The sequence below is a fragment of the Ambystoma mexicanum genome, chromosome 6q (genome assembly GCF_040938575.1).
Source record: "Ambystoma mexicanum isolate Mex_15411 chromosome 6q, UKY_AmexF1_1, whole genome shotgun sequence".
Taxonomy (NCBI): domain Eukaryota; kingdom Metazoa; phylum Chordata; class Amphibia; order Caudata; family Ambystomatidae; genus Ambystoma; species Ambystoma mexicanum.
Genome location: NC_090937.1, coordinates 1,427,435,875 through 1,428,589,307, shown reverse-complemented (window position 1 = coordinate 1,428,589,307; position 1,153,433 = coordinate 1,427,435,875). Strand labels below are relative to the sequence as shown.

The 1,153,433-nt window shown below is 47.5% G+C and overlaps 1 protein-coding gene across 1 annotated transcript; it reads right to left on the bottom strand.

Annotated features, from left to right (window-relative positions):
* Positions 1–204,147: 204,147 nt before the first annotated feature.
* On the bottom strand, positions 204,148–1,124,122 carry LETM1 (leucine zipper and EF-hand containing transmembrane protein 1). Its single transcript, XM_069632136.1, has 14 exons — positions 1,123,821–1,124,122; positions 1,082,778–1,082,835; positions 1,053,020–1,053,482; positions 920,406–920,549; positions 843,129–843,266; positions 769,426–769,629; positions 638,571–638,690; positions 581,943–582,074; positions 522,250–522,417; positions 461,902–462,051; positions 327,272–327,406; positions 325,513–325,706; positions 280,115–280,253; positions 204,148–206,494 (listed from the first exon to the last, which is right to left on the bottom strand). The coding sequence occupies exons 1-14, from the start codon at positions 1,123,900–1,123,902 to the stop codon at positions 206,345–206,347; spliced, it is 2,277 nt and encodes a 758-aa protein (XP_069488237.1). The 5' UTR covers positions 1,123,903–1,124,122; the 3' UTR covers positions 204,148–206,344.
* Positions 1,124,123–1,153,433: the final 29,311 nt, after the last annotated feature.

The following is a 1,153,433-nucleotide window of genomic DNA, read 5'->3' as shown; positions in this document are numbered from 1 at the left end:
GTCATGAGCCTTAAGAACCTTTAACCTGAGATTATTGACCCTGAACTAGCAGGTTTTGTTAAAGGTAGACATGCATCGGAGAACATGTGCAGATTGATCCTGACCCTATATGAAAGCAGGAAATTACAAACAGAGGTGGCAATATTGTCATTGGATGCGGAGAAGGCATTTGATTGCACAGAGTGGGAGTACCTTATGGCCGCATTGGAAGGTTTTGGTCTGGGAGAAAACATAATTCAGTGGGTACAGCTGTTTACTCAAAACCTACATCAAGTGTGAATACAAATGGGCTGTCTTCAGAAGGATTTGAACTAGAAAGAGGAACGAGACAAGGTTGTCCTCGCTCCCCCTGCTATTTGTCCTTGCAATGGAGCCATTAGCCGCAAAGATTAGAGGGGATCCCTTGATTCAGGGGGTTCAATTTGGAGAAGCCTCTCAAAAGCCATGGCTTTCTGTGGATGACATGCTAATGGTGGTACAAGGTGTGGTCACATCCGTGCCGGCGGCAATTAGTCAAATTGATACCTTCCACGATCACTCATGTTACAAGATAAACTGGTCAAAATTGGAAGGTTTGCCAGCTTCAGAAGCATGTTCTAGTCAATGGCTAAGTAATTATGGCTTCAGTTGGTGTCCGGAGAGAATGCGATATTTGGGCATATGGCTCTCAAAGGACATGGACCGCTTGATGTTGATGGAAGTTAATTTGCAGTGTTTAACTGAGAACCTGAAGGATGACTTACGGAGATGGAACAAACTGCGGCTGAGCCTGTGGGGGAGAGTGAACGCAATCAAGATGACTTCTGCTCCACATATAAATTACACCCTGAGCATGGTTCCTATGATGGCGAATGAAAAAGGCAATGAAGAGGATAGAGTTTGATACAATCTTTTTTGTGGGATGGTAAACCGCACCTGAAGTTGTGGAACCTACAAATGACTAATGAGAAAGGTGGTTTAGGAGTACCAGATTTTGTAAACTACCACCTGGCATTAGGAGCAAGACATTTACTCCCATTTATTGAGAATTTGCCGATGTTTGGACACAGGCAGAAACAAGCATATGTACTCAGTTGTCATCCAGGGTGCTGATATCATCGGAGAATGCAATTGGATGCAAATCGTACGCACAGACAAAATTCTAGAGAGAATTCTGGTGAAGCCTCATGAAGCCGACTAAAGAAGATGGCTCCTGCTCAAATAATTCATTGCTGTGGCTAAACCCTGAGATTAAGTTGGAAGGGAAAACACTGTTCTGGCCAAATTGTTTTCTGAGGGGTTTCCAATGGCTGGACAATCTTTTTGAAGATAAACAATGTATCACTTTTGACAGAGTAACTACTGAAAGAGGTCTAGAAGATTGTACATTTGGGGAATATCGAAGACTAAAGAGGGCTGTTGGTGAGAGAATCCCTGAAGAGCAGAAAGACTGGGCTGAGTTGCTGCAAGAATTCAAGTTGGAAGGGCACTTTGCTCCAAAAGGCTATAAACATCTGTCAAAATACAAAGACACTAATGGGAAGCTACTCGATAAATGGTCATAGGTATTAGACTCAGAAATGAGTGTGGGCAGGTGGAATAACGTATGCAAGAATGTGGCCTTGACATCATTAAACTTGGGAGACAAGGTGAGAACGATCAAAATTCTGAACAGAGTTTACTGGACACCACGGAAACTCTATGAAAGAAGTTTGCTAGAGTCAGAGGCATGTTGGAGATGCAAACAAAGAGTGGGATCATTTATGATGTGGGAGTGTAGCAGTTTAAGGGATTTCTGGAAAGAAGTCATAATGACTATGAACAGAGTACTGATGCTTGCTGTGGGTTATGATTTCGCAAGCATTGTCTTGGGGAGGAGGATTTGAGAGCGGAGCTGTCATTCACGCAGTGGTGTTGGTTCTTCAGGGCATTGTTATCTGCACAAAAAATTATACTGCAGGTTTGGAAGAGTGAGCAGGTGTCTTCGGCCTATACTTGGGTGAAAGATTTGCAACAAATGTCTTCATTGTAGAGGGTGATCATGTATAGGAATAAGACATTTAACCTTTATGAACAAATCTGGGAAAGGTTCTTGGCGCTGTAATCTTGCTTCCATTGTACCTTTATATTCAAGATTCAAAATACAATGAAATGGCTTAAGTGATGTTATTGTTGTTTGTTGACCATTAATGTGAGGGGGGTCACTGTCTATGTTTTTTAGTAAAAAGTGCCCAATCTTTGATTGTATTGTTAATATGCTTAATAAATATGTAAATACAAAAAAGATTTCCTAATAATATAAAATAACTATTATCATTTAGTCATTTTTCTCAACAACCATAAGTCGTACTGCCTTCCGTGCTGTGTCATTTTTTAGATAATTTCCAGGCAATTGTGTTGAAATATAATTCCTCCACCTGTGACTTAGGGAATAGTAATGGCCAGCTAAAAGGTGTTCCTGGCTGTGCTGAACATGTCCGAATTTGAGAATTGGCATGCTTCTGGAGGGTAACATTTGAATGTGGGAAGTAAATTACATGTTCCTAACTATTATGCTTTTTGTAAAAATCGTGAAAAATTACCAAACGTCCATGCGACATGATGCGGGCCCGGCTGTTGTTTTATTAAATTCCCCATGATTTGCTGAATTGGAAAATGTATACATTATGGCAGTTACTAGTAAATCACAATGTTTTTGACACATAACTAGGTTTTTGCCAAAAGTTGACATGAAAACAAAAGGGGATTTCAAATTGGAATTGCCATATGTCTGCTCCAACTCCTAAACCAATCCTCAGAGAGAGGCTGGGTTTGAGAGGAGAGATAAGGGTGACTGTCCAATCCTGGATTTGGGAATTCTTGCAGGGCACTGCCCAAAATTGAAAGCTTGATGGTGTCATCACTGGTATATAAAGTGCACGCACTATGAGACAAGGGAAACACCAAAGGAGATTGCTAAGATTGCCTCCGGGTGGAGGTGTCTATTGCCAGGGAAAGCCTAAAAAGCTGAATATGCTCTATGGTGAAGATCTGGTGAAAACTGGCTTTCATGAACTTTAAACAGAGGTTTTCAATGTAAGTAGAATTGAACCCTTTGAAACCAAAATGTGGGGGGTCTGCTTGCCTTATATCTTTTCTCTTCATACTGGGCTTGGGGTATGGTACAACTGTGTAGATCCTTAGCCTATTTAACTAAAGATATCAATTTAATTAATTCTCGTTGGCAGAACACCACAGGGTGATTTTTGTTAAAATTCAAAATTAACAAAGCTCATTCCCAGTGTGTACTGAAAACTATAGACTGTAATTTAATTGGGTAATCCTATTGGTCCAGCTTCCCCAACACAGGCCTTTAAGTGGAGGGTGGGGGGCTGGAGGGGGCTGAAATCCAAAATTCTCAAATCATCCCAATTTGTTTCTGTCCAGCTTCCCCAACACAGGCCTTAAGTGGAGGGGTGTCTGAAATCCAAAATTCCACAATCATCCCAATTTGTTCTGTCCAGCTTCCCCAACACAGGCCTTTGAACGGAGGAGAGGGTGTGAAATCCAAAATTCCACAATCATTCCAAATCACCCTAGGTTTATTTAAAAGAAAAATGTTGTGTGAAATGATAATTGCCATATGCATTTGTACAAATCTGTAAACCCAACTGCTAGCCTTTTAAGCGCACAGGAAAATGGAAATTGCATAGCACTGCAGGTGTAAATTGATTTTGTTCATTGACTAGTTTTCATTATTTCTAGAATTGAAATCGGGATAAAGTAAAGTACTGTGATTTGTGTTTTTCCCAATTGACTTGTGTGATTTATTTATGTAAAAAGAAGTTTAATTGTGAGCCACAAAGAAGGTGGTGTGTGTAGTTTTGGTGTGATTGCCATTATTTATCATTCAAATAGATACAAATATATTTCCTGTACACCGGACTAGTTCTTGGCTCATTGGTAGCTCAGGGACAGAGACCCAAGGGGTATTAGATGAATCAGAAATGGGGCTCTACAAAGAAATGACATTAAACCGTTTATTGTGTGACACCTTGATTGGGGAGGGAAGTAACTCCCTGTGATGAGGGTGGCTTCTCAATAAAGCGTTACAAGACTTAGCTACATCATACAAATAGCAGGCATTATGAAAAACATCTGGAGACACAGCAGTCACAGTAATATACAACTATTGTGACTATTAAAATTACATAATATAGTGCTGGTTACTAACTTGCCACGCTCTTTTTTTTATTTGGGAACACAGTCTAGCTTGTTGGGGACATCTCAGAACAGCACCGCCCCTCTCCAATATTATTGACTAAGCTACTCCCCTGACAGACATTAATTAGAGCTATCAGATACTAATTGCACAGTGAATGAAACTGCAAAATTATTTATCATACTAATTATTTTGTAACTCTGAGGGAATTTTCATAAACCAAAACATGTGCAGCATGTTGCTCTCAAACTGTGAAGGTAAAATAGACATGTCTCAAATACTGGAAGCCCTAATTGAAGCACCTAAGTATACATGAATAAAGAAATGTTTGAACAAATAAGTTTAATACAATCTTCCCACCTTACTATTCAGAACATTTTTCCAACCTAACATTGCTCACACATAGGACCAGATTTCCAAATATTTGCATCTCAGACTTGCACCTGCTACCTTACACCTCATCAGGGCTCAGGTCAAGGGTATATGCATGTGTGTGGTCTTCCCACTTTTTTCACAGGGTATCTGTTAAGGATTTCAAGCAGGCGACACACACCTTGGTCTCAGCCTAGTATGTAGCGCACAACTGAGATTCTTTTCTCTTTATTTTATGCAAATTCAATTTGAGATGGTAGACAACTCGTATCACACACCCTTTTTCAAATACCCCGGGTCACAATGGACCATGAACCATGCTGGTTGGTGAAAATACAATATTTATTTATTTTTCAAATCAAATGAAATAATACAATTTTCAATGTGGGGCAGCAATCACCAATGCGATGATAATTACAATGAAAATGGAAGCAATGCACTTGGTTAACCTTTTAGTAGAACATATACAAAGCACAAGTGAATAGGAGCACTTTTTGAATTAGGAAAGATAGCGCCCAAGGTAAAGTTTCAAATTCTGAGTGGATAGAAAGAAGCAGCAGGTAATCAGGAATAAGGGGCAGAAAACAGATTTTAGACCTTTTGCAATGGCATGAAATGACACTCGGAAATGGACAAATAAATAATTAATGTGCGGTTAAATGTGTGAGGCAAATATGATTTCTCACAATGGAAGGAATGCATAAACACTAGCAATCACAAGGCAATGGATCAACAAGAAGTATACGGTTCGAAAATGAGTGGAAAGTTAAAACATGCTACAGCCAAGTGACATGTTGGAAAACTTGCAATTTTCTCAATTCCCGCTTTAAATTACCCAAACGGTTTTTAATAAAAACGGGTGAAATACTCTGATTTAGAGTGTGGTTTTCAGGCTGGGGGCTATATCACAGGGACAATATAGAGGTGAAAATAGGTCTCTAGCTGGTGAATTGAGAGAGATTTGGAAGGTAGAGTGAGGTTTGTTTTCAGGAAAATAGAGCAGTTAAAAGTGAGAAAATCGGTTTTGAAAGAAAGGCAAAGGTTACTTAAAACAAAATTATCTAGGCTATATTGTTAAAGAGGAACACACTAAGCTCCAAGGTTGATTCGCGAGGTCAACCTTGTCACCCCAGTGCTCAACCAGTGCTCAACCCCAACAATAAAATATATGGAAATTAGTTTGATTACTCCAAATATAACTAAGTGGTTATCATTTACACCAGACAAAATTGAAAAGAGATGGCGCTAGCACTTAAACATTAAGGACAGGATACAAGGATAATTCTAACAGTTTCAACAAGTTACCAGGGTGTAAATATGACTACTTAGAGAGTGGGATAAGGACAAAGGCAATACAAGATGGTCTATGTGTTTCTATGGGGTGGGGATTATACTAACAGTGCACTTTTTGGTTTTGGGATTTTTGCACAGTCAACAGGGTCTGGTCACCACATGGTGGCACGCCTGGCAAAAGTCAGCTGGGCAAGGTCTGGTCACTGGGTAGCGAACAGCTGGTCAATTCAGGTCACTGGATGGCACAGGTACCGCTGGATGCAGTTAGTGGGCAAGCAGTTAGTGGGCAGCAAGCCAGTCTGATTTCAGGATGCAAAAGGTACCACAGCTTTCCCCTTTTCAATGGGAGATTAGTGGGTTGATTCTGGATCTGGCCTTGCAGTGGGGTCTGGAATCTGGCAGGATGAATACAGAAGATCAGGAACGCAGGAGCAGGAAATTCAGGAACAGTGTGTGTCTAGAGTCCTGTCATGGACTCTTATTTATAATGCATGGTGACATCATAGAAGTATATGGCTGGGCAGGCTTAGCTAAACGCACCTCCAAACCACTGGATTGGTCCCTGCCTTGCTCTCAGCTGGTTGGATTTCAAGGGCAGGATGTCAGATTTATGATGTGAGTTTTACAATGTTCAAAAACCTCCCACAGTTACTTTAGCTAAAATCCGATTTTGCCACAAATGGTACATTTATACAGTTGAAGTCTCTTAGCAAATTACATAAACAGGTTACATATTTTATGCAGACCATTGCAGTCCAACTCTGCAATCTGTGAGACATTGTTTTGTACTTTTAATAATCTTTGGTCATTTTCAGTGTGAAATGTTCAGCCTAAAATTCTGTGACTTTACAAGTGCGTACATACTATCATGGGGCCTATTTCTGTTAATTTTTAACATTCCATCATGTGTCCTTTCCCCATGATTCACATTCTTCTGGCGTTTGTATCCCATACATGCTATTAACAGCCAAGACCTCTTTTTTGAAAGCCACAAAAATCATATTTAAACTACAAAATGTTCACATTTTTGCAAAGTCCTGTTGTAAAGATAACTGTCTTCAAAGTTTCTTAATAAAATAGTCTTTTGAAATCAATGGGCATCCTTTGTCCTACACTGGCCCATTTATTTTATTTTCAGCTACCACCAAATGTCACTTCCCCCAGAGGGAGGATGGGGTTTTCCATCTTGATTAAAGGTGTATTGCCCCTTCTCCACTTCGCACATCTGTGTCCTGGAAATTCCATTGTAGAGGGCTCAGCCCAGACCAGATTCTGTCCAACCAAGTAATTATCTCCAGGGTGTTGGTATCTACTGAGATGGCCCCTTTTGTTTCTGTCATCCTCTCAGCAGAAACCTGTCTTGAGCTAATTCCTCCCCCATGCAGCCACTGAAGTTTGATTTAATTATATTTATTTTTGCTCTGAATTGGAAGAAAACCTGCTGATAGAACTATTTCATACAATGTATTTTCACAGCACAATCCCCTTTCACATTGCTAGGCAAGAAGAAGTTTTTGTTCAACATAGTACTCTCAAACAAGCATTTTTCTTCTTTAGTTTGCAAAGCCCATTTCTACACATGTGGTGCAAGTTGCTAGCACTTTGCTTTCAAATTCGGTTTTTGACTTTCCATCTCGATTCCCACACTGTTTTACAGCCATAGTTATTTTCTTGTGGGCAGTAGTTTATTTGAACCACTTATGCACTGAAATTGACATAGCCCAGAGCTGGGGTTTCTTTGAATTACTGATCATTGACACTTTGTAACTTAAAAGTGAAGCGTTTTCCTGTGCAGCAGAAAATGAAGTTTCTTTGTTGATTTTTCTCAGATTTGGTTTGGCAGAGCCTGTCATTCAAGGGTCATGCTTGGTTTTGCTGAAGCACAATGGCGATATGAATGGGCATGGCAGGACCTTATTACTAACAGTAGTTTGAGGAAGAACAGATAACAATAGCATCAGAGCAGCATCATTTTAAGGTAAAATATCCCCTTTTCAATGGGGACTTTGGGCTGGCAGCAAAGCAGCGCTGCTTTTTCACTCTATTTCTTTTGTATATGGAAGAACACACTGGCAGGCTTCCTCAGTGTACCCCCTTGTTAAATCCTGCCCAATATGTGCTTGGCAAGATGGTGCAGCCATCTTTTTGTCGCTGCAAAACGCAGTTTTGAGGCCATGGTGCTCACAGGAACCAGCACAGCCATTTTGCTGGTGACTGCAGATGCGCAGCTGGGTGATGTGGGAAAGTACTGCTGAGTGGGTAAATATATCCCACATATCAGATCCAGAAGACTCTTCCCTCCCTTCCTCCTCAACTTGATCTTCTGTAGAACTGTCTTGTGGGTCTGTCTTCTTTCTTCTTCTGCTCTTCTTCTTTTCTTCTCCTTTCCGGTCCTTTTTCTTTTCGTGCAAATAAGGGCGAGCTCCTGTGGAGGCCACGTTGTAGGGTTATAGCCCACCTAACAACGAGGATATCCCTGGAGCAAGCCCCAAACAGGGAAAATGCCTCTTGGCAGAAAAAACTCTGTGTGAGTCCAGTTGCCGGAAGGGTAGCTATGCCTGGATCGTATAGGGTGAAGCTTTCTTCGGTATGTTGAGTTGAGAGAACCAAATGAGTTGGTCCTCTGATGCAGTTAATCCTTACAAGGTTTGTAACAGATCCGGAATCACAACGAAGTAAGGCACTGCCGTACCGGGGTGTCTCAGAAAAGAAGCGAGACGTAACAATCCCCTGGTAACCAGTTTCTGCAGATAGAGAGTGCGACTTCAAAAGCACAGGTCAGAGGAATACCGCACTCAAATGGAATATGAAAGAAACAGGAAGAAGAGACCGGAGATACAAGGGGAGAGCCAAGGGAGCCGGGGCGAGACCCGGTGCTGGAAACAACAGATGAGGAAGAAGGACAGCACCCGTAAGAACAGGAAGACAATGGTATCCCAGCAAGGTGGGAAATAGCGAGAAACGGTGGGTGAGGGGAACGATGTGAGAAACAAACAGCAACAAAGTGGAAAAGAGAACGGAGCATTGGCTCCAAAAGTAGAAACATACTAGGGCCTTACCAAACTTGAAAACAAAGGTTGCAACGCACTGGGCAGTCTTCCGAAGGCAGTAAATACTTGCGGTGGCCATCTTGGAATAAACACTGGACCGTTCAACCATGAACTGCAATACACGTAATGGGCAATTCAATGGAGTATCCAGCGGTTCCATAACTTCCACGGGTGAAGCGTGACAGAGGGTCGACCCTGGGTGTTTTTGAGACCGTATTAAAAACAAGTTAGTTTGTGCCATTTAATTGAATTAAATAAAAAAGTGATGAAGCTGGGACTCGAACACGGTCACCAGCGTGACAGGACAAACACTTTCCCACAAAAAAACACATTAAAGAATGAACACAGGGTAGATTAAATGTATTATATTGAGACTTTGCTCTGCAGGGAATATTTTGGTACCAACCCTTGGGCTTAGAAGGTGCCCACTTTTTATACTTGGGCAGCAATGCTATAAGGAAATAGCTAGTCTGGGCTATTTTGTCTGTGTTGATGATTTTCACATTCTTCCTTTAGGCAAGGGCAATTGAATAACATTTGCATATTGCACTTTATGATGTGCTCATTTCGAGTGAAATCACTACCCGTTGCATATTTTAATAAGTCGCCCACTTTTTAGAACTCCCGCCCTAAACCAGATGCACGGAACCTAAAACTAAATACGATCTGCTGCTGATTGACAAAGGTAATGCGTTGAACGGCAACTCAGAGGTTCCTCAGGGAGCGCGCCACAGTGCTCCATTTATAGGATTTGTCAATAAGGTATAGGTTAGCACGTGCATCTCCTGCTATGTTCCTGTGCAAATCTTTATGAATGAGGCCCAGACTAATGCATTTCTAAGTTTTAGTTTGGATTGAAAGAGGAAGGGAGGAATTGGCGGTGCACCGCATTTCGGCATGCGCCATTTTGCTGCACCTATGTGGGCTCAGGGCCCCTTTCAGAGTGGTGGTGCGACAGCCAACTCGGCGCCGGTCATTTGGCACGAGGGTCCTTTAGAAGCGGCTGACATTGCAGCCTATGTGTAAACGGCCCTGGCGCCACATTAGCCGGATACACAAGTATAAAAACCAAATGAGCTTCATGAATGTGTTTCAAGCGCTGAATAGCTCACGCCCAAGTGTCCTGCTCTGGCCTCAGCGTGAACCTTTAAGGAGCTGAAAGGATCTTGCAATATTCTCATCGGAAAGGGGGTCCTGCTTTAGTGGGGAAGAACATTGGCAGGTTGATTTGATATATCTGCACCCACATGGCAGCTGGACCCGAGAACTGCGCAGATCAGCTCACGGGCATAGCCCAGCACATTACATTATGCACTGTATGTATTTTTTGGCTTTTTTCCTGATGGGCTGCTCATTCTGGCTGATCTCTTTGTCAGTGGTCGAAGTGGGTGAGAACGGCTGGTAGCGGACCTCCGCTACTTTTTTTAAAAACGTTTTACCGTTCCTATACTTCAATTATAAAAATAAACCATTCCGGAATGGTTTTGTTTTAAAATAAAAGTGTAGGAAGACGTTGACTCGTGACTGTGCAGAACATTCCCTTAAACAGCAGGTGTGTTTTTGTGGGGTTTGAGTTGCGTGTGGCCATAGGATTTGGGGAGGGGGGATAAGGCCAGCAGGGTACATAGTTCCACTACTTCTACTTGTACACTTCCTCCACTGCTTTATGCAAAGCGTTGTAGTCTGTGATAAGAAGTTGGAGAACTGTGGCTTGACAGGGCGGGGCTCTGGCGCTCTTCTGTGTCACGCTGCAGTCAAATTAGCAGAAGTATTGGCGTGTGGCGCCGTGCAACCAAGCTAATGCAAAACTCGCCTTCTGGAAAGCACTCTGAGCTCTAGAATAAGAGCTCTCATTGAGGCAAAGTGAGAGCAAACTAATCACCCCTGTTCAAAATAAACAGCTGGGCCCGTCTCCCAACCAACAGGAGTGTGAGATTAGTAAAGGCACAGTAGACTTCACTCAAAATGTATCTTTTTCCAATTATTTATCGTGGAGTTTTTACCATAGTACACTTTTTGCTTACACAGTATTTTTGTATTTAAAAGGACCACTATTAAAATAATTGTACACATCTCTCGTAACATTTTTTCAGACGTAGGAACGCTGTCCAGTGTAGTCCGCATCAGATTAAGGGACAATGGAGATGGGGTTTCCAGAAAACACAGTCTGAAAAAGAGGGGATACACGTCATTGGCCGCTCTCATTCACATCACAAGCATCCCTTTTCCAAACTCGAAAAGGGAGAACCCTTCAGACAACATGTTGCGTGTGGGTGAAATCGATACAACCACACCCAACTCTGGGGATTGACGTTGACTGAGTGGGCACATGCCTTCTCCCCAATAAAACAAGACCCGAGAATAGACCCAGTGCTTAATTTGTGGGAGTGTTTGCCAGGGCTCAGCCCCAGCACTTATTGGTGACCTCTGCCACTTATTGTCTTTGTTTATGATGTGGTGTTTTGGCAACTTTATTGTTTCAACTGTCAGTCGTCAGAGTTAAACATCAAGCAACTACAGTGAGCAGTGGCCAGGGTCGCTGCATCCTGGACCAGCTGATTGTAATTCAGGCACCTGATTATTCAGGTGGGCAGGGCAATGCTAGTTAGGCGTTTCAGGGAGAGCAATGAGTTGGAAGGTGGCAGTCAATCCTCTGTGCTTGTGGACAGGACAGTGACCATGCCAGCAGCACCAACACAGGGTGAAGGACAGGGAACAAGTCAATGCCCAGGAGCAGTGCCTGTCAAGGGTGCCAACCTACACAGAGGGATCTAGCTGCAGGGAAGTTCATTAGTTCAGTTGTGATTTTTCTGAATCTGCTCATCAATTTTCTATAGGAGGGAAGCACATTTTCTCTTTTTCTCTGGACAGATGTCAATCTGTTCCACTTGTCACTTATAGAATTACAGCAACATGTTAACAGTTTTAAAAAGCGCTTATATATTTCCCTTCAAGACAGCATGTTGAGTTATTTTGTGTTAGGTTGATTGATATCTGTAAAACGCATATATGCCTTGGGTACAGTATCCATCCACCCTGCTGAGCCTGCTAAAGTCAAGCTTTAACCCCAAATATCCTGACATTGTGGGGGACAGCCTATCTGGCACTTATTTTTTTTGGAAGTTATGCCCAGATCCCCATGACCAACTCTGGGACACCCGCACATCACCCCGTGAGGTACTTGGTTCTATGACCTTGATTTCCATGACCAAAAAGGTGACACTGTGACACCTACAACCTTGGCAAAGAACTAAGGACATTAAACTCATTTGCTTCTCTGTAGCACATACAATCTTTAAGGGATACCACTTAATCTTCCACCATGCTGGTACGACCTATACACCCACATTCCTGTATTAAAGAAATTAGAAATATTCAGCTCTGTAAACCCAGTCTGTGCTTCTCTCTTCTTTCTCTGGAGGTAAATTTCCACTAGATGGCAATGTTGGGGCATTTTAGGTGCGCCGAAACGCGCTGGCGCCTAAAGGTCCCTGCGCCTAGCTTTCCGCGGCTAACATGGCCGCCGACACGGAACCCGCGGCAAAACAGGCGCGCCAAAACATCACGCGCCCAATAGCTCGCGCCAAAATGTTCTGCTCCGAAGAAACGGTCTTGGGGCGCCATCTGCTGGATATTTACATTTTTATTTCAATTTATCTTCACAAAGTGTACACACTGGTGAGGGGTTTCCAAAAAATACACGCGCAAAGCTCGAGTATTTTTTTAATGCGAAATTCACCGGAGAGGTCGGCTTGTAAAATAGTGCCGTACCATGCAGGCCTGAACTGGGGGGGAAATAATCCCTGTAAATGACATTTCACAGACGGCGCAATCCAGGCCAATAATGAAAATAAAGATAGGGGAGGTGATTTCTCCAGGCACATTTTTCGTATTTTCAATGGGACCAAATAGTACATTCTTCGATATGCAATATACTGATAACTAAGGGCTAAAATGAGAGACCGGAGAGCCCTGAGGCAGCCTGCATCATTATGCAGTTCGTTTTGTTTCTGTCCTGGTGCAGACTAATAGAAAGCAAGCTAAACTATCAACCACTGCAGCCCCACTGCAGAAACACGTGTCCACCCAGTCCTGGCTGCTCCTTTCTAAACCACATGACATTGTGAATCTGCAAACCCAGCCTCCAGCCCAATCAGCCTACTGGGTCCTCAGTTCTAGTGATATGGCCTTAGTTCCATATAACACAGAGCGGTGGAACAGAAATGGATCATGGCACGTCGATATGGATATGGACGGCGTTGGGGCCTGTTAACTTTTTCAGTTGAAGATGACCAAAGCCTCAGGGGGGCCCTGAGCTGCTGGCACTACGTTGGCAGTTGGCAGTCTTATGATATGGCAACACACGCCTTTCAATCATGATATTAAAGGCGCAGTCTTGAGCACGCACGTTATGGGCTGCCTTTGTTGGCACTCTCAGGCTGCCACCTCCCTCAGACCACTGAACACAGAAGTATCCAGCACAACTCTTATCACCTCGTTGCCCTTTCACTCTAGTTTCAACCCTTGCTTACAAAGGTTAATAGCTTATCAGTGTAGTATTTCAGTGCCCGCTGCCTGCTTGTACAGTGATAATCTGTGACTGCAGAGCGTGTGGGATGGAGTGGAGAGTGGTCTTTCGTGGTGGTTACTTTGATGCAGTAACTCTTCTGCCTTGAGTGTTGGAGGCAGAGTTATCTTGCTGGGCACTGCTGCTAACCCTTATCAGCCTTCACACACCGCGTAGCAGAGTGGGGTCGAGTGGAGCGTGGTCTGCCGTGGTCCGCTGCGGTCTCAAAGTACTTTGTATGAACTGGTAATAAGGTTTGTTGAAAGACCGCTGCCTATTGTTACTTTACGGCTTGAGGAGGTTTGCCGTGTATTCTTTGCAGTGTCTTCGAGGGCCAACTTTACCTGCTCTCATTGGGCAGGCACGAGTGTGGAGGTGTCGACGGCATAGCTCTCAACCATTTATGTCGGAAAGGCGGGTGAAAACACCCGATTTTATTTTTGGCAGGTGAGAGGCCCATTGAAACGAATGGGCGTGCATGAGGCTTGGCGGGTGAGTCAGCTGTTTACAAGGCGGGTGACACCCGCCAAAAGCGTGTGAGTTGAGAGCTATGGTCGACGGGGTGGAAGCTTGATGAGGCGCCCAGATAACAGGGCAGCGTCCTCCTTCCTCCCCCCTGCGTAAGGACGAGGAGTTTGGGGCAAAAGCTCGGGAATCAGGAAGGGGAGCCCGGGAAAGGACAGGAGGGGCGGGAAGCCCGCCAAACAGGCTGGAAATCCTGCAAAAGAAAACTAACAAAAGGAGGTGGGCGTGTCTGGGAGCATATATACAGCATCTGGACTGGCAGCATTATCGTTGCAGCCAGAGGACGCCGGACGAGAGGAAGTAGCAAGCAGTTCTGGCGACAGGGAACGCTTTAGTGGGGCATATTCCTATTGCATAAAAGGAGAGGATTTGGCAGAAGGAGTACATTGACATTTTTAGCTTGCTCGATAAAGAACCAGTGGGGTATTGGGGTATGACCTGCTACAGATCTCAGAGAAAGAAAGGGAGAAGAAGGATAGAGCAAGAGGAAAACATTCACAATTAGCCAGCGGCTTTCAGAATGTTGACATCCATTATGATAGAGAAGTTTCCACAGGATGATGGGGCGTTATTCGCATATGAGCAATACATCCATACTGCTTATCTGACCTATGGCAGCGAAGCATGGTTGAAATATGACAGGGGCTTTAGGTTAAAGATGCAGATTTGGCCGGCAATGTCATGGGATGAGACAGATGTGACAGGGTACATTGAGAAAATGGTGCCAGCAAGGGAAAGCGGGGAAAAGGCTCAGGCCGAGAAACCTTATTATAAGAAAGAGAGATGGTCTTATGGGGACAGGAGGAGGGTATCCTTTCGCAGGCGCTCCTCCTGGAATAGTAGACCCAGTTACCAACAGGGGGAACAAGCAACATGCTGGAGGTTTGAGCAAGGCTATTGCCCCTTTGACAAGATCTGAAAATTCAAGCAGGCATGTGGCAAATGTGCAGGGAACCACAGAACGGCTTCTTGCGATGGGGGAAAGAAGAGCAGTAGCGCAAAACCAAAAGAGAAGGCTAAGCGTAATTGACATCCCCCTACCCACGCCCCTACTCCTTGCCAAAATGATCCCATTCTTGAATATGTGCCACAATATCGCAGATGCAAAGCTGCTTTGGGAAGGTTTCAGGTGGGGGTTCGTAATCCCTTACAACGGTGCGATGGGGAGCAGGCCATCTAAAGTCAGCATTAAAAATTCCAGAGGTAGAGAAACAAGAAATTGCTAAAGAGAGTAGGCTGGGTAGGGTGGCTAGTCCATTCACTACCTGCCCCCCGCTTTGAAGAACTTTTTTGGATCTCCCTTGGGCTTGGTTCCCAAGAAAGAAGAAGGGCAGTTTTGCCGCATCAAACACCTATCCTTCCCCAAAGGCTCATCGGTAAACGATGGCATAGCAGAGGAGAGCTGTAGGGTCATGCTTCCTTTGATGATGCGGTGGAGCTTGTAAGGTTCACAGGGAGAGGCGCACTGATGGGGAAGGCGGAAATTGAGTCAGCCTTCAGGCTACTGCCAATTAACAAGGAAAGCTACCATTTGCTGGGTTTCAAGGTCAAGGGCTTGTACTATTATGACAGATGCTTGCCGATGGGTTGTGCAATTTCGTGCGCTTATTTCCAAAGATTTAGCACTTTTCTGGAGTATGCACTTAAGCAGATGGCCAGGGGCGGAGTAGTATGGCACTACCTCGACGACTTCTTGGTCATTGGGAAGGAAGGTACAGATGAATGTGGTGCTCTAATGGCCAGGTAACAGTCATTGATGCAGGAAATGGGGGTCCCCTTGGCTAAGGGTAAGACAGTGGGTCCACTCACAAGGCTGACATTCCTTGGAATAGAGATAGACTCAGTGGAGGGGAAGTCAAGACTGCCGAGGGACAAAGTGGAGAAACTTAAAGAAACTATCAAGGAATTGAGGGGCAGGAGTATGGCCACTTTGAGGGAGCTGCAGTCATTGGCGGGAAATGTAAATTTCGCTGGTAAGGTGATTCCAGCAGGAAAGGTGTTCGCCAGGAGCATTGAACTAAAGACTAGGGCTGCAACATGCTTCCTAGCATGTGCGGCTGGGGGCGGAAGTAAAAGAGGACCTCAAGATGTGGGATGGCTTCCTTGATGATTTCAATAGGGTACTACTGGTGGGAGCAGTGGACAAGTAGCGAGAAACAGAGACTTTTTACTGATGGTTCAGGCTCTCATGGATTCGGGGCAATTCTATGGAACGAGTGGTGCGGGCAGGCGTGGCCGGCGGCATGGCATCAGGAGGGCATTACCGGAGACATCACTTTGCTGGAACTTTTCCCTGTTGTAGTGGCTTTCAGTCTATGGGAGGAGTCATTGGCAAATAGAAGGGGGATTCTCTGGTCAGACGAGCTGGCAGTAGTGCAAATCATAAATCAGGGGGCGTCCAGCAATTTGAGGGTACTAAGGTTGCTGAAGGAGCTGACAACAAGCCTGCTCAAGTTAAACTCCGAAGTTCGAGCACAACACATTCCAGGGGTGAAGAACGTGGCAGCTGACTCTCTCTCTCGTTTGCAGGGGGAAAGGTTTCGGGAGAGCAGACTAGAAGCAAACAAGAGGATGACCCGATTCAAAGGCCAGTGGTGGGGCATGATTGTGAAAATCTGAGCTCACTGATCGACATAGCATTGGCACCAGCGCCAAAAGAGATCGCCAGTACGTGCCTTTATTGGATGGGGATGGCGGTCCGGGAAAACCAGATACTGGATATCTTATCATTTGGCAGCTATAGCACACTACCACAAACTGGGGGGCATGCCCAACCCCACTAAGGAGCATTACGTTGTAATGGCGATGAAAGGTTGGGCGAAGCGTGCAGAGAGGAAGCCCGACGCTAGGCGTCCAATAGATATTGTTAAACTACACAGTTTAATAGGAACCCTGCCTAAAACTTGCCGGAACGATGGAGAGAGGGTTCTGTTCATGTCAGCGTTCACCTTGGCCTTCTTTGGAGCTTTCAGAGTGAGGCAGCTGGTCCCCGAGAATAGGGAGGGCCGGGGCTCGGGGTTTTTAAGGCTGGAACACTTGGCGTTGACAGGGGAGCGAGTGCGCATTTACCTAAGGAGGTCTAAGACAGATCAAAAGGTAAAAGGGAGAGCGATCACTCTCTATAGCATCCAAGGGAGCACAGTGTACAGGAGGGCGGAGCGACCTCTGATGGGCCCATGGATTAGAGCTCACCCTCGAGTGCTTTTAAGATGAGATAGCTGCACCTTGAGGAGGATGGGATGCAGGATTCTCTTACTCCAACACAAATCAATAAGGACAAGTCAATGGTTTGGCAAAGGGAAGTCTGTTTAATGACAAGTACAAAAAACGGGGAAACAAATGGAAATCAGCAGTGTTGCGATCGCCTGTCTCGCTTCAACTCCTCGAACTTCATACAAACAGTAACATTTATACCAAAAACTCGTCATCATTGACATGTAACACTCAAAGTTTGTCATGCACTTCTATTTGTCAGGAAAGGTAACTTAAGTAGGTGATATATATGTATATGGTAACAGAGCGTGAGGATTGGATAACTCTTATCGGGTGGGCGTCTACGCCCATCCCTCTACATAACTCGTGAAAGACGTCACTACAAGTACGACGTCTAATTGGTTCTACACGCTATAGGACCCTAGATTATTTGGTCCATTGTGATTGGGTAGGTTACACCCCTAGGCATAAATCTCCACTTTAATTAGCAGCATGCAGAATGGACACCCAGATGCGGAGTGCCCCAAGATTCACCCTGCCTCCCTTCCATCAATCAGTACTTTTAGGGCTATGTGTCAATTAGTTGGCTGAGGATGGCCTCGAAACTGTAGCTTCTTATCAGGAAAAGTTATGGCATCCTCGGGTTCTGGGTGACATCAGACGTTGGTACCTCTTTGCCCTTGGCAGGTCACGTGTCTGTTCACTGTGAATCTGCTTCATTTTCCTTGCATTCGTGTATTTGATTCTTCCGTAGCCTCGCCACCGTCCTGGGGCCTCTTTATCTCGATCTTTACTGGCTGGATGGTATGCTCTGAAGTTTCGATTCTTCAAGGTTGCCGCTCTCCTCCCTTCCTTAGGTTGACCTCAAATTCCCAGGCATGTGCTGCTTCTTACTGAGTTTCGATTCCGCTCTTTCCTTTGACTTTGGCTGTAATATGAATCTTGGCCTTGTTAGCCCCTTGCTGCCTGGGCTTAATTCTGCTTTTACAAAATGGAGTCACACTTGAATAGTGTGCTTTATTGAGGTAGATATATACTTGGCGCTTGCTGCTCTATTCTTCTACTAAGCGTTGCAAGCAGTACCGTTTCCTTGGCTTCTTGCGTTCCAAGCCTATTTACAGGCGTTTGTTAGTTGCATGTTTTCATCTCACTTCATGGTTACGTTCCTTGTGCTGCAATGTTGTTTCTTCCTTTAAGTCTGTTGCACCATTATTCATAACTTTTCGTCTTGTGTGTCATCCCTTTTGCTTGTCATTTATGTTCATCTGTACAACTGTCCGGACTCTTATGTCGTCACCATTTGCCTTCCATTAAGGCTCTTTGGGTCTCTTCGGGGACAGTCTGTAAGTAGTCTTAATTTCGTGTCATCTGCTGGTACGGTTGCCTCAGCAGGTACCGAGCTGCCCATGGTTGTCTGGTCATAGGCACTTCAACATGTATTGCTCTTCTGATGGGTGCTTGGCATAGGCCCAGTGCAGCTCTCTGTTGGTTCAATTGCTCCTCATACATCACGTACCTTGGCGAGTATGTTCCTGGTACCTCAAACTGTGGGGCTGCGGTGCAGGCCATGTCTGGGACCTCCTCTACACTCCCCCCTCTGGTCGGTTCATCGACCACTTCTGCTTTCTCCTTCAAATTCTTGTTACCTTGTTCTTCTGTATCTTGTTCATCATCTTCTGGGTTTGTACATGATGGTGCGAATGTCGGTGTCTTGGGAGTCCATATTTTTATTACTCCTTTCAATCTTCCTGCTGTTTTTACACGTTCGTCTTTGTTCCAGGTCATGAGCTGACATTGTCCATTTGGGCTGCAATAGATCCACTTTCCTTCATACTTTCTTCGTTTTCTGGGATACACAAACTTTGTTCCTTCTGGCGCAAATTTGCTGGCCTTCACAAAGTCTCTTATTTCTTCATCAGTCAGGTCTTTGGGTTTCCAATCTGGTTCGACATCGACCATGATTTTCATCCCAATGGCTTTCTTCACAGTTTTCTGGCACTGTGTGATGATTATCTTGATAACACAGAATCCTAGCAGTATCATTACTAGTAAGGCTCCCAGAAACTTGAATATATCCGCCATCCATTGTGGGACCCATGAGAATAGTGTTCCAAACCAGCTGTCATCATCCACTTCGCCGACTACTTTGATCATCTGGTTCTTTAGGTTTGTCAGCATACTTATGGCTTCTGTTAAGGTTCCATTTTCTTCGTCATGTGAAGGTATAAACGTGCAACATGATTCTCCAATTTTTGCGCAAACACCTCCATCCATCGCTGTGATCATGTCAAGTACATATCTGATCTGGAGGGTCATCAATTGGATTGCTCTTAGTTCTTCTTTGATCGTGTTGAATCCTTTTATGGTGGTGTTGATGGTCTGGAATAACTCCCATCTGGTTATCTGCAGCCATTTAGTATTTTCTCCAACTTGGATGTGTGGCAAGAGTATTGTTGTGAATACTGATGAGGTGAGGCTAAACAGCCTGTGTTCATATGGGATTGCATAAAATGCTTCTTCTGATTTGGCAGAGAAGTAATTCTCTCTCTTCATTCGGGATACCAGCTCCGCAGATCTCCTTTTCATCATGTGAGCATTTGCCTTTGGGAAACTGTCAATACTCAGGTCACTTTTTGGGATCACTAGTGCAGGGACGTGGACATTCACTATTGTGCATATGCCTCCCCAGTTTTTCGTTAGTCTTATATATGCTTTGGATCCACATGCCCTGTAATGGTCCATAATTACTGCGGTTCCATGAGTTATTCTGGGAGCCTCAAAGATTTCTCCCATTTTCTTCGTGCCATTGCTCCTGAAGCACAATTTTGGGTTTTCCAGTGGTACTATCTGCAAGGGTTCTCCTCTGTCTTCGACCCATGTCAGCAACTTTAGCAACTTAGGCCATAGAGGTTTGCATAATCTCTGTGAGTTCTCTATTGCTTCTTGGCAGGCTCCAAGGACCATCCAAGCTCAACAGATTACTACTCCTTCTTCCCATCCATTTGGGGAAACTACTGTCCCCCAGATCTGCATTTGGCCTCTTCTGGAGTCTTTCGTTGGACTTTCAGCCTCAGGTTTATCTCCCATCTTGTTCCCGTTCCTTTAACTTCAGGCTTCTCATACCTGATCACGTGATTTCTAGTATGAGCTCTATTTCTTGTCTTGATGTCCTGAACGTAGCCGTCTTCATCTGAGTAGTTCATTTCAGTTGCCCATATTAAGGAGGCATCTCTCCCCATAAACTGCCCTCTGGTGTTGCACATTGCTACGTGAGACATACAGTGTGCTGCAGGGACGTCTATTTCGACTGCTACGAAGATCTTGGATTTTCCCATGCTGTACGGTAGAAGTGCACAGACAAAGCATTCTCCTTCTGATTTTTCTTCTTCCGACCTCCTTCATGTGTTGGTACCAAATGTTGTTTCCTAGATGTGTTGTGCTGTCCAGGTAATCGTTTAGTTAATTGCTATCTTCGTGTGAGCTTCTCTTGATTCTTAGTGTCTTTTTGTAGTTAGCTATGACTAATCTTTAAACGCGTCGGTGTGACTTTTCCTTGCTGGGGGTCTCTCAGGGATGCTTGTCGGTGGAGCAGGCTTCATTATCTGCAACGCTGTGGTAGGAGAAGGTTTGGTGGTTCCTTTCCTCTCTTCTTGTATTCTCTCGTAGAGCTCCTTCAACCACCCTCTGTGTGCCATCTGCCCCACATATGGCTTTGCTTTGGGCCTGGTGCTTGTTTCTTGTGTTGGAACTGGTGTGCTTATCACTGCAGTCTCTGTGGTTCTGTTTTCCAATTCCTCATGTAGTCTCCTTGCTCTGGTTATAAATGGGAATAAATGATCTATCAGCATTTGTGTCTTTGCAGTGAATTCTCTCATAGCTGTTTCTTTCTTCTTGAGGGCTTTTGCTATATCTTCTTTAGTTGGTCTTTCGCTTGCTTCTTTACAGTCACCTTTATTATTTTCAGGGACTGGTTGTTCGGTGGGCAGTCTCGTATTTTCTGTTGTCTTTGTTCGAGGTTTGGTAGCCATTGACACTTGCCCTTGTTCGTGTGCATTCAGTGTGTGGGTGCGTGTATTAGTCAGTGCTACGTTTTCATTTATTCCGTGCTGACCCTGTCTCGAGCTTTTCTCTTCATTTGTTACCTCAAGTGTGTATGGATCACTACTAATTACATTCAATTTTAGTTTGTTCACTTTACCATCAGGGTTTATTGAAACCAGAATCACTATATAGGGTCTAGGTGCTTTCGTGGGACCCATGCGTACATTGTCTGGTGGGTGCACTGAAATTGGGACGCTTCGTGCACCAATAAAGAATGCAGTTCTGATTGTTAAACACAGAAAAACAATGATAATCACAATGCATGCATATACACATAATCGAGCGGTATGAAAGTTGGCAGCATTTCCTTCCAGGGAAGTGGGGGCGCCCCTCTGTTTGCAGGAGGACCAGGTTACTGTTCTGGGCCCACATCTCAATCATGTCAATGTCAGTGTTTAATTCTGTTCACTTACTCCGTTATTGTTTCTAAAAAGTTTTTACCATAAAATGTCTTGTACTTCGTAAGTGTCCCCCCTCTTGCGGGTGACAGTTGTCTCTGCTTACGGGATGCAGTTCCCTTGCTAGACTATGGAAAAAGATTAGATTATCCCCTTTGGTGAGTCACATTTATTGAGCATATTCAAAATAGGTCAATTCCCAGTCCACCCCCCAAATTTGCTTCAGCCCTGAAGACATGCTGGATCCTGTTCAATGTAAAAAATGGAAAAATAGCAATCAATTCAAATCAAAGTCAGAAAAATAAAAAATAAAAATAAGAAAAATAAGACAGTGAAGTTCTCGTCTTAGCTCTCTTGATCTGTCCCTCGGCAGAAAGATGAAGAACTGTGTCTCTGTATCAGCATCTCCTGCTGTGTTTTGTGCTGTGCTGCACCCTTTTCGTCGTCGCTGTAGTTGGTCTGAAATGATATGAAGGCTTGATGTCATGCAGTTCAGGTATTCCTGCAGCTCGGTTCCCAAGACCTCTCTGGTTGCCTGGGCATCACATCTAGCTCTATCTCGTGGGGTAACGGGGGTGTTCATTCTCCTTCCCGTAACTATCTTGTGCGCCTTAAGATGATGGTCGGAGCCTGGTTGATTCCAAAGAGCATACAATGCCAGTGGCAGACAGTGCAGCCATCCCCTCTTTAGAGTAAGCTTCAACTTGGCTATCCTTTCCTTTAACAAGCCGTTGAGCCTCTCACAAATACCGTTACCTTCAGGATGATACGCGGACGAGAACTTGTGCTTTATACCAAGCAGCAAGCTAATCTGCTCAAAGACTGAGTTTACAAAATGAGCCCCATTGTCTGACCTCATCACCTCACACACCCCCATCTAGGGAATACTTCCCTCACCAGGAACATGGCAGCACAGGTTGAGTCTGAGTGTGTACAGGGACCTGCTTCTATCCATCTAGAGAATGGACACACCACTACAATTAAGTACCTGTACCCGTTACACACTTGAATCATGTCGACATAATCGATATGTAAGTGCTGAAAAGTCCCATTTGGCCGGGGGATGACTCCTCTCACTACTTTTAATGTGTGCCCATCGGTGAATTGCTGGCAAATTACGCAGTTCACCATAAAGAATGCAACATGCTCTGCTAAATTCGGTATAAACCAGTCTTCTGCAAGCATTGTAGCTAGCTTTTCTTTTGTCATATGAAATGGGTAATGTAACTGTTCCAATGCTATTTTTAGTAGGGATACAGGCATTACTGGTTTACCAGTGCTGTTTTGCTGCCACAATCCGTCAGGTTCTTCTCGTCCTGCGGTGCCTCCCCTTGAAGCTCCATCAGTTGAGTCTGCCCCATATTGCTATAGGCCTCTGGTATGGTTCGAGCTACCATCTTTCGTTCATGGGTACGTGCCACATCTACTTCCATGATTGTTTCATTTTTAGACGCCATACGCTTGGCCTCCATGTCTGCTGTATGGTTTCCGAGTGACATGAAATCTGTCCCCTTGGTGTGGGTGGCGCATTTCACGACTGCTATACCCACTGGGAGCTGTAGTGCCTTTATCAGCCTGTCCAATAAGGCTGCATGTTGCACTGGCGTGCAGTCCGCTTAGAGATAGCCCCTTCTTTTCCAGTGTGCTAGTCCTGCGTGCACTGTGGACGTCACATAGGCGGAGTCACTGTACACTGTTACTTCCTGGTCTACATGATTCTCAATGGCGAGTATCAACGCCAATAGCTCTGCAGCCTGTGCCGAATAATGAGATGGTATTCGTGCACTGACGAGTACTTGAAATTCTATGTTTGCTATATGTTTTATTACGCCCACGGCTGTATATCTTTGTCCGTCTTCTTGGTCGATTCTCGAAGACCCGTCAATAAAGACGATTTCCCCTCCGCCAGGGCATTTTCTTTCACCCTGGGGATTTCATCATAGAATTCTTCGTAGTTCGTACAGTCATGTATCGGCTTTCTTTCCGTGACAGGCTCAGCTATGAACGTAGCTGGGTCTACTGTTTTAAATCAAACTATTTTGATCGATGGATTAGATATGATCACTTTATATGCAGAAGCTCTCTGTGATGTCAATGTACCTTTTGGTTTTTCTAAGATGGCAAATACTGAGTGCTTGACGTATAATGGTTGTCACCTTCTCTATGGTGAACGCTGCGGCAGCTAAGATTTGTTTGCATGGGAACTGGCCTTTCATTACTGGGTCCAGATTCCCACTGTAGTACGCCAGGGGCTTGTACCCCAACGAGGTTCTTTGGGTTAGCACTGCTGTCATAACGCTGCCATTCGTGTGCGAGAACAGGTAGTATTCCTCTGCATAATTAGGAATCCAGAGAACTGGACCCGCGCAAATTGCTCTCTTGAGTTCTGCGAACCCTTTTTCCATTGCCGCAGTACATTCAATTATTTCCTTTGTCTCCTGGGCCTTCTTTAGGGCCTGGAGCAAAGGCTTGGTATACGTGCTGTAATCGAAGACTCATGCCCTAACATAATTGCACAAGCCTAGGAAGCTCTGCATTTGCTTTATCGTGAGCGGCTTAGCCATGTTCATGATAGCTTCAGCCCTTTCTGGGGTGACCTTTTCCCCCTCATGTGAGATTAACTGGCATATGTACAGCACCATAGAGGAGGAAGTCCGAGAGTTTTAGCCACAAAAGGGTAGTTGCACATACCGTCTAATTAATAGTGTGGTTAGGGTTGGTATTGTTCAGAGGGTTTGCTGCAGTAATGGGGCATGGAAGGGGAATTCCTCTGTACCCTTTCCAGATAAACTATAGTAGAAAAGGTGGGGTGCCCCACTATCTGCGCTTCCAAAACAGTCTTAGTACTTCAACGTTAAGGGTCAGATAATGCAACCACAAGCATCCATTTAAAAGTAAAGGTAGCTGACAACAGTAATGTACTGAAAGTTACATCATTTTTAATCAAAATCAAAAGAAACGCCACGCCTTACTGATAGTTACATAATTTTTAATCAAAATCAAAAGAAACGCCACGCCAACACGTGTTTCAGCCCTCTCTGGGCCGTCCTCAGGGCGTAGAAATATGTTACTATAATCAAGAGTCAGAGTATACATAATACATTTAACCCAAACATTAGAGATGATTGTCAACCGTTTGGAAAACATAAGAATATCAGTCATAAATGTAAATGCACCAAAAGACAGCAAAGAAAAGATGAGAAAAGAAACAGGGGTAGGGGAAGAGGAGGGTACAAAAAGGGAGGAGAAACCATTAGTTTGAGCAAGCATATTCTCATTCAAAAGGCATTTTCAAATGTAGTCCATTGTGTCATCACAAAACATTACAAAAACTGCTACATTGTCAAAAGACCACATCACAGAGCGAGAAGGCAGTACATGAGAGAGGTACCTGGTAAATGCTACATGTGATAGTATGTCGTATATAAAGCGTTAGCTGAAAGTTTACTTGAAGTGTTCCAATCATACGTGTAAATCTGTGAAAGTAAACAATGACTATTATTAGCCCCAAAGAAAGTGATACATGAAGATAAATAGCTCCTAATTAGCCAAAAAGTCGTATCATTAAAAATAAGTTAGTACTATTGCGTGGTCAAGGTAAAGATACTTCGTTAATAAGCGCTTACCCTCCAGTCATGAGTGTTTTCTTGAGTGTGCGAAGAAATGTGTTTTGTCAAGGCATCTCGTGCGTTGTATTAAAAAAAGGTTGTGATCTATTCATAGCAAAGAGAAAAAAGGGGGAAAAAGCGGGACAAGATCGTCATGTCTCTGTAAGAATGTATCTAGATCAATCTGCGATGTGAAAGTTTCTCCGTGTAGGAGAGGTTCGTCAGCTTACCAATTAACCGCTTGAATGCGTATGTGTCTGAGCCACTTCTGGCTCGCCAGTCACGGCTGAGCAGGAATGTGGGTGTTGTTACTGCTAACCAATGGCGGTTCAGCACAGAAATTAAAAAGCTTTGGTCATGTGACCAGTTAGGCTGGTTGCCTAGTAACCCTAGTCGAGGGTTCTTTTAATTAAGCCGTGCCTCTCGAGGCATATTTGTGTGTTGAATCGCAAAAGGTAATGAAGTGAGAGACGTCGAAATATCCCATAATTAAGCAAGGTGCGCAGCAGCGGTATACCATAACTGGAGTTAGTGTGTGAAAATATTTTAGCATAAAATCTATGGTTTTGAAGGTTAAGCAGAAAACGAGCTGCCCCATTTAAGGAGCTCTTGTTACCGGGTAACCTGTAAGCTGGGTAAAACATTACCGTCCTTAGGGGAAAGTCTTCCAGTGATATGACAGAACAGTTATTAAGAGATATGAGTTCTCTGACTCATATGAGCAAATATCAGAAAAAGAAGGCTAAAAAGTCCCAAATTAAATGCGAACGAGCAGACGAACGTCTCCAATGTAGAATGGTAGGAGACTACCAAGATGACATTAAAATGAGAAAATGTAGGAAGTTCTATCGTGATGAAAGAGACTACATTAATGACAGAGTCTACACCTTTCAGGCTAGGTTTGATGGGGATCAAACACATATTAAAACCCCAAATATCTCACCAGTCACATCGGACATTGACTCTGAATCAGAACATGTTACCACCAATACAGATGGAACAGAGGATACAGACCAAGCGCAAAGTATTGAAGAAAAGCATCACACGAGAAGAGGCCTTTTGGCGGAAATTAAAAGATATAAAAAGGGCAACATCTTAGACCTCAATTCTAATTACAAGCAAGTACGATTTCAGAAAGCACTCCCTTAAGGCCCAAGTATTCCAACAACCCCAACAACCTCAGAGGAGGAAGAGGAGCTAAGAGGAGAGGGAACCGGAGATACAAGGAAAAGATTCACCAGATCCAGTCTCAAGCCTTCGAAACCAAAGCCAATTCTCAAAACCTAGTGATTAACCTTTCGGATAAACAACTATCATTACAGCAAATTACTGTGCTTAATTATGGCCTACCCTTTGCACCCAGCACTCCATCTGATATGACTGAAGTACAAATAGACCTGTATAAATTTACAAGAAAATTGAAATTGAAAAAACATTTCCACAACAAATCAGCATTCTTCCAGCAACAGCCAATATTGCCCCCTATTAGCAGTAGGAGCATACAGGAAATTGAGAATATGCATCTTCTTGCTAATCTTGGGGGGGAAAATGAACAATCAATAAGGGAGATTCAAAGAGATTTAGGTGTACATCAGCATAATATGGACATCATGGAACACAAGAACAGATCCAAATTCACGCTGCCTAATATCGGAGACAATGCAATTGAGAACTTTTATAGAGCAATTACCAAAGAAATACACCAATAGATTGATGGACAACGCAGGGGTTACATCAGTAAAAATTCTAACCTGTCTAAAAATGAACAACTGGCACTCTGAGAACTGGCGGCAGATAAAACGCTTGTGATTAAAGAGGCTGATAAAGGAGGCTACATTGTTGTCCTCAACAAATCTGACTATATCAAAATGGCTCAAGACCATCTAGTAACTGCAGGATGTTACCTTAAACTTACCAAGAATCCAACGACTCAAACTGTACAAGATCTTCAGATATTGATTCAAGAATGGTATCAACGACGAATGTTGACGGATGAAGAAAAACATTTTCTGATTAACGCCAATCCACTTATGCCTACTTTGTATCTACTACCCAAAATACACAAACCCTTCTCTAACCTACCATCTGTGAGACCTATTATGAGTGGCCAAGGAGGGGCCACTGAGAATCTAGCTACTTATATTGACTCCTGTATCAAGGACTTAGTACCAAAAATCCCAGCCTTTTTGAAAGATACCCGGCACATTTTACAAATTCTTAACAATATAACTTGGAAATCAGATTACTTTCTGGTTACCTTAGATGTGACTGCTTTGTATACATCTATAGAGCATACACTAGCATTACAAACAATAGAACATTCATTTAGATCACATTCGGCCTCACATGCCTCTCATGTTCAGATGCTCAAGAGCTTTGTTGAGTTTACCGTTAACCATAACCAGTTCATTTTTGATGATGAATGCTATACCCAAACAAAGGGGATTGCCATGGGTGCCAAATATGCCCCCGCTTTGGCTAACCTATTTATGGCGTACTTTGAGTACCTGTACATTTTTCACAACAATCCATACATTGAGTACATCCCTGTATGGAGGAGATATATTGACGATGTGTTCGCAATATGGGCAGGGACACAAATTCAATTTGATGATTTCATGAAATACCTGAATGAGAATAATTTGGGGATTCAATTCACTGGACAAATGGATGCTACAGAGATTATGTTCTTGGATCTCAAAATCTATGTGACCAATGAAACTTTACAGACCTGTACATTTCGAAAAGAAACTGCAGTAAACTCCATTTTACATGCCAGTAGTAGTCATAAAAGAAATGTTATTAATAATATACCGCGGGTAAGTTCCTTAGAGCTAGGAGGAACTGTAGTGAAGATGCACTATTTATGGCAGAATGTAAGTCTATAGGAACCAGATTTCGAGAGAGAGGATATGCCACTTCCACTATCCATAATGCATTTAGGAATGCCAAAACAATAACACGTTCTTCACTCCTTGCACAAACCACGGGAGAACAACCAAAAAGCATGACTGGATTCCCACAATATGTGAATTGTATCACTAAATTTTCAAGTGATTCCAAATGTATCTATCACATCCTGAACAAGCATTGGAACCTCTTACATTTTGATCCAGATCTGGTGACTTATATCACAGAGAAACCAAGTATAATCTTTTCAAGAGCACCGACTCTTAGAAACTTACTTTGTCCATCCTTTCTGAAATCTGGCTCCAACAGACAGGATAACTGGCTCACTCAAAATATTAGACCTAGTGGTTTCCACAAATGTGGGACCTGTAACTTTTGCCAGTTTGCATTGTCTCCAACTAAAGTTTTTTCTTGTCATGGGAATTTGAGAGTCAACATCATGGATTTCATTAATTGCTGCTCTAAATATATAATATATGGAATAATATGTGTATGCAAAAAAGTGTATATCGGCAGCACTATCATGGAGCTACGAATGAGGATCAGAGAACATCTGTCCAACTTGAACAGTCAAGACATTAAACTACCATTTGTAATGCATTGGCAAAAAGAACACCAAACGGCACATAGAAGTGACATTAGATTTGTGGGCCTGCAGCATATCAAGGCACATGCAAGAGGTGGAGACAGACAATTGAGGCTCAGACAAGCAGAAGCACGTATGATCTGCAGGTTGAGATGTGTCCAACTCGGTCTCAACCAGGAACAATAATTAAATGTCTTTTTATAACCTAAAAAAGCGAAAATGTAAAATAAATAACTGTACGTTAAGATTACGTGACCACATCGCAATAGACGAGACAGTACAATCAGGGGCTATCTAGGCTCATACCAATTTATTAATATTACAATTTTATTTATGTGGCTGCTTACAACAAATAATAACTTCTTTGTCGAAGCTACCTGTCAAGTTCACATTAGTTAGAATCCCTATGCTGTATATATATTAGTGGCTAAGCATTGGTATGAATGTTTTCAACCTATACCACAACAGCGCCCCCTTTTCAGACTCATATTCCTTCTATTCTATTATCACTATGTATTCATTTTACAATATGCAAATTATTACTTTAGCACCATACATATGATGGTTACATGTGCACTTAATACCATACATAGGTTAATATGCACTTATTGCATCATCGTTCACACGAGGTAAAGAGCGCTTAGTGCGATCTTAGTTACGTGGATAGACAACTTAATACGTTGTATCCAATAGGAATCCCGTTTACATTGGAGACGTTCGTCCGCTCGTTCGAATTGAATTTGGGACTTTTTAGCCTTCTTTTTCTGATATTTACTCATATGAGTGAGAGAACTCATATCTCTTAATAACTGTTCTGTCATATCACTGGAAGACTTTCCCCTAAGGACGCTAATGTTTTACCCAGCTTACAGGTTACCCGGCAACAAGAGCTCCTTAAATGGGGCAAGCTCGTTTTCTGCTTAACCTTCAAACCATCGATTTTATGCTAAAATGTTTTCACACACTAACTCCAGATATAGGATACCGCTGCTGCGCACCTTGCTTAATTATGGGATATTTCGACGTCTCTTCCTTCATTACCTTTTGCGATTCAACACACAAATATGCCTCGAGAGGCACGGCTTAATTAAAAGAACCCTCGACTAGGGTTACTAGGCAACCAGCCTAACTGGTCACATGACCACAGCTTTTTAATTTCTTTGCTGAACCGCCATTGGTTAGCAGTAACAACACCCACATTCCTGCTCAGCCGTGACCGGCGAGCCAGAAGTGGCTCAGACACATACGCATTCAAGCGGTAAATTGGTAAGCTGACGAACCTCTCCTACACGGGGATACTTTCACATCGCAGATTGATCTAGATACGTTCTTACGGAGACATGACGATCTTGTCCCGCTTTTTCCCCCTTTTTTCTCTTTGCTATGAATAGATCACAACATTTTTTAATACAAACGCACGAGATGCCTTGACAAAACACATTTCTTCGCACACTCAAGAAAACACTCATGACTGGAGGGTAAGCGCTTATTAACGAAGTATCTTTACCTTGACCACGCAATAGTACTAACTTATTTTTAATGATACGACTTTTTGGCTAATTAGGAGCTATTTATCTTCATGTATCACTTTCTTTGGGGCTAAAAATAGTCATTGTTTACTTTCACAGATTTACACGTATGATTGGAACACTTCAAGCAAACGTTCAGCTAACGCTTTATATACGACATACTATCAAATGTAGCATTTACCATGTACCTCTCTCATGAACTGCCTTCTCGCTCTGTGATGTGGTCTTTTGACAATGTAGCAGTTTTTGTAATGTTTTGTTATGACCCAATGGACTACATTTGAAAATGCCTTTTGAATGAGAATATGCTTGCTCAAGCTAATTGTTTCTCCTCCTTTTGTGTTCCCTCCTCTTCCTCTACCCCTGTTTCTTTTCTCATCGTTTCTTTGCTGTCTTTTGGTGCATTTACATTTATGACTGATATTCTTATGTTGTCCAAACTGTTGACAATCATCTCTAATGTTTGGGTTAAATGTATTATATATTCTCTCTGACTCTTGATTATAGTAAAATATTTCTACGCCCTGAGGACGGCCTAGAGAGGGCTGAAACACGTGTTGGCGTGGCGTTTCTTTTGATTTTGATTAAAAATGATGTAACTATCAGTAAGACGTGGCGTTTCTTTTGATTTTGATCAAAAAAGATTTAACTATCAGTACATTACTGTTGTCAGCTACCTTTACTCTTAAAGGGAACCTTGTGGTTGCATTATTTGACCCTTAACATTGAAGTACTAAGACTGTTTTGGAAGCACAGATAGTGGGGCACCCCACCTTTCACCTTTTCTACTATGTACATCACCTCTTGTTGACAGTATTGTAACTTTTCTTTGTCAACCTTATGTCCTTTCTCAGCCAGTATAGTCAGTAGCTGGATAGAATCTCGCCTGTATTGCTCTTCAGTGGTGCTGCAGATCAGAATGTCATCCACATACTGCAAAACAACACTGTCTACTGCAATATTGCTTAGGTCCATTTGTAAGACTCTGTTGAAAATGGACGGTGACTCACAATACCCCTGTGGCAACCTCGTGCTTTTCATGCGCATTTGTCTGAACGTGAATGATGTTAGATCTTGTGAGTCACGGTGCAGGGGGATTGAGAAAAAAGCATTTTTTAAGCCAATCACTGTGAAGTATTTCGCCTCGATCGGTATGTTACACAGAATCGTAGATGGATTAGGGACTAGAGGGAACTTGGCTTAGACAATATCGTTTAATGCTCTTAAATCTTGGATTAAACGCCAAGACCCTCCCTTTGATTTCTTGACATGGTAAATCACTGTGTTACAAGGTGATTCTGATGTCACTAGGATGCCCTGATCCATCATGGCGGAAATTGTCTTTGCAATCCCTTCATCTGTAAAAGCAAATGGAAATATCGAGGCTGAGTACCCCAAAAGGAAATACACCAAACACGGGCTTATAAAGATTCACAGAAATTTATTCTAAAACTGTACAGTTTACAAAGAAACAAAGTATCAGATAACTATCTGGCCCTCAGTACATCACAGCAAATACCAGCCCTTTCGGTGTGAGAAGTGAGAGGTACTGGACGTCTAAACAGTTGCACATGTTATACATTTCCAATTACAATGTCCAGCCCCTCTACAGGTTAATAATACATGGTCTAGAGTTTGTGCCGAGTTCACTTCTGGCTTGACCAACTATATGCATATGGATCATCCTCAATTTGCATATAAACGAGTTACAATGGCAACAGTGTATTCTCGGATTTAACAATAAGAATTAACACATGTCCAATACAATGCAGTTCAGCTAGTGTCCACGTTCAGTATTTATATAACATTGTAGTCGATGTATGTCCGCAGATCGGACCTATTGGCGCAGACAATCCTCTGTCTACAAGTCAGACATGGGACAAGGTCTCTTTACTCAACCTAAACATTCGGCCAACGGACAGTTAGAACTTTAACTTTCGTACAAGGTTCAGGACGGCTCAGTTACAAGCGGGAAACACTGTCCACCATTTTCGAACACAGGATCACTTTAGAATAGAAATCAAAATGGCGGATGGACCTAAAATGGTGGCAAAGTGGATCTAGAATCGGAACTTTGCAACGCGGTTTTCTTCGCAGAGCGACTGGGCTTAGGCCAATATATACAATAAAGGAGGCACGATATGATATCCCGTTTAACACATCCGCTTCTCTGGACGTGGGATATTGTTGCGCTCTTTGTAAAATTGTTCCTGGTTTCAGTTTGATTTTCACTTCTTCCACCCCCTTTAGGAGGCCTACGTCGTAGGGTCCTGTGGTCCATACTGAGAGAGGCACCTGGGCCATGTCGTCATCAAAGTATGCGGGACGGATCAGCGCCAACATCATTCTCTGTGGCACTTCTCGTTTGATCATTTTGACCCAGAATATGAGACTTACTTCCACCCTCATCTCTTCTAAGTCAGGGTGTTCTTCAAACAGATCGTCATCGGTGACGTCAGTCACTTGATACCCTTCTTCAATGGCGATAATCGCACACCATTGCCTGCCTTCATCATCGTACCCTTCGACCCATGCTACTTTTCCTCGTACTGCTGCCATATGTATCGTCAAGGGAAAAACCTGTCCCCCTTCTTCATGCATAGGTATTCTTGGTCTGAATAGAAACTTGTCAGGGGTTCTCATGGCCCTACCCGCAAGGCCTGGCAATCCCGCCATAAGCACAAGCATGCCATATGCGAAAACCTCTGGTTCTAATGGTATAGCTCTCATGGCTATGCGTCCAGAGTATGCTCTGATCATTTCACACACGTTTGAATAATGCATTCCTGGAGTGGAGCATACTATGCCCTCCTCTGTGAACGAGATTGTCATATTCAACTTTGTCATTAAGTCTTGACCCAAAATGTTTACTGTGGTCTGGCGAGAATATCATAAGGGTACATTCATCTCACATTCTCCTACAGAGACTGGGAGATTGTCCATAAAGGGAACTCTGCTGTGAGCTCCTGTACAACTCTGAGTATCTATGGCCTGGCCGGACAAGGAAAACTTGCCTTCTCGTATGCACGAGCGAGTTGCACCCGTGTCAACTAAGAAGAAATATTCTTCCCCTCCTCTGATGACATTCACCCTTGGTTCCCCGTTAGGGTCTGGCGTCACTGATAGGATAGAGCACATCAGAGTTCCCAGTGAGCTGTCCTAGTTCATATATAAGTTCGGTCCACTGTATGCTTGTGGATTTTCTCCATTCCCCGGGTTACCTCCCCTGCTGGAGTTTGTGCCCTGAGACATTTGCGGTGGTGGCTGTTGGGATTGCCCTTGTGGCAGGTTCCCCATGTTCGAAGGTTAAATCCCTTGCTGTGCACCTTGCTGCAAGCCTGGTGCTTGCTGCTTCACAGTGTGATTCTGTGCACCGCCCTGTTGTGGGATAGCAGGCGGAGTCACCGTGCCTGCTCCCATTCCTTGACCATTTTGCCACGTGCCTTGGCTTCTGCACGACGGCGCCACGTGCCCTGTCATACCACACTGGCGGTGGTCGGACTATGTGTCCATTAGACATATCTGGATTGCCCATCTGTACATTTTGGCAGCCTCCTTGGTTACTCTGGAAACCTCCCGGACTACATTGCCATCCTCTTCCTCTAAATCCCCTACCCCTCGGGTAGAATCCCGTGTTACCCTGGTTTTGTTGCGGGTTAGCAACCTGTTGTATATTTGATTCAGCTGGACTTGTCAGCATGGTTGCTTCAAGTGCATACTTTGAGAGTTTCTTTTGCACCAGCTTTGCTTCCTCACCCTTACGAGTTGCTTCCGTTGTCCGATTCTTTTCTTGCAACAATCTACAATAATGTGCAATAGTCAACTGTATTTCAGCCCAAGGTTTAGCCTTTACTCCTACCAATTTATTGAGCTGTTTCTGCACTGGTTCTGGCAGCCCTTGGCACAATATGTGGTAGAATACAAGTATAGATTTCGTCCAAGATTCATGCGTTTCGAGCACCCACGCGTCTTGGAAATTCTGGATATAAATCAACGGATCTTCTGACTCCTTCATTTTTCAAGTCATTATAGCTCCCATATCGGAAGTGTCTGGATACAGCACTCGTAGCGCTTTTCACACTGCGGCTCTACAGTTATTAAAGGGCGTTCCGTCATGGGTAGTGTTAATTATGGTTACACCAGGGTACCCTGCTCGGTTCCACACATCGTCTGCTCTCTCGCCAAGTATGGCGATTAGGAGGCCCTTAATGTCCCCTATAGCTAACGTGACACCCACTGTCATTTTTTCTAACTCGTGTATCCCCTTCCCGGCTCCCGATGTCAGCATTGGAAGCTTGTTTTTCAGGTTTTCTCGATCCATGTGTGGCCATGGAATACATTGTGGTCTTACTCCTCCTTTTTCTAGCAGCGGAAATCGGAATGCGCAGTCTTCCTTCTCTTTCCCCATGGCTTCCCTGTCTATCGTCAGGGTAACATTCCCGCATCACCTGGCAATGTCCTCAGTCTTTCTGTATAGGTGGGTGCTGACACTCCCCTCTGACCGCGGGGTGTTCCTTCATGCCGGCCAGGCTGCGCGGCAGACTCTGATGCCGTATGTGCGGACTCACTAGCGTCTGACCATCGTACCCCTTTGTCCCTTGGGAGACGCTTTTCGCGCCGTCTCCCTTCTTCATTTGTCTCGTCCTCCTCCCCGTAGTCGAACACTGATTGTTCTTCGTCATTCTTACTAATTTCTAGCCTGTCCAGAGATAGTCCCCTGCTTCCACTACTTCAGGTGACATCCTCTGTATCATACAGCTGAGTGCTTTCCAAACGCTCATTTTCTCTTCCCTCATGGGATGTCGGCTCCAACCCAATTTCATCATATATTTTATCAATCGTTTCCCCGATGCTTCTGGTGTCAAAGTCATCTTCGATATTCATCCCACTCGTGCCTGGTACTGAGTCGTACGCAGGAAAGAATTCTTCAATATCTTCCCATTCTACAACAGGATTGGGTTTCTTAACTTCCCGCTCCAAATATTCGAGATCGCGTGCCCTCTGTCTACGCTTATGTTCTATATCCTCATCAACTTCCTTGCGCTTTCTCGCTTCTTCTCTAGTCTCATCTTCTTCCCTTCTCCTTTCATTTCTATGTTCATTTGCTCTTCTATCTTCCTCATCCTTTTGCCTCTTTATCCTTTTTTCACGTACTCTTTGCTCTTCTTCTAACCTTTTCTGATTCTGTCTGTACTGGTCATAGGCTGCCTTCTGTTTGCAAACGTGCTGCTTTTCTTGCTCTTCGCAATACAGCTTTTCTCTCCTCAGCCTATCTTTCCTTTTTATCCTTTCGTCCCTTATTTCCTTATCCTTTTCTTTCTCCCTTCTTTTTGTCTCATCAGACTTCTCTCTTGGTCTCACATCATCACCTCCCTTTCCATTGAGTTTCAACAATATCTGTCCTCCCATCCATTCGTCTTTTGCGAATGCTATCTCATCAGCTCTATCTTCACTTCCTTTCCACTTCTTTCCCTCTCTCTCCTTATCGAGAGGTGCACTAATCTGGGCCTGGTCCTTCCTTTCATCATCGCGTCTCTCCTTGTCCCTCGGGACTGCGGAGGTAATCTTAATTTCCTGCTCCTTCCCCTTGATTTCGTCACTACTGTACGTAGGTGACTCATACGCGGGGTTGTTATATCCCGTGGCTGCCTTGAGCTCTCTTAGCGGGTAAAGTCCCTCTGATTTACTTCCCTCGATTTCTGGCTCAGGCGGGGCTGGTTGCGGGGTAGGCGTCTCACCCCCCTCCGTGCATACATTTAATATCCAGTCTGCAGGTGGCTCCTCCTCCTTCAGCTGTTCGAACATTTTCCAAAGTTCTAGAACAGCAAGGCGTTTCTCTAGTTTTTTACCTGTATAGGTGGCATGTAGATAAGTCGTCATATGCTGTAAAACGGCTTTAGATAAGGACCCGTTCTGTGGCCATGGCATAAACATCTTGTGGGCGGTACCCTTATCCCACTCGGTGCTGTATTTCTTAAGCTTGGGTGCATGTTTAGGTAGTTGCTTACATAAGTGGGCGTGTGGTGTAATGTCCTCCATGCTTGGGTTCCATTTCCAGCAATAATTTCATGCAATTTCAATACTCCTAACAATATGAGCGAGCACCAAATACCGCAAGCTCAATCCAATCTTTTCCCGCCAAAATCTTATAGCATCAATTTACTCTAGCACATCAATCCATGTGCGATTCCCTCTCAGTTACAGAATCGCGTAAAACCCAAAACTTCGTTTCAAACAATCATTCATACACAATTCTTTACATGTGACATACAACCGAACACATACAATAGACACTTGACAGACTAGACAGACACCAGCTGGACACATATATCTCTGCCTTCTAATCAATACGCTGACATGGGGTGTAAACGAACCCCATCAACCAAGTCTTTAAACGTGGTCGTATCCTAATTGTCCCCTATTCAGTGGGCTCTGAGTTCACGTTTCTTCTGACCACTATATTAAAGCGCAAGAACAAGGCGAATCCTCTCACTTTTATCTCAGGCGTCCTCCCTGGTATCCTCTGTTTTTCTCTCAGGTGACTATACCGGTGCCCCTCTGTTTTCTCTTGGGTGCCTATCCCGGTAACCTCTGTTTTCCCTCGGGTGTCTACCCCGGTAACCTCTGTTTTCTCTCGGGTGTCTACCCCGGTAACCTCTGTTTTCCCAATTATACTCGAGTTATTATTCCCTTATATAAATACAGTATTCTCTACTTCTAACTATTTTGTTTTCTCCGCCACCCTCCGTTACCTTTCCCTTACTTGTTCTAATGCCTATAAAACGTTTGCCAAAGTGTTGAATTTTTTGGTTCAGTCACCGCTCGCATGGTTCCTCTGTCGATCTTCGGGATCACCGCCCCTCCTTTACCGCCTCTTTCGGTCTTTTCGTCCGATCGGTTGCCGGTAGGAATGAGAAGGGTTATGCTCTGTAAGGCAGGTTCCTTCAGACCCACTGCAGGTTTTATGCACTTACACTATCATTGTCCACGGGAAGCTTCTCAGTCTACTCAGCCGAATGGCGAAGGACTCGTGATATTGCCGAAGACCTAGAGTTACTTCATGTCGACGGTCAATAGGTGTCTTATCAATAATTAATCAATAATCGATGGTCTAAACCAGGGGTGCACAACTGATTTTGACAGAGGGCCGAAAGTACCTTACATGAGAGCTATAGTGGGCCGAAAAGTAAAGGTGGGCGGGGCAGTAGGCGGGACATGTCAGGAGGCTTTTTCAACCCCCAATTTGTATTAAACACATGGAAAAAGAATATGTTTTTGAGGGGTAACGATTTTTATTGCATTTCAAACTTACATTTTGTACTACACATTTTCCATTGTTATCATTTATTTCGATTTAGTTATTGTATATCGTCTGTTTAATTAATTATTATTAATTAATTATATATATTTTATTGACCCTTGATTAGACATTCCGTTATTTTGGACTGCTATAGTTTGCTGTTTGGGTTGCCCAAGAGGAGTATGGCCTTCGTTGAGTCAGGTTTCCTCAAAAAAGCAAAGGATGTACATCTCCCAACTGGGCCTGTTTTAGCTTTATTATTGAGTTCACTCTTGGAGTGCAACACTATGCCCCATGGCTCCCACCCCCAACCAAACACTATGCCCCATGGCCCCCTCACCCCCAACCAAACACTATGCCCCATGGCCCCCTCACCCCCAACCAAACACTATGCCCCATGGCTCCCGCCCCTAACCAAACACTATGCCCCCTGTCCCTCACCCCCCAAGCAAACACTATGCCCCCTGTCCCTCACCCCCAACCAAACACTATGCCCCATGGCCCCCTCACCCCCAACCAAACACTATGCCCCATGGCTCCCACCCCAAACCAAACTCTATGCCCCATGGCCCCCACACCTCAAGCAAACACTATGCCCCCTATCCCTCACCCCCAACCAAACACTATGCCCCATGGCTCCCACCCCCAACCAAACACTATGCCCCATGGCCCCTTCACCCCCAACCAAACACTATGCCCCATGGCTCGCACCCCCAACCAAACACTATGCCCCCTGTCCCTCACCCCCCAAGCAAACACTATGCCCCCTGTCCCTCATCCCCAACCAAACACGATGCCCCATGGCCCCCTCACCCCCAACCAAACACTATGCCCCATGGCCCCCTCACCCCCAACCAAACACTATGCCCCATGGCTCCCACCCCCAACCAAACACTATGCCCCCTGTCCCTCACCCCCCAAGCAAACACTATGCCCCCTGTCCCTCACCCCCAACCAAACACTATGCCCCATGGCACCCTCACCCCCAACCAAAACCCCCAACCAAACACTATGCCCCATGACTCCCACCCCCAACCAAACACTATGCCCCATGGCCCACACGCCTCAAGCAAACACTATGCCCCCTGTCCCTCACCCCCAACCAAACACTATGCCCCATGGCTCCCACCCCAACCAAACACTATGCCCCCTGTCCCTCACCCCCCAAGCAAACACTATGGCCCCTGTCCCTCACCCCCAACCAAACACTATGCCCCATGGCCCCCTCACCCCCAACCAAACACTATGCCCCTTGGCTCCCACCCCCAACCAAACACTATGCCCCATGGCCCTACGCCTCAAGCACACATTATGCACCCTGTCCCTCACCCCCAACCAAACATTATGCCCCATGGCCCCCTCACCCCCAACCAAACACTATGCCCCATGGCCCCCTCACCCCCAACCAAACACTATGCCTCATGGCTCCCACCCCCAACCAAACACTATGCCCCCTATCCTCACCTCCAACCAAACACTATGCCCCGTGGCCCCCTCACCCCCAAACAAACACTATGCCCCAAAAACACTCAAGCATGCACCCATACAGACCCGAACCCCCCACCCCCAACTCAGCACACACACTCTCAAACATGCACCCATACAAACACAAACCCCCAACTCAGCACACAAACTCTGAAGCATGCACCCATACATGCATCTCAACATACACAACACAAACATACAAAAACAAACATTCATGCACACCCGAACCCCCCACCCCCCAACTCAGCACACACACTCTCAAGCATACACCATGCACACATGCAGACCCGAACCCCCCACCCTCCAACTCAGCACACACACTCTCAAACATGCACCCATACAGACCCAAACCCCCCACCCCCCAAATCAGCACACTCTCAAACATGCACCCATACAGACCCGAACCCCCCAACTCAGCACACACACTCTCAAACATGCACCCATACATACCCGAACCTCCCACCCCCAACTCAGCACACACTCTCAAACATGCACCCATACAGACCCGAACCCCCCACCCCCCAACACAGCACACACACTCTCAAACATGCACCCATACAGACCCGAACCCTCTACCCCCCCAACTCAGCACACTCTCTCAAGCATAAACCATGAACCCATACAGACCCGAACCCCCCAACTCAGCACACACACTCTCAAGCATGCCCCCATACAGACCCAAACGCCCCAACTCAGCACACAAACTCTGAAGCATCTACCCATACAGGCATCTCAACATACACAACACGAACATTCAAAAACAAACACTCATGCACATCCGACACCCACCCACCCCCCATCTCAACATACACAACACAAACACTCAAAAACAAACATTCATACACATCCAACACATCCCCCACCCCCATCTCAACAAACACAACACAAACACTCAAAAACAAACATTCATACACATCCGACACGCCCCCCCACCCCCATCTCAACATACACAACACAAACACTCAAAAACAAACATTCATACACATCCGACACGCCCCCTGTCATGATGCCTACCCCCGGAGCACCAGGCCAGGCCCAGCACCCCCGGGGGCATGATGGCCCCTTATAGGGGCTCTTTGGACTCTGTCCTGGCGCCATAGGCGCCAAGCTCATAAAGAAAGGTGTTTTGTGCACTTACCTGATGCAGACCATGCTGCAAGATCCAGGCCTCCCTGAGACCTGAAAGGGACTATTTTTTTCATGGGACTATTTTTTACTCGGGCGGGGCCAGGGAAGGATACTTACCAGGAACTACTTTGGGGGCTATATAAGCCACACCCAAACAGTAGCTCACGCTTCGCGTTGTTCTGCATGCCAGCAGCTGAATGCTCACCGAGTCTTCTCCTGCACCTGGACTCCAGCCACGCCCGCCTTGAACCTGGAACACCTGTTAGGAAAGAAGAGAAGAGAAAGGTGAAAGCCACAAACTTATTCAAACTTCTTACCTGCATCCGGAACCTTCACTCCAGCATTCCTGAAGAAGGTCTTCCATTTAAAAGCATTGCGTTGCTCGCTGCAGCGCCGCTCTTCACTCACCTGTCCTCGAGACATCTCCCGGCTCCATCGCGGCTGTCAGCACAGGTCGCCACATCTCTGCGCCTAGGGGAGAGAAGAAGAGACACAAGGTGAGCAGAAGGAACACGGAGGAAAGCCTAATTTACTGCCATAATACTTACCGGCTTTTCTTGGTGAACCATTCCACATTTCGGGTCGGCGCCGCTCAGTTGGCAGGTACCGCACCCCGGCCCCTATGGGGAAAGGACAAAAGACATTACTGGGGAATGATAAAGACATCTAGAGGGATCGCCTTCATTACTAACTCACCTGAGTTTACCATCGGCAATTTAACCCCTCAATTCATCGCCTTCATTCTGCACCTGAAATAAAGGACAGATCACAGTTTAGGAAGACAACATAAAAGGGGGCTCACACTTGAACCTTTGAATCTTCATACTTACGGCGTATCGCTCAGAAAAGTCAAGTGGATCTTGCCAGCGCCATTCTGAAAACCAGTGAAGTAACTGGACTAACGCGCGCCACTGCACCAGAAGCAGGATGGAGAGTTCATCCTTCCAAACCTTAAGGTGAGCTTAAACCGAGGGGAGGAAGTTAGAGAAGAACAAAGAGGGTAAGGGGGGAGCAAGCACACTATTCTGCAGACTGTCAATCCCCTTTCTCATCTGCAGAAGGATATTCCTGCGGGCCAGGCAAGCAAGATTTGGGGGACCTGTTCAATCGGTGTTCTGGGTTCTGCGCATCACGCTTGAAGAGGCCACAGCAATCCAGACTAGACCAGCGCCTCCGTGGGAACCAGGTGAGCGTTACACCCCCCCACCCCTCCATCTCAACATACACAACACAAACACTCAAATACAAACATTCATACACATCCGACATGGCCCCTCACCCCCCATCTCAACATACACAACACAAACACTCAAAAACAAACATTCATACACATCCGACACACCCCCCACTCCCCCATCTCAACATACACAACACAAACACTCAAAAACAAACATTCATACACATCCGACACGCCCCTCCCCCATCTCAACATACACAACACAAACATACAGCAGAACAGACCCGACACACAAACACAAACACACAGACCACTTACCGGACGTGCTGGAAGGCAGGTAAGCTGGAACGCTGGCGAGGTGAGTGGTAATACGGCTGGCGTGGCCAGCAAGGCTGAAATGCCTTCCGGCATCAAGCCTTACTGGCCACGCCAGCCGTAGTGCTGGCACTCCATTGGTGCAGCACACACGCACTACATGGCTCGTAAGAGCGACGTGGTGCGTGTGTGCTGAGCCAATGAGGGCCAGTGTTTTGTCCGGCCCGGAAGACAACAAAGACTTTCCTAATGGAGGGCGGCCGATGCTGCTTGCGGGCCGCCCTCCATTAGGAAAGTCTATGTGCCTCGCGGGCTTGAAAAAACAGCATGGCAGGCCGCAACTGGCCCACGGGCCGTATGTTGTGCACCCATGGTCTAAACCATCCTCACTGCTACCAAGTGTACAGGAGGGTGGAGCGACCTCTGATGGGCCCATGGATCAGAGCTCACCCTCGAGTACTTTTAAGACGAGATAGCTGCACATTGAGGAGGATGGGGTGCAGGATTCTCTTACTCCAACAGAAATCAATAAGGACAAGTCAATGGTTTGGCAAAGGGAAGTCCATTTAATGACAAGTACAAAAAATGGGGAAACAAATGGAAATCAGCAGTGTTGCGATCGCCTGTCTCGCTTCAACTCCTCGAACTTCATACAATCAGTAACATTTATACCAAAAACTCGTCATCATTGACGTGTAACACTCAAAGTTTGTCATGCACTTCTATTAGTCAGGAAAGGTAACTTAAGTATAGGTGCTATATCTGTATATGGTAACACATTGTGAGGATTGGATAACTCTTATCGGGTGGGCGTCTACGCCCATCCCTCTACATCACTCGTGAAAGACGTCACTACAAGTACGACGTCTAATTGGTTCTACAAGCTATAGGACCCTAGATTATTTGGTCCATTGTGATTGAGTAGATTACACCCCTAGGCATAAATCTCCACTTTAATTAGCAGCATGCAGAATGGACACCCAGATGCGGAGTGCCCCAAGATTCACCCGGCCTCCCTTCCTTCAATCAGTACTTTTAGGGCTATGTGTCAATTAGTTGGCTGAGGATGGCCTCGAAACTGTAGCTTCTTATTAGGAAAAGTTATGGCATCCTCGGGTTCTGGGTGACATCAGACATTGGTACATCTTTGCCCTTGGCTGGCCACGTATCTGTTCACCGTGAATCTACTTCATATTCCTTGCATTCGTGTATTTGATTCTTCGGTAGCCTCTCCACCTGCCTGGGGCCTCTTTATCTCGACTTTAACTGGCTGGCTGGTATGCTCTGAAGTTTCGATTCTTCGAGGTTGCCGCTCTCCTCCCTTCCTTAGATTGACCTCGATTTCCCAGGCATGTGCTGCTTCTTACTGAGTTTCGATTCCGCTCTTTCCTTTGGCTTTGGCTGGAATATGAATCTTGGCCTTGTTAGCCCCTTGCTGCCTGGGCTTAATTCTGCTTTTACAAAATGGAGTCGCACTTGTATAGTGTGCTTTATTGAGGTAGATATATACTTGGCGGTTGCCGCTCTATTCTTCTACTAAGCGTTGCAAGCAGTACCGTTTCCTTGGCTTCTTGCGTTCCAAGCCTATTTACAGGCATTTGTTAGTTGCATATTTTCATCTCACTTCATGGTTACGTTCCTCGTGCTGCAACGTTGTTCCTTCCTTTAAGTCTGTCGCACCATTATTCATAACCTTTCGTCTTGTGTGTAATCCCATTCGCTTGTCATTTATGTTCATCTGTACAACTGTCCGGACTCTTATGTCGTCACCATTTGCCTTCCATTAAGGCTCTTTGGGTCTCTTCGGGGACAGTCTGTAAGTAGTCTTCATTTGGTGTCATCTGCTGGTACGGTTGCCTCAGCAGGTACCGAGCTGCCCATGGTTGTCTGATTATAGGCACTTCAACAGGTATTGCTCTTCTGATGGGTGCTGGGCATAGGCCCAGTGCAGCTCTCTGTTGGTTCAATTACTCCTCATACGTCACATACCTTGGCGAGTATGTTCCTGGTACCTCAAACTGTGGGGCTGGGCTGCAGGCCATGTCTGGGACCTCCTCTACAACTGTTTGTCCAGTGGCAGGACTGACAGCTTACCTTTGAGAGAGGAAGTCGGCGGGAGCTGGGTCACCTTTATTTTTGCACAGCGATGGGTCGGCTCTGAGCAGGTTCCAATTCCAGAGCATGATGGCCATGGCCTTGAAAGACATGGGAGTGACAGGAGGGGTGTTCGGGACCAACTCATTTAGAATCAGGGTGGCTACATCAGTGGCTGATCTGGGCATGGGGCCTGAGGTAATTATGCGAATCGGGGGTTGGAAGTCTGGCTGTTTTAGGAGGTATATAAGGCTGGATAAAATGTAATATTAATGTACCATGTTCTCATCTCCCTCCAAATAACAGCAGCTCAAAGGAGGAGAAAGTCCGTTTGGGTGGTGGGTCATTCTTTTGTGACAAGGGCCAGGCCTAACTGGACAACTGAAAGAGAGAGGATGACCGCTGGCGATTATCGTATCTGGTGGCACGGGGTGCCCGGGATGAGATGGGCTCAGTTACAAGGGCACATTGATAAATTGTTGGGCAGGCATTACAGGCCCGAAGTATTGATCATCCATCTACGCGGCAATGACCTAACAAGTTTGGGCAGAGGGTCGTTAATGAGGAAATAATGTGCACATTGCAGGAATTGGCCTCTCGGTTGGGTGACACCGAGATCATCTGTTCCGAGCTCATCCCAGGACTAGAATGGAGGGGAGCAGAAAGTCATTCGGCGGTGGAGAAATCAAGGAGGAAGTTAAATTGGGCAATGGCCAAGTTCTGCAGGGCCAGAGGTTTCATGCAGGTCAGGCATGGTCTGATCAGCTTAAAGTCACCCGAGACTACGAGAGGGACGGCGTGCATTTGTCAACACCACACATGGATCTGTTCTTTTGGTACTTGTGCACAAAGCTTCTGCAGTTGTAAGCTAGGACAGGGGGAGCCACAGTGGGCATGGACCCTCCTGTGCGTGGCAGTGTTTTTTGTGACCAGTGGCACTGTAGAGACTACTAACAAGCTGTGGGAAAGCGAGGAGGGTTTTCGCTCTTCTCGCGTTCAGCGGCCCTTTGTGGCCTAAGCGGCAAGGGCGCTAGAGGTATCGATGAGGGCTTAGCTTCCCCCGGCAAAACGGCACTCCTCCAGCCCAGGAACACCTGCAGGGGCAGGTGGGGCTCAGACAAGAATGGTTGGGGGAGCTTTGGCCTAGAGTGCACTTGGTTGGGAAAGGAGGAAGCAAGGTTTGGACACCTTGAGAACTATTTTCACAAAGTTTAGTTTGCAGTGATTTGAAGCATGTAGTTATTAGCAAGGTAGTGAAAATAAATCTGCTGCCTTTTATGCAAAGAAAAATGTCTCATTCTGCACCTTTTTTCCAAAAGAGGGTGGCAAGGGTAGCGAATGGAATGAGCAATTATGTTGGTATAAGTATGGACAAATGCCAAGTTTATTAGGTCGTGCCAGCAATTTGCGCAAATATCCACAGGGTTCCCGCAACGTGAAAAAAAGGGTGTTAAGAAAGTTCCTCACGCTATGCAGGTCATGGTGACTGAAATCAAGACCAGGAGTGGTGATCTGAATAAACCAGAAAACTCAGTGAGAGGCAAAAGTACAGCTTTCTTAAAATCTAGTACAAAGGGTGCTTACAGAGATATAAGTGACGCTGTGCCTTCCTCATCCTATGTTGCGCCTGGGGTGTTTAACCCCACAGACCTAGAGTGAGATTCAGCAGATGAAAATCCTATTGACAAAAATTTGCACTTGAAGTTAGTTTTAAGCTTGCAGAAGGAGGCTACTATTGGGAATACTCAGAACACAGCCCTAGATAGTGCAATATTAAAAACTGATGTCATCACTATCCTGTGCACTAATTTATCTGAAATGCCCAACCTCACGCAGATTGTGGAGAACGCCTACACATCGTCTCCTAGATGTAACTCCACTTCGTCTAACTCTCAGATTTTCTATGTGGATCATTGTATTGATTTGGAAAGTCTGACCATACTCAAGGCTTTATTTTCACTTTGTAATATGCTGTATCGAGACCAACAAGTCTCGATACAGCATATTACAGCCAAGGCCTGGCTAAACTGATTGATGTTGTTCTATCTCCCCCCCCTTTATGGTGGATGGTGAAAATAGGGATCGACAGCCTGAGGTGACTCTCGCTACTACTTCTATCATGTCGACGGACCTCTCGACTCAAAGTGGGAAGTTAGTTACAACCACTAAATCCATGCAGTGTGGGGAAAAAACAGAAAGTTTGGTGCTCTACCATCAAGCAAAGTGAAGGCAAGCGCTGCAAGGATGTGATTATTTCTGTGGCCTCTCAGGCGCTGGGTTCTTCTTTCCCAAAAAACATGTCTTGTCAGGAAACTACCAAAGGCTTCAAAATAGTACCAACTGCTAATAATATTACAAAATATAAGAAAAAGCAACAGACCTGTAGCATTGAAAGGTTAAATGCCAAACAAAACAGCATTATGGATATGCATGGAGATATTAACCGCAACATAAATAATAGTAGTGCTTGCTCACAAAATATAATGAAAAATTCAGAAAACCATGACATGAAACTAAAGGAACAGGTCTTTGTTGAAGTCCCTGTCAGTAGGGCTACAGATAGTACAGACTACAATCAAGTGGCTCCTCTGCATGACTTACCCCTAGCAACTGCTCCATTTGAGATAGAGAACAAGATGTTGTTTGATCTAGTTTCGTTAAAATCGTCAAACGGAGCCTACAAAAGTATAAAGATACTGGACCTTTATGCTATCATGGCTAGTCCTTACTTGAATCGTAGTAATGTATTGGAATTGTTACATCAAGTTCTGTGTTTAGAAATAATCAGCTATCAGGACTTAGCCTTGGTTGAACTGCCGCGTGACTTGTGTGGGTCAAATTGGGCTGTGATACATTTTGTCTCACCGATACGTAAAGAAGTCATCATGTCCCAATCCATTAAATTCCTGAATATGGGTTATCAATGTATCAAATCTTTAGGCCCAACCAGCAATAGCACACAACTTGGTTATTCTAAACCTAAGCCAAAGTGGCTCCTATGATGGGTGAATTGTGTTAATTTTAAAGAGAACCTTTTTTGCATAAAAGGATTCACCCACTTGTCTCTACACATGAGAGGGTAAAGTTACCATCACTAATAGTGGTTCTTTACCCGCTAACCAACGTTATTTGCAAGTTTTGCCCTTTAGTGCTTGTGAACAGCCATTAGGCAGTTGACTTGTTTGCACAAGTGTTTTTTACTGTTGTCTTTTTGATATATTGTATGGTACGTTTCTACTCTTAATGGATTTTTGATATATGTGATGACATTTTATGTGTTTTTATCTTATTGTGTCAACAATTTATTTGAATAAAATGTAATGTATTACATTTAAGATATGGTATGGTTTGCTCAGTTCTTTATTTGTTATATGAACTGAGTAAGTTGTGTCCAGGTTAGGAGGAATAAACACAGTGACATAGGGGTTCTATAGTCTTTGAGTGTCCTTTGCCTTGTTCGGGGTTGAACCCATATGTCATATAATTGCCCCACGTCTCCCTTTTGGTCGGTTATTCTAGCGCGGGCTGTTCCCGTGAGATATTTGTTGATGTGAGTAGATCTGGTGGAAATACTAAGACAGTGTGAGAGTTGTGAACCCCATATAGACAGGTAATGAGATCCATTTTTTGTACGATTGGTGTAGGTAACCTGAATAACAACTTTATTTAGCCTTGTGCACCAAGATGGCAGCTGAAAGGACAAAAGGTTATGATGAGAAATACGTAGCTGAATTACTGACTAGAGCCTCACTCTTTTCGGACGAGGGAGATGGCTTTCTAGTGACCAACCTAAGTAATTGGGGCGAATTGCTCCAGTTAAAAAAAGGCTAATTCGGACCCAATTACACAGATCTTTAAAGATCGAATATCTACGTTCGTGTACCCTGTCACAAGGCCTTGTGGTGCACAATGAACTGCGTTTGTTTTAAGACAACAAGGAATTTGTAATTCAATGGAGTTACATTGCAAATAAATGCGGAAGAGATTGGATTATCCTTATTATAGATACTGCACGGGACATGACCATTAAAATTACAGGAGACTTAGATAAGATGAAAGAGGATATTAAAAATCTTGTACCTCTGATACTTATAAAAAAAGATTAGAGGAGATAACTAAAGAGATAACAGATTTCAAAGAAAGTTGTACTAAAGATCGAATCGCTAGAATGAAGAAAGACCTGTTACCGTTTTCTCATGAAAAGGCATTTCGTTATACAAGGGAGCAGTGATAAGTCTATCTAACAACAAAGAAGTGGTCATAAATGAGGCCGATAAGGGTGGAGCAGTGGTCATGCTGTATCGGCTTGCGTATATCGCAGAATGTGACTGGCAGTTAGATGATATCTCTTTTTAACAACTAATCTCTGAAGACCCGACCAAAAAACTATTTTCTTTGATCAAAGATAAATTGGACAAGGCATTGGCTAGAGAGTGGATTTGCAAACAAGAGTATGAGTACTTGCTAGTCCAAAAACCCACTGTGCCGAAATGTTTGCATCCTTCCAAAGATTCACAGGTTTTTGTTGAACCCTCGGGCCGCCAATCGTGTCTGGCACTGGATCATTGCTAGAGCCACTTTCTAAATTTGCTGATTGATATCTTAAACCATTTGTCACAACTATGTTTTCTTATATACAGGATACAACCGAAATAATCAACATGGTCGAAGCTATGCAATTTAATCATACTAGACAATTGTTGATTAGCTAACATATTATATCGTTATATACGTGTAAACCACAAGGAGACAATTTAAGTGTATTGGAAGAAGTGTTACTTTCTAAAAGAGTAACTGGTATTACTCCTAACAGTTTTATACTATGGTGTGAAGAACTAGCGCTTACAGAAAACTATTTTAGTTTTAATGGAAAACTATACCAACAGATTCATGGAACGGCAATGAGGTCACCTGTAGCACCTACAGCGCCAATCTGTATGTTGAATCATTTGAAATACAAACAATATATAATACCATGATTCCGTTTTTCCAACAAATAGCATTATGGAGACATTTTATTGATGACATTTTGGTTGTGTGTGATGGCTCCGAGTCGTCTTTTCAAGATTTTATGGAATGGATCAAGCAGCAGAACCGGTACCTGAACTTTATCTCTATTCAGAGTAACAGTGAGGTGAATTTCTTAGACATTACGATTTGGGCAAATAAACCCAACAACATCCCGAAGGTGAGACATTTTCATAAACCGACAGATCGGAACTCGATTCTCTCGTTTGACAGTTGCCACCCTTGGCATACCAGAGAAAACCTGCCCTTTAATAGCAGTGCATGAAACAATTTGGGCTATTATTATCTTGACTATTAGGTTACTATTGATTTTTTGGAATGTATTGTTGGTTGTATGATGTTCACAGGGTTTCTTCCACACTCCCATTGTCGTTTGTGTTACCCCCCATATCTTGGTCTACTAAAAAGGCACTCACTTCTGGCTGTATAAAGAATATAATGTTTAATCAATATGGTAAGCCAACCATGGGTCAATTCATGTGCCCTTTGTGTTAGGTTGTATAAATCTAGCAGTATTAATGACAGCTCTATATCTGTCTTTTCTCCTCTAGAATTTGGACGCTAAATACCTTAATATAGGTTTCAACTCCGGACCCCACAAGAAAATGTGCATTGAAATTTGTATTCGTTGGTCCCCTGAAGAAGTTCTTGGTGATTTTGTGTAATTTAATGAAGAATGAAACATGTTGGGTTTATAATAACACTGTATTAGTTAACAGTGTTTTCATTAATGTATTAAGCTTAAAGAGAACCTTTTTTACGTGAAAGGATTCACCCACTTGTCTCTACACATGAGAGGGTAAAGTTACCATCGCTAATAGTGGTTCTTTACCCGCTAACCAATGTTATTTGCGAGTTTTGCACTTCAGTGTTTGTGAACAGCCATTAGGCAGTCGACTTGTTTGCACAAGTGTTTTTTTACTGTTGTCTTTTTGATATATTGTATGGTACATTTTTACTCTTAATGTATTTTTGATATATGTGATGACATTATGTGTTTTTATCTTATTGTGTCAACAATTTATTTGAATAAAATGTAATGTATTTCATTTAAGATATGGTATGGTTTGCTCAGTTCTTTATTTGTTATATGAACTGAGTAAGTAGTGTCCAGGTTAGGAGGAATAAACACAGTGTCATAGGGGTTCTATAGTCTTTGACTGTCCTTTGCCTTGTTCAGGGTTGAACCCATATGCCATAATATTGCCCGACGTCTCCCTTTTGGTCGGGTCAATTGGTTAACAATATTGTTGCAAATGTTTGTGCATCTTTGCGTTCAGGTCTTGATTCAGTGTATAACAGCAACATTCACAATATGCCCTACTTGGATATTGAGGAGATTGAGTGACTGAACAAGGAAAATACCTGCCTAATCATTGGATCCTGGAATACAAGGGGCTTCCAGTGTTTTATTGATAATCTTGAGGGCATAAACCACTGGTATTGGCATATATATTCCTTCTTCAGGAAACATGGTTGATGAATGATTTTCATGTGGATGGTTGCAAAATATATCAGAACTGTGCTCAAAGAAATCTTACTGACCGGCTTTATGGAGGCCTAATTATGAGAATTGCCTCACATTTAAAATCTATGAAATGTATGAGTCACCTGCAATGCCAGTTTGTCCAGGCAATCTGTGTACAGTGGAGCACAGCGGAAACCGATTGCATGTCACTCTTTGTAAATGTTTATAACTCTCCTGGTGACATTAAAACAGAGGCTATTATTAACCATCTAGAACTACTGTTAGAAGCTTGGATTTCTGTGCATGATAGCGATCAATTCTTTGTTATTAGTGACTTCAATTTCCATAGATTTACTAGTGTTGGAAATAAGATGGATATCATTAAAGAATCGTGTATTGAAAAAAATGAATTTGATTCACGGCCCACATCTTGTGAAGAATCTGAACTAATGACAAATACGTGACTGGTTGAGATTCGTCCACTCCTATAAATTGTCTCAGTTGATTGAAGCAAACAATGACAGTATTTGTTATACTTGGTCTAATGGCATAAACTATTCATGGATTGACTTTGTATTTACCAACTCTGCAGGTTTTGCATGCTGTAAAAAAGTTAAGACTGCTCCCAAATGATTTAAGTCATCATGTAGTGTCAGAATTCCACTTAGTGAATGTTATTCCGGATGCAAAGGAACTTCCTGTTGGTGGCCTTTGTGTTAATAATGCGGTAAATCATTTGAGGTGGTCAGAAAATAGTTCACAGAAATTTAGGGAAAGTATTTTGATGTCATTAATTAATAATGAATCTCCAAATGTTTCTGATCTACAGCAGTATAATGAAATAGTGACCTTGCATTATGACCAATTTGTTGAGACTATTGAATAGAATGGTGATAAAAGGTTGCAAGCAGGCTGAAATGTATGATCCGGCTGTGGTGCATATGAGGAAGGAATTAAAAGAAAATATAAGCTGGACAAAGAAAGGCCACAGTGACATATTGAAGCAGAAAAATAACATTAAGAAATTAAAATCAAAATTTAAAAATTGGTATAGATTGCATCGGGGATCTTGAGCTTCCATTCAGTGGAAACCATATATGGAGCTCTTAAGGAAAGCGATTCCTGTACATTTTGGCACACATTAAAAAAATATAATACCTCAAGGCTGGCTAAGCTAGAAATTAAACCTATTCAAAATGACAAAAGGGAGAACATATTTTGAAATTGTTAAATTGGACTATTGGACAATTAAAGATAAATCCTTTTTTGTAATTATAGAGTATGAGATCAAGAAGATCATCATACGACTAAAACCATCTAGAGCCCCGGTCCTAGACAGGCTACCAAATGCCTTATTTAAGAAAGATCAGAAAAAAATGGGCCTGTGTATTAATGGTGATCCATTCTGCAATTATCAGAACAGGTTTAATACCCAAGAGCTGGAATAGCTCGATATAGATTCCGATCTACAAAAAAGGGTCTTGTAACTGCCCATATAACTTTCATTTGCTAGCCATGCTAGATGCAAGTGCTAAGATTTTTTCACAGCTGTTATTATATTACATCAATGGGTGGCTGAACGAGAACAGCATATTAAGAAATCAACAGGTAGGTTTTAGAAAAAGATTTGGAATGGTCACAAGTCTTTGAACACTGATGTATTTAATCAGGATGATCCTCAGCAATAAGAACAAATGCCAATATATTGGTTTTATTGACTATACAAAAGTGTTCAATACGGTAAACCACCTCAGTTTATGGGCCCAAATGGAAAGATGGGGGTTGCACACGCAGATTCTTTCCTTTTTGAAAGGTCTATATACCAACACTCAGATACAGATACAAACTAATCAGGAAGGTACACTGAGTGAACATATCTTGCTTAATCATGGGTTAAAACTAGGGTGCACGTTAGCTCCAGTTTTATTTAACATATGTATGGCGGATTTGGGCTACAATTTGGAGGAATGTAAAAGTAATCCACCTCGGATTGACCAGCGAACAGTATCGTGGCTTGCCTATGCAGACAATGTGGTCATATTGGATCAGACTGTCCTGGACTACAACACAGCCTTGAAGCCTTTAATCAATGTTCCATTATAAATGGATTAGTAATTAACCTTGGTAAAACCAAGGTTATGGCGTTTAAAAGGTACAGAAACAACATTAAGAAGTTTGATCGGAATCTCCAGAATATCCCTATTCAAGAAGATAATAGTTATATATACTTGGGATTACTGATTCAAAATAAGATGAACAAGGCATCATTTGCGGAGTCCTTAATAAACAAGACTGTTGTGAAGTTCCAGGCTATTTGTTCCTTTATTCATAAAAGTGGTGGTCAGTCCACTGAAGGTCTTCTGCAGTTGTACAAGGCATGTTTTGTTCCAGACATTTTATATGGCCTGGACACTTTTATAGCTGGTGAAGTAAATTGGTTGAAAAAACCTAAAGTGAAACTTTGGAGGAAGGCCTTGGGTCTCCCTAATTATGTGCCTGCTGAAGCAATGTGTCTAGAGCTGGGGCTTGTGTCTCTACAGACACAGAAAATTATATCCAATTTTTTACTGTATTTAAAGATTTTCAATGAACGTGATAACTGTGACTCTATTCTTATTTCTAAAAACAAATAGACGTTTTAAACCCTCACCCAACATTAAAAACCTGTATTGAGGACATCTCTGTATTTTTAAATGAGATTGGTTGTGCAATTACAGATTTGGATAATATCACACTGAAGGAAAGGGAGATTAAGAAAAAGGCAGCGGACTGGGATGGAAGTAGGTGCCAATCCAAATTGAATGGCATGGTTATTTATAAAGAGATTTCTATCACAATCCTTTCTTATAGGGTCGCCTTTCTGCTACATTATAAATGCCCAAGACTTAATAGTTAGGCGATTTATTATCCGCATTAGATTAAATCAACTCTTTACTATGTCAAACCAGGGCGCTTGGCACAACATAGCAGTGGAGGACCATTGATGTAGATTATGTGGCTTATTGGTGGAGACTCCGCAGCATTTGCTGATGAGCTGCAAATCATTAGTGGAGATATATCCAAGTGTGTTTGCTAAACTGACTCATGACTTATGTTTTATACAAACTGATCAGTTCTGGAGCCGAATATTTGAGGGCAATCATCTTGTGATGAATTTTACAATATATTATATGTGGCAAGAAATGTTAAAGACATTATAGTTTCTTCTTATTAACTGATATGGAGTACATGATTGGATACAAATTTTATGTGAAATTGTATTGTGAAGCAGAATATTTTCTTATATTTAAGATTTTAATATATGCATTGCATTGTTTTTAATGAATGTATTGTACTGTTTTATTTTGTTTTAAGTGTTAAAGGTTTATTTAACCAATACAACACACAAAAAAGGTAATCTACGACTATTAAAACCTGGACTGTATTTGTCTTCATTATAATTTATGAACCCAAAGGGGTGCCTCAGACTGTTTATCTCCCCACTCTGGGCAAGGGGGTCCGCAAACATGTTGAATTGGGCCCCCACAAGTCGTGTCACATCATCACCTAGCCCTGGGTATGGACGTCATTTGAGGATCTCCAGGGGTACCAGCTTGTACCTACTACCTCTCCTTTGCTACCCCTAGAGCTGCTCCTGCAGTGTGCATGGGCATACACTGGTCCCAGCTGGGACACAGTCTATATTCACTGAACTAACAACAGGTGTAAAGGGATGGTATGACTCTCCAAAGATTTCTTAAGAGCTACGTGACCATCATTTAAATGGTCCACTGACCATCCCTTATTTTTAGTTATGCAAGATTACTCAAGTAATACCTAGGTGCTATTGATAAAATACGTGTGCAGCGCTCACCAAGTCTGAACTGAACTGCTCCCTGCTGTACAAGACCCACAAAGAGAGAATAATTAAGCAATATGCCTCGAGCGGCGGGGGCATTAGCGACTCAGGTAATGCCCCAGGGCCCATAGTTATAGGCCTGAGCGCCGCAGCGGGACAGAAAAAAAAAGAAACGATCAAGAAAATGGCTGGAAAACGGAGCCCGTTTTCCCTTTCCATGGCAGCCATCGGGAGCGGACGCGCTGGGAACAGAAGTGTTCCCAGCGTGTCCACTCCCGGAAAAAAGAAAGGAGCAGAAGTTAAGTGGAGTTGAAGAAAATGTTTTTAAAAATACGTTCCTGCGTCCCCTGCAGGGGACGATGGAAGCCTCCAGCCGTGTGGAGGCACGGAGCGGGAGTGACCCCGCTCTGAGTCTCCACACAGCTGGAGGCTGCCATCGTCCCCCGCCGGGGACAAAGGAGCAAGAAGGTAAGTGGGGTGGGGAGGGCGGGGAGGAGGGAGGAAAGGGGAATAAAAAAAAAAGCCTTATCTGAGTCCCCAGTGGGGGGCGAAGGCAGCCTCTCAGCCGTGGGGAGGCTCAGCGCGGGGATGGCCCCGCTTCAAGCCTCCTCATTGGCTCAGGGGCTGCCACGGCCCCCCGCCAAGGAAAAGGCGGCTGGAATCCTGGCCGAGAATAGAAGGATTCTCGGCCGGGTAACGGCCCGGCGAGAGCCAATCAGAATACATGTTGCATTCTGCTTGACTCTCGCTGGGTACTAATTAAATATATACATAGTATATACTTGCCGTATTGAATACATCCAGCCCTGTGCGTGGCATTGGATGGACACACCTAAACAGAGGAGACTTGGCCTACCCAGTGATAACCATACCATGCTAAGGAACAAATTACTTACCAGTAACTATTGTTCTTCAGCATGGGTCTGGCATGGATTCACGTGCTTATGAATATTCCTCATCATCAGAATCCCTGCTAGACCCATGCCGCAGAACAATAGTTACTGGTAAGTAACTTGTTCCTTCTCCAGCATGGGGTCTGGCATGAATTCACTTGCTCATGAATAACAAATACATGGCAGTACATTACACAACCACGGGAGGTGGCAAGGCTCAACAGAAGCAATGAACTCTTACCTCACAGACTCACCTCAAGCAAATAGGTTGCGTAGCACTGCTTGGCTGACTCTGGACTCCTCCCTGGAAACCCTATTGACGCAGTAGAATTTCGTGAAGGTGAGCCTAGACCTCCAAGTAGCTGCCCCCATGAGCCTCATCAGCACCACGTTGAGTTCCTACGCCGGGGCAGCAGCCATTACCAATGAGAAAGATCTAAACAGTCCTTTGAGGAAATACTTGACGAGTCAGTGAAACCAAAGTGAAGATCTTCCTGGAGACCTGGTGCAGCGGGAGATAGCCACCAGATCTACTTTGACAGAGGCGTGCGCCAGTCCGGCCATGGCCAAGGAAAGCAAGTATGGAAGAAGCTGCGGGGCCGTGACCCTCAGAGGGGTAATCTTCTTAGACCGGCACCACAGAGCGAAATGCTTCCACTTGTGAGCATAGCACTTCAAAGTCAACGATGCCCTGGCCTTGGCAAGGACCTCCCTATAGTCCACAGGCAACTATTATCCTCCAAACCCTAGGGCTGCAGGAGCCAAGCCCTCAGGTTCAGCGATCCTGGGTTGTGGTGAAGGATTGCGCCTCCTTTTCTGGTGAGAAGATCCAGAACCACTGGCAGCTTGACCGGAGGCAACGCTGACAGCTTGAGAAGGTCCGGCCATTCTCGGGCGATGAGTATCATCCTGCATTGGCTCTGCCTGAGTATGTTGATGACTTGTAGCAGGAGAGGCAACTGGGGAAACAGGTACAGAAACAGGCCTTCCCACGGGAAGGAGAACGTGTCCCCCAGGGTCCTTGATTGTTGGAATCTGCTGTCAAAGTTCTGCCAACTGGAGTGCGCCCCATCACAAACAGATCAATCTGGGGCCTGCCCCACCTGACATTGATGCAGCCCACCTGGTCCTGCCAAAGTTCCCCCTCGTGGCAGGAGCGCAATTCCCTGTTGAGGGAGTCTGCAATGGTGTTCTTGACTCCCGTGATGTGAAGATGAATGAGAAACATCTCTTGTCCGACGGCCCAGCGCCACAAGTCCTGCGCTTCCTTGGAGAGCGCTCAGAATCAAGTGCCCCTCTGCTTCCTGATGTAGAACATTGTGGTGGTGTTGTCTGTGAAGATCCTCACCACCTTGCCCTTCAGACACAAAAGGAAAGACTTGAGGGCCCAGAACACTGCCCGTAGTTTCAGGATGTTGATATGGAGATCTTTCTCCTCCAGCAGCCACAGGCCTCTGGAGTACAGATGCCCTGTGTGGGCTCCCCAGCCTTCCATGCAGGCATCCGTGGTGACCGTCTCTTGATATGGAGGGTTTTAAAAACCTCTGCCCCGGGCGATGTTGGAGCGGACTTCACACCACCTTATCGCTCGACAGAACTCCTTGTGGAATGGGATCTTGTCGCGAAGCTTCCGGATATCTGTATCCAGCGAGCGTCCAAGAAATGCTGAAGAGGTCCCATCTGTAACCTGCAGAGCTGGATAAGGTAGATGCCGGACGACATCATGCTGACCAGAAACTTGATGGTTCACACCGTGGCGGTCTTAATCGCTAACAGCCGCTGCACCTTCCCTTGAATGGCTGCTACCCTCTCCGCCGAGGGCCTCGCTAGGCAAAATATCATATTGATTCTGGCTCCTAGGAACAGCACGCTTTCTGCAATAGTGTCAAGCAGGACTTTGGATAGTGGATGGAGAACCCCAGATCCGTCAGTTACTGAACGGTCGCCTCCCTTTGTCCAATGACCAACTCTCGCGAGCGGGCCCGGATGAGACAGTCGTTGAGATATGGGTATACCTGTATCCCACCGTAGATGCAGATGGGCCGCCACCGGTGCCAGGCACTTCGTGAACACTCTGGGGGCTGACTTCAATCCGAAAGGTAGGGCCTTGAACTGGTAGTGCTGTCCCTGCACTACAAAGCATCGAAACATTCAGTGTTTCCTGTGAATGAGGACGTGGAAGTAGGCATCCTCCGGGTCTCGCGACGTCAAGAACTCTCCTTTTTCCAGCTGACCGATCTCGTGTTGCAGCGTGAACATCCTGAATTTCTGAGACTTGAGGTATTTGGTCAGATGTCGCCGGTCTAGAATGGGCCTCCAATCCCAGTCTTTTCTTCTGACCAAAAAGTATCTGGAGTAGACTCCGGAGCCCCAGAATCACTGGGGAACTAGCTATATTGACCCTTTTTGCTGCATGGCCTGTACCTCCTCCAAGAGCTGAGGGATGTGTTGCTCCTGATGGGCCACTGGAGGGATCTGCGGACACCTGCGCTGAAACTCCAAGGTATGTCCTTCGACAAGAGTGCCAAGCACCCATTTGTCAGTAGTGATCTTTTCTCACTTGCTGATGAACCTCGTCAGCCAGCCTCCCACCGGGGGACACGGGTGGGGCCCGACATCCTGGCCGGTTAAGGCTTGCTTCGGCACTGACTTCCTGCCTTGCATGCGACGGTGATACTGTCCTCCTCCACCATAGGCCTAGGAACATCATTTGTAGGCTTCCTGAGTCACAGATCTGGATGGCTGATGGTACGATGAGGAGACACCATTTGAAGACCTGCTTGACTTTCCTCTGGAGGAGCGAAAAGAAGAGCAGTGCTGCTGGAGGATGTCCAGGGAATGGGCCATCTCCGTATCCACATTGATGGCCTGTAGAGACTTGTTGACGACCTTCCCGAAAAGGTTATCTCTGTCGAAAGGCATGTCCAGTACCTTCACTTGGGCCTCCTGGTGGAAATTCGTGGCCTTCATCTAGCCTTGGCGACGAAGGCAGACACTGTTCCCCATCTGCCAAAACCCTGTGTCTGCAATATCCATCTTGTCGTGGAGGAGGAACTCAAAAATTGGCACCAGCTTGTACCGCAGCTCCCTGTCGTACCTGGCTAGGATCGTCAGTGCCTTGGGTGCCTTATTGGTGGATGCTGCGGTGTAAATCACCTTCCTTCTCATGGCATCCATCTTCTTCCCCTCACTGCCAGGAGGGACTGACGAGGATGAGGACAGGTTAGCCGACCATTTCCTCGCAGCTGCTAAAACCACCGAATCCGGTGATGGTTGATACCTCAGGCACTTGGGTGCAGATTCTGGCACCCAGTACTTCTTCTCCAGCCTATCCAGTTTGACCGGAGCCATGCAAGTGTTCTTCAAGAGCGCCAGGCCTTCCTCCCACACGTCGTCCAGAAGGGCACCTCCAGGATTGTATTCCGCTTGGCCTTGCGCCTCTGGTACAAGAAACACTCTTTCCTGCTTTCTTCGGGCACAAGATGGAATAGCTTGGAGGCTCTGGCATTCATGGAATGGAACGACCCCACCTCATTCAGTGGGCACACGCTAGGCTGCGGCAACCTACTCCCCGCTGCAACAATATCATCGCCATCGTCCATCGTCGTCGTGGCCGTATCCATCCCCGTACATGCGCCTGGGTCTGCTGGGGGAGCGGGATCCCGACGCGAGTGTGGATGCCAAAATGGGGGCATCGGATAATGCTTCCTCTTCTTTGCTGGCAGCTGATCAGGGGCCTGGGGGACCCTTGGAACCGGGCCCTGTGGCATCCTCCTCTGGATCTCCAACACCAGGGTGTGGAGGGTCGACAGGATGTCCAGAGACACATCTCTCGGCTGAGCTGGCGTGATCGGAACACTAGTCCCTACGCCATTGCCACATCATTGTCCTCCTCTTCCACGTCCTTGTGGACCATGTGTAAGGACTCCAGGTCCTTGTCGTCCGTGGACGAAACTTCCATGGTTTGGGCCACGGCCTGGGACTAATCCGGGGCCTCCTTGCCCCTCCCCTTTTTTCCACCATGAGGCACGGAACCGAGTTCTGAGACAGTGACCCCTTCTCCGGTGTGCCAGGTGACTTTGTCAGAGCCACTGTGGCGTTTTTGCTCCTCGGGGGTAGGCAGGGATACCTTCTGTGCTGCGGGGGCTACCTTCACCGGGTCAGCCCCCTTAACCTTCATGAGAGCAGCCGGCACCAATTCTATTGTCGACAAAGTCGTATCCTGTGCCGATGGGGCCTTCTTGGGCAGTTCTAGTTCGGCCGTCTCCTCCGTCTGTGGCTTCTCAGGCTTCTCCAGCAGATTAGCCGAGTTGGACGATTTCCTTTTTCGAAGAGGAGCTCGATTGCCGGCTGGCAATGGAGGCGGAGGGTAATGTCGATCACGCCCTGTCCACCGTGGAACCTGCTTCCACACAACCCTGGTGGACCCAGACATGCGGTTTTTGGCCTTGCCTTGGGCCCAACGGATGAGGCGCCCTCAAAGGACTTAGAAGACAGCTCCTCTGACCGGCCGGTCCTGGGTGAGGGATGACACCGCTCGGAGCACGGGGCAGAGGCCTTGGCATTCAGACATGCCGCCAGTCTACTGTGCCTATACTTCACCGTCTTCTTGGAGAAACCGAGGCATATCTCACATTCTCCGTCCTAGTGGTCTGGATGCAGGCAGTAGAGGCATTGCAAGTGCTTGTCTTCAACAAACACATTCCGTAGGCCGCACTTGGTGCAGGACTTGAAGAGGGATCTTCTTTCCTTCTTCTCCTCTGTCATGGTCAGAGGGCGCAAAGTAGGCCTGATGGCCTTCTGGAAACTTCGCCGATCTTCGCCCTTGAGGGGTGCTGGAAATCCTCTGTTGGCAGATGGAGAAGAGAGCACACAGGCTCTCTCGGAACAAAAATAGAACCTTTTTCCATCGGAAACCCGTGGAAGTAGCTCGCAGAGCAAACTCGATGACTCCCAACACTGAAGCGTGCAGTAAAAATCTGAAGATGGCTGCCAGGAGTGGGGCTAAGGGAGAGGACTGTCATTGGATGGGGGAAGTATGCCCCAGAGGACAGTGATTGGTTTAAATGAGAGGTACAGTTTGTAAGTGAAAGGGAAACTTTTTCTTTTACCGAGGATGCCCGGGGAATATTCATGAGCATGTGAATCCATGCCAGACTCCATGCTGGAGAGTGATGCTTTATCTGCCACGAGGCGGCACATATATGCGCCCTCATATATGTAATGTTACAGGATTGACATTGACTGCACCAGACATGTGTGGAAATACAGGCAAATTGCAACAATAGTGGTAGACGCACAGCGGTGTGATAGAACCACCACCATCGCAATCGGACAAATTGGGAGGCACTGCGGGCAAGCCCAATTCCAGAACGAGCAGGCCGGGTGGAGGTCACCAGTGCAACACTACAGTGGGGCAATCAAGAACCAGCACACCATCGCTCTGGAAAGAATGGGGGGGTGGGCAGGTATTGCGCAAGTCTGAACCATAAGATGGACCCCCCATGGTAAAGGTACCTCCTTAAAATGATCAGTAAGCATTTGATATCTGGGTAGATTCACCACCCTACCTGCCTAGAAGAAACTGGAAGTGCAACTCGTGCTCCTCCAGTGGCAAATAGTTGGAGCATAGACTGTCGCTGTATCACAGTCGCAAGAACCAACAGAAGAAGCCAAGTACCTGAGCGGGCGCCCTAACAACAAAACCCAATCGATGTCGGCAAAGTATGTATAATACACCACTGGCCGCAGGCGTGGATATCCACACACATCAGTCTACACCAGACTACACCTCAACAACTCTGACAGCAGAATGCAGCGCAGACCTATGATAAATTCGGGCATGCGGAACACATAGCGAGTTCCCAGCACTGACGCCACCCGACTCCTGTCAGCACCCATCCACATGCCTGACCGCATGGGTTGCTTCTCTACCGGAGCCTGGCCAGCCCTGCTAAGCCTTTTTTGGCCAAATGCACACACACATCCTAATCATCCTCCATGACCTCCAACACTCCGGACTTCGGTCCTCCGAGGGCATTCCCACTAACAGCACATTGAGACTATAATAATGGTAAAAGACGCTATACAAATGACAAGTACAATACAATAAGAAAAGTACTAAGTAGCGTTTTTTCGTTCTCACAAGATTTGCATATTATTGCAATTTTCTCACTTGTATTTTATCACATGTCGTATTGATTAACAGGCATCGATGGCAACATCGGTCTAAATGACACATTTTTGGTTTAAATCACAGCACTTGAAAAGCGAAGAATGGTCTCACAAAACATTGTACAGGAGTAGTTTTGTGAAAAATTAACAATGAATAAGGATTTCTGAATATCATATGGACAACATTTTCTTATATCAAGAATAAACACAGGTATTTAAATGTTTTATTTATTTTATTGTTCTAAGTGCAGTTCTAGCTCGAGAGCAGCGGAGCGCAGTACAGAGTGTGGGTAGCCATCACTGGGGCTGGCATCTTTTAACAGTATTGCCAGTTGAGGTCTGTCCGTCAGCATGTGTGTCTATTGGTATTAGTCTTTAGTCAGGTGTTATTGAAAGAGCCATGTTTTGAGAGATTAGCAAAACTGGAGAATTGTGGGGGCATTCCAAGCTAACACCGGGATCGAGTTCCACAGGATGGGTGCATAAAAAGAGAAGGATTGTTTGAGAGGCCCATCTTCGAGGACGAGTTGTGATTCAAGCCGGTTTGTTTATTTAATTTTATTTTACAAAGCTTATATAATGCTTTTATCCAAAGTGCTAGACATAATAAAAATAAACGGTATTAAAAATGTGAATTGGGAAAAGGCAAAGACCAGGTAATGGCTCAGCTCACAAGGCAAAATTTAGGTACAGGCAGTGATAAGGATGACACAGACTGAAGCACATGGGATTTGTGTCGTTGCATAAATCAAGAGTGGGACAGGAACGAATATCCAGAGGGAGCTGTTCCAGAGCCAGGGGGCAAGAAGTTGGAAAGAACAGAAATGGGAAGCAGTACAAGGAGGGCGAGGGACAGAGAGAAGAAACTGAGAAGATGATTGACGCTCACTGACAGGGTGTTACAGAGTGACCAAGGAACAAAGATAAGGTGGGGCTAGGGTGTGAATGCTGTTAAAGACGAAACAAACACAATGAAACTCAAACCGAAGGTGAATTGGGGGCCAATGAGGACGGTCAGATGAGGGGAAATTCGAGAAACAAAGGAAGGTTAAACAGAAATCTAACCACCGAGTTAAAGAGCACAGAGGAAGAACAGCAAAGTTAAGGAGACCAATATATGATGAACAATAGTTAAGATGAGAAAGAACGATAGTTTGCAGAAAAAGTTAGGTGGAGGAAACAGCTAGAAGAAGACAAATCTTAATATTGTAGAGGTGAAAGCAACAACATTGGGCAATAGATGTGCTCTTGGGTAAGAGTGAAAAGGAAGACTCAAAAAGAAAACCAAGATTGCATGCTTGAAGACCAATAGGACGCTCAAGAGGGGGAAATGAAATAGCACTCGGAGTAGGGATAGAAGCAGAAGCGGGGAAGAATAGAATTTCAGTTTTTTTAGGGTTAAGGCAATGAAACCGAGAAGCCATCTAGGATTTCACTGAGTTGAGGCAAGAGGAGAGACGCAGATGAATGGAGTCGTCAAATGAAAAACAAGTTTAGATTTGGTTATCAGTGTACAAGTGAAGTTGCAAGCTGAAACTAAGAATAATTGATGCTAAAAGAGCGGTATAGAGTGAGAAAAGAAGAGGACCAAGTACTGAGCCTTGGGGGACACCATAGGAGAGAGAGTGAGACTGGAAAATGAACCCCTTCCAAGTAACTTTAAAAGAACACCCAGCAAGAAAGGAGGAGAACCACTAGAGAGTATTGTCAGAAAACCAAAGCGAAGAGAGTGGAAAGAAGTGTCAGGTGATCCACCGAATCAAAGGCCGCACTGAGGTCAAGTAAAACAGGAAAAGAAGACAATTTATGATGGCAAGTGTGAAGGATAGCATCATAGATGGGCAGCAGGGCAGTCTCAGTTGAAAAACCATGATGAAAGCCTGATCGGTGAGAGGGGAAAAGATTGTAGAGATTAAGGTAAGAGCTTAGTTGAAAGTAGGCAAGATGTTTGAGAAGTTTTGAAAGGTAAGGGAGAAGGAAAATAGGGCAAATATTTGAGGGGTCAACAGAGTCAAAAGAAGGGTTTATAAGAAGGGGGATGAGCGTAGCAGATCTGAAATGTATCCCAAAAAAGAGCAATTGAAAATAAAAGACAGAGTAGAGAAAAAACAGGAAGAATAGGTTTGATGAGAGAAGCAGGTAGAAGGTCAGAATAAGCAGGCGTGGGGCGCGACAGAAAAATTAAGCTGACAACATCAGAATCATTCATCGTTTGGTTGATTTGCTGCACGAGGAGCGTGTGGCCCCTGATATGTGGAGATTAGCTGCTTGGTACGCTGGTGTGCTACTTGTGAATTTGTATATGATACATGCAGTCTTGAACAGTATCCTGGCATGAAGAGGAAGTCAATGTAGTTGTCGGAGGATGGAGGTGATTTGGTCAAATATCTGTGCTTGTAATAATATGTGCTGCAGCGTGGTGGACTGCTTTTAGGGGAGCCAAGTGAGCAATTGGGTGTCCTGTCAGGAGAGCATTTCCCCCATCGATGTGCAAGACCACAAAGGCCTACACCACAGTCTGGAAGTCATGCAGTGGGATAAATGGTTTGATTTTTCAAAGTGTAGAGATTTGGAGCTAGGCTGTTTGGGCATTCTTGGCTATGTGTTTCTGGAAGGACAGGTTGCTGTCAATGGGGAAGCCTAAGGAATTTGCTGAATCAGAGAGTTGTGGATCAAATACTTCTAGGCGCATGTCACTGAGCCATTGATGGACAAGCTGTCTTTTAGCAGGCGGACCAAATTCATTTTTGGATGGGTTTAGTTTGAGGTAGACAGTCGACATCCAGGACTGGATGATGGCTAGGTAATCACAGAGATGAATGACACCCTACTCATTATTTACTCTCATGTACAACAGCCTATCAGCCATGTATCCGTGGATGGCTATATGGGGGATCATCTTTGAGGAGAGTGCCCAGAGGCCCCAGGTAAATGTTCAAAAGGATTGGTGAGAGGATGGATCCTTTGGGGACTCTGCAGAAGATATCAACAAGTACATCTGGGTGGCCTGGAAAAGTAGGAGGTAAAGCAATTCAGGACAGTGGCAGAGAATCCCATCCTGTCAGCAAGGAGGAAGAGAAGGGTGCAGTGGTCAACGGTGTAGAATGCAGCTGAGAGGTCAAAGAGGACAAGGAGGCATGAGTCACCCTTATCCATGATTTGGAGGGCATCATCCACCACGTGGATGGTGGCTGTCTCAATGCTACACTTGAGGTGGAACCCTGACTGATAATCATTTAGGAGGTGTAGTTGTTCGATGCTGGCGATTCTGGCGAGTAGTTGTATAGCAACTACTTTTTCCAATATTTTGCCAAAAACCAGGCGGTTCATAATGGGCCGGTAGTTGACCAGGCCGTCTGGATCTAGGGTTGGCTTTTTAAAAAAAAGCCATATGAGACCAGTCTTGATGGTGTCCGCGAATGACCCCTCTGTGAGGGAGGCATTAATGATGATGATGCTGAGGAGTGCGTTGCGCGCTGGGCTTGCCAATCATTTAATGAGGGAGGCTGAGATTATACTGTCAGGGTAAGAAGTAGGTTTGAAGGAGGCAATCATATTCAGGAGATCCGATAGAGAGGAGAGAATTGAATCCATAGGGGCAGAGTACATGCCGGGATGCTAATGCTTTGAGAGGTTAATTCAATAGTCTCTCGGATTTTGTCTATTTGTTCGAGAACGATTGTTTGGTTCCGTCATATGTTTTCAGAGTTGCTGGTACTTCGGGGTAAGGGTTTGATACAATGGGCCTCATTACAACCCTGACGTTAAGGGGTTAACGGCGCCGTAAAAGGCTGCGGTGCCGTTAAACCCTTAACGCCCGATTCACACTTTAACGCCTGCTTTTTGCAGGACATAGAATCCGGCATGGACCATGGTGCTAATAGCACCATGGTCCAACGCCAGGGTTGTAATGAGGCCCAATGCGTTATTACTTCAGTTGTTGATTTTTAAATATTCACTGCTGTATTCGTGAGATAACAGGATACATTTGACCTTCTAATTGCTACCCCTGATATAATTCACTGTTTTACTCAATGACACAGTTAGGACTTGTTGGTTAGATGTACAATTCACAAATAAAATGACTGAAAAAAAGATTGAGCATGTAAAGGTATAAAAATAAAAATGTAGAAGGGTAAATTTCCAAAAGTGAGTGCCCAAACAAGATTAAAACTATTCCCATCAACTTTGATTGGTCATGGATATGGCATTTGGTTCTCTGATTGGTCTGTGTGTGAAACTGGTCTACAAAAGGCCATTGGTTGGAGTATTACTTTGGACTATAACATTCCTGTACATGTGTTGATGATGAGTTTTCGTTTAATAGGGGGTGTTGCAGAGATGCGCAGCTTAGTTCTCCTTTGAATTGTCACTCATGCGGAGGCAGTGTAGACTAATGGATGGAGACAAACCAGGTCAGTTATTTTTGTGCCACTTCTGATGATAGGTGTTGGCAGGTAAAGACTCTGGGTTGGCTGTGAGCAAAGCCACCATGCGCATTTTATTTCCAAGGTTTATGACCGCACAGCTGCCATTACCTGGATGGGAGAGCGTATAAGTCGTGATAGAGTAGGAGGTGTGGCCCGTGAGGGGACATGCTTCAGGGGAGGGTGACTGGGATGGGTGCCTCAGGGACAGCAGCAGATGATGAGATTCGGCAGATTGGGATTTTCTGTGGGACTCTGCTTTATGAGACCAAATTAAATCCATCTGTAACTGGTTGGTATGAGGTCAAATTTCATACAGTGGCAGGTGTCAAAAGTAAGGGAGCATTATTGCTCGAGCAATTGCACACACTGGAGGAGGCAGTTTAGGGGTTGGGCTGTGATACCTTCTGTAGGCAGGAATTGGACAGCAAAAAGTAGAGGGTAGGTACAGAGCATATAGCAGAAGGAAAGGAGCTAGAGACAGAGAGACCTAGAGAAGACGGCGGTGAGGGGCTGCCCTAATTCGTATTACAAGGGAGCAGGCGTATGAGTGGAGGGAGAAAGAAACTGCCCTGTTATAGAGGGAGGGATATCGTTCATAATTGTTCATATCGTTGAAAGAAGAAAGTGCCTAATAAGACTCAACGTGGCACAAATCAACAAAGGACAGGTGCTGAGGCAAGTCGCTAACCAAAGAGCTCTCCATCTATATGTGTTAGTGGGGGTAGTGATGTGAATGGAAGCCTATATTCACAGGATCATCGGCAGGAAAACCACCCATGTGTCAGAGCTCCCTGTCTGGCTTTGCAGGCAACTGGGAGAGTTACTCGGGGGCCAGGTACTACCCAGAATCAATGGACAATGAGCCAGTTAGGGAAATGTATCATTTTTATGCTTCATCCCCTCTCCCAGTGAGACCCCCAGCACGTTTTGCTGGACCTCTGGACCTTTTTCTTTCTATCCTGAATGAGTGGAGCCTTTTTCCACTCATTCATTCGAATGTGCTCTGTCTTTTGGAACTCTGTTCTCTGTGTTTTACCTTTGCTATGGAGTCTATTTTCCTACATATCTTTTAAGGGATCTGTGTTTTTCTTTTGCAGCGCACAGCTCCATATGGGCAGTGTTGTTGGGTTCTCCTTTGCGATTCTTTCTTTATCCTTGAGTAACTACAGTTCGTAAAGTTTAAGTTCCTAAAACCTTACACTATGAGAGATTGTCACACAGCACCTTATGTACCTAGTACCCCCTTCTCTCTGCTCCTGTGACTTTTTAGTCACATAGACAACCCTCTAGTTATGGCTGGTGGAAGTGGATGTGTTCTACCGACTATGGTGCTCTTTTTTACCGCATGCTGTATTCACAGTCCCGGTTTTACACAAAAGGGTCACCTAAGTACTAACTTGGTGGCTCCCTACTTTTTTGCCATTTCTAGCGTGTTTGTTCTTTGTTATCCCTTCTTCTACCATTCTGGGAGGGGGAGGTATGTGTGTGTGTGTTTTGCCTTTGGCGGGAAACCTTGTGTATCCCCGCCTAGGATCTAGTGTATCTGGGCAGGCAGGAGGTGGGGGAGGAGTTTTTCACTCCCCTGCTCTTTGTCTGCCTAAGTGCCTGAATGGAACTAGCTCCTGCTGGGGGTCTGGCAATCCTGATTGGACAGCCACCCGCCCCTTTCTGTAAACTGCTGATAGAGATTGCAGAGGAGTGTGTGCTGAAACTGAATAAAAGGTGAGGTTCCTGAGTTGAAAGGCAAGTCGACCACTGGAAACTGAAGTAACTGAAGAAGAAGATGACCATAGACACCTGCAGACCCTTTGCAATTCTTAAAGCGGCCACTGCTGTCCTGACCATGTTTACTATGCAACAGAGGAGCTCTGAAGAGGATGACTCCTTCTCTTTGACTGGTGGGACCAACCAGCCCTGAGACGAACTACAATCTGAGCCATCTCCCGAGGTGCTATGCCTTTACATAGCTGCATATCGCGAATACCAGGAGACCTCTGACCCAATCGTAATGCAATGTCTTGCAGAGGACGAATCCATCCAAGTCTTTGCTGAGCTCCAGGTGAACCTCGGGAGATACAATCCGACTCATCCCAGTCCCCTCACAAGAGTGCAGGACTCCAGGAATCAAAAAAGATTGACTGCGCGAATTGTGTCCTTTGTTGCTGCTACAGAAAAGACACCAAAACCGCCAACTGACCAGAGAAGCTGAAGAAATCCATGCCAGAGGTCCTCTCTCTCTCGGGACTGCTGCTAAGGCATCCACTTCATTGTCCTGCCTTTTGTCACCAGACCAAGGAATCTGGAGACTGGGTCTGTCGCTGCTGCACAGAGGAGATCGCAGCCACGAACATTTCTTCTAACCTAAGGAACTGTGGGGTAAAAAGGTTTTGCTCATCTTGATCCGAGAAGTCGCTCCAGAGCATTGGAGTGCACAAAGAGGTGTCCAGGGTGCCGGCTTGTGTTCCTTTTGTGTGTCCTTTAACAGGGTCTCAACCATTGAGTTTATGTCATTAAGTATCCTTTGCTAGAGGCTAGAAGTATCCTAAGGAACATTTGCTGTTTCCCTGCTTCGTAAGACTTTAAGCCATCTCCAAACTGACTGCTTCTGCTAGTTAGGAATTGGACTTTAAAAGCGTCAGTTTGCTCTGAAACCACCTCTGTCACCTTAAGCTCTGCTACTGTTTGACTAACCAACAGTTTTTTTCCCCAAAAGACTTTTGGCCTCATCACGAGTTGGGCTGTAGCCCTTACATGCGGTGGTAACAGTATTAGCTCCATTTAAGGGATGGCCCTATCACGAGTCTGGCCTGATTACCCCCAGCTCAGAGCTAAGAAGTGGCCTTTGAAAAGTATTTACAAGTAATGTTATGTGTGTTGGTTAAGTGATCTGAGTTTTTTTAAACATCCCTTGTGTAAATATAATAAATGTATATTTTATATAAATATATTGGTGTAAGTGTTTCTTTGACCAACTTTCTTTACCAACTGGGTTCAGTGTGCTTACCTACAGCTCACATCTTCCTCTTATGTTACGCCTTACTGTTCTGTCACTCTACCAAGTTTCCATGAGTGGTACAGACTGATACTAAGAGTTAGGGACCTGTATACCATTGGGATAGTTTTAAGAAGTCTTATCTCTAGTGGACTTTAGGAAAACTCCTGGGTCACAACCCTACCGATTAATAGGGGCAAGTCATAGTGCTCGAGCAGAGGGCAGTCCATAAAGCCTGGACCCTCCCCAATACATCAGGCCACTGGAGCAATTTATTCTTGTGGTGTGTTGGTGTGTTACAGAAGAAGGGTGTGTTGTGCATGCACACCAGCACCACTCTTTTTAAGCATCTAGAATGCTGCTTTGCATCTGGCTACGGTCAGTCAGAAAGGGGACGGGACCGTTTGTGGGAATTCGCTGGATATTCACCCACATCAGCAAATTTCACCTTGCTCAAAAAGGCCACTTTCCATGCAACATATTTTCAAATTATTGTGAAATTGAGAATATTTTGTTAGAGAAACACAAATATTTTGGTTTTTGCTCACCAGCGGATTGGCTAGCAGAAGCCCTTTTTATTTGTTAAAAGAATGTTATGATGCAATTTTCCTTAGCCCATGATCATTTCGCCCACTCCTAGTGACGGGATTTGCTTGACAGAGGTTTCCATCAGGAGGTAAGAAGGCTTATTTTATGCCTCTGTTGATTCTGTCTCAGGCCAACCTACTGCCCTTCTTTCTTTTCAAGAGTTTGGTAGCTCATTTGAGATCCTTCTCTTATAGTATTACCTGTTCTGGGTAGTAGCGTATTAACATCCAAGTATGCTTACAGCAACCAATGCAGAAGATCATGAGGTGTTATACTACTAAACAGTGTGGGATTTGACTCTCATGTCCCCCTTAGATGTTCAGACCTCTGCTGAATACATGAAAGTTTTTCCAGTTGTGATCATTGACAAAATAAACACCACTCTGCTATGACTGTCCAGCAGCAAGTCTTTTACAGACCGCTCTACAGAGCACAGCGTCTATTGACCACTGTTTGGGGATCTCACGGAACCCACTGCCTTCACCCCTGAGACAGCTCTTGTGTCAGATTGCAGCCTCACTTGTCACAGTGGGCTTGATGGCGGTGGGCGACACCAACTTCAATATGGCGACCGTGATGTAACACAGTGCCCATCCCAAGATGGCGACCCCGATATGACATGGTGCCCACTCCAGGATGGCCACCACCAGGCACGTCAGCAGTAGCACGACACAGAAGGTCAGAGGCGTTTGCACGACCGGACCAGCACAATAGGAACAATGGCTGAAGTGGGTGGGAGCGGTGGGAGCAGTGCTCCTCTACTTTTTCTGATTAAGTATTACTGTTCCTATACTTTTATTTAAAAAAGAAAACAATCCGGAAAGGTTTCGTTTTAAAATAAAAGTGTGGGAAGAAGTTGAAACTGGCACTTTCAGTGCTTTGCACTGAAGGTTTCCTTTAAAAGCAGGTGCATGTGTTTGGGGGATAGGATTACGCGTGGCAATGGGGTTTGTAGGGCGAGGGGGCAGGCCAGTAAGGAACATAGTTCCACTTCTTCTTTTCGTACACTTCAACCACTGGATAAGAAGCTGCATTTTCAGTAAATCAGTGCTTTGCATCTCATTTTCCCTGTTGCCACAACGCCAGTCTCTACTTGTCCTGTTTCTCTACTTCTCTGTGTTATGTGTTGCGCTTGCTCCTCACTTCCTGCTGCTCTGGAGCTTTACCTCTTTTACAAAGACCTCCTAAAGGCTCGACTTCACCTCCCGCTGTTCCTCCTTCTCTTCTGTCTTCAGGTTTTTTTTCCCCCTTTTGAGGATTTTCCCCCCAAAGACCTGGTTCTGTCCTTAGGAGAAGCCATCCTCTCTCTCTGTTCCATCAGAGATCGAGGTGGCTGCCTGAAAGGACATACCCTTTCTCTTCCCAGAATGGACCCGTAGACTAACACAGGTAAGGTGTGCATCTGAGATCTGGATTAATACAAGGCGATACCTAATGTGGGACCAGAGACGGAAGCCAAGTGAGGCAGTGTTAGGCAAGAGATTCCTGTCTCCATTGATGTCAGATCAATTCTTGCAGCAATGGGAATCAAAGAAATTGGGTACTGAATGTGCTGGCATGAAGTAAACCTGAAGGACCACTCGCAAGACTTGGCAATGCCGAGTGCTTGCGAGACTTAAGGCGCAATGCGCCGAAGCCGCATTCGAGATGGCTCCAGAGCGACGGAGCAGAAGCAGCTGCCGGCACTCCTTCTGCATTTGGTGCTAGAGACTTTCCCAAGCATATAAAGACTTTAAGAAAGCACTAGAAACTTGGACCACTTAAGGCTGTGAAGTAAACAGTGCCTTGTGAATGAATGTACTCATGTTGATATCAGCCTGCACCATAAAAGTCAAGGTTAGAACCCTGTAGAAAGTCTGATCCTTATACAACATAATTGGCAACAAGGAGTGACGGAAACCTCGCGACACACCCTGCAAAGAGCGCGCCGCCCCCGCCCTTCCTGCCAACTTCTGCTAGTCCCACGATTCCTTGGCCTCAATTGGAACCCCTGTTTCCGACATATGTGGATGCGCTGGGAGGTGCAGACTATACCGATGCGAGGCGCAGAACAATGCCCATAAATGCTTTGGCAGTAGAGGGACAAAGAGTGTTTGCCAGTCTTACACCCAAAGTGGTGGTGGCGGGGGAGAATGACAATGGCCCTCATTAGGACCCTGGCGGAGAGGGTTTTACGCCGGCGTAGTGCATGGCGTACCTCTCCGCCAGACTACGAGTTCCCGTAGCGCCATGGATGATTTTTACGCCTGCTTTTTGCAGGCGGAAAAATCCATGGCGCTACGGGACTTGTTGTTAATTACGCCACCGTAATTTACGGTGGCGTAATTAACGCCTTCCCCACTCCCATTATACCCTATGGGGCAAGAATGGGAATGGGGAAGGGTAAAATGGGGATTGGGGACTTACCGCCCCGCCAAGGTCGGCATGGGGCGGTAAGTCCGCCAACCACCTTGGCGGAGTTGGCAGCTTAGCGCCATGGACCATGGTGCAAATTGCACCATGGTCCTCCGCCAGGGTCCTAATGAGGGCCAATGTGTACCAGGAGCCATGAGGAGGATTGTAAGAAGATTGGCCTACAAGGAAAACAGTGTGCTACATAGGATTAGGTTCCACAGTCGCAAACAAGAGCCTTCCGAGCCCGTAGATGACTACATCACAAATCTACGCGAGGTGGCAGCCCTGTGCTACTTTGGGAATAATGCAGAAAGCATGATTTGTGACATGTTAATTGTACACACAAATAGCAGGAAAGTGCAGGACAAGTTCATCATGGAGAAAGAACTTCAGCTGGACAAAGCCATTGAGATTGTGAGACCTGTCGAAGAAATGGCGGGCAGAGGCAAAGAATTTGCTGGTAGCTCGGCCACAGCGGAAGTCCAGCCTGTAACGTTCAGAAGGAGGAAGGAGAAGCAACTAACTGAACCCAGAGAAGGAAGGTGGGGGAGAAAGGAACCCCTCAAATGCCATACATGCATCATCACAAAGCACTTGGCAAATGAAAGGGAATGTCTGGCGAGGGACAAAGAGTGCTCCATCTGCAAGAGGATCATGCACTTAGCAATTGCATGCAGGTGGTGCAACAAAAGAGTGAACACCATACATGTGGAAGAAGGTGAGGAAGGAGACACTTCGTACGAGGAGCAAGGAAGACCCACCGTCATAATGGTCAACAACTCGAGAGCCATGAGGGAAATGTCCCATTGTGGATCGGATGGAAACGAGAGTGATGGCCGATTCAAGCTCCGATCTAACAATACTACCCATCCTTACGTATGAAGAGATGGTGGGAAGCGACAAAGTGGAAGTACTCAGCACCAAACACAAGCCCACTGTATTTGGAGGCACCTCAATACATCTGTTGGGATACATCAACGGGGTCATAGAGTTTAAAGGAAGGGAGACCAGGACCTGAGTGTATTTGGCAAAGGAAGGTCCAGCAGTCCTGGGGTAGGACGATCAAGCCAGACTTAAGATTAAGCTAGATCTCAGCATGGAGGATCAAGTATTAGCAGTTAATGCGGGAGGAGTGCTGGTGTTGAAAGAAGATTTCCCCTAGCTGTTCTCCGAAGGGCCTGGAAGAATCAAGAATTACGTGCACAAGATAATGCTCAAAAGCAATGAAGTCCCTGTAAAGCATAAAGTGCGTCCAGTACCAGCGACCGCTAGAAACATACTGAAGTTGAAACTTGAGAAAATTGTGAAAGAATGCACCATCGAAGAGGTGGAAGCCTCAGAGTGACTAAGTCTGGTGGTGCTAATAAAAAAACAGAACTCAGAGGACTTGAGAGTATGCATGGACCTCTGCAGCCTCCATTTAGAGGTCATTATGGACAGCTATTCCCTCCCAAGCATGAATGAACTGATACTAATGATGAAGGTATTTTCCGAGCTGGACATGAGGGATGCCTATCACCAAATACATTTGCATAAGGAATCTAAGCCCCTGACGGTCCTCATTACCCTGTTTGGCACATATCAGTTCACCAGGATGCTGTTCAGTCTATCATCAGTGGCCTCTGCATTCCAGCGGATGATGGATTTGTAGCTGCAAGACGTGGGAAATGTCTCATGTTTTTTAAAGTCGATATATTAGTTTACGCTGAAGACGAGCATACGCATGACATTATACTAAGAAAAGTCCTCAACAAGTTACAAGATGCAGGGGTGAAGTTGAGGTATGATAAATGTGTGCTGAGGGCCAAGGAGGTGGAATACATAGGATACAAGATATCCTGTCAGGGAATCAGTCCCAAGCAAAACATTGCCCCGGAACATTCCAACAAGGATGAGTTAAGGTCTTTTTGGGTCTTGCAGAATATTACGCAAAGTTTCTCCCCAACTTCTCGGAGGTCATCGCACCATTGAGAGAGCTGCTCAAGAAAGGAGCTGAGTTTACATTGTCCCATTGCGCAGAAGAAAGTGTTCGAAGCCATAAAGGAAAAGATTCTGAAAGCCCTGTGTTTACAGCCATTTAATCCCGAGTGGGAGACGATCATCACCAGCTATGCCAGTGCGTACAGGTTGGGGGTTGTGCTGACCCAGAAGAAGGGCGATACAGAACATGTAGTGGAATTTGCGTCAAAGGCATTGTCCAAAGCTGAAAGGAACTACTCAACAGTGGAAAATGAGATGTTAGACTGTGCATGGGCGGTAGACTACTTCAGAACTTACATCTGGGGCACCAAGTTCAAGTTAGTCACAGATCATAAACCCTTCATCTACATATTAAGCCCTGGAGGAACAAAAACGTCCACACCTCGGCTACCACGCATCGCAGTGTTAAACGGGAAATCATATAGTGCCTCCTTTAGATTTATATTGGCCTAAGCCTAGTCGCTCTATGGGGAAAACTGTGTTGCAAAGTTCCGATTTTGGATCGACTTTGCCGCCATTTTTAGAATCATCCGCCATTTTGATTTCTGTTTGTACATTCTCTGTTCTAAAATGGTGGACTGTGTTTTCAACTTGAAACCAAGCCTCCCGACCTTTGAGTTCTGTTAATGGTTAGACTGTCCAAAGGTTGATTGTTTAGACTAGATAATGAGACCTTGTACTATACTGTTGTCCTAACATTGTCTGCACACATAAGAGTCATCCCTGTGTAAACGTTGGGACAATGCAGAATAAATCTCAAGCGTGGACACAGGCCAAACTACATTGTGAAGGGTTTATAGACTAAGGTTTACTGCGGATCCGAGAATATACATCACCATTGTAACATTGATGGAAATGAAAACTGATGTAATCCTTCTCCATATTATTGTATAAACTGTATGTGAACTAGACACAAACTCTAGACCGCAGATTATTAACATGTAGAGGGGCTGGACAATTTCTGAAAATTTAATAAAAGCACAAATGTTTAAATATCCAGCACTCTATCTCCTCTCTTTGACGGGCTGGTACTCATTGCGGAGTGTGGAGAGCCAGATAGCTATCTGTGTTTCTTTGTAACTGTACAGAATAAAGATCTGTGAATCTTTCTAGCCCGTGATTGGTGTATTTCCTTTTGTGGTACTCAGCCTCGATATTTCCTTGTTTTTACAGCAGCAAAGCTCCAGGAGTATACCTATGACATAGTCAGATAGCAGGGTGGAAGAACGCCCAAGCAGACTGCCTATCCAGGTTACCAGGAAACAGAAAGAAAGCCACAACGTTCTTAAAAGAAGATTGGTCTTTGTACAACGCGCCTCCAGAAGTAACTGGTATGGAGGTTGGCTTTGTGGTTAATTTCTGCAATGTATGAGTGGTGGCCTCACCAAGATAAATGTGTGGTGTGTTTGGAGCACATGAACAGAATGAGTGAAAATTGTTAGAAAATTAAATCAAAAATGTATTATTTGGTAGCTATACGTTTTAAAATGCATTTGTTAAACACGTACTGCAAACAAGGTAGTACACAGAGTAACCAACCATGGACGCACCCAAGACGGCCGCACATGTAACATGTGAAAAATGTTTGTGAGGCATCAGTCAACAGAGGAAGCATGAGAGGAGACACGCATTCGAGAGCACCAAGATCAGGAAGCAGAAAGGAAACCAGAGTCGGAGGCACAGATGGCACCCCTCAGAGAAAGTGAGACCGGGAACGGTGACATTCAAAGCAACCCACAGGCCGGCTGGTGAGTGCAGGTAGGAAGACTGGCCGAGGAGAGAGCGCAGAAGACCGGTGAAGTATAATGACTATGTTATGGAATAAAACCTTTGTTATTGTTATCAAGGGCGGGTATGTAGGACCACTCGCGAGACTTGGCAACACAGAGTTCCCGTGAGACGTAAGGCGCGGAAGCCGCAGGAAGCGGTACCGCATTCGAGAGGGGTCCAGAGCGACAGAGCATAAGCAGCTCCCGGCGCTCCTCCTGCATTTGGAGCCACAGACTTGCCCAAGCTTATAGAGACTTTAAGAAAGCACCAGAGACTTGGACCACTTAAGGCTGTGAAGCAAACAGTGCCTTGTGAATTAATGTATGTATGTTGATATCAGCCTGCACCATTAAAGTCAAGATTACAACCCTGCAGAAAGTCTAATCATTATACAACAAAACCACATGTAAATATTTCAATATGGCATAATGTCTGGTTTCTCCAGAGATGAATATGGCGCCCATGTGGTTCTGTAGCTGCTAGATGTGGTCATGCTATGGAGCCACCAGCACCCAAATGAAGCCACAATCCTGAAGAAGGGGCACTCCAGGCGCAATGCACATGTGAACTGTTTTGCATTTGTTTTATTGAATGTTCTGCTATCCAAAATGCACACAATTGGAATAAAAATATCTCTGTACATAAGTATTTGTCTGCCGGATCATGATTAAAAGGCAATCAATTCCTAGCCAGCTCCACTGGCACAGAACTCTCTTTGCACATGTTGTTTCACCCACATATCTACATATTATTAACCCCTGCAGTGTGGGGGTTGTTCTTTAGAGGGTATGCAGCATGGTTGATCTCCTGGTTAGGGCTGAAAAGTGTGTAAAGAAATGAATGCAGAGGCACCTTTCTCCACAATTATTTATCAGTCACTTTCTCAAAGAGGTTGCAGCAATTTCAGGCACATTCCATGCACAGAACATACTAACACATTTGTGTAATGCAGCTTTCATTTCACCATTTGCATAAGACCTAACCAGAAAATTACATAATTCTCAAGTAGACCTACCAACTCACCATTAGTTTGAGTCCTCCCCTCTTCATCACATCCCTTACTGGTTAAAGACAATCCACCGGCTAGACAGATCCCTTGAATATTCAATATTCTCATACTTTTACCATAGCCCCTTACAGGGTTCATAAGGTCCCGCCCCTTCCTTAACTCTGCCAGCATTTTCTGTTTCATATACAGTGTCCCTTTGGATTGTGCTGGGGCAGGGCGGTTGCCAGAGTCATTTCACTCGTCCAGTAAGTATAGTCCCTGTGCTGGTGCTGTTGGAGACCTTATCCCGCTTGTCTTAGACCTTCCCTGCCATGCACCATCACCGCCATAAACACAAGAAGTTTCAGGTCCCATACAATATGGCTGTGGCAGAGATGGTGCAGCTGGTCAAATCTTTAGTTGCTGAAGCATTGCTGAACATTGAACTGGGCAGCCCATCTGCCGCAAACCTGGGTGCCTCTGCACCTCTCATCAAGGATAACATTATTATGGATGAAGAACCCCCCTGGCAGGATTGTATGGCAGACCCCCTGTTTATGAAGAGGGTTTAATGTTTTTCTTGAGTGGATGTTTAGGATCTCAGAGCTGCTTATCTTAAATGGTTAGTGAATCTGATAGAAGACCGCATGAGCAGGGTATTCCCCATATTGGTGGAATACTGCCTGGACCCTTGGATCTTTCAACTCCAGCTAGATCATTAGGATCTACCTTGGTTGGACCTGTCACCTCTGTGACTAATTCTCTCCTCCGATTGTCTGCAGCTCTTTTGCAGAGTCCATCAGTGTGAATGATCAACGCTCCGTCAGCACACGGACCAGAAGGCCTTCTATGTAAATTTCCCCCCTTTCTTCGGGTGCCCAGAGTCCTTCTGAAGGTAAATTCCAGAGGGTTGCAGCCTGATCCTAGTGGCACCCTACTGCACTGTGATGCCATGGTTCCCATTGCTATGTGGACTACACACACATTCATGAGGCACTAACAGTTGGCCATTGGTGGTGATTGGGCCTCAGACTTTGATTCCAGGATTCTCCAAGTTTCCCCACATTGTTTATTGTCTCCATACTTCTTCTGTCATTGTTTGCCTGCTACTGCTTGGTATGTCTTCAACCAATAAGGTGATGGGGAATGGGGTTGGACGGGGTAATGAGACGCCCCTCCCCCATCAGAGATAACATTTTGGCCCCAAATCGATTTCAAATATGGTACGAAGCATGATTAGAAAGGTCAGGACAGATGTGGGTAGAAGGTGAATTTATATCAATGACCCAGAATTTAGGTACGCTCTTTTTTGTGCCTTCAGCTCAAGGGTGTGTTCACAGATGGAAAATGGGGAGATAAATGACAGAGGGAGCCGACTCCTTTTGAAAATAATCACCTGATGCTGAGAGGGAGGAGGGGGTAGGATATCTAAACTGTACAAGTTGATCCTATGGGTAGAACCCCAAGGCCCGATGATGGCTAATGGATTTGGGTAGACAGGTTGACGATGTACTGTGGAGTCGGTTATGTAGTGGAGTCTGAAGATGCTCAATAGCCTCACAATGCTCCACCACTGGCAGTACCCAATCAAATAGTAGTAAATATTGCATTTACCAATCCGCTGCCATATTCTCTGCTATAATCAGTATATTACATATGTAGTAGTAGTTCAGGGCATGTCCTACAGACAAGGGGCAGCCAATGAGATATTAAACCTTAAGTAATTCTATAAGTAGACATATTCCCCTAATCCAATCTCTCCCGTCGATAGGTTTTATGAAATGCCACGTTGGATGACGTCATAAATGATGTATGTAAAAGTATTTAAACTCTGTACAAACAAGATAAAGTGTGAATACGCATGCATCTATTTTGATAGCTTTTATATCGCCCTGCTTTCTTTCATTGAGATTAAAGCAGTATTTTACCATCTTCCATGGGTCTGTCTGGGAATTGGTCTAAGATATTTGCTGGTAATTCCATCTAGCATATAGAAGACGCTTCAAAGTGCTAGAGCACAAGGCAAACATATTTGATGAGTCCTTAGTAAGAAAACTGATTTTCCTAGCTCCAAGAAAGCCATGATATCAAAGCAAGACAGACACAAGTTCAAGGGTGTTTATTGAACTGTAAAGTGGGTGAGATAAATGCCAAATATAAACCTATATCTAACATGGGAGCAAGCTATGACCCTCAAAGAATAAGAATACAGTCCTAGTGGAGTCTATTCAAATAAAAAAGGGCCTATACCGAGAAACCCTATTACCAATCCTTACCGCTATGTTATAAAATAGTGTGGGATAATGTTCACAAGAAAAGAAAGAAGTGTTCACAAAATGATAAATCAGGATGTTATGGCCAGGGTCTCCTTTCCCCATGTTTTTAGCACGGGACAAGACAGGTCTCTTGATCACGGCACACTCCTGGGCATCTCTGGCACAAGCTCACAGTTTCATTTCTCTATATCAGGGCCTTCTGTACCCAAGTTTCTTCTCATGCAAAGTCTCTTGCTTCAGAGGCGTGATATGTCAAAACAACAAAACAAAAGTTCCTTCTGATAACCTTCACGCTGGGAGATTATGTTCACAATTTCACAAACGTTAAACTCTTTTGCAACGTATCAAGGACTTTCGATTGTACAAGGGGTTCTGCGTGACCCATGCATGACCACCTTGGCACCTCACGTCTGCCTTCCCTGTGGCCTCTAGGTCCTGATATTTTCCTTCACCTTTTGGCTCGATACTGGTGTCTTTGTTCAGGAGAGGGGTACCAGTTAGAGACCTCAGATACGCACCCACGTGGCATTGGACCACTCTATCCCTGCTACCAAGTTCGCACACAAAGGACCTCTGTCTCTTTATCTTAAAGTTGCCACTGCAGTCACTCGCCCTACTCGCAATTGATTTTGAGAAGGCGTTCGATTCAGTGATATGGGAAAGCCTCTGGGCGACAATGAGACGCATGGGCTTCGGAGAAACCTTCCTGAGCTGGGTAAGACTTCTATATGAAGCTCCACACGCTGAGGCTAGGGTGAACGGATGGTCTTCTAAAACCTTTCCACTGGGCAGAGGCACGTGGCAAGGCTGCCCTTTATCGCCACTCCTTTTTGCTTTAGCAATTGAAATGCTGGCCCAGTGTCTCTGGCAGGTTCAGGTTCAAATGACCGGAGGGGAGAGAAGACAAGGTCCCCCTCTATGCGGATGATCTATTAATCTATCTAAGTGACCTGACCTGCACCTGCCTGATAATAACCTAGATGCTGACATCCTTCTGTCAATTTAGTGGACTGAAAGTAAATTGGGGAAAATGTGTTCTTTTCCCAGTAAAGGGCGGGGTCCTGGCAATTCCCAGAGACTGCCCATACCGGGTGGAGCGGGAGAGATTTTGCTATTTGGGAATATGGGTCCCTGGGGACCTTTCAGACTATGTGTTCCTCAATGTGCATCCTCTAATTGATCGCTTCACGGAGGACGTGAGACACTGGATGCTCCTCCCCCTCACGCTTATGGGCAGGGCAGCGCTCTTTAAGATGATGACACTCCCATGCTATGTTTATGTGTTGCAGAATGCCCCACTTAAGATCCCGGACTCTGAGTTTACCTGAGTGGAGGGCCTCCTCAGGAAGCTTATATGGAAAGGTGGGCAACCCCGTATTACATTAGCTACACTGCAAAGATCTGTCTGGGAGGGGGTATAAGGGTCCCTGTTAGGCAGAATCCTGTGCAGTGCCCTTAGGGACCACTACACACGATTAAGACTACAGGTGGCAATACAAGTTTTACCTTTGGTACAAGCCTGTACTACTAAGTCAGAGTGGTAGCAGTGGCGGAGCAGCAAGGCTTATCTCAAGAGTATATGAGCACTAGCAGAGATTACACAAAAGGACCACAATTACTGTGACTCAAGCAAACACTGACTCAAGGTTTCAGCTAGAAAAATATAAGTACATTTATTTTTAAACCATTCGTTATAAACACAACACTTCTATTAAACTCAAATAAAAACTACATGTTAAATGTACTACAACTAACCAATTCACTTTGTACAGTAAGTCTCAAGGTAAGTACTCTGTGTTTGAATGAACCGGTTTTACGAACAAAACACGTTACAGCGAATACGATTGCGATCACTTTTTGACAGTTCGGTCTAATAAACAAACGCGTATCCGTGACATGAAATGCTACCGGGGCAAAACACACTTAGCACCTGAGATACCCAGAGGGAGTTTGAGGCAAAAATCACAGGCAATATTTTGGTTAGGCAGGCAGAATCAAGAAACATTCAGAGACAGGAGTTCAAAAGTCAAAGGGCCCGAGCCAGGGTCGAAAGACATCGGGGCCAGTTGTCGAAGATCACACGGTCAGACAGTTCACGATTCAATGTAGCCAAAAGTACTTCGATATTGTCAATGTTCGGAAGCAAAAGTTATAAGAAGGAGGGAAGACAAGGGCAAGCCTTGGAAATGAAGAAAAAGGGATTCACCCAGTTTCCTCAACAGAACACAGTACCTTGTGCCAATGGTGCAGCTGGTGCCCTGGCAGTTGTTCCTGTTGGTTTCCCGCAGACCCACGATTCCTGGAGCTTCGTCGTGAAGGAGGACGTCTGAAGGGGGTCTGCACCACACAGGGATGAGGCCGTCAGCAGCGACAAGGAATAAAAGGTTCGCTTCTTATAAACAGGAGAGGCTCTTCAGGTGGCTATCCGGACCAGTACAGCAGTGTGCAGCAATTTCGTCCATGGAAGAGGATCCTCTGGCTGTAGATGATGAGCTGGTTATCCCCACCAAGCTCAAGGGAAGAAAACTCCGGACTGGATCTTCTCTGCGTCGTTGAAGGGCAGATAGCTCAGGACTGCAGCAGGGCTTCACTGGGATGGGGTAGTTGCAGCAGCTGTCGTTCTCTCTGCTTCTCTGCGGTTCCTTGTAGTTCCAGTGGCGACCCTCTGACTTCTAGCCTAAGAGACCTGCCTTTTATGCTAAAAACCCCCATTCACGCAGCCTGGCTGTCAATCACCCAGCAGCGGGGTTGTCCAGCCCGGACAACTACCCTGGCCAATCATGACAAAGTGCGACTTGGGTTTCGTAGGATACCCAGTGCAGGGGGTGACTACACCCCACCCTCACATTCAGCCCACCTAGACACCCAGGCGCCTGGTGGAGGGCTTCTGAACAAAAAGCCTGTCAAAAGACAGTGAACAAAGAAGGTGAACCTAGTTTGCCGCGCAAAGTAAAACACAAGAAGGACTTTAACAAAGAGAAATGGTGAATAAACCTAACCAGAGCCAAAAGAAAGACGATTTGGCCAATCGGTTTTATGTTCGATGCTTATATAATAGCCAAGAACAGTACCACGTTTATCTAATATAATCGCGGTAGAAAAGTTAGGGTAGATACCACTGCCACCAGCCAAGTCTAAATGTTAAAAGAGCGAAACAATACTCTAAGAGGTACAGATAAAAAGGGATACGAGTTAACCCTTTCCAGTGCTCCATGGAAGATGGGGTGTACTGGATCTGTGGTAGATTGACTAAGTAAAGTTAATGGTAACTTTACCCTTTTCTGGGGGACAGTAGTCGCCTCAGAAATGGAGTCGAGGGAAGTCTCAAAGACAACCCTGTGCCACGGCACTGAAGGTGCTGTGCGACACACAAAAAGAAGAGGGCTACTGAAGTGGTGTACTTCAGAGTCCACAATCACAAAAATAGGTAGAAACACATAGCAAACCATAGGGAAGAGTGGGGGAAAAGCTGTCACTCTTACCAAGTGGAAAAAAATAAACTCCAGAGATCCAGCAAAGCTGCTGGGGGACTCACTAGGTGAGGGAAATTAGCCATAAATGAGAATTCTCCCTAACAGTCCCGCACCTCCAATCCTATTACTGGACGAGCAAGATGACAGTGGTTAATGTACTACTTCATGGGGACCACGAATCACCACACAATAGGGCTGAAACACCTAATACCCATAATACCTTGCCACTTGATATGTTGTATCAGACTCTCACTAGACCTCCCCCTCAAACGATGGCGGCACATATTGCAGTAAATTGGAGGCAGGCACACTCCTACATTGGCTCGGGGAATAGAATAACTCTGATGCAACCCCTATGGCATAATTATATGCTTACCGAATTATGGAAATTCACGGCATGGCCAAGGTGGGTAGAGGCCGGGATAGCCAAGGTAGATGATGTTCTTGTTGGTTGTGGTATTGCCCCATCTGCTGCAACAGAAATTCGGAATTCCCGCGACTGAACACTATCGCTATACACAAATGACCCATGCCTTGAGGAGGCACCTACTGGCACTCACTGATTCACCAGATTGTACACCTCTGGAGCACAACCTTCTTACAGAACATATCCCCACCAGAGTCACCTCTATACTATATAATGCCATAGCGGCCTTTGCTGCCCCGGATCTGGCTAGCCTCCGGGCCAAATGGGAGAGGGATGTTGGTACTATTCAACGAGAAGACTGGATCAGAGTCTTAATGCACCTGCATGAAATTGCAATAGATTCCAAAATTCGCTTGGTACAGCTCAAGATACGATATCGGGTCTATTACCCTCGAATGGCCCTATTTGGCTGGAAATGTGCTCCTGATGCCAACTGTTTGAGATGCCGAGGGGGGGAAGGCACTTTCATACGCATCCTCTTGGAATGCCCCCAAATTAAAGCCTTCTGGAAACAATGCTGTCGCACATTGACAAGGATCCTGGGTCGCACAGTATCATTAGATCCAGCAATTCTGTTATTGCGGGTTCCAGATGAGAACACTACGAACAAGTGGGAAGGAATGTTCCTATCCACAGAATTGGGATTGATAAAGAGAGATATTGCACAGAAATGGGGGGCACCGGAATGCCCGAGCTTGGCTCAATGGACTGCTGAGATGGACATGTGTGCTGCGAAGGAACGCAGAATATATACAGCACAGGGATGTCCGACAAAAGCCACCAAAATCATGGGGAAATCCGAGGAGGATGTAGACTGAGGACCCTCTAGACATGGTGGGATGAGTGGGCAGGAGTGTAATGGGGAATACAGTAATGCAATGCGGTGCTAAATTGATGCAAGTGATGTGACAAGGCAAGTGAGGCTCAACTGGCCCAGTCAGGATCAGGCTGGGCAGTAGGGAATGTTGTTTGTAAGTTGTATGGTTGTATCAGAAAGCAATAAAATGTTTTATAAAAAAAAAAGGTTTCCACTGCAACCTTGAGTCTAACACAGACCGGCCCACTATCCGGTTCTGCCGACTTACCGGCTGTTTAGAACTCTTTGGCATTTCTTTTGATGCTGGAGTCAAAGACGGTTCCATGATGGCAACTGCGTCTACCCACCCTGGTTAGCAGTGCGGGAAGGTTTTATGTACCACTGACATCCGCCACACCATTCACCAGCTGCGAATCCCGGTCTTATGTTTCTTTTGTCGGAGGGTTTGCAGGTCTGGGTTGAAAAGGGCAAGGGCAGATCCCTCCTTGAGGTCCTTTCAGGTCTCACCGATTTTCTCTTCCGTTTGAACTGCCGTCCTGGAATAGTGTGTGCTCTTGTGTGCCACCTTTTATCCCAGTGAGGAAGGGAAAGGGCAGTCAGGTGTGTGTAGTTGTCGGCAACCACCTGACTCTGCCTAACCCTTGTGTTGGGACATGTCAGGTAAACGGCTCTGATATTAGTCCGTTGTCGCTCGCAGGGTGAGAAAGTGTTTGTGTTCGAAAGGGGATGGGCAGGTAGAGTTTCTAAGTATCCAACAGGACAGGATGGGGAAAAGGTGTCATAAGAAAGGGGATGCCGCGTCTCACCATTCAGTGTCCCACTTTTACTCCCCGAAGACCCCCCCCCATCCAGGTGATCCTCCCGCACTGGTTAAGCGATTCTTTTATGGGTGTTCCTGGCACATTCGCTTTTTTATAGCAAACTACTCCTTTGTCAAATGTGTGTATTGAATTGGAGGTGTGTGTGCCTATAAGCGTTATGAGTTTAGTCAGCAAATCCAGGTAGCTTAGTGAGAGTTTGCTGTTGTTTATTTGGTTAGCTTTACCTGATGAGCTATGTTTTGTGCTGTTTAGGTTGTTTAGTCTGATAGAATCTCTGTGGAACATAGATTTTATTCCACCTTTCTTGTTGCACTGATTTTCGTATTTAATCTTGCATCTCTATCAGGTTCCCAACACTGTCTTCCTGCAGGAGCAGATGCTAAGTCCTCCAGATGTCCCAATCTGGTTTCCTGGGCGGTTTGTTCTTAATACAACTACTGAACTGACCAGGCCGGGAGGAAAGGGGAAGTGGATAAAACAAGAAACGGTCAGGTCTCCTTCAAAAGCCTTCAACTCCTGGTCCTATCCGTCTCTCTTGTTGAATAACCTGAAAATTAAATATCTTGGTTATACATCTTGGTACATCTAACTCATACCTTTAGATAAGTCTCTAAACCCCAACCTTACCTGACTACCTCCGCGCATAGCTAGGAGGCCTTCTTGTATTAGGAATTGACTGCTCTCTTTCTTATGAATTATGAATTGTCAAAGTTCTAGAGTAGCCAAAGTTCTCTTACTACTAACATTTCTCTCTGAGGGCAGGCAGCTCAATTCAAGAGTTCTTAGTTTACTGGAAAAGCAATTCAGAATTTAGAGTCTTTAAAAGCTCTGTTGCTCAAATGCTCCTTTCTTTTCCTTTCTTATCTTTATTATTTAATGTTTTTGCAAAGTCTTTTAAAACTGTTCATATTTACATGGAAGAACTTTCATATTATTAAAATCCCACACCAGTATCGACCAATTGCTTTGCTCAACATAATAGGAAAAATCTTTGCTTTAGTAGCTTTGGAAAACCTACAAGGGTGGATAAATCAGCACTACGGTCAACATCCTGTTACTGAGCGCGTTGAAAGCAAAAGTAAAAGAAGGAAAACCACGACTGTACTTAATATTCATCTACCTGGTCCAAGCCTTTGACCGGATAGACCAGGAAATTCTCTGGGAAAAGCTGGAAGAACGAACATGCCCAAATGCAATCTTAGGACCCATAAAAGCGCTGTACTCCCAAACTTCAATAAGGGGCCCAAACTTCAATAAGGGGCAGACTCAAAAGATCGGGAGACCTATCAAGAAATTCCCACTGCCCGGGGGGTAAAACAGGACTGCCCCCTGGCACCTGTGCTCTATATTCTATATACATCAGATTTCATGGACACCCAGACCTCGATCAGAACCTTTCCTCCCTCGTTAGGAAACGAGAAAATCCAGAGAGTAATCTACGCAGATGACATTATCTTAATAGATCAGAAGCAAGTAGGCCTGCAGAGGCAGTTGGACAACCTACTCACCTATCTCGAAAAGAAAAAATTAGAACTAAATAAATCAAAAACAAAAGTAATGTAATTTGAAAAAGGAGGAAACACCAAAAATAACATCAAGTTAACTGCAGACGGAACACGTCTGGAGAAAGTAACAAACTTTAAATATCTAAGAAGGAACAAGTTACTTACCTGTAACTGTTGTTCTCCAGCATGGGTCTGGCATGGATTCACATGCTCATGAATATTCCCCGTCGTCAGGCCGGGAATCCTCGGTATAGAAAAAAATCAGTATTAGTTTTGTTTCTGATCTGTCTTTCTTAGTAGTAACCAATCACTGGTCTCTGGGTCATACTAACCCCAGCCAATGACTGCTCTCTCCCTAAGCCCCGCCTCTGGCAGCCATCCTCAGATTTGGTAGCACGTAAAGTGGCAGTATGACCAAGTGAAGAGCCGCAGAGGGGTAGGTGGGAGGGTTCGCATGTGAATCCATGCCAGACCCATGCTGGAGAACACCAGTTACAGGTAAGTAACTTGTTCCTTCTCCAGCACGGGGTCTGGCATGGATTCACATGCTCATGAATAAAAGAATACATAGCAGTACACACATGCACAACCACGGGAGGTGTCAAAAGCTCAACATTAAGCATTACATCCAAAACTCAACATTAAGCAATACATACAGGCTCACCTTAGGCGAACAGGTTGCGCAGCACTGCTTGGCCGACCCTGGACTCCTCCCTGGAGTCCCGATCGACGCAGTAGAGTCTCGTGAAGGTGTGTGTCGACCTCCACGTCGCAGCCCTGCATATGTCGAGCAGGGGCACACCAGAAAGGAACGCCGTGGTAGCGGCGATCGCTCTGGTCGAGTGGACTCTCGGACGGCCGGGCAGCGGTCGGTTTGCCAACCGGTGACAGTGCATTGATGCAGCCAGAGAGCCATCTGGAAATGGAAGCCTTCGATAGAGCCTTCCCTTGATTCACAGGTCCAAAGTTTACAAACAGCTGTGATGTCTTCCGAAAACTCTTCGTGCGGCCCACGTAGAACTTCAGCGCTCTAGCTACGTCCAGCGAGTGCAGAGTCCTTTCAGCCGGCGATGAAGGAGACGGGAAGAAAACTGGCAACACCAAGGGTTCGTTGAGGGGGAAGTCTGACGGCACCTTGGGCATGAAGGAGGGCTGCGTCCTTAGCACCACCCTCGTGTCGTGAAACGTCAAGTATGGCGGCTTGCAAGATAGGGCCTGGCTCTCTCCCACTCGTCGTGCGGAGGTGATGGCCACGAGAAACGCTGTTTTCCATGACAGAAACTTCAACGGTGCCGAATGCATAGGCTCAAATGGGGCCCCCATAAGCCTGGTCAGCACCACATTGAGCTCCCATGCCGGGGAAGGGGCCTTCACCGGCGGGAATGATCGGAACAATCCTTTCATAAATTCCTCCACTAGTCGATGAGACCACAAGGACGCCCGTCCCGTAGTTCTGGTGTATCGTGAGATAGCGGCCAGATGTATCTTGATGGAAGCGTGAGCTAGTCCAGCCTTGGCCAATGACAGTAGGTACGCCAATACTTGAGGGGCCGTAATCCGCAGAGGGTTAATCTTCTGTGCACGGCACCAGACAGAGAACCTCTTCCATTTATGTCCGTAGCACTTGAGAGTTGAGGACACCCTGGCCTTTGCAAGAACCTCTCTGCAGTCGGCCGGGATGTCGTACCCTCCAAACTCTAGTGCTGCAGGAGCCAGGCCTGCAAGTTCGGCGACTCTGGGTTGTGGTGAAGAATGGCGCCTCCTTCTCTGGAGAGAAGATCTGCGTCCGTCGGCAGCTTGACTGGTGTGGACGTTGACAAGTCCAGAAGGTCCGGGAACCAGATCTGCCTTGGCCACGCCGGTGCGACGAGGATCATCCTGCACCGGGACCTCTTGAGCTGGTTGATGAGCCGGAGCAGCAACGGTAGCGGAGGGAACGCATAAAGAAATAGGGCGTCCCAGGGGAATGAGAAAGCATTGCCCATGCTCCTCGGCTGGTGGAACCTGCTGGCGAACCTCCGGCACTTGGAGTTCGTCGCCGTCGCAAAGAGATAGATCTGGGATTCACCCCATCGTCAGAAGAGTCAATCCACTTGATCCTGGTGTAGTTCACACTCGTGGCACGAGCGCAGCTCTCTGCTGAGTGAGTCAGCGATGGTGTTTTTTATTCCTGCCAGATGAAAAGGCACCAGAAACATCCCTTGGGCGACGGCCCAATGCCACAGATCCTGGGCTTCCTTTGATAGGGCAGGGGATCTGGTTCCGCCCCGCTTCCGGATGTAGAACATTGTGGTGGTGTTGTCGGTGAAGATCCTCACCACCTTGACCTTGAGGGACGGAAGAAAAGACCTGAGGGCCCAGAACACTGCGCGGAGCTCCAAGATGTTGATGTGGAGTTACTTCTCCTCCGGGAGCCAAAGGCCTCTCGCGTGAAGATCTCCAGAGTGCGCTTCCCAACCTTCCAGGGGGGCATCCGTCATCACCGTCACCTGGTGAGCTGGGGTCTGAAAGTCCGTGCCCGCCGACAGATGAGAGCGGGTACCCCACCACCGGATCGCCTGACGGAAAGTCTTGTTGAGAGGGATCCTGTCCTCGAAGCTGCCCGTCGACTGGACCCAGCGGGCATCGAGGAACTCTTGTGAGGGGCGCATCTGAAGCCTGCAAAGGCGCACCAGATAAATGCAGGAGGACATCATCCCGAGGAGGGACTTGATAGATCTTACCCTGGCCATGTCCGTGGCCAGCAGACGCTGCACCTTGCCCAGAATGGTCCTGGTCCTTTCCTCCAACGGCGAGGCCAGCCGCGCCACTGTGTCGAGTTTGGCTCCCAGAAACAGGGCGACTTGCGACGGAACCAGGTGGGATTTTGGATTTTACGCCAAAAGTGACATTCAGGTTTTAACCATAGATCTAGTGGAAATGCAGGCATTGCTTCTACGCCATAATTTCCTGTCGGGGGGACTTTAGCCTTGTAGAAATTCACAATGGGGAGAGCCAAAAAGCGGCCGAACCTTTGGTTAACTATTTTCGACTGGCTGATCAAGGGTTTGAGTTTATCGTACAGGTGTCCCTGCATCGGAAATTCAACCCTACTATTATTCAGTATAATTCTCCAGCATGGGGTCTGGCATGGATTCACATGCTCATGAATATTCCCCGTCGTCAGACCGGGAATCCTCGGTATAGAAAAAAATCAGTATCAGTTTCGTTTTTGATCTGTCTTTCTTGGTAGTAACCAATCACTGGTCTCTGGGTCATACTGCCCCCAGCCAATGACTGCCCTCTCCCTAAACCCCGCCTCTGGCAGCCATCCTCAGATTTTTACCGCGCTTTCAAGTGTTGGGAGTCCTCGTGCTGTAGCTCTCGAGCTTTTGCTGCGTTTTCACGCTTTTTCAGAAGATTTTTCTCATTTTTCGTTTCTACATCCGATCAACGGGGATCCGTTTCGGAGTTTTCTACGCCCCTCAAGGGTGAAGATTTTGTCGAGTTACCCTTTTGGAGGATTCCAGAAGTTCCGAGGCCTGCCCCGGACATGTCCCAGGAGAAAGGAAGCTCGACGCCCGGGAAGCTGTTCAGGATCTGCCCTGGATGCCAGCTTCAGAATGTTTTCAAGGAGGACGAGCATTCGTTATGCCTCTACTGTCTCCATGAGGACAAGACGCACACGGAGAACAAGTCGGAGCGGACCATGAAGGATCACCACCTCCGTCTCGCCAACTGGCTGGAAGGGAAGAGCCCGTCAGTCGAGAAGAAGAAAAAGAAGTCGGAGCGGTCTTCTAAGTCCTGTGAGGGCGCCTCGGCGACGGGGGCCCAACAAAAGGCCAAGCACCGCAAGTCCGCGGGCACCAGGAGCGCCAAACGGTCGGGCTCCTTGGCTGGCAGGTAGGGCGCATCCTCCCCGGCGCCATCAACCACGAGCCAATGCTCTGGCTCGGGTAAGAGGAAGTCCGAGAACTCGGCGAAGCTTCTGGAGAGGCCCTGGTCGATCTCGAACATTCCGGCAGAGCGGGAGCGAGGCTCAGACCCTCCCCCCAAGGTGAAGGCCTCAGGCGTACAGAAGGTGACGATGGCCTTAATTCACCCTGCTAAGACCTCGATTGAGGATGTCGCAGCGGCCCTGGCTCAGCCTGTGGAGGCTACGCCAGTGGAGGCGACCTCAGGACCCAGAGTCTCCCTGCCACCGCGGAGGGAGTCGTCTTTCAGGCCCATTGAGAAGACCCCCACGAAGTCCTCGTTGGAAAAGGTGGGGGAGGGGCAGGTGGCCATCGTGGATACGGACACGACCTCTGAAGAAGAGCTCATCGAAGTCGTGGAAGAGGCCCAGCCCATTGGGGGGGATCCCAACGAGGGCGACGACGATAGCGACGGTGTCTCCGACGAGGTTCCTCAAGAGCCCTAGCGCCCGTTGCTTCCGGTGCCGCAGGACACTTCGGCAGCCATTTTGTCAGCGATTCAGTCCTTATGCTCGGAGATAAGGACAAGGTTGCCCCTCCCCCCGACGGAGGTACCAGAGCCAGACCCGACGGGGGAACCGGAGCGGGTCCTTCGGAAAGTCCACCGCATAAGAAGAGGAGGACGCATCCTACGCCACCTCTCCCACCTCTGCGGCCTGCTCTGCCTTCCCCCCGGTCTGCTACCCACGGGGATGATACAGGCACGGACACGGCTACGACAGGTACAGATGACGACGGTGGCGACGACGGGACGTGTCCCCCGTCACCCCCTGCTCGGGCGTCCCGCCCGACGAGATTGGATCCTTCCATGCCATGATTTCCAGGGCATCTGAGCTCTTCCAGCTCTGCCCAGAAGAGAAGAAGGAGGGGTTCCTTTACCAACGGCGCAAGGCTAAAAAGAAGATGGTCCTCGCCGTACCACTTCTTGATGACATCTGGGATGAGGGGCTTGCCCTCCTCAAGAACCCTCCCATGGCGCCGGCAAAGAGGGACCGGTACGAGAAGAAGTACCGGGTCCCTGACGTTGCCCCCTTGTGCCTTCGGGCGCAACCTACCCCAGATTCGGTCGTCTCGGCGGCGGCAAAGAAGAAAGCTGGGGGTGCATCGGCCTCGACATCAACTTCCCCGCCGGACGGCGAGGGCAGGAAGCTGGACACAATGGGATAACGGGTCATCTCATCCGCAGCGAAGACTAAGAAGGCGGCCAACGCCCTGGCTATCGTAGCCCGCTACGACAGGGAGTTGTGGTTCAAAATCGCCCCTCTGTTGGACTTCCTTCCGGACGCCAAAAGGGCTGAGGCCCTTGAAATCTTACAGGAAGGTGAGATTGCATCGGACCACGCCATCACGGTGGCAACGGACATCGCCGACACCGGTTTCCGTCAGTTGGGCGACAGCGTTTGCCTGAGACGACGAGGATGGCTCAAGGCGACGGATTTCCACCAGGACGTACAAACCAAGGTTTTGGACATGCCCTTCGACGGGAACAACCTGTTTGGGAAGGCGGTTGATGAGTCCCTTCAGGCCATCAAGACAGACACAGACAGACAGACACAGAGACTGTCCGGGCACTGGGAGTGCTCCAACAACGACGGCCGTCCTTTCGGAGCTCCGGAGGCAGACAAGGTGCCTCCAAGGGATCCGGCAGTGGCTCCTCCCAGTACCGCCAAGCGGCAAGATCTTCATCCCAGGAAGCATACAGGGGACACGGCAAGTCAGGTGGTGCCCGTTGTCGTCGGCAGGGAGGTCAAGGAGACAAGGCAGCCTCCAAACAAGATTCAACCAACCGTGGGTTTGGGCCCCTGCCGAAGCACCCCGGTGGGAGGCCGGCTGGCGAGGTTCGTCAGCGTGTGGGAGTCCATCTCCACCGACCGCTGGGTGCTGGACGCCCTGGCCCAAGGCCACGCCCTCGAGTTCCAGAAGAAGTGCCCTCGCGTTCTTCCCGTGGCCAGGAAGGAAAATCACGTCCCTCAACTACTTTTGGAAGTAAGGGCGATGCTCAAGAAGGGAGCTTGTCCCAAAGAGGCTTCAGGGCTCCGGAGTTTACTCAAGGTACTTCCTTGTAAAAAAGAAGACAGGAGGATGACGCCACATCCTGGACCTGGGACGACTGAACAAGTACATCAAGGCACAGAAGTTCCGAATGGTCACCCTCCAGCACGTACTGGGACAGCTGGAGGAGGGCGATTTCCTGTCGTCGTTGGACTTGGAGGATGCGTACTTCCACATCCCCATTCTAAAAAGACACCGAATGTTCCTCAGGTTCGTGGTCCAATGGCGGCACTACCAGTTCAAGGCCCTATCGTTCGGATTGAAGTCGGCACCCAGGGTGTTCACAAAGTGCCTCGCACCGGTGGCGGCGCGGCTGCGCCTACAGGGGATCCACGTCTACCCCTACCTGGACGACTGGCTCATCCGGGCAAGGACAAGGGAGTTTGCCGTGGAGCACACTGCGAAGACCGTCCAGCTGCTCACGGACCTGGGATTCTCCATCAACTTTGTAATCGATCCATCTGCAAAACCCATCCTGAAAATCATTAAGAAAGAAATGGAGAAAGAACAAAATGGGATGTTACTCACCTGGAGGTCACGAAACTGTCTGCTGCTTGAAAAAATCGGAAGCACGGAAGAGGAACTGATATCCAATCCAACAAAGATAAAAGTCTGCACGCATACGCATTTTCATTGGACAGAAGGCCCCACAAGCGCAAGCGCCCCTGTGACGTGACGCGTACAGACGTGCATGCGCATTTCAGCGCAGGTGAAAAACTGCACGTCCGCGTGTAATACGAGGAAAGGGCCCATGCGCGTATGCACGGCAGCACGCATATGCGATTTCATTGGACCAAAGGCCCTCAGCGCGTGAGCGCGTCTGTGACGTGACGCGTGCAGGTGTTTCCCTCATTGCACGTGACGACAGAACACACGTGGATTTCCACCAATCGCGTGTGAAAGTTCCCGGCACCCCGGAACACACGTACCCAGGCTAATCGCGTGTGGAACTTCCCGTGCACCCTGAAACACACGTACCCAGGCCAGTTGCGTGTACGCTCACTCCCCTCCGATCACACGCGATGACACTCGGACCGTATCCGAATACGGGAAACCTGCGCACAGCAAAAGATGTGCACAGGCGTCAACGCGTCTGCCACACGAAGGCAGGCGGAAGCGTCCCCGCGCACAGCATAAAAGTGCGCGCAAACAACAAACGCGTATATACAGCTACGATGAATGCCCCATTTGTCGCTGCACTGATCGTGGGACACCGCAGGAGGAGGAGAATAGCCAGGGCACGCATTTTCGCACCACGGACAAGCCTTTTTGGGATGCCTGACGACCAGGTCTATGGCAGGTATAGGTTTCCACCCCATATCATCCTAGACCTGGTCAGGGAGTGGGAAGATGACCTCACATCCCCCACCCTTTGCTCCCAAGCATTGAGCCCCTTGGAGAAGCTGCTCAATGTCCTGCATTTTTTGGCCACTGGGTCATTTCAGCGGACTACTGCCATAGTGGGGGGGGTCTCACAGGCCACGCAGTCACGCTGCCTACACCAGGTACTGGCAATCATGACAGCGCGCCCCTCAGTCCGCAGGCACATATACATGCCCAGAACACCCGCAGAAAGGCAGGCCGTTGTCCTGGATTTTTTCAGGGTGGCACACTTCCCCAAAGTGCTCGGTGCCATAGATTGCACCCATGTGGCCCTACGTCCACCTAGGGCCATTGAGCACATCTACCGAAACCGCAAGCACTGGCATTCCATCAATGTACAGGTGGTATGTGATGCAAAGGGAATCATCACTTCTGTCTATGCAAACTACCCTGGCTCCACCCATGACAGTTTCATATACAGAATGTCCGCCCTGAGCCGGGCCCTGGAAGCTGGGCGGCATGGCGACACATGGCTCCTAGGTCAGTACAAATGCCCTTGCACATGCATGCAAGTCACACACAGACAAATATCCAAACCCTAATAATCTCAACTATTATCACCTCCCCAGGGGACAGTGCCTACCCTCTGAGCAACCACATGATGACGCCAATCCGGAACCCCACCACACCACCCCAGGTAAGATACAACGCCGCCCATATTGCAACCAGGGGCATAGTGGAGCGCACATTTGGAGTGCTCAAGTCACGTTTCCGCTCCCTTGACCGCACTGGTGGCCAACTACTCTATGCACCACCAGTAGTGTGCAGGATCATTGTGGCAGCATGTGTCCTGCACAATGTTGCAACACGGCAGGGCGTCGCGGTGGACATGGTGGTGCCCCCACATCCCCAACCACAGGCACAGGCGCTGCCCATGGGAGGGGACAGGGCACGTGGCGAGGAAGCCTGGACCAAGCTTGTGGCCACATTTTTCACCTAAACTCCCACCCCTGCGGAGTGCACACAGGCCTGGCACATACCAGATGACAATCGATGATGACAAAGAGACAGTTAACTGTCACAACCCTACCACCCTGAGAAAGTTGCCACGGAAGTGCCACATCGTCTGCATCCCTAGCTACTTAAACACAAGCTATCCTGTGTGACCAAAAGGCACACATATGACATATGACATGATATGGGGGAACAAGGGAACACAGGGAACGGTACTACTAGGCCAGGTGTCATTGGGATCGTGCAAGTGCAGGGGTAGGGGGAAGGGAAAAGTGCAAGGGGAAGGGTGGGGGGAGTCCAGTACAGGGGAAGTAGCCCAAAAAAATAATACATAGGTCGCCTGGTGGCAACTACAAAGGTAAGTGCAGACAAGTGCTGGGAAGGGAGGTCTGTAGGGATAGAGAGACAGTACTGCAGTGCAGGGGTTGCCAGGGAGGCAGTGCAAGTGGAGAGTGGCTGGGCCAGGGACCGAGGTCGGTGAGAGTGGGCCAGTTGCAGCTCCTGTGCAGTTCCAGTGGAGAATTCTGCAAGGGAGAGGCAGACAGTAAGCAGAAGCAAAGAGGACGGTCTTGAGGTGCTTCCAGAACTGCAGATGATTCCCCTCAAGTTCAAGTCAGGCCGGAAGTCTGTTCCAGGGGGAGGGCCCTGCTGTGGAGAGAAATCTACCCCCAGCTAGTTGCTCTGAGAAGCGGATGACACGGACATGCAAGGTGTGCATCACACACACCTGCAAAACAGGCCATGGCCATCACTGTCATGTCTCTCAAACCCTCCCAAACATCAACATGACATGGCACGCAATACCCATTTACCAACGCAGTAACGATAAGGTACACATTGCCATGTCCTAAATGCACAGTGGCATCATACACTGCTGCCTGACCCGGAATCAGATGAAATGACAGACCAACAACCTCCCACCCAAAATAAGTCATTTCCAAATGCATTACAACAGTCGTAGACGTAACATCACAATGAATGCCTGTCTACATGCACATTATGCATTGCAAAATCAACTCTGCAGCTCATGTGTGCAGTGTCCTACTCCTGCATCACACTGCTCAGCGCACAGCACAGTGAACAGCCATTGGCCCTCATTCTGACCCTGGCGGAATTCGAAAAACGATGGCGGAAATGTAATACCGCCATCGAATACCGCTCGTTGCGATTATGACCCGTCACCGTAAAGTACGATGCCATTAGCGACACCGTAGTGAACGCCAACGCTAACTGCACCAAGTACGCGCACACGCGCCTTGCAAAACCGTAATTTCCGCCATGGCGCAACGGTACGCGAATTCTGACCCTAGCGGACATTTACTTAACGCCATCAAGCATGGCGGAAAGTACCATTCCGCCATGGTGAGAATTACGGCATCGCGAACCAACCGTAAATGGCCCTACTGAGTGCCTGTACTCCACTCCCTGCCCACATTGCACAACTCCTCGTAGGCGCAATGTAGTCACACTATGCAACCAGTGAAATGTACAAGTCACCCATGCATGCCAACGAACAAATGCATGCAGGGGCTCCAAGTGCCTTGTGAGTGGCCATCCATATTTGGCATGTCACCATTGCCGTACTGATGCAGCACAGGCATGTGAAGGTTCAAGTACACCAAAATGAACTGAAATATTCCATGAGACAAAACAACAATAGTCCCCCATCGCTTGCCACCAGTGTAAATCAACATTCAAAGCAGTATCCTGAGGGAGACTGCACCAGCCCTGTACTCTTGCCAGTAGACAAACCAACCATCAGCATAAGCATGTACCACACAAGTTGGCAGAGTGACTGAGCAGCCAGGCTCACCTCAAGAGGGGCCAATGGGAGCTGTAGGGCACAGATGGCACGAATACAGAAGCAATTCCAATGGACCTGACCTCAGTCTCCCTCCAAGAAACGCACGCAAATACAGGCACCTGTGACCAGCCATTTTCTGATAATCCCATCATTCCACCAATCCACCTGGCTGACCGGCATCTGTTGCACAAAAGCTAATCCCCCGCCCCTGAGCATGACATCATAAAAACAGTCATAATGGCAGCCCCTATCCCTGACCTTACTGGGCTTCGTAGGCAAACGCGGCCAGTACAGTACCACACAACTCTACTCAGAAGCCGGAACCCAATGCAGATCAACTCACAATACATCGCGCCACAAATCGGAATATGCTACATCACTAGCAAAGAATAACGCTACACGGTTAATATCGGAATATAAATTTAATGCACATCAAAATCACCAAGCCCATACAGCCATTTGCTCATAAACTCCCAAATAATTTTCATTACTGTGGGCTGCATCCGCAATAAATGACCAGCTTCTTCTTGTGTGACGCCCTGTTCCTTCATGGTACACAGGGGCTACATTTACGTTCAAAAAGGCAACATGGAAGCGCCTAGAACCGCAGGGCCGTCCCATGAAGTAGGCATTAGTCCAGCTGAAAGGTTGATATGTTGCTCCTAGCCACTAGTACTGCGTAAGGGCATGTGGCCCTTTGGTGATCGTCCCATAAGATCGTAATGGTGCTCCACTGATTAACTCGAAGCTGCAGGTGTCGACTGTAAAAGCCATCTGCAGGAGTGGCGTACAGATGGCAGCGGCAAAAGGGGAGGAGATACCTGTCACCCAAATGAAAAAATAAATAATAGTATGGGCATCCGAACTTCATATGTATTACTCACTTCATTCAACACACTAAATCTACAACCATATGCATGCTAGCCCACTCAAAAGGATTAATTTCACCGAAAAATCACTTGCGAATCACAACGATATAAATCGAGGTGAATACACTATTACAAACAAGTGTTTGTGTGCATGCGTCTGTTAAAACAGAATCCATTAGATGGGATTAGTAACGTGCATAGACACAAGTGTTTGAAGGCACGTCGAGACAGGGAGGGTTCAACAAGGGCAGATAGACGATGGTCCCACTATGGCAGCTTTGCATCACATAGCGCAGGGGAAGGGGATAGATTCCAAAAAGCCATGTACATGGCAAACTCTCAATTAAATCATCTGTCCATGCATCCATTCATCATTCCCTCATCCTGGTATAAAAACGCCTGAATATTTACTCACATAATATTTGAAATTTCCATTGAGTCTGTGCGTAATGCAGTCTGCAAAATCCACTGTGCTCCTGCCCGGATTTCTAGTGTAGTGAAGTAACATGTATTTGGGAACGTCCTGCCTTATCGTCCACTACGCTATTGCGCATCCCATTCAATTCATATCAATCATTGCATTCTCGTCATGGGCCCTGTCCCAAGGACATTCAACAATAGAATGTTATATTTCCAGTCAGACCTGTGGGCGTCTCCTCGCCGCTAGTTGAAAACCAAAAGCGCTGTCCTTCGAATTCCTCATTTGCAACATCACGTCGAAAAGGCATCTGTGAACGCTTGAATTCACAAATACATCTATGTAGTGCGGCTGTGTGTGAAAATGGTAACTGGCTTCAATCACTAATGGGACTCCCCGCCCGTCGGTGAACGTCGGTACAGTGCTGCATGAGGGTCCACCGTTGATCGAGTACTACATTCCACTGACCCTTCACAAGTTTGTTCGCGACTGCAAATATACTATGTGAAACAATGGGACCATAGCAGAATTAACATATAAACCAATATTTCACTGCCATCGGGATTAAATACATGATTGTAATTGCAAGATGCCATGCGTCAAATTGCAGCGTTGTGTACGGGACGTGCTCGCCCAAAAGTTATTGCAGCTGGCACAGGTGGAATGAATCACCACAGGTGGAGGCTATACATCCTGAAAACACATAAATTGCACACCCAAACCCCTCCCACTACCACACCCACTCCAAAATGCTACCGACAGGACTAGCGATGTTGGGCCTGGGGGACCTGATAGCACTGCAAGTACTCCAACTTCAAGAAGAAGACGAACAGCAACTACTACAACAACCGGCCGCACAGAGGAGACGCAGGAGGAGGAGGAGGAGGGCAAGGCAGGGGCAGCAAGGCCCACCAGCACAGCCACTACCACCACACAGGCAGCCCGCAATCCCACGCCTCCGAGCTAATCCGTTCAACCTCACTGCTGAGCAGATCCACACCCTCTACCGTTTGGACCGGGACACCATAACCGCCATTGTCAACATGACACAAGCTGACCTTGTCAGCATGATAGATAGCCCAACCGCCATCCCACCCCTACTGAAGGTGGTGTCTGTACTCCACTTCCTGGCCACAGGCACCTACCAGCACACAGTCGGACAGTTGCATGGCATTTCACAGCCACTATTGTCACGGACACTATTCCAAGTGCTCGATGCCCTCCTGAAGCACACAGACGACTACATCTCTTTACCACGCTCGGAGCAGGAGCTTACAAACACAAAAGTGGGATTCCATGCACTTGGCGGCATACCGGGTTGCATTGGTGCCATCGACTGCACCCATGTGGAATTGGTTGTCCCACATGCCATGGAGGTCCAGTACCGCAACCGGAAACAATATCATTCTATCAATGTACAAATGGTGTGTGACTCCAACAGGATCTTTACACATTGTTGTGCCCGATTTCCAGGATCAACCCATGATTCTATGGTCTTGAGGAACTCTACAATACCACGCTACATGGAGCGACGCGCAGGGCAACGATCCTGGCTACTCGGTGAGTCTCATTTAATGCATGAGAATGTGGGGTAGGTGATGCGTCAATGACCTGGCAGGAAGGGGGTGGGGATGCGTACGTACCAATGTCATTCCACAAACATCCTTCATTGTCCACATACAGGTGATGCCGGGTATTCACTGAAGAGATGGCTCCTTACACCAATCCGGAACCCACAGAACCAGCATGAGGAGGACTACAACCATGCCCACTCACGTACCCGTGTAGTCATAGAACAGGCATTCGGCCTACTGAAGGCTCGTTTCCGCTGCCTCAGCAGGTCTGGCGGGGCACTCCTGTACCGCCATGAGAAGGTTGCAAAGATGGTCATGGCATGTGTCATGCTACACAACATGTGCGCACGTAGAAATGTGGCCATGCCCCCTGACGCAGAACTGCAAGCACCTGAAGATGGTCATGATGAGGGTGGGGATGTGGCAGCACCTCAAGGAGTCCGCGAGGCACAGGAGGCCCGTGAAATTCATCAGAATCTCATAGATGCATGCTTCTAGCACTCACGCCTGGTGGCTGTTACATGGACACGGGACTTGTAGCACTGTGTGAGTCTGGAACATGCACAATGTGGACTGTACGCCAAGAAAGGCCTCGTACAGAAAGATCAATGTCCACACATCTCATTGGAAGAATATGAAGATATGTATAGCAAATGTGAAATGATATTACACACCCAATCGACCCGCCACCCAAAAAAGCCCAACACACCCCCTCCACCCTCCTACCTCCCCCCCGAACACCAGTGTCCAAAGTTGCTCATTGTCAGTGGGCAGACGCTATTGCAAGCCCCCTCTCCGGGTATCAGGGGCACCCCTGCCTGTGGAGCGCAGGTTCCTCCCAGATCTACGTTGGGGGCTGCCCTGGACGGAACTTGCAACGGATGATATCTCTGCCTGCTCACGTCCATGCATGTCCCTAAGGGTTTGTGAGAGCTCAGTGAGCACACGGCGCACAGCGGCAAGTTCACCACATACGTCTTTGGACGTCGCATGCAGTTCCCCCCTCAGGCTCTCGGTGCTTCTCTCCATTTGTCCCCTCAGGCTCTCGGTGCTTCTCTCCATTTGTCCCCTCAGGCTCTCGGTGCTTCCCTCCATTTGTGCCCTTAGTGTCTCTGTACTTCGCTCCATTTCTGCCCTAAGTGTCTCAGTAGATGTTTCAATGGCTGCCTTAGAACCCCCACATTCAGCAGCATGCTCCTTGAGGAGCGTGGCCAGTTGCTGCTCTTGCACAATCATCTGCTCGAGGGACTGTTGCCTCTGCTGGGCCATGCCCATTCGCGGTGGTGTCACAGAGGGGCTGATCACCTCATGTTGCCTTGCCACAGGCCTTGTGGGGGTTGGCCAGTCGTCGTCTTGTGGGTGCCCCTGCGTGGTTTCCTCATGGTGTACGGGATGAAACAAACAGGGGGATTGAGACAGGTCATGGATGGGTCCTACATCGACAGCACCGTTTTCTGTGTCGAAGCATGCTGGCATGAAAGCAGTGTCACCTATGGTGCTGCTGCCACCAGAAGCAGTGCCTTCTGTGGCATCCATTGGGGGGACCTGTGGTGCTGCTGTTGTGGACATGCTGGCTGCTGGGGTGCCTGTTGAAGTCCCCTCCAGTGTGCTGCCACTTGATTTGTGCTGCTGCCGTGTCTTGATCCGTGCAGCTGAGGTGGAGGGTCTTTGGCCGTTGGTCTTGGCCCTCTTTGCAGGTGTGCTGGTAGGGGTGTCCTGAAGCTCGTCGTTTGAATCGGACCCTGTGGTGGAGTAAAGGAGGGCGAGCGTTATTTATGGGTCTGTGGAAATTGGAATGGCAATGTATCACATGCATTGGGGTGGTACCTGAGGGTGATTTGGGTCAGGGCCTTGGAGGTGGTCTCATTTTTGTGTGGATTGAGGATGCAGTTATTTTGCAGCCTGCAGTTAGGGTGTGCATGCTGCACATGTAGAGGGTGTTTTTAGGATTTTTACTTATTTATGTATTTAATCTGACTTTTAAAGGGCGCTATCATGGCAATGTATGTGGACGTTCACCTGGACATGTGTTTCTATTGCACTATGGGGACACATGGTACTTCACATGATTGGACATTGTGGATTTAGCATTGTTTTATTTGGGCCACCTACCTGATTCTTCGGATGTCTGCACTCCTTTCTCCATCCCTCCGACTCCCTCTATGCTCTCCATTCGAATGGTGGAGGCACAGATTTCTTCCCAGGGGGTCAACTTGATGGGTGATTCCGATCCTCCCCCGGTAGCTGTGGCAATGTTTCGGTTGGCAGAAAGTATGCTCCGGACGCGTATCCGCAAGTCGTCCCATCGCTTTCTGCATTGCTGTGGGTTGCGGGGTGCGGTCCCCACCGCACTAACCCGCTGTGCCACCAGAGCCCATATGGCCTTCTTGTTCGCAAGTGCCGTCCTGGTCATTTGCGTCGAGAAGACGACGGCAGCATTCTCCTGGAGGGTCTCTGTGAGCACGGTGAGTTCCTCATGGGAGAAGTGGACCTGCCGCTTGCGATCGCACGCTTTTTTAGCAACTTTTCCCATATTTATTTTTTTAACTGGGGTGGCTAACGGGTTGGGATGTGTCTCAGGGTCGGATTTGTAATGGTTGTGTTGGGATTCTGATTTTATAGGTGTACGGCGTGCTGTTTCCCGTTCCGGCCCCATGTTTTTACTTCCGTTTCCGTATATTTACGGTGACCGTAATTTGCGCTGACCGCTCATTACGGTGACCGCTAAGATGGGTGGCGGAATTGCACCTAGGGCGGCGTACGACGGCGGTAAGGGGCGTTTTGGGGTCATTTCCGCCATGGCGGACTTTGCACTTCCGCCATGGCGTGATGCTCGTGCCCGATGGGTCAGAATTAGCCGCACTTTGCTCCATCGTGCAATGGCGGAAACGCTATTTACGCTATGGCGGTCATGTCAGTTACTTTCCGCCAGGGTCGTAATGAGGGCCATTGTGTGTAATGCACACCCTGAGCATCACATCTAAGTGACAGACCACGTCAAACAGCAAATTAAGCATGTACTGGATCCATGATCGGTCACAGAACATGTGCTGCCGGGACACAGTGGGCACCAGAAGGCAAACAGTGTATACGTGGATATGCAAGGGTGGGAGTACATGTAGTGCATCAGAGTGCAAGTGTGTGGTTCTGCAAGGACATGCACTCCACATATGCATGTGCACTAAAGTGACCATCAGTGTTCCCTACACATCACATGTGAACATCCACCATGTGTACACCCCAGCATGTCAAACCACAACTATCCCCTCGCACCTGAAAGGAAAACACAACACATGAACAGGCATTGATCAGCAGAACACAACATGTACATAGGATACCACCATTACTATGTCAGAGTTCCCATCACACTGCAGGGCAAGGCAACTATCATCAACAACCCCCCCCCTCCCTCACAAATGACCATGACCCACTGAACAACTGCACCTGGGTCATGGAGCCACCAAACATCAATTCCACCTGGCCACAGGATCACCTTTACCCTTCGTCACCATCTCCCACCTTGTGTGTAAAAAGATGCCTGAACCCTCAGAATCCACACTCATTTCCAAAATCACAAAATCCAAGGCATAAAAACGAACCCAAACACCCTCCAGTAGATGACTTGACGTAGCAGTACCTCACAAAGGCCAAGTACTACCACAATGATGCAACAACCAAGGTAGCACAGCAAAACAATGTCACGACAGGATGTGAGACATGTGTGGTACATGACATAGGACGATGCACCATGAATGGATGTCTACTGTCACAGGTCCCCTGTACAGGCGCGGGAGTGTCACGAAACAACCACCCCCACCATGTCCCGGGTGCCTGCAAGGTCAGACTCACACAGGCCCCTGAGACCCTGGTGGGGAAGGAGGTTCAGGGATATGCAGTCGGGACAGGTGTTGACACACTGGATGACTGGAATGAGCGGCAGGAGAGGGGAGGAGGAATGACACATGAAACTAGGGAATGCACGAAAATGTACAACCTGCATGAACACATACACAATCCAAACAGACTTGGACATCATTGTCATGGCCTTCTGTAGTCCAGGCTCAGGAGTGGTACGAACCAACCACCCCCTCTAGGGTTTTGGCGCCTGCAAGTTCGGGGCTTACACAGGCATCCGCAACCCCAGTGGGGAAAGAGGGTCAGGGAACGTTGCTTGGATAGGCACGGGAAGCAGGAACACCGGGTAGAGGGTACAGGTTTCAAAATTGCATAGGATCACGGGTAATTAGGGAGAAAAAAACATACCAAATTGAACCACACATACATCCATGCATCAGTACACTCCCCAGCAAGCCTATGCAGAGCAGTTCGTAAGAAAAACAACAAGACACTTAGCTCTGGTTTTGAGTGCTGGCCTCCTGCCTGCGCACTCTCAGGTCCGGTTACAGGAGCACTGCAATGCTGCAAAGAGAGACACAGTCAACAACCTGTACGTGCCAATTGCACAAAAACACAACACCAAACATGCCCCATAGCAACAGACTACTCTACAAACAGACAATCTCTGGTTGATGCTTCGTACCCATATATAACATCACCCCTGTGAGGGGTCATACACAGTCAATGCAGTAAGGCAACCGCTGCTGGGTGCGTGGCAAATGGAACACCAATGTGTCACAATTCACACAACGTGCAATGTTCCCTGGGTAAGCAGACAGACCCATATAGCAAGCCATGACTACAGAGCAAGTTGCATACCACCATGACCGAAACAAAGTTGGCAGTGCATTTATCATGAAGTACGTGGAAAAGACATGCACTGCACCCGAGTATGTCCCTTGCTGTATGTCCCTGTGAGCTGCCCCTTTCCATGTCTCAGAAGGCTACATGGTTGATACAAGTGCCTCAATGGACCTTGGTGTACCGGAGGGTATGTGCCACTGCCCCTGCATGTGTCCCAGACAACCCTACTATCAGCAGCCATCAGTCCACAAACACATCTGAGCTGCATTGTGTGCTTCAACACCAATATTCGTCTAAGCTCACCCTCAATGCTGTGACTAAGCCTGCATGTGCAACTCGCCTGGTGCAAGCTTTGCTGTGTCGTGGCCCCCCTGTGATGCTCACCTTGCCTGGAGTTCCTTGGAACATGTCAGCAGTTCTAGGATGTGGGTCTGCAATCACTGTGCCTCTGCTTCTGCACACATGTGCATGTGGGCACCAACAAACGGGTCCAGAATTCCGTCGTCCAATGGGCCATGTCTGCTGGCAAAGGTGCTCTGGAGGCTCATCCCCCTGCAGAAAGGGCATGAAACACATGATTAATGCTCCAAAGTCATCTGTGTGTGTCTCATCAGGCATCTCATTACTTGACCATGTCAGAGAGTCACATCACAAATCACACCATCAGTCCGTCTTTCACCTCCAAAGTGTGGAACACTATCTACAGCATGAATTGCAACAGGCACATGTACAGGAAAGATATGAAACATACTACACAATGCATAGCAATCAATGTCCACATTAATAATGACATACCCCATCTAGCAAAAGCTGAACAGTGGACAATGACACCTAAATCATCCCCACTAGGGGTGTCAACTCAAATCACACAGCACCAGACATGCCACAGATATGACAGTCCAAGGCCCTTGTATAAAATGCTGTAACACCGAACCATCCTTGCGAGCCCATGGATAAGGGAGGCAGGAGTGGCATATGTGAGTCAAGGAACCCAAGCAGCAAACACATACACAAGACAACCATGAAGGGCCCAGCTGGAACAGACAGTGGATGCCTTCAAAAGCCACAAAGCACCGCACCGTCACATGAAAGCACAATAGACTAGCAATTTTAAACTAAATCAACTATTGACTAATTACACTAACTATGGAAAACCTACATTACCTATTTAAACTAACTATCAAACAGAAACTAAAATAACTAAACTAAAAGAAAAATCAAAAATGGCCACATACGACCCGGGGGGGAGGGGAGGCACCCAGGAGGGGGGAGGTACAGGGTGCTGCTCAACATCCACATGCGATGATGCTGAGCCAAAAAAAAATCCTCCATGGGCTCAACGCCTGCACAGCACGACCTATGTGGGAGATAGATGGTCGTCTGAGTCTGGCTCATCCTGGAAAGGAGGACGTGGCACAGTAGCCTGGCCACGCCTAGCCGCACCTTGCCCCTCGTCGGCAGCAAGTCTGCCGGACGGGTGAGCCTGGTTCTGTGTGGCGATGTGACGTAGGTCTGCATGCAGAACCTCCCGTGATACACGTGCTTCCTCTTGCAAGGTAGCACGTGTAACACGGAGCTCCTCCTGCAAGGCCTGGCTGGACAACCGCTCCACCTCCCGGAAAGCCTGTAGCTCAGCCGAGATGGTACGCTCAAGCTGTGCAAACCTCTCCTCTGCCTGCTGTCTCTGGGACATCATAAGGACACCCAGAGTGGATCTGAGGGAAGCATACTCCTCCCTCAGGGCATCCATGTGCGCCTCTGCATGAGCAGCAATTGCTTGACGCAGAGACGACATTTCAGCCTGGCGTGCCCTGTCTGAGGCCGCCATGCCCAGCCTGAGCGAGCGGGCCGTGGACCGTGCCGCCTGCTGCTGGAGAAGCACCTGCCTAGCAGGGGGGAGCACAGATCGGGCCACACGCTCCATGTTCTCAGCGATGTTCTCCATTGCTGCCCCCTGCCGTTCGGAATTGGCAGTCATGTCTTGCTCCCACTCAATATACAGCGGTTGCGCGCGGCGACCGCGTTGCCGGGCTTGACCGGGGGTCCTCGCTGTGTTGGCACCGCCTGCGGCTGCACGACTACATGCCCCCGTCGACGTGATGTCCCAGGCAAATCAGTGACTGGTGTGGAGGGTGACCCTGCATCCCGATCCACCACGGGCGGAGGAACCAAGACTGTCTGATCCCTCAGTGCAGGTGTCGCAGACAGAGGAGTGTCCACATCAGAATCACTCACCCCTGACACATGGACTTGATGCTCATCCAACTCAACATGGACGTCAGAGTCGTCATCAAGGCTGGACTCATAGGCAGCCAGAGACAAGATGGACTGCAGCACTTGGGGGTTTTCGTGGCCTACCACCCCACGACCGCCACTAGTGCCGGGTTGATGTGGCGTTACCAACCCTGTGTCTGGCATGACAACACCATCCTCTGCCTCCATTGCGTCATCACCTGAAAAATAGAGAGAAAAAGGTCAATACACATGTCAGAAGCACACGACACACACACACACCGACAGCAAAGGCATCCGGCAGACATGTGACACACAACATATGACCTGGCATGCATGCTGGGTCTACTTTGAATAGCTTCTGTGATCAGACCTGTTGAAAGGTGGCAGTTTCCATGGAAGTGGGTCTATGCAGTGCAGAAAATGTGTACGCCACTCACTACCTACATGTACAAGCACTACATGGTGTGTGCCAGGAAATGTGAAGGCAGTGCAATGTCAAATTCAGACATCACGTGCATTGTGCATTCAATGTGTACCATGTCTAGAAGCCAAGCACCCCTCCACCCCAGTACCAAAGCAGGGATGCCTAGCATGGAATCAAAAGGCTGACCATACACCTGTGTATTGACAGGCAGTGTTGACTGGCATCAACAGCTTGATGTGATTCAAATAACAACACTGCAAATGATGCTGGGACAGTGGGCAGGACACATGATGGAAACTCCGGAGGCCGCCCACGTGTGAAGAAGACACAACAAGAGTTGGACAGAGTCATTGGCCATTGAACAGGCTGAGGCCTGTGAGCCACACAGATTGTCAGAGCCTAAACATGTGTGCAACGCAGGACTGAGCCACAGTTGACATGGGAAGGCTGATGAGATGGCAGGCAATGTATGTAACCAAGGACTTATATTACAGTGATCATCCAGTCAAGGACACATAGGGGCATGCGTGCAATGCACATGGAGCATGAATGGGCACTCATGTCCCTGCGGGACATCTGACCCATGCACAGTACAAGTGAGATACCCTGCATCGCATACTAAGGCTGTACCACACGGCATATGTCTGGCAGATTCTACGCTGGAAGTTTGCATCTACACAGGACACATGAACAAGAAAGTACACATTGGCAAGATTGAAGCAGACCAGTGCAAAGGTGGAACTGGGGTGCAGAGTGGCGGAGGAGGGGCAAGGGAGCATGCCTACATGGAGTCCCGCATGCAGGCAGAGGAGACATGCATGACGGTAGCATTGCATTACTTACACATCAGAACCATGTACACGTCACATGTAGCAGCAATCATGCACAACACATCCCACAAGTGAAACACACACGTCCTCAACAAACACGCATCAACACTCACTGGACTGGGCATCAAAGTCCAGCTTCTCTCCCACTCCTTCGACCAATTCTGGTGGTATGAACTCCGCAACGAGAGCCTCATGCGGAGTGAGTTCTTCCTCCTCTGGTGCAGGCCCACCGCCAGTCACCAGAGTCAAGTTGTAATTTGAGGCACGCTTGGCCTTAGTGCTGCGCTTGATGTCATTCCAACGCTTTTTGCACTCCTGCGCCGTGCGCACCTCATGGCCGAATGAACTGACATGTTCCGCAACATGCTTCCAGTGGGTGTCACGTTGGGCAGCCGTGGTCTGACTATTGGCACCCACTAGCATGTCACGGCTGTGGCCCCGCACGTAGTCCACGAGGAAGTCCAGTTCCTGCTTACAGAAAGGCTTCTTCCTCGACGTGCAGGAGGTCGTGGCTGTGTGTGGGGTCCCAGCTTGTGCTGCAGGTGCAACCTTCCTCCTCTTGGACTGTGGCGCAGACCCTGGCTGGCTAATGCCGCCCTGACCAGTATGGCCAGTGGGTTCGGTGGATTGAGCCAAGGGAGTGGCAGGTGGAGGGATGACCAAAGGCCTGACTTGTGTCAGTGGCAGCTGGGTGCCCACTAATGGACCCTGCGCAGCAACATCAGCTGTGGCAGGGTCGTTGGCCGCAACGGTCCTGGTTGGCAGACTTACAACCGGGGTGCTGTTGGGTGCATCTGCCCCTGCACTTGCCAACACCCGGCTGTTCGGGGCATCAGATGACATGACTGCCCCAGGGACACGTGTCTTGGTCTGAGCAGCCCGGCCTGCCCCTATGGTTTCCCCCCTGGCCTGTTGGAGATCTACCAAGGGCTCTTCAAGTGCCAACGCAGCCTGCGCTGGCAGACCCTGAGCCTGGGTGGCGGTGTCCACAGCTGCACCTGCAGCTACCACTACCCTTGGGCCCGTGGCAGTCGATGGAACGGACTGCCGGGTCATATGGGTGCCAGTGCCAGATGCAGGAGCTGCATCCCCCGGAACCACAGGGGGTGGTGGCATGGCTGCACCGACACATGGCACAACATTGTGCTCAAGTGGCGCACCCCTGCCTCTTCCCCCTCTGTGGCTGCCCTGGACACCCTGGAGTCCCCCTACTCCCTGGTCACCACGGCCACGTCCCCGACCACGCCCGCCACGAGGAGTACGCCTAGCTGAGGCGCCCCTCACCTTTGGTGGCCTCCCAACCATGGCACAGATGTAGTAGTGCTGGCACAGATGGAGTGGTGCCAATGGGAGGTGTACACCACAATTGACCTGGGCAATTGGAGTGAAGGGGGTGGGAAGCAAGATGTTAACAGCCCCCCTGCACCTGCAAGGCTGTATGTGACCCCGGTGATGTGGTGACGGGTCACACAACGCTCAGGTACCCCAAAACTGCAGTAATGGATTCAACCTCCCGCAGTACGCGGTGGCACCCAGTAACACGAATAACGCGTACGCGTGGGACACGCAGGCTACTATGACATCGAAAATGGGTGCGATACACAGGGGCACCCGCAGTGGGAAAAAGAGCGTGTGCGACTCTCCGTCTGACTAGCGCGATGCAGAAAAACACACAAAGCCAATACCCCCGCCAAAAGAAGAGATACGTCCTTGATAGCTGTGAAGTTGTGATGGCGCGCGAAACAACAGGAAGCAGCAACACACGTCGGTCTCCACGAAAGGCACGTACAGCGAACTGCTGGGCCCGCTCACCTTTAACCCGTGCTGAGGGAAACGCACACGCGCGTCACGTCACTTACGCCCATGGGCCCTTTCCTCGTATTACACGCGGACGTGCAGTTTCCACGCGCGCTTACGCACATGGCCCTTTCCTCGTATTACACGCGGACGTGCAGTTTCCACGCGCGATTACGCGCATGGGCCCTTTCCTCGTATTACACGCGGACGTGGAGTTTTTCACGCGCGCTGAAATGCGCATGCACGTCTGTACGCATCACGTCACAGGGGCGCTTGCGCTTGTGGGGCCTTCTGTCCAATGAAAATGCGTATGCGTGCAGACGCGCTTACACGCTAAGGGCCTTTCCTCGAATTACACGCTGACGTGCAGATTTCTCACGTGCCAAATCACTCCGTATCAAGCTGGCCACGCGTAAGCACACGGAAGACCATGCTCCTGTCCAGAAGGCCGAACTACTGCCCCCCAGAGCCCCGAGCACGCTCCCACCTGCCATCTGCTGCTGCCTGACTGCCTGCTGCCCACGTGCCCTGCCATTTGCTGCCTGCACATCAGCCAGGGGTGCTGTTGCTGTGACCACCCCTGCTGGAACCGAAGACTCCCGACTGGGATTCCATCGCTCCACAGCCCAGCCCCAGGACCCAGTTGCCCACCCACTCCTGCCTCTGGGGTTGTCATGTCGGGGCAAACACCATCTGTGACCACTGACAACCCCCGGCCAGAGAGGCAGAGGGGCACCAGCTTCAGTGCCACCGAAGTTGGTGTCCTGGTGGAGCAAGTCCTGGGGCAGTATGATGCCCTCTTCAGAAGTTCCCGCGCCGACAAGGAAGGACGGACTCGGATCTGGACTGACATTAATACTGCCATCAACGCGGAGCGGGGTGGCAGTCCGCGACTTACAACATGTCAAGAAGCGCTGGGAGGACTTCAGGTCCAGGACCCTGAACAAGGCCCGGCGCCTCTTGAAGGCAGCGGATGCCAAGGGGCGCCGGGGCCACTTGTCGGAAGAACAGATGAGGGACCTGGAACGCATATCCCCAGCGCTCCACGTCCAGGTCCTTGAGAAGCAGACCCGTCTGGAGTCGAGCGGTGAGTGTACATGCATCCTGATTGTGAGCAGTGCGTGTGGTGATTATTCAGTAGTGTGCAGGTTGCACATCTGTTTGTATGGGGTCGAGTTTGGGTGGGGGTGTACAGGGCCGTGGGGCTGACACATGCGAGGGCTGTAATGTGTGAGACATGGATGGTGCTTGTGTGTGTAGGCTTGCATGCCAAATGCAGTTGTGTGGGCACACATGTTTGGATGAATGTGTATGTAAGTAGACATGTCCGTGATGTCACGCATGTATGTTGTTTTCGGCTGCATGTATCAGCACTGTGTACATGTGCATGTGTGTGTATTTGACAAGGGTGCAACAGTGATGCAACATGGATGCATGTGACAGCGGTATGTGGAAGCCTGATTGGCAGATGTGACATGGATGCCCGTCTGAACAGTGCGACACTTGGCAGAGGTGTACACATGCATGCAAGTGTGGTGGTGTGTGTACATGTGTGGTGCACTTCCTGTGTTGCATGTGATGTCTGGCTCACCTTTGGCTGCTCATGCTGTTGTATGTGTATGGATGGTGGTGGCAGTTGCGATATGGCTGTGGTATGGCTCATGTGTGCGAGTTGTAATGACATGTGTGTTGGGGATTGTGATGAGATGTCTGAGGTTTGCCAATGCCACTCATGTACAACTGTCATGTGTGTATGTGTCCATTGTACAGTGCCCTGATGCCTGTGTTTTGTTTCTCCCTGTCTGCAGCGTCAACTGATGAAGAGGGCGGAGAAGGTGCTGTGGAGCACAGCGGCGGGAATCCGACCGCCAGCCGGAGACGCAAGGCCCGGCTCCCCTCCCAGGTTGTCATCTCGTCGGGGAGTGAGGAGTCCGGTGCCGCGTCCCAGGCCGCAGCTGCCGGGGGGAGGTCCAAGAGGCGGAGGTTGGAGTTGGACTCCTCGGCAGCAGAAGGGGCAGCTGGGACCCCACAGGGCCCAACAGGGGAAGATGGCAACGAGTCATCCAGGTTGGTGGGGGGTTTGGTGGAGGAGGAGGCCGTGCAAGCACCAGAGACGGGGTCTGGAGGTGGGGATCCCACTGGTGCTAGTGGTGCAGTGCAGGACCAGGGACAGGAGGCAGCACAGGCCGCCGCGGAGGTGCCTGTGTGCAATCCTGTCCCCGATCCTGTCCCTGCATCATCTTGCACCAGCAGGGATGCCTACGTCCAGGCCCGTTTTCAGGCAGGGGATGAGCTCACGTCAACTGGCCTTCCTCTGCTTGCGGACGTGGCTATCCAGGTCCGGGTTGAGCCTGTCCTGGCTGGTGTGGCGTTGCGTCAACGGGCCATGCGAGGTGACCTGCAGTCTTGTCATGAAGAGACTGCGAGTCATCTTGAATGGCTCGTTGACCACGTCAGCCTGCTGGGACAGGTCACCCAGGCCGGATTCCTCCGTCTGATGGGGCTTGCTCCGACCCCCTCCTCAACTGGACCCCCTACGCGCCAGTCGTCCTCTGTGCCATCTTCCCACCCATCAGTCACCTGGGTGCCCTGTGGAGCTGCCTCTGACGGTGCGGCCAGGCTGGTGGAGGAGGCATCCCTGCCACAGTCGGGAGTCGGACGTCCAGCAGGGGTGGCCACATCAACAACTGCACCCCAGCCGGCGGAGGATGTGCAGGCAGCAGGAGGCAGTGCACGGGCAGAGGCACAGCAGCAGCAGCAACGTGGTGGGAGCCATGAAGGCTCGGGGCCTTCGACATCGGAGGGGCAGGCATCGGCCGGAGGGCAGGAGGACCCAGGACAGAGAGTGTCTTCCGTGTGGCAGCGGTTGGGCCACGCCATAGATGCGGAGCGGCAGCGGGCGGAAGAGGCACGGCTCACAATGGTCAGGGCGGAGAACTCCATGCGGAGGGCCCTGAGGCGGGCCGAGTGCCTCGAGGCAATCCGCAGGGGTTTGGAGGTGGACACGTCGGCGGCCCTGCGGACCCTCGGGCCATGGAGGAGGACCGCCTCCGGGACATTGAGGAGGAGTTCGATGATGCCCTGGCCCAGAACATCCACAAGTGAGCCGTGAAACTAGCCCGCTGCCCTTGCACATAGTTTCTAAGTAGTGTTAGGTTTCATTTTTTTTTTTTTTATTTGGACCTTTCGGACAATGGCCACATTTTTGTATATGGTTTATTTTATTAGTTAGTGTAGTTAGATAGGTTTCCTTTATTTTGTTGGGATAATGGACCCTGGATTGTTCCCATGTACATAGTTGACAGTTGGATTGTATTTATTTTTCTATTTTTGACCATGGAGCAATGGCTTTCTTTTTTATTTCACATTGGATTTTGTTTTGTGGACATTGACTTTGGACATTACTTTGGTTTTTTATTTTTGGTTTTGCTTTTTTTGACGGACATGCTTCTTTTCTTTTTTGTACATTCACGTTTCTGTTTCTTCATTTTTTATTCTATTGATGTTTCTTTTAATACATATTATTTTTGGTGAACTTCAATGTGTGGTTTCTCATTGGTTTCATGCATTTCATGATATGTGTTTTGAGATTCACTGACACCCATTGGGTTTATGTGAGGGAAATGTGTTTGTTTCGGAACTTGCAATTGGTGTTCTGTGATGTAATTGCAAATTATGAGTGGGTGGATGCAATACTCGGGTGGGTGTTTTGCATTTGGAGGCTGACCATAGGGACCAGGGATCTAGATTGTGATGACATGTTGGCTGGGCAACATGAGTTGCACATGGGTGGGGGCCTGGTGGAGGCTGCCCCTGCACTGCTGGGGGATGGGAGTGGTGGGAGACATGGGTGGGGACCTGGTGGAGGCTGCCCCTGCACTGCTGGGGTGTGGGGGTGGTGGGAGACATGAGTGGGGGCCTGGTGGAGGCTGCCCCTGCACTGCTGGGGGGTGGGGGTGGTGGGAGACATGGGTGGGTCCTGGTGGAGGCTGCCCCTGCACTGCTGGGGTGTGGGGGTGGTGGTAGACATGGGTGGGGGCCTGGTGGAGGCTGCCCCTGCACTGCTGGGGGGGTGGGGGTGATGGGAGACATGAGTGGGGACCTGGTGGAGGCTGCTCCTGGTGACTGGGGGGTGGGGGTGATGGGAGACATGAGTTGGACATGAGTGGGGGCCTGGTGGAGGCTGCCCCTAGTGGCTGGGGGTGGGAGTGATGGGAGACATGTGTTGGACATGAGTGGGGGCCTGGTGGAGGCTGCCCCTGGTGGCTGGGGGGTGGGGGTGGTGGGAGACATGGGTGGGGACCTGGTGGAGGCTGCCCCTGCACTGCTGGGGGTGGGGGTGGTGGTAGACATGGGTGGGGGCCTGGTGGAGGCTGCCCCTGGTGGCTGGGGGGTGGGGGTGGTGGGAGACATGGGTGGGGGCCTGGTGGAGGCTGCCCCTGCACTCCTTGGGGGTGGGGGTGCAGGGAGACATGAGTGGGGGCCTGGTGGAGGCTGCCCCTGGTGGCTGGGGGTGGGGGTGATGGGAGACATGAGTTGGACATGAATGGGGGCCTGGTGGAGGCTGCCCCTGCACTGCTGGGGGGTGGGGGTGCAGGGAGACATGAGTGGGGGCCTGGTGGAGGCTGCCCCTGGTGGCTGGGGGGTGGGGGTGCAGGGAGACATGAGTGGGGGCCTGGTGGAGGCTGGCCCTGGTGGCTGGGGGTGGGGGTGATGGGAGACATGAGTTGGACATGAGTGGGGGCCTGGTGGAGGCTGCCCCTGCACTGCTGGGGGTGGGGGTGGTGGGAGACATGGGTGGGGACCTGGTGGAGGCTGCCCCTGCACTGCTGGGGTGTGGGGGTGGTGGTAGACATGGGTGGGGGCCTGGTGGAGGCTGCCCCTGCACTGCTGGGGGGTGGGGGCGATGGGAGACATGAGTGGGGACCTGGTGGAGGCTGCCCCTGGTGGCTGGGGGGGTGGGGGTGGTGGGAGACATGGGTGGGGGCCTGGTGGAGGCTGCCCCTGCACTGCTGGGGGGTGGGGGTGATGGGAGACATGAGTTGGACATGAGTGGGGGCCTGGTGGAGGCTGCCCCTGCACTCCTCGGGGGTGGGGGTGCAGGGAGACATGAGTGGGGGCCTGGTGGAGGCTGCCCCTGGTGGCTGGGGGTGGGGGTGATGGGAGACATGAGTTGGACATGAGTGGGGGCCTGGTGGAGGCTGCCCCTGCACTGCTGGGGGGTGGGGGTGGTGGGAGACATGGGTGGGGACCTGGTGGAGGCTGCCCCTGCACTGCTGGGGTGTGGGGGTGGTGGTAGACATGGGTGGGGGCCTGGTGGAGGATGCCCCTGCACTGCTGGGGGGTGGGGGTGATGGGAGACATGAGTGGGGACCTGGTGGAGGCTGCCCCTGGTGGCTGGGGGGTGGGGTGCAGGGAGACATGAGTGGGGGCCTGGTGGAGGCTGCCCCTGGTGGCTGGGGGTGGGGGTGATGGGAGACATGAGTTGGGGCCTGGTGGAGGCTGCCCCTGCACTGCTGGGGGGTGGGGGTGGTGGGAGACATGGGTGGGGACCTGGTGGAGGCTGCCCCTGCACTGCTAGGGTGTGGGGGTGGTGGTAGACATGGGTGGGGGCCTGGTGGAGGCTGCCCCTGCACTGCTGGGGGGTGGGGGTGATGGGAGTCATGAGTGGGGACCTGGTGGAGGCTGCCCCTGGTGGCTGGGGGTGGTGGGAGACATGGGTGGGGGCCTGGTGGAGGCTGCCCCTGCACTGCTGGGGGGTGGGGGTGATGGGAGACATGGGTGGGGGCCTGGTGGAGGCTGCCCCTGCACTCCTCGGGGTGGGGGTGCAGGGAGACATGAGTGGGGGCCTGGTGGAGGCTGCCCCTGGTGGCTGGGGGTGGGGGTGATGGGAGACATGAGTTGGACATGAGTGGGGGCCTGGTGGAGGCTGCCCCTGCACTGCTGGGGGGTGGGGGTGGTGGGAGACATGGGTGGGGACCTAGTGGAGGCTGCCCCTGCACTGCTGGGGTGTGGGGGTGGTGGTAGACATGGGTGGGGGCCTGGTGGAGGATGCCCCTGCACTGCTGGGGGGTGGGGGTGATGGGGGACATGAGTGGGGACCTGGTGGAGGCTGCCCCTGGTGGCTGGGGGGTGGGGGTTGTGGGAGACATGGGTGGGGGCCTGGTGGAGGCTGCCCCTGCACTGCTGGGGGTGGGGGTGATGGGAGACATGAGTGGGGGCCTGGTGGAGGCTGCCCCTGGTGGCTGGGGGTGGGGGTGATGGGAGACATGAGTTGGACATGAGTGGGGGCCTGGTGGAGGCTGCCCCTGGTGGCTGGGGGGTGGGGGTGGTGGGAGACATGGGTGGGGACCTGGTGGAGGCTGCCCCTGCACTGCTGGGGGGTGGGGGTGGTGGTAGACATGGGTGGGGGCCTGGTGGAGGCTGCCCCTGGTGGCTGGGGGTTGGGGGTGGTGGGAGACATGGGTGGGGGCCTGGTGGAGGCTGCCCCTGCACTCCTCGGGGGAGGGGGTGCAGGGAGACATGAGTGGGGGCCTGGTGGAGGCTGCCCCTGGTGGCTGGGGGTGGGGGTGATGGGAGACATGAGTTGGACATGAGTGGGGGCCTGGTGGAGGCTGCCCCTGCACTGCTGGGGGGTGGGGTGCAGGGAGACATGAGTGGGGGCCTGGTGGAGGCTGCCCCTGGTGGCTGGGGGTGGGGGTGGTGGGAGACATGGGTGGGGACCTGGTGGAGGCTGCCCCTGCACTGCTGGGTGGTGGGGGTGGTGGGAGACATGGGTGGGGGCCTGGTGGAGCCTGCCCCTGGTGGCTGGGTGGTGGGGGTGGTGGGAGACATGGGTGGGGGCCTGGTGGTGGGTGCCCCTGCACTGCTGGGGGGTGGTGGGAGACATGGGTGGGTGCCTGGTGGAGGGTGCCCCTGCACTGCTGGGGGGTGGTGGGAGACATGGGTGGGGGCCTGTGGAGGGTGCCCCTGGTGGCTGGGGGTGCAGGGGGACATGCGTTGGTGGGCAGTAGTGCAAGTTGACATGTGGGTTGGCTGGGGGGCATGGCCATGGTGGATGGGGTGCCTGCAGGACATGTGCAGGGTAGGCCCCTGTGGTGTGAGCCACCTGCAGGGGCCGTGGAGGGTGTAGAGGGAACACCTGGGAGGGCCCACACGTGCAATTCACGTGTGGTGCTCCCCGCGCACCCCTGAAATACACGTACCCTGCTGGAATTGCGTGTGTAACTTCCCCTGCACCCTGAAATACACGTACCCTGCTGATATCGCGTGTGGAACTTCACGTGCACCCCTGAAATACACGTACCCTGCGGAAATCGCGTGTGTAACTTCCCCTGCACCCTGAAATACACGTACCCTGCTGATATCGCGTGTGGAACTTCACGCGCACCCCGAAATACACGTACCCTGATGGAATCGCGTGTGGAACTTCCCGCGCACCCCTGAGATACGCGTAGCCTGCTCGCACGGGCCCAATCACGTGTGGAAATTCCTGCGCACCCCTGAAATACACGTACCCTGCTGGAATCGCGTGTGTAACTTCCCCTGCACCCTGAAATACACGTACCCTGCTGATATCGCGTGTGGAACTCCACGTGCACCCCTGAAATACACGTACCCTGCGGAAATCGCATGTGTAACTTCCCCTGCACCCTGAAATACACGTACCCTGCTGATATCGCGTGTGGAACTTCACGCGCACCCCCGAAATACATGTACCCCGCTCAATCGCGTGTGTAACTTCCCGCGCACCCCCGAAATACACGTACCCCGCTCAATCGCGTGTGTAACTACCCGCGCACCCCCAATATGCACGTACCCCGCTCGATCGCGTGTGTAACTTCCCGCGCACCCCCGAAATACACGTACCCCGCTCAATCGCGTGTGTCACTTCCCGCGCGCCCCCGAAATACACGTACCCCGCTCGATCGCGTGTGTTGCTTCCCGCGCACCCCCGCAATACACGTGCCCCGCTCGCACAGGCCCAACTGCTGTATGTTGCCACTTTTGTGATGCGCTGGGACTCTACCGCCTGCCTTCGTGTGGCGGACGTGTTTCAGCTTGTGCGTGTCTTTGGCTGTGCGTGGCTTTGCCCTATTCGATTCCATGAATACGTGTGGTTCGAGTGCTTGTGGGCGTTCCGTCTGCTTCCCTGCAGTACATCCCCAGTAACGCCCTTATTTTTGCACGTTGTTCCCCATTCCGCGCGTTACGCCCCGTGTCCCGCCCACTTTCTGGTGTATGTGCCGAGGTTGTGCGCTTTCACTGTGCGCGTCGCGCACGTCTTTCGGGATGTTGCAGTGACTTGTGCGCCATGCACGGGTTTGGCGCACATCCCGAGGTGAACATGCGCAGGGACTTCCATGAATCGCACGCGTGCGCGTGCGCCTGTTTTTTTCCGCTTGCGCCTGCTTGCGCGAAGATTTTCGGCGCACGTTTGTTCCATGAATCGGCCCCTAAATGGTGAGTTTTCTCCAACTCATGCGCTTCACTTACTAAATGTTGAAGCTCTGACGAAGCTCAAAGCAATCAGCTGTGTGTCACAAGTGAGACCGTGGCTCTACACACAGTTGAAATTGACTTCTTGTAGACGCACGAGACGGCATCAGGTACTTTACTGATATGCGAGTGAAGCTAAATTACGTTCGCACGAACGAAAGAAAAGACCCTTTGCTGAATGGTCTTTTGGATGAAAGAAACTCAAATATAAACATATTGTTGCACGCGCGCGAATCCTTATCAGCTGTTCGGTATGCGCGCAAGGCCTCAGACTGCTACTCGATACGCACACAAGGCAAAGAAAAGACCCTTTGCTGAACAGTCTTCTGTCAATGTTAATGTTAAAGGACATTTGTACCGCGCACTATCACCACCGAAGTGGTCCCATGGCGCTCTGGCGCTTCTGAAAAGGGAAGGGAGAGGGGGTTAGTGGAAAGGAGCTGGAAAAGTACAAGAGAGCAGTGATGTGCTGTTGGTGGCCTCAACCAGGTGGGTCCGTTGGCTGGGCCTGGGGTGTTTTGCGGCCGGTAGTCATCGTGTACTGTTGTGCGAGTCTATGTGTGTTTTTTGTTTTGTTGTTGCCATGAAGTGAGGTTTGTGCGGTTTGTTGTGCTGTAGGTTTGTGGTTGTGTTTGGTTTGGAGTTTGAGAGATGTATGCAGAGGGGGAAATTGTTAGTGTAGTTGATTAGTTGGCATCTCTGTCCTGACTTGAGGCAGTGGGTTTCTGTATTCTCCACAGATGGGTAGCACCCCTATGCCTCGGTCACGATCTGGGTCCATCCATCCTTCAAGGTCCCTTTCCCATCTGGCCCCCTCCTCCCCCAGCCTGCCTCACAGCGCTACCTATCTTCCCTTCCCACTCATACAGCCAGTGCACCTGCCTACGTCCACAGCTCAGCTATTGTGGTGATTGCCAGTATACCGAAAATTCCAGACACTGTGGTACCTGGTGGCAACTAAAGGGCGAGTGCGTGTGTTGGGTGGGATTAGGGTAGGGTTGTTGATTCCGTCTCCATGGGTGTCGCCGGTGTTGCACTCTACCCAGTGAGACTCGTCTGGGTGCCGTGGGTTCTGGGAGCTGTCCGTGTCTAGTTTAGTCTAGTCATCCCTTTTCCTTTCTGTTTCCATTTTCAGTTTGAGTCTGTGGTGTTGAATAGCCCGGTTTTTATTAATTTCCTAAATTTTAGGTGATCTTTGGTGTTTTTTATTTCTTTTGGAATGTTGTACCAGGTTTTTGCAGCTAAGTTGTAGAAGGAGGTGCCTCCAAGTTTTTTTCTTGAGGTATGGTTTTGGCTCCAAGCGGATTTCGTTGCATGACCTGAGGAATCTAGTTGGCTTGTAGATTATTTTCTTTTGTAGGAATTCTGCTCCTTGTCCGCTGATTGCCCTGTGCGTTATGCACATTGTTTTGACGGTGATGTAATGTTTTATTGGGAGCCAGTGTAGTGTTTTTAGGGCAGGAGTGATCTGTTCTCTTCTTGATAGTTTGAGGAGTAGTCTTGCAGCTGTATTTTGGATCCTTTGTAGTTTCTTCAGGAGGTATTCTGGTATTCCGAGGTAGAGGCTGTTTGCATAGTCGACTATGAAAACTATGAAAAAACATTTCTTGACAGTTGCATTTATTTGTGGTTCTAAGGTTAGGGAGTTGTCCATCAGGACCCCCAGGTTTTTTACTACCTAAGATGGTGATGGTGCGGTTCCCATTTCAGTTGGCCACGGGACGGCGGTTTCGTTTTCCTGGTCTTTGGATATGATCATGATTTTTATCTTTCCAGGGTTGATTTTCAGGTTGTTGGCAGTCATCCAGTTGAAGACTTCTTTTAGACATTCGATTAGGGTTGCATGATCGGCTTGGGTGTCTTTGATTTTGTAGATGATTTGAGTATCGTCGGCATAGTTGCAGCATGTGATGTTGTATTTTTTGAAGATTTTGATAACCAGTGTCTGGTAGATGTTGAAGTACAGTGGTGATAGTGAGGATCCTTGTGGCACTTCACAGTCAACTCTTGGAGTGGATTTGAAGGATCTGATCCAAACGATTTCTGTTCTTTCTGCTAGGAATGATTTAGTCCAGAGTAGCTGTGTCAGTTATGCCTATGTCTTCTAGTCTTTTGTTTAGGGTGTCATGACTAACTGTGTCGAAGGCTGCGGAGAGGTCGAGTAGGATAAGGGCTGAGGTTATGTTTGAGTCTGCGTTCGTTTTTAGGTCGTCCCAGATGGATAGTAGTGCTGTTTCCGTTCCTTTTGCAGGTCTGAAACCGACTTGAGCTTCGTCTAGCAGGTGGTGTTTTTCTACGTGTTTTTGGGTTAATTTATACACGTAGGTTTCCAGGAGTTTTGCCGGGTAGAGAATGTTGGAGATCGGCCTGTAGTTGGAGAGGTCTTCTACGTCGCAACTTGTATTTTTCAGAAGTGGTTTGATATATGCTGATTTGAACATCCTCAGTACATTTCCTGTTGCTAGTGATTGGTTCAAAAGGTTTCTATAGTATTCTGCTGGCGTTCCTTGAGCGAGGATTGATTTGTAGATGTTCTGGGGACAGGGATCCATGGGTGATCCAGCTTTCCTGCTGTGTTTTACCAGCATTGCGAATGCCTCTGCTGATATTTCAGGAACGTTTTTGAGTTTGTGCTGAGCTTCTGAGATAGGATCGCTCGGTAGTGTGTTGTGGTTGGTTGGTATGTTCTGTATGGTTTGTCGATGTCATTGATTTTTTTCTTGAAGTGGTCTGCCAGGTCGTTGCACAGTTTCTCTGAGGGGGTTGGGGTGTTGTCACAGCCTGGTGGGTTTCTCATCTCTTTGATTATGTTAAACATTTCTTTTTGTGCGTTGGTGGCATTGGTGATTCCGTCATCATAATGCCTTCTCTTTGCCTTCTGAATTTCCTTCTTGTATGCGCGGATTTGTCTCCGGAACATTGTTTTTTTGTCTGGGTTGTATTCTTTCCTCCATTCCAGTCCCATCTTTTTGTTTTTCTTTTTCATGGTGCTTCATAGTGGAGTGAACCATCTTGCCATTACTCTTTTTTTTGAAGGGGTGAATGGTTTTTCTGGGGCGATCTTGTCGATTGTGTCTGCAATCCATTTGTGTAGAAGTTCTGCTTTCTCGTCTAGGTCAGCCAGCTCTAGCTCAGTAGTGAGGGTTTAGTTAACTCCAGTTGTTCGAATAGGTTGCTTTCTTTGATGTGTTTCCAGTTTCTTTTTGTGGTGGTTGTGAGTTTGGGAGGTTGGATGTGGACTTGAGTAGGTAGAGTGATCACAAATGGGATAATGAGATGGTAACTCCACAGTATTTGTATCGGCGGTGCCGTAGTAATGAGTTTTATTTTGGCGAAAATTGCGTCAAGGGTGTGTTCTGCTGAGTGTGTTGCACCTTTGACTAGTTGTCGTAGTTTCAGCTGTGTGTCACAAGCGAGACCGTGGCTCACACACAGTTGAAATTGACTTCTTGTAGACGCACGACACGGCATCAGGTACTTTACTGATATGCGAGTGAAGCTAAATTACGTTCGCGCGAACGAAAGAAAAGACCCTTTGCGGAACGGTCTTTTGGATTAAAGAAACACAACTATAAACATATTGTAGCACGCACATGAAGCCTTATCAGCTGTTCGGTACACGAAAGGCCTCAGACTGCTACTCGATAAGCGCAAGGCCTCAATCAACTGCTCAGGTCACGCGCTCGCGGCTCAGCTGTACAAACAGTTTTCAACTCTAAACCTTTTAGGTGCAATCTATTAAACATTACTTTTCATAAATTTGTTTTGTAATCCTTGCGCTGGACCTCATATATTTACATTTTCTTCAATAATGTTGCAAATATATTTATTTTTAAATATCTTTTTATCCTGGCACTTATCTTTGGTATGACTTCTCCTCTGGCATTCACACTTGAAGCACTGGATGGCTGTAAACTTCTCTAATCTTCAGATTCTTGGGAAATTTCTGTAGTTACGCCCTTTCTGGTCTCTGACTTGAATGAAAGGCAGTTGAGAACCTCTTCCAAGGTTCCAAACTACCTCACAGGACTCCCAGCCAATCACTGCTGTTCCGCTGCCTCACCATCTTGGATAGGGACATAATTAGATGTCTGCGATAATAGTTAAGGTAAAATTCACCTGACAAATCTAAGGCCAAACCAACCTAGAGTCATGACTCCTTTACCCAACTCCTAATTACCTGTAAAATGACACATGTAAGGGAACCTGACAATGTCGCTGGAATGCTTTCAAGGGTTACGGGCAATAGGTCATCAGAGAGCCAGGTTTATGTGACAAAAGTATATTCATTTGGTCTTCCCATAGACTATATTATATGTCACAGGGGTGTTGGCGGTCTATCTTGAGTTGATTGGAAGGCATCTGGAGCCAACTATATTATGAGGTTTCTGGAGGAGAGTCGTTGGTGCAAACGTTGAGGTTTGAAGTTTCTCCCCATGACTCTTGCATGAGGCTTTCTGGTTGAAAAGGATTAGTAAATTCTTTCTGTCATCAGGATTCTTATCCTGCAAGTGGTTGTGCCAGTTTCAGATTATCTTGTGACAAAGTGTGTGCTGAGCTTTGCCTTTTTTCTCTTTTAGTACTTTGTCTGTTCACCAATGGTTTCACCTTAGGCACTATGTTTGAGTGGGTGCTTCTAGAGCTATTTGGATATGAAGGCCAGTTAGGGTCTTCTGAAGTGTGGAATGTGAAGTCTGAAAACATTGCTATAGCAGTTGCTCTGTGTATTTAGCTTTTCAAAAAAGAATTATCACACAGTCTGATAATGGTTTCTTTTGTTTAACCTCTGCTGTGTTTTGTGTCTGTAAAGGTCATTTAGAGGAGCAATATGAATGCATATTTATTTTCCTAGCATACTAGGGTCTTATCAGTAATACAATGAAAAACTTAGTTACCATTGGGAAGTATCCTTTGTGTCAAACAAATTATGCTGGTTTTTAAGTGAATGCATGGTTGCATTGCACAAAAGTGTTTTTCAGAGTTCCTTTGTTGGGTGTATTTATCACAAAGATGTATATGACATTTTGATTTTTTTGTAGTCGCAACGTGCCCACGATAGACTTAACCGTATAGGGACACAGTTGGAATTGTCAATATTGAAGTAAAGGTACAGAAAATCACTCAATAGTTATTTTGTTGCTGTGCCCCTTAGAGTTGTCGAAACCATTAGATGATTACCGAAACAAAAAAGTTTTCAGATCTTTCCTAAACTGAAGAAGTGTCTGTCATTCCCTGATCTTTAGCGGTATAATGTTCCATAATTTAGGTCCAAAGACTGCAAATCTCCTATACCCTCTGGTAACAAATGTTGACTGGGGGTTACTTAGCAGTAGTAGATTGCTTGATCTGAGAGTCCTAATTGGATTATAGGGTAGTATTTTGTTGCTTAGGTACTCCGGGGCCAATCCTTTTAGGCACTTAAAAATCATACAAGCGACCGTAAATTTAATGCGGTCCTCAACCATTAACCAGTGGAGTGACCTCCGTAAGGGGGAGACATGATCTGTTTTCTTCAGACTGACAATCAATCTAACTGCTGCATTTTGGTCCTTCGGGAACCTATGCAGTTGTTTGTCTGAAACACCCATCAAAAGACTATTGCAATAGTCTAGATGGGTATTTGTCATAGCTCCAACCACTACTGCAAGGTCCTCTTTAGGAATGTATGGAATAACTTGCAGTAACATCCGTAACGAGTAATACACGGATTGAAACTTTGCCCCTACCTATGCGTCACTACCCAGATTCACATGCCACATGCATCCTAAATTCTTAATCTTGGTAGAGAATTAGAGTTTCTCCCCAAGGATGCATGGGGCAAAAAACTCTCTTGCAGCTACTACCTGCTTCTCCGATCCAAACAGAATCAACTCTGTTTTTGCAGAATTCAACTGGAGTTGGTTTCTCGCCATCCACCCATTTATATCTTCCAGGCACTGATTTACTTTAACAAAAGCCTCCTCAATATTATCAATCTTAATATATATCCGAGTATCATCAGCATAAGAATGGCAACTTATGCAATGACTTTTCAAGATATTCAGCACAGGCTGCATATATAGATTGAATAACAAAGGGGAAAGTGAAGACCACTGTAGCACTCCACAGTTTGTCGCAACAGGGTCTGACATATAACCCCCAGATTTCACCTGTTGGTATCTGTCATCAAGAAAAGATGCAAACCATTTCAAAGCCTGGTCGGAAACATTCCCAGGCATTGATAGGCGCTCTAGTATAATACTATGCTTTGGACAGATATAACATTACAACCTATCGAAATTCCTGCAATATTGTTGTATCTATCTTCCTGTATATTAATGTAATACATCCGGTCTATTGTAACCATGTACCAAGAAATGTGCCCAGTTACCCTTGGGATTGGCGTGCTATATAAGCAAATAAAACAAACAAACTAACATTACAAAATGAGTAAGTCCACCTCTGTCCTCACCCTCTAATAACTCATCCTACACAGTCAGGAGGGCCGTTTCTGTCCCATGCTTGGACCGAAAACCTGATTGCAACCCATAAAGTAGTGCTTCCTTCTCAACAAGGTGTGTTCATTTATATTAGTGTAGGAGAAGGTTTTCTACAAATGTAACACATTGTTTGAGGCAAGACATCTTTGCTGCTACACACCTCTGTTTTGTTGCTAATGTGATTTATTCATTGTCAAGTTTAGTCGTGTTTTGGTTGCTTGTGCATTAAGTTTTACACTCTTGTGTAGGCAAATAATGTGTACTCTTGCAATTTAACACCCATTATAAAAAGGGTGTAAAATACTACCACCTCAAAACCTTATATGAGGGGCGAATGAGTATGGAATGTCTACTTTAAACATCCACTAACCTTAACTTCAAGCCAATGTGGAACATGGTACTATAATTGGTCAGAGGCAGCAAGGCAATTGCCCAAACTTGAGTGATTGGTGTAATGGCAACCATAGGGGTCATAGCATCTTTCAGATCTTCAAGACTGCAGTTATACCATTCAAACCCTGACAGTCCAGCCAGTGCAAGTGCTGTTATAAAACACAAATATTTAAATGGTTTTGTTTGTAACTGAAATATAAAGTAAGCAATACATGCCCCTGTAGAGGGTAATCCAGATAGGTATGTAACTTTATTTAGTGGTTCATACAGTCTTCCTAAACTTCTAAGCACTGTGATTAATATTGCCTCAGTCGATAATATACTGAATTCTGAAGGATGCAAGTCTAACTGCCCAGCTAACATTTAACCATGAATTTCTTTACAGGCAAGGGAAGCTCAGAGAGTTGGTGCTCATCTGTTCCATTGGCGGGAGAGCGCTGCTGCACTCTGTGTTTTATCTGTTAATTGTAAGAGAAAGCTGCTTTTTTGTCACAATATGGACCGCTGACGTGCAAGAATCATTTTCATACAGTTACACTTTTGACTCTCTTGCAATGGAGGAAACTCATTTTTACTGGCTTGAAATTGCATTTACTCTCAAAGTTTAAAAATGGGGAGTAAAATACTCCCATCTCAAAATATTATCTGGAGCACTGGAAAGAACATTACGAGGTTAAGTAATTTGTTCTTCTAATGGATTGTGTCCTCCCACAGATTCCTCATCTGTCATAGACTGCCATAGCTGTGATGGCGGCAAGAGAGTGAACTAACATCATTTTTACACCCTGATGGTATGTAGGACCGCTCTTCCACGAGTGGTGCAAAGACCAAGTGGCATCTTGACAGATGTCCTGCACTGGAACTCCACTTTTGTTAGGCAGAAGAGGTTGCTATGCTACTCCTCTGGTAGTGTAAGCCCTTAGTTTCTCAGGAGCTTCCTTCTCTGCTATGGAATAGTATTCTGAAATGCAAAGTATGTTCCATCTTGATAAAATGTTCTTGGTCACTGACATTCCCACCTTGTAGCCTGTATAGCCCACGAATAACTGGTCATCCTGTCTAAAAGTGGCTGTTCTTGCAATATGATATGATATGATATGGCATTTCTAACGCGCCTATACACAAGTGTTACAAGGCGTGGAAAAAAAGATCCCTCTTCGCCTGTGTAGTTTCCTCTGAAGGATGAAGTGGAGTATAGAATGCCAGTAAGGACATTTTTGATGACAAGTGAAATTCTGATACAATGTTGGGAAGGAAGGGGGTGTACCATTAGAACTACCTTCTCCTTAGTGAAGATTGTGAATGGGGGCTTGCAAGATGGGGCTTGTAGTTAACTAAACCTTTGTGCAGAGGCGATTGCCATCAGGAAGGTACAAGTTACTTACCTGTAACTTTTGTTCTCTAGCATGCATCTTGCATGGATTCACATGCTCATGAATATTCCCCGTCATCAGGCTGAGAATCCTCGGGTAAGAAAGCTAGCAGTTTATCGTTAAACTAAAACTGATCATCTCCTCTACAGTCTATAAGTGTCCTTTGTGTAATACTGCCCCCAGCCAATGACACTCGTCCTCCAAAGATCCACCCCTGGTGGCCATCTTCAGATTTGGTAGCACACGTAAAGTGGTAGTATGAACCAAGAAGAGCCAGAGAGGGGAAGGAGGGAGGGTTCGTATGTGAATCCATGCAAGACCCATGCTGGAGAAAAAGAGTTACAGGTGAGTAACTTGTACATTCTCCAGCATGGGGTCTTGCATGGATTCACATGCTCATGAATACGATTACATTGTCGCTGATGAGCCCTTCAGGGTAGCAGCCATTGAAGGAAGACTTGACTTTGCAGACTTCCTATGAGTCGTCGAAGAGTTCTATCGACAGGGCGACGGTCTCGATGGATGAAGTGGACGCTGACTAGGGCGTTGACGCTGGTGGAATCGGAGACAGGTCCTTAGATGGCTTGCTTGTCTTCGGCAAAGACCTGTGCTTGAATGGCGAGGCTAGTGATATCCTCGCAGACTGAGGTAATCCACCAGCCGGTAGGCTAACCGTCGACTGAGTCTGCAATGTTGACCGACACTTCTCCGAACTGGATCCCGTAGCCGTAGAACCCGCTGAGGAAGCATGCGATTTTGCTTTCTTTTGGATCTTCACCAGGGAAGCATCCTCAAAGTACGTCAACCTCTTCTTACCAGAGGGATTCCGCTCAGTGGACCTGTCGGCCCTGGAAAAGGCATGACTACACCCAGAGGCCTTACCTTCCTCGATCCAGGTTACCAACCTCTGGTGGCAGTCCTTCAGAGTCTTCACCAAAAAGGATTGACAGATGTAGCATTCATTCCATTCACATCGTGGTCTGGATGAAGACAGCAAATACACTTAAGTTGCTGATCCTCAATGAAGCTATTATTCACTGTGCATCTTTCACAGGACCTGAAGAGCTTTTCTTCATGGCATCTGCCATGGTCAAGAGATCGCGGTGTAGGCCGAAGTATGGGCCTGTGGTGCCACGGTCTGAATATCTTTGCCGACAATGGATCCCTGCTGCTTCTAGTCACTGCGTGATGGTTGACAATGAAAACATTGAGAATTTCTTCCAAAAACAAAAAAAAAAAGAACCATTTTCAAGGAGCAAAGCACAAGGACTCCCAACACTTAAAAGGTGCGGTAAAATCTGAAGATGGCCACGAGGGGTGGAACTTAAGACAAGTGTCATTGGCTGGGGGCAGTATGACCCCCAAAGGACACTGATAGGCTATAGAGAAGACAAGCAGTTTTAGTTTAAAGCTAAACTGCTTTCTTTTTTACTGAGGATTCCCAGCCTGACAACAGGGAATATTCATGAGCATGTGAATCCATGCAAGACCCCATACTGGAGAATGTTATCAAAAGCCTGAGAGGGCAGGAAAGCAGCGGCTCAAAGGGAGCTTCCATGTAAGAACCAGATTTAAATCCCAGGTTGGTACCACAAAGGGGAAAAGTGCTTGTTAACCCTTTCAGAAAATGGATCACAATAGGAATTTTAAAGTAGGACCCTTGATCCGGAGTGCATTTGAAGATAGAAAGTGCAGCCAAGTACCTTTTGATGGTAGTCACCTGCAAGCCATCTGGAGCTATGTGAAGCAAAAAAGAAAGGACCTCAGCCGGGTTACATAAGAAAGGGACCATATCCTTTGCCCTGCACCAGCTACAAAACCTTTTCCTACAGCAGTGGTATTGAACACAATCCTTGTACCCTCAGCCTTTCAGAAACAAAGTGTGACGCTTCAACGTTCCCATCTCTGGATCGAGAAGAAGACCCCCTTCCTGCGAGAATAGGCCCACTCTCGGAAAAAGACTAATTGGAGGGCAGATGGACATGTCCATGTTCTCCTGGCCCAATCCAGAGCCGTTAGGATCATGGTTTTCCCAAACTTCCTCTACCTTCCGAATACCTTTTTAAACACATTTTTTTGAGTTTTTATATAAAGTAAAATAAACCAATAATAGTACAGAGGAAACAACATTACAGATCCATACCCAAGAATCTCTTACCCCCCTTTTCCGATGCACCTTATTATCCCCTGCCTACCTTACTCCATACGCCTGTTCCCTTTATTTCACCCTCTTCCTACTTCCTGAGTACTTGGGGAATGAGAGCGACTGGCAGAAATGCATAGAGGAGTGGCACATTCCAACCCACTATGAACGGTTCCATGTCATTTCATCACCTGCAATTTCATCCCCTGTCATTTTAACGTGTACATTCCAAAGAAAATGCTCATCGTTTTCTTTGTTGGGGGTGGCCCCCGCCTCCCCAAACACCCCTCCGACACTTATTATTGGCTATTGCCTACCCGACCAAACCCATATCTACCCTTTCCCACCCCACCCCTAAAAGATTCGATGAGCATATTCGTTGTAATATGCACATTAAAATGCCAGGGGATGGAAATGCAGGCGATGAAAGGACGTCGTACCCCATGAACTCATCCCCGAGTGTTCTTCTCTGAGGGAATTCCCTGAACCAAAACAGATCACAATTTCTGTAGGAACGGGACATGAATCGATCCACTTGAGGGGTTCTGCAGAGGGGGAATATCTCTAGAAGGTCTTCCGGAGCCAACTCCCACTCGTTGGAGATCGAACCATGCCTGCTCAGAGCATCCACTGTCATATTCTCCTTCCTGGCTAATGAACTGCCGACAAGGAGATCCCGTTTTTCAGAGCCAAAACCAGTGCTGCATTGCCTCCTTGCACAGTGGTAGGAACCCTACAGCTCGCCTTTGTTGAGGTAATACATGGCTACCATGTTGTCCATTATTATAAGGACATTCTTTACATGGATGGAAGGCAGAAGGCCCTCACCACCAGTCTGATCGCCCTCAGCTCTAACAGGTTTCTGTGTAGTCATGTTTTGTTGAGGACCATAATCTGCTGAATGCCAGATTGTTCAGATGTGCGCCCCAGCCCTTGAGGGAGGCGTCCGTGACTACAGTGATCTCCGGCCATGGTTGCAAAAAATCTTCTCCGGCCATGACGTTCTCTCTGCGGGCCCACCGCAGGAGAGCCTGTGCTACCCTGCTCAGGCCTAGAAACAGCTCTGTCATCTCGCCTGAGAACTGTGACCACTGAGAGCCCACTGAAGTGACCCCATTCTTGAACCAGAAATATGCAGGAAGCCGTGAGGCCCAGCAGCCTGTAAAAAAAAATCAAAGACCGGGAGATGTATATTGGGCAGTCTGAAATTTCATGACCATCTGTAGGATATGATGAGCCCTCCCCGAGAGTGAGTTCAAGACCACTCCAATGAATTGTTGCATTTGGAAAAGCGTCACATGAGACTTCTTGAAGTTGAGGGAGAAGCACATTCTGTGATGGAAGTGGCAGGTGCTGTTAAAATGTTCCAGGGTCTGCTCTGGTCAGCGAGCTAAAATCAGTCACTCGTCTAAGTAAGTGAATCCATCTTCTCCTCAGACTTGCTGCCGCTACCAACATCAACTTGGGGAAAGACCCATGGGGCAGAGGTGAGACTGAATGGAAGCACTTGAAACTGATAGTGAGTACTGCCATATATGAAACTCTGGTGCTTTCAGTGCTTTGGTTGAATAGGCACATGAAAGTAAGCATTCTGATGATCGAGTGACACCAACCAGTCCTGGAGCTGAAGTGCTTGTAGGATCTGCGAAAGTGTGACCATCTTGAATTTGTCTTTCCCGAGGAACTTGATCAAGCGCCTCAGGTCCAAGTTGGGTCACAGTCCTCTGTCTTTCTTGGATACTAGGAAGGAAGTAGAATACCAACCCTGGTTCAGGTCTACTGTAGGTACCTTCTCTACAGCACCTTTCTCCATCAAGGAAAACATCTCTTGCTGAAGAAGTGGATTTGGAGTCTACAAAGGACTCAGAGGGCAATCTGGGAACCTCTATAGGAAGGGAAGGCAGTAGCCCTAGGATAGCTTTTGAAGTACCCATGCATCCGAAGTAATGGCGAACCGTTCTTTCAAATGCCAGGAGAACCCTCCTCCCACTGGAGTCTTGTGGGCAAAGCGTATGGAGTGGTTTTGAGGCTGCGGTTGCAGATGAAGGCCAAGAAGAAACAGCAGTTTGGGCGGCATTTATGCCACATCCTCAGGGAGCCTTCCCTTTCCAAACCTGTGAGGGAGTCTGTTGTTGCTGTTGTGTGATCGATGCTCTGAGGCACTTGGCAGTGTCCTTGGAGGCTTGATGTTTTTCCAAGCTGTAATCCGCTTTGGTCCAAACAGATTTGCTCCGTCAAATGGCATATCTAAAAGCCTGGCCTGAACATCAGGGGCAAAACCTGATTTTCTTAGCCATGCAAAGCGCTTAATGACAACACTGTATCCCATGGACCTACCCACGCAGTTGGCTGTGCCCAAACGGACTGAAGGGATTGGCATGAAGCCTCCTTTCTGTCATTAATTAAATTGAAGAAACCTTCCCTTCTTTCACCTTCAAGTATGTTCTCTGCTGCTTTCTCCACAATGTTCCAAAGAGTATAAGAATACCTTTCCAGAGCACAGGAGGCGTTCACTGTTTTTAAGGCCCTACTTCCTTGCTATGGCATAATTTTTTGTCATCCCTATCGACGCTGCGCAGGAAGCTTTTACCAAAGCCTTTTGACTTGGGCGCATGGTTTGGGGACTTATCTGCATCCTTGCCAGTCTAGGAATACGTGGTGTCATCAGATTTCTTTACAACCCGTTTTGTAGGAGCTTCTTTGAAACAAAACTCAATTTTGAGTCAAAAGTCTTCCCACTTTTCCGCAGGTGCAGATTTAGGGGGAAAACATACCTGGTGCCTACCGGTGTGAGGAATTCATTGATGAACAGTAGTGATGTCTATCACTTTTCTTTTTAGATGCAGAGGAATTATACAAGTCACTCCTTGATCCCGATCTTTTAAGAGCGCTTTTTAGACAGCTTTTTTGGGCTTTTTGGGGCTTTCAGGGGAATTTCTGACCACAGAGCTCCTACCTTTAGAGGATTTTCCCTTTGAAGGCATAGTACTCAGAGATTTAGAAGAGTAACATCCTAGGGGGAGTTTTGATCTTCTCTTTCAAGGCCTTTGAAATCATCGACTGGCAAGAGCCACATTCAGTGACATCATGGCCTGTGGCAAGGCAACACAAACGAATCTTGTGAGGATCTGTAATTGACATTATTTGCTAATTACAGTCTTATTGGTTTCGCGGGTAGACATTTTCATTAGAAAAGCCTAAAAGAAAACAATTGACGTGCCTCGAACACATTCTGAGGTGATCGCAAACATTTCCAGAGCATGCCGAGTATACGGAAAAACAGAACTGAAGCAACAGGGTGCGGTGCAAGCTATTTATACTGCCATCAACGTCATGTCCAGACACGAGGATGGAGAGCGTTGAGGGACCTTGATGCCAAAGTAGCACAGCGCCCTCCTGCTATCGAGAATTCCCCTCTGCCCCCCCTAACCCCCCGAGATCTGCAAGGCAAAATCAACATATAAATTATGAGGAATCAGTGGGAGGACACAATCCATTAGAAATGATGTTAGAGGACAGAGAGGGTTTTAAAAGGGATGTGGGAAATTCTCTTGTACCAGTGAGCACTCCATTCTCTCAATAGCGTACTGCAGAGCATGTGAGATTGTCTCAGCCTACAGTGACAATCATTGGATACCTCCTACCAGCCTCCAAGTGGGGACGCATGCACCTGAGAGCCATGTCACAAAGCCAGTTTGCTGATGCAGGGCAATGAAATATTGGTCCAACATACCTTTTTCCTAGAAAGTCAATGAACTCTGTGTACTTGTTCAGCTGGGTAGAAGTAGGATAAGCTGGGCTTTTAATTCTACTTAAAATGGACTGGTGGAACAAGAAGTGACATATATAGATCAGTGGAAGACCTCATCCGTCTTTTAAAGACCACTGACAAAGAGTAAAGCTTTACTCAATTTCAGCAGCCTCCCTAAGCACATCCTCTGAAATTGGCATAGCTGATCTCTAACCGACTGTAACCAGTAGCTTGAAGGCCAGAGAAGGTTCACCTGCTTGAGTTCCATACACATCATAACGTAAACTTAATGTAAACAACTAGAAAATGGAAAACGTGTGCTCGATAGAAAATCTCTCTCATTGTATTGTTCTTCAGACTGAGGCCCCAAAGGATCAGAGGCATAGACCAAGTAGCTGCAAGGGAGAGGGCTCAGGGAAATTGATCATGTGTGCATTAATATATTGGTCATTTATAACAGGCCACACACAATTTCAAACCAAAAGATGAGACTTAGTAGTAGTGTGAAATATGAGAAAGAAAGTAGGGTACATAAAAGTCCATTTAGAACAGTTGTAAGGAATGCACTAATGGGATGAAAGTCCATAGAAACAGGAAGAAAACACAATATTGAAGAATAGAACAAAACCTGAGAACATCAATGCAGCTGATGCAAAGCTAGTTCAGAATGTTGTACAAGAGAAGCAATGGTCTCAGGTGGATGAATGTGAAGTAAGAGGTCAGGTTCTAAGGGGCCTTGGAAATGAAGCTATTATGGGAGTGGGTGGCTAGCTCACCATGGGCAAAGGAAGACCTGACTGAAGATCAAGCATTTTAGTTGCTTTCAGAATTTTCTGAGGATGTTAAACTCTTAATTAATGGGAGAGGCTGTTCCAGAGCTGCATTCATTAGATAACGAGAATCATCTTGAGAGAGCTTGCTTTCTTGGAGGATAAGAGTGGTTGCACGTTGCTCGTTAAAGATCTGTGTGCTATACGGGAATTGTAGTGGATGACAAGTTGTGGTATATACTTTTAGACCCTCTTGATCAGTAAGAAGATGGGATATACACACTTTACAGAATATAATCCAGAGTTCAAAAGGCAACAAAAAAGAGAGGGGAGTGCAGGTGCTAAGTTGTCTCTGATGTTGAGATCCAGGATCATGCAAGTTGCTTTTTTCTCAACTATTTCCAGTTGATGAACAGCGTTCCTGGGGATTAAATATGGCAGCAACCCAGATGTGAAAGGTCCAGAACTACACAAATGTAGGTCTTGTGAAAACAGTACCTGACATTCTCACAGGACAATGGAGATAATAAAAGAGGCAATCGATTCTAGAGGCAAGACGTGTATAGGAGGAGCTTGGGGCTGTATGGACCGGGTTATTATTCTAGAGATAGCACACAGTAAATTATATTCATTTAAAATATTCTGAAAAATAATCCAAAAATTATAGATGCCAGCATTCATAGGTTATAAGCTAAAACCTTTAGCATTAGAGCAATCAATGGTTACACTATAAGTCAGTGTAAGCAATGCCACACTCTTCTTGGGTAAATATCCCTGAAAGATTCACAATATTAATACAACTAATGTATTAAATTGAATTGATTTGTATATTATTTATTTGCTAAACACAAGATTTTTATTTTTGCTCAAATACAACAAACAATACTCCAGATATTCAAGTGGATGTTATAAAAAAAGAATGTGCAAAGAACACATTTTTTACAAAACAATTAAATAGTCCATATTTGGCTCAATTTGACCATATGTCGTCCAAAGTTGTTAGTATTCGTTCAAACATTATTTTTGTTAGATATCCCAACATAAAAGGTGATTATATTTTTCCCAACAGGTTTTAGGTGACTCCACACGATCTAACTTCACAAAATCTTGGATTCCTTCTAGAAACTTGTTCTGAATTAAAAAATTAAATTACACCCTATCAAAAACAAAAAATCCAACCAAAAACATATTTAAGATTTAGAAAGATCTAATGGAGAATCATGAAATTACTATTACATCGGCTAACAAGGGGTGTGCTTTGGTAATTAAGAACATGAACAACGAGAGAATGTCTACCACAATTGAATGATACTACCCATTTACCTTCAGATTGTCATCCTACTGAATCAGTTGAAACCTTGATTATAGAGTGTCTTGGTAATGTTGAAGCTAATGGATGGATCTCAGATCTTACTAAGAAATGTTTGCTGAATTCCTAGCCTATCCTGCCAGTACTTTATACTTTACCCCAAAATTCATAAATCTCTAACTGTCCAGTAAGACCTAGAATAGCAGCATCATACATGGATAAGAGTCTTCAACTTATAATCCAACAAACACATATTTGATATCCATGAGACATTTTCTTTGATGTCTGAAATCACTACAAATTCATTCGATGACTAACTTGCTGGTTACACTAGATGTGACCATGTGACCAACTTTGTACACATCTGTGCCTCATGGAGATGGTTTGGAAGCTCCGGAATGGTTGTTCCTACAATACGAGACGTTAGGAGCATATACAATCTTTTTATTAACCCTTTTGAAGTTAACACTTAAAGTATTTCAGGTTTAATAATCAATACTACCTTCAGATCTCGGTTAAATCTATGGGTGCAGAAATGGCACAGGGTTATGCCAATATTTGTATGCACTGGCTGGAAATAGAATAAGTATTGAATAATCCATTATGGAACCAAAATCCTGAATTATATAAAAGATATATATCTTTTTTATTTCTGAAGGATATGCATTCCCATTGAATACATGTTTTACTTTCTTGAATAATTTATATCCTAGAATTAAATGTACAATTCACTGGAGTCACACGAGCATACATTTTTGGGATATAAATGTGATCATACAGAATGGCAAAGCCAGAGCGTCACTACATGTGAAAGATACAGGCAGAAATAATATAATAATAACGTTTTCATCAAAACACGATTATTCATAGTCTTCTTTTTGTCAATTCAAACATTTCAAACATATTGGGTGTCATTAGGAGTAGGCTGGTCCAGAAATAAGGTGCTGGTAACAACGTCTACTGGCACCTTTTCCAGACTGGCATACTCTGAGTCTGCCGGTAGGGGCAGTGAACTACTGGCAGAACTGGCCTGCTGGTAGTTTAGGCCCCTACCAGCAGATAATTCACTGAAGCACCAGCACCGTTAAAAAATGTGACTAAGGGGCGTGGCCTGGAGTGCCAGCAATGTGGCAGCTCCTCTAACGGCCTCTGCATGGGGTCCGCGGCAATCGCTGAAAACCCCCGGTTCCTAATGTTGCCCAACCTCCTAATGGCTTGATTCGGCTGGCGGAAGGCTGGATGCCTCACTGCAAGTGACTCCAGCTCGAAACGTAAGCGCGAACCTGATAAACGCGGCGAAAATGCCTGCTGGCAGCATCCGCCGAGCAAATCCAAGATGGCGGATGCGCCGCGTTGGCCCTATTTCGGCAGCCACTCACCAGCTCCCGTTGGCCTTAGGACCTCGCCGGGGTGCCTCTGATCCCCAGAATCCTCCTTGGCCCTCCAGCAGAGCCTGACCGCACCGGGCGGAACTGCAGTGCTTGAGCCGCGGATGCGGCATTGATCGAAGCACGGCGGGGAGCCCAGCCTGGACCCGCTCTATGCGGGCTGCACCTTGAAGGCAGCTCTTTCATCCCGGCGTTCCTGGTCCGCTCCTACTCCCCATGGCCTTGCTGCCGGGGTGATTGATCTCTCCCTGGATTCGGAGCGGAGGTGATCGTGCCCACGTGACCGTGCTCCTGAGGGGCACCCTCGACCACCAGCTGCACCTTGGGGGTATAGGGAAGCCTCCATGTACAGCGGCAAGCGGCAGCGCCCCAATCCAGCTTACTCAACCCCCCTGAATGCTTGGGGAACAGCGGGGGCATTCCACAGCCTTTACTATCCTGTTGGGTGCCCAGTGGCATCCGCTCCTGCTCCCCCACCAGCGCTGCAACCCTGGGGCACCATCCATTACCACGGCTCTCATCCCACAACAACCCTTAAGGGTCCTGCCCCCGCACGCCTCTGGGTGGCGGCCTCACCCCAATAGCCAAGGCGTGGGGGGACCACACGGAGCCTGGCATACTCCTGGTGGATCGGCCACCTCCAGCACAGAATCCTCCAGATACAGCCGAGCTCTTCTTGGCCACAGCCCATCTCAGAGGACCCCACCACCGAGCGACGCATTTCTCCTTGGCATCCTGGACTTCCTAAGAACATCCACGGCAGCCCTGGCTGACTGCAACTCCTCGTACAGCTTCCTGGGGCGCCCCGGTCCATCCCCTATACCCACTAAAACGGAGAGGCCTGAGCCCCCCCACTTTCACTTCGAGAGAAAGCAGTGAGTTGGGCCTCAGCCGCCATTAGAGCTTTGGACCCCCTTGAGCCACCCTCCCCAAGCGCTAACCACTACCCCACGGCAGAAAAGGACCCACAATCATCTACTGGACTGGCCAATTCCTGGGGCACCCCTTCCTACTTCACTTCTCTGTTGCCACCAGAGTAGGACAGCTTGATCCCCTGGATGGTATCCTGGGACATTTTACTGGTCTACTAGTGTCGCACCCGCGGCCCAGCAACCGTAACTTGGCGCAATCCCGTGGGGAACTGTCTCCTGCCTTGGAACCATGGCTAAATCCCTGAAACCCCCAAATCCGTAGATATTTACACCAGGCTCATAGCAGCGGAGAAAGGGAAGAAAGTAGAACCTCCAAAACTCACGCCTCAAAAAGCGCCCGATGATAAAGGGACCCCTCGCAACCAAAGAAGACCTCCAAGCTTTCATGTCCAATATCAAAACGGAGTTCGGATCTTGCATGGCGGGATTTACTGCAAAGCTTGAACAAACAGAACAAAGGGTCAGTGGCCTCGAACACAGGAAGGGGGAATCCGAAGACCTAACCCAAGAACACTCCAACTCTCTGGTGGAAGTGGAACGCACAATCCAGACCCTAATGGACAGAACCAAGATCCTAGAATACAAGCAGGAGGATCTGGAAAATCACACCCGCCGCAATAACCTGCGTATTGGAGGTGTTCCCCTCTCGATCTCCGACAGGGTATTATCCGAGTACGTGAGCAACTTCTTCCAATCGATGCTACTGAACTTGGATGAAGCCCAGCTTCTCCTCGATCGCACCCATAGGCGACTCCCGCGTCGAGGAACTGATTCGGAACCCCCCCGGATGTCATCACGGGAGTCAACTTCTACATCACCCAAGAAGCCATCTCGGCAATAAGTCGCTCACGTGATGAATTATCATTCCAGGGCTCCCCACATCAAATTTTTCAGGACCTCTCCCCCCTGACCTTGCACTCTCTTACCCTCTTCCTCCGAGACCAACAGATTCATTACCGGTGGCTTTTTCCAATGGCACTACCATTCCTGCACAATGGCACCTCGCGTACCATCAGCCATCTCAATGATGCAGCATCAATCCTACGCCCTGGCTCCCCGGGGGGCACATAATCCTCCTCCCCTGCCCAGAAGACAACTGAGCCAGGCACAGCTTCCCCCAAAGCACGGCGCGCGCCCTGGACAAAAGTGCAGAGAAGCCGTAAACCCAAAAGATGACCTGCAGAAGGTTCAAAGAATACATTCCATCGGAACCCAGCTTAATCAATCCTGCTGCGGTCCCCATGCGGTCCGTACCCAACTCCAAAGTGTATGTAACCGTTTCACCCTTGGAGTGAAATTCAGCCTTTTTGGCTGCTGATAGTTTGGCTGGCTGGGGGTTGCACCAATAAGTTAAAATCGTTCCCCCAGATCAGGGTTCTGGCCCCTCGTTGTAGGCCATTGTTAGTAGCGACCACGGCTGACCTGAACCTCTCCCAAGTCCCTCCCTCCCCGTGGCAAGGGAGCCCAGGGAGCCAGCCCTCACATCAAAAACAAAAATTCACCACCCTAAATGTCAGGGGCCTAAACTCCCCTTCGAAAAGGAAATCCATTCTACAAAGGCTACAGGACGAGGGAACCTCAGTAGCCTTCCTGCAAGAGATTCACCTGAGGCCGGCAAACCTCTCCTGCCTCCACAGTAGGTTTTTCCCCCTACAACTACTGGCCTCCAATGGCACCAAGAAGGGAGGCACCGCTATCCTCTTTGCAAAAGAACTGAAACCGCAAATCCTAGACACTATGATGCCAGGAAGGCCGCTTCATCGCAATCAAATGCATTATTTTTGACCAACTCTACACCCTTATCTCAGTTTACGCTCCTAATGAGCACCAGGAAAGGTTTTACCAAGACCTAGAGGAGGCCCTCCTCCCATTCACTGAGGGGCAAGTCATCATTGGTGGAGACTTTCATGGAGCCCCGGACTCAAAGACAGATCGCACCCCCCCTCATACAGAGACTTGAAATTGGCAAAAAGCTTGCTTCAGCTCTTACAGACCCTGGATGTCGTTTACACCTGGAGGGTATTATCTCCAGAGGAATAAAATGACATGTTCTTTTCATATGTGCATTGTACCTTCTCTCGAATTGACCTGCTGCTAGCCTTCCCTCAGATCCTGGCCTTCACAGACGATGTCATCATCGGCTCTCGGATCCTCTCCGACCACGCTGCAGTCTCATTGATCCTGCAAGCACGCGACCCGGAACTCCCCCCCCCCTGCCGCCAATGGACCCTATATGACCCCATCTTAAATGATATGGCAGTGAGGGACTCCATAGCCAGGACAATCCTTGTACTCAACCAACGAACATCTACCGCCTGACCCGGTCAATGAGACGAAGAGATAACACTCATCTGGGGATGATGAGGGAGGGATAAAGGAAATGTCAACTTATACGTATCGTGAGGGGCAGTAAGTAAATGTTAATGTATTGTTCTTCTGTGTGCTGATATATAAATAAACAAATGAATAAAAAAAAGACTAAGTCGCATGCAGACACCGTAGATTGGACAACTCCTCATCCTTGAAAAAATAAGGAATAAGGGAATGATCCCTGGTGATTCGTGCAATTGCAATATCATAGTCGGAGGACCTTTATCAGTATATAAGCCCTGTTTTGAAAAAGGCCACAGTAAGTTTGAAACATGTGTCAACATATGGGCATGCATTAATATATGGATATTTATGAAGACTCAATAAATGTATATCCACATCCCAACTTATCTCTTGTTTGACGCATCCATTCATTGCTATCATAACTCTTGAGTGTCCTGGGGATACATCTCATTATTTTACACTTCCTCTTAAGGATTGGAGTGACAGGTAGCCTTATCACCTGGCAGGCAATCACGTTTCTGAGGCGCAGAGTGACTGAACATAACCGTGGATTCTTGCACCTTCTGTTTTGTAGATAGTGTTATTTTTTGTATTTCTACATTTAAACCTGACAATGTATATACGTAATCACAACCTAAGTCTTTAGTGAAATGTTTAATTGAGTCAACTTTGAACATGCATGTAAAAGTCATAGCCATATGCCAGGTTTATCTGGGTCTATGGGCCTCATTACGAGTTTGGAGGCAGCCATGCCCTTAATAAGAGTATGGCTGCCTCCAAACTCGGGTCTGGGTCTGTGGTCCCTGAATGGGGAAATACCGGGCCATTACAACCTTGGAAGACCCGGTATTTTCCCAATCAGGGAACACATCCCCATTCCCATTTGAGCCCCGATAGGGCTCAATGGGAATGGGGAGGGAGCTAACAACGGGCATGTTAATAACAGGCCCGTTGTTAGCTCTCTGGTCCCCTTGCGGGACCCTCAAAGGACATCTGACCAGACGTCCAGAGCGGGTCCCGCAAGGGAACCTCGTAATCGGGCGGAATTGGTTTAACTGCATCGGCATCGTTAAACCCATTCCGCCTGGGTTGTAATGAGGCCCTATGTCTTTTAAACACCTACTATAATGCCAGTCCTAAAAGTAATCATGAAATGATCCCCTACCTAAATCTCAAGCTCCAATATTTACATCTAATTTTACCAAAATCCTGCAATAGTATTTAAACATGAAAAAATGGCTTGGACATGATATAAATGAAAAACTATAAAAAGGGGGGCAAACTCCCCCTTACCCAATTAACACTCGACTCCCACACAGTCTTCAAATAAACTCTTTAATCAACCCTAAAACTCACCACATATTATATTCAAATCGATTACGATTCTCATATTGTTGCTTGTAGATGCCAGTGACACTAGAGGGCACTGAAGCTACACCTCCCTCCCCCCGAGATAAATAAATATATATATATATATATATATATATATATATATATATATATATATATATATATATATATATATTACACAGCCAGGTAGTGGCTGTGTAGTTATGGTTAAGTTGCTGTTTCCATAGGAAGAACACTTTTTGGGTGGTTTATAACTCCGCTCCCCCTGGACGAATCTGCACCAAACTTTGCAAAACAAGTATATGGCCACTCTGAATTTTATTTTGCAAAGTTTGGTGATGTTTGGTCCAGGGGGGGAAAAAGTTATAGGAGGGGTCCTAAAACGTCTTTTTTTCCCCATAGACTGAATGGGGGGAAAAACTTTGCGCACGCCTACAGCACAAACTGATGGATGGATTTTCTCAAATTTGCGGCAGGGGCAGCGGCTTGGTCCTGAAAGCACGCTTTTGTAAATTTGGTGAAAATCCGTCCAGTAGTTTCCTTTAAAATGATCAAAAAGTAGGTCAGAAAAATTTAGTGATATCTATGTCCGCTCCGCGGTCACACTTCCCTGTTCGCTCCGCGGACAAGAAATCGATTGGCTAATCTGTAGTGTCATGTCCGCGGACATGTTGCGTTTTCACTGATTGGCTGTGGAACAGCGTGAAGTGTGTCACATTTCTATGCTGCCCCGCCATCTTACGTTCATGTTTTCATGGACATGGACATCGCCGGTAACACATACAATACAAGACACCTATGGCCTTGTTATACTTATGAATTACTGTTTACAAATGTGAGCTTTAATTAGCTTAGGATGGAAAGTGGCAGTGCAAACTCAAAAAGTGGTGTTTTCTCACTACCAGATTCATACGTTAAAGTGAAAGTTGTTGCTCAATGTACGGTGCCCAGTGCCCGCGTCTGTGTTACAATGTTTTCAGATTAATATTGAAGTCGGACTGGCGTCCTACATTTTGAAGTCTGAGCCCGCCACCTGGAGTGTTTGTTGGAAACAGTGGTTCTGGAGGCGTATGGGAGTAGCGGTTCTCATGATTGGATTGTCATATGTTGTTGCAAAGTGAGATTTTATTTGCCTTCTGAGTGAAGGTCAGTTCATTTGCTTTTTTGGTTGCGAGCTCAGTAGGCGCACGGATCCAAGTCAATCCATAAGGGGCTATTGTTTTTTGACCTTGAGTGAAAGGGAAACTTCAAAAGCTATGCAAGGAATGAGAGCTTGGAAAAACATATCATTTGATAAGGTTATGTTTTAAAAACGTTGGTAAGAAACATGAAATATCAGTTCTCAAAGAGTCTTTGCTGCGAACACATTGCTGTCTGACTTTGCGAAAAGCAATGGAGGCTGTCAAGATCATGTAAGTTTAATTTTGACGACTGTACACCGACCCATGTTTTAATTTTATATTACCCAACACTAATTATGACAATGTGACTGAAGTATTATTTTTTTGCGCAGTTATATTTTTCACTCAATCCCAGAGAGTGCACATTGTTAGCCTTTGAAGGCTATGAGTAGAGTCTCACTTGTTGACCGTTATATCATCTTCTTTCAAATGTTATGCTTGCCCACATAGCTTTGTCTATCAGTTTGCACCTTTTTTTGGTCTTGTGTAACATCAAGACATGTAATTTTTTCTAACTTGCCCATTCATGTTGGCTTCATAACTTAATTTCCCTCTCACTGTGTAGTTGGCATTTTTGTAACCCTTACGCCGACTGCTGTTTCTCGGCCTTTGTAGGCTTGCACTACATGTACCCATGGTCAATGCCAATAATTCCTTAAAATGTCATGTTTGTCCACTTCCATTTGTGTACTACTTTCCCAATGTTTGTGTCTATTTTGAAATGTTTTTCTAAAGGTTGGGTATTGACACAGATTTTCTCTTATGTTTTCCGCCTAGCTACATATTGCCGTACTGTGCGTGCCATGGTTTCCAATTACCAAGTGACGGCTTCTTTCCACGCCAGATGCAACTGCTTGTGACCGGCTGCCTGTCCATAATAATGTTATGGGATGACAGGCCTGGCCCCCTCTGTCCCTACACTGAACTAGCTATTAGGAGTGACGTAACTTCATTTATGATGGTGTAAGGCAACGGTCATGGCACCGTATTGCAAATACCTGTGCAAACAAAGCGGTTGCCTTCACAGAAATGCATACTTTGTGTATGCGAAAAGAACAGCATGTGTCTCACCATAAACATTGTCAATGTTGCCCTTAGACCCATTGTTACAATTTAATTGGAAATGGGATTACTCCGTTGGTCTCTGACAGTTGTTTGTTAAATAAAAATACTTTACAAATTCTTAAATGTTAACATTTTCTTTTAAAATCTCGTTTATTATTTCGATATGTAAGGTACCACATTATACGTCGCTGTATGTTTATTTACAGGTTCAGCCACACGGCACGTACTGTTGCTTTTTGGAGGTTGTCATGGAAAGCGAGAGGGGCAATATATGTAACAAGTGCTTTCCCTTTCTATGGTGGCCATTTTGAGAAAGGATTTTGCTTTGTAATTGCTGTAGTTTATGTACAGGTGCTGCGTCTCGCCACATACTTTTGCTTTTAGCTTGCTGCCATGGAAAATGAAGACGGCCCATGTATGCAACAACCGCCTTTCCTTTCGATGATGGCAATCTTGAAAAAGGATTTTGTTTTGTAATCCGGCCCGCCTCCGGCAAGCCGGATTATAACCAGAAATCCTATTTTTCCGTAGTATACGTTACTTCTTTGCGCATCTATACAATTCCTGATAAATCTTATATCGTCTATATCCTTTGCTGACAAATGTAAAGTATATGGAGTGAATGCAATTTTTTTTTTATACATTTACATTGTGAAAGGTATTTTTTAACGCAACATTTACTTTGCTAACGGATGGGTTTGTTTTTTGGTATGACAGCTAATAAGGCCTTTTGCGAATGGAAATGAGGAAAGACGCATCAAACAGTGATATGGGGGGGTGGGAGGCCGGTGCTAAAATATTGTGCGTTTGTTATTTATTTATTTAAGGTTGGGGCAATGTTTGTCATGCTCCTTCATTACAGTAGTGCTGCTGTTTCTTGAGGAGGAGGGATGGCCTTAGCTGATGTCATTTTCACTTACCTAAAACCTTTGTTAAAAGTATGTAATGTGTACTACATTGCTAATGGCTGACTACCAATACGTGTTGGCGCTGTGCAAGGCAAATGTTGCAGGTGGACGTTCCTACATCAATATAAAATCTGTTTCCACATTGTCCACGAGGCAAACATCTTACTGTTAAGTTTGCGCATTCTGGGACACGTTACCGTGCTGTGCACGAGCATATTGTCAAGTGGTATTCTCTACAAGGTCTTTAAATAAGTCAGAAGATGGTTACGTGGCACTACTATAAACCGATCATCTTTACCAAAAAAACTCAAAAGGGAGGGTATGGTTAAGTTGTTGTACTGAAAACCTGTCCAAATGAGTAAAGAAAACTTTGTGAAAGGGACATTATGGTTAAGTTGCCCTACTAAAAACCCATAAAATTCACACAAAAAAAAAAACTTTGTTAAGGGGACGTTATGGTTAAGTTGTGCTACTAAAACCTGTGAAATTCACTAAATAAACTATAGAAACGTGACATTATTGTTCAAAGTAAAACCGAAAAACCCCTGAAATTCGCCAGTTATGGTAGGCTAAGCCACCATACCTGCCCGCACCACTGTGCACTGCTAACACTAACACCCAGGACATTAAAGATGGCATCACTGATGAAATCACATGTGTAGCCCCTTTGTTTTTGTTCACTGCCATATATATATATATATATATATACAATTCTTTAAAAACATTTGGTAAAGGGACGTTATGATTCAAAGTAAAACCGATAAAACCCTTGACATTCGCTAGTTATGGCAAGCTAAGCTACTATAACTACCACCACCTACATGCACTGCTAAAACTAACACCCAGGACATCAAAGATGACATCACAAATGCCATTGATGACATCACATATCTGGCTCACTCTTTTTTCCTTCACTGATATATGGTAACATGCAGGAACTAAGAAGTCACTATACTATAGTACAAAGTACTATAGGTACTATGTACACAGTACAAGTTACTATGATGGCAGCACAAATGACATTACATGTCTAGCTCCTTCTTTTTTTGTTCACTGACATATGTAAGCCAGGTGGCTTTCTTCACTGTCAGTCAGGATTTTAAGAAGTTAAAAGTGCTATATTTGTAGTCCTTACCCTTCTCATATACTTTGCAAAAAAAGTATATGGCCCACTCTGAATTTTTTTGCAAAGTTTGGTGAGGTTTGGTCCAGGGGGGGCAACGTTATAGGGGGAGTTCCAACATTTCTTTTTTTCCCATAGACATAAATGGGAAAAAAACTTTGCTCATGCCTACTGCCCAAACCGCTGGATGGATTTTCACCAAATTTGCGGCAGGGGCGGCGACTTGGTCCCGAAAGCTTTTGTTAATTTGGTGTAAATCCGTCCAGTAGTTTTTTTTTAAATGACAAAAATTTAAGTCAAACAAATTAGTGATACCTATGTCCGTTCCGCTCATCTTTGATGTCCTGGGTGTTAGTCTTAACAGTGCACGGCGGTAGCGCGGGTTATGGTTGCTTAGCTTACCATAACTGGCGAATTTCAGGGGGTTTTCGATTTTACTTGTAAATATAACGTCCTTTTAACAACATTTTTTTAGGGAATTTCATAGGTTTTAATTAGTGCTTCTTAACCATAACGTCCCTTTAACAAAGTCTTTTCAGTGAATATATATACAGTGGATATTAATGCTTTTTTTTTTAGACTGATCTATGTAGGTCCTCCTTGCAATGCATTTTATAAGGCACTGACACACTTGGACAAGTGAACTAGTTAACAAAAACTGGCACTCCTACTTCAACATACAAAGCTCTCCTGAGCAGTCTAGATGTTGGGCAATTCCAAAAAGCAGGATGTCCACATAAGGAAAACGCCGGCTTTGCCACGGTTTAGTTACAGGTTCTCAGAGATGATCCTTGGGAGGTCTTGAACATAGTGTAGGGTGAGAGCTTTATTAGACTGAAGTAGGAGGGTTATTACCTTTTTGAATACTTGATTGGTACAATGGGGTGTTGATATTTGAAAGAATGTGTGGGCTACAGCAATAAATATTCTCTAGGTTCATGTTAGTTTTTTTAAAAAGGGCTTATCCATTCACATGAACGTTCTGCATATGAATTCTAACAGGGAAGGCATGTCTATATAGTAAATTATAGGTTACTCACCGTAGTGACTAACATACTCCTAGTCCATAGCCCCCTTTCCTCCATACTGTATGGGTGTCCCTCGCTAGAAACGGGAGACAGAAACTTTTTCACCAGAAAAATCATCTTCCCCTTTAAATTTAGACGCGCGTGGAGGCACGGTCCTGGGAGCGTGCGCTCCCCTGACTCCACCCACCAGCACCACTCCTCAGTCCGCTTTAACGCATCAACAATATTAACATTGCCTAATGACACCAGTTCTCTTAGGGTGGAGGAGGGTGGGACGTATGACGGAAAGGGGACTATGGATTAGGAGTATGTTAGTCACTATGGTGAGTAATTTATAATCACTCCTACGTCCCGTCCCCTTTCCTCCATACTATAGGGGCGATTACAACTGAATGTAGCCCAAGGGTGGAGAGTTGCCCCACTTAGGAAAACAAGTTCATTAACACTGCCTGACCAAATGCTGCATCCGACCTGGAGCCGGCATCCAAACAGTAGTGCTTGCAGAAGACCCGAGGGAGTAGACCATGTGGCAGCCTTGCTGATAACCTGCCATGGGACGTGTCTTTGGAAAGCAACCGCCGTGGCTTTAGCTCTGATGGCATGGGCATGCATATTTGCTGGGAGAAGCTTGTGCAGCCCCTCATACGCCTCCTTGATGGTCATAACCATCCACCTTGCTATGGAAGCATTGGAGGCCTGACAGCCACGCTTTGACCCCCCCCAAAGGTGACAAAGAGGCGTCTGACATGTGGAAGCTCTTGGTCTTGTCCAGGTAGTATCTTAGCACACGACTGACATCCAGACAGTGCAATACCCTCTGAGCATCATCCTTAGGGTCAGCAAAGAAAGTTGGTAGCACTATCTCTTAATTTAGGTGAAAAGACAATCTTAGGTAAGAATGCAGGGTGAGTTCTAAGCACCAATATGTAGAGAAACAGAGGGAGGGTGAGGCACGCACTCTAGTTCCCAGTGTTGAATACCTGCTGAATTTCAACTTGCTGTTCTCCTCAAAGTGCTTTCATGTCTCGAACAATCTTCAGGGAGGCTGTCTTTTCAGGTGTTACAGATTGGTCTCAATTGGTCTCATACTGAGGTATCAATGTGAGCCACCACAGACTCCATTATGTCCTGTGCCACTATTTTTGCTTCAGCCAGCCCAGCCCAGCCTTGAAGCGAGCCTGGCTCTGCACAGGGAGTTCATGTAGGAAGGCAGCGATCTCCCGCCAAAGCCTCTGGTTGACCTCCGACAGCATGGCACCCGCAATGGACTGGCGCATATGTAGAGTGGCATTGGAATAGATTTTCTTTCCAAATGCCTCCAGGATCTTCTCCTCCTTACCCAGTGCTGAGGCTGATGTAGCCGAGAACAATTGCCGCTTAGAGTACAGTGATGCTGCCGCCATCACTAAGAAGTGTGGCTGGGGTGCGCCAACAGTAAGTGGGGGTCTCCTTCCGTTTGCCTATCTTCAGGGAGGCTGTCTTTTCAGGTGTTACAGATTAGTCTCAATTGGTCTCTAGGAATTCTGGTAGCTGTAGTATGTTATTGGTAACCAGGAACCAACTCCCCTCCAAAAGCACAATTTGTTCCTGGTGGGAGGAGAGGGGAAAACCAATGATGTGGCTCTCATGGGTAGGGCATGGTGCTGCTGCCTCTAACTGCTGCCTCTAAAGCCCGGGACTTCTGAACCAATATGTAGAGAAACAGAGGGAGGGTGAGGCGCGCACTCTAGTTCCCAGTGTTGAATACCTGCTGCATTTCAGCTGCTGTTCTCCTCAAAGTGCTTTCATGTCTCTAACAAATCTTCAGGGAGGCTGTCTTTTCAGGTGTTACATATTAGTCTCAATTGGTCTCATACTGAGGTATCAATGTGAGCCACCACAGACTCCATTATGTCCTGTGCCACTATTTTTGCTTCAGCCAGCCCAGCCCAGCCTTGAAGCGAGCCTGGCTCTGCACAGGGAGTTCATGTAGGAAGGCAGCGATCTCCCGCCAGAGCCTCTGGTTGACCTCCGCCAGCATGGCATCCGCATTGGACTGGCGCATATGTAGAGTGGCATTGGAATAGATTTTCTTTCCAAACGCCTCCAGGATCTTCTCCTCCTTACCCAGTGCTGAGGCTGATGTAGCCGAGAACAATTGCCGCTTAGAGTACAGTGATGCTGCCGCCATCACCAAGAAGTGTGGCTGGGGTGCGCCAACAGTAAGTGGGGGTCTCCTTCCGTTTGCCTAAACTTACCATTGAGACGCTGATTGGTAGGCTGGGTAGAATGTGGCTTGAGCCATCCTTTTTTGGCAAGCACCACCACGTTCTTCTGCATTGGGATTCCCGTTCTAGCCATGGGGGGTAAAGTGAGAACTTCTGCCAGTACCCACGCCTACGGTTGTTCAACCTGTGGGTGTGGAATCACGAAAATACTCAGCCAGGCCTGCCAGATATTCGTGAAAGGCTTTGGCAGATGGCGTGTCGAGGTCCTCCTCCTCATCCGTGTCCACCATTGTGTCTTGCTGGTTCAGTGCAGTCGGAGGAGTGCTGGGCACAGGGAGCTGTGGCGTACTGATTATCAGTGCTGGAGGCTGCTGCAGCAGTGTAGACGGTTCTGCCGTGACTGGTACAGGCATGGGAGCCGGTGTCAGAGGGACTGGTGTGGGCGCCCCGGGCTGCGCTAGACCCTGAGAAGCTGGACCCAAAGGCAGCGTGGCTGCAGGTGCTAGCGGCTGTACCGAAGGGAGCATGTCCCTGATCACATCCCTAAGGATGGTACCCATCTGAGGGGACCTCATGAGAGTATGGAACTTCTCAAAGAACTTGTCGTCGCAGACCGGAGGAGTGCTTGATGGAATAGGCATAGATGCAGGGGCCTGAGGTAGCCGAGGCCTAGGCTCGCCCTGTCTCGCTGTATGGAGCGAGGTGTATCTGCCCTGCAAAGTCGATGGGTATGCTGTGGGCCAAGTGACATGCGTTGACCAGTCCCACCCTGGAACGCGCTCCCCTACACGGTCCCCAAAGGGAGATGGTGTCGGGTGTCACGCCATTTTGTTTTGCTGCATGCCACTTGCCTGCGTCGTGGTACTTGCTGCGCTGGGCCCGGCTTCCTCCAGTACGCAGGGCGGTGGAGGTTGAGGCCTACCCTGCACCTCAGGTCAGGGCCTGGTAGGCGGAGTGCCCTTGGTTGTGGAGCCAGTAGTGCTGCAAATAGGCACCCCCTCAGACATCAGTCCGGCATTAGGGCATAGCCCCTTGGGTTGAGTCCCAGTAATAGAACCTTGCGGTCCCTCAGCGGAATCACTGGTAGGATCTTGCGACCTCACGGCCTGCTGCCCAGTAGCTGGAGCAGCCTCAGTGCTTGTGCTGGTCGTAGGACCTGTAAGGTCCCTCCTGCTAGTGCGCTTCCTGGGAAAGGAGTCGCCTTTGCGGGGTGCAGAGGAGAACAGTGCACCTACCTTGGGCCTGGTCTTCTGCTTCACAAATGCTTTTAGGTCCTCTGGAGGCGACCTTCCGAAAAGCTCCCTCCACAAGGCTAGTCTGTTCTTGAGGGCGCAGGGTGTCAGAGCGTTGCACGTGGTACAGCCGTCCCAGCCGTGGTCAGGGCCAAAGCAGCAGGGGCAGAGGGTGTGGGGGTTGGACATTGGGAAGGGACCCTCGCAGGCTGGACACCTGCTGAAACTCGCCATCGTCAACATGCACCGGGGAGGAGCATGTGCCAGAGGACAGAGCGGTACCTGACAATTGAAAGAGAAAAAGAAGACAAAAGTACTTTTCTGTGGAAAGGCGCGTGGAATTACTAGGCCAGAGGCCTAAACCAGGAGCGCTGGTGAAAGCGGTCCGTTCTTGTCGAAGCGGAAAAGAGGACGAAGGAGTGATGCCGGTGGGCAGAGTCAGGCGAGCGCATGTTCCCAGGGCCGCACCCCTGCACGCAACTAAATTTAAAGGGGAAGATGATTTTTATGGTGAAAAAGGTTCCATCTCCTGTCCCTAGCGAGGGACGCCCATACAGTATAGAGGAAAGGGGACAGGACGTAGGAGTAAGTGCCGTGATGAATGTCACCCAGTCCTGTTCCGAGACTGTGACCTCATCACATTTGGAGCTTCCATTGGAGGATTGCCTAAGAACGGATCAGAATGTTTTGTTATCATTGGTCATGTCTACAAATATGGGCACCATTCCTTACCCAGGTTTTTAATGCTACGCTAACAGGCCCTTTGCCGCGAGCTGGCAAATGGCCACTATTATCCCTATCCATAAAAAGGGTACCAAATCGCTCTCGAGCTCTTATTAGCCAATCACTGTTCTGGATGGAACCTCAAATTGTTTTTGGGCATCATCATGAGGAGGTTAGAGGAATGGGTTTGCGAAAATGGCATCTTGTCCGATATACCGTTAGCCTTCAGAGAGGGTGTGGAGATGGTCATCCAATATGTACATTCGTATCTGATTTTATCAAAGTATGTTATGATTATGTGGTCCCCTGTCTACGAGGCCTTTAAGGATCCGAGTTCTGCTTTCGAACACATAGGCAGGAGTGTTCTGTGGAGCTCCCTGGATGCCAATCGGGGATCTTCGATCCCTGCTGCGAGTTCTGGAGTAACTTCATGCAGACTCCAGATTTTGTATCTGTTATGGTGTTGGTGTGGTCAGGAAAGGTTCCACTGAGGAACAGGGGTTCGCATTACGTGTGCCATATTTGTGACTGGGGGTGCAGCAAAGTTAGAATGATGTTGCACGTGGTTAATGCGACTGGGAAGCATTACTTTAAGTGTTGTGTTTAAGTTGGTAAATTTTAGATTTGCACACGAACATCAAGATAAATGTCAAAATCGCCACTGGCATATAAACATGATCTAGATATGGTGTGCTACTAGGTGCCTAGATGCTGGGCAACAAGGAGTTTCATAATGCGCATGCAAGGAAGGGAATTTGTCATGAATAACCACGATAGTTCGTAAACATGCATGCACGGATATACACACAGGGAATTTACAAATCTAAACAGGCTGCTCTTGCTTATAAATTGGTTAGACTCTGCAGTCAGGGGTTTGCAAAGTGAATTTTAAGTGACGGGTTTTGCAAGTTTGGAGGCCAAAGGAGGGGTAAAGATTAACAGCAACATTAAGAAGAGGGTCAAACCAACAACCCGGCCCAGGATTTATATGGGATGCCAGTATCGCGGAAGGCAGATGTAATTTTTAAAGTGCATGGGAGTTTGTTATTTATTGTTCAGGGGGATAAAGCTATTTGCTTTGACCAACAATAAACTTACGTTGAAGTGAAGCTCGAGGCCAGAGTGACCGATACTTCGCAGGTAACAATTGTGTTCTCAGGATGTGACCAGAGGCCATGCGTGTTGAAATGGTAATTGTTTCGATTAGAATTTTCCAATGACGCCAACAAGCCATGGTGGGTGAGATTATTATCACCAGTTTAAAAGCGAACCGTTTATTTTCCACCCTCCCCTTTATATTGTTTGAAGTGCTCTTGCAAACCATTGCAATTATGTTTAGGGTTAGGTCGTCTCAGGCCAGCTTGGACTTCTAATGAATTATGTTTTTAAATGAATGTGTAACTATGTGATGATGTCATGGCCTACCATGGACAAATCCTTAAAGAGGGTGTGTTGTGCACATGAGCTGGAGATGGTAGATTATCGTGACCAATGAGAACGGGGATTTGGAGAAAGATTAGATTTCTTTTGTATAGGTCTTGACCAATCACATGTGGGGGATGGATTGTAATTAAATATATAGAGTGTTTTAACTGTTGCAAAAATGTATATAATGTGTCAACGTGTGTGGTTCGGAGAGACTCAGGTTATTTTGACTCTGTAGAATCATCCAGCCCAGGCTTGTCCAACCTTTTTGAATGTGCGGCCAAAGCATTCACTTTTTGTCACCCAGTGGGCTGGTGAGCCACAATTCAACAACCTCACCGAAAGCAGTATCACATTAGAGAGCGATATTGTGTGACCTTTGACAAAACAGCATTGCATGCAGTGGTGTGCCATCCAGTCCCAAAGATGGCTTTTGGTGTCAGGGGCAGTGAGTATCTAAGGGAGGCCCACCATCAGAAATGATTAAAGGTCGGTGGCTTGTGATTACTTTCACTGTGTGTAGGTGATAATATTCTCCTGAAATAGTGGGAGTGACCGAGCATAGCGAGGGTGCTATAAGGATTGAAAAGGTGCATTTTACAGAAGAAAAACACGCACAGCCAGCATGAAAGTCTTTTATACTGGCATATGTTGTGGGCAAATGAATAATGAAAATGCGCTGGAAACTGGTCCTGGTGGTAACTTACATCTATTGGTTTTTTTCATGTGCAACCATACAAAATGGATTGCAAACTCGTGCTGCACATTCCAGGCAACCAGACCACTTGCCTACCTTGTCCTTTTGCTTCCAGCACAACCCTAATCCGGATCTATAGGTGTACCTTACATAGTGGCACGACCCTGCATCGGTTTATCTTCTCCTTTTAGCACACATGTTTCCACACTATCAACGTGTTGGATAGTGTCCTTGCGCCACTCTGTTCATATGACAAGCATACCCAGAGGGCGTTCAATCTACAGCACGTTGTGCCTTACTAATGGTGAAAGGCGCTATACAAGTGGCACACTACTACAACCTATACTCATTAAGGTGCATGCAGTCCAGCTTGGACCATATCACAAAAAACTGATTTTGATGGACCTGGAGGGACGTGTAAGAGTGAAAATACCAAACCACTTTGTACATATTAATATAAAGTACAACTATAAAGTAAGACAGAGCACTAAAAAACCATTTACACAGAATCATGCCTAAAATATGCATACTGATCTGAGAACTGACCCAGAGAACATAATATATAAGCTTAACTTACATGCAGGCAGCACTGCATAGAGTTATAAAAAAAGAGTAACACTATTATTAAAATGTCATGGCAGCCATGATATTTTAATTTTTAAAAAGAACGGCATTGCATTGTAAAGTAAGTGTCTTACATTTCGCCTGCCATGAAAGAATGTGAAGGCAAGTTAGGTGGGAATAAATAATTATTAATGTTTATTTTGAAGGAAAGTTACACATTAACACGGGGCAGGCCGAAGCAGGACACCTGCTAAGGGGCCTTCTGCTGCCAATTACAGCGGGACATAAACAAATGAAAGCAAGACATGGCCATGTCCTGCGAGCGTGACATTGGGCCCTTTGCATTTTTTTATTATGGACAATTACAGTATGCAGAACACGAGAGGCATCTCAAAGCAGGCCCTGGAAGTGTGCCCCTCTGAATGCAGCAACATGTCTGCCACTTCCACATGCACTAGGGAGCAGTAATTAATGTATAGTGAATTACTCTGAATGAAGGATGAGTGGACGCCAGCACATTTTATTTTTAAATAATGCCTTTTTGGAAAAGCAATTGAGCAGGGAGCCACGGGCCACAGAAAACGGCTTGGTGGGCCGCATGTTGGACAAGCCTGATCTAGCCCCTTCCGGCTGTTTATACGATAAACTTGCTTTACGTACAAACGTGTACTCGCTCCTTAAGTGGTGGGCCTGCTTTAGGTTACTGTAATTAGAGGCCCACCCCCACATTTGGCAAGCCAGGTAGGAGCCCAGGCTTTCTGAGACGTTGGTGTCTACCTGTATATGTATATATCCCCCTTCTATTTTGGTGTATTCTTTATGTACATACCCTGCCTAGCGTTATTCGTGTACCATTATGTCTGTAACATGCTTGTTGTGCAAATATTGTGTGCACTGCTCTCTCTGTAACCATGAATATGAATATTCTTGTAGTGCGCCCAGATACCTGCGGGTGAGGCGCGCACTATAAATAATAAACAAACAAACACAGCTGTGGATCCTCACTGCGGGGACCAGTCTTCCGTACACGGTGTAAAAAGATAGGTTTACGGGTGCCATATTGGTTAAAGGCCGGTCTGTTCCCCGGAGGCGTGGTACTGTGGGCATGCTGTGCAGGGCGAATCGAAGGAGTACCACTTTGGAGCGCTTTGGGTGCATGCGAGTGCACATTGGGGGGTAAAGCAAGAAGGGGGGGGTGAAGTGGGTTGTTTCTTTGACTTAAAGGGTTTGGTAAGGGTAGAATCAGAGTGCATGCATAGAGTTAGCTGAGGTTATGGGGACTGAAAGCGTGAAGGCTTTGAAGGAGTGAGTGAACAGTTTTACGTTATTAGTCCTTTGTATATATTTTATCTTGTTTGTTATTTTAGAGGTGTGAGGTGGTAGCCCCACCAGCATGTCCATTGTGAGGTTGTCTTGATAAGCTTCAGTTTTCTTGTCTGGTTGGCTGGAGCCCTCACCTAGGCGTGAGGTAGCATCTTATGTCAAGTCCACCCGTAGATACCTTCCTGAAGCATAATCTTGGCACCCTTCATTTTGTATTGACTGTGCGGATGGAGTCCTCGCCTCACTTTTCATGGTTAGTGGAGGTAGGGAAGGGTATCTTCCTGTAGTAAGGAAAATACAGTGGTGTTGTAGAAAATACCATACTAGTGATGACAAGAGCGAGAAAATTGGTGTTGTTGTGGAAAACATTGCGCTGCTGTTATGCCAGAGTGAAGGAGATATCTTGGAGATATTGTCCGATGTGTGTTTTTTAGATAAAGATTCTGTCTTTTGTGTAAGATTGAGATATTAAAGTTACTCACCGTAGTGACTAGAGTACTCATAGTCCTTAGTCCCCTTTCCGCCATACTTCTGGGCATCTCCCAACATGGGGACAGTACCGGAACCTTTGGCAGCGAAAACAATTGTGCTTCCCCTTTAAATTGAGTTTTAAGTGCGTGGGGGCACATCCTCGGGTGTGGGAACGCCCGGCCGAAGCCACGCCCTGCAGCACCTCAATCCCCTTTGAACACATTGGACGCTTAGATACCTGGCTACACCTGAATATATTAGCCATTGGCATATTAGCGGGGGAAGAAGGTGAGTGGGAAGTATGGAGGAAAGGGGGCTAGGAGTACTCTAGTCACTACTGTGAGTAACTTTAATTACTCATATGTCCCGTCCCCTTTCCTCCATCCTTGTGGGTGATTCCACCGAACAAGAAACATAGGGTGGAGCTGTTATAACCTGCCTCATATCTGGGACGAAGCAAAAAGGTTCCTCATAACCGCCTGACCAAACTCTGCATTGCTCCTGTAACTGGTTTCCAGTGAGTAGTGTTTACAGAAGCTGAAGGAGTGGCTCAAGTAACCGCCTTGCTGATGACATCCCAAGAAGTGTGTCTCTGAAACGCGAAAGCCGTGGCCTTGACTCTGACCGCATGAGCATGAATCCCCTCAGGAACAGGTTTGCCCATGGCCATATACACCTCCGAAATGGCCTGAACCATCCAACAGGCAATGGAAGCCTTAGAAGCCTGAGTCGGGGGGTAGGAGCCCCCAAAAGTCACACAAGGATTTCATACAAGAGATAAAACTTGAGAATCCTCTTGAGGTCCAAGGAATGCTGTGCCCTCTCTGCCTCTGTCTGCGGGTTTGAAATAAACACTGGCAGGCAGATCTCTTGATTCAGATTAAATGGAGCGAACACTTTGGGCAAGAAATGTCGGTGAGTGGATTTCCACAGAAGCCATCGGCTTGAAAGGCATGTATTGCAAAGCCACAAGAACCACATTGAGGTCCCAGACCGGATGAGGTCTATGCACCAGAAGAAAAAGCCTAGATAACTCCTTAAGGTGGGCCTTAACCACCGAGTTGGCTGCCGGAAACACAACCTCAGGGGAATTCTGGCAAGTCCCGATGTTCACCAAATATGTGCAGCAAGTATCCACCTGAACTCCAGAACGAACCAGATGCGCTGAAAAATCCAGTACATCATCCTGAGGACAGGTGACAGGGTCCAGCCCTTTGTCACGAGCCCAATGGCAGAACCTAGTCCATTTGCTCTTATACTGGGACAGAGTCGTGGCCCTCCTGGCCGGCTGAATGATCTCCCAGTTGTCATTTGAAAATTGAGCATGCTGAAGCCTCATCTGATCCGGAACCAGGCTGCCAGGGTCCGGATGTTCCACTGCCCCGCCCTGCTGTGTCAGGAAGCCCCTGCTGGGGATTGGAAGATGGATTGGACCATGGGAGCACAACTGCAGAAGATCTGAAAACCAGGGTTGCGAAAGCCAGTGGAGGGCAACCAGGAGGAGGCTGCGACCCGCGCAGGTCTGGAACTTGCAGAGAATCCATTGGAGCAGAGGGGTGGGCAGGAACGCTGTGCCAACAGATCTGGAAGGTGTCGCCCAGTGACCCCCGACCCTGACCTGCTCATGAAGCAAACCAGGGGCACTTGGCATTCCAGTGGGTTGAGAACAAATCAAGGTCCGCAAACCCCCCCCCCCCAACGCTGGAACCGGGGCAACAAGGAGTCGTCGTGCAACTCCCACTTGGAGGTTTTGAAACCCAAGCAAATTAACTGGTCCATTTCTGCATCGCTGTCCCCAGGGAGGTGTAACCCCGAAATCCGCATCCTCTCATCCAGGGACCATTCCCAGATCGATACCGCCGCCATACAGAGGAGGTGGGAACGGGTGCCACCATGCCTGTTCAGGTAAAACATTGTAGAATTATCCATCCTGACAAGAACAGACCTGTCCCTGATGAGGGGAAAAAATGCCTTGTGGGACAGGCCCACTGCTCTGAGCTTGAGCAGATTGATATTCAGGAATGCTTCTGTCCTGGACCATGCACCATGAATTGTGCAGCCCTCCAATGTAGCCCCCCCAGCCCGAAAGAGAGGAGTCCATCATCAGTACCAGGGTAGGCTCCGGCAGGTGAAGGGGGCTCCCACTGAAACATTGCCATCCATCAGCCAACAGCGGGGATCGGGCAGCAGGAGCAGTGGTATTGGGATCCGGTCCGTCTGAGACCCTGTCTCCATATCCCAATTGGACACCAGGTTGAGCTAGAGGCATATCATCCTGAGGCAAGCATTAATAGTGAGCACATAGGAGGCCATCAGGCCCAGAATATGCTGGAACCACCATGCCAAGGTGGTGGAGTTGGCCAGAAAGGGTCCCACCGCCTTGCCGAGGGACAAAAGCCTATCAGGCATGGGAAACACCCTCTGAATGGTAGTGTTCTATCGCACCCCTAGGAAGACCAGTTCCTTAGATGGGAATAATTGATTTTCTCTCGTTGAGGGAAAACCCCAGCTGATGAAGGATATCCGCCAAACTCTGGCAGGAGTGTACCACCCCTTCGCAAGACCCGCCCTTTGATCACTACTAATCAAAACACAGAGGTGCCTGGTGCGTGTAGCTGTACAGCTGTGCTGGGTAGATATACCCCCTTCAGGGGACCAAAACCCTGCACCATAGGATCCACTGCTGCTTCAAGAGGGAAGGGGGCTGGGTCATCCTGCAAAGCACACTCGACAATGCAAGCACTGGCGGTCCTTGAGCCAGATCCAACATGGCTGCCTATCTGGCAGGCACCGCCACTCCAATCCTTTTGAAGCCTTGCACGATGACCTGGGAGAGAGGGTGCGTAGGCCCTCAGCCAAGTGAGGCAGTTTTTGGGACTCTAACTATTGTAGATCTTGGATATTTGAGCACTCTAGGTATGTGAGGCCTTTACTGCAGGGACTTAAGGAAGTGCAGACGGTGAAGGGTCCGATAGAATGATCTGTAGAAATGGTAACTTGCTTCCGGGAACTCAAGGCTGCGATCAACAATGCTCCGGTCTTGGCGATTCGGAATTACAAAAAAACATTTTATTTTCTCACTCGAACGGGCAGGTGGTGATAGCGGTCCTGGCCCAGCAAACATTGCAAGGTTATTAACTGTTATCAAAACAATAGCGGACTCTTAGAACCAGTGATGCAGGCACAGTTCCCTTGTGAGCAAACTTTAGTGGCAGCGGCTTTTGCAACTCAAAGGTCTTCAACCAATACCATGCGTTGCTCGGTGAAATTGTACATGGATCATGTAGTCTTTGCGATCTTGGAAAATCCAAGTCGACTTTGATGGCCCAGAGAGTGTTGGGTTATTAGGTTATTCTATCAAATGCATCATCTATGCATCCTGTATGGTGTCACCTAGTCAGTCCGGTGACATTTGTAGCTGAGCCAGTGAAACCTGAACTTTTCCACAATTGTGCAACATATGAGGGAGAAGAGAGGACGAGTGTTACGGAGGATGCTTTGGAGTGAGGTGAGGTACTTTCTGTTGATGGGTCCTCATGTAACTAGAGTAGTCAAAGATCCAAGATCTATAATAGTTAGAGTCCCAAAAATTGCTATTTTTGTTTCACCGTGACTGGCTGAGGCATATTTTGCACTGCGGGGGCTCTCTCTGGCATTACCTTCCTGCCTGTGGGAAATATCACTTGCCCCAAATATACTACATCTGTGTGGGGACACTGCAATTTGTCTTTGTCCACTTTGTACCCCTTCTCCGCAAGCAGGGTGAAGAGCATTATTGAATCTCAACACTGCTCTTCTGAAGTGCTACAGACTAGTAAATCGTCCACTCTGAGATTTTCAGTACTCCTGGGGCAACCTAGTGTGCTTTAATCTCCGACCACGATACGTAACCGCTGTGAGGTACGGACAATCAATCAAACACTGGTGAGAGGGAATCGGGGGCAGCTGTTGTGGGTCTTGTGGATGGGGGAATACCAAGTCAGACTGAATAAACGGTTGCCTTGGCATTACTCTGCGTAAGTGGCGGAACTAGTGGCACTTATAGAGGCGCTAGAAATAAGCAAGGGGAAGGCAGCCACTATTTATTCTGACTCTGCGTATGTAACATCCACTGTGCATTCAGGGTTATCAAGGTGTCAGAGAAGAGGGTTTAGGAGATCTGATGAGACCCCTATCCAGCAAGCGGCACTACTATCCAGACTAATCGAAGCGCTAACATTGTCCACAGAGGTAGGAATCGTAAAGTGCGCCACACACACTAATCATACTAACTCAATAGCACTTGGAAATGATGCTGCAGACAGGGCGGTGAAAGAAGCCGCCATTTACAGATTCCCAGAAAATGGAAATCACGTCCCAGCAAATACAGTTGTCAGCTCCATACTCTTCAGTTCCTTTGCTCCTATTCGTAGAACTGCAGGGGAAAACAACTAAAGAAGAACTGGAGCTTTGGGGCAAAGAGGGGATGTGTCCTCTGGCCCATGTGTTTGCTGTGAAGTAATGCCTGTAGAACTGCTTCTTGAGGCTCTAGAGCGACTACATCACCCGTTGCAAATTCTCGGCAACAAATTGCAGCAGAGTTCCTGGTGGAATGGCTCATACCAAACCTCCAGGAACAGGCAAGTAGATGTGTAGGAAACTGCATATATTGCAGGGAATTCCATCCTGAAACACCATGAGGTCAGTATGGGGACTTTTGCCTAGGCCCTCTGGGCCATTTCACAAACTCCATATTAACTTTTTTGAGATGCTTGTGAGATGTAACAATTGTCAGTACCTTATAGTAGTAGTTTGCCCATTCTCTCGGCGGCTTGAGGTTGGTCCCTGCATACGCCCTGATGCAAAGCCTGCAGCAAAAGTTCTGATGAGGGAGATATTTCCACAGTGGGGAATTTGTGAGGTCTTGAAGTCCGAAAATAGGACCCACTTTTTGAATGCCTTGTTCTCAGAAATCACTTGACTCTTGGGAACCAAGCAGAGGTTGTGTTCAGTATACAACCTACAGGCCAACGGAATCGTGGGACGGTTAAATGGGGTTAAGGGCTGAATAGCAAAAATGTGTAGTGACTTAAGCTTTACGTTACTTACCTGTAACTATTGTTCTCCAGCATGGATTCACATGCTCATCAATATTCAGCGTCATCAGGCTGGGAATCCTCTGCAAAAGAAAAAAAAAAAGAGTTTCACTATAAAACTGTATTTCTCCTCTAGGGGTGCTTGCAGCCTTTGCTGTGTCGTGCCTGGGAGGCATGAAACTCTGTGCTGTAGGGACAGCCCTCGCAGAGTCGGTACCACCCGCCATAGCAGTTGCGCCAGAGGATATTGAGCCTGCTTGGGCTGTGCAGCCACCTTCTCTTCCTCCATCCTTGCTTTCTCTGATTTGTCCCATAACTTTGCAGGGGTGGATGACTTCCTCTTTGAAGAGGAGCTTGATGGCAGGCTGCCTACGGAGACGGGCGACACTGGTGATTGTAACCTATCCAACCTGGGACCTGCATCAGCAGCGAACCCCGGTGGAATCGGTCTTGCAGTTCTTTGCCTTACCTTGGACCAACACAGACAAGGCGTCCTCAAAGGACTTTGACCTCCCCCCGGAGGGACACCGCTCTTCGGACCAACCGGTCCTGGGTAAGGCATGACCTTGCTCGGAGCAGCGTTCAGAGGTCTTGCTCGACTTGAGCCATGCTATTTATTTTAAAGTGTTTTTATTGGCTTTTAAGGTTAACATTTACATTTGCCACTCAATTCGTCAACTTTGTCAAGCATGTGTATAATCTACATTTAGCAGCAACAAATAACTTTAAACAAAAACAAACAAACAGTCTTCACCATTATGTCTATTCATAAGGGTACTTGTCTGTTCACTGATGGAGCCCTCCGGTGCAGGGCACTGCTATACCTAATGGAGGCAAAGGGGCGCACCCACAAACGTCCACAGCGGAGGGCCAATTCTGAACAAGTCCCGGGCCTCTGTGTTGTGGCCCCTAATTGCTCACGGGGGTTTATCGTCTGATGGATGGAACATATCTCAGATCTGTGTTTTCCAGGCCTCATTTGCGGGGCTGGGTCGCCTCCTGCCTTAGACAGTCCGTCCCCCCACACCCTAGTTTCTGCCCCAGTCCAGTGTTCCAGCTCACTGTGCCATCTAGCATATTGCGGGCCTCCTGCCATTTTCCAAGCCATTGCAATGGACCTCTTGGCTAGTATACACGCCACGTCCATTAATTTAACCACGTGTCTGAAGTTGCCTATTCTTGGGTAGGCTCTCAGGAGGCATTCTTGCAGTGTCCATTCATACCTTACCACCCCCGCTTTTTTACAAGCCTGTTCTATCTTGGCCCAGAAGCGCTCCATCTTCAGGCACCCCCAGAACATGTGCATCATCCCCGCTCTCTCTGACCCACACCAAGGACATAGTGGGTGTGCATTGTTGCTGAATTTCGCTATTCTGCTTGGTGTCATACAAGTCCTATACAACACATTTAGCTGGATCAACCTAAATCAGGCATTTCTGGACACCTCCCGGGGGTACATTAGGCTCCTCTCCCATTCCTTCTCTGTTATGTTGGTTCCCAGGTCTGTTTCCCACCCTTGTTTTAATTTGTCACTCTTAGGATGGGCCTGTCTGACAACCGGTCATAGATTCTGAACAATGGCTTCCCATCCATCACCCAGGTTGTGGAGGAGAGTTAAGACTGGGCCAGCTTCTGATTCCTCAGGCCATTCTTTCCATCTTTTCCTTGCTACTTTTCTGATCCTTTGGTACCATAGGAACTGGCCATTGGGTAACCCTTCTTTCACAGCCATGGATTGAAACTCCCTGAAAACTCCCTCCTCATACATGTCCCCCTAGGAATATATACCATACCTTTCCCATTGCTTTATAACTGCCAGTTCTGCCCTGACTGTACAAACATCAACTGCAATCGGTGTCTTGGGAGAATAGGGGTGTTCTCGTCCCTCCAGCTTCAGGGCCCTGCTCCACACTCTCCTGCCTAGCTTTACAATCATTGGGACACTCCCCCAGTGGGATCCACAGTATTTCCTTTAGGCGCAAGGGCACCACCAGTTTTATTAGCTTGGTTTCCGCGCTGGCCTCATCTGCAAGCCATTTGGCCACGAAGCTGAGATGCACAGCCAGGTAGTATTCTTCAAAGTTTGGGAGCTGTACCCCACCGGTCTTATATGGCAGAATAAGCGTGGTCAACGACAGTCTGTATCTGGCTAAGGCCCATAGTAGCTCCTTTAGTAGTTTATCCAGTAAGCGAAAGGAGGAGGCTGGGATTTAGTAGTGGACGGTTTATAGTGACTTTTTCGACAGTCACCATTTCGACAAAACAATATGTCGAACCAAACTTGCAGAATTCTTTTTTTTTCAAATGCCTTTTTAATACATTTTTTTTTATTGGGGAGCGTTCCCTCTAACCCCCGTTTTGTTTTTTAAACAATCTTTTTTTTTCTAACTAAACCAAACTAAACCCTATAAAAAAAAATGTGAAAAAGAAATTTCACCAATTTTGATTCGACATATTGGGATGTCGAAAAAAAAAATCCGAAATATTGACTGGATATTGACTGGCTATCGTAGTGGACATTGTGGAAGAAGTATAAAAACCTTGGTAGGATTATCATTTTGGTGATGCCCATCAGCGGCAGTTTAGACCAAAACTTTATAGACTTCCGTAGTCCCAGCACTGCTAACACAGTGTTGCCTGCATGCATTAGTTGAGGAGTGTGCCAGACATTTACCCATAGGTACCTGAATGAGTTCAACTGTCATCGGACCCCAACCTCCGGGAGTTCCCTCTCCTAGTTTCCCCAGCTAAGCCCGCCAGTGGGAATATGCAAGATTTTCCTTTGCTAAAGGAGATCCCCGACACCCGTGCAAAGTTCTCCAGTATGTCTAGAATTACTGGCACATTGAGATGTGGATCCCTCAGCTACAACATTACGTCATCTGTGTATAATGATACGATGTGATATACACCTCCCACTCTGATTCCTGCATCAAAGAATTGCTTCCTGAGGTATATTGCTATTGGTTCTAATCCCAGTACGTAAAGCATTGGCGACAGTGGGCAGTCCTGTCTGGTACCCCTTTGGATGTCCCAGGGTGCTGACAGTTCTTCCCATTTTCACCCTGGCCACCGGTGCCTCGTAGAACAGTTTAATCCAACCAATGAATTGCTCCCCCAACCCGAAAGCCTCCAAGACAGCTATTAACCATTCCCAGTGTTAGGGAGGATTCTCTTTTAAGGCTAATTTCCCAAACCTAGTGAGTCCCCCAGGAGCTTTTCTGGATTTTTGGGGTTTGTTTTTTTCTCCTGCTAATAGTGAGACTCTTTTCCTCCCACTCTTAGGCATGATTTGAGGTATGTCTTTGACTTGATATGTGTTTATGGGCTATGGGGCCTTTTACTCCATAGGGTATAATCTGTTTTTGTATGTGTGTTACAGAGCACCCTCAGTGCAGTAACACAGGGGTGTCATAGTGACCCCCAAACATAGACTCCATACCCTGGGACTGACTACTGTCTCCCAGGGCATGTAAAGTCACCATTGGCTTTATTAGTCTAAATTTGTGAACAGAACCAGTACAAACTATCATATTATGGTAGTACTGGCAGGGGTTAATTAGATTGCCCCAGGGTCTGTTTTTCAAGGGGGCACTGTCCAGTCCCCCCTTGTCGAGTTTCTGGCTGGTGGCAGTGGTTATCACTCGAAATATTCCACCGGAATGCTTCCTATGGGATTTTCCCATTCATTTTAAACGCACCACTTTTTGGTGCAATGTTAAAGATACCGCCGGTTTATTTATTTAATATTAAATCACCGGTTGGATCTTTTCGCCAGAACTCGGTTTTAAAATGGCGTTTGTGTCTGTCTCTGTAACTCTAACCCAGGTCAAGTCCGTTGTTCCACTATTTTGGCGGGCTTCTCCACAGAAGCCCTCCAAATGGTGCCAATCTGTCTGGGGTCCACAGGATGTGTGGGAGGGGGAATAGGCACCCTGGACTGCATTGCCTAGGCAATTCAAGTCGCACTCTATTCTGATTGGCCCAGTGGTGAGCCGCCTGGCTCACCACTTAGCATGTGTGAGTGACAGCTAGGCTGTTGAATGGGGGTTTTTCTGCATAAAAGCAGGGCTTTGGAGACTGGAACTTCAGAAGTCGCCACAGGACCTAAAAATCCAAAGCGGGAAGAAGCTGAGCCATCTGCAACGACGACACCACCGGTGGAGCCCTGCTGCAACAAACTCACCACTTTCCCAACGACAAGAGAAGATCTTCTGCTGGACGAGTCTTCTTCCTTTGAGCTGGTGGGACCAACCAGTTCACCCCTTTCGCCTTCCAAAGACGTCTCTTGGTCGAATCGCCCATGCCAAGCACCCCGGCAGCCGGATAGCCAAGCTTCACCACTTTGACCGCGAATAAAAGGAACACACCTTTTACCGACAAACTCCACGGCTGGTTTCATCCCTGTGCAGTGCATCGACTCCACGTTTCCTCCTCGACGAGATCCTCTCTTCCCCTGGTCGAAACAACAAACTGCAACCACTGCCAGGAACAACTGCCACCGCTGGCGCTTCCTCTCTCTTTAAGGTAATGTGTTCTGCCTGGCCTCCCTTCCAACTGGGTTGGCCCCAGACCTCCTAACATTAACTTCTTGAATCACCCCAACCTCTTTTGAATATTCTGCAAAGACTTTTAGTGCATTTTAAACCGTGTGATCCTGGGCACATTTCGGTTTGCTCCATTTAAAGTGGGCCTGGCCTATGAACTTTGGCTCTACAGTGTATACTGCCTTTATTGCCTTGCTGAGAACTCCTAAAAGTGTTGGCACCTGTTTTATTTATATGCTCTTCCTTTTTCTCTGCCTTTAACTTAACTATTGGAATGCCATTTAGGTTACGCGCTCACATCTGTTTTAACAAATCGTGGTGATTTAACTCTGATTTGTCTAATAGTTATCAAGAGAGGTGTGTACACTTAACCTGACTGTGTTTTAACTTGCTTTTGATTTAGAGTGATAGTGTATTGCCTAAAGTATGTTTTAAATAAATAATTATATACTTTTTATACAAAGCTCTGGTCAGTGTTTGTTTGCTCTACTGTGTTTTTAGCCCTATTGTGTATACTCTATATACTGCCCTACTTATCTTGAGAGAAGTCTGACTGCTCAGCCACAGCTACCAGGTAAATCTGGGTGGTGCGGACCGCTACCAATTGGGTTTACTGATTACTCCTGTAGTCTTAATCTTTTTGCAGTGTTCCCTAAGGGAACTGCACAGGATTTTGCCTAACACCCAGTATATAGAATCAAACGCTTTTATGGCGTCTAGTGATACAATTGCTTATTGCTCCTGCAAACCAGTTGTCTGCGCCATAACGTCTCAGGTTTATAGCCGTGTTTGGGCCTGGTATGAAACCATTTTGGTCTCCGTGTACTATTGTCCCTATGACCTTTGATCAGCGTTTGGCTAGTATGGTAGTCAGTATTTTGACATCGTAGTTCAACATTGCCAACGGTCTATACGAATCATACCCCTCTACGGGTTTGCCAGGTTTAGGTATCGGCATCACTAATGTCCCACTCATGCTCCCCAGTAGGACCTTCTTTCTATATGCTTCTTTAAAGACCTCGTGTAGGACTGATGTTAGTTCCAAGCTATATTTTTTGTAATAACTCCCCAGGGACTTGCTAGTTGATAATGGTGTGATCACCTCTCTTATGTCGTCTGTTGTGTCCCCTTTAAGCATTTCACATTATGCATTATCTAGCATGGGCAGTCCTATTTCCTCTAGCGTGTCCATTATATCACCGAATGGTATTAGTGTGTCGTGACTGTACAGTTGGGTGTAAAATTTCTTAAAGGTATCGTTAATTGACGTTTGCGAAGTATGCACCGCACCTGTCTCGTCTTTAATGTCGGTGATCAGGTGCCTCAGGTTTTCCCTCGTGCACAGCCACGAGAGCAGCCTACTTGGCTTGTCTGCCTCCGAATGCGTTCTAGTAGTTTTTGCAATATAATCGAACTTTGATAGTCTGGCCCAGGCGTTCTGGCAGCTGTCTCTAGCTGCAGATAATTCTAGCTCCACTTCCCTGGTTCTTCGGGCACCAGCCTCAAACTGTCTAATCTTCTCCTCCCCAGCCTCGGTTCTTTTCTCAGTGTCCTTCTGATGCCCCCCGCACTAGCAATAACTTACCCTCTCACCACCACTTTCAGTGCCTCCCAGACTGTGCTCCGGCTCTCTACACTTCCCACATTATGTTTGATGTACTCCACTAGTCTGCCCCGGAGTGCCTCCTTAAAGGCACAGTCCATCAGTGCGTCCGCTGGCATACTCACATCGGTATTGGTGGTCTAGGGCCCCGCTTCTTCCAATCTATAAGTAGTGGTGAGTGGTCGGATATTGTTCTACCTAGGAACTTCGCTGATTCTACTTGGGACAGATGCGTTTTGTCTATCAATAGGTAGTCTATCCTGGTATATAGCCCATGAGGCGACGAGAAGTAGGAGTATTCCCTGCTCACTGGGCGCAGTTCCCTCCACACATCGGCTAGCTCTAGGTGCGCTATTACCCTGTTCAATGTTGACTGGGTCTCCCCCCCCTCCATTTGCAGCCTAGCCCTGTCTAGGATGAGGTCTCGAACTCAATTAATATCCCCCCCCCAGATGAAGAAGCAATCGCAGTAAGGGGCTAATTTCGTGCTCAGCAGGTTTAAGTACTCCTGGGTCCCACAGTTAAGAAGGTAGGAGTTGACTATGCAGACCTCCAGCTGTTCAATACTGCCCCAGTATCCGGTACCTCCCCTCAGCGTCAGCTTCCTTCAACAGAAGGCAGAAAAGCACATTTTCATTGATCCATGTGTACACACCTCACATATATTTAGAGTATGTTACTCTGAAGCCTGGCCTCCCCACACCCCAGTATCCCACTACCTTGTTATTGCTGTCGGCAGTGAGATAGGTCTCCTGCAGTAGTGCAATTGAGACCTTTTTCCTCTTCAGGAAGGATTCAATCCGGTTCCTGTGCATGCAGGTGCCCATTCCTCTAACATTCCATGTCAGTATTCTTATGTCAGCCGCCATTCCTTGTGTGGTGTAACCTCTTTCTGCTCCCCGCCCCTTCTAGTTTCCACCAAGCCCTTTCCCCCGCACCGTTCTCATCTCTGTCTCTCATTGATTCCCAGCCAAGCGCCCTTTTCCCTTTTGTGTCAATTATTGTGAAGACCTTAAAACATTTCAAACAAAAACAAACAAAACTCAACCAACTTGTATGTAACCATTGACTTAGGGTGCGCAATATAAATAAACAAATACAATTACAAAGACACCCAGCAGTTGCACTGCTCTGACAACGCTCAGGTGCCCCCGCTGCTTCCTGGCCCATCCGGGTCTTCGTGTGCGGGTCGTAGGTGGTCAGCAACAAGCCGACTTCAGTCCCTTCGCAGAGTTGCGCCTGTTGGCTCAGGCCAGTTAGCCCAACCGTTTCCCCGTCCTTTCAAAAACTGGCTCTTGGTTGTGGTGAATATGGTTGTCTGATGAGGAGTTCCACGAAGGATAGTTCTTCAAAGTGTAATATTCAACGAGTGCCCCACCCTTACCACAGTAGTACAGCTTACGTCACGGCTTCCTCCCTCTCCGCATTGTTGTTATGCTCCAGCCACATGGTGTCCGCTGCCGGGCCCTCCAGGAAGACGGCACATCCTTTGTATATCACTTTGAGTCGTGACGTATACATCAACATGTATTTAAGATTCAGTTGTCACAGTCTGGTCTTGACCAGAACAAAGGAGTTTCTGGCTCTCTGTACTGCTGGGGTGTAGTCCGGGTAAATTGCAATTTTAGCATCATCTCTTCTTATCTCACCCCCTTCTCGCGAGAAGCGCAATATAATTTCTCTGTCCTGGAAGTTTAGGATCCTTGCTATTATTGGGCGGGGAACCCTAGTAGGCACACATTATTGCGCCTAGCTCGCCCTTCTCTGTCCTCAGCCCTCTCTTCCAAGACTTTATTTCTCCTCTCCAATTGTCAGTATTCTTATGTCAGCCGCCATTCCTTGTGTGGTGTAACCTCTTTCTGCTCCCCGCCCCTTCTAGTTTCCACCAAGCCCTTTCCCCCGCACCGTTCTCATCTCTGTCTCTCATTGATTCCCAGCCAAGCGCCCTTTTCCCTTTTGTGTCAATTATTGTGAAGACCTTAAAACATTTCAAACAAAAACAAACAAAACTCAACCAACTTGTATGTAACCATTGACTTAGGGTGCGCAATATAAATAAACAAATACAATTACAAAGACACCCAGCAGTTGCACTGCTCTGACAACGCTCAGGTGCCCCCGCTGCTTCCTGGCCCATCCGGGTCTTCGTGTGCGGGTCGTAGGTGGTCAGCAACAAGCCGACTTCAGTCCCTTCGCAGAGTTGCGCCTGTTGGCTCAGGCCAGTTAGCCCAACCGTTTCCCCGTCCTTTCAAAAACTGGCTCTTGGTTGTGGTGAATATGGTTGTCTGATGAGGAGTTCCACGAAGGATAGTTCTTCAAAGTGTAATATTCAACGAGTGCCCCACCCTTACCACAGTAGTACAGCTTACGTCACGGCTTCCTCCCCCTCCGCATTGTTGTTATGCTCCAGCCACATGGTGTCCGTCGCCGGGCCCTCCAGGAAGACGGCACATCCTTTGTATATCACTTTGAGTCGTGACGTATACATCAACATGTATTTAAGATTCAGTTGTCACAGTCTGGTCTTGACCAGAACAAAGGAGTTTCTGGCTCTCTGTACTGCTGGGGTGTAGTCCGGGTAAATTGCAATTTTAGCATCATCTCTTCTTATCTCACCCCCTTCTCGCGAGAAGCGCAATATAATTTCTCTGTCCTGGAAGTTTAGGATCCTTGCTATTATTGGGCGGGGAACCCTAGTAGGCACACATTATTGCGCCTAGCTCGCCCTTCTCTGTCCTCAGCCCTCTCTTCCAAGACTTTATTTCTCCTCTCCAATTTGTGCACTCTGGTCTGGATATCTTTTAGCACCTCTACTGTGTCTTGGTGTCCAGCCTCTGTGGCCGTTACACGCTCCGCCAGGTTGCGCATGTCTTGGCGCATCAATTGCATGTCTGTTTTGATCTCCTCTATTTTGGTGTCTATAAAGGAGCGCAGCCGGCAATGGCCTCCAACACCAGCGTGTTCTTGTTGGGTTCTGCTGGGGTCTCTTTTTCGGTGCAGGCCTCATTGGTGTTCTGTCTCTGTTCTTGCGGTTTGGCAGCAGCAAAGGACTCCATAATTGAGGATCTGTTCTTCCTCTTTGGATGGGGACATAGCCACCTGTAAAGTGCCGAGTGGCGATGGCCTACAGGTCAGTGTTATGGCTTATCAGGCACTGCTTTGCTGCGTGGTTTTCTGCCGGACCTGCAGATTATCCCAGGCTTTGTCCCACAACGTCCTTTTACGTGCCAGATTGCGTGTATTTATCTAGCCAGGCAGGTAGTGCCACGACAACAGTGATTGCCCCCCATTTAGGTGTTCCCAGGTCTATAGCGTTCTATTCCGTGTCCCTGTGCAGCTCAATGTTCTCAGCGTCCAGCAAGGTCCCACATTGATATTAGGGTTGTCCAGTTCCAGTGGCACCCTCTGTTGACGTCACACACTTGGGTGGAGCGCTATGCGTGGCGTATCGGGGAACGGCATTCCTTAGTGGGGTGCACAGGTGACTATTTAGGCATACCCTCATGGCCCCCACCCCCATATGTCGCAAGGTTGTTGGGCGACTGCCTGCCCCTGGTCTTCGAGCCTGCTGCCGACTCAGTTAGTGAGCCAGTGCCCACAGATAGGCTGTGTTATGTGTTGGGGGGCAGCACCATTCAATGCAAACTTCTTGCTGGCCAGAGCCCACTAGGGGTGACAGGTTTCTTGTGTCAGGCCCATCCAGTCCTCTGCAGCCGGCCTCAGGCCTCAAACACCATCCGTAGCGGGTTCTTAACTCGCAGCTGCTAGCGCCTGTAATGAGAGGGGTACTCACAGTGCCGCCCTCTCCTTGCCAAGGCCCGTTGTGCACTGTGTCTGGGTGTAGCCAGCATTATCCCAAGTGCCCGTGGGGCCAGAAATATGGTGCCATGTCCACTGTTGCCTCTTGTTCTATGGGGCGTGGTACCTGCCACTCCCCATGACGGCCCTGGGTTGTCTGTGAACCCCCAGTCTCTGCCAGGCCTATGAGGCCTGTGGAATCACTCCATAGGTCAGCAGAGGGGTGTGCTGTCCAGTGCAACGCGCCCCCCAGCACTGCCTCTCACTGCAGCCGTCCCGCTGGTTCTAAAGTGCGCAGATGTCCGACAAACGCCTTGTGTAGCTTCCCAGCTGGTGCCGCTTATTAAGCCACACCGTGTTCAACCCGGAGTCGTCCCAGCACCAGTCTCAGAATGGGGAGGATGCAGCCTCAGTAGCTCACTATTCCCTCTCCTCACCTGCCAGCTCTGAGGCCGCTGCTTGTCGGTCTCCCGGTCTGTTACAGAGCCATCAGCAGGCTGGGCCACTGCATCTTCATATCGCCGCCAGCGCCTCTTCCCCCGCTCTCGCGGAAGGGTGTTCTATAGCTGCTCTTGTGTAGCGTTGGTCTGTTTCCCTCCAAATGCCACTCAAGTTCCTCTGGGTACGGCCATGCCCTCGGGTGGGGGCCGCCTACTTAGAGTGCAGTAGGGAGCCGTCTGGGACTACTGTCCCCAGACGATGCTGCAGTGCCTTGGCCGCCACGCTTACCAGCCTCCACACTGCCGGGCGTTCCCGGGCCCAGCAGTCGTCCGCAGACCGGAAGAGGCGCAATCCCCTCATTGCTCGATGAGTATGTTAAAGCGCAGTGCAAGACGCCGCCCCTCCCCATCTTAACTGCTGGGCCCCGGCTCCGACCGCCATCTTGCCGGACAGGGGGGCGACTGTTCAGAAGCCTCGGTTTGCGACCAGGGAGCTCAGATTTCTTTGTTTTCTTGCGGTTGTTGGCAGGAACGCTTCATCTGCACATAGATGTTAGTACAGCAGTTATTCACCACCGTTGCCTTGAGAATTAAGGATCAAGGCCAGGATCAGGACGGGAGCTCTGTTTAGGCACGTCCTCACTCCATGAACCCCAGGCCATGCCCCCTCCTGAGCCATGCTATAACCTGTCTTTGTCTTCTTTGAGAAGCCCAGGCATATTTCAAACCTATTCTCGTTGTGGTCCAGGTGCAGGCAGTGTAGACATTGTCCTCCACAAAGACGTTCCATAGCCCGCATTTGGTGCAGGCATTGAAGATGGTCCTTACCCCCTTTTTCTCCTCCGCCATGGTCCGAGAGCGCAAAGCATGCCCAAAATGGCCCTTCCAGAAACTTCAATGACTAATCACCCTTGAGGGGCGCGATCAACTTCAACAACCGATTCCCGTTGCTGGCCAATGAAGATAGGAGCACACAGGCTTTGATGGAACAAAAATAGAACCTTTCCATGAAAGAAATTGGAAAAAAGTACAAAATAGCTCGGCAAGCAACTGCTGGAGAAGAACAAGTTACTCTCTTACCTTGTAACGTTCTTTCGATGGGTTGGTCCGACGACGTATTCCATATCTATGACAATCACGACAGCTGTGCTGCTTCGGAAAATCTTTCGGCATTTGCGTCCTGCGCGATGTCGATACGCCGTCCTCGAGGACCTCCTCCGACAGCCGACGTCACCAGATGTTACAAGTAGGACGCACAACGCCCGTAGCCTTAGTTGTAGTTTTTTCCCAGAACGTGTGGCACCAATCATCTGCCAGTATGACCAAAGAAAGCCTTGCGGAAACGTAAGCTGCAATCGCATTAAAAATTCTGTAGCGGGGAAGGCAGGGAGGGAGCGATATGGAATACGTCGTCGGACCATCCCATCGAAACAACGTTACAGGTAAGAGAGTAACTTGTTCTTCGAGGGGATTGGGTCATCCGACGTATTCCATATCTATGACAGACTCCCAAAGCAGTACCAATGTAAGGAGGTGGGAAAACAATTTAGAATATACAAATTTAGAATGCCCAATCAAATAGCAGAATAAAGGACCGCCTTGCCAAATGCCAGATCCTGCCCAAGGATAGAATCGAGGGAGTAGTGACGTACAAAAGTATGGACCGAAGCCCAGGTGGCTGCATCACAGATGTTGCGAATAGGAACACCCCTCTGCAGGGAAGTAGAGGCAGCCATACCCCTGGTAGAATGGGCCTGCAAGCCGACCGGTGGATCCTTACTCGCCAAGCGGTAAAATTCAGAAATTGACAGAATAATCCAGCGAGACAAAGTCTGCTTAGACACAGCTTGTCCCAAACGCTTACCAGCACAACCAATGAAGAGTTGATCGTCCACTCTGACTCGGGACATGCGTGAAATGTAGAAGCTTAAAGCTCTCCTAGGATCCAGCCTATGGAGCCTCTCCTCTTCCTTACCAGGATGCGCGGGAGGATAAAACGCCGGAAGAATAACCTTCTGGCTTAAATGAAATTCCGACACCACCTTCGGAAGAAAGGAAGGACAAACTCTAAGGACAACCCTGTCCTTATGAAACAGTGAAGGGTGGCTTTTCTGAAAGTGCCTGTAACTCACTCACTCTGCGAGCGGAAGTGACCGCAACTAAAAATACAGTTTTAATGGTTAACAGTCTCAAAGGACAAGAATGCAAAGGCTCAAAAGGAGCACCCATTAGAAACCTGAGAACAAGTTTCAGATCCCAACCGTGCACCTGGAAAGGCGATGGAGGGAACACATTAGTGAGCCCTTTCAAAAACGGAGAAATTGAAGGGATTTTAAAATAAGAACACTCCTCAGACGAGCGCTTAAATATAGACAGTGCCGCCAGGTAACCTTTTATGGTACCCACTTGAAGGCCCCTGTGGGCCAAAGAAAGCAAAAAAGACAGAACCATAGGAATGTCACATGAAAAAGGATCCACATTCTGAACCCTGCACCAGTCGCAGAACTTTCTCCATGGCAACGGTACAGGGACTTTGTTGCCGGCCGTGTGGCCGAAAAAAGCAACACCTCCATCATGTCTTCAGGGAGGTCCCAATCCTTATACCTCAACCTTTCAGAAACCAAGCGTGAAGGTTGAGGGACCTGACCTCTGGATGGAGAACATGACCCCCCCCCCCTCCCGTGAGAGCAGATCATCTCGGTAGGGAAGACGACGTGGAGGGCAGATGGACAAGTCGAGAAGGTCCGTGTACCACGTCCTCCGGGCCCATGCTGGAGCAATGAGGATCATCCGGGAACCGAACCTCCGTAATCTCCAAAGCACTTGGGGGATGACGGGGACTGGAGGAAACGCGTACAGCAATGGGAAGGACCACTCTACCACGAACACGTCTCCTAAGGCTCCTCTTAGAGGAAATTCCCACGAGCAAAACATTTCGCACTTCCGGTTGACACTGGAGGAGAAAAGATCCACTTGAGGGGTCCCCCAGAGGGCGAAGATCTCCAGGAGAATCTCCTGAGCCAACTCCCACTCGTGAGAGATCGCACTTTGCCTGCCAGAGCATCCGCCGTCTAGTTTTCGTCTCCGGCCAGATGAACTGCCGAGATCGAAACTTCCTGCTGGATAGCCCAGAACCAGAGCTGCATCACCTCCCTGCACAGAGGAAGTGACCCTGCCCCCCACTTTTTGTTGAGGAAGTGCATAGCCACTGTGTTGTCCGTCAGGCTCAGGACATTCTTTCCTCGCACAGTCGGCAGAAAAGCCTTCAGGGCAAGCCTGACGGCCCTCAGCTCCAACAGGTTGATATGGAGTCTGGACTCCGACAGACACCAACGGCCGCTGACTGTCAACTCGTTGGCATGAGCTCCCCATCCCGTGAGGGATGCGTCCGTCACGATCGTCACCTCCGGCCAGGGTAGCCAAAAAGGAGCACCCTTCATCAGATTGCCTTCAACAGCCAACCACAGAAGGTCCTGGGCGACCGAGGACGGCACCTAAATAGGGTCCGACATCCTGCCGGAGGACTGAGACCACTGCAGCTTGAGTGCCAATTGCAAAGATCTCATCCGCAACCTGGCCTCTGGCACCAGAAAAATGCAGGATGCCATGAGGCCGAGCAATCTCAAGAACTCGAACGCTGGGAGACTCTGGGCAAGCTGAAACTTGTGCACCATCTGCTGAATGTGATGAGCCCTCACCTGGGGAGTAAAACACTGCCCCAGGGACGTGTCGAGCACTGCTCCGATGTACTGGAGCCTCTGAGTTGGTGTCAAATGGGACTTCTTTAAGTTGAGGGAGAAGCCCAGCTTGTGGAGGGAGTGGCAGGTGACTGACAGATGATCCAGGACTTGCTCAGGAGAGCGCGCCCTGATCAACCAATCGTCCAGGTAGGGGTAGACGTGAATCCCCCCCCTTTCCTGAGATGCGCTGCCACCACTACCATGAGCTTGGTGAAGACCCTCGGGCGGAGGTCAATCCGAACAGCAGGACCTGAAACTGAAAGGTTGAGTCGCCAACCGCGAACCTCAGGTACTTCTTGTGCTTTGGATGGATCGGCACATGAAAATAAGTGTCCTTGAGGTCGAGAGACATCAACCAGTCCTGAAGTTGAAGGGCCTGGAGGACTTGAGAGAGAGTAACCATCATGAACTTGTCCTTCCTGAGGAGTTTGTTCAAACCGCGCAAGTCCATGATGGGTCTCAATCCCCCGTCTTTCTTGGAAATCAAAAAATAAGGGGAATACCATCCCTTGTTCTTCTCCGCTACAGGCACCAGTTCTATGGTGCCTTTCTCCAGCAGGGATTGAATTTCCTGCGGAAGGAGCGGATTCGGACTCTTCAAAGAGAGATTCCCCTGTGGATTGTCGTGAGGCCTCTGCCAGAAAGGATGACAGTAGCCGTGGGCTATGATCTCCAGAACCCACACATCTGAAGTAATGGCACGCTACTCTACAAGACGCTGCACCAGCCTTCCCCCAACCGGCGAACCATGGGATATGGCCTCATGACTGAGCTGAAGCGGATGCAGCGTTGCCTGAGGGCAAAGAGGAAACTGCCCGAGCAGCCTTGGCACCTCGAGTACCTTGTTTTCCACCTCTGGCACTCCTACGGTGGCCCCTTTGACTGGCAGCTCCTCTCGCTTTACCAAAGGATGAGTAATAACGAAAGGAACCTCCCCTCCATTGCTGTTTTCTAGGACGAAAAAGGCGGAGGTTGTCGAACTGCAGCACCCAATGACTTTGCTGCAGCTTTTGAGGTCTGCAACCTCTCAAGGCTCTCGTCAGCCTTGCTGCCAAAAAGATGTTCCCCATTAAAGGGCATGTTGAGGAGCCGGGCCTGCACATCAGGAGCAAACCCTGACTTCCGCAACCACGCGAACCTGCGTATTACGGTGCTCGCCGCCATGGACCGGCTGACACAATCTGCCATGTCCAAACCCGACTGAACGGCCTCACACATGGCATCCTTGCCATCCTGGACCATAGCAAGGAAACCATCCAGTTCGTCCCCTTCGGGAATATATTCAGCTGCTGAGGAAACACAGTTCCACAGAGTGTGCGTGAAACGAGGCAAGGCACACACAGAGTTGGCCGCCTGAAGCGCCATACCCCCTGAAGAAAACACTTTCTTCGCCCAACCATCGAAACGCTTGTCGTCCCTATCAGGAGGGATGGTAGGATACGACACCTGCTTTGCTGGGGCTGTAGCCGCCTGCACCACCAAACTCTCCGGAGTGGGGTGCTTGGTCAAGTAGCAGGGGTCGCTACTGGCTGGGCGGTATTTTCGCGGCAAAGACTTGCCCACTGCCGGGAGACTCTCCGGAGCAGTCCAAGCCACCGCTACCCTCCTCTGTAGTGCCATATGGAACGGGAGTACCGGGTCAGTTGGTGGACCATGGTCGAGGATATCCGTAAGGTCATCCTGAAGAAAATCACCTGGGGGGGCAGACCACCCCAAGTACTCGGTGACCCTAGACATAAGGCGCCGGTACGAGGAGTCGGCATGAAATGCACTCAAGATGGCGGTAAAAGGGCACAGAATGGTGAACAAAGCCATGCTTGACCTTGGCCAGAGCCTTTCTAAGGGGTTCCACCGTGTCCTGGGATACCCCCATCGAAACAGCCTCGAAAGGCATCTGGTGAATCGGCGTTGACGCCGACAGCATTGACAGTGTCGACACAGGCCTCGAGGGCGGAGCCCCGAGCGTGTCCCTCGACAGCCTGGGCGCCAATGGCATCAATGACTTCTTCGGAGGCGGAGCCTCGAAAGAGTCCGTCGATGACCTTGGTGCCACAGGTGTCGACGTCTTCCTCGAAGACACCACAGGTGCACACGTCTCGAGCGCGTCGAGGACCGGGACCTGGAACGGGCATGACGAGAACGATTCCCCTTGTCTGAGAGGACCTTTCCCGCGAATCGTGCCAACCACCCGAGCCCGAAGGCGTACGAGCGGTGTCTCTCGACCGATCACAACCGACCCCACTCAGAGGCGCGGACGGACCAGTGCCCTGCAATTCGAGAATCGCTAGCATTTTCTTACCGAAGGAAGCCCATTCCGCCGGCGTCGCATGCTTGGTGGGATAAGCGACCCGCCGACGGGCGGCGTCCTCGGATGAGGACGGGGAAGGCAACCGATGACCGCGCTTCCGGGAGTGCCTCGAAGAGGCAGAGGAGTGGCTGGACCTACTCCAGGACCGAGACCCACTGGACTTCCGACGACGATGCCGAGAGTCGCCCCTCGAATCGTCCGTCGAAAGCCCTGCAGACATCGACTTCCGTGGCTTGGACACCTTACCTACCGACAGTTTCTTCTTGCGCTCCCGCAAGGCTTTGGACGTAAGCGACTGGCAGTCGACACAATCATCCGTGTCATGGGCCTCCCCGAGGCACCAGAGGCAGGCGTTGTGCGAGTCCGTCACTGACATCTTGGACCACAGTCCCTGCACTTCTTAAAGCCCGGACGCGGGGTGGAAGACGAGGTAGACATCACGAAGAAGAACTTCACAAACGAACAGGTTCGAAGAACCGAAAGAACAGAATCTCCAAAGAGTCGAGGCGCGCTGAGATCTCCGAAGCAAACACGTTCGCGGAAAAAACGGAACTGAGGCTACGGGCGTCGTGCGTACTACTTCTAACATCTGGTGACGTCGGCCGTCGGAGGAGGTCCTCGAGGACAGCGTATCGACGTCATCGACGCAGAAAGATTTTCCGAAGCAGCACAGCTGTGGTGATTATTGTCATAGATATGGAATACGTCGGAGGACCCAATCCCCTCGAAGTAAACCGTGCTTACACTGTCTGCCTTTGGTTTTTTTCTATTTCGTGACAGGGCGTAGATTATACACACCTCTCTCACCTGCACGCACAGCATCAGATGCACACAAGTCAGCAGAGGTCCTGGGTGAGGGGTTTATGGAGTGCCTTAGGGCCTTAGCCAATAGTGTCAGTATGAGATCTTCACAGGTTGTGTCTTCTCACCAACAGCCTACAGGAGGAAGTAGTAAAGAATTTGACAATCTGCACAAGCAAATATTGTTCCCCGGGGACTCTATTTTTATCTGTAGCTTTGTGAGATGCTGGAATACCAGGCGTTTCCATGGGCCGCACCGAGTGATTTTCACAACTCCAACTTCTGCAAAGGTGGATGAGAGCTGGGTCTATATCAGCGGCGTACGAAGGGATACCGGTGCTCCACAGGAGCAGAAGCAGGCTTAAAGTTAAGTATCCCCTAAAGTAGACAGTTCATTCCAGTGGAAAAGGTGGGGGGTGCGAATGAAAATCAGGATTTGACATTTTTCAAGAAGAAAACTTTGTATATATAATGCATATTAGAATGATTGTTTATATGTATTTTTTCTTTCTTTTTTCATCATGTACAAATATAGCAAACAGTATGAATGTGAATGGTTTAAATGTATCTAGAATCATGAAATTTGACAACATACTTGAGGTCACAAAGAAATGTTGATGCCGATTTCCTGAACAATGAGGACAATGTTAATTTAGACCCAATAGTAGATGCACATGGTTTTGCAGCAGATAATGTATGGTATAGCCATAGGAGGAGAGTTGGGAGAGAGAGATCCGTAGGATTTTTCTACATTTGCTATCTCATCGCCCATGCTTCCGGTGTCCCTAGAGTGTTTATCCCGGATGAAATAAAGTTAGCAGATGCACTGTGTCTAGTGCACCTAGCTTAGGGCAAGGTCTGAGGGCAGTTCCAAAGGCAATCAGTCACAGCATCTATTTTATCTGTTGATGAAGAATGTTCAGCAACAGATTGTAGTAAAGAGCAGAAGAATGTTCAGTGTACGCAAAGAGTCCAATTGAATTTAAAAGAGACTATTATCATCAATAACCGATGGGAGCAAAGGGTGAAAAGTTGCAGAGCTGGAGGGATGTGGGGGATTCTCAGAAGGGGTGGCACGTGTAAACGAAGAATGTGGAAATGTGTGGCAGAAATATTTAAAACATCTGACATGTCTCAGGGAGCCAGAAAAACCTTTTAAGATATACCTACCCATTTTTCTCTGTTTTGAGGACAATTGCATGGTGCCTGTTGGCACAAATGGGAACTGCAGACGCACGCTTTGCATCACTGACTTGGCTGTAGGTACAGCTGCTCTTCTGGATATTTTTGGGACTTGCGGACCATACACCTACAAGCAGTTACCTCCAGCCTGACGAGGTGTGAGCAGTTTAACCACGTTACATGTGTCTCATTATTCATGAGGAACACTTGATCCTTAACCTGCCAATGCTTAAAGCCACATCCGGGTGCCCTCTTCGTCCCCTCTGCCCCTTGCGTCCCCTGTATTGACACATCAGTGACTCTGTCTGATCATAGAAAGGAGGGACTATTGCGATGGACCAAGCAGTCCAACTATCTTTCGGGGGTTTCTTCAAAAGCTTTGACTGACATCCCAGACCAGTACCGTTGTTTAGTCATACAAATGTTATTTTCCTCCCACCTGGCATCCAAGCTGTTGCAAATGCAAAGGGGCTCCAGGAGACCCGGTACAAACTCCTGCTATTTGTGAATTCCTCTAAGGAACAAGTTACTTACCAGTAACTGTTGTTCTCCAGCATGGGTCTGGCATGGATTCACATGCTCATGAATATTCCCCGTCGTCAGGCTGGGAATCCTCGGTATAGAAAAAATCAGTATCAGTTTCGTTTCTGATCTGTCTTTCTCAGTAGTAACCAATCACTGGTCTCTGGGTCATACTGCCCCCAGCCAATGACTGCCCTCTCCCTAAGCCCCGCCCCTGGCAGCCATCCTCAGATTTGATAGCACGTGAAGTGGCAGCATGACCAAGTGAAGAGCCGCAGAGGGGTAGGCAGGAGGGTTTGCATGTGAATCCATGCCGGACCCATGCTGGAGAACAACAGTTACAAGTAACTTGTTCCTTCTCCAGCATGGGGTCTGGCATGGATTCACATGCTCATGAATATAAGAATACATAGCAGTATACACATGCACAACCACGGGAGGTGGCAAAAGGCTCAATATCAAGCAATACAACAACTCAACATTAATCAACTCTTACCTCCTCACCAGGCTCACCTTAGGCGAACAGGTTGCGCAGCACTGCCTGGCCGACTCTGGATTCCTCCCTGGAATCCCGGTCGACACAGTAGAATCTCGTGAAGGTGTGCGTCGACCTCCACGTAGCAGCCCTGCAGATGTCGAGCAGGGGCACACCAGACGGGAACGCCGTAGTAGCAGCAATCGCTCTGGTCGAATGGGCCCTCGGACGGCCTGGCAATGGTCGGTTTGCCAACCGGTGACAGTGCATGATGCAGCCGGAGAGCCATCTGGAAATGGAAGTCTTCGAGAGAGCCTTCCCTTGATTCACAGGTCCAAAGTTCACAAACAGCTGTGATGTCTTCAGCGCTCTAGTTACATCCAGCGAGTGCAAAGTCCTCTCAGCCGGCGACGAAGGCGACAGGAAGAAAACTGGCAACACCAAGGGCTCGTTGAGGTGGAAGTCCGACAGCACCTTGGGCATGAAGGAAGGGTGCGTCCTCAGCACCACCCTCGTGTCGTGAAAAGTCAAGTATGGAGGCTTGCAAGACAGGGCCTGGACCTCTCCCACTCGTCGTTGTCAAGACTTGATGGTCGTGTAGCCGATGAAACCTCCGTCCCCAAGTACCACTCGAGCAAACAAGAAATTACTGCCCGAGTGGTCCTTAAGGCCACAGGTGGTGATTTTCGTCAACCGCAACCAGGAATGCCGGAAGATGCCGGAACATGCCCCCTATGACCACTGTAAGGCAAACACGAAGTTAGGTCATAAACACAGAACCCCAGACTTGTATATGAATATGTAAGAAGTCTAGAATAGGGCTTACCCTTAGGAGTTGGTCGGGACTTAATAATGGTGTAAAGATGTTTGTCGGAGGCAGCCGGCAAGGGTGACGACCAGATGACAGGTTGGTAAGGCACTTAGTATGAATGAAATCACCACCTTACGTAGAAGCCAGAAAACGTAAGTCAATCAGTTGAAAAGTGCGTAATCCAGGAACATAGTTCATAACAAAAGGGCAATCCAAATAGCAATCCAGGGACGGAAATGTGGTTGAATCCAGTAGAAAATAGTTCCAAACAAAGGTACCATGAAGGAAGAAGCCAAAATCAGAGTCCAAGATCAATCCGAGGTCAGTGGTAGTAATCTGAATCCGTAGTCCGTAATGCGCCCAACAGGATCAGCTGTGAAGCGCTGAAGGGCAGTCAGCGCGTCCCTTTTGAACGCTGACTAATGATCACATGACTCATCATCCGTCACGTGATCGAAGGAGGAGCTCTCAGGTGCCGGCAACGGAGACGTTGTAGAATGCCCGTGGCGCGTCTCCATGGCAACTGCCAACGCCGGAATGGAAACCAACGCTGAGATGGCAAGAACCGGCATCGCTGACCTTGTCCCATTCCTTGCCGGCAGGCCTGCAGGGGAGAGTGTGTCCTGGCATGTATTTTGGTGGAGATAGTGGGAGCTGTATTACGAGATGTGTTCATGGAACGTAGGGGCGTGACAGTCGTGCAGAGGTGATGGCCACGAGGAATGCTGTTTTCCACGACAGAAACTTCAACGGCACTGAATGCATATGCTCAAATGGGGCCCCCATGAGCCTAGTTAGCACCACGTTGAGCTCCCACGCCGGGCAGGGGCCTTCACCGGCGGGAATGATCGGAACAGTCCTTTCATAAATTCCTTCACCAGACGATGAGACCACAAGGACGCCTGTCCTGTAGTTCTGGTGTAACGTGAGACGGCAGCCAGATGTATCTTGATGGAAGCGTGAGATAGGCCAGCCTTGGCCAAAGACAGTAGGTACGGCAATACTTGAGGGGCCATAATCGGCAGAGGGTTAATCTTCTGAGCACGGCACCAGACAGAGAACCTCTTCCATTTATGTCCGTAGCACTTGAGAGTTGAGGATGCCCTGGCCTTTGCAAGAACCTCTCTGCAGTCGGCAGGGATGTCGTATCCTCCAAACACTAGCGCTGCAGGAGCCAGGCCTGCAAGTTCAGCGACTCTGGGTTGTGATGAAGAATGGTGCCTCCTTCTCTGGAGAGAAGATCCGCGTCCGTCGGCAGCTTGACTGGTGTGCACGCTGACAAGTCCAGAAGGTCCGGGAACCAGATCTGCCTCGGCCACGCCGGTGCGACGAGGATCATCCTGCACCGGGACCTCTTGAGCTGGTTGACGAGCCGGAGTAGCAACGGCGGGAATGCATAAAGGAACAGGCCGTCCCAGGGGAATGAGAAAGCATCGCCCATGCTCCTCGGTAGGGGAAACCTGCTGGCGAACCTCCGGCACTTGGAGTTCGCCGCCGTCGCGAAGAGATCGATTTGGGGTTTGCCCCATCGTCGAAAGAGTCGGTCCACTTGATCCTGGCGCAGTTCCCACTCGTGGCACGAGCGCAGCTCTCTGCTGAGTGAGTCGGCGATGGTGTTTTTTATCCCTGCCAGATGAAAGGGTACCAGAAACATCCCTTGGGCGACGGCCCAATGCCACAGATCCTGGGCTTCCTTGGATAGGGCAGGGGATCTGGTTCCGCCCTGCTTCCGAATGTAAAACATCGTGGTGGTGTTGTCGGTGAAGATCCTCACCACCTTGCCCTTGAGGGACGGAAGGAAGGAAGGACCTGAGGGCCCAGAACACTGCGCGGAGCTCCAAGATGTTGATGTGGCGAGTCTTCTCCTCCGGGAGCCAAAGGCCACTCGCGTGGAGACCCCCGGTGTGCGCTCCCCAACCTTCCAGGGAGGCATCCGTCGTCACCGTCACCTGGTGGGCCGGGGCTAGGAAACCTGTTCCCGCTGTCAGATGAGCGCGGACACCCCACCATCGTATCGCCTGACGGAACGCTTCGTCGAGCGGGATCCTGTCCTCGAAGCTGACCGTCATTTGGATCCAGTGGGCGTCGAGGAATTCTTGCAAGGGCCGCATTCGAAGTCTGCAGTGGGGCACCAGATAAATGCAGGAGGACATCATTCCGAGGAGGGACTTGATAGACCTCACTCTGGCCACGTCCGTGGCCAGCAGACGTTGCACCTTTCCTAGGACGGTCCTTATCCTTTCCCGGTGAGGCCCGCCGCGCCACTGTCGAGCTGTGCTCCCAGAAACAGGGCGACTTGCGCCGGGACCAGGTGGGATTTTGGAAAGTTGATGGAGAACCCCAGGTCCGTGAGCAGCTGGACGGTCTTCGCAGTGTGTTCCACGACGAGCTCCCTTGTCCTTGCCCGTATGAGCCAGTCATCCAGGTAGGGGTAGACGTGGATCCCCTGCAGGCGCAGCCGCGCCGCCACCGGTGCTAGTGTCATGATGCCTACTCCCCGAAAGCCAGTTCAGGCCCAGCGTCCCCGAAAGCAGAAATGTCCCCAGGGAGGGACCCAGCACCCTCTTATAGGGGCTCTTTGGACATTGTGCTGGCGCCTTTGGCGCCAGGCTCATAGAAGGCATCGGTCCTGGCACCATAGGCGCCAGGCTCATTATGGGAGTGCCTGGATGGACTTACCTGATGCAGACCATGCTGCCGGATCCAGACCTCCTTGAAGTCTGAAAGGGACTATTTTACCACTCGGGCGTGGCTGAGGAAGGATACTTACCTGGAACTACTTTGGGGGCTATTTAAACCACGCCCAGACAGCAGCTCACGCTTCGCGTTGTTCTGCATCTAGCAGCTAGACGCTCACCGTGTCTGCTCCTGCATCCTGGCTCCAGCCACACCTGCCTGCAACCTGGAACACCTGAAAAGGAAGGAAAGGAGAGAAAGGTGAATAATTGAACTTTACCTACCTCCATCCGGAGTCCGGAACCATCACTTCGACAATCCTGAGAAAAGACATTATTTTTAGAAGCGCATCGCATCGCTCGCTGCAGTGCTGCGTTCCACTCACCTTCACGAGGCGCCCTCAGGCTCTTCAGCGACCATTGGCACCATCCGTCGCCTTTCAGCGCCTAAGGAGAAAAAGAGACAAAACAAAGGTGAGCGAAGGAACAGATTGAGGAAGGCCTGATTCTTCCACCTTAAGACTTACCCGATTATTGTTGGGACAATCTTTCCTCACTTCGGGTCGGTGCTGCTTCTTTGGCACTTCCGTACCCCAGCCCCTAAGGGGAAAAAGACACACGCATTAGTGGGTGAAAGCAAGATCACAAAGGGAACCATCCATCAAAAAGACTCACCAGAGTTTACCTTCGGCGAATCCATTCCTCTACGCGGATTCTTCATCCTGCATCTGAAATAGAGAAAAGGACAACGGACAATTAAGGCTTGAACTTTTGCAACGGAATACTTACGGCCTCATATCGGAAAAGTCAAGCGGAGTTGAATACTCACCAAACCCGAGATCCAGTGAAGTAACTGGAAATCAACGCGCCCCTGCATCGGAAGCAGGATGGAGAGCTCGTCCTTTCAGACTCTAAGGTGAGACTCTACAGGGAATCGCGGAGGGGGTTCGAGGAGTGTGAGAGGGGGAAGGGGTGGAATCCGACACATTATCCAGCAGACAGTTAATCCCCTTTTCCATCTACAGAAGGATTCTTCTACGGGCCAGACAGGCGAGGTTTGGGGGTCCGGTCCAGTCCGTCTTCCGAGTCCTGCGCATCACCTTAAAAGAGGTCATAGCAGTCCAGAACAAGTCGGTGCCTCTGTGGGAATCAGGTGAGCGTTACAGAACGCGAAGCCTACCTACAATTTCCCACCCGGGCGCTATGGAGGCTTCCAAGACAGACCAGCTGGCCCAGCTATTGGGGGAATTACAGGCTGAAGTTCATTCCGCTCGCCAGGAGACAAATGCCCTCAGGTGAGAGTTAATTGTATCTAAAGAACTAACTGATGATCTTGCCAGACAGCTATTACAAGGTCAGGCTGGTCAAACTCCTTTACCAGGTTCTGGGGGTAATTCCGCCCCAGTGGTTTCAAATAACCCCGTGCAAATTAATCTACCTGGAAATATGCCACTGGCCCCACCGGAACGTTTTGCCGGGGACCCCAAAAGGTTCGCCGTATTCATGAATCAATGCCGATTGCACTTCCTCTGCAGACCTGGGGCCTTCCCTAACGACCAAACCAAGGTCGCTTTTGTACTATCATATCTCAGCGGCAGTGCTGCTGATTGGTCAGTTCCACTGGTTACTCCAGATGACCCAATTCTTCAGAACTTTCAAGCCTTCCCGACAAGCATGGAAAGACTTTTTGCGCGGCATTCTTAGGGACAGGCCCTTGACAACGAGCTTCTATCCCTACGACAGGGTAACCTGGACCTCTTAGCCTATATCGCGACCTTCAATAGGTTAATTGTGGAGACTGGATGGCCGGAGGATAAAAGAATCACGTTATTCCATCGAGGTCTACGTGGAGAACTTAAGGATGTCCTGGCCCAGGTCGTAAATCCACCCCAAGACTGCTCTGAATATATAGACTTGGTCGTCCAATTAGATCACAGACTTCAAAACAGAAAGGCAGATCGGTCCAAGTTTGAGACCCGGGTTTTGGTCAAAACCCATGTTAACCCCAAGGGTGCCGATGTTACTGAACCTATGCAAATTGGAGGGGTTAAAGGACCTTTAACTCAAAAATAGCGTGAAAGAAGACGGCAAATGCAATTATGCCTTTATTGTGGGGCTTCTGGACACTTTTTACGAGATTGCCCTATAAAACCGTCTAAGAAGGCGGTAGGAGTCGCTGATAAGAACCTGATGGAATCTGAGTCGGGAAACGACCACGCCCGACAAGCGTAGGGGTCCGCTTGCCGAGCTTAAAAACTAACTCTCTGACCTTGCATTTCATCATGCCAATGGTCCGCGTAAATCCGAAGCAGCCTGGGCGGTTACATGCCATTAAGGCATACATCAATAGTGGGGCTATAGGAAACTATGTGGATCGTGAATTGGCTTCCAGGATCAACTTCCCTCTTTGCCCTAAAACCAGTAAGGATGTCATTACCACAGTGGATGGAACCGAAATCGCCTCTGGGCCGGTAACACACTCCACTACTGAAGTGACATTGTTGGGTCAAGACGGACATCGGGAGGCAATTGTGTTTGATGTAATCAAGGCTCCGCAATTTCAAGTAATTCTAGGAATCCCTTGGTTGGAAACACATAATCCTCGAATTGACTGGCGAGCAAAGAGGATAACCTTTCCAGATTGTGCACAAACCTGTTATGCAAGAAATCCAAATATTGGCCTAGCTACAGTCTTTCGGTGTCTCTTTAGAATAGGGATGTGGAAGTAAGCATCCTCCAAGTCCAACGACGACAGAAAATCACCCTCCTCCAGCTGTCCCAGCACGTGCTGGAGGGTGACCATCCGGAACTTCTGTGCCTTGATGTACTTGTTTAGTCGTCGCAGGTCCAGGATGGGACGCCATCCTCCTGTCTTCTTCTTCACGAGGAAGTATCTTGAGTAAACTCCGGAGCCCCGAAGCCTCTTCGGGACGAGCTCGATGGCACCTTTCCTGAGCATCGCCCTTCCAACAGCAGTTGAGGGACGTGATTTTCCTTCCTGGCCATGGGAGGAATGCGGGGGCACCTCTTCTTGAACTCAAGGGCATGCCCCAGTTGCAGGGCGTCCAGCACCCAACGGTCGGTGGAGATGGACTCCCACACGCCGACAAACTTCGTCAGCCGGCCTCCCACCGGGGTGCTTCAGCGGGGGCCCGACCCGACGGTCGGTTCTATCTTGCTTGGAGGCCGCTTTGCCTCCTTGACCAGCTTGGCGACGACGGCGGGATCCGCCTGACTTGCCGCGTCCCCTGTAGGCCTCCTGCGACGAAGACCTTGCCGCTTGATGGTACGTAGAGGAGCTGCTGCCAGCTCCCTTGGAGGCACCCTGTCTGCCTCCGGAGCTCCGAAAGGACGGCCGTCGCTGTTGGAGCACACCCAGTGCACGGGCCGTCTCCGTGTCCGCCTGAAGGGATTCATAAACCACCTTGCCAAAAAGGTTGTTCCCATCGAAAGGCATGTCCAAAACCTTGGTCTGAACGTCCTGGCGGAAATCCGTTGCCTTGAGCCATCCTCGTCACAGGCAAACACCGTTGCCCAACTGACGGAAACCGGTGTCGGCGATGTCCGTAGCCACCGTAATGGCGTGGTCCGAGGCAATCTCACCTTCCTGCAAGATTTCCAGGGCCTCAGCCCTCTTGGCATCCGGAAGGAAGTCCAACAGAGGGGCGATCTTGAACCACAACTCCCTGTCGTAGCGGGCTACGATGGCCAGGACGTTGGCCGCCTTGATGGTCGTCGCTGCAGATGAGATGACCCGTCGTCCCATCGCATCCAGCTTCCTACCCTCGCCGTCCGGAGGGGAGGTTGAAGTCGAGGCCGATGCCCCCCCCCCGCTTTCTTCTTGGCCACCGCCGAAAACGACCGAGTCCGGGGTAGGTTGCGCCATAAGGCACAAGGGGGCAGCGCCAGGGACCCGGTACTACTTCTTGTACCGGCCCCTCTTCGCAGGAGCCGTGGCAGGGTTCTTGAGGAGGTTGAGCTCCTCATCCCAGATGTCATCAAGAAGCGGTACGTCGAGGACCGTCTTCCTTTTAGCCTCGCGCCGTTGGTAAAGGAACCCCTCCTTCTTCTATTCCTCGGGGCAGAGCTGGAAGAGCTCGGGGGCCCTGGAAATCATTGCATGGAAGGATCCAATCTCGTCGGGCGGGTACGCCCGGGAAGGGGGCGACGGGGGACACGTCCCGGCGTCGCCTCCGTCGTCATTCGTACCCGTCGTAGTCGTGCCCATGCCTGTATCATCCCCGTGGGTAGTGGACCGGGGGCAAGTCAGAGAAGGCCGCAGGGGCGGGAGAGGAGGCCCAGGATGCGTCCTCCTCCTTTTAAGTGGTGGGCTCTCCGAAGGTCCTGCTCCGGTTCCTCCGTCGGGTCTGGCTCAGGCACCTCCGTCGGGGGAAGGGGCAACCTAGTCCTTATCTCCGAGCATAAGGACTGGATGGCTGACAAAATGGCCACCGAGGTGTCCTGCGGCGCCGGAAACGATGGGAGCGAGGGCTCTTGAGGAGCCTCGTCTGCGTCGTCGTCGCCCTCGTCGGGATCCATCCCGATGGGCTGGGCCTCCTCCACGACTTGGATGAGGTCCTCTTCAGAGGTCGTGTCCGTATCCACGACGGCCACCAACCCCTCCCCCACTCTTTCCAACGAGGACTTTGTGGGGGTCTTCTCGATGGGCCTGAAAGACGACTCCCTCCGCGGTGGCAGGGAGACTCTGGTACCTGAGGGCGCCTCCACTGGTGTAGCCTCCACAGGCTGAGCCAGGGCCGCGGCGACATCCTCAATCGAGGTTTTAGCAGGGTGAATTAAGGCCAACGTCACCTTCTGTACGCCTGGGGCCTTCACCTTGGGGGGAGGGTCCGAGCCTCGCTCCCCCTCTGCCGGAATCTTCGAGATCGACCGGGGCCTCTCCAGAAGCTTCGCCGGGTTCTCGGACTTCCTCTTACCCGAGCCAGAGCATTGGCTCGTGGTCGATGGCACCGGGGAGGATGCGCCCTGCCTGGCAGCCAAGGAGCCCGACCGTTCGGTGCACCCGCGGACTCGCAGTGCTTAGCCTTTTGTTGAGCCCTCGTCGCCGGCGCACCCTCACAGGACTTAGAAGACCGCTCGGACTTCTTTTTCTTCTTCTCGCCTAGCGGGCTCTTACCTTCCAGCCAGTTGGCGAGACGGAGGTGACGATCCTTCATGGTTCGCTCCGACATTTCCCACAAAACGCGCAGTTCTTTTCCTTGTGGGTCTTGTCCTCATGGAGACAGTAGAGGCATAACGAATGCTCGTCCTCTGTAACGCTCACCTGACTCCCACGGAGGCGCTGGTCTAGTCTGGGTTGCTGTGGCCTCTTCGAGCGTGATGCGCAGAACTCGGAACACCGACTGAACAGGACCCTCAAATCTGGCTTGTCTGGCCCGTAGGAATATCCTTCTGCAGATGAGAAAGGGGATTAACAGTCTGCAGTATAGTGTGCTTGCTCCCCCCTTCCCCTCTTCGTTCTTCTCTAACTTGCTCCGAAATCCCCGGTTGAAGCTCACCTTATGGTTTGAAAGGATGAACTCTACATCCTGCTTCTGGTGCAGGGGCGCGTGTTTGTCCAGTTACTTCACTGGTTTTCAGAATGGCGCTGGCAAAATCCACTTGACTTTTCCGAGCGGAACGCCGTAAGTATGAAGATTACAAAAGTTCAAGTGTAGAGCCTCCTTTTCTGTTGCCTTCCTAACCTGTGATCTGTCCTTTATTTCAGGTGCAGAATGAAGGCGATGCGTTGAGGGATTGAATTGTCGATGGTAAACTCAGGAGAGTTAGCGATGGGGGCGATCCCTCTTAATGTCTTTATATTCCTCCAGTAATGTCTTTTGTCCTTTCCCCATAGGCGCCGGGGTGCGGTACCTGCCAACGAAGCGGCGCCGACCCGGAATGAGGAATGGTCCACCAACAGAAGACCGGTAAGTGTTATGGCGGAAAATAAGGCTTTCCTCATATGTTCCTTCTGCTCACCTTTTGTCTCTTCTTCTCTCCCCTAGGCGCAGAGATGTGGCGACCGGTGCAGACAGTCGCGGTGGAGCCAGAAGAACTCCCGAGGACAGATGAGTGAAGCACGGCGCTGCAGCGAGCAACGCGGTGCTTTTAAATGAAAGTCTTTTCTCAGGAACACTGGCGTGAAGGCTCCGGATGCAGGTAAGAAGTTTGATAAAATTCTTGGTTTTCACCTTTCTCTTCTCTTCTTTCCTTACAGGTGTTCCAGGATCGAGGCGGGCGTGGCTGGAGACCAGATGCAGGAGCAGACACGGTGAGCGTTCAGCTGCTTGGATGCAGAACAACGCGAAGCGTGAGCTACTGTCTGGGCGTGGCTTAAATAGCCGCCAAAGTAGTTCCAGGTAAGTATCCTTCCCTGGCCACGCCCGAGTGGCAAAATAGTCCCAATGAAAAAATAGGGAGGCCTGAATCTTGCAGCATGGTCTGCATCAGGTAAGTGCACAAAACACCTTCCTTTATGAACCTGGTCCAACATGAGCCTGGCGCCAACGGCGCCAGGACAGAGTCCAAAGAGCCCCTATAAGGGGCCGCTGGGCTTTTACCTGGGGGCATCATGCCTGCTCCCGGGGGTGCTGGGCCTGGCCTGGTGCTCCGGGGGTAGGCATCATGACATCCTCCTTGAAAACGTTCTGAAGCTGGCATCCAGGGCAGGTCCTGAACAGCTTCCTGGGCGTCAAGCTCCCTTTCTCCTGGGCCATGTCCGGGGTAGGCCTCGGAACTTCTGGAATCCTCCAAAAGCGTAACTCGACGAAATCTGCACCCTTGAGGGGCGTAGAAACCCCGAAACGGATCCCCATTGATCGGAAGTAAAAACGGTGGAGCTTGAGGCTCTATTTGACCGAAAAAATTAGAAAATCTCCTGAAAAAAGCACGAAAACGCAGCAAAAGGTCGAGAGCTAAGCACGAGGACTCCCAACACTTGAACGTGCGGTAAAAATCTGAGGATGGCTGCCAGGGGCGGGGCTTAGGGAGAGGGCAGTCATTGGCTGGGGGCAGCATGACCCAGAGACCAGTGATTGGTTACTACTGAGAAAGATCGATCAGAAACGAAACTAATACTGATTTTTTCTATACCGAGGATTCCCGGCCTGACGACAGGAATATTCATGAGCATGTGAATCCATGCCAGACCCCATGCTGGAGAAATGAGCTTTCAGTGCCATCAAGGAAGAACTGTGGGCCCCGAGGCTCAAAGCCTTGCAGAACAGGTATATCCTCGACATCCTAACAGCTATGGAGGGAGGGTCTGTCAGAAGGATGGAAAGTCTGAGAGTCTGCCACAAGGATCCTCACTATCGCCACCGTACTTCAACATCTACGAGACTTCAGTTATCAGAATCTTCAAAAAATACAACATTACATGCTACAACTACGCAGATGATACTCAAATCATCTACAAAATCAAAGATACCCAAACCGATCACTCAACCCTAATCGAGTGTCTAAAAGAAGTCTTCAACTGGATGAATGCCAACAACCTGAAAATCAACCCAGGAAAGACAGAAATCATGATCATATCCAAAGACCAAGAGAACGAAAGCACCATCCCGTGGGTAACGGAAATGGGAACTGCACCATCACCATCTAAGGTAGTAAAAAATCTGGGAGTCCTGATGGACAACACCCTAACCTTAGAACCACAAATAAATGCAACAGTCAAGAAATGCCTTTTCCTCCTCCACACGGCAAGAAGAATCCTACCTTTCCTCTCCTTCACGCACAAAACACTCACTATCGTCGCCCTCACCATGTTATGAATCGACTATGCAAACAGCCTCTACCTCGGAATACTAGAATACCTCCTGAAGAAACTACAATGGATCCAAAATATAGCAGCCAGACTACTCCTCAAACTATCCAGAAGAGACCACATCACTCCTGCCCTAAGAACACTACACTGGCTCCTAGTAAAACATTGCAGCACCTTCAAAACAATGTGCATAACGCACAGGGCAATCAGTGGAGAAGGAACAGAATTCCTACAAAGGAAAATAATCTACAAGCCAACAGACTCCTCAGGTCAAGCAACGAAATCCGCCTGGAACTAAAACCATACCTTAAGAAATAACTGAGAGGTACCTCCTTCTAACACTTAGCCGCAAAAATCTAGACAACATCATAAAAGACATAAGAAACACCAAAGATCACCTAAAATTCATGTAATTACTAAAAACCTGGCTCTTCAACACCAAAGACGCAAACTGAAAACCCGAAACAGAAAGGAAAAATGAGGCCTAAACTTAAGAGGACAATGACAACACCCAGAACCAACTAAGAAACCCCCACACCACACCTAGACAGATGACGTCAAGTCAAATAGAACACAAGCGACACCCATAAAGGCAAAATAAGCAACCCCAACCAACATCCTCACTCGACCCATAGATGCTACCAGGTACCACAATGTTATAGAATTGTCTAAATGTTAGCAATCCCCACACTCAAACTGAGTTGTGGACATTAGCAGGTGCACTAGCCATATGAGTGGGAAAGGAAGACAGGTAAGGTTATGAAGAAAGTTGATGGAAGTGAAGGCCAGATGTGAAAGGGACTGAATACCAGACAAGCCCAGAACAGGACAGATCACACAAACCCAGCGCCTCACTTCAAGACAGAAATGCCAACTAACCAATCCACTAACAATTTCCCCCTCTGCATGCACCTCTCAAACTCCAAACCCAACAACCACAAACCTACAGCACAACAAACCGCACAACCTTCACTACATTGCAACAACAAAACAAAAAACACACAGACTCGCACAACAGTACACGACGACTACCGGCCGCAAACACAGCAGGCCCAGCCAATGGACCCACCGGACTGAGGCCGCCAACAGCACATCACTGCTTTCTTGCACTTTTTCAGCTTCCGCCCACTAACTCACCCTCCCTCCCACTTTCAGAGCCGCCAGGGGACCACTCCGGTGGTGATAGTGTGCGGTACAAATGTCCTTTAACATTAAAATAGGGTGCACTTGCAGCACGTTTGTGCCTCCTAATGATTCGGAGAAAGGGTCCCCGACTCAGACTGTGGCCGCCTTGCACATGCTCAGAGTGATCATGGAGAATGAGGCAGGAATCACAAATGACCCTTGGTTGCACTCTTTTTCTTCATGGGTACGGTCTAGGATGAGCCTATATGTGAAAATTCTAATGGTCATTTTTGTCTTTTTCTTTATTATCTTTTGTTCCCGTCGAATGCTTTTACAATGCTGTCCTGCACAGGTACCGAAAGCAGCTGCCATGACAACTGTGGCCGTGTCCAAAGCTAGAACCACTACCATTTCATATCACATGGGTACTCAGACTGAAGTTGTCTTGTGTCCTCTTGTGATAATTGTGTGCAGCAGCGGGTAGATTGCGGAAATGGTGGGGGGACGAGTTGGGTTTGTCCAGTGGAGGAGTATTCACATATTGGGACCAATATGAGAGATGATTGTAGCCCCCCCCCCCACCCACCCTGAGAAGATGGGTTTAAAGAACAAGAATTTGGTTTATTAAAGTATTAACTAAAGCGGAGAATGTTGGGGTGGTCAGAAAAGGTCCCACTGAGGAATAGGGGTTAACATTGCACATGCCTTATTTGTGACTGGAGGCGCGGTGAAGTCGGCGAGATGTTGCAATTTTATATGTATGCAGCGTAGTTAATGTGAAATCCTTACTCTGTGTTTAAGTTAATACATTTTAGATTTGCACGCGCACAGCATGATAAATGTAAAAAAAAAAAGAAATCACCAATGAAATATAAACACGATCTAGATATGGTGTGCTACGAGTTGCCTAGAAACTGGGCAACGAGGAGTTTTATAATAATGCGCATGCGAGAAAGGGGATTTGTCATGAAAAATCCATTGTGAAGAAGACAATAGTTACTAAACATGCATGCACTGATATACACACATTAGGAGTTTACAAATCTAAAAAGTGTACTCTTTTCATAAAATGATTAGACTGTGCAGTCAGCGATTTTCGAGGGGAATTTCAAGTGACTGGGAAAAACTTGTTTTGCAGGGTTGGAGGCCAAAGGAGCGGTAATGATTAACAGCCGCATTAAGCAGATAGCCAAGTCAACAAGGAACGTACTCCCATACTAAGAGTGGACCAATCCTTCCACAATTTCAGGCACAATAGACTAAACTGGCTTAGAACAAATGACAAGTAAATTCTGTCAGCTCATGTCTGTTCCAGAACATCCTACTGTATTATGTAACATAGCTCTTACTCCTGTTTAACTCTACTATTCTGTCTCATGTATTCACCACTGACCCGTGACACACAGTGTCCTCTGTATTTTTCTTCTATTTGTCCTGATAGTCTGCTAGGCAGAATTATATGCAGTACCCTTTGGGAACACTACACACAATTAAGACTACAAGCGACAGTACAATTTCACCTTTGGTACAAGCCTGTACTACACAGTTATAGTGGTAGCAGTAGCGGAGCAGCCAGACTTCTCAAGAGTAAGTGAGCATTACAAATAGTTACACAAAGGACAGCAATTACTATGATTCAGGCAAACACTGACTCAAGGTTTCTAAGTAAAAGAATATATATTTATTTAATCAACAGTTGTATAACATTTCACTATTCTAAGCAAGTTCAAAATCACAATCATAAATACACCACACCACTTCCCTTAAATTCCAGACAAGTTGAGCTCACAAAATGAAGTGGGAGCAAAATGGCCCTCCAGCAATTAAAAAGGGAAGGAAAGACAAAGTCTTTAGAAATTAGGCAAAACCAACAGGTAAGTACCCAGGGCAATTGAACAAGAGACTACAGTGAGGAGATCAGCTAGAAAAGGCTTAGGGCCAAAGTCAATGGGTCAAAAGTCTTTTGCTCAAGATCACACAGTTCAGGGTAGTTTGCGGTAAAGTTTGTGGCACAGATTCCAGGAGAAGTTGGTTGGTAGAAAAGTTAGTTCAAGGAGAAGAGAAGGACAAGCCCTCGGATTGGAGAAAGATTTCAAATACTTTCACTGCGGCTGAATGAAACGGACAACCGGATTTGCACAGTACCTTAAAACGGAGAGGGAGCTGTAGCTGAGGCAGACGTTCTAGGTGGTTCCTGCATGCTCACGGATCCTGAAGCAACTGTCAGACTGACTCGAAGTAGGAAGACTGGAGGGTCCTGCACCAGCCAGGGAAGAAACCAGCAGCGGAGCAAAACAACAAATAAAAGGTGCGTTCCTTAAAACCCAAGCAGGGTCCGACCTTTCTGGCTATCCGGCCCACACTAGCTCTGTACAGCGAATTCGACCAGAGGAGGGGTCCTGGCTTGTGGTTTGGGCGAACTGGTTGGTCCCACCAGCTCAAGGGAAGAAGTTCCCTGGAGGATCTTCTCGGTCGTCGGATTCTGGCGAGTCGGACCTGCAGTAGGGCTTCACCGGGCAGTTCAGTCGTGGTAGGGGTCCTCTTCTTCCAGGACCTTGTTGGTTCTTTCGTTCCAGTGGCGACTCTGCCTTTCCAGTCCCAGAGACCTGCTTTTTATGCAGTTTTCCCCCATTCATACAGCCTGGCTGTCAATCACACAGCAGGGTGGCTGGTCTGGCAAGGCCAGTCCCCTTAGCCAATCAGACAAGAGTGCGACTTGGGTTACCAAGGGAACCCATGACAGGGGTCCGAAGATCCCTCCCTCACATCCTGCCTACCTAGATTATCAGGTGCCTTAAGGAGGGTTTCTGTGCAGAAGCCGGCGAAAAGACAGAACAAAGGAGTCATCCCCGGTTTGACGCGCAGAGAAAAACACGAGAAAGACTTTAACAAAAAGAAATGTCGAATAAACCCAGCCCGAACCAAAATAAAATGTATTTGGTCAAGCGGGTTTATGTTTGAGGATAATATAATAGCCTAAAACAATACCACGTTTATAGAATATAATCGCGGTAGAAAAGTTACGTTAGATACCACTGCCACCAGCCAAGTCTTAATGTTAAGGGAGCTAAACAAGGCTCCAAGAGGCACAGAGAAAAAAGGGATGAGTTAACCCTTTCCAATACTCCATGTAAGATGGGGTGTACTGGGTCTGTGGTTTAAAGTGACTATATAAAGTTAATGGCAACTTTACCTGTTTCTGGGGGACAGTAGTCCGCCCCAGGAAATGGAGTCAGTGGGAAGTCTCAAGGAAAACCCTGTGTCACTGCACTGAAGGTGCTGTGTAACACATAAAAATTGGTGCTCAGGGAGGTGAGGCTCCAGTGCCTAAGATCACACAAAAAGTGAAAACACACAGCAAAACACATGTAAGAGTGGGAAAAAATGCTCACTCTTACCAGGTGAAAAATATAAATTCTAGAAATCCAGAAAATCCATAAATTTGTCATTTATGAGAATTCTCCCTAACATAGCCTTTACACTTTCCAAACTATATCATGTGTACATCTTATTTTGCAACCTCAAGCTTAAAATAGAACCTTTGCGCCCAGATACCTGTCGGTTTGGTGCGCCATACAATAAAACAAACAAGCCGGCCTGGGGTTTTTATAGACTGGCAGTATCAAGAATGGCAGACATCATCTTGTTTTTTTTTTTCAAATATGTTTTTATTAGCATTTTTAACAAGTTATATGAACACACTACCCCCCCCCTTGTTCCTCAACCAAAGCCCTCCTCCCCCTCAGACCTCTCCCTCCCCTAATCCAAGAGCACCCCTTGCTTATGTCCACAGTTTATAGTCCGGGCACAACTGCTCCCCTGGGCCGGCCGCCCTTTTGGATCCACTGTGCAAGCCCTTCACAAATCAGACTCGTCTTACGGCTGGATTATTCCAAGAAGTTCCATGGCCTTGGGGCACCAGGCCCGGCGAGCACCAGATTTTAGGTAAGACAGTAAGTTAGACGAGCCGGAAATGAACCTCAAGTGAACACATTGGATTGAATAAGTGAGCCAACCATGGCTACTAGTGACCACATTTTGGCTATCCATTCATGTTCGTGTGGAGATTCTATCGATTTCCATTTTCCTGCCAGGACCAGTGCTGCCGACATCATCATCATCATCACATATAGCTTACGGGCTGCTTTAGTTGCGATGCCTTCCAGGACTCCGTTTAGACCCAACAAATCCAGCCCTCTGTTGCTCCCACCCGTGACACCCAGGACCCTGTACTTGTTTCCAGAACTGGTCAATTTTGGGGCATTCCCACCAGATATGAGCCCAGGAGCCCACACCCCCGCACTCCCTCCAGCAAAGCCGCAACTTACTGGGGAATATTTTGTTGAGCCTGATTGGGGTTAGGTGCCACTGGAGCATCAATTTCAGCCAGATCTCTCCAATTTGGATCGATCTAGTTAGTTTGGGGATCTGTACCCACAACTTTTCCCATTCTGGTTCCCCCATCTCCTGCCCCGTATCCTCTTCCCATTTCTTCATACAGTTTCTGCTCGGTAGAGCCTCTCCCTGCTCGATATGTTTATATAGGGACGCTAGAACCCCCGTCACCAGAGTCCTTGTCTAGGTACTTTTCGAAAGGGGTGAGAGGACGGGACCCTGCCTGGTTTACTGAAGGATGAGACAGCCAGTGCCTCAATTGGAAATAGGAAAACCGCTGCTTCTCCCCTATGTCAAAGTCCTTTTTACACTGCCATTTCGCATCTTCAGTCTGGAAAGGCAGCCAGGCCCAATGGGTTTCCGGTCGAGGTCTGGAAGAGACTAGCTGGGACGATGCACAACCTATGCAATCAAAGACTTCTGGCCTGCTTCCCCCATACCTCAGTAGAGCATCCATTGTTGTCCTCCTCAAGGCGGGCAAGCCCCCCCCTCCACTTGCCACGGGTTGAGCACCTAAGCAGAGTGGTTGCATCCCTGGTCCACCCGGACCAGTGTGGATTTATGCCAGACAAGCCCACCTGGATGAATATCCAAAGAATATTCATGGCCATATCTCAGGCACGCGACTGGAGGACCCACTAGCGATTCTCTTGGTGGACTTGGAAAAGGCCTTCGATTCTGTGGAATGGAGGTTCTTTTTGGAGGTAATGTCTTGCATGGGGTTGGGGGACAACTTCCTGGGGTGGGTTCGCCAGCTATAAGCATCGCCAAGTGCAGATTTCTGGGTTAATGGAGTGTCCTCCCGGTCTTTCTCCCTAGAGGTAAGGCTGTCCCCTTCCCCCCTTTAATTTACACTGGCTATTGAACTGTTGGCAATCTTCCTAAGGAAGGACCTGACATGGTCAGGATTCCATCGGCAGCACTGGGGCGAGGACAAGGTCTTGCTGTATGCGGACAACCTCTTGGTGTATTTGAGCAAGCCACAGGTAGCCTGCACCAGGTTCATGCTCATCCTGAAGGCTTTCCAAGAGGTTAGTGGGTTGAGGGTGAATTGGGATAAGTCCATCTTCTTTCCACTTCAGGCAGCCAGTGCTCTCCCACAGAGCTGTCCCTATGGGGTCTCAGTCGAGGGTTTCAAGTATCTGGGGGTATGGGTGGTCCCGAGCTTGCTGATTTTGTGCATGCCAATCTCTATCCAATTACTAATAGGTTCACCTGTGATGTCACCCACTGGGTCCCCCTTTCACTGACACTACTTGGGAAGGCAGCCCTGTTCAAAATTTTAGCCCTACTGAGTAAACTCTAAGTTCTCCAAAATGCCCAATGTAGAATTCGACAAGGTTGATGCCGCTCTTCGGGCCCTCTCTGGGGCAGGGGTCAACCCTGAATCACCCTGGCTACACTGCAGCGGTCGTGTGGGAGGGAGTTATTAGACTCTGTAGGGGAGGCATGCTATCACAAGTATGACACTGACACAATGGATACAATTTGTAAAACTTTTATTAACTTTGTGACATTTGAAAAAACTCCTACATTGCCCTATAAATAGGATGGGAATCATCTCGACCAGAAAATAATAAAGAAGACGACCTTTCGTGTCTGTCAAATCAAAATGGCCTCTGCTAATAAAACCTAATGTCTGCCCTATCTCTTGTACAAATAAGTGTGTAAAGGAGGTATGTATATAAAAGGAAAATCAGTATCCGACCAAGAATAAATGTAGCTGAATCAGCTCTCCTCCCCACGTTTAGACATCACAGAATAAGGCAGTCTCAACAGGAAGGATGACACACTCCGGCTCAAACTTTAGCACTGAAACAATTTGAAATGTGGATTGAGGCCCGCCATGCCTTCCACGTTAAAGGCTCTTGTTCCAGTCTTCCCCAAATAACTAAACAAAAAGTTCACACCAGTCCCCCTCGGTCAGGCTCAGACCTTCTCAAGAAAAACAAAAGTTCAACATTGGTCCCGCTCTGCCAGGCTCAGACCTTGCACAGTTCAACAACACTTGCCGGGACTCTATTACCCAAGCTTTTTACACTTCAGGTCTTCCTCAGTCGGGCACCAACCCCTTTTTGGATGTCAAAGACTTTCAAATGTGCAAGCTTCCTTTACAGACCACCCAGGACCACTTAGACTCAGAAAACAATGTTCAGCTTTTCCTCTCCCCTTGTCTCAGGGTTAACTTCATTCACTTTCGCTTTTACAGTTCACCTTTATCGCTTCAAACGATGTACCTTTCAATGGACCACTCAGTTATTCAGTATCACTGATTCCACAGCTGTCTTTATCAAAGTTCATTCGCAGGTCTGCCTTTCCTTGTGTCTCATCCACACGTGTGCAGCCATCACTTGCGATATATTGTTGCAAACCTCTGGTCTCTCAGGTCGCTTGCCAACTCACCGCTGCAGTTCTCTCTTGCTTTTTCGACTTTGAATTCACGAGTCAAGGTTAGTACCACAGGCTTGGCCTCACCTCCCCAATTCTGCCATTCACCCGGGAGGGTCGCTGGCGTCATTAAAACACAATGCAGTCTTTGATAATGGGATCTGGCCTTCTCCACATGTCCTTTGATGCCTTGTGGAGGCAACAATCTCCTGTAGGGACTCTTGGGGTTTTATACCTGCTGCTCTCGCCCCTTGCTCAGAGTGTGTCTCTAGGTTTTGCCTTTTATCCATGTGAGGGGAGCTAATTGGAATAAGGTGTATGCACTTGAAGTCAAGTGCCTGATATTGCCTCACACGATTATCAGGACATGACCAGTACGAGGTATAAGAGTCAGTCTCCCTCTTCCCCCGGCCTAGTGTTTGTGCCGAAAGGGGATTTGGGGGTCAGGGGGGATTGGCACATAGGATCCTAAAAGATAGGTACAACCCCTATGGGATAACGTCCACATGCCGGAAGTGAACAAGATTGGCAGACCTTTGGTCTAGATGAGGTGTCATGTGTTACGTGTTGCTAGGGAAGGTGTGCTGGTCACATTTACTGAGTTGCGCAACAAGTTTGATCTTCCAGAGACAGAGATGCTACTATTTTGCAATTATCACATGCCCATCGGCTCAGTTTCAGACACTCCAGCAAGTGCTGACCTGCTTGCTGCTGGAGGCAAATCTCCTCCCAGAGCACATAGGCATGAAGGTTATCTCCACCGTACACCAGGTCTTTACCGCCTTTGCCACAAAGGAGCTGGTAAGTCTTAATGCATGGTGGGAAGGATATGTGGGCCCACTGGTACCGGAGGACTGGGTGAAGGCTTTGCTGTCTCCAAATAAAATAGGGATTTCCGCTCAACTACGGTTAATACAACTCAAGGTACTTCACAGGGTTTATTGTTTTTGCACCGCCTTATTTAAATGGGGTCGCACATACCATGCTGAGTGCCTTACATGTGGGGGGGATGGAGGGCATCTTTTTTCATATTCTTTGGGAATGCCTGCATGTTCATTGCTTCTGGCAGATGTGTCTGGATAAGGTCCACTCTGTTTCAAGACTGGCAATACCCAGGGACCCATGGCTACTGCTCCTTGGGGTGTGGGGTGAAACTGCCTTCACTAGGAATGAAAAACGGTATTTACAGCTGCTGGACGGATTAAACAAACCATTGCATAAATGTGGGGGGCAGCGGACCGCCCTCGGTTGTGAAAGTGGGTCTCTGAGATAAACAGTTGTATGGCCCTAGAGAAGAGAGTGTATAATGTGCAGGGTTGCCCGGATTTGTTTTCTCCAAAATAAGGGGGAGGTGGGAGGCAGAGGTTTAGGAAGGGGAGATCAAGGCTTTCACTGGGATTAGCTTTGCTTTGATTTCCTGATGGTAACCCTCCTGGTCTTTTGTTCTTGTATCCCACATTGTCACCCAACCGTGTTATGTTTTTTCTGTGTTTGTTCCTATTTTGTTCCAAATGTAAAACAAAAAAAGGGTTCTAAAAAAAAAAACTTGGGCTGAAGTGACACTCTAAGCCAGAGTAACCAATACTTCACGGGTGCCGACTGTTTTCTAAGGATGTGACCAGATGCCAAGCGTGTTGAATTGGTAATCGTTTTGATTAGAATGTTCCAATAACGCAAGCAAGTCGAGGTAGGTGATGTGGTTATCATCAGTTCAAAGGGAACCCATCTAGTCTTCCGCTCTTCATATTGTTTGAAGTGCTCTTGCACACCATGTGCAATTAAGTTTAGGGTTAGAAGGTCTCAGGCCAGCTTGGACTTGTAATGAATTATGTATGTATGTGAATGTGTAACTATATGATGATGTCACAACTTACCACAGATAAATCCTAAAAGAGGGTGTGTTGTCCACATGAGCTGAAGATGGTAGTTAAGATTATCGTGACCAATGAGAACGGGGGAATTGGAGAAAGATTGGATTTATATTTTATAGGTCTTTACCAATCACATGTGCGCGGTGTATTGTAATAAAATATATGCGAGTGTTTCAACTGTATTTAATGTGTCAACTTGTGTGGTTCGCAGAGGCCTGGGTTAGTTTGACTCTATAGAAACATCTAGCCCCTCCCGGCCGATTGTACAATAAACTTACTTTACGTACAAATATGCACTTGCTTCTTAAGTGGTGGGCCTGCTTTGGGTTAAAGTTATTAGAGGCCCATCCCCACAATGGCAGTGGCGGGGAGTCCAGCGATTGCCTCTGCATAGATAAGGGGTTTCACCAGAGCTCCATGCTGGCCATCATTGCTTTTTAACCTTCACGTTAACCATCTACCTCTTTGTCTCGAGCAATTGGAGGCAGACCTTTCACAATGTTCAATGTCTGAGCTATGCCAACGATGCCGCTCTTCTTGCAATAACTTCCAAGTCTATTCAGACTTTGGGAAACTATGTGAATTTTATGACAAACCTGGGACTCAGGTAGCGGGATCCAAGGGTCATCCTAGGTGACTTCAGTCTTTTTGTAAGCACTTATATTTGGGGGCGACATTCAATAGTTGGTTAAGTTGGAAGAAAAACATGGACGCCAAGAGATCCAGAATAATGCAGACATCAGGTTGTCTTTTCAGACTTGCTAAAAACCTGAATAACTTCTATACCACACATGTTAACAGCTTATAAAGCCAAAGGAGATGGTGTGGGCTCATATGGGAGCCAACTAAGGGTCACAGGTAGGTATGCAAGTATTCAATCAGGAGACAATTTTTTCTCTCTCATCTCCTGAAGGTTCCCACATCGCATTCAGCCTATATTACTCATCTTGAGATGGGCATGGTCTTTATTTCAGACTTCATCCGGCTTGAACCTGTTCTCTTTTGGCGTCTCTTGTGGTGCTCTGAAGTTAACTGTTTAACCAAATTCCCGCTGAAACCCATTTTTTCACTGGGCAATTATCACAGCACAAAGCAACTGGCACACATACAAATGACCATCAGATCTGTGGGTTTGGGTTCTTACTGTGATAAACCCTCTAGTCTTTGTGACATCACAACACAAGCACTAAGACAGTGGGAGGATCCCTGCCTCCAGGGGTACACAGTCCGATTACATTTACCACTCTCTCCACAAGATGGGATTGCCCCCTACCATGACTGTAACCAACCCATACCGCAGATCCCCTACTGCCTAGAGCAAGGTTCAATGCAATCCAGTTTAAAGGTATCACTAGTAGAACGACCAGCAATGACTCTACATGCGTTACCTGCGTTTTCAGCGCTGTTGAGAGCCTTGCTCATATGGTGATGTGTTGCACTATTTACAAGGATCTACAGAGATTTTACTTGCATGAATTATTTATTGAATCTGGTCACAGGCAGTGGCTTCCTGCCTTTTTATCATTACTATCTATCAAAGATTCAACCAGTGCTTTTTAACTGACCTTTTTATTTTTTTACACTCTGCCTGTACTCGAAGAATCAAGCGCTACTGTTTTACTGCATGAATGTTAGTTTTTCTATTTTGACATTTATATATTGCTCTCTGACTGTTTTATTGGAAACTCCAGGTTTGTGTGTTTTATGGATTGCAATATATCAGAAATAAACAATGTATTGATTGAAGCATGTATAGACTCAGTTATACACAGAAAGAGAACAGTGAATCAGCTAATTATTTACCTTTATTTTCTTGACATCAATATATCTTTAAGCAATTTCAAACACAATAAAAGTAAAACGAAGATAATTTAGCTGATATCTTTACATAAATATTATACAATTTATGATGACTTTCAATCTATACATTTCAGTGCAAATTCAAATTTGGTAGATTCAGATGAAACTAAAGATTTAAACGCCAGAGCCAGGCATGATTAATGGAGCACATAATGTACTTTTGAGCTTTAATAAAAAATATACAGATCATGTTAAGTACTAGGAAGTATATGGGGGCCTACACCCAATTACATTTCCATAATACTTTTTACAATGTTGGACCCCCCGTTTGTGGAAACTATGCCAGGCATCATATCATTTCTAAAACAATACAGTGTTTAAAATCATGGGAAACATGGAGGTGCCATGTGGCCTAAAATTAAAAAGCTATACTTTATTCATTATTTCTGGAGAGGTTGGAAATGATGCCAAAATATATTGATGTATATATTTAAAATCTAGTCTGAGGTCTTTCTTACAAGTGTATTGTGAACTTTAATGGCCAGTGCAGGGAAAAGCTAGTAAGTCTAATAAACAGACTGCATTTCAAATATAACATAACTTAAAAGCTACACATTTTCCTGCTCAAAGCGAATCAAATGAATGTTAACATGAATTAGGCCTTATGGCTTATGAATGCCAGTGGGCTACGTTTTAAATGGGAGTGCAAAATAAAAGTGCAATTTGCAAGTCAAGAAACAATGACAATTTAAGAAAAATGACAAAACAAACACTTGCCATTTCTAAAGTAGGTACAAGAGAACACAGTCATACAAATAATGGCAATACATGAGCAGCAAGTAAGATACACAATTTACAAAGCTTTTGCGGGAATTAACCTCGGTATTAGCAACTCTTGAAAAAGGATTAGCCCATTAAATGGATTCAATTAATTCAGTAGGAACATGTCTTTTTTCTCTACATCAGATATTCCATTGGCGCACATAGCACTACCATTGTCTGTATTAAGACAATAAATCAAATAAGCACCAAACTAAATTCTGGAGGTACAGGCTACAAACTATGGTTGAAGTAAACCAAACAAAAAAAAATATTTTAGGATTTAATCAGATAACATAGGTGAAAATACCATAGTAATTTTCAGTACTGTACAGTTCCAAAAAGCCCCACTATAATAAACAATTTAACAAACGTTTTTAACTTGGATAAAAGTAAATGGTGAAATATCAGGACACAGAATGAAGGGTCAAGAATCGCCAGGTACTTCTGCCTGTGTTGATTTGAAGTTGGCCTCTTACAAGCCTACCTACCTGGACGTCACATTAAGGCCATAAAGACCTCTATATCTCTGGCACTTGGGTACCTGAAGCTTTCTTTTGTATTGTATGGGCAACCTAATCATAAACATCTGTTCAAGGCACAGATTCAGTTTTCTGCATCAACGAAACAGTGGTTTCCATTGACCCCAATACGGAAGCAGGGACAGTTGCTCGGTTGGCTAGAAGGTGGCCAAAATGCCCTCTGTTATAGACCAGCAACCATATTCTCAAACACTCGGACTCAGTTTGTGTCACGAGATAGCACATAATTTTCTTTGGGGAGTTATGTTACTACAGTGTAGTAACATTATGTGCCCTGGTGGTGTCATCTTGTACATTTACAGTTCATTATTTTTATACCACAAACGTGGGACTTGCCAAGAGGTTGTGTGAGCAGGGAGGGGCTGCATCCTTATGCACTCGGATACCAACTTCAAAATGTTCCTTCAAATATAAAGAAACTATATTACAATCCAAAAATCTAATTATTTGCTTCAAATCCCTTAACTGCGCATGCCCCACTCATTTAACTGGTGTGGTATCTGTTGAAGATGGCCTATAAGCAAAACACCTTCGATAAACATTTGAGTGCTGATACTGTCATTATGCCATCACCTTAATGTTTCACTTTCCAACCAAATAATATGGTGCAATATCTTTGGGCCAAACTGATCTGAGAAAATAAAGATCGAGACATTGCTAATAATTTGAAACATTGGACAAAACACACCTTGCTTTAATCTGTTGCTTTATTCTGCTTGCAACAGGTTTAATCTAGTGCATTTTTCCTTTCTAAAAATATTTTTCACATTTGGAAACTCATATGGCCCTATCAGAAATTCTGGCAGCGTCCTATGGTTATGGAGTTCATTTGTTGTCGTTCATTAAGAAAGTGTTAATGCATCTTAATCTCATGCACTGAGTGCAATGAGTATAGAAAGCAAATTAACACGGCTGTGCTGTGGAACAGACAGAACAAAGCAGGACAGAGTAATGAGGACCAGGGCAGTTTGAACAGTGATACTGAACATGGCAACATTCAGACAGCTAAAGTGGGACAGATGGGAGGTAGCAGCATTGAGGTTTATTTGGGGCGTGCAGTCTGCCTCACTGGATGAAACCCGTAGTATCTTTGGTCTATGTGTGTGCAGGAGGCAATGTCAATTTCATCTGTATCTGGTGAAGTGCATAAAAAAAGACTATCAAACCTTCAGAGTGCAAACCACTATCTACAACAAAGGATGGAAAGAAACAAGAAAAGACCTTACTTCATCTAATTTAAATCAAACCTCCTTCCTTGAATCTATAGGAAATTAGTAACATTTTCTAGACAGAGAAACACATGGTATCACAAATAGTAGGGATAGGACGAAAACGTCGAATCCCATCACTGCGAACCCGAAAATGTAGGTTTTTTAAAGTCAAATCTTACTACTTTTTTCTCGCAAATGTAGATGGTAACTGGGCTAGGGGTATTAATTAGGCATGGGCGTTGTGGGCGTGGGAAGCTGAGGGGGTCTCCCTCTTCATTCATTTACGAGAAAAAGTGCAAAATGTGAAAAAAACAAATCGACATTTTCGGGATTCACAGTAAAAAATGTGCAGTAAACACAGATCTGAACATTATACGCCCAATGAAGATGACAGCAACAAAGAAGATTGACTAAAGTAATACTCATTTGAACATGAAGCACAGAACAATGAAGGGAAGGTGGCCAAGGGATTTCTGTTGATATTTAATGTGCAAATATCAAGAGACTTCTGGTAATATTTAATGTGCAAATACAAATCTGAATTATTTATGTACCACGAGCCCTACATTTATAGATTTTATAAACAATTAACACATTATATTAACAGAAAGATTTGAAAACTGACTAGCACCCTTCTTAATCTGAACGACAACCAGAATGCCCCTTTTCAAGTTAGATGGGCAATACTAAGATTTAAAGAAAATATCTGATAATGTATGTTAACTCTGTGCCATATGAAAATTACATTTAAACATGCGTATTTAAACTGCAGTGTTATGCTTGCCACTGCAAGTAACAAGTGAGCACCACTACTGTCATGGCTTCATCAATCAAGATACCTGTATAAAAAAAAATGTTATGCTTTCCTAAGGCACCCACAAAATACGTCCTAATATTTTTCATTTCTTCTAACACATTTAACATTTTTATTAACAATAAATCAATGGTATTTACAATAAGCAGCATGCCATGGTATTACATTCTCTGTCAACGGACGGAACATCACTGGAAGAAAGACTCGCCACAAATAAACTAGTTAGGTCTGCTTCCGCCGATTGCAGAGTTCTGAAAGAACAGGCATCAACTTGGCAACTATGATGGTATCTACCAACTTCCACACATCATCAGAATCAAGCCATAAATGACAATGAGCTAGCTCGAGCAAGCACTGAAGGAGATGTGGATTTCTTCAGGGAAAATACTGTATCAGAAATAGGAAGAAAATGTGGTCATCCGGACCATTAAGCATTCAAATGAGGTGGGGCTATTGCAGACGAGTACAGCTACAATCAATGCAGTCGTACTGTGTCAATGTGTGAAGTGTGGCAATGCAGCAAGCAGTGCCACACAGCTCTGAACAAAAAGACCATGAAAAAAAGATAAAACATGTTGATTCTATGGCGGGCTATGTGTAGGAAACGACTAAGCAGAACAGACAACTATTCCAGGACTCAAAAAGATTTGGCAGAGGAATGCCAGTCAACACACCGGTTCTTCAGGACAGGAGTCCTAATGCTGCCATTTTGCCATCACTGATTTGAGCACTCGCTTGTGCTATTGTGCGCCTGACTGCCCCACCTATTGCTTCTGACAATTCTTGGTGTAAACAAAACTGCAGCACCTTGGCAGCTGGCATGGCATTCCATGTGCAACTCTGCTACTGCTAAGTGAGATGGCCAAAGCATACTATTACACATGCTATGGGAAGAGGGGGGAGGAATTCTTAAGCGAAATTTACCTGTAGAGAAACATGCAATGTACCTCAATTTTGCATTGCATTTTGTACCAGCTGAGCTGACACACTCAAGACAATCATTACTTAATCAATATAGATTTTATACACGACTCAAGTTTTTGCAATAATTTCTGACCAGTGAAGTTTTCGCTGAATTCTCAAGAAACAGAACTTCACTTTTTAGACAGGATTATTTTGGTGAATGCCTATGTTGTATTCTGCTTTTCACTGGTGCGGTACATCTAATATTTTATTAGGAGGGTAAGGGGGACTTCTAGAAAGGATAGAACAGTATTTTGGTAAACACCAAGGGCAGAATACCATTTACAGGTCAGGAACCAGATATGGTCTTTAATTTGTGACAGGGGAAATTCTTTATGGAAAAATACATCTTTCTCGATTGTGTAACGAAGAATCAATTCTATTTTAAGAATTAAGGAACACTAAATTCTTTCATTCCTGGGTTATAACCAACCTCCATATCATTTTTTTAATACAATCAATCATATGTAAATTAAGTACATATATAGATAGGAATAATACATTAAAGACCTTCGTGTTTAAACCGATAGTTTATCGATCTCCCTACAGATTTGCTAATAAGAGTATCCAATTACGGTCTGAGATCCACCTCCAATCGAGAAAGTAGATCAGCTGTTAAACTGCCCCCATCAAGCAAACCATCCCCAAATCGAAAGGTTAGAAATATATTGGTTTTTAGCATGTGTATAAACAGACCTTAAGCGATGGGGGTACATTAGGTTAGTTTACATCTCTGTCCTACTCTGACTGCATCTCTCTCACTCACTCACTCACACACACACACACTTAAAATAAGCATTTATTATTAGTTTAAAACGAGCAAATGGCCGACAGGACATTTCTGCATTTTCATTATTTTTCTAAAAAAAACTTTGGCCAACCAATGTTTACACATCATGAACAAAGTATGGATGAAATAACCACTGAAGCAAAGAGGATTTTTAAGCACGATGTAAAACCACTGCTAAGCAGAGATAAATATGGTACATGGGAGTTACATTATAGATACCTATTTACAGGAACTAGCGCCCTATATCACAACACTACAACAAGGACGGCAATTACATAATTCCTCAGAAAAAAAGCCAATTTGACTTTTTTTCTTAAACATTTCAATGATTCATGTTTTTGCATTTTTTAAATACGGAACAATTTTATTTCATTAGATTTCACAAAATATTTATGAAGTCACGTCAAAACAATCCAATGTCTCATAATGGTTACCCTTCCTAAAATGTGTAGATGGGTAGGGTAGGCAAACGGTTCACTGGCTTCTGTTTCATTAGAGCTTTCTGTACAGTACATTTAGAGGCCTAATTTTGGGCTTCTACGGCTTCTTTCTCAGCTTTTTCTTTCGCCTTCACTTTTTCAACTAGTTTCTCTTCCTTTTGTAGAAGTTCGATGATTTCGGCAACCTGACTGGTGGAGATGTCAATATCTTCTTTGTCAATCAGTTCCAACACCTGTAACAAACATTTGGCACAAATGAAATGTGAATTCTCAATGAAGAGAGACATGCTCACTTATCCAGCAAAATAAAATATATTTCCACCGCACACCGAGCGTTTAGCAATAACAATGCATAACCATAAGAACTGAATTCAAGTAGGTGCAACCCATGAGAGGCATTCACAAATGTCCCTAGTGCAATGGGCTCAAAAAAGTAAAGTTAACAAACAAAATCCCAGTAACACTGCGCCAATTGGTGCAAAAGTTAAGTTCCAATTTGGTGTTTATTTGAGGAATGCGACAGCCTCAAAAAAGTAAAGGATTACTCTAGAATGAGATAAAAGAAATACCAGCATGTTACTCACCATAGTGACTACTGTATACTTCTATTAACTGGTCAATTTTCCTCTATAGCTGTCACAAAACTGAGATTTCAGCCCTAAGACTAGGGAACAGGGAAGCATGAGTCCGCATTGGAGGCAGGTGGTGTTACGGAGTGAATTGGTGTACGCATGCGCGGCCCACAACAAGGGCACGCATGCACGTTTGAATAAAGAGAGCCCGTGCTCGGCAGTTGCTGCCGGGACTCCGTAGCAAGCAGACCTGGGTCTGCGAGTTTTTTCGGGTACGTGGGCTGGTGGGTCCGACTACAGATGGTACCTGGGGCACTAATAACTCTTCAACATTGGCGACGAGGACACCGCTGAGTGGGGAGAGAAGCTTGGAATCGAAAGTTCGATTACAAAGCATTATTTTCTCGGCGCCTACTAGATGCGTCACCTGCGCAATGCACGTTTGACCGCCATCTTGTGTACCTGACGGCAGCGGCCCCTCACGGGTTTGGACTCTCCACAGCCATTTGCAAGGAAATTACTGTTGTGTGGAATCTTCAAAATGTATGTACATTTCTCGAATTTGGAGCCTGGACAGGCATTTGGAAGACTGTGGTGCTGGTGCAAAGCCAAGGTATGGGCATTGTTCTCCTTCCTATATCTTAGTGAGTCCCTTGCAGGAGTAGGTCTGCTGATGGAGGAGCACTGGTGCTGTAGGTGCCAACAGGAGATTGAGAGTAACCTGTCTTCCACGTTTGTCCATCATCTGCTGGGGATAGCTGGGCTTGGTAGTGAAGCCTGCAAACTTTCTTTGGCCTGGTATTGGGTAATTTTACTGCACCAACATCCTTACGCATCACGTCAAGGGTGGGCACGCCTCGCACTGGGCCTAGTGAGGACAACTACGCTAGGACTGCTTTCTTCACCTGGACGCCGTTGCAGACTTGCGGCCTCTGAGGACGTGAGAGGTGCCTGTGCAGTCCGCAGCCATGGTTGACAACGCTGATGGTGCGCAAGGGGTTGGGGCCCCAACTCCCCTTGGTGCGCAACCCCCTGTTAGGCCCATTCCCAGACAACAATGCACGCTGGTGCCCATGCCAGAGTTTGACCAGTCCAGCCCTCCCTCGTAACAGGGCCTGAAGTGGCTCCTGTGGGTCAAGAAGCTAGAAATGTACTTCAGGGCCACTGGGGAGACAGAGGACGATGCGAAGGTAGCGACACTGCTTTATGCTGCCGTTCTGAAGTCCATCAGATCTTTGAATCACTGAACGCTCCTGCAGTCACTTACCAGGCCGTGAAAGACGCCCTCAAGGAACATTTCCTGCCCCTGGCCAACCAAGACTTTGATCGATTTGTGTGATGTGCGGCGAGAGGCAGCATGAGTCTCTGGACAATTTCTGTGGGAGACTGCGTCACCTGGCCAGCACGTGCCAGTGGGAGAATGAAGAGGGGATGCTCAGGAACCAACTCATTCAAAGTTGCAGTTCAGGTAAACACCAGTCGTCCAGCTAAGGGTAGACGTGGATCCTCCGCAGTCGCAGATGCGCGGCCACTGGCACCAGGCACTTGGTGAAAACCCTTGGCGCAGACTTCAATCCGAAGGGAAGGGCCTTGAATTTGTAGTGCTTCCCTTGAACCACGAAGCGCAGAAACTTGGGGTACCCCTTGTGAATGGGGATGTGAAAGTCAAGCGATGACAAAGTCTCCCTCTTCTAGCTGTCCGAGCACGTGCTGAAGAGTGACCATCCAGAATTTTTGGCACTTGATGTATTTGTTTAGTCGACGGAAGTCGAGGATGGGCCAGGTTGTCTCTGTGGGCGAGAGCGTCCAGCACCCACCGGTCGGTGAAGATGGTCTTCCACCCGCTGACAAAGTTCGACAGCCGGCCTCCCACCAGGGTACACAGGTGGGAGCCCGACGCCATGGCCGATTCAATCCTGCTTGGCCGTCGCAGAGGCGCCTTGGGGACCCTGGCGACGAAGACGTCCTCCTCAAGACTTGGCACGCCCCCTGTTGGTTTCCTGGGCCAAGAGCGGGAGGGTTGACGGTAGGAAGATGAGCCCCCGCCAAACCTTTGGAGGATCCTTGGGACTTGTTGCCCGAGGTCTGAAAGGATGGCCGTCGCTGTTGAAGCGCTTCCAAGGCACGCGCCATCTCCGTCTCCGTGTTAATGGCTTGAAGAAACTCATCTACAGCCTTTCCGAACAAATTGTCCCCCTCGAATGGCATGTCCAACACCCTCGACTGAATGTCTTGACGAAAATTGGTGGCCCTAAGCCAGTCCCTACGATGAAGGCAAGCGCTGTTGCCCATTTGGTGGTCGCCCGTGTTGGCGATCTCCGTGGCCACCGTGATGGCGTGGTCCAACGCCACCTCACCTTCCTGTAGAATCTCCAAAGCTTCCGACCTCTTGCCATCGAGAAGGAAGTCCAGAATGGGAGAGATCTTGAACCACAGCTCCCGGTCGTAGCGTGCCACAATGGCAAGAACATTGGCGGCCTTGATGGTAGTTGCCGGTGAGGAGATAACCAGTCGTCCCAGGGCATCTAACTTCTTCCCCTCCCTGTACGGAGGGGTGGAGGCCGCCAAAGAGGAGGAGCCCAAAGACTTTTTCTCGGCTGCTGTTGACACCACAGAGTCAGGCAACTCTTGAGTCAAGGGTGCAGAGTCCAGCACCTTGTACTTCTTCTCATAGCGGTCCCTCTTTGCCGGGGCCGTGGAGGGGTTCTTCATGAGCGACAGTCCCTTGTCCCAAATGTCATCCAGGAGTGGAATTGAAAGGACGGTCTTCGTCTTTGCATCGCTGTGCTGATACGGGAAACCCTCTTTCATCTTCTCCTCAGGAACGAGCTGGAAGAGCTCCGAAGACCTGGAGATCAACGCGTGAAACAAGCCTATCTCGTCAGGCGGGGAAGATCTGGGAGGTGGAGACGGGAGGTCCCCCCAAACCGCCGTCGTCGTCTGTGCCAGAACCCGTTGTTGCCGTGTCAGGATGCGTCTCATCCTTCGGGGGGTGAGGGGGAGGGAGGCAAAGAGTGGCAAGGAGGTGGAGGGTGAACCTTCCTCTTGGCCGATGGTTCCCCTGTCTTTACCGGTGCCGGCATAACAGGCATCCTCGTCCAGATCTCTGAGACCAGAGTATGCAAAGCAGGAGTATGTCCACAGAGAAGTCTCCAGGTGGCAGCTGTGGCAACGGAGGAGGTAAAACCTGGGTCTGAGGCTTAGGCTGGCCGCCCAGGCCCTCAACGCCCTGCTGCTCCTCGACGGTCTCCTCGTCATCGTCGTCTTCATCGTCGCCCTCGTCAGAACCCTCGCCGTAGGGCCTGCTCCCGACGTCCATCCCTTCCTGGATGGTCTGGATGTAGGTAAGCTCCTCCTCTGAGGAGATATCTGTGCCCTGGAGGACCACCACCCCTCCCTTCTCTGCAACCGGAGGTGATGGTTTTGGGGAAATGACTGGCATCTTCTCCAGTGTCTTCTTTATGGGCTGAAAAGAGAAGTCCCGTCTGGGCGCTGGGGGCACTTTCACCTTCAGGGTTGCATCCTGCGGATCCACCACGGCGGTCTTCGCGAGGGACTCCACCACCCCTTCGATGGAAGGCTGGGCCTTCGTCAGATGTACCTGGGTCTTCACAGACTGGACAGAACCCTGGTCCTACTTGGCCTTTGCAGTCTTTTCCTTAGGGGGAGGGTCAGCGCCACAATCCCCCTTGGGCTTCTCCGACAGGTCGGACTTGGGCTTCTCCTGGAGTTTGCCCGGATGGTCTGAATTCCTCTTGGATGAAGATCACGAGCGCTGGCTGGTGACTGAAGCCGCTGGAGACACCGTACTCGCCCTGGCCGCTGAGGATCCTGTTTCAACGGCGCTCCCGGAGACAGTGGACTCGCCGAGCTTAGCCTTTTGTTGGACCCCCGCAGGTGGGGCGCCCTAAAAGGTCTTAGAAGACCACTCAGCTTTCTTGGAAGCAGGGGAGGCATGCTGCTGGGACCCTTCCAGAACAGGGGCCTTGGCCTGCAGCCAATCCTTGAGCCGTCTATGCCGATCCTTCAGCGTGCATGGACAATCTCCAGACAAAACGCACACTCTTTCTCCACGTGCGTTGGGTCTGAGTACAGGCAGTAGAGGCACTGGGAACGCCTGTCGTTCAAAAAAAGAAATTCCGCAAGCTGCAGCCGGAACAAATCTTGAAAAGGGGGGGTTGAGTCTTCCTTTTCCTCCGATATGGCCAAGCGGCGCAGGCCTTGAAGAATCTTCTGGAACCTCCAGAAAGAAATTCAACGGAATTCGCCCTTGAGGGGCACTGAAGAATCCAAAAAAGGGTCCCCGTTAATCGGAATTTAGATCGATGGAGCGCAAGGCTCGATTGACCGAACAAATATAGAGTAAAACTCTTCCAAAAAGCGCAAAACGCAGTAAAAGCTCGAGAGCTAAGCACAAGGACTCCCATCACTTGAACGTGCGATAAAAATCGGAAGATGCCTGCCAGAAGAGGGGTTTAGGTAGGGGGCAGTATGACCCAGAGCTCAGTGATTGGTAGTTAGGAGAAAGACAGTTCGGAAATGAAAAAAACTGATTTTTTCTTTACCGAGGATTCCCAGCCTGGCGACGGGGAATATTCATGAGCATGTGAATCCATGCCAGACCCCATGCTGGAGAAGAGATAAACTGTAACGGGCACGGTGCCAGCTACTGCATAGGAGGATCAGACCTCACCTGAAACTTGAGCGGGCCTAAGAACCCAGGCCCAAGTGTTTGAAAAAAATTGGCAATATTGGATCGCATTATGCGACATCCGGTGAGCAAAGGCGATGACTGGTTGTTTCTCCGTACCGTAATGTTTGTCTTCTGGTTTCAGAAGGAGGACCTGTGAAAGAATCTGATACCAACACCATGAAGAAGCCATCCGATCACAGACTGAATAACTGCATACTAAATAAATTACCACTGTAGCCATCCCCTTCCCTGCAATAATTACTTTTTTATCCCCTTGTTTTTACTATACAGTATTTTCCATGGGATATTTTGACATGGAACCTTTACTGCAGACTACATATCATACCTGGTCTGCCATCTCATTTTCATTTCTTTAATAATTTTCTTCTCTTTAGCGATCCTGGGCTTTTTAGATGAAGCATTGTTTTGCCTCCACCTCTGTGGACTCACATCTATTTACCCTTATTGGGTCCTCAAAAACTGAAGCTAATACCACAGTCGGGACCTCACTAATGTCTTCAAGGGCTACAATGGTAACATAACCTCCTTTAACCTACTGGTATTAACTGCCAACATGAATCTTGCCCTCCCCCAACAGCCTTTCCATATTATCTAAATACGAAAAGCTTTATGAAATAATCCGATACTACTCCGTTGTCTGGAGTGCTTAAGAGTATCTCCTATGCTCCTCCCAGATTTCTGTAGCCTAAATGCAATATTCTACCAATAACTGCATTGATTTCATGTAAAGACCCTCCAGAACCTGCTAACAGTTCTTCTTCATTTGCTTTATTTAATATGAAAATTGGTATGCCTTGCAGCTCTTATTTTTTATTTAATTGTTTAAAGAATGGACCTAGCTCGAAAGCAGCAGAGCGCTGTACAGAGTGTGGAGCCAGCGTATGGGCTGACATCTTTTAATAGTAGCACAGTACTGTGATGAGTTATGGGCTGTGCATTAGACTGTGTGACCACAGGGATTCGAGGTCCTTGGTCAGGTGTTGTTGAAAGTTATGTAAAAATCCACTAAATAACAGTCGCCCAATCACTTCTAGCCAAGTGAGCCACATTGAGCCATAAGCCAGAAAAGTCAGGGATTAGATTCACCATCTACTTTAACATCCCATGTCACGTTCTAAAACCTTGCAATAACCGTCACATATCGAGGACAGCAGTTGAGTAGAAATCAGTGGGCACTTTCAACACTGAACAATAGCCTTAGACTGAAGATGAATTGGACAGAACCTGATCTGCCTTGAGAAGGAAGGGACTGGCTTGTCTGTCATCTCACCTGGTGTTGGTGGTATAGTTACCCAAAAAGTCATCAATATTCTGTGCAAATTCTTAATAGACATGTGAAATGATGTATTATCAACTCCCTGAGGCCTATTATTGAAGTTATTAATTCTCACGCAGCTTGGAACATTCAAAGAGTTTGATTGCAAAGCACCGATTGGACTCAGAGGGGAACATCAACTGGGAAGCAGTCAGGCCCCATAGGTATGACACAATCTAGGGTGGGCCAGACATTTGTGGTCATGCATAATATAATGCCCCTCGGCTGCCTGCAGATTCCTTTGAAAGCCTTTGGAGGCCAAGCATCTTGGACAAACAAATGTATCCAATGTATTAGGAGTGTGAAAAGGTGTGCTTCCATAATTCATGAAGACAGTGTGTTCGAAGGAGAGGCTTTAATGGCTTGGCCAACTGTATTCAAATATTTGTATTTAATCGTCATTTGACAGAAGGACTGCTGTCCATCGATAATAGAACTTATGTGGTAACTGCAATATGCTTGAGGGCATACCTATCAGGCTACGATCAGGAATGGGATACCACAGGCAACCATGGGGGAGCAGAAGGGACCCCTGGAGGGATTCCTGCAAAATAACTGAAACATGTAAGTGCTGCAACAAGTAAACCCAGTTGGCCACAGGTGGTGAAGGACTTGAAGGTGTAGATTAACATTCATCTGGTAGCGCAAGTGATGTGATCCGCACTCCACCTACCCTTAAACATGCTCTTGTGGAAGAGAGCAGGTCTCTTAAAACACATGTCCACGTCTAGCTGGAACAGCCTTATTAGGCAGTATCAGCTTGCATTTCTACAAGGTACCTGAGCAACGATATAGTGCAATTGCAGGACTGTTAGACATTTCAAATTCCTGCCCAAAAAGGCCTTAGAGGCCGCCAAAGAGGCTGGTTACTTATCTGGATTGACCTAGCTTTGAATTGGAGGGTGGAATCTCGTTTGACAAACACATAAAACTTGCAACACGATACAACTATAGCGCTAGATAGACAATGCATTTTTTTGTTCAACGTATATAAGAGGCCGAACTCTGTTTCGGTCATCAGGGAAATCTATGAATTGGCTCTCGCATTGGAAAGGCTCCAACTTGAAAAATACAGTCATAGTTGTTTCAGGGAGTTTAATATTCAACTGGAACTATTGTCAGACCTCAAGGGGATCTGGGAAGATCAAGATGAGTTTGGGAAATCCCGCCCCTAATAGCCTCTCGCCCCAAGAAAGCTCACAAACTATCAATTGATACAATTCGGAATCAATATGAGCTGGAGCCAAGAGCCTGCAATGGGTGCTGCCATAGATCATCAAGCTGGTAACACAAATATGGGGGACCTAGCAACTCAACATTGATCGATGACATCTTTATATCAGCTGGGGCCTGAAGAAATTTGCAAACTTTGAGTGTGACCACAGGCCTCTAATGGTTGTTCTTATGCTAGCAGCCTTACTTACGTTGACTCAGGTTTGCAATGTTCCAAATCAGGCTGTAACCACATCTGACCATGCCCGTAGGGGCATCAGATTGCCAAAAATGGAGTCGAGTGACTTCAGACCCCATCTCTACGAGGAAATGCTTCCCCACATATCTTCTCTAAGGGAGCACATGACAAGGAGATTATCCAAATATTTCATAAAATAACTAAAGATATCTTCCCTCTAGTAACCTCTTTTGCACCTGGAAGGCGTAGTCAGGGAATATTGATATCTTTGCTGAGGTTCTTTGTATGGTCCCTCCAGTTCTGGAAAAGGCGAGGATCTTTTCCCTGTCCCTGTAATTTAAAACTCTGGCTATGATCGGCCTGGGCCTGGGCAGAACACCTGGTGGTGGTCTCTTGGTCAGGGAACAGTGCACTCTCTCAATCGTGAAACCCTGTGTTAGGTCACCAGCGCCCATTTCCTGCAATTGCACACTTTCAATGAAGATGGTGGGGTCTAACCCCTCTATTCCTTTAGGCAGGCCACTATCCCGATGTAGTTCCGACGCGCTCGTCCCTCTGCATCTTCTGCTCTGTCCTCTAGCAATTTCACTTGCTGCAGCAGGATATCCACATCTTTGGACGTTTGCACCCTTGCAGTAGTATTTTCTTGAACCTGTTCTTCTAATTTGCTTGCGCGTTCCGGCAAGGCTCTAACATCTTGTCGCAAGAGTCCTACAACAATTCCTATCTTATATTCCAGGGTTGCCTATAGTGCTGCAATTGCATTTAGTATCTGCTGATTCGCTGGGTCCGTTGATTCTCTAGGGTGTGAGGTGGATTCCCCCTCATTGTCGTCACTACCAGGGCCTGCTTGTCCTTTCACAAATTATTCCATCATGGTCTGCTTATTCTTTGCTTTGTTGCCTTTTGTCACCATCTTCTGAACACCCTTCCTAGCATGCACAGTTTTTCCACTGAATTCTTTTTTAGTAGTTGTGTATATCCCCTCACAAGGGCCTCTGTTTACCAAACGGACTCTAAGCCGCTTGTTTGCCCTGTTTGAATGTGCAGTGATGACTCAGGACACTTTGGTTCCAATACTGCGTGTGATACAGATCTGGCCTCTCGTCTTAATTCTTGTCCCTCACTCATAGGGAGGGTACTTGGTTGGGAGCGCCTGCACCTTCCTCCACAAGGCTCCCGCAGGTTGTGCTAATAAATCCCACAGCTCCTTACAATGGCTTGCGCCCATCCCTGGGCAGGTTGGAGGGGGCAGCCCAGGGTTGTGCTGGTATGGGTTGTGCAGGAGTATGGGCCCAGCCAGGTTGTGCTCATGAGCCTCACAGCTCGTTCCACTGGCTGCACCCTCCCCTCGGGCTCGTTGGAGTTGGGGACGTCTTCTCATAAGATAGTGCTCAGGCAGATTTATCGCAACACCAGCACTTCCTTCCTTGGCAAAAGTACGGGCCCAGGGAGCTGCGCATAGCGGGCAGCCTTGTCCCCTTGTGAAGTGCGCAAGTGTTCTCGCTGCCTCCCCGCTCCTTATCGCTCTGCCGGGGACTCTGCGCTTCGTCTTCAGCCATATGCTTGGAGTAGTGTAGTTAGTCTTCAGTTTCGCTACTAGTGCCGGCAGCCAGCGAAATGCGTTGCTGTCTTCCTCAATCTAGTCTGCTACATACTGCAATATGTTAGCCGGCGGCCTCGGTTGTCCGGTCCGGGTAGGCTGACTCACTCCGCAGGTCTCCCGCCTCTGCATGCTACTGTTCCAAAGTGATTACTCCCAACTCAGCGCCCGGCGGTCTGCAATTTCTCTTTGCCGCCCCAGCTCCTCTGGCGCTTATCATCTACGTGACGGCAGAGAGTCCGGGACTCCCGATCTAAAGCTTTCTTTTGCTGCAGTGCGTTAGTTGCTGTGAGGGATATGCAGGGTACACTTACACTCCTGAAAGTCCCCAGTTACTTTCCCAGGTCTTTCTTGAATGCGTCTCAGCTTCAGCTAGTTAACGCGTTGCCCGCCACCATTTTCTGGCCGGGCTCTCCAATTCATACACTGACCTCGCAGACTTTCTTCTTGATGGCAATATTATATTTTCAATTCAAACTTTGCTGTTTAAAGGTTTATCTCTTAAGAGATCTGCAGAAGCTCAGAGTATACACGTCTGCTTCACATGGCTCTTAGCCACGCCACGCCACGCCCTTCCCTTTAATAACCTATCCAAGCTATCAAGTTAAACAGAAGGCACTGTCCAAGGTCGAGTGGTACGACTGGGAATGCACTGTAACAAAACAGGTCCTGGTGGCCACTTTGGCACAGGGACCCCCAGTTGATAGAGATTTACTATGCACAAAGCGGTCTCAGTATAAGAAAATCAATCAAAAAATCTAAAAAAGATAGTTATCTTAAGCTTAAATGGAACCCGCCTTGCAGCTGCCCTGGATAGTGGGGATAGCGTAGCCTTTTAGAAGTTGGTATCAGGCACAGAGGTTAAAGGGCATATCAACATGCAGAGTATAACTGTTGAGGCCTGGTCGAATCATTTCTCTGCCCTATATGGAGGGGGACAGGATCCTGAAGCCGTGGGCGAGGTACACTCACCACTTCTGGTCACAGAGAGAGGGCCATTGTTTAGTTTTGCAGATGTGGAAACCACTATTAAATCATAGAAGTTAGGTAAGGCGGTAGGACCTGATAAGGTCCCGATAGACATCTACAGAGATGAAACATCTGTCTGGGCCCCTGTCCTTTGGAAACTTTCTAAAGCATGTGTCAACACGAACTCTGTACCTGATTCGTGGCGACTAGCGGAAATAGTGCCCATTTACAAAAAGGGGGGGAAAGGAGCACGCGGAAAACTATCGCCCTACAACCCTGCTGGACAGCTCAGATAAAGTTTTTGCGAAAGTGGTTTTGAAGCACATGCAGTCTTGGGTCACAGAAAATTTGATAATTAGCACCTTGCAGGCGGGTTTTCAGTGTGGCAAAGGCACATAGACTAGAGCCTCTGTACGGTGAAAATCAGAAATACGATTACGGTGAGTAATGTATCCCTTCTGAGGCTTGTGGATCTGCTAGAATCACATGCTTTGCATAGATTATCAAGCAGTACTAGTAGAAGGAGGTGGGTTGTTAGAATGTAGCGCTGCAAAGTGATGTTTCAGCACTGCTTGTCCCAACAGTGTATCACCCCTAGAATGTGTGTCCAGAAAGTAATGTTGGGTGTAGGTGTGTACTGAACTCGAAGTGGCAGCCTTGCAAATGGCATCTAGAGGCACGCTTGCTATGAAGGCTCAAGTTGCCCCAGTGCTTCGAGTTGAGTGTGCTCTGGGCTTAAAGGGTAACGTTCTCTTGGCAAGAGAGTAACAGAGTTGGATGCAGTGGACTATCCATTTAGAAATCGCTGCTTTAGAGATCAGGTCCCCTTCTCTTACCTGTGGCTATAGATACAAAGAAAATATCTGTTTTTCTGATCGGCTTTGTCTTTTGAAGGTAGAACATGACAGCTTTCCATTCATCCAGTGTAAGTAGACTTCTCTCTGCTCTGTTTGTTGGGTTTTGGAAAAACGCAGGAAGTTCTATACTTTGACATGGAATTTTGATTTGAATTTGGGTGAGAAGCGAGGATGTGTGCGTAACACCACCTTGTCCTTGTGTAAAGCTACAAAGTGGTCTTGTACAGATGGAGCTTGTAGCTTGCTAAACCTTCTGATTTAAGTAACAGCTATTGGGAAGGCTGTTTTGTATGTAAGGTGTTTAAGGCTGGCTTTGTGCATAGGCTCGTAGGGGTCACCCATGAGCCTTGCGAGTACGAATTTGAGGTCCCATCCGGGAGCAGGATTAGTGATGGGAGGATGCAATTTCTTGATGCCCTTCACGAAAGCCTTAACTATGGGCACCTTCCACCATGAAGACAAGGTGTAAGTGGCGAGAACCGCTAGGCGTACTTTGATTGAAAGACTAATCCTGAGTCGAGCAGGTAGTTGACGGTTAGTGGGTGAACTGTCGGTTGGATTGAGAGACCATGCCCTACACCATAACACAAAGCGTTTCCATTTGTTACAATAGCAATGCCTTGACTTCTGGTTGAGTGGCGAATGGATGAAGACGTGAGCTTCCTCTGCTCTGCCGGGCCACTGACATCCTGAATAATCATCCTGGTTCCCGGGGGAATAACCGTGCAATTTTCCACGACTGGGTGATTACGGAACCCACAGACCTCACTTTACCTGGGTTTGCAGGGAGAATTATACCTCTGCAACCCTGCTGCGCAACATTGAAGGCAGTGGACTCTGGCTGGTGCCAATTTGGGATGCAGAGTTGGGGGTCCCCAACGGCCACAGGATAGAACCAGATGAAGGAAGGAGGCCTGGAGTTGGAGGGGCATTGCCGCATTCATAAAACCGACAAGGTGTGGGAAGCGTCTAGAGAAGCACACAACAGAGGGCTCCCAGTGGCTGGAAAACCACAATACTCGGGAAGGCCAGTCTCACCCTCGGGCGGAGGCATACAGGAGTGAGTTGCCAGGCCTAAAAGAAGGCGCACTGCTCTTCTAACAACAGACAGGCGGGCTGAGTAGTAACGGACCTAAGCTAGCCCCGAGATCGTTATGAAAGCAGCAACAGGTTTGGCTGTGGATATCGGGCTGGGGCCCACCAGGAGAATGGAAGATGGGCCAGGTGGCCAGGTGAGAAGTGCGGTGGGGAGTCTATCCAAGTGAAAAGAGTGCACCAGATGAACTGGTGAGGAAGACGCCTGAACCAACAGTAGACCGAGACAGGTGTTGAGACCAAGGTGGTGGATGGTATGCTTTCAGTTAGCTATATTGGGCCTCGGTAGCCAGCACAAAAACCTGACCCTCCATCACACTGAGCCCTGGAGACGACCGGCTGGGCCCCTCCCGATAAGCGAGTGGCCATGGACAAGGATACATTCAAAAAGACCTCTACTCAGAGCATGACGCACCAGTATGCAACCAGCAATGCCACCAACGCCAGTACACAGAGCGCACAAGAGGAAAACACACTGGGGAATGGAAATGTCTCCCTGCAGTACGTGATGGCCACCATCGCAGGCTCCCGTTCCTCGATTGAAGGGAAAATCGATGGTCTCAGCTCAAAGGTGTCTCTACTACGGCATGACCTGCATAAACTATCCTTTCGCATGGGGGAAGCTGAGAAGCGCATTTCAGACGGGAAGGGATGTTCTGAACAAAATCACATCTGTATCCTAGGGCTCCCCAAAAAATCAGAGGGACCTAGTATGGAGCTCTTTCTTGAACAATGGCTGAGGGAGCTCATCAAATGCTCATCGAAACAACTCATCGAAACAACGGGAGAGCTCATCGAATGCCCACCGGAAAGCCCACCACAGGGGCGACCCCACACACAATGATTGCAAGGTTGCTCAACTACAGGGCCTGCGCCATGGGGCCCCTCACCTATAGCGGATGCAGAATCGCAGGAGGTGCATTTGACCCACTCAAGAAACGGCTGCAAATTTTCAGGGCTAAATATGGACTACTATTCCCAGGCCAACTAAAGAAAATATATCACAATGCGGTCGCCCTCCACTTCACAGCTCTCTGTGAGGCCTGAACAACACCTAGATGGTGGACGAGGCCCTACGGAACAAGGGTCCAGCAACACCGCGCGGATAAGACCCCACAGTCATTCCCCTCTCGACCAGCAGACGACCGAGGCGCATATCCAGTTGAAGCAGGGGGAGACACCCAACCTTCTCCAGAAAAGGGATGAGAACACTGGAACCATTATGCAACTGATTCTGTATCACGCCTGTTGGGTATAGTTGTCCCCCGGATTCATCCTCTCATTACCACGGTGGCAAAAAGCGGCTCCGACAATGGAGGGGGCAACCCCGCCCCCCCCCCTCATCTTTGTGTTCTTTACTTTTTCTCCTCATTTCCTTTATAAGTCCCAAGGTTGGTACTGGAAATGTTTGGGTGACAGGTACTTCAGGTTGGGGTGGGGTTGCAGGGAGTTACAGGATTATTTTTGTCATGTAGAATTGGGTCACCAGGTTTACACCCCCCTACAATAGGGCACACACTCCTACATACTTAGGCAGCAGGATGTCTACACACACCGCTAGCTACACATCCATGCTCATATGGTTACGACAGGAGTGAGATCTCTTAAGCTACTTACATCGAATGTAAACAGTCTCGGCTCTAGCATAAAGAGGACACTAGTTTTACTATTCCTCAGTAGATATTCTCCTGACATTGCTCTCCTCATTGAAACACACATGCCCGGGTCTAGCTGCACACTCTTTTGCAGATCAAGCTACAAAATCTTGCTACATTCTGGCTTCTCCAAGGGGGCCCAGTAGCGCATTAGTCCTGGTCCATAGGCACCTTCCTTCTGAATGTTGGTAGTGCAGCAAGACCCTCTAGGGAGATTTGTCCTGTTAACTGCAAAGTGTGGGGGAAGACTCTAGGCATCCTGGCGGTTTATGCCCCTCCACCACTCTCTGCTGACCTACTCGTTGACATTCAAGCCGGACCTATGGATTCTGGGAGGCAACTTAAATGACGTTATGGATGTAACGATCGATCGCACATACCTACGGGGCAGGAACCCAGACGTACCCACGAAATTGGCTGCCTTCTCTTCGGCATTGGGCTTCTGTGATGTCTGGAGGCACTTATAACCTCATGAACGTGGGTACTCATTTCACTCATGGGTCTATGCCTCCCTCTCCCGGTTGGACTATTTCTCCTGTGTCAAGACGCACACAGAGTAAGGGCTGCATCCTATCTAGCCCGTGGGCCCTCGAACCATTCGCCGCTGGTGTTAGAGGTCCAAAGCAATGCGATAAAGCCTTCCCCGAACTGGCGTCTGAATGGCTACTACCTAGGGTTTCCAGACTCTGCGGAGCATATTCAGTCAAAGGCAACAGAGTACTGAAATAAACGGTGACTCGGTGGATAGCCCAGTGACCTTGTGGGAGAGATACAAACCTGTCCTCCGGGGAGAAATTATTTCATGGGTCACGGCTTACAGAAAGGCCCAGCTCAGACGGGTGCAGGAGGCAGAAAGCGAGGCGACAAGGCAAGAGACATAGAGCCCAATTCATAGAATGGGTGCATAAAAGGCGCAAAGGCCGCGTGCCGAGAAGGAGCATGTGCCAGCCTTGGCGCAGATAAATCTTTGCACGGCACACGTATTCATGGATTCCCAGTAGCCGTGGCGCAAGTAACAGTAAGCTGTGCAAGTAACTCCCCCAACACGCCGCCACGCACAATGAAAAGCAAGTGAAATACCTAACAAGGCGCAAGCCTCTGCGCCATCACTGCACCAGCATACAGCCCCCTAGTGAAATCACGCGAACACCCCCCCCCTGCAATCCCTGGCCGCACCCCAGCCAAATCACGCAAAAACACCTCACAATCCACAGCCGCACCCCACCGTAATTGCGCAAAAACACCTCGCAATTCCCGGCCGCACCCCAGCGTAATCGCGTGAAAACACCCTGCAATCCCTGACCGCACCCCAGCCAAATTCTGCGAAAGCACCTCGCAATCCCCAGCCACACCCCAGCATAATCACGAGAAAACACCCTGCGATCCCCGGCTGCACCCCAGCGTAATCGCACAAAAACACATCGCAATTCCCGGTCGCACCCCAGCGTAATCGCGCGAAAACACCTTGCGATCCCCAGGCGCACCCAAGCGTAATCGGGTAAAAACACATCGCACTTCCCAGCCGCACCCCAGCGTAATCATGCAAAAACACATTGCAATTACCGGTCGCACCCCAGCGTAATCGTGTGGAAACACCCCACGATCCCCCGCCGCACCCCAGCCAAATTGCACGAAAACACCTGGCAAACCGCGGCCGCACCCCAGCGTAATCGCGTGATAAGTTACTCACCGTAGTGACTCTTAGTCCTTAGTCCCCTTTCCTCCAAACTGCATGGGCATCCCTTCCAAGGGACGGGAGACAGAACCTTTTTCACCAGAAATAACCTTCTTCCCCTTTAAATTTAGAGGCGAACGGGGGTGTGGCCTTGGGAGCATGCACTGCCCTTACTCCGCCCTCTGGCACCACACCTCAGTCCCCATAGACACGTCGACAATAGATTAATATTGCCTAATGACACTAGTTTTTTTTTAGGGGGGGGATGGTGGGACGTATGGAGGAAAGGAGACTAAGGACTAAGAGTAAGTTAGTTACTACGGTGAGTAACTTAGAATTACTCTTACGTTCTGTCCCCTTTCCTCCAAACTGCATGGGCGATTACAACTGAATGTAGCCCCAGGGTGGAGAGGAGACCCTCCTTAAGTAAACAGGTTTCTAAGAACTGCCTGTCCGAAAGCCGCGTCTGATCTAGAGCCGGCATCCAAACAGTAATGCTTGCAGAAAGCCGAAGGGGTGGCCCAGGTGGCCGCCCTGCTTATGACCTGCCAGGGGACATGCCACTGGAAGGCGATGGCAGTTGGCTCTGACCGCGTGGGCATGCATGTTGGCCGGCAGTGGCTTATGCTGCCCTAGAAAGCTTCTTTGATGGCCGAGACCATCCACCGGGCTATGGGAGCCTTGGATGCCCGATACCCAGGTCTTGAACCCCCGAAGGTGACAAATAGAGCGTCCAACTTGCAGAAGCCCTTAGGCCTGTCCAAGTAGAATTTCAGTGCACGCCTGACATCGAGGCAGTGCATAACTCTCTGTGCCTCATCCTTAGGATCAGCAAAAAACGTAGTCAGCACCATTTCCTTGTTTAGATGGAAAGCAGATGGCACCTTAGGCAGGAATGCTGGGTGTGTCCGCAGGACTACTTTAACCTTGTGAAACGTAGTGTATGGCTCCAAGGCAACCAGCGCCTGGATTTCGCAGACTTTGCGAGCCAAGGTGAGGCCGACTAATAAGGCCGTCTTAATGGTGACCAGCCCGATGTCCGCGGACGGCATTGGCTCGAATGGTTTGTGCGCTTGGGCACTCAATACTATGTTGAGGTCCCATACTGGGTGTGGCCTCTTGATGGGTGGGTATAGTCTGTCGAGTCCCGTCAAATGCTTCTTGACAATCGGATTGGAAGAGGAGAAGATCTCTTCCTCAGAGTTCCTGTAGGCCCCAATGGCTACTAGGTAAGTGCTGCAAGTGTCTACCTGCACACCTGAGTGGGCGAAGTGCACGAGAAGGAAAGAACGTCGTCCAAGGTACATGCCAGAGGGTCGATATTCTTTGAGTTTGCCCAGTGGCAGAACCTGGTCCACTTACTCTTATACTGGGCCATGGTAGTCTTGCGCCTTGCGCCCTGTATGACCTCTAGATTAGCCTGGGTAAGGCTGACGTGCCGTAGCGTGACCTGCTCAGGAACCCCGCTGTGAGGGCTAGTTTCTATGGTGCGGGGTGGATGACCCTGCCTCCCTGCTGTGCCAGCAGATGTGCTGGTCCTGTCGGAGGGTAAATCAGAGACCTCTCTGCGAGACTGAGCAGCTCCGAAAACCATGGCCTGGCCGGCCACCATGGAGCTATTAGAATGACACTGAGCTGGCGAGACTCCTCGATCTTGCCTATCACTCTGTGTATCAGCGGTGTGGGCGGGAAGGAGTATGCTGTCCTGCTGTTCCACTGAATCTGAAATGCGCCGCCCAGGAAGCTGGGGCCCTGTCCCTGCCAGGAGGCGAACTGTTGGCAGTTCTTGTTGTCCCAGGTGGCAAAGAGGTGCACCTGGGGGTATCCCCATCTCCTAAAGATCTCCTGCAACATGAGGTTGTTTAATTGCCACTCGTAATTGTTCGCTCCCAACCTGCTGAGCCTGTCCGCTTCCAGGTTGGAGTCCCCCGGCAGGTGGACTGCCCTGAGGTAGATGTTTTCCAGGGCCCATTCCCACATGCTGACTGCCAGTCTGCGCAGTGGAGGGTATCTGATACCTCCTTGCTTGTTTACATAGTACATGCTGGTCGAGTTGTCTGTATGTATGAGGACAACCCTTCCCTCAATCAGCAGAAGGAAGGCTCTGAGAGCTAGCCAGATGGCTTTCAATCCCAGCCAACTGATGTGGTACTCCTGCTCCTGCTGGGTCCAGGTGCCATGGCTGCAGTGGTTGTCTAGGGTGCTACCCATCCCTCGAGAGAGGAGTCCGTAGTGATGGTTATCTGCAGGGGAGGGAGCCGGGAAGGTTTGCCCGTCCGCAGGTTGCAGTCCCTGGACCACCATGTGAGGAACAGGGTGAGGAGATGGAGGAAAGTTGATCATCTCTGCCTGAGAGCCCCGTTCCTGGTTCCATGAGGCTGCGAAGTGCAGCTGTATCCTCCTCATCTTGAGTCTCACGTGGCTGACGGCTAGTACGACCGCTGTCATGAGGCCCACTAGGTGTTGGTACCACCAGGCCTAGGTCACTTCTCTGCTGAGGAAGTGAGTAGTGGCTCTCCTGATGGCTGTGCTCTTGTCTTCCGAAGGAAAAACTCTCTCGGAGCAAGTGTCCCAGAAGAGCCCCAAGAAGGTCAGTCTCTGCGTAGGCTGCAGCTGCGACTTCTTGAGATTGAGTGAAAAGCCCAGATCGTGCAGTGGGTTCATAAGAGCCTTGGAAGTAAGGTACACCGCTTCTGGAGATGTCACCCTGACGAGCGAGTCGTTGAGGTACGGGTAGATGTGGTGGCCTTGCGACCTGAGGAGGGCCGCCACTGTATTCATCAGCCTGGAAAACAGCCTTGGGGCCGAGTTGAGGCCGAAAGGAGGCACCTTGTACTAAAATGGTAGCCCATGATCCTGAAATGAACAATGAGGTTGCCAGATCAGGATGGGTAAGTACACGTTCTTCATATCCAGGGAGCACATCCAGTCTCCCTTGCACAATTTCTCTGCTATTAAAGCTGGCGTAACCATCTTGAATTTTTGAAGAGGTAGGCAGAGGTTGAGGGTGGAAAGGTCCAGCACAACTCTCAGGCCCATCCTGGTTCTTTTTCTGAATGGCGAAAATCCTGGAATAAAAGCCCAAGCCTTACTGGGAGGCTGGGACTTCCTCCACAGCCTGGCTCTCGATGAGTGACCGGGTCTCCGCCAAAAGAGTTGCTGTCCCAACCTGTGGGAGTCGAGGGGAAGAGGGAGGAAGGGCTGGTATAGGTAAGCGGTACCCTGTGGATACTACAGAAAGGATCCAGGGGTCCGTGAAATTCTGGCGCCAGAAATGTGCATGGAGAGCAAGCCTGCCCCCCACTTGAGACACATGGACCCGGAGGGGCGTGCCATGCCGTCTTTCCCTCTCCTCTGGGGCTGTTGCGGAGGAGGGGGACTGGAAAAACCCATATCCCCCCCTTTTTGTTGTTTGCACCAATGTTGGGACGGCGAGCGGTCAAGCTGCCTGGACCTCTTCTCATGGAAGCCGCGGAACCCTCCGGTCCGTACACCCCTTCTCAGAGCGCTGCTGTGACTGGGTGAATGGGTTGGGCATTGTCTTTGTAAGGATGGATAAAGACTTGGCCGTTTGAGTGCTGTTTCTTGTTATCCAGCTCCTCATCCGTTGTGGAGTGGAAGAGGTCACCCCTTTTGAACAGAAGATCTAATATGTGTTATTGGACATCTGGGTTGATTTTCGTAGCACGGAGCCAGGCCGTTCTTCTCATGTCCGTGGCAATGCAGATGGCCCGGCCAGAGGTGTCAATGTGGGCCACGGAGGTCTCTGACGTCCTGCGCCACAATCTTGGCCTCTGCCAATCCTGCTGTGAACCGCGATTGCCTCTGCGCCGGAAGCTCTGGGAGGAAATCCGCAATTTCCCGCCAGAGCCTCTGGTGAATGGCTGGCAGCATGGCAACTGCGTTGGCTTGACAAAGGTGCAAAGACGCGTTGGAATACAGCTTCATCCCGTACGCCTCCAAATCTTCTCCTCCTTGCCTAGCAGCACCAGAGAGGAGGAGGCTGAGGACGACAGAGGCTTGGAGTACAGTGATACCGCATCGATCACTGAGGAGTGTGGCTGAGGATGGGCCGATAGCAAAAGTGTATCCCCCTCCATCTGCCTGTACTTGGCATCCAGGCGTTTATTTACCGGCTGGGCTGAGTGAGGCTTGAGCCAACCCTTCTTGGCCAAGGCAGCTACGTCCTTCTGCATCGGGATCCCTGTTCTGGCAACAGGACTTAGCGTGAGGACTTCTGCAAGGAGCCCCTCTGCTGGTTGCTCGACCTCGGGTTGAGGAAGGCCAAAGTACTCTTTCATGGAAGGCTTTGGCTGAAGACGGCGTGTCGGGGTCCTCCTCCTCATCTGTGTCCACCTGAGGGTCCAGTTCCAGAGGGGGGGGGGTGCTAGGAGCCAAGGGCTGAGGTGCGGAGACCGGAGTCGGAGGCTGCAGCGGAGGCTGGTACGGAACCACCTGCACAATCAGTTGGGGGGCGCAGCGGGTTGCTGAGGCTGAACAGGGACCGGAGGTGCCTGTACTGGGGCCTGCAGCGCCGGGGCCATTGGAGGGAGCAAGTCCCTGATGGCGTCCCTGAGGATGACCCCCATCTGAGGAGATTTCATGAGCACGAGGAACCTTTCAAAGACCCTTTCCTCGATGGCTGGATTGGTTGTAGGCGATATTGACGGGCTATCGGGCAGCTGCTGGAGCCTTTGCGTGCCCTATCCATACGGACGCAGCGGGAACCTGCCTTACGCGAAGGAAGGGTAAGCTGTAGGGCACATACCTGGTTGACACCAGTCCCACCTTGACTCACGTTCCTCCGCCTGCTGTCTTCCTTGAGGCGGCGTCAGCCGGATGTCTGGCACGACGGCCATCTCGTCGATCTGCCCTCCACGTGCCTGCATCGTGTTCCTCGGCTCACTGGGCCCCGCCCCGTCCAGGACTCTTGAGTGTGGATCATGGGGCCTACCCTGTTCCTTAGGCCGAGACCTAGTAGGTGTTTCGCTCTCGGCGGATAGGTCAGAACTGCATATAGGCGCACCCTCAGACATATTGCCAGTACTAGGGTGTAGCCCCTCGGGTGAAGACCCGGTAAAAGAAGCTTCCGGTCCCTCAGCACTGTCCCCGGGAGGATCCACTGACCCCTCGGCCTGCTGGCCGGTAGCTGATGTAGCCTCGATACTCGTGCTGGTACGAGGACCCGAGCGGTCCCTCCCGCCCGGGCGAGTCCCCGGGAAGTAGTCTCCCTCGCGGGGTGCACTGGAAAAGAGCAGGGGAAAACACCCGCAATCCCTGGCCACAGCCCAGCGCAGTCGCGCAAAAATACCTTGCAATCCCTGGCCGCAACCCAGCCAAATTGTGTCTGCACGTCGCAATCCGCGGCATGCAGCCCCCTCCAGACAGGACACCCACACCCCAGCCCCCATCACCCGTGCCCCACCCTGCAGGCAGCCCCCTCCACGTGGGATACCCAAGCCTCCTTCACCCGTTCCTCCACCCAGCAGGCAGCCCCTTCCACAAGGGATACCCCAGCCCGCTTCACCTGTGACCCCAACCTGCAGGCAGCCCCCTCCACATGGGATACCCCAGCCCCCTTCACCCGTGCCCCCACGTTGCATGAAGCCCCCTCCAGACAGGACATCACCTGCATGCTGTACCCTGACATGATTAGTCAATCCATTGTGCGTCGTGCACCTGGACTGCCGTGTTGTGACACCACCCAGAATATCCACCAGAACATGTATCCTGCAAACCAAAATAAATGCATACACCTGGGCGACATCCATGAGTGTGGCAGCTGCTCAAACCCAATTGCTGTCCGCAACCATCTCCCAACATACACACGTAACAAGTTAATGTTAAAATGAGGCCCTGCTGGCCATGTGACAATGTCATGTCACAAATCCCCAGGGAAAAATAGTCCTACAATGACAGAATTAAAACCACCCTCAATGTGTGCCACACGAACTAACACTGTCCAGGTGTCTCATAGCCTGAGCCTCATTGATGACCCTCATTGAGCTGCTATTTCTATGAGAGATTTCCTAATAAATACATCACCAGTTGGGCCATGTATGAAGGACAGTGCACCACGCACAGAGACCGCTGCATTGGGCAGCCAATGTGTAAATACAAAGAAATGCCAATATTGTATCCCAGTGCAAGAGTTTGACCAACACCAAAGATAATGATAAGTGAACAAACACATGCTGGTGAAGGGGAAAGCACTACATGTGTGTTACACAGCATCACACAAATCATGTGCCAATATCCTGAACATGTAACACTCCCACAGTCCCCCCACCCACCTCCCTCCCTCACAAACACAGTGAGGGCTAATACACAGTGATGCTGCACATGTGAAAGGAAATGCCATTTGACAGTGCACACCCAAAACTCCCACTTCACACACCACCACCTGTCAGCCACATGTGTATACTCACCCCGCAACTAAACATCAAACATTACACATGCATGTAAGAAACCACACACATGACTAACAATGGTCAGAATCAGGGCTACTAAATGGACTACCAAACCGGCACACTGTCAAAAAAACTGTGACAAACAATGACTGAGAGAAAAAAATATATATATTCAACAGTTGTATTAATGGCATACAGACAGGAAATGAAATGTACAAACTTGTATAAATAAATATTTACAATAAAATAAATTCAAAAATAACAATTACGGATGGAGATCGGGATACCTAAAACACACCAAAAAACTATGTACAAAACAAAAATGGAGGATAGTCCAGAGTGCACTCCAAAAAAATAAATAAAAGTAAACCTACACATAAATAACTATATACAGAAATGTCCAAAATCCAAGCTCCAAATTATAAATACAATCAACGGAAACGTATATCTAAATAGCTATGTACAAAGGCAGCGGGCTAGTCCTCCTCCTCACCAATTGCATTCAATGTCTGGGTCAGGGCATCATCGAGCACTGCGTCCACTTCCCCAATGCGTGCCTCGGTTGTCTCCTCGAGGGGTTGCAGGTGTGCTAACATGGCCCTCTCACTCGCCTCTCACTCCCTGTAAGTATCCTCGAAGATAAGAGGCTGCTGCCTTGCCCGACGCAGTGCAATCTCCGCCCTGGCCATGGTGAGTCTCACCTCCAGAGCCCGCTGCCTCTCGGCCCCGATTCGCTGCCCGTATCGCACCGGCACAGAAGACATCTGATGCTGCATACCTGCCTCCTTTGGATGGTATGCCGGGGATAGCTTTATTGCTTGGGTCAGTCTCCTGTATGAGTCGCCGACAGAGGTTAGGGTGAATGGTAGGATCTCCAGGACCTTTCTGCTGGAGCGGGGTACATGCCAGGGGTGGCCACTGTCCCCCTTACTATTCACCTCCGCCATTGGCCCTCTGGATGTTTGGCTCAGGATGCTTTGTGGGCAGGTTTCCGTGGGCCGCAAGGGTGGGAAGACAGTCTCATTAAATGCAGATGACCTATTGATATACTTATGAAATCCCAGCCCACTCATGTCCCATCGTGACAACGGCTGAGTGATTACGAAATATTTAGCGGCCTGCGGGTGGACTGGGGTAAGTCTGTTCTCTTCCCAGTTCAGGGTGCAGACCAGGCAGACCCCCAGAATTGCCCATAAGGATGGAAAGAAACAACTTTCGGTAGCTTGGGGGTTCAAATCCGTGTTGATCACAAGTTCTACCTCACAGATAATCTACACCACTATCACCAACTGATTTCTCAGGCACATCCAACACTGGAAGAGCCTTCCGTTGAACTTGTTGGGGAGGGCTGCCCTGTTCAAAAAGTAGGCACTGCCACGCTTCTTATACATTATGCCCCTTTGCAGATCCCGACCTAGAATTCAAGAGGATATATTCTGCCCTACAGGAATTACTGTGGGGTGGTAAGCAGCCACGGATAGCCCTGACCACACTGCAGCGATCCGTTTTGGAGGGGAGGGATCGAGCTTCCAAATGTCTGATGCTATTATTGGGCAAGCCAAATCGCAGTTATCAATGCCATACTAAATGGGGGACCAAACATGCCACACATCCGAGCAGAGGGGATGGGGGTGGAAGGTACGACTCCACTTTGATGCCTGTACCAGAGCGGAACAAACCTCTTCCTCAACTATGACACAACACATAGTCCAGGTGTGGAGAGCAACCCACAGACACATTGGAAGGGGAAATAAATTAACTTTGGCTCAACCCGTCCGGGGGAACTACTTATTGCCTAAACTGGGTAAACTACCAGTACTGTTGGGGTGGTGACCAAAGGGATTAAAACCATTGGCGACATTATGAAGGGAGGTACCACTTCCTCCTTTGCCAATTTATAGCTGGGGTTCGGCCAGCCGGATAGGGAGCAATACCACTACTTACAAATATTGCATGCACTGCGCACACAGCTTGCAAACCAGCCTGATATACCGCAAAGCTCCCCCTTGAGAGGAATATAGTGTTGGAACGCATTACCACTAAGGTTACCTCCACCATGTATCAAGTCATAACTGCTTTTGCGAACCCAGAGCTTTCCAAACTTAAGGTGAGATAGAAGCAGAGATGGGAACCATTGAACCAGGAGACTGGGTGGAGGCCCTGATGTTCCCCAACAAAGTGGCAATATTGTCCAGGCTTCACTTGGTGCAACTGAAAATCCTGCAAAGGGTATACTATCCAAGAGTCTTGGTGTTCCGAAGGGGTCATGTTGACAGGCCACAATGTTTAAGATATGGGGAGGTGGAAAGCTTTCATACACATCCTTTTGGGGTTGCCCGCGGATCTGTCACTTTTGGTAAACTACTGCCGTTAGCTGTCCAGGACACTGGGCAGGGACATATCACTGGATCCCAAGTTGTTAGGAAAACTCAATCAATATGAAGAAAAGAAAATGTTGTCTACGGAGATAGGGGTGATAAAAAGGAACATTGCAAAGAAATGGAGAGCCCCGTAATGCCGCTCAGTTGGCAAATGGGTGGCAGATGTTAACATTTGTGTGTCTATGGAGTGGCGCATATATGCTCCAAGAGGGTGCCCTGAGAAGGCAGACACAATTTGGGGATGGTGGGGCGAGGGTGTCTGAACATTCCATGAGGAACAGGAATGGGAACCGGGAATTGCTACCAATAGTGGACAACGGGAGTGCAAGCGTTGGGCTGTGTAATGTCTTGTGTATTCCGATTCGGATTGTGACCCATCCTTCGTTTATTGTTATATTATAAAACAAATAAAATGGCTTGTGAAAAAAAAATTGTATTGCCTTGTGTTAGCTTGCGTGCCTCCTTAAGTAATTCCATGCCCCTTTGGTCTAGGTTAAGGTGATCACAATCTATGTACCTCAGGAGCCAAGCTGCTAAGTTTAGCTTCTGAGGGCATGGGGTGCAGCGTTGTTGCCGGATTCTGGGTCAACAGGTTTTCCATGCAGGGTAGTTTCATGGGAGGACACTGGGTCATCATTTGTAGGTGTGATAACCAGGTCTGGCGGGCCCCAATTGAAGCTATTAGGACCAGTGTTACTTGTTCCCGGTATAGTTTGTGGGCAATTTCGTTGTCAGGGAGAAAAGTGTATGCAAATTTCCCTGACCAGTTCATCAGAAGTGCGTTTCCCTTTGATCCTTTCTGGGGAAACCTGAATGCGTAATCTTGGTATTGCACGTTCTCCAGGGTTGCGAAAAGGTCTATATCTGGGAACCCCCAGTTTGAGAAGAGGTTGTTAAGCATGTCTGTGTTAAGCTGCCATTCGTGCTCTGAGGGTAGCACTGCACTCCTGTTTAGTACGCCTGCCAGAGAATTGAGTTCCCCTGGAACATGTTGTGCCACCGGGAATGTGTAGTGATGTAGTGCCCATCGGCAGATGTTCTGGGCTAGTTTGGACAGCCCTGGAGAATGTGTACCCAAACTTTTTGTTTAAATAAAACATGGTTGTGGTACTGTCCGTGAGGACTAGGACTGTTTTGTCTTGAAGGCTTGCAGTGCTTGGAGGATCCCTAGTACTTGAAGGTTGATATGCATCCTGGTCGGCGCCAGGGTCCACAAGCCGTGAGCAGTGTGATGCAGGAAGTGAGCACCCCACCCAGTCATCAATGTGTCTGTTGATATAGTGGCCTTGATCGCTGTTGTGTGGAAAGGCTGTCCCCTTAGCAGATTGTTTCTGTCCCACCACAGTAGCGCTTGAACCAGAGGTTGCAAAACCACCACTACATTGTCCCACAACCCGCTTGCTTGCGACCATTGTTTCGCTAGAGACTCTTGGATGCATGCGCAGCCTGGCATGAGGCACTAGGTAGATGCAGGAACCCATCATTCCCAGCAGGCGCATTGCCTTATGTACCATCACCTGACGACCGGCTACATACTGAGGTGTTTGAAACAGCATGTTTTGAACCCTCTTTCCAGAGGGGTAGACTAGTTTGACGTCTGTTTTGATTAGTGGCCCCAAAAATTGCTTTACTTGGCTGGGCACTAGACGTGACTTCTTTTCGTTCATGGCGAAGCCGAATTGGAACAGCAGATAGATAGTTTGCTAAGTGTTTTGAAAGGCACCTCTGGGGAGTGTCCCCCAGTAATTAACCAGTCGTCTATGTAAGTGTACACTGGAATGGACTGCCTGCGCAAGTGGGTGGCCACCACTGCTAGGACCTTTGTGAATACCCTGGAGGTTGACGCAATGCTGAATGGTAGAAACTTGAATTGGTAGTGCTTGTTTCCCAATTTGAATCAGAGGTATTTTTTGTGCGCTGGCAACATCGAAATATGAAAGTATGCATCTTGTCCAATGCTGCCATGTGATCCCCTTTTTTCAATAATGGTATGACCTCCTGCCGCGTTGTCCTGAATCTGAGGCTTGACATACATGTTTGCAGGGGGCAGGTCCAGCACTGGGTGCATTGATAGATCTTTCTTTGGAAGAAGGAAGTACATTGAATAAATACCTTGGTTTTGATACATGAAGGGCACCAGCTCGATGGCTCCTTTCTGTAATAGGATTTGGATTACCTCCTGGTGGATGTGGAGGTGTTCGGAGGACATTAGTCCTACATGCAGTGAATGGTAGAAAGGTGCTGTGAGGAACTCCACCAAGTATGCTTTGGCCACAGTATCGAGAACACATCTGTCTGACATTATTCCCTCCCGCTGCTGGGGGAAGAGTGTTATGCGGCCCCCGACTGGGGACGCATGGGAGGGAACGTGGAACGGCATGTCATTTGGAGTCTGGGGCTGCTGCGCCCCTAGAGGCTGCAAAACCCACGCTGCTGGTACTTGTAAGATGACTGACCATGTGGACTGTAAAAGGAAGCACCATACGTGTTGGCTTCGGCTTGGCCCTGCTTTCCCGAGCCTTGTGTCCGAATGTTATGGCGTGTGTTAAACGCTCCTCTAGGAACAAAGGGCTTGTTGGAGATCTGACGACGGGTCTTGATTGTCTCATGCTCCTTTTTAGCTGTCTGCAGCTGGTAGTCGACAACTTTGCCAATGTGGAGACCCTCTCCGATAGGCATGTTAATTAAGGCGGCTTGTGTTTCTGAACCAGAGTCTCTGAACCAGGAGTGTCTTTTGAAGTACCCTCTGCAATGACCTTTCCGGATGTATCTGCGGAATCCAAGACATTTTCTAGGATGTTCTGGGAAACCGGTTTGCCTTCAGAGTTGATCTTGAGAAGGTGGGTGCGAGCTGGCTCTGGTACGGAATCTAGAAGCCGCTAGATCTCATCCCATTGGGTGCTGCTATAGCTGGCAAGCTGGGTGGTGTTGTTTGCTATTCTGATGAGGTACGCAGCTGAGGTTGTAATATGCTTTCCCAGCATATAGGGTCTTTTGCACTTCTTTTTGGGGGGTTCCTCAGAGGTTGAGAGTGGAACACCAGCTCTCTTTCTGGTAGTGGTCATCACCAGAGAATCAGGCTTGACGTGACCCTTAATATAAATGGGATCCAAAGGGTTTAAAAGATTTCTCCACCCATGGGTAAATCACCCTGGTAAGAGAGGGAGTAGACAGGGATGCAGCGACCATCTTTTTGATGGACTCTACGAGAGGAATAGCCTTGCTAAAAGTCTTTTTCTCGTTGAGAACGCTTTTAACAAATTCGGTCCAGGCAGGGCTGTATTCTTTAGTTTCAATGCCAACTTTTTGAGCAGATCATTGTAAAGAGGTTGGTCTGCAATAGGGGACGAGTGACCGCCCTCAACTATGGCGGGGTCGACAAAGATGATATCTGGGTCGTCCTGGTCTTGAAAGTAGCCGTCCCCATCCGCCGGGGTCATTGTGAGCATCTACCCACATATCCTGGTCAGCTTGTGTGGACTGCTGGGCGGCAGGGCTGGGGCCGTGCGAGAAGATGTTGTTGACACTGAGGGAGGTAAAGAAGGCTGCTGAGCTGGCTTTGAGTGAGTGAGCAGCTTACACATGAGGTCCACAAAGAATGACATTTTGCCCATACTGTCCTCAAACTGTGATTGAGTCCAGGAGGCAGAAGACAAGGTAGATCTTGGTGGCTCTGGAGTGACCTTAGGGTCCACAGGAGACGCTTACACCGGACAATCCACTCCAGGGGTGTCCTCAGGTTCCCGAGGATGCTTATTGTGGAAGGTGGAAGACAAAGATGAGGATTCCTTCTCAAAACGTTCAGAGGGCTGAGAGGTCTGTGTGTCCTGATTAGAGTGCTCTTCTCAAAAATTATATTCATGCTTTGTCGGCGTGTCCGCCTCAGCCTTCAAGTAGTGTTTGTGTACGCCCTTCACCAGAGTGTCTGTGTGATCACCTTGTGGTAGGCACGTAGGCGGTACCACAGCGGGTGCGGTTTGCATTAAGTCGGTATGCCAGGAGACGTCAACCGACGGCATGCGACATAGAAAAATAGATCCTTGTGGTGTATATTCTGATATTGTACGAATACAAATACATTGGACTAAAGGTAAACATGTGCCCATTGAATTTGACGGCGTGAATAAACTCCCAGCGAATGAAGTTAATGCCCAAGTGCTCAGCCGGGTTGCTATTTAATCCTTTGTAGCAAGGGTGCCTCTGCAAACATGGTTGACAAATGCTGAAAAATATATTTTGATATATATAAAAAACACCAGAACATAATCCTTCAGCACGAACACCAGGCTGGAATTCCATGGACATTACTATTAGAATAAAGTAATAGTTCTGACCCACTCATATCAGTTTAAGATAGAAATGCCAACTAATCAATTCCACTAACAATTTCCACCTCTGACTACACCTCTCAAACTACAAACCAAACACAACCACAAACCTACAGCACAACAAACCGCACAAACTTCACTACATTGCAATAACAAAACAAAAAACACACATAGACCAGCACAATAGTATACGACGACTACCGGCCGCTAACACCTCAGGCCCAGCCAACGGACAACCGGGCTGAGGCCGCCAACAGCACATCACTGCTTTCTTGCACTGTTCCAGCTTCCCCTCACTAACTCACCCTCCCTTCCTCTTTCAGAGCTGCCAGAGCACCAGGGGACCACTCCAGTGGTGATAGTGCGCGGTACAAATGTCCTTTAACATTAACATAACAAACAATACTGTATAAACATATGGGTCATACGATGTGTTCAACCAAATAAATTATAACGAAGTGAAACGCAAGCAAATTGAACATGGTGCTGTGAAGGTTGCTCATTAGATAAGGAAATTAATACTCTAGTGTAGAAACTTAGCTGGTTGATTTAAATTCCCATAAGCATAGAAAGAAAGCTTTTACACGAGAGAGAGGTCTGCTGCTGGATGTAGCAATATTGCAGAAACCCAGATAGTATGAATATTTGAGTAAATGCTAGTATGGTAGTTTAGGTCCAGCACCGCTTATTTTTATTCTGTAACATTAAACAAAGACTTTGCATTGTGACAGAGCTTCGATTATATGACGCCGCTGGGGATAACAAGCATTTGCTTAAGGAAATGAAGGCTTCGGGCTGTAGCTTTTGGATAATCTGAGTAAGGAACAGACACATGTCATTGACCCTATACCTAATGACAGAAGGCAAAGTTATTTAATGACTACAGTGGTTATTTCTGTGGTACCTATACAGAAAAGGCACCATGTAGGTAATATGACCGTGTGACACATGTGTTGTGTTGATTTTGGGTCAAATCACATTGTCTCTTGGAAGAAAAGTTGTTCAGCTCCAATGAAGTCACTTTGAAATGAGAGGTACGTGCTTTATCACTGCCTGTTCTGGTGTTGGCAGTGATGATATCCCGTCTGTATTTTTCCCAAAAAGAATGTTGTGATTTTAGAGATGTGTGGGTGTATCTCACAGTAGTTACATGAGGCAAATGACCTTCGTTTTTAGTGGTGATGGAATAACACGTTTGGGTGTTTGTGTAGTAGTACTCCTGATGAAGGTTCAGTAATATCAACCGAAAGAAACTGAAACATGTTGAGGATATTAAGCAACTTATTGTTGATGATGCAATTGATTTGTACATAGAGTAGGATAAGTAAAGTAATGTCAAATGTATGGAGACCTCCTATCAAAACCTAGTATCTGAGGAGCCCCTGAAGTTTGACATTAGATACGAACCATCCAGGTTTGAGGTGTTTCTCATGGTAACTGTCTAACAGATACAGTTTTTAACTGATTCAATGTAAATTATGAATAATAAAAAATGTGTTAATATTTTAAATATTTTCTGTCTGGTATTTGGATGACCCCAGTATATAAAAGAATGATGGCAAACAGTGGGTGTAGAGGTGCACTCCCTGTGTATTAGGTTTATAACGTCACGTATGTTTTTTTTCTGATTTCCTCGTGCATTTAGGTGCTCCTGTGTAAGTCTTGGCTACAAGACTTGTGTAAATTGCAGAACAGGGGAAAGGTCCACCAGAACCTGGGGGACAATCACAGGGCACACTTATGGCTGACCAGAGTTAGTAGGTATATTCTTATTCTGATTAGTGCAAATTTCTTCCACCACAGATTTACATAAACACTTTTACCAGTTTATGTTATAATGCGTATAAACAATATTTTCAGTTTTTATTCAAACACAAAATAAAAAGCTGTGTTCATTCCTTTGATATTGAATCATCACATGCAATATATTTCACTTTTTAACACTTTTTCAAAACATAAGTAGTGTCCAAGGCTCAGTTCATTTTTCCATGGTGACTGTAAACATTGTCTCATGTTGATTTAACATAATCATAATAGTGTTGTCTGACGCATTTTGAGCACAGCCCTTCATCAGATACAATATTCAATTAGGATCCCTAAAAATAAACAAAATAAGTGGTGTTTTAATAACTGGGTGCATATTCAAAGTTTCTGTGAAAAAATTATTTTTCTTTTTTACGATTTGAGAATAGACTGACCTGTGTCCCTTCAGTGTCAACCAATTAATGAAGCAGATTCAATTCAGTGTGATCCACTGTAGTAGTCCAAAGAGGTGTTGGACTATATTCTAGTAGAGAGATAACATTATAAGAAACTTTACATGACAGAATTTTACATAAACCGTGTGTGGGATACAGTTGCTAAGATAAGCGCTGGGTCCCACTACATGGTTATGTGATCTGCAATTTCGTTGTTGAAAATGAATGGTACTCACCGTCTTAGCATTGCTATTTAATGTCCAGGTGGTGTTATTGCAGCGTCTACCTATATTAAGAAGGACAGTATTGTATGTGTCTGTATCGATATTGCAGAGCATCTTTTCACAGTCCCTATTTCATCTCACATTCAATGGAGCTTACCACTTTATCTACGTGCGGTCAGGAAGTGCATTTTCTTAATCTCGCAGTCCGTTACCCTGCTGAACTGTCACTGTGTCTTCGGATTGTGTAGAACCTATGGATTAGAGTATGTGAGTGACTCATTTGAGGCGCCGCGTCTTCACTTCGTGATCGTTATTCAGAGCAAGAGTGAATCGAGCACTTACTTCTGTATGGTACGTGTGTAGAGAGGCAGCGATTCTGCAAGTGTTCCTCGTGCGTGTAAAACAGCAATACTGCAAGAGTTCCCCTTTCGTAATCCAGTTGTCCAGGCAACCGAAGGGTTGTTTGGCGGTTGTGTATATGTTTGCTTCCTGTATGTTCGGGGCGCCATCTTGGAATGGTCTAGATTTGTTCGTTATATATCAAAAAATTATTCATTTAGTGCTATATACTGCGTAATCGTGAAGTCGATTTTGTTTTTATTCCACATAAGCTGACTTCCTTATTACTTTGTTATTGGGATAATATCCATATCTCAGTTTCAATAAATCGTTTCTATTTTTCATTCTAAACCTATACCATGATAGTCTTTTGTTGGTCCTTATTTGTGAAGGAGGTGAAGTCTGGAATCTATAATGTTCTATTTGTCTATTGACAAAAATGTATTCATCATGATCCGCTACGCAGATAGCCATTTTTAGCCCTGACTCTGTTGCTATTGGTCAATAATTGGCTATATTTAAGCTCGCAACATTCTGTGAAGATCTTATTCCATTATAGATGACAGCTCATGTCCCAATCCACATTCATTCCGTTCAGGAACATCGAATTTAATCGATCAATCCAAAATAATTTGCGTTGTAGGAGTAATATCGCCATGTTTCCTCCTTTTCTTGACAGGGTTACGTGTTCTAGGATGATGAATTTTATTTGTGCAATTGAGTGAGATTCTCTCAGGAAATGTTGTGCCACTGGTGATCGGTCATTCCTTAGTCTGATGTTCGACTTATGTTCTGATCAGCGGGTCTTTGCTTTTCTCATGGTCATCCCCACATAAAAGATTCCACACGGGCATTTAATCCCATAAATAATGTTTTTGGTGTTGCACGTAGAGGTATGTCATAATTTCAGCTTATAGCCCATGTGTGGATGGGTGATGTATTCTCCTTTTATAAAATTATTACAGTTATTGCAGTTGTTGCATTGAAGGGTCCCCTTATATTTCTGATTTGTTGTTCTTTTGGCTGAAAAATCAGCCATAATCAGATTGTCTCGTATTGATCTACTCTTGCTGTATGCAAAGAGAGGAGGAGTTGGAAAAAGATCTGCCAGAGTTGGATCCAATGAGAGAATATTCCAATGTTTTTTCACGATCCTTTTTATTTTCTTACTTTGATTGGAATAGGTTGTCACATATACAAGGTTTTCCGCTTTTTTCTTTTCTTTTGGACCCAAGGCTTCTTGTCATAAAAGACCTACAGGTATACCTGTGGAGAAAATTCCTTTGGTGATCTATTAGTCCTGAGTCACTGAACCACTGGTAATAAAGCTTGGGTTCCACCATTTGTGTAACTAGTTTGTATAAATGTATACATATTTCTTCACTAAATTACCTTTTTAAAATTTGTATGAATAAATGTGAAGAAAATTCATATAGATTTCTGCATTTCTTGGTCAAACCCTTTGTACAGAATACTGCTTTTGAAATAAAACAAATGTTTGTATTTTATTTTTAAATTTGAATTATTTTTCATTATTCAAAAAACAGAAAAGGCACATAACTGCTGAGTACAGCAACAACGGATTCCAAGCATTAGACTCAAACGAGTGACATTTCATAATGCATGTTAAAATAACAGAAGCAACGCATTTCGCTCCTCACATTATATACATAAATCTGTTCATCTTAAACCATATACCCTTTGCTCAAATACAATCTCAAAGTTTAATTTATGTTGTGTGAATGTATCGCTCTTTCATTCTGGTTATTGTAATGGTATCAGATAATAAAACTGCGGCAAAAATGTCGCCAGTAATAAAAATTGCGGAAAAAATGATGTGGTTTGACCTGGTAAAGGTGTACCCCATTATACTATTTAAGGGGAGCAGGGGTTGCGGGGGTGTCCCCCGCTCACCTTAAATGGTTTAATGGGTCTGGGGGTGTCCCCTGCATCCTTTACATGATTGTGGCGGCAAAACCACAGCATTTTTGCCACAATGTTTTGTATTCACAGCCATTTTTGCTGCGATTTTAAGACATGGAACCATTGTAATTTGCTTCATGCTATCGTTTCAAATAACCAAAAAAATAGATTTTCATTGATCTTTCCTTGTTTTTGTATATTATGTTTCATTATGTCTTCTCTTCTCTGTTACCTTGTCTGAATATACATGGACCAACTAACATTTTAGCAGTTTTGTATTTATTCTTCTTTATTTTTACTCTTTTTTGGATGGATTTTTCTAGAACTGTTTGTAAAAAAAATGTATTTATATCAACCTTTGCCCATGTTTCCATACTTTACCACATATATTCTTATTGAATATACGATACCCACATCGCTATTCATGGTTATTACTGGCTTGATTTTTTATCTCTATATTCATTAGTATTTAAATTTGTATTTTGTGTGCACCCAATTTTACAGCCACATGTCATCTGACAAAGGTGCATGTACGACTACTGTTTTGGGTATGTATAGCTCTGGCCCTGCCAATGCGCACCTCACTCATTCACACTCAAAACCACTTCATCTCACTATGACTCCTTACATAAACTTCACCATCATTCTCTCCCTCATCTTCTTCACTCCATCTATGACACCCACCTCAATCTGTCTCTCGCTATCCATGTCTCTCTGCATCTATTCCTCGCTTTATCCAGCTCTCTCCAAACATCTCTATGCCAGTCCACCTCTCTCTACATCTATCTCTACATCTCTAAATATCTATCACTCTCCATTCCCCTCTTTCCATCTCTCTTTCTGTGTCTCTACCCATCTTCCCATCACTCTATGCCTCTCTCCTCCACCTATATCCTTCTTCCTCCATCTCTAGCCATCTTGCTCTATAAATCTCTCCATCTACCTTTATCCAATCCATCTCAGTATATCTATATACATCTGTCCACACATCTTTCTCTCCATTCCTCTCCCTTTATGCCTCCCTCTTTATCCATCTCCCGGTGTGCATCTATCCATCTCCATGCCTCCCTCTTTATCCATCTCCCGCTGTGCATCTATCCATCTCCATGCCTCCCTCTTTATTCATCTCCCTTGTGCATCTGTCCATCTCAATGCCCCCCCTCTTTATCCATCTCCCTCTGTGCGTCTTATCCAGCTCTATGCCTCCCCGACAGTTGTACAGCTACACTTCACAGCCCAAAGTTGCATCTCAGACTCTACACTTTGTGCTCTGTATCACCCAGGTCCTGCTTATGCACATATTGTTGATCCAGAGAAACTTTCCATTCATTCCCCACTACCCCTCCCCCAAGTCAACTCCACCGCCCCCTGCATCTCACTCCACTCCATCCCTCCCTTGTCCCGGTCACAATGGATTAGAATCTTTCTTTTTTGTAATGATAAACCTCGATATTATGGTACCTTACTATTTTATTCAAATCTTTACCAGTAACAACCATGCTTTACTTTATATTTGTAATACGCACCTGGGTACCCAGAGGCTTAAGGGTGCAACATGCAAATAGAGACAAAGAACAGGTAAGAGTACAGCAGTGAACAGAGAACATCAGGCCAATCATCTGAACAGCAGTCTCTTCAACCTTTTCCTAAAAAGGGCTGTAAAACTCCATCCTCTACGATCAGGTGGAATTGCATTCCAGGCCTTGGGTGCTGCCACAAAGAACGCACATTTAATGGCCTGAGTAAGATAGCAAATGGGGATCTTGAGTTGATTGGTGTTGTTAGATCTAAGGTTCCTCATACTAGATTTGTTGACCAAAGCATCCTTCAAATAAAGCGGTGTTGAGCCCACCATACATTTATGAGTCATCAGCAAGAGACAGAATTCAATCCTTGCCTCGATATGTTGCGTCTAGCATCCAAAACATGGTCTCTCCTACCGAGACCCTAATTGCGCTATTCTGTATGATTTGCAGTACGCACATTCTGATTTATTGAACCCTACAATAGTCAATTTTAGAACATATAATTGCTCTGGCCACAGTCTTGCAATTAGCTCGGGAAATATAAGGGCGCAGTTGAGCTAGCAACTTAATGTAGTAAACTGTGGAAGAAACCAGGCTGCTCACTTGGGCATGCATATTCAGATTTAGGTCTAAAAATATCCCAAGTGTTTTAACTTGCTTCTTTGTTTCAATTTCACAGCCTGCCAACCAAAAGAGCCTATAATCTGGTCCCAATTTTAACGCTCTCTTTTCCTTACCTACCATCAATTTAGTTTTTTCCTTATTAAGCGCTAGATCATTTTCAACCATCCACACTGGAATCAAATCATATATTTTGTTTTTAACATCTGCCTCATAATGTCCAGAAAGTGGGATAATACACTGGGTATCATCCTCAAAATTGGTAAATCCAAATACCTTGCCCCTCTAACATATCAAAGAGAGAAACCGAAAATATATAGAGGGCAGGCAACAGGCATCCCATCCCCCCTGAGGTACCCCAATATACAGTGATGCTGGAATAGTCTTGATTTCAAGTCAAGTAACGCGGTTTCCATGCTGTGTCCTTGCCTGAAGCCCGACTGCCATTTATTTAAAATCGTATTATTATTCAGATATTCTGATATCTGTAAGTATGCAACACAGTCTAAAATCTTTAAAAGAAAAGGAGTATTAGTAATAGGCTGATAGTTGTCTAGTGTTATAGGACATAGATCTGGATTAAAAAAAAAGTTCTTGGGATTTATTTTGAGCTTTAGCAATTTTAGTATCAAACATAGTTTTTTTGCTGCAAAAACACTTCTTTATACTCCTTTGAGGATGCATTATAGGCATCCCTGTCACAGATATCCTTAGAGGTTTTCCAAGCATAAAAACACTTGTTATTTTGCTTTTCAACTTTTGTAAATTAAAGGAGAACCAAGTAGTACCCTTTCAGATTGGTACACATCTAGTTCTCTGCGGGTATAAGGTATTTACAGCCTCCTGCACAGTAAGTTGAATAGCACTAACAATGTCATTGACTAATTCATTGACCACCGACACCATGGTAATGTCCATGTTTCCATAGCTGTTTTTTAAAATTCCTAGAGGTGATCATAGTTCTATTGTTTATTTGAACCAGTACATTTCTTTCACAGACCATTGTAAAATGGATGAAAGAATGATCCGACCAAGGACATGGAGATAAAGTCACATCCGAGGTCTTCCTATTATGTGTCGCCACCCAATGTAAGGTATTCCCTTTTATATGGGTCGGGATCTTAAACAGTTGGCAGAAGCCTAAATTCCCAAGGGATGCTTCAATTAGCTTGAGGATCATTCCCATTGCCCAACCAAAGTTTAAAATACCCCAGGGCCACAACCTCATTGTGGGGTTTAAGATTAGGGAATAGGAAATTACGAAGACGCAAGGGAAAGTCTAGCATGTAAGCAGGCGGTCTATATAACAAGATCACATTCACTGTGGTTTCAGCATCATTCCTAATTTTCAATTGGAGTGGTTCGCATCCCTCAATGTCTGGTGCATCTACCTCCCTGACATCCAACTTGGATTTATAAATACAAGCGATATCCCCCACAACTCTCCCTTCTCGTCTATCTTGGCGTATCATATTGTATCCAGGAGAAATGGCCAGGGAAATAGTAGGACCCGCAGCCATGTTTCAGTTAGTGCGCAAAAAATCCACATCATAGTTCACAAAATATGAAGCTACATCAGTTGTATGCTTCATCAACGATCTAGTGTTCAAAAGGATGATTTTTCATTGTTCGTAAACCAACATGTTTTCTTGAGGTTACAAACTTGTTACTTGTGATTGATTCAATTTAAAACAAAATGTTGACTAGGAAAAGTGGTGATAATCTCTTTGCTATGTTACAGTGGAAGACCCTAAATAAAAACACCAGAGACTGTCCCCAGTGTGCATTTAGCCTTGTAAATATTTGTATTTCGAAATCAATGATATTATGGTCATACGAAGATCAGTTGTCTTACTATTTTCCTTGCCGTCTGGGACACGGAACTGAAACTGCCTTTGTTTTCGGAATGGGATGACCTATTAAATTTGTATCCGGACCGTCTGTCCCTGTTGATGATGCTTGACCTATCGACTGCCTTCAATGCAGTGGATCATCAAATCCTCCTATACCGACTATCTTTGCACCAAAAGGTGGGTTACAAAGTTTTGTCTACAACAGATACAAAGCTGTCAAGATGGGCCTATTTATACCTGCTTCTTCTCTGGTCACATGGGGTCCCAAAGGAGTCCAAGTATTCCCCTCTTCAGTTTAACATCTACATTTTCCCTTCTGTTGACAATCATTTGCTAATTCGACATTCTTTTTCCACTTACATGCAAATGATCTGCAACTGTTCCTTAAGGTATCCGGCACCCTGGAAAAATTTTCTCCCCTCCAGTCGTGTCTCCCCAAGATCAAATTTGGTTGGATAATAACAAACTCTACTCAATCCAGCTAAGACAAAGACTATGTTGTTGGATCCTCTACACCGCCTAAAGGACCCTCTGAGATTTATTTATTGTGCATTTGTTAGGTGTTTATACAAGTAAATTGTGCTTCAAAGCACCCACAAGGCAGCAGGGGGGGAACCTAGGATTGAAACAATGAATACACTGGAGGATAATGACGGACCTATTAGGCCTTGTGAGCATTCAGAGCGTGCAAGTGCAGAGAAAGGAGATGGGGAGAGGGAGTAGGGGTGTAAGTGCTGGAGTGTTCGTGAGTGAGCAGCAGATGTAAATGCTCAATGAAGGAAGTGCTAGGGAGCGTTTAGCAGCAATAAATAGATAAGTTCAGACCTACAGGGGCGTAGGCCAATGGTTGCGAAGGCAGGTGCCGTAGGCGATTAGGTATGGGTGGTGCAAGAAACCTGAGGGTATTCTTCCAGGTAGACCGCAAGAATCCCTTAGTCAGGTGGCCAGGGAAGGGATGTTGCTCTCAGATCCCAACCCTGGGGGCGGAGGACCGAGGGAGGGAGGATCACCTGGATAGGGAAGCCCAGGGTTATGCTTGAAGGAATACCCCAGGAGAGATACTGTATTCTACCAGGGACAAAGTGCCTGAGCATTTTTTTGGGTTATTCTGCATCCACCTCCCTTCCAACCAAAGAAGCTCCCTTATTAGAATCCTGCCACCCTGACAACTCTGGTAGACCAACCAGGAACCCTATTACCCTAAAAAAACCACAACTCCCAGAATCAATGTTTTCCTGTTTTATGCCTAAATACGCCCAGTTATTCTCTTTCCCATCCCTCTGATTATCATTTTCTGCATTCCGAACCTGCTCAGATAAAACACTATCGTTCTCACAAACCCCCTGGTTTATTTCATGATAATAATCCCGATCATTTCCATTTTCTTCACAAATCCTATCAATCTCACCCTTCTGAATTCACCAACCTCCCTAGGAGGAAGACTATAATTTCCCATGACAAACCCCCCACTTTTGACACAAACCTTTTTTACCCCGTGGAAGATGGCAGACTAACCCTAGATCTGTTTTCCTGACATGTCCCAACACAAGGGTCAGGCATATTCCGGCAACTAACCAGAATTACACACACCTGACGGCCCTTTCCTTTCCCAGCAAGGATAAAAGGTGGAGCACAAGAGCAAAAGAAGAGCAAGGCAGACTGCAAAACGTGAGAGCTAACTCAGCACAGGAGTTCAAAAGGAGGCGAAAGATGGCACACACGGAGGGGGTGATAAGGAGAGAAGCAACCTTGCCCTTTCTGACCAAGGCCCCGCAGATGAACACCTAAGACTGAGAACAATAGCCAGCGTGTATTGCAACAGATGTCTACGGTACACAAGTTCTGTGCTGATAAACAAGCTGGGGAGAGACGCTGGTCTCCGTGGTACCAACCTTGACCCGAAGTAGAAGAAAGCCAAGCGGTTCATCACAGCCAGTGAGTTGAGGGGAGAGTCGATAAGAAACCAAAAAGTGTGTTGAACGAAAAGTAGCAAAGGGCTAATTTGAACTTTTTGAAAGATAGAAAGGAACTATTGAGGAAGAAGGGGGAAAACTGCAACAGAGGCGTCGGGCATCACATGGGTGCTCACGTAGGAAACTCTGGGCGATTACCTGAAGGTAGAGACTACCGTGACCAGAAGGCCTTTGGAAGAGGCGAAGAGAGGTCAAAGTGGACATACAGGAGTCTCGTAAAATCCTCTGTATCGTTGAGTCTTTGACCGACAGATGATTGCGAAAGAAAGGGAAATTAATCCCGCTTGGTGAATTGAGCACTTGAATAGAGTGTGATAAAAGTTGGCAAAAGTGAACCTGGGAGAGGTAAGCTGACAATCGGGGACAAAGCCTGAAGACCTGTTTAAAAAGACATCAAGACTTGTGAAGGTAAGAAGCATTGGATGACCAGGGGAAGTGAATGGTCTGGGCCCGGTCGAGGGAGATCCAGGGGTGAAAAGTCCTAATCTAAAGTCCACTAAGAAAGGAACTTTTTGTTTGTGGTTGAATACATCAGGCCCTTCCTTGCCTCGTCGCGCCTTGAAACACTTGTGTATAGGCATGTTATAATTGCCATATCATATCATAAGAGACTTTTTATGGAAAAGAGACTTAACCATCGAAGAACGTGATAAATGGGACGGAAATGCCAGCTCGTGCTGAGAAAGTTCAAACGTGTGCTGTGCTCCAAGGTTCCACCTTGTGCCGTGCAGAAAACGTGCAGAAGGGAGACCCCTGGCAATCACATCCCAATTTATCATTTGTGAACCCTTATTTCTTTATTGAACCCTTATCCCACACTCTTTTTGTAATTAGTTGTAAGGAACTGGCAATAGGTTTTTCTAAGTATAGGCCCTTTAATTTTGACAACGCCACAAGAACTTCCTTATTTTTCATTTGAAGGTCGAAGTTTGCTCCCATTTTAGATTTAGGTCAGGTGTTTTTCCACCCTGCGTTTACAGTTTAATAAACACCCTTGAACCACCAGGAGTTCCTTACAGAGGCCAGTGCCCCTGAGAACACATAAGGGCCATGGTAACCAATCTCAGCAACTGTAGAATTAGCAGAGGAGGGAAGTAGAGAAGGCAGAGGTAAAATGGAAAGTCTTGAGGAGTTTCTGGAATTTGAGGAGATCCGGCTCAAGACGAAGGGAAGAGGGAGGCTGTTCCATATGAGGGAGCCAGCGGAGGAAAGAGATCGGCTGCCAGCCATCTGTTTAGCTAAACGCTTAACACAAAGAGTTGGTACCAGAGGAGCGCAGAGGTTTACAGGGAGAGTATTTAGTAAGAGCAAGTTGCAGATAGCATGGTCCCCGGACAGCCTTATGGATGGTGCAGAGGGATTTGAATGTGATCCTTGCAGCAACATGGAGCCAGTGAAGAGTTTTTAGGGCTGGAGAGATGTGGTCCCTGGGCTTGAGGCCAAGGATAAATTGGGTTGCACCATTCTGGATTAGCTGGAGGGGTTGTAGGCAGGAAGAGGGTAGATTCAAGAGAAGGCTATTGCAGTAGTCAAGCCTAGAGAGAACCAGGGCTCTGGTGACATTGAGCTTCTGGGGGAAAGTGAGAAAAGGCGGCATTCCATTGAGAAGTAAGAGTTGAAAGTGGGACTTCTTGGCAATGTCCTGAATGTGACGAAAAGAGAGGAGCCGAAGAGGACTCCAAGGTTTCTGGCTTCAGATGAAGGAGATGGGAGAGCACATGAGGGAAGACTGTTTCTCGTGAATGGGGACATGGAAGTAGGCGTCCTCCAGGTCCAACAAGGTCAAGAAGTCTCGTTTTTCCAACTAGCTGAGCACGTGCTGCAGCGTGACCATCCTGAACTTTTGGAACTTTAGGTATTTGTTCTGACGTCGCAGGTCTAGGATGGGCCTGCAGCCCCCCAGTCTTCTTTCTGACCAGAAAGTATCTGGAATAGACTCCGGAGCTCTGGAGTCGCTTGGGAACAAGCTCTATTGCCCCTTTTCACAGCATGGCCCGTACCTCTTCCAGGAGCTGAGGGATGTGCTGCTCCTGACGGGCAATCGCAGGGATCCGCAAACACCTGCTTTGAAACTCCAGGGTGTGTCCTTGTGCAAGAGCGTCCAGCACCCATCTGTCGGTGGTAATCTTTCTCCACTAGTTGGCGAACCTTGTCAGCGGGCCGCCACCGGGCTGCACGAGTGGGGGCCCGACGTCCTGGTTGGTTCAAGGATGCTTCGGCTCCGTCATCCTGCCCTGCGGGTGACGGCGACGCTGTCCTCCGCTACCATAGGCCTGGGAATGGACTCTGTAGGCTTCCTGAGTTGTGGATCTGGAAGGCTGATGGTACGATGTGGAAAAGCCTTTTGAATACCTGCTCAACTTTCCCCTGGGGGAGCGAAAAGAAGAGCAGTGCTGCTGGAGGTTGCCCAGGGAACGGGCCGTCTCTGTATCTACTTTGATGGTCTGGAGCGACTCATCAACAACTTTCTCAAATAGGTTCTCTCTGTTGAAGGGCATGTCCAGCACCTTCGCTTGGACCTCCTGGTGGAAATTCGTGGCCTTCAGTCGGCCTTGGTGACGAAGGCCGACACTGTTCCCATTTGCCGGAAACCCTGTATCGGCGGCGACGTCCAATGCCACTGTGATGGCGTGATCAGACTCTAACTCCCCTTCCTGAAAGAGAGTGATTGCCTCCATCTTCTTATCGTTGGGGAGGAACTCCAGAACAGTGCCCAGCTTGTACCACAACTCCCTGTTGTACCTGGCTAGGAACGTTAGTGCTTTGGCCGCCTTGATAGCGGACGCCTCAGTGTAAATCAGCTTTTTTCCCATGGTGTCCATTCTCTTCCCCTCGCTATCTGGAGGGACCGAAGACGACAAGGACGGGTTGGCTGACCGTTTCCTCCCCGCCGCCGATACCACCGAATCCGGCAATGGCAGCAACCTCAGGCATTTGGGTGCGTAGTCCGGTACCCAATATTTCTTCTCCAGCCTAATCTGTTTGGCTGGACCCGTGCAAGGGTTCTTGTGAAGGGTTTTGACCCATGTTGAATCAATAGACTGGGTAGATGTGGGGATGAGCTGTCGCCGCCCATTATTCTATCCCAGAACAAATGAAATCAATAGACTGGGTGGATGTGGGGATGAGCTATCGCCGCCCACATTCACGCCAGAATAGGAGAACTGCGCAGTTGGCACAAGACCACTCCAAAGATACAACCTTCTTGTGGGGGGGTTCCACATCACCACTCTACTGTAAGGATGCCATCAAAACAATGTTAAGCAAGGGTCCTATACTATCAAGCAAAAGACCCCTCTATTGAAATGCAGTAATTCAAGACAACTCAAAAATAGATGCAGTACCGACAAATTCCCCAAGGTGGCGCTAGCGGTCTAAACTCTGACAGGGAAACTGTATTTAGGAGTTGCAAGAGGGGCAGGGACTTCGGAAATCTTAGCCACCTGCTGTTCCCAGAGGCCAAGAGGCTGGGAAACTTTAACACCTCAGAGATTCCACACCAGGAGGCAGGATATCACATGACCCAGTTGATTGATTGAGGAGAGACTTCCAGGCAGCCTGCTGGAGCCCACACAAAAGGCTCTTTCTGTTGAATGGGGTATGTTAATTTTGAGTGTTTCCTGTCAACAGCCCTCTGCCAGCAAGGAGAGACATGTGATCACTGACCCACCCAGACTCCTGGAGGCGGACCCAAACACTTTGGGGAGTTGAATTTCAACAAATATATATTTTATAGAAACAGTGATAATTTATTGTAACCAAATGACAGGAATGTACAACTTTGAGAGTCTTAGTTTGAAAAATGCCCTCACGATTTGAGTCCAAACTCCAATTTGTACCATGTTCTGGGGCAAAACCCCGCTAATTATGATTATTGTAGACAATGTGTTTAAGCTAGAGACATGGAAAGTTACTGGGATATATGTGGAAGGGAAATGTACCTTTGTATAATTTTTGATGAAAAACCAATGTTGCAAAACCCACTAAAATCGAAAATAAGTTGCCATTTTTGAATGCAAGCTCCTAGAAACGCCAGAGTCGGGACAGGGACTATCTTTAGTAATATATGATGTGTGTATGTGATGTCAAACAACGGTGTACCTGGGAAATATGTATTTGGATCAGGAATAGGTTTGTGTGCACATTGACCAGGGGAGTGTCATTTCGGCAGGTCATAAAAATGACATCACACTGACACACTATCCCTTCCCAAATCAGGGACCAAAGAATCTATTGACCTATCAAATCAAGAGAGGGACAGGCTTAGGGATGCTAGCCTCTCCACCCACTTTTTAAAACACATAAAAAGAGAATGCTGGGACAGGTAGAACATTCAATTCCATTTTCTGCGGGACGCTCTGCCGGGAGACTCCAGACTTCACATCCATCAATCTGCAAATACCAGAAATTTACTTCAGAACTTAAAGCAAGGGCCTAAACCCACACACTGAGAACTCTTCTCAGCAGGCCTCAGCATCCTTAGAATCATTTGCAAACTATTCCACAGCCGGGCGAGCTGTTTGAATTCTTTGCCAAGAAAAATTGCCAGAGACCAGACCAGAGATCCAGAGAACCACAGGCCGCTGTATCCAGAGAGCTGACCCAGACCACTGTGAGCAGAACCAGAGATCCTGATAGCTGTGAGCAGAACCAGTGCCTGATTGACCCGCCAGAACTGTGCAGAACCCAATCTTAGTTAAAATAATCTAATTCAAGCTATTTTAACCTAATTAGAACAGCCTCCTAGAAATCGTGTCATCTGTCAATTCTGCAGCTGCAAGCTGTCACCTGTCATTTTGAGTTTTACTTTAAATCTGAAAATCTACCTTTATTAAATCATCCGTGTCTCCGGAACTGTTTGTGCTAGGAACGAGATTTAACTTTCATCTGAAAGCTTAGAATCTAGGCTTTCCAGCGAACTGACTTCCTACTCCCTATACTTTTTCCGTAATCACGAGACACGCACTCGCGAAATTTACTGCGATTTTGCGATTTGGGCCGACTTCTTCATCTGTAGAAATCAGCAGCTTTTTGCTTCTCTTTGCTAAAATTCGTTTGCAATCTGCTAATCATTCATAGAGTATTGTTAAAGTGAGCCTGAACTAATATAAAGTAGCCATCACCTACCCTGAACCTCTAGAGGGAATTAAAAGCAATTTTAGCACCTTTTCACTTCCTTGCAAACCACATTAAAGTAATTTGCCTGTGTTTAAAACTCATCCCTGTTTTCTCTAAGCTTGCTGGGGGAACTGGAACTGTGTATTGCATTATAAAGTGTGATTTGTTGGGATTCTTGAAGACTGTGTGCTCTCCTTCCATTTCTTGTATTGCATAGGGGGGAGTGAATTGTCAACAGAAAAAGTGATCATATTACCTTTTGCTAAAATCATAACAAGTTATTTCTGTACTGCATTTTATTCCACCTTGCGTTTCCTTGAACCATATAAAGCATTGTTTCCCACCTTATTCTTCTGTTCCTAGTCATAAGTTACCTCTTGCTGACTACTGCTCATATTCACAAGTGTAATATCAGTTATCAATTTATTTATAAAGTGATAGATATATATTGTTGAATTGCCCAAATAAACCTTTTAAATTTGCAAAACAAACCTACTTCTTGGCTCAGTGGGGTCAGGGGGATTCTAAGAGGGGGGTGTTATACAAGGGTTGTCATCCAGAGTACTGAACTGGATATAAAAATACATCAATAAGGGTTTTCCCTAGCATCCTAGACTAGGCATTGACTTAGCTGTAGTGTTGATTGAATATCGCTTACATTCTTTGAGGGCCAGGCCCTATTCCCAAACATCGTCCAGAAGGGGCACCGACATGACCATCTTCCTCTTGGCCTCGCACCTCTGGTACAAGAAGCACTCCTTCTTGGTTTCCTCGGGCACTAGCTGGAATAGCTTGGACGCTCTGGAGATCATGGAGTGAAATGATCCCACCTCATCGATGGAGACACCCTATGTGGAGCATCCAAATGTTGCGATTCACCGTCCGTTGCAACGATATCCTCATCGTCGTCTGTCGTCATGGCTGTATCCATCCCCGTGTCTGGGTCTGTTGGGGGAGAAGGGACCCGACGTGGTGGCAGAGGTTGAAACGGGGAAGTCAGACGACTCTTCCTCTTCTTTGCTAGACGCTGATTGGGGACATGGGGCACCCCAGGTGCTGGAGGCATCCTCATCTGAATCTCCGACACCAAGGTATGCAGGGTCGACAGAATATCCAAGGAAATGTCCCTCAGCCGAGAAGGCGGAATAGGAAAACCTGCGCCGTCATCGCCGTCATCCTCCTCTTCAACATCCTCATGGACCGTGTGCAAGGACTCCTGGTCTTCGGCCTCCGTGGACGAGACCTCCATGGCTTGGGCTACGACCTGAGTCGGGTTTCCCTCCTTTTGGTGTGACAGCAGACTTTGCCAAAGTCACAGTGGCAGTGTCGCACCTTGGGGGTAGGGACATTTGAGCTACAGGGGCTACCTTTGCAGGGGCAGCATCCTTAGCTGTTGTGGCAGTAGCAGTCACCAACTCATCGCCAACCAAGTCTTAGCCTGTGCGGATTGGGCGTGCTTGGGCTGTCTGGCCTTCGCCTCTGTCTGCAGCTTCTCAGATTTCTCAAAATTTTAGCCGGGGTAGATGACTTCCTTTTCAAGGAGGAGCTTGATTGACGGCTGGCAATGGAGGCGGACGGTGATGTTGATCGCAACCCATCCACCTTTGGACCCGCTTCCGTGGCAAACCCGGTGGACTTGGACCGCTCCTCGGACCAGTCGGTCCTGGGTGAGGCATGACCCTGCTTGGAGCACGGTGCAGAGCCCTTGGCGTTGAGCCACACTGCCAGTGTACTGCGTCTGTCCCTCATCGTCGTCTTGGAGAATCTGAGGCAAATATTGCACTCCACCTCCTTGTGGTCCGGGTGCAGGAAGTAGAGGCATTGCAGGTGCTTGTCCTCCACAAACCTGTTCCATTTTTCTTTTCTGTCAAAACGCTTTGCAAATTTATTCTATGTTTTAAATTCGCACACCGTGCAAGGCCACGGCTTGAACGCTGAAATACTAACACAGACAGGAAAGTTAAACTGTGCAGAAATACATTGTTTTTCTCTCTCACCAAGTCCTTGAAGTCGAGCAGAAGCCGCATCTAATCAGTAGTCCAGGTGCCGGTTTGTCTTGCAAGCGCTGTTGTAAACAGCAGTTAAACATGAATTATATTCTCCTAACGGTGCTCCTTCGTGGAGAGTGGTATTTTCTGCTTCAGAACCATCTGACCCTTGGCTCATGAGCCAAAACACACAGATAACGTAGTTAGGAATGTCTCCCTGATAAGAACACGATATACTTGCCGAGTCAGAGCTCCATGTTCCTCATAACAGAAAGCGGACTCTGCTGCCTAAAATAACTGTTTAGGCTGAATGAAGACTTGTCATAACGTGTCATAATTGTCAAGCACTGAACCCTAGCCTGTATGACATGTATTAGGGCGAGTCAAATTGCCTTAACAAAGGATGTGTCTAATGTATATATATATATTGCTGCTTGAGTGCTGTTCGCTCTCTCTGGCATCTGACGGTGTTTGGGAACACACGTTGTGAGGCGTTGAGACCCAGTCTCTGAGACTGAGAATACTTTGAAATAAAACAGACTTGTTTGGAAAACGAACCTCGCGTCTGACGTGTCATTTTAGTATATGGTTATCGTGCCTTAGTTTCCACATGCAGTCTTTATGGCCTAGCAAATATTGCGCGCGAATAGGGACCCTCCCACTAATGCTCCATCGTATACGTTGAAGTTGAAGGAAGGCAAAAACGAGTCGAGGACGAAGCCGTCGAACCGGGATCGAAGGTGTTCGGAGCATCCCTGTAAAAGTGATGAGATTCCTCAACAAATCTGTACACAGCCGATCCCTGATCGACGAGCAGCGCCAAGAGAGCATCAAGGCGAGGGTCCTGGAACGAGGCAGATTGAGCCAGACACGCAGTCACAGCGATTTTAGGTTCCGTCTGTATGCAGGCGAATTGCGTCCCGAGTGACAAATTTGTTGATCAGGTGAGTCGTGCCCCGATTCTTAAACGTCCTGATATTGGTAGAGAGTTGCACTTGCAAGTTCAAACGCACAGGGTAAGAAAAGGGTAAGAATTAACCATGCCTGGGGAATTGTCTTCCTGTTTAGTGAGTTTTTTTCACTGCGGTAGACAATCTTTGGAACCTGGCCAGGTCGCGGCACCCAAAGGGTCACCAGCACATGAAATGTATATCAAGTATGGTATGGGGGCAATAGTGTTTAATGCAATTTGGCATAGGCAGACCAGACGTGTATCAGACCTTCAGTGGCCTAATAATGGGACCTTTGAATTAGCACGTATATAACACCTAGAATCAGTATTGCTACGTAAAAAGGCCCGACCTGCAGCGTTCAACGTTGTAAGAGACTGGATGAAGGAAGCTAATCTGTTTGAGAAGTAGGGAGAAACACGCGCGCAGACATAAAACGAATGTAGAGAAAGCGCTAGAGCACGATCAGCAGACAGAAGCCATTAGAAACATGGACCGGGCTTTACAATTAGATATACAGAAAATATATCCCCAGCAAGATTTGCATACATCAGATGAACTAATAAAATATTAAATGAGCGAAGAAATGAACATCAAAATACTGACCCAGTTGCACCTCCTCCTTATGTATCTCCCATTCCCGTTATTCCATCTGCACCTGCAGTAAGCAGTTTGTCTCCCCCTGTGCCTGTGACATCATTTCCCTCCACCGCCTCCAGAGCATGAGTTAACCGCTTAAGCAGGCAGTTCTACAGAGATGTGGCCTGCGCAAGGAAGCATTAGACTCGTAGCATGATTAGCAAGAGAAGGAAAGAAGAACTGAAAGAATGGGCCGAAACGTATATTGCTGACAATGAAGTGGCTGTGTAAAGTTCCATATCTGATCATAGAGGTTCCATGTAATAATGTTCCCTTAAAAATATTGCCATGCAAAAATTTTGCCGAAAAATGGCAGTTTTTTGTGGGGACATTATTGCATGGAACATGCGGGGGACACCCCCGCATCCCCCAAACCCTTTTTTTTTTGCTGCCCCTGTCCCATATATATGGTCACCCATATAATATCGCCACAACCTTTTCCCGGCGATATTATATACGGCTACCATATATATGGGGATAATATTACCTGATACCACCATAGAGGCCTTGGTGAACTGCAGGTATTGTTAGAATGCATGGGGAATTATCTTGTGAAAATATGGAGTGATTCGACTGATACAGCGGTACCGCAAAAGTTGCGTGATTTGGTTGTTCTTTCGAATTTGCGAGATAATGCGACGAAAGTACGAGAACACGTACGCCGAATATTTGTGTTTAAGCGAGAACTTGATCGATTGCATAAAGAATTATTGAAAAAAGATAAACTGCATATGTCGTATGTCCAGAAACGGTTTTTACCAACATTGAAAACTGTTAGTGAAGAGATGCGAATTTGTATGCGAGATGCGCTTAGATGGATTACAGATGCCGCCATTTCTCCAATTGAAGTGCATGATACGTTTAGTCTGTATACATCAGAAATGCAGAGAAAGGTATTACAGGTTATGGTAGAGTACCTACAGGATGAATGTATGAAGAATAAGATATGTTGTCCCGCTGATCTAATGACAATTTCCTGAAACTGGAACAACTGCTTTTTCACTTGATTTAGCTTCGTTGCTTAATAGACGAACGAGTGTAGAATCGCCTAGTTTGCAATTACCCATGAGGGAGGTGCCTCCAACGTTTGTCCCGAAAGTAGAGGTTGCTCTCATTGGAGGAGCTCCAGCGCGAACGATAGAAGCTCCTTATATCGCACAGTTTGTACATGTCCCTTTTTTCTAGGCAAGAGGTAAATACTATAAAGCAGATGATCCCTGATATTAGGAAAAATCCGCAGGATTCTATAAGGAAATTGAATCTGTTTTGAATTCATCTGTTTTTACATTGAGTGACATTGTTTTACTGTTTCCCGCGATTCTTCCTGTAGACATATGGAAACAGGTTAGAAATATAAATGACGCGCCGATATGAGGTGAAACATGGGATAATTTGATTAGAATTGATAGTGAGAGAAAGGCTGGAGAAAAGCCACTGCAAGTAATGTTGGCTCTACCATCGCAAATAGTAGAGAAATTGAAAACTTTAGTGCCCGAAAAAGAATAGTTTGGGATAAATTGCTTGTTTACAGGGCAAAGAGGAAGGAGCGACGGATTATTTTAATCGGTTTGAAGAAGTATTTGCAGATTTTAGTGGTCAAGATCTAGGTAGTAATCCGGGAAAGAGATTATTGATAAGTTTAGGTGCGAAGGTTGTTACCGAAAATCCAAAGTTTAATAATGACATCTGGAGGGGTGGCCAGCGAGCACGCAATGGAGACGTGATTCTTCGGCACTCCCGTGGCCGCCTGAAATATCCTGCAACATCCTGTGATATGGAATGTTAAAATGCTTAAAAATGACAATTCCGGGCAGCGGAACCTTGGGGCAATGCCTGGTGGTGAAGGGAACCGAATCCGTGAAGGGAAACGCAAAATATCTGCGTTGAAAGACTGGCGGAAACTTTGCCCGGTCCCAATCAAGATGGCCGTCATCGAGACGCGGCGAACTGCGATGGGGACAAGTGGAAGCGGCTTGCGACCCCCGACCGCCAGATCAGCACCTGTACCAGCACCCTTGAGGTGGCCTGGAGGCACACCGCCACTGAGTCCTGCTGCTGTCCCCGTGTGCAGCGGGTGCGGGGCGAGTGGAGTGTGCGATCCAGAGGCGCCGGCTCGTGACATCGGCTGGGGCTGCCGCCGGAGCCAAGCGGACGGCACGGGCCTGCCCCCAGGGATTAGCCCGGGACTAGGATAGAGAGCGGACTCCTCCTGTGAGTGAAACCGACGCGGGCAGTGACGCCCCCGGCACCATACTTCGGCTCCCGACGACCGGTGAGAGACGTGGACTCTGCCGGCAACGGATAAGCTGCCTGGGAACTCTCAGCCTGCAATTAAAGATATTTACGCAAATCCCGAGGCGCCCAAGGGGGTGCGCTACTGCGACAATACACAGCATACACCCGAACACGTCAACCGGCTGAGGAGGTAGCCGTCTTGTTGGGATAACCGGAACAGACTATCTGTAAGGATACCAACACCACTGAGGTGTCCCTCACTGAGGGCAGGTCACAGAGACCGCAACGCCACACCTGAGCCTAAGTGAACGGAACCCCTACCCATCTCTAAGAGGCCACAGTCGCTCAAACTTCAACACGGAAGCAACGCAGCAAAGGCACTGCAAGCACTGGTAAAGGTTAGAACAACGCACCGAGAAGGAGTGCCCCTCCAAAACTTGCACCGGACGACTGGCGCAAAGCAACATCATGGGCAAAGAAAAGAGCAAGAAATCCTTGACGCAAAGCACCATGGACCAATATGCTACGAGCACATCTACAACCCCCCCTCTGCCAGACGAGCCTGTGTCGCTAAAAGATGTAATGGCCGCCATCGCCAGCTCACGCTCCTCGGTGGAACAGAAAATGGACACCACCTTCACTGATGGCTCCTTCCTCCGCCATGACCTCCATAAACTTTCGTCTCAGACCGGGGAAGTGGAACAATGAATTTCCGGCATGGAGGACGACCTTGGTGGGGTGCACCAACAACTTACACATGCATTAACCCGACTGAAAACTCTGGAAGCCCAAGTTGATGAGGGAAAAGGCAGGTCCCGCCGCAACAATATTAGCATCCAGAGACTGCCGGAACGCACGGAGGGACCCAGTGTGGAACTCTTTCTGGAAGAGTGGCTGGTGGACCTCTTTGCGCCAAAGACCTTCTTGAACTTTTTCTCATTGGAACGTGCACACCGCATGCCCGCGGGTCGCCCGGCCCCGGTGCTCCCCCATAGGACTATCATTGCGAGGCTCCTTAATTGACGTGACAGAGACGCCATTCTACAAATGGCCTGAACAAAAGGGTTGATGACATAACGGAGCCAGAATCGCCTTCTTTCCAGATTATACTCGCGAAGTCCAGAAAGCCAGACAATCCTTTGAGCACTTAAAAAGGAAGCTTCATTCCATGAACGTGAGATACGGGCTGCTGTTCCCAGCCCAGTTGAATATCCAACATGAAGGCAAAACTGTACACTTCACCGATCCACAGGAAGCCTGGAAATGGGCGGAGACCTTCATCGGAGGTGACTGGACCGGACACAATCAAAACCGCAGGGGAAGACCAAGACCCCAACCGCGGGGAGAAAGACCTGCCCAACAACCTATACCAGAGATCCCAATTGAGCCAGGCGGGGACCCCAATCCCTAGCAAGGTTTAAACAGGAAACACCGGCCAATCGCAGGAACAGACTGAACCACTAGTGCACTCAAGAACCAACCCTTTTCCTGGCAACCACCCGTAATGCAACACTCCTCATGAAGCGACAGTAGCAGTGAGTTGCCTTCGCTCCTGTATATAGGATCAAATGAGTCACATGCTGTCACCATTAACACACCATGCCATCGGCGGACGCCACACCCCCGACTCGAGACACCAAACCGACAAAGGAGTAGTAAGTCGGTGGGAAGGGGGGGGGGGGGACAGTTCATATTAAGTTAATCTGGCGACATAGTTTTTAAACGCCAGTAGTGTTTCGGACGACAGATACTTCATGTTGGGGAGGGGGGCGGGAAGAGGTTTTGTTAGTTATTTTCTGGGAGGTCACAACACACCAATGTCTATCAAGATGCCACCAAACATCCTGTGCCCACTGCTCATGCCCCCACCAAGCACAAACGCTGTGTCCCCATGGCCAAACGCACCAAGCACCTACCTGATACAACATCCCAGATTCTTAGACAGTAATGGCCACACAGTACCATGAAGATTCCACTAGTGGATTCCACAATGATACCCAACGAGAGCCACAGGTCCCTCAAAATCCTTCCCTGGAACGTCAATGGCATGGGCTCAAGTATAAAACGCCGGCTGATCATACAATTCCTTAATAGACGTTCTCCTGACATAGCCCTCCTAACCGAGACCCACTTAGCGGGCTCCACCTGCCAATTCTTCCGTAGAACCAACTATCGACTAGCATACCATGCGGGGTACACAATGGGATCCCGGGGCATCCTGATCCTCTTACATAAGCGACTCCCGTTTGAATTATCTGCTGTGGCGCAGGACTCCTGTAGCGTTTCGTGATGCTCCGGGACACACTCTGGGGGAAGACAGTGGCCATTCTAGCGATATATTGCCCACTCGGGCTGGGGGAGGTTCTCCTGAGGGAGGCGACAGCCTTGATGGCACAACAACAATCGGATGTATGGATCTTAGGAGGGGATTTCAATTATGTTATGTGCAACATACTAGATCAGACCCACATCTGTAACCGGAACCCAAACCGGCCCACAAGGCTGGGGACCTTTGCATCAGCGCTTGGTTTGAGTGATGTGTGGTGAGAACTCCACCCTACAGACCAAGGATTTTCCTTCCACTCGGGTGACCACGCATCCTTATCCAGATTAGATTACTTCTTCCTCCCAACCACCGAAGCATATAGGGTAAGAACGGCAGAAATCCTTCCCCGTGGCATATCAGATCACTCTCCCTTGGAGGTGACGCTCCGCACGGATTCGTCCCCTACCGCCTAAAACATGGCGGCTAAATAACTACTACCTGGGCCTACCCGAGTTCACGGAACAAAAATCTAACAAATTCTTCGAATTAAACACGGGCTCGGTAGAGGTCCCAGTGATACTATGGGAGGCACATAACGCGATACTTAGAGGGGAAATGACTGACTGGACGTGCAATAGAAGGAGAGAACACCATAGGAAAGTGACGGAGGCGGAGGATGAGGATGAGGTAGAGAAATGGGAAACCAGATACATCTCCGACGCTACCCCTGAAACACATTGCTCTGTCTTGAAGGCGAGAGCAGCCCTCCATAATACAGCGCTAGATAACGCTAGACAGGTGCACAGGGAGTCAAAAACCAGAATTTATGAGCAGGGCGACAAATCGGGCAAACTATTGGCATGGCTGGAACGACATGAGGAAGGGCACAGACACGTCAGACAGGTTACTGACAGCCAAAATGAGCCAGCCCAAACAGACCCAGAGATAGCGGAGGCATTCGCCAACTTTTATGCCACGCTCTATGCCGCCCCAACGGCCCCTATAGACTCATCCCTCCTAGATGAGATTGTGCTCACACAATTATCGGAAGTGCAGAAAACCCACCTAGATAGGGAATTAGATGAAGCTGAAATAGCGGAGGGCATGACCCAGCTACAATCCGGGAAAACACCAGGCCCAAATGGTTTCCCGGTCGAGACTTGGAAGAAGTTGGGCAGCAACGAGATGGCTGCCCCCCTCCACGATCTGTTCCTTGCAGCCAGGGAACAGGGCACCCTTCCACTAGACCTACCAACGGCCAACATTGTGCTCATTCCCAAACAAGGCAAACCCCCTGACCAGTGCACATCGTTTAGAACGATATCGCTTATTAACAGTGAAGCCAAAATCCTGGCCAAAGTACTGGCCAATCGGCTCCAACTGGTCATAGCCTTACTGGTTCATCAAGATCAATGCGGCTTTATGCCGCAAAGATTGACTAGAATGAACTTACGCCGATTACACCTGCTACTGGAAAGGGCCTCAACTCTCAATACACCACTTGCGCTACTCAGAATTGATTTCGAGAAAGCGTTCAACTCGGTGGTATGGGCAAGTCTCTAGGCAACAATGAGGTGCATGGGCATCGGCAAAGCCTTTCTTAGCTGGGTTCAACTTCTATATGAGGCCCCATTAGCTGCAGTCAGGGTGAATGGCTGGACCTCCGGGACCTTCCCGATGGGCAGAGGCACCCGGCAGGGCTGTCCTCTGTCCTCTCTCCTTTTCGCCCTAGCAATTGAGCCACAGGCCCGATGGCTCCGACAGGTCACCACATGGTCTGGATTCCACTGGCCAGACAGACGAGAGGACAAGCTCTCCCTTTACGCAGACAACCTATTACTCTATCTCAGCAACCCAGTCCACGCATGTCCAATCATAACCCGAATGCTTCAGTGGCCTCAGAGTAAACTGGGGGAAAGTCAACTCTCTTCCCAGTAAGAGGCGGCGACCTAGCAATTCCCCAGGACATCCCATATCGAGTAGAGAGAGAAGGCTTCCGCTACCTGGGCGTATGGGTCTCGGGCGCTCTATCGGACTATGTGCTTCACAACGTGCATCCACTAATTGACTGCTTCGCTGCAGATGTACAACACTGGATGCTCCTCCCCCTTACGCTTATGGGCAGACCGGCCCTCTTTAAGATGATGGCACTTCCACGTTTCCTTTACATACTGCAAAATGCCCCATTAGCTATACCAAATTCGGAATTCATCCAGGTGGAACGCCTCATTAGGAAGCTGATAGGGAAGGGAGGGCAGCCTCGAATTGCGCTGCCCACACTGCAACAATCTATCTGGGGGGGGGGTATTGGAGTCCCACACCTTAGGTCCTACTACTGGACCAGCCAACTAAATGCAGTCAATGACCTCCTCCACGGGATCGCGAACTTCCAAACATTAGAGCGGAACTACCTATTATTCAGGACACCCCACCACTCAAAACAATATACCAGAGCCTACCCAGACCCCCCGCACAAACAATGTCGTCCCACACCACGACCATCTGGAGGCAGGCACAAATACACATAGGCTGGGGGAACAGGATCACCACGGCACAACTGCTGTGGAACAACCACATGTTGTCGGAGGTACGAAAACGGACCGCATGGACCCCGGTGGGTGAGGGTGGGGATAACCACGATAGGAGATGTTGTTACCGATGGCTCCATCCTCCCATTTGAAACGCTCCAGCAGAAATTTGGAATCCAAGCAGCATAACACTACCATTATACACAATTAACACACCCCATCAACGGTCACAGGCAAGCACTGACCGATGCACCAGATTACACACCCCTGGAACGCAACCTACTTACACAACACATCCCCACCAAGGTAACAACTATTCTATATAAAGCTATTAATGCATTCGCTACCCCGTAAATGGTCAGTCCTTGTTAGGGAGAATTCTCTGTTTAGGCTGAATTTCCCTACCTAGTGAGTCCCCCAGCAGCTTTGCTGGATTTCTGGGGTTTCTTTTTTTCTCCTGCCAAGAGTGAGACTCTTTTACCCTCACTCTTGGACATATTGAAGTGTGTTTTCTTGGTTAAACCTTGTGTTGAATGGGCTATGGGGTCTTTTACTCCATAGGGCCTCATGTATTTTTGTGATGTGGGTTACACAGCACCCTCTGTGCCGTGACCCAGGGGTGTCCTAGGGACTCCCCAACATAGACTCCATACCCTGGGACTGACTACTGTCTCCCAGGGCATGTAAAGTCACCAAAGACTTTGCTAGTCTTGAATCCTGAACAGAACCAGTACAAACCATCATATTGTGGACGTACTGGCTGGGGCAATTCGATTGCCCCAGGGTCTGTTAGTCGAGGGGGCACGTCTCCGTCTCCCCTGATCGAGTTTTGGCTGGTGGCAGTGGAAACTACTCTTTATATTCGACCGCGAATATTTCCCTATGGGATTTCCCATTGTTTTAGGCTAACACATTTAATTATTTATTTACGGTAGCCTTAAACATACCGCCGGTTTATATATTTATTATTATAACTCCGGTTGGGACTTTTTGCCAAAACTTGATTCTAAAATGGCGTTGGCGTTCGCCTCTGTAACTCTGACCCAAAGTGGAGCCCTTTGTTCCACTTTTGGCGGGCTTCTCCACAGAAGCCCTCCAAAGTGGTGCCACTCTGTCTGGGGTACTTAGGAGGGGTGGAGGGGGATTTAGGCACCCTGGACTGAGTTACCTTGGTAACTCAAGTCGCACTCCGTCCTGATTGGCCCAAGTGGTGAGCCGGCCGGCTCACCACTTAGCATGTTTGAGTGACAGCTAGGCTGGGTGAATGGGGGTTTGCTGCATAAAAGCAGGGCTTTGGGGACTGGAACTTCAGAAGTCGCCACAGGACCAAGAATCCGACGAGGGAAGAGCTGAGCCGACCTGCTTCGACGACACCACCCGGTGGAGCCCTGCTGAACCGTCTCACCACTTTTCCCGACGACCGAGGAGAACTCTTAACAGAGTGACTCCTTCCCTTGACTGGTGGGGACAACCAGTTTTTCGCCTTCTTTTCGCTTCTCGAGGTATCTCGTGGCCGCCTTGCCAGTGCCAAGCACCCCGGCAACCGGAACCCCACCACCTTTTACCCCAACCACGAAAGTCGGTACAACCCTTTAACCGGAGGACTCCGCGGCTGGTTTCTTCCCGGGCAGTGCAACGACCTTCTTCTTCTGCTCTTCAGCGAGAACTTCTTCTCCCCTGACCGACGTCGAGCCTTGCTGCCACTGCCTGGAACAACTGCCACCGCTGGAGGATCCTTTCCACTTAAGGTACCGTGTTCCGCCTGGCTTCCCTTGCCACCGACTGTACGGGGTAGATTTAGCCCCCGGCTTTCGAACCTGGGAGTGCCTGGGACACCCTGGCTAAACTTTTTAAGCCACTCTAAACTCTTTCTAACTCTTTGCAAGACTTTGAATCCTTAACAACAGTGTGATCTTGGACACATTTTCGCTCCGGCTACTCTAAGAGTGGGCCCTGCCTAGTGACTTTTGCTCACCTGTGACTTTGTGCTTCTTTGAGTCTATTGCAAGTGTTCTGGACCTTAGAGTGGTGTGTTTAACCCATTCCTGTTCTTTTTTTACCCCTTTCTTGAACCTACTAGAGTGTCATCTAACGTTAAGCGCTCACCTCTGTTTTAATTATGTGGTGTTAACTTAGAGTTGTCTAGATAGGAGTAAGGGTTGGAACTGCTTTCATTATAACTGTGTTTGAAGTGTTTTTTTACTATATTTTGCTAGAGTGATTTCAACTTATGTGTGTTTTATAAATAAATAACTATATACTTTTGAAACCAAACTCTGGTCAGTGTTTGCTTGTGCTATTGTGTCTGAGTACATATTGTGTATACTTTGCATACTGCCTAACTCTTCTTGAGGGAAGTCTGACTGCTCAGCCACAGCTACCAGGTAAATCTGGGTGGTGCAGACTGCTACCAAGTGGGTTTACTGCTATACCTGTAGTCTTAAATCTTTTGCAGTGTTCCCCAAGGGAACTGCACAGGTTTCTGCCTAACAGTCCTAAAGCCAGATGGGAACGGGATGTTGGGGCCACAGAACCTGAGGACTGGATTCAGGTTCTCATGCACCCACGCGAAATTACAATAGACTCCAGAATAAGATTGATCCAGCTCAAGATACTCCATAGGGTATACTACCTCCATGTGGCCCTTTTCGGTCGGGGAAGGGCAACGGATCCCAACTGCCTGAAATGCCGGGGGGAGGAAGGCACATTCATCCATCCATCTCCTCTGGGAATGCCCCAGAATCAAGACGTTCTGGACACAATGCTCTCAAATACTAGGAAGGACGCTGGGTCGCACAATAGCATTACAACCAGCAATAATGTTACTGGGGGTCCCAGATGAAAACACCTCAAACAAATGGGAGGGTATTTTTCTCTCCACAGCAATGGGCCTGATAAAGCGTGACATAGCACAGAAATGGGGAGACCCAGAGTACCCGACAGTGGCCCAATGGTCTAACGAAATGGACATCTGCGCGGCGAAAGAACACAGAATATACACAGCACGGGGGTGCCCTGCAAAGGCTACAAGAATTTGGGGAAAGTGGGAAGAACGTGTGACCCGAGAACTTCCAGCAAAGGGGAGCAGGGGTGGGGGGGAGAGCAGGAGCGCAACACGGCAAGTAACATATTACTGGAAAGTTATGTATAGAGTGGCAAGACACGAGCAGATTGACGAACCAACCTGGTGACCGGGGGATGGAGGGCAGGGGGGAAACTGTTGGTATGTTGTATGAATGTTTAAAAATCAACCAATAAAATATGTTCTTAAAAAAAAAATGACATCTGAAAGTGCATGGCAAGCAAAAACACAAAGTGAAGTATTACATATGGCTCAATATTATGAGTACAGAGTAAATTCAGAAAAGGATAAGGAACTAAGGGCCAAAGGGAATTTGAAAACAAGAGTATTGTTACAGCAAGTAGCTAACAATAATAGAGGTGGTGGAAACGCACCGTCCCGAGTCCAATTTGCATTAACGTCCAATATGCAGGGGGATCAATAGGGATTAATCAATGTGCCTATTGTAGACAAGGCGGCCATTGGCAAGCACAGTGCCCGCATATACAGAATAGAAATGGGACTTTTCCGAAAAGACAGAATAGAGGTCTTCCAGGAATACAAGGACAGAATAGAAACCAAACGGCATCACAATTTCAGGAAAATCTGGGTAATCAGAATCAACAACGAAACAATACAAATGGTGGGAATGTTTTTGACAATCAGTCCAATGCATATTACTCTGGCGACTTTACATCTGACGATGCACTGTTCTACTAGGACAGCCCGAGGCAGAGGTTGGAACCAGTATCTATTCCCGTAGACCAGAAAAGACCCTATGTAGAAATGAAGGTTGGGAATAGGGAGCACATTCTTTTAGTGGACACAGGTGCACAAAAATGTTTAATTGACCATCAGCGGGTTCCAGAAATACCACTTTCAGGGCATAAAAATGTCTCAGTCGGGTTCTCAGGTACGCCAGTAATTAGTCCAGTGTCACAACCAGTACCTATAACACTAGGACCATTCAGAGAGTCTTGCCCATTTCTTTTGATGAAAAATTGCGGCGAAAATGTGTTGGGATTAAATTTATTGAAGAAATTGAATGCAGTCATTTATTGTTCGCCTGATGGAATGTATTTGACAATTTTGCCACAAAAGACTCCTGTATCACAACTTGTATCTAAGCCACTACCGACTGAATTGAGTAAAGTACCTGCTTGTATATGGGCAGTGAACAACAATGATGTTGGTATTTTGAAAGTAGAGCCAGTAAAAATTGTTCTAAAAGAAAGAATTACATTGGCGCGTATTCCGCAATATAAAATTTTGGCCGAGGGAGAAAAAACGTTGAAATGCATTGTAGCAGAGTTAATTAAAAGAATCGTTATTGAAGAAACTTCTGGTAGTATTTGCAATAGTCCGATTCTTCCGGTTTACAAGAAAGGAGGTAATGATATACCTTACCGTTCTATAATTGATTTATGCGGAGTGAATAAAGTGGTTGATCCGCAATTTCCATTAGTCCAGGATAGGACTACAATTTTGACTATGATTCCAGCCTCTGCATCATATTTTTGTGTAATTGATTTGAAAAATGCATTTTATAGTATCCCATTGCATCCAGATAGATATTTGTTTGCTTTTACAGTAGGAGGACGTTCATTTACATTCACACAAATTCCACAGGGCTACACTGAGAGTCCAAGTATTTACAGTAGAGCATTGAAGGAACAACTAGATATGCTCCAACTACAATACATAGATGATTTGTGAATAGCAGCAGATACAGAAGAAATATGTAAAGAAAGCACAGTTGCAGTATTGACACATTTAGCAGCGCATGGACATCAAGCTTTGCTAAAAAAATTCCAGTATTGTCGAAAGGAAGTGGCCTACTTGGTCTACCTCCTTTCGAAGGAGGGAAGAAGATTGACACCAGAAAGAATAGAAAGCATCTCCGATATGCCTATTCCAAATACGCAGAAAGATGTCAGGGCTTTAATTGGCATGGCTCCATATTGTAGGCAGTGGTTCGCTAACTTTTGTAATGATCGTGAAACAGATGTGGCATTGACAAGGAAGGATGTTACCTTACCTTTGCCATAGAACATTGAATGTCAAGAAGCATTTGACTTGCTCAAAGCTGCATTGTGTTCAACTCCAGTTTTGGGCATGCCAAATTACGACAAGAGTTTTTAGTTATTTGTGCATGAAAACAATGGATGTGCTTTGGCGGTTTTGATTCAGGAACATGGGGGGAGAAATAGACCATGCGGCTACTTCTCTTCCACGTTGGATCCAGTTGCATGTGCTTTGCCGCGTTGTTTGCGAGCTGTTGCTGCAGTGTGTGATAATTCAGCTAAATGAACTTGAAGGACAAAGGAGTCTTAGCCAATGAGTAGTTTGTATGGACTAAAAGAGAGCCCAATTCATTTATTAACCATTTTTCATCTTTTATCTCTAGATATACTGAAAAGGATACGTCTTCTCATCGCCTTGGAATCTTCATGGAAGGTTTAATGACTGCAGACAAAACAGGTAAGTTCTTTGTGGTCTTAAAACTTTTTCTATTGTTCTTTCTCCTTTAGTGTCTATGTTTCTCTCTATTCTCTTCCAAGTATCGTCAACACCGGTTCTTCTTCTTTCCTGTTGTCTACTACTCATCCCTGTATTTCCCCTTTTCTTGTCTTGAAACAACTTGTCAGAAAAAAAAGTCTCTCTCTCTTTGTTTCTATACTTCTTGTGCACGCTTGTGTTTTAAATATCACAGCAGTGCTTCAGCAAGGGATCTGAAGCATAAGGTCTTGGAGGTGACTTGTTTTTATCTACTTTCAAGCTCTGCCTTTTTTTTCTCTCTCTCTCTCTCTCTCTCTCTCCTTTTTCTAACACAGCCTTCGCTCCAGCTGCTCTTCAGACACTCTCGATCATTCGTTTGATCAGTAACGGCCTTTCATGTTTCCTTTAGATTTACGCTCATACGAACTACTTTCCCCCTCTCCATTAACATGACACGCCTCCTCATCCTTCTCTTGTCTCATGAATACTTTACATTTTCTGGTACAGCGTAGTATCAGATTCCTCTTCGCTTCCAACCTCACCAGAGACTTCGGTTCTGCCTCTTTCCTTCGTCACTGCGCGACGGCGCTCCTTCTTCGGGATACTGACAACGATCGTTCCCCTTTCGCTGGCAGAGCGCAACGGCACTACTTCATTATTTCCTTACTCCGGGCGACAACGGTCACCTTATTCTAATTACTTGTAGTCGAGCGCAATGGCGCTGCCTTTCCTGCTACACACACGGCGAGCGCAACAGCACTGCCTTTCCTGCTGCTCACACGGCGATCACGATCGTCGTTAACCCTTCAACCAGAAAAATTAGTATCGTAGTCTGTGCAACGGCATAGACTTAACATTTTAATCCACTTCACACGTTGTCAGCTGTTCGCCTCAGTAAGCCCAGCTGAAACCGTTGGGCTTGACCTCCTCCTCGTCAGCCCTGGTTTCCTAGGATACCAAAAATACAGATCTCATTAGAGGAAAGTCCATACAGGTATTACTTCCTGCATCTATATCCATGCTTTAATAGGGCTTCCCCACTGTACAGAACATTTGTAGAAGCACGAACAACCCAGCACCTTGTCACACTGCGTCAGTTAAACAAACCGAGGGAATAGTTTTAGGTCACGCTTTAACCGTAATGGTACCTCATTCAGTGGACGTTCTTTTAAATAGAACGCAGACACAACATCTCACATCAGCCAGATTAACAAGGTATGAAATTGTTCTATTTGCACCGCATATCCAAATTAAGAGATGCTGCGCTTTAAATCCGGCCGAGTTAGTGCCTCCTCCAAATGAGAAAGGGGGTGAAAAACAATTCCCCCATGATTGCTTAATGGTTACTGAACAAGAGACAAAAGGAAGAATTGACCTAACTGACACCCCACAGAAAGAGCCAGATGGAGAACTGTTTTGTGACGGTTCTTGTTTTAAATTACCAGATGGCACATCAACTGCTGCTTATGCCATCGCCACACTGAAAACTATTATAGAAAGCAAACTAATTCCATATAACTCAGCACAAGCTGCAGAAATAATAGCGTTAACAAGAGCATGTGAAATTTCTGTAAACCTCAATGTAAACATATATACTGACAGTCAGTATGCCATTGTGGTGGTACACAATTTTGGTTGATTATGGGCTAAAAGGGGTTTCCTGACATCACACAGAACCAAAATCCGACATGGCACTTTGATAGTGAGACTCTTGTCAGCACATGCGCTTCCCAAGCGATTAGCGATAATGAAATGTGAAGCACACAAAAAAGTAACATGTAATGTTGGAAAGGGAAACGCATTTGCAGACAACATTGCGGAACAAACTGCCACTGATTTACACACAAAAATGTATGTCGAAAGAATAGAAGAAGTACCCTACATGATAGAAAACAGAATTGCAACAGTTAAGGAAATGCAAGCCGAAGCTACTGTAGATGAAATAAAAAAACTGGTCTGTGGGTCCAGCAGAATTAGATTCTGAGGGTTGTTGGGTGGACAAGCAAAATAACCGATGGATGTTGCCAAATGCCTATGTGATGGCCATGGTTACTATGGCCCACAGTCCGACACACATATGTGCTAGAAAAATGATTCAACACCTGGATTCTGTATGGCAGAATCCACACATTAGAAAAACTGCTGAAAGATTGGTTCAGAATTGCATGACTTGTTTACAACATAACATTGGAAAGGGAACAGTGACACCAGTAGGTAGTTTTGGCCCACCGTCTATGCCATTTGAAGTCATCCATTTTGATTTCATAGAAATGGAGAGGTGCCAAAACTATAAGTATGTCCTTGTGGTTGTGTGCACATTCAGAAAACGGGTAGAGGCCTATCCCTTGAAAGATTGTACAGCTATGTCCACAGCTAAAGCCATGCTAAAAGAATATTTTCCCCGATTCGGGCTACCCCGTGTCCTATCGTCAGACAACGGGCTGCACTTTATTGTGGCCGTGATATTGCAAATTTGCGCAGGTCTCCAAATTGATAAACGATTGCATTCAGCCAGACACCCGATGAGTGCCGGTTTGGTAGAACGCCAAAACGGGATCTTGAAAAACTAGCTGAGTAAAATTTGCGCAGGGAGCAATTTGAAATGGCCCGATGCACTACCCATAGCTTTACTTTGTGTGCAAACAGTTGTACAGGCGAGGACTGGTCTCACCCCTTACGAGATCGTGATGGGGAGACCAGCGAATGTCTAGAACATGCCTCGACCAAAACAGTTGAGGGATATTGAATGCCCATAACTTATTGATTATTGCCAACAGTTGACTCAAAACTTGCGTTTCATCAGCAGGTGCAGGAGGCTTTTCCTGTCAAATATACCGGCCCAGGACATTACCTGTAGCCTGGAGACTGGACTTTGGTGAAAAATTTTGAAAGAAAATCTCCACTTGCACCGCGCTGGTCGGGACCCTTCCAGGTGCTTCTGGTTACGCAGTAGTCCGAGTGAATGGCGATAAGCACTGGATCCAAGCAACACACACGAAAAGAGTTCCGTTTCCTTTCCCACATGAGAAAGAGATTCATGATCCCGACGTCGAAAGAAAGACAGTTGCACTTGATAACAAAGATATCATCGCCAGTTCCCTGTCAGAAGTACTTCCTAAACCTGAGAAAGGGCCTGGGGAGATTGCAACGAAGATCGAAAGGCCAAAGTTGCCTCAACTTTGTCCGACTGCCGCCTCATCATCATCATCACGCAGTGCATCACAAGTTGGCACTGATCCTGCATCTGGGAATGAGAGTGCATAGTTCATCGATCATACTGTACCTGGAGCTGTAAGGTACAATCTACGTTCACAAAATCGGAAGTGATCAGCTTTTGTTTCACCTTTCTTCCTAGAAGCTGGGAACGGAGGCCTAGGGAAAAGGAGCGTATGAGCTGTATCAAGTTGAAAGCTTTGACACACGGTTTCCCGGTGCTACCATTGAAAGTGAAGGACAGTTGCAACCTAGCACGGACAAGTGGGGGCAAATGGTACCGACACTATAAAATTGATACTTGCTCCTGCCTTTTTGGAGCTCTGTGCAAATTAACATCAGCTTGCTATCATCTATAAGCAGGCTAGCCTGGACTGGCCTGGACGTTTGTTGCTAACGTGTGTTGCTGTGGAGAACTTTCCCCAACGGACACTGAAAAACCTTTCCTGAGATAAACATTACAGACAATGCCTATATTCGCTCCTGCTCCCTCCTGAATCGATGCTGTTGATGATAGAGATGGAGAATAAGCCTACTCCAAGAAAGACTTGGTTCGGAAAGAATAATATGCTAATGATTATGATACCGCATTGCATTTTGATTACACTGGTCCCAATATTTTGGTATCTAGAAACTGTGCATCCCTTAAACTCTCTTCTGACTGCTACCAATGTTCCTACCATGAGCAGCCCAGTACATGTGCTCTCTTAAACTCTCCCTTCACAAGAAGTGAAACATAGAAAAGGGTATGATAATAATACATTACTACTGATTATGAATATGACCCATGCTATCTTGAATAGGTCCAATTGTTGGGTCTGTTCCCATTTACCCCAGCACGGAGAAAGAGGAATGGGTTAGTATGTACATCCTTTGCCACTTAATACCGGCTGTTATGCATCATTAAGAGCACTATTTTTTGGAAAACAGAATGATAGGGTCACTGGTCAGTTTGATGGAACAAACATAAATGAATTTGAAAGATTGGTACTGGAACTGTTGGGTTGTTCCGTATTTACAAGCAGAAACAAAATAAAACCGGTAACAAAAAGTCCAGTAGATAGGCTCTCTAGGCCTTACCCGTCCCTAATCACCTTTAAAATGGCTCTGTTAGGAAATAACGATGCTGTGCCTCCCTCCTATTCTATTAATCCATGATTACCTAGAACTTGGGAAGGGACCTGTTATTTAGGTATACTTTTACCTGGTGTATTTCTTTCCAAAAATGTTGCTTGCAGAAAAAGGTTCCTACCCAGTGGGAACATTCACTAGATGCATGACTATTGCTGTACTTGAACAAGAAGAAAAACCATTATATATAGGAGGTTCTTTCTATTTTATATGTGGAGATCAGGCCTATCCATGGTTACCTAGAACCTGGGAAGGGACCTGTTATTTAGGTATACTTTTACCTGGTGTATTTCTTTCCAAAAATGTTGCTTGCGGAAAAAAGTTCCTACCCAGTGGGAACATTCACTAGATGCATGACTATTGCTGTACTTGAACAAGAAGAAAAACCATTATATATAGGAGGTTCTGTCTATTTTATATGTGGAGATCAGGCCTATCCATGGTTACCTAGAACTTGGGAAGGGACCTGTTATTTAGGTATATTTTTACTTGGTGTATTTCTTTCCAATACTTCTGAAATAGCAACATTATCTAGATCTAGGCTCCGACGAGATGAAACCGCAGGACAGATTGTGGGGGATATAGAGAAATCATTTATACCATTTTGGGGACAAGCAATAAACTCATGGAATATAAGAAAACTGTCCAGGGTGTTAGAAAAAACGATAAATGGGACAACAGATCTCTCTAACAGATATACTCAGCATTATTCACCCTCTTTCCAGGGAGCAGGAGCTCCATCCGACCACTGCAGGAGCAGTGGCGAGGCCAGGAAAGGAAATATCTCTCATAGCACACACACGGTAAGCAGACTGCTAAAAGTGCCTGTGAATACGTGAAATAATAAATGTGAATACGGTCTGTGCATTTTCTTCAGTGCAACATAGCTATTTAAAGCTTGGATGGACTCCAGCAGGATCGCTTCAATTGCACCCGTTTGTACTGCACTATAAACCGAAAACGCTGTCTGAAACCCTTTTTTCGCCTTTGTTCACCACGAGGAGTGTATGCTCCAAGATGGCCGCCCAGGGGCCTGATGCTCCACCACCCACCAGCCAGTAAACCATTCATTTGCTGCCTGGATCGGATAGGTCACTGGTGCTTTCTTAAACACCAATCCGGTGCCGGCAGGCACAAGCCGGCCCACCTCCCTAAGGCCCAGGAACCAAGGCTGATTCCTGTCCTCATCCTGTCACCAGCATGCACGCCGACGCCGTTCACCAGCTGTTGTCCATGGCTATAAGGTAACATTGTCTCGCAACAACCTCAAATATCTGTGCCAGCCACAAGCCTGTTCTCCTACACCACATGCAAAGTTGGACATCCCTTAGTATAGCACACGTTATGCAATCCGCCACACATTTACTGCTGTAAAACACCAATCTCTACGTTTTACCGACCCCCACCGTGGCCGTGACTATTTGGGTCATATATTCATTTTATCCAGTCCCAGCACCTTTGAATGCGCGCAACGCATTATGCCCACACTAAATACTTTTGTTCCTAACCTCGCTCTGACCTTGTTTCTGCCGCCCATTGTCCATTGACCCTGCTGCTCATAGTGCAAGGCGTGCAATCAGAGCACTATCTTAAAACTCAATCTCCAACACAGTTCATGCCCGCGCATTGTGCCTCACTACACTGGAACAGGCACGAGGATTCAGAAAACAGGTGCCTATGTCGACTGCATGCCCTTATGTCTTTGCCCAATGCTCCGCACCGTTACGTGATGTCCCAAATGATTACAGTGTTCACTCATGTCCCTTTAGATCTGTTGTCACATGCTAGCAGCTATGAATGTCCACCTCGTGTAACAGGTGATTTCCCAATTCTATTGTGAGCTCTGCCTTCTTGAATGCTCAACACTGTGCATTGTTTGACTCATGCACCCAATTGTGAGCCCTGCCATTGATTGCTAGCCCTGTGCATTACCGGATTTATGCAACTAATTGTGAGCCCTGCCATTGATTGCTAGCCTTGTGTATTACCTGATTTATGCCTCCAACTGTGAGCCCTGCCATTGATTGCTAGCCTCGTGTATTATCTGATTTATGCATCCAATTGTGAGCCCGGCCATTGATTGCTAGCTTTGTGTGTTATCCGATTAATGCATCTAATTGTGGGCTCTGTCATTGATTACTAGCCTTGTGTATTACCTGATTTATGCATCTAATTGTGAGCCTTGCCATTGATTGCTAGTCCTGCACTTTACCTGACTCATGCATCCAATTGTGAGCCCTGCCATTGATTGCTAGCCCTGTTTATTACCTGATTTATGCATCTAATTGTGAGCCCTGCTATCGATTGCTAGCCCCTGTGTAGTACCCGACTTATACATCCTACTGTGAGCCCTGCCACTGATTGCTAACCCTGTGCATTACCTGATTAATGCATCCAATTGTGAGTCCTGCCATTGATTGCTGGCCCTGTGCATTACCCGACTCATGCATCCAATTTGTGAGCGAGCCCTGCCATTGATTGCTAGCCCTGTGCATCACCTGACTCATGCAGCCAATTGAGAGCCCTGCCATTGATTGCTAGCCCTGTGTATTACCCGACTTATGCAGATCACTGGTACACTGACCATCTGCCAGCCTTCCCCTCACACAAATTATGTATATGCCAGCAGTTGTAGGTCTCGAATGCCTTTTTTTCGACTCCAAAAGGACCGAAAGAAAGGGTTGAATTTTTTTTTTCTTTTTCATGGCGGGTCCCCCCAACCCCCGGTTTTCTTTTTATAAAAAACGTTTTATGCATACTACACCCCAAAAATATATAAATAAATAAAACATTGACAGTTTTTTTTTCGGTCCTTTTGTATTCGAACAAAAGGGCATTCGATCCTTTATTTTGGATCCTTTGACTGGACACCTTTGCCAGCTACATACACGGTCCTACTAAGGACAATCCTCCACCTACTCACTACTATAGACCTTAATATGCCTTACACTCTGCCCCTCTCAGCGTCTGTGACACCCCCTAACAATACCACTAATCTAAACGACCTGATCACCAGACCTTGCAATCTCTCCCAAAGAAACCTCAAACTACACGCCAGACTCCCCAAAATTTACGAACTCCCAGCCAAAGCCTTACACCCCCCTCCTAATAATTCCTCTAGAAATGTAAGAGGCCCCCAGCCTAATACCAAAACTTCATCGCATAAAACTACTAATACTCAGCACCCACTCCAGCTCAATAGCCGACTTACTCGAGGCCTCACCACCCACTCTAGGCACCATCACAATACCCTGGCACCACTTACTGAGACCACACTGTCCAATATAAGAGGAGCCCTAATAAATGCCCTGTCTATGGTGGCACATGCCACAGAAATAGCCGACTTAATTGTAACTGAAAAAATGAACTTCATCGCTATCACGGAATCCTGGCTTCACCCAGCAGCCGGCCCAGCGATTATGTTAGCCATTCTGGAGGACTATACCCTCCTAAGAATAGACCGCACTACCTCCTGAGGCAGTGGTTTAGCCATAATTGCCAAAACCAGCCTAGCATTGAGACTCGCTTCTCCACCCAATGTAGATTCATGTGAATCCCTGACCGCCAAACTTACCATATCTAACACCAAAACTATATCTATCCACCTAATCTATAGACCTCCAGGCCCCCTAGGCTCCTGCGAAGAGGATCTCACTAGCATCATATCGGATAACCTTAAAAATGCCTCACCAAGCATTCTCTTAGGAGACTTTAATCTTGGCTACAAAGACCCTTCAGATCAACGATTCTATAGAGGAATTAGGATTTACCCAAATGGAAGCAGGTGTTACACATACTAAAGGTAGAACCCTTAACTGGATAGCAGAGCACAACTGCCAAACTTCCGTCACTGCCATAACACCATTGCCCTGGTCCGACCACCATCTGATCTCCTCCTCCCTAGAAGTCACAGCTCCCGACCCTGCCATCAACTTAGCCCCAGCCATTCCCAACAGGAATAAAAAGAACATTACAGCCAATAAACACATACCTCTAATCCTCCCTACCTTGAATTCTCTTCCTGCCTCCACAGACCCATTTACCTTGGTTGACGAGTACAACAAAGTAATGCTATCTTCTCTAGAGACCATAGCACCCCTGAAAATTAGAAAGAGCAAACAGAAAAAACATGTCCACACATGGTTTTCGCCCCACCTAAAAGCCATCAGACTTGAGAAACGCAAATGCAAACAAATTTGGAGACAAGACCAGTCTGATGCTAATAAAAACAACCTCACAAAACTAGCCTCCATGTACAAAAAAGAAAGAATCCTTGCTAAACAAGAAATTTACAACCTGCGCATTACCTATGCCAATTTCAATACTAAGAACTGTTCACAATTCTTAAAGAAATAGAAACACCCATCCAAGCCCCTGAAACGTGCCTCAAGGACAAAAACTGGTGCACCAGCATCCGGAGCGCCCTAGTTAATAAAATAACGACCCTTCAGGCAAAAATTACCAATAAAAAAAGATTCCCTCCTTCGCGCCTCCAATCCTAACAATATCATCGCTCCTTTGCCCCCGAACACCCTACCTCCCGCCCCCTCTGAACTGCCTACAGCTCTCTTCAACTTCAAGAAGGTATCCACTCTAGAAGTTGAAAAGGTTATCCTAACTCTCAAACTATCTAATTGCCACGGTGACCTCTGCCCAGCTCAAATTATAAAGGATGCTGCACGGGACCTCTTCCCATTCATAACTAAGCTTATAAATGCCTCATTCTCTACCGGCACCATTCCCAACAACTTGAAACAGTCTTGGGTCCTCCCACTCCTAAAAAGAAACAAACTCTTGACCCGTCCATTCCCACTAACTATCGCCCCATTACTACAGTACTGTTCCTGCTGAAAATCCTAGATAAGGTGGTGTACCTCCAAATCCAACAATGTCTGGAATGTAAGCACCTTCTAGGAGTACGTCAGTCAGGTTTTAGACCTCAACACGGAACGGAAACTGCACTGATCGACCTTACAGTACAAATAGACACCCTGAGAGACAATGGTAATACAGCACTTCTACTGTTGCACGACCTCTCAGCGACGTTTGACTTGGTTGACCACAAGACTCTCTGCCAACACCTGGACTCTGCTACCCACTTCTCACAAGAAGCCATAGGTTGGATCCAATCCTTCTTAGACAATAAAACCATGCGGGTCTTCGCACCCTCAGCCGCTGCGGAGCCTATACCTATTACCTGCTGTGTGCCCCAGGGCTCATGCGTTTCACCTACCCTGTACAACATCTTTACGAAGCCCCTTTTTGATGTCTAGATGGCCTGGGTATCACCTACACTAACTATGCAGATGATACACAGATCCTCATCCCGTTGACGGGAGATTATAACAAGGATTTGGCCTTCGTGAATAAAGTGTACCTCATCATCCAGGCATGGATGGCATCTCAGGGACTATGCCTGAATGATGACAAAACAGAACTCCTCATTGTCGGCACCACAGCAAATCTTAACAAATTGGGCCATCTCTACTCTAATTTCACGATAGACAACAATAACATCACAGTAGCCAAGGAAGTTAAAATTCTGGGTTCTACCTAGACTCTACCCTCACTTTCAAAAAAACAAGTAAATTCCATGGCCTTGGCTACCGCTTATACTTGTAAGCTAATCAGAGCAGCCAAGCCATTCCTTACACCTAATACTTGCATTACTCTAGCAAGAGCTTTGGTATTATCCAAATTGGATTATTGCAATGCCCTTTACGTCGGGAGCAATAAATACATTACTAATAAGATCCAGATCTTACAAAATAATGCTCTGAGAGCAGCTCTCAACATTCCGAAGAAAGCCCACATATCTGACATCAGAAGATCCAACAACTGGCTTTCCATAAAAGACAAAATCATCCTTAAATCAGCCTCTTTGACTCATACATGCCTACACATGGCCGCCCCACTGTACCTCACCACTAGATTCTTGAGACAATCCACTAACCACCCTTCTAGAACAGCTACTGCCAACTTACTTCAAGTGCTAAGATTTGAACGTACGAAGACAGGCGGCAGCAGCTTCCCGGTCAAAGCTGCCAAAAATTGGAATTCACTCCCACCCTCTTTAAGGGAAGACATGCCCTACCCACACATTAGATCCAACCTTATCCACTGGATCAAAGAACATGACATCGGACTCCTCACCACTCTATGATCACATTACTGTCCGCCTTTACTGTATAATAACTGCTGTCTGATGTTCCCCTCCACCACATGTTCATCTGTATGACAATTTCAGCACTGTTCTTAATGTATTGTAATGTAACGCACAGCATTGTAACCTAAACTGAACCATCCTCTTTTGCTTTCTGCACCCTAATACGTTTGGGTCTGGTGCGCATTATAAATAAATAAACAAACTCTATAATATGACACTGGAACAAAAAGCAATCAGATTAATGCACTTCAAAATACAATGGTGCTTGAAATAATTTTGGCTGATCGTGGAGGAGTATGCAAATTGGTGGGGTCAGCATGCTGTGTATTCGTAAGTGACTCCTCCCCCACGATATTTGAAGCAATTAAGAAATTGCATGTCCTAAGTTCTGAAATTCATGTTCCCATAGGTGGTTGGAATCTGAATATAAGTTCATGGTTTTGGGAACTGCTATGATCATGGGGATGGAAACTAACTGCTATTTTGGTTATGATATTTGGAATCCTCATATTCTGCTGTTGTTGCATACAATGCCTGCCAGTACTCTGCTCCCAAATTTCAAATGAGTGTGTTCATGCAATTAGTACGAAACCTCCTCGCATTTTAAGTGAAGGTGCACGACATGAAAATCAAATAATTAAAGAATTTATGGCCATTAATATTTCTGATGACGATTATAGCGACATGGGTAGTTCGGAAATGGACACATGGTCGGATGAAGGCGCGATGTATGGATGATGCTATTGGCTTAAGGCCAAAAGGAGGGTTCGTTAGAACAGAAAAGCAACCCTATAGTCGAATGATACGTATAATATGTTGGCCAGAAGCCAATCGCATCACGTGACAAACATTGCAATCCTAGAATCGTCAATGTAACCAAAGGGCGTCCATTTTGTGAAATGTCGGCCATTTGCTTTTTTTCTTTTCTGTCAAAACGCTTTGCAAATGTATTCTATATTTTAAACTCGCCACGGCTTGTACGCTGAAATATGAACACAGACAGGAATGTCATCGTTTTTCTCTCTCACCAAGTCCTTGAAGTCGAGCAGAAGCCGGATCTAATCAGTAGTCCAGGTGCCGGTTTGTCTTGCAAGCGCTGTGGTAAAAGGCAGTTAAACATGAATTATATTCTCCTAACGGTGCTCCTTCGCGGAGAGTGGTATTTTCTGCTTCAGAACTATCTGACCCTTAGCTCATGAGCCGAAACACACAGACAACGTAGTAAGGAATGTCTCCCTGCTAAGAACACGATATCCTTGCAGAGTCAGAGCTCCATGTTCCTCATAACAGAAAGCTGACTCTGCTGCCTTTGCTACATAATTGTCATAATTGTCAATCACTGAACCCTAGCCTGTATGACATGTATGAGGGTGGATCGAATTGCTTTAACAAAGGATACGTCTAATGTATATATATTGCTGCTTGAGTGCTGTTCGCCCTCTCTCGCATCTCGCAGTGTTTGGGAACACACGTCGTGAGGCGTTGAGACCCAGTCGGCCGACTGAGAATACTTTGAAATAAACTGGACTTGTTTGGAAAGCGAACCTAGCGTCTGATGTGTCATTTTAGTATATAGTTATTGTGCCTTAGTTTCCATATGCAGTCTTTATGGCTTAGCAGGATGCGGGCAGTATGACCCAGAGGACAGGGATTGGTTTAGAGGAGAAATACAGTAAGTGAAAGTGAAACCTTTTTCTTTTACTGAGGATTCCCAGCCTGCCGACGGGGAATATTCATGAGCATGTGAATCCATGCCAGACCCGAACATGAAATGGGTACAATATAGACTGACCGATTTAGACTATTTTACAAAAATATGTGCATGTGTGTGGGAAAAAAGCCAGATGAGTCAGCGATCACCCCAGTGTTGCTTTCCTGTTAACCTGATTACCTGTGATCTGAGGGTACATTGCGTAGTGAATCTGTGAATCAGTGAAATAAAATAAATATATGAAAACATAACATGTTTCTGCTGATCCAAAACATGCCCATATTCAAAAGCATTGCTATTGCTATGCTGAACTGCCAAATTCAAGGAACATCCCTAGTAGTGAAATTCAGTGCTCTGCTTTTTGTTGGAATTCTCACAAGAGGCACAGAGCACAGGTGGAAACAGCTTCACAGATTAGCTACTTATATAGTAAAAGCTCACAGAGTAAGATTATCTGTGGATTGTGTTTCATTGTGAAAATACACTACTCCAAAAAAGAGTAAGGGAAGCTTGCCGGCTCGGATATCATATTTCTGTGCACTGTCTCTATAGTGCTTCGGGAAAAATTATTTGCCAACTCCTACCACTGACACGACAGAATAGCCTGAGATAACAAAACAAAAACAAGCATTTCTGTTTGATGCACCTTCAACCGCACTGTCATTCATTTAGTAGTTTAGGGATCAGTCTGTAACAATTGCATTACCTTGGCAACATCATCTATATCAATCTTGCCATCTTTGTTTTCATCCAACGCTGCTGCAATTCTAAGTAGCTTCTGCTCAGGAATCTTCTGGATTTGTTTCATCACATTTATGAGCTCACTAATGCTGATGAGATTCTCCCTGAAAACAACATTTCAAATTGTTAGACATAAAATGGCCTACAACAGTTACCTTTTGGGAGAAAAATAACAGTGTATTTCCAAAGATGCATTTATTATTTTGGCATGAAACATGCTTCAAAATGAAAACACTTAACAGCTGGTGATCAATGTGTTTACCACCAGCAATTTCATTTGAAATACATGTGCTCATATTTTTGGTTAGACCATCTATAACAAAAAAATAGAAAACTCTCTAAATAAGTTAAACTATTTATATAGAATGGGAGTCAGATCAAGTTCTTTAGTGGTTCTACTTTCGTTTTAATAACAGGTTCTTGCCACAATGTTCAGATGTTCCTTTGCTTGTGGTTAAAACTCAATTTGATTGTCCAGGAACATAAGGCAAGAACCACAGCGATGTCTAGTGTTTTTTTTTTTTTTTTTAAGTCATCTCAAGGAAAACACAGTTATGCAGCAAAGCTCAGGACCATTCCATTCCACCCAGCCCCCCTTGTGAAGAACCAGCTAAAACATTGGCTGCTTCTCTCTCAAATGAAGCGTGGCGTTCTTTAAATTCTTATTGAAGACCTGCCTCTACCTCAATGGAGGCTGGTAAATGGCCATTCCCTTCCACCGTTGAATCGCATTAAAATAATGGTCACTCACCTGAGCCCCCTAATTGCAGCGTCACCGTGGCCCTTCTTGCCTGCTTCAGTGATGTTTCTATATTTCTTTCCTCCTTCTTTACTGCTTTTTAACTTCTGACTACTGTTGAAATTGAGCGGTAGATTGAAAAATGTAAATTGCAGAGGTCTCCCTACTTGCGCTTTATTCCTATTTCTGTAATTCCTACACGAACACTATTAGACCACAAACGCTGATTGATAAATATTCCTTATGCCATTGGTTATGCTACATTCTTTATGATCTAATTGTCACAAGTTACTGTTCTCTTATAACTGAATAATACACAAAGGAAACTACAATTCCGAGATGTACAAACCATGCTGCCATGGGGTATGCTATGAAGGGTAAATGGTATTTGATATTCAATTAATTAATTATTATTATTTTTTTTTAACAAGTTTGAACCTATAAAGCATAAAATAGGGGAGACTGGGTGGTGTCCCCTACATATTAATATTAAAAAATAAATGCATGACTATAGGGTGGGGAACAAGAATTAGAAGATAAAAGGGTGACCGTGGGAAGTCAGCAAAATAAGTGGGACTTTTAACAAAGCATTGACAAATTAAATGCATTAAAGCAAGACATGTTATGAAACTTAGCTTTTCAGACATTAAGGCATAGCAATGCAAAGTACTCCAAATTACTCAAACAGTTTTATTTTGTTCTTTATCATCTAAAATGTGGCAAAATAGTGAGTGGGTTGGAACTGATGATTAACCGCTTACTGTGGAAAGATCATTAGTTCTCTGTCTGGCAAACCACTATTAATAAAACAAGGAGATTATTATTTTGTCTCATAGTCTCAGTCTTTATTATATTACGAACTCATTTTTCACCGATACTTGGGTTGCTCTTTGGCCCATTAGGATTACTTCTACCTTGTAACAACTTTCTTGAAGTTGCCAGTCTCTAATCAGCCTTTAGAAAGTCCTTCAGAATTCATAGTCCATCTCATCTTCACATAGCTTAGATTTCTCAGCACTGCTCCCATGCGCTGGGTTCCTTATAAATCTATTGATGTCACTCCGATCGTATGCATCTTTCAGACTTCTCAGCACACGTCTCAGACTGTTGGAGGCTTCCTAAAACTCCTCAGCACAACTTTCAAGTTCTAGGCGTCTTTCAGCCCTCTGGGTGCCCCACTCAGGTATGAAGCAGTTCTTCTTTTTTTGACAACTTTATTTAAAAAATTTCTAAAGAAATACATCATTCCAAAACAACAAATATGATAAACAATAAAACTTCAAATGGAACAGAATAAGATTATATAAGTCGATATAAATAGAACAGAATCAATAAGTAAAATTATTCTAATATCCCCACTAAATGTAACAATCACAATTTGAAATGACACAGTCAAACATCAGAGGAAAATAAGAAAAAACACAAACACACTACTACACAACACAAGACAAACATAACAAACACTTTAACAAATTAACCACTCTAAAGTCAAGTAAAAGACAAACCAGAGCCTATTAGTGCTCATCTCACAGGTATGAAGCAGTTCTCGGCGGCACTCAGATTCTAGGCATTTCTCAGGGTTCGCAGTGCCCCTCAGGTTCTAGGCACATCTTAAAATTGGCAATAGGGTCTTTTAACCTCAGCATCTCCCTCATAGTAGCCAATAATTGGGTGTCAGATGCGGTCTCCATAAGTCTCTATGTACAGAAGCTGGAGGTATCCTCCAACAAGCCCTACATGGCGAAGTCTTACTCTCCTTTAGCTATCAATTTTCCCGTTGCCCGATTAGCAGGAAGGTCCACTTCTGTGTCATTCAAATTTAATTGACACTTGTATGGCTTCCCTTTATTTCCATCATGATCTGTTTACTGGTCCATCACATGACAGGGGAAGATCAGGGGATATAAAGGTCGGAAACCTTCAATTTTGTCAATTACTCTATACGTGGAAGCCGCCACACAGATTTGCCACATCTTAAAGCAAGAAGGCAGATAAAATGCTGTTTTCTAGGTTTTATTTGTTGGTATTTAGGAGCTCGTTTACAGTTGTTTCACTTCCCACCTAGAACACTGCCATCGTTTTGCCCAGATATATAACTCCAGATCACCACCTCTATATGTCACCCGTGGAGTCCCACAGGGATGGACCCTCTCACCAATGATCTTCAACTTAATCCCTGGTACCCAACCCAGCCAGCCACAAATTCCACATTTCCCCAATAATTGCATGGATGCACAACTACTTGAAAATGTCATACAAAGACATCTACTCTGACAAACCTTTCGTTGACGCCACTTCTCCCAGGATGGAGTCTCGTTCCATGAGGCCAGGATGGTCAGGCGACTACCTACTAGCAGAACACTATGATATTAAGGCAGGCATCCAAGTGCCTAACAGCAACACTTTAAACTCTGTATATTTTCACGAAATGGACAAGGAATAGTCTCCTTAATAGTTTTTCCAACTTTCTCCTCCCTGTCACCTCAATGGGAGGTGGGTGGTTTGTTTATGAAGTTAAAGATACCCATTACAAGTAAGTAACCTTTCCTTCTCCATCATGGGATCTCCAGTAAAACCATTAATAGAACAACGTACCAATTGCCACAAAAGAAATGCGAAAGGGGTCAGAAAGGAAGATTTTTAAAGATGACAAAAAAGGGGAAACTAAAAAGAATTAACCAAAAATGTTTCTTTGGGTTGTTTGACTCACATGGAGATCAAAATAAAAACAAAATGAGGCCATGAAAATATGGATGAATCTCCATTTTGCACATTCCCTTTGATATTACAAGGTCTTGAGGGCAGCCCAAGTAGGTGCATTTTCTCTTGCTGAATTAACTCTGGTTTACCCTGACAGGGTTTATTAGCATTTTGATAGCACAGAGAAGGGGTCTTCAAACTGTGGGGTTAGCCACCAAAAGGGAACCTGAAGGATGTTAAGGGGAGCGTGCAAAGCTCTTTAAATAGGAATATAAAACAATACATATATATAAAAAATATATATATATGGATTGCTTAGTAGCAGGGAAAGCTCCATCTTTCTATTGTACCATAATTAACACTTGATGAGATGTGCTTGTGTATTAATTCCTGTCTAAACTGTACTTCCTTTCCCGTTTTACATCCAAAGTTTGAAAGGAAGTATCAGCAGAAGACGGGTTAAGGACAAAAGACGATAGTGGAATAGTTTATTAGTGTGGTAATTAGAAAGCACTTTGAGAGGCAGGAAGAATGTTTTCTAAGGATTCACTGTAAAAGGTCATGCAAGGGTCATTAATTTAAAAACCTTATTCCACTGCCCATCTTCCAATAAAAGTGATGAAAATCAGATGTGTGTGTATTGGTTTAAACAGGGGTACCGTTAATTTTGCCAAAACTATATTCAATTTTCATGGCAGAAAAAACATTTGTAACAGGAGGGTACATTTTATGAAAACGTGCTTAGAAATCCTATATCCCCAGAATAGCCACCTCACAATCAAACAGAATACACTCACAATCAATGGGGTTTAGGTGTCGGACTTGGAAATGCTGAGTCCGTTCTTGCCATCCAGATGTCATGGGCTAAAAACTTGCATGATTGAAGTCCAAAACATCTAAAACAGCCGCATGATGAGTAACCATGATTCTAGGTGACCCTCACTACCAGCCAGATTTCATAGGGCCTAGGCTGCTTGAGATGATGATGATGACATACCTGGGCTAGGCTTTGCCAGATCTTAGTTCCTCTGGAGAGCTTTTAGAGTGATTCTCTGGGTACTGTCGGCTGACTTTACCAGGATCTGTACAGATTCCTTCTGAACCTCATGGTCCAGTCCATTCATTCTTTCTCGTCTCTTCTCTCCACCTTCTCAAGGCTTCTGCAATCATGCCTTCATCTCCGCTCATCTTTGCCCGTGGGTGATTTCTTTTCCAACTTTACACTCTTGGTCTCTTCTCACTGTCCCTCTTCACTACTCTATTCCCCTCACTTTGTCTTTCCACACTTCATTTTATTCCCCACTTCAACACTCATTAGCCACACCTGCCACTCTACGTCCCTCTCAAGATCACTCCATTTTATTCACCACCTTAAATCGCTACTTTCATCTCCAGGTCTTCCCACCCCTTTTCTCCTTCCTCTGCCTCTCTCTGGGCCTTTCGCCCTCCTCATACTTCTTTCCTCTCAAGGTCTCTTCCTCCTCCCTCTCAGCTTCCTTTAATACAGTCTTTCCTCTTCCCCTTCCCTGTTGCTCTGCCTGCATCGCCCTGCTACTCACTCTCCTCCCTAATACTTGCTCGCTCTCCCATCTCGCCTTTCATCACTGCTGCTAGCCTCCTTCCAATACCCAACCCCCGGCTTTGTTTGGGGGTCAGCAGTGCTCTAGATAAGATTTTGAGGTGGGAGTATTTTACTCCCTATTTTTAAACTTTGAGAGTAAATGTGATTTTTAGAGAGTAAAAATGACTTTTCTCCTTTGCAAGAGACTAAAATGTATGTGACATCTAGCTGACGTATGCAAAAACTATGGAAATCATTACTATGCGGCAGCTTTCTGTATTGTTACAGAATACACCTTTCATTATTTCTCTAAGGTCTGGCCATTTGATCTCTCCTGTATATATTTAAAACACAATAACCTAGCCAATTGCGTAGTAAAGCAAGCATGATTTGTATTGTGTATTTTGAGGTTCGATAGCAGAATTGTCTTTTGATGAAAGTCCTCGTTTCCTGGAGCTATTACTACCTAATGGCATGCCAATGTTATGGTACAACAGTGCAGAGAGGCAAGGATCCATGCTAAATTCTATATCTAATCTCATGGTGAAATGGTTATTTATATAGCGATTTTTGATCACAATTATCATCAAACCGAAGTCGATACTCCTTTATCGAACTTGAAAAGATGAAAGGCTGAGTTGGCTGTGTCTGGATTCATAGCTGCAACCTACAGATCACGCACAGATCGCAGCAACGAGTGCTCAACTGGCTGAGCTATCTTATTGGCTAACATCCGTCAGAGGTTGGTTAAGAGTATCGACTAAGGTATAATAATCACAGTGCCTAGATGTTTGACGAACCATGTATGAAGCACTACAGAAAGTTGAATACCTATCTGGATTATCACAGGAACAGGTTTTTCGCTTGCGCTACCTGGAGAATCCGGTTTTGGATGTTTTAATTGTAGTCTTAAAGATTTGAGAGGATAGAACACCTGTGATTGGTGTAATGACAGAGACCCTTGAACAAAGGCTCTGCTGCCACGGACCATTTATAGTAATGTACCCCATTGACTGCAAGGTTGATCGTTGGAACCCAATAAAACAGCCGTGGGTCAGCGTCGTCACCGGTGGGCTCGCCGCCGGACTCACCCCGCGGCCATCCACCAGAATTGGCTTTGTGTTGTGGGCATAGAGAGTTCTCGTCTGCTGCTGGTCTCCGACCGGGGCTCTGGCAAGGCGACGTGAAGGTGTTGTGCAGCGGGTGGGGGATGGGCGGCGTGGCCTGTGTTCACGCTCCTTCGGACCGCTGTTCCACACCGAAGATGTATATACATCTCCAGAGTCGTTGGTAGTTCCAGAACACAAATGTGGCCCCCACCACCTCAAAGCTTCAGCTTTCGGAATCCGGGCAGTTCGCTTGCTCAAATGTTGTCGTTCTGCAGGACGGTACATGAAGGATTGATGTTATGGCGCTGCTATACTCTCAGGCGGCCATACTTGTCGGCGTCCAACAGCGCCCCGCCTCCTTGGAGATTTAAATGGCGCGGGTTGCGTGCCGGGCAGCAGGTCTTTAGGCCTGTGTTGTGGGGAAGTAGCCTGGGCCAATCATGTCGCGTGGGAGGGCTGGGAGGCAGGATGGAAAGGGACGTGAGGAAGTGGGCAGGGAGAGGGGACAAATGCGCACGCCACGCTCTTTGTGCTTTTTAAAGCACAATCCCAGAATATCCCTTAGGGTACATGTCCCCCAGCGTGCCTATGCCTACAGAATTTCAAGCTCTACAAATTACAGGTTCACAGGTAAGGTGGTAATATTCCACTATGGTAGCTCCGGACCCAACTGTTTACTAACACCCGTCTGTTTTAGAACTCTATTCCAGGAAAATGTACGACCCTGGAGGAGCAGGGAAAACAAGAAATATGGTCACACTGACACTCGTTCAGTTGCCAAATGGGTGACAGAGGCTCCAACCATCGCTCCAATAGAATGCAAACTGTGCTTGTGTAACCAGATAAAACAGTTCAATATTCAGTGCAGCAATGCCACAACCAGCAAAGGGGATAATCAATGTGCTCCAGCGAATCCTCTGAGAGGAGAGATAACAGGTTGAAAAGATCCACAGTCTTCACTGCTCAGTTTACTAGCACAGTCTAGTAAAAAAAAAAAAGGGGTGCCAGAGCCAAACATGTATATTTGAAAAGAGTTATAAGAGCTTTGAAGCACTACCATCTTTATCACACAAATCCTACCGTAAACAAAGTAAGCATAACCAGATAAGAAATAGGATTAAGCGCCAAACATTTAGTCATATCGACTGTGACATGAATGCCAAAGTATGTAAATCGTCAACAGCCCATTTGCAGTCCCCAATACTCGAATAGCAATGCATGTATTTACTTAGGGGGAATAAATCAGACTTGACCCAATGAATCTGAAATCCGGAGAGCTCTCCGAAATAAAGACATCTTGGGTGATTGGACACAGATTAGAGCTCAGATCATTAATGTAGAGCAGAATATTATCAGCATAGAGGGATACGATAGCCCTATGATTCCCCATCGCAATACCAATGATGTTAGTGTTTTTCACTGACCAAAGCATTATGCAGTTCAATTGCAAGGGTGAACAAAAGAGTAGAAAATAGACACCCCTGGATGGTTCCGCCCATGAAATACCTGACTGATAAGCAACAACACATACTAACAAGATGGCCTGGAGTACAGCAATTGAATCGCCTGCAAGATGTATCCCTGAAGGACAATGTTTGTCAAAACAGTTAACAAGTAGGTCCATAAAATAGATTAAAATGCTTATTTATTTATTCACATTTTTGAAGCACTCACACAGCATCGAGGAGCCATTACAGATTTTTTTTGTTGTTGTCTCAGTTGCATATTTATAACGCGCTTAAATACGCAGAGGTTTCTAAACGCGGACCCGGGGATCGAACCTGTGTTGCTTCGTGTCGTCTTGCTTCCAAGGCGAGCACATTGCCACTGAGCTATCCCCCTGGGACCTTATTGTGAATCTAACAATGAAGCAACTATTTGGGTAGATGGGTTAAGCTGAGCTTATGTGCAAAAGAGACACTGAAAATTAAAGCTGTGGATCTAACCAGGAGAAAACCCAATCGGTAAGCGAGAACAAGCAACGGAATAAAGCAAAGTAGGCTTATCACCAAACCGTATGTGAAATATTTTATGTCCGTATTAAGGAAAGGGGCAGATAGCAGTGGATCAGGGTCTTTGAAGGTTTCAATATTAGGTTAATCAAGGCATCACAAAGTGATTTGGGGAGATGCCTTGGATCCATCATTTCACAACTTCGCGAGAAGAGAGGCAAGAGCTAAACCAAAATTCAGCCGGCAGGCATTTGATGAAGATTTTCATCAAGCATAAAAGTCACAAAAGAAAAATGCAGTTGGATGAAATGAGGGTTTGAAAGGAAGTAGGTTGCAATGTATTTGCAAGTGAATATAGATGAAAGCGATTATAAAGTACAGATTTGAGAAGACTAGGCCTTATTTGGCCTGCAACGGCATGGTATAGTTAAAGAAACTACATTTTTAACTAAATAAAATGAGAACAGCTGTTAACTATGCTAAGTAGGATGCGGCCCTAGCACATAACACCATCACTGACATTGGCACCAGCCGGGGGACAATAGACAAAGGGGTGTTACACATCGTTACGCCGGCATGCAATAAGGGAGCCCCTTTGTGGGAGATACTGGCAAGCACAGCACTGCCACGGCACTACAGCCCTCAACTTGACAGCAGACGAAAGAGGACGCCGAATCCACGCGAGACTGCAGGTGCAAAGCAAAAAGCCAAGAGGTGGAAGGGTGAACAGGTAAAGAGCGAGTGCAAGAGGCCAGTAGACAAAGCAAGCACCTGAAGGAGGGGCCTACTGGGTCTGGGTGACATCGCCGGCTGGCACGCAAGACCAGCCGACTGCCTCAGAGGAGAACCCCGGAAACACCCCTGGAGGGAGCTGCCCTGGTATAGACCGATACAAGGTCACAAGAAGACGGCACGGTGAACGGAGAAAGGGACGAACAAGACTCCGACCAGAAACACTTGGCGCAAGAAGAGGAAGCTGGGACCCCGACAGACACACACGAGCCACTGGCGACGGCATGCCGGACAAACAGAGGGGCGGAAAAGGGAGGCACCAGGGAGCCGCGCCCATACTACTAACCCCACACAGCAAGATGGATGCGGTGATAGTAGGAGTGGGGCTTCTCAGGCAGGATGTGAGAAACCTGATGGAAAGGGTGTCCACGGCAGAACAGCAGGTGCAAAGCAACACAGTGAATATCACAGCCCCCCAATCCCAAATGACGGAGGCACAGGACCGCATCGGTACTCTGGAACATCGGGTGGAAGATGCAGAAGGGAGGGCCTGACGCAACAATGTGCGCATAGTGGGGCTGCCGGAGAAGAAGTGAGAGCAGGGAACTTATCCCAGGGCTTCGTAGTAGAGAGGGCACATAGGGCCCTAACCAGGAGACCCCACCCAGCAGCACCCCCAAGACCCATGATTGCAAAAATCATGAACTTTAAAGATCGGGAGAGGATCTTGGCGTTCTAAAGAGAGGGAGGAGTGATAACAAGGAATGCTGCTAGAATAACTATTTATCCGGACTACACAGCATTGGTGCAGAAACAAGCACAATTCTGGCAGACCAAGGACCGCCTCCGGGCGGCAGGGGTGCGATTCATGCTATTATACCCGGCAAAACTGAAGGTGCTGCACAATGGAAGGTCACACATTTTCGAGACCACCGCCCATGCCAAAGAGTGGATGGATCTGCAAGGGATCCCAGAACAGGGAGCCGAGAATGGACAGAACGACAGAAATGCACCCCACTGAAGCACAAGTGCAAGGAAGATGACTGGAACACATTAAACAGACCAGTACCAGCAGGTTGATAAGCGGGAGCCCGAAATCCCCCACAGAGGACCACCAGCCGCCACGATGAAACCCGACGGAGGAACAGAATGCGCGATGCCAGTTTTCAGGCATTCCGCTGCAGCGAGTGCACCCACTGACAGGAGGGTGGCACGAGGAAAGCAACGAAGCCCGAGCAGGGGGAGGGTGGCTGGGCGTTTGTTATTAGTTGTAGAGTGTGGTTAGGTAGGTTGTGTGAAGGCACAAGCATTGGAGGAAGCACCAAGCAACATCGACACGGACAAGGCGCAAGAGGCTGGCTAGCACAAAAGAATCCTAACGAGAGCTGCCAAGCATCACGACGGGCGGGGGGGGACCCGCAAGGACCTCAAACAGACGAAGACAAACAAACAAAGAGGAGAGGGGTCGACACCACCTCAGGCAAGGGGGGGGGCGAGGGGTGTAGCAACAGGACCAGACGTAAGACGCTGGATAGCACAGGGGCCCATGGGAACTGGCGGGCCGAGGGATGTAGTAACCAGATGGGCCAGGAAAAAGCCATCATAGTTACCTGGAACATCAGAGCATTGAACACTTGCATCAAGAGGCTGAGGGTCTACACCTGGTTGAATAGAGCGAAAGTCCAAACAGCAATGTTGCAGGAAACGCATCTGACAGCCGAGAAGCAAGCAATAATTGCCAAGAAATGGGGAGGACAATTGTATAGCTCAACTTTCTCGAACTATGCCAGGGGTACAGACGTGGATTGCTCCGGGGGTACCCTTCAAGCTCATTAGACAAGAAAACGACCTGGAGGAAGACTGCTAATAGTACACAGCATGTAAGAGAACAAGGTGTGCCTGAGTAACACGTCGCCCCCAATCACGACGCAACAGAGTTCTTCAGGACAATCGCACCCCAGATAGCCCCATACAGGGGCGCGTCTTTCATCTGGGCCGGCAACTTCAACTGCACATTGAACCCGCAGATAGACCGATCAGTGCGAAACAAAGGACGCCAGCCCCGCCGGCCAGAGCTCTGCAAAGGACCCCAGACCAGCTGGAACTGGAAGATGACTGGAGGAAGGTACATAACGACGCCAGGGGATACACACACCATAGTTTAGTTAGTTTAGTTTATTTATTTGTAGAGCGCGCCAAGTCCAGAGGCATCAGGGCGCTATGCTTACAAGTTACATGTCCAAAACATTACATTTCAACAGAATAATACAGGAAAAATACATAGGGTTACATATATACATCAGGCAAAGGTTTACAAACATATTTACAAGGTGGGACGTGGTTAAACAACAGAGACAGGGTCTTGCTAATGGAGCCACACTTTGACCCTTTTCCGGAATAACAGGCATGCCGGTTCCTCTCTTAAGGATAGTTGGAGTGCATTCCATTTCTTTGCAGCGAGGAATGCCTGCTCTTTGTAGTTTGGGATGTTAATGCAGTGAGTCTGGGCAGTTCTGGTGGGCCGTGTTGAAGTGTGGCGGGTGATGGTGTTGGAGAGGTAGATGGGAGCCTGGTTAGATAAACACTTATGTGTGAGGGACAGTGTTTTGAGGGCTATCCTTTGCTTAATGTTAAGCCAGGTTATTGCTCATCTGGTTTCCGAGATGTGTGGTTTCTTTGGAATGTTAAGAGCGGCTCTAATGGCATTGTTGTGTGCCTTGCATTTTATTGAGGTTTTGTTGTGAGGTGCCAAGATAAAGTGCATTACAATAGTCAAGCTTAGAGAGTACCAGAGCTCTTGCTATTGTGATACAATTTGCTGTTGTCAGGTAGGGACGGCAAGCAGTTATGAGGTTAAATGTGTGGGCAGATGAGGACGCCATGGCATTAGTTTGTCTTGTTAAGGTTAGTGCGGAATCAATATGAATTCCCAGTGTTTTCACTACCTTGGAGACTTCCATTATATTGCCGTCAATATTAAAGGAGGTGAATAGCACATCCAGTTTGTTAAGATTGGCTGGTGATCCCAAGTGGAGCAGCTGTGTTATCGTCGTTAAGACAGAGCCCATGCTTCGCCATCCAGGCTTGTATAACGAGGTAGATGTAATTGAGAGTCTTACTATCCACAGTGTAATCACCAGTGATGGGGATGAATATTTGGGTGCATCCGCATAGTTAGTGTAAGTGACACCCAGATAGTCGAGATCATCAAAAATTGGCTTGGTGAACACATTGTAGAGAGTAAGACCCCTTCGGGACCCTGCAAGTAACTGGAGTGGGTGTGACAGAGGGCGCAAAGACCCTCATGGATCAGTTGTTGAGGAAGGACTCAATCCAAGCGGAGGCTTGGTCAGAGAAATGTGCAGCAGATGAGAGGTGTTTGCATAGGATTATATGGTTCACCGGGTCAAATGCTGCTGTTAAGTCTAGTAGAAGAAGCAAGGCCAATTTTCCCTTATCTTACAAAGTCTGAATTTGAGTCTTAAGGTCGATCAATGCAGTTTCAGTCCCATGTCTAGGTCTGAATACTTATTGTCTAAGGCCTAGTAAGTTGTTTGATTCAAGGTATTGCTGTATCTGCAGATAGGCTGCACGGTCCAGTATTTTTAACAGAAAAGGTACTGTCGTAATGGGTCTATAGTTTGATGAGTTGTTGGGGTCTAAAGATGTTTTTTTTTAGAAGCGGATGTTCCAAGCCTCTTTCAAATTGTTAGGTACTGTACAGGATTTGAATGAGGCGTTCATGACAGATGTGATTAAGGGGGCTAGTTCCTTCACGGCCTCCTTGATAAGAGGAGCAGGACAGGTGTCTCCCTAGCAATTAGATGGTTTACGTTTTAGGATGATGGTCTCCACCTCTTAGATGGAGAGGGGTGTGAAGTTAAATTGGGGTTGCACCTTCCTGGTGAGTGAGGGAGGATGTAGAGTGGACTCGGCATTAGTGATAAGAGTTTTTTTTGTTTCAATTTGTTTTGGAGCATGGTGATTTTGTCTTTGAGTGCATTCTGGATATTAGTGCACCACAGAGTGTCTTTGGTACAGATATCAGGAAGTGGGGCAGGTGATTCTAACTCTTTCAGGATGTTGATGAGTTCCTTCGTTCTGGTCTTTGCTTTGGCTATGCGCTCATTCTAGTTGTCTATTTTAGCTTGGATAATAGCAATCTCATAGTTGAAGGAGGCTGCAGTGAAGTTGACCTTATTAGCTTGGGATGGTGTGTTCTTCCATAGAGCCTCTGAGATTCTTTTCAGTTTCCTAAGTGCTTTGAGGTGTGGGGTGTACCACGTTTTCAGATGTGTGCAAGGTTTAGATTGGCGTAGTTTAAGTGGCACGAGCGTGTTAATAGTCTTAAGGATGGTATGATTATACAGGCCGACTAAGGCCGTGGGCTCAGTGAGTGTTGTGGTAGGGTTAATGATCGGTTGAAGTAATGGTATTAGTTTCTCATGTGTCAGGTTGCGTTTGTTTCTGGTCATCATGGCTGGAGCATGATTTTGAGAGTTGAGATTTGTAGATTCTTTAATGGTGAACGTGATTAGGCGGTGGTTGGTCCAGGCGCATGGGTTGTTGGATAGGATATCAATGTTACAATTTAAGTCGGCTAACCAATCTAAGGTTCTGCCTTTATTGTGAGTAGGTTCTGTGATTCAGTGTGTGAAACCTATTTCGGTAATAGTGTCCTTATGGGCGCAAGCTTTAGGTTCTTTAGTATCTTGGAAGCCTAAGTTGAAATCTCCCAGGATAATGACTTGTGATTTGTTTTTTGTGTTAGTAGACAAAAGGTGTGAGATATCGTTTTCGAATGTGGTGGTTGGTCCTGGTGGCCCGTAGATGAGATGGATTGTGAAAGTAGATGTTGGTGGAGGTAGGTAGCTTGATTGATAATAATTCAGCTGACGGCATGGGTTGGCTGTTAACCTTTCTTCGGCCTAGTGCAAAGTTATAGATGATAGCAATCCCTCCTCCTTTAGAGAGGTTGTCATCTCTATCAGTTCGAATGATGGAGTAGTGGTCTGGGATAGCAAGGGCAAGAGATGGTCCCGAGGCACTATGAAGCCAGGTCTCGCGATAAAGTCAAGGTCATGTAGTGTTATAAAGTCAGCGATATCTAGAGTGTGTGCAGGTAGGGATCTGGCATTGATGAGACTAGCTTTGATCGTTGGTGACATATTATCCTGATTCCCTTCGGGTAGCCTAGGTCTGTGCTCAGGTGCAGAGGGCGAGGTAGCTAGGGTAGATAGTGTGTATACAACTGCATTGGTGTTTTTGGTGGTAGTGGCATTATGCTGTCGTCGGAATCTAGAGGTAAGTCTATGATTCCTATATAGCGTATGGCACGGGGAGGTGGTCAGTGGTGTAGTTGTGGTTAGTTGAACTGGCTGGTTGTGGGTACTGTAAAGAGAGGTGGATATGTGGGGCGGTACTACCATGTTGTGTGTAAGTGCTTTAGGCATATATTGGGCTTTCATTTCAGTGCGTTTGCAAAGCGGTAGTATCCTCTGTGGGAATATATGTTCAATATCCAGACAGGGTTTTAGGAATCTAGATGGCAGAATTATGGCTTATGGTGGGATACTAGATGTCATGGACAGGCAAGTAAGATACTGTAGGGGTTGGTGAGGTGGTCCATAATAGATGTCAGTGGAGGACTGACTAAAGTAAGTACCAAAATGGGCAAATTTAAGCAGAATAGGCGGGTTAAGATGAGAATAATGATATGGTGGGGTAGATGGCTAGGTTCAATTGAGTGGGTCAAGGTCGCGGAGTGTGCACAAATTAAGAAGCAACGTTCGTATAAGATCAGGGAAAAAATACAATACAATTGGGATGAGTACACCTTATGCAGACAGATGCTCACTTCGAATACAGTTGGAGTTACAATTATGCCGGGTACACCTTATGCAGACAAATGCTTACTTGGAATAGAATACATCTAATCAGTCAGAGATATACAGAGCAAGCAGTACATGAGGAATGCTGTACAGTTGGACTAGATGCGCTTTGTGCAAGCACCTGCTCACTTAGAATAAAAGGCATATATGCAACAGTGTAGTTGGTTTTGAGCAGAGCACTCGTGAGGTACACATATGCAATAAACGATCAGTTAGGGGTTTCGATATAGATAAAAGCACATAATTAGACAATAGGTAGGCGATTGATCAAATGGTAGGAAACGTTGCGAGTAATGTAGGCTTGCTTAGTGAGGTGTCAGAAAACACTCGACATATTGTTAACTGATAATGTTGTGCATGTTGCCATGCACTGGCAGGATCGTTATAGGAGCTGTTAGTTCATGTTTTTAGTCACAAGAAAAATTGCTATTAAATAGTGCGAGGCAGTGATTTGGTGGAAAACAATGAGTAAAGTAGTTTAGTTTAGTTAGTTTATTTGTAAAGCGCTGCCAAACCCTCGGGTAGCTGGGCGCAAATTCTTTAAGTACAGTAGTAGTTACAGATTATTGCACATACAAGTAAGTGAGAATGATACATTCCAGTATGGTTCGAGGGACCTGGTACAGAGTGGTCCACGGAGAAGCATAGTAGATTATGGCAGGCCGGTTACAATTAGGTTTGCAGCAAGCATAACATACATTTGATTGATCAGGCGGATAATAGATTAGTTGCAGATACATAAGTAAGGTACTGGACCCGTTTAGGAATAGCTAAGAGCCTTAGTCCGATTATTGTTGGGTGCTAAGCAGTTCCTTGACTTTGGCTTTAAATTACCAGAATGAAGTGTCGGCTCTTATAGTCGTGGGCAGTGCATTCCACTGTTTGGCTGCCTGTACAGGGAAGCTAACTCCCCCAGCTGTTTTCAGGTTAAACTTTGGTATATTGAATTGGTGAAGGTAAGGTGATCTGGTAGGTCTGGTGGAGTTCTGTCTCGTGAATTTGGCTGAGAGGTAGCGCAGGGCAGTCTGGTATAGGCATTTGTGAGTAATGACCAAGGTCCGCAATTTAATTCAATCACGGATGGGGAGCCAATGGGATTCCTTTCCGAGTGTGGAAATGTGGGCCTTACGTGGAAGATTGAGAGCACAGCGGAGAGCATTATTTTGGATTATTTGTTGTCTATTCAGGTTGTTAGTGGAGCCAAGGAATAGGGTGTTGCAATAGTCCAACTTGGACAGTATGAGGGCTCTACCCAGTGTAAGGCGGCTGTTGGTGGATAGGAATGGTTTGCAGGCATTTATAAGTTTGTTGGTATAGGCTGTGACTGAGATGGTGGTGTTAATTTGCTTTTTAAGAGAAAGTGTAGAGTCAAGGTACACCCCCAAAGTTTTGACTTCTTTCGACACTTTTATGATGTTGCCCTCAATGGAGAAGGATTGGTATCTCGGATCCAGTTTATTGAGGCGATTCTGTGAGCCTACAATAAACTGTTCCGTCTTATCGCCGTTTAAGCAGAGGCTATGGGTGGCCATCCATGCTTGGATTTCTAGATAGATCTCGTTCAGTTTAGCAACATCCTCATCATAACTCCCCGTGAGGTCAATGAGGACCTGGGTGTCATCCGCATAATTAGTGTATGTTACACCCAGGTTGTGAAGGCGGTCGAAGAGGAGCTTGGTTAAAATGTTGTAAAGTGTGGGGGAGATACAAGTGCCTTGGGAAACTCCGCATTGGATGCAGACAGGGCCGGCGGCAGCGCCACCAGATGGGGAGAAGACCCTTGTCGTTCTGTCCGATAAGAAGGACCACATCCAATTGGTGGCATCCTGGGAGAATGCAGCAGCCGAGGAGAGGTGTTCGGTAAGAATTTTGTGCAAGTCTGCAGAGCAGAATGCTGAATAAAAGGCGGTACGTATATAATGAGTGCAAATTTACAATCCAATACAATAAGTGAGAATGACTGGGTAACAATAGCGGATGTGATGCACATAGTATATACACCCGAATAGATGACTTGTTTACGGGAAGGGAGACCCTTGGGGAGTTCACAGACAAACATTAAAGGCACAAACATTATCAGACCACACCCCGTTGATAGCGGTATTGGCATACACTTATAGAGGGGCCCCTATACCTACGTAGCGACTGAGGGCAGAGGCATTGACGAATGGGGACTTCCAAGAGCACATTAGAGAGACGCTTGATGACTATTTTGACCATAATGCGGGGAGTGTGGACAGCACTGGAACGCGGTCTGGGAAGCATTTAAAGTGGTGGTTAGGGAAGCAGCAATCGGGAAGGCGGGAGGACTAAGAAGGAGCATTCTGGCAGAGCTGGAGGAAGTGGAGAAAGAAATAGAGCGGGCGGAGATGCGAGAGATCGCGAATGGAGAGGAACCGGGGGTACTTGCCACGTTAAGGCTGAAGTGTGGCGCCATTTGGGAGAAACTGGGGAAACTGGATTACGAGAAATATATACAGAGGCTACACGCAGAAGGGGACAAACCCAGTAGACTCCTGGCCTGGCTCACCAGACAGGAAAGTAGGCGCGACCCCATAAATGCAATCAAGGATGAGCAGGGGGAGGAGGTTAGGATACAGGAAGGGATAAATGAAGTGTTCTCCCGATTCTACGAGAATCTACCAGAGTCCCGGAACCAAGAGGCTGAGAAGGAGAATATAGCCGACACTTTGGGGGAGATTAACCTTCCCAAGCTGAAGGAAGAGCAGGCACAGACACTGGAGGCACCCCTCACAGTGGATGAGCTGAAAGCTGTCATAGCCAACCTCCCGACAGGCAAGTTCCCGGGTCCAGATGAGCTGACTGGGGAATTTTACAAGAAATACCAAGACACCCTGGCCCCGCGATTAATAGAGATGTACGAGGAGGTGCACCGCAAAGCATGCCGGAGTCTGTCATAATACCAATATTAAAACCAGGGAAGTCGCCCCTAGAGTGTGGCTCCTATAGGCCGATTCCAAAATACGGACGGCGGCCCTGGCGAATCGCCTCAAGCGTGTTATACCAGCGCTAGTACATACGGATCAAACGGGGTATGTACCGGGGAGGAGGAACACAACGTGGAATCTGCGTAGACTCCACCATGTGATAGACAGCACGAACCGGAGGAAAGGGAATGTGCGGTGGCATCGCTGGACACCATAAATGCATTTGTCTATGTTAACTGGAACTGGCTCTTGAGCGCACTCGCTCACTTTGGGATAGGGGACGGCTATCTCCGCTGGATAAGACTCCTTTACAGGGACCAGAGGGCAAGGGTGAAAACTGTCAGACATATCTCGGAGGGGTGGACAATTGGCAGGGGGACGAAGCAGGGATGCCCACTCTCTCTGATGCTATATATTTATTTTATTTATTGCATTTGTTACACGCCCAACCCTTGGGTACCACGGCGAGGTTACAGACAGCTTAATTAAACATTTGTCAAAAGACCATTTCAGTGTGGATACAGCGGTAATAGGGAGGAAACAGTAATACAAGTATTGGGGTAATTACAACAATTCAGAGATATAATACAGATATAATACAGGTATATAAGCAAGCTACAAACTGTTTACCACAAAGCAGGATAGCATCACTGGTCCAAATTTATTTACAGGAACTGGGTAGCGGCTTTATTGGTATTGGTTAAATAACCATGTTTTTAGCAGTTTTTTGAAGCACAAAGGATTCCTTAGTTTTGATGCAGAGTGGGAGGGAGTTCCAATGTTTGGGGGCAAGATATTGGCAGCTACTACCACCTGCTCTGGTATTTTTGTAGCGGGGTTTGCTAGGAGCAAATGGTTGTTCGATCTTATCGATCTGTAGGATTCTTTTTTGGCAATGGTGTTGCTCAAGTAGATAGCGGCAATTTGATGGAGGCATTTAAAGGTGATGTAAAGAGTTTTGAAGAGGACTCTAGCTTTAATAGGTAGCCAGTGGTGTTCCCTTCTGGTCTGGGAGATGTGATCCGATTTCCTAATCCAAGGGCTGCCCGTAGGGCTTTGTTTTGTAATGGTTGTACTTTATTGAGGTTGGCCGTGGATGTACCGAGTAGCAGTGCGTGGGCTGAAAAAAGCAGTTTTGTGTAGGCGTTGTAGAGGGTGAGTGAGAGGCAAGAACCTTGGGGTACTGCTACGGGGACTGGGATGGGATCTGGAGTTTCTTTGCCTATAGAAACTCTTGAAGTTCGTGCCGCTATAGAGGATTTTATCCACATGGTGGCGTTGGTCAAGAAATTGAAGTCTTTAGCTATGGTGGCACAAAGTATGTTGTGGTCCACAAGGTCGAACGCTGCAGAGAGGTCAAACAGCAGGAGAATGCAGAGTTGTCCTGTGTCCATCTGGAATTTCACATCCAAAAGGGCCGTTTCCATACTATGGTTCGGTCTGAAACCGGATTGTCTGGTGCCAAGGAGCTGGTTGTGTTCCAGTCTCTGGTTATACTGTCTCTGGAACCATTTGCGGTTTTCCTCAGAGCGGAGTGCAGAGACGCTGGAATAAGGTTAGATGGGGTGGTCCACCAACTCTCGATATATGCAGATGACATACTTCTCTACGTCGAGAACCTGAGAGAACATTTGCCAGACTTGCTGGAGGCCCTAGGGGCCTTCGCCAGACTGTCGGGAATTACCAATAAGAGGGAGAAATCATCACTGTTCCCCCTAGCAGACCTACAGAGAGCGTCCCCTGACCAACTGCCTCAACTAGGACTCTCAGGGACGCCAAAAACCTTTTGCTACTTAGGCATGTACATACATCATGACACCACGACGACTCACGGAGCTAAGACAGGTGGCCCTAGACAAAATAGGGAAGACGATGAAGTTCTGGACGACGCTCCCATTGGGGATGGTAGGAAGGGTGTCCTTATTGAAGATGACGGTGCTGCCCCGCTTACTATACCACTTTACAAACATCCCACACAACATACCTGGGTCCATCTTTAAATAAATACACACAATGGCAAGAGAATTCCTCTGGGGCGGGGGGAAGAAATAGAACAGCGCTGAACACCTTACAAAGGGATTACGAATCGGGGGTGGGGGGCAGGGGGTTTGGCTGCCGGACTTTGACCAGGATTCCCAGGCGGGTCAACCTCAATTTGTGGTACAGTGGTTGGGGGGATGACACGTCCATAGACACACTGCTCTTCCAACCGGCAATACGCCAATATTAGCTAAGGGAACTCCTAGATCGATGAGGCCGCATCTAAATTGCTTCCCAACATGGTCAAACTGGGCCTGACGCTATGGAAATAGGTGTGGAGAACACAAGGGATGAGAGACCTGTTCTCTAGGCAAATCCCCCTTGCGGGATTGGTCAACACCCGCACAGAGTCCCCAACGACATACCAAGCACAATGGGAGGACAAGGGAGTAGCCCAGATTGGGGACCTATGGAGAGGTGCACAATGGGTGGACTTCCACACCCTAATGGCGGAGCAGAGCATACACAGAGGACAATTTTTATTGTATAACTGCATGGTCCGTAAGATCACTAAGGAGGTGGAGGAAGCTGGCTGAGGGGGACGAAAATGAGGGAGAACTGGATGCATGGTATGATGTGTCTGAAGGAGGGCACACAGTGTCCAGGCTTTACGAGCAGCTCTAACAATAATGAGAGAGAACTGCATGTGAGAACCAGATGGGAAGATGAACTGCAAAAAACGTTCACAAATGAGGAATAGTGCAAGATACTCTGGTATGCAAAGAAGCTCTCCAGGAATGCCAGATTCAGGCAACTGCAGCTCTTCCTCACACACAGAGCGTACCTCACGCCCAAGAAAATGTCCCTAAGGGGAAGCAAGCAAACTCCTATCTGCCCGCGATGCGCAGCAGAGGTGGCCGATCTGCTACACATGTTCTGGGACTGCCGGGGGATAAGGAACTTCTGGGACGCTGTCAAAGAGAGCGGAGGGCAGGTGGGATGCGAATGCAGGCCTGGTCCCCGGACTCCTATTTGCTAGGGCTGTTCCCGAGGGGAAAAAAACAAAGGACCCATACTGCAAAAATGAAAGACTTAATGTGCATACTAGCAAAGAGCCATATTGGGATGGCGTGGAACACAAGCACGGGGTCGTCGATGGAACTGTAGCGGGCGGGTCTGAATAAATGGACGATTGCAGAGACAGCAGGGTGGAGTAGAGCGATGCAAAAAGGGGGGTCGGGGGGTGAGGCCAAGTTACTTACATTGAACTCCCTCGTACAGGATTTGTTTGAAGGCACTGAAAGACATGAGATGACAGACCCCGGGGAACCAGAGGAAGGTTAACACCTGCGGTGGAACAGAGGAAGAGGTACTTCCTACAGGGAGGAAAGCAGGACGATGAGCAAGGTGGATGGGCCCAGACTGGGGGGCTACAGACAATGAGAGGCTGAACTTTGCGAACAGACATGGATGAGGTCAGGCCAGAGCGCCAAGATCGAAAGGAGATGTAGCGAGGAACCCAATGTAATGTGCCAGTTGTAGTGTGATGTTTGTTGTTGTTGTGTGTTGTGTTATAAAACAATGAAGAGTTAAAAAAAAATGTAAGCAATTCAGCCTTAGAGAAACAAATTATTTCTATACCAATTCCCAGCCACTCTACAGCTGGTTAACTCCCTTAAGCATGTTGCAGAAGGGGATGTTAATCTAATACAGGGCGATTAGTCATTCAATACGCCTTTCACAATTTCTCTAAGGTCTGGCAATTGGATCTATTCTGTATATGTTTTAATTTTTAAGACCCAAAAACCTAGCCAACTACATAGTAAAGCAAACACAAATTGAATTGTGAGTTTTTAGGTTCGATAGCAGTACTGTCTTGATGCTTAATGAAACGCCTAATTTCCTCGAACTGCTATTACCTAATGGTATGCCAATGTTATGATAGAACAGTTCAGAGAGTTAAGGACTCAATGCTAAATTCTATACCTAATATGGTCAAATTCAGGCTGGACAGAGTTAATGATTTGTTATTTTTATAGCACTTGGCAAAGCGCTGAACATAGAACATATTTACTCTCTAAAATGTCCCAAAAGAATCTGCCTACCATCCAAACTAATACTATATGACCGTATCCATATTGTAACAAAATAAAGGCAGGAGAAATGAATGTTACTCACTGCAGTGACTAGAGTACTCATTGGGCCTCATCACGAGTTGGGCGGCATCCCGGCTGTAATACCTCCCAAATGTAATAGCGTTAACGCTCACCACACCGGCGGTATAACCGCCAGATCACGGGTTAGGCGTCAACAGAAAATCGCTGTTCGATCCAACGGGGCATTTTTGCCGCTAATACAGCCAGCGGTAATACAGCCGAAAACAGGGTGATAAATGGGAATTTCACCTCCAGATAAAAGCTGGAGGTAAAACAGACCATTCAGCGCCCAACTCCTGATAGGGCAAGCCGTTAAATGCAGCGGTAATGGGACGGCCACCATGGGGCGGCGAATGCTGACCTAGACCCGTGTCGCTCCGCCGGGACTGCCCATATCCTTGCTCTCTTTTTGATTCAAATATAAAATAAAAAAGACACACGGAGGGGGGAGTGTACCTGCGTCACCCCCCTGAAATCCTGACCCAAATCGGAGCAGTTGAAGACCTCCACCACTGTCTGAAAGATCTGCCACGGTCTAGGTGGAGGAGACCGCGCGATAGGACCCGCAGAGGAGGAGGCGTCGGAAGCAATCCTGAACCACCTGCAGCCTCAGGACGGCTAACAAGGGAGTCAGTGACTTGGGGAGGACCCCGACTGGGCGGCAAGACAGGGGAACCCAGTACCCCTGAGACAGAACTCGGGGAGCGCCCATCCCCCATCCGGGGCCCCGACGCCGGACTGCGGTTGGGATGCACCCAGCGCTCGCCGGCACTTGCAGGTCACAGCCGCGATCCAGCTGGGCCTCCCCTCGACGCACCACCCTTGTGCGGCCTTCCCCCCGGTGCCCGCCGTGTATGCGGTGCGTGAGCGGCGCGGCCGGCCAGGTTGAGGCGAGTCAGCCGGAGCAACAAGCGGGAAAGAAGGTACGTCCTGGGGCCTGCGGGGGAGGGGCAGACCAGGCTGGGTCCTGGACCCAAAGCGGAGGCAGCCACACCAAAAGGCTAAAGACCCAGCATCAACACCAGCAGGGGCTGGAGGGGACAGGGACATACCCCACCTGAACTGGGGGGGGCGGAGTTTGCTTGTGCTGCTCTCCGACACTGAGGGGAAGTGAGGAGACCCACCATGTGCGCTGCACTCTCGAGGCGGACCCTCTCTCTCTCTCTCTCTGCAGCGGGACTTCCTTCTGCGCAGTAGAGTCACAGAGGCCATCACTGTAACCTGTCCCGCAGCTTTGTTTACTCAAGGTTGAGAGCAGTGATTCAAAGGACAGCAATAGACACGTAGGTACAGGGGCACTGTTTAGGGTGTCTTTGTGAACTTGCCATCTGCCTTTGACCATATTCCCAGCAGCAGTGGCAAATCTGACCAATCGAAAATATATATGTAGGTATTTGCCTGCACATTGACACCCTGGGCTGATACGGGCTATTTGAACCACTCCAGGTGCTGCACTTGAGGAAATCTTTTACGCCTGGGGGCCCTGCTGTGACGGGAGGGGGCACGGGCAAGCCCTCAAGCAACCCATCCCCAGGCCGACAAGGCACACATAGCGGACCCCATGAGACGTGATACCAAGAGGGAGGAACCAACGCGATCCCTGATGCACAGGTGAAGAGTGGGAAAATCTAGGGTCCGGAAGGAGGCTTAAGAGAACACAGTAGGGGGGTGGGGGAAGGACCCCGAAAGACCCGAACAACATAGGGCGCTCATCTGAAGCGGAGACACTCTGACCGCAGAGACTACTCCCTGCCCACCGACTGAGCACGGGTCGAAACAAGGACCACCCCAGAACGAAGGACAGGGGTCCATCCCGGGGGACCCAGTCCAATGGAACACATCTGCATCCTGAGCGGCCTCAACAAGCCAAAATGGGGAAAGGCCTGTCCCGTAGGGGAACAACGCAGAACAAAAAAAAAAAAAAAGAAAATCGACAAATACACCGAGTACCCCAGCACGAAGCTCGGGCCCGGCGAGCGAGGAGGAGGAGGAGGAGACAGCAAATGGGGGCATGGGCCCGACGCCGTCACTCATAGACATCATGGCGGCAATCAGCGACTCCAGGACCTCAGTGGAGCCAAAAATAGATGGCCTTGCCTCTGAAGTTTCCTTTTTGAGACAAGACCTAAGGAACCGGACGTCCAGGGTAGGCGAAACAGAGAAACGATATCGGATACCGAGGACACTGTTCATAATCTGGGAAACCACTTGGAGTAAATGGAGTGGAAAATCACCACAGAGACCAGAGCCGAGGACAGTGAGGGGAGGTCCCGCCGCAACAACCTTCGCATACTTGGCCTCCACGAAAAAGAGGAGGGACCCTCGATGGAACTCTTCCTGGAAGAATGGCTAACAGACTTGATTCTTCTCTATAGAAAAAGCGCACAGGGTCCCGGCTGGCAGGCCGATCCCGGCGCCCCCCCCCGCCCTGCACAGTGATTGAAAAACTAATCAACTACAGGGATCGGGATACACTCCTGCACATGGCAAGGGCAACCGGCCCGATCACCTACAACGGTAATCGGATTGGACTCTTTCCAGATTACACAAGGGAAGTTCAGAAGTCGCGGCAATCTTATGACTCCAGTGTTAGGGAGAATTCTCATTTATGGCTAATTTCCCTCACCTAGCGAGTTCCCCGGCAGCTTTGCTAGACTTCTGGAGTTTATTTTTTTCCACTTGGTAAGAGTGAGAGCATTTTCCCCCACTCTTACCTGTGTTTTGCTATGTATTTCCATCTGTTTTTGTGAGTGTGGACTATGAAGTACACCACTTCAGTAGCCCCCTTCTTTGTGTGTGTCACACAGCACCTTCAGTGCCGTGGCACAGGGTTGTCTTTGAGTCTTCCCTCGACTCCATTTCTTAGGCGACTACTGTCCCCAGAAAAGGGTAAAGTTACCATTAACTTTACTTAGTCAATCTACCACAGATGCAGTACACCCCATCTTCCATGGAGTACTGGAAAGTGTTAACTCGTATCCCTTTTTATCTGTACCTCCTAGAGCATTGTTTCGCTCTTTTAACATTTAGACTTGGCTGGTGGCAGTGGTATCTACCTTAGCTTTTCTACCGCGATTATCTTAGATAAACGTGGTACTGTTCTTAGCTATTATATTAGCCTCGAACATAAACCCGCTTGACCAAATAGTCTTTCTTTTGGCTCCGGTTGGGTTTATTCGCCATTTCTTTTTGTTAAAGTCCTTCTTGTGTTTTACTTTGCGTGGCAAACCAGGTTCGCCTTCTTTGTTCACTGTCTTTTGGCGGGCCTCCGCTCAGAAGCCCTCCTCAAGGCGCCTTGGTGTCTAGGTGGGCTGAATGTGAGGGAGGGGTGTAGTCACCCCCTGAACAGGGTATCCTAGGTAACCCAAGTCGCACTTTGTCATGATTGGCCAGGGTAGTTGTCCGGGCTGGACAACCCCCCTGCTGGGTGATTGACAGCCAGGCTGCGTGAATGGGGGTTTTTCGCATAAAAGGCAGGTCTCTTGGGCTAGAAGTCAGAGAGTCACCACTGGAACTACAACGAACCGAAGAGAAGCACAGAGGACGATGGCTGCTGAAACTACCCCGTCCCGGTGAAGCCCTGCTGCAGTCCTGAGCTATCTTCCCTTCAACGACTCAGAGAAGATCCAGTCCGGAGTCTTCTTCCCTTAAGCTTTGTGGGGATAACCAGCTCATCTTCTTCAGCTAGAGGATCCTCTTCCATGGTCGAAATCGCTGCACACTGCTGTAGTGGTACGGATAGCCACCTGAAGAGCCTCTCCTGTTTTTAAGGAGCGCAGCTTTTATTCTGTGTCGCTGCTGCCGGCCTCATCCCCGTGTGGTGCAGACCCCCTTCAGACGTCCTTCAGACGTCCTTCCTTCTCGACAAAGCTCCAGGAATCGTGGGTCTGCGGGAAACCAACAGGAACAACTGCCAGGGCACCAGCTGCACCATTGGAACAAGGTACTGTGTTCTGTTAACGAAACTGGGTGAATCCCTTTTCTTCATTTTCAAGGCTTGCCCTCGTCTTCCCTCCTTCTTAGAACTTTTGCTTCCGAACATTGACAATATCGAAGTACTTTTGGCTGCATTGAATCCTGAACTGTCGGACCGTGTGATCTTCGGCAACTGGCCCCGGTGTCTTTCGACCCTGGCTCCGGCCCTTTGACTTTTGAACTCCTGTCTCTGAGTGTTACTTGATTCTGCCTCCCTAACCAAAATATTGCCTGTGATTTTTGCCTCCAACTCCCTCTAGGTATCTCGGGTGCTAAGTGTGTTTTTGCCCCGGTAGCATTTCATGTCACGGATACGTGTTTGTTTAGTAGACCGAACTGTCAAAAAGTGATCGCAATCGTATTCGGGGTAACATGTTTTGTGCCTAACACCGGTTCATTCCAACACAGGGTACTTACCTTGAGACTTACTGTACAAAGTGAATTGGTTAGTTGTAGTATATTTAACGTGTGATTTTTATTGAAGTTTCATAGAAGTGTTGTGTTTATAACGAATGGTTTAAAAATAAATGTAATTATATTTTTCTACCTGAAACCTTGAGTCAGTGTTTGCTTGAGTCACAGTAATTGTGGTCGCTTTGTGTAATCTCTGCTACTGCTTATATACTCTTGAGATAGGCCTGGCTGCTCCGCCACTGCTACCACTATGACATAGTAGTACAGGCTTGTACCAAAGGTAAAACTTATATCACCACCTGTAGTCTTAATTGTGTGTAGTGGTCCCTAAGGGCACTGCACAGGATTCTGCCTAACATCCATAAAGAAGAAACTAACGCCCCTGGGCATCAAATATGCACTTTTCTTCCCGGCAACCTTTAAAGTATACCACAACAGCAAGGTGCATGTGTTCTACAACCCACAGAAGGCTTGGGAGTGGCTAGAGACACAGGTCCTCTCCGCCCCACGCCCCGACGGACCAAGAAGAAACACACCCCGCAAACACAATGAAGGCGATGCCCAACCCTCTGTGGAAACCACGCCAGTACGTGGGGAAGCAGGGGAAGTCGGATCTCCGGCCGAACTCAATCCTGCTTGAAATCTGACTGCGCACAAACAAGAACCATAAGAGAATCAGGAAGGGACTTTTGCATTGGCAGTCCCAGCAGGGACGTTGGAAGAAGAAAGGAGCGCCCCCCCTTTTTTCTTGCTTAGTTCTACCCCCCTCTCTGAGGTATTGTTTTTTCCTTTTCCACTCACGTTTCGTGGTACTGTAAGTTTTGCAAGGCTGGGCAGGGGTTCCTCCTGGCCCCCTCACCCCCTCTGAGTGGGGTTTTTATGGTTCAATTGGTTTGGGGAACAGGTGCTTCTGGTTGGGGGTGGGGGGTGCGGGGAGTTTGGGGGTTCAAGTTGTTAAGGGGAAGGGCTTGATGACACGAGCAACAACTCCAGAGGTTGGAGAAACGGAAGATCGGAGAAATTCAAGCATCAGACATGGTGGAGGTCGAAACATAGAGACCCGCAAACACATGCTGGAACGTGGCATCCGTACGAGTCAATGGGAGGACATCTAGGATATTCCCGCTGGGACGAGGGACCAGGCAGATCTGCCCCTTCTCACCCTGCTGTTTCTCCTGGCCATTGAACCTCTTGTAATTAGGCTACGCACAGACACACAATGGACGGGGTTCGCCTGGCCAAACGGTGGGGAGGAACGCGTCTCGTTCTACGCGGATGACCTCCTACTATACTTAAGTAAACCCAAAATCTCATGCCCGATTGTGACCAGAAGCCTGGAGGAATATCAACACTTCGGGGGACTGCGGGTGAAAACACAAAAAACTATCTATTTCCCGGTCCGGGGGGGCGGGTGTGGGGGGGCGGGATGATGCAATTCCAGAACCCTGCCCATAATCCACTTCGATACTGGGCTTTACCTACCTGGGGATACGGATTAGTGCAACACGGGAAGACTTTCCCAGACTGAACCTGCACCCGATAATGGAAAAATTCAACAATGACGTCACCCACTGGCATTCTCTCCCACTCTCAATTACTACGCTGTTTAAGATGTTGGCGCTTCCGAGATTCCTTTACGTCCTCCAAAATGCCCCACTCCCCATCCAGACTGCAACATTTACAGACATCAATAGGACCCTACGAACGCAACTCTGGGGAGAGAGGGGGGGGAGGAACAGCCGCGCATCGCACTAAAAACACCACACCGTTCGGTGTGGGAGGGGGGAATTGGATTGCCCAACATCCGCACATACTATTGGAAACGAATGGCTACATGGGGACCCACCGCTCCCACATACTCGGGTCGAGATAAGTGGCGCGGAATTCCCTTCGCCCTCATGCGTACTATACGATGATGGAAAGAGCCTAAGGGGGGTCCTGAGCGGGTCCCTTCACATCCACCGTGTCTGGAAGGAAATACATGGATACATTGCCTGGGGTGGCAGACCAACCTATGGCACAATGCACACCTCCCAGAAATCCAGAGAATGGGACACTTTGAAACCTGGGACAGAAAAGGGATATCTACACTGGCAGATATTATTCAGGAGGGGAGATTGATAGACTGAAACTCTACAACTGAAACATGGACTGCTACCTATGGACCGCTTCAGATACCTCCAACTCATACACACTATCAACACCCAATTTAGGAACCTCACCAATATACCCACCTGCTCTCCCCTGGAAACAAATGTCCTCCCACACCGCATTCCCTCCAAGGTCACCTCTACCCAGCAATTAACTCCTTTGGCTCTGAGGAACTCGCCCACTTTAGAGGAAAATGGAAACAGGACCTGGATGCACTAGAGGCGGAAGAATGGGGGGCGGCACTGATGTCCCCAAGGGAAATAGGTATTGATGCGAAACTCAGATTGATACAGCTGCGAATCATACACAGGTCTTACTACTCCAGAACGCAAATGGCTAGGTGGGGGAGGGAGGAGGATACAACGTGTCTCTGATGCAAGAGAGCAGAAGGCACCTTTTACCACGATTTGGGAATGTGGGGTGCTGCATGAGTTCTGGAAAGCATGTTTACTGCACCTTTCCAGGACATTGGGCGCTACAATCCGAAAGACCCCAAACTCATCCTGTTGGGAATAGGAGGCGAGTCCAACCGCACAAAACATGAGAAGACATTTTTGGGGGTGGCCCTAGGGGCATGCAAAAGACTAACGGCGGCCACCTGGGGTTCGGCGGACAAGATAAACCGAGGTGATCCAATGAAATGGACAGATGTGCCTCCCTAGAAAGACGAGTCTATAACGCAAGGGGGTGCCCCCGGAAGTTCCAGAAAATATGTGGGAAGTGGGAAGATCAAACATAAAAACCTTGGGAAAAGAGAGAGACTCTGCACCCAGTGCGCCTATCTGTAACGTCATTTATGGTCAACTATTGTGCTATGTGCTGCGCGCCCCGGTGAAAGCGCCCCTACTGTTTTTCTTGTTTTACAAAACCTAATAAAAAGGGTGGGGGTGTTACCCATCATGGGGACGGTACTGGAAACTTTGTCAGCAAAATATTTAGCTTCCACTTTAAATATAGCACAGCGTGGGGTAATGCAGGGAATAGTGCTTGCAGAAAGCTGATGGAGTGGCCCAAGAAGCTGCCCTGCTAATGACATCTCAGGAAGCAGTTCTCTGAAAAGGCAACTGCCGTGGCCTTAGCCCTCACAGCCTATGTCTAAACAGGGGAAAAAAACGAAATCCTACTGGTAGGCCCCAAGGAATCTCTAAAAAAAACTGGACAACAAATACAACTCATTCATCGTTGAGAACACTCATCACAGCCTCTGCGGCAGTGAAAACCCATAGTGCCATATCGTCCTCAGCAGCACGGACTACAAAAATCATAAATGCTGTGAAACCCCACTTGTCACCAAGTAACTGAATTAATATTGCCAGAGCTACCATTGGCGCTAAGCTTGATTACTGCAACATCCTACTCCTAGGCACCTCTGCCATCAACATCAACAGACTGCAAACAGCGCAAAACAATGCCCTTAGCTGCCCTCAGCATCCCTAAGAGAGAGCACATCTCTCAGGCGCGAAAAGACGCCCACTGGCTCCCTATCAAAGAACGCATAACAATCAAAGCCCTCGCCATCACTCACAAATGCCTTGCCCAGTCCGCACCAGCATACCTCTCACAAAGAATACACCAAGTCCCGGCCCACGGTCCAAAACATGTCCAATACGCTCCCCTCTGCGCTGTCCCAGCTTTCAACAGAGCTAAAGCTGGTGGCACTAGCTTCGAAGTATTAGCCCCAAGGGCTTGGAATGAACACCCTCTTAGTCTAATAAACGAAGAATCCTTTACAGTATTCAGAAAAGTACTAAAAACTAAGCTATTCAATTAGACCCTCACCATATATATGCGGCTCTGTCTCTAACATTGTTCCTCTGTAACCTTGGAACACCCTGTATTGTTGTACTTTGCTGTCAATGACTATTCTATTATCACTGCCTCTGTAACATGCCATAACCTGTTTGCAAGTAAATTCTGTAACAGCGCCACAATGCCTCCGGGCCGCTGGGTGCTTTATAAACTCAAATAAATAAACAAATGGGCATGAATGCCCTCCGGAACCTGCTTGCCCATGGCCGTATATGCCTCTGAAATGGCCTGAAACATCCAACTGGCAATAGACGCCTTAGACGCCCGAGAGCCGGGGGAGGAGCCCCCCCCCCCCAAACGTGACAAATAATGCCTTGGACTTCCTGAAGTATTTCACCTGAGAGAGATAAAGCTTAAGGACCCTCTTGAGGTCCAAGGAATGTAGGGCCCTCTCTGTCTGACTGCCGGTTCGGGAAGAACACCGGCAGGCAGATCTCTTGATTAAGATGAAATGGAGAGACCACCTTGGGCAAGACGTTTGGGTGAGTGTGCAAGATGACCATGCCATTGTGAAACATGGTGAAGGGCTTGCACAAAGACAACACTTGCAGCTCGCTGACCCTGCGCAGAGAGGGGAGAGCTACCAGCAAAACAGTTTTTAGCGTTACGAGCAGGACGTCCACAGAGGCCATCGGCTTGAAGGGTTTGTACTGCAAGAACCACGTTGAGGTCCCAGACCGGATGTGGTCTGTGCACCGGAGGGAAAAGCCTAGACAACCCCTTGAGGTGAGCCTTAACCACTGGGGAGGCTGCCGAAAACACATGCTCGGGGGAATTCTTGTAAGCTTCAATGGCCGCCAGATAAGTACGGCAGATAGCCACCTGAACCCCAGAACGCGCCAGGTGCACTGAAAAAGCTAGTATGTGGATCAGAGGACAGGTGACTGGATCAAGACCGTTGTCACAAGCCAGTGGCAGTACCTGGTACATTTGCTCTCAAACTGGGACCGAGTAGAAAGCCTCCTGGCCTGTTGAATGATGTCCCAGTTGTCATCCGAAAATTGAGCATGCTGTCCCCTCAGATGGTCAGGAACCAGGCAGCTAGCAGCAGCCTGGCTGGGTCCAGATGTTCCACTGCCCCACCATGCTGCGTCAGGAAGCCTCAGTTGGGTATCGAAGATGAATGGGCCTCAGAGAGCAACTGCTGCAATCCAAAAACCAGGCTCTCGAAGGCCAGTGTGGGGTGATCTTGATGAGGCTGCAGCCCACGGAAGACCGGAACTTACGGAGGGTGCGCTGGAGCAGAGGAGAGGGTGGGGGGGCCTGGAACACATAGCACCTGCGGCCATGTCAACAGTTGTGGAAGGCATCTCCCATAGACCCCCAACCCTGTCCTGCCCATGAAGCAAACTGGGGGCACTTGCAATTCAGGGGAGATGCAAACAAGTCCAGGTTCGCAAACCCCAACGTTGGAACAAGGGCAGGGATGGCAACAAGGAGTCGGTGTGGAACTCCCACTCGTAGGTGTTGAACCCCAAGCAGCTCAGCTGGTCTGATTCTGCATTTCTGTCCCCCGGGAGGTGGACTGCTGAAATCCAAACTCCCTCCGTCAGGACCCATGCCCAGATCAATACTGCCTCCCTACAGAGGAGAGGAGGGGGGGCACCACCCTGCTTGTTCAGGTAAAACATGGTACAATTGGCCATCCTGACCAGAACAGACCTGCCCCTGATGAGGAGCACAAACGCCTTGAGGGCTAGGACCACTGCACTGAGCTCGAGCAGACTAATATGCAGAAGGTCTTCCGTCCTGGAACATGCGCCATGAATTGCGTAGCCCTCCAGAGTAGCCCCTCAGACCGAAAGAGAGCAATCAGTCATCACCACCAGGGTATGCTCCGGTCAAGTGAAGAGGGCTTTCACTGAAACATTGCCATCCATCATCCACCAGCGAAGATCAGGCAGTATGAAAAGTGGCATTGGGATCCTGTCCGACATAGACCCTGCCTCCTGATAACAATTGGCCGCCAGGTGGAGCTGGAGATACCTCATCTTGATGCGAGCGTGCTATAGAGGGAGCACACAGGAGGCCATCAGGCCCAGAATGTGCTGTAACCACCCTGGTCAAGTTGGCCAGAAAGTGCCCCACTGCCATGCAGAGGGACAGGAGCCTCTCGGTCGTAGGGAACACCCGCTGAACGGTAATGTTCCAACGCACCCCTAGGAAGACCAGTTCCTGAGATGGGCACAACTGTGAATTCCTCTGGTTGAGGGAGAACCCCAGCTGATGAAGCATATCCACCAATCTCTGGCAGGAGTGCACCACCCCTTCGGTGACCCTGCCCTCACCAGCCGGTTGTCCAAATAAGGGTACAGATGATGGCCCTTCAAGCAGAGAAGACACGAGGGGCCGTGTTCAGGCCGAAGGGCAACACTTTGTACTGAAAGTGGTACAACAGAGGCAGGGGCGGAGGAGGGGGGCAGAAAAACCCACGCAACGTCCTCTGCTGCTTCCTCCTTCCTGCGCAATGGCCTGGGCATCTGCTAGGCCGGCCTTGAAGGAGGCCTGCTTGTCTGAAGGAAGGTCGGGTGGAAATTCTGCTAAGCCACAGCCAAGAGGGAGTCTGCGTTGGCTTGCCGTAGATGCAGTCCTTAGATGGAATAACAACACTTTCCCAAGGACTTTGTCCTCCTTGGAAAGACAACTGAAGGTGGCTCCCGTGGAGGAAGACAATGAAGACGATGGTTTAGAATACAAGGAGGCTGCAGCCACCACTGAAGAATTACGCTGCGGGTGGGAGGCCGGAGGATTGGCTTCCCGTCCATCAGCCTGAACCTGCTGTCCAACTTCTTGTTCATCTGGGCGTTGGCCCTGGGCTTCTCCCAGTCCCTTCTCGCCACTTGCAGGACATCCGTCTGGAGAGGGATGCCAGACCGGATCGTGGTGCGCTTACCCAAGACCTCTGCTAGCACTCCTGACTCCTGGGAGGCTTCCTCTGTCAGAGGGACTCCCCAAGAACTCGGTCAGGCCCTAAAGCTGGTCATGAAAGGCCTCAACAGATGCTGAGGGTTCATCATCCTGGGCGTCATCATCAGCATTGTTCACCCCCACTCCCCTTTTTCACAGAGAGGGGAATCCGGGCCCAGGGACACAGGTGCCAACGGAGTACACCCCTCCCTGGCCCCCCCCACAACCCCTCATCCAGTCCAGCGCCAAAGACAGGTCCAACAGCTGTTGAGGAGGGAAGTGTTGGTGGTGCAGGAGGAGGTTTAGTGGTCTCAACTACCGGTAGGGCCTGGACAGGGGGACGGACTGGCACTGGAGCCGGCAGAACTGGAGGAACGGGAGGAGTACCCAGAGCAGGGCGCCGGGGCAGTGCCACCTTTGGGATGGCCTCCTTCACAATATCCTTCAGTAGTCACTTCATCCGAGGGGAACGCATGAGGAAGAGGAAGCGCTCAAAGAAGCGGTCCTCACAAGTCGCCGGGTCCCTAGGGGCCTGGCCATCCGAGGCACTGAGCCTCCGCTCCTGGTCGAAGCGCTGAGGTACCTGGGGCGTGTAGCTGTAAGGCTCCGATGGGTAGATGTATCCCTGAGGAGACCAGATTCCTGTACCGTACAATCTGCTGCTGCTTCCAGAAGAAAGGGGCCTGGGAACATCTTGCAAAGCCCATTCGATGGGCAAAAGTACAGGCAGGCCCTGAGATGGATCCAAGATGGCCGCCGGCCTGGCAGGCTCTGCCTAGTGCCTCTCTGCCATTTTGAAGCCTTGCGCCACACCCTGTGTGGGAGGGCACGGAGGCCCTGAGCCACAAGAGGCCTCAGAGGAAACAGCTTGGGTTTTGCACCCAAAGCAGAAGCGTCAACCTCAGATCACTCTGGTAGGTGCTGAGCCCTCAGCCGGCAGGCCGATAGTCGTTCAGACTCAATACCTCGGAGCGAGCTCCGGTAGGCTGGACGCCCTCTGCACCTGTACCGGTAGCCGTGTTGGATCATGCCGAGGACAGACTCTTGGAGGTGGCACTCGATAATCCCTTACCCTTTGGGGACGAACAAAATTACAAACTTGATCGCACTTCTGAGGACTGCCCGGTAGGACCCCTGAGCCCCTCAGCTTGGGAGCTGGTAGCCAGGATGGCCTCTGCTCTGACCCCAGAGCGCCCGGAAGAGCCCCCAGGCCCCTCGGCTTGGGAGCCGGTAGCCTTGGAGGCCTTGGGCCTGCCAGAACCTGAATCTGAGGAACACAGCTCCGTGGTAACACTGCACTGTGGAGCCATGCTAAACAGAGGGCCTACCTTGTCTTGATGAGAGGTCCTGGAAATGAAGTCCCTAAGGTGGGGCGGAGGAGAAGTGTGGAAGATCTACCTCCACCGTGACAACTGATTCTTCAATACCCTGTGACCAAGAGCACTGTTAGCCAAGCATGCGTCCCAACGATGGTCTGGCCCCAAACACCCAATACAGAGTGCATGGGGGGCCCAGGCAGGGAACGAGCGGATGCATGAGTCACATCTCACAAATCCTTCTGCGGCTGACATGCGCCGGAGGAGACGAGGCACCGAAGGGAAGTTATATAAGATTGAAAAAACAAAATGGGGAGCAAGCGGAAAGCTAAAAAAGTCTCTGCGCTGGCTGCCAGGTCTGACAACGTCTGTGCGGAAAAAGGGACTGAGGTGAGGCGGCAGAGGGCGAGGCATTCCTGCTCCCCTGTGTGCTATACTAAAAGCAATGGGGAGGCAAATTTCTTTGCTGCCCAAGGTTCCAGTACCGTCTATATGTTTGGGGATGCCCACAAGGATGGAGGAAAAGGGACGGGACGTATGAGTACAAAATGCAGGAGGACCATGTGCCATGAATCACGTAGCCCTCCAGAGTAGCCCCCAACCGGAAAGAGAGGAGTCTGGTCACCAGCAGGGTAGGCTTCGGTCGGGTTAAGGAGGGCCCCTTGCGACTTTGCCGCCCATCAACCACCAGCGAAGATCGGGCAGGAGGAGCAGGGGTATTTGGATCTGGTCCGACAGACCACTTCTCAACCTAATTGGCTGCCAGGTGGAGCTGTAGGCGCCTCATCTTGAGACGGGTGTGCTGAGCAGTGAGCACGCAGAAGGCCAGCAGCCCCAGAAGGTGCTGGAACCACCATGCCAAGGTGGTCGAGTTGGCCAGAAAGTGTCCTATCGCCTTGCACAGGGAGAGGAGCCTCACAGGTGTGGTGAACACCCACTGGACGGACGTGTTCCAATGCACCCCACAGAGCATGCAGTTCACAATGTGGCAGGTGAAAGAGATCAGGAACAGTTTTCAAATTGATTAGATGTATATTGGCTGATGACATGGGCGCAAAAGGTTTGGAGTACGAGAGAAAGAGAGGATAATATTCCAGATAGGATGGGGTTCCCGAATAGATGAATAGCATGAGCAGCCTCCTAAATTGCCTATTGGATACTAGATTTGAGAGGTGCACAGCTTAGTGCCCATATTGAGTTAGGTGTCCAAAGACAACAGATATGTCAGTCACGAATCCAGAAAGAGTTCAGACTCTTCCTGTGACATACAAAGGATGCATTGAGTGAATTGACCTCTCTTTCCAGGCACAACAGAGTCATCTTGCAGGCATACTGTGAACATTTAGAGGATTTTCTAACCGCTTTCAAAACATCACGTTTTTTGGGGGGGAGTCCAAATCACCACAAAGCTCAAGACCTGGCAGTGGTATTTGTTTATGTGTATCAGAATCCTGTGTCACCGAGAGGTAGCTGGAAGGCTTCCAGTGGTGTAAAGACTGCCTTGAGCTAAAGGACATCGATATGCAGGTAATTCTCCTTAGGGTCATTCGGGCCCTTAAGTCGTAGTCCTGAAAGGAAACCAAGTTAGCCCAGACACCAGTCAACAGGAGCCTGTGGAAATGAGAAGTGGACTACTATGAGGATGTTTTGTTCCTCCATCCACAATAAAGGTCTTCTTTCACAAGACAAGAGACCAGAATGAGTTGAGACTGAAAATGCATCTCTTGTCATCAGTGGGATGATATATGCAGTTACATCTCCATCAAGTGACATCTCAAGTGGGGAACCACCAAAATGCAGTAGGCCACAAGTCAAAGATTCCTCAAGAACCAATTACATATAGCAGTTCTTTATAGATTTGGCACAGTTTATAAATGATTTGTGTACGTTTACTGAAAGGTCCAGAATGAGGAGTAAATCCAGAGGGATCGGCAGGGATTCCAGTGCTTTCCCCAGGTTATCTACCTTCAAGAGTTAGTCATTCACATAGGAGGCAAATGTGTATATGCCCCTCTGCCTCAAGGAAGCAGTCACAGCTGCTAGGACTTTGGTAGGTACCCTTGGAGCAGAGATCAGGGCAGAAGGGAAAACTATGAACATGTATGACATACTTATGGTTGAAAACCGTTGCTACTGCAGTGTTGGAGGACATACGAGGATATGAATGTAGGCATCCTGACGGTCTTGGGGGCATAGCTACTCTACCTCAGTCAGGGAGAACAGAATGTAAGCCAACATGGCCAGGATCTTCTACATCCCTAATATTTCTTTAGACCTACAAAAAAGTAAGTGAAAGATCCTGTTGACAAGGTGTGAGGGGAACTAGCTCAATCACATTAAAGCAAAGCAGTTTCTGAATCTCTGTGGTTAATTTCTGATAAACGTAGTTAGGTGACATGGTGAAAGGAGGGCGGCAGTGGGAAGAGGGAACGGGTAGCAGGAAGGAGTGGCTGGGAGGCAAGGAGTAGAAGTCTGCCGTCTTGCTGATGACTAAATAAATGATCCAGAGGTCTTGAGGAAAAAGCTGACAGGCAGATGTTGGAAGAATTGGTTCTTTTTATCTCCCAGGAGAGATGTCCTAGCAGAGCGTGAGATTGCAGTCCCTGAAGAAGGTGTCTATCTTCACTTGCCTACAGCTACTTGGTAGTGACATACATTATTCTTTATTAGCAGTTAGAATAAGCCTTAGAAGCACCACATTCGACCAGCAAGAGGTGTAAAAAATACCAGGGTGGTTAGAATTAAGAGCAGCATGTTACAAGTGTCTCCTAGTATGCGATTTAACATGAATGGAGTGGCAATGCCCATTTTAAACAATAGGGTACATATAGTTTGCACTTTCATAGCGCTTGGATGCAGGTTCATGGCGCTTATGCATTCACTGCAAACATATATAACTTGAAAGATTGTCGAATAAATGCATTAGCTGGAGAGACATTGGATTTATGATTTAGACATTAACACTGAACATGTAACATAGATAAGCCCACTTAGATACAGGGAACGTCTGCACTGTGTAAGGAAAATGAAGGAGAGTTAATTACCACAGGTCGCGATGAAGAGCAACAGCCTTAACCACAGTTTAGTATAAAGTGGAGTCTGGTGAGCTAACCTAGTCTTAAAACAATGCAACTTGCACTTAAGAATAGATTACATACCTGTTATGACCAGCCATTGGTCCTAGGGTTTACTCATAAAGGACACTCGGGATACTCAGGACAGGTACTCTTAGTGGTTACTTTATTAGCTTCTTAGTTGCAGGATCAGATGTCATCAAGGAAATGAGAGATCAAGAGGAACAAGGGACATTGAGCCCACTGGCTCCCACCACCCAGGCTCACATCTTGTAACTGCCTGGGTTAGAACCAATTCAACTCCAAACATTCTAACCTCGCACTGCACACTCACAGCCTACATTCTAATGACGACATCAATCCTGGCACTGCACACATGCAGGCACAAGAGCCAACCCTAACACCTCCTTTCCCACAACAAACACAGGTCAAACTCACCAGAAGGAAGCCAACCCTAACACCTCCTCCTATTGCATAAAGACAAACCCACTACCACACACTTTACATAACTTCCTCACTCCAACCATGTTCCACTTACCCCCGGGAAATTGAACCAGCAGGCTTAACTAACATCCTACAACAGACCCAGCTGCCACAACTAACGCTCCTAACCAATCAAAACACCACAAATCACCTTCCGTTCCCTCCTGCCACAAAGGAACCTCGGACTGCCACTTCCGAGCACTAACTCCCAAAGCCGGGAAAGAAACAGGTTCTATCGTAACACAAGACTCTTACTAACAATCCAACAATCCACCCGGGTCAACAAGGAACCACAGTCTCAACTCATACCGCTGTTAAATCCACTCAGAAATGCAAGCAAACAAGGACACACCAGGTCAACAATCACACCAATAAATAAAGGCAACAAGCTGTCACTAAAACCACCACCACCAACCCTAGCTACAAATGTTGGCCAGGCACTTGAGCCCTTCTAAACAACCCAAAGTGAAAAAGAGCTGCAGATGAAACGTTGCCAGGCTTCTGAAATCAGTCAAGAGGAAACTCAAGAACAATTCCAGCAATCACCTAAAAGTTCAAGAAGAGAAAATATAAGATGCAATGTCACCTGCATCTTCAGAATTTCAAGCGAAATCCCTGGGCCCTAACAACTCCATAAGGTCACCAAAAACAACATCAAAGCTTCACACATCTTCAGGCACTAGTCCCCTACTAGATGCCTCTGGGCTCCGCAGAGCCACAATCCAAAACAACATCAAAGCTTCACAAAAACTTCACAAACCTTCATGTGAACTCCGCAGAGCCACAAATCACCACAATATCAAAGCTTCTGGTACTAGTCTCCTACTAGATACCTCTGGACCCTGCAGAGTCACTAACCAACACCCATCAAAACTCCATAGTTTCATACTAGCCGGCCACTAGTATATTCGTATATGACCTCACAGGGCCACACACACAAAACACCACTCCGCAGAGTTCCTTTACCACTCCTTGGTCATGCACTAAACTGACCCAAAACACTGACATACTACTCCAAAACATACATCAGACATAAGATACACAAGATTCACACAACCCCCACATGGAATGTTAACTGCTAAGCAGCGCTGCAGTCGCTCTAGGAGTCATCATGGGTTGCACATCCATACACGCACAAACAAAACATCACATCTACAAGGCTTCAAAACTGGTTATACTAAGCATTGCATTGACATATGCATAATCACATTATACATTGCAGATCTCATTTCCAAAAATTCCATGTTGCCAAAGCATGGGCAACTCTAAATGCTGAAATACCTCAAAATGTTATGCTAAAACCAATATGAATGCCATCACTCCGATTATGCACGCAGAACACATAAATGTTCACGCAAGCCACTAACCACTTCCTGTTAACGTCGCTACGTTATCACATTTGCTAGGTTCCTTTCTCTAAATTCATTCTAACAGCCTCTACAAACCATGTTTCATCGACTCCAGAACAGCGAACCATGGCAAGGTTCAAGACAGGAATTCAGGTAAAAACAGAGTTCTAAACTGAACGCCACCACCCACCGCCACAGTCATGACGTCATCAAACACCCTCTGGCCACTGCCCATGCAGGATCTCTCCCAGCCAACCGTCAGCAGCTGGCTGCATCCACTATACCATTTCTATATAGGCAATGCAAACACTTGCATTGTGCGCCCTGAACCCAATCAGTTTCTTTGTGCCGTCTCCAAACATAATCCTCCAACAACGAAATCAGATAACTGCTTGGAGAGTCAATTTTCAATCAATCTTGGGCAAACACAGCACCTCTCCCCTTCTATCCCGAGAGGATCGTTGCTCCCGGCAGCTTCTTTAGGGTTCTGCCTGGTCATAGGCAGCTCGGCAGCTCACTCTCTCTTCTCTTCAGAGGGTCTATACTTCCTGGACAGCCTCTTCTGTCACACTAGCTTCTGGCCAGGAGTCCCTTGGGCAAGGCTGACTCATACAGCCCCGACTGGACACACATGTCCCCTTATGTCCGAAGGGACAGGCTGTTTCATTCAGCCTTGGGTGGCTGCCTCTAACAGCCCTGAGTGGTGGGTGCTACTCAGACCATGGGGGGCAGTGGGTTCTCCCCTCTCTCCTGACAGTCACATGTCCTCTTGCCTGCACCCCCCGCACCAAAGTCTCTTCTCTTCTCCCCTCTGACATGACATCACACAGGTACCTGCTTCTCTTTGCTTCCAGATGTCTGCTCCAAGGTCCTTCTTCACCATACCTTGGACCATCCTCGTCGCCAATTGTTACCAGCCATTGATCATAGGGTTCACTCATCAAGGACACTCAGGATACTCAGGACAGGTACTCTTAGTGGTTACTCTATTAGATTCTTAGTTACAGGATCAGATGTCATCAAGCAATTGAGAGATCAAGAGGAACAAGGGACATTGAGCCCACTGGCTCCCACCACCCAGGCTCACATCTTGTAACTGCCTGGGTTAGAACCAATTCAACTCCAAACATTCTAACCTAACACTCCACACTCGCAGCCTACATTCTAATGATAACATCAATCCTGCAACTGCACACATGCAGGCACAAGAGCCAACCCTAACAATACCCACTTAAAAAGTATATAAAAACCAGCAAAGAAAATCAGGCTTGTGGCAGGTTCAAAATGCAAACGATTCAATGGTATTTTTGGCAGATGACAAGTCATGCAGAAGAATGGAAGCAGGGCAGTGAGTGGAAGCAGTATGCTGAACACCATCCAGATGGGATGCTGGCCACAATGAGATGAAACGGGTATGAGAGCCATTATCTGGAGCCATCATTTAAAGCAGGGTTGTCCGACTACAGGCCTTCAGGGCCGGAATCCTGGTGGGTTTCAGGATATCCCACATTAATATTCATTAGACAAACATGCATACATTTAGAATTATATGCAAATGTATCTATGAATATTAATGAGGGATATCCTGAAAATCCAACCTGGGTCCAGCCCTCCAGGCCTGGAGTTGGACAACCCAGATTTAGAGCATCAAAGAGGTTACTCATTTTCAAATTTTCTAAAGAGACAAAGATGCATTTGAGGAATTTTAATGCGATTACCCAGTGAGCTAAATTAGAAGGAGATAAAGCAGCATTTGGGAATTTATGGGATAGAAGACAAGTCGGGAGAAGCTGGAAATGGATCTAGGACCTCTGAAAAGGGAGCGATGACAACCTGGAGATAAGAGAGGAGGTACTGATTTGTAGGAGGTGACAATGGATGAAGTAAAGGTGGAGCTGGAGGAATAATTGGAAGAGGGGGGGAGCTAAATAAGATAGGGCTGGTGATGGTATAGAGCGAACGGAGGATGCTGCTGTGACCGATGGTATAACTTCCTTGATGAGGCCAGTAAAGAAAAACCCCACAGCGGAGGAGGTAATAAAAACAGTAAACAAAGATACAAGTGGTTTATCTTGCTCCACAGCCATAGTGCCAGTCGCTGGAATTGGGCCGGCCAGTGAAAACCAGAGCATGGTGGCATAGGGAAGTAAAGGTATGGGCAAGGCACTCACAGATGGAACAACATGGAGATGAAAAGATGGAACAAAATATTCTTTGAGGAAACAGATTATTCCTCACTTTGCTAAAAAATTCCCAGGTCCGAAATAGAAATGCTTCCATCCACCCCGGTCTTGTTTGGGGTCGGAAAAGCAAGCGCCACAACTGTACAAATGGACGCGTTCCATCTCTTGGGAAGACGTGGAGCCCTATGAGGAAGCATCCTGTTTCTCCAGGTTGTGAGGACTGGGAGCCCTTCCATCTTCTGCCAAGAGCTATGAAGAGGCCATAAAGGTGTGGTCCTTGGACTTCACTTTAAGTTGATAAGTCACTTTGTGGCAAAGCAGAAATGCACTGGCAAAGATGTGCAGCACCGTTCCCCCAACAGCAGGTACTGAAGCACAATGGCAAGATCTCACTGGTAGGTGGCCCTTGGGAACACCAACAGACTTTGCAGAGAGTCATGCAATAAAGGTAGGAGCCCATCTTGTGGTCTGAGGTCAAATGGGGGGGAGATGTTCACAGCACCATTTAGGGAAGGTCTGTACCTGGCAGAGCAGTATGAGGTTGCTGGACAGCACCTTGTGTCCAGACACAGAAAAAGGCAATGGAATTCCCTTAGTGAGGACACATGAGAAATTCCTTGAAGGAAACTCAAGGCAAGCTCCAGTAATGAGGCCTTGCGGCTCAGGAAAAAATCACTGGGTACCCGCCCTAATAGGTGGCATATATTTGCATTTGTTTGGTTATTGCCCAAGAGAACTTTGGTGGTGATTCCGGTAGAATGATCATTGCAACTCACGTTAGTCCCTGGGCGAATCTTTGAGGTAAATCCAATGACTGGAACCTTGCGACTCGGATTAGTCCCAAAGGGAAGCGCTGGGATATACTGGTGGAAGAAGCCTTGCGATCCAAGAAAGGGCCACTGAAACCTTTCACAGCCCGGGAGTATGCAGAAACGTGTCCTTGGATTGGAGTCCCTGATTTAAAAAAGTGGATTTACAGACTTTTTGGAATGAGCAAACTCCTTGATGCATGCTGGAGGAGGAGAGTAGATGGCTTCTCCAATTCAAGTGTTTCCATAGAGTCTTGTTATGACAGAGAAAGTGCAAAAGCACGGGGAGCAGTACTGGCATCGCTTAAACCTTCAGTCACTGGTCATAAGCGAAGAAGGTAAAAAAAAAAAAATAATAATTCAAGTTCCGGTAAGGGTAGTCCCCGAACAGAGCAAAGGACTGGTGGTACTGCATTTAGATCCCATGGGAGAAGGGAAGCCACAAGGTGCAGCCACACCCTGAAATGCATATTCTCAATGTAGAAGGTAGCCACAGCGTAGGTCTTATGTAAAGCTTTAGGGGTTGTGTGAGGCTAAAGAGAGAACATAATGACCGTGTTGTGGTACACTTTTTGACTGTCATTGGTCAAGAAATATTTTCTAATTTACAGGTAAGAAACTTGAAACTCAAACATGCAATATTCCTTAGATTCATATGTAAAGAATAAAGTAAACTGGGCAATACAATGTGAAGTTGCAATCTGAGGGGTCCCGAAGTTATCAAGAAGATGTACAAGGGCTGACGGGCTAGTATAAAAGTCAGACCTGAAACAATAAGGCCTGCAAGAAATACAGTTGGAATTCTATTTGGCAGATACTCTAGCAGGAGGATGTGCCCCATAGGCACCTCTCTGTGGCCTCTTCCCCCCTCCCCCCCCCCCCCCCCAACTCCTTTCGCTGGTGCTGGGGTCCCCCTTCCATAAAAAGGAAAGCAGGGGGCAAACAACGTTTTTGAAAAAAAATTTAAAAAAATTAAAAAAGAGAAAAAGGACCTGCAGCACTGGTTTCCATCAACGTAAGTGAAGGGACGGGATGGGAACTGGTTTCGCAGGATAAGGGGAATCGGCGGCACACAGCAAAGTGTGCCGCCTAAAGGTAATTAAGGGGGTTCGAGGGCGTGTGGGTTAAATGCATGGGATTTTGCTGTGGGTTGATGTTTGACATTACTGCGCTTTCGAAAACTTCGAATTCGCAATTTTTATGGATACAAAATGTTCATAATTGAAATAATCATGGACATCCGTGTCAGCTCAATGAGAGACTGGATTCTCTGTGGCTGTGGTCTGAGGATGAAAAAGTATTGAGTGCAAATAGATTAAAGCAGGGTTGTTTAATGCATGCAGGGCCTCAGGATATCCCTAATTAATATTCATGAGTAAATATTTGCATACATTTAGAATCATTGTATGCATCTTTATCTAATGTTTATTAATGAGGGGATGCTGTAAATACAACTTGTTTCCGGCCCTCAAGGCTGGAAGTTGGGCAACCCTGGATTAAAGGATGCTTTGTCTGGTTATGAAACCATATTAAAGATAAATGATATGCAGTTCATCCATTGAGAGCAGGCGCTGATGATCAAAACTGAATAATACATAAGATTCAGAGATGCATTTTGCTGGAGCGAACACACTGTTCCATTATGTCTGGTTATACATTTTGCAGCTGGGTTGCATGAGAATTAGTCATGGATTTCAGCTGCATGTTGCACTAAACACTATTAATGAGACGGCAGAAAGCTCTCTCCATACCAAAGTCACACTTAGTGGGAGCTGTACTGCAATAGCTGGACCATCCATCTGCAAATGTAGGCCATTTATGGAAAAAAAAGCTTTTTACAATGTATTATAGACAATGGGCCTCATTACGAGGTAGGAGGTAGCCATGGTGTTATTAGCACCATGGCTACCCCCTTAACACATTGTGGGTCCGGGTTCCCGAAATAGGGACTTACCGGGTCATTCCAACCTTGGAGGAACCGTTAAGTCCCCATTCCGGGAACCATTCCCCATTACCATTCGAGCCCCCATGGGGTCAATGGGAATGGGGATGGAGCTAATAACGGTACCGCAATTTGCGGTACCGTTATTAGCTCTGAAGTCCCTTAACGGGTCCCTTCCATAACGCCTAGTAAAACCAGGCATTAAGGAAGGGACCCGCTAAGGGACCTCAGAATAGGGTGGTAAGGGATTACCGGCACTGATGTCCTTACCAGTGCCGGTAATCCCTTCCCACCCTACCTCGTAATGAGGCCCAATGACTGAAATAGGCATTTCGAGACTGCATTAAATTTAACTAAAATAACCCATCCCCTCCTTTTTAGAAACCGATTTACTACCAACGTTACTGCCCATACCTTTAATGGGAATTATCCTTGCACATAGCAGGATAGGTTAAATGGTAGATCTTGTATTAAGAAACCATTGCAGTTCTCTTCACATGATACAAAAAGGATTCCAGAATGTTTTATAAAGTGTGGTTGGGCCTAAGAACCTCAATCGTTGCATATTCCCTTTACATTCAGATTCCCAACAGGAGATTAAATGGATACATACATGCAAATATGCACCATTCCATTACAGAGGTGTTCCTCCAGTTCTGTACTTTTCTTTGCATACCAAGACTTGTAGTCCAGGATTTCACATTATAAATCCAAGACTGGACAACTGCATCCTGAATGGAATGGGGCATGTTGGCATATTTGTGGAGGTCATACACAACCTTTGAGGCAGGCAAAGGTGCCATACACATCATAAGAACTACGGCACTGACAGTCCAAAACTAAAATAGATGAACCAGTCCCATCAGTGTAATTTGCAATCAATATAAGTGTGAAACTATGAAGGGGCATATTAGAGTACCAGTCAGTGGAGCCTTTGCATCACAAACAGGAATTACGTGTGTGTTTTTCGGCACTAACATCTCAAAGTTGGATAGCAGTTTCAAGTATTTTGCTTTTGAGAATATGATTCAATTCAATGAAAGAATACACAATGTTTTTTTAAATAAACAGCAACATGTTGTATATATTACTCCGTTTATGTGGCATTCATAATAGTGATCAAGTTATTTTAGAGAAAATCTGCAAATGCACCAATATACCTTGAGTAAATGCAATGACTTACCCTATTGGTGGGGTAGTGTGACCATCCAGTTGTTCATCCAGTATTTTTTCTTCGGCCCCCAACTCATCGATAATTTTGTCAATTTGCCCAATCATTCGGTTAACTCGTTTGGTCAGTCTCTTGCTTGCCTTGGATTCTTCCACTACGACCTCTTGTCCAGTCTTTGTTAATTCCTTCTTGATCTCTTCCAAATCCTACAAAATATGAAAGCAGCATGCTTATACACTACATACCTTATTAATGTTGTAACATGGCAAGGTAAACAAATCTAACAATAGAGAAAATAGCCATTACAATTAGAAGAATATTCCCAATTTTGCCTTTGTGAATGAATTTGTTGCCATTTGTGCAACACTACTTTGGAAAGGCAAACAATGTATAAGCCCGAAAACTAGATGATTACAACGGTTATTTAAGTTAATGAAAAAACCTTGGTCTACCGTTTCGAAGCATGTCTCACCGATTTACAACTCAATTAGTACACCAGAGGCCAGATTACAGAGACTGTGCACTGGTGTAAAAGCAAAGTGTTAGCACGAAGGCAAAGTTTGCCCTAGTGAAAAAACATTGTGGTCGTATTAGAAAACATTTTCACAAAGACGAGTGCAGTTTTGCTTGGTATAAGCACTATGGAAAAAGTTGCCCTAATACAAAAAACATACACTCTCAATGCACTTTTGGACTAGGGCAAAGTTTGCACTACGGCTAATACCCATCAGTATTACCACTAGGGCAAAGTCTGCCCTAGTGCAAAAATGCACAGAAAATATAGTTTTTTTTGCACTAAAAGCAATGTTTCTGTAGTGCCTATGCCATGACAAAAAAGCACTTCTTGTTGTGCAAAGGTTTCCAATACGCAACAATTTTTTTTGCACTAGGGCAAACCTTGTTCTAGTGTTGATACCGCGCAACCTTGAACTTGCACTGGTGCAATGTGTCTGTGATATGGCCCCAGGATCTCCAACTCGGAGGTACACCACCTAACAAACAGCAACTAAACAGAATCATCAAGGAATTTTACACCTATTAGCTAAAACAACATTACATACCTACAACTCTAATTAAATGTAGTCCATAGTATCTTAAAATTACAAGCACACTTCCTTCTTGATCTATTCTTCGGTGAATAATTGCGAACGATGAGCTGGTAGAACTAGATTGGATGTGGTTGCTCAAAACATGAAAAAAGCAGTAACTGTTTATTCTACTTTGTCAACTGCACCATTTAGCTTGTTTAGCCAGAGATGGACAACCAGATCAAGCCACCTTCATCTATTTTTATGAACCAAAAGCAACTGGGCAACAAGCGAACTAACATTCTGGCTGACAAACTGAGTATACTGGCATACAAACAATCCCCAATACTAGGGGCATGACCCCTTCATCATACAAACAGCTGCATCACTAAGGAATACAAATCCCTTGTTCGTGCCCGTATTACTTTATTTAACGGACAACCTGGTCTAATTAAAAACAAAAAACAAACAACCTTTCTTGTCTAATTGTGCCATTGATATTGCTACGCCTAAATGAACCATAACTATCTCTAATGCAATTACTGTAACATGTGTTTTCATATCACTTCGCTGAACCAGGGAAAAGAAAAGAAAAGTGTATCACCTCCATTAAGGATGTTTATTTGCCATGTTAAAATGTAAATGCATAACTAAACCCATTGTATTCATGCACTTGTTTACTAAATTGATTTGACCATAGCCCCAATATGCCATAAAGCAGACTTCTGATTTTTAAACGTTACCTCACTATATTCATGTACATCAACTTTAAGTTCTTTAAGCTCTTCCTTTTCTTTTGTGAGCAATTTCTTTTGCTCAATCAATTTGGAACAGGCGTCGCTTAGAACGTCAATTTCTTCCTTGGTAATCTCTTCACCCTGAAAAAAAGGAGCAATACGTTACATAGTTCATGACTTTTTGAGTTATGTTTATTCTTGTTTTAAAAGCCGATATTCATAGCCTTATATAATTTAATACATTGCACAAAGGAGATATATTTTTGAAATAAGGGACCATACAAATGAGACGTAAACCATAGGGTTATAAAAGAACGTGTGTGTCAGAATGCACAAAGTAACTCACAATAGTCAGGTGTCAGGCACTCCAGAGAGTATATGCCTGTCACAGATATAGGAAGAAAGTGTGCATGAGAGGCATTGCCAGTAGCCTAACCTGAGAGGCATACATGAATACTGAGTAGAGCAAGAAAAATCAATTACAGGAAGAAGGCATGGGTGTAATGAAGCAGACTGTGATTAGTAGGAAGAGTAGTGGAGGGAGGGGGGGGGAAGAGCTACATGCAGGTTTCACGTATTCTTTCAGAAATGACAAAAGTAACATAGCTCTCAACAGAGACCATAACCAAAGTAAAATTGCAAACTTCCTTTGTTGCCCTTGTTCTCTGTCCTTCACTACCCCAGCATATACATCTACACATTCATCTGGTTAACGCAACAAGTGCAAATATAAAAAGTGATTAGATTAAAAACGCAGGAAAGAGCCACAGTCAGATCAAGGAAATGGAAAATCTGTTTGTACAACAAGGGATTCCAGTACTTTGTTGAAGTATAATTTGTTTGTAAATGAATCACCTCCAGGAATTACCTTACACAGAGGGATAGCTAAAATTGGAACACTGACCACATCTCCATAACAATCATATGTGATCTGTAGCTTATGGCCTGCCTAAGTAGGCATGAAATTTGAGTTAACAATGTTCGACACAGCTGTGAAAAAGGGCCAACGAAAGAGGTTATTTGCGGATCTTAAAATATGTCTGTATATTCACCCACATTGCCGTTTAGATGATATTATAATTTGCCCTGTGGGGTAAATGCCCGTTTGGCGGACTAACCCTAAAGTCACTCTTGAGACAATTTAGAAAATGGTGTCAATAGTTTGGTGACATCCTTGATTAATATTAATTCCTTAAGAAAACAGAGGCTCTGAAACAATGTGCCCAATAAATGATACACAATCTTTTTCATTTATACATCTGTGATTTTTTAAGATGTTAGTACAATATATTTTGAGGGATTCTATGAAATGAAATCTATTTAACCATAACCCACTACATGGGTATAGAGCGTAACACTGTTGAGGGATATATGCTTTTGTGAAAGGTTTTCTAATCTATTTATGAATACCTAGTACCACTCCTTGAAATGTCCTCAATTAATATAACATGTCACATCAGCCAAGTCTGATTCTCAGATTCCCAAAAGGGTTCATTATAAGGGGTTTTTGCCTCATCCTTTGTGCGGTTCCTACAGCTTAGGCACCGCCTCCGGTACAGTTTTGGTTTAACTCAAAAGACATTCAAGAGTCGAAATAGTATGGGCAGGGCAGTTACGTTAACCCTCAGCACAAATCAGGGGTCTGCAACCACTGGCTCTCCAGAGGTTTTGGACAACAATTCCCATCAGCCCTAGCCAGTATAGTCAACGGTGAGGTACCATAGGGGTCATAGTTAAAAATAAAAATAAACTGGAGAGCCAACAGTTAAAGACCCCTACCCTAAATGTTTGGGACAGGTTAGTAATATTTGCGGTCAAATGCTCTATAGCAAGAAGATGCCATAACTTAATATGAAACATTTAGGGTCAGTGTGTAATTTGTATCTCAAAACTGCATTGCTGCCAGGAGAGTTTTAGAAGTCACCTCACCACCCGAGGGTTGTCTAAGTGGGGTGTCTTATTTTAATTGGCAATTTCATAGCCCCATGGGATCTGGATATGCAACATCTCAGATTTCTATTGCATCTTGTAATCATCTAACAACCCTCCATAGAAGCAGCAAAGCCTCAACTTCAACTTCCAACACATTCGTCCCATCATTTATTGGTGTGCTGAAGGCAATCAATACAAAACAATATTTAACAGTTTACATTATTTCCCTTTATAATGGAAGATAATAAAGCAGCTTTTATCTCAAGACGATGTATCCTCCATTTACTTTTGCTGCACCTGCCAAGGTAACCATCATTCTATTTGTCTAAGAAGCTTCTTTCAGGAGGTTTTTATATTGTTTTAATTTATAAAAATGACTGAACTAAAATCTGTAGGTGAGGTATACTGCTTCAACAGTTTCTCATATGGGGTGATGGGTCTCAGATTTATGTGATGGATCTGAAATCCAATGATAGATTTGCGAGTATTGTAGCCTTTCCATGTATTACAAGTCAAAATACTCTTCACATTTTCTTTTTTATTAATTTTATTTAAATCTTTATCAAAGCATCATTAAATTCCTTTATCTTAATAGTGGAGCAATCTTCACTCAAAGTGTCTTAATTGATTTGTCCAAGGTATAACAATAGGCCAGCATCAAGAATTCTCTATTCTCTAGGACCACAGTCTTAATACCAGGGGAAACAGACATAAGGGGCTGGTAGTAAGAACAGTTCAGGGGATGGAGTACAGCAGGAGGAGAGTGCCAGGGATTGTGGCGAGCAGAGACATCACTGTGAATTGTAAAATCATGGAGGAGATGTATGAGGGATGGGTGATGGCAAAGATGTTGCCGGGGGGGGATCGCCAGCCTGTCTCAAACATACAACAACTAACTCATTACCAGACCTGTGTTTTCAAATAATGCTACATCATATACTCTATGGGGACAGAAAATCCATAGCTCACCATTATCTTTCCAAATCTTTTTTACACCATTTACCAATTATGTGTATTTCATAGTAATATTAAAGTAATTCTAGCAGCCCTATCCCCATAGTTTTGAACAACATCAGATCCATTCTAGAAAACGGCATGGGGAGAACTCTGAAAAAAGTAAAGTAGTCAAGGTGAAACATTTATTTAAAATCACTTAATTATCAATCCACGGATGTGTTAGGCGCTTTCAGTAACTGTCCCATTGTAGTGACACGTTCAAAGTGTACTCTTGCCTCTAGTTCAGTTTTATCTACTGGGCTAAGAAAAACATTAATTCAAATTTGCTTCTAGCTTGTTTTTTTCTACTGGGCTAACAAAACATTAATTCCAATTTAGAAATGTTTATTTTAAAACCACACAGGGTGAGGGGGGAGGAGGGGCACTGTGGTGCCAGAACAAGACGTTTGCACACTTGTGAAGCTCGGATCCCAGGGATACCACACGCTTCATAAACACCTGCTCGAAGTTAAACTGGGGGAATATTAGGCTGAGATGGACGACTGGCAAAATACGCCTGAAACTAGCTTACATGCCAGAGGACTGCCAACTGGAGATGCATGGACTAGTATAGCTGCCCCGATGCCGAAATCTGAAATGGGCTGAATGTAGCTGGGGGTCACAATACGGCTTGATGCCCCAATGATTGTGTGGGACTGAGCTTGGCTATAAAAAGGGCGGTGGAAAACTAATGGGTGAAATGTCTACCTACTCTTCTGCTCATAGCTTATTTGGGGAAGTGGTCATGATTACTGCGCCACATCTTGCTGAGAGCTACTCAGTGAGGAGAACTGATCACAGCTCATTGAAGGAGTGGCGATTCAGGAAGAGGATGAAGACGCAGCCCCGTCTGGGGGACTACCTAATATAAGCGGTATGGGGGCAGCGATTGTGAGCAGCCTGGAACAAAGCATGAGAAGGTGGGGAGCGCCACCTGCTCCAGGCCACGTCACCTTCCACCCATCGCTCAGACCAGATGAGAATTAGAAGGCTACAAACTTTCATTGCCAAAAGGACCCTGCAACTCTCCCTCAGGGTTTTGAAACCATCATCATATGGGTTTCAGGTGAGAAACTTGTCTAGCCACAAACATTCTCCAGGAAAGTGTGCCCAGGGTGCTGAGATTCTTATGTTTCATTCAGATTACCTGCAGGGAGTTCCATTCAAGCTTTGGTACACTATACTGATGGCTTCTAACAATTTGATGGGCTTCCCAGTAGTATGTTGTTGGGAGCCTACCGTGAGCAGAATGATGGCCACTGCCACCCACCTAACATCGACCTGATGACAACCCGGTGTAGAGGTAGCGCATCCCCTGGGAATTCCACAGCACTCATAATCGGGCTTGACAAGCCAATGATTCCCTGTAGTCCTATGTTCCACAAAAACCCACACTCCCCATAGTCTTGGCTAGTGGTGCCCATGCTACTTAGGACCTGGGTCAGTTAACAATCAGACTGCACTCTGGTGTCTGGGTTCAATGGAGCACTTTCTGCCGACACTCATAATGGAGGAACATTTGCCATTGACTGGGGACACGCTGTTGCAGCCCACTTGAAGGAGCCACAGTATCAGTCAAAAACATTGTTAGGGGAGTTTTCTTAAAGTCCACTTGATGCAAGACTTCATAAAACTATCCCAATTGTATACAGGTCGCCAACTCTTAGTATCAGTCTGTACTACTTGTGGAACCTTGGTAGAGTGGCAAAGCAATCAGGCTTATCATAAGAGGAAGATGTAAGCTGTAGGTAAGTACACTGGACCCAGTTAGTACAGTAGTACAAAGAAACATACATTTATATTAAAATATATATTTATTATTTACACCAGGATGGTCATAAAATACTCATATCACTTAACCAACACACAAAGGATACCTTTCAAAGAACACTGCTTAGTTTATAGTTGTTAGCGGCTACAATTTTTACAGAGTTTGACACGAATGACAGTTCTACCAGATTATCGGTAATACTGCGCACTCGCGAACAGAGGTATACAATAATTGCATTTAGTTAGCAAAACCACATAAAGTCTTTTAGGAAGGAAAACAGTCAAACAGTAGCAGAGCTTAAGATTCTAGAGGCAGTTTTAGAGCAAGCTAACACTTTTAAAGTCCGATCCCTACCTCAATGTAAAAGTCAGTTTGGAGAGGGCTCAAAGTCTTACGAAGCAGCAGAACAGCAAAAGTTTCTGTGGATACTTTGTCTCTAGGAAAGGATACTCGAAGAATTGACATAATGTTGGAGACCCTGTTAAATGACTTGCAAAAAAGATACAAGCCGACTGCTTGTGCCTGAGGTAAGTGGAGACACCTCTTTGTCCACTCCAACACTCTGGAGCGACTTCTTGGTTTAAGGTAAGCAATACATTTTCACCCCACAGTACCTTAGGTTAGAAGAAATGTTTGTGGCTGGATTTTCCTCTGGACAGCAGCGATGGACCCGGTCTCTGGATTCCTTGGTCTGTTGAGGAAAGGCAGGAAACTGAACGGGATGTCTCAGCAGCAGTCTCCAGAGAGAGGACATCTGGCAAGGATTTCTTCAGCTTCTCTGGTGGGTCTGCTGTTTTGGCGCCTTTTCTGCAGCATCAACAAAGGACACAATTCGGCCGGTCAATCTGCTTCGATTCCTGGAGTCTTAGCATTCTGGTGAAGGGACATGGAGGAGTCGGATTGTGTCTCTGGAGGATCACCTGGAGCTCAGCAAGGACATGGACGGATTTGGCCTCAGCAAGACGTTGCACTACAAATGGGTCAGAGGTCTCCTGGTATTCCCGGTCTGTAGCTCCGGGAAAGGCACAGCACCCCGTGAGATGGCTCAGATTGTAGTTCGTCTCAGGGCTGGTTGGTCCCTCCAGCCAAAGGGAAGGAGTCCTCTTAAGAGCTCCTGTCGCATAGAAAATGGGGTCAGGAGAGCAGTGGTCGCTTCACAGGGTTGAAAAGCGTCTGCAGGCGTCTCTGGCCGTTTTCTTTCGGTTACTTCAGTTTCCAGTGGGCGACTTGCCCGTCACCTCGGGAACCTCACCATTTATTCTGTTTCTGCACACACTCCTCTACAATCTCTCTCAGCAGTTTACAGAAAGGGGCGGGTGGCTGTCCAATCAGGACAGGCAGCCTCCCAGTGGGAACTGGTTCCATTCAGGCAATCAGGCAGACCAAGACCAGGGGAGTGGAAAACTCTACCCCACTTCCTGCCGGCCAAGACACACTGGAGCCTAGGCGGGGACACCCAAGGGTTCCCACCAAAGGCAAAACACACACACAGACAGACCCCCTCCTCCCGGAATGGTAGAAGGGCTAACAAAGAACAACCATGCTAGAAATGGCGAAAAAAGAAAGGAGCCACAAAGTTGGAACTTAGGTGACCCTATTGTGCACAACCGGAACTGTGAATAATCTCTGTAAAAAATAGCACAATAGTTGGTGGAACATGTCCACTGTCACCAGCCATAACTAGAAAGTGGTCTATGCGACTAAAAAGTCACAAGAACAGAGACAAGGGGAACAGTAGGTATCTCCTTGGCACTCCACATAAGAGTGTGTGTGCCACTCTCTCAGAATATAAAGTTTTAGGAGGGATACAAAGTATCCTTCTATCCTTAAGAACAGTAGTAAGGATAAAGAAAGAATCTGAAAGAACTGTAAGGAAGGCATGGTATCAAACAGTAAGACAGACACAAGTGATCACAGTTCAAGGGTGTTTACTGAACTTCAATTGGTTTTAAAAACCCCCATCTAATGCTAAATCTAAAGATGGGAGCAAGCTACAACCATCAAAAAATAATAATGCAGTCCTAGTCGAGTCTGTCAAATTAAAAGGGCCTATACTAATAAACCTCTTGCCAAAACTTACTTCCAAATACAAATAGTGTGGGAAACAATGGTTATGTAAAAGAAAAGTTTTCAAGAAATTATACGTCAGGATATTCAAGTCCTTGGCTTCCCTTCCCCACATTTTCAGCACGGGACAAGGCGGCACACTCTAGCTTAGCACAGTCTCTGGCTTCTCTAGCACGAGGGTGCAGTTCAAAACTTCAACATCATGGCCTTCTGTGCCAAAGTCTCTTTGCCATTCAAAGTCTCTTATTTCAGAGGGCCTCATGTAACAAGACAAAGATCAAAGTTCCTTTCATTTTAGGATTTCACATGTACCAATTCTCAGATGATTTTCGATCCACCCCGGGTTCCCCCCCACCGGGCTCAGACCCACTTTAACACAAAGCTTTTGCCACCTCCCAGCTGGATACCTTACAGAGACGTTTGATTGAGCACACATGCGGTGCTAGGCCACTCTGCCAAAGGTATTGTATCTTGGTTTGAAAGTTCAATCAATCACTTATCAGCAGTTCAACTTTACTTGCGTCAGTTATCACACTCGTTTCAAACAATGTTCGTTCCAGCACTTGCCATACTATGTTGCCAATTGCAACCTTGGTTTCAACACAGACCAGTCTTGTATCAGTCTCCCCAACTCAACGTATGTGTTGATTTCACTGACGCTGCTTTGTTCTTGGAGCCAAGGACAGTACCACGGCCGCTGGCAGTTCTCCCCACCTCCATTATTGACGCAGGAGGGCCCATAGTACCTCTGACACACAATGCAGGATTCTTGAGCCTAGTTTCCTTGTCTTACGCTTTCTATTCCCGAGGTTCCAGGAAAGTAATAGTTCCTTGTCGAAATGGTCAAGGGACTTCCCTCCCTGCGACCCCCTCCTGTCTTGCCGGCTTTCTTCTCTCAGTAAACTGCCATCTTGGAACTGCTGTTTCCTTGTGTACCTTGCCTCGCTCAGAGTGTGCTCTCGTGCTCCGTCTTTGATCCGTGTGGGGAAGCTTAATGGAAGTCAGGTGTGTGTGATGGTCATAGTATTGGGACACGTCAGGTATACAGCTCGGGTCTTAGTCTGTTTTCTCTCATAGCGGGCTGTCCGTGAGAAAGTGTTTGTGTTGTAAAAGGAGGAGGGGTAAAGTTCCTAAATATCCTACCTGGTAGGATGGGGTAAAGGCGTTCCAGGGAAGGAGATGCCGCTTCTCAACATCTGTTGTCCCACTCCCCGAAGAACCCTCACCAAGGTGATCCTCCCACACTGGTCCACCCCCAGGAACTGGATCCAAAAGCGATGGCTGTGTTCTGGCCACCTGGATGACAGATCCCTGGGGACTAGCGGGGGAGACACCTTCTGGTTTCTCACAGAACCCAAAGGGTTCCCAGCAACACTGCCCATAAGGAGCCGTGTGCTTCAAGAGTAAAGAACAGATGCCTTCAAAGAAAATGGAGGAATGTAGACTCCATAGTAAAGGTAAAACACAGAACAGAGTTCCAAAGGACAGAGCCCATACGAATCAATGAGTGGAAAAAGGCTCCACTCATTCAGGATATAAAGAAAAAGGTCAAAAAGTCCATCGAAGAGTGCTGGGGGTCTCACTAGGAGAGGGGATGAATCATACAAATGATACATCTCCCTAACAAATCTGACTTCTACAGGCTTGGAGTCTGGAGGCTAACAGCATAGGAGTTCTGCAAGCGCACAAGTTGAGAAAGTATTTCTATAGAACCCCAACAGATTGCCTGAATGTTTTGAGACAATAACCTGATTTATGGGAGTGAGGGGTTTTTCTTTTCCTCGCTCCCTGTTTTAACCATTTAGTTTTAGGGACACTGGATCTGGATAAAGCTACCAGTTCAGGGGGATCCTTCCTACATAGTGCAGGATAATAATCAGCATTAGGGAGAGTAGTGCAAGATAATCAATGATCCTCCTTTTTAAAGGCCCTTAATTAGGGAAGACCAGAAAACCTAGTGGAAGTGTTATATGGGTGGTATATTAATTAAAGGCTGAATTTGTGTAGGGTCGAAGATTGCAATAGAATAGTAGCCAGCATGAAACATCTGGAAGATAATGTGGAGATCCTGCTTCCAGAGGAGGCTGTTTGGAGAGAGCTGTATAGGACATTGAGCTAGGAGTGTGTGAGGGGGAGACGATGGACTGATCAGTTTCCTAAAATGTATATTGATTTTATTCCCATTAATAAATCCACTGATAAGCCTACCCTTAGTCGTGTGGAACTTGAATCAAGACTGGTGACTAGTGCCAACCCACCCTACCTGACAAACGTACATAAGAGAAACCACCAAGCAGTCAACGCCACGCCGACTGGGATGTGCCATGCCTGAGGCACCACCAGAGGACTTCAGTAACAGTGTTTCTGGTAATACAGAGCTGTGGAGGACAACAGGTTTGCTTCCACAGTGCTCTGTGAGGGTCAGGAATGTGAGGCGGACAATTACTGGATGATTATTCAAGATATGCCATTTTATTAAATTATAAATATTATCAAACGCCTCACTATCCCTACTCTTACAAGGTTTTCCCTGCCTATCAAAACTAAAGGGAAACACTAACATAGGATGTCTATACCTCACACTTAAACATATAATACATAAAGAATATATGGCACTTCATATTACCTTCAACAGTGATATTCACATTCTCTCTTGGTAACCTGGGTGAACTCCCCTTCCCCAGGTTTCAAGGTATTTCAGTTCAAAAGAAAAAACAGGAAACAAGGAAATCCGTATTCTGTGATACAGTTTTAGTTCAGTTCTTAACTGTTTCAATGTTAAAGTATATTTATGTTAACCAAAGTTCCAACAACAGAAAAGCTTTTCTTCTTGGTGAAATAAAGACTTCACTTCCTCAAGACAGTATCAATGTTATCCCCAGCCACAATGCTTTGCCACAACTTCCAGTCGTCCAAGAAGAAATGCCTCAGTTCAAGGGAAATACAACTTTTATAAAGGTTAATGAATCACAGTTCTTGGTTAACACTTCTTATGTCTCTCTATGCAAGATTAGGAGTCACAGTAGGCATCTTTGTCAGGATGACTTCACAGCACTTCTAACTTCAACCTCTACAAGAGTTTACCATGAGAGCCTACTCCTTTGCCTCAAAGTGTTCCATCTTCATTTGTGCTACTCAAGTCTCAAATCTATTGACAACCAAATACACCATTACAGCTTCAATACCATGTCACTTTAAAAAGGTTTTGGTTAAGACAAGATTCACTTTCTGGTACTTCAACACCTTCAAGTAGAAAGGGCACTCTTCCTCAACCTTCCTTTTCAGAGGGGCAGACTCTTTGCCTTTCTTATCTGTCTGCATCCAACAACAACCTAGAATTGCCTTTAGGACACACTTCTCTATTCTTCCTATTATCTTTGGCAATGTAGGTTTTATTAATTCCAAAGTAAGTTTATAAGTAGCAAGTTTCCCTTCCCCAACCTTGCCTTTATCGCTCTGCCTACTGTTAGTCAGAATAATTACCCAGAAGATTTGTCGCCACTCTCTTGACTTCAGGTAATGCTTGCACATTTGTATCTTAGGTAATGCTCAGATTCTATTTGGCTCACAGTACTAGACTGTTCTTTGGCTTTGGGAAAGGCTGGTTTCAGTTTCAATTGGGGAAATATTGTTCACTCTTGGCTTGGGCAATGCTTGCTCTCTCCAACTTAAAAAAACAATGTTTAAACACTGGACTACTCTTTGTTAGCAATTGTTGACTGTTAACAAGGATTCAGAGGTCACTCTTCCTCCTAGAATTGTAATTAGGTTTCATGTGCTTTACAAGATTTTAAGGTCAACAATTGATTTTCACAGCATTTGCGCTTCATGCTAGTGAAAGAGAATATTCATCACACGCGAGTGCTATAATTTAAGTATTCCTTCGTTAAAGACTCCACGATCAACTTTGCATCACTTCTGCTCATACGCAAGTGATTATTTAGCTGAATACTGTTGCCTACAGTGCTCGCACACGGAATCAGAACGCCTGGTTTCAACTCACTGGCTTCTTTAGGAGACTTTAGGCAGGGGTTTAAGTGGGGGATCCATAGGATTCATCACAGCTCCCAACGCGCTCCTGTGCAGCGACACCTACAGGAGTACGGAACCATGCAAGAAGATAGACAAAGCTCAACAGCACTTTGTGATAATAAAGGATCAGGGACGATGAGGTACAGTTAAGAATGTCAGCAACCCCTCTTTATGGTAAAGGAGCTAAAATGCTGAGAAACCCACTGACTGTGGAGGTAGACAAAATACATCTTCCACTGTCTTATTTCAAAAGGCAGAGTAGTATAAAGGTAGAGATAGGACTATGGAACTCCAATGCCTGCAGTACCAGAATTCAGTGGTCATTTTGAAGTGGGACAGTACGTTGTTGAAGCACAAACCAAAGAGTTGGGGCGGTGCAAGTCAAAAGTCAGCAGAAGTACATTTTCTGAAAAAGAAAAGTAAACGTGGGCAAGGAGAGCCATGAGTAACCTAACTGCACATTTTTGCCAACCCCTGAAGAACCTTCCATGAATTTGGGCACTAGGAAAGAGGACTTCCAAGACTATTTGATATACATGTATAGGCCATCTTACTGTATTGAGTGGAAGAGGGCACTCCTAATGCACTGCCTGGGTTTTGAAGGAAGGAGAATCCTCAAAGGTCTACAGAGTCTGTCACCAGTGGAAGTGATGAGGGACAGGAACCAGGGTGAGGAGAGGCTCTCAATCCGAATAAGACAAATCTTAGGAAATTGAATTTCCACTATGGGAAGAAATCCAGACCTGTATTGGAGCGGTACAGCTTTCCGATGCAGGTAAGTGGAAGGCGTGCACATAGAAGATTTTGTCACAGGTCTGACGGAGCTTGTCATTAAGTGCAAATTTGAGGGAAACATACAATGAGCATGTCAGGGACAAGTTCATGCTGAAGGCCAGGAAGCACAAAATTAGGGAGGAGATTGGAGTAAGTGAGACCCTAGTTTAGATGAGGTGCTCATGGTCACCAAGAACATAGAACACATGATGCTATGCATGAAAGAGTTGAAAACGAAAGCGGTTAAGGGACCAAGAGAGAGTGTGTGGCTCTGAAGAGGAAAGGTGGGAAAAAAGTGGAGCGACTGTATGCAAAGGTGCCATGAGTAACGGTGGGAAGTAAGAGAGAAGGGGGAGTAGACAGATGACTGGACAGAGGACCTGAAAGGGAGTGAAATGGTGCTTTATGTGTGAAGACAACTTGGCTAGTTCAAGGAACTGTGGGTTGGGGCCCCCTGAATGGAAGAGTCTATCAGAGGTCCTATAAGGCATATTGCTCTCAAGTTAGGAACGCAAGGCACTAGAAACCCATCCAGACAGTGTGGGATTTTGTCTGCTTCTGTTTGAGGATCATGAATAAATAAAGGTAGTAGGATTTCTTGGTTTATGTGAAATTCAGACATTATCTTCCACAGGAATAAAAGTGTGTTCTAAGAACCACTTTCTCTACGAAAGCAGGTACAGGGTCCTACAGCTGATCATGCCTGTAGCACATTAATAAAATAATCCAGAGCCATTCCTGATGGAGACAGGGGCAATTGGGAGGAACCCAGTTACTACCCCTTTCCCTTTTGCCGGCATGCTTTACAGAAGTACACCTTTGTTTCATATCATGGCTCTTTCCAATGATGCTCACCAGATATTTTTCTGTTCCTTACAGAGCATCTGCAGCAGGCAATACACTGGATGCGAGAGACCAAGTAGCACCCCACCACCCAGCCACATTATTCATGACGAGTAGTCCATAAAGAAGAAACCTATTTTTGTTTTATTTGTTTATATTGCGCCAAAGCCTGCAGGCATCCAGGCATAGACAGAGACATGGGAACGGGTAAGAGACTAGGACAAAGCATGGGAAAGTGATACCAGATCTTATAAATGCAGTACTTTCGAACAGCCAGGTCATCAGTTTGTTGAACGCCAAGTAGCATGGTTCCAGGCGTAAATTCATTGGTAGTGAGTCCCATGCTAGCGCTGTGCGGATGTGAAATGAGTGTCTAAAGCATTCAGACTTTTTTTGATCTCGGTATAAAAAGTCCTTGGATACAAGATCGAAGATGTCTGGAGGGTGTGTATACTGTTATAGGTTTGAGGTAAATGGGAGCATTGCCGTGAATACATCTGTGGGCAACAGAGAGAGCCCTGAAACTTGGTCTAGCTGACACCGGCAGCCAGTGCAATTTCCTTCTAGCCCAGGAAATATGCTCTCTCTTAGGGATGTCAAATATGACCCAAAAAGTTTAGTTTTGCATTGTCTGTAGTCTGTTTATACAGTTTTTATTAGCTCCTATAAGGAGAGCGTTACAGCAGTCCAGCCAAGGCATGATGATGGCTCGGACCAGGACTTCGCGATTGTTTTGAGACAAGTAAGGTTTGGCATGTCTCAATACTCTCAGATGATAGTGAGAGTTGCTGACCACTGCGTCAACATGCACTTTGCTGCTAAGGGAGGATTACATGTAGACGTCCAGAGTCTCAACCTTTTTCTAAGATGCCTAGGCAATTCACATCCAAATACATGGGTTTATATTTAGGGCTTAGTTTTGTTCTTGTCTGAGCTCATGAGCTCTGTCTTGGAGGGATTTAGACACATCCAATTGCAGGACATCCACTCTTTTATTGAGTCTTAGACGAGTTCAACCTGGCTGAATTGATCTTATGGTCTCCACTTAGCTCTATCACAAGCTGAGTGTCATCAGCGTAATTGGCAAAATAAACGGCCAAGGTGGTTTATAGGTCACAGAAAGGATGGGCTGAACAAGGCTGGTGACAAGCAGGCTCCCTGTGGGACTTCATAGATTATTTTCTTCCCAGAGGAGGCCACACCCAAACATACTTGAGATTCCCTATTGCTCAGGAAATAGTGAATCCAATTTACAGCTTCTTTAGAACATTCCCCCGTGGAGAGCAAGACCTCCTGTAGGCATCCATGGTCCAACAAATCAAAAGCAGCTGACAGAAGTACTAAGATGCCAGCTTTGCCCTTTTCCAGAAAGTCAAGCATGTGTGACTGCAAATCCAATAAGGCGCTTACCGCACCATGTTGTGTAGGGAAGCCAGATTGCAAAATATCCAGTTTTTCTAAGTGCTACTGAAATTAGGCAGAGACCACTTTGTCAATGATCTTTAAGAGAAAAAGTGAATTTGTTATGGGTTGGATCTGTTGGGTTAAGATTGTTTTTTTTTAACAAGGGAGTAATTACAGCTAGTTTAATCGTGTCAGTACAGGTAAAGTACTGTGATAAAAGGTACAATTAATAAAGTGTACTAGAAAAGGGGTAAAAATATTAGAGTTACTTAGGATGAATTTTGAAGAAGGAATTTCACCTTGGCAATGGGTTGGGCGCATAGATTTAAGAAAAGCGCACATTTCAGTATTTGTTATTGGTTGAAAACGAAATGGATGAACATGGTCCTCTTTAAAAGCAATCCGAGTTTTGCAGTAAGTATCCTTATCCAATACTTTGGAGATTTTTGCCGGAGTGAAGAACATTTTTTGCGAAAACGCCTGCTGTACCTTAATACATTCTACACTAGACGGTGTGTGGGCCTGAGTTTGAAGTAAAGGGTTTTTAAGATTCCAATACATTTCAAATAGTTTCTTAGGGCCCTTCCCCTTCCTTCTCTTTTTCTGTTATAGAAAGTTTGTTTTGCCTCTAGAATTTTATTTTTATAAGTTATGTGTAGTGTTTTCCAGTGAGCTTTGTTTTCGTCAGATTGATATTTTCCCCAGACCTTCTGCTTTTCTGTTTTTTTTACTTTTTAGTGTTACCAGATCATGAGTAAACCAGGATTGTTGGCAGTTTTTAGCCCCAACCAGTTTGGTTTTCAAAGGGGCACCTCTATACAGAACGTAGTTTTTTTTTTTAAAAACGTTTTTTATTATTTTTAAAACAAACAATACAAACCAAACTAGCAGCGTTATTTGTAACAAAACACATGAACATCAATTAGTTAAAACCACTGCTCCCCCAATCCCTCCCCCCTCAAGAGCTTGTTTATCCTTCTCATTCCGTATCTGCTACGTGTGGCAGGGTATCGCCTTCTTCTGAGACTGCAGAATCCGTTGTTGTTCCAAACAATCATGTTATTAATACTCTCCATGCTAGCAGGGTACTCACTTCTTCTTCCCCACACTTGCTACATGCCTCCTGCCATACCACCATTTCAGCCTCTGCCCATTTTTGCAAATCCCGCCACCATACCTCCACCCGTGGCTTATGGCACTGCTTCCAGCCCATGGCAATCCTTCGTTTTGCAAGCACATATGCCAAGTCCTTCAATTTCCGTTGGTCTGGGAAACCCTCCCAACAGGCAGGCCAAGGCCGTATTTATAGTGAGCGTGACCCCTTTGTCCGCTAGTTTTTGCGCCACTTCTCCCCAGAAACTCTCAATCACTGGGCAAGACCAAAACATGTGTGTCATATCAGCATCTTCCTTATCGGATTTTGGGCACGCTTGTCATCCGGCATTTACAAACTTAGATATTCTCATCGGGGTCATGTAAGCTCTGTGCGTTATGCACAACTGTATTTGTTGTAATCTGGCATTTCTGGACACCTTCTTGTGGTATCCCATAGCACGCTCCCACATCCAATCTTCCATCTGTGCTCCCACCTCTGTTTCCGAATCCAGCCTCAAATGCGTCAATTCCTTCCCTACCCGGGTCATCACCATCTCATACAATCTAGAGATCTCATGCCCTCCTTCTGATATGTCATATATTGTCCCCATGGTGGCGTCTGGCTCCTCCGCCAATACAGTCTCAGGCCAGGTTTTACGAATATTCTGCACCAGCTTTAGATACGGGACATACTGGCCTCTATGCAAGCCCACCTCTTCCCCTAGTCCTTCAAAATCCTTAATGGCCCCATCTTGCCAGACATCCCCAAATGTAACCAGCCCGACCGACTCCCAATAGGTCCCGATTATCATCCTTAGTTGTTTGTCTTCCCCTGCCAAGGCCACCAGCGGCACCTGCAGAGAACACGGGTACGGGTCCTCCATCATTCGACATACTCTACGCCACATCTTCCACCCAAGCAACATCATACCCGGGCGCTCCTTCATTTCAGGCCTAGGCAACCAAATAATTTCCTTCAGGTAAAACGGAGTGCAGTTCTGTCCAAACAGCCTAAATTCGGGAGTTACCTCATCAGAGAGCCATTTGGCCACATATTGCAACTGGCCAGCTACATAATAGGCCTCAAAATTAGGCAACTTAATGCCCCCTTTTTCATAGAAATTCTGCAACTTCCATAGCGCCACTCTATTCCGAGTGCCATACCATAGGAAGTTACTGCACATACTATTCAGCTTAGCAAAAAACTTCTTAGGTATCATGTACGGAATATTGCTGAATAAATATAAGAGCCTGGGTAGGACCACCATTTTGAGCATCGCCCCCCGTCACATCATCGCCAGCGGCAACTTCTCCCAAAACTTCATACTTATACAGATTTTTCCCACAGCTACCTCAGTGTTATGCAAATGTTCCTCCTCTACCGTGTGATACACATCTATTCCGTGGTAGCGGAAGGAGCCAACCGCCCATGGTACCGACAACACTGGCAACCGCTCCGGAGGGGTTCCTCTGTAGCCACCCAATGGGAACATGCACGATTTTTGGGGGTTCACCGCTATGCCAGACAGTTCTGCATACCTTTCCATTACCTCTAGAATATATTGAAGATTTTCCTCGGATATTTCAGATATAATAGCAAATCGTCAGCATACAGGGATATTAGGTGTTTCTCTCCCCCTACCTCAATGCCTATCATGTCATATTGTTGTCGAAGGTACACTGCTAGGGGCTCCAGGGCCAAAATATATAACATCGGGGACCAGGGGCACCCTTGTCTAGTGCCTCTGCTAAGTTGCCAACTCTCGGATATCACCGCTCCTGTACGTACCCTAGCCAGCGGCTCACTGTACAGCAACTTCGCTCACCTAACATAGCCCGGCCCCATCCCGTATTCCCTCAGGGCCTCCAGCAACCATGGCCACCTCACCGAGTCGAAAGCTTTAACTGCATCTAGGGACACAACCGCCATTTCACCCTCGCTCTCGTTCCCCCCTTCAATCACCCGGTGGAGTCGCCTATGGTTGTGGGTTTTATTTCTGTTGGGGACATAACCTGTCTGGTCCGGATGTATCAGTTAACTAATAACTCTACGCAACCTATTGGCCAGGACCGCCGTCAATATCTTGCCGTCCTGGTTTAACATTGACAAGGGCCTATAGGAGCCGCAGCTATGCCCTGGCTTGTTGGGCTTAGGGAGCGGTATAATTATTGCTTCTCTAAGCGATTCCGGCAGCCGGCCCACCTCAAAAGATTCATTGAGCATTTCTAGCGCGGGTGGTGGTGGGGGGGATTCGCTAGGGAGTCCGTCCGCACCTGGGGTCTTCCAGGTGGGCAGCTGCTTCACCACCTCCTCCAATTCCTCTAGAGTAATCGTGCATCCAGCTCCTCCCTTTCTTCGGCACTAATCTTAGGTAATCCCATATCTCTTAAAGTTTCTCTTATCTCCTCTCGATTGTCACCCCACCCCCCTTTGTCCTCATATAGTGCCTTGTAATACTCTGAGAATGCCTCATTGACTCCTTCTTGGGTGTCCGCTACCTCCCCATCCTCTCTGGTTATCGTCCTAATCGGGGGCCTAGGGGTTTCGCTCTTGTATAACCACGCCAAGAGACGGCCCGTTTTATCCCCACCTGCATGCTGTCTCTCAACATACTTCTTATAGTTAAGGTTGCAGAGCCTTTCCCAAAGTTCTGCACACCGCTGCTGCAGTTTGAGTACTAGTTCCGCATCCCCTCCTCCCCTATTGATTTCCCGTTCCAGTTCATCCTCAGCTTCCCCTAACTCCATTAGGACCCCACCCTGTAGGCCCTTTGATTTAGCAATGGCAGCACCCCGCAATACCACCATAAAGGCTTCCCACAGCGTGCCCGCTGAATCCACACTGCCAGCGTTCTCCTCGAAATAATGTGTGATCTCCTCCCTGATATCCTCTCTAAAGACCGGATCCTTGAGCGCCTCAGCCCGGAAGCGCCACGTCGGTATCCGTGCTCTGGGGCGGCAGTACTGCCAGCCCAGAAGCAGAGGCGAGTGGTCCGACAGCACCCTCGCTTTGTAGTCTATTTGGGTGGTCTCTATCACCACATCTGGAATGGCAAAAAAATAGTCAAGTCTCGTATGCAGTTGTTGCGGGGCTGAGTAATGCGAGTACTGTTTCTCATTAGGATGTTTCAGCCTCCAAACATCTGCCCGCCCGAAGTCGTCGAGCAGTGTCTGCAATGCCCTGGCCGCTGGGGTGGGCCTATCAATCTTATCAGATCTGTCTACCCTGGGGTTAAGCACGCAGTTAAAATCCCCTACCCAAATAACCGCCCCTCCCCCCCCCCCCACACACGCACCCAGGTTGGTACACAGAGTCCTAAAATATGCCACCGTATTTTGATTGGGGGCATACGTATTTACAATGCACACCTCCCTATTCTCCACCAGTGCCTTCAATATGGCTATCCTCCCCTCCGTATCCACCACCGCTTGTGTAAGTTGGAGCGGAACCACCCAGACCAACACTCCCCTAGCGTAGGCAGAATACAGAGAGCCCACTACAGTACCTCTCCACTTCTTCCCCACCAGTTCCAACTTTTGCCGGGTCAGATGCGTCTCTTGCAACAGTGCAATATCAATCTTCTGTCTTTTCAAATACATCAGGACCTTGTTCCTCTTTAGGTAACTATTGAGTCCCCTGACATTCCACGTTACGATCTTAAGATCCCCCATAGCTCATAAGTATCCTCCACCCTTCCGTGTAACAAATCCCACCTGCCCACATGATACAGATACAGCCCTCTGGCTTTTTCTTGTAGCTTCTTGTACAAACTCAAACTCCCCATAACTGTACACACCCCAAACTCCCCACTTCCCTCCCCACACTCTACCCATCCCTTCCCCAACACCACAAACCCCAACTGCTGCCCAGCTCCATCCTCGGAACTCAGGCACCCCCACATCTAGCCCTACAAGCACCAAACAATGCCCAGAGCTCAGTAGGGTGAAGTCGCCCTAATGGCCACTTAACTAAAGTTACTAAGTGGGGTAAAGAGATCCGCTCTGCAAGGCTCCCCTAAATACAGCAATAGTCACAGTGCTCATAATATCTAGTGCAACAGTCTGACCTTCTCTTCCTAAGGCCGCGCAAATGAATATAATCAAGTCCCATAGATCTATTCCGCGCCATCTTGTAGCACCCTACTCGTGCACTACTTATCTCCTCCATCTCCTCTTCCCGTCCGAACGTCAGGGTCCTGGGGACATCCCTGCGCGTCGAGCCATCCCATGGCGTCCTCCGGAGTCTCAAAAAATAAAGTTTTGTGTTAATGAAAAACTTTCAATTTCGCCGGATACAGCAACATGTATTTATAGCCCGCTTCTCTCAATCTCCGCTTTACTGTCCCAAAGTTCATGCGGCTACGCTGCACAGTCAGGGTATAGTCCGGGTAGGCCGTTATGTTTGCCGCTCCTCTTGTAATCGTTCCTCCCTTGCGGAAGTGTTCCAGTATCCTCTCCTGGTCCCGGTAATTAAGGATTTTGGCTATTACTGGCCTAGGCGGGTTTCCCGGCGGCGGCCTCCTTGTTAGAGCTCTATGCGCAAGTTCCACCGCGAATCCTTGAGATAAGGCTCCTCCAGGTATCTCCTGCAGCAGCATAGATTCAAAGAACTCTGTAGGATCGTGGCCCTCCGATCCTTCTGGCAGGCCCACGATGCGGATGTTGTTCCGTCGGGCGCGTCCTTCTGCCTCCTCCGCCCTGCTCTCCAAGTTGCCCACTCTCTGTACCAGGGCATGCAATTCGGCCTTATGGGAGGCACAATCCGCGGTAGTCGGGCTCACCTCTTTCTCGAGGGTCTCCGTGCGCTCCGCCAAGGACCTGACGTCCTGCCAGAGTAGATTCACTTCCTCCTGCACCTCACCGACCTTAAGGTCCAATGCCGTTTTCAGCTCAGTTACGGCCAGTTCAAGTTTAGCTTCCCAGGTCGCCTTCAAGTCCGCAATCACAGCCAGGACCTCTTGGTTAGTACCCGTCGCAGGCATGCCGCCTGTAGGCGACTTATCCTTACTCTTGGAATTTTCCAGACCAGGGGACGTCTTAGCGAAGTCGTCCAAGGTGGGCTGCTTCGCCTTCGGTCTCACTGTTCTATTAGACATGACCCAGAGGACCTGTGTTCTGCACAAGTTACAAATGCGCACACAGTACGCCTCTATCGCTCGACCACCGTGCGGCCTGCTCCTTCCTTTGTTCCTGTCGTTGGTCGGCCATTTTGTTTAGTCTTTCGTCTCCGGCGCTCCTTATCTTTTTCGCACAAAACTCCACCGCCGTTCCTCCCACGCCTTCCAAAAGTTCACCAAGCGCGGTCAGACCGTTCACACACAGGCATGTGTGTTTACAGCAGTCGTAGGCACGTTGTTATGCACTATTCCGCCAGGATCATTTCAGGATCTCGGGAGCTCCTCCAGATCGGGTCCTCCTACATGGCCCTCGTAGCCACGCCCCCTACAGAATGTAGTTTAGCTGATTTTTGTATGTAGTTGCTAATATCTCTGGGGGTATGTGTCTGAAGTACTTTCCATTACAGCTGTGAGACATTGATCTAGTTTGTCGGGAGTAATCCTTTTCAGGTTTCTATTAGTAACTACCTTGGGTAAGGTGCAAGTTTTCCTGGGAGTAGTCGGGAGGTGCATAAGACATTCCACAAAGCAGTGATCAGACCAAACGCATGGTCTAGTGTAGTGTTGGTAATGTTCATAGAGACATTCCTATCAGCAACCCAGTCCATGGTGTTTCCTCCAAAATAGGTGGGTTCTGTGTTAAAGATATCAAAGTTTAGATTTTTCAGGTGTCTTTCAAGTTCTAGAGCATCCTTATCTTCAGAATTAACTAACCATCTATTGAAGTCGCGGAGTAGTATGGAGGCGCTGTTAGGCTTATTAAGAGGTGCCAATATATGAAGTAAATTCTCATTAAATTCAGGCATCTTAACTGGTGTTCGATATACAAGAACAAAGTTGATGCAACAGTTAGCATTGGGTAGAAATTTGACAAAGATAATTTAACATCCCGAGCAAGTAACAGGGGCCTCAAAGAAGTGCAAGTCTGACCTAACCAGGAGAGTCGCTCCTCCACCTGTTCCCAGCTCAATTTTTGCCAAAGAAACTTAACCCCAAAGGGAAGGCCAGGCTTATATTCGGCTATTAGAGTCTCTGAGCCAGGTTTCGGTTATAGAAGTCAAATCTATGGCCTCTTCCTGGATAAAGTTACGGATATTGATAGCGTGTTTGTTGAGAGAGCAAATGTTTAGTAAAGACATCTTAATGGTAGACCTGTCCGGGGCTATCTGTGTGTGCATAGGGACCGGAAATATCTTATCCTCTTCACAACTGACGAGGTTCATCTCGGACATCGACTTAGAAAGGCACGGGCACTCTACTGTTTCCGCATTTTAAGACATAGGTCCAAACAGCCCAGGCCAGTTATCCACTCTTCAAATGCTCTACCAGGTGGCGAGTCTGAGTCAGAGTCTGGGCAAGTTCATTGAAACACTTGTGTATAGGCCCGTTATAAATGCCATATCATATCATATATCTTCCTCCAGGCTCTGGTAGTGGAGGGAAGACCAGAGCAGCTGTGCCACTGAAGTTTGTGACTGTGGAATGGGGCGAGGAGTCTGGAAGGACTTCCTTCGGCAGCACTGTACTTGAAATAGTGTCAGAAATGGTGTGTGGTCTGGTCATAACCTTATCATAAAAATCAGAGACCTATTTTTCTACTATTTTCTCTCATCTCAATTTTTGAAGAGCAAGTAGTAGCGTAAGCTCTGGATATATTCCCTAACTGTAGGGAGGTAAAGCACAGGGTCAGCTTGGTAACAAGGGCCCCAGTCAAAAGGAATGGTAAAAAAACAGAATCCTACCTATATCAGCATAGATGGAGATTGTACGAGATCTGGACCGGCTTGGCCCAGAAGCGCCGGCACTGAAGTGCCTGATGTTTCGCTAAGAGGCCGCTAGAACCCTCCAGGACGTAGCAAACCCAAAGTCCTACAGCAAATGCAAGGGGACTCTGGGAAGGAGGGCACAGTGCTGCAGGAAATACGGAACAACAAACAGCGGTTCTCTGCAGCAGTACATTGGCAGAGACTTTGGCCGAGTCCTAGACCACCAGGGACAAGGACAGGAGACTGTGGTATTGCTAGCCCAGAGACTTACCGGTAAAGGCCATGGAAGCCGACCCCCGCATATGGCCTTGGACGCTAGCCCACCATGGCTGGCATGGCAGTTCAGCGACACTCAGAAAAAGTGTGGGTTTAGCCCACGCTTTTTCCTCACACACACACACACCCCTGGGATAACGATAGGGAAGCACTGGACAAGGACAGAGGACCAATCCGTAGGAAGAAGGGGAAGATGGGGTCCAATTGGATAGGGAGGAGTAGTGGAAGAGCAGTAGAAGGAGTAGAAGTAGTAGTAGTAGGAGTAATAGAGGAGGAGGAGTAGTAGGATTAGAAGAAAAGCAATAGATGAGTAGAATAATGGAAGGAGGAGCAGTAGTGTGGGAGTAATAGTGGGAGGAGAAGAAGAGTTCACATTAAAGGGTGGAGGCAGGAGAGAGATGGAGTGAAACATCAGAGGGACAGAAGGTTGGTGGGGATGAGTTGAGGAGAGGACGCAGGTATAGTAGAAGGGCAAGGTAACAGTGGTTGTCAGTGGAACCAATTAAATCTAACAGAGCAATGGCAAGGCACAACCTAATTCTCAATGAGAACACAAACCCATGGCAAGAGTAGGGAAAGTAAGAAGTCTGTAAGCCTGCTTTTTGAGAAAACCTCATTAGAATAAGCAACTTGACAGAAGGGTTAAACAATCGATAACACTAACTAGGGTTAACAACGCCTGGGCTAGGGAGGAAGTTTACCAGAAGACCATAGAGAGGGAACAAGTTACTTACCTGTAACTGTTGTTCTCCAGCATGGGTCTGGCATGGATTCACATGCCCATGAATATTCCCCGTCGTCAGGCTGGGAATCCTCGGTAAAGAAAAAATCAGTTTCAGTTGCGTTTCTAAACTGTCTTTCTACTAATAACCAATCACTGGGCTCTGGGTCATACTGCCTCCAGCCAACGACTGCCCTCTACCTAAGCCCCTCCTCTGGCAGCCATCTTCAGATTTGGTAGCACGTAAAGTGGCAGTAGGACCAAGAGACGAGCCGCAGAGGGGTAGACGGGAGGGTTCGCATGTGAATCCATGCCAGACCCATGCTGGAGAACAACAGTTACAGGTAAGTAACTTGTTCCTTCTCCAGCATGGGGTCTGGCATGGATTCACATGCTTATGAATATAAGAATACATAGCAGTACACACATGCACAACCACGGGAGGTGGCAAAAGGCTCAACATTAAGCATTACATAACTCAACATTAAGCAACTCTTACCTCCTCACCAGGCCCACCTTCAGGCGAACAGGTTGCGCAGCACAGCTTGGCCGACTCTGGACTCCTCCCTGGAATCCCGGTCGACGCAGTAGAATCTCGTGAAGGTGTGCATCGACCTCCACGTAGCAGGTTGCAGATGTCCAGCAGGCGCACACCAGACAAGAACGCCGTAGTAGCAGCAATCGCTCTGGTCGAATAGGCTCTCGGACAGCCGGGCAACGGTCGGTTGGCCAACCGATGACAGTGCATGATGCAGCCGGAGAGCCATCTGGAAATGGAAGCCTTGGAGAGTGCCTTCCCTTGGTTCACAAGTTTACAAACAGCTCTTTGTGCGGTCCACGTAGAACTTAAGTGCTCTAGCTACATCCAGCGAGTGCAAAGTCCTCTCGGCCGGCGACAAAGGCGACGGAAAGAAAAGTGGCAACACCAAGGGCTCGTTAAGATGGAAGTCCGACGGCACCTTGAGCATGAGTGAGTGGTGCGTCCTCAGCACCACCCTCGTATCGCGAAAAGTCAAGTATGGGGGCTTGCAGGATAGGGCCTGAATCTCTCCCACGCGTCGTGCGGAGGTGATGGCCACAAGGAACGCTGTCTTCTACGACAGGAACTTCAACGGAGCCGAATGCAAAGGCTCGAAATGGCGGTCCCATGAGCCTGGTCAGCACCACGTTGAGCTCCCACGCCAGGGTTTGAGCCTTCACCGGCGGGAACGATTGGAACAGTCCCTTCATAAATTCCTTCACCATCGATGAGACCACAAGGACGGCCGTCCTGTAGTTCTGGTGTATCGGGAGATCGCTGCCAGATGTATCTTGATGGAAAAGTGAGCTAGTCCAGCCTTGGCCAGCGACAGTAGGTATGGTAGCACTTGAGGTGCCGTAATCCGTAGAGGGTTAATCTTCTGTGCACGGCACCAGACAGAGAACCTCTTCCACTTATGTCCATAGCACTTGAGAGTGGAGGACGCCCTGGCCTTTGCAAGCACCTCTCTGCAGTCTGCCGGGATATCGTACCCTCCAAACTCTAGTGCTGCAGGAGCCAGGCCTGCAACTTCAGCCACTCCGGGTCGTGATGAAGAATGGCGCCTCCTTCTCTGGAGAGAAGATCCGTGTCCGTCGGCAGCTTGACTGGTGGGGACGCTGACAAGTACAGAAGGTCCAGGAACCAGATCTGTCTCGGCCACACCGGTGCGACAAGGATCATCCTGCACCGGGACCTCTTGAGTTGGTTGATGAGTCGGAGTAGCAACGGCAACGGAGGCAACGCGTAGAGGAACAGGCCATCCCAGGGGAATGAAAAAGCATCGCACATGGCCCTCGGCTGGGGAAACCTGCTGGCGAACCTCTGGCACTTGGAGTTCGTCGCTGTCGCGAACATGTCAATCTGGGGTTTGCCCCAACGTCGGAAGAGCCGATCCACCCAATCCTGGCGTAGTTCCCACTCGTGGCACGAGCGTAGCTCCCTGCTGAGTGAGTCGGCGATGGTGTTTTTTATTCCTGCCAGGTGGAAGGGAACCAGAAACATCCCCTGGGCGACGGCCCAGTGCCACAGATCCTGGGCCTCCTTGGGCAGGGCTGGAGATCTGGTGCCTCCCCGCTTCCGGATGTAAAACATCGTGGTGGTGTTGTCGGTGAAAATCCTCACCACCTTGCCCTTGAGGGACGGGAGGAACGATCTGAGCGCCCAGAACACGGCCCGGAGCTCCAGGATGTTGATGTGAAGAGACTTCTCCTCCGGGAGCCAAAGGCCTCTTGCGTGGAGATCTCTGGTGTGAGCACCCCATCCCTCCAGGGAGGCGTCCGTCGTCACCGTCTCCTGATACGCCGGGGTCTGAAAGTCTGTGCCTGCCGTGAGGTGTGCACAGGTGCCCCACCACTGAATCGCCCGACGGAAGACCTCGTTGAGCGGGATCCTGTCTTCGAAGCTGCCCGCCGTCTGCATCCAGCGGGCGTCGAGGAACTCTTGTAGCGGACGCATCCGTAGTCTGCAAAGGTGCACTAGGTAGATGCATGAGGACATCATCCCGAGGAGGGCCTTGATGGACCTGACCCTGGCCATGTCCGTGGCTAGCAGGCGCTGCACCTTGCCCAAAATGGCCTTCGTCCTCTCCTCCGGAGACGCCAATCGCTCCACTGTGTCGAGCTTCGCTCCCAGAAACAGTGCCACCTGCGACGGAACCAGGTGGGATTTGGGGTAGTTGATGGCGAATCCCAGCTCCGTGAGTAGGCGGACGGTCCTCGCTGTGTGCTCGACGGCGAGTTCTCTTGTCCTTGCACGGATGAGCCAGTCGTCCAGGTAGGGGTAGACGTGGATCCCCTGAAGGCGCAGCCGCGCCGCCACTGGTGCTAGGCACTTGGTAAACACCCTGGGTGCCGACTTCAATCCGAACGGCAGAGCTCTGAATTGGTAGTGACATCCATGGACTACAAATCTGAGGAACTTTCAGTGTCCTTTTAGAATGGGGATGTGGAAGTTAGCATCCTCCAGGTCCAACAACGATAGGAAGTCGCCCTCCTCCAGCTGTCCCAGCACATGCTGGAGGGTGACCATCCTGAACTTCTGTGCCTTGATGAACTTGTTCAGCCGACGTAGGTCCAGGATGGGGGCGCCAAAAGCCTGTCTTCTTTATGACGAGGAAGTATCTTGAGTATACTCCGGAGCCCGGCAGCCTCTTGGGGACGAGCTCGATGGCACCTTTCTTGAGCATCGCCAATACCTCCAACAGCAGTTGAGGGACGTGATTCTCCTTCCTGGCCACGGGAGGAATGCAGGGACACTTCTTCAGGAATTCTGGCGAGTGCCCGCGGGCCATGGTATCAGGCACCCAACGGTCGGTGGAGATAGACTCCCACACGCTGACGAACTTCATCAGCCGGCCTCCCACTGAGGTGCTTCGGTGGGGGCCCGATGCTATGGCCGGTTCAGTCTTGTTTGGAAGTGGCCTTGCCGCCTTGGCCTCCTTGACGACGGCGGCGAGATCCTCCTTGTTTGCTGCGCCCTCTGTAGGCCTCCTGGGACGAGGAGCGGGCCACCTGGCAGTACGTAGAGGAGCCACCGCTGAATCTCTTGGAGGCCCCTTGTCTGCCTCCGGTGCTCCGAAAGGGCCGTCGTCGTTGTAAGACTCCCAGGGCTCGGGCCGTCTCAGCTTTCTATCACCTTTCCAAACAGGTTGTTGCCGTCGAACGGCATGTCCAACACCCTGGTCTGAATGTCCTGACAGAAGTCCGTCGCCTTGAGTCATCCTCGTCGTCTAAGGCAAACACCATTGCCTAACTGGTGAAATACAAGAAACAAAGTATATGAAGGGCGAGGAGAGGTCTATTCTGGGGAAACGTTTTGGCATGGAGTTTTGGGGCTCGGGAGCATTGCGAAGAGGGGGTGTGGGAATCCTTATCAGAAAGGGAGTTGATTTCCTTGTCTCCAAAACCTGGTCAGATGCGGAAGGGCGAGCTTTGCTAGTTGTGGGGACCATTGGGAGGGTGGATGTAACGATTGCCACAATCTACTCTCCAAATGTAGGACAGCTCCGATTCCTCTCTAAAACTGTCCCCAAAATAATGTTGGAAGCCACCTGTCATATTATACTAGGCAGAGACTTCAACCTATGGGCAGATCACGACTTAGAACGGAAAGCGGGACGCCCAGACGTCGATGTTTCTGTGAGAGGAGAACGCAGTGATTTTGCAAACATGATGCAGGTCTATGCGCTAGTAGACGCATGGAGGATGATGCATCCTGATGAAAGAGGGTATACATTTTATTAACCTCCACACAGTACTTTCACCTGAAAAGATTACATCTCCCTTTCACGAAAACTGAACAACACCACCTCACACTCAGGGATTACCCCGATAACGTGGTCCGACCACGACATGGTCACAGTTGATATACAGTGGGAACATCTACCAGTTAAGGGCTGGAAGTGGAGATGTAATGAGGCCCTATGGAGAGACACCGTCTTCAAAGAGGAACTCGAAACAAAGATCAAAGAATACTTTAAAGCCAACGATACCGGGGAGGTCTCTAAACAGAGTGTGTGGGAGGCGGCCAAGGCAACCTGGAGAGTGATCCTCATACGGGAGGGGGCTCGGAAGAAAAGAGAAAGGACCCTTCTTGAGAATAAGCTCCGGAGTGAAATATGTCATCTTGATAGAGAAGCTATGGTGGGGAACACCACGGACCCTGATGAGATCCAAGACTCAGGAAAAAACGGGAAGAACTCTGCCACCTAGAACATGGTCAGATAGCACATAGGCTACACCTACTGAAGCAGAAATTTTATGAAACGGGAGATAAGGCTGAAGCGCTGCTAGCGGCTAGACTCAGGATGCAATATGATATGATATGATTTGGCATTTGTAACGCGCCTATACACAAGTGTTTCAAGGCGCGACGAGGCAGGGAGAGGGGAACAAGGGGAAGACAGACAACGATCCTAATAGGCCAGGTGTCATTCAGATCGCGCAATTGCAGGGGTAGGGGGAAGGGAGAAAGTCCATGGGGAAGGGGAAAGGGGGAAGTGCAGTACAAGGTAAGAAGAATAAAATAAAATAAATAAAGAGGGCGAGCTGGTGGCAAGTGCAAGGTAAGTGCAGACAAGTGCTGGGAAGGGGGGGCTGTAGGGATACAGAGACAGTCCCGCAGTGCAGGGGTTGCCAGGGAGGCAGTGCAAGTGGAGAGTGGCTGGGCCCAGGACCGGGGTCGGTGAGAGTGGCCCAGTTGAGTTGCAGATTCAGTGCAGTTTCAGCAAAGAATTAGCAGGGGAGAAGGAGAGAGAAAGCAGAAGCAAAGAGGAAGGTTTTGAGGTGCTTCCGGAACCGGAGATGGTTCTCCTCAAGTTTCAGGGAGGCAGGAAGGCTGTTCCAGAGGGAGGCCCCTGCCGCGGAGAGAGATCTACCCCCAGCTCGTAGCTTCGAGAAGCGGCTGACCCTGAGGGAGTTGGAGACAGATGAGCGAAGGGCTCGGGAAGGAAGATATTTAGGAAGAGAGAGTTGAAGGTATTTAGGCCCCAGGCCCCAGAAGGCCTTGTGGACAATGCAGCGGGTTTTGAACTTTATCCTCGCAGCCACTGGGAGCCAGTGTAGAGATTTCAGTCCTGGAGAGATACAGTCCCTGGGCTTGAGGCCAAGGACAAGTCTCGCAGTTCTGTTCTGGATGAGTTGCAGAGGGCGGAGAGTGGAGGCAGGCAGATTAAGATAGAGGCTGTTACAGTAGTCTAGCTTTTAGAGAACCAGGGCTCGGGAGACAGTGAGCTTCTGGGGGAAGGAGAGGAAGGGAAGAATACCTCTGAGGAGGTGCAGTTGGTAGTGTGACTTTTTAGAGACGTCAGATATATGAGGAGAGAAGGAGAGTGTGGAGTCGAAGATAACCCAAGGTTTTTTGCCTTGCAGGTAGGAGCAGGAAGAACGTAGAGTGAAAGATTACAGACCCACCCCTGACCAGGCACAACGTATGCCCCCCCATCCCAGAATTGTTCGCAAATTTCTACGAGTCCCTATACACTTCAGAAGTAGACCCACACTCACAAGAGATAGACAACTATCTTGCTAGCACTGCTCTTCCGAAAGTTGCAAGCGCCGACTCGGCCCATCTTGAATCCCCCATAACTGAAGACGAATTGCACGAGGCGATCAAACGACTTACGCTGGGCAAATCCCCTGGCGAAGATGGATTCACTGCCGGCTTCTATAAAACCTTTTGTACCCTCCTGGCTCCATTCCTGACCACCCTATTTAATGAAATCCTTGACAGGGATTGTCCCTGACTCATTCGCCCAAGCACTCATATCAGTCATTCCCAAGGAAGGCAGAGACCCCAAATGTTGCGGATCATACCGCCCCATATCCTTGCCCTACCTTGCTGCCAAGCTTTACACAAGAGTTCTGGCAGCCAGGCTAGAGGTCCACATGCCCCATCTCGTCCATCCCGACCAGGTAGGGTTCATAATTGGACGATAGGGTGCAGACACCATGAGAAAGACTCTCCATTTGGTTGAAGCCTCCCAAACTATGTGCAACGATCCCGCCTTACTCTCCATTGATGCTGAAAAAGCCTTTGATCGAGTGGAATGGGGCTTCCTTGCCGCAGTCCTCCATTCTGTGGGAATAGGGCCGAAATTTAGAAGGGGGATAAAAGCAGTCTACACCGCTCCAAAAGCCTCAGTGTCTGTCAATGGGGAACACTCGAGATGGTTCGAGCTGAAACGTGGTACCCGGCAGGGATGCCCCCTATCGGCCATCCTTTTCGCCCTCTCCGTAGAACCCCTGGCCCAAAAAATGCGACAGGATACTCAACAGGCATGCGTCTAGGGGACGAGGAATACAAAGTAGCGCTATATGCCGATGACCTACTCCTTCATGTGACGAACCCCACTACATCCATTCCCAGGGCTTTGTACCTCTTAGACGAATACGGCCAAGTATCCAGATTCAAGGTTAACAAATCTAAGTCCATCATTTTCCCCTTACAGGGATCAATGGATACAAACACGGAAAGATACCAGTCCCTGGGCCTTATGATTGAACACGAAAAAATGAAGTACTTAGGCATACATGTCACAAGATCACAAAGATTTATATGAAGCCAATTTCCCTGCGCTCCTCCAAAAATTTCATGCAGACCTTGCCCGATGGGATAACCTAACCATATCCTGGTTGGGGCGTGTAAATGCAATAAAAATGACCTGTCTCCTGAGATTTTTATACCCCTTCCAAATGCTCCCCATTCAGATGCCACGTCAATTCTTTGCAGAAGTCAAGAAGGCGATATAAAAATTCCTATGGCAAGGGAAAAAGCCCAGAATTGCGTACTCCAATTTGACATTACCAAAAGACAAGGGTGGAGTGGGTCTCCCAGACATCCAAAAATATTACGAAGCAGCCCAATTACGTATTCTTATTCCCCATCTTCGTAACCACAAGACACCCCAGTGGATTGCTATGGACAACCACTACCTGTCCCGGGCAACAATCTCCGAATGGCTATGGTCCCCTAGGAAGAGGGTACTGAAAAGATCTAAGACACACCCGATGTTTGTAACCATATGGGACATATGGCGAGAGAGTAGGGATATGGAAAAGATTACCACATGGCCATCACCATGAAGTCACCTCTGGTCACCGGGCATGAATGACCAGATCCCCAATGTGGAAAGGTTTCAAGCTTGGTATGAGGCAGGCCTGGAGAGGGTGGGACAACTCCTAAAGAAGGACTCCTTCATTGCACTAGAGGAGGCACTCGGAATAGGCACACTGTCTGCATTCCACTTTCTGCAGATCAAGGGTGTATTGACAAAACCAGAATGGAGGGAAAAGCTGAGCAAGGAACTTACCCCGTTTGAAACCATACTCGACTCCAGGACGGAAACGAAAGGGTTAATATCTGCCTTGTACAAAACATTAATGGAAGCGGGAAAGGGCTTAACAGAACCGCTTAGGTTAAAATGGGAAAGGGACATGGGCGGAGGCATCGACCCAGAGATATGGGATAAGATATGTAGGACAGCAACCAAGGCCTCGATATCATGCCAATATAAGTTGCACTCGATTAAATTATTGAATAGGTGGCAATATGACCCGCACAGGCTCTCCAAGATGTATCAGTCATCTAGTCCAATGTGTTGGCAGGGATGTGGGTCGGCAGCAGATTACTGGCACATGTGGTGGGGCTGTCTGTTACGCTCACCTGGTTCCCACAGGGGCGACGATCGGACCCGGACAGCTGCGGTCTCCACCAACGTGATGCTTAGTGCTGAGATGACCGTCTGGACTGGCCCGCCTAATCTCGTCTGCTTGATCCGTAGAAGTATTCTCCTGCAAGTGGAGAAAGGGTTTTAGCCACCCATGTATTTTAGTGATGGCCCCCTCCCACTGTTCTCGTTCTCCCCACTTGTCACCTCCGATATCCCCTTTTAGTAACATCACCTTATGTTTTTAAATGATGAGCTCTCCATCCTGCATGGCATGCAGGGGCGCGTAGATACCAGTTACTTCAATGGTTTGAAGGTACTGGAGGAGTTCCGGAGGAATATTGACTCCGGGGTTTATAAAGTTCAAAGAGTTCAATATGTCCGATGTTCACTCTTGTTCCATTCCCTTGTTGAATTGCAGCTGGTTCAAAAGAATGTTGCCCGGAGGCAGCTGATGGCGTCAGGTAAGAGTCTGCATTACCCAACACTGTCCGGTAAAAGTTGCATGAGTTTAACTTGTTGTTTTCTCTCCCTTTGTAGGTGCGGCATATGAAGATAAGGCGTTTTAAAGCATAATGCCTCCGGTGGTAAATCAGGTAAGCCTATGGTGGTAAGAGATTGTATTTGTCGGCTCTCTTGGCTCACCTTGTTGTTTCTTTTGTTTTCCCCCAGGTGCTGGAGTTCGATGAAGAAAATGATGGAGGCAGCGCCGAGTTGAAAGATGCTGTGGACTGGTGAGTATAACGCGGCGCTGCTGCTGGCGATGCGATGTGTGCTGGTATAATGTCCTTTCCAGGCTCGGAGACGTGCTGGATCCGGAATCAGGTAAGGAATTAAAATAATGTCTGTGATCTAACCTTTTCTTCCTTTTTCCCCTTTTTCTAGGAGCTCCGGATTCGAGGCGGGCATGGCAGAAGACTGGATGCGGACTTGCAGGCACGGTGAGCGTTACGCTGCAGGATGCAGAATAACGTGAAGCGTGTGCTGCTGCTCGGGCGTGGTTTAAATAGCCTCCAAAGTAGTTCCAGGTAAGAAGTTCCCCAGAACCACACCAGAGTAAAAAATAGTCCCTGTAACAAAGTAGTCCCATCCAGGCCTCACGTTGGCTTGGATTCATTTGCAGCATGGTCTGCATGAGGTAAGTAATGTCTATGAGCCTGGCGCCTATGGCGCCAGGACTGGTTTCTAAGATGAGCCTGGCGCCTAAGGCGCCAGGACTGAACCCAAACAGCCCCCAGCCGGGGCTGCTGGGGTTTTAACAAGTATCTGGATGCCTGCTCCCGGGGCTGATGGACTCGATCCGGATGCCCGGCGGTAGGCATCATGACACTGTCCTCGGGTCAAAATATACTGGAATGAAGTCCTAGGTTGAATTAAGGATCTAGACGGGATGCAATGAACAGCAGACCCCTACTTGATCTTATTTGGTCTCGAGAGGATCGAGGATGAATTGAGAAGGGTCACAGACATAGCTGCACCACTGTTACGAGCCACGAGGGCTCTATTGACCTTGAAATGGAAATCCCCTGTAATCCCCACAGAAAAAGAATGGGTTAATGTGACCTCCAATATGTGTATCATGGAAAAAAATCACGGCATCTATACACGGGAAAGCCACGCAATGCGACTTCTTATGGTTAGAGTTTGTCAACAAATATATTCCCGGAACAGCCCACTAACGTCTAGCGAATGACCAATGCCATGAGTAGTGAAACATCATGATAACCTCCCGAACAAGGTAGGCCTCAAGGTCTGACAAACCTATCAACCAATCCGCCAAACGCTAGACAATACATCCCATGGCGGCAGCTAATAAAGTCTTGTGGGGTTGAGGGAGGGAGGCGGGCTAAAAATGGGAGAAGAGCGACCAATGCTTATTGACATTGTAAAGGGGAGTTAACTGTTGATGGAACGAAATGCAAGAATTCTGCTGATATATGAAACTAAATCTCAACGTGCTTTCTATTTGACTGTAACACGTGCTTTCTTGTTATGATTGTTAACTTTGGTTGCATAAGCAGTAATCTGTTTGATATAAACTCCAATAAAACTAAGTTAAAAAAAAAAAAAGAAATTTCACCTGTCATCTCCACTTACCTCTCCACCTTACTCAACTTTTCTCTCAACTGTTTTCTTCCCAGCCTGTTAAAATACCAAAAGAACTGCTGACCCAAACAACCCATCATTCTACAGCCGATTCGCTCCCCTTACCCATCACTCTAAAATCCTGTAGAGGGTTGACTTCAGCCGCATAATCAACTAGTTCGGAGTAAACTCACTTGCTGACCCTCCCCCATCTGCATCCCTGTTCAAACACTCAACTGAGACTGTGCTGATCCACATTGGTGTTCTCACCTCTCCTCTATTCTCATTCTTCTATGCTTTTCAGCTGGCCTTGAAACGCTGGATCACCCCTCCCTCCTACCTCTTGCCCTCTTTAGCTTCAAGGACACCAAACTCTACTGAGTGTGGAATCCAGCACCTCCTCATAAACCTTCCTTCCCGTGGATGTCCCTTAAGAATAAGATCTGGGTCCACTTCTCTTGACCCTATAATACACCCTATATACACCTTCTTCCTCGGCAAACTCATTCCCTCCTTTGGCTTTAACTAGCCCCTTTTTGATGATCAGATATCCTTCACCCCAGCAATCCCCAAAACTACAACAGCTGGATGGCATCACGCTCGACGGAAGTCATCTTTCTCCCTGCCTGTAATGCCTACCCCATCCTCCACTTTAACATTACTTTACTCCATGGCCCCTACGACTTCCTTATCCCTCCACCCATGGCTTGTATCCCTGGGGGTTCTCTGACAGTGATCTCAGTTTCTCCAGGCCTTTGTTATGGGCATCAATGACTTCGATGTCTGGGCACTTGGTTTTTTCTTGTTCACCTCATTATCCATTTCTGGAATGAAGAACTCCATCCCATTAAATGAAGATCAATGATTATGATGTCATGCTGAAACCTAGTAACACCTCAACAGGTCTGCCTGTGCAGACCATACCATGAGGTGTCAAGGTGACAATATGAGGCCTCCATGAGGTCCAGCGCCACTAGCCACACCTCATTTAATCAAGAGCCGACTCTGTATGAGACTCTGTGCGGATCAAAGAATTTTAATCCTGCAGCGCTCCCCAAAATTATTAATTGGCAGCCACCATAACCACCTTAACATTGGCTTGCAGAAAACGTAGGGTAAAGCTTTTTGCCATACAAGTCCAAAAGACGGTCTTCTCTCCAAAGAAGCACTTACAAGGAGGATGAAGAGGAGAATGGACCTTTTCGAATATGAATGACTGTGGCCACTATTGTTGAATGGGCTGGGGGCTGCACTTATTACGCAAAGCTTGTCTGCAGGAAGCAAGGTAACAGAGATCCACTTTTTTTGGCCACCGCTGGAAATGGCAGGTTTGTCACAGATCACCACATCAGATTGCAGCTGCATACCATATTTATCTACTGTCTTCTAGAGACAGCACCGAAGACATGACTCCCTGGTCTGGAAGAGGACGATCTAGACAGGTGTGCCTATCTACTCCATGTGCTCTTGCACCCTCTTGTGGAGGCTTTTGCTGACATGGGAGTATAATCTGTTTCAACTCCTGCCGGCTCCGTGTCTTACCCAGAGTGTCATAGCCATTCAGGGGGAAATCCTACAAAAGGTGGTGGTGGTGGATCTTAATGCAGAGGAGCCGATGGAAGCATCAGTGGAGGCACCGGACGGGGCCTGTAGGTGCAGGTTGTGCCGCTGATGAGGACTAAGAGCAGCTACTCCTGAATCCAGAATGGACTCATTTAAGAATCTGGGGTCAGCATTTCCCCAAAGTATTTCCACCTTTGCTGGGTGCATGGGGTCTTGAAACCTTTAGATTGAAATGGTCCCCCTCAATGAGTCTTCATGGGGAGAACCTCCCGAGGTCCCAGGTAGGCCCCTTGGAGCCCACATACTATGCAGCACTCCCAACAGTGGGAGTAGAGGTAGACTGAAACTGGGTGACCATTGTTCCCAGGGGAAAAAGAAATGGGTGGCCAGCAGGGGAGGGCACAGTGCCAGCAACTCCAGACTCTGATCCACACTTCTGATAGGAACAGGGACTGCCTCGTCTAAAGGCCAGACAGTCACCCGTAGGGGCATATTGTTCCATTTCTGCCCGCACATGATGCTATATACCATGTAGGCTGAAGAACACTTTGTTGAACCATGGTGCACCAAGTGTACCACTACTCCAGGCTTTGGAGGGCCCTCAGGAACATTCCTTTTATGCACAGCGGTCTGGGCTTCGTGACAAGTTCCAGAATGAGGCAAATCACTCTCAGGATTTGCTCAGAGGCCAAAGTACCCTCTGGCATTTGTCCAGTGACAGACCACGAAAGGCCTCATTCTGAGCACTCCCAACAGCCCTCAGAGACCATGGGGTGAGCCCCAGTGGCACGGTGGCTAGCCATGACAGGCCCCAGCAGGGTCCTCCCATCTCGGTTCGGGAAGGATTCACCTGATTGAAATGTAAAGGCAATAAAGGGTCTGACCTTGCTCTAATCCTCGAATTTCTTCAGATGACGCAGAGGAGTGGTCACGAAGATCTCGTCCCACCATGACAGTTGATGCTTTAGTGACATTCTAGAAAGTTAGTCACAGAGTGCGCAGGTGTACAAGTAGTAAAGAGAGGGAGGACCAACAATCTAAACCGAGAGCAAGGGCACGTTTCTCTGAAAGACCTGCGACACCTGGTGTACATGGAGAACCCGGTTTACCCGGCATGCAAGGGAGAGAGATGAGGAGAGCAAAAGAAAAAGTCAAATTAAAAGTTAACGCAGGGATTCTAGAACTGGCAGCCGAGAGAGCAGAATATTAGGAGCACATCTCCAGCCACCTCCTGAGCATCCTTGATGAGAAAAACAGATGACCGAATCCATAGAAATGAGGGACCCCTCTTCAGCCAGAATAGTAAGAGACCAAGAGGAAGAACATGAAAAATCAACAGGCAACCCTAATGGCGAAACACAACCAAGCACAAGGTCACAGATGAGACTGAAAAATTACTTGCAGTTCTTAAGGCCCAGGCAGAGTGTCAATTTAGTATAGATTACTCAATGGAGATAATGGATGGCGTTGTTTTAGCAATTGGAAAAATCAGGCAGACTAATGGAAATAAAAAAAGATCACAGTACTCAGATGATAGGATATGTTCAAATAGTGGCCTATGACAACGTTTCAGCTCTCAGTCTATCTACTTTGTATCACTTGCACCTAGATGTAGCTTCTGCTTGGTTCCCTGGGATATGTGCAATGTACGTTTAAAAATCAAATCATGTATACTAGAGGAGGCAATTGACTCATTATAATTACAGCTAGACAAGGCTAAAAAAAAATGATCACTGAAAAGAGGAATTATACCAGAAGATCTAACATTAGAAGAACTAGTTTTCCAGAAGTAGCAGAGCAGGGAAGATAAATTGAATACTTGCAGAAAATTATGCCACGACTTTTGGATCTTCCCCCAGGAAAAATGTTGGAGATTGAGTTTTGGCTCCAAACCCAGCCCCTGGTCAAGCTGCCAGAGCAATTACAGTGAGATTTCTGAGGTTCCCAGTTAAGGAAATGATTGAGAATGTATAATTGTTCATTTATAACACGCTTAATAACAACAAGTGGTTTCTAAGCGTGGGATCGGGATTCAAACCTGTGTTGCGCTGCGTTGTCTTGCTTCTGAGACAAACAAGTTGGCCCTGAGCTATCCTTCCTTCCCAAATGATCATCAGGAGAGGTAGGGGCTGCAAAAAATTATATGGGGAGACAACCGTAGGATGTTTTTTTTTTTGTTGTAAATTTGCTTTTATTAGTTTTACGAGTGAGAGTCATGTTACATCAGGTATTTCAAAGCTCGAAGTTACACAACAAACCAAAAGTGATACATAGAATATGAAGAAAAAGACATCATTTTCAGCACACCTAACAGGTGCGTTGGTCTTTTGGTCTTAGTGGTTTCTCTTAGAGAACATGCTTTCCCCTTTTCCCTCCCCCACCCCCCTGTGGGTCATGCAGTTCATAGCTTAGTCAATGCAGCGGATTACAGCTGAGGGTCACATCTGGGTATTTTGTAGGGAACACTCCCAGAGACGGGTTTTCGAAAGCAATATCTAGACGCCTATTTTTAGGTCGTTTCTTGTCCGTCGCCTTTGCGAGTGTCATTTCTATTACGGAAGAGTCCATTGGGGATTATTCTTGAAGTCCATCCATAAGGCCTCAATCCGTGCTGATTTGCCGTGCAACAATGCTGTTATGTGTTCCATTATACATAAGTTGGTGGAAACATTGATCCATTCACTTTTGGTGGGGACTGACGCAGACTTCCAATTCATGACCAGTGTTGCTCGAGCTGCCAAGAGTAATTGCGGGGCGATGTCTCTTACCCTGACCCATTCATCTTCGTCCTTCTCGAGACTGAATAATATCAGGTAAGGATCAGTTGTTCTGGCAATACCGTCAATCTCTTTAATCCAGCCCAGGACCTAATTCCAGAAGACTTTTATTCGCGTGCACCCCCACCACATATGCCAGTAGTCTGCGTCTTCGCTGCATCCCCTCCAGCATTTTGGGCTTGTTTGAAACATTTTGGAGAGTCTAACAGGGTCGTATTGCCATCTGTGTAGCAATTTGATTGCATGTAGTTTATATTGATTCGAGATGGATGTCTGTGTCGTCGCTTGGCATATTGTGTCCCACAGGTCTGGGGTGATTTGTTCACCAAAGTCATTTCCCATCTGTCTTTCAAGGAATCCGTGTACCCGCCTCCACCCCCTATTAGCTCCTTGTACATTGCTGATATTAGGCCTTTCATTTCTGTTCTAGAGTCTAGTATCTTCTCAATAGGCGTGAGGTCTCATCAGTTTGGGCTTCCACATAGGTCTCGTCAGGCTGTCCTTTATTTGTATATATTGGAAGGTTGATAGCGGGCCTATTCCAAGGGCTTCAGAGAGGTCTGGGAGTGATATGAAGGAGTTATTTTTTTGTAGTTGTTCTACTCTCTCAAAGCCGGCTTCATACCATGCCTGGAACCTTCCTACGTTTGGAATGTGATCGATGATCCCAGGAGACCATAGGTGGCTGAGAGGAGCAGGCCATGTGGTGATGTTGTGCATATTGTTACCCTGTGTCCAAATATACCATATAGTGCTCAGTATCGGGTGTTCCTTAAGTTTTCTGCGAATTCTATTATTGGGGGACCAGAGCCATTCGGATACTGTAGCTGGTGAGAAGTAGCGATTGTCCATATTGACCCATTGTGTGTTTGTGTGGTTGCGCAAATGGGGAATCAGTATTCTAAGTTGAGAGGCTTCGTAGTATTTCTGTATATTAGGGAGCCTGACCCCGCCCTTATCGTTTGGGAGTATTAAGGATTTGTACGGAATTCTTGCTTTCTTCCCTTGCCAAAGGAAGTTAAGAATGGTTCTTTTGGTGTCTACGAAGAAACTGTTCGGGATCCTGATGGGTAACATTTGGAAGGGGTATAGGAACCAGGGGAGAGATACCATTTTGATCGCATTAAGGCGTCCCAGCCATGATATTTTAAGTTTGTCCCATCTGGTCAGGTCATCCCGGAACTGTTAGTTCACCTCATATAGGTCATTCAAATCTCTAGTGATTTGTATCCCCAAGTATTGTAGTTTTGAGTGTTCGATTTTAAGACCCAGTGTAGAGAACTTGGTGGCATTTGAGTCTTTTTGCCCTTGTAGGCGGAAAAGTGTGGACTTCGCCTTGTTTACCTTTAATCCTGAGAGTTTCCCATATTCTTCCAACAGGAAGAGGGCTCTGGGAACAGAGGTTACAGGGTTAGTAATATGGAGGAGGCGGTCATCCGCATAAAGAGCTACTTTGTATTCTATTGGTCCCAATTGAATACCCTCTAATGTTGGGTCCGCCCTCATTGTTATTGCTAGGGGTTCTAGAGAAAGTGCGAAGAGAATAGCAGAGAGAGGGCATCCCTGGCGGGTTCCACGTTTTAAGTTGAACCATCTAGAGTATTCGCCATTTACGAATATCGATGCCTTGGGCTCTGTGTATACCGCGTGTATTGCCTTTCTAAACCTTGGGCCCATCCCTACTTTGCGTAATACTGCTTTCAAAAATCCCCATTCCACCCTATCAAAAGCCTTCTCTGCATCAACGGAAAGCAGAACCGGGTCATTGGACATGGTTTGGGAGGCATGAATAAGGTGTAATGTTTTGCGCATTGTATCAGCTCCCTGTCTCCCCAATATAAACCCGACTTGGTAAGGGTGTATGAGTTGTGGTATCAGTGTTTCTAGCCTTGCGGCCAGGACTCTCGTGTAGATTTTCGCGTCAAGGTTGAGTAGGGAGATAGGGCGATATGATCTGCATTTTGTGGGGTCTCTTCCCCCTTTGGGAATAACTGTGATCAATGCTTTAGTGAACGAGTCTGGTGGTTTCCCGGTGTCCATTATTTCATTAAAGAGTTCTGTTAGGAAAGGCGTTAGTGATGTGGTGAATCTTCGCCCGGGGATTTGCCTATTGTTAGTTTTTTATTGCCGCCTGGACTTCCTGTTCAGTTATGGAGGGTTCTAGTATTTCAACGTCTGGAAGTGGTATTTGGGGTATGTTTATGGAGGATAAGTAGGTATCTATCTCTGGATGTTCAGGATCAGTTTCCGAAGAGTAGAGGGTTTCATAGAAATTGGCAAAGCTTTCTGGGATTGTGGGACGAATATGTGAGGTGGTGGGGGCATCCTCACTGATTTCTAAAACCCTCCGCTCCGCCCTCTGTTCACGAAGTCTGGCTGCTAATTGTGTGTCCACCTTGTCTCCCTTTTCATAGAATTTTTGTTTTAGGAATCTTAGTTTTCAGACTATCTGTTTGTGTTCTAATAATTTCAATTTGTTTTTCTCTCTTGCTTTATTCATTTTCACGTCATCGATCTCTGCTCCCCTCCTGATATCGTCCTCTAGTTGACGAATTTCAGTTCGTAGTCTTTGTTCGATAATATTTTGCACCCTCTTCTTTGTCGATCCTTCTCTTATTAGAATCCCACTCCATGTGCCCTTTCCCGCCTCCCACACCATTTGTTTCGACACTTCTCCATTGTTATTCGTTTCAAGAAATTGAACGATTTCGGTTTCCAGTTCCTCCTTGAAAACTGCGTCTTTCCAGAGGCTCTCGTTGTAGCGCCATTTCCCACTCTTAGTCAGTAAATTCACCCATTGCATGTCTGTGAGCACCATGTCATGGTCGGGCCAGGTGATTGGTGTAATCTCTGAATGTGATGTTACTTCAGCAAGCTCTTTGGATAGGTATATATATAGTCAATTCAGGTTAGGGTGCTATGGGGGTCGAGTAAAAGGTATAGCCTTGTTCCTCTGGATGGAGGTCCCTCCGCGCATCTCATGTCCCAAGTCGAGCCCTTTGTTGTTATACATTTCCATCATTCTTGCCAATTCAGTCTGCTCTGCCCTGTTCTGTTTTGTAGTGGGTTTGCCGGGTTTCCGATCCCTGGCAGGATCCGCCCACTGATTAAAGTCCCCACCCAAGATGATGTGACCTGTTGCTTCAAATAGAATCTTAGGAATCACTTTGGTAAGGAATCTAGCTTGTCCTGTGTTTGGGGAGTAAAGGGTTGCAATGGTCACATCCACTTTGCCTATGTGACCCGTAATGAGTAAGGCTCGTCCGTCTACATCAGACCATGTCTTGGTGAGTACAAATTCTATCCCCTTTCTAATGAGAATACCCCGCCACCTTTTCTCAGTGGACCGCAGCTCCAGAATTCCGTTCCCATGCATTTCCCCAGGATCCTTAGTTCTTCCCCCCTCATGTATTTCGTTTCCTGCAAAAGGAGAATGTCAATTTTGGCCCTGCGAAATTCTCTGGCTACAAGTGATCGTTTCGTCGGTGAGTTGAGCCCTTTTACGTTGAGTGTCCCTACCCTTAGAAGGGCAGTCTTCCCTTTGTCAGTGATTGAAGCCATTGCTCAGTGTCATAGGAAGGTGCCTTCCATTGTGTGATCGATGTTGTACATTTATCTTAAACTGTACGCGGCATTGGTCGTTTGGAAGTGTGATAGGTGCTGCTCTGACCCCTTCCCCTCTTTTAGACCCCTCCTGACCCTCCCCCCTCCCCCCTCCCATTCTCTGTTGATGGCGTCCAAATGGACTCAGTTGACCGTACTGAGTCTGCATCGAACCACCTGTGGGGGCTGTTACTTCACGCCCCTTGTTCGGTTGCTGCCTCTCTATTTTAATTGAGCCCTTCTTTGGTTCCCTCCTGAATGTCTTCATTACCATCTTGGAACTATGCACATGTTAACGTCCCTCAAAGCATTGACAATTAAGATATGTAGCTTCATCTTACCGGAGTCATTTAGTTTCTATTGTCCCCCTCTGGGGAGAGGTTACCGCCCCGGAGCTTTCGTGATTCCCTTTACTTTCTTTCTCCTGGTGCCTTGGATTCGCCATCCTCGATCTTCTCTTTGCGCTTCTCCTCGATTGTCACCCTCTTCCTGGGGGCTGAGGAGGTCGGAGATGCATTTCTCTATTTCTTTCTCAGATCGCAGTCTAAATTTAGTTCCTTCGTATGCAAATGTAAGCGAGAAGGGGTACCCCCACCTATATCGGATGTTCTTCTCCTTGAGTTTCCTTGTGAGGGGACCACACATCTTTCTGAGGGCTAATGTTAAGGAGGAGAGATCCTGATATATCGAAATTTGGGCTCCTCCCAGTGTCATTGCTTCGCATCTTCTGGCTTTTTCGAGGATTCAGGCTTTGTCTCGAAATCGATGAAATTGTGCGAGAACTGATCATGGACCTCCCGGAGGGACACCGGCTCTGTGGATTCTTTCCGTCATCGGTTTGTCTACAACATCGTCAGATACGAGGAGTTTGATAATATTGTGGAGCGTTTGTTTCACCTTCTCTTTCCGGGATTCCAAAGATGTGCAAGTTGTTCCGTCGTTCTCCGTTTTCCAAGTTATTGAGCTTGAGTTTGAACTCTTCCTCCCTATGTTCCAGTTCTGACCGTCTCTGATCGAGTTGCACCTCTAGAGTGTCAATGGAGGCCTGGTTGCTCTCTACTCCTTCAAGCCTATCTTCCATGCTGTCCAGCCTTTGGGTGATTCTATCTATCTTGCCCCCTATATTGGTGCCCAGGTTTTTAATTTCCCAGAGCAAGGCAGCAAGATCACCTTTTGTTGCTGCGGCAAGATCGTTCCCCGCAGTAATGTTGTTCGCCATTGTGGACTCAGTGGTTGTATGCGGGATGGAGGTGTAAGCGAAAGGTGCCAATTTGTGCCTGATGTCCATATGGTTCTTTGGCGGTGGGATCAGTTGGTCAATATTCCTTGTTGCTGTCGTGAATCGTTCGTTGCGGCAGGCAGAGGAGGCACACGCCCCTGTTTTGGGGGCCTTACCCTCTGTACTATCCCGTTACAGGTTGCGTGGGCTGGTACTTTTTTGGCAGTGGCGGGTTGACTTTGGCGTCGAGTTAGGGTTTCAGGAACGTGCTGCTTAGAAGATGGCCGCGTATAAGTGCTGTGTGTTAGGGAGAATTCTCTGTATAGGCTAATTTCCCAAACCTAGTGAGTCCCCCAGCAGCTTTGCTGGATTTTTTTGGTTTATTTTTTTCTCCTGCTCAGAGTGAGACTCTTTTTCTCCCACTCTTAGAAAAGATTTGCGATATCCTTTGACTTTCTAATGTGTTTTATGGGCTATGGGGCCTTTTACTCCATAGGGTTTAATGTGTTTTTTGTAAGTGTGTTACACAGCACCCTCAGTGCAGTAACACAGAGGTGTCATAGTGACCCCCAAACACAGACTCCATACCCTGGACTACTGTCTCCCAGGGCATGTTAAGTCACCATTGACTTTACTAGTCTTCAATTGTGAACAGAACCAGTACAAACCATCATATTGTGGATGTACTGGTAGGGGTAATTAGATTGCCCCTGGCTCTGTTTTTCGAGGGGGCACTGTGCAGACCCCCCTCGTCGAGTTTCTGGCTGGTGACAGTGGTTACCACGCGAAATATTCCACCGGAATATTTCCTATGGGATTTTCCCATTCATTTTAAATGCACCACTTTTTGGGTGCAATGTTAAAGATACCGGCGGGTTATTTATTTAATATTTATTCCCCGGTTGGGTCTTTTTGCCAGGACTCGGTTTTAAAATGGCGTTTGTGTTCGCCTCTGTAACTCCAACCCAAGTCGAGCCCTTTGTTCCACTTTTGGCGGGCTTCTGCACAGAAGCATCCAAAAGTGGTGCCACTCTGTCTGGGTCCACAGGATCTGTGGGAGGGGGGTTTAGGCACCCGGGACTGAGTTGCCTCGGCAACTCAAGTCGCACTCTTGTGTGATTGGCCCAGTGGTGAGCCGCCCGGCTCACTACTTAGCATGTTTGAGTGACAGCTAGGACTGATGAATGGGGGTTTTCTGCATAAAAGCAGGGCTTTGGGGACTGGAACTTGAGAAGTCGCCACAGGACCTAAAGAATCCGAAGAGGGAGAAGCTGAGCCGACCTGCAACGACGACACCACCGGTGGAGCCCTGCTGAACCGCCTCACCACTTCCCGACGACAGAGAAGATCTTCATCCTGGAGAGTTTTCTTCCTTTGAACTGGTGGGGTTAACCAGTTCGCCCTCTTTTCGCCTTCCTGGATCGTCTCGTGGTCGAATCACCCGTGCCAAGCACCCCGGCGGCCGGATAGCCACACTTCACCACTAGACATTCCGCCTTGATCACTCCAAGAGAAGTCCAGACCTATGAACTTTCTTGCTCTACAGTAGACTCTGCCGTTCATGACTTGCTGTGGTTCTTTTAACAGTGTTGGTATTGTGTGCTTTCCTAATTCTGCCTTTTCCCTCCATTTTTAACTAACTTATTGGAGTGCCATCTTAGGTTAAGCGCTCACCTCTGTCTGCAAATAAGTGGTGTTTTAACTAAGACTTGTTCAATAAGTAATCAGGGATGAATATATATATTGATAGTGACTGTGTTTGAACTTGCTTGCCATATTAGTGTTAATGTATTTTTACAAGTGTGTTTTTAAATAAATAATTATATACTTTTATACCAAAGCTCTGGTCAGTGTTTGCTTGTGCTACTGTATTTTTGTACCTAATGTGTATACTCTATATACTGTCTAACTCTTCTTGAGAGAGGTCCGACTGCTCAACCACAGTTACCAGGTAAATCTTGGTGGTGCAGACTGCTACCAATTGGGTTTATTGCCAACACCTGTAGTCCTAAGCCTTTTGGAGTGGTCCCTAAGGGAACTGCACAGGTTTCTGCCTAACACTGTGTCCATGTGGTAGGAGGAGGCACTCGCCCTGTTTCCAGGGGCCTTACCCTCCGTCTGGTATGATTTCTATTTAACAAGCTGGGTGCACCTCTGGGGGCCTCTCAGAGTTCAGGATGACTTGTGTGTGATTTCGGGGTGGTCAGGGTGCAGTTTATTTCTTTATTCGTTTATTTGAAGGTCAGGTCACCCAGATCCAATTCAGTATAGTTATGAGCAGGTCCCTAGTTCTTTCGTGTTCCTGAGAACCGCATACTGCCGCCCGTTTGGAGAAGGGTACACGCTCAGGATTCGGGGGCCCAACCCACTGACCTGCCTTTGATGTAGCAGGAGTTCCCCTGTTTTACTCGTCGCATTTGCTGTTGAGATTTGTTCATGCCAGGGCCCGGGGGGTGGGGGGGCTCTGGGCGGGGAGGCCTCTTTATTGTAGTCTTAGGTGTTGGGGTATTGCTGGGGGTCGTTCCGCCCACATCTGCTGTACGCGGGTTCGAGGCACCTCGTGGTTCGCCGGGCTTCACTGTTCACTTATCACTGTGCGGGTGTTCCGTCATTAGGAGCCATTTGAATGCGTTAGGAGGCCCACTGGTGCTTATTAGGGACTCGGTTTATAAAGTTGCGTGGAGATGAAGGGGTGTAGGCTGGGACAGTGGATTCCTTGTCCCTGCTTACCGTGGATGCCCTCCGGGCACCAGGACCAGAGCAGGTGCACGCTGGGGGGGTCGCAGGGGCTCGGGGCGAGGTGCCGGGCCTCGGAACACTTTCAAGGGGCAGGCCTGCAGCCTGGTCCCGATGCGGTCTGGAGACGGTGGGATGCAGATACCTATCCCCGTACCGCCTCTCACCTGCTTTAATCCCCCGCTCCCTCGCGGCTGTGGGGGGACAGGCAGTGGGTTCCAGACGGGCCCTAGACCCTGCCTCACGTAGTCCCGCGGCAGAGTTCCTTGATGCTCCGTGGGGCACCACCGTTCTCCTCTCTATCACGTGCGCGGGGGTAGATGGGGGTCCAAAGCAGCTGGCTTTTCCGGGGGGGAAGGTCAGTCCGTTTTTCGGCGGATTTTCGCGCTGCAGATGAGGGGCCGTATCATACCACGATGCTCCAATTTGTACACCCGGGGGGGGGGGGGGCAAAAGTGGGGGCTCAATCCACTTCTTGGGGCTACGAAACGGGAGCTCACACAGAGGACTTCCACATCTGTGCGCCCCCTGGTGGCCGTCCCCGTAGGATGTTTGTAATGATTATAGAAAGGCAGTGGTTGCAAAACAAAGATTTAATGAAGTTAAACAAAGACAGTGAAATGAAAATGCAATACTATATTTTATATCCGGCTACATTAAAATTGTTGATAGATGGAGAGACAATTATATTTACTCACTGTAGTGACTAGAGTGCTCATATAGTCCATAGTCCCCTTTCCTCCATCTTTGTGGGCTTCCCCCAACATTGGGATGGTACCGGAAACTGGCAGCAAAAAAAATTAGCTTACCATTTAAATCTAGTAAAGTGCATGGGGGCATGGCCCGGCATGAGAATGCCCCCTGAGTCCTGCCCTCCGGGACCTCACCGCTGTCCCCTTTTAATACATCGGACACCTAAATACCTGGCTATACTGAATATATTAGCCACTGGCAAACAAGCAGGGGAAGGTGGGTAGTAAGTATGGAGGAAAGGGGACTAAGGAGTATGAGTACTCTAGTCAACACAGTGACTAACTTTGATTACTCATACGTCCCGGCCCCTTTCCTCCATTCTTGTGGGTGATTCCACCGAACAAGAACATAGGGTGGAACTGTGACAACCGGCCTCATATCTAGGACGAAGAAAAAAACGTCTTCACAACCACCTGACCAAACTCAGCTTAGCTTCTGGAGCGGATATCCAGGGAATAGTGCTTCCAGAAGGCGGACGGAGTGGCCCAAGTAGCCATCATGCTGGCAACATCCCAAGAAGCATGTCTCTGAAACTTGACGGCCTTGGCCTTAGCTCTGACCATATGCACATGAATCCCCTCAAACCGGTTTGCCCATGGCTATATATGCCTCTGAAATGGCCTGCACCATCTAATGGGCGATAGAAGCTTTGGAATCCTGGGTGTCGGGAGAGGAGCCCCCCGAAAGTGATGAACAATGCCTCAGACTTCATGAATGATTTTGCCCTCGAGAGACAGAACTTGAGGACTCTCTTGAGGTTCAAGGAATATACAGCCTCTCTGCCTCCGACTGAGGGTTTAGGAAGAACACCAGCAGGGAGATCTCCTGTTTCAAGTGGATGGAGAGACCATCTTGGGCAAAAAATGTGGATGAGTGCGCAAAATTACCTTGTTAAGTAACGTGGTGAAGGGCTCACATGATGACGATGCCTACAGCTCGCTAACCCTGCAGGCAGCGGTGAGCACCACCAAAAGCAATGTCTCTAGAGTCACCAGCCGGATGTCCACTGAGGCCATCGGCTTTTAGGGCTTGCGCTGCAAGGCCGCATGAACCACATTGAGGTCCCAGACCGGATGCGGCCTATGCACTGGAGGAAAAAGCCTGGACAACCTCTTGAGATGGGCCTTCACCACTGTGTTAACTGCTGAAAAAACATGCTAATAGGTGTGGCAGGAATCCACTTGCATGCCAGAGTGAGCCAGATGTGTGAAGAAAGCCAGCACTTCGTCCAGGGAGCAGGTGAGGAGTCCAGCCCCTGGTTGCGAGCCCAGTGACAAATCCTAGTCCACTTGCTCATATACTGGGATAGAGTAGACAGCCTCGTGGCCCCCTGTAGGATGTCCCAGTTATCTGAAAAATGTGCAGCTGGTCATGAACCAGCCCGCTAGGGCCAGCCTGTCTGCGTCCGGGTGCTCCACTGCCCCACCCTGCTGCGCCAGGAAGTCCCTGCTGGGGATTGGAAGATGGACAGGCACCTGGGAGAACAACTACAGCAGATCCGAGAACTAAGCCTTCGAAGGCCAGTGGGGGGCAATCAGGATGAGGTTGCAGCACACTGATTCCCAGAATGTGCAGAGGGTTTGTTGGAACAATGGGGGGAGGGATCGCATAACACAGACGGCCGTGCCAGCAGATCTGGAAGGCGTCTCCCAGAGACCCCTGACCCTGTTCTGCCCATGAAGCAAACCGGGGGCACTTGGGATTCAGAGCACATGCAAATAAGTCCAGATCCAGAATCCAACAACAAGGAGTTGGTGTGCAACTCCCACTCGTAGGTGTTGAACCCCAAGCGGCTCAACTGGTCTGCTTCTGCATTGCTGTCCCCTTGGAAGTGGACTGCTGAAATCCAAGTCCTCTCTGTCAAGGCCCATTCCCAGATCGATACAGCCTCCATGCACAGGTGGGGAGTGGTGGGGGAACAGGTGCCACCCTGCTTGTTCAGGTAAAACAATGTTGTGGAGTGGTCTGTCCTGACCACCATAGCCTTGTCCCTGATGCGGGGTAGAAAATCCTTGAGCGCCAAGCCCACTGCTCTGAGCTCGAGCAGACTGATATTCTGGATGACCTCCGCTCCCTACACCATGCAGCAACTATCGAGTAGCCCCCACCCCAGCCCGAAAGAGAGGAATCCTTCGTCACCAACACAGTGGACTCCAGACTGGTAAAGAGGAGGGCCCACATTGCCACACTGCAGTCCATCAACCACCAGCGAAGATCTGGGGGGAGGAGCAGGGGTATTGGGATCCTGTCTGACTGAGATCTCGTCTCCTGGTCCCAATTGGCTGCCAGGTGGAGCTGGAGGAGTCTCATCTTGAGGCAAGCGTGCTGCACCATGAGCATGCAAGATGCCATCAGCCTTAGGAGGTGCTGGGAACACTGTGCCGAGGTGGTCACATTGGCCAGAAAGTGCCCTATCTCCTTGCGGAGGGAAAGAGCCTCTCGGGCATGAGGAACACCAGCTGCACAGCAGTGTCCCAGCGCATCCCAAGGAAGACCAACTCCTGGGCGACTTCCGTCAATTGATGGAAAAGCCCAGCTGGCAAAGAGTATCTGCCAGCGGCTGGCGGATGTGCACGCTCCCTCAGGCGAGCTGGCCCTGACCAGCCAGTCGTCCAGGTAGGGGAACAAGTGGTGGCCCTCCAGCCGGAGGAGACCAGCCACCGCATTCATCAGCTTCGTGAACACACGAGGGGCCGAATTGTGGCCAACAGGCACCTTGTACTGGAAGTGGTACGACATGATCATGAACCGCAGAAACTTCTGATGAAGCTGGTAGACGGGGGACATGAAGGTACGCATCTATGATGTGTAGAGAACACATCCAGTTCCCTGTGCACAGAGATTCTGCTATGTGCGCGTGAGTAATCATCTTGAAGCATTCGAGCAGTAAAGACAGGTTAAGAAATGAAAGGTCCAGGACTACCCTCAAGCCAGCCTGGTTGTTCTTGGGTAACACAAAAATCCTGGAGTAGAAGCCGGTGCCCATGTCCGACTGATAAAATGGTTAAACCGCCCGCATCTTCAAAAGAGAAAGGTTCCCCCGTAAAAGGGCTGGGGACCCTATCTGGCATTGCAGAGGAGAGGAGAGAAGGGTAGAGGAAAAGGAAGAGGAAGACTGTAGCCCGTGGAGACTATAGAAAGTATCCAAGGACTCTTGAAATAATGCTTCCAGCTGTCCTGGAAGAGAGCCAGCCGCCTTACAGGCGAGCTTTGCATCTCCGACCGTGACGTCACTGCTTCTTTGTGTCTCAGGAGAGAGCGGAGGAGGGGGAGCGGAAAAAAACATGCAGAGTCCTCTTTCTTCCTCCTGTGGTCACTGGACGACCTGTCAGGTCTCTATGCACTGCGGTCCCGAAACCCCTTGAAGCTGCTGAAAGCATGGGGTTTGAGACTGAAGGAAGAACTTCTGCTGTGACTTAGTCAGGATGGTCAAGGACTTGGCGGTTTGGGCAGAGCTCTTCTTTGTCCACTGGTTATCGGTGGATGACCGAAAAAGGTCTGAGCCCTCGAAGGGAAGATCCAGTACCTGCTCTTGCACATCTGATGAAAATTCAGTGGCATGCATCCACGCCGCCCGTATCATCTCGACCCGCAAGCACAGTCCTCTGCTGGCTCTGTCAATGTGGGAGACTGTAGACTCCATGAGGTTCTGTGGAAGCGCCCGGTCATCTGCCATCCCGGCCTTGAAGGAGGCTTGCCTCTCCAGAGTCAGGTCAGGCAGAAACTCCCTGAGCTCTCACCACAGGTTCTGATTAGCCACGGCTAGTAGGGCATCGGCATTAGCCTGTCACAAATGCAGCACTGAGATGATGTAGCAATGTTTGCCAAGGACCTTGTCCTACTTGGAGGAAGACGATTAAGACGATGGTTTAGAATACAGCGAGGCTGCAGCCACCATTGAAGAGTGAGGCTGGGGGTGGGAGGGCTGGCTCTCCATCCGCCAGCCTTCTCCAGCTGTATAATGTCTTGTTCATCTGGGCGTTGGCCCTGAGCTTCACCCAGACTTTTCTAGCCACAAGAAGGATATCCTTCTAGAGCGGAATGCCTAAACAGGTCATGGTGCGCTTGCCCAAAACCTCTGCAAGCCCTCCCAACTCCTCGGGGGTGGAGGCTCCTCTGGCTGTGGGATCCGCAAGGCCCCGAAGGCAGTCATAAAAGGCCTTTACAGATGTTATGTTAATGTTAAAGGTTTTTATACCGCGCACAGGTGCCGCTTGCGTGGTCTCTCTGCGCCCTGGCGGCTCTGTGGAAGTAAGGAGGTGGAAGCAGGAAAAGAGCAAGGGAGCTGTGATGAGTTGTTGGCAGCTTCAGTTCGGATGGACCGTTCACTGAGCCTGGGTCCAAGATTCGGGAGGAGGCCGCCATGTGGTGGTGTTCAAGGTTGCATCTGCTGTGTTTTGTTGTTGCAATGTTGTGAAGTGAGTGCAGTTTGCTGTGTTAAGGAGTTCTGGTTGTCTTTATTGCACTATGTGAGAGGTGTGAGCAGAGGGTTGAGTGTTAGTATATTAGTTCGGTTAGATCAGATCAAGAGGTTTCAGGTGATTAGTAGTGCCTATCCATTCTCTGTTATCCTTTCTAGTTCCATCAGTGAGGTCGCTTCTGAGGCAATTAATTCCAATGTTGGACTTTTAGTCCGTTGGCATTGTGAACTCTGATCACCGGCTAGGTTGGTTGGGTGTCGGTTCTATTCCCCCCGCTGAGGGATTTCTATGGTGGGTTGGGGGGGTTCTATGACAGAGTTCTCTAGGGTATTTGTGTTTCTAGTGGGGGTGTGGTGGTGACTAGGTTAGTACCCTTTTGTAGCCCTTGCTCACAGGCTGGAGATTGGTGGCGAGTTTCTTGCAGATCTAAGGTTTCTGGTAGGGGAGAGACTGAGGCTTGGTTTTGTTTCCTCTAGTTTTTCCTGACTTGTGCTATGCCTGGGGAATGTGCCTCCCTACCCTCCCTCGGTTTTCCAGAGTCTGCTTTCCAGTCGTAGGGTTCTGCCTTGTCCATATCCTATGCCCAGGAGTTTTCTGGTTGGATCAGTGGTGGGGCGGGACTGTGGGATGTTTCTCTTGGGTCTTATGACGAACTTGTTTTTCCTTGAGCCTTCTCCTTTTTCCCATGCTTGCTAGGTTGCGTGGTGCACAGGCGCCGTTCACTCGATTTCGTTGGGCTCAGAGTTGAACAGCCAAGTTTAGAGTAGTTTCCTGAATTTTGTATGGTCCTTGATGGTTCTTATTTCCCTTGGGAGGGAGTTCCATAGATTCACGGCTAATCATGGAAATGCTGAGCCGTCCAGTTTTCTCTTTGTGTATCGTTTGAGTTAAAGGTGGACGTTGTTGCAGGATCTCAGGGTTCTGGCTGGTCTGTATATGGTGAATTTCTTTTGGACATACTCTGCCCCCTGGCCCTCAACTGCTCTGTGCGTTATGCACAGGGTTTTGAAAGATCATTTTTTTTGTACCAGGAGCCAGCGTAGCATTCTGAGGGTCAGTTTGAGGTGGTCTCTTCTGCAGAGTTTGAGGAAGAGTCTGGCTGCTGCATTTTTTATTCTTTGTAGTTTCCTCATTAGGCATTCCGGCATTCAGAGGTTTATGCTGTTAGCATAAACAATCCTGGATATGAGGAGAGGTATGATGGCTAGTGTTTTGTGCGTGAAGGAGAGGAATGGCAGTATCTGTTTTATTGGTTGTAAGAGGAAGACGCATTTCCAGATTATTGCATTGACTTGGGGTGCGAGTGACAGTTTGTTTTCCATGATGATTCCAATTTCTTTTTTTTTACAGCTTTGGATGGTGTTAGCAGGTTTCCCAGTTCTGTCGGCCATGGCATGTTTTGGTGATTTCCTCTGTCTTCTGGCGTAATCATTACTTCTGTTTTACCCGGGATGATTGAGTTTTAGTGTACATCCATTGGTAGTTCTCCATAAGACACTCTCCTAGGGATGTGTTCTCTTATTGCATGTCGCTGAATTTGAAGATTTGTAGTCTGCGTAGTAGTAGCATGTTAGTCCGTGTCTTTTGATGAGGTTGATTAACGCCGTCATGTAAACTTTGAAGACAAGCGAGGATAGTGAGGAGTCCTGGGTTACTTCGCAGGTGGAGACCCGTGGTGTGGATGTGAAAGGCTTTAGCCAGATCGTTTGTTCTTTCTGCAAGGAAGGACTTGATCCAGAGCAGTGATGTGTCTGTGAGCCCTATTTTTTCTAATCTTTTTATCAGGATGTTGTGGTTAACTGTTTCAAAGGCAACTAAGAGATCTAGTAATATCAGTGCTGACTTGGTGTTGGAGTCAGCGTTCATATTTAGATCATCCCAGATTGAGACTAGTACTGTTTCGGTTCCTGGGGTCTGAATCCTTCTTGTGCCTGTTCTAGTAGCTGCTTATTTTCTACGTGCTCCAGTAGCTTAGTAGACATAGTTCTCAAGTATTTTTGCCAGGTAGGGGAGGTTCGAGATTGGTCTATAGTTAGAGAGGTCTTCCACATCACCCATTGTGCCCTTAGGTAGAGGTTTGCTGTAGACCGTTTTAAAGGCTCTTGGCACCTCTCCTGTTGAGAGGGACTAGGGTTTAGGTAGTATTCTGAAGGTGGGTCCTATGTGAGAATTTATCTGTAGATGTCTAGGGGGCATGGTCCATCGGGGAGCCAGCTTGGTTGCTCTTTTTCACCAATTTCAGTCGTTTTTCTTTCGACATCGGTTGGAAGTGGTGCACTTTGTTTTTTCTGTGGTTGGTGATAGTTGGTGGATTGTTCGGTCCCTTTGTCTGTTTTGTATGACTCGGTCTATGCTTGTGATTTTGTTCTTGAAGTGTTCTACAAGATCACTGCATATTTTATGGGAGGGTGTCAGCGAGTTGTTGCATCCAGGCGGGCTTCATTTCATTCATGATGTTAAATAGTCCTTTTTGAGTGTGGGTTGTTTTTGCAATCCGGTCGTTGTAGTATTTCTTTTTTCTCTTTAGAATTTCGGATTTGTATGCTTGGATTTGTGGTAGGTATTTTCCTCTTGTTTTGGTTGGGGTTTTTCCTCCATTCTTGCTCTAGTTTTCGGTTGATCCTCCTCTTTGCTTTTAGCTGGGGGGTGTACCATCTTGTCACTGCTTTCTTTTTTGAGAGGATGAGGCGTTTATCCGGGCATATGTCATTTATTGTTTCTGTAATCCATTTCTGGATTAAGTTTGATTTTCCGTCTATGTCTGTTGTGTTCCATGTGAGCATTTTAGGTTGTTGCCCTCTATGGTTCTCCAGTTTCTTTCCTGATAGCTTTAGCTTGGAATTTCTCCATTTTCGTAGATGCCTTTGATGGTGCTTGGATCACGAAAGGGATGATGAGGTGGTTGCTCTATAGTATTTGGATGGGTGATGATGATGTGATCAGATTTCTATTGACAAAGATTGGATTTAGGGTGTGCCCTGCTATGTGAGTCGCTCCTTTCACCATCTGTCGAAGATTCATGGCCTCGAGTTGTTTTATTGTTTTCTGCGAGTTGGGGTTCCCGTCTTCAAACCATATGCTTTAGTCTCTGAGATGATCAGATGCTTGTGCTGTATGACCAAGTTTGTGACTGCTTCTATGAAGGTCTCTGAGAAGGTTGCGGTGTAGGTTGGTGGCATATAGATTGGTAGGTCAAAGGACAACGGTTTTGCAGTTAGAGATTTTTAAAGGGACGGCTGTTTTTATTTTTAGGTGGTGTTCTTTGTAAGCTACAGCGACATCTCCTCCTCTTGTCCCTTTTCTGTTTGCTTGTTTGCATTTGAAATTGTCTGGCAAGCAGCTGTGTAGGATCACTTTGTAGTTTTCAGCTAGCCAGGTTTCTGTGATGAATAGGATGTCGATTCCTCAGTCACAGAGTAGGCTGTACATCGATCTGGTATTGATCAGGTTGCAGTGCAGTTTTCTCTCTAATGTTTTCTTTATTTTGGCTGGTGCTTCCGAGTGGTTTTGTTGCTGGCTCTCTCCGTCGTCAGTGAGTTTTTGAGTGCATTTAGTTATTTTGGTTTTGTTGTTGAATAGGTCGGTTAGGTTTCTTATTGGGTTGATTGCCTGTTCTGGTTCTTCCTCAGGTTCACGCTGGTGGTGGTGGAGGTTGCTATGATGTTTGTGATGTACAGCGTGAGGGAGTGGTCCCTCCGTCTTCTCCTTATTTCATCCTTTTTCTTTGAAGTGTTGGTATCCTGTTGGTGTGTATGAGCGCAACTTCTGGTGGTCTCTCTGTTGCGAGGTAGGGGGTCCGGTGCTGTGATTTTTATCTTTTTCTAGGAGCTGCTTCTCTTTCTATGCTGTTATTGGGAGTGCATTCTGTTGGTGTTCTGTAGTTTGGTGGTGTGGGGTCTTGTTCTCTTGTGGTTGTCTGTTAGTCTTGCTTTCTCTTGCGACGACTGGTTCGTTGGTGAGGCATAGTATGTTCTGCAGGTATCTTTTAGGTTGCCTCACGATTGTAAGAGGCTTCCCGTGGTTGGTGGCCTCACGGTTGCGAGTGGCTTCACGTGGTTGGTGGTTGTTTGCCTCACGGTTGCGAGTGGCTGCCCAAGCTTAGTGGTTGTTTGTCTCACAGTTACAAGTGGCTTCCCGTGATTGATGGATTGAGGGAGGGGTTTTGGGGCGTTTGCCCTTCCGTGTTAGTGATTTTTGTCTTCTCCTGGCTGTTCTCCTTTGTGGTTTGGTGATAGGTTCCTTTAGGTGCTTATATCCTAGCGCGTCTTCATCTATTGGTGGGATTGCAGGGTCTTGAGCTTCTCTTTGTTCCGGTCGTCGGTTTGTGGAAACAATTTAATTGTTCTGGTGACGGAGGTCAGGCTCCGTTGGTTTGCAGGTGGGTTTTCAGAATGGTGGGGAGGTTCCTGGATCTTTCTTGGGAGTAGTTGTCTGCTTGCATGTTTGTGGGTACTGCCTTGAGTATTCTGTGGATGCCTGCCCGTTTTAGTAGTCGCAGTAGGGACAGACTGGGTAGACTAGGGCTGTCGCAGTTGGCGCGCCTTTGTGATGGTGCTGGTGGGTGAGTAGAGGGTAATTGGATCTTGGCCCGTCTGGTGCGCCTCTGTTAGGGGAGTACCAACTATGTTGGTGGTATTGCTAGTTCACCTCGATGTGAGAGAAGGCTTAACAACAGTCCATCTAGATGTGACTAAGCAACAGTTCACCAACATATGAGATATGGCTAAGCAACACAGTTCACCTAGATATGAGATACGGCTAAGCAACGCAGTTCGCCCATATGCGAGATATGGCCATGCAACACAGGTCACCTAGGTGTGAGATATTGCCAAGCAATACAGTTCACCTAGATATGAGATATGACCAAGCAACACAGTTCACCTAGATATGGCCAAGCAACCCAGTTCACCTAGTTCACCTAGATACGAGACAGACTGGGGAAGGGGGTGGGGGAAACTGATGCAGGGGGCACCCCCTTAGTAACCATTGCACCACTACTGTCTGGCAGGTCCACCTTAGTATGGCATATTCCCAGGCAGGTGAAGGAGCAAATTTGGGCAAGGGAGTTGTTGGGGAGAATTCTCAGAAAGGTGCTAATTCCCTCCACCTTAGAGACCCCCAGCAACTTTGCTGGATTTTAAGGACTTGATTTTTTTTAACCTGGAGAGAGTGAGAGCCTATTTCCCACTCTCTCATGTATTTTAATGTGATTTTCTACACTTTGTTTCTTTTGGTTATGGAGTCTAACAAACTCCATAGGCATCATCTTTTACAATTGTGTCACAAAGCACCTTCAGTGCAGTGACAAAGAGAAGTCTTCCAGATTTCCCAAGGTTTAAATACCTTCTCTGGGATAAACTACTGTTTCCCAGAGCAGTAAAGTGAAATTGACTTTACTTAGCATTGTAACTTTCTAGACCAAGCACACACTATCTTACAATAGAGTGCTGGAGGGGATACCTAGTATCGCCTTGTCTAGCTTCTTCTTTAACATATTTTATGTTACCCCTTCCTCCCTGAATGGCTGGTGGCAGTGGTTTCGTTTTGAACTACCGTGGTTTGCATTTACTGCGACCATTCGCGGCTCCGGTAAACAACCGCAGCAGCCATCTTTTTCAAAATGGCACAGAGCCATCTTTGATAAAATGGCCCCTGGTCTTCTTTTTTCACCATGTCTTTGTGGAAAGGTCCTTCTAGAGTGTTTCTCTGTGTGCCAAACCAGGTTTGGTCTCTTTTTTCATTTAGCTTTTGGCAGGGTTTCTGAGTGAAACCCGCCTCTGGCTCCAGAGTGTCTGGGGTAGGCTGGAAGTGAGGGAGGTGCCTGAAACTCCCTGTGATTAGTCTCCTAGGACACCCAAATGCACTCTGTGGTGATTGGCTGGCTGACTGTCCGGCCAGGACAGCCACCCTGCTGGGGGAGTGACAGCTAGGCTGGAATGAATGGAAGAGAACTGAACAAAAGGCGAGTCTTTTGGCTTGGAAGGCAGAGTCGACCACTGGAAGAAGGACCGAAGAAGAGCTTGAAGAGGACGCCTGCTGCAACTCCTAGACCATTGGTTTGCCTGGTGAAGCCCTGCTGCAGTGCCAAATTGCCAAGTCCGTATCGACAGAGAAGCCCCAGCAAGGACGACTTCTCCCTTTGAGTTGGTGGGACCAATAACCTCCAAAGTAAGCCACCTGGACATCCATCTCGGTGCTGGTTGAATTTCCTCAGAGTTGCTGCAGGAAACCGAATAGCCAGGGAGAGGAACACCAGGTTGTGTGCCTTGCTTTTCAGCTGGCCTAAAGCTTTTGGAAGATCCTACGGACTCCCACGAAGCAGGACTGACGAAGCCAGAGCCCCCTCAAAAGAGTGCAGGACCCCCAGAATCAAGCAAAGTCCACCTTGACAGCCAGGAACCGCATTGTTTCTATTTGCGGTAGCTGCAAGAAGCTGAAACGCAAAACAGTCGATGAAAGTGAAGTTTTCCGGTTGCAAGTGATTCACAGTCCCAGTGCATTGCAGGAGTCCCCCGACGTCCCCCCTCTTGTCCCCACGACTGAGGCCCAGGAACAGTGAGATCTGCAGAGCTGCACAGGAACAGAAGTCATCAGCTGCATCTTTTCTTCTTTACCAAGGTACTGTAAAACAAGTCTAAGAGAACTTACCTCTTACTGTGGAAGTGCTTGTAACTTCTGCAACTCACAAGTCTAATCAGCTTATGGCCCTACATTTGATTCTTCTTTTTATCAAGGACTCCTAAGAACATGTGCAAAGAAGTTTCCATTTACTTACCTGAAGTGCTGCATCCTATACAAAGACTCTTGCCTATTGACTTTGCATTAGCCTATTGACTTTGCATTAGCCTATTGAACTGTATGACTCTTCTAAGAGGATGGAACAAGTTACTTACCTTTAACTGTGGTTCTCCAGCATGGGTCTGGCATGGATTCACATGCTCATGAATATTCCCTGTCGTCAGGCTGGGAATCCTCGGTAAAGAAAAAATCAGTATCAGTTTCGTTTCTGATCTGTCTTTCTTAGTAGTAACCAATCACTGGTCTCTGGGTCATGCTGCCCCCAGCCAATGACTGCCCTCTCCCTAAGCCCCTCCCCTGTCAGCCATCCTCAGATTTGGTAGCATGTAAAGTGGCAGTATGAACAAATGAAGAGCTGCAGAGGGGAAGGAGGGAGGGTTCGCATGTGAATCCATGCCAGACCCATGCTGGAGAACAACAGTTACAGATAAGTAACTTGTTCCTTCTCCAGCATAGGGTCTGGCATGGATTCACATGCTCATGAATATAAGAATACATAGCAGTACACACATGCACAACGTCGGGAGGTGGCAAAAGGCTCAAACATTAAGCATTACATAAACTAAACATTAAGCAACTCTTACCTCCTCACCAGGCCCACCTTCAGGCCAACAGGTTGCGCAGCACTGCTTGGCCGACTCTGGACTCCTCCCTGGAATCCCGGTCGACGCAGTAGAATCTCGTGAAGGTGTGCGTCGACCTCCACGTAGCAGCCCTGCAGATGTCCAGCAGGGGCACACCAGACAAGAATGCCGTAGTAGCAGCGATCGCTCTGGTCGAATGGGCTCTCGGACGGCCGGGCAACGGTTGGTTGGCCAACCGATGACATTGCATGATGCAGCCGGAGAGCCATCTGGAAATGGAAACCTTCAAGAGAGCCTTCCCTTGGTTCACAGGTCCAAAGTTCACAAACAGCTGTGATGTCTTCCGAAAACTCTTAGTTCGGTCCACGTAGCACTTAAGCGCACTAGCTACATCCAGCGAGTGCAAAGTCCTCTCGGCCGGCGACGAAGGCGACGGAAAGAAAACTGGAAACACCAAGGGCTTGTTAAGATGGAAGTCCGACGGCACCTTGGGCATGACAGAGGGGTGCGTCCTCTGCACCACCCTCATATAGTGAAAAGTCAAGTATGGAGGCTTGCAGGATAGGCCTGGATCTCTCCCACGCGTCATGCGGACGTGATGGCCACAAGGAACACTGTCTTCCACGACAGGAACTTCAACGGAGCCGAATGTAAAGGCTCGAATGGTGGCCCATTGAGCCTGGTCAGCACCACGTTGAGCTTCCACGCCGGGGTTGGAGCCTTCACCGGCGGGAACGATCTGAACAGTCCCTTCATAAATTCCTTCACCAGTCGATGAGACCACAAGGACGGCCGTCCTGCAGTTCTGGTGTATTGGGAGATCGCTGCCAGATGTATCTTGATGGAAACGTGAGCTAGTCCAGCTTTGGCCAGCGACAGTAGGTATGGTAGCACTTGAGGTGCTGTAATCCGTAGAGGGTTGATCTTCTGTGCACGGCACCAGACAGAGAACCTCTTCCACTTATGTCCGTAGCACGAAAGTTGAGGACGCCATGGCCTTTGCAAGAACCTCTCTGCAGTCAGCCGGGATATTGTACCCTCCAAACTCTAGTGCTGCAGGAGCCAAGTCTGCAAGTTCAGCGACTCCCGGTCGTGATGAAGAATGGCGCATCCCTCTCTGGAGAGAAGATCTGCGTCCGTCGACAGCTTGACTGGTGGGGACACAGAGGTCCAGAAGGTCCGGGAACCAGATCTGTCTCGGCCACGCCGGTGCGACGAGGATCATTCTGCACTGAGACCTCTTGAGCTGGCTGATGAGTCTAAGAAGCAGCAGCAACGGAGGAAACGCATACAGGAACAGGCCGTCCCAGGGGAACGAGAAAGCATCGCCCATGCTCCTCGGCTGGCGAACCTCTGGCACTTGGAGTTCGTCGCCGTCGCGAACAGGTCGATCTGGGGTTTGCTCCATCGTTGGAAGAGCCGATCCACTTGATCCTGGCGTAGTTCCCAATCGTGGCACGAGCGCAGCTCCCTGCTGAGTGAGTCGGTGATGGTGTTTTTTATTCCTGCCAGATGGAAGGGCACCAGAAACATTCCCTGGGCGACGGCCCAGTGCCACAGATCCTGGGCCTCCTTGGATAGGGCTGGGGATCTGGTGCCTCCCTGTTTCCGGATGTAGAACATCGTGGTGGTGTTGTCGGTGAAGATCCTCACGACCTTGCCCTTGAGGGACGGGAGGAACGACTTGAGCGCCCAGAACACGGCGCAGAGCTCCAAGATGCTGATGTGGAGAGACCTCTCCTCCGGGAGCCAAAGGCCTCTTGCGTGGAGATCTACGGTGTGCGCACCCCATCCCTCCAGGGAGGCATCCGTCGTCACCGTCTCCTGAAGTGCCGGGGTCTGGAAGTCTGTGCCCGCCGTGATGTGTGCATGGGTGCCCCACCACTGAATCGCCCGACGGAAAACCTCATTGAGTGTGATCTTGTCTTCGAAGCTGCCCGCCGCTTGCATCCAGCGGGCATCGAGGAACTCATGAAGAGGACAAATCCGTAGCCTGCACAGGCGCACTAGATAGATGCATGAGGACATCGTTTCGAGGAGGGATTTGATGGATCTCACCCTGGCCACGTCCGTGGCTAGCAGGCGCTGCACCTTGCCCAAGATGGCCTTCGTCCTTTCCTCCGACAGACACCAATCGTTCCACTGTATCGAGCTTCGCTCCCAGAAACAGTGCCACCTGCCACGGAATCAAATGGTATTTCGGGTAGGTGATGGAGAAACCCAGCTCTGTGAGTAAGCGGACGGTCTTCGCAGTGTGCTCGACAGCGAGTTCTCTTGTTATTGCACGGATGAGCCAGCCGTCCAGGTAGGGCTAGACGTGGATCCACTGCAGGTGCAGCCGCGCCGCCACTGGTGCTAGGCGCTTGGTGAACACCCTGGGTGCTGACTTCAATCCGAATGGCAGAGCTCTGAATTGGTAGTGGCGTCCTTGGACTACGAATCTGAGGAACCTTCGGTGTCCTTTTAGGATGGGGGAAGTAAGCATCCTCCAAGTCCAACGACGATAGGAAGTCGCCCTCCTCCAGCTGTCCCAGCACGTGCTGGAGCGACCATCCTGAACCTCTGTGCCTTGATGTATTTGTTCAACCGACGTAGGTCCAGGATGGGGCGCCAACCGCCTGTCTTCTTTCTGACGGGGAAGTATCTAGAGTCTACTCCGGAGCCCCAGAGCCTCTTGGGGACGAGCTTGATGGCACCTTTGAGCATCGCCTTTAGCTCCAACAGCAGTTGAGGGACACGATTTTCCTTCCTGGCCACGGGAGGAATGCGGGGACACTTCTTTTGGAATTCAAGAGTGTGCCCATGGGCCAGGGCACCCAACGGTCGGTGGAGATGGACTCCCACACGCTGACGAACTTCGCCAGCCGGCCTCCCAATGGGGTGCTTCGGTGGGGGCCCGACGCTATGGCCGGTTCAATCTTGCTTGGAGGCACAGCCTTGCCTCCTTGGCGACGCCGCCGAAATCCTCCTTGCTTGCCACGACCTCTGTAAGTCTCCTGGGACAAGGAGCGGGCTGCCTGGTGGTACGTAGAGGAGCCACCGCCTGATCCCTTGGAGGCCCCCAGTCTGCCTCCGGCACTCTGAAAGGGCCGTCGTTGCTGAAGGACTCCCAGGGCTCGGGCCGTCTCTGTGTCGGCCTTGATGGCCTGCAGCGACTCATCCACCGTCTTCCCAAACAGGTTGTTGCCGTCGAACGGCATGTCCAAAACCCTGGTCTGCACGTCCTGACGGAAGTCTGTCGCCTTGAGCCAGCCTCGTCGTCGAAGTCAAACACCATTGCCTAACTGGTGAAACCCTGTGTCGGCAATGTCTGTTGCCACCATTATGGCGTGCTCCGACGCCACCTCACCTTCCTGCAGAATCTCCAGGATCGCCCTCGTGTCCTCTGGTAGGAAGTCCAGTAGGGGAGCTATCTTGTACCATAGCTCCCTGTCGTAACGGGCCACAATCGCTAAGGCTTTGGCCGCCTTAATTGTCGTTGCCGCCGACGAGATGACCCATCGCCCCATGGCGTCCAATTTCTTACCCTCACCGTCAGGTGGGGAAGTAGAGGTTGAGGCTGTCGCCCCCGCCGCCTTCCTCTTGGCCGCCGCTGAGACGACCGAATCCAGCGTAGGTTGAGCCCTGAGGGACAAAGGGGCGGCGTCGGGGACCCGGTACTTCCTCTCATACTTGTCCCTCTTGGCAGGCGTCGTGGACGGGTTCTTCAGGATCACAAGTCCCTCGTCCCAGATATCGTCGAGTAATGGTACCGCGAGGACCGTCTTTCTCTGGGCCTCTCGCCGTTGATAGAGGAAACCCTCCTTCTGTTCCTTGGGGCAGAGCTGGAAGAGCTCGGATGCCCTGGCGATCATGGCGTGAAAGGAGCCAATTTCGTCGGGCGGGGAAGCCTGATGGAGTGTTGATGGAAGGTCCGTCCCGTCGTCACCACTGTCGTCATCCGTCGCTGTGTCATCCCTGGGGTCCGGTGAGGGGGATGAGGGCTCCACGGGTCACGGGGGCATGAAGGGCGGGGAGGGATGAACTCTCCTCCGCTTGTTCGGAGGGCTTCCCGACGGGCCCGGTTCTGGATCGTCCGCCGGGGTTCGTGGTAATCTCATCCTTATCTCCGTGCATAAGGTTTGGATTGCCATCAAAATGGCCGCCGAGTTGTCCTGAGGCTCGGGCAACGGCTGCTACTCCACTGGGGCCTCATCGGCGCCACCGTCGCTTTCTTCGACCACCTTTTCGAGATCCCTCCCGTGGGATCGTACCTTCTCAAACCTCTCGTTGAGGTTCTTCACGGTTTCCACCAGCTCCTCCTCAGAGGCTGAATCTGTGTCTTTAATGGCCACCGCACCCCCCCTCATTTTCCACCAGGGTCTTCACGGGGGTCTTGTTGATGGGCTGGAAAGATGATTCCCTCCGCGGTGGCAGGGAAACTCTGGCCCCAGAGATCACCTCCACTGGTGTAGCCTCCCCAGGCTTCGCCAGGGCCGCCGCGACTCCCTCGATAGAGGCCTTGGCCGGGTGAATCAAGGCCTTCGCCACCTTTGGCACACTTGAGGCCTTCACCTTGGAGGGAGGGTCACCGCCTCACTTCCCCTCGGCCGAATCCTTCGAGATCGTCCGGGGCCTCTCCAGAAGCTTACTCGGGTTCTCGGATTTCCTCTTCCCCGAACCAGAGCATTGGCTCGTGGTTGATGGTGCCGGGGAAGGCGCGCCCTGCCTGGCAGCCAAAGAGCCCGACCATTCAGTGCTCCTGGTGCCCGCAGAATAGCGGTGCTTAGCCTTCTGTTGGCCCCCCGTCGCCGGGGCGCCCTCACAGGACTTAGAAGACCGCTCAGACCTTTTCTTCTTCTCACCTGCTGGGCCCTTCTCCAGCCAGCTGGCGAGGCGGGTACAACTATCCCTCATGGTCCATTCTGATAGGTTCTTGCAGAACGCACAGTCCTTCTCCACGTGCGTCTTGTCCTCATGAAGGCAGATGAGACATCTCGAATGCTTGTCCTCCTTGAAAACATTCTGTAACTCGCATCCAGGGCAGTTCCTGAACAGCTTGGATCCAGGCGTCGAGCTTCCCTTGTCCTGGGCCATGTGCATGGTAGGCCTCAGATCTTCCGGAATCCTCCAAGAAGCGTAACTCGACGAAAACTTCACCCTTGAGGGGCGTAGAAAATTCCGAAACAGGTCCCCGTTGATCGGAAGTAGAAGGGTGGAGCTTGAGGCTCAATTTAACCGAAAAATGAGAAAATCTCTTTGAAAAAAGGGCGAAAACGCAGTAAAAGCCAGAGAGCTACAGCACGAGGACTCCCAACACTTGAACGTGCGGTAAAGATCTGAGGATGGCTGCCAGGTGAGGGGCTTAGGGAGAGGGCAGTCATTGGCTGGGGGCAGTATGACCCAGAGACCAGTGATTGGTTACTACTAAGAAAGACAGATCAGAAACGAAACTGATACTGATTTTTTCTTTATCGAGGATTCCCAGCCTGACGACGGGGAATATTCATGAGCATGTGAATCCATGCCAGACCCCATGCTGGAGAACTGAAAGTATTTGCCCTGCTTAAGAATATTGGTGATCTCTTCTGTTCAGTAAGATCTGAATGTCCCCAGCAATCTTGTTATTGAAGTCACCTGTGGGTGTAGGTTGTGTCTGTGGGCCATCCCAAAAAGGTCTTGTCTGATTCAGAAACTCAGAGTATTGAAGTTTATTTGTGTGTTACTAGTATATTGCTCCCTTCTAAAGAAGGCTTTATAACTGACTGATAAATTAATAATTGTTTATGCAAGAAACTTTGGGTGTAAGTTTATTTGGATACCTGTAACTATAAATCTTTGTGTAACTCCACTACAGCTCACATTTCCCCCCCTTGAGATAAGCCTGCTGCTCAACACACTACCAAAACTGTGTAGTACAAGCTTATACCAAAGGTTGGCTTGCCTATACCTGTAGTCATAGTTGCTTGTAGTGTCCCCAGAGGGTACTGCATTAAAACTTTCCCTAACATGAGTATTTTGACATCTTTTCATTACCGTCGGTAGAGATGACTCGGCTGGACATTACTGTTAGCAAAGAGGAAGATAAAAAGAGACAGAAAAGAAATAGGGTTGAAGAGAACATAACTAATTGGAACAAGGCATTCTCTTTGTTAGCCGTCGTATTGATGGAAAAGTATCCAGAGCAAGGGGCTGTATTATGGAAGTACAGGGATACTATTCTTAATGAGCATTAGAGGTATGGCTCCAATGGGTGGATAGATTACGACCAGGATTTTAAAACCAAGATGGCAGTGGTTCCTAATATGACGTGGGATCAGAAGGACATGGAGGGTTGGGTGTCCATCATGGTTGGAAAGGACAGGGCCAGTTAGGCGACTGGTGAGGTTGTGAGTGACACACGAGAAGTACGGTATGGTAGGTATGAGCCCAACCAGAAAGCGAGCCGGCTGCCCTTTCTTCAAGGCCCCCTGGGTCCAAGAGGAAAGGAGCGGGCACACAACAACAATGGCCATGGTCAGGGGACGAGAGTCGGAGGACACAAGCATTTTTTACTACGCTTGCAGGATGTTTAACTGGGGGTCGTGCAGTTGGGGCAAAAAGTGCTGATTTGCCTATGAATGTTCAGAGTGTGGCGGAGGACACCCAGCGGAAAAATGTTACATGTCCGAGGGCAGCCCTACTCACCTTTGGAAATAAAAACAAAGGAAGGTTTAGCTGAATTTTTAAATAGTATCGCGCTTACACCGACGACCTTCAGAACAGGAGGAATTGAGGTACTGTTAATTGTCCTTGGTGTTTAGTAATTTGTGACCCATTTCGTTGTATTGCCAGGTGAAGCAGTATGGTTTATGGGACATTGGTTTGTGGATCGTGCTGATAATTACACCCCGGCAACTGTGGCATGGAGCACTCTCCATCGCTGGAATAGAAAACATTTAGAAAGAGATTAAGCATTAAGAAGGGTTGCGGCATACTTTAGAACTTTATATGGTAAACTTAGCGTGAGCCTCGGGGAGGCAGTGATTTGGGGAGGAGACTAATTGTGTATTGAACCCGAAAATAGACAGATCTGATACTAAAATAGATAGACCCACCCCAGCTGCCAGGATGTTGCAGTCTCTGTTAGCGGATCTCGAGTTAGAGGATGCATGGAGGTCACACCATCCACAGGATACACAATATTCGCACGATTCAGCCCCTCAGAACCTACACACTAAACTGGACTATGTGTTCGTCACACATGAACTAATGACAGAAATAGCGCAGGCAGAATACAAAGCGAGGGTCCTCTCAGAGCACTCACCGTTGATACTAGTATGGCAATACCGACCCCGAGAGCGAAGATACCGACATGGCGCCTCCGAGCAGAAGCGTTGAAAGATAATATTTTTAGGGAGGACATGAGATAGGAAATAATAAGCTATAAAAAAAAAGCTATTTCGAGATCAATACTGGTAGCGTAGAGACAGCAGGTACGCTCTGGGAAGCTTTTAAAATAGTAGTGAGAGGGATAGCCATAGCTAAGTCCAAGGGGCTATAAGGAGGGATTTTGGCTGACCTACAAGAAGCGGAAACTGAGCTAGAAACAGCATTGAAAAGGGGAGGTAACACTAAGGCAGATAATGAAGAAATACTAAGGCTGCAACAGAAATGTGCAGGATACTGGGAAAGGTTGTGCAACCTCAACTATAAAAAATACATAGAGAGGCAGCATGCAGGGGGGGACAAACCAGGGAGAGTCCTGGCATGGTTATACAAAAGCGAGACTCCCAGACCCATAATCAGAATGATAGTGAAAGATGATGGGTGTATAGTAGACACCCAAGAGGGAGTTAATCAGGAATTCGCAGATTATTACCGTATCCTGTACAGAGATGCAGAGGACAGCGACAGTAAGGAAATAAGGGAAACACTGGAGGATATTGGATTGCCGCAAATCAGTCCAGAAGAGCGAGAGGAGCTAGATGCACCGATCACTCTAGAGGAATTGGAAGTAGTAGTGAGGCAACTACCTACGAGTAAGACCCCGGGGTCTGACGGACTCCCCAGCGAATTTTATAAGATGTAGAAAAATGAGGTACTCCCACCGCTCCTAGAGATGCTAAACGAGGCATACGAAGTTGGAAGACTACCAGAGTCCCTAAGAGAGGCGATTATTATACCACTCCCCAAAGCCAATAAGCCGGGTTGTGAGTGCGGCCTCTACAGACCCCTGTCGATGTTGAATCAGGACAGTCAAATATTGACGGCGGTCCTGGCAAACAGGATGAGGAGAGTCATTAATAAATTAATACACCCCAACCAGACAGGCTATGTCCCCAATAGGAACATATCCAATAATCTTAGGTGACTCCACCGAGTCATTGAACATGCAAACGGGGATGCGGGCGAGATGGCAATAGTTTTGTTGGATCCAATAAAGGCCTTTGACTCGGTCAAATGGCCATGGCTGATTGCGGCCCTGACCAATTATGGAATAGGACCGGGGTATCTTAGGTGGGCCAAGCTATTGTATAGCGAGCCACTGGCCAGGGTTAAGACAGGAGCGGTGATATCAGAGAGCTGGCAGCTTGGCAGGGGCACTAGGCAGGGATGTCTGTGGTTTCCCATGCTGTAAATCTTGGCCTTGGATCCCCTGGCGATATACCTGAGGCAGCAGTATGACATAATAGGCATCACCATAAAGGGGGAACCGCATTTAATTTCTTTGTACGCTGATGGTATGTTGTTGTATTTACGCTACCCTGAGGAAAATCTCCAGTATGTCCTGGAAGTGATGGAGTGATTTGCAAGGCTTTCAGGCTTAACCGTGAACCCCAAAAAATCTTGCGTATTTCCACTGGGCAGGTATAAAGGGATCCCGTTAGAGCAGCTACCCATCCTGCAGATACCATGGGAGGTCAGCACGTTCCGATATTTGGGAATAGATATATATCATACGGTGGAAGCAGAACACCAACATAACACTGAGAAAGCTATTAAGAATATTGAACACAGTATGAAGTTCTGAGTGAAGCTCCCCTTGGCGATGATGGGACGAGGGGCAATGCTTAAAATGGTGGTCCTGCCGAGACTGTTGCACTATTTTGGGAACATCCCATACTTGATGCCTAGGCGATTCTTCGTCAGAATAAACGGCATATGCAGGGAATTCTTTTGGCATGGGACAAGGAACAGAGTAGCCCCTTGGAAGCTACAAAACTCACACGAAAAAGGGGGCATAAAATTACCCACTACGAGATTTAGTATATAGCAAGTCAACTTCAATATGTAGCTAAATGGCTCTCTGAGGAGCCGACCTTGGAATTCAGGATGTTTCGCTTGGATTGTGCCCGATTCTTCCTAAAAGAAATTATGCGGTTCCCCAGATCTTATATGGAAGGACGCCCAAGGATGATGACACTTGGGTGGGAGATATGGCAGAGAACCTGTCAGATAATGAAGAATCCATCCCCGTGTTCCCCGCAGGTTCCATTAGTCGCTCTGGCGGGAAAAGACAAGCAACTAAGGTTAACGATTAGGAAGCACTGGGAACCTGTGGGGATAGCAACAATGGGCGACATATGGCAAGAAGGGAGTATAAAGGACTTTGAGGGGCTGGTGGCGGAAACGGGGTTGCATATGGGGCAGTACATCACATACCATACGGTGGTGCAGCGAATTAAAGAGACATGGTCCGAAGTAGTACTAGCAGATGAACCAGACGCCACTATAGACATAATATATGACATAGCATAGGGGGCACATGAAATATCTAGAATATATGAGCTGATGATGACCAAAGCAGTCCCCACCACCCACCTGAGGAGCAGGAGCTCCTGGCCATGTCCCTGCAGGAGCAGAGGACCCACGGAGCTACCCACTAACCCAGCATCATTTATACCGAAATACGGTAAGCGCTGATGCACCCGCGCTACTTTCATATTTAAAGTGCTTTTCATCCCGCATTTTGATACGTGTGAGCAGACGTCGATTCCAGCTAAGTGAAGGGCATTCCACCCAGCCTTGCACTGGAAAAGCCTTTTGAGAGCCCTCGCCGCCATTGGATTCCACGAGGCACTCAGCCATTGCAAGATGGCCTTCCTTTGTTGCCTGCAGCCCCATATGCCTATCTAGGCTACCAGCAGCCTCCCGATTGGCTACTGGGCCTATCTCTTGACCCATTGGCTGCCGGCAGGCGAAGCCAGCCCACTCCCTCCAAGGACCACGGGAGGCAAGGACATCACCTGTTTCTGTGCCTGTTTATGCCTGTGTGTGCCGTCTGCCATACCCCCTGCCCGTCACACTCCAGGTAACTTTTGACCTACACTACAGCACAACGCCCAGCTACCCCATTGCCTCCACTACCATGTTTGTCTGTGGTACTGCAGGAAATACCATCTAAAGGGCAAAATCTGTGCGCACCGCTTGACTGTTTTGCTAAAACTGCCACTTGAATGCCTACTGACCAAAATGCATTCAGTTTGTTTGCTAATGTCCTGATTAATGCACATTAGTGACTTGTACACCTGATTCGGCCTGAATGCGCTCACTACTGCCAGTATCCCAGACTTAGCTCACAAAATCTAGGTGCTTTCTGCTGCATCCATTTCAATCGCTGTCAATTTAGACAATCAGATAGTCAATGTCAGCCTTCTACCTGACTTTGAATCTAGGTGAATCCTCGCCCCCCTTAGTCAATTCATTCCATTGTGTTTTAGCTATCTACGTAACTCTTGAATCTAGGTGAATCTTTGCTCCCCCCCCCCCCCTTGGTCAATGCAATCCAATGTGTTTTAGCTGTCTACGTGACTCTTGAATCTAGGTGAATCTTTGCCCCCCTTAATCAATGCATTCCATTGTGTTTTAGCTGTCTACGTGACTCTTGAATCTAGGTGTATCCCTGGCCCATTCAGTCATTGCAATTTAATGTGCTTTAGCTGTCTACCTGATTACGATCCTAGGTAAGGCTAACCTTAACAACTCAGGAACCAGCTGATATTAAACACATGCCCACTGTTCGCACCTCCTCCCACTAAAGTGTACCTACCAGGTACATACTCAGCACTGCTGAGAGTCATCATCCACCTTATCCACGCAACTAGTCTTCTCAGCCCCCCCTTACCAGGCCTGACCAGCATGGTTACCACCCCGCCACTCACCATGCACCTCTCTACACCGTGCAACCTCTCTGCTACAAACTCCAAACTACGCGCCAGACTCCCCAAAATATACGAGCCCAGAGTTAGGGATTCCACCCATACCAAACCATCTAATTGGCCCCAGCCCTACATCCTGACCATCCCATCCAACAAAGGCACAAACCTACCTAAGCCTACCCAAACTAATACTACTACCAAACATAAGTCTCAATCATCAACCTCTACACCTACCACGAGTAAACATACCACTAGGTCCTTAAGAGGGGCTTTAATCAATGCAAGATCTATAGTAGCCCACGCGACAGGTATAGTAGACCTCATCCCAATGGAAGAACTAGACTTCTTAGCCATCTCAGAGACCTGGCTTCATGCAGCAGCTGGCCCAGCCCTTGCGCTAGCCACCCCTGAGCATTTCTCCATCCTCAGAGCAGACAGAATTGATTCTAGAGGCGGTGGCCACGCTATAATCGCCAAAACCCACCTCAACCTTAAACCTGACAATACTGATCACTACTCATCCTGTGAATTACTCACAGCCAAACTCCCCACCACCAACTCCCAAACCATCACCATCCACCTACTATACAGACCCCCAGGACCTCTAGGCTCCTTTGAGGAAGACCTTAACTCCATCCTCTCTAACAACTTAAAAAATACCTCTCAATGCCTTCTCTTAGGAGACTTTAACCTTGGCTACAATGACCCTAAAGACACCCAAGCATCAGCCATTAATCACTCACTATCAGAACTAGGCTTCACCCAAAGAGTATCCACCCCCACTCATAACAAAGGGAGAACTCTTGACTGGACAGCAGACCACAACTGCGCGATCTCCCTCACTGCCATCACCCCTCAACCTTGGTCTGACCACCACCTCCTCCTCTCCTTCACACTCGAAGCGGCCAGCCCTATCGCTAACATCTCCCTAGCTTCAGCCATCCCGACTAGAAGCAAGAAAAACATAACTGCGGAAAAACTCATCCCTCTCATTCTAACTACACTGAACAAACTCCCTGCTAACTCCAACCCCCACCATCTGGTTGAAAGTTACAACAACAGCATGCGCCTAGCCCTAGATGCGATCGCACCATTAAAACTGAGAAAACCCAAGCCAATAAAATACCTGAATACTTGGTTCACAGCCCACCTAAAAGCCCTCAGACTAGAGAAACGAAAAAAGGAACAAATTTGGAGACAAAATCCCACTGACAGCAGCAAGCTGATCCTCAACAAAATAGTCTCTACCTATAAAAAAGAAATCCTCCTCGCCAAACAAGAATCCTACAATCTGAGAATACTGCATGCCAAATCTAGCATTAAAGAATTGTTCACCATCCTTAAAGAGCTGGAGACTCCCATCCCGGTCCCAGACACCTGCAAGAAAGACAAACAATGGTGCACCAGCATCCAAAATGCCCTTTCCAATAAAGTCGCAGGCCTCCAAATCAAAATTAACAACAAGAAAGAGACCCTATCCAAGGCCAAACCTAACACCCCCACGCGCACCATCCCTAAAACACCCTCCCTCCAACCCCCCCACTCGTTTAAGTTTCTCCAAAGTCTCCACGCTAGAAGTGGAAAAAAATCATACTCGGCCTGAAGCCTTCTAACTGCCAAGGCGACCTATGCCCACCTCAAATCATCAAAGACGCGGCCAGAGACCTATCTCCATTTATCACATTTATTACCATCCCCAACAACCTCAAAGAATCCTGGGTCCTCCCCCTACTAAAAAAACCCACACTCGACCCAGCCATACCCATCACCACCGTCCCCTTCCTACTAAAAATCCTCAACAAGACAGCCTACCTTCAAATTCAAAAATTCCTTGAACAAAACCACTCCTAGGAGTTCGGCAATCAGGATTTAGACCCCAACACGGCACAGAAACCGCACCCATCGACCTCAAGGCCCAAATTGACACTCAGAGATAATGGGAAAACTGCCTTATTGCTCCTCTTAGACCTCTTGGCAGCCTTTGACCTTGTTGATCATAAAATCCTATGTAGCCACTTAGACTCGGCGGCCCACTTTTCACAAGGAGCTATAGGCTGGATCACATCATTCCTAAGCAACAGATCCATGCACGTTTTCTCCACCACGGCCTCCGCTGACCCCATTCCCATCACATGCGGGGTCCAGGAAGTAAAAACCCTTGGCATCTATCTCGATTCCACCCTCTCCTTCCATAAACAGGTCAGCTCCATGGCATCCACTACAGCCTACACATGCAAGCTTATACACTCTGCCAAACCCTTCCTCTCCACCCAAAGTTGCATTACTCTAGCCAGAGCTCTCATACTATCTAAACTGGACTATTGTAACTCCCTCTATGTAGGCGCCAACAAACAGATTACCAATAAAATCCAGATCCTACAGAACAATGCCCTTAGAGCAGCACTTAGCTTCCCTAAAAGAGAACACATCTCGAATACTAGGAGAACCCACAACTGGCTCACTACCTCGGACAAAATTCTGCTTAAGGTAGCCTCCCTCACCCACAAATGCCTTAACAACGCAGCTCTCCGTTATCTCTCAGACAGAATAACCAGATACACGCCCAACAGACACACAGAAATAGTAATGCTAACCTGCTCGCTGTTTCCAGATTCAAGCGCACGAAAATGGGCGGCAAAAGCTTCCAGGTAAAAGCAGCCCAACACTGGAACGCACTAACACCCTCTGTCAGAGCACCTCAAACCTACCTCCAATTTAGGCGTAACTACCTCCAGTGGCTTAAGAACAAAGACCAATAATGACAGCCAATAATGACACCCCGCAACTACTACACATTTGTTCAACTTGTAACTATGTTGTAATGCTACTCTGTATCCTTGTGATCTGTTTCTACTCACTGTAACTGCATTTACTCACTATGCATAATAATGTAAATAATGTACAGTATTATAACTAAGTTGAGAATATTCTTGTAATGCTTGCGCCCTCATACCTTCTGGTCCGCTGCGCCATATAAATAAATAAACAAACAAAGCGGGGAAGGAAGTGGTACAGCTTAGACAGGACTGGGAAGAGGAAGTGGGTACCCCAATGAGTGACAGGATGTTGGAGCATGCTCAAGGATACCACAAGAAAGTGTCAAGAAATGCTAGATTACAACAGATACAATTATACATAACTCACAGGGCGTATATGACACCCCAAAAGATAGCCAAATTTAAAAATGCAGGACGAAAGTCATGCCCCAAATGTGGCGAAGAAAACACCGGAATGATACACATGTTCTGGTCATGCCCAATAATAAGAGAGATACTGGGGAGAAATAGCACATAGGATGGAGGAAAAAGGGATCACAATGGTGGTGGACACAGTGTGGGCTTGCCTGTTAGGAGGGTTTCCTAGACCACGTAAACTCAAGCATGTGAGCAAATTCAAAGATATGGTGTATGTATTAGCAAACAGAAGAATCGCTATGGGGTGGAAGGCATGCCATAGACCGAGAATAGAAGTATGGTGGAAAGATCTACAGAAATGGGCTGTGTCAGAGACTGCAGTATGGCAGGAAGCAAGCAAATTTTTGGGGGGGGGGGTGAAAAGGCTGGAACCTTGATAGCTTGGAAACAACTAATAGCTGAATTATTTGGGCTAACGCATGATGAAGCAAGTGACCGGGATCAAACAGAAAACATTGAAACAGAATCCCTACTGCAAGATGGAGAAACAGAACATGAGGGAGAGTAGGCTCGGGAGGGTGGGTAGCAATCGGTGAAACAGTGGATATGGATAATGTGATGTGTATTCAAATACAAATGATGACTCCTATAAATGTACTCTTGTATTTCTAAAAATAGGGGTTGGCCCCACTAAAGGGCTGGCCAGCCCCCAAAGGGAGTGTTAGAGGCACAGCTTGCATAGCGCTCCTCCCCACTGGTCACTCCCCCGGAGGTTCACAACACCTCTCCTCTCCTCTCTCTCCTCTCCTCGCAAGCCACCGTATCACAAGCCCTCCGCAGCCCAGAGCTGAGCCTGATCGAAACACAGAGGCGCGCGTGACGTGTAGCCGTAAAGCTGCGATGGGTAGATGTAACCCTGAGGAGACCAACCGCCTGTACCATAAAGTCTGCTGCTGATTTCAGAGGGAAGCAACTGGAACTTTCCTGACTGGCCCACTCAATGGGCGATGGACTGGGTAGGCCCGGAGGAGAATCCAAGATGGCTGCCGGTCTAGCAGGCTCCACCGCATGCTTATGCGCCATCTTGGGGCCTTGCACCACCCCGTGGGTGGGAGTGCGCGGAGGCCCCATGCCACATGCTGGCTAAGACATGGGAGGGCACTCCTTGGCCCTTGAACCCGAAACAGAAGGGTCGACGTCAGAGATCGCTTCAGTAGGTCCCTAAACCGGTAGTCGAATCTCCCTGTTTCACAACCTGGGAGGTGGCTCTGGTAGGCTGACCACCCTCAGCTATTGGGCTGGTAGTAGTGCTAGATCGTGCTAAGGACTGACTCTTGGAGGTAGAACACAGCGATCCTTTGGCCCCTGGGGCCGACGAGGATGACAAACTTGATCACCTCTCTGTAAACCGCTCGGTAGAGCCCCTCGGCTTGGGAGCCGGTAGCCTTGACGTCCTTGGGTCTTCCAACGGATCGCCTGGATGAGCCCCCGGATCCCTCAGCTTGGGAGCTAGTAGCCTTAGTCGCCTTGGGCCTGCCAGAACCTGAATCCAAGGTATCCTTCTCTGTGGAAACCCCCGAGAAGGAGTCACTGTACTGAGGAGCAGTAATAAGCAAAGGGCCTCCCTTGTCTTGACAAGGGGTCCTGGAGAAAAACTCTTTAAGATGACCTGGAGGAGCGTGGAAGATCGCCCTACAATGTGACAATCGATTCTTCAATGCCCGGTGACCGAGAAAGCTGCAAGCCATGCACGCGTCCCATCGGTAGTCGGGTCCCTGGCACTCTAGACAGAGTGCATGGGGATCTAAGCCCTGGAATGAGCGGTCGCACATTTTGGGAATCCTCCTGCAGCCGGGGGAGGCAAGGCACTGAAGAAGATTGAAAAATAAAACTAATGGGGAGTAAGCAGAAAGTAAACAAATCTCTATGTGCAGCTGCCAGGTCCGACACCGTCCGTGCAGAAAAAGGGACTGAGGTGAGGTGCCACAGGGAGCAGGGCCTCAGGGGGTGTTCCCACGCCCGGGCTGCGCACCCGTGTGCTATAGTAAATTTAAAGGGGAAGCTCCATTTTTCGCTGCCAAAGGTTCCGGTACCGTCCCCATGTTGGGGGACACCCACAAGGATGGAGGAAAGGGGACGGGACGTACGAGTACATACCTTTACTGAACATGACAAAGTTGTTGAACAAGATTAGAGCATAATGTATAGCTGGTACATATTGTGGCCCTGTTTTACCTTATTAGAATGTATTCTTGTCATTAGGTTATTGAAGTCATCAACATACAATGAAATAGAGTTGGGTAAAAGGAGTGGTCTTGGAGGCATCCCAAGCAGTCTAGACCCTTTTTAATTCATTGATAATGGCTAATCCCCTTAGCCGCCATACCCCTCCACTCCCCCCCAATCCCCCAACTCACTTACAATTACTGATATAGGGTTAAAATGGAGGCGACAGACTTATTTTTTTTAAAGCGAAGCAGAGTTCGGTATAACACCCAGCAGCTCAAAGCAGGGGTACAACCGGAAAGCCAAGCAGACATGGGATGTTCATGGAGGTGACGGATGTATACAACAGTAGCCGCCGAGAGGATACACCAGGTCTCGTCACTTCTCCCCAGACGGGAGCCCTTTCCTATGGGGCTAGGGAGGTGGTGATGTGCGGGAGGACCTCAAATGGATGGACTTCCCTCCTTGGGATAAGGACGTCCACCTGGGGAAAAGCCTTCCCACAACCATGTATTTGTATTTATTTTATTTATAAAGCGCAGCCAGGCCCGGGGGCATACGGGCGCGTAGGTTAGATCTGGTTACAGTTACAATTCAAAGCAGTTAACAAGGGTTACGTTACAGTTACAGGTAAGTACATACTTAGTATTGCAAATGCTTACATACATAGTCTAAGATAAATACATAAAGTGTCAGGGACACGCAAGAGCCTTGCAGGACTCCACAAGGTACTGGTGAGGGTTCAGCAGAATCAGTGGGAGAGAAGACCCTCATGGTCTGTTCGCCAAGAAGGACCTGTGACCACACCTCCTACCCTAATGGTCACCCTTTTCTCCCACCAAGTCTTTCCCAGGAGAATCAAACCGAGAGGATCAGAGACGCAGAGAAGCTGTTCCTCCATGCAGAGGCCACAAAGAACGGGACACTGCTACAAGGTCCCAGGAGCCGGATGGGAGCCGGATGGGAGCCATCTCGCCAGAAGGAAGAAGCAATCGAGGTGGTGGTGCAATTGCAGGAAGGTGGACTGTGAAGTCTGGAAATAGTGCCGAGAACACCAGCTGGAGCCTGCTGCAGAGCCATGCAGGTGGCGGAAATCGCAGAGGAAGGAACCTGTAATGAGCAAGAGACGTGTCCCAACAGAGAACAAGGTAACAGTATTTGGCGGGAAGACCAGGGGGGGCGGGAAGCGGAACCAAGGAGCCAGAGTCCATCTGGAGTTCTATACCTCGTCACAGTGGTGACAACCCGAACCATACCATTGAGGCAGAGTGCATCGGGAATTATCTCCCTCCACGCGGTGGTCTACCCAATTCTGCTGCCCAAGTAGAGCGGAACAGGAGACATCTCCCTCATCAGAGTGGTAAATGGACACCAAATAAAGCTATGAGTTGTTCTAGTTGAAGAGACTAATCCAGGTTTTCTGCAAGAATGCTTAAAGACCACTGAGGAGACCTATTGATAGAAGGACCAGGAGAAGGGAGTCATTCCCCTGGTCCTTTGTGATAGAACATTAAAGGAATTACTTCTACTATAAGATGGAAGCAAGACACCAGGAGAAGGGAGTCATTCTTCTGGTAAAGGAAACACAAACTTCACTTTAGTTAAATACTTATGTTTATAGTCTTCGGTTTAGATTAGTTGGTTTCTGACAGAGGACGGAGAACATTTAATTCTGACTGACATTCTGACAACTCAACAAAGTTTTCCTAGGTTGAGGCAGGGCACGCCCCTTAGAGGTAGGGAGATATACGTTTCTTTATTGACTTACTTAAAGTTTGTAGCCAACACAAAAACCCCTCCTTGTCAGTCTTCTCCTTCAACACCCTCACACCGCATACTGGGGAGACCGTGCAGAGAGGCCAATGGAGCGTGTAGTACTCCACAATCCCACTAGTAACGTAACTGAGCAGAGTGGACAGAGGACATGATTTGTATGTTATGAAAGGAAGCATCTGGGGGAGGAAGAGCAGATATTCTATTAATGGTAACAATATGAGATAAAGGAGTTGAGAGTAGCTGCATAAATATATTACAATACCTAGAGAGACCACTCCTTGCCGCCCATACCACCCAAGTGTTCAATGTTGGTTACCCGACTCTTCCTGTCACTCACTGGTGGCGTGGTTAATCACCCAAGGTGCATTCCTTCCTGGTGCCTGCCATGTTGTCCATTCTCCCTTTATCAGAATACATGACAAACTTGTGCCATCATCGATAGCTTGGTGAATGCCTACAGACGAGAGTCAGTGAGAAGAACACCAGTGTTGCCAATGGCGGGAAAGATTGTTAGCATCACAACTATTTACAAAAATGGGAGGGATATCAACAGGGATGTTTTAGTAGAAAATATTAATCTCATGGTAGCATTGTAGGACCTCTACTGCCCTGACATTTTGTGTTTTTATTCTTCCTGTGCTAGTGCAAGTAGGTGGCAGTTGGAAGTAAATGGGCCCTTTTTTTGTCCTTCCAGGGTGCCATCTCCGATACAAGTGACTGCTGGAGAGAAGAGGGAGGGAAGGGGGAAAAAGAAAGAAAAGCGTGTCGCAATACCAAATGGATTGATTCTTGATATTTTTAGCTTCCCACAGCATTGCCGTGATCACTTTGTGCTCCTGATCCCTCGGGGTAGGGGTTGGGGAGGTTGTATCTTGTACTGAGCAGGACATGGGTGTTAAGGACATATCAGTCTGTGTGCCTTCGAATATTGACAGTTTTAGAGGTGTCTGCTGTGTGATGAATCCTGCGGCGTCATCCCAGCATCCCAGTCTAGAGCCTCTTACTATGTGGCCAAGGAACGGCAGAAACTACCTGATCCTAACCCAGGGGAAGGTATCGGGGTGGTGGGGGGATCATATGGGAGATGGCTATCATGGGAAGGTGGTGACTCCGTCAGGAGGGACGCAGTATTCATCATCTTCTGCGGATGAAGGTTTTCTAATACAGAAAATTGAATGGAATATGGTCACGTAGGACCTTCCCTCCAAAACGTAACCAAGGTACCAAACATAAAAGACTTCTTTGTGAGTATGGACAGGATGTACATAAGAATCAGGGAGTTAGTGATACTACTTTTAGTAGTACCGAGTCCACATGGTGTTCAGCTTATAAACCCAAGAAAGAACCCATAATTCCCATAAAACCTTCCTTTAAATATCCGTCACATAAATACCCTAAACAATGTGGATTAAAAGACATTTAAGATTTTCATAATGCTCTTAGTACTGGGACAAGGAAGAGGGATCCAGGGTTACCAGACTGTAGTATGCAGTCTAGTAGTTGTAATAACGCACTCCTTAGCAGTACCTTTAAATATATAAAGGACCTTCACGTGCGGGTTGAAAATGAGAAGCAGGAGCATCAGAAGCAGACTGAAGCAGAGGTTGGCGTCACTGCTTTGTCGTGATGCCCAAGAGCTGCAGAGGACGCGCAGCGGAAAGCAGTGTTGAGATCACCTGTCCTGAAGGAGAGAAGCACACTCTGCGTCCTGCATCCCACTCGGGTGTGAGGACTTCACCGGAGGGTGTGTGGAGCAGAGTGAGCTCCATTGAGGGACAGCGCAGGCAGCAGGAAGCATACTATAGCTGTCAAACTCGAGGGAAGGTCTGACGAACAGCGAAGCAGAGGAAGCAGGGTCTGGTGGAGACGCCAGCATAAACCAGTGAGTTGGCCTAATCTGGGTAACCCCGGGACCTCCAAAGCCAACCGCTGCGCTAGAAAGTAAATATTGAATACTAAACATTTAAATTCAAGAAGACTGAACGTAACTGTACGAAAGAGAGGGCGAACAGAAGCATACTGTAACTTGCATTACTCACCCCAAAAGGGGGCAAAAATTACTTGAGAAGAGAGGCTCAATAAGAAAACATTGTAACCCACAATGCCCAAACCAAAGAAGGGCAAACTTAAAACAAAAGGAGTACACATTTTCCAATGAAGAATATCCAAATAAGAGACCTAATTTCCTGCATTGCCAAAGCCGAGAGATAAAGGCAGAATGAACGCAGCAATCCTAGAAGTTGTAAATCACAACAGCGAATAGGTTGTGTGGAAAGAAATCAGAGGCAGCAGGAGAAAAGCCCTTCTTGTAGAAAAGATCAACCTGCATTGCCAAGGGCAAACGAATCAATGTAACAATCATCACCCTCTTGTACAGCTTGGGTATGAAAGAAGTTATAAGCCAATTGTGTTTCAAGTCAAACGACTTATTCCAGAAGATTTTGTTGGTTTATTGCTTACTTAGCTGCATTTTTGCTGCAATTGGAAGTTTACTTGAATGGCTGGTGGCAGTAGTTATACCCTAGTGACTTTTTAGTATTATTACTAGCAGGCTGTTAAATCAGCCTCGGTAATGCATCTGACACGGTTGTACAGCACCTGAACGAGGCCCTACACGTTGCCTAGCAACAATCGCATTTTTTAAGATCACCTGATTGACGCCGGCAGGCGGAAGCCGGCTCTAGCCCTTCTGGTGAAGGCCCTAAGGGTAAAGGGCCTGTTATGCGCATAGGAGCGTAGAGCTGCAACCCTCTACAGTTCTACTAGCCATAAGGTACGCGGCCTCCCAGCCCTTGACAACGATCAATGTACCCGGATGCACCTCGGACGCATTATCTGAACCCCCCTGACAACAAGGCAGCAAGGCACGCTACAGCTACACAAGCCTCTCTATATAACATCTGCATAGTTCCCTGCCAAACTACCCCTCAGCCTTCGGCACCGGGCAGTCTTGCTGTGCCAGTGCTACTACGAACCTAGCCACTCCGCAACTGCACATCCCCACCAATCGCTATTAGCATTGACTTCCACTGCACAGTGACTGTGTTGTGCCGAACGTTGCGAATTGATTGAGGCCGGATTAGATTCCACCATCATTTGTCTAAATTACACTGGCTGATCTACACCACTACTACTGTTATTCTCTGAATAAGTAATGCCACTTCCGACCTCATTCCTAATGTTGTTTACAGTATTGTGTTAAATCAAAGGGATATGGCACTAACTACAATTACAATCAATCTGCCCTAATGCCTGCCCTAACTGCATCTTCCGTACTGTCCTGGTACAATGTGCAAGCTGCCCCGCCAAGGGAAGCTCTGATCTGCAAGCCTTTAAACATGTTGATCTCCCATACCTAGAGAGCCACATGGCACCACTCTGCTGACGTTATCAATTATTGTCTCCTGTCCTACTAGTGTTTTACGAGCGTCATACTTACCCTAAATATGCCTGTATAGTCTAAGTAAGGATAGTATGTACTGTATTAGCAAAGCTTCTTCGGAAACTTCCATACAGAAAAAAGAATGTACTGACCACACCATTTTATTTTGATTTACATCTGCCTTGCCCATGACGAACTAGCCTCTCTCACAATCATATTTGCCTTGCCTATGCCGGACTAGCCAATCTTGTTTTATACATGCCCTGTGTTAGGAAAGATTTCGTAATTGTAGGGAATTTTCCTTCCATGTGGCAACCCCTAAACTTTTTTGCTATTGTTTTTAACCTTGTTCTTGACTTTGCCAGAGAAGTACAGCCTTCTGCCGCACTTCTCTGGGCTTTCGCTCCTTTCTTATGGGGAAACTGACATGCCCTTAAGACAGTCAGTACCGGGGAACGTGGTTTCCCGTAGTTTCTTTAATCGTGTCGCCATTTTAGTGCAACACGACACAAGAGGGCACTGTAAGCTAAGTTACAGCTCTCTTGGGTCTCTAGCCTTCTACAGGCCCTAGATACTCTTTTAGGATGGTATTTGATCGGTGCAAGTCATTCAGGGACTCGAATGGTGGCAGCGATAGTTTTGTTTATTTTGAGCTCCTTTTGGCGTTCTGAGCACGTTTTTGCACTGAACCCAAAATGGTGGCCTGGCTCCCAAAATGGCCAGGCCGCGAGGCTCCTTTGTCTTGTCCACTGACCGGCTTGCTGCCTTCACCTTCCCCAGGTCGGGCGACCCGGGGCCTTCCTTATTTGGGCATGTACTTTCCCGCGAAACGTGGTTGCTTTCGCGGGCTTCTACATGTCGTTTGTGTGCCTCCAGGGTGTGGGCTGGGATGTCTGGTCCCAATACACATCCTGGGTGCCAGAGAGTCTGGGGTAGAGTGAATGCCTGGGACCACCGTGGTCCGTGATTGGTCCACGTATGGTATGTGTGTTGATGAGCGGATCTCCCATTGGCTCCCCTCCGTTTTGGCGCGAAGGGAACCGTGGATAAGAGGGAGCTGGAAACACCACTGCCATGTCGATCTCCTGAGTTCTCACGAACGAAGGAATACAGGAGCCAAGTATCCTGCAACCCAGAGGCTGGACCGAGGAATCGCTGGTGACCCGCTGAAGGAATCCTCCTTTGCACTGCTGTCGTCCTGTGAAACCCTTTCCTCCTTGGATCGAACCAGAAGGCCTGTACTGGTGCTTCGACCTTTGGAATAGCAGGAACAGCTATTCCCGGCGACTTCATCATCTCCTGCCAAGTAAGCCTTCGGAAGCGTCTCTGGGCCATCCAGTTGACTGACCAGCTTACCAAGGAGTTTGGCTCTGCAACCGCCGCCAGGTTGTGTTGTATTGCGAGTCCTTGTCCCTCTCCCACGCTTCGTACGCTTGGCGTCCCCAGGTCTGAAGGGAGGAGGTTTCATTTGGCTCGAATACACACGGCCGCTCCGTTGTCCTGTGCGGCAACAAAACTGTGCTGGTTTCGTCGATTGGGACGTCTTTTTGCTCTACACGACTACGAGGCGTTCCCTGCTCTTCTGAACCTGCCAGCTGCTGAAACGAACGTGGAGAAGCCTGGGTCTGCTTGCTTCGGGGACCGGTGAGTAGTTTAGCTAGGATCTGGTCGCCCTCCTGCAGTATCCCATTGCTTTTCCCTGCTGTGTAAAAACAGCACCCTTTTGCCGCGCTCGCGCTCTGCTTCTGCCCGCTGTGGAGGCTGCGCTTGAGCTGCGGAACCTGTTCTTCTTCTGCTGTGCACTAACGTGAACCGCCTGACTTCCTCCGAAGAGCTTCCCCTTGTGCCCGTCGGCACCGGCGTGGCAGGTACTTTGAGCACAAGGCTCCACTCTTCGCAGGGCTCGGACTTCCATCTAGTTAGGTGCCTATGAAGGCGAACTGAGTCGAAAGCATTATCGCACTGCCTGTTTTCCTTCCCTTTCAGGTGGACTACATATTTCGTGCTTTAAACGCTTGCGACTGTGTATTTGTATATATATTGTGTTGATATGGTATGTGTTGGCTTAGTATTGTGATATTGTGATTTTCTCGCTACGGTCATTGTTTTAAAGGCCTTAAAATAAATGTGTATCTATTTTTGATATAACAACTGTTTGGAGTAGTTTGTAAGCGCTCTTGCTTTGTGTGCTCATTGCGGGCTTTCAGTCACCCTCACCCCTCTTGAGACCTAGTCTTGACCGCCGCGATCGCTACCTTGATTGGTCTGGCTTGTCCAGAGGTTACCCTGTTCCAAGTAATTAGGTTGGCCTTCTGAACTTCTGCGCCACCAGGACAGAGTTCAGAAATCCGTCTTAACACCCTGCCACGTTGGACTAGCCTGTTTTTGATTCATACTTGCCTAGCCTATGCTGAACTAGCCTGATTTGTTTTACACATGCCCTGGCACGCTAGTTCGCTCTTGATGTATATATGCCTAGTCTATGTGTGCCTAGCCTGTTCTGACTTATACTTGCCCTGCCTACGCTGGACGAGCCTGTTTTTGTCTCACATATGCCTTTGTTGAACTAACATACTTTTGACTCATACATGCCCTGCCTACATTGGATTAGCCTGTTCTTGATTTTTACTTGTCCAGTCTGTGCTGATCTAGCCTGCTTCAACCCACACATGCCTGGCCTATGTTAGACTCGCCTGTTTTTGTTTCACACATGCCCAGGCTGGACTAGCCCGTCCCTGATTTATACATACCTAGCTTATGTCGGACTAACCCACTTCTGACTTGCATACACCATCTGTACCTATAGACAACTGTGTACCATAGAAAGACCCACACAACCTTTCTGTTGCGCCTTAACCTACCTCTAATTTATTTAACCATGCCCCTCTCTAAACATGTACCATGCCCTACTTTGGACAGAAATACTAGACTCCGAGCTAGATTACGGCACCTCTATGAACCTAAAGCCTTTAGTAACAAGGAACTTAATGTCCAGTACCAAATATCCACCCCGCCACCTGAGCTAGTCCCTAAACTAACTATATCTGACGATAACACCAACCAACCTAAACTAATTCCAATAAAATTACAGAAAACACCTAACTTAACCACGATATCTGGAGCCCTGATCAATGCCAGATCTATAGTAGCCCATGCCACAGAAATGGCGTACAGCCTATCTTCCGATGACCTTGACTTTCTAGCCGTCACAGAATCCTGGCTGCATGAGGCAGCAGGCCCAACACTCTCCTTAGCTATACCAGCTAACTACCATCTAATCAGAATGGACAGACCCAATGGACGAGGAGGCGGTCTAGCCATTATAGCAAAAACCAACCTTGCTCTAAGACAGCCAACTCTAACCCCTCTCAAATCATGCAAACTACTTACCGCCAAACTGCCCATCTCTAACTGCCGCACCCTATCAATTTATGTAATATACAGGCCACCAGGCCCTATCGGCACATTGGAGGATCTATCTAGTCTCATAGCTAACATTAAAGACTTCTCGCAACTACTAATACTAGGCGACTTCAACTTAGGCCTCAACGACCCGGAGTACAAACAAGCCCAAATTATAGCGACCATGCTTGCTGAACATGGCCCAACACAAAAAGTCCTTATTCCAATGAATGACAAAGGAAGGCTCTTTGATTGGGTTGCCACTTTGAATTGCAATATGGACAGACGACTACCTAATCGATTTCTCGTTAACCCTAGATAATCAGATCACCAAAGACAAAGTTTTGGCACCTAACCTTCCTACCAGATCTAAAAAAAATATCACACCTGACAATCTCCTGCCACTCCTCCTTCCAACTATTAATGCTCTCCCAAATAATTCGGAGCCAGATCTCCTTGTAGAGACCTACAATAATACTATGAACAAGACCCTGGACACTTTTGCACCCCTTAAGCTACGCAAGAGTAAACAACAGGCACACCTCAATGCCTGGTTTAACCCTCACCTCAAAGAATTCATAATACAAAAAAGGAAATTAGAATCTCTATAGCGACACTCCCCTTCTGACGAAAACAAATTTCAACTTAAACACTTCGCCAACAACTACAAAAAAGAAATCTTACTTACCAAAAAAGGCCTATTCAACGAAAGAACCTCCAACGCCAGTTCCAATACTAAAGAACTGTTAGCTATCCTTAGAGAACTGGAATCCCATATACCTCCCCTTGACAACACAATTAAAGACAAACAATGGTGCACCAGCATCCAGAATGCCCTAGCCAATAAAATAACACTTCAAATTAATAATTGCCTAAAAAAAACCTCCTTGCCACCTAGCCAGACACCACCTACTAGCCCTATTAAAAGTATGCCAGGCCCAGCCCCTTTCAAATTCACCAAAGTCTCTATCCATGAAACAGAAAAACCATCACATCCTTGAAGCCATCTAACTGCAAGGCCGACAACTGCCCTACCCAACTAATTAAGGATGCTTAAAGGGACTTGGCCCCCTTTATCACTAAATTAATTAATGCCTCCTTCTCTACCAACACCGTTCCAAGTTTCAAAAGAGTTATGGGTTTTACCTCTCCTCAAGAAACAAACACTAGACCCTGCTATCCCCACCAACTACAGGCCCATTACCACAGTACCCTTCCTTCTCATGATAATAGATAGAGTAGCCTATCTACAGATCCAACATTACCTTGAAACCAACCAGCTTCTAGGCTCCCGCCAATCTGGATTTCGACCACAACATGGTTCAGAGGGCGGCCTTAATTGATCTAAAGACACAAATTGACAAGCTCAACGACAAGGGAAACGCTGCCATGTTGCTCCTCCTTGACCTGTCGGCACCTTTGACTTGGTGGATCACGCAGTTTTGTGTCAACACCTAGCGTTGGCAAGCCCACTTCTCAAGCAAAGCTATATCCTGGGTCCAGTCATTCCTGGACAATAGAACAATGAGAGTTTTCTCCACATCGGCATCAGCCGACCCTATGAAAACACATGCTGAGTTCCCCAAGGTTCTTACGTCTCGCCAACTATGTATAATATATTTACCACGCCCTTATTTGACAATTTGGACAGACTGGGTGTCACCTACACTAATTACGCAGATGTAACCCAGATCCTCATTCCCCTTTCGGGCAACTTTGTCTCTGATAAGGCCTTGGTAAATGAAATATCCCTCCTCATTCAAGCATGGATGGCAACCCATGGCCTCTGCCTCAATGACGACAAAACAGAGATCCTGCTCTCCTCGGCTCTGATGCCAATCTAACAAAAACTTAACCCCAACTACTCTGCTTTCAACATGGATGGCAATATAATCACAGTAGCGAAAAAGTGACGACGCTAGGCTTTTCCCTTGTTTCCACTTTAACGCTGAAGAAACAGGTACATTCTCTAGCATCCTCCACTGCCGATAGGTGGAAACTTATCAGGGCATGCCGAGGTTTCCTAACACAAGCTAGTTGTATTATCCTCGCCAACGCCCGAATACTCTCCAAATTGGACTACTGCAATGCCCTGTACCTGGGAGCTAATAAATACATTATTGACAAAATTCAGATACTGCAAAATAACGCCCTTAAAACAGCCCTGAACTTACCTTTTAGAGAACATGTTTCTAATATTGGCTAAAAATCAGTGATAGGACTTCACTCAAAATAGCATTGCTAACTTTTAAGTGCCTTAATAATTCTGCTCCTCCTTACCTTGCGGAGAGAATAGTCAGAAGAACCTCAACCCGCCCCACTAGAGCTGCTAACTCCCACTGTCTACAGATACCTAGATTTAGGCTAAAAAAATCAAGTGTGAGGGGCGCTGTTGCGCTCGGTGAAGATGGCCCCCTGATTGTGTGCTCCGTCCTGTGAGCCGCCTTCCTATATTAATTTTCGCTTTGGTGCCCTGCTAAACTCTGCTCCAGCTACCCGATCCTACTGCTGGGAACCTCAGGCGTGTGCTGCCCGAACGCCGCCACTTAGGTCAGCGCTGCTGCGGAGATCCAGCGTCCCGAAATTGGGCCGGGAGGTGGCGCTGCTCCGTCCCGCCTCCTTGCTCCAGGACGGTGTACCCGAGGCTCCGTGGATACGGGGCCTCCTGTGGGGGAGGGGCGCTCTGTGGCGTGCCGCTGCCCTATCCCCCACTCCGCGCTGACATACGGCGGCCCGCTTGAAGGCACCGGCCTCCTGACTGGGACGTGGGGGCCACATCTTAACCCAGTGCTGTCTACTGGAGTTCCCGCAGGACCGAGTCGGGGGGGTCCTCTGTCTGGGGGCTGGCACGGGGGACGCCCCTGCCCCTCACGGCTTCGGTGAGTGTTCTGGAGCCCCTGGCCGCCCTCCCCACCTACCCTGAAGTGGCGCCGGCTCTGACCCAAGTCGCTTCCCCTTCCGAGAGCGGGAGCGGTGCCTGGGCCCTTCATCACCCGCATCCACTGTGGCTGATGCCACGCTCTGCGGCCCCTCTACCCTCCCAGTCGCTCTGCGCCCTGGTCCCCTGGGGCAGCCTGGTGGACACTGCTGGGGAGGTCGCTGTCTCTACGGGCGCTGGGACCAAGCATCCCACGTGGCTTCTCACTACCAGCACACAGTATCAACCAGTGGCTCCTTGCGGAGCCCCCTCCAGGCACTGTCCCTGCTACCCTTTGATCAAACATCAGCGCATGGACCTTACTCCGCTACGCCTGCCGTGGCTACGTCCACATCCTCCACCTGTTCTCCCGGGCCCCTGGCTCAGATCGACTGTGATTGGAGGAACTCCATGTTAGTCCCTTCCACAGTGGTGTGTGGCGACTGATTCTCCCATTTTACGAGTGTCCTGGGATCCGTGAATCCTCTGCATTCCCTGCTTCTTCGCTGCCGGGCCCCGGACGCCCTGTTTGCCTCTCAGGACACACGTTCACTGCGCAGGAGTACTTTGGCCGCCCTGCCTTCTGACACGAGGAGCAATCCTCCCAAGTCACTCAATTACAGCAGTGCCCACAGCCACTACACTCTCCACCCTGACTACGGTGCACTGATCCCTGGCCCTTGGCCCTCGCTTGGGATTGTCAGTGGGACCTGCACTGGTGGTCTCACTCATTGGCTACTTCGTGACCCCCTCATGGTCCTCGTTCCTGCAGGCAATGGTGACCAGAAACCCCGTAGACTGCCATAGCACTGTATACCACTCTGATACTGTGGTTTTCTGTGTGCCCACAATAACATCGGACCCTCCTTTGTGGCCTCCCGCCCGATCTGCCCCGACGCCCTCACCGCCCCCTTAGGGCCCCGGGCCCACCCTTCTCCTGGCAGCATGACCAAGGGTACTGGAAAGAAGCAAAGCTCGATCAACATGTTCACAATGTCCTCGGCGGGGCAGGGGGGTGGGGGGACGGCATCTGGTCAGGAACCATCCAATTCGTCAACATCAGACCCGGCGGAGTCTCAAAAAATAATGGAATACATCCGGGAGGGGTTCACCACACTCCACAGCAAGCTTGACGACATGAACGGCACTATATCCTAAATAAAGGCCCACATAGAAAGGAAAGATGGCCGTGTTGCCGAGATCGGGACACGAGTGGGCACCGCTGAGGATAACCTGAGCTCCCTCATAGCAGAGGTCTCTGCACTCTCTGGCTGAGTCACCGAGGTTGAGAAAAAGAATGAGGACCTTGAATCTCGTTCGAGGCACAACAACCTCTGCTTTATTGGAGTACCCGAGGATGGCATACAGGAAGCCATGGAGGACTATGTTGAGCGCATGCTATTACAATTGCTGGACTCTCCAAAGCTTTCCCCTCAGTTTGCAATCAAGCGAGCCCACCGTGCCCTCATGGCAAAACCCAGACAGGGCGCACCACCAAGACCCATTATAGCTAGAGTCCTAAATTTCCGTGATCTTGACGCCCTCCTTAGAGCAGCGAGAGCCAAGGGAGAACTACTTCTGGGTGCTGCCAGGACCCACCTATACCCAAGACTTCTCGGTGGCGGTCCAACAGGAACGTAAAACATTTCTGGTGGTGAAAAGGAGTCTGCGAGACCTGCAGGTCAAATACGCCATGCTGTAACCTGCCAAATTGAGAATCAAACGTTCTAACCGGGTGTATTTTTTTACAATCCCAGAGGGGGCCTCCAGATTCCTCGATGAACACTTCCCTGGCTGAATCTTGTCTGCAACACATACTGTTACCGCTATATTCCTTAATATTTTGTTCATGGTCTGGGACTTCGACTCACTATTGTAGCCCCTAGTTGTTGAATGAGTGTTGGAAGGGACCGCTTCCTACCTATGTGTCCTGGTTACCCACGACATGCATGTCCTGGTCCTTGGATTGCCCTCGAGCCCCGAGGGAGCCTCTCAGTTTCAACGCTGAACGCTTCTCCAATTATATCCCCCTCAGCTGCGCTCACCTAACACTGGTATGGTGCCCTTCAAATTATTACTAAAAACAGCCACTACTTGGTTGGGGTCCTCATTGCCAAGATCATGGCCTTGGCCGATTGTGTTCAGCATGTGATACTCTCTGGCCCCAGAAATGTGCAAACAAAAAATTAACACGTGACCTTTCAACCTTAGGGTAGACCTCTGGGCCCGCTTCGAAGCCCTCTCTAGTCTAACTTCCCTCTCCAGCGCTCATTCACTTCTACAATGTCCCTTTAATATGTGTTGTTAAACCTGTATACTGTCATGATGTGGTTGATTGGGAGGCTGCTCCTCCCAATCTTGACCAAACTGTTGTTGCTATTGTGCGACCGGGTCTCGTCCACCTGGCTAGGGCTCTGCCCGGGTAGCGCCTGATACCATCACTATGCACCATGTTCATCCTTACATTGCCTTCCGGTCCGGAGCATCGCCGCCAGGCCAGTTCACAGGCCCCCCGGGCGTAGATTCCATTGGTTTGGATTTGGTTGTTTGGGTATGGGGTTATCATTCCTCCGTTTGGGGGAGGGATGTGGGAGGAGGCGGACACTGTTGGGTTTTAGGTTAAAAAAGGCTTGGTATTCACGGAAGAGGTAGTGCAAAGGGCAGTGTTGATTCGACACTGTTTCAGGTCTAGTCACCCGATGAACCGACCATGGGGGTTACCACCCTATTTATCCGCAACACCTAATAAACACCCCTAATCTGTTGACAGAGGACACCTTGACATTCATGAGCTGGAATGTGCGTGGCCTAGGAAACTATAATAAAATGAGACAACTACAGGCCGAACGACATGGGGCCAAAATCCTGTTCTTGCAAGAAACACATGCCAAAATATGGGGCCCTCAAAGGTACTACACTAATTACTCCACCCAAAGCCGTGGGGTTATGACTCTAATTCATAGGAGCCTAAAGTTTAATCCTATAGCTACACTAATTGACCCCCAGGGCAGATATGTGCTACTCCATGGTACCCTACAAAATAAGGAGGTGGTCCTGTTAAATATCTATGGCCCTAATATCGACGATCCGGAGTTCTATCTACACCTCACGTCCCTCCTTGACAGTTTCCCGCTGTTACCAATGCTTTGGGGAGGTGATTTTAACACGATATTCGACGTGGACCTGGACAGATCCGGCTCCAGACCCCAACCTACTCTGCAAGGCTGCCAACACTACTCTATTATCTCTCCCCCAACTGGCCCTGGTGGACGCATGGAGGCTTCTCAACCCCGACTCCCGCTCCTACTCCTTTTACTTTTCTGGTGCACGACTCCTACTCCCGAATTGACAGATGGCTAGTGTCTGACATTCTTGTAAGGAATATATCCCGCTTAACGATCCTGCCCAGAACTCTCTGTGATCATTCACCGGTGACTGTTACTCTGTGCTGGGGCCCGGATCGCGACCGAACCAGACACTGGAGAATGAAATCTCACTCCCTTCTCGACCCTGTCTTCAGCTCCGAGCAGGAGACGGCAATCAAGGAATTTTTTTTATTCAATACCAACACAGTGTCCTCGCAGGCCACCCTCAGCCTATATTAGAGGTATTGCCCTGTCCAAAGAAAATTACATTCTTAAAACAATTTGCAAAGATATTGCCGAGAATGAGGCTACGCTGCCCGTACTGGAAGCCCAATGCTCGTTACATCAAACCCCTGAAATCCTAGCATCAATTGGTACTGAACTAGACAACTTCCGCTCTCTTGTGGACCGTGAACTGAGGTTTTTTTGACAGCCCGGGCCTTGCGTGGAAATACGGCGAGGGCGAACACCCAGGCCGCCTTCTGGCCAGGCTCCTCCGCCGAGAGTTTGGCGCCCCGCACATCCCTGGAATAGAAAGACCTCATGGCACTCTGGCCACGTCACCGCAACTCCAAATTGCTTTCCTTCTATGAATCCCTATATGCTAATGCGGACAGCACCCCTATCCCAGAGATTGACTCCTATTTGGATAATTTCCCTCTCTCGATCCTTTCCCCTGAGACCATCGGATTCCTCGAGAATCCATTTACCCTCAAGGAATTCACGGACGCTATAGATTCACTCTCCTCTGGCAAATCCCCAGGCTCAGACGGCATTCCCGTTGAATTCTACAAACACTTTAAATCTCTCCTGCTCCCTCGCTTCATGGCCCTATGGGAGGAATCAGTGGGAACAGGTCAGTTCCCCCGTTTGCTACGAGAAGCCACAATAACTGTTTAACTAAAACCTGGTAAACCCCCCACTAAATGCATCTCCTACCGCCCACTTTCACTTATCAACGGGGACATCAAGATCTACGCCAAACTGCTAGCCCTACGCCTTTCCCCCCTTCATGCCACATATTATTCACCCTGATCAAGCAGGATTTATGCTGGGATGCTCCACCTCTTTGAACTTGAGATGCCTCTTTACCATTATAAGCAGGGTTAACCCGAATGTCCACGCGGTAGCAGCGACACTCGACATGCAAAAAGCTTTTGACTCCGTCTCGTGGAAATATCTCTGGCGTGTACTTGAAAAATGCAAGTTCGGTCCCTGCTTCCTCTCCTGGGTCAGACTGCTCTATTCCAACCCCGTAGCCAGGGTCCGCACAGAAGACCGATGCTCCCCCCTCTTTCAAATAGCTAGGGGCACGAGACAGAGCTGCCCCTTCTCGCCCCGAATCTTCGCTACAGCGATGGAACCATTTGCGGACATGCTTCACCACCGTCATTCACACAGGGAGGTTGCGTATTGCCGTTCCTCGGATATAGTGTCTCTGTATGCCGATGTTAGGCAGAAACCTGTGCAGTTCCCTCAGGGACCACTGCAAAAAGTTTAAGACTACAGGAATAAGCAGTAAACCCAATTGGTAGCAGTCTGCACTACCCAGATTTACCTGGTAGCTGTGGCTGAGCAGTCAGACTTCTCTCAAGAAGAGTTAGGCAGTATATAGAGATTACACAATAGGGCTAAAAATACAGTAGCACAAGCAAACACTGACCAGAGCTTTGGTAGAAGTATATAATTATTTATTTAAAAACACACTTGTAAAAATACACTGGCACTAATATGTCAAGCAAGTTCAAACACAGTCACTATAAGGATATACAGCTCCCTAGTTAATTATTCGACAAGTCTAGGTTAAGACACCACTTATTTAGCAAAACAGAGGTGAGCGCAGAACCGTAGATGGCACTCCAATAATTTGAAAAATGCAAGTTCGGTCCCCGCTTCCTCTCCTGGGTCAGACTGCTCTATTCCAACCCCGTAGCCAGGGTCCGCACAGAAGACCAATGCTCCCCCCTCTTTCAAATAGCTAGGGGCACGAGACAGGGCTGCCCCTTCTCGCCCCTAATCTTCGCTACAGCGATGGCACCATTTGCGGACATGCTTCACCACCGTCATTCACACAGGGGGGTTGCGTGGCCCAGGCGGCTCACCACTGGGCCAATCACACAAGAGTGCGACTTGAGTTGCGAAGGCAACTCAGTCCAGGGTGCCTAATCCCCCTCCCACACATCCCGTTGACCCCAGACAGAGTGGCACCATTTGGAGGGCTTCTGTGGAGAAGCCCCCAAAAAGTGGAACAAAGGGCTCGAGTTGGGTTAGAGTTTCAGAGGCGAACACAAACTCCATTTTAAAACTGAGTCCTGGCAAAAAGACCCAACTGGGGAATAAATATTAAATAAATAACCCGGCGGTATCTTTAACATTGCACCAAAAAGTGGTGCATTTAAAATGAATGGGAAAATCCCATAAGAAATATTCCGGTGGAATATTTCGTGTGGTATCCACTGCCACCAGCCAGAAACTCGACAAGGGGGGACTGGACAGTTCCCCCTTGGAAAACAGACCCAGGGGCAATCGAATCACCCCTACCAGTACGTCCACAATATGATGGTTTGTACTGGTTCTGTTTACAATTTGAGACTAGTAAAGCCAATGGTGACTTTACGTGCCCTGGGAGACAGTAGTCAGTCCCAGGGTATGGAGTCTATGTTTGGGGGTCACTATGACACCCCTGTGTTACTGCACTGAGGGTGCTGTGTAACACACCTACCAAAAAAATATGACGCCCTATGGAGTAAGACCCCACAGCCCATAAAACACATTACATAGTCAAAGGACATTCTCAAATCATGCCTAAGAGTGGGAGAAAAAGAGTCTCACTCTTAGCAGGAGAAAAAAATAAACCCCAAAAATCCAGCAAAGCTGCTGGGGGACTCACTAGCTCACTAGCTTTGGGAAATTAGCCTTAATAGAGAATTCTCCCTAACAGCCGATGATGCCCTTCTCTTCATCCGTTCCCCTGACATCAATTTAGCCCCGATCTTGGAAGATATCGTACTCTTTGGCCGTATTTCTGGTCTCAAAGTGAACTTTTCTAAATCCACCCTTTTCCCGCTCACTGCCGTCACACCCCCTCCCCTTGACACCCTGGGATTCACATGGTCTCAATCAAACTTTACCTATCTGGGCATTGTGGTGTCTCGTCACACCGAACGGGTTTTCGAGGAGAAGTACCAGAAATAACTCACAAACCTTACAGTAAAGTCAACGGGCTGGAGCAAACTTTCAATTTCACTTGCGGGCAGGATAGGGATTCTGAAGATGGTATATTACCCCAGCTCCTGTACAGGTTCGCCAATATCCCCCAGTGGCCGGGTAGTGGGTTCTTCCAGGCATTGACTCGCACCCTTAACACCTTCCTTTGGCACTCAGGCACGGTCCGGCTCAAACTCAGGACCCTAGCCATCCCAATGGAGGCTGGCGGCTTTGGGGCTCCTGATTTTCTCAAGTACTGGCTGGTCTCACAACTCCAATACATGTCATATTGGTTCAACACATCGGACCTCCCTCCCCATGTTAGACTTGAGAAGCTATCAGTGAGCGACTGAGACGTTCGCTCCCTGATAATCACTCCCAAGCCGATGGTATTAGACACCCTTGACCCGGCGGCCTGCACGTCTATGGCCCTATTTAAAACATGGCAAATGCTAAGCATCGGCCATCCCTTTCATGGTAACTTACCACTTTGGAACTTCCTCCCAGAGGTCCCACACGTACCTGCTCTTATCATGCGCCAGTGGGCTGAGGCCGGATATGAACTACTCCGAGACGTTTTTGACCAGGGCAATTTCATAGTGACCTGATCTCCCACCCTCTTTGAGACGGAGACCATCCGTCTGGCTTCAATACTCATCTCTCAGGAAAATCCTCAAACATAAATACCCCAGCTTTCTGGTGTTACCGCTCGATGAGCCTATCGTTACCGAGCTATCCTCTGCCACCCCTATGAGGGGCAAAATCTCCAGACTCTATTCCCTGGTACAAGCCAGATCGGCCCCCGTATTCTCCAAATTAAGACATACTTCGGAGGACGACCTTGGACTGGAAATTACTGATGAACGGTGGGCCCATATGTGCGCACGTACTCATGGGGTGTCTTTCAACTCCCGCTTCAAACTAATCCAATTCAAGATACTCCATAGGTACCACTACACTCCGAGCAGGCTGCACCATATTTCGAATGTCCTCTCCCTGAGCTGCCCCAGGTGTGGTTGTGATGATGCTGGCTCCATCCACATGATCTGGTCCTGCCCCCGTCTTACCCAATTCTGGGGCGCAGTATGCTCCACTATGTCAGACATCCTCGAACATCCTATCATTCCATCCCCATTGAGATGTCTTTTCCATGACTTCCCCGAACTCCTCCGAGACTCCAGGAAACTGGCTGGCCTCTGTATGCTACTCGCAGTACGTTCCATATTACTCTGTTGGCTCCGGCCTACCACACCTACCCATGCACAGTGGCTCAGGGCAGGCACTTGGGCCACAGACACCGAATAATCCTGGGCTGTAAAACAACCTGCCCACTCAAGACCTAGGGATATCTGGTTAAGGTTTCGCTCATTCATGTTCATGTCTCCTACTGACACTACTTCAGTTCCTGCATCTCCAGCTCTCTCCCCCAACCATTCCTACCCCCCCCCCCCCCCCCCCGAGTTGTCTCCCTTCCAGCCCCACTCTGGCCTCGGATAAACCCCATGTGTGTGAACCAGTTCTTGTATTCACTCCGCACGTTTCTAATGCCTGCAATGCTGCGATTGTATATGCCTTGCATGTAACCTGCCTGTTCTTGTGTCTCCAAGCTAAATAAAAAAAAAAAATAATAAAATGAAAAACAAGTGGAAGTAGATTCCCGGTCAAAGCAGCCCAGTACTGGAACGCACTCCCACTCGACCTCAGAACTGATCAATCATACTATAGCTTTAGGCGAAATATCCTTAAATGGCTACGCTCCAACGACCTCCATGACTAACCTTTGCACAAGTTAGCTTCTGAACCCCTCCTGGCTCTTTGCCAGCTACCTTACCATCTATCCTCACCTGCTTGTTTCCAACCATATGTATATATGTATAATCCCTTACCAAATGTGTTAAAATGTATATGGAATGTTCTATGTACACCTCCTTTACTATGTAACTAAGCTCCAAGTATCCTAGTATCTTGTACTCTGTTGCGCCCAGTTATCTATGGGTTTGGTGCGCCATACAAATTAATAAACAAACAAACCTGGGGGTCCCGAATGCGCCGACTCCTACCCAGAGGCTGGTGATATCCAGTAGTCTCAAGAAGACCTGCATTTTGAACGATCCAACAACGTGCTGCGACCTTGCTGGGCTGCAAACCGCCAATACCCTGGGACCTCAAGCCTGAGTGCAGTGCATGGTCTTTCGAAGTGCAAATCCGTCTGAAACTTTGGTGAACTCTTGCTGGATCTCCGGGGGCACGATCTGAATCACTGAAGTCCCCTCACCAGAATGCAGGGCCGAGAGAGTGAAGAGAATCCAACTAATGATATTCGTTCTTCATCTGGCTGCTGTAAAAAGGCGCCAAATCCACAGAGCTGTGACAATCTGTCAAGAGTCCTTTGCTGGAAGCCTCCTCTGATGACTGCAGCTGCAAGTTCCCAGGCAGTGTCCAGTTCTTTCGTCTCCAGACCAAGAATCCAGGGACCGGGTACTGTGCTGCTGCATCCTGAAAGCATCCACTCCGAAGCTCCTCTTTTCTCCTATGGTACTGTGTGGGCTTGGGTAATACTTACCCAAGTTTGGTGTGCATCGTGTGGGGCTGATTCGTGTGGATGGGCGTTTTCCCATACCACTTTGTCAGGCCTAATGCTGGAAGGCATATAGGGAGCCTTCTGTGAAGTCCCTGAACGCTTCAACTAACTCAAAAGTGAATACTTACTTGATTTAAGAAGATATCCTCTGGAACGTTGACTTTCCTGCAACTGAACCCTATCCTGACCTGCCTACAGCTTGCACCTATACCACTGTTGTCCCTCTTCTGACTCTGAGAAAACTCATGCTATAGACTAGGGATGGACTTTATACGATAAGGATTCTGCATTGAATCCTTAACAAGAGTAAAAGTACTTACTTGGTAAGGAAGCTAGTGTGGTAACTATCTGTTTGAAAGAAGAAGTTACAAAGTGTCATTAAGTAAAGGCTTACCTTTATTTCTTTATTTTAATTCTTGATGAGCTCAGCTCGCACATAGGCTTCATGGCGCACAATAAACAATGACGAGACAGATAACAAAAATGAAGAGGAGGAAATGACAGGTGGAGAAACAGACCAGATAAAGCGTGTTACTTAACCTGGTTTGAGATTGAACAAGTGAGTCTTGGTCAGTTTCTTCAAATGTTTAAGGGAGTTGACGGATTTTAAGGCTAGTGGAAGCTTATTCCAGGCGGAAGATGTTTGGACATCAAAGATGGTTCGCCGATTCTGGTGAGCTTGAACATAGGTTGCACCAACTGTGTCAGGTCTTGAGACCGAAGCGTGCAGCGGGGACGGGAGGCCTTGAGGCGATCCATAAGGTATTTAGGTGCCTCATGATTCTGGCTTTTGTAGGTCAAGGTGAGTAATTTGGGTGTCATGCAATGTTTAAGGGAGAGCCAATGAAGACCCCTCCTTGCCTCAGTGATATGGTCTCTCTGGGATAGACCATGGGACAGCTCCATTTTGGCTAATCTGCAGAGCCTTGATGTTAGCTTGTGATGTACCCAGCAATAGGCTATTGCAATAATCTAAATGTGAATTTACGAGAGCAGCAGCCAGCAGAGACCCGTTACTGAGGAAGAAGCATGAACGGATGTAGTTAAGAAGTTTCATGAGGTAGTGTGCGAAACCAGGTGGTGTGTCACCCACTAGTCCCTAGAGATCAGTCATCCAGGTGGCCAAGACACGGCCAGCGCTTTTGGATCCAGTTTCTGGGGGTGGACCAATGCGGGAGGATCACATGCGCGAGGCGTCTTCGGGGAGTGGGACACCGGACAGTGAGACACTGTATCCCCTTCCTTATAACACCATCCTACCCGGTAAGATATTTATCAACTCTACCCCCCACCACCTTTTACAATACGAACACCTTCTCACCGACAGCCCGCTCTAAGGGAAAATAGACTAACACCCGAGACGTGTACCTGACCTGTTCCATTATCATGGTCAGGCAATTCCGTTTAGCGACTCGCACCTTATTTACATTGAACTTCCCCACACGGATAAAAGGTAGAGCACGAGAGCACACTCTGAGCGAGGCAAAGCACATGAGGAAACAGCAGTTCCAAGATGGCAGTTTAACGAGAGGAGAAAGACGGCGAAGCAGAAGGGGGTCGCAAGGAGGAAAGTTCCCCTGATCTTTTCGACGAGGAACGTTACTTTCACAAGACCTCGACAGAAAGCGTTAAAACCAGGAAACCAGGCTGAAGAATCCTGCATTGTGTGTCGGAGGTACCCGGGGAACTCCTGCGCCTGTAATCAAGGCAGTGAGAATCACTGTGGTACTGCCCATGGCTCCGAGAACAAAGCCGCTTTAGTGAAAGCAACACAGGCGGTCAGTTAGGGAGACTGATTCAAGAGCGGTCTGTGTTAAAGCCAAGGGTGCAAGCAGCAACATTGTATGGCGAGTGCTGGAATTGTTAAAATGTGTGTGATAAGAGTGAATGAAGTTAAACTACTGATTAGTGATTGAACTTTAAAGCAAACTACAACACCTTTGACACAGAGGTCCGGCACTGCGTGGGTGCTCAATCGAAGGTCTCTGTAAGGTAGCCAGCTAAGAAGTGAGACAAGAAGATAAAGTTGGTCCGAGCCCGGCGGTAAATTGAGAGAGAACGAATATATATGAATCAAAGTGGTCCTGCGGCGGGTCAAGTCAAATCCTGCACACAGTCGAAAGTCTTCGTTTTCGATGAAGTAGATACCAATTTGGAAAAGTACATGGATATGGTCTGAGCCCGAAAGAGGGAGATCAAGTGAAAGCTTTGTGTTAAAGTGGGTCTGAGCCCAGCAGAAGGGGGCCGGGGTGAGTCGAGAATCACCCAAGAAGTTGTAGATGAGAATCACAAGGAGAAAGGAACTATTGAATATTTGTCGCATCAGGCCCTCTGAAGTAAGAGACTTTGAATGGCAAAGAGACTTTGACATAGAAGTCCCAGATACTCAATTGCATCCTCGCGCTAGAGAACCCAGAGACTGTGCTAAGCTCGAGTGTGTCGCCTCGTCCCATGCTGAAAAAGTGGGGTAGGGAGGCCAATGGCTTGAATATACAGACATATCATTTATTAAACACTTTTCTTTTTGCTTAACATTGTTTCCCACACTATTTGTATTTAGAAGTAAGGATTAGTTATTATAGGCCCTTTTATTTTGACAGACCCGAGTAGGACTGCATTATTATTATTTGATAGTTGTAGCTTAGGATTAGATGGGCGTTTTTCAAACTCCATTGAGTTCAATAAACACCCTTGAACTGTGATCACTTGTGTCTGTCTTACTGTTTAATGTCATGCCCCCCTTACAGTAGCCACAGGTTGCTCGAATGCAGGCAACATGAGGCTTAATAGTGAGCTCTGCATCAAGAATAAGAGTTTTAACACTACTGGATACTACAATTCTGCTGTCTGAGATGATAAAGGACTCTTAATCAGTTTGCAATTTTTTGAGTCATTGAGCCGACACCAGGTTCAATATCTCAGTTTTTCTTGTGTTAAGGGCAAGGGAGTTGATTGTCATCCATGTCTGGATCGACTCATAGATCTAGTTGATAACAAGAGCATCATGAGCATAGTTGCCTAATAGCTCAAGGATGACCTGAGTTTCATCAGTGTAGTTGGTGTACTGAACTCCCAGGTCCTCCAAGAGAGAGCGAGAAGGGGCAATGCAGAAATTAAATAAAGTGGGGGAGATGCAGGACCCATGCGGAACCCCATTGGTGATGGCCAAGGGTGGAGAGCTAGTGCCTTCCACAGCCACTCTGGCAGTCCGAGGTCCCAGAAAGAATGATATTCATAGAGTGTCAGTGTCCGTATAGTGAGCTTGATCTTGTAACCTGGTCACCAGTAAGGAATGATCGACCAGGTCAAAGGCAGCTGAAATATCTAAAAGCACAAGAAGGGCAGGCTGACTTTTGTCGATAATACTGGCGAGATTAGCTTTAAGATCCACAACAATGGTTTCTGTGCCATGCTTGGCTATAAAGCCGGACTGCTGGGGATTAAGGATCTTATTGCATTCTAGGAATTTTGTAGTTGTAGATATGCCACACAATACATACATTTTAGCAGGAAAGGGACATTCGTTATTGGCCAGTAGTGTTTAGGTATGGCAGGGTCCATATAGCTTTTCTTCAGAAGCGGGGTAATCCATGCTTGCTTGAGAGACAAGGGGACATTATCCTCCAGGATGGAGAGGTTGATCAATTTGGTAACCCATGGGGTCAGGACATTCATGCAGTCCTTGAAGACATCGGAGGGACAGTTGACTCCCTGGCATGTGGTGGGTTTCATGCCGGCCACAATTGTACAGATTTGAGCCTCTGAGCATTGTTTAAATTCAAATTGAGCAGAGGTTTTTTGTCTTGTGACACTGGACCATTGAGCAGGATTGAGAGGGTTGAAGTGGTAAGGAGAGCCCTGACGGGCCGAAAGAACAAGTTACTCTCTTACCAAGTAACGTTCTTTCGATGGGAGGGTCCGACGATGTATTCCATATCGATGACAGTAATCACCACAGCTGTGCTGCTTCATAAAATCTTTCGGCGTCTGTGTCCTGCATCAATGACGTCGATACCTCCGTCGAGCCGACGACACCGGATGTTATAAGTAGGACGTACGACGCCCGTAGCCTCAGTTGTAGTTTTTTCCCAGAACGTGTGTGTTAGGGAAAATTCTCCTTCTAGGGCTAATTTCCCTCACCTAGTGAGTCCCCCAGCAGCTTTGTGGATTTCTGGAGTTTATTTTTTCCACCTGGTAAGAGTGTACAACCTTTTTCACTCTTACATGGGTTTTGGCCTATGTGTTTTTACTCATTGTGTGATCTTGGGCACTGGATCACACCACTCCAGATGCCCCTGTTCTTGTATGGGTTGCACAGCACCCTCAGTGTAGTAACCCAGGTTTGTCTTTTAGACTGCCCTCTGACTCCATTTCGCTGGGGCCGGCTACTGTCCCCCAGAGAAAGGAAAAGTTGCCATTTACTTTACATAGTCACTTTTACCACAGACCCAGTACACCCCATTTTACATGGAGTACTGCAAAGGGCTAATCTGTACCCCTTTTCTGTCTGTACCTCCCTGAGCATTGTTTCGCTCTTTTAACATTTAGACTTGCCTGGTGGCAGTGGTATCTACCCTAACTTTTCTACCGCGATTATATTAGAAAAACGTGGTAATACTTTTGGCTATTTTAACAGCCTTAAGCATAAACCTGCTTGACCAAATCGTCTTTCTTTTGGCTCCGGTTGGGTTTATTCGCCATTTCTTTTTGTTAAAGTCCTTCTTGTGTTTTACTTTGCGCAGCAAACTAGGTTTGTCTCTTTGTTCACAGTCTTTTGGCAGGCTTCTGCAGAGAAGCCCTCCTCTTGGCGCCTGGGTGTCTAGGTAGACTGAATGTGGGGAAGGGGTGTAGTCACCCCCTGCACAGGGTATGCTAGGAAACCCAAGTCGCACTTTGCCATGATTGGCTGAGGTGGTTGTCCCAGCTGGACAACCCCCCTGCTGCGTGATTGACAGCCAGGCTGTGTGAATGGGGGTTTTGCGCATAAAAGACCGGTCTCTTGGGCTTGAGGTCAGTCGCCTCTGGAGCTACAAGGAACCGAAGAGAAGCGGAGAGAACGACAGCTGCTGCAACCACCCCGTCCCGGTGAAGCCCTGCTGCAGTCCTGAGCTATCTACCCTTCGAAGACTAAGAGAAAATCCAGTCCAGAGTCTTCTTCCCTTGAGCCTGGTGGGTATAACCAGCTCATCTTCTTCAGACAGAGGTCTCCGCCGTGGTCGAAAATCGCTGCATACTGCTGTAGTGGTCCGGAAAGCCACCTGCCGAGCCTCTCCTGTTTTTAAGGAGTGCACCTTTTATTTGCTGTCGCTGCTGCCGGCTTCATCCCTGTGTGATGCAGACCCCCTTCAGACGTCCTCCTTCACAACGAAGCTCCAGGAATCGTGGGTCTGCGGGAAACCAACAGGAACAACTGCCAGGGCACTAGCTGCACCATTGGAATAAGGTACTGTTTACTGCTCGAGGAAACTGGGTGAATCCCTTTTCTTCATCCTCAAGGCACGTCCTTGTCTTCCCTCCTTCTTATAACTTTTGCTTCCGAACATTGACAATATCAAAGTACTTTTGGGCTACGCTGAATCGTGAACTGTCTAACGGTGTGATCTTCGGCAACAGGTCTCCGGTGTCACTTAACCCTGGCTCCGGCCCTTTGACTTTTGAACTCCTGTTTCTGAGTGTTTCTCGATGCTGTCTGCCTAACCTAAATATTGCCTGGGATTTTTGCCTCCAACTCCCTCTGGTTATCTCAGGTGCTAAGTGTGTTTTTGCCGCGGTAGCATTTCATGTCACGGATACGCTTTTATTTAGTAGACCGAACTGTCAAAAAGTGATCGCAACCGTAACCGCGGTATCGTGTTTTGTTCATAACACTGGTTCATTCAAACACAGGGTACTTACCTTGAGACATACTGTACAAAGTGAATTGGTTAGTTGTAGCATATTTAACGTGTGGTTTTGTTTAAAGGTTAATAGAAGTGTTGGGTTTATAACTGACGCTTTAAAAAGTAAATGTACTTATTTTTTTACCTGAAACCTTGAGTCACTGTTTGCTTGAGTCACAGTAATTGTGGTCCCTTTGTGTAATCTCTGCTACTGCTCATATACTCTTGAGATAAGCCTGGCTGCTCTGTTATTGCTACCACTATAACTTAGTAGTACAGGCTTGTACCAAAGGTAAAACTTGTATTACCACCTGTGGTCTTAATCGTGTGTCCCTAAGCTCACAGCACAGGATTCTGCCTAACAGTGTGGCACCAGTCTTCTGCCAGTATGACCACAGAAAGCCTTGCGGAAACTTAAGCTGCAATCGCATAAGAAATTCTGTAGCGGGGTAGGCAGGGAGGGAGCGATATGGAATACGTCATCAGACCATCCCATCAAAAGAACGTTACCGGGTAAGAGAGTAACTTGTTCTTCGAGGGGATTGGGTCCTCCGACGTATTCCATATCTATGACAGACTCCCAAAGCAGTACCAATGTAAGGAGGTGGGAAAAGAATTTAGAATATACAAATTTAGAATGCCTAATCAAATTGAAGAGTAAAGGACCGCCTTGCCAAAGCCCAGATCCTGCCCATGGATGGAATCTAGCGAGTAGTGACGGACAAAAGTATGGACGAAGCCAAAGTGGCTGCTTCACAGATGTTACGAATAGGAACACCCCTCTGCAGGGCAGTAGAGGCAGCCACACCCCTAGTCGAATGGGCCCGTAAGTCAACTGGAGGGTCCTTACACGGCAGGCAGTAACATTCAGAAATTGCCATGATAATCCATCTAGACAAAGTCTGCTTAGTCACAGCTTGTCCCAAACGCCTTCCAGCGTAACCAATAAAGAGCTGATCGTCCACTCTGACCTGGGAAATGCGTGAAATGTAGAAACTTAAAGCTCTCCTAGGATCTAACCTATGGAGCCTCTCCTCGTCCGTGCCAGGATGTGGAGGAGGACAAAATGCCGGAAGAATAACCTTCTGGCTTAAATGAAATTCCGACACCACCTTCGGAAGAAAGGAAGGACGAACTCTAAGGACAACCCTGTCCTTATGAAACACAGTGAAGGGAGGCTCAACTGAGAGTGCCTGTAACTAACTCACTCTGCGAGCGGAAGTGACTGCAACTAAAATTACAGTTTTAAGGGTTAACTGTCTCAAAGGACAAGAATGTAAAGGCTCAAATGGAGCACCCATTAGAAACTTGAGAACAAGGTTCAAATCCCAACCGGGCACCTGGAAAGGTGACGGAGGGAACACATTAGTGAGCATTTTCAGAAACTGAGAAATTAAAGGAATTTTAAAATAAGAACACTCCTCAGACGAGCGCTTAAATATGGACAGCGCCGCCAGGTAACCTTTAATGTTACCCACTTGCAAGCCCCTGTGGGCTAAAGAAAGAAAAAAAGACAGAACTACAGGAATGTCACATGAAAAAGGATCCACATTCTGAACCCTGCACCAGTCGCAGAACTTTCTCCAATGGCAACGGTACAGGGACTTGTTGCCGGCCGCCTGGCCGAAAGGAACATCTCCATCACTTTCTCAGGGAGGTCCCAATCCTTATACCTCAACCTTTTAGAAGCCAAGCAAGAAGGTTGAGGGATTTGACCTCTGGATGGAGAACCTGACCCTCCCCACCCCCAGTGAGAGCAGATCGTCTCGGTAGGGAAGACGACGTGGAGGGCAGATGGACAAGTCGAGAAGGTCCGGGTACCACGTCCTCCGGGCCCATGCCGGAGCAATGAGGATCATCCGGGAACCGAACCTCCGTAACCTCCGCAGCACTTGCGGGATGACTGGGACTGAAGGAAACGCGTACAACAGTGGGAAGGACCACTCCACCACGAACGTGTCTCCTAAGGCTCCTCTTGGAGGAAATTCCCGTGAGCAGAACCTTTCGCACTTCCGGTTGACAATGGAGGCGAAGAGATCCACTTGAGGGGTCCCCCAAAGGGCAAAGATCACCTGGAGAATCTCCTGAGCCAACTCCCACTCGTGAGAGATCGTGCTCTGCCTGCTCAGAGCATCCGTCGTTTTAGTCTCCGGCCAGGTGAACTGCAGAGATCGAAATTTCCTGCTGGATTGCCCAGAACCAGAGCTGCATCGCCTCCCTGCATGGAGGAAGTGACACTGCCCCCACCCTTTTTGTTGAGGAAGTGCATGGCCGCCGTGTTGTCTGTCAGAATCGGGACATTCTTCCCTCGCACAGTCGGCAAAAAAGCCTTCAAGGCAAGCCTGACGCCCCTCAGCTCCAACAGATTGATATGGAGTCTGGACTCCGACGGAGACCAACGACCGCTAACTGTCAGCTCGTTGGCATGAGCTCCCCATCCCGTGACGGACGCGTCCGTCACGATTGTCACCTCCGGCCAGGGTAGCCAAAACAGAGCCCCCCTCATCAAATTGCCTTCGACGGCCCACCATAGAAGGTCCTGGGCGACCAAGGCCGGCACCGGAACGGGGTCCGACATCCTGCCGGAGGACTGTGACCACTGGAGTTTGAGAGCCCATTGCAGAGATCTCATCCGCAACCTGGCCTCTGGCACCAGAAGAATGCAGGATGCCATGAGGCCGAGCAACCTCAAGAACTCGAACGCTGGGAGACTCTGGGCATGCTGAAACTTGTGCACCATCTGCTGTATGTGGTGAGCCCTCACCTGGGGAGAAAAACACTGCCCCAGGGACATGTCGAGCACTGCTCCTATGTACTGGAGCCGCTGTGTTGGCGTCAAGTGGGACTTCTTCAAGTTGAGGGAGAAGCCCAGCTTGTGAAGGGAGTGGCAGGTGACGGACAGATGATCCAGGACCTGCTCGGGAGTGCGTGCCCTGATCAATCAATCGTCCAGGTAGGGGTAGACGTGAATCCCCCCTTTCCTGAGATACGCTGCCACCACCACCATGAGCTTGGTGAAAACCCTCGGGGCGGAGGTCAATCCGAACAGCAGGACCCGAAACTGAAAGTGTGAGTCGCCAACCGTGTACCTCAGGTACTTCTTGTGCTTGGGATGGATCGGCACATGAAAATAAGCGTCCTTGAGGTCTAGAGACACCAACCAGTCCGGAAGTTGAAGGGCCTGGAGGACTTGAGAAAGAGTAACCATCTTGAACTTGTCCTTCCCGAGGAGCTTGTTCAAATTGATGGGCCTCAGTCCCCCGTCTTTCTTTGAAATAAAAAAATAAGGGGAATACCATCCCTTGTTCCTCTCCGCTACAGGCACCAGTTCCATGGCGCCTTTCTCCAGCAGGGATTGGATTTCCTGCGCAGGGAGCGGATCCAGACTCTTCAAAGAGAGATTCCCCGGTGGATTGTCGTGTGGTCTCTGCCGGAAAGGAAGACAGTAGCCGTGGGCTATGATGTCCTGAACCCATACATCTGAAGTAATGGCACGCCACTCTACAAGATGCTGCGCCAGCCTTTCCCCAACAGACAAAGCATGGGCCTCATGACTGAGCTGTGGCGGCTGCTGCAGTGCCTGAGAGCAAAGAGGCAACTGCTCGCGCGGCCTTGGCACCTCAAGTACCTTGTTTTCCACCTCCGGCACTCCTACGGTTGCCCCTTTGACTAGCAGCCCCTCTCGATTTAGTAAAGGACGAGTAATATTGCAAGGAACCTCCCCTCCATTGCTGTCCCCTAGGACGAAAAGGCGGAGGTTGGCGGACTGCAGCGCCCAACGAATTTGCTGCAGCTCTGGAGGTCTGCAACCTCTCAAGACTCTCGTCACCCTTGCTGCCAAAAAGATGTTCACCATCAAAGGGGATGTTGAAGAGGCGGGCCTGCACATCAGGAGCAAAACCAGACTTCCGCAACCACGCAAACATGCAAACATGCGTATCACGGTGCTCGCCGACATTGACCGGCTGACGCAATCAACCATGTCCAGACACAACTGAATGGATTCACACATGGCATCCTTGCCATCCTGCACGATAACGAGGAAACCATCATGTTCCTCCCTTTCGGGAATATGATCAGCCGCTAGGCAAATACAGTTCCACAGAGCGTGCGTGAAACGAGACAAGGCACAAACGGAGTTGGCAGCCTGAAGCGCATACCCACAGAAGAAAATGCCTTCTTCACCCAGCCGTCAAAACATTTGTCGTCCCCATGAGGAGGGATGGTAGGGTACGACGCCTGCTTTGCGGGGGCCATAGCCGCCTGCACCACCAAACTTTCCGGAGTGGGGTGCGTGGTCAAGTAGCAGGGGACACCACTGGCTGGGCGATATTTCTTCGGCAAGGACTTGCTCACTGCCGGGAGACTCTCCGGAGAAGTCCAAGCCGCAGCCATCCTTCTCTGCGAGGCCATATGGAATGGCAGCACCAGGTCAGTTGGTGGACCATGGTCCAAGATATCAGTCAGGTCATCCTGCTGAAAATCCCCAGGGGGGTGCAGACCACCCCAGGTAATCCGTGACCCTCGACATCAGGCGCCGATAAGAGGAGTCGGCATGAGTGCCAGGCTCAGGCCTACCAAATTCAAACTCCGGAGAGTTGTCGAGCCCACTGGCGTCATGCAATGACTGGCGCAGGTCCTCAAGCTGGCTATGACCAGTTCAATGTCATCAGGGACCTCTGCAAGTACCACACCTTCCTCAGACCCCCTCATCCACCTCAAATATAATCCAGAGGCTGGAAAGAGGGAACCGAAAAAGGAACAAAGACATGTTTTGCCTTAGCCAGAGCCTTTCTAGGGGGTTCCACCGTACCACGAGGCATCCCCGACAAAGCCGCCTCGAAAGGCGTTGATAGAATCAGCGTTGACGTCGAGCGCGGCGCCGACAGCTTCGACGGCGTCGACACAGGCCTCGATGGTGGAGCCCCGAGCGTGTCTCTCGACAGCCTGGCCGTCGACGACTTCCTTGGAGGCGGGGCCTCAAGAGAGTCCGTCAACAACCTCGGCGCCGTCGGTGTAGATGTCTTCCTTGAAGACATCACAGGTTCACGCGGTCTCGATGGCGTCGAGGACCGGGACCTGGAACGGGCATGTCTACAGCAACCATCCTTGTCCAACCGGGATCTCAAAGGCGCCCAGTGGTCGCGACGACTGCTCGAGTTCGAAGGCGGACCAGCAGTGTCTCTAGCACGGCCAAGACTGGCGTCCTCAGACGGCGCGGACGGACCGGAGCCCTGCGATTGAAAAATCACCAACATCTCGTTTCGGAAGGAATCCCATTCCTCAGCAGTGGACTGATTGTTGGGACAAGCAACCCGCAGATGGGCGGAGTCCTCGGAAGAGGACGGGGAAGGGGACCAGTGACGGCGCTTCCCGGGGTGCCTCGAAGAGGCAGAGGAATGGCGGGACCGACTCCCAGACCGAGAACCCTCGGACTCCTGATGACGATGCGGAGAGTCGCCCCTCGAATCATCGATCGAAAGACCAATGGAACGTGACTTCCGGGGCTTGGCCACCTTACCGACCGACAGCTTCTTCTTACGCTCCTGCAAGGCCTTCGATTTGAGCGATTGGCAGTCGACACAGTCGTCCGTATCATGGTCCTCCCCGAAGCACCAGAGGCAAGCGTTGTGCGTATCCGTCAGAGACATCTTGGACCCGCACACCCAAATAAATCCAATCTCAAGAACATCTCCGCGCTACACAAAAGTGAGATAATTCGCACCAAGAAAGATGCCTACAACGTCAGGATTGACCAGGCAGGCTCTTCCACCAAAGAATTATTTAAAATTCTAAAGGAGCTAGAAAACCACAATCCCCCGCCAGACAACTGCTTAAAAGATAAACCCTGGTGCACCAGCATCCAGAATGCCCTCAACAATAAAATCACAGGGCTCCAGACCAAATTTGAGGACAAACGTCAACAACTCTTCAGCAACAAAACCACTAACCCTAGCTTAAGCCCACCAACACCTAACAAAGCCAATATAGGCTTCACCTTTAAGAAAGTAACTATCTTAGAAGTCCAAAAAATCATCTCTTCCCTAAAACCTTCTAATTGCAAAGGGGACAGCTGCCCTGCCCAAATAATAAAAAACGCTGCCAGAGACCTCTCCCCTTTTATCACCAAGCTAATCAACCTTTCATTTGCTAACAATTCTGTCCCCAACAACCTAAAACAATCTTGGGTGCTCCCTCCCCTAAAAAAACAATCCCTAGACCCAGCCATACCAACTAATTATAGACCCATCACCACTGTCCCTTTTCTGTAAAAAATCCTGGACAGAGTCGCCTACATCCAGATTCAGGAATACCTGGAATCTAACCAACTGCTAGGTATACGTCAATCTGGCTTCAGACCTCAACATGGAACTGAAACCGCTCTGGTTGACTTAAAAAGCCAGATTGATGAAATCAAAGACAAAGGCAATGCAGCAATCCTACTTCTCTTAGACCTTTCAGCGGCCTTAGTCGACCACGAAATCCTATGCCACCACCTATCTATCGCAGCCCACTTCTCCTCCTCTGCCTCCACATGGATACAATCCTTCCTGGCGAATAGAACCATGTGAGTCTTCTCCACAACAGCTGCTGCTGACCCGATCCCCATCACCTGCGGAGTCCCACAAGGCTCCTGTGTCTCCCCCACCTTGTACAATATATTTACAAAGCCTCTATTCGACAAACTGGACCGTCTGGGTGTCACCTACACCAACTATGCAGATGACACCCAGATTCTCCTCACCATCTCAGGCAACTACAATGCAGATGTCACCGGGATCAACAAAATCTTCTCTATCATTCAGGCATGGATGGCCACCCACGGCCTGTGCCTGAATGATGAGAAGACAGAGCACTGCTGGTCGGCTCTCCTAATAACCTGTCTAAACTCAGTCCCAGCTACAAGAACATTATCATAGATGGTAACACCATCCCTATCGCTAAAAGTGTGAAAACCTTAGGCTTCCACCTTGATGCCAACACCAACCTCTCCAAACAAATCAACTCTACCGCCTCGGCCACTGCCTATTCGTGTAAGATAATCAGGGCTAGCAGATCCTTCCTATCCCCCGACAGCGGTCTCACTCTGGCCAGAGCACTCATTCAATCCAAACTAGACTATTGCAACAGCCTGTACCTAGGAGCCAACCAATCCGTAACTAACAAACTCCAGGTTCTCCAGAACAATGCTCTGCGAGCAGCACTCAACATCTCAAGGCGTGAGCACATCTCCACAACTAGGAAAGCGTGTAAATGGCTCTCCATACAGCAAAAAATTGACCTCAAAACTATCTGCCTCACTTACAAGGCCTTAAACAACCTAGCCCCACAGTACCTCACCAACAACTTCACTTTAAAACCCACATCCAGAACCACCAGATCATCCAACTCCTTGTGCCTGTTAGTGTCCAGATTTGCCTTAAAAAGAGCAGGAGGCGCTAGTTTCACTGTGCTAGCCTCCCAACTTTGGAACACCCTACCACTCAAAATTAAAACTACTGAGTCCTTCCCGACCTTTAGGAAACTTGTTATTGGCTGGTTACTGAACAAAGAGTAGCATTTACCCTCATCTCTAATATCTAACAGCCGCCACCATACCTGCATTATATGTAAATTGTTGTACTATGTAAAAAAAAGTGTGTAAATTGATGTACTTTGTTAATGTAAATGCATATCTTATGCCTGTAACCGATTCCTTAAGCGCCCTTCTACCCACGGGTCCGGAGCGCTCTACAAATAAATTAAAAAAACAAACAAACACCCGACACTTCTTAAACCCGGACCGCGGGATGGAAGAAGCCGAAGACATCATTTTCAATAGCAATGAAGAAACAGGTTCAAAGAACCGAAAGAACAGGATTCAGTAGAATCAAGGCACCCCGAGATCTCCGAAGCGAATACGTTTGCGGAAAAAACGAACTGAGGCTACAGGCGTCGTGAGTCCTACTTATAACATCCGGTGACGTCGGCTCGACGGAGGCCCTCGAGGACAGCGTATTGACCTCATCGACGCAGAAAGATTTTCCAAAGCAGCACAGCTGTGGTGATTACTGTCATAGATATGGAATACGTCGGAGGAGCCAATCCTCTCGAATAGCCTGTTAATGGCAGGTGATTTAAGAGTACAAAAACGTGTGGGTCATTTCTCACCATGCAGGGGCCCTCATTACGACCCTGGCGCAAAGCGAAAAACGATGGCGGTAAACGATTAACGCCATCGTCTTCCGCTAGGGCCGATTACGACCCGTGACCGTAAACTACGATGTCATTAGCGGCATCGTAGCTAACGCTGCCGCTGACTGCGCCAAGGGCGCGCGCACGCGAACATCCACACCGTACTTAGCGCCATGGCGGAAAGGTACGCGAATGCCGACCCAAGCAGACATGCCCCTAACGCCATCACCCAGCCCGTTAAGTACCTTACCGCCATGGTGCTAATTACGCCATCGCGAACCAACCGTAAAGGGCCATGTAAAGTGAATGCAGCTGCCACAGGTGCACAGAAACAGCACAGGTGAAGGCAATACAGACTCAGGAAGTACAAAAAGAGCACACCCCACCCCTTCCCACACCCAGTCACACTCCACAATGATACCAATAGGACTAGCAATGTTGGGGCTGGAGGACCTGATAGCAATGCGAGTGCTACAACAGCAACAACAACAACAACAACAACAACAGGCTGCACAGAGGAGACGCAGGAGGAGAAGGAGGGCAAGGCAGGCCCAGCAAGCCCCACCAGCACAGCCAGTGCCACCACCCAGGCAGCCCCCAATCCCACGCATCAGAGCCAGCCCATTCAACCTCACCGCTGAGCAGATCCACACCCTGTACCGACTGGACCGGGACACCATCACCACCATTGTGGACATGATACACAACGACATCGTCAGCATGATTGAAACACCCACTGCCACCCCCCCCTACTGAAGGTAGTGTCCGTGCTCCACTTCCTGGCCACAGGCAGCTACCAGCACACAATGGGGCACTTGCATGGCATATCACAACCATTATTCTCGCGTACACTGATGCAAGTGCTCGATGCCCTCCTCAAGCACACAGATGACCACATCTCATTACCACAGTCTGCCCAGGAGATTGCCAACACCAAAGTGGGTTTCATGCACTGGCCGGCATACCTGGTTGCATTGGTGCCATTGACTGCACCCATGTTGAATTGGTGGTCCCACATGCCATGGAGGTACCTACCGCAACCGTAAACATTTCCACTCAATCAACGTGCAAATGGTCTGTGACTCCAACAGGATCATCACACATTGTTCTGCCAGATTCCCCGGATCAACCCATGATTCAATGGTCCTTCGGAACTCCACAATACCACGCTACATGGAGCGACATGCAGGCCCAAGATCCTACCTACTCGGTGAGTCTAATGTCATGAGCATGGAAATGCAAAGTGGGTGTTGAATGACGTACCAATGCATATTTCATCTGGCAGATACAGGGGGGTGATGCATACGTCACATGGGTGCAACTAGCAGTAGCCAGATCATTCCCTGTGGCAGCACTGACGTCAACAGAGTAGTGTACACATTATGCCTGACCTAATCATCCCAATATGTGAATGAAAGTGTATCCCAAAAACGACAACCATCTGCAAGTGCATTGTGCAAATTGTGACCGCATTGACCCTCAAGAAAACCACCAACATGCACGTCACCATGCACCAACTACTGAAAGGCCTGTCCCCCACAACTGCGCACAAAGGAGGCACATGACAGACAGGAACATCAATGCACCACTACAAGACCCACAAACTGTCCCCATTGACACCAGTAATGCTCACTGGGGTCATAATGAGCCAGACATCAATGTTGCTATCATGTGAGCTTCAAGCTCACAGGACACGTGCAAGGTCACATGAATGACGGCCTGAACGGACACAGTGGATGGCCATTCACAAGGCAATCGTCCCCCCTGCATTGTGTTTTTGCATGCAAAACAGTACATGAGAGCCATGAACACATACTGGTTGCACAGTGTAAATCCATTAGCACAACTCTAATTGGTGCACAGTAACAGTCGTAATCAAGGCATGGTTGTGCGTCATGTTCACAAATCAATCTCGTTCCTGACACATTCATTTCTCACATTTTACAGGTGATGCGGGCTATCCCCTGAAGAGGTGGCTCCTCACACCAGTGCGGAACCCATCGAACCAGCATGAGGAGGACTACAACCGTGCCCATGCACGTACCCGTGTGGTGATAGAGCAGGCTTTTGGCCTACTGAAGGCACGTTTCCGCTGCCTCAGCAGGTCTGGCGGGGCACTCCTGTACCGCCATGAGAAGGTTGCAAAGATCGTCATGGCATGTGTCATGCTACACAATATGTGCATCAGACGAAACGTGCCTCTGCCCCCTGACGCAGAACCACAACCACCTGATGATGGGGATGATGATGATGGGGAAGCACCTCAGGGAGGCAGCGTTGCACAGGAGGGGCATATAATGCGTCAGCGTGTGTGTAACATATGGATGGCACTTGGGGCACTGTGTGTGTCTGGTATGTCAACACTGGACTGTAAAACAATAAAGCACACATACGCAATGAGCAATGTCCACACATTTCATTTGTGAGAAATGAAAAAGTGTATTGTTCTTCTGAATAGGTATAACAGAACCCCTCCCCCTCCCCCTGAACACTCCAACACACCCAATTCCCCCCTCCCCCTCCCCCCTGAACGCTCCAACACACCCAATTCCCCCCTCCCCCCTGAACACTCCAACACACCCAATTCCCCCCTCCCCCCTGAACACCCTGCAAACATGTGACAGTGCCCGTGGTGAAGTGTGTATAGTTTTGCACACTATTGACTGCCCCCGCTCCCGGAACCTGGGCCCCCCTGCCTGTGCTCCTCAGGGTCCTGGATGACCTGCGGACGGGAGTGGCTTCTGCTGAACTTGCAGCTGAGGATGTACCGGGCTGCTCAGTACGGCATGTGTCCACAATTGTCTGGATGAGCTGGCTCATCATCTGCCGCACTGCAGCAAGTTCGGTGCATATGTCCCTGCTGGCAGTTTGGATGGCAGACCTGATGCCATCAGCACTCCTCTCCATGGCTGCACTGGCACTTCCACATTCTGCAACATGCTGCGTGAGGAGTGTGCCCAGTACTTCCTGCCTGTTGGCAATCTGCTCCAGCGACAGCTGGAAATCTGGCCCAATGGAGGGTGCCAATGGGGGACCAATGGGACTACTCCCATCTTCCCCAACTCCCACTGGGCTTGGAGTTGCTGGCCATGAATTAGCAGGCGATTGGCCCTGGGTGTCATCTCCATGATGGCTGATTGGGGATAGGTGTGGTGAGTGAAGTTGCGTGTTGTGGTCAAGTCCAGTGTCATCCTCCACATCACTATCGGAGCAGGCAGCGATGGCTGCAGTCTCCCCAACAGTTCTGCTCCCTGCTGACACATTGCCCTCAGTGGGCAACAGTGGGTGTTGTTGGGCTGCAGGCGCTGTCACGGCCCTTTCCTCGGGGGACTTTGCTGCCCTGGCCTCTTCAGCCTGGCGTGGTTTCGGCCTGGGTCCAGCAGAGGTGGATGCATGGTTCCCTTCTCCCACTTTCCTGGCCTTCTTGGCTGGGGTGCTGGTGCTGTCGTCCCTGCCAGTGTCCGATTGCGAGCATGTGGTGGAGCAGAGGAGGGTGACTTATTGATGGTTCAGCGGACATTGAGCAGGCATTGTGAAGAGTGTAATGGATAGATGGTGGAGTTAGTAGCCCGTGACATACAGGTTGCCTCCCTTTAGGTTCGGTTTTGCATGCAGGTGTGTGTCTGCCTACTGTACAGTGTACATGCTGCATGTGCGCAGGGTGTGGCTCATCTGCTGATGTGTTGCGTCTGCCACATTGTGATTGTCACGTGCAAGTGTATCAGGGTGTCTTGCAAGGCTGGATATGAGGCACCTACCTGTGTCTCCAGATGTCGGGGCCCCTCTCCATCTCGCCGACAACTTCGATGCACTCAATGCTAATCAGAGAGGCACATCTCTCCTCCCATGGCTGCATCTTCAGTGGGGAGTCTGCTCCCCCGCCAGTTCCCAGGGCCAGGTTACGGTTGGCAGACATAATGCCCCGGACCCTGATCCGCAGGTCGTCCCACCTCTTGCGGCACTGTTTGGAGGTGCGTGGGGTGGTTCCAACAGCACTGACACGTTGTGCCACAAGTTCCCACACCTCCTTTTTGCGGCCTATGGCTGGCCGGGTCATCTCAGTGGAGAAGACAACATCGGCCTTCTCCTGGAGCGTGTCTGCAAGCATTTGCAGTTCCTCACGACTGTAGCGCTCCTGCCGCTGCCTGTCACATGCCTTCTTCAAAACTTTCGGCATGGTTGGGTGAGGAAATGGGTGGGTTATGGGAATGACAGGGTTTGAGGGTTGGTTGTGGTGTGGTTGGGTAGGATGGCAATGGATTGTGTTTTTTAAGATGGCCGCTGTGCTGTTTCCCGTTCTGCCGCGATTACGCTATTTCCGGTTCCGCCTAATTGCGGTCACATGATGGGTGGCGGTAGGTCACCCTGCGCTGTTAACGAGGCCGGTAAGGGCTATTTACGGCATGGCGTAGTTTACGTTACCGCCATGGCGTAATGCTCGTGCGCGATGGGTCGTAATATGGCGCTCTTATCGCCATCGGACAATGGCGTTAACGCTCATTACGCCATGGCGGTAATTTCGATTACTTACCGCCTGGGTCATAATGAGGGCCAGAGTCTTTAGTGGGTGCTGGTTTACTGCATTTGCCTTCAAATTCTTTCAGAATTGAGAAGAGCTCAGTGGAGCTCGACTTGGGCGTAGTAATTCTGTTATTGAAGCTGGAAGATTAAGCCTCAGTAATTGCAGATTTAAATTGTTTAAATGTATGTTTGTAGTGTGAGTGGGCAGGAGGGGAGCGGTGCTTCTTCCACTCCCTTTCTGCAGACCTTTTCAGGCACCTGAGATGCAGGATGTCTTTATTGAACCAGGGGTTCCAATTCACCTCAGGTTTGACGAACTTCAATTTTTCTGGAGCGAGCACTGCAATGGCCTCATTGATGGTTGTTGTTAGGTGGCTAGCAAGATCAGAGTTGCTGAAAGAGTCAAGGAAGGAGAGCCTAGAGACTAGTTGCACTGATAGTTTCTGTGCAGTGATATTTAAGCAATATGACCCGAGCTGCGGGGGCATTACCGACTCAGGTAATGCCCCTGCCGCGAGGGTCCTATTGCTTTTAGTAACCCCGCCCGCAATATTTGCGTGACCGGGGCACTAAAAGCATTTTTTTCTGTCCCGGTTTCCCAAAAGACCAAGAAAATGGCCGCCGGGAAAGGGAAAACGGAGTCTGCCACCTGCAGGCGCGGAGCGTGGATGGCCCCACTCCGAATCTCCACATGGCTGGAGGCTGCTATCGTCCCCCGCCGGGGACAAAGGAGCAAGAAGGTAAGTGGGGTAGGAAGGAAAGGGGAGAGAAAACAAAAAAAAAACGTGGGGAGGCTCAGAGCGAGGATGGCCACGCTTCGAGCCTCCTCATTGGCTGAGGGGCTGCCACGCCCCCCGCCAGGGACAAGGAGGCTGGAATCCCAGTCGAGAATCGAGGGATTCTCGGCTGGGTAACGGCCCGGCGAGAGCCAATCAGAATGCGTGTTGCATTCTGCTTGACTCTCGACGGGTACTAATTTAATTTATTCCGGTTCATTTTAAAAAGTCTTGGTCCAGCATCCAATCTCAGTGGAGCCGACGGGAGAAGGATGGAAGCGTTCCCTAAAAAGTGATCAGACCAGAGACATGAGGATACAATAGTATTGTTGACCAACACTTGATGAGTTAGAGGGTCAAGGGTTATGTCCCCCACTATGGATAGGGTCATTGACCATTTGTGAAAATCCGATAGAGTCTAGGGCCGCAAGGAGGGATACTGCTTGCTTGTCCGGGGGATCATTGGCCCAGAGATTAAAGTCCCCAAGAACAATCACAGTGGACTTGGCTTTAGAGATGTTATTGAACAGGTAGATGAATTGTTCCTCAAACAAGGGGGTGTGTCTAGGGGGGAGATAGATCACAAGAATAACCAACATACTTTCACAGCCTTCAGGGGATTCATAATCAACAACGTGAGGTTTAGATGCTTGTTGAATAGAACTGCTACTCCCCGCACCTCTTTGGGATGGGCGATCAGCACAGACGATTCAGAAGTCGGGCAGGATGGCCAGAGTGGCACTGTTAGGCGTTGCTTCATTCAAACAGGATTTGGTTATGGCCAGAACATCTGGAGTGGACTCCATAAGTAAATCATGGATATCCAGCCCATGGCGTGTAAGAAGCGTGTGTTCAGAAGGGAGAAGCTAAGGGAGGCCTTCTGCGAGGAGTGGCTACATAAAGTGCTGATTTTACTGGGATGGACAGAAGTGGAAGCGCTAAAGCCATTTGCCACAGCCACAACGGGCCGAATACACCAGCGCTCCTGGATTTGCCTTCGGCCATGTATAATTCCATGTACGGATACTTCTTCTCTTTTGTCTTTTTTATAAATCAGGCACTCGGTCCTCAAGCATCACGCTCATCAACGGCGCATGTCAATGTCATGATCACTGCTTCCAAGGAGCTAGGACCAGCCCAACGTCCTTGGAAGCAGGCCCCTAACCTTCATACTAGGCACCAGCCGGTCCCCACTGGGACCTTTTGGACCTTGTCCTGGCGCCGGTGGCACCAGGCTCATCAAAGTCACTGGTCCCGGCACTGGAAGCGCCGGGCTCATAATTTGTATGAAGATGCTTGGGTGGACTTACCTGCAGCAGACCATGCTGCTTACTTACCAGCCACATAGGAATCCTCTGTGAGCCGGGACTACTTTCTTACCTGGGTGGGGCAAGCTCCACTCCCTGGATACAACACTGGAACTCTTCTGGAACAGAAACTCTTTTCTTACCTAGGCGAGGCCGTGGAGGAAGACGCCTCATCACTCCAAGGCTATTTAAACCACACCCGATTGATGAAACGTGCTTCGCGTTATTCTGCATCTGCAGCAGAACGCTCACCGTGTCTGTTCCAGTTTTCTTCTTTCCGATCCTGAACCTGCAAGAACAAACGCTTACCATTCCTGTATCCAGCCTTCAGTAGCACCTGCAAAGACAAGAAACAACAGGTTAGCACGGCAACCTTCATGCGCAGCGCTTTCCTCACCTGATCCATCGGCAGCTACCATCTCTTCACGCTGCTCCTCCGCCTGTGAAGACAAAAGCATAGTTATTCCTGTGTGGAATTACTTACCGGCACTCCGGGAATTCCGGTTTTCTTCAACGCTGCAATCCTGCACCTGAAAGACAAAAGAAGAGACATTAGACAGGTATTTTACTTACGCGCCATCGCGCCTGCCACAATAGGGCGCCTGCAAATACTCCGGCATTTCGAGCGTCTCTTCAACACCCGAACTCACAACTGCAAGGGAAAAGAGACAGAGCTTTTGAAAAGCAGGCAACCGGCATTTACTTATGCATTTCCAAGCGCGTCATTCCAAGACTCTGGCTCGAACTTCAGCTTTCCTTACACCATCTTCTACCTCAAGAGCCCTGCAAGACTAATAGAAAAAGCATTATACAGAGCCCTGTTCCACATTAACGTGCCCACGCACCTAAAGACCGTAAGGACTTAAAAGGTGTCCGGAAACTCACCGTTCGTGCAGTTAACGATGGTAGCAATCCTCTGATGTCAAGAGGCCTACGTTTCAACCAGTGAAGGAACTGGCAACAGCACCCTGCACCAGACGCAGATGGAGAGTCCAGCATTCACCTATCTAAGGTGAGCACGTTGACCTTGGGGCTCCACAGAAAAGCGAGGAAGGGAAAGGGAGAGAGATACCCGACAACCCCAGATCATTAACCCCATATTCTTTCACCTGCAGATATCTCACTCTTCGAGTTAGACACACAGTGCGAAGAGGCTCAGCCCTGGAAGCCAATCGAGTCCTGCACTTCACTTTTCGAGTCACAGACACCATCCTGCCAAGACCGGCGCCTCCGTGGGAATCAGGTGAGCGTTACAGAACGCAAAGCCCACCGCAAAACTCCTACCCAGGCGCAATGGAATCCTCGGATACTGATCAATTGGCCCAGTTGCTTGGGGAACTAAGATCAGAAGTACATGCAGCTTGTCAGGAAACCAACGCTCTAAGAAGAGAGCTGATAATATCCAAGGAGCGAACAGAGGACCTCGCTAGGCAATTGCTACAAACGCAGGCAGGACAAACACCTTTGCCCGCTCCAGGAGGAAATTATCCTTCAGCATCTTCCTCAAATCCAGTGCAAATCAATCTACCCGGTAATGTGCCCTTGGCTCCGCCCGAACGCTTTTCTGGTGACCCAAAGAGATTTGCAGTGTTCATTAACCATGCCGCCTACACTTCTTATGTAGACCAGCTGCCTTCCCAACAGATCAGGCCAAGGTGGCTTTTGTGCTTTCTTATCTCAGTGGCAGTGCCGCAGATTGGTCGATCCCTTTAGTCACTCAGGATGATCCAGTTCATGATTTCCAGGCCTTCCAGTCCAGCATGGAGAAACTTTTCGCAAGACATGCACAAGGGCTGGCCTTGGACAATGAACTCCTTTCGTTACGACAGGGTAATCAAGACCTCTTGACTTACATTGCCTCATTCAACAGACTTATAGTGGAAACTCAATGGCCTGAGGATAAAAGAATAACGCTTTTCTACAGAGGCCTGCGTGGAGAGCTCAAGGATGTGTTAGCTCAAGTTGTGAATCCTCCACAAGAATGCTCAGACTATATTGACTTAGTTGTTCAATTGGACCACAGATTACAGAACAGAAAGGCTGATCGTTCCAAATTTGATACCCAAGTGTTTTCTAAACCGCAGACCTCTAATAGGGGAGCTGACACCGTGGAACCCATGCAAATAGGGGGCATGAAAGGACCTTTAACCCAAAAAGAGTGAGAAAGGAGAAGACAGCTGCAATTATGCCTCTATTGCGGAAACTCTGGGCACTTTCTTCGAGACTGTCCAGTGAAACCAGCTAAGAAGGCTGTAGGAGCCGCAGATACCTGTACCACAAATTCTGAGCAGGGAAACGACCTAGCCCGACAAGTGTAGAGGTCCTCTTGCCGAGCGTTAAAATCTCTTCCATGACCTCGCATTTCGTGGTGCCTATGGTCCTCATTAGCCCTGAACGTCCGGATCGTTTGCATGCAATTGAAGCTTACATCGACAGCGGAGCAATCGGTAATTATGTGGACCGTGAAATGGTATCAAGGATGAATCTACCTCTTGTCCCTAAGGCAGTAAAAGACGTCATTACTACAGTGGATGGCACAGAGATAGCCTCCGGACCAGTAACTCACGCCACCCAAGAAGTGACGTTAGTGAGCCAAGAGGGACACCGGGAGAAAATCGTGTTCGATGTGATCAAGGCCCCTCAGTTCCAGATCATTCTGGGAATTCCTTGGTTAGAGAAGCACAATCCTCAGATCGATTGGCGAGCAAAGACGGTTCAGTTTCCAGAATGTATCTCCACTTGTTATCCTCGGCCTGATGTTTCACTGGCGGCAATCTCTTCTGAGGTTCCCAAACTACCTCCCGAATACCAGAAATTCCAAGACGTCTTTCGGAAGGACCAAGCTAACACCCTGCCTCCTCATAGGTCTTACGACTGTCAAATAGATCTGATACCCGGAACAACAACTCCTTTCAGTAGGATTTATGCCCTCACCGAGCCAGAGAATCTTCACCTCAGACAATATCTGGACCAATACCTAGCTAACGGATTTATCCGTCCTTCAAAATCTCCAGCTTCCTCGGCTTTGTTCTTCGTTCCGAAAAAGGAAGGAGACCTTAGGACTTGTATAGATTACCGCGCCCTGAATCAAATCACTGTTAAAAACAGATACCCGTTACCTTTGATCCCTGAACTCCTGGACCAAGCCAAAGACGCATGTATATATACAAAGTTGGATCTCAGAGGAGCCTACCACTTGGTACGAATAAAAGAGGGCGATGAATGGAAGACGGCCTTCCGCACCAAGTATGGGCTGTTTGAATATCAACTTATGCCCTTTGGACTATGCAACGCTCATGCCGCCTTCCAGTATTTTATGAATGATGTCCTTAGAGAACTCATAGATGTGTGTGTTGTTGTCTACATTGATGACATCCTCGTCTATTCATCATCTGAAGAGGAACATCAGAAACACGTTAAAGAGGTCCTCGAGAGATTACGTCAACATAACCTTTTTGCTAAGCTTGACAAATGCGTTTTCAACGTAACTGAAGTTGAGTTCCTGGGATTCATATTGTCACCAAATGGAGTCCATATGGATTCAAAGAAAGTCGATGCAATCATCAAGTGGCCTTCAAAAACCTCTGTAAAAGGAGTTCAAAGCATGTTAGGCTTCGCTAACTTTTACCGCAGGTTCATTCCTGAATTCTCTCGAATAGTCCAGCCCATCACCGCTCTATTAAAGAAAAACAAACGTTTTGAGTGGTCTACCGAGGCGGAACAAGCTTTTCAGGACTTAAAAGCTAAATTCATCTCTGCACCTGTTCTAAAACACCCTCGCCCAGAACTCCCCTACATCGTAGAAACAGATGCTTCTAGTCTTGCTATGGGGGCAGTTTTATCACAAAGAGATCCGGTCACACACCAATTACATCCTGTAGCCTTTTGGTCCTGCAAATTCTCGGCTCCTGAGATCAACTATTCAATTACAGACAAGGAACTTTTAGCTATCAGATCAGCCTTTAAAGCCTGGCGGCATTATCTTTTGGGAGCCAGACACACAGTCACCGTAATGACAGATCACCGCAACTTACAATATCTGAAGACGGCCAAAGCTCAGTCTTCCAGGCAGCTCCGCTGGGCTCTGTTTTTGGCTGAGTTTGACTTTATAATTACTTATCGACCAGGCAGTAAAAACAGAAAAGCAGATGCCCTCTCCCGGATGGGAATAGATGAACACTTGACCAATCCTGAACCAATACCCATAATCCCAGAACAAAGGATTTTGGGCTTGGTCAGCGCTCAATCCTTTGAAGACATCGAGACTACAGTCAAATCACTCCTAACTCCGGCAGAATTACAGGACTGGCAATTCAAGGGGAAGGATATCTCAGTGGACCAAGACCTACCATATTTCCGAGGACGATTGTACTTGCCCTGTGAGAAAATACAAAAACAGGTAATCTCCTGTTATCACGACTCATTAATGGAGGGTCACCCTGGCATTACCAAAACCATGGAAAAGGTCAAAAGACATTTCTGGTGGCCATCATGGAAGAAGGATATTAGAGACTTTGTAATCTCCTGCGGTGTGTGAGCTCAGAATAAAAGTCAGAAGGAGAAACCAGCCGGCCTCTTACACCCACTGGACATCCCTCCCTGTCCATGGCATACCCTGTCCATGGATTTCATCACGGACTTACCTCCATGCTCCGGGTATAATACCATTTTAGTAGTCATGGATCTATTCTCCAAGATGGCTCACTTCATTCCCCTGAAGGGCCTAGCTTCAGTATTAGCCCGAGAATTCTTAGAAAAATCGTTCGGTTACACGGTTTTCCCTCGGTTTTGGTCTCCGATAGGGGAAGTCAATTCATCTCCCACTTTTGGCGAAGTTGCTGTCGCTTAGCCCAAATTGATGTGAGACTTTCAACCAGTCACCATCCCCAAACTGACGGACAAACCGAGAGGACAAATCAAACTCTGGAGCAATATTTACGTTGCATGCTCCAACAAACTGAAAACCCTTGAAAGGATATCCTTTGGATCGCTGAATACGCTTATAACAATTCGACCCACTCTGGAACCGGGAAGACTCCCTTCTTCCTATTATACGGAAACCATCCTAGGACCTCTAACCTGGATCCTCCCCAAGAATTCGAAACACCTGCTGTGGATCACTTGCACTCGGTGATCACTCGTACTTTTAAAGAAGCCACTGCCCATCTGCAAAGAGCTAAAGCTCTATACAAGAAAGGAGCGGATCAACACCGTAAAGAGGCCCCTCACTACGCAGTGGGAGATCAGGTCTGGTTATCCACTAAGCACCTGCCTCTAAAAGGACCCCGCACCTTCACCCCGAGATACTTAGGACCCTTACTCATCTCTGCCATAATTAATCCGGTGGCTGTCAAATTGGAATTGCCTTCGCATATGAAAATACATCCAGTATTCCATGTCTCCTTACTAAAACCAGTACAACCAGAAACCCGATTGACCGAACTCCCAGAACCTGTTCTAGTGGATGGAGAACTTCGAAGTAAAGAACATCCTAGACTCCAAAATCTCCAAATCTAAATTATATTACCTGGTTGATTGGAAAGGATACGGCCCCCAGGAAAGGTCTTGGGAACCCTCAGAACATGTCCACGCACCTCGTCTGGTCAAGAAATTCCATCTGAATCACCCCGACAAGCCAAAACCCCCGGAGAAGACACGCTTAGGAGGGGCCTTGAGGGGGGGTGCTGTCATGATCACTGCTTCCAAGGAGCTAGGACCAGCCCAACGTCCTTGGAAGCAGGCCCCTAACCTTCATCCTAGGCACCAGCCGGTCCCCACTGGGACCTTTTGGACCTTGTCCTGGCGCCGGTGGCACCAGGCTCATCAAAGTCACTGGTCCCGGCACTGGAAGCGCCGGGCTCATAATTTGTATGAAGATGATTGGGTGGACTTACCTGCAGCAGACCATGCTGCTTACTTACCAGCCACATAGGAATCCTCTGTGAGCCGGGACTACTTTCATACCTGGGTGGGGCAAGCTCCACTCCCTGGATACAACACTGGAATTCTTCTGGAACAGGAACTCTTTTCTTACCTAGGCGAGGCCGTGGAGGAAGACGCCTCATCACTCCAAGGCTATTTAAACCACACCCGATTGATGAAACGTGCTTCGCGTTATTCTGCATCTGCAGCAGAACGCTCACCGTGTCTGTTCCAGTTTTCTTCTTTCCGATCCTGAACCTGCAAGAACAAACGCTTACCATTCCTGTATCCAGCCTTCAGTAGCACCTGCAAAGACAAGAAACAACAGGTTAACACGGCAACCTTCACGCGCAGCGCTTTCCTCACCTGATCCATCGGCAGCTACCATCTCTTCACGCTGCTCTTCCGCCTGTGAAGACAAAAGCATAGTTATTTCTGTGTGGAATTACTTACCGGCACTCCGGGAATTCCGGTTTTCTTCAACGCTGCAATCCTGCACCTGAAAGACAAAAGAAGAGACATTAGACAGGTATTTTACTTACGCGCCATCGCGCCCGGCCACAATAGGGCGCCTGCAAATACTCCGGCGTTTCCAGCGTCTCTTCAACACCCGAACTCACAACTGCAAGGGAAAAGAGACAGTTAGAGAGCTTTTGAAAAGCAGGCAACCGGCATTTACTTACGCATTTCCAAGCGCGTCATTCCAAGACTCTGGCTCGAACTTCGGCTTTCCTCACACCATCTTCTACCTCAAGAGCCCTGCAAGACAAATAGAAAAAGCATTATACAGAGCCCTGTTCCACATTAACGTGCCCACGCACCTAAAGACTGTAAGTACTTAAAAGGTGTCCGGAAACTCACTGTTCGTGCAGTTAACGACGGTAGCAATCCTCTGATGTCAAGAGGCCTACGTTTCACCCAGTGAAGGAACTGGCAACAGCACCCTGCACCAGACGCAGATGGAGAGTCCAGCATTCACCTATCTAAGGTGAGCACGTTGACCTTGGGGCTCCACGGAAAATCGAGGAAGGGAAAGGGAGAGAGATACCCGACAACCCCAGATCATTAACCCCATATTCTTTCACCTGCAGATATCTCACTCTTCGAGTTAGACACACAGTGCGAAGAGGCTCAGCCCCGGAAGCCAATCGAGTCCTGCACTTCACTTTTCGAGTCACAGACACCAACCTGCCAAGACAGGCGCCTCCGTGGGAATCAGGTGAGCGTTACAGTCAACTTCTACTGGGTTTAGCAGGTGTCCATCCTGCGACGGGCTCTTTCCAACTGCAGACCCCCACGCCCTCTGCCTACATTGCCTTGGGCCAGACCACTGCTGGCAAGCTTGTACCGCGTGTGACGCACTCTCCTCGAGGTCTCTGAAGAACAGACTAGCCAGGTGGAGGGAGCTCATCCAGAGATCGCCCCCAGAGGACCTGAAGGGCTTCATCTATCATCGATCCAGGCCCAAGGTAGGGCCGCTCTTCTCCATCACACCCCGCAAGGGAGACTCCTTCCCAAGGACTCTCCAGCGTGGGAGGGACTGCTCAGGTACCGAGCCTACTTCAGCTACCGGCCGACAGGCCGAGCGGTCAGTGGATCCTCCTGGTGACAGTGCTGAGGGACTGGAAGGTTCTTTTACCGGGTCTTCACCCGAGGGGCCATGCCCTAGTACCTGCAACATGTCCGAAGATGCGCCTAAACGCAGCCCTACCAGCGTATTGGCCGAGGGCGCAACGCCTACCAGGTCTCAGCCTGAGGAGCAGGGTAGGCCTCCTGATCCACACTCAAGAGTCCTGGGCGAGGCTGGGCCCAGTGGACCAAACAACACGACGTAGGCACGTGGAAGGCAGTTCGACAATAGGGACACCCGTGTTACGCTGCACCAAGGAAGGGAGCAGGTTGAGGAACGAGTGTTAAGGTGGGACTGGCGTCAACCAGGTATGTGGCCTACAGCCTATCCTTAATTTGGTGCAGAGCAGGTTCCTGCTGCGTCCATATGGGCAGAGCATGAAACGGCTCCAGCAGCCTCTCGCTACCCTGTCAATATTGCCTACCACTCCTCCGGCCTGTGAGGACAGGTTCTTCAAAAGGTTCCTCGGGCTCATGAAATCTCCTCGGATGGGGGGGGGGGGGGGAGGTCTTCCTCAGGGACATGCTCCCGCCAATGGCTCCGGTGCCGCAAGCCCCAGTACAGACGCCCATGGCCCTAGTGCAGCCTCCGTCACCCGCTCCGGCCCCCCAACCAATAGTGCATGCGGTTCTGTACCAGCCTCCGGCTCCTCTCCACATCTCAGCCTCCGGCTCCCAACACCCCTCCACTGGTGCCGGATCCCTCGGGCTCCCAGGTGGACACAGATGAGTAAGAGGACCCCGACACACTGTCAGCCATGGCCTTCCACGAACGTCTTGCAGGGCTGGCAGAGTACTTGTGCCTTCCTCAACCTAAGGTCGAGCAACCAGCAGAGGGGGTCCTCGCTGAAGTCCTCACGCTACGTTTCCACAGCAAGGACCAGGATCCCGATGCAGAAGGACGTTGTCGCTTTGGCCAAGAAGGGCTGGCTCAAGCCCCACTCGGTCAAACCGGTCAATCGACGCCTGGACGCCAAGTACAGGCAGATGGAGGGGGATACACTCTTGCTATCGGTCCATCCTCAGCCGTATTCCTCTGATTGCTGCGGCATCACTATACTCCAAGCCTCATTCATCCTCAGCCTCTTCATCTGCGGCGCTGCTAGGCAAGTAGGAGAAGATCTTGGAGGCGTACGGTAAGAAGCTGTATTGCAACGCATCCTTTCATCTTCTTCAAGCCCACGCGGATGCCATGCTGACAGCTGTTAACCAGAGGCTGGGGTGGGAAATTGCGGATTTCCTCCCAGAGCTTCCGGCACAGAGCCAATTACGTTTCTAAGTGGGAGTGGCAAAGGCCAAGATGGTGGTGCAGGACATCATTTTTATTTTTAAAATTTGTTTATTGGCATTTGTGGTTATATGCATTACACATTTTCATTGGTCAGGTCCTTAGCTCAGGCTGACTGACTTACTTGCAGGTAACATGCCATTACATTCACAAAGGTTAACAACATTAATACAACATAAAAACATTAACTGTCTCCTTATGGGGGGTAGCTGGAGGTTAGTCCGTCCTCGGAGGGGGGGGTGGGCGGTTGGCACGGCTTTGGGGGGGCCATCGGGAATCCTCCTGGGATGGCCTGGTTGACGGGGGGCCGTATTCCAATGTTTATTCGTTTTAGTGGGTCGATAGGGTGTTCGAGTTCATTGTTCAAGGGGGTTTATCATCGGAGGATCGAAATATTTTAGCCATAGTGTCTTTCCATGCCTCCAGTGCCATGCTTGATTCTTCGGTGGATCTGGCTATGCTGTCTTCCCAGGCTTTGGTTTCAGCATTTGCCCACCTTTCCAGTTCGATGCGCCAGGCTTTACAGCTCGGACCCGCAGGTTTTTTCCATGCCATGGCGATGGTCCTCTTGGCTGTTATACACAACAGGTCCATCAATTTCACAGCGTGTTTAAGTTTGGCTAGCCTGGGGTAGCTGCCCAGGAGGCATTCTGCTGGGGTCCATTTGTATCTCGTGACTTCAGCTACTTCGCAAGTCTGCTTCACTTTTGCCCAGAGAGTTTGTGTCTTAACGCAGTTCCATAGCATATGGATCAGATCTGCTCCTTCCGTCCCACACCAGTTACACTGTGCTTGATTGATCTTATTAAACTTTGCTAGTTTACTTGGGGTCAGGTAGGTGCAGTAGAGCACATTGATTTGTATTAATCGGAATCTCTGGTTCCTTGACACCTCCTTCGGGAACGACAGTGCCCTGAGCCATTCGTTGTCGGACATTTCCTGCCTCATGTCCATTTGCCAGCGGGCCCTCATTGCTTCGCTTCGAGGGTTGGGGATGTTGCGCATAATGCTGTATATCTGTGATACTACCTTCCCACCATCGTTCAGGTTGTATATCAATGTCAGAAAGGGATCTGCCTCCGGTTCCTCGGGCCAGGTGGCCCATGTGGTGCAGGACATCATGGAGTCGACCGTGGCCCACATTGACACCTCTGGCCGGTCCATCTGCATTGCCACGGACATGAGAAGAACTGCCTGGCTCCGTGCAACTAAATTGAACCCGGATGTCCAGGAACTCATATTAGAACTGCCGTTCGAGGGGGGTGACCTCTTCCACTCCACTACGGACGGGAAGCTGGATAAAAAGAAAAACAGCTCACAAACGGCCAAGTCTTTATCCATTCTTACAAAGACCACGCCTATATCGTACACCCAGTCACAGCAGCGCTCAGACAAGGGGAGTACATACGGAGGGTTCCGCGGCTTTCAAGAGCGGCGGTCTAGGCACCCGACCGCTCGCCGACTCAACTTCGGCACAAGCAACAAAGGGGGAGGGGGGAGTAAGGGCTTTTTCTAGTCAGCCTCAGCAACAGCCTCAGAGGGAAAGAAGGCATGACAAGCCCTTCAGGGTCCACATGTCTCCAGTGGGGGGCAGGCTTGCTCTCCATGCACATTTCTGGTGCCAGAATTTCGCGGACCCCTGGATCCTCTCCGTAGTATCCACGGGGTACTGCCTACCCATCCCAGCCTCTCCTCCCTCTTCCCCTCGACTCCCACAGATTGGGAGAGCAACTCATTTGGCAGAGATCCAGTCTCTCTTCGAGAGCCAGGTGGTGGAAGAAGTCCCAGCCTCCCAGAGAGGATTGGGCTTCTAATCCAGGATTTTCGCCATTCAGAAAAAGAACCAGGTGGGCCTGAGAGTTGTGCTGCACCTTTCCACCCTCAACCTCTCCCTACCTCTATGAAAATTCAAGGTGGTTATGCCAGCTTTGATAGCGGAGACATTGTGCAAGGGAGACTGGATGTGCTCCCTGAATCTGAATGACGCCTACTTACACGTCCCGATTTGGCAGCCGCATAGTTCCTTTCTACGCTTCAGGATCATGGGCTGCCATTCCCAATACAAGGTGCTCCCGTTCGGCCTCAATCCGGCCCCCAGGGTCTTTACCAGGCTGAGGAATATGGCGACAGCCCTCCTCGGGGCCCAGGGCCACCATATTTATCCGTATCTCGACAACTGGCTCGTCAGGGCGACATCTCCGGAAGCGGTGCACCACACTTCCCATGCCCTTATGAACACAACGCACGATCTGGGCTTTTCGCTCAATCTCAAAAAGTCGCTGCTGCACCCTACGCAGAGACTGACCTTCTTGGGGCTCATCTGAGATACTTGCTCTGAGAGAGTTTTTCCTTCCGAGGACAAGATCACAGCCATCAAGAGGGTCCCTAGTCACTTTCTCTGCAGAGAGGTGACATCGGCCTGGTGGTACTAACAACTACTGGGTCTCATGGCAGCGGTCCTATTGGCCGTACCCCACAAGAGACTCAGGATGAGGAGCATTCAGCTGCACTTCGCAGCATCATGGAACCAGGAGCGGTGCTCTCAGGCGGAGATGAACAATGTTCCTCCATCTCTTCACCCAGACCTCACATGGTGGTCCAAAGACTGCAACCTGCATATGGGCAAGCCTTTCCAGCTACCTACCCCGCAGGTCACCATCACCACCGACTTTTCTCTCTCTCTCTCTCTCTCTCTCTCTCGAGAGAGAGAGAGAGAGAGAGAGAGAGAGAGAGAGAGAGAGAGAGAGAGAGAGAGAGAGAGAGAGAGATGGGGGGCCACCCTGGATGACCACTGCGTCCATGGCACCTGGCCCCTGCAGGAGCACCATATCAATTGGCTGAACTGAAAGCTATCTGGCTAGCGCTCAGAGCCTTCCTTCCGATTATCGGGGGCAAGGTTGTCCTCATTCAGAAAGACAACTCGACCAGCATGTACTAAGTCAACAAGCAGGGAGGTACCAGATACCCTCTGCTGTGCAGACTGGCAGTCAGCATGTGGGAATCGGCTCTGAAAAACAGCATCTACCTCACGACGGTCCACCTTCCGAGGGAATCCAACCTGAAGATGGACAGGCTCAGCAGATTGCGAGCAGACAATTACGAGTGGCAACTAAATGACCTTGTACTGCAGGAGATCTTCAGCAGATGGGGACACCCCCAGGTAGACCTCTTTGCCACCTGGCACAACAAGAAGTGCCAACAGTTTGCCTCCTGCCTGAGCGACACATTTCAGATTCAGTGGAACGGCAGGACTGCATACGCCTTCCCGCCCACACCGCTGATACACAGAGTGATATGCAGGATCAAGGAGTCTCGCCACCTCAGCGTCATTCTAATAGCGCCATGGTGGCTAGCCAGGCCATGGTTCTCTGAGCTGCTCAGCCTCTCGGAGAGACCACTGATCCACCTTCCGACGGGCCCAGCACATCATCTAGCCCAGCAGTGGGGCAGGGTCATCCACCCCGCGCCACAGAAGCTAGCCCTCACAGCGTGGTTCCTGAGCAGGTCACGCTAAGGCACCATATAGGGCGCAAGGAGGAAGGCTACCACAGCCCAGTATAAGAGCAAGTAGACCAGGTTCTGCCACTGGGCAGACTCTCCCCGCTACTATTCAACATCTACCTTTATCTACTTCATAAAAAGCCACAGCCTCACCTGCTGCAACTACGCCGACGATACACAAATAATCTTCAAAATACAAGACAACCCGGAAATAAACTCAACGCTACAAAACTGCCTCTGCGATGTATTCCTTTGGATGAACTCAAACGGCCTCAAAATCAACCCAGGCAAAACAGAAATAATTATCGTCACAAAAAATGGAGGGGAAAACCACTTCATCCCTTGGCCAAGGGAACTCGGGACAACCCCAGCACACTCGCCGATTGTAAAAAACCTGGGGGTCCGGATGGACAATCTCACGCTAGAGAAAAGCTTCTTGCTCCTGCGAGCGGCAAAGAGGATCCTACCATTCCTATCGTTCGTCAACAAAACAGCCACCATAACTGCCCTAGTCATGTCCTGAGTAGACATGACTAAGCCAACAGCCTAGGCATGCCAGAAAGACTTTTTTTAAAAACTACAACGCATTCAAAACGCAGCAGCAAGACTGCTTCTGAAACTACCCCGTAGAGAACACACCACACCAGCGCTGAGAACACTACACTGGCTACCAATAAAATAAAGAAAAAAATACAAGCAATATGCATCACGCACAGAGCGATACACAACGAAGGAGACGAGTTCCTGAGAGACAAACTGCGTATACATCTACCAACAAGAATGCTCAGATCAAGCATTGACATCCGCCTAGAACCGAAACCCTACAACAAAAGAAAACTTGGAGGATCCTAATTCTCTCACCAAGCCCTGAAAACCTGGAACGACCTTCCAAAGTACATACGTAACACAAGAAACCACCTACTATTCAGGAAACGACTCAAAACCTGGCTCTTCACGTCATAGCTAGATAGACCAGTCACAGGGGCGCACACACACACAACTAAATCATTGATGAACATAGAGAGAGACCAAGATCCACACCAAGCAATCAATGGGAAAAACCCTCAGGAAAATATCCCACGACATATTAAACGACTAACCGGGAGACAGCCGCAATACAACCAAAGACCGTATACATAGCAAGACAAAGACAGAAACACCAGTACGAATCATCAAGAGGACCATGACCTTAAACTACAGCCATTCCCAACAGACCTAATGACAACAACAGAGAGGGAAAGGAAGTGCTAAACTATGAGCCCCATTCCTGTGGGCGAGAAACAGAATGTTCCATCACTACACACTGTCCTCCTACTACATAGCAGGAAGCACAACGGCCCACCACACAAAAACTACAACTAAACGACAGCCCCAAGGATGTTCACCCCACAGAAACCAAAGAACCAACGGAAAGACAGTCATGACAGGAGGAAACGAATGACTGAATACACAGGCACACCAAGACGGTAGCACGAGAACACCACATCAACACCACTCCGACCCTGAACCATTCAAACCCTCAACTGACCTGTGTCACACTAGATAACAAGAGAATAGATATTACCAACCCAGTCCCACGACCGTAGAAAAGGTTTGGACGCCTACCAATCCAAACAATACTCACTATGATATAGTTGGGCCAGCGTAGCACCAACAAAGCGAGTCGGCCCACGAGAATCCAGCATCAACCCAATCCACAGGGATACAACTCTAACGGAATCAGAAGTACCTGAATCAGGATACAGACCCCATTAACCCAACCCTCAATATTCTGCATACTTAAACCACACAAAGTCACACAACAAACTCTCTCCCAGCAATCTGCACGCACTTTACTACACCGCATCAACAACACATAAACACCACCTACAGCACTCGAGGTCTCGCCCGACCTGATACTAGCACCAAAGCCCAGCACTCGGTGTATACCGAACTGAAGCTGCCAACAGCACATCACTTCTCCCACTCTCCTGCTCCCCTCCTCCCGACTAACCCTACCCGCCCTTCCTGTTTACAGATCCGCTAGAGCGCCTGGGGACCAATTCTGTTGGTGACGGTACGCTATATAAGTACCTTTAACATAGCATATCATTTACCTTGGACGACGTGCTCTCCTTCTCCGCACACCTCACCCACTCAGGCGTGCAAGCGGACACTTGCCGTACCTACCTAGCAGCCATTGGGGCCTACAGAAACTAAGAGGAGGAGGTGTACTCCTCCAATCCGATTGTCAAGAAGCATTTGACGGGACTCGCCAGGCTCTAAACACCCATCAAGAGGCCACACCCTGTATGGGACCTCAAATAGTCTTGGGTGCCCTGGTGCACAAATCTTGTGTATGTGGACATCAGGCTTGTTACCATTAAGACGGCCTTGCTAGTCGGCCTCACCTCGGCTCGCAGAGTCAGCGAGACCCAGGCGCTGGTCGCCTCAGAACCATATACTACGTTTCACAAGGATAAAGTAGTCCTGCGGACACATCCAGCATTCCTGCCTAAGCTGCCGTCCGCTTTCTTTCTAAACGAGGAGATAGTGCTGCCTATGTTTTTTGTTGAACCTAAGGGTGAGGCACAGAGAGTGCTGCACTGCCTCGATGTCAGACGGGCCCTGAAATTCTACTTGGACAGGACCAAGGGCTTCCGCAAGTCGGATGCCCTATTTGTCACATTCGGAGGTTCAAGACCGGGGTATCGGGCATCCAAGGCCTCCATAGCCCGATGGATGGTCTCGGCCATCAAAGAAGCATACGAGGGACAGCATAAGCCACTTCCGGCCAATATGCATGCCCACGCGGTCAGAGCCAAGGTAACGGCCATCGCATTCCAACGGCATGTCCCCTGACAAGTCAGAAGCAGGGCGGCCACATGGGCCACCCCTTCGGCTTTCTGCAAACACTACTGTTTGGATGCCGGCTCTAGATTAGACGCGGCTTTTGGACAGGTGGTTCTTAGGCACCTGTTTGCTTAAGTAGGGTCTCCTCTCCACCCTGGTGCTTAACTCAGTTGTAATCGCCCATGCAGTATGGAGGAAAGTGTGCGGGAAGTAAGAGTAATTATAAGTTACTCACCGTAGTGACTAACGTCCCTTTCCTCCATACGTCCCACCATCCTCCCCCCTAATAAAACTGGTGTTATTGGCTAATGTTAATCTATTGTCGACGCGTCTATGGGGACTGAGTGTGGCGCCGGAGGGCGGTGTCAGGGGAGTGCATGCTCTCGGGGCCGCACCCCTGCGCGCCTCTAAATTTAAAGGGGAAGAAGGTTTTTTCTGGTGAAAAAGGTGCCGTCTCCCGTCCCCTAGGAAGGGATGCCCATGCAGTATGGAGGAAAGGGGAATAAGGACTAAGAGTATGTTAGTCACTTCAGTGAGTAACTTTTAATTTATATTTACACAACAGTCACTGTTAAATACTTAGCACAATAAACCAACACACATAGGTGTACCTTTCAATACTTTCAAAGGCTCACTTCTTAGTTGGTAGCTGCTGAAGGCATACAATTCTTACAGAAGTTTGACAGTTTTATCAGTAATAACGCGCACCCACAAAGTAATATAGTAATTTATTTCGTATGCATACCCATACAAAGTGATTCTTGGGAAGGAAGGCAGTTGGTTAGGGTTATCCTAGAAGAGCTTCAGGTTCTAGAGGCAGTTTGCGGGACAGCAAGTCTTTCAAAGTCAAAAACGCAACTCTAGGTAAAAGGTAGTTCGTAGCGGCTTAGTCTTGCAAAGCAGTAGAAATGAAAAGTTCCTGTGAATACACTTTCTAGTCTATAGGAAGGAAGATACAAGAAGACTCAACCAATGTTGGAGACCCTGTTAAAGGACTTGCTAAAGGGACACAAGCAGCGGCTTGGGTCGGAGGTAAGAGGGGGTTGCCCTGGACACCTCTACATGCACTCCAATGATCTTTAGCGACTACTTCTGGCATCAGGTAAACAATACCTTTTCCCCCACAGTACCTTAGGTTAGAAGAAAACGTTTGTGGGGGATGCTCTGCAATGTTGCAGCTTAGGACAAGACCTCCGGATTCCTTGGTCTGACAACTTAAGGCAGGACAATGGACAGATCTCTCAGCAGCAGTCTCGAGGGAGGATCTCTGGCACAGCTTTCATCAACTTCTCTGGTCACCCTGCGGTTTTGGGGCCTTTTCTGCAGCACCAACAAAAGGATGCGGTTCGTCCGGTCAATCTTCTTCGCTTCCTGCAGTGCCGCATTCAGATGAGGGTGTCTGGGCAAGGTGGATCGGATCTCTGGAGTGTTCTTCGGGGCTCAGCAAAAATGTGGATGGATTCGGCCTTTCCACCAAATGCATTTGAAAAGGGCATCAGGTCTCCTGGTATTGGGGTTCTGCAGCTCTGGCAAATTCACAGGACCTCAGGAGATGGCTCAAATCAAAGGTCTTCGGGCTGGCTGTTCCCACCAGTCAAAGGGAAGGAGACACCATCTTCGGAGTTCCTCTGTCGCTTCTAGTGGTTGACTTGCTTTTCTTCCAGCAGCTTCACCTTTTACACAGTTCCAGCACACGCTCCTCCTCAATCTTTCTCAGGAATTCACAGCCAGGGGTGTTTAGCTGTCAAATCAGGACAGCCAGACCCACTGTGGGAGCTGGTTCTATTTCTGGCACTCTGGCAGACAAAGGACAGGTGGGTGGAAAACTCCTCCCCCACTTCCTGCCTGCCCAGAAACTCGGGAGTCTAGGTGGGGACACTCAAGGGTACTCCCCCCCTCCCACAATGGTAGAAGGGCTTACAAAGGACAATCACGCTAGTAATGGTGAAAAAAGAAGGGATGCCCCAAGTTGGTACTTGGGTGATGGGGTTATTTATAATGTGATTAATACCTGCAGGTTTCTAAGCACAGACCCGAGGATCTAACCAGTGTTGCTCCATGTCGTCTTGCTTCCAAGGCGAGCATGTCGCCCCCGAGCTATCCTCCCGAGACTGCCCCTACTGTGCACTACCAAGGCTATGGACACAGCCTGCAGTAGAAAAATCACACAATAGTTGGTAGAACACGTCCACTGCCACCAGCCATAACTAGGAAATTGTCTAGGTGACTAAAATGTCACAGGAGCAGAGAGAAGAGGGACACTAGGTATCCCTTTGGCATTCCACATAAGGTGGTGTGTTCCAATGTCTCAGACTATAAAGTTTTAGGAGAGATACTAAGTATCTCTCTATCCTTAAGAACTGTAGTTACTCAAGGATAGAGAAAAGAATCTCAAAGGAGGACCGTAAGGGTCCCCAGCAACACTGCCCGTGAGGAGCTGTGTAATGCAATAGTAAAATACAGATGCCTTTAAGAGTTATGGAGAAAGATGGACTTCATAGTATAGGTAACAATACAAAGAATAGAGATCCAAAAGACAGAGCCCATAAGAATGAATGAATGAAAAAGGCTCAACTCATTCAGGATTTCAGAAAAAGGTCCAGCAGCACAGCAAAAAGTGATGGGGGTCTCACTAGGAGAGGGGATGAAGCATAAAACTAAACTGATGAATCTCCGTAACATCCCTGTTGAAGAAACAGCAAGAAATAGGAAAAAAACAAAATGAGCTCAGGAAAGGTTTTGAGGGCATCTGTCATGAGCAAGTGATTTGACATTCATTCGGCCCTGTTCTTCGATCCATACGCAGAACAAGATAAATCGGTAAGCAATCCCTGCCACAGATCAAACCAGTCGAATCATCGAGCGTGGTACCAGAGTGCCACCATGACACAGATGCTTGAGCACAACATGACAGACAGACCCCTCATAAAAGTTCGAACTGAGGAGCCTTGGGCACAGGGCGAGTCCAATTAGTAAAACAATCTCTGCCTGCAACAAGAGAGAATAATGTTCAGACATGAGGGGAGGAGAAAGGAATATCACGAACAAAGACGATAAAGGTGATACCGGCCCACCAACGAGAGCACTCACAGAGGCAATTACTCCTAGAACACATGTATAACACACGTAGAATACATCTGTTGATGTGGAGGGTGTTAGGATGGCATTCCACAGTGCGAGATGTGCTGTATTGAGCGAAGAGCAAAATAGAGAACCTGCAAAAGGAGGGGCTAAGCTAATGGAGCTACACTGTAGACCAGGTCAGGTGGACATGGAAGCTAAGACTACAGTGCCTGCAAGAGCCTGGGCACAAAGGCAGTTAAAGCTAGCCCCTAAACTGAAGAAGTTGGAGAGCAGCCAGAAGGGGTAAGTAGCATGAATATTGGTTGCAGCTGTAAGGCCCCTAGCGAAACTAAAGAAACATCCAACATTTGGGGTTCAAAAGCACAGAGAGGAATCCGCACGAGAAGAGGTGAAGCTACAGGTCTACAGCTCAGGACATTTGAGAAGCCCCTAAAACAAACTAGGTACAATAGAGGGCTTGCACAGTAGCATGATCAAGGCCATCACATCCCATAAGATGACACAGCATTGCGATCAGCAAAGAAGGGCAAGACATAGAAAAGTGGTTGGTGTTACTCTAAAAGACCCTGCAACTGAGTTAAGCAATGGCTACTACCCTAGGTGTGGAGGGTGAGGAATTTGAGGTTTACCTTAGGACACAAGGTCCTTTTAGAGCAAGACCCTCATTGAACGTCCTCTAGCCCACATTCCTCCAACTATTACCTTAGCAGTCCATGGCAGACAGAGCACTGGGTTGAAAATTAGAGCATTGAGGGCAGGGATAGGATACCAAACATCCAAAACAGTATGAAAACGACAAGTTTTACTAAATCAAAATCATACATGGAATGCTCACTCTTATTTGCCAGCAGTATTTAACTGTGAAGCTATTCTTGAGTCTAAATAATCTTAAAAGGCACACAAGGTGCTAACAATTTCTGGACGCTAAATTATTCTAAAATATTTTGATCACATACTTCTGAACAAATATTTAAAAATTAACATTTGACGGCCGAGGCAGACCTTTCTCATGATTTCTGAAATAGGAAGCAAGTTACTTTTTCTATTGAGACTTGTGTTTTTTAAAAGATATTATGTCAACTGATGTAATTACCTTGATCCCTTCCAAAATCGGAGCTTTATCTTCCAAGATTTCAGACTGTGTGGTCGAGTCCATTTTTTCTAGGTCACTTTCCATAGCTGTCTGGGTGCTTGCTGTACTCGCTTGTACAGCATCAGCAGTCACTGAAGGCTCTATCAATTTCTAGAATGAAAATAAAATATTTAACCCGATTACCCTGTGGTTAACAGTATCCCAAAGTCATTCTCATTACAGCAATTGTGTTTATCTAGGAACAGTAGACTATTATAACCAACATTAAATAATTGAAGAAACAAGTTCATAGGGATTTTCGAAGCAACACGTTTATTTATTGAAATTGAAAACGTCTTTTCACCAAAGTGCTGAACAAAATTACCCAAATCAGTACATAAGAAATAGGGTAGATGAAAAGACAAGAGACAGAAATCACTCAGGAAAGACTGAATAGTAGAAATTAGAAACTGCAGAGTGAGAACAGACAGATGTGGAAATAATTGCAGAATATATGAGCAAGAGTAGAGTACGAATGAAACCAGGAGTGCGCACAAAAATGGCAAACAGTAGCTAGCAGAATGAGAGAGTGGCCAAGAAGAGGAATAAAGAATTCAACAGCAGAGAAATGAAGTGGACCTAAACTGTGGACACATTTATAAACAGTGTAAAGGAAACAAAATGAAGTCAAGCAGGAAAAGGAAACTAGTGAAGAGGGGCAAAGGATGGGGAAATGAAAAGCAGGGAGGATGCTGAAAAAAAGACACATGATGGAGTTGAAGTTAGAACATAGAGAGGACACAGAATGGGGTGGAGGGCTGGAAGACCAAGGGGAGATCCACAGTAATCAAGAAGAGAGAATTAGACTACGGATAAGATTCTTGGTGGCCTACAAAGTAAGGAACAGGCAGATTTTACAGATATTACAAAGTTGAAAATGGCAAGTATGTGCAGGAGAACAAATGTGTAGAGGAAAATGTGGGACGGATAAAAGAGTATGCAAAGTTTTAGAGAGAAGGGAGAAAGAAAAGACTAATATTCTTTAAGGGAATAGTCGGAAGGTGCTTCGGGAGGGGGGGCACAAGTCAAAAGATTATTTTTTAAACATGTGATGGAATACAAAATGAGACTAAAACAAAGATTCACCCATTTGCAAAGTGTATATCGTATAGGAACATCTACCTTTCCATTTGAAAACGGTCCTAGAAATAAAATGTATAAACCAGAGAACCGGAACAAGAAATTCTAATGCAGAGGAGAAAAAATAAATCCAACTGATCGAATTGTACAAGAAAGGTTACTAAGCTCTGGTTAATACAAAGAACATGTTTCTTTCTATTGCTAGCCATTAGGTAAACCTAATCCAATTCATGGTCAGGCAAGAAACTACACCTTATTTAATATTAAGTGTTTCCCTCCTAACTTTCTCTGGCTTAACTATTTTGTCTGAATAAATCCCTGAAGGAGGGATGGAAGACGTGGCGTTAATCTTCCACGGCAGAACTTGGGATAAGTTGTTCTATAAGACCATGTTGTTTTATGTTTTAAATCATACATTTGATATGTGATTTTAATAGTTGAATAATTATTAAAGTTTGTCTACACCTAACAAAAGACTGAGTGCACTCATAATTGGTGCTAGTCCCATTGTACTGTTTGGCAATGCCAGATATTCATAGTATGTGTGGGTGAACACATTTGTTTGAAATGGCTATTCTTGCAGCCGATTGAGAGCACCCGCTATAAGTAGGTTGAGCACTGTATTAGCAAGAAAAGCATATATGGGATACATTACTCACCATGATCGTATTTCTGATGCTTGTATCTGCATAGATTCACATGCTGTGCATAGGCCGACATCTAGTGGAAGCTGCAGAGTATTACAGTTTGTTTTTAGAAACTCGAAAATGGGCGTCGACATAGGGCGTGCCAGTAATACTATCCCTAGTGTGACGTCCACTGTACCCATGATCCCTCAGGAGTGTAGGACCCTCAGATTGTATTTTTTCTGACATGAGGTAGCATGAGGAATAGCGCGAGTACAGATTATCCAAGCAGATAGATAGATAAGACTACAAGCATCCATGCGTCTTCTCTCAGAGGGGAGGAAGGGCGGGCGCATGTGAATCTAAGCAGATACAAGCATCAGAAATACGATTACGGTGAGCAATGTATTCCTTCTGAGGCTTGTGGCAACTGCTTGGATCACATGCTGTGCATAGATTAGCGAGCAGTGTTAGAAGAAGGTGGTGGGATGTGAGAAGGGTCATGAGTGAACAGATGTCTTAGAACCACATGTCCCACTTGAGTATCTGTCTTGGAATGAGTGTCAATGCATTAGTGCTGACTAAAAGTGTGAATAGAGCTCCGTGTAGCTGCTTTGCAAACGGTGTCAAGGGGTACATTTGCAATGAAAGCCAGAGTGGCCCCAGTGCCTCTTGTAGAGTGGGCTCTTGGCGTAAAAGGCAGCGTTTTTTCAGAAAGGGAGTAACACTGCTGGATACATTTGACTATCCATTTTGTGATGGCACCTTTACAGACACGATCTCCCTCTCTGCCTGTAGCTACGGAGACAAACAGTTGGTCTGTTTTTCTCAGCGGTCTGGTCTGGTCTCGTCTACATAGTAGACGACCGCTCTTCACACATTTAGCGCGTGTAGTTTCACCTCAGCAGAGCTTTTGGGTTCTTGGAAGAAGGCCGGTAGCTCAATGGACTGGTTAATGTTGAATTTTGAAATGAACTTAGGTGAGAACCTAGGGTGTGTTCGTAGAACCAGTTTATCCTTATGAACAGTAAAGAAAGGACCCTGCACTGACAGAGCCTGAATTTCACTGACCCTTCTTATGGATGTAATGGTTACTAAGAAGGCAGTTCTATAGGTCAGGTGTTTGACACTAGCTTTATGCATGGGTTCAAAGGGTGGGCCCATGAGTTTAGCAAGCACCACATTACGGTTCCATCCTGGTGGTGGGTTTGAAATTGGAGGGTGGAGTCTCTTTACCCCTTCCATGAAGGCTTTAACGACTGGTATTTTCCACCACGACACCTTGTTATGGGAGGTGGTGTAGGCTGACAGCGCCACCAGGTGTACCTTGAGTGAATTAAATACCAACCCTGTGTCCAGCATGTGGAGCATGTAGGTGACAATATGGGAAGGAGTGCAATCAACCAGGTTGATTTGTTTATTCTGGCACCAGAGAATAAATCTTTTCCATTTATCAAAGTACCAGTGCCTCGTGTTTGGTTTCCTAGATTCTTTTAGGATATCCATGCATCTGTGGCAGGTTGAGATGTCCAAACTCTATGACTTCAGGAGCCATGCTGCCAAGTTCATTGAGCTGGGTTGAGGATGTACTGTTTGACCTTGGTGCTGGGATAGTAGGTTGTGCCAGAACGGGAGTCTGATGGGTTTGCACACTGCTAGTCTGCGCAGGTGTGGGAACCACGGTTGTCTCGCCCACATGGGAGCAACTAGGATGAGGGTCAACGATTCCCTGTGCATCTTGTTGACCACCTTCCTCATGAGAGGCGTTGGTGGAAAAGCATAGGCAAACATCCCTGACCAGTTCATCCACAGGGCGTACCCCTTGTAGTTTGGCTGGGGGAACCTTGATGCGAATCCTGGGCATTGTCCGTTTTCGCTTGTGGTGAATAGGTCTATAGTGGGGAAACCCCACTCACTGTGAGAAGAGGTCTTCTACCACTTCTCTGTGCAGACACCATTCGTGTTCTTCTGGGAGAGGGTCTCTGCTTAAAGGGTTTGCTAGTGAATTGAGTTCCCCTGGAACATGTTGAGATGACAGGTAAATGTTCGGTCTGAGTGCCCAAGTCCAAATTTTATGGGTAAGCCTGGACAGATTTGGCAAACGAGTCCCTCCCCGTTTGTTTATGTAAAACATAGCTGTTGTGCTGTCTGTTAAAGGGGTAGTCCAGCTAAAAATGTTATTTAAAAAATAGATAGGCAACATTAAAAAAAAAATACTAGCACTTTTATTTTTTAAACTTCCTATGTAAAATTTTGAGCTATTCAAGCTCAAAATTCACAAAAGCAAGCACATGTGCGCATCCATTTTGTGAAATGGATGCCCGCCTGTGCTGGCTTTTGCTTTTGCGGCACTAATGAAGGAAAAGCCAGCCAGCTGTAGTAAACAAAAGCTACCGCTGGGTGGCTTTTCCTTCATTGGTGCTGTACGCGGAAGACGGGGACCGGAGACCAGAGCAGGAAAGCTGCAGCTGAATCTCGGTAAGTGCTATTTATTTTTTAAAAAAATAAGCACTAGCTGCCGTCTGGAGAAGCCCGGAAAACTTAGAAATAAAACCGCAGCTTTAAAAATGTTGTATTTATGTTTGCGATCGCTTTTGAAGCGACCGCAAACATAAATACAACGTTATTGTGTTTGAAAACGCTGCAGTTTTTCTTTCCAAGTTTCTCAGGCTCCTCCGGGTCGGAGGAGCCTGAGAAACTCGGAAAGAAAAACCGCAGGGTTTTCAAACACAACCGCGTTGTGTTTCTGCCTGCTGTGGCTATCACTTTGGGTCCCCGGTGCTCCCCCAGGGGAGCACCGGAGACCCAAAGTGAAAGCCAAGGCAGGCAGAAACACAACGCGGTTGTGTTTACATGCCGCAGTGTTTCTGCCTACAGCCAATTTCCCATTTGGCGCTCTCGGGCTCCCCACGGGGGGACTCGAGAGCCCCAAACGGGAAATGCTAAATGCTGCAGTGTTTCTGCCTAAATCTGATTTCCCATTTGGGGCTGTCTGGCTCCCCACGGGGGGCCTGAGAGTCCCAAATGGGAAAGCAGATTTAGGCAGAAAGTCCCTCTCTTCTTGCGCCCCTTGAGTGTCTATGTGGAAGTGCTCTGCAGCTCTAGCTAAGACCTCATTTAGAAGGGGCTGGTTATCTACTGGAGAGTCAGTAAACTGTGGTTCTTTGCAAACAGGAGAGTCTATATTGTAGACTTCTGCCTCGTCTTCCTCCTCCCCATCCTGGCCGTCGTCATCTCCATAATAATTGACTCCTATCCAATATTTCTATGTCTGGATCCTCACCATAGTGCTGCTAAGGTTGGATGTAGCAAGGGTCTGAAATCAGGCTCTGAGTTGGAGTCTCAAACCGAGGTCTCTTATTAGGAGGCTGAGGGTCCCTGGATCCTGAAGGAGTAGCGTTGTCCGGTGTACTCTGATAACTGAGGAAATGTTCTGGGTTTTTTTCGTAGAAATTAGCCAAGGAAGACATTCTCCTCATCACCCTGTCTATGTCCTCACTGCTCCATTCTCTGGAGCTGCGGATAACCTCCTGTTGAGGTTCCTCTTCTATTCCCATATCCTGAGGAGTGGGAGGGATAAGTTTGGGTTTAGAGACAGGGGTCTTGGATCTATCCTTATCTGAAGACTTGTGTCTGTCCTTGTGTACCTGGGGTGCAGAAGTTGAGTGTGATGACTTTTTCAGATGTTTATCCCCTTCCCCTTGAGTAGAAGAGTATTTTCCTGAATTTTTGACCTTATCTGAACCTTTTGACGCCTGGTGTCGAGATTCGGGGGTGTGTAGGGGTACTTTCTGAATCTTTCGAGTGTGCACGTCGACTTTCGGAGGCAGACGGCGAAGGGTCTGCCGAAGCCGATTCTAAGCGTGCAGCTTGGGGGTGGAGGTCGGATTCGTCATCTGACGACCATACCTCCGTAACTTTGGGGAGCGAGGCACTTTTGGCAACTGTGGACGGTTGCCGTGTGGCGATCTCCACCTGGAACGCCCAGAGGACACCGATTCTGTGGACCGCTCTCTATGTGCCTCTTTCTTCCGAGAACTCGACACGCATGTCGAGTCTCGGCTGGCCTTAGTGTTTAGGTGTAGTAGTTTGGGTAGCGCTCGTGTCACCGGGTGTGGTCCCGATAACTGTCCCACCGGACAATCCTATGAGGTCGGGGACTAGCACTTGGGTGTCTTTTGACACCCCTGTGCCCTCACCGTCTGAAAGTGCGGCATTGCTGCCATCACTGAAGGCACCCACCGCTTCCATGGCCTCGAGCTGCCTGGCGTGGTGGGCCCAACGTTTAGTGGAGCGGTCCTTTGGGGCTTTCGCCTTTAAAAAGGCTACACGCTCTGCAGTTAGCTCCGGGGTGGTCCCTAGGCAAACAGAGATTACAGGTGGTGCGTTTGTCATCCCAAGGGTACTTGCGGTTGCACTTGGGGCAAAATTTAAATGGAGTACTCTCCATATGTCACCTTATGGCAGCGGGCTAGTGTATGGAGGAAATAATAATGAGTGTGAGTATGTTTCCACCCCCCACTCTCCCTACTTGCAAGGCCGAGGCCAGAGGCCTTCCGAGGCCCAAACTCTGTTGTGCAGTCTCGACGATTGTTTGTTCTTCGGACCAGCGTCGATCTTCGGGATCTCGAGGTGGGAGTGAAAGAACGGTGAAATTAATATGATTTTTTGCAAAATGGCTGCAAGCCAGGGAACTCCGCAACAATGCTTCCGCCAAGTATGGCGGTAAAAAACAATCCGAGGGTCCTACACGCGTGAGGGATCATGGGTACAGTGGACGTCACACTATGGAGAGTATTACTGGTATGCCCTATGTCGACGCCCATTTTTGAGTTTCAAAAAACAAACTAATACTCCGCAGCTTCCACCAAGGAAAAGCCACCTTAACTTTGGGCCCCTTGTTGAGCAGCCTATGACTGCAATGATGACATCACAGATCACATCACTAATTACATAACAGTAGGACAAGTTACTTACACGTAGTAACAATCTTTCCTCCTCTTATTCCTCATCTTTTGATATATCCATATCTAGCTTTAGCTGCTTCGGAAACATTTTCCAGCAGGGGGCACTGCACATCGATGCCCGTCGACTCGATGTCCCTCGAGGGCCTCTGTCTAGATGTCGACGTCATCACTGGTATATAGCGAGTGCAGCAGGCGTTGGCTTCAGTTCTGTTATGATGCATACTTCCCAATTTCTTTTTGGGTGTACCTCAAACAAGACAGCGACTCACCCTGAAAGAACGTAAATCACAATAACAAGGAAATTCTACTGCGGGGTAGGTAGGGAGGGGCGATGAGGAATACATGGGAGGAACATCCAATTGAAAGAACGTTACCACGGGTTAAGTAACTTGTTCTTCGAATGGATTTTGTCCTCCCACGTATTCCTCATCTTTTGCTAGACTCCCAAAGCAGTGTTGCAGTTTTGGAGGAGCGAGTAAGAATTTAGGAGTTCCTTATTGGCTTGTGTGTACACAATGTAACACTGCCTTCCCAAATCCACGTTCCCGGCCTGAGGAAGAGTCCAGACAGTAATGCTTTGTAAATGTTTATGCAGACGACCATGTGGCCGCTGCACAAATATCCTGAATTTGGACTCCTCTCTGTAAAGCAGAGGAAGTAGCCATGCTCCTAGTCTAATGAGCCCTTAGACCCTCAGGAGGATCTTTTCCAGCTAATCAGTAGCGTTCAGAAATTCCAAATATAAACCACCTAGATAAGGCTTGATTTGTGACCGCCACACCCAACGTATGGCTTCTTTAACCAACAAAAAGTTGATCATCATATCTTAACAGACATCCTGAAAATGTAGAAGCTAAGTGCACGTCTTGGGTCAAGCCTGTGTAATCTCTCCTCTTCCTTCTCAACATGAGGTGGAAGATAAAAAGACAGTGGTATAATATTCTGAGTTAAATGAAAATCAGACAATTTTTGTTAAAAATGTGGGTGTAACCTTAGGGACCACTCTATCCTTAAAGAAAAATTTTTAAGGAGGCTTGCAAGACAATGCTTGAAGTTCACTCACCCTACGGGCTGATGTAAGAGCAACCAAAAGAATGGTTTTGATAGCAACCTTAAAGGACAAGAATGAATATGTTTGAAATGAATACATATGAGAAATTTCTAAACTAAATTGAGATCCCAAATCGGGACTTGAAAGGGGATCGGAGGGAACACGTTCGTCAATCCCTTCAGAAACTTAATCACTAGTGGCATGTTGAAGATGGATAACTCTTCAGGATGAGCCCTTAAAAATAGATAGCGCTGCTACCATTTAATTGTGCCAACCTGGAGCCCCAGATTAGCCAGGTGTAACAAGAAAGATACAACCATAGGTGTGTTGCATGTCAAAGGGTCCACATTCTTGTCCCTACACCAGCTGCAGAACTCGTTCCAACAGCAGCGGTACAAGAATTGTGTTGCTGGCCTTCTGGCTGAAAGCAAAATCTCCATTACATTGTCCAGGAGGTCCAAATCCTTATTGTGTCTTGACCTCTGGACAGAGAACTCGACCCTCCTCTCGCAAGAGAAGGTCCTATCTTTGTGGAAGACATATTGGAGGGCAGATGGACATGTCCAGACGGTCTGGGTACTATGTCCTCCTGGCCCAATCCGGAGCACTTAGGATCATGGATTTCCTGAACTTTCTCAATCTCCTAAAATGACAGGGACTGGAAGAAACGCATACAGGAGTGGAAACTCCCAGTCCAATATGAACACATCCCAAATAGCTCCTTTTGGGGGAAAATTCTCAGGAGCAGTACAGCTCGAACCTCCTGTTAACACTGGTCGTGAACAGATCCACTTGAGGGGTTCCCCAAAGGGTGAAGACCTCTTGAAGGACTTCCAGAGCTAGTACCCACACGTGGGAGAATGCTCTGTCTGCTCAGAGAATCTGCCGCTGTGTTCTCCTTTCCATCTAAGTGAACTGCCGATAGGGAGACTCCTCCTTGAAATTCCCAGAGCCATAGCTCTATTGCTTCTCTGTACAGTGGTAGTGACCCTATACCACCTCTCTTGTTGAGGTAGTAGATGGACACTGTTGTCGGTCATTATAAGGACATTCTATCCCTGTACAGAGGGCAGAAAGGCCTTCAGCGTGAATCTGATTGCCCTCAGCTCCAAAGGATTGAAGTATAGTTTGGACTCCGATGGTGACCAATGACCGGGCTCCTCACCCAGTTAGTGAGGCATCCCGTCACTACTGTTATCTCCTACCATGGCTGCTAAAAGGATTCACCCTTCAGATTGTTGTCCTCGCAAGCACACCACAGATGATCATGTGCTACACTGCTTGAAAACTGAAGAAGGACCAACATCCTGCCTGAAAGCTGGGACCACTGTGTCCTGAGAGCCCAATGAAGGAATCTCATTCCCAGGTGAGCCTCTGGCACCCGGAAAATGCAGGATGCCATGAGGCCAAGAACCTTAAAAAGTTGAAGGCCGGAAGACGCTGGCCACTGAAATTTGGTGACCATCTGCAGAATGTGTTGAGCCCTCACCTCGGGTGGGATGCTTTTCCGAAGGACACATTCAGGACTGCTCTGATGAATTGGAGCCTTTGAGATGGTATCATGTGGGACTTCTTGTAATTGAAGGAGAAGCCCAGTCTGTGGAGAGAGTGTCGGGTTACGCTAAGATGTTCCATCGCCTGATCGGGTGACCAAGCCCTTATCAGCCAATCGTCCAGGTAGGGGTAGACGTGAATCCCCCCTCTCCTGAGACTCCCTGCCACCACCGCCATCAACTTGGTGAAAACCCCTGGGGCGGAGGTCAGCCCAAAAGGCACAACTCCAAACTCAGGTGCATTGTGTGCTTGTGGTGGATGGGCACATGAAGGTAAGCATCCTGAAGGTACAAGGATACCATCCAGTCCTGAAGCTGGAGGGCCAGAAGGATCGGAGAAAGGGTAATCATCTTGAACTTGTTCTTCCTGAAGAACTTGTTCACCTCTCTTAAGTCCAAAAAGGGTCTCAATCCTCAGTCCTTCTTGGATATTAGGAAGTAAGGGGAGCACCAACCCGTGTTCCTCTCCGCTACAGGTACTGATTTTATAGCACCTTTCTCTTTAGCAGTGTTCAAAATTTCCTGCACAATGAGCGACTCTGGAATCTTGAAAGAGCTGTTCCCCAGTGGATTATCCCGAGACCTTTTTAGAAAAGGAAGGCAGTAACCATGGGCTACTGTTTCCAGTGCCCATGCATCTGATGTAATACTCCGCCATTCTTGTAGATGCTGTGAGAGTCTGCCTCCCACCAGGGTCTTGTGGACTAAGGCTTCAGAGAGGTTTTGAGGCAGCTGATGCAACGGCTGAAGGGAAAAGAGCCGCTATCTGGCCGGTCTTGGCACCTCGTCCCCATCCACCACAGGTGAATCTTCCCTGACCTCTTTGACTCACCAGTCCTCTCCCTCTTACAGCAGAGGAATAAAAGCTAAAAGGTCCTGCCCCTCCAAGCTGCTCCACTGGGGCGAGTTTGCAGATGTCCGACTAGAGCACCAAGGGATTTGGCTGCCGCTTCGGAGGTCTGCAGCTTCTCCAGGCTCTCGTCAGCATTGCTGCCAAATAAAATTGTGTACCGTCAAAGGGCATGTTAAGAAGTCTTGATTGTACATCCGGAGACAACCCAGACTTTAACCGTGCAAATCTGCGCATTACAGTGCTAGCCGCCATAGCTCTGCTGATACTGTCCGCAGAGTCGAGACCAGTCTGAAGGGATTGGCGTCCTTCCCATCCTTAACAATATTAAAGAAAACATCTCTTTCTTCCCCTTCGGGGATATGTTCAGCCACCATCACCATTCATTCCCATAGGGCAATCGTAAACGTATCCAGTGCATATGTGGCATTTGCCAACTTAATGGCCATACTCCCTGCAGAGAAGACTTTTTGCCATGGCATCATAGCGTTGTTCATCTATGCCTGGGGGGAAACGTATGCAGTCTGTTTTGATGTAGATGTGGCGTGCCTGTACCACCAGACCTTCTGGAGTGGGATGCTTACTTAGATAAAATGGGTCACTGCTTGATGTCCTGTATTTGCTTGTCAATTTTTTATTTACTGCTGGAATTAATTCTGGCGTCTCCCATTTGACTTTGACACGCCTTTGGAGGCTACAAGGAAGGGAAGAAAAGGGTCCTCATTGGGTCCTTTACCTAAAATATCTGTTAGATCTTCCTGCTCAAAGTGTGGTGCAGGTCTACTCCCATCCTAGATGTTCAATTGCTCTAGAAATTCTTTGTCTGTATGACCCATCAGCATGGTCTGAGAGATCTGGTTTTTCAAATTCAATTTTGTGAGAAGTGTCTATCCCATTTGCATTTTTGGCATGGGTGGAGTTTTTTGGCGGGACTCCCTCTCACCTGCACACCCTTTATTCGGTTGTTAGCTGAGTTAGACCTGCAGCCAGAGTCATAGTTTGTCAAGGAACCAACTCCAAGGTTCCTACTGTCTAGAAGATTTGTGGGGAGCGACAAACTCTTGGACTGGAAAGGCGCTGGTTGGATTTGAAAATCCAGTACTTGTTGGTAGACAGTTTATACAAAAAAATAAATAGATGATTCAGGTTGTTGGTGTGTCAAACATGAGGTTTTTAGGTTTATTCCTTGTTGTAGTCAGCACCAATGAAAGACATCATTGGATGTAAAGGTAATATTCATAACATGATGATATGTTACACAGCCGACGCGCGTTTCAACCTAAGTCAGCCGATCTACGACTCCACACACCAGCACTGCCGAACCCGGCCAAGCACGGCTAACCAGCCCACTGGCACCCACACCTGGGAGGACCAGCCTATCCCACCTGGAAGCTCAACCCTCAAACCCATTTGGCCTTTAAAAAGACTTAGGTCGAAACGCGCGTCGGCTGTGTAACATATCATCATGTTATGAATATTACCTTTACAACCAATGATGTCTTTCATTGGTGCTGACTACAACAAGGAATAAACCTAAAAACCTCATGTTTGACACACCAACAACCTGAATCATCTATTTATTTTTTTGTATAAACTGTCTACCAACAAGTACTGGATTATCAAATCCAACCAGCGCCTTTCCAGTCCAAGAGTTTGTCGCTCCCCACAAATCTATCCCATTTGCAGTTTGCAGAGTCTCATTTAGATATTTCATCCTTGACTCCTCTATCAGAGCCACTGGAACCCATCGTGTCCCATATTGCAACTCAAAGGGTCGTGACTCATCAGATGAAGTCTCATGTTCTTCATAAATAGAAGAAAGTGACTTAAAAAAACTTTTCTTGGTAGTGGGAGAAAAGAATTTTGTTTTTTCAACCTCCTTTGAAGATTTTGCCACATGCGTAGATGACTGCGTCAAAGTCTTCGACACAGTAGATGGCTTGAACAACTGTGGCGTTGAAGATGTTCACTCGTGCAGCGTCAATGACGAAGTTTTTCCTTTTGAGGGAGTATCTTCTCGACTCTATGGAACCTCCGAAAGGTTCGAGGAGTTTTCTCCTGGACACCCAGGTTCGAGGGCACACAGGGTTTGTCCTTTGCCCTTTCTTGGTCGGGTTTCCCCTCGACATGGACATGACTCTTACTCTTCTTCTCAGAGAGGGTCTAGGCCGCATTCTCGAAGACCTGAAGCATTTTCTGTCTGAATTGCTCCCATTCAGCCGGTGAGGTCGATTTCGTCGGGAGAGCAAATCGTTCAGGGAAGGAACTCAATGACGAAGATGGCGACCTGCGACGCCTTTTCTTCGTACAACAAAGACAATGTGTAGTGAGACCCACTCCTAGATTGAGATCGCCTTGTAGCTTTCTTCTGACGAGGAAAGTCTCCCCTCGACTCATCGGAAGAACGCTTTTTTTGACAGAGTTGTCGAAAGGGATTTATGTGAACTACCTGCAGCTAGTTTCCCTCTATGTTCTTTCAGGGCTTTCACCGTCATCGTAAGGCAGTATTGACACTCCGATGTCTTGTGATCGGATCCGAGACACCACAGACAAACCCGATGGGGGTCCGTAAGGGAAATGTTTGCCCCGCAGTCATGGCATTTCTTAAACCCTGATTTGAGAGTCGATGATGCTGACGAAGATGCCATATTTTCGCAAAATAACAGAAGGTTTCACTAAGGAACCGAAGCGCGCTGATCTTCCGAAGCGATAGCTCTTGCAGAAAAACAGAATTGAAGCCAACAGTCGCTGAGCGCATTGTATGTCATTGATGACGTCGACATTGAAACGGAGGCTATCGAGGGCAACGCGCATCGGCCCCTGCTGGAAAAGAAATTCGAAGCAGCTAAATCTGGCTATGTATATATCAAAAGATGAGGAATATGTGGGATGACACTATCCATTTGAAACTGACATTAAGCATGGCCTTCAGCCATGGTCCGTGTGCATGGCCAAATATATTTCAACACATGAATGATGTGAGAAACCAAAGGGTGTCTCACTTGCTAGTCCCCGGGGATCGATCTCAGGTGGCCATGATATGGCCATTGCGTTTGTATACCGACCCTGAGGGTGGAACAGTGTGGGAGGATCATCTGTGTGAGGGATCTTCAGGGAGTGGGGGTCAGGCAACCGATGGTGAGACACAGAATCCACCCCTTTCCCTTGCCCATACCCCATCTAATTTTATAGGATTCTCCAAAGTTCCAACCCCCCCCTTTCTTCACAAACACTGGGCCAAGGAAGGAGGAGGACAAAGGGCCTCATTACGAGTTATGCAGTAGCCCTTAAAAGCGATGTTAACTCAGGGCTGGGGGTAAACACGCCAGAAAAATGCCAATTTTCGGCGCAATTACCACTGGCGGTATTACAGCGCAGTAATTGCGCAGAAAATTCACCATTGGGTCCAATGGAGAATGGGGAGTAACGGTTAGCGCCTAATCCGTGATCCGACGGGTGGGCGCTAATGCATATAAAGTTGGGCAGTATCCGATGAGGCCCTGAGAGCAAAGAGGCTAACATTTGCATTGGACATGTCCCGTTAATAAGGTCAGGCAAAGTCAGGCACTTGACCTTAATTACATACATCTGATACCCATTCGTTCCCCCCACACAGATAAAAGGCGGAATATTGAGACACAATCAAAGCAAGGTGAGACACGAGAAGGAGCAGATTTTATGGGCCAAAGGCGGACTCACTGGAGCAGAACGGCCGGTCGAGGGACCAGAGCAAGGGGTAGGGAAACCCTGAGGATCCCTGCAGGAGGTTGTTGCCTCCGGGAAACAGTGAAGGATACGCAAAGAAGCCAAATCCCAGACAAGAAGCCTGCGCTGTGTTTCAAGGATGCCGGCGACCCTCCCGGGTGAACGGCATAGTTGGGGAGGCGAGGTCAAGCTTGTGGTATCAACCTTGACGCATGAATCAAAGCTGCAGAGAAAAGAAAGGAATGCACACAACCGGTGAGTTAGCGAAAGACATGAAAGACTGGTTTGTATCAAGGAAAGATTGAAGCCGCAACAGTGTATCTCACAATTAAATGTTGCATGCGTGCAGATGAGATGCGAAAGAAAGTAAACCAGTATTGAACTTTAACCTTACCGATAACTGTGAAGCCAGTGATGCAGAGTAGCGGAGTGGTCCGGCGAAAGGAAATGGTCCACTCAAAAGTCTCTTCTAAATGTTTGATGTCTTGTTATAAAGCGACAAATTGAACAAACTCTGAAAGGCGCAATGGTCAAGAGTAATCCTATCAAAAGGGGAATTAAAAGGTGAATGCTTTAAGAGAAAGATTTCTTTGAACATTTCTGATTTTGTTATGGAACTACCGAGACCAAGAGACACTGGGGCAAATAACATAAGGGAGAGCTGAAGTGAAAGTCGAAGTGGTCCTGCGGAGCTCTATGAAAAAACTTTGCACACTCGAAAGTCTTCGACATCAGTGAAAGGTCCGAACCAGACTGAGGGAAACCTGGAATGTGAAATACGTTAGGGGAAGGGATCCCATAAGGAATATGAATGAAGCTTGGGGAAGGGAACCGCTGCAAGTGCTGGGATTGCGAGGGCTGAGTCCGGCGGGGGAAATCTATGTTGAATGAGGTACTTTTTGTTGAGAGGCCCAAGTCCGACCGTGGGAGACCTATGTGAACTGTTGATGCCTTCAGAGGTCTGAGCCCAACAGTCTATGGGGGCCGCCTTACTCCGTGCTGTCCAACGTGGGGCGGAGAGCCGACTCAGCCACCTTGATCCTTTATGTTATAACACTGACTTTCCTTTGCATACATACACTCCCCTTTACACAATGTTTGTGTAAGAGATAGGGCAGGCATTCTTTTTTTAGTATAGGCCATTTTGATTTGACAGACTGACTAGGACTGTTTTCTTTATTATTTGATGGTAGAGGCTACTCCCATCGTAGCTATAAGGCAAAGTAGGAGTTTTCCGAAACCCAAGAATGTAACAAAGGTTTTGAAACCTGTTGTTCTTGTGTCAGTGTCATACTTGTGATACCACGCCTCCCTTACAATGGGTACTAGTCATGGCCTTCAGCTATAGACTGTGGTCACAACCTTCACCAATGTGCACTTTCAAAACACTAGCAGGCTACCAACCGTAGATTTTGGCTTTACCAGTGGATACTGCTTTCAACTGTGTCCAGTGTATATTATATACACTGATCGGGCACTAGCCATGGACTTTAGCACAATACTGGCCACTGGCCACAATCTGTGGCTGTGCCCACTATATATTCTAACATATAAATGGGCCACTAGCCATGGCCTTTGACCTTGAGCAGTTTGTACATCTTTTGGGCATATCCACTGTTTATTTTAAAATAAGAAAAAGCAATAAGCGATGGCCTGCGGCTGTGCCCACGGTGTATTATATACACTAACCAGCCACTAGCCATGGTCTTCAACACAATACTAGCCAGTGGCCACAGCCTTTGGCTGTGGCGACTGTATATTCTAATATATTATTGGGAACTAGCTATGGCCTTTAGCTATGGCCACTGACTACAGCTTTCAACGTTTCCCACTGTATATTTTAAAACAGTGATGGGCTACTAGGCATAGCTTTTAACCATGCGCATTGGAATTTGTTAACACTAACCGCCAATTGTTATTACGGTAAACAACATTTTCATGAGCTAACTTATAAATGATGTTATGTCTAATCCCATTATTGATGTAATCAGTTATACTCAATGTAATTACCGTTGTCACCAGTGATGGCATCAGTGTTCTCATACAACATGGAATTAGTGATGTCATCAGTGATGTGATCTGTGATATCATTGCAGTCATAGACTGCGCTTTGCGGGCACGAAGTGAAGGTGGCTCTAGCTGAACGTCAGGGGTTTTGCTGCGTTAAGTTCTCACCTTAATGTCGCTGCAACTAAAGATCTTTCACTGAATTTCAAGGGTTTTGTTATTCCATAGATTTTTGGTACGCTTCCAGACCTCTAGCATAGTCTTTGCCCATTGTCAGTGGGCACAGCTTTTGACCATGCCCACCGTCCATTTTAAAATGCTCCCAGCCTCTCTATATTTGAAAACACTTGCAACACATTGCTCAAAGACGTTCATCAATCACAAACTGATTTTGTCCTGTTTTGACCGTGGTATGGTTATGTATAAAAGATTGCATGCTTTGAGAACTCCCAATGCTTTTAGTTCATGCCCTGTGTGATTAAAGTATTTGCCAAGGACCACACACTTTGGTTAAACAGCATGCTACAAGCCTCTTGTTGTATGGCGGTCTCTTGGTGAGTGTTGATACATTGCACAACCCTAACTAACTGCATTTAAGCAGCACGTAAAAGGGGAAAAAGTGGCCAGCTGCCAAAATAACTTATGCCCAGGTACTTTTGCCCCATAGCGAAAATCAAAAGCTGGCACCCATGAACATATACACAGTAAGTGAACATAGATCTTAAAAGTGAAATATACAACTGTAGTTCAATAGAGCTCCTCCTTAGACGAAAGTGCACAAGACAAAATAACATGAGAGAGGAAATGTTTCGATAAATAAGATGGCAAGGTATAAAAAGGTGCTCACCTTTTAAACCCAGCAATCTGTCATGAAATATTCTCTGGAAAACTAAATCTCAATACAAAACAAGTGCTTGTGGTCTTGTGAGTAAGCATCTGCACTGGGCTGCAGAATACCCCAAGTAAAATCCTGGTAGCCAGACTAAAAAAAAAAACAACGGGTTGCACCCGCCCTTTGAAGAAAAGTTACACTGTCCACCCACATGTGTCCTTTTCTAGTGCCCTGAACAAATAGGGGAAAATAACTGCACCAGTGTCCAGAATTGCAAACTCTTGCCACATAGTGGACAAATAACTGACCTCTCATTTCCTCTCCTCACCCCCATGTCTGGCTTTCAACAATATTCTGCTTTATAGAGATGGCTTACATACCAGTGTGTCACTCAAATATATAAATCCTTTTAGAACCATGTTAGGCAAAAAGTGTACAATTATGGCATTATTCCCCCCATCCTGACTAGGAGACTACAAATACCAGAATGCAATTCAGCAAAAAGCAAGAAATAGTCTCTGAATGCAAAACTTTCAAGGATTGACAATTGCGTGTGTTTATGAGATTTAAAACTAAGAAAACGCACTGCATTCGGGACTGTGCACTGTCTCCCATCCATGCAGTAACCCCTTAGGCCATGTTTCTCCAAGTGGTCCTGTAAGGTCGGCTCATTTATTAGGAAGAATGGCCTTAGGGGGCTGACCCCTTCCTCGCTTTGAAGCTAAGCAGGGTTCGTCCTAGTTACTGTAGGGATGGGAAACTCACAGTTTAATTATTGACTGGGAGACTACAAACACCAGAATGCAATACAGTGAAAGGCAAGAAATAGTCTCTGAGTGCAAAACTTTGAAAGACTGACCGTAGCATGATTTAAATACATTTTTTTTTTTTTATTTGGATGCCCATTTGTTGGCCATATTCATACAATAACCGGGACTGACCCTGCTTAGCTTCAAAGCTGGACTGACCCAGCTTCACTAGAGCAAGGAAAAGGCTGGTTTGTTTCTCCAAGTGGTCTTGTAACTTTGGCTCATTTATGGCCTAAGGAGGCTGGCACCTTCCTCACTTTCAAGCTAAGCAGGGTCTGTCCTGGTTACTGCATAGATGGGCAACCTGGATGGCAAACGCGTCACTGGCCATGGTGTCATTATAGCTGCAATAATAACTTTTTTATTTTAAAGAATAAATTCTGTAACCACGGGTACTGAACTACACATACCCTTTGCTATCCGTAGTGCTTCATAGCCTTGAAGATCGGAAAAACAGAGAAAAGAAATGCTTTTATGCCCCCACCCAGGCTCTCACCATGTGCCCCCCTCATCTGGGACAGCTTCCCGCACTCCCCAGATTGCCTCCTCACCTCCTCTGCCCTCTACGCCCTGTTTCTGTGATGCAGTTTGCTTTGAGACGTCGGCTATTCACGGCTATAGCCGAGTTTACAAAAAGGTTTGTGTTGCAAACTCAGACCCTAGACCCCCTCTCCAACTCCCAAATTTCACTTGGTGCCCCCCACCCCCCAACTCTAGCCTGATGGCAGTTGCATGTTTTTGACATGCAAATAGCTTTTTTCCTGCATTTCATTTTACAATATCCTCGACTTCAACCTCGAATATCTCTCACATCAAGAGAAAAACAAAATGACAGCTTTTTCATTTCTGAAAACCATGATCCTGCAATGCACCATGGGAGATATAACTATTTGTTTTTGAGAAGAGGGGCACCCCCTTCTCCGTCCAATATTTAAATAACTACTGCACGGAATAACCCCAAACCATGCATGGATCGCGAGTCAAAGTATTGTGCCCACGTTGTTTCAGACCTGGTCCAAATCAGTCCAGCGGTTTGGGCTGTGCACTTTGGCAAAAATTGACATTGTTTGTCTATGGGAAAATGAATGGGAAGTAGGCAGCAACTTTGGAAAAAAATGTTGTTTGTCGTCTTAAAAACTTTGTAATGTCTATTTTTGAAATGTTGCTGTCTTGGGGGTTTGGGGGCGTGTGCAAATCCCTAATAACTTTCAAAATTTCGGTCAAATCCGTTACACGAATCAAGAGTTCTTAACAATAGAATTTTGGGGGGTATCCGGTTTGTTGTAATAGTTCTATTCAGTTCAAAACAGTCTCGTGTTTCGCACGTTGTCAGGGGGAATAGCTGACATCCCCCGACAGTAATGTTCCAAACAATACTTCTCAATGTTACCAGGCGGAATGGCTCTCTTCCCCCGATAGTAGAGCCCCAAACACTCTGGTACTCCCTCTTGGTGGGTCAGAAAAATGTCTCCCTTTTCCTGACGTATGCTTTCACATGACCTGGGGGAATGACTCCCTTCCCCAGGCCCCTTTTCGACCTTACTGCCGGTCTGAGTCATCTGTTACTTCAAACAGAATGGGGGAAAGACTCCCTTCTCCCAGGCCTTGTTTGATTCCACTGCTGGTTAAGGCTACCAGGAGAATGACTCCATTCTCCTAGTATCTTGCTCTCAGTTTATCACAACCAGGGGGAAAGACTTGCTTTCCCCTGGTCTTCTTGCCATCGGGTTTCACACTTATAACACCCAATTCTGGTTTCACCTCTTCTTTGACTTGGTCGGTTCACTTTCCTGCTAAGTACTGCCATGAGGAAGATGACTTGTATCTTGATCTTGCTCTCTATCGTTGGGGTCCTCAACCCTTTTTTGACAGTGGCCTTGGGGATCCCACCAACACGAGGAAGACATGCTCAGATGAAAAAGTCAGTCTCCCACATTGGGGTCCTTGGCCCTTCTCTGGTGGGGAGTGGTATTGGTACAATCAATGTCACAAGGAAAATGTCCTCCAATATAAATGTCTCTCATATTTCCTTTCAAATTAGGGGACTGGTGCATGCCCCTGCATCCCCATGTGCCGTCACTCGGGTGCCAGGATCCTCCCTCTCGTGCCCACACCAGTCAGCCTGCTCTCTCCCATACCTTCTGGGATCCTTCGGCTGGGCTCCAGTCTCTCCTGGGGTCTGCAGTTGCCTTATCTCGGTCTTCGGCAGCTTCCAACAGCTTTGGGTTGCTGCAAAGGCTCTGCAGCCCTTGGTTCCTTGCAGTATCAGCACCTGTTACGGACTGCATGGTCCACCTCTTCTTGGACGCCATGCTACTGCCTCGCCAGCTTCTTACAGAGTCTTGTGTCATGCCTGCTAAAGACACGTCTCCTCCACACAGTGTTCCAGTCTTCAGCTCTTTGAATGTCCCACACCGAACAGATTCCATGAATGCTGTTGCTCCGGGGAAGGCTTGACATTGTGCCAAGTCCCTCTTCGGCTTTTAAAGCCTGTACAGGTAGGTTTCTTCCTGGAAGGCTAGAACGCTCCACTGAGTTCACAGAAATGTTCTTCCTGCATCTGTGCATCCTCTTCGTGTCAGTACCTACCTCCCATGTATTCTTTATCGTCTCAGTCTTGGAGTCAGTAAATATTAAAATTCCACAATAGAAAATGGAATTGCAAGGAAGTGGAGGTTGGTTAAAAGATGGTAACAGGTTTGGGAAGGTTAGGCTGGGGATGTTTTGCCTGATTCTACCCAGGTATTCGTCCTCTTCAGAAGGTGGGGTGGGGGCAGTTCATGCCCATAGGATCCTCCTGCACTGTACCACCCCCAAAGGGACTATTGGGTGGTGGCCTCACCAGTGATGACATCTGATGAATAACCAATATATATATATATATATATATATATATATATATATATATATATATATATATATATATAACAATGCATTACTTACCGTAAAAGCATTTCTGATGGTTGTATCTGCTTAGATTCACATGCTGTGCATAGGTCCGACATCCAGTGGTCACTGCGGAGTATTGCATTTTGTTTTTCGTAGTCGAAAAGGGGGCGTCGACAAGGCGTGTCTGTAACACTATCCCTATAGTGACGTGCGCTGTACCCACAATCCCTCACGCGTCGAGGTCCCTCTGTTTGTATTTATTCTGCCCTGAGGGAGCCTTTTATACGTGAGTGAGTACAGAAAAGAGAGAGAGAGATGTAGAAAGGTGTCTATGTTCCTTCCATCCGAGCGGGGAGGGTGGGTGGGCGCATGTGAATCTAAGCAGATACAACCATCAGAAATGCTTTTACGGTAAGTAATGCATTGTCTTCTGATGTTTGTTAATCTACTTAGAATCACATGCGGTGCATAGACTAGCGAGCAGTACCCGGAGTTGGCGGTGGGTTATGAGAAGGAACAGTAGAGAAAAGATGTCTTAATACTGCCTGTCCCACCTGGGAGTCAGATCTAGAGTGTGCATCTAGACAGTAGTGTTTTGTAAAGGTGTGTACAGAACTCCAGGTAGCCGCTTTGCAGATGGACTCAAGGGGAACATTTGCAATGAACGCTACGGAAGCCCCAGTGCCTCGAGTAGAATGTGCTCTTGGCTTGAAGGGTAGTTCTCTCTTAGCAAGAGTGTAACAGAGTGATGCATTGAACAATCCATCTAGATATAGTGGACTTAGAGACTGCATCTCCTCCTCTTCCTGCTGCCACCGAGACAAACAACTGATTAGTCTTTCTCAGTGGCCTGGTTCTTTCCATGTAGAACATGACAGCTCTGCGTACATCCAGTGTATGCAGACTTATTTCTCCCAAGTTGGAAGGGTTTTGAAAGAACGTTGGTAGTTCTATTGACTGGTTTACATGGAATTTCGAGATGAATTTCGGTGCAAACCTTGGGTGTGTGCGTAGAACCACCTTATCCTTGTGAACTGTTACAAAGGGGTCTAGAACAGAAAGAGTCTGTAGTTCACTTACTCTCCTAATGGAGGTGATAGCTATTAGGAAAGCAGTCTTAAGAGTGAGGCCTTTAAGAGTTGCCTTGTGCATGGGTTCAAATGGCGAGCCCATGAGTCTGGAAAGTACCACATTTAAGTCCCATCCGGGAGCTGGGTTAGCTATCGGAGGGTGTATTCTCTTTACCCCCTCCATGAAGGCCTTGATAACTGGTATCTTCCACCACAACACTTTATGTTGGGAAGTGGTGTATGCAGAAAGTGCCGCCAGGTGGACTTTAATGGAATTGAACACTAGACCTGAATCCAGTAAATGGGTCAAGTACAGAACAATGTGTGTGGGAGAGCAATCAACCGGGTTGATGCTCTTACCTTTACACCAGATGACAAATCTTCTCCACTTGCTAGAATAGCAGTGGCGAGTATTAGGTTTTCTGGCTTCCCTGAGGATGTCCATACATCTCTGCGGAAGTTGTAGATGTCCAAATTCTATGATCTCAGGAGCCAGGCTGCTAAGTTCATGGTCTGAGGGCATGGATGCAGTGTCCTGCCCTTGTTCTGTGACAGCATGTTGTACGGGCAGGGAAGTTTCACTGGGGGAGATAGGGACATCTCCATCAAGTGAGCGAACCATGGCTGCCGGGCCCACATCGGGGCCACTAGTATCATGGTAACTTGTTCCTGGTGCATCTTGTGCACAACTTTGTTGAGAAGGGGAGTCTGGGGAAAGGCGTAAACAAATTTCCCTGACCATTGAATCGACAGACCGTTCCCCTTGGACTGGTTCTGGGGTACCTGGAGGCGTAACTTTGGCATTGTGAGTTTTCCAGAGTTGCGAACAGGTCTATTTCTGGGAATCCCCATTGCGTGAAGACGTCTAAGACAATGTCTTTGTGCAATCGCCATTCGTACTCTTCGGGCAGGGGGAAGTCTCTGCTGAGTTAGTCTGCTAGAAGATTGAGTTCCCCTGGTACGTGTTGTGACAGTAGGAACATGTTGTGTTTGAGAGCCCACTTCCATATATTCTGGGACAGCGCGGACAGTCCTGGAGAGTGGGTGCCCCCCTGCTTGTTGATGTAGTACATGGCTGTGGTGCTGTCTGTAAGGACCATCACTGTCTTCCCTTGTAGGTGTTCCTAGAAGTCTTTTAGTGCTTTGAACAACGCCAGTAGCTCCAGTAGGTTTATGTGCTTGGATGCTACGCTCGGAGTCCACACTCCGTGAGCAGTCTGATGGGATAGGTGAGCCCCCCATCCTGAGAGGGATGCGTCTGTGGTTAGAGTGGCCTCCACCGCGGGTGTGACAAAGGGTTTTCCTATTATCAGGTTTTCCTTTGTCCACCACCGTAGCGAGAGAACCAAGGCCTGCGAGACCACCACTAGATCGTCCCATTGCCCGCTGGCCTGACACCACTGGCTGTTGAGCCATGAAAGTATGCATCTTTCATGCCCAGTGTTGTCATGTAATCTCCCTGTGATAGCAGTGGGATCACTTCCTGTAAGGTCACCATACGAAACTTTTGGGGTTTGACAAACTTGTTCGCTGAGCGCAGATCTAATACAGGGCGCATGGTTAGATCCTTTTTGGGTACAAGGAAGTACACTGAATAAATACCTTCCATTACCTGAGATAGAGGCACAACCTCTATGGCTCCTTTTTCCTTCTGAGTAGCCTTCTTGCTGGCTAGGGCCTTCTGTCGGCGTCGGGAACTGGCCTGATCTGTTTTCCGGCGCTTTCAGCGTATCTTTGGCCTTGTGCGCGGTTTTCGCCGTCTCGCTCGCCGTACGTCTCTGGCCGTCCTTAGAGGCTATGCGCGCAAGGCTTTCGGCGATCATTCTCTCTTCCGAGGGATCGGTCGCCGTCGCGCTATGTAACGTCGAGCCTTTGCTCGTCGAGTCCTTGTTGGCAACGTGAGTGCTCTTGCGATGCGCGTCGCCGGAGGTTTTGGTGTTAGCGCCCTTATTTTTAGAATGCCCAGTCGCCTGTCGCGGAAGCGGTGGCGGGGAGGGCTGACGACCCTTACGGTCGGCAGAAGACGCTAGAGGGCCCGGCGTTCCCGTTAGCGCTATGGCTGCCTTCGTCTTCGACGAATGCGTGCCGGGGGATATGTGCTTTGGTGTTTTTCCGTGTGCGTCCTTGTCGCCGGGGTGTTCATCCCCATAAACTGGGCGTGAGCCGGGCTTGTCGGGGCCGGGGACGGACGACGAGGAGCGTGAACGCTCCTTTGAGAGGTCTACAGCCTCCGTTACGGGGGCCGTGTAGTCACTGTCCTCGTCACACTCGGCGGCGGCAGCGGGCGAGGAGTCAGGCCTAGACATGGCATAGGCCGCCCACCTTTTGACCCTGCGGTCTTTTAGAGTTTTGGGCTTTAGTAATTTACAGGCCGCACATCTGTCCTCCTGGTGATCGAGGGGTAAGCAACGGTTGCACCGTTTGTGCTTATCCTTCCAGGTATATTTACCCTTGCAAAGCGGGCAAAACCTAAATGGCGTCCTCTCCATAGCTGAGGGTAATAAGTGTGACTACGACCTCGAAAGAGAGGGAGGGGAAAGAGAAAGGCATTCTTAAAGAGAAGAAAGAAAGACCACAAAACCCCACTCTCCCTACTGTGTATGGCCGACGAGGCCAGGCCACGTGTTCGGCAGCGCCGAAGGATCCCCTCCGCTCGTCCTCCCGTCGAAGATCTTGCTCGGCGGAGAAGCAGCTCTGCGTCGAGGGAGGGATCTACGTTATTGATATTAATAACAAACGACCAAAGGTCGAAGAAACTATTTGGCAATGTCTCTCGAGGAGCTCCGCATAAAGGCGACCAGTAGCTGGGCGGAAAAAAACAATCTGAGGGACCTCGACGCGTGAGGGATTGTGGGTACAGCGCACGTCACTATAGGGATAGTGTTACAGACACGCCTTGTCGATGTCCCCTTTTCGACTACGAAAAACAAAATGCAATACTCTGCAGTGACCACTGGATGTCGGACCTATGCACAGCATGTTATTCTAAGCAGATTAACAAACATCAGAAATAAATATATATATATATATATATATATATATATATATATATATATATATAATACATTACTCACCGTAATCGTATTTCTGATGCTTGTATCTGCTTAGATTCACATGCTGTGCATAGGCCGACATCTAGTGGAAGCTGCGGAGTATTAGTTTGTTTTTCTAAACTCGAAAATGGGCGTCGACACAGGGCGTGCCAGTAATACTATCCCTAGTGTGACGTCCACTGTACCCAAGATCCCTCACGCGTCTAGGATCCTCAGATTGTATTTTTTCTGACATGAGGTAGCATGAGGAGTAGCGTGAGTACAGATAATCCGAGCAGATAGACAGAAAGGTAAGACTACAAGCAATCATGCGCCTTCTCTCGGAGGGGAGGAAGGGTGGGTCGCATGTGAATCTAAGCAGATACAAGCATCAGAAATACGATTACGGTGAGTAATGTATCCCTTCTGAGGCTTGTGGAATCTGCTTAGATCACATGCTGTGCATAGATTAGCAAGCAGTACCAGAAGAAGGAGGTGGGATGTGAGAAGGGTCATGAGCAAATAAGTGTCTTAGAGCCGCTTGTCCCACTTGTGTATCTGCCTTGGAATGGGTGTCAATGCAGTAATGCTGAGTAAAAGTGTGAATAGAGCTCCAAGTAGCTGCTTTGCAAATGGTGTCAAGGGGAACATTTGCAATGAAAGCCAGAGTGGCCCCAATGCCTCTAGTAGAGTGGGCCCTTGGCGTAAAAGGCATAGTCTTTTCAGAGAGTGAGTAACACAGCTGGATACAGTTAATAATCCACTTCGAGATGGCACCTTTAGAGACGCAATCCCCCTCTCTGCCTGTAGCTACGGAGACAAACAGTTGATCTGTTTTCCTTAGCGGTCTTGTTTTATTTACATAGTAGAGGACCGCCCTACACACATCTAGGGTGTGTAGTTTCACCTCAGCCAAGCTTTGCGGGTTCTGGAAGAAAGCCGGAAGCTCGATGGACTGGTTTACATGGAATTTTGATATAAATTTAGGTGAGAACCTAGGGTGTGTGCGTAAAACCAGTTTGTCTTTATGGATAGTAAAGAAGGGATCCTGCACTGACAGAGCCTGAATTTCACTGACCCTTCTTATAGAAGTAATAGCTACTAAGAAGGCCGTTTTATAAGTCAGGTGTTTTAGACTGCTTTTATGCATGGGTTCGAAAGGGGGGCCCCATGAGCTTGGCTAGCACCACATTAAGGTCCCACCCTGGCGGTGGGTTTGAAATAGGAGGGTGAAGTCTCTTTACTCCTTCCATGAAGGCTTTAACTACTGGTACTTTCCACCACGACACCTTGCTATGGGAAGTGGTGTAAGCCGAGAGGGCTGCCAGGTGTACTTTCAGTGAGTTAAAAACCAATCCTGCATCTAGCAGGTGGAGCATGTATGTAACAATAGTGGAAGGAGTGCAATCAACTGGGTTGATTTGTCTACTCTGGCACCAGATAACGAACCTCTTCCACTTGTCAAAGTAACAGTGCCTTGAGTTTGGTTTCCTAGATTCCTTTAGGATGTCCATACACCTCTGTGGCAAATTGAGGTGTCCAAACTCTATGACCTCAGGAGCCATGCTGCCAGGTTCATTGAGTTGGGTTGCTGGTGCACTGTTTGACCTTGGTGCTGGGACAGTAGGTTGTACCAGGCTGGAAGTTTGATGGGCTCGCACACCGCCATCCTGCGTAGGTGTGGGAACCAGGGTTGTCTTGCCCACATGGGAGCAACTAGGACGAGCGTCATCGATTCCCTGTTCATCTTGTTCACCACTTTCCTGATGAGAGGAGCTGGTGGAAAAGCGTACGCAAACATCCCTGACCAGTTCATCCACAGGGCGTTCCCCTGGGAGTCTGGTTGGGGGAACCTGGATGCAAATCCTGGGCATTGTCTGTTTTCGCTTGTGCCACTTTCGCCACTGAGAGAAGAGATCTTCTACGACCTCTCTGTGAAGAACCCATTTGTGTTCCTCTGCGAGGGAGTCTCTGCTCAGAGCATCCGCTAGGGAATTGAGCTCCCCTGGAACATGTTGTGATGACAGGAAGATGTTCCGTCTGAGTGCCCATATCCAGATTTTCTGGGCAAGCTTGGACAGATTTGGCGAGCGAGTCCCTCCTTGCTTGTTCAGGTAGAACATGGCTGTAGTGCTGTCCGTCCAGATTTGCACTGACAGGTTTAGTAGGTGGGGCTCGAATGCCTGAAGCGCTCTGAATACTGACAGAAGCTCTAGCAGGTTGATGTGGTTCTTGGCCACTGAGTGAGACCAGAGACCCTGAGCTGTGTGGTGGAGATGGTGAGCTCCCCACCCTGTCAGACATGCATCTGTAGTGACTACTGCCTGTACTTCGGGATCGTAAAAGGGTTTCCCCTGTGCAAGATTTTCTCTTGTCCACCAGTGAAGGCTTTGTACCAGTGTTGGCGAAACGACCACTAGATCGTCCCACTGACCACTTGCCTGAGACCACTGTTTCGCCAACCATTCCTGCATGGGACGCAGGCGCGCGTGGGGGACCAGATAAATGCATGACGCCATCATGCCCAGTAAACGCATTGCTTTGCGTACCGTTATTTGTTGACCGGACTGATAATGCGGAATTTGCAGTACTATATTCCGAATTCTTTCTTCTGAAGGAAAGGTCAACCCCTCCTGGGTATCCAGGATTGCTCCTAAGAATTGTTTTGAGGTGCTTGGCACCAGGCTTGACTTCTTCTCGTTGATTGAGAAGCCTAACTCGTGGAGGAGGTCGATAGTCCTTTGAATGTTTATCCTGCAAATTCCTGGGGTTTCCCCCGTTATGAGCCAGTCGTCCAGATAAGGGTACACTGGGATTGCCTCCCTGCGTAGGTGTGCAGCCGCCACCGCCAGTACCTTGGTGAATACCCTTGGTGCTGAAGCTATACCGAAGGGCAGTACCTTGAATTGGTAGTGCCGACTGTCCACCTTGAAGCGCAAGTACTTTCTGTGCGCTGGGAACATGGAAATATGAAAATAAGCATCTTTCATATCCAAGGTTGCCATGTAATCCCCCTTTTTTAGGAGGGGGATTACCTCTTGTAGCGTGGTCATACGAAATTTTTGGGGCTTGACATACTTGTTGGCAGGCCGTAAGTTCAATACTGGGCGCATTGTCAAGTCTTTCTTTGGCACAAGGAAGTAAGTTGAATAAATACTCTTGTTTACCTGGTGTCCCGGGACGAGTTCTTTTGTAGAAGAATGGCGATCTCCTCGAGGAGAATCTTCTGATGTTCTAAGGAGTGTACTCTCTGTCGTGGAGGATGGTTCCAGGGACGCTGCAGTAGCTCTATACAATATCCCGTGGATACTGTTGACAGCACCCATCTGTCTGATGTGATCCCTTCCCAAGCCTGGGTGAAGTTTGAAATGCGCCCCCCTACTGGGGTTGCGTGAGAAGGGACCCTGAACTGAGCGTCACTGCTTTCGTGGAGGCGTGCCGCCTCCCTTGCTGGGGCTGCCTTTGCCTTTACCACGACCTCTCCTATTACCTCTGCCGTAACCCTGGGTAGACTGTTGGTTGTTGTTCCACTGTGTACCCTGCCCCTGGGAATATTTGATCCTCTCTGGGAATTTTGGCCGCGTAGGCGACGAAAATTACTATTCCCTCTCTGGTTAGGGGGTTTATTGGTTAACTGGCCAAGGGATTTGAGTGTCTCGTATTCGTCCTTGGCATTTTTCAGTGCGTCTTCGACCGCCTTACCAAACGGATCGGCTTCCACCGGTTTGTCTAACAATGATGCCTGAGTTTCTGCCTTAAAACCAGACTGCCGTAGCCACGCATGTCTCTTGATAACAGTGCCTTCTGCTATCAATCTGCCTGCGCTATCCGCGGCGTCGAAGGTTGCTTTCAAAATGCAACCAGACACGGCTCTACCCTCTGCGGAAATCCGAGCTAATTGGCCCTTTAACGGTTCAGGAGCAGAGGCTATGAGAGCCGCGACTTCTTCCCACTGATGGCAGTTGTAGCTGGCCAACAGGGTGGTGGAGTTAGCAATCCTTGCTTGATAGGCGGACGTTGAGGTTACCTTCCTGCCGAAACCGTATAGTTTTTTGCTTTCCTTGTCGGGAGGAGCTTCTGACGAAGACAAGGGTGTTCCAGCCCTCTTACGAGTGTTGGTAACAACTAGGGAGTCTGGCTTCAGATGTCCTCTTATATAGAGAGGGTCAGACTGAGCTGCCCTGAAAAGTTTTTCAACCCTGGGATTGACTGCTCTGGTGAGGTTTGGGTTCACCAGGGACGGATCTATTCTCCGCTGAATGGATTTAAGGATAGGGATGGTCTGGGCAACCGGCCTCCTTTCTCCCACTAACTCTTCTGCAAAGTCCCTTTCCTCCTGTACACCGTGGGTGTCAATGTGGAAATGTTCTGCTGCGCGAGCGAGAACCTCATTTAGGAGGGGCTGGTTATCGACCGGGGAGTCAGTAACCGGGGCTTCGTTCTCTACCGGGGAATCTACTCTGTATGTTTCCGGGTCATCCTCTTCTTCCTGGTCCTCATCATTCCCATAGTAGCCTGTCCCGGTTTGCTCTTCTATCATACCAAATTCTTGGTCTCCACAAAAGGAAATTTCTCCTTGATACCGTGCGTATGGTGTTGCGTAAGGTTGTACCTCGAAGGGTTCAGACCTCATCGGGGTTTCAAACCATGCTTTCTTACTCGGGGGGGATAGGATCAGTAGAGCCTGAGGGTGTGGCCCCTTGTGGATCATACGAGAGGAAATGTTCTGGATTTTTATCATAAAAATCAGCTAAAGAAGACATTCTTGACATGACCCTATCTATGTCTTCACTGGACCATTTTTTGGAACTGGGAATGACTCTCAGCAAGTCTATGGGATTTATCTTGAGTAGCTTTGCGGGTTGTGGACCTATCAGCAGACCTGGGCTTGTCTGTCTGTTTAGGGGGGGTGGAGTGTTTCACAGGTGTAGAAGAATGTACAGGTAGTTTCTTCTGCTGTTTTCTCCCCTCCCCATGCGTAGAAAAATGTTTTCCCTGTCCCTTAGAGGCTCCGGAGTTTTTCGACGCCTGGCGTCGAGGATCGGGAGAGGTGTCCCTGTCCTTCGAGCGGGGGGCCTCGCCGTCTTTAATCGCGGGCTCCGCCTCCTGGAGCGCGGCCTGGGGGTGGAAGTCGTCTTCGTCTTCCGACGATCGAACTTCTGTTAGCCTAGGGAGCGAGGCACTCTTGGCAAGAGTCGATGATTGCCTGGAGTCATGCTTCGATTTTGATCGAGAGCGCCCAGAGGACACCGAATCGGACCGTTCTGCCTGTGCCTCTTTCCGAGAACTCGACGTCGTCGAGTCTCGGTTGGACTTAGTGTGTGTAGTATGTGAAGCGCTTGCGTCGCCGGGGGTCTTCCCCATAGCCGCCCTGCCGGATGACCTTCCGAGGCCGGGACCTGCGCTCGGCTATCTTTCGACACCGTAATGCCCTCGCCGTCCGAAAGTACGGCGTCGCTGCCAGCGCTGAAGGCGCCCTCCGCTGCCATGGCCGCCTGCCTGGCGTGGTGGGCCCAACGCTTCGTCGAACGGTCCTTAAGTGTCTTAGGTTTAAACCTACTACACGCTCTGCAGTTCGCTTCGGGGTGGTCCCTCGGCAAGCAGAGATTGCACGTGGCGTGCCTGTCGACCCAAGGGTATTTGCGGTTGCACTTGGGGCAGAATTGAAAAGGGGTACCCTCCATACGCACCTTGAGGCAGCGGGCTGTTAAGTGTAGGAAATGTATAAGGTGTACCTATATACCAAGAGAGTATGAACCACCCCCCACTCTCCCTACTTGCAGGGCCGAGGCCAGCGGCCTACCAGGCCCGGGCCGAGGCCAGTGGCCTTCCGAGGCCCAAATCCGTCGTGTAGCAGCCGACGGTCAATTTCTTCTCCAGCCGGCGTCGAGTGTCGAAGTTCGACGTTGGGGTGGGGAAGGATGTCAATAGATTAATATTTTAAAATTTTAGCAAAAGTATGGCTTAGGCAAGGGGACTCCGCAAGATGCTTCCGACCAGTATGGCGGAAAAAAACAATCTGAGGATCCTAGACGCGTGAGGGATCTTGGGTACAGTGGACGTCACACTAGGGATAGTATTACTGGCACGCCCTGTGTCGACGCCCATTTTCGAGTTTCGAAAAACAAACTGTAATACTCCGCAGCTTCCACTAGATGTCGGCCTATGCACAGCCTGTGATGTAAGTTTTCCACAAGCCTCAGAAATATGACAATGCATTACTTACCGTAAAAGCATTTCTGATGGTTGTATCTGCTTAGATTCACATGCTGTGCATAGGTCCGACATCCAGACGTCACTGCGGAGTATTGCATTTGGTTTTTCGTAGTCGAAAAGGGGACGTCGACAAGGCGTGTCTGTAACACTATCCCTATAGTAACGTGTGTTGTACCCATAATCCCTCACGCGTCGAGGTCCCTCTGTTTGTATTTTTCTGCCCTGAGGGAGCCTTCTAGACGTGAGTGAGTACAGAAAAGAGAGATATAGAAAAGGATGTCTATGTTCCTTCCATCCGAGCGGGGAGGAAGGGTGGGCGCATGTGAATCTAAGCAGATACAACCATCAGAAATGCTTTTACGGTAAGTAATGCATTGTCTTCTGATGTTTGTTAATCTGTTTAGAATCACATGCTGTGCATAGACTAGCGAGCAGTACCCGAGTTGGAGGTGGGTTGTGAGAAGGAACAGTAGAGAAAATATGTCTTAATACTGCTTGTCCCACCTGGGAATCAGATCTAGAGTGGGCATCTAGACAGTAGTGTTTTGTAAAGGTGTGTACAGAACTCCAGGTTGCCGCTTTGCAGATGGACTCAAGGGGAACATTTGCAATGAATGCTATGGATGCCCCAGTGCCTCGAGTAGAGAGTGCTCTAGGCTTCAAGGGTAGTTCTCTCTTAGCAAGAGTGTAACAGAGAGTGATGCATTGTACAATCCATCTAGATATAGTGGATTTTGAAACTGCATCTCCTTCTCTTCCTGCTGCCACCGAGACAAAGAACGGATTAGTCTTTCTCAGTGGACTAGTTCTTTCCATGTAAAACATGACAGCTCTGCGCACATCAAGTGTATGCAGGCTTTTTTCTCCTAGATTTGAAGGATTTTGAAAGAACGTTGGTAGTTCTATAGACTGGTTGACATGGAATTTGGAATGAATTTCGGTGTGAACCTTGGGTGTGTGCGTAGAACCACTTTATCTTTGTGAACTGTTACAATGGGGTCTAAAACCAAAAGGGCCTGTTGTTCACTTACTCTCCTAATGGAGGTAATAGCTATTAGGAAAGCAGTCTTAAGAGTGAGATCTTTAAGAGTTGCCTTGTGCATGGGTTCAAAGGGTGACCCCATGAGCCTGTTGAGTACCACATTTAGATCCCAGCCGGGAGCTGGGTTTGCTATTGGAGGGTGTATTCTCTTTACCCCTTCCATGAAGGCTTTGATTACTGGGATCTTCCACCACGATACTTTGAGTTGTGAAGTGGTGTAAGCAGAAAGCGCTGCCAGGTGTACTTTAATAGAATTGAATACTAGACCCGAGTCCAGTAAATGGGTCAGGTACAGAATAATTTGTGTGGGAGAGCAGTCAACGGGGTTGATACTCTTCCCTCTACACCAGATGACAAATCTTTTCCATTTGCTAGAATAGCAGTGACGAGTGTTAGGCTTTCTGGCCTCTCCGAGGATGTCCATGCACCTCTGTGGAAGTTGTAAATGTCCAAATTCTATGACCTCAGGAGCCAGGCTGCTAAGTTCATGGTCTGAGGGCATGGGTGCAGTGTCCTGCCCCGGTCGTGTGACAGCATGTTGTACGGGCAGGGCAGTTTCACTGGAGGAGATAGAGACATCTCCAACAAGTGAGCGAACCATGGCTGTCGGGCCCACATAGGGGCCACCAGTATCATGGTAACTTGTTCCTGGTGCATCTTGTGCACTATCTTGTTGAGAAGGGGAGTCGGGGGGGAAAAGCGTAAACAAATTTCTCTGACCATGGAATCGATAGACCGTTCCCCTTGGACTGGTTCTGGGGGTACCTGGAGGCGTAATCTTGGCATTGAGAGTTTTCCAGAGTTGCGAACAGGTCTATTTCTGGGAAACCCCACTGTATGAAGACGTCGAAGACTATGTCTTCTTGTAACCGCCATTCGTACTCTACGGGCAGGGTGAAGTCTCTGCTGAGTTCGTCTGCTAGCAGATTGAGTTCCCCTGGTACATGTTGTGATAGTAGGAAGTGTTTGAGAGCCCACTTCCAGATGTTCTGGGACAGCTTGGGCAGTCCTGGAGAGTGAGTGCCCCCTTGCTTGTTGAGGTAGTACATGACTGTGGTGCTGTCTGTGAGGACCATCACTGTCTTTCCTTGTAGGTGTTCCTGAAAGGCTTTCAGTGCTTTGAACACCGCTAGTAGTTCCAGCAGGTTTATATGCGTGGATGCTAAGCTTGGAGTCCACGCTCCGTGAGCAGTGTGATGGGATAGGTGAGCCCACCATCCTGTAAGGGATGCGTCTGTGGTTAGAGTGGCTTCCACTGCGGGTGTGGCAAAAGTTTTCCCTAATAACAGGTTTTCTTTTGTCCACCACCGCGAGAGAACAAAGGCCTGCGAGACCACCACTAGATCGTCCCAATGTCCACTGGCCTGAGACCACTGGCTGTTGAGCCACTCTTGCATAGGGCGCATGCGCAGGCGCAAGTGAGGTACCAAATAAATACATGACGCCATCATTCCTAGTAAGCGCATTGCTTTGCGTACCGTCACCTCTCGACAGGCCACATATTGAGGGATCTGAAACAGCATGTTTTGGACCCTCTCGTTGGAGGGGAAGACCAGGCCGTCCTTTGTTCGAATTAGAGCCCCTAGGAATTGTTTGATCTGGCTGGGGTCTAAACTGGACTTCTTCTCGTTGATGGAGAAGCCCAGTTGAAACAAAAGGTCTACAGACTTTTGGGTATTTGAGAAGCATGTTTCATAAGAATCCCCTGTTATGAGCCAATCGTCGAGGTAAGGGTATACTGGGATGGACAACGTGCGCAGGTGGGCCGCTTCCACTGCCAGTACCTTTGTGAATACTCTCGGCGCTGATGCTATGCCGAAGGATAGCACTCTGAACTGGTAGTGTTTGCCCTCTATCATGAACCTGAGGTATTTCCTGTGCGCTGGCAACATTAAAATATGAAAGTATGCATCTTGAAAGCAGGGGGATTACCTCCTGTAGAGTCACCATACGAAACTTTTGAGGTTTGACAAATTTTTTTGCTGGGCGCAGATCTAGTACAGGGCGCATGGTTAAGTCCTTTTTGGGTACAAGGAAGTACACTGAATAAATACCTTCCGTTACCTGAGATAGAGGCACGACCTCTATAGCTCCTTTTTCTAGTAGTTGGTCCACTTCTTGAAGAAGGATGGCGAGGTGTTCTGGTGACATGCGTCGTCCCCTTGGGGGTCTGTACGTAGGGGAACTGTTGAATTCTATACAGTAACCGCGGGCTATGGTTGATAGTACCCAGCGGTCTGATGTTATACCCTCCCATGCTGGAAGAAAGGATGTTAACCGGCCCCCGACTGGCGATGCATGGGAGGGGACCCGAATCTTTGAGTCATTTGGTGCTGGTGGCTTGGGATCCTCTAGGGGTGGGACCCCGACCTCTGCACTTGCCACAACGTTGTCGTCTTTGGTTGTATTGTCCACTGGTGCCTTGGTTAGAGGACCAGTTACCTGCAGAGTATTGCTGCTGCTGTTGTTGCTGCTGGCGTTGGCCTTGAAAAAAACATCTGTTGCCATAACCACGTGTGTTGGGAGGCCTTGAAATTTGGTCTATGGTTTTGATGGTGTCAAATTCCTTCTTTGCCGTCTCTAGTGCCTCACCCACCGGCTTACCAAAGAGGTTGGCATCTTCTATAGGTTTGTTAATTAGAGATGCTTGTGTTTCAGGTTTAAAGCCTGAATTACGTAGCCATACATGGCGTTTGAGGAGGATTCCTTGCAGAATCCAGAGTATTTTTAATAATGCTTTGGTTGACTAAGGTCCCTTCAGTAACCGTGGCTAGAAGCAGAGTATGTAGGGGTTCCGGTACCTCCTCGATGTCCTTACGTAGTTCGCTCCATTGTGCATCTGCGTAACTTGCCAGCAAAGAGTTGTTGTTTGCAATTCTTGCGGAAAAGGCAGACGAGGCTGTAATCCTCTTTCCTAGGGCATACCATTTTTTACCCTCTTTATCTGGTGGTGCCTCGCTAGTTGACAGCGGGACCCCTGCTCTTTTCCTTGCATTTGTCACCACTAAAGAGTCTGGTACAGAGTGGCCCCTGATGTATAACGCGTCTGATGGGGAAGGACTAAATAATTTTTCTATCCTCGGGTTGTACCCTCTGATCAACGTGGGTGTAGATAGTGAAGGAATAATTTGTCTCTTTACTGAGGCGAGGAGGGGAATGGTTTGGCTGACAGGGAGTTTCTCCTTGATGATCTTTTCTACAAAGTCTATTCAGGAGAAATTTCCCCGGTCTCGATTTCGAAATGCGCTGCTGCCTTGCGTAGTAGTGCATTAAAGGCAGGTTGATCGTCTATAGGTGACGTATTCCTAATTGGTGAGTCCTTTGGGGCGGGGGGGACAGGTTTAGGCCGTCAGGGTCTGAAAACGCTGATGGGGACTGCCAGGGCTGTGAAGCGCCCTCTTCTGGGTCTTCTCCGAAGCCCCCATCACCCATATCTGGGTTATCTTCAAAACCTTCCTCCTCTAGGTTTTGTTCCCCTTCATTGCCTAAGAATTCTTCATCCTCCTGAAAGTAGGGGTCCTCTCCAGTGAGGTCATAAATCTACATCCTCTTGGGGGGATTAAACAGCCTAGGGTACTTGGCCCTGGGATCCTCCCGAGGTCCCTCTCTTGATCTCTTGGGTGTTGGAAGGTTCTGAGTCTCCATAAACCTCTCCATTTTGTCCATACAAAACTGTAGTCTCTCTAGGGTTTCTTGAGGTACCCCAGATCGGTCAGGGCGGAAAGGGACGATCTTCAGTTTGAAAACGCTTTGACCTATCCCATAACGTCGAAGAAAGGTTCCCCTCGCCTTCTGAAAAGCCTTTTGGTAGGTCAGGAGTCCCTATTGACGGAGGGGGCAGTTCCTGCCTTCCTTCTGACCTTTTCGGCGTCTCCTGGGCCATGTGAGCGGTGATCGACGTTTCTTTCGCCGTCCCTCTCTGGCTATCGGTGGAAATAATCCACGGCAGGCTCTCGACAACTAAACTGTCTGTCAAGGGTACCTCCGGCGTCGAAGTTACAGGCGTCGCTTGCTCTACGCCGACGGGCGCTCTCCAACGGTGCGTGTCATCTGGCGGTTTAGTAATAGCGCCCTTATATGGTGGTAGCCTAGTCGCGTTTGCAGTTGCGAGGGGGGCTTAAGACTCTTATGGTCTGAGGAGGCCGCCGGTAGGACCTGTGTCTCTGTTGGTGCTAATGCTCTCTTCGTCTTCGACGAGGAAGAGCCGTGGGTCATGTGTTTATGGGAGTGTTTTTTGTGTGCGTCAGTGTCGTCGGGGTGTTCATCCCACTAAGCAGGGCGTGAGCCGAGCTTGTCGGGGCCGGGGACAGACGAGGAGCGTGAACGCTCCTTAGAGAGGTCTACGACTTCCGAAACGGACGTCGGGTTATCACATTCCTCGTCACTTTCGGCGGCGGCGGGTGAGAATCAGACCTAGACATGGTGTAGGCTGCCCACCTTTTGACCCTGCGGTCTTTCAAAGTCTTCGGCTTAAGAAGCTGACAGGCCGCACAGCCGTCTTCTTTGTGGTCGAGGGGCAAGCAACGGTTACACCGTTTATGCTCGTCTTTCCAGGTAAACTTGCCCTTGCAACGCGGGCAAAACCTAAAGGGTGTCCTCTCCATTGCTGAGGAACCGATTGCATATGACAACAACTCCGAAGGAAAGGGAAGGGAAAGGGAAAGGCATTCTCAAAGAGAAACAATAAATGTCCCACGACCCCACTCTCCCTACTGTATTTGGCCGGCGAGGCCAGGCCACGTGTTCGGCGAACAACTTCCTCCGTCGCAGGCACTGCCGTCGAAGATCTTGATCGGCGGTGAACAGCTTCGCAGCTACGACCCCGAAGGAGGGTGTAAAGTAATAATATAGTTATAAATTAATAACGACCAAAGGTCGAATAAATGTTTTTGCAATGTCTCTCGAGGAGCTCTGCGTAAAGGCGACCAATATCTGGGCGGAAAAAAACAATCTGAGGGACTTCGACACGTGAGGGATTGTGGGTACACTGCACATCACTATACACTATAGGGATAGTGATACAGACACGCCTTGTCGACGTCCCCTTTTCGACTACGAAACACACAATGCAATACTCTGCAGTGACCACTGGATGTCGGACTATGCACAGCATGTGATTCTAAGCAGATTAACAAACATGATATGATATGATAGGTTATTTATAACGTGCTTAATACCCAGAGGTTTCTAAGCGTGGACCCGGGGATCGAATCTGTGGCGCTCCGTGTCGTCTTGTTTCCAAGGCGAGCACGTTGCCGCTGAGCTATCCTCCCGAGACAATAAGAAATATATATATATACACACATATACACACACACACACATATACACACACACACACACACACACACACACAAAAATATATTGCTCAAATTCCTTCTCCCAGTTTCCATTCCAGGGACGAGGCAGAGATATTATCCTAGAGGAGATCGATCTAATTGCATTGGAGATTTGTATACCTTTGAAAGTGTTTTAAGGCACAGAGCCAGCATGGGCCATCCCAGTCTCACGGTAATCTCCCCAATCAGTTGGGTCTTCACTGGTGTTTGATTCATCTGTCTCAGGGAGACAAGTCCACTTCTGGTAGTCTACTAAAGGCTTTAATTTGGAAGAACCCAGGTGAAGTTCTATTACACGCCCTGCGGTTAAGTTATGCTTAAGTAGCAAAATCCATAGGAAGACCACTTTTTGGGCGGCTTATAACTTTGCTCCCACTGGACGAATCCTCACCAAACTTTGCAAAAAGTATATGGCCCTCTCTGATTTTTCAAGTTTGGTGAGGTTTCATGCAGGGGGGACAAAGTTATAGGGGGAGGGTCCCAACATCTTTTTTTCTCCATAGACTGAATGGGCAAAAACTACCTGGTTCCGAAAGCATGCTTTTGTGTGTTTGGTGGAAATCCAACCAGTACTTTTGTTGCAAAGAACTGAAATATCCGGCTCTGCTCCGCGGACCCATTTCCCTGTTCGCTCCGCGGACAAAAGTCTCATTGGCTTGCATTACGCCGTGATGTCGGCGAACATTGGACGTGGCCGGTGATTGGCTGGAGGGAAGCATGCTGTGCGTCAATGTTTCTGGAAAAGCTGCCATGGTGTATCGGAGGACAGTGTGGCGCCAAAAGGGACTGACAAACATACTTTACGCCATGTGGTTGTGGGAAGAAGGGATGGAAGGTTGTGGGAAGAAGGGATGGAAAGGGTGGGGGAGTGAGAAGTGGTTCATCTGAGATATGGGACTATTAGGTGGACGAAGACGGTGGTGTGCCTGCAGTATCTGTGCATACTGAGCCAATTCGCCCGTACCTGCACAGGTGACTACCATGTGTGGTGAATGCAGGCAGCCTTCGTTACGGCATGGTAGCTCGTGCCACGACTGTTTACCGTGGTGACTGGTGGCAGCTCAATTGCAGAAGGGGAGTGAATTGCAAAACATGCATTATGCCATGTGGTGGTGGGAAGAAGGGGTGGAAAGGGTAGGGGAGTGAGAAGTGTTTCATCTGAGATATGTCAATAGGTGGATGAAAACGTTGGTGTGCCTGCAGTATCCGTGTGTACAGTGCCAATTGGCGGGTCCCTGCACAGCAGACTACCATGTATGCTGAATGCAGGCCCCCTTCGTTATGGCAAGATAGCTGGTGCGGCGAGCTCTTACTGTGGTGACTGGTGGAAGCTGAATTACAGAAGGGGAGTGCATTGCACATGACATGAACATTATAAGATAGTGTGTACTACGGTGTGTTGCATGTGGTAAGCCCGTAGCCCATTCCATGCATGGATGGAGGCCTTGCAGCGACAAGTATGTGCCATGGTTGCAATTAGGTTTCACATTGTTGCCTTCTGTGTGTGGTTCGTCAGCATTGCATACATTGTTGATTCCACGGGTGTGGTGATTGTTAGCGCATCCTACAGTGTTCACTCCATGGCTGCAGCTAATGTAGTGAACAGTTCTGCAGTGTGTGTACTGGGTGCAGTGTTGAAATACTGTCAGTATAGAAGAGGGTAGGGTTGAAGTGCATCTTCTATGTGCTTAGATACTGCAGTGTGTGCACTGGGTGCAAAATTGAAATAGTGTGTGCATAGAAGTAGATAGGGGTGAACTGCATATTTCATAGGATTGGGTAGTGTCCTTTGCGGAGTGCTGACTACTGTACTGCACTATGAAGTATTGGTTTTGTGGAGTGAATAGAGTGCTGGGAGCAGGGCCACTGCTGCAAACATTGTTTTGGTTTGGCTGGCAGTAACACCATACTATGTGAATGAAAGTGAGAAGGGTGCCGGAGGCTGTGTTATGTTTGTAGATTCTGCTAACTGTTGCATGTTTCCATGCATAGCTGTATTACGGTGCAGAGGTTGGGTAGTTGTGCCAGTGCCAGTGGCTGTGGTACGTGTGTGGAGTGTGTTACTTGGTCACATGTTGCCATGCATGGCTGCATTACGTTGCAGTAGGTGTGGGCAAGGTCTAGACTATTGGGTGCATGGCCAAAGGCTGTAGGCCGTAGGACATGCACCCAATAATCTAGGCCTTGCCCACACCCACCGCAGCAATGCAGTTTAGACTATCTCTCAAAGTGTGGCCACCTTTACAGAATGGTTGTGGAGCACATTTTTAGAGTTGATAGAGCACCAGAAGTCAGCTGAAATGCATATATTGTTAGTTGGTTTGGTTGGCAGTAACATTGTATGTGAATGAAAGTGGGTAGGGGTGCCGGAGGCTGTTAAGTTTGTAGATTCTGCTAAATGTTGCATGTTTATATGCATAGCTGTATAACAGTGCAGAGGCTGGGTAGGAGTGCCGGTGGCTGTGGTACGTGTGTGGATTGTGTTAGTTGGTGACATGTTGCCACGCATGCCTAGATTATGTTGAGGTGGGCGTGGCCAAGGCCTACACTATTGGGTGCATGGCCAAAGGCCGTAGGCCATGCACGGAAGGGCCAAGGCCTTGACCATACCCAGAGCAGCAATGCAGTTTTGACGGCATCTCTCAGAGGGTGGTCACCTTTACAGAATGGTTGTGGAGCACATTTTAGACTTCATAGAGCACCATAGGTGATCTGACATGCATGTATTGTTGGTTCCATGGGTGTGGTCGGTGTTAAAACATCCTACAGTTTTTGGTGTATGGCTGGAGATGGTGCAGTGACAAGTCCTGCAGTGTGCCCACTGGGTGCAGTGTTGAAATACTGTCAGCATAGGGTAGGGTTGAAATTCATCTTCGATGTGCTTGGATACTCTGCTTGCTTTGTGCAGCTTTCTGGGAGTAGGCCCAATGTTGTGAAGATTTTGTGGTTTGGTTGGCAGTGACAATACTTTGTGAATGGACGTGGGTAGGGGTTTCGGAGGCTGTGGTATGTTTGTAGATTCTGGTAACTTACATGTTTCTATGCCTCGCTGTGTTATGGTGCGGGGGTTGGGTAGAAGTGATGCTGGCTATGTTACATTTGTGGATTCTGGTATCTGGCCACATTTTAGCATGCATGGCTCCATTACGTTGTGCTGGGTGTGGGCAAGCACTAGACTCTTGTGTGCATGGCCAAAGTCGTGATGGGTGCCGCTCTGGGTGGTTTTGGATGCTGACATCGTGAATTATTTGGCACAACTTTGTACTGGAAGTGATTAGGAAGCACACACGACGTGCACTCAGAGTGTGTAATGGTAATATGTAGTGCTGCACAGAAATGATACTGTTGGATGCAGAGGTCTGGGATGGCATTGCTGCATGCATGTGTGAAATTTTCACAGTACCCAATGAGGGAGGGCTAGAAAAAGAACAGTGGAAAGGGTAAAGGACTGTCCCTGCTTTACTGGGGCGCGGCCCTCGCTGTAGCTGGGAAAGCGCATGTGCCACCCCCTGCCATTCTGAGCATGGTGGGCATCGAAATGGAACTGTAGGGATTATCCAATCAGGTGTTCAGGGTGTGGTTCACAGGAAGGGCGGTACTATTTTTTCCCAATACTTTGTGTAATGAGATTGAAGAGATGGAGAGAGGCACAGTGCTAATACCTTTGTGCAAGATCTGCACAGGTATGCCGAGGAAAGAGGCGTTGCTGGTAATTTCAGGTTGGAAGGAGTGGACACTTTGTGGGCCAGTATGTATCGGTGCAGTTTCGGCAGGATGGTTCGCCTATGCAGATATGTGGCTTCTGTCGGCACTGTTGAAGTTGTCGTGGTGCATTATGGAGGTCTACATTTGGGGTACATGTCGTGTGGACGTTTGCTCCGCCACCTGAAGAACATTCATTTCACATTGATGAATGCAGTGATGCTGATTTTTCCCACGGCCAAGGTCGTTTTCTCAAGCTTTCCACCAAGAGGGGTATTGAACCGTGGCGGTGTAATTTGTCCGCAGCCAGAGCTCGGACGGTGTCTTCTAAACAGAAGCATGTGTGCATTTATGTACACTGATGGGATGTTCTCCACCCACTATGAGATCATGTAGTCGCAAAATATGCACTGCGTCCATGCAAATGGCATTTCTTTGAATGCCATTGGCAATGTTATTTTCTTTTACACTGTGCAAGAAGCGTTGACCCGAATTCAGTAAAAATGTAAGGAGAAGCCAACAGAAACTGAAATAAAGAAAAAAACAAAAAAGACGGTTTGCAAACCACAAAGAAAAAATAAACACAAAGGAAAAAAAAAAACATTTCAGAGTCAAGACTGCAGACCCAATCCACAACCCCGTTTCAAATTTCTCACAACCCCCCCCCCCCCACCCGTTCCTGGCACAATAACTCTGCGAATTCCGCTGTACTTTCATGATCGCACGTGCCACATCCGGCCATTTTCAGAATGGCAGGCATGAAAATGGGAGTGTGCAGGCTGAGGCATTGCTCAATAAGGTTTTTGGTTGTGGTGTGTACGCAAAAACTGTGGCACAAGGTCTATTTGTACAGAGAAATGCAGAAGGCTATGGTTGAAGTGTGCAAGGTAAGGGGCAGGCATGCTGTTTGTGTGCATGCATAGTATGTACTTGTGTTCAGTTGCTAAGATACGTTCAGTGTTTCTTTTGTGCGGTATTTGTGCGAACTTTGTAGGAAATTAGTTACTGCGGAAACAAATACTGTAGTGTGCAAGGTAAGTGGTGGCATCCTCTTGTTATGCATTCAATGTGTGTATGATATATGGTATTATGGGGCATTTATAAAGCACCTATACACAAGTGTTGCAAGGCGCGACAAGGGAGGCGAACAGAGGGGAGAGAGACAACGATCCTATTAGGCTAGGTGTCACTCCGATCGCGCATGTGCATGGGTAGGGGGGGAGGGGAAAGTGCAGTATGTGGGAAGAATAATGTATAACAATACATTTACATACACAATGCACATTCAGTGGCAGATACCGTGCTCACAGACACTTACAATAGAGTTGCAAGCATATTGCAGAGAAAGAACAAGTTACTTCTTACCTTGTAACGTTCTTTCGACGGGATGTTCCTCCGACATATTCCTTATCTTTGATAATACGTTTCCAGCTTGCTGGCCTCGGAAATTTTTTCTGTAGAGGGCAGTGCGCGTCGACGTCCGCCGAGTCGATGTCCCTCGACGGCCACCGTATCGCGCCGACGTCACCATGCACATAAATAGCCACGCGCTGCGTCCGTTGCCCAGTTCCGTTTTGTAGCATAAGAAAAGTCGTGCCTGAATTGGTTATTGACCTTGAAGGAGCGTAAGCTGCAACCACAAGGGAAGTATCACTGCGGGGATGGATGGGAGGGGCGATAAGGAATACGTCGGAGGAACATCCCATCGAAAGAACGTTACAAGGTAAGAAGTAACTTGTTCTTCGAAGGGATTGTACCTCCGACGTATTCCTTATCTTTGATAGACTCCCATAGCAGTGGCATGTAATTGGAGGTGGGAGTGAGAATGTTATGTATCCCTTTAGGGATGGACCGAATGTAATACGGCGTTGCCAAATCTGGTCTCTTGACTAGTGGAGGAATCTAAATTGTAAAATTTTGTGAATGTATGTGCGGACGACCATGTGGCAGCCGCACATATGTCTCGGACCGGTACCCCTCTTTGGAGAGCCGAAGAGGCTGCGATACCCCTGGTTGAATCAGCCCTGAGATTTTGGGGTGGCTCTTTCCCTGCCAGTTTGTAACATTCCAGAATGGCCAAAATAATCCACCTGGAGATGGTTTGTTTTGTTATGGGTAGTCCCAACTTGTGACCTGAGTATCCTAAAAACAGTTGGTCTGCTTGCCTGATCCTAGCCATTCTGCTGATGTAAAAGCTGAGAGCTGCCTTGGGTCCAGCCTATGTAGCCTTTCTTCCTCTTTCCCCGGATGGGAGGAGGGTAGAACGAAGGTAAGGTAATTTTCTAAGTAATTTTCTAAGTAAGAAATTCAGAAACCACCTTTAGGCTTCACCTGTAGGACAACTTTGTCCTTGTGGAAAATTGTATGTGGGGGTTTACAGGAGAGAGCTTGTAGCTCGCTCACCCTCCTAGCAGATGTTAGTACTACCAATAGGACAGTTTTAAGCGTGAGAAATCTCAGCGAACAAGAGTGAAGTGGTTCGAAAGGAGTGCCCATTAGGAAGTATATGTAACGCTCACCTGACTCCCACGGAGGCGCTGGACTGGTTAGCGCTGCTGTGACCTCTTCTAAGGTGATGCGCAGGGTTCGGAAGACGGACTGGACCGGGCCCCCAAATCTGGCTTGTCTGGCTCGCAGAAGTATCCTTCTGTAGGCGAAAATAGGGGATTAACTGTCTGCGGGGTAAAGCAATCAGCCTCCCACTTTCCCCTCTCACCCTCCTCGAAACCCTTCTGTGATTCCTCGTAGCGTCTCACCTTAGGGTCTGGAAGGACGAGCTCTCCATCCTGCTTCTGATGCAGGGGCCCGTTGGTATCCAGTTACTTCACTGGATTTTCAGATTGGTGAGAACCAAACTTGCTTGGCTTCCAGGTACATTTTTTGATAAGAGGTTCCCCTTGTGTCCATGCATTAATGTACTAATGCTAGTGTCTTTTTCCCCATAGGGGCCGAGGTACGGAATGCCGGGGAACAGGCACCGACCCGAGATGAGAGGTGAAATCCTTGTAGAAATCAGGTAAGTCTTTAATGAGCGTTTTTTGGTAATGTCTTTTCATTCGCTCATTAACGCTGATGTCTCTTTTTCCCCTTAGGGGCCGGGGTCCGGAAATGCCAGGATGCGGCACGGACCCGAAATGAAGAGGGAATGAATCAACAGGTAAGTCTTAACATGGAGATTTAGCTTTCCTTATTCCCTTCTCTCCCTCACCTTTTGTTCTGGTCTTTTTCTCCCTAGGCGCTGGGGCGTGACTGCGAATCCGGATGATCTCTGCTGAACATGGAGGCGCCCTGTAAAGGTGAGTGGAATGCGGTGCTGCAGCAATCGACGCAATGAGCTTTTAAATAAAAGTCTTCCTTTTCAGGATTGTCGGCGAGATGTCTCCGCGATGCGGTTTAGCATGTAAAGGCCTTTTTCTTCTTCTGTTCTCTTCTTCCCTTCCTTTGCAGGTGATCCAGGATGCTGGCAGGCGTGGCAGAAGTCAGGATGCAGGAGCAGACACAGTGAGCGTCCAGCTGCTAGATGCAGAACAAGGCGAAGCACGTGTGGCTGTTCGGGTGGGGTTTAAATAGCCTTGCAAGAAGTTCCTGGTATGTATCCTTCCTCCAATCAGGTATGTATCCTTCCCCGACCACGCCCGGATGGTAAATTAGTCCCACAGGTAAAGTAGTTCCTTTCAGGCCTCAAGGAGGCCGGGATCCTGCAGCATGGTCTGCATCAGGTAAGTGCACCGAAGCACTTCCATAATGAGCCTGGTGCCTATGGCGCCAGGACTGATTTCTTTTATGAGCCTGGCGCCATAGGCGCCAGGACACTGTGCAAAGGGCCCCCATATGGGGTTGCTGGGTCCTTCCTTGGGGACTGGATGTCCGCTTTCGGGGACGCAGGGCTTGAACCGGCTCCCCGGGAGCGGGCATCATGACAGTATAAGACTAAATTTAAGGGAACCTGGAATGGTTTTGGAGGATAAACATTAGTTAATCCCTTGAGAAATTGTATCACTAGAGGAAGTTTGAAATACGATGGTTCCTCCGCAGTGCGCTTGAAGATAGAAAGCGCTGCAAGACAGCCTTTTACAGTGCCAACTTGAAGGCCTGAGTTTGCCAAGTAGAGTAGAAAAGGGTCGATATTCTCTTCCCTACACCAGCTGCAAAATTTGTTCCAACGGCAGCGGTATAGAGACTTTGTTGCTGGCCTTCTGGCTGAAAGCAACACCTCCATGACGTCATCAGGGAGATCCCAATCCTTGTACCTCACCCTTTCAGAAGCCAAGCGTGAAGGTTGAGGGTTCTGGTGTCTGGATGGAGAACCTGACCTCCCTTCTGCGAGAGAAGATTCTCTTTGAGTGGAAGACAGATTGGAGGACAGATGGACATATCTAGAAGGTCCGGGTACCACGTTCTCCTGGCCCAATCCGGGGCAATTAGGATCATGGTTTTCCGGAATCTTCTCAACCTCCTGATCATTTGAGGAATAACAAGGACTGGTGGGAACGCGTAAAGGAGTGGAAACTCCCAGTCCACTACGAACGCGTCTCCTAGATCTCCTCTCGGGGGAAATTCCCTTGAACAGAACAGATCGCACTTCCTGTTGGTGCTTGTGGTGAACAGATCCACCTGAGGGGTTCCCCAAAGGGCGAAGATCTCTTGAAGGACTTCCTGAGCTAGCTCCCACTCGTGGGAGACTGTGCTCTGCCTGCTCAGAGCGTCCGCTGTCAAGTTCTTCTCTCCGGCTAGGTGGACTGCCGATAGAGAGATTCCTTCTTGGATTGCCCAAAACCAGAGCTGCATCGTCTCTCTGTGCAGTGGCAGCGATCCAACTCCTCCTCTTTTGTTGAGGTAGTGCATGGCCACCGTGTTGTCCGTCGTTTTCAGGACATTTCTCCCCTGTACTGATGGCAGGAAAGCTTTCAGCGCTAGTCCGATCGCTCTCAGCTCCAATAGGTTGATGTGTAGTCTGGACTCCGATGGAGACCAACGACCGCTGATGGTCAAGTCGTTGGCATGGGCTCCCCACCCCGTGAGTGAGGCGTCTGTGACTACCGCTATCTCCGGTCATGGTGGCCATGGTTGCCAAAACAGTTCTCCTTTCAAGATGTTCTCTGGATAGGCCCACCATTGAAGGTCGCGGGCTACCTTGTCTGGAATCCGGAGGATATCTGGCATTCTCCCTGAGAATTGCGACCACTGACTTCTCAGTGCTCACTGAAGAGATCTCATGCTCAGGCGAGCCTCTGGCACAAGGAAGATGCAGGATGCCATGAGGCCAAGCAACCTCAAAAAGTCAAAGGCTGGGAGACGTTGGGCATTTTGAAACTTGGTGACCATCTGTAGAATATCTTGCGCCCTCACCTCTGGTGGCGAGGCTTTTCCCAGGGAAGTGTCCAGGACCGCTCCAATGAACTGGAGTCTCTGTGATGGTATCATCTGTGACTTAAATTGAGGGAGAAGCCCAGTTTGTGAAGGAAGTGGCAGACATAATCTAGCTGGGCCTAGGCTTGTTTCGAAGATACAGCCCTGATCAGCCAATCGTCCAGGTAGGGGTAGACGTGGATCCCTTCCCTCCTTAGACTCGCCGCCACTACCGACATCAGCTTGGTGAAGACCTTCGGGGCGGCGGTCAGCCCAAATGGCAGAACTCGAAATTGATAATGAGAGTTGCCAATTGCGAACCTCAGGTATTTCCTGTGTTTGAGATGGATTGGCACATGGAAATAAGCATGCTGAAGGTCCAGAGATACCAGCCAGTCCTGGAGCTGGAGGGCCTGAAGGATCTGAGAGAGAGTTGCCATCTTGAACTTGTCCTTCCTGAGGAACTTGTTCAATTCTCGTAAGTCCAGGATGGGTCTCAGTCCTCTGTCCTTCTTTGGTATGAGGAAGCAGGGGGGAGTACCAGACCTTGGTCCTGTCCGCTACAGGTACCGGTTCTATGGCACCTTTCTCTAGCAGGTCTATAATTTCCTGCAAGAGGAGCGGATCTGGAACTGTTAGAGAGTTGTTCCCCGTTGGATGACTCTGAGGGATGTGTAGAAAGGGTAGGCAGTAACTGGCAACTGTGGGCAGTTGTCTCAAATGCCCAAGCATCTGACGTTATAGCCTGCCATTCCGTCAGATGGTGAGTTAACCTGCCCCCTACAGGTGTATTGTGTGGAAAGGCCTCAGAGTGGTTTGGGGGCGGCTGATGCAGATGCCGAGGGTAAAGAGGCACCTGCTGCTGCTGCGGCCTTAGTACCTTTGACCCGTCCACCTCGGGTGGATCTCCATTGGCCTCTTTGAGCCGGCTCTCCTCTGCCTTTCCCGAATGCGGAATAATAGCGAAAGGACTTTCCTCTCCCAGAGGTTCCTGAGGGGCAAAAAGGAGTTTGGCGGATAGCAGCTCCTAAAGATTTTGCTGCTGCTTTAGAAGTCTGCAACTTTTCCAGACTGTCATCAGCCTTTTTTCCGAATAGTGAAGAGCCATCAAAGGGCATATTCAAAAGTCTGGCCTGTACATCTGGAGCAAAGCCAGACTTTCGCAACCACGCATGCCTGCGGATTGTTGTACTTGCCGCCATGGCCCTGCTGATGCTGTCAGAGGAATCGATGCCAGTTTGAAGTGATTCGCACATGGCATCTTTGCCATCTTTAATATTGTTAAGGAAGGCTTCCTTTTCCTCTCCTTCGGGTATGCAGTCAGCTGCTGATGAAGCACACTCCCACAGTGTGTGACTGAACCTGGCGAGCGTACAGGTGGCGTTGATGGACTTCAACGCCATACTACAAGCAGAGAAGACTTTCTTCGCCATAGAATCGTACCTCTTGTCATCTCTATCCTGTGGGACAGTAGGGTAAGCGGTCCTACTGCTAGATGAAGTTGCCGCTTGAACCACCAGGCTCTCTGGAGTCGGGTGTTTTGATAAGTATTCAGGGTCAGCAGCCGCTACCCTATACTTGGCTGACAATCTTTTATTGACCGCAGGGATAACTTCAGGAGTTTCCCAATTAGATGTAATTTTCCTTTGTAAGGCTGCATGGAAGGGGACCACAGGGTCCTCCTGTAGACCTTTGTCTAATATGTCTGTTAGGTCATCCTGTTGAAAAACAGGCGAAGGCGCAGACCAACCCATAAATTCAATAATTCTTGCCATAAGGGTTCTATAGGGTGTTTTGGCATGTTCCCCTGGGTCTGGCTTAACAAATTCCACTTCTGGGGAAGTGTCCAGCCTGTGCCTCCTGTAGGTCCTTCAACCTTCTTTCCTCAGAGGTGAAATCCTCTGAAATAGGCAGTGTGGTCCTCTGTAACCCAAATGTTTCCTGGTCAGAATCTTCCCCATCTTCATAAATTGAAGTTAGTCCAGGGTACTCTGACCTCTGAAATGGTGTAAAACCCATCTCTAAGGCAGAAGGAGCCAAACTCGTCATTATTGGGCGAGAAAACGTTGATGTCGTCGACGCCGATGTGACAGGCTTCGAAGGTGCCGAGAACGGCGTCGAAAAAACTGGAAGGGGTCTCGAAGAACTCGAGAGGATCGGGATCCTACTCGAGAACATCGACGACGGTCTCGGTGTTGTGCCGGAGGCCCTTGGAATCACTGTTGGCTGTGAAGTAGCCTTGGTCTTCTCTTTCATCGGCGTCGACGATGGCGTCGAGTCGATCGACCGTTGCGTCGAGGAACCCTTCAACAACGGCGTTGATGGCGCTGATACATGCGTCGAAGGAATCTTCGGCGAAGATGGTGCCTTCTTACCCGATGGCTCGTGGCGCTCTCGGGTGGAATGTTTCGCCGGGTGCTGCGACTCGCAGCGTTTTGAATTTTTGGGTTTTTCACCCAGGGTATCACCCTCAGCTGTCTTCGAGGGGGTTGAGGCCGCTTTCTCGAAGATGCTTAACATTTTCTTTCTGAATTCCTCCCACTCAGCCTGAGAGCTGTGTTTTGTGGGACAGGAGACCCTTTCTGGGGAAACAGAAGACGACAAGGAAGGGGTTCTTCGACGTCTCTTTTTTGAGTGTCTTGATCTCGACGAATGGTGGGAGCTACATCGAGATCTAGAATGGGAATGTTTGACGGCGAGGAGACGAATGCCTCGACTCAGCCGAAGAAACCTTCGAGGAGGTTTTGACTGACTTACCTCTCTCGAGCTTCCCCTTGAGCTCCTTCAAGGCTTTCGCCGTCATGGACATGCAGTCCTCACACTCCGAACAATGGTGCTCGGCTCCCAAGCACCACAAGCAGATCCTGTGTGGACCAGTTATCGACATTTTTTTACCGCAGTCTCGAGATTTCTTGAAGACGGATCGCGGCGTTGTCGGTTCCGATGAAGATGCCATCGAGAACGAGTAGGTATTTATTCGAGTAGATATAGATTATACTGACTGAACTGAGCAACGACGTTCCGAGGCCCCACGAAGCGCGGAAAAACGGAACTGAGCATCGGACGCAGCGTGTGGCTATTTATGGGCATGGTGACGTCGGCGCCGATACGGTGGCCGTCGAGGGACATCGACTCGGCGGACGTCGACGCGCAGCGCCCTCTACAGAAAAAATTTCCGAGGCCAGCAAGCTGGAAACGTATTATCAAAGATAAGGAATACGTCGGAGGACACAATCCCTTCGAAGTATTCATACTTTATGGTGATGGGTGCTCATGTGGATGAATGTGGATGCAGAAATCTTGCATAGTTTTACTGAACTTTCTACTGGACTTGCTTTTGAATGACACAACACTTGCAGTCTGAATGTTTAACTGTACATATCAAGTGCTGTACAGAACCAACAGTGTTAGATGCTGACGTCTTGGATGGGATTGGTGGATGCTTGTCTGACTATTTACCAATACCTAACGAGGTAGTGCTGGACAAAACAGTGGAAAGGGAAGAAGGACTGCTTCTGATTTACTGGGGCGCGGCCCTCACGGTACTTGGGGAAGCATACGTGCCACATTCTGCACTTCTCACCATGCTGGCTGCTAAGCATAGTTAGTATGCAGTACCCTTTGGGAACACTACAACAACTCTGCCTATAGGTATAGGAAACCTAACGTTTGGTATATGCATGTACTACACAGTTTTAGTAGTGTGTTGAGCAGCCAGGCTTATCTCAAGAGGTGTCAATGTGAGATATAGGGGAGTTACACAGAGATTCACAGTTACAAGTATTCAAATAAACTCTTACACACAAGGTTTCTTGAATAAACAATTATTAATCTATTCATCAGTCAGTTAGAATAAGCCTTCTTCAGAAGGGAGCAATATAAAAGTAACACACAAATACACCTCAATACTGTACACTCTTAGTTTCTAAATCAATAAAGACCCTTTTGGGATGGCCCACAGACACAACCTCCACCCTCAGGTGACTTCAATAGCTAGGGTGCTGGGGACATTAATATCTTACTGCTAGCATTTAGAATACTCTTAGAAGTTTGATAAAAGGAAAAGGTTATTAGAACAACAAGAGACCACAAATATTCTTAAGCAGGCAAATACTTTTGGATCCCCTAAGCAGAGTCATTCAGTATTACAGGCTAAGCCAAAGTCAATGGGCAAATGTCTTATATAGGATGAAGCACTTCTGGTATGTAAGTAGAAAAGTCATTGCACAATGTTTTAGAAGTCCTTGAAGAAAAGAAGAATCAAATGTAGGGCCACAAGCTGATTAGACTTGTGAGAAGTAGAAGATGCAAGCAACTCTACAATGAGTGGTAAGTTCTCTCAGACTTTACAGTACCTTTGTATTGAAGAAAAAGTGCAGCAGATGACTTCTGTTCCTGTGCAGCTCTGCAGATCCCACTGTTCCTGAGCCTCAGTCGTGGGGACAAGAGGGAGGACTTCTGGGGACTCCTGCACTGCAATGGGACGATCACCGCTTGCAACCGGCAATCTTTCCAACAAGTGGCACTTCAGTGTTTCAGCTCCTCTCGACTACCGCAAATAGCAACACTGCGGTTCCTGGTTGTCGAGATGGGCTTTCCTTGCTTCTGGGGTCCCGCACTCTGTTGAGGGGGCTCAGGCTCCGCCAGTCTTGCTTCCTGGGAGTCCGGAGGATCTTCCTGGAGCTCTTGGCCAACTTAAAAGCAACGCACACAATCCGGTGTTCCTCTCCCTGGCTATACGGTTTCCAGCAGCACTGGCAGTCAGCCAGCCAATCACCCCAGAGCGCATTTGGGTCTCCTAGGAGACGAAGCACAGGGAGTTCCGGGCACCTCCCTGACTTCCTGCCCACCTCAGACACTCAGGCACCAGAGGCGGTCTTCAGTGCTGAAGCCTGCCAAAGCCGTAGGATCAGAGGGACCAAACCTGGTTAGGCATGCAGAGACAATCTCTAGAAGGACCATTCCAAAAAGAAATGGCGAAAAAAGAAGACCGGGACCTGTTTAAACAAAGATTTTTAGCTTGCGGTGTTCGCGGTCGGGAGAAATCATGGTAGTTCGTTGTAAAACCTGTGCCACCAGCCATTTCGATAGGAAAGGGTAGCATTTGGCTGCTACATGAGTTTCTAGACACAGGGGATACTAGGTAACCCCTCCAGCACTTTAGAGAAAGATAGTGTGTGCTGGGTCTATGAATTTACACAGACTAGTAAAGTCAATTTAACCTTACATTCTCTGGGAAACAGTAGTTTATCCCAGAGAAGGTATTTACACCTTTTGGAAGTCTAAAAGACATCCCTGTGTCACTGCACTGAGGGTGCTGTGTGACACACATGAAAAGATGATTCCTATGAAGTTGTCTAAAAACACCATAATCAAAGAACACAAGAGTAAAACACACAGAATTAAAAAAAAGTTCAAAGTTTAGCAAAAGAGCTGGAGGGCTCCAAGGTGGGAAGAATTGGCACATTTATGAGAATTCTCCCCACCACAGTCAAACTGGTGTGGAACTACACAAGACATCTCTTGGTATTAGGTAACCAACCTTTTAATATAGGCCTGTATTACACAAGTTGGTAGTGCCAGGCTTATCTTAAGAGGGATAATGTGAGCTGTACAATGAAATCAGTAAATACAAGTATCCAATTAAACAGTTATATAATACATAATTTATTTATAAAGATATTTAAAGCATTCTTTAACAATCATCGGTAATTAGCTGTAAGATGAATCCCAAGGTAGGATTCAATTCAAAAAGTGAATAATAAAGCAGGTGAGTAATTCATTCATATGTTACAAATGTTACAGCATGTTACAGCACCCGGAGGTGACGTCATTCGAGGTCAGTATAGCATTTATATAGGATCACCCTTGCAATATGGAGTTTTCAAAGAAGGAAACGTTAGGGTTAGATCAACACAGACTGATCGGTTAAAGAACAGTTAGATTCTTCCAAAGGGATGCAGGCATTCTATTATCCCAGCATTAAAGTGTTCAACATTAAAACCTGTGAGGAAACAAGCACTGCCAAAGCCAATAGTTTCAGAAGGAGGCCTTTAGGGAGCCAAAGTCAATGGACAAAGTCAAAGTTCTGATGCTCCTCTTCTTAGAAATTGGTTCTTAAATAGTCAGTGTTCAAGAGAGAAATCACAGCAACTCAAGAGGAATCACCTTTAGAAAGCACTAGCTGTAAGGACAATGCAGGTAAGTTGAGGTCAACTTAGTGTGGGTTAAATCGCACTCCCAAAGATAGGAAGCACCACAAATAACAAAAGGATAATGTACCCCAAGCCCCACAGTACCTTTAAAATGAAAAACTTGTTCCAGCCAGTTGCCTTCACAATGCAATGCAGTAGACCTTTGTTCCTGGTACTTGGTCGTGGTGACGAAAAGGAGGATGTCTGGCAGGCTCCTGAGGCAGCACCTATAGAGGGACTCAGCAGCAATGGATTTCCGTTGATTCAGCAGTTATTTGTGGTTTTGGTGCCTTTTTCTCAGCACCAAAGAAGAACGAAAAGCTCAGGTTCCGATTTATTTGATCCCTCGGGCCTGGACCCTGGTGAGGGGACTCTGGATTAGGATTTCTTGCTCGTGTAGGATCCTTTGGATGCCCACGAAGATCTGGCCGGATTTGGACTTCGGAAGACAATGCACTCACATGTGGTCGCGGTACCCCGGGTATTGGGCTTCTGCAGCCTTGGAAAGTCTTAGCAAGTCGGGGGTTGCGCCAAAATAGAGTTTGTCTCTGGGCTAGTTGGTCCCACCAGCCCAAGGGAGTTAGTCGTCCTTTACAGGTCTTTCCGGTTGATTCGAAAATGGCACTTTGCGGTCCAGGATGGTGCTGCTGGCATCTTCTCTCGTCTTCTGCTTCAGATGTTGTCCTCCAGTGACCGACTCTGCTCTTAGTCCCAAAAACCTTGCTTTTTATGCAAGTTCCCATTCATTCACAGCCCTAGGCTGTCACTCACGCAGAAGGGTGGCTGTCCTCCAGGACAGCCAGCCGGCCAATCGGAACTGGTTTCACTCAGGCACACCCTGAGACAAAGGACAGGGCCATTTCTGGACCCTCCCTGACTTCCTGCCTTTTCAGAGACAATGGAACCTGGGTAGGCTTCAGCGCTGAACCCTGCCAAAGGCAAAACACAAAAAGGACTCAAACCTGATGTAAACAACAGAGTAAAAGCCCAGAAGAAACTAACAAGAAATGCGAAAAAAGAAGACTGGGGCCATTTTGAGAAAATGGTCACCCTTGGGTGCAGCACAGCAGCTGAGTTATCAACCTGCAGATACATGTCACTAGGTAGTAAAAATGAAACCGCTGCCACCAGCCATTCAAGTGAGTTAGTGTAACAGAATGAGGAATGGGTTAAAGGAATAACTAGTACTCCATATAGGGTGGTGTGTGCTGGACCCATAAAAGTAAAGGTAAGTAAGACAAGGGGCCGTTTTACTATTCTTGCAAACAGTAGTTCACCCAAGAAAATTTAGTTAAACATTAAAAGAAGTCCAAGGGACTTCTCAGTGGCACTGTACAAAAGGTGCAGTGTGTCACAATGCAAAAGCAGATGCCTATGGAGTTTACCAGACTTCATAAAATATTAAGGAACATAGAAAATCATGGTAAAAAGAGTGAGAAAAAATTCCCAATTACCCAGGAGTAAAAATTAAAAAGCCCAGTCCACCAAAAGAGCTGGGAGGTCTGGTCTCTAAGGTTAAAGGGGATTGGCACAGAAATGAAAATTCTCCCCAACAGTCATCTAGCGTAAACGCAGATGGCTCAGACAGGTAGGTTTTGGCTAGAAACAGAAACCTAGCTTCTGATTAGTGAGCAGTTGAGGGATAGCAGCACTATGTTTAATGGCCAAACTGCAATGAAACACTACATCTAATACCTTGACGTAGGGAAGGTCCACCTTGATATCCACAAATCTTACACACTAACAACAACAAAATAATGAGTTATAGCATCCACATTAAAGATGTGTATCTGATTGTCAGCAGGTTTGACTTCCAAAGTTTAAAAATGTGCCTCCCAGGATGAAAGATAAGAGCCCCATGCAGAGAATGCTGCATTAGGGAAAATAAGCAAGGCCCAGCCACTTCGTTCAAATTGCAATGCCCTTGTTTTGCCATCCCCCGTGACTGTGCCCGCCCAAAGGTAGAGCCTTCTTCAATGGTGGCAAGATCATGCGGCCTGGCCTGACACCTATGCTTTGTGCGTTGGGGAGCGCTGCAGAGAGAAACAGCATTTGTGCGTCTCCAGCTATCAGCCCAATGCTGACTCAGCAAAGTTACGTGTAAGGAAGTCGAAAGTTGAATCCAGTTTGGAAGTTCCCCCAAATGGTGAGAGAAACTGTACGCCATCTTCCACTGATCCTGCTGCCAGCCGCGGTATAGCAGCAGCCTCAGCAATGTCCTGGACAATTAAATCCAACATTATGAATACTGTCTAATTGCCTGTGCTACTTATTCTATAATACAATGTTGGCACAGTTACTCGCACTTCTGTCATTGTTTTACAAAGGTAGCGGGCGCCCCTCTCTCGCAAGAACAGACATGATAACCTGTTCAGTGGTTATTAACCACTTGAGAGTTCGCAGCCACTGCTTTTACTCACTGTGCCTTTCACAGATGGGAAATATCCATTTGCATATCAGTCTTTGTCCTGCCCAGGGGCAGTCCAGCACCGAAATACAATGGCAATTCCAATCTGAACGAGAGTACCACCAGCAACCCCATACACGTGTTTCACCCTTGTTGGGGATCATCAGTGAGGTGCTGGACTGCCCCTGGGCAGGACAAAGACTGATATGCAAATGGATATTTCCCATCTGTGAAAGGCACAGTGAGTAAAAGCAGTGGCTGCGAACTCTCAAGTGGTTAATAACCACTGAACAGGTTATCATGTCTGTTCTTGCGAGAGAGGGGCGCCCGCTACCTTTGTAAAACTATTTGTTAAGGAACCTGGGATTGGTAACCCTAGGTATCCTGGGGGCAACCAGACGTGGTCTCCCTCTCACTGTGCTTAGAGAGGCATCAGCTTCACCTCACTGATGATCCCCAACAAGGGTGAAACACGTGTATGGGGTTGCTGGTGGTACTCTCGTTCAGATTGGAATTGCCATTGTATTTCGGTGCTGGACTGCCCCTGGGCAGGACAAAGACTGATATGCAAATGGATATTTCCCATCTGTGAAAGGCACAGTGAGTAAAAGCAGTGGCTGCGAACTCTCAAGTGGTTAATAACCACTGAACAGGTTATCATGTCTGTTCTTGCGAGAGAGGGGCGCCCGCTACCTTTGTAAAATTATACAAAATGTAGTTTGCCGCATTATGGGTGGGGAATGGGGCAATAAACAAATCTATGCTCAGCAAATGTCAAAGGTGTTGTTTCCTAAATTTAGGAAGGGTTTTGCCTAAAATAATAAAGTCCAAAAAAGCAAATGGTAATACAACGGAGAAAACAAGTAGAATAGCCACGGACATGAGGTAAGGAAGAATAACGGTGCCATAGGCGATCATGGCCACTAGAACGAAAAGGAAACACTGACTGGTGAAATGATGTACATCCTCTAGGAACACTACCCCGAAAAGAATCAAAATCATTAAAAACAAAATACAAAAAGGTGGAAAAGCTTCCAATCAGATTAATAAGCGTACAAATGCCAGAATCAAAGTTCAGAAGCTAGTGTTCGGGTGATACAATGTCTGGGGATAACGCCACTGAGACTGCGGATGTCAAGCAGATGGCAGTTACCGGTACGTGGGATCGCCTCATCAGCCAACGACAGATATTTAGGCAAAAAATCTGGTATAGAGTGGGTTATCATATTCCAACACCAATGTCGAGGCTCCATTATGCAGATTTAGATAAGAATGCTTGACATTAGCTATTCACTATCAAATCTAAATGTTTTTCACTACAGTGAATATAGGTTGGCCAGTCCTGATAGCTTGAATTCCACAGTAAGTGGGTAAAATACTTACACTTTACACCTTTAGCTCAGACACTTCTGGCATGTAGTATGTACATGTAAATCACAAAACGGAGGATGTTGCAACGCCACTTCCTTTTGTTGTTAGCAAATTATCAAAAAAAGGCTTACAATTTTAGGGCTTTTTAGCAACAGCAAAAAATGTATATATAAAACCGCATAATAAAAAAACTGCTGAAGATGAAGGGGAAACAAGGCACAATCATTACACACGAACTGATACGCCAGACACGAGGTTGAATTCCCAAAATCTAGGGTTTATTGCAAAGCAAATAGTCTGTTGGCCAACTGGTCCCACGCCCCACAACGTGTGTCTACCAGACCTCGGGGGACGCAAGAGAGCGAAATTCGTACAACAGTTACATATACACAAAACAAGCATCTAGTAATCATTAGTGTCACAACTTATACCGCCCCTATTGCATTTCCTTTGAACTAGGCACGATGATTGACAATGGCGACGAGTATGACCCCTTCAAACATTCATTTAGTAACAGGTTGCAATTTTTTAAGCCCACAGACATAAGTCTTTGTTTTAAAGAACACAATGCTTCTGTTTCTGCAAGCAAGCTGTGCGTAGGGAGAGACACATTCCAGGCCTTGCCATTTCCCAATTTTTATTTGTGTACGGGGAGTCAACTTGTTCTACAGGGCTCTACCGGGCTCAGGAAAGGGAGGCCGCAAAGAAGAGCATAATTCAAGTCATTTAATGTTCGCTCTAGCATTTTTACTGTGCTTACCGAGACTTGCTGGCACCTGCTGTACCAATTAAAATGCCTTGCTGCTCACTCTCCAAGGACATGCGAGGGAGGGGACCGGGCATTTCTGTCCGGGTTACTGCGACCTTGCATTGTGCACCAGTGAAGCAGAATAATATTTCAGCAAAGCAGTTTTACATGAGGCAAAAAGGCAACGTTAGAGAAAACAAGAAGAAAACAAAATGGCGATTTCAGTCACCTTAAAATGGCCACACCACGGTACGATGGTTAAACTTTTGCTACACCTTTCTATTACTAAACATGAGGCGGTTGGTCTTCGGCCAACAAAGTATAGTGCCTTACGTTCGAGGGGGTGTCTACTCTTTCTGGACTGACAAAGACACAAAAAGTGGGAAGAAATCATACGCTGCCCATGCCCTGGACGTTCACGACTTCATTATCAATAGTAACATTGACCTACTGATATTGAGTGAAACCTGGCTGAGTGATACATTGGGCACTGCCCTTGCTCTAGCCATCCCAGTAGCCTACACCATCTTCAGGCAAGAACGTACCCTCCAGAAAGGAGGAGAGTTGGCCCTCACTGCTAAAGAGGCAATTTCAATCAGAAGGCTTGAAGGTGAATTGAGTTGTAATTGGGACTACCTTCTTCTCAAAGTGAACCCTTCCCCTAACTGTACTGTCAATCTCAATGTAGTCTAATGTCCACCAGGGCCAGCCCTGGACTTCCAAGAAGCCTTGATTCATACTCTTTCAGATAATCTGAAACTAACAACCAGATCCATACTATTGGGTGATCTCAATCTAGGCCTGCATGACCCTAATGACCCTCAAGGAGCGGCCCTAAAAAAGCCCTTTCAACTCTAGGGTTCACTCAGGCCATCTCCGAGTCAACCCACATTAATGGTTGCACCCTTGACTGGGTTGCCCATCATAACTGTTCAATCCTGGTAAAAGATATTTCTCCTATTCCATGGTCAGACCATCACTCCATTCAATTGGACCTGAACATCACGAACAGGCTGCCGAAGCAAAGAGGAGCTCACTCCATACCTCTTGGGGCCTACTCTACATTCCCCCTTTTCCAGGGACCCCAAAGTTCTCGCTAGTACATTCAAATCTGTCATCACTCAAGCGGTTGATGCCATTACTTTCCTCACGCTCAGAAAAGCTAAGAGGCCCAAGTATTCCAATGCATGGTACTCCCAGGAGCTACTCGAGCTGCGGGCCAAGAAGAGGACAGCACTGTCCACCTGGAAAGCTAAACCGAATGTTGCCTCTAAGTTGGCTTTTAAAAATATCTTTAAGGAATACAAGGCGGCCATTATTAAAGCCAAGGCCGCCTCATATAATACAAGGATTGCAAATGCTAAATCAGGGACTAAAGAAATCTTTGCCATCTTTAGGGAGTTGGAATCCCACCTCCCTCCCCTCTCCCCCCCACAGACTCTCCTTAAGGACGTAATTTGATGTAATGATATCCAAGGTGCCTTGCTTGATAAACTTGACACTTTACAAAGTAAAATTCTCGCACATCAACAGGCTCTCAGCCACCAAATTGCCAACCTACATAGCAGCAAGTCTGTTTAACCTGAATCCGAGGGACCCCAGCCATTCGACTTCCAAGGAAATCAGTGAACCTGAAGTCTTGGCCCTCCTCAAATCCATTAAATCTTCCCACTGTAAAGGAGATGCCTGCCCTGCACAGCTCAAAGATTGTGCCCCCACCCTGGCTCCGGTCATCACAGCCTTCATTAATGCATCCTTCCAGTCTGGCCATGTCCCAACTGGCCTTATAGAAGCCTGGGTATGCACTCTCCTCAAGAAACTCTTGTGTGACCCTAAGGTGCCAGGGTACTATAGACTTATCACTACAGTTCCATTCCTATTAAAAATCCTGGATAAGGCAGCCTATCTGCAAATCCAAGAATTCCTTGAAGCCAACCATCTTCTTGGCCTTCAGCAGTCTGGATTCCGCCCAGGACACGGTACCGAAACTGCACTCTTAGACCTAAAATATCAAATGGATGACTTCTGTGACGCAGCCAAACCTGCGTTCCTGATGCTCCTTGATTTAATCGCAGCATTCGACCTGGTGGATCATAGCACACTCTGCCACGATCTCTCCTCTGCGGCACACTTCTCAGTCAAGGCTTGTGCTTGGATCACCTGGTTTCTTCAGGAAATGGTTATGAAAGTCTTCTCTGACTCAGCCTGTGCGCACCCAAGTAACATTAAATGTGGCATCCCACAAGAATCCTACATCTCGCCTGCCTTATATAACCTATTCACAAGGCCACTGTTCAGCATTCTGGATGCCCTGGGCACCTCATACACTAATTATGCAGATGAAGCGCAGGTGCTTATACCCCTTACTGGTGATTACAAGACCGACATTCACACCCTCAACTCCATTTACTCAACTATCCAAACTTGGATGGGAGAAAATTGGCTTTGTCTCAATACGGAGAAAACCGAACTTCTGCTTATTGGATCACCTGCCACTATCGGAAGACTGGACAAACAATATAGTTCCTTCCTGATTGATAACACACCAATCAAGGTTTCCCAAGTTGTCAAAACCTTTGGGTGTATCTCTGGACTCCAACCTTACTATGGACAGGCAGGTTAATGCCATTGCTTTACTTCAGCATACTATTCCAAACTGCTCAATGCAGCAAGACCCTTCCTCTCAAAACAGAACTGTCTCATCATTGCAAGGGAAATAACAGGATCCGGATTGGACTATTGCAATGCCCTCTTTGCAGAGACCTCTGGAAAAAATGTTTCTAAGCTCCAAATAGTACAAAACAATGCTCTTAGGGCCGCAACAGGTATCGCTAAAAGGGAGCATATCTCTGAGACCAGGAAACAGGTCCACTGGCTTCCCGTCAAAGAAAGGATCATCTTTAAAACTCTCGCCCTCACTCATAAATGCGTCCATAATCTAGCTCTTCTCTACCTGGCACAAAGAATTGCTAAACCACTCTCAGCCAGACCCATCAGAGCAGCCTATACCAACAGAATTGCTATTCCCAAGACTCAGAGTTCAAACTGGAGGCACAAGCTTCCCCACCATGGCCGCAACCCACTGGAATACCCTTCCACCTCACATTAGGAGGATTAACTCACATTCAGCCTTGCGCAAAGCGATTACGACAATGTTATTTGTATAACATAGCAACCCTTCTATGGCCTACATCAAGGTTGGATCTGAAATCTGTAATGTATTTGTTTCTTGACTATACTCATCAGTAGAAATTTAACGACAACTAAGTTTATGCTCTATGTAACCCTTGAGCAACTACCATGAACCAAGTATTCTTTTTTTTGTAAACAAGACAACATCATGCAACAGCGCCTCAATGCCTTTGGGCTGTAATGCGCTATACAAATTCAAATAAATAGAATATATGCATTGAGTTTTTTTAAAGAAAATATAAAATGGGAAAAAGAAGTTAAAGAGGGGGACTTACTAACCTGCAGTGTTTCCTTGGCTTTCTCTACGGCTTCAGCAACCTTCTCCAATGCTTTTTCTTCATTTTCTCTTCTAATTGCTTCCTCTTCCTGCAATGTGGCTTCCAGCTTGGTTTTATTGTCTACCTTTTCACCTTCCACTTCTGCCATTTTCACTTCAGCTTCTTTGGCCTAAACAGGAGAACAGTAGTTATACACCTTGAAACATTATCGTATAGTTACTAGACTAAGCAGTGAACATTAAACATACAAGAACTGTATGATAAAAATTATTACCCACCTGTAACACTATATAGTACTCCAGTGTGTACACCCTTCATCAGTTCACAAGCTTTAAATAACTCACTATCTTCCGGCTGACAATACACAAAGCCATTTTAAGCATAACTGTATTTAAACATCAATACAGTGAGCTAGGCCCTTCGATAAGACGTTTTAGGCCAGACAAATGAGACAGGCTATACAATATACCTTCAGAGACGATTACCAGATTCTCTAGCACAAATACTTGGCCTCTTAAACATTGCCTCTACAGAGGAAAGACGATCTGTGACTGTTTGCATGGAACCAACACTTGACAACTACTGTTAAATAGTTAAGTAACCAAATTCTTCTCCAGGACTGCTCTCTGAAGTGAGTTGGTCACCAAGTATAGCGAGGAGGCTCAAAGCCTGCATATGTGGGCATCGTCCCTGAAATGTGCTGCCACATGGGGAAGCTCTGGGGTTGGATTGCTACCTGAAGGAGAACACCTAAAATCAGTAGTCACACCAGTTTATGACAAATGTGAGAACTCAAGAATGAATGGAATCATATGCAAATCGTCCCCAGCCAAATTCATTTTGTTGATTTTGTTTAGTCCGCTATGGACTAGTACTTGAATCAAAGATATTTTTCATTTTCCCAGCAGAGGTTACCACCTTGTAGAGAATCCTGGGGCTCTCATTTTTAGTACATTCTCTATTGCTCCCGCTGATAGCAATTACATTTTCACTGCCAGTGCTGGATGTACTGGCTTTGGAGCCTTTAAAGTATTTTTGATTTCGAAAACATGTGCATGCAAAGGTTTTGGAAGAGACCACACCATTTTGTTGTAAGCTGCTTCCTATGGCTTTGGAATATGTAGTTTATTTATTTAGTTTAATTTACGCCTGGCCAAACCTGGCTTTGTATATACAATACAATATTATAACATTTCCACATTTGATACTTAACAACTCATCATATAAAATCTAAGATAAAATCGGTATACAAATTAAAATGTTAATATTCTTAGATCACCACTGTCCATTTTCGAAAATACACCCAATATGCTCCAAGAAAGTTCCTCTAAAATCTCAATACAGTTAAGATAACATTTGACCATAAAATACATGAACTTAATATGGTTACCTTTCATCAAAATATTCCACATAAGGTGTCATCAGTGCTGTCAAATGTGCTGCTATATGATTTCACATATTTGTGTTGAATCTCATTTAGGCATCACAGTTCTAGAGATTCTATCACATTTTCACCACATAACCTAAACCTACACGGGCCCTCGGATCTGACTAGTCCAGTTCTTGCTCCCTTAATTTCAAGAACATTACAGACATTGAACTTTAGCATTAAGTAATGTTGAATAATTAAGCTGTGTGGGTAGGCAGATATATATATACAGGAATGTCACTACGCGTCATTCTATGTTGAATAAAAGGACCACTGTTTATGTTTGTAGATAGGCGAATAAGAATCGTCTCAATAGCTAAATTCATTCAACTTATATTTGCGCCTGCGTTATAGTGCACCGAATGATTCACTACTTGCGGATACTGTGAGCCCAACAAGCCGTTCCTTGTGTACTTTATACAGTTTCCCCAAGATGCCCAAGCGCTCAAAATCCTCCAATCTCGTATAGGCTTGGATGTAGGTGACAATTATGGTACCATTCTCAAGGTGTAGCATCTTCTCAAACCACACTACCGCTTTTCGAATAAAGACTAATGGAGAGCCCAAAAGACTAATGGAGAGCCCAGAAGACTAAACTCCAGTCTTAGGTACCCAATGGCAAGTGATTTCTGCATCCGAAATAAAATAAGGAATTTTGCTTCAAATTTGCTGACCTCGTTAATGAGGTTATATCCCCATACTTCAACCCCAAACATTATTACACGTTCAATCCTTGCAGTATAAAGCAGCAATATAGTCTTCAAAGAACATCCTCCACATTTTCCAATAAAAGAGCTTATGGAATGCACAATCATAATGCATTTATTCATTGTTTCATCCCAGTGGTACATCCAACTTAAATTGTGATCCACCATACGTATAGTATTTAATGCATTCAACAGGTTGATTATTAATCTGCCATTTGTATTTATTACCATAAGTATTAGGTTTACCTGTGAACGCTATGACCTTACGTTAACTCTTAGATCACTTTTTTCAGCATAAATGCAGAGAGCATCTAATATTGTTTTAAGTCCCTTGGGAATGTAGTCTAATAGGAGCAGGTCATCTGCATAGTCAACCCAGTTTAGCTGCTGTGTTCCTACTTTCACTGGATGTACCTTTAGATTTTCAAACACAATTGCCAGATGAGCTAAATACAAGTTGAACAGTGGGGCAGCGACAATACACCCCTGTTTAACCCCCCATACAGGTAAGAAGAGATTCCGGGAGTTTACCTTGGCCAGCTAAACATACTCTAATGCTTGTTACTTTGTGAAGAAGCATGAGCGTTTTAGAAGACGACGGAGAATATTCCATGAGAGTAGATTGCCCTACAACCTATTTCGCATCACAGTATCAAATGCAGAGCTAAAATCAATAGACGCAGCATAAGACTGACACATTCTTCTATACCATGCATGCTCAACTGACGATACCAAGATCAACAAAAATGTGTATCGTTTCAGCATTTTTCCTAAAGCCTATTTGGTTGGGGGGCAGAATGCCATTTTCTGTTATCCAATGATTAAGTTCAACCAAAAGCACCTTAGCGAATATTTTTGTCGGAATGCAGAGCACAGCCAACATCCTAAAGTTTGCAGGATCGCCCCAGCAACCTTTCTTATGGACCGGAAGGATATGGCTCTCAGTCCAAGAAGTAGGGAGTGTTTCACATTCACCTATATGTATATACAATAGTTGCAGGGCTTCCACCCATATCTTAGCAGAGGTTTTAATTAGGCTATTGCAAGTGCCATCAGGGCCTGCTGCGCGAGAGTCCCGAAGCTGTGCTATAATAAGGGTTAATTCTGTGACTGTCACTTTATAGACCCATTTAGCATTAGGTAATTCCATCTCAGGGTCCACTGAGGTGGTGGCTCCCAGGGTTTTTCCAATGTGTGCTCTACAGTCATCTTCAGAGACACCATTGATAGGCAATCCCTTGTTATTAGCCCCTCTGAATTAGTCCCTCTGATCATATACATGGTATTACCGGATCCCACGTAGCTTCCAAATTTATGCCAAACTTCTTTCTCACATAACCACTTACGATAGTTCTTTTTTACAACTTTTATGTCTTTGGTAATCTCAGTCCCTGTTATCGGGGCTACAAGTATCTTTGCAATTTTGACTCAGGGGTGTGTATTAGCATGACTCATTTTTCTGGTGTATTTGTCCATTCGCCTTATTCCAGCGTTCATGTGTATTTTTGTATTTCCTTCGCTGCTGGGTAGCTTCTATGATGTTTGTTATTAACCTCAAAAAAGGTTATATCATGCCAGGTCTATCACTACTATGACTGTTAAGAAATGGTGCGCTAAATGCAGGAAATTAGATTGTATACTGTTCGCTTTATCTAGATTGGCTATATTCCATGACATGCAATTCGGTCTCTAATTCAGATATATGTCGCCGTTTAGGGCATACACTTCTACCTCACAGCAAGTATAAATTTTTATTAAAACACACAAGGGCATATGGTCACTCATCTCATGTGACAATAGCCATATCCTCCCCCATTGCCAACGCGGCTGCGTTAGTAAACACGTAGTCAATGGTGGAGGCACTACAACCACTCACATGTTTATGGGCCCTATGGGCGTCGACAGCACATAGACCATTGAACTCAACTGTGGTAGCAGAAGGTTGCTGTTTTGGTAATCCTTGGAAAATGCAGGATTGCTGGAGCATAAATGGTGGTTGCGTTCAGAGGTCCCTGTCCAGCAAAGCACCTGCGAGATAACTGCGATATGGGACCATTCCTGGCTTATTCCAGTCCCGCGGGACCCTGTGAGACGTCGGCCTGTAGAAAACGACAGCCGACTCACCAAGTGCCATTTATGCACCGGCAATCCTGCATTTTCCAAGGATTACCAAAAGAGCAAACCTTCTGCTACCACAGTAGTAGATTCAACGGACAGCACCGCCACAGGTGCCTCTCCTGACGAAGGCCAGCACAAAGACAGGCGTTAATTAAGCCCATTTTTTGGCCGAAACACACCCTGTGTCGATCCCTGTGACACAACTATACCATCCCCCCTCGTGTATGTTATGTGTAAATATTGTTGTGTGCACCATGTGTAAACTATGCCTTGGACCAATGCAAGTCTCAGGCGCATGTTTCCCTGCTTTATAGGGTTGTTATACCCCCTCCATCTGTGGGAAATGTGCATCTGAATGAAATTTCGACCTCAATAATCCTGAGGTCGACACCTATCTATGTTACCACTATCCACAACCAACCTTGTCCGTTTATATTTCACTTATTTTTCGTGCTTATCGAAAGTCCTGTAAAATAAATTGTCTAGTCACCCGTAACTCTCTGTGTTGATGCAAAATAAATACACACACACACAGAAGTTCTCTGTTTTCTGTCGGATCTCTCCATCCTGATTTTTTTTGTCTATTATACGTATACCCGCCTGGGTAAATCAGGACCCCGCCAGGTGCCCTATAGCATACACCTGGCTATCACAGTAGGCAAAAGGCACACCACTATTGTACGATTAAGTGGTAGGTGGTACTTTGAGACAGAAACCGTCTGAAGTTCTATTCCATGATGGGGCAAGCCAAAGGGGAGTCGAATGGGACAGAGAGGGGAGTGTGAAATGTTGGATAATGGCATACCTAGCAGCTTGGACAGCCAGTTGTAGCCTGGATCCCTGCTACACAGATCGTCTAGCCTTTCTGGTACTGTATTCATAGAGTGTGATAAGGTCAGTAGCTTTGCGTTGTCACGAGGGGGTGGAAGCCCCTCTAAGCAAGAGTTGGGAGGTATGGGAAGAAGTCCAGGGTCAGTCCTAACATTGTGGATAATGGCAGTGAAGAGGGCCTCAATTCTTTTCCCCACCCCATGTGCAGATTTGAATATGTGCAGGACACCTACGCATCATGCCATGCCTATTCAACAAGATGCTTGCCGGTGAGCTTCTCTACATTGTAGAGCTGACAAGCAGGCTAAGAGCCAGAGCTGCCAACACGGGAGAGAACACTCCAGTGCCACACACAGACTCCAACAGATCAAGATGTTGGGATGCGAAAATCCAGAGAAAATCCTCCCACAGCCAGCGCTACAAGCGTTCCATCGCCCGAGCCGGAAAGCAAAAGAAAGAGAAATGACAAACCAACAGCTGCGGAGCACCACAGGAAGCTGCACAAACACTCACCCGCACAGACAACAATCCATCTCAGACGGCAGTGCACACACTAAATAACCAGGGAATAAATAGCTCCATCTCAACCCAGGGGCAAACTTTACTCACCATAATGGTGCTGTGTTCTCAGCCCCATAACAAGCATGTGGACAGGAGACATCCCAGGTCGCCATTGATCCACCAGGGCAATGTCCCACCAGTGACTAAGGGCAGAAAAGGGATCAATCCCCAAACCTATCGAAATTGTCCACAGAAGCAGACCCAGAAACACAAACTATGATATTGAAATTCCAAGGCTTCCATGTCCATTACGTGGTAAGCCCACAATGAGAAAGTGGGTGGGACTTATCCCCCTTTTCAAGACCTTTTTGCTGCACGTAGACACCTGGGAGACGGGCCCGAATTGGGTAAGGAAAGATAACCAATCAGTACAGGGCAAAGGATATTTAAACAGGGGGCAAGAAGCACAAAATGTAGGTTGTATGGTTAGGCGAGTGAGATCAGCAGTAAAATTGAAAAACGACAGAGACCAGCAGGCGGAAAGAAGGAGCTGTGGAGGAATTTACTGTAGAAGGTCAGTTATTGGCTTAGTGAGTATGCTGGTTTGCATCGTGAGAGTGGTTAGAAAGGATAGAGTAAGGAGTGTTTGTGAAGTGTAGGTTTACACAGTGAAAGGGGGGTGTTTGAACGAGTAGTGTTAGTAGGGAGTAGGTATTGTATGCAGGGCGGAGCAGTGGTAGTGGGGAGTGTAATTTTTTGTAGGGCAGAGTAGTGCTGTAGTAGGTAGTGGGTATGGTATGGTATGCAGGAGGGAGTAGTGGTAGTAGGGAGTCGATATTGTATGCAGGTTTGATGGGAGATTGAAATTGGTGTCAGGCAGTGCAAGTAGCAGCAGTGCAGCGGTGGGGGAGGGGGGAGTGGCACCACCACAGAGTGGGGAGGGTAGCAGCACCACAGAGAGGGTGAGGGAGAAGCAACACAGCAGAAGGGGGGGGCAGCAGCACCTCAAAGGGGGGTGTTAGGGGTGTTGGATTATGCCCAGGGTGGGGTGAGCACCAAGGTAGCGGGGGAGAAGCAGCAACGTAGGGCGATGGGGTGTACCAGCACAGCGCCGTGGGGGGTTTATCACCCCGGGAGTACTAGTAGCACTGCAAAGGGGGGGGGGGGGTAGCACTGCAGAGGAGGGAGTAGCAGCACCGCAGAGGAGGGAGTAGCAGCACCGCAGAGGAGGGAGGAGGAGTGGGAGGAAGAGAAGGGGAAGGAGGGGCAAAGGGTGGAGGGGAGTTGAAGGAGGAGGTAAAGACCTGTGGCATAGAAACGTGGTGGAAGGAGGCTGGAGAAGCAGGGGAAGTGCAAGGAGAAAGGTGGCCGTGTGCATGACTGAACTAGTCCAATTACAATAGTGTAAGTGCGAGTCACTGTCCAAACTCTCATTAGATCACTAATCTTTTGCCAGATTAGAGACAGCTACGAAGTCCAAGAGATGAGGCTAGAATGCCAGCTTTCAGATCAACATCTGTAGTCCAAGTTAAATTGGGACAGAAGAGGTCAACATTCAATAGGATACGGACGCCTGTGTTAGGGAGAAGGATCGTGGGAAGACTAGCGAGAGAGGGACGTCAGTAAACCTTATAAATTATAAAATAAAAACCCATGTACTGTTCTTGAGTCTCAGAGCTATTTTTGTGGCAAGGGGCACTGATGTCTCTGCTGGTACTCCCCGGGAACTGGCAATGATCTTGAATTGGACATTGGACATAGGACTTTATTACGAGTTGGTGGTAAATTCACTGAATTACTGCCACTTGGTGCCGTGGAATTATCACAGGATTAAAAGTGGTGGTAATTCCCCATCTTTGGAGTTCATAGGACTCCATGGGGATTGTTGGAAGATTTGATAGGCAGTAAATCAGCCTATTTTTTTCAGTAAAGTGGCGGATTCACCACCAACTTTTTGCTGGGCGTGAATCCTCCACTTTACCGCCAACGTTATCATTAAAGCAGCGTGAGAAAAAAGTGCTGTTAACTGAAATACCACCACTTCTTTCTTGCACCGCCGAACTTGTATTGAGACATACTGTTTGTAATGTCTTAAAGGAAACATAACCCATGTGCATGCCTATTGCCCTTACGTTTTTTATCAGGTTTTTATGCTTGGCAAGATTTTATGTTTTTTCCAAATGGCACACTGTTCACTGGGCATGTCTGAGGCCCTGAACCGTAGAACTTGATGGCTATTTTTGGATATTAAACATGCATGTTATCTTAGCACAGATCCATTGGAATAGGGTGAGTTGACAGGAACTCCCCATTCTGTTATGTGGAGGAAACAAGCCATCAGTGCTTGGACTGGTCTGGTTGCTACCTGATGTGCCTCCCACTCAAGGGGGGAGGAGGGATACCATTGGACCATGTCTAAATCTACGACTCTAGAATCCTTATTGAAGGTCACAGTTACAACGGAGCCAGAGTCATTAACAATCATCAAGAATAATGAGGACCAGAGTTCCAAAAAGGCCACACCCAATACTCAGAAACCGGAGCAATTGTTAAACATTAAAGGTAACAGTGAATTTTGTGAATTTACAGTTCACAAACTAGTAAGGGAAAAGAAGTCTCGCTTGCATGACAGTGTGATAAACAGGAGGGACGAGTACATCACATTGATACCAACGGTGCCCCAGAGTCTCCGGTAACACATACCAAGTGCAGAATGTCACTAAACTATGTGATGAATCCGACAGATCCCTCACTGAACCCCTCCCTAAAGTCCCATCCTAGGTGGCCTGAGAAAGTCATACACTTCCTGATCCTGACTTGGGGGTGGTGTATTGTGGGAGGAGACAAGGCCCAAGGTGGGGATGAGATGCAATATTTGTCCTATGAAAGGGAAAGCCTTTCAACATTTCCAAGACAGATAATGGCATATTGCCTTTATGATGCATCTAAATCACATACAAGATCTATGCCTCTGGGCGCAAATACCATAAACCTCAACAAGCATTAATAACAGAAAGATCCTTCAGGGTATTTCAGGATAAAAATTCTCCTTACTCCCAAAAGCCATAATGTAAAGGAACATGGAAATTTTGCCTTAAGTAAATTGTGTTCCTCTGTAACAGCGAAATCTAAAGGTTCATCTTTAAATGATTCTAAGGGGAATAAATCTACCCTGAAAATCAATAAGTTACTTAAGAGGCCCATTTTGTTGTTGAAGACTAGAAGTCCCATAAGTACTGGAAGAGCACAGAAGAGTTATGCTGTAGCAGTAGTAGTAGAAAGACAATTAAGCCTAACAGCCCACACCTGAAGGAACCTGGGAGGCATAAAAGGCCCCCTCGAGTACAGGCAATCGGAAGGAGCTGAAACTGTGACTGGAGTGCGTGCAGTAGCAGCAGTAGTAGCGGAGGCAGAAGGAAGAAAGCACAGTGTTGGCAATCCAGACAGAAGTGGGAGAACCAAAGTGACGCCGGAACGTCGATGCAGCAGATTGCACCTGCTTGCTCTGCGAGGGTCCTGTTCCCCCACATTCTGAAGTGCAGAGACTGCGCAGCGGAAGGCGTGTAGGAAGGCTGCCTTTCCCCATGTGAGCCTAATTTCAGAGGTTGCCATGCAAGAAGGGTGTCAGACTGAGATGAGGAGTTGCTGTGAAGCCGTGGGTCTCAGGAGTGAGAGGGTCTCCTTATTTGAATGGCCTGACCGGTGACACCTTCAGCCAGGAAGGGTGTGGTGTCCCAAGTGAAGCCATAAGCAGTAAAAGTCATACAACACATGGAGAGAGCATCACAGAAGGCGCTGAGTCAAACCTGGCATTCTGATTTCTTGCGCAACCACTGCCGGCAACAGTATCCAGCTTAATATTCACTTGCTTACAAGAAAAAGTTGTTTGTTGAACTCTTATAATGGGACAGTGGAAAAGTAGCAGGAAAAAGCCATTGTTAAACCCTTAAACTTTGTAAACCATGTAACAAAGTGTTGGGTTACGACGAAATTACCCAAGTAGAAAAGTCCTACCACCAAAAGTCTGTCCCCCATTTATTCGCATATGTATATGTGGTGGGGGAGGAGGAGTAAAGTTAATAAACATGTATTGTTTTAAGATGGGGGTATGTGGGGGGTCTCCCCCCCACACACACACATATATATATATTTTTTGCATATATATATATATATATATATATATGCGAAAAATGGGGGCGGAGGGGACATTTGGTGATCAGACTTTTCAACTCTGTAATTTCACACAGATCCGAAGTGGTTGTGTCTCCCTCTTTACACAGAACAAACATTATGAGAAGACATTGTTGAACCTTATGAAGAAGTGGTTGTGTGTGCTTAATTTTGATTTCTAAGGGAAGTAGTGTTTAAACATTGTATCTGCAGTTGGAGAGAGAGAGCAAGCATTTCCCAAGCCAAACGTCTTCCCCTATTGAGACTAAAGCAGCCTTTCTCAAAGCCAGAAACAATTTTAAACTTGCCTAACATACAAGTGTGCGAGCATTACCAGCAGCCAAGAGAGTGTCACCCAGGCTTCTGGGTAATTGTTTCGGCTAACAGTTGGCAGAGAGATGAAGGCAAAGTTGGAGATGGGAAACCTTTTTGCTCATACACACTATTCAAAGTTGACACAAACTATACTGCCAAATACCATACAAGAAACAGAGAAGTGGGTCATAAAGGCAAACCTAGGTTATTGTTGTGGCAGACAGACAAGAGAGACAGAGAGGCTGCCTCTTTTGTAGGGAGATATTCAGAGGAAGAATGCCTTGCCTATTCGAAGGTGAAGTACCTAAAAGTGAATATTGTCAGAACCTGTCTTTAGTCACAAAGTACTGAAGGTGTGTTGGTATATCTGGTTGTCAGTAGTACAATTGAAGTGGAATACTATAAGACAAAGGATAATGTTCTCATAGTACTTTTTAGTAGAAGTGAAGCTGCTGGGGTAGAAGGAGTAGCACTGTGAAGCCATTCTGACAAATAATCCTATTGTGAATTCTATATAACTGTTCATCAAGATTTGTGTTTCACAAACATTTATAGAAGTTGTATTTCTTATATAGTCTTCTTGGATAATTGGAAGTGGTGGCAAAGCGTTGTGGATGGGAATAACATTGATGCTATTTTGAGGAGATGTAAAGTCTTTATTTCACCAAGAAGAGCTTTGTTGTTGTTGGAACTCCGGTTAACAAAACTTGACCTTAAGCTGTATATACCTTGAATCCTGGGGAAGGGATTTCACCTAGGTTACTAAAAGGTCATCAAGAAACTGGGAATATAATTGATGTTATCTGAAATACCATATATATTTTCTTTGTGTATTTGCTGCTTAAGTGTGAGGGCCAGACATCCTATGTTAGAGTGTTTCTCTTTAGTTTTGTTAGGCAGGGAAATCCTCATCAGCGTAAGGCTAGTGAGGCATTCAATATCATTTATACTTTAAAAAAATGCATGTTTTGAACAAGCATCAAAAAGTTGTCCGCCTCACACTGCTGACCCCCTCACAACTATACTGAAGAAAACACTATCAAGATGGTGCTGTGCACCACCAATGCTTAAAAAGCCTTGCAGATGGTCATTGCAGGTAATCAAGATTATTACATGATTAAACAAACGTGGAGCCACTCAATAAAACGAACACCATCCCAGAAGAGTAACCAACCAGTTTTAACTTTCAAATAAGAATAACAAATAACCAATCAGAGCTGGAGATGGAAGGAATAAGTTACTCACCGGTAATCTCCTGTTCTTAAGCATTGGTAGCTTTCATAGAATCACATGCTGTTTGGATATCCCCATTGTCAGACAGGGAATCCTCTAACATTAAAGCAGTTTATCTTTACATTTTCTAAACGGCTAGTCACTTCGGTGCTCCATTAGAGATATTTTGTGTCATACTGCCCACGGCCAATTAGACAAGTCCCCCTAGCTCCACCCCTAGTGGCCATCTTAAGATTTGGCAGTGCACGTGATATGGCAGTATGTGCCAAGAAGAGCCAGATATGGGTAGGAGGGAGGGTCGCTAGTGAATCTATGAAAGATGGCAACGCTGGAGAACAGGAGTCACAGTTAAGTAACTTACTCCTTCTCCAGCATTTGAAATTTGATAGACTCACATCCTGTTTGAATAAAATTACACAGCAGAACCTATATACAAACAAACGGGTCGAGGCATAGCTCAACACATGTAACCAACTCGCCTCTGGAACATTCACCTCATGCAAACAGGTTGCAAAGTACGGCATGGCCGACCTGGGACTCCGACCTGGAATCCCTATCAACGCAGTAGTTCCGTGTGAAGGTATGGAGAGAGCTCCACATGGCTCCCCTTAAGATGTCTAGCAGAGGGAACACTGGACAGGAACGCCCTAGTACAAGCCACAGCCTTGTAGAGTGTGCTCTTGGTCTTCCTGGAAGGGGCCAGTTGGCCATACGATGACAGTGGGAAAGGCATGCCGACAGCCATCTAGCAATGGAAGACTTTGAAAGGGCGTTGCCCTGGAGGGAAGGTTCGAAGGCAACAAACAACTGTGATGACATGGGGAACTCCTTAGCGCAAGCATCGGAGAATTTGTGGGCTCGGGCGAAATTCAAGGAAAGTGTAGAGGTGGAGCCAAGGACCCCCACCCAAAGCTCCTCACCCATGCTGTCTATATGTTGGGAACCAGAGTGTGAAACAAGTGCAATGCCAGTGAGAATACCCATACCAAAAAGGATCAAGGAAGTAAGGTTCCCATTGAGAAAGCCATATATGCATTCACGACAATATGATGGCCATTTGAATGAAATCCTGGAGGAAGTGGGAAAGACGAGCAAAAGAGAAGATTGGTGATGTCATGAAGAAGCAGAGCTGACTCACCCAGAAGAGATGCAGAGACGAGAGGACATAAGCATTCTATAGGCACTAAAGAAGAGGTGTCAAAGAATAGCAACATTTCGGGCTTGAGATGAAGATGTTCATGCTACAGAAATAATTAAGAAAACGTCAAGTCATTTTACAATTGTACAGATGCAGTAATGCAAGCAGACAAAGTATTCTTAAGGCTGGCTATGTAGTGAATAGATTGCGGCGACGCGCCAACATATATGCATAGGAATGTATGGACTATGGATGATTTCACAACGCACTTTAGCAGAGCTGGACACTGTGAGCAGAAAGGCTTTTTCAGTGTGTCGCAGTTAGAAATCAAAAGCTTAACCATGGAGGGGAGTCAAGGAAAGGCTTGGTGGGCCCAACACCAAGAAGTCAAACCACCGTGGGCCTGAATGTTCGTTCAGAAGTTACAGAACGTGTGAAAAGAACAAAACTACTGTCTTAGGTGAGTAGCGAGAACATTGAAGACGTCAGAGGTTCATCATTTAATAGTATTTTAAATACAGAAAGGCTCGACACCATGGTCTGCAGGCACGTGGTTGGATGAAAATAGACACTAGGACGAGCTGTATCGAAACCAAGAAGACAGAGTATGCCTATACTCCCTCTTATGCTCAAGCACAGAGAACATTTCCAAGGCCAAGTTCAAAGCCTTAATTGACTAGCAGACTGCAAGGGTGATGATAGATGACAAGCTAATTGGTGGGAAGCTATGGTTATGGCCAGCCCACCAGCACCTGGATGCCAGCCTGCGTGCTGCTTGCGTGTGTGGAATATTACAGAGGGGTACGAGGGTGCCAACTAATTATAGAGGGACACGTCATGGAGAGCCCTATTGTTTGTATAACTAATGGGACGTTGTGTATTTGACGATGTTCATAGTGACCTGCACTAGAGGAGGGCTTAGTTGCCCCACCTGATGTTAGGTACCCAATCGCCTTCCCTGACAAGTATGGAATGTATACCTAGATGTTCCCTGTAATCACATCCCCAAGTAGATTTTTGTAGTTTGCCATGTAGATTGATGTCAGTAATGATGAGTTTTTAGAATATAAGGTACTTTTTTAATGATATGCTTTAAGTGAGACGATCGAGCGAGTTTGTTGATGTTCGTTCTACCTCCCCGTTTTAGATAATTGATATTAAAACAGACGTACTTGTTAGGGAGAATTCTCAAAAATGTGCTATTTCCCTTCACCTTAGAGATCCCCAGCAACTTTGCTGGATTTTGAGGACTTGCTTTTTTTTAACCTGGAAAGAGTGAGCCTTTTTTTCACCCACTCATGTATTTTGATGTGCGTTTCACTCTTGTGTTCTTTGATTGTGGAGTTTTAAGATAACTCCATAGGCATCTTTTCATGTGTGTTACACAGCACCCTCAGTGCAGTGACACAGGGATGGCTTTTTAAACTTCCCAAAGGTTTAAACACCTTCTCTGGGATCGACTACTGTTTCCTAGACCCAGCATACACCATCTTCCTATACAGTGCTGGAGGGGTTACCTAGTATCCCGTGTCTAGAAACTCATGTAACAGTCAAATGCTACCTTTTTCTATCGAAATGGCTGGTTGCAGTGGTTTTACAATGAATTACCATGATTTTTCCCGACCGCGAACACCGGTTGCTGAAAATCGCAGGAACCATGTTTTTCAAGATGGCGATTTAAGCCCCTTTGGTTAAACGGGTCCCGGTCTTCTTTTTCCACCATTTCTTTTTGGAAAGGTCCTTCTAGTGTTTGTCTCTGCGCGCCAAACCAGGTTTGGTCCCTTTGTTGGACTTCAGGACTGAAGACCGCCTCTGGTGCCCGAATGTCTGGGGTGGGCAGGAAGCGAGGGAGGGCCCGAAACTCCCTGTGCTTAGTCTCAATGGAGACCCAAATGGACTCTGGCGTGATTGGCTGGCTGACTGTCCGGCAAGGACAGCCAACCTGCTGGGTGAGTGGCAGCTAGGCTGGAATGAATGGGAGAAAACTGTTTAAAAGGCGAGTCTCCAGGACTGGAAAGCAGAGTCGACCACTGGAACGAAAGAACAGGAGGCGAGCTGGAAGAGGACGGCTGCTGCAACTCCTGGTCCGTTGGTTTGCCTGGTGAACCCTGCTGCAGGTCTGAATTGCCAAAGCTCCTTTTGACAGAGAAGCCCCTTCAAGTACGACTTCTTCCTTTGAGTTGGTGGGACCAATCAACTAGTAAGCCACCTGGAAACCATTCTCGGAGCTGGTTAGGATTAACCAGGGGGAAGGACAGCTACTCACACTGAAGTGACTCCATTATGTCAGCGTTTTCCAACTAACCCGTGCAGGGCAGGAGTCCACCGACATCCTCCCTCTTGTCCCCACGACTGAGGTTCAGGAACAGCGAGATCTGCAGGAACTGCCAGGAACCAACGTCTTCAGCTGCATCTTTTTGCTTCATACTAAGGTACTGTGCCAACCCGATTGAGAGAACGCTTCTCTCGCGGTGAAAGTTTGTGGAACTTTCCCAACTTATAGGCCTAATCAGCTTGTGACCCAACAAATGATTATTTTCTGTACAAACTACTTCTGAGAACTTTCGCAAAGACTTTACCGTTTACTTCAAGAACTACTCTTTCCTATCCAAGATACTAGTCCATTAACTTTGGCCTAGGCCTATTGAACTGAATCAAGTCCTCTAGTGAACTATAACTATTTGCACTGCCTAAGAAAGTATTTGTGATCTATTCTGCTAACTTGTGCCTTTTTACTCTCATTGAAATTAACTAAAATGCCATTTTACTCCTATATCAGGGGAGCTTAATTTATTCAGAAACGTATTGGTTTGCTATTGAAGTATATTTGTGTAGATTATTCAGTTGCCTCCTTCTAGTGAATGTTTTCTAAATGATTGTGTAATAAATTAATAGGTATTTTACCAAGCAACCTTGGGTGTACGTGTCCACTTGAACCACTGTGATTGTAAGACCTCTGTGTAACCTCTTGTACTGCTCACATTCCCTCTTGAGATAAGCCTGGCTGCTCAGCTCACCTCCACTAAACTGCGTAGTACAGACTTATACCAAAGGTTGGTTTTGCTTACACCTGTAGTCTTAATTGTATGTGGTGGTCCCAAAGGGTACTGCATGCAATTCTGCCTAACAGTACTTTGCCAACTTCTTGAGTCAGTTTAATTATTGATGTTCGAGTATATTCTGCATCTCAATCCATCTCAAAGTATTTCTACCTCGTCTTAAAGAGCTTGTGTTGGATGCACAAGTACAAAAGCAAGGATTGCTCTGCCCGAGACAAAGGAGAGCCAAAGAACAATGGCAGAACCAAGGTGTCATGGCGACTAACCAAGGGCCCTTATTTCCTCCTTCCAAAGGGTCCAAATGGACCCTGTCCTGGCGCCTTTGGCGCCAGGCTCAAAGAAAGTGTGCTCTGCACACCTTGGGTCCAAGGCACGTGTTTCCAGGCCGGGCGTGGCCATTAGAAAGCATTGGAAGGCACATGCAATCATCTATGGGAGTGGTGAGGTGGGGCCACATGGCGGAGCTAAAGGGGAGTGGCTAGGGTCAGACTATTTAAGACGGCCCCACCGCATGTTGAAGCTTCGCGTTAATCTGCTGTATGCAGCGTAACGCTTACCGCCATCTGAAGCTCTTACCGGTTTCCAGCTCTGCATCTTCTGGTTCCAGCTTCCCATCTTCGGGGCGCACCTACCTGATTCCAGCTGTACATCTTCAACGCGCACCTTACCTGGATCCAGCTATACCATTGCCCGGAACCCATCCAACCTCAATCCGGCATACGCAGCGCGCACCTTACCTGAAGCCAACCATAACACCGCTTGAAGTACTACGAGCTTCACGCCAGTATCTCCAGGGCGCACCTTATCTGTCTCCTCGAATCCATCTTCTGTTGGGCGCCTCTTCCTCACCTGTCGGAGTCTTCATTCACGCAGAAGTCTTCTTCTTGTCAGGTATCCTCACGGTTCTTCCATCTTGCAGCCGCGAACAGCTTCCCGGATAGCCGTTCTCCATTTTCCGACGCCAGGCCATCCCTGCAAGAAAGGCAGCGCAAGGTTAGAAACCGCATAAACATTTAACACTTGACCGCGCAACACCCAAGCCTTGCATTTAATTTAAAAACCCTATTTACCTAAGGCACTCAACCTGCGTAGGCTCTTTGGCATAATGGCCCAAATTGACCCGGGCAGGAACGCTGTGGCCGTATCATTAGATGCTGAGAAGGCCTTCGACTCTGTGTCCTGGGCTTACTTAGTAGCAGTACTGGAGTAATTTGGGATAGGCCCGAACTTCATTAGGTACGTGAAATTGCTTTACACGAAACCCGGGGCCCGGGTTCTGACCAATCAGTCAATCTCGGATATGTTTCTGTTGGGGCGGGGCACTAGGCAGGGCTGCCCATTTTCGCCTATACTATTTGCCTTAACTATAGAATCAATGGCAATAGCGGTCAGGCTTCGACATTCCAATAGGGGCATTAACCTGAAGGGGGCCACTCAGCTAATATCCCTGTACGCGGATGACACGCTCTTATATATCCGTGAACCGGAAAACAACCTAGCGCCCATAATGGCGGAGATACAAGAATTTACTGCGCACTCTGGCTACTCCATAAACAAGGATAAGTCAGAGGTTTTCCCTCTCACACCGGCAACTGGCTGCCCTGTCTCTCTGGGCGGGCTGAAGTGGTCCAATGAGTCCATCAGATACTTGGGGATACTTGTTTCGCACGGGAAAAATAGGCTATACACTGACAATCATAATGTCGCGCTACAGGCCTTGAAGACTAAACTGCTATTGTGGGACCGCCTTCCGATATCACTACACGGCAGGATAGCAGTCCTTAAAATGGTAGTCCTACCCAAATTACTGTACCTGTTTGTGAACATACCGATTTGGCCGGAAAGACTCTTTTTCACTAAACTTAGGTCAATGGCTACAGCCTTCCTATGGCATGGGCAGACTCCAAGAATAGGGTGGGGAAAGATAACTGAGCCATACTCTTCGGGTGGCCTAGCGGCTCCTGACTTTGAACTGTATTATTAGGTGTCCCAGGCCCAATTCTCTAAATATTGGTATTCCAGGGATGGGGGCCCCCCGCACGTGGATGTAGAAGAACTCACCACCTCCCCCACGAACAGTCTGATTTTTGATGCTCATTATAGGGATACATGCGACTTCAACCCTGTTAGTTGCACGGTTGGTGCCTGGAGGGCAATATTCAAGAAACTGAGACTGTCGACCCTGTATAATCCGGAGGTCTCCCTCTGGAACTACCCTGGTATCCCTCCGATACACGATGTCTGCCTACGGTCAGCCTGGGACCCCGGTGACGAGATGCGCCTGGGAGATATGTTTATCGAGGGAAAGTTTGCGACCCTTCAGCCGATAACTGGGGCGTTAGGCAGGGTCCCACTTAGGGTTCTGCAATACTATCGCATGAGATCGGCATTCCAGAAACACTGGCGTCTTTCCCTGACGAACCCCCTACACACCCCTGCGTGCAGATGATCATGGCCGGAGACCGCTTGAGGGTGTCCAGCCTATATGCCATAGTACATGCCACTCACCCACGGCTAATTTGAACAGGGATAAATGGGAAAAAGATCTCCAGATCCCTATAGACGATAAGACTTGGGACAGGTATTCTTCTCTGACTAAGAAGGTTTCCCTGAATGCTGGACTACGAGTGATCCAGTTTAAAATTCTTAACAGATTGCACTACACCCCGGCCAAGATAGCCAAGTTTGTTTCAGATACTCCGAGTCAATGCCCCAAATGCAAAGCGGACTACGCTGGCTCGTTCCACATGTATTGGAGCTGCCCGGTGGTGGCTGGGTTCTGGAGGGAGGTGGCTGATATACTTGATGAAATCACACAAATCACACAAATCCCCCCCGGTGTTGACCCCATAGAAATATTTATTCGGGGATATAGGAAAGTGCTCCGAAAAGATCAGAAGACTGTTTAATGTCACTTGTGCAGTGGCCAAAAAATGTATTCTGCAACAATAGAAAAATCCGGCGCCACCCACTGTGAAGCAGTTCCTCCGGGAGCTGGTTTATGTAAACAAGGCTGAAGAACAGTTTGTCCTCACACGCCCTTCGGTGTGCAGACCTAAGGATATTTGGGGACCCCTCAGAATATTTCTTTGTGATATGATCTTTGATGATGACAGTGATGTTTAGACTTGCCACCTCGGCAAGATGTATAATGTGCTGTTGTTTCTCTATATTACCGTACCATGTTGATTTCAATTTGTACGACGAAGCTGTAAATGTGTTTTGTGTTTTCTGGACCACTAAAAAAAAAAGAGTTTCATAAAAAAGAAACCCTATTTACCTTCTAGTGGGGTCTGCTCCATTCTTTTCTGACACTGCGTGGGTACGCTGTCAGCAACGCAACTCAGCAGGATACGGACAATCATTGGGAACGACTTTACAGAACCATACGGACAATAATCATTGTTAAAACTCACCTCCCACAAGGATTGGTCGCAGCCGGTCTGGGCCATTACGCATACGGGCCAGTGAAGCAACTGGGTCCGTCTATAGCACCCCTGCTGAAGGGAAGCAGGACGGAGAGCTCATCTTTGCAAAATAACAGGGCATTGCCAGCAACCTGACCAGATCAAATCGCTGAGCTGGGGGTAAAGCAAGATCCAGGGAGGCCAAATCCAGGGAGAGCTCCAACCGTGCCCCAACGTCCCCACAGAGACCAGGTGAGCGTAACACAAGGGTTCATTAAAGTGGAATGCAGAAGGAACATTCAGCATGCAGGAAGGGTTGATTCGAAGGACCACCTTAGACTGGTGAAAAGTCAAGTAGGGAGGCTTGTAGGAGAGTGGCTGCAGTTCGCCCACCTGTCTGGCTGAAGTAATGGCAACTAGGAATTCTGTCTTCCAGGAGAGAAATTTCAAGTGGGCTCTGTGCAGAGGTTCGTAAAGAGGGCCCAGTAGCTTTGAGAGGACCACGTCGATTTCCCAAGGAGGAGCAGGAGCTCGGACAGGGGGAGAGGTGAAAAACGGCCTTCTGAGGAATTCTTTCTCCAACCTCTGGGACCAAACGGAAAGAGTACCTGGGGCATGTGGGTAGAGTGAAATGGCTGCTAAATGAACCTTGATGGACGAGTGTGCTAAACCAGCATTTGCCAAAGACATGAGGTATGACAAGACATCTGCTGCCTCAATGTAACGGTTCCAGGTGTTGATTTGTTCACCAGACAGAAAAGCGCTTTCATTTGCTTCTGTAGCAGGACAATGTAGATGGCGCCCGTGCTCTGTCCAAGATGCTTCTGCAGTCTGGAGGTAGCAGTATATTTCCAAATTCTAGGATTGCAGGACCCAGACTGTCAATATGAGGGACGCTGGGTCGTGGTGGAAGGCGGACCCCGTCGCCTCTGCAGAGGTCGGAGAGCGGGGGCAACCTGATGCAGGTGGCCACTGACAGGTGAAGCAGGTCGTGTACCAGGATGTTTCAGGGCCAACAAAATCGTTGTGCAGCGATGTTGCTTGAGTGCACTGAGAAGTTGAGGCAGGTGGAAAGGGACAGTAGAGGAGCAGTCCTTCCCATGGGAACACAAACGCATACCCTAGGTGTCTCTCTCTGGGTGAACCCACTTGCAAACCTTGTGCATTTCTTGTTGGTTGTCGCTGCAAACAGATCAATCTCTGGATGTCGCCACCCAGCCAAGAGGCACAGACCATGGTGAAGTTTTCATTCGTAGCAGGAGCAGAATACCCTGCAGAACAAGTATGCTATCTTATTGTGGATCCCTGACAGATGGGAGGGAATTAGGAACATGTGTGCCAGTGCCGATGTCTCCAACGCCTGGGCCTCTGTTGACAATCATGGGCGGGTCAAACAGCCACCCCCTCTTTGCTTGGAAATATAGAAAATAGTGGTGGTGGCCTGAAGACACGGACTACCAGGTACTGCAACTGGGGCTTGAAAGACTTAAAAGCCCATAACACCGCTGGCAGACCCAGAACATTGATGTATAGAGCCTTTTCTTCGGGCAACCACAGGCCTCTGGCTTGGAATTTGCCCATGTGAGCTCCCCAAACCTTCAGCAAGGCATCTGTGATGACAGTGAACGGATGAGCTGGGAGGCGAAAAGGAGCAACCTGAGTGAGGTTGAAACAATGAGTCAGCCATTGGAGGGTGTCTTGGTGAACACCCTTGGCGCTGACTTTAGTCCGAAAGGCAAGGCTTTGAATTGGTAATGTTTTCCTGCAGAGAAAACAACTGTGCCACTGATTAATGGGAATATGGAAGTATGCATCCTCTAGGTCTAGAGAGGAGAGAAAATCCACTTTTCTCAGCAGGCCCAAGATGTGCTGGAGTGTTCTCCTGTGCCCCATAGATGCGCTGCTATGACCTGGATTGCTCCTTTTGTTGGGGGGGCGGTACTCTCCTGTAGGAGCAGGGACAGGATTGTTTCCGCCCTTCAAAAGGGAGGAATCGATGGAAGGAGCCCAATGAACTCCAGGGTAGGACCGTGCTGAATGATGGATAACACCCATTTGTCGGAGGTGATGGACTTGCAATCTGTGACGAAGTTGACAAGCTGCCCCCCTTATTGGGGTGTTGAAGTGAGGGATTGGGGCCGGAGCCTTGTCGGGCTTGCTTCAGCAGGAAATACTGCAGCGTCTCTGGTTTCCTCGATACGTTTGTGATCTTCTCTTGCTACCCTCTTGGGTGTTGCCGATGCAAGACCTTTGAGGACGGAGGGAGGATTTACAATCCCTCAAAGACTATTGCAGAGGCAGTTAGGACAGTTTCTCTGAAGTTCATCTAAGAGCTTAGTAAAACCATACAACTGAGACAGTATAAATCTCCACTTTTAGTATAAGACTGTATCACCTGTGCATATACAGAGCAGCCAGGCTCATCTTAGGAGGGCGAGAGGGCTGTAGCTTGGTACAAAGAAATTGTAGCATACACCTGGTCCAATGAAACACTGAAACACTATGTGAGTGGGCGGACTTCTGTTCCTCCCTACTCTCTACCACCTCTAACCTGCTTCTCCTTACCCTGCCCCTTCTACTCCACCTCTCCAGACGGATGCCCCACGTCCCGATACCACTCCTCAAAAATCTTTCAAAGACAGCGACCATCTCCATCTGGCAACTCTCAACTCATGCTCAGCCATCAAACATTCTGCTGACACCTGCCTTCTCCTTGAAGACACTGACCAAAACATACTTGCACTCACAGAAACTTGGTTCAACGCCAGCTCAGTTACTTCCTTTGACTCAACTCCTCCCGGACGGCTAGACGATCACCTCTAAAGCTCGACCCCACCGTGCTGGCGGTAGAGTTGCCTTAATCGTTCCAGAGTGGATTCCTTCTACCATCCTACCCACTCAGCAGTATTCGTCTCAAGCCCAGGAACCGCATCTCTCCTGCCCTACAAAGCCTTCACTGGCTTCCAGTCTCAGCACAGATTAAATTCAAATCCCTCTGTATCATACACAAGGCTATCTGGTACCGGAGACCACTCTATCGTCAACACTTCCTGACCAAAAGTCTCTTTCTAGGCTCCTCCGTTCCTCCGGCACCAACTCCCTGCGTGTTAAGCACTTTGCCAAACAGAGAGCTGGTGGGCGATCACTTTCCTCGGCTGGCTCCCACCTGTGGAACAGCCTCCCTCTCCCTGTGCGTCTTGAGCAAGACCTCCTTAAGCCTCAAGACCTTTCTCTTTACCTCCTCCTCTCTTCCCTGCTAATCCCAGAGCAGTGCGACTGATGTGCAGGTCCCTTATGTGTCCTCGGGGCTTTAACCCCCCACATCTCTCATCTCAGCCGCTGTCTTTCCTTCTACTGCACTTACTTGGCTCACCCACTCATTGATGGTTACACTTACGTTCTCCTCTCAGCACTTACCCTAAGCACTTCTCCGTGAGCATCAAAGCACCTTATCCCTCATCCCTCTCCCTCTCTGTACTTGCACATTCTGAACACTCACAAGGCACAGTAGGTTCGTCTCCCCTTCCCTCGATTCTCAATATTTGTTTGTAATATTAATGCAATGAGTTATCCTTGTTGTAATTCATGGTCTACCTTCCCTGTCCCCATCCTGTTTGCCCTGTGGGCACTTAGAAACAGTTTTTCTTATTGTATATGCACCTAATAAGTGACCTATAAATAAATACATTTAAAAAAATGGTTTATATAAATACAAGGAGGCCAAAATGAATCTTGTATAAATAAGTACTATCACATTATATAGAAACACAATTATAAATACCAACTCAATACTTACAGGATACAATCCAAAGTATAACCTTATTAAGAATACAATAAGTAGACAAGGTAAGTCAAACCTATTATACACTCAGAATGCAGTCAGCTATTCATGGGGAAGTAAACCCAGCTTATATATACCTTTTGAATACAGTCAGTATTTGAAGGTTAGTAGACCCAGTCAGTCATGCAGTGACACTCGGTTATGAAATCACAAACCAACTAGTTTACCAGTATTTCTTGTAACCTTAGTTTAGAACGCAGTTCAGAGTTAGTAAATTAACTCCTATACTGTCTGGAGGGGCCTTAAGCTACTCAGTGACAAGTATTAACACACACCAACTATTTTAGCATGCACTAAGCAAATCAGGGACAGTTAAACCATATAACACTTTTTAGAAAGACAGCAGTATTTCAAGATAAGTCATGGACCCTGTAACTATTTTGGAAATGCCCCAAGCAGATTCAGGGGAGACACAACCCAGTGTCACAAGTATACTTTTCTGAATAGTGGAACACAAATTCATGGAACAGTATGAACCTACAACTACATTTAGGATAACCTTCAGTTATACTAGGTGAGTAAGACTTAATGTTGTAATAAAGTATTATAGTTGCTTTTCAGATCAGTGAAACACAGACTAAGGTAAGAAATAACTCTCTAACTTATTTTAGGATGGCACAAGGCAGACCAAGGTTAGTAAAATCCACAATACACTCTTTAATAATTGCACACTGATATTCAAGGTAAGTAAGGCCTAAGGCAGACCTATTTTAAATGGGCTATACAGTAAGTTAGAGGAAGAAAGACACAGTTGGTGAACGTGTACACTTATATTCTGAGAGAAATAGTTAGATGAAGCCAACAGCATTACCTTTGGTAAGAGGGGGGGGCCCAATTCACAGGTGAGCAAAATAACCTTATATATATTTTTCAGAATGGCAAACACATTCAAAGGTTAGTAAGAACTTTAGTAACTGCTCATATTTCAGAGGGACAGTTATCAACCAACACGTTCACAAGCAAGTAACGTTTAAACACTTCTTAGACTTTTCATGGCAGAATCCTTTTGTTATCCAGTCCTTCCCTAGTCTATTGCATGAGTTCTCTCAGAGACAGAAGAGAGCCCGTAGTGGTTTAGGTGCCAGCTGTTGGCAGAGTGAGATGGGGTTCAGTTGAAGGAAAGGTCAGAGTTCCTGAGGAAGTCTCTTCAAAACAAGTAAGTAGTTCACTTTAGAGCTAGAAAGGGTCCAGGGACCTCAGAGAAGACACCCTAGAGGGATTCCAGAATTGGGACTGGGCGAACTGCACGAGAGGAATCCCAATCACATGGATCACTGCTAAGGCTTCACAGGAATCATAAAAGGTTTAAGGTAAGTAATACCCCAGCCAGCACAGTAGTTCCCCAAAGGAGGGGGCCACTCCTGGACTCCAGGGAGATACAAAAGGGGCAGACCATTTGCTGTTAAGAATGAACAATGAACAATTTTTAGAGACTTATAACTTATGATTCAAAAGGGTGAAAAATAAACAAAGAACAGATCTGTTAGTCTCATTTTTGGCTGCACGTTTCAAGAGGCGGTATAACTGTGTAACATGTTCTGGATAGGAATGGCAATATATGTGGTTTTATGTGAACTGTGTTAATACCAGAATTGTGAAAATTTACACACACATCCCTATGTTAAACACACACATTTGTGGAAATTTGCAGACCATTTGGAAAATGTGTTCATGGCGAAAGGGACAAAATTCTGTAGAAAGGTGAAACAAGATCCCACAGCTGCGGGATTTTGATGAACAGATGCTACATAAAATAAGGAATCTTTGTGTGTGATTTGTGTAGAGATGACAATGTAGAAATATGTATTAAGATAAAATCCGATTTTGACACTAGTGGCTGAGGGGAGGTTTCCAAGGACTGTAAGGCTAAACCATAAATGTGACATCATCTGGCCTTGATCCAATCACTCCGATGCCAGGCGGAGATGAGGTCCTGATCCAATCCCAGTTCACAGGGGCAAGCTTAGTTAAGCCGGCCCATACACCCATTTTGTGACGTCATTTGAGTGGATAAATAGAGACAGCTGACAACACAAAGGGACTCACTGATTCACTCACTTTCCTGATTCCGGCTAAGCACTCTGATCCAGCATTCTGCATCCAGCCTTTAACATCCTTCCAGATCCAGATGCCAAGACTCTTGCCAAGCAGTAGAGAACTATTGACTTTCAGCAAGGCCTAAATCCTCAAACGTATTCTCGCAACCCAGTGGAGCGCTGTGGTGTGGGAAGGACTTTTGAACTAGTATCCTGAAACTCTCTGGCTTGCTACCACAAGGCTTGCCTAAGGAACTTACTATTCAGCTGATTTGAAATACCCAGAAACAAGGATGGCAGATCCTGTGCAAATCCGGTGACCGGCCTAGCTGATCCAGTCCCACGCCTGATGTGCTGTCCATTCCTTGACAGACCCAATCCATGACCAGAACTGACGGTCCAATTCTGTAACTATTAATAGGAAGAACAGTGACCCAGAATATATTTGCATTGTATGATCTCAATCTCAAACCCACAAACCCATCCCATCTTTAATTCAGAACCATAGTATTGTTATAACTATCTTTGCGCTGACTTTTCTCTCATCTGTGTTACTAAACACTAACTTCTTATTGATTTGATTAAGAAAAGTAATCCCCAGACCAAACGGAAATTAGAGTATCACACATGAATGGTTATGAGCGGCCGTGAATGAATGATTCCTGTGTGGCATCCGCTTTTTTGTAGTCTTAAATATAGCATAAGAAAACCTATCTGTCATCTTTAAACCCGAATTTCTATTTTCCATTCTCGCGCCTATTTTGCAAAAACGACTTTTACTAAAACCCCTATTAACGCCCTCTGTTTTTATGATAGAAGCGAAATTACAACTCCTACATGTACCTAACATTCTTAGCTATCCATAGAGCCCTAAACAGCAGTGTGATTGGCCCGAAAATCGCATAAGGAAAGGTTTGCCGCAATTTGACATTCTGAAAAATCTTACATGTGTGAATTAGCTTTAAATTATTTCCTACTTTGACTTTGAGATTTCAAATGTTTTCTTTTGACTAAATCATTGCTTGTGATTGTGTGCAACTGTTCAAAGCGGCTCCCATAGGAATTTATAATAATTGAAGTATTTTTGACCACATTTGGTGTTTTTGCTCAGCCAATTTCAAAGCCATCCTGACAGCTGAAAAGTCAATTCAGTTTTTCTCTTGTGTTTGAAGGGGGAAGGTGGGAGTGATATTCTGTTAGATTTGTGATATTAATGAAAACCTGCTCTCTCCTCAAATATATTTAATTGCTTAGTGGGCGATTGAGGTGTGTTGCAGGGAGAACCATTAATCATAGTGCAAACTGTTCTAAACCAATCCGAAAGTATTCTTTCCTGTGCTGCATTTGTTTTTGTGTTCATTATTTGACTCCTAGTGCGTTAAAGACATTATTCAGTGTTCTGTCACCCCATTGGTGATTGTTGTTACCTATTAAAATATATTGTGATTTAAATTCTGAATACATAAATAAATATTTACCTTTGCAAACTAGCCCGATTCCTGGTTCAGTGTGACCAGGTGGCGCGGGGCGGGGGGGGGGGGCGCATTGGGGGGGGGGTTTCAGGAGAACGGTGTGATACGAGTGGTATATCGTTCAGAATATTGAATTTATAGATACAAATAAATAAGGGTTTCATTTGCGCACTACATGTTGGGCGTGACTTGGGTGTGTGCCAGATTGAAATCACTTACACTATGGATGCCTTAGAGGCCTGCTGCCCAGGCCTAGAGCCTCCAACTGTTACAGAGCGTCCGTCTTGCGGATGTTCTTCATTCTGTCCAGATAGAATTTCAACGCCCGCCTGACATCCAGACAGTGGAGCATCTTCTCTTCATTCTCCTTGGGGTCCGGGAAGAATGTGGGGAGCACAATCTCCTCGTTGATATGGAAGGATGATACCACTTTTGGGAGAAACTTGGGGTGCATGAAGAGCATGACTGTATCTTTGTGAAATCTAGTGTATGGCTCCGAGGCGACTAAGCCTGGATCTCGCTCACTCTGCGAGCTGATGTATGCCCAATCAGAAGGGCTGTCTTTAGAGTGACCAACTTAATGTCTGCCGTGGCCATGGGTTCAAATGGTTGGTGCGCTATAGCACTTAGGACTTCATTCAGGTCCGAAACGGGATACAGGCGTTTGACCGGTGAGTACAGCCTGGTCAACCCCGCCAGGTGTTCCTTTACTACGGGATTGGCTGAAGACAGGATCAGAGAGTCAGAGTTCCTATATGCACCGATAGTGGCCAGGTACTTTCTGCAGGTACCAACCTGGACGCCAGACCTGGCGAGATAACCCGAGAATGATGAGACTTGGCCGAGGGTGCATGTCAGCAGGTTCACCCAGTGTTCCTTCGACTAATAGCAGAATCTTGTCCATTTACTTTTATACTGCTTGTGTGTAGCCTGACTCCTGACATTTTGAATGAACTCCAAATTGTTGCTGGATAGCTGGAGGTGCTGGAGCGTTAGCTGCTCAGGAACCAAGCCGCTAGGGCTAGCCTCTCTGGAGATGGGTGTAGCACTACACCTACCTGCTGTGCTAGTGGAGGGCCCTTCCAGAGGGGGAATAGAATTTCCGGCATAAGTGGACATCGGCTGCCGGTCCGAGAACCAGGGCCGTGCCGGCCAACGAGGTGCCACGAGGATAATCCTAAGGTTCTTGGAGCTCACGATCTTGCTCACTACCTTGTGCACGAGCGGTGTGGGTGGGAAAGCATATGCCCACATCCCGTCCCAGGATATCTGGAGCGCGTCCCCTAGAGAGTTGCATCCCCTTCCTCTCCAGGACACAAATTGTTGCCAGGTCCGATTTTGTGCTGTCAGAAACCGGTCTGTTGTTGGGTACCCCCATCTGCTGAACACTTCCTGGAGGACTCTCCTGTTCAGTTGCCGCTTGTAATTTGTCAGCAGCCAGGTGACTGAGCCGGTCTGCTTCTCGATTGGACTCTCCCGGAAGATGACCGCCGAGAGCCACACTTCCTGGCTGAAGGCCCATTCCCATTTCTCCTGGGTCAATGCGCACAGTTGCGGGGATCAGGTGCTCCCCTGTTCATTGCTACAGAACATGCAGGTCGTGCTGTCCATCTGGATGCACACCAACCTGCCTTTGATGGTCGGTTGAAAGGACCCGAGTGCCAACTGTATAGCCATAAGCTTCAGCCAGTTCATGTGATTCTGCCGGTTGGTTGGGGTCCAGAGGCTATGCACTGAATGCGCTCCCAGGGTGGCTCCCCACCCCTGGAATGAGGCATCCACGGTAATGGTGTACTCTATGGGGGGGGGGGGGAATGGACAGAAGGGTCTGCCCACCAGAATGTTCTCTTCCTGTTGCCACCATCTGAGGTTGTGGTCCAGGTGTTGTGGGATGGAGACTGGGGCCCAATGATGATCCAATTCCTGATCCCAAGAATTCACCAAATGCAACTGAAACCTCCTAATGCAGAGCCTGGTGTATAGGACCGCAAAGAGACATGCTGCCAGTATGCCCAGAAGGTGTTGATACCACCAGGCTGTGATGATTGACCTGCTGCGGAAATGGGAGACTGCTGATCAAATCACTGTCACCTTGTCCCCCTTGGGGATACCCCTCTGCTGCTGTGTGTCCCACACCAGACCCCTAAACACTAGCGTCTGTGTAGGATTGAGTTGAGACTTTTGGTAGTTGATTAAGAAGCCCAGGTCGAATAGGGTAGAGATGAGCCTGTCTGCTGAGTCCCCGAACCTGCACCGGAGAAGTTCCGCCTACTAGCTAGTCGTCGAGGTACGGGTAGACGTGCAGACCCTCCGACCTGAGGAGAGCCATCACCGCATTTATGAGCCTTGTGAAGACTCTGAGCTGAGTTTAGCCCAAAAGGCAGAACCTTGTACTGAAAATGCAGGCCCATGACCCGGAACCTGAGGAAGGCCTGGTGAGGCTGCACAATGGGAATGTGGAGATACGCATCCTTCAGGTCCAGGCAGCACGTCCAGTCTCCCCCAAACAGTATCTCGGCAATGAGCGCTGGCGTCACCATCTTGAATTTCTGCAAGGGTAGGTAATTGAGGGGCATAAATGTGGACACCGATTCCCAGGTACAGTTGGCCGGAGTATATCCTTTCCAATCTGGGCGTCGAGGATCAGCAGTTCCAGTTACTCTTAGAGTGGAGACTCAGCTCCTGAACGCTTCTGAACGCTTCTGAACAATTACCAGTGGTGAGAGGTCCCCAGATATACTATTATGTCTCTCATCCACACTGCTGGCACACACTCAGCAGCCAATCATACAGAAGGGCATTCATGCAGTCAGTCAGCCAATCAGGCACACAGTGCATTCAGGCCACACTCCTCCCTTTCAGACACTCACAACAAGGAATGTGGATTGGGACAAGTACCCTGCCATTCAACACTACACACTGCATTCAGGCCAGTTTCAGGCAGGGCTGTCTCAGTCTTTGTCTCTCATGCCAGAAACCAGACAACCACAACAAGGAGTGTATATTGGTCACACACTCCATTCACCCAGGTCCCACCCACAGGAGGTACCCACAACATAAAGTCACTGGGAAGGCTCCAGTCAGTCTAGCTGGGCCTTCACAACAACACCATATATGGAACTTCCACCCAACAGCCAGTCAGGGGGAAGGGATAGAGTCAGGGCTTCCCAGGACTTTGGGAAAACAAGGTAACAGGCAATAGAAAGCAAGAGGCCACAGGGGCCATCTTGTTTCCTATCAGGAATCAACTGATCCCAATGGCAGGGCCTGGGTATCCCAAAATGGAGGACACCCAGAGCACCTGTCAAATTCAGCATGGAGCTGCCACCAGCCCGTACCCTGCTCTGTGGGCCACCCACAGGTGCCCAAAAACATACACTAGGGGCACAGGGTTGTACCCCTACCCATGGGTGCCATAAGGGTATCCCATGGGTCTGTTCACCAAACCAAAAGAGAGAGCTGCACTGCCAGGAGTCCCACATGGACTCCTGGGCAGAAAACACGACAGAACACACGATAAAAAAAACAGTAAAGGACAAGGATTCAGAGGCCCTGTCCCTCTGATGCATTTCCAGCATCACAGTCGCCCCCCCCAGACTGAGGTGGCAGGTGTCTAATCTCCCACGGGATAGACACCCTCATCCAGACGGTCAACATACCTTCTGGAAAGGCCATCTGCATTATCGTGACTCTTCCCTGGTCTGTGCTCTATGGTGAAGTCTAGCCCTTGCAGGCTAATGGACCACCTGAGCAATTTCGGATTCTCACCATTCATTTGCATAAGCCACTTCAGGGGCTTATGATCTGTTTGGACCTTGAAGGTAGACTCCGTAAGGTAGGGCCTAAAACGCCTAAGGCTCCAAACTATGCTAAAACACTGCTTTTCAACAGTAGCCCACCTAAGTCCTCTACCCTTGAGTTGTCTACTGATGAATATGATAGGATGTTCTCTCCCTTTGTCATCTAACTGGGACAAGACAGCTCCAATTCCGGTGTCGCAGGCATCCGTCTGGACGATAAAGGGTTGGCTGTAGTCAGGCGCACACAACACAGGTGCCCTACACAGACTTTCTTTCAAGCCATCAAAGGCCCTCTGACAGTCTTCGGTCCAATTAACCTTCCTAAGCTGTTTGGGTGAAGTTAGAGCTGTCAGGGGTGCAGCTATGGTTTCATAGTCTGCCATGAAATTGCGATAGTACCCAGTGAGGCCCAAAAAGGCTCTCACCTGGGTTTGAGTAGTGGGAGTCTCCCAGGTCTGTACATCCTGTACTTTACTGGAGAGAGGTTGGATTTGACCCCCTCCTACCGCATGACCAAGATAGGTAACTTTCCCCTGAGCTATCTGGCACTTGGTGGCCTTGATAGTGAGGTTAGCCCTTTTCAAGGCCTGCAACACCTTATCCAGATGTGTCAAATGCTCTTCCCAGGTGGAACTGTAGACGGCAATGTCGTCTAAGTAAGCCACACAAAAGGCTTCCAGCCCACTGAGCGCATGGTTGACCAATCTCTGGAAGGTGGCAGGGGCATTCTTCAACCCAAAAGGCATGACCCTAAACTGGTAGAGTCCCTCTGGTGTTGAGAAGGCCGTCTTTTCCTTGGCATGGTCCGCCAGAGCTATTTGCCAATAGCCTGAAGTAAGGTCAAAGGTGCTCACAAATTTGGCAGCAACTATGGTGTCCACGAGCTCATCAGCCCTGGGTAATGGACGCGCGTCAGTTTTGGTAACGGCATTGACTCCTCGGTAGTCCACACAGAACCTCCAATCCTTGGTACCCGCCTGGGAACTTGCCTTGGGGACAAGGACCACTGGACTGGACCAGGGACTGGTTGAGGGTTCAATAACACCCAGATCCAACATCTTGGCGACCTCAGCCTGGATGTGGTTCTTGACGGTATCTGACATACGGTAGCACCTGCTTTTGACAGGCACACTGTCACCAGTGTCAATTTCATGCCTACACCACGGTGTATAGCCTGGCGTCAGTGAAAACAGAGAGGCATACTGTTGGAGCAAAGCCCTGCAGGCCCTCTGTTGCTCTGTTGTCAAATCCGGAGAGAGATGTACTCCCTCTACTGAGCCATCCTGAGGGTTGCTATGCAGCAAATCAGGAAGGGGCTCACTCTCATCCTCTTCTTGCCCTGAAGCTAGCAAGAGACATGAGACATGAGACTTCTGCTCGCCGGTGGAAAGGCTTGAGCCTGTTGACATGGAATACCTGAGGGGCTACCCCAGAGGCTCCCATGTCAACCAGATAATTGACTTCGCCCATCTTGGAGATGGGCCTGAAGGGTCCAGTCCACTTGTCTGCCAAAGCTCTAGGCTTGGTAGGCTCCATCACAAGGATTTACTGTCCCGGAGTCCAATCCACTGGCGAGGCTTTAAGGTCATGCCAGTACTTATTCAATTCCTGGCTGGTCTTGAGATTTGCTGTTGCCTGACCCATCATCTGTGTCATCCTCCGTCTGAGGCCTAACACATAGTCCCCCACTTGCTTGGCGGGACCTGGAGGGATGGCTTCTAAGCCTTCTCTGATCAAGGCGAGGGGCCCCCTCACGGGATGTCCAAAGAGTAAAGGGGCTGAAACCAACACCCTCTTGATGTACCTCTCTGTAAGCAAACAGCAGGCATGGCAGGAGGAGATCCCATTTCCTCCTTAGGGGTTCTTCCAAAGCCCCTAGCATGCCCTTGAGAGTTTTATTAAATCTCTCAACCAGACCATTGGTCTGGGGTGTTAAGAGGTGGAGAACTTGTAGGTTACCCCACACTCTTTCCACATGGTTTTCATGTAACTAGACATGAAGTTGGATCCTCTGTCAGAGACAACCTCCTTGGGGAATCCAACACGGGAGAAAATGCCCAGGAGAGCCCTGGCAACCACCTTGGCAGTAACAGTCCGAAGGGGTATTGCCTCAGGGTACCTGGTAGCATGATCTACCAAGACCAGGATGAACCGATGTCCACCTGAAGTGGGAGGGTCAAGAGGACCGACGATGTCGATGCCCACCCTCTCAAATGGTGTGCCAACCACTGGCAATGGCTGCAGTGGGGCGATGACACTGCCTCCAGTCTTGCCAGACAACTGACAAGTTGGGCAGGTCCTGCAGTGGGACTCCACCTCTACTCCCATCCGTGGCCAGTAGAAATGGGCAGAGAGCCTCTGCTTAGTCTTCTTGGTCCCAAGATGACCAGCCAAGGGCACCTCATGCGCCAACTGCAGTAGGAAGGGCCTGTAAACCTGGGGTACCACCAACCTCTTGAGGGCACCAGGTTCAGGCTTAGTGGGCTCACTAACAAGGAGCTCACCCTCCCAATAAATCCGGAATGTCCTAGGCACTTCTCCTTGTGCCTGGGACAGGGCCTGTTTCCCCAGTCCCTCTAGAGAGTGGCACTCTCTCTGTCCCTTACAGAAGTCTGCCCGGGAGGGTCCCCCTTCAGCTAACAAGCATTGAAGGTCGGGATGATCCTCCGGGTTGAGAACCTCTCCCACAGGAGAGTCTCCTGTCTCTTCTCCCACAGGAGTTGAGTTTGGGTTTTCCACTGGACCCAGCCCGTCCGGAGCATGGATCCCAATGGGTGCTGTCGGAACAGCAGGAAGAGAAGGTGTTCCCTCCACAGAGGTGGCCTTCTTGGTCTTCCTTCTTCTTGCCTTAGGCCTCGCCTTTGGCTCGGGTACCTGACTCACAGCCAGAGCCGGTGTCACCTGTGACCTAGTAACTGCAGCGGCAGTCATGGGAAGACCATCCGAGATCAACCCCAACTCTACTAGATCATTTCCTAACAGAATGTTAGCAGGGACATTGTCCTGAACTAGGACAGGAAGCTTTGCTGTCTTGTCTCCAATCATGAGTGTGACTAAGGCTATAGGCGATAATTTGGGAGGCCCACCAGCTAACCTGGTGGTTCTCAGAGGAGCACCTACATAGTCCTCTGGCTTGAGCAGGGTCCTGTAAACCACTGTCATGCTTGCCCCAGTGTCTCTCAAACCAGTAGAAGGCTGGCCATTCAAGAGGACACTTCTCAAAAACCTACGGGTGTTCTGTGGGATAGTCGCCAGTACTTCTGCATACTGGTCCCAGGCCCCAAGGGACACTAAGGAAATCTCTACCGGAGCACCAAATGTGATCCCGGTAGAGGAGGGGAGGACAGTGGCCTCCACCTCAGACACGGGGTAAGGGTAGGTCAGGCTGACAGCCTGTACTCCAAGTCCCTTACCTTTACACTTGGAGTTACCCCTTCTGTGATCCAGAGCCCCACAGTCCCAACAAGTGCCAGGAGTGCGGGGTACGGTACTGGAACCACTGGGCGCCTGCTTTGCAGCAGGTGGACCACTACTCTTATTCCCACCCACAGATGACTTATCCCCACTAGATTTTTGGGTCTTGGGAGAGGAAGGTTTAGGTTTACCCGACTGTGACTGCTTGTGGGACTCCTCAGCTTTCTGAGAGGCCCCCTTTTCTTTGTCCTTGTCCTTCCCACTGGAGTCCTTAGGGGACACCCGGTGGGAGACCCACTTGTCAGCCAACCTAGCCAGCTTAAAGGGGTCCAAAATGTTCTGGTCAGCCACATAATACTGACGCAGCTCTGGTGAACAGGCTTCAGAAAAATGCTCAAAAAACAAGAGGTGGGACAATTCAACAAAAGTCTTAACCTTGTATCCATCAATCCACCCCATCATGTTCATGTGCGCAGCACTCACCCAGTCAACCCAAGACACATTCTCTCTTTTCTTAAAATCCCTGAACCTTTTAAGGTATTGGGTAGGTGTCTTGCCAAACTTGGCAATCAAAGCAGACTTCATACACTCATACTGACCCCTTTCTTCCACACTCAGCTTCAGAATACAGTCATATCCAGTTTGAGGCACTCTGCTTAACAAACACTTAGCCCAATCTCTTATCAACATCATGAATCGCACAAGCCATTTCAAACGCTTCAATCCATTGGAGGATATCTGAACCCTCCACAAATACACCAACCAAATCTTTCATATACTTGGTGGCTGGGGACCTGACACTCTCACTGGTTTTAGCTGAAGTCTCCACTCTAGCTTTCTCTAGCTGGATTCTCTGACATTCAGTGTCCTGGCTCTTGAGTTCAAGGTCCTTATTTCTGAGTTCAAGATCCCTATTCTTGAGCTCCACTTGTTGAGCCAACTCCTCTTTCTTAAGTTCAGCATCTATTTCCAACTTGCGGTATTCAAAGGCAATTTCAACCTTAATAACTCAAGCTCCAAGGAATTGCTGGGGTTTGGAACAGAGGCAGCAGGAATGGCGGCATTCCCAGAAACAGATTCAGCAGAAACCCCAGGGGCAGAGTCCTCATTGGTTGCATTCCCCCCCTCATCAAGAGTTTCACCATCAGTCTGGTAGTCCAGCAGGGCAGCTATCAGCTCAGCCCTAGACTTATCCACAAAGTCTAACTCCCTGGCTTCACAAGCACTCTGGAGAGCCTCCAAGCTCATCCGAGTCAATCTGCCATTTGCAATAGACTCCATTGTTTGTAATGCAGTTATCTTGTACACAACTAAACCTTAATTTAATAAAGTGCAGATATTTTGTAAGTGGCACGGTTATACAGTGATTCTTAAAACCATAAGCATCCCACCGCTGCCACCAGCTGTAAAGACTGGTAGGGGGTGGTCTGTACTTCTGCTCTCTATATGGTAGAGGGGAGGCACAGAGGACCCCAGCCTAGATTCTCTATTCGGTAGCTATGGTCGAGCAATCAGGGCCTAGCTTCTCAGGAGGTGATGCAGGCTGGTTCTTAAGTACAGTGTAGTCCCCAAGCCCCCACAAAGGAATGTCCACACACTGTATTGGTTAGAACACAGTCTTTATATAATCAATATTCAAGGTTATGTACACTTATCATAATAACTCACTTTGTACTTTGGAAAATCAGCAATGGCAAATATGACAATGCATTACTTACCGTAAAAGCATTTCTGATGGTTGTATCTGCTTAGATTCACATGCTGTGCATAGGTCCGACATCCAGTGGTCACTGCGGAGTATTGCATTTTGTTTTTCGTAGTCGAAAAAGGGGACGTCGACAAGGCGTGTCTGTAACACTATCCCTATAGTGACGTGCGTTGTACCCACAATCCCTCACGCGTCGAGGTCCCTCTGTTTGTATTTTTCTGCCCTGAGGGAGCCTTCTAGACGTGAGTGAGTACAGAAAAGAGAGAAATATAGAAAAGGATGTCTATGTTCCTTCCATCCGAGCGGGGAGGAAGGGTGGGCGCATGTGAATCTAAGCAGATACAACCATCAGAAATGCTTTTACGGTAAGTAATGCATTGTCTTCTGATGTTTGTTAATCTGCTTAGAATCACATGCTGTGCATAGACTAGCGAGCAGTACCCGGAGTTGGCGGTGGGTTATGAGAAGGAACAGTAGAGAAAAGATGTCTTAATACTGCCTGTCCCACCTGGGAGTCAGATCTAGAGTGTGCATCTAGACAGTAGTGTTTTGTAAAGGTGTGCACAGAACTCCAGGTAGCCGCTTTGCAGATGGACTCAAGGGGAACTTTTGCAATGAACGCTATGGAAGCCCCAGTGCCTCGAGTGGAATGTGCTCTTGGCTTGAAGGGTAGTTCTCTCTTAGCAAGAGTGTAACAGAGAGTGATGCATTGAACAATCCATCTAGATATAGTGGACTTTGAAACTGCATCTCTTTCTCTTCCTGCTGCCACAGAGACAAAGAACTGATTAGTCTTTCTCAGTGGTCTGGTTCTTTCCATGTAGAACATGACAGCTCTGCGTACATCTAGTGTATGCAGACTTTTTTCTCCCAAGCTGGAAGGGTTTTGAAAGAACGTTGGTAGTTCTATTGACTGGTTTACATGAAATGTCGAGATGAATTTTGGTGCAAACCTTGGGTGTGTGCGTAGAACCACCTTATCCTTGTGAACTGTTACGAAGGGGTCTAGTACAGAAAGAGCCTGTAGTTCACTTACTCTCCTAATGGAGGTGATAGCTATTAGGAAAGCAGTCTTAAGAGTGAGGTCTTTAAGAGTTGCTTTGTGCATGGGATCGAAAGGAGGGCTCATGAGTCTAGAAAGTACCACATTTAAGTCCCATCCGGGAGCTGGGTTAGCTATCGGAGAGTGTATTCTCTTTACCCCCTCCATGAAGGCCTTGATAACTGGTATCTTCCACCACAACACTTTAAGTTGGGAAGTGGTGTATGCAGAAAGTGCCGCTAGGTGGACTTTAATGGAATTGAAGACTAGACCTGAATCCAGTAAATGGGTCAAGTACAGAACAATGTTAGTGGGAGAGCAGTCAACCGGGTTGATGCTCTTACCTCTACACCAGATGACAAATCTTTTCCACTTGCTAGAATAGCAGTGGCGAGTATTAGGTTTTCTGGCTTCCCTGAGAATGTCCATACATCTCTGCGGGAGTTGTAAATGTCCAAATTCTATGATCTCAGGAGCCAGGATGCTAAGTTCATGGTCTGAGAGCATGGATGCAGTGTCCTGCCCTTGTCCTGTGACAGCATGTTGTACGGGCAGGGAAGTTTCACTGGGGGAGATAGGGAGATCTCCATCAAGTGAGCGAACCATGGCTGCCGGGCCCACATTGGGGCCACTAGTATCATGGTAACCTGCTCCTGGTGCATCTTGTGCACCACTTTGTTGAGAAGGGGAGTCGGGGGAAAGGCGTAAACAAATTTCCCTGACCATTGAATCGACAGACCGTTCCCCCTGGACTGGTTCTGGGGGTACCTGGAGGCGTAACTTTGGCATTGTGAGTTCTCCAGAGTTGCGAACAGGTCTATTTCCGGGAATCCCCATTGCGTGAAGACGTCTAAGACGATGTCTTCGTGCAATTGCCATTCATACTCTTCGGGCAGGGGGAAGTCTCTGCTGAGTTTGTCTGCTAGCAGATTGAGTTCCCCTGGTACATGTTGTGATAGTAGGAACATGTTGTGTTTGAGAGCCCACTTCCATATATTCTGGGACAGCTTGGACAGTCCTGGAGAGTGAGTGCCCCCTTGCTTGTTGAGGTAGTACATGGCTGTGGTGCTGTCTGTGAGGACCATCACTGTCTTTCCTTGTAAGTGTTCCTGAAAGGCTTCCAGTGCTTTGAACACCGCTAGTAGTTCCAGCAGGTTTATATGCTTGGATGCTAAGCTCGGAGTCCACACTCCGTGAGCAGTCTGATGGGATAGGTGAGCCCCCCCATCCTGTAAGGGATGCGTCTGTGGTTAGAATGGCTTCCACTGCGGGTGTGGCAAAAGTTTTCCCTAATAACAGGTTTTCTTTTGTCCACCACCGTAGCGAGAGAACCAAGGCCTGCGAGACCACCACTAGATCGTCCCATTGTCCGCTGGCCTGACACCACTGGCTGTAGAGCCACTCTTGCATTGGGCGCATGCGCAGGCGCGCGTGAGGTACCAAATAAATACATGACGCCATCATCCCTAGCAAGCGCATTGCTTTGCGTACCGTCACCTCTCGACCTGCCACATAATGGGGGATCTGAAACAGCATGTTTTGGACCCTCTCGTTGGAGGGGAAGACGAGGCCGTCCTTTGTTCAAATTAGAGCCCCTAGGAATGGTTTGATTTGGCTGGGGTCTAAGCTGGACTTCTTTTCGTTGATGGAGAAGCCCAGTAGGGACAAAAGGTCTACGGTCTTTTGGGTATTGGAGAAGCATGTTTCGTAAGAATCCCCTGTTATGAGCCAGTCGTCAAGGTAAGGGTATACCGGGATGGATAACCTGCGCAGGTGGGCCGCTGCCACTGCCAGTACTTTCGTGAATACCCTTGGTGCAGATGCTATCCCGAAGGGTAGTACTCTGAACTGGTAGTGTTTGTTCTCTATCTTGAACCTGAGGTATTTTCTGTGCGGTGGCAACATTAAAATATGAAAGTATGCATCTTTCATGTCTAGTGTTGTCATGTAATCCCCCTGTGATAACAGTGGGATTACTTCCTGCAAGGTCACCATACGAAACTTTTGGGGTTCGACAAACTTGTTCGCTGGGCGCAGATCTAATACAGGGCGCATGGTTAAGTCCTTTTTGGGTACAAGGAAGTACACTGAATAAATACCTTCTGTTACCTGAGATAGGGGGACAGCCTCTATAGCTTTTTTTTTCAGTAGCTCTTCTACTTCATGAAGAAGAATAGTGAGGTGTTCCGGTGTCATGCGTCGGTTCCGTGGGCGTCTGTACTTCGGGGAACCGTTGAATTCGATGCAGTATCCATGGGCTATGGTGGATAATACCCAGCGGTCCGACGATATTCCCTCCCATGCTGAAAGGAACGATGTTAGCCGGCCCCCGACCAGTGATGCATGGGAGGGGACCCGAATCTTCGGGTCATTTGTTGGTATTGGGCGTGGAACCTTTGGGGCTGGAGCCGCAACCTCTTCCTTTGCCACGGCGTTGGCCTCTTTGACTGAACTGGGTGTTGTTACCCTGGTTAGAGGGCCAGTTGGTAGCAGAGTAAAATTGCTGTTGGTTTTGCTGCTGGCGTTGGCCACGAAAGGAGCGTCTATTGCCATAGCTGCGTCTGTTAGGGGGCCTAGAAATTTGGTCAAGAGTCTTGATGGTATCAAACTCTTTCTTCGCATGTTCTAGGGCCTCATCAACTGCTTTCCCAAACAGATGTGTTTGTTCTATGGGCTTATTTATCAGGGAAGCCTGGGTTTCCGGCTTAAATCCCAAATTGCGCAGCCAGACATGCGTTTGAGAAGTATTCCCTGAACCAGGGAACGGCCAGCCGTCTCTGCGGCATCTAAGGAGTTCTTTACGATGACCTGGTTTACAAGAGTTCCCTCTGAGATTATAGCTAACAGGCGTGAACGCAGGGGTTCTGGTGCGTCCTCTGCTTCGCTGCGCAGCTTGCTCCACTGTGCATCTGCGTAGCTAGCTAGTAGGGAATTGTTATTTGCAATCCTAGTTGAGAAGGGGGCGGAGGTCGTGATTCTCTTCCCAAGTGCATAGAGCTTCTTGCCCTCTTTGTCAGGTGGTGCCTCACTAGTGGATAGTGGTACCCCCGCTCTTTTTCTTGTATTAGTAACTACGAGGGAGTCCGGAATAGAATGTCCTCTGATGTACAAAGGGTCAGAGGACGAAGGGCTGAAGAGCTTTTCTATCTGAGGGTTGACCCCTCTGACTAAGGCCGGATTGGAAAGGGAAGGAGTTATTCTTCTCTTTATAGAAGCCAGGAGCGGAATAGACTGACTAACAGGGGCTTTTTCTTTAATAACTTCCTCTACAAAGTCTATGTCAGGAAGAGTCTCCCCTGTGTCTATTTCAAAATGCGCTGCTGCCTTGCGCAATAGTGCATTAAGTGAAGGTTGGTCATCTATGGGAGAGGTGTTTCCAATAGGTGAATCCTTGGGAGGAGAAGGGTGAAAGACATCAGGGTCTGAGTGCACTGATGGGGATTGCCAAGGCTGCACTGATGGGGATTGCCAGGGCTGCGAGGTAGCTGTATCTTCTTCAAAAGCTCCTGCACTAGTGTAAGGATCTTCTTCAAACCCCTCTTCCTCATGTTCTTCCTCTCCACCCAAACACTCCTCATCTTCCTGGAGGTATTGCTCCTCTTCAGTGAGGTCATATGCGTTTGTAGAAGGGGGAAACAGCCTAGGAATCTTGACCCTAGGGTCATCCTGGGGCCATTCTCTTGGTCTTTTGGGTGTGGGTGGGTTTTGGCTTCCCAAAAACCTTTCCATTTTCTCCATACAAAAATGGAGTCTTTCAAGGGTCTCATGGGGGACCCCTGAATAGTCTAGAGGGGGGAAATCAGTGTCTTCACCTTCAAAACGCTTATAACGCTCCCACAACGTCGAAGAAAGGTTTCCGTCGCCCTCTGAAAAGCCCTCCGGTAGTTCAGAAGTGCCCTTAGATGAAGGGGGTAGTTCCTGGCTACTCTTGCGCTTTTTCGGCGTTTCCATAGCTTTTTGTGCGGTATTCAATGTTTGTTTCGTCGTCCGCTTACGTTTGTCTTCGGAAACAATTCTCGCCAGGCTCTCGACAACGTGTTTGTCAGTAGAGGGCTCTGGTGTCAACGTTGCCTGCGTTACGCGTTGTTCCTCGACGGCCGCTCTATGGAGCGTTACGTCGGATGATTTTGAGGTAGCGCCCGTGTTTGATGAAAGCCCAATCGCTGGTCACGGCTGCGTTTGCGGGTGGGGCTTGAGACCCTTACGGTCTGAGGTAGACGCCGGAGTGCCCTGCGTCCCCTTCGGCGCTGATGGATCCTTCGTCTTCGACGAAGAAGAGCCGTGGGTTGTGTGCTTAGGCCTTTGGGGTCTATGTGCGTCCTTGTCGCCGGGGTGTTCATCCCCAAAAGCAGGGCGTGAGCCGAGCCCGTCGGGGCCGGGGACGGACGTGGGGGTTAATGACTTCCGTAACGGACGTCGAGTTATCACCCTCCTCGTCACTTTCTGTAACAGCGGCAGCGGGTGAGGAAACTGACTTCGACATAGCGTAGTCCACCCACCTCTTAACTTTACGTTCTTTAAGAGTTCTTGGTTTCAAGAGCTTACAGGCCGCGCAGCTGTCCTCCTTATGATCGAGGGGCAAGCAACGATTACAGAGCTTGTGTTTGTCCTTCCAAGTGTATTTGCCTCTACAGCGTGGGCAAAACTTAAAAGGTGTCCTCTCCATAGCTGAGGCAATAATAACTGGTGATAACAACCCCAAGGGAAAGATAGGGGAGAAAGAAAGACATTCTCAAAGAGAAGATAAAAGTTCGAACCCCCACTCTCCCTACTGTATGTTGGCCGGCGAGGCCAGGCCACGTGTTCGGCAGCGCCGAAGGATCTCCTCCGTCTCTTCCCCTCCGTCGAAAACTTGCTCGGCGGAGAAACAGCTTCACAGCTAACATCGAGGGGAGGGATCTTTAACAATATAATAAGTATAATTAAGGACCGAGGTCCGTAGTAAGTATTTGCAATGTCTCTCTAGGAGCTCCGCGTAAGGCGACCAGAAGCTGGGCGGAAAAAAACAATCTGAAGGACCTCGACGCGTGAGGGATTGTGGGTACAATGCACGTCACTATAGGGATAGTGTTACAGACACGCCTTGTCGACGTCCCCTTTTTCGACTACGAAAAACAAAATGCAATACTCCGCAGTGACCACTGGATGTCGGAGCTATGCACAGCATGTGATTCTAAGCAGCTTAACAAACATCAGAAATACAATTCTAAAGTGGTACCACCCTTTGTATTAGATCTCATTAAAGTGCATCAACAATACTGTAACAATGTCACACAGATCAATAGAGTGAAACCAGCAATAGAGAGGAGAGAAAATAAGATGGTTGAGCAATAGGCAGAATACTGGCCCCTACCACTAGACACAGTTCTGTGTGGAGATCAACCCCCCACCTGGGCAACCTGTAAAATAAAGATATAGCACAAGCCCAGTCCATATATTGTTCTGCAAGTCTTATTCCCTCCTATAATGTTTTTACCCCCCCAATGTACCAGGTGGAGTCGAGTTCTTCGAAGAGGCATCGACAGATCCTTCTTGAGCGACCCCCTTTCAAGCGGGAGTCACGGATCGTCGAGAGGCGTTGAGAAGCGTTGAGGAACTCGGCGTTCGGCAGCGGGGAATCGACGGCCCTTCTTGAATGCCTTCCCTTTCAAGCGGGAGACACGGGGCGTCGAACGTCCGTCGAGGAACTCGGCGTTCGGCGTCGGGGAATCGACGGCCCTTCTTGAATGCCTTCCCTTTCAAGCGGGAGACACAGGGCGTCGAACGTCCGACACCAAACAGGGTAGAACGGCGTCGATGAGGCGGCAGCTTCGATCCAAGCGGTGCTCGTCGACGACGGAGCGTTGGCGTCCTGCAAGGCAGAGGCAGAGGCGTGCGGGGCACCTCGATGACAATTGTTCTGGACTGCAAAGATTGTGAAGACGGGGGCCCAGCAAGGGCGTCGAGTCGTTCGAGTCTTTGTGGTCTTCGGGTGGCGGGATACCCACCGGCAGGTTTCTCGTCGTCGCGTTGGTCGTCCTCGACTTTCTCCAGCAGGATAAAGCGGTCGACGGTGCGGACGAGGGAGTCCTTCGATTCAAATGTTCTTAGGCAAGGAGCGGACGGCTCCGGTCGTCGGCGGCACAGCGTCAAGTGGTTCCCACGGCTGGGCAACACAACTTCGACGGGCCTCCAGCGGTTACACAGACCTGCGAACCCTGGTCGACGGCAATGGACTTAGACGGTGGCGATGTCCGGGTGCTTCACTTCGATCTCCTCGGCGATCCCATCTCGGGTCGGCAGCCTTTCGAGGGTCTGACTTCCAGGGCGCTTCGGCGAAGATGTAGCGGTGCTCGATGATCCCTCGGAGCACGGGAAGAGGGCGCCTTACCAGGTCCTCTCTCGGGTCAGTCCTCGACGAATTCGGCAGCTTTCAGATCGGTCGAAGCAAGTGCAACAGCAAGTCTTCTTCTTCCAGCTGGGCGTCGAGGATCCGCAGTTCCAGTTACTCTTAGAGTGGAGACTCAGCTCCTGAACGCTTCTAAACGCTTCTGAACAATTACCAGTGGTGAGAGGTCCCCAGATATACTATTCTGTCTCTCATCCACACTGCTGGCACACACTCAGCAGCCAATCATACAGAAGGGCATTCATGCAGTCAGTCAGCCAATCAGGCACACAGTGCATTCAGGCCACACTCCTCCCTTTCAGACACTCACAACAAGGAATGTGGATTGGGTCAAGTACCCAGCCATTCAACACTACACACTGCATTTAGGCCAGTTTCAGGCAGGGCTGTCTCAGTCTTTGTCTCTCATGCCAGAAACCAGACAACCACAACAAGGAGTGTATATTGGTCACACACTCCATTCACCCAGGTCCCACCCACAGGAGGTACCCACAACATACAGTCACTGGGAAGGCTCCAGTCAGTCTAGCTGGGCCTTCACAACAACACCATATATGGAACTTCCACCCAACAGCCAGTCAGGGGGAAGGGATAGAGTCAGGGCTTCCCAGGACTTTGGGAAAACAAGGTAACAGGCAATAGAAAGCAAGAGGCCACAGGGGCCATCTTGTTTCCTATCAGGAATCAACTGATCCCAATGGCAGGGCCTGGGTATCCCAAAATGGAGGACACCCAGAGCACCTGTCAAATTCAGCATGGAGCTGCCACCAGCCCATACCCTGCTCTGTGGGCCACCCACAGGTGCCCAAAAACATACACTAGGGGCACAGGGTTGTACCCCTACCCATGGGTGCCATAAGGGTATCCCATGGGTCTGTTCACCAAACCAAAAGAGAGAGCTGCACTGCCAGGAGTCCCACATGGACTCCTGGGCAGAAAACACGACAGAACACACGATAAAAAACAGTAAAGGACAAGGATTCAGAGGTCCTGTCCCTCTGATGCATTTCCAGCATCACAGTCGGTCTCGATGATGAATCTTCGGGTCTGATCTGACGTCATCAACACTGGTGCGGTAGTGAACAGTTTCTTGAGTTAATCAAATGCTTTTTGTGTTGCCACTGTCCAGATAAATGGGACTCCTTTTTTAACAGATTAGTTAGAGGTTGTGTGAGATTTGGAATAAACCTCCTATAAAAGTTGGAAAATCCAACAAACCATTGACTATCTTTGCAGGAGGTAGGGACCGGCCAATCTCATACTGCTGAGACCTTTTCAGGATCCATAGCAGTGCCGTGGGCAGACAGGATGTATCCTAAATATATCACCTTAGACTGATGAAAAGAACATTTCTCCAGATTACAATACAGGTGATTGAATTGTAATCTGTTGAGAACCTCTCCGACATGTGACTCATGCTCTGGAAGGGATTTGGAGAACACCAGAATATCGTCCAAATAAACAATGACATTGTGGAATAATAGATCCAAAAATAAATGCTCCATAAATCTCTGAAATATGGCCGGTGCGTTGGAAAGCCCAAACGGCATTACCCATGAGTCCTGAAAGCGGTCTTCCACTCATCGCCCTGCTTTATTCCTATGAGGTGGTAACCTCCCTTAAGATCAAGCTTCGTGTACACGCTGGTGTTAGGGAGAATTCTCTGTTTAGGCTGAATTTCCCTACCTAGTGAGTCCCCCAGCAGCTTTGCTGGATTTCTGGGGTTTAATTTTTTTCTCCTGCCAAGAGTGAGACTCTTTTACCCTCACTCTTGGACATGTTGAAGTGTGTTTTCGTGGTTAAACCTTGTGTTGAATGGGCTATGGGGTCTCTTACTCCATAGGGCCTCATGTATTTTTGTGATGTGGGTCACACAGCACCCTCTGTGCCGTGACCCAGGGGTGTCCTAGGGACTCCCCAACATAGACTCCATACCCTGGGACTGACTACTGTCTCCCAGGGCATGTAAAGTCAACAAAGACTTTGCTAGTCTTGAATCCTGAACAGAACCAGTACAAACCATCATATTGTGGACGTACTGGCTGGGGCAATTCGATTGCCCCAGGGTCTGTTAGTCGAGGGGGCACGTCTCCGTCCCCCCTGATCGAGTTTTGGCTGGTGGCAGTGGAAACTACTTTTTATATTCGACCGCGAATATTTCCCTATGGGATTTCCCATTGTTTTAGGCTAACACATTTAATTATTTATTTACGGTAGCCTTAAACATACCGCCGGTTTATATATTTATTTTTATAACTCCGGTTGGGACTTTTTGCCAAAACTTGATTCTAAAATGGCGTTGGTGTTCGCCTCTGTAACTCTGACCCAAAGTGGAGCCCTTTGTTCCACTTTTGGCGGGCTTCTCCACAGAAGCCCTCCAAAGTGGTGCCACTCTGTCTGGGGTACTTAGGAGGGGTGGAGGGGGATTTAGGCACCCTGGACTGAGTTACCTTGGTAACTCAAGTCGCACTCCGTCCTGATTGGCCCAAGTGGTGAGCCGCCCGGCTCACCACTTAGCATGGTTGAGTGACAGCTAGGCTGGGTGAATGGGGGTTTGCTGCATAAAAGCAGGGCTTTGGGGACTGGGACTTCAGAAGTCGCCACAGGACCAAGAATCCGACGAGGGAAGAGCTGAGCCGACCTGCTTCGACGACACCACCCGGTGGAGCCCTGCTGAACCGTCTCACCACTTTTTCCCGACGACCGAGGAGAACTCTTAACGGAGTGGCTCCTTCCCTTGACTGGTGGGGACAACCAGTTTTCGCCTTCTTTCCGTTCTTTGAGGTATCTCGTGGCCGCCTTGCCTGTGCCAAGCACCCCGGCAACCGGAATACCACACTTTACCCCCATACCGCGAAAGTCGGCACCAACCCTTTAACCGGAGGACTCCGCGGCTGGTTTCTTCCCGGGCAGTGCAACGACCCTCTTCTTCTGCTCTTCAGCGAGAACTTCTTCTCCCCTGACCGACGTCGAGCCCTGCTGCCACTGCCTGGAACAACTGCCACCGCTGGAGGATCCTTTCCGCTTAAGGTACTGTGTTCTGCCTGGCTTCCCTTGCTACCGACTGTACGGGGTAGATTTAGTCCCCGGCTTTCGAACCTGGGAGTGCCTGGGACACTTTGGCTAAACTTTCTGAGCCACTCTAACCTCTTTTTGACTCTTTGCAAGACTTTGAATCTCTAACTAACAGTGTGATCTTGGGCACATTTTCGCTCCGGCTACTCTAAGAGTGGGCCCTGCCTAGTGACTTTTGCTCACCTGTGACTTTATTCTTCTTTAAGCCTATTGCAAGTGCTCTGGACCTTAGAGTGGTGTGTCTAACCCATTTCTGCTTTTTCTCTCCCTTTCTTGGAAACTACTAGAGGGTCATCTAACGTTAAGCACTCACCTCTGTTTTAATTAAGTGGTGTTTACTTAGAGTTGTCTAGATAGGAGAAAGGATTGAATCTACTTTCATTATAACTGTGTTGAAGTGCTTTTACTATATTTTTGCTAGAGTGTTTTTAACTTATGTGTATTTTAAATAAATAACTATATACTTTTGAAACCAAGCTCTGGTCAGTGTTTGCTTGTGCTATTGTGTTTTGGTACATATTGTGTATACTTTACATACTGCCTAACTCTTCTTGAGAGAAGTCTGACTGCTCAGCCACAGCTACCAGGTAAATCTGGGTGGTACAGACTGCTACCAAAGGGGTTTACTGCTCTACCTGTAGTCTTAAATCTTTTGCAGTGTTCCCCAAGGGAACTGCACAGGTTTCTGCCTAACACTGGTGTACAGCGGTGGGATTTGTATTGAGTATACATTTTTTGTGCTTTAGATACCTTAGTGCAACTAACCACAAAGCTTAGCACTGAAAAAGTAAAACCTCTAACATGTCAGTTATAGAAAGCTATAGTCAAGAGTCCCTGGCAGCCAAAACTGCTGATTGTTTAAGAGTGCTCTGTAAACATAAGGATCTCCTGACTAAGGGCAAGAAAATGGAGCTGATTGAAAGATTGTTAGCTAACCAAAGTCTGGGTGATGGTTCAGAGGAACCTACCACTCCAGCGACTGTAGATGACAGTGTTGAAGTTAACATGGAGAAAAATGTTGATGTTTCTGAGGAAGAGTCAGAAGAGGAGGGTGAGGCTGTTGTAACTGTCCCCCCTAGGCCTCTGCCTGCTCTACCTGCTGTACCTACTGGACCTTTACCAGGTCCCACATTTAGTCCTCAGTACTTTGAACTGGAGAAAATGAAGCTAGAATTGGAGTATAAGAAACTTAATGCTCAAACTGACAAAGAACTAAGGCTAAGGGAAATGGAGCTCAAGTATGACTTAGAAATGAAGAAATTATCTGTTGAGAATGTTTCTCTCTCTGGCTCCTCTAGAAGTTCCAGTCCTAAAAGACCCCGGATGCCTAAAGAATTGGTTGGTATGTATGAGCCTAAGTTGGATGTGTTGGATTGGTTGTCTCTGTTTGAATATAATCATGGGCTCCAGAACATCACAGGAAATGACTTACTCACCTGGTTGTTCTCTAGGCTTCCCCCTGTTGCAACTGATGTGGTAATGGAGATGGGGGAGGAGGATAGGAAGGACTATGAATGTGTGAAACTAGCTTTGATAGCTAGGTTTGGGAAGACCCCTTCCCAGTATCTTAAGAGGTTTAGGAGCCTCAAAAAGCATGATGGTACCCCTTGGGCTACCTGGGTGAGTGAATGTTTGAAAAACTTAGAGGGATGGATTAAGGGTTACAAGGTGAACACTTATGAAGGTATGAAGAATTTGTTTATGTTGGAGACTATTTATGATGCCTGCTCTCCTGAGCTCAGACAGCACTTGGCTGATTCCAAGGAATTAGATTCCCGGAAACTAGCTAAGGCTGCTGACTTGTGGGTTGCCAACAGGGCCACTCACAAGGATTCTGGGGTAACTCAGAAGAAGGATGGGGAGAAACAGCCAAAAAAAGACTCCAAAGAGAATTCTAATAATTCCTATCCCAAAGAGGGCCCCAAACCACAAAATAACCAGGGTAAGCCACATGGGAAACCTAGTCAGGCTACTGTACCTTCTGGCCACAAGCCAGAAGGAGGTCAGAACAAGCCACCCTTCCATAGAACATTTGGACAATGCTATGTCTGTCAGGGTACTGACCATATCAAAGGAGATCCCAAGTGCAAGGGTAAACCTGCAGGGATCAGCACAGTCTCCTTAGCCTTCACTCCTGAGGATGAAGTACAGCTGGCTAGTGCCCACTTTGAACTCTTTGCTGAAGAACCCTTGGGTCTTCAAGCAACTGTAAACTTAGAGCCTATGGGTCTGGTTAGTCCCCAGAATAGGGTTGTGTATAACTCCCTACCTGTTAACTCTAAGGTGTATTATGTGGACAGTGTTCTTGTCAATGGCCAGGATACTCCTGCCAGGAGAGACACTGGGGCCAGCAGAACAGTAGTGGATGAAAGCTTCTTTCAACCTGAGGATGTGGCCAAAGCACCCAAAGGTCCCACTAAGATGTCTGGAGGCCCTGTCCAAATGGTTCCTATTCTACCAGCCCTCATTCAATGTAACAACAGGACAGTAAGGATCCCTGTCAGTGTTCAGACTGAGGTACCTGGGAAGGTCCTGTTAGGGAATGACCTAAGAACTCTAGGAGTAGTGTCACATACCCCCAGGCCTCCCAGTATGGAGAAGCAGAACTTAACCAAATTGGCTAGGAAGGCTACCTTGAAGGACCCTTCTAAGCCTGTGGGACCCTCTACTGAGAACCCCACTACAAGCCCTGGTGTTAGTAAGTTGACCTCTAACCCAGGCACATTTCAGGATAGTATGCTAGGAACATGGGCGCCCCAACCAAGCTCCATCATTGTTCCCCTAGTCTCAGAGTCTCTGACTCCCCCTGCTTCTGAGGAAAAGGTGGATAGACCAACTAGGCCCCTATCTAGACCCGAGAGAACTGGTAATTCTCAGTGCTGGTGGAAAACCAGAAAAGAAAAGTCTAAGGCCAAAAACCTTCAGACTGTTGGACCTTCTACTGAAGACCCCAACTCAAATCCTAATATTAGGGGGGAAACTCCTAAAATAGGTAAGGGTAGATCTAAGAGGAAGGGGAAGCAGGTACATTGCCTAACCCCAACCCCTCCAACCAAGAGGCCTAAGACCCAACCTGCTCCCACAAGAGAGGTGGTGAGGAACCTTGGAGGCCCCTCTAGATCTAAGGGGATCCTTTATAAGGACCCCTTCAAAAAGCCTAACATAGGTTCAGAAGTTGTACCAACTTCTGAGGGACTGGTCAACCAGATCCCCTATAACAAAAAGACTGATGTTCCTCAAAGGGTCTGTAGGTCCGTTAGCTTGCAGAAGAAAACCTTTGAGTTCTCCATTGAACATAGGTCAAGGTGTCACCATCAAAATGCTGATGGACTCTCTAGGATGTATATCATCGACTAGAGGTATGAGGTTCATCCAGGAGTGGATTAAATCCTCCTGTCCCTTAGTCTGGGGGGGGCGAGTGTTAGGGAGAATTCTCTGTTTAGGCTGAATTTCCCTACCTAGTGAGTCCCCCAGCAGCTTTGCTGGATTTCTGGGGTTTAATTTTTTTCTCCTGCCAAGAGTGAGACTCTTTTACCCTCACTCTTGGACATGTTGAAGTGTGTTTTCGTGGTTAAACCTTGTGTTGAATGGGCTATGGGGTCTCTTACTCCATAGGGCCTCATGTATTTTTGTGATGTGGGTCACACAGCACCCTCTGTGCCGTGACCCAGGGGTGTCCTAGGGACTCCCCAACATAGACTCCATACCCTGGGACTGACTACTGTCTCCCAGGGCATGTAAAGTCAACAAAGACTTTGCTAGTCTTGAATCCTGAACAGAACCAGTACAAACCATCATATTGTGGACGTACTGGCTGGGGCAATTCGATTGCCCCAGGGTCTGTTAGTCGAGGGGGCACGTCTCCGTCCCCCCTGATCGAGTTTTGGCTGGTGGCAGTGGAAACTACTTTTTATATTCGACCGCGAATATTTCCCTATGGGATTTCCCATTGTTTTAGGCTAACACATTTAATTATTTATTTACGGTAGCCTTAAACATACCGCCGGTTTATATATTTATTTTTATAACTCCGGTTGGGACTTTTTGCCAAAACTTGATTCTAAAATGGCGTTGGTGTTCGCCTCTGTAACTCTGACCCAAAGTGGAGCCCTTTGTTCCACTTTTGGCGGGCTTCTCCACAGAAGCCCTCCAAAGTGGTGCCACTCTGTCTGGGGTACTTAGGAGGGGTGGAGGGGGATTTAGGCACCCTGGACTGAGTTACCTTGGTAACTCAAGTCGCACTCCGTCCTGATTGGCCCAAGTGGTGAGCCGCCCGGCTCACCACTTAGCATGGTTGAGTGACAGCTAGGCTGGGTGAATGGGGGTTTGCTGCATAAAAGCAGGGCTTTGGGGACTGGGACTTCAGAAGTCGCCACAGGACCAAGAATCCGACGAGGGAAGAGCTGAGCCGACCTGCTTCGACGACACCACCCGGTGGAGCCCTGCTGAACCGTCTCACCACTTTTTCCCGACGACCGAGGAGAACTCTTAACGGAGTGGCTCCTTCCCTTGACTGGTGGGGACAACCAGTTTTCGCCTTCTTTCCGTTCTTTGAGGTATCTCGTGGCCGCCTTGCCTGTGCCAAGCACCCCGGCAACCGGAATACCACACTTTACCCCCATACCGCGAAAGTCGGCACCAACCCTTTAACCGGAGGACTCCGCGGCTGGTTTCTTCCCGGGCAGTGCAACGACCCTCTTCTTCTGCTCTTCAGCGAGAACTTCTTCTCCCCTGACCGACGTCGAGCCCTGCTGCCACTGCCTGGAACAACTGCCACCGCTGGAGGATCCTTTCCGCTTAAGGTACTGTGTTCTGCCTGGCTTCCCTTGCTACCGACTGTACGGGGTAGATTTAGTCCCCGGCTTTCGAACCTGGGAGTGCCTGGGACACTTTGGCTAAACTTTCTGAGCCACTCTAACCTCTTTTTGACTCTTTGCAAGACTTTGAATCTCTAACTAACAGTGTGATCTTGGGCACATTTTCGCTCCGGCTACTCTAAGAGTGGGCCCTGCCTAGTGACTTTTGCTCACCTGTGACTTTATTCTTCTTTAAGCCTATTGCAAGTGCTCTGGACCTTAGAGTGGTGTGTCTAACCCATTTCTGCTTTTTCTCTCCCTTTCTTGGAAACTACTAGAGGGTCATCTAACGTTAAGCACTCACCTCTGTTTTAATTAAGTGGTGTTTACTTAGAGTTGTCTAGATAGGAGAAAGGATTGAATCTACTTTCATTATAACTGTGTTGAAGTGCTTTTACTATATTTTTGCTAGAGTGTTTTTAACTTATGTGTATTTTAAATAAATAACTATATACTTTTGAAACCAAGCTCTGGTCAGTGTTTGCTTGTGCTATTGTGTTTTGGTACATATTGTGTATACTTTACATACTGCCTAACTCTTCTTGAGAGAAGTCTGACTGCTCAGCCACAGCTACCAGGTAAATCTGGGTGGTACAGACTGCTACCAAAGGGGTTTACTGCTCTACCTGTAGTCTTAAATCTTTTGCAGTGTTCCCCAAGGGAACTGCACAGGTTTCTGCCTAACAGCTGGCTCCCTTAACAGCCTCCAAAATATCAGAGATCAAGGGCATGGGATATTTGTCTGGAATCGTTATCTTATTTAAACCACGAAAATCAACACATGGTCGAAATTTGGTGGTGTTTTTCTTGGGGATGAAGAATAGAGATGCAGCCGCTGGGGATGTTGATTCAGTGATTAATCCATTCTTTAGGTTGGTGTTTAGATACTCTCGAAGAACCTCCTTTTTGGTATTCGAAAGAAAATACATCTGACCGAAGGGTAAAGGCTGGTCTGGGATTAGATCAATAACACAGTCATCCCTTCGGTGAGGAGGTAGTTGTGTGTATTCAGAAGTGGAAACACTTTGGCATACTGTTGGTACATCACCGGAAGGCCTGACAAGAAGTTGAGTCTAGTTGCACCTCGGGAAACTGATGGAGCTGAATCAGTCTTCTTGGGGATCTTCTCCAGGTGGTTAATACAATGTGCTAAACAAACCTCTGATCCCAAAAAAAGACCCTGCTGTCCAATTGATAAAACGGGTTATGCCGTTGTAACCAGGGTAGCCCTAATATTATGGGATAATGAGCGGCCCGAATAATGGCTCTGAAACACTTGTGTACGAGCACGATAGAAATAAAATATCAATCAATCAATGTCCATTGTGAGGATCTCCTGATGCGTAGAAATTGACATTGTCAACTGGCATGTCCGATATATGATAATGCCGGATATCAAAGGGCTCCCATCTACATTTTCTACTGGTATAGCCTCTGCCTTAGCTGACCTGGGAATGTCTTTCAATTTAGCCCACTGATCGTCTATGAAATTCCACGCCGCCCCACTATCCACAAGTGCTGGGACTTCCGTGAAAATGCTATCCCTGAATTTAAGGGTTATACGAAGCACTAGCATGTGTCCGTAGAGCGGATTGGCACACAGAGGTCTGAAGTTTGGATGATGAACCTGGTTCTGCTAAGGGTTCCCAAACCGTGGTTCCTCCTACAGCCTGGCGTTGGTGTTTCCCCGACTGCCTAGGAGGAGCAATGGGACATTCCTACACTGAATGAGAGTTTGCCCCACAATACATGGTTTCTTCTGCGGGTTCTCTCCGCCTGAGATAGTGGACCTCTGGTTGTGGTAGCTAATTGCATGGGTTCTTCGGTTGTACTAGCCCTGGTTGAGAAAGAAGGGTTTGCAAAGGAGCATGGCATCCTTCCCTTGCGTCTTTCACTGTTCCGCTGCTTTAACTGATAATCTATCTGCATCACGAGAGTGATGAATTCTGCCAAAGACGTTGGACGAGGCACTCGAGAGATTTCATCCTTCAACTCTTCTGAGAGCCCTCTTCGAAACAAAGTCACTTGTGCATCATCAGACCAGGTAGATTCGCTAGCCATCTGCTTGAATCTCGTGATATAAGTTAGGATATCCTGACTCCCTTGTCTTAAGTCCAATAGGTGTTCCTGTGAGGCCACGTGTATTTCTGGTCTCCCGAACATATTTCTTACACTGCTGCAAAAAGCTATGTATGAATCCAGAATTGGATTATTAGTGGTCACCAAGAGGGTTGCCCAGGCTAGTGCTGGTCCTGCCATCTGGGAGATAATGTACCCCACCCGGTCCCTGTCTGTATGAAAAAAGGCTCCCTTAAAAGGAGAACTGTACTGTAGATGCATCCAGGAACTCCTTTACTTTATGAGGGTTTTCATCGAATTGCCCTCCTGGTAGAGGGCCCGGTGGTACCACTGAACAGTGTGGTACTCGACTTGCCACCGCTTGCTGCGCAGCCAATTGTGCTGCCTGCTGAGCAGCCTGTTGTGCTGCCTGCTGTTGATTCTGCAGTAACGTGGCATTTTCTTGCTTGAGATTCTGAATCTCTGTGGGTAGGGACTGCACTGCTTCTATTAATTGTTGGATTTGTTGGTCCATGACTGAATCAGGAAACCTCCAGGTCTGCTATGAGTCTTTTCAAAAAAATAACAGGCGTTGCTATCTGTTATATAACAATGCACTTTACCAATAATAGACTCGAACATACACTAGAGAGTACCTACCTCATTCAGAACCGGTTCTGCAGGATACTGAAGAATGTGAAGATTTACCTAAAAGCCCCTCCACGGTCTGGCGCAAAAGGCCTGAACGTGGTGGGACCTCCAGGGAAACCCCCTAAGGGGGAAAAAACCCTGTAGAGAGCTGCTAGAATGCATGGTCTCCGGTGGACAGCTTGCTGGAAGTTGTTACGGTTGAGGGTCTCAGCGTGGTAAACTATCCTCTATCCGGAAGTTAATTGCGTTTAAATATACAAGTAGATATGGGTGAGAGAATTGCTCTGAGGAAAGCGAATATTATTATAGACTAGCCGCCGGAAGGCTTACCCCTGACTTGTGCTGAGGTCTGCCCTGATTCCTGGTGGAGATGTGGTGTGGCTGGAATCAATGAGCGACAGAGAGAGGAGCGAAGAAACTGAAAAGATAGAATAAATCAGAAAACACTTCCGGAGGCACTATTTAGCTGGTAGCAGCGTCTGGGTACAATCAAGGAGTGTGTGCGGAATCTTACCGCCAGTCCTAGGGAACAAAGGGGAATGTATTTCCTCTTTACTTTGAATCTCTGTGACTTCCCCAAAGTCTGATGACGGTTCGTGAACGCGTCTGAATCACCAAGATTAGATCAGATAATGGAAAAGAATGGGCAGAGAAAGAAGCTAAACCGAGGACTTCTACGTATCGTGCTGCCCAGGAAGGGTTTCTGCTCTGTGAGAGGGCTTGCCTGCTGTGTGTACTCAGTAAGCGCGAGCCTTGTGGCTGAAGCGAACAAACAGAGAAACGAATAGTAAGGAATAGAAAAGGGTATCAGAGGTAAACAAAAGATGTAGGTGAAGCGTACTCACGGAGCGTAGCTTTCCTCGGAAGAGAGTAGAAACGCGCGAGACCTTTCGCTGCGATTCCGGATATACTGTTTGAGTGAATGGAGGCATGGTTACTCCAGACCTTCCTCGTGAACCAAACACTAGACCACAACGGCACGCTGTCATGATGCCTACCCCCAGGCATCCGGACCAAGCCCATCAGCCCCGAGAGCAGACATCCAGACATTTAGTAAAACCTCAGCAGCCCCGGCTAGGGCTATCTGGGTTCAGTCCTGGCACCTTAGGCGCCAGGCTCATAGTAGAAATCAGTCCTGGCGCCTCATTATCATTACTTACCTCAGGCAGACCATGCTGCAAATGACTCCAATCCAACATGAAGCCTGAAAGGGACTATTTTTCTACAGGGACTATTTTTTACTCGGGTGTGGTTCTAGGGACTTCTTACCTGGGACTACTTTTGAGGCTATTTAAACCACGCCCGACCAGCAACACACGCTTCGCGTTATTCTGCATCCAGCAGCGTAACGCTCACCGTGCCTTCAGCCTGCATCCGGCCTTCTGCCCCACCCGCCTCGAATCCGGAGCTCCTAAAACAAAGAGGAAAGAAAGGGACAAGGTTAGAAAACAAACTTATTTCTATTCCACAGCTGATTCTGGATCCATCTCGTCTCCGGACCTGTAAAGAACATCATTTCTGCACGTGCCGCACCTCCAGCTGCAGAGCCGCGTCATACTACCAGTCTTCACAGCATCCTTCGGGTCGGCGCTGCCGCCATCATTTCTTTGCCGAACTTCGGCACCTAGGAGACAAAAGAAAACCACAAGGTGAGCCGAGGGAACCAACAAATATAATTCTTACCACCATAGACTTACCTGATTTACCACCGGAGGCATCCTTTTGTGACTCTCCATATTTTCACGTGCCGCATCTGTAAAGAGAGACAAAACAACACGTTTTCCATGTGCAACATTTACCGGACAGCGCCTGGTAATACAGACTTACCTGAGCGCCACCAGCTGCCACAGGAGCATCTTTTCACGAGCCAGCTGCAAGACAAGAAAGGAAGGGAGGAAACAAGAGTGAACATCGGACATATTGAACTCTATGAACTTAATACTTACTGGTCCTCACCAGGAATCTCAGAGTCAATACTCTCCGGAACTCTCCCGAGCCTTCAAACCAGTGAAGTAACTGGAATCGACGCGCCCCTGCAAATCCACCCAGGATGGAGAGCTCATCTTTCAAGAATATAAGGTGAGATTGCTGTGAGGGCATTTCGGAGGCGATTAGTTGGGGAGGACTGTGGGGGTGCCATCACTTGAATCCACAAGTGGCTAAATCCATCTCTCCACTTGCAGGAGAATATTTCTACGTGTTAAGCAGACACGATTAGGAGGGCAGATCCAGTCAGTCATAGCTGCACGACGTATCACGTGGGTGGAGACCGCAGCTGTCCGGGTCCAACCGATGCCCCTGTGGGAGCCAGGTGAGCGTAACACCCGCTTCCGGCACGGCCATGTTGTATGGAACCCGAGTAAACACCCTGTGCAGCTGCCTAGTAGTTTGAGAATTTGTCACAGGTGAGGCTGCACAATGGGAATGTGGAGATACGCATCCTTCAGGTCCAGTCCCCCCCACACAGTGTCTCGGCAATGAGCGCTGGCGTCACTATCTTGAATTTCTACAAGGGTAGGTAAAGATTCAGGGAAGACAGATCCAACACCACTAGCAGGCCCGCCTGGTTTTTCTTCTGGTTAGCGAAGATGCAGCAGTAAAAGCCCTGCCCCGCTGGAATGGAGGGGGATCAGGGGACTGCTCTACCGCTTCGCTCTTTATGAGGGAGCGAATCTCTGCTAACAGAGATAGTGTGCCGATCAGTGGGAGGGGACAATGGAGGCGGATAAGGAAGAGGTAGCTGGAAGCTCCAGGACGCAACTGAGATGACCCACGCGTCCGCGAACTTCACCCGCCAAACAGGATTGTGCAGGGCCAGCCTGCCCCCAACTGGGCTGCTGTGGACCTGAAACACAGTCATTGTTTCTTCTGGTCAGAGGCTGATGAAGAGGAAGGGGACTGGAAGAACTCCTTATGAGATGCCTTGTGGTGTTTTCTCCGGTGCGCACTAGGAGACCAGTCCGATTGTCTAGCTTTGTGGTTCTGGGACCCGCTAAATGATCGCCCCTTGTCTGTGTCTGTGGGAACAGTTTAGGTGCCGGTTTGGTAACAACGGCCAGAGACTTTGCATTCTGAGAGCTGTCATCTACTTATCAAGCTCCTCATCATTGGAGGAGTGGAAGAGATAACCCCCCCTCAAACGGAAGGTCCAAGATTCTATCCTGCATATCTGGGTTCAACCTGGTAGCTTTCAGCCAGGCCGTACACCTCATGTCTGTTGTCAGACAGACTGCCCCATTAGCCTTGTCGATGTGGCCCACAGAAGCCTCCATGATATCCAGAGCCACAAGTTGGCCTCAGCTAGGCCTGCTTTGAAAGAGGCTTGCTTTTCCTTTGGGATGTCAGGCAGGAAATCTGCAATCTTCCTCAACAGGCATAGATTGATTAGCCGCAGCGAGGATAGAGTCTGCGTTAGCCTGCCTGAGGTGCAGTCCGACATTTTAATAGACCTTCTTGCCATATTATTTGAGCGCCATTTCTTCCTTCTTGAGGAGGGTAGTCGTGACGGTACTGGATGACGAAGCCTGGGGCTTGGCATACATGGATGCAGAAGCGATTACTGATGAGGCTGCGGGTGCCCTGAGAGCAGTATGCTGTTCCCCCTCGGTTTGCCTGAACCTAGCATCTAGCTTTTTGTTGATGGGTTGTGTGGAGTGGGACTTGAGCCAGCCCTTCTTGGCCAAAGCCTCCACATCTTGTTGTAGGGGGATGCCCAATCTCACCTCCACCCTGATGCTCAGGACCTCCGCCAGAACACCTGCTTAGGGGAGCTCCTTCTGTGGCTGGGGGATACCCAGGTATTCTGACAGGCCGGCAATCCTATCATGGAAGGCTTTTGCTGAAAAGGGCGTATCCTGAACCTCCTCATCTGTGTCCTGCTGGTCCTCTGTCCCCAGAGGCATGGCGCCAGTCACCTTTCAAAGTTCCTCCATGATGGGGGTCTGGACCCGCACCAGGGTTGCTGGAGCCTCAGTAGTGGGCTGCTGCGGAGGTGGAACTGGAGGAGGCATGGACTGTGTTGTCGAGGGTTGCACTGGAGAAGCCGGAAGCAACATGTCCTTAATCATGCCCCTGAGAATTGAGCCCATTTGTGGAGACTGCACAAGTGACATGAATTTGTTAAAAAACCTGTCCTCACAGGTTGGCTGTGTGCAATCTTGCACAGGGGCGGGGGAAAATAAGCGAGCTGCCTCCCCAGCCCCTGCCCATGTCTGGGGTCATTGTACCTGGACCCCGAGATGTTGGGATAAGACGTGGACCAGGTGATGGGGTTCAGTGGTACCCAGTCTGTCCTAGGAGCAAAACTTCTCCTTTGTTGATCGATGGGCTGACAGACTGAGCGCCTGCCTGTGCGGCTTCCTGCCTTTGCTGCTCGGGAATGGCAGCCATTTCGTCTCAAGCCGCTGCCATTTTGTCAGCGCCTTCAGCACGTGGACCTGTAGCCGGCGTGTTCCCAGGCTCGGCCTGCATGCCCAACTGCACCGGCTCTGCCCCGCCCTGCACCTCAGGTGTACACCCAGTAGGCTGTGCGCCGTCGGCCTCCCGGCCGGTAGTGCTGGCCCTGCGTGAAGGCGCCTCCTTGGATAAGGACCCAGTGTCAGGGCAATGCCCCTAGGGATGGGTCCCAGTAATAATAGAGCTCACAGGTCCCTCGGCTGCAGGACCGGTGGAGCACTTGGACACCTCGGCCATGAGGCCGTTAGCTGCGTGAGCCTTGGTGCTCCTTGAGCAGGTGCGAGGCAGCGCCCTGTGTGCTATTCTAAATTTAAAGTGGAAGCTCAATTCTTCACTGTCAAAGGTTCCGGTAACATCCTGTTCTGATCTTGATGGTTGTGCCGATTATTGAATACCTCCGTCTCCAAGTACCACACAGACAGAATGACCAAATACTGTATGTGCAATCTTGGAGGCCACAGGTGTAGTGAGCCGTCAACTGGAACCAGGAAACGCCGGAAGAACCCCTTTGACCGCTGTAAGGCAATAGACGGTTATCACACTAATGCAATATGGACACAGTAATAAGGAATTGATTGAAGCAAGGCTTACCTAGATGAACTGTGGGCCAGGTTGTAATGCAATAGGGGCAATCAGCAGAGACAGTGGGTCGGGTTTCAGAGAGGCTAGGCTGGTAATTCCACACCTGGGTAGGTTGACAACAAGAGTCCAAAAGAGGAGTCCAAAAACACGTAATGGGGTCGAAACCAGTTCAAAGCACAAGATCCAAGCAAGGGATAGTTCGTTTGAGCAATCCGTGAAGAAGGTGCAGGCTTGAATACCTTTAGAACCAAGCAAGAAAAGTTCCAGGGCAAAGGTAACAGATGAAGCCAAGAAGAAGTAGAGTATCCAAAAAACAGTCCGCGGTCGTAGAGCCAATGAATCCTTGATGAAAACAATAACGCCAAACAGTCCTTACGAGAAGCAGCTGAGAAGCGCTGCCAACATGGTTTCCGGCGCTTTTGAATGTTAGTTGTAGTCACATGATGCAAAAACGCGGCAGCGTGGAAAATCACGTGATGGCAAAGGATAAACGTGATTGACAGCAGTTCATCTCACTTGACGCGTGAATCGCCGTGTTCCTCGGCGGTGCTGTAAGGTATACGAAATTTTCCACAGGAGTTGCCAGGACAATGAAGGTCGGAAAACATCTGGAAAACCAGTCATCCTTCTCCAGTGTTGAACAGAAGGTTGTTTCCTTGTGCCGTGATGTGCAGTGAGAAATGTGCCAGGTAAATGTGGGCTGATCGTGGGTTGCCTAGTGGGTTGCCTAGTAATGGGCACACTGGGAGACGTGACACATCCCCATGTTGGGGGGACGCCCACAAGGATGGATGAAAGGGGACTGGACGTATGAGCATAGTGTATACCAATATTTCAAAGGATGTTTGTCCACATGGTCGAGTACCATTAAAATGATACATGACCCTCATAAAAAAGTACTCAACAATGCTAATGGTCCAGTGGCTTTTGTAAGGCCTGCTATGTGCATTGGTGACGTTAAGTGTGGTGAAGGACATCCATCTAACATTCAACCTTTATTATATTTCATGATGCTAGAAAAAAATGGTAATACATCTTCTATTAACCTCTGTTCTGTTTCACCTACAGGAATTGAACCTTCCAGAAAGTTGTTTCTACTCTTGCAAACCACCACCTACCAAGAAATCTTTTACTTTGCGCACAGTATGGATTTGATGCCTTGTATCCAATATCCTGGAATATTGTCAGTCCCTGGCCTCCTATAACACTAGGTGTACATGTACCAAACACAATAGGTGTGACAAAACATGTCATGGCTTAACAGTATCGAGGTTTATAATCGCACTATGGTGCAAAAGGGAAGCAAGAGTTTTCACTTGGATTTTAATTACACATCTTGTGTTAAGGAGATGAGTTGGGCTGGCAAACATTTCTCAAAAAGACGGTATGTAGATTGACAAGTACTTACCACAATTTCGGGTAAGGTCTGCAAGGTTGTTGTAAGCTGATCAGCCGGAGAAAGGGTATCAGGGAGATACAAAGCTCTGGATAAGATGAGCAAAGAGGTAGGAATTTCCTGGTTCAAGTGCAGCTCCAACCACTGCGAAGCAAAACAAATGATATAGAGTAGGCCAGTAGGATCCAACAACATAAATACAACTTTAAGCGGTTAAGATGGAATACAAACAAACAGACTCTGTGAAAATAATCAACACATTTATCATTTTTTTCACTTTATTTAGCAATAGTTATTAGAGTAATTACAGTAAAAACAAATATGCTATTGCTGTGAACAATCAGTGTGATTAGCCAATCACAAAGCTGCAATAAAAATGTTCAGGCATTCTAAATCTGCACAGATCAAATTAAAAGCGGGGCGATGTGCATTGTGTTTAGGGAGTAATTTGAGACAAAAAAAAAAGAAATCCTGACAAATCTTGAAAAGAAAATTGTAAAAATTGAATATTAGTGGCAACGTTGCTCCCCATGAATCAAGTATTTGAGATAATCAGTAAATCATATCCATCAGTAGATCTCAAGGTTCTGTTATAACTGGAAATCACCATCTTGAAACGAAGTCGAAGTTCAGAAGAATCTCACATTAAAATGAAGCAACTCTTATGAATCAGACACCAAAATGAGCACTGTGGGCTCATTCTGGTGTCTGAAATACCTAGGCCTCTTCCCCTGTCCCCTCCCTCTACTCTTCTAACAAATCAAACAGTCAAAAGCTGTGGGCACGGTGCGAGGAGGGGCTGCATATGGGCTTTAACGGCTCTGGGAGTGTCGCAACAAGTGTTAACTATCAATAACAAAAGTAAACAGTAAATGTGTTTTGTGGCCATTGTAACCAATAGGTAGAAATGGTGGCGGATTAGAAAGGGAAGGGGTGCATAAATCTGCATGTCATGTGAAACAAAGCTGAGGCTGTGATAGTTTCAGTCTCGCGTTTCATTAGATCTATTTCAGCTAGCATTACTTTGCATGCTGGTAATTGGCGGCTTTCAATCAGAATGGGGAAAATAAAGCTACAGCTGTTGTGTGCGTGAGTGTGTGTTAGAGTGTGTGTGAGAGAGTGTGTGTGTGTGTGAGTGAGAGTGAGAGAGAGAGTGTGAGTGTGAGAGAGAGAGTGTGATTGAGAGAGTGAGAGAGTGAGAGAGAGTGTGAGTGAGAGAGTGAGAGAGTGTGTGTGAGTGAGAGAGAGAGAGAGTGTGAGAGAGAGAGAGAGTGTGTGTGTGAGACAGTGAGAGAGTGTGTGAGAGAGAGAGAGAGAGAGAGAGAGAGAGAGAGAGAGAGAGAGAGAGAGAGAGAGAGAGAGAGAGAGAGAGAGAGAGAGAGAGAGAGAGAGAGAGAGAGAGAGAGAGAGAGTGGGTGTGTGTGTGTGCAAGAAGAAAAAGGTACGTCTAGTGTTGCTGTTTATGGTGAAAGTGTTTTTTTATTTTAAGGCAGTAGTATGCCAACTGTGTTAAAGGGGAAGACAAAAATTGCAGTGATATGTAGGAGCCCACCTCTATGTGTGTCCCAAAACAGGAATTCAAGTGCTAATGGCAATTTTTAAAGTGAGCAGCAGTATGTGTATATATATAATGGGATACATTACTCACGTAATCGTATTTCTGATGGTTGTTTCTGCTTAGATTCACATGCTGTGCATACGCCGACATCTAATGGAAGCTGCAGAGTATTCCAGTTTGTTTTTCGAAACTCGAAAATGGGCGTCGACGCAGGTCGTGCCAGTAATACTATCCCTAGTGTGACGTCCACTGTACCCAAGATACCTCACGCGTCTAGGATCCTCAGATTGTATTTTTTCTGACATGAGGTAGCAGAGGTAGCATGAGCAGATAGACAGAAAGGTAAGACTACAAGCAATCATGCTCCTTCTCTCAGAGGGGAGGAAGGGTGGGTCGCATGTGAATCTAAGCAGATACAAGCATCAGAAATACGATTACGGTGAGTAATGTATCCCTTCTGAGGCTTGTGGAATCTGCTTAGTTCACATGCTGTGCATAGATTAGCGAGCAGTACTTGAAGAAGGAGGTGGGATGTGAGAAGGGTCATGAGCAATAAGTGTCTTAGAACCGCTTGTCCCACTTGTGTATCTGCCTTGGAACGGGTGTCAATGCAGTAATGCTGAGTAAAAGTGTGAATAGAGCTCCAAGTAGCTGCTTTGCAAATGGTGTCAAGGGGTACATTTGCAATGAAAGCCAGAGTGGCCCCAATGCCTCTAGTAGAGTGGGCTCTTGGCGTGAAAGGCAGAGTTCTTTCAGAGAGTGAGTAACACGGCTGGATACAGTTAATAATCCACTTCGAGATGGCACCTTTAGAGACGCGATCCCCCTCTCTGCCTGTAGCTACGGAGACAAACAGTTGATCTGTTTTTCTTAGCGGTCTGGTTTTATTTACATAGTAGAGGACCGCCCTACGCACATCTAGGGTGTGTAGTTTCACCTCAGCCGAGCTTTGCGGGTCCTGGAAGAAAGCCGGAAGCTCGATGGACTGGTTTACATGGAATTTAGATATAAATTTAGGTGAGAACCTAGGGTGTGTGCGTAAAACCAGTTTGTCTTTATGGACAGTAAAGAAGGGATCCTGCACCGACAGAGCCTGAATTTCACTGACCCTTCTTATAGAAGTAATAGCTACTAAGAAGGCCGTTTTATAAGTCAGGTGTTTGAGACTGCTTTTATGCATGGGTTCGAAAGGGGGGCCCATGAGCTTGGCTAGCACCACATTAAGGTCCCACCCTGGTGGTGGGTTTGAAATAGGAGGGTGAAGTCTCTTTACTCCTTCCATGAAGGCTTTAACTACTGGTACTTTCCACCACAAAACCTTGCTATGGGAAGTGGTGTAAGCCGACAGGGCTGCCAGGTGTACTTTCAGTGAGTTAAAAACCAATCCTGCATCTAGCAGGTGGAGCATGTATGTAACAATAATGGAAGGAGTGCAATCAACCGGGTTGATTGATCTACTCTGGCACCAGATAACGAACCTCTTCCATTTGTCAAAGTAACAGTGCCTTGTGTTTGGTTTCCTAGATTCCTTTAGGATGTCCATACACCTCTGTGGCAAATTGAGATGTCCAAACTCTATGACCTCAGGAGCCATGCTGCCAGGTTCATTGAGTTGGGTTGCTGGTGCACTGTTTGACCTTGGTGCTGGGACAGTAGGTTGTACCAGGCTGGAAGTTTGATGGGCTCGCACACCGCCATCCTGCGTAGGTGTGGGAACCACGGTTGTCTTGCCCACATGGGAGCAACTAGGACGAGCGTCATTGACTCTCTGTTCCTCTTGTTCACCACTTTCCTGATGAGGAGTTGGTGGAAAAGCGTACGCAAACATCCCTGACCAGTTCATCCACAGGGCGTTCCCCTGGGAGTCTGGTTGGGGGAACCTGGATGCAAATCCTGGGCATTGTCTGTTTTCGCTTGTGGCGAATAAGTCTATAGTGGGGAAACCCCACTGAGAGAAGATATCTTCTACGACCTCTCTGTGTAGAACCCATTTGTGTTCCTCTGGGAGGGAGTCTCTGCTCAGAGCATCCGCTAGGGAATTTAGCTCCCCTGGAACATGTTGTGATGACAGGAAGATGTTCCGTCTGAGTGCCCATATACAGATTTTCTGAGCAAGCTTGGACAGATTTGGCGAACGAGTCCCTCCTTGCTTGTTCAGGTAGAACATGGCTGTTGTGCTGTCCGTCCGGATTTGCACTGACAGGTTTAGTAGGTGGGGCTCGAACGCTTGAAGCGCTCTGAATACTGCCAGAAGCTCTAGCAGGTTGATGTGGTTCTTGGCCACTGAGGGAGACCAGAGACCCTGAGCTGTGTGGTGGAGATGGTGAGCTCCCCACCCAGTCAGACATGCATCGGTAGTGACTACTGCCTGTACTTCGGGATCGTAAAAGGGTTTTCCCTGTGCAAGATTCTCTCTTGTCCACCAGTGAAGGCTTTGTACTAGTGTTGGCGAAACAACCAATAGATCATCCCACTGACCACTTGCCTGCTTCGCCAACCATTCCTGCATGGGACGCATGCGCAGGCGCGCATAGGGGGCCCAGGTAAATACATGACGCCATCATGCCCAGCAAACGCATTGCTTTGCGTACCGTTATTTGGTGACAGGACTGATATTGCGGAATTTGTAGTAGTATATTCCGAATTCTTTCCTCTGAAGGAAATGTCAACGTCTCTTGAGTATCTAGGATTGCTCCTAGGAACTGTTTGGAGGTGCTTGGCACCAGGCTTGACTTTTTCTCGTTGATTGAGAAGCCTAATTCGTGGAGGAGGTCGATAGTCCTTTGAATGTTTGTTCTGCAAATTACTGGGGTTTCCCCCGTTATGAGCCAGTCGTCCAGATAAGGGTACACCGGGATTGCCTCCCTGCGTAGGTGTGCAGCCGCCACCGGCAGTACCTTGGTCAATACCCTTGGTGCCGAAGCTATCCCGAAGGGCAGTACCTTGAACTGGTAGTGCCGACTGTCCACCTTGAAGCGCAAGTACCTTCTGTGCGCTGGGAACATGGAAATATGAAAATAGGCATCTTTCATATTCAAGGTTACCATGTAATCCCCCTTTTTTAGGAGGGGGGATTACCTCTTGTAGCGTAGTCATACGAAACATTTGGGGCTTGACATACACTTGTTGGCAGGCCGTAAATCCAATACTAGGCGCATTGTCAAATCTTTTTTTGGCACAAGGAAGTAAGTTGAATAAACCCTTGTTTACCTGGTGTCCCGGGACGGGTTCTATCGCGTCCTTTGCTAGCAGATTGGCGATCTCCTCGAGGAGAATCTTCTGATGTTCTAAAGAGTGTACTCTTTGTCGTGGAGGATGGTTCCGGGGACGCTGCAGTAGTTCTATACAGTACCCTGCGGATACTGTTGACAGCACCCATCTGTCTGATGTGATCCCTTCCCAAGCCTGGGTGAAGTTGGAAATGCGTCCCCCTACTGGGGTTGCGTGAGAAGGGACCCTGAACTGAGAGTCACTGCTTTGGTGGAGACATGCCGCCTCCTTTACTGGGGCTGCCTCTACCTTTACCACGTCCTCTCCTATTAAACCTGCCGTAACCCTGGGTAGACTGTTGGCTGCTGTTGTTCCACTGTGTACCCTGCCCCTGGGAATAGTTTGATTCTCTCTCGGAATTTTGGCCGCGTGGGCGACGAAAATTACTATTCCCTCTCTGGTTAGGGGGTTTATTGGTTAACTGGCCAAGGGACTTGAGTGTCTCGTATTCGTCCTTGGCATTCTTCAGCGCGTTCTCGACCGCCTTACCAAACAACAGATCGGCTTCCACCGGTTTGTCCAACAATGATGCCTGGGTTTCTGCCTTAAAACCAGACTGCCGTAACCACGCATGTCTCTTGATAACAGTACCTTCTGCTATCAATCTGCCTGCGTTGTCCACGGCGTCAAAAGTTGCTTTTAAAATGCAACCAGACACGGCTCTACCCTCTGCTGAAATTCGTGCTAACTGGCTCTTTAAGGGTTCTGGTGCAGAGGCTATGAGTGCCGTGACTTCTTCCCACTGATGGCAGTTGTAGCTGGCCAACAGGGTGGTGGAGTTTGCAATCCTTGCCTGATAGGCGGACGTTGAGGCTACTTTCCTGCTGAAACCATATAGTTTTTTGCTCTCCTTGTCTGGAGGAGCTTCGGACGATGACAAGGGTGTTCCAGCCCTCTTACGAGTGTTAGTGACAACTAGGGAGTCTGGCTTCAGATGTCCTCTTATATAGAGAGGGTCAGACTGGGCTGCCCTGAAAAGTTTTTCAACTCTGGGATTGACTGCTCTAGTGAGGTTTGGGTTCCCAGGGACGGGTCTATTCTTCGCTGAATAGACTTAAGGTTAGGGATGTCTGGGCAACAGGCCTCCTTTCTCCCACTAACTCCTCGGCGAAGTCCCTCTCTTCCTGGACACCGTGGGTATCAATATGGAAATGTTCTGCTGCTCGTGCGAGAACCTCGTTCAGGAGGGGTTGGTTATCGACAGGGGAGTCGGTAACCTGGGCTTCCTTCTCTACCGGGGAATCTACTCTGTAGGTTTCAGGGTCTTCCTCTTCTTGGTCCTCATCATCCCCATAGTAGCCCGTCCCGGTTTGCTGTTCTACCATGCCAAAATCTTGGTCCTCGCCAAAGGAAGTCTCTCCTTGATACAGTGAGTATGGCCATGAGTATGGTTGTACCTCGAAGGGGTCTGTAGACCTCATCGGTGTCTCAAACCGGGGCTTCTTACTCGGGGGGATAGGATCATTAGAGCCTGAGGGTGTAGCGCCTTGTGGATTATATGAAAGGAAATGGTCTGGATTTTTATCGTAAAAGTCTGCTAAAGAAGACATCCTTGACATGACCCTATCTATGTCACCACTCGACCATTTTTTGGAACTGGAAATGACTCTCTCAGAAAGTCTAGGAGATTTATCTTGAGTAGATTTGCTGGTTTTAGAAATCTCAGCAGACCTGGTCTTGTCTGTCTGTTTAGGAGGAGTGGAGTGTTTCACAGGTGTGGAAGAGTGCAGAGGCTGCTTCTTCTGCTGTTTTCCCCCCTCCCCGTGAGTGGAAAAGTGTTTTCCCTGTCCCTTTGAGGCTCCGGAGGTTTTCGACGCCTGGCGTTGAGGATCGGGGGTAGAGTCCCTGTCCTTCGAACGTGGGGCTGCGCTGATCTTGTCTGCGGGCTCTGACTCCTGGAGAGCGGCCTGGGGGTGGAAGTCGTCTTCGTCCTCCGACGATCAAACTTCTGTTAGCCTAGGGAGCGAGGCACTCTTGGCAAGAGTGGATGATTGCCTGGAGTCATGCGGCGATCTTGATCGAGAATGCCCAGAGGACACCGATTCGGACCGTTCTGTTTGTGCCTCTTTCCGAGAACTCGACGTCGTCGAGTCTCGGTTGGACTTCGTGCGTTTTGCGTGAGTGGTGTGTGAAGCACTTGTGTCACTGGGGGTCTTCCCCATAGCCGCCCTGTCGGACGACCTTCCGAGGTCGGGGACCTGCGCTCGGCTGTCTTTCGACGCCGTAATGCCCTTGCCGTCCGAAAGCACGGCGTCGCTGCCATCGCTGAAGGCGCCCTCCGCTTCCATGGCCACCTGCCTGGCGTGGTGGGCCCAACCCTTCGTCGAACGGTCCTTCAGTGTCTTAGGTTTAAACCTACTACACGCTCTGCAGTTCGCTTCGGGCTGGTCCCTCGACAAGCAGAGATTGCACGTGGCGTGCCTGTCGACCGAAGGGTATTTGCGATTGCACTTGGGGCAGAAATGAAAAGGGGTACCCTCCATACGCACCTTGAGGCAGCGGGCTGGTAAGTGTAGGAAATGTATAAGGTGTACCTATATACCAAGAGTGTAGAGTATGTCCAACCCCCCACTCACCCTACTTGCAGGGCCGAGGCCAGGGGCCTTCCGAGGCCCAAATCCGTCGTGCAGCAGCCGACGGTCGATTTCTTCTCCAAGCCGGCATCGAGTGTCGAAGTTCGACGTTGGGATGGGGAAAGGATGTAAATTAATCAATATTTTAGCAAAAGTATGGCTAAGGCCAGGGGACTCCGCAAAATGCTTCCGACCAGTATGGAGGAAAAAAACAATCTGAGGATCCTAGACGCGTGAGGGATCTTGGGTACAGTGGACGTCACACTAGGGATAGTATTACTGGCACGCCCTGTGTCGACGCCCATTTTGGAGTTTCGAAAAACAAACTGTAATACTCCGCAGCTTCCACTAGATGTCGGCCTATGCACAGCATGTGATCTAAGCAGATTCCACAAGCCTCAGAAATATATATACATATAGGATTAATATAGCTTAAACCTAATTACCAAGTAACAGAGCACTGCAAAAATCAGGATGGTGAATACTGTGACAAATCTGAGGATGTCAGGCCTTCTTCCTTGGGGGTGGGAGGGTGACCCTTCTCAGGGGGCAAGGGCTCTGCCTCCACAGTACAATAGCCCCCCTGGGGGTGGTACACAGAGGGAGGATCACATGGGGAAGGGGCACCTCTATGGGATTAGGGATAACTATCATCAGAGAACGCAGTATGACCCCGCCTCAGAACACTAAACCCATTCTTTAACCTTAAATCCTCATTCCCCCTTGCTAGTCAAAGTTAATGTATTTTGTTGTGTCAAAGTTAATGTATTTTGTTGTCAAGTCAGTCAATCCAGCAAACCGGACAGGCCGGAGACTAAAAAGTACTAAGGGTTATAGATATGATTTGGAAACTGGTACTGCGGAGAAGATGACAGGGGGTGGGGGGAGAAGAGAGAGAGAGGGAGGGAGGGAGAGACAGAGAGAGAGAGAAGAAGAGACAGAGAGAGAGAAGCAGAGAGAGAGACAGAGAGAGAGAGAAGCAGAGAGAGAGACAGAGAGAGAGAGAGAGAAGCAGAGACAGAGAGAGAGAGAGAAGCAGAGACAGAGAGAGAGAGAAGCAGAGACAGAGAGAGAGAAGCAGAGAGAGAGAGAGGAGAGAGAGAGAGAAGGAGAGAGAGAGAGAAGCAGAGAGAGAGAGAGAGAAGCAGAGACAGAGAGAGAGAGAGAAGCAGAGACAGAGAGAGAGAGAGAGAGAGAGAGAGAGAGAGAAGCAGAGAGAGAAGCAGAGAGAGAGAGAGAGAAGCAGAGACAGAGAGAGAGAGAAGCAGAGAGAGAGAGAGAAAGAGAGAGAGAAGCAGAGACGTGTCTGAGAGCTTCTGAGCCGCTGTAGATCCCCACCAGATTCCCGAACGCTGCTGGAGCCTCGCAGAGGGATGAGGCTGCCTGGGAACTGCTGTAACCTGTAAGAAAAGAGGCGGCAGGTACACAGGGTGTCCGGGAGGTGCAAGAGGTCTGGGGAAGCAACAGGATGAACATGAAGCTGGAAGCAGAGGGTCTGGGACCCTGAGTGAGTTATATACTTGGCGGGAGAGTGTACCAAGCGGATAAAATGAAGCTGTGCAAGTCTGTGACCTGCACCCAAACAAAAGATCGAGAATAAGGGGGTCTGGGACTCTGAATGCAAGTGAGACAAAGCCAGAAGAGATGTATATTTGGCAGGGGAGTGAACATTTGGGTATAACACTCCATTGCAAGACTGTGCCCCGCACCCATATGAGGAAAAGAGGGTCTGGGACCCTGTGAATGAAAGTGACAGTCTGGTGCTCGCACCCACATACGAGGTTGAGAGGAAGAGCGTAAAGAACCCTGAAGTGACATTTTACTTGAGAAAGGAATCCTAGGCTTGATAGCGAACTGTGCCAAGTTGCTAGGATAAAAAAAAAAACACACAAGACGCATTACCTTTTGAATTGCCCAAATGATATTATCTAAGAAGAAAGGGGAACAGTATGATATGATGATATATGATATGATATTTTATTTATATAGTGTCTATACACATCATGTTTCAAAGCGCTTGAAGGCGGGAAAGGGTGCAAGGGAAAAATGCAATGACATTCTTACAAGGCCTTGAAGCATTAACAATGGGCAAATACAACTATCTTACTAGGCCTGACGACATTTCTGATAGAGTAAGAGCATTGAACACAAGAAAAATGGAGCGGGAGGGTGGGGGGGACAAAACAATGGACTATCATACTAGGCCTGATATTTCTAATAGGTTATGATTCTTAGGGACAGACGTAGGTTTGAGACACGACTGACAGACTTTAGTTTTGGACTTCCTGTAAATTTCACTAGTTTTCTTTGACGTAGGGAATCTCCTCTTAGCTTTAAAGATAGAGTTGCATTTTTCCAACCTTTATCAATAAATGTTAAAGGTGTTCGTACCGCGCACTATCACCAACGGAATTGGTCCTCAGGCGGATCTGCAAATAAGGAGGGGTGGGATTAGTAGGGTGAAGAGGGAGTAGGAAAGTGAGAAAAGGTGATGTCCTTTTGGCAGCTTAAGTTCAGTTTTCACCGTGCACAGAGTTTGGGTGTGAATATCGGATCAATGCGAGTCCTCGTGTGCTGTTGGTGCGAGTTGTGTTGTTTGTTGTTGTGGTGTGGTGAAGTGCATGCGCTTTTCGGTGCAAGAGGCATGGCCCGTTGGTCATGCATCAAAATGACCCGCAGGATTCCTGAACAGAGGCAGCCATGCTGTGAGATGTTCTCTGTGATATTGCCTCCTTCATTAAGGGCAGACGGGTGGCAGATCACCACAGATTATGAATAAGTTGCTCCATCACTACAACCACACTCTTTGCTCAGATTTTAATAAAACGATTCATATACTGTTTGGTTGGGTTGTTATATGATTATTTCAAGTCATTGGTATAAAGCTAAATGTTATTTTAGCCCTCTGATTTACAAATTATTTGCATATAACTTGATCACCTGGATTCCACATGTTCATTTTTTTCAAAAATGTAAGGGTAGTCAACAAAGTAGGCTTTGACTTACTTTTGCTTGGCTGAACTGTGTGACCTGATGTGAGCAATTGACGTGAGCAATTTGCATGAATTGGGGATGTGCTATATTAGCACCAGATTTTATTTTTTTCACAAAGCAGAACATGGTGTATGCTGTATTTCTTTAAAACCATATAACTCAAAGATTGAAAGACTACTCAGATTGTTTTTGCACATCCAGCCCCTAAAGAAACCAATAAACTACCCTGGTTGATCCTGGATGCAGATTAAAGCACAACAAAAGTTAAAAGATGTACCATTTCCATCCGGAGTTGGTAAGCAATACATTTTTCTTCCAGATGTGATGAATCCTACAGAGTCCTCACAAAGACCTTGCCTAAAGTCTACTCCCAGGTGGCCAGGAGAAGGCAGCCGCTACCTGATCCCGACCCTGGGGGTGGTATTAGTCTGGAGGATCACCTGGGAGGAGAATGACCCGAAGGGTATGAGAGGACTCCTTTGGGAGGGACGCTGTACAGAAGTGGAAGAGTCAGTAATGCCGGAATATGTAATGGCTTGCTGTCGAAGGGAACTGTTCTTTCCCAAAGCTAATTATCCTGATGGTGGAAAAAACTGTTCAAACCAATCTTGTACTGGGATTAAGAATCTTCCCTCCCAAAGTTAAGCAGAGGTGTAGAGGTGAAAGGTCCCATGTTCAACAGGGGAATGTTAAAGATGAATAGTAAATATTAGCATATTAGATTCTGAAAGTCGAAATGTAAGTCAGATACCGACATTTATCAGAAGACACAATCCGCACAAGGTTGAAGCCATCGTGGGATGACGGGCAAGAAGTTGAAAGATTTTCTGAATGAAGTAGCATGTTCCTGAAGCAAACAGAGTGCAGATAAAAAAGAAGAACAAGTTACTTTCTTACCTGGTAACGTTCTTTCGATGGGATGGTCCGACGACATATTCCATATCTATGACAGGTAATGTCCGCAGCACAGCTTTGGACATTACCTGTCATAGATATGGAATACGTCGGAGGACCCAATCCCCTCAAAAATGAGGTCACGGGGCGCATCACCTCGATATATACAGGCCACAACAGCAAGATTCGCACGTAGAGCTGGCAGGCGGGTAAAGCCGACAGAGCCGTTCCCTCCCCTCCATCCCCCGCTCCCGGTGGCAAAAACGTTTGAGGTTCCGCTGCGCTAGGGATAGGAAAACCTAGATGAGGAATCTGTGGGATAAAGGAATTAATTAGAAGGGGCCATGTGTTAAGTCATTAGGAGATCTACCATGTACCGCTGTCATTTGCATGATCTCCGGTCACTCTGGGGGATTTGTGAGTGAGTAGGTGGGTTTGGGTATTTGGAACTAGATGAAGGACAAGACAGAAATACTTTTGTGTTGTGGCGGCAGATAAGTACCCTGAGCTCTGTGTGCTTGTAAGCTTTCTAGGTGTGAAGTGTAGGAGGCACAGAAGGCTAGGGGTTCAGAGGGAAGGTCTTGTGCCTGGAGTGTGGGTGTGAATTGGCCAGGGGATGAGTATGTAAGTTGTAGTTAGAGGTGCACGTATGTGTTGTTTGAAGTAGGGAGGGGTATTTATTTTGAAAGCTGTGTGCAAGTGGCTGGTTTGCATTTGTGTGTGGTGAGTTGGTTGGAGAGCAATTGAGGATTAGTCAAAAGGTGGAGGGGTGTGTTCTTTAGTTTCACATGGCTCTTACCTTTGGTTGCATTATGGTGAGAGGTGTTCCACTTTAATGGTTGATGCTTGGTACATATCCTCTGCCGAGGTTTAGATATTCTTGGAGACAGAATGCATTCTCTTAGTGTTTTTTCATTGCTTTGATGTGCTGTCTTCCAGTTGTTTGTTTCCAGAGTACCGTGCAATGTGTTCTGGGCAGGAGGTCTGGGGACAAGTATGATGTTCCTTTATGTTGTGCTTGCGCATGAAAGTCAAACTATTGAGTAGTGTTGTTTCTTCTGCTTGATGAGTGCAGGTTAAATGTGTGTTCTGTAGAGCACTGTCGAACCAGGTTATAGACTTCTCTTGAATTTCAGGTGGGCCTTTAAAGTGCAGATTTTACTTCGTAGCGCTTTACAGTGTTTGCCCATTATAGTGGAAGAAGCACAGCCTTGTGTCTTCATCTGCAAAATCTTCTGGTTTCTAACAGTATGTGGTTTATCGATCTTAGGTCTCTGGTTGGTAAGAGTGAGATTTTGCTCTGGACAAATTAAGCTCCTTGATCTTCAGTTGCTCTGTGGGTGATGCCTTAGACTGGGTCTATTTTGATAGGTAGCCAGTGGAGTGCTCCGACAGCTGTTATGTGTTCCCTTCTGTTGAGTTTGACTAGTAGTCTGTATGCTGTATACATTGAAGTTTCTTTGAGGTAGTCTGGCATATCTAGGTAAATGCTGTTCGTGTAGAGGATTCTTGAAAGAATCAGAGCAAGGGCGCCCAGCCCTCTGTATGCCAAGGCGAGGTAGGGTATAATTCATTGGATAGAAAGGAGATGGTAGAAGCACTTACTGGCTGTTGCATTATCTTCGGGTACCATCGTGAGTCCTTTGTCCATCAATATGCCTAGGTTCCTCATCGCATTAAGTGGTTTAGTGCTGTTACACATTTCCAAAGGCCATGGCAGAGTGTTTCATGGTGCGATGAGAGATGAAATTTTCATTGTTTGATCTGTGTTGAGTTTTAGGTAGTTGGCGGTCATCCATTCCTCAATTTGCGTGAAGCAGTTGCAAAGGGCGGTGCTGGAGTTTCAGTCATCTGTCACTTTGTATATGATTTGTGTGTCATCAGCATAGGTGTAACAGGTGAGCCTATAAGATTTTATGATCTTCATCAAAGGGGTCAAGGGGAGCAGGCAAGAACCTTGATCCCGGTGGACAGGTAATGGATTGTGGGTTTGAACTCAAAGGGGGACCCAGGTGATTTCTACACTGTCCATTAGGAAAAGCTCATCAATTGTAGAGTTATACTATGGATTAAAGTTTCTTCAAGCCTTCTAATTAGTGTACTGTAGTTAATCGTGTGAAAGGATGTACGACTGCTGAGGTGATGTCACCCACTGTGATTTTGAGGTCGTCCCGAATACAAACTAGTGCCGATTACGTGCCTCTCATAGGTTTGAAATCACCTTGTGAACAATCTAGTGAGACTCAACATTTATAGATTTATATGTATACATAGCTCTATATAATTTTGGCTGGGTATGGTATGTTTGACATAGAAGGATATTTGAAAGGGTCTTCTGGGCCTCCAGTGGTGTGTTTTAGAAATGGTTTCATAAAGCAGTCTAGAAAACCCACTGTATAATTCCTGTTTTGAGCGAGCAGTTAATTTGCAAAAGTAGAAACCTGGTGTTTCCTTGTTCAGGATCCCTGGAGATGTTAAGGAGGCATGCGTCAAACGGAGGGCCAATTTCTTTTAAGTCTGGTTTGTATATTGGCTTTAAGCTGTTCAACGGTGGGAAAGTCACTGAAAAGTTTGAATTTGGCTTCCAATTCCATTCCTTATTGATGCATTGGTGTCTTGCTGTATGTTTAGTACTAGCTTCTGAAATGGTTGGTGATATCATCACATAGTTTTTGGGTAGGTGATTATACGTTACTGCAGGGAGTGGGATTTCTCATCTCATTAATGATTTGGTAAAGTTATTTCTCTGGATGAGCTGCATTATTGATTCGTTCAGAAGAACAAGTTACTTACCCCTGGTAACGTTCTTTAGACTAGATGTTCCTTTCACGTATTCCTCATCTTTTGACACATGTTGTCCAGCATCAGCTGCTTCAGAATTTCTTTTCGGCAGAGGGCGATGTGCGTCAATGCGTCAACTCAATGTCCCGCGAAGGCTTCTGTCGAGGATGAGGCCATCAAAGGCATATATAGCACGTGCTGCGCCCGTTGGCTTCAGTTCTATTTTTCCCTATAACAGCAGAAATACCCGCAAAACAGGGGAGTGACCATACTCCGCCTTGATGCAACGGAAGCTGTAATAGCACAGGAAATTCTACTGAGGGGTAGGATGGGAGGGCGATGAGGAATACGTGGGAGGAACATCCAGTTGAAAGAATGTTACCAGGGTTAAGTAACTTGTTCTTTAAATTGACTGTGTCCTCCCACGGATTCCTCATCTTTCGAAAGACTCCCACAGCAGTATTTGATTTGCAGGGAGTAGAATCCGATTTCATATATTTTCATGGACCGAGTGCAGGACTGCCTTACCAAAGGTACCATCCTGACTGAGGGAAGATTCCAGCCAATAATGCTTTGTGAATGTGTGGATACTAGACCAAGTTGCCACTTCACAAATGTTCTTAATTGGTACGCCCCTTTGTAGGGCTGCAGAGGAAGCCATGCCCCTGTTGGAATAGGCCCTTAATCCTTCCGGAGGTTCTTTAGCTGCCAACTTGTAGCATTCTGAAATGTCCAGAATGATCCATCTGGACAAGGTCTGCTTAGAGACAACCTGACCCAGCTTATGACCCGTACATGCAATGAAAAGTGTGTCATCAATGTGTATTTTTGACATTCTAGATATATAAAAGCTTAACGCTCTACGGGGGTCTAACCTATGTACTCTTTCCTCCTCCTTGCCAGGATGAGGTGGGGGATAGAAAGAAGGTAGAACAATTTTATGTCCTATATGGAAATCAGAAATGATTTTTGGCAAAAATGAAGGTTTGATCCTTAGAATAACCCCATCTTTGTGAAAGATAGTAAAGGAAGGCCTGGACGAAAGTGCCTGCAACTCGCTCACTTTACGCGCTGATGTAAGAGATACCAATAAAATGGTTTTAAAGGTTAACAACCTTAAGGGACATGAGTGTAGAGGTTCAAAAGGTGCACACATTAGGAATTTTAGAACCAAATTTAGTTCCCAGACTGGAACCTGGAACAGAGACTGAGGGAACATGTTGGTGAGCCCCTTTAGAAATTGTGTCACCCGTGGAATTTTGAAGTAGAAACATTCCTCTGACGAGCGCATAAAGATGAACAACACTGCCAAGTAGCCTTTAATAGTACCAATCTGGAGCCCCAAATTGGCTAAAGATAGTAGAAAGGATAATAAATCTGGTGTTTACACATAAAAGGTTGTACATTGTTTTCTCTGCACCAGTTGCAGAATTGATTCCAACAGCAACGGTACAGAGACTTTGTTGCTGGCCTTCTGGGCAAAAGCAAAACCACCATTACGTCACCCGGGGGGGTCCCAATCCTTGTATCTCAGCCTTTCAGAAAACAAGCGTGAAGGTCGAGCGTTTTGACGTCTGAATGGAGAACCTGACCCTCCTCTCACGAGAGAAGGTCCTCTCTTTGTGGAAGACGCATTGGAGGACAGTTTAACACGTCCAGAAGGTCCGGGTACCATGACCTCCTGGTCCAATCCGGGGAAATTAGGATCATGTGTTTCCTGAACTTTCTCAACCTCCTGATCACCTGAGGAATGACAGGGACTGGAGGATACGCGTACAGGAGTGGGAATTCCCAGTCCACTACGAACACGTCCCCTAAAGGTCCTCTTGGGGAAATTCCCATGAGAAATACAGTTTGCGCTTCCGGTTGGCCCTGGTCACAAATAGATCCACTTGAGGGGTTCCCCAAAGGGTAAAGATCTCTTGAAGGACTTCCTGAGCTAGTTCCCAGATGTGGGCGACTAGTCTGCCTGCTCAGAGCATCTGCCGCTTTGTTCTCCTCTCCGGCTAAGTGAACTGCCGATAGAGATATTCCTTCTTGTATTGCCCAGTACCAGAGCTGCATTGCCTCTCTGCACAGTGGTAGTGACCGTACACCACCTCTCTTGTTGAGGTAGTACATGGCCACTGTATTGTCAGTCATTATCAGGACATTATTTCCCGAAGTAATGTCTTGCCATTCTTCTAGATACTGAGACAGTCTGCCCCCCACTGGTGAACTGTGACTCAAGACCTCAGAGGTTTTGAAGCGGCTGATGCAGCGGCTGATAAGTAAGCTGCTGCTTGAGCTGGCTTTACACCCCTTCCTCATCCATCACAAGGACATTTTCTTTGGCCCCTTTGACAGGCCATTCCTCTCGCCCTTCCAACTGAGGAGTAGTAGCGAAAATATCTACCCCTCCAAGGTTGTCCACTAGATCGAAAAGGATGAGGTTGCCTAATAGCGGCGCCTAAAGATTTGGCCGCCGCCTTCGAGGCCTGCAACTTCTCAAGACTGATCGGCCTTGTTGCCAAAAAGGTGAGACGCCATCAAAAGGCATGTTGGAGTCTGGATTGCACATCCGGTGCAAAGCCAGACTTCCTCAACCACGCAAACCTGCGCAAAACAGTGCTGGTAGCCATGGCTCTGCTGATGCTCTCAGCAGAATCCAAACCTTACTGAACAGACTCGCACATGGCCTCTTTGCCGTCTCTAAATATGGCTAAGAAGCCGTCTCTTTCATCCCCTTCGGGAATGTGCTCTGCCGCCATGGAAATGCAGTCCCATAGAGTGAACATAAACTTTGCGAGGGCACAAGGAGTTGGCAGATTTCAGTGCCATGCTCCCTGCAGAGAATACCTTTCTTGCCCACCCTTCTACACGTTTGTCGTCCCTATCAGGAGGGATGGTAGGGTACGCCTCTTGTTATGATGTTGCAGTAGCTGCCTGCACCACCAGACTCTCCGGAGTTGGGTGTTTTGACAGGTAGTCAGGGTTACTACTCGAATGGCAGTACTTTTAGTCCAGTTCTTATTAACTGCCGGATTGGTCTCCGGTGTCTCCCAGTTTCTGGCAACCCTCTTCTGCAAGGCAATGTGGAATGGTAAGACTGACTGTGGACCTTTGTGTAGAATGTCAGTAAGGTCGTCCTGTTCGTATGGTAATGGATGCCTACTCCAACCCATGTAATCTACCACCATAGACATGAGCAGCCTGTAGGATGCATCTGCATGTTCCCCAGCCTCTGGCTTCCCAAACTCTAGTTCAGGTGAGGTATCCACCACATTTGCAGTCTGCAAATTATCATAAAAGTCCCTCATCCTGGACTCTTCCGCAATGAACCTTTGGTACATTAGATGTACCATATTGTAGGCAAAATGGGGCCACTTCATCAGACTGCTCCTCTTCTTCATAAATTGAAGAAAGAGACTTGAAACAAATCTTTCCTAGGTAGAGGAACATAGGTTTTGACACAATTGGCTTCGACGCTGTAGTAGACGTCGAGGTTTTCTTTATCAGCGCCAGGGGTTTCAGTGGGGCGCTCGGAGTAGATGGCACAGCAGGTAAAGATGGCGCAGCAAGCGTCGATGTCGAAGGTTTGGCAGGCAAAGGCGTCGACAACCTCGACTTGTGTTTATGACTCGAATGATCCTTCGATGTAACATCGGATCGAGGGATCACACTGCGCATCGGGCCTTTGTCCCGGGCTCAAGGTTGCGAAAGACTTACCTTTCCTTCACAGCTTCTTTCAAAGGCGCGGTAGAAGCATGGCTTGGTTTTTGCTTTTAGATAATTTTAAGCATTTCAACTCTGAAGGCCTCCCACATGCCTGGAGTGGCTTTCTTGGTTGGACATGCAACTCTTTATGGGGAAGCGTCCGATGACAAAGGCGACCTACGGTGCCTTCTCTTCGACTTCTTTGAGGATGAAGAAGAGTGGTGTGAGCCACTCCTCGACTTGGAACGATTGGCCTTTTTCCAAGGATAGTCGCCTCTCGACTCATCAGTCGAAGGTTTCATGGATCTGGTAGGGGATTTATTTTATTTTTTTTAGGGATTTTGCCTACCTTCAGCTTCCCCTTCCGTTCCCTCAAGGCCTTTCCAGTCATCGACTAGCACTTGGAGCAGTCGGAGGTGTCATGGTCTTCCCCGTGGCACCACAAACCGATTCAGTGCCGGATCAGTCAGGGACATTTTCGATCGGCAATCCCAACCCTTTTTAAAAACGCACTTCGGAGTCATAGGTGTCGATGAAGAAGACATCTCGTTGTCGATGTTTTAACAAAGACGTTTACAAGAAGTGAAGAAGAGCGCCATATTTCTTCAAAGCTATCGCTGTCGCAGAAAAACAGACCTGAAGGCAACAGGCGCTGTGCGTGCTATATATTCCTATTGATATCATCCTTGACGGAGGCCTTCGAGGGACATCGAGTCGACGCCATCGACACACAGCACCCTCTGCCAAATAAAACATTTCCGAAGCAGCTGAAGCTGGACAACATGTGTCAAAAGATGAGGAATATGTGCGAGTACACAATCCATTTGAATAGTAACATTCATTTGCTTAAAGGATTTCTGCTTTGCAATGATGGATCTGTCTTTGTAAGCGATATTGTTGTGTGGGTTGTAGTGTTCTTGTACATTTTATTTAATTTTTTTCCAGTGCTCGTAGGTGGGATATGTACCATCTTGCTGAGCTTTTCGGAAATGGTGGTGCACTTTAGTTATCCAGTTTTCTAGTGTGGTTAAAATGTCTTCTGGCAGGAAGAGTCTTGGATTGTTGAGGGTGGGCTTTGTCCCTTACAAAACATATCAGCGGTCCCGTCACCAGCCCACAGGTTTACAGTTTTCCAGCTTCTCTTGGCGGTGGCTGTTTGTCCTTTGTGAGTCTGGTGCTGACGCACTGGTATGTTGATAGTAAAAGGAATCATTAGGTGATTGCTCCAGAGTACCTGAATGGGTGGGGAGGTGGTCATTAGGTATTGTAAGGGGTCAAGAGTAAGACTGGGACACATTGGTATAAGCTTTGGTTATACAACTTTATTGTAGAACTAATAAGAGAAATCGACCCCCTGGCATGTACTTTGGACGACGTGCTTTCCTTCTCGGCTCTCCTCGCCCACTCAGGCGTGCAGGTGGACACCTGCCGCACTTAACTCGCAGCCTTCGGGGCTTACAGGAACTCAGAGGAAGGGGTCTTCTCCTCCTCCAATCAGATTGTCAAGAAACATTTGACGGGTATTTCAAGGCTCTACCTGCCCATTAAGAGGCCACATCCCGTGTGGGATCTGAACATAGTCTTGGGCACCCTGGCGCACAAACCGTTCGAGCCAATGACGTCTGCAGACATCAGGCTGGACACCATCAAGACGGCCTTACTGGTAGGCCTCAACTCGGCTCAAAGAGTCAGCGAAATCCAGGCGCTGGTCGCCTCAGAGCCATACACTACCTTTCATAGGGACAAAGTAGTCCTGCGGACACACCCAGCATTTCTGCCTAAGGTGCCATCTGCTTTCCATTTGAATGAGGAAATAATCCTTCCTACGTTTTTTGCCGATCCTAAGGATGAGGCACAGAGTTCTACACTGCCTGGATGTCGGGCGTGCCCTGAAATTTTACCTTGACAGCACAAAGGGCTTCCGCAAGTCAGACGCCCTGTTTGTACCTTTTGGAGGTGCAAGACCAGGCTATCAGGCCTCCAAGGACTCCATATCACGCTGGATGGTCTCGGCCATCAAAGATGCATTCCTAAGCCTTGTATCTCCTGTAACTGCTGTGCCCCGATACCCCAGGGTCTGGTGCGCATTATAAATGAATAAACAAACATGACTTTGGAAAGTCATTAGCAGGGCGGCCACTTGAGCCGCTCCCTCGGCTTTCTGCAAGCATTATTGTTTGGATGCCGGCTCTAGATCTGATGCGGCTTTCGGACAGGTGGTTCTCAGGAACCAATTTGCTCAAGGAGGGTCTCCTCTCTACCCTGGGGCTACATTCAGTTGTAATCGCCCATGCAGTATGGAGGAAAGGGGACGGGATGCAAGAGTAATTATAAGTTACTCACTGTAGTGACTAACGTACTCGTAGTCCGTAGTCCTTTCCTCCATACGTCCCAGCCTCCTCCCTCCCAATAACTGGTGTCATTAAGCAATGTTAAATTTATTGTCGACGCGTCAATGGGGACTGAGGTGTGGCACAGGAGGGTGTAGTCAGGGCAGCGCATGCTCCCAGGGCCGCACCTCCGCGCACCTAGAAATGTAAAAGGGGAAGAAGGTTTTTTTCTGGTGAAAAAGGTTGTCTCCCGTCCCTTGGAAGGGATGTCATGCAGTATGGAGGAAAGGAGACTACAGACTAAAAGTACGGTAGTCACTACGGTGAGTAAGTTATAATTTCTACAGTAGGGTAGGCTGGGACGGGCATTGAGGAATACGTGGAAGGAGCATCCAACGAAAGAACATTACCACAGATAAGTAACTTGGTCTTCGAATGGATTGTGTATTCCTCATCTATGATAGACTCCCAAAGCAGTATTAATATTGGCGGTGGGAGTAAGAATTTAGACTTGTCCTTAAATAAAAGTTACCATAGCCAGAATGAAGGACAGCATTCTCAAATCCTCCTTCCTGACTGGAAGTTGAGTCCAGACAATAGTTTCTAAAAAGTGTGGATGGTAAACCAAGTGGCTGCTGCACAGATGTCCTTAATTGGCACCCCTTTCTGTAGAGCAGTAGATGTTGCCATGTCCTAGTAGAATGGGCGCTCAGACCCTCGGGGGGGGGGGTGTGTTTGGGGATCTTTAACAGCTAGTCTATAGCATTCCCCAATAGCAAGATAAATCTATTTTATGACCTGTATAGCCAATAAATAACTAATCATCTCAACAAATTTTAGACATTCTTGAGATATAGACACGGACAGCCCTTCTCGGGTCCAGTCTATGTAATCTCTCCTCCTCCTTTCCAGGATGAGGAGGCGAGTAAGAAGTTGGTTAAACTATTTTCTGAATAGTCAAACTATTTTTCGCACTATTTTTGGCAGAAAAGAAGGTTTCACTTTAAGAACAACTTTAGTGAAAGGAGGTTTACAAAAAAGTGCCTGTAACTCGCTTACCCTGCAAGCTGATGTTATTGCTACTAGTAAAATGTTCTTCAATGTTAAGTCTTAATGGACATGCATCTAATGGTCAAACGGAATACATGTTATAAATGTTAGTAGAAGATTTAAATCCCATACAGGGACTTGAAAGGGAGTAGGTAAAAACAGATTAGTGAGTCCCTTTTTTTATTTTTTTATATAACCTTTATTTATAATCGCACACAGTTGAGGAATACATACATTGTTAAAAATTCATCACACATGTTTACTTTCCGTATTAATCTAGGTCTTCGTCTTCTGCTTTGTCCGACAGGTATTGCTTGTATCTGGCCCATATATTTCTGGGTCTGGAAGTAGGTTGTACTGAGTCTATATACAGTTCCTCTGTATCATTTGTCCAAATCATGTCCCTTTCCCAATCCACCTTCGTAGGTGGTGTATTGCTTTTCCACTCCAGCAGTATTGCCCTCTTGGCTATCAGTAAGCTCAGGTTCAGGAGTTTCCGCCATGTTTGGTTCATCTTAGCCACAGCCCCCAGGAGACATAACTGCGGTGACCACTCAATGGGCTGATCCGCCATTTCGTCTAGCGCTTCACAGATCTCAGCCCAGTATTGTTTTAATTTTACACATGTCCACAGCATGTGAAAAATGTCTGCGTTTTCAGATTGACATCTCGGGCATGTATTCACTGCTGTGGGGTAGATCTTTTGAACCTAGCAGGGGTGTAATGTGTCCTATGGACTATCTTATAGTGTATTAGTTTGTACCTGGCGTTACATGATATGTGTTTGGTCAATGTGCATATCTGCAGCCATTGGTGGTCGTCCATTTGATGCCCCAGGTCTTGTTCCCATTTAACTCTGGCATTATGTTCTTCCATTGGGTGAGTTTGAGCAATAGTCTTATAGAGTGTGGATGCCGTGATTTTCCCTACCCCTTCAGTGAACATGTATCCTAATCTTCGGTTTATCACAGGTTCTTCCGGAACCGCTGGCCATAGATTCCTAATCGGTGCCTTTATGCACACATAGTGCAGTTTGTGTTTGGGCGCATCTCCTACTATTTCTTTGAGGTTCTCCCAGGTGACAAACGTTTGTCTGGGAACATTTGACCCCATTGAACGATACCCCTGGCGGCCCAATGTGGAGCAACGCTCTTGTCTAAGGTAGGTCCCAGATCTGCAATTAGTGAGTCCCTTAAGAAATTAAATGATTAAAGGGATTTTAAAGTATGAAGTTTCTTCTGAAGAACGCTTGAAAATTGAAAGCGCTGCGCGATACCCCTTTATTGTTCCAATATGGAGCCCCAGATTTGCCAAGTGTAACAAGAAAGATAACACTGAAGGTGTATCGCATTGAAACAGATCCACATTCTTATCCCTACACCAGCTGCTGTACTTGTTCCAGCGGCACAAGTACTTTGTTTCTGGCCTTCACATCAGGATGGAAAACCCGCTCTCCCTCTCTACTTCCCTTCCTCTGTCCCTCCCTCCCTCTGATTGTCATAGCGTTAGCGTGGGCTCCACACCCAGTTAGTGGGGCATCCGTCACTACTGTTATCTCTGACCATGGTTGCCAAAAGGGTTCTCCCTTTCTCCCTTCAGAATGTTGTCCTTGCAAGCCCACCACAGAAGATTTTGTGCGACTCAGCTCGAAACCTGAAGAAGGTGCAACATCCTGCCTGACAATTGGGACCATTGAGTGCCAAGAGCCATTGGAGAGACTTCATTTCGAGGCAAGCCTCTGGCACCAGGAAAATGCTTGATGCCATGAGGCCGAGCAACTACAAAAAGCCAAAACCCGGAATACGCTAGGCACTGTGGAATTTTGGGACCATCTGCAGAATGTGTTGAGCTCCTACCTGAAGAGGCGAAGCTATTCCCCGAGGATGCATCCAGGACCACTCCCATGAATTGGAGTCTTTGAGATGGTATCATGTGAGACTTCTTGTAATTGAGGGAAAGTGGCAGGTTATGCGGGCGAACGAGCCCTAATATGACAATCGTCCAGTTAGGGGTAAATGTGAATCCCCCTCGCCTGAGACTCGCTGCCACCACCACCATCAACTTGGTGAAAACCCTTGAGCAGAGGTCAGCCCGAATGGAAGAACTTGAAACTGATCATAGGCATATGAAAATAAGAAGCCTGAAGGTCCAATGACACCATACAGTCTTGGAGTTGGAGGGCCTGAAGGATCTGAGAAAGGGTAACCATCTTGAACACGTCCATCCTGAAGAATTTGTTCAGGTTTTTCAAGTCAAAGAATGGTATCAATCCTCTGTCCTTCTTGGGGATTAGAAAGTAAGGGGAATACAAACCCTTGTTCCTCTCCGCTACAGGTACCGGTTCTATAGCACCTTTCTCGAGCAGGGTCAAAATTTCCTGCCCAAGGAGTGGATCTGTTCTCCTCTGATATCAATGCATCTGATACATTTAGAGTGCCATATTGCAGGCCAAAAGGCGGATTATAGTCATCGGAAGGTTCATGGTCATCATAGATTGATGTTAAAGACTTGAAGAAATCCTTCTTTGGTAAAGGCTTAAAAATCTTCTCCTGCGTCGTTGGGGGCTTCGATAGCTTCGAAAAAGTAATCGATAACGGTTACAAAGCCAATGACGTCGTAGTTTTCGAATGTATCATTGATGACTTCGATACAGGCGTCGACGGACCCGATGCCGAAAGGGTCAACGGAATAGACCTCGTTATTTTCAAAGTTGTCCACTTCTTTTTCTTCAACAAAGCCCTCAAAGGGCTGGATTCTCGACTCAAAGTCCTCAACGATTTCTCATCAGTTTGTGGCCTTGCTGGCTCTCGTTGAGAATCTGGCTTGCGCTATGGACTCGAAGGTTCACAGGACTTAGCCTTCAACTTCGCTTTGTTGTCTTTATACAAAGCGACAGCGGCATGATCTTTCTTCTTTTACGAGGGGGTCAAGGCCGGCTTCTCGAATATTTTAAGTATTTTCCTCCGAAACACATCCCATTTGGGCGTGGAGTTGGATTTGGTTGGGCATGTGATCTTCTCAGGGGAGGAATCACTTGAGGTTGAAAGAGATCTGTGATGTCTTTTCTTTTCCTTCTTTGATGAAGAATGACGTGTGTTAGGGAAAATTCTCATTTCTGTGTTCATTCCCTTCAACATTTGTAACGCTCACCTGACTCCCACGGAGGCGCTGGTCTTGTCTGGGTTGCTGTGGCCTCTTCGAGCGTGATGCGCGGAACTCGGAACACCGACTGAACAGAACCCTCAAATCTTGCTTGTCTGGCCCGTAGGAATATCCTTCTGCAGATGAGAAAGGGGATTAACAGTCTGCAGAATAGTGTGCTTGCTCTCCCCTTCCCCCCTTCGTTCTTCTCTAACTTCCTCCGAAATCCCCGGTTGAAGCTCACCTTATGGTTTGAAAGGATGAACTCTCCATCCTGCTTCTGGTGCAGGGGCGCGTGTTTGTCCAGTTACTTCACTGGTTTTCAGAATGGCGCTGGCAAAATCCACTTGACTTTTCCGAGCGGAACGCCGTAAGTATGAAGATTACAAAAGTTCAAGTGTAGAGCCTCCTTTTCTATTGCCTTCCTAACCTGTGATCTGTCCTTTATTTCAGGTGCAGAATGAAGACGATGCGTTGAGGGATTGAATTGCAGATGGTAAACTCAGGTGAGTTAGCGATGGAGGCGATCCCTCTTAATGTCTTTATATTCCTCTAGTAATGTCTTTTGTCCTTTCCCCTTAGGGGCCGGGGTGCGGTACCTGCCAACGAAGCGGCGCCGACCCGAAATGAGGAATGGTCCACCAACAGAAGACCGCTAAGTGTTATGGCGGAAAATTAGGCTTTCCTCATATGTTCCTTCTGCTCACCTTTTGTCTCTTCTTCTCTCCCCTAGGCGCAGAGATGTGGCGACTCGTGCAGACAGTCGCGGTGGAGCCAGAAGAACTCCCGAGGACAGGTGAGTGAAGCGCGGCGCTGCAGAGAGCAATGCAGTGCTTTTAAATGAAAGTCTTTTCTCAGGAACACTGGCGTGAAGGTTCCGGATGCAGGTAAGAAGTTTGATAAAATTCTTGGTTTTCACCTTTCTCTTCTCTTCTTTCCTTACAGGTGTTCTAGGATCGAGGCCGGCGTGGCTGGAGACCAGATGCAGGAGCAGACACAGTGAGCGTTCAGCTGCTTGGATGCAGAACAACGCAAAGCGTGAGCTACTGCCTGGGCGTGGCTTAAATAGCCCCCAAAGTAGTTCCAGGTAAGTATCCTTCCCTGGCCACGCCCGAGTGGCAAAATAGTCCCAATGAAAAAATAGTCCCTTTCAGGTCTCAGGGAGGCCTGAATCTTGCAGCATGGTCTGCATCAGGTAAGTGCACAAAACACCTTCCTTTATGAGCACGGCACCTATGGCGCCAGGACTGATGTCAAACATGAGCCAGACGCCAACGGCACCAGGACAGAGTCCAAAGAGCCCCTATAAGGGGCCGCTGGGCTTTTACCCAGGGGCATGATGCCTGCTCCCGGGGGTGCTGGGCCTGGCCTGGTGCTCCGGGGGTAGGCATCATGATAACATTAGAGAACCCCCAGCACTTTTGCTGGACTTTAAGACTTTTTTATTTTAAACTCTGGAGTGAATGAGCCCTTTTTCGTACTCTCGCCTGTGTTTTGACCTGATTTGGATTATGTATTTCCTTTGTTTTTGGAGTCTGACTAACTCCATAGGTATCTACTTCGTATATGGTGACAAACAGCACCTTCAGTGCAGTGTCACAGAGAAATCGTTTAGATTTATCATAAGGTTTAAATACCTTTTCTTGGGTGAACTAATGTTCCCAAGAATAGTAAAGTGAAATTGACTTTACTTACCTTTTCTCTTTGTAGGTCCAGCACACCCCATCTTATGTAGAGTGCTGCTGGGAGGTTACTTCGTAGCCCCTTATCCTACTCTCTCATTTAACATTTTTTATGTTACCCTCACTACTTCAAATGGCTGGTGGCAGCGAGTTAATTTTCCCACCATTGTTCTTTACTACCACAGGCTGAATCCTCAGTCATTGTCAAAATGGCCCTTGTCTCCTTTTTTTGGCCATTTTCTGGTTGTGAGGTCTTTCTTGGGTTTCAGCACTGAAACCCGCCTCTGGCTCCAGTGTATCTGGAAGGGCAGGAAGTGAGGCAGGTTCACCAGCCACCCTGCTTTTTGGGTGACAGCTAGACTGTGCATGAACGGGAGAAACCTGGTTAAAAGGCAGGGGTTTTGTGACTGAAGTCGACCACTGGGAAGAACAACCAGACGCAGAAACCGTGTACAAAGCTTTCTGCCTCCTCCTGGACCTTTGAATTGCCCGGTGAAGCCCTGCTGCTGTATGAAACTTTTCTAATCGACAAGAGAAGCTCTGGAAGGGACGACTTCTTCCCTTGGGTTAGTAGGACCAACTAACGCTGAGACAAACTCCACTGGACCATCTTCCCCCGACTGGCTGTACTTCTTTGCTGCTGCAGGAACCGAGTGCCATGGGTCGAGAAATCCATAGTAGAGTGCAACGTCTGCAATCTGGCCAGAAGCTCCAAGAGTCTCCCCAGGGCCCCCCAGAAGCAGGACGACCAGAGGTGGAGTCCCCTCACCAGAGTGCAGGACTCAAGGAGTGAAGGGAGCCCAACCGGTGTCCAATAACAGCGGTGGTGCTGTTTAACGAGTGCTGAAACCGCAAACTGCCACTGATCTGAAAAGAGCCTGTAGCTGCCACCGACCTCTGATTTGCTGCCGCAGGAATCCTCCAGGCGTCCTCCCTCTTGTCCCCACGACAGAGGGCAAGGAACCCAGGATCTGCATCCCTGCAACCAGACAGAAGACAGCTGGACCACTTACCTCAGTGTCTTTAGCTTTGCTCTTAGTTGAGACTTGCAGTAGCTCCTTTTCTAGAGTTCATTTCAGCTTTACCCTTCACAGGTTTAACGGCTTGTGACCCTACAGTAATTTCCCTTCAACAAACTCTCTAACTTTGTGCAAGACTTTGCCATCTAAGAAGTGCCTCAGCTCCATAGAATGTGCTCCAATTGACTTTGGATGTCCTGGCTCCCTGCAGACTCTTCTAGTCCATTTGACTTTGATATTTACGGTCTCTCAGGTTTTTATCGAGACTTCATTGGAAGATTTAAGTGTTCACATGCTCCGAGAACCTGTTTAACCTTTGTCCTTCCCTTAACCTTTCCTTTCTACCAACCTCAGAATCTACAAAGTATACTAGTGACATATAAATGCAATTACTGTGCTAGTTGGTGAAGTCACCTCAGGGTGTAAGAGGCATCTCTAAAAAGTACCTACTAGCTTTGTGTTGATTCTGGAACAAGTATTTTAAAGTACATTTGATTGTTACATACATTGCCCTTTTTAAAGAATGCTTTTTTAAAAACGGCTGTTAAATAAATAAATAATTATTTATAGCTACAAACCTTGATTGTAAGTGTTACTTTGCTACTTGTATTTGTGGATTTCATTGCTACAGCTCACATTTACCCCTCTTGAGATAAGCCGGCTGCTCGGTCACACTACCAACTTATGTAATACAGGCCGATACCAAAAGGTGGGTTACCGAATACCAAGTGGATAAGTGTTGTGTAGTCTCCCACAGGGTTACTACATAAATTCTTGCCTAACTACGTGATGGACTCCTCGATCGGAAATATTTTCTTGTATCTCTTCCTTCAAAGAGAATCTCTCAACTCGTCGGATTTTCATTTTTTCAAAATATTAATAGGGGACTTGAAGGGATCCAACCCACGGCTAATTTATCTTTAAGCTTTCTTGAAGCCTTGCCGGTCACTGCCTGACAGGAATTTCACTCCGTCGTGCGATGCTCCATGCCGAGGCACCACAGACATACGGGGTGGGGGTCGGTGATTGACATTTTTTCCCCCACAATCTTGGCATTTTTTTAAACCCGTTTTAGGCTTCGATGGGGCCGACGATGAAGACATAATGAATTTAAATTCGATGAATCCAAGTTCGTGATGAACTGAAGCACGCCATATTACTCATTACTCACGAAGGGACAGCTGCACCAGAAAAAGGGAACTGAAGCAACAGGCGTCATGCGTGCAACATATACTGGTGATGACGTCGGACGGAGGCCCTCGAGGGACAGTGAGTCGACGAAACCAGTGCACAGCGCCCTCTGAAGAGGAAAAAGAATCCAAAGCAGCTGAAGCTGGAAAAGAAATATCAAAGATGAGGAATACGTGGGAGGACACAATCCATTCGAAAATACTAAATGAGCAACAAGCTGCACAGATAAGAAACTGTAACAAAGTCTGATAACAGAGGAGGACAGTTATTCTCCAACTGAATAAGCTAACCTACTGGTTTAGAATACCCATAAAGAAAAAACATGGATCACAGATATCAAAAAAATTATATATTTTAGATTTACAACTAATTGAACATCATGGATAGATAGGCCCATGCTGCAGGTAATCATGGCACCTATGTACAATTATTAAATAATGAATATTTCATCCATCTACTATATTATATACAGAGAAACGCAGCACCACCGCGCTTAGATAAACAAAAGGATGACTTCATCACGCAACGGCGTGATGACATATGACAACAAAAATCGGCAAATTTGAATTAATCGCTTCTCGCGGTTTCACAGCACAGAGAACTGACGCAGGCAAAAACAGATCGGTAAGCTCAAAACTGAGCCTCTTTGGTCTAGCAACCTGTTCCACCAGTAAAGCATAGATTCTCTTATACAACTTCCCTGCTTAGATTTGCAAGTGATCGACTTGAGGCTGGATTAACAGCTAGATATTGTCAGAGCACTGAACCTAAACAGGGTAAAGCGCCTGGTGACCGAAGAGAAGCTGTTGAACCCGTAGTGCAGTGGTATATTCTTCCCACCAATGTAACACTCAGTTGTGTATAAAAACAGTCTGAGCGGTCAATTGGTTGAAAGATGTTTGAAGAATGAACAGGACCCTCTGGAACTCCTGATGACTGCAGGTTCCTTCCCGATGATTGGTAATTTCACAAGATAGACTGAAAACTCACTGATTGTCAGTAGGGTAAGGTACGGTACATCCCAACAAGAAAACGACAACAGATTGGAAGTAGACAGCCTCTGTAAAAATACAAGAACTATATAAGACAAGGAAAGGCAAAGAACCAATAACTGGAAAATGAGCACGAAATAAGGACTCTTACTTGTATATCCATGAGACGGGAAGCAACGAGGAAAGTAGGATGAATCTGATCTCCCCGGATCCAAAGAAGAGTCCGAAATGAGCCCAGACTCACAGAGTTGAAGAAATCCTCAGTCCGGTGCACGACCTATTCCCGCCGGCACGCCTACGCCTAGAGTGAAGAATCCCAGAAGTGCTACAGGCAGTCTCTAGTCCAGCACTCGTATCCTATTCCCGCCGGCACGCGTACGCCTAGAGTGAAGAATCCCAGAAGTGCTACAGGCAATCTCTAGTCCAGCACTCGTATCCTATTCCCGCCGGCACGCGTACGCCTAGGATGAAGGATCCAAGAGTTCCGGGTCAGAATCAGGTAAATAGACAAAACAAAGCATGAGACAAGAATCGAAGTCAAAAGGAAGTCCGGGTCGTAGCAGGAGTTCGTAGCTGAAGTTCGAAGCAGAAGTACCGAGGGCAAGACAAGAGCAAAATCCAATAAACAGGCCAGAGGTCAAGAAGGGACAAGATCCAAAATAGCAAGCGCCACTGTAGTAATCCAAGGAAAACAATCAGAAGCACCGAAACAGCAAACTGGGCGGACTTAAGATTGCGTGACCACAACGCGGGAGTCACGTGAACGGGAAACCGGAGCAACACGTGACTGCAGACGTAGTAGTGGCCATCGTCGCCATGGCGACCCCCAATGCCTTCGAAACAAACCTTTAGAGGAATAGAAGCGCTTGTTGCTGTTCCTAGCTATTTTGACTCCCGTAAATCTGTCGGGTAAGCGGGAACGTGTAGTAGGAATTGGCGTTCTGACAGATATAACGTGTGCAAGCAAGCAAAGGCCCGAACAGAAAAACAAACAGTGCACTTAAACAGTGAAAATAGCATATGGGTAAGCTTCTGGCCAAATACTATTAGCCAATTTTGACCAGCAATATACAGCTTAAAGTAGACAGTTTCTAAATGTATAAAACTCCACTTTCGCCCACAGAGAGGCCTTTTTGAGATGGCGATAACAGTCTGAAAAGGTAACCACAGGTTTCTTAGCGAATTGGAGTAGACCGAGTGATAATCCCCATATACCACAGTGGTGGGACCCGATTAACACCACACAGGTAAATTAGTAGTACATCCTTAAGAATAGCATCTCTAGTTTTTGAATTAGTTTTTTAATACATTTTTCTTAGAAACTAAGATATTGATAAATAGGGTAGAGGTTATATACTGATTCACATTATCTCTTTGATCTATAGGAGGAACCTTGATAGGAAGAAGATATTCAGAAATTGGCGCAAAACCGAATTATCCAGATGAAGAGGATTCATGACAGCTAATCTTAACAATATTAATACGAGTAAAACATGTTATGAAATATGTTACATGATCATTTATTATCTGTTTTAGATCTAAAAAAAAAGGAATACATAGAATTGAATAGACAGTTCCCGACTAAGGGATCTTTCCCCGAAACGCATAGGGAAATGCACATGGGATAGTAATATTATTGAAACATTGATTTATTCGTATGTAAAACCTTTTGTGTTTCTGAAAACTGAAAAAACTGTTGTGATTTAAGAAGTTCTGGATATTGGAAAGCGACAATTGAATTGTTACGGTTTGAAAAATATGTTGGTGTAAATGAATTGATTACGATTTACAACTAGCTAATTAGAAATAAGGAATAAGACAAAGTAAACCTTTTTTATTGAACATTGTGTATTCGGGTGTATCATTGAAAAAGAATAATAATATACTGAGTGATTGTTTTGTATACAATACAAAATTGTTTGGTATACAATACAAATCGGGTGTGCAGGGCACGGGAGAGTTCCACAAAGGTGTGGACATGTGCTGTTTTTTTGTTTTTTTAACAGAGGAGGACAGACCAGTTTGTCAAGTACAGAAAGTGGTGATAAAGAGAGATACATAAGTGGGGAAATATCAAGTGGGCAAAAACTACAAACAAGCTAAGAGACCTGGATCACTAGATTGTGGGAGCTCCAACCAACATGTGAGAAAGTATCACGAGGAAGGTTGGCCTGAATACTAAGCTATAGAGAATTTCTAATCCAAGAATGTTGTAAAGGAATTACAAAAGTAAATTCAAGAAATAAAGAGAGACTATTACTGAAGATTCGTCTAGATAAATAAAAACCAGAAAGATATTGATATGATATGGCATTTATAACGCGCCTCTACACAAGTGTTTCTAGGCACGATGTATATTGATATAAAGAAGCCATGTGAAAAGACTGGTCTATCAGGAGAATCAAGCCAATCTCCTAGAAGTGTTTAAGTTTAGTTTTTCTTAGTGGTAGTGTCAGGGCAGAACTAGATTTGCACGGAGGACTTTTCTTTCTTTGGGACTTCCTGATGACAGACAAGCACATTTACTTCTTTTGGATAGGTAGGGAAACCCCTTTAGATTAAGAAAAGCTAGGCCGTTCTCTTATCATTTAAATAAAAGTAATTTGAAATGTCCTCCAAGAGTCTGACTCCTTCTTCTGACCCACCACAGCTGTCGCAAACATGGTCACCGCTGGCTAGCCCCAAAGGCGAAAGATAAGGGAGGAATACAGTCTGCTTCATTTCCCATTCATGACTCAAATGAATGAGTCTGCTCAGGTGGTTGGTCCGAGTATTGAGGTGTCCTTAGAGGTGGATGGCTTTGAAGGAGATCCCTTGGGAAATAGACCATCCAAAGAATGAACTTGCAAACAGGACGAGGGCTTGGTGCCCCCCCCTCTTTGTTTACATAAAACATCGATTTTGAAATGTCTGTATATAAGAACAGATTTCCCCTGATTGATTGGAAGAGAGGCCTTCGGGGCGTTGGAAATAACCTACCTCTCCAGAAACTGATATGCAAAGTTTTGTCTAGGGCTACCAAAAGACCATGTACCACTAGGTTACAATTTATGCCACCTCACCCCACAAGGGACAAATCTGTGGTGACACTAAGCAGGGAAACTCCTGGAAGAGAACAACTCGAGCCACATTGTGAGGATTGATACACCATTCCAGGTCATTCACTATCCGATTGGGGATCGGAATGTGGTCCGACTATCTCCCAATAAACTGGTGGTTCCCCGAGTCGGACACATGACATTGTTGATGCCGTCTCATCTTCAGGTGCACCCACGGCGCACACAGTACACAGTTCACTATCAGTCCCAGAACTACTAAGCCAAGGTGACCGGTCTACTCCAAAAATTAGGACACTGCTAGACCAATGTCTTTGATTCGTTCTGTGGTCAGAAAAAACATGACTAAGCTGGAGTGCCATACGAAGCCTGGAAATATGAGCCTTCGGGGTGACAGAGTGGACCTCTTAAAGTGTATGGAAAAGGTAAGATTGAACTGCAGATTCACCAGGATTTCATCAAAGTTAAAGATACTTGTGCCTAAGGAGATCATACTGGCCAGTTGAGGAAGGGTACATATGAATACCCCTTAGACTTAGATAACTTACAAGAGCATTCTTCAGTTTGGTGAAACCTCTTAGTGCCATGTTAAATCTAAAAGGAAGGACATTGTATTGGGACTATGGAGAATTTCAGGAATTTTAGATGAGGCTCTCCATCAGAACACGAAGGTGCACATCTTTCTGGTACACAGCAGAGAACCAGACATTCTTTTGCAAGGCTCCCAGGATCCGTGGTGGCATTATCTTGAATCTTTTGGTAAAGAGGAAAAAAACAAGTGAAGGAGAAGAGGCACAGAACAGCCCCCAGGCAAGCCTGGTGCATTTTGGGCAGTTAGGTGTGGTGCTCCTTGGCTTGATGGGGGGGACGATCAGTGGCGGCGTTGCTGGTGTTCACTGTCCTCTGCCATTCTCTTGCGGGCTCCCGCTACTCTGTGGCACCAGTCTCCCATGCCGCCAGTCGGTGGGCTCTCTGCTGGAGTCCTTGACCAGGCGTTCTCGGCTCTACGTCTAGCGTGGCTCTCTGCGTTCCTCCGCTTCCCTCAGGCCTGAATCTAATCCATCCAATCTGTGGTGGAAACGCTTGATTGAGTGTGGAATGTAATTGTCTGCTTTGTCACTAAAGGAATCCTCCTCGGGGTCTGTAGGCTGGCTTGACCAGCGGTCCTAAGGTGTGGATAGATTCTGATCTTTGACGGATCTGTCATAGTATGGACAGGAATGGGATGAGGAGTATGTAGCAGAGCTAACGGTGCCTTAGGAGATGCCGGGCCAGTTGCACTGGCGCAGTACAAAGTGTAGGGGCATACGGATCCACTGGACCATTTGTCGGCATGGGTGAGATAGGTGTTCGTGGGAGAAGTTCTGAAATTAAGCCCTTGAAGTAATCCACCATTGCTCTCAAAATCATGACGTACTGAAAGTGGACGAAAAACCTGTCCTGTGCCGGTTGCGATTGGTGCGAGGTGGATGCCACAGTAGGCTTCTACGTGGCAGTAGCCTGAACCCAATGAGGTTGACTCTGTGTGCCGAGTTCATGAACCTGCTTGGGCCGAGGAGCAAGTTGAAGATGCTGTAGGCCAGTCTGTCACGTGCCAACCAGGACTTGGAACAAATGCATTATGAGGCATAATTTGCTCTAAGGGTAGCAGTGACTCTAGCCCTTCGGGGGTGGATCTAGTAGCCAGCGTGAACACAGAGGATCCCATATCTGTATTACGGCTTCTATGAGATGAAGGTTTTGATAAACAGCCAAGTTCCTTTCACGCCATTTTCTTTAGTGGGTGGCATTTTGGGTCTAATTTTGCAGCCTGCTTTCGATGGAAAATGCAGGTCTTTCTTTGTCAATGTGGAGCTCAAGGAAACAGGTCTCTACTGACCATATGGAAAACAAACAATTACAGGGGTTATCAAAGCCTCGGGTGAAGACCCAGGAGGTACCTCAGACCAACCGCAACAAAGTCACCAGTAACGCCTACCTCCTCAGACTGGACTCTGGTCATATGTACAAGTGGGTCCTCTGTCCACGCACTGATGCATGCCTTGACTGCCTCAGGGCCAATCACTTTAAGTTTAGGAGGATCCGATAGAACCCTCCCAACAGAAACAACCCCTGAGAATAAGACACTGCGGCAGGCTGCTGAGAAAATAAATTACTTGCCTCGGCTGAGTGACAAGCACTTCAACAGAGTCTCGACAAATTCCCAAGCACAGCATTGGGAAGAACTGCAGAACAGTACATTCCAGTGGCTAAGTGGGGGACAATTCTGCACTTTCTACTCCAAAGAACTCCAAGTGGGGAAAAAAGAGGAAAAAGGCCTCCTTGTGCTACACACCCTGTCTGGAGGACAGTCCACCCTGGGGGGAGGGAGCATTTGTTCTACACGTCAGCCCATTGTGTGGCATCACAAATTGATTACAGTCTGGTGAATCAGGTGTTAGGCAGAAACCTGGTACCACTGCAAAAGATTTAGGACTACAGGTGTTTGGCAGTAAACCCACTTGGTAGCAGTCTGTACCACACAGATTCACTTGGTAGCTGTGGCTGAGCAGTCAGACTTCCCTCAAGAAGAGTTAGGCAGTATACAGAGTATTCACAATAGGTCAAGAGAACACAATAGAACAAGTAAACACTGACCAGGGCTTGGTGTAAAAGAGATATAATTAATTATTTATTTAAAACCACATCTAGAAAAACACACAGGCACCAATAGTAAGCAATTCAAAAACACGGTCACTAAAATATATACACTCCCTTAAAAGAATATTAGACAAGTCTTAAGTAAAGCCCCACTTATTTTCAGACAGCAGAGAGCGCTTAACGCAGATGGCACTCTAATAATTTGTTTTAAAAGGGAGAGAAAAGCAGAGAATAAATTGAAACAGATCCCAACACTTTTTCACGAAGACAACAAGGGAGGAAGGCAAAGTAACACTAGGAATTCAGAGTCAATAGGCCGGAACCGCTTAAGAGGATCCAAACGAAAGGTGTCCAAGGTCACACAGTTGCAGTGCACAAAAGTCTTGTAACGGTTCAAAAAGGAGTTGGACCAAAGAAGGGGACCAGTTAGAGGGTCAAGGCGGCCAGCCCAGTCCAGAAGGTTAAGGGGTTATTATTACCTTGTAGCAATCTTTAGAAAGGGAGGCCTGGCGGACACAGTACCTAAAAGTGGTGATAACACTCCAGCGGGGGCAGTTGTTCCTGGCAGCAGATGCAAGTTGGTGCTTTGTCCGGGGGAAGAGAGGATCTCGTCGGGGAGGAAGACAGGAGTCCGTTGCACTGGCAGGGAAGAAACCAGCCGCAGAGTTTCTCAGGTACAAGGAGCGGTCTGTTGATTCACGGTTCAGTGGTGAGTGGCTATCCGGCTGCCGGGGTGCTTGGCACGGGCAGTTCAACCACAAACCGGTCTGGGGTGCGAAGAAAGAAGGTAAACTGGTTGTGCCCACAAGTCAGGATAAGAAGCCTCTCCAGCCGGGAGATCTTCTCTGTCTTCGGGAAGTGGTGAGTCGGTTCCGCAGGGCTCCACCGGTGGTGTCGTCGTGGTAGGTCGGCTCAGCTTCTCCCTCGTCGGATTCTCAGGTCCTGTGGCGACTTCTGAAGTTCCAGTCCCCAAAGCCCTGCTTTTATGCAGCATACCCCCATTCACTCAGCCTAGCTGTCAATCAAACATGCTAAGTGGTGAGCCGGCCGACTCACTACTTGGGCCAATCACACAAGAGTGCGACTTGAGTTACCAGGGTAACTCAGTCCAGGGTGCCTAAACCCCCTCCCACGCCCCCTGTGGTACCCAGACAGAGTGGCACCACTTTTGGAGGCTTCTGTGGAGAAGAGTGGGAGAAAAAGAGTCTCACTCTTGGCAGGAGAAAAAACACAAACTCCAGAAATCCAGCAAAGCTGCTGGGGGACTCACTAGGTTAGGAAATTCAGCCAAAAGAGAGAATTCTCCCTGACATCAGGCATTGGTGCACATGACGAGTGGGGGCTCTCTCCTCCCTTAGGATGCTATCGGACCACTCTCCTGTTTTGTGGGCTATAGACCGGGTCACGAGGTGGTGGTGGCGAGACCCTTCTGGCGCTTTAAGACTTATGCATTGATGGGCCTGGTGTTTTGTGGTGAAGTGCTAAACATGATTTCGTATTTCGTGTTCTACCTTGGGCCGCTTGACTTCATGAGTGTTGTGTATGAGTGTTGTGTAGGAGGCCTTTAAGGTCTTCTTGCAGGGAAGGTGTATGTCGTTGGAGTTTGGAGTGTTGAAGGCTATTAGACAGCAACTGCCGGGATTAGAGCTGGAATTAAAGGATCTGCAGCAGCAATTGGGGGGAGAATGACGATGTGAATGTGATGGCTTCGATTAGGGGGGCGCTCTATCGGTTCCGGGAGGCACTGAACTGAGAGGTGAAATACCCAACGTGGCCTGTGAGGGCGCAGAAATATGGGGAAGATTGGAGGCCTGCCCATCACCTGGCTGCCATGATACGGTAGGATGGGGGTTCCACGGATGTAGAGTCAGTGAAGGATGAGAGTGGGCAGGTGGTTGCTGACCCAGAGCGGATTTTGGAGGTATTACGTGCTTACTATGAGCAGTTGTATGCGTTGTGCAGTCAAGTGGATGCAGAGTCAATTAAAGTATTTCTTGGTGGCGCCACCTTACAGAGGCTGGGCAGGATGCTATTGATGCTCTTGCAGCCCCATTTACGCTTGATTATCTTCTAACCGTGGTAAAATCGTGTCCTACCTCTAAAGCTCCTGGTAGCAATGGTATCACTGCCGACTTCTGCAAAGAGTTCAGCCCGCAGGTTGCTCACCATATGGTGCCTGCGTGGCCGGACGCAATGTGTTTGGGTAGGCTCCCGCCTTTGCTCCGCGAAGCTGTAGAAGTGTTGATACTTAAGACGGGGAAGGACCCTCAGGATTATGCCTCAGATAGACCGATTATTGCAGCAAGAATACTCCCCTATATGGCATTGATTGTTCATCCAGATCAATCAGGCTTCATCCCAACTCGCTCGACTGCATTGAATCTCACGAGACTATTCGGCATCATGTAACACATTGATCCCAAGGTCAAGGCTTTGGCGTAAAGCGCTATATAAAAATGTAATACATACAAATACAAAGGCTGCAGCGACCTCATTAGATGCGACAAGGTCTTCGACTGTCTCGTGGTGATCCCTCTTCACGCTTCTCTGGCGCCATTGATTCGGCGCATACATGTTCAGTTGCGTCCAGGTGTTTTACTCCTCACCTACAGCAAGGGTTTGTATTAATAATACCCTATCGTCCCCCCGTCTCCTTTATTGTTTGCTCTATCGATTGAACAGCTGGCAGCTGTGACCAATCCTTAGATTTTGTCACTTCTCCCAGAGGGGAATCCCCTTTCCATGAGGCCAGGGAGGTGAGGCTGCTACCCAATAGAATCCCTTGTGGTGGTACTCAACGGGAGGAACTCCTGGGAAGAGACTACTCCTCTAGGGACAGGGACAACCATCCAAGGGAAATACGGTATTCCCATACTCCATCACACCCACCCCCTCACCCTCTTATCGTACACAGGTCACTTCAACACCCCATGTTTCCATGTAGGTGGGTGAGATAGGAAATCCAACTTCCTTCCTGAGAAGAACTGAGACGAGGAAGAATAGAAACTACCCAGTAACAGACTAAAGGACTGCGACGAAAAAGAAATTGTGTAACTGAGGGGAGAGAAACAGCAGTAAGGGAGAAGCACAGAGCCCTGAAATTCAAATTGGGAAATTCAAAGTGGGAAACAACTACAGCAAGCGGTCTAGTCGCTAAGGGAAAGCCAGCACAAACCACAACTCATATGGGGGCGGCAGGCACTTGGCAGCCGTAGAACAAAAAATCACTTACCTTAAGGCTGGAGATCCCAACATCTGGTTCCAGAGGAGTTGGGAACAGAGTGGTCTGCCAGATGTCTGAGGAGAGACCAATTTGCCGAAGCCGCCACAGCACGAGAACAGATTGGAAGAGCTGATGGGAATAGAGGCGATCCACTGGCGCCACAGGAGACCAGGAACCGGCATGCCAGGCAAAAAGGTATGCATAGGGTGCCCGGGAAGGCTCTTGGGAACTCAGAGGGCTGCGGTCAATCGAGGGAGGAAGAGTGGAGAGATCTTCCCGTCCAAGTTGGACAAACGAAATCTTGGAGACCAAAAGACAAAGGGTGAGAGATCGTCCCAGCAAAAAGCTACTGAGAGAAACCAACCATACTTGGCCAGAGAGTAAACCAAAAAGGTGGAACTTTGAGAAGGGAAAATAATGCAGATCGTGAGGAGAAAAGGGAAATTACCTTGGGTTATGTGAACGGTGTCATGAAAAAGATAGCTGTTGTCGCGTGAAAAGAAATATTCATTCAAAGCTAACCATACTTGGCAGGCAGTAAACCAAGTTGGTAAGGTTTGGGAGGGGTAAAGTACCGCAAGATCCACAGAGATAAAGAAAAAGTGGAGGAAGGGAATTCAGTTAGGTGGATTTAACGCCATATTACAAGTGGTGGCAAGGCTGTCTTAACCCCCACCACTCCACTCCCACCCCACCCCCCACAACCCACCGCTGCTTTACAGGCCAAAGGGCTCCTATGGGTATTCTGCTGATCTACCCAAAGTGATAATTTCATCAAAGGTAAATCTGATGCATTTTGCCACTGAATTGGAGGATTCAAATCCTCCACTTGAAGCTCAAACGTCAGCGATGTGGCACAACTGGCAGCAATTCCGTGGCTGCCAAAAAAGTGGTGGTAATGCATTTCCCAACAGATTTTTACCACTGAGCACTAAATGAGCTCCAATATCAGGAAAATGTGGATCCGGTGGAAAGACAGACAGATGATTAATATATAAGCATTGTGCTTGTTCCCCAAACAATTAACACAATAAGTGCCTCTAAGTGGAGCACTTGTGTGAATAAAACAGGAGTTTACTATGCACAAACCACTACAATTCACTCTCTGAAGCGATAATTCACTTAATAAATGTGATCTCCAAGATAGACACCATAACAGGAATGAGTGTCAACTTTAGCTGAAAAATACAGTCTTTCATAAATTTGAATTTACAAATTCATAGGACATATATTAACACAAATTTCAATTCATACACAATCACTATTATTAACAAAGAATAAAATTGGAATTAGAATGAGGTGAAATCCCCCAATTCAATTCACAATCAACCATCAATTTTGAGCAGAAAAATCAAATTAGGTGTGGGAGGGCACCTAAGTGTATAATTCATCCTCAGAAAAGTCAGCTAAGCAATATAAAATGATTACATAGTATTTCGACAAGCATTTACAATAGCCACATTACGAGGTCCCACTAATACAAATATCTCACAATATAAAAATTACAAATTGCATCATCAAACAAGAGGTGAAATTATATTCACATGGCACATCACTTTAGGGTGTTCCAAAAGATTCGAGGAATGCAAAAAGGATAACATCGCTATATTCATTCTTGGTTTATGACCATTATAGAGACCATCCCATAGCATATCAGAATCTAAAATCAAATAATCTACAAACAGATTTCGAAAAATTCTCACTCAGAGGCAGTAGGGAAGAGCATTCAACAATCAAATGCTTTAGTATTTCAACTTGCGTAGGATCAAAACAGAATCGACAACAATTATCTTTGCTAAGATTCTGTCTGAACAGAATTTCTTTGGTATGCAACAGATTCTTCCTCAGCCTCATGTATCGAGACCTTCGCTTCGTATCGGGAAATCTTAAACACTATTCAACGACATGCAATTTTTTTTACTGGTATAGGGTTGTACCCTAAAGAACCGTAGTTGCAAGCATTTTTCACAGGTCGGGTTGTTAATCAAGGTATGCGCAGATATCCTTATACCTTTCAAGATATTCTGAGCACTTACTGTCCAACCCAAAATCTTTGCTTGTTCAGTGGTTAATACATATTTGGCAAGTACAGCCATGATAGGGTTTAGTTTTGTCACCATTAGGTACTTCCGGTAAAGGGTGAGAACCTTCCAACAGTACACAGCATAAAGTGAGACCATACCCAATTCATGGCGAATAAGGCACATGGATACAGTTTGCGGCAGGCCAAGAATAGACCTCCAAAACCGCGCTTCAATTTTTGCAAAAAAACTTCTGCAAGCCAATGCCTTGTCTCGGCGCAATAAGTAAGGATAGGAGTTATCTCTTTCGTAAAAAAAGGTAATTGCAGGCAAGAATTAAAATGTACCATATTTGCCCTGTATAACAGGCCTGGGCAATTCCCGTCTTTAATTTAAGTTCAAGATCTTGAAAATATGGGAGATCATTAAGGTGGCTGCTAATAACCAAGCCCAGGTACTTCTAATCTGCAACCACATCCAACTTGTTATGCTGCAGGAGCCAAGGCACCGACCGGCGAGACCCTTTCTTATTAACATCCCAAACCATAATCTTACATTTGGATTGTATTGGATTGATTGATCGTCAATGAATTTGCCTCCATGTATTTACCAAGCTGAAAGAGGAGCGAACGCAGACCCCCGGGAGTCTTAGCCAACAGCACAAGGTTGTTGCCATAGAAAAATCAGGGGATCGTGTTCCCTCCTAAGTGAGTCCGAGATGATTTAGAGAAAATCCAGGGGCATATCAGAAACAAATAATTTAAAAAGGATACAGGCCAAAACACAACCCTGCTCAAGGCCTCTAAAAGTCTCGATAGGTTCTGATAGGTTACCGACCAATGATAGTCTAATTTGGATTGTGGTCTTCAAGTGCAACTCGTTTATCCAATAGACTAGGTAATCCGGGCCTGCGGCCTTCCGCAATTTGCTTATAATGAGGCCTCTGCAGACTAAATCAAAAGCAGCCTGGAAATCAATAAATGCCAGATATACTGGCTGCTTTAGACAATTCTTGAAATTTGATTGCCTGTAAAACTTGGAGCCATGGTGGACGGACTGGCTCTGTGAGAGCTCCCTTCACAAATGCCCCAGTGATAGCGAGTTTCGCGAGTAACGCAGCAGTAGGACCGAGCAGCGAAGTATAAGGGCACAAGCTCTCTAGATCGAGAGACCCTCTACGACCCCGGAAGCAGCGGAGTCCCACCATCAAAATGGCGACCGGCACGTACCCTGCAAGCTAACAGGCCAGCAACTATTGCGACTCGAGGAGGCTGGCGCCCAGGAGCTGGTAACTGGAGCCGGAAAAATGTTATTTGCAGCCCCGGCGGCAAGCCGGCAATCCAGAAACCTACATTGGGCCCAGCACAGGCTCAGTCTACCCGAGCCCCAGGGACCCTGTCCAAGCACCGGGGAGCCGAAGCGGACGGTCGGCGGCTGAGACCCACCCCCCAGAGGAGAAGAGGCACCGGAGCAGCTCCCAGCATGGTGACCCACAGCCTTCACCCCACCTAGCCCAAAGAAGCACGCAGCCCAAAGAAGCACGCAGAAGAGACCCTTCAGAACCAGCAGCAGAGGACACGTGAGCCGTGTGCCCCTCCCCCCCCAACCAGGCGATACCAGCACCCGTTCCCAAAGCCTGAACACCCCGCTGAGGCCCCGAAGGTGCCCATCCGCCACCCAGCAGCAACAAAGGCGGCACAACCAGCAGCGGGGGCGGAGGTGGAAAGCGTGCCCTCCACACCATTGGAGGAGGCCCCCCCGCCACCGCATTTCTACCGAGATGCCAGGGGGGCCGTGCAGCTCCCCATTGCATTAGAGCACCCCCCACCCGGAACATGAGTAACTAGCCTGCACCGCGGGCTGAGTGGGGGGACCTGGAACATGATCTCCCTAAGCTCCTACGGCAAGCTTGGCACTACCCTGAACTCCCTCCCCCTGTCCCCCCACGCAACAAAGCCGACCTAGAAACCTGTGCTCTCCAACCAACGGGACCCGCTCTACCCTCGGGGACTGACAGGGTCGGGCGCCCGGTGTAAGCTGAACCCCGGCACATCCCGGCGAGGGGCGCCCTCCCATCCCCTCAAACACCAGCAGCCCTTGTTTCACCAGCAGCCCGCACTCCCAACGAGACGCCAGGGGGAGCCTTGCAGCTCCTCAACGTACCAGAGCCAAGGCACCCCCCATCTTGAATCTCACTACCTGGACCGCACCGCGGATTGACGGCGGGGAGCTGGAGCAGGGAATACCAAAGTTCCTACTGTAGGTCCGGGACCACCCGGAACCTTCCCTCCCCTACTGGCCAATACAAGCCCTGAAACCAGAGCACCCCTAGCTAAGGGAATCGGCTCAACCCTCTGAGGCTGCCAGGGTCGGGCTCCCTGTGGCGGCGGTGCCCAGTGCACCCATGCCAGTGGCGCCCTCTTCCCCCCCGAACACAGCAGCACCGCAGGGAGGCCCGCGAGGGAGATGGCGGCCTGAGGTATCCTCCACCCCGCCACCTCGACAACAGCGATAGCTCGGAGTCGGGGCCTGGCGCACGGCCGCCACACAACAGTGACGAGGAGCGGAGGCGGACCTCCAGAGGCCCCACAGCAGAAGTGCCTCACCCGTTCGAAGGTAGGGCGGCACGTGCCGCGTCAACCCCAAGCCGCTATAAAACAACAGCCGAACAGGAGGGCCCCACGACCACCATCAGCCGGGGGAGGCAGACATCTAACCCCCCCCGCCCTAAGGAACATCATTGGAGAACCGGCGGGTCCTGGTTCCACACAGGGGACGCTCCGGAGTTAACCTACAAGCAGGCCCACAGCAGAGCAGTCGTGCAGTGTATGGGTCTCACCCCCAGGGGTCCAAAACGGGGCACCAAAACTGGAACGGTTCTCCCCAGCTCTACCCGCTAATTAAAAGTACCGGAGGTCCCCCCCCACCCAACGGACCAAGCACCTAACAGGGCCAACAAAGGCAGGGGGCTAGGAACATATCCCCCCTTACGCTACCCCCTACCTCCAACCATCTCACCGCAGAAAAGATCCAGCAAGGGGGCGGGCAGCGTACCTTGCAACTCCAGGATAGGGGCCAGAGACTCTAGAAGCACGCAGATGACCCCCACGACCCCTGGGGCCCCGGATCAGCATCGGGGCTAGGTGGACCCACAGAACCCAGCACCCCACATAGAGCGGCCGGCTAAACACACTCTCAGGAAACCCCAGCACACCGCTCTCCATTACATGCGAGAACCCAAAACTCACCATGGCCAAAAAGTCTACTAAGCAAACGGACATTGCCACCCTGCTAGCCACACCCGCATCAGACAGAGCCAAAAGAGGGGATCTCCGGGAGCTAGAGGAAACGAGCAATGAGAGCATTCAATTGGAACCATCGCGGGAAACTCCATCCCAAGAGGTCACAAAATCAGAGCTCCAAGACCTTCTGTCGGCACTAACTAAGGAATTTCAGAGGGGCACGGAAGAGGTTAAGAACACCATCACGGCCCTGGAGTCGAGAGTTGGGGAACTGGAGACAAGGACAGCTGAGATCGAAACATCCACATGCGAACAAAGCTATGAGATTTGGAGAGAAGGGCGCGGATAGGCTGACCATGTTAGAAGCCAGGTGTGAAGCCCTGGAACTCAAACAGGAGGACGCAGAAAACCGCGCCCGACGAAACAATATACGCCCAAGGGGAATCCCCACATCTATACCGGAGGCGGACCTATAACACTACCTAAGTGTCATGATCTCTGCTTCCAAAAGGTCAGGGTTTTCCCAACTCCCTTGGAAGCAGATCCATAACCCAGGTTCCGAGTGCCAACCAGTCCCAATTGGGACCTTTTGGACCCAGTCCTGGCGCCAGTGGCACCAGGCTCATAAATATGCCCAGTCCCAGCGCTGGAAGCGCCGGGCTCATATTGCTTGGGTGGACTTACCTGCAGCAGACCATGCTGCTTACTTGCCTGCCAGTTGAGTCTCTGATCCTCTTCTGTTTGGAACTACTTTTCCTGTTGGGTGGGGCAGGAGCCACTCCCTAGATTCAGAACACGGGAACTCTTCTGGAAAGCAGGAACTCTTTTCTTAGGCGTGGCTGTGGAAGGAGACACCTAAGCACTACAGGAGGCTATTTAAACCACACCCGATGGATGAATCTTTCTTTGCGTTATTCTGCATCCTCAGCAGCAGAACGCTCATCGTGTCTTCTGCATCTGATCCTGGGCCTAAGGAAAAAGGCTTACCATTCTGAATCCAGTCTTCAGCAACACCTATAAAGACAAGAAAGAACAGGTTAGCATTACGGTCTTCAGTGACAGCTCGTCACTTACCTGGTCCATCGGCTGTCACCAACGCCTCGCGCTGCATTCCGGCATCTGAAAGACAAAAGCTTACCAACTTTTTGCACGCTCCGGAGGCCTTCGGCGCTGCATCCCGCATCTGAAAGACAAAACAAGGTGCGTTTAAAGACATTGGGGAACTTTAATACTCACGTGCCATTACTCCTTTCCACATCTAACCCAGTGGGTATTCCGGCACCCTGCAGCCGCCCCGAACTTGTACCTGCAAAATAAAAAGACAGTTAGAGCGCATCGTGAAGCAGGCAACAAGCGCTTACTTACGTGCTTCCAGGCGCTTCTATTCATCACACGGGCTCCATCTTCAACTCATTTCAGCCCGCCATCCGCCATCGCCGGAACCCTGCAAAACAAGAGACATCATTACTAAAGACTTTAAAGACATTAGAATTACTCGAAACTTACCGTTTGTGCAGTAAACGACGGACAGCAGTCCTCTGAAGTCAAGAGGCCTGCTCCCCTTATCCAGTGAAGAAACTGGTTACAGCACCCTGCCTCGAGGCAGATGGAGAGCACGGCGTTCACTTACCTAAGGTGAGAGCGTTAACCTTCGGGGTTCTACAGGAGAAGAGAAAGGGAAGAAGAGAGAGACATTCAATAACCCAGTTCATTAATCCCACATTTTCTATCTGCAGACATCTTACCCTTCGAGCCAGACATACAGTGCACAGAGGTCCAGCCCAAAGAGCCAGCTGTGTGTTACACATCACCTTTGAAGATGCGGTATACGCCCAGTCAAGACCGGCGCCTCTACGGGAATCAGGTGAGCGTTACAGAACGCAAAGCCTACCAAAAAACTCCCGTCCAGGCGCTATGGAAACCTCAGATACCGACCAGCTAGCCCAGTTACTTGAGGAACTAAGGGCAGAAGTGCATGCAGCCCGTCAGGAAACGAACGCTCTAAGAAGGGAACTGATTTTTTCCAAGGAGCGAACAGATGATCTCGCTAGACAATTGCTACAGTCACAAGCCGGACAGACCTCGTTACCCGCATCTGGGGGAAATCTTCCTTCTACATCCTCTATGAATCCAGTGCAGATCAACCTACCTGGGAATGTACCTCTGGCTCCGCCCGAACGATTTTCTGGTGACCCAAAGAGGTTTGCAGTATTTATCAATCAGTGCCGGTTGCATTTCTTATGCCGGCCAGCAGCCTTTCCAACTGATCAAGCTAAAGTAGCTTTCGTGCTTTCGTACCTTAGTGGCAATGCGGCAGACTGGTCGATCCCTCTAGTAAATCAAGATGATCCGGTCCTCCATGATTTTCAAGCTTTTCAGCTCAGTATGGAAAAACTGTTCGCAAGACATTCACAGGGGCAGGCCTTGGACAATGAGCTTCTTTCGTTGCGACAAGGTAATCAAGACCTTTTGGCTTATATTGCGTCTTTCAACAGACTGATAGTGGAAACTCACTGGCCTGAGGACAAAAGGATTACGCTGTTTTATAGAGGTCTAGGCGGAGAGCTCAAAGATGTGTTAGCCCAAGTAGTGAATCCCCCACAAGATTGTTCGGACTATATAGACTTAGTCGTTCAAATAGATCACAGACTGCAGAACAGGAAGGCCGATCGTTCCAAGTTTGATGCTCGAGTATTTTCCAAACCGCCAACTCCTTCCAAAGGAGTAGACTCCGGGGAACCCATGCAAAAAGGGGGTCTGAAAGGTCCTCTAACACAAAAGGAGCGGGAAAGGAGAAAACAGTTGCAATTATGCCTCTATTGCGGAAACTCAGGGCACTTTCTTCGAGACTGTCCGGTGAAACCTGCCAGGAAGGCAGTAGGAGCTGCAGTTACCAAAGTTACAAACTCTGAGCAGGGAAACGACCTCGCCCGACAAGAAGAGATGTCCTCTTGCCGAGCGTGAAAACCAGTTCCGTGACCTCGCATTTCGTGATACCTATGGTCCTCATTAGCCCTGATAATCCGGATCGATTACATGCAATTGAAGCTTACGTCGACAGCGGTGCCATCGGCAATTATGTGGATCATGAAATGGTTTTGAGGATGAATCTAAATCTTTGTCCCAAGGCTGTAAAGGACGTCATTACTACGGTGGATGGTACGGAGATAGCCTCCGGGCCAGTAACGCATACCACTCAAGAAGTGACGCTAGTAAGTCAAGATGGACACCATGAGAAGATCGTGTTCGATGTGATCAAGGCCCCTCAGTTTCAGATTATTCTAGGAATACCTTGGTTAGAGAAACACAATCCTCTGATCGATTGGCGAGCAAGAACGGTCCAGTTTCCAGAATGTGTCTGTACTTGTCACCCTCCACCTGGTGTTGCACTGGCAGCAATTTCTTCAGAGACTCCCCAGTTACCTCCCGAATACCTAGAATACCAAGATGTTTTCCGGAAGGATCAGGCTAACTCTCTACATCCTCATAGGTCTTATGACTGCCAGATCGACCTGATACCTGGATCTACTCCTCCTTGTAGTAGAATTTATGCCCTCACCGAGCCTGAGAACCTTCACCTTCGACAATACCTGGATCAATACCTGGCAAATGGGTTTATTCGTCCTTCCAAGTCCCCTGCTTCTTCAGCTTTGTTCTTCGTTCCAAAAAAGGAAGGAGACCTTAGAACTTGTATAGATTATCGCTCCCTGAACCAGATCACCGTTAAGAATAGATATCCGTTACCTTTGATCCCTGAACTCCTGGACCAAGTCAGAAAAGCATGCATATATACAAAGCTGGATCTTAGAGGAGCTTACCACTTGGTATGAGTAAAAGAGGGCGATGAATGGAAGACGGCCTTCCGCACCAAGTATGGGCTATTTGAATATCAGGTCATGCCCTTCGGACTTTGTAATGCCCCGGCCGCCTTTCAATATTTTATGAACGATGTCCTCAGAGAGCTCATAGATGTGTGTGTTGTTGTTTACATTGACGACATCCTTGTTTATTCTTCATCGGAATCTGAACATCGGAAACACGTGAAAATGGTCCTCGAAAGATTGCGTCAACACAAACTTTTCGCTAAGTTGGAAAAATGTGTTTTCAACGTGACTGAAGTTGAATTCTTGGGATTCATATCACCTGGCGGAGTGCGTATGGATTCAAAGAAGGTCGATGCAGTTCTCAAATGGCCATCACCATCCTCCGTAAAAGGTGTGCAAAGCATGTTAGGCTTCGCTAACTTTTACCGCAGGTTTATCCCCGAATTCTCTCGAATAGTCCAGCCCATCACTGCCTTGTTAAAGAAAAACAAACGTTTTGAATGGTCTACCGAGGCGGAACAAGCTTTCCAGGATTTGAAGACTAAATTTATCTCTGCACCAATCTTAAAACACCCTCGCCCCGAACTCCCCTACATCGTGGAAACTGATGCTTCAAGCCTTGCCATGGGGGCAGTTCTATCACAAAAGGACCCGGTAACCAATCAGTTGCATCCCGTGGCATTTTGGTCCCGCAAATTCTGGCCTCCTGAAATAAATTACACGATTACTGACAAGGAACTTCTGGCTATCAAGTCTGCCTTTAAGGCTTGGCGGCATTATCTGCTGGGGGCCCGACACACCGTTACTGTGATTACGGATCACCGAAACCTGCAATATTTGAAAACCGCAAAAGCCCAATCCTCTAGACAACTCCGTTGGGCATTATTCTTTGCCGAGTTTGACTTCATAATTACCTATCGACCTGGTACAAAAAACGGTAAAGCTGATGCCCTTTCTCGGATGGGAGTGGAAGAACACTTGATCAACCCTAAACCTGTACCAATCATTCCCGAACAAAGAATTCTGGCTGTAATCGCCACAGAATCCATAGAGGAAGTTAAGGATAAAGCCAGGCAACTTGTAACTCCAGCAGACATACAGAATTGGCATCTGCAGGGAAAGGACTTTGCAGTAAAGGACAACTTATTGTATTTCCAAGAACGATTATACCTACCCAGCACAGATTTACAGAAAAAAGTAATCTCTTGTTATCACGATTCTTTAATGGAAGGACATCCCGGTATAGCCAAGACCTCAGAAAAGATCAAGCGCTACTTCTGGTGGCCGTCTTGGAAAAAAGATATCAGAGACTTTATAATGTCCTGTGGAGTATGCGCCCAAAACAAGAGTCAAAAGGAAAGACCAGCAGGCCTCTTACGCCCTATTGACATCCCACCTCGCCCTTGGCATACGCTTTCTATGGACTTCATCACCGATCTACCTCCATGCTCCGGATACAATACGATTCTAGTAATCGTGGACTTATTCTCCTAGATGGCGCATTTCATTCCGCTCAAAGGCTTGCCAACAGCAGCAACTCTGGCCCGAGAATTTCTCGAAAACATCGTCCGACTGCACGGTTTTCCTTCAGTTCTAATTTTGGATCGAGGTAGTCAATTTATTTCTCATTTTTGGCGAAGTTGCTGTCGGTCGGCTCAAATTGATGTGAGACTATCGACCAGTCACCACCCACAGACCGACGGACAAACCGAGAGGACCAATCAAACTCTGGAACAGTATTTACGCTGCATGCTGCAACAAACTGAAAAAACTTGGAAAGACATCCTTTGGATAGCCGAATATGCCTACAATAACTCTGTCCATTCGGGAACTGGGAAAACCCCGTTTTTTCTTTTGTACGGCAGTCACCCTCGAACCTCGGAGTTGGATCCCCTCCAAGATCTTGAAACACCAGCAGTAGACTACCTGCATTCTACAATCACCCAAGCCTTTAAGGAAGCTGTTTCTCACCTTTAAAGGGCTAAAGAACAATACAAGAAAGGAGCAGATCAACATCGGAAGGAAGCCCCTCAATATCAAGTAGGGGATCAAGTCTGGTTATCCACCAAATATCTACCTCTAAAAGGGCCACGCACATTCAACCAAAGATACCTTGGTCCCTATTCCATCACTACCATAGTAAACCCAGTAGCGGTCAAGTTGGACTTGCCCCCGCACATGAAGATACATCCGGTCTTCCACGTCTCTCTATTAAAACCCGTGCAACCTCAAACCCGACTAACCAAATCTCCAAAACCTATCCTAGTTGATGGAGAACTCGAGTTTGAAGTCAAAAGCATTCTGGACTCCAAGATCTCCAAATCTAAACTATTCTACCTAATTGACTGGAAAGGCTACGGCCCCCAAGAGAGATCCTGGGAACCTGCTGAATATGTCCACGCTCCTCGCCTAATCAAAAGATTTCACCGAACATTTCCTGACAAGCCAAAACCCCCGGAGAAGCCCGGTTTGGGAGGGGCCTTGAGGGGGGGTACTGTCATGATCTCTGCTTCCAAAAGGTCAGGGTTTTCCCAACTCCCTTGGAAGCGGATCCATAACCCAGGTTCCGAGTGCCAACCAGTCCCAATTGGGACCTTTTGGACCCAGTCCTGGCGCCAGTGGCACCAGGCTCAAATATGCCCAGTCCCAGCGCTGGAAGCGCCGGGCTCATAATGCTTGGGTGGACTTACCTGCAGCAGACCATGCTGCTTACTTGCCTGCCAGTTGAGTCTCTGATCCTCTTCTGTTTGGAACTACTTTTCCTGTTGGGTGGGGCAGGAGCCACTCCCTAGATTCAGAACACTGGAACTGTTCTGGAAAGCAGGAACTCTTTTCTTAGGCGTGGCTGTGGAAGGAGGGACCTAAGCACTACAGGAGGCTATTTAAACCACACCCGATGGATGAATCTTGCTTTGCGTTATTCTGCATCCTCAGCAGCAGAACGCTCATCGTGTCTTCTGCATCTGATCCTGGGCCTAAGGAAAAAGGCTTACCATTCTGAATCCAGTCTTCAGCAACACCTATAAAGACAAGAAAGAACAGGTTAGCATTACAGTCTTCAGTGACAGCTCTTCACTTACCTGGTCCATCGGCTGTCACCAACGCCTCGCGCTGCATTCCGGCATCTGAAAGACAAAGGCTTACCTACTCTTCGTGCGCTCCGGAGGTCTTCACACTGCATTCCGGCATCTGAAAGACAAAAGCTTACCAACTCTTCGCACGCTCCGGAGGCCTTCGGCGCTGCATCCCGCATCTGAAAGACAAAACAAGGTGCGTTTAAAGACATTGGGGAACTTTAATACTCACGTGCCATTACTCCTTTCCACATCTAACCCAGTGGGTATTCCGGCACCCTGCAGCCGCCCCGAACTTGTACCTGCAAAATAAAAAGACAGTTAGAGCGCATCGTGAAGCAGGCAACAAGCGCTTACTTACGTGCTTCCAGGCGCTTCTATTCATCACACAGGCTCCATCTTCAACTCATTTCAGCCCGCCATCCGCCATCACCGGAACCCTGCAAAACAAGAGACATCATTACTAAAGACTTTAAAGACATTAGAATTACTCGAAACTTACCGTTCGTGCAGTAAACGACGGACAGCAGTCCTCTGAAGTCAAGAGGCCTGCTCCCCTTATCCAGTGAAGAAACTGGTTACAGCACCCTGCCTCGAGGCAGATGGAGAGCACGGCGTTCACTTACCTAATGTGAGAGCGTTAACCTTTGGGGCTCTACAGGAGAAGAGAAAGGGAAGAAGAGAGAGACATTCAATAACCCAGTTCATTAATCCCACATTTTCTATCTGCAGACATCTTACCCTTCGAGCCAGACATACAGTGCACAGAGGTCCAGCCCAAAGAGCCAGCCGTGTGTTACACATCACCTTTGAAGATACGGTATACGCCCAGTCAAGACCGGCGCCTCTACGGGAATCAGGTGAGCGTTACAGTAAGCGACCTCTTACGCTTTATCCTGACCCTGCCGGACGACTCCCCACTGGTGCTGTACAGGGTCCACCGAAAGCAGAGTTAGGCCCAACTCTTCGCCCCCGCCAGACGTCCTAGCCAGAATTCATTACTTCAAAGTGAAGGAAGAAATAATGTTGGAAGCGAGGAATACTGTTCCGAGACGCCTCGATTTCCTTGTACCAAGACCTCACCTCAATCACACTCCTGAAAAGAAAAGCATTAAGGCCAGTTACGGAATGGCTAAGGGAGAAAGGCACTCCATATCACTGGGGCTTCCCCACAGCCCTAATCTTCACCTGGAACGGGAGCACCCGCCCCATACGAAAAGTCCAGGAAGCGGAGAAACTGATGAATCCAAACGCAAAAGATGGAACCAACAACGAAAGCGCCCCTTCGGAACAGGAAGATCCGCCCGACCCTAACCACTCATGGTCGCGAGTGGAGAGGCGTCGCCGGACAATCAGGGGCCACCCTCACAGCCAACGTCCAGGGGAAGTCAGCTAATGTGAGGCAACACCAACATCCCGAATCTTCGGGCCCAATAAGCACAACGAAGCCCAAGCCGCCAGCCACGTCCACTGGCCACCCAGCGCAGGCCAGAAACAAAAAAACTTGATTCTTACAAACTGCTCTCACCGACAAATAGCCAAGGGCCAAGTGCCTCACCTAAAGCAGGTTGCGCTCGGCCCGGCAGGAGGCCCCGTTGGTCAGAGGCTGGCCCAAGCGATCAAGTTTGACTCTAATAGGGGGGAGTGCGGGGAGGAAACCGACAAAGGCACACATCACCAATCCAGAACTCAACTCAAGCAACGACCGCAGATATGGGCCAGTGAAACAGGAAGCATAACAGCAGCCATCATTCGCATCCAGATGACCCCAAAACATAAAATATCTGACTATGATCACCTGGAATGTCCAGGTCCTAAACGTCCCAAGGAAACTGAAATCCGTGGAACACCGCCTTGCCCAACTGGAAGCAGACAGTTTGCCTACAAGAATCCCACCTCCGGGCCTCGGATGAATACCGACTCAAATACCAAAGATTCCCAAAAAAATACTTTGCTTCCTCAAGGCATTAAGAGAGGAGGAGTGGCGATCCTGCTCAGCCAAGTAGCGATCCTATCCAGGATCACGGTCAAATGGGACCCCGAGGGCAGGTTCTTGTTGATCAGAGGCCTCCTGGTGGAGCTCCCAATAACCATCATAGCGATATATTGCCCAAATGAAGCCCAGGAGCAATTCCATCACAAGACGCTCCCAGTGATACCGACCTTTGCCGAAGGCTAACTGCTAATCGGGGGCGATCTTCAACTTCACCCCAGACCCCAGCACAGACAAAACCCTACCACCTACAGGAACAGACTTCTCGAAGGCACTGGGGTTCGCAGAATTTCTGAGAGAAACGGGCACGGTGGACGCCTGGAGGCTGGCGAACGACAAAGCCTGTGACTACACCTTCTCGCATGTACACAAAGGCCTCTCCAGAATAGACCTAATCGTGACCCATGAACTATTCCCATGCATTACAGACATCCACATAGGGCTGAGGGCAATCTCCGACCATGCCCCAGTAATCACGCAGCTCCAAAACAGAGGGTCTTCCAACACAGAGGCAAAGAACCTGGAAGCTGCAGGACTATCTCCTGGTGGACACAGCAGACAGCCAAGAGCTAGCAGTAGCCCTAACCAACCATTTCACAGAGAACTCTGGCAAAAGAACCCCGGAGGACACAGTGTGAGACGACATGAAACCAGTAATTAGAGGGGTAGCCATGAACTGTGCTGCAGCACACAAACGTAGCCACCAGCTCACACTAGAGGAACTGGAAACGGAAGTAGCACATAAAGAAGCAAACCACAAAAGGCACCAATCAACAAGGTCATGGAACGAGCTACGCAAAGCCAAAGTCACCCTGGAAATGCATTTGGCAGACCAAACAGCCCAAGCTTTAACATACACAAAGCAGCACTACTACCTGAATAGCAACAAAAACAACCGCCTGCTCGCACACAAGCTGAAGAAAGTTCACACCAGAAACAACATCACGGTTCTACGGGATCAAGACAGAACACCACGCTGCTCGGAACCCGATAAGCTAACTATCATGACCGAACACCACCGAAACGTGATGTCAGGGAAGCCCACGGAGGCAGCTGCACAGACCACCTTCCGGCGAAAGGTCCCAAGACCACCTCGCCACCCACAGATCGACGCTCTGGAAGACCCCATAACACTGGAGGAGGTATCGGAAGTAATCCGCACAATGAAAAACACAGCCCCAGGACCTGACGGACTGCCCGCACCATTCTATAAGAAATATAACCACATCCTGGCGCCTCACTTAGCTTCACTCTTCAATTCCTTCCCGACAACGGGCTCCACCACCCCATCAATGGAGGAATCTATCACAATCCTGATCCCGAAGCCGAGCGCAAACCCAGAACTCTGCTCGTCATACCGCCCCATCGCCTTACTGAATGTGGGCTCCAAAATCTTCTCCAAGCTGCTGGCACCCAGGCTCGCCAGTCTCCTCCCAGACCTCCTCCACCCGGACCAAACGGGCCTCATCCCCAGTCGCAACACCATGGACAACATCAGGCGCACCTTAAACATCATTGAAACAGCCAGCAGAACCGGAGGGGAACTAGCGGTGGTATCGCTTGACGCACATAAGGCGTTCGATATGGACTGGGGCTACATAGGGGAAACACTGCAACACTACGGGATTGGCCAGAATTTCCGAAAATGGACATTGGCAAACTACCAGCACCCCACCAAAAGCCTGAGGATCAACAGAGCAATGTCCTCCAGAATCAAGATCTACAGAGGCACCCGTCAGGGCTGCCCCCTGTCACCTCTCATCTTCGCCCTATAAATGGAGCCATTTGCCGCAAGGATTCGGCAGAACCCTGAAGTCCAGGGTCTCAAGTTCAAGAATGACACTTACAAAGCGGCCCTATACGCCGATGACCTATTACTGACACTATCCCATCCAGATACATCCCTGGCGGCGCTATGGGTAGAGCTGAACAAATTCAAGGCGGCCTCTGGGTTATCAATCAACCTCAATAAATCAGTATCACTGGGCATCAACATTCCGAGAGCAACGCTTGACGCATTATCAGCCAGTTTCCCGATCCCATGGGCCAGATCCCACATAAACTATCTAGGCATCAGCCTACCTAAGCGAGCAGAACGCAGCTACAAGCTGAACTTCCTGCTCATGCTGAAAGACCTGCAGGCGGAAATGTCTCGCTGGCAAGATCATGAGATATCCTGGCTGGGTAGGATCACGACACTCAAAATGAACTTTATCCCCAGACTACTCTACCACTGCCCGGCCCTCCCAGTAGCGATCCCCAAAAAAAGCTAAACAAAAACTTCAAACAAGAATGCTGAAATTCGTTTGGGGGGGAGGGTGGTGTGGGGGTTTAGAAGCCCCGGGTGTCCAAGAAGGTCAGAAGTCCTGTGTCGGGTGGCCTGGGAGTCCCCGAAGTCGAGAGGTAATGCCTAGCCGCACAGCTCTCAGCGGCATTCATGTGGCAACAAGGCACCGACAAACCCCGTTGGTTGAAGCTGGAGGAGGACTGGAGCCAACACCCCTTAGAAGCCCTCCCACACATCACATGGCCCAAGCACCCCCTGAACGCTGGACCCCTATCGTCCACTAGGAATACAGTAAACTGCTGAAAACAGGCAGCCAGGAGGTGGAAATGCAGAGGCACAGTTGGCCCACTCTCTCCAGGTCTGGGGGAACCCAGACTTTACCCCAGGACAGGGGCCAAACACCTTTCCCAAATGGAAAGCGGGACGGCCTGAAGCACATAGCAGGTTTTTACGAGGGGGACACCCTACTCACTTTCGAGGACTACAAAAGGAAATTCCAGGTACCAGAGGGCGAGAGGTTCCACTAAGCCCAACTTCGACACTGGCTATCCCATGAAACGATGAGGACGCAAGGGCACAGGGAACTCACAGCTCTGGAACAAACGCTAACGGCAACCCCGCTCAAGGGGAAGAGCTCAACCCTATAAAGGCTACTGACAGATCAGACTCCGAAGCCGAGGAGCCCTACATGAAACGGTGGGAAAGAGATCTGGGCAGAGAACTAGACAGGTCCAGCTGGGACCACATCTGGACGAGAACCCACAAGGCCTCCGAATGCGTGACAAACAAAGAGGGAGCCATTAAGGGCTGCTACAGGTGGTACATGACACCAGAAATGTTCCACAAATGCAATCCTGCTATACCACCTGAATGCTGTAGAGGCTGCGCAGACATAGGAACACTTTCACCTCTTCTGGTCATGCCCGAAAACTGAAAGATTCTGGAGGGAAGTTCTGGAAAAAATCTGACAGATCACAGGACTATTGATCCCGTGGGACCCTGGCATCATCCTTTTAGGAGACACAGGAGAAGGACAGTTCCCACTGACTGGCAACCTGGCAGACCTCTGCTCTGCACGCACCTGCTAACTGCAACCAAAATTTCAATCGCGAAACTATGGAAACTCCCGGAGGGCCCAGCAACCCCGGTGTGGTGGGTCAAGTGCTGGGACATTGCAGCAGCAGAGAAAATCACTGCTATCCGCCAGGGCAACAAAAACAAGTTTCACAATATCTAGGACCCCTTTTTTGACTTTGTACAGACAACCACCGTCGCTCTGATGGCTGACGAAAATGGACTAACAGACCAATTTCACCCCAGCCCATGCACACAGCGGCCCGACCAACGGCGCTCATCGAATCAATGCCCTGGAACACTGACACGAGACGGCAGCAATCCCCCCCGGTCCTCCCCGGAACTAACCCCCAAACCATCTCCCCCTGCAATGTTTATTTACACCCCAGTTGAGGTTTTGTTAATTTTCTTGTTATGTTACACCTTAACAGCATGACACAAAATATAAAAAGCTGTTATTTATAAATTCCAATAAAAAGATACACATGATTATCCCAACCAGGGGGAAGCACAAAGCCATACCTCCTGCAGGGCTCCAATATCATAGTCCGTCAGGAGGTTATTATCAGAACTGGTTAGATGTTTAAATCCCCTAGTATTCCATGAGGGCAAGGTACACATAGTTAAGGGATCCGACAATGTTATTATGTACATGCAATGGAATCAAAGAGTTTTTAAACTGTTGAAAAATCCAATGTGAAAATCTAATTCAACTAATGGAAAAGCATATTTGCAATTCCAAGCAGTTTCAGAGCTCTCACTTTGAGTGAGAGAACCAGAACCGAAGCAGGCAGGGGCAATCGGGACAAACTAAGCATGCTCTAGGAGATGCACATGTCCTTTAGCCCAAGCCTTTTACCAAGTTTCATTGCATCTACATACACTAAATACATTTTTAAATAAAGTGTGTTCATATTTAGGGAGTTTTAAATTTGTCTTATCTAGGATTGGGGGCTAGTATATACCACTTAAAGCACCAATTGCACAGCATCTTATTTTTTCTAGAATATTAGCATTTCAGCTGGATGCACATACCTGCTTAAGTTGTTCCCTTAGGCGCTCTTCTGTGACACCGAGTGCCCTCATGCCTCTTGCTCGACATGCTGCTTGTAACTCTTTCACACTGAGAGTGTCCACACCTTCCTCGGCAATCAGCTATATAGACATTGAAACATATGAAGAGTTTGAATGATGACCACAGCAAAGCAAAGACCAGAATATATTTCTATACACGCACATCAGTGTGTTCCAACTAGTCAAGTCAGTTTTCCTTCACTTCCGATTGCCACATCATAAAAGCATACATTTAAAAACACTTCAGAACAAAATATAAAAACATGAAATAAAATCAAGTTACTTGCACCTGAAAGTGGCTGAAAAAGGGGTCAAATACTTGGGTATCACCTTGACAGGCAGAATACAGGACCTATACTCCCAAAGCGACCCCCAAATGTTCGATCAAATCAAACGGGACTTAACGAGATGGAACCCCCTTTCCGCCTCGTGGTGGGGTCGGATAACGGCAATTAAAATGACCATTTTGCCAAAACTTCTATACCTATTTCAAGCAATTCCAATTAAAGTCCCACCAGCATTTTTCAAATCACTAGCAAAAATGATATCTGCATTCATTTGGAAGAGGAAGACACCGAGAGTATACAGCTCGGTCCCAACTGCATCAAGAAAGGACGGGGGTTGTGGCCTCCCGCTCTTCAAGAAATATTATGAGGCCGTGCAACTATGGGTATTGAGAGAATGGTTACCAGAGAATTCACAAATGCTGTGGGCGGCACAAGAAAGAGCAGTCGCGACAGTGCCCACTAGACACCTTCTTTGACTAGGGAGGAAACAGACACCCCGATCTACGAATAAGTGAAATAATGAACTCCACGTTGGAAATCTGGGATAGAACCGTACAGAAAAGTACATTAACAATTGACCCAGCCCCATTCATGCCACTATTTAAAAATCCAGAATTCCCACCAGGAACACAGATGGGGGCATTCCAGAAATGGGAGGAGGGAGGATGTCGGATGGTGGGGGACATGTACCACACACAACAAATAAGAACATTCGAGGACTGTTCATCCTTGCTAAACCTGGACAGTACCAATAGACCTAGATATGAACAATTACATCATTGGTTAAGCAACCCCCAAATTAAAAACGCTGCGCTGAGGGACCTCACCCCATTCGAAACTTACATCATGACAAACACGGGGACCACAACATTTTTTTGAACACATACAAATTCATCAACACTACGGAGGAGGACATAAAATGGGTGTACATAAAGAGATGGGAGAAAACACTACACATTTCAATCCCTAGAGAGCGCTGGGAATATGTATGGGGGTTAATACCTAAACTCACCAAGGTGATACAAGCTACGGAAATGTGAATGAAAATACTTACAGTGGCACTACACCCCAGAGAGGCTCCACACTATGTATAGGAACTCCTCGAACAAATGTTGGAGGGACTACGGAGGAGATGGGAACTGGAGACATACTTGGTGGGACTGCCTGAAACATCAGCAGTACTGGACAGAGGTGAAGTCCCAGATCCACTCTATGCTCCCTGATTTGGGGAACCAAGGAGAAGAGGTATGGATGTGTGGGTTATGGGACCCAAAAACAAACCTAGCACCAAAACGCAAAATCGCAACTTTATGGGTCTTTTGATAGGAGCCTTTCTATAAATAGCCCAGAAATGTAAACAAAGAGACCCCCCCCCCACTGGCGATAGACTGGACGAGGAGAGTCTGGTCTTATAGAACAATGGAACTTTTAACATACAATATACAGGGGAACCATCAGAAATTCAGACAGGACTGGGGCTCCATCCTCGAATATCTCCCAAGTGACTATATGGAACATTGGTGTCCCCATAAAATAAAAATTCTGGACCTGTTTAAATGATGCAAAAGATGCAAAACCGCGGTCTCACAGACTAAGACGGATTCGACCAGGAGGGGGTTTTGGGGGGTCAGGGAGGAAGGGAAGGGAATTGGGGAATGTTCGAGTTACATGTTGTAAAGACCAATAAAAATATATTTAAAAAACAAAAAATTAAAGTTACTCACTGTACTGACTAGAGTACTATAGTCCATGATATGATATAATATATGATACGATATGGCATTTATAACGCGCCTATACACAGTGCCCTTGCATCCATCCTTGTGGGCGTCCCCCAACATGGGGACGGTAACAGAACCTTTGGCAGGAAAAACATTAGATTCCCCTTTAAATTTAGTGTAGCGCACAGGGGCGTGGGAACGCCCGCCGAGGACACGCGCTCCCGCGCCTCACCTCAGTCCCCTTTGAACAGATTGGACGCTTAGATACCAGGCTACAATTCTACATATTAGCCCTTAGCAAACTAGCGGGGGAAGGTGGGTGGGACGTATGGGGGAAGGGGACAATGGACTAAGAGTACTCTAGTCACTACAGTGAGTAACTTTAATGACTCATAGGTCCCGTCCCCTTTCCTCCATTCTTGTGGGTGATTCCACCAAACAAGAAACAGTGTGCAGCTGAGATAACCTGCCTCATATCTAGGACGAAGCAAAGAGGTTCTTCATAACCGCCTGGCCAAACTCTGCAATGACCCCATGGAGATGGTGTCCAGTAAGCAATGCTTACAGAAGGCAGACTGAGTGGCCCAAGTAGCCACCTTGATGACGACATTCCAAGAAGCATGTCTGTGAAACGCGAAGGCCGTGGTCTTGGCTCTGACCGCATGAGCATGAATCCAGTCAGGAACAGGTTTGCCAATGGCCGTATACGCCTCCGAAATGGCTGAAGCATCCAATGGGCGATGGAAGCCTTAGAAGGCTGAGAGCCAATGGGCGATGGAAGCCTTAGAAGGCTGAGAGCCGGGGGAGGAGCCCCGTCTCCCCCCCCAAAAATAACAATGTCTCTGACATCCTGAAGGATTTTGTCCGAGAGAGATAAAACATGAGGAGCTTCTTGAGGTCCAAGGAATGTAGGGCCCTCTCTGCCTAAGGGTTCGGGAAGAACACTGGAAGGCAGACGTCTTGATTCAGATGAAATGGAGACCACTGTGGGCAAGACATGTGGGTGTGTGTGCAAGATGACCATGTCGTTGTGAAACGTGGTGAAGGGCTTTCACGAAGACAACGCCTGCAGTTCATTAAACCAGCCACCAGTCTTTAGCGTCACCAAGTAGATATCCACAAAGGCAATCGGCTTGAAGGGCCTGCGCTGCAAAGCTGCCAGAATCACTTTAAGGTCCCAGCCCGGATGCGGCCCGTGCACCGGCAAAAAAAGCCTAGATAACCCTTTAATTTGGGCCTTAACCACTAGGTTGGCTGCCGAAAACACATGTTCAGGGGAATTCTTGTAGGCCCTGATGGCCACCAGGTGCAGCAAGTATCCACCTGAACTCCAGAACGTGCCAGGTGTGATGAAAAAGCGACATCATCCAGAGGACAGGTGACAGGGTCCAGATCCCCGTGTCACGAGGACAATGGCAGAACCTAGTCCTTTTATTTTTTAAATTGGACCAAGTCGAGGGCCTTCTGGCCTGCTTAATGGATGTCCCAGTTGTAATCTTTTTATTTTTTATTGTATTGGTATTTTATGGTTTACAATTTAACCTTTCGCCATAAGTCTCAACAGTATTTTAAGATTATCGCTGTAAGTCATTCGTTAGCTTTTTACATATACAAATATGTATTAAAAACAAACTAAAACGAGATTAATAAAATTTCATCAGCTTTCAAAGTCAAAAAGAAACAGAGGGAGTTGCCTACCAGGGGGGCGCACAGATGTGTTTCCCTTCCGTGTGAGCTCCGCACCTTGGGTCCCTTGGGTCCCGGTAAGCGGTTAGAGCCCCCGCTGATGGACCTCCCCACGCAGTTTAAAGGTGATTATCCTGAAGTCGGAAGTGAACTCCCAACCGCGTGGGAAAAAACCTGGGGGAAAAAAAAGAAAAGAAAACGGATTTGCCTTCCCTGAGAACTCCGCTCCTCTGGAGAAGACAGACAGCGTCACCACGTGAACCTCTGCCTTGAGCAACCAAAGTGGACACTGTTGCATCCCATGGAACCACAAGCCCCGTGGATAACTTGGGGTCTCTCCCAGCACAGTCAGAGCCTCCGAGAGCAGAGCAGAGGCAGCAAAAGTCCCCGCTAAGATCCCGCCAGGACAGGGTGAGTGACACAACTTCGCCAAACGGAATCGGAGCGGTGGCCTAGGCACGACAGAGCTGGGTGGCGCATATGCCCCTCGGCCTCCAGTGCTGAAGCCCCTCCAGTGGTCCCCCCACCAACGCACCCCAAGGAGCGGAGACAGGAGACAAATCACAGCCACAGCACTGTAAGTAACCCGAGTTGTGTACCTTTGCTCTCCCCCTTCTGAGGGTGACTGGACAGGGGTCTTGCTTCCCCGCACGAAGCACACCTGGAGGAACACGCAGGGCGCACTCAGTGAAAGAGAAATAGACGGAAGGATCACAGACCATGGACGTGTCAAGTTTATTCGTAAAACACGAACATTAAAAGCATTTGCCCCTATTTCCTGGAACCATACTGGGGTCATCCGGGCCTGAAATCGCCTTCTTGGGGGTAACGGGTCTAGAACATGAAGTCACATAGAGAAGCGAAAAATGAGAAAAACGATTAATAGGACATGACAAAAGTGCGCATAAGTCCAGCGCCACACCCAATATCATAGAGATATGCCTCGCCATAATCAAGGTCTCTGAGAGTCATCGTAAAGCATAACCAGGCATATATGAGCACACAACAAAAGCTTGCCATCTTCGTTTACGCACCGGCACACCCCTGCATTGGCAACCCTAACATGGAAACTAAAGAAACGACAAACATCGAATCAGCCGCCACGGAAGGAGACATTGCCACCCTTTTAAATGAAATAAAGAACATGGGAGCCAGTATAGGCGGAAAATAGATGAAATTACACAACGCCTAGACAATATTGAGGAAAGGCTTGACGGAGTCGGGAACAACCTGGCATTGATAGATACTCTTGAGACACAGTTGGAACATAGAATAGCCGACCAGGAGCAGAGGGAGGAGGACTTCAAGCTCAAAATGGATGATTTGGAAAACCGTGAAAGGCGGAATAACTTGCGCTTCATCGGGATCCCAAGACAGGCAGGGGAAACGGAGGGTGACCTCAAGAAAACGCTCCATGACATCATTAAGCTCCTGGTCGCCGATGATGCCATTGACGAACCCAAAACTGAACGTATCCATAGAGCTGGGGTCCCCCCTGGAGTCCAAGATGGGTCCACGCCCAATTCCACCGTTACCAGGACAAGACCAGAGTGCTCGAAAAGGCAAGGAGTGGCAGAGCCATTACCCTTGGAGGGGCGCAGATAACAATATATCAGGACTTATCCTCTTTGACACTGTCACTCAGGCAGATGTGTGGCACCCTCACGAAATGGTTGAAGGAACAAGACATTCGCTACATGTGGGGATACCCTTTCTCCCTCTACTTTTAACACGAAGGAACAAAGATCAGATTGAGATCAGAGAAAGAGATAAAAGCATGCATCTCAGAGTTGACTGAATCACACGGAGAAATGGGTGATCGAGAGGAATTGAGACAAGATGGAAGGGAATGGCGCATTCAAGGCCCCAGAAGAAAGTGGGTGAAAGGCTCGAGGAAATATCGAAGAGGCAACATCTCCCCAGAAGACTCAGTATATCTATGTTCTTTCTACTGCAAAATGTGAGGTTTGGTTATTAGACTAACTTAGTGACTCTTGTTTGGTTACGAGATACATGTTCAGATTGGGGGGGGGCAATGGGGGCTCATTTCCATTTTTGTTTTATCTATGCAAGGGGCCGTGAGGTAACGGTCTCTGCTGGTGGTTCGATTCAGGGCCAGTATTTTCAACTGCGCTCAATCCGTCAACACCAATTGGGAGGAGGGATAGCGGGTGGGAGGAGGGAGTTGGGGGCAAAAGATGGGGAAGGGGTAAGGGCCAAAGCTACATTCTTAGCGGTTGAAGAAGTAAGAAATGGTGCGAGGAATGTTGAGCAGACGACATGGTGGTGGATGCGGTTAAAAACCTTTTTCACCCCGATATTACACAATGGCGATAATTGCTGATTCAAGGGGAAGGGACTCCCTTAGGGTCAAACTTAACGTCAAGGGTCTCAACTCACCGACTAAAAGATCTTTAGTATCCAGAGAATTTCGTAGAGCAAAGATTGACGTCCTTCTACAGGAGACCAAATACATGAAAGGAGAAGAAAGACACTTTCTTGGGAAACGTAAGGTCACCAAGACATGGTCAGATGCAGAAGGCCGAGCTCTATTGGTAATAGGATCTAGTTTAGATAGTTTATTCCCCCAACGTAGGCCAAGTTAGATTTTTGACTAAAACAATTCCTAAAAATAATGCTCGAGGCCACAGGGAATATTATTCTGGGCGGCAACTTCAATCTGTGGGCAGATCCCACTATGGATCGGAAGTCTGGTAACCCTGTCATGAGAGATCAACCCAAGGGGGAACGTAATGAGTTTGCAGACATGATGGATGTGTACGGGATGAGTGATGCGTGGAGAGGATTGCATCCAGATGAGCAAGGTTACACCTTTTACTCAACCCCAAACACCTTTACTCGGATTGACTATATTTACTTTTCAAGAGATCTATATAACATCACAACGCGATCTGTGATTACCCCAATCACGTGGTCGGATGACAATATGGTCATTGCTGACACCCAGTGGGAAAACCTGCCAGTCAGAGAAGGTAAATGGAGACCTAACGAGGCCCTTTGGACCGAAATGGAAACAGAGATTAGAGAACACTTTAAATTGAACAATACCATGGAGGTTTCCAAACAAGTGGTGTGGGAGGCGGGGAAGGCAACTTGGAGAGGCGTTCTAATAAGAGAAGGGTCCCGTAAGAAAAGAGAAAGGACACTGATTGAAAATAGACTTCAAAGGGAGATTTTCCAGTTGCATAAGGAGGTTAGGAGAGACGATAAGGCGGACCCCAACAAAATCAACTAAGCGAAAATGAAAAGGGAGGAACTCTGCCTCCTGGAACACAATCAGACGGTGCGCAAACTGCACCTGCTGAAGCAGAAATTGTATGAAAAAGGGGACAAAGTTGATGCACTGCTAGCTGCTAGACTTAGGGAACAAAGGACAGAGCGAAAGGTGCTGGAGATAGTTGAGGAAGGGCTTGCCCCAGTCACAACCATATCCACCATCCCGGAGGCCTTCTATGAGACACTGTACACCCCAGAGGCAGACCCAGACCCGCCTGGCATACAAAACTACCTGGCCTCTATTAGTATGCCAAAGGTAACAGGCCTGGACTCTGAGCTTTTAGAATCCCCCATAACCGAAGAGGAAATTCAAAATGCAATAAAAAGGCTGGCTTTAGGCAAATCCCAAGGAGAAGACAGCTACACAGCCGGATTCTATAAATCTTTTAGTGTCTACCTTATACCATTCCTGGTTCAACTGTTTAATGAAATCCTAGACTCAGGGAGGGCCCCAGACTCCTTTGTTAGAGCCCTTATCACGGTAATCCCCAAAGACGGAAGAGACCCCAAAAAGTGCAGATCGTATCGCCCCATATCTCTGCTCAATGTAGATGCGAAAATTTACACCCGGTTACTGGCTTCCAGATTAGAGTTGATCAAGCCCCAACGCATCCACTCTGATCAGGTGGGCTTCATACTTGGGAAACAAGGAGCCGATACAATGCAAAAGACCTTGCATCTTGTCAATGCGTCCCAGAACATGAGCAATGAGCCTGCCCTGCTCTCCATCAATGTGGAGAAGGGCTTTGACAGGGTAGAATGGGACTTCCTGATGGCAGTCCTACGTAAGGTGGGAATAGGGTCAACACATCACTCAAAGCATATATTTGTAAATGGCGAATACTCTAGATAGTTTGAACTAAAACGAGGCACCAGGCAGGGATGCCCTCTTTCTACTATTCTCTTTGCTCTCTCTCTGGAACCCTTGGCACAAAGAATGAGGAAAGACCCCCAGATGGAAGGACTGGGTGAGTGAGTATAAGGTGGCACTGTATGCCAACGACATACTCCTTCATGTGACTAATCCGGCAACATCTATCCCGAGGGCCCTGCACATTCTTGAGGAATACGGCCAACTCTCTGGTTTTAAAGTAAATAAAGCTAAGTCGATTTTGTTCCCCCTACAGGGGTCTGCAGAGACAAATGAAGTCAAATTCTCCTCACTGGGTCTCGCGATTGAACACTGTAAATTGAAATATCTAGGCATACAAATTACAAAAACATTAGATGAACTATATGAAGCCAACTTCCCTTTACTTCATCAAAGGCTCCATGCGGACCTTACTAGGTGGAACACATTGACAATATCCTGGTTGGGACGACTCAATGCAATAAAAATGGTCTGTCTCCCATGGTTCTTTTATCCCTTTCAAATGCTCTCTATCAAGATGCCAGGTAACTTCTTCAAATAAGTCAAGAGAGCTATTGTAAGATTCCTCTGGCAGGGGAAGAAGGCTAGAATAGCATACGGCACCCTGACACTATCGAAGGACAAGAGCGGGGTGGGTCTACCGGATATTAGGAAATACTATGAGGCAGCCCAATTACGGGTTTTAATTCCCCATCTACTAACCACAAAGAGCCCCAGTGGATTGCTAAGGACAATCATTACCTATCCGCTGCTACGGTTTCAGAGTGGCTGTGGGCCTCAAGGAGGAAACTCTTAAATAGATTAAAAAATCGTCCGATATTAGAAAACATATGGGAAATTTGGAGAGAGGGCACAGAGAAGAGGAATATTTCAACATGGCCATCCCCACTGAGCCACCTGTGGTCCCCTGGTATTAAAGAACACATCCCTAATGTAGAGATTTCAAACTTGGTACGAAGCGGGTTTGGAAAGAGTGGGCCAACTATTGAAAAATGACTCCATCATGCTCCCGGAGTTAGTAGAGGCCTTGGGAATAGGCGCGTTGTCCACCTTTCAATTCCTGCAGATTAATGGCATCCTGACGAGAGCAGAGTGGAAGGATAAACTGAAGAGACCTTACCCCCTTTGAAATGTTATTGAACTCCAGGACAGAGATGACTGGTTTAATATCTGCCATGTACAAAGAATTGGTAGAGGCGGGAAAAGGAACTACTGCACCCTTAAGAGGGAAATGGGAGAGAGAGATTTCGGCTACCATATTGATCCAGACATGTGGGGGAAAATGTGCTGAGCAACTCCTCAAACATCCACATCGAGTCAGTATAAAATGCACGAAATCAAATTATTACACCGGTGGCAGTACGACCCACACAGACTCTCTAAAATGTACCAGTCAGCTAGCCCACTATGTTGGCGCGAATGTGGTGAAGTTGTGGATTATTGGCATATGTGGTGGGGATGTCCCCGATTAAGGTTTACTGGGGCGAGATCCTGGGTTGGATCCAGGGTTGGAAAAGAGATCTAGATGGTGTCCACAGAACTGCAGACCCCTACCTCATTTTGTTTGGCTTTGAGAAGTAAGAAGATGAATGGAGAAGGATTACAGGTCTGGTCACACAGTTATTGTTAGCTGCCCGGGCTTTGTTGGTTATGAAGTGGAAATCCACAACGATCCCGAGTGAGCGTGAATGGGTTAATGTAGCCTCAAAAATATGCACCATGGAAAAAATAACATCATCCCTACATGGGAGATCCACGCAATGTGATACTCTGTGGATGGACTTCACAATCAAATACGTGACAGGAATACCACATTAATATGTAGGAGTACCGACAGGTGATTACCCCGCCTCTTGGGTTGTCTTGAAATATCCTATACAATGTATGATGCTGTCTAACATGAAACCTGAAATGACACGGAGCAGTGTAAAAGAAAAACCTCCCCAACAGGGGAGTCCCTTGAAACTCAAAACCGCGACCATTTAAAGATAAACTCACACACATCTTGTATAGTAAATGCTTGGCCCGGAGGGTGTGGGGGAAGGGGAGATAGGAATGGTCACCTTGAAGATTTGCAGACCGAAGTTGTTGGAATTCACAAGGTCCATGTTTAGATTGGAAAAGACCTCAACTCTGGTTCTGTACCTAATTGCTTGCATTTTTTCTTGTGACCCATGTGTATAAAAATCGAATAAAACCGAATAAGAAACAGAGTTCGAGAGTTTTCCTTAAATCAATAGCGCAAGACCACATTCATCGTCTGTGGCTAGGTTTAGTCTAGTATGAATCTTCAACAGCAATTTTGCTACCGCCAGGATGATGTGGGATCTGCCACCAATCGTCAATTGATCTACTGCCATATTGGTTTTAATTCTGGGCAACTCAATATCAGATGTTTTATTGATTCAATTACATTTTCGTTTGGCAAAGTCGACATGTAGGAAGAATGACAGAGCCTTTTCTCTCACTTAACAGCAGATTCGATGGAAATATGTTAAAGCACAGGCGGATATATTGCATTCTTAAAAAAGGGTGCGGAAAGATTTTTTACATATCCAGGTAGGTTATTTCGTTATCGCAGCCAAAACTAGAAATCATCACGGTGCTTGCATGTAAAGGTCAATTCTTGCGTGTCTATCCAATCGTTGGTATATAACTTTTTTTTCCTGCTCGGATCCTGAACTAAGGTTTCTTATGTTTCGTTAATATTGGTTAGGATTAGCTGAAAAATACTCTCCCAATCTTTCAATAGTGTTTCTCTCTTGTCATGCAATGCTCTCTTTAAAGGTGGCAAATCAGGGGGGGGCGCTGTTGCGCACGACTGCAATGGCCGCCCGATACGAGTGCTCCGGCCGGACCAATATCCTTTTGGAAATGAATCCTGCTTTGGAGCCACCTACGGAGTAACGAGCGATTGACTGCATGAGGTGAAACCTTGGGCACACGCAGTTAAAATTCTAGCAGCAGCGAGGCAATATTCCCAGAGTTACACCGTGTGTACTGTTCACTGCAGCGGGACGGAGGTGTTGGCCGCACTGGAGAACCAGGGACCTGTGGCCTCGTGTCGCAGATGCTCTATACTACTGGAGCATAGAGAGGAAGGGCTGGGAGTGGCGCTGCGCTCAGGTTTGGCAATAGCCTTGGGCGAATGGACGGAGTGAACGAAAACACATCTGTATGCAAGGACTGACCCTCCCTGGGCTCGGGTCCGGCGCGTGGAGATTTGGGCAACGTGGAGCGGGATTACTGCGGCAGTCGCACAGCCGGTGCTGGTTGACTGGAAGCTGCTGGAGGGAGTGCCTGCGGTGGGGCGACAGTGTCGCACACGGTGGAGACACCCCGGTGAGCTGGACACTTGGTTCTGGCCCCAGAGAGGACAGGCCTCCGCGGCACACTGCGGAGGTGGCGGACAGTTACTCGGCGAGGCTGCAGAGTACCAGGTGAGTGGGCGGCGGACAGCACGCGCTAGGCAGTCCTCGCTGATGCGGTGCGTCCGATTGCTCCCCACTGCGGAAACAGCTGGAGTGAGACCCGGCTGACGCCCCCTTGAAGGTGAACACATATTTAACATTGGATGGACAAATGTGCGGATAAAAACCTATCACTGCTCTGGCGTACTGTGTCGGCCACAGGCGCACATAGACACGGAGCAGTGGGGCGATCGAGGAGATTAGTCAATCTGATCGGCAGGGTGTGACAGACATGGATCCATCCTTGGGCACGTGTGTATGACCAATAACACGGTATTCAAGCAATAATAGATACCAATACACGGTATTCCAGATATTTAACGCTAAGTCTGACACTCGAGAACTACTCAGAATCTTAAAAGACACGGAAGCTACTCCCGAGCCACAGGGACAACTTCCAGCACCAGACAATTCCTGGTGTCTTCAAATCCAGAACGGTATGCACAATAAGCTTCTCGGCATCAGAGCTGACATTATCCAAAAACAAGCTGATAATTCTGATTCAGCGCATGTCAAACCGTTTATTAGAAATTCATTAATCCTTGAATTCAATTTCCATACAATCTCAAAAGCAGATTTAAAACTCACCATTGAACATTAAGCCCACCAAATGTAAAGGTGAGCCTTGTTCTTCCATAATTATTATAAAATCATGCCCTCCCCTCCTGTTAAAATCTATTTGTACCTTTATTAACGCCTCCTTACACAAGGGTTGTATTCCAGACATTCTTAAAACCGCCTGGATCATCCCCATTCTCAAGAAGCCCGGACTTGCCCCGGAGAATCCTCTTAATTATCGTCCCATCACTAACACGCAAAAATACTCGGCCGAGTGGCTTACACACAGATAGCCTCCCACCTGAACCAGCATAACATCCTAAATATTTACCAATCAGGTTTTAGGCAGGGGTACGGTATTGAGACCTCTCTTTTAGATCTCAAGTCATGCCTACTTACTAACATGGATAATGGCCTAGCTACTCTACTTGTGTCCCTGGATCTTTCTGCGGCATTTGAATTGGTTGATCACTCTATCCTGGTAGCAAGAATGGAAGAGGTGGCAATTTCTCCACATCTGCTGCATCCTGGATTAATTCATTCCTGGCTAACAGACAAACCAGAGTCTGTATCGGGAAGCATGAGGCAGACACAATTCCCGGTTCTCTTTGGGGTTCCTCAGGGCGCCAGTACCTCCCCATGCCTCTACAATATTTACACAGCCCCTTTCTTTAATATGCTCGAGGAAGAAGGAATTTCATTCTCTGCCGATGACACCCAGGTTTTGGTAAAACTCTTGGGTGTTCATTCACAGGATGAATTAGAACTCAACAGAATACTCTCCATTATCGAAAATTGGATGAATGCCAATAATCTTGCTTTAAATAAAAGCAAAACCGAGCTTATGATCGTGGCCAATACTAACTACCTTGCTAAATTGGACCCCATGTTTAAATCATTCAGGCTGGGTATGGTTGATATTACTCCCCAACCTAAGCTAAAAATTTTGGGTGCAGTTTTGGACCAGTCCCTCAACATGAGAGCCCATGTTAGCAGTGTCATCTTTGCCTCGACATACCATGTGAAACTCTTATCTCACTTGAGACCTTTTATTTCGCAAGCTAACGCCGAGACCATAGCAAGAGCTATAGTCGGAGTGCAGATTGACTATTGTGGTAGCCTTTTGCCTGGACTAGGAAAAACTGACTTTAACAGACTTCAAGTAGTCCAAAATGGAGCGGTTCGTGTCGTCATGGGACCGGCCCGACGTGACCACATCTCTGATGCCAGACGCTCCTTACACTGGCTACCGATTGAAGCTCGGGTCAGATTTAGAATTCTCACCATCGCTTTAATGTAGGCTGGGCATAATGCCCAAATACCTACTTGACTAAATCTCAGTCAAATCCAATCTCAGGCTGCTCAGATCCAGCAATCAGAACCTGCTATCCTTACCACGCTGCAAACTTAAGAAGGTGGAGAAGGGAGCTTTTTATATGGCAGCCTTGACTCACTGGAACCTGCTCCCTCCCATGCTTCATCAGCAACTCTCTATCTCTTTGTTTAAGAAGCACCTCAAGACACACCTCTTCTACTAAACAAATACTTTGTATTTGTCGACTGCGGTCGGTTCCACACCCCATGCTCCTACTGGTTTTTCCATCGCTTTGACTTGTTGCTACCTTTTTTTATGGTTTTTGTATTGTTTGTCTTGTCCTCGCGCCCTCACGCCTCCAGGTCCAAGGCAGCGCGTTACAAATTGAATAAAGTAAAGTAAAATATACATGCACACAGAGTGTGGAACTAAACACGTGTGAAGCTGTTGATTGACCTCCTGGTGGAATTGATACGATCCTATTATGCTGTGCTACATACAGGTTAAGACTTTAAACAATTGGCACGTTCACACATGGGAGAACGCAGTCCACTCGCGCTAATCACGTAGCGTATACAGGGACTGGACTCGCCTCTAATTGGTGACTCATTCTTTTTGTGGGGCCAGGACTGAGCTGCTCTGCTGAAATGTACCAAACTTGGGTAGTGTTGGCTGGCGTGTGCAGATCTGCGCTCCTTTGGGACCGTGGCTGGTGACATTACTTGGCTGCACGGCCGAGAGGCCCTAATCCGGATAAGAGGTGGAATCTGTGTGGCACGTGGCCGTTAGATTAAGAGCTGCAAGCTGGTCTTCAACAATCCTGGTTCCTGAATGACCCGTTTGTTAGGTTGGACTCACAAGGTCCCTGGAAGGTTGCAGGGGGCGGAGGCCTTGTGTTTACACGACCCCGTCCCTAGGCTGGAATAATCCTGCTGTACCCCGGCATTGCTTACTGGGCCGCTAACACTTTGTGAACCTCTGAGTGTAACTGAAACCTAATTAACCGGAACCTCTGACTCAGTGACACTAAATCCCCCAGGCAAGTCGTGGTGGTTTTGTCTACTGCGGCAGATGATATGGAAAACACACGGAAGCAAGAAAAAATGTCTGAGGGAACGGGTACTAAGAAAAAAGGACCAATGGACTCGTTCACCAACTGTCAGGCAACAAACCCTGAGCAGGAATCATCAGGTGCATCCAGCTCCAACTCAGACATAGATGGTGGTGACAGTGTAGAACACTTGACGGCCATAGTACAAAATGGCTTCCTTGCTATCAATGTCAAGCTGGATGACATTGTTACTACCATCGGGTCACTGAAAGCAAGGGTAGACCAGGAAAGCTTGCGAATCACAGAGGCAGAGAACAGAACTGGCGTCAATGAAGATACCATCACACGGCATGACTGGGACATAGCTCAGCTCAGAGAAGGCCTGTCTAGGGTGCAGAACAAATGTGAGGATCTCGAATCGCGGTCCCGGAGGAACAACGTTCTGATTGTGGGTGTATCTGAAAAATTTGGCAAGGGCGCAATGGAGCAGCTGGTGGAATCTCTCCTTAAAACTCTTTGGAGCAGACTCCTTCTCGGACCATTTCCTGGTCGAACGGGCGCACGGCACCCTGGCTCCTGTGCCGAAACCCGGGGCTCCACCACACACGATCATCGCATGCCTCCTCAACTATAGAGACAGGGATACAATCCTCAGAATGGAAAGAGAACTAGGAACATTACAGTACGAGGAAAGCCGTATTCATATCTACCCGGATTTTGCTGCGGGAGTGCAGGCCAGTCGAAGGTCATACAAACCAGTCAAGCGGCTTCTGAGAGCACGACAAGTCCCATTTGCATTAATATTTCCGGCCAAGATGAGAATTCAGCATGGGGGGAGGGTGCACTTTTTTGAAACCCTGGCCGCTGCCTTGGCCTATGTTGAGGCCTCTATACCCTTGCCCCCAGAGACAGTAGTCCGGACCAGAACGGCAGACCCTCACCTACAGCGGAGAGACGAAATCCTGCTGATTGACCAGGGAATGCACTGATATCCTTTCTTTGTTTTGAATGTTACTGGGCTCCCGCAGAGGGCTCCATGTATTATTGATGACGGGCCGTGAGCCCGATCTGGTGGCTGCGTGATGGCAATGTTGCGCCCTCAGGAGAGCTCCCACAGTTTAAAAGAGACCATCGTCAATTTGGGGTAGATGATGTAGATGGGGGGAGGGTTACGGGGTGGGGAATGGTCTGGTTTGTTATTATCCACTGGATGAGTTGGGTTCTGGTGAGAAGTTGGGGGAAATGCATGTTCGAGGTTTAGTAGAATGGTGGTCTCGCAGACGCTGGTGCTACTCTCATCATACAAGTGCAAGAACTATTGGAGACAAAAGTTCGTCACAATACACATACATGAAGCACCGGTGAGGGGCTAAAGATAAACCTACGGTCTTGGAAAGTCTGGGGTTTACAAAATCTGATGAAGGCTAGAAAAGTCGGGAACTACGTCACCAGGAATGGCCCTCAGATTTTGATGTTACCAGAAACACACGCACAAGGGTCAGTCAACATGAACATACTGCCCAAATGGGGCAAGCTAAGGTATTACACAGATTATACCTCCCAGTCCAGAGGAATAATCACAATCATACACCCCTTGCGGCGGTTTCAGACGAAGGGACACAAGATAGACCCACTGGGGAGATATGTTTTGGTCTGGGGAGGTAAACAAGTAACATTGGTTAATACCTATGGTCCCAATATTGATGACCCAGGCTTTTACCTGAATGTATTTGAGACTCTCAATTCACTGGATACGTCCATTATAATATGGGGGGGGGGACTTCAATGTGGCTCTTCACCCCACACTAGATAGATCCACTACTACAGTAAGGGCGCCCACCAAAACAGTACTAACACTTGGTCAACTCTTTCCACAACTGTCATTAATAAATCATGGCGTGTGCTGCACCCTGACATTAGGCGGTACACATATTACTCCTTGGTGCATGACTGAGTCGCGTATAGATTATTGGTTCCTTTCCTCAAATATGTCGGATGCATTGAAGAATTGTGAAATCTTGCCCGTACATTATCTGATCGCTCCCCTGTGCTGCTGGAACTTAGGCTGCAAAACACCCGCATACCTATAAGGAAGGAGATGAAGAATGCCCAGTGGGATACTTAATGATCCAAATGTGGTTGAATCCTTGCAGGGTGAGATCGACTTTTTCGCTGACAATATAGGGACGGTTGATCTGTTTTCCACAATCTGGGAATCTTCCAAGGTTTGGGTCAGAGGAGCCCTGATATCGAAGTCAATGGGTCTCCTGAAATGTATATGGCAGGAGCTTGGGGGTGTGGAGAACGAATTAAACACCTTAGAAGAAAACTACAGTCGCACACACAACAAGGTCACTCTCGCTGAAATACACAAACTCCTTAGAGACTTTGACAGTCGGGCTATCAGAGAGATAGGATATATAGCGGCCCCTACTCGGGCACGCAGATATGGGGAGGGGAACAAGGCTGGGAAATTATTGGCCAACTTGATAAGACTCAAAAGTCAACTGAACCCGATCGCCAGTATTCGAACAGCAAAGGACGAGGTGGTCATGAGTGAAGAAGGTATAAATGCCAAATTTGTTAAATCTTATCGGGAACTCTATGCAAACAGAGATAAAAAAAAGTCCTACACTGAAATAAAGACCTATTTGGTGGCACTCGATCTCCCGAAGCTCCCAGCCGAGGATAGATTGGCGATTGACCAGCCTATCAATGCTGAGGAAATTACTGAAGCAATTAAGGAGCTTTCGACAGGTAAGGAACCGGGTTCGGACAGACTGGGTGTCGAATTCTATAAGGAGTTCCGAACGGAACTAGTGCCTGCATTGTTGAAAACATGAGAGGAAGCCCTAGAGAGGAACATACTGCCCCCAACAATGAAAGAGGCTATAATAATTGTATTGCCTAAGCCCCGACGTCCGCCGCATGACATCTTACAGACCCCTTTCGCTCATCAATGCTGACGCTAAGATATTCACGAAAGTACTGGTGAATCGGATGCTACCCATTGTACCTACTTTGGTCCACCCAGACCAATGTGGGTTTATCCACCAAAGGTCCACTGTCTTAAACCTACATAGGTTGTTTAGTATAATGGCACAAATAGATCCGGATAGATGCGCAGTTGCTGCATCCCTAGATGCCGAAAAGGCATTCGATTCAGTTTCATGGGTCTACCTCCTTTCAGTACTGGAAACATTTGGAATAGGACCTAACTTTGTCAGATATGTTTGACTGCTGTATGCTGACCCTGGGGCCATAGTGTTAACTAACCGGACCATTTCCGAATTGTTCCAATTGGGCAGGGGTGCTAGGCAGGGATGCCCATTCTCACACATATTTGCTTTAACTATAGAACCTATGGCAGCGGCCGTCAGATTGAGACATGGGGATAAGGTGATAAAAATTAAATGTTCCACCCAATTAATTTCATTATATGCGGACGATACACTATTATATATTCGGGAGCCGGAAAGAAAACATTGCACCCATAATGGCAGATCTACACGAATTTCCTGAATACTCTGGGTATATCATAAATAATGCTAAATCGGAAATATTCCTGCTTACCCCTTCTACTAAATGTCCAGCTATGCCGTGTGGACTCAAGTGGTCAGAGCAACATATTAGATATCTGGGAGTTCTGGTTTCCAGGAACAATCTGTATTCCGACAATCACGAACATGCATTACAATTACTTAACACCAAATTCCAGATGTGGGGACGCCTTCCCATCTCCCTGTAAGGCAGTATCGCAATTCTTAAAATGATCGCTCACCCCAAATTACTATACTTCTTTGTGAATGTGCCCATATGGCCTGGCAAGGACTTTTTTGGCAAACTCAAATCCATGGTAGTAACTTTTCTCTGGAATGGGAAAACAGCTAGAATAGGATGGGGAAAAGATGACGGAGCTGTACAGCACTGGAGGCATTACCGCGCCATACTTTGAGCTCTATTATTTGGTTGCTCAAGCACAATTCGCGAAATATTAGTACGATGAAACAGATCGATCACCCCATACATGGATAGAAAAACACACCACATCTCCCACGGACATACAATCGGTTATTTTCAACACACGATATAAAGACACATGCGAATACGACCAAGTGAGTTGCACGGTTCAGGCTTGGGGTGCGATATACAAGAGACTGAAATTAGAGACAACCTACAACCCGGATGTTTCCCTATGGAATTTCCCAAACATCCACCCGACATTCGATGTAGATTTGCAGGAAACTTGGGACCCCAATAGAGAAATGAAGATGGGGGATATGTTCCCAAATGGGAAGTTTGAGACTTTGGAAGGGTGGGGTGGGGTGGGGTGGGTGGAGGGCCACTTAAAACACTTCAGTACTATCGGATGACATCTGCATTTCTGAAACACCCTCCCACCCCCACATCCAGGTCTACAATTGGTTACAAGAGGGGGTCTGGGGATTTCCAAACTGTATGTATCGGTGCAGACCCACAGTCTCACGACAAACCGGGTCAAAGATAAATGGGAGTCAGACATGCAAATGCCTATAACTGAGGAGAAATGGGGTAAATACTGTGCGCTTACAAAAAATGTGTCACTCAATGCCGGTCTGCGTCTGATCCAGTTTAAAATCCTAAACAGGCTACATTATACTCCGGCTAAGGTAGCCAAATTTACAGCAGACAGCTCAGGTGGGGTCCTTTCATATGTACTGGGAATGCCCAGCTCTGGCGGGGTTCTGGGGAATAGTGGCTGGAATGTTGGCAGAAATTACACAGATACCCCCTGCTTTAACTCCTCAAAAATATTTATTTGGGGACATCAGTAAATGCTCCGAAACAATTAGGTTATTCAATGTCTCCTGTGCAGTGGCAAAAAAATGTATTCTACAAGCTTGGAAAAGCCCCACACCGCCAAACATGAACACTTTTCTTTTGTGAGCTGACTTAGGTTAACGAATGTGAGGAGCAATATGTCTTGACCCAGCCCGGTACAAGTCGACCAAAAGACATCTGGTGCCCCTTCAGGGTGTATTCGTGTGAAATGCTTTCTGATGACGAAACCACCATGCAACTTGTATTATATTACTGTGATTACGAGATGTATCCTTATATGATGTATTGAATATGATGTGGAAATGGCGCTGTTGTATCTAATGGGACCACTAATAAAATAAAAAAAAGTAGCAAATCCACCTTTCAGTGTTTCGTCAATACATTTATGTTATAAATAAATTGATTTCCAGAGGGCGATTGCTTTGAGCGAGGTTAGACCTAATTCTCTTCTAACAATGGCTATTGGTATGCTCTTTGGTAAACCCAATACCGTTTTCCAGAAGATACCTTCCAGCCGTGTCCACAAGTCTTCTGGTAGCATAAAAGATGTTTCTGCACCATAAGTCAGGATTGATGTCACTTTTAAAATCGATAGAATTGGATCAAAGGGATTAATGAATATCGGCAGTATTTTCTTAGTATTATTCGTCCATGGGCTGCCAAAGTTATGGCTTTTTTCCGCAAGGTCTCCATTCTCGGTGCCTCGCTTCTGCTGTTATTAATGCATATTCCTAGATAAGTAAAGTCTTTTACTATGGTGATTTACTGCCCTTTTAAGAACCATGACTGTCTTGGTTTACTTCTTACTTTATTTCCTGTGCCGAATACCATTATCCTCGATTTTCCAGGATTGATTGTTAAGTTATTATTGTCCACATAAGTTTGGAGGGAATCAAGTTGGCGCTGGAGGCCAATTGGGGTCTCGTCAATTATGACTATATCGTCAGCATAAAGGAGTCTTCCGATAGAATCATCTGCTATCTTTGGTGGAAAGGAACGTGTATGGCCAAAGGCATCGTCAATGTCCGATATAAATAGGTTGAAACGTTCTGGTGCCAAAGTGCACCCTTGTTTCAAACCCACTTTAGTGGCGATGGCATCTGTTAGTTGGCCTGACTTATCCAATCTGATGTTTCTTGATGGAGGTCTTGCATGTTGTTCAGAATTGTTTTCAGGCATTGCCACTGTTTCAATTTTGCCCACAACGTATCCCTTTAGATGGAGTCGAAGGCTTCTCAAAGGCCAAGTATATTTTGCTGCCCTTGTTGTGTATTGTTTTTGCCTTTAACATATTTATCAGAAACGCACTGAGTGTCGGGCCAATGCCTCTAACAAATCCAGCTTGCCAGGGATCCGAGTGGCCCGACGCCGTTCGCCATTTCGATAAGGCCTGTAACAGTATGGACCCAAAAAATGTTCCCGCTACATCTAATAGCGCAATCGGACGGTAGTTGTCTGGATTAGTTCTCAAACCCCATTTAAAAATTGGGACAACTACCGGCAATTTCCATGAGAGTGGAATTTTTGCAGATCTCAAGATGCCTCTATACAGGTGATACAATGTTGCCCAAAGCTTGGGATTTTTTTTCAGGTCAACATTCGACAGGCCAACAGGGCCGGGTGCTCTTGAATTCTTCAGGCCTTTAATGATGTTTTCAATTGTTATGTCCATATCCAGATTTTGCTCCTTAAGTTTAACTGGCGTTTCTAACGGTCCCCTGTTTATTTCCGCTGTTGTCTCTTCCTCCAAGTTATGGGCATTGGCAAAGTAGTCTTTCCACTCTAATGCCGAGATTGTATTGATTAACATTGCGTCTTGTGGGGCACCCATTTGATTAATGGTCGCCCATATTGCTGCTGTGTTTTGTGTTTGTATATTCACTAACATTGTTTGGGTGTCTTGATTTATCATGTTTTTTTTTATGTAGACGCAACCAATTGTGATATTTTTGTTTGAATTGATGTATCTTTCGAAGTGTCTCACGTTTTCTCATGTTTCCATCGCCTAATGTTCATTTGTAACGCTTTTTCTTTGCAACGATCATTTTGTCATAAGAATGACGGTGGAACATTTTCAGCTTGCCATAACTATTCTGGTTTTTGGTTACAAAATCTTGAAACAATGGAGGGTAGTTAGTTAATTCTAGATTGTTCTTCTATATCTTGTTTATCATCAATTATTTGAATTAACTTTCCGATCAGCTCTGATAATTTATTAGCCTGAATATTGAATCTATTTCTACATGGATTTATTTGGATTTCATCATCTTATTTCTGCATCTCTTCCAGATCAAATGCACAAGTCAATTTTAGCTGATTATTATCGGTTTTTGGGTGGTGAGTATGTCCAATGATTTTAATAGACATGACATATTTGTTTCATCATATTTGATGAAACAAATGTGCACTAGTTATTCCACTCCATGTTGGTATAGTCGGCATATCGCCTTCTAGGGTTCCATTTAGAATTATACAATCTGCAGCTTGAAGCATTTGCCTCCATGCGAGTCCTCTCTTCTCTTTATTACGGACTGTTTGTGATTCTTCACCTATAGGTTTGTTACGTTTATTTATACAAGTACAGTTTAAATCCCCCACTAATAGTATTAATGGGTCATTCCATTTCACGCTTTCTTCATCAATTAATGTTGTGACATTATCCACCAAGTTGTTATTTTGCGGGTCTGCACGGTCCCAGTAGATATTTACCACAACCAATACTCGTAATTTTGACTCAAGCTCTTTTGATGTATTTATTACTGCTAGCTGTATAAAGGGTGTGGGATAACGTATACAAAGCAGTTGACACACAAATTCGTTTTTCACTGCTATTAAAAAAGACCATTACTGGTCCTTCCCACCTAGTTTTTAATTGCTGGATTTAGCAGAGTCCAGTATCCATCTATTAAAGGTGCTTCATGAAGCCACACCTCTCGAAGGAAAATCATATCTGTTTCCCTTAACTGGGGTTCAGAGTCATTAAATAGATGGGACGAACCCCTCGTATTCCAACTGAAGATGGTCAAGTCTGCTTTTCCTGGTGAATGCTATTGGTTATGTACCTTCTCAGCTAAAAGACCCGCCAGCCATTTCTAGTTGGCGTCGTCACCTTCTACGGGTAGATTTTGTTTTTTTTGTGCTCTGATCTTGCCATCTTTTATCGCTGCTTGTTTATCTTAAATTTGCTGGTACTTTTCTTTTCGCCCCTCACTTCGTTCTTCTTACTGTTGGTTTACTATTTTTTCGTCAGGTTCTGATTTCATCTCATGTAGGTTAAATCCCAATGGTCTCAGGTGGTGGGCCTCCTCCAACAAGCGTTGCTTTGCTAGTTTAGATACTAGATGAACTGTTACTTTGTCTGTTCGCTGTACTTCTGGGAACTCAATTACTGCAAATTCTTGCGATGTAACTGAGGAGAGTGTCGGGATGTGATGGAGCAATCTGATTATGTTGGCTCTATTGAGCACTAAACCATCATCGTTATACAGCTTTTGTTCCACAGAGAGCTTTAAGCTGTTGTCTGGCCTCAAGCTGTCGTTGTGTGGATGTTTCATTTTAATTTTATATGGCAATTTTAAGTTCAATTTTATCTTTGGTAGTACTTCACTGGAGTTTTTCATTTGGCCCTCCTAAGTCTTGCTCTACTATGTTACTACTCCCAGATTGCTTTGTATTTGATCTCATTATCAAGGCTGAACCAGCATTCGACGGCTCCTGAAGTTAATCTACAGAACTTTCTTCCTCCAAGTCACTTTCCACCTCTCTAACCGAGGGTTCTCTTGTCTGACTTTCTCCTGTTTTTCCAATTTTTTTCTGAATGTGGGGTCGCCCACCCTTTTTCTCCATGGAAGCAACCTTGACAGTTTTCGTGCCTAAAGTTCCTATTTTCAACTTATTCATCTCTTCGTTATTTGGAACTCTTGAATGTGTTATGAGGATTTCCTCAGATGTTTCGTCTCCTGAATCTTGTGTCATCAGATTGTTTATTGTAACACAGTAATCAAGTGATGAACTTTCATCTCCTGATATGCTACAGGTCGAAAGATTCATAAGATCTATTTAATTAGTGTCTTCTTTTATTGTTTCTTTCAGTTCCCTCTTAGAATCTCTCTTATTTAGATCTTCAGTTTCGTTTAAATTTGCACTCTTTAGTTTAGGGTGTAGGTCCAGTCGGACTGGTGGTACAGAAATGTTTCTAATAAATACCCGACTACTATTTGAGTTCCTTTTATTCATGATTGCAAGATTCTTAGACTTCTTTGCCGTTTCCCTTTTGCCGATTATTTTTGTCTGCTTAAGTGCTTCTACAGTAGGAACTGAAGGCCCTGAATCGTTGGCGCAAATGGCCCTGTCAATCGATCTTTTTATAAAGATTTCACAAATCTTTCTCGTAGAATTTTCGATGTCAATATTTCTAGCTGCTTCTGCTTCTTTTCTGATGTTTTCCTGGGTTTAGGATTGAATATTTGGATTATTCGATTTTAGTGATCTCCGCTTGTTCAAGCCGGATTGCGTTCCATCACCAGTGTTCAGGGTTGCTCTAACTTTTGCAGGTGACTCCTGACAGATTTCTTCCCAAGGTGATTGACCTCTTGGCTCCGATATAACGATTGTTACATTGTGAGAACCCAACTTGTGTTTTGAGTCCTCTGGGTATCTTCTTGACAGATCTATAGTTTGTCGAGTTTCTGCCGGAAGATCTTGTTTATCATTTTCCAGCCGAGATGGATTTTTTATTTTTATAATCAAATGGATCCAGATGAGTCTCCTGATCAGGCTGACCCATTCCTGCTCCCATGGACGCTCTAGATTTCCTTCTCTCGGCTTTTTCCTTTATCAATGGGTCAAGGATATTATGTAATAGCTGTGCCACTCCCCCTGAGCTATTTTCCATGTTTTTTTCAATCACCTTAATGAAGCCTTGCATGAAGACTACCTTACTATGGACCATGGCCAACATTGTGATATGGTCTCTTAAAATACCCTCCATGGTATCGTGGAGCTTCATAAAAAGGAGCTAAAATTGCTGTTAAGGTAGAAACCATGTGAAAGGCTTTGTCACTGTTCACTATGCTTTCATCTTCTAATGATGAAGGACTATTAGGCGTCCTAGCGTGATTTGTTATTGATGGCCTTTCCTCTATCGTCTGATAAGCTTTTTCAGCCTGTCCATTGTCTCTAACTTCTTTCCAGACAGTTTGAGATCCTTGATTGTTTGTTGTAATTAATGGGCAGCCTTTGAGGTCTTTATCCATTTGGTTAATCTTTTTATGTAGAACTGTTGTGGCCTTTTCAAATTTTCTTTCTCCATATTTAAAGATGTTCCTAACAGAATTTGATCTGAGATTTCTGAATTATTTATTTCTCTTCCCCAGGTCTCTTTATCATTAGGACCTGTGGTCGTTGATAGTCGTTTGGTATTAAAGTAGAAACAGTGACCCGTTAGTTTATCCCCAGAAGCCAGACTTGGGGGATTCCATGTGTTCTTCCTGTCGTTTTGACAAAGTGGCGCCCTTTTGTCCTGCTTTGGATGGCTCTGGCTTTGAATGGTTGTGTCTTCTGCCTTCTCAGAGGCAAAAGTAGACGGCTCTGGAGGACCATTTTGTTCGCTTTTGCATGTCATTTCCAAAATCATCAAAAGACGCCAGCATGATAGACTGGCTTCTTTCCCCCCATCAAATTATTGTGGTCAAATCCATTTATTGTTTCATTTCCAAAGGTGTTTTTCCTTTTTATGAGCATTCTTGGCTCTGAATAAAGGTTGGTTGATTTATTATCTTTGCTGACTTATGACTGTTCCTTCAAGCACTCCATCTTAGTAGTGTCTCCACGTTGTGCAGCCTTTGTAGTCTGCCCTTTCTCTTCCCAAGCGCCAACTACCTGAAGGTCGTCAATTTGGTTGCCGTCTTCCTGAGCTTTTTCGATTGCTTGCAGTGCTGTGTCTGTGGTTCTGCAATTCCCCTCTTTACAAGAACAGCATTTTATAGGTAGTGTAGGTTCCTCATCCGCTTCTATTATGTCGCCCAAGTTAATCACCTGGGGTATATTGTCCGACTGGATCTCTGCATCAAGGCCTGTGCTTAGACCAACTTCTACAACAATATTTAAGGGACAGCCCTGGCATACTGGTACCTTGCGTTGACACTGTGTACTTGTTTCTCTGACTTTATTAGTTACAGTTTTCATTGGACTTTTCATCCTCTTGCTCACTGTTGGACAGTGTATTCTGTCCTCTAGGGGGTCCAGGGAAATTTCTGAGAGAGGCATTGTTTCAGCACCGGGTTCAGTTTCAGGCGTTTCCTCACACTGGAATAACTTTTCCCTCCCCTGGGTTTCCCCCTGCTTACCGTCGCTCATAATAATCGTTGGTCCAGCAGTCCTTCCTCCTTCCTCCTGCCACCGGATACCAGACACTCTGGTCTCGAAAGGCCAGTGAGGGGCAACCAGGATGACGCTGCAGCCCACTGAGGCAAGGAAATTGCAGAGGGTACACTGGAGCAGAGTGGTGGGCGTAAACGCGTAACACCTGCGGCCATGCCAACAGAGCTGCTGGGTGTCTCCAAGTGACCCCCGACCCTGACCTGCCCATGAGGCAAACTGGGGGAACTTTTTTCAGCTAAAACATCATAGCAGAATTGTCTATCCTGGCCAGAACCGACCTGTCCCTGATTAGGGGCAAAAACACCTCGAGGGCCAGGCCCACTGACCTGAGCTGGAACAGATGGATATGTAGGAGGGCTTCTAGGAGGGCTTGCATCCTGGACCATGCTCCATTAATTGCATAGCCCTCCAAAGTCGCCCCAACCCGAAAGAGAGGAGTCCATCATCATCACAAGGGTAGGATCCAGTCGGGTGAAGGGGGCTCCCACTGAAACATTGCCATTCATCAGCCACCAGCAAAGATCCGGCAAAAGGAGCAGTGGAATTGGGATTCTGTTAGACTGAGACCCTGTCTCCCGATCCCAATTGGCCACCAGGTGGATCTGAAGTCGCCTCATTTTGAGATGGGTGTGTTGAACAGTCAGCACGCAGAAGGCCATCAGGCCCAGAATGGCTGGGCCCACCCTGCTGAGGTGGTCGAGTTGGCCAGAAAGTGCCCCATCGCCTTGCAGAGGGACATCAGCCTCTCAGGCGTGGGGAACACCCACTGAACTGTACTGTTCCAACACGCCCCTATGAAGACCAAATCCTAAAACGGGACTAACTGACTTCCTCAGGTTGAGGGACACACCCAACTGATGAAGGGTATCCGCCAATCTCTGGAAGGAGTGCACCACTGCTATGGGTGATCCCGCCATCACCAACCAGTCGTCCAGATAAGGGTACAGGTGAAGACCCTCCAAGCGGAGAAGGCCCGCCACTGCATTAATCATCTTCATGAAGACGTGAGGGCCGGGTTCAGGCAGAAGGGCAGTACTTTGTACTGGAAGTGGTACAACATAATCGTAAACCGCAGAAACTTCTGATGCTGTTGATATATTGGTACATGCAAGTACGCATCCTTGAGGTCCAGGAACGCATCCAGTCCCCTGCACACAGACTCGGCTATAATCATCTTGAACCGTTCCAGCAGTAAAGACAGATTTAGAAATGACAGGTCCTGGACTACCCTCAGGCCAGCCTGGTTGTTCTTGGGTACCACAAAAACCAATCCTAGAATAGTAACCAAAGGCCCTGTCTACAAGAGGAACCAGTTTCCTGCATCTCAAAGAGTGAAAGGACGTCCCCTAAACACGTCGGGGCCCCGATCTGACGAAGCGGAGGAGAGCATGGTAGAGGAAGACTGAAGCCTGTGGAGACTACGGATTGGATCCACGGGTTGCTGAAAAAGACGCTTCCAGGTATCCTGAACAGAGCCAAACCGCGCCCCAGAGGCGAGCTGTGTTCCCGACCCGGACGTCAATGTTTCTTGGTGTCAGAGGCAGGGCAGAGTTTATGGGGAGGGGGATTAGAGCAAGCAGAAAAAAACAGTGCAACATCCTCTGCTGCTGCCTTGTGTTGTCGCTGGGCGACCTGTCAGGCCTCCGTGTACAGCAGTCTCTGAAACCCTTGAAGCCGGAGAAGGTTCAGGGGTTTGAACTCGGTCCTACCCTGGAATTGAGGGAGGGATTTCTGACCGGGCTTTGTCAGAATGGCCAAGGACTTGGCGGTTTGAGCCGAGGTTTTCTTTTTCGTCAATTTGTCATCGGTGGACGAATGAAAAAGGTCCACGCCCTCAAAGGGTAGATCTAGGATCCGTTCCTACATGTCAGATGAAAACGTGTTGACGTGCATCCAGGCCGTCCTTCTCATCTCGACCCCAAGACACAGCCCTCTGCTGGGTGTGTCAATGTGGGAGCACAAAGACTCAATGAGGTCCTGCGCAATGGCCTGGGCATCTGCCAGACCAGCCTTGAAGGAGGTTGGTTTGCCAGACGGGAGGTCGGGCAGAAATTCCCCAAGCTCCCGCCACAGATTTTGGTTAGCCGTGGCCAAGTTGGCCTCCACATCGGTCTGACGCAGATGCAGTAACATCGCTTTCCCAAGGACTCGAAGACTTTGTCCTCCTTGGAAAGGCAACTGAAATTGGCGCCAGTGGAGGAAGACAACGAAGACAATGGTTTAGAATATAAAGGAGGCTGCAGCCATCACAGAGGAACGGTGCTGCGGATGGGAGGGAAGGAGGATTGGCTCCCCGTCCGTCAGCCTAAACCTACTGTCCACCTTCATGTTCATCTGGGTGTTGGCTCTGGGCTTCTCCTAGACCTTCCACGCCACCTGCAGCACATCCTTCTGGAGTGGAATGCCCAACCGGGTCGTGGTGCGTTTCCCCAAGACCTCTGCAAGCACGCCCGACTCCTGGGGGACTTCCTCATAGAAGAAGGACAACAAGAATCTCCACCAGGCGCTGAAGGAAATCATGAAAGGCTATAACGAAGCCTGAGGGCTCGTTGTCCTGGAGTCCTTTCATCTGAGGGGAATGCATGAGGAAGAGGAAGCGTTTGAGGAAATGGTCCTCACTAGCCGCCATGTCCCTAGGTGCCCTGCCCTCCGAGGTGCTGGGCCTCTGCTCCTGATCAAAGCGCTGAGGCGCCTGGTGCGTGTGGCATTAGGGTTGTGATGAGTAAATGTAAGAACCCTGCACCGTAGGATCCGCTCCCGCTTCCATAAGGAAGGGGACTGGACTCGTCCTGCAAAGCCCACTGGATGGGCGAAAGCACAGTTGGACCATGAGCTGGATCCAAGATGGCCACCTGCCTGGCAGGCTCCACCATGTGCCGCTCTGCCATTTTGAAGCCCGGCGCCATGCCCTGTGCGGGTAGGAGCAGAAGCCCAGAGCCAGGAGAAGCCTCAGACACAAGAAGATACAGCTTGGGTCTTGAACCCGAAGCAGAGACGTCGACCTCAGAGCCCTCTGGTAGGCACCCAGACCTCTGCCGGATGGCCGATAGTTGAAACACCATGGGTGACGGCCTCGGAGCGAGCTCCGGTAGGTCCGGACCCCTCGGTACCTGTGCTGGTAGCCGTGCTGGATCGAGCTTGGTAACGACTCTTGGAGGTGGCACTCGACGATCCCTTACCCCCTGGGGTAGAAGAAGAGGACGAGCCTGATCGTCAGTCCGAGGACAAAATGTTAGGGTCCCTGTACCCCTCAGCCTGTAAGTCGGTAGCCTGGAAGGCCACAGGTCTGTCCCCGGACTGCCCAAAAGAGTCACCGGACCCTGCGGCATGGGAGCCGGTAGCCTTTGAGGCATCAGGCCTGCTAGAACCGAGGAACCCCTCGGGAAAGGAGTCTGTGTGCTGTGGAGCTGTGCTGAACATAGGTCCTATATGTCTTGATGAGATGTCCTAGAGAAGAGTAGAAGTGTGGAAGATCTCTCTCCATTGCGACAAACAATTCTTTAATGTACTGTGATCGAGAGCGCTGCAGGCTGCACATGAGTCCCATCGGTGGTCAGGCCCAAACCACTCAAGACTAGTGCATTGGGGTCAGAGGCCAGGAACGAGCAGTTACAAGATGTATATTTCATGAATCCTCCTGCGGCCGACATGAGCCGGGGAGGTGAGGCACCCAAAAGTAGTGAAATAAGAATTTAAAAATCTTTTTTTTTTAACGGGGCGCAAGCAGTAAGCAAAAAAGGTCCCTGTGCTGGCTGCCAGGTCTGCCACAGTCCGTGCAGAAAAAGGGTCTGGGGTGAGGAGCCAGAGGGTGGGGCCTCGGCAGGGCATTTCCACAGCCGAGGCTGTGGCCCCCCGTGTGCTTTACTAAATTTTAAAGGGGGAGCTCAATCTGTCATTGCCAAAGGTTCTGGTACCGTGGTCCCCATGTTGGGGGACGCCCTCAAGGATGGAGGAAAGGGGACGGGACGTATGAGTAAACTCAATCAAGTTAATTTAGATCAATGCATTTGTCCAACATAATTAGAGCTTGCGTAGCTCACTCCAATAAATTCTTTACAAAACAGTCAGGGGTGTTTAGTCCATTATCAAACATTATTTTGTAGTTTCCTTCTCCTCTAGGATCATCTGCTGAATGCATGCATATCAGAAAGTAAAGGAGTTTTGACTTCACTAGTCACATTCCATTGCCACTGGATCTTGTATATTGGGACATACCGTCCCAATATACAAGTGGATCGAGAGTACGTCCCACTATACAAGTGGCACTAAGGGTTCTTAAGATCGACTGCTTGATTCAAAAGATTTGCTTTCCATGGGTGCAACTTTTTTGACTATCGGGTGGGAGTCAAATGCTGTTGGGTGAGGTTCAACCACCAGACTCTCTGGAGTAGGATGTAATCAGTACTTGGATAGTGTTTTTTCTCTTGGATGGAGAAAAAAGGTATGACAGAGTGCTTCTGCCAAACTGATCCAACCTGCTCCGCCAAGACCTTGCTGGTTGGAAAAGGTCTCAGATTAAAAAATGTATGGTTGGACATGTACCCAATGTGACACTGGGAGCCCAAGTGTTCACAAATCTGGCTACCATGCTCCTGAATGAACCAAATCTGACTCCTAGAGGTGTAGCAGCCATGCCAATTGCCAAATCAGGAAAGGGAGCAAGGCCTGCTGAGTCCTACATGCTTTCAGCCAGGTCACAAAGGGCAGGTCCAATAGGGAGTCCAGACAAAATTCAACCATTAGGGACGTCCGAGAAGCACTGTAAACGTTAGCCCAAACAGTACATCCTGTGTTCTAGTGGCAGAAGAGGGACTGTGAGAATACCAAGCTGAACTACTGTTCCTATAACATGGTTTCTTTTGTCTTCCTCTTCCCTTTCTCAATCGCCCACACTAGAGAATGACATTCTCAAATATAAGGCTCCATGAGGGAATAGTTTGGCAAAGGCACAACACCCAAAGACATTTTTCATGCATGGTCTTTACGTGGATTGAATGACAGGAGCCATAATCCTTTGTGTTGTGTGTTAGGCAGAAACCTGTGCAGTTCCCTAGGGGAACACTGCAAAAGATTTAAGACTACAGGTAGAGCAGTAAACCCCTTTGGTAGCAGTCTGTACCACCCAGATTTACCCGGTAGCTGTGGCTGAGCAGTCAGACTCCTCTCAAGAAGAGTTAGGCAGTATGCAAAGTATACACAATATGTACCAACATACAATAGCACAAGCAAACACTGACCAGAGCTTGGTTTCAGAAGAATATAGTTATTTATTTAAAAACACACATAAGTAAAAACACTCTAGCAAAATAGGGTAAAAACACTTCAACAGTTATAATGAAAGTAGATTCAATCCTTTCTCCTATCTAGACAACTCTAGGTTAACACCACTTAATTAAAACAGAGGTGAGTGCTTAACGTTAGATGACACTCTAGTAGTTTCCAAGAAAGGGAGAGAAAAAGCAGAAATGGGTTAAACACACCACTCTAAGGTCCAGAACACTTGCAATAGGCTCAAAGAAGCACAAAGTCACAGGTGAGCAAAAGTCACTAGGCAGGGCCCACTCTTAGAGTAGCCGGAGCGAAAATGTGCCCAAGATCACACTGTTAGTTAGAGATTCAAAGTCTTGCAAAGAGTCAAAAAGAGTTTAGAGTGGCTCAGAAAGTTTAGCCAAAGTGTCCCAGGCACTCCCAGGTTCGAAAGCCGGGGACTAAATCTACCCCGTACAGTCGGTGGCAAGGGAAGCCAGGCGGAACACAGTACCTTAAGCGGAAAGGATCCTCCAGCGGGGGCAGTTGTTCCAGGCAGCGACAGCAAGGCTCGACGTCGGTCAGGGGAGAAGAATATCTCGCTGAAGAGCAGAAGAGAAAGGTCGTAGCACTGCCCGGGAAGAAACCAGCCGCGGAGTCCTCCGGTTAAAGGGTTGGTACCGACTTTCGCGGTATGGGGGTAAAGTGTGGTATTCCGGTTGCCGGGGTGCTTGGCACAGGCAAGGCGGCCACGAGATACCTCAAAGAACGGAAAGAAGGCGAAAACTGGTTGTCCCCACCAGTCAAGGGAAGGAGCCACTCCGTTAAGAGTTCTCCTCGGTCGTCGGGAAAAAGTGGTGAGACGGTTCGGCAGGGCTCCACCGGGTGGTGTCGTCGAAGCAGGTCGGCTCAGCTCTTCCCTCGTCGGATTCTTGGTCCTGTGGCGACTTCTGAAGTCCCAGTCCCCAAAGCCCTGCTTTTATGCAGCAAACCCCCATTCACCCAGCCTAGCTGTCACTCAAACATGCTAAGTGGTGAGCCGGGCGGCTCACCACTTGGGCCAATCAGGACGGAGTGCGACTTGAGTTACCAAGGTAACTCAGTCCAGGGTGCCTAAATCCCCCTCCACCCCTCCTAAGTACCCCAGACAGAGTGGCACCACTTTGGAGGGCTTCTGTGGAGAAGCCCGCCAAAAGTGGAACAAAGGGCTCCACTTTGGGTCAGAGTTACAGAGGCGAACACCAACGCCATTTTAGAATCAAGTTTTGGCAAAAAGTCCCAACCGGAGTTATAAAAATAAATATATAAACCGGCGGTATGTTTAAGGCTACCGTAAATAAATAATTAAATGTGTTAGCCTAAAACAATGGGAAATCCCATAGGAAAATATTCGCGGTCGAATATAAAACGTAGTTTCCACTGCCACCAGCCAAAACTCGATCAGGGGGGACGGAGACGTGCCCCCTCGACTAACAGACCCTGGGGCAATCGAATTGCCCCAGCCAGTACGTCCACAATATGATGGTTTGTACTGGTTCTGTTCAGGATTCAAGACTAGCAAAGTCTTTGGTGACTTTACATGCCCTGGGAGACAGTAGTCAGTCCCAGGGTATGGAGTCTATGTTGGGGAGTCCCTAGGACACCCCTGGGTCACGGCACAGAGGGTGCTGTGTGACCCACATCACAAAAATACATGAGGCCCTATGGAGTAAAAGACCCCATAGCCCATTCAACACAAGGTTTAACCAAGAAAACACACTTCAACATGTCCAAGAGTGAGGGTAAAAGAGTCCCACTCTTGGCAGGAGAAAAAAATTAAACCCCAGAAATCCAGCAAAGCTGCTGGGGGACTCACTAGGTAGGGAAATTCAGCCTAAACAGAGAATTCTCCCTAACATTGTGGTCCTGTCCCAAGCCCAACATGCAGTGCCAATTAGTGTCAAACCGACATTGGTCTCCAACAAGCTCGGCAAAATTCAAACCCAACTGAAGAGGAGACTACACAATTAGAATTAAAATGTGGCTATTCCTAGAAATTTCTAGTGCTTGTTACTGTAGAAAAGAGCTACAGAAGTAAGGAGACAGGAACAGCTCCACCAAGGACATCCCTTTTGAGGCAAGAGTGGCGCTGCCATGGATGATTCGGAGCAGAGCCATTGTTCCCTCTAGGAGCCAAACAATACATTCAGGTTGATTCTGCAGGTGGATGTCACTGCATGTTAAGCTATTGATCCTTCCTGGGAGAGAAGTGTGACATGCCATAGACCCAAGAAAAGAATGCTTCTAATCCCAATAATTTCCAGATCACTTAATGCATATGGAGAGCCGTGGAGGTGCAATTTGATAAATGCTCCATGACTTCAGCCCAGCTGTATAGAAGTTGCGTTAATACTGCCAAGTATGTTCAGGAAAAAGAAACGGAGCCAGTCAATGATGTTCCCAGCTAAACAAACTGGTAGCAAATGGTAAGCTTCATCTTTTCCTCATACCGCAAAGCTGCATGTGACTTTCCTGCACGGCGCAGGCTAACCCAGACTATGCTTCTACTTAATAACTGAAATTGGTGATCATGCTAGGACAATAAAACAGAGGGAAAATGATGTGGATACCAACAGCAGATGGAGGATGGGTAGTCTCGGTCTGTCAGTCTCTCCGTCTCTCTTTGCCCCGATGTTCTATCTTCCGTCCCATCTTCTACTCTTGCCCTCACATCCTTCCTCCCTCTTTCTGTCCCTCTGATGTTCTCCTTTCTACCCCTACTTTCTGCCACTACTCTTCTCTGCTCTACTACTCTCCACTTCCACTCTAATTATTCTACACCCCACTCACACCTTCTCCCACAGTCACCCTCCAAGTCACCTTCTCATTCAATCTCATTCACCCGCCTACTCTCTCCTTCAGTTAGTCACACCCACTCACACCTTTCACACGCCCAAACACCTCAGTACCACTTTCTCATACCAACCAAAACCTCACCATGCACACGCTTCAGCAATCCTCTTCCATGCGTCTCTGCAAAGTTCTTCCTCCACTTGGTTTTTTGGTCATCCTTCTCCTGCCTTGACATCACCCGAACAACCTATAATGCCTCTTTTTTCCATGTCCATTTTTACTGCCCCCCCCCCACCCCCTTCCGCTTCCATTGGTTTGCTCCCTCAGCTGGTTCCCCAGGAACTGCTGGGTTCCTTCTCCCAAGGGACTGGGTTACAGGTAAGCAAACAACATGTTTTAAGCCCTGTCGCATATTCATATGCAGGTCCGCCTGCGTCTGGCAATGATGCCACATTGCTAAGTACAGTCAATTTCAAAGTTCATGTCCGGGCAGAAGAGAACATCTAAAATGGCGGCTTGATATGCGGATTGCTCGGCGGCCCTGTGAAGGTATGATTACATTTGCAGCCTATGTCACATAGAGCACCTGGATTGGTGGTTTGATGTGTGGATCGCTCCGTGGCCCTGCAGTTCCTCACCGGCTCTATGCCAGGTGGATTGCTCGCATTATTCTCCACTGACAAGCATTATGGGTAATCTAGTCCTATAGTACAAAAAGACAGACTGGCCAGCATTGCGCACAAAAGGTATGCAGGTATGGGGCATTAAAAGGTATTTCCTGTTTCATTTAAACAGGCACATGTAGAAGGGACAGAAACTGGGGCCTTCAGGTCTCGCACCCGGGCACACATGTCTACTGGCACTTAGGGAAAAAGAGAATATTCTGCGATTCCACCAACTGCCATTTAGGAATTTAAATTGACTAAAAGATTATTTGCACTGACCTCATATACAGTAAGGTTTGATAGATTTAAATAAGAAACAAGGCCATGGTGGCGTCAAGGTGTGGAACTAGTGCTAGGTTTTCTGATATGGGATTGAGAGGCCTAACTAACCACATCAAATGTGTAAATGGTGGTCCTGATCATTAAGGTTGGTGATAAGATTCTACTATTACAGTATAAAAACAGTTAACAAATGGCACAAGGGAATGCCGATGTAACCAAAGTTATTACTCAGCTTACTTTAAAAAAGCTGGAGGGCTACTATCTCCCCAATATAGATCAGTGAATGTTGAGTAAAGGGGAGTGCAGAGGAACCAAGAATGTTATGTTTTCGTGATAATGGGCAGGCCAGTAATGCTGGTGAAGTCTGTTAGGAGGTTTATGTAGGTAGTGCTACACAATTTGTACTTTAAAGTTATACCTTTTGATTTACCCTGCCATCATTGCACATTTTGGGGGGACAAAATGCCCTATAAAAAAATGTTTAAATCAGGGATCTGTGATGTTACAGTCTATATTTTGGAGGCACTAAACGTCTACATACAGGAGTTCTGCAGCAACAAGGAGGTGGGTATTTCGAGGTATCTGTTAACAAGTCAGCAGGAGCCTGGGATGAGGCTGAATGAGAATAAAAATAAGAGAGGTTTAGCAAAAAGGTACATGAGGGAATGAACTACTTTAGCGGCTAGTAATAGCAGAAGCTCAATAACTGCGTGCAAAAGTTGCTGCAAGACAAAATGGCGAAATGGAGATGCCTAGCAAATCACTTGTGTGGTTGCTAAAAAGAGAGAGGGGAGAAAAAGTTGACAAACTAGAAGACTAGGATGAGCATCTGCTTACTAAACCCTCGGAAATAAACAAGGAGTTGAAATAGTATTGCACCTCATCATACGAAAGTAAACAAGAATGTAATAAGAAGTAAATATTAATCTATTTGGAAGGAATGTGAATGACCAAATCTAAACAGGGAGATGAGAAAGGCTCCCCATGAACCATTAGGTGTGCAATGAATAAAGGCAGCTAAACCTCATACTATCCAAAATAATGCCCTTCGCGCTGTGCCTAATATTCTACGCTCAAAGCACATCTCAACTGCCCGTAGAGTGGTCCATTGGCTCCCCATCAGAGAAAGAATCTCCTTCAAGAAACTCTCAATCACCCACAAATGCATCTCCAAGTGAGCCCCAGCACACCGATCACAAAAAGTCACCAAGTCCCAGCCATCCAGGCAAGTGGACGAAGTGTATGAAAAGTAGTAGTGGAACTATGTTCCCTGCTTGCCTTACCTGCTCCCCGCAAAACCTCATTGCCACTTAACTTCCCACGCACAATACAAACCCCCAAACACATGCACCTGCTGTTTAGGGGCACGTTCAGTGCAGTGAACATTGAAGTTGTAACTGCTTCCTATTTTTTTTTTTTAATCAACTTTATTTATTTCTCAGCATAAGCCAACGCATGAAAAAGCTACAAAATATCACAAACAGGATCTAGAGCGTTCCTTAGAAATATGCAAAAAGTGCAAAAAACGCTACATGACAAAACATCACAAAATAACAAGAACAAAGTGACGAAACAAAGAGATAAAAAATACAAACTTGCCTATGCTAACAACAGACAGTGCCATTACAAGTGTCCAAATACACAATCCAGCACAAAGGGATCCTTTAGACGATCTGATATTGGAAATTCAACACCAGAATAATAAGAAAACAACAAGCAAAACTGGAGTAACAAGAGGTGAAGGAAAGTCCCTGAATTCAAGTAAAGCATCGGCAACAGAGCAGATTACAATTGAAGACTCCATAGAAGATACCTTTTGCAGTACAAATGATCAAAACGACCAGTTGATTGTCATCGATGAATATAACGATCCAATCAGGACGCCAACAACTATTTCGCATTATTCAACCATACAAGGAGATAAAGCAGCCTTCAATTACTCGGCTGTCTCGAGTGCGGAATCATGGACATCTCCTGAAAGGCAACAGACTTCAGAAAAAGAACAGAAGCAGACTACTACCCATGAGTCGCCAATTTTGAAACCTAATTTCCAGAATCCTTTGAGTAGAACATACGCCTACAGAGTGGCCCTGTTCCAACTCGCGCCAAGTTCAGAAGAACCGGTGACACTTAATAGATATAACATTTTGCGACTGATGAAAGCAATCCCGCAACTTAGAGATATAGAAACTGATAACATCGAAGTAATAACTTTCCCCAATAAGAATCATAAGGAGGACGCTCACATTGATTGACTTTTACCTAGAGGAAACCATGGACCGTGTCCTAGCGGCCAACCATCATCTTAAGAAACTTGGCTTTAAAGCAGAAGAAGTTTATGTAACCAGACTGATGGCAAAAAAGAAATCTATGAATATCGCAATATTAGACCAAAGGATAAAAAACAACAAAAAGAATGAGGAACATCAAACTAACATACAAACTAATGATCGAAGTACCCCAAGTCAAGTAAATTTAGCTGAAAGGACAAACAAGAACGCTCAACCAAGGAAGACATACCTATAACAACCAAAGGGGAAACTATGTGACTCACAGAAAATATCTCTAACTTCGTGGAACACAAGGGGCTATAAACATCTCCTAGAAAATTACTCCACAGTTTTAGCGAATTCAGAATTAATCTGCTTACAAGAGACCTGGCTTACTGATGAGATCGTCTGCGAGGGATATACAACCTGGATGAACCCTGCAATTCAATCGAAAACAGGTAGAGCGGCATCAGGAATGATAATCCTAATGAAATTCAATACAATGTGGAATATAACCGCAAGAATGAACATAAATTCCTGGTTTCAATACATAACAATTAGCATGCCAGCATACAATCCAGAACGTAATGACAATAAAACGACACGCAAGAGCGAAAATAAAAGTATCTCAATCTTCAACATCTATTGGAATCCAATGGCAATCAATGACAACAAGCTAATTGATTCCGTATGTGAAGAAATTGACTCCATCTCCCGAGCTAATATTGGAAACGAATTCATCATAGCCGGTGACTTTAATATGCATTTATTTAACAAAGAGGGAATCAAATTTTCAATGCAAGAAATGTCACCTTGTGCAAGGAAATGGATGAAGGAGCTGAGAATTCGTAACATTTCCTTAACAAAACAACCGTTAAATGGAGAGGGGATACCGTGTGCAACTTGGATAGGAAAAACCTCTATGTCGATAATTGACTATATCTTTTCCTCTGACACTCTACAGCAATTAGTAATTGAAACCAGCAACTATTCAAATGAAGAAAGCGATCATCATCAAATCTCTATTTCTTGGTATGCCCATAAAACTGAACTATGGATGGCCATTAGAAAAATACAAAGACCCACAAACAAAAACAAAGCATGCGGCAAAAAACTCTCATGGACATTATTACAATCAAACTATCAAACAAGAAAAGCATGAACATCAAAAGAGACTGCGTCACTTGAAATCAAAAAATGAACCGGACCTCAAAAAACAGTTAAAGAAAGAAAAACACAGATACTCAAACTTTATAAAACAAAACAAGGCTATGATGAAACAACATGATGCAGAAGTAATATTGAACGCTTTAAACAATAAAAACACAAGATATCTATGGTCTATGATGAATGATAAATCAACTCAGCAAACATTAATACAAGAAGTTGACTCACAAAACTGGGTAAGACATTACCATGAAGTATATAACAACAAAACAAGCAAGCTGTTAATTGATGGGAGGAAACGATGAATAGAATTGGAAATTTGAATGGGAGCTCGACGACATAATAAATAAAATCAAAGCTTTGAATTCTTCGCGAGCACCAGGCCCGGATGGGCTCTCAAATGCAGTTCTCAAAGCATCACCAGAAGACTGGGCAAAATTCTTCTCACAATTATTGCAACTAATAGTGAAAAGTAAGGAACAAGTTACTTACCTGTAACTGTTGTTCTCCAGCATGGGTCTGGCATGGATTCACATGCTCATGAATATTCCCCGTCGTCAGGCTGGGAATCCTCGGTAAAGAAAAAACCAGTATCAGTTTCGTTTCTGATCTGTCTTTCGTAGTAATAACCAATCACTGGTCTCTGCGTCATACTGACCACAGCCAATGACTGCCCTCTACCTAAGCACCGCCTCTGGCAGCCATCTTCAGATTTGGAAGCACGTGAAGTGGCAGTATGACCAAGTTAAGAGCCGCAGAGGGGTAGGCGGGAGGGTTCGCATGTGAATCCATGCCAGACCCATGCTGGAGAACAACAGTTACAGGTAAGTAACTTGTTCCTTCTCCAGCATGGGGTCTGGCATGGATTCACATGCTCATGAATAAAGAATACATAGCAGTACACACATGCACAACCACGGGAGGTGGCAAAGGCTCAACATTAAGCATCACATCAACTCAACATTAAGCATCTTACCTCCTCACCAGGCTCACCTCAGGCGAACAGGTTGCGCAGCACTGCTTGGCCGACCCTGGACTCCTCCCTGGAATCCCGGTCGACGCAGAAGAATTTCGTGAAGGTGTGCGTCGACCTCCACGTAGCAGCCCTGCATATGTCCAGCAGGGGCACACCAGATAGGAACGCCGTGGTAGCTGCGATCGCTCTGGTGGAATGGGCTCTCGGACGGCCAGGCAGCGGTCGGTTTGCCAACCGGTGACAGCACATGATACAGCCGGAGAGCCATCTGGAGATGGAAGCCTTCGAGAGAGCCTTCCCCTGATTGACAGGTCCAAAGTTCACAAAGAGTTGTGACGTCTTCCGAAAACCGTTTGTGCGGTCCACGTAGAACTTCAGCGCTCTAGCTACATCCAGCGAGTGCAAAGTCCTCTCAGCCGGCGACGAAGGCGACGGGAAGAACACAGGTAACACCAAGGGTTTGTTGAGATGGAAGTCCGACGGTACCTTGGGCATGAAGGAGGGGTGCGTCCTGAGCACTACCCTCGTGTCGTGGAAAGTCAAGTACGGGGCCTTGCAGGAAAGGGCCTGGATCTCTCCCACTCGTCGTGCGGAGGTGATGGCCACAAGAAAAGCTGTTTTCCACGATAGAAACTTCAACGGGGCCGAGTGCAGAGGCTCGAACGGAGGTCCCATGAGCTTGGTCAGCACCACGTTGAGCTCCCACGCCGGGGCCGGAGCCTTCACCGGCGGGAACGATCTGAACAGTCCCTTCATGAACTCTTTCACCAGACGATGAGACCACAAGGACGTCCGCCCCGTGGTTCTGGTGTATCGGGAGATCGCAGCAAGATGAATCTTGATGGACGCGTGTGCCAGACCAGCTTTGGCCAGAGTCAGCAGGTACGGCAGTGCTTGGGGGGCCGTAATCCGTAGAGGGTTAATCTTCTGTGCGTGGCACCAGACAGAGAACCTCTTCCATTTGTGTCCGTAGCATTTAAGAGTCGAGGACGCCCTGGCCTTTGCAAGAACCTCTCTGCAATCGGCCGGTATGTCGTATCCTCCAAACTCTAGCGCTGCAGGAGCCAGGCCTGCAAGTTCAGCGACTTCGGGTCGTGGTGGAGGATGGCGCCTCCTTCCCTGGAGAGTAGATCCGCGTCCGCCGGCAGCTTGATCGGCGGGGACGCTGACAAGTCCAGAAGGTCCGGGAACCATATCTGCCTCGGCCACGCAGGTGCGACGAGGATCATCCTGCACCGTGACCTCTTGAGCTGGTTGACGAGCCGGATTAGCAGAGGCAAGGGAGGGAACGCGTAGAGGAACAGGCCCTCCCAGGGGAACGAGAAAGCATCGCCCATGCTCCTCGTCTGGGGAAACCTGCTGGCGAACCTCCGGCACTTGGTGTTCGTCGCCGTCGCGAACAGGTCGATCTGGGGTGTGCCCCACCGTCGGAAGAGGCGATCCACCAGATCCTGCCGTAGTTCCCACTCGTGGCACGAGCGCAGCTCCCTGCTGAGTGAGTCGGCGATGGTGTTTTTTATCCCTGCCAGATGAAACGGCACCAGAAAAATCCCTTGGGCAACGGCCCAATGCCACAGGTCCTGCGCCTCCTTGGACAGCGCTGGGGACCTGGTTCCGCCCTGTTTCCTGATGTAAAACATGGTGGTGGTGTTGTCGGTGAAGATCCTCACCACCTTGCCCTTGAGGGACGGAAGGAAGGACCTGAGGGCCCAAAACACTGCACGGAGCTCCAGGACGTTGATATGCAGGGACTTCTCCGTCGGGAGCCAGAGTCCCCTTGCGTGCAGATTTTCGGTGTGCGTCCCCACCCTTCCAGGGAGGCATCCGTGGTCACAGTCTCCTGGTGGGCTGGGGTCTGGAAGTCCATGCCCGCCGTCAGATGCGCGCCGGTGCCCCACCACCGTATCGCTCGTCGGAAACTCTCGTCGAGCTTGATCCTTTCCTCGAAGCTGCCCGTCGTCTGGATCCAGCGCGCATCCAGGAATTCTTGCAACGGGCGCATCCGGAGCCTGCACATGGGAATGAGGTAGATGCAGGAAGACATCATCCCGAGGAGGGACTTGATGGACCTCACTTTGGCCGCGTCGGCCACCAACATCCGTTGCACCTTGCCCAAGATGGTCCTGGTCCTCTCCTCCGACGGGGAGGCCAGAAGGGACACTGTGTCGAGCCTGGCTCCCAGAAACAGTGCGACTTGCGCGGGCACCAGGTGGGATTTGGCGTAGTTCACGGAGAATCCCAGGTCCGTGAGGAGTTGGACGGTCCTTGCCGTGTGGACCACGGCGAGCTCCCTCGTCTTGGCGCGGATGAGCCAGTCGTCCAGGTAGGGGTAGACGTGAATCCCCTCGCGGCGCAGCTGCGCCGCCACCGGTGCGAGGCACTTGGTGAATACCCTGGGTGCCGACCGTAGTCCGAAGGGAAGGGCTTTGAACTGGTAATGACGCCCTTGGACCACGAATCTGAGGAATTTGCGGTGCCCCTTTAGGATGGGAATGTGGAAGTAGGCATCATCCAAAACCAACGACGATAGGAAGTCTCCTTCCTCCAGCTGACCCAGGACGTGCTGGAGGGTGACCATCCGGAACTTCTGCGCCTTGATGAACTTGTTCAGACGTCGCAGGTCTAGGATGGGGCGCCATCCTCCCGTCTTCTTCTTCACGAGGAAGTATCTCGAGTAGACTCCGGAGCCCCGAAGCCTCTTTGGGACGAGTTCGATGGCGCCCTTTCTGAGCATCGCCTTTACCTCCAGGAGAAGTTGAGGGACGTGAAGTTCTTTCCTGGCCACGGGGGGGACGCGCGGGCACCTTCTTTGAAACTCGAGCGCGTGGCCCCGGGCCAGGGCGTCCAGCACCCAACGGTCGGTGGAGATGGACTCCCACACGCTGACGAAGCCCGCCAGCCGGCCTCCCACCGGGGTGCTTCGGTGGGGGCCCGACCCCACGGCCGGTTCAATCCTGCTTGGACGCGGCCTTGCCGCCTTGACCTCCTTGGCGACGACGGCGGGGTCCGCTAGACTTGCCTCGTCCTCTGTAGGCCTCTTGCGACGACGAGCGGGCCGCTTGACGGTAGGAAGCGAAACCGCCGCCGGAACCTTTGGAGGCGCCCTTGCCTCCGCCGCTCCGAAAGGGCGTCCGTCGTTGCAGGACTCCAAGGGCCCGGGCCGTCTCAGTGTCCGCCTTGATGGCCTGAAGGGAATCGTCCACTGTCTTCCCAAACAGGTTGTTACCGTCGAAGGGCATGTCCAGGACTCTGGTCTGGACGTCCTGCCGGAAGTCCGTAGCTTTGAGCCATCCACGACGTCGAAGGCAAACGCCGTTGCCCAGCTGGCGGAACCCGGTGTCGGCGATGTCCGTCGCCACGGTGATGGCGTGGTCCGAGGCCACCTCACCTTCCTGCAGGATCTCAAGGGCCTCCGCCCTCTTGTCGTCCGGCAGAAAATCCAGCAGGGGAGCTATCTTGTACCAGAGCTCCCTGTCGTAGCGGGCCACGATAGCCAAGGCGTTGGCCGCTTTAATCGTCGTCGCTGCCGACGAGATGACTCTACGTCCCATAGCATCCAATTTCTTTCCCTCGCCGTCCGGCGGGGAAGTCGATGTGGAGGCCGCACCCCCCCCCCCCCCGCTTTCTTCCTGGCTGCCGCGGAGACGACGGAGTCCGGGGTAGGCTGCGCCCGGAGGCATAGGGGGGCCGTGTCCGGGACCCGGTACTTTTTCTCGTACCGGTCTCTTCTAGCTGGCGTCGTGGAAGGGTTCTTGAGGAGGGAAAGGCCCTCATCCCAAATGTCGTCCAACAGAGGCACTGCGAGGACCGTCTTCCTCTTGCCCTCGAGCCGCTGATAAAGGAAGCCTTCCTTTTTCTTCTCCTCAGGGCAGAGTTGGAAAAGCTCGGAAGCCCTGGAGATCATGGAGTGGAAAGATCCGATCTCGTCGGGCGGAGAAGCCCTGGTGGGAGGCGACGACGGAAAATCCTCGTCGTATGCCTCGTCGTCCGTACCCGTCGCTGCCGTGTCAGTCCCCGTATCATCCCCTCGGGTGGACGGGGAGGAGGGCTGGAAGGGGCGCGACGGTTGAAAAGGAGGTGGTGGATGGATCCTTCTTTTCTTGGTAGGGGGAACACCAGAAGGTCCCGGTTCTGGATCCCCCGACGGGAGAGGTTCCTCCGTCGGTAACGGTAGCCTCGTCCTTATCTCGGAGCATAAGGACTGTATGGCCAACAAAATGGCCGCCGAGTTGTCTTGCGGCGCTGGCAGAGGGGAATCCGACGGGCGAGCAGGGGCCCCGTCGGTATCCTCGATGATGTCGTCGTCGTCACCTGCGTCGGGGTCCATTCCGACGGGCTGGCCTTCTTCCACGCCTAGGCCGTGGCTTAAGACCTCGATCAGCTCCTCTTCTGAGGTTGAGGCCGAATCTCCGACGACGCCCTGCCCCCCCTTCTTCTTCCCCACGGAGGGTTTCACGGGGGTCCTATCGATGGGCACAAAGGAAGACTCCCTCCGAGGAGGCAGGGAGATTCTGGGCCCTGAGGTCGCCACCACTGGTGCAGCCACCACAGGCTGAGCCAGGGCCGCCGCGACCTTTTCGATAGAGGGCTTGGTCGGATGGATCAAGGCCTTCACCACCTTAGGTGCGCTCACCGCCTTATCCTTGAGGGAGGGGGCACTGCCACGCTCCTCCTCTGCCTTAGAGCTCGACCGGGGCCTCTCCAGGAGCTTCGCCAGGTGCTCGGCCTTCCTCTTACCCGACCCAGAGCGTTGGCTCGTGGTTGATGGTGCCGGGGAGGGTGCGCCCTGCCTGGCGCCCGTAGAGCCCGACCGTTCGGCGCTCCCGGTGCCAGCGGACTCGCGGTGCTTGGCCTTATGTTGGGCCCCCGTCGCCGGGGCGCCCTCAAAGGTCTTAGAAGACCGCTCGGATTTCTTCTTCTTCTCGCCAGACGGGCTCTTACCCTCCAGCCAGTTGGCGAGACGTTGATGGCGGTCCTTCATGGTCCGTTCCGACATGTTGCCGCAAAACGCATAGTCCTTCTCCACGTGCGTCTTGTCCTCATGAAGGCAGTAAAGGCAGAAAGAGTGTTCGTCCTCCTTGAAGACGTTCTGCAGCTGGCATCCAGGGCAGACCCTGAACAGCTTTCCGGGCGTCGAGCTTCCCTTCTCCTGGGCCATCTCCGAGACCGGGCCTGAGAAGCTTCTGGATTCCTCCGAAGTGTAGCTCGACGAAATCTTCACCCTTGAGGGGCACAGATGAATCCGACACGGGTCCCCGTTGATCGGATGTAGGATCGGTGGAGCTTGAGGCTCTTTTGACCGAAAGAATCGAAGTTTTTTGTGAAAAAAGCGCGAAAAATAGCACTAACGCTCGAGAGCAATAGCACGAGGATCCCAACACATGAACGTGCGGTAAAAATCTGAAGATGGCTGCCAGAGGCGGTGCTTAGGTAGAGGGCAGTCATTGGCTGTGGTCAGTATGACGCAGAGACCAGTGATTGGTTATTACTACGAAAGACAGATCAGAAACGAAACTGATACTGGTTTTTTCTTTACCGAGGATTCCCAGCCTGACGACGGGGAATATTCATGAGCATGTGAATCCATGCCAGACCCCATGCTGGAGAAAGAAATCCCCAAAACCTGGAGAACTTCAATAATAATCCCAATCTTTAAATCAGGAGACCGAAAGCTGCCAAACAACTACAGACCGATAGCCCTCCTTGATCCACTAGGAAAGCTATTTGCAAGCTAGCTACAAAAACAACTAAACATATGGGCATCAAAAAATGGAAGACACGCGAAAAGACAGACTGGCTTTGTGACGAAGATTGGGACAAACGTAAACTTACTGTTACTGAATATGATAAAGGTTGAAGCAAGCATCAGAAATCAGCAAGTTTATGCCGTGTTTATAGACCTGAAAATGGCATTCGATTCAGTAAACAGACAGAAGCTCTGGGAGAAACTAACAGCTTGGGGTTGTCCTGCTTACATCTTAAACCCAATCATTCAACTATATTCAAATACATCTATACAAGTCCGATTAACAAACGCTGGTATGGTCACAGAATCCATTTCTACTAGGAACGGTCTGAAACAAGGCTGTCCCCTAGCTGCATGTCTTTATAACCTTTATACTAATGACTTTGAAGAGCGTATTCAAAACACGAGAGCAAATCCTCCGAAAATCAATAACGAACCTATCCAAGCACTTATCTGTGCTGACGATATTATCATCTTGGATAAAACGACATCTGGCTTGCAAGAATCTCTGAACAAAACACAAGACTATATGAACGTAAACGATCTGCAAATCAATACGTGCAAAACCAAGGCTATGAAACTGATCAGTCTGAAACGGAAAAAACAACATCCCTTTAAAATCATGCTGGATGGAAATGAAATTGGAATGACAAAAATCAATGAAATATTTGGGTGCCCTGATAAATCCTTCAAACGATGAAAAAGAATGGTTTGAAAACATCAAAGAAAAGGCTATATCTTTAGCGAGACAAGGAAGATTCTTTCATCTGAAGTATGGCACATTCTCAGCAAAGCCAATAACGTTATTATATAGGCAAAAGGTAGTGCCTATCATAACTTATGCCAGTGAAACTATAATCAAGGAGAAATGTATTAATTGGTCCATTCTAGAAGGGCTATACTGGCGGAAAACGTTGGCCCTTCCAAAATCATTTCCTGTGGCAAGGATCAGATTCGAATTGGGTCTGCAATCAATGGAATCCATAGTTACATGGAAAAAGATGGACTTATACAGAAAAATCTTATTGGAGGATCCAATTCCATCACTTGAAATATTAAAAAAGAAAGAAAAAGCAGTCCAAACGACAGCTCTCGAAAAATGGACGACATCAATTAAAAGAAAATTGCAAGAAGAAATATCAGAAGAAATGTTGACTAAGAGGCCCCAACAGGCGAAAAGAAAATTAAAAAGCAATGACTGGATAAAAACAATAGAGAAACAAAAATCTTACAAAAGGTATCTAAATTTTGCCACTGAAACAAGGGCTCTGAACGAACTACCGGGATACCTAAACCAATTTCCTGATAAAACAATCCGAGATCAATTTCTAAGATTTTGCTTAAATATACTACCAACCAGAGACTACCTAGCAGCATTTGACAAAACTGGCACTGTCGCAGTGGAGTGTAGATTTTGTAAAGAAGCACAAAGCCCAGAAACATTATTTCATTTAATTATGGTGTGTCCGAGGCTGAAAGAAAAAAGATATATGGAGAAGTTTCTTCCGGATCTCGAGTAAAGTGATGACGACAGAAGAAAGATGGGAGAATCTTCTAAGAGGAAATGACCAGTGGTTAATAATCACAATAATGAAATTTTGGGGCGAAATCATAAAATGAGTCCTAATTTTCAGAAGAAACGAAATTATTCTTTTAAAGAATAAATCGGAATAGACTTGAATGTAAAGTTTGAAAAATTAAACCAAACATTACAAAAAAAAAAAGAAAAAAAAAATATTTCTCAGCAGTATGGATTACAAACTACATTTTTATTTTTAAACGAAACCATTCCGGAACGATTTCTTTTTAAAATAAAAGTATAGGAACAGTAAAACATAATAAAAAAAAAGTAGAGGTGCACCGCTCGCAACTGCACCCGCCCACTTCGATCACTTATCGAGGCCCACTAGAACCCCTTACTCTCACAGGCTTGTGCAACCTAAATTCAAACGTGTGAAACCAGGAGACTCAAGGTTTCCAGTTATGGCAGCTAAGCAGTGGGATTCCTTCCCCCTGCTCTTAAAGCTGAAGGTTCCTTCTGGGCCTTGGGCAAAGCCCTTAAAAACTGGCTGTTCAAATAATCGGTCTATGTCAACCACACTGTAATCCGTTTGCTATTGCATGAATGTTGTCTGCCACGCTTTGGGCCCTTTGTAATTTTAAGCCTCACCGCCTTTGGGCCCCATCTAACGGGTTTAACTGCGCCCTGATGCCTGAGGGTTTGTGCACGCTTTCCAAATGAAAATATATGGGATACATTACTCACCGTAATCGTATTTCTGATGCTTGTATCTGCTTAGATTCACATGCTGTGCATAGGCCGACATCTAATGGAAGCTGCGGAGTATTACAGTTTGTTTTTCGAAACTCGAAAATTGGGCGTCGACACAGGGCGTGCCAGTAAATCTATCCCTAGTGTGATGTCCACTGTACCCATGATCCCTCACGCGTCTAGGACCCTCAGATTGTATTTTTTCTGACATGAGGAAGCATGAGGAGTAGCGGGAGTACAGATGATCCAAGCAGATAGAAGATAGATAAGATAAGACTACAAGCATCCATGCGCCTTCTCTCAGAGGGGAGGAAGGGTGGGTCGCATGTGAATCTAAGCAGATACAAGCATCAGAAATACGATTACGGTGAGTAATGTATCCCTTCTGAGGCTTGTGGAATCTGCTTAGATCACATGCTGTGCATAGATTAGCAAGCAGTGTTAGAAGGAGGTGGGATTTGAGAAGGGTCATGAGCAAATAAATGTCTTAGAACCGCTTGTCCCACTTGAGTATCTGTCTTGGAATGGGTGTCAATGCAGTAGTGCTGAGTAAAAGTGTGAATAGAGCTCCAAGTAGCTGCTTTGCAAATGGTGTCAAGGGGAACATCTGCAATGAAAGCCAGAGTGGCCCCAATGCCTCTTGTCGAGTGGGCTCTGGGCGTAAAAGGCAAGGTTTTGTCAGAAAGAGAGTAACACAACTGGATACAGTTGACAATCCACTTGGAGATGGCACCCTTAGAGACGCGATCTCCCTCTTTCTCTCTCCCGGAGACAAACAGTTGATCTGTCTTTCTAAGCGGTCTGGGCTTGTTTATGTAGTAAAGGACCGCCCTACGCAAATCTAGGGTGTGTAGTTTAACCTCAGCCAAGCTTTGTGGGTTTTGGAAGAAAGCCGGAAGCTCGATGGACTGGTTTACATGGAATTTAGAAATAAACTTCGGTGAGAACCTAGGGTGTGTCCGTAAAACCAGCTTATCCTTATGAATAGTAAAGAAAGGATCCTGCACTGACAGAGCCTGAATTTCACTGACCCTTCTTATGGATGTAATGGCTACTAAAAAGGCAGTCTTATAGGTCAGGTTTTTGAGACTTGTCTTATGCATGGGCTCGAATGGGGGGGCCCATGAGTTTAGATAGCACCATGTTCAGGTCCCATCCTGGTGGTGGGTTAGATATAGGAGGATGAGGTCTCTTTACTCCTTCCATGAAGGCTTTAACCACGGGTACCTTCGACCACAGCACCTTGCTATGTGAGGTGGTATACGCTGACAGTGCTGCCAGGTGTACCTTTAGTGAGTTATGTCACGATAGTGGAAGGAGTGCAATCAACTGGGTTGATTTGTTTATACTGGCACCAGATAACGAATCTCTTCCATTTATCGAAGTAGCAATGCCTCGTGTTCGTTTTCCTAGACTCTTTTAGGATGTCCATACACATCTGTGGTAAATTGAGATGTCCAAACTCTCTGACCTCAGGAGCCATGCTGCTAGGTTCATGGAGTTGGGTTGAGGATGCACCTTCTGACCTTGGTGCTGGGACAAAAGGTTGTACCAGCCTGGGAGTTTATCCACAGAGAGTCTGCGTAGGTGTGGAAACCACGGTTGTCTCGCCCACATGGGAGCAACTAGGACGAGCGTCATCGACTCTGTTTATCTTGTTCACCACCTTCCTGATGAAGAGTTGGTGGAAAAGCGTACGCAAACATCCCTGACCAGTTCATCCACAGGGCGTTCCCCAGGGAGTCTGGTTGGGGAAACCTGGATGCGAATCCTAGGCACTGTGTTTTCGCTTGTGGCGAATAGGTCTATAGTGGGGAAACCCCACTGAGAGAAGAGATCTTCTACGATATCTCTGTGTAGACACCATTCGTGTTCCTCCGGAAAGGGATCTCTGCTCAAAGCGTCCGCTTGAGAATTGAGATCCCCATGAACATGTTGAGATGACAGAAGATGTTCCGTCTGAGTGCCCGTATCCACATTTTCTGGGCAAGTCTGGACAGATTTGGCGACCGAGTCCCTCCTTGCTTGTTCAGGTAGAACATGGCTGTAGTGCTGTCCGTCCAGATCTGCACCGACCGGTTCAGTAGGTGAGGCTCGAACGCTTGAAGTCCTCTGAAAACTGCCAGAAGCTCTAGCAGGTTGATGTGATTCTTGGCCACTGTGTGAGACCAGAGACCCTGAGCTGTGTGGTGGAGATGGTGAGCTCCCCATCCTGTCAGGCATGCGTCCGTCGTGACTACCGCATGTATCTCGGGATCGTAAAAGGGTTTCCCCTTGGACAGATTCTCTCTTGTCTACCAGTGGAGGCTTTGTACAAGTGTTGGCGAAACGACCACTAGATCGTCCCACTGACCACTTGCCTGAGACCACAGTTTCGCCAACCATTCTTGCATGGGACGCATGCGCAGGGGCGCGTGGGGGACCAGGTAAATACCGGACGCCATCCTGCCCAGCAAACGCATTGCTTTGCGTACTGTTATCTGGCGACCGGTTTGATATTGCGGAATTTGCAGTAGTTTATTCCAAATTCTTTCCTCTGAAGGAAAAGCCAACCCCTCTTGAGTATTTAGAACAGCTCCTAGGAACTGCTTGGAGGTGCTGGGCACCAGACTTGATTTATTCTCGTTTATGGAGAAGCCCAGTTCGAAGGGGAGGTCGATAGTTCTTTGAATGTTTGTCCTGCAAATGACTGGGGTCTCCCCCGTGATGAGCCAGTCGTCCAGATAAGGGTACACTGGGATTGCCTCCCTGCGTAGGTGTGCCGCCGCCGCCGCCACCGCCAGTACCTTGGTGAATACTCTTGGAGCCGAGGCTATCCCGAAGGGCAGTACATTGAACTGGTAGTGCTGACTGTCCACCTTGAAGCGCAGATATTTTCTCTGCGCTGGGAACATGGAAATATGAAAATAGGCATCTTTCATTTCCAATGTTGCCATGTAATCCCCCTTTTTTAGGAGGGGAATTACCTCTTGGAGAGTAGTCATGTGAGATTTTTGGGGCTTGACATACTTGTTTGCAGGCCGTAAGTCCAATAATGGGCGCATTGTCAAATCTTTTTTTTGGCACAAGGAAATAAGTTGAATAAATACCCTGGTGTCCCGGGACGAGTTCTATCGCGTCCTTTGCGAGAAGATTTTTGATCTCTTTGAGTAGGATCTTCTGGTGGTCTAAGGAGTGTATTCTTTGTCGTGGAGGGTGGTTTCGGGGACGCTCTAGGAGTTCTATGCAGTATCCTGCGGACACTGTGGACAGCACCTATCTGTCTGATGTGATCCCTTCCCAAGCTTGGGTGAAGATGGAAATGCGTCCCCCTACTGGGGATGTGTGAGAAGGGACCCTGAACGGAGCGTCACTGTTTTGGTTGAGGCGTTCCCCCTCCTTTATTGGGACTGCCTCTACCCCTACCACGACCTCTTTTGTTACCCCTGCCATAACTCTGGGTAGACTAGGAATAGTTTGAGCCTCTTTGGGAGTTTTGTCCGCGAGGCCGACGAAAATTGCCATTCCCTCTATGGTTAGGGGGTTTGTTGGTTAGTTGCCCTAGGGACTTGAGTGTCTCGTACTCGTCCTTGGCATTCTTCAGTGCGTCCTCGACCGCCTTTCCAAACAATAGATCCGGCTGCACCGGCTTATCTATCAGTGATGCTTGGGTCTCGGCCTTGAAACCAGACTGCCGTAGCCAAGCATGCCTCTTGATGACCGTGCTCTCAGCAATTAATCTGCCAGCGTTATATGCGGCATCAAAGGTTGATTTTAAAATGCAACCTGACACGGCTCTCCCCTCTGCCGAAACTCGTGCCAATTGCCTTTTTAAGGGTTCTGGGGCGGAGTCTATGAGAGCCGCGACTTCTTTCCATTGGTGGCAGTTGTAACTAGCCAGAAGGGTGGTGGAGTTTGCAATCCTTGCCTGGTAGGCGGAAGTGGAGGCTACTTTCCTGCCCAAGCCATAAATCTTCTTGCTCTCCTTGTCGGGGGGAGCTTCGGATGATGACAAGGGTGTTCCCGTCCTCTTACGGGTGTTTGTAACAACCAGGGAGTCCTGTTTGAGATGTCCCCTTATGTATAGTGGGTCAGATAGGGCTGCCCTGAAAAGCTTTTCAATTCTGGGGTTTACTGCCCTAGTGAGATTGGGGTTAACAAGGGAAGGGTCTATCCTCCTTTGTATTGATTTAAGGATAGGGATGGCCTGAGCAACAGGTCTCCTTTCTTCCACCAGTTCCTCTGCAAAGTCCCTCTCTTCCTGAGCACCCTGGGTGTCAATGTGGAAGTGCTGTGCCACTCTGGACAGGACATCATTCAGGAGAGGTTGGTTGTCGACAGGGGAGTCGGTAACCGCGGGCTCTTTCTCTACCGGGGAATCTACCCTGTATGTATCTGGGTCGTCCTCTTCCTCCTCCTCCTTTTGGTCCTCATCATCCCCAATAGCCTGTCCTAGTTTGTTCTTCGAACATGCCCACGTCTGGATCCTCAACAAAGGATGGATCTTCCTGGTATTGAGAATAGGGCTGTATATAGAAGGGGTCTGAAGATTGAGTTGGTGCTTCACCCCGGGACTTCCTTCGTGGGGGTATTGGATCCTTCGAGCCTGAGGGAGTTGGCCCTTCTGGGGTATAAGAGAGAAAGTGTTCCGGGTTCTTGGCATAGAAATCTGCCAATGATGACATCCTTGACATCACTCTGTCTATGTCATCACTGGACCATACCCTTGAACTGGGAATAACTCTTTCCTGGAGTGCTTTCCCTGTTCTATCCTGACTAGACCTACTGGTTTGAACAGGGGCCTTAGGGACAGGGGACTGAGACTTGTCTGTCTGTTTAGGTGGAGTAGAATGTAGTTTAGGAGTAGAAGTAGGCTGGGACTGCTTACTTCGTTGTTTTCCCCCCTCCCCGTGGGTGGAAGAGTGCTTCCCCGACTTTTGGGCCCTATCAGAGCTTTTCGATGCCTGGCGTCAAAATTCGGGGGTAGAGCCCCTGTCTCTGGAGAGTGTAAGGGATTTGGTAGAAGCCTTGCTGCTGCCTGCAGACGCCGACTCCTGTAGTGCGGTTTGGGGGTAGAGGTCGGCGGCGTCCGACGACGACCGAACCTCAGTCACTAAGGGGAGCGAGGCACTTTTAGCAACAGTGGAGGGTTGCTTGGTGCCATGAGGCGATCTCGAACGCGAACGCCCAGAGGACACCGACTCGGTGGACCGTTCTCTACGTGCCTCTTTCCAAGAACTCGATGTGCGCGTCGAGTCTCGGTTGGACTTTTGTTTGCTGGAAGTGGTGTGGGTAGCGCTCGTGTCGCCGGGGGTCTTCCGGATAGCTGCCCTGCCGGACAACCTGCTGAGGTCGGGGACTTGCGCTTGGCCGTCCATCGACGCCACATTGCCCTCGCCGTCCGAAAGTACAGCGTTGCTGCTATCGCTGAAGGCACCCTCCGCGGCCATGGCCTCTTGTCGCCTGGCGTGGTGGGCCCAACGCTTTGTCGAACGGTCCTTAAGGGTCTTCGGTTTAAACCGACTGTACGCTCTGCAATTCGCCTCGGGGTGCTCCCTCGGCAAGCAGAGGTTACACGTGGCGTGTGTCAACCCAAGGATACTTGCGGTTGCTCTTGGGGCAAAATTGAAAGGGGGTACGCTCCATACGCACCCTATGGCAGCGGGCTGGGAGTGTAGGAATATAAGTAATGTACCTATATTAATCAGAGTGTAGGATGCCACCCCCCACTCTCCCTACTTGCAGGGCCGAGTCCAGAGGACTTCCGAGGCCCGGGCCGAGGCCAGAGGCCTTCTGAGGCCCAAATCCGTCGCTGTAGTCCGACGGTTGAATTTTCTCCGATCCGGCGTCGAATGTCGATGTTCGGAGACTCGACGTAAAGGTGGAATAAACGGGGAAATATGACAATGCATTACTTACCGTAAAAGCATTTCTGATGGTTGTATCTGCTTAGATTCACATGCTGTGCATAGGTCCGACATCCAGTGGTCACTGCAGAGTATTGCATTTTGTTTTTCGTAGTCGAAAAGGGGACGTCGACAAGGCGTGTCTGTAAAACTATCCCTATAGTGACGTGCGTTGTACCCACAATCCCTCACGCTTCGAGGTCCCTCTGTTTGTATTTTTTCTGCCCTTAGGGAGCCTTCTATACGTGAGTACAGAAAAAAGAGAGATGTAGAAAGATGTCTATGTTCCTTGCATCCGAGCGGGGAGGAAGGGTGGGCGCATGTGAATCTAAGCAGATACAACCATCAGAAATGCTTTTACGGTAAGTAATGCATGGTCTTCTGATGTTTGTTAATCTGCATAGAATCACAAGCTGTGCATAGACTAGCGAGCAGTACCCGGAGTTGGCGGTGGGTTATGAGAAGGAACAGTAGAGAAAAGATGTCTTAATACTGCCTGTCCCACCTGGGAGTCAGATCTAGAGTGTGCATCTAGACAGTAGTGTTTTGTAAAGGTGTGCACAGAACTCCAGGTAGCCACTTTGCAGATGGACTCAAGGGGAACATTTGCAATGAATGCTATGGATGCCCCAGTGCCTCGAGTAGAATGTGCTCTTGGCTTGAAGTGTAGTTCTCTCTTAGCAAGAGAGAAACAGAGAGTGATGCATTGAACAATCCATCTAGATATAGTGGACTTTGAGACTGCATCTCCTTCTCTTCCTGCTGCCACCGAGACAAAGAACTGATTAGTCTTTCTCAGTGGCCTGGTTCTTTCCATGTAGAACATGACAGCTCTGCGTACATCCAGTGTATGCAGACTTTTTTCTCCCAAGTTGCAAGGGTTTTGAAAGAACGTTGATAGTTCCATTGACTGGTTTACATGGAATTACGAGATGAATTTCGGTGCAAACCTTGGGTGTGTGCGTAGAACCACCTTGTCTTTGTGAACTGTTACGAAGGGGTCTAGAACAGAAAGAGCCTGTAGTTCACTTACTCTCCTAATGGAGGTGATAGCTATTAGAAAGGAAGTCTTAAGAGTGAAGTCCTTAAGAGTTGCCTTGTGCATGGGTTCAAATGGCGAGCCCATGCGTCTGGTAAGTACCACATTTAAGTCCCATCCGGGAGCTGGGTTAGCTATCGGAGGGTGTATTCTCTTTACCCCCTCCATGAAGGCCTTGCTAACTGGGATCTTCCACCACGACACTAAGTTGGGAAGTGGTGTATGCAGAAAGTGCCGCCAGGTGGACTTTAATGGAATTGAACACTAGACCTGAATCCAATAAATGGGTCAAGTACAGATCAATATGTGTGGGAGAGCAGTCAACCGGGTTGATGCTCTTTCCTCTACACCAGATGACAAATCTTCTCCACTTGCTAGAATAGCAGTGGCGAGTATTAGGTTTTCTGGCTTCCCGGAGGATGTCCATACATCTCTGCAGGAGTTGTAGATGTCCAAATTCTATGATCTCAGGAGCCAGGCTGCTAAGTTCATGGTCTGAGGGCATGGATGCAGTGTATGCCCTTGTCCTGTGACAGCATGTTGTGTGGGCAGGGAAGTTTCACAGGGGGAGATAGAGACATCTCCATCAAGTGAGCGAACCATGGGTGCCGGGCCCACATAGGGCCACTAGTGTCATGGTAACTTGTTCCTGGTGCATCTTGTGCACAACTTTGTTGAGAAGGGGAGTCGGGGGAAAAGCGTAAACAAATTTCTCTGACCATTGAATCGACAGACCGTTCCCTTTGGACTGGTTCTGGGGGTACCTGGAGGCGTAACTTTGGCATTGTGAGTTCTCTAGAGTTGCGAACAGGTCTATTTCGGGGAATCCCCATTGCGTGAAGACGTCTAAGACGATGTCTTCGTGCAATCGCCATTCGTACTCTTCGGGCAGGGGGAAGTCTCTGCTGAGTTCGTCTGCTAGCAGATTGAGTTCCCCTGGTACGTGTTGTGACAGTAGGAACATGTTGTGTCTGAGAGCCCACTTCCATATATTCTGGGACAGCTTGGACAGTCCTGGAGAGTGGGTGCCCCCCTGCTTGTTGATGTAGTACATGGCTGTAGTGCTATCTGTAAGGACCATCACTGTCTTCCCTTGTAGGTGTTCTTGGAAGGCTTTTAGTGCTTTGAACACCGCCAGTAGCTCCAGTAGGTTTATGTGCTTGGATGCTACGCTCGGAGTCCACACTCCGTGAGCAGTCTGATGGGATAGGTGAGCCCCCCATCCTGTGAGGGATGCGTCCGTGGTTAGAGTGGCCTCCACCACGGGTGTGGCAAAAGGTTTCCCTATTATCAGGTTTTCCTTTGTCCACCACCGTAGCGAGAGAACCAAGGCCTGCGAGACCACCACTAGATCGTCCCATTGTCCGCTGGCCTGACACCACTGGCTGTTGAGCCACTCTTGCATTGGGCGCAAGCGCAGGCGCGCGTGAGGTACCAAATAAATACACAACGCCATCATTCCTAGCAAGCGCATTGCTTTGCGCACCGTCACCTCTCGACCTGCCACATATTGGGGGATCTGAAACAGCATGTTTTGGACCCTCTCGTTTGAGGGGAAGACAAGGCCGTCCTTTGTTCGAATTAGAGACCCTAGGAATTGTTTGATTTGGGTGGGGTCTAAGCTGAACTTCTTCTCGTTGATGGAGAAGCCCAGCTGGAACAAAAGGTCTACAGTATTCTGGGTGTTTGAGAAGCATGTCTCGTAAGAGTCCCCTGTTATGAGCCAGTCGTCAAGGTAAGGGTATACTGAGATGGATAACCTGCGCAGGTGGGCCGCTGCCACTGCCAGTACCTTCGTGAATACCCTTGGAGCAGATGCTATGCCGAAGGGTAGCACTCTGAACTGGTAGTGTTTGCCCTCTATCATGAACCGGAGGTATTTTCTGTGTGCTAGCAACATTAAAATATGAAAGTATGCATCTTTCATGTCCAGTGTCGCCATGTAATCTCCCTGTGATAGCAGTGGGATCACCTCCTGTAAGGTCACCATACGAAACTTTTGGGGTTTGACAAACTTGTTCGCTGGGCGCGGATCTAATACAGGGCGCATGGTTAGATCCTTTTTGGGTACAAGGAGGTACACTGAATAAATACCTTCCGTTACCTGAGATAGAGGCACGACCTCTATGGCTCCTTTTTCCAGCAGTTGGTCCACTTCTTGGAGAAGGATGGCGAGGTATTCTGGTGTCATGCGGCGTCCCCTCGGGGGTCTGTATGTTGGGGAACTGTTGAACTCTATACAGTAGCCGCGGGCTATGGTGGAAAGCACCCAGCGGTCTGATGTTATTCCCTCCCATGCTGGAAGAAAGGATGTTAACCGGCCCCCGAACCGGCGTTGCATGGGAGGGGACGCGAATCTTCGCGTCACTTGGTGGTGTTGGTGGCTTGGGAGCCTCTGGGGGTGGAACCCCGGCCTCTCCCTTTGCCACGGCGTTGACCCCTCTGATTGTACTGGCCACCATTTCCTTGGTAGTTGCTGGCAGAATACTGTTGTTGGTTTTGTTGCTGGCATTGGCCACGAAAAAAGCGCTTATTACCAAATCCCCGCCTGTTAGGGAGTTTTGAAATTTGGTCAAAGGTCTTTATTGTGTCAAATTCTTTCTTCGCGTTCTCCAGCGCGTCATCAACCGCTTTCCCAAAGAGGTTGGACTCCTCTATGGGCTTATTAATAAGGGATGCTTGTGTTTCTGCCTTAAACCCGGAATTGCGAAGCCAGACGTGACGCTTCAGCAAAATTCCTTGTACCAAAGTGCGGCCAGACGTTTCTGCTGCATCGAGGGTATTCTTGACGATGCTTTGGTTGACCAGAGTAGCCAGCAAACGAGTTCTTAGGGGTTCGGGAGCTTCTTCAATGTCCTGTTTAAGCTTTTCCCATTGAGCATCAGCGTACCTTGCCAATAGTGTGTTATTATTGGCAATTCTGGTAGAGAATGCTGCAGAGGTGGTGATTCTCTTGGCTAGGGCATAAAGCTTCTTCCCCTCTTTAACTGGGGGTGCCTCGCTGGTAGATAGTGGGACTCCGGCCCTTTTCCTGGTGTTGGTCACGACCAGGGAGTCGTGGATTGAGTGACCCTTAATATATAATGGGTCTGAGTGAGAGGGAGAGAACAGTTTCTCAATCCTCGGATTGACCCCTCTCACCAGTGCAGGAGTGGACAGAGAAGGGGTAATACGTCTCTTAATTGAGGCGAGGATGGGGATAGTTTGGCTAGTGGGGGGTTTTTCTTTGATAATCCTCTCCACAAAATCGGTGTCTGGGGTGACCTCCCCAGTTTCAAGTTCAAAATGTGCTGCTGCCTTCTTCAGCAGTGCATTGAAGGTGGGTTGATCATCAACAGGCGAAGGGTTCCTGACTGGTGTAGTTTCAGTAGACCTGATGACTATACTGCTACTGCCTGTGTCTGTAGACCTAGCTGGTGACTGCCAGGCATTTGGGTCGCCCTCTCCTGTGTCCTTCTGGAATCCCTCCTCACCTAGGTTAGTGTCCTCGTGAAAATCTTCCTCTTCTTGTTGGTCTTCAACATAGGTGAACTCATCTTCCTCCTGGAAGAGGGTGTCTTCCTCAGTGAGGTCGTAAGAGTATATGTCCTCCTGTATGGGGTTATAAAACTTCTGGTATTTAGCCCTTGGACTCTCCAGGGGTGCCTCCCTTGGTCTCTTGGGTGCCCTGTCTTCTGGGATGGACATGAACCGGTTTAGTTTATCCATACAGGTCTGGAACCTTTCAAAGGTCCACTGAGGTCAGCCAGGACGGTCTGGGAATGAAAAAGGAGTTTCTTCCTCCTGTAGTTGTCTGATTCTGTCCCATAACGTCGAAGAAAGTGAGCCTTTGCCTTCTGAGTAGCCTTCTCGCTGGGTAGGGCCTTCCGTCGGCGTCGGGAACTGGCCTGATCTGTTTTCCTGCGCTTTCGGCATATCTTTGGCCTTGTGCGCGGTTTTCGGCGTCTCACTCGCCGTATGTCTCTGGCCGTCCTTAGATGATATGTGCGCGAGGCTTTCGGCGATCATTCTCTCTTCCGAGGGATCGGTCGCTGTCGCGCTATGTAAAGTCGAGTCCTTGCTCGTCGAGTCCTTGCTGGCAACGTGAGCGCTCTTACGATGCGCGTCGCCGGAGGTTTTGGTGTTAGCGCCCTTATCATTAGAATGCCCAGTCGCCTGTCGCGGAGGCGGTGGCGGGGAGGGCCGACGACCCTTACAGTCGGCGGAAGACACCGGTGGGCCCGGCGCCCCCGTTGGCGCTATGGCTGCCTTCGTCTTCGACGAATGCATGCCGGGGGGTATGTGCTTTGGTGTCTTTCCGTGTGCGTCCTTGTCGCCGGGGTGTTCATCCCCATAAACTGGGCGTGAGCCGGGCTTGTCGGGGCCGGGGACGGACGAGGAGTGTGAACGCTCCTTTGAGAGGTCTACAACCTCCGTTACGGGGGCCGTGTAGTCACTGTCCTCGTCACATTCGGCGGCGGCAGCGGGCGAGGAGTCAGGCCTAGACATGGCATAGGCCGCCCACCTTTTGACCCTACGGTCTTTTAGAGTTTGGGCTTCAGTAATTTACAGGCCGCACAGCCGTCCTCCTGGTGATCGAGGGGTAAGCAACGGTTGCACCGTTTGTGCTTATCCTTCCAGGTATATTTACCCTTGCAAAGCGGGCAAAACCTAAATGGCGTCCTCTCCATAGCTGAGGGCAAGAAGTGTGACTACGACCTCGAAAGAGAGGGAGGGGAAAGATAAAGGCATTCTTAAAGAGAAAGAAAGAAAGACCACACAACCCCACTCTCCCTACTGTGTATGGCCGGCGAGGCCAGGCCACGTGTTCGGCAGCGCCGAAGGATCCCCTCCGCTCGTCCTTCCGTCGAAGATCTTGCTCGGCGGAGAAACAGCTCTGCGTCGAGGGAGGGATCTACATTATTGATATTAATAACAAACGACCAAAGGTCGAAGAAACTATTTGGCAATGTCTCTCGAGGAGCTCCGCACAAAGGCGACCAGTAGCTGGGCGGAAAAAAACAATCTGAGGGACCTCGACGCGTGAGGGATTGTGGGTACAACACACGTCACTATAGGGATAGTGTTACAGACACGCCTTGTCAACGTCCCCTTTTCGACTACGAAAAACAAAATGCAATACTCTGTAGTGACCACTGGATGTCGGACCTATGCACAGCATGTGATTCTAAGCAGATTAACAAACATCAGAAATAACAATATTAGCAAAATCTGACTAAGTCAGGGAACTCCGCTCAGTGCTTCCGACCAGCATGGCGGAAAAAAACAATCTGAGGGTCCTAGACGCGTGAGGGATCATGGGTACAGTGGACGTCACACTAGGGATAGTATTACTGGCACGCCCTGTGTCGACGCCCAATTTTCGAGTTTCAAAAAACATACTGTAATACTCCGCAGCTTCCACTAGATGTCGGCCTATGCACAGCATGTGATCTAAGCAGATTCCACAAGCCTCAGAAATATATAGCCCAAATTACCTGGGGTTGGATGGGAAAAAAGCCGAAAACTTTCAAGAAGTTAAGACCAGTTGGTTTCCACGTTACTAGCAGGACATAACAAATACAGAAATACAGATGCGTCCTGGAGACACCCGATGGCACAATGATTTTTCTGTCAAAACCAAAACCCCCACCCAGCTAATCTAAATGGATCATACCATCTACTCAAAATGGTAACTTGAATAATACGATTCCACCTCTGCAATAGCAGCAGAAACGTCTGGAGGTGGTACATACAGGTCAAGCCGATTTCATTCCTGGATTCTCCACTCAGACACAACTGAGGAGAATGCTCAATGTAGTGTACCTCGTAAAACCCGACATGAGCATAGATGAAGTGGTACAGGATACCAAAAATCACTTGATTCTTTTTGGTGCTGCACCTTTGTCTTTGTTTATCAATCACTACTCTTACCTATTCTTATCCAATTTTTACACCACATAATATTAGAGGTCACTAGGCCATTGTTGATTTTGGCATAGTAAATGTAGGTTTATAGCAGTGCTTTCACCATTTTACGTAAAATAATGATTCAGACATGTTAAATTGCTGAAACACAATTACATGGGGACTTGTGGCTGAGCAGGCTGCTGGAGCAGACATGACTGCTTATGGCTCTGTGAACCGAGGGCGATTGGGGGCATGTCCGACCGGTGAATTGTGGAAGGATAAGGGAGATATGGTCACCTGACCGCTGGGTCCCGGTGGGAGCCTCTGCATGTCAGAACAACGGCAGGCCTCCCTCTTCAACTGCTCTGAAATGGCAGCTTGGTTGCGGGCGGCTCCTTGAAGGTGGCAACATGAGCTCCGGGGCTTCCTGAGACACAGAGCACGGGCAGACTTTCAGCACCTACCATCCCACCCGGGTAGGAATGATGCATCACGGCGCTCTGGGACTCCGGTCGCTCATAGTAAGACTCTCCGGACCTCCTGCCTTTGCCTTGATGGGAGATGGCGAGCAGGGCTGGGTGATTGAAGGAGGGCAGTCCTTCCTCGCCGGCGCGCCAGACCCATCTGCACACAGAGTAACAAATCTGCTCCCACCGGTGGATCTGCTTCTCCAAGCTGGGATTCCCAGTGCACCCACGAAGGCCCTGGTGGGTCTCTGACTCGTAGTTCTCGTGACACCTGTAAGAAAGCTGAAGGTGTCTCACCCGCTAGTTCAAAGGGATCTGTCATTCAGGTGGCCATCGTTTTTGGATCCAGTTCCTGGGGGTGGACCAGTGCGTGAGGATCACCTCGATGAGGGGTCTTTGGGGAGTGGAAGTGGGACACCGCAAGGTGAGACGCAGTATACCCTTCCCTGTAATATCTTTTCACTGTCCTTCCTAGTAGGATACCTAGGATTCAATGCCCCCTTTCCCGACACAAACACTTTCACGGACAGCTCACCGTAAGCGAAAACGGACTAAAACCAGAGCCGTATACCTGACATGTCGCAATACAATGGTCAGGCAACATCAGGCAATTACTGATCATTAAACACACCGGATTTCCATCACAATTCCCCACACAGATAAAAGACAGAGCACGAAAGCGAGTCAAATCACACAAGGAAACAGCAGTTCCAAGATCACAGTTAAATACAAGGAGGAGAAGGCGAGACCAGAGAGGGTTGCAAGGAGGGAAGTGCCCTTGACCTTTTCGGACCGTTACTTTCGCGAAACTTGGAAAGTAAGAAACCTAAAATGGGTAACTAAAGCTGAACAAACCTACATTGTGTGTTAAAGGTACACAGGACTCTCCTGTGTCGATTGCCAAGGCGGAGTAGAGCGGCTGACGCCGTGGAACTGTCCCTTGGCTCCTACAACAAAGCAGCGCCAGTAAAGACAGCACAGCCGGTGAGTTGGAGAGACTGATAACACGAGCCTGTGCTAGAACCAAGGTTGCAAGCAGCAACATTGTATGAAGAAATCTAAAGAGAATAGCGTGTGAAACCTATGTGACGAACCACGCAAACATAATTGGAAACCAGGAGTGAGAACTTTGGGGAGGCCAAATAAGCCATCATAGACAGAGTGGTCCGACGCCATGTGGGTGCTCACTCGAAGGTCTCTGTCTGTTATCCAACTAATAGGCAACTTTTGAAAGGAGAATTTTGAGAACAAAGTGGTCCTGCAACGGGTCAAGCTAAATAATGTGCACATTTCGAAAGTCTTTGATAATTGAATGCATGCTACAATTGGTCCAAACCAGCTGAGGGATACTAGTTGTGACGGAGAAAGGATCTGAGCCCGGCTGAGGGGGAGATCCGGGGGGTGAACCGCGAGTCACCCGAATAGAAAGGTATTCTCTGAACATCATGAAGAGGGGATCTGAGCCTGGAAGAGGGGCGGGGGGGGGGGGGAACCACGATACTGATGGATATAAAAAGGGGCCTGAGCCCGGCTGATGGAGATCCAGGGTGAGACACCCGAATTGAACACTCGAAAAAGGAAAGGAACCGTTGTGTTTATTTTGTTCTTATACATCAGGCCCTCTGTGTCAAGCAACTCTTGGAAAGCAAAGAGACTTGCATCACAGGAGGCCTCGATGCTTATAATGGAACTGTGTCCTCATGCAGAAAAAGCCAGAGTGTACTTTGCGCGAGTGAAACGCCTTGTCCTGTGCTGGAAATGTGGGGAAGGGAGGCCAACGGCCTGAACATCCGGACATATCATTTTGTGAATACTTCTTTCTTTTTCATGAACACTACCCATCACTATGTATGTTTAGCGGTAAGGATTGGCAATCATTTTTTTTTTAGTATAGGCCCTTTTATTTTGGCAAAACTCCACTAGGACTGCATTATTATCATTTGGTCGTAGCTTGCTCCCATCTGTAGATTTAAGTTTAGATAGTCGTTTATCACATCCTTGTTAAAGTTCAATAAACACCCTTGAACTGTGGTCACTTGTGTCTGTCTTACTGTTGATAACATGCCTTCCTTACACACACCAAGAAAGGTCGGTTGAGGGGTGGGGGTGAAGTCACGCCACACAGGGTTCCGAACCAGAACATTCAATCTCGTTGATCGGAGGATGGTGCCTACGTGCCTCTCAGGAGGCCCATACTTGGCCTGTGGCAGGAGTCCTGGGTCCCTGAGGGGACCATTATGGGATCTATGCCTTTTGCTGGGTGCCTCGTTGAAGAGGTCCTACACTCCCCCCGATCCTGGGGGACCCAGTGGCCTTCTGTGTCCCTGAGCACGGTCCAGAGTTTATGGTCGCTATAATGGCAGGGAATGCCCACAAAGGAAGCAAAGGGGGTGATGTACTGTCCCTGATGCACAACCAGGACAGACCTAAACCCCAGTAGATCCACACATAAGCGCAGGTTCACATCGCTAACCTGACTGAAGCAGACAGCAAACCTGCGGTCTTGGCCATTAGGGCGGACCTTTGCCAAATACTCAGGGACATTGAAAAAGAAATTTAGGGTGCAGTGGATGAACTCACCCAGATGGTAATGAGGTAGACAAGCGAGTCAGAGAAGCAGAGTAATGAATTGAAGAACTCGAGACTGGCATCTGTGAATATTCTTACGAGATGTCACAACTAACGGGAAAAGTAGAGGATTTATAATCATCCAGCAAGTGTCTACACCTGTGGCTGGAGGACCAGGAGAGCTAGGCCACATGGAACAACATCAGGTTGCGGGGATTCCCCACGCAGATCCCAGAATCTGACTTGGCGACTTACATCAGGGATCTGTTTTTGGAACTTCTCCAATGGCCCCAGAGAAAGAACTGGAACTCTATCAGACTCACCAGGTGTTTTCCTCGGTACAGATCAGACACAGCTGGACTCCAGGTGGCTTAACTAGAATCCACTTCTACATAATAAAAGAAGACCTAATGAAGGATGTCCGCACTCGCCCTAACTTTGAATTCAGGGGTGCTAGAATCTCGTTGATCAGGACCTGGCTCCGTCCACCTTGGCCAAGAGACACTCGCTGAGGGAGTTCACCCAACGGCTTTGAAGCAAGAACATCAAATACATTTACGGTCCACATTCTTCTTGACCGCTCTTCTGCTTTCAATACAGTAAACCACAACATCCTGATCAGGACGCTTCCTAAAGCTATGCCACAGCTACAGCAGGAACCATGTGTTGTAGGCTGGCTCCCCATTAATGCTCAGGGCCTAAATATCCAACTAAACTGAGGTCGATGTTGAGGAGGCTCCAGATGTCCGATATTGCAATAACTATGCTTCAGGAAAATGAGGAACCAGGAACGCGACACAGACTTACAGTTTTGGTCATTAACATGTATTCAAATAAAAGGGGGTTGGGAAGATGCCTCTCTGACCCTACTCTAAGAGTTGTTTCCCTACCTAAAACCAAAACTAAGGGTCTGTCAACGTAGGAATGTCCAAAGTAAAACAGTCATATGTCCAAAGTACTATTCTGGCCCTCACACTCTAACTAGACTCTAAAGTGGAAAGGGTAATGTCTCTGGCCTTGAGTGGTACGCATTTTCCTTTTTGAACATTTGTGAAACTCCAACACAAAAGTACAAACAGCATAGAGTTCCTTGTCCCAGAGGGTGCTTCCCTTCCCCTGGATTTCTCTTCCTTGATTGTTTATTCAACCATATTAGTTCATTGGGTTTCTCTTGAATTAGTTTATAAAACAACTTAACTTTCTGGAAACCTGGTGTACTCTTCTGCCAGGACTTCACTCCTCTTCCGGTGGTTAGCAACACAACTAGTAAACAAAACAACTTGGTTGTAAGCATGCATCTCGGCGGGATACCTGGTCTACTCCTTTACCAGGTCTGCACTCCTCTTCTCTTGGGCAACAACACAATTGATACATGATCAGCACCACCTGTTTGCTAATCTGGACATGTCTTTCTCAGGACCTCATCACGTAGTATTCAATTCAGTTCTTTATTGTGTGACCTAGCTTCAACAAGTGGAACTTTACACATACAGCAAGACAATAAAAACACAATCAATTTATACACCAGTAAAAAAGAATAAATAAAAGACATTAAAATGGACATATACAAATTCCTAATAATTTCATTACCTTAAAATAAGGTAATTGACTCAATCACCAAACTTTTTTCAAAATTTATCAGAGTTATAACCAATTGATCTGTGGGCTCTAAAAGAAAATTCCACCACAGCATTTCCCATGTAAACAGTGGTTGGGTCTTAAAATTTAGTTCAAACATTTCATTCCGGTGATTAACGAGAGCTGGGCATTCAATAATTATGTGCGTTACAGTTACTTTACATTTCATGCATAGGCGACACGCCCGTTGTTCCTTTGGCAGTCTATTCCTTGCACCTAAGACATTATTGGTTAGCAGCAAATGTAATTGTACACGTAAACCAAAACTCTCATAATTGTTTAGACATATCTTCCCATACATTTCTGTATATGATTATATGGTTTGATGTCCAAGGAGAAATGGTCAAAAATATTATAAACCTCGAGGCTTTGTCTATTTGCAATCCCAGCATTTTCAAATAATTTCTTCTTAACCCTGCATGATCTATACTCTAAATCCTCCCACAATATACCATATTGCTTCAGATTAGATAACACACCTTTCATCCATGCATCGAAAGGGGCGCAGTCGACCTGTTTACAGTCGACCTGTTTAAAAAGAGCATTAAGCTGTCCAAAAAGGGAAAAGACTGGAGGAAAATTTGTATTGCGCCCCTGCACCTGCGGCATCTGTGCGCATATCTTCAGAGTATACATAGTTACAGTAGCAGATAATACAGGAAATGAAAGGTGACAAATGTTAACATGAGCTAGCAAGTGTACATAGGTTACAGTAGGCAGAATACATGGAGGACGTTAGAGGATACTGTCTCAAAAGGGTTATATACAGGTGGGGAATTCAAGGTGCAGTGGAAAGTGGTGTTAAGAATGGAGCTTGAGTAGGTGCATGGTCCTGGGCAAAGAGCCAGGTTTTGGCCTTATTCTTGAATGGGTGGTAGGAGGGTACGGCGCTGAGTGCATTAGGAAGTGTGTTCCAGAGTTTAGCCGCAAGGACTGGGAAACTGGATCCGCCTGATTTTTACAGTTTGAATCTAGGTGTGGAAAGAGTGTGAGCGTAGGCTGATCTCAGTGGGGGGATGAGGAGTGGGAGGTAAAGCGGTCAGCTAAGTAAGCAGGGGCTGAATTGGACTGGCATTTGTGAGTCAGTGCCAGAGTTTTGAGGGATATACTGTGAGTTACAGGGAGCCAGTGTAAACTATGCCTGGTGTCGGTTTTGTGGGTTTTCCTGGGAATGTTAAGAGCCGCTCTTATCGCGTTATTCTGCATTACTTGCAACTTGTTAATGTTTCTTTCGCTGTTTCCTAGATATAGGGCATTGCAATAGTCAATTTTGGCCATAATCAGCGTTCTTGCCAGGATGATGATACAGTTGGCAGTAGTCAGGAAGGGCCTGCATGCGCTGATAAGTTTGCATGTGTACGCTGAGGCCGAGTCCACTGCATTAGTTTGTCTGGCGAGTGATAAACTCGAGTCAAGGTAAACTCCTAGAGTTTTTGTGTCTTTGGACACCTTGATGGTATTGCCGTCAATGATGAATGCTTTGAAGGCCGGGTCCAATTTATTGAGTTTGTTGTGGGAACCAAGGATCAGTAGCTCTGTTTTTTCATCATTTAGGCACAGCCCGTGGTGCGCCACCCAAGCCTGGATAACTGAGTATATGTCATTAAGGGCTTTAGAGTCGGTTGCGTAGTCACCAGTGATAGGGATGAGTATCTGGGTGTCATCGGCGTAGTTGGTATAGGTGACACTCAGATAGTCGAGAATATCAAAGAGTGGCTTTGTGAAGACATTGTATAGTCTGGGCGAGACACAGGACCCTTGCGGTACGCCACACAGTACTGGGGACGGTATAGCAGAAGCAGATGGTTCTGTTTGCCAGATGTAGCTTCATTTGAGAAGTGGGCAGAATTTTTAAGGTGGAGGCAGAGGATTTGATGGTTGACTAGGTCAAATGCTGCCGATAGGTCTAGCAATAGTAGAAGGGCTAGTTTACCGTTGTCGTTTATGACCTCAATTTGTGACTTAAGGTCAATGAGGGCAGTTTCTGTTCCGTGTGTGGGTCGGAAACCAGATTGACGGAGGCCTAGAAGTTTATTGTTCGCAAGGTAATCCTGAATTTGAAGGTAAGCAACGCGGTCGAGGATTTTAATAAGAAGGGAACAGTGGTGATTGGTCTATAATTACTAGGGTTGCTTGGGTCCATGGTAGGTTTTTTTAGGAGTGGGATGACCCACGCATCCTTGAGATTTTCAGGGACTATTCCAGTTTTGAAGGAAGTGTTGATAAAAGTGGTGATGAAGGGGGCAAGATCATATGCCGCTTCCTTGATGAGGGAAGCGGGACAGGAATCGCCTCGACAATTAGTGGGTTTAAATTTTTTGATAATGTTTTCCACCTCAGCAATAGAGAGGGGTGTAAAGTAAAAGGGTTTGGCGGAGTGAACCGGTGGAGGTATTTTGTTGAGGTGGGGGTTAGGTAGCAAGTCAGGGTGCAGGCTAAATTTTTTTGCATTGATTTTGTGTTGGAGTGTAGTTATTTTATCAAGGAGAGCTGTTTGGATATTTGAGCACAAATCTGCATCTGTAATGCAATTATCAATAGGGGTTGGGGAGGATTCCAATTCTTTTAGTATTTTGAACAGTTCTTTGGTGTTGGATTCAGCCAGAATGATACAATTATTGTACATTTCTTTTTTTAGCAAGGAGGATTGCTTCTTTGTAGTTGGAGGAGGCTGAGATTAAGGAGATTTTGTTAGTGTCAGTAGGATAGGTTCTCCAATGGGCCTCTGCATTTCTTTTTGTTTTGCGCAGATCTCGCAGATGAGGCGAGAACCATGAATTAAGGTTTGCTCGGGTTTGGGTTTCTGTAGTTTGAGTGGGGCTATGATGTTTAGCGCTTTTTGCATGGTTTGGTTATACCCGTCTACTAGCACAGTAGGGTCTGTGCAGGTGGACGATACTCTGTTGAGGAGCGGCAGGATGATGGGGAGTAGTTTCTCTTTCGTGATGTCCTTATTTCTAGTGCAGATTGATGGGGCGATATTTTGTTTAGTATTTGCTGACTGGATTTAATGCAGAAGGTAATTTTGTTTTCAGACCATATGCAAGGGGTGATCGCCACTGAGTCGATACTGCAATTAAATTCAGTCAGCCAGTCAAGGGTTCTGCCTTTGTTGTGTGTGGGAGCATGGATGTGGTCGGTAAATCCTAAGTCGGTTAGGGTATTGGCCAAGTCAAGGGCTTTGGGATCGTTGGGGTCTTGGAATCCCAAGTTTAGGTCAGCCAATAGTATGAGTTGGGACTTGGGTTTAGTGTTGGCTGCGAGAAGAGATGAAATTTCTTCAGTAAAGGATGTGGTGGGTCCTGGAGGTCGATAAATAAGGTGAATGGTGGCAGTTTCGTTGAGTGATGATCGGTAGTTTAACTGTTAAGAGTTCAGCCGATGAAAATGACCATGTTACTCACCGTAGTGACCATCTTACTCCTAGTCCATAGTCCCCTTTCCTCCATACTTATGGGACATCTCTCCGTCCTGTGGGACGGGACCGGAGCACTTTTGTAAAAAGCATCCACATTTTTTTCAAAAATGTGTCCCTCCTCTCTTTCCTGCGCAGGACCCGGCACGCGGCTGTAACCCCGCCCACCTTGGCTCCGCCCCGCGCATCACCCATCAGTCCTTTTCTATCGTAGCGTCCAAGACCCATTAGCAATAACAGAGGAACCTTATTAGAGGGGACGGCGGGTGGGCGTATGGAGGAAAGGGGACTATGGACTAGTAAGGTGGTCACTACGGTGAGTGACCTGGTAATACTCCTACGTCCCGTCCCCTTTCCTCCATACTTATAGGAGATTCCCAAGCACTCCTTACAGGAACTATGGGTGGATGGAAATACCCCTTACTGAAACAGGTTCTTCAGCACAGCCTTGCTGAACTGAGCATCAGCCCTAGAGCTCATATCGAGGCAGTAATGCTTACAGAAAGCAGATGGGGAGGCCCAAGTAGCCGCTCTAGCAATGGACTCCCAGGGAACATACTTCTGAAAAGCAACCGCAGCTGCTTTGCCTCACACCTGATGTGCATGGATACCCTTAGGAGGTTTCAGCTTTTGGACGGTGAAAGATTCCGTGATACAGGCAGCAATCCATCTGGAAATGGATGCCTTAGACGCCGGCCTGCCCTGGGGTTTACCGAAGGTCACAAACAGTTGGGAAGAGCTCCGAAGCTCGGCAGTACTGTCGAGGTAGAACTTAAGAGCTCTTCGGACATCCAGGCAGTGTAGAACCCTTTCCGCCTCCGAGGCAGGGTTCGGAAAAAAGACCGGAAGGGAAATCGACTGATTCAGATGGAATTCGGTCACTACCTTTGGTAGGAAAGCTGGGTTCGTCCGAAGGACTACCTTGTCCTTGTGAAAGACCAAGAAAGAATGCTCCACCGACAATGCCTGGAGCTCGCTCACTCTCCTCGCTGAGGTAACGGCTACCAGAAAGGACACTTTCCAGGACACGTACTTGAGGTCAACCGTAGCCATTGGCTTAAAAGGTTTATGGCACAGCGCCGTCAGGACTACGTTTAGGTCCCAGGGCGGGAGCAGACTACGAACCGGAGGGTAGATGCGTGTCAAACCAGCAAAATGTCTCTTCACCACCTTGTTAGTTAACGAATAACAACACCAGTCTGTAGAGAGGTAGGCGTAAATCGCCGAAAGATAAGTCCTGCAGGACAAGACATGAACCCCTGACTCTGCTAGGGAGGAGACGAAGGACAGCACCGTGTCAATCGTCGCCACCCTCGGGTCCAATTCTTTCTCCAAACACCAATCACAGAAACTGAGCCATTTACTCTTGTATTGAGATCTGGTCGAGGGTTTCCTGGCTGCTTTGATAATGCGCATGTTATCCGCAGACAAACCCAAATGCTCTAGAGCCGTGAACTCAGGCACCATGCCGCCAAGTTGAGCGATTGTGGGGGGGGGTGCCACATCTGCTGTTCCCCTTGGTGAAGAAGATCGGGAGTTACTGGTAACCTGATCGGCGGACACACCGACAGGTGTTGCCAAGTTCTGAGAACCAAAACCTGGTGGGCCACCATGGAGCTATCAGTAGAAGAGAACAGTTGACAGAGCTCTTCAACTTCCAAATTGCTCGATGAACCAGAGGAAAAGGCAGGAAGGCGTAAAGTCTCATGTTGTGCCATGGGATCTCGAGTGCGTCCCCCAGAGAGAAGGCTCCCCAGCCCCCCTCTGTAGGCGTACTGAGGAAGCTTCTTGTTTACCGCCGTGGCCAGGAGGTCCACCTCCAGTGTGCCCCAACGCGAGAAAATCCATGAGAGCATCTCCGCCTTCAACTGCCAACGTAGCTGACCACTGTCCGTTGGCTGAGGGCAATCGCGGTAACATTCAGCCAGCCCGGGATGTGCACTGCAAGCAGCCAGACCCCATGGAGCACAGTCCACTCCCAAATCTGGATGGACAGATCCACGAGAGGGGGAGACTTTGTTCCCCCTTGCTTGTTTATGTAGTACATTGACACCGCATTGTCCGTCCTTATGGGGACCACCTTGTTGACAATGAGAGGTCAAAACGCCTTGAGCACCAGAAAAATCGCCAGAAGCTCTAATTGATTTATGTCCAGGAGCTTGTCCTGAGGTGACCAGAGGTCCGAGACCTGAAGAAGATCTAACGTCGCGCCCCACCCAAAAAGGGAGGAGTCTGTCGTGATGGTCACCATGGGGGCTGGGTCCTGGAACCCCACGCCCACTGACAGGTTGCTGAGAGATGACCACCAGTCCAGGTCCACTCTCATGGAATCCGGAATCATTATCTGTATGGAATCTGGGTCCACAGCATGACGCCAGGAACTCCGAAGAGCCATCTGGGTCCATCTCATTTTGAGACAAGCAAGAGGAAGAGCCAGTACACACGAGGCCATGAGGCCCAGAAGCCTCTGGAACCCCCAGGCCGACATGCTCTCAGACTGCGTAAACATCTGACACATGGCCAACAGATCCGCCATTCTGTCCCCGATCAGATACACTCGGCAGTCTATCGTGTTCCAACGAAAACCCAGGAAAGTCAGGTCCTGTGAGACCGTCATGGAGGATTTCCGCCAGTTCACCAACAGTCCAAGATGGAACAGGAGCTGGAGGAGAGACTGGAGGTTGCCCGCTACGGTCAATGGACAAGGACTGCGTAGGAGCCAGTCGTCCAAATAGGGATACACATGGATACCCTGGAGACGAAGATAGGCCGCGATCACCGACATCATCTTCGTGAAGACACGCGGCGCCGAACTGAGGCCAAAAGGAAGCACCCGCAACTGGAAGTGCTCCCCTCCCAAAGAGAAACGGAGGTATCTCCAGTGTGGGTTCCAAATCAGGATATGCATGTACGCATCCTGAAGATCCACCACGCTGAGCCAGTCGCCCGCCTGCAACGAGGAGCTAATCTGGCCGGGTGTGATCATCTTGAATTTCTCTTGGAGTAGGGAAAGATTGAACTGGGAAAGGTCTAGGATGGTGCGCAGGCCAGCCTGGTTGGGTTTGGGCACCGTAAACAGCCGGAAGTAGAAGCCCTCCCCTCGCTCCCCAAGGGGAACGGGTTCCACAGCACTATGGAGCAGAAGTTTCTGAACCTCGGCCTTGAGGGAGGGTGAGCCTGACAGGTGAAAAGGAGGGTTTGCGGGGTGGGGTAGGGGGTAAAGGTAAGCGGAAGCCCGCTCGAGCGACTGACAAGACCCATCTGTCTTCTGTGATGGCTTGCCACGCCTCCCAATGAGACACAATGCGTCCTCCCACCGGTGTCTCGTGCGAGCGCGGAAAACCCTCATTTGGCAGGTTTATCGGTGCCACCTGAACCTGACGAGGAGGCCGAGGAGCGGGAGAAATACCGCATACGTTGTTGTCTACGGCGGTTATTCCCTGCAGGAGTATCCACTCTGCGATTTTTGCGGTCGAGGAAGCCCCTAAAACCAGAGGAAGGTCGACCTTGCGACAACGGCCTTTGAGCCTTGAAGGGAGCTTTGACCAGAACAGACAATGATTTGGCCGTCTGAGTGCCGTCTTTGGTTTTGGTGAGTTCTACATAAGTAGAAGAGTGAAAAAGCTCCTTACCATCAAATGGAAGGTCCAGAACCTTGTCTTGCACCTCCTTCGAGAACTTAGTGGCATGTAGCCATGCTTGCCGTGAGGTATCAACCCCAAGCATCAGACCCAGAGCCGAGGTGTCTACGTGATGAGCCGCAGCCTCCAGAAGATCCTGGGCCAAGACCCTGGCATCGGAAAGGCCTCCTCTGAAATCCTCCAGCTTCTCGACCGGAATGTGCTCCTCAAACTCCGACAGACCTCTCCACATCCGCATGTTAGCTCCCGCCAAAATCAATTCTGCATTGGCCTGCCTGAGCTGAAAGGCCGAATTGGCAAAGATTGTCCTCCCTAGGGAGTCCAGGAGCTTGTCCTCCTTTCCCAAGACCTGAGTAGCCGTCGCGGAGGAGGATGCTGCATGTCGGAATTGCAACGTGGCCGCAGCCACCACTGTGGAGGAGGGAGGCGGACAAGACGACAAGGCCACTTCTTCCGAGGAATGTAGCCTGTACCTCGCGTCAATCTTTTTATTTACAAAAAGTCCAGAGTGTGGCTGTTCCCAAACTCTTCGGACCTCGGCCAGAATGTCCTTCTGCAAGAACAGGCCGGGTCCAAAGGAGACAAGGTGAACGCCACAGAAAGCACACCCTCCTGCGGAGCAGGTGCCTTGGGCACCGGAACATCTAAGAAGCTCATCATGTCCAGTACCCCGTCATGGAAAGCTCTGGTAGAGCGGGGCAGGTTTTCGTTGTCTTGAGCGTCTTGAGGGTCATCTGACAGGTCAGGATCCTGCTGAGCCGTGTCAGGCACTGCCTTGTCCACTGGGGACAATGGTGGCACAGGCGGAAGAACAGGGGGAGGCACCACGGGCAAGGGAGTCGCCGGCGGAACCACTGACGGAACGGGTGGAGCCGGAGGCGCGGGTGGACATATCTCCTTGAAAAGCCCTTTGAAATATTCCCTCATGGGGTCGGTGCCAATAAGCGCTTGAAATTTACCGAAAAAAACGTCCTCAGGAGATTGTTTCGGAACCTGAGGAGGCCTCTCATGAGGTGGACAAATCCAGGGACGTAACTGGGAAGGGTGCCACACCGGCCCCTACGCCGACGTATCCACATAAATCAAGGGAGCCGCCCCTGCGGGCAACGAAACATTGTGCGGAAGAGGCATCCGGGCGTTCCAATCATAAACCGGCCGGTAAGGATGCGCACAAGGGACCTTAGGTTCACCCGAAGGACCGAACCCTACACCAGGGGCCAATGGCGTAGTTGTAGGGGTAGTACCTAAAATGGCTGCCGTGGTCGTGGCGAGAACGGCCGCCATTTTGTCCTCATCTGAAGGGAACTGCAGCACTTGAGGAAGTGAGGCAGGGGTCCCCGTCGATGGATCAGGGGTCTTAATTTTAGCTTTAACGTAAGGAACCTCGGCAGAGCCGGTACTATGAGGCCTGGAATGTTTCTGCGACATACCAACCGCCAACTGAGCCTTCGAAGGAAGAGCCTCGGCACTGCCGGTAAAAGAAGAAACTTTCTTCTTTGCCCCCTCAACAGATCTGATGTTACCACAAGAGCGGGAACGGTGCGCTGTCACCGAGAGGGTCTTGCCTGGCCCCTCAGAACTGTTGATTTCCTTAGCCTCTGTACGAGGGACCTCGGACCTAGGCCCGGTAGAAGCCTTATCGGCACGGGCCTCGAACATCCGTTCGGTAACCTCAAGCCCAGCGAAGAGATCGGGGCGTACCCCGGTTGTTTTTGAGGGAAGCCGAAAGAGCGGCCTCAGAGCAAGCTCCGGTACCCCACGACTCAGTAGAACTGGGTAAACAAACAGCCCCCACAGGAGGGGCCTCGGAGCGTACTCCGGTGTTCACAGGCCCCTTACGGAGACCCTTGGAGAAAACTCCGGTAGAATTATTAGGCCCGACAGGCACCTCAGGGCGAACCCCGGTAACAGAGCAATCAACGCCCCTCCCGGCTCGAGAGGAACCCGGGAAGGTATCCTCCGGCCGGGGTGCTCTGAAAATTAAAGAACTTACTGGGCGTTTCTTCTTCTCGTCGATGAACGCCTGAAAATGCGAAGGAGGAGTTTGTCCAAACACCTGCCACCGCTCCAACCGACGTTTAAGTGCCCGGACCGAAAGGGAATCACAGTAAAAACAGGAGTCCCAACGGTGTTCCGTACCCAAACACTCTAAACAAAGAGGATGGGGATCCGCCCTCGCAAAGCGATGGTGACATGATGAACAGTCTGGAAAATCTAGTTTAAAAGACAGACAGACAGACTAGTAAACGAACGCTAGCGAGAGCCAGAGAGAAAAAAAAAGTGAAGAAAATCTTCCGAGGATGCAAGTGCGTCCGGCCCCGATCGTGCGGAGAAAAGGACTGATGGGCGATGCGCGGGGCAAAGCCAACGTGGGCGGGGTTACGGCCGCGTGCCAGGCCCCACGCAGGAAAGAGAGGAGGGACACATTTTTGAAAAAAATGTGGATGCTTTTTACAAAAGTGCTCCAGTCCCATCCCACAGGACGGAGAGATGTCCCATAAGTATGGAGGAAAGGGGACAGGACGTAGGAGTACTGCTGATGAGGGACGGGTCTGAGTTCAAGTGAACTTTTGAAAATGAATGCAAAACACCCCCACCTTTGGAGAGGCTGGAGTTCCTGTCACATCTAATGATGGCATAATTGTCAGGGATGGCCAGGTATAAGGTGGGAACAAGGTAAGAAACATGATACTTCTCACTAATAAAATTCTCCGCCAAATAGCAGTTATCTCCAGCGTAATAAGTCCCAAAATATGCCGTAGGGCTGCAATTGGAGAACATATTGGATGAGCCAACACTTGCTTCCAGATGAACGACTCAAACCTAAACCATGCCAGACCCTCTTCTTGCACAGCCGCCCCATAAGTCAATTTTGGGACCAAAATTTGGTTATACATTTTCAAAACAGGTAGTGCCTGTATAATAAGGGAAAAGTGCCCATATTTCCTATCCAATACCCGTAATTGGGTCGCTGCCGCAATTGCTTCAGGCATAAGAGCCTGATTCGCCAGTCCCAAGGACCTTTTTGCTTTTAACAAAACACGAAGGTATCTAAATTCAGTAACCTCCTCCATTCTGGTTCTATTTATATACCAAGACAAAATTAGGCCTAGCTGAAAGACTCCTACGTTGATTCATAACAAGGATCTTTGACTTGGGCACATTTATGTCCAAGTCCCTGAAGTAATCAGCCACAGTATTTAATGGCCTTTGGAGGCCCATTGCAGTACAATCCATAATAACAAGATCATTCTCATATAAAAGGTAATGCAGCTTCAGGGAGCCCAGTCAAGGGGGATTAACCACAATACAAGCCCCTATGCCAAGGATCTAGAGTTTAAATAAAAATGGGGCTAACACACAATCCTGTCGTAAGCCCCACTCGACAAGGATCCAGCCCGACAATCCTCCTATTTCCAGCATGACCTTGAGTAAAAATGTCTGATTGTAGGTATTCCAGAATATTAACCAAGGGTTACAGACAGCCCCACTCCCTCATCCTCTCCCACAGCCTAGAGCAATCTACACAGTCAAAAGCCTTTGAAATATCCCAAAAAAGCCAAAATACAGGCTACGTTCGGTTTGTACTGCCTGGTTTGACAAAAGCTTTATCAACAAGCAATTCAAAGAAGTGCCTGTGCCCTTGCAGAAGCCTGACTGGTTTAGGTCAAATCTGCCAGATTCCTCAGTCCAACGTTCAAGGGCCTGCAATACAAAGCGTGAGAAGATTTTGTAGGAGGCATCAAGAAGGTAGATTGGGCAATAAATCACGTATTTCCTATACAGTATTCAGATTGTTCTTGCCTGGTGTACTTCCCTACAAGTACTTTCTTTTATGCACACACTTGCAACTGCCTGGTATACTCTCCTGCTAGGGCTTTATTAGATGTGCACACTTGCAACTGTATGGTATACTCTCCTGCCAGGACTTTCTTCAATGCACACACTTGCAACTGCCTGCCAGTGTTTTTCTCCGGTGGGCTCTGCGCACCCCTCCAAAATTGATAGTCTATTGTTTTTGATTTTTCTGATCGTATATCTGCGTGGTATATTATTCTGCCAGGACTACTTTTAGCTGTGTATTGCATACACTCACAAACTTGAAAGTCTTGGGTATTTCTTCCGTTCTTTCTTTACAAGAAATGCTCTCTTGCTCTTTACCTCTCGTATGCTTCATTAACACTTCTGTTTTGGCATGGCAGCAAATACCCCCGGCGTCCCTTGGGTGGACTCACCTGCTCTGGCTGGCGTGTTCTCCTTTTCCTGCGGCAAGCCAGTAGCGGTCGTTCAGCGTTTCCTCCTCTGTTGCCACATACGTTTCTCGGGTTCTGTGTCTCATGGTCCCTGCTGGGCTCTTCTGCTTCATGTTCCGGCAAGGGGAAGGCTTCCTCCAAACAACTGCGAATGCCCAGCATCCCTTGGTTGGCGTCTGGCGTTTCCACAGTGTGTTTCTTCTCACAGTCAGCTTCCCTTTCTGTGGTTCCTGAGCCGGTTTCTCCAGCCTCACGGTCGCTCGGCTCGTTCTGAGATCGATCTCGATCTCTATCTCTCGATCCCTCGATCTCTCAATCTGTCGATCCCTCTCTCTCTCAGCCCCTCACTCAGCTGCTCTGCTTGTTTAAATCTCCTGATCACAGGTATGCACATGCAACAACTAGAGCACATCCTGTGTCCCTGGCCTTCCTTGATCTGCATTAATCTGTTCATCCTCCTTGTTGCAGTTTTCTGGTAGTTATAGGAATGGAAGTCCATTATTGTTCTTTTACAGGTAATGTGTGGAAAGTCTGAGCAATTGTTTTTTAAAGGCAAGTCATTTGTAGACGACTTCTAGGTAGTGGCTGAAGTTGTTTTCATTAATTTTAGAGGATAAGACAAGTTCATACAGCTCTCATTAGAAGGTCTGCAGCATTCATCCTAGGTAAAGGTGGGGAGGTGAAAAAGTATGCCATTAAGGCAGTAGGCAGGGATGGGGTATACTCATAAGGAAAAGGGGGATAGAATGTCTCATCCAATGGTGCCATAAAATTCTCCTTGAGGTTGTCTCACCCCCATGTGATCCTCCCTCATATCGACACCCACCAGGGTCAGGATCAGGATCAGGTAGCGGCTGCCATCCACTGGTCACATGGGGAGAGGTCACAGCTGGGAAAGAAGTGATGACACCATTGGATTCATCACAAAACCCACTTACTCCCAAAGGACGAAGTCTGTATGAGATTTAGGTCTTATCCCAGACAATACTTTGCCTGTGCCGGGGTCAAGAGGAGTGGAGTGGCTATCTTGATCGCTAGAGAGGTCCCGTTCTCTCCGGGGGACATTCTAAGCGACCAAGAGGGGAGCGATTTACTGGTGAAGGGAAAGCGAGGAAACGCCCCTGTGTCCTTGGGTTTGCTGTACCTTCCCAATGATAACCAGCACAAGTGCCTAGCATCCCACCTCCTGATATTGGCAGACTTTGCTGAAGGTTGGTTGATTGGGGGGTAGGTGGGATCATATGGGGGGCAGGGAGGTCCTTATTCTGCCAACTGACCCAGCAGTGGACAAGACTTTAACCCTGAGCCCAGGGGACTATAAGCGTTCCATGAATCCAATTAGGTTTTTAAAAGGATTGGACATAGTGGACATCTGGAGGATTCTTCATGAGGCGGAGAGGGAGTTCAAATTCTATTCTTATGTTCACAAAGGGTTCTCACGCATCGACCTCCAGTTCTTATTCTCTCTAGTTCAATTTGTGTCTGGTGTAGTGATAGACCCCAGGCTGTTTTCCCACCACTCCCTGATGACTCTTAACTTGTGTATCCCCGAGTCACGACCCTCGCCTAGATGCGAATGGTGGCACTTGGACCCTCTTCTTCAGGACATCGTAAAATGTATAACTAACTATTTTAAAGAAACGATGGTGACATGCTAGCGCGTAGGGTGGTTTGGGATGTTAAGAAGGCGTTGGTGAGGGGGGAGCTCATTGGTCATGTGGTTGAGCATTTTCACCTCCAGCACACGCAATAGGATACTGCTGGAAGCAGCAGTGAGACGGGGAGGTGAAAAACACACAAAGAAAATCACAGAAGGCTCTGGGAGAGTGGAGGCTAGCCCTTGTGGCTACTGAGACAGCCAACTCTATACTCCGTACGAGGAAGATTTACTACTCCCAATCCAACAAAGCTAACAGGTTCCAAGCCTACAATTTGAAAAAGCAGAAAGTAACAGAATGGGGTTCAGAAGATCAGGGATGGGAAAGGAACTGTCGTATACTCTAAGTCCGAAAAGCTAGAAAGCATCACTGAGTATTCTAAAACGCTACTCAGGCCTACTACCCCTGCATTAAATGGGCAGACTTCATTTCTGACCAAGACAATGCTCCCCGTATTGACAGAGGAACAGTGAGCCTCGCTGCAAAGCCTTATAACATCGGAAGAGGTTGAACGAGCCATCAGTTCTCTCAGTAACCAAAATGCCCCTGGTCCAAATGGCTTTACCCCAGCCTTCTATACAGAATAAGTCACAGCTGTTGGTGCCACTTACCTCTCTGTTGAATTTGTTTCTCGGGTTATCCTGCAATCTATGGGTGACTCTTTCCCATCACTCAGACCTGGTAGAAAAGCCACAAAGTGCGGATCGTATTGCCCAATTTCACTTCTCAATACTGACGTGAAAAAAGATGCCAAAGCGTAGAATATGCGCCTGATGGGCTGCTTGCAAGCCCTGATTCACCCTGACCTGACAGGGTTCATAACAGGTTGCGGCGCACAAGACATCAGAAGGGCTATTCAGGCTATAGAACTAGGGAGAGAGAACAAGACTCCAATGACCTTGTTGGCGCTGGATGCCGACATGGCTTTACCCTACAGAAGTATGGTTTTGGTACCAATGCTGTCGACAGGCTGATGGCCAGCTACAGATCTCTCAGGACCAGAATTACAATTAACAGAAAATACTCACGCTTTACCCCTATTCTTCAGGGGACCCGGCAAGGATGCCCCCTGTCACCTTTAATCTTTTCATTCATGATGGAACCCTTAGCTGCACATCTGTGGTGCTCACCTCAGAGCCGGGGAGTTAGCGTAGGAGGGCTGTAACATAAGGTAGCTCTTTACACGGACGATATATGATTATGACCCACACACAGGAGATGCTCCAGTCAACAATGTTAGGCGACTTCAAGGCAGTCTTAAGCTACACAGTTAACATGGGGAAGTCGAAGAGGTCGAACATTTCGGAGTCTGAGGAAAACATTGCTGTAATTAAGCAGGAATTCCAGTGAGGCAAGAAGGAGCTCGACTATTTAGGCATAAAACTGACTACAATGTTCACAGACCTCTACAAGGCACATTTTGTGTCACTATTCAGGACCATGGCAGAAGACATCTCAGTGGGCTGTGTAGGAGATCTCTTGCTCTTCGCTGGGACGGGGTACAGTGGTTAAGTTAAATATTGTTCCCAGATTGCTTTACTTTACATCGACTCTCCCGGTCCCCATCCAGTTTCTTCAATTTTAATTCCAGATCTCATGTTTTAGTCTCGAAGGCTTGTGAAAGTAACGTTTTTCTCTGAAAAGGTCAAAGGCACTTCCCTCCGTGTAACCCTCTGGTCTTGCCGTCTTTCTCCTTGTATTAAACTGCCATCTTGGAGCTGCTGCTTCCTCGTGTACTTTTCCTTGCTCAGATTGTGCTTTCATGCTCCGCCTTTTATAGCCGTACTCTGCCTGACTATTGTTTTGGGACATGTTAGGTATACGGCTCGGGTGTTATTCTCACAGACAGCTCACCGTGAGAGAAAACAGACTGTTTGTCTCGGGGAAAAGGGGGGGGGGGGGGGGTGATTTCCGAAGTATCCTACCTGGTACGATGGGGAACAAGTGTTACAGGGAAGGGGATACTGTGTCTCGCCATCCGGTGTTCCACTCCCACAAGTCCCCTTATCCAGGTGATCCTTCAGCACTGGGGTCCACCCCAGGAACTGGATCCAAAAGCGATGGCTGTGTCCTGGCCACCTGGATGACAGATTCTTGGGAAAAGAGGGTGTGACACCTTCAGGTTTCTCACATTGCACGCGCCCTCATGGGCAGATCCACGATCTACTCCTGCCAGTAAAATGAAAACGTAGTGGCGTGCATCCACACTGTCCGTCTCATCTGGACCCGAAGGTAGAACCCTCGGCTGGCTGTATCAATTTAGGAGACCGAAGACTTCATCAGGTCCGCTTGTCCGAAGGTTCGTCGGGCGGAAATACCCCGAGCTGCCGCCACAGCTTCAGGTAAGCCGCAGCCAAGAGGGAGCCCGCGTTGGCTTGCCGCAGATTCAGTCCTGAGATGGAGTAACATAGCGGTGTGCATCGCAGTGTGTCCCGTGGTATCTGTGGAGGAGGCTGTGCATTCAATTTACTGAGTAAAGCGAGAATCTACATCTACTTCACCAGTCCTCTTTCTGTCTCTATTGAGAAGAACTTCTCAATCCATAAAAGCACCATGCATGCACGGAGTCCATCGCAGTGTGTCCCGTGTCCGATGTCCGGTGGTTGGTGTTTGGTGATCCAGGTTGACTTAATCCACTATCTCTAATCGGGTGAGAACATACCAACGCAAGCACGTACTCTCACAAGTGTGATGCGATAGACTTGAAACAGTTACACTACTCAACTTTGCAATAGGGTGTTAACTTCATAATCAGACGGAAGCTGTAATCGCACATTTAATGCCTTGAATGCCGATGCCCAACTGCCTCTGACCCTCTGTAACAAGTCCAAAGGAAAACATTGCAGCTTAGTCTCTGTGGGTCCCTGTAAGCTTCGCAGTCCCTGGAGGAGCTCTGTGAGCAGTGAGCGGTGACCTCGAGGATCAGCAAACGAGCTGTGGATATAGAGTGCGTCATACATACTGAAAAGCCGTCTTTTTACTAAACAATTGACGGTTTTTATTTACGCGCTCCCCGCAGTAATTTTGGGCCGCATTTCCTGACTGCTTACTGTAAACGTGACACATGGGAATAGTGAACAACTTTGTGCTCCTCGATGTCCTGCATGTTAAGTGAATCGCGATAACAACTAGTTTCTCTTTGCAACTCCGGTGGTCCAAGTACATTGCGGCTGGTGAACCATAGCAGTGACTGCAGAGCTTTTCCCTCTTTGAGCCGTGTGGTCCGCAACGAACGGAGTGCAGTGAAATCAAGTATTCTTGGGATTACTACTACGTGGTAGTTATATCTACTTGGACCTGTTTGACTGATTAACATAAATGAAGAAGCTCTGTGACTGTGGAGCTTATGCTCTTTGAGCCAAGTGCCCTGAAATTAAGGGAGAGTTGAAAAAAAAAATAGATATTCTGGGCGGTGACTGTGGAGCTGGTAGCTCTATGAACCGCGCAGAGTAACCTTTGGTAAAAATGGAGAGCTGAATTATTTTGTATTTATTGAAGTTCAGGTCAGCTGTGTTAAGTGCATACATATCTGTTGTTGTACTAAATCATTGCTGCTTTGAATTTTCTGAGACCTCACTTTTACACATAACTTTTTTGAAGCGGTAAACGCAAAAGTGGTGTAGGAGTGCTAGTGGTTTTGATATCATGTCATATGGACCCTTTTCTTTAACCTCAGGTATGCCGGGTGCACATAAAATAAGCACCACCTCTTTAGGCTTAAATCCACTCCACTGAAACGGACTAGTAACATCACACAAAAACATAAAGGGGTTGGGCCAAAGGACTTCTGTACAGGGAAATAAAATTTGTGCCGGGGACATAGAGACTTTTGTCATCCTTGTATGCCCGCAAATGACCCCGCACTTCAAACTCTGTGTGATACGAATGACAGAAATGATGTCAAATGAATTAAGTGTTTAAGAGCAATCAAGGCAGTGTTGGCAAAAATGGTTTGGAATTATCTGACAGATACTCAAATCGTGACCATTATTTCCGACACAGGTTTGAGACCAAATGGTGAATTATCTATTTTGCTACTGAAAAAACAGCCACAAATTATTTCTGACAAGGCTGTTGATAGGTCTGTGGTTGTGCCTTCCGATCTGACAAGTGAATGTGAGTCTAAAGCTGGTCAATAATCTATACTGACTGATGAACGGTTTGTAGGTAATATCTCGATAATGCCTCTTCTTCGTTGATGGAATCTGAGAATAATAGTCTTTAGCATTCTTCGAGTTTATTTAACAACTCTAATAAATCCACCTCTGCGATTACTGCATCCAATCACACATTACAGAACTCAGTGACAAACATTTCCCCGGTCATACCAATCAGTTCGCAATCAGAATTATAGGAAATAACAATGAATTCCATTCATATGACTATTGTCTCTGCAAAATTATTTGAAACCTTAGATTAAAAAATTACACAACAATCAACACAGATAGGTCGTATTGAACAATGGATGAATAATCTGGTGAAAGAGACAGAAGCCCCTATATCACCTGCAATGGTTACACTGATGAAACAATTAAAGAGCTGTACAAAATGTGACAGTCAAGAGGGTCAGCAGGGCAGTGTAACAACTATACTTTCTCTGGTGGAAGTTATCATAAAAATAGCTGATGATAATTTGGTTGATCAGCCCCTTTCACAGTGTGATGCTGTAATAACTGACTCAAATGGGACTGACTAGGATACACCTTCTTTAATAAACACTTAGAACTTGTTTCATAAAAATACTAAGAGAAAGAGAGGTGAAAGTTCGAATACTGGAAAAAAAACATCAGAAGAGCTGTGCACGCCGCTCACAAGCAAATATTTAACAATTCATAAGACACATGTCTGGTAATAAAATGTCTAGCCAGACAACGACAGCAAACCTCTCCACACAAAGTCGTGATAAGCTCACAGAGAACTAGAACTAAAGATCAAATGCTAGGCATCAGTGATTACCCTCCACTCTAATTAATTACTGAATTGAGTGTTTCTCAAGATAAAAACAAAGAAGTCAGCCTATGTGAAAATGAGATAGTGAACACCTTAGAACCAATGCCAGTTCACATGCATAAAGTAAATGCCTCAAATAAAGAACAAAAACAAGAGTTAAGTCATGAAATGATCCAGCTGACATCAAAACACAAAATGAGAAATGGATTGAAAAGAACGATGTCTAAAACCCCGGCAGGTCTGCAGCGAATGCTAGATGCTTTGGCTATATAGGTGTATAAGAACCATTTTAACATAAATTTGGAGAAGACCAAAGCAATGCAGTGCAATGGAAGTGGACGGGGCGAGTCTATTAACTATAAATGGTTTCTAGATGGGCAAATTCTTGAATGTGTGTCTCACTACATGTATTTGGGTGTGCGTATTTCAGATGCATGTGATACGAATCAAATTGACATTTTGGACATCAAGCTCAGAACAGGGATATCCCAAGCTCCGATTATTCAGAGCAAATATGGGAAATTCACCCTTAATCCAGCAATAACGTACTACATGCAAAAGCTCACGCCCACCATCTTATATGCAGCTGAGACGAAACCAATCATAGTCGAAAAGATCTGGACTACTCTAGAGGGAAAGTTTTGGCGGCGAATCTTGTATTTGCCCAATTGTGTATCATCTGCTTGGATACGACATGAACTAGGTTTCATCTCGCTTTATGCGCGATACACATGGCAAATTACTCAGGAATTGTCTCCTTGCAGTTCAGTCTACAATGGTTGTTGGCATATTAGCCAACTATATTTTTTCCTCAAAAGATAAATGTATATTGAGATGGCGCAAACTGGTGGTCCATACTTTAGCTTCTATAGATGTCACCTTACTAACTCTCATTCAGAACCCCAGGCGGGTAAAGACCAGACTTTCAATGGGACTGGTGTTAAACATTAAGAAGGTGCAACACTTACCAAGACTTCTATAACAATGAATTTCAGCCTTAAAAACATGGTGCCCCAGAGAGAGAGATATTGCTAGATCTCCATCTCTCAGGCACCTCATAGAATTTATGCGCATTCGGTTTAATATATGGCAAACAAAGGATGTCTTAGCTAAAAAAAAAATAATCACACAAGTGGATAACATATGTAGGTTTTGTCGCTTGCTAACTCACACAGAGACTCTAAGACGCATACTAGTTGAATGCATTGCATTATGTGATTTGAGAAAGAAATATTTTAAACACATTCTGAAAGAATATAGAAATGTTGATTCTGACTTTCTATGGCTGCTGATTTACAGCGGGTATCTCACACGCGTCACAATTGGAGCACTTGGGTTCTTCCAAGCTGTGAAATAGATTAATCTAGGAGTATGTTCTAAATCACAATAGTGGTCACAATCATAAGCCACTGATTGAGGGTAACTTATGTTCAGCTGTGTGATTTGAACGGCTGCCTCCTCGTATTTGACATGAAGACTGCAAAATTATTTTGAGAAAGTTTTAAATGAAGTTTGAATATGGGTATATTTTGCTTAAATAATAGCTAGTTATTTTATTGGAATTTAGGATGTGGTGTTTTGTCGTTTTTGTTTTGTCTATATTTATTTGTGGAATAAGTGTATAAAAATAATTGTATAAAAATATTGTAAAGTTGAAGTATTTCAGCTAAAACAATAATAATAATAAAAAAAAGCTTTCCCAAGGACTTTGTCTTTCTTGGAGATGTAACTGGAGGTGGCTCCCGTGGAGGAAGACGATGAAGACGATGGTTTAGAATACAACGAGCTGAGGCCACCACAGAGGAATGGGGCTGCAGGTGGAAGGCAAGGAGGATTGGCTCCCGGTCCGTCAGTCTAAACCTGCTGTCTAACTTCTTATTCATCTGGGTGTTGGACCTGGACCTATCCCAGACCATTTGCACCACCTGCAGGATATACTTCTGGAGGGGAATGCAAGACCGGATCGTGGTGCATTTCTCCAAGGCCTCTGCGAGTATACTAGACTCCTGGAGGGGCTTCAAGTCATCGTCGCCCTCTCCCCAACGTCTCTTTTACAGCCCAAGGGGAATCTGGGCCCTGGGACAGAGGCGCCGGCGGGTCACCACCTGGTCTGGCGCCACAGACATGTCCAACTGCTGTTGAGGGGGGGGGCGTTGGTGGTACAGGAGGAGGTTGAGGGGTCAGAACGACCAGTAAGGTCTGAAACGGCAGAGTGACCGGAACCGGAAGTGCAGGAGGAACGTGGGCAGTACCCACAGGAGGGGTCCGGTGCAGCGCCACCTGCAGGAAGACCTCCTTCGCAATGTGCTTCAGGAGCCCCTTCATCTGAGGGGAGCGCATGAGGAGGAAGCGCTCGAAGACGCGGTCCTCACCAGCTTCCAGGTCCCTAAGGGCCCGTCCCTCCAAGGCGGTAGGCCTCCACTCCTGGTCAAAGCGCTGTGGCGCCTGGTGTGTGTGTGTAGCCGTACGGCTGTGATGGTTAGATCTAGCCCTGAGGGGACCAAAAACCTGAACCGTAGGATCCGCTGCCGCTTCCAAAGGGAAGCAGGCTGGGAACATCCTGCAAAGCCCGTTCAATGGTCGAAAGCAGTGGCGGGCCCCAGCTGGATCGAAGATGGCCAACTGCCTGGCAGGCTCTGCCATTTTGATCCATTGCGCCATGGCCTAGGCGGCAGGGCGCGAAAGCCCTGCGCCAACAGACACCAGACAGGAGAGGATACAGCTTAGGCCTTGCACCCAAAGCAGAGACGTGGACTTCAGCGATCCCTCTGGTAGGCCCTGAGCCCTTAACCGGACGGCCGGTTGCCGTAATGCCCTGACTCACAACGTTATTTATTTAGCATTTTAAAGTGCTTGCACAGCCCGCTGGCATCGAGGCGCTGTTACAGGAATTATTTTTTTTTCGGTCTAAGTTGCGCATTTATAACGCGCTTAAATACCCAAGGGTTTCTAAGCACAGACCCGGGGATCGAACCCGTGTTGCTTCGTGTCATCTTCCTTCCAAGTCAAGCACGTTGCCACTAAGCTATCCTCCCGGGACCTTGGAGCGAGCTCCGGAAGGCTTGATGCCCTCGGCACCTGTGCCGGTAGACGTGCTGGATCTAGCTGAGGACAGACTCTTGGAGGTGGCCTCGATGATCCCTTACCCCCTGGGGTAGAAGAAGAGGACAAACTTGATCGCCCTTCCAAGGACAGCCTGGTAGGGCCCCTGAGCCCCTCAGCTTAGGAGCCGGTAGCCTGGACGGCATCAGGTCTGTCCCCAGAGCGCTCAGAAGAGCCCCCGGGCCCCTCGGTTTGGGAGCCAATCGCCTTAGAGGCCTCGGGCCTACCAGAGCCCGAATCCGAGGAATCCCGATCCGTGGGAACCCGGGGGAAGGAGTCGCTGCACTGTGGAGCCGTGCTGAACCGAAAGCCTACCTTGTTTTGTCGAGAGGTCCTGGACACAAAGTCCTTAAGGTGGTGGCGAAGGAGGAAAAGTGCGTAAGATCTCCCTACACAGCGATAAACGATACTTCAATGCACTGTGACTGAGAACGCTGCAGGCCGAACATGAGTCCCTGTGGTGGTCGAGCCCCAAACACTCAAGGCAGAGTGCATGGGGGTCAGAGACCAGGAACGAGTGGTCGCATGAGGCACATATCATGAATCCTCCTGCGGCCGACATGCGCCGGGAGAGGCGAGGCACCTAAGGGAAGGGAAATAAGATCGAAAACACAAACGGGGAGCAAGCGGAAAGCTAATAAAGGGGATTACTCACAGAAATCGGCGCACACGGCTGGCGCACAGAGTGTGCGTGCGGCAGTCTCCGCCAGCCACGTGCGCCAAAACCCATTTAGGTGCACAGAGTATTCATGGATTAAAACATCCATAAACAGCCGTGGTGCAGCGATCCTGCAGCAGCGCCAGTTATGCCCCAACCCCACCCCGTGCGCCAAAGAAATCGCACAAATCCAGTACCTAGCGCAAAGGCCAGTGGACCAGCATACAGCCCCCCCCAACCACGAAAACGCTTGTAAAACTCCCCACGCACGCCCCAGAATACACGTACTCGGCTCGCGCCAGGCCCATCGCTTGTAAAACTCCCTGCGCACCGGTCGGAATACACGTACCCGCTCGTGCCAGTGAAAATGCGTGTAAAACTCCATGCGCACCCCTCGGAATACACATACTCCGCTCGGGCCAGGTAAATTGCATAGATAAAGCACCCCCCTGTGGCGTGGGCTGCCTGTGGGGCATGCCCAGGGTGGATGGGGTGCCTGCATGTATTTGGGGGGTTTGCTGAAAGTTTTACACGAGATAGGCCTCGTGTGAGCGGGGAACATGAATTTGGGGGGTGCGCAGGAAGTTTTACACGCGATAGGCCTTGGGCGAGCGGGGAACGTGTATTTGGGGGGTGCGCGGGAAGTTTTACACACGATAGGCATTGGGGGAGCAGGGAACGTGTATTTGGGGGGTGCGCGGGAAGTTTTACACACGATAGGCCTTGGGCGAGCGGGGAACGTGTATTTGGGGGGTGTGCGGGAAGTTTTACACACAATAGGCATTGGGGGAGCAGGGAACGTGTATTTGGGGGGTGCGCAGGAAGTTTTACACACGATAGGCCTTGGGCGAGCAGGGAACGTGTATTTGGGGGATGCGCGGGAAGTGTTACACGCGATAGGCCTTGGGCGAGCAGGGAATGTGTAATTGGGGGGTGCGCAGGAAGTTTTACACGCGATTTGGCATTGTGGGCCCTCCCGGGTGTGTGGTTTCCCCCATCCCCATGCCCTGCAGGCAGCCCACACCACAGGGGACTACCCTACAACCCTCCCCATGCCCTGCAGGCAGCCCACACCACAGGGGACTACCCGACAACCCTCCCCATGCCCTGCAGGCAGCCCACATGGCACCATGCACTTGTGAGTGCACTTGTGAGCCCCGACTCATGTCCCCCTGCACCCGCACCCACCCAGCAGTGACGGGCACCTGCCAGCAGGCCCCGACTCATGTCCCCCCCCACCCGACACGTCATCACACTCCAGAACCATGGGCCTTATGGCCACTCAAATCCCACCCCAGTCCAAACACCCCACATTGAATTCCCAAAGTCACGATAGAAAATAAATAACCAGCATGCCCATGAATACATGTCCCTCAGACCCACACAATGGTGACACATGACTGTGAAAAACAACATTGTGACATGCACAAAACAAACGTTAGAAGACGACACAAGTAAAGTATAGAAAAAAAGTGTATTGAATCAACTAAATGAAAAAAACAAAATCACACAATAATGAAAAGAAAGAATCCATGTCTGGAACTCCAAAAATGAAAAACATAAAATAAATGCTGCAACCAATAAAATCCAAAGTAAAACGGCTCCTATTGGTCTGTCCATAAAAAAAAGAACTCAGAGTTCCGAAAAAGCAAAGTATTTCAACATGGGTCCAAGAAAATCAAATCCACATCGAAAACTATTTACAAAAGAACATCCAAGGGTCCATGAGCCCAACAAGCCAAAAGGAAACCTACAAAAAACCCTACCTAATAAATAACTATATACAAAAAGGTGGGCCATAGTCCATGCGCCCCAAATGAAAAAATAATATAAAGGAAACTTCCACTAATGAACTATATACAATGGCGGCGGGCAAGTCCAACGGCTCACTTATTGATGTCCTTGGCCAGGGCATCATCGAACTCCTCTTCAAGTTCTCGCAGGGATAAAACCATGTCCACCTCCAACTCCCTGCAAATTTCTTCGAGGCACTCAGCCCGCCTCAACGTCCTGCGCATGGAGTTCTCCGCCCTGACCATAGTGAGCCGTGCTTCTTCCGCCCGCTGCAGCTCCGCATCTATTTGCCGGCACAACCGCTGCCACACGGAAGACACTCCCAATCCAGGGTCCTCCTGCCCTCTAGCCGATGCCTGCCCCTGTGATGTTGATGGCCACGAGCCATCATCGCTCCCACCTTGAGCCTGCTGCTGCTGTGCACGTGCCCTGCCTGTCGATGCCTGCACGTCGTCGTCCTGCTGGGGTCCAGTTGTTGTGGTGGCCACCCCTGCTGGACCTCCAACTCCCGACTGTGGCAGGGATGTGTCCTCCACCAGCCTGGCCGCTGGGTCAGGGGCAGCTCCACAGGGTGGCCAGGTGATAGGTTGGCAGGAAGATGGCACGGAGGACGACTGGCGCATAGGGGGGGTTCAGTTGAGGAGGGGGTCAGTATAAGGTTCAGCACATGGAGGAACCCAGCACTAGCGATCCCTCATAGCCAGTGGACGCGGTCAACGAGGCATCTGAAATAACGTGCAGCGTCCTCACGAGAACCCTGCACGTGTTTCCTGAATGCCAAGTTGACGCAACGCCACCCATGCCAGCGCAGGCTCAACACGGTCCCAGATTGTCACGTCTGCACGGAGAGAAAGGCCAGTTGTTGTTAGTGGATCCCCTCGCTGAAAACGGGTCTGGGCGAAGGCATCCCTGCTGGTGCGGGATGATGCAGTCACAGGATCGGGGACAGGATTACACGCAGGCACCTCCGCGGCCGCCTGTGCTGCCTCCTGTCCCTGCCCCTGGACTGTACCACTAGCACCAGTGGAATCTCCCCCCTCCAGACCCTGTGTGTGGCCCTTCCACGGCCTCCTCCTCAACCAAAATCTCCACCAACCTGGATGACTCAGTGCCATCTTCCTCCATAGGCCCCTGTGGGGTCTCAGCTGCCCCTTCTGCTGCCGAGGAGTCCACCTCCGACCTCTGCCTCCTGGACCTACCCTCGGCAGCTGCGGCCGCGGCACCAGACCCCTGACTCCCCGACAAGATGACAACATGGGAGGGGAGCTGGCCCTTGCGTCTCTGGCTGGCAGTGGGATCCCTGCCGCTGTGCTCCACAGCACCGTCTCCGCCCTCTTCATCAGTTGACGCTGCAGACAGGGAGAGACAGAACACAGGCATCAGGGCACTGTACAATGGTCTGATACACACATGACAGTTGCACATGAGTGGCAGTGTCAAACTTCACACATGGCATCACAATCCCCAACACCTATCATTTGAACCCACACACACACATGCGCACATTAACGGGAATGCAAAGGTTAGCCTGATGTCACATGCAACACGGGGAGTGCCAAACACATGCACACAGGCCACCAGACATACATGCATGCATCTGTACATCTCTACCACCTGTCGCACTGACATCATCGGCATCCATGTCACATCTGCCAATCAGCCTCCTACATGTCGGTGTCACATGCATCCATGGTGTATCACAGTGGCACATATGTCAAATACACACACACATGTACATGTACATTGTGCACATACATGAAGGTGGAACCAGCATCCATGTGTCACACCACAACCATGCCGCAGTACATACACAATTTCAAACGTGTGTACCGACACATGCATTTGGGCACCATGCATTCGAACACATACACCATTGATGTACCTCACACATGACTGGACTCGCATGCGGCAGGCTCATGTCCCTGTACATACACATCCATGCATGGGCCTTCCAAGGACATATGTCCAACCTGCACACTCCCGCCAAACCTCGACATGCACAGCGTCCAATCAGTAGGCATGGTCACTTACCGCTCGACTACGGACGGGTCTGCCTCTGAAGAATCTGGAGGTGGAGCGCTGGGTTTATGCGTTCCAGGACCCACATTTGGATGTTGCTAAGGCTGACCCGGCACCCCTTTGCATGCTTTCTCTTCAAGAGGCGCCGGGCCTTGCTGAGGGTCCTGGACCTGAAGTCCTCCCAGCGCTTTCGGACATGTTGCATGTCGCGGGCTGCCACCCCCTCCACTTTGATGCAGCCACTATGTCCTTCAAGATCCTCTTCCGTCCATTGTCGTCACGGGAACTTCCAAAGAGAGCATCATAATGCCCCAGGACTTGCTCCACCAGGATGCCAACTTCATTGGCAGTGAAGCTGGCAGCCCTCTGCCTCTCTGCTGGGGGGTTGCTACTGGTGCAAGATGGTGTTGTGTCAGACACGGCAACCCCCGAGGCAGGTGTGGGTGGGCAACTGGGTCCTGGAGCTGGGCTGTGGAGCGATGGAATACCAATCGGGAGTCTTCTGTTCCAGCAGGGGTGATCACAGCAACTGGACCCCTGCAGATGGCTGACGTGCAGGCACCAAATAGCAGGGCACAAGGCCCGCAGGCAGCAGCAGATGGCAGGTGGGAGCATGCTCGGGGGTCTGGGGGGGCAGGAAAATGGCCTTCAGGGCAGGAGCGTGGTCTTCCGTGTGTTTTGTCGCGTGGCCAGCTTGATACAGAGTGATGTGGCATGTGATTCGAGGAAAGGCCCTTAGCGCATAAGCGTGTCTGACGTGACACACGCGGGCGTTCGCCTGGGTTGAAGATCCCACGTGGGTTTCCATCGCTATGTACATGCTTTTCGTGGGAAGCGGTGCATGTGTTTTCCAGGCGTTGGGGTTCACACGCGATTACTTCACAGCGGGTGGGTGTTGGCTACGCGTTCTTCTACACGCAAGGCAGACGGTGAGTCGCACATGCTATTTTTCCCACTGCGGGTGTCCATGTTTGTCGCGTACCCCTTTTTTTACGGGCATAATAGCCTGCGTGTTGATCGCGTACGTATTTTTTGGGCTCCTGGCTGCCACAGCGTATTGCATGTGTTTTTTTACACGCACGTGGGGTCGCTTATCTTTTTCTTGCTTTTTGGGGATGCCTGTGCGTTGCGTGACACGTCATTTCTCCTAGGGGCCACAGAATGGGACATTCATCGTTGCTGTATATACTTGTTTTCTGTTTGCGCACCCTTTTGTAACGCACAGGAACGCTACGCCTGCCTTCGTGTGGCGGACGTGTTTAGGCCTGTGCGTGTCTTTGGCCATGCGTGGGTTTCCCCTATTCCTTTCCATGAATGCGTGTGGTTCACGTGCGTGTGGGCGTTCCGTATACTTCCGAGCAGTACATCCCCAGTCACGCCCTTATTTTCACGCGTTGTTCCCCATTCCGCGTGTTACGCCCCGTGTTCTGCCCCCTTTTTGGTGTGTGCGCTAACGTTGTGCGCTTTCGCACAGCGTTCTGGATGTTGCAATGGCGCGTGCACTCGTATGCGTCATGCACGGATTTGGCGCACTTCCCGGGGGAAACACGTGCAGGGCCTTTCTATGAATCATGCGCTTGCTTTTTCACGCTTGCGCCACGATTTTCGGCGCACATTTGTTCCATGAATCGGCCCCAAAGTCTCTGCGCTAGCTGGCAGGTCTGACACCGTCCGTGCGGAAAAGGGAACTGAGGCGCCGGAGGGCAGGCCTTCGGCAGGGCGTTGCCATGCCCGAGGGCGCGTGCTATACTAAATTTAAAGGGGATGTTCAATTGTTCGCTCCCCATGTTGGAGGACACCCACAAGGATGGCGGAAAAGGGATGCGAAGTACAAGTACTGAGGTAAATATTTGAACCCTTGTTTAGTAATAAACTAAACTTGCATTTAGCTTATCATAATTAATGCTTCTAGAAGTCTCCAACCCCATTCCCCCCTCCGTACTCCTTTCCCTTACCATAACAAATCGAATTCTTTCTTCTACTTAATGGCTTTCCTGTACCTCCAACATTGGTGTAATATGTGACTTTCTTTTTTATTGTTATTTTGGTTGTACATACCCAACCTTCCACAAAGAAAACAGCATTACATAACATTTGATCAAATACAAAGTAAAAGCAAAACAAAGCAAAACAATAAAGAACTAAATACAAGAAGATAAATAAACCTTGCATCTAAAAACAATAAATCATAAAAAAATTTGACCAGGAGGGAGGAAAAAGAAAATACAAAATTACCATTGCAGCTTAATCAGACCAGCTTCTTTCAAGATTTTAATAACTGCAACAGTAATGGTTTCATCATCAGTCAATATTGTTTCAGATAATTGAGCAGAATCCATTAATGCATAGTTGTGTATGAATCACCCAGCCGTGTAGTTCTAACTGCCAATAATGCTGGCCAATTCAAAAGGATATGCTCTCTTCTGTGTGGCCTCCTCATTATGGCAGAGAAGGCAACCTTTTCTTGTTTTCCGCCCAAAGATCTAATATGGCAGATTTCTCCTGTGTGGAACAAATTGGACCTATATCTTAAAAAGGGTCTTGCCACAGTAGGTATTTAGGAATAATTCCCAAAGGTGTGTCCAGGGATGAAAGACTCTTGTACAATCTGTACTCTCTCATCTTTGTGACCGTGTTGATCCAGTCCTGCTTGAACAGAATCTTTTTTGTTACATATGCCTGTTCAATTAGGTCGTTATCTGATAAGTCTGCTCTTCTTAAGACTTCATCCACCCTTTTCTTATAGTTAACCAGGGTGAGCGATGTTGTTCGAGTCAGTACGTCAGCAAAGTCCTCACATACAGGGATCCCTTCAATGGGACCAACAGCTTTCTATAGAGGCAAAGAATTCTAAGGTCTACCAAACAGCACAGAGATGTAAGGACCAACTCAAACCTGAGTGCGGCTAACGGAACACAATCCGGTAGACCCAGGGCCCTCTTCGAAACCCGTGATTCCACCTTATCGTAAGCCAAACACCTTAATCTATGACTGATCTCCGTCCCATACAATAAACAGGGTATAACCTACGACCTATAAAAGGATATCAATCGGAAGATGGAGAACCTGCAATATCGTGTGCTAATCTTCTTCATCTGGGCCACTGCTTATGTGGCCTTGATCATTAGACGTGCCATAATGATACCGACCTTGTCGACTGCGTCCAACTGAAAACGCAAGTATATTACGGTGTGTGTAGGTACTAGATGTTGGTCTTTGCTTACAAATCTTATGACATGATATGACATGGGATTTATAACGCGCCTCAAACATTACATTGTACCCCCCCCCCCCCAACCAATACACAGTTTGCTCAACGTATAGTATTCAATTAGAGTCAGCGCACCCTGCCCGTTCAAATCGTGCCTGAAGAAGAGTATGGTCATGAAGATAATAGACAGGATGGACCCAGGTATCTTCCAGTCTCTTAACCATAACAGGTTTCAGTTGACACTATCGAAAGCCTGAGCATAATCAATGGCATTACTGAATAATGTTTTAACCAATTTACCAATAACTATTAATTTCAGTCCCCTGCCCCTTTCAGAAGCCATGCAGATATTTTTGCAGGTGATCTACCTGGGGGGCCCAATCAACCAAATCGTTCAAGACCAGGACTGCGAAGAACTTACTTTCACTATCAAGGAGGAAGATAAAAAAAAAATGGCACAATGCGAGGTAGTTGGTATCACTCATGCATTCAGGACTTCACAAAAAAGAATATACAATATCTAAGACCACAAAATAGGATCATATTTTAAGATGGAATTCGTCAATCTATTTGGACCAGCATTCCTAGAATTCAAGGATTTTCTTATCAGTTTCTCAATGAGATCCACCAAGATAGTTGATTTCCAAAGAGCATCGACCAAAGGAAGTGGTATTACTCGTGTTGGTTTCCTATAAACTTTAGAGAAATTAACCTCCCACTCTTTCTTCAGAACAGGGTTACTTTGTAAGCTACCTTGGGATGTATTCATAGTATTTATTAAATCCCAAAAGTTTCTAGAGTCATGTTGTGGGATAATTGCTGTGAAACAAAAGAGGTGATGGCTGGAAGATAAAAAATTACTCTTAACCTCTGGTGTTGCTCTGGGCAACCCTACTGACCATCGTTTTTCGCCTGGCAGCCCAGCCCGAAACTGCTAAGATATTTTGCTGTGTGATAATTGCTAACATTTTTGATCCCTCATTGTGACTCTGGATATATTTATACCCTTTAATCCAATTTTTTAGTTTTAGGGTTTTAAGTTTAGCCAGGTAGGATCCCCTGCCAAATCTGCTTACTCTCAGGACTCTTATGTCCCTTCTCATTCTTTATTTTCATTTTTTTTTTTTAAAACTCTGTTTATTGAATTTTTAACAACATAACAGAGAAACGTACATGAATAAGACATGAATCAGCAGTGTACACGTTGAAGGCAGTTATCCATAGCAACAGGGCCCATAGGGCCGAGGACCGCAAGACAACAATAGGACAAGGCAGGCAAACAATGCTAGCAGCGTTACCGGTGTACCCCCACCGCGGGGCTCAATGAGCGTCTAGCCATTTACCCCATATTTTTTCGAATTTGCGGGGACAGCCCTTTGCATTATAGATCCGGCGCTCTAAGGTTGCGCACCTGTCCAACTCATTACTCCAACGGTTCAGGCTCAATGGTTCGGCAGATCCCCAATTGGCTGCAATAAGTCTCTTGCCTGCCCAAATGCAATTGCCAAGAACATCTTTTCATATTTGGACAGGTCTACTTCACCCCCAATGCCCAAGAGTATCATCTTGGGGTCCCTAGGGATTGGTGTCGCCAGAGCGGCTGAGATTGTGTTGACACAGGCCACCCAGAAGGCCTGTATCGCCTGACAGTCCCATATCATATGGTAGAAGGTGGCGGGTTCAGTTTTGCAGCGGACACATGTCCCGTCTTCTATTCCCCCCCCATCTGGCCATTGCAGTGCGTGAGTGGTATGAACGATGGAGAATCCTCAGCTGTATTAGTCTGAGCTTGGATTCTATTCCAATGTCTCTGGGGGACATTAACGCCTCCACCCAATCTTCAGGTTCCAGGGGGCCCAGATCCCTTTCCCACTTTGCCCTTAGCCCGTCGAGTTGTGTAGCCCCGAATGAGTTAAGGGCCTGATAGAGAGTGGAAGTGACCTTAGAGGAGATGTGCTGTGGAAGGATATTGGTCTCGACGGGAGATTTATTTTCATTTTTAATTATGGCATCATATGAATGGGAGGTAGGGCAGTGGTTTTTGTAACTCTACAATGGAGCCTTTGTATATTTACAAATATTTCATATAGACCTGTAAAACCTATTGCCCCTTTGCTTGGCAGATTAGCTAAGCAAAGCGTTACCTAAATGACACGTCACATTTCAATGTTAGTTATATTTGTTGAAAACTAGCTTAAAGTCAGTCCCCTCCACCCACATTTCCATACACAGATCAAACAGATTAGATGTAAGGGCAACATCATCCAGCAGAGCATTTTTACTATCTGATCTCCAGGTGTATCTCGGCGGTAAATCTCCCGGAGTAGTGCCATTTGAGATCTTCAAGTTCCAAGTGTTAAATAGATCCACCCATAGTTATCTATCCACCATTGCTTGTGGATTAAGTCCCACACCCTTGGATCTTACATTCATGGTCACCTGGTCATGAGCCGCTACTCTACATGGTCTCTATTTTTGGTAGCAGATTTCCTCTGTTTTAAGAAAGGAAACCTACCATAAACACCAAAATGACCAGGGGCTGATTGAAATACAATCTATACTTCGAGAATGGTCATCATCTTCATGAACAAGTGTTTATTCTGAAATAAACCCTAAGAAAAGAGGCCTTATGTAGGGCCCATGATACTGTTATTGCTGGGCATCAGAGTATTCGATTACATGGCATGGCTAAGTGCACCACTTGCTTACAGACCAAAAGTCCTTGACATTGTCCCTTTGGATTGCTGGTGTAGCCTGCTCTCCACGCCAGACCATGGCAACAAATAACCGATTTTATAGTGGATCTCCCTCCATTCAACGGACATACTACAATAATGGCGACGGTAGAGTCTTACACCAAGTTAGCCCACGTTTTATCTATGCCTCAAGTTCCCTTGGCATCTCAAATGGCCAGACACTTTCTACGACCCATTTTCTCTTTAAATGGTCTCCCGGATACTAGAAAATCGGACAGAGGGACACAATATACTTCCAGGTACTTGACCCTTGTTTGTGAAACCTTGGGAATACAACACACTCAGAGTTCTGGGTTTCACCCTCAGACTAACGGACAAACAGCAAGACTGAACACTCTTGAACACCATTTTCATTGTTACATTTCAGCACTGCCAGACAATTCGAAAGATCTTCACCCCACCCCCCCAGCTGAGTTTGCCTATAACACTCACCACAGTTCTATCAATAACAGTCCTTTTTTTACCTTTTGGCTATTTGCCCTCTCAAACATTTTCCTCTGCTAAATGTCCAGTGTAAGGAAGGCATGGTATCAAATAGTAAGACAGACGCAAGTGACCACAGTTCAAGGGTGTTTATTGAACTACAATGAGGTTTGAAAAACGCCCATCTAATCCTAAATCTAAATATGGGAGCAAGCTACGACCATTAAATAATAATAAGGCAGTCCTAGTTGAGTCTGTCAAAAATAAAAGGGCCTATACTAATAAACCTATTGCCAATGGCAATGCTTACTTCTAAATACAAAGCGTGGGATCCAATGTTATGCAAAAAGAAAAGTGTTCAATAAATTATATGTCAGTTTAGCTCCCTTTCCCACGTTTTCAGCACGAGACAAGGAGGCACACTCGAGCTTAGCACAGTCTCTAGCTTCTCTAGCACGAGGATGCAGTTCAGATCTCAGTATCAGGGCCTTCTATGTCAAAGCTTCTTTGCCATTCAAAGTCTCTTACTTCAGAGGGCCTGAAGCATCAAACAAACATTCAAAAGTTTCTTTCTCCTCAGGATTCTCATGGACAACTTCTTGGGTGATTCTCGATTCACCCCGGGTTCCCCTCTGCCGGGCTCAGACCCACTTTAACACAAAGGTTTCACTTTCTGTCAGGCTCGGACCAAATCCCTGTACTTTTCCAAACTTTTATATTCTTCATCGAAATCAAAGACTTGACTGTGGGCGGGATTTGACTTGACCCGTCGCAGGACCACTTTGATTCACATTTGTTCCTTCTCTCTCTCAATTGATCCCCCTCCGGTTGGACCAACTTTTGTTAGGGAGAATTCTCTGTTAAGGCTAATTTCCCAAACCTAGTGAGTCCCCCAAAAGCTTTGCTGGATTTTTGGGGTTTATTTTTTTCTCCTGCTAAGAGTGAGACACTTTTTCTCCCACTCTTAGACATGATTTGAAATATCCTATGACTTTGTGATGTGTTTTATGGGCTATGGGGTCTTTTACTTCATAGGGTTTCATGTATTTTTGGTAAGTGTGTTATGCAGCACCCTCAGTGCAGTAACACAGGGGTGTCATAGTGACCCCCAAACAGACTCCATACCCTGGGACTGTCTACTGTCTCCCAGGGCATGTAAAGTTACCATTGACTTTACTAGTCTTAAATTGTGAACAGAACCAGTACAAACCATCATATTGTGGAAGTACTGGTAGGAGTAATTAGATTGCCCCTGGGTCTGTTTTTCGAGGGGGCACTGTGCAGTCCCCCCCTCGTTGAGTTTCTGGCTGGTGGCAGTGGTTGCCACGCAAAATATTCCACCAGAATATTTCCTATGGGATTTTCCCATTCATTTTAAACGCACCACTTTTTTTGGTGCAATGTTAAAGATACCGCCGGGTTATTTATTTAATATTTATTCCCCGGTTGGGTCTTTTTGCCAGAACTCGGTTTTAAAATGGCGTTTGTGTTCGCCTCTGTAACTCCAACCCAAGTCAAGCCCTTTGTTCCACTTTTTGGCGGGCTTCTCTACAGAAGCCTCCAAAAGTGGTGCCACTCTGTCTGGGACTACAGGATGTGTGGGAGGGGGGTTTAGGCACCCTGGACTGAGTTGCCTCTGCAACTCAAGTCGCACTCTTGTGTGATTGGCCCAGTGGTGAGCCGCACGGCTCACCACTTACCATGTTTGAGTGACAGCTAGGACTGATGAATGGGGGTTTTCTGCATAAAAGCAGGGCTTTGGGGAATGGAACTTCAGAAGTCGCCACAGGATCAAAGAATCCGAAGAGGGAGAAGCTGAGCTGACCTGCAACAACGACACCACCGGTGGAGCCCTGCTGACCCATCTCACCACTTCCCAACGACAGAGAAGATCTTCATCCCGGAGAGTCTTCTTCCTCTGAGCTGGTGGGGATAACCAGTTCGCCCTCTTTTCGCCTTCCTGGATCGTCTCGTGGTCGAATCCCCCGTGCCAAGCACCCCGGCGGCCGGATAGCCACGCTTCACCACTACCGTGAATAAGAGGGTAGTACCTTTTAACCGGGAAACTCCGCGGCTGGTTTCTTCCCTGGCAGTGCAACGACCTCCAGCTTACCTCCACGTTGAGAACTCCTCTTCCCCTGGATGAAGCACCCACTGCCAGGAACAACTGCCCCCGCTGGAGCTTTCACACCATCCCGCCTGGTCTCCCTTGCAACAGACTGTTCAATGTGTCCCGTAAATCCTTGACGTTCTATCCTGGGGTGACTTGGGACCTACTAACTAACTTTTCCTGACTTGAGCCAACCCTTTTTGAACTCTTTGCAACAACTCTTTAAAATAACTATTCAACTGTGTGATCTTGGACACATTCCGCCTTGCTCTCTTCAAGAGTGGGCCTGGCCGATGACTTTCGTGCTCCTCAGTAGATTCTGCCTTTTCTGACTTGCTCTGGTTCTCCTAAAGTGTTGGTATTGTGTATGTTCCTAATTCTGCCAGTTTCCCTCTCTTTTTAATTAACTTATTGGAGTGCCATCTTAGGTTAAGCGCTCATCCTCTGTCTAAAAATAAGTGGTGTTTTAACTAAGACTTGTTCAATAAGTGATCAGGGATGTATATATATATTAATAGTGACTGTGTTTGAACTTGCTTGCCATACTAGTGTTCAGTGTATTTTACAAAGTGTGTTTTTAAATAAATATTTATATTCTTTTATACCGAAGCTCTGGTCAGTGTTTGCTTGTGCTACTGTATTTTGGTGCCTATCTTGTATACTCGATATACTGTCTAACTCTTCTTGAGAGAAGTCTGGCTGCTCAGCCACAGCTACCAGACCACTCCGTCAAAGGTATTGTAGTTTGCTTTAAAGTTAAATCACTCATCAGCAGTTCAACTCCATTTGCGTCTCTTATCACACGCGTTTTAACAATGTTCCAGCGCTCGCCATACAATGTTGCTGCTTGCAACCTTGGCTTCAACACAGACCGGTCTTGTATCGGTCTCCCCAACTCACAAGCTGTGTTGCTTTCACTGAAGCAGCTCTGTTCTTGGAGCCAAGGACAGTACCAGAATGGCTGGAGATTCTCCCCGCCTTGATTACTGAGGCTAGAGGGCCGCAGGCACACAATGCAGGATTCTACAGCCTGGCTTCCTGGTCTTACGCTTTCTCTCGAGGTATCGTGAAGGTAACGGTGCCTTGTTGAAAAGGTCAAGAGAACGTTCCTCTTTGCAACCCCTTTCTGTTTCTCCGTCTTTCTCCCCTCGTTAAACTGCCATCTTGGAACTGCTGTTTCCTCGTGTGCTTTGCCTCGCCCAGAGTGTGCTGTCGTGATCCGCCTTTTATCTGTGTGGGGAAGTTTAATGGGAGTCAGGTGTGTTTTCCACCCCTAGGAACTGTCTCTAAAAGCGATGGCAGTGGCCTGGTCACCTGGATGACAGATCTCCGTGGGGCTAGTGGGTGAGACACCTTCTGGTTTCTCACACCGGCTATCGAGGAATTGCTAGACAATGTACAAGAAGGGCATAAAAAGGCGCTATCCGCTCTCTCAGCATCGAGAGAACAGCAAATGAAATACACTTATCGTAAAAGAACCAAAGAAACCGTCTTGAAAATAGTAGACAGAGTATGGCTGACCTCGCAATCCCTTCCGAGATAATGGTCCCATCTAATTATCTTGTAGATATTTTGGTCCTTTTACCACCTCGACTGTAAAAGGTCCTGTGGCCTATCGCATTCAATTACCTATGTCTTGGTCTCGAATACATCCTGTATTTCATGTTTCACAAATATAACTCCATATACAAGACCGTTTGCTGAGGAATACAAGAAAACATCCACCTTGGGGGGACACCAGTTTGGGTCCTCAATATGAAGTGGCTGGAATATGCGACTCCTGTTACTATAGAGGGCGACTACAGTATATGGTCGACTGGAAGGGATATTCCCCTTCCGATCTTACCTGGAAACCCGCATCTTTCGTTCATGCCCCTTTGTGTATAAAATGTTGTGATAGATCCCGACCCTGGAAATCCAGTCCTCTCTCCGCACAAGGGGGGCATACTGTCATGAGCCGCTACTCTATATGGTCTCTTTAGCGCAAGTGGAGGATAATGGGGATAAGACATGTTCATCCCTCATCCAAGATGGCGCAGGATCGGACTGTAATGGTGAACTTTATTCAGTATACTATTCCTTTTCAAAATGGCCACCAGCAAACTAACTCATGGGCCAAAAACACATTGCAGGCTGTATATGAAGGATCTCCTCATGTGCGCTGATACTTCCTTGATTATAACGCTCCTGTAACTATCTTCCACCTTCCCTGGCTATCCTAGTTTTCTCTTTTACATCTGTTCCCCCGTCCTACCATGCTCCCTTATTTCTCCTCCAATTCTCTTTCCTTTCTTTGGACAATCTTCCCAGGACTTCTGGACCTAGGATTCCCAACATCTTTGAGTCCAACACATTCCCCAGAGTTTACAGTAATTGAATTGCCTTCGCGCAACACCTTCACCAATTGTTCTGTTTACTTTACTTGTTAGAATCATCAGCCTTCTTCGTGCTCCTGCATTGCCGTTATGAACATCCTGAACATTTCAGTGCTTACTATCTTACATATAGCCATAGTTGCATTCCTACTCTTGACTTTCAAGCTATGTTCCCTTTATCCAGGGAACCTTCTGAGAAAATACTAATTATTGGAACATCTGCTCACAGCACTTGCAAGCAGCACTCCTGAAGTTCTGGTGTACTACAGCCATCTACTGCACACTACTGAGCAATCTCCTTCAAGGTGTAATCAACCAGAATGGTATTGGGTTTTATTACACAGGAGGGTTGCCCAGACCCCCCACCAAACTCTGCTACCCACTTTTCAGGGACCAGTGTGGAAGGCTCCCCATTTCCACTAATCGACAGACGCAACTACGCTCAGGTTAGAGTCTATTGTGCTTCCTTAAACTGAATGCATTGTGACTAACACACCATGCAAAATCAGTGAGCAATCCACGTTCAGGTCACAAGCCACCATGACATGAATGCCGTCTTTCTAACACAAAATGTTTTCACATATTTCCCCTAGATTGGCCAAAATAGAGGTTATATTACTATGACATAGATGATTATAAATATTACAAGATACATGGATTTATGCCAACAATAAGCCCTTCAATACTACCCTGATAGCTAGCAACCCATAGATGGAATCGGACAAACACTCAGACTCCAACAATATAGAGTTGTTCACCGATATTATAAGAGCCCCCTGAGGATCGTCCCCTCATACTCTTCAATGCCATCTGTTTGAATATTGTGTGCCCATTGACAATCAATGGGCTCGCCAACCAAACCTTCTGCAAAAAAATGATGTGGTTAGTATGGAAAACATGCTCTCTAGAGGCATTTCCCAAAAAAACTATTAAAAACACACAAGAATTCCAATTTAATATGTCAACGTTCTCAATTTTGTCAGTTTGGACTGGAGCTCAGTCCCACGTTCTCCCAGATTCATAAAAGGGCCCGACAAGTGATTCTGGCAGCCAATGCCATTCCTGAAGATGGTTTAAGGTACTCACCTGTAAATATTGTTGTCTGGCATGGATTCACATGCTCATGAATATTCTCCGTCATCAGGCTGGGAATCCTCGGTAAAAGAAAAAAAAGTTTCACTTTCACTTAAAAACTGTATTTCTCCTCTAAATCAATCACTGTCCTCTGGGTGATGCTGCCCCCATCCAATGACAGTCCTCTCCCTAAGCTCCTCCTCTGGCAGCCATCTTCAGATTTGGTAAGTATGTAAAGTGGCAGTATGACCAAGAAGAGCAGCAGAGGCTCAGAGGGAGGGGTTGCATGTGAATCCATGCCAGAACCATGCTGGAGAAAAATAGTTACAGATCAGCAACTTAAACCTTATCCAGCATGGGGTCTGGCATGGATTCAGATGCTCATGAATAACTAATAGCAGTACAATATTACACAACCACGGGAGGTGGCAAGGCTCAACAGAAGCAATAACCCTTATGTCTGGCACAGACTCACCTCAAGCGAAGAGGTTTCATAGCACTGCTTAGCCGACTCTGGACTCCTCCCAGGAATCCCTGTCGATGCAGTATAACTTTGTGAAGGTGTGCTTCGACCTCCATGTAGCAGCCCTGCAGATGTCCAGCATGGGCACACCAGACAGGAACGCTGTCGTTGAAGCGATGGCTCTGATGGAGTGGGCTCTCCGACAGCCGATGACAGTGCGTGATGCTGCTGGAGAGCTACCATGAAATAGAAGTCTTGGACAAGGCCTTCCCATGGTTCACAGGACCAAAGTTAACGAACAGTTGTGAAGTCTTCTGAAAACTTTCTGCGTGCCACATAGAAATTCAGGGCACGAGCAACGTCCAGCAAGTGCAAGGCCCTCTCTGCTGGCGACAAAGGTTTTGGGAAGAAAACAAGTAACACCAAAGGCTCGTTGAGGTGGCATTCCGATGGAACCTTCGGCATGAAAGAGGGGTGCGTACGCAGCACTAACCTCGATTTGTGGAAATTCAGGTATGGTTGTTTGCAGGATAGGGCCTGGATATCACCTACACGCCTGGTGGAGGTGATGGCCACAAGGAAAGCCATTTTCCACGAGAGAAACTGGAGTGGGGCCTGATGCAAAGGCTCGAAGGGAGCCGCTGCTGAGCAGCTGAAATGGTCAGTTTACCAAATCTGCCTCAGCCACGCTGGAGCGATGAGGATCATCTTGCATTGACACTGCCTTGAGTGTGTTAACAACTCATAGTTGTAGGCAGAATCATCTGCAGTACCCTTAGGGAACACTACAGACAATTAAGACTACAAGTGATAGTACAATTTCACCTTTGGTACAAGCCTGTACTACACAGAAAAGTGGTAGCGATGGCTGAGCAGCCAGACTTATCTCAAGAGCAAATGAGCAGTAGTGGGGATTACACAAAGGACTACAATTACTGTGACTCAAGCAAACACTGACTCAAGGTTTCTGGTTAAAAAGAACAAGTTATTTTCTTACCTGGTAACGTTTTTTCGATGGGATGTTCCTCCAACGTATTCCACATCTATGACAGTAATCACCACAGCTGTGCTGCTTTGGAAAAATCTTCGGCGTCTGCGTCGATGACGTCGATATGCTGTACCTCGAGGGCCTCTGTCGAGCCAATGTTATAAGTAGGATGCACAACGCCTCCAGCCTCAGTTATAGTTTTTTCCCAGAACGCGTGGCACCAATCTTCTGCCAGTAGGACTACAGAAAGCCTTGCGGAAACGTAAGCTGCAACCGCCTACGAAATTCTGTAGGGGGGCAGGCTGGGAGGGTGCGATGTGTAATACGCCAGAGGAACATCCCATCGAAAGAACGTTACCAGGTAAGAAAGTAACTTGTTCTTTGAGGGGATTGTGTCCTCCGACATATTCCACATCTATGACTCCCAAAGCAGTACCAATGTATGGAGGAGGGAAAAGAATTTAGAATTTTAGAATGCCCAATCAAATTGCAGAATAGAGGACCGCCTTACCAAAGGCCAAATCTTGCCCATTGATAGAATCCAGGGAGTAGTGTTTTACAAAAGTATGGACAGAGGCCTATGTGGCTGCTTCACAAATATTACGAATGGGAACGCCCCTCTGCAGCGCAGTGCAGGCAGCCACACCCACAGTAGAATGGGCCCGTAAGCCTACCAGAGGGTCCTTACCAGCCAGACGGTAGCATTCCAAGATTGTCAAGATTAATCTTCGGGATAAGGTCTGCTTAGAAACAGCTTGACCTAAACACCTTCCAGCGTATCCCACAAATAGCGGATCGTCCACTCTGACCCGGGACATCCGTGGAAAAATAGAAGCTCAAAGCTCTCCTAGGATCCAGCCTATGGCGCCTCTCATCTTCCTTACCAGGATGAGGAGGAGGATAGAACGCCGGAAGAATTACCTTCTGGCTCAAATGGAACTCTGACTCAAGCTCCGGAAGAAAAAAAGGACGAACCCGAAGGACAACCCTGTCCTCATGAAACAATGTGAAAGGTGGCTTGGCAGAGAGTGCCTGCAACTCACTCACTCTGCAAGCAGAAGTAACCGCAACCAGAAATACAGTTTTAAGGGTCAACAGTCTCAAGGAACAAGAATCTAAGGGCACAAACGGAGCGTGCATTAGGAATTTCAGATCTAGGTTCAAATCCCAACCCAGTACCTAGAAAGGAGACGGGGGGGCACACATTTGTCAGCCCTTTAAGAAATTGAGAAATTAAAGGAATCTTAAAATAAGAACACTCCTCAGCCGAGCGCTTAAATATGGACAGCTCCGCCAGGTAGCCTTTAATGGTACCCACTTGCAGGCTATTGTGGGCCAAAGAAAGCAAAAAAGACAGAACCACAGGAATTGAACACTGAAAAGGATCCACATTCTGTACCGTGCAACAGTCGCAGAACTTTCTCCAATGGCAATGGTACAGGGATTTTGTTGCTGGCCTTTGGCCCGGGAGCAACACCTCCATCACATCTTCAGGGAGGTCCCAATCCTTGTACCTCAACCTTTCAGAAACCAAGCATGAAGGTTGAGAGACTTGACATCTGGATGGAGAACCCGACCCCCCTCCCATGAGAGCAGATTGTCTCGGTAGGAAGATCCAACATCCTGCAGGAGGACTGCGGCCACTGCATCTTGAGAGCCCATTGCAGAGATCTCATCCGCAACCTGGCTTCTGGCACCAGTAGAATGCAGGATGCCATGAGGCCGAGCAACCTCAAGAACTCGAACGCCGGGAGACTCTGGGCACGTTGAAACTTGTCCACCATCTGCAGAATGTGATGAGCCCTCACCTGGGGAGGCGAACACTGCCCCAGGGACGTGTCGAGCACTGCTCCGATGTACTGGAGCCGCTGGGTATGTGTCAAGTGGGACTTCTTTAAGTTGAGGGAGAAGCCCAGCCTGTGAAGGGAGTGGCAGGTGACTGACAGATGATCCAGGACTTGCTCGGGAGAACGTGCCCTGATCAACCAATCGTCCAGGTAGGGGTAGACGTGAATCCCCCCTTTCCTGAGATATGCTGCCACCACCACCATGAGCTTGGTGAAGACCCTCGGGGCGTAGGTCAATCCGAACGGCAGGACCCAAAACTGAAAATGCGAGTCTCCAACCGCGAACCTCAGGTACTTCCTGTGCTTGGGATGAATTGGCACATGAAAGTAAGCACCCTTGAGGTCGAGAGACACCAACCAGTCCTGAAGTTGAAGGGCCTGGAGGACTTGAGAGAGAGTAACCATCTTGAACTTGTCCTTCCTGAGGAGCTTGTTCAAACCACGCAAGTCCATGATGGATCTCAATCCCCCGTCCTTTTTCGGGATCAAAAAATATGGTTCTATGGCACCTTTCTCCAGCAGGGATTTGATTTCCTGCGCAAGGAGCGGATCTGGACTCTTCAAAGAGAGCTTCCCCGGTGGATTGTCGTGAGGCCTCTGCCGGAAAGAAAGACAGTAGCCGTGAGCTATGATCTCCAGGACCCGTACATCTGAAGTAATGGCACGCCATTCTACAAGATGCTGCGCCAGCCTTCCCCCAACCGGCGAACCATGGGACATGGCCTCATGACTGAGCTGAAGCGGCTGCAGCAGTGTCTGAGGGCAAAGAGGCAACTGCCCGAGCGGCTTTGGCACCGCGAGTACCTTGTTTTCCACCTCTGGTACTCCTACATTGGCCCCTTTGACTGGCAGCTCGCCTCGATCTACCAAAGGAAGAGTAGTATCGAAAGGAACTTCCCCTCCATTGCTATCCCAGAGGACGAAAAAGCCGGAGGTTGATGTACTGCAGCGCTCAACGACTTTGCTGCAGCTTTGGAGGTCTGCAGCCTCTCAAGGCTCTCAGCAGCCTTGCTGCCATAAAGATGGTCACCATCAAAGGGCATGTTGAGAAGTCGGGACTGTACATCAGGAGCAAACTCAGACTTCCGCAACCATGCAAACCTGCGCATCACGGTGCTCGCCGCCATGGACCGGCTGACACAGTCTGCCATGTCCAGACCCGACTGAACGGATTCACACATGACATCCATGCCATCCTGAACGAGGGCAAGAAAACCATCCCGTTCCTCCCCTTCGGGAATATGTTCAGCCGCCAAAGAAACACAATTCCACAGAGTTTGTGCCTTGGCAAGAGTGTGAGTGAATCTTGCCAAGGCACAAACTGAGTTGGCTGCTTTTAAAGCCATACCGCTATATGAAAACACTTTCTCCGCCCAACCGTCAAAGCGCTCGTCGTCCCTATCCGGAGGGATGGTAGGGTACGCCGCCTGCTTTGCTGGAGCCGTAGCCGCCTGCACCACCAAACTCTCCGGAGTGGAGTGCAAAGACAAGTAGCCAGGGTCGCCACTGACTGGACGGTATTTTTTTGGTAGCGACTTATTCACTGCCGGAAGACTCTCCGGAGCAATCCGAGCCGCAGCCACCCTTCTTTGTAAGGCCATATGAAATGGCAGCACCGGGTCAGTGGGTGGACCTTGGTCCAAAATATCTGTCAGGTCATCCTGCAGAAAATCCACAGGTGGAGCAGACCATCCCAAGCACTCAGTCACCCTCGACATGAGACGCCTGTACGACGACTCAGCGTGTGTACCAGGCTCAGGCCTTCCAAACTCAACCTCCGGAGAGGTGTCCAGACCACTGGCGTCATGTAAGGATTGGCGCAGGTCATCAGGAACCTCAGGAGGAACAAACCTCTCCACATCTGACCCTTCATCCACCTCTGAGATGTAATCCAAAGGCTGGAATAACTCCCTGGATGAGGGTACAGAAAAAAGCTCAAACACAGGCCTCACCGATTTACTCGGGGCCTTCCTCTGGGTTCCCACCGGTCTCCGGGGCACCTCCGATAAAGCCTCAAAAGGCATCGAGGGCGTCGACGGAATCTGCGTCCAGCGAGGCGCCGACGACTTCGACACCGGCTTTGAGGCCGGATCCCCGAGCGCGTCCTTCGTCGGCACCGATGGCGCTGATGATTTCCTCGGAGGCGGTGCCTCGAGAGAGCCTCTCGACGGACATGGCGCCGACAGCGTTGATGCCTTTTTAGAAGGCTTCACAGGCGCCAATGGTCTTGAGGGCGTCGAGGACCGGGACCTGGAGCGGGCATGGCTTGAGCGATCTACCTTGTCCGATCGGGACCTCGACGGCTCCCGATGATCGTGCCGACCGCCCGAGCCTGAAGGCGTACAAGCGGTGGCCCTAGCGCCTTCCCTGCCGGCTTCTCTCGAAGGCGCGGACGGAACGGAGCCCTGCGATTCGAAAATCGCCATCATCTCTAAGCGAAATGCGTCCAATTCCGCTGGAGATGAATGCTTGTTGAGACAATCTACCTGCCGTCTGGCGGAGTCCTCGAACGAGGACGGGGAAGGTGACCGGTGACGGCGCTTCCGAGAGTGACTAGAAGCGGAAGAGGAATGGCGGGAACCACTCCGGGACCGAGACCCCCTGGACTTGCACTGACGCAGAGAGTCGCCCCTCGAATTGTCGGTCGAAAGCCCAGCGAATTTCGACTTACGGGGTTTGGAAACCCTACCTACAGATAGCTTCTTCTTCTGCTCCCGCAAGGCCTTCGACGTCAAAGACTGGCATTCATCGCAGTCATCGGAGGCGTGGTCCTCACCGAGGCACCACAGGCAGACGTCATTCTATTAGATAATACCACACTCTAAATATACTACACACAACCAATTCCTCTTGTTTAGGTCAATTCAAGTTAAGTACATTAGGATTTGACAGACCAGTGTTTCGAAACAAAGACGTTACCGTGGGTTAATACACGATATCTTTTTGAGAGTAATGACAGTTCAGTCTTACAAAAGAAAAGCGTACCGGCGGTAAGAAATGTAACCTTAGTCACACACTTAGCACATAGAATAAAACAAGGGAATAGTGGATAAAAATCATAGGCAATACTTTTGTCAAGGCAATAGAATCAGAGGACATGTTCTAAGAGGCAAATAAAAGTCAATAGGCCTGCACCAGTGTCAAATGGAGCAGGGCGGGCTCTGTTGTCGAGGATCACACGGTGAGAACAGTTCAAGATTAACGTTGCCAGGAGTACTGGATATTGTCACAGGGAAGCAAAAGTTATAAGAGGGAAGAAAGAAAGGACAAGCCTTCGGCAAGGAAAAGGGTTCACCCAGATTCCTCAAGGTCGGACGGAGAGAACGACCAAATGGACACAGTACCTTATTCGGATGAAGAAAGCTGGTGCTACGGCAGTTGTTCCTGGTAGTTCCTGCAGACTCACGGTTCCTGAAGCTTCAGTCGTGGGGACAAGGACGACGTCTGGAGCAATCTGCACTACCCATAGATGAGGCCAGCAGCAGCAAAGCAACGATGAATAAAAGGTGCGCTCCTTAAAAACAAAAGAGGGCTATCCAGACCACTACAGCTCAGTGCGGTGATGTCGACCCAGAAGAGGATGCTCTAGCTGTAGAAGGTGAGCTGGTTGATCCCACCAGGCTCAAGGGAAGAAGACTCCAGACTGGATCTTCTCTGTCATTGAAGGGTAGATAGCTCAGGGCTTCACCGGGATCCAGGAGTTGCAGCAGCCGGCTTCTTCTCCACTTCTCTTCAGTTCTTCTCGTTCCAGTGGCGACTGACTTCCAGCGCAAGAGTCCTGCCTTTTATGCCAAAATCCCCCATTCACACAGCCTGGCTGTTAATCACAGAGCAGGGGGCGTTGTCCAGCCCGGACAACCACCTCAGCCAATCGACACAAAGTTCGACTTGGGTCTCCAAGGAGACCCTGTGCAGGGGGTGACTAAACCGCTCCCAAACATTCAGCCCACCTAGACACCCAGACGCCAAAGGAGGGCTTCTTCACAGAAGCCCGCCAAAGGACCGAGAACAAGGAAACCAAAGCTGGTTTGGCACGAAAAGCAAACAAAGACCTTTCCAACACGAAATGGCGACAAACCACGCTAGGACCCAAAATAAAAATGATATGGGGTAGCGGGTTTTATGTTCACCTCTGTCACTACAGCCAGAATACTAACACAGGAATCTGTGTAAAAATTATAGTTACCACTGCCACCAGCCATGTCGAGTCGGGAAGAGGGACACAAAGGTCCCCTTGAGGTACAGAAGGGCAGGGGAAAGATATTCCCCTCCAGTACTCCATTGTAAGATGGTTAGTACTGGATCTGTATTTAAAAGACTAGTAAAGCCAATGGTGGCTTTACATGTTTCTAGAGGACAGTAGTCATCCCCAGAAATGGAGTTCACAAGGGAAGTCTAAAAGACATCCCTGTGTCACTGCACTAAAGGTACAGTGTGACACACAAGTAAGAAGATGATGCCTAGGGAGTTGGTGACACTCCATAGCCCATGAGCAAAAAAAAGTACAACACACAAAAAAAAATACAAATAATAATAAACCCCAGAAATCCAACAAAGCTGCTGAGGGACAAACTAGGTAAGGGAAATTAGCCATAAATGAGAATTCTCCCTAACAGTAGTCAAAATGTAGGAAATGCGTACAGAAACAGCTGATCCCACAGGATGGAGAACGAGTTCCTCAGGCTCCTCGGCTTGTGGAATCTGCTGGGAAACTTCTAGCAATTGGAGTTAGCGGCCGTCGCAAACAGATCGATCTGGGGTCTGCCCCATTTGACAAACAGGCGGGCCACCTGATCCTGACGAATCTCCAACTCGTGGCAGGAGCGCAGTTGTCTTCTAAGGGAGTCTGCAATGGTGTTCTTGACTCCCACCAGGTGGAGACGGACGAGCCCCCCCCCCCCCCTGTCTGATGGCCCAGTGCACAACAAGTCCTGCGGTTCCGGTTGTAGAACATGGTGGTGGTGTTGTCCTTGAATATCCTCACCACCTTGCCTTTAAGAGATGGTAGGACTGACTTGAGGGCGCAGAACACTGCCTGTAGCTCCAGGATGTTGCTATGCAGAGACTTCTCCGGCAGCAACAGACGTCCGGTGTGCACTGCCCTACCTTCCAGGGACGTGTCCGTGGTGACCGTCTCCTGGTATGGGGGGTTTTGAAATCCCGTGCCTTGGGCAATGTTGGAGCGGATGCCCCACCACTCTATCGCCCGTTGAAACTCTTCATTGAGGCATCTTGTCCGCAAAGCTTCCGGACACCTGTATCCAGCTAGGGTCCAGGAATTCATGAAGGGGTCACATCTGCAACCTGCAGAGACGGACGAGGTAGATGCAGAACGACATCATGCCCAGTAGCGACTTGACCCGCACCGTGGCTGTCTTCGTCGATAACAGTCATTGCACCTTTCCTTGAATGGCTGCTAGCCTCTCCACCGAGGGCGACGACAGGCAAGACACCGTATTGGAGTCTGGTACCTAGGAACAGCACGTTCTGTAGTGGCGTTAAGCAGGACTTCGGATAATTGACAGAGAATCCCAGAACCATCAATAGCCGGACGATCATCTCCGTGTGTCCGTCGGCCAGCTCCCGTGAGCGGGCGCTTACCAGCCAGTCGTCCAGGTATACGTGTATTCCCTGTAGACGCAGATGGGCCGCCACTGGTGGCAGGCATTTTGTGAACACTCTGGGGGGGTGACTTCGAGCCCAAAGGTAGGGCCTTGAACTGGTAGTTCTAGCCCTCCACCACGAAACATAGAAGCTTCTGATGTTTCTTGTGAGTGGGAACTTGAAAATAGGTGTCCTTCAAGTCCAACGACGTCAAGAAGTCTCCGTTCTCCAGTTGGCCGAGCATGGGTTGCAACGTGACCATCCTGAACCTTTGGGACTTTTAGGTATTTGTTCAGATGTCGTAGGTCCAGGATGGGCCTCCAACTCCCGGTCTTCTTTCCGACTAGAAAGTATCTGGAATAGACTCGAGCCCCGGAGACGTTGGGGAACTAGATTTATTGCCCCTTTGTGCAGCATGGCTCGTACCTCTTCCAGAAGCTGAGGGATTTGCTGCTCCTGACGGGGCACTGGAGGGTTCCGCGGACACCTTTTTCGGAACTCCTGGGTGTGTCCTTGGGCATGAGCATCCAGCACCCATCTGTCGGTGATGATCTTTCTCCATGCGCTGACAAACCTTATCAGCCGGGCTCCCACCAGAGTGCACGAGTGGGCCCGACATCCCTGTCAGTTCAGGCTTGCTTTGGCGCTGGCGTTCTGCCCTACGGGCGACAGCCACGCTGTCCTCTGCTACCGTAGGCCTGGAAACAGCCGCTGTAGGCTTCTTGCATTGAGCATCTGGAAGGCTGTCTGTATGGCGTGGAAAACCCTTTTGAAGATCTGCTCGACTTTCCCCTGGAGGAGCGAAAGGAAGACGAACAGTGCTGCTGGAGAGTGCCCAGGGAACGGGCCATCTCCATATTCATCTTGATGGCCTGGAGAGACTCGTCGACGGTCTTCCCAAACAGATGTTCCCCATCGAAGAACATGTCCAGCACCTTCGCTTGGACCTCCTGACTAAAATTAGTGGCTTTCATCCAACCCAGTCGACGAAAGCTGACCCCGTTCCCCATTTGTCAGAACCCTGTGTTGGGGATGGAAAATTCTACTTTGAAGGCGTGATGAGACGCCACTTCCCCTTCCTGGAAGAGATCGAGGGCTTCCATCTCCTTATCATCGGGGAAGTACACCAGGATCGACTCTAGCTTGTACCCCACTTCCCTGTCGTACCTGGCCAGGATCGCCAGAGCGCCGGCCGCCGTGGTGTAAATCATCTTCTTTCTCATTGCGTCCATCCTTTCCCCCCCTAGCTGTCCAGAGGGACTGCAGACCGAGACGGGTTAGACGACCGTTTCCTCGCAGCAGCTGACACCATTGAATCCGGTGATGGTTGTGACCTCAGGCACTTTGGTGCAGAGTCCGGCGACCTATATTTCTTCTTCAGCCTAACCCGCTTGGCTGGAGCTGTGCAAGGGTTCTTAGGAGGGTCAGGCCCGCCTCCCAAACCTTGTCCAGAAAAAGCACTGCCATGATAGTCTTCCTCTTGGCTTTGCGCCTTTGATACAAGAATCCCTCCTTCTTGGTTTCCTCGGTCACCAGCTGGTCTAGCTCGGAGGCCCTGGTGATCATGGATTGGAACGATCCCACCTCATCCGGTGGGGACACCCTTTGTGGAGCATCCAAATGTGGCGATTCACGCCCCGCTGCGACCATGTCTTCGTCATCCGTCATCGTAGCCGTATCCGTTCGTGTGGCTGTATCCATTTGTGTACCCGTGTCTGGGTCTGCTGGGGGAGAAGGGGCCAGATGTGGTGAAGGAGATTCAAATGCAGGCGTCAGATGGCGCTTCCTCTTCTTCGCTGGCAGCTGATTGGGAACCTGGGGGACCACAGGTACAGGGGCTGGGGCCATCCTCATCTGGATCTCTGACACCAAGGTGTGTAGAGTCAACAGAATATCCAAGGAAATGTCCCTTGGCTGAGATGGTAGAACAGGAAAACTAGGTCCTGCGCCGTCGTCCTCCTTCTCAATGTCCTTGTGGACTGTATGCAAAGACTCCTGATCGTCGTCCGTGGACGAAACCTCCATGGTTTGGGCGACGGCCTGGGAGGGCTGTTTCAGTGCCTCTTCCCAGTCTTTATAACCCCTCTACACCCCCCCACCCCTGAGGGTCTTGAACTGGGCCTGGGGAGGTTTCACCCCTTCTGGAGTGCCTGCAGACTTTACCAAAGTCACTGCGGCAGTGTCGCGCCTTGGGGGCAGGGAAACTGAGCCGTGGGAGCTACTCTCATAGGATCAACGCCCGTAGCTGCCGTGGTAGTAGTAGTTGTTGACGGTCTTTGCCTGTGCCGGTTGAGCCTGCTTGAGCTGCACAGCTTTCTTCTCCGTCCGCGGCTTCTCAGATTTCTCCCATAGTTTAGCCGGGGTAGACGACTTCCTCTTTGAAGAGGAGCTTCAATGTTGGCAATGGACGCGGAAGGATAAGCAGATCACGCCTCATCCACCTTGGGACCCACTTCCCCTGCAAACCCAGTGGACTCAGACTTGTGGCTCTTGGAATTATCTTGGGCAGCCCCCGGATGTCGTGCCCTAAATGGACTTAGAAGAACGCTCCTCGGACCGGTCAGTCCTGCATGAGGCATGACCCTCCTCGGGGCACGGGTCAGAGGCCTTGTTCGTGTTAAGCCATGCCGCCAGTCCACTATGCCTGTCCATCATTTTCTTGGAGAAACTGAGGCATAGCTCGCACTCTACTTCCTTGTGGTCCGGGTGCAGGCAGAGGCATTGCAGGTGCTTGTCCTCCACAAATACATTCCGTAGCCCACTTTTGGTGCAGGGCCTGAAGTGGGACATTCCCTCCTCCTCCGTCATGGTCAGAGGATGCAAAGTAAGCCCAAGATGGCCTTGTAGAATCTTCGATGGATCATCGCCCTTGAGGAGCATGGAACTTCACAGACAACGTGTTTGTGTTGTCGGCAGATGAAGATTACAATTAGGTTACAATACAATACACTACAATGAACCACTAGACTGTTGAACTTGGTTCCAATGTGGGCTTGGTACTACTATGCATTCCCTGTTAGTCTCAGTACTAAGTGAGTATGGGGATGGTAACTCACTAGCCCTCTTCCTGGTCTCAGTACTGAGTATTGAGATGGTAACTCACTAGTATTTCTCCCTGTCCCAATATCCTTTATTGAGGTTGCCATAGCAAAATAGATGGGATGTGACTAAGTGTGAAGGGGAGGGAGGGTAGGAAGGAAAGGTGTGATAACTTTGGAAAGGGGCACCAGGGTCATTTATTGAGTTAGAATACGGCGTTCCTTCAAGATAGCCGTCTCTAGTTTTTAAAAAAGTTTCGTTTTTTGTGTGAGCTGGTTTTAATAAAACCTTACACAATAAAATAATACAATAAAGTAAAAGAATTCAAATAATATCTCATAAAAAGAATATATACACTGAATTGCCAATTAATTCATACAGTATACAAATAAGGCAGCTCTCTGCTGCAGATCCCAAGTGTTTCAAATCGGAAAACCTGTATCAGAAGGTAAGTCTATAGCAGCTCAACTTGCTAATGGCGTTATCCTGTTATGTGCGCAAAGTAATATCTCTTTGCACGCCCACCGCACCTTGTTACTGGCTCAGTCTGCACCCACCATAATCTCTGCCTCCATGCAGCTTAAGCTAATGCGTACTACTGCCTTGCGCACTGCCACTCCTAAAATGACAGCCCCCTCCGTTGTCTGAGGCCATACAGTCTGTATGCCAAGCCTCCCCCTCTGCCCTCCAACAACGCCTATGGGTACTACCTGGCATACCGGTTTAAGCAGCCTCTCCAAGCCTCCTCACGTTCGTGCACAGGACGTGCCTCCCTCTGGTCCGTTCGCACTCCCCAATGCACCACTGCTCTCCCTACCTCGCCCCACCTCATTCCTCCTGCCTCTTTCTAACTGCCATGAGTACCACCAGCCTAGCCCGCAATACCGTATTGCCCCCAAGTCTAGTTCCTCTTCCAATCTACCTTCGCCCACTCCCTTCCTATCAGCCTTAACTGAGCTAAATCTACACCCAAAGAAATTGCCACTGCCCATCCTCCAACCTGCAGCTTCCCCTGCGCTCGACTCATACCGTGAAACAGGCGCCACCCAGTACCCTTGCCAGCATGACCGTGACAACTCCCAACACACTATGTACGAGCATGAACTTGCCTTGCCACATAAAGCTACCATCGCCTCCATTGTCACATTCCATCTTATATCTCACATCCACCTGAAGTCAGAGCGCGAAATTCCATTGTAAGATACAGAACTAGCCACAGCCATATGCCCGTCCTGAAAACTAAACTTGCCCAACCACCACCTGAATCACACCCACCTTAAATCAGAGCCCGGAACACCTATTTAAGATGCAGAACCATTTTGCCCGACAACCCTGACTGGCCCCTGGATACAACGCCAATCGCAACCATTGCTAAATCACCACTCAGAACCACCTCCGCCCCCCCACCCCCAACAACCACCCACACACAAACACCCCACTACTGTTGCAACACCACTACAAAATCAACCTCGACAATGTACCTTACTCAACACCAGATCCATCATTGTGCACCCCCATGAAGTCTTGGACCTCATTACTACCAACAACCTGACATCCTAGTACACACAAAGACTTGGCTCTCCTACTCTGTAGGCCCATTAGGCTACGCCATTCTCCGCTTTAATAGGCAAGAAAGAAAAGGTGCAGGTGTAGCCCTCATCTACAAAGATTCTCTCCTGATATACGCATCTCCATCAACTTCAATCCCTAACTTGCCGTTCCTTCCTGTCTGTGGGCTCTCGCATCATCGGTCTCCCCCCCCCCCGCCACTCCATGGTGCTCTCTATCTCGCCTATCTTCTCTAACTGCTTCTCTATTGACTATCCTGCTCTCCTCACTAAATCTGGTAGGAAAAAGTTTAAAAAGGACATCCTGGTCTCCAACCCAGGCCTCCCTATCGCTGACACCTACACTAGTGCCTGCTCTAAGGAAACTCTCACTGACATCCTCTTTTTCGTGCCTTCACCTGACCTCTGGACCCTTCATATGGTCTCTGTGCTCTCTCCTTTTTCCTCTTCTCCCATTAATGGTGGCACCCGTTGGGATGTCCTCTTGGCCCCCTTCCGCTCCTCTAAGGCCATCATTAATGTCTACGCTAATGGGACCGTCTTGGTCCAAGGCCCTCAGGCCAACCTTCACCTCTTTGATAGACGCTTCCCTCGCCTCATCAACTTCCTTTCCTCCCCTGCTGTCCCCCCCCCTATCTTCGGCTACCTTGCCTCTACCCTCCCTCCCTGCCCCCTCTCGCACTCCCTCTTCACCTCCTTCTACACCTCCGCAGGGCTTACCTCTGATCTGTACCCCTCCCCGGAAGTCCTTCAAGGATGGCAACCTTCTCCACTTTGCCACTCTTAACTCTCGCTCTGCCATCAAGCATTCCTCCGATATCTGTCGCCTTCTTGAGGAACTGGACCTTGACGTCCTCGGTCTCACTGAGACATGGTTCACAGCCAGCTCTGTCACCAGCTTTGACACACTCCTACCTGAAGGTTACAAGATCCTCTCTGTGCCCAGGACCAACCGTGCAGGGGGAGGGTGTTGCCCTTATCTTCCCTGAGTGGATTCCTGCCACTGTCACTCCTACGCAGACCTACTCCTCTTTTGAATGTCTTGTCTGCCGACTCTCTCTCTCTCTCTCTCCTAGCCATTCCCTTACCGTGGCTATTATCTATCAGCCACCTGGACAAATTTCCTCCTTCCTCTCTGAGTGGGCTGACCTCTCCTCCTCACTCCTGTCCTCTACCACTCAACTCCTCTTTCTTGGGGACTTCAACATCCACCTAGATGCCTCCTGTCCCCCCACTGGACTCTTTCGTGACCTCTGCGACTCTCTCTCACTCTCTATTCTCCCGTCTGGGCCTACTCATTCTGCAGGGCACACTCTTGATGCTCTGATCTCTTCTGACCTTCCCCTCTCTGTCCCTCTCTCCACTCCTCTCTCCTGGAGTGATCACTTTCTCCTATCCTCCCACCTCACCCTCCCTACCCCACAGGCAAAGCCACCCTCATCATTGCCACCCACCTTCTCGGTCATCCGACCCATGAAGCGCTTGTCAGTTGCGGCTTTCGCTGCCACCTTCTCGCCCCCCCTCCCCCTTCGGCTGACTCCCACCCTGACACAGCCCTCTCCTTGCTCCACTCTGCTATATCTGATACTCTTGATTTCCTTGCCCCTGTCATGAAAATCCGCCTGAAGCCCAAAGCCAAATGTAACTCCTGGTATGATTCGGATCTCGTCACCCTAAAACGCAAGTGCAGGGTGGCAGAGAGGAAATGGCATGCGTCATGTTCATCCTCTGACAAACTGGCCTGCCGCCTGCTCCAAAGGCAATACCGTCTCTCTGTTCTCACCAAGAAGAGAGCCCTTATCCAAGCCCGCATCTCTGCGGCATCTAACAACTCGGCTGAACTCTTTAAAATCTGCAAGGAGCTTGCCAACCCTGCTGCAGTCTCTACCTCTCCTGTCCCCTCCCAGGCCCTCTGCACTGCACTGGCCTCCCACTTCATCTCTAAAACTCAGGACATCCTGTCCTCACTCTCCTCCTATCATCTCCCCCCCCTCTCTTCCCTGCTCTTCCTCTGGCCCTTCTGCAGCCACCCCTCCTCCCTCCTTCTCTGCCTTTCCCCTTTTTTCTGCTGACGAGGTTTCCAGACAAGTCCGATCTATGAAAGTCTCGTCTAAACAGATTCACCCCTGTTCCTCCAAAACTATCAAGGACCACATCGACTCCCTGGCTCCTGCCCTGGCTGACTTTTGCAACCACTCCTTCGCCTCTGGAGTCTTCCCATCCCCCCTCAAGCACTCCCTTGTGCACCCACTCCTTAAGAAACCCTCTGCCGACCCCTCCTGTCCGGCTAACTATCGCCCAATCTCCATCACTCCCTTCCTGGGCAAGCTCCTGGAGAAACTGGCCATCTCCCAGCTTAACCTCCATGCTGAAGCTGTTGATAGTCTCCACGACCATCAATCTGGCTTCAGAGCGGCCAGAAGCACGGAAACTGCTCTCCTGAACATCCGTGAGGACCTGCTCTTGAACCTCGACTCCAACACTCCGTGTGTTCTCATTCTGCTCGATCTCTCTTCTGCCTTTGACACCGTCAACCATGCCATCCTGCTCAACCGTCTCCGTGATAACCTGGGTATCACTGGTCAGGCTCTGGCGTGGCTGACCTCTTTCCTTTCCAATCGACCCTCCCAGGTCCAACTTGGGTCCTTCCTCTCTGACATATTTTTCTCCACCTGTGGCGTTCCCCGGGGATCTAATCTCTCTCCCTGGCTGTTCAACCAGTATCTGGCACTCCTTGCCCACCGCATCGCCGCCCTCTGCCCCAACTTTCAGTGCTATGCGGACGATACCCAGCTCATTTTCAGGCTACCCTCGGCCTCCTCCTCTCCCTCCCTCATCTCTGTCTGTCTGTCTGCTATCCAGGAATGGTGTGCTGCCAATGACCTCTGCCTTAATGCTAGTAAGACTGAGATCCTACTCATCGGCACACCCACTCCCTCCTTCCCTGCAGCTCTCTGGCCGGCCTCTCTTGGCCCTCTTCCTGCTCCTACCTGCAAGGCAAAAAACCTCGGGGTCATCTTCGACTCCACACTCTCCTTCTCTCCTCATATATCTGACGTCTCTAAGAAGTCACATTACCAGCTGCACCTCCTCAGAGGTATTCTTCCCTTCCTCTCCTTCCCCAAGAAGCTCACTGTCTCCCGAGCCCTGGTTCTCTCGAAGCTGGACTACTGTAACAGCCTCTATCTTAATCTGCCTGCCTCCACTCTCCGCCCTCTGCAACTCATCCAGAACAGAACTGTGAGACTTGTCCTTGGCCTCAAGCCCAGGGATCGTATCTCTCCAGGACTGAAATCTCTACACTGGCTCCCAGTGGCTGCGAGGATTAAGTTCAAAACCCTCTACATTGTCCACAAGGCCTTCTGGGGCCTGGGGCCTAAATACCTTCAACTCTCTCTTCCTAAATATCTTCCTTCCCGAGCCCTACACTCATCCGTCTCCAACTCCCTCAGGGTCAGCCGCTTCTCGAAGCAAAGAGCTGGGGGTAGATCTCTCTCCGCGGCAGGGGCCTCCCTCTGGAACAGCCTGCCTGAAACTTGAGGAGAACCATCTCCGGTTCCAGAAGCACCTCAAAACCTTCCTCTTCACTTCTGCTTTCTCTCTCCCTCTCCCCTGCTAAATTCTTCACCTAAACTGCACTGATTCTGCAACTGGGCCACTCTCACCGACCTCGGTCCTGGGCCCAGTCACTCTTCACTTGCACTGCCTCCCTGGCAACCCCTGCACTGCGGGACTGTCTCTGTATCCCTACAGCCCCCCTCCCCCTCCAGCACTTGTCTGCACTTACCTTGCACTTGCCACCAGCTGGCCCTATTTATTTATTATTTTATTTCTATTCTACTTATTTGTACTGCACTCCCCCCTCCCCCTTCCCCTTGCACTTTTTCCCTTCCCCCTACCCCTGCACTTGCGCGGTCTGAATGACACCTGGCCTAGTAGGATCGTTGTCTGTCTTCCCCTTGTTCCCCCCTCCCTGCCTGGTCGCGCCTTGAAACACTTGTGTTGCGAAGCATTGTCAGCCAAGATCAAATTCTCACAAAATAACACTCACATTAAATCTCATATACCGCCCGCTGGCCCCATCATGTCCTTCGAAGATGACCTTACCCAACTGATCACTACCAACATCAAACCTACTACTCAAATCATAGTTTTAGGTGACCTCAACCTTGGCTTCAATGAAGTCAGCGACTCCCAACGCCACTGCCATAGCCAACGCCCTAGCAGTTTTGGATGTATTCCAATCATCTCAGAACCAACGCACTCACACGGCCGCATCCTTGATTGGCTACCAGACCATAACTGCAACACCACCATTTATCCAAACCATCCCTGCCCTTGGTCAGACACCACACTATCTTCTTCACCATTCCAGCCATTGGCGTACCCTCCAAGCCTGTCACCACCACCACCATGGCTCGTAGCTCACGAAACCTGACTTACACCAACATCATGACTGTCATTAACTCTGCACTCCCTTCCTCACTAGACCCCTCAATTCTAGTGGACCACTAAAACTCCCTGCTCACCAACGCCGTCAACCTCGCATCTCTCAAAGCAAAGAAATCCAAGAACCCTTTAGATCTTAATTCCTGGTTCACCCCAGAACTGCGCTCCACCAGAGCCGCTAAACAAACGGCAGAAGCCACTTGGCACAAAACCCCCACACCAACGAATAAGAAACACCTCACCTTACTCTCCCACATATACAAACAGCTCATTCTCACCTGCAAAGCAGCCACCTAGAATGAAAGCATTGCTAACGCAGCTTTTAGATCCCGGGAACTCTTCACCATACTCTGTAAACTAGAAACCCCTATCCCCTCCCCCCTCCCCACAGATACCATCATTAAAGAAAATGCTTGGTGTAATACTATCCAAGACATCCTCTTTGGAAAAATCTCATAGCTACAATTCACAATTCATGCTAAACCGGCTTCTCAGCCCATAGACTACAACCTGCCTAGTCCCATCCATGTCGACATCCAACCATTCAAGTTCCAATCTATCAGTAACATTGACCTTGCAAATATCGTTGGGCTCAAACCACCCCGATGTAAGGGAGACTCACTTTCGGCCTCCCTGGTCAAAGACTGTGTAGAGCCCCCTACTCCCCCTGATCACCAACATCACCAACTCCTCCTTCACATCATTTCCGTTCCTCTCGCACTCAAGGGGTCATGGATTGCACCGCTCCTCAAAAAACCTACCCTTGACCCAGCTATCACCACCAAGTACCGCCCCATCACCGCCGTCCCCTTCCTACTCAAAATCATGGACAGAGTGGCCTACCTACCAATACAATCCTTCCTAGAGCAAGACCACATCTTAGCTCCCGCCAGTCTGGCTTCCGCCCCAAGCACGAGACAGAAACAGCCCTCCTTGATCTAAAAAAAAAAAACAGCTTGACAGTGCCTCCGACAAGGGATCACCATTACTGCTTCTCCTTCTAGACCCATCAGCAGCATTTGACCTTGTTGACCATAAGATCCTTTGCCAAGCTCTCACCTCTGCTGCCCACTAATCCCCAAAAGCCTCCAGCTGGATTGCCTCCTTCCTGTCAAATAGATCCTCCAGAGTATTTTCCAGCGAGGCCACCGCCTCATCGACTCCCAACTCTTGCGGGGTTCCCCAAAGCTCTTGTGTTTCACCTACTCTGTATAATGTATACACTAAGCGCTTGTTTGACCTCCTTTACTCCCTGGGAATCCTGTATACTAACTACGCTGACGATACCCGAGATCCTTATCCTCCTCGGTCGACTACATGAGACACCCTCAGGATAAATGAAATCTACAAAACTATCCAATCCTGGATGGCTGCACATAGCCTTTGCTTGAATGACAAAAAGACTGAACTTCTCATTTTTGGGCCCCCAGCTCAGCTGAAGAGTCTCCCCCAAAAATACACATCCTTTGTTATCGATGGCCACAAGATCCGTGTCACATCCTCGATTAAGACCCTCAGGGTCTACCCCGACTCCTCTCTCGCCATGTACCGTCATGTCAACTACATTGCCTCAAAACCAGGATATGCGATTAAACTAATCAATGCTAGTAAACAGGTCCTTTCAACCACCAACCGCTTGGAAGTTGCACAAGCACTTATATGCTCCAAACTGGACTACTCCAACTCCTTGCTCTGCTGTACTTCTGAAAAAAAACCTACATAAACTACTAACAACCGAGAACAAGGCACTCAGAACCGCCCTTGACATTGGCAAACGGGATCAAATTTCAGATGCCAGAATTTCCACATACTGGATCCCTGTCAAGGACAGAATCATCTTCATAATTCTATCTCTCACCCAACGTTGTCTCTCAAATGACGGCCCTTGCTATCTTGTGAATAACTTGAAAAAATGTGTCTCCGTAAGACCTACCAGAGCAGCCTACAGTCACCACCTCATCACACCACGTTTCAAACCAGCTAAACTGGGGGGCTCCAGTTTCCCCGAGTCCGTGCACAGTCTCACTGGAACAAACTACCCCTTCATCTACGTAGAGAACCATTCTACAATGTCTTCAGAAAGCACCTCAAAATGATCCTGTTCAACAGACTTTTCCCTCCCCTGCCATTCCGTTGCTGAACCTTGTATGCTTTTTCTGTAACTAGCACCTAGATGGCCATGGGCTATGCACGCAGCTACAAATGTATAAATAAATAAAATAATCTCATAAAAAGAATATAAGCTCTGAATGTATAGTTAATTCACAAAGTATATCAACAGTCCAAATGATGCAGGACATCAGATAAACATTGACATAATAAGAGCAAAGAAACGTCCCTCCATCCCCCACATAAGACTGGATCAAAATAATTCCCCTGAGACCACAGATTCAGTGCATACCCGATGTTTGAAGTATCTAGCGCTCTTCAAAGCAAGAGCCGGACATTCGGTTACCCAATGCTTCAGGGTTTCGATGGAATCTGAGCCAAGGCAAAACCGACATTCTGCCGTTTTGCAGAATATTCAGAATGCCCTCCCCAATGGATGGTCTATTCCTTAGTAGGAAGTTGGTTAAGTTTAAAACGCATGTAAAGGGAGCGCATTTTCGGACAAGGGCAGCGAGACAGATACATGGAAAAATATTCCTGTTTTCTCAATAATATGGCATATTCCATGTATGAACGATACGACTGAATAGCGTCGAGAGTACATTACCAATCATACCTAAAGTGTTTTCATTTCATTTCCCCCGGTCGCTTAAATAGTTCGTCATTTGACCCTATCATGTTGAGTAATTCTGACATCTTTCCCACATAGTTAATAGAAGGGATCTGCTTGTCCTTCATGAGACTATTTAACTATGCATAAAGTGAATGGCCATCTCTATTCCCAAAGGCGATCTCCCCTCCCATGAGCTCCACCCCGCTGAGTATCAGGTAGCGGCCTCACCGCCCTGGCCTTATGGGAAGGGGCTCCGCCTTCGAAAGCAGTAATGATATCATGAGATTCGTCACAACGAGAATAAAGTATGCCCTTTTCATCAAGAGAAAGGCTCTAGCGCTTTAAGAAAAAGCCTCCAATTAACTACGACAAGGAGGCATGACCACAGAGACTCCATGGGGGAAGGCTGCCTGATCAACGACGCCGACACCACCCACCTGAGAGTGCAGCAACCTGTCCTGGTAGCAAAAGGAATGCGGAGACGTTGAGTGGAATGAGAAAAGGATGCTGGTGAGAGCGAGCCAACAAAGAAGTGGAATGAAGAGAACAGTCCCGATCAACTGCAGGCCTCAGAGACATTCTACTATAAGGATAGAGGTAACGGTTAGAACGGGAGGACCGGGAGGCCACAGGGGACTCATTATGGATGGAAAGAACTCGTCCCAGTGAAATTGATGAAATGCTGAATATCAAATTGATGAACTTTTACTATAAGAATCTCAAGTACTAAAAACCTGGACCGAAGGACCAAACAAAGTTCAAGAAAGGACTTGCAGGGGACAGTCCACAAAGATAGAGGAAAACCCGAAACCGTTAAGAGTTCATACAGAAGGTGACGAGCGACTATCTGAAAATTGGTTATTACGAGGAACTATATAAAGAATCACAGTAAACCATCAGGAGAAGGAGTCATTCTCCTGACATTAGTTTGTTAAATTAGCGGTAGGGTCAGTTAGGGTTAGAGTTTTGGAAAGCAGACTTTTCATTTGGACATATCATCATGACTGACTAGCACCGTAGTTATTCATTAAGGTAGGGAACACGCAATAGTTTTAGGGAAAGATGGGCCTTATTCGTATTATTTATTAAACACGTATTGGAAATATTATCAGTGTCCGCCTCCTTATGACCCACCACCAGAACCACTCCCTGTGCAATTCTTTTTGGGTCAATGAAGCTCAAAAAGCAAATGAAAGAGCAATGGACAAAATCCCCATTTTTGTTCTTTTCAGAACCTTACATTCAGAATGTAATAAGCAGGTTTTCCACAACTATTTCCAAATCCTCACACTTTTATTGCAATCATTATGCGTATGTGGAACCTTGTAGATCTTGGTTTTTAGCAAACACTAAAGTATTTTCAGAAGAGGAAAGCGAGGTTTCCACTAGTTCCATTCTTTCCAGAAGCGTTGACGTTTCCTTCTTGTTGACTGCAATTCAGGAGGCCAACTTTCAAGGTAGACATCTAATTTTTAAAAGGTAATTATTAAGTCCTCCAAGATCCTGTAACATCCTTGAAAAGGACCCTTACGCCATCAGAGTGTCATTTTCCCCTGTTGTACTATGAGACTGAACCTCGGAATGGGCAGTACCTGGTTTAGAGGAGCTGGCGCTCTTTGGCGGTTCTAAAAACAAGTCAATGTTCATGCTTTTTGCTAGTTTTGAGGCCTTAACAGACGAACAAGACTCAATCCCTAGGTAAATGTAAGAATCAAGGGTAGTAATAAATTGTTCTAATCCACACACATAAAACTGCAGTCTTCTACTTGCGCCGCCACACTGTCCATTTCACACTTGAACCGGAAAGGGAGTGATATTTTCACAACCGCTGCTGTTCAAGTAACGCTAGCCTTCTCTGTTCTGTGTAACTTTAGTTCTAGCTTCACCTATGCTGAAAAGAGTTGTTGCAGTGCCCTTTATAATAACTTTCCGTTATGATCGAAGTGTGTAGTGGGCACTATGCCTCCGATGCAATATTGCCCACTGCTCGCTTGGACGTATCACACCCACAAAAGAAACATTCACTGCACTGTCCCATTTATCGTTCATCTAGTTCTTGAATAACCCATCAATTAGCCTCATCTCTGCCAATGCATCGTTCTGCCGAGTTAATCCCTTTCAAATAGTGGCCTCCGCAAGGAGCACAGTTGCCACCTTGGAGAGTTGCACCAAACCGGCTCACTCAGAACATCCTCACACAAAACATCAGATGAAGCGCCCCATACTGGCTGTTCTTCCCTTCAAGAACACTTGTAGTCATTCATGTAATGTTGTTGCGGAAATACGAGCCCACCAAGCTTATCTGGTGCTGCACCGAAGTCGTGGAAACGGGAGTCCTAACCCAGTGTGTATGCATACTCTTGTCATATTGTCACACTACTGACCTTCATAGGTCTTAAAACAAATAACTGTAAAATATAAAACTGTAAATTAAAATTCAAGTCCAGGTATTGAGAAAGAAAAGAGGAGGGAAATGGCATACCAAAAGAGGCTTGTGCTGCGACTAGAGTTGTACTGCTTGCAATTGTGCACACTGTTCTACACTCGCCCACTCAGCGTTGGTGAATTGAGATACAAGGTTGGTACTGACGAATATAAATACTTTACAACTGCATTATAATATATCCCCTGGTATTCAGCGCATATTTATTCAGATTGGAGTTTTACAGTTGGGTTCTTACCACAAAAGCCTCAGAGCTAGGTGGCGTCATTTATTGATTTATCCTTATCAAGGTTACCCAAAAAGCCATTGAAGCACAGGTTTCATGTGGGATGGTTTATCCAGCAATTATTGATTGCCATCTGTAGGCATTTGGATGGATTGCTACCTATCCCATTCAAGCGGGGGAATCCGGGTGTACACCCATTACTATCAATCTTGGTGGAGGTACTACATTTTCACAGTCATAGACACTTGGTACAAAATTCTCTCAGTCCAGCCCTTGACTCAAAAGCGAACTCTGAGTTGGTTATTCCATCTCATATAACTGATCCCCGGGTTTCTTTATTCCCCCTTTTGGCCATCATGGACTCGTACAAGCCAGAGAACCCATCAAACGCATACCTTAAGTGAAAAACGGGTCTTGTAAGACTTTCTCCACTGCCTGCATAGAGGAACCAAGGCAGTCAGTGTCCTCTAATTGCCATTGCTTCATCTTACCCCACGTCTCATTATTCCCCTCCATATAATTTAAAATTACAACTCATCTTCCAAAGCCAATTTTACCTATAACACAAAAACAATTTGGCATATTTGAAAATTGTAGCCATATTTGAAAATTGTAGCTATGATATATCAGAAGAGGTTGCATAAGCAAGTAAAGGTAGCTGCAGTATGACTGGTATCTAGTTGCGCCAACTCATAAAAAAAAAGTCATATGCAAGTAGATGTGAGAATTCCATGAATAAAATCAATGGGGAGAAAAGCGCTCTATTGAAAGGAGAACATACCAATGGAACAAATTAATAGGAATTATCGGGCATTAAAGAAGTCAAAGAAGAAAGGTTTAAAATGGTGTACCACAAGAAAAGCAGATGTATAACCATGAATTAGAAGACATATACACTTGTCAGCAACAGAGTAACCAGACCAATGCAGGGCATTCCCACACCAAGCAAATGTATCATTAGGCCCAGAGGAAAAACTGAGATAAAAACATGTGTTGGTCCTTTTTCTGCAGGAGACACGATACCAAAGGGGGGAGGAGAGGGTGATTCCATCGCATGAAGTGGGTCCTTCTTATTGGAGTTCTGGTATTTCAAAAAAAGCGGGAGTGGGGATTTTACTTCGCAGGGGCCTTAGGATGTCGACCCTTGAGACTTGGTCAGACAAGGAAGGAAGGGCGCTTGTGGTTGTGGGAAACATTCGAGGCACAATTGTCACCCTAGACACGCTCTACGCACCTAACCAAGGGCAGAATAGGTTCCTCCATAAAATTACCGAAAAGGTTTTTAGTATGGCCAAGAGCTAGGTGGAGATTTTAATACATGGATGGACAGCTCTGTGGATAGACAGACCAGGTCCGACGCACACGATCCACCCACCTCCCGAGATGAGGCTGAAATCAAAATAACCTTGGACTTACATGTCCTCACTGACAGCTGGCGCCATTTGCATCCAGCGGATAGGGGCTTCACCTTTCACTCCCTCCCTCCCTCCCTCATGACACACTCGCAAGCATTGACTTCATTTTCCTCTCCGATGGCCTCCTGCAAATACTTTGCGCCGCATATATACACCCCACGGCATGGTCGGACCACGACATGGTTACGGTCGACGTATACTGGAACGATCTGGCCCCTCGGAATACTAAATGGAGATGTAATGACTCCTTATGGGCAGACTCAGTTTTCAAAGAAACTCTTGAAACTGAGATTGATCAATTCTTTGCCACAAATGACACGGGAGAGGTTGGGAAGACGTCCGTATGGGAAGCAGCCAAGGCCACTTGGAGGGGGGTGCTCATTAGGGAGGGGGCCCGAAAAAAAAAAGAGAACGTGCACTGATAGAAAATAATATTAGGGAGAAGCTCTCCACAGCCCAAAAGTTAGCACAGTCCTCCCCATGTGAGAGACCCGAGCATCTTGTCGAAGCTAAGTAGTTCAGGGAGGAGCTGAAAATACTTATTGTGGGCAAGACAGCTCAAACCCTACAATACCTCAAACAAAAATATCATGAAAAAGGCGACAAGGCAGACGCCCTCCTGGCGGCTCGTCTCCGTACACAGAAGGCAGAGAGATGGGTCGATCTCATCGAGAGGACTGACGGCACCCTCACAGACACGACAGCAACATCCCTCGAAGGCATTTGCCTTCGTTTATGAAGACTTATATACATGTGACCCTCCCCCTCCTCCTGAGAGTATCGACACATACCTCGAAGAAGTGCAGATCCCCACGCTCACATCCGTGGAGGCCGAATCCATAGACACACGAGTCACAGAGGAGGAAGTCTCGGACGCCATAAAACGCCTGAAGACGGGAAAGGCCCCTGATGATGGTTTCACACCTGGATTTTATAAGACATTCTCTGCACTCATTGCCCCCTTTCTTGCATCCTTGTTCAATCACATCTTCGATACAGGCCAAGCCCCCCCGTCCTTCTCTCAGGCCCTGCTTGCTGTCATTCCAAAGGAGGGTAGGGACCCCAAATATTGTAGCTCCTATCGTCCCGTCTCTCTTCTTAATATTGATGCTAAGGTATATGCTAGATTCATTGCGGCCCGACTTGAAACACACTTACCTCGGCTAATACACTGCGACCAAGTTGGCTTTGTTATTGGGAGACAGGGAGCGGATACCATGAGGAAAACACTTCACCCAATTCACGAAGCGCAAGGAATGGGTGGGGATCCGTCTCTTCTGTCACTGGACGCCGAGAAGGCCTTTGATCGGGTGTCATGGGAATTCTTAGAAAGGGTTTTGGTCTGGAACGGGCTCGGGCCGAAGCTTTGCCGTGCCATCAAAGCACTCTACACAACCCCCACAATGTTGGTAGCAGTAAACGGGGGCTATTCACGCTGGTTTCCCTTGGAAAGGGGAACAAGGCAAGGCTGCCCACTGTTGGCAATACTATTTGTATTGCCCCTTCAGCCGCTGGCGCAGAAGTTAAGGAACAATGGTAAGGTTAAGGGAATCATAGTGGGTGATCGCGAGTAAAAACTACGCTGACGACATATTACTACACCTAACTGACCCCCTGAATTCTGTCCCAGCTGAGTTCGATATAATCGAGGAATATGGCGAACTGGCCGGCCTGAAAATTAATACTGGAAAGTCAATCCTCCTCCCAATTGATAAAAGTAGAGACTCAGAGTCGGAGCGCTTTGCCCCTCTGGGTGTAAATGTCAGCTTCTCCACACTCCGATATCTAGGAATCAATGTTACACGCGACTTGGATGACCCTATATGAGGCTAACTTCCCCCTTCTGTCACTTGTCCTTCAAAACAACATCCAAAGGTGGTCCAGACATACCATCTCCTGGCTGGGCCGTCTAAACGCAATTAAAATGGTGATTCTTCCCAAAATACTTTATCTGTTCCAAATGCTCCCCATCAAAATGCCCCAAGAATACTTCACAGATACTAGAAAGTCCCTCCTAACCTTTCTGTGGCAAAATCAAAAGCCAAGGGTCCCCAGATCTCTGCTCCAGCTTCGAAAAGACAAAGCAGGGGTGGGCCTCCTGGACATAGAAACATATTATAGGGCAGCCCAACTGCATGTGATTGTCCCGCATGTCAGGCAGCAGTCAGAGCCGCAATGGATAGCCTTGGACAATTACCATCTCCGCCCTTTCATTCTGGGTGAATGATGGGTTCCCAGCTACGCAATAGTGTCAAAAATCATCCCATTATTGGAACGATATGGGCAATATGGAAGCCAGGCAAGAAAATGGTGGGAGTTACAACGTGGCCCTCTCCGTTGGGACACCTCTGGTCGCCAGGGATCCGGGATGCAATCCCGGACCCAGGGAGTTATGACACCTGGTATGACGCGGCGCTGGAAAGGGCTGGTCAACTCCAGAGGAATGGCACCTTCATTACTATTCAGGAGCTTCAGGAGGCACTTGGCATAGGCTCGCTCTCAGTCTTCCTCTGCCTTAGACTCAAGGGGGTGATGACAAGATCAATATGGAAAGATCAGCTACAAAGGGACCTCACCCTGTTTGAGAGAATTTTCGCACCTGTACGACCTCTAGAGATTTAATTAGTGCAATATACTCGGCGCTGATTGAGGTCGATATTACACCATCCCTCATACTCAAGAACAGATGGGAATCAGATATGGGCAGGCAGATTTCACAAAACTTATGGTTACAAATTTGTAGACGAACGGCAAAATCATCTATATCCTGCCAATACAAATTGCATGCAGTCAAGTTGATGTATAGATGGCAGTATGATCCGACACGGCTGGCCAAAATGTACCAAGGGGTAAGCCCACAATGCTGGAGGGGCTGTGGGAAGCGAGCAGACTACTGGCATATGTGGTGGGGATGTGAGGTGGTCCAAGCTTATTGGTCAGAAGTTCTCAGCTGGATCAAGGAATTGGATGGAGATGTATGGGAGAAACAACCACTCCTGATTCTGTTCGGCCTGGTTGAAACTGACGACACGACCTTGGAAGCACCCAAAATGATACAAGGCCTTCTAATGGCCGCAAGAGCCTGTCTCACCATGGCTTGGAAGAGACCCAAGCTCCCTAGCAAAACGGAGTGGTTGGGGGTTGCATTGAACATATACAGAATTGACAATCTGACTGCGGCCCTGCAGGGGGATCGCACCACAGTTGAGAATGCATGGTAAGTATGTCACATAAACAGAATGTGTGCAGAGCGTTACTATGCCCAGAGATAATCTATGCGATGATTCATGTTGTCTGCTATGTAGATTTCACAGGACGTTTTGTGCTCATGTGTCCCATGTTGTGTATATGAAAACGGTTCTAATGGAACATCTAGTGTCTTCTAGCCAGTCAGTCGGCGACATGAGAATTTGGGTGAGGGGGGCGGGGTGTATGCAATTGGTTTCTATATGGTTATTGGAAATGTATGTGTTCCGCAAAGACTTTATACGTTCTATACACGTTTGCTGTTTTTTTTGCAGTAATCTTTCGCTGTCTTGTTCGTGGAAAGTGCTTGTATATGATTATCAAATTGCTATCTTTTGAAAACTAATAAAACTGAAATTTGAAGAAAAAAAAACGTGTTGGCACATGTATAAGGATATAATAATAATAACAATGTATTTCTTATATAGCACTACACACCCATAGGTCTCAGTGAGATGAAATAACAGGACATTATTATCCCACAGAGTGGTACTCAATTTATCAACCTCGGAAGGATGAAAGGCTGAGTTGACCCCGTCAGTGTAGGCTGCGCACAGGTATCAGGGGTGAGCGTTGAGCTCACTGTGCTATCTGACCATGCATATGATGTAATAAAAAACAGAAAAAGCATATTGGATTTTTGATTTGTGCTTTACATATGATTTTTTTAATAAGCTGGCACAACTAGATACCCAATACTACAGCTACCTTTACTCAATTGAGAATGAGGTGAATAGATAAGTGCCTAACACAAATGAAATGTGCCCAGAGATTGGGGTTAACATCGATTTATCTTATTCTACAATACTGTGTATTTAGTAGATAACTACAAGGATAGGGTACAAAGTGAAATTTAAAACCAAAAACGTTTCAATAAAAAACACAGCAAAGCAATTGGTCCACTACTTTAGAAAACTATTTCTGAATTCAACATCTGTACCGATTTAAGAAAGCCAAAATACTTACTTTGTCATCTGCTTTCATGGATCTCAACCTCATCGTCAACTGGAAGCGCAGAAAGTTATTTGTCCCAATAGACTGTAGCTCCAGCAACTTACAGAGGGCCACTAGCTGGGGCCTCGTCAGATTATCTAGAGTAAGCTCATCTTCAAAGAGTTTGGAGAATCTCATAATGTCCTCATTACTGGGCCTTTCACCAGAACTTCTGATCTGAAAAAAAAAAGATTGATAAAGTATTTTATTTGTGCTATACCCAATTATTTCTTTACAGACTTTTTTTAAAAACATGCTCTAATCCAAGAGTTTTCTGTGCAAGTCACTTTGTAGGGAAGATACAACACTTTCCTTGAACTGCTTAAGTGTTCAAGGAACACTTGAACATACAAGCATAATTATTTTAAATAATGACTGCAATTAATTCAAAAAGGTATTTTTTTCAGCACAATATTTCATCAACACTAATTGCTGGTGTAAAAGGCTCAGCTGAGGGCATTTCCTAAAAGTCCATTTTCAATTAGAGTTGTCAAACTGGTTTCGGGAGCATGAGCAATTGCTGAATGGACATCGGGATTCGACGATGGATCAACGACTAACGTGCAATTCATCACATTTCAGCCATGTGTTGAAACAGACTTTAAATATTTCATTGTGTTCTATTCTTGAACTATGAAGCAGAATCACGTTTAAACCTGGGTAAGGAAAGTTTGCCCAGGTTATGAAGAGAGACTGGTTAAATTGTGAATTCAATCATTGTTTTGAACTGCCATGCATTTCCTTGTTTATGTGTTATATGTAGAAGTGTGAGAGTGTTTTCTTTAGTTTATTTTAGGCAGGGAAGGGATAGTGAGGCATTCATCCAACCTTATAATATAATAAAAGGGTATTTGGTGCGAAAACTTCACAACATGGTCCGCCTCACATTTCTGACTCCTCACATATTGAAAGCCAGTTTGTTCCATAGAGACTATACTCTTTATCAGTACACCAAAATTGAGACAATCCAAAAGATATTTCGCAAACAATTTCCCAGTTTCATCAAAAGAACATCTCACTCTACTAAGCAACAGGAGCCACAGAGTCTTTGCCTTTTCCACTATGGTGGCCAAACATTGGACCATGTTACCAATGTATATCAGGACTTTACAGGACCATCTGAAATGCATAATAAATCTAAACACCTGGCTTTTGAACGCTTAACAGACAAAGCTTAATTTACACCCATCAAGCAGCAGAATAACACTCCACAATAGTTTGGCTTCACACATGCAGACTCAACCTAGAAGACATCACATCAAGGCACCACCAAAACCTCGCCACAAATTCTCGATGCTCGCTACCTGAATGGGTGTTCCCTCATTCTCTAACCAGCCTAAGCTAGTACAGCTCTATTCCCTTCTCTCTCTGATCTGCCCACAGGGCTGGACAGGTGCTCTGTGGCAGCTTTGCAATGTGGACCTTTCCTACACCGGGTGTGCAGGAGTCACAGAGCGACAAGCTACTGAGTGAGTGGAGGACTGGCCGCAGTGGTAACTAGGAGCTGAGGTGGGTGCAGTGAGATCAGTCCTGATGTAGAAAGTCTCTATATTGCCCTGGTGGCTATAAACGCTTGAACTCTATGAGTGAAGAGTTGCCACCACAATTTTGAAGAGATCAGTTTAGGGGAGCACAGACCATATGGCTAGCAAAACACATGGTCTGTGGATTAGGAAGCCTGCCCTTGCCTGTGTGCTCAGGCAGCCTTGCATTCAATAATTACCAGACCAGTGGCTTAAATGAGCATGCCCTTGAGTGATTAAACAAAGATTGGTGTCCTCTGCTGAGCCGATAGTTGGCGTACAACTGTCACTGTCATTGAAGGGGATTCTGCTTGCATAGGGGATGTAACCAAGGCTCATAGGTGCTTGGTCCCTCAAGTTCTGGGCTCTGTCTCTGTATTGTAGAGAGGCTTGGTGTGTTATTGCAGCAACCCTACAGGCCAGCCTATGCTCGATAGTGAAGTGATGTCTGGTACTGGTTATCAATCACCACGTGGTTGGGTTTTCTATCAGAACGCTCCAGGTGCTCACCCCGCCATGTTGAACACACAGAGTAGCGCCATAAAAGACAATGCTACAGCATTCGCGGCTATGCGCAAGAGGCCGAAGAGAGACTACCCTGGAACGTTCCACAACACCTGAAAATGTTAATTCACATATTGGAGGAAGAGAGGGCACTGAAAACCTTCAAGGCATATACAATGCAAAACTTCAGCAATCGGACAACACAGGCCTCATGTGAAGTCAGATTAACAGGGGTGTAACAAAGAATTAGTGAAGCAGAGGATGTTGGAGAGGTTGCAAGTATCAGAAAACGTTGAAGCATCGGAATGAACTACTGAGGTGCTGGACAATTGAAACAGAATGGGGCAACCTGCCAGAAGCATACCAAAGCTTGTGTGGCTCCTGTTGGAGTTTTAAGTGAGACAGATCCAGACTGTCTTGGAAATGGGTCAAGGAAAAGAGCCAAGAAACCTCTTTTTCCACTATTGCAGTATCCGCAGGTCCAGCTGATACTAAAGAAGATGAAGGTGCGCTATTTCTTAATTTGGGAAGGTCAATGGCTTTATGCATCTAAGGATTTGACTAAGATCACAGCCAAAGTCAAGCCCTTCCTTGCCTTCAAGCCCACAATCAAAAAGCTGAGGGGAGGGCCCCAGCTTGGGGCGTTTTATGCTTGTATCTTTAAGGTTACAGTAGCAGGGAAGACATAGGGCCTTATTACAAGTTTGTCGGTAGTGGTAAAACATCTAGTATGTTAAAATAACTGATATTTTACCACTACATCAAGTTAACTCTCAACCTTGAAACTCATCCACTCTTGAGGTAATATGAAATCCTCCTCAAGTCCTATTGGGAACAGCTTAGGGGCTTGCATCACTGAATCAATGCATTCTGACGGAATGACCCAGCCAAGCCAACATGTCGTCTATGGCCCACGTCAGGAAGATATGGACAGTTTGTAACCTAACCTACGAATGCTGGGACTTAGGCAGGGCTTCTCGAATACTGCCTGGATTAGCAGATTATTGGATTCTCGCATCTACAACAGGGGATTATTTCCTCTAGTCCCTCCTGGTCTTGGCATGGTTTCTCAGGTCCCTGACCCACCACGGCTGCACCTTGGTTGCACCCTCAAGGAAAACGGATTTCCCATTTCCGTTTCTCGTTCAGCTGTGTTGCCTCTCTCAGCGCCGCCCGTGATGCAGTTAATACTTCTACAAGCCTTTTTCCAGGTGGGATTATTGTTCTGCAGAAACAGGAAAGACTGCACAAAAGCTTTGAATTAAATGTTATTTGATCATGATGAACTTGAGTAGGAGGTGGTGTGGTTTCTATGCCTTCCCCTTAAGGTAGATCTAACTTTTCTCTTTGTGGCTAGCGCAATCTAGGTAATATCCTGGAATATTTAGGGTCATGCTGCCCAAATCAGCAGCCAAATGTAAATCAACTGAAGGATGATTTTTTGTGTGTAAAAAACGCACTTGTCCAGTACAGAAAGTAACATTTATCAACCTCAATGGTTGAAGTAGTTGTGCGCCTGGAAAGTGGATGGAATAGAAAATGGAATAGCATATTAATGCACACATCTTTGAAGCGTGACTAATTAAATAGTGAGGCTGATTCACTGAACAGGTGGGTAAGGCGTGATTTTGGTTGGATGCCCTGGTTGTGCATTTCTGGAGCTCCACGCAAGTGCACTTAGTAAATCTGGTGGGAGAGGATTTAGTGGTTTGCAGTGATTGCGACCAAGTCATAGATCTAGTGTTCGACAGGATCGCCACTAGTAGATGTGCCAATTCTAAATCTAGAAAAGCCATTCTAGAGTTGACGCATGAACTTGGCCTCTATGAATGATGGATGAATTTGGTCAAGTGCACATGTCACTACATTAAGGGAAGAATAGGTTTTCTTTATGAAATCCTTGCACCTTGCTTGGTGGAAGTCCATTTTGAACCCCCGGGCCATCGCTGACCATGCTCCATTCCCTGTGATAATCAAGTCTCAGTGTGCCGAGGTGGGATAGTAGATGGATGATTAAGATGGCATTGTTAAAAACAGAATTAGTTCCTCTTGTTATGAAAGGTACATCCTTCTGTTTTTAAGTTGATCATCTCAGTAGAGGTGTTTGCTTTAGTTACACGTGACAAATTCAACGTAATAATAAAGGAACATTATGTTTTTTTTTTGTTGAAACATTTTCATTAGTTTATTCAAACAAACAATACAAACCAAACTTTCAGTGCATGTAATAACATTTCAATTATGCATCACTTCATTATATCCACTGCTTTCCCTGTCCCCACCCCCCCTTTCGAGCCTACATTCTCTCATTTTCTGTTTCTGCATCCTGCGGTAGGGATTCATCTTCCGCGAGTTCCGTTGGGTCTCGCATTGGCCCAAATAACTCTGCTATTAGTGATTTCCAGGCCATCAGGGTCTCTGTTTCTTCACCCCCCTGGCACTGCTCGTTTCTTGCCACACCATGGTTTCTGCCTCAGCCCATTTCTGTAAATCTTTCCACCATGCTTCTAGTCGTAGTCTGTGGCATGTCTTCCACCCCATAACAATTCTCCTCTTTGCAAGTGCATACGCCAGGTCTTTTAGTTTGCTCACGTGCTTAAGCTTGCGTGGTCTAGGAAACCCACCTATCAAGCAGGCCTACACTGTATCCACCTCAATCTTAGTACCCCTTTCTGCTAGTCTGTGTGCCACTTATTGATCGGGCATGACCAAAACATATGCACCATTCCAGCATTTTCCTCATCACATTTGGGGCATGCTGCTGTCTTGCATTTTTGAATTTAGCTATCCTCCGAGGTGTCATATACGCTCTGTGTGTAATATATAGTTGCACCTGCTGCAGTCTTGCATTCCTTGACACCTTTTTGTGATACCCTTGGGCCCTTTCCCACATCTCATCACCCATCGGGACTCCCACTTCCACCTCCCACTCTCGTCTCAGTTGCACTCCCTCTTTTCCCACTTTGGTCATCATCAACTCATATTCTAGATATCTCATGTCCCCCTTCCGCTATATCATATCGTATCTATGGTAGCGTCCGGCTCCTAGTACCACTTTGGACATCTTGATTCTTCGCACCACTCTATGATACGTAATATACTGGCCAGTGTGTAACCCGGTTTCCTCCCCCAACACATCGAAGTCTATTATAGTCCCCTCTTGCCATATATCACCCATTTTTGCTATCCCCACTGGTTCCTAATCATCATCCTTAGTTGCCTTTCTTCACCCGCTAGCGCCACTAGCGGTATCTGCGGGGAACACGGAGTGGGTTCTCCATCATCTGGCATGCCCTGCGCCACATCTTCCACCCAAGTATCATCATCTTTGGACGCCCTACCATTTCTGCCTTGTGCAGCCACATAATTTCCTTTAAGTAGAACGGAGCACAGTCCTGTCGAAACAGCCTAGATTCAGAGGTCACCTCCTCTGAGAGCCACTTAGCTACATATTGCAGCTGGCTTGCTATATAATAAACTTTGTAGTTGGGCAGTTTTATACCCCGTTTCTCATATGGATTTTGTAGCTTCCAGAGGGCCACTCTATTTCGTGTTCCATGCCAAAGGAAATCCCTGCACATACCATCTAGTTTAATGAAGAATTTCTTCGCTATGAAGTATGGTATGTTCCCAAAGTAGTGCAAGAGCCTAGGTAGGACCACCATCTTCAACATTGCCCCACACCCCATCATTGCTAAAGGCAGCTTCACCCAGAACTTCATGCAATTTTCTATTTTCTTAATCGCTACTTCTGTATTGTACTGATGCTCCTCTTCCACCGTATGGTATACATCTATCACAAGATATCGGAATGTGCTAACCTCCCATGGTATCTGTAACACCGGTAGTTGTTTTAATGGGATCCCTCTATATCTACCCAGTGGGAACATACTAGATTTCTGGGGTTTCACAGCTATACCAGACAGCTCTGCATATCTCCCCATCACCTCCAGGATGTATTGGAGGTTTTCTTCCGGGTGTCGCAAATACAACAACATATCATCCGCATACAGGGAAATTAAGTGCTGTTCCCCTCCCACGGCAATGCCTATCATATTATATACTGCTGCCTCATATCTCTAGGGGTCCCAGAGCTAGTATATAAAGCATAGGAGACCATGGACATCCCTATCTGGTACCCCTATGGAGTTGCCACCTTTCTGAGATCATTGCCCCCATCTTAAATCTAGCCAGTGGTTCACTATATAACATTTTTGCCCACTGTAGGTATCCAGGCCCTATTCCATAGCCAGCCAAGGCCGCCATCAGCCACTTGACGGAGTCAAAGGCCTTTATTGCGTCCAATGATACAATTGGCAATTCCCCTTCATCCTCGTTTCCATGCTCAATAACTCGATGGAGTCGCCTAAGATTATTGGATATGTTCCTATTCGGAACATACCCTGTCTGGTCGGAATTTATTAATTTTCCAATAACCCTCCTCAGTCTATTTGCCAAAACAGCCGTCAGTATTTTACTGTCCTGATTTAACATCAATAGGGGTCTATACGAACCACAGCTATGTCCAGGCTTATTGGGTTTGGGAAGCGGCATTATAATCGCTTCTCTGAGGGACTTCGGCAGTTTACCTATCTCATATGCCTCGTTCAACATCTCTAAAAGCGGGGGGAGCACCTCTCCCTTAAATATCTTATAAAATTCGCTCGGGAGTTCATCAGCCCCCGGAGTCTTGCTGGTGGGCAACTGCCGCACCACCTCTTCTAACTCTTCTAAAGTAATCAGTGCGTCCAACTCCTCTCGCTCCTCCGCGCTGATCTGCGGCAGTCCTATGTCCTCCAATGTTTCTACTATCTTTGTGTAATTACTCTCCTCATCATCTCTATATAGTAGCCTGTAATACTCTGCAAACTCCTGGTTAACCCCTTCTTGGGTATCAACTATGTTCCCATCCTCCCTTGTTATTGTTCTAATCGTGGGCCTAGGGGTCTCACTCTTGTATAGCCATGCCAAGATCCTTCCTGGTTTATCCCCTCCTGCATGCTGTCTCTCTATGTATTTTTTATAGTTAAAGTTACACAGTCTCTCCCAATACCCAGCACTTTTCTGTTGCAGCCTGAGTATTAGTTCAGTGTCTTCCTTGGTATCATCTTCTCCCCTCAGCGCCCTCTCTAGTCCTTCCTCCGTTTCCTGTAGCTCAGCCAGGATCCCTCCTTGCAGCCCTTTGGACTTTGCTATGGCTACCCCTCTCATCACAACTTTAAAGGCCTCCCAAAGTGTGCCTGCCAAGTCCATACTGCCAGTATTGATCTCAAAGTAGTTAATAATCTCCTCCCTCATATCTTCCCTAAAAAAAGGGATCTTTCAGCGCCTCTGCTCTGAGGTGCCATATCGGGATCCTCGCTCTCGGGGGTCGATATCGCCATCCTAGGATTAATGGCGAGTGGTCTGAGAGGACCCTCGCTTTATATTCTATCTGCGTGATCTCTGTCAATATCTCTTGCGTGGCGAACATATAGTCCAACCTAGTATGTAGTTGCTGTGGAGCACAATGGTGTGAATATTGCCTCTCTTGGGGGTGTTGTGACCTCCATACATCCCGGAACCCAAAATCATCCTGCAGTGTCCGCAATGCTTTGGCTGCTGGGGCGGGTCTGTCCATTTTCCCATCTGATCTAGCTACCTTAGGATTTAGTACACAATTAAAGTCCCCCCCCCAAATCACCGCTCTCCCCGCACACGTCGCTGACGTTGTTACACAGGGTTCTAAAATATGCTGTCGTGTTTTGATTCAGAGCATACGTATTTATAATGCTTATCTCCCTGTTTTCCACCAATCCCCTCATTAAGACCATCCACCCGTCTGTTTCCACTATCGTGTGTAACAACTGAAACGGGACATGCAGCGGCAGCCACCCAGATAATTACTCCCCCTAGCAAAAGCCGAATATGATGAGCCCACCACAGTTCCCTTCTATTTCTTCCCAATCATCTCCATCTTATCCCGCGTCAGGCGAGTCTCCTGCAGCAGGGCTATGTCTATCTTCTGTCTACGTAGGTATAGCATAAGCTTGTTCCTCTTTAAATAGCTATTGAGCCCTCTAACATTCCAAGTAATTATTTTAAGATTCCCCATGGCCTGTTAGAGTCCCACCCCTCCCCCCACCAGTGAAGTCCAAATCCAAGTGCATTTCCCTTCTATATAGGCTTGTTTCCCAACTTGAACTCCCCTTAACTAAAAACACATCAAACACCCCAACCTCCCTCCCTCCCGCCCACATCCCTTCCCTGCTCCAACAATACCCTCCCTAACTGTTGCCCAGCTCCATCCCTGGATCTCAGGCACCCCTGCATCTAGCCCTTTCTGGCAATAGCCTGTACTCGCAGCTCAGCAGGGTATAGTCACCCTAGTGGCTGTCTTACTATTACTTCCTGGGGGTAGTGTGCCTTCAACCTGCTGCTCCTGTTTGCTTCAAATTCACCACGCTTAATGCTACCCAGTTTACTTGTGTGCTTTATACTCTATAATCTAGTCCAACAAGTTCAACGAGTCCCAGGGTATCATAATGCAATTTCAACGTTATCAGTCTGTGTCCTTCCTCTGTTATCTGTGCCACAGTCTCTTCTGGGACTCCCACCGCCTCCCCCCCTCATTTATCATTTCGTTATGCATGAAATATCCCCATCACTTATAGTGCTCCTCGTGGTCCTGCTCCTCCTCTCGCTCCGGACAGCCCTGCAAGTCCAGCCATGCTGCCGCTTCCTCTGGGGTATCAAAAAGAAAAAGCTCTACTTTTATGCAGGACTTTGAGCTTCGCAGGATAAAAAAGCATGCATTTAATTCCAGCCGTGCGCAATCTCCTCTTGACCGCCACATAGCTGTAACGCTGTCTCTGCACTAGCATGGTGTAATCAAGATACGCTGTTACGATTGCAGATGCTCTTTCTATCGTTCCACTTTACGAAAATACTCCAAGATCTTCTCTCTATCTTCATAGTTCTGGATCTTTGCAATTATTGCCCGAGGCGGGACCCCGGGCCGCGGTTTGCTCATCAAGGCCCTGTGTGCTCGCTCAACTGTAAATCCTTGTGAGAGTTTGTCGGCCCCTATCTCTTGCAGGATCATATTCTCCACATAGTCTATGGGTTCCTGGCCTTTTTCCCCCTCCGGTAGGCCGACGACGCAAATGTTGTTTCGTCTCGCCCGTCCTTCAGCTTCTTCCGCTCGGTTCTCGAGGTTAGCTACCTGCTGTATATGGACCTCCTTTGTATTGCTTGTGCTGGTTTCTGTGTTGGTTTTCACCGCACTCTCGGGACCACTCGTTTTTTCAGCCAGCGCTCTGACATCTTGTCGCAGTAGGGCAACCTCTATTCCTACTGCATCTATTTTGGTCTCCAAGGCAGTTCGTAAGTCGCCATTGCTGTACCCCATGAGGTCTTCAACTCTGTTATAGCTGCTAGGATCATGTGGTTTTCTTTTGTTGGGGTACCTTCCACGTACCTTCCACGGATGCAGCTGCTGCACTTTGTGCCGGTGCGGTGGAGGTCTGTTGCGTCTTGGCAAAGACATCCATCGTGGGTTATTTACTCTTGGCCTTCGCTCCTCTTATTGACATCATGTGATCCTGCCTATGTGTCTGGTTCCAGTTCTGTTGTAACGTGCCAATTCTGCTTCCCCCGTTCTACTGTGACGCCACAGGGACAATTGGGGCCTGGAAGCGTTATCCTCAGAGGACTACAGTATGTATTAATATGCGTTGAGTTGTATTTCGAGTGGGTTGTGTCCTCCCACGTCCTTGACCGTTGTTACTTCTTCCTATAGACCTCCTCAAACTCTTGGCAGAGCCATACGTGGTCTGCTCGTTCTGTACTCTGTTCGCCCGTGTCAGTGTTCACACAGATCCTGCAGGTACCATCATCGTTCTGGCTCGACCCTGCATACAATGTTTCCACCACCGTGGCAATCAACGGCCTGCACATTTGTTCCCTAGTGCCATTAGATGTACCTCCTTCTCCCCCATCATTACGCCTCAGGCTCATATAATACGTGGTGCCATGTGCCCATTTTCTCTATGGGGTGGCATCACTAGATTAGTTATCTGGGCATATGTCCCCAGCAGAGTGGAAAAGTCCTTCTTCCCTCACTGTGGTAAATAACTGGCATCCGGCGTCTGTATCCTTTAGGCACTAATATGGCATTTTGTTTGTGCAGGGTACTTATTCCTTTCGAAGCAATGGCAGGGAGACATTATGTTCAGTGTCTCATCTCAACTTCCGCATACGATTATGAGCAGAAATGTATCATGCAAGCAGCACTGGCTCCCTCTCGCACAGCGCGGCACGTTCACCGTTGTTTAAGGTAGCAATGTAAAGCAATGTGTCTTTTCCATCGGCTCTGTGCATGCTACTGTATATGCGGCCGCTCGGAATGTTCTTTTCGTGTCTGGGGCTCCAACGCTATTGTAGCGAACGTCCACTGAACGCGGCTACTGTATCTGCTGCACAGTTCGCTCTGCCGCTCCGAGTCCCGTAATTGGCCTCGCTATAACAGGGCGCTGCATTCTATGAGCCAATGTTGCTCAAAATATTAGGAGCGAGCGAGCACAAAGAAAGCGCCGCACGAGTGTTGGATGCCGGTCCTCTTCATTAATCTCCACGGCACGGCTCGATTACCTCTGCGGTCGCGGCTGTGGTTCCTTTGTTGTCCGCTATCTTGTGCGTCTTCGTGTATATGCAGCCGCATTCGTAAAAGTTCCTTTTCTTCGTAATACTTCACTCGATTCACTTGCTTCTTTCAGTTATTATGGGGCACCGTTTCCGACGCCTTGGCTTTCATTATTGAGTTACGCAGGTCATGTTTCAGCGTGATATTTCGGATCAATGTCGGATACTCAGGAGCAGCTCAGCAAGGCACGTCCTACACCATGGCTAGTTAGCCACGCCCCCGAGGAACATTATTATGGTTGTGGTGAGAGCAAGACATCCCAGATTGAGTCTGCAAAGCTCCTGCCTAAACAAGAGAGTTGAGGTCGCATTTTATAATTATGTTGGCATTTAATAGGGAGCTTGTAATACTAAGGTCACAATATAATATATATAGGAATTTTGCTGAAAGTTCACATTTATTTGACCGCATTATTTTACAGTATAGAGAAATATGGTTAATTGTGGTCAGGGAACATAGAAAGGGGGTGGAGTGTTGGGGTGAACTGGAGGGGTGGGAGGCTGCATTTTGCACCACAAAAAAAGATAAGTATCAAATAAAAAAAGAAGGAGTTGAGGTTTTAAAATTCGACCAAAACACACAGATCCATATAATAAACTTATTTCAAAGCAGGCAGGGACTATCCTTCACGCTAAATCTAAATGACATAGGGGTACAAACAAGACTGGAAAGTTACTTGCATCTTACCTCAATGTCAAGATAAGAATAAGGCTGCTGTCTTGGTGAATTCTATGGTGAAAAATGGACATGGAATATAGCAATAATACCAGCAATGTTCTCATCCTTTTAGAACCTATACACCCATTATTCCCTGGTGGCTCTAGGAGAATGACATTTTTGTCGACATAGTGAGTTACACTAGGTGGCATGGGATAGAGTTTGGTCCATTAGAAAGGCATATCAGTGTGGCGCAAGCTGCACAGGAGCTGAAGAGGTGGACTGATGTTTATTCAGGCGACTTCCATCAGTGCTTCTCTGAAATTTCGGCATCCTAACCCCTTTCCTTTTGGAGTTGGGCTGGGTATCTGGTTATTTCTTAGAAGCAATGCATACTCCATTACCCAATTTCAGTAAGGACATAATGTTGCGCAAAACTATTGTTCACTTTCTTTGATTAATGTCTACTGTAAGGTTTAGGCAAAGATATTAGTAGTCCGGTTTGATACCTTCATCCCGCTTAGGATTAGTCCAGAGCAGAAGGGTTTTATGACAGGATTGCTTCTACAGACGTGGAATTTTTCTGGGATGTTCCTTCGCGGTCTAATCAACACGGGGGAGTAGGGCCCTTATGGGCTTTGGACAATGAGAAGACCTCCAACAGAGTTAGTATTCCAATGGAAGCACTGCCATGGCATGGCTTGGGTCCTCATTTTAGGTCAATGATGAGAATTCTGTACAGCTTACTCAAGGTACAAGTGTGGTTAACAAGCTCTCCTCTCCATTCTTTAGCCTGGCTCGGAGCACGAGACAAGGGTGTCTGTTGTGGGTACTAGTTTTTGTTCAATCCATGTAGCCCCTAATAGAAATAAGGTGTCATGAGGGTATTACTTGGACGAAGAGGGGATTCTGTGATGTTAAACTCTCGGCTTATTCACTGAAATCCAACTGTATTTGAGTGATCCAAAGTCTTCGGTACAGCATTTGCTGTTAGTGTTGGCTACTTCTTTTTCAAAATTTTGGGCTATAAATTTAACAGATGCATCGGAATTGAACTCACTCACACTTGCACGCCACACGATGCGCTGGTCGTATCTCGTGTCGTCACACCTTCACCACTCATCAATACTGCTCCCTCTATGGCCAATTATTTCTGAACTAACTTGGCTTCCTCCTGCTTTCTACTCTCCGTTCTTTTCTTATTCTTCTCCTGTAACAATCGGTAATGGTGCACGATAGTCAATTGTATTTCTGCCCATGGCTTTTCTTCCATTCCTACCTGTTTCTTCATCTGCCTCTGCACTTGCTCAGGCAGTTCCTGACATAAAATGTGGTAAAGTAATGCCACTATTTTGTCCCAAGGCTCTCTCCTCTCAAGACTCCATCACTCTTGAATATCTTGAATAAAGGCAACAGGGTCTTCATCCAACCCCATTTTCCTAGTCATAATTTTACCCATATCTGATGCATCAGGATACTGTACTCTGAGTGCCTGCCATACATCCGGTCTGCAATTATTAATAATTAATAGTAAGCCTTATACTGTTACTATGCATTTGCATGTTGTAACGACTTCCGTATTGTTAAGTAACAGTGCCTTTGGGTTCTGCGTGCTATATAAGCAAATAAACTGAACTAAACTATACTAAATGTCGCTTCATTGTGTGTCGCGTTTTGTGCAGTCACAATTGTATACCCAGCTCGCTTCCAAATGTGCCCAGCCCTCTCTCCAAGAATGGCTGTTAGCAAGCCTTTTACATCACCTATAGCTAACGTCATTCCTAATGTCATTGTGACCAGTTGAGAAGTGTCATGCCAGAGCAATCAAAAGGCTAAATATTGTTGGACATGTTTAGGAAAGCTCCTGCAGCACCCTCATCTTTGACTATTGCGGCCCCCTAGGGAATCTATGAAGAGTTTGAAATGCCAAAATGCCTCAAAAAATGTTCAGCCGTAATATTGTGGTACATGGTCCGCGTGATACACTATGTGGGTCAACGTTATTGGGGTGTAGTTTACCAGATAGTCGTTTGGCGGCTGGGCCACAAGTGGAAAGGAGAAATGTGGACGGCCCAGTGACATGGGCTTGAGACTCAGGGGGCTTGGTTATGTGCAATCGGTCTGAATTGGAGAGGGGGGTGTAAATGGGGGCGTGGCTTCTATACCCAGGTTGTTTTTGGAGCATCTTTTTGAGACCTGTGAACTGGGGTTTCTAAATATATCCAGAATTGTGGCATTATTTAATGAAGTTCCGGGTCTGCGATTGATTACCTTTAAAGATATTGATGTTGTGGAATTTATAGATCCAGATCGAAATGACCGTTACTCTTGCAATCCCATCTAGGATTGTGTACAACACAATGTTAAAAGATGTAGTAAGTTTGAGACAACTTGGTTATGACTTGAGACCTTGTCAAGTTCAGCTGGAAAATGAGTAGCCCTGCATGTCCCACCTCTCACCAGGGTACAGTATACGAATGAGGAGGAGATGAAGGTACACATGATTAGGCATAGGGAATGCAAGGAACATCCAATTCACAGTGTTCCCAACCCGCTTGAAGCAAGTGAATGGAGATGGTTGGCTTTCACACTGAAGGAGTCTATATCCCAATTGAAGGAGATGAATAAGGGCCTTTAGCAAGCATCTAGATCTGCCCTCCATCTCGTGGAACACAAGGGGCTTTATGGCTTTGGTAAACAATGCTGGCCTTTGTCCTTTTCTCACAGAACATACCATTTTAATGTTACCAGAGGTGTGTTGGCCGTTTGCCCAGTTTTTGATTGATATCATATTGTGATTAAACCAGCCATATAGGGGCAAAGGGGCCAGGCCTGCTGGGGGCCTTTTGGTGGCTAATGAAAAATGAATCCGGGTTTTATATTTATAGGCAAATTAATTTAGAGAAACACTTGTGTACAGGTGCGTTACAAATGGCTTATATCATTTATGGGTTATTTTTTAAAAGAAGCAAGAAAAGGTGTTTTTATTATCTACTGCTTGTTAATATATATTGTCAACACATTAATGTGGATATCCAGGGCAAGCTTGCTAAAGTTTCCAGCATATTAGAAGAATGTCATACTGATTTTCCCATGGGTCAGGTCATAGTAGCCAGTGACTTGAACTCAGATTGTGGTATAGGAAAATGGGTTTTAATGGAAGATGTCCCAGAAAAAAGAGCAAGATCAGCTTTGGAGGTACTGCTTGGAGGATTGGGGGCTCCATATGTTGAATGAACAATTGGGCGGGGATTTTTATAGTCACACGACATGGGGCAGGGGGATCCTTTGCGTCTGTTCTTGATTATATGTTTATTAGTAAGCAACATCTAGAGCAATGCAAGTCGTTTTAAATTAGGGGTGAGGGGCTCGTCTAAACACAACTTCCTCATTGCATCGTTCTTGAATAAATTAAAGTCTAGTGTTGATTATGGGACCTCGGCATTGACGGTTAACAAGGGACGAAATCGACTTTGGTGGAACAGAAAAAAATGTGTGCCTTTTTAATAGTATTATACAGACAATATGTATGACTATCACTCTAGCCCTGAAGATGCTTGCAAACTGAACCAAACTGCATGTCCTATATTGTTCAACCCCTATGTGGATCCAATCAGTAGCCATCGTAGACATCACTATGATGAACGGGTACAGGGGCAAAAGAGGATGAGCAGAAAGGTCCATTACGAGGAATTAAAAGTAGTAGGAAAAATTCTTTTGAGAAGGAAGAGATTGAGCATGAAAGGCAGAGACTAAAAGAATGGGTTTAGGGGTCATCAAGTCCCATTATTACAAGACGGAAAAAACATGCATGCTATTTTTGCCAAAGGGGTGTCGATTTTTGGTCTTTAGTTAATGCCCATGAGATTAACCAGGTAAAGACTCAAGCCAACCCCATCTCAGAGGAGGCATGGGTGGGTACAGTATTTTTCCCTACTTTATGGTAACTCCGCTCATGTATTTCTGCCGGGCCAGGATTGGTAAGCTGTGCATGGTCGTATTAAATGGTAGAATGATTTTACAACCAAGGATATAGCGAGGATTATGTCTCGATCAGATGCAGCTAGAGCAAGGGGCCGAATTTATCATCAGATGCTATCTTTTAAAAATCCCTCGAAATGTGGTCAAACATACTGTCTATGCTTTAAACAAACCCCCGGATCATCGGGAAAACCCCCATGTCATTCACATTTTCAAAAAGGATAACGGATTAATGCCAAGCAATTACAGGCCAATTACACTTTTAGACGTGGACTCCAGATTTTCTCCGATCTGATTTTGGAGAAACTGCAAGACTGGGCCAAAGAAAATGTAGTGCTGAGCAAATTTCAAACCGGTTTCAGGACGAAACATGAGAACGGATGGCAACATATTTTTGATGGGTTGTATTCAGAAGCTACCATTGGAGGAAAATGCCCCTCCTGTTTATGCGGTTCCGTTTGACTTATTGACCACCTTTGACTTGGTGGATCGAGGCATTTTATGGTCGAAATATTAAAGTTACTCACCACAGTGACTTCCTTGTAGGCATTCCCCAACATGGGAACTGTACCGAGTCCTTTGGAAATGAAAACTTGAGCTTTATCTTTAAATTTAGCATAGCGCAGACTCGGGCATGGGAACACCCCGCTGAGGCCCGCCGTCCGGGGCATCTCCTCATTTCCCTTTGAACACATCGGACGCTTAGATACCTGGCTACTCTTAGTACATATTAGCCATTGGTATAATAGCAGGGGGGGGGGGGGGAGACGTATGGAGGAAAGAGGACTAAGGACTGTAGCGACTACAGTGAGTAACTTTAATTACTCATATGTCCCCTTCCCTTTCCTCCATCCTTTTGGGTGATTCCACCGAACAGCCTGACCAAACGCTGCCTCACGCTAGGAGCTGGTGTCCAGTGAGTAGTGCTTACAAAAGGCTGGTGGAGTGGCCCACGTAGCCGCCTTCCTGGTGACATCCCAAGAAGTGTGTCTCTGAAACGCGACAGCCATGGCCTTACCTCTGTCCGTATTGCATGAATTCATTCAGGAACAGGTTTGCCCATGGCCGTGTATGCCTCCGAGATGGCCTGGACCATCCAACGGGCAATGGAAGACTTTGAAGCCTGAGAGCTGGAGGAGGAGCCCCCAAAAGTCACAAACAATGCCTTGGATTTCCTGAAGGGTTTCGTCCGAGAGAGATACAACTTGAGGACCCTCTTGAGGTCCAAGGAATGACTGCGGGTTCGGGAAAAACACAGGCAGGCAGATCTCTCGATTCAGAACAAATCGAGAGAACACCTTGGGCAAGACGTTTGGGTGAATGCGCAAGATGACCTTGTTGTGAAATGTGATGAAGGGCTCGCACGAGGAAAACACCTGCAGCTCACTAAGCCTGCACGCAGAGGTGAGAGCCACCAGTAAAACTGTCTTTAGTGTCACGAAAGTGATGTCCACAGAGGCCATCAGCTCGAAAGGCTTGCATTGCAAATCTACAAGAACCACATTGAGGTCCCAGACAGGGTGCGGCCTATGCACCGGAAGAAAATGCATAGACAATCCCTTAAGGTGGGCCTTAACCACCAGGTTGGACGGAGAAAACGTATGCTCAGACAAATTTTTGTAAGCCCCATTTGCACCAGATAAGTGTGGCATGTATCCACCTGAAATCCAGAACAAGTCAGTACGTCATCCAGAGGACAGGTGACAGGGTCCAGGCCCTTGTTGCAAGCCCAATGGCCGAACCTAGTCCATCTGCTCTTATACTGGGACTGACTCGAGTGCCTCCTGACCTGATGAACGATGACCCAGTTTGTCATCGTAAATTTGAGCATGCTGAAGCCTCAGCCGATCAGATACCAGGCCGCCAGAGCCAGTTTAGCCGGGACCGGATGTTCCACTGACCCGCCCTGCTGCGTTAGGAAGCACCTGCTGGGTATCGGAAGATGGACAGGACCCTGGGAGCACAACTTCAGCAGATCCGAAAACCAGGGTTATAAAGGCCAGTGGGGGGCAACCAGGATGAGGCTGTGTAAGAATTAAGACCCGGACCAGGTTGGGTTTTAGCTGAAATTAGACTTTATTCATATAACTTTAACCAAAAGAAATTATAGTCCATTAACCCCTTGAGAGTTAATTCGCTATCAGGCAGCCCTCCAGTGACGTAACTTAGTACTCCTAAGCCTCCTTTGTGTCCGGATAGGCCCACCAGTCGCTCCTTCTCTCCTCGTCCTCTCCATATGACTAGAAAAAGCAACAACATCGAATAGATCAGTTCCCAAGCTTTTATTTGATGTGAGTGACTTGCTTCCCCCTCCCCCCCAATGGGAACCTTCCCTGTCTATCGGGCTTCCCATTGGTTGTTTCAGCCATGTCCCGCCTCCTTTAAAGGCTGCCGTCTGCTTCCGTAGCACCTGGTTCTCCCGCTTGTCAGGAGAGACCCGTTTCCAGTCCTGTCCTTCCTGCAAGGCTCACCCACCCCCCACTTTGGAAGACCTTGGCAACTCTCCTCCCTCCTGCCATGTGGGCCAACACATCCCGTCCTTTGTAGAGCATGCCGCCTCGCCGAGCAAGCCGTCTCTCCCTCTGTGTCTTTCCTGGCAGCGAGAGAAGCTCGGCGGGCTGCGTGGGTCTGCGCTCCGCAGCTGCCCACGTCTCCTGCAGGTTTGTTGCCACCGGCCCGGACTCCGGGCTACAAACCTCGACGCCGGTCCCCGTGAACCCAGGTAAGGATAGGCGGGATGGGGTTGCACTTTCCGCCTCACGGCCAACTGCCACAACCCTGTGGAGTCACGCTACCCCTTCCACTTCGGGTCCCACCTCACAGGCTGCAACGCACTGAGGCCCGGAACTTGTGGAAGGTCCTTTGGCGCAAAGCAGTGGGAGCGAACACAACACCTGTGGCTGTGCCAACAGATCTGGAAGGTGTCTCCCAGTGACACCCAATCCGGACCTGCTTGGAAGCAAACTGGGGGCACTTGGTATTCAGGGGAGATGCAAACAAATCCAGGTCTGCGAATCCCCAATGCCCCAATGCTGGAACAGGGACAGCAGGGAGTTGTTGTGCAATTCCCACTCATAGGTGTTGAACCCCAAGCGGCTCAACTGGTCCGCTTCTGCATTGCTGTGCCCTGGGAGGTGGACAATCACAATCCAAATCCCCTCCATCAGCGCCCATTCCCAGATCGAATTTGCCTCCATGCAGGAGGGGGTGGGAGGGAGAGGGACAGGTGCCACCCTGCTTGTTGAGGTAAAACATTATAGTCGAATTGTCAGTCCTGGCCACAACCGACCTGTCCCTGATGAGGGGCGAGAGCGCCTTGAGGGCCAGGCCCATTGCCGTGAGCTCGAGCAGATTGATATGCAAGAGGGCTTCCATCCTGGACCTTTCTCCATGAATCGCATAGCACCCAGAGAAACCCCAAACCCGAGAGGGAGGACTACATTGTCACCACCAGGGTAGGCTCTGGCCGGGTGAAGGGGGCTCCCACTGAGACACTGCCCTATATCAGCCACCAGCTAAGATCAGGCAGCAGGAGCGGTGGTATTGGGATCCTGTCCGAGTGAGACCTCGTCTCCTGATCCCAATTGGCCACCAGGTGGAGCTAGAGGCGCCTCATCTTGAGTCGAGCGTGCTGTGCAGTGAGCACGCAGAAGGCCATCAGGCCCGGAAAAAGTGCTGCAACCACAATGCTGAGGTTGTGGAGTTGGCCAGAAAGTGTCCCACCGCCTTGCGGAGAGAGAAATAGGCTTTCCCGTTCCCAGTTAAATCTGATAAACACCGGAAAAACACCCCTGGATGAAAAAGTGGTGCCTTAGTATGAGCAGGGATGGGATGAAGTTTGGAGTTCGTTGAAGGGGTGGCTGGAGAGGGCGCTTGGCAGACAATAGGTAAAGGGCCCTACTCCTCCCTCACCCCCCCCCCATGTATGCTGGTTTGCTTTCTCCTGACCTTGTTCAAAAACACTGTACAATCTAGGTTACATGGTTTTCTTTGTAAAATAAAATGTATTCATATGTGGTCAGAGCTATTTTGAGGAATTGTAGACAAATTGCATCCATTTTTATGGTTTCTGATTCACGCTTTAAATTGTCAAAAATTCCTCAAAATAGCCCTGGATCACTGTCAAATATTTGTATTTTTGGTTGGATGAATTTTGATGAATGCTGTTACTTTGTAATAAAAGTCTGATGCCACACTGCTCCCAGTGTGGCACTTCAGGCTGACGTTATAAATAAAAAATAAAAAAAAATAAAAAATATTTGTATTTACAAAAAAATGGTTTAACATGGATTTTTCATTGCCTCGGTTTGTTGTCAGTGACCCATTGTGTATGTGTTTCTGTCTGGAGGAGAGCTGAAAAGTTTTAGCTGCTAGCTGCTATTGGCTTCAAAAGGAAAGCTGTGTGAGGCTTCCATGTACGGGGCTTGCGTGAAGCCACAGTGTTACGGTCACCTCCCAACCTCATTTGGCTCTCTAGAGCACCCGCACCCAGAGGCCCATCAGAAGCTGCCGGCCCCTTAATTGCTGCTTAGCACTTTCTTTCTTCAAGGAGAGTTTTTAAATTAGGAGTGATTTATAAATGATGGTTCATTTGAGGGATGGACAGCATAACTTGAGGGCGGACGTAACCTCTTGTTTTTTTTTTTTGAGGTTGGCAAGCTTGCTCAAATACTTGGCTACCAGGATTTTACCCAGGTTGCCATGCTCCCAGTGCAGAGACTTAACCACAAGAAAACAAGCACTTGTCTTGTATTGGGGTTTTGTTTTACAGGGAATATTTCACTACAGATTGCTGGGTTTAAAAAGGTGAGCACCTTTTATAGTGTTCCAGTATTTTTATTGGAACATTTCCTCTCAGGTTATTTTTCTGGTGTTCATTACTTTTTTTAAAAAGTCCAATGCTCTTTTGTCTTGCAAACTTCCTTCTAAGGGGAAGGTCAATTAACTACATTTGTATGTTTCACTTTAAGATATGTTCGCTTACTGTGTGTATGTTCATGGATGCCCACTTTTGATTTTTGCTGTGGGGACAAACGTTTGCACACAGAGTGAAGCGAGAGAGCCATGCTCATCCCCAGTCAAAGCAACACTTTTCACAGCACATGTTACAGCAGGAATAGGAAAAAAAAGCCATATTATTTACAGGAAGGTATAAACATGAGTTGCGTTTGAAAAATTCTGCTGTATGATCGCCTGATATTCCCACACCAGGCAAACAGTTTTGGCCTGCTCACCCCCTCCAATCAAGCCTCAGAGGGCACATTAATGAGACTCCCTTCTCATTTTGTAGAGAGCAGCACTTGATAAAATTATTATCTACTTGGAGTTTATTTATTTTGACTGTCAAAATAATCCTCATCTCCACAAAAGTGAGTGATACCCGGCATATCCTTTTATCATGCTATGCCTTATCTGCCCAAATTAGAAGTCTGTACAATGTGGAAAGGTCGTTTTCACAAATCAAAAACCACAAGCTTATTAAAGGATATCCGCCAATCTCTGGCACAAGTGCACCACCCCTTCGGGTATCCCCGCCCTCAACAGCAAGTAAGGGTATAGATGATGGCCCTCCAAGTGCAGAAGGTCAGCCACTACATTCATTAACTTCGTGAAGACGCGAAAGGCTGAGTTTAGGTCCAAGGTTAGCACCTTGTACTGAAAGTGATACAAAATAATTGTGAACCGCAGAAACGCCCGATGCGGTTGATATATGGGCTTGTGCAGGTACGCATTCTTGAGGTCCAGGGAACAAATCCTGTCCTCTGCAGACAGACCCGGCTATGTGCATGGGAGTAATCATCTTGAGTTCCAGCGGTAAGGGTAGATTTAGATATGACAAGTCCATGACTACCCTCAGGCCAGCCTGGTTGTTGTTGGGTATGGCAGAAATCCTGGAATAGTAACCGAAGCCCCTGTCCGACAGTGGAACCGGTTCTATCACCTGCATCTCAAAGAGCGAAAGAACCTCCCATAAAAGAGCCGCAGACCCGATCCGACGAAGAGGAGGAGTGGATGGTAGAGGCAAAGGAAGAGAAAGACTGAAGCCTGTGCAGACTACGGATGGGATCTACGGGTTGCTGAAAAGACGGTTCCAGGTGTCCTGGAAAAGAATAAACAGACCGCAGAGGCAAGCTGTGTTTCCAGACCATGACATCACAGGGGGTGGGGGCAAGGGGGCAGAAGGAGGAGAGCGGAAAAACCCACAAAACGTCCTCTGCTGCTTCCTCCTGTGGTCCCTCGCCAACCTGTCAGGCCTCCATGTACCTCAGTCGCGGAACCCCTTGAAGCCGGAGAAAGCGCAGTGTTTGAACTCGGTCCTACCCTGGGACTGAGGGAAGGATTTCTGACCTGGTTTTGTCAGGATGGCCAAGAACTTGGTGGTTTGAGTGGAGATCTTCCTCATTTGTCAACTCATCATTGGGCGACAAATGAAATAAGGTCCCCGCCCTCAAAGGGCAGATCCAAGATCTGCTCCTGCACGTCAAATAAGGAGGCTGCGGCCACCACAGAAGAATGGGGCTGTGGGTGGTGTTAGGGAGAATCCTCTGTTTAGGCTGAATTTCCTAACCTAGGGAGTCCCCCAGCAGCTTTGCTGGATTTTTGGGGTTTATTTTTTTCTCCTGCCAAGAGTGAGACTCTTTTACCCTCACTCTTGGGCATGATTTGAGTGTGTTTCTTTGACTCTAGATGTGTTTAATGGGCTATGGGGTCTTTTACTCCATAGGGCTTCATGTATTTTTGTGATGTGTGTTACACAGCACCCTCAGTGCAGTAACACAGTGGTGTCATAGTGACCCCCCAGTATAGACTCTATACCCTGGGACTGACTACTATCGCCCAGGGCATGTAAAGTCACCATTGACTTTACTAGTCTTGAATTCTGAACAGAATCAGTACAAACCATCATATTGTGGCTGTACTGGCTGGGGCAATTCGATTGCCCCGTGGTCTGTTAGTCGAGGGGGCACGTCTCCGCCCCCTCTGATCGAGTTTTGGCTTCGGGCAGTGGATACTATGTTTTATATTCAACCGCAAATATTTCTCTATGGGATTTTCGCATTGTTCGAGGCTACTATCTTTATTTATTTAATTACAATAGCCTCGAACATACCGCTGGTTTATTTAATTAATATTAATTCTCCGGTTGGTATTTTTTGCCAAAACTCTGTTCTAAATGGCATTTGTGTTCTCTTCTGTGACTCCAACCCAAGTCGAGCCCTTTGTTCCACTTTTTAGCGGGCTTCTCCACAGAAAGCCCTCCAAAGTGGTCCCACTCTGTCTGGGGTACTTAGTAGGGGTGGAGGGGGATTTAGGCACCCTGGACTGAGTTCCCTAGGCAACTCAAGTCGCACTCCGCCCTGATTGGCCCAAGTGGTGAGCCGGCTGGCTCACCACTTAGCATGTTTGAGTGACAGCTAGGCTGAGTGAATGGGGGTTTTCTGCATAGAAGCAGGGCTTTGGGGATTGGAACTTCAGAAGTCGCCACAGGACCTAAGAATCCGACGAGGGAGAAGCTGAGCCGACCTGACACAACGACACCACCGGTGGAGCCCTGCTGGACCGTCTCTGACTTTTCCCAACGACAGAGGAGATCTCCCGCCGGAGAGTCTTCTTCCTTTGACTGGTGGGGATAACCAGTTTCACCGTCTTTTCACCTTCCCGACGTATCTCGTGGCCGCCTTGCTTGTGCCAGGCACCCCGGCAACCGGGATACCACGTTTTACCACGACCGCGAATTAAAGAATAATACCTTTAACTGGAAAACTCCGCGGCTGGTTTCTTCCCTGGCAGTGCAACGACCTTCATCTTTCCTCCAAGTCGAGATCTTTTCTTTCCCTGGACGACGACAAGACTTGCACCCGCTGCCAGGAACAACTGCCACCGCTGGAGGATCCTTCCCACTTAAGGTACCGTGTCCCGCCCGGCTTCCCTTGCCACCGACTGTACGGGGTAGATTTAGCCCCCGGCTTTCGAACCTGGGTTAGCCTGGGGCACCCTGGCTAAACTTTTCTGAGCCTCTCTAAACGCTTTTCGATCTCTCTCCAAGACTTTCTAAGCCTAGTGTAACTGTGTGATCTTGGGCGCATTTGTGCTCTGCTCTCTCTCAGAGTGGGCCCAGCCTATGGACTTTGGCTCACAAGTGACTTTTGCTCTTCTGCCTTGCTTATAGTGTTCCTAAATCTTAGAGTAGTGTATCTCTCCATATTCTGTCTTTTTTCCCTCCCTTCTTCATCAATTTATTGGAGTGCCATCTATAGTTAAGCGCTCACCCCTGTATCAAAATAAGTGGGGTTACCTAAGACTTATCTAATAAGGAATAAGGGTTGTATATATTATAATAGTAATTGCATTTAGAGTGTTTTACCATAAGAGTGCTGGAGTGTTTCAAACAGTGTGTTTTTAAATAAATAATTATATACTTTGATACCAAAGCTCTGGTCAGTGTTTGCTTGTATTACTGTGTCTGAGTGCCTATTGTGTATACTTTGCATACTGCCTAACTCTTCTTGAGGGAAGTCTGACTGCTCAGCCACAGCTACCGGGTAAATCTGGGTGGTACAGACTGCTACCAAGTGGGTTTACTGCTAACACCTGTAGTCCTAAATCTTTTGCAGTGTTCCCCAAGGGAACTGCACAGGTTTCTGCCTAACAGGTGGGAGACAAGGAGGATTGGCTCTCCGTCCGTCAGCCCAAACCTGCTGTCTAACTTCATGTTCATCTGGGCGTTGGCCCTGGACCCCTCCCAGACCTTGTGACCCCCCTGCAGGACATCCTTCTGGGGGGGAATGCCAGACGGGATTGTGTTGAATTTCCCCAAGACCTCTACTAGCACACCAGACCCTTGGGGGGCTTTCTCGGGAAGTGGAACTCCTCCTCCCTCCCCTTCCCCCAAGAATTCCGCCAGGCCCTGAAGGCAGCCATGAAAGCCCTTCAAGGATACGGAGGGTTCATCATCCTGGGCGTCATCGTCATGTTGTCATCTCCCCCCCCCCCTTTTACAGACCAAGGGGAATCCGGGCTCTGGGACACAGGTGCCGGTGGGGTCCCCCCCCCGGTACGGAGCCACCGACGGGTCCAGCAGCTGTTGAGGGGGAGGAGTTGGTGGAACAGGAGGAGGTTGAGGGCTCAGAATGGCTGGTAAATTCTGACATGGGAGATAGACCGGAACTGCAGGCGGAATAGGAGGAGCACCCAGAGGTACTTCATCTGAGGGGAGCGCATGAGGAGGAAGCACTTGAAGAATCTGTCCACACCAGCCGACGGGTCCCTAGTGGCCTGCCCCTCTGAGGCGCTAGGCCTCTGATCCTGGTTAAAGCGTTGTGGTGCCTGGTGCGTGTAGCCATATGGCTGTGATGGGTAGATGTAGCCCTGAGGGGACTAAAAACCGGCACGGTAGGATCCGCTGCCACTTCCGGAGGGAAGGGGGCTGGGATCCTTCTGCAAAACTCATTTGATGGGCGAAAGCACGGGCGGGCCCGAGCCGGGTCCAAGGTGGCCACCTGCCTAGCAGGCTCACCATTCTGAAGCCTTGCGCCACGCCATGGGTGGGAAGGCGTGAAGGCCCTGGGCCAAGAGAGGCCTCAGACACGAAAGGATAAAGCTTGGGTCTTGCACCTGAAGCCGAGACGTTAACCTCAGAGATCCCCTCTGGTAGGCATAACGCCCTGACTCACGATCTCGGCGTGAGGTCCGGCATGCTTGACTCTCTCAGCACCTGTGCCGGTAGTCGTGCTGGATCTAACAGAGGACATAGGTGGCACTCAACGATACCTTAACCCATGGGGTAGAAGAACAGGACGAACTTAATCGCCCCTCCGAGAACAGACTGGTAGTGCCCCCGAGCCCCACAACTTGGGAGCTGGGAGCCTGGACAGCGTCAGGTCTGTCCCCGGAGTGATCAGAAGAGTCCCTGGCCCCTCGGCTTGGGAGCCGATAACCTTAGAGGCCTTGGGCCTGCCAGAACCTGAATCCAGGGAACCGTGATCCTTGGGAACACCGAAGAAGGAGTAGTCGTGCTGTGGAGCCATGCTGAACAGAGGGCCTAACTTGTCTTGACGAGAGATCCTAGAGACCAAGTCTCAAAGTGGGGGGAGAAGAAGTGTGGAAATCTCCCTCCACCACGACAAACGATACTTCAATGCCCTCTGCCCGAGAGCGCTGCGGGCCAACACGAGTCCCAGCGGGGGTCGGCCCCCATACACTCGAGGCAGAGTGCATGGGAGCCCGAGGCCAGGAACGGGCACTTTCATGAGGCACTGAAAGGGGCCCCTAACGTCTATGGAAACAAGGCGAGTCACCACACACGATAGAGACGCCAGACACAAGGTTGTATTCCCAAAGCTAGGATTTTATTGCAAAGCAAAAGTCTCAGTTGGCCAACTCGGTCTCACGCCCCGCGACGTGCATCTCTAGACCTCAAGGGACGCAAGAGAGCGAATTACGTACATCAGTTACATATATACAAAATGCATATCAAACAATCAGCTATTTTATTTTTAGATGTTTTTATTGGCATTTATATTGGCATAGAACAGTTAGACATGGATGCATAACAACATCCAGTTTGTCACGGTGAGTTGCCCGGTAAACATGCAAAACAATAACAGAAAGAAAACGATAAACAAACAGTAACTTGACCGTCCCGCCTCCCATCACTGCATGGGTACCTGCCGGCCCCTCTTCGGGCCCCGCTCCAGGCACCATCCGGTTGTCTCTTAAAGTCACAGAGTCAGAGTTGTTGTGGGTGTAGCTGTTAGTTCTGCTTAGAGTCTGCAGTTCGTGGCCGGGGATGCACTCAAGGTGGCTTAAAGTCCGTCAGAAAGATCATGTCTCTCAGGAGAGCCTTCCAGGACTCCAGTGTTGCATGTGTGTCCTCTCCTCCCCGGTTGCTCCCTTCCTCCCAGGCTTTGGTTTCAGCTCTAGTCCATCGCTCCATTTCCCTGATCCACGGTTCGTATCTGGGGCCACCTGGGGATTTCCAGGCCATTGCTATCGTTCTCTTCGTTAAAATGCACGCCATGTCCATTAGTTTCACTATGTGCTTGATTTTACTCAATCTGGGGTATGTGCCCAGAAGGCACTCCCTGGGCGTCCACTCGTACCTTTCCAGCCCAGCTCCCCTGCAAGTCCTTTCAACAGCGGACAAGAGTTTCTTGGTTTTGGGGCAGGTCCAGAACATGTGGATTAGGTCTGCGTGCTCGCTGGTGCACCATGGGCACATTGGTGGGGTTTTTCTGCTGAATGTGGATACCCTTAGTGGGGTCATGTAGGTCCTATATAGGACGTTCAGCTGGATGAGCCTGAACCTGGCATTGCGGGACACTTCCTTCGGGTACATCAGGGCCCTGCCCCACTCGCTCTCCGTGATGTCGGTCTCCAGGTCCGCCTCCCACCTTTCCTTCAGGGGTGCGCTCCTCGGGTTGCGCCCGTCGTTCAGTTGGGCATACAGTCTCGACGTGGGCTTCCAGCCGTCGCTTAGGTTATGCATCTCTTGCACAAGGGGGTGGGTTTCCGGTTCCTCTGGCCATGTACTCCATGTCTTCTTAGCAACCTGTTTCACCCTCTGGTACCATAAGAATTGTCCAGCAGCTAGCCCTTCTTTCACCTGTAGTGAGTCGAATTCTCTGAAGCTTCCGTCCTCGTACATGTCCCCCCAGGTGTATAGGCCAAAATTCTCCCATTTCCTCATTGCTGGCAGATCGGTGGGTGTCTTACAGACATCAGCAAGCATGGGGATTTCAGGCATGTATGGTTGGGCCAGGTCGAGCGATGTGCGTGCCTTGTTCCAGACTCGTCTCCCCAGCTTCACCAACATGGGTGGGTCAGGGGGCCCCACCTGTGAGTTCCAAACTACTTCTTTAGGGTGCATTGGGGCTACCAATGGGCGGATAAGGCCTGTCTCAGCTGTTGGTTCGTCGGATAACCACTTGACAACATGCGTCAGTTGCGCTGCAAGATAGTATTTTTGGAAGTCAGGCAGCTGGATTCCGCCCTCTTTATACGGGAGAGTGAGGGTATGGATGGAAAGCCTATGTCTGGCCGGGCCCCACAGGAAGTTTCTGAGGAGAGATTCCAATTTTCTGAAGAAGGGGGGGGGGGGTATATAGTGCGTTATGTTGGTGAAGTAGTACAAGAACCTTGGTAGTATTATCATCTTAGTGATGGCCGCTCTGCCCATCACAGAGAGTGGGAGTCGGGACCAAAATTTGGTGGATTTGCGTACCCCTCGCATTGCTGATTCCGTATTGCTTTCGTGTGTGGAGGCGGGCGTGTGCGTGATGGTGAGCCCAAGATAGCGGAACGCTACCGTCTGCCACTGAATCCCGATGTCTGGTAGCCCTTCTGTTTCCTTCCCTTGAAGCCCGGCCAGGGGGAAGGAGCACGATTTCTGCCGGCTAAACTTGATCCCGGAGTATTTCGCGAAGTTGTCTAGGATGTCTAGAGCTGTGGGTGCATTCCTCCGGGGGTTGCGCAGATAGAGGAGGACATCGTCTGCGTACAGCGAGATGATGTTGTCCGTCTCGCCCGTTCTGATCCCTGCGTCAAAAAGCTGTTTCCTGAAGTAGATCGCTACTGGTTCCAGACCGAGGACGTACAGCATTGGTGACAGTGGGCATCCCTGCCTTGTTCCTCTTTGGATGTCCCAGGATTCAGACACCACACCCCCTGTCTTTACCCTCACCATTGGGGTGTTGTAGAGCACCTTGATCCATCGTATGAAGTGCTCGCCTAGTCCGAACTCCCTCAGAGTCTCAATCAGCCATTCCCAATATATTGAGTCGAACGCCTTTATGGCGTCCAGTGAGAGCACCGCCAGGTCTTCCTTGCTCTCTGCGGATTGTGCTATAACGTGCTGGAGTCTTCTCAGGTTGGCTGTGGTGTTGCGCCCCGGGACAAAGCCGTTCTGGTCCTCATGTATTATAGATCCGATCACCTTGGACAGCCTCTTAGCCAGTATGGTTGTAAGGATTTTGCTGTCGTAGTTCAGCATTGCCAGAGGGCGGTATGAGTCGCACTCATCGATGGGCTTGCCAGGTTTAAGCATTGGTATTATGAGCCTCTCTCTCATACTGCCGGGTAATATGCCAGTCTCGTATGCCTCTGCATATACACCGTGTAGCACCAGGGCTAAGATCTCCTCATAGGCTTTGTAAAATTCTGGTGTGAGGCCATCGGTTCCAGGAGTCTTGCACGTGGAAAGGGACCTAATTGCCTCCGAGATGTCCTCCTGCGTGATGGCCTCTCCCAGCATTTCTCGCTGTTCCGAGCTCAGTTTGGGGAGACCCACTTCGTCCAAGGTGTCGCGAATGTCTTGTGTTGGGACCAGTTCACCATGGGAGTAGAGCTTGGCGTAGAAGTTTGAGAAGACATCGTTAATTTCCTGTTGTGTCCTCTGGGTTGCTTCGTGTTCGTCCTTGATTTCCTTGAGGGCTTGTCTTGGTTGCTCTTTCCTGCACAGCCAGGCCAATATCCTGCCCGGTTTATCCGCCTCCTTGTGTGCCTTAGCGGTGCGTGTGGAGAAGTCGAATTTGGACAGCCTGTCCCAGGCTAGTCGGCATTCGTCTCTGATTTCTGCCAGCTTGGGTTCCCTCTCGCTGGGTGAGGTGGGGCTATTTTCTAATCGCTATGACATGTTTAACACCCACCTTTATTGGGCTTCTTTGAACTTGGTGTGATGATGGACATCTCCGACCATTATGACACCTTCAAACCTCTATTCTAGTAACAATTTGCAATTTGTGAGTGCGAAGGCATCTTTCAGTTGTTGAATAGAACACAGCGCTTCTGTTCTTAGAAACGAACTACATACCGGGGGGGGGGGGGGTTGCATTCCGGACCTTGCTATCTATCAGGTGCTATTTGCGTCCTGGGAGCCGACATACTCTAGCGGGCTCAGCAAAGGGGGGCCGTAAGAAAAGCATAATTCAAGCCTTTAGCGGTATTATTCTAGCATATTCTACCATATAACGAGACTGGCTGGCAGCTGTGAAATGATTAAATGCCCTGCAGCTCTGCTTCAAGGCTCCATTCGGGAGGGAGCCGGGCATTCTTCCTGGCGCTGCGTACGTTTGTGTTTCAGCGAACTCTTGTTATCCTCACGGCCCTGCGGCCTTGTTCTTTTCACATACAGGCAACAATGTTTCACAGTCGAGCAGTGTAAGCGGAAAATATACTGCGAAGCAATAGGAACAGAAAGCAATGAGCAATGGTTAGAAAACAAAATGGCGATTCTTGTTACATCAAAATGGCCGCTCATTAGCAAACTCGAAAACCTATATTTTGTCATATCGTGCATGAGACGGTTGGCCCACGGCCACCAAAATGTGTTTGCGGTTTCAAAGTAGAGGTATCCGCATTTCTAGACTGACAGCACATCTCGTGAATCCTCCTGCAGCTAACATGCGCCAGGGGAGGTGAAGCACCGAAGGGAAGTGAAAGAAGATTGAAAAAACAAATAGTGAGCAAGCAGAAAGCTAACAAAGTCTCTACGCTGTCAGCCAGGTCCGACAACGTCCATGCAGTAAAAGGGACCGAATTGAGGCTCTGGAAGGCGGGGCATCGGCAGGGCGTTCTCACACCCGCGGCTGTGCTCCTGCGCGCAATACTAATTTTAAAGGGGAAGCTCAATTTTTCACTGCCAAAGGTCCCAGGACCATCCCCATGTTGGGGGATGCCCCAAGGATGGAGGGAAGGGGACGGGACGTATGAGTATGAACAGGTGGGGCTTACCACCAGGCTTGTTGAAAATCTTCATCACCTCCATGGTGCAGGTGCGACTTAATTCTGAGGGGGCCTTGTCAAGGAAGGAGGCTACAGCAGCGGCATTCAGCAGGGGTGCATTTTGGCATCCTGCCTTTTTAATCTTTATGTTGCCGATATTGGCGCATCCTTATTAAAGGCTGCTTTTGCATCATCGCAAATTAGAGATCTAGGCCTCACATGGATGGCAAATGCTGATGATTTTGTTTTGTTTGATTTAACCCCGGAGGCACTGCAGTGGCTAATATCTTTTGCCGGTTTTATGGAAGAGCATGAGTTACAAATCAATCCCACTAAAACACTGGTGTTGAAAGAGAAAAGAGAAAGAGCTGTAAGCAAGCCTGGTTTGTTCACAATATAAAATCTACCATTGCTGAGGATATTAAGTATTTGGGTCTCCCAATTATAGCACATCCTAAGAAATCATTTTATCGAGATCTCAGAAAGAATGCCCTGATGTTGGCTGCCCAAACGGTGAAGTTTTATATGGCAAGTTTTCATTGGCGCTTGTACTGAAACTGTACATTAAAAAGGTAGTACCAAAACTGTCATATGGTTTGGAAGTACTACCTTATAGAAGAACTGCTTTGTAAAGGGTTTTGTTCTTTATTCCTTTATGTGCACCCCTAGATGCTATCCGACATGAACTAGGTCTACAGTCCTTACGAAGCTGGGTACAATGGAAACAGCTGGCCCTATTCTGTACATTTATGAGCTCTTTGCCGACCTATTTGTATTCTGACTTGGGTAGTATGAGCTGTGCGAGATCTGGTACCCCTCTGCGTGAATTTACAAATCATTGGCGTCCAGGAGGGATACATCTTTAGAGTTACTGAAGGTAAACCCGGGAAAAGCAAAACTGGGCTTTGCGAGAGGGGACGGGATTCAAACTATCTGAGCAGACAATCATTATATTCACATCTATGCAATGGTCATAAGAGAATGGGCATGGCTGAACCCTACTTGTTAAAATTTTCTGACAGAGCGGGGAGACAAAATATGATGCATTTTCGCTTCAATCTTCTCTTAACAAATGAGATACTAGGCTAACGAAACGGGACGCCCCAGAGAGTGGCTTTTTGCAGATAGTGTAGGAACCTGTATACCAAAGATAGCATACATCATTTAATTCTAAGCTGTCCCGCTCTGTTGCCATTGCATATCTATTACTTTGGGAAATGTGTGAATAATCTAGCATTTGTAGATGGAGAAAACATGTGGAGGAAAATGTTGGGGGCACTTCAGTGTTTTTGTCTTTAGCAGTGTTACAGTTTGTATCTGCCTGTGGTTTAAAGCAAATGTGGAAATTAGTGTAATGGTTCTTTATGAATTTAACAACTTTTTTTAGGCAAATGCATTTTATGTCTTAATGAATATGAAATATTTTTGATGTGATTTATATGTTTTAATATACATTTGTGCTTTATTGAAAGTTGTATGGTTATTTTGAATGATGTATTGGAGCTATATTGTTAAATTTAATTTGAAACCAATTACAATTAAATATTACTGCACAATGACCACAATGGTGAGGAAAGTCTTCTGCAGCAATTTGCTGTCACCAGATACTATTTCTACCTTCCTTGGCCGAGAGATCTCTTGCATCTCTTAACCGCTTCCTCCCCTTTGGTTATGCATTGGACACAAAGTCACGCTTACTTTCGTGCTATCCGGTGCTGTCCGATTCAGTACTTATGGAGGCCATTCCCCCCAGGAATAGTAGCAGCTTCCCAGAACTCAGCAATTGGAATACCCTTAAGTCCTACTACATTTTCTCTTCACTAACTGGCTGGATTATCCCACATTTTCTAGCTGAGTGGACTCTCCTAGGCTACTCCACTTCGACTCTAAGGAACATTTTTGGGACACCTACAGATACTCAGAGAGTGTAAGCTAGGACTGAACATCTTAAGACCAGGTATATGGTGCTGGAGTTCTTTATAAGTGTAAGGCCTATGTTCTGATTTATGCGTCATCTAACTCTCTACTCAATGTATTTTATTATCCAATAACTGCTTGTGATACTGATTTAGAGTGTATTTCATAGCGGATCACCCAACTGTAAGCTACATAAAAATACATTGATAGTTTTACTTAACTTTGAATATTTAAAGTGTGCTTTGGTGTAGTGTAATAAATTAGGGTTTCTTTTTGCACTTACCTGTGTGGGTCTGATTTACCATTTCTGACGTATGAAATGCAATACACAACAGGGACCCCCTCCCTCCTTAGTTCCGTCATACATCTACGTTTAGGATATGTATGTGAGTGGTTTAGTTGAACTTAGGTTGTGAAAGTCTTGCTAACTCTAGGCTGACTTTTCCAAATCCTGCCCCAGTTAGTGACTTTCAGAATCCCTCTTAACACCAGCTTTTCTGAGAAAAGAAACTAGGCGTTCCCAAGCAACGCAGACAGAGCAAGCTTCTGCAGGTGTCCGCATACCATACGAGATCTGCAAAGGACAAGATTTCAAGATGGCACCAATGCAACACAGCGATTATGATGGTACAGAAACGCCTGGCCAAAGAAATCTGGTAATCAGTATGGAGAGGCTTATAAGCATACATTTTTTTTTTAAATCTGCTAAGCGATACCGAGCAGAAAGACCAACCCAAAACCCTGTGGCACCATCTAAATGGGCTGAACCAATCAATAGGGCCGACAATTAACAAAGTCTGCTATGTACCATAAAAAGGACCGGATGAGCCTAGCGCAGGTAGCAGGGGAGGAGGGGGTGGTCAAAGGAGAATTCACAGCAGCCCGGGAACAGGAGGACATGTTTCAGGCTGCTTCCTACCAGAGCAGGGAGAACACCACTTGGCAGAAGGTGGAAACTTTTCCTGAGGAATTGCTTACTACTCGGACCATGATAGAATGTGAAGCTTGCCAGACGTCTAAGAAAGATAAAAGAGGTACATGCTGAAACCAGATCATGGTGAAACCTAAAAATGTAAATTTGAAAACAGGTCTTGGGTAGACCAATCCAACTGAATGCTGCGAACCAAATTGTGGGTAGGTCTAAACCTGTGGTCTGGAAAAGACTTACCTTGAATCCGAAAGTCTAAAAGAAATCTATCAAATGAAGTACCAGAGCTTGTAGATAATTATGATGGCACCGCGAGGATCGTGGATTAGCTGTTCAAGCTCGAAAGGAACTAGGATAAGGGGAAGCCTGTAGACCAGTCTGGAAAGCCAGGGAACTGGGAGAGATCAACGGAGAGCCAAAAGGGAGTAAAACCTGTGGGCTGCGCATGAAATATGCACTTGCCGCTAACAACTGGCTACTGATATTTTACTCTTGAAATGGGGTGCTATGTGTATGTGAAGATTTGAGGTGGCAAGTGACTTTTTATTGATTCTGTGATGAATTCTAGGGGCTCCTCATTAATGCCCTGCCTAAAGTCTCCTCCCAGGTGGTCAGGGAAAGGCAGATGCTTTCTGATCCCAACCTTAGGGGTGGTGTTCTGCAGGAGGATCACCTGAGAGAAGAAAAGGCCTGGGTGGGGGGAACAGAGGGGGGACGAAAGAGATATATATATATATATATATATATATATCCGTGGGATAAGACACAGTATTTGTCTTCCGCAATGCCAAAGTATATAATGGGTTGTAATAACCACCTTGCCATTCCACAAGATAAACATAAATAGGAGTGAAAACAATCACAAACTCCTAGGTCTTGGGAGAGATCAAAACTCTTCTAAAATGCAGGAGACTTTTAAAGGAATGGTTCGGTCAAAATTTTTTATTGCCCCTACGGGTCGACCATGTGTTTTTAAGCCTAAGTCGCTCGATTTTAGAAAAATTTCCTATGGACCTTACCCGAGTTTTCGTCCATTAAACGCACGCGAAAGCAGGCACCAGGGAGCTGCCATTTTGTGATAATCCTATCATTTCCCCCATCGCCATGGCTGACCTGCTTTTGCGGCACTAAATCATATCCCCCGCCCCTGAGCCTGTCATCAGCAGACGCATACCGCCCATTTCACAACGCCAAAGCACGTCTCGTGTCAACAATCGCTGCGCTTCAGCTAATGACGTGTCGCCATGGAAATGGCAGGGCGCCTCTTTCCTCAATAAGTATAAACAGACCGTTTCACAACACACAGCAGCAGATTTTCGATTCCATTCCTCTCTCTGTGTTACTTTGAGTATTCTGTGACTCGTTTCTGTGCTCTGGTCAGCTACCTTCGTTGCTTGTAGCCCGTGTGGACAGATGCCAGTACCACCGCTATCAATTATTTTAGTTTGTGCAACACACAATGGATACAATAATGCCCTACATATACGAGCCCGAGTATACCGAGGAGGAACTACTGGAAAGGGAAACGCGCAATAACGATGCGGCTTCGGACAGCAGTTGGCAGGACGAATCAACGGATGAAGACACTGGACCTAGTCGCATGGACGGTGTTTCCACCTGGTGCACATGCAATCGGTGCGAGCTAATGCCGACCGAGGAGGAGAACTGCTGCTGCTGTGAAAACTCGGGATGCGTGGCCTACATTTCTGAAGGCGAGCCACGACCGCAATGCATCATCGAGCTGCCAGACTTCAGGGCAGCCTGCCTCACACGGTCCGTGTTGAGGATAATGATGGTGCTTATGCACGAACTTTGCGCAACTGTTCGTCCTCGTAATCCGAGTAACGAGTAAGTATACTCTGCTTGTCATGCCACTGCTATTTCATGGTCTTCTACTATATCCAAAATTACATATACATATCAGTGTAACGCATGAAAGTCTTTCAATAGTGTGCAGTGTCGAGATAGCATTTGTATGAGCAGAATGCCATTAGTTACAAGAATTGTCATTGACAACAAACGTTTATTAAACCTATCTTGGTCATTTAAAAACAGTTTGTTTCATGCCTTTTCACAGGTGGTACAGGCTGGTGGCCTATCGTTCCTTTACATGGTGGCTTCACGGGAGGCTTGGACACCGCGTTCGAAGAGTGATACCTGCCTGTGCCGTTCGTGCCATAAGAGAAACGTTCCCGAGTGACAGCGGTCAGTACAGGGGATTTTCTCTCGCTGTGCTGCAACCTGAACTGTACAATGTGTAAACTTTTGTATTTTTGTGTCATCAAAATAAGCTACAAAATAAACCACCACATATATTTTAACAACAGTTGTTTCGATTTTTTAAATCAATCAAGTGTGTCTCCATTCAAGGATGGACATCAGACACCTGTGCTCGGAATGGGTGAAGTTCAGGTCGCTGTGAAGCGGGGTGGTCACTATCTAAGCTAACATAATCTATTATCAATAATGCATGCACTAAATAACACTTGTTCAAAGTCTTTCAGTCGGTTATGTCTCTATAAAAGTCACACATATATCAATACTATCAATTAACATTGGATTATACAGGCCTTAGGTCAAGGGTCTTGACCAATATAATACACTGTTTGAAGTGTGGGTCTGTGCTCAAAAGAATCTCCAATATGTGGCATTTGTTATTGATGGGCAACGATATACTGCAGTAGGGGTCTAATGTTAGTTGGGGATCTGCTAGGTGGCCCTCATGGCGTGGTCATTGGTCTGGCAAATGAAGAGAATACCTTGCAGGGACACAGGGTCAGAATGGCAGTAACTTTCCACTGGCGAAGGTGCGTGGGCAAGGACACGTTTGTGGAGATGAACAAGCCATTTGCTTGGTTAAGGCCGGTTCACATGCAGGACCGTGATCTCAGAGAGTGATGTGTTACATTTATTAGCTGTTGCAAATACCTCTGGAGTTTTCCAGTCAGAGTGGGAACGAGGCTGTGGGCCATGTGCTCTGCGCGCTGTACTATCGCAGTGAGGCCTGGTCACCAAAATGGAGTGGAAAGGGGGTACAAAAATGGATGCCCCGTGTCCTGCTCAGTGTTGCTATCTATGCCAATGTCATGCAAAGTTAACATCACATAAGGGCAAGGGACGGGCGTAAACGGCCAAGGTGCCAAACAGCATGTACACTTCAAAAGGTATCCCACACCCAGGGGCCATCGCTCACATGGCCTCCTCAGACCCCGTGTCACCAGGCAGGCCTCCCCTGAGGCAGGCCGCCCCCCTGCAATCCACATAAGTGTGTCTCCATTCAGCAGTCTTCCTGTGCCTTATCTGCACGCCCACCGGCCCATCCATCCCACCCCCCTCTATCAAAGGCGGTTCGCACCCGGGGATGAGTGCTGGCATGGGGGGCTGCGACGGGCGCAAACGGCCAAGGTGCCAAACAGCATGTACACTTAAAAAGGTATCCCACGCACAGGGGCCATCGCTCACATGGCCTCCTCAGACCCCGTGTCTCCAGGCAGGCCTCCCCTGAGGCAGGCCGCCCCCCTGCAATCCACACAATAACCACGACATACACAAGTCATTAATTTACAAACACACCCCTGTTTCTAATACTTTATAAACCACTTGATATGTCTCATGAAAACATCTTTGTGGTTTGAAAGTCAACTCCTGAACCTTCTACCTGAGAAGCACTGAGATCTATGCTAATCTGCTCGTTGCCCTGCTATCTGTGACCGCTTCGAGCAAACTCGTCAGTGTGCTACCTGTGGCCATCTACCTGTTCTCCTGCAACATACTGCTCGGCCTGCTGGATCCAACTGTTTGTTGGTGAAGCTAAGGCCATATATCCTAGTCATATTTCGGTCATTTTTACATTTCAATCTATTTGCTATTACAGTACCAAATAGAGCTATGGTCATTGGTCTCATTGCTATTGACTTGAGTTTCAAATGTTATGCTATCAATAGATCTATTTATTTTCATCTGTGTCAATTGTCATCGAATTGCATCCTTCGGGGGTCCAGTCTATAATGTAAGCATGGTTCCTTTTCGTGCAAGACAGAACATCCAAGGGTCGAGTCAAATGTTCAGAGTTAAGTCACATAATTTAAAAACTGTCTGTAACTTATGCAAATACTAAGCCGCACACAATGAACTGGTATAGTTCAGGCGACCAAAACAAACCTTGCATTGAGCATGGTATGGTTCATTTACTTTATTCATCAAGGTTTTATAATAATCTTGATATTTACTTTTCAGAATTTTCAACAATGCCTGCCTGTTCGATTAGCGGTTGCCCTTCGAAGACCCATGCTAAATTTGAAGGCACTACAATGCATGTATTCCCGAAAACTGTTGATCGAATAAGAGAATGGGTCAGACATTGCGGATATCCACTGGATTTTATTTATTTATTTGGATTTGTATAGCGCACATCTGCCCAGGGGCAGGGGCTGAAAGCATTCTTACTTGTTGCAGGCAAACATGGTATAGATATAGATACAGTGCTGAACATATATGCATGTTTATATACAGTTGTGCTTATTTACATACAGGTGTGAAAAAACAGTTAGGACAGTCGGGTGGAGTTAGTTAAACAGCGTGGTTTTGAGTAGTCTGCGGAAGACATGGTAAGAGTGTTCGTTCCTAAGCGCTGTGGGGAGTGCGTTCCAGTTTTTGGGTGCTAAGTGTTGGAAGCTAGACCTCCCGGCTTTGCTTCTTTTGAATGTGGGTACGTAGGTCTGGTTGGTCATGTGTGACCTTGTGGGTCTAGTGGATGTGTTAAGGGTGATTCTTTCAGAAAGATAGGGCGGAGCCTTGGCTGAAAGGCATCTGTGGGTGATGGTCATGGATTTAAATAGTATCCGTTCTTTTATTGGTAGCCAGTGGGCTTCTTTCCCGGCTTGGGAGATGTGCTCCCTTTTAGGGATGCTTTGGGCTGCTCTTAGAGCATTGTTTTGTGTGCCTTGCATTTTTTTTAGGTTTTGTGCAGACGTGCCCAGGAAGAGAGCATTGCAATAGTCCAATTTGGTACCTATTGTGGCTCTAGCTACGGCCAAGCAGTTTTTGGTGGATAGGAAGGGTTTAACAGCGTTGATCATCTTCGTTGTGAGTGCGGCAGAGGAGGCTATGGCATTGACTTGCCGTGTCATGGAGAGAGTGGAGTCAAGGTATACCCCTAGCGTTTTTACTGCAGTGGAGACTGTGATGGTGGAGTTATCTATGTTTAAGGATTTGTACTGCGGTGGGAGTTTTAGTGTTTCTTTGGTGCCAACTAGTAGGATCTCTGTTTTGTCCCCGTTTAGGCAGAGGCCGTTGGCTACCATCCAGGTTTGGATGGCGGTATAGATCTTGGTTAATGCTGCTGCGTCTTGTTCATAGACCCCTGTGAGAGGGAGCAGGACTTGCGTGTCGTCAGCATAGTTGGTGTATGCTATGTGACGACGGTCCAAGTCATTGAACAGTGGGAGGGTGAAGAGGTTGTATAGGGTGGGTGCAGTGCAGGACCCTTGTGGGACGCCACAGTGGATGGTGGTGGGGGTAGCGCTTGCAGAGTCTGAAAAGACTTTCATAAGTTGTCCCTCGAGGAATGATTTGACCCAAGAGATGGCTTCTGGTGAGAAGTGGGCTTCATTTTTGAGTTGCGTGCCTAAAATATCGCGATTGACCAGGTCAAAGCGGCAGATAAGTCTAGCAGGAGCAAGAGTGCCGGTTTGCCTTTGTCCATGATGTCATTTAGTTGGATTTTGAGGTCTAATAGGGCTGATTCGGTCAAATGCCCCGGGCGGAATCCAGATTGCCTTTTTCCTAAGATGCGGTTTTATTCCAGGTATTCCTGTATTTGTGTGTAGGCAACTTTGTCGAGGATCTTGAGCAGGAAGGGAACGGTTGCGATGTGTCTATAGTTGTCTATAGTTATTGGCGTTTTCGGGATCTAGAGTGGGTTTTTTGAGAAGAGGGCGCACCCAGGCTTCTTTTAGGCTGGTTGGGACTGAGTATGAGTTGAAGGACGCATTGATAAAGGTTTTAAGAAATGGTGCTAGTGTATCTACGCAGTCTTTAACTAGTTTAGCGGGGCAGGCGTCGCCTTTATAATTAGAAGGTTTGATTCTGTTGACGATGTGTACTACCTCTTTTTCAGAAACTTCTCTAAATTTGAAAGGAGTAAAGAGCTTAGTCTTTGTGTTCTCAGTCACAGTTTCCGTATGGGATGCTGATAGGTTGTGCTGAGTGAGATTTTTGTGGTGGTCTATGATTTTTGCTTGGAGGAGTTCAATTTTGTTTATGTGGGCAGACTCTATGGTGTTACACCAAGCTTGATCCTTAACAATCTCTTGAGACTTAGTAGCCGGTGTGGATAGTTCCTTGAAGATGGCGAAAAGCTCTTTGGATTCAGATGAGGCGTTGGAGATTCTTTCATTGTAGGACGCGGATTTGGCTGCTATGATACTTTTTTTGTATTGGGTGGCCAGTGATTTGTAGGAGGATAGCGAGGATGCGTTGGGCGCGCTTTGCCATAGGTTTAGGGTTTGCGTTTTCTGGTTCGTAATTCTTTTCGTTCTGCTGAGAACCAGGTATTTGAGTTTTTGGTATTTTTAGATTTTTTCTTTTGTAGAGGGGCGATGGTATCTATGGCAGTGCTAATGGTGGATTTGTAGATATCCGCCAGCGCAGCCGGGTCTGATGCGGCAGGGAGGTTAGAAGTGAGGGTGTCTAGGTAAGGTAGGATATTTTCTTTAGTGATGTTCTTGGCGCTTCTGGCCAGGGCTGGAGGTGCTGGCTTGAGTTTTTTTCCAGAGTTGTTAGGAATGGGGATGAGGAAGTGAATGAGAAAGTGGTCGGACCATGGGGTAGGTGTGATGGAGCTGATGTCGATGCCACAATTGTGGTCAGCTATCCAGTCAAGAGTACGTCCTTTGTTATGGGTAGGATGGAGTACTTTATGTTCAAAGCCCAGTTCCTGGAGAACTTGTCCTAGTGTAGTGGAGGGTCTATCTTTCTGGTTGTGGAGTCCCAGGTTAAGGTCTCCTAAAAGGATAGTTTTGGTTGTAGTTTTAAGGTTTTCCCCTAGTAGATGTGAGAGGTTGTAGTGGATGAGCTGGAAAGTAGAGTCCAACAAGTCTTTGAGGACAAGAGGGGTGATCGATACCGCATCTGCAGCCGGCACTTTCCCTCGAACATGTACACCACATCTTGGGTAAAAAAGAAGAACAAACGGCGATCGACACGAAAATTGCTCGCAAATGCTATTCCCACTCTATTCATCCACAATCCGCCACTGGTGAGTCAAGTGTCCTATTTTAGCTTTAGGCCTTGCGGTAGTGTGTAGGTAGCCGAATGGATTCATTGATATTTTAGGTTTGTTTCCAATTTGTAATACTTTCGACATTGATATGAGTGTATAGCTTTCTGAATAATGACATTTATCAATATATTATTTTTAGATTTCATAACCCACAAACGAAATCTATATATGGGCACAGGGAACTGTGCTATTTTGCGCATTACTCAAGTATTCTGTCTCCTTACATGGCAATTTTAAATGTTGGCATTTCATTATCAAACAATAATTTACCTTTACAACTTCTGGACTATCCCTTGAATCTGAAGCAAGAACATTCTACTTCCGTCACGTGCTCGCAGTTATCAACCACTTCTAGCGCGTATCAGGTAATCATACTTAGCTATTCCGCTACAGACTTGTTTTATGCATGTCAAGTAATAGTTTGTATGTATCGTGTGATTATTTTACCAATTGTTTGGTTAGTGCTTTCCAATTGATATACACCTTAGTTGTCGTCCCCTGGTGTTTGTTTTCAGTTAGAATTAGTGTTATCCATACTAATACAAGTACTGTCATTCAGGGAGATGCTGAAGCGTCCACCACATTGACAACAGCCCTAGATGTTCTTCAGCAGCCCGGGGTATGGATACTGACAGCTCAACTGACCGTAATCATCAGGACTGGAACACTTGTCGTTTGATTGTTCTACACATGTTTCATATGTGGTTAGCCTTTGATTTGTACCTGTGCGGTTGACCCCAAGCGTGTTGCGTTTTCAATATTGTAATCCTTACTAATGCAAATACTATGTTTCAGGCAGTTTTTGAATCGTCAACCCACGCACTTGATGCAGAGCCTGACATTCAAGTAATTCCGGTGGAAGCGGGACCATGGGGATACGAATCGGCGCAACAGCTTTCGGAAGTGCGCACCACATTGACAACAGCCCTAGATATTCTTCAGCAGCATGAGGTATGGATACTGACAGCTCCATCGAGCGTGATCATATAAAGTGATCTCATTTACTATACTTTCTGATGGAGCTTCCACTACAATCACAAGATCCCATTTAAATGATGCAGATGTAAAGAAATCGGAGAAATAAGTCGATTAAATCTGATCATTTTTAAATATTCCTGGATTCTTTTAGACAATGCAACATTTGTGTTTATCTCTTTATATGTACCTGTGCCGTCGACCCCAAGTGTGTGTTATGTTTACGATATTGAAAACCATACTAACGCAAGTACTGTGTTTCAGGGAGTTGCTGATGCCTCCTCTTCAATACAATCGGCAGTCCATGTAGAGCCAGAGGTATGGATACTGACATCTCCATCGAACTCCATCGAACTAGGTCATCAGAGCTCGAATACTTGTCGTTTGATTGTTCCACACAATGTTTAAATCGTGTTTGGCTATTGAGATGTACATGTGTGTTCGTCCTCGCATGCGTTTTACGCTAACAATATTTTGATACACAGTAATGAAAATACTATGTTTCAGGGAGTCGATGGAGCCTCATTCCATGCTGTCTATGCGGATACAGAAAATATAGTCGTTGCAGCGCAAGAGGAAGGGGAGACATGCAGATACGTATCGGAGCAACAGTGTGCAGATGTTGAAGGTCGAGTAAAAAAAGTTGCAAAGAAAAGAAACCAAAATAAGGTTAGTTACAAACAGTTCATAACTTTAGACATTTTTTTGTGCTGGGGACTATTTTATGTTTTTTTCCAGTCAATTGTACTATACTTTATCTTGTGTTTAAACTGAACATCCCTTTTCCAATCTGTCCTCTAGTTACCCGTGGGTCTATGAACTATACATACACAGACAGTGAAGCGAATGAGAGATGTTGCTTGCCAGACCATTTACACTATGGAGGAACTATTAACTCAGACGCAGCATGTTGAGACTCGGGATGCTCATGTCCAATGGCCAGAACATGAAATGAATGTGTCCGGAGAATCCAGCAAAGTTTTATTGGACCATTGCTACAGTACGACTGCACCGCCGCAACATAATGATACTGGATGTATTGAAGATAGCTCTGAAGTAGTCGCAGATCAATTCACACAATCTACACCCGCCAAAAAATTGCTGCCAAATAAGCTGTCGACATTGTTGTGTTCTCCCATCAATGTTGAGGTAGCAGATGTTGAAATGACAGAATGAACCAGCAGCAGCATTCACCGACGCATCAGAACTTGATAGCAGCGATATTTCTTTCAAATGTGGTGATATGTCCCCAACGTCACAGGCCGAAACAACTTTGACACAGGATGACAGTCTAATGAAAGAGGGCAAATACATAGTATTCGATAGTTGTCTGATGGATATTATAAGTATGATGAAATGTGGGCATTTCCCGTCAGAGGGAAAGTATGTGGGAAGCCATTGATTCATGTGGCTCGTCAAAAACAAGGCAGTAACGTCACAATACATGCCGCCTGTAGATTACATCATACATTCTCATGGTCTGCACAACCGATGCTGGGGAAACTGCCAGCAGGCAATCTACTGTGTGCAGCTGCATCACTTTTTAGCGGCTCCAGTTTTAGAAAGTTAGAGTCTTTCTTTCAGCTTGTGGGACTTCATTTCATTTCAAAAACGCAATACTACAAATACCAACATGATTATCTGTTTCCGGCCATTAGTGATGCTTGGAAAATTGAACAATTGTCTCTAGCAAGTACATTCGAAGGCAGACGATTCAGGCTAGCTGGCGATGGACAGTGCGACAGTCCTGGATTTTCTGCCAAGTACTGCACCTACCACTTTCAGGACATGGATAGTAAGAAAATTGTGAGTTTGGTGGTCGTGCAGGTAACACAATGTACATCCTCAGTGGCCATGGAGAAACTAGGATTTAAAAAAATCAGTGGAATATCTACAATCGAGGGGAATGCACATCGACCTCATAGCCACGGACAGACACGTTTCAATTGCCAAGACAATGAGAGAGCAGTTCCCACGTATTAAACATCAATTTGACGTATGGCATCTTGCTAAATCAATCAATAAGAAAATCTCGGCTGCAGGGAAAAAAAAAAGGTTTGGAAAGTATTTCAGAGTGGTCCCAGTCTATCAGCAACTATCTTTGGTGGAGCTCCAAAACTTGTGAAGGCTCAGTGGAAATACTACTTGAAAAATGGCGGTCACTGATGCACCATTGTACAAACGTGCACTGCTGGTCAGAAAACCTACATTTCCACCAATGTGAACATGGGCCTTTATCCCCAGTGGAGGCACGCAGGAAGAAGTGGTTGAATCCATCTTAACCGACACACAAAGCCATTGGGAAGATTGTTTTCGATAAAACTCTATCAAGAGATTTGAGGGGACTGACAGAATTCTGTCACACAGGAGGTTTGGAGGTGTTCCACAATATGTGCCTAAAGTACAGGCCAAAGCGCTTGCATTTCAGCATATAGGGCATGTGACATAGGACTCTACTTGCCGTCTTGGCCCATAACGAGAATCTCGGCCGTGAACAATCTAGGACTAAGGGTAATGTAAGGATGCCTCGCTACACTAAGGCCTTTTCAAAAAGAAGTAAGCAATGGGTGATCAAACCAGTCTATGAGGAAATGGAGTTCGACTTTGTCAAAAGCCTTATTGTTGCTGTATTAGAGAAGCACAGATATGGAATTTTGAACATTTGTGTGCAGAGCACTGATCCATTGCCACCCAACATTGCCACTGTGCCATGTCCACCCAAAGGAGAGTTGGTTGTGAAGTACAAATCCCGGTTTAAATAATTGTAATACGATTGTCTTTTTGTAAATACATTTTATTGTACAGTGTGCATACAAAGTACGCTAACCTTAACCCCTACCTTCACCATCCTGGGTGCCGAACTACCTGGGTGTCATCTTTGAATTCTCTCTCTATTCACCTCATATTGCTGACCTTGTCTATATGTGTATGTATATATTTTTTGTTCATGTAACTAATTTTTCGCAATCTCTTATAAATGCTGGGCACTGTTAACTGAGGGGAGGCTTGCGTATTGCAAATAATAAAACAAATAATAAATCTCACTTTCAACTGAACTCCTCGGGTACTTTATACTTTCCCTGACCTTCCCCAAAACATTAAAAGTCTCAATAGTTATGGTTCTTTGGGGCTTCAAAGCTCGCAGACAACGAGGACAAAATTGGGGCCTTAGAACGCGCCAAGCGAGCCGTTGCAGAAGGGAGAGAAGCCAGTTCGCATTTGCACATTGAGGCGCACTACATAGATGGATTCGAAACTTCAAGTTCTCACAGAGGGCTTTACTACGGGATGTTGCAAAGAAAGAATGTATGGTAATTTCTAGTGAAGGTCAGCAGCTTTGATTTTCAGCTCGCGCCCTGAAGAGGCCCACAACTCGCACTGGCAGTATAAGGTTCTATTGTTTTTTGACCTTGAGAGACAGGGACCATGCAGAAAGAACTTCATTTGAAGGGGAGGTTGGGGGGTGCAATAACGTTTGAGACGATAAGGCAGAAAATTCTTAAACTAGACCGAGTTTGGGGCGTGGCCTGGAGCGCCACTGATGAGGCTGCTCCGTTTATGGCCTCCGTAGGGACCCGTGGCCTCGACTAAGATTTAGCCGGCTCCAGCAACGCTGCTGCGGTTCCTCTGGCGGGGGAGGCTGGCGAAACCACTCCTGCATCCATCGCTCCAATTCTGTAAAGTAACGCTGCAGGAACTTCGAAAACGCGGCTGGGGAACTCGGCGCGGGTGTCTCACTACAGCGAGCCAAGATGGCGGCCGTGACCCAGGCCCCTCAGCTCCTCCGGCGCCCAGTGTCTAGATGCCTATAGTGCCTCCTGCTCCCTCCCTCCGCTCTGCTGCGGCCCCGGATCTCCCTGTCGGACGCTGCTGAGGGGGCGGCCGCCCCGGACCCCGAGGCCCTCCTGCCTGGAGCCTGGGCGCGGGTCCGGGATCTCTCCAGCCGCTCCACCCCCCTCCCCCTCCTCGCCTGTGTCCGCTGGAGCGGAGACTGGAGACGGCGCCGTCTCCCCCCTTCCCCCGGAGGGCTCCGCCTGCAGCTTGAGCCCCAGCGGAGCCACCTCTAGCCTTCCGACTCTCCTGCCTGCCGGACCCGATGAACACATATCGGAGGGAGGCCCTCCTGGAGGAGAGCCTCCGGAGCTCCCCAACCCTCATCCGCTCGGCGGCCCGGCTCCCTGGAGGAACGACCGGGCACCCAGAGCCCTCTTGCTTCGGACCGGGTGCAGGGGCAAGGGCTCTTCATCCGCCCTCCCACCCCCACCTCCCTCACCTGCAACTGTCGGCGCCGAGGTTTGGCTGGACGGCGGCGTCTTCCTCCGAGGTGGCCCCGCCTGCAGCCTGAGGCCCCCCATCTGCCTCCCGGGACTCCCAGTCTGTCCCCGGCCCTGCGGCCCGGCTCTCCGGGGGTGGTGTCTGGCAAGGTGGGTGCCCGCCCCCTCTCTCCATTGAAGGATACACGCTACGTTCTCCCCTGATCCGGATCCTGCTCTGCCTCCCGCCTGCCCTGAAGTGCAGCCTCCCCAGCCCTCAGCGGCTCAGCCTGCTACTTACCCTCCCTGGGTAGATCTCTACTCTCTGCTGGCCAAATTCCCGGGAGCCCCCCCTACGGTCACCCCGGCACTGGATCTAGGGCCTCCCTCCAGCTTCCCGGGGCGCCCCTGCCCACCAGATACCTCGCCAGCTGAGGAAAGTGGCCTCTACCATCTGGGATCCTGGTTGCCCTGAGCGGGCCACGTATCACTCCTATCCCCCCTGGCTTCATAACACCACTCCTCGACCTCCTTCTGAAGGCATTCCCACGTCTCCTGCCTCCATAATCTCCTGGGGCGCCCCTGCCCACTCCACCCACCACACCTATCATCCTTGATAGCTGCAGCCCCCTGGTAAGGAGGGCAACCGCCTCAAGCTGAACCAACCCCTCACAACATCCAAGAGTGGTAATTCCTGGATACAAACACAGCAACCCTTAAAATAAATACAGCTGGCAAATCAACCTCTCCCCCGAAAGACATTGTTTGGGGAGGCCTCATCCCTCACCCTCCCAGGAGACCCTGTCTATAGCCGATCTGGCTGTGACTGATCCTCCCCCTGCCCCCCTCCCCAAGCGTCCCCAGGGGCTCCCGGACAGAGAGATCGCCGCGTCTCGACTACCCCCGGCGACCCAGCCAGAGGAGGATCCCCGGGGTCTCAGCCCTAGCAAAATGTCGAGACTCACCAAACCAGCCAAAACCGCGGACATCTCCACCATGCTCCTAGCAACAGACAAGACAAGGAAACCGGACCCCCCGCCTAATCTCACCCCGCAGAAGCCCCCGGAAGAGCAAGGTAATCTCGCCACCAGAGATGACTTGATGGCCTTCATGCGGGACATTAAATTACTCCAAGTGAACCTATTGTCAAATAGAGCGACACATATGGTAGGGCATCCAATCCAGGATCAAGACTGGACCGATATCTGGTCCCACACGCACTCATCTTCTTTCTGCATCACCAACCGAGAATGCGCACATAAACTGCTCATGAGATGGTATTACCCACCGCTTCAACTACACCACTCCAATCAGTCGCTGGACCCACAGTGCTGGCGTCGGTGTGGCTCGCCAGGCTCCTATCTACACATGTGGTGGTCATGCCCGGTGGTGAAGGTCTTCTAGGCCCAATGTATAGCTATCATCACAGACATAACCCAGATCTCGCTGCCACTGGAACCAGAGCAACTTCTGCTGGGGACCCCGATTCCAGACACCTACACAAAGTCGGGCGCGCTTGCGGCCCTCATCACACAATTACTCTTGGCCGCTAAAATCACAATAGCCCGGACATGGAAGGCTCCGGAAGGCCCCTTAACGGTGTTGTGGTGGTTGAAAATCTGGGACATCTTCATTGCTGAGAAAATCATGGCAGCAAATAGAGGCCGCCTCCACCGTTTCACAAACATTTGGTCGCCGGTGATAGACTATGACCTACGCTTCCCGGCGCTGACATACAAACCGCGCCTAGTGAAATATGCCCAGCGGGCGGCAGACAGGGAACAGACTCAGTCGATAGAGGAGCAGGCCCCGGAGGATAGCCATAATCAGGATTTGATGACGTTAGCTCGGACAGGAGGGAGGAAGGCGAATCGAGGTAGGAGGAGACAGGAGCGAATGAGTCAGGAATAGGACTTAATGGGCAAAGAAGACTGCCGAGACTAAAAAGTGGGAGCGGGGGTCTGGGGATAAACAACTGTATATTAATGCTGTGATAAAGTGTTGAACTGATATGCTAATTTGTTCTCCTGTGCGCTAACCAAAAATAAACAAGTTTAAAAAAAAAAAAAAAAAAAAAACTAGACCGAGTTTCAAGCTAGTTCAGTATATGAAAAATCGTTGTCAAGAGCACAGTGGGATTTACGGACTGCATTACGCAGAGACACAATGGAAATTGCAAATATAATGTAAGTAACTCTTTAGAAGCTTTTATACCGGAATGAAGAAATTAATGAATGGATGCATGAATAAATGAATGAATGAAGAGCTTTGAAGAGGTTTGTGGGATCGTCCTTGTAGCGGGCACATGGGCATGCAGGTCCACATTCCACACGCATGTAGACAAAAAGTCGTTTCTCATTGTGTACCAACCTCGATTTATTTCGTTAGTTTTCGCATTGATTTTAGAGCCGGACATACTCCATTGCACTATCCTTGAAAGCAAATAGTTTCAGCTCGGCCGTAATAAATAAAATAAATAATCTTAATAAAGATCGGCTGGCGAGACGAATTATAAATTTTATGTTTTCAAAATAGGTACATCCTTCCATTTTGCCCCTGCCACCAGTTTCAGACACCGGCAGACGGTTTTTTCAGCCGCCAGCTGCAGCTTAATGTAAACTGCACCATTCTGATGATCTTATGGAACGATCGCCAAGGGCCCAGATGCCCTTACGCGGTACTAGCGGCTAGAAGCAACATATCAACCTTTGCCTACTTGATGGAACAGTCTTGCGGTTCAACGTGCGACAAAAGTGCCTCTTTGAACGAAAACCAACACCCTGTGTACCATAAATGAACAGTGCATGACTCACAATAAAATTTTAAGGATTTGCGGATAGAGATAAAAGAAAATAAATGACTTTCGGAGTTCATATGGGAATTGCAGAATATTCTATAAACATTTAATGTCAAATAAATGTACTTTACCAAATTTACAGTGTTGCTGTTTGATTTTAAAGTACAGTTTTATATTCCGAATTGTGGCGCACTGTGTTGTGAGCTGATCTGTGTTGGTTTCCGGGTTCTGTGTGAAGTCGTGTAGAAGACGACTGGGCGCGTTTGCCTACGCAGCACAGTAACGTCACGGAGAGAGGCGGGGAATATGAATGTTTTGATAATGTCAGGCTCAGGGGCGGGGGATATGATTTAGTGCCGCAAAGGCAGGTCAGCCAGGGCGATGGGGGAAATTATAGGATTATCACAAAATGGCAGCTCCCTGGTGCCTGTTTTCACGTGCGTTTAATGGACGAAAACTCGGGTAAGTCCATAGGAAATCTTTCTAAAATCGAGCTACTTAGGCTTAAAAACACATGGCCGACCCGTAGGGGCAATAAAGAATTTTGACCGAACCGTTCCTTTAAAGCAAAAGACATCTCGGATGCCCAAAGGTACAGTGAACAAAAGTCCAGGAATAATAACAGCTTAAAAGTGTTGGCTATCCCTTGTCAATCCCATAATTCCCCCAAGTACTAAGACGAGGAAGAGGACTAAAGAGCTGCCTTGTTGCAGGAGCCCTCTCAGGTGTAGGCAAAAGGAGAGCAAGAGAAGAGCAGTAGTAGTAGTAAGAAACAGCAGCAGCGTGACTCGTGCAGACAGTCCAAACTGAAGCTGGAGGAGAGGGAAGATGCCGGGTCGTCTGTGTGGCAGATTGCAGCTGCCGGTCCTAAGAGGGTCTGTGTCTCCCGGAGTCTGAAGGGCAGAGGTCGCACAGCGGAAAAGCGTGCAGGAGGGAAGCTTGTCTGCTGGAGACCAGTTTTGCAGAGGCTGCGCAGCGGGAAGCGAAGGCAAGGGAAGCTTTCCTCGCCAGGAGTCCGTCTCAGGTGGCTGGTGTGCACCCAAGCGTCTCGAGGTGGTTTCTGGTGGCTGGCGTGCATCAGAAGACCTCCGGAGGGGGGGGCGCTGTTGCGCTCGAAGCAAGATGGCCGCCTGATTCATCGCTCCGTCCCGTGCGGCAACCTCACGCTGAAAATCTCCTGATTGCCCCGGCACAACGCGAAGCTGGTCCCCGGCGCGGGTCATTAACCGGACGGGGAATCTACTGTGCGAGTTTCGATCTCCGGACCTTCTCCATTGCGGAGTTTTGGACCTCTGCGTGCTGGGCGGGGCCGCCGGCCTGCTGATCCCCATAACCGGCTCCAGGGCCCTTCACTCGAGCCCCGCGGCGTGCGGCCTACTGTGTGGGGGAGGGGCGCCCCGCGCTCGGCGTGCGGCTCCCTCTCCGGACTCCTGAGCGTGCCGCTCCGCTGCCCCATCCAGGGCGGTGTGCTGTCTGCTATCCGACCTTCAGCGCCTTATACTGAGTCCCATCGACTACGCATAGGGCGGCCCCCCTTCAACCGTAACGCGGTTTTTCAGCCGAATCCTTCCCGCCGGCCACCTTGATCTCGCACGGGCCGATACACCCGTTGCTCGGCGCGACCTGGGCCTACCCCTGCATCGGCGACATGTCGACACGGACCGGCAAGAAGCAATCCTCCATCAACATGTTCGCTAAACCCCCGACCCCCCTTGCAGGGGAGACATCTACACAAGACGCCTCACTCACCCCGGTACCACCCGATTCCCAGAAAATGTTGGAGTTTATCCGCGAAGGGTTTACCACTATACACAGTAAGCTCGACGATATGAATGGCACGATATCCTCCATCAAGGCGCACATGGAGAGAACCGATGGTCGAGTGACCGAGATTGAGGAGCGGGTGAGCACTGCCGAGGACGGCCTGGGTTCTCTCCGCGCAGAGGTGTCTACGCTATCCACCCGAGTTGCCGAAGTGGAGAAGAAAAATGAAGACTTGGAGTCTCGCTCGAGACGCAACAACCTCCGCATTGTCGGGGTTCCGGAGGATGGTCTGCAAGGACCTATGGAGGACTATGTGGAGAGTATGCTGCTTCAACTCCTCGACTCCCCGAAACTCTCCCCGCAGTTTGCGATCGAGAGGGCCCATCGCTCTCTCGCGGCGAAACCAAAACCTGGAGCGCCTCCACGCCCGATAATTGCTAGGCTTTTAAACTTTCGAGATCGGGACACTCTCCTCAGGGCGGCGAGGGCCAAGGGAGATCTCCTCCTGGGTGGTGCCAGGATCCATCTTTATCCGGACTTTTCGATAGCAGTACAACGGGAGCGCAGGACTTTCCTTGCAGTGAAGAAGAGATTACGCGACCTCCAGGTGAAATACTCTATGCTGTATCCCGCTAAGTTACGTGTTGAACACGCCAGTCGTGTTTATTTTTTTTACGTTGCCTGAGGAAGCCTCTAGGTTCATAGACGAACGCTTTCCTGGTTGAAACAATCTGCTAGCGAACACTATCACTGGCACACTATTGTTTTAGAACATTCGATCAGCGGATACCTCTCTATCCTACTTCGGCACTGCTTTGGCCCATCAGCACTTTGTCATTGTCCTATGGTATCCCGACGAGAACACTTGACTGCACCTAATTAAGCCAGTTGCTTTCTTGTTGTGTTTCTTTTGCCTATGTTGTCTGCTGCACATTGTTTTATGCTACGTAGTCGGCTTTCCCCGATAGATTGATTTACATTGTGTTTGCCATAACTGCCCCCGCCCTCACGGGACCTCCTTTAGAGGGATATGGACACTAAGAACGGGCATATACAGCTATCCGTTCACTGCCTCATGGTTCGGAGCATCACCGCCAGGCCACCTCACAGGCCCCCCAGGCGTTGATGCCGCTGTTTTTGTTTTTCCTGTTGGGGTATAGGGCGGTCATCCCTCCGTTTGGGGGAGGAATGTGGGAGGGGGAGGGGGGAATGGGGTTTTATGTTAAAAAAAGCTTGGTGTTCACAGGGAAGGTTGAGTACGAACTACTATGCCCCCAGTGGCAATACAGATTTGCGCGCACTGGGAGACGTCCATGGGGTGCATACTTTCATACACCCGTGTTTTTCGATGGCTACTGATGGAGGGATTGGTGAGGATCCTTTGACGTTCATGAGTTGGAATGTAAGGGGGTTGGGAAACCACAAAAAGATGAGGTTGTTACAACTTCAGGCCGAACGACACCGGGCTAAAGTTCTGTTCCTTCAGGAAACGCATGCACGCACAGAGTTTTGTGATAAGTTCGCAAGATCATGGGGCCCACAGAGGTACTTCACTACATACTCCACCCAGAGCCGCGGGGTCATGACCCTCATTCATAGGAGCCTTAGATTTATCCCCACTACTACCCTAATCGACCCCCAGGGCAGGTACGTTCTTCTCCATGGTGTTCTACAAAACAGAGAGATTGTATTGCTCAATATATATGGCCCTAACATTGATGATCCCGACTTTTATACTGATCTCATAAATCTCCTAGCAGGTTTCCCCCTGATCCCGATACTCTGGGGAGGTGACTTCAATACGATATTTGATGTCGATCTTGATAGATCCGGTTCCAGACCTCGTCAACTCTCTAGAGCAGCATACACCGCACTCTCCTCACTTCCTCGTCTATCCTTGTTTGATGCCTGGAGGTTCCTATACCCAGACTCCCGCTCCTATTCTTTTTACTCCTCGGTTCACGATTCCTTCTCCCGGATTGATAGATGGTTGTTATCTGGCGACCTACTTAAGACCGTGACTAATATGGCGATTCTTCCTAGGACCCTATCGGACCACTCCCCGGTGACTGTCACCCTGTGCTGGGGCCTCGATCGGGATCGGGCCAGGTACTGGAGGATGAAACCCCTCTCTCTCCTCGACCCGGTCTTTTGCTCGGAGATGGAGTCGGCAATTGAGGAGTTCTTCAGGATCAACACTGATTCAGTTTCCTCGCAAGCCATACTATGGGAGGCCTTCAAGGTCTATATCAGAGGCATCGCCCTCTCCAAGGAGAACGGTATCCTTAAGACTATCCGGAGGGAAATCGCTGGGAGTGAGGCCACACTATCTAGGTTGGAAACCCAGTACACCTCGGACCCGAATCCGGAAATCCTTGCGTTAATTGGCACGGAGCTGGACACCTTTCGCTCGCTCGCTGACCGCGAGCTGAAGTTCCTGGACAGCCCCGGTCAGGCAAGAAGATACGGAGAGGGTGAGCGCCCCAGCCGGCTCTTGGCTAGACTGCTTCGCCGAGAATTCGGCCCCACATCCATTCCCGGGATTGAGAGACCGGATGGGTCGCTGGCCACTTCCTCTGGAGAGGTCAATGCTGAATTCCTCTCCTTTTATCAATCCCTGTACGCTCACTCCGACGTTGCCACTACGGCCGAAATTGATGCTTACCTTGACAAACTTCCCCTCTCGGCCCTCTCTCCCGCCACTATTGGAGCCCTCGAGAGCTCGCTCACCCCTCAGGAGTTCTCGGAGGCCATGGACTCCCTGGCTTCAGGCAAATCCCCAGGCTCGGATGGTATACCCATCGAGTTCTATAAACGCTTTAAATCGCTCCTGCTCCCCCATCTGACGGCACTCTGGGAGGAGTCTGTGGAAATGGGTCGGTTTCCCCCCTCACTCCGTGAAGCTACTATCACAGTTCTGCTCAAACCTAACAAACCCTCTACCCAATGCGGCTCTTACCGCCCGCTTTCATTGATTAACTGTGATGTCAAGATATATGCTAAGGCACTCGCTCTGCGGCTTATCTCCCTTATGCCACACATCATCCACCCAGACCAGTCGGGTTTTATCCCGAACCGTTCCACCTCCTTGAACTTGAGACGTCTATTTAGCATTATAAGTAGAGTAAGCCCTGATGTACATGCGGTGACCGCGGCCCTAGATATGCAAAAGGCCTTTGACTCGGTCTCATGGAACTACTTGTGGCGGGTACTTGACAGGTGCAAATTCGGCCCCACATTTGTGTCTTGGATAAAACTACTCTACTCCGATCCAGTGGCCAGAGTCCGCACCGAGGGCCGCTGTTCCCCTCTTTTCCACGTTGCCAGGGGCACTAGACAGGGTTGTCCCCTTTCGCCCTTAATCTTTGCTTTAGCGATGGAGCCGTTCGCCGACATGCTGCGCCAGAACCATTCCCACAGGGGCCTGCGCACAGCCGGCTCCTCGGATATAGTCTCTCTGTATGCTGATGACGCCCTCCTTTATATCCGTTCCCCTGAGATTAACCTGGCCCCTATACTGGAGGATGTTGCCCTATTCGGTCGTATCTCTGGTCTCACGGTAAACTGCTCCAAATCAACCCTTTTCCCGCTCACTCCTAGCACTCTTCCGCCTCCTGATACCATGGGATTCGCATGGGCCCAATCTAAGTTCACTTACTTGGGCGTGGTGGTGTCCAGGCATGCCGAACGGGTCCTACAGGAAAACTACCAGTCATACCTAGTGAACCTTGCAGTTAAAATACAGGGCTGGGATAAACTTCCGATCTCATTGGCGGGTAGGATAGGAGTTCTGAAGATGGTGGTACTTCCACAGCTACTGTATAAGTTTGCCAACATCCCCCAGTGGCCGGGAACAGATTACTTCCAGATGTTGTCTCGCACCCTGAACTCATTCCTTTGGCATTCTGGTGCAGTCCGCCTAAAACTTGAGACGCTTTCTGCTCCGATGGAAACTGGTGGATTTGGTGCACCGGACTTCTTTAGGTATTGGTTGGCTGCACAACTCCAACACACTGCGCATTGGTTCGCTATCCCAGACTCCCCTCCTCATGTTAGGCTGGAGAGACTGTCAGTCAGCGACCGCGACATTCGATCTCTTGTGATCTCACCCATCCCAATGGTACCGGGCTCCATGGACCCTGCGACGTGCACATCGCTGGCCTTGTCCAAACTATGGCGGATACTAGGTGTTACTCACCCCTTTCATGGCAATCTCCCGATCTGGAACTTTTACCCTGAGGTCCCACGGGTTCCTCCTTCCGTGGTTCGTTGCTGGGCCGACGCCGGGTATGAACTACTCCGTGACCTCTTTGATCAAGGCATTTTTATTGAGTGGCCTGACCTCCCGGCTTCTCTCAGACAGAGACCTTCTATTTGGCTTCAATATTCTTCACTCCGTAGGGTACTCAAACACAAGTACACATGCTTCCCGGCGTTACCTCCTGACGAACCTGCAGTTGCTGAATTAACCTCTCCCGTCCCCCTGAGGGGCAAAATCTCGAGATTATACTCTCTCCTCCAAACTAGGTCGCCCCCCACATTCTCTAAACTCCGGCACTATTGGGAGATCGACCTTGGACTCGAGATGACTGACGAACGCTGGGCCCACATGTGCTCACGCACCCGGGATGTCTCTTTCAACTCCCGGTTTAAATTAATCCAATTCAAGGTACTTCATAGATACCACTACACTCCGGCCAGACTGCATCGCATTTCAAACGACTCCCCCCCTGGGTGCCCCAGATGCGCATGCGAGAATGCAGACTATCTTCACATGCTGTGGTCTTGCCCCCGGCTTGCCCAATTCTGGACCTCGGTGTGCTCTACCATGTCCTCTATCCTTGATTCCCACATCCCCTTGTCCCCAATGACATGTTTGTTCCATGACTTCCCCGACCTCCACCGTGACTCCAGAAAACTTGCTGGACTGTGCATGCTACTTGCTGTGCGCACAATTCTGCTTTGTTGGCTTCGGCCTTACACCCCCACCCACGCACAATGGCTTAGGGCAGTGACATGGGCCTCTGATACGGAGGAGGTCTGGGCGGCACAGCAGCCCACTCATTCCAGGCCTAGGGATATATGGCTGCAGTTTCGTTTATTTATGTCCTCCATTGAATCTGACTCGGATCCGGGGTCTTCTCCTACCTCTGCTTGACCCACCCCCCATACTGTTTTCAAGATTCCCCGTTGAATTATCTCCCTCATGTATGGGTGGTCCGACCTCCCATGGGCCCTCACGTGCGTATGCACCCAACTCCTTTCTTTTTGGCCGTTTTTTTTTTTTTTTTTTTTTTTTCTTCTGATGCTTTGCTTGTATAAATTATGCGTATTCATATTGTTTGATTACTGTTTACCCTGTATGGTTTATGTTGACTCACCTGTACTTGTGTCACCGAGCTGAATAAATAAAAGTTAAAAAAATAAAAAAAAAAAGAAGACCTCCGGAGCAAGAAAAGCTTCAAATGCAGTTGGTGCGGGCAAAGGACGGCTGAAGGACACAGTTTGCCAAAAGGCGAGGAGCCAAAGAATGTCCTGCAAGTGGCAAGGGGATTGGAGACGCAGGTCTTACCCAGTGGGTTCACAGGTTTGTAGTAACCTCGGAGCATTCCAGCCCCCGTTCGCGTGGCTCAGACAGGAGTTCGGCGAGAGAGCCACACTCGCGTAGGAGTGAAGGAAGTTCAGAGGTAAATTTTGACTATTGAACAGCAGCAGTAGCGATAATCAGGATTTGCAAATCTTTTCAGGTGATCCCTAGGGAGACAGTAATTGCACACTCGGTGCATGTCCAAAGGAATTTTCTATGACAGGTAGGGCAACATTTTAAAGGGGTTTTGTCCATTATAATTGGAAGGGGAAGTTTGGCAAGGAAAAGGGGTGGCAGAATATGCATTCTCTAAAAGAAGTCAGTATGAAAAGACCGCCCCCTCTCTCCCTACTGTAAGGGCCGAAGCCCGAAGAGGCCCGTGAAGGCCACGTCTGGTCGTTGATGCAGTCAAGTCATTGACGAAGAAGTTGCCCGTCGAGCAGTTGGATGACACTGTGGCAAAAGCGGACAATGAAAGAAAGAAGTCTGTGAATAACCTTTTAACTAGTCAAAGGCATCAGCCTGGAAAGAAACTCTGCAACGGCCCACGATGGCGGAAAGAAGCAATCTGAGGGACCTGAAGGACTATGGGTACAGTGCACGTCACACTAGGGATAGTGTTATTAACACGGTCTGTCGATGTCCGTTTCATCTTTCGAAAATAAATCTTGTAATACTCTGCAACTACCACTCGAAGCCGGACTATGCACAGGATGTGATCTAAGCAGATCCACAAGCCTAAGAAATCAAAGTGTATCCTGATAAAATTGACTTGGTGTTTGAAAGATGGAAACGGCCTGAGCTTAGGGAAGGGAAACCTAAGAGGCCCAACCAAGTTGGAGATTTATTGATTTGCTTTATAGTGTGGAAAGACTGAAGCTTGGGGAAGGGAACCACAAGGAACTCAGACAATGAAGGTATTTGAATTTACTGCAAGGACCCGGAGGCAAAGGTCTTGCAAGTGGCCCCGTTTGAATGAACTCATTTTGGTAAGCTTAAAACCATGCCTGGCAAGAAGGCCATCGGAAACCAACCCTTGTTTCCCTATTTTTCTGTTGAACCAGTACTTTTCATTTTCGACAAAAGACCTCCTAACATTTTTGTATAGAGTGAGGGCAAGCATAGGTTTAGACACAGAGACACTTTATTTGGACTTTGACATCAACGGCCCTTAGAAACATAATTTCAGGGAAACGCCCCTTTGGAGATAGGGCTCATTAGGTATTACACCAACCCTGAAACTATAAATAAAGGTTTTGAAATCATACTCAGTCTGTCTCTCTCGTCACCATGCCTGTCTCACACTGCCTAACAAAACTAACTAGGGTGCTTGTCAGTTGTTTAGGAGTCCAAAAGAAAAGTCTGTCTACCGTCCAAAAACTAAATTAATCGGACCCTACCACTACCAAAAACAAAGCACATGAGATGACTCCCTTCTTCTGTGGGCAGCTTTCTCAGCAAATTCGTTCAATTAAGCATCCTTAAATAGTTCCCGGTAATGTCTCTTATCAAGGCATAAAGTTCATTCAATGGGATGTCCCACTTGTCCTTCTCTCTTTGCGTGATCTCTTAAAATATTATTGATTCTGTCTCTTCTTGTTACTTGGGATTCCTCTGATCATGGCATTTCACACAACATTTAAAGCCTCTCTGCTCTCAATTTCCAATCTGTATCATGATTAATACCAATTATATTCTTGCCGTTAGAAGTCTCACTTTCTTTACACTTTGTCAAAACGTGCTCTAATTGGCAATCTTTTCCCACTCTTGATTATTATTGGGTCAAGTAAGGACTTTACAATATTGATTTGCACTTTTCTGATCACTTTGCATCTCACTGGGATGAGAATGAGTTCCCCAGTGACGGTTCTCACTCCTCGTATCTTTTTATGGATTACTGGAACGAGTAAAATTTACCTAGTGATACATCTCACTCTTCTTCAAAGCTTGTGTCCCACTGGGACGAGTACAACTATTTGAATCGTTATAATCGCCACTCACCCGGGGTCACCCTCTCTCCCAGTTACCTTCATTATAATAATGGGGCTGCGTCACTGGGTCGGTGTTCTCGTCTGTTTGTTTTCCTTCTCGCCAGGATGCCTCCCTACCCACACAGGGAAAGGCTCTGCCCTGGGAAGAAGTGACTGGACCCTGCGATTCTTCACAATACCCGGAGCATCAAGAAACAGGTCAATAATACACTTGAGGAACAAACAATTGGCAATGTCTTATAACTGATGATTGTTAAATAAAGTTGAATGTTTAAAAATTCACATTGATCACACATCCACACTGATGGCAGAAACACTCAAAATGCAATAGTCTGGGAAATACTGGTATACCATACCAGTAACAGTCAGGTAATAGGGAGACCAGCTTTCTTTAAGTTATGGTTTTAACCAGGCCCCGGTCACATTCTCTTTGGTCTCTGTAGGGTTACACTAGTGCAGTGAGTAAAGTTATAGCTGGTCTTCCACAACACCAGCTGTTCTGCATCCAATGGATTTAGAATGAGATATCCTGAAAAACTAGAATACTGCTAACATATCTGCACGGTCTTCCTTAATGCCACCTGAGCGGTTACTGCCAGTTGATAAAACAGCTTGGTTCAAATCCTACGGTATTGTTCGGGGACAGGTCAACAGTCAAGCTACACCTTCCCAAAACAACATTTTGAGTATCATCACTGCTCACTGGCCACTTACGTTTTCACCCAAATTCGAGGATTGACATTCACTATTAGCCTTCAAGAATATGTGAAAGCCTCCCAAGTGCTATAAGGCAAAGATGAGATAATCTGGTCTTTTGATTTAAAAAAGAAAAACTCTAAAAAAGTGATAATTTGCCATCTACTTCCCTTATACTACGCCATCCTATTTAGCAGCATTCTTAGGTAAAAGAGCCAAGAAACCACATATCACACATGTTCACTATAAAAATGCAAATACATAACTTATTTTAACATCTGTTGCCTTAAATGTAAAAGTATCAGCAGCAATTTTCAAAACTCATGCCGTCTATAAGTTAATAAAGCCACTAATGTTCAGTTTGAAGCACAACATCAGTAACACATATAGGCTATTCTGTAAAGTACGAAGTAATAAAGGATGTTTAAGTCGCACTATCAACAGACACTTTAAGTTAAATATTCTTTTGGCCTCTTATATTTTTCTAACTGCCAGAGTTTTCATTCACTTTCCGATATCTTAGAAGTAAAATATAGGCTTTGTGTGGAATATCATATTCTCTGAAAACAAATGGTCCCATCTTAGAAGGAAAACTTGTTTTAAAGGGGACTTCCAATATTTTCCCTTTGTAGTTATAGAAGAAGAAAACATTACTAAGTTTTCACTCCAAGTGAATCTGTTTAAGAAGTTGAGCTTTCCAGGTGATTGTCACTTCCAATGTATTATGAACAAAATCAGATTCCTCTTGATCACTCCATAACTAAGAAAAGACCCTACCCCTCTGTATCACGGGTCTTCAAATAATTACCACAGGTAGTGCAAAAAGGAGCGGACACCGGACAAGAAGTAGTGCTGTTTAGTACAGCTGGGCGAGCACAAATCAAACAGAACAGTGCACCAGATATGATTGATGAGAGCTGACATCTGGGCATGCAGCGAACATTGGTTTTATACTTCGAATACAAAGGACAAGGCATTGCAAACTGTTGCAGCACAAATGTTCATATTTTCAAATGTTCCCATGAAACTCGTTGGCTATTCTACGTCATATCCTTAGCTCTAAGCGTATGTTAGTGGAACGTGATTAGAGCAAAGAGGTCAACAGTATCCCAAAACATCACCTCTCCATGTGGTGCCACATCACTTCTCACACCTCCTGGGGGCAATTTGCAATTAGTAAATTAACATTTGTGCTCACCGCTGGGATTTTATTACTCTGCAATTGGTCAGCACCATTGCGGAAGAAACACGAGACACCCTGCTTCTGGTGGGAAGGGAGGCATTCTCAGAGCACCTGCCGGATAACTGCCTTTGCAGACATTGTACTGGATAGTCTGAAGGCTGCCACCTCCCAGGGACACAGAAACATACCGTCTGATTGCACAGAGCAGCGTGCTTGGGTGAACCAGTTTTCCCATTCCCATATCCACCTTCCGAAAGGCATTCGTGGCTATGTGAATGGTTCTCTGGCTCAGGTCCACTTCCCTTCTACCACCCAAGGGCTAGTGGAAATGGCTTAGCGCCCTGTCATTACATCACCCAGTGGTGCCACCAAAGTAAAGCATGTTACATCATACTTGCCAACCCTACCTATTTTGGCAGTAGGCTACTGCTTTTTACGCGGTCCAACCTTTTCATCTCCCTATACCATGCATTTTTGGACGCAAGGTCTCCTCCCTGCCCAATAGCACTGTAGAATTCCTCAATACTAGATATACTTCTTTTAGTATGTGTTTCCCTTCCACCATCAGCTGGAGTACCCGCATCACCCATATGCATTAGAAACCAGAATAAGAGAAGGCAGATGACAAAAAGACATTTGCGTCCAGTTTTGTGTTTCTCTCTATCCCTCTAGTAGTGTCCTGCCTATTTCCTCCTTCATTTATGGGCCTCCTATAGAGTCTTATAGCAGTACACAGAGTCAATGATAACTGAACTATACTTCCCATTAGGTGACCCTTCTCTCATCTTTCCGTTGTGCTGCTGTTGTCTCCGCAGACGTCGGTTAAATGGATCCATGCCCTCCTTTCCTTTATCTTTACAGCTGTTGGGATTGCGTAGACAACTTCGAATGGACTGCAAAATTGTTGTTCTTTCCACTTCCACAAGAACTGTCTCTGGGGTAGAGGGGCTGGGTCTGCGGAAAGTCCTTTTCCCGGTGGGCATTTGTGCAGTCTTCAACATTTGTCAGGAGACATGCAGGTCGCTGGACTTGGCGGGAGATGTAGTGGAGGACTTTTGTCATTTCTTTTAGAGGATCTCTGACCTAGGGTTAGCATCCAAAATTGAATGTGCAGGAGGGAAAAGGTGGATGCATCCTCCTACTGGTTACAATTTCAAGCAGAGTCAAGTGATGATCTGCACCGGGTGAGTTGCGAAGGGCAAAAAGCACCAATGGAAGGCAAAGTCAATTTTGGTACAATGTCGATGTTAGTTTCACTAAGTGTGCTTTGAGCAAGCCGTTTAGTTTCTCGACAATCTCGTTTGCTTGCAGTCGGTACACTGTGCACAGTTTGTGTTTTATTCCCAAGAGGCGTGTTACCTCTGCAAATAGGTTGTTCGCAAAATGTTGGCCATTATCAGACCGTATTTCCTCACTAACACCCCCGGCACGAAGAACTTGGCAACCTACTTTATGACGTTTTTGCACAGGGTCCCGCCTAAAGCCAACGTGAAAAGGGACAGACAACCATAAGCAGGAACCTATACGAGGCACATCTTTTTTGCATGTCAACATAGTCTTTATGCAAGTACCGAAGGGCCCATCCGGTATCAGTATTGATCCTCTGATGGTTTTCAGAGTATGACCAGACAAAAATTGTTGACAAGTTACACACTTCCCCATGAATTCAGCCACTCTCTCATGCAAGTTCGGCACATAACATCCCTCACTTATCTCTGCCGCTATACTTTCTTTAGATGTATGGGCAGGAAAGTGCAGTACTATATTCAACAATGTTTTGTGCATTACAGACTTCCCTGTGCTATTTTGCCTCCAAATCAGTTCAGTTGGTGAAAGTGAGCACACATGTTGTGCCCATAGGTCTTTTTACTCTTTTGAGGTCTCTCCTTGCAGCTGTTTAATTTGGACAATGGGAATTGTGCTGAAACCCTTCCCTCTCTCCTCTTCGTGACCCATTCTCTTCTCTGCTGCTATAAGCTGGGTTCTTTCTTTTGCTCCTGGGTACCGTCTTGTTCTTCTTTCAGGTAAGTAGGCTGCTTCTTTTGCTGCTCTGTCGGCCATTTAAATTCCTAATGATATTCGGTGTTGTTTACCTGTGTGGGTGGCGCATTTTATCATCACCAGTTCTACTGGCAATTTTAATGCCACAATTAACTGTTTATGCAGCTCTGCATGTTGCACAGGGGACCCGTCACTTCTCCTGAACCCTCTCTTTTCCCACTGTGCTAACCCTGAATGTATTGGTGATGTAACATAGGCGGAATCGGAAAATAGGTTAGCTGGATGTCCTTCCATCATGTTGAACACACTGATCATTGCCACAAACTCTTCAGCGTGTGCCGAGTAGTGCAAGGGTAGTCGCTGCTGGGATGCCATTACATACTCCCCATTTATGTGGCACAAAAGCGCTGCTCCAGTGTGTCTCCTTCCTGTCTCCGGGTCTATACTCGACGACCCGTCAATATAAACCATGTCTGTCCGCCATTTCTTCTTCCTTTGTATGTTCCCTTCCATTCTGTCCATGTGTATGTATCGTGTATGTAGTCCCCTTCCTCTGCAGGTTCTGCTATGTAGGTGCACGACCCCTTACCACCTCAATAGCTGGGTTTGTCAGTATTACTTCGTACCCTGAGGCCCTCTGTGTTGTTAATGTGCATTTTGATTGTTCGAGGATGGTAAATAGCAAGTGCTCCACCTACAGTACTATGGGACACCCCATGGTGACTGTCGCTGCCTTCTCTATTGCAAACGCTGAAGCCGCAAGCAACTGTTCGCAGGGTAAGTGTCCCTGCATCACTGGGTCTAGAAAAAACACTATTACCACTGTAATATGCCACAGGCTTGTGTCCCTGTGGCTTCTCTTTTGTGTGAAGACCACCGTCATCACTGAGCCATCTAAATGTGAGAAAAAGTACAATTTCTCCTGGAGTTTGGGGTGGCCAGCACAGGCACGTGTGCCAGTGCGTCCTTTAGCTGTGAAACTCTCATTCATTTCAGAGACCCATTTTAGTTCCCTCTTCTCTTTTTGTGCTTCCTTAAGGACCTGCAGTAAGGGTTTCGTGAATGTGAAGTAATCGAACAACCAAGCTCTAAACCTGCAATAGTTGTATAGTACCAGGAACTTCTACATTTCCTTCACGCGTGGGCGAGTTTTGGAGTGAACTGCCTGTACCCTCTCTGGTGTTATCCTGCGCTCTTCAATTGATGTGATCTGTCCCAGGTACACAACATCTTCCTGGCAATACTGCAATTTCACTTTGTCCACCTTGTATCCCATGTCTGCTAGCAATGTCAGAAGGTGCACTGAATCTGCTCTGCACTCTTCCTCGGTCTCACTGCAGATCAACAAATTGTCAACATACTGGATCACTGTGCTTGGCATTTGCACATTTCTCAGGTCCATCTGGATCACTCGGTTAAATATACTAGTTGACTCACAGTACCCTTAGGACAGCAGAGTGTGCTCGAATCTGGTTTCACGATACGTAAACGCAGTTAAGTATCTTGAATCCGGGTGCACAATGGAATAGAAAAGAATGTGTTCTTCAAGCCATTGATTATGAAGTACTTCGCCTTTGTAGGGAGGTTGCGCAATATTGTAACGGGGTTCGGTAATGAGGGAAATTCTGCCTCAACCACATCATTCAGGGGCATAGATCCTGTATGCATCTCCATGACCCACCCTTTCATTTCTTTAATCGGGTATATCACTGTGTTGCATGGAGAGGAGAATGTCTGAATGGTGCCTTGCTGCCATAATGCATGTAAAGTCGAGCGTATCCCCTCATCTGCTTCTCTGGAAAGGGATATTGCTTCGCAGGGTGCACGAGTGCCACTTCCTTTCAGTGCAGGGTTTGAATTTGCTGGGCGCAAATTAGCTCCTGCTGGCACTTAATCAGCACATGGAGGCGCGATTAGCAGCGCCTGGTGTTTTGCAGTACATTTTATATAATTTACCACTAGATTGCAGCAGAGCTACGAGAGCACTGGAAAGCATAGGCTTGCCATGGATCTGTGGAAGACTGCTGGTGCCTGAAATCTGCTCGCTAAGCAGCGCTGTTGCTGGATCCCAAAGCACAATAACATTTGTTTGGCAAAATACTTTATTTTCCCTTAATTAAAGCAGAATAGGCTGCGTTTGCAGAATGTAAATACATTGCATCTTGTAGAAAAGCCAATTGCAGTTTGGCATGCATGCACAATATTTAGAAAACTGAGTGCAATATGTTGAAAAGCATGCCATTTTATTGTTTATTATTCCTGTGTCTTTCAAAGTTTTAATACTTTTGGGAACTGTGGTCGGCACATTCATGACTGTTTTTTTTTCTTAATCACGTCTGTGATGTTGTGGAAATGAGCATATACTTCTGATTGTATCACCTACATTTGAAATAATGATTTGAAGTAAAATGGCACTGCTCAAACTGCAAAACCGAAAAATACCCTTTCGCCCCACTGTTGTGGTTTTGGTTTGTTTGCACATTCTCTGCTAATTGGAAGGGCCACAGCTGCTGTGCTTCAAAGATACCATGAGCGGCTCGCACAAATCGACTCTGCTGAATAGACTACCAGAAATATTGAGATAGGCAGCAGTCTCCCTCCACGGCCACCGCTCATGGTTATCAGTAGAACATTTCACTCAATGTCTCCTGCCTGAAAGCTACTTCTATTTGCTCATCCAGCATTCAGTGAATGCAAGATCTAAAATTACAGGGCACTACACAGGTGGATTTGATATCCGTTTAAAGTGTGATGCACGAAATGCATAACAAAATAGAATTATGAAGTTAATTGATCATAAAACCGTGTGCTTTTAATTCTTTGAGAATACACAACACAAATCATGATGCAACCACATATCTGCCTGAACATATTCAATAATTTCCATTACAGGGAGGACAGATGCTGTTTGATTGAAATCCATGGAAAATGTACAAGAATTGTATGACCCCCCTTATCAAATCAAGGTTTCTTATCTGGCATCATACCATTGTAAAACACTTGCTAAAACTTTATATTGACACCTTTCAATTTCAACATATATTATGTGGATTTGTATATATAATGTGATGGCACAGTTGTCTATATCCACAGCACACAGAACTAGGGGTACACATTCTGCTCCTTAGACGTGCAATAGGGTGTGGTACGTCTGTCCAAAACCATGCTTACTTATGCTCACAGAGCATAATACAACATATGTGTGCTATGGGCACGGACGTACAGACCTAGAAAAACAGATCTTTACGGTTTCTGTATTTGTTTCTGGCAAGGAGTGCAGAAACCGTAAGCATTCAGAAAGTAGTAGTCCCTAGAAGACACCTACAGACGCATTTTCAAAACTAGATTTAATAGCTCCTGGTCATTGAAGATCGCTCCTAGTCAGAATAAAATCCTGATGCCCAGGAGCTACTTTCAGCTCCTGCTCCGTGAATCCCAATTTCGACCCCTTCAGTGTCCATACATCGTGTGACCCATTGATACATAACTTCTCTGCCACCTTAGAGATCATTTTCTGTGCGTTTGTTCCCTTTTCTCGCCAGCTTTTCCATTACTTGAACTGAACAGGGTATCTGTACCTGGAACACCATCTCTCCCTCCTCTTCCTTTCCTTTCTTCACCACAGACGATGTTTCTAGACAAGTCTGATTTATGAAAGTCTGGTCAAAACAGATTCTTCCCTTCTCAACCAAAACCATCAAGGACCATATTGACACCCTCGCTACAGTCTTGGCCAACTTCTGCAACCACTCTTTCGCCACTGGAACCTTCCCTTCCCCTCCTGAAGCACACTCGCCTCAAGAAAACCTCAGCTGACCCCTCCTGTCTGGCTAACTATCGCCCAATCTCCATTACTCCTTTTCTGGGCAATCTCTTGGAAAAGCTGGCCATCTCCCAGCTTAACCTTCACACTGAATCTGTTGGCTGCCTCCATTACCATTAGTCTGGTTTCAGAACGGCCAGAAGCATGGAAACTGTTCTCCTGAACATCCGTGAAGACCTGCTCTCAAACCTTGACACTAACCACCCTTCTGTTATCCTCCTCGATCTCTCTTCTGCTTTTGATAATGTCATTCATGCCATCCTATTCAACTGGCTCCGTGATAACCTGGGTATCACTGATCAGACCCTGGCCTGGCTGACCTCCTTTCTCTCTGACCGACCCTCCCAGATCCTACTTGGTCCTTCCTTCTCCTCCATCTCTCTCTCTTCCTGCGGTGTTCCCCAGGGGTCTAACCTTTCTCCTAGGCTGTTCAACCAATACCTGGCACCTCTCGGCCACTGCATAGATGCTCTCTGCTCCAACTTTCAATGCTATGCGGATGACACGCAGCCACCTCTTCTCCCCTCCCGCATCCAAATGTCTGTCCGCAATTCAGGAGTGATGTGCCGCCAATGATCTCTGCCTTAATGCCAGAAAGAAGCAGATCCTCCTCATCGGCTCACCAGCCCCTTCCTTTCCTGTCACTGTCTGGCTGCCCATCCTGGGCCCTCTTCCTGCTCTTACCCGTGAGGTCAAGAACCTCAGGCTCATCTTCAACTCCATACTCTTCTTCTCTCCTCACATCTCCAACTTCTCTAAGAAATCAAACTACCAGCATCACCTCCTCAGAGGTATTGTTCCTTTCCTCACTTTCCCCCAGAAGCTCACTCTCGCCAGAGCTCCGTTTCTCTCTAGGCTGGACTACTACAACAGCTTCTTTCTAAATCTACCTGCCTCTACTCTCCGTCCTCTACAACTCATCCAGAACAGGACTGCAAGACTTGTCCTTTGCCTCGAGCCCAGGGATTGTATCTTTCCAGCACTGAAATATCTTCCTACTAGAGCTCTTTGCTCCTCCACCTCCAACACCCTGATGGTCAGTCGATTCCCAAACAACGAGTTGGGGGCAGATCTCTTTCTTCTGCAGGTGCCCCCCTCTGCAACAGCCTCCCTGCCTCTCTGAAACTTGAGCAGAACCATCTCTGTTTCCTGAAGCACCTCAAGACCTTCTTATTGCTTCTGTCTCCTCTCTTCCTCTCCTCTATTGATCTCCTATCTGATATATGCATTGGTCACCTGGTAACCCTCTGAATTCGGGCCCAGGTACCTGCCTGTCCAGCTGCAAACCCGCACTGCCTCTTGGCACCCCTAACCCTACAGTCCCCTCTCATGCACTTGAAAACACTTGTTGTCTGCACCCTTAACACTCGCACTTGCCACCTGTTGGCTGCACTACTTCGATTCCTTGTCCTGCACTTGTCCATCCTCCCAGCCCCTCCACCCCCGTCCCCACTGGCACTTCTCCCCTCCCTTCTCCCCTGCATATGCTCGATCTGAAGGTCACTAGGCCTAGTAAGATCGTTGTTTTTGTCCTCCCTCGGTTTCCGCTCCCTTGCCTTGTCGTGCCTCAAAACACTTGTGTATAGGCGTGTTAAAAAGGCCATATCGTATCATATCTTTGGAGAACAACTGTTCATCCGATACTCCCGTTATTTTCCGTGTTAGGTCGATGCATAGCACCGTGCGCCATTCCATGTAGTCATCGTTTGACCCACACAGGGTCACCATGTCGTTGCGTACCATCACCTCCTCTAGCTGTAGTACAGGGTGGTTCCCTTCATATCGTCCTTCTGGCATTGTGGTCTAAACAGAAATTCTAATGCCAATCGAAACACCTTTACTTGTATCCCCTGGACCCACCCCAGCAGAATCTCGACCCTGTACAGAAACATGCTTGGTTACATGGACTGGACTCACAGGGTGCTCTGAGCATGCGCTGCCAAAAGGAGTGCGGCCACCCGTGAGTAGTAAACGCCTGACATAGTGCACACCATCCCTTTCTTCGTGAATGAGATTGTTGCTTTTAGCTTGCTGAGCAAATCTCTCCCTAGTATGTTGATAAGTGTGTCCTTGGAATACAGCAGTGGTGCTATGATTGGTTTCCCTATTGTTAGCGGTAAATCTTTTGTTACTGAACCCATGACCACAGCCCCAGAGAAGCCCTGCGTATATACCACCTTGCTCGATAATGGGAATCCCTCCTCCCTAATGCAGGATTTGGTTGCTCCTGTGTCTATAAGGAAGGAAAGTTCTCTTGGTCCAATTTTCACTGCTACCCTGGGTTCCTCTTCGGGGCCGTCAGTTACTACTAGGACTAAACACACTCAGGCTTTCTGCAGGCCCCCCTATTGCTGAGGGTTACCCTACAGGAAAGGGAAGGGAGTTCCTCCGACAACGCTGACCCCGGTGTAGCACAGCGTTCTGTCCTAACACACCACTTCCTGCGGCTACTGCTGGAGGTTGTGTCGTAGCTGGGGTTGCTATCCCACCCTCTATTATCCCCCCCTTGTGTCTGTGTCCCTCTTTGCTGCCCAGACATCTGTTCTTGCTGTGGCACAGCCGGGAGGAGCTGCATCTGCGGCCACATGTGCCAAACCCTTGTTATTGTGCCACTTGTATTGCTTGTGCCTGAGCTTGCCGCACAAAAGGACATGTTTGTGCAAGATGCCCCATGTTTTGGCATATGTAACAGGGTCCAAAGACTGGGGACCTGTTACGCTCACCTGGCTTCCACAGAGGCGTCGATCGGAACTGGACAGCTGCGGTCTCCACCAATGTGACGCGTAGGGCTGAGATGACGGACTGGACTGGCCCACCTAGCTTTGTTTGCTTGGCCCGTAGGAATATTCTTCTGCAAATGGAGAAAGGGAATTAACCACCCGTGGAGTTGGGCGTAAATCCCCCCCCACCACCGCTGTTCTCCCCACAGATCACCTTTGATGTCCCCTCTTATAGTCTCACCTGATGGTTTGAAAAGATGAGCTCTCCATCCTGCATTGAGCGCAGGGGCGCGTTGATAACCAGTTGCTTCACTGGCTCGAAGGAATTGGTGAGTTCCAGAAAAATATTGACTCCGAGATTCCCAGCAAGACGCCGTAAGTATAAAGTTCGTAAGAGTTCAAATGCCTGACTTTCACACTTGTCCTATTCCTTGCAGGTTGCAGCTTGACCCTAATGAAGAGTTCCTTGTGGCAACCGGTAGTATTCTGGTAAGGATTTGTATTTTCTAACACAGTTCGATAAAATAGTGTCAATATGTAACCTGTTGCTTTCTCCCTTATTCAGGCGCTGAGAGAAAGTATGAAGTCTTGGGGAATAATACCTCCGGCGGTAAAATCGGGTAAGTCTATTGTGGTGAGGAGGGTTCCCCTTGTTAGTTCCTTTGTTTCACCTTGCTGTCCTTTTGTTTCTCCTTAGGGGCCGGGGTTCGGCGAAGATGCAGTGGAAGCTGCGCCGACCCGAGAAGAGGAATAGTACCCCCAGTGGTAAAATCAGGTCAGTCTATGGGAGGGTAACTAATATTCCTCTGTGTATTCCCTTGGCTCACCTTGCTGTTCTTGTCTTCTCCTTAGGTGCCTGAGTGCGGCGGGTACATATAGGAGGATGCAGTGGAATGTGAAGATGCTGCGAAGGCCGGCGAGTTCAGCGCGACGCTGCAGCAGGAGAGGCGACGCGCATAAAATAACTTCTTTCTTCCAGCTCAAAGGTGCGATGGATCGGGAATTCAGGTAAGGATTAAAGGTATTGCTCTTGTTGTAACCTTTTCTCCTTCTTTCTCCCTTTTTCTAGGAGCTCCAAACTCGAGGCGGGCGTGGCAGAAGGCTGGATGCAGACTTGCAGGCACGGTGAGCGTTACGCTGCTGGATGCAGAATAACGCGAAGCGTGTGCTGCTCTTCGGGCGTGGTTTAAATAGCCTCCAAAGTAGTCCCAGGTAAGTATACCTCCCCAGCCCCGCCCGAATAAAAAATAGTCCCCAAGTAAAGTAGTCCCTTCCAAGCCTCTTTTGGCTTGGAGCTCTTGCAGCATGGTCTGCATCAGGTAAGTTTTAATCTATGAGCCTGGCGCCATAGGCGCCAGGACTGACTCTCCATATGAGCCTGGCGCCATAGGCGCCAGGACTGGACCCAAATAGCCCCTAGCAAGGGTTGTTGGGCTTGCTTAGGATAACTTGATGCCTGCTTCCGGGGTTGCTGGACATGGTCTGGGTCCCCGGGGGTAGGCATCATGACAGGACCCTGACCCTCTTATATCCTCCTCGCTGCTGGACACGCCCCATACAGGAGAAAATCCCCTGTGCATACAATTCCCTGGTTGTGGGGTTCCCCATTGTGGCATGTATTGCAGCTGCATGCAACTCCCTTGCTGCGGTATGTTCCTCAAGGAAACCCTCCCTGTGGGGGTGGGGGGGAACCACTGCAGCTGCATCTGGCACAAGCATTGCCCCTTCCACTGTGTATTCGACAGTTTCTATTCTGCTTTCGTGTATTATTGTTGCCTGTATTTCTGACCATCCTTTTGCTTCTATTCTCACAATCTTATCTAGTGATGCTTGAACCTATGCTGGGAGCCTCTTGATCATTATGTGGTAAAATAGAGGTATGCACTCGTCCAAGGACCTGTCTCTCTCCTGTGTCCAGAGATCCTGCACCTACTTTATGTAGTTAGCTGGATCGTTGCCAAACTTCATTTTATGTGCCATTACGATCCCTAGATCGTAGGTATCAGGATACAAGCTCCTCAGTACTTCCCACACGTGTGCTCGGCAGTCGTTCCATGGAGCCCCATCGTGAACATCTTCGCTTAATTTCACCCCTTGTATCCGTACTTCTCCCCTATTTTGTCTCTTTGTTCCCCTATCATGGTCGCAAATAAGCTCTTCATGTCCCCTATTGCCACGGTCACCCTGGCTGTCTTTCTCCAGCGCCTGTATCAATTAACTGGCCCCTGCCACGGGCGATGGCAGGCTGCATATTAGGTTGTCTCTGTTCATCGTTTGCCACGGTACAAAATGCGCATCCCCTTTTGCAACAGTGGCATTTGTTTCGCTCTTGTCCCCGTTCCCCCTGCTCCTTTGGTGGCATGTTCCACTTCTATTTTTATTTTCCCTTTTCTATTGCGAAGGGAGGTTGCCCAGTCCCATCCACATCCACATTCCACGCTCTCCTGTTTTCATAGCGTTCGTCCCCTTCCCCTATCTTTGTATGGAGTCCATTAGTCACCATCCCAGTCACTCCATTCTTCCCCTACTGCTCCCTCATGAGGCCGCACTATCCGCGTCGCCTTCTTCCATTCCCTCTTCATCCTCTTCATTGTCTAATTGGAATTTAATCCTCCCAGACAACCATTCCCCCCTTGTCACATTTTGTTATTCTCCTTACCTCCTCCGCTATTACCCTCTGAGCTTTGTTAAACAGGGTATCCATCTGTAGTCGTGTGTTCTTTTCAATGTCTGCCAAGTACTTTATCTCCAGCTTTTTTTATACTCTCTCACGTTGTGCGTCCCTGTCCCTCTTTTTCTCCATCGTCTCCTTGCCTGCTTCTGTGTTTTTCCGTTTGGGGTTTGTATACCATGCTGCAGTCCGTAATGTCAGATAGATACCGTAAGGTGGGTGCGGAACGATTGGTCCTTCTTCGAACCCTCTCACTCCTTTTTCACTTGTTTCCTTTCATTTTATTCCTAAAGTTTCTGTATACCCAGTATATTCTGTCTACTTTTCAACTTAGAGCCCTTGTATTTTTGTCAGCAGGTAGGAACACATATTTTCTATTATTTTACTATCAACCGTTCCCTCTTCTGGCCAGTCCTATAAACACTGACCTGCAGTCTCCTAGACCCATTGAAAATTATATTTTAATACTGGGTCGCGGAACAGGGGCAATTTTAACACATGTGCTCCAGGGGGCTACCGAAGTAAGCCATTACCTCCTGCCCCCTTATTTTCTTCCCTCTATGTCCCTACTTCCCCAAGCCCCTTCCCCCCCGTTTTTATCACAACACTCACACCCTTCTCAATCACTCCTTTCACCAGTCTCTTACTCCAGCCTCCTCAGACCCATCCTCTCACATTCACCCGCCACTCTGGCCTTCGCCTAACCACTCACTCACTGCAGGTTAGTAAACAACAGCCCTCTCCACAGGCTCACCTTTCCTAAGTTTGTATGAAATGAACTGAAAGAAAGCGCCTAGCCACCTCTATTCCTTCTGCAAGCTTCTAAAAAGAAAGTGTGTTATTATACACAAGGTACCCCGCAGCGTTGATCCTTCCAGCATGAATCAACACCTTACAAACAACACTAACTACCGCACGTGTGTCTCTCTATACTTTCAAAACAAAGAAAGAGCCAAGAAAACAACACCCTTCCTTCCCCAAAATGACAACTATACAATAGCTGATACTATGCGCAACTGCCGTCTAACAGGGTCCATCACCTACTATGCACCGCTCCAATGCAGGTGGGGCCACTCCCACGTCAGCCCTACAGGGTGGTACGTACTGAAATCTACTACTATGGCCGATCGTCCTGCCACCTAAAGGATGTGTAATAGACACCATAAAGTTCTATCCCTCCCTTACCGCGGACAAGCACCCGTGATACGGCCTGTTCTTGCACCAGTCCTTCAGATCCTAGAATCCCCTCGGCACTGAGTCTTCAGTGTGTGTTCGCTCTCTCCGTGCGTGGCCAGCACTACGGACCCAGCCGACTTTTGTGAACTCCGCGTCAGCAGGACCTGCTCATTGATGCGTGGGTATCAGGTCTGCGGTCGCCAGACCTGTGCCATTAGGAAGGGCAGCCAATATAACCTCAATGTACCGAGAGAACAGAGGATCTCGCTGGGGCCTCCAATAATCATAATAAATAATTACCACAGGTAGTCCAAAAAGGAGCGCCCACAGGCAAAAGTAGAGCTGTTTATTACAGCTGGGAGAGCACAAATCAAACAGAACAGTGGACCAGAACCGATTTATGAGATCAGACATCTGGGCATGCAGCGAACATTGGTTTTATTCTTCGAATACAATGGACAAAGCATTAGAAACAGTTGCAGCTTAAATTTTCCATGAAGGTTATGTTAGTGGAACGTGATTGGAGCAAAGAGGTCAACAGTATCCCAAAACATCACCTCCCCATGTGGCATGAAATGACCTCTCACACCTCCCCGGGGCAATTTGTAATTAGTAAAATAACATTTGTGCTGACCACTGAGACTTTATTATTCTGCCATTGGCCAGCACCATTGCGGAAGAAACATGAGATACCCTGCTTCTGGTGGGAAGGGAGACATCCACACGGCACCTGCTGGATAACAGCCTTCACAGACTTTGTGTTGGATACTCTGAAGGCTGGCCACCTCCAAGGGACACAGAAACGTACTGTCTGATTGATGCTCCCAGGCATGCTGCTTTGTACAGTTTTACCATTCCGTATCCACCTGCCGAAAGGCATTCTTAGCTATGTGCACGGTTCTCTGGCTCAGGTCCACTTCCATTCTACCCCCGAGTGTCCATGGGACTTGTTTGTAGCCCTGTCATTACATTACCCAGTGTTGTCTCAGATGATCAGGTCTGCTCGTGGCGCACAGCCTGAGCTTCGTCTCCCTCCTCCCTAATCCGTGGTGTGTGGATTGTGTGTTCAGGGTAGGTTTCCCAGGTGAGGGTCAACCTAGGGGCATCCCTGCTAAGTGTGTTTACCTGGGATTTTTACCTATCTCGTAGTAATACACAAATCTCTAGGTCGGTGGCATAACACAGTGCAATCCCGAATTCTCTGGGAGGCCCTCATTCATGGCGCTACTATTGGTCGTTTTTTGTGCCTGTGGTGTTTTTTTCCTGTCTGACAACCCCCCCTTACCCCTCTCGCTTATTCCTATAGGTGGTAGGTGCACCCCCCCCTATCTGGCGCTGGAGTAGCACCTTTAATACACCTGCATCAATTACCTCGCTCACAGAGTTTGGAATGAAACTTGGGTAATGAATGGTCGACTAGCAGAAAACACAAGAAAAGGTCAAGGATATTATTTGATGTTATGTTCCCTTAATAACCAAAGAATGTGAAAGAAGCTAGTTTTGCCACAAACAAATTTATGAAAATATGTAAAATGACAACCTCAAAAAATGTTTACAAATGAAAGCGAGCACAGGTTTAAAAACATACAAGAATAAATTACTATAGCAAAACAATAAAAGGTTATAGAAAACAAATAGAACAGGAGAAATAAAAAGTAGGTCAGAATTGACATCCAATTGTCCACAATAGATCTGTGGAAGATGGATACAAATTAAATTGTCGAGGATATTGCATCAATAATTTCCATTTTCTTAAAGATACCATGTTGGAGAATAGTGATTACAGAGGTGAATATCTAAACAAATTAAAGAAAGGTTTTATAGAGCAATAAGATTAAAGTACCTTTTGAAAAAATGTTGAAAACTCTTTAGCGGAATCTCCCTTGGCAGCTTTGTTTCTTAAGGCCATTTCCTCAATTGTATCTTGAAGAAATTTGGCAACTCCAAGTTTTGCTCGTAGTTCTTTCTTTAATCTCTCCTCCTGAAAAATGAAAATCAGTTGGTGGTTATATACTATTGTGTTAAAGGTGTTGGGAAAACGTTCTCCAACTGCAACTAGTATTGTGAACCTGGAAAAACACGATTTATTTCTGATTTTTCAAACAACTTTTTTTTGTTATTTTTACAGCAATTTCCCTTTCATCACAAGCAATTTGGTTTCAACATTGTGAAATAGGTTCACTTGTATTTTACACTAATTGAACAATCCATTTACTCGTACCATGGGTCACAGTGTTGCTTCGAATACATCAGTAACCATAAGGGTAGGAATGGCAAATTTTGTCTTGGGGCAAGTATCATTATCTGGCCTATGGTGCAGTGGCCGAAGCGCATAATGCAGAGGGTCCAACTTCCAGAACAACCAATTTCAATTAAGACTTATTCCACGCCCACACATTCTCAAATACATATAGTAGACTTTCTTGACAATACTTACTTACAAAATATCTGTTAGGTTTCTAGTTTTTTAGAGACCGGGGAACATCCGCCCACATACCAAATGCAGTAAAATGATTTCCTAAGGATAATATAATTTGGTAAAACGGGTAAGCTGGAATTTGTACCCAGGTTTCCTTTTGTCCCAGTTTGAAATTTAGCAGCAAGATACATATCCTCCCTTCCCATAGAATCTTTAGTTTTTGAATCAATCTAAAGAGGTTGAGAAGCTAGAGAGGTCATTGGTAGAGCCAAGTCAAGATGTCTGGCTTGCTCTGAGAGCCAAACACGCACTGGCATGGCAAACTACTCATATCAGACTTCCTGCCTCCCCACCCCACAGCACAAAACCCATGCCTGGCACCCTCTCGAGACCCACCCGCCCCCCGGCGCCACATAAGTCCCTCACTAGGCATCCTGCCTCCACATCAGTATGCATTATATAAATGGATATTATTATATTTGTTATGGGGTAACACTATACATTATTTATCCATATGAGTGAGAATTTCCTTCTAGATAGTAAGTAAAATAAGGAACAGTAATGAAAAGTGATTTTCTCAGGATCACAATGTGGGAAGTCTGGAAATCAAGGATTTGAGCCCTGGATTCCGGCACCAGTTTAGTCGGCAGAGGAGGCTTAATTTTCTCTCATTTCATCTTCAATATCAGAAGCAACCAAATGCTTTCTGCAAAGTTGTTATTCAAGGGATAAATTACTACACTATTCTATAAATCGGGCTTTCAATAACCAAACCACATGATAAAACAACCTTACACAATAGAAGAGACATCTTTAAGCAAGTATGCATCAATATGTCAGAAAAAAGAAAGGGGGTTGAGCCAGTCCTCACATGCAAGTGCTGTAGTCTACAAGACTAGCACAGATCCCATCAACACTGAACCTACAGACCTACCTTTGCAGATTCCTACCTGTCTCATCCAATCTGTTTTCCTTACTCATCACCCTGCAGGGCCCTTCCCTTACATCACACCCATAATGTCCCTTCACCATCCCTTCCTTATAATTAATTATCAGATCCCCCCCCCCATTTGTTTTTTGCTCCATACCTTATCCCTTAGTTCAACCCCATTCCCTTTGCTTGCCAATAAAACCTTCCCTTACCCACGTTGCAGTGTCACAAATTCCTTGTCTCTCATACCCTTCTGTTAAGATGGATTTCTAAAATCTGGCCTGGTGGACCGATTTCAGGAGGTGACCCTAGTTATAGTGAACAAGGGAACTCTGTGAGGTTAGCCAAACCCAATCAAGGTAGCCATGGAGAGAGGTCAAGACTTAGTCTCAGGAGAAGTGAGTGGGGTCAGAGGTCAACAATGCGTTGTGAGAAACCAGAAAGTGTCTCGCCTGCTAGTCCCCGGGATCTGTCATCCAGGTGGCCAGGACACTGTCATCGCTTTTGGATCCAGTTCCTGGGGGTGGGCCAGTGCTGGAGGATCACCTTGATGAAGGGGTTTTCAGGGAGTGGGAGACCGAACAGAGACGCAGTATCTCCTTCCATTTAACACCTTTTCCCCATCCTACCAGGTAAGATACTCCTGACACAAACACTTTCTCACGGACAGCTCACCGTGAGCGAAAACTGTCAAGCCGTCTACCTGACATGTCCCAATACAAAGGTCAGGCAAAGGCAGGCAATTACTGATCATTTCACACACCTGACTTCCATCACACTTCCCCACATGGATAAAAAGTGGAGCAGGAAAGCACACTGAGCATGGCAAAACACACGAGGAAGCAGCAATTCAAGATGGCAGTTTAATACAAGAAGAAAGACGGCGAGATCAGAGGGTTGCAGGGAGGAACATACCCTTGACCTTTTCAGACCGTTACTTTCGCGAACCTGGGAAAATAAGAAACCTAGACCGGGGACGAAAGCTGAAGAAACCTGAATTGTGTGTCGGAGATACCGGGGGCTCTGCCACATCGATAACCAAGGCGGGGCAGAACGGTTGCCGCCATGGTACTGTCATTGGCTCCTACAACAAAGCAGCACCAGTAAAGAAGCGACCACCGGTGAGTCGGAGAGACTGATACTAGACCAGCCTGTGTTTGAACCAAGGCTGCAAGTGGCAAGATTGTATGAAGAAATCTAAAGCGAACAGTGAGTGAAAATTATGCAACGAGTGACATGAATATAACTGAAAAGCAGATGACTGACTGAAATTAGGAGGCAAAGAAAGATACCGTAGAGAGAGTGGTCCGGCACCACACACGTGCTCCTTCAAAGGTCTCTGCAAAGTATCCAAGTGGTTGGCAACTGTGGAAGGATATTTTGAGATCAAAGTGGTCCTGCAAGGGGTCAAGCTAAACCATGTGCACATTCGAAAGCCTTTGATAGTTTAATGCGAACTGAAATTGGTCCAAGCCCGGCAGAGGGAGACTAATTGTATAAGACGAAGGATCTGAGCCCAATTAAGGGGAATCCGAGGTGGACCGTGAGTCATCCGAGAAAGAATATTCTCTGAACATTGTAAAAGGGGGATCTGAGCCCGGAAGAAGGGGGATCCAGGCTGAATCGCATGAATGGAGTGCTTATAAGAGGAAAGGAACTTTGTGCTTTTTGTTTTGGAACATCAGGCCTCTGGCTAAAGAGACTTTGATGAGTAAAGAGACCTGATGCTGGTAATGGAACTGTCTCCTCGTGCCAAAGGAGTAAGAATGTGCGTTTTCCTCAAGTGAACCGCCTTGTCCCATGCTAAAAACGTGGGGAAGTGAGGCAGACGGCCTAAACATCCTGACCTATCATTTACCCCCACACTATTTGTATTTAGCTGTAAGGTTTGTCAATAGGTTTTATTAGTATAGGCCATCTTTATTTTGGCACAACACGACTCATCGTTTTCTATTATTTGATGGTCGTAGCTTGCTCCAATCGTTAAATTTAGGATTAAATAGGCGTTTATCACACCAATGTTGAAGTTCAATAAACACCCTTGAACTGTGGTCACTTGTGTCTGTCTTACTGTTGATACCATGCCTTCCTTACAGAGTCCACAGTGAAATACACAATGATTATGCTTAGACATGTAAGTACACAAATACTCTGTTATAGGCCCAAAACACACTAGAAAAATGAATCAAGCAGGCAATACAGTCACACAACACTATGTTCTAAAAACATATTGTGAAGGGTCAGGAATTAAACTCGGACACATGTTAGTCATGTTTTCTTTTACTGAAAACAAAATGTGTTGGAGGAAAAGCTCTAAGTGGAATTTCCCTACCTAAAACCAAAAACTAAAGATACGTCTTTCAGGATATCAAAACCGTCCTTGTGTCCAAATATTCTATTCTGAACCTCACACTAAAAAATAAACTAAGGTGAAAATACAAATGTCTTTAACCTTAGGTGACTGCGAAAGAGTTTGTAAAGGAAGAACAAACAACTCCAAAACAAATGTTCTCCAAGTGTGAAAAGCCTTGGCTCCAGGGGTTGGCTCCCTTCCCCAGGAATTCTCCTGCATACAAATGATTATTTGTCAAATGGATTTTTGGGTCTTTCTTGCCCCAAACAGTACTGTTATTTACAAAGCTGCTCAGCTTTGTAGTTCCACTTCTTTCAAAAAAAGTTCCTTTTGTCTGGTAAACACGGTTTTTCCTTTTATTGTGTTTTGGCTTATAAAATAAACCTTTCACACGTACAACTTCTACAGTAAGAAATTCACAATTAAGAACTCAAGGAAAAGGTTTTTACCATAATATCACAAAACAGTTCATTCGATGTAAAACCACCTCAGTTTTTTCTAAAATGTTTAAATAACATAACACAAGCCAATTCATTCATATTTTAAAGGGGGTGGATGGAATTGAAAAGACCTTATACCCGTGGCGAATTTTGTTTGGCATTGCCATAGAGGGAAGCTCGAAAGTGATGCATGACCATGTGCTACAGGTCATGTTAGTCGTGGCCAGATGTTGGGCCCAAAGTGGCAGACAACCCGACCCCCGGGGGAGGGGGTTTGGGTTGCCAAACTACGCGCCATATATGACATGGAATTCCTGACCCACGTGATTGACTAGTCTAAATCCAATATCCAAGGTTTGTGGCTGCCCTTCTTCGACAAATATGGGAGAGCGGCTTGAATAAGGTTGAGCACTTTAGACAAGCTACCAGACCTGAACGCCGCCCTTGAAGTACCCCGCTCTGGGGAAAGGGGGAGCCCGTCGGGGCAATGTACTTAATTTCTAGAAGCCGGACCCTACGCTTTGAGTGTGTTTATGTAGACTTCTGCAATGTATCACAGTGCAACGCGTTGAACCTCTATTGTGATCTCCTTCCCAGCTTCCATGGTCAGGGGAAGGTTGTGATTAAATAGGTCTTTTCCAAAGGTTATGTTGTTCTGTTAATGTCATAACCCAAAAATCTTAATAAAACAAATTTTTTTTATTTTTTTTTAACATAAAATATCCAGGAAAAAAAGTCATTCAGTGCCAAAATCACAGCCACATCGCTTCCCCACATCGACCGGGACCAAAACAACTTGCTTAAAGCGTGGAAACCAAGATAACGAACTCTTAGGTCTTCCACAGCAGTACAAGGTAGAACCAAGTGTTTTAGAGTTTCTGATATTGTTTCATCATTTCAGAACCTACAGTGAGTAGCCTGTGAGCACTTGCCCCATTTCCCTGTGTGCTCCAAGGTGGGAAGTTGATTCAGGCGAAAGCGAACATACATCGAGCAAACCTTTACACAGGAGAGTAGATGGATGTATTTGGCCAGGTCTCATCGTTTTCTTCGAAATCTGGCATAGTCATTGTGAGTAGACAGTTCTATATTTCTTCTTATGACTTCTTGTAGACTGGCAACTGCCTGGGATACTCTCCGGCCAGGGCGTCTTGTATTCACACACAATTGTAATTACCTGGTTTACTCTCCTGCGAACACTTTAGAATTACACATTGTTACTTTTTTACTTCCAGTTGTATGTTAGGCAGAATCCTGTGCAGTGCCCCTAGGGACCACTACACACAATTAAGACTACAAGTGGTAGTACAATTTCACCTTTGGTACAAGCCTGTACTACACAGAAAAAGTGGTAGCAATGGCTGAGCAGCCAGACTTATCTCAAGAGCAAATGAGCAGTAGTAGAGATTACACAAAGGACTACAATTACTGTAACTCAAGCAAACACCGACTCAAGGTTTCTGGTTAAAAAGTAGAAGTACATTAATTTTTAGACCATCTGTTCACAAAACACTTCACTTCTATTAAATTAAAACCACACTTCAAATATACTACACACAACCAATTCCCCTTGTGCAGAACAATTCAAGGTAAGTACCTTTGGATTTGACAGACCGGTTGTTGGGAAACAAAGACGTTACCGGGAGTACATATGCGATCACTTTTTGACAGTAATGACAGTTCGTTCTTACTAAAGATAAGCGCATCCGCGGAAAGAAAGGTCACCGAAGTCAAGCACACTTAGCACATGAATTCACACAAGAAAATTGGGGAGAAAAATCATAGGCAATAATTTTGTGAAGGCAGATAGAATCAGAGGACACTTTCTAAAACGTAGATAAAAGTCAATAGGCCTGCGCCAGTGTCAAATGGGACAGGGTCCTGTTGTCGAGGATCACAAGGTTAGAACAGTTCACGATTTGAGATTGCCAGGAGTACTTGGATATTGTCACAAGGGAAGCAAAAGTTATAAGAGGGAAGGAAGATAAGGGCGAGCCTTGGGTGAGGAGAAAAGGGTTCACCCCAATTCCTCGAAGCTGGACACAGTACCTTATTCGTTTGAAGAAAAGCTGGTGCTACGGCAGTTATTCCTGGTAGTTCCTGCAGACTCACGGTTCCTGGAGCTTCAGTCGTGGGGACAAGAAGGACGACGTCTGGAGCGATCTGCACTACCCAGGGATAAGGCCAGCAGCAGCAAAGCAACAGTGAATAAAAGGTGCACTCCATTAAAACAGGAGAGGCTCTTTAGATGGCTATCCGGACCACTACAGCTGTGTGCAGCGATTTCGACTAAGAAGAGGATCCTCTGGCTGTGGAAGGTTAGCTGGTTGATCCCACCAGGCTCAAGGGAAGAAGACTCTGGACTGGATCTTCTCTTGTCGTTGAAGGGTAGATCGCTCAGGACTGCAGCAGGGCTTCACCGGGACTCGGGAGTTGCAGCAGCCGTCTTCTTCTCCGCTTCCGGTTCTTTGCAGTTCCAGTGGCAACTCTGACTTCCAGCCCAAGAGTCTTGCCTTTTATGCCAAAATCCCCCATTCGCACAGCCTGGCTGCCAATCACTCAGCAGGGGGGTTGTCCGGCCCGGACAACCACCTCAGCCAATCAACACAAAGAGCGACTTGGGTCTCCAAGGAGACCCTGTGCAGGGGGTGACTAAATCCCTCCCTCACATTCAGCCCACCTAGACACCCAGACGCCAAAGGAGGGCGTCTGGGCAGAAGCCTGCCAAAGGTCGGCGAACAAAGGAGGCAAACCTGGTTTGCCGCGCAAAGTAACACAAGAAGGACTTTAACAAAAAGAAATGGCGATAAAACCCAACCGGAGCCAAAATAAAAAGTATTTGGTCAAGCAGGTTTTAGTTTGAGGCTAATACAATAGCCTAAAACAGTACCACGTTTATATAGTATATTCGCGGTAGAAAATGTAGGGTAGATACCACTGCCACCAGCCAAGTCTTAGTGTTAAGAGAGCAAAATAAAGCTCAGAGAGGTACAGACAAAAAGGGGTAGTAACCAGATGGGGTGTACTGGGTCTGTAGTTTAAAGTGACTATATAAAGTTAGTGGCAACTTTATATGTTTCTGGGGGACAGTAGTCAGCCCCAGAAAAACTGAGTCAGTGGGAAATCTCAAAGACAACCCGGTGTCACTGCACTGAAGGTGCTGTGTAACACACAAAAAGTGGGGCTCATGGAGTGGTGTAGCTCCAGAGCCCAAGATCACACAAACAGTAGACATGGCAAAACACATGTAAGAGTGGGAAAAAGGCTCATACTCTTACCAGGTGGAAAAAATAAACCCGTAAAGCTGCTGAGGGACTTACTAGGTGAGGGAAATTAGCCATAAATGAGAATTCTCCCTAACATTGTACATACCCTTTTTGGTATAGCATATCTTCTTGATATATCATTCGATTTGGAATCCCCATATATTTGTATTACACACAATCATATCTTGTTAGCGGTCCTATTCGCAATATACTTTCTTGTTTCTCACTCAGTATCTTTACCTGCTCTCCATCTGTGGCTTTAATTATTATTATTATTATTATCTTTATTGTTTTTGTTTTATAGAAAAACCTTTACAAAATTTAGATCAAAAGTACAGTAAAAAAGTTACAAAACTACAAATTGCAATATATAAAACAGTAACAGACAATCATACACATTATTACACTTCCAAATAGCATATAAACTCGAGTTACTAATGACAGATAAAACAACTTGGTGATACATTCTTGATAGTGTTATCAACACCAAAACAGCACGTACCAAATATAATTAAAAGTTTTTGAACATTTCCTTACAGCTTTTATACATATCATAGACATATTCACATATTACTCTCATTAATACGTATTTTTAAAACCATAGAGTTGCCATGAAGCATTTCATAACACAGAATAACTCCTTTCACGTTGGAGATGTCATTTACAAATACTGAAAAATATTCTATTCTGTGTTTCAAAAGATTCGGACAAATCAATAGCAGGTGCAATAATGATTCATTCACCCCTTTTACCTTACAGTGCCTAAAGAATTTTGTTTCCACAATATTTCTATTTCTTATATTCTGAATTTCAAAGGTGTTTAGAAATTTAAACCGGAATCTCATAGTAAGTTTTCTAAAGTCTCTGGATGGATATTTTTCTATGTATTTCTCGGGAGCCGGTTTCCATTTCCAAAAGGAAACTACTTATGAGTACAGATGAGAGTTTAAGATCACCACGTTATTTTCCAGCCAATCTGAAGCTTTTACCAATTCTTTGACCTTACCCGGATTCTTTATAAGAGTCTTCATTGATAGCCCTAGATCACATAACATTGTGGAACATACTTTTTTGAGGTCAGACATAAATACACCTTCCAGATCTATCCCACATAATAATACAACAAATTTATATCGGACACAAGACATTTACGTAAAAGCGATAACTTCTTCCAGTACATAATACTCTTTAAGGAGGGCAGACCCAACTCATAACGCAGCATTTCCATTGGTATGCATTTTGGAATATGACTTAAAACCTTGCGCCACACTTGAGCTTCAATTATTTTCAAATATGGTACCAATTCCTCTGGGCAGAACTCAAGGCCATAGGACAAACGTGGAATTGCTTTTGTACGATAAAATAATATACATGGAGTTAGGGTGAATCTCCCATATCTTCTCTCTACTATTTTCATCTGATTGGCAATAGTAGAGGCCTTTGACTTGAGATTATTTCTCATAAAGCCAAGTGTATGTGTACTAGTATAGGTGTAGCCCAAATATTTCAACACAGATTGATTTTTTAACTTTACACCACCACAAGACAGGGTGTTATGGATTTTGAGCCCGTATAAAATATCACTGTTTTTTTTGGGATTTATCAACAGTTTTCTATCTTTAAAGAAATCTTCAAATGCAGCTATCGTTCTTTGCAGGCCAACCTTTGTTCCATCAAATAAAAGAAAATCATCCGCATACGCAATCCATTTTATTTTTATCCTACCTAGCTTTGGTGATGCTAGTCCACTAGATTCCAGAAACATTCCTGCTTTAGATACGTAAAGATTGAACAAAGTGGCTGCCAATCTACAACCCTCCCTTAAACCATTATGAGTCGTAATATATTCAGAAAGACCACCTCTGGTATTGAGACGCACCCTCATTACTGTATTCAAATATAATATTATCAATTCTAGTAGTAATTTAATGATTATAGTTCGTATTAGACGCAGTCGCCGAAATGCCCCGGGGTCCCCACTGCGTTTGGGTCGACTCACCGGCTCTAGTTGGCATTCCCAGCTCCGTTCGCGCTCAAGTAGCAAATGTGTCACACTTGTTATCTTCTCTGCACTGCTCTCGCTTTGCTCCAGTGTCTCCCGCAGCCTCGCCTTAGCACGCCAGTCTCAATACAGGTAGGTAAAACGTTGCTTTCTGTGGTTGCCGCACACCCAGGAGTTTTCAACTGGCTCTGCTATGGCTTGGGTTTCTAATCTTTAAATTTCCCACATACATTTGCAGTTTGAAAACTAGAATGCTCCTTGAGTTTGCGTTGAGTAACATTTTCTAATAGATATGTTATATAAAGACTTTTGTGCAAGACTATAGTGTCAGATAATTATAATTTCTATGCCCCCAAGGGCAAGTAGTACAACATTTCTAACTCCATGTGGCATTGTCCTGGTCACAAGAGAGGGAAGACGGACTGTGCCTGCTTTGCTTGTGGACTTCCTTCCTTTATTGTTGACTTTTGGTCTATGGAAGAATGGCTGAATTAATACCCCAGAGTAGTATTTGCTCATTTTTATAACAGAACATGAAGGGGAAAACTGAAGAATGTTCACTTTGTTTGCAGAAACATTTTACAGGAAAAGGTTTTGCTTACATTTTTTTCATCAGTATTTAATAAATGCCAAACATCGTATGTTTGGAAGAAAACCGTTATGCATAATACATTTTATATTCTTATAGTGGCAAAGTGAATTAACATCTATAACGGCTATTTATCAAAGACATTTTGTGTGGATTTCATTTTTTCCCCAAAAATATTTTTCTCCATTAGTTTTACATCAATACCCGTATTTGTGTGGCTTATATCTGTTTTATAGTCACATGCTTTGTTTTACTGACCATAAACAAGTAGGTAGCGCATTGTGCAAACTAGTTCCATAATGGATACAGTAAAACCGCAATCAACACACGCTGCTTAATCCTACTACATAGATGGATGTACAATCCAGAATTGAGAAAGAATACAGACCACCACAGGATCCAATAATCTTGGTGTCTACCAAAACGTCATTGTAGTTTTCTTCCTTTTGTACATTTAAGTTCAAACTCAGATGCCACCCTTCTGATAGCAGCTGGATACTTCCTTTGGTCATCAATGGATGAGAATAAAGGAGGGTCAGTTTCATCTGGGGAGTCTGATAGAAAATGAGACCGCATGTGTACGGGATAATTATAAGCGCCATTTGTCAAGTACTTCAGTAACGCAGACAGCATCAAATGGTTTTCTCTGTGGTTTATTTTAAAAGGAGTATGTCTCTTAATAGCTGCAGCCTTGCCCTCAATTAACTATGAATAATCTATTTACACGGCCTGCTAACTTACACTTCACAAAACACTTCCTTCTCTTCCAACCAATTGCTTATAATTATACCAAATACTTTGGTGGGCTTCTGCTATGGTCTCAACATTGCAACTCTGACTTTGTTCCACACGTCACCTCCTTTAAGTCTGACTGCATTTCCCCAAGTCTTTTTCTACTACTCTTCTGCTGGGGAATCTCAACTGCCCCTTTCTCACCCGCATGGCTAATCTGACATGAACTTCAGTGCCTGGTAAAAACATGTGTTACTTACAACCATTTGTGAACATCTAATTTTGTAGGCCAGCCCAGGCATCCTCCCTTCACAGCTTGCAAATCAACACACAACATCTTTGCCCTTTCCATCCATCCTGGGAACATGCAAGTATTGGCTTTCCTACCTCTCAACAATTCAAAACAGGGTATTCCTCATGGAGTCATCGGGTGTCATTCCATACTGAAATACTCTTTTATTCAATGCTCTGATCCAGTAACGTTCCTTAATTACAGAAATGCTTATGCTATCCATCACATTTCTGTTGTATCTCGCATCACTCCATTAGTCTTTCGATGATGCAGGCTTGTGGTTATAAATTTAATCCCACAACGAAATAAAAACCCTTCCAACTCTTTAGATCTCATTTGCAGACCATTGTCGGACAACATCTTGCGGGGTAAACATTGCAACCAAAATATTTGTTCCAATGCTCCAATCTGATCTTTAGTAGATATATCTTTCAATAAGCTTATCAGAGGCCATTTGTACAACAGGCCCATTACTAACACCACAAACATCTTGTGCTCCCTTAAAATTAAGTAGACCAAGTCAATCCAAGCCAAACTCATCCCACTTCGGTGTTCAGTGCACGGCCATTGATGGTGTTTGTGTCTTTAATACAAACTACACATTCTCTGACCCTACTCACAAACTCGTCCATAGCCAGCCACCAAAAACCAACTCTATCACCCTAGTCCTCACAATGATCATGTGTCCCTGATGGCCTAAACCCAATACTCTCACCCACATATCTTCCGAAACAACCAATTTTTGACACCAACACACAACCATCCGACAGTCCAAGCTCATCTTTGACTCTGTAATATTCTTTTATTCCTTTCATCTTCCTCCCTTCACACCAACCTTGCTCAACCATTCTTCTCAATTCTACACTCACCTCATCCTTCCAGCATGCCTCATTATACACCTCCCTTTCAATGCCACCATCAACTACAAACATTTCATGCCTATCATTCTCTGATCTCACCATCAGCAACTCCTCAAGGCTCATGATGTTCTGCGACAGCCAATCCGCAGCCACATTCCTCATTTCAGAAATCTATGTTCCACTTCAAACTGCACTGTTTGCAGACACGTGATCTACTTCACAATCCCGAGGGATACTCCATCTACCCCTTTATTATTAAAAATAACCACTAATGGCTTGCGAACAGATCTAATGATAAATGGCCTTCCCCATAAGTATGCCTTAAACTTATTGATTGCCCAGACACAAGCCAACACCTCTTCTATCATCAAATATTTGGTCTCAACCTACTTCCATGACTTGGAAACAAAAGTACATGTGCTTCTCACAACCATCACTCTGCCTTAATACAGCTCCTCAGCCTGAATCACAAGCATCAGTAAAAACTATGGGTTGACAACCTTTCAACAGTGGTGACTTTATATCTTCCTTGATGTTATGAAACTCAATATTACATTCCTCCGACAACTCGCTTTCCAACTACTCCCTTTCTGGTTCTCGTCTTCAAACCTAATGTCTTGCTTGACATGTTTTTTTCACAAACCTTGAGTAATACCCTCTTAGGCCCAGAAATGATGCCAAATCTGACTGAGTTTTGGGCCTGGGCAGGTCTACAATTGCCTTCAATGTCTAGTTTAGGTCGCACACCTTCTACTGTTAATTCATGACCCAAATAGTCTATTTTGTTCTTTCTGAATTTACACTTCTCTAGACACACACCAGCTACCCTCCTTCAAACTCCTGTTCCAGTTCACTGCTCCCCATACACCAAGATGTCATCTTGCCAGTACTTCAAGCCACTCATACCATGCAGTACCTTAATGCATTGTATTTGGGAAAACACTGGCTGCCGAGACCAGACCAACTGGCTTGTGTACACAACGAAATCGACCAATAGGTGTGATGAAGGTTACGAGTTCTGATGACTCTGGATGTAACTTTCCCTGGAGGTATATCGACTTTGTCTAACAGTGAAAACACCCTTGCTCCTGAAATCTCAGACATCAACTCACTAATCTTTGGTAGAGGGAATTTCTCAGCAATTATATTTCTATTAAGCAGTCTCAGTTAGATATATATATGTAATACATTACTCACCGTAATTGTATTTCTGATGCTTGTATCTGCTTAGATTCACATGCTGTGCATAGGCCGACATCTAGTGGAAGCTGCATAGTATTAGTTTGTTTTTCGAAACTCAAAAAGGGACTTTGAACAGGGCGTGCCAGTAATACTATCTATCCCTAGTGTGACGTCCCCTGTACCCATGATCCCTCAAGCGTGTAGGACCCGCAGATTGTATTTTTTCTGACATGAGGTAGCATGAGGAGTAGCGTGTGAGTACAGAGTATCCAAGCAGATAAGATAAATAAGACTACAAGCATCCTTCTCTCAGAGGGGAGGAAGGGCGGGCGCATGTGAATCTGAGCAGATACAAGCATCAGAAATACAATTACGGTGAGTAATGTATCCCTTCTGAGGCTTGTGGAATCTGCTTAGATCACATGCTGTGCATAGATTATCGAGCAGTGTTAGAAGAAGGAGGAGGTGGGATGTGAGAAGGGTCATGAGCGAACAAATGTCTTGGAACTGCTTGTCCCACTTGCGTATCTGTCTTGGAATGAGTGTCAATGCAGTAGTGCCAAGTAAAGGTCTGATAGAGCTCCATGTAGCTGCTTTGCAAATACTGTCCCGGGGTACATTTGCAATGAAAGCCAGAGTGGCCCCAGTAACTCTTGTAGAGTGGGCCCTTGGCGTAAAAGGCAGTGTTTTATCTGAAAGGATCCTGCACTGACAGAGCTTGAATTTCACTGACCCTTCTTATGGAAGTGAGGGCTACTAAGAAGGCAGTTTTGTAAGTCAGGTGTTTGAGACTAGATTTGTGCATGGGCTCAAAGGGAGGGCCCATGAGCTTAGCAGGTACTACATTAAGGTCCCAACCTGGTGTTGGGTTAGAAATTGGAGGGTGGAGTCTCTTTACCCCTTCCATACATGCTTTGACGACTGGCACCTTCCACCATGACACCTTGTTATGGGAAGTGGTGTAGGCTGATAAAGCTGCCAGGTGTACTTTTAGTGAGTTAAACACTAACCCTGCATCCAGTAGGTGAAGCATATAGGTGATCACATTAGAAGGAGTACAATCAGCGGGGCTGATTTGCTTATTCTGGCACCAAATTATGAATCGTTTACATTTATCATAGTAACAGTGCCTCGTGTTTGGTTTTCTTGACTCTTTCAAGATATCCATACGTCTCTGAGGTAAATTGAGATGTCCGATCTCTAGGACTTCAGGAGCCATGCTGCCAAGTTCATCGAGTTGGGCTGAGGATGCACTGTTAGCCCCTCATGCTGGGAGGTGTAGGTTGGACTGGCACGGAAGTTTGATGGGGGTCGCACACCACCATTTTGCGTAGGTGTGGATACCATGGTTGTCTCGCCCACATAGGAGCAACCAGGATGAGCGTCATCTGTTTCCTGTGGATCTTGATCACCACTTCCCTCATCAGAGGGGTTGGTGGAAAAGCGTAGGCAAATATCCCTGACCAATTCATCAATTGGGCGTTCCCCTTGGAGCCTGGCTGGGGGAACCTGGAAGCGAAGTTTGGACATTGCCTGTTTTCGCTTGTGACAAATCGGTCTATAGTGGGGAAACCCCACTGAGAGAAGAGGTCTCCTACGACCTCTTTGTGTAGTCACCACTCGTGTTCCTCTGGGAGGGGATCTCTGCTCAGAGCATCTGCTAGCGAGTTGAGTTCCCCCGGAACATGTTGGGATGACAGGTAAATCTTCAGTTTGAGTGCCATTTCCAAATTTCTAAGCAAGCTTGGACAGATTGGGAGAACGAGTGCCCCCTTGTTTGTTTAAGTAAAACATTCCAGTCCTGCTGTCTGTTAGGATCTAATCTGACTGGTTGGATAGGAGGGGTTTGAATGCCCAAAGCGCTCTGAAGAGTGCCAGAAGTTCTACCAGATTGATGTGGTTCTGAGCCACTGTGCGAGACCAGAGACCCTGAGCTGTATGGTGAAGGTAGTGAGCTCCCCACCCTGCCAGGGAGGCGTCTGTTGTGACAATGGCCTGTATCTCTGGATCGTAGTCTCTCTTGTCCACCAGCGAAGACTCTGTACTAGTGTTGGCGAAACAACCACTAGATCGTCCCACTGATCACCTGCTTGAGACCATTATTTTTCGCCAACCATTCCTGCATGGGTCACAGGTGGAGGCGCGCGTGGCGAACGAGGTAAATGCAAGATGCCATCATGCCTAGCAAACGCATAGCTTTGCGCACCCTTATTTGGCGACCGGCCTGATATTGAGGAATTTGCAGCAACAAATTTTGAATTCTTTCCTCTGATGGAAAGGCTAACCCCTCTTGGGTATTTAGGACAGCTCCCAAGAACTGTTTTGAGGTGCTTGGCACCAGGCTTGACTTGTTCTCGTTGATTGAGAAGCCCGATTGGAAGAGGAGGTCGATTGTACTTTGGATGTTTAATCTGCAAATTAGGGGGGACTCCCCTGTAATGAGCCAGTCGTCCAGATAAGGGTACACTGGGATTGCGTCCCTGCGTAGGTGCGCTGTCACCAGCGCCAGCACTTTGGTGAATACCCTTGGAGCCGAGGCTATTCCGAAGGGCAGCACCTTCAATTGGTAGTGCTGGTTGTTTATCTTGAAACGCAAGAATCTTCTGTGCGCTGGAACATTGAAATATGAAAATAAGCATCTTTCATATCCAATGTTGCCATGTAATCCCCCTTTTTTAGTAGAGGGATTACCTCTTGTAGTGTAGTCATGCAGAATTTTTGTGGCTTGACAAACTTGTTTGCAGAGCGCAAATCTAATACTGGGCACATTGTCAGTTTTTTTTGGCACAAGGAAGTAGGTTGAATCAATACCCCTGTTTTGCTGGTTGACCGGGACAACGTCTATGGCGTCCTTTACTAGTAGAATGGCGATCTCCTCGGGAGGATCTTCTGATGTTCTGGCAAGTGTACTTTGTGTCGCGGAGGATGTTCATGGGGGCGCTCTAGCGACTCTATGCAGCAGCCTCCGGACACTCTGGACAGCACCCATCTGTCTGAAGTAATACCCTTCCATGCGTGGGTGAAGGTGGAAATGCGCCCCCCCTACTGGGGATGCATGGGAGGGGACCTGAAGCGGAACGTCACTGCTTGTTGGATGGCATACCACTTCTGGCGGGGCTGCCTCTACCCCTAGCGCAACCCCTGCATTGCCCTCTGGGGTAGCCCTGTGAGGATTGGGATTGATTGTTACCCCATGAGGTTCCCCGATTTTGATAATAGTTTGAACCCCTTTGGGAACTTTGGCACCGAAAGCGGCGAAAAATGTTGTTACCCCTCTGTCCAGAGGGTTTATTGGTGAGTTGGACAAGAGATTTTAGGGTCTCGTGCTCGTCCTTTGCCGTCTTTAAAGCTTCCTCCACTGCCTTGCCGAATAGTACATTCGGCTCCACAGGCATATCTATCAGGGTCGCTTGGGTTTCAGGTTTGAACCCCGACTGCCTTAGCCAAGCGTGACGCTTTATGACAGTGCCTTCGGCGATTAACCTCCCAGCATTATCTGCTGCATCAAAGTTTGCTTTTAGCATGCAGCCTGATACAGACCTTCCATCTGCTGCTAGCCGAGGCAACCGCTTCTTTAAGGATTCGGGTGCGGAGGATACCAAAGCGGATACCAGCTCCCACTGATGGCAATTGTGGCTTGCCAAAAGGGTGGCACTGTTGGCAATTTGTGCCTGATAGGCTGAAGTGGAGGCAACCTTTCTACCTAGAGCATACAGTTGTTTACTTTCTTTATCACGGGGTGCTTCCAAAGAAGCAAGCGGTGTACCTGCCCTCTTTCTGGTGGTTGTTACGACCAGGGAATCAGGCTTTATTCGGCCCCTAATGTACAGGGGATCGGAGGGTGCGGCACGGTACAATTTCTCGACTCGCGGATCAACCGCTCAAGTGAGATTTGGGGTTTGCAGCGAGGGAACAATTCTTTGCTGGATGGATTTTAACAGAGGGATAGCCTGAGTAATAGCTTTGTCATCTCCTAGGATTTCTTCAGCGAAATCCATGTCTTCTTGGACACCCTGTGTGTCGATATGAAAATGGGCAGCTGCCTTAGCCAGTACCTCATTGAGGAGAGGTTGGTTATCTGCAGGCGAGTCATGCACCAGGGGGTCTTTAGGAATGTTGTAGGCTTCAGCTTCATCCTCCTCCTCCTGGTCCTCGTCATACCCATAATAAGAGTCACCCGCCTGGTTATCAACCAATTGAGGTTCTGTTTCACCACAATATGAATCAGGGTGGTAAGGTTCAACCACAAAGGGGACTGTGACCAAGCCCTGAAACAGGACGTCAGAGCGGAGTTTCTTAGTAGGAGGATGAGAGGACTCAGGTGTTGCCTTGGACCCCGAGTGGGAAGAGGTAGGATGGGTGTTGGAGTAACTATGAAAGTAATTAGGGTTGCTTTCATAAACGTCAGCAATGAATGACATCCTTCTCCTGAGCCTATAAATGTCTACTGAGCTCCATTGTTTACAGCTAGGAATAACAGGTTCTGGTTTAGGGGCTTTATGCTTCTCTTTATCAACATGGGATTCTGAAGAGGTCTTTTTATGTAGTTTATCCCCTTTCCCATGACTAGAGGAGTGTTTCCCAGTGTTTTTAGGGGCCTCCGAGGGGTTTGACAACTCATGTCGAGTTTCAGAGGTGGGATTCAAAGAAGGACGTTGAATCTCGGGTGTATGGTCAGACGCCTTGCATCTAGCCTGTGGAGGGTAGAGGGCGGAACCGCCATCTGACGATCGGGCCTCGGAACCTATTGATCGTGCGACACCTTTATCAACCGAAGACGGTTGGGCTTTGTCATAAGGCGAACACGAACACCCAGAGGACAAAGATTAGTTGGACCGCTCTCTTGGTGTCGTCCCGTGCCGATCGCTGGACTGATCACGGCCGGGGTTGATGTGCTTAGGGGGGGTAGAATGTGTAGCTCTTTTGCCACCGGGTGTTGTCCCCACAACGTGGCCGCCGGCCAGTCCTTTGTGATCGAGAGCCTGCGCGCGGGTTTCCAAAGTCACCCCGTTGCCCTCGCCGTCCGATTCGGCGACGTTGCTGCCATTGCTGAATTGTCCCCTCCACGTCCATGGCCTCTTGTTGCCTGGCGTAGTGGCCCAGCGTTTAGTTGAGCGGTCCTTAAGTGTTTTCGGCTTGCAAGCTCGACAGGTAGCCTCGGGATGGTCTCGTGGGAGACACAGAGTGCACATATTATGCTTATCCACCTCGGGAAACGTCCTATTACACTTAGGGCAGAATTTGAATGGAGTAATCTCCAGATGTTACAAAATGGCAGCGGGCAGGTATATGTAAGAAAAGGAGGGAAAGAAGCCTGTATGACCACACCCCACTCCCACTACTGTACAGGGCTGAGTACAGAGGCCTTCCAAGGCCGGTGTCCGTCGTGGCAGTCCTCAACGGCTGACTTCCTCCATCTTCACCGGCATCGATCTTCGGCGTACGGTAGACGTGAAAGGGAAAGTATTAACGGTAATTGTTAACTATAAACTTCAAATCGCCGAAGGAACTCGCAACATGTGTCCAACTAGTATGATGGAAAAAAACAATCTGTGGGTCCTACCCGCGTAAGGGATCATCGGGACAGGGGACGTCACACTAGGGATAGTATTACTGGCACGCCCTGTTCGACGCCCCTTTTCAAGTTTTTCGAAAAACAAACTAATACACTGCAGCTTCCACTAGATGTCAGCCTATACACAGCATGTGATCTAAGCAGATTCCACAAGCCACAGAAATATATATATATTCTTATGGACCAACTGGCTTTCCACATTACCACGATGGGACTCGCCCACTCTGAATCAGCAAAAGGCTCAATGGCCCCTTCTGCTTATAACCTCCATAAATCCTCTACTTCCTAACTCAAGGAAAAGTGCAAAGTCCTCAAGTTGGCTGACACTGGTTCTATGTTGCCTCCCAATCTAATCCTGTGTACAAAACCCTTTATACATCCTATCACTAAACACTTTCGGATTCCACTTGGCGAGTTCATTTTCACCACCTCTCTCATACTCGACAGTAATTTCCACTACATAAACCTGTTGCATTCTATTGAGAACCAATTGTATCCCCAGTTGGGATTGGTGATCCCAAGATAAGTTTTCCTCCATAACTAGTAACATGTTTGGTGATGGCACCCTGAAACTCTAAACTGAACTCTAGTTCTCCAATGCTGAGAATGGACACCACCCCATATGCATTTGCCCTTCGACTCCTTTAAGGTGCAGCAACCAAATGTTTTCCAATTATCACTGCTCACTAGGGTGCAGTCCGCACTACTGTCCATCAAAATGTTGACATCTTTACCATTCACGTTAATTGGTGCATGCAGTTTCTTCTTTTGTTTTTTACCTAAAATGGCATTAACAATATTTACTTCCTTCACTTCACTACCTACATTTACCCATTCACCATTACTGATTCCACCAATCATTCTTCCTAGCCCCCTTCCAAATGTACAGCATCTGGCAACATGTTCTCTTTTCCCACACTCCCTACATTCTATGTGCAGTCTTTGTCGATTGCCAGATTCTGCACACTGCCACATCTATGACACCTCTTCACATTAGTTGATCGACCTTCATTTTAGGCCTTTTATGCCATCCTTGAGATTTCTCCTTGCTGGTATCTCTCTGCAGATGGCTCCTTCCTTCCTGCAGTAGCTACAGTACTTGTGTCACCTTGTTCCTTCACACCATTCCTCCTAGTTGCTTGATGCACTTCTCTGTGCCTCACGTCCTTGGCTATCGCTATGTCCCTGTCCAGTGTGGGATCCTTTTCTGTCCAGAGTTCCTCGTGAATCCTGCCGTTTATGCCCTTATTATGAGTTGGTCTTGTAGGTGCTCCTCACAACAGTACTAAAAATAACATTTGAGTGCCAAACCACATACTATCCAGCAAGAAACCTGTTCTCCTTTACTTCGAAGTGCTTGTCAAGCAGGCACAGGATATTTGCAAACATATTCATGGGTTGCTCTCCCAAAATCACTTGAGGTTTGGGCAACCTTTGTATATATCTTAGCCAGCATGTCCCTAAGAGAGAAACAGGAGTGCATCTTTAATTTCCTCTGAATAGTTCGGACCACATACTGCAAGGACATATTTAATAAATCCCTCTTTCCAGTACTTCTACTTTATAGCAGATTCACCAGTTGTGGGAAAAATAACAACAGACCATGAATATTCGCCACTGTATTGCAGCAGGACCTTGAGTATGTTGCAGAATTCCCCCACCAGCATGCCCAGTAAATCAAATCTCTCACTTTATTGTAATTTTATTCTGTTTTCGTTTGTGATCAGTCCTTGGGCATCCCCTACATCATTGAAACTTCGACTTCTCAGAAACCTCTACTTGCTGGCTTCTCCAGCTTTACTTTTTTTTTTTTTCAAGCTGTCTCTAGCTCACAGCTGCCACTTTCTTCACGCCCACTAGATGGCACACAGGCCTGGCGATGTACCAGCAGCGGCTTGTGTTAAGATGGACTTCTAGACTCTGACCTGGTAGGCAGAGGTTTAGGATGCCACCCTTGTTTAGTGAAACAGGTGAACCTTCTGGAAAAGCCAGACCAATCAAGGTAGCTTGGCAGGCGGTCAAGACTAAGTCTCAGGAGGGGTGATAATGATCGGAAGCCCACAATGAGCACACACCGTAACAAACCACAAATTACTCTTAGACAAGTGTATATAAAAAATAACTATACATTTATTGTCGGCCAGCCCAATTGGCACAAGTAAACTTCAGTTATATAAAAGCAGTTACCACACAATTCCTATACTAGATAATATATGTACAAAACGTTTTCAAATGCGACAAAGGAGTACAACACAACCACAACCTGTAAGGAGAAGGGTGAGTTAACACACTAGGAGCATTAGACAATTCTTCTGAGTCGTTGCCCAACTTTCGCAGTCTAGCCCTAAGAAGTGGGAGCCTCGTGCTCAACAGTACAGTTGTGCATAAAAACGCACGATCGCGCAGGTAGAAAAAAAAAGCGGGTCTTTTTGAGGGAGCAGTAACGAGTCAGGAAGGGGCTTGAGGTGATGAATAATTGGTTCCCACTATTCCAGTAGGGGCTGCCCTTGGTGGCTGAGCAGTTTCCAAAAGGTAGGAATAGCTAGGGACCGCAGGCTAATCCAGCCAAAAGGGAATACCTTTTCAAGGATATTCGTGCGTAAAAGAGATCGGTTGTGCCATGGGCCAACAGTAAGTGATGCAAGTACTCACCGACCCTTGGCATAGTTTGCACCAACCTTTGCCAGTCTTGTCGAGGTTGCTACTAGTTTGAGTCCTGCAGTTCCGCGGCTGCGGAATAGAACGATCATCTGTTACGGGACAGTTGCCTTTTCTCAGCTTCCGAAGTAGAAAAAAAGAAAATTACGGTGCAGCAGGCTTCAGGGCACAGGAGGGCAGGTCAGCAAGGCACCTACAGTGATCGTCAACAGGTAGAAACGCGGGAATCACAGATGTGGGCAGAGTTACACACCCTCATAATTCGCGACCCAGAGGAGCTAAGCCTTCAAAATTTGTTAACTGAGGGCACGGAACCACAAGCAAGCAATGTCCCAAGTCTCAGTTTTCAACTCGAGATGGCAGCGATTCTGTGGCATACCCCGAGGTAGAGCTGGACAGTTCACTGGATGGCCCAGGAACACTTCCGAAAGGGCACCTTCGGTGGGTAAGCAGGGGACGTCGAAAGTAGTTGTTCCCACTTCTCCAGAGGGGCGGAGCGCCCTTGCAGGCCCTCTTGATCAATGAAGAAAACATGGGGCGGACAGGACAGCAGAGGGCAAAGGGTGCCAAACCTTCCACTGCCTGTCCGGCGGCTTCACAAGTTGGTTTCTTTGTTTCAGGATACTTGGCTCCTTCTGTAGTTCAGAGAGGACTCAGGTGATCGACCTGGTATGAATGTAGAGCCCCTTCTCTTAGCCAAGATTAGCTCTGGGCCAAAATCGAGGACTTCCAATCGAAGATCTGCTCTCATGCAGGCATCCTAGTCGTGGACCAATCCTCACCCACAGTGGTCCCAGTCATTCAGGCCCTCCAGACATCCTGGCACCAGTAGTGTGGATTGGAACCAGACAGTCCCCACCCGCTTCCTGGGCACACACACACTTGACATGCAGAAGCCCATGAAAGAGATCGGTTTTCACGAGAGCCTTCATGCCCTAATAAGGAAAACCCAGGTCACTCGACCTGGGGGAAGGCAAGGGACAAAATGACAATGGGACATAATAAAAGACTTTGTGGTTCTGCCATTTTCAGACCTGGCCACATCGTGAACCAGACGTGGTAAACGTGATGTGATCCTTTAAAACGAAGTAAAACACTAAAAGTAACTGCTGCTGCCACCTGTTCATCTCAGGCACACTTGTACAATCACCCAAAATTATATGACAGTGTCTAGGGCCAGAAAACAAAAAGGACCCCAGTGCACGGTACTAGAAGGTACATTGCGCACTGTTAAAATGTTACTAAAAAATGGCAACATAGTTGAAGTTTCCCAGTACTGACAGTCTGAAGGAAATGTACGTTTCCCCATAACAAGAAAGCAAAAGCCCAGGGTAGCGCAGCTAAAGGCTGTGCTCCATGGGCAAAAGTCAGCATAAGATAGCCAAACAAAAGCAAAAAGTTTGAGGGTCCACAAATGGAGGGAAAATTACACATTGATGACATCTTGCCTAACAGCATGCAGCTTTCTTCGTCCGTGTCCTGTAGCCTAGCAATGTCCGTCTTTCATGTAGCCTCAGGGCTCTCACTATGTGCGCGCCACCCTTAAAGGATAGTTCCGGGACTTTTTTTTTATTGTTCCTATGGTTCGGCCATGTGTTTTTAAGCATAAATCGGTAGATCGTAGAAAAGTTTCCTATGGACCTTACCCGACTTTTCGTCCATTAACGCACTCGAAAACATCCGCCATTTTATGATAATCCTATCATTTCCCCCCATCGCCCTGGCTCACCTGCTTTTGCGGCACTAAATGAAATCCCCCGCCCCTGAGCCTGACATCAGCAGACGCGTACCGCCCATTTCCCGTTTCGTGTCAACAATCGCTGCGCCTCAGCTAATGAAGTGTCGCCATGGAAATGGCAGGACGCCTCTTTCCTCAATAAGTATAAACAGACCGTTTCACAACACACAGCAGCAGATTTTCGAATCCATTCCTCTCTCTGTGTTACTTTGAGTATTTTGTGACTCGTTTCTGTGCTCTGGTCAGCTACCTTCGTTGATTGTAGCCCGTGTGAACAGATACCAGTACCACCGCTATAAATTATTTTACTTTCTTTACCACATAATGGCTACAATAATGCCGTATATGTACGAGCCCGAGTACACCGAGGAAGAACTACTGGAAAGGCAAGCACGCGAAAACGATGGGGATTCGGACGGCAGTTGGGAGGACCAGTCAACGGATGAAGAGCCTGGACCATGTCGCATGGACGGCGTCTCCACCTGGTGCACGTGCAATCGGTGCGAGCTAATGCCAACTGAGGAGGAGAACTGCTGCTGCCGAGAAAACTCGGGATGCCTGGCCTACATTTCGGAAGGCGAGCCAAGTCCGCAATGCATCACTGAGCTGCCAGAGTTCAGGGAAGCCTGCCTCTCACGGACCGTGTTGAGGATGATGATGGTGCTTATGCACGAACTTCGCGGCACTGTTCGTCCGCGTAATCCGAGTAACGAGTAAGTATACTCTGGTTGTGATGTCAGTGATGCCACTACTATTTCATGGTCGTCTCCCACATATAAAATTACATCTACATATCATTCGAATGCATGTAAATTGGTTCCATATTGTGCATTTTCTAGATAGAATTTGTTTCAAAGCAGAATGACATTTTTTACCTGAATCGACAGTGATAAGAAAGTTTTGTCATTTTAATACAGTTTGCATCTTTCATTTTCACAGGTGGTATAGGCTGGTGGCCTATCGTTGCTTCACTTGGTGGCTTCACGGGAGGCTCGGACACCGCGTTCGGAGAGTAATACCTGCCTGTGCGGTACTTGCCATTAGACAACATTTCCCCAGCGACAGTGGACAATACCGCGGATTTTCCCTGGATGTGCTGCAACCGCAAATTTACAATGTGTAATGTTTATTATTTATGTTCAATTGAAATTAAGATCCAAAACAAAACCCAATATATATTTTAACAATGGTTGTTTTGATTTGTTCAAGCGTTGGCAATAAAAGGAAGGCCGTTGTATTTTATTGATACAAAACATGGTTATAGGTAAATATGGTTGATCATAATAAATCATCCTTTTGGGCACCGGGTACAGAGATGACCCCCTCTGGCCCGTGCCGCCTTGCCACCACAGGCCAGCCTGCTGCTGACTAACTGCCTAGGCATCCAGGGTCTCCAGGGTGAACTGCACCCATATATTCTCCTGGAAGGGTGAGGTATTTATAAACTCACCCCCCTGCCTTCCATGTACTAGATCCTGCAGCCAGCCTCTTACATGCAGTTGGATGGCCTCTCCTTGGTGAGGCCCTGCGGCAAACGAGTCTTGTCTGCACGACCACCGCCCCAATCCACCCCCCGCCCTATCAAAGGCAGTTCGCACCGGGGTACTTGTGCTGGCAACTGGAGCAGCCAGGGAGCGATAAAGGCCAAGAGGTGCCAAAGACCATGTACACTTCAAAGTGGTCTATAGAGCATGGGTTGTTGTTCCCATGTCTACCTCCAGACCCCGTGTCTCCTGCCAAGCATCCCCCCTCACGCTGGACGGCCCCCTGCAATCCACATAATGCCACGACATATACACGTCATTCATTCACAAACACACCCCTGTTTCGAATTCTTTATAACGCACTTCATATTTCTAATGAGCACTTCTTTGCGCTTTGCTAGTCAACCCGTGAAGGTGCTGGTTATCTGCTCTTCGTCTCTGTGAACTTCCGTGACCACTTCGAGGAAACTCGTCAGTTTGCAACCTGTGAACTGCTCCCTGTTCTACGACAAGAAACTACTCTGATCCCTGCATCTAACTGTTTGTTCGTCAAGGTAAGGCCATGTACCATAATCATTTTGCGTCCAATTTCTTTTCGTTCAAGACAGTACATGCAAGGAACTAGTCACATGTTCTGAGTTTACATTGGTATTCATAGAGAATTGTTGATCTTTACTTTTCAGAACTTTCCACAATGCCTGCCTGTTCCATTGGCGGTTGCCCTTCGAAGACCCATAATAAATCTGAAGGTACTATAATGCATGTTTTCCCTAAGACAATAGATCAGATAAGAGAATGGGTCCGATATTGCGGATATCCACCGTCTGAGCTTGAAAGTAGAGTCCTAGAGGTCTTTGCGGACAAGAGGGGTGATCGATACCGCATCTGCAGCAGGCACTTTACCTCTGACATATACTCCACATCATTGCTAATAAAGAAGAACACACCGCGAGCGAGGCGAAAATTGCTCTCAACCGCTATTCCCACTCTATTCGTCCACATCCCTCCACTGGTGAGTCAAGTTTACGTATTTATCTCTTGGCCTTGCGGTAGTGTGTAGCATTAGCTAACAATAATTTCCCCATTTATGTATCCACTCAATATGAAGGCGGAAGATTCTCCATCCGTGTCGTTATTGCAGTCATCAGCCACTTCAAGCGCCTATCGGGTAATCTTACTTGGCTATTATGCCACTGACTTGTTTTAGGCATGTAAATCAATAGTTTTAATTTATCGTGTAATTATGTTACCTAATGGTACACCCTTGTACTCGTCCTCTAGTCTTTGTTTTCAGTTATAATTATTGTTATCCAAAATAATGCAAGTACTGTCTTTCAGGGAGATGCTGAGGAGTCCAATGTATTGACGACTACCGTTGATGTCACTCAGATGCTCGAGGTACGTTTCAGGACAGTTCCGTCGCCCTCCTATGTGTCTTCTTTTTTCAATTTTGTGTTCATTACTAATGAAAGTCCTATGTTTCAGGGAGTCGATGGAGCATTAGTCCAAGAAGAAGGGGGAGCATGCAGTTACGGGTCGGCGCAACAGCTTGCAGAAGTGTACACCGCAGTTACATCGTCCCTTGATGTTCTTATGCATTTCGAGGTATGGATACTGACAGTTCGATCAAGCGAAATCATATGACTTGATTACATCCGCTATACTTCCTTCTTTATTAACGCAAGTACTATGTTTCAGGGAGATGACGGAGCTTCTTCTACAAGAACATCACCCCTAGTAGTTGATGCAGATCTCTGGGTGGTGACACTTCCAACGATCAAGCAAATCGAATCATATTTACATATCCATTATTTATTTTAGACAACTGATCATTTGTGCAGGTCTATTTAGATGAGCCGTTCACGCCTGCACAAAGTTTCTGTTCTTTTTATCAAAATAGAAAACCATACTAATGCAATTACTGTGTTTCAGGGAGTCACTGAAGCATCATCTTCAATAATATCATCAATGGAAGTCTATGAGGAGCCCGAGGTATGGATCTTGACAGTTCCATCTAACTAGATCAACAATGCGTGAATAATTGTCGTTTGAATGTTCTACACAAAGCGTTCATTCGTGTTTTGCTATTGAGATGTACGTGGGTATTGGTCCCCAAGTACATTTTGTGTTTTCAATATTATTATACATACTAATGAAAGTTCTATGTTTCAGGGAGTCGATGGAGCGTCAGTGCGTGATGGATGTGCTTATCATGAAAATGTAGTCGTTGCAGCGCAAGAGGAAGTGGAGACATGCACACACGAGTCGGAGCAACAGCGTCCTGATGTTGAAGTTCGAGGCAAGAAAGTTTCAAATAAAAGAAAGCAAAAGAAGGTTAGTGTCCTGGTCACTATATTATGTTGTTTTTCACTGTTAATAGTTCAATACTGTAAGTTGTGTTTAAACTGAACATCCCTTTTCCAATCTGTCCTCTAGTTGCGAGTGGGTGTACGAACTAGATCTACACAGACAGTGAAGCGAACGACAGACGTTGCTTGTCAAACCTTTTGGCAGGGACTTGAGACTGGAGATGCATCGTGCCAATGGGAAGAATATGAAGTGATTGACAACGGAGCTATACCACATGCAGCCATTGATAGTGAATGTCCTCCTGGTAGTTCGGATGCAGTTGGAGATAAATTCACAGAATCCACACCCGCAAAAACTATGACCGCGAGAAAGTTGAAGAAATTGTCCTATTCACCCATTGCCGGAGAAGGAACAGATGTTGCAATGGAAGAGAATGAAGTGGACTACAATGAAACACCTTCAATATCACTGAACATAGCGGAAGACGATATCAGAGATTCTACCTTTCATGTGAGTGACATGTCCTCAACGTTACAGGCCGAACCAGCTGGGATGCAGAGTGACAGTATAAGGAAAGAGGCCAAATTCATTGTATTCGATAGTTGTTTGATTGATATTATTATTCGGTTGAAATGTGGGCATTCGGTAGGTGGGGAAGTATGTGGGGAGCCATTGATTAATGTGACTCGTGCAATTCGAGGCACTAACCTTAAAATACATGCCACCTGTACAAAATATCATCCTTTCTCATGGTCAGCACAACCCATGCTGGGACAACTGCCAGCAGGCAATCTACTTTGTGCAGCGGCTGCACTTTTTAGTGGTTCAAGTTTTAAAAAATTAGAGTCTTTCTTTCAGTTTGTGGGAATCCATTTCATTGCGAAAACTCAGTTCTACAAATACCAAACCGATTATCTATTTCCAGCCATTAGCGAAGCTTGGAGAATGGAAAAAATGTCTATTGATAGTACATTCGCGAGCAAACGGTTCAGGCTAGCCGGTGATGGACAGTGCAACAGCCCAGGATTTTCAGCCAAGTACTGCACCTACCACTTTCAGGACATGGAAAGTAAGAAAATTGTGAGTTCGGTGGTCGTGCAGGTGTCACAAAGTACATCCTCAGTGGCCATGGAGAAAGTTGGCTTTGTAGCATCATTGCAAGAACTACAATCGCGGGGAATGGTGATCGACCTGATAGCCACGGACAGACACGCTTCAATTGCCAAGACAATGAGAGAAGAGTACAAAAATATAAATCACCAATTTGACGTTTGGCATCTTGCAAAAACAATCAATAAAAAATTGTCGGCTGCAGGTAAAAAAAAAGATATGCAAGGTATTTCACAGTGGTCCAAGTCAATCAGCAACCATCTTTGGTGGAGCTCAAAAACATGTGGAGGGTCGTTGGAAATTCTACTGGAAAAATGGCGGTCAGTAATGCTACACTGTACAAACGTGCACAGCTGGAACACGAACCAACATTTCCACAATTGTGAACATGGCCATTTGTCCACAGTGGAGGCACGGAAGAAGAAGTGGTTGATTCCTTCATCACCCACTCACAAAGCCATTGAAAAGATTGTATTTGATAAAACTATAACAAAAGCTTTGAGGGGACTCACGGAATTCTGCCACACAGGAGATTTGGAGGTGTTCCACAATATGTGCCTAAAGTACAGGCCAAACCGATTGCATTTTGGCATGGAGGGCATGATAAATCGGACTCTTTTAGCGGTCGTGGCACATAACCATAATGTCGGCCGTCAACAAAGTAGGACGACCGGAACTTTAGGGACGCTTCGCTACAATAAGGCCTTCACTAAAAGAAGTAAACAATGGGTGATCAAACCAGTGTTTGAGGATATGCAATATGGGTTTATTGAGAGACTTATTGTTGACGTCCTAGATAGGCACATAAATGGAGTTGTGAACGAACCTGTGCAGGTGACAACTGCATTGCCACCCAACATTGCCTCTGTTCCATGTCCACCTAAAGAAGAGCTCATTGAGAAATACACATCACGGTTTAAATGATTGTAATTTGATTGTCTGTTCTCTCGAGTCTCCTCATGTCGCAGGCCCATTGAATATGTTTATCTATCCAACCTTGTTCATTTGCGCATTAAATTAAACCAAACAGTAATATAAATGATTTTTCAAAAAATATAGAATGTCTCCGTATTTATGGTTCTGTGGGGCTGCAAAGCACGCAGACAAAATGCAAAGATGGAGTGTAAAATTCAAGTCCTGTAAGACGGCCTTACACTGAATGTAGCTAACTAGGAATGTGTGTTCGTTCAAAGTGAAGGTCAGCTGCTTTGATTTTTTCTCGGGTGCCAGAATGGCCCACGACTCAGTATAAGGTTCTATTGTTATTTGACCTTGACAGGCCGGGACCACGTAAGAAACGATAATGAATATAATTTCAGAAACGAAAGCCATTTCATGTTCGTTCATTAGAAGAAATAAAACGTCGGCATAGAAGGAGTGGTATTTCGGGGCTGCCCTACGCACAGACACAATGGAAAATGCAAATATAATGTCAGTAACTCTTTAGATGAGTTTATACCGCAATTTAATTACTATACAGTAGCTTTAAAGACGGGTTAAGTTGTACTTGTTCATTCTATGTGGCATATTGTTTTGTACCGCGCACTATCTTGGGGAGAACCGTCTCCTCTCCCCTGCTACAACTGGTCCACTGTCTGCGACCTCGGTCCTGGGCCCTTCCACTCTCCACCTGCACTCCCTGTCAACCCCTGCACTGGGGGACTGTCTCAGTATCCTACAGCCCCCCCTTGACGTATAAAACCCAGTTGCACTGTCCTAGCTATGAAATAATTTCCAGACCTAATAAATAAAATGAATAATTTTAATAAAGATCTGATGGTGAGACTAATTTCCTTTTTTTATGTTTTTCAAATAGATACATCGTCCATTATTGTCTGTGTCACGAGTACCAGACACCGGCGGATGGCTTCTATAATCGCCAATTGCTTCTCCGCGTGAACAACGTTAGCACCCTGACCATTTTGTGGGACGATCGCCAAGTACAAGTATGCCCTTACGCGGTACTAACGGCTAGATGCAACATACAGACCGTTGTGGTGGCCTAGTGCCTCGTTGTTGGAACAGCCATGCGATTATCAGTGCGACCGAAGAGCTTATTTTATCGTAAACCAACACCCTGTCTACTGCACACGAACATCGCTTGCCTCAAGACGAAATATTTTGGATCGAGAGCAAATAAAAATTCATTGATCTAAGACCCTGTGTACAGCAAAGGAACATCGTGTGCCTCGAAACGAACTTTTCGGAACGTGAGCAAATAAAAATGCAAATCGCTGAATATTCTCAAAACATTTGATGTCAAATAAATGTACTTTGCCAAATGTACAATCTTGCCGTTTGCTTTTAAACCACAGTTTCATATTCCGAATTGTGGCGCTGTATTGTGAGATGATCTAAGACCCTGTGTACAGCAAAGGAACATCGTGTGCCTCGAAACGAACTTTTTGGAACGTGAGCAAATAAAAATGCAAATCGCTGAATATTCTCAAAACATTTGATGTCAAATAAATGTACTTTACTAAATTTACAATCTTGCGGTTTAATTTAAAAGTACAGTTTCATATTCCCAATTGTGGCGCGCTGTGTTGTGTGAGCTCATCTGTGTTGATTTCCTGGTTCTGTGTGGAGTCGCGTAGAAGACGCCTGGGCGCGTTTGCCTACGCAGCTCAGTCACGTCACGGATAGAGGCAGAGAATATGAATGTTTTGATCAAGTCTGTTTCAGGGGCGGGGGATTTGATTTAGTGCCGCAAAAGCAGGTGAGCCAGGGCGATGGGGGGAAATGATAGGATTATCATAAAATGGCGGATGTTTTCGAGTGCGTTAATGGACGAAAAGTCGGGTAAGGTCCATAGGAAAGTTTTCTACGATCTACCGATTTATGCTTAAAAACACATGGCCGAACCATAGGAACAATAAAAAAAAAGTCCCGGAACTATCCTTTAAGCCGTGTCTCACTTGCACGACTCTAGTGATCTACGCCTAAAGTTCCATCTGGAGCCATTGAATCACCAGGGCCAAGTCAGCAGGTCCCTCTGGCAGGTCTCCTCTCCTGGGAAGCACCACACCACAGTCTCCCTTCCACAGTGTCTTCTCCACACATCGCATCCAGATGGTGGCCCAGGCTGCAGCTGTAGTTCTGAATCACCGCTCGTCGCCAGATTTTTAAGTACTTCAGTAACACAGAGCATCAAATGGGTTTCTCCATGGTTTATTTTAAAAGGAGTATGTCTCTTAACAGCTGCAGCCTTCCTTCCTTTCACCTTCAACCTCCAGTCATTGCATATAACATAATTCTAACATGATTGCTATGGAAGCTGAGTATCAACAACATTCTTAGTTCCAACATCAGTTTGATTATTTACAACATAAACTATGTACACCACCTGCTGTCTTACACTTCACAGCACCATTCTTCCTCAGGAAAGTAGCCTTCTTCCCTTTTGAAGTAAATTGTAACGTAATAGATTGCCACTTTCCAGGACCCTTTTTGTTCATATGGGAATTTGAATTGTGTGATGCTTGCTAAAATGGGTGTATAACCCATGTTTTCTATTTACAAACACCCTTAAACTTAAAGGGGCAATGTCTGTAAGGGCAACATGGGAGGTGTAGGGCAAGTGACCTGATGGTCAGAATAGTTATCCACTATGAGTTTTTGGTGAAGTGCCTTAGCGAAAATAGTAGTGTCTCCACCTACCAAACTATGGCACTGGCAGCATGCGCAGAAAGTGACCGAGTGCAACATGGCTGAAAACATCATGACATGAGAGTGATTACCAAAGAGAGAACAAAAAGGCAGGTATGATATGATAAGTCATTTATAACGCGTGCCTGTACACAAGAGTTTCTAGGCACGACAAGACAACAGGGGGAGTAAGAGGGGGACGAGACAAAAGATCTTACTAGATCTTGTATCATTCAGATTGTGCAAGGGTAACTGTGCAAAAAGTGGAGAGTGAAGTGCAAGGGATAGGGAAAGGGAAGATACAATCATAACAGCGTGCCTCTGGGTGAGTGCAGCCAGGGCAGCGTGGCTCTGGGTGAGTGAAGGGTGGCAGGGGCCGACAAGGTTACAGTTATAGCCCCTTAGTGCGCGGTAGGCCCGGAGGCAGTGCAGGGGACACTGATCATGGAGGAGCCTGGTACCCAGTGAGACTCTGGGGGTAGTCAAGCAATCAGTTGCCGCAGGGGTGAGAGAGAGAAAGCAGAGGAGAACGGGAAGATCTTGAGCAGCTTCCAGAACTTTAGGTTGACCGGCTCAGGTTTGAAAGGGGCAGGGAGACACCTGCAGAGGAGAGAGATCTACCCCCCACTCTCCACCTGGAAAAGCTTTTGACCCTCAGAGAGTTGGAGGTAGCCGAGAAAAGGGCTTGAGAAGGGAGAGGTTTAGGAAGAGAGAGTTGGAGGTAGTGCGGTCCCAGACTACAGAAGGCCTTGTAGCCGATGCAGAGGGTCTTTAACTTGATCCTTGCAGCCACCAGGAGCCAGTGGAGATATTTTAGGGCTGGAGAGATACAATCCCTGGGAGTGAGGCCAAGGATAAGTCTCATTGTCCTGTTCTGGATTAGTTGCAGAGGGTGGAGAGTAGCGGAAGGCAGATTGAGAAAGAAGCTGTTGCAGTAGCCCAGCCTAGAGAGAACCAGGGCTCTGGAGACAGTGAGCTTCTGGGAGACAGGAAGAAAAGGAAGAATACCTCTGATGAAGTGCAGCTGGAAGTGGGCCTTCTTAGCAAGGTCCGTGATGTGAGGAGAGGAGAGAGTGGAGTCGTAGATGACCCAAAAGGTTTTTTGCCTCAAAGGAAGGCGAAGGAAGAGGGCCCAATGAGGGCAGCCAGAGAGAGAGGGAAAGCGGGAGCAGGGGTCCCAATGAGCAAGATCTTCGTCTTACTGGCATTAAGGCAGAGATTGTTGGAGGCAGACCAATCCTCAACCGCGGATAGACAGTCAGGAATGAGCAAGAGAGGCGAGGAGGCTGAGGGTAGCCTGAAAGAGAACTGAGTGTCATCCACATAACACTGAAATGTAGAGAAGAAGGTAGAGATCAGGTGGACTAAAGGGGCCAAGAAGACATTGAAGAGCCAGGGTGAGAGGATAGAGCCATGTGGAACACCACATGTGGAGAGAGAAAGGTGGAGGAGAGACCCAAGTTGGTCCTGGGAGGAAGGAGGTCAACCACTCCACGGCCTGATCAGTGATACCCAGGTTGTTGCAGAGTAGATTGAACATGATGGCGTGATTGACTGTGTCAAAAGCAGAAGAAAGGTCAAGGAGGATGAGGACAGAAGGAAGACTGGAATCAAGATTATAGAGCAGATCTTCACAGGTGTTCAGGAGAGCAGTTTCCGTTCCACTGGCTGCTCTGAAGCCAGACTGATGGTCATGGACACAACCAACAGATGCAGTGTGGAGAGTAAGCTGGGAGATGGCCAGATTTTCGAGAAGTTTGCCCAGGAAAGGAGTGATAGAGATCGGGCGATAGTTTGCCAGAATAGCAGGGTCGGCAAAAAACTTTTTAAGCAGTGGGTGCACAAGGCAGTGTTTGAGGAGAGAGGGGAAGGAGCGAGTGGCTAAAGAGTGACTGCAGAAATCGGCCAAGGCTGGAGCGAGGATGTCAATGTGGTCCTTGAGGGTTCTGGAAAAGCAGGAGAGCACCTGTTTGGACTGCACTTTCCTAGATCGTACTAGTCTAGCAAAGTCGTCAGGTGTTGTCAGAGAGAAAGGAGAAAGGAGGAGGAGAGGGAGACGCAGCCAAAGGCGGGCAGAGAGAGAGAGAGGGAAAGGAAGAGGAGAGCGAGGACAGAATGTCCTGGGATTTAGTGGTGAAGTGAGAAGCCAGAGCCATACAGAGGGCGGACTCCAGAAGGCTTGGCCAGTTCCTTGCAGATTTTAAAGAGTTTGGCTGTGTTGTTGGAGGCCGCGGAGACGCAGGCTTAGATGTGGACTCTCTTCTTGAACATGACGGAGAGTCTGTATTGCCTTTGGAGCAGGCGGCAGGACAGTTCGTCACAGGATGCGCCCGAAGCCCTCCACTTCCTCTCAGCCTTCCTGCACTTGCGTTTTTGGACAGCAAGGTCAGTCATATCAAGAGTTGTACTTGAAGGTAGGCTTCAGACAGATTCTCATGACAGGGGCACGGATGTACAGGGCATTGGAGATGAAGGATGCAAGTTAGAGAGGGCAGTGTCAGAAGATGAGTCAGCCAGCGGAGTAGGAGCAGAGAAAGCAGAGGCAAAGGCATTCTCTGACACACGCTTCATCGGCCGAATGACCGAGAAGGTAGGTGGCAGTGCTGGGGCGTGGGGGGGACTTTGCCTGAGGGATAGAGAGTTTCAGGTGAGAGGAAAGCAGAAAGAGGTCAGTCCACGAGAGAGGAGTGGAGAGAGGGTTAGAGAGGGGGATGACTGAGGAGATGAGGACATCCAAGGTGTGTCCAGCAGATTGTGTTGGACCAGAGGGTAGAATGGAAAGAGGGAGTGTGTCTCAGAGGTTGCGGAAGAGCCCCGATGAGGGATTAGAAGCATCCAGGTGGATGTTGAGGTCTCAGGAGGAGGAGAAGTTGAGCGGTAGAGGCAAGGAGAGAGGAGGAGAGGTCAGCCCACTCTGAGAGGAAGAGGGCAACCTGACCGAGAGGCCTGTAGATGGTGGCCACAGTCAGAGTGGCTAGGAGAGACAGAGAGCCTGCAGACCAAGAATTCAAAGGAGGAGTAAGCCTGCATAGGACAGACAGAGGCAGGGACCCACTAAGGAAATATCTGTGCTCTGAACCTCTGGTTGGGTTGGTTGTGCGCTCGAAAAGGATTGTGTAGCCATCAGGGAAGACAGTGTCAAAACTTGTGAAAGAGCTGGGCGTGAAACATGTCTCGGTGAGAGCGAGGACATCCAGGTAAAGTTCTTTGAGCAGGTGGCAAATGTCAGCGGAGTGTTTGACAGCAGAGCAAGTGTTGAGAGTAAAGACGTGGAGCAGATTGCCACATTCGAGAGTCTTCCGGAATGAGGTACAGGAGTGAGGTACACCCAGCGGAAGTGGTAGAGGGGCCAGAGAGTGGGCAGAGGTGGTAGTAGGAGGTGGGAGAGTAGCGAGAGGAGGAGGAGGAGGAGGAGGAGGGAAGTGCCAGTGGGGCAGCAGAGGAAGGAGGTGGCAGAGGAGCCAGAGAGGTGCTAGTAGGATTAGAAGGAAGTTCATAAAACGCGGAAGATGCCTAATCGAAAAGAGGATATTGGGCTGAAGGACCTGGCCAAGACAGACCATTCAGGCAGAAAATAATGATGGTCTTGAAGGGGTGGAAAGAGACCAAGAGGATACCACCGAAGAGAATGAAGAGAGAGCAGATACCATACGAGGGGGTCCAGAGTCTGGTAAGGGAATGACAAAGAGGTTGTCGGGGAGAGTCTGTCTGGAGGAAGAACTGATGTAGGTATCAGCGAAAGGAAGGCCTGGGTTGGAGACCAGGATGTTCCTCTTGAACTTCTTCCTTCCTGTCTTATTGAGAGGGATAGGATAGGAGATAGAGTAGCAGTTCGAGAAGATGAGAGAGACGGAACGCATCAGAGGATGCAAGGAGGAAAGTATGAGGAGGAGGGAATGAACGAGTGAAGGAGGAGGGATGCAGCAAATGCAGGAAGCGCAGAGAAGGGGGCAGAGGTCACATAGTAGGGGACACACCGGAGGGGCAGACAGGAGTCTCACAGCGGTACAACGGTTCCCACCAGCGGGGTGGGGACCTAGAGAGTGGGAGAGAGTCTAATGGGACAGTTCACAGTTTTAGGGAGTGTTTGTGGATGCAGTATGAAAGTTTTGAATGAGTGAGTAAAGACTGATGGGTGAAAGTTAAAAAGGACTAGGGTGGACCGGCTCAACCGGAGAAGGTTCTGACCACAGATCCATACTGAAAATTTACTTAGAGATAATGAAAAAAAACATTGACGAATTAATAGACCACAATATATTGCTGTAGTGCACTATCAATTGGTTGAACTTGTTTTATATTGAGGTATGCATGTTTGAAACATAACTATGCTTTTTTATATGATGTTTTTTACATGATGTTTTATATGAAAAAATAATAATAAATTGATATTTTTGAGAGTTGAAATGGGTATGTGAAGATTTAATGGTGTACAACACATACAGGAAAAAGACACAAATGGAATAATGGGAAAACAAGTGACCCAGTGAATACCAAATTGTAGAGGGCTGTTCATACGTGGTCTAGAGAAATATTTCCTCTAGTCTCTCGGGTGTTTGCAGACAGTTCACAGTACAACAGTAGTCACAATGCACAAACCACCCAGACTCGACTTTGCAAAAGAGAGGGGAAAAAGGGCTAGTTATACACACAGCAGCAATGCAAATACGCCTTCCCTAGGGGAATGAGAGGGGTGGCTAAACAAGTACAATTAACTGAGGTGGTAAAGGGTGGAGCGGTAGGCGATAAATGAATAATTTGAGGGGTGGGTCAGTTTAGTGGAGGGCAGTAATTGCTGCCCCCCCTGACAACACCGCACTGCACCTACCCGGTTGGTAGCAGCAGAATGACGGCTGAAGGCTTCCTGCTTCCCCGGCTGGCACAGGCAGACACCATCTGGAGCTGCTTCCACTGGAGCTGTCCTTTGCTTCATGGTGCTTCGCCGCAAGGGGCTGCCAGGCAGGGGGTGCCTGGAAGGCTGTTGGATAAGGGACCAGTTCAACAATGGGAGCACGGTGGGTGGGAGGGAGGAACAGGGAAGTGTGGGCAGGAGAGAGGAGGAGCAGGAACCAGATGCTGCAGCGCCGAGAAGCGCAACATTTTCAAAGTTCAATTTAAAATAAGTTACAGCCCTGGTGCCTCAGCGAGCCAGAGCACTCACCCCAGCCAGGATGCCACTAAAAAATGAATCGAACGCTTCAGAGCAATTATAATGGATAAACAAAGACTCATAAATCCATTAGTGTTTGAAAAGAAATATCTGAGACCCCCCCCCTCAGCACAGCCAGTTGGCACTGGTGGGAACGCACAAGAAATCTTCATAACCTTATATGTATAAGCATATTCAAGAAAGGAAAATATCTACTGTACAGCGAGTAACTAGAGACTGGCAGAAACAGGCGCAAACACTTTGCCATCAAAGGACTGAGCAGCCTCATAAGCATAGCACTACAAAGAGGAAACCCAATGGAATGTCTTCACCACAACATATTGGACCAGAAACGCAACAACAATGACACCTTCTGGGGGGCGTGGCTAGCCAGCCATGTAAGAGGCTGGGAAACTCAGAAGCTCCTGCGGATCAGTCTGCATTTAAATGAAGCCCGGCAGCAAAAAGCAAGAAAACGGCCCCAAAAAGCATGACCAGCAATAGGAAGACGGGCGGCACACAATGCGCGTAATTGCACCCGAAACACACACCCAGGACGAAGAACTCGGAAAGGGGAAGTTGCGTGGTTTCACAGAGGTCCACCCAAAATGGCCACCCTGGAACAAAGGGCTTAACCTGCCTGTAGCCTTGAAGAGAGGAGCGTAGTGCCATCACACAGACGGCACAGTGAGGAGGGGGCACAGACCGTCAGTGGAGAAGCGCGGTCCAGGGCATCCGCATGGAGCTTTACTGAGACCTTGAGAAGACCGGCTCATAGAGACTGCGGAGGGGGAATACGGCAAAGGAAGAACGCACCCCGTCGAGGCACACAGCACCAGGGCAAGTCGCGAGGTGGAGGAGCCCCCCCCCCCCGCTGACTCGACACACCCCCACAACAAGGAGAAAGCACAGCGGAGGAAGCAGACACTATCCGCCGTGGGAAAGAGCAATTGCTGCACAAGCTGACCGAGAGCGGCTCCGGAGCATGAGGAGGACCTCCTGACGAGCGCACCGAACTGCCGAGGGGCGGACACAGCAAAGGCCAAAGACAGTGGAGGCCGCAAGGGTGGATGAGCCCCACGGCCCACAAGGAGTAGAGCCAACGTGGGAAGCACATCCAAGGGGCACTTGGCCCACCCAAAAAAAATAATAATAATATATATATATATATATATATATATATATATATATATATATATATATATATATATATATATATATATATTTTTTTTTTTTTTTTTTTTTTTTTTTAAAGAAATAAAGGAAGTGGGAACTAATAGGAGACACACAGGGGTAACAAAGGGGATATCCCCCCCACGCAGAGCCATATCAGGGTCATACCCTGCAAAGACGTGGCTGGGCACCAGACAGCCCGCATTATGAGGGGAGCCTGCCTGATGTAGGGGCGACCCCCTGCCCCAACCCGTGGCACGAAACCAAGTGGAACATACTCCCCAGCACCGTGCCGTCCACACTGAAAGCCACGGAAACACGGGCACGGCGGAGGACCCAGGACTCACTTGTAAGATACTGTGGCTAACATAGGGGTGGAAAAGAGGAATGCCACTAAAAGAAGCCACCACACCCAGGGGCGTAAGCAGCACAGAACAGGGGACCAGCACAAAAGCCCCTCAGAGCAGGTGCCACGGCAGTGAATCAACAATATCAGCTGGTGGGACACTGGACCCCGGAAAAAATGGGAGAACACAGCAGGAGACCCACGGCCAACACGCCACAAACGACAGAAAATACAACCCCTGGGACGCTGGACGGGATAGCCGAGGCGCAATCAGCGCACAAAGAAAGGCCTAAAACAGTGAAGCATCAACAAAGGGCAGACACCCAGCGCCGCAATAGCAAGATTGCCCGCCCTATGGGGGCAGAGGGGGAGTGAAATATCCTGTTGCGACTGCATCTGAACAGTCACTGCAGTGGAAACCTGTGCTCCTCGAATAAGGGGCTAACACTCCATCGGACTTAGGAATGGCGTCCAAACTCCCCAAATCAAAGGGGAAGCAGCCCACCATAGAGGAATACACCAAAACACCACAATCAACAGAGGGAGACATAAGGAGAGAAATCCACAGACATACACAGAACCAGCGAGCAGCGAAAAACACATTCTGGAGGCGATGGCAGACCTAAAAGCCACATGGGAGACCAAACTAGAAGCAGCCATGGCAAACCTCAAGACGTCACTTGAATTCAAGATTGACGCAGTACAGGTGGATGTCACCCTCCTGCGACATGACGCAAGAGCGATCGGAGTACGCACAAGCGTGCTGGAGAAAGAGGTTCAATCAAACACTGCCACCTGCAAGGCGAACGCCACCGAGGTCCACAAATTGCGCCAACAAGTAAGCAACTTGGAAAATAGGGCAGAGAAGGCCGAAGGACGTGCCCGGAGAAACAATATATGCATCATTGGACTTCCGGAAGGCGAAGAAGGAACTAAGCCAGGGATTTGCGGTGGACAGAGCCCACTGGGCATTGACACACAGACCGGCGCCGGATGCCCCGCCAAGGCCTATCATCGCCAAAATACTAAATTACAGAGACAGGGAAAGAATCCTAGAGTATTTCCGCAAAGGGGGCACAATAAGAAGAGCGTCCGTAGCCATAACAGCATACCCGGACTACACACTCCAGGTACAAAGACGCCGACTATACTTTGGCGCGGTTAAGAGGAGACTGCAGGAGGCGAATCTTAAATATATGCTGATGTACTCTGCAATGCTGAACATTTTTCATAAAACCAAGGCCCTGTCCTTCGAGACCCCAGAAGAAGCTATGGCTTGGTTGGACGCACAGAACGGCCCACAGGAGACAAGCGGACAATGAGGGGGCAATGACGACAAGTGAAGCAGCGGTCCCCAACTTCGAGGTGCTGTATATATAATAACACTGGGACTTGAATATAGATTCATGGGGGTCAGTTAGAAGGCACACAATACACGAGGCGGGAGAACAATACAACATATTTGATGCGGGAGACACAGAGGTCCCAACTCGCACCCCAGTAGATAGATTAGTTAGGTTGCCAGTAATGCGACAACCACCTGCGAGGTTACTAGCACCGAGTAAATCGGGGCAGGACTGGATGCGGGAAGGCCTGAGATCCAGGGATGGAGCTGGGCTTCAGTTGGGGATTGGGAGGGCAGGGGAAGGGGGGAAGGTTGGGGAGTTGGTAGAGGAGTTAACGAGAGGGCGAGTGGGGGACGGGAGAAGGGTAAGGGGGTAGTTTGTAGCAATAGTAGGGAGGGAACAAGCTTGTACCATCGGGGGGGAGGGCGAGAAGGGAGGGGGAAGGGATGGGAGTCAAACGATAATGGGTGACCTTCGAATAATAACTTGGAATGTTAGGGGTCTCAACAGCTACCTGAAGAGGAATAAGGTAATGATGTACCTGAGAAGGCAAAAAGTGGACATAGCCTTATTGCAAGAAACCCACCTTTCTAAAGAGAAACAAGAGGTGGTGAATAAAAAGAGGAGAGGGACCACCATGGGAGCAACCTACTCGGCGTACGCCAGGGGAGTACTCATTTGGGTGGCGCCACATGTGCCATTCAAGATGCTGCAGGCTAGGGTGGAGCCAGATGGGAGAATGGTAGTGATTCGGGGGATGCTGGAGAACAGAGAGCTGTGCATCATAAGTACATACGCCCCAAACCAAGATACAATGGCCTATTTGAAGACCCTCTATACCAAGATCAGTCCTTACATGGGAGGCACGGTAATATGGGGGAGAGGGGAGTTTAATTGCACATGGAACCCTACAATGGATAGATCAGACCCGAAACAGGATAAGCCCATCCCAGCTGTGAAAACGCTACAAGCCCTGCTAAGGGACTTTGGGCTGGAAGACATACGGAGGCAGCAACACCCGGGAGACAGGTGCTACTCACACTATGCCGCCCCACATAACCTGTACACGACAATGGATTATATGTTTGCCACCCCGGGACTTGCTGGGGAAATAAAGGGCTCAGAATATAAGGCAAGAATACTATCAGACCTTCCCCTCTGGTCCTGGTGTGGCGACATCAGCCACCGAGAGCCAAGATCCCAACATGGAGGCTTAGAGCGGAGGCTATGAAAGACACAGCATTTCGGGAGCACCAGAGGGAGGAGATAATTGGGTATTTCGAAGATAACACTGGAATTGTGGAGTCAGAGGGCACTCTGTGGGAGGCCTTTAAGGTGGTAGTAAAGGGGGCGGCCATATCCAAATCCAGAGGGCTTCAAGGGGGAATAGAGCGAGAGTTACAGGAGACTGAAAAGAAACTGGAAGCAATCATGAAAACAGAGGGCAACTCACAGGAGAACGCCGAACAAGTGAGCCGATTACATAAGCTCTCCCAGAGCCCAGCACACGCCTGTTGTAATCTGAATTATAAAAAATATATCGAGAGACAACACGCGGGGGGAGACAAACCGGGGAGGCTGCTTGCATGGTTATACAAGAACGAGACACCAAGATCAACAATTAGAGAGCTAACGGGGGAGGAAGGCCAGGTCTGTAATACCCAGGAGAGCCTAAACAAGGGATTCCTTAGATTCTACAAACACCTCTACGAAGACACAGGAGCAACGTCGGAACAGGAAACCCAGGAGACACTAGAAGACATAGGTCTACCCAAGTTGAGTGAGAAAGACAGGGAGAACCAGGACGCCCAAATCACAATAGAGGAATTAGAGGCAGTGGTAACACACCTGCCCACTAGCAAAGCCGCTGGGACAGACAGGCTCCCTAGAGAGTTTTATAAAAACGTATAGACAGGAGGTGCTCCCCCCATTACTAGCAATGTTAAATGAGGCCTTCGAGAAAGGGAGGCTGCCAAAATCCCTGAGAGAGGCAGTAATTATCCCACTCCTCAAACCAGACGAGCCAAAAATAGGCTGTGGGTCGTACAAACCACTATCCATGTTAAACCAGGACAGCAAAATCCTCACGTCTGTGCTGGCGAACAGACTCAAGCGGGTAATAAATAAACTCATTCACCCTGAGCAAACGGGATACGTCCCAGGTAGACGCATATCAGATAACCACAGGAGACTCCACCATATTATTGAACAGTCAGAGGGCGACCCTAACGAAATAGCAGTAGTCTCGCTAGACGCAGTGAAAGCCTTCGAGACTCCGTAAGATGGCCATGGAGGATGGCGGCCTTGAGAGAATACAGGATGGGCCCAGGGTATCTGCGGTGGGTGAAAATGGTTTACAGCTCCCCAATAGCTAGGGTAAAAACGGGAGCGATAATCTCAGACAAATGGCAACTTAGTAGAGGCACGAGGCAGGGCTGTCCATGGTCCCCGATGCTGTACATCCTAGCTTTAGAACCACTGGCGATCTGCCTGAGACAGCAGTACGAAGAAATAGGGGTCCGCACTAGGTGGGGGTACTGCACCTGATTTCATTGTATGCGGAAGATATGCTGTTATACCTGCGGTACCCGGAGGAAAACTTTCAATATGTCCTGGAAGTGATGGAGCGCTACGCGACCCTCTCGGGCATAGTGGTGCACCCTAAAAAATCATGCATGTTCGCCCTGGGGAGGTACAGAGGAGTCCCACAAGAGAACTTACCTATCTTGCAGATAGCCCGGCAGGCCACAACATTCAGATACCTGGGGATCAACATATATCATACGGCCGAAGACGAGCACAAATATATGCGTAAAGGGCACTATAGGGTATAAGATCAGCATGGCGTTCTGGGCGAAGCTCCCCCTAGCAATGATGGGGGGGGGGGGCGCCCTGCTTAAGATGGTGGTCCTGCCCAGGTTACTACACTTTTTTGCTAATATCCCACTGAGTTTGCCCAAGCACTTCTTTTGCAAACTCCAGAGCCTATGTAGAGGTTTCCTATGACACAACTCCAGAAACAGAGTGGCCCTATGGAAATTACAGAACACACATGACCGAGGGGGCATAAACCTGCTGAACTTCGAGATATACCACCTGGCAGGGCAGCTGCAATACGTTGCTAGGTGGCTGTCGGAAGATGAAACAGCAGAATCCAGACTGCTGAGGGGGGAAAGAGACCCTTACTTTCTAAGAGAATTGATATGGTTACCCAAAACAGAGCTACAGGAACAGCCGCGATTGCTGGAACTGGGCTGGAATACATGGCACAAAGCATGCCGTGCTATGGGAAACCCGACTCCATGCTCCCTGCAGGTGCCATTGGTGGCGCTATGCGGGCGGATGAGCAACCAAGGAAAGGGATCCGCAAGCACTGGGAGCCGGTGGGCCTGGCGACCTTGGGAGATATATGGCAGGATGGGAAGGCACTGCACTTCCAGACGTTAATGGAAGACACTGGAATACATGCGGGGCAAAACATCACACACACTGGAATAGTCAAATGTGTAAAGGAAAGGTGGTCCGAAATAACACTAGCAGAAGAACCTGACACCGCCATAGAAACGATGTATGATACTTCGGAGGGAGGGCATGAAATATCCCGTATTTACTAACTGATGATGTCCAAAGTGGGCAAGGAGCTGCATCAATTGAGACGGGATTGGGAGGAGGAAGCGGGAGAGCCTATGCAAGACGAGCAATGGGACAGGGCCCAGTGATAACATAAAAAGGTATCTAGGAATGCAAGGCTGCAGCAGATTCAGTTATAGGTCACCCATAGGGAATAGATGACCCCCTGTAAGATTGCCAATTTGGGAGGACGGAAGCACAAAAATGTCCCAAGTACGGGGAGGTGGACGCTGGGATGATCCACATGTTCTGGGCGTGTCCGAAGGTGGGCAGATTCTGGGAGGAAATCAAGCTGCGTTTGTCTGATAAGGGAATCAAGCTAGATGTGGAATCCGTGTGGGCATGCATGATGGGGGGGATTCAGCAGACCTCGCAACCTGAGACATTATGCAAACTCAAGGACCTGGCCTACATTCTGGCCAAGAGGAGGATAGCCATGAGCTGGAAAGCAGCCCATAGACCCAGACTAGAGGTATGGTGGAACAACCTCCTGAAATGGGCAGACGCTGAGACAGCAGCATGGTAGGAGGCAGCCAACAAAGGGGAGGAGACGGAAATGGGACCTCTGATAGCATGGAGACAAATGGTAGCCACATTGCTGGGACCCGCCCAGGCCGATACCAGTGAATGTGAATGTGATATGTCGGAAAACGGGGAAGGGGAACTAAAAATCTCCCAAATGACGTTTCCCACCCGCCACCCCCCACCACCTCAAAAAAGAGCATTCCACATAAAAAAGAAAAAACATGTGTGCATTAATATCGAGATAGCCACGGTTTAAACATTGCGAGACTCCCTCAATAAAGCAATCTCTTTTTACAGTCCATCCTAGCCTTTTCCAATTCTAATTTATATAACATCATACAATGTGCAGATTGATCCAACTCCACCCAAGAGGTGGGATATTCCCCTGTTAGCACTCCCACTAATTAATTTAGTGCTCCTGGCATGTATTTGTCCACAAAGTCCATCCACAATACATCACACTGCGTTGATTCCCCATGTATGGACGAGGTTATTTTTTCCATGACGCATATATTTGAGGCCACATTAATCCGTTCTCCCTTACTCGGCACCGTTCTGGATTTCAATTTCATGACCAACAGAGCGCGTGCAGCCAACATTAGCTGTGGAAACATGCCTTTGGTCCTTCTCCATTCATCCCCACATTTCTCAAAACCAAACAAAATGAGGTAGGGATCTGCATCTCTGTGGACACCAATGAGGTCCCTTATCCACCCTAGGACTTCATCCCAGTAGACCTTAACTCGCGGACAACCCCATCACATATGCCAGTAATCCAAAATCCCACCACATTCACGCCAACATAGTGGGCTAGTCGACTGAAACATCTTAGAGAGCCTGTATGGGTCGTACTGCTATCGATGCAGTAATTTGATTGCGTGCATTTTGTATTGGCTCAATATCGAGGTTTGAGAGGCAGCTCTGCATATTCTCCCGCACATTCCTGGTTCGATATGTTCTCCAAGTTCCCTCTCCCACCTACATTTTAGTGGAACAGTAATATCTGACAGATATCAGGCCTTTCATGTCTGTTCTGGAGTTCAATATCATTTCGAAGGGGGTAAGGTCTCTCTATAACTTATCCCTCCACACTACCCTCTTCAAAGTTCTCTCAATCTGCAAAACCTGAAAAGCAGACAAGGTGCTTATGCCCAATTCCTCGTCCAGCTCCTGGGTTGTGATAAAAGAACCATTTTTCCATAGTTGCCCCACCCTTTCCAATCCTGCCTCATACCAAGATACCCGGGACCATAGGTGGTTCAATGGAGACGCCATGAGAAGACTTTCCGCATCTCTATTCCCTCCTTCCAAATCTCCCAAAGGGTTCCCAATATCAGGTGTTCCTTCAATCTCTTTATAAGTTTATTCCTCGGGACCCACAACCATTCTGAAACCGCTGCCGGGGATAGGTAATGATTGTCCATAACGATCCATTGGGGTTCCTTGCAATTACGTAAATGGGGAATTAGCATAATATTTCCTACGGTCTGGGAGACCTGCTCCTCCCTTATCCTTAGGTAACGTCAGGGTGTCATTTGCAACTCTGGCTTTTTTTCCCCCGCCATAGGAATTGGACGATGGCCCTCTTGACTTCATTAAAAAAGCTTCCCGGCATCTTGATGGGAAGCATTTGAAAGGGACAGAGGAATCGGGGAAGACAAACCATTTTAATAGCATTGAGTCGCCCTAACCATGATATTGTCAATTTGTCCCACTTGGTAAGGTCTGCATGGAACCTCTGAAGAAGAGGGGGGGGAAGTTGACTTCATATAGATCTTTTAAGTCCCTTCTGATTTTTATGCCCAAATATTTCAATTTACAATGTTCAATCGTAAGACCCAGTGGAGCAAATTTTAATTCATTCGTCTGAGCGGTATTTTGCAACAGGAACAAAATGGACGTGGCCCTATTTACCTTAAAGCCAGAGTGTTTACCGTAATTCTCAATTAGGTGAAGGACTCTGGGGATTGATGTCGCCGGATTAGCCAAGTGAAGGAGTATGTCATCGGCATACAGCGCTAGTCCTACCCGAGGATCTTCTCTCAATCTTTGCGCCAAAGGTTCCAACGACAGTGCAAAAAGGATAGCAGAGAGAGGGCAGCCCTGTCTAGTGCCCCGTCCTAAATCGAACCATCGAGAGTACTCGCCGTTTACAAATACGGATGCTTTGGGAGATGTACATACCGGCTGTATTCCTCTCCTAAACTTTGGGCCTATTCCCACCTTTAGTAGAACCGCCATCAGAAAGCCCCATTCTACCCGGTCGAACGCCTTCTCTGCATCAACTGAGAGCAGGACAGGGTCGTTGGTCATGGTCCGGGATGCATTAATAAGATGTAGGGTCTTTCGCATTGTGTCAGCACCTTGTCTGCCCAGAATGAAGCCCACTTGGTCGGCATGGATGAGTTGGGGCATGAGTGTCTCTAACCTGGAGGCCAGGACCCCAGTGTAAATTTTGGCACTATGTTGAGCAGGGATGTGGGGCGATATGAACTGCAACTTTTTGGATCCCTTCCCTCCTTGGGAATTACTGTGACAAGGGCTCGAACAAAGGAGTCCAGAGTTTTCCCTGAGTCTAAGATTTCATTAAAAAGTTCAACCATGAAAGGTAGTAAGCGGGTGCTGAAGGATTTGTAGTACCCAGCTTTATAGCCGTCCTCCCCTGTGGATTTGCCCAAAGTCAACCTTTTGATTGCATTCTGGATTTTCTTGTTCCGTTATGGGGCTCTCGAGAAGCTGTGAGTCCACCACCGATATCTTCGGCATGTTATCAGAGGACAGATAACTTTCAGTGCCCGGCAAGTCGGGGTCCACCTCCGAGCTGTACCGTGTCTCATAAAAGTTGGCAAAAGCCTCTGGGATGGTGGGTGTAGCCAGGACCGGGTGTGGCCTTCCTCCACTATTTCTAGTACTTTTCATTCAGCCTTCTGTTCCCCAAGTCTGGCGGCCAACAGTGCGTTAGCTTTGTCTCCTTTTTCGTAAAATGTCTGCTTCAGGAGGCACAGTTTACGCACTGTTTTCTCATGTTCCAATAGGCGAAGTTACTATTTTTTTTTTCGCCTCATTAATTTTATCAGGGTTTACACTATCGTCCCTCCTCACCTACTCATCCAGGTGACAAATCTCCTTTCCGAGTCTATTTTCAATCAGCTTCCCCTCGCTCTTTCTGCGGGACCTCTCTCTCTCATTAGGACGCTCCTCCCTGTTGCCTTCCCAGCTTCCCACACTACCTGCTTGGAAGTCTCCCCGGTGTTATTCATCGTGAAGTATTCGCTAATCTCCGTCTCCATCTCTGCCTTAAAGACAGGGTCCTTCCGTAGAGCTTCATTACACCTCCACCTACATCCTTTCACAGGTAGGTTTTCCCACTGGGTGTCAGCAATAACCATATCATGATCAGACCATGTTACCGGGACAATCTCAGATCTTGTTGTGATCATAGATTTCCTTGGAAAAATATCTGTAATCAATTTGAGTAAAGGTGTTGTGCGGGGCAGAATAGAAAGTGTAACCTCGATCAACTGGGTGCATCGCCTCCAAACATCCCTCATGCTATACGCCTCAATCCTATCCGCAAAATCAGTGCACTCACCCTCAGCCCTCTAATTCACCTCAGGGATCCCGGACTTCCAGTCCATGGTAGGATCGGCCCATTAATTGAAATCCCGTCCCAAAATAATATGACCTGTGGCCTCCAACATGATTTTAGGGATCGTTTTGGCAAGGAAACCGACCTGAGCCGAGTTGGGGGAGTATATTGTGGCAATCATTACATTCACTTTCCCAATAGAGCCTGTCACCAACAGGGCCCGACCTCGGACCATACCTTGGAGACCGTAAATTCTATTCCCTTCGTAATGAGTATCCCAACTCCTCCTCTCCTCAGCGGCCCGGAACCCCAGAATTCCATCCCCATACATTTCCCAAGGATTTGACGTTATTCCCCTTTAGCATATTTGGTCTCCTGCAAGAGGAGGATACCAATTTTAGCTCTACGAAATTCTCTGCATACCAATGACCTCTTAGTTGGTGAGTTGAGAACTTTAACATTAATTGTTCCAACCTTAATGGAATCCCCCGCCCTTGAATCATTAATCGTTGCCATTGTCTAGCATTGGAGTGAGAAGGCTCTTTGACCATGGCCAGTATGTCAACCGCATATTGGGCAGCAAAATAGATCGCACCTTTTGAACCACTGAGGATACTGCTCTTACCTTTTCGCCCATCCGCCCCCTCCCCCCAACCATCTATCCATTTTCCCGGTTTATGGCATCCGATCGAGGCCACTTGAAAACACCGGCCCATCATCGGACCACCAGTGGCGACCGTTACTTCACGGTCCCATTTAAAGAAAGACCACAATGTCAATTGAGTCCCCATTACCTCACCCTCCCACCCCATCCGTCCACCTCATAACAAAACAGTAACAGTTAAAGTAATAGGACAGTCAACTCCCACATTTAGCAATCTATGAACCATGAATCTATAGAGTCTGACCAGTGTTAATAATCGGCTTCAGGAGAAACATTGCCTCTATGGAACTTTTGCAAGCCCTTCACCCGCTTCCTCCTGGGGCCTTGGATGCACCATTCCGTTCAGTCTTGCCTTGGTTCTTCCCGATCTCTCTCCTCTTGCGGTCTGGTGAGCTCGGAAGTGAATACTTTGATTTCTTTTTCAGATCTCAATCGTATCTTCGTTCCTCTGTGTTCAAAGGAGAGGGAGAAAGGGTAACCCCACCTGTATCGAATGTCTCGTTCCTTGAGCCATTACGCGAGGGGGCCGCACATCTGCCTCAGGCACAGCTTCAGTGATAATCCTGGAAAATAGTTATCTGTGCGCCTCAAAGAGTAATCACCCCACCCCTTCTTGCCTTATCCAGTATCCTGGCATTGTCCTGGTAATTGTGAAATCGAGCAAGGACCGATCTTGGACCCCTAGGGCAGTCCACCCGCTCTATGGATCCTTTCGGTTTTGGGTTCATCAATCGCATCATCGGCAACCAGGAGCATAAAGATATCGTGGAGCGTTCTTCTGGGGTCACCCTCCATCTCCCCCGCCGGAATACCAAAACAAACGTAGGTTATTTCCCCTTTCCCGGGTTTTCCAAGTCATCCATTTTAAACTTGAAGTCCTCCCTCTGTTCTAGATCAGTTATCCTTTGTTGAAACAGCGTCTCAAGGGTGTCTATCGACGCCTGGTTGTTCTCGACTCCGCAAAGCCTCTTCTCTATATTATCTATGCGTTGCATGATTTTGTCTACCTTTCCGCCTATGCTGGCTCCCATATTTTTAATTTCACTTAAGAGAACCGCAATGTCCCCTTTCGTGGCGGCAGATTCCGTTCCTTCTGTTTCCATTGCTGCCATGCAGGGGTTGTCAATACAGGGAGGTGCTGGTGAGTAGGCGAAGGTGGCTAGTTTTAGTTTTGCACTCATATAGGCCTGGATGGAGTCCACCGCAACTGTTCAGGCTTTAAGAAGAGGCTGTGAGAGCAGGGGGAGTTGAAAAGAGACACCAGAATGGACACCACAACACTACCATCAGCACCTGGGTTTGCACTTCCTACTGTGCTAGTTTCATGAAGCCTTCAGTGAATTCCGTCATCAAGGCGTCTCCCCAAATCCTTCAAATGGTTCCGGGTGCCAGCGAAAGAATTTTCCACTCCCTATCTGTGAAATTGAGCCCAAGCCTTCGTGCATCATATATCCCTGCGATGGCCGCTACATTCAAGGCAGGTGATGTGATGTGCCAGGGGGGGCTCAGGTACACTCCCAGGGCAAGGAAGTTATGCATCTACAGTCTCTGAAAATGGGCTCCCCAAATGACTAGGCCCAAGTTCATGGATTTTCTTCCTCAATGTAGATCAAAGAGGGCCGTAAATAGAAAAACAACCGTGTTCAGGTCCGGGTGAGCAATGGCACTGGAGCACATGACCGATGCGCATTGCCAGCTCATTTAAATGGTAGGGCCTTTCTAAGCTCTCCAGGTGAAGAAGCGTCTCCTCGCCTACGGGCACTTGTTAGACAGAATAGTTTTGGGGAGAGGACTCCTGTAGGGTCAGACGATTGCTCGGTAATTCCTTCCTTTTAATCACTGGGTTCCTCAATACTTCCAGTCCATCTGCGTCTCTCCACTTTCATTCTCTTACACCCAACAAAGGTACCTCGGGCTTAGATGTCCCCAGAATGGTTGCAGGGAATTTGGGGCACCCAACTTTATTGCCCACCCGCTTCAAAGAAATTCTACCCTTCCAGAGTCTAATCAGTCCCCCTCCCTCCTCCTCTCTCTTCCAAATAAGTGCACTCTGTGGGCCCCTCTGGGTGTCAGGGTCAGACCCTACACGGGAGATCAGGGCTTCGTTTGGATCGCCTTAAAAAAGGGGGACGGGGAGGATTGCGCCTGGAGTACTCGCAGTGTTGCAGCCAAGGTGTCTGCTCGGGCCTATTGACACAACTTCAAGCCTCGATCCTGGCATGTCATGCCTGGGGCTTGTATTCTGCTTGTCTGCTCAGTGGCGGCCTGGTGTGGGAAAAGGTCCATTGCAGGAGCCGTGGGGTCCGATGCTCCTCTAGAGTTGAACCGTTGCTTCCTCCTTTCTGAATACGAATGATATCTGTTGCTCACTTCTCCTTGCCGCGTGTGTTGAAGGAGCGTGTTGCACCGGGGAGGGGATGACTTTAGCAGCTCAAATGTCCAGGCATATAGGTCTCTGAAGTTGTGTTGGGACCTGCATAATCGCGGAGGCACAATGATGGACTTCCTTCGGCGTAGCAGGAGCAATCAGTTTACCAGCTGGCGGGACCGCGATATTAATGACCGGCACGTATTACGCTGCAGGTCTGTATCCCTGCTCTTGCTGCTTCACGCTCTCCCTCGCGATGTGTGTGCCTCGGTGAGGGGGCCTGCAGGGGCGGGTCAGGAGACGTGTCCAGCCTCTGGGCTGAGGGGGACGCGCACCACACAGTCCCGTACCTCAACTTTACCAATCTGCACAGGAGTGCCACTTCATTCACTCCATTCCGCTCGGGTGATGTTGGGGGTTCTGCTGCTCTTATTGGGCTCCTTGATGTGTCGGCTGCATCTAGAGAACCACTGCAGTGTCCACAGGGCTCAAAGCTCCACAAGTAGCAACGGCATCTGCCTGGTGCAGCGGTACCCACCTCACGTGACGTGGCTGCCCGTCGCACCTAAAAAAGCTGATTCCTCAGCCAAGGCAGCTCCGATTTCTATCGTTTTTTTGTCCCAAACAGTGGTGGGCCTCTTCAGACCTCACCACTTTTCAGCGGCAGGGAAGGGGGTTGGGGAGGGGGTAGGTCCATCAGCGGGGGCTCAAACCGCTTTTGAGACCAGAAGAGCGGAGCTGACACGGGAGGGATACTCATCTGTGTGCTCCCTGGTGGCCAGTCTGGAGCCCAAATGTTTAAATACTATTCTAGTTTAGGAACATGTGGGGCAACCTTGACCACTACAGTAAAGTCACACATTTTACCAATGATGACACCTTGTATGAAGTGCCTCATGGAGAGGAGTGAAGGGCTATAGAATCCTCACACTGCTTGAAAAGCACTAAATAAAATTTAATGGGCTGTGAAACCCTCACCGGTTTACACAAAGGTGAGGGACTGCCAGGGGGAGGGAGGGCTGTGAAACCCATAGCCTCTTGGGCCATGAGCTGTGAGGAAGTACTGTGCATGCTATAAAATGCTCACTTTCAGTAAACATACAATTGAGTTGGTACTTTGGGAAGAGCGGATCCTTACCCTTTTAGAGCATGTAATATTGCTTATGGAAGAATCAGGGTTCAGCAGGCAGTAGATCAATCACCTTTAAGCTAATTAAACCCATTTCTTGCTCAGTCCTCCTGCCAGTCAGTCTGTCAAGTTATAACTCACAGCTCTCTGGCAGCACAGTGTTACCAGTGGCTTTATCGAAGGTAGTCTTCAAGTAATTTCCAGCTTAAGTGACACACTTCAGAAGCTCCTTCATTTGATTTGAGGTTTTTCTTTTATGTGCTATATACATTAAATCCTCTAAGTCAGATTCCTTATGTGTTGGAGACATGACTGTTCCTTAGAGTCGCGTTCTCTTAAGAACTCATAATACAGGGATATGCAACTCTACGTGTTTGGATAACTCGCCCCCTATCTCTCCCACCCCCCCTCCCGCCAGGATCGCTCACCAAGGACCTGATTTGCAAGGGGTAATAAGGCCTATAGTGCAAGAGATTTGGAGAGCCAAAAGGTTATAAACCAGCAGTCAAATCCTTCCTGTGTGGTTTCGACATCTGCTGTACTATGTCTGGAGCAGGCTTTATTTAATAGTGGTCTTTGCAGAAGCGTCGCGATGCAAACCGGGTCATTGATGTTGTGCGTCTTCACAGCATCCAGTAATTAATTATTGTACATCATGTTGCACATCAGTGCCTAGATGTACTGAACAAACAGCACTGGCCTTGTAGAGGCCGACCTGGTTTGAAAATGAAACGTATGTGCTGGAAGCTGCTGGCATGTCCATAGATTTATTTTCCAAACTCTTTAGCAGCCTTTTTTTCCCCCTATGATCTGCTTTTTTCTTCCTCCGATCTCCGGCTTCTGACCTCGTACATCTTCCCACCATGACTCCTGCACCTCCCTTTTTCCCTCACTGTTTCCCCGGAGCCTTCGACTGCCTACTGAGCTAATACCCTCTACCTGCCATCCATGCATTTACGCTTGCCACTCAGGGTTCCTATTGTCAGAAAAACAACTATTGTTGGATTAACCATCTATAATTCTTGACAGTGTCTTGTTCCATTAAGGTTCGCTAGAAGGGTCATACCTCCTCAAAAAGTTACTAGATAGGGAAGAAATCACTGCCACAAGGCGATCTAGCATGTCCATTGATGTTCGCTATATAACTGTTTTATCATACATGGCACCAATTTTAACAATGTTTACGCTTTTCCTCTTCTGCAGAGTCAAAGCTGCTCTTGGTGTTATATATCCCTGGCAGACAATATAAACTGAATCTTAAATTTGATGTGTCTATAGAATTTCACCATTCCGCTTCTACTGAGAATTAGGTTTCAGTTTATAGAAGAACAAATTACTTTCCCCTGGTAATGTTCTTTCGACTGGATGTTCCTCCCACATATTCCACATCTTTGATATACTGCGATATTCTGCTTGCAGCTTCGGAAACTTCACAGCAGAGTACGCTATTGTTGCCGACCTAGTGTCCCTCGACAGGCTCCGTCCGCTCTAGAATACGACGTCTGCGTCAGTATAAATGGCATTTGCTGCGCCCATTGCCACAGTTCATGTTTTTCCTCTCACCAGCACAGCAGTCTCGACAATTAGAAAGACAGGAACATTAACAGAGAGAAAGGTGTAAACTGCGGAAATTCTCTCCTGAAAGAGGATGGGAGGGCGATGAGGAATATGCGGGAGGAACATCCAGTCAAAAGAACATTACAAGGGTAAGCAATTTGTTCTTCGAATGGATTGTGTCCTCTGTAAGAGAGGCATGTTATCACAAGTATGATACTGACAAGAGTTACAAGTTTCAAAACTTTTATTAGAGTCTTGGAGTTTGGAAAAGACTCCTACTTGCCTTATAGCTATGATGCGAGTAGTCTCTACCATCAAATAATAAAGAAAACACAGTCCTAGTAAGTCTTTGTCAAATCACACGGCCTATACTAACAAAACCTAATACCTGCCCTATCTATTATACAAATTGTGTAAAGGGGGAATATGTATGCACAGGAAAATCAGTGTTGTACCAAAACAATCAAGATGGCTCAGTCAGCTCTCCTTCCCACGTTGGACAGAACAGTAAAGCGGCACCCGTAAATAGGATGACACACTAAGGCTCAGTTTATCAAAACAATGCAGTTCAAATCGTGGGTGTAGGCCTGCCACATTAAAGTCACTTATTCTAGTTGACCAAAAGTTTTTTCACAGTTCAACAAAGTTCACGTAGGTCTCCCTCAGCCGTGCTCAGCCCTCACAATCACAGCACTTGCAGGGATTCCCTTACCTAAGCTTTAATCATATTTGTTAGGGGTTCCCTTACCCCAACTTATTTCACGCTTCCCGTCTCCCTCAGTCGGGCTATGATCTTTCAATGATGTCGAAAATGTTCGAATGTGCAAGGCTTTTACTATAGACCTCTGCAGGAACACTTCGACTTTTACTTCAGCTCTCACATTGGTTATTTGTCCCAGTGTCTCTTGGTCTTGGTATTTCCATACCATAAGCACACAAGTTCAAAGAATCAAAGAAATCTTTCTCTTAAAGCATTCACCTTTTAACTTTCCCTTTTTGCCGGGGTTAATCTTGACCATTGTGCATTTCAGAGTTTGTTCACTTTGCTGCTATATAACAAGATATCACATATTTCTCAGAGACTTTCGAGTGGGCTATTTTGTTTCGCCGGATCACTCAGCTACTCTACATCACTGGCTTAACAGTTATCGGTAACTTAAAGTTCACTACTGATTTGCTTTCTTTCGCGTCTCATAAGCACACGCAAAATCCTTAATTGTGAAATACACTGTTGCGGCTTAAATCTTTCATTGATACAAACCAGCCTTTCATGTCTTCCACTAACTCACCGGCTGTGTGCATTCCTTTGTCTTTGCGGCTTTAATTCACGTGTCAAGGTTAATCCCAAAGGATTGGCATCACCTCCGCAACTCCTGTCGTTCACCCGGGAGGGTCGTTGAAACACAATGCAGGCTTCTTCTCGTCTGAGATTCGGCTTTCTCCGAAGCAACCATCTCCTCCAGGGAACTTCAGGGTTTCCCTACCCCTTTGCTCTGGGCCCTCAATCGGTCATCCTGCTCCAGTGGGTTCGTCTTCTCCCCAGAGGTTCTGCTCCTTCTCGTGTTCCACCTTGCTCCCAGAGTGTCTCTATGTTCCGCCTTTTATCCGTGTGGGGAGAGCTAATGGGTATCGGATGTATGTGATTAAAGTCAAGTGCCTGACTTTGCCTGACCTGATTAGCGGGACATGTCCAATGAGATACTTAAGTGTTAGCCTCTTTACTCTCAGTCGCCCTCTTCCTCAGCCCAGTGTTTGTGTAGAATGGGGGTGGAGGGGTGAGTTGGGACGTCAGAGGATCCTATCAAAAAGGATTGGGTACAGTAAAGGGGGGAATAACGCGTTTCGCCATCGGTTGCCTCACCCCCAACCCCTGAAGACCCTCACCCAGCACGCACTAGTCCACCCCCAGGGTCTCGATCCAAAGGCGATGGCAGTGTCCTGGCCACCTGAGAGAAAGATCCCCAGGGACTAGCAAGTGAGACACCCTTTGGTTTCTCACACCTCCCACGTATTCCTTATCTTTGATAGACTCCTATAGCATACGTTGCAGGAGGTGGGAAAGGTGAATTTATTTCCGATTTATGCTGTGTAGAACAGCGTTCCCAAATCTGGCGTCCTGGCCCGATAGAGAATCCAAGCAATAATGCATTAAGCAAAGAAGACCAAGTGTCAGCACTGCAAATAACTTGCACTGGTACCCCTCTCTGAAGGGTGGAGGAAGTAGCCCTCTAGTGGAGTGTGCACTCAGACCATCAGGGATTTCTTTTCCAGCCAGACGGTAGCATTCGGAATAGCACAGGATATTCCAGCGAGACAGGGTCAGTATTGTAACTGTGTCTCATCCTATGGCCCGCATAGCCTACAAAAAGCTCATCATCCGGTCTTAATTTAGAGATTCTGATAATAGAAAAGCTTAGCGCTCTCTTAGGATCCAGTCTGTGGAGTCTTTCCTCCTCTTTAGATTGAGGAGGATGAGGAGGGTAGAAAGTGAAAGTAGGAAAAACAATCTTTTGCGCCAAATGAAATTCTGAAATGACCTTGGGTAGAAAGGGGGGTGGGAGGAGTGAACCCTCAACACGACCTGGTCTTTATAAAAGACCATAAATTGTGGTTTCGACTATAAAGATTGAAGCTTGCTAACCCTGTGAGCAGAGGTAATGGCTGTTAAAAACAGTTTTTAAAGAAAGCATCCTGAGAGGACAGGAATGCAGATGCTCAAAAGGAGCGCCAATCAGGAATCTCGAGACTAGATTGAGGTCCCAGGCCAGAACAATAAAGGCAACCGGCGGGAAGATATTAGTTATCCCTTTCAGAAATTGAATGACAATAGGGACCTTGAGGTAAGAGCCGTGTTTCGGCAAACGCTCTAAAAAGGCAGCGCAGTCAGATATCCCTTAACCATAGAAACCTGAAGCACCCGATGGGTCATATTGTCATGATGCCTACCTCCAAGGGGCCAGGTCCGACCCAGCAACCCCACAGGCAGGCATCATTCCCCCCCAGGGAAGTGCCAGCGGGCCCAAGCTGGGGCCCTTTGGACACAGTCCTGGCGCCTTAGGCGCCAGGCTCATGTTGGACCCCTGTCCTGGTGCCTTAGGCGCCAGGCTCATAAAGCTAGACATGTGTTCAAGTGTTTTAATGTGCACTTACCTGATGCAGACCATGCTGCTACATCAAGGCCCTCTTGAGGCCTGAATGGAACTACTTTACCTGTGGGACTACTTTCCACCTGGGTGTGGTCGGGGAAGGATACATGCCTGGAACTTCTTCCAAAGCTATTTAAACCACGCCCAATCAGCAACTCACGCTTCGCGTTGTTCTGCTCCTCGCAGCTGGACGCTCACCGTGTCAGCTCCTTCATCTGGACTTCAGCCACGCCTGTCAGCATCCTGGGTTGCCTGCAAAGGGAGATAAGAGAGAATTGGAGAGAAAGAAGACCTTACCTGCTAAAGCTGCATCACGGGGACATCACACCGACGATCCTGAAAGGGAAGACATCATTTTAAAAGCATTTCGCTTCGATCGCTGCATTTCACTCACCTTTCATGGGCGCCTCCATCTTCAGCAGCGATCATCCGGATCCGCACCCACTTCCCAGAGCATAGAGAGAAAAGACAAGAAAACAAGGTGAGAGAAGGAATGGAAATCGGAAAAGCTCAGTTTCCTTCTAAGACTTACCTGTTGGGTCATTCCCATTTCATTTCGGGTCCTGCCGCTTCCTGGCATTCCGGACCCCGGCCCCAATGGGGAAAAAAAGACAAAGACATTGAATGAGCAAATGCAAAGACATTACCTGAACGCTCATCCAGAACTCACACTTTGGGTCGGCGCCATATCTCCGGCATTCCGAACCCCGGCCCCTAAGGGGAAAAAGACATAAGCATTAGCGATTGCTGCAATAAGACAATGCACATTATTATTAAGCTTGAACTTTTGAACTTGCAACAGAACTCTTACAGCGCCTCACCTGAATAGTCAAGCTTATTTTGAACTCCCATCAAACCTCAATCCAGTGAAGTAACTGGGTTTCAACGCGCCCCTGCATCAGAACCAGGATGGAGAACTCATCCTTCCAGACCCTAAGGTGAGACTTCACAGGGAATCGTGGAAGGGTATCGAGGAGGGTTGGAAGGGAGTGGGAGGCTTGAGCATTATTCCGTCAGTAGGTAATACTCCCTTTTCACGCACAGGGGAATATCCCTGCGAGCCAGAAAACCCAGAGTAGAGGGGCCCTTCCTGTCCATCATCAGAGTCCTGCACTTCACCATAGAAGAAGCATCAGCACTCGAAGCCAGACCTGCGCCTCCGTGGGAATCAGGTGAGCGTGACACATATGCAGAAGAAATGCTTACACTGATGCTGTGTCACAAGCGAATGGATCCATTTCCTTATCTCTACACCAGCTGCAAAACGTGTTCCAACAGCAGCAGTATAGAGATTTAGTTGCTGGCATTCTGGCCGAAATCAACACCTCAAACACGTCTTCCATAAAGTCGCAATCTCTGTATCTCAACCTCTCAGAAACCAGGCATGAAGGTTCTGCTTTTTGATTTCTGGGTAGAGAAGGCTACCGCCTTCCTGAGTGAGCAAATGGAGGACAGATAGACCTTTCCAGAAGTTCCGGGTACCACGTCCTCACAGCTCAATCCAGGGCAATCAGGATCATAGACTACCCAAACTTTCTCAATCTCCTGAGAACATGAGGAATGACGGACTGGTGGAAACGCCTATAGGAGCGGAAATTCCCAATCAACCACAAATGAGTACCCCAGAGCACCTCTCTGAAGAAATTCCCTGGAGCATAACGGATCAGACTGCCTGTTGACACCGTATACAAACAGATCCACTTGAGGGATTCTCCAAAGGGGACTTCCTGAGCTAACTCCCACTCGTGGGATACTGTGCTCTGCCTACTCAGAGCATCCGCAGCAGTGTTCTCCTCTCCGGCTAGGTGAACAGAAAATAGAACGATTACTTCCTGCAGTGACCTAAAGCAGAGCTGCATTGCTTCTCTGCACAGAGGAAGTGATCCTACACCCCCCTCTCTTGTTGAGGTAATGCATGGCCACTGTTGTCCATCATTATCAAGACACTCCTTCCTCGCACAGATGGCAGAAAGGCCATCAGCGCTAGTCTTATTGTCCTCAGTTCCAAAAGTTTGATGTGAAGTTTGGTCTCTGACGGAGACCAGCAACAGCTGATCATCAGACTGTTGGTATGCACCCTGTCTGCGGGGGAGGCGTCCACGGTTGCCAAAGAGGTTCCCCTTTGAACACATTCTCCTCGCAGGCCCACCACAGGAGATCCTGTGCGCCCTTGCTTGGGACCTCAATCAGGTCTGTCATTCTGCCAGAGAACTGTGGCCACTGGGATCTGAGGACCCACTGAAGGGATCTCATCCTCAGACGAGCCTCTGGCACCAGGAAAATGCAGGATACCATGAGGCCCAGCATCCTCAATTGAAGGCCGGTAGCCGTTGAGCACTCTGAAATGTGCTCATCATCTGCGAAATGCAGTGCAAAAAGAGTCCTTACCTCGGGTGGCGAAGCTTTCCCTGTAGGAGGAGTTAAGGACTGCTACAATGAATTGCAGCTTTTGGGAAGGGGTCACGTGGGTATTTTTAAGATTGTGGCGAGAAAGTCAGGTGCAGACTAGATGTTGCAGAGCCTGTTCGAGTTAACTGGCTCCGAGATTTATTTTAATTTCATTGTTTTTTTATAACGCCTAATACCATACCCAAGTTTGGTTCTAAGCTCAAATCGGGATTCAAACCTCTGCCAAAACCAGCAAAATGCCCCTGTGCATTCCTCCGTTCACAATCAGTCAATTGTCCAGGTAGGAGTAGATGTGAATCCCTAACCTTCTTAAATTCACTGCCACCACCGCCATCAACTTGCTGAAGACCCTCGGGCGAAGGCGAGCCCGAAAGGCAGAACCCAAAAATGATAGTGACAACTGCCAATGGTGAATCTCATCTCAGGTACTTGTGATATATTTTCACATGAAAGTAAGCATCCTGGAGATCTAATGACACCGTCCAACCCTGGAGTTAAAAGGGTAGGGAGGACCTGCGAAAGAGTGACCATCTTGAACTGGTCCTTCCTGAGGAAGTTGTTCAAGCATCTCAAGTCCGAGATGGGGTGCAGCCCTCTGTCCTTTTGGGAATCAGAAAGTACGATGAGTACCAGCCTTGATTCCTCTCCGCCACGGGTACCAATTCTACTGCCCCTTTCTCCAACAGGGTTAACACCTCCTGTAAGAGGAACGGGTCTGGATCTTTCAAGGACTGGCCTCTTGGGGGGGAAGGGGGCAGTTTGGAGGAGGTCTTTTTAAAAAAGGAAGGCAGTAACCATGAGCAACTGTTTGTAGTGCCCAAGCATCAGAAGTAATACTTGGACATTCTTCCAGATGCTGAGATAACCTGCCTCCTACCACTGTCCTGTGGCTTAAGGCCTCAAAGCGGCTTTGGAGTTGCAAAGGCTGCAGATGGCAGAGAGGCAGAAGGTGCTGAAGCACCTCTGCCTCCACGGCCTTGTGACCCACAAGGATGTCTCCTTTGTTGTCTCTGAGAAAACTGGCCTTTCGATCTTCTGATGGAAGAGTAAAACCGAAAAGGCTAAAACCTCCAACCCTGAGGTTGATTGGCCCTGTTGCGGCTGATGTTTTGCAGCACTCAGACTTTGCAGCAGCTTTTGAAGACTGCATATTTTCCAAGCTAGCATCTGCCCTACAGCCAAAAAGCTGTGAACCCACAAAGGGCATATTCAAAAGCATAGCTTGCGCATCCGGTGCGAAATCGGACTTTGCAGCCATGAAAACCTCCTTAAAACAGTACTAGCTGCCATGGAGTGGCTAACACATTCTGCTGTGTCTAACTCGGACTGTAGATATTGGCACATGGCATCCTTTACATCTTGTATTATATTGAGGAAACCCTCTCTCTCCTCCCCCTCTGGGATGTGTGAGAAACCAAAGGGCGTCTCACCCACTAGTCCTCGGGGGACATGGCCATTGCTTTTTGTCCAGTTCCTGGGGGTGAACCAGTGCAGGAGGATCACCTGGGTGAGGGGTCTTCAGGGAGTGGGGATGAGGCGACCCCCTTTCCCGTACCCATGACCCATCCTATTTCTTAAGACTCTCTGATGTCCCAACCCTCCTCGCATCCCAGACTGAGAGTAAAGAGGCTAACTCTTACATATTGCATTGGAAGGGTCCCGCGATATTGGGTCAGGCAAAGTCTGCCACTTGACTTTAAGTGCATACACCTGATACCAATTGGCTCTCCTCACACAGATAAAAGTTCCCTGCAGATGGTTGTTGCCTTCAACAGGCCGCGAAAGACACATGGTGAAGGCCAAATCCAAAATAAGAAGGCTGCATTGTGTTTCAAAGACGCCAGCAACCCTACTGGGTCAACGGCAGAATTGGGGAGGCAAGGCCAAGCCTGTGGTACTAACCTTGACTCGTAAATTGAAAAACTGTAAAGCCAAGAAAGAAACGCACACAGCTGGCGAGTTGGCAAGAGACATGGAAGACCTGTGTGTGTAGGAAAGATTGAAATTGCAACATTATATTGCATAATTGAAGGCTTCACGCGTTTCGGTGAGACAGGAAGAAAGGCAGACCTGTGAATGAACGATAACTGTGAAATCAGCGATACTGAGTAACAGAGTGGTCCGGCAAAAGGAAGTAGCCCACTCGAAAGTCTCAGTGAAAGATGAAATGTTGGTAGAGATAAAGTGAATTAACTGAGGAAGGATTCTTCATAATCATCAGCCCATCCTCCCAGATGTCATCAAAAATTGAGACGTCATCTACAGATTTCCTGGAGGCCCCTCCTTTTGTTGTTCCTCTGGGACAAGGTCAAAAAGCTTCACAGCTCGCGCATGCAGAGCATGGAAAGAGCCAATTTCACCCACAGACAAATCTCTGGAAGGCATGTCTGGTGCCTCGCCATTAGCCAGCACCGGGCCGTCATACTTGTCATAGTCACGGAGCACGCTGCCTTCGGTCCGCTTCCCACCACTAGAGCGCCTGATTTGGGGTTTATTCCCTACTTGTCTCTCCTTCTGGACATCATGCAACAGTGCTTTGGTGAATTGGGAGCACTAAATCCTTATTTTCCATGTTACTTCCCTTGCAGATCCATTCCAGGTTTCTGGCAGCCAGAATTCTGCTTTAATCTAAAGACTATGCTTCCCAGAATGCCTGGCCCACTGCTTCATCTCCACCCTTTCAGGACAAGGATGGGTGGACGATAAGCAGCACCTGTGACTGGCAGCTGCAGCAAGCAGCACACCTGAGGCATGAGCTCGTTAACCAGCTTTTTAAAAAAAATGTTTTATTTGTATTTGGTTTACCAACCTTTTACAATAAAATTTAGAAAAAGTATTAGCATACTAATAACAATATAATAAAAAAATAACAGAGGAAATTGCTGCAGTAAACATAGTCCACATTTAGAGTGATTCCAAGAACTGAAACAAATGGGAAAACTTATTATATACAACTAGCGATAAAATAACATAAAATGTAGTAAAATTAAAATTATTCAGAAGGGTTCAAATGTTTCCCATTCAAACTAAAACAGTTCTTGCTATACCTCTTTCCTTTCCATATCCAATTTCAGTATTTAATAAATCAGATTAGATGTGTATGCCCACTCTTTTCCTCTGGTTACATATCATCTTAAGCTCCTGGAATCTTAGAAAGTAATATTGCAGCTTTCCAACATACTGTCATGATTACGGGGTTCCCTCGCAAAAGAATTTCCAAGAGTTCCTGGTTGGCCGCTTACAGTTGCTGGTCTAAGAATAGGCAGGTTGACTCTTCCTCATCACCCAACATGGCTGCCTGTAGTTACAACCTCTAGGTGGGCCAGCAGTCTAGTTTTCTGTCACTCGGGAGTATTTAAGCCCCGCCCCTTGGCTCAACGGCGCTTCGCGTCTTCAGCTGTCTCAGCGAACGCTTACCGCGGTTCAGCCCTCTGACAGGAATTCCTCAGCTTCCCTAGTATTCCATGGAAACCCTTTTTCTGTAGTGCCCTGGAATAGCTTTTCCCGTCCAGTCCGCTGTCCCAAGTTGTGAATTCTGTGTAAAGTTGGCTTTCTTCAGTGCGGTGTTGGCGGTTACGCTTTTCCAGTTGGCGTTTATTGTGAGGAGAGTTTTCGAGGCGCACCTCCCAGTTCTGTCGCCCCTGTTGTTTTCACAGCAAGTATCTTTCCCTTTTAGTTCTCGCTATAGATTAATGGTTCCTATAGTAGCAACTGCTTTTCACACATTAGTTCTTTCGCGCAAGTGAATGTTCAAACCATATTCACCTCACAGAAGTTAAGAGGGTTGTGTGGAGAATTGTTTCTAGGAACATTAGTGTTCGTTTTTTCTGTCGTCATCAGGTACACTAAGTTTACGCATTTTGGAACCAAAAATGTTGCGGGTTGTGCACTTCAGTTTTTAGACACATTAGGGTGTTTCTGCATTTAGAGGGTTAGTGACACCATTCCTGTCTGACACTGTTAGGAAGTGTACCCCTTTAGACATTTCTGGAAGTTTAAGGATAATTCCATTCTCCTCACGTCCCTTCTTCAGAACACGCACCCCTGCGCAGAAGCAGGATGGAGAGCTAACCAAATCACCAACTAAGGTAACCGAAGAATACAGTTTATTTTGAAGGTGATTCTTTTTTCCCTATTTTAGGAATCACTTAGTTATTGAGTGTGGTAATTGTTTTCATGTATAGATAGAGAGTCCAATTGGGATAAGATAACAGCGCACCCTGAGAAGTTTCCGAATATCAAGTGGTGTCCCCGAGGAGTCTAAGGTAAGCGTTACAGAACGCGAAGCCAGTCATAAAAAATACTCCGCCTGGGCATCATGGGAACTTCTGAGGTAGATCAGTTAGCTCAACTACTGGGAGAACTTAGAGCTGAAGTCCATGCAGCCCGGTCCGAAACCGGCGCTCTTAGAAGGGAACTGGGAATCAATAGGGAACGAACTGAAGAGTTGGCTCGCCAGTTATTACAGAATCAGGCGGGACAGGTTCCCCTTCCCCAAGGTAATGCCCAAGCTTCCTCTTCTACATCGCCCTCAGTTCCGTTCCAAGTGGTAATTCCAGGAAATATTCCCTTAGCCCCTCCTGAGAGATTCACGGGGGACCCGAAAAGGTTTGCCGTGTTTTTAAATCAGTGTAGACTACATTTTTTGTGCAGACCTGGGGTTTTCTCCACTGACCAATCAAAGGTTGCTTTCGTGTTGTCTTATTTGGGTGGTCATGCAGCAGATTGGTCCATTCCTTTGGTTAATCGGGATGATCCCGTGTTGCAGAACTTTTCAGAATTCCAGAGAGAGTTAGAGAAATTGTTTGCTCGCCATTCACAAGGTCAGGCATTGGACAATGAGTTACTGTCACTCAAGCAGGGCAATCAGGAGCTGCTTGCTTACGTGGCTACTTTCAATCGATTAGTGGCAGAAACTAATTGGCCTACAGAAAAGAGAGTGACACTGTTTTATCGTGGTCTGCGCAGTGAGCTGAAGGATGTTCTCGCTCAAGTTGTCAATCCGCCCGAATGTCTCACAGAATTCATAGACCTGACAATCCAGTTGGATCATCGTCTTCAGGATAGGAGAACGGATCGAGCTCGTCAGGACAGTCGACCCTTTGTAGTCCGCTCCCGAGAACCAACGTCGAAGTCAGGATTAGATGTTCCCAATGAACCCATGCAGTTGGGCGGAATTCGAGGCCCAATTTCCCAAGCAGAGAGAGAGAAGAGACGACAGTTGCAGTTGTGTTTGTATTGTGGCAAGGCCGGTCATTTTTTAAAGGATTGTCCAGTAAAACCTTCACGGAGGCCTTTAGGAGGAATCAATCCGGATAAAAAAGAACAGACGGCGGAAAACTCCAGTGCCCGACAAGTTTAGAGGTCCGCTTGTCGAGCATGGAAAAGGTTGCAGCGACCTCACACTTCGTGTGTCCTATTGTCCTTTCTTGCCACAATAACCCCACACAGAGGCATGCATTGGTTGCGTACATAGACTGTGGGGCCATTGGCAACTACATGGATCAACATCTGGCTAGTAAATTGGGATTCCCCTTGAGGAATAAGTTGGAAGCTGAAAACGTCTCCGGAGTGGATGGTACACCTTTGGTGTCAGGTCCCGTGACCCAGTGCACTGACCCCCTCTTAATGCTTTGCCAGGAAGGACACAGGGAGAGGATCTCTTTTGACCTGATTCAAGCTCCTCAATTCCAGATCATCTTGGGAATACCTTGGTTGGAGAAGCATAACCCTGTGATCGATTGGTGTTCCCGGACATTGAAGTTTGACTCCAAGTGCCAAAGTATGTGTTTTTCTGCAGAAGGTCCAAAGGACGCCAGGCAGTCTGAGATGACTATCTACACCACCTTGGGTCTCATAGGTTCATTACCAGTAGAATACAAAAAATTCCAGGATATTTTCCAAAAAGAAAAACAGGCAGAAATTTTGCCCCCTCACAGACCCTATGACTGTCAAATTGATCTCATTCCAGGGGCTCAGCTTCCTTGTAGCAGAATTTATGCCCTCACTGAAAAAGAAAATGCTCATCTAAAGGCTTATCTGGATCAATACCTGGCCAATGGGTTTATTAGACCGTCCAAGTCACCGGTGGCATCTCCTCTCTTTTTTGTGCCCAAAAAGGAAGGGGATTTGCGAACCTGCATAGATTACAGAGCACTGAATCAAATCACGGTGAAGAACCGCTATCCTCTTCCCCTTATTTCGACCTTGCTGGATCAGGTGAAGCAGGCACAAATATTCACCAAGCTTGATCTAAGAGGTGCCTATCATCTCATTCGAATTAAGAAAGGTGAGGAGTGGAAAACCGCCTTTCGGACACGATTCGGGCTCTTCGAATATCAAGTCATGCCCTTCGGGCTTTGCAATGCTCCTGCTGCCTTCCAGGCCTTTATGAATGATATCTTCAGAGATCTACTGGACATCTGTGTGGTGGTCTATGTGGACGACATTTTAATTTTCTCTGCAAACCTGGCGGATCATGTAAGGCACGTGACATCGGTGCTTCAAAGGCTCCAAGACAATTCTCTGTATGTGAAATTGGAAAAGTGTCATTTTCACGTCCCTGAGATTGAATTCTTGGGGTTCATTCTATCTTCTAGTGGAGTCAAAATGGATAACAGAAAGGTTGATGCCATCCTGTCTTGGCCTGCTCCAACTTCTGTCAAAGGAGTTCAGAGTTTTCTGGGATTCGCGAATTTCTATCGGCGTTTTGTTTCTGATTTCTCTGGCCTAGTTCATCCTATCACCTCACTACTTCGAAAAAACAGGAAATTTGAATGGACTAATGAAGCTGATGAGGCATTTAAGAAATTAAAAGAGCAATTTACTGCTGCACCTGTTCTACAACATCCAAGACCTGATCTTCCGTTTGTAGTCGAGACTGATGCCTCTAACGTGGCTATGGGAGCCGTATTGTCTCAGCGTGATCCTGACACCCAAGAATTGCACCCCGTAGCTTTCTGGTCAAGGAAGTTCGCTGCTGCAGAATTAAATTACACCATTACCGATAAGGAGTTTTTGGCTATAATTTGTGCCTTGAAGGAATGGAGGCATCACTTGCTGGGCGCACGACACACGGTGACCATCTTCACCGATCATCGGAACTTGCAATACTTACGCTCTGCAAAGGCACAATCTTCAAGACAGCTACGATGGGCCCTCTTTCTAGCGGAATATGACTTTGTTATTACTTTCAGACCAGGAGTGCGAAATGGTAAGGCTGATGCCTTGTCTCGAATGGGTAATGGAGAAGAAGCCTATGTGCCAGTGAATCCAGTGGAGATCATTTCTGGAGAAAAGATCCTGGGAGTAATGAACACAACGGACTCTGCCTTTGAAGAGTTAAAAAGGGAAATTCAAAACCATCTTACGCAGGATGAATTGTTGAACTGGGAGTCCAGAGGAGTAGGCTTTACAGTGCAGGAGGGTCTTCCCTTTTATCAAGAACGGTTATACTTGCCCACGCCTCAACTACAAGAAAGAGTGGTTACCAACTATCATGACGCTCTTTTGGAAGGTCACCCCGGAATCAAAAAGACCATGGAGAAAGTTAAAAGATCTTATTGGTGGCCTACCTGGAGAAAAGATGTCATTCAGCATTTGAAAACTTGTGGTAACTGCGCTCAAAATAAGAATCAAAAGAGAAAACCTGCAGGCTTGCTTCTTCCATTGAGTGTGCCACCAACCCCCTGGCACACCATCTCCATGGACTTCATCACCGATTTACCTCCTTGTGAAGGGTTTGACACGATCATGGTGGTGGTGGACTTGTTCTCCAAAATGGCACATTTTATCGCATTGAAAGGATTGCCGTCAGCCTCAGTTCTGGCAAAAACCTTTTTGGAGAATATTGTGAAGCTGCATGGCTTTCCTGCGGTGATAATCTCTGATCGAGGTAGCCAATTCGTCGCCAAGTTTTGGAGAAGATGTTGTGAATTGGCCAAAGTTGATGTACGTTTGTCCACCAGTCATCATCCCCAAACTGACGGTCAAACTGAGCGAACCAATCAAACTCTAGAGCAGTACCTCAGATGTATGTTGCATCAATTGGAGAACACCTGGCTAAATGTTTTGTGGATAACCGAATATGCATATAACAATTCTGTTCATTCCTCCACTGGTTTGAGTCCTTTTTACACCTTACATGGCCGACATCCACGCACCTCAGCTTACGATCCACCTGAACCGTTAGAAATGCCAGCAGTAAAATCCCTGCATGAGAAAATCACCTCAGCCATCGCTCAAGCTCGAGAACAATTATCCATGGCCAAAAAATCCCAGAAAAAATTTGCAGATGACAAAAGAAGTGTTGCACCAGAGTATGAGGTGGGGAATTTGGTTTGGTTGGCCACCCGAAACCTGACCTTGAAGGGAGCTAGAAAGTTCCTTCCCCGCTTCCTGGGACCTTTTGCAATTGAAAAAATCATCAATCCCGTGGCCATCAAGTTAACCCTTCCAAAGAACATGAAAATCCATCCAGTATTTCACGTCTCTCTTTTAAAGCCTGTTAATCCAAACACACGAATCTCCGAAGCACCAGCCCCTGTGGTCGTTGATGATGACCAACTAGAATACGAGGTCAAGGCCATTTTAGATTCCAAAATTGTGCGTAATAGGCTATTCTACTTAGTGGATTGGAAAGGTTATGGCCCTCAAGACAGAACTTGGGAACCCTGCGAGAATGTTCATGCCCCTAGGCTACTCAGAATGTTTCACCGCAACCACCCATCCAAACCAGGGAGAGGGAATTTCAGTTTTGGAGGGGCCTTGGGGGGGAATACTGTCATGATTACGGGGTTCCCTCGCAAAAGAATTTCCAAGAGTTCCTGGTTGGCCGCTTACAGTTGCTGGTCTAAGAATAGGCAGGTTGACTCTTCCTCATCACCCAACATGGCTGCCTGTAGTTACAACCTCTAGGTGGGCCAGCAGTCTAGTTTTCTGTCACTCGGGAGTATTTAAGCCCCGCCCCTTGGCTCAACGGCGCTTCGCGTCTTCAGCTGTCTCAGCGAACGCTTACCGCGGTTCAGCCCTCTGACAGGAATTCCTCAGCTTCCCTAGTATTCCATGGAAACCCTTTTTCTGTAGTGCCCTGGAATAGCTTTTCCCGTCCAGTCCGCTGTCCCAAGTTGTGAATTCTGTGTAAAGTTGGCTTTCTTCAGTGCGGTGTTGGCGGTTACGCTTTTCCAGTTGGCGTTTATTGTGAGGAGAGTTTTCGAGGCGCACCTCCCAGTTCTGTCGCCCCTGTTTTCACAGCAAGTATCTTTCCCTTTTAGTTCTCGCTATAGATTAATGGTTCCTATAGTAGCAACTGCTTTTCACACATTAGTTCTTTCGCGCAAGTGAATGTTCAAACCATATTCACCTCACAGAAGTTAAGAGGGTTGTGTGGAGAATTGTTTCTAGGAACATTAGTGTTCGTTTTTTCTGTCGTCATCAGGTACACTAAGTTTACGCATTTTGGAACCAAAAATGTTGCGGGTTGTGCACTTCAGTTTTTAGACACATTAGGGTGTTTCTGCATTTAGAGGGTTAGTGACACCATTCCTGTCTGACACTGTTAGGAAGTGTACCCCTTTAGACATTTCTGGAAGTTTAAGGATAATTCCATTCTCCTCACGTCCCTTCTTCAGAACACGCACCCCTGCGCAGAAGCAGGATGGAGAGCTAACCAAATCACCAACTAAGGTAACCGAAGAATACAGTTTATTTTGAAGGTGATTCTTTTTTCCCTATTTTAGGAATCACTTAGTTATTGAGTGTGGTAATTGTTTTCATGTATAGATAGAGAGTCCAATTGGGATAAGATAACAGCGCACCCTGAGAAGTTTCCGAATATCAAGTGGTGTCCCCGAGGAGTCTAAGGTAAGCGTTACACATACGAATTACTGCGATTGTCATATCAGGCGAATGTCCAGAGATCATCCAGTCCCAGAACATTTCTGATATGTAGTGGGGGGGAAATCAACCCCGAATTTACCAAACCAGATGCACCTTGCAGGCCAGGTTCCTTCACAATACAATAGTAAATGTTAAGTAGTTTGTTCTTCTGGATTTACACAGATCTTACATAATCGGATTGCCCGGTCTCCCTGCCCTCTTTCTGCAAGGATTTCCCCAGTATGTACATTCAGTCTCAGTCTTGAGAATTTTTTTCGGATCCTCCAGTCCGGGAACTTTATCTGATATTTATTGACATGTCCTAACTCTGTGTCCTTTTTTTGGAGTCGATTTGGATTTTTTACAGATCGTATTTCATCAATAGTATTTATCCAATCGATCTTGTCCCATTGTTTTTTTGCTTTTACAGGATTCTCAATTATTGTTTCAATATCAATGTCCATCTTGTCCAGCCATTCTTTTACGAGAGTCAAGGTTTTTTTTAGCATTTTTGATTTGTTTTTATCAAGGTGGATTCTGATATCTGGATACAATGATCCTTCTTAGGCCAATAAAATCAGCAGAAAAAGGAAGAGCAATTTCCATCCGACCTGGGCTTTCATGGATTTTAAGCCCAATTCGAATCTGATGTTTGCCACGGGAAGGCACATTGGCAGCCCTAAGACATCCTTCCACAACACACCCTCCCATCTTTGCCAGTTCCCTTCCCAAATCTGCGTTTTTGTTACTATACTATTGAGCAGAATTGGGATAACTTTGGCCTGATAGAATTTTATGAGAGGACGCAAAGAGAACCCGCAATATCTCACCAAGATTTTTTTCATTCAGGCTGCAAGTTGTTTCGTTTTCGTGAAAATATCATGTTCCATCTTGTGGACAGCTGGGGATGCGTATATTTTGTAACCAAGATAAGTTCGTTCTTCAACCCTTGGGATTTGCTGGCCTCCCATCTTCCATTGTTGGAATGTAACATTTTTATTTCTTTGTCGGAATACCATTATTTTTTATTTAATGGGGTTTATGGCTAAACCATTTTCTTCCGCGTAACAATGTAGTTTACTCAAAAAGCGTTGAAGCCCAATAGCAGTCTTATCGAGTAGAACTACATCATCCGCGTAAGCAAGCCAGTGGTTTTTAACACCATTTAACATTGGACTTGCCAATGCAGATGACTCAAGATACTCTCCCATATCAGAGAGATACAAATTAAAGAGGAGAGGCGCTCCTAGACAACCCTGCCTAACTCCCCATTCGATCCCCACTGGGTCTGATAGGTGCCCCTCCTCATCCAACCGGACTCTAACTGTAGTATTCCTATGAAGTTCTAGGAGCATATCCAAGATTCTTTCTGGTATGCCCTCGTTTCTTAATTTTTGCCACAGTCTGCCTCCATCCACTAGGTCAAAGGCTTTTGAGAAGTCCACCCAAGCCCCATATAGTTCTTGCTCTCCTTTCTTTCCTGTATTCTCAGACGGAACCAATGACCACCAGATAGGTGCCGCAGGTATCCACCAGAACGCCAGAACGAACTAGATGTGCGGAAACGGCCAGCGTGCCATCCAGGGAGCAGGTGATGGGGTCCAGCCCCTTGTCACAAGCCCAGTGGCAAAGCCTAGTCCACTTGCTCCTATACTGCAATCGGGTAGACAGCCTCCTGAATGATGTCCCAGTTGTCCTCCAAAAACTGAGCATGATGTAGCCTCAGGAACCAGGCCGCTAGGGCCAGCCTGGCTGGCTGGGTCTGGGTGCTCCAATGCCCCCACCCTATTGTGCCAGGAAGCCCCATCTGGGGATCAGGAGATGGCCAGGCCCTTGGGAGCATAACTGAACCAGATCCCTCAAAGACCAGTGGTGGGCAATCAGGATGAGACTGCAGCCCACCGATGCCCGGAACTTGCAGAGGGTGCGCTGGAGCAATGGGGGAGGGATACACAGGCAACACCTGCGGCCGTGCCAGCAGATCTGGATGGCATTTTTTAGATACCCCTGACCCAGTCCTGCCCAAGAAGCTAACCAGGGGCACTTGGAATTCAGAGGAGATGCAAATAAGTCCAGATCTAGAAAATCCCAGCGCTGGAAAAGGGGCAACAAAGGGTTGATGTGTAACTTCCACTTGTAGGTGTTGAACCCCAAGAAGCTCAGCCGGTCTGCCTCTGCTTTGCGGTCACCTGGGAGATGGACAGAGGACCATTCCCAGATCGACACCACCTCCATGCATAGGAGGGGGTTTGGGGCGGACACGTGCCCACCCTGCTTGTTCAGGTAAAACAGTGTTGTGGAGTTGTCTGTCCAGACCAGAACCGCCTTGCCCCTGATGAGGGGCAGGAAAGCCTTGAGTGCCAGGCCTACTGCCCCGAGTTCAAGCAGATTGATATGCAGGAGGTCTTCTGGACTGGAGCATGCGCCATGAATCGAGTAGCCCTCCAGAGTAGCGCCCAGCCCGAAAGCGAGGAGTCCGTCGTAGTCACCACCAGAGTGGGTTCCAGCAGGGTAAAGGGGGCTACCACTGTCACATTGCAGTCCATCAGCGACGAGTGAAGATATGGGAGGAGGGACATAGGAATAAATATTCTGTCCGACTGTGAACCCATTTCCTGGTCCCAAATGGCTGCCTGGTGGAGTTGGAGGCGCCTCATCTTAAGGCGGGCATGCGGAACCGTGAGCACGTAAAATGCCATCAGTCCCAGATACGGTGTTGGAACCACCATGCTCAGGTGGTCGAGTTGGCCAGAATGTGCCCTATCGCCTTGCAGAGGGCGAGGAGCCTCTCTGGCATGGGAAACAACCGCTGCACTGCCATGTCCCATCGTACTCCATGGAACACCAGACAGTGGGCGGGAGTTTGCTGCGACTTCCGCCGGTTGAGGGAGAACCCCAACTGGTGAAAAACATCCACCAGTCTTTGGCAGGAGTGCACCGCCCCATCTGGCGAACTGGCCCTCACCAGCCAGTCATCCAGCCACCACATTCGTCAGTGAACACACGAGGGGCAGAGTTCATGCCATAAGACAGCACCTTGTACTGGAAGTGGTACGACAATCGTGAACCGCAGAAACGTCCGATGCGGCTGGTAGATGGGGACAGGAAGGCAAGCATCCTTGAGGTCTAGGGAACACTTGCAGTCCCCTGCGCATAATGCTAGGTGCGCAGGAGTAATCATCTTGAAGCATTTGAGCGGTAAGGACAAGTTGAGAAATGACAGGTCCAGAACAACCCTCAGGCCAGCCTGGATGTTCTTGGGTAGTGCAAAAATACTGGAGTAGTAGCAGAGGTGTCTGACTGATCAACCGGCTCCACCACCTGCATCACTAGAAGAGAGAGGATCTCCCGTAAGAGGGCCGGGGACCCCATCTGAAGCAGAGGAGGAGAGGAAGGTAGAGGGAAAGGAATAGGAAGACTGAAGCCTGTGGAGACTATAGAAAGGATCCAAGGTCTCTTGAAACAATGCTTGCAGTTGTCCTAAAAGGGAAGCCTGCCGGCCCCCTACAGACATGCTGTGTTCCCTAATTGTTACGACATTCATTTTTATCCTCTGAGGCAGTGGCAGAGGAGGAGCGGAAAAAAATGATCAAGTCCTCTGCTGTTTCCTCCTGTGGTGAATGGGGGACCTGTCCGGCCTCCGTGCACCGCGGTCTTGACACCCTTTGAAGCCGATGAAAGCACAGGGTTTGAAATCGGTCATGCCCTGGGATTGAAGGAAGGCCTTCCGCCCCGGTTTAGTTAGGATGGCCAGGGACTTGGTAGGTATTTTTTGTCAGCTCGCCATCAGAGGACGAATGAAAAAGATCCGACCCCTCAAAAGGAAGATCCTGGATTCTCTCTCTTGTACGTCAGAGGGGAATTTAATGGCATGCATCCACGCCATCCGTCTCATCTCGACTCCCAAGAACAGCCCTCTGCTGGCTGTATTGATGTTGGAGACCGAAGACTCCCTGAGGTCCTGCGCAACTGCGCAGGCGTCTGCCTGGCCACCTTAAAGGAGGCTTGCCTCTCCAGAGGGAGGTCGGGCAGGAACTCCCCGATCTCCCGCCACATCATCTGGTGCTGGAACATTCTTACATGGTCTACTCTGAGGGTAAAGGACCAGTGAGCCCTGAATCCAAAGCCAAGATAGCCACCGTCCTAGCAGGCTCTGCCTCGTGCTTGTCCGTGATCTTTGGGCCTTGCGCCACGCCCTGGGAGGGAGGGCGCGAAGGACCCGTGTCACGTGCTGGCTCAGACATAGAAGGGCACTCTTTGGCCTTAGAACTTGAAACAGAAGCGTCAACCTCAGAGATAGCTATGGTAAGGCACAGCGCCCTCTGCCCACTGGCCGATAGTCGAATCGCCCTGCACAACGACCTCGAAGGAGACACTGGTAGGCTGGGTGCCCTCAGCTACGCAGCTGGTAGTCGTATTGGATTGTGCTATGAACTGACTCTTGGAGGTAGAAGTCGACGATCCCTTGCCCAGTTAGGTCAAAGAGGACGACGATCTCGATTGCCCCTCCATGGTCCGCCCGGAACAGCCCCAGAGTCCCTCGGCTTGGGAGCCGGGAGCCTTAAAGGCCTCAGGTCTGCCAGAATAAGAATTCAAGGCACCCTTTCCCACGGAAACCCTCAGGAAGGAGTTTCCACGCTGAAGAGCCGTACTAAACAAAGGGCCTAACTTGTCTTGATGTGAGGTCCTGGAGACAAACTCTTGAAGATGACCTGGAGGAGAAGCAAAGATATCCCTCCCGTGAGAAGACTATTCTTTAAGGCCCGGTGACAGAGCGCTGCAAGCCACACATGCATCCCAGCCATTGTCAGGACCCAGGCACTCAAGAAAGAGCGCATGGGGGTCCGATGCCAGGAATGAGCATCGCAGGGTGAATCATCCTGCAGCCGACATGCGCTGGGGGTGTCGAGGGGGGCAGGGGGGACAAGCTCAATTTTTCACTGCCAAAGGTTCCCGTACAGCCCCCATGTTGGGGGGCGCCCACAAGGATGGAGGAAAGGAGACGGGACGTATGAGTACTTAAGTGTTGAGGAAACGTGAATTTCATTCACATAGATCGTGTTAAGAGAAGAGTCACTGTGGGTTCCTCCTTAGAATTTGTAACTAAGAGTTGTACCACAACCTTCCAAGTGTCCTTTTTTATAGTGCTTTCTATACTTCAGGTTCTCTAGCTAGGATACAACCGAATAGAGGGGAGAGTAGCACATTTTCCTCTGTATGCAATGACAGTTTCAAATGATGCGCGTTTCCCAGCCCCACTGTTCTCTAAGAGGTGTGATAAGTCGCACTGAGACTACCACAGGAAACCTACCTGTAAGCCCCCATGACCAAGGGAGCAGGCGGCGGATTGATTTGGGGATGGCAATGTGAGAAGGCACTGCCAAAGACCAGCAGTGCCAGCTTAAGATGAATGGAGAGGTCAACCTCGGATCGACATCGACAGGGCAGAGGAGAGTAGCCCTTGCAGCAGAGCTGGGACACTGCAGCAGAGAGGGGTTTAACTGGCCACAGTGCATCTCACAGGAGAGAGGGGACATCACACACCTGCTGAGGAAAAGCCTTCCTCACAGGTAAATGCTGCATACAAGGAGGACTGGGCTCAAATGCCTGCCCACCCCCTCCTTTACGCCATAGAGGGGAAACCATTTTTGCTCTCAAAATAAACATCCCCAAACCCTGGAAAAAAGCAATATATAAAAGGGGCAATTGTAAGAAAATTAGAGAAATAAAAGAAGTAAACATGGCAATTACTAATGATTGGAATAGAAATCTGAACTAGCCGATGGGAAGTTAAAGAAACAATAGAGGACCAGAGAGGGCACGTCTTCCATAAACCAATTAGCAGGCCACAGGAAGAGGAAAGGCAAAGTATAAAAGACAGCCTCCTTCAATTCCAGGCCGTCACAGTCAGGGTGAGCATCCCTGAAGCTCCTGAAGGCTACAGAGGTAGAGTGACTGCTGGAGAGGGAAAACTGCAAAGAAAAGAAAGAGCATGAAAGGGAGACTATTTGCCTGGGAGAAGCCGGCCTGCTTGGGAGGAGGACATGTAGTGCCCCGACTGCTCCCAGGAGGCACAAATTTAAGTACCCCATGCAAGCTGGAGGGACCCTGTCAGAGAGGAGAAGGCCAGGTGATCTAGGAACCCTCCCACGAGGAGGAAAGTTGAGAGGTTGAGTCCAGTTTGAGCATCGCACAAGCAGCTCACCCCATTCACCTTCCTAGTGCTCGAGAGAGGTTCAGCTACACCAACGTGGGGTGGACGATGAAGAGTGCACATATCCCAATAAAGGAAGAGAGTCAAGAGAAGATCCCAGGAGAAGGTGAGAGCAGAGACAACCAAAGGCAGGGTGAAAGGCGTGATGTCCCAACACTGGATGAACCCAGAGAATCCCCAAGTTGGGGTGAGAGCAGAGAAATTACAAGGTGGGGCAAACCCAAAGAAGATATCCCAGGATGGACAGAACAAGAGGGAACAACTGCAAAGATTAACAAGATACAACCTGTTGGGTAATACGGAAAGAGTGAATTCAAAGTGAGGGAAAAGGCCATAGGAATATTGGGAAGACACCCTGGAGTGGAAAAAAACACATGAAAACCAGACACAAAAGTTTGGGCGTAAGCAAGAATACTTGGCCGTTGGCCCGGCACAAACCTTTTGTCCAGAAAGAGTGGGACAGAGCCCGTCGGCTAGAGAACCCCGAGTTGAAGGCAGTCAGCCACCTTTTAGTTGTTTAGTCCCTTAGGTGTGTGGTTGTTAGTTTCATAGGGAAAGTAATTATATAATTTGGGCTGAACACTTTGTTATGTGTTAAACCATCCTGATAATAGTAGAATTTCTTTGAGGTTTTACACGTAGAATAGGGAATAGACCTCCTAAACAGTAAGGAAAGTTTCATTATTTTAGTGGATTACCTTTTTAAGCAGACCAGGAAGTCAGTCAAAAGAAGTTAATAAACCCCCATGGACATTTATGTCAAATTGTCTGAATCCTTATTTTGGCTTACCACAAAGGATGCACATCATCGATTTGGTCATAAACTACTTTCTAGCTTTAACAACCTTTGCATCAAGCCATTGCTGAAACCTTCTTGGGTCTCTTACATGGAACATAAATGGAGGACCACAAACTTAAGAGGGGAAGAGTTAAAAGATAGTTGGGTGTCAGGTATCAGACCAATCTGAGCAAAGACCACTTAGTAAGTTGGGTGCCTCCACATTTGAAGACTTCATTATGTTTGCTTTACAAAAGATTGTTTAAAAATAAATCTTACAAAGGTGCGAGTTAATAGAACATTTACCAAATACTCCACATTTCGACAAACCAGGCAGCCAAGATTAATTACAGATTCAGCAGAAGAGTGATATACAGTGTTGCTGTCTTAAGATATTGATGTAGTCACCTACAATCTAGAACCCATTAAACATTTTGCCTACTAATCTCCCCTCTCCTTAAATCTCCACGTGGCAGATGGGAGGAGAGAACATCCTCACATCAAATGGCACAGTGTACAAAATGAATATATGTTTTTTCTCTACTGTTAATGTCAAAGTACATTTAGTTTATATTTATGTAAGGCATCATTTTTATTTTTTCAGAATTTCAGACCCAAGAAGGTCATGACACATGAAATTCAATATATTCGAGATCGCTAAAATTTGATACCACTTGTCGTTTCTGCAGATGTAGTTCTGAAAGTGAGACATTGGCACACTTGGCACATATTGCCTGGAGTTAAGACTTCTGCGCACTGAACATTTTAGTAAATGTACCAGTTCTCCAGGATGGGTCTATTTATTTAGTCTGTGGTGGAGACATAACAAATCTGTTTTATTGAAGCTTGCAGTACTCAGATTTTTAACTAATGTTTGTAAATTGTTTTAAATATCCCATGTACTCCTCTGATTATTCCAGGAGACGAAGATCGGTAACTTGATCACATTGTAGTATATCTATAAGAAACTAGTTATGTGTTTTGCAAATTGTTATATCGCTTTTGGGATGTATTGATGAAATATGAATTTAATTGTTGAAATTGAATGTGAAATTTATCTTTGTAAATTTTCTTTTCTTTTAATATTTTTGTAAAGGTTTGTATAAACCAACACAAATAAATACATATTTTGTATTGTTTTTGTTATTGAATAGGATTCCCCAAATGAGAATGTTAAGCTTACATTCAAACTCCCTCTGAATTACCTTGGCTGAGTAAGGCAGTAAGTCTAGTACATCTATACAATGGTATACATTTACAAGACTGATCTTAGTTAAACTGTCTTGAGGATGTTAAGTCAAGAAGATCTGCCCCATCGTAAAATTCTCACTTAGGGAACCCTTTTTTAAATGCATACTTGTTACTCAGTTACCATTTGTACGAATCTCTCCTTTTTTGTTTTCAATGGAGAGGGTTATTGCATGGAGAAAAAACAGGGTGCCTCTTCATCTATTGTTAACATCGAGTTCTAGCACATTGTTCCTTAACAGATTAAGTTGATACAGAAGTCAAAATGATGGATTTTCTAAATTATATGAATAGGATCATTTGATCATTAAGTTCAAATAAAAAGTAATAAAGTTGCAGAACATGAATACAACCACCAATTTGGACACCAAATTATGACGCTACCTTCTTAGATGATGTTTCAAACGTGGACGGAAGCATTTCTGGAAACAATTTCAGGACAACTGGGAGCAGGAACTCCATGAATGGTACAACGACGAAGACCAGAAATGGGACCAGTCGAAACAGATCAGCACATATCCGAAGGAACTGCAAGTAACAGCAGCAAGAGAAACGTAGTCAACAACAGAATCAATGTGGGTACAAACATTATGACTAAGTACAGTGCATGCAAACACTAAATACCATGATACCAAGCTAATAGCCATTCACTAGCTACTTTAAATAAGTTATTCAAACTGGCTTCTGAGTACCAACACCCAACCAGCAGATTTTAAGAACAGGGGCAGATCTGGGAATGTTGCATAACATGTAATAAATCTTAAGTGTCAAAACATTAACTTCCTTTTAATAAAATAAGTGCTCGCCGCAAATTCAAAATAGGTTATCAAATATAAACTGTCTACTGCCTTTGCTTCTTCAAAAAAAATGATAACACACATCAATGACCGCATTAGAATGCTGGAGCTAAATTGCTAGCCTCTGCATTTTTAGTTTGTTTTTCAACAGGATTGTACCCCTAGCACCCTAATTAGCCAGATCTCCCTACCCATCTTGTCCACTTCTTGATACTGCTCACAATCCCCACTCTGCTGTATGGGGGTAAACAGGCGTAACATCCAGGGCATTGTCAGGATTCCCAAGCCAGCCCATTCTGCATCATTCCATTCCAGGCAGGTTACTTTTCCTATGACAGCCAGCCGCTGGAAACTGCCTTGGAAATTGCAGGATAGGGCGTAAAGGTAAAGGACTTCAGTTCCCAGCAGGCCCTGCACAGACACTCATTCAAATACGTCAAAGTCCTTGTGATCAAAGGGTAGCAACGAGCCCATAAAGCTTGGCGTTATTCATGCTTCGCAACTAATCTACGCGCTGGAAGAAGGAGCTACTGGTGATCGGACTGGGTTTTCTGCATCCATTGCTATGAACTATGGGTTTATCTTAACAGACTCTGCTATCGGATAATCCTTATTGGTTGTGGGGAACACTGACTGCTTTCCTAGATTATTGAACCTTGGTACTCTATGGATATTCTTGGATTACGCCCTTGGATTTGTGCAACAAACTTTGACTTCAATTTTTTCGTCGGCGCAGAACGTCGCCGTGAATTACTCGGTTTTGTTTGTTTCTTGGTTTTTTTCCTTGGAATATTGTTATCTGCACGCCAGCTCGCACACCGGATGACTTAATTCCGTGAACTATCATACTATCGAGTGATCGACTACCCCCGTTTTAGCCTCAGATAACGTGCAACTAAGGGTTAGGTGCAGGACTTTTGTTATTCTCCATCATTAACATCCTACTCTCTTTCCCTTCACAGCTGCGTGTTATCCGGTGCTGCTTCATACTTCTGTCCTTTCTCTGCAATCGTTCAGCCAGTAGGGTTTGAGTACTCTCTGGCTGCCTGATTGCGATGAAGGCTATCAATGCATCTTGGATATATGATATGATATGGCATTAATAACGTGCCCGTATACACAAGTGTTTCTAGGCACGACAAGACAAGGGAGGACAAAACAATGATCTTAGTAGGCCCTGTGTCATTCAGATCGTGCAAGTGAAGGAAAGTGGAGAAGTGCTGGGAGTCGGGGGGGTGAAGTGCACGTAAATCAAGAAGTGCAGCCAGCGTGTGACTCAGTGCAGGTAACTAAAAAAAGTGTGGCATAAGGAGTGGCTCATAGGTTCAGAGAGAAGGGACTGTAGGGTTGCAGATACAGACCATAAATGCTGGGGGAACCGGGAGGCAGGGCGAAGTGCAACTGGACATGCAGGATCCTGGGCCAGAGTTCAGAGAGTAGCCAGGTGACCAGTGCGTGGAGCAGTCGGGACATCAGCAGGGGCGAGGAAGAGAGAAAGCGGAAGCGAAAAAGGAAGGTCTTGAGTTGCTTCCGGAACCGAAGGTGGTTCTGCTCAAGTTTGAGAGAGACAAGGAGGCTGTTCCATGGGGAGGCCCCAGCCGAGGAGATAGATCTTCCCCCAACTCTCTGCTTGGAAAAGCAACTGACCATCAGCGTGTTGAAAGTGGATGAGTTGAGAGCTTGCAAAGGGAGATGTTTACGAAGAGAGATTTGGAGATAGTGCGGTCCCAGGCCCCAGAAAGCCCTGTGGACGATGCAGAGGGTCTTGAACTTGATCCTTGCCGCCACTGGGAGCCAATGAAGAGATTTCTGAGCTGGAGGGATACGATCCCTGGGCTTGAGGCCAAGGACAAGTCTTGCATTCCTGTTCTGGGTAAGTTGTAGAGGTCGGAGAGAAGAGGAAGGAAGATTTAGAAAGAGGCTGTTGCAGTAGTCCAGCCTAGAGAGGACCAGAGATCTGGTCCTCTCTAGGCAGAGGATCCTGACTGAAACGGACAGAGGTCTTGCCATTAGAATGTCTGCATAAAGACCTGAAACAGTGTAAAATAGCAGATATGGTACAAGTGGCACATGACATGCTCACTGCCTAGTCAGCTGCACTTTCAATAACAAACCTCCCTTAAGAGTAAATGAAAAAAAGTGAGTTATCTACCCACTATACGCTAGCTCTCTTCACAGAGTATGTGATCCTTCAGTCAATATTTTTAAGCACCTACATAGAGTTTCCTCAAAAAACGCCACCAAGCTGAAAACATTTCCACGCATACTAAAGAATGTTGATCAATAGGCTTGGATAGAAATTATCATAAAGTCGGGGGTACTGTAGCGTGATGCTTTGAGCAGGACATGTGTAATTCAGGCCCATCCCAGGTCAAAGGTGATCGCTGCGAGGTGGTATCGCGAAGTGGAATAGTGGTGGCAGGCAGTGGCAGCGGGTCACACTCCAAGACACGTGAATCTTGGCACTAGTGAGGCAGAGGCGACCGCAGCCAGTGCAGGACGAAGATGGCCGCTGGCGGGAGGATGCCGCAGTGGTAAGGGCCAGCGCGACCCAGAGAGCAGCAACAGGGCGAGCCCGACCACCTTGTTGCCGGCAGAAACATTGAGGGACACCACAGGCTTGTGGCAAAGATCAGGCAACAGGCTCGCTGAGACCAGTCCAATAGTCAGCGGTGGAGGCGGGCTGACAGTCGCAGAGAGGGAGTAAGGCTTCCGCAGCCCACACAGTGACAGGCGGCTAGCCTGCCTGAGGAGGAAACAACATCTGATCAGGCCAGGGCGGCTCGGGATGCTGCTGGGGAGAGGGCCCGACTGTGCAGCGAGGCAGAGCAGGTGGTGGGGGAGCAGCAGTTGGGGGGTGGCGAACGCCTCCCCCAACCCCCACAGTAGTGGGGCAGGGGAGACCGGAGGCGGGGTCCGGAGGTCTGGGAGAGGCAGCACACACCTCAGGGAGGAGTGAGAGGTGCCTGTGACTGTAGTTCTAGGGGGCCATAGCGGCCGGCCATGAAGAAGTGAGGTGGACAGAGATCAGCCCTGAGATACAAGGGGCTCAGAGGTGCTGCCAGCAGGACAGGAGATCACAGACTAATAGGGGGTGAAGGTGGGAGGGCGACCAGCACTGTGCACAGAGACAGGTCGTCTCCTGGTGTACCTTGTGTAGCACTGGGGTGCGCTACAGGACGGGATGCCCAGCTGGATGTGCCTGGAGCTTGAAGGGGTCATGGCAGACATGAAGAAAGACAAGGACAAACATAGCGGGAAGGCGATTGATGCCCTGTTTGCGGTGCCAGCGCATGGCCAGCAGGGTGCGGAGAAGACAGCCAGAGCCACACCTGCAACGGATGGTGCTAGGGGACGAGACTTTTTTGCACAAGACATCCTGGCCGCCATTAGGGATGAAACGACGACACTGGAGAGGAACATTGATGCAGTGGGTCTGGATGAGGGCTTACTGCGGAGCGACCTCCATAATATCTCGGGCAGAGTAGGGGAGACCTGGAAGATGCCACGACCCTGCTGCAGGTAGAGGTGCATGCTCTGGCTAAGAAAACGCAGCAATTGAAGGCAAGGATGGACGACGCAGAGGAGAGGGCAGGGAGAAACCTAGGCCCACTCCATGGAGCTATACCTGGAAGGCTGGATCAAGGACTGGGTCGACCCAAGCAATCTAACTTTTTCCATCGAATGGGCTCACAGGGTCCTCCCACCCCCGCTCAGGTGATCGCACGGCTGCTGAATTATATCTGTATAATCATTCTGTAGGCAGCCGGAAGAAAGGGGTGATGGAAGTGAACATTGCAAGGATGGCGGTTTACCCAGACTTTACCAGGCAGTTCAGAAGGCCAGACAATCTTACAATGCAGTCAAACGGCAGCTGAGGGCAAAGAGGGTCAAATACTCCACAATCTTCCCAGCGACCCTCTGGGTGATTGGCCCACGGGGTAGGTGTTTTTTCATAAATCCAGCAGAGGCATAGGACTGGGTCGAGGTGGTACACCCAATGGAGGACCAGGTGGAGCAGGACTCTCAGAAACGGAAGAGTGACTGGTTTTGGGGGGTATCCGCAGGACCCCAGTGAGCAAGCACAGCACTAGAGACTCTCAGATGGGAAGCCGGGGGCACCCATAGAACAGTTTGATATAAAGGTGCAGTTGGACACGGTTCAGCATCTCTGAAGGAAGCTGCCTGGGAGTGGACAGCGGTAAAAGCTGAGGACAGCAGCGGCAGAGGCCAATCTGGCTCAGAGCGAATCGACTGGGCGGAGTGCAACATCATACCAAGCCCAGCATGCGCTACTGTAGTGCAGGCGTTAGGGCTACTGTTGACTGTTGGGCGGTATAGGGGGTTTGTTAACAATGTTGGGTTGAAGGGCAGAACACACGAAGGGGCGCAGCTCTCCAGACTAATGGACAATAGGATTGCCTAGGCGGGGGCAACCCCTAGAGGTTCAATCCACAGTGGTGTGGGGAGGATGAAGGGGGATGATCAGAAAAGGGCGATCAAATGCCTTACATGGAATGTTAACAGCCTTGGGGACAAAATTAAAAGGGTGTTGGTCCTTAAATACCTGAGCAAGCACCAAGTAGACACTGCCCTGCTCCAAGAGACAAACTTGATTTGTATTTCCTGCAGGTTTCTGGGGTGGGGCCAATATGCAGTTGTTGAACATGCTGGGTACTACAGAGGGTCCAAAAGGAGTAGCCCTTTTGGTACAACTTTCCTTCCCACTGCTGGTGAAGACAGTCTAACAGGACACGGGTGGGTGTTGGGGAGGTGGGAGGTATCTGGACTTTTTAACCACTATACAGGGTCTGCTAGTGCAATATGGAGCGTAAAGCACCTTACTGCGGGTTGACTTTAACGAAGTTATGAGCAGGGAAAGGGACAGGACAGCCCAGGGGCGGGAGGGGAGCACAGCGCCGCTGTGCAAAGCATGGAGCTGGTGACATTTGCTGCGGTGAATGGCTTCGTAGAGGTCTGGGGGGATTTGCATCCAGGGGACAATGGATTCTCCTTTTACTCTGGGGCTCATACCACACTTTCCCGTATCCATTACTTTTTTACTTTCCACAGGGGTCGGAGGGTGGCGGGCAGAGTACCTATAGTGGGGGATCTCTGACCACGCTCCGTTGACCATTACAGTGAGGGAGAAGGAACCCAAGGGGCTTGGGGAGTAGCGGCTTAACGCTTATTTTGTGGGCAACAACGACATTACGGAAGGGTTGCGGGAGGGGACGGAAGCAAGGCAACTGCTCAGTAAATCTGAATTTCGACCCCCGATTTAAGTGTTGAAATTTGATTAACATTTTCACATTGAAAGTGTGTTTGGATGTAGCCAAAACATGGCTACTGAACTTTTATGGAGAAGTTCATAAAATGTCATAACCTGAACAATGATGTAGTTATAATGACACCAATATAGCCGTTTATAGTGTTGCAGTAGAAAACTCATATCATGCCACATTTTTGGAAGTTTCATGATGTATTCATTTGGACTTAATATTTGTATGTTAACGTTGGAATTTCCAATTTTTGCGGACTACATTTTAATACGAATAAAAAGAAAGGTTAACTATAAAGGAATACCGATTTTCCCTGATATTATATTTCAAACAGTTTAGGTTGTTTAAGATTATGCTTAAAGGAAACAATCCAAACCTGTATGAGTTGAGCAAACATTGGCCCATCACAGCAGGAAGCAGCAGAGAATTCTTAATTTTCACTCTTTCCTCATGGCTTTATAGGTACTGTGGTTAAGTGTCCGCCGAGCCTGTGAGCTACTAACTGTCAGGTCTTTATTTAATAGGACCAGGCCCAGTTGGCACAGTGGGTTTGTTCATTTTGCCCCAGAAACAGTGTCCACAGGGCCTGGGCATGGGACATACATTTGTTTAACTTTGGGTGTGCTTTCTGTGCGTAGAGCAATCCCGTGGCCAAGCCATTTTGGCCCTTCAGGTATGTTGGTGTATAATTAAAAAAAAATAAATAAATAAATTACAGAAAATCCGAAGGGATATTATGGCTGCAGAACAAAAACAAAACAGCTCATTTTAGACAGATATGGTTTCCAAGGCAACCATAAATCTGCATCAGTGGCTCGTATGCCCTCGGGCCACTGTTTAGCAGTATGCATTAATACACTAAACTCTACTATGCACATGACATTACCCACAGGGCAAGAAGAACAAAGAAGATCCAAAAGAAAAACAGTATTACCCCATTAGTACCCCAGAATGCCAATATTGAGTTTTAGGTTTGTTTTAGCAGCCAAAACAAAACAACTGGCCTGTTTATTTTCAAAATAATATTTATCAATTCGACTAACACACTGCAACAGTACGTGGTGGTAGCCAAGTTATGGTTGCTTCGATGACCATACCTGGCTATGTGAGTGCTTTTTAGGTTTTGCAGTACATCCATAACAGCTCATCAACCACATTTCGTTAATCAAATAATGAAAGTTACTCACTGCAGTGACTACAGTATTCATAGTCCCTAGCGCCCCCTTTCCTCCATACTTGTGGGTGATTCCACTGAACAAGAACATGGGGTGGAGCCGTGACAACCTGCCTCATATCTAGGATGAAGCAAAAAGGTTCTTCAGAGCTGCCTGACCGAACTCTGGATCGCGCCTGCAGCTGGTGTCCAGGGACTAGTGCCTGCAGAAAGCCGAAAGAGTGGCCCAAGTAGCCGCCCTGCTGATGAAATCCCAGGAAGCATGTCTCTGAAACACATCTGCCATGGCCTCAGCCCTTACGGCATGGACATGAATCCCCTCAGGAACTGGTTTGCCCATGGCCGTGTATGCCTCCGAAATGGCCTGAACTATTCACCGGGCGATGAAAGCCTCAGAGCCGGGTGAGGAGCCCCCAAAAGTGACAAAGAATGAAGGATTTTGTCTGAGAGGTAAAACTTGAGGACCCTCTTGAGGTCCATGGGATGTAGCGCCCCCTCTGCTTCTGACTGCAGGTTCAGGAAGAAGACCGGCAGGCAGATCTCTTCATTCAGATGAAATGGGGAGACCACCTTGGGCAAGAGGTTTGGGTGAATAGGCAAGATGACCTTGTCGTTGTGAAACGTGGTGAAGGGCTTGCATGAAGATACCTGCAGCTTACTGACCCTGCGTGCAGAGGTGGGAGCTACCAATATAACAGTTGTTAGGGTTACGAGCCGGATGTCCAGAGGCCATCGGCTCAAAAGGTTTGCCCTGCAAAGCTGCAAGAACCCCATTGAGGTCTGTAAGGAAGGCATGGCTTCAACAGTATGACAGACACAAGTGACCACAGTTAAAGGGCGTTTATTGAACTTCACAAAGGGTTAAACGCCCATCTAAACCTAAATCTACAAATGGGAGCAAGCTACAACAATCAAATAATAATAAACCTAGTCCTAGTGGTGTCCTGTCAAATAAAAGGGCCCATAATAAACCTATTGCCAATCCTTACCTCTAAATAGAAATAGTGTAGGAAATAAAGCTATGAAAAAGAAAGAAGTGTTCAAAAATGATAGGTCAGGTTTTCAGGCCGTTGGCCTCTATTCCCCACGTTTTTAACACGGGACAAGGCGGTTCACTCGAGCATAGCACAATCTCTGGCTTCTTCAGCACAAGGTTACAGTTCACTCATCAGCATCAGTGCCTCTGGGGCATAAGACTCCTTGTTTCTCAAAGGATCTTCACTCAAAGGGCCTGAAGCAAGCAGATATATAACCAGTTCTTTTCCCCTTTCAGATTTTCACAAGTATTCAAGACGGGTGTTTCAATATCCACCCCGGATGCCCCTCAACCGGGCTCCGATCCTTTTAGCATAAAGTGCTGTGCAGGCTTCCCTCTGCAGGGCCAAGCCCATCTTTCACTTTTTACTTTGCTCACAAACGTAGGTTCTTCCTTTATTCGGGTGATCACTCCGGATTCCCCTCTGCCGCGTTCAGATCCCTTCTACACCACTAGTCTCCCTCAGCCAGGCTCGGGCCAATGTCAATTTTACATCAAGTATCATAGACTTTCGAATGTGCACAGGGTTTGCCTTGACCCATCGCAGGACCACTTCAATTTCACAATTCACTTCTTTTAATGTTTGCACCCTTCCAGATGGATACCTAACAGAAAACTTTTAATGAGCACCCATGTGATGCCGGACTTAGCCTACGGTATCGCATTTTAGTTTCAAAGTTCATTCACTTATGTGCTGGCTCAATAATCTTCATACAATGTTGCTGCCTGCAACCTTGATTTTCACACAGGCCGGTCTGGTATCAGTCTCCCCAAACTCACGGGCTGTGTAATTTTGCTGTAGGAGCCAACGACAGTACCACAGACAATCGCTTCTCCTCACCTTGGCTGTCGCCGCAAGAGATCCCTGGGTACCTCTGACAGACAATGCAGGATTCTTTAGCTTCTATTCTGGGTTTTACGCTTTCTACTTTTGAAGGCTCATGGAAGATGTGGTTTGTCGGTGAAAAGGTTAAGGGTATTTCCCTCCTTGCAATCCTCTTCGGTCTTGCAGTCTTCCGCCTTGTATTAAACGGGGGGGGGGGGGGGGGGGGGGGGGGGGGGGGGGGGGGTGTGTGTGTGTGTGTGTGTGTGTGTGTGTGTGTGTGTGTGTGTGTGTGTGTGTGTGTGTGTGTGTGTGTGTGTGTGTGTGTGTGTGTGTGTGTGTGTGTGTGTGTGTGTGTGTGTGTGTGTGTGTGTGTGTGTGTGTGTGTGTGTGTGTGTGTGTGTGTGTGTGTGTGTGTGTGTGTGTGTGTGTGTGTGTGTGTGTGTGTGTGTGTGTGTGTGTGTGTGTGTGTGTGTGTGTGTGTGTGTGTGTGTGTGTGTGTGTGTGTGTGTGTGTGTGTGTGTGTGTGTGTGTGTGTGTGTGTGTGTGTCTGTGTCTGTGTCTGTGTCTGTGTCTGTGTCTGTGTCTGTGTCTGTGTCTGTGTGTCTGTGTGTGTATATGATACATTACTCACCATAATCGTATTTCTGATGCTTGTATCTGCTTAGATTCACATGCTGTGCTTAGGCCGACATCTAATGGAAGCTGCAGAGTATTACAGTTTGTTTTTCGAAACTCGAAAATGGGCGTCAACACAGTGCGTGCCAGTAATACTATCCCTAGTGTGACGTCCACTGTACCCAAGATCACTCACGCATCTAGGATCCTCAGATTGTATTTTTTCTGACATGAGGTAGCATGAGGAGTAGCGGGAGTACAGATAATCTAAGCAGATAGACAGAAAGGTAAGACTACAAGCAATCATGCGCTTTCTCTCAGAGGGGAGGAAGGGTGGGTCGCATGTGAATCTAAGCAAAGCAGATACAAGCATCAGAAATACGATTACGGTGAGTAATGTATCTCTTCGGAGGCTTGTGGAATCTGCTTAGATCACATGCTGTGCATAGATTAGCGAGCAGTACCTGAAGAAGGAGGTGGGATGTGAGAAGGGTCATGAGCAAATAAGTGTCTTAGAGCCGCTTGTCCCACTTGTGTATCTGCCTTGGAATGGGTGTCAATGCAGTAATGCTGAGTAAAAGTGTGAATAGAGCTCCAAGTAGCTGCTTTGCAAATGGTGTCAAGGGGTACATTTGCAATGACAATGAAAGCCAGAGTGGCCCCAATGCCTCTAGTAGAGTGGGCTCTTGGCGTGAAAGGCAGAGTTCTTTCAGAGAGTGAGTAACAGCTGGACACAGTTAATAATCCACTTCGAGATGGCACCTTTAGAGACGCGATCCCCCTCTCTGCCTGTAGCTACGGAGACAAACAGTTGATCTGTCTTTCTGAGCGGTCTGCTTTTATTTAAATAGTAGAGGACCGCCCTACGCACATCTAGGGTGTGTAGTTTCACCTCCGACGAGCTTGATGGACTGGTTTACATGGAATTTTGATATAAATTTAGGTGAGAACCTAGGGTGTGTGCGTAAAACCAGTTTGTCTTTATGGACAGTAAAGAAGGGATCCTGCACTGACAGAGCCTGAATTTCACTGACCCTTCTTATAGAAGTAATAGCTACTAAGAAGGCCGTTTTATAAGTCAGGTGTTTGAGACTGCTTTTATGCATGGGTTCGAAAGGGGGGCCCATGAGCTTGGCTAGCACCACATTAAGGTCCCACCCTGGTGGTGGGTTTGAAATAGGAGGGTGAAGTCTCTTTACTCCTTCCATGAAGGCTTTAACTACTGGTACTTTCCACCACAAGACCTTGCTATGGGAAGTGGTGTATGCCGACAGGGCTGCCAGGTGTACTTTCAGTGAGTTAAAAACCAATCCTGCATCTAGCAGGTGGAGCATGTATGTAACAATAGTGGAAGGAGTGCAATCAACAGGGTTGATTGATCTACTCTGGCACCAGATAACGAACCTCTTCCACTTGTCAAAGTAACAGTGCCTTGTGTTTGGTTTCCTAGATTCCTTTAGGATGTCCATACACCTCTGTGGTAAATTGAGATGTCCAAACTCTATGACCTCAGGAGCCATGTTGCCAGGTTCATTGAGTTGGGTTGCTGGTGCACTGTTTGACCTTGGTGCTGGGACAGTAGGTTGTACCAGGCTGGAAGTTTGATGGGCTAGGGAGTCTGGCTTCAGATGTCCTCTTATATAGAGATGGTCAGACTGGGCCGTCCTGAAAAGTTTTTCAACCCTGGGATTGACTGCTCTGGTGAGGTTCGGGTTCACCAGGGACGGGTCTATTCTTCGCTGAATGGATTTAAGGATAGGGATGGTCTTGGCAACAGGCCTCCTTTCTCCCACTAACTCCTCTGCGAGGTCCCTCTCCTCCTGGACACCGTGGGTGTCAATATGGAAATGTTCTGCTGCACGTGCGAGAACCTCGTTTAGGAGGGGTTGGTTATCGACAGGGGGGACGGTAAACGGGGCTTTGTTTTCTACCGGTGAATCTACTCTGCAGGTTTCCGGGTCTTCCTCTTCCTCTTCCTCTTCTTGGTCCTCATCATCCCCAAGCCTCTTCTTGATACAGTGAGTATGGTCTTGAGTATGGTTGTACCTCGAAGGGGTCTGTAGACCTCATCGGTGTTTCAAACCGGGGCTTCTTACTCGGGGAGGAATAGGATCATTAGAGCCTGAGGGTGTCGTCCCTTGTGGATCATACGAAAGGAAATGTTCACGATTTTTATAGTAAAAATCAGCCAAAGACGACATCCTTGACATGGCCCTATCTATGTCTTCACTCAACCATTTTTTGGAACTGGGAATGACTCTCTCAGTAAGTCTCTGGGATTTATCTTGAGTAGATTTGCTGGTTTTAGACATATCAGCAGACCTGGTTTTGTCTGTCTGTTTAGGGGGAGTGGTGTGTTTCACAGGTGTGGAAGAGTGCAAAGGATGCTTCTTCTGCTGCTTTCCCCCCTCCCCGTGAGTGGAAAAATGTTTTCCCTGTCCTTTCGTGGCTCCGGAGTTTTTCGACGCCTGGCGTCGAGGATCGGGGGTAGGGTCCCGGTCCTTCGAGCGTGGGGCCTCGCTGATTTTGACTGCGGGCTCCGACTCCTGGAGCGCGGCCTGGGGGTGGAAGTCGTCTTCGTCTTCTGACGATCGAACTTCTATTAGCATAGGCAGCGAGGCACTCTTGGCAAGAGTGGATGATTGCCTGGAGTCATGCGGCGATCTCGATCAAGAGCGCCCAGAGGACACCGAATCGGACCATTCTGTTTGTGCCTCTTTCCGAGAACTCGACGTCGTTGAGTCTCGGTTGGACTTCGTGTGTTTAGTGTGAGTGGTGTGTGAAGCGCTTGTGTCTCCGGGCGTCTTCCCCATAGCCGCCCTGCCGGACGACCTTTCGAGGTCGGGGACTTGCGCTCGGCTGTCTTTCAACACCTTAATGCCCTCGTCGTCCGAAAGTACGGCGTCGCTGAAGGCGCCCTCCGCTGCCATGGCCGCCTGCCTGGCGTGGTGGGCCCAACACTTCGTCGAACGGTCCTGAAGTGTCTTAGGTTTAAACCTACTACACGCTCTGCAGTTTGCTTCGGGGTGGTCCCTCGGCAACCAGAGATTGCACGTGACGTGCCTGTCGCCTCGGGGTGGGGGGGGGGGGGTGGTGTGTGTGTGTGGGGGGGGGGGGGGGTGTGTGTGTGTGTGTGTGTGTGCGTGTGCGTGTGCGTGTGCGTGTGCGTGTGCGTGTGTGTGTGTGTGTGTGTGTGTGTGTGACATGTCATGTCGGGAAAGGGAGGGGGGGAGCAGACTTGCTAGGATGGGGTGAAGGTTTGACAGGGAAGGGGATAACGCATGTCGATGTCCGATTTCACACTCCCCGAAGACCCCCTATCCAGGTGATCCTACCGCACTGGTCCACCCCCAGGAACTGGATCCATAAGCTAAAGGGGGCTCCCACAGAAATATTGTCGCCCATCAACCAGCGAAGATCGGGCAGGAGGAGCAGGGGTATTGGGATCCTGTCCAACTGAGACCCTGTCTCCTGATCCCAATTGGCCACCAGGTGGCGCTAGATGCATCTCATCTTGAGGCGAGCGTGCGGGAGGCCATGAACTCGGAATGTGATGGAACCACCATACCAAGGTTGAGTTGGCCAGAAAGTGCCCTATTGCCTTGCGAAGGGGGAGGAGCCTTGCGGGTGTGGGGAACACCCACTGAACGGCCGTGTTCCAACGCACCCTTAGGTAGACCAGATCCTGGGAGGGGCACAACTGTGACTTCCTCAGTTTGAGGGAGAACCCCAGCTGATGAAGAATATCCACCAATCTCTGGCATGATTGTATCACCCACTCGGGTGACCCCGCCGTCACCAGCCAGTCCAGATATGGATATAGGCGATAGCTCTCCAAGCGGGGGAGACACGACTGAGTTCAGGCCGAAAGGCAGTACCTTGTACTAGAAGTAGTACGACCTAATTAGGAACCGCAGAAACTTCCAATGTGGCTGGTAGATGGGGACATGCAGGTACTGTCACGCACGGCAGTCGCTGGCAGCTGTGGAGACGCTGGCGGTGGAGTGGCCATTGATTTAGCCGTCACGCCGCCCGCACTTTCCTCGGCAGCGGTCTAGTTCTTCCAGCCCTTCCGACCAGCGACGTCCTTTTAACGAGCGCCAACCCGGAAGCCAGCGCGTTGCAACCTTTCGCGTTAGGCTTCCGGGTTGGTACGCTTCAGTCCTTTCCTCCGCGGCTGCCGCCGCTTCCTTCCTTTTTCTCCCGTTTGCTTGCTGGCTTTCATTTTGCTCTTGGCACGCCTCGCTCTGTTGGAGCTTCTTCTCTGCTCCACCTTGGCTCTCTCTCTCTCTTTCCTTTCTCCCCTGTTCTCCTAGTTCCTCCCCCCCCAGCTCAGTCATTAGTCACCCCATCTTTGTACTGTTGTTTTTCTCCCCTGGAGCAGTCGCCATACACCGCTTCCTGTGGATTTCCTTATCAGCTGGATCCTTCAAGTTACACCGTCCCACCTTGTATCCTGCTGCCATCTTCAACTAAGAAGGGTTTTTTTGCACCTATCGGCTTTTTCCCCTTAACCGGTCTGCCCCGGTACGGGGGCCCCCTCGGCCCCGTGTTAGAGGGGCAGGGTGGCTTCCTCTCGAGGCAGACCTCATCCACACTCCAGAGAGGAGGCATTGAGATTAAAGAGATTCGGACTCACATCGGACGAGGAGACCACAGGTGAGCAGGAGGGTGTGAGGGGCACTCAGGGAAGAGGGGTGAAATTGACGGAATCCAGGAGTGGGCCTGACAGTTACGCATCCTTGAGGTCTAGGGAACACATCCAATCCACTGCACAGAGACACTCTGCTATGTACGGGGGAGTGATCATCTTGAAGCGTTCTAGCAGTAAAGACAGATTGAGAAATGATAGGTCCAGGACAACACTCAGGCCAGCCTGGTTGTTCTTGGATACCGCAAAAATCCTGGAGTAGAAATCGGAGCCACTGTCTGATTGAGGAACCAGTCCTATTGCCATCATCTCCAAGAGTGGAAGGACCTCCCCTAAAAGAGGTAAGAACCAGATCGGACTTAGAGGAGGAGAGGGTGGTAGAGGAAAAGAAAGAGGAAGACTAAAGCCTGTGGAGACTATGTATAGGATCCATGGGTTCTTGAAAAGGCGCTTCCAGCCGTCATGGAAAAGAGTCAGTCGCCCCCACACCCCAGTGGAGAGCTGTGTTCCCCGATCTTGGCGTCACTGGTTGACGTCGGAGGCAGGGGGCCGAGGAAAGGAGGGGATAGGCAGATTAACCCTTGCAAAGTCGTCTGCCGCTTCCTCCTGTTGTCGCAGAGCAACCTGTCAGGCTTCTGCATACTGTGGTCCTGAAACCTCTTGAAGTCGGTGAAGGTGCAGGGTTTGAATTCGGTCCTGCCCCTAGACTGAGGCAAGGGCTTCTGCCCTGGCTTTGTCAGGATGGCCAAGGACTTGGCAGCTTGAGTGGAGGTTTTCTTCTTTGTCAACTCGTCATCGGTCGACGAATTAAAGAAGTCCACGCCCTCAAAGGGCAGATCTAAGATCCGCTCTTGCACGTCAGATGAAAACTTAGTGGCATGCATCCACACCGTTCTCATCTTGGCACCCAGGCACAGCCCTCTTGCTGGCTGTGTTGATATGGGAGCCCGACGACTCCATGAGGAACTGCGCAACAGCCCAGGCATCCGCCAGACCGGCCTTGAAGGAGGCTCGCATCTCCAAAGGGAGGTTAGTCAGAACCTCCCCGAGCTCCCGCCACAGCTTCTGGTTAGCCATGGCTAAAATGGCGTCTGCACTGGCTTGCCACAGATGCAGTCCTGAAATGGCATAACAGCGTTTGCCCAAAGACTCGAGTCCTCCTTAGAAAGACAGCTGGAGGTGGCTCCCGTGGAGGAAGATGACAGACTACGGTTTAGAATATAGTGAGGCCGCAGCCACCACTGGAGAATGTGGCTGCAGGTGGGAGACCTGGAGGATTGGCTCCCCGTCCGTCAGCCTGAATCTGTTGTCCAACATCTTGTTAATCTGGGCGTTGGCCCTGGGTTTCTCACAGACCTTTCGGGCCACCTGCAGAACATCCTTCTGGAGTAGGATGCCAGACTGGGTCGTGGTGAGCTTGCCCAAAACCTCTGCTAGCACTTTTGACTTCTTGGGGACTTCCTCAGGCAGAAGGACCTCCAAGAACTACACCAGGCCCTGAAGGCAGTCATGAAAGGCCTTAAACAGACGGCGAGGCTTCATCGTCCTAGGCGTCGTCATCATCCCCCACCCTTTTTTCTTTTTTTTTACAGACCAAGGGGAATCCGGGCCCTGGGACAGAGGTGCCGGCAGGGTCCCACCTAGGTCCGAAGACAGGTCCAACGGCTGCTGAGGGTGAGACAGTGGGGGTACAGGAGGAAGTGGGGGGGTCTGAACAACCGGTAGGGCCTGGACCGGGGGAGGGACCAGCACTGGCACCAGTAGGGCTGGAGGAACAAGCGTAGGACCCAGAGGAGGATGCCGGGGAGGTACCATCTGCGGGATCACCTTGACTATATCCTTCAGGTGCCCAGTCATCCGAGGGGAACGCATGAGGAGGAGGAAGCCCTCGAAGAAGTGGTCCTCGCTAGTCACCGGATCCCTAGGGGCCCAGCCCTCCAAGGCGCTGGGCCTCCGCTCCTGGTCAAAGCGCTGAGGCGCCTGAGGTGTGTAGCCATAAGGCTGCAATGGGTAGATGTACCCCTGAGGAGACCAGATGCCTGTACCATACAGTCCGTTGGAAGAGGGAAGGGGATTTGAACCTCCTTCTTGAAAAGCAAATTCAATGGGCGAGAGCACGGAGGGTTCTACATCAAATCCAAGGATACGGAGCATGCGTAGGCGGGTCCTAAAAGGACGTAGATAGGACACAAAAGTGTTGGAAGTTTTCCTATAGGAAAAGGCTATATATGTGTACCGAGGGTCCCAGTCTGACGACGGGGAATATTCTAAGCATGTGAATCCATGAAAGATCCAATGCTGGAGAACTACATACACTTACTGGGGTGGGGGGAGAAGGGAGGGAGTAAAGACTAGGGGGTAGGTGAAGGGGGTGGGGACAAACATAGGCAGGCGGGGGGTGGAGAGAGGGGACCTGAAGGGGGGGAAAAGAGGGGTGGGGTGGGGGGTAAGACATACAGGGGGCAGCAGAGGGGGTGGGGGGCATTCACTCACACGGGCGACCAAGGGGAGGGAGTAGGGGGCATAGACTCATACTGGCGACCAAAGGGAGGGGGTGGGGAGCATTCACTCACGCGGAGGTCAGGGGGAGGGGGCATTCACTCGCGCTGTGACCAGGGGGAGGGGAACATTCACTCGTGCTGTGACAAGAGGGAGGGGGTGGGGGCATTCACTCGTGCTGTGACAAGAGGGAGGGGGTGGGGGGCATTCATTTGTGCTGTGACCAGGGTTAGGGGGTGGGGGGCATACACTCACACTGGCGACCAAGGGGAGGGGTGGGGGGCATAGACTCACAGTAGCGACCGAGGGGGTGGGGGGCATTCACTCACATTGTGACCAGGGGGAGGGCGGTATACACTCAGACTGGCGACAAAGGGGAGGGGGTAGGGGGCATTCACTCATGCTGTGACTAGGGGGGAGGGGGTGGAGGGTATTCATTCGTGCTGTGACCAGGGGGAGGGGGGTGGTGGGGCATACACTCACACTGGCGACCAAGGGGAGGGGGTGGGGGAGCATTCACTCACGCTGTGACCAGGGGGAGGGTGTGGGGGCGTACACACACTGGCGACCAAGGGGAGGGGGGCATTCATTTATGCTGTGACCAAGGGGAGAAGTTGGGGGACATTCATTCGTGCTGATACCAGGGGAAGGGGGTGGGGGGCATTCACTCACACTAGCGACCAAGGGGAGGGGGTGGGGGGCATTCATTCTTGCTTAGACCAGGGGAGGGAGGCATTTACTCAATGCTGTGACCAAGGGGAGGGGGTGGGGGCATTCACTCACACTGGCGACCAAGGTGAGGGGGTGGGGGGAATTTATTCGTGCTGAGACCAGGGGGTGGGGGGCATGTACTCACACTAGAGACCAAGGGGAGGGGGAGTATAAGGAGTATGATGATCGTTGGCGGCTGGATGGGTGTTCAGTCCACGACTGTCAAATAGTTGTAGTCCTGCCTCAGTTGTGTATTGGGCTGCAGGATGGGGAAGAGTCTGTGTAGGCCAGTGGGGATGGTGCGGCGTGTGTTCCCCAGACAGAAATGGTATTTTGGGTACCCCGCGTATCCGCAGACCAAGCGGCACGACACCCGACCACAGAATGCCCAAGCAGAGGTGTCTGAGCTGTCAGGTGTGAGCTTGGCACAGAGAGAATAAACCCGTAGGCAGCGGGTTGGCAGGGGCCGCAGTCGCCGCTCGCATCAGGCTCCGAGTTGTCAGGTTGATGCGCAATGGAGTGGTATCAGCCCAGTGTTGCTCAATGGTGCGGGAAACGAAGCACGGCCTCTGTTCTCCAACAAGTCTCTAGTGCGGCAGTAGGATCAGGTGGTGGGTGCGCTGGCGCAGCACAAGGTATTGCGAGCAGGGGTACCCCATAACCTTATATGGTGATGAAGGAATGGCGCAGCGCCTCTCCTTTCCGTCCGTCGTGTAGCAGCTGGGCCGCCGTTGTGGTCCACAAGGTGATAGCGGGTCAATCAGGGGGGGTCCGCTCAAGTTGTGGGGGCCCCAGAGGCTAGTAGCGCGGAGGTGGCGGGGCCCGGGAGATGTGGAATGTACCATCCACTAGATCCAGAGACGCAGCCCTGAGGCAGTGAGATGCAGGCAGGACCTTGGTTAAGTCAGGCAACGGGAGAGGGTTGCCTTAGGATGTCCACAAAGAAGGCCACGCCACGGGAGATCGGGGGTTTCCCAATTCAGCCTCAGTTGTACGATGTAGCCTCAGACAGAGGCGCGCTGCCTCATGAAGTAGCCGCCCCTACCCCCGCTGGGCCCAGGAGACCACTCACTGTGGAAGCGCAGTGCGGGCCATCAAGAGGTGGTCAGGCGGAGATTCGGGAGCCCAGTATATCTCTGCAGCAGGTCCGGGGGTATCACGCTCACAGACAGCAGTCACTGCAGGGCCCAGCCCACCTGGAGGTCCGCGGGTAAAGGCAGCGTTCGCTGACACCCTCCCTCGTAAGCCGTATGTCGCAGGTTGGCAGTGCTAGTGACCTTTATCTCCTTCACATTCGGCGCTGCCTTGATGGGTTAGCTTCTTACCCTGGACCATCGGGCGATCACTTTAGCGCCACACGTTGCACAGCGCTGGCACGGCCCATCTGATGTGGCCAAGAGTTCTGTGCGCATTGCGCAGCCAGGAATCAGAACTTCGCTGTTAGTTTTCTCGATGAAAACAATTCTGATTTTCGTCCGGTTTTCGCTCATGTGATGATGGGCACCTTCAGCTGCCAAAGTCTAATGGTCTCTGTGGTGGGGGGGGGGGCCCGCAGCGTGGGGGGGAGATCAAGCCACTTTTCGGGGCTTCTGAACGGAGCTCACACAGAGGAGCGGCTCCTCCGTGCACCCCCTGGTGGTCACTTTGTGGTCATCTACATGACCACACTCATCAATCTCATCAAAAGACAGACCCAACTGCTAAAACTAGGCAGATGACACACAAATCATCTTATAACATCAACTCTACTGTATAACCAGAACAAACCCTCATCAACTGCCTCACAAAAATAAAATAATGGACGAGCACCAATAGCCTTAAACTAAATCCGGACAAAACGGAAATCATGATCACGCGCCCAACAACCCGTTGAACCAACTCGACATTCCATGGCCTAGCAAAATGGGAAACGGACTTCAACCTTCTTAAGTAGTTAAACATCTCTAAATACTAATGGACAGCTTTTACTCGAACCACAAGCCACTGCAGTAGTAAAGAAGTGTTTCTTCCACCTATGTACAATCAAAAAGATACGTTTCGCTCAGCTTCCCAGAGAACACTTGCAGTCATCTCCCACATCATACCAAGAATAAACTACGCCAATAGCATCTACCTTCCAATGCCAGAATATCTCACAAAAAACCTACAGCGAATACAGAACGCAGCACCAATACTACTCCTCAGACTTACTATCTATTTCAGTTTTCCCCCCGCCCACAGAATACTTCTGCATAGAGTTGTTACTCTATTGGCGCACCTGTGCCTAAAGGAAGTGAAGATACTTGGAACCACTGTGCCTTCCCATATATTGCCATGGAGGAGGCCCAAAGAGCAGTGTGAAGCTCTATTTGTCGTCAGATATTTAAATCTGTGTATACTGTGCAAGATTACATAAAAGCCAAAGTGAAGGCTTCAAACTCAAAGATTAAGAAGCTGTGCTCCTGGGTGTCTGAAGCTGAACACAGAACCCTAACCACAGAATTTTAAGTGCAAGCTATAGAAGCCTCAATAACAGTACTAAAAAACAGAGATGAACAAGACTCCAGCCAGCAATGAGGATCTTGAAAACCGGGCAAGATGATTATTATTTGTAGTTCTTATATAGCGCTACTCGCCTGTAGGCCTCAAAGAGCCCAATAACAATGCAATAAAAACACACTTTGGCCTGCCGGAATCCGTCCAAACCGAACCAATAGAGGTGTTCCTTGAGAGATTTATTCAGAATTACTGGTAAACCCTGTGTTTCCGTCTAATTTTCAAACCGGAAGGACACACATAACATTAGCCCAAGACAGGCTCCTCTATTATCACCAATACCCATATTTGCAAGTGTTTTCTTTTTTTAAACTTTTTTTTTCCCTGACGGAATCTATACAGCAAGCACAAGATTCTTAGTTCCATACATTCACATTTAGAACATTATATCATATAAAACTACATTAACACTTCCAAAATATCAGCTTCAACTGCCAGACTGACGGTCTTCCTATCCTGGGTCTTTCTGTGTGTTGTTTAAATAGCTTTTTTAATTATAGAGGCAGATACCCGATTGTTCGAGTGACTAGGGATAACTTACAATATCCATCGGCTGCTGTACAAATCTTCACAGATTTTAGCTCAACAGTTCAGGCCACAAGGAGATCATTTAATGAAATCTGCAAACTCTATGCTATATGCTAGACTCTTCACAACCAAGCTCAAGATACTAGTCATCAATAAATCGCAGTTTTTCACGTGCCCAGATGAAGCAATGAGTTTACACAATAGTTCCATTAAGAAACCAACCTCAGTCCATTCATTAACTATGTATAGCGACCTCTTTTTATGTAAAATCATGTATGGCTCGTTGGAAGCAACAGAAGTAATTCTGTAGATCTCCCCTTTATGCAACAGGTAGCAGTGGCTGCGATAGGCAGCGCCCCATTTGTGGGGTTTATACAATGGCAAGTTGGGATTCGTCATGGAGGGTGGTGGGTGAGTGCGGGTAGTGTTAGACTATAGTATGTTAATTAGCGTGTACTCAATGAGTGAAAGAGAAAGAACGAGAGAGAAAGAATGAGAGAGAGAGAGAAAGAAGGAGAGAGAAAGAACGAGAGAAAAAAGAGAAAGGGAGAAGAGGAAGGGAAAAGTGGAGAAGTGAAAGGGAGAAGAGGAGAAGTGAAAGAGAGAAGTGAAAGAAAGAGTTAGAAGAGCGTATACGCAGGCAAGGGAAAAGTCAGAGCTGTGCAACACCTGAAGAAGGCAGAAACCAGAAAAACTGAGTTTCAAACTCACCCGAGATGGAAGAGTGGGACGCCACAGCTACAGCGAGTCCCCAGCGAGACAAGCTGGGAAACCAGCATCCCGGGGGAAGGTGGTGGCGAAACCACAAAGGATCCCTGGTGGACAGATGGTCTACAAGCCATCACTGATACCACTGCAGGTATCAAACAGTAGGATGTCTGGACAGCCCATGGAACACAAGGGGATAGCCGAAGGAGACAAGCCGATGGCAGAACGAAGCCAGAGAGGAAGTCCCTGAGGTACTAGGTTCCCGAAGATGTTATCCTTCACATCAAAGGTAACTGGGAGAACAGGAAATACTGGAGGCCCTGAGGTGATCATTTTGCTGTGCAATCCTCTCGTCTCAGTGAAATAATGACCTTAAAATGTTATGGTACAAGAGAAAGGAGTACTTAAGAGTTGAATATTGAGAGAAAACAGTGGATAACAATACCCTGGTAAAAGGGGAAATAAACTAGCACCTAATACTGAAGAGAAAATATTACGAGCCACAGCTCAAAGGAACTATTCAAGTGACTCAATACAGAGGCCAAAAGGAATTCCCAAGGAATAAAAAGGCAATAACCCAGTTGAAGAATTATAAAGACTGATCAAGGAAATCACGAGAACAATGAAGGATTACACATTAATCAAGAATCCTACAGACTAATGCTAGAAGTATCCTGACTTGTTAGTTTTGACAGCGGTAGGGCCAGTTAGGTTAGGTTAGTTTTGGACTCATCCCTTTGGACATAAACGCATGACGGGCACGCACCTTAGGTAGTAACATAGGCAGGGACACCCACAGTGATAGGTAAAGTTAGGCCGTATAATTGTACTTTAATAAAAGATAATACAAAATATCCTCAGAGAGTCTGCATCGTCCTCCTGGCTCGCCACATGACCTCAATACATACATCTGTGAATGTTCTGTGAATGTTCAATTTATAAAAGCAGATATACACACTAATGGATGATATGTCATGGTCTAAAAATTCACGCTCTGAACCCTGATGGCCCATCTTTTTCCATACCATTTTTCAAAAAAGCTCCAACTGTGTGGGTTCTAAAATGTTAATAGGACTTCAATCATCTTGACAAGATAAGCTCTCGGAGCAGAGGCCACCAAAACCTGAATAAGTGCAAAGCGTCATTGAGCCTGTCTGATATATGCCAATGTCAATGGCAATCAGCATGAATTCACATTCTATTCCTCAGTACATGACTCACACACAAGATTAGATGTGTAGTTTCAATTGCTTAGCAGCTGTAAGAAACTTTCAGGATCCATTTCAGATCACGCACACGTTATTCTTGATAGTCCTGCGCTTGCAAACCTAGAACTTTACTTGGAGGTTTAAGTCAGATTCCCTGTCCGACAGGGTTTCCATTACAGATATATGGTAGGATGGTATATGTTGGGTTATTGACACCCGGACGCATGTCAGGTCTCAACCAGCTTTATTAAGACAAATATAATATCAAGAGACCCCCAGCAATACAAGCACAGCACCAACAGGTAGGGGCCGTTTTCTCGCTTCCTCTCCCTTCCCAGTAGTTGCTCCGGAAATCACCCTTGGTTTTAGTGAGCCCTATGTGTCCTCCATGAGCAAAGTCAATAACCCTGCGTATCCCTTTGGGAACAACAACCCGCTCCCATCTGAATAGCACTCCACCCATCACACTTAACTCATTACTCACCTCCAAAAATGGTACCACCTTCTGCTGAATATCCACCTTTCTTGGCCAAGTGCCAGACTCCACATATGCTATAACTAGTGCCAAGGCATCATCCTTACGGACTTCCTCTAACCACTCTTTCTTAGATACAAATCTTCTGTGTTAACAAATACCATTTCCATATTCTCACCTTCCAACTCCGTGTCACTCCTCCCTCTCAATCTTGACAAGCTATCAGCCAGGATATTTTCCTTTCCAGGAATAACTTCAAGAAAACTATCCGACCACCCTCCTTGATACCTTGTCCAAACCTTTATTTTCCAATATTTCCTTCAGGGGCTTATCATCCGTACACAAGACAAAATCCGTCCCCCAAACGAAATTCTTAAACCTCTCCATGGCCTAATAGCACACCAGAGCCTCCTTCTCCAACACAGAACAACAAGACTCAGCACCCCTCAAAGCCCCGAGAGGCATGTGCAATAATGATCTCTGCTCCCCCATCGGCCACCTGCGACAAAACTGCTCTAATACCCCTTTCTGGTGCATCAACCCTAATCTTGCTCCGACGCCTGGTATCAAAATGCCCCAGGGGCCGCGCTAGATCGATCTCGTTCTTCAATCTCACAAATTCCTCTTCGCACTTTGGGGACCACACAAATTCACATCCTTTCTTCAACAATTTTCTCAATTCAACCACTTTACTTACATAATTGCAAACAAATTTTTGATAAAATTCTGTCAGTCTTAAAAACGATCTTAATTGCACTTTGTCCTCAAGACACTTGATCGCTTTGATGGAATTCACTAAACTATATTGAGGTCTCACTCCATCTCCGGATATCATATGACCTAAGTATTCCACATTAGTAACGCCATATTTGCATTTCTCTTCCCTCAATACAATGCCACTCTTCGCAAGTATGACATCATGCGCTTCTTCAGATCTCCCACACACCAGCACATCATCCTGAAAACAAAACACTCCCCCTATCCCACCAACTAACCTATCCATGACCTTTTGAATGCGGACACACGCCCAAAAGGCATTCGCCTGAATTGGAATACCCCTTCATGGGTAATAAACGCTGTCAACTTGCGACACCTCTCCTCCAATTCCACCTGGTGATACGCCGATGCCATATCTAACTCGGAGAACACCTTTCCTTGCCTAATTCTCGACAGCATCTCTCCCATTTTCGGGAGTGGGTGTTGGTCCACCAGTGCACGCTTGTTGAGTTGGCGTAAATCCACACACAAGCGTAGCTCTCCTGAGCTCTTCTCAACTACAACCAGCGGAGAAGTCCAGTCCACTCCTCCCGCTCTTTCGTTAATCCCATACTGTAACCATTTCCCGAACTCCTTTTTGACCCCTTCCCTTACTGCCATGGGCACCAGTCTTAGTTTGGCCGCAACGAGTACACTCCCTTTTCTGAAGATAATTTGGTGCTGAACACCTTTAATTTTACCGACTCTCTTCCAGAACACCCTCGGGTGCCTACCCACAACTGTCCCTCCAATCTGTAACACTTGCTCAGGTTCATTGGGATCCAGTCTGTTCTTCAGTTTTTTTCTGCTCCCTCCACCCTAATAGCGTGAGCCTTTTTTAGTTATGTCAACCTTCCCTTCACACATTCGTCCTTTAAATTAAAACTGTCCTATGGTACACCCCAACAAATCAATGGCATCCTGATTATACCCCCCAGGTCTAATATCAGGCTTCAATAAGTTCTGGACGTCAACACTTAAATCCCTCTCAAATACCCCCCTAGACATCAAGGTTACCTTCGACCCAGAGTCTGCCATCATCCAGACATCTTTTCCATTGACCTTAACACTCGCGTAAGGATGGTCAAAGTCATCATCATCACACACCACATTTATAGTATTAACAGTAATATTTTCCACAGGATACTCAATTTCTTCATCCGATGATTTCCGTCCTTCTTCCTCATTGACATACAAGACCCTACTCTGGTTGAATTGGTCACTCTTGCAGCCATTGCCGAAATGTCCTTTCTTCCTGCACTTTGAACATGTTGTCTTCCTCCCGGGACATACAGCAGAGGCAGCAAAGTGGGTGTTGCTGACGCATCAATAGCACAAGCGTTCTTCTCTTTCGCATCTTTCACCCCTTTGTTTGCTAACTTTCATATCAGTACCACCACGAGGCAATTGTTTCTCTTTGTCTTTTATTTTCTTCTTGTTCTTGGGCTCATTCACACTCAAAACCTCTGCCTTTACTTCGCATGTCTCATTCCTTGACAATTTAACAATACAGGCCAAAGAATGTTCCACTCTACAGGCAATGTTCAGAACCTCATCCACGGTGGGCTCGTCCTTTGGCCATAACTCTTCTCGTATTCGATCTGAACTACAATGTGTCATAAATTCTATGTCAAGACGGAGGCGAGCATTAAGCTTTCATCTTCTTTATTCTCTACCCTCCAGCAGTTTCAACAAATATAACTTTGTAAACTTTCAATTTAATTTTTTTTTTTTTTTTTTTTAAACAAACTTCAAATCCCATCAATCCTGTAGTCCCCTAGTCTCTGGCTATGTGACCTAGTCCTTCCTGTTCCTCTGTCCTTCCTCTTCTTTTCCTGCTCTCCACAAGGTAAGTACCTCTTTATCTTAGCTCCGTAATATTCGCTTGGCAAAACGTGTTTTATGCCATTAACGTAATTGGAATTGTACACCATGGACAATAATAGAATAAACATGTATAGTGGAGCGCGCAAGCCTTAGTGTTTTAGTGTTTAAAAGGGATTCGGAGGCCCCGTATCGTAATGCACGACACCTCAGGAGCCTGCCGTACCCCCTAGCAGAGCGCAAGTTCGCAGCCCCAACCCTTAGAAGGGCAGAGCTCTACGCAGATGGGAAACTTCCCGCGAGCCGAGCAGAAGTGGCCACGCGGAGCGAATGCGCCAATAGCAAACGCCTCCCACGCAGGGGCGTGGCTTTAGACAGCAGAGCCGCATGAGTATTACCAGGCAAATCGGAAAAATATATCCTGCAAACATACATACTGTATAAGGAAGGTGCAGCATCGAGCAAAGTGAATCTGTGGACACGCCACTATACCTAGACAGGTATTGATTCAGGCACCAGCCAGCACAATGTCGAACTTAGAGTGGAACGAAGAGGAGCAGGAGGCAGTCTACCAAGAAGACCTAGCCTATAGCTTCAAAGAAGTGCTGGGAGATTCACTGACATAGGCAGTGGCCCAAGGAGTGAGGCCTTTACAATAAAGGCTAGATACCACAGAACTATTCCTGAGCCAGAAGGAAGAACGCACCAAGCAGGAAGAAAGCACGTCCACAAGGGCAATGTTTAACGACCCTAAGGGGTGTAACAAGGCCCAGAAGAGCAAAGACTCTTCTGACCCCCCGGGCCAACCGACAGGGGCGAGTACAGGAGCCCCAGAGGCTACGGACGCGTTCCTCAGACTAAAGGAAGCGTTCATGAAAGATTCCCAGGTGCCAAGCCTACGGACCTCCTACCCAGGTGAAGACAATATGGGTTGTACAGAGGAGGAACGCCCAGAAGGCTTCCCAGACGACGAACTGCCGATATCCCCCACATCCACTCAAGCGGATGCAGATAACGAAGGGGATGAGGGGAGCCAACCTCCACCTAAGAAAAGGCAACGAAAACTCCACCACCTAGAAGAGGACGAAACGGCGGACATGTTCCAACCGGAAGAAATCAGAAACCCCGAGATCCTCGGAGTGGGTGCCATCGCCGAGAGTGGCGAAATACTTGACGCAGAGATTGAGGAAAGCTCTCGAAAAAGAGGTCAGATTAAGACTGAGGGCTGAATGTCCAAGACCAGACCTGCCGGCCAAAGTCGCGGAAGCCCTGGAATTGGACCCTAAAATGTTGTTGTTCGTCTCAAAATCGAACAGAGACCAGAGGAACGGCATCGACCGCTCCTGGAGAAGCTGCCAAGAAAAAATCCTCGACCTGGCAGGTTCGCTAGCTAAACTAATGGACCTAGCCGAACGACCCAGAGATTTAGGCGAGGAGGTAGACCCAGGAGTGCTAGCGAACTGGACCCAACGTGCCGTATGTATACTAGGAAACGCGAACTGCGGTATTTCATCGGAGCGCAGGAGAGGCCTCCTCTTGAAAATCGACCAGAAACTAGGAGATCTGTCATCATACGAAGCCGGCGAGGCAGCGCAGGGACTATTGTTCGGAGAGACTTTTGGTAAGAAGATGGGGAGGTTCGTAGGGACCTACACCTCCTTGGAGAAAACACAGGCTTCGATAAAGAAAATTTTCCCAGGGAGAGTTTTTGGCGGGACCGGTCGCTACAGAGGTTGCTCGACCGGTCGATACCAAGAATCCAGAAGGCCTCAGTACAACAGAAACCAATACTGGGAATCCAGGCAGCCTGATACCTTATTTCCCCCAAGAGGCCGCTTCCCTAGAGGAAGACGAAGCAGAGGACAGGGAAGAGGACAAAACATCCCCACAGGTGAGAAACTTTACATATCCACCAGTAGGGGGGAGGACAGCTATATTCTGGGAAAACTGGCGCTCGCTTTCCAGCGACGCTTGGGTCCTTCAAACAGTGAAAGGCATGTGTATAGAATTTACAGAAACCTCCGTTCAGGACCAAGCGCCACGCTCCGTAGTCACGACGCTGACCGAGAAAGAGCTGCTAGACTCGGAATTTCGAAGCCTAGCAGAGAAACGGGCGATCGAACCATGCATAGCGCCGCCAAGATTTGTGAGCAACATGTTCCTGCTTCACCGAAAAGACAAAGTGAGACCAGTGATAAATCTAAGGCACATGAACAGCTGGGTGTCCTACAACCACTTCAAAATGGAAGGAATCCACCAGCTCAGAGATATGCTCAGACAGAACGACTGGCTGGCGAGGATAGACTTGAAAGACGCCTATCTTATGATTCCTGTACAGAGGGATTTCCGTCCATTCCTAGCATTCGACTGGGACGGGCAATTATGGCAGTTCGCAACAATGCCTTTCGGACTCTCCTCGGCACCGTGGGCATTCACGAAAGTGATGAAGCCGGTAGCCGCAGCGATCAGAGGGAAATGAATTTGCATGATTATATAGCTAGACGACATCCTACTGATGGCCGACAGCAGAGAGACTCTAGTCTACCAGACCGACTGGGTAGTACACCTCTTAACTTCGTTAGGTTTCCTAGTGAACTGGGAGAAGTCGGAGATGGCTCTGGCGAGGAGGATAGAATTCCTGGGGTTTGTTATAAACACCAGGTCGGCGACACTGGATCTCCCAAACAAAAAGATCAGAGACATAAAGAGAGAAATAAGAGCATGTCTCAGCAAAACGAGCGTATCACTCCGCACCATAGCGAGAGTAGTAGGCTTACTAGCGGCATCAATACAAGCAATCTTCCCAGGGCCATTACACTACCGAGCCCTTCAGAGGCTGAAGATACGGCATGTTCAGCAAGGCCTACACTACCACCAACTGGTACTCTTAGATCAAGAGTCCAGGACAGAGTTGGAATGGTGGTTAGCGAACATGGAGGCCTGGAACGGCAGAGCCATCTTTGGCGACCGCCCAGACCTGATAATAGAAACAGATGCCAGCAGAGCAGGCTGGGGAGCCTGGTGCGAGGATCTCCAGACAGGAGGGAGATGGAGCGCATCGGAACTCCAATTATACATAAACTAGCCTAGAGTGACTAGCCGGATCCTTTGCGATCAGGGCATTTACGAAAGGGAAAGTGAACTCCTGTATCCTGCTAAAAATGGACAACATTTCGGCAGTCAAATACATCAAACATTTAGGAGGAACCAGGTCCAAATTGCTGGCGGAAATAGCCAAGGATTTCTGGCATTCCTGCCTAGAATCAGGGATCTCGGTGGTAGCCGAATACTTACCAGGTTCGTTGAATGTAGTAGCGGACTGGAACTCTAGACATCTCTCAGACTCCTTTGACTGGATGCTGGACCGGATGATTTTTCAGAAACTGAACACCCTGGGTGCCGACCTCAATCCGAAGGGAAGGGCTCTGAATTGGTAGTGACGCCCTTGGACCACGAATCTGAGAAACTTTCGGTGTCCCTTTAGGATGGGGATATGGAAGTAGGCATCCTCCAAATCCAACGACGACAGGAAATCGCCCTCCTCCAGTTGACCCAGGACGTGCTGGAGGGTGACCATCCAGAACTTCTGGGCCTTGATGAATTTGTTCAGTCGTCGTAGGTCCAGGATGGGACACCATCCTCCCGTCTTCTTCTTCACGAGGAAGTATCTTGAGTAAACTCCGGAGCCCCGAAGCCTCTTTGGGACGAGCTCGATGACGCCTTTTCTTGAGCATTGCCTTTACCTCCAAAAGAAGTTGAGGGACGTGATGTTCCTTCCTGGCCACGGGGGTGACGCGCGGGCACTTCTTTCGAAACTCGAGCGCGTGACCCTGGACCAGGGCGTCCAGCACCCAACGGTCGGTGGAGATGGACTCCCACACGCTGACGAAGCTCACCAGCCGGCCTCCCACCGGGGTGCTTCGGTGGGGGCCCAACCCCACGGCCAGTTCAGTCCTGCTTCGACGAGGCTTTGCCGCCTTGTCCTCCTTGGCGACGACGGCGGGGTCCGCCCGACTTGCCTCGTTCCCTGTAGGCTTCCTGTGACGACGAACGGGCCGCTTGACGATATGTGGAAAATCCGCCGCCGGAACCTTTGGAGGCACCCTGCTTGCCTCCGCCGCTCCGAAAGGGTGGCCGCCGTTGCTGGAGAACACCAAGAGACCGGGTCGTCTCCGTGTCCGTCTTGATGGCTTGTAGGGAATCGTCCACTGTTTTCCCAAACAGGTTGCTCCCGTCGAACGGCATGTCCAAGACTCTGGTCTGCACGTCCTGACGGAAGTCAGTAGCCTTGAGCCATCCACGCCGTCTAAGGCACACGCCGTTGCCCAACTGGCAAAATCCAGTGTCAGCGATGTCCGTCGCTATCGTAATGGCGTGGTCCGACGCCACTTCTCCTTCCTGCAAGATCTCTAGGGCCTCCGCCCTCTTGACGTCTGGTAAGAAGTCCAGCAGGGGGGCGATTTTGTACCACAACTCCCTGTCGCAGCGGGCTACGATAGCCAAGGCGTTGGCAGCCTTAATCGTCGTTGCTGCCGATGAGATGACTATGTCCCATCGTGTCCAATTTCTTTCCCTCGCCGGGGAGGTTGACGTAGAGGCCGAGGCCCCCCCCCCGCTTTCTTCCAGGCCGCCGCAGAGACGACCGAGTCTGGGGTCGGCTGTGCCCGAAGGCACAAGGGGGCCGCGTCCGGGACCCGGTACTTCTACTCGTACCGATCCCTCCTCGCAGGCGTCGTGGATGGGTTCTTGAGGAGGGCAAGACCCTCATCCCAGATATCGTCCAGTAGAGGTACAGCGAGGACCGTCTTCCTCTTGGTCTCGCGCCGTTGATAAAGGAAACCTTCCTTCTTCTCTTCCGGGCAGAGCTGCAAAAGCTTGGATGCCCTGCCGATCATGGCATGAAACGATCCAATCTCGTCGGGCGGGGAAGCCCGGGGAGGAGGTGACGACGGGAGATCCTCGTCGTCTATGCCCGTCGTTGCCGTGTCAGTCCCCGTATGATCCCCACGGGTCGTGGACGGGGAGGAGGGCTGAGCAGGGCGCGATGGTTGAAAAGGAGGTGGAGGATGAATCCTTCTCTTAGGAGGAGGGCTTCCAGAAGGGCCTGACTCCGGGTCCCCCGTCGGGAGAGGTTCCTCCGTTGGTGGTAACGGCAATATCGTCCTTATCTCCGAGCAGAAGGACTGTATAGCCAACAAAATGGCCGCCGAGTTGTCTTGCGGCACTGGTTGAGGGGAGTCCGACGGGCGGTCAGGAGCCCCGTCGGCACCCTCGACGTTCTCGTCATCTCCTACGTTGGGGTCCCTCTCGAAGGGCTGGTCTTCTTCCACGCCAACGCCGTGGCTTAAGACTTCGATCAGCTCCTACCCAAGTGGTTGAGGCCGAATCCACGACGACCTCCTGCCCCCCTTTTTCTTCTCCGTCGGAGGTTTCAAGGGGGTCCTGTCGATGGGCATGAAAGAGGACTCCCTCCGCGGTGGCAGGGAGACTCTGGTCCCCGAGGTCGCCACCACTGGTGTAGCCTCCACAGGCTGAACCAGGGCCGCCGCCGCGACTGTCTCGATAGAGGCCTTGGCCGGGTGGATTAAGGCTTTCACCACCTTAGGTGCGCTCACCGCCTTCTCCTTGGGGGGAGGGTCACCGCCTCGCTCCCCCTCCGATGGGGCCTTCGAGCTCGACTGGGGTCTCTCTAGGAGCATCGCCGGGTGCTCGGCCTTCCTCTTACCCGAGCCAGAGCATTGGCTCGTGGTTGGTGGCACCGGGGAGGATGCGCCCTGCCTGGCGCCCGTAGAGCCCGACCGTTTGGCGCTCCCGGTGCCAGCGGACTCACGGTGCTTGGCCTTCTGTTGGACCCCTGTCGCCGGGGCACCCTCAAAGGTCTTAGAAGACCGCTCTGACTACTTCTTCTTCTCGCCAGACGGGCTCTTACCCTCCAGCCAGTTGGCGAGACGCAGATGGCGGTCCTTCATGGTCCGCTCTGACATATTGCCGCAAAACGCACAGTCCTTCTCCACGTGCGTGTTGTCCTCATGCAGGCAGTAGAGGCAAAGGGAGTGTTCGTCCTCCTTAAAGACATTCTGAAGCTGGCATCCTGGGCCATGATCGAGATGGGCCTGAGAAACTTCTGGAGTCCTCCAAAAGCGTGGCTCGAAGAAATCTTCACCCTTGAGGGGCGTAGAAGAATCCGACACGGGTCCCCATTGATCGGATAAAGAAACGGTGGAGCTTGAGGCTCTTTTGACCGAAAAAGAGAACATTTTCCTAAGAAAAAAGCGCGAAAAAAGCACTAAAGCTCGAGAGCAATAGCACGAGGATCCCAACACTTGAACGTGCGGTAAAAATCTGAAGATGGCTGCCAGAGGCGGGGCTTAGGGAGATGGCAGTCATTGGCTGTGGTCAGTATGACGCAGAGATCAGTGATTGGTTACTACTACGAAAGACAGATCAGAAACGAAACTGATACTGATTTCTCTTTACCGAGGATTCCCAGCCTAAAGACGGGGAATATTCATGAGCATGTGAATCCATGCCAGACCCCATGCTGGAGAAGCTTTCCTACAAGATTGGAGTGAGCACACACTTTACGCTTTTCCCCCATTCATAATGATGAACCCAGTACTAGCAAAGGTACGCAGAGAGACAGCGAACCTGATAGTGGTAGCTCCGATCTGGAAATCCCAAGTATTGTTCCCAGCACTCATGGAACTATTGGTAGATTACCCGAGAACATTGCCCCAAGGAGAACACCTCCTCATGGACCCAGTTGGGTCATCTCACCCTCAGAGTGAAGGGGACACTGCCATTGATGGCATGCAGGATAGCAGGAAACGCTGGAATCTCCCGGGCATTTCGTCACAAGCTGCAAGTCTCATCGCAGAGTCATGGGCTCCATCAACTCGAAGGAGCTACGATGCAGCTTGGAACAAGTGGTCGACATGGTGCAGAAGGAGAAATATTCATCCCGTTTCTGCCCCTCTAGTTGAGATCTTGAATTTCCTAGCGGAACTCCACCAGGACGGCAAAGCATACAGAACAATAGGGGTATACAGATCTGCGATATCAGCAGGTCACCTACCCGTGGAAGGAGTACCGGTGGGAGAGAACGTAGCAGTAATTCGGCTACTAAGAGGAATAAGATTGAGGAAACCACTGCAGCCGAAATATGAATCTTTATGGGATGTAGCAATAGTATTGAAACTATTTGCGGACTGGCCCGACAACAAGTATCTGTCCCTTGGACAGCTGTCCGAAAAACTAGCCATGCTACTATGCTTGGTGTCATGCAGGAGAGTAGCAGACGTGAGAGTCTTTGAAGTGAATAGGAGAACGTATGGGCCGGAAGGCGTGACGTTCAGCTAAGCCAGAAGAACTAAAACGGATTCTAGTACCATTACATACCCGTACATGCAGGAGCACCCAAAATGGTGCGTAGCGGCATGTATAAAGGAATACGAAAATAAAACAGCCGAACTAAGACCTGCAGGGACGACTCAATTATTAATTGCGTGCAGAAAGCCGCACAGAGGAGTAGCAACAGCCACCATAGCACGGTGGGTCAGAAATATTATGAGTTTAGCAGGCGTAGACATGACAAGATTCGGGGCACACTCAGTCAGAGGAGCAATGGCCTCGAAAGCACTAGCACTAGGCGCAACATTACAAGACATCATGAAAGCCGCAGACTGTGCTAGTGATACGACATTCAGAACGTTTTACTACCGACCTATTAATGCAAAGGCAGGAGTAGTAGTAAGAAGCTTTGAACAAGCTTAATGCTCACCTCCGTCTTGACATAGAATGAAGATTCCCCCTGCTAATAGTGCAGGGAGCTCTTGATTCTATTAAAGACAAGGAGGCGAGCATTAAATTCTCATCCCGAATACACAATGAATGCAATGATGAAATACATGTTGTGAAGTACTGTTGATAATTAACATGGCTATTTCTTCCAGAATAGGGTGTGTATTCCCGCCCTAACGTATACTATTTTGTTTCTTATTGACTTTAGGGGATGAACAAAAGAACAGCTGAAAGCCCGAATCAGAGCAGGTCGCCTAGAACAGCTTCGTAAGCTCGTATGTGAGAGATCGAACTGGTGAAAAGCAGGAAGTTCAGCACAAGTTCAACAGTTGAGTGCGCAGTTAAAGAGAAAGGACAAGTTCAAGCAGTCAAAGAAGAGGAAGGACAGAGGAACAGGAAGGACTAGGTCACATGGCCTAGGTCACTAGGGGACTACAGGATTGATGGGATTTGAAGTTTGTTTAAAAAAAAATAATAATATTTTAAACTGAAAGTTTACAAAGTTATATCTGTTGAAACTGCTGGAGAGTAGAGAATAAAGAAGATGAAAGCTTAATGCTCGCCTCCTTGTCTTTAATAGAATCAAGAGCTCCCTGCGCTATTAGCAGGGGGAATCTTCATTGGTCCCGTAGGTGTTCATCATAAGAACCCAGGAATTTGCATGCTGCTGCCAGTTGGCAAAGAGCAGTGACGTACTCCTCTACTGATTCTCCAGGCTCCTGCACTCATGCGAAAATTGAAACGTTCCAATATTGTGTTAGTTCTGGGGTTAAAGTGCGCGTCTAGCTTGGCAAACGTAATTTCAAGTTAATTCTTGGCATCACCCTCACCATCACTTGGGATTTGCGGAAGTGTTTCAAAAATTATTTGCCCCTCGCATCCTAGATGATGCATCAACAGGGCATCTTTCCTGTCATTAGAAATGAGTTTCCACCAGCGGCTTTAAGGTAGTGTAAAAATCCCTTCTTCCAGTGTGTCCATTTGATTTTAACTGGTCCTGGGACAGCCATGAACATAGGTGGTCCACTTACATTGGACATCGCCATTTTACGATAATCTGCAAACGGCTCTTCTGACAGCTGAGGGCTGCTCTCCTTTATTTCAGCTTTCTCCCCTTATGCGCACTCCCTTTTTTGCTCCTCTTCCCTTCCTTTCTTCTTCTCCTCCTTTATAACTTTCTTTATCTTCGCCCCTTCTGTGCCCTCTCCCTTCCACCCCTCTTTTCTGTTCTCCTCTTTTTCGTTTGCCTTCTGCCCCTTCTGTTTCTTAGCACACTCCCCTTTTCACTCCTTTGTTCACAGCCTGCAGCCCTGAACACAGCGTAAGCAATGGTGCTACGGTCCTTCAATTCAGCATCACTGCTATACAGTGACTTATGGTAAAGTGGATCAGCGTAACGGGCGGGGCGGAGGAGACTAGGCGTCGCGGAAAGGCACCTGCAATGCTGGCAGGGACGTTTCGGTGGACAGGGACGAGTACGATCACGACCAGGTGAGGGCTTTTTATGACGCTGGGGAGGAAGGACAGGCGGCACCCAGAATGCGCAGTGGAAAACTTACTTGGTGCGATGTGCTTTATCGCAACGTTGGCTGCTACAACGTCAATGCAAACGGAGCAGCAGTCTCTTGTTGCCCGCATGTAGCTCGTTGACGACTGGCACAAGTTCTTCCTCCACTTCGCTGGTGGTTTCACGCACACAGGAAATGCTCATCCCCAATGTTGGGTTATTGACACCGGGACGCATGTCGGGTCTCAACCAGCTTTATTACGACAAATATAATATCAGGAGACCCCCAGAAATACAAGCACAGCACCAACAGGTATTGCTGACCATCAACTACCCAAGATAGAACTCCCAGTGAAAGTAAACAAGCACATCATAGATACAGAACAGTGACTTTGCCCGATGACTTCATGACATTCCAGCAGAAGCGGACATACAGAAATAACAAATCAAAGTCAACACAACAACTCTATAACAAGCAAAACTAACAAGCTAACACTATAACAGTATTAGCATAATTGACCCAAAAACATTTGACCTAAAATATTCGATCGCATTTTTTTAACCTTTTTTTCTGTAAAATGTTATTAAATAAATATACATATATGGGGTGGGTAAAGGTATAGATTAGTTTGAGGGGAAGTGGGGGTGAAGGGGAGGAGATTGCGGGGGTCTCCCCCCACATTTCAGACCGAAAGGTTAAATAAATTGGATCAAATGTGATTAGGTCAAATAGACCCAAACCTGGGAGGCTATCCAATGCTTTTACCAAATCATCATGACTCGGACTATTGATATAGCCGTTATTTGGTAAAACATTTAAAGCTTGTCCATTCGATGTGACAAAAGGAATGTGGGTTATATAACTCAATTTGATCCTATCTCTCTAAATGGGAGAGTGAAGTGTTGAGAAAGAGCTGTGAACCTCACATAAAAAAACAAAATGTAAATGCTATGCAGCTCCAACTATCTAAACTCCGGGATCTATTTGAAAGAGGTTAAGTTCTGCACGCGCATTACTATGGCATGAAAATAAGTGGAATCGGATTGCTCTGGCCGAGAACCTGTGTGGACGTTTAAGCCTGAAAGAGGCAGCATTGAAATTGAATCTTGAATGTTGAACCTAGACAAGAACATTCTTGCAAAAACCATGGCCCAAAGGAAATTCCTTATGGCATCCGATTTGATTCTGGAAGAGCAATCTGGCTTTGTCACTGGTCAAAATTTGTCACAATTTGCGTAAAGTATTCAGCGCTGTATCCCCAATTGATGCGGCTGTACCATCGCTTACTGCTTTTCTGGACGCTGAGAAGGCCTTCAACTCCCTTGAATGGAACTTTATGTTCAGTCTTGCAGCATATGCGAGACGGCCCAACGTACATTTCACTAGCGAAACTGTTATACTCCTCACCTAGGGCAACGGCAGCACTACATATAAGCGGTGTATCGGCCACTTTTACTCCCTAAAAACAGACATACACACCTAAAAAATAAAATAGGGGTTAAAAATACTCCCAACAAAAAACATGAAACTGGTAAATAGGACTGTGTGCCCTTGCTTTAACGCATACAGCTCCATGGATATTGGACTAGTAGTGCACCTATTACCACAGGGAGAAACTGCTATTATTGCTGCCCAATTGGAAGAAGTAAACTTGTACCTTTTAATGTGCATGGAATAACTGGGTGCAAAGAAATAATGATCACAAAAACACTTCTGTTTTCCAGTTAAAACATATTTTCACTCACTTATAAAAATACTCCCATTGGGAACTGGACTTCCATTTCTACTCCCCAAAAAATCATTTTACTCCCAACTTAAAAAAATAGGGTGCAAAATATCCCCTCATCAAAATCTTATCTGGAGCAGTGGGCAAGGGACATTACCAATGGGTTCTCATCTGAAAAATTGCAATTGCACAGAGGCACCCGTCAGGGTGGTCCTCTGTTTCCTATTGTGTTTGCCCTTTTATTGAACCCATGACATCAATACTGGAGGAATACCACGGGGGCTTTGATTTTTTGAACAGTAGGTTCCATTATTCTTATATGCCAACTACCTCCTCAATTATGTTACACACCACAAACTCATCCTGGAACGATTAGTCGAGGCGATTAACTTTTTTGGTACATATTCCAATTTAACAAGAAACTGGACATAGTCAGAATTGATTCCCTTAACGTTAACTATACCATTTACTTACTGTTCTGTACTCAAATGGTGCCAAAGCCAGGTAAGATATCTCAGCATTACAATCGCTAACAAACCCAATGTCTGTACCCATTTGGGAATACATTCCTCTCAAGCTTGGGCCAGCTTTCTTTGCCGGTTATCAACTTTAGTTGGAAGGGAAGAAAAAGAGGGATAGGGAAGCGAACAGGATTGGTTGGAACACCCTTACCGTACCAGATCATATCATGCTGGGGTGTGTGACGAATGGAGGGAATAAGGGGTGCCCCTTACGTTAAGGCTAGTAAGGTAAGCCTGCTTCACAACACCCTCCCTAGGGTTAGAAGCAAATGGGACCTCACTGGGAGAGACTCCCCCTTAAGGAACAAGGACGTGTGAGTAACTCCTTAAAGCTGTATGCATTATGGCCTACATGGGATACTCTGAAATATCGAAAACCTTTTCACACTAAGACTGCGACGAAGAAGCTCTTCAGGAAGGCCATGATCTTTAGCTTAACAGTAGAGAGCTGAACACTGAGTTGAGCAGAATCCCAAGCCATTTAGTCATCAGGCAGGCATGTACATAATGGAATTGCATTAAAAAGTATTCAGGCAATGGGCAGAATTAACAATTATGAACAGAGAATTAAGTTTAGTTTGGATGTCTAGGCTGTGCACCAGCCTTATCTGTTATGGAACACACAAGTACATTTGAAAACAATATTTCTGGGATGCACTCCAAACAGTCTTGGAAGTGTTCCATTCCTCCCGTTTTGTCATAGTAAATATTTTTATAACATTCCCGTAAATAATATTTTAAAGGAACTACAATTTTTCCCTGCAAGGCCAGATATGGGAGTGAACGTGTGAATATAGGTTTGAGGTTATTTAGCAACTAGCCATAGTGCGATATGTAAACAACTTGCCACTGAGTGAAAGATTTAAGCAACTAGCCATCGACCTTACTTCTTGCAAAACGGTGATAGTGGGACATGACCTAAGCGAAGCATCTTGCCAATACAGGGGAATGACTGCATCCTGCTCTAGCTAAACATTGATAATGTGATGAGTTGCTACTGATTGGAGAAGTCAAGTCATCACCGCCCCTCATTACCAAGCTGCTGAATAAAACAACCCTCTGAAACTATAAAAACACCTGCTTCGGCAGGGGCAAGAGCAGGGAGCGGTTCACGGAGCTGGGCAAAGCAGACGAGGCAGACCAGAGGCTGGAGGACCAGCCAGAATCAGACTGGAATCACTCGCTCCATGCAAACACTATGGAGGGAGATGGGGAGGCAGGAGAGGGGGAACTCCCTCCTTTTATCTGCTTGATTTTTGAAGCATCTGAAATTGGATGTCATGGTTTCCGAGTGCTAGAAAGACTTTGATTTTGCTTTTCTCTGCAGAACTACTATTTTTGTCTGAGCTGTATGCAGAGTATCCCTACCCCTAGCAATCAGCTAACCACCCTAAAGACATACCTTATTCATAATGGACAGTTGCTGGCACCCTGGTCAATTCCAATTGACAATGCAACTTTTTGAAGCATTTTTGCCTATTTTGTCTGCTTTTGCTAAAAGAGACCAGGTGATTTTTGTAATTGGATTTGATATTTTTGCGATATTCTTGGATTGTGCAGACCACAGGGCTCCAGGCATCCAGCCTCCAACCTTCATCTCCCTACCTTAAAAGGATAGTAGTGAGTAGGAGTACCTGTTTTACCCATCTTTAATATCACATTGGGAAAGATGAGAGGTATTTAGAAGGCAGGTCATTCTATAAAGGTTGCCTAGTGATGAGGTAGGCAGTTACATTTTAAATGTTAATTATGCTTCTAAAATGAGGAGTGGTCTTGGGTGGTCTTGAGTAGAGGCAGTGACAGTGATAGCTGCATATCCATGAATAACCTTTTGCATATTAAGCGTGTAATGTGTAGCGACAATAATGGTAGCAATGTTTCTTTATTACTTACTAGCTGGGGTACCCAGCGTTGCCTGTGTCCTGATCGAGTCTTGTGTGCCGTAAAGGATGTTGCTCTTGTCCTCATGTCAGCAAGTCTTGCTTTAGTTTTCTCTGGCATCTCATTTGCCATGGAGAAAGTTGTTCTTGTCCTCTCGTCGGCAAGTCGTGCTGATGTTTGTTGTGTTTCAGAAGCTCTTGATACTGATTTTCGCTTTGCATCAGATGGAGCTTTTCCAAGTGAGGTTTGTTTTTTGTGCGGCATATTTCAGTCACTCAATGGCTTCAGTACATTTGAGAAAATGTCCAAGAAAGATTGATTGTGCTCTCTTCTTGTGAATGAACCCAAGTAAACTGTAGCCTTGCCATTTCCCATATTTGGAGTGGCGTGATAAAAAAATCCCTTTAAAAATGCTTTAATAAACACTTGCCGAACTGTACACAGTAGTAATACATTTCAAAGGAATAACCAACACATCGAACATTTTGCTTCAGACACTTGTCCAAATGTTGCCTCCTTCTAGTACCTACTGTAGTGAATAGGGGTGACCATCAGTAAATGAGGGTGTCTACAGATTCAATTGTTTGCATCCAAACAGACTACAATCTGCCCCAGACAAATGATGAATCCATGCAAAATGTGGTAGCAGTGGGATCAATGGTGTGGCTTTGAATAGCCGGGGAGACAGACAGACACACACACACACATTCAGCATAAAGATTTCTCATAATTAAAAGAATACATGAGAGTGTAAGAGCATTCATTGAGTGTTCACTATTCTGTCAGAAGCATTTGAGCATGAGCATTAGGTGTGGGGTATCTATTTGAAGTGCTGTTTATTGTTATGATGTATATGGTGCATGTTTTAATACAAACAGGGTTGGCGGACGATTTAAGCAGTGGACCATCAATAAAATATATGTGACATTAGCAAAACAAGCTTGTGTGGAAGACTGAGAATAGCCAGCCACTGTAGGGGGTTGTTGCCTACTCTTTACTGATGCTCAGTGACAGGTATATGCTTTTCTCTACCTTTATTCTAGCACCGCCCCTACTGGCAGTGCCTAGAACACTCCCCTGTGGGTGGAGGAAAGGCTCTGTGCGGTAGAGGTGATACAAATCACGTCACTACGGTGAACCCGAAGCACGAGAATCCAGCAGTGCAGAAGCCAGAGAGCAGACAGTGGCAAGACCACGAAGGAGGATATGTGTCGGATCGTTGGACCACACAACTTCGCCAATACCACAATGAGAGTGAAGCCATAGGATGTCCGGTCCCACATCTGAGCACCGGAACACTGAGAAGAGACGGGAAACAAGGAAGAGAGGAAGGACTGCAAGAAAGCAAACGCGGACGAAGGAAAGACACCGGCAGTCCAGACTAAGCAAGAAGGATTCTCAGGAACCCAACTCTGGAAGACCTTCTCCTTCAAGATGAAGGTGGGAGGATTGGAGTCACGGAAGGCCTCGAAGAGGGCATCATTATACTGTACAGCCAACTCGTCTTAGTGCTGACCAAAAAAGTTAATCTTGAAGCAAGTAAAGTTAAAGTGTGATAATACCGAAGAACAGATTACTGAAAAGCTAAACAAAGCGACAAATCAATGATCACAATACCCTGGAAAAAGGTAGAATTTAAGTTCCACTTGAACCTGAGGAACTTAAGATGTGATAATTCAAAAAGAGGAAGTCATTGAAAAGCTGAATAAAGAGAAAGAAGAACCAGTGATACTAATTCCCTGGGAAAGAGACAAAGTACAACAGAGACAAGGTCAAATAGACCAACGTGAACAAAGCTATAGTAAACCAAGGGGGACAGCTGCCCCAAACAATATACTGAGAACCACAAACAGGAGTTTAAAAATGATAAGAGATCCATAAAGGAGATTCATAAATGAGGAGGAAAATTCACTAGTCCATTTGAAGAGTTTCACAGACTGGTCTTATTAAAGACGTCACAAGAGGCTATTTAAGAACCATATACTAATTTAAAGACTGATACTAGAAGTATCGTCTAGCGAAGGGAGCCATTCCCAGAGCCTCGGTTAGGTTATATAGTGGTAGTGTCATTGAGGGTAGTTTTGGACAGCAGCCTTCTTTATTTTAACTTCCACGATAGACTGATAAGCACCTTAATTACTAAGACGGGCAGAGAGCGGGGGGAGGAGAGGGGAGGCATGGCTAGGCGATTTATCGATCAAGATGGCTCCCTAAGAGCCCCCGCCGTGGAGAAGGTGAGAAAAGCATAATTCCCCCTCTTCTGGCTACCTGATGCAGCGAAATGAAGCAGGTGCGAGCAGCTAGTGCATAGGGGCTGCTGTTCTGCGCCCATCAGACTGCTGAGGGTGCCTGCATGCCGAAGATCGAGCTGGATTGGCAACGGGCTGTTAGCCCGCAAAATGGTACCTCCCACCTGGTCCTGGTGGGTGAGCACTAGCTGTAGCGCTGTGCGGCTCCACCGGCTCCTGATGGCAGTACTGCCCCTTGGAATCCGGGCCTGCTTTCCCGGGTGAACCACTGCATCCATGTAGCTGTGAGGGTTGCAGCTGTGGGGCGAACAAGTGATCCTGGCGTGGTAGCCAGAGCGACAGCTATGTGCCGGCGGTCTCCTATCAATCGCAGGTGACACTGGGCAGCCTGGCGGTGCGGATTGCTCTCGGCAGCTTCTCTGCTCCTGCAGAGACCACACAGAGGAGAGCAGCCTACCGGTGAGTGCGGACGCTCCCCCCCTGCTGCGGCTTTTGGGCCGCAATTGTGAAGTGAAGTTGGATTGTCGGCGGCCACTTTGGGGACCGCTCCAGAGCACCGTTGCCTCCCCCAATGCTGTACCCAGCATTCCTAGTGTGACTTTGGCCTGAGGGGAGGTGCAGCAAGATCCCTCAGTGCGCAGACCATCTCCTGGATACACGCACTGCCTGCATGCATGCATTGGCTGGACCGGATCCCCATACTTCATCGGCAAGGCAAGATCCTTTCACATGCATAATACCCCCAATATAAAAGAGTGGTCTGCAAATATGGAGCTCATTTTAGTATCTCATTTACTGGACTGACAACCATCTTGGTGAGGCACTCCCTATTACATCACGTGGCACTGGGGTTGCCCTAGTTGTGGACACTCCTTTAATGTGGGCCGCGCACAATGATGCCACAGCATCACCCTGTCTCCTGCACTCCTTAGCAGCACCCTCTGGAGGAGCAGCGCCTGTCACAGCACCATCGGGCCTCCTCACTTGCAATATTACCTGACTGATTGGTGTGGACAGACCCTGTACTAGGCTATGGCAGAGGACAGCAACCTGCGATTTCATCAGTATGATGGTGGTGCAATTCTACTGGTGCCCTCTACGTGCCCTGTGCTGCGGGCAGTGCCACCTCTATGGTGTGGTGGCTTTGGTGAGGATTTCCTTTGGGGCACTGTTTCAAGTTATTAGGTGTGGTGTGCACTTCGCTGTGTGAAGTCTTGCGTGAATCGGCCCCCAGGATCTCCTGGCTCCTATGCTCACGATGGCAAAAAACACCCAAGCATGGTAAACTGGGGGATATCTCTGCAATGCTACAGCCTGCTAACACAAGCAAGCGCAACAAGGTAGTGAAGACCCAGATCCATGGGGCTGACCCACTTCCAGCTATGCTCACACATATGTCTACCAAGTCAGATATGCAAGACCCGTTAGCGGAAATACAAAAAGAAATCTGCAAAAGCACAGAGGAACTTTTCCCACAAGATCCTGGCGGTAGAAAAAAGGGTCTCGGAAGCTAGTCTCTGAGGTGGAGGATATGCTTTACAAAACAGTCCTACGAAGTGGGCGAGTGCTCGCATAGATTGGAAGCCTTGGAGGCACGCTGTGATGCCTTGGAAGATAAGCAGGAGGATGGAGGGAAGCCCTCCAGTGGGAATATATCTGGATCAGGGGCACCTCTTTAGCGGTGTGAGATGACAAAATTCCTGACTTGGTTGCAGTCCACTTCCGATCCATTCTGGACCTGCCTGTGGCCTAAGTGATCAAATTGGACAGGAATCACCATGCCAGGTCTCTAACTACCTCAACCCAAGACAGACCTCCGCCCGTATTGTCCAGTGTACACCGCTTAAAAACTGAAGGAATGCATAATGGCCGCGGTCAGACTCCAGTCATTCATCTCGTTTCGCAATATGTCACTTTCCTTTTATCAGGATTGGGCCTCTACGAATTTGGACAAGAGTAGGGCGCTCAGGCCATTAACTGAATGGTTACGCAGTAAGGAGGTGGCTTACAGATGTTTTCCCAGGCCACAGTGCTCCACTTTCCCTATCAGGGGAAGCGGTGGGCAGTTCGGACACTGAAAGAAGCAAAGAGCCTGTTAAATGCTGGGGAGGCGGGTGGCTGTGGTTCAGAAGGGGAGCTGGGCCGAGTCCCATGCCAGGGGCCTCGCAATAGTGGATGAAGGTGAGTAGGGGGAGGAAAGTGAAGCGTCAGGTTAGGAAGACTTGAACAGCTTGGCACACAGCATGGCTGTGTTAAGGTCTGCTGTGCCTCTTCCTTCTGGGGTTGGATTCACCTGGTTGAGGGATGAGGTGTCTGGGCTTGGGTCTCAACCAGTGTGGGGCAGGCGGAGTATGGTTCAAGGGTGGATATTGTGAGGGGTCAGAAATGCGAGACTGACAAATAGATAACGTTTTCTCACAAGTAGCCATTTTATTAAATAATAAATGTAATATAAACACCTCTTTCCCTAACCCAACAAGGGTTTCCCTACCTGTCAAACTAAGACTAAAGGAAAACACTCCAATATCATATTATATCTGTCCCTCACACTTATACATACAACACAATCATACAGGTATCATATGGCTGTTTAAACTCAATAAAATAACAGTTATATTTAAACAGATTTTGTAAACATGTATCCTTGTAAATAGGGTGGTCGAATCAGGATATTTCAAACCAGAGTTCAAATCAAGAAGGATCTTTTCATTAGCCAAGTTCCACTCCAAATACAAAGTTTTTTTTTTTAAACAATTTTTATTGCATATTCAAACAAACAAAACCAATACAAACCAAACACGCAGTGCAGATATCAATAGTACAATTTTCACATTGTTCATTGCATAATTTTAGTCACTGCTCCCCTTATCCCACCCACCCTTATGAGCCTATTTATTCCACTCACTCTGTATCTGCCCCGCGTAGAGTCTCATTTTCAGTGGGTTCTGTCAGATCTTCTATCGTTCCAAACAGTTCCGCCATCAACGATTTCCATGCCATCAGGGTTCCCACCTCTTCCTCTCCCCCTATGTTATTTGCCTCCTGCCATACCATGGCCTCCGCCCACTTCTGCAACTCTTTCCACCACACCTCCACCCGTGGCCTATGACGAGTCTTCCATCCCACGGCACATATGCGAGCACATATGCTAAATCTTTCAATTTATTGACATGCTTAAGTTTCTGCGATCTGGGGAACCCCACCAGCAAGCAGGCCCAGGCTGAATCTATGATAATAGTGACCCCCCTTTCCGCTAGTTTCCACGCTACTTCACCCCAGAAGCGCTCAATCACCGGGCATGACCAGAACATATGTACCATATCAGCCTGTTCTTCGTCGCATTTGGGACATGTTTGTCGTCCGGCATTTTCAAACCTCGATATCCTCAGGGGTGTCATGTATGCCCCGTGCGTAATATATAATTGTATCCGTTTTAATCTTGCGTTTGACACCTTTTTATGGTACCCCAGGGCATGTTCCCAGATCCCATCCTCTATCGGGGCTCCCACTTCCAGTTCCGAGTCTAGTCTCAATTGCGTTAATTCTTTCCCGACCTTAGACATCTCATACAATCTAGAAATCTCATGCCCTCCCTCCGCTATATCATGTATCGTGTCTATGGTAACATCTGGTTCTTCTTCCAGTACTGTTTCAGGCCAAGTTTTCTTAATTCTCTGCACCATTCTATGATATGTAATATATTGGACCACATGTAACCCCATTTCCTCTCCTAGCGCTTCAAAATGAATTTTAGTCCCCTCCCGCTAGACATCCCCTCCCCTCCCATCGTTATTAACCCCACCGATTCCCAGTGGTACCCGATTGTCATTCGTAGCTGCTCATCTCCCCCTGCCAACGCAACCAACGGTATCTGCGGGGAGCATGGGACTGGGTTTTCCGTCATCTGGCATGCTCGGCGCCACATCTTCCACCCAAGCATCATCATCTTAGGGCGCTCTTTCATTTCTGTCTTGGGCAGCCAAATCATCTTTTATAAAATGGGGCACAATCTGCTCTAAACAACCTGGATTCAGGGGTCGCTTCATCTGAGAGCCATTTAGCGATATATTGCAGTTGGGTCGCTACGTAATAGACCTCATAGTTAGGCAGTTTTATTCCCCCTTTTTCATAAAAGTTCTGCAGCTTCCATAGTGCCACCCTTATTCCTGGTGCCATGCCACAGGAGATCCCTGCACATGCCGTTCAGTCTGGTGAAAAACTTCTTAGGTATCAGGTACGGAATGTTCCCGAAATAATGCAGGAGCCTGGGTAAGACCACCATCTTGAGCATTGCCCCTCGTCCCATCATTGCTAGAGGCAACTTCACCCAGAATTTCATACTCTTCTCAATTTTCTCTATGGCTACCTCGGTATTGTGCCTGTTCTTCCACCGTGTGGTACACATCTATCCCAAGGTACCGAAAAGTACCAACAGCCCAAGGAGTTTGCAGCACTGGCAACCGCCCGACAGGGATCCCCTTATAACTACCTAGCGGGAAAATGATAGATTTCTGAGGATTCACCGCTATGCCAGACAGCCCCGCATACCTATCCATCACCTCCAGGATGTACTGGAGATTCTCCTCCGGGTGCCTCAGGTACAGCAGCAAATAATTTGCATACAAGGAGATCAAGTGTCGCTCCCCTCCCACCTCGATGCTTATAGTATCGTACTGTTGTCTGAGGTATATCGCCAAAGGCTCTAAAGCTAATATGTACAGCATAGGGGACCATGGGCACCCTTGTCTGGTGCCTCTGCCTAGTTGCCATCTGTCAGAAATCACTGCTCCTGTTTTGACTCTGGCCAACGGTTCACTATACAGCATCTTTGCCCATCTTATGTATCCAGGCCCATACCATAGCCCACCAAGGTCGGCAGCAGCCATGGCCTATCGAAGGCCTTCACAGCGTCTAGGGACACTATTGCCATTTCACCCTCATTCCTGCTTCCCCCACTCAACAACCCGATGGAGTCGCCCGTGATTATGAGTTATGTTCCTATTCGGGACATAGCCCGTCTGGTCGGGGTGTATTAGTTTGCCAATGATTTTTCGCAGTCTGCTTGCCAAGACAGCCGTCAATATCTTGCTGTCCTGGTTCAGCATTGACAATGGTTTATAGGAGCCACAGCTATGCCCAGGCTTGTTAGGTTTGGGAAGCAGTATTATGATCGCTTCTCTAAGTGACTCTGGCAGCCGTCCCATCTCAAACGCTTCATTTAACATCGGGGGGAGCACTTCTGCTTTGTACACTTTATAAAACTCACTTGGAAACCCGTCGGCCCCCTGGTCTTACTAGTAGGTAGCTGTCTCACCACTTCCAACTCCTCCAAGGTAATCAGTGCATCCAGCTCCTCTCTTTCTTCAGCACTTATTATAGGCAGACCTATGTCTTCTAGTGTTACTATTATTTCTTCATAGGTGCTTCTCTCCTCATCCCCGTATAGTTCCCTGTAGTAATTTGCAAACTCCTGATTAACTCCCTCCTGGGTGTCGGCTATACTGCCATCTTCTCTTGTTATTGTCCTAATGGTGGGTCTGGGGATCTTGCGCTTGTATAACCATGCCAAAAGCCTTCCTGTTTTATCTCCTCCCGCATGCTGTCTCTCTATATATTTTTTTATAGTTAAGGTTACACAGTCTATCCCATTGCTCCGCACATGTCTGCTGCAGTTTAAGTATCAGCTCCATGTCTCTTTTAGTGTCATATCTCCCCCTCAGCGCATTTTCCAATTCCCTTTCTGTTTCATGTAGATCGGCCAGGATCCCGCCTTGCATGCTTTGAGATTTTGCTATGGCCTCGCCCCGCATCACCACCTTGAAAGCTTCCCATAGCGTGCTCGCTGAGTCCATGTTACCCATATTCACCTCAAAGTAGTTCATAATCTCCTCTCTTATATCTTCCCTAAAAAGGGGATCTTTAAGCGCCTTGGCCCGGAGACGCTATGTCGGAATCCTTGCTCTTGGGGAGGAGTATTGCCAGCCAATAACCAGGGGCGAGTGGTCTGAAAGGACCCTCGCCTTATATTCTACCTGCACCGTCTCCATCATTATTTCCGACGTGGCAAAGACATAGTCCAGCCTCGTATGCAACTGTTGCGGGGCAGAATAGCAAGTACTGCCTTTCTTGGGGGCGTTTCATTCTCCACACATCCGCCAGACCAAAGTCGTCTAGCAATGTCTGCAGCGCCTTAGCCGCCGGGGCGGGCTGTCAAACTTCCGATCCGATCTGTCCACCCTAGGGTTTAGTACACAGTTAAAATCCCCACCCCAGATCACCGCACTCCCCATGCACATGCTAAGATTAGTACTCAGGGTTCTGAAATATGCTGCCGTATTCTGGTTGGGGGCGTATGTATTCACAATGCTTATCTCCCTATTCTCCACCAATCCCCTCAGTATGACCATCCTCCCATCTGCTTTGGCAGTTTCCTGCAACAAGTGAAATGGGACATGCGGCACCACCCAGCGGAGCACTCCTCTAGCATAGGCAGAATATGTCGAGCCCGCCACAACCCCTTTCCATTTTTTCACAACCGTTCCCAGCTTTTCCCGTGTCAGGTGAGTCTCCTGCAGCAGTGCAATATCTATCTTTTGTCTGCGCAGGTACAACATAACCTTGTTTCTCTTTAGATAACTATTGAGGCCCCTGACATTCCATGTGTTTATTTTAAGCTCCCCCATGGCTTGTTAGAGTCCCCAATCCCCCCTCATCGGTATGCTATGATATGATATTTTATTTATATTGCGCTATTACACAGGTGTTTCAGAGCGCGACCAGGCAAAGGGAGGGGAACAGGGGAGAAACAAAAACAACGATCTTACTAGGCCCAGTGACATTGAGAATGCGCAAGTGCAGTCCAGTTCCCCTTACCGTTCCAGTCTATATAGGCTTGTTCCCCAGTTCAAACTACCCTTAACTACAAACACCCCCAACACCCCTCCCCCTCTCCCTCCCGTCACCCTTCCCTACCCTACCCTTCCCTTCCCCAAATCCCCCCCCCACCCCCAACATTTGCCCAGCTCCATTCCTGGATCTCAGGCACCCCCGCATCTAGCACTTTCTGGCAATAGCCTGTACTCGAAGCTCAGCAGGGTGAGGAAGCCCCAATGGCTATCCTGCTACTTCTACTACAATTTGGGGGATAAGGTGCCTGTGTTCTGCCGCTCCTATTTGCCACAATTCAACCACATGCTAGTATCCAATTTACTTATGTAATCAGAGCTCTATATTCCAGTCCAATGCCCCTCAATAGAATCAAGGATATCCAAACCTAGCTTCCATGCCTCCCATCCCTACTCATCTTTTAATGTTTCTATCGAGTCTCTGCCGGGATACCTCACAGTGTGATATACCAGTATGCATGAATTGTCTCAGTCACTTATCTTGTTCTCCTTGGACCCGTGCAGCATCCTGTTCCGGGCAGCCCTTTAGGTCCAGCCATGCGGCAGCCTCCTCTGGGGTGTCAAAGAAGAACATTCGACTCTTGTGTAACACTTTCAATCTTGCAGGGTACAGAAGCATATATTTGATGCCAGCCGCACGCAGCCGTCTCTTCACCGCTACATAGCTATACCTCTGCCTCTGGACCAGCATTGTATAATCAGGATAAGCTGTGATGGTAGCCGAGGCTCCATCTATCGTTCCCTCTTTACTGAAATGCTCCAAAATCTTCTCACGATCTTTATCATTGAAAATCTTGGGAATTATTGCGCGGGGAGGTGCTCCGGGCTTCGGTTTCCTTGTGAGGGCTCTATGTGCAAGCTCCACTGTGAATCCTTGTGAGAGTTTGTCAGCTCCCATTTCCTGCAAGATCATATTTTCCACATAGTCTGTAGGATCCTGGCCTTCTCCTTCCGGCAGACCAACCACTCGAATGTTGTTCCTTCTCGCTCTCCCTTCCGCCTCCTCCGCACGGTTCTCCAGGTTGGCCACTTGCTGCTTTAGTATGTGGACTTCCTTTGCATTATCAGTGCTGGTGGTCGTGTTAGTTTTGACAGCACTTTCCAGGCTGCTTGTTCTGTCCGCCAGCGCCCTGACATCTTGTCGCAGCAAGTTGACATCTATCCCCACTGCGTCGATCTTAGCCTCTAAGGAGGTCCTCAAGTCCGCCATTGCAATCCCCCAGGAATCCTTAAGCTCCGTTATGGCTGCCAATATCTGGTGCTTTTCAGTCCCAGGGGGGCTTCCTGTGGACCCACTTGCACCCGCCGGCGCAGCTGGAGACTGCTGCGTCTTGGTAAACGCCTCCATCGTGGGTTGCTTGCTCTTGCCTTTGATCACTCTCCCAGTCATCTTGTGATCCAGGGCAAGAGTCCCTGCCCACTCCGTCCGTGGCACAGCAATCCTGTTGCTCTATTCCACTGTGTTGTCTGCGGGTTACTACTGGTTCAGGTTATTATTTCGGGGTGCCCTCTTGAATTCCTGCGCACTGAGCAATGTGCTCGAGTGGGTTATGTCCTCCCACGTATCAGTTAGCACATCTGCCACCCGACGCAATTCCGCACTTTGTGCCTTCCAGCATCCGCTCCTGAAGCACAGCCCTCATGTTTTGCAGGCTATCTTCCTTCCCTCGGCGCCTCGGGGCTCGTGTGGCGCGGCAGCCACGCAGTCGTGCCCCAGAAGTCCTTCTCTCTTCCTCTGCCTCCCACACTAAAAATAAAACACAATCTTCTTGCTAACAGGATGTATCAGTCTTCAAAATGATTGTTAAAGTTTCCACAAGCTCTTGATAAACCAGAAAGACTGTCTTCACATTTCCAATCTGTATTCAATAGAATTTCTCCTCTATGAAGAATAACCACTTTCACATTTCTTCTTCATAAACAAAGTTTTGTCAGGATTGTTTTACAACAGTTCATCATAACACATTATTGAACTTGCCACTTTCTTTCCACCACAACCTTTTACCACACTGCAGTACTTCAATTATCTTCTTCCTGGTTCACTAACCTGCCAGGACTAACAACTCAGTCCCTTTGCTGGTATACTCGCCTGCCAGGATAAAACTCCTTCCACTACAAGTACTCTGTGGGCAGGTTTGCATCAAGCTATACACACTTAGATCCTCATTGTGGAAAGTTATTTTAAAAAACTGCTTTTTTAAAGAGTCTGACTCAACAACAACAAAGGGGTTCACAGCAGCTTCGAGCAAGGGTACAAAACACAGTGTTTTTACCACTTAATTTCTACAAGGAGGGCTTTTCTCCTGCCACCCCTAGGTTCCTCTACAACACCAATTCGCTGCTGGTAATGTTTCTTTATCAGGTATCCCTCATTCGGAAAGCTGCATCACCTTTTATTTATAAATTCCTTTCTTTGGCTTAGGCAATGCTGTTTGTTATCTTCCCCTTCAGGTAATCTCCCTTCTTGTAGATTACGTTCACTTTGCTCCAATATTGCCCCCCCCCCATTACTTTGGCAAAGTGGTTACAATATTGTTTCACTCAGTCTCTCCCAAAATGAGAGTTATGCCAAAAATGCTTTAGTTCAATAGTTTGGTAGTCAGAAGGGTTGCTTTGAGCCAGCAGTCTATTGCAGAGCGCCCCGGAGTTCCCTAGCGAAGGCCAACTCACTGGTCTTCCCTTGCGCTTCCGTTGGGACATGCTGCTTTAATTTCTTCTTTCGTCAGGACCATTTGGGCATCTGACAGCTCCGGTCACACTCCCGTTGCTTGCGCCTCCTGGAAAGGGAGCCTTCTTTGCTCCTCGCATACTCCGGTGAACCCCACCCACCGGAGTAGGATGCAGAACTCAGATTCTTTCTCCTATGGGACAGCTAGTCCCAGCACAGCGTTCTCGGCATTCAGGATTGCTGACTCCTGCGATTATCTGCACTGCATCCTGCCGACAACACCAGCGGTTCCGGCGTCCTCTTCCTTCTGCTGCTCCCACTGCTTCTTTCTAATGGCCTGCACCTGAAGGGGATTTAAATATTTAAAAGCCCTGCTCAGGTGAGGGTCATTATAATCAGTAGATTGCACACTACAGTTCTGCAACTCTGAGCCCCTCTTCCACTTCTCAGTACTAAGTGAGCATTATGGGACTTGAAGTCCCTAATGTACATATTCCTTTTAAAGTTATTCAACTTACTTTGGTTTGGTGATTTATGAGATATATATATATATATATATATATATATATATATTTAGGGAGAGGTCTCAAAAGGAATGGTGGTTTCTTGCTTTCACAATTCAAAAATACTGTACAATTATGACAATCGGAAATAGTATTAATTCCCAGACTTTCACATATTTTATTTCCCGGTTTACCATAGGGGTTTTCATACTTTATTCCTTGGGGAAATCTGGGAGAGGAAGCTTTACTATGATAAAAAGCCATCAAATATACAGGCATTATGGAACCTTCAGAAAAGGATAAATGCTGCGTTTTCCCTGACAGAGTCCTCACATTCTCTTGATGGCCTTCTCCTCCCATGTGAGCCGCCTGGCCAATTCTAATAACAGGGTAAGTATCAGGTAGTGACTGCCTTCCCCTGGCTACATGGGAGGAGACTTTAGGCTGGGATTCTGTGAGGAATCATCAAAATATGCTGCCTTCCAAGTCGGATCCCCCATTGGGATTCTCAAAATGTCTGATGTTCGCTCTTGTTTGAGCATGGTTTAAGGTTGGGTTGTGGGGTGAGGGGACAGGTGGGACTCGATTATGGTTGCTGTGGGATTGGCGTTTGCGCTACACTTCTCAGGGAGGTACATTTCGAGATGTGATGAGGGGAGGGTGGAGGCGTGGTCATAAGTGGTGTCCTGGCTAACGTAGCAACTGATGGGGGAGCGAGGGGGAGGACCCGGTCTTGATGGGCACATGGAAAGTTCAGGGGCTGAATTAACTGATGAAAAGGAAATCTGTTTTATGCAAGTTAAGGGATATGTCCTTCTCTATTGTTTTCTTGCAAGAGACTCACTTACTCTCGCATGATGAGAAACGAAGGAGGGCCAGAGCGTTCCCAAGACAATGTTTTGCCTCCTGGGGTGAGAAAAAACAGGGCATGGCTATAGTGATTGGTGAGCATACCCCGATCTCTAAGGTCAGGGTCCTTTGGGATCCCCAGGGCGATGTGTGTGTGTTAAGGGCCTGCACTGGGAACGCATGGTTACATTTGTCTCTTGTATGTTCCTAATGTTGCACAAGATGTATTCCTGAAGAATTTTCTCCTGCAGGTGCTTCCCTTTGCATAGGGGCAGATTTTGATAGATGACTTCAACCTGGTGCCCAATCCACTGGTGGACAAGACTTTACCCCCAACCCCCTACCAAATTAGATTTCAACCATGCCATCTCTGTGTCACTCCTTCATGAATTGGGACTGGTTGACAAATGGCACCTGTTCCATGGTGAGGAGAAAGATTTTTCCTTCTATTCACATGTTCTAGGCTGGATCTCATGCTCTCACCCTGCACGTTGTACCCATGTGTACATGGGGTGGAAATATGAACTCAGACATTGTCGGACCATGCCCCAGTGTCTCAGACCTTGTCCATTGTGGGTAGACCTGAGAGACCCAGACGCCCTTGGAAGTTGTATGACCCGGTACTCAGGGACCCAGTGTTATCTGGAGAAATAGGGGAGGTAATATCCAGCAATTCCTGAAAAACAGCAGCTCAGGTCCTCCACTGGGTATTGTTTGGGACGCCATGAAGGCAGTTGTTCGCAGTGAGTTCATTAGTAAGTCTGCAGCATAAACTGGAACATGACAGCTAGTTAGGCTAAACCTGGAAGGGAGGTAAGGCAGGCGTTTGAAGGAGCACAAGAGGGTGGGGTCATGTAAGGCACTACGCCAGCTGAAGCTTGAAGAGCATCTTGCTGATAGGACAGCCCAAACAATGTTCAAGACCAAGCAATACTATTGCGCAAATGAGAACCGAGCCAACAGTCTCCCGGTAGCTATGTTACGGAGGTTACGACACCGAAACAGTATATATTGACCCTACGCGATAGTCGGGGTGTGTTGCAGCAGGGGGCAACCGATATATTGGGGTTATTTGGGCCCCATTTTGAAGCAGTATTATGGGGGGGGCCTGCCCCGGCTGAAGCACAGGCTCAATACTTGTGGGATGCATACCTGCCAAGGCTATCCGTTGAGGAGCGGGAGGCTTTGGAGGGCCAGATTCTGCTTGGGGGAGTTGAATTAACGATCAAGACCTTGAAGAATAAAGCCCCTGGCCCTGATGGGTTCACCGCTCCCTTCTAAAAAAGGGTTTCGCTCTCTTGGTTCCCCCTCTAGTGAATCTCGTTAACTCATTTTTGGTATCTGGTAGGGTAGCCCTTCTATGGGTATCTCCACGACATCCCAGTTCCCAAACTTTGGAAGGATGCAATGCTTTGTGATTCCTATTGCCCTATTATATTGTCCTATTATAATATAGATTTGAAACTCTTCTCCAAGATCCCGGCCGACGGCTGATCGATTCTCCCCAGAATTATAGATGCCGACCAGGCAGGCTTTGTTGCGGGGAGCAGTACCCCTGATAAGTTGAGGCGGTTTCTGGGTTTGTTGGAGGTGGGGCAGAGTTCAGGGGCAGGGTTGGGTACAATTGTGTCTTTGACAAAGTGGATTGGGGGGTCTTAGAGCAATCTGGATTTGGTCCAGGGTTCATCAAGTGGGTTATGGCCATCTATCAGAATCAGTATACTTCCCTTAGTGTTAATGGGGGACTGTCGTCTAGCCTGTCAATAACCAGGGGCACGAGGCAGGGCTGCCCGCTGTTCTTTGCGGTTCTTTGCCTTGAACATGGATCCGCTTGCCTGCCATATCAGGAATAATGCAGCCAAATAGGGAGTTCCAGTGAGCACATTATACAGTTTTTCTCTATGCAGATGATGTTTTGCTCACTCTGCGTAGCCCCTGTACGTCATTGGCTGCGGTGCAACGGGAATTGGCTGGGTTTAAGGTGATAAATCGCACGGGCTGGATGTATCCTTGGCACCCCAAGACAGGATCTTGTTACGCGCTTTAGCCCAGATACAATGGACTCAGGGCACGATCCCTTACTTGGGTGTGAGTATCCCCAACAGAACTCGAGATGTTTTTAATTGTAACTTCCTGTCGTTGTTCCAAGAATTGTCTGAGGACTTAATCAGGTTGGGTGGACAGAAAATGTCCTAGTTTGGTAGGATTGCTGCGGTTAAAATGAACCTCATTCCTCAGTTACTTAACCTCTGCGCAGTGCTGCCTGTGAAGGACCCTTACACGTAACTTTGCACACTTCAGGGAAGGATTCTCAAATTCATATGGGGTAACAAGTGGGCCAGGATATCGAGGTAGGTATTGCTGAGGCATGTGGGGTGGGCGGCCTGAGAATCCTGGAGGTATTCCGCTATTACATGGGTTGACGCTAATATACAGGAAAAAAAAAGGAGGGTAATTGAACAAGCCCACTCGACAGCGAGTTTGAGTCAGCTCTCGTATGTGGGAAAGATGCCCGGGCGGGACTTTGGATTCTCCCAGTTAGCTACAACTAGAAGCACTACCCTGCAGATGCAGCGCAACACTGGTGGTGGGGCTGCTTGCACCTATCTGGGGTGCGTTCGGGGGGAAGTTTGGGGTGTGGGTAGCTGGTGGTTTGGCGAACCTGCACCAGTTATATAAAAATGGCTGTCCAATGACCTTCAATGAGTGTAAGGAAACTGTCTCTCTTGCTGAAACTGAAAGCCTTCGTTAAGCTAAGCTGTGCCACTGGGTTTCTCATCTACACACAAAACGGGGGGCCACTGAATGCACTTGAGTTGGCAGTTCAAGCGGGGGTTCTTTCTGGGACAGGTCTCACAACTCGAAGTTACTGGGCACAGTGGACCCAGTCGTGCATCTGCCATATATGGGAAAGTGGGGGGATGTCTTGGGTAAGCCAATTGAGGATGATGCTTGGCTGAGGATATGAGGCGGATGCTTAAATCCTCCCGGTGTGTTACAGATCGGGAATGCACCTATAAATTCTGCTACAGATGGTACCTCACGCCATAGACACTGCACCAAATGTCAGCTGATTATTCAGCAAATTGCTGGCGTGGCTGTTGCTGCTGCGGGCTCTCTCTTTCATATGGTTTGGACATGTGGGAAGGTGGTTCTCTTCTAGAAGGAGGTGCTTTCTAAAATCAAGAACATCACAGGTTTGTCTCTTCCCATGGTTCCCTGGGTGTTGTTGGGTGACACCGGTGAAGAGTTATTCCCACTTGCCTGGACCAATGGCTGCTCCGATTTGGGCACCTTCTCCTTGCAGCAAAGTCGAGCTCCGTGGATTGTCCAGTGGTTCAGATGTGTTGGGTAAAAATATGGAACATCATGGTTGCAGACACAATGACTGCATTGTGTGAAGGGCGGTATGGCAAATATGTTACTGCATGGAAGCCTTTCATCGATTTTGCAGAGAACTACCCTGCGTTGGTGGCTAAACCCCCAATTATGAGCGATTCTCATTGCTGTAACAATGTTTGGTTGGTAGGCGGAGAAAGGGTTGAAGATGTCGTACACAAAGATGCGTCGAGGGGATGATGAAATGTTGGGACTTTCCTGCTCGTTAAGCAGAAACCTGTGCAGTTCCCTCTGGGACCACTGCAAAAGATTTAGGACTATAGGTGTTTGGCAGTAAACCCATTTGGTAGCAGTCTGTACCACACAGATTCACTTGGTAGCTGTGGCTGAGCAGTCAGACTTCCCTCAAGAAGAGTTAGGCAGTATTCACAATAGGTCAAGAGAACACAAAAGAACAAGTAAACACTGACCAGGGCTTGGTGTAAAAGAGATATAATTATTTATTTAAAACCACATGTAGAAAAACACACAGGCACTAATCCTAAGCAATTCAAAAACACGGTCACTAAAAGATATACACTCCCTTAAAAGAATATTAGACAAGTCTTAAGTAAAGCCCCACTTATTTTCAGACAGCGGTGAGAGCTTAACGTAGATGGCACTCTAATAATTCGTTTCAAAAAGGGAGAGAAAAGTAGAGAATAAATCGAAACAGATCCCAACACTTTTTCACGAACACAACAAGAGAGGAAGGCAAAGTAACACCGTGAATTCAGAGTCAGTAGGCCGGATCCGCTTTAAGAGGATCAAAACGAAATGTGTCCAAGGTCACACGGTTGCAGTGCACAAAAGTCTTGTAACGGTTCAAAAAGGAGTTGGACCAAAGAAAGGGACCAGTTAGAGGGTCTAGGCGGCCAGCCCAGTTCAGAAGGTTAAGGGGTTATTATTACCTTGTAGCAATCTTTAGAAAGGGAGGCCTGGCGGACACGGTACCTTAAAGTGGTGAGAACACTCCAGCGGGGGCAGTTGTTCCTGGTAGCGGATGAAAGTCGGTGCTTCGTCCGGGGGAAGAGAGGATCTCGTCGGGGAGGAAGACCGGAGTCCGTTGCACTGCCAGGGAAGAAACCAGCCGCAGAGTTTCTCAGGTTCAAGGAGCGGTCCGTTGATTCGCGGTTCAGTGGTGAGTGGCTATCCGGCTGCAGGGGTGCTTGGCACAGGCAGTTCGACCACAAACCGGTCTGGGGTGCGAAGAAAAGAAGGTAAACTGGTTGTGCCTGCCAGTCAGGGGAAGAAGCCTCTCCAGCCGGGAGATCTTCTCCGTCATCGGGAAGTGGTGAGTCGGTTCCGCAGGGCTCCACCGGTGGTGTCGTTGTGGTGGGTCAGCTCAGCTTCTCCCTCGTCGGATTCTCAGGTCCTGTGGCGACTTTTGAAGTTCCAGTCCCCAAAGCCCTGCTTTTATGCAGCATACCCCCATTCACTCAGCCTAGCTGTCACTCAAACATGCTAAGTGGTGGGCCAATCACACCAGAGTGCGACTTGGGTTACCAAGGTAACTCAGTCCAGGGTGCCTAAACCCCCTCCCACACCCTCTGTGGCACCCAGACAGAGTGGCACCACTTTTGGAGGCTTCTGTGGAGAAGCACGCCAAAAAGTGGAACAAAGGGCTCAACTTGGGTTGGAGTCAGAAGAGAACACAAACGCCATTTTAGAATCGAGTCCTGGCAAAAAAATACCAACCGGCGAATTAATATTAATTAAATAAACCGGCGGTATGTTCGAGGCTATGAGAATTAAATAATTAAAGTTGGTAGCCTCGAATAATGGGAAAATCCCATAGGGAAATATTTGCGGTCGAATATAAAAAGTAGTTTCCACTGCCACCAGCCAAAACTCGATCAGGGGGGACGGAGACGTGCCCCCTCGACTAACAGACCCCGGGGCAATCGAATTGCCCCGACCAGTACGTCCACAATATGATGGTTTGTACTGGTTTCTGTTAATAATTTGGGACTAGTAAAGCCAATGGTGACTTTACATGCCCTGGGAGACAGTAGTCAGTCCCAGGGTATGGAGTCTATGGTGGGGGGGGGGGGTCACTACGACACCCCTGTGTTACTGCACGGACCCCTGTGTTACTGCACAGAGGGTGCTGTGTAACACACATAGTAAAACACATGAGACCCTATTGAGTAAAGGACCCCATAGCCCATAAAACACAAACAGTCAAAGGAACACCATGAATCATGTCCAAGAGTGGGAGAAAAAGAGTCTCACCCTTGGCAGGAGAAAAAAACAAACTCCAGAAATCCAGCAAAGCTGCTGGGGGACTCACTAGGTTAGGAAATTCAGCCTAAAGAGAGAATTCTCCCTAACACTGCCACACAGAATGTATGGCATTTTGTAAATCTCGGTCACCATGTCCCTTTGAACTATGATAACTATGTGTATGCACTCCTCATTTCCCACAATATGTTAAAGAAAAGGGTTTTGAAAAACAAAACACGTTTTTAGAAGGAAGGCAGGGTTTACCCATAGTTATAGGGAAGGTTAAGCCTTATATTTCTTACTTTAATAAACCATCATGAAAAATGACACCTGAGAGTCCTCCTGACTCACCACAGGTCCTAAACTTTCCAGACTTCGAGATATGCCCTTGTAAATCTGACCCATCAGGACATCTACTGGCATATACCACCACCTACCCTGCAGCATATTCGGTTAAAGAAGACATGCTCAACCCCACCGACTTGAGACAGAAATGTTAATGAAGCAGAGGAACTCTCAGAAGAAAATCGACACAGTGGAAGCCTCTGCTTGGGCATGTCAGACTACACTATAAAAATGCACAACTTTTGTTAATTTTATTTACATAATATTAAAAGGGTTACCATTTACTGCAGAGACTGGTACGTGCAAAGACATTTTGAAAATGGTAATTGTCCAACACGTGGACTTGATTTGTCGATGGCACATTTATATCTGCTGCTCAGTTAGTCTCTGAAATCGACACTTGGATGGAGTGTTGGGGGAGGGGGGGCAATATGAGATATCTTGGTTAGGATGGATGATTGCAATTAAGATTCATTTCCTGCCTTAAATTCTTTTGGTTGTTACTCCTACTAGTAAGAAATGGGTGGCCTTGGAGCAATTCCATCTGAGGTTGGCATGCAGCGTGTGGCGTCTGTATCAGCCGTGCAGGAGCTCCAGCTCCTCATTCAGTTGCTCCCACTCCCTGAACCGTGTTCACCACTCATGTAGGGCTAATGGCAGGTGCACATGCGCTCCAGCTCTGTCCACTGGCACTCTGTCCCCAGCTGGGTTTTGGTCTGGGTTTGGGTGTTGCTTGATGGGTTGCTCTCCTGCAGGTGGGTCTTCTCCCGTGGCCGTCATTTCTTTGGCATTTCTGGAAAAGCAAGACTAAACTTTGCAAGCACTTTGGTTAAATGGAATGGGGCGATGCAAATTGGCAAGGCAAAGTACATACTGGCACCTGAGGGAGAGACAGGAAGCTGGGTCCTCTAAAATGCCACAGTCGCCCTATGTGGTAGGACTGGCTCTAGATTCCTCCCTGGTAGGCCTCCCCCATTCTGGGTTGACAGGGGATCCCATCCCCTTTTGAGAAGGACGGGGACCTCAATACACTTGGAGGAAGTTTTTTCAGAACGGCCCAAGAGCACAATTGTTGTTTTGCTTCAAGTAATTATCAGATGTCTTTTGAGAAAATTATCACAAATTGTTATAAATGACATGCATGGCATTCAATCAATGATTGGCAAGTCATCTGCAGACAGAAATGTTATTCGATAAGCCTTCCTTTCATTTGCGAAGGTGCTCCCTCTCAACGTTTTTCAAAATCTGGCAGAGCAGTAAAAGCACAGGGGCAAAAGGAAAACCCTGGCAAGAAAATAGAGTTTGATTTTATGCAACGGTGTGCACTTTAGTTTGAAACACTTTATAGACTACCTACCTATATTAGTACCAAAAGGCCTATGTCCATCCCTAGACTGGCCAAGTGGGACACAAAGATGCCTCATCTAAGGAGTCAAATATTCTGACAGAACACAGCATTGGTTGTCGAATATATCCTGTTCTAAAAGCACCTGTAAAGTATGGATGAACTTGTACAAGTAGCCATTTTCCATAAACTTGTTAGAAACATCCACCAACACGATTGGCGGATAACATTTGTTACAACCCATCAACCACTGCACTGTTCTGGACTGTGCCCTGAAGACGTTATCTCCAGGAGATGGGGACAGATGACAGGTCAGGTATGGCCTCCACCACTTTTGTTCAAATGACTGCATAGCAAGTCTGCTATAAATACAGCAGAGAGAGGCTAGCAGCGCCAACTGTTTTACCTTTTTTTTATCTCACCCAGGCAAAATAATGCTGCAAATTTGTTTGGATACATTGCGGTCGGGACAATAAGCAGCTCAACATCTGTACTAAGGCAATATAGGATAGTATTCTCCTGTGCCCACTTGACTCCGGACACTATTACCTCGTCTCCACCCCCTAGCTACAGTGTTAGCCTCCAATACTAGTTCACAGGGCTCTGTAAAAGGGGAGGGATTGTAGCAGTAAAACACTCACTGGGATATTTGAATAACCAAAACACTTTGCAAGCAAAACATATTTAACGTCTCACCTTGATATAATGGGCAGTTTAAGAAAATGGCATGAATCTACATAGAAATATTATGCAGAGCATACAGGTTTGTTTGCAACATCCCCATATCCTAATATTGTTGAATAGGATTATACAAGTGATCAGTGAAATCATATTTGTATAGCAGAGTTGTCATATCATTTGTTATGGTATGTGCCCAATGGAACTCTAAAAACTTGGAGAGGATGCAGATTGTGTGAAAAGCATTGTGTTAGAGTGGTGCCAGGCCCATCCCTTAACAATAATTCCTTGCAGACCAAGCAAATGATATTGCAATGTTGCTCCCATCCTACAGGGTAACATTATGTGACAATTCTGACAATCTCACTCCTTTTCTCCTTAGTGGAAACTATTCTCCCAGGTTAGGAATGGGATATTGGTGTGAAAATTCCACAAACGTTACCCATTCTTTCCTGGAACAACTGGAGCCCATTATCCATATGAAAACTACTGGGACAAAGAAGCCCTATATGGAAGGCCCTAGAAAAATACCAACAACTTTCTAGTTGTTGTCCAGCTACAGGAGACACTTGTCTTATAAAAAGGGATATGAGATACAGACACAAGAAGTAGTAGTTAGGAACTGTAGTGGGAACAGAGGACGTTGTCGTTGCAACAGTTTTAGTGGACGGAGTAGGAGACGTGGTGGAAGCAGAACGGAGGGAGAATGACCAACTAAAACAAAATAATATTGAGCAGCAAATCCTAAACTGCCCGACTGATTCACAAGTGCCAGGAAGGTCAAGGAAAGTCCTGTGAGTGCGGGTATACCGAAAAACGGTCTATCCAAAGGCACTGTTTTGACCAAGCGCAGCAAAGTTACAGCTGTCCATCGCTGGGCTGGGAAGCGAAGCCCAGTCACTCGAATGCAGGCAGCGTTCGCAAACAGGAGCGAGATCAATCTCGCAAGCAAACTCTAAATCGGCAACCCAATGCGTCAGCCGTTCGTTATCGTACACAAACAACCTCTTCAACAGAAGAACAAGTTACTCTTACCTGGTAACGTTCGTTCGATGCGAGGGTCTGACGTATTCCAGATCTATGACAGTAATCACCACAGCTGTGCTGCTTCGGAAAATCTTTCGGCGTCTGCATCCTGCGTCAATGACGTCGATACGCTATCCTCGAGGGCATCCGTCGAGCCGATGTCACCGGATGTTATAAGCAGGATGCACGACGCCCGTAGCCTCAGTTGTAGTTTTTTCCCAGAACGTGTGGCAGCACTCTTCTGCCAGTATGATCACAGAAAGCCTTGCGGAAACGTAAGCTGCAATCGCATAAGAAATTCTGTAGCGGGGAGGCAGGGAGGGAGCGATATGGAATACGTTGTCGGACCCTCCCATCGAAAGAACGTTACCAGGTAAGAGAGTAACTAGTTCTTCGAGGGGATTGGGTCCTCTGACGTATTCCATATCTACGACAGACTCCCAAAGCAGTACCAACGCAAGGAGGTGGGAAAAGAATTTAGAATATACAAATTTAGAATGCCCAATCAAATTGCAGAGTAAAGGACCGCCTTGCCAAAGGCCAGATCCTGCCCATGGATGGAATCTAGGTAGTAGTGACCTACAAAAGTATGGACCGAAGCCCAAGTGGCTGCTTCACAGATGTTACGAATAGGAACACCCATCTGCAGGGCAGTAGAGGCAGCCATACCCCTAGTCGAATGGGTCCGTAAGCCAACAGGAGGGTCCTTACCCGCCAGGCGGTAACATTCAGAAATTGCCAAGATAATCCATCTAGACAAAGTCTGCTTAGTCACAGCTTGTCCCAAACGCCTTCCAATAAAGAGCCGATCGTTCACTCTGACCCGGGACATGCGTGAAATGTAGAAACAAAGCTCTCCTAGGATCTAACCTATGGAGCCTCTCCTCGTCCTTACTAGGATGCGGAGGAGGATAAAATGCCAGAAGAACAACATTCTGGCGTAAATGAAATTCCGACACCACCTTCGGAAGAAAAGAAGGACTAAGGACAACCCTGTCCTTATGAAACACAGTGAAGGGTGGCTTAACTGAAAGTGCCTGGAACTCACTCACTCTACGAGCGGAAGTGACCGCAACTAAAAATACAGTTTTAAGGGTTAACAGTCTCAAAGGACAAGAATGTAAAGGCTCAAATGGAGCACCCATTAGAAACTTGAGAACAAGGTTCAAATCCCAACCGGGCACCTGGAAAGGCGACAGAGGGAACACATTAATGAGCCCTTTCAGAAACTGAGAAATTAAAGGAATTTTACAATTAGAACACTCTTCAGACGAGCGCTTAAATATGGACAGCGCCGCCAGGTAACCTTTAATGGTACCCACTTGCAAGCCCCTGTGGGCTAAAGAAAGCAAAAAAGACAGAACTACAGGAATGTCACATGAAAAAGGATCCACATTCTCAACCCTGTACCAGTCGCAGAACTTTCTCCAATAGCAACGGTACAGGGACTTTGTTGCCGGCCGTCTGGCCGAAAGCAACACCTCCATCACGCCTTCAGGGCGGTCCCAATCCTTATACCTCAACCTTTCAGAAGCCAAGCGTGAAGGTTGAGGGATCTGACCTCTGGATAGAGAACCTGACCCCCCTCCCGTGAGAGCAGATCGTCTCGGTAGGGAAGACGACGTGGAGGGCAGATGGACAAGTCGAGAAGGCCCGGGTAAAACGTCCTCCGGGCCCATGCCGGAGCAATGAGGATCATCCGGAAACCGAACCTCTGTAACCTCCGCAGCACTTGCGGGATGACGGGGACGGGAGGAAACGCGTACAGCAGTGGGAAGGACCACTCCACCACAAACACGTCTCCCAAGGCTCCTCTTGGAGGAAATTCCCATGAGCAGCACCTTTCCCACTTCCGGTTGACACTGGAGGTGAAGAGATCCACTTGAGGGCCCCCCCCCCAAAAGGGCAAATATCTCCAGGAGAATCTCCTGACCCAACTCCCACTCGTGAGTGATCGCGCTCTGACTGCTCAGAGGGTCCGCAGTCTCATTTCGTCTCCGGCCAAAATGAACTGCCGAGATCAAAATGTCCTGCCGGATTGCCCAGAACCAGAGCTGCATCGCCTCCCTGCACAGAGGAAGTGACCCTGCTCCCCACTTTTTGTTGAGGTAGTGCATGGCCACCGTGTTGACCATCAGAATCAGGACATTTGTCCCGTTTGGCCGATTCCGCTAACTCCCGTTCCTCCCCACTCTCCTCACCTGATTCAAAATCCTCTGGTTGCAGTTGTCTGTGAGAGAGATAGTCCTTCTCCTTTTTGTGTTGAAAGTATCTGTCTCGAGAGGAAGCCACAGTGAGTGCTAAAGTATAGCAAACCTGGGGCCCCCTTCCCGAGACCAGACAGTGCGACGGTAAAAAGCCTGTTCAGGCAGAAAAATCCCTCCGAGGAGTGCAGCGGTTTGAGAGGATCTGGAGCAAGCAGTTGTAGTGGAGTTGTAGTGGAGTTCTTGAGGCAGGTAGCTGATGGGAGCAGGCGAAGCCAGACATCCAAAGCAAGAAGGATCCGGAGAGAAAGAGAGCCACCGGAAAGGGTACCAACAGAGAAAAACAACTCCGGAGCAACAGGAACCAGGGCGGCTGAATGACATCGCAGCCGAAAGGTAAGGCAGAGAAGGCGGGCGTGGAGAACAGCGCACCGTAGACCTGAGAAAAGAGGCGAGGCGAGGAAAGGAATAGAGAGAGAGAGGTAGTCCGGGGAAGGCGGACCGAAAGTACAGATAAGTGACCGAAGTGGTCAAGGCTGGAAAACTAGCGTGTAAACCCAAAGGAGCGAGCTAGCGCAGTAAAGGGGGTTGCAACGCGGCGATCGCTGGGAGAGGAGGAAAGAAATACTACCAGCGGCGCCATGTTGGAAAACCACTAGACCGTAGGGTGCGTAACAGAGAAATCACATAGCGGAACCTCCGCACGCCCTTCCAGCGCGTAACCGCCAACGTGGATACAAACGCCAAACAGGACGGTGAATGACAACATTCTTCCCTCGCACAGTCGCCAGAAAAGCCTTCAGGGCAAGCCTTACGGCCCCCCGCTCCAACAGATTGATATGGAGAGTCTGGACTCCGACGGAGACCAACGACCGCTGACTGTCAGCTCGTTGGCATGAGCTCCCCATCCCGTGAGGGACGCGTCTGTCACGATGGTCACCTCCGGCCAGGGTAGCCAAAATGGAGCCCCCCTCATCAAGTTGCCTTCGACGGCCCGCCACAGAAGGTCCTGGGCGAGCGAGGGTGTAACGCTCACCTGATTCCCGGCTGGGCTGCTATCGTTTCTTCAATTGAGAAGCGTAGAGCTCGGACGACTCTCAGGACTGGGCTTCCTCTTATCGAATGTCTGACTTGCAGGGTAAGTTTTCTGCAGGTGGAAGAAAAAGGGTTAATCACTGTTTGATGGGATTCCTTCTCCCACCAATCGCCAGTTTCTCCCACAGCCTAGCTTTCTACTTGTCTCGGCGAGCTCTCACCTTAGGCGTATAAATGCTGAGCTCTCCATCCTGCGTCTGGTGCAGGGGTGCGTGGTTCCAGTTACGTCACTGGATGAGTTCAGTGTTGAGGCTCAAGTCTTTTGCGGCCTTAGTTGTGGCACTGGTGCTGGGATGCCGAAGAGCGATGCCGCCGTTACTGCACGAGCGGATGCCTTTAAATATACTGTAGTCTTTAGGCTTTAAAAGATGGGCACCTCAATAATGTCCCTTTTCCTTTGTTTCAGGCCTCGGGATGCTGCAGGCTTTATATCCGTTGCCACTGCATGTGCCGATGCACGTAAGTATAATGATCGTTGGCCGCTTTTAATTGCACCTCTAATAATGTCCTTTTTCTAGTTTTCAGGTGCCGGGATGCTGCGGTTGATGCGGCCGCTTCTGCGCGTGCAAAAACCGTAAGTTAAGATGAATGCGACTGCCTTCACCCGAACCCCTTTTTAATTATGTCCTTTGCCTTTCAGGTGCAGAGAAGCTGCCGAAGAGAAGGCCGTGGTTAGCTCCGTTGCAATCACGGATGGATCAGGTAAGCGGGCGCGGCTGCGAGCGAGTTGCACTTTTCTAACCTTATGTTTATTCTTTGCAGGTTTTGCCGGTGACTGGATTCCGGGATCTGGTAAGTATTGTTCTGTGTCTTTCTTCATCCACAGGTTGCTGCGCGGAAGCTGAAGATGACTCTGGACCTGGAATGCAGGAGCCGACTCGGTGAGCGTCCTGCTGCTGCTGCAGAATAACGCGAAGCACGTGTTTTCCATCGGGCGTGGTTTAAATAGCAGAGAAGTGCTTCCAGTGTGTGTCCTTCCACCAGTTCCACCCAGGTAACAAAAGAGTTCCTGAATGGAGGGAATAGTTCCTCCCAGCCCTGATGGCTGGGGACTTCAACCAGACTGGATTGTTCTGGATAAATATGCAGCATGGTCTGCCTCAGGTAAATCCACCCAAGCATTATTACATTGTTTATCAATATGAGCCCGGCGCCTATGGCGCCGGGACTGAAACCCTTCATGAGCCTGGCGCCAAAGGCGCCAGGACACGGTCCAAAGGGCCCCTGTAGGGGTCTGCTGGGTCCGGAGTAGGGGAAGACGGGTCTGCTTCCGAGGGCGCTGGGCCAGTCCTGGCCCCTCGGGAGTAGAGCCCATGACAGAGGGCGGCACCTAAACGGGGTCCGACATCCTGCCGCAGGACTGTGACCACTGGAGTTTGAGAGCCCATTGCAGATATCTCATCCGCAGTCGTGCCTCTGGCACCAGAAGAATGCAGGATGCCATGGGGCCGAGCAACCTCAAGACCTCGAATGCTGGGAGGCTCTGGGCATGTTGAAACTTGTACACCATCTGCTGAATGTGGTGAGCCCTCACCTGGGGAGGAAAAAACAACCCCAGGGACGTGTCGAGCACTGCTCCGATGTACTGGAGATGCTGAGTTGGTATCAAATGGGACTTCTTTAAGTTGAGGGAGAAGCCCAGCTTGTGAAGGGAGTGGCAGGTGACGGACAGATGATCCAGGACTTGCTCAGGAGAGCGTGCCCTGATCAACCAATCATCCAGATAGGGGTAAACGTGAATCCCCCTTTCCTGAGATACGCTGCAACCACCACCATGAGCTTGGTGAAAACCCTCGGGCGGAGGTCAATCCGAACGGCAGGAACCGAAACTGAAAGTGCGAGTCACCAACCGCAAACCTCAGGTACTTCTTGTGCTTTGGATGGATCGGCACATGAAAATAAACGTCCTTGAGGTCTAGAGACACCAACCAGTCCTGAAGTTGAAGGGCCTGGAGCACTTGAGAAAGAGTAACCATCTTGAACCTGTCCTTCCTGAGGAGCTTGTTCAAACCGCGCAAGTCCATGATGGGTCTCATTCCCCCGTCTTTCTTTGAAATAAAAAAAAAAAAGGGGAATACCATCCCTTGTTCCTCTCCGCTACAGGCACCAGTTCTATGGCGCCTTTCTCCAGCAGGGATTTGATTTCCTGCGCAAGCAGCGGATCCGGACTCTTCAAAGAGAGATTCCCCGGTGGATTGTCCCCGAGGCCTCTGCCGGAAAGGAAGACAGTAGCCGTGGGCTATGATCTCCAGAACCCACACATCTGAAGTAATGGCACGCCACTGTACAAGATGCTGCGCCAGCCTTCCCCCAACTGGCGAAGCATGGGCCTCATGACTGAGCTGAAGCAGCTGCGGCGTTGCCTGAGGGCAAAGAGGCAACTGCCCGAGCAGCCTTGGCACCTCGAATACATTGTTTTCCACCTCTGGCACTCCTACGGTTGCCCCTTTGACTAGCAGCTCCTCTCGATTTACTAAAGGACGAGTAATATCGAAAGGAACCTCCCCTTCACTGCTGTCCCCTAGGGAGAAAAGGCAGAGGTTGGCGGACTGCAGCGCCCAACGACTTTGCTGCAGCTCTGGAGGTCTGCAACCTCTCAAGACTCTCGTCAGCCTTGCTGCCAAAAAGATGTTCACCATCAAAGGGCATGTTGAGGAGGCGGGCCTGCACATCGGGAGCAAAACCCGACTTCCGCAACCACGCAAACCTGCGTATCACGGTGCTCGCCGCCATGGACCGGCTGACGCAATCAACCATGTCCAAACCCGACTGAACGGATTCACACATGGCACCCTTGCCATCCTGCACGATAGCAAGGAAACCATCCCGGTCCTCCCCCTCGGGAATATGGTCAGCCGCTATGGAAATACAGTTCCACAGAGTGTGCGTGAAACGAGACAAGGCACAAACTGAGTTGGCAGCCTGAAGCGCCATACCCACAGAAGAAAATACCTTCTTTGCCCATCCGTCAAAACGTTTGTCATCCCTATCAGGAGGGATGGTAGGGTACGACGCCTGCTTTGCGGGGGCCGTAGCTGCCTGCACCACCAAACTTTCCGGAGTGGGGTGCGTGGTCAAGTAGCAGGGGTCGCCAATGGCTGGCCGATATTTCTTTGGCAAGGACTTGCTCACTGCCGGGAGACTCTCCGGAGAAGTCCAAGCCGCAGCCACCCTTCTCTGCAAAGTCATATGGAATGGCAGCACCGGGTCAGTTGGTAGACCATGGTCCAGGAGATCAGTCAGGTCATCCAGCTGAAAATCCCCAGGGGGGGCAGACCACCCCAGATAATCCGTGACCCTCGACATCAGGCGCCGATAAGAGTCGGCATGCGTGCCAGGCTCAGGCTTACCAAATTCAACCTCCGGAGAGGTGTCGAGCCCACTGGCGTTATGCAACGACTGGCGCAGGTCCTCAAGCTGGCTATGACCCGAAACAATGTCATCAGGGACCTCTGCAGGAACCACATCTTCCTCAGACCCCTCAACCACCTCAGAAATCTAATCCAGAGGCTGGAAAGAGGGAACCAAAAAAGGAACAAAGACATGTTTTGCCTTAGCCAGAGCCTTTCTAGGGAGTTCCCCCGTACCACGAGGCATCCCCGACAAAGCCGCCTCGAAAGGCGTCGATGGAATCGGCGTCGACGTCGAGCGCAGCGCCGACAGCTTCGACACAGGCCTCAAGCGCAGAGCCCACGAGCGAGCCTCTCAACAGCCTGAGCGTCGGCGACTTCCTCGGAGGCGGGGCCGAGAGAGTCCGTCGCCGGCCTCGGCGCCGCCGGCATCGATGTCTTCCTCGAAGACTTCACAGGTTCTCACGGCCTCGATGGCATCGAGGACCGGGACCTGGAACGGGCATGCCTAGAGCGGCCATCCTTGTCCGACCGGGACCTCGAAGGCGCCCGGTGGTCGTGACGACTGCTCGAGCCCGAAGGCGGATGAGCGTTGTCTCTAGCACGCCCACGACTGTCGTCCTCAGACAGCGCGAACAGACTGGAGCCCTGTGATTAAAAAAATCACCAACATCTCCTTTCGGAAGGAATCCCATTCCTCAGGAGTGGAATGCTTGTTGGGGCAAGCAACCCGCCGACGGGCAGAGTCCTCGCTAGTCGACGGGGAAGGCGACTTGTGACGGTGCTTCCTGGAGTGCCTCGAAGAGGCAGAGGAATGGCGGGACCGACTCCCAGACCGAGAACCCCCGGACTCCCGACGACGATGCAGAGTCGCCCCTCGAATCGTCCGTCGAAAGACCAGTCGAATGCGATTTCTGGGTCTTAGCCACCTTACCGACCGACAGCTTCTTCTTACGCTCTCACAAGGCTTTCGATGTGAGCGAATGGCAGTCGACACAGTCGTCCGTATCATGGTCCTCCCCGAGGCACCAGAGGCAAGCGTTGTGCGTATCCGTCAGCGACATCTTGGACCCGCACACCCGACACTTCTTAAACCCGGACCGCGGGATGGAAGAAGCCGAAGACGACATATTCGATAGCCATGAAGAAACAGGTTCAAAGAACCGAAAGAACAGGATTCAGTCGAATCTAGGCGCGCCAAGATCTCCGAAGCGAACACGTTCACGGAAAAAACGGAACTGAGGCTACGGGCGTCGTGCGTCCCACTTATAACATCCAGTGACGTCGGCTCGACGGAGTCCCTCGAGAACAGCGTATCGACGTCATCGACGCAGACGCCAAAAGATTTTCCGAAGCAGCACAGCTGTGGTGATTAATGTCATAGATAAGGAATACAACATTACCGCACAGTATGTTGTGAATAGTTAAAACAGAGCAACTGGTGGTGCTGGACAGACGGGTACACCCAACCATCGGGGAAATACAACAAAAGGAGCAATAGGCACACCTATGCGTGTTGTAAAAACCTACTCTTCCTCATCCCAGTCGTTTGGGAGACATAACTGAAGAACTACTTGCCAGGTTAACAAACCACATATTATGGGCTAAGGCAAAAGACACCTAGTCCTTGGCATGAGAGCATACCAGGGTTGTGAGTCAACTTAAAGCCTGATAAAGAGACTTACGAGGAGATTAAAACCACATCTTTGAATTATTGGAACTTGAATTGTGGAAGACATCATTTGCTGCTGGAACTAGTTATTTTGGAACTTTTGTTTGTTGCGGTTTACGTTGGAAAAAGAACGGAGTAGAACTTTATTGTTTGGAACTTTACTTTTGAAGAATTAAAGGCTAGTCTACAGGTGACTAGCGAAGTGATATTCATTTTCCCTTGTTGCATCTTTTGGTACAATATAGAGTTTGAGGGTCAGATTAGGTTTTGAATACAGGACTGAAAACATTATTTTGACAAAGAAAGTTCCATTAGTTAGTTTTTTTGAGGCAGAGTTAGGGCTAGTGAGGTATTGTTCCAATCCCCATTATTATTTAAATAAAAAGTATTTGGGCAAAGGAACAACACTGTGTGTCTCTCTCCTAACTCGGACCCGTCACGATTAGCAATGCTAAATAAAGTAGAGGAGGCAGAGCAGGACATTTGCCTACTCATAATTCTTAGAGGGCAAAATAATATTTGAGTTTTATAAAGTGTTAAGTTGGAGGGATACCACTTCATAGCGCTTGTGTGACACATGTACAAAGAATAGGAAGCATGGGATGAGGTTACACATCCAAGTAGCCTGTTCACTTACAGTTGTCTGACGCTTTTGCAAAGGTACCATTAGTAACAGAAATTCTGGTGATTGAATGTTATTCAAACAAAAAACAAGTGGACATAGGTACAGGTCTGGTAACCTTTAGCAGAGCCAAGGTAGGCAGATTCAAGGATGTCCAGCAATAGCTAAAGGTGGCCTGGGACAGACGTTAGAGTCATAGGTCAGACATAAGTCAGACTTGTGCAAGAGTTAAGTAGAGGAGTCATGAGCAGGGAGGGAAAGATATTCAGGTAATGTGCACAGGCCAACCTTAGGAAAATCTTCTGTTCAGAGAGCCAGATTTTCATATTTGCTTTACCCTCGTTAGGGTATATTCTGTTTCAAGGGGTTTTAAGGTCACGCTTGCATTTTCTGGTAACGTAAAAAGGCTGGACCAGAATATCGAGACTAGTTAGTGCAATTTAGCTTCATTAAGAGAGAAAGCAAATGTCGGGCAACTGCTGTGTCTTGGGCATTATTAATTCTTGAGACAGCGGAATTGTCTGTGTGCACTGCTAAAACACTGAGTGTCACCCAGGGGGAAGCTGGGCAAGCGCACAGGCACACGGCTTAGAGAAAACATTGGTTAGGACCGTCAGGACCCTAACACACAGCGCCACTGCATGTAGCAGCATGAACACAGTTTTGGGAACAACATACTGTTGCTGCATCCAGTTGGCTGCTACAATGTTGGACCCAACTCATTTCATGTTCCATTCTAGGTTTTGGTTCAATCCAGCACAATGCAAAGGGCTGGAGGAATATGCTTGATGGTTCTCAGCAGCCACTAGTTGAAGCCTGCTCCACACTGTGGCCGTGGGATGGAAAGACTCACATAAGATGTATTTCACCAGTTGCAGTTATTCATTTCTACAGCCATCTGTTATTCTGGGAGTGTGTCTCTCTCAGACTCTCCTTGGTCGGCAAGTGCAGTTTCCTCCGTTCCTGCCTTCAGTGCTCTTGCTTTCCAGTCTTTTCTCCTATTCACCAATGCCACATATTCGGGAAGTTGGCAGCAACCTTGTACAGTAAACTTTAGTGTAGGTTTCTTTCTTGCTGTGCTCTTCTACATCCGTCCATAGCTGTATGTGCTTGTTCTTCAGTGCTCAGAGTTTCCAGATAATATCAGAATGTTCTTACTTGGCAGCAACCTAGTGACTTGTAGGATAGTAGTGCTTAGTTTCTTGATATTCGTATAACACTAGGATTCGGAATTCCTACGGTAGCTCTCCTTGTCTGCTTCCCCATTAGTCCCCCAACATTGGTTCTGAATCTTGCCCCATGATTTTATTTCTGCTTGCACTGCAGTGTTCTTCCAAGTCAGTGCTACGAGATGCCTTAATCTTAATATTTTTTCATTCTGCTTCTATTCTCTGCCTGGCCTTAATTTGGTTAATACAGCCCTTCAGGTTTTGAGTCTTCATTAAAATTGTTCCGCTGCTGTGCTTCCGTTCCAGATAATGTGACCCCTGGGTTTGTGTCCGTTAGAGATCAGATAAGGGAAGACATTTGTTACTGAACCCTGACCTGTTAGAAGTCTTAACTGTCTCATTATATGTCTCCAGCCTTAATTGTCTATATGGGCGCCAAAGAGGTTGTCAAAGTGATAAAGCCTTTTTTTCCTTTCGGACGTTAATGCTGACTCCAACTCAACTCAAATATTGTAATCAACGGAACTTCGTCTCTTATGACAGAGACCCATATTAAGACATTTCAACCCTCACCTGGAGGAGGAAAAGACCAGCTGATGTAGAGTTAATCAGATGGGGTGGACGTAGACACACAGAGTGGACACCACTGCTACCACGTTCAGCCAGCACTGCCTGAAGGCAAAACCACAGAGTATATCTGGTGGGCAAACACCTTGCGAAATTTCGCTGAACCCAGGAATGCCAAACCAAGTAATGTTTTCGCCTTTCACCCACAAGGTCGCCACTGGAGGAAAGCAGAAAAGCACCAGTGAGCCCATAAGAAAGCAGTCACCGGAAAGAGCCATAGAAAGAGGTACTGATGAGCCAGCGAGAAGGCTGTTGCCGTAGAATACCAGAAAGTGACCCGATGCGAGGGAGTCTGCCGCCACCGACCCTTCCTGGAGAGAGTACCGCGAAGTAACAGGTACGCGGTTTGTGCTTGAGAAAGAGAGGTGGGTGGTAAGGCTCGTCAACAAAGACATAGAAGTATCAGAGTCATGAATGTCAGAGAGTGGTAAAGCTTTTGTAAATGCTAATCGCCAACCCCATGGAAACCAAGGCAAACTTTTAGGTAAGAAAGATATTGCACAGGTGGAGAAACTCAAGCCGGGTGAAAGCCAAGGGACTAGAGGCCCCAGTGAAGGCCTAAAGCGAACAAACTAAGATACCGATAAAGAGGTGGGCCTGGAAGTCCATGAAAGAAAGCTAACCAGAACACAGAAAGGGACTAATATCCTGAGAGGAGGCATAGTGGCCCTGGAATGGGGGATGTCAAGATATAACCCAAGTATTTGAAATGGGATGAGAAAAGAGACCTCCTACTTCAGTGACACTTCTAAGTTTATGAAAGACTGAAAACCAGCTCATTGGAAAATGATAAAGAAGTCAATCGTATTTTCATGAACTGAATCAAAACTAAATAACTTGTGAGCCAGGGACTTTTGCCAAAGGCCAAACACAGGGAACTGTGACCAACATCTATTTTCAAGAACTGTTACCCACGAAGAGGGTCAGCCATAACTCGAGGAACGTTTGCATGCAATAACTGTTGACAGAGGAGGGGTCAGCTACAACCTAAGCCGAACAGGCATTTACTTTATATAGTACTAGGTCCATCTTAGATGGATTAGGATTCAGACTGAGGACAGACTTTTTATGTTGACAAAACATCCTGAAGAGCACCCTAAGTTTTCAGCTGCAGATAGGCAACCTCATCATAGCAATAGGGACAGGTAAGATCAGTTTTGAATTAAAGTTTTTAAAAAATCCTCTGTTTAAGCTATGTCCAGTGGTCCCACTCATTTCTGGCACACCACAATACTTAATACATTCAAGCATCAAATGAGGCAGGACAGCACTTCCTGCCCCTGCTGCTTTGTGGATGCCTTTACACCGACTGAGCGTGCATAAAGGACCGCTCCTGCTCTGGCGATTATGGACTGGCCCTATTACCAGACTTTCAGCTCTTCTCTAATCAACTTCGCCTTTATAAAAGCAGCGGCAAGGCTTGTTTTGAATAAGGTGTTACCTACTCCCTTTCCACCTACCTACCGCCTATCTAGCACGCGGAAGCAGTTCCGTTTTGCATGCAGCACTGTAAAAACGGTTTTTCTTTAGTCAAGACAAAGAAATTGCGTTTTGGGGCTTGATGATTAACTAAATCCAAGAGGCAGAGGCGTTATGCTTCCCAAATCTCCATCTCGGCGGATGTTAAAGGATGTGCCAGAAACTCACACAAACTATGCATTGTTTGAACTCTTTTAGCTACCTCCATGTTTCCACCTATCAATTATGCACAGGAGTCAAAAAGCAGATTGCAAACTGTATTTTCAGAAGGGTTTCCTAACTTCAACACGTGAACCACAAACTACAAAGGCTCTAGCAGTAGCAGTAGGTATAGGTATAGGTTTTCCCGAGGATGCCCTACATGTGTCAGCAACATGTATTACACCACGGCCCTCCGTATTAACAATAGAGAGTGTGCCAGCAAGCCATCAATACGCTGTGAAAACACGCTAGGGCCGTTTAGTTTTCCACGGCCGTCTAAATGGTTTAACAAAGCATTGCATTTCCACGAACTCAATCGCATTCCTCCAAATACCAGAACACTGTCCATAGAAACAAAGCCATTCACGTTTCTTGGATCGGAGTAGTCAGGCACTTGTGAGCATTGTCAAGCTAACCGAAAAAGTTACGTAAATAATTACTGAATATTAAGCCACATCAGCTTCAAAATAAAATAGGAATGTAGAGGAATAAAAGCACATTCCTTAAGAAAAACACTGCAGTGTAGCTAATAAGCTGACCGGTGCCCCTTCACAGTACAGAAATTCAGAAACTTAGTCTTCATCCGGAGCAAAAGATGGCCGTCTGAGAAATATGTAGGTAAGCCACGTAATCTTTACAACAAGAAAAAACTAACCTTTTCACAACAAAGGAGATCAACAACATGAGTAGGCAACTATTTCTCCACGGATGGAAGGGCCTTGTACCATTAATTGATTACCCCCCACATTACTCAAGGCAATCTCACAAGCATACTGAACCAGAGGACCTACACACTGAAGACGACAAGGACAGCAAACATGTGTTGCTCATTTTTTATATAATTCCATTATGCTCACAGTGTTAGGGAGAATTCTCTGTTAAGGCTAATTTCCCAAACCTAGTGAGTCCCCCAGCAGCTTTGCTGGATTTTTGGGGTTTATTTTTTTCTCCTGCTAAGAGTGAGACTCTTTTTCTCCCACTCTTAGACAGGATTTGAGGTGTACCTTTGACTTTGTGATGTGTTTTATGGGCTATGGGGTCTTTTATTCCATAGGGTTTCATGTGGTTTTTGGTAAGTGTGTTACACAGCACCCTCAGTGCAGTAACACAGGGGTGTCATAGTGACCCCCAAACAGACTCCATACCCTGGGACTGACTACTGTCTCCCAGGGCATGTAAAGTCATCATTGACTTTACTAGTCTTAAATTGGGAACAGAACCAGTACAAACCATCATATTGTGGAAGTACTGCTAGGGGTAATTAGATTGCCCCTGGGTCTGTTTTTCACGGGGGCACTGTGCAGTACCCCCTCGTTGAGTTCATGGCTGGTGGCAGTGGTTACCACACAAAATATTCCTTAAGAATATTTACTATGGGATTTCCCCATTCATTTTAAACGCACCACTTTTTGGTGCAATGTTAAAGATACCACCGGTTACTTATTTAATATTTATTCCCCGGTTGGGTCTTTTCGCCAGGACTCGGTTTTAAAATGGCGTTTGTGTTTGCCTCTGTAACTCCAACCCAAGTCGAGCCCTTTGTTCCACTTTTTGGCAGGATTCTCCACAGAAACCTCCAAAAGTGGTGCCACTCTGTCTGGGTCTACAGGATGTGTGGGAGGGGAGTTTAGGCACCCTGGACTGAGTTGCCGACTCACCACTTCTTCCAACGACAGAGGAGATCTTCATCCCGAAGAGTCTTCTTCCTTTGACTGGTGGGGATAACCAGTTTGCCTGTCTTTTCGCCTTCCCGGATCAGCTTGTGGCCGTCATGCCTGTGCCAAGCACCCCGGCAACCGGGATACCACGTTTTACCACTACCACGAATAAAAGGGTTGTAACTTTTAACCGGAGAACTCTGCGGCTGGTTTCTTCCCTGGCAGTGCAACGACCTTCAGCTTTCCTCCACGTCGAGATCTTCTCTTCCTCTGAACGACGCCGCGACTTGCATCCACTGACAGGAACAACTGCCCCAGCTGGAGGATTCTCTACACTTTCAAGGTACTGTGTCCGCCTGGCCTCCCTCGCAACGGTCTGTGTGGGGTGTCTCGTAAATCCTCATCTTACCACTTGGGTTGCCCCTAGGCTGGCTAACTGAACTTTTCTGAGCTGAACGGATTCCTTTTTAAACTCTCTGCAAGACTTTCCAAGCCAACTGTGTATCTTGGGCGCATTGGTGTTCTACTCTCTCCAAGAGGGAGCCTGGCCTCTGAACTTTTTGCTCACAAGTAGACTTTGACTTTCTTGCCTTGCTGAGTGTTACTAAAGTATCGTGTTGTGTGCTGTTCCTAATTTCTGCCTTTTCCCTCCCTTTTTCTTAACTTATTGGAGTGCCATCTTTAGTTAAGCGCTCACCTCTGTCTGGAAATAAGTGGTGTTAACTAAGACTTGTCTAATAAGGAATAAGGGATGTATATATATTAATAGTGACTGTTTTTGAACTTGCTTACAATAGTAGTGCTAGAGTGTTTCTAAGTGTGTCTTTAAATAAATAATTATATACTTGATACCAAAGCTCTGGTCAGTGTTTGCTTGTGCTACTGTATTTTGGTACCCATCTTGTATACTCTATATACTGTCTAACTCTTCTTGAGAGAAGTCTGGCTGCTCAGCCACAGCTACCAGGTAAATCTGGGTAGTACAGACGGCTACCAATTGGGTTTACTGCCAACAACTGTAGTCTTAAGCCTTTTGCAGTGGTCCCTAAGTGAACTGCACAGGTTTCTGCCTAACACACCCACTGGAGCCATCATTCTGCTATATACCCAAAGAACTCCGCTCAGAGGGTCTAGTCTGCAACTCGTAATGCTGAATCCCGGCAATGGCGACTAAACTCTCGATCCCTCAAAGGTTAATTATTGAAGTACCTTTACATTTAGCATAGGTTTTACTACAATGCTTAGAAGCAGCATAAAGTGCTACATGAACACGTAATATCAACACAGTTATTCTTATGAATTCCCCTTCACATAACCTTTCACAGCAACATAGCAATTAATTACTGGTCCATCAATATTTGCACTCAGTCTTGACCCAGAACTATTCTCTGGTACAAATAATAAAATAGAAAGCAAGTCATGGATTGCAAGAAGTGTAAAGGCCAACATCGGATCATAACGAGTGCTTCTAGCAAGACCTTCCACCTTATACATGATAAAGGTGAAAATTAGGAGGCTCCTAATGCAGTTGCACAAAAAAATATATATTTCAGCAGTGTTAGAAATTGGTTACCCATGGGTCTGTAGAGAGAAAACCTTTGGATTATATGATAATTGTTTAGGCTTGGTTCAATACTGCAGTGAGTTCTATTCAGGGAAAGGAGCTTCACACCCAAACAAGTCCCCCCCCCCGCCCTCAAGTGAAATTGTCCCGTGTCCTTAGTATGCACTGGAGCGGCGGGGAGACAAGCTATGGATACTCAGCGAGACAGTAAAGACACATGACCCTATGTTTATATGGATCACGTTCCTTTCGAAGCCACTCCATTCCCTAATTGTATAGAGAGTGTTGCTGCCCAGCAAGCAAGCAGGCAGGCAGGGAGTACCCTCTTTAGAAAGGGGCATGTGACGATCCAGAAAAGTACTGCCCTAATTTACGCACAATAGTTTAGTCTTTAAGAAGATCCTTTTGATGAAACTGAATAAATGGTGCAGTGAAAATAAAGTTTTATCACACCTACTGTCCGGTTTTCATAAGGGTGTTCGGAAAGTGGACCAGGCCTTGCATCCATAATCCAAAAATATGTGCGCCTCAAGAAAGTAGCATTATATTGGTTTGTCGTAGACCTCCAAACTGCATTTCGATATCATACTGCAAAGCCCTATGAAGCACTCCCAGGTTTATCTGGATCACCCACAAACCTGCTGACAGCAAACTGTGACCCAAATGCGGTCCAGCGGACAAGATTACCAGGCCCCTTCAGGGTGCAAAAGGAGTATGTCATTGGTGACGACTTGCCCCACAGCTTTCCGGGCACGGTCATCAAGATCACAACAATTTGTGCAGACACCGCCCATTTAAACGGAGAGAGCCCTTGGACAGTCTTATTTGCAGACAGTGTTGATATTTTTTAAAAAAACATGACTGGCCACTAGGGGGTGCACAGATGATCCTCACCTCAGTGTGAGCTCTGCCCTCAAAGATCCTTGAGGTGGCTTGAGCCCCCACTTCTGGACCCACCCCATTGGCAGAACGAGGTGTTTAGCTGCATGAATATGCCCCCCTCCTGCAGGTCGAAACCTGGCGAAAAAAACAGAGAAGACTTTGCCTAGAAAAGTCTGAGTGAAACTTGTGACCCATCACGCCGTGAGCCTCCGAAAGCGAAACCAGACTCAGCATGCATGACTCTCCAGAGAAACCCTGCAGGACCTGCGGCGAGACCAGTGAAACTCTGCGACGCACAGAGGGAGTCCGAGGCCTACCAGTTGATCTCGGCTTGCGCGAAGATCCTGGCACCCGGACCTGCTCCCCCTCCTAACAGCCGCCGAGGTGCGTGCAGCAGACCGAGTGAGTGTCGGCACCGGCTTCCTGCCGGCGCAGCAGCGCGTAGCAGGTGAGCCCTCCAGACTTCCCCAAGCGACACCCAGACCATCCTCCCCTGTGCGGGTTGCCCCAGGCATTCTCCGGCGGCGGTTAATCTGCCATCTGTGGATCGGTGTTGGCACTGGCCAAGTGTGCGAAGGAGATACCAGGCCCCCAAGGACTAAAACATAAAAACGAATACGCGCGGAGGAACCCTCCCCCTCCCGCGACCACACAGGGAAACACTGAGGACGCTCTGTGTGCCCAACAAACCCACGGTTTGCTGCGTGGAGCCTCAGAGATTGTCCTGAAGCCTCTTGTGACCGTCTGCTCATAAAAAACAGTGCACCCATAAACCCTACAATATGGCAGACATTAACTAAACCCAGACCGCATTGTGGCACAGCTACAACTTCCTCCATACGTCACAATGCCTGAGATAAAGATGGGCACAACACACTCAAAGGGCGAGTGAGGCCTTCCCAGTACTTGAAGCCCGGCATAATACACAGGCAATACGGTCCAAAAAAAAAAAGGATCTGAAGTAACTCCTGCCGTATATGCACACTCCACATGATAAACCCCCATGGCAAGAAGTTGAGCTTCCCGGGCAAATCAGGCGGGAGCTGCTCCCCACGCAGGTCACACGTATTTTGACTCATTCCCCGCTCCTGGAATTATCCTGAAAGGCATCTGAATACCTGGCGGACGAAGGGGAACCGAGACAACAAGCCTGGACCTTCTCCAGTGCCACACCAGAGCGCGTCCTAACGTCTACTTGGCCTTGGGTCAATTGAAGAATCAAACGAAGTGAACTCTCCACAAAAGACCCTCTATGAAGCGTAGGACCCTGGAACATGAGATTGCCCAACCTGCAGCAAATAGAGTTTGCATCTCAGAATCGAAAAGTAAGAAATGGAGTGAACCGGACGATAGGAGCAGTGACACGAACAAATGATATATATTGAAAACGACTCCTGGAACCATTTTAAAGCTAACTGACCTTTCGGAGTTTCAAAGAACAGTAACTTCTAAACAAAAGGTCTGCCGTTCAAGTCGTGAAAGACAAACAGAACCTGCATAAAGAATTGTAATTAGAGAACCAGGCCTCCAGAGAGCCCACCCTCTCCCAGCACAAGAATTGCCTCAGAGTGATTCTTGCCAAGCGTGGACTGAGCAGACCTATTCAAACACTGCATGAAACCAGTACTTGGCAGGCACTTGTTCCCTTCGATAATGTGACCACATCAACGGCCCCACTGAATCCACATTCCCCATCCACATGTGAGGTGAACAAACCCTCCTCTCTACTGAAGGGTTTGGCCCCCGGAAACGGGGTGTGTGCCCTCCTTCGACCGACAGGCTGCATTGAAATCCACTTGTTCTCCCCTCGCCACTGAGCAGTCTGCCTAAGAAGACGGGGGACGTGTCACCCCTGTGTACATGGACATTAAATTTAAGCTAGGCAAGTTTGCCTACTCTCCACCCCCTCCTGTTGTTGAGGGCACAGGTATTCCAATCATGGAGGCCTCCGGGACGGATTCGGCAGCCACCAAGGGGGACATCACTGCTCTCCTGAGCGAAATAAAGAATATGGGAGCCAATATAGGTTGGCTGATAGATAAGATCACACAGCGAATGGATAACATCGAGGAAAGACTTGAAGGTGTTGAGAACAACCAAGCCTCTATAGACACACATGAAACTCAGATGGACCTTCAAATAGCTGAAATAGTGCAGACGGAAGAAGAGTTTTGTCTCCAAATGGACGATTTGGAAAACCGCGAGAGGCGGAATAATCTGCGCTTTTTCGGCATCCCGGAACAGGAAGCAGAAACAGAAACAGAAACAGAAGGAGACCTCAGGAAGACGATTCATGACATAATTAAGCTATTGGTTGCAGATGAGGAGATAGATGAACCAAAAACAGAGGATACACAGAGCCGGCGGCCCAACAGGTGGAACAAGATCAGTCCTTGACCATTTCCATAAGTACCTGGAAAGGGCCAAGGCTAGTGGATCAATTACCCTCAGAAGAGCACGAATCACTAGCTTTCAAGACCTATCTTCCTTGACCCTGACCTTGAGGCGAATGTGCAGCCCCCTCACGAAATGGCTCAAGGGGCACGGGACTCAATATAGGTGGGGTTACCCCTTCTCCCTCTCTTTCGAACATGCAGGCAAGAAGGTGCGGCTGAGATACGAAAAAGAGATCCATATCTGTATCTCAGAACTTTTGGAGACGCGTGAAGACGGTGGAGACCAAGAGGAAGCAGGAAAAAGCAGAAGACAATGGCAACTCCGAGACAAGGAGGAGATGGGTCAAGGGATCGAGGAAATTCAGGAGAAGCAATGTTACACCTGAAGGGGATAACTAAATCTGACAGTTGTCCGAGTGGATCTACTAAAGTTTGCCACCGCTTGTCATCAGGTCGCCCAAGACGCTTGTGAATCTGATCCTCCGGGGATATAACTTGGTTGGGAGTCCCTGCAAGCATATGACTCTCCCCCCTGCCTGAAATGATCCAAGGATGAATCATCCCCAAGATTGAGATACCGGGAGTGTGCGGTGCAACTGCAGACTGTCTGATGGATCCTTTGTGATCCAGACCCCACCCGGTCCAGGCGCAGGAGAGACTCGATTTGCCTGGACGCCCCTTGCTGAGGAATGGATAAGTACACTACTGGGGGGCGAACTTGTGTGAAAGACGAATTTTAAAATTTCTTCGAAACGTTTATGTTTTGATATGGGAAAGGGAGGGGGGACATAGACTGGTGGCTCAAACGTTATCGAGAATGTTTTTTGAGAAGGGACCTTGAGGTAACGGTCTCCACTGGTGGTCCGATGCCCGATCAACATTTTCAACTGATCTTGGTCAGACGCCACCAACTGGGAATGGGGGATGAAGGCGGGTGGGAGGAGGAGGGAAAGGGGGCGGGGAGGAATGGGGAGGGGGAACAGGAGTGGGGGGTCAGGAACAGAATCCTCATCAAGACACAAATTGGGACATGCACGGGTGATTAACAGCTCACTAGGTTGCCAATCTCTGCTAAGAGGTCGCTTAGCACGTGAGATTATAAATGGCGGTTAACACAGACCAACAGACGAGAGGCCTCCTCAGGGTGGGAACGCTAAATGTCAAGGGTCTCAATTCCCCAACCAAGAGATCCTTAGTATACCGGGAATTCCGCAGGGCGAAATTGGATGCACTCCTCTTACAAGAAACGAAATACGCTAGAGGAGAAGAACGGATACTCCTAGAGGTGCGAACAGGGTGTGAATTTTTGGGTTCTGGAGTGGGGATACTCATTAGAAAGGGGCTGGGTTCACATCCACTAAGACATGGGCAGACGTAGAAGGGCATGCTTTGCTGGTGGCAGGCTCTATAGGAAAGGTGAAAATTACATTTGCCACGGTACACTCACCCAACACAGGACAATCTAGATTCCTGGCTAAGACAGTCCCCAAAATCATGCTAGAGGCCACCGGCCATGTCCTCCTTGGAGGTGACCTTAATTTATGGGCATATCCCAGTCTAGATAGGAAAACGGGCAATCCTGACACAAGAGAGCCGGCAGAGGGAGGTCGCACTGAAGTCCCGAACATTTTCAGTATATACAGATTACGGGACACATGGCGGCAACTCCACCCTGATGAGCAGGGGTACACCTTTTACTCTTCCCCCCATAACACGTTCACTAGAATTGATTATATATATATATATATATATATATATATATATCTATCGGAGGAGTTATAGAACTCTGCGATGAGATCTGAGATTGTTCCGGTCACATGGTCTGACCATGATATGGTCACGACCGACATTAACTGACAGCTTACCTACGAAAGGGGGCCAATGGCGATGTAATGAAACTCTCTGGAAAGATCTGGTCTTTAAAACAGAGATGGAAAGTGAAATTACTGAATATGTCAAAATAAACAATACTGGGGAGGTTTCCAAATTAACACAGTGGGAAGCGGGGAAGGCGACTTGGCGCAGAGTCCCGATTAGAGAGGGATCGAATAAGAAGAGAGAGGAATCTGGTCGAAATCAAACTCAGGAATGAGATTTGTCTTTTAGATGAGGCAGCGAGGAGGGACGAGAGTGGGAGAGCAGATAAGATCTTGGAGGCAAAAAGGAAGAGGGAAGAGCTCCGTCTCCTGGAACACGGACTGACCGATAGTCCGTAAGTTACAGCTTCTCAGACAGAAGTTCTACGAGAAGGGAGATAAGGCTGATGCCCTGTCGCCAGCCAGATTACGTGACCAACAGGCTGAGTGAAAGGTTTTGGAAATGGAGAACTGGGAGAATTCCCAGACTGCAACAAATGCAGAAATCCCTGAAGCCTTTGCCACATTCTACGAGATGTTATACAGATCGGAGGTTAAGTCTGGTGTATTGGGGACTGATTATTTGTCCTCTGTTAAAATGCCAATACGTTCATATGACGAATCTCATATCTTAGAGGGCCCGATAACTGAGGAAGAAGTCAAAAATGCAACTAACAGGCTACCGCTGGGCAAAGCTCCTGGGGAAGACTGCTACACCGCCGGATTCTATAAATCCTTTCGCTCCTCCCTCCTCCCTTTTATGGTGGAACTCTTCAATGAGATCCTTGATACTGGGAAAGCCCCGGACTCCTTTGTTCGAGCCCTTGTCTCAGTAATACCCAAAGAAGGGAAGGGACCCTAGGCAATGTTATTCATACTGCCCCATATCTTTGCTAAATATGGACGCCAAGTTATATACCAGAATCCTTGTGGCCCAACTAGAGACTTTCATGCCACGTCTAATACATGCAGACCAGGTTGGGTTTATATTGGGTAGACAAGGAGCCGACACTATGAGGAAGACCCTGCACTTAATGCATCTGAAAACATGATCAACGATCCTGCTCTGTCAGTCGATGCAGAGAAGGCCTTCGACAGGGTTGAATAGGGCTTTCTGATGGCTGTCCTCCGCAAAGTGGGAATAGGCCCGAAATTTAGGGGAGGGATTCAGGCAGTATATACATCCCCCAAAGCCTCTGTTTCAGTAAATGGAGAATACTCCAGATGCCCTCTCTCAGCGATACTCTTTGCGCTCTCATTAGAACCCTTGGCCCAGAAATTAAGGGACGACCATCGGGTTGAGGGAATTCGACTAGGAGCAACAGAATACAAGGTAGCTCTGTACGCAGATGACATAATTCTCCACATTTCGAATCCCACATCCTCTATACCTAAAGCAATTCAACAAATCAAAGAATATGGAAATCTCTCGGGTTTCAAAATTAATTAGGCTAAATCGATTTTATTTCCCCTGCACGAAACTACACAGGCAGATGTGGATATACTCTCCCCGTTCATAGTGGAAAATGTTAAGCTCAAATATGTAGGCATACAGGTCACAATGGATGTCAACAAACTTTACGAGGCCAACCCCCCACCCTCCTCCTCCTGAGGTTTCATGCTGATCTCGCCAAATGGGAAAAACTGACGATATCTTGGCTGGGGAGGCTTAATGCAATCAAAATGGTGTGCCTCACCTGTTTTCTTTACCCCTTTCAGATGCTTCCTATTCAGATGCCAAAGCTTTTCTTTGACAAGGTTAAAAGGACCATTGTGAGGTTCCTTTGGCAGGGAAAGAGCGAGGGTAGCATATGACACTCTGGCTCTACCTAAAGGTATGGGGGGAATGGGACTCCCAGATTTAAAGGGATGGTCTAGTAAACATTTTTGTTTAAAAAATAGATAGGCAAAATAAAAAAAAAATACCAGCATTCTCCATTTTAAAACTTCCTATGTAAAATTTTGAGCTATTCAAGCTCAAAATTCGCAAAAGCAAGCACATGGGCGCATCCATTTTGTGAAATGGAGGCCCTCCTGTGCTGGCTTTTGCTATTGCGGCACTAATGAAGGAAAAGCCAGCCAGCTGTAGTAAACAAAGGCTACCACTGGGTGGCTTGCCCTTCATTAGTGCTGTAGGCGGAGGACGGGGACCGGAGACCAGAGCAGGAAAGCTGCAGCTGAATCTCGGTAAGTGCTATTTATTTTTTTTTTTTTAAAAATAAGCACTAGCTGCGGTTTTTTTCTAAGTTTTCCGGGCTGGAGCAGCTTTAAAAACGTTGTATTTATGTTTGCGGTCGCTTTTGAAGCCAGCACAGGAGGGCCTCCATTTCACAAAATGGATGCGCCCATGTGCTTGCTTTTGCGAATTTTGAGCTTGAATAGCTCAAAATTTTACATAGGAAGTTTTAAAACGGAGAATGCTAGTATTTTTTTTTAATGTTGCCTATCTATTTTTTAAATACACATTTTTACTAGACCATCCCTTTAAGGAAGTACTATCAAGCTGCCCAACTGCGAATCCCGATTCCCCACTTTCAAAATCATAAGGAACCTCAGTGGGTTGCAATGGACAATCACTATCTGGCCCCAGCAACAGTCTCTGAATGGCTATGAGTACCAAGAGACAAATTGTTGCGGAGACTAAGGGACCACCCAATACTGGGGACTATCTGGGAAATATGGAGGGAGAAGTGTGACATGCAAAAAGTTACATCATGGCCATCCCCCCTGAGCCATCTATGGGCCCCCGGCATCAGAGAAAGCATCCCCAATTTGGAGAGATTACAACCCTGGTTTGAGGCTGGTCTGGAGAGAGTGGGTCAGTTGTGGAAAAATGGCTCCTTCATCACAATCTCAGAATTGGGCGAGGCACTGGGTTTGGGCCCCCTGTCTGTCTTCTATTTTTTTTACAGATCAAAGGTGTTCTAACAAGGGATGAATGGAAAGATAATGCACGTAGAGAACTCACACCTTTTGAGAAGCTTTTGAATTCCAGAACAGAAATGAAAGGATTGATATCTGCCATGTGTAGGGAACTGATTGAGGCTGGGAAGGGCTCCACGTTGCCCCTGAAAGGCAGATGGGAGAAATATCTAGGCGAAGACGTTGACCCGGCCATGTGGGGAAGGATGTGCAGGGCCACCCCCCAGGTTTCTATATCCAGCCAAAATAAACTTCACGCGATCAAATTGTTACACAGGTGGCAATATGACCCCCCCTCAGGCTCTCCAGAATGTTTCAATCACTGAGCCTGTTGTGCTGGCGCAAATGTGGTGAAATTGCTGATTGGCACATGTGGTGGGACTGCCCCGGATCAGGGTTATTGGGAGGAAGTCCTGGGGTGGATTAAGGATCTCGATGGAATTCAGAGTCTGCGGACCCTTTTCCTATTCTCTTCCGGTTTGAACAACGGGATGATGAACTAAAATAGAATCAAGGGTCTGGCAGCTCACCTTCTGTTGGCAGCCTGTGCCGTTCTAGTCAACAAGTGGAAATCTGAAAGTATACCAAGTAAGGGTGAATGGATTAGTGTAGCATTGAATATCTGTGTTATGGAGAAAATTCCCTCAACCCTGCATGCAAACTCTGCACAATGTGACATACTTTGGAAAGACTTTGTATGTAAGTATATGCTGGAGACTAATCGCTAGAACATGGACTAGAAACAGATAGTTCCACCTACTTCCCCGATGAGAGTATACCGTATTATTACGCTGGAAAAGACCTGCATCATGGCCCTGAGGATGCCACACAGAGGCAACCAATCTTACTGCGACTGCTACAGAAGTTGCACTAAGCACCAATCGTGTCATTTTTTTAATATGAACATTAGGGAATGAGTGAGGAGAGTGTTCCTGGGGGATGGGAGGTGTGGCGGTGGGAGGGAGAAACCTATTTTGAATAGTTGGGACACATTTGTTAGTGGCCAAAAGCTTCAATTGTTTGTACATCATATTGTTGCATCTTGAGTATTGTTTTGTAATGCCTTTCTCTATGCTTTTGAAATTCTTAAATAAATTCAAATTAAATAAATAAATAAATAAAACATGGTGGTGTACAAAACAGCTGGATTGGTTTAATGCCCCTTTATCAATAAAGGGTCCAGACCATGAGCGTGGTTTAACATTGCATAAATATCAGATCATTTTTTTAGATGGGAAATAAGAACTTGAGGCATTTGATTAGAAGGGGGATCATGTTCAGTTACAATTGTACCTGGAAGGTGGCCGAAAGAGATTTGGAGGCCAGTAGGTGAGGAGGCGCCAATAGGTTTTTATGATTTGTATGAAGGCAGGGCTACTTCCTCGACTCTAGGTGTACAGAGCTAAGGTATGATCCACATTACTTTACAGCGCTAACATTTGGGGACGTGTAAATCAAGAGGCTTGCGATTAATAAAATAACATGTTAAAGGACTTTTTGGCCTTGTGCCTTGAGGTTGGTTGCAAAGGTATGGATTATGAGGCCAGGCTCAATCCACTTTGCATTGGATTAAGACAGGGGTGCACAACTGATTTTGGCAGAGGGACAAATATACTCTACACATTCTTCCTGTAGTCAGATGAAAAGTAAATGTGTTTGGGGAGGGACGGTAGTCGGACAGGGGGCGTGGCAGAAGGCTTTCAACCCCAAAGGTTTATTAAACACATGGCATTGGTGTCACCCCTCCCCACCCCCCCCAAATTCCTCTCACCACTCCCCCCCTAATTAAAAGCATGGCCCTGGTCTCCTATGCACCCCCCCCCCTCAACAATGGCATGGACCTGGTCCCCCACACCCCCACCCTCCCACTAATGGCATGGCCCTGGTCCACGCTTCTCTCCCAACCCCCACCAATGGCATGGCCCTGGACACCTCCACAAAACTGCATGCCCCTGGAACTCTAACCCCCAACCAAACGGCAAACCCAATGCCGGCCCCCCATCAAACTGCATGGCCCTGGTCTCCTCTATTCCCCCCGGACCCACCAATGGCATGGCCCTGGTCCCCCATTATCCCCACACAACCACCAAACTGCATGGCCATGGTCCCACTGTGTTCACCCCAGACCCACCGACGACATGGCCCTGGTCCCCCATATCACCCCACAAAACAGCGGGACACGACATGGCCCTGAACCCCCCTCCCCCCGCTACAACCCCTTCCAAAAAGGCATGCTCCTGGACCCTCACCCCCAAACAAACTACATGGCCCTGGTCCCCCCTATTCCCACTAACCCCCACCAATGACATGTCCCTGGGTCCCCATATTCACCCCTACCCCACCAAACAGTGTGGCACTGGCCCCCACCTAGCCCCCAAACTCCCCACCAAGGCTGGCTGGCCTCGGTGAAAGACAGCAGCACATCAGGACAACCTTTGTACTGCAGCTGGCATGGCAAGGCTGAAATACCTTCCAGCAACAAGCCTCATTAGCCATGCCAGCTGCAGTACAGTATTGGTAAAGCCCACGCACTATGTGGCTCATAAGACGTCTTATGAGCCATATACTGTATGAACTGAGCTTATAGAAGGCCAGTATTGCTCCCGGGCCCGGCAATGAAGATTTTCCCAATGGAGGGTGGTCGACTGTTGCTTGCAGGCCGCCTTCCATTTGGAAAGGCTTTAACCGTGGCAGGCCAGAAAGGAGAGCATGGCGTGCTGCACTTGACCCACGGGCCGTATGTTGTGCACCCATGGATTAAGCTGTGGCAGTCACATTTAGGTCTATACTCTTGGTAGGAGTTACATGCTAAATAGACCCATAAATAGTAGCATTTGTTTTCATACTCCCCCCCCCATTTTATGTGCCCTCCCCATATAAGTGCATCCCAAATATATGCATGATTCAAACTTCAATGTGGCAAACAGTCCAATACATAATGCAGTGTGCATAAATATGAATAGGAAAACATTGACATGCTATCATACAAATTCCTTTTCGTAATATAAATTGAATTATTTGAAACCGTTGAGTCCATCGCAAATACCACCTGAAAAGGAATGTGTTTTAAAAGTAGAAAGAAAGAGAAACAAGTATAGGAAAGAGTATGGGGGGGCTGAGTGTGCACGAATGCATAGCAGCGCTTTATAGGGTTTGTGTGGAGATATCGAGGAACGACATGCATTACTCACCGTAATAGCATTTCTGATGATTGTATCTGCTTAGATACACATGCTGTGCATATAGTCAGACAACTAGTGGTAATCGCGGCGTATTGCATCTTTCTTTCGAAGATCAAAAGGGGTCGACGACATGGGCATGACTGCAACACTATCCCCAACGTGACATGCAGTTTACCCAAAATCCCTCAAGCGTCGAGGTCCTCTGGTAATGTTTTTTCTGCCGTGAGGGAGCCTTATGGTCAGCGTGAGCGAGTACAAAAGAGAGAAGGTGTATGAGGTCTATGTTCCTTCCACTCCATGAGGGGAGGAAGGGTAGGCACATGTGAATCTAAGCAGATAATATCATCACACATGCTATTACGGTGAGTAATGCAGGTCTTCTGATGCTTATGAATCTGCTTAGAATCACATGCTGTGGATAGACTAGTGAGCAGTACCCAGAGATGGTGGTGGGATGTGTGAAGGCACAGTAGCAAAGAGATGTCTTAGCACCGCTTGTCCCACCTGAGAATCAGACCTAGAGTGTGTATCTAGCAGTAGTGTTGTGTAAAGGTGTGTACAGAACTCCAGGTTGCTGCTTTGCAAATGGACTCAAGAGGCACATTTGCAATGAATGCTATGGAAGCCCCTGTGCCCAGACTAGTGTGTGCTCTGGGCGTGAAGGGTAGATCTCTCTTGGCAAGAGTGTAACACAGTGTGATGCAGTTTAAGATCCACTTTGAGATAGCTGATTTAGAGACAGGGTCCCCTTCTCTGCCAGCTGCCACTGAAACGAAGAACTGGTTTGTTTTCCTTAGTGGCTTTGTTTTCTCCAGATAGTACATAACCGCTCTCTCCACATCCAGTGAGTGGAGGCTTCTTTTCGTCATTTTAGTGGGGATCTGGAAAAAGTTGGGTAGTTCTATCAATTGGTTTAAATGGAACTTTTAGGCGCAAAGCGTGGGTTTGAGCGCAAAACTACCTTATCTTTGTGAATCGTGACAAATGGGTCCTGAACTGAAAGGGCCTGCAGTTCATCAACTCTCCTTATAGAGGTGATCACCACAAGGAAGGCAGTCTTGTAGGCGAGTGCTACAAGGCTAGCCTTGTGCATTGGGTCAAAGGGAGGCCCCATTAGTCTGGAAAGAACAACATTCAGGTCCCACCCGGGAGCTGGGTTGGAAATTGGGGGATGAAGCCTGTTTATCCCTTCCATAAATGCTTTCATTACTGGAATTGTCCACCACAAAACTTTGCTGTGGAACGTGGTGTACACCAAAAGCACAGCTGAGTGGGCCATTATAGAATTGAAAACCAGACCTAATGGGGTTAGATACAGGACAATATATTTAGATGTGCCTTCAATAGGATTGATGCCCTTACCATTACACCAGATAAAACGGTCCATTTGATGGAGTAGCAATGCCTGGTTTTAGGTTTCCATGCTTCTCCGAGTATGTCCATAAATCTTTGAGGCAGTTGGGGGGTGTGCAAACTTTATGACCTCAGAAGCCAGGCTGCCAAGTTGAGAGTTTGAGGGCATGGATGTAGTGTTTCCCCCTGCTCTTGAGACAACATGTTGTATGGGCACAGCAGCTTCCTAGGAGTGGAGACTGACATTGCCATGGGATGGGAGAACCAATGCTTGCAGGCCCACATCGGGGCCACCAGAATCATCCTGACTGGCTCTTGGTGCATCTTGTGCACTATTCTGTTGACCAGGGGAATCGGGGGAAGTGTAGACAAATTTCACTGACCATGTTATCCAGGGACGATTCCCCTTGGAGCAGTTCTGAGGGTACCTGGAGGCGTAATATGGGCATTGGGCGTTCTCCAAGTTGGTGAACAGGTGGACCTCTGGGGAGACCCAGTCTGCGTTGACAGAGTACAATGTCCTCCTGTATTCGCCACTCGTGCTCTACAGGAAGAGGAAGTCTCTGCCGAGTACGTCCGTCAGAAGATTGAGTTCCCCTGGAACATGTTGTGACAGGAGGAACATCTATCTTGTATTTGAGAGCCCACTTCCATATGTTCTGGGACAGTTTGGACAGCCCTAGAGAGCTAGTGTCCCCTTCTTTGTTTAATTAATACATGGCCGTAGTACTGTCTGTGAGGACTAGAACTGTCTTCCCCTGAAGGTGTGTTTGGAAGGCCTTCAGGGCCTTCAACATTGCTAGAGTTCCAACAAGTTTATGTGACTGGATGCTACCGTTAGGACCACATGCCATGCACCAACTGATGAAGGAGGTGAGCCACCCCGCCCGAGATGGGTCTGCGATGACAGTGGCTTCTACTGCGGGGCTGGTGAAGGTTTTCCCTGGCTCACCACTGCAGAGACTGAACGAGGGCTGCCGAGACAACCACTAGATCATCCCACTGGCCGCTAGCCTGACACCACTGGCTTGAGACCCACTCTTGCATGGGGCAAATGCGCAAGCGAGCATGTGGAACTAGGCAGATGCAGGAGGCCATCATCCCTAACAGTTGCAAGGCTTTGCGTATTGTCACCTTGTGACTGGCTACATAGTAAGGGATCTGGAACAGCACCTGTTGAACCCTTTCGTTGGAGGGAAAGACAAGGCCGTCTTTGGTCCGAATTAGAGCCCCCAGAAACTGTTTCACTAGGCTGGGGTTTAGACTGGTCTTTTTCCATGATCGTGAACCCTAGGTTGAAGAGGAGATCTACCGTCTTCTGGGTATTTGTTTGGCATGTTCCGTATGAATCCTCTGTTATGAGCCAGTCGTCGAGCTAAGGATAGAGTGGGATGGACTGTCTGCACAGGTGAGAAGCTACTACCGCAAGTACCTTCGGAGTCGAGGCAATGCCGAAGCGGAGAACCTTGAACTGATAGTGGGTGTTTTCTGTCATGAACCTGAGGTACTTTGAGTGCGCTAGCAACATTGAAATATGAAAGTATGCATCTTTCATATGCAATGTGGCCATGTAAACCCCTACAGAAGCAGTGGGATTACTTCCTGCAGCATTGTCATTCTGAATTTTTGAAGTTTGACATACTTGTTTGCTGGGTGCAGGTCTAACACAGGGCGCACGGTGAGATCCTTTTTGGGTACAAGAAAGAACACTGAATAAAAACCGTTGTTTACCTGGTGAATGGGGACGACTTCTAGAGCACCCTTTTCCAGAAGGATCTGAACCTCTTGCAGCAGGATGCGCTGGTGTTCTGGTGACAGGCATCTGCTCTTTGGTGGTTGGCATCGAGGTGGTCGGTGAAACTCGATGCAATAGCCGTGGGTGACTGTCTTGTGATGCCCTCCCCGGCGTCAATGAATGATGACAATCAACCCCTGACTGGGGAGGCGTGGGAGGGGACACAAACCGACGAGTCACTTTGAGACGGAGGCCGGGGAGCCTCTAGGAGGGAAGTTCCTGCCTCTACGGGGACCTCTCTGTTGATACTGGCTGTTACTGGAAGAGCTTTGGCCAGAGGACCAGGGGGTACTTCCTGAGCCATATTGTCCATTTGTGCTCCTTCTTGGCAGTCTCCAGGGCGTCATCGACAGCTTTCCCAAAAAGGTTGGAGTCTTTGACCGGTTTATTGATCAGAGAGGCAAGAGATTCTGGTTTAAAACCAGAGTTTTTCAGCCAGGCTTGTCTCTTGAGTAACGTCTCCTGGGCTAGTGTGCGTCCAGCTGTCACAGCAGAGTCCAGAGTACTTTGTTGTATATTGTGGGTGACCTGTCTGCCCTCAGCCACGACCTCCAGCAGGCGTGATCGGGTGGACTCTGGGACCTCTTGTAGGCCATCCTGGACAAGGCCCCATTTGACATCGCTGTAGCTTGCTAGGAGAGTTGTATTGTATGCAATCCTAAATGAATAGGCCGCAGAAGCAAAGTTTCTTACAGTCTTTATCCGGAGGGGCTTCCGCCGTGGACACTTGAACCACCGCCCTCTTTCTATTAGTTGTAACCACCAGGGAGTCCGGTGTGGCATGACCCCATAAATATAGTGGGTCAAAAGGGGATTGGTGGCACAATTTTTTCAACCCGAGTGTTAACCGCCTGTTTGAGGGATGGTGATAAAGAAGGAGCAAGGTGCTTCTTTATGGAATTGAGTAAGGGGATGGCCCCACTAGTTGGAGGCTTCTCCTTAAGGATATTGACAAAGTAGAAGCCGGGGCTGCCTCATTTGTTGCAATAGAAAAATGATCGGCCACCCTCTTTAAAATGGCATTGAATACCACTTGGTCATCTACAGGTGACGACTCCCTTAGTGAAGGCGGAGAAGGGGGATCTAGACAAATGATGTCCGGGTCAGGGGTGTGAGTTGGCGATAGCCAAGAGCCCCGATCCCCTGACTGATCCCGATCCCAGTCTTGGTCTTGGTTAGCTGTGTCCTGAGCAAATAGAGGAATGTCCCCATAGTTATGCACCTGCTCTGAGACATTCAAGATATCCTCTTGAGATGGGACATTTCTGCAGCTTTTGTGGAATGGGGCCATGTAGTTTTCAAATCTCTCCCTAATCCATAAGGAAGATGCAGAAGGATCTGGAGGTGGAAAAGATTGACCAGAATGGGTAGATTTTCCTAATAAGGCCTTTGAGAGACGCTGGGGGATTGGGGGGGGGGGGGGCCTTGGGAATAATCCTCTCGACCAGATGGGGCGTGCTTATGTTCTGTGGCTGCTGAAATAATAGCTGCAAGGCTTTCTCATATTTTCGGCGGTTGAATGGAAGGTCTCGACGCTTCCACCGAAGCCTTAGGTGCTTGTGCGCCTTTGGACGGTGTTGCCGACCATATGTTTTTTTGGGTGAACGCCCTTACCTGATGAGTGCCCAGTCGCAAGCCGCGAAGACAGTTGCGTGGAGGGCACAGAACCGGGAGGTTAGGCAGGCGCCGTCGAGGACTACGGCGGCCCCGTTGGTGTTGCGCGCTTCGACGTATCCGTCGAGGAGGCCTTAGGGGTTCTGTACTTTGGAATTTGCGGTGCGTGTGTGCCCTTGTCGCCGGGGTGTCAACTGACCATAACAGAACCGGCAATCTGTCCGACGGGCCAGGGATGGGCATTTGAGAGCCTGGAGGATTCCGCCGAAAGGTCAATGGCTTCCAATTCGGAGCCATGGCTGCCGATGGATTCCTTGTCGTCCAAAGCAACAGCGCCAACGGGGGAATGGCTTTCAGCCTACATTGCGTAGGCCGCCCACCGTTTAGTCCGTCTCTCCTTCAACGTTTTGGGTCAAAAGAGCTTGCATGAGCGCTCGTCGTGGTCTCGAGGTAGACACCCATTGCAACAGCAATGGGTGTCCTTCCACGGGAATTTGCTGTTACACAATGGACCAAATTTGAAAAGGCGTCCTCTCCATAGCAGAGGGTGACGGCAGCCAGATCAAAAAGGAAAACTGAAGGGAAAAGGAAATGCATTCTTTTTTTTTAACTTTGTTTATTTTAAATCAAGGCAGGATGGCAAATATACAAATCATGACATGTCACAAGCAATGCGTATTCAGATTCTTCAATCCCCAGTCCTCATTCCCCCCCCCCCATCAGGGTTCCTCCCTCCCACCTCCCTTCGGCCTCTCCCCCCCTCATGTTTGGAGGCGGAATTTTCTTTCTGGGTTGTCCAGTTCGCCCCTTAGCGTCTATGTGTCTTCTCCAGGGTCCTCTTGGTGTTTCAAGATCCATCGGGCCCTGGTCGGTTTGTAGGTCTGGGCAGGGAAGCGCTGGTCGTATTCCAGCACTGGGCTCCAAACATTCTGAAAGTGGTGGAGCGTTCCCGTCTGTGCTGCCGTGACCTTCTCCGCGATCAGGATGTCCCAGAGTTTAGACCACCATTGGGCTATGTGAGGTCCTTCTGGGGATTTCCAGGCCCTGGCCAACACCGTTTTCCCCGCCAGAAGGCAGTGTGTCAATAGTTTAGACTTGGTCCCGGAGCGCGGGTAGATCGCGGGGATCGGGGCTCCCAGCAAGACTGGTTCAGGTTCCAGAGGAATCGCCGTTCCCGTAATTTGTGCGATGGTCTCTAGGCATGTCCTCCAGAACTGTCGTATCTTTGGGCAAGCCCACCACATATGGAAGAAAGAGCCTGGGTGACCGCATCCTCTCCAGCAGGCATGATCCACATGTGGGTTCATGTGGTGAAGTCAAAGGGGCGGGTAATACCACCGGAGGAGCACCTTGTACGCATATTCCCTATTGGTAACGCAGGTGGAGGAGGTATGTGTTCTGGTCCAGATGTCCACCCAGGTTTGGTCCTCGACCGGATGGCCCAGGTCCGCCTCCCATTGAGCCATGCAGCGGGTCTTTGTGGACAGGAAGTCCCTTAAGAAGCGCCTATATAGGGTGGATACCCTGCCCCGAGTTGGAAGGTCCCCCAGTGTTAGCTCCAGGGCGGTGGGCGGGCGAGTTGCTGCCTGCAGAGTCTGGGGGTGGGAGCACCAGTGCGTAGCTGGATATAGGTGAATCTGTCCCTTTCCTGGAGTTGGAACTTCTCCTTGCATTGAGGGGTGTCCCTCCCATATATAGCTGGTCTATGGTCTCCAGCCTGCCCTTTATCCAGTTCCGAAAATTGCGGGGGTCTGCTCCGGGTGAGAAGGATGGGTTATGGAAGACCGGGGAGCGTGGGCTCAGTCCTCTGGGCACTCCCTTCTGCTTTAGAGCCCAGTCCCAGGAGCTAAGGGTGTGTTTAGTTGATAGGAGGAGGTCTCCCCAGTGTGTTCTAAGAGGGGGCAGAATGTGTGGCAGAAATTGCAAGGGTAAAGGTGTTTGCGATTGTTCCAGCTCTACCCACCTGGGGCGGTTTGTTATGGTCTGCCATGCCTGCAACTATGCTAGTTGTGCTGCCACACTATAGGCCCTCAAGTCCGGGACCCCCCAGACCTCCTAGCTTGGAGCCCCCCAGCATCGTTTTGAGAGGGATTCCCGCTCTCTTACCTTTCCAGATGAATTTCAGCATTTTCCTTTGGATGTCCTTGAGGGTTGGTGTGGGGATCGCTACTGGGAGGGAGGCGCATGCGTATAGGAACCTCGGCAGTAGGTTCATCTTGCATGCCGTGATGCACCCCAGCAGTGAGATCTCTTGGGTCTCCCATCGTTTCAAGTCGCCTTCCAGTTCTTTCAGTAGCCGGGGGAAGTTGGCTTTGTATGTGTCTCTTGGGTTAGCCGGGATGTGGATGTAGGGGATGGCCTTCTTCACCCATGTCATCGGGCACATCGTCGTCAGTGGCTCCCGTTCTGCTGGAGTGAGCCCGATGCCCATGGCCAAGGATTTGTCAAAGTTTATAGTGAAGCCTGAGACCTCACCATAGGTGGTAAGTTCTCGTATTGCCTGTTTCAATGATGATTGGGCTTCTGAGATCGTGAGTAGGACATCGTCCGCGTATAGGGCGATTTTATGTTGGTTGGGGCTGACCTGCAGCCCTTTAATTTGATCGTTTCCCCTAATCCTTTGGGCCAAAGGCTCCATGGTGAGAGCGAAGAGTAAGGGTGATAGCGGGCAGCCCTGCCGGGTTCCGCATGATAGGGGGATCGGAGCTGAGCTGTGTCCATTAATTCTTAGACTCGTACTTGGGCTCTTATAGTTGGTCAGCACCATTGTCTGAAAAGTTGACCCAAAGCCGAAGGCCTCTAGGGTAAGTTTCATAAAGGGCCAATCTACTCGATCAAATGCCTTGGCTGCGTCCAGAGCCACTAAGACCAGTTTTTGGGAGTTCCGGGAGGCGAGGTCCACCAGGTTCAGGGTTCTCCGTATGTTGTCTCCCGCTGATCGATGGAGGATGAAGCCTGCTTGGTCGGGATGAATGATCTTCGGGAGAACGCGATTCAGGCGGTTTGCCAGGATTTTTGAATATATATTTGCATCAATGTTTAAGAGTGCTATCGGTCTGTAAGAGGCTAGACTCCTTGGGTCCTTTCCTGGTTTGGGCAGGAGGATGGTGGTTGATTCCTGCATCGATGGGGTGACCGCGCCTGTGTCTCTTAAGGAGTTGAACAGGGTCACCAGATGGGGGGTCAGTTGTGGCCTGAAAAGTTTATAGAATCTGGTCGAAAAGCCGTCCGGGCCTGGGGCTCGTGTTTTAAGCGACTTGATGGCCTCCTCGACCTCCTCCCCCGTGATGGGATCCTCCAATTCGTCTCTCGTTGTGTTGGCGAGACGGGGAACCGCTGCCTTCTGTAGATATTCCACCTGTTGCGGTCGTTTCCGAGGGGTTGCCTTCATGATTTGGGTCAGGTAGTCTGTCGCGAGCTGTTGTTTTTCGGGCTCCGAGTATCGGGTGACCCCCTCAGGATCACGCAGGCCTGCAATCATGTTGACGCGTCTCCGTTTGGCTAGTTTGGCCACCAGGAACCTGTTTGCCTTGTTGCCCTTCGCGTAATATGATTGTTTGGCTTTTGCCATCATTAGGGCGGTTTGTTCCGCGTAGTGGGCTTCAAGCTTTTTCCTCGCTGTTCGCATGATCGGTTGAGTCTTAGGGGACCAGCCTTTTTCTTTGTGGATTGCCTCAGCCTCTCTTAGCTCGTCCTCTAAAGCTATTCGGGTCCGGCGTCTGTTCCGGTGGTAGGCCGCTCCCTGAGCGATGAGGGAGCCCCTGATTACTGCCTTCATGGCGTCCCAGTTATTTGACAGTGAGGTGTCCGAGACTGGGTTTTCGGCAAAGAAGTTTTTAATTCCTGTCGCGATCTTGTCTCTCGTAGCCATGTCATTGAGAATCGGGTCATATAGAGACCATTTGCATGGGTTATTGAGATTGGGGTCCTGAACCCGGAGTTCCAAGAACACTGGAGCGTGGTCGGACATGGCTCTCGTGCCGATGGAGCAAAAGGACAAAAAAAAACCCGAAGGGGAAGAGTTCACATGGAGGAGTACTATATTAATTTAAGTACCCAATTATAGGAATAGAGGTGGAAAAGAATAGTGGCTCAATCATAACAGATTCATATTTTCATATTTTAATAATCATCGCAAAACATTATAAAATTGCATAATATGTAAACAGTATAACAACAATAAAATAGATGAATTAATGTTGGTATAAAATACTTGTACCAATCTAATACATTAAACCATTCAGTCGCAATTTAATTACCACAATTCATGACCCAGTATTAATCAAGGTAAAGCATCACTATCTTCATGTTTTTGAATTTCATTTGAATGATAAAGATGCTGATTGAAAAGGAAATTGCTGCCAATGGAATAAAGTGCTAAGTACAAAAAAGTGCTAAGTGCCTACTGTACATAAATGATCTTCAAATGTCATTACAGTTTCGGCGAAATCAACCTATCTGGCTCAATTATGTGAGCCAGTAGTCGCCTTCTTCAGGGCGCACTATATTCTGTAAATGTTGATGCTAAACTTTTGACAATAACACAGTAGTTCTCACAGGTGAAGCTTTAGACAATTCAAAAGACTTGGTTGTAGATCTTGAAGTCTGTTAGAAGCCTTAACCCTTGGTGAAACACGTTAAAACAAACAAGAGAAAAAAACACACAAAAACATACGTTAGAATAAAACATGGAATGAAAGAGCCTCCTAATACTTGCCACCTCTAGCCATTAAAAAGACCTAGGGACATATATTCACCTAAATTGATCCTCGTATGGTGCCGAAAATTGTATAATTGTTTCGAATCCGCCACCCAAGCAGGACTGGAAATGAAATTGAATTTACATCTGTAGAAACAAAGATAAGAAGCTTCTGAGATATCACAAGATTATCTCAAACTTCCAATGCTAACACACAGTGTCCCCTGTCTCCACAGGGAGTAGAACACTAAATTTCCTTCTGTCACTAACCTTAAAGTATTGAATGTTTCAGAATCTAGTCATGTCGCCAGCGGACTAAAATGTAGATAGATCTGAAGACATTCCAAACATGAGGGTCTTAGACGATGTTAGGTCGTGCCCCAAGAAAAAGTCCAAAAGGTGCAAACCTTGGGTTGGAAACCCTAAATGAAAAACATAAAAAATTTACATTTTGGTAGTGTACGGAACTAGACTTACAAATAATTACATGCACATAATATAAGTGCATTTTAATTTAGAACCGAAAACATCAAAAGTAAAGAGATTCTATCCAGTAGGCAGCCCCGAACCTCTAAGGTTTAGGATGTTAATGGAAAAGAAGGATGGCTGCTTTGATAAAACGAAAGCCACTTGCAAGGCTAAATCCATATTAGCCAATGAAATAGTAAGTCACCAAACAGTCAAGACGAATTCACACGAAAATGCTGTCAACGTGTGCCTATAATAACCAGCAGATATAAAAAATCCTACCGATTAGCAAACTGTAGTTGTCCTGGACATTCACACCATTTTTAACTGTGGAAGCCTGCATAAGCCCATCGGAGAGGGAGGCTAAAAGATACTGTCAACGCAACTCCCAACCTCACGTGGACGTACTTCCAACCCATATATTAATGACGAAGGCCTCACCTCGCACAGCCTCCCGGATCGTCTCAGCGATAGCCGAAGTAAAGGCACGCCATCAGACGTTGAAACCGCGGCTGTGTTTATAAATACACGCGGGAATGAAAATAAAAGTAGGACTAAGTATATAAGTTTGTAAATACAAACAAGAGTGAAAATAGAAATGGGACTACATATATGGGCCCTATGTTCCGTCGATACTAAAGAAGGACAAAATGCACCTTGCAAAGGTAAAGCGAACAAATGCATACCCGCAAGTATCTCATGCACGAAAAAGGGCAAGAAAGCACTAAAGGGGCTACCTGTGGAAGGCCCTGGTCCCATAAATGCTAAACAGTGGAAAAATGACTACTCATGAACCGGGATGTAAAAATGTAAAAAAACATGAAAAACATAAAAAACGTACAGTGCAGCAGCGAGCCAAACAAATTAATGTTTAAAGAAAAATCTTACTGCCACTCAATATAAAGAATCAAAGAACACGAATTGGTTTATGTGATAAATCACACGAATTATATCAGAAAAAAGAATATATATTTCAAGATTGTAATAGTCTGATTACCGACCATAAAGCGAGAATACAAAAGGATTCGAGCCGACCGATGTACATCCGTAAAAGTTACCCTTAATAAAATAGAATGCTCGAAGAGAATCCTATAATTTTATTTTTAGGGTGTACAAGGAAGCCATTCTTCTTGGCGATTAAGTCCTGTTTCATAGCTAGCAATGTTGTACATTCACCATTGTTCCCTTTGCGCCAAGCGGGCTGCTGTATTTATTGGCGTCAGTACCATAGAATTTTTCCGACACGCACCATTTCCAACTATTCGGGTCATGATTGTTTTCAAGAAAATGAGAAACTTAATAAAATAGAATGCTCGAAGAAAATCCTATAATTTTATTTTTAGGGTGTACAATGGAGCCATTCTTCTTGGCGATTAAGTCCTGTTTCATAGCTAGTAGTGTTGTACATCCACCATTGTTCCCTTTGCGCCAAGCGGACTGCTATATTATTGGCGTCAGTACCATAGACTTTTTCCAACACGCACCATTTCAAACTGTTCGGGTCATGATTGTTTTCAAGAAAATGAGAAACTAATGGAGCAGACAAGATTTTATTTCGAATTTTAGATTTGTGTTCGCCAATTCTGGTTTTAATAGGCCTAGATGTTCTGCCAATATACGTTTGAGCACAGGGGCAAAATATTACGTAAATGACATTTTTAGTGTTACACGTAGTGTGATGATTAAGATTCCAATTCTTTCCACTAATCACTACAGAAGTTCCGGTGATAGAAGAAGCACATTGGTTACAGAAACCACATGGAAAGTGACCTTGGATGGGCTTAGCGCCCCACAATCCTGTCACCGTGTTCAATTTAGGTCCAATACTAGACCTATCAGCTTTAATAAGCCAATTTTTAAGGCTCTTACCTTTCTTGAGTGCAAAAATAGGTTTTGCCAGTTCTGGATTATTAAGTTGGAGCAGATGCCAATGCTTCATGATACTTTGTTTAATCTTATGGTGAAAAGTATTGAAAGTCATGGCACACACTAGCCGCTCTTTAGTGATATCTTTCCGAGAGTGTTTCTCGAGGAGAATATCACGGTGTTGAAATCTAGCTCTTTTTCGAGATTGTCGATGGAGACCACTTTGACTGAGGGGAAGGTGTGCGGGGAGATCAGGAATAAGTCGATCCTCGAGAAAGTGCGGTGTACGAACGAGTAGAAGGAGTAGTCTCTTTCGTCGGGGTGAAAGAACTGAACAGCCGGAGGAGGCTGAGTGCTTGGGCGAAATCACTTGGAGTCGGGGGGTGTGACCGGTCTTTAGTGGGGTCGGGAACCCCATTGAAGTCCCCTCCGACAATTGTTTGGCCCTCCACAAAACTAGCAAGGGTCGTGCCCAAGGAGTCGTAGAAGAGTGATTGTCCCGTGTTAGCGGCATATACCGAGATGAGGGTGTATAGGTCTCCCAACAGGAGGCATTTGACTGCTGTGTATCGGCCTTCCGGGCATGTTTTTGTTTCCAGGATTTGTGGGTTCAAGTCTTTTCTAAAGAGAATCGCCGTGCCCCCCTTTTTGCTTGGGCCGGAGGCAAAAAATTGAAGCGGAAATGATCGAGAACGAAGCCGGGTCACGTTGCAGCGTTTTCGTCCTGGAGCTTTAATAAAATTGCCTTTCGTTTGTTAGGGGAGTTCAGTCCGTTAACATTTAGGGAGAGGATTCGCAGAACCTGGTGGTCCAGAGGTGTCCCATTCTCTATCTCTTGAGCTGGGGGGAGGAGGGAGTCCGGGTCGATGGTTCAGCTGCCATGTTTGTCATGAGATCTTGTAGTACCATCATGCACTTGAGGTTTTAACGCGGGGCCCCAACGGGGGCCGCAACTTTAACTGGTGGGTAGACTGACATTGTAGGTACGGGCCTACCCTTGGCCAACGGGGCCGGTTGTCCCATCGTGTATCAAGTACTGTGGGTTTCCAAGGAACGAAAGTTGGAAAGTGTCCTTGGAGTGGGTATGAACCGTGGGTATGGTCCGCCGTCTCTGCCCTCGAAGCTCGTCAGATTAAGCGTTATGTGGCAGATCCGAATTCAGGCCGGGTCAGAGGAGACCAGGGAGAGATGTAGTTGGAACCTGGAGGTGCGGGGGGTGCCATTGTTCATCTCTTTTTGTTGATCCGCTGGGTTGATGACCATGGCGTACGTTTAGGTTTCATGGAGGAAAGCGGCCCGGAGTCCTCAGCTCCCTCCGGGGTTGGTGTGGAGAGTTCCTGGGGCGAAGATGGATGCATGATCCTCTCCGCATCCTCCAAGTGACTGATCCGGCGTAGGGTGCCTTTGTATGTGAATTGTAGAGCCGCTGGAAACAGCCATCTGTAGCAGACTTGCTGCTCCTGAAGGAACAGTGCCAGGGGTCGGAGTGCTCTTCTTTTCTGGAGGGTGAGTGGTGAGAGGTCCTGATATATTTGGAGTGGCGTGCTCTGAAATGTAATTTCCTCCCCTTGGCGGCTGATCGCCGAAATCGCTTCCTTGGTTGTAAAGAAGTGGACCCTCGTAATGACATCTGGGGGGGAGGGTCAGAGACAGCCCCACGACGCGGGCGAAGTCTGTGGGTGCGATCTAGCAAGAGCTGAGATTTATCCAGGTCTGGGAGGAGGGTCTCAAAGAAGCTTCCCACGTAGTCCGCTAGCTTGTTGTCGGGGATGGAGGTTGGGACCCCCTGAATGCAGAGATTATTGCCGCGCGCCCTATTTTCAAGGTCCTCATGTTTAAACTCCAGGATCTCGCATTTCTGATGCAGGGAGTCAATGGCTCTTCGCATTTCCCCTAGAGTGGTGGCGTGGTCCCGCGAGTGGTCTTCGATTTCTCCGAGCCTCTGTTCGGCCTCCGTAACCCTTTGGTCCGTCTGTTCAATTTTGGTGGTGAGTTCTGATAGGCATGAGCGGAACTCCGACTTGATGTCCGCCATGAAGGCTATCAGGTCCGCTTTGGTAGCGAGGGCTCCCCCGTCCTCTTGTTTCTGTGGAGTGAGTTTGGGAGGCTCTTGCTTCTTGCTTTTGTCTAGCGTAGTGAGCATGGTGGAGATATCTGCGCCCTTGCCAACCTTCGTTTGCCTAGACATGATGATCGTGTTTGGCGGTCTTGGCTGGAAGGGTTGCGGCGAGGCCAAAGCTGTGTGCCAGCCGCCTAGGAGAGTTCAAGCATGGGAGTGCGAGTGAGACGTCGGAGTAGCTGTGATTCCGCAGTAGACTGGGTCGCTAGCTGGATGGGTGAGCCGGGGCGCCCCAGGAAGCACTGAGTGGTGCGTGAAGGGAGGGCCCGCGAGGTCGGGCTTCTCTGGGTGGCTCTCGGGGCTCATCTCGTGGCCTCCGTGTTTCCTCTGTCGACCTGGCCGAGTGCAGCCCCCGATGAAGTTCTCACATGTTCACTGGGCAACCCCGGCACGATCTGGCTGGATCCGTGTTGGCGGGTCCGTCTGCTGCTCCTCTTCGGTCCCCCTGAAGCCCGTCGCCATCAGGTTCGCAGTATGTTGTTGAGTTCCGGCGCGGCCGCCATCTTGGTTTCTTCGAATGGCGACGGGGGAGCGGTTCGGTCGCTAAGTTCTAGGAGAACGCTCCAGCGTTGGGAGGTCATTGTAAGCCAGGTTGTGCCTCATCGGTTCCGATCGCCGTTGATGGCATTGGCGACTTGGATACTCGGTCAGAACCGCTTGAATTTGGCGGCGGCGGCGGACATCCCCCGGGCGGCCTCAAGGGAGCGACCACATCGATGGCGCTCCAAGCCACGCCCCCAGGAAATGCATTCTTGAAAAAGAATAAACCCAGGGCCCCACTCGCCCTACTGTAAGGGCCAAGCCGGAGGGCCAAGGCCACGCAGTCAACAGACTACGAGTAGTTCTCCAGTCGCCGAGCAGGTGTGGATATCTTCGGTGGCAGGAAGCCCACGAGTCAGTCTTCGAAAAGAAGTAGTCGGTAGACTAGACGACCGTAGGTTGTGGGACAATAGTAAGCAATATTTACTCTTGCAAGCTCTGCCTAAAGCGACTAACTAGTTGGGCGGAAAACAACAATCTGAGGGACCTTGACGCGCAAGGGATTTTGGGTACACTACAGGTCACGTTAGGGATAGTGCTACAATCCCGCCCATGTAGATGTCCACTTTCGATCTGCGAAAGAAAGATGCAATACTCCGTGAATAACACTAGATCTCGGACTATATGCACAGCATGTGATTCTTAGCAGATTCACAAGCATCAGAAATATATATATGTGGTTATAGTGGTGTATAAATAAGCCAAGGATAGGCAATACTGCACTTCTATCCACCTGTTTATGGGCAGGAAGAGACGCGTTAGGTGCAGCTCATTTCCTTTCCGCTCCTTACCCCCCCTTCACCAATTCACTCACAATACACCACAGGAAATCTGGTGTTCGGGACAATCCACTCTGAACCATTCAAGTTTTTAGGTGGTTTGTTGGTGGGACATCAGACTGTATAGTTGCATCTGGCACCTCAGTACCATCTGAACCAGTATACCTTTCACCCGCTATCTAATAAAACACCTGAGGCCATCTGTGCACTTCTGGACTGTGTGCAAGTGATTTCATGGGATGCATTTATAGAACATGTCATCGAAAGTATTATGGCAGCTTTAATATCACAAGAAAATCCCTTGTTACCTCTACTGTGCAAGTAGAATAAGCCATTTTAGCTTAAAAAACACTAATGCACAGCACCTCCACCTAATAGCCATCACTGAAAGATCACCTTCAGATTAGAGTCGCACTGCATACTGTAGGTGTGGGATGGACGAGGAGGAGGGCATCTGGTTCAAAATAGCATGACAGCAGAGCCGTATACTTCTTGTGCCAGTTCCCAGAAATAAGGCTTTAAGATGAAGAAAAGCCTCTGTCAATGGATGCAAACGAACTGCATTAGAATAGGAACCATGGCGGAATCCACATAAGATCACAAAATCCTCAGGCAGCTCACAAGCTAATCCTCCCACTATGACGGGGAAATGCAGCCCTTAACATAATTGCACAACATATTTCTCAGAGCCATCAACAACAGGGTAAACAGCCGTTTGTTGTATGGTCAGTTTTACGGAAAAAAGAAAACAATTCCGTTAAGTATAAAAGATGTCACATCTTTGAGGTCTCTTTAGGAAGCAATTCACAACAAGACTGGGCTAACAAAGCTCTCACTGTAAATCACAATCCAATTGTTACCCCCTATCGCACATGACGGGATAGTGAGTGGAATGAAAATACAAAAACTGGATGCAAGTCACTTTAAGAGGAACAACTGGTTTCTCTCATATCACATCAGTTAATTACTTCGGTTTCCAGGAAGTGGGCGACAGTGCTGGGATCGGACTGGGGAGGGAAAACTGCAGAGAGGGATGGTGTGCTTTTGCAGCACAGAGCCCACTGCATTGCCCCCTAACACACACTGTAACCGTAGGCAACCGTAGGCAGAGGATATCAGCATCTTGTGACTAGTTTCAGCAACTGTGGGGCTAACCACCACCTCCCAATGGGCCCCCGAAGGATATCGGGGACAGTGCACACGCGGCTCTTAATTACTGTGATTACAGGGACTGCTTTTAATAGAAAATAAAAGCAGATCTAAGGTGAGGGGAAAGGGAAGGGGTCGATTAAACAATTTCACTGAAGGGTCGGAGGCTCAGTGTACAAATGTTGGAACACTTCTAGTTTATACTATTCCATCAAGCAACGCCTCTTAGTCACAAAACAATGTGATGTTAGTCCAGTAAGAGTATGGGCAAAATGCAAAAAGTAACCAGGACGTGCCAGACAGGACCCAAGTGGTGGGCTTACAGAGAGTGAAACAGATTGCCGAGGTGATGACGGAAAGAGGAAAAAGTTCAATAATCATCACCGGGAAAGAAGGGAAATACTTTAATAGGAACTAAAACAATTAAATAGAATGAAAGAGCAATGGCAGAACAAAACGAAAGAAAAAAAACACAAGGAATAAATGAAGATGAAAAGAAGAAAGAAAACTAAAAGGAATCGAATGAGGATTTTGATTGTAGGAATAGGAATAGGATAAAGACAGCGCTGCTCATTGGGCTGGATTTTCCCAGATCAGAGATCTGGCAACCTATCTGCTTTTGTTCCCAAGACCCGGATTCTATCTCGGATCACCGGGACCAAAGTCGAGTGACTTACCCACTACACTACAGCAACTTCTGGTTACAATGCTTGTGAAGTTCTCCCTCACCTTAACTTAAAATCAATGCATGTGCTCCTAACTTCAGCGCCCCGCCCCCCCGCGGCTGGTGGGATCCCAGTTAATAATTTCCTTTTCCAGCAGTGCATAGAGAGGGATGTATGGCAAAGAAGTGAATGGATCGATGTGAATGAAATGGAGGTGGAGAGGAAAGTCAGGCATTGATCGTGATCTATATATGAGAAGGCCAAAGATGGAGAAGGGATGCGCTTGCATTAGCACTCAATGGGCAACCTGCAGACACACAGTTAATGAATCCAATCTGGGCAAACACAAGACTTACAAAGACAATTAATTCAGCACCTTTAAATTGTTTTAGATTGTGACAGGAGAAGAGACTGAGAAAAAAATGAACGCCGAGAGCCGAAAATGATTTGGAGACTGCTCTTCTCTGCCAAAAGTGAAGGCATCAGTATTGTGCGAATCACTCACAAATAGGTAGAGATCTCTGTGTCCTAATCCCTGAAGAACAGCCGTGCTACAAGCCAGAATTAAAATGCATTGACCAATGTGTGTGGGTACCGGTCTTAGCATTGCATGGAAGCTGCAGTTCAGCATTGTGTTGCACTGACAAAACCTTAGGGAGCCCTCCTACTGGCATACCGGGGGATGGTTGAAGCAGTTTGAATAGAGGTACATAAATGGGCGCCACGCATACATAGTGGCTACACCCATCATTGTGGAACTGGTAACAAAAACAAAAAGTCACCCCACACAGAGTCTGAGATTAGTCAGTCTGACATCTAATTCGCTGGAAGCAGTACATTTGAAGGCCTCCAGCTTGTCAACACTACGCAGATGGGTTTCTGGTGCTGAGGTAGCAAATGGTATGGGTAAACAACCCTATGAAAGGTAATGAGACAGCAAGCAGGGTGGAGAGCGGGTGTGGACTGGGAGACAGCACAGCAAGTAAGTATGGAGGTTTCTCCCATTAGACAACACCAAAAGGCCCCAAAGGAAAGTAAGGAGACAGCAGGAGGGGTGCTAGCGGGTAGTGGGGCAAGCAAAAGAACAAGAAACCCATGCCCATCAGATGGAGGAATTAGGGGAAGAGGCGATGCAAGGAAGTGGGTCAGGGGGAGGGAGAAGCTCCCCTCTCCCCTGTTAGGGAGCCATGAAGCAGAGGAATACCAGCAGGTGGGGCAAGCAGAGACAGGGAATAAAAGGGAGGTGGAAAACGGGAACAGCTTGGAGAAACAGTCAACCAAACAGTACTGAAACGTTCAAATTGCATAGAGCCGAACAAAGTGGTAATGAGAAAAGTCTGATGAAATGCAAGGGCACACAAGTAATGATGTTCATAGCACTGAGCAACAGGTGGCTGCCAATACTAAAACAGCAGGGTTTGTTGTGGATCTGGTCTATGCACTATCAGAGCTATGTGGGTTGTAATAATGGCAGCCTGTGGGTAAAGTAATTCTTTTTTTTCCAATTTATTTTTTATTGAAATCTCGGATCACAAAGTATAATTCATTAACAAACAATCATATAGCATTATAGCTGCTTAACATTAATGTGTAAGGATTTCCTTTTGCCTGGTTTAACAATACAACTGTTGCTCTTACACTTGTTAGTAATTTCTTATGAAACAGTTTAAAGAAAATCAATTAGCACTAACTCTACGCACTGTTCCAGTACAATAGAGGGGAAAGGGGACAAAAGAGGAGAGAAAGAAAAAAAAAAGAAAAAAAAAAGGCCAAGGCACCTAATGTCTTCTGTGCTTATTCAAAACATACATTTCATTCAATCTCGGGTCATCGTCATGGGTTCAGCAGGAGTTTTACCAGTCTTGGTTGGAGAAGGGTAAAGTAATTCTTACGAACCTACTGGAATGCGTATTGACTTGGTCTGTCCCCTCCCTACTATGATTGAAGGGGTGGGCCTCCTACCTTACTGTCTATGGGAAGATCTTATGATGAACTATTTGACAGTATCAAATTACCTTCAGTGAAATTCATACTGATCATGTGCAGTCTGTCGGTACTGTACTACAGACATTTTCCCCGCACCTGGATATACGCTCAAATAATAGTTCAAGAGTATCTCTGGTGACCCAGGTACTCTTCAAGTCAAAGGAAATCGAAGGAGAAACGCAATGCGCTTAATGCGTTAGCTGGTGTAAATACAGTAGTACGTATGGTCCCAGTGTGGTACAGTGTCAAGAGAAAATCGTGGGATTCTAGGCTAGACCCTCATCTGTGAAAACAGAGCTGAGTTGTTCGCATGTTAGTCTCAGCCGCAGTCCCAATCACCTTTACTGGTGGCAGCCTGTCAAAGATATGCCAAAGTCCATAAAGGTTAGCCGACCTGTTGATGCTACCACAGTGAAAGATGTGCACTAGAGAGAATATCACACATTCATATTGTGGATTCTTTACAAAGTCATACCACGCAATATCATTAAACTTTGTCTTTAAACTTTGAACACAGATATAACTAAAATATCGAATTCGCAAACACCAAAATGAGCACTTTCCAATTAGCAGCTTGAGACCTTGTTCATATAGTTGCATGTAAAATGGTAGTTTTATAACAAACATCAATAAGTCGTTCTGGTTAAAAAAAAAGTAAAACCCATCGTATCAGGCCATTGCCCCACCTACCCTCAAGGGGATGGTCTCCATTCAGTTATTTTGTAGGAACTTGGGTGTGTTACCCCTTTATAAATGGAGAATTCAATATACATTGCCTGGGAAGAAGCACCTCCGGAATGATTTGCTCTTAAGAGAAACACCAGTTCCTTATTCAAAACTTAATTACAAATCGTCCAATATGGAGAAGATGGGTCTTGGCCTGAGGTTGGTTAATGCTGCGCATCCCATGCCTGATGGCCAGTAATGCCGAAACCACTTTGAAAAGTTCATTAAGGAAATGCGTGGCGTTATCTGACCTTATTACATCGCACACACCCAATCGAGGAAAAACCTCCTGCACTAAAAATCTGCCAGCGCATTTAGAGTCTGGATGCGCACACAGTCCCGCCGTCATGAGAAAGGACACACAACCACAATGAGGTAACGAGATCCATTGCATCTTTCACCCATGTCCGCATAATCAATATGCAGTTTGCAGAACGGCCCAGGTGGGCGGAACAAGGTGCATCTGATAGTTATCAACGTATGCCCAGTATTTTAACCGACACGTAGTGTAACATACAGCCATTTCGGTCAAGTTCTCCTGTAGGTTGGGCACAAACCAGACCTCCTGTATGTCTGCTGTAATGTGCTGTTTGGAAACGTGTGATGGATGGTGTAACTGGTCGAATGCGACCAGTAATAACTCCTGTGGCATAACCCCTTTCCCAGATATCTCTTGCCTCCATAACAGATTGATCGGGGATTCTTTGCACCCTCTTTTAACCCAAAGCTCTTCCTCTTCTTGTGGTGCTCGTCCCTGTAGCTCAATTAGTTGTGAAATTGGTAAGTTATTGTATGCTTCTGGCAACTGTTCTGTGTTGGGTATTAACAAAGGATACTCTGAAACTTACTGAGTGAGACCTTTTCTGTGTTATTAGTGTGGGCGGTGCACTTTATGACTGCCACTACAGATGGTTGGGACAGAGCGTGAATGCGCTTGTCCAATAATGCAGTATGTTGAACTGGAGAGCCATCAGCTCTCCGGAATCCCCTCCTTTTCCACCGTGCAAGGCCTGCATGCACTGTGGTGGGGACATATGCTGAATCGGAATAAATGGTCATGTGGTACCCCTGTGGCGCTTGTAGCGCTTCAATAAGTGCTTTGAGTTCAGCAGCTTGAGCCAAAAAATGCATTACCAATCTCTTATGCACTAGTGTTTCATATTTCCCATCCACTAGACGGACCACTGCTGCGCCAGTGTGCTGTAAGCCTGTGTCCTGGTCAATTGGGGCTGACCAGTCAACGAAGAGGACCTCCCCCCACTCGAGTGGATTATCATGTGCTTTTGGGATGTCTTCCTCCTCTCCCTCAAAGGTTACACAGCCATGGTTGGCCACATCCTCGTCAGAACAAATTGATGTCAAAAAGGTGGCTGGGTTAACAGTTTTGCATCGTACAATGTGAATTTTCGGACTTGATAAAATAATTTTGTATGCAGATGCTTGCTGCGTGGTCAGTGTGGATGATGGCAAAATGGCAAAAACTGCATGCTCGACGTGCAATGTTACGGAGCATCTCATAAGGATATTTGAACTCTTCTCAATGGCAAATGCTGCAGCAGCAAGAGCTTGTTCACATGCAAATTGGCCCTGCATTACTGAATCTATTATACCACTGTAATAGTGCAAAGGCTTGTAGCCCATGGTGCTCTTCTGTGCCAGCCCCAGAGTCATCAGTTGACCATTGGAGTGGGAAAATAAATAGAACTCTTGCGTGTAGTCTGGGGTCGCTAGCAGTGGTGCAGTGGATATGACCTACTTGAGATCGTTGAAATTGGTGAGCATGTCTTCCATCCACACTATGTTGGTATTGTACTTTTGGGCTTCCTTGAGGCCCTGGAGAAGGGGCGTGTGTATGCTGCATAGTCAAGCATCCATGCCCTACAGTAATTGCACAGCCACAAGAACATCTGTATTTCCTTCACTGTTTTGGGCTGGGAGGTGGCACGCACAGAGGCGGCACGGCACGATCAGGAATTATAACCTTGCCATTGACGGGGTTCAAATGACCCAAGTAGAGCACTTCCTGAAGGCAGTACTGCAATTTCGCTTTATCAAGCATGCACCTCATGCGGGCCAGGAGCTGTAGAAGTGTTATAAAGTACTTTATAGACTTGTGCTCGCTGACAGCTCACACCAGTAAATCATCAACATATTGAATGCTAGTGAAAAGCACCTGGATATTGCCTAAATCGGCGTGTAATATTCTGTTAAAAATGCTGGGGTCTCTTGAGATTTCAAAGCGCATACCCCCATGCGTAAACGCAATGAAGTATCAATCGGGGTGCAAGGAAACAGAAAAGGCGTTTTTTGAGATCCACCACGATAAAGTGGGTCACCTCTTTGGGGATGGTACAAAGTATTGTCGCAGGGTTCGGGGCTACTGGAAATTCTGCCTGTACAAAGTCATTAAGAGGGCGCAAATCCTAAATCATTCTCCAACTCCCCCCTTTCGCCTTTTTTTAAATCGAGTATATAGCCGTGTTGCATGGGGCGGTAGATGGTACAATTATCCCCTGATTTAGTAGGGCGACAATAGTGTTCCGTATCCCCTCCTCTGCTTCTCTTAATAAGGGATACTACCTCACCCGGGGCAACATGGCACCTGGCTTGAGCATTATTCGAACTAGGGTGGCGCCTTGTAAAAGGCCAACGTCATGGGCAATTGTCATCCAGAGCCTCTCAGGGAACTGCTTGAAGTAGGTCTCAATGAAGGGGGCGGGGATACGAGAGCCATCAGAGGACATTGCACCTTTATATATTGCACTATGATGTAACAAGATATGGAACACACCATCATCTGGTCAATCTTCAAACAAGTCTGCATCTGTCACTTCTTTGAGAGGCATTGTAGGGTCAATGCACAATACAGTGCGCCACTCGCACCCCTCCAAAATGGTCCCTATCACAACAAATACATTTAGTGGACACCACCAGACCCTGCATATCTAGGGACAATATTGGTAACACCACTAATTCAGGGGTTACCACAGGCCGTAAAATGAAGTCAGAAGGCACTCGCCAACAAGCCTTGCCAATATTGGGCACTGCCTCAAGAAGCACTGTTATGCCATACACAAACAGATCGGGGTCCACAGGGATACCGCAAACCACTGCCACTCTTCCCCTTTTTATGCATTATGATCATCGCTCTTATGGCACACATGCACAGAGTGGTGCACACTACTCCTTGGCCTGTAAAGGAATTGGTCATATTCAATTTGCCCAATAGGTCGCGCCCAAACAGATTTATCGGGGAGCTCTCAGAACACAGAGGTGCACGGACCATTTTTCCTCCTATTTTGATGTCTAGTTCTTTTGTGTAGGGAACCGTGGCGACAGTGCTTGAGAAGCCCTGTGTGTCAAGAGTTTCATCTGAAAGTGGGAGGTTTCCCTCACTGATACATGATTTAGTGGCACCTGCGTCAACCATGAAGATGAATTGCTGGGTACCTAGCTCAGCGCCCACCAAGGGTTCCTCGTCAGGGTGGACTGTCATGGACAGGACTGGGAATACAAGAGTTCTCTGTGGGCTGTCCTAGTCAGGATATGTGCTGGTGCCAGGAAACGTGAAAGGGTTGTTCCCCACGACGGCCACTCCTGTAGGGGACAACAGTAACGTTTGGCACTGTATCGTTCGATGGCAGGTTACTTCTGTACATGGCATTCTGTTGGGGCATCAGTGGTTGTGTCACCTGAGGATTCTGCACTTGCGCACCTGGAGGTCGTGGTGGCATTTGGGTGTAGGCTTGATGTATCTCATAGGGTATGGAAGTTTGCCCTGGGAATTGTACCTGTGGTTGGGGCTGGGGTGGTGGGATTGCATCCCGCGCCCCCTGCCAGCTCCTGCACTCCCTTGCGAAATGTCCCTGCTTCCCACAGCTCCAGCATTGCGAGGGCTCCATACCTGCTCCAGAGGTCCCATATCCCCAAATCCCTTCTTGCCCCTTTGAATCCACCCCTCTTGTGTTGTGGACCTCCCTGCTGCCACTCCAGTAGGGGGAGCCGAGGTCCACCTCCTCACTGTCCTGGTGCTTTTCCTGACAAAAATGCTGCTATTCTGACATCTGTAGATGCCGGGGTCTGCTCCGCCACCCCTGTTGGCGCATTTGATGATACCGCCTTTCAACTGCTATCTTAGCTAGCTTTTTCTGTACTAGTGTCGCTTGCTCAGCTTGCAGCCATTGAGCCGTGTCCTTCTCTCGCTCTTTATTCTCTTACAATGGTGTATCATTATAGTTTGAATCTCATCCCACCCCTTTGCTTCAATGCCCACTATTTTGTTGAGCGCTTTTGCACTTCCTTGGGTAAACCCCCTTTAACAACTAAATAAACAAAATGTGTTTACAAAAAAGAGGAACTGACCGGTCCCACGTCTCCCCACGCCACATCTCCTGAACTGTAATAATGTATTGTGTGGGGTTTGAAACTTCCCCCATAGTATACTGCATGATAAGACTGGAGGTCTGGCGTGTCGGAATTCATCCGCCGTAGCACGACCCACATCTGCGCCATGATATTGTTAAACGGTGTGAATAATCGTCTACCTTTACTTCCGGATACCCTGCTTTAACCCACCCGTCTCCAGCTTGGTCCCCCACTATGGCGACAAGCAGGATTTTTCATATCCCCCGCAGACAAGGGGATACCTGCTGTCTGTTTTTCAAATGCATATATCCATTTTCCGCCCCCGGAGGTAAGGGGCAGGAGCAGCTTGATCAGATTATTCGTATCCATTTGCGTCCAGGGCACATGTGTCCTGCCGTAGCCTTTATGCAACAACAGAATTTGGGTACCAGTACTCCTCCCTTCTTACGTACAACACTTCCCATTTACCTTGCTACCGCCACCCAGCTTGGTCCCCCACTATGGCGACAAGCAGGATTTTTCATATCCCCCGCAGACAAGGGGATACCTGCTGTCTGTTTTTCAAATGCATATATCCATTTTCCGCCCCCGGAGGTAAGGGGCAGGAGCAGCTTGATCAGATTATTCGTATCCATTTGCGTCCAGGGCACATGTGTCCTGCCGTAGCCTTTATGCAACAACAGAATTTGGGTACCAGTACTCCTCCCTTCTTACGTACAACACTTCCCATTTACCTTGCTACCGCCACCCAGCGAAACCTGTTCCTTAACTGTGGTTTCCACAGACTTTCCACCTGTGGCGTCACCTCCGGTACCTGCTGCACACCCCCTTCATCGTCATCAATCTCATCCATAGTATCCCATTCTTCTTCCCTTAGCTCTATGTTTGCATTCCCTGTAAGATCTCAATGTCCTGTGTCTTGTGCTCCCTGCTCACCCATCACCGCCATCCTCCTTCTCAATATGTACATCTTTTATTGCTGTACTGTCTACCCGGAACAAAATGTCTCCTGCCTTCCATTCAGCTAACTAATTTCCCCTTCTTTCCTCTCCCTTCCTGTATCACCCTTACTCTAGCCAATTCTACCCGTGTAGCCTCCAATGCCTCTTCTAACTCCTTCTAAACCTTACTGTCCTGGGGCGGGGTGATATTTGGTGTGGGTCGATAGGGGGGTGGGGCGGTAGTTGGGTGGGCACATATCGGGTTGGTGTATCCTGTGGTTGAGTAGGTAAAGCCCTGTATGTGAAAATGCAGCTTTGTTCTCCCATGTTGTCACACATTGCATTTATGGCAACTCCCTCTGTGGGTGGAGCCACTCATCAAGGTCCTCCACATCCTCTATCATCTTCCAGAGATCTAGTATCTCCTTTCTCTCTTGAAGTGGTTTACCCTTATACTTAGCTGTTAAGAAAATACTCATGTGATCTAATATCCCTCTATAGTGGGTGCCCTGCTCTCGCCAGGAGTGGGGCATCCTCCCTTTGTGTCTCTACCACCCATTGTTTGTGATACTTCTCAATGTTATCTCTGTACAATGGTAATGCACTTAACATGTACTCCAATGGCATCCACCCTCCTATCTTTGCAACTTACACGCAAAAAAAACATATATTTATGCGCTGCACACACTATCACAAAAGTCACTACCAGTCCACCATCCTCACCTCCACGTCGCCCCCTGTCAACACTTACGCCTCCCCCTTCTCACACACAATTACACTACACACTCTCAAAACTAGTAATCAACACCGGCCCACCTCTGGCCTCCACCTTTTGCACAAAAATCAAAATACACTAAAACAACAAGCTAAGAAAACAGGCTAAAACAACAACCACTACAACTACTTCCATCGAGCCCACTACTTGTATGAAGCTCCTACTTTTTGCCTCCTTATCACAAAACAAATGGTACCATAATCTTCCCTCACCCAGAAGAGCAAGCTATTTACCAACTGGTAACGTTCTTTCGACTGGATGTTCCTCCCACGTCTTCCTCATCTTTGATATTCATATCAGTTTTACTGCATCAGAAAAATAAATTTCCATACCAGAGGGCGCTGTGCTCGATGGCGTGGCGTTGATGTCCCTCGAAGGTTGTCGTAGAGCATCAACGGCATCCGTTGTACTAATAGCTTAAGCCACGCCCGTTGGCTTCTGTTCGTTTTTTTTCGACATCCTCAACTGAGGAGTTGACCAGGCTTACCCTTAGAACGTAAGCTCTCAAGGATCACAAAGTGTAATTCACGTAAATTGTACAGCGAGGTAGGCATCAAAGATGAGGAAAACGTGGGAGGAACATCCAGTCAAAAGAACGTTACCAGTTGGTAAGTAAATTGTTCTTCGAATGGATTGTGTCCTCCCACGTATTCCTCATCTTTGATAGACTCCGAAAGCAGTAGAAATTTGGAGGAGGGAGTACCAATTAACCCTAATCATGGACCGTATGAAGAACAGCCTTTGCAAACAGACCTCCAGAGGAAGAGGTCCAATCTAAACAATGTTTCACAAAGGTATGCGTAGATGACCAAGGGGGCGCTACACAGATATCGTGCACCAGGACACCCCTTTGAAGAGCTGTTGAAGTTGCCATGCCCCTTGTGGAATGACCTCTTAGCCCATCTGGAGGTTCCTTACCCGCCAGTTTAACATTCTCTGATTGCCAACATTATCCACCTGGATAAGGTTTGTTTAGTTACTGCTAGGTCCAATTTATGCCCAGTATTTCCAATAAAAAGTTGGTCACTTTACCTAAATTTTGCCAATCTAGAAATATAACAGCTGAGAGCCCTCTTTGGGTCCAGCCTGTGAAGTCTTTCTTCCTCTTTACTTTCATGAGGGGTAGGATAGAAAGATGGCAAAATTATCTTTTGAGACAAGTGAAAATCAGACTACTTTGGGTAGAAATTAAGGTTTGACCTCGAGTATTACTTCATCTTTATGGAAAATAGTGTGAGGGGCTTACAAGATAGAGCCTGTAATTCATTCACCCTGCGGGCTGATGTGATAGCCACTAGTATGACTGTTTTCAGTGTGAGGAGCCTTAAAGGACAAGAATGCAAAGGCTCAAAAGGAATGCATGCAAGGAGTTTTAATACTAGATTTAAATCCCAAACAGGGACATGAAATGGAACTGGGGGGTACACGTTAGTGAGACCCTTCAAGAATTGTACAATTAGAGATACACTTCTTGGAAGAATAGGAAGCATTTGGAGAGGCGTCAGGATTTAGGGCCAATCTTACTAAATCAACAGCAAAGAGCATCAATGTCTCGGGCAAGCTGAAGAAGGCGCTAGCAGAAAACTCTCCAATACCATGGGCGAAATCACTAATTAGCTACTTGGGTGTCTAAACACCATCCAACTCCGAAAGAATATACAAAACAAACTCCCCCCGCCCCATTGTTCAAAGACCTGAAGAATGCAGAAGAAAGAAATATCGTAGTTCGGTAGGATCTGAAGATTAATCTAATCCCAAGACTGCTCTACCACAGTCTGGCCCTTCCAGTAAACCTCCAAGAGAAGGAAATTCAGAAGCTACAAACGGGTGTCCTGAGGTACGTCCTCGCAGTTCAGCTCTCTCCGGCCTTCGAATGGAGGTCAACCACAAACCTGCCAAGCTGGCTAAGGCTTGAAAGGGACTGGAGTAGGAGCCCATTAGAATCGCTACCACACATGCCCACCCCCCCCCCCCCCCCAAGGACCCTCCTAACACAGGCCCCCTACCAGCGACAAGAAATATGATAACATGTTGGAAAAAGGCAGCCCCCGCCAGTGGAACTGCAGAAGCGCCGGGGGCCCCCTCACCCAATATGGGAGAACCCAGACTTCACTCCAGGAATCACAGCAAACAAGTTTGAAAAATGGAGGGAAGGAGGACTGAAAAAAAACATAGCAGACTTCCTTGAAAATGGAGCCCCGCTAAACTTCAAAGCCTGCATTTTCCAGCTCCCAGAAACGGAGAGATTCAGGTATGTGCAGCTCAGACACTGGCTATCCAAAGAGTCAATAAAGAAAAGACGCAGTAGAGAATTAACAGCCTTATAACGAACCCTCATATCAAGCCCCCCTGCATGAAAAGTTTCCACCCTACATAGGCTCCTAGACAGATCAGATCCCAATACAAAAAAGAGGTCTACATGCTGAAATCGTAGGATATAGGCAGAATCATTGAGCCGGAGGAATGGGGCCACATCTGGGCTACAGCAAACAAAAGCTCCAAATGTGTGACCAACAAAGAAGGGGCAATGAAAATGTGCTACAGGTGGTATAGAACACTGGAGATTCTCAACGAATGCAACCCCTCAATCCCCCCACAATGCTGGAGAGGATGCCCGGACAAACGCACGCTGTTCCACCTTTTGTGGACATGTCCGAAAACTGTGCAGTTCTGGAAGAAGGTGTTGGGCCAAATCAAAGCGATCACGGGCCTCTCGATCCAGTGGGACCTTGGAATCGTCCTGCTGGGTGCCACTGGCGAAGGACAATTCCCACTAACCGGCCGCATAGCAGACCTGTGCTCACATCTCTTGACATCAGCAAAAATCTCAATTGCCAGGCTATGGAAAAACCCGGAAGTTCCAGCAATCCCAATGTAGTGGTCTAAGTGCTGGGATATAGTTGCGGCAGAAAAAATTACAGCCATTAGACTTGGAAACAGGAGCAAGTTCTACCTCCTGGTTCAATCTGTGGTAATTAGAATCATGGTTTTCCTGAACTTTCTCAACCTCCTGATTACGTGAGAAATCACGGGGACTGGAAAAAACGTGTACAGGAGTGGAAATTCCTGTCATGATTTACAAAGGTTACAAACGAGCTAAGGCAGGTTTGCCACAGATTAGACCACTTCACTCACTATGCGTGCGGTGAATACGAAGAACACTGTTGCAAAACGGGAAAGGCCAGTGTCGAAAGACAAAAGTAAGACATTTACTGTAGACAATATATTGTCATTGATAAACGCTTGCAAGTTCCTCCGAAAGCAAGCGCATAGCTTGTTCCGTGGCTTTTAGCGAAAGAGATTAACAAGACATGATAGATGCCTCTCCCTAACCACAGAATAGCAGCCCTTTGTCATCAACGACTTAATGCCTTGAAAATACACGTGGTCTTGACACCATCATAGTAATAAGCTATGGATGTTCTTTGGGCAAAAAACACTCATTCACACACAATGCAAATGTGGCTTTCACAAGACAGAAGCAGACACTAACTGTAAACCCACAGGCACTTGCCGTTAGGGTCAGTTAAAGGTGAACAGTTTCCCCCTTAAGCCAACCACAATCATCAGTTTCCTGTGTTAGATGGGCTCGTGGCAGAAAGCAGTCAGACAGGAAGCAGGGTACCAAAATACATGTGTGGTTAAAGCGTCCAAAGCAATAGTCACATTTAAACCCCTTCAGAAAATTCATTCAATATAATGGCATTCGTAGTAGGCCAGGAAAAAACACAGCACCTTGCCTGTTCGTCGAGCGGAAGGCCATGCATTTCAATGGAAATAATCAAGAAGCACTGGCATCACCTTTCACTTGGGTTCTCACATAGGTAAATAATGTGTGCACGGCAAAACGAAGCATAAGAGCAGATTCGGACTCTAGACTTTCTCTCCAGATCGAGGAAGTCACGCACATAGTACATGTAAGCTAAGTCACAGGTGTTAATATAAAAGCACAACAGACTAAGGCTAGAGAGATTCCGCAGCAGGCAGCAGGCAGACCAGGAGATCGTGGGGGGTTGGGAAGAGCAGTCGATAACAGGTCGGAGCAGCAAGCCCAGGAAACCGTGAGTTTCAAGTTTGTTGGTTGAACCTCTCTTGCATATGTTAGACTGACGCCGTGTTTTATTATGTCACTCCACTCCTGATCATACCATAGTATAGCTCAGACAAACATTACATGAACTCCATGATTGCTCAAGCTGGTGTTTCAGAATGATGAACTGTACTTTATCTTTGTTAAATGCGAATCATGCTCATAGCTTATGCGACAATGCTGGCTCTCTATCTGACAGTATGCTACGTTTTTACTGCGTTCATCATAGCAGGTGTAATGATGATCAAATCTGGTAGAGATCAGAAATTATATTAAATATATTGACTTGCTACCAGTGTCGGCTTCATATTTTTGAGTAATGCTTCAAAATGAGGTCTCTCTGAGTCAAAACAAACTACACAGTATTCTCTTGCTGAATTTTGGTCAATTATGATGTAAGAGGATTCAATTCAACACTACAGCTAAGTCAACGCCTAGTCTAGAATACTGAATGAAAACCCTTATTGATATATCTTTATGTCCAGTTCATGCGTTCTGGATGACTACCCCTATATAACACCCCTCGCTTGGAATCCTCCTGACCCCACTGAGCCAAGAAGTAGTTCTGTTTTGCAAGTTAAAAGGTTTAATTGATAATCTAAACAATATATATATATATATATATATCACGCTTTATAATAAATTAATAATTGAATAGCACACTTAATCTGATATGATAAAGATTAACGACGGAGAATCTGGCACTAGCACACTTCTTTATAATCAATGATGAGTGGTTATAGGATGGATAAGATAGCAACAATACTTTTATGGTTTCAAATGGATGCAATGTGGAATGAAATGCAGTACAGAAAATAACTTGATAGGATTGCAGCAAAAGACAACGTAATCACTTTCTTGGACAATTCACCCCCCCCTTTTATGCAATGCAAGAAAATGGAAGGAAGCACACAGTTCTCAGAAATGCAATTAAATGTGATTCAGTTCACCCAGCAACTTAGACTACAGAAGTTTAAAACACAGGCCCAAATGCTTTTAAATGTGCTGGCAATGAAGAAAAAAATATGCCAAAATGCTTTTAATTCCCTCTAGGAGGTTCAGGGTGAGTGAAATCAAATTAATATTAGTCCAGGCTCACTTTAGCAAGGATCTAGGAGTAATTAGCAGGTTAAACGAATTTCTGGCAAATGAAAAGCAAGCAGCAGCAGATTTTTACACGTGAAGAAATTTGCAAATCGCGGTAAAATATCAAATCGCGGCTAAATTTGCGAATGCGCCGAGCGCGATTACAGAGGAACTACAAGGACAATCACTATCGTTTTGGGGTCCTAGGAAAGCCTAGGATCTCAGCTTCCAGATGAAAGTTACTGCAAGTCTCTAGCACAAACGGTCACGGAGATATGAGCGATTAAATAAAGGTCGTTTTTCAGATTTGAAATGTTAAAGTTCAAAAAGACAAGTGCAGCTTGCAACTAGAAAATGACAAGTGACAGCTTTACAAATGACAGGTGACAGTTAGGAGACAGTTCTACTTAGATTAAAATAGGATTGAATTATATTATTTTAACTAAGAGATTGGTTCTGCACAGTTTTCTAGGTACTCACACTATATTCTTGAGTTAATTGGGCCTCGCCACGGATCTGGTCAGGTTTTGGACTGCACTCCGGTTCAGCTCTCTCTGGTTTTGGATACTGCTCTGCTTTCTCTGGGTCTTTCTGCACAGCTTTCTCTGGAGATTGATGGAGGTAAAGTATGGATTTTCCCGGCAGAGCTTCCAGCTGCAAATGGATTTGAAAGTCCCTATCTGTCCTGTCTTTCTGCTTTTATGTGTTTAGAATGTGGGTGTGTTCTTGCATCACTGACCCTACCTCTCTCTCAGCTTCTAATTGGTCAAACTTCCATTTCTCACTTGATTGGGGGAGCTAAGTTGTGTCAGAGTGATGTCAATTTTACAGCCTGCAGAAAGTCCACTCCTCCTGTCAACTTACACACAAATCTAGATTTGAACCAAATACATATTTGCAGAGGTACATATTGTTTTAAAATCATATGCACCCCTCACATATCACAGGAGGTATCTCCTGTTCAAACTCTGCTCTTCCTGGGAGCTTGCATTCAGAAATGGCAATATTTTGCACTTTTTAACTGGTTTGCAATTCCGGACATTACCCCAAATTTACACACATGTGCGCAAGGAGTATGGACATTAATTGATGAAGTGTCAGATTTTTCACATGCACACATTTTGAGTAATATCCTCTTTTCCGCTAAAACCCCCCTGAACATGCCACCGGTTCGAAAAACCTCTTAAAATGTGGGCAGAAAAATCACAAGAATTATGGTATCATTTAAATAATTTTCACAAGTCCGTACTATGAGTTATTCATCTTTTTCTAAAACCATATTCTGGCTATAGAGGTGTGTCTTTTCAGGTCACATGGTACAGAAACCAGTCTTTCCAGTTTCTGCCAAGCTCAGAGACCCTGCCACTCCCAGCTTCTGCCAAGAGGAAGCTGTTTTTACGACATCTGCAATAAACCATCTGCCTGGGTCAGGACAGGGCTTTGTTCAGAGCTCCTGTATTCTGTGGGGCTCCCCTTAATTCAATTATCAGAGAGATGGCATATCCTTAGTGTGGCCAGCAAAAGGCAGATAGGCCTGGGAACACAGCTGTGACTCAAGTTTCACTCCTGATGGGGGTGGTTGTCAGGCAGAATTGGAATCTCTTTAAGCCAGTTTTTAGCTACATGTCATTTCTGTTCCCCAGTTTAAGTCAAGACATTTTTTTTACATATTCAGCTAGGATGCTGATTCTAATTTTAAAACTATGACATTTAAACAATTGCAACCTATGTGACACTCAAAGTAGGTCACTCATTTCTTTTAAACATTTAGATTTGTAGTGTCTTTCAGTGCAAATTTACTTAAATTGCTGAAATCCACAGCTCAGCCAGTCTTGTTATAAACCTTAAAGTCACTTCAGAATATAACTTTACATTGGATCCACCTCTCAGTAAGTCTTTCTTTGGCATGTTTTGGGTTCATTTATTCAGTTTTACAAAAAGTAAAATCTGGTGTTGTTTTAAAACGCCGGCTTTTGGATAGTGGTGAGTACTGGTACTGCACCCCTTTTTGGGATTTAAGAAAATGAAATGAATTCCCAACAGTTATGGGTTTGCTTTTGGCAATCAGCATTGCCACTCCCAATGGTTTCAGCCTACTGTGTGGGTGGTCCAATGGTGGTTTTAGGCAGTGTCCTTCTGTGCCCATAACATATGCAAAAATGAGTGGCAGCCTATTCTTCATGCATTTCCCTGTGCATTTTCTGGGAAGCTCTGGCCATCATGATGTTTTCCATGTCAGTACTGCACAGTTTTGAGGTAGGGCTCGGATGCATGGGTAAATACATCCCACAATGACAAGAGGTGCAAACACTCAGGGAAACTGTCAAAGTGCTAGGCCAGAACCCATGAGGCGCCTCTCATCATAACTTAAGACTTTTGATTCTGTGCCCACACCACACAGCCCTACCTAAGTGCGAGGGGGGGGCGGGCAGGGAATCACAGCCGAAGGTGCAATTAATTAATTCCCAGTCCACTACGAACGCATCCCCTAGAGCTCCTCTTGGGGGAAATTCCCATGAGCAGTACTTATCGCTCTTCCAATTGACCTCGGTCGCAAACAGATCCACTTGAGGGGTTCCCCAAAGGTTGACAATCTCTTGAAGGACTTCCTGAGCTAGTTCCCATTCGTGGGAGACTGCTCTGCCTGCTCAGAGCGTCCACCGCCGTGTTCTGCTCTCGGGCTAGGTGAATTGCTGACAGATTCCTTCTTGTAGTGCCCAGAACCAGAGCTGCATTGCCTCTCTGCACAGTGGTAGTGATCCTAAGCCTCCTCTCTTGTTGAGGTAGTTCATGGCCACTGTGTTGTCTGTCATTATCAGGACATCTTTCCCCATACAGAGGGCAGAAAGGCCTTCAGCGCCAATCTGATTGCCCCCAGCTCTAAAAGGATGATGGAGACCAACGACCGCTGATTGTCAGATTGTTGGTGTGGGCTCCCCACCCTGTGAGTGAGGCGTGCATCACTACTGTTATCTCCGGCCATGGTTGCCAAAAAGACTCTCCCCAGAGAATATTGTCTTTGCAAGCCCACCTAGTTAGGTCTTGAGCAACTCTGCTCAGAACTTGCAGATGATCCGACATATTCCCTGAAAATTGGGCCCATTGAGTCCTGAGAGCCCATTGAAGGGATCTCATTCTCAATCGGGCTTCTGGCACCAGGAAAATGCAGGATGCCATGAGGCCGAGCAACCTAAAAAAAAAAACTAAAAAAAAAAACGAAGGCCGGAAGGTGTTGGGCGTTCTGGAATCTTATAACCATCTGCTGAAAGTGTTGAGCCCTCACCTTGGGATATGAGGCTTTCCCCGAGAAAGTATTCAAGACCGCTCCGATGAATTGGCGTCTTTGGAATGGTATCATATGGGACTTCTTGTAATTCAGGGAGAAGCCACTCTGTGTAGGAAGTGGCAGGTGATTCTAAGATGGCCCTGGGCTTGTTCGGGTGAACGAACCCTGATCAACCAATCGTTCAGGTAGGGGTAGAGGTGAATCCCCCCTCTCCTGAGACTCGCTGCCACAACTGCCATCAGCTTGGTGAAAACCCTTGGGGCGGAGGTCTGCCCGAATGGCAGAACTCGAAACTGATATTGGGAACCGCCAACCGCGAACCTCAGGTACTTTCTGTGCTTGAGATGGATTGGCACATGAAAGTAAGCATCCAATGATACCAACCAGTCTTGGAGTTGGAGAGCCTGAAGGATCTGACAAAGGGTAACCATCTTGAACGTGTCCTTCCTGAGGAATTTATTCAAGTTCTTTAATTCCAAGATGGGTCTCTATCATCCGTCCTTCTTGGGAATGAGAAAGTAGGGGGAATACCAATGCTTGTTCCTCTCTGCTACAGGTACATATTCTGTTGCACCTTTCTCTAGCAGGGTTAACATTTCCTGCAACAGGAGCGGATCCAGAATTTTGATAGAGTTGTATCCCGGTGGATGGACCTGAAGTCTTTATTCTGAAAAGGAAGGCAGTAACCTTGGGCTGCTGTTTCAAGTGCCCAAGCATCTGAAGTAATGCCTCACCATTCTTTCAGATGCCGATAGATTCTGCTTCCCACCGGGGTCTTGTGGGTCAAGACCTCAGAGTGGCTTAGAGGCGGAGGAGGCAGTAGCGGCTGAGGGGACAGTTGCCGCTGCTGGGGCTGATCTAGCACCACTTGCCCGTCGACCACAAGGATATCTCCTTTGTCCTCTTCCTCTTCCAAATGAGGAATAAAAAACGACTCCTCCAGGAAGATGAGCCCGAGTAGGAGTGTTGATGAGTTTGCCGTATGGAGGCGCTAAGCGATTTAGCCACCGCCTTAGAGGTCTGCAGCTTCTCCAGGCCAGTCTGCCCTGCTACCAGACAACCACAAGCCGTCAAAGCGCATATTGAGTAGTCTGGCCTGCACATCTCTGCGTAGCACAGTGCTAGAAGCCATGGACCTGCTGATGCTGTCAGCAGTGTCCAGTCCTGACAGCAGACATTCCCCCATTGCCTCCTTTCCATCTTTCACAATACCCAGGAAGCCGTCTCTGTGCTCGCCTTCCGGAATGCGCTCAGCCGCCATACTAATACAGTCCCACAGGGTGTAGGTGAATCTGGAAAGGGTACAAGTAACGTTGGTTGCCTTTAAAGCCATACTGCTTGAAGAAAACATTTTGCGTGACCATGCCGCAATTCTTTTATCATCCCTATCGGGGGAATTGATAGGTAAGCAGATTGCCTTGTGGATATAGCTGCTTGGACCACTAAGCTTTCTGGTGTCATGTGCTTAGTTAAATATTCTGGATCAGATGATGGTCTATATTTTCTTGCAAAATGTTGGTTTACTGCAGGTCCCGATTCTGGGGTTTCCCAATTAGCCATGACCTTCTTTAGAAGGGCTGTGTGAAAAGGTAGTATTGTATCTTTCTGAGGACCTTGGCTCAGAATATCTGTCATAGCATCTTGTTTGTATATGGGTGAATTTCTGTTCCAACCCATGAACTCTACAACACTATTCATAATGTTCCTGTATGCTGAATCAGCATGATCAGTTGGGTCAGGTCTGTCGAATTCCAATTCAGGCGAAGTGTCTATGCCACTAGCTGATTGGAGACAGTCCTAGAGATCAGACTTTTTTTATATGGATCAGTTAGCTCCTCATGTGCGTCTTTTGTTCCATACTTCAACACAAATGGGGAAGAATCTTCAGAAGATTGTTCCTCTTCATAAGTGGAAGTCATAGACTTGAAAGTCTTTTCTTGGTAAATGGGTGTACACTTTACCCGATGTTGGCATAGATTTCACTTGTGGCGTCGATGACGCTATAGGAATCGATTTTGTACTCGACAAAGTCGTCGATGGCGTCGATATTGTTGAACCTGGCTTCAATAAACTCGAAGGTGCCTTCGACAAAGGCGTTCAGAATGGTGTCGACGGAGCTTTCGACACAGGTGTCGAGGAAATTTTGGAACCTGACGCCATTTTGTCTGGCACTGCCTTCGATTTATGCACCGATAGGCTCGACTTGCTCTTTTTGTTAGGTACCGGAGAAGGTTCTCTAGACCGTACCCTCGACGATGTCTCGCTGGGTTTTGAGCTTTTAGTAGTCTCTGACCTTCCCCTGTCATACGAGGGATGAGCTGGGGTATGGTCTTCACATGACTACTTTCAGGGGGGGCGGGCCGCATTCTCTAAGATTTGTATTATTGAGGCTCTGAAGGCCTCCCATTTCTTAGGGGAGTCCTGTTTAGTTGGACAAGTAATAAACCCCGTGGAGTGAAAAGACGAAGAAGAGGGAGATCGGTGACGTCTCTTCCTCGAAGATTCCTCGATCGAGGCTTCTTTGCCTTACGCCGGGACAAGACTTTAGACTCCCCAGAGTCTCTAATTTTCTTCGAAGAGGCCTTCGAAGTTTCCTTCCCGCCACCAATTTACATTGCCGTTCCTTGAGAGCTTTAGGCATCATGGCCTGACAGGATCCGCATTCGTCAATCTGATGGTCGGGACTCGGGCACCATAGACAAACTCGATGGGGGATCAGTGATAAACATCATCTTCCCGCAATTGTGGCATTTATTTTAGCCACTTTTTGTGGTAGAAGATTCGAAGATTAAGATATCTTGACGAAAGACTGAAGCGCCGTTTTCGAACACACGAAGCGAAAGCTTTCTGAAAAACAGCTTGTGCTATTTGTACTATGGATGACGTTGATGCTCTACGCCAACCTTCGAGGGACATCGACGGCACGCCATCGAACACAGCGCCCTCTGGTGTGGAATTTTCTTTTCCAAAGCAGCAAAGGTAATGATACGAATATCAAAATTGAAGAATACGTGGGAGGACACAAACCATTCGAAAGGCTGTCTACACTCCTGCTTTCCTCCATATAATCCTCTTAAATTATCCAAAAAATAATAACAAAAAACTAAATCTCGCCACTTGGTGTAACCACACTCCTCCTTAAATCATGCACACCACACGTCCCTTCACACCCTCCCCTTGTTATCCTACGCAAGGGGTGTACTCACATCTGCGTGTTCACCCGCATTCCTCCGCCAAGGGGTCCCAATAACGGCCTGCACTCTCCCAGAAGCCGGACCCTGCTCCAGAGAGCAGACAGGAATTCGGTATAAACGGCTCCTGCACACCTCTACTGTCTGCACGCTTGGGACTGGTCGCGGTCCTTCAGAGAAGTGGCCTGGAAGACTCTGTCGTCGCAGGGGTAGCTGGGATCACGTCGGGATCAACAAATGTTGTGAAGCCACATAGATGCTCACATCAGAAGAAAAAGAAAACCACTAGGGAAAAAGGCCCAATACACTATTGCAAGGAAAACAAGGTTTATTTCCAGACAAAAATAGAAGCGCCAACAAAGAACTGCATGCTGCGCAACGTTCTGCCAAAATCAGCACAAATAACACTATATGAAGGCAGACAGCGTCAGTGACATCACACACAGTAAAAACCTGTACAGCTGGTTGGTGAGACCCTACACATAGGTCATCTGCTCCAAAGGAATTGCCAGTCCATTAGTCGGAGCCTAGTCTGTCCATGTTCTTTCAGGTGGGTGATGCTGCATTCGTCATCAGTCACAAGGCGGCTTACTGGCAATTGTGTACAAACTAAAACACCACATCATTATCTATGAAGCTATGCACCTGGTATGAGCAGACAGGGGGCTCAGGGGAAAAGACGAGGTCATACTAACTCAAACACTTCACTCATTCCCAGACAGGCTGGCACCTCTCCAACGCCTTCCACCCACGTTCCGGGTTATAATTTCATCTCTCCATGCACAAATCACGTGACCTAGTAGTGAAGGCAGGGAAGCCCTGCTTTCTGATCTTTTTGATCGATTGGGAGTCCAAAAGATTTATGATCAATGGTCTGGGGCTGGCTGGTACCTTGAAATTCAAAGGTCTTAAAGTTAGGGCATTTGGGTGCTATAACTTAGAATTGGGACTGGAGGAGGGGGTCGGAGGACCGTGTCCTGCTCCTTGTGGGATTGTATTATACAGAGACATTCAGTCCTCTTCCCATGGCCTTGCAGGGCACATTCTTCCCAGAGTGTGAAGGCTGGCAACTTTTTAGACAATGAAGGGTTTATGGATCTCTGTAACTCTGGCCTTTCTCATCAGTGCCTGGGATACAACCTATCCCTTTGCTCATGTTCACGACCTACGCCTGGGATGCTTACTGCTGCGCAGATTTGTGTTACAATATGACTACTAATATCCAAGATGGCTGCTATCCGCATATGTGCACTACCTCTATAAAGCATGCGATAATGTGATAGTGTAGAGGCCTTTGCCGGCATCACCCCACCCCCCTGGTCTCTTAGATTATGTCTTGCGGTCTATGCCTTATCCTGAAGCGCTTGGGGGTGCGGAAGGCTCGTGTCCCCTTCCCAATAGCCTGTAAAGACCCCCTCCTTGTTCTTATGCATACCACAGGAGCAATTGTTGGCCATGCCTAAGTTATATTAAGTTAACATATACACAGCTGGGTCTGGACAGGTTATGGTTGTACTCTGAAAAAGCAAACTTTCTGGTGTAGCGTTGGAGTATGCAAAGGAAATGCTCAGCCAGTGTCCCGAGAAGTACTTGGATCAAGTCGAGGAATTTTTCATGAAGTCGTCGTATGCAAAACTTTGGTTTGGAATATTACCTTTGACAGAGGTGGCAAGTTCATGGAAGGAAGAAAGGAAACTCAATAGTGTTTTTACTGCTCTCCCTAGTGAGATAACCACCAACCTTTTCATCAAGAATAGGAGAATAAGTATTGTTTGGGAATCCCTATTGTTAGTAAATCAACAAAATAGGGGCAAGTGACTGTGCTGTTGCTCAACTATCAAAATGCTCATAATGTGCAGTTTAGAATTGAGCAATATACTTCTTGTTTTATGTGCGATACATCAAATACGAACTTTAAAAGGTATGATTTCACTGTGAATATACAGACATCACGCAAGAGCTGGATTGCTCCAGAGAGTATTTGAGCTGATGGCAACATAGATTCTAAATGTGCTATGTGTCAAACATGACTCCTTAGAGAAGCAACTTTTAGAATAAGAATAATTCTCACATCATCTCATGCCTAACACACTTTGGCTGCACCACAGCTTGCAGTAGAGGGATTCATGAGCAGATGACCGTTATGGTTATCTCGCACAACTGTTTTATCAAGTCTTTGGTACACAAGTAGTCCTCACAAAACATTACCGTCTCCAAAAGCATTCATTCCTGTGGATTCAAAGTAAACGTTTTCATTTACACAGACCATGCAAATGTAATTATGTCTGTGAAAATGTAGGGAGACCTATATTGCAGAAAGCATTTGCTGCCTGCCTGCCTGCCTGTCAGGTAATGCCTGTTACTGCAACAAAAGAACAAGGTGCTATATCCTTGTTAACAATATGGCAGCACAAAATAACTGCTTTACTAGCAGTTAGCCTAAAAACACCTTTTGTCCTTTCAAAGATTTTAGTTTAGTTATCAGCCAAATCGGGTCAGCGGTTTTTGGGCAAAATTACGCCAGTCTTGCCACATCAACAATATTAAGGGGTACCTTTCCCAGATTTTCTCTTTAAGAAGGTCTAGTGCACTCATTCACGTTATATATAGGTTTTGATTAGCCGCAGAGTTGTGGAGGCGGCCTATACCTGGCCTACATAATGGCTTGACATGGGCTATTATAAAACTATTTAAATATGCATACCAAACTTGAATTCTTTGTGCTGGACAGTCAAGAACAACAATTACAGAGCATCCCTCTAATTAGACACACATACAGGTTAACTCTTGGGTATTGTAAGGAAGGCACGGTATCAAACAGTAAGACGGAAACAAGTGATCACAGTTCAAGTGGGTTTATTTAACTTCAATTGTGTTTGAAAAACTCCTATCTAATCCTAAATCTAAAGATGGGGCAAGCTACAACAATCAAATAATATTAACACGGTTTCTAGTGGTGTCTTGTCAAAATAAAAGGCCTATATTAATAAATGTATTGCAAATCCTTACTTCTAAATACAAATAGCGTGGGAAACAATGCTTATGCAAACGAAAAGTGTTCAAGAAACGATATGTCAGGATATTCAAATGGTTGGCTTCCCTTCCCCACATTTTCAGCACGGGACAAGGCGGCACACTCAAGCGTAGCACAGTCTCTGGCTTCTCTAGCACGAGGATGCAGTTCAAAACTTCAACATCCGGGCCTTCTGTACAAAGTCTCCGTCATTCAAAGTCTCTTATTTCAGAGGGCCTGATGCAACACGACTAACATCAAAGTTCCTTTCTTCTTAGGATTTCACATGTACAAATTCTCGCATGATTTTCTGTTCACCCGGGTCCCCCTCTGCCAGGCTCAGACCCACTTTAACACAAAACCTTCAATTGTCTCCCTCTGCCAGGCTCGGACCAAATTCACGTACTTATCCAAACTTTCTCTATTTCATCAAATTCAAAGACTTGACTGTGTGCATGATTTTGCTTGACCCGTCGCAGGACCACTTTGATTCACATTTATTCGTTCTCTTTCCATTTGTCTCCCTCCGCCAGGCTCAGACCAAATGTATCTACTGTTATTATTTCTCAGCTGGATACCTTACAGAGACCTTCGATTGAGAACCCACGCGGTGCTGGACCACTCCGTTAAAGGGATTGTAGGTTGCTTTAAAGTTCAATCACTCATCAGCAGTTTAACTTCACCCGCATCTCTTCTCACACTCATTTTAACAACGTTTGTTCCAGCGCTCGCCATACAATGTTGCTGCTTACAACCTTGGCTTCAACACAGACCGGTCTTGTATGGTTCTCCCCAAATCACAGGCTGTGTTGACTTCACTGATGCAGCTTTATTATTGTAGCCAAGGACAGTACTACAGCGGCTGGCGATTATCCCCACCTAAATTACTGACACGGGAGGGCCCCGGGTATCTCCGACACACAAAGCAGGACTGTAAAGCCTTGTTTCCTGGTCTTACGCCTTCTATTCTCAAGGTCCCTGGAAAGTATTGGTTCCTTGTCGAAAAGGTCAAGGGAATTACCCTCCTTGCGATCCCCTTCGGTTTTTCTGTCTTTCCCCTCTTGCTCAGCAACCGTCTCGAAACGGCCATTTCCTCATGTGCTTTGACTCGCTCAGAGTGTGCTCTGCCTTTTATCCATGTGGGGAAGTGTAATGGAAGTCAGGTGTGAGTGATTGTCGATACATGCCTGACCTCGCCTGACCATAGTATTGGGACATGGTCACGTACACGGCTCGAGTGTTGGTGTGTTTTCCCTTATAGCAGGCTGTCTGTGAGAAAGTGTTTGTGTTGTAAAGAGGTTGTGTGGGGTAGAGTTCCTAAATATCCTACAGAGTAGGATGGGGTAAAGGTGTTACAGGGAATGGGATACCGCCTCTCACCATCTGGTGTCCCACTCCCAGAAGACTCTGCACCCAGGTGATCCTCCCGCAATGGTCCACCCCCAGGAACTGGATCCAAAAGCGATGGCTGTGTCCTGGCCACCTGCAGGACAGATCCCCGGGGACTAGTGGGCGAGACACCCTCTGGTTTCTAACAGTATTCTGCGTTTCAATTAAGATTTAAATATCAGTGGTTCTACATGCATTTTTCATAAAATTCTGAAGACATTATTATAGGTACATTAACGAAGAACATGGTCTCAAAATATAGACACTCAAATCTGTCTTGCACTAGCACCTGCAAAGATGAGCGACGGCAGCAGGTATGGCATTTGTAACTTAGGAACCACACAAATGTTGAACAAAATAGTTGAAAACAATGACCAAGTTATCAGGAGGAGATCCTCTTCTGTGCTTAAGAGGTTACATTTTAATTACCATCAACTTTCACAGACTGTTTTCAGGGGTGGAGGGAGAGTGGTTGGACAGAAGTTAAAATAGACACCATAGAGATTTCCTGTGAGAATGTTACTAACATCATCTGCATTTTAAAGGAGTGGAATCACCAGATAAAGGGCTATTGTGTGTAGGTTTTAATGTGGAATACCTACTTTTCACTGCAGTTACGAGGATGGAGTTTACCTAACTGCTTTAATGGCGTCAATAGTGTATGCTAATCAAAGTAGAACAACGCCATGCAGCTTGGAAGTTTTCTGTGGTAACAAGATCACACAAACTAATGTCCTCAATTTCCTCTATTCCCCTCTCTCATCCTTCCTCCATCCTCCCTCCCCAGCACCCAGCCTTCCCTTGGCCCCCCTCTCCCTTTCCCTCCTACTCTTCCCTTTCTCGCCCATTGCACCGGATTAGGTCTCTAGACAAGTCCTCTCTATAAAAGTCTCCTTCAAACAGGTGCTCCCTCCTCCTCCAGAACTATCAAGGACAACATTGCCTGCCTTGCGCCATCCTTGACTAGTTTCTGTATCACTCCTTTGCCACGGACTCATGCTACCCCTCAAGCACTCCCTTGTGCATCCTCTCCTCAAAAAGTCCTCTGCCGACCACTCCTGCCAGGCTAACTACCGTCCTATCTCCATTACTCCCTTCCTGAGTAAACATCTGGAGAAGCTGGTCATCTCCCAACTGATCCAACACACTGAATCTGTTGGTTGTCTCCACGACCACCAGTCTGGCATCAGAGCAGCTAGAGGCCGGAAACTGCTCTAATGAACAACTGTGAAGACTTGCTCTCAAATCTTGGTTCCAACTGTCCATCCGTTCTTATCCTTCTGGATCTTTCCTCTGCCTTCGACGCAGTCAATAATGCCACACCGACAAATCGGCTCTGTGACAACCTGGGCTTCACAGGAACGGTACTTGACTGGCTGACTTCATTCCTCTCTAATCGACCTTCCCAGGTTCAACTGGGCCATTTTCTCTCCCCTATCACACTCTCAACCTGCAGTGTCCCCAAAGGCTCTATCCTCTCGCTGTGGCTCTTCAACATCTAACTTTCCCACATGATCTCCTACTTCTCACCTCACTTCCAGTGTTATGCAGAGGACACAGCTCTCCTTTAAGCTTACCTCTTCTTCCTCCTCTTCCACCTCTCTCATCCCCGACTGTCTGACTGCTATTCAGGCATGGTGTGCTGCCAATGATCCCTGCATTAATGGAGGGACGGAGCTCCTTCTCATTGGGACCCCAGCTCACTCCTACCCTCTGGGCGCCCTAGATGGGTCCCCTCACCCTCTTTTGAGTTAAAAAACATTGGTGTCATCTTTAACTCCCCTCTCTCCTCATATCGCGGACCTTGCCAAGAAGACCCACTATCAGCTGCACCTCCTCAAAGGCATTCTCCCTTTCCTCACCTTCCCCCAGAAACACAATGTCTCCAGAGCTCTGGTCCTCTCTTGACTGGATTAGTGTAACAACCTCTTCCTCAATATTCCTTTATCCTCCCTTCGCCCCCTTCAAGTAATCCAGAATAGGACTGCCAGACTCATCCTTGGTCTCAACACCAGGGACCGCATCTCTCCACTGGCTCCCGGTTGATGCTGGGAACAAGTTCAGGACCATCTGCATTATCCACAAGGCTTTCTGGGGCCTGGGACCACGCTACATCCAACTTTCTCTCCCTAAATGCCTCCCTGCTAGAGCCCTTCGGTCTTCTAGCTCCAACTCTCTGCAGATCAGTCGCTTTGATAAGCAGAAAGTGGGGGTAGATCTCTCTCCTCTGCAGGAGCCTACCTCTGTAATGGTCTCCCTGCGCCTCTCAGGCTTGAGCCGGATCACCTCAAGTTTTGGAAACTCAACACCCTTCATTTCTTTTCTTCCTTCCCTCTCCCCCTCCTCTACTAACACCCATGTCTGCCACAGTAACTTGCTGCCTGGTTCCCTCTGAGTTCTACAGGGCACCACCAACCCCTCCTTGCACTTTGCATGTGGAACCTGACCCCCCTCACACCATGTAATCCCTGGCACTTGCCCTCCTGCCCTCCCCTTAGCACTCGCTTAACCCTGTGGCCTTCTTCCCCCCCCCCACCCTCCCCTTTCACTTGCATCTCTCCTCTTTACCCTGCACTTTCCTTCCCACGCTAGCATTTTGCGCAGACTGGCACTTCCCCCGCCTCCTCCCTCGCACTTCTTGTTACTGTACTTGCACGATCCGAATGTCACAAGTCCTAGTAGGACCGTTATTGTTATCTTTCTCCCTCTTCTCTGCCGCCTCCCACTTTTTGTCTTGAGGCGCCTTGAAACACCATTTGTTGTATAGGTGCCTTACAAATATCCAATCAAATTAATAAATGCCCTGCAATTTGGTCAAGTGTAGATAGGACTACAATAATTGGATTTCTCTAACTATGATCAGCACACGTATAAACCCTGAAAGACATATCTGGCAAACACAAATCAATAATAATTGGAGATGCTGCATTTAAAGAAGCACAGTTTCTGCTTTCAAAGGCGGAGGCCTCAACACTTGTATTTTCACAGTACCTGTCTTCTTTCTCTGCGAGACAAAGCGTGGCCTCTCAGAATCCTCCACAGCATTCTAGCAGCAATCTTTGTATCTATCCACAGCAGTCGAAAGCCATGATAATAATGCTTCACTTCATCCACAACCCTGTGTCCGATAGACTTTTTAACCGTCTCAACATCTGTTGCTGGGCTGTAAACAGGGCCCCCTTCTTCCAGTTTCTTGTTTTTATCCTTTATGGATTTAAGCGATTTTTCCACCATCGAGTCATCATAACAGGGACGTGTTGAGTGCCACCATCGGACTGATAAGTACTGTGGTCGGACAATATTCTGGCCAGAGAGGGGTGTCCACGGTACAAGAGATCTTGAGTACTTGAAGTACATTCGATCTGACTCATTAATATACGATCTGTAGCAATCCCTTCTTTGGGAGGAAACGGAAACAGGATGGACAATAGTGCAACTTCCAAGATGAACATGCCTGAAGAAACAAACAAATAATTAGGTTTCCTGGTAGCATAGGACACATGTAGACGGAGAAGTAAGCAGTTTATTTCCACAGAAAACGTAAACAAAGTAGTTATAATTTTCTTATAATGCAAAAATCTAGGGTAGGACATATAGTCTTGCTCAAGTGAGAGGTGGAGGGGTAGCTGTGGTAAATGGGTCCGGGGAGGCTAATTCCCAGGCCATAAGTGCTCTGGAAGTCTCCCGTAACATCCTGAGCAATGCAAAGGCGTCAAGGAGAGTTCTAAGCACATAATCCCTCCGAGTTCCACCACCCCTGGGAGCAAAGGCTTCTAGCACGGGCGAGGGGTGATAAGCCAGCTCCAAAAAACATCCAATGTAAGAATCTGTGGCTTCCCTCAGCACCAAGTTGCTGCAATGACATATGTGAGCTGGGGGAAGCTGCAGTGCGAGGATGTGATGTGCAATGCTGGGGGACATATTAGCAAGGGGAGTTTGGGGAGTGGTGAGAGTGAACCACATCCAGGTCCAAGTGAAGTCACTGGAGCGGCAGAGGATGCAGACCACAGCATGGCAGAGCCATGGGGAAGAGATTTCTCAGAGGCAAAGTGTGAAACACAGCCTAGTAAAGGCAAAACAAAGCAAGTAAAATGACAGGAGAAATTATTTCAGACACAGCCAAAACTCCTATTTGTATGCTTCAAAGAACTTACAAAGCTACATTAAGGGATGGTATGCCATAGATTATTAACCTTTCTTCAGCATTACATCACAATGCTTTCAGTGTTAGCTGAGAAGTGGGCAACCTAAGATACTCATTAACTCACATAAGGCTGTGTGTTGGCCTGCAGTTTTCTTTCTGTTGTACACCTACCACACCTTCACAGCTCTGTGATTTGCAAAGAAAAACATTGTGCAACCATCATGGAAAAGGGATTTGCATTTTCTTTAAAATAAAAAAAACAGCAATTACTCTTTTTTCCAAATCTTACTAATGAAGTGCAGAAAAATAAGCCACTCCCTGCGAATACTTGCCAATTATCGATTATACATTCCATCTCATAACTATGTGCCTACCCCCTAAACCACCAGTGAAGAGGGAGAGAACTGGAAGGGTAGGAGGGGAGAACACTTGAGGAGAAAGGACACCCAGGGATCAAAACTGCAGAGAACCAATTTGCTCCTGTTACAACCTTGTTACCTTGACATCAACCACTACCAGGACCCACTTCTGGCTCCCGAGCGTAAATGGTACTTTAAAAACATACTTATGCGACATTAATAGTGGGTGTTTCCTTACAGGTATAAAAGAGCATTAGTTCAAGTTAGGACAGTTTTCTCAAGTCCAACTAAGGGCTTAATAAAACCATTCAACTGAGGCAGTACAAGACTCCACTCTTAGTATAAGGCTGTACCACCTGAGTCCATGGTAGCGTAGACAGAGCAGCCAGGCTTATCTTAGAAGCGAGAGAGGGCTGTAGAATCAGTACAAGTGAAATTGTAATACCAATGGTCCAAAGAAACACTTTGTATTGTAAAAATAAAGTATTTATTTAAATACAGGTAGGCCCAGATAAATCTAGGGGTAAGTAAGCACTAACAAATTATATTAATCACAATATAAAAACACAACACTATACTTGAAAAGTGCACAGACCCAAGTATAGACCTTATTTGAAATACCCAACAGTTGTTCTAGGGAAGTCAAAACCTTTTCATACACATTCAGTATAGGTCAAGCCTATTCCTGGGGAGTAAAAACCAATGGTTACTTTTTACAATTACATTCAGTAATGCAACGGCAGTAAACCCTTCCAGTTGTATAATGATTCTTAGCACAAATTACCTAATCAGTGAACTGGACAGTATATTTTTGGTGAATAGTGGAACACTAATTCTAGGTGCACTACTTTTGTATTAACACAGTTATACTAGGTGAGTTAACCCCAAGGATGTAATATACAATTACAGGTGCTTTTGAAATCAGGGAACCCCAGATAGAAAGGAGCAGTAACTCTTGTAACGTATTGTTGGATGGCACACAGCTAACACAAGGTAAGTAAAACCCACATACCTTTTTAACCTCACAATGAAGGGGAAAGTAAAACCCAAAGTCACACTTTACTGAATGACTCAGTTATTTTAGGTAGGCAACAACCTAATGTAGACTTATTCTAGACAGGCTGGCTAGCAGCAAGTCAGGGGAAGCAAGACCCAGTTGGGGAACACTCATACAATTACCCTCAAAAGGACTAATCTGATGATACCAACACTTGACTTTTGGGAAGAGGCACAACCTAATCACAGGAGAGTAAAATACCTTCAAATCTACATTCTATTAGAATGGAAAAAAAGTTTCAAAAAGGAACAAAAAATGGTAAACCATACTTTTAAGAATAGTGCATCACACATGCAAGATCAGTAAGAACTTTTGTAACTGTTCACTCTTAGAATTACAGTTACCATCCAACTCTTTACAAGTAAGTAACTTGTAAACACTTATTTTCTTTTCTAGGCAGAAGTCCCAATCCCTTGAAAGTCTTTCCCTTATTCTTGGAGCATGAGTGTTCTCAGTGGCAGAAGGGGGTTACTAGGACTAGTGACCAACAGGCAGTGTCCGAATAGGTTCTTTAGTAGCAAATGTCAGAGTTCCTTAGTAAAACTGGGCAAACAGGTGAGTACTTTACTTCTAGGTTTAGCGGAGGGTCCAGGGACTTCACAGAACACCCTAGCATGATTCTGGCAGTGGGACTGGGGGCACTGGATGAGAGGCCTCCCAGTCACAGAAAACAACCCACAGCTACATAGAAATCCTAACAGGCTTAAGGTAAGTACGTACCCAAGCCAACACAGTACCTTAGCATTGAAGAAGATTTTTGCAGCAGGAGAACTTCAGGGTCTGCAGCCAAATACCCGATCAGTGGATTCCTTGTCGTGGTGACTGAAAACAAGACCTCAGAAGGAGCTTTGCAGCAGGGATCAATGAAGAAGGCCCTAAGCAAGGTTTCCCTCGCGGCTGAATACGGTTCTGCGGATTTGGTGCCTTTTCAAGGAGCAAAGAGCAAGACAGAAAATCGCGGTTGAATTCTCGTCATTACAAAGGTCCAGCACTCTGCTGAGGGGACTTTTCGGACTCGATTCGTGTCTTTGGAGATCCACTAGCATGCCCACGAAGTTTCAGCGAGATTCGTAAGACCGCGCACCGCAAGATGGCTCGAGGTCCCAGGGTATTGGGGTATTGCAACAACGCAAGGTCGCAGCAACGTGTGATACAAAGGGGTGGAGGAGTAGCTGTTATCACTAGGGCAACGCTGGCTCTCAGACAGATCGGAGGTCAGCTGAATCACAACTCAGACTACCTCCGCCTCAAACTCCAGCTCACGCCCAACCATACCATCACGCTCCATGTTGTCTATCGCCCACCCGGCCTGGCTTCAGATTTCCATGACGCCATTACCCACGCACTCTCGGACAACCTCAAAAACACGTCACAAACTCTGCTCGTAGGCGACCTCAATCTTGGCCTAAATGACCCTAGGGACACCAATGCCATAGCCCTACAGAAAGCCCTATCCACCCTTGGGTTCACCCACGTTATCTCACAGCCCACACACGCCAAAGGTCGCTCCCTTGATTGGGTGTCACACAACAACTGCTCCCTCTTGATCTCCGACATCTCACCCATCCCTTGGTCAGACCACCACTGCATCAAATTTGACCTCTCCTCTAAGGGGACTTCGACATCTACCATCCCACTCCCAGCCGCTCTCGCGAGACGCTCACGTAAACTCACTATGGAAAACATCGCCCCTTACCTCGCGGTTCCCGCGCTTAAACACCAGTTCCCTAGTGACCCGGAGGTTCTAGCATCCACCTTCAATTAAGTCATCACCTTAGCAGTGGACACAGTAGCCCCGCTCACCCTTAAAAAGGCTAACGCCTGGTTCACGGAGGAGCTCTTAAAGCTTCGTTCCAAGAAAAGGGCAGCTCTAGCTAACTGGAAAAACCGCTCAAATGATACGACCAAAGCTATTTTTAAAGCTGTCTCCAAGGACTGCAGAAAAGCCATCATTCAGGCAAAAGCCTCCTCATATAAAACTAGGATTGAAGGCGCCAAGTCGGAAACCAGGGAAATATTTGCTACCTTCCGAGAACTGGAGTCTCCCGCTCCACCCCCCAGCCTCCCCCTCCCCCCCCCCGACCATCCTAAAAGATGACATCTGGTGCAACAAAATTCAAAATGCCATGCTTGACAAATTGGAAACCCTGCATACCAAAATCCTAGCACACCAAAGTGCACTTTCCAACCTCATTGACAACTGTAACACCACTACTAGGGTTGAAGCCTCCTCCAACCCTTTGTTCGATTTCAAAGACATGAGCGAACTTGAAGTCACTGCCCTCCTTAACACTATTAAACCATCTAACTGCAAGGGCGACGCATGCCCAGCGCAGATTATTAAAGATTGTGCTTCCCCTTTGGTCCCCATCATCACAGCATTCATTAACTCATCCTTCCGGACTGGACACGTTCCAACTGGACTCAAAGAAGCCTGGGTCAGACCACTACTAAAAGAATACTTCTCTTGACCCTTCAACCCCTGGAAATTACAGGCCCATTACCACGGTGCCCTTCCTGCTCAAAATTCTTGACAAAGCAGCTTATCTGCAAGTTCAAAAATGTATCGAAGACAATCAACTCCTAGGTCTTCGGCAGTCCGGCTTCCGGCCAAGACATGGCACGGAAACAGCTCTGCTCGACCTAAAAAATCAAATAGACGACCTCAGAGACGCAGGCACACCTGCACTGCTCCTACTCCTCGACCTCTCAGCTGCTTTTGACTTGGTGGACCACAAGACCCTATGCCATCACCTCTCCACCGCAGCCAACTTCTCCCCGAGGGCTTGTGTCTGGATAACTTCCTTCCTGCAGGACAGAGTCATGAAGGTGTTCTCAGAATCCTCGTGCGCCAACCCCAGCATCATCAAGTGCGGGGTTCCACAGGGATCGTGCATAGCTCCCACACTCTATAATCTATTCACTAGACCACTATTCAAAATCCTCGACGCTCTGGGCATCTCGTACACCAACTATGCAGATGACACCCAGGTGCTGATCCCCCTCTCTGGTGACTACACATCTGACCTTAAAAACCTCAATGCCATCTACTCCACAATCCAATCATGGATGGCCAAAATCTGGCTTTGCCACAACAGCGAAAAAACAGAACTCCTGCTGATTGGGGCCCCTCCACCTCGAGGAAACTAGATGAACATTACCAATCCTACACAGTTGATAACATCCCTATCACTGTCTCCAAAGTCATCAAGACACTGGGTGTCTACATTGAACCTGACCTATCCATGAACAGACAGGTCAATGCAATCGCATCCTCTGCAGCGTACCACTCTAAACTCCTCAATGCAGCTAGACCTTACCTCTCCCAAACAAATTGCCTCACCATAGCTAGGGCAATAATTGGGTTGAGGTTGGACTACTGCAATGCCCTCTTGGTAGGCACCTCCCAAAAAAACGTGGCCAAATTGCAAGTGGCCCAGAATAATGCCCTCAGGGTCGCAACCGGCATTTCAAGACGTGTACACATCTCTGAGGCCAGGAGGAAGGTCCACTGGCTCGCGGTCAAGGAGAGATTTACGTTCAAAACACTCGCCCTGGCGCACAAGTGCATGCACGGTCGTGCCCCACCCTACCTATCTCAGAGAATCAGCTTGCACACTCCTACTAGGCCCACCAGGGCGGCCTACACCAACAGAATACTTGTACCTTCCACCTGTAGGGTGAAAGCGGGCGGTACAAGCTTCCCCAACATGGCAGCCACGTTGTTGAACTCGCTTCCCCCATCCATCAGGGGGATAGACTCCCATCCATCAGGGGGATAGACTCCCATGCAACCTTCAGGAAGGCCATCAAAACTAGACTCTTTGTCTAAACAACCTCTGCTATGCATACTGTAACATGTTTTTTTTTTTACAATGTACTGTTTTCCTGCCTCACTGTCATGAAATTGTCCCTTGTTAACCGTAACTAATTTCTGTTCTCAAGTCTCTGCTGGGGCCGCATTTTTGTAACCCCGATTCAAGCCTCCCTAAGCTTTCTCATAGCGCCTCAATGCCAGTGCGCTCTACAAATGCAAATAAAATAAATATGGCTCGAAATGCAGGTCTTCTTGAGTCTAGTGGATCTCACCAGGCTCTGGGTCAGGGTTGTCTTTCAGAATCCCCAGGTCGATTGGAAGGAAGGGCTACAGCTGGCTCCGGTTACACATCAGGCTCTCCGACCGCTGGAAATTGTTTGACCCGCGTTTCCTTCATCTTCCTCTTCGGTTTCGGTCACAGTGATGGGCTTTTTTTTCAGCTTCCAGGTTTTCAGTATTTATCAGGAATTGCAACACAACCTCTGCATTCTCTCCCCGTATTTTACAAGAAGGGGCGGTCTGGTTGTCCAATAAGGACAGCCAGCCTCCCCCCCCCCATTGGGATTTGTCCCCATTCAAGCAAGGCGTAAGACAAAGGGCTGGGGAGTATTGGACTCCTCCATCACTTCCTGCTCTCACAGACAGACTGGAGCCTGGGCGGGGAGTCCAGGGGACTCCCGCCGAAGACAAAAGTCACACAAACAAGACAGGGGCCATTTTGGTAAAATGAGTACCTTTACACAGCCCGCGGTAAAGGTGCACCAAATTAATACAAGGTATCACTGCCACCAGCCATTGAAGATAAGCTTGTCACTGTAACAGAATTGCTACAGTTTTAATGTGAACAGGGATTCATTGCATCTCCCCAGCACTCCACTTAAGATGGGGTGTGCTGATTTCACTTAAAATGTAAAAAGGGATCCAAAGATCCTTTCTACCCTTGGGAACTGTAGTTCACTCAAGGTTAGCAAACAAAAGTTAAAAGGTGATCCCCTAGGGCAACTCAGCAACAACAGGCACTTATTGCCAATAAGTTGTTAAAGAGGATAACCTTATAACGACACTATGGAGAGTCTTAGAAATGACAACCATAAAAAGAGTTAGAGATTATGTGAGTGTGGAAAAAGGTTCCCACTCACTGAGGTATTAAGGAAAAATATCCCACTAATAAAGCAAAAATTTCTGTGGTTGACCCAGGTCAAGAAGATTTACCAGTTCTGTGCAAATCTTACCTAATAGTTCACGAACCCTGTATTGTGTTTTTTACTATTATCTGGAAAAAGGTTGCATGCATGTCGGGGAACTCTCACCTTGTTGCCAGTTACTAACTTGATTATCTGTGATACTATTTGGTCTTCTCGGACCACCATTTTGTTGACAGTTTTATTAAGATTCTTGTTCTTTGTTTTCATTGTGTTACAAAAGCTGTTTTCTGCTGCTGCAAAACACTGGCTAATAAAAAATGTTTTATTTTTTTATTTTTTTCAAAAGAAGAGCTTAATCAGTCGGGTAAGAATATGGTTTTCAGTCTTGGTTTTCTTTTCTCACAAATTCCAAAACATTACGGCTTCATCTACCGGTGATAACCACAAGATCTACTCGGCTGACTCACTTGCAAACGTGCTGGGTGCAGCGCAAGGGGGGAAAGGAGGGAAAGAGCAAGGGAGGGAGGACTTTCTAGCACCCCTTTACTCTAGCTCTTTTCTGTAGCAATGTAGCAATGGTGTTGGCGATACAGGCCAAACCCCCCAAAATGTTCTAAAAAAGGCCACATGTGTTCTTAACCTTCTTAATTTTTGTTAGTTCAAGTATTAATCCAGTTGTTGGAAAAACAGAGTTCGGGTTATTCTTAGTTTTGACTTGTAGGTGTAGCTTTAGCGACAACTCTGGGACAAAAAAAGCTAATTGTGGAGAATATTATATAGTAAACAAACATCTGCGTGAGCAGCGAGCCGAAAGATGGGTAAACGAAATTGAGTAATCAGAGAATAGCATTAAGGACACAGCAGAAGGTGTGCAAGAGGCATTTGCCTCCTTCTACGAAGTCTTATACAGTAGGGCAGAGACTGCACCCTCAGGAGCCAGAGCCGCATACCTAAGAAACACACCTTCCCTCATTATCAAAAACCGAGACTGAGATCATTGAACCCCTGATTACGGAGGATGAAATAAGGAATGCCATTGAACGCATTAAACTGGGGAAGGCACTTGGTGAAGATGGCTTCACTCTGGGTTTTTATATAACATTTGCACCGTTCATAACCCCCTTCCTAACGACACTTTTCAACAACTTAATGGAAACAGTAGAGGTACCCAACTCATTTGACCAGGCCCTCCTCACGGTGATACCCAAAGAGGGCAGAGACCCCAAACATTGTGCTCCCATCGCCCAATATCACTTCTTAACATTAGTATTTAGTATTTATTTTATTTCTAAAGCGCACCAGGCCCAGGGGCAACCGGGCACATAACTTAGATACAACATGATGAAAGCAGAACATGGCATTATTTACAATGTTTACAGATGAATTACAAATTTACAATCAGAAAAATAGCAATAAGAAGACAAGCAGAATGTATATACAAAGGTACATCATAAGTACAAGTTAGGCGGTGAGCCGGTGTTAGAAGTCTTGGGAGGACAGCCAGACTTTGGTAAGGTGTTTGAATCTCATCACATATATGCCAGCCAGAATGGAGAATCACCTCCCAAAACTGGTACACTCTGACCAGGTGGGATTTGTGCTTCGACGCCAGGGAGCGGATACAATGAGGAAAACGCTACACTTGATACACGAAGCCCAAGGAATGCGAGAGGACCCCATGCTCCTCTCGATAGATGCAGAAAAAGCGGTTGATAGGGTGGTGTGTGATTTTCTCTATGGGGTCCTTATAAAAATTGGGCTAAGCCCAAGACTACTCTGGGGTGTAAAAGCATTAGACTCATCCCCGAAAACGTGCGTAGCGGTAAATGCTGGGTACTCGCAACGGTTCCGCTTGGGAAGAGGGACCAGACAGGGATGGCCACTGTCCTCTTTACTCTTTGTCCTCTCACTAGAAGCACTCGCTCAGAGACTCAGCAGGGTAGAGGGCATTACGGTGAACGGCAAGATGTACAAATTAGGATTATATGCAGATGACATGTTACTACATGTAACTAATCCCCTGACGTCGATTCTGGCAGCGACTGAGATAATTGAAGTATATGGTCAATTAGGGCTCCAAATAAACCCTGTGAAATCAGTCCGCCGCCCGATAGATAAACACAGAGATGGAGATGTGGGACGATTCACACCTTTGGGCATGAAAGTTAGTCTGGGAACACTACGATACCTAGGCACTAATGTCACCAGAGAACTCAAGGGCTATATGAAGCACATTCTCCCCCTCTCTCCCCTGATGTCAGTCATAGAAAATTACCTAATATGCTGTAATCGACTCACGATCTCCTGGATTGGGTGACTCAACGCCATCAAAATGGTGATATTACTGAATATCCTATATCTGTTTCAGATGCTCCCCATACAATTACCTCATGACTACTTTGCAAAAACAAAGGCCTCCCTATTGCTCTTTCTCTGGCAGGGCAAGAAACCCAGAGTCCCTTATACACTCTGACACCTTAAAGATAATGGTGGGGTGGGACTCCCAGACATAAGTCTATACTATGAAGCCTCCCAATTGAGAATCCAGGTCCCACATCTCACACAGCAGTAGAATTTACAATGGGTAGACCTAGATAATCAACTTCTTCATCCTGCAACCGTAGGGGAAGGAATGGATATGGATACCCAGGCAGAAACTACTCAAGATAATACGGTAACATCCGATTCTGAGAACCTTATGGAGCATGTGGAGACCGAGAAGGGGAATGAGAGGGCTCACGACGGCCCTCTCATGGCTCAGATTGCCATCTGGCCCAGATGGCCATCCCCTTTGGGACATCTTAAGGTACCCGGAGAGGTTTCAGACATGGTTTGAAGCTGGCCTTGAAAGGACAGGTCAATTATGGAAAGGGGGAATCTTCGTTACAATTCGAAGAAGCACTTGGGCTTGGGCCACTTCCAGTTTTTCCATACTTGCAATTGAAGGGTGTCATGACCAGGGACACAAAGGACAAATTACAGAGAGAACACACCACATTTGAGAAAATACTGGATACTGGCACTGGCTCAAGTAGACTGATAGGTGCACTATATAAAGCCCTAGTAGGGACAAGGACATCTCTCTCCGATAGGCTTAAAGAAAAGTGGGAAGCTAATCTCGAAAGGGACCTGTCTTTGCACACCTGGCTTCAAATATGTAGGAGAACATCACAACCGTCCACTGCATGCCAATACAAACTTCACGGTATTAAACTCCTCTACTGATGGCAATATGACCGAGTCAGGCTAGCTAAAATGTACCATGGGGTGACTCCCCTTTGTTGGCATGAGTGTGGGAGGAGGGCCCACTACTGGCATATGTGATGGGGGATCATACTGAGAGAAAGTCCTCCGCTGGATTAAAGAGCTGGACGGAGAAATAAGGGAGAAAACACTGATGCTGATATTATTTTGACAAGAAGAAAATGATGAGTTTATGAAATTACCAAAGATGGCGCATGGCCTGCTCCATGCAGCAAGGGCATGTCTTGCAACATTTTGGAAAAGCGAAAATCTCCCGAATAAAACTGAATGGATCAAAGTAGCACAGAACTTATATTGGATGGATTAATCAGAGCTCAGTTGAAATAAAAATAAATAATTTTTTTTAAAAAAGGTAAAAAAAGGCTTCCTCTCTTCCAATAGCCAAACACAACCTTAAATACTAAGAGATAGGACTCACCTCCCACCACTCCTCCGTATACAAAGCAAATTATCCCTATGTACTACAATCAAGTCCGTTTAAGGCGACAGAAGCCATATCCTGGTTTGGAAGAATTGTCTCTAGTAAAATGTATATTCTGCCCAGATTATTTTTCTACTTCAACGCCCCATCTAGAACGATCCCTAAAACGATCCTAGGAAGAAAACAGGACATTATGAAATTCGTATGGCCAAATGTCCAGCACAGAATCTCAAGCTCGCGCCTACACAGAACCCCTCTCACACCTTCTATCCCCCTCTCCGGGGGGCACAGGAGTTGGATTGGATCGCATATCACCAGTTTGCACAGATGCGGAAACCAATGTTGTCTTGCCCACATGGGAGCAACCAGGATTAGCGTCATAGGTTTCTGTTGCAGTTTGTTCACTATTCTGCTCAGTAGCGCTTTTGGGTGGAAAAAGCGTAGGCAAATTTCCCTTACCAGCTCATCCACAGGGCGTTCTCCTTGGTTCCGGGTTGGGGAATCCTGGTTTTAAAGTCTGGGCATTGTGTGTTTAGGCTTGTGGCAAACAAGTCTAAGGGATGAAGGGATGATAGCCCCAGAGGGAGAAAATATTTTCCAAGATGTTTCTGCTGAGCTGCCACTTGTGCTCTTCGAGTAGAGGATCTCTGCTTAATGAGTCCACCAGAGAATTGAGTTCCACTGGAACATGCTGCGACTTAATGAACATGTTCCGCTTGAGTGCCCACTTCCAGATTTTTTGTGCTAGCCTGGACAGAGTTGGAGAGTGTGTCCCCCCCCCCCTGCTTGTTTATGTAAAACATGGCAGTGGTGCTATTTGTGGGATGTTTTCACCCATGCATCCAAGCCCTACAACAGTACTGTGTGGTGCTGGCCGCAGAAACATTAGAATGGCCACTAGAAAGCATGCTGCTCGCTCAAAACCAGCCAAAAATGTGCAGTAAAAACCGGAACAATAGGCCGCCACCCACTTTTGCCTATATTAGTGAGCACAGGAGGTCACTGCCTAAAAACACCATTGGGCTACACACACAGTAGCCTGGAACCACTTGGAAATAGCAATACTGATTGCCAAAAGCAACCCAGAGCTGTTTGGGAATTCATTTTCTTGATGTCAAAAATTGCTAAAATCATGGCTGACGAAACAATTAAAAAGATCCCACCTCCTTGTTGGGGGGTCAACATCATTCTCCCGCAAGAATCCACATGAATCTGAGGTCCACAGAAGTGCATCCATATTTGAACAAAGTATATTTTGAGGATTGCTTACTGGTAAGGCGGCGGTCAAAAATGGGTGCAATACCGGTGCTGGACACTGACCGGCGCTACCTATCTAAATTCTGACAGGAGACCTGTATTTCAGGAGCTAAACAGTAACTTAAGTTAGCTGAGACTTCAATGGCTGGCTGTCCCCGGGAAGCCTTCACACCTAGTCTTCTCAGCAACAGCACAGGAAATCACATGGTCCTGTTGATTAAGAGGGGGGAGAATTTCCCTGCAGCCTGGAGAAACAAGACAAAGGATTTTTTCAGATGAATAGAATATGCTGATTTGGGTGTGCCTGAACAACACTGTCTTAGGGGAAGGCAAGACATCTGAACTCTGAGTCATGCCAAGTTTCTAGGGGCGGAGACAAACGACTGTGGATTCAGAGAGTCCCGCAAATATATGTTTTATGAGAATACTGATAACTAGTTATACCAAGCGGACAAAAATGTACAATTTGGAGATTCTTAATATGCAAAAATTCACTCACAGTTTGAGACTAAGTTGGACGCTGTGGGATGTTCTGAGGCCAAGCCCCGTAATTATTAATATTGTGGGTGCAGTGTTTATACTAGAAACCTAAGAACTTCCAGTAATATGCTCAGAGAGGGTGTGTACCTCCTAGTAAGATTTGATGCAAAATTAATATAGCGAAACCCATCAAAAGCACAAAATGTCATTTCTGAACCCAAGCTCGTAGAAACATGCGACTTGAACCGAACGGTACCTTAAGCAATCTGTTATGCAATTTAGGTAATATAAGTAGGGTATATTGTAAATATGCGTTTTAGAAAAAGATGATCTGCTGTACGGACACAAAGGGGAGTGTCCTTTCCTTGAGCCATAAAGATGATACATGACGACTCATTCTGACTCACAACTCCGTTCTCCTGTCAGAGGACAGAAAATCCTCTAACCTATCAGCATCCTCAGAGGGTTGAGCATAGAAAGTCAGCCTTCCCACCCACTTTCAAAAGACATAAAAAGAACCACTGAGACCCAGATAGGGACATTCATTTTCCACTCTTCAATCGATTTCTGCGCAGCACTTTGCCGGAGGACTTCAAACCCAGATAGATCCAGAGACCAGACTCTAGAACCCAGCTAGAACCTTAAGCAGGGGCCAAACCCAAAAGCTGAACTCTTTTCAGGGGCCCCAGAATCCAGCAACCTAACCAAACTATTCAACAGCCGGGCGAGCTGTTTGATTCTGGCTAGAACCCTGTTCCAGAACCATATCCAGACCCAGAAAGCAGAGCTGTACCCAGAACCCGGCAGACCCAGGCCAGACCGCTGCGCAGTGCCGATAGCAGACCAGAGGCCCCACTGTGAGCAGAACCAGTGCCAGAGACTGTCCCGTGGCAAGAGAACCGCAGCCCAAACCTGACCAGATCTGTGACGAGGTCCATTCCCTTCCAAAACTAGGAGCGAGTATCTAGAACTGGCCAGAACCCATCTCTTAGTTTAAAGTAATCTTATTTCAACCATTTCAACCTGTCCAGAACTTCACAGAAATTGTGTGTCCGTTCTGTGATTTCAAAGCTGCAAAAGTGTCATCTGTCATTCTGAAATATTGACTTAATTTCTGAAAATCTACCTCCACAAAAATGTCTGTATCTTTTGAACCATAAAGCTAAGATCCTAAGCTTTCCAACAAACCCAAAACGACCTTCTAGCTCCTTATAGTTTTTCCGTAATCGCGGTTTACACACTCGGAAAAAGTGCCACAAATTGCAATTTGGCTCAATTTCACCACTTGTAAAAATAGCTGCTTCTTCCTTTCCACTGCTGAAATTCGTTTTCAACCTGATAATCACTCCTGAATCATTGCTCGTGTTGACCTGAACTAATTCAAAGTAGCTGTCACCTAACCTGAATCTCCTACAGGGAATTAAAATCATTTTTAACATATTTTTCACTACACTGCAATCACATTTAAAAGTATTTGGCCTGTGTTTTAAAATCATCCCCGTTTCTCTAAGCTTGCTGGGGGGAACGGGAACTGAACTGCTTTTGATTGTATTCCTGAAAACTGTGTGCTCTCCTTTCCATCTCTTTATATTGCATAAGGGGGTTGGGGGGAGAGTTGTTACAAGGGAAAAAGTGATCAGATTATCTCTTGTTGAAACCATATCCAGTTTATTTCTGTGCTGCATTCTTTCCATCATTGCTTTTCCTTGAAACCATACAAAGTATTCTCTGCTACCTTATCCTTTCTATACCAACTCCTAAGTAATTAAAGAATTGTGCTACTGTAATATTATCCATTGTTGATCACTGTCATATTCAGAAGTGTGCTATCAAATATTAATTTATTCATAAAGGTGCAATATATATATTGTTTAATTTTCCAATAAACCTTTCAATTCACAAAACAAACCTACTTCTTGGCTCAGTGAGGTCAGGGGGATTCAAAGAGAGGGGCGTTATATAAAGGGTTATCATCCAGATTTAAGAACATGACATAAAAATATATGAATAAGGGCTTCCATTGGGCATCCCAGACTAGGCATTGACTTAGTTGGAGTGCTTGATTGAAGTCACTTACATATTGAGGATCTGAGCCTTCTGACCTGATCGATGCACTTGGAAAGCTTGAAAGGCATTAAGCACTGCTAGCAGCTCCAAAAGGTGTATGTGATTTTGGCTGTGATCTTTGTCCACTAGCCATGCGCTGTGTGGTGAAGTAATGGGCTCCCCACCCGGTGAGGGATGCGTCTGTTGTGACAATTGCTTGCACTATAGGGTTGTGAAAAGGTTTTCCCGTTACCAGATTTTCCTTTGTCCACCAGCGTAGTGCTTGAACTAGGGTTAGCAAAACAACCATTAGATTGTCCACTGACCTCTTGCCCAAGACCACAGTTTCGCTAACCACCCTTGGATTGGGCACATGCGCAGCCGTGGGTGCGGAACCAAGTAAATGCATGAAGCCATCATCCCAATGAAGCATATTGCTGTGAGTACAGTTATTTGGCGACTGGCTAGATACTGAGGTATTCGCAGCAGTAGGCTTAGCACTCTTTTGTTTGACGGAAAGACTAGACCCTCTTCTGTCTATATGACCGCTCCTAAGAATGGTTTTGTTTTGCTTGGAACAAGACTTGATTTTTTTCTCGTTGATTGAGAATCCCAATTGAAACAGAAGATTGATTGTTCTCTGGGTATTTAGCTTGCAAATTTGGGGGGATTCCTCCATTATTAGCCAGTCGTCCAGATAAGGGTACACTGGGAATGATTCTCTGCGTAGGTGCGCTGACACTACCGCTAGTACCTTGGTGAATACCCTTGAGCGGAGGGTATGCCGAAGGGTAGCACCTTGAATTGGTAGTGTTGGTTCGCTATTTTGAAGCGCAAGAATCCTGTGTGTGCTGGGAACATTGAAATATGACAGTATGCATCTTTCATATCCAAGGTTGCCATGTAGTCCCCCTGTTTTAGAAGTGGGATTACTTCCTGTAGCGTGGTCATGCAGAATTGTTGTGGCTTGATATAGGTGTTTGCAGAGTGCAGGTCTAGGACAGGGCACATCATTAGGTACGTTTTTGGCACAAGGAAGTACATTGAATAAATACCCTTGTTTACCTGGTTCGCTGGGAGTTAGGCAAAGTTTGTATGCAGTACTCTTTGGGACCACTACACACTAGAACTACAGGTGTAAGCAAAACCAACCTTTGGTATAAGTCTGTACTACACAGTTTTTGGTAGCGGAGCTGAGCAGTCAGGCTTATCTCAAGAGGGAATGTGAGCTGTAATGATGTTCCACAGAGGTCTACAATTACAGGTGTTCAAATAAACTCTTACACCCAAGGTTTCTTTGTTAAATACTTATTAATTTAACTGTCAGTTATAAAACATTCATAAGAAGGTGGCAATAAAATCACACACAAAGATACTTTTGTACTGTACACTGTTTCTGAGGCATTCAGAATACTTTGAAGGAGGAGCAAAAAGGCATAGGTTATCAGTGCATAGAAAGAATACAGTTATGGCAGTGCAGATATTTAGAGTTCACCAGAGGAGTCAATTCAATTCAATAGGCTAGGCCAAAGTCAATGGGATAAAGTCTTGGATAGGATAAAGCAGTTCTGGTAGATACACGGAAACATCTCTGCAACAGTTCTTAGGAATAGTTTGTAGCAAGAAGAATCATATGTTGGGTCACATGCTGATTAGGCCTGAGTTGGGAAAGTTTCAAGCACTTTCACCACAGGAGGCAAGTACTCAGTCTGATTTTACAGTACCTTTACAAATAAAGAACAAGATGCAGCTGGTGACCTCTGTTCCTGGAAGTTCCTGCAGATCTCGCTGTTCTTGGGCCTCAGTCGTGGGGACAAGAGGTTCGACGTCGGGGCACTCCAGCACTGCACTGGAACTGGTCAAAAAGCTGGCAACTGGCAAATATTCAATTCCAGTAGCTGTAGTCAAGCACACAAACTGATGTCCCTCTCCCTGGTTATTTGGCTTCCTGCAACACTCTGAGGAAAATACAACCAGCTCAGAGTATGGTATCCAGGTGGCTTAGTGTCGAGTTGATTGGTCCCACCAATTCAAAGGGAGACGACATCCTTGCAGGGCTTCTCTATCGAGATGAACTTAGCAATTTGCACCTGCAGCAGGGCTTCACCAGGCAAACCAAGGTCCAGGAGTTGCAGAAGCCGTCCTCTTCAAGCTCGTCTTCGGTTCCTTCGTTCCAGTGGTCAACTCTGCCTTCCAAGCCAAGAGACTTGCCTTTTATCCAGTCTCTTCCCATTCATTCTAGCCTAGCTGGCACTCACCCAGCAGGGTGGCTGTCGTTGCCAGACAGTCAGCCACCCAATCACGCCAGAGTGAATTTGGGTCTCCTAGGGGACTAAGCACAAGGAGTTTCAGGCACCTCCCTCACTTCCTGCCCACCCCAGAAGCGGTCTTCAGTACTGAAGCCCGCCAAAGGCAAATGAACAAAGGAACCAAATCTGGTTTGGCGCGCAAAGCAAAACTCTAGAAGGACCTTTCCATAAAGAAATGGCGAAAAAAGAAAACCGGGACCTGTTTTTACAGAGGGGGCTCAGACACCATCTAGAAAAACATGGCTCTCGCGAGTTAACGCTACCTGTGTTCACGGTCGGGAATAATCATGGTAGTTTATTGTAAAACCACTGTCACCAGCCATTTCGAGAGGCAAGGGTAGCTTCTGAGTGCTACATGAGTATCTAGACACAGGGGATACTAAGTAACCCCTCCAGCACTCTATTGTAAGATAGGGGGTGATGGTCTAGGAATTTAATAAGACTAGTAAAGTCAATTTCACTTCACTTCCTCTGGAAAACAGTAGTTTATCCCAGAGAAGGTGTTTAATCCTTGGGAAAGCCTGAAAAGCCTGAGAAGGTTTCCCTGTGCCACTGCACTGAAGGTGCTGGACAGTCAGCCAGCCAATCACATGAAAAGATGATGCCTATGGAGTTGTCTAAAACTCCATAACCAAAGAAAACACAAGAGTAAAACACATTTCAAAACACATGAGAGAGTGGGAAAAAGGGCCACACACTCTCCAGGTCTCCAGGTAAAAAAATCAAGTCCTTCAAATCCAGCAAAGTTGCTGGGGATCTCTAAGATGAAGGGAATTAACACATGTTTGATAATTCTCCCTAACACTGAGACGATTTCTATGGCATCCTTTAGTAGCAGTGCCTTGCTTCTACTAACAGGATGCATTGGTCTTCCTGTGTAGTTTGTCTTTGTCTTGGCGGGTGGTTGGCTGGTGTTTGCGTTAGCTTCTATTCAATAGCCCCTCACCACGGTGGAAAGTACCAACTTGTCCGACGTAATCCCCTCCCATGCGTGGGTAAAGGGAGAAATACGACCTCCTACTGGAGATGCATGGGAGGGAACTTGTAGCGGGTGATCATTGCTTAGGAGGGGTTGAGCACCCTCATGAGGAGTAGGATCTGCCCCTACTTCTGGACCTTCTTTGGCCCCTATGAAATCCTTGTTGGGAGGACTGCCCTTGTGAAGAACCCCAGGACGAACTCTGCACATCCTGGTTGTAACTGGAGGACCGCTGGGAGTTCTGTCCTCTAAACCTGCGTGTCCCCAAAGGGCTGGTTAGTGAGTGGTCCCATGGATTTGAGGGTGTTGTATCCCCCCTTTGCGTTTTTTAGTGCATCCTCAACCACTTTGCCAAATAAAGTGTTGGGCTCGATGGGCATATTTAAAAGGGTAGCTTAGGTCTCCAATTTTAAACCTGATTGGTGGAGCCATGCATGTTATGTTCTGTTAATGGATTTTCTAAATCGGTCATTCGCAGTAAGCATAATGGCGCTACCATCCATGGCTGGAGGGTATCAGGGACGAGAGGACTTCGAACAGGTATGTTTTCAGCAGTCGGCAAAAACTGAAATGGTCGGGAGTGGCCTGAACCGAGAAGGGTAGGACGTTCCACAGCTTGGCCTCTGCAACTGAGAAGGAGCGGCCACCCATACAGGCACTGCGAAACTGGGGGATAATCAGCAGTCAGGCTTTAACCGATCTTCGTGAGCGGCATGGTATGTAGTGTTGAACCTACTCCTGGAGAAATTCCGGTCCCACACCATAGAAGGCATGCTGGACAATACAGAGGGATTTAAACATAATCTGCTGTGGATATGTGCATCCCATAAGCAGTGTTAGTTGCCACACGAGCTGCCGAATCCTGTAGCAGCTGGAGCCGATGGATGATATAAGCAGACTGGGCCAAAAACAGCAAATTATCATAGTCGAGATTGCTTAGTACTAGTAAGGACACCACCAAGGGGCAGAGGTTCGTCGGAGGGAAAGGGAAAAACTTTCAGTACTCTGAGATGGAAGTAGGCAGATTTGCATATCAAGCCGACTTGAGCTGTGGCAGACAGACTCGTCAGATAGGAACCACAGGTTTCTAACTACCAGAACAGGTGTAGGCCAGGCACCAAGCTCAGAGAGCCAGATGGCAGGAGACCAGGGCAATAAAGGGGAGGAAATTGTGGAAGGGAGACTCCGCGGGGAGGCGGAAGAGTCCAGCACAAAAACCTCAGTTTTGTCCTCGTTAAGCTTCAGCCAGTTGCTCCCCATCCAGTCGCTCACCGCCGCCAGGCACACCAGTAGCTGAGATTCTGTGTCTCGCTTGGCCAGATCCAGCCAGATGATTTGGGTGTGATCAGCCTAGGAGTATGACTGGAAGCCGTGCGAACGGATGAGGAGCAAAAGTGGGTGAATGTAGACATTGAGAAGTTCGGGGAACAGGGTATAGCACTGGGGGATGCCACAAGAATGTTTATGAGCACAGGAGAGAAAGGACCCCAAGGACAGAACCTGGGACCCATCTGTCAAAAATGAGGAGAACAAGCAAGCACTTGGCCAGAAAGGCTGGCCCGAGAGAGGAGAAGCAGCAGAGTGGGATGATTCACAGTATCGAACACTGCTGAGAGGTCCAACAGGATTAGAGTCCCTGTCCCTCCAATAACCCCCTGGTCAACCAGTCGGGTCAGGTCATCCATAACGGAGACCAGCAAACTTTCCATTCCCCGCCCTGGACAGAATCCCGATTGAAACGTGTCTAGGAAATGTGATTTCTCTGTGAGAAGTGGAGAGATTAGGGATTCCAGAAGTTTCATCAGGAAAGGAAGCAATGACATTGGGCGGAAACTGGCCAGAATGGCTGGGTCAAGAAAGTATTTCTTCAGCAATGGTATAACCCGGGATTGATTGAGATCAGCTGGTAAATGACCAGTCGAGCAAGATCGATAGACAGCTGTACATAGCCAGGGGGCAATGTGGTCGATGATCCTCTGCAAGATAGTTAGAGGCATCACGTCAGATGGAGAAGCGGATTGGAGGCCCTTTGTAGCCCTGATCATTGGTCGCGTAAATACCTTATAGACGGACCAGTTCTCTATACCATCAACAATAGTGGGCTGTTGGTCTCTCTCAATCTCTGAGCTCGCAGCAATCTCGCAGCTCTGTGTTGGCAATAGATGCTCATATATGGTTGACTTTAGTAATAAAAAGTCTGCTAAGGCGTCACACATTGGTTGCAACGGAATGATAAAGTCTCTAGAATCGTGGTTAGTGGACAGGAAGCGCACCAAAGAGAAGAGTTCTTTTGGTATGTTTAGTGCCCCTTCCACTTGACTAGTGTAGTATTTAGTATTAGCTAGGCGGATTGCTTGGCGGTAGGCTTTGGAACTCAGTGTGAACAGAAGTCTGTCCGACAGCGAGTAGGAGGCTCGCCATCTGCATTCTGACTGGCGGTTTTTCTGGCGTAGGGTTTTTAAGGCGTTGTCGACCCATGGTTCTGAGGCGTGGGGTTTACCCCTGCACATCAGTAGAGAAGCCAGCGAATCAGCGAATGCCTTAAGCACCTGTGCAACCTTTGCCAGATCTATATCCGGAGGGTTAACCCCATTATTTAGTATTTGCGAGACAATATCTTTGTGAGGTACTTGACGCCAACAGCGTTTAAGTATCTGTCGGTGAATAGGATGTGCGCAGGAGGTAGAAGTCAGCAGCAGAAAAGGCATTGCATAATGGTCAGATAAGAGACTAGGAAACGTTTTAAACGCAGTCACCAAAGAGGGGGGAAGAGGAAATGAGATCCAAAGGGTTGCCATGAGTATGTGTTGGCCAAAGAACTAGCTGTTACAAATTCGGATTGTTCATGGCTTCCAAAAATTGTTGTTGTTGTGCGATATGGTATGTGCCAATAGAGCTCGGATTGAAATCCCCCAAAACAGCGAGATGCGGTGCTTGATTAGTGTATCTTCTGCCACGATTCGGCCTGCGCTGTCTGCTGCGCCTAAGTTATTTTAAGGATGCAGCTTGCTAGCGGTCTCCGTTCAGCTATAGTGTGTAAGATCTGTGTTTTCAGGGGCTCTGGAACTGAGTCTATTTGTTGTGCCACCTCGTCCCACTTGTGGCAATTGTAGCTGGATAATAACATAGGATTATTAGCTATTCTTATTTGATAGGCAGCCGAGGAAGCTACTTTCCGGCCCAGGGTGTAGATCTTCTTACTCTCCTTGTCCGGAGGGGCTTCAGCAGACGCTAGAGGTGTTCCTGCTCTCTTTTCTTGTGGTGGTCACTACTAGAGAGTCAGGCTTTAACTGCACACTGATGTATAAAAGATCCAAAGGGGCAGGTCGAAACATCTTTTCAATGCGTGGGTTAAGTAGTTAAGGCAGAAAACACCTCTGGACCAACTGAAGCAGAGGGATAAACTGCTGCAGATTCCTTATCCCTAAGGATATCCTCAACAAAGTCTTTATCTACTTTAGCTTCCAAGGGTATCCATCTTAAAGTCTTCTGCAGGCTTTAAGAACAGGTCATTGTACGGCAGTTGGTCGTCTACCGGGGAGTCAGCTACCGGTTGGTAGGTGTGGTCTGGGGATTGGATGATGTTTACATCCTCATTGTCATCTTCATAGTATTGGTCTACGTCCCCCGTGTCCTCCTTGGTCCACTGGGTCTGAATACGAGCCAGGGTCACGTGAGCCTTGAGTGTCATAATAGGTGTCTTGACCTAGGTATTGATATGACGCGGTAGTAGCTTGTGGGGCGTCTATGCTGGCTCTCTTTGCGGCGGGCCGTTTGCTTGCAGCCTCACCCTGAGGGGGGCCCTGAAGGTTGTGGAGTTGATCTGGGTGTTCATCAAAGATATTCAGAAAACTGGACATTCTCCTCATGACCCTATCAAATTGTTCTGGGGTCCATTGGGAGGAGCTTGGCAACACTGAAGGAGCAGGTGTGGGTAGAGTTTCTGGGGCAGAGTTCTGTTTATTTATTTATTAGAATTCTTGTTTTTTTAGTGTGCCACATGCCTGCAAGGCTCAGGGCGCACACACAAAACGAGACAAGGTCATTTTGCACAGGAGAAGGTAGGTCATGTGGTCAAGGGAGGGTCAGCTAGGGTGGAACAGACCGACTAATCAAGGGATTGATTGAAAAGCATGGTTTTTAGTCCCTTTCTGAAATCCAAGGTAGAAGCAATAGACTGAAGGTTCAACGGAAGGGAATTCCATGCGGTCGGGACACGCACATCAAAGCTCACCCACCGCCGCTAGACTGAACCTTGGCTGAACAAGCTTAAGCGGATTCTCAGATCTGAGAGAGCAAGTAGGAAGATACCGCTTGATGCAAACAGAGATATTTGGGAGCGGTATCTAAAAGACACTTATGGGTTAGCGTAAGGTTCTTGCGAGTCACTCTGTGTTTTACCGGAAACCAGTGCAGTTTTTCGTCTTGCTTGTGTGATATGTGCGCGTTTTGCCAAACCTGTAATGGTGCGCACTGCACCATTCTGTGTGACTTGAAGAGAAGACAGGGCAGAGTGAGTACAGCCACTCAAAAGGCTATTACAGTAATCAAGTCTTATTATTATTATTATTATTTATGAGGACTGTGGGCAGAATAGCTAAATTTTCTGTTGACACATACGGTCGGATGTTACTGAGTAACTTATTCACAAGGCCACAAGAGCTATGTATCTGAGCCACATGGCATAGTTAGTTCAGAATCAAATTGACTTTATTAACCACCGGAATAACAGCATTTAAAATGGTGACGCTAAAATACAAGGGGAGAGTTTTGAGTTTGGGTACAGACGCCACGATAAGCAGCTCTGTTTTAGTGGCATTAAGGCCAGCGAGTTAACTTGTGGATGGCAGCATAAATCTGATTCAGTCTGGCAGAATCAGTGGCATGTGTCCTGAGAGTTTAATGACAACCTTAGTGTCATCCGCATACTTTGCGTACTGGACACTCATGTGTTCCAACAATAATAAAAAAAGGAAGAATGTAAACATTAAAAAGAGATGTGAGATACAAGAGCCTTGATGCACCGCACATGTAATAAAAGAGGGAATGGAGTGGGAATCCCTACTGACAACTCTGGCCTTTCGTGGCCCAATAAAAGAAGAGATGCATTAGTTAGCTAGGCTGGAACAACCAACCATAGATTGGAACTGTTCAACTAGAAGAGCATGGTCCACGTGAATGAAAGCGGACGAAAGATCGAGAAGCATCAGCACAGCAGAATGCCATTGATCCACTATATTCAGGAGATGAAACATTAAGAAGGGTCGTGTCTGTATCGTGGCGGGCTCTGATGGCGGACCGATGAGTGCCCAGATTATTATTCTGCTCGAGAAAGTCCTGAATTTGTACATATGCCGCTTTGTCCAGTATCTTTTTTTAAATATTGTTTTTTTTTAACTTATTTATTTAGCTTGGAAGCACAGGAACAGGTGAACAACATACAAGGCAGGTACAATACAGAAACAGTGTAGGTAATACAGGTACACAGTCAGCTTACAACTTGATTATGCACATGGGGGTATATACAGATTGGGTGCGGGGCTAGAGAGATAGCAGTTCGGGAGGGGGAACGGGGAGGATGGGGGGAGGGAGCTGGAGATGCAGTGTCTGACGCAGTATCCATAGAGGACATATAGGATCGAAACTTGAGCCAAATATCTCTGGGTCTTGAGTGAGTTGGCTGTAGCAAAGCCCAGGATTATTCGGTGTCTGAGGCCCAAGTGACTGCCCTGAGCTACTGCGCACGAGTAGGTGGTGTAGGCCGAAGCCAGCAGAATAAAATGGACCGTACTGCGAGTAACATGCAGAGGCCGGCCAGCTTTTTGGAGTCTCGGCGGAGTTCGGGCAAGTCGTGGAAAAGACATCTCATTGGGGATGGAGTGATAGGATGTACAAGAATAGTTGACATGGTAGAGCATACCAAATTCTAGAACTGGGCGAGGCAGGGGCAGGACCAGATCATGTGAATATAGTCAGCGTTATCATAGCCACACCTGGGACATCTTGGGGAGTGGTCATTAAACATGTAATGGAGTCTGTTCGGGGTGTAGTGATATCTATGGAGTACCTTAAACTAAATTAGCTTGAAGCGGGAGTTGAAGGATACCCTGTGTATGCGTGCGCACATATGGGCCCAACGTTCGTCTGGCATCTCCATCCCAAGGTCGCCCTCCCACGCGGGTTTCAGTTTGGTGAATACAGAGGTAGATTTGGTTTGAACCATGGTATAGAGTCTGGATACTTTACCGCTCGTGGGCGTGGGGGAGGTTAGCTCCGCAATTGCAGGATCCTCTGGTGGCATCACTGGGAACACTTTTTTTTGCCGTATTTGCGTTTAAGGATTTTCCGGAGGGACGCGTACTGGAGCCACATAGACTGTTTCCGTCTCAGGGACAATGGGAGATCTGGTCATTCAATGAAATTGCCCTGTTCAAAGATGTCTCGGATCAGCTCATAACCTGCCTCGGCCCATCGGCGCACTATGAGCGGTGGTACATGTGGGACCCTCAGGAGGAAGTTCCAAAGTGGGAGGTTACCATGGAAGGGGTGGGCGGTACCTAGTAATTTCCATGTCTTAGTTAGGGCCAGGGACGTGCAATCCACCGGGTCAAGTGAATCCAGGACTGTCGGCATGGGTTTAATAACTAGGGAGCGAATGTCCCGGTCGCTAACCGTCAATTTTTCGAGCCTGACGATGTGGGGGCGAGGAGGTTCCAATGTGTTGAACCAATGGGAAGTGAATTGGACTTGCGCCACCAGCCAGTATCTGAAGAAGTCAGGAGCACCGAAGCCACCACCCTCCATTGAGGTGGCCAATGTCCTGAGTTTAAGACGGACTGCACCCGAGTGCCACAAGAAGGCATTAATCGTGTGAGTTAATGTTCGAAAGAACCCTTCACCTGGCCACTGGGGAATGTTGGTGAGCCTGCACAGAACTTGGGGCAGTACTATCATCTTTAGTATCCCTATTCTGCCTGCAAGGGAAATCAGTAATCTACTCCATCCTAGTGCCTTTGTGGCAAGGTTTGTAAGGTATTTTTGATAGTTTTCTTCAAAGACCAATTCAAAGTGGCGAGCTACTTCTATTCCGAGATAGGTACATTTTGACTGAGCCCATGCAAATCCCAGAGTGTCGGGGGGGGGGGGGGGGGGGACATGTGCAGTCTGTGAGCGGGAAGAGGGTTGATTTAGAGCAATTCACTTTGAGTCCGGAGATGTGCCCAAAACGGATAACGTCTTCCAGTATCGGAGCTAAATTGGTGGAAGGGGAGCAGATGAAGAGAAGTGCATCATCGGCATACAGGGACACTATATCCGACTGGCCAGCGGTTCACAGGCCTCTGTGTGCATGGGATTGGCGTAGCATGTCCGCAAATGGTTCCATCGCTATGGCGAAGATAATGTTTCCTTTTTCCCGCAGCCCCTCACGCTTGCGGTTGTTTCTAGCGTACTCATCACGCCAGCCTGTTCTACCCATATTTTGCGTGGCAACAGACCCTCAAGGTAAGCTTGCACTTACCCCTTTTTTACCCTTAGTTGCTCCACTACTCCATATGGCTTAACACAGCCTCTATGTCCTTCCTACTTCCACAGGAACGACCACCTCTAGGACCTCGAAAATCCTCCAGTGTACTGCTGACACTGCTACTCCCTGAGCCACTGCGCTCTGAAGTTCCGGTAAGCACCTGTCCTTCATGTATTGATACCTCTACCTGTGCTAGTTTTCCACGAATATGCCCACTCCTATAACACCTCGTCTGTTTATCTCAACAGACCTCACAAGATACTTCCCGCCTTGGAATATCTCGTCCTGATGAAGGCCACACCATCAGAGCTCATCCAAGCTCACTTTCTGGCCGAAACACTGTTGTGTTGACTGTTAGATTGTCTGCGTTGTCCTTGTTCAACCCCTCATTGTTTTGATGTATATGTGCTGACTATTACATGCTATATCACCTCACTAAATCCACTGGTCTCCTTACAAAGACCGCTCAGTGGATGTGTAAGCATTGAAAAGACGTTACAAATATTTGAAATTTGTCACTCACAAACTGGTTACTATACCTGCAAAATGTGTAACTACTGTTGTATCTTGTGTTACTCTCAATTAGGTGTATCTACAAACACGTAAACTGCAGTTTTATTAAAAATCTAACTGCAGTGTCCTGATATATTTTTGTCAGAAGTCATTCACAGTTACTTGTACACACTTACCAAGGTGTAACCCCCATAGGCGTGTGTCACCCTTTGTTAATCAGCCAGGTACCCTATGACCTTCCTCAGAACTGCAGGGCTGCCATTGCGATTTGGCCCTGTGCCACAAACATTTTAAATAATAGAAGACATATCTGCACCACAGAAAAGTCAGGTGGGGGGGCAATATGACCCTAAAAGTTGTTGAGGAGAAGAGAAAAACACAACAGTCCCATGGAACACAAGTAGATCTGCCACCCATAAGTGGGGGGCATACTGCAGTCCTCGATGGGTCCCTCTCCACCCTGTCAAAGAAGGTGGCAGGCAAGAGGTGAGCCCAAACATCAAAGTAAAATAGCAGTTTTGGTTACTACGTCCTTCGGCTACCAGCCAGATCCGCGGGCCACTGAAGGCCTGCAGGCCACCAGTCGGGTAAGATGGCTACATCATGGTCTTGGCCCAAGCTTCAGGACCATGGACCAGAGTGCTGAGCCACAGCCCACCACTGGCTTGAAGAGCTACTGGAGGCCTGCAGTCCCATCCTGAGGGTGGTGCCAATGGGTAATGGTAAATTAGGGAGTACATTCAATCCCACGACATGGTGGAAAGAGTGCTTTTGGCACCCATCGCTCCAGAGCAGAGGGCGAGACAATGAGCTATGTACCTGAAGCCCATACTTCCATATTTTCCGATCACCGCACCCCCCCAAATCTCACCCCTCTCTCCCAGTTTCCTCTTGCTGATACACCAAACATGCCTTTGAATTCCTGTGGATAGCCTAAAGAAAGAAAGACGTGCTGAGGAGAAATCATGCTTACCCAGTTGGTGGCACACAGCAGTGATTTTAGTGCAGGGCCACAATTCTCTATGCCTTGAGATAAGACTCCTTTAATGGATCTGCCGTATTGACAATAAGCTGCAATTCTTGGCCATTTATAGGGAGACTCCCGTCTGAAACATTTTCACCATAAATCCTTCTCCCAATGCCTGCATCTCTAAGGCACAATACTGAAAATATGGGACGATCTTACTAAGTCTTTCCCGTCGCCACTTGCACAACTACACAAAACACATAGTTTACACCCGCAACTCAGGTTCTAGCGTGTTCATGTTTTCTTTCATTAGATGTTCTTGAAGATGGGTTGATGTTAGGTGGTTTACGGAATCTCTCAACAGAAAGGGAGTCCTTGTCCCCACAGGGGAGTCTCTCCCGGTGAGGACCAGATTGCCTCTACCCCTAGGGAGGGTGTTGCATAGCAGGCTCACCTCCATAGCCTCAAAGGGAAAGGCTCCCTCCTGGGGAGAATTGACGGAATCCCGCGATTCACAAGAGCTATAATAGGCCAGCAGTGACAGGTGGCAGTACGAGGTGCTCAGGTGAGGTTAAAGGAACATGTAGCAGGTGGAGGAGGACTTGGAGGAGACTTTTGGATTGTTACGAGAGAGTGAAAGCAATGTATTGGAACTGAGAGCCTGGTGCCAATTTGACTGCGAGAGAGAGTATGAGAGAGATAGAGACAGGGAGAACATGTGAGAATTATTTTGGGGGCTCATTCTCTGTTCTTGCCCCGCTCCCAATGGAACTCTTCCCCCTCCCCCCCCCATCAGATTTGTGAAATCAACTTTCACTTTAGCTTTCAAAACATATCGGTTTTTAATTATTTTTGTCTTGTTTGTGATGGTCTCCCTGGTTGTGCCTATTAGCGCCTAGATGCCCTTGGGCGACAGTCAGCACTTTATAAATATAAAAACATTTTTCCATACATACATCTTTGTTCCACGGTGTGTTCTTCATTACTAACTCATCTCAGTATTTGTCAGACAAGCCTCCCTAGGGTAGTCTATGTTCTTCATTCTTCTCTCTCATATTTCCTTGCATCTCATTGGGTACTAACGAGTAGGGCAGATAGTAGGTCACTAGTGGCTAAGCGTTCTGTGTAGTTCAGTTATCAACTTGTAATTGCTAGAAAGATATTCTTAGTACTTATGCGCAATCATAATGCAACAGGTTTCTTTTGTGGATTTTGTCTCAAAACCAGCCATCCTAGGTGCTTTTTCAAGGCGATTTGGATAATTCTAATTAAATGGACCAGGACTAGGATGGGGTAACAAGGAATTCTACTATAATTTCTGTGCTAAATAGCATGCTACATTAAGGTTGACAGCGGCTTAAAAGGGGGGTGGGGTTTGAGACTTTGATACACCACTCCAAATCTATCGATAGGAATCCATACACAATAGAACGTTATCCTTTTTAAAAGGGCAAGTTACACTTATTCAAATTTTGCATTATCTAAAAATGAAACTAAGAATATAATTCTGTGTTACCCCATTCAATGAGGATTAGCCAAACAGCTTTGCACGAAACAGACTGGCTATTAGAGGCACAGCTAATAAAAATCTAATTAACGCATGTTGCATGAATTTCTAGACCTACCTCATGATAAGGCATAAATATAAAGGATAGATTTCAATCAATTACAAGTTGATGACTGAACTACGCAGAGCCACTAAGGTGCGATAATGTGCGCCATTTGATAAACCCTTTTTAATTTTGCAGGTTCCCTATAGTTGGTGGATTATTCTGATAGGGATCACATCCCATGTAAAGAAATAAGGGACGCCACCCGCAGGAGATGGCTACACACCCTTATGGCTGTGTAGCCATCTCCTGCGTAATAGTTTTCTTTTATATAATGCTCATTATGTGTTTCTTGTAAAGGGACAGGTGGGTACTCTGGTGGATTCACAGGTTCCTAGCACTTCATTTCACCCACATATTGCCTAAAAGCACACCGCGCCAACCAGGCACCTTGCCCATTTGTATACATGTGGGCTACACTCATCCCTTATTCGGTTATTTTTAATAAAAGACATGAATTTTATATCTTGGCTTCGAGTGGTTTGTTGATCCCTTAACCTTGAAAGCTCCTTCACTAGCTACTTCAAAGCTCATTTGAGCAGAATCTCTGCGTACTACTCCTTCTCAAACTTTCTGACTTTGGTGCACTTTCCTCCATGCATTACAAAGTGACAGCAGTGCAAACCCAGTATGTGTACCTAAGCGACAAAACCAGAGTTATTGGGAAGCCTGCTCTCCTCTCCCAAAGATGCAGTGATAAGGAAGTTCCAAGTCTTCCGGAATAAAGGAAAATCGGGAAGAAAACTGAAATTGAACAGTATTATCCACCTGTACCCAAAGAAATTGCAAATAATTGAAACACTTTCACAACTGAATCGGTTTCTTTGAACACTTAAGTATAGACTGTATGTGTTACCTGTCACTTGTCAACCTCAAAGAAGTACAACTAAGGCAACCACGTTCTCCAAAATGTCCTAAAAATGAAAAATACAACAATTAAACTCCTTTGATATTCCCTCAAGCAACGATTATAAATAGTAAACATTTGACAGATCACACAACACTTTCCAAACATCCCGAGACTATACGGTCCAGTTCTAAGTTGTAACCCAATAAAACTGAACATGTTATAAACGGCGGGACGTTACCTAAGATGAACAAGCAGTGGAAACGAAATTAATTTTGGCTTTCATCAGTCAAGAGCAGGCTCAAATACCCCAATGAACTTCATGCCGTGACTAAATGACAAGTGATTAAAACATTATAGTAAATAAAGCAAAAAAAAAAAAAACGTGCAAGCCTTCGAAATCTAGGACTTTCCCCATTAATTGGACAGCAGAGGCAACCAATTGTAACTAAGGTACACCAACAAGATGGAATGACGACACCGCACTAAGTACTATTTTAACACGTTTACTATATAAATCACATCCATGCCAATAGTTTTTGCTTCATAACATGCATAAGTCAAAACTTAGGAGCTATAAATAATGCAACTTAATTATGTGAAATAAATATGGAGACCAGGGATGTTCTTCGTATAGGCAGAGAGCATTTCTGGTCAAACCTACATTTACCACACTGCATAATTGAAGATTTTATACCAGTACACAAAATGTAGCGTGTCTAGTAGAACTCTTTAGTTTCTCGTGGTGTGAGAAGTCCATCTAGCTGTTTTAGCTTCGAATTTGTAGATTTGCAGTTTTCCAAAATTTCAATTGGGGAGGAAAAAACGACAGGTCCTTCAATACAAAAGGGAAAACACATGACTAGCTGGCATTCCCCCCACCAGGCCACAGGAAACTTGAGGGCTCTTGTCTAATAGCCATTTGCGAGCCATTTTCATAGCTCTGCAGGTCATTAAAATGACGATCTTAAAGCAGGATGCACAATTGACACTAGCCATTGGCTAGTTGTATTTGGCACTTGGCAATTAAGAAACGGTCCGATGTGTGTATGTAGAAAATTGAGGTGGCGATTGCCTTTATGGCTGGCTAGAAGCCGGATAATTGCATTTGTGCCACCCTGCTAATCTTCACTGCAAGTTATTTGCTCCCTGTCCCTTTAATAACCTTGAGGCAAAGCCTGGCACAAGTCACAAACAGCCAAATGTTAACTGTAGGACATGGGTAGTGTCCATGAATAGCTTGGATATAGGGCAATGTACTAAAAAGCACCATCAGAAAAAGCATGGCGTGTGTGGCTTTTGTTTCTTTCAATACACATTGGAAAACTAAACCACGTCCTTGAATAAAAAACAAAATGGGCTGGCAAATGTACAACACATATGCTATTAGCAGGGAGCAAAATTGCTCAAAGCCCTTTAGCACCCTGCTTGCTTACTGGGGGAGCTTGGTTCGTTTCCTGCCAATAGTTAGCAAGGGTTAATTGGGCTCTGAGGGCCAACTAATGCCAGACAACATGTGTGACCGTAACTCTTGGGAATGTTTATCAAAAAACATTAGGACACATTTAGAAAGCATTCAGAGCAAAATAAGGCTCAGGGCTGCCAAATGGCCCAAATAGGGTCGGATGGTGCAGGGGGGTCTTGTTTCCCCAAACACTCACCTGCTCTGCACCGGAGAAAATGGGCGATCGCGAGGCTGTGCCGGCCAGTAGGCCTTAGTGGAGCACGAGGCCCGGCCAATCAGCTGCTTTAGGCGGGCGTGGAGGAAGGAACCAGGAAGGTACAGCGGGAGGGGAGGGAGGGGACATGGCTACCAGCGAGGCTCGGGGCTACCAAATGGCCCAAATAGGGTTGGATGGTCCAGGGGGGTCTTGTTCGCCAAACACTCACCTACTCTGCACCAGAGCAACTGGCAACAAGGTAACAGGCAATAGAAAGCAAGAAGCCACAGGGGCCATCTGGTCTCCGATCAGGAATCAACTGATTCCAATGGCAGGGCCGGCTATCCCAAAATGGAGGATACTCAGAGCACCTGTCAAATTCAGCATGGAGCTGACACCAGCCCATACCCTGCTCTGTGGGCCACACACAGGGGCCCAAAAACATACACTAAGGGTACAGGGTTGTACCCCCACCCATGGGTGCCATAAGTGTATCCCAAGGGTCACCAGGATTAACATAGTAACACCCCCTAGGATGTTATATCATTTCCAAGCATTCCCCATTTGAATCCGGCAATCTTATTTCATGGTCCTTGGTAGAATTATCTTGAACTGGTAATGGCTCCTAGACATAAAACTGGAGTAGGCCTCCTGAATTATGTCAAATATTATCAGGCGGCACAACTAAGAGTCATATAGGAATGGTTCAAGGGAGATATTAAATCATGGGTAAGAATGTATAGGGCAGTGGCTGGGGCCCCACTTGAGGGTCTCTTCTGGTTGAATAAGCAAGACAGACCACAGAACAATCACCTCAGCCAAGTTCTAGCGGTAATGTGTGATATCTGGGACCGATTGGTAGAGCAGGTAGGTCTTACAAAATGGCCTTCCTCCTTTACACTGCTTTTTGGGAACCCACAGTTCGACCCGGGATTGGTGCAGGGCACTTTCAAACTTTGGTGTAAGGTGGGGGGATATGAAGTTGGGTGTGAACATCTGATCGTTTGAATAGTGTAGACAAGAACTTGGGGTAACCAAGAAGGATAGAATGGAATACTATCTCTTGAGACATTGGCTAATGCACCCAGAATTAAATCAAGCGGCCACTCAGCAATTGACAACCTTCGAGAAATGCGTCACTACACACGGATGATTTCTAACTTGTACTCGATACTAGTGGGCTTGGAGCCAGATCAAGTTTGGGGTACATGAAGAAATGGGAGGTTACATTAGGGGAAGAGATTCCGAGAGATCACGGAGAGAACCTGTGGCGGAACATATCAAAGCATACCAGGTCGATACAATTTAGGGAGGCCTGGTATGAGATTATGATCCAATGGCACTACATGCCGGAAAGGCTGCATAAAATGTGCTCTACCACCTCACATGATTGCTGGGTGTACTGGGATAGGGGACTGGAGACATATGGTGGCAATGCCCAGAACTGGGAGGCTTCTGGACGGAGGTTGGGGCTCAAGTACAATCAATGCTCCGGTGCCCCTCAACACTTACCCCAAGGGAATGGATTAGTGGGCTTTTTAACCCAGAGATCAAACTCCCCTCTAAACCCCAGGGAAACGCTTTCATGGTAAGCTTGGTTGGGGTTAGCAAGAAAATGGAAGCAGAGGACCGCCCCCAACATGTGTTTAATGGCGTCACAAACTCTGGTGGATTTTGGCATTTTGGCAATTGAATGGGTAACTTATAAAATTTAAGGCAAAGAAGCGAGATTCAGGCATGATTTGGGATTGGTTCTGGACTACCTTCGCGGGGATTATATGAAACAGTGGTGCCCCCAGAACGTACGGATACTGGATATGTGATAGGAGAGGTGTCTCCTAGTGAGGCTATAGACTTCCGTGAATCTTGGAATGAGCTGATGTTGTGGGTAGGGGTGCTGTTTATATAAATAAATGACAAGAAAAATATGTTGAAAAAACAGATGATACAAAGAAAATGGTGTAAGAGTAAAAATACATAAAACTGAAAGACATTTGAACAAGAGAGCTTTAATGGTATTGCAAAAATGTCAAATAGTTGGTTAACGCTCAAATATTAGATAGCCAAAAGTTCCAAGTCTGTATTAAAAGAACATGCAGAAAATGAGGACTTGCTAAAGAGGGATCTCCAATGTGAGGTGGTTTTAGCTATGTGAGAAAACAGAGCAGTCATATTGTTTTAATTTGGGGGCGTGGCCAGCAGTGCCCATAAAGGGCGCCTTATATTAGAGCTCTGGCGGCCCCAGGGAAGACTCCCCCTTCACGGACTCAGCAAGCCCCCTACCAGAGGTACGAAAGCTCAGAATAAACACCCATGGTTAGAGTCCTTCCCGGAGCCAAAGCAAGCCCCAGCTACCAGAGATCCACAGCGAAGAGCAGATGGCTGCAATGATCCGAAATGGAGTCAGGAGCAGCCAGACGGAAGGCAAAGTAACACCGTGAATTCAGAGTCAGTAGGCCGGATCCGCTTTAATAGGATCAAAACGAAATGTGTCCAAGGTCACACGGTTGCAGTGCACAAAGTCTTGTAACGGTTCAAAAAGGAGTTGGACCAAAGAAAGGGACCAGTTAGAGGGTCAAGGCGGCGAGCCCAGTCCAGAAGGTTAAGGGGTTATTATTACCTTGTTGCAATCTTTAGAAAGGGACGCCTGGCGGACACGGTACCTTAAAGTGGTGAGAATTCTCCAGCGGGGGCAGTTGTTCCTGGCAGCGGATGCAAGTCGGTGCTTCGTCCTGGTGAACAGAGGATCTCGTTGGGGAGGTAGACAGTAGTCCGTTGCACTGCCAGGGAAGAAACCAGCCGCGGAGTTTCTCAGGTACAAGGAGCGGTCCGTTGATTCGCGGTCCAGTGGTAAGTAGCTATCCGGCTGCCGGAGTGCTTGGCCCGGGCAATTCGACCACAAACCGGTCTGGGGTGCGAAGAGAAGAAGGTAAACTGGTTGTGCCCACCAGTCAGGGGAAGAAGCCTCTCCAGCCGGGAGATCTTCTCTGTCGTCGGGAAGTGGTGAGTCGGTTCCGCAGGGCTCCACCGGTGGCGTCGTGGTGGTAGGTCGGCTCAGCTTCTCCCTCGTCGGATTCTCAGGTCCTGTGGCGACTTATGAAGTTCCAGTCCCCAAAGCCCTGCTTTTATGCAGCATACCCCCATTCACTCAGCCTAGCTGTCAATCAAACTTGGGCCAAGCTCACAAGAGTGCGACTTGAGTTACCAAGGTAACTCAGTCCAGGGTGCCTAAACCCCCTCCCACACCCCCTGTGGTACCCAGACAGAGTGGCACCACTTTTGGAGGCTTCTGTGGAGAAGGCCACCAAAAAGTGGAACAAAGGGCTCGACTTGGGTTGGAGTCACAGAAGAGAACACAAACGCCATTTTAGAATGGAGTCCTGGCAAACAATACCAACCGGCGAATTAATATTAATTAAATAAACCGGCGGTATGTTCGAGGCTATGAGAATTAAATAATTAAAGTTGGTAGCCTCGAACAATGGGAAAGTCCCATAGGGAAATATTTGCGGTCGAATATAAAAAGTAGTTTCCACTGCCACCAGCCAAAACTCGATCAGGGGGGACGGAGACGTGCCCCCTCGACTAACAGACCCCGGGGCAATCGAATTTCCCCGACCAGTACGTCCACAATATGATGGTTTGTACTGGTTTCTGTTAATAATTTGGGACTGCTAAAGCCAATGGTGACTTTACATGCCCTGGGAGACAGTAGTCAGTCCCAGGGTATGGAGTCTATGGTGGGGGGTCACTATGACACCCCTGTGTTACTGCACGGAGGGTGCTGTGTCACACACATAGTAAAACACTTGAGACCCTATGGAGTAAAGGACCCCATAGCCCATAAAACACATTAACAGTCAAAGGAACACCATAAATCATGTCCAAGAGTGGGAGAAAAAGAGTCTCACTCTTGGCAGGAGAAAAAAACAAACTCCAGAAATCCAGCAAAGCTGCTGGGGGACTCGCTAGGTTAAGAAATTCAGCCTAAAGAGAGAATTCTCCCTAACAGTGGTCCCTCAGTGGTTTACTAGTTGCACATGACCCAAGTCATAAAGTATGGATTTATTTTTTTATTTAAAAATTGTTTATAGTTTGCCTAAAGTTATAAACTTGTACAACTTAATCATTTAAAATTATTTCATCAAACTTAAAAAAGAAATCATCATTCATAATTTAGATTTTACACATGTCATACATAATATCATTTAGTATCTATGTGATTTCATTGTAAAACATAATATCTTCTCCCTGAGACCCTTTTTGGTATGATACAATAACAGAATACCATGATCAATCTCTTGTACAGTACATTTACAACATTAATAAAGCAGATATAATATTTCATTCATTTATGAGGTGTAAACAGTACAGCAGGTGTTCGATGTTTCCCCTATTACAGAGTGCTCTAATACATTTCTTCAGTGGGAGATATTCCTATGGTCAGGTTCTTAGTTTTAAGATCCTCGTCAATTTTAAACAATAACCTAGATTAAAACTGATCGAGTCTAAATCTTAAGTAGATATTTTGCACCTTGTAATAGGGACATCTAATTAGATATAGAGGACGAGTACCCCTCTTCCTAAATCTGCTTGCACACTCCGTGTACAAGGAGTATTTCTGATTTTTTTCGATTGTCATCCTCCAGTCCCAATCATATAGTTTACGTTTATTTCTAGCTAAACCAATTTTTAGGTCCTCGCTAGTTACTTCAATGGTATCCAAAAGCAAATTAATTTGTTTTTAAACGTTTCCACTGATTTAACATCGCCGTTCATTAATAAAGCATTTAGATCTTCATACAAAGAATTTCTAGGCGGCAACAACATTTTATTATATCTCATTAATTGTCACCATTTCCATTTAGACGCTAACGAGGATAAACCCAATTCATGGCAAATAATCGAATTTGGTATTGCTAGAGATAGCCCCATGGTTTTTTTCCATAGAGCCCCTTGAATCCTGTTGAGAGTCTGGTCAATGTTCATTAAACAAATATCTAAGCTAAAGAGAATAATAGGTTCAACTTTTAATAATTAAAAGTCCAACAAAGGCAGCACAGAAAACATACAATATTTTGCATAAATGACCTTCATCATCGATAAAAGCAAGCAAGTTTTTATTGCTAGGAACTCATTCCATGTTTTAAGTGAATAGCTGTTAGCGAAAGGGTAGCCTAAATATCTGATAGAGTTCGTCATTTCTAGTCTGCCACCAGCAATTGCCCAATAATAAGACTATTTTTTTCTTATTGTGAAAAATAATAATCTGAGACTTTTTGGAATTAGCGACAAGATTGTGTTCTGCAGCCTAATCATAAAAGATGTTTAATTTTAGCTGTAGTCCTGAAGGGGGTCCTATCAAATAATATAATGTCATCAGCAAAGCAAAGGCAATCTAATTTCAGACTACCTAATTTTACCGGAAACATACCCTTACATGCCCACAGTCTATCCATGTCGGAAAGGTACAAGTTGAACAGGGTTGCCGCAAGGTTGCAACCCTGTTTTACCCCCATTTCAGAGGTAATGTGGGATGTAAGAACACCTTCCCTGTTTATTCTAATTTCAAAGGACGTATTTGTGTGTAACATTGCAAGCAGCTGTATAAGTCTGTGTGGAAATCCTAAATTCACCATTTTTACCCACAGCACTTCTCGAATTACACAGTCAAATGCACTAGTTAGATCTAATGACGCAATATATATTGGTCCAGACTCAGGTGATTTTGATTTTACATTTAAGTGAGCAAGTATAGTTGCATTAAGAGATGTTCCGATATTCCTTCTGAACCCAGATTGAAACTTAGAGTAAATATCGTTCTTATCAATATAATTTTGTAGCATCTTTAATAGACAAATGGCAAAAACCTTGGCCGAGGCATCCATAAGGGCAATCGGCCGAAAGTTTGCAGGGTCATTTGGATCACCCTTCTTATAGATAGGAATAATTATGGTGTTTTGCCATGATTTAGGAATAGAATTAGAGTCCAATATATTAGAAAATTTGGTGTGGAGGATTTCAGCCCAGAAAAATCGGACCATCCTTTAGAATACATGAAGGCACCCCATCAGGGCCTGCCGCTTTAGAAGATTTAAGTATATTAATAGCGTCCAGTATATCATCCATAGTAAGTGACACGTCATCAGAGCATTGTTCTTTGATAATGTAGGAATTTATGTTACGAAATTGTGTTGGTAATTTAAATTTCTCCGTCATAAATGTTTTTCAAGATTCTGATGAGACAGAAAAACTTAGGTCGTGCTGCTCATGTCTGTTAGTGTTGTTAATAATTGACCATAATCTGCGAGTGGCGTTGCGAATAAGTGCTTTCATAGTTAGTTGGTACTCGATTAGCTTACTTCTGTATTTAAGACATTTATTCTTGTTTTTATATTTTAAACAGATTTTCTTTTTACATCGTAAGTAATATTCAGTGTTCAAGTTCAATTTCCGCAGTTTTCTCAAGCAAATATTTTGTTCACGTTTTAAAGGAGGCAATTTAGCATTAAACACGTGAGGATGTTGACCGTTGTGAGGGCCCTCACTATTTATAATAGATTGTAAGTGATTTTTTATAATCAAGTTGTTCCATGCCTCACAGAGATATGCATTCTGTTTTAATTCACCTCTTTTGGGGACTCTCCATAGGTCCTTGTGGACCAGAAAATTCAAGCATCTACACAAGGAGGGATGCCATCCTACTTACTGAGTGTTGTGCGCACTTTGTATTGATCATTTTTAAGGATTGGAATAGTTTCTAAAGTAGAGAAAACAAATTTAAAAATTAGTCATACTAATAGGCGCGTGATCACTATAATGAGTGTCCGTAATTATTATCTTATTTGCGCGCCCCATTAGTCTCTCTGAGATAAAAAAGAAGCTCCACCTCGCATCCAAGTACCTTTATGCTACCCAGATTCAAAGTCCACCAGAACAATGTTCCAGTCTCCAAAGTAGTGCATCAGTTTTTCCCCTCTAAGAATTAAAGTGTCTTTATGCTTGGAGATGTGATGCTGTCTTTCGTGAAGCCCCAAAGTATGGAATAATGTTATTATGTTTGATTTACCACCCCTGCTAAGGGCAGAGACTGGGGTTGGTAACGTTTTGCTAGTTGGTTACCACATTTGTTTATGCAAACACAATTTACGTATTATCAGGAACTTAGAAACAAAGAGGGTAAAAAAAAACAGCTATAGCAGGACGCTTAATTCAATATAGTCTCATACAATGTGAGGGGGTTTAACACCCCTAACAAGAGAATTCAACTATTACGGAAATTGAAGGATATGCAGGCAGACATGGCCTGTCTTCAAGAGACACACATCTTAACCAAAGACCAGATTAGACTACAATCGAAACAGTTCTCGTTCCAAACATTCTGAGCAGGGGAAAAAAAATAAGGACACAAAAGAAAGCTCAAATAGGGTTGGAATGTTAATTGACCCAAAATGAAATTTCATAAATATAAGACTAAAAGAAAGAGAAAGGAGTACCTGGCCCTTTCATGAGAATTGTATGGTAATTAAAATAGCATGCCTCTATGGCCCTAACAGGGGGCACAACTATTTCCAATGCAAGACGGTATTAGAATTAATACACTTCACAAGTGCCCTATTGTTCTTGTTGGGACACAAACTTGGTTCTAGATCAGAAATGGGATGTAGCAAAAAGCTATGATTTAGGGATCAACCAGGTGCTGCAAAAGGTATTAAATACATTGATGGACTCTGGGCTAGTAGACTCTTGGAAACAAAACCATAGAAATTAGAAGGACTATACTTTTTATTCCCATCATATTTAATCTAGGCTTCATCACATTGTTTTTGATAGAGGACTCATACAGCATAGGGTTAGCACTGATACAAATGACATAGGGTTCTCCGATGAATCCCCCAGTTAATGTGGAAGTAGAATCAGAAAGCCTCTGGAGGATGCATTTATGAAAACTATATTGTGGTTTTCTGAGGGACCTGCTGAGCATAGAAGCAACAATATATCAGAGTTTTTTTCTATACAACCTAAGTGAACAGATCGATCAGAGTACTTGTTGGGATGCTTTTAAAGCATGTATCCCGTGCCTGCTAATCCAAAAAGGCAAAATGATCAATAGGATAAGAAAGAAAGCAAATCACCCTTACGTACATGAAGAAACTGTTCTATAAACTATGGAATTTCATCTCCTTAGAATGGGTCACTTACGTAATACAGGGGGAAAAGGACAACATTTTCAACAAAATGGGCGTCATTCCTGGACTTCCTCCATGGAGGATATTCCAAACAATTTTGCCCACATAACACTTGGTTACTAGATATATCCTGAAGCCCACAAAAGTTGACATTGTCACCCATGTACGGGGATGGGAGGGGAGATGGGGGAGGAATGTACTTTTTTGTGTGGTTTTAAATAGGACTTTATCTGGAACCCCCGCCGCCCCCCTAAAAAAACTCACTTCAAAATCTTATCTTGAGCACTGAACAAAACCGTTACAACAAACCAAGAACTTGAACCCAGGAAAAGATAATCATTCTTAAGGGATCAGCCAGAATACTAGTTATAGTTTCTAGGGTGAGGGCCAGAAGCAAGGTTTTCATGACAAAGGACGGTGGACATTCTGAGCTGAAAGACATCCTGACAGTCACCTTAGATCTTTTAGTTGAGGCAGGGAAACCCCCACCCCCTGCACCCCCTCTCCTGAGATGGGGAATAGGTAGGTTTTCTTTTCTCTTTTCACTGAATAAAAGTATTTGACAACAAATATGCCACCTTTGTGTCAGCCTCCTCCTTCTGCACCCTTACATATGGTGTCAGAATGGGATCTGACCTGGTTGATACAAACTGGGGAATCCTGAAATGTTTCAAGCTCAGTAATTGAGCCTCCAATCCCTCAGTAGCTACCAGTGAGACCATTGGATTTGATCTCACCAGTAGCTGCGCTATTACCAAAGAACATATATCATATAACGTGGAGACGCAGTTCATACCAACTGACTTTGTCTTACACCTCCCAAGGGCACATACATCAGAATGGTGTCCAAGTCAGGCCTCACTTGGAAATACATTCTAGATGTGATGGCCAGGGTAGTAAACCAGGGTAGTAAACCGTGTCTACCGGGGTAATTTAAAGGTTCTCCTCCAGATAACTGTAAATGTTCTTACCAGGTAAAGATAAGAACATTGCTCAGGGGATTTTAGAAAATGCCCTATTTCCCAAGCCTATAGAAATACAAGACCAAGACCTGATGGAAAGCAGGACTAAATGCTTTGGAGAAGCCGATCAAGATCTGACCTCTAGAGTCGAAATACCAAAAACATATGCAGAAGAGTGAGCCAGAGATCATTTCCGATATAGCTTTTGTACAACTCAATGACCCTGCGTTGGCAGAAGCATTCCTCAAAATAGTTCATGAGGATGAAGGCAGAACTAAAGATGGTCCAAAAAACAAGGGTTGTTATATCCAGGAGATACCACCAATGAAGGGGCCCTTCAAACCCAAAGAGTAGTTCCGAGTAGCTATCGAAGGGTAGTCCTTAGGATTGCACATGCACACGCATCTTCAGGACATTTGGGGATGGCAAAAACCCAGACAGGTTGCGAGTAGGTTTTACTGGACAGGCATGTATGCCGACGTTAAGATCTTTGTCGCTACATGCTCTTATGTCAAAAGACCACCCCACACCACCCTCCTCCAGCCCCATTACAACCATAACCTATTATAAAGGTCCCCCTTTTCCCCCAAATAGGAATGGATGCAATATGCCCATTGGAACCACCTAAACTTTTGGAACAAGTAAATAGTGGTCATACTCGACTATGCCACACATTACCCCCAAGGAATTCCTGTTGAGGAATAATGCATCACAACAAATATTAAAACATTAGATTCCTTTTCCAAAAGAAAGGTTAACAGACCAGATGACCACCTTTATCAGTAAGATCATGGGGCAAGTGAAACAGATCTTACAGATTAAAATATTAGAACTTCCGTCCATCACCCCCAGACGGATGGTTTGGTTGAATGCTTCAATAAGACCTTGAAGAGTGTTTAAACAAGTGTTTTGAAGAAAGTGGTAGAGGCCGACAGCCGTAACTGGGACATGATGATTCCTTGGGCATTATTCACCATCAAGAATGCTCCCTAAGCTTCCCTGGCACTCTTCCCCAATTGGAACGCTTTTGGTCTATTGGTCTGATTTTACGTATATGGGTCTATGTGTTGAATAGGTTTTACTCTCTTGCAGTGGAGAAAACTCATTTTTACTCTCTTGAAATTGCATTTACTCTCTAATTTGAAAAATCATGCATTAAATACTCCCACCTCAAAATATTATCTGGAGCACTGGGTGGGCCCATCTCAACATAAAATTGCCCTGTACGCGGACGATGTACTGCTGATGCTTTCAGAAGCTAGCACCTCAGCGAGGCATGCCCTGGCTGAAATAAAGAACTTTGGGGAGGTCACCGGCTTCAATGTCAACTTTGCCAAATCAGTGGCCCTGGGAGTCGGCCTCCGACCAGAGGAACGGGAGGCACTATCTAGATTGTGCCCAATTAAGTGGTGGGATCGGTCCATCCCCTATCTGGGAGTTCACGTTTCAGAAAACCCGAAGGACACCTACCAGGGCAAACTTCCCCAGATTGTTTCGAGAACTAGAGGGAGACATGAAGCGCTGGACCACACAAGTAATCTCAATGGGTCGGATCACAGCCACCAAAATGAACTTGCTTCCAAGATTTCTCTACGCCTGCTCCTCCCTCTCCATACCCATACCGACTCCGGCCTTGCAAGATTTGCAGAGGAAAATGTTAAAGTTTATATGGAAAGGCAAGAAGGCCAGGATCCCCCACAAGACACTGGTCGGTAATGGCAGGCTTGGAGGCCTGGGGGTCCACGATCTCCAGGCTTATAGAGCAGTGGCACAGTTAGCACACATCCACGCCTGGCAAACAAGCACAGCCCGCCCCAGATGGGTGGAACTAGAACAAGCTCAACTCCCACTCCGGTTCCTCCCACACATCCAGCCCCCCCTCCCCTTAGGGAACGCTGGAAGAACATTCTGCGGACGATGAAACACACCCCAAGCTCCTGGGACTGGGCCTTGAAACGGAAGGGAATCCCAAGAGGCCAAAGCCCTCTCTCACCGATCTTTCATAACCCAAACTTCTCTCCGGGGGCTCATCCCCGTAACTTCCAAAATTGGATAGATGGGGGCCTCGAAATCCTGGAGCAGCTATATTTTGGGAATAAACCCTGCACCTTCGAACAATGCCAAGAGGTGTTTCGACTCCAGGAGGGAGACAGATTTACGTACTGCCGCTCCGCCATTGGTGCTCCCACCCCCAGACCCTCCAGGCGGCCACCCGCCCCCTGACGCCCCTTGAGTTAACTCTCAGAGACTTACCAGCTAGAGGCAGAACCTCAACCTTATACAGACGCTTCCTGGGGGACTTTCTGGTGACAAACTCGATGTATGGCCCAGTGGGAGGCAAATCTGGGTCACCTGATTGACGATCAAACATGGGTAGACATCTGGACTCGCACCCACACCTCTTCCTCATGCGTCACCAACAAGGAATGCGCATACAAGCTCATCCTGCGATGGTACTGCCCCCCCCCACTCAGACTTCACCACATGAACTCAAAAGTGGATCCCTCCTGCTGGAGGAGCTGTGCTCAGCCTGGCTCCTCCTTTCACATGTGGTGGTCCTGCCCCAAGATTCAGCAATTTTGGACCAGGTGTCTCTGGACCATCGAACAGATCACCGGGACCGCCCTCCCACTGGACCCTGAAACCGTCCTGCTGGGGGCCCCGGCCCCCGGGATCTACCCCCGCTCCGGAAATAGAGAAAAGCTACTAACGCAATGCTTCCTAGCAGGCAAGACTGTGACTGTGAAGTCCCCAGAGAGTCCCTTTCCTGGCTCACTGGTGGGGAAAACTCTGGGACATCCTGATCGCTGAGAAGGTCACCGCAGCGAGAGCAGGGGTTCTGCACTGCTTCCAGAATATTTGTGGCCCAGTATTGGACTATGACCAGCGATTCCCCGCATTGACATTCCAACCGATCAACACCCGATGGGCTCTGAGAGATCAGGACGACACTCACCAGGCGGGGGCGATGGGCTGAAGCTGTGGCCTGGGAGAACCGGAAGAGGGGATTGGGGCTCCGGAATTGGGAAACCGAAAAGGGCAGGGGTGTGGGGGGTGGGGGAAAGAGTACAGACTTACAGAAACAATTCTTGCTATGTTATGTTGCCATGCAATGCTATTTGTAACCTGTCCTGCCTTGCCTTAAATAAATACGTTTTAAAAGAAAAAGTAAGGGGGGGGGGGACTGTGAGTGAGACCGGTTTGGTGCCAGCTCAATCCAAATTCGTAGAAAATAAGGAAAAAGTATTCTAACTGAGCGCTACATCCTATGCTAAGGGCAAGAGTCCTGGTCCGGTGTGCGACGCCTGATTAGAATCCTTAACAGTATGAACTTGAAGATGGGAGACACTCCGTTTCTCGATGCTTGCTGGGCAGGGTCAGTACCCGAGATATGCATTTAAAAGTACGCTGCGAGAATGACTTGGGACATAAATTTACTGAAGAACAATGGAATAATGAATTACTGTCGGTTGGAAGAGTCTCAAGAAATGCACACTTTCGCCTATTACAGCTCAATGTACTCCATTGCACTTACATGACGCCTACCAGAGTAGCCAGATTCGACCCAAAAGTGATACTGACTTGCCCCTGGTGTAATGCCGATAGAGCAGACCATCTGCATAGGTTTTGGCAATGTTCCTCGGTACGCACCTTCTGGCATGAAATAGAAAATACCTGAGGAAATGCTGGAGTTTTACGCAGTGGACCCCAGACGAGTGCCTTCTGGGGATAGATCTCAGACCCGACAAATATAGACATGCGATTAAGCTGATGGATCTTGCCTGTATTCTGGCAAAGAGGCCAATCGCAATGACCTGGAAACTAAAGCAGGGCCATCAGTATAGCCAATGGTGGAGTGACTGATTTGTGAAGCAAGGCCGAAACAGCTTGGTACAGGGCTTCGAGTACTGGTGCTCGTGATCCTTCAATAAACATGGAAGCATCGAAGTATGGAAGCATTGAAGGCTTTTCTCCTTCAAAGTTCCACCGGTCAGATGACAAACTCCCTATAAAGGCTGTTTGAGGTTGCTTTTATACATTGTACAATGCAGGTTTTATGCTGTACGCACCGTCTCGAACACGTTGCGCTCCCCCAGTGGATGGCGACTGTTTGCTACCACTCCCATATTGTGCAATCAGACAATTTCGTTGGATTCTCTAACATTGACCACCCCAACATGTGCCGATAATGTACTTAATTATGTATGCCTTGCATTTCTTTTGTTACTCTTTGTTATGTCAAGTTATGTTTGTTAGAATCGGTTTATTGTAAATCCTGTGATTGAGTTTGTTTTACTATATGCGTGCTGCTCATGGGAGACACACTGCATGTATGAATGCTTGCTTTTCTTTAATAAAAGAGATGTTAAAATAATAGTCCGCCAAAGATGATCTTCACCTGATTGCATTACATTGATGGAGAGGGCGCTCACTCCATGCCCACCACACTATGGACCAGCTGTCTGCAAAATTCAAACATGAGGACACGGAGTTTGGAGAGCGAGGGGGGAGGCAGGCACTCAAGGAAAGGGGTAACGTGAGAGAAGACATCAATAGAAGGGAGTGAGGATGCAGGGACACAAATAAACCCAACGGCCAAGACCCGAAGATTGGGTGGGGACCCAAGGCAAGGGCACACACAAGTGACACATAGGCTGAATTACCCACACAAAAGGCTGAAGCTACTAAAATGTCTAAGGGTCCCCACAACAACTAGCAGGGATCAAAGAAACTCACCTACTATCTAGAGACAAGTTCAGACTAAAATACAATCACTTCCCCTCCCGGCAAAGGGGAAAAGAAAATAGGGTAGCTATCCTTATGTGATTTATTTTTTATTTATTTACTTGTATCATGCTGTAAGCCCGCAGGCATTGGGGCGCAACATTGAGACACAAAACAGTTGACTTACGGGGTGACGAGACACATGGCATAACCATGATAGAAAGCTGCCTAACTGATTTAACCATTACTGATTGGATACTATCTTCCAACTAACGACTACGTTGAGCAATAAAGAAAGCAGATACCTTATATTGATGGGGAGTATTCAAGATAGACCCCTCACGATAACCTCAATATACTGTCCAAACACAGAACAGAATGAATTTCTACGGGTGTGCCTTCCTACGCTGCTGACAGCGGCAGAAGGAACTAGCATTCTGATGGGCCTTTTTAATCTGGTATTCGACAAGGCCAAGGATATGTCTAGGCAGGACAGGTACAAATAGCAACGGATGTGCGCAAACCCCTGGCAGATAGGAGGTTATGAGACTCACGGAGAGAGGACCTGGAGGAGAGGGATTTCACTTTTTACTCGCATATTCAGGGCTCCAACTCAAGGATTGATCACATTTTCATGGGTGAAGGGCCAACTCTCTGCGATGGGGGGCGGGGGAGTGGATTCCGCAATAATAAAAAGGGATATTCTACAAAGCCAACCAATCTGGAACGCCTTCAAAGCAACAATCAGGTGCTCCCTTACTGCGCAGGTGGCACATGAAGGAAGCTCAAGATAGGAGAAGAGAATCATTTAATACTGGAGATCCTAGACTTATAAAAAGCACATGAGTCAAATGGCAACAAAAAACACAGAGACAGCTACAAGCAGCCAAAAAACAGTTCGCTGCCCTTCAATCTACAAACGGAATAATTTTTTCACAGAGCAGGTCATACTACAAGTTGGGAAACAAACACTCCCAGCTAAAAGTGAGGCAAAATAACAATAGAATAAAAGAAATAAGGGACAGCACAGGTAATAGGAATCACGAGAGTCGGACAAGCTGAGGTTATTTAGAGTATTCTAGGAGAACGTCCACTTTATTGAAGCGAAAAAAGGGAAGGCCGCAGAATTTGTGGGCAAGGTTAATCTGCCCACTGAGGAGCAAGGAATGAGACATGGACACAAGAGAGTCATGGTTTTGGTCAAAGATGTTTATTAAAATAAAAGGGGGTGGGGAAATGCCTCTGTCCGCGCACTAGAGGCGTTTCCCCTACCCAAAACCAAAACTAAGGGTCTGTCATTTTAAGAATGTTCAAAGCAAAACTGTCCTGTGTCCAAGGTACTATTCTGGCTCTTACATTCTAACAAAATAAACTCTAAGGTGAAAAGGGTAATGTGTTTGGCCTTGAGTGAATTATAAATGTTCAAAAAGGAAAATGCGTAAATCCAACACAAACGTTCCAGAAGGATAGAGTTCCTTATTCCAGAGGGTGGTTCCCTTCCTCTGGATTTCTCTTCCCTCTGTGGTATAATCAAAGATATCAGTTCCTTGAGTTTCTCTTGGTCGAAATTATAACTGATGCACAAAACAACTTGGCTCTTTATCTTACTAGGATACGTGGTGCACTCTCCTGCCAGGTTTTAACTCCTCTTCTCTTTGGTTTCACACAGCCTTTGGGATAGTCCCGATGTAGATCTTCTTCAGGATCCCTTTCAGTGCTGTATTTCTTATACACTGTTCAGTTTATCCTTGTCTGGTGTGCTTCCCTACCAGGGCTTTCTCACATGAACACTCATACAGTCGTCTGGTATACTCTACTGCCAGGGCTTTCTTGAATGAAGAAACGTGCAACTGCCCGGTATACTCCTCTGCAAGGGCTTTCTTAAATGCACACACACTTGCAGCTTTAATTTACCTATTGTACTCTCCCTTCAGGGCTTTTCTCACGTGAACTCTGCACACACTTCCATACTTGATATGCTTTTAGGTTTGCTATTTCTGATCCTGTATCTGCCTGGCACTTTTCTTACATGTGTATCCTATGTTGGAGTAAAGGTTAGAGAGCAGATCTTCAAAGCCATTCAAGGGAGTTGTTTCCGTGCTTCTGGCAGCTCTGTAGCCAGATTGGTGGTCATGGAGCGAACCAACAAAATCAGAATGAAGGTTAAACTGAGAGATGGCCAACTTTTCTAGGAGTTTATCCAAAAAGGGCAAGAAGGATCAGGTGAGGGTTTCTTGAGGAGAGGATACACAAGGGAGTGCTTCAGAGGGGAGGGGAAAAAAACTGAGGCAAAGGAGAGGTTGCAGAAATCGGCAAGAAGCCCTCCATTTCCTCTCCGCCTCCCTACACTTCAGTTTAGTTTAAGTGTAGCAAGGTCAGAGTCATACCAAGAGTTGCACTTGGCTTTGGACTTCAAACAGATCCTTATGACAGGGGCAAAAGCATCAAGAATAGAAGAATTAGAGGAGTAGAGCAGGGACAGAGCTGTGTCAGGGTGCGAGTCAGCCCGGGGTAGAGGGGAGGGTGGGAGAAGGTGGCAGCGAAAGCCTTGACTGACACGCTTCATGGGTCGGATGTCCAAGAAGGTGGGTGGCAATCTTGGTGTAGGCTTGGCTTGGGAGGAAGAGATGGAGATATGAGAGGAGAGGAGGCAATGATCACTCCAGGAGAGAGGAGTGGTGAGGGGGAAAAGGGAGGGGGAGGACAGAGGAGATCAAGACATCAAGTGTGTGACCAGCTGAGTAAGTTGGAGGGGAGGATAGAGAGGGAGAGTGAATTCGCAGAGGTCATGAAAGAGCACAGACGAGGAACAGGGAGAATCAAAATGGATGTTAAGGTCACCAAAGAGAAGGAGTTGAGTCGTTGAGGCCAGGAGAGAGGAGGAGAGGTCTGCCCACTCAGAGAGAAAAGAGGTGATTTGGCCAGTGGGACGGTACAGAGTAGCAACAGTAAGAGTGGCTAGGAGAGAGAGAGCATGCAGACAAGGCATTCGAAAGAGGAGTAGGTCTGAGTGGGGATGATGGAGACAGAAATCCACTCAGGGAAGATCAGGGATACACCCCCTCCGGGTCGTGAATCGTGTCGTGGTAAGACCAAGGACATCAAGCTCTAGTTCTTCTAGGAGGAGGCAGATGTCAGAGGATGCTTGACAGCAGAGCGAGAGTTGAGTGGCAAGATGAAGAGGGTTGCCAACCTAAAAGACCTTCCGTGGAGGGGTACGAATCAGAGATACGCCCTGCGGAGTGTGGAGGGAGCCCAACGTGGGGCACAGGAGGAAGGAAAAGGAGGGCAAGGTAGCCATGGGAGGAGAGTAGGGGACAGCTAGAGATGAAAGGAAGTTGATGAGGCGAGGGAACCGCCTATCAAAGAGGCTGAGATTGGCCTGAGGGCCTTGCACCATGACAGTGCCATTTAGGTAGACATTAATGATGACTCTGGAGGAGTCGAAGGAATCCATGAGGACTTCCCAGCGGGTGCCACCATTAATGGTAGGAGGAGGAGACAGGACAGAGCACAAAGATCATGTGAGGGGTCCATAGATCTGGCGAAGGAACGACAAAGAGGATGTCAGTGAGGGTTTGTCTGGCAGAGGCGCTGGAGTAATTATCAGCAATTGGGAGACCCGAGTTGGAGGCCAAGGCATCCTTTTTAAATGTATTCTTACCAGACTTGGTGAGAAGGGAAGGATAGTTGATAGAGAAGCAGTTGGAGTAGATAGGTGAAACAGATAGCACCATGGGCGAGTAGAGAGAGGAGGCGGTGGGAGAAATATGCAAGTACAGCAGTATGGAACAGTCAATGGGCTAGCAGGTTACAATTAATAGCCAAAGTTAAATGAAAAACACACCCAAATTTGACTTTCAATGGCAAATGCTAATGCACCATAGGTAAAGAAATGAGTTTTGAATTAGAGGTTAGAGGCGAGTGCTGAAACGAGAGCATTAGAGAGCATAACAGGGAGACCACAGTTTCATAGCTGAGTGAGGTGGCAGCAGCAGGGAGGGTCAGGTAGTAAAATCATGAGCGCCCAGTTAGCGGACAGGGAGCAGACAGAGGGTTTAGAAATGAGCCTTTGAACTAGGGGCCTCCCAGTCCAGCCAATTGGTAGATGAGGAAAAAGAGGTAGCCAATGGTCAAAGGGTCAGGTAATGCTGCAGAAACAGCATGAAAAAGCAAGCGGCCAACTTGGAAAGGTAAATGGCTGCTGCAATGCTGAACAAAGGATCAGAAAGTCAAGGGGAATCAGGAGCAAACAGAGTTATTGATGGCAAAATAAAAAATGCTTCTACACACATGCTTTTCATTAGGCAAGAGGCTGCGTTTAAAATATGCACACTGGAACTTGATAGATTTATTCTCCTCAAATTCTGCCCATCAAAATGCTCACGTGCAAAGTGAGAAGGGGACTGTGGCAAGAATGATTGCCACAGGCTTATTTTATTTTCAGTAGCTCCGCAATGCAGGATCGTTGTCAGGGTCATTCAGGATCTCAGCTTCTCAGTCTCTCACGGTTCCTGCTGGGCTCCTCTGATGTACGTTAGGCTGCGGTAAAGAAAACGTTGCCGCTGAACACCTGCGAAGGCCCAGGAGCCCTGCGCTGGCTTCTGGTATTCCCCGCAGCGTTTTTTTCTCGCGGTCATCTTTCCTGGATGGCTCCACAACACACTCTGCAGCCCCCACAGCCTCTTGGTCCATTCTGAGAGAAGCAGCTTCCTCCCTCCAGCAGTGCTTTTCAGACAGCTGTGGCTGCTCTTTAAATCTCCCAGCTACAGGTGTGTGCCAACACCTAGAGTGCAGCCTGTACTGCATGATTAGCTCATCTTCCCCGTCCCAGTATTCTTGTGGTTATGGGAATGGTAGTCCATTCTTGAATGGCAGGTTAGCTCTGAATAACATGTAGGAACAGTCTCAGAAGATATTTCATGAGTCTTAGAGGGTAAGTGAGATCTTGATGGCGCACACACACTGATCTTGTTAAAAGAACTTCAATACCTTTCCTAGGTGAATAAGGGGAGGTGTAACAATATGCCATTAAGGCATTGGGTATGTATAGGGTATCCTCAAGAGAAGGAGAATACCATACCTTGTCCGTTGGTGCCCTGGTACTCCCCCGCAGCTTGTCTCCACACCCCCCTATGTGATTCTCCCTTGTATAGCCGTTCCATTGGTCAGGAACACGTAGTGGCTGCTGTCCACATACCACATGGGGAGAGGTCACCGCCAGGAAAGGAGTGAGGACACCATCAGATTCATCACAACACCCTCTCAGAGACAAAAAGGGATCATCTAGAAAGGCCTGTCACAACCGAAGTAGTGGTGGAACCAATAGGGGCACTAAAACTGGGGAAAGCGCTAGGCCTGACAGCTTTATTCTGCTTTTTAATTAAAGAAATACAAAGAGTGCTGACTTGGTCCATGGCGGATACTTACAATACTTGTATGGCTCAGGAAATGGCCTCAACCACAATGAGGGAGGCAACATTTGCAGTTCACCCCAAACATAGGAGAGACCCTGAACTCTGTGCCACATACGCCCCATTAACATAACAGTTTGAGGGTCTCCTCCCAAAGCTTGTGCACGGGGACAATGTGGGCTTGTTAGTGGTCGCCAAGCAGGAGACCAGGTGTGCAAGGTCCTGGATCTCATAGACATAGCCCACAAAACGAAGTCTCCCCTCCATTCTAGTCTCTTTGGAAACAGAGAAAGCGTTTTACATGGTGTAGTGGAACTTCATCCGACAGGTATCGGGAAAGAGGGAGTTATATTAAGTGAGTCCAGTTTGGTTGCCATACTTTTTTTGCTGTGCCACTCTTTGGTAAAATAATTGTATGAGCAAATAGATTAAGTGAGCAGCTATGCTATATACACCTCAGCACACAACCCAATGCAGAATTATAAATTGTAACAATTTAATGTGGTGTGAGAAACCTGCAGGTATTCTTCCCTCTTCTCCCCGGGGATCCTCTGCTCAGGTGTACATCTAATACAGCCAAGACAGAAAGTACTGGGACGAGAAATAGCACAGAAGCAATAAAGATTACCGACAGTGCTAGTACTCGTATGAGGTGGCCCCGAGAAGACAAACATCAAGCTGTCAAAAGAAACAAAGGGGCAAGATGGCTGCTTATCCCTGAAACTCCCGTACAAGACACCTGCCATTGATGACAGAGAGCCTGGTAATAGTATACTGAGCAGGAAACCAAAACCAGCGCTTTGAATGTAGGAGGGAGTTGTGAAGAGGCCGACCGGGCATGGACAGAGAGGAACAGCAACAACTTAGTGAATCCTGTCTGGCCAGCCCCCTGAGCTGCAGGGATTCTGTGATCGGTACCCGGCGGTGCTGTGGGTCAGGAGGGGCATGAAGTCCTGAGGCTACCCCGGACACGCACACCATAACACAGGGTACATTAGCTGGGAGGTAGCGCACTTCCCCTCCCCTCTATAAGTATGAGCCCTGTGGGGTGAATAGAGTGGCTGGGACTATGCGCAGCATATTATAACAAAGCGATATTTGAAGACTTTTACAAAACAGCGTAACTAAGGAATTGGGGCTATTTTGTCTTATTGGTAGCCACAATACAACTGTATACTTTGTGCCAGTCACTTAACCTGCATGGCAACAGAGAGAGCTTAGCTGGATCATATCCCTTACGAACGCTGGGAAGTCAGGAGGCACTACAGACTGTAGCCAATCCCTGCAGTATGAATAGAACGTCAGTGTCTGCGCGCAGTACACTGGAACAGTGCGTTATCGTAAGGCTCCTACAGAACAGTGAAAGAAAGGGATTGGGGCCATCTCTCCTCGAATAGAAGCTGCAACATAACTGTGGACTTTGTGCAAGATACTTAACAAATACTGCTGCAGAGAGTGCTCAGCAAGACCATATTCCTTATCTACACTGGGAAGTCAGAAGACTCCATAGACTGTAGCTATGCCTAGAGGGAGAGGGAGCCAAAAGAGGCAAAACACGATGTTAAGTTAACCCCTCCCTCCCCCGAGCGGAAGCACCACCCGAGGCCCAAAGAACTGAGGGTGCTATAGGGGTGGGGACCTCCTGAGACCCCCCCCCCCAGCCTCAAACAAATAATGGATAATATGCAGGCAGGATATGCTTCCCTTACTGGAAAACAGGATGACATAACTCCCATAACTCTTAATGGCAAGATGGAGCATGTAAGCACGCGAATCACGGAAGCTGAAAACGCACATTGGTACGGTTGAGGATGATTTGCATACCCTTAAATCCCAGATGGTGACAGTAACCGTGGACCTGAGAAGGGCCCTCTCCAAGTGTGATGAGCTGGAATCCAGGTCTAGAATTAGTAACATTTGAATAGTGGGCCTCCCAGAGAACTTAGGACATGGCCCTATGGAAAAGGGCCATGGAGGACCTATTGAAAGAACTACTGCGCGACCAGCAATTCTCCTCTAGGTTTGTGGTGGAACAGGCCCATAGAACACCTACTGTAAGACCTAAGCCCGGAGCTCCTCCCAGAGTAGTTATAGTGAAACGCCTAATTACCGGGAATGGGACGCAATTATCCGCCTTGCTAGAGAAAAAAGGCCCACTGAAATATGATAACACATCCATATACATATTTCCAGATTTCTCTGCAGCAGTACGGCAGGAGTGAACGACCTTTATGGGAGTCAAACGAATGCTGAGAGACAGGGCCACACCATATGCTATACCTTTCCCAGCAAGACTCTGGATACAGCACAAAGGGAAAACGTTGTTCTTTATATTACCAGAGGAAGCAGACTCTTACAATGAGGCGAATATACCCATCAAGGCCCAACTGGCAGAGACCAAGGGTACATGAGAGTCTTCCACGTATATTTGATTGAGACATGGGTTATATAAGGGCTGACCCCATTTGCTTACAGGGTACCTGCTGGAGTTTATTATGATAGCAATGTCACTTTTGTCCTAGTATCATGATACAGAGGTAACGTTTATAGACTATTTGAAACAGGCTCGCTAATCCCAAATGTCATGTTGAATTGTGGTAGGCATGCCGCCTTTGGGAGGTTTAAAACCAGAGGCAGCGACCCCCCAGGCAAGGTTGCAGTCGTTTGTTGCGTTATCAATGCCCACGTTGGGGTCGCGTGCGGTAGGGACGTGTTATGGTGGGGGGTGGGTTGATATACATGGCCCTAGTTGGGAGGGCTATGAGGGAAGAGCATTGCAATTCTTGCTGAGCCTATGTTTTGCGAATTTTAAGTTAAAACTAATACAGTTGATGTTCAAAAACCCATTAGGCTAAATGATGCGAGGGAAATGTGCCTGTCTCCAGCCCAAGAGAAATGTATATTTTAATTCCCCAGCAGAAGTGAAGTCTGTTCTTAGAGATAAGGCTGCTGTCAAGTTTGTCAGCTATCTTTTCTCAGTTCTTATAGTAGTGAGTTCCATATATTTCTGTACTCTTCTTGGTATTATCCGAGTACAAAATGATGTATTGTCTTAAACCAGGTATTTTAATAATTAGTTAGTTGAAAGACATCTATTGATGTACGTTGTTGGAAATTATGCCCTACTTACATAGTCACTATGACACCTTTCACATGCAAGTATTCGTCTCTTTGGCTTAGTAGTTATTTCAATGCTGTTACATCAATGTATTCCCATATGAGACACGAAAATGTGTATAGTGCATGTCACATGATAACAGTGCAGCTAATTAGTATAAGAGTATACAGTTTCATTGTGGATGGCCTTAATGTAATATATCCGCGCTGTTGCAATCAACCGTGTTTCACAATTTATGGCGTCCTGCGTGCATCACGCTGCACCATTTTGGAAAACATTTTAAATGTAAATAATGCAGTCATGACGTGGTGCGTGAAACATCTTGTGTTAACACCACGGCGTCATTTCAAAAACTGATTAAAAAACAAAAAATATGCATCACGTCGCCTAGCGCAATGCAGAATATGGAATGGAGTATAAATCTATCTTTTGATGTTAACTAAATGTGTTGTATGCATAGATCTCTAACTTGTCCTTGACGTGGAGAAACATTAATATTTATGTTGCAAAAAGGACTTGGTCTCCATACATATAAAAGGTTGTCCTACATTAGCTCACGTTGAAAAGATATATTGTAATGGTTATCTAATTTGCCTTGTTGGTAAATATTAGGGTAAATATGCATCAAGTAGATAATGTAACATTAGAGATGTCCCTCAATGATGCTCCTCAAAGTCTAAACCTTGCTTGGCCTAGGAAGAAGTTAATAGCTCCATCCTATCTATTACATCCATCAAAATTACACAATTCTTCGTTGGATATGAGCAATCTGTTCAACATAGGAAGCAATAGTTTGTCAATAGAAAACGAGAACTTCCATGGATTCCAGTGCTAGGTCTAATTGATACCAACCTGAAAAAGCTGTTATCAAATCCAAAATGCAGAGAAACAGTATGGGTCGCAATTACTGTTCTCTGTAAGTTAAAGAAATATTTCAAGTTCATTATCTATATTAAGACCCAGTGTTGTGCGCAGTCTGCAGCTGTATCTCACCTCCATTTTTCTTAGGCTGTTTTCTCTGTTACCACCTAGAAGCGTTTGTTCTGCCACCTTCCTGGGTCCGACCAGGAATGCAAGGACACATTTGGGGTGGGAGTGCGAGAGCTGTTTCGATACTGGCAGTTGAGACATTGGGCCCACAACACAGACATACTGTCAGGGCCACACGCACCTTTACATCTTTCAAAAAACACAGATATTCTCTGCCACCTCCATCAAGGACCTGATTTCAAGGATATACAATAACCTCATCGCTGGGGCACAACCACTAGAGGTCTCTTGTATCAAAACTTGGCACAGTGATCCGGAGCAGCCTCTCCAAATGAAGGAATGGGAATGCATATGGAAACTGACCCACAACAACTGCATTCCACAATAGGGAACAATCATACAAAATATTATATAGGTGGAAACAAACCCCAGCAAAGTTGAGCAAACACTGTAAAGACGAGGCAGGATTATTCTGGAGAGAGTGTGGGGAGCTGGCACCAATATGCACACTTGGTGGTCATGCTCGAAATAAGAGACCTGCTGGCGTTACTGGTGTCACCAGACTCCAGGTTAACTACAAAACCTTCCTCGCAATCCCTCAGCCAATAGGACAAAATTACTATACTGGCCAGGTGATTAGGGTGAAGGACCGCCGTCCAGAAACATCAAGCTGAAAAGAAAAAACACAGAGATATGTATGAATTCCCACCCAGTATCCCCTTTTCCTCGGAGTGCAGTACAAGAAGAGAAACAAACTGTCAAAGAGTCATGAACATGGAAGAGGAGTAGCAACAAACAGACTTAAAGAAGACATACGTAAATAAGTGGGCATACCCATGTGATACAAGGACGTCACTATAAGGAAAGAGTGAATCCAAGTTTCTTCTGTAGAATAAATGCCAGAGAAAAGATCAGAATCAAAGTAAAAGTTCAAAGCCGGGGCAAAATACAACAGAAACCTGTATCCAGAAGCCAAGTAAATTCTCTATCCAGGTTAGAAACAAAAGCCAGGGAATTCCCAGAGCAATCTAGTGCCCAATGCTGAGGTCAATCCATTATCACAGCGAAAATCCAAAAACAGGGTAATCCAAGAGCTATGCAGAAAACAGTCAAAAGTTCCAGCAACAAGATAAGAGACACGAAAAATTGCCACACAACAACAGCTGAGAAGTGCATGTGTTCACCGTACAGCAGTTTTTCAGGTGTTGCAGTTACACCCATTGCAGTGACGTTTCTTGGGCGTCAGCTGACAACCCTACATGCTAAGCGTGGCCTGGTAGTCGCTGGGAAACGTAGTCCCAGCCAGTGATAAATGTTGCTGAGCCGTCACTGCAGCCGCCAGGGTTGTGGGCCAGAACCAGGAGTCCTAGCAACTAGGGATGTAAATTGGCAAACCAAAGATTGCACCCAGAACAAAAGAGCTAATAGGAAAAGCACTGTTGGTGGCCAGGCTTTCCATTGCACAACCCTAGAAGTCCCAGAGTAGCCCAGACCTAACAATGTGGTACAATAAGATGTGAGACATTATACGTAATGAATCGCTCAATCATTGAAGGGGGCCATGGGAAACATGCAGCACCCTGGTGGACATTTTTGGAGAAAAGCACAACACACCACATCAGATTAAGATTGCTGGGGCCATTTGATCTTTGAGAAGAGGACCCAATAGTGATAAGGCCCGAAGAAGTATAATGATCTGTAGAAAAGAAAGGGAATGGAGGCGAACATTAAGACAGAATTGGTTAGCTGTGGCTGGGGATTTTTTCTCTCCATTTATTTGTTTTTGAAATCGGGCATTGTCTGGTCACTAAATATTGTTACCTGCACACTTAAAGCATCTCCCCAGGTGGGGTATGGAGTGGGTGGGTTGAAACAAGAGAGGTTTGAGAAAACTGGTAGGACTGAATGGTTATTGTTCTTCGATTTGGTTCAATGGTTCATGTATGACAATGCTGTCAAGGGAAGATGTAACTCGTTGAGCAGGAAACAAATACAAATATTTCAATATTTCCCCCCAAAATATAAAAGTGTGTGCCGGTGGTGCGATTATTATTTCACTCAGTTTAAATTAGAATTTGAAGGTGGTTGGAGACTTTAAAAAAAATTAAAAAAAATAAAACACAGCTTGAGGTATTCCCCGGGCAAATATCATTTTCCGTTTCCAGAAGATAAAACACATGCTTTAAGATCATCTGTAAAGAGAACTAATTCAATGGATCTCAGCTGGATCATATTTATCCAAGAACCCTCAGATTGTGTGCACCACCACCAACCGCCCCCCACTTACCACCAGTGCCAGAGCTTGAAACTTAATGCATATAAACTACATCATTTTGAGGAGAAGGGGGCCAATTCTCCCTTACACCGATACAATTAGCAAGTTTGAAACACCAGCTGAGTTCCAGGAGATTTGAGGCAGCATCATCCGCAGGTGGAAGTTCCACCAACATCCTATTCGGAGTAAAAGCTCCACTCCAACTGTTGCAGTGTATGAGTTCCCTGTTCCTTACTCTATTGAGGGGTGACCCTGAATGTCAAAATACTGATGTGAATATGAAGGTCCACTCTGAGATAACATTTACCCGATTGAATACATTTGGATTTCTCACGCCCATACCTCAAGGGTTCTCTGGCCACGCCCTAGAAAAACAGCAGGTTTTTTGTTGTGTGTAAGGTCTTCCTACGATTCTTTTTTCAGGACTGCTCATCAAGTGATCTCCGCTTCATACCCAATCATGTAACAATGTCTTAGATCTTTGCATGAAACAACGCTCCAAGCCAGAAAATGTATTGCATCCTATCAAGGGTAAAATTCAACTGCAGCACAACATTCCCCATCACAGCTTGGTTTGTTGCTCGGAGGATTAATGCACCCACTACAGGGATCTGCTGGGCAGCATGATCGCAAGCCTCTCCAGGTCCAGGCAGACTTCAATGCTTCTAGTGTCAACAAAATTAAGATTGAGGTGGGTAATAATAAACATCCGTTATCTGCACAAAGGTGCTCTCACGGTGGCAAGTGGACTCTAAAAATACATCTGGTATGCTAGGTTACCAAATCACTCCCTAGTCTAACAAAGGATATATATTCTAGAGGGGATAAAACATAGAAGGCGGATCTCATGATTTAAATCCAGATTCCTCCCATTGTTGAAATACACTTGCCCCACACTACTATCTTCTGTAAGTAAAACCGAGAAGAAACAAACAAAGTGGACCTAAGTTATTAGATTAGCTATTGCCTAGAACAGCCCACACACTTGATTCTGTCCAACTACTATATCCTAAGAATCCGATTCAACAGCCTGCGGTGATAAGGATCCACGGTAGCCAATAAGATGTTTCCTGCCATCAAAGCCCTTTAACATGCAGAAACGTCTGTCAAAATTGACAATGAAGTAGTACTTTCTTCCACAGATGTGGAGTATATTCAGTTCATAACACCCTGCTCAACACAATGGCATGTGCAAACTCTGTATGGTTTCACTCTTAGAGGTACGTTTATTAAATACATTCATTTATATTACTCAGTAGGAGATGAGCGTAGGAGGACGGGCGGCATTGCCCACACTGTTGCTACTGTAATTTGTAAAGAAGGAAGGACAGTGGTCTAGCGACACGTTTTTGACTACCATGGAATGGCTGCACTGACAGTCATGAAAGATTTTAATAGGAATTTAAGAGCCGCCCTGATAAGATTTCATATAGCAGCCAGAATACAAGCAGAAGTCAAGAATATATGAAAATATTTACTATATCCTTGAAGCCCCAAATATACTTGCTTATCTATACCTTGTGTGGTAAGGAGGTGGGTATTCATGGAGCTGCGCATTAATCAGCTGATCACATGCTAAATAAACGAAGGCTGGAAAGGAACCCTGCTAAATCAGCATTCATTTTGAATGTCAAGGGAAAGGGGTAATTGAAACACTATAGCATGCAAAGATATGGTGTGACATAATGGGAAGTTTATTATCTAGAACCCCTATTAAAGACCTAGGAATTACAGAAGAGGTCAGCAGGATGTACTGCCTCAAAGGCAAGCTCAGAAAGCCGACACTGCTATTAGTGGGTGTGTACTGCAAATTGTTTTTGGGTTGTGTGGGTCAGCAAGTGAGATAGAAAATATACTTTACTTTTTAACTACTGTGCAATTGGAGCATTATATGTGTAAAATGAGGAATCCTTAAAAGATGAAGGTAGGTTCTTTCTTTGAAAATATATGAGCGGAGTCGAAAGACATTAATTATATTAGACACATCAAGCCCCAAAACGTGACTCACCACTGACCATTGGCTAGTGATCATTTGGGATTAAACAAATAAATAAATACTATGTTGTGTGCATATGGGGAACAGTGGGGGAAACGGGGGACCTTATGCCGGCTAGTAGCTTGCAACTTGAAAACTAAACCTCTAGCCACATACTCTGCAAGCAGACAGGCAAAACAGAGCTGGTTCAAACAGGGCCATTTTAGGGATTTGTGGGTGCTGGACAAAGACAAATTTACTCTCCCTCGCAAAAGAAATGAGCAGATGGCGGATCGTGATCAGAAACGATTAGGATCCAGTAATCTAAGGTAATGACCCCACCAGCCCCTCATCGCTAGAGCAACCACAGCTTGACATACGGTCATTGCAACGATTACAATAAGTGCGGTTGCATCCTTCAAGGCCCCCGACTCACTTCATACATGCTGTAATCAGGATAAACAGGTGGCATTTGATCGGTCGTATTAGCAATCCGCAATGGGGGTACTTGTGCGATAGCATAGGCAGAGTACCTAGTTTACAAACAGCCAGCATGAGGAAGAAGTAGCCATATGAAAATGGTAAACATACCCCAGCACAGACAGAACTCAAATTAGCAGCTGTTCAGAATATACAAGCGCTCAAGCATGGATACAAGAGACAAATTATAAGCAACAAATAAGGTACACATAATACGGTAAACAGGATACATGGTGGGTGTATATGAACAGAGACTCGAGTTCAGAAAAGTACAGTGTGTTTAAGTGGTGTTGCCAAGAAACACGTATGTCTCCGTGGTGTGCAAAATACCAATGGCCACTTTTATTATATGTAAACAACTCTAAATTCAGTTAAACGAGGAGTGAGACTTTAATGAAGAGCACACCATGAGAACTAAATCCCTCTTAGGTCTATTCACAGGCTTACAATTATGACACGGTAGACAATATAAGAGAAACGGAGTTGCCCAGGATCACACACTTTGGTTAATTTGTAAAGTTGTTATTAGAGCTCAGCCTAACATTTTCGGCACTTAACCACATTGTCTCCCAAATCTTGTTGAACAGCAAACTGCAATTATTTGCGGGACTTTGACAATTATGAACTAAAAATTAAACCTAGTTTTGCATAAGTAGAGTGATAGTAGCTGTATGTTCATCAGAATGATTGTGGCTTCATTTCCATCCTAACTGCAACTATATAAGTAATTGTAGGGGGAAACAAACGTTTGAGGTCAATAAGCAAACTTAAAAATAAGTTTGTCAGAGACCCGTATAATTTACTCATCTCTCCCCCGTCAACCCTTTCCACTCAGGCAGCCAACATGAAAGGAAAGTGCATGCCACGGTATAAACAATTACACTAGAATGTCAGAAGAAAACTCTTTTCATTAAAGACAGCACACTCCTCATACATTCAAATTGCGTTATTAGTCAGGGATCACAGTATCATCCAGTGGCAAAGCAGGCATACGAGCCTTGACACTTTGGTTCCACGGTCTTAAATTCTGCTTCCTGTTCACTTCTGCCAAATAACACGTTGGATCTTCATTGGGAGTGGTTGTCCAGTTTTCACAACCCTTATTTTGACGGACTGGGCATTATAATATAATTATACATAGCATCAGTATTAAGCATATGCAACTACTGTTCTCTGGGGCTGCGCTCCGTGTTACTACAACCAAAGTTCTGGGGACTGGGGTCGAAATACCTTCAACTCTCTCTTCCCAAATATCTTCTTTCTCTTTGCTCTTCGCTCATCCGCCTCCAACTCCCTCCGGGTCAGACGCTTTTCTAAGCAATGAGTTGGTGGTAGATCTCTCTCTTCGGCAGGGGCCTCCTCCTGGAACAGCCTTCCTGCCTCCCTGAAACTTGAGGAGAACCACCTCTGGTTCCGGAAGCACCTCAAAACCTTCCTCTTTGCTTCTGCTTTCTCTCCCTCTCTCCCCTGCTGAATTCCTGCCTGTAGTGAGACATCTCCTAAATGAAAGCTTGGCTTCAACACCAGTCTCTAAACAGCGACCCCAGCTATCGGGCTCCCCAATTGACTCCTCAGGACAAAATAAAATGGACCTTCTGTCTATAATGTCAGCAGTCACAATCGCCCTAAATCCCTTTACCAAATTGTACGAAGGCATCAACGAAAACCTAAAGGACCATACCTCGATCCAAGCCTCAATGCTTGCAAAACTGACCTTCTTGGAAGGCTATATCACAGCTCTAGACGGTCAACTAAAATCCCTTAAACTGAACGTGGATCGTGGGCCCACAATTGTCGCTCCCTGTCTTACAACACGCCCAATGGGGGCCGCAGATGGAATATCAAATCCACCTCCACTACAGCGACTCTTACCCCCTAGCACCGCTCTCCATCAGTCGGAGGGACCTACTCCTCGGAACTTGCTCAACCATGAGGTCATTGTCATAATGGATGACTCCCAACAAGCCGCTCAGTCCCGAAATTCACCTGCGAAGCCAGAGGACGGCTCCTATCCTCTCTTTTCAAAGAGCAAGACCAAAAAAAATGGTCCAAGGAGAAAAATCCGTAATTCAAAAAACACCACCAGCAAAGCAACCAGCTTCATGTGTTGACAAAGGAGCCACGGAAGCCGGAAATCCAACTCATATGGTGGTCCTGCCATCAGGAAAGCAAAAAAGAAGCGTCCCTTCGCCACGCACCACAGAAGACTTCCTAGCAGAAAAAGACCCGATGGAAATCTCTCAACATTTCGATGATCTCCAACCCGCACCGCTGGTCAAGGTGGCGGGGGGTGGGGAGGGGGACAGCCACACAGGAGACGCCCCAACCGGCAATCCTGGATACTCCGGGAATCTTGCTAGAGACGGCAATCACTGAAGACGCAAGCGAAAAGGACACGGGGTACAAATTCCTCACATTGCGAGAGACTCACCGGGTCGAAATAAACCGGCCTCTAGTGCTACGTCGGGACACCACTCTCCCGGGGGGCCTCAGCCAGAACGTTCCTTAAAGGAAGAAATGAGAGAATTACCCCTCAGCACCCACACCAAAAGACCAAAGTGGGGCGCACTCGTCGATCCACTACTCTTCAAGAACAAAGTCTTACCGCAAGGAAACCAAATCTTTGAGTGAGCCTCCAATCAAGATGGAACAACACAGACAACGAGGATGATATAATCCTAAACAGAAGAGGGCTACTCTTATTATTCAGCTTGATCCCAAAACTTTGTGATATCAAATCTTCTGACCTAAAGATAGTGTACCCCTACCACTCGCATGACAGAGCCAAAGTGAATATTTACACTGGTTCCAAGAGAGTGAAAAGGGAAATAGTGCGAGCAAAAGAGGACTTGGCCGCTCTAGGTTATATCATCAATACCCAAAGCTCAAACTCACACCTAAGTGACTCAGACCACTTCGAGAAAAACTTGGCCCGCCAGAATAAAATCATCGGAAATTAAAAGGGACAAGAACGTAAAAGAAGTTTGGGACAAGTCCGAACTGGGGCCAACTCAAACTCAAAGCCTCAAGAAACCCCCCTGTCCACCTTGCGGGATAAATCAAGGTTTCTCAAGCGGACTAAAACCCTTGATTGCCAGACTGCCAGGTCTCCCAGGATCAACTGTAAATCGCCCGAAGGGGACTTGATACAGCACCCAGCGCAGAGAAACAGGCCAAGCCCGAGAGCAACAATACAAGCCGTATCCTCCAAGCCAAAACCAAGTGACAAAACTACAGGGGTTGGGGGCTTGGCTTCCCAAGGTGTTGTCTCAAACGAATAAATAGCAACCCGCAGGTCGGCTGGAAGGGCTTCTGGATCGTCCGACGGTCGACCATCATTCAACTCCTCTCCATTGCTGTTCATGGAATACCCGCGGCCATCTACACCTTACAACGATGGGCGATGCGAATTTAGCATCATTCGATATCATTTGCCTACAAGAGACTTGGTTGGTACAAACTCCTGTCATGGACGGTTATGACATCATCCTGGCCCCAGCAACAAAAGGCTATTGGGTCGCCCGACTTCGGGCCACCTCACGGCCTATCGGCAGGGAACTGGCCTAAAACACAAGGCCACACTTCTTAGCCAACCTCTCGATCTTGGCAGTCCTATTTGATTGGGTTGAAAACTCCCATTCCAGATCTTCGCAAATCACGATTGTGAACACGTACTGGAACCCGGCAGCTATAAACCCAGAGTCCTACCCAACGATGATGGAAAACCTGGTGGATGAAATTCAAGCCGCGCACCAGGTCCTAGCCATCATAATCTGTGGGGACCTAAACGTCAAATTCTGTGATGGAGTCGCAAAACCGGGTAAATCTTCTAACCTGACGCCAGCAGGGAAAAGAGGGCACCTCTAGTTGTCCCTAATGTCCTCAAGAAACTTGGAAAATTTGAACTTTGTCTTTCCGAATGCCCACCGTCTGCCAACTTGGGAACAAGGTCCTCTCAATGCCACCATTGATTACATCTACACTTCAAGACAACTCCTGGGCAAGGTGAAAGCCTTTGAAGTACGCAAAACGACAGCCAGCGACCAACCATCTCACGATGTCATTGGCCAATCATTTTACACAGCCTGCGCCGTACGTTCTAGCAGTGGAATCAAATCAGCGTGGAAACAGAATGAATATGACAGCACGAGCCGTTACATCCCTGCGGGCCAAATATGTCTGGAAGGGGAACACCGAGAGCAAAGAAAACCTGGACTACGTTCCTCTATTGGTACAATACAGGGCAAAAGCCAAACAGCAGTCTTCCTCGTTCATTCAACGTAGACACTCCTACGATGCTACCCTTGTAGCTAAAAGACGAGAGCTCCGCAGGCCAAAGAGACAGCTGGGAAATCTTCCCCAAAACAAAAATCAATTAAGGCTGGCAAAAGTAACCTACAAAAACTGGGCAAAAAACCATCGCCACCAACTCTACCAGCAGATGCGGAATGCATGCTAAAAGCCATCTGCGGAAACAAGGCAAAGGAGTTTTGGTCATTGTTAAAATCATCGGCCCCCTCACTTAACAACTCAACCATCAACGCCATGGCCGAGCAAAGATGGATTTCTCATTTCTCCAGTCTTCCAAGCTCCTGAAACAACATCCTCCGTAACAGAGACCGCACTGGGTGACAATCAGCTGGTCACGGACTGGCTAAAATTGGATGACCAAGTCGAAATCTGAGACCACATCAAAAATCTGAAGATCTCGAGAGCAGCAGGCCCCGACGGCATCTCCAACATAGACTTGAAAGCAAACCCAGCAGAATGGGCATCGATGATTGCGTCGATTTTCACAAAATGTGCGGCGCAGAAAGCCCTGCCGCCCTCGTGGACCAAATCCATCATCGTCCCGATCTACAAGAAAGGCGACATCACAGACCCTCTAAACTATCGTCCTATTGCACTCTTGAACTGTATTGGCAAAGTCTATGGGAGCCTGCTCCTGAAAAGATTTCAAGCTTGGGCAGAGTCGGCCCCGCGCAATGACAAGTTCCAAACAGGCTTTAAAAAGAAGATGGGCACGGCGGCTAATATACTAATCATCAGCAACCTAAAAAGCAAGGTCTGGGAAGGTAAACCTCGAATTTTCGTTGCCTTCATCGACCTCTCCCAGGCCTTCGATCTAGTGGACCGGAACTTCTGCAGCCAATTAAAGCACTACACTCGGACACCACCATCAGGGTCCGACTGTCACAAAGGGGAAATCTTTCAGGGGAAATTTTGACTGAACGGGGGGGTAAAACAAGGCTGCCCCAAGGCTCCAGCGTTGTTCCTGGCCTATATTGGCGACTTCGGGGCATCAGAAGACCTGACATGCACTTTTCCACCACAAGTAGCAGACGCCAAAATAAGCCATCTTTTGTACGCCGACGACCTAATCTTACTGGACCAGACACAGATCGGCCTCCAGAGGCACCTTTCAAATCTCCTCATCTACATGGAGAAAAACAACCTAAGAATAAACAAAGAGAAAACTAAAATCTTGATAATGGCAGCTGGTCTTAAAAAAAAAATCAACGACAAATTCACATGGCGTCTTGAGGAATACGAGATCGAGAGGGTCACCGAATATAAATATTTGGGTGTTTCGATTGACAGCTCGAAACTTGAGACCTCCATGCAGGCATCCCTCCATAACAAAACCAAGAAGTTGGCCTCTCAAGGAAAAGCAATTTATACTAAATTTGGAAAATTCTCTTGCATTCCAGTGCTTGAATTTTACAGAAAAAAAGTTGTGCCGTCCATCACTTACGGTGCTGAAGCCATGCCATCGATCCCAGCAAAAACTTGGCAGAACCTAGAAAGGCAGAACCTAGAAAGCCTGTTCTGGAAGTCGGTGTTTGGCCTTCCAAAATCTACATCTATTGCTGCAATTCGCCGCGAGTTGAGCCTTCTGTCACTAAAGGCAACGGTAAATATCAATGCACTCAGGCTATACAGGAAATGTATTATGGACGACAGCGATCATATTTATGGTCTCCTCAATAAAGAAGTGCTCTCTGGTAAGGCGAAGATGTCGACAGCCTGGAAAGATCTCAACAAGGCCCAACTTAAGTCGGTCAAGTGTTCGGAATCTGATCTCAGCACCAACCCCACAAGAGTCTACCAGAAACTGAAAGACCTAGATTGGATTCAAACTCAAGAATCAGCATCCAAGAACAAACTTCTCCTTCACCTCCCCCCATCGTTCAGCAAACTCAATGAGCCGATGAAATATCTGCAAAAATTCCCCAGTAAGGGGGCCCGAAACGCACTCCTAAGGATCAGATTGAATCTACTTGAGACCAACGAAATCCGGCACATCAGAGGACTAGCGGATTCAAGCACATGACGCCTGTGTGCAACTGAGACTGAGTCAATTAGACATCTGCTGCTGGTCTGTCCAAAAACCGTAACCCTGAGGGCAGCTTACTTCAAACATCTAATCGGGGACGACAGAGGGTGGGACGAAGAAACTTGGTGGCCAAGACTGATTGGAGGAGACCGTACATCGTGGCTCCTAGCAACCACAAAATTCTTGGAACAAGCCATGAAAATGCTAACATCTGGAGGAGCCCACCCCGAGTAGTCGTAGTGACTTTGTTCTTTTCTTTCTTCCCGCAACATGTCCTTTGTAAAGTTCGCTTTGAACATATACAAATAAAACAAAAAGAAAAAATAAATAAATAAATAAAAACGGGGTAAGGTGATTTATCATGGCAGCACAATACAATCCTCAATCAGACCAGGAATGGTCAGAGGGAGAGGTGGACAGTTGTAACATTGATGAAGTGGCTATGGAAAGGAGCCTACAAAAAGGTCCTAGGATCTGCTGTTGAAAACAGCGTACAGAAAGCTGTAACAGGTATGCTTCTACCCATACAGCAGCGCTTAGAAGAAATGGAAGAGCGCATGCAAGGTGCTTCTCCAAAGGGAGGTAAAAAGACACAAAAGAGAAAAACACCTTACCCAAGGGGGAAGTAGTCCAGATCGTAAGAGCAAAAGCTCTGTGACCCCCCCTGAGCCAGTTGATGCCTGCCACTGCTGCATTATCGGACGCCTTCTCCAGGCTGAAACATGCCTTCATGACCAGGGAGGTAATCCCTTCCTTTGAAAGACCCTCTAACCCTGAGGAGGGAAACAGGGGTGTTGGACCCTCAAGCCTGGAGGGAGACAAGCAGGGCGCAGAACATGAAGCAAACTCGGGATTATATGATAAAGAGTCATCACACGCTTCTTCAGAAGAGAATAGCGAGATTTGGGATTCAAAACGCTCGGCCTCAGGGAGAGCGGCAGCCCCCATCCCCAAGGCAAACACCAGGGAACAACGTCCTACTGAGGGAATGTTCAACCCTGAGGATTCAATACATCCTAGGTCCACCGACTGGCAGCAATCAGTCAGGACAACGGAATACATGTTTAGCAGGCTACGTAAGCCTCTAGAGAAAGAAACCAGAGCAAGACTCAGAGCTGAATGTCCACGCCCCGACATACCGCATAAGATTGCGATGACACCAGAATTAGATTCCAAGATGATCACCTTCATGGCAAAACATGTGAAAAACCCTGAAAAGGGCATAGACAGAGCCTGGAAGTCATGCCAGGATAAACTATTAGACGTTGCGGGTCCCCTCACAAAAATTTTAGATCTGGCAGACAGAGCCTCCACCTCCTCAACGCAATCGATCCCAGTCATTCTCTCCGGGTGGGCTCAGAGAGCCATTTGCTTGCTGGGAAATGCGAGCTGCGCCATTTCCACCGAGTGCAGAAAAGACATACTGTTCAAGATTGATGCAAAACTGACGGAATTGGCAAACAGAGTCCGGCGCCGCCGCGCAAGTACTCTTTGGTGATTCTTTTAGGAAGGAGATGTCCAGATTCGTAGGTACTTTTACCGCTCTGGATAAGGCCCAGGCCTCTATTAAGAAGGTTTTCTCGTCGAAGGTCGCCCTTCCGGCCGTTATGCCTTCGACAGAAAACCTCAGTACCAACATCAGAACACCTGGCAAGACTGTGCTGACACCTTCTTTCCCTCCAGAGGACGTAGCAGAGGCCGCTACTGGAAGAGAGGACCGAAGAACGGAACTCAACAACCCCCAGGTCAGTCTAGCGATTGCAGCGCCAGCGCCGCGCACGCCCATTGGGGGAGTCTAATATTCTTTTCAGAAGCCTGGGACGCTTGGGTCAGGGATACAGCGCGTGGACTGCGGCTAGAGCTTTTCGCACATCCTTTTCAGTTCAGTCCCCCTGTCTCAATAATTATGTCAGAACTAGATCAGAGAGCGTTAGACAGCGAAATTCAGTCTATTTCAGAAGAGGGCGATTCGGCCCGGCTCAACCCCAGGCAGGTTTTTCAGTCCAATTTTCCTAGTGCACAGGAAGGAAAAGGTAAGTCCTGTAATAAATCTGAAGGCACTCAACGAATTCATAGTAGATCGACATTTCAAGATGGAAGGTATCCACATGCTCAGAGACCTTCTCAGGCCGAGCGATTGGCTTGTGCATCTAGATCTCAAAGACGCTGACCTCGCGGTGCCCATTTATCCGGAGCACGTAAAGTATCTAAGATTTTCTTGGGATCACAAAGATTGGGAATTTACGAGTCTACCTTTCGGTCTCTCTTCAGCTCCATGGGCATTTACCAAACTATTGAGACCCGTAGTGGCGCCCTTAAGAGAGCAAGGCGTCCGCCTGATAATTTATCTGGACACTATTCTCATGGCTCAATCTCGAGAGCAAGTACAGGAACAAACCAACCATAAACTTGCTCCACAGTCTCAGCTTCCTCATCAACTGGGAGAAGTTGGTTCTTTGTCCCGGCAAGAATATGGAGTTTCTCGGGTTCATTGTAGACACCCAGAATTCGCAGCTTCGTCTTCCAGCTGCCAAGATACATTCGACCAAAAAGGGAAATTTGCAGACTCCTACAGAGGAATTTAATCTCCCTATGGGAGCTAGCGAGAGTAATAGGCCTCCTGTCCTCGTCCATTCAAGCAATTTTTCAGGGCCCCCTACATTACCGGGAATTGCAAAGACTAAAAGGCCAAGACCTGGGACGCAGTCTCTCTTATTCTCAAAGACTGACACTATCGCCTCAAGCAAGGACAGAGCTAAATTGGTGGCTTTCGCACATGGAGGCCTGGAACGGCAGAGCCATTTTCGGTTCTGCTCCGGATATCATCATAGAGTCGGATGCCAGCCGTTCCGGATGGGGAGCAAGATGTGGCGCAGCAGCCACTTGAGGGACTTGGTCTCCGCAGGAGCTAGATCAACTATCCAGCTAGTCTGTTATTTAAAAACTTCCCCCAGAAAAGAGCTATATTTAGGCAGGACCACACCACATGAGCCCAAGGATGTGGGGTGCCCAGTTATGCACTCTCCGGCAACCATGCCGCCTTTAAAGGTGAAATAGTGGAGATTTAATCAGTAGTCTATGTCCTTCTGTTTCCGCTATCTTTGCGCTGTATATGCCAAACATACACCCGGTAATAGGGGTATATTTCAGTGACAACAATCTCTCACCACCAGGCTCTCAGTCCTCGTTTGATTAGTAGCTAATTGGTTTTGGTAGAATGGCTTCAATCTAGAGTACTCAATGGAATACTGCAAGTACTGTCTCCAGTGGCGACAGTATCTTGGAAACGACCAGGGCACGGGTGCTACATGCAATGTATTTTGGGCATAAGACATCAAATCGATCAAGTGTTTGGGGGGGAATACAGAGAAGTATGTATTATCTACACATTTGTATTGAGGGGGTTCTGTTCGCCTCCGGGTGTGTAGTGAGATTAGTGCGTTCGTGGGTGTCATTACTGTGGACACCATACCAGGATGGTGTCCAACACTTTATGGAATAGATGTAATCACAGTATGGGATACCTATTAAATTAAGCAGACGCACCTTTCGGTTTTAGCCAGCTTCTTGCCATCTTTCCGAGTCATCATTTGACTGGGACTATTTCCGCATTGCGGTCATAAACTAGTATCATGAACAGCCGCTGCCTGCTCTTTTGCTTGTACCTACTTTCCTCCTGATCTTGGGCCTTTTAGCCTGCAAAAATAAATGAATGGACTTCGACTTGCGCCCTTTTCCCCTTGGAATGGTGTGCTTTCTTTTTGACCTTTAGAAACATGTGCCAGGCATCGAGCAGCCGCTGCAGCAAGTTATTAGATACTACCGGTTAGGGGTGCGGGGGAAGGGTGATATACCGTGAAAAAAGTTTAAACCGTAAGTATGAATAAAATGTGTTTGCTTGCATTAGATGGGTCTCCAGATATCTACTGTATACCATTTATAATAAACCACTGTCATTTTGAATGAACTACACGAATAGAACAGTGAGACTGCGCTAAATTAAAGAATGGTTTATGCGCAAGATTTGCCAACGAAAAAGATGATATGGGAAACTTTCAAATCAAGAAAACTGGTGTTGATGGAGAAGCCCGCAATACATGCAGTCTTCACAGTAAAATCTTTGCTTCGGGCATTTGGGGCCAAAAGCCTAAACGGACACATAATAAAGTGACCTTGCATTTTCTGACACTTCAAAAACAGATGCATGTTGTTGAGTGGGATGGTCGAGTGGGTGCCTGTGACACATCACCTGGGCGGCTGCTGATGGTCGCCAATGCCGTCTTTATCAGTCAAAGAACAGATCTATCAGACCGCCGAAGCATTCAGGTGGGAGGGGATGTTCGAGTTGCCAATGATAGGGCACGCTAGGGTGCGACATTGAGACTGCAAGGAGTGGATGGGCAAACTCGCAACAGGTTCACCAGGAACAGAACATTCTGGCCGTGTTCATAGGCACAATCAATCGGATTCCTGAATCCAAGGTCACATTCGTGACATGGCAGAGAAGGCTTGCTTATGGGTGATCAGGACACACCGTGGTCCCAATGCCCCGAGTTTCGTCTCTCTCATTACTTTTTAGCTTTCTAATTTACCCGATCTACGTGCAAATTAAATTTGCCCCCAATCTATATCCGCAGACAGGGGATCTCGGGGAATGATTTGTCCTCGGCTGGTTACATCTGTTGTTAACTAACCCTGGTTGGCCCCAGTGCCTTAATCTCTGCCCTTTCATCTTGCCATTTGTTCCTTACAGTGTTGCACATTGCTCCAAGCCATTGTCTAAAATCCCAAAGGCACACTCGCAGTCTTTTATAAGTCACTCCACGCTAACCACGATTCAACTGCTACGCCTTTACCCGTGGGCGTACGCTTACACAAGCAAGAATGGTAGATGCACTGCTATCCGTACATGGCAAAGAGTCGTACCTTTGTCTGCCTCCTTGGCGAAGACTCTTGGGGGATGAAGGACGGGTGGCCTGCGGCAACCTCTTATCAGAAGTGAGGCCATTTCTGCCAGAGTACAAGGAGGGCGCGTCAGTGGGAGGAGGTCTGGTGGCTCCGAAGGTTCTGAGTCACCAGCGACTGCTTGCTCTCGCAGTCCTGAACTCCCATGTCCCAGGCGGCCTCCGTTGTCAGTAAGCACCCGGCACGGCTGTCACAGAGAGAGAACCAGAGGGCGGGGACAAACATAGGGTGACGCGCCTATTGGCTGCCAATACAAGAAAAGACATCGACGCACTAGTGACTGTCAATTTCGACGCGCACTGCTATGACGTATGTTGCGACTTGTTAGGACGCTACTCCCAACGCTGGTTAGGAACAATGTTCCTGTTCGTAATTCGTACCATTGAGAACTGACCTACAAAATGGGGTTTGTATTTAGCTTCTCGCTATTACCAACATGGCGGCTGATGTCATTACAATGGTTTAGAAGTTCCAGCAGGTAAAATTGAAACCAGCGCAGATTTGTGGGCTATTTCTAGACCCATATGGCAAGCGAGTAGCTAAGAGTTGCACTATTTTAATATGACTGCTATACAAAAAAAAAACACAGCCATATAGCAACTTTAAGCGAGTAAGCGATGACAAGCTTTTCATGCCTGGACCAAAAAAGGGGCAAGTTCTGGGTCCATTGGAGGGTAACACTGACCGCCAATGATATAGAATTTTAGCACTTTGTGTCTGATCACTTGTGTTTCCACCCAACCTAATACTCAATGCATTAGCCTCCAAAAAGATTCTAAAATCTGAAGTGGAGAATAGCTAGGTCAGAGATGATAGCGTAACCTAGCGGCAATCAAATATCCCGCTAGGCTGTTATTTGCAGAACACATGAGCCCAAGGATGTTGAATGCCCAGTTATGATAAAGAGAATTACATTTCTGCTGGTCAAAACCTGATAAACCAAATAAAGCTGCCCCCACCCCCATTACATCTTTGCCCATTTCCCGTAAGATTTTCCCTTTTTAGTTGACTTTTAGGCATTCCTTGCTCCCATTTGGCTTGGCTATACTGGTTTTGATATGGACGTGCTTCAACTAAGGATTAAAGACTGAACTGAAAAGTGCGGGCCAGCATAGTGGAAAGGTCGAAGGTGCCTGTATGGTGGATATAACCAGATTGAACTAGCGTGGAAAATAAGAGAGTGGAAATTGTCATGCAGGTAGAGGTCCATCACCGCTCGGTTGGCATCAGCAAACTGAAAGTCGTAATATGACGTGATGAAGAAAGTTTACGGTGCAGAACCATGTCTCCTGCCATACCTCGTAAGTCAGATTTATTTTATTTAAATAAATAATAAAATAGTTACAGGGAGAAGCAGTGTCCCGGTTAGACTCACCGTCAGAGACTCACACATAACTCTGCTAAACCACCAGGGACAAAACAAAGACTTGTTAACAGCATTGGGGATATGTGCCCCCACCCCCAAGTTACCAAAGACTCAATACTCTGCCCTTGCACAGTGAATGCCCGAAGAGCCAGTAGGCGGGTCTAAAACCCTTTTGAAAGATTTCCCCTACATGTACATGTCCCAAGCAGGGAGAGTGAATTAGACTGGTTATGGGAAGAAAACCAATCCGTGAGAGGGGGACGGGGGCTACTTAAGGGGAGACAGGAAATTGTGGGTATATCATGTGAGGTCAGCAGTGGAGATTGAGGACAGCTAGGAGACCAGGAGGTTGGACGGTGTTGCAGACTGTTGAAGAGATTGTTGGAAAAGGTGAGGGATTGGTTAAGCAGTGGTAGTGGTACTCCAGTGTAAGTGTGTTTCAATGTAAGACAAGTGTGTAGTGAGGATAGCATAAGGAGTGACTATGCAAAGGCTGCTATTGGGTGAAAGAAGGGTGCATGAGAAGTAGTGGTTGGGGGAGTAGTAGTGGTTTTAGGGGCGAGTAGAAGGGTAGGAGAGACAGAACATCAAAGGGCGGAGACAGGAAGAGTGAACATCTGAGGGAAAGAAGATCTGTGTGGAGGAGAGAAGTAGCAGGTAGAGTAGAAAGGAAAAGTCAGAGTGGAATAGATGAGTCATACAGGGCGGCTGCAGGCACTGTTCCCACTTTCGTTAGAGAACTAACCTGTCACGAGAGTAGGGAAAGTTAAGTCCCTGAGGGAGCTAATGAGCCATCATTTAGGGATAGCATTGTTAGCAAAAGAAGTTAGATAGTAGGGTTTACCGTTCAATAGTACTAACCTGGAGTATGGCAGGAATCCCAGGGAAGATGAGAGAGATCGGGAAAGGACGTAGGCCCCACCACTAAATCAATAAAACCCTTAAAAATGTCCATGAGCATCAGAGTGATTTTTGGGCTGTGACACGCCAATCGACTGGTGAAAAACCTGGGGCCATAATACTCTCAGAAATAGGAGAGAGCTGTGCCTGCAGGAAGCCAAGACATATTGCCAGGTTTTGTACCGAATGACTAAAGGAGGAGCCAATGGAGATCAGACTCATAAACCCAGAAATATCAAGCAATCGGGATTGGGGTGAGGAGGCCCCTGACCAAGAATATCTGGGCAATCTCTTTCTGAAGAGGAGAAAGAAGAACCTGGCATAGCCCACTAGGCCATTTGCACTACAAGGAACAACCCGATCAAAAATTCCATATAATGGTAACTGTTCAAGTAATGCTGGCGAAATCCATGTTAAACTCCAGCAGTAGGAGGATAGCCGTGCGGGTGGTCCTCATCGATCCAGAAGATCTTCCACTTAGGATCTTGTCCCAAATAATTTGTGTTCATGGGGACGATGATCCATATCCTCAGGGCACCATCAGCATCCAGGTGCTCCAGGAAAAGTGAACTATGCTGATGATAGTCATGCTGGGAGTCCCTTAAGAACCTCTTTTCGGTACCGACTTTGTTTTTAAGAGTTAGAAGGCAAAGAGAAGTTACGTTTCTCGGAACCCACAGCTAACAAGTTGATAAGGGAGGAAGAGGACATGGTAGAAAAGGTGGAGGTGTTTGACATGGTCAGCTACCGAACCATGTCAATAGGGGATGAGGACCTGTGAGAGGTTGCATTTCAAAGTAGGGACCAGTCAGGTGGGTAGGTTCAAATAAACCTTTTTATTGAGGATATTTCAGATCCAACTATTACTTCATACTTTGCTCAGTCCGTCCTCCAGACCGTTCCCCTCTCTTCTGCCTTCCTTGTAGACTTGGAACACTGTTCTCTTTTTGAATATGCCCAGGTGTATTCCTGTTTGGGTCCCACATCCTCCTCTGCGGATGTTAGGAAGGCAAATGAAGAACCGTAATCTGAAAAGCACCTTCTTTTATTTCTCCTGTTTCCTCCTGTTCGGTTGCTTTCCAATCCCGTCTCTGGGGCATGTCCTGTAAATCCTTTCTTTCCCTCCCTCCACTACTCTTGGGTTCTGTTATTCTGGGTTTTCATCCGCCTGACACTCCTTCCTTCTCGGACCGCCCTCTGTGGCTCTTCTCTACCAACACTTAAACAGTCATGGACTGGTGAACCATTCTGGAACCCTCTTCGGGTGTTCAATCCACCATTACATCTATAGCATATTTTAACACCCAAGAACGGTTTTGGAGCACATATGAGTACATATACAATTTTAAATATCATATTCTATCTACTAGTCTGCTACCACTGTCCCTAGATAGAAGCACATCCTGTCCCTACCAGGGGTTTGGGGGGGTGTTACCCCTAGGTTGTCAGTGGTGTATCGCCTATCTAACAGGAAAGCGAGAGATAACTATCCCTATAAACACAACCCAATCTATCGTGGTACACAATTTCAAATTGATATACAGTAGCCCACCCTAAATTGAGAGATATTTGTATAGTCTCATCTCATAACACTGGACATTCCAAAGGGGGAATTTTTATTTTGGTGCAGAGTCCTTTTTTTTAACCCACAAAGTATTATGTACAGTAAATGCGTGGTAGGGGCAAACTGTTGACTAAAAAACTGTGCACAATCACAATTTAAACACTGTTTGTGAGAAACTCACTACACCGGCCCTTTGGCCGGTATTCATTTATTAGTCCAAAAAGTCATATCCATATCTGTTTCTGGATATCGACACTGGAAACGGTCGAACGGTTTCGATGACTCAATTTGGTGGGGTCATCTTCTTCAGGACCAATAATTTGTATAGCAGTGTCAGTCGCTGTAATCCATCATTCAAGATCTGGCAGCCATTCTGTAACCTTACAGCCCAAGTATGGTCTGTATGGACTCAAAAGGACAAAGCTTGCCAGAAGTGAAAGCTGCTTATTCATTAGATGCATGTCTCGCTTCCCCGAGATTGCTCGAGATGCATCCCTCCCGTGTCCTTCTGACGCAGTGTATGAACAGGTCTTCTCTACCAACGACACAGGTAAGTGGGCTCTCTCTATCCTCGTACACCCTGAGCTGACGTGCTCCCTGGGGTTTTCAGGCCTTTAAAGTGACACCTTCTCTCTCCATCTTGTTAACGGTGGCCTTGAGATAAGGTGCACCCATCCTTTGGTTGCTCTGTCCCTGGCTGTCTAGTTTGCCACTCCTCCCACAGCTTTGGTCTTGGCTGGGCTGTCCCTGACCGGTCTGCTTGTCGTCGTCGTTCCCCCGTCTTGTCATGTGGTTCCAGACCCAAGTCCTCACGCCCTACGGATGTCACTCAGATGGCTTCACTCCTACATACATTTGGCAACTTTCTTTTTTGCCGAAATGTACTTTTGCTGAAATTTCTGGGCCGCTTTGTACCCCTTTGTTACTGCAAAATTGGGGGATGGAGGGATCCCCCGCATCCTCCCTTCAATATCTTACACCAACTTACCATCTGCATTTTTGCTGAAAAACACAAAAAAATTCTGCAAAAAAATATGGGTGGAATACCACTCCTTCTTGGACCCGCGGCAAAACTATTATGTGCCTCGATGGCTATATTGTGAGCTTTCCATTTTATTTGCTATAGTCCGCCATCTTAAGTTGTTGCTTTTAAGTTAATGAACAGTGGGAAAACAACCGCACGCAGTTGCTTGCAAACTCCAGCCAAGCCTTAGCTGTTCAGCCGCTAATAAGGCAGCAAGCCTCATCACATGAGACATTACAGTACTGAGAACCAAGATTGGTAGCGTTTCTCTTAGATAATGAAACCACAAACAGAATGACAGATTTATTTTGTCTTTCAAGTTATTTCCAGCTTTTTAAATGTTTTGGGCTTTTTACGAAAGACATGTATTTTTATTTTGCCATTGCATATTTATCTTTGCGGTTTTCAGCTATAAAAAGCTCCTGAAACAATAAACACATTGAACATTATACTAATAATGATGATGTGAGGACCCTTTTTTGTTCTAGCAGAGTATTTGTGGACTTTCCTTAAAATTCCCTCCGCACCATAGACGGCCAGAGAATATGAACCTGAAAGCTTGGTGCCCTGTGAGTCTCGGAATTTTGCCAGGAACGAGCCGAGTGGCTGCTGAGAAGTGGGGTTCCACACCAGCACCGGTTTAAGTATATCCTGTTTTGCCCACTGCCACTGTGCGTGTCCTTTTTTTAATCCTGCTATCTCATTTAATTTGCCACAACACACTCGGGTCTGGAGGAAAAGCTCAGGCTAAAAAGGCGAAGTTTGTTAGTAAGTTAATTATGTGTGAGGTTTCAACAGCTTTCTTTTTGCCTATGTCTGTCTCTGGGGCGTTTTTTGCCAATCCTTTCCCTTAATTCTCTCTAGGGCAATGTGTTCACTAGTCCCTTTTTTAGGTATGGGCAACACACAGGCACACATACACCATGAGTTTGACACTCCTGTGGGAAAGATGAAGACAGCTTGTAGGGAGGATTCAATGAGGTATGTTGCTAAGTGGCATAAATATCCTGCTGCAGCAGGGCAGGATATTAAGGAAGTACCACTGTTAAGGATTCCAATCGGGCGTCACATACCAGGACACTTGCCTGGGATGTGGTGCTCAATAGGAATGCTTTTTCTTTAATCTCCATTAATTCAAATTGAGCCGGTACCTGACCCATCTCACGCCCCCTTTTACAAATACCCCGGGTCACAATGGACCATGAACCAGGTCGGTTGGTGGAAATACAATATTTATTTTTTAGGCTTCACAAAAATCACACACATTTTAATATGGGGCAGCACTCACCAATGGGGTGATAATTACAATAGAAATGGAAGCAATGCACATGGTTAACCTTCTAGTAGAACATATCCAAAGCACAAATGAATAGCAGCACTTTTTGAATTAGGATAGATAGCACCCAAGTTAAGGTTTCCCCCTGCAACGTTCCCTCAACCCACAAATAATCGAACTCTGAGTGGCTAGAAAGAAGCAGCAGGTAGTCAGGGATAAGAGGCAGCCATTGACACTCGGATTGGGACAAATAATTCATTAAATGTATGTTTCAGTAAAGATATACATATATTTTATCACGGTATTAGGGATGTTACCTAAGGTAAGGTATCACATATACATACAGTTCACAAAACAGATTGAATTTGAAAACCCAGTGTAGCCGAATTCACACATGGAAAAGTTGCATTTTCTCTAGTTTGCAGTTACACTGAATCGGAATGCAGTTTTTTGGCAGGGTGATAGATGCACTGCACAGGTACAATACAGAAGTGAAAGGAGGGCTATAGCTGAAGAATTGAGAGGGATTTGGAAGGTAGAATGAGGTTAGTTTTTAGGAAAATAGAGCAGTTCAAAAAAGAAAGGTTTTAAAAATGAGTTTACTTAAACTAAATTATCTAGACTATATTGTTAAAGAAAGCCACAGTACGTTCGAAGAGTGATTCACGATGTCAACCTTTTCCCGTGGTGTTCTGATCTATGTGAGTATTAATTTAAATTACTCCAAATATCACTAATGTGTTACAAGATGAGGTGAATGAAAGAATTGTGCTAACACTATGAAACAAGAACAGGGTGCACAGAAAATTAGAACAGTCTTATACAATTTATCAGGGTATAGATAAGGTTGCTTAGAGAGTGCAACAAAGACAAAAGTCAAGATGGGGGAGACTGTGTTATGGGATGGGGGATACTCACAGTCCGCTCTTAAATTTAGGATTAGGAACAGTCAACCGGGTTCTGGACTCCAGGGCTCGGGTCACCATGTAGCGGCAGACTCTCCTAGCAGGACAACAGCTGGGCCTGTCTGGTCACCAGATAATTAGGACTGCTAGATAGCAGGTTTGCAGCAGGCATGCAGTTAGTGGGCAAAAAGTCAGGCTGGTCTCAGGATGCTTCCTAAAAGAATGCCACAGCTTTTCCCTTTGGTTATTGGGATTTTTAGTGGGATTTCTGGATTGAGGCTTTGCTGGGATGGTCAGCTATGCTTTGGCTTTTCAGTGGGATCTGGAAAGATGAATGTAGAAGATCAAGAATGCAGCTGCAAGAAATTCAGGAAAGAGTATCTGTGTAGAGTTCTGTCAGCCACTTTATATAAAGCGTGGTGACATCATAGAATTATATGGTAGGGCAGGATTAGCTAAGCACGCCGCTAAACAACTGGATTGGTCAGGGGTGATAGTTACCGCCTTCCTCTCAGCTGGTTGGTTTTCAATGGCATGATGTCAGATTTATGATGCAAGTTTTACAATGTCCAGAACCTCCCACAGTTACTTTAGCTAAAATCCAGTTTTGCCATAAATGGCACATTTGTACAGTTGGGGCATCTTAAATTACATAAGCAGGTTACATATTTTATTCAGAACATGCCAGTCTTAACTCTCCAGTTTGTGAGACATTGTTTCGCCCTTTTAATAATTATTTGTCATTTTTAGTGTAGAATATTCTGCCTAATATTCTATAACTTTATACATGTGTATGGATTATCATTTGTACATGTAAGAACACACTGGCAGGCTTTCTCAGTGTGCCCCCTTGTTCCATCCTGCCCAATAAGTGCTTGGCAAGATGGTGCAGCCATCTTTTTGTAGTTGCAAAACGCAGTTTTTCCGTGAGGCACTGGTGCTCACAGGAGCCAGTGCAGCCATTTTGCTGCTTCTGCGGAAGTGCAGCTTGGTTATGGAAGGGAATACAGCTGAGTGGGTAAATATATCCCACACCACAAACAGGAACCTTTGAGGAAGGGCAGTTGAACTCTGTTTTCATCCTTTTATCAAACGGATATGAACCACGTCCAAAGGAATGGTCAGTTTTTGCCCTATGAATTAAACAGTCTGCTCATAGGGCACAGGAAATCTTGTGCAAACATAAAGAAGAAAATGTTAAATTAGAAAAGAACTTGCATGGTAGGAAAAACAGTGATAAATCAGAGCATGCCCTTTACCCAGTTCTTGCACCCATTAGTGCCCTGCCTAGCAATGATGACACTGACCCTCCTCTGATCCACTATCCTCCAGTGGCATGACAGGACTCAACACCTTCAGCCCCATTCGCCCCACCACATCAATTCTTACCTACACCATCGCCCCACATAGAGGTTGCATCACCCCACACCACCACCTCTCTTTTCCCCAGCACTTCTCTTCTCCCGGGTGCATTGCGAAGGATACAAAATCATGTAACAAGTCTGTCTGGGCATTATGCTCCCTCCACAATGACTCCCTTTCAATTAAGGAAGTACAGAAGGAACAGGTAGTATTAACCCAATATTATGGTTTTGAAGAGGGTTTAAAGGAAGTCATGTCATACACAGGTGAAAACACTAATAGGGACAACGGAGAACATCTGCAAGATGTTTTAAACAAATCGGAGAAAGATGACAGGATAGGGACACCCCTACCCATACAAGGAAATATACCACAATCGGATGGAGGCAGGTGTGGAAGAATATGTATAGTATAAAGGTGTGGAAGGAGGAGACTGAAACACAGGTGATTTGGCTAAAGACTTTTATTGTTTTTTCGAAATTAAAGAGAAAACCCTAAACTTCCTATCTTCTAAGAGGGGTTTCCTTGCCTCAACCAAAAACACTAAGAAGTCTTCAGGATGTCCAGGAAATAAGTCCACTGTCCTGTGTCAGAAACCTATTTTCTTCCCTTATACTTGTAACTAAACTAAAGGATTGTTGGGTCTTCTTGGTGCAGAATAATGATTATATGATATGATATTGCATTTATAACCCGCCTGTACACAAGTGTTTCTAGGCATGACAAGACAAGGAGGGGGAAACAGATGGAGGACAAAACAACAATCTTACTAGGCCTTGTGTCATTCAGATCACACAAGTGCGGGGAAGTGGAAGAAGAGAAGTGCCGAGGGGGGTGGGAGGGAGAAGTGCCGGTAACTCAAAGTTTTAACTTCTTCTGGAGAGCGGAATAAGGTTCCAGCGAAACAAAGGAATGTTCCCCTACGGAATGACTCCCTCCTCCAGGTCACAATCTTTTTCCAAGGTGAAAACAAAGTTCCAAGTAAAAAGTCTCAAAGAGGAGTACTTGTTTCAACTTAAAGGTAAAAGTTCCAAAACATCAGCATTCCTTATTGACCATGATTACTGATGGATCCCTGGAGAGTAATACGGGAGATACGATGGAAGCGCGTTTTTATCCCCAGTAGTTAGTTTAGTTGAGACGCCAATAGGGTGGTATCCGCCCTGCTGTGTAACGAGTACTGGCGGAGGCCAAGAAAGGACTAGATGCGGGGTAGCCTGAGATCCAGGGATGGAGCAGGGCAACAGTTGGGGATGGGGAGGGTGAGGGGTGGGAAGGGAGTTGGGGAGTTTGAGAGGGTGTTAAGTAAAGCTGAGGGGCGGGCCAGCACCTATACATCCCTGCGTATAGAGTGGAAGACAAGGGAGTACAAGGGTGGAATGGGTTATGGATGAGATGAGATGGGGGACCTTAAGATAGTGACCTGGAATGTCAGGGGACTCAACAGTTACTTGAAGAGGAACAAGGTCATGATGTATTGGAAGAGACATAGAATTGATATTGCCTTATTACAGGAAGCTCACCTGACAAAGGAAAAACAGGAAGTGGTGTGGAAGAAATGGAGAGGGACCACCATATGAGCAACATATTCGGCGTATGCCAGAGGAGTAATCACGTGGATAGCGCCACATGTCCTTTTAAGCGGTTACAGTCTCCCATAGAGCCAGATGGGAGGATGCTGCTTATAAGAGGGCTAGGGGAAAATAGAGAGCTGAGCATTATCAACATGTATGTCCTGAACCATGACGGTAACGGCTATTTCAGAACTCTATATAGTAAGACTTGTCCATATGTTGGGGGGGCAGTCATATGGGGAGGGGACTTCGATTGTACGTTAGATCCCAGGGTTGATAGATCAGATGGGAAGATGGAGAAGCCTACCCCAGTAGCTAGAGCCCTGAGGACCCTGTTGAATGACTTTCCACTGCTGGACATGTGGAGGATGCACCACCCACAGGATAGGCAATATTCTCACTACTCAGCCCCACAAAACCTGCATACGCGGTTGGATTACATATTTGTAGCGCCAGAATTAACTGGGAATTAATGCAGTCGGAATACAAAGCGAGAGTCCTCTCAGACCACTCACCATTGATTATAGCCAGGCAGTACTTGCTGCCTAGACCACAGATCCTGATATGGAGATTTGGGGCTGAAGCTTTGAAAGATAGGGTGTTCAGGGAGGACCTGAAGAAAGAAATAGTAGAATACTTTGAACATAACACCGGGAGCGTTAAATTGGCTGGCACACTATGGGAGGCATTTAAGGTGGTGGTGAGGGGTGCAGCAATATCTAATTCCAAAGGCCTACAAGGAGAAATAACGCAGGAGTTACATGAAGCAGAAGAGCAACTAGAGACAATTATGCGTACAGGGGGACATTCACCAGAGGAGGCTGGAACTATATGACAATTACAATAAGATTGCAGGGAGTACTGGGATAGATAATGCAACTTGAACTACAAAAAATACATCGAAAGGCAGCATGCTGAAGCCAGACAAGTTGTTAGCCTGGCTGTATAAAAACGAGACACCCAGACAGACAGTTAGGGTGTATGGGGGGGATGGATGGACAATTATTAGATAACCAGGAGGGAGTGAACAAAGGCTTTTTAGAGTTTTACCAGCTACTGTATATGGATGTAGACGAGGGGGAGGAGATTGATGTGATGGAAACATTGAAGAATATCGGCCATCCCAAATTGGAGTTAGAGGAAAGGGAAAACTTAGAGGCCCCTATTACACTGGAAGAACTCGAAGCAGTGATCAAGCTTTTACCTACTAGCAAAGCTCTGGGGGCGGATGGGCTCCCCAGCGAGTTCTACAAAATGTACAAGGCAGAGTTGCTCCCCCCCTACTAGCAATGTTGAAAGAGGCGCTAGATATGGGAACGCTACCAGAGTCTCTGAGGGAGGCAATTATTATCCTGCTTCTTAAGCCTAATAAACCAAGCGTAGACTGTGGGTCATATAGACCGCTATCCATGCTTAACCAAGATAGCAAAATACTCACGGCAGTGCTTGCAAATAGGCTGAGGCCGGTCATCAATAAACTCATACACCCGGATCAAACCGGGTATGTTCCGAGCAGGAGCACATCCGCTAATCTTAGAAGGCTTTATCATGTTATAGAACAAACGGAAAAAGACCACCAGGAGGTTGCGATAATCTCACTAGATGCAGTGAAGGCCTTCAACTCTGTCAAATGGCCCTGGCTGATAGCGGCCTTGAAGGAATATGGAGTTGGGCCCACATACTTGCGGTGGGTCCAACTGCTATACAGTAAACCACTGGCCCAAGTCAGGACGGGAACGATCATGCCGGATTGATGGCAGCTCACTAGGGGTACTAGACAAGGATGCCCATGGTCCCTGATGTTGTTAATTTTACTACTGTAGTCCCTGGCAATATATTTAAGGCAGCAATATGGAGAGGTAGGGATCAGCACGAAGGGAGGGTGACACCTTTTATCTATGTATGCAAATGATATGCTGCTGTATTTGAGATATCCCGAAGAGAACCTGCAATACATTCTGGAAGTAATGGGGTGATACGCAGTGCTGTCTGGCATAACGGTGAACCCCAATAAATCATTTATATTTCCTCAGGGTAGATATAAAGGGATACCACGAGAGAAACTGCTGGTTTTACAGATACAATGGGAGACTGGGACCTTTTGATACCTGGGGATTGATTTATACCACAGTGTTGAGGTTGAACACAAACAAAACACAGAAAGGGCGGTGGCCAACATTGAAAACAGCATGAGGTTCTGGGCCAAGCTCCCCTTAGCTATGATGGGGAGAGTGGCACTGTTAAAAATGGTGGTGCTGCCTAGGCTGTTGCACTACTTTATGAATATAACTTATATGATACCCAGGCGGTTTTTTGTTAAACTCCAGAGTATATATAGAGAGTTCATATCGCACAATACTAGGAACCGAAAAGCATTATGGAAACTGCAAAATGCATATGATCAAGGGGGCGTTTAATTGCCCAACTTTGAGATTTACTATCTGGCCAGCCAACTACAATATGTGGCGAGATGGCTATCGAAAGACCCTACATTGGAGTCCAGATGGTTGAGGGCTGAATGCGTCCTGTTTTTTCTGAAAGAATGGATATGGTTGGCAAAATCACAGCAAGGTGGAGGGACAAGGATGCTAGACTTCAGTTGTAAAATATGGCGACTGGCTTGCCCGGTCATGGGGAATCTGTTCCTGTGTTCCCCACAGGTGCCGCTTGTGGCATTGATCAGAGTGGATGAGCAATTGAGGAAGATAGTCCAGAAGCACTGGGAACCGTGTGGTATAGCAACGCTGGGTGATTATGTGGTAGGATGGGAAGGCAGCAGAGTTTGATACACTGGTGGAAGAAACTGGGCTACATCTGGGACAATATATCACTTATACTAGGTTGGTGAGGAAGATAAAAGACACTTGGTCAGAAATAGTGCTGGAGAATCAGCCCGACACGGTCACAGAAACATTTTATGATGTGTCAGATGGAGGCCATGAGGTTTCCCAGATTTACGAACTGCTGATGTAGAGGTGTCAGGAAAGCTGTCAAGGTCGGAATCCTCCTCCCTCCCTTCCTCCTCACCTGTCTCTTCCAGAAGGTCTTCTCCTTGCGATTTCTTCTGACGGGGGTTCCGGGTCTCTTGCTTTCCTTCTTCCCCTTCTTCTGCAGTAGGTAGGGTCTCTCTCCTCGAGAAGCCACCCTGTCGGCAGGATATACTGCAACAGAGAGGCCTCCCCGGGAGCCAGACCCAAAAACACAGGGAAAAGCCGAACGGCACAAAAACCCTGCTAACGTAGTCCTTGGAGCTTGCACGGGTGAGCCACGCACTTCTCTATCGATGGGAGCTCGAATACTAATTCCGGAGAGAGAGTGCCTTCAATCCGTGTGATAGATGTGTTCCCGGAACAGGAGGGCGGAGCAGCCACAGTGCGGTAAGGAAAACAGAACGATGACAGGAGCACAACACGGGGCAGAAGGAAGCCAGAAAGGGATGACAAAAACAATAGGAGGTAAGAGGGAGGCAGATGCCATGCAGAGTGGGAGCGGAGAAAACAGGTAAGCCACTACAAAGGAAAAGTTAGCGGCAGCTGACAAGAAAAAAATAAACAATGAGTCGAAACACAGTGCAGCGCAAGCACGAGAGGAAAACAAGTGCGACGCGCGGAGCTGCAGGAAGAGTGGAAGTTTATACACGGCAGCGGCCATTGTTAAAAAAACTAGACCGTTAACCAAGAAACGGCAGAAGCGTAACGGAACTAGTAATGGCACCGCCATCTCCCCTATAGTTTCCATCCGGGCATGACAGTATAACCTCTCTTCCGTGGAACCCCTCCAGGCTTGCCTGGATTTCGTCTATGGAATTCCTTGAGAAGTCGGGGGGCATGTATATGGGACCTAGTCTCTCAAGTAGGTTCTGCCTTAGAATAGCCCTTGCAGTGCACTAAATACTGGAGGACTCCTCTCCTGTACCTGGAATCCACCAGATAGGCCACCTCATATTCCTCCCCTGCGGGTGGAGTGATGACTTCAGCCCTGGGAATCTTACGCTTGTAGGGATCCTCTCTGTATTCTTTCAGTAGTGATTTGTGGAAGATTGGGTGTATTCTCTTCATACTTGCTGGGAGATGAAGGCGGAATGCCACAGGGTTGATCTGGTCTATTATGGGGTAAGGACCGATGAATCTAGGTGAAAACTTACCTCTACGGATCCACAAGGGCAGAAATCTGGTAGACAACCATACCCGAGTACCCTTCTTCCAATTAGGGTTAGGCTGTCTCTTCTTATCAGCGTAGATCTTGTAAGCTATTCTACTCGCCTCAAGGGATTCTTTAGCTACTTTATATGTTTCCTTGAGATTGTCCAACAGATGTTCAATGGACGGGATCTTAGAAGACGTCGACAGCTCCAAAGGGAAATGTCTGGGATGGTAGCCGTAAGTACAAAAAAAAGGGCTCATCCGAATGGCGAAATGAATCGTGTTGTTATATGCAAACTCTGCCAAAGCTAAGTTCGGACTCCATTGATCCTGTCTGTGGCTGCAAAAACAACGTAAATACTGTTCCAGGGTGGTATTTAATCTTTCAGTCTGCCCATTACTTTGGGGGTGATATCCAGAAGATAGCGCCCTTTGGATACCCATCTGATGACACAAGGAGGACCAGAAGGCAGAGGTGAATTGGGTACCACGGCGGGACACTATGGTGAGAGGAAGTCCATGAAGACGAACCACATCCCTCAGAAAGACAGTGGCAGTCTGGGGAGCTGAAGGGAGACTGGGCAAAGCAGAGAAATGGGCCATCTTGGAGAAGGTGTCCACTGTTACCATGATAGTTGTGGTACCTTCCGATAAGGGAAGGTCCACGATGAAATCTGTGGAAACATGCAACCAAGGCTGGGAAGGGAGAGGCTCTTGTTGTAGTACTCCCAAAGGTCTCTTGGTTGAGCGTTTAGCTAGGGCACAAGTTGGACAGGTGGATACGTATAGCTTCACATCCTTCTGTAATTCGGGCCACCAGAAATATCAGCTTAGGAGATCGATGGGGGCCTTTTGTCCTTTGTGACCGGCTGTGGGTAAGTCATGACACCATGAAATAGCCTGATCAAGAAGAGCCTTGGTAGGCAAGAACAAAGCCTGCCCCTTCCGGTATAGGCCTTCCTTCACGTCAAGGAGGTGTTTCTGATTAAGGGAGAGCACTTCGGAAGAGGAGCTTTCTCTGACTTCTTGGAGAAAGGTGTTAAAGGTGGTGATGATCTCCTTCCCTGCAAGTACTCTTTCGCCCTTGTACGGAACTTCACCTTCTGTATCATGACAACAAGAAGGAGCGTCTGCAACGGTATTGTCCTTGCCAGGTATGTATGAGATGGTGAAATCGAACTGGGAAAATAAATGCGCCCAGCGAGCATGCCTGGCATTCCGACACTCCATCTGTTGAAGGACTCGGAGGTTAAGGTGATCTGTCCTCACCAAAAACGGGTGAACAGCCCCTTGTAAGAGGTGTCGCCATTTCGAGCAGGCATGACGAATGGCAAGTAACTCCTTCTCGATGACTGGATAGTTCTGTTCACTAGATGTAAGCGTCCTGGAAAGGTAAGCAATGGGGTGCTCTACTTCGTCCTCTCCTTTCTGAAGAAGAACCGCCCCAATAGCCCTGTCGGAGGCGTCGGATTCAAGTATGAATGGGCGGTCTTGGTCCGGCTGCCTAAGAATGGGTGCAGTGGTGAATGCCTGTTTGAGATGACGAAAAGCTTCTTCAGCTGAGTCATTCCATGCAAAGAGAATTACCTTCTTGAGTAGGGCTGTAATAGCCAAAACCTTTCTGGAAAAGTCAGGAATGAACCGCCTATATAAGTTTGCCAGTCCAAGGGAAAGTTGAACATCCTTAACCTTCTTAGGACTGGGTCATTTCAGGATGGCTTGGATCTTGGAAGGATCAATCAGTATGCCTTCTGCTGAGAGAATAAACCCCAGGTAGGCTATGGTGGAAGCTGTCATGATGCCTGCTTCCGAGCAGCCAGGTCAGGCCCAGCGTCCCCGGAAGCAGACTTCATACTCACCAAGCAGGACCCAGCAAACCCCTATAGGGGCTCTTTGGACCTTGTCCTGGCGCCTGGCGCCAGGCTCATTATGGCAGAACATATGGTAATGCTTGGGTGAACTCACCTGAGGCAGACCATGCTGCATACTCACCCGAGGCAGACCATGCTGTCTGAAGCTCCAAGCCAACTAAGGCTGGGGAGGAACTATTTTCTTTCAGGAACTCTTTTCTTACTCGGGTGGGGCCAGTGGAAGAACACTCACCTGAAGCTCTTCCAAGGCTATTTAAACCACGCCCGGATGGCCACACGTGCTTCGCGTTATTCTGCATCTGCAGCAGGACGCTCACCGAGTCGGCTCCTGCATCCTGGCTCCTGTCACGCCCGCCAGCACCTGGAACACATGCAAGGAGAGAAAGGCAAGCATTAGGACATTACCTACCTTCATCCAGCATCCGGTTTGTTCACTCCGTCGATCCTGCAAAAGAAAGTCAAGGGTTAGAAACGCATCTCATCGCTCGCTGCAGCGCCGCTTCCATTTACCTTCACGTGGCGCCGGTATCCTTTTCAGCGCCCATAGGCGACATCGGTCGCATTCAAGACCTACGGAGAAAAAGGACAAAACAAGGTGAGCAACTAACTAATTGCAAAAGGACAGATTACTCACCTTAAGTCTTACCTGAATTTTGTTGGGACCTCAGTTCCCTTTTCGGGTCGGAGCGACTTTTCTGGCTTTTCCGTACCCCGGCCCCTATGGGGAAATAAGACACACTCATTAAGGTGTCGGAGCAAACCACTATGGCACACCTTCATTAAAAATACTCACCTGAGCTTACCTCGGCGAATCCATTCCTCCACACAAATTCCTCACCTAGTCCTTGAAAATTAAACAAAGGCCAAGGGACAAATAAGACTTGATCTTTTGAACTATATACTTACGGCAGCATTTTGGTAAAGGCAAGCAGACATCGAACCCTCGCCAAATGCGAGATCCAGTGAAGTAACTGGAAATCTATGCGCCCCTGCGTCAGAAGCAGAATGGAGAGCTCGTCCATACAGAAATTAAGGTGAGAGTCTGCGGAAGGCACAGCTAGGGTTCAAGGAGGGTGAGAAGGGGAAAAAGGGGGGAATCTCACACACAATCTAGCAGACAGTTAACTCCCTTTTCCCATCTACAGAAGGATTATTCTACGGGCCAGACAGACGAGGTTTGGGGGTCCAGTCTAGTCCATCTTCCAAACACTACGCTTTACCGTGGAAGAAGTTGTAGCAGTCCAGAACGGGTCAGCGCCTCCGTGGGAATCGGGTAAGCGTTACAGAAGCTACAAACACACACTTATCTATCTTGACATACAGGTGATTGGCTTGAAGACGGGAAAGAACTTCTCGTACCAGTTTGCGATGTTCATCCAAAGAAGAAGAATAAACCAGAATGTCATCTAAGTAGATCACCACATTGCTGAATAGTAGGTCTGAAAACATCTTGTCCATAAACCTCTGAAACACGGCAGGGGCATTAACCAACCCAAAGGGCATGACGGTGTACTCATAGTGGCCTAAAGGAGTGCGAAAGGCCATATTCCATTCGTCACCAGAACGAATGCCCAACAAATGGTAAGCACCCCTAAGGTCTAACTTAGTAAAAATAGTAGCCCCTTGGACGACGTCCAGGATACTATTGATTAGGGGCATGGGATAGCGGTCCTTGATTGTCTTTTTATTCAAACCTCTGTAGTCGATGCAGGGTCTTAATTCCAGGGAACCTTTCTTAGGTATGAAGAACAGAGCAGCTCCAGCTGGTTACTTGGATTCCCTTATGAGACCACGCTCCAGATGGGTCTCCAGGTATTCCTTCAAAGCCTGACGTTCCAGAATGGAGAGGGGATACATCCTACTAAAAGGATTAGAGGCTTCAGGAAGAGTTTCTATGGCGCAGTCCTCTGCTCGATGAGGAGGAAGAAGGTGATATACCTTGTCTTCGAAAACCTTCGAAGTCTCTGTATTGGGTGGGTATCGAATTCACTGAAATGGGGATGACAGACTCTTGGACTCCATGAAGTGGTTCAGAAATAGAGTTGCCCACACAGTGATCCCTACAATAGTAGTCCAATCAATAGCAGGGTTATGCCGATGCAGCCACTGCATTCCCAATATTATGAGGAAGTGAGCAGCCTTGATAAGATATAAGATCAGTTCCTCCTGGTGAGAGAAAATGGTGGTTCTTATGGGAAGAGTCTCCCACTCAACTGGTCCTGAAGACAAAGGAGAACCGTTGACTGCTTCCACTGGGACTGGTCTTCCCTTGCGTCTAATAGGAAGAGCATTCTTCTTTGCCCAGCTGATGCCCAAGAGGTTGCCTGCTGCCCCGCAATCCAGCATGGCTAAAGTTTCGAGTTCCTTGTCCTCAAAAGACATCTTGACCTTTATCACCATGAGTCGGCTGTCTTCAGTTGTTCTAGCAGTCTTGGTGGAACTACAGGGGCTGATGACAATCACCCCCGACCTACCCCTGTCTAGGTTTGGGGATTCCCATTTCCCGACCTTTGAGGAGGTACTTTGGGACAGTTCCTTAGTAGATGTTTCTGGGAGCCGCAGTACATATACAACCCCAACTCCCTTCTTCGATTGAGTTCTTCTGCTGTAAGAGGACCCCTCATTGTAACAATCTGCATCGGTTCCTCTCCAGAAGATGTTGAATGTTTCTCGTTTGAAGCAGGAGGAGTAAATTGTGAAGGAGGAAAGGAACAACCTTACTTCTTTTCCTTCTTGCGCTCCCCCAAACGGAATTCCATCTGTAGAGTAAGAGTTACTAATTCTTGAAACGTCTGGGGACGAGCCGTTCTAGCCAATTCGTCCTTCAATTCTTTGTTTAGTCCTCTGCGAAACAAAGTTTGTTGAGCTGAATCAGGCCACCCAGCATTAGTGGCTAAACGTTGGAAGAGCGATGCATAGGTCTGGACGTCTTGGGTACCTTGTCGGATGTCGACTAAAGCCTCATAGGTGGAGTATTGTGCCTCTTGGCGTTCGAATCGGTTCCTGAATTGCTGGATGAACTGGGCATAGTCATTGGTAACTTGGTCTGAGGGGGTAATCAAGGGAGTCGCCCATGCCAGGGCATTACCCACCAAGTTGGATACCAAAAACCCCACCTTTGCCTTTTCCTTCTCAAAAGGGTGTGGTCGGAACGCAAAATACATAAAGCAGGCATCCAGAAATGAATTTAGGGTCTTTGGGTTCCCATCATACTTCCCAAAAGATAATGGATAAGGTGGTAAATCCCCCCGGCCGCCTTCATTTCTAGCAGCTATGTCCGCCATCTGTTGCTTTAGATTAGCGTTTTCTGTGCGAAGTGTCTGCATCTCATTTGTGAGACTTTGAATGGCAGTGACCCTTTCATGATACTGCTCTAAGGAAGCCATAACTCTGGGTTGGCGTTGCACGCTGTCAGGAATGCTGTCAAGGTCGGAATCCTCCTCCCTCCCTTCTTCCTCATCTGTCTCTTCCAGAAGGTCTTCTCCTTGCGATTTCTTCTGACGTCGCGGGTTCCGGGTCTCTTGCCTTCCTTTCTTCCCCTTCTTCTGCAGTAGATAGGGTCTCTCTCCTCGGGAAGCCACCCTGTTGGCAGGATTTACCCCAACAGAGAGGCCTCCCCGGGAGCCAGACCCAAAAACACAGGGATAAGTCGAACAGCACAAAAACCCTGCTAAAGTGTTCCTTGGAGCTTGCACGGGTGAGCCACGCACTTCTCTATCGATGGGAGCTTGAATACTGATTCCAGAGAGAGAGTGCCTTCAATCCGTGTGATAGATGTGTTCCCGGAACAGGAGGGCAGAGCAGCCACAGTGCGGTAAGGAAAATAGAACGATGACAGGAGCACAACACGGGGCAGAAGGAAGCCAGAAAGGGATGACAAAAACAATAGCAGGTAAGAGGAAGGCAGATGCCATGCAGAGTGCGAGCGGAGGAAACAGGTAAGCCACTACAAAGGACATGTTAGCGGCCAGCTGACAAGAAAAAAATGAACACCGAGCCGAAACACAGTGCAGCGCAAGTACGAGAGGAAAACAAGTGCAACGCGCGGAGATGCAGGAAGAGTGGAAGTTTATACACGGCAGCGGCCATTGTGAAAACAACTAGACCGTTACCCAAGAAACGGCAGAAGCGTAACGGAACTAGTAATGGCGCCACCATCTCCCCCATAGTTTCCATCCGGGCATGACAAGAGGGTGGGGAAGGAGGTGACTCAGTTGAGACGGGAGTGGGAGGAGAAAGTCGGAGAATCTATGAGTGATGGGTTGTGGATGAGGGTACAGAGATACCACAAAAAAGTGTCCAGGAGCGCGAGGTTGCAACAAATCCAGTTATATGTTACCCACAGAGCGTATATGACTCCTCATAAATTTGCAAGGTTTAAGAATGCAGGAACACAAACATGTCCTAAATGTGAGGAGGAGAACGCGAGACTGGCGCATATGTCCTGCGCATGCCCGTAAATTAGGAGATTTTGGAGTGAAGTGGCTCACCTTCTGTCCAAGAAGGGGATTAATCTGAAGGTGGAATCCTTGTGGGCATGCATGATGGGGGGTTCCCTAGGCCGCGTAAGTTGAGACATGTGAGTGAACTCATAGACTTGGCTTATATACTTGTTAAGCGTAGACTTGGCATGAGCTGGAAAGCAAGTGATAGACCAAAAACAGAAGTTTGGTGACATGGCCTTCAGAAATGGGCAGATGAAGAAAGGGTGGTGTGGAGCGAGGCAGTTAACAGAGGGGGAGATGAAGAAGTGGAGACACTAAAGTTGCCATGCTGTCTGGGTACACCCAGACTGGCCCAGAAGACGATGGTTCCTCGGGAGGAGCGGAGGGAGGGATGTCCTCAGATAGAAGGGTGGACGGCAGTGATGAGGAGTAAGCTCGAGATAGGGGAGGGAGGGAAGGAGGAGGTAGTGGACATAGCACAAAACTGTACATGAGACTTGAAATGTGCATTGTGTTCACTGTCTGGTTTATTTTTTTGGTTTGTTGAAATTAATAAAAATAGTTTAAAAAAAAAAAGGACTTGTAGCCATACAACAGAATCGTAATTTAATATAACTATGTTGAGAATAGTATGAAATACGCACATGTGGGTTTAAACGTACATAAGTTGGCCAGTATACTGTTAGCTTAAATGCGGGAGATACAAGCGCTGCTTTGGAGTACGCAGCACTAGGAAACACGCTAGCACCCCCAGTTGTTAGTTTAGTTAGGATACTGGTAAAGCAGTATCCTCCTCCTGAGCTCCAAGTATCGGTAGCGGACTGAGAAAGGGACTAGATGCGGGGTAGCCTGAGATCCAGGGAGGGAGCTGGGCAACAGTTGGGGACAGGTAGGGTGGAGGGAGGGGGAGTTGTGGTAACTAGAGGAGGGGGCGAAGAGGGAGTTGGGGAAGTTAAAGAGGGACAAGCCTACAGACACAAGCCAAAAAGCGCAGAGAGGAAAGTGGGAGCGGCAATGGGAGGAGTGGAGAATAGATAAGATGGGTGAAATGAAAATAATAACCTGGAATGTGAGGGGGCTCAATACTACATTAAACGTAATAGGGTAATGATGTACTTGAAGAGACAGAAAATAGATGAAGCAATGCTGCAAGAAACGCATCTAACCAAGGCAAAGCAGGATGTGATAACAAAGAAATGGAAAGGGGTCATGACTTGGATAGCCCCACATGTCGCGTTCAAGTTAGTACAGTCCACCATAGATAAAGAGGGTAGGATGGTATTGATACAGGGGCTGGTGGAAAATAAAGAAGTGTGTATCATCAACGTTTTTGCCCTGAATCAATATACTACAGCCTACCTTAGAACCCGATATATGAAAAAAAAGTCTGTATATGGAAGGAGCAATGGTGTGCGGAGGGGACTTTAACTGTACCCTGCATCTGGCGTTGGATAGGTCGGATGCAAAGGTCACACAACCGTCCCCGGCAGCGAAGGCCCTAAGCACCTTATTAAAAGCTTTTAGGCTAGTAGATGTATGGAGGTTGCGACGCCCACAGGACAGAGGATACTCACACTATTCTGCCCCAAAGAACCTGCACACAAGGCAGGATAACGTATTTATTGGAACAGAATTAACAAAAGAATTGACACAGGCGGAATACAAAGCCATGTCCTCTGACCATGCCCCACTGGTCGTAACGTGGCAGATTCTACCACCCAGAGCTAGAATCCTGACATGGAGACGCAGGGCCGAATCCCTAAAAGATAGTGTTCAGAGAGGACCTGAGAAAAGAGACAGTGGAGTATTTCGAACACAACACGGGCAGTGTAGATTCGGCAGGGACACTGTGGGAGACATTTAAGGTAGTGGTGAGGTCAGCGGCATTGGCTAAATCAAAGGGGTTGCAAGGTGAGATAACACAGGAATTACATAATGCAGAACATGAGTTAGAAACAAGGATGCGGGAGGGCACGTGCTCCCCAGAGGAAGCCACAACTATAAACAGATTACAACAAGTGTTCAGGGACCACTGGGATAAGCTAAGCAACCTAAGTTATAGGAAATATGTTGAAAGACAGCATGCAGAAGGGGACAGGTCAGGCAGATTACTGGCCTGGTTATACAAAAGTGAGGCCCCGAGACAAACAATCAGAGTAATGCAAGGGATGGATGGTCAGGTTATAAGATGATATGCTATGATATGCAGACACCAATGAAGGAGAAAGGATAGACGCACAGGAAATACTAACAGAGATCACACTTCCCAAACTCGAGAAGACAGAAAGAGACAACCTAGAGGTCCCGATAACGTTAAAGGAGCTAGAACAAGTAATCAAACTACTGCTCACCAACAAGGCTCCAGAGAAGACGGACTCCCGAGTGAATTCTATAAAGCTTATAGGACAGAAATACTCCCCCCAATGCTAGCAATGCTCAATGAGGCGTTTAGTACAGGCACATTGCCCGGATCCCTGCAGGAGGCAATCATTATTCCGCTCCTTAAACCTAACAAGCCGGACACAGAGTGCGGATACTACAGACTGCTCTCACTGCTCAATCAGGACAGCAAGATCCGGACAGCAGTGATGGCGAATAGGTTAAGAGAGTTCATAAACAAACTCATACACTCAGACCAAACAGGGTATGTCCCACATAGGAATATATCTGACAACCTGCGGAGACTCCATCATGTTATAGATTATGTACAGGGGAGCTCCCAAGAGGAGGCAATAATCTTGTTGGATGTGGTGAAAGCCTTTGACTCACTCAAATGGTCCTGGTTACTGGCAGTCTTGGAAGAATATGGAATTGGGCTGAAATATCTGAGATGGGTCCGGTTACTATACAATGAGCCATTGGCGTGAATTAGAAGGGGTGCGTGCATATTAGAACAGTGGCAACTGAGCAAAGGCACCAGACAAGGATGCCCGTGGTCTCCAATGCTTTTCATCCTAGCATTAGAACCCCTAGCAGCGTATTTAAGACTGCAATATGGGGAAGTAGGAATTAGCACTAAGGGAGGACAACACTTGATATCGATATATGCGGATGACATGCTGTTGTACTTAAGGTACCCAGAAGAGAATCTGCAATACATTCTGGAGGTTATGGACCGGTATGCGAGGTTGCCTGGCATCACAGTTAACCCCAAAAAATCAAGCAAATTCCCCTTAGGGAGATACGTAGGAATACCACAACACAAACTGCTGGTACTACAGGTGAAGTGGGAAATCGAGACTTTCAGATATCTGGGTATAGACATATATCATAATACTGAGGATGAACATAGGCAAAACACTGTGAAGGCAGTATCCAAAATAGAAAACAGTATGGTATTTTGGGCCACGCTACCTTTGACTATGATGGGAAGAGTGGCTCTTTTAAAGATGGTGGTACATTATTTTGCTAACATCCCACACATGACACCCAAGCGATTCTTTTTGAAACTACAGAGCATATGCAGGGGGTTCATATGGCATAATTCTAGGAATAGAATGGCATTATGTAAGTTACAAGACTCGTATGAGCAAGGAGGTATTAGATTGCCAAACTTTGAAGTATTTGATCTAGCTAGTCAACTCCAATATGCAGCAAGATGGCTATCAGAATATCAAACACTCGAGTCTAAAGTGCTGAATGCAGAATACACCCCTTACTTCTTGAACGAGAGGATGTTATTGCCAAAAAAAACAAAGTTTGTCGAGGGTAGCCTATTAGACCTGTGAGGGAAGATGTGGCGCAGAGCTTGCCAGTTAATGGAGAATCCATCCCTGTGCTCCCCACAGATTCCGCTAGTAGCGCTAGAAGGAGTAGACCAGCAAATGAGGCTGAATATCAGAATGAAATGGGAACCGGTGGATATAGTGACAATGGGAGATGTGTGGCGAGACGAGCGGGAGAACGAGTTTGGTACATTGATGGAGGACACAGGGTTACATCAGGGACAACATATTACGTATTCTAGGCTGATGAGGTTTATCAAAGGAACGTGGCCCATAGAGGTGTTGGCCCAACAACCTGAGACAGTCATAGAAACCTTTTATGACGTGTCTGAAGGGGGTCACGAGGTATCCCGTATATATGAGTTGCTGATGACTAAGGTTGGGAAAGAGGTGGTCCAGACGAGATTAAACTGCGAGGAAGATGTGGGGGAATCAATGGAAGACGGGCTGTGGGTCAGAGAGCAAGGATACCATAAAAAGGTATTGAGAAATGTGAGGTTGCAACAAATTCATTTATATGTCACTCATCGAGCATACATTACCCCAAAGTTAATAGCTAAGTTTGAACACGCTGGTGTTACTCACCACTCCGAGTAGGCTGAAGATACAGAGATAATGACCTTGGAGGTGTTGGTGGTATAAGATTCCAAACTCAGCCTTCCATCCCAGCTCCCCTGAGTACAAGACTCAGGCTTCCTCAAAGAGGGGCTCTTTTCCACAATGTACCTCTCTGCTGTTTTAGTTAGAACAGACAGAGATGTCAATTGAATAAAAGAGCGGGCAGAACACACACCGCCAATACCAATGCTGCAAAAGAATACAAAGATATTAGACAGTGTTGATATTAGAAGTAATTAGAACAGATGAAATGATGGGACAACTACCTATATAGATATTGGAGTGGAGTTGAATTTCCCCGGGATTGATCTAAATAAAGAATAACACAAATGAGTGGAATTGAACTAATTCAGTATCGGTTCCCACTATAGCTATAGGATTGATAACCACTGACCTGAAGTAAGATAGTAGAGTAAGAGGAGTCCAGGATTCTGAAGACAACGACAGGAGAAAATAACAAACAGGGAAGTTAGTACAGGTAAGTAACCCCGAACGGCAAGAGGGACGCACTAGTGCCGAGTTGGTGCAATTCAGGAGGGCGTTCATGTGCACTTAAGAGCAATCACAAGAAAAGTCACTCAATGTCCAAGAATCCAACAGAAGACGATATCCAAGGAAGGCAATAGATATGTACCTGAGTACAGGAGTATAGCTGAGTAGCTGTTGAGATGATCCAGATAGAAGACGGCAATTGAAGAGCAGAGCGGCAGCTGGGAAGAACCGCCAAAGAAAAGAGCCGTATCCAATAGCGTTCCGAGTCCAACAACCAGATGAGAACGACAGGAATAAAGGATGAGACGAGGCAATCCAAAAGTCAGGCAAAGGGTCAAAACCAGGAGTTCAGATAAGGATTCGTGTAAGGAAACACGAAGAGGAAACGGCACAAAAACCGCGTGTAGCTGGTAACACTAATTAGCAGCAACGAGCCCCTTGGAAGACAGTGGTTTTATAGTTGTAAGAGGGGCGTGGCTTGCTGTACATCTTCCACGTAAAAGACGTGTCAGGTGACCTGGAATGCGTCGAAGTTTGTACAGACGCCATGGTAGCTTGTACCTGGACCATAGAGGAGCCTGTAAAGAAGCTGTATTTTGCAAGGATGCCTGCAGGGAGGTCTGAAGTGTAACAGCATCCTCCCCCAAAGAAACCGGCAAACCCCTGGCGCAATGGAAGCTCCTCAGAAGAACTGGACAATGCAAATTGGAGAGTGGCTCCCAAGTACGATCCTCAGGCCCATACCCCTTCCAATCCATGAGGTAGAACAACGTACCCCTAGACACCCTGCAGTCCGGAATACGCGAGACCTCATATTCCTCCTCACCATCCACCAAGATCGGCAAAGGACGAGTAGGCAGACGGGTCCCAGAAATGAAAGGCTTTATCAAGGAGACGTGAAAGACTGAATGTATGCGCCAAGATCGCGGCAGAGAAAGCTTAACTGCCACAGGATTGATGACATCAGTAATGACATAGGGTCCCACAAATTTGGGCAGAAGCGAGCGTTTGCCTGCAATTCGCAAATTGCGGGACGATAACCACACCGTCATGCCACTGCGATAGACTGGAGCAGGTGATCGATGTACATCGGCATACTTCTTGGCACGATCTTGAGCTCGGAGTAAATGACAGCGTACGTCCCGATGAATCTTATCGAGATCTCTGATGCAATCTTTTGCTGCAGGATTAATGGCCGGTAATACCAGATCAAGTGGAAGTGCCCTAGGATGACCACCATACAGGGCAAAAAAGGGAGAAACTCCAGTTGATGTATGCATAGAGTTGTTATATGCAAATTCTACATAAGGTAAAGAAGTAAACCAAGACTGTTGGTACTGAAGGCATAAACAGCGTAGATACTGTTCGATGGTAGCATTAGTTCTCTCAGTCTGCCCATCCGTTTGCGGATGGTAAGCCGAGGAATACCTGTCCTCAATACCTAAAGAAACTGTAAGAGCCTTCCAGAATCGTGACGTAAATTGCGTGCCACGATCGGAAACAATAATCGAGGGTAAGCCAAAGAAACGAAACACATTCGTCAAGAACAGTTTAGCCAATTCTGGATCTGCAGGCAAACCCGAACAAGGTTTGAACAATGCATATTTAGTAAAGTAATCAACGATTACCCAAATAGTGTCATAGCCCTGAACGTCAGGAAGTTCCACAATGAAATCCATTGACAGCATCTGCCAAGGTTTGTATGGCACAGGAAGAGGTTGCAACAATCCAACTGGTTGGGCTCTAGAAGTTTTACACTGAGTGCATATGGAACAAGTCAAACTGTAATCCTTTACATCACGAACCATGGAAGGCCACCAAGCTCAACGCCGTAAGGATTCAAGAGTTTTTTGACTTCCTGGATGTGCAGCAATCAAGGAATCGTGAGACCACTGAAGAGCTAATTCTCTAGCTTGACCTGAGGGTATATAGACGCGCCTTTGAATGAATGGCAGTTTCTTTAGGTATTGAGGACAGGTATTCCTCGGCTTACCATCCGCAAACGGATGGGCAGACTGAGAGAACTAATGCTACCATCGAACAGTATCTACGCTGTTTATGCCTTCAGTACCAACAGTCTTGGTTTACTTCTTTACCTTATGTAGAATTTGCATATAACAACTCTATGCATACATCAACTGGAGTTTCTCCCTTTTTTGCCCTGTATGGTGGTCATCCTAGGGCACTTCCACTTGATCCGGTATTACCGGCCATTAATCCTGCAGCAAAAGATTGCATCATAGATCTCGATAAGATTCATCGGGACGTACGCTGTCATTTACTCCGAGCTCAAGATCGTGCCAAGAAGTATGCCGATGTACATCGATCACCTGCTCCAGTCTATCGCAGTGGCATGAAGGTGTGGTTATCGTCCCGCAATTTGCGACTTGCAGGCAAATGCTCGCTTCTGCCCAAATTTGTGGGACCCTATGTCATTACTGATGTCATCAATCCTGTGGCAGTTAAGCTTTTTCTGCCGCGATCTTGGCGCATACATCCAGTATTTCACGTCTCCTTGATCAAGCCTTTCATTCCTGGGACCTGCCTGCCTACTCGTCCTTCGCCGATCTTGGTGGATGGTGAGGAGGAATATGAGGTCTCGCGTATCCTGGACTGCAGGGTGTCTAGGGGTATGAATGATTTCTAGAATGAGGTCAATGATCTCCTTTGGATGTTTTGAAACCCAATCAAGGATGATTGAACGCAAAGAGGGCTGAACCAAACAACCTTGTTTGGTAGAAGAGGAAGAGCTTCGAGCTGTTGAGTGACCATCCGCATGTAAGCGTGAGAGAGTATCAGCCGGAACTTGGGCTTTAGCATGACGGTTTGTGATAACAAATTGATATTGTGAAAAGAATAAATGCCACTGCGCCTGTCTAGCTGTAAGACATTTCATAGATTTGAAGGCTAACAGACTGCGGGGATCAGAGTATACAGTTACAAGATGTTTGGCCCCCAAAAGATGATGCCTCCATTCCAAGAATGCGTCTCTGATGGCTAAAAGTTCGCGTTCTGTGATGGAGTAATTCTTTTCATAAGCTGTTAATTTACGAGAGAAATAGGCAACAGGATGAATCTCTCCCGAATGCGGACAGGTTTGAGACAATACCGCCCCAATGGCATAACCTGAAGCATCAGCTTCAACAAAAAAAGGAAGCTCAGGATCAGGATGTTTGAGGACAGGAGCGGAAGTGAATGCTGATTTCAATTGATCAAAGGCTTTCTGAGCTTCTGAAGACCATACAAATGGACTTTGGCACTTGTCAGAGAGGTAAGTGGTGCAGATATTTCAGAAAAGCCATTGATGAAGCGTCTATAGAAATTTGCAAATCCCAGGAATGATTGTAATGATTTGAGTGAATTGGGCACAGGCCATTCCAGGATCGCACAAATTTTGGATTGACTCATGCGCACACCGTTGTTAGTAAGGTCATATCCCAGAAATTCCACCTCTGAGGCATGAAATATGCACTTTTCGGCTTTAACAAACAATCTATGTTCTCTCAGACGTTGGAGTACTATCTTGACATGTTTTTTGTGATCTTCCTGGTTTTGAGAGTAAATCAAAATGTCATCTAGGTAGACAACAACAAATTGATCAAGAATGTCGTAAAACAAATCATTCATGAAAGCTTGAAAGGTGGCCGGGGCATTACATAAGCCAAAAGGCATGACAAGATACTCAAATAGACCATAACGTGTTTTAAATGCGGTCTTCCATTCGGTCCCCTGTCTCATGCGGACGAGATTGTAAGCTCCTCTGAGATGAAGCTTAGTGAATATTTTGAAAGAACCCAATTGATCAAGAAGGACAGAAATCAGAGGAAGAGGATACTGTTTTTTTATGGTTGCTGCATTCAAAGCACGATAATCAATACAAGGACGTCGATCCCCCTCCTTCTTAGGAACAAAGAAAAGTGGTGATGAAATTGGTGATTTAGAAGGACGAATAAATCCCATGGTCAAAGCCTTGTCTATGTAATCTTTAAGGACTTCGTCTTTTTTGAGAGTGAGGGAGTATACTCTGCCGGATGGTATTTTTACTCCCGGAATTAGGTCTATTGGGCAATCATAAGCTCTATGTGGAGATAGAGTCTCCGCTATCCCTTTGTCAAAAACATCTGTGTAATCTGCATATTGAGACGGTATCACAGAGGTAATGTTTTTAGAGACAGCTCCAATATGCATTGTAGGCGAAACTAGCGCCCTGACTGGACTATCATGTGTAATACCGAGTAATGTAGTACATCGAGTGTTGCACATATTGGAAGGAAACTGAATCTGGGATGTCGACCAGTCGATGGCAGGAT

Excerpts from the sequence above, each read along its gene's own strand:
- LETM1 (XM_069632136.1), bottom strand. The coding sequence starts at position 1,123,902 with ATGGCCTCACTTCTGATAAGAGGTTGCCGCAGGCCACCCGTCCTTCAT. Across the intron at positions 843,267-920,405 it reads TTGAAACATCATCTAAGAAG|GAGGAGAGATTAAAGAAAGA; the intron begins GTAGCGTCATAA and ends TTCATTTTTCAG. Across the intron at positions 325,707-327,271 it reads ATGTACATGAATATAGTGAG|GATTTGGAAGAGATCAAGAA; the intron begins GTAACGTTTAAA and ends CATATTTTGTAG.